This window comes from Narcine bancroftii, chromosome 6, assembly GCF_036971445.1.
Source record: "Narcine bancroftii isolate sNarBan1 chromosome 6, sNarBan1.hap1, whole genome shotgun sequence".
NCBI lineage: Eukaryota > Metazoa > Chordata > Chondrichthyes > Torpediniformes > Narcinidae > Narcine > Narcine bancroftii.
In genome coordinates, this window is record NC_091474.1 from 82,313,287 (window position 1) to 83,335,327 (window position 1,022,041).

The 1,022,041-nt window shown below is 42.7% G+C and overlaps 4 protein-coding genes, 1 long non-coding RNA gene and 1 pseudogene across 26 annotated transcripts; 4 read left to right on the plus strand and 2 right to left on the minus strand.

The window, feature by feature from the left end:
* Positions 1-2,023: 2,023 nt before the first annotated feature.
* On the plus strand, positions 2,024-39,449 carry LOC138737542 (mitochondrial adenyl nucleotide antiporter SLC25A24-like; annotated as a pseudogene).
* Positions 39,450-42,644: 3,195 nt separating this feature from the next.
* On the minus strand, positions 42,645-917,619 carry cdh23 (cadherin-related 23). 15 transcript variants are annotated; one of them, XM_069885568.1, is made up of 68 exons: positions 917,397-917,619; positions 894,796-894,876; positions 883,142-883,222; positions 749,660-749,802; positions 735,351-735,398; positions 730,352-730,444; positions 709,741-709,935; positions 699,695-699,823; positions 675,944-676,022; positions 611,859-611,971; positions 589,406-589,594; positions 581,111-581,260; positions 564,518-564,676; positions 441,250-441,314; positions 419,929-420,166; positions 413,889-413,994; positions 402,556-402,683; positions 388,671-388,743; positions 375,117-375,233; positions 373,308-373,420; positions 356,676-356,783; positions 345,847-346,036; positions 342,504-342,646; positions 340,978-341,197; positions 339,370-339,522; positions 337,969-338,082; positions 329,349-329,497; positions 279,066-279,126; positions 277,204-277,352; positions 275,695-275,830; positions 274,760-275,148; positions 270,279-270,380; positions 258,410-258,559; positions 257,817-257,945; positions 253,485-253,613; positions 249,022-249,249; positions 150,730-150,951; positions 146,489-146,608; positions 133,701-133,881; positions 131,117-131,250; positions 129,038-129,247; positions 125,276-125,383; positions 121,635-121,737; positions 117,740-117,865; positions 114,679-114,882; positions 103,940-104,401; positions 101,544-101,660; positions 97,880-98,104; positions 94,078-94,247; positions 92,199-92,336; positions 89,249-89,368; positions 82,489-82,666; positions 80,576-80,787; positions 77,427-77,618; positions 75,646-75,759; positions 73,819-73,945; positions 72,558-72,809; positions 68,424-68,585; positions 58,978-59,234; positions 56,254-56,351; positions 55,102-55,222; positions 51,607-51,686; positions 50,465-50,505; positions 48,259-48,319; positions 46,987-47,116; positions 46,769-46,891; positions 46,367-46,477; positions 42,645-44,949 (listed from the first exon to the last, which is right to left on the minus strand). In XM_069885568.1, exons 1-68 carry the CDS (start codon positions 917,416-917,418, stop codon positions 44,626-44,628), a joined length of 10,095 nt encoding a protein of 3,364 aa, XP_069741669.1. In that variant the 5' UTR covers positions 917,419-917,619; the 3' UTR covers positions 42,645-44,625. The 15 variants fall into 15 exon arrangements, with proteins under 15 accessions (XP_069741669.1, XP_069741654.1, XP_069741655.1 ...); XM_069885553.1 differs by lacking the exon at positions 46,367-46,477 and adding an exon at positions 557,936-558,049; XM_069885554.1 differs by lacking the exon at positions 46,367-46,477 and adding an exon at positions 557,936-558,049 and having other exon boundaries at positions 917,326-917,399.
* On the plus strand, positions 62,474-84,985 carry LOC138736295 (uncharacterized). 2 transcript variants are annotated; one of them, XR_011340199.1, is made up of 8 exons: positions 62,474-62,721; positions 72,489-72,634; positions 73,589-73,706; positions 75,955-76,262; positions 78,676-79,469; positions 79,976-80,062; positions 81,437-82,056; positions 82,544-84,985. It is a non-coding gene; the product is annotated as an uncharacterized lncRNA (long non-coding RNA). The 2 variants fall into 2 exon arrangements; XR_011340200.1 differs by lacking the exon at positions 78,676-79,469.
* On the plus strand, positions 173,987-232,581 carry vsir (V-set immunoregulatory receptor). Its single transcript, XM_069885569.1, has 7 exons — positions 173,987-174,212; positions 195,548-195,955; positions 201,113-201,181; positions 215,970-216,080; positions 218,695-218,722; positions 221,495-221,673; positions 227,801-232,581. The coding sequence occupies exons 1-7, from the start codon at positions 174,137-174,139 to the stop codon at positions 227,824-227,826; spliced, it is 897 nt and encodes a 298-aa protein (XP_069741670.1). The 5' UTR covers positions 173,987-174,136; the 3' UTR covers positions 227,827-232,581.
* On the plus strand, positions 300,640-313,290 carry LOC138737543 (uncharacterized protein C10orf105-like). Its single transcript, XM_069888218.1, is given in 2 exon segments — positions 300,640-300,701; positions 312,707-313,290. A coding segment is annotated over 1 exon segment (417 nt). The 5' UTR covers positions 300,640-300,701; positions 312,707-312,711; the 3' UTR covers positions 313,129-313,290.
* Positions 917,620-967,797: 50,178 nt separating the features above from the next.
* On the minus strand, positions 967,798-995,306 carry slc29a3 (solute carrier family 29 member 3). Of its 7 annotated transcripts, none has more exons than XM_069885575.1 (7): positions 995,112-995,295; positions 993,023-993,093; positions 989,559-989,864; positions 986,004-986,086; positions 983,924-984,150; positions 980,516-980,678; positions 967,798-969,985 (listed from the first exon to the last, which is right to left on the minus strand). In XM_069885575.1, the coding sequence occupies exons 3-7, from the start codon at positions 989,811-989,813 to the stop codon at positions 969,313-969,315; spliced, it is 1,401 nt and encodes a 466-aa protein (XP_069741676.1). In that variant the 5' UTR covers positions 989,814-989,864; positions 993,023-993,093; positions 995,112-995,295; the 3' UTR covers positions 967,798-969,312. The 7 variants fall into 7 exon arrangements, with proteins under 7 accessions (XP_069741676.1, XP_069741673.1, XP_069741672.1 ...); XM_069885572.1 differs by having other exon boundaries at positions 989,559-989,869; XM_069885577.1 differs by lacking the exon at positions 993,023-993,093 and adding an exon at positions 970,077-970,168 and having other exon boundaries at positions 969,892-969,985; positions 989,559-989,869; positions 995,112-995,306.
* Between the last annotated feature and the right edge of the window lie 26,735 nt (positions 995,307-1,022,041).

Here is a 1,022,041-nt window from a genome sequence, read left to right on the forward strand (position 1 = left end):
ATCTGATGCCTCTGTGTCAGTGTCTAACAATAGTCGGCCAGCATTGATGGATTCCAGTTGCCCTGATAGAGCTTTTTCATGGGTGCCTGCCACATTGACCACCGCCAGTGGGCTGATATCGCCTCAAACCGTGCATCTTGGCGCCTCACAGTTCGGCGGGCAGCAATCTCCTTTGAAGAAGACCGCAGAGCCCACCTCACTGACAAAAGACAAAGGAGGAAAAACCCAACACCCAACCCCAACCAACCAATTTTCCCCTGCAACCGCTGCAACCGTGTCTTCCTGTCCCGCATCGGACTTGTCAGCCACAAATGAGCCTGCAGCTGACATGGACATTTACCCCTCCATAAATCTTCGTCCGAGAGGCCAAGCCAAAGAGAAAGAGAGTGTCCTGGTGAAATGTTTCACCTTGTTTTTCACTGACGGCACCAAGATGAGCAGGGAAGACGTCCAAGTGCGAGTGCAGAAAATGAATTTTCAATGGCATGTGACACTTCATGGTTTTGGATGCTTGAAGCACGTGGTCAATCAGCTGGATGTCGTTTGGTGCTCTGTAGTGCTAAGAAAATTCTCAACAACATCTTTAAATGCCTTCTTGGCTGAAGACAATATTTGGATAGCACTTGGACTGAGAGCATGCCCAGGCATATTTGGATTGATTTGAACAGCTTGTTTTGTGGAAGATATACGAGTAGATTTAAAATATGACAGGAAATCACAAAAAAAGTTAAACCTAAAAAACAGTATGTGATAGGAACATTTGTGATGTTTGGTGATCTGCAGCCCCAAATCCATAAAATACACCCAAAAGTGTACAGGAAGCAAAATGTTTGTTGTCTGGTGATATTAGCCAATTGGCTTTAAATTGCTGATTTTGTAAACTTTGTTCCTTTTGGAGGAAAACTATGAAAACATCATATTCACAGCACGTCCACCTTTTTGGGGAACAGTATATTGAGTGATTCATTGTAGCTGGAAGAAATCAACAGGCCAGGCAGCATCCATGGATAGAAAAGGTCAGTCAATGTTTGGTTTTGGACCCTATGATAAGATGGGATAGTTGAACACTTTTGCACAATAGATTTTTAATATTTAAAAAGTTATATTTTTAAATTTAAACCTAACAGCGGGCCATTTCGGCCCACGAGTCCATGCTACCCAATTTACACCCAATTAACCTCTCCCCCACCCCCCCGTACATTTTGAATGGTGGGAGGAAACTAGAGCCCCTGGGGAAATTCCACGCAGACACGGGGAGAACCCTTGCAGGCAGTGTGGGATTTGAACCCTGCTCCCTATTGCTGGTGCTGTAAAGGCATTGTGCTAGCCATTAAGCCAACTCTTGTCGCCTCATGAGCATTAAGGTTTTGATTCGTGTATTTTATTGATTTTGGAGAGGAATGCTGGGGAGAATAATGTGAGAAACCTTGCCTTCTCTACCCACAAAATCTCTGATCACAGAACCTGATGTAGTACACTAAAAACAGCACCCCTGTGCCATCAGAGAATTACCTCACTGTGGGGCTTGAGCTGATAATCTTTTGGCGTTAATGTGATAGTACAGATTCTATCACCAATGTGTATATGTACAGATGGTAGTGTAGAATGATGATTGGCTGAGAGTGTTGCCACACCTACTGGCAGGTCTTAAAAGGATTGCTCCTAGCCAGACCAGGTCATTCTGGACTGGTCGACCTACATGTGATATGCTCCAGTCTTTTAGTTAATAAAAGCCTTGGTTTGGATCAACAAGTCTTTGGTTCTTTCGATGCGCACTACAGTTATTGCTACCCATTGAACCAAGTCCATGAGATAGGGATGGTGAAGATTGATTTGGAATGCAGCAGGCCAACCTTAAACTGAGCAGATTCTACAAGAGAGTACAGATTAAATCATGTTTGAATTTTACCCCTTCATGAACCACTCCATTGGTTGAAACCTTTATGACATCACTATTACATTATGACACATCTCTTGTATAAAATAGAAGACATCTTCAGTTGATTAAGTTACTTAGCATTATAAGCAAATGGAAATAAATCAAGACTATAGCACATTCTTGACCATTTCACTGCTCAGAAAGGATTCCAGATTCTCTGGCACGGTAATTCATCATGAAATATTCCACAAGATACAGGCTTTGATTTCTGGATTGTGCCAAAAGTGCTTATCCAGCAACTAAAAGGCTACTTGATTCTGGTCTTCCGTGCACATCAATCTCCTTGCCACCTTATCAAGGTGCATGGACATTATGTAGGGCTGCCCAAAATGGCTGCTTGTATTCCTGAGCTGTTCCACATTTTTGAACATTTCATTTCCCAGTGTATCCATCCTCACCATATCTGCCTTTCCATATTACTTTGAATGTGGTTGTACTCAGTAATCCAATCCTTTGGTCTGTTTTTGCAATATTTTATACCTTTTTAAAGTTTGATCTTCAGTTTTTATTTACAGCAATGTCCTGCAGGTTTTCTGAGAGTATAGGGCAGAATTGTAACCTTGAGGTAAATGTCAAATGGTAAAATTGCTGCTGTCACACTGCCTATAATTGATGGGGTACTCCTTCCCACCTTAAAGTGAGCAGATTCTACCAAGTACTTCCTGGATTTAGTAGTCGAAAAGTTCATTTCTGTTTGAATGGAAATTCTGGCCAGGAACTCATGGCAGTAATTTATTATTTGTCTTTTGTTGTTTGTAAGTATTTGTAGAAACAAGAGATTATATTGCAATGAAATGTTATTTGGATGAAATCTCTAACACATTTGATCTTTCTGGAATACAAACTTGACCACATACTCTCATTATAGCTCTTTGTATTCACCTATGCTGTTGAACTGAAGCCTCAGGTGTGGATTGCATACCCCATGGTGCACCAAGTTGTGTGTGGTCTTTGAACTTGAAGGTGAGCAAATAAGTCATTGATGGTAATGCAAGGATTGTTGTCTTATTCCATTCAGTCTGGAGACGTATGATGTTTGCTTCTCTGTATCTCAGTCAAATTTGACTTAATCACTGTGAGTGCAGCTTTTTGCTCAACAACATATCACAATATGTTTAGATCAATTATTTAATTTATGTCGTGCCTAGTCATGACCCTGAGCTTATAGCCATTTAACTGGTCTATTACACTGGACAACATTTTTTTTTCCCAAAGGTTTGCTTGCTGAAAAGAAATTGGGGATTAAGATAGTAAACATAGAAAAAAACCCAAAAAAACATAGAAGGTAGGAGCAGGAGTAGGTCATTCGACCCTTCGAGCATGCTCCGCCATTCAACGAGATCATGGCTGATCTTAAAGTTCAGTACCCCGTCCCCGCCTTCTCTCCGTAACCTTTAAAACTTCAAGCTGAACACACAGATAATTTCTGTGAAGGAAGTTGGAGAAACATGAACTTTTCTTAAATTTAGCATCATAACGCTGACACGTTTCCTCATTTCAAGTGACCTAAAAATGTTTTGCTGCTGATTTTCATTTGTGCTCAGCATCTGATGCCTCTTGTGCCAGTGTCCAATAGTTGGCCAGCATTGATGGATTCCAGTTGCCCTGATACCACTTTTCCATGGTGCTGGTGAAACCTTCAACCATGTTGGTCACTGACTGCACCAAAAGAAGTCCCAAGTGCAAATGCAGAAAATGAATGTTCAATGACATGCTACACTTCATGGTTTTGTATGATTGAAGCATGTTGTCAATCAGCTGGATGGAGTTTGGTAATAGGTTATACCTTTAAAAAAAAGGTACGTGATAGGTAAATTTAGGCAGCCCAAAACCCATAAAATACACACAAAAGTATTCAGGAAGAAAAATCTTCACTCTCCAGTGTAATTAGCAAGTTAAAGGTCCATTGATGGCCTTTTAAGATTAATAAACAACATGGCTGAAAGAATTCAAATAAATTCCTTGTTGCTTTTATTCAAAACTTGAAGAGTTTGCAAGATTCTGTTGTGTTTCAGGAGCCATCACAATGCTGCCCTTTTTCAAAGACATCTTTGAGCACGACACCCCCAGTGAGCATAGAGCCTTGAATGATATTTGGGAAGATCTTTACAGAAAGCTGAATGTCCACAAGGATGGTCGAGTGGATGTTGACGACTTGAGGAAAGAACTGGAAAAAATTGGAAAGGTATAGCATTTGTTAGATGTTAAGATGTCTCCTCATAATATTGGCAGTGCATTATGGAAAATCAGATCAATGCTTGTAATGAACCATCCTTACAGAGGAACTCTGGCCTCACTCCCCTCCCCACATCCCCCCCCCACCCCCCCCCCCGGGTCCATGGACTGAAATCAAAATCATTTTTATGTACTTGGAAGGAGAGAAGTACTTGAATGCTTTGCAGGGATGGGATCGCATACCCTTTGAGCAATCCTAGGGGGCCATAGCGAAAAGGAGGTTAGAATAGCTGCTGTAAATAATTCAGTCTTGTTTTTAACAGATAGTTTTTGCTTTAAAAAGCTTTAAGCTAGCACATGCAGAAGGAAGATGAGCACTTCTTTAAACTCCAGAAACAGCTTTGTTCTGAATTTCTGGCATTTTCGAGTGTAGGAATTTGAGTTTTCCAAATTGGATTGACTCTGAATGACACTCCCACTAATGAAGAGAAGTAGAAAACTGAATCATGGGTAAGATTAATCCGTTTTTGAAGGATACCATTCTCTTGCCATCTTTTACCTCAAAAACCATAGCTCTGCAATCTCTTGGGTCAATCAAAAATGGAGAATGCTCAACATTTCAGTTCAGCTCCCTTTGGTGATCAAATCTACTTATTGGCCATGGAGATCCTTTCCTTCTATCTTATATGATTATTGCCCGAGCTAAGAAAAGATTAAGGCCCTCTTGAAACCATAGTGGGAAGGGGAGGAGACAGAGACCATGCTTGTTTTCAATCTCCTCTAATCTCTTAAACTGGAATAATTCATTATGGGCATGCTATTTTGTAAGGCTCCAAATTCGTCAACTGCATAGGTCTATCATTTAATGCTGTTTTGTCACTTGTCATGTGGGAACAAGAACGGGGTGACTTGTGTTTTGATAAATATGCAAGAAGCCAATGACCTATTGGCTTAGCTGCAGTTTTTCTGCATTAATGGTGAGTTGTCCATTTATGGCACTTTTTTTAAGAAAGAGGTGAGGGAATACCCTGCAATAGTTAATCAGCATTCCTTTGTAAATTCAAGATTGTTCACTTGTCATGTAGTAAAACAGAAAATGTAATATTACACAAAACTTCCTTTAGTCTACTCTAAGGCAGACAAAGATTTGCTATCTGCCCAGTACCCCTTACAGCCAAAGAAAGGGAAGCAAAAGAGACTCCCCACAGGGGTCACTGAATGCTGATGTCTTCGCCTCCAGCGCTCTGGCAGCCTCGGCAGGTGCACACCCTTCAGTCTGAACTATCAGCCACCTGAGCTCCAGACGCTCACCTCTGACATGATCGGGAAGCCTCATGCACCCTCTTGCATCCCGGTTCTCATACGTGGTATCCTTTCAGCCAGCCTCGAGCAGTCTGCGACCTGGTGTGAGTCCTTTGACTGGGGTCTCCCGCAGCCTGCCGAGGTTCTGGTAGGTTCTTCAGTCTCAGAGCAGTCTGTTTAAAGCCTGTGCAGAGCTGATGGCAATTGGAGTGGATGGTTGGACCCTGTGGGGGTGCGCTGTGTTTTCGCTCCCTGTTCTCCGCACCAGTGGCAGCACTGCCATTACCAGCAGCTCAGGCAGCGCCAGCATGGTTTCAATTTTCCAAGGTGGGAATTTACCATGTGTAACATTTGTGATGGGTTCAAAGAAATTTTCAATTGGTGTGTTTAATAGCATTTAATTATCATGTTATGCTTCATTTTGGTAAGTGACAAGGAACAATATATATTGTGGGGATTTTATATCAAAATTTAAGCCATGAGGTCAGAATGGTACATTGTTGAATCCAGGTGAATGTGTCCTTAACTGAAATGAAAGTGTGGTTTCCTTTGCTTTCTTTTGATTCTCTCCATGAACTGGTGGTGACGTAGTGTCTTTTGGGCTTAAATGTCTTTTTCAATAAATGTTTTTCTTTTTCACAGGATGGCATCCAAGGAAGAGATTTTCAGGCATTCCACAAGTGTCTTAAGAGCCAACGCAAGAACTTGGCTTTGGGAAGATTGCAAGGCAGAAAACTGGTGAGTTGATGTTTGGCTATTTCAGCAGCACGACCGGGCTATCAGCTTATCAACCTTGTGAAGAGAGTCTTGGGGAAGGGTTCTGGCCTGAGACATCGTCCATTCATTTTCTGCCAATGAATGCTGCTTGGCCCACAGGCTAATGGTTTGTTGCTTCAGCTTCTAGTGTCTGCCAATGCCTGTGACTTCACCGTGCATGAATGCAAGGCATCACTGGCCTTGAGGTTGCTGTTGTCACAATATTTTCTGCATTATGGAAGCTCAGTGAGCTGTTTTGTGTTGTTTACAGGGACTCTTGGACAAAGGGTTGTCAGTGTAAAGGAATGATGTATTCACAGGTGGTCCCTTCATTTTGTCACAAGAAAATTGAATTAATTAAACCTGGCACCAAATAATGAAATTTGTTAGAACGTCAATAATATCTAATTGATTCATCTTTCTCCTTTCCAGCCTGTTTGTGATTTAGATTTCCTGGGGTAATGAGAAAGCAGGCATTAAATGCTCTTTGGCCAACATCTTTGAAACCAGAGATGAGTTCAGATTTTTTTTGGAATATTTTATTTAAAAATTTCCATCCATGTAATTAATATATTTTTACATAAAAATTACAATGATTACATGGTAATTTACCCCTCTTACCCTCCCTCCCCTCCCATATATACCCCCCTCCCACCTAAAAACAATGATAAAACTAAATATATAGTTATATAGAAAAAAGAAAGGATCAGCTCACACATTGGAATCTTACAGTATTTATTCAGCAACTTTTTGGAAGAAGATTATTATGGGTCTTAAAAGGGCAGAAATACATTTTTAGTTATTTATCCCTAAACTTTGGATGTCTGGTCTCCAAATTTGTAAGAAAATAGAATATTTATTTCTTAAATTATATGTAATTTTTTTTCCAAAGGTACGCAACTTTGCATTTCCACACTCCATCTTTCTATATACCTCAATGTGCATCTGATTTCTAAGTCATTGCCAAACACTTCCTTGCCACCGCTAATTGATAAAATGATGATTTTAATTTAGGTCTTGTTCCTTCTATGTTCCCCCATAAAAATAAATCTGGATTTTGTGGAAAAACATTACCAGTAATCTCTTATAAAAACAACTAAATCCACCCAGAAGGTTCTATCTTTACAATATGACCAAGTTGAGTGTGTGTTTAAAAAAAAAAGTTCCTATTTCTTCACCACATCCAAAACATTTATCCGATAAATCCAATTTAATTGTAAACAATTTTTGTGGCATTAAATATAATTGATGCAAGTGATTGTATTGAACGAAACTATACCTGTAGCGAGCCCTACAGCAGAGAGCAGAAGAATAACACACACTCAATGTGACTGTAGTCAGGACTGCTTTTATTGCTCTCCCTGCCCTTGCTTGTATAGGCCCAGCTTCCCGCCACTGGGCCTGGTTTTCTTGCCATTGTCGGTGGAAGTCATGTCACCAGCGTGTCCACTGCTGATTGGTTGGCATTCCCGCCAGTGTTCGCTGTTTCCTGTGCATGCGGGCTGTGGGCCGGGAAGCAAGGCCTTTAATTCCCGAGGGCTTTGTGAGATCGCTGTGTTTGTCTGCCATTTTGTGTATTGGGTCGCCTCCCAGGTAGCGGGCCGCTACAACCTAATGTTTTTATATTCATTATACAATCTTGACAAATATCTGCCCATCTTTTCTCAATGATTATGATATTTAAATCTGCCTCCTACTTCTGTCTAGATTTATGAACTTTTTTTTAATAGGACCTGCTTGTAATAAAAGATGCACTGCAGAAATCAGTTTCTTAGTATAACCTCTCCTAATGAGAACCTCCAGCTCACTACAAGCCAGTAAATACGCTGTTGGACCTAATTTTTCCTGCAAGAATCCCCTCAATTAAAGATGACAAAAAAGTGTATTTCATATTTATCTCTTAATTGTTCAAATGACATCAATTGACCATATTTGTAACAATCTTCTACATTTTTAATACCATTATGAGACCAAATATTTAAAAGTAGATTATCTTTAGTGAAAGGTATAAGATTATTTTGAATCAAAGGCATCTTGGGTGATATACTTGCTTTCATTCCAATTTCATTATTTACCATATTCCAGATGGTAATCAAATGTTTGAGCAAAGGTACTTCTTTCACAGCAATTATTAACTTTGAATCCTGTTTATATCTAAATTCCTCTGCTAATTTCTTTCCTATTTTATCCATCTCTATTTTTGCCCATGCCGGTTTTCCTGATCCCTCAAATAAAGAAGTAAGAAATCTCAATTGAGCCACTTGGTAATAAGTCTTAAAGTTAGGAAGTTGCAAACCTCCCAGTTTGTATTTCCACGTTGATTTCAGATTTATTACCAGAGTACATACACGGCATCACATACAACCCTGAGATTCTCTTTCCTGTGGGCAAGGCAGAATTACCACTTAGTGGTAGTGCAAAAAAAAAACTGTACACAATGTACACATGTAAGCAAACAAAGAAATGTACACAAACTGTGCAGTACAGAGAGAATTTTTAAAAAATCACTAAAATGCAAGAGTCCTTAAATGAGTCCCTGATTGAGTTTGTTGTTGAGGAGTCTGATGGTGGAGGCAGAGCAACTGTTCGAGTCTTATAGCACCGAGATCTCTTTCCTGATGGTATGAGCGAGAACTGAGAGTGTGCTGGGTGGTGCGGATCCTGAATGATCGCTGCTGGTCTTGTTGCCCTGCAGGCGTTCTTGTTGCCCTGCAGGCGTTCTTGTTGCCCTGCAGGCGTTCTTGTTGCCCTGCAGGCGTTCTTGTTGATGGGGAGGGGTTTGCCTGTGATGTCCTGGGCTGTGTCCACTCGCTTTTGGAGGGCTTTATGTTCAGGGGCTTGTTGTCCTTGATAATCGGTGCTGCTGATTCTACGAGTTCCTCCAGCAGATTATGTTTGGCATCAAATTTCAGCATCTGTTATCTCTTGAGCGCATGTTAATTTTTTTTGCTGTTTCACTGTTGGGTGTTTAGTTTTGTTTTCATTTCAAATTTTACCATCCACCTTTGTTTGGAAGGAATGTGTTTTAAATCCCAGGACATCAGGTAGCATCTTGGGGGTGAGGTGGTGGGTACGTCCAGTTTTTATAAAATATTTATTTCATTTTTTTTCACCATCTGCATTGTTTTACTTATCAAACTTGCAGGAAAAGTTGGAACACTGAAGGTTATATATGTCATGGGAAAACTACATGTCAGTCTTAGTGTTCACCAAGCTGAAAAGGTTATACAATCGTATAACTACTATTCCAGAGGTCTATACTAATTATCTAGAGATGGGAGTTAAGATTGTACAGTCATCTAGGAAATTTAAATTCAGCTAATTAACTCGTCTGGATTTTTTTTTTGCCAAATTCAGTAGCAATTTTTCCAAAACCCATTTCATTTACAATCAGTTGTCCTTATCTGATTGACTCTTTTCTCACCCCTGGAATAATAGAACAAGCTAAACCAATTGGGAATGTGGCTAAATGATAGCTTGCTTTACCACTTATCATTTAAAAAAAAATTCAAATCCTGCTAACTTTTCTGAGTCAAATGCCATCAAAGTGATTTGTTCTTTCTTATTTCCAATTTCTCGTTGTAAAGCTTCATTTGCCAATATCTCCAGGATATTACCTTGATCAGTAGAGCAACATTTCCTCCCATTTTGGAACACTTGCCCCACCCCCCCACCTTTTTGTGCAAATAAATATTGTGTTTTGGAGCACCATTAACGTTGAACTGCTTCCCTTCCCTTCCCTGAGCCAGGTTCCCATTGTGCTGACCCACGATGTCAACTCCTCCGTCATACCTACAAGCTTCCTTGTATGAAAGAAAATGTAGTTCAGCATCCGAGCCCTCTTGGGCTCCCCCAAACTTCTCTGGCTGCTCTCCCCTCTAAACACGCCTGCTCCATTTACTGTTTGTGTTTTTCTCTTTCCCCTTCTGTTGCACTATCAATTTGTCCTGTCTCTGCAACACTTGTTGAAATCTTCTCGAGGAACACTGGAAACCTCTCCTGCCAGGAAATAATTTTCCCTTCAGTTTAGGTGCAACTTGTGTTTTGTGTGCACGTCATCCCGACCCCATTCCAGTTATCCACATCTGAATCTCTCCTCACCCCTGCACCAGGCTTTTAGATGTTCTATCTTCCTCTTTCTCCTCACTACAGGAATAGTGAATAATCTGGAGACTGAGGTCTAAAGAACCTGTCTGGCGAGAGGGGATGGGAAGTGTTGGACCGTTGAGACACGCGTGAGGGTTACAGAAAATAGTGGTGCAGAAGCTTCTGATCTTGATCTAAAAAGTGCAAGGCACAAAGATTTTGCATGAGGAGTAAAGGAGAGAAACTGAAAATTAGACTAGCAATATAACCACAGCACAAAATAAAAACATTCATGCTGAGGGAGTGAAACTGGGATTCCCATTTACAGATGCACAGAGCAGCATCGATCCATCAAGGGCTACGTGCCCTTTCTGGTGCCAAGGTGAAGGATATCCTTTTGGTACAGGAGAGAAGTTAGAGTGGACCAAATCACTTACCACGTGTGTGGCTGCCCATGCAGAGGATAAGGAGGAAGTTCTGCTAAAGGAATATGAGCACATTATAAAGTTGCAAGTTCAGATTTATTGTCAGGAGTACATCCATGACATCAGATACAACCCTGAGATTCTTTATCCTGCGGGCCAGGAAGAATTTCTACTTACCGGTAGTGCAAAAGCTACTCAAGAAAAGATGCCTAAAACAGAAGTGGAAACAAAGAAATAAATGTAAACAAACTGTGCAGTACAGAAAATAAATATTCACTAATAAATAATGTGCAAAAGTGAGAGACTTTGAGTTTGTTGTTTAGGAGCCTGATTTATTAAAAAAAAATTAGACATTTGCACGGTAACAGGGACTTCCAGCCCAAGAGCCGGGGCCTTCCAAACATCCCAATCAACCTCGCATCCCCTTACATTCTGATGGGGTAGCAACTCTTCCTGAACCTGGTGATGTGAATCTTGTGACCCCTGTACCTCTTTACTGATGGCAACAGAGAGAACAGAGCATGATCTGAGTGGTGTGGATTATAATCTCAATTACGACCGTAGCCATATGTACAGTATAAATAGGATCAGAAAACTGAATATGTAGCTGAAAGATTAGTATGGAAAAAATAGGTTTCAATTGATGGGGACTCTGGTCAAGCTCTCCTGCTTGGTTAAAATGGTCCTAAAGTTGGAATGTACAAACCTTTGCTTCGTTATCTTTAATGTGAAGAATGTTTTAAGTGTATAAATATGTGAATTTAGTAAAATGATGCTGAATATTGCAAGAAACCAAAAACAGCTCTCTCTACTCCTGAAATTATGTAGCTTGGACAGTGATAAGTACATGGACCTTGACTGGAAGAAGTGGTGGCAGATCTACGTAACAGACAAAGAGGACAATATGTGAAATATGATTGATGTCTGGAGAAATAATAGTGTAAGTCTTGATGCTGTGTGACCGAACCTTAATAAAATTAAGCAGATTCTGATCTTCCATTGATGCAAATAGTTTTTCCCTTGGCAAATTTTTTTTTGCATATGCGTTAAAATATTTTAGAAGCCCAATCATGTGCTTTGCTGATTGGATTTTTGCATTAAAAGGCAAAATTTGAAATTGGGAGTGGTCAGTGCCCAAAATGGAAGCCATTTGCGTCGAATAGTTTGTTGATTTGAAATTAGTTAGAAGCACCAGGATCATTGAATCAACAAGGGGTTGCAACTTTAAAGAAAAGTATCAAGAGAAGAAGACCAGAAGATATAGGAGCTGAAATAGGCTATTCAGCCCATTGAGTTTGCCCTACCTTTTAATCATTTTCCCATTCCACCCCACGGCCTGGCCTTCTCCCCATGACCTTTGATGCCCTGGGTAATCTCTTAAATACACTCAATGATTTGGCCTCCACAACTGCCATACATTCACTACCCTCTGGCTAAAGGAATTCCTCTACATTTCTGTTCTAAGTGGATATTCTTCAATCCTGAAGTTGTGTCCACTTGTCCTAGACTCTTCCATCGTGGGAAATAACCTTTTTACATCTACTATGTCCTTGCCTCTCAATGTTCAAATTGTTTCAATGAGATCCCCTTATTTGCCTAAATTCCAATGAATACAGATCAAGAGCCATCAAACGTTCTTCATAAGATTACCCCTTTATTTCTGGAATCATCCTTGTGAACCTCCTCTGAACCCTCTCCAGCATCAGCATATTCTTTTTTTCAATGCAGGATTTATATTTGTGAATGTTGTCATTTTCTGTTATGGTAAAGACAATATGGGTTTGTCCATTTGTAAAACATGACAGAAAAAGATTACATTTGAAAGAAATTGCATTCATATGTAACCTTTCACATCCGAAAATGATTTGTAGCCAATAAAGTACTTTTGAAGTGCATTTAGCTTTTGACCTCAAAGAAATGTGGCAGCCAAGGTTTAGACAAAACTCTACAAATAGCAGTGTAATTACAAGATAGTCTGCTTTGTTATTTTGCTCATGAGGTAAGCACTGGTCATGATGTTGGGGATGGATGTTTAATGCCCACCAAAAGAGTCCCCTCCAAAAAATAGCACCTCAAGATGCTGCCCCAAGGGTAGTAAGCCTACATTTTTGTGCTCAAGTCTCGAACAGGGACTGGACCCTCAATTTATTACTCAGACGCGAGCCCTGTTCTCGCACAAGTTTGGAGAATAATGGAGGAGTTGAGGTTTAAATAACTCATTCTTAAAGTGTCATGGCAACAGAAGCACCAACACAAATCGTTGTTCTTGCATCTTAACGGTTTCTTTCACTGCAACTCCTCGCAGATCTTTTCTATGAACGATGACGTAACCAATTATGAGGAGTTCTTAGAAAACGAAGAGCCTGAGAAGTGGTGGGGTCATCTGATTGCTGGTGGCGCTACCGGAGCTGTTTCGCGAACTGTGACTGCCCCCTTTTGACCGTCTGAGAGTACTGATGCAGGTCAGGCTGCTGGTTACATATTACTTACCTCCAAATGCATGAATGACCTTGTTTTATTTGCTGATTTTGTGTCACTGAAGTCATAACCAGGATTCTGGCATTCTCACCATATTCTCCCCCATATTTATCATGAGATGCCTTTATATTTGTGGAGTTAGTGAGCTCTCGTCCGATTTATTGTCAGAGTACATACATGACATCACATGCAACCTTGAGTTTCTTGATCCTGCAGGTGAGGCAGAATTACCAAAAAAGTGCAAAAAAAGTACACAATGTACATGGGTAAAGAAATAAAGAACTGTAAACAGATAACAAAATCTGTTAAACAAACGGTGAAATACAAAGAGAATGAAAGAAAATTAATGAAGTGCAAAAGTAAGAGTCCTTAAATGATTCTCTAATTCAGTTTGTTATTGATTCCGATGGTGGAGGGGTAGCAGCTGTTCCTGAACCTGATGACGTGAGTTTTGTGGCACCGATGCCTCTTTCCTGATGGTAGCAGCGAGACTAGAGTGTGCTGGGTGGTGTGGATCCTTGATTATTCCTGTGGCTCTCCTATGAGTAGGTTATGAAGAAGGTAAATGCAATGTTGGCATTCATTTCAAGGGGAATAGAATAGGAGCAGGGATGTGATGTTTAGGCTTTATAAAGCACTGGCGAGACCTCATTTGGAACATTGTGTGCAGTGTTGGGCTTCTCATTTAAGGAAATATGTGTTGACACTAGAGAGGGTTCAGAAGAGGTTCACAAGGATGATTCTGAGAATGAAAGGGTAATATGAGTAATGTTTAATGGCTCGCCCTGTACTCGTTGGAATTTAGGAGAATGGAGAAACATTGAATGTTGAAAGGCATTTGCAGAAAGGTTGTTTCCCTTGATGGGAGAGTCGAGGATGAGAGGGCACAACTTCAGGATAGAAGGGCATCCATTTGGAACAGAGATGTGGAGCATTTTGTTCAGTCAGAGGGTGGAGAATCTGTGGAATTTGTTGCCACAGGCGGTTGTGGAGACCAAGCCATTGGGTATATTTAAGGCAGAGATTGCTTGGTTCTTGATTAGCCAGGGCATCAAGGGTTATGGGGAGAAGGCCGGGAGTGGAGCTGAGAGGGAAAATGGATCAGCTCATGATTGAATGGTGAGGGAGACACCAGGGGCTGAATGGCCTATTTCTTCTCCTGTGTCTTATGGACTTGTATTGGGTTAAGTGAGCTGTTTTCTTGTCAGAAAAATTGCATCCATCATTTAGATCTTTGTGGATTGGATGGATCTAAAGAGGTGACACAAGCAAATTGGAGAGAATGAATTTATTAAGTGCTATTGCAGCCCATTTCTATCAATGCTCCTCACCCTATCATTGTGCCCCCCACTGGAGTCACATGAATGAATGGAAAAACGATGTAGTGTATATTGAAATACTGACTTCTCTGGAAGTGAAATGCACAAATGAGCTTTGAACTTGGGTATTTAGCTCAGCTTTTGGGTACACAAGTCAGAGTTTAGATGTAGAGTATAGATATCCTTGCATTGTAATGGTACAGAAGCAAAACCATGAGCTGAATTTCAATCCAATTCTCCTACTTAGTCTTCAGTCTCAAAGACATTTCAAGTTGAAATGAACCCACAATTTAGTGTTCTGGTTAGGGGACTTGTAATCAGCCACCATTATCTAAATTTCTTTGGCGTTTAGAGTCGAAGATTAACTATTCTGTAAATTTTCTCCCATGGGGAAAGAGCAGGATGAATGGGAGTTATGAGTCAATGGGCTGGCACATGGATGATGGCTGCCTTTTTGCTTCATGATATAACATTTCAGTCATCAGACATCTTTCCAATGTTAAAGCATAATCTTGCATCATCAGTCCAACAGCTTACTCAGTCACAATCTTGCAGCTTAACCTGTGCTCTAGTGCCAATGCACAGATTGAGAAAAACACTGTTGTAACATTTAAAACTTTTGGACAGATTTATACAAGAACAAACATGCACTTGAAAACAAAACTGTACCCTACAATATCCGAATATTCCGACAAATTGTTAGGTTTTGCGGATTTATTATTTTAAATGAGTAGTTATTTTAAAAAAAAAATTATTTTTCACACTATGAACCATACTGACCAAAATACACACAAATATTTCCCTCTTGAATATACACAGTGTCATTTTCTCCCCTTTTCCCCCCTCCCTTCCCTCCCTCCTTCACCCCCCCCTCCCCATTCACTCAACATTCAACATATATGTTACATTATACAATGTCGTCACACAATGAAAATAAACAAGAAATTTGTGTCTTCTACTTTTACATACTGGGTCAGTTCATTTCGTTGTCTTCTCCTTCTGTCATTTTAGGCGGTGGACTTCTGTGATGTTATTTCTTAAATTGTATGTTATTTTTTCCAATGGAATACATTTATTCATTTCTATGTACCATTGTTGTATTCTCAGGCTATCTTCTAATTTCCAGGTTGACATAATACATTTTTTGCTACAGCTAAGGGTATCATAATAAATCTTTTTTGTGCTCCATCCAAATCGAGTCCAAGTTCTTTACTTCTTATATTACTTAGAAGAAAGATCTCTGGATTTTTTGGTATGTTATTTTTTGTGATTTTATTTAATACCTGGTTTAGATCTTCCCAAAACTTTTCCACTTTCTCACATGCCCAAATTGCATGTACTGTTGCTCCTGTTTCCTTCTTACAGCGAAAACATCTGTCTGATACTGTTGGATCCCATTTATTTAACTTTTGGGGTGTGTTGTATAGCCTGTGTAACCAATTATATTGTATCATGCATAACCTTGTGTTTATTGTATTTCTCATAGTTCCAGAGCATAGCTTTTCCCATGTTTCATTCTTTATCTTTATGTTTAGATCTTGTTCCCATTTTTGTTTGGGTTTACAGCTTGTTTCCTCGTTCTCTTTCTCTTGCAGCTTGATGTACATGTTTGTTATAAATCTTTTAATTATCATTGTGTCTGTAATCACATATTCAAAATTGCTTCCTTCTGGTAACCTCAGTCTGCTTCCCAATTTGTCCTTCAAGTAGGTTTTCAGTTGGTGGTATGCAAACATTGTACCATGAGTTATACCATATTTGTCCTTCATTTGTTCAAAAAATAATAAATTATTTCCCAAAAAACAATTTTCTATTCTTTTGATCCCTTTTCTCTCCCATTCTCTAAAGGAAAGGTTATCTATTGTGAAAGGGATTAGTTGATTTTGCATCAATATTAATATTGGTAGTTGATAATTTGTTTTATTCCTTTCTACGTGAATCTTCTTCCAAATGTTGAGCAGATGTGCAGTACTGGTGAATTCCTATGTTGCACCAGCTTTTCATCCCATTTATATAGTATATATTCAGGTACCTTCTCCCCTATTTTATCTAGCTCTAATCTGGTCCAATTTGGTTTTTCCCTTGTTTGATAAAAATCTGATAGGTATCTTAATTGTGCTGCTCTATAATAATTCTTAAAGATTGGTAGCTGAAAGCCCCCTTGTTTGTACCATTCTGTTAATTTATCTAGTGCTATCCTCGGTTTCCCCCCTTTCCATAAGAATTTCCTTATTATTTTCTTTAACTCCTTGAAGAATTTCTCTGTTAGGTGAATTGGTAACGATTGGAAGAGGTATTGTATCCTTGGGAAGATATTCATTTTAATGCAATTTACCCTTCCTATCAGTGTTAGTGGTAAGTCTTTCCAATGATCTAAGTCATCTTGTAATTTCTTCATTAATGGCTGATAATTTAGTTGGTATAGATGGCTTAGATTATTATCTAGTTGTACACCTAGGTATCGAATTGCTTGTGTTTGCCATTTAAATGGTGATTCTTTCTTAAACTTAGTGAAATTCGCATTATTCATTGGCATTGCTTCACTTTTGTTTGCGTTGATCTTGTACCCCAATACTTCTCCATATTCCTTCAACTTCTTATGTAATTCTTTTATTGCTATTTCTGGTTCTGTTAAGAATACTATGATGTCATCTGCAAATAGACTGATTTTATATTCCTTCGCTTTTATTTTCATCCCTCTTATTTTATTTTCTGTTCTTATCAGTTCTGCCAGTGGTTCTATAGCTAACGCGAACAGTGAGGGAGATAGTGAACAACCCTGCCTAGTTGATCTGCTTAATTTAAATTGGTTTAATATATATCCATTTACTGTCACCTTCACCAATGGTCCCTTATATAATGCTTTAATCCAATTAATATATTTCTCTGGTAGGTTGAACCTCTGTAGTACTTTGAATAAATAATTCCATTCTACTCTGTCAAAGGCTTTCTCTGTGTCTAAGGCAACCGCCACTGTTGGCGTCTTATTTCCTTGTATTGCATGGATTAAGTTAATGAACTTACAGATATTGTCCGTTCGTCTTTTATTAATAAATCCAGTTTGATCTAGTTTTACTATTTTTTGTACACAGTCATCCAATCTGTTTGCTAATAGTTTAGCTATTATCTTATAATCTGTGTTAAGTAGAGATATTGGTCTATATAATGCTGGTGTTAGTGGATATTTCCACATCTTTGGTATTACTGTAATTATTGCTGCTTTGCATGAATCTGGCATGTTTTGTGTTTCTTCAATCTGGTTCATTACTTCCAGGAGAGGAGGAATTAATAAGTCTTTAAATGTTTTATAGAATTCTATTGGGAGTCCATCCTCTCCCGGCGTTTTATTGTTCAGTAGCTTTTTTAATATATCCTGTATTTCCTCTATTTCAAATGGTTTTATTAATTTATTTTGTTCCTCTTCTTGCAATTTCGGTAGTTCAATTTTAGCTAGAAATCAATCTATTTTGTCTTCTTTCACTTCGATCTCAGTTCGATATAGTTGCTCATAGAATTCCTTGAAGTTTTCATTGATCTCCGTTGGGTTATATGTAATTTGTTTGTCTTTTTCCTTGATGCCAATACCGTTCTTTAGTTTGTTCTGTCTTAAGCTGCCAAGCTAGTATTTTGTGCGTTTTTTCTCCTAGCTCATAATACTTCTGTTTTGTCTTCATTATGTTCTTCTCCACCTTATATGTTTGTAGTGTTTCATATTTTATTTTTTTGTCCGCCAATTCTCTTCCTTTTGTTGTATCTTCCCTTATTGCTAATTCTTTTTCTGCACTTGCTATTTCCCTTTCCAACTGTTCTATTTCCCGATTGTAGTCCTTCTTCATCTTAGTTACATAACTTATTATCTGCCCTCTGATGAACACTTTCATTGCATCCCATAGTATAAACTTATCTTTCACTGATTCCATATTTAATTCAAAGTACATTTTAATTTGTCGCTCAATGAATTCTCTAAAATCCTGTCTTTTAAGTAGCATGGAGTTTAATCTCCATCTATATGTTCTCGGTGGGATGTCCTCCAGCTTTATTGCTCATAACAGGGGTGAGTGATCCGATAACAATCTAGCTTTATATTCCATTTTCCTAACTCTCCCTTGGATGTGGGCTGATAACAGGAACAGGTCTATCCTTGAGTATGTTTTATGTCTACCCGATTAATAGGAGTATTCCTTCTCCTTTGGGTGTTGTCTCCTCCATATATCCAAAAGTTGCATTTCCTGCATCGATTTAACCATAAATTTGGTTATTTTGTTCTTTCTGTTCATCTTTCTTTCCAGTTTTATCCATCTTTGAGTCCAAATTAAGGTTAAAATCCCCTCCTATCAGTATATTCCCCTGCGTATCTGCAATCTTCAAAAAGATATCTTGCATAAAATTTTGATCTTCTTCATTAGGTGCGTATACATTGAGCAAATTCCAAAATTCTGAATATATCTGACACTTTATCATTACATTCCTCCCTGCTGGATCTATTATTTCCTCCTCTATTTTGATTGGTACATTTTTATTGATTAATATAGCTACTCCTCTAGGTTTTGAGTTATATGATGCTGCCATTACGTGCCCTACCCAATCTCTCCTTAATTTCTTGTGTTCCACTTCAGTTAGATGTGTTTCCTGCACGAATGCTATATCAATTTTTTCTTTCTTCAGTAAATTTAACAGCCTCTTCCTTTTGATTTGGTTATGTATTCTGTTAATATTTATAGTCATATAGTTCAACATGGCCATTTCATACTTTGTTTACCTTTCCTTTCCGCTTCCTCACAACCACCCTTCCTCCTTATCCATTTCTGGTTTTTTTTTGAACACATTATAAGACAACACTTCTAAAACATAAAATATTTCCACTATTCCCACATCTAAAACTCCCTTAACCCCAAATGTCCCCCCCACTCTCTGAGTTGCCCCTTGTCCCTTGTTGGGCAACCACATCTCCCCTCTCCATTTGGATTGCGAACCCGCTCGCAAGCGTCAACTGATTTCGCAGGGACTGTTATTCCCCCCCACCCAGCCCCCTCCAGAAATATAACAAGGCTCACTCTCTTAATTCCCCCCTTATTTCCTTTCTTCCCTTTCTTCCCCTTCTTAGTTCTTACTTATACGTTATTCTTCTTTATATGAAGTGTCGTCATTCTTGTTCTTGTTACATCTCTTCATCTCTCTTTCTGTTTTGCAGGCATTCTGCAAATTCTCATGCTTTCTCCAGATCCGAGAACAGTCTGCTTTGCTGCCCCGGGATAACTATTTTAAGCACCGCTGGATATCTTAACATAAATTTATAGCCTTTCTTCCACAGGATCGATTTTGCTGCGTTAAACTCCTTCCTCTTCTTCAGGAGCTCAAAACTTGTGTCTGGGTAGAAAAATTTTTTTTGACCTTTGTATTCCAGTGGCTTTTTGTCTTCTCTTATTTTTTTCATTGCCTTCTCCAATATATTTTCTCTTGTTGTATATCTCAGGAATTTTACTAGAATGGATCTTGGTTTTTGTTGTGGCTGTGGTTTAGGGGCTAATGTTCTGTGTGCCCTTTATATTTCCATTCCTTCCTGTAATTCTGGTTTTCCTAGGACCCTGGGGATCCATTCTTTTATAAATTCTTTCATATCTTTGCTTTTTTCATCTTCCTTAAGGCCTACTATCTTTAAATTGTTTCTCCTATTATAGTTTTCCATTATATCCATCTTCTGAGCTAACAACGCCTGTTTTTCTTTAACTTTTTTATCAGATTCTTCCAATTTCCTTTTTAAGTCGTCCACTTCCATTTCTGTGGCTATTTCTCGTTCTTCCACCTTGTCTACTCTTTTCCTTATTTCTGTCATGACCATCTTTAATCTACTCACTTTTTCTTCTGTACCTTTTATTCTTTTTATTTCACAGCCATTCTTTTAATGCTTCTATATATTCTTGAAAATTTTTTTATCCATGTACTGTCCATCCCTTCATCTTCCATTTCTCTGTGCAGAGCTTGATATTCTCCCTCCTCATCCCCTGAGTCCACTCCAGGACCTGTGTCCTCTACCTCTCTTCCTTGTATCTGTGTCTCCCCTGACCTTCCTGTTGGGCTGTTTATCTCAGTTTGCTGGGTATTTTTTAAAAATTAATGATGTCTTGATGTTGGTCCTTTTCCTCTGGGCTGGTCATCTGTTGAGTCTCTGATTTCCTTTTTTCATTCTCCTCCCTCTCGTTCCCGTTATTTTCTGTATCTTCCCGCTGGGAGCCCTGCTGTCAGGTCTTTCTCAACTGTTCAAGCTGTGGAGTTCCACAGCTGGACCCTCTCCCGTCGGTGTTGTTTTTGTCGTGCACATCGCGCATGTGTGATTCCTAGCGTATCGCGCATGCTTGATTCCTAGCGCATGTGTGATTGCGCTCCTCTGTTTGGCTCCGTGAGCCATCCATGTAGTCCTGCGCTTGGTGGGTCATGACCCTTCGGGGTTTCCACTGACCTCCGGGAGTGGGCTCCTCTTTCCACGGCGGGTCCCTGCTTCTTCGTGTAGGTAAGGCCTTCACCTTTCTCTTCCGACGTCTTTCCTTCTTTTTTTCTTCCCATTGTTTTTGGCTTTTCTTTCTTTGGTGCCATTTCCTCCACACTTTTATTTTTTATTTGTTGTGGTTTGTGTGTCTGTGGCTTTGCTTTTTTTTTTACTTTTTTCCTTCTTTTCTGGAGAGGGCTGATATTCTCCTACTGGCTACTACTCCATCACGTGACTCCTTCCCAATGAGTAGTTATTGATGTGGGTTAGTAACTGAACTTTGTAAGCACGAGCTAATGGACCAATACTCAACAGAATAAAGTTTATTTTTGTTTCTTTTTCCCAGGTTTATTCTACGCAAGAGAACAAGATTAAGATAATGAGTGGCATAAGGAAAATGATTACAGAAGGAGGTTTTAGTTCAATGTGGAGAGGAAATCTCATCAACATTATTAAAATTTGTCAAGAGCTTGCCATCAAATTCATGGCATATGAAGAGGTATGGACAGACATGAATGTTCTGTGGCCTTCTCTATTTTTGTGATTTATTATACTTTATTAGTTTAAAGGCATATTGTACATTATTGTATTGCAGATACACTTAGTCTTAAAATATGACTTACTTCTTAACTACACTCTGAAGTGGAGGAGAGCATTTAAACTTGTTTGAGCATACAATTATTAACTTATCAATTAAAATCCCAGTGGTCTCTCTTCCTTTTTATAATTAGCTCTAATTACACCATCAGTCAGTGACTTAGTTACTTCAATTAAATTATTGCAGTTTCAAGCTATTAGGTAAGCATGTATGGGAAGGAACTCTTTCTGCCGCTTGAGGACTTTAAGGAACCGGAAGTTGCCTAAAGGAAATTAGAGCCAAGCTTTCCAGTGGAAGTTAGGAAATCTGTCATGTAAAAGGTGGTAGAAATTTCGATCTTTGCTCAGCAATGCTTAATGTTAAATCTGAGGTTTAGGGATTCTTGTAAACCACAGACATTGGGGACATGATGCCCATGGTGTTAGGTCCGGAGACCAATCATTTGCAGCTTCTTTGTCAATAACCTTCCCTTCATAAGGTCAAAGTGGGGATGCTCTCTGATTTAACAATGTTCCATTCCATTTGCAGTTCCTCATTTTCACAACATTTTTCAAAAGGTTGGCTTCCTGAAAAAAATGATAGATTATTTCAGGCTGAACACAGAGAATTTTGGATTTGCTGTATCACCTGGGAAGTTGGAGAAACATGAAATTAACTTTTATTATATTTAAAATGTTTAATTGCATAATGATGCTGACACATTGCGTCAGCTCAACTGAACTAAAAAATCTTTTGCTGCTGGTTTATGTTTGGACTCAGCATCTGATTTCTCTTTTTTAATATATTTTTTAATTTTTCACACCGTAAACCACATCAACCAAAATATAACATACATAATATAACATAACATAACAATTACAGCACGGAAACAGGCCATTAGGCCCTTCTAGTCCGCACCGAACCAAACACCCCTTTCTAGTCCCACCTCCCTGCACAATGCCCATAACCCTCCATCTTCTTCTCATCCATATACCTGTCCAACCTTTTCTTAAATAATACAATTGACTCTGCCGCCACTATTTCTCCCGGAAGATCATTCCACACGGCTACCACTCTCTGAGTAAAGAAGTTCCCCCTCATGTTACCTCTAAACCTCTGCCCCTTAATTCTTAACTCATGTCCTCTTGTTTTAATCTTTCCTCCTCTTAACGGAAATAGTCTATCCACATCCACTCTGTCTATCCCTTTCATAATCTTAAATACTTCTATCAAATCCCCTCTCAACCTTCTACGCTCCAAAGAATAAAGACCTAATCTGTCCAATCTCTCCCTATACTCTAGATGCTTAAACCCAGGTAACATTCTGGTAAACCTTCTCTGCACTCTCTCCACTCTGTTTATATCCTTCCTATAATTAGGCGACCAGAACTGCACACAGAACTCCAAATTAGGCCGCACCAATGTCTTATACAATCTCAACATCACCTCCCAACTCCTATATTCCATGCAATGATTGATAAAGGCCAGCATACTAAAAGCCTTCTTTACCACCCTATTCACGTGAGTTTCTACCTTCAGGGAACGATATACCGTTACTCCTAAATCTTTCTGCTCTTCTGTATTCCTCAATGCTCTCCCATTTACCACGTATGTCCTATTCTGATTCTTCTTACCAAAATGAAGCACCTCACACTTATCAGCATTAAATTCCATCTGACATTTTTCAGCCCACTTTTCTAAGCAGCCCAAATCCCTCTGCAATCCTTGAAAACCTTCTTCATTATCCACTATTCCACCTATCTTAGTATCGTCTGCATATTTACTAATCCAATTCACCACCCCATCATCTAGATCATTAATGTATATAACGAACAACAATGGGCCCAATACAGATCCTTGAGGCACACCACTGGTCACCGGTCTCCAACCTGACAGACAATTATCCACTACCACTCTCTGGCCTCTCCCTTTCAGCCAATGTTCAATCCATTTGACTATCTTAAAATTTATACCTAAAGACTGCACCTTCCTAACTAACAAATGTTTCTCATTAAATATACACAGTGCCACTTTCCCCCTTTTTATCCCCCCTACCCTCCTTCCCCCTTCAAAAGCAATAAACATTCAACATATACAATACAATAAAACCATAAAACAATGAAAAATAAGCAAGAAAAATGTGTCCTCTACTTTTACACACTGGATCAAATTGTTTTGTCGTCTTATCATTTTAGGGAGTGGAGGTCCGAGGCAAGCCCTCTTTGTTATGTTCCATGTATGGTTCCCAAATTTGTTCAAATAATGTGACTTTATTTTTTAAATTATATGTTCTTTTTTCCAATGGAATACGTTTATTCATTTCCATGTACCATTGCTGTATTCTCAGGCTCTCTTCCATTTTCCAAGTTGACATTATACATTTTTTTGCTACTGCTAAGGCTATCATAATAAATTTTTTTTGCGCTTTATCCAATTTGAGGCCCAATTCCTTATTTCTTATGTTACTTAAAAGAAAGATCTCTGGATTTTTTGGTATGTTTTTTTTTGATTTTATTTAATATCTGATTTAGATCTTCCCAAACCATTTTCACTTTCGTACATGCCCAAATTGCATGTACTGTTGTTCCCATTTCCCTCTTACAACGAAAATATCTATCTGATGATGTTGGATCCCATTCTTTTAACTTTTGAGGTGTGATATATAACCTGTGTAACCATTTATACTGTATCATGCGTAACCTTGTGTTTATTATATTCTTCACAGTTCCAGAACATAACTTTTCCCATACTTCATTTTTTATCTTTATGTTTAAATCCTTTTCCCACTTTTGTTTAGGTTTATAGCTTATTTCATCATTTTCTTTCTCTTGCAGCTTAATGTACATGTTCGTTATAAATCTTTTAATTATCATTGTGTCTGTAATCACATATTCAAAGCTGCTTCCTTTTGGTAATCTGTCTGTTTCCCAATTTATCCTTTAAATAAGCTTTCAGTTGATGATATGCAAACATTGTACCATGAGTTATTCCATATTTGTACTTCAACTGTTCAAATGTTAATAAATTATTTCCCAAAAAACAATTTTCTATTCTTTTGATTCCTTTTCTCTCACATTCTCTAAAGAAAAGGTTATCTCTTGTAAAAGGGATTAGTGGGTTTTGTGTCAATAACAATTTTGATATTTGGTAATTCATTTTTTTCCTTTCTAAGTGGATTTTCTTCCATATATTAAGTAAATGATATAATACTGGTGAGCTTTTATATTGCACCAGCTTTTCATCCCACTTATAAAGTATATGTTCCGGTACCTTCTCCCCTATTTTATCTAGTTCTATCTTAGTCCAGTCTGGTTTTCCCCTTGTCTGGTAAAAGTCTGTTAAATAACTTAATTGTGCAGCTCTATAATAATTTTTAAAGTTTGGTATCTGTAAACCACCTTGGTTATATCTCTCTGTTAATTTATTTAATGCTACCCTCGGTTTCCCCCCTTTCCCCCCTATTCTCTTTAGTTCATTAAAGAATTTCTCTGTTAAGGGAATTGGCAACGATTGAAATAAGTATTTTATCCTTGGGAAGACATTCATTTTAATGCAATTTACCCTCCCTATCAACGTTAGCGGTAATTCTTTCCCATGTTCTAAGTCTTCCTGCAATTTCTTTATTAGCGGCTGATAATTTAGTTTGTACAAATGGCTTGTTATTATCTAACCTGATAACTAGGTATCTGCTTGTTTGTGCTTGCCATTTAAATGGTGATTCTTTTTAAAATTCTGTATAATCCACATTACTCATTGGTATCACTTCACTTTTATTTGCATTGATCTTTCTCTGTATTTCTTCAATTTCTTATGTAATTTTTTTATTGATATTTCTGGTTCTGTTAGGTATACTATGATGTCATCTGCAAATAAGCTGATTTTATACTCCTCCTACTTTATTTTTATCCCTTTAATTTTATTTTCTGTTCTTATCAATTCTACCAATGGTTCTATTGCTAAGGCGAACAATGAGGGGGATAATGGACATCCCATTCTAGTTGACCTACTTAATTTAAATTGGCTCTCTGTAATACTTCAAATAAATAGTTCCACTCTACCCTGTCAAAGGCTTTTTCTGCATCTAAAGCAACAGCCACTGTTGGTTTCTTATTTCCTTGAACTGCGTGAATTAGATTAGTCTTTTCTTAATAAATCCAGTTTGATCTTGTTTTACTATTTTTGGTACACAATCAGCCAATCTGTTTGCTAATAATTTCGTTATTATCTTATAATCTGATTTAAGTAGAGATATTGGTCTTTATGATGCTGGTGTTAATGGATCCTTCCCCGTCTTTGGTATTACTGTAATTATTGCTATCTTACATGAATCTGGCATGTTTTGTGTTTCTTCAATCTGGTTCATTACTTCTAGGAGAGGAGGAATTAATAAGTCTTTAAATGTTTTATAGAATTCTATTGGGAATCCATCCTCTCCTGCTGTTTTATTGTTCGGCAGCTTTTTTAATATATCCTGTACTTCCTCTATTTCAAATGGCTTTATCAGTTTGTTTTCTTCTTGCAATTTCGGCAGTTCAATTTTAGCTGAAAACTCTTCTAGTTTATCATCTTTCCCCTCATTCTCAGTTTGGTATAATTTTTCATAAAATTTTCATTAATCTCTGTTGGGTTATATGTAAGTTGTTTGTCCTTTTTCCTTGATGCTGTTTTAAGTTGCCAGGCTAATATGTTATGTGTTTTTTTCTCCCAGTTTGTAATACTTTTGCTTTGTTTTCATTATGTTCTTCTCCACCTTGTATGTTTGTAATGTTGTGTATTTTTTTTTGTCTGCCAATTCTCTCTTTTTCGTTATATTATCCCTTTTTACTAATTCCTTTTCTGTACTTTCTATCTCCCTTTCCAACTGCTCTATTTCCCAATTTTAATCCTTTTTCATCTGAGTTACATAAATTATTATTTGTCCTCTAATGAAGGCTTTCATTGCATCCCATAATATAAATTTGTCTTTCACTGATTCTGTGTTTATTTCAAAATATCTTTTAATTTGGCATTCAATAAACTCTCTAAATTCTTGCCTTTTAAGTAGCATGGAGTTTAACCTCCATCTATATGTTCTTGGAGGGATATCCTCCAGTTCTATTGCTAATAGCAGGGATGCATGATCCGATAGTCGAATGTTATATTGAGTTTTCCTAACTCTCCCTTGAATATGGGCCGACAACAAAAACATATCAATCTTTGAGTATGTTTTATGCCTACTCAAATAATATGAATATTCCTTCTCTCTTGGGTGTTGCCTCCCCCATATATCCATAAGTTTCATTTCCTGCATTGATTTAACTATATATTTATTTACTTTATTTTTGCTTGTCTTTTGTCCAGTTTTATGCAACATTGGATCCAAATTAAGGTTAAAATCCCTTCCTATCAATATATTTCCTTGTGTATCTACTATCTTCAAAAAAATATCCTGCATTAACTTTTGATCCTCCTCATTAGATGCATGTATATTGAGCAAATTCTAAAATTCTGAGTATATCTGACATTTTATCATCACATACCTCCCTGCTGGATCTATTATTTCCTCATCTATTTTGATTGGTATATTTTTGTTAACTAATATGTCTACACCTCTATCTTTTGAATTATATGATACTGCCACTATGTATCCTACCCAGTCTCTCTTTAATTTGTTAAGTTCCACTTCAGTTAGATGCATTTCCTGTACAAATGCTATATTTTTTCTTTTTTCAGTAAATTTAATAGCCTCTTCCTTTTAATTTGGTTTTGTATTCCATTAATGTTTATAGTCATATAGTTCAACGTGGCCATCTTGTATCTTGTTTCACCTCTTTTCCGCTTCCTCACCACCTCCATCCCCCTTTTTCATATTTTCATCTCTTAGTTTTCCCTTTTTAAACTCAATGTATGACAACACATTTAAAACATAAAATACTCCAACAACTCCCACATCCAATAATACCTTAACTCCAAATGCCCCTCCCTCTCTGAGTTGCCCCTTATCCCTTGCCAGGCAACCACAACTCCCCTTTCCATTTGGATTGCAATCTTGCTCACAAGCGTCAACTGATTTCGCAGTGACGGTTATTCTCTCCCACCCCAACCCCCCCAGAAAACATTTTTTTACACATATAACAAAGCTCTACTTTTTTCCCCCCTTTACTTCCTTCCTTTCCCTCTTTTTCCTCTCCAGTTCTTTACATATAGATTGTTTTTGCATCTTTATATATACTTTATCACCTTTCTTCATTCTTATTACATCTCTTCATCTCTCCTTCTCTCCTGCAAATGTTCTGCAAATTTTTGTGCTTCTTCCGGATCCGAGAACAGTCTGTTTTGCTCCCGGATATAAATATTTTAAGCACAGCTGGATGTCTTAACAGGAATTTATAACTTTTTTTCCATGGAATCGATTTTGCTGTATTAAACTCTTTCCTCCTCTTTAAGAGTTCAAAACTTATGTCTGGGTAAAAAAAAATATTTTTTGACCCTTGTATTCCAGTGGTTTATTATCTTCTCTAACTTTATTCCTTGCCCGTTCCAGTATATTTTTTCTTGTCGTATATCTCAAAAATTTTACTAAGGCGGATCCTAGTTTTTGATGTGTCTGCGGTTTTGGAGTTAGTGCTCTGTGTGCCCTTTCTATTTCCATTTTTTCCTGCATTTCTATCATTCCCAGGACCTTTGGGATCCATCCTTTTATAAATTCCTTCATGTCTGTGCCTTCTTCATCTTCCTTCAGACCCACTATTTTTATGTTGTTTCGCCTACTATAATTTTCCAACATATCAATTTTCTGAGATAACAACTCTTGTGTCTCTTTAATTTTTTTTGTCACTTTCTTCCAATTGTCCTCTAGTCATTTACTTCCATTTCTACACCCATTTCCCACTCTTCCACATTCCCTACTCTTTTCCCTATTTCTGTCATTACCAGTTCTAACCTTTGCATTTTATTTTCTGTTCTTTTCACTTTTCTTTTAATTGCATTAAATTCTAATGATAACCATTCTTTTAATGCTCTCATTTGTTCTTGAAAAAAGCTTTATCTATATTCTGTCCAACTGTTTTACCTTCTATTTCTCTGTAAAGATCTTGGTCATCTTCTTCCTCTTCTTCTCTGTCTGTACCTGTGTTTGTGTCTTCTTCTTCTCTTCTTTGTATCTGTGTCTCTTCTGATCCTCCTGATGAGTTGCTTGTCTCACTTTGTCGGGCCTCTTCTTGCTGGGGCTCTTGTTGTTGATCCTCCCCTCCTGGGCTGCTCATCTGTCGGGCCTACTGCTGCTGTTCCTCTTGCCATTCACACCGTCGACTTTCTTCCTCACCTGGTTCCTCACTCCTTCTCCTGCCGCCTTCCTCATCTTCCAACTGAGACCCCTGGTGTCCAGCGTCCCTCAGCTGGTCGCGCCGTGGTTGCCCCCTCTGTCGGTGTTTCCTTTTACCTTTGATTGCACACTTTTGTTTGGCTCAGAGAGCCAATTTTGCAGTCCACTGTTCGGGGGGATCGTGACTCCGTGGGGCCGGTACCAACCTCTGAGATCGGGTGCTCTTCGCCACACAACTCCCTGTTCCTTCGTGCAGGTAAGGCCTTCTTCTTTCTTTTCCGGTGACTTTTCTTTTTTCCCCGTTGTTTTTACTTTTTCCTTCTTGGGTGCCATCTTCTTTCTCTTTGCAACATTATCTTCTATTTCATATACTTTATATTTGTTCAGCTTTGTCTTTTCTTGACTTTTTCTTTTCTGGAGAGGGCTGGTTTTACCTGACCGGCCACTACTCCATCACATGACTCCTCCCACCATCGGATTCCTCTTGTGTCAGTGTTGAACAATAATGGTCCAGCATTGATGAATTTCACTTGCCCTGATTTCACTTTTCCATGATTGCATTGTCCCTGAGTTCTTCACTGACTGCACCAAGATCAGCAGGGAAGGAGTCCAATTGTGAATGCAGAAAATGAATTTTCAATGATACATTGCAATTCCTGGTTTTGTACGCTTGAAGCATGTTAAAAATATGACACTATATAAGTTATATCTGAAAATTGGTACATGATGGAAAAATGTTGAAGTGATTTTCATGATCAGCAGCTTAAAATCCATAAAATGCAGCCAAAAATGTTCAGGAAGAAAAATCTTGGTTGTCTAGTGATAGATAATATTTCTGCTGTGCAAGGATCAGGGAACAATTATCTCCAACAAGAGAGCAGCTGCTCTTTACATTGTATGGTACGACCATCACCAACAACATCCATTGACTAACATCTCATCTGGAATATCCACATAAATTCTTTGGCTTCAAGAGGAACCCAGATTATGTTCTGGTGAGTGATTTGCCTGCCTGAGTGCAGCATTAACAACTCTCAAAAATGCTCAACACCACCCAGAACAAAGCAGCTATCCTGATTGACACCCCATCTACCCACTCTAAATATTGCTTCCTTTTTCCTGACCACTCTGACATTTCCTCCCAAACCTGTGCTCTCTACCACGGATAGGTATGTGGGGGCACCACTGCCTGCAGGTTCCCTTCCAATCTACACAACATCCTGACTTGGAGCCATCATTGTCTAAGGATCCGAATCCTGCAAGTACCCATCAATGTTATGGGGGACCCATGCTCAGAAGGACTGCAACAATTCAAGTGGCCCATTACGTAGGTTCTTGGGAGCTGCTGTCTCAGAGGATCTTTCCTGGACACTAATGGCATCGTGAAGAGAGCACTTCAGTGCCTCTACTTCCTCAGGAGTTTGCAGAAGTTTGGTATGAAATCAGAAACCCTGGCAAATTTCTACCGATGTGTGGTGGAAAGTGTGCTGACTGGCTGACCTGAGCATAAAGCCCTGCAAAAGATTATGGACACAGCCCAGGTTATCACAGGCAAAACCCTCCCACCTTAGAGAAATCTGCAAGGGACACTGCCATCGGAGAGCATCAAGGATCCACACAACCCTGTTCTTGCTGCTGCCATCAGGAAAGAGGTCCAGGTGCCATTAGATTCGCACGACCAGGTTCAGGAACAGCTGCTCCCCCTCCACTGTGAGACTCCTCAACAGCAAACTCAATTAGGGACTTGTTTTAGGACTTGCTTTTGCACTTTATTGATTTTATTTTCCTTTCTGTATTGCAAGGTCACTTTGTTTACATGTTTACCTTGAGTACAGTTTTTTTTTGCACTAACAATAAGTGGTAATTCTGCCTTGCCCACAGGAAAAAGAATCTCAGGGTTGTATGTGATGTCATGTATGTACCCTGACAATAAATCTGAACTTGAAATGTGAAATTTAAAAGAAATAATTAAAAGTCAGACAAAAAAAAAGTCAGTTTACAGAATTTCGGAGTTTAATATCTTACTCCTGCTTTAAACTTGTTTTCCCTTCCTCTCTGGGAAATCAAAGAGCTGAGATATGGACAATGCTTCCAAGCTCCAAATGAAACATTACACTGGAAACCACACTGGATGCATTTTCTTTAACACTTTAATCACAATTTTCTGAAATGTTTTCACAGCTGAAGGAACTTTTTGCAGCTGATCCAGAAAATTTGGGAATGAAAGAGCGATTTCTTGCAGGATCAATGGCCAGTGCAGTGTCTCAATCAGCCACATATCCTGCTGAGGTAGAGAATTATGACCAGGTTTTCGGTTCACGATAAAGATGGATATGTCTGGGTTGTGATACAATAATATTTATTATTTAAACATACTTCAATAATCATGCCTTATTACCATTTAAAGTTTAATTACGTCATTTATGGGCAGCATGGTTGGCGTGGCAGTTAGCAGCACACCTTTACAGAACCAGCGATTGGGACAGGGGATTGAATCCTGCGGTGTCTGTAAGGAGTTGGTACACTCTCCCCATGTCCGTGCGGGTTTTTCCTGGTGGATCCGGTTTCCTCCCACCTTTCGAAACGTACTTGGGGTGGAGGTAAATTCGGTGATACGGGCTTGTGAGCTGAAAGGGCCTGTTACCGCGCTGAATGTACAGGTACGTTTAAATTTAATGTATGTCATCACAAGTTCATGCATCCAGACCCACTAAGTTATTGCAGTAGCAAATGTATTCAGTGTTTAATATTTTTTCTCTGTTTATTTAAAACTCCTATTCATCAAGATTGAGGTATTCATTGTTTCCCATCAGGACTTTGGTCTATTGCGGTGTCTCTTTACAAATGTTCTGGACACTTGATTTTGATAGCTATTGCTTGCCGATCTTGATGCTGGTTTGAAAATAGTTTCCTATTCATTATTTTGGAACTAAAAATGATCACCCCTAAAGCATATTTTCTAAAACATGGATCTTAGCTCAAAGTTCAGATTTTTGAAATATCCCTGAAACAAGCATCCGAGTCAGAGACAATAGCACTCTTTCCAGATTTTCTTGACCTACTCCTGCACCTTTTTCTTCCCCTACCACCCCCACCCAAAACCAGGGATCTCTCCCATTATCTGTCCGTCCACCTCTTAGACCTTCTGTCCTCTACCTTGTTGCCTCTGACCATTTCATGTTCAACGTTCTTGCCCCCCTTTTTTTATTACTTGATAAAAGGTCCAGATCTGAAACATTATTTCTACACATGTGATTTACTGAGTTTCTCGAGCAGGGGTCTAAAACAGCCTTCCAAGTGAAGCAATGCTTCATCTGTGAATCTGCGGGAGTCATCAACTTCCTCCGGTGCTCCCACTGTGGCCTTCTCTATATCAGAAAGACTGGATGTAAACTAGGAGATCACATTGTTGAGCACCTTCGCTCTGTATCAATGACAGGGACCTTCCAGTGGCCAACCCTTTCAATTTAGTGTCCCACTCTTTCGCCAATGTGTCTGTCAATGGCCTCATTGGAGTTTGGAGGAGCAACACCTACTATTCCATCTGGGCACTCTTCAACTGGATGGCACTAACGTCGACTTCTCTGGTTTCTGCTAGTCTGTTTTTTCTCTCTTCCCTTTCACCCTTTTTCTCCTTTCCTCCAGCTCTCTACTTCCTTCCCCCTCTGTTCACAGAGCCATTACCCCCCCCCCCCCCCCCACTGTTTACTGGTATGCTCTTCTTCCCTGTGGGACTGAGCTCCTCTCCCCTCCCGCCCACCCCCCCCCCCAAGTATTCCGGCACCTGCCTACATTCTACTCATACCAGGCTGAAAGGTTGGTTGTGTATCTTTATACTTGCAACATAAAATGTACAGTTTGACCTTCTGAGTTTCTCCAGAATTGAGTTTTACTTCAACCACGGTGCCTGCAAACTTTCATGTTTTAATCACCCAGTAGTTGTTGTTTGCACGCTACTGGTGCTGCTGAGTTCATGGCTTCTCAATGTAGCCTAGGCTCTTGTTTCAGGTGATCAATAAGAACCCCTTGGATCCATGAGAGATGTGAATGAATGTTTGCTGAATGAGATTGTCTGGCATTACTTTCCTGTCATTTCAGTGGAAGCGTTCATCATTCTTATTTTACATTGATTAATCCCTTCAGTGAATTTCAGGCAATCAGCATTTTAATTATTGTCCTCAACCCTTTCACTGCATTTAAAAGAAAACTTTGTGCGTTTACTGAGACTTGAAATGTTAACTGCATCCTGCTTCACAACTGCTGCCTGACCTCAATGTTTCCGAAAACTGTGTTGCTGCATGGTGAAATTAAAGGTTCTGCAATTGGTTTGCTTCTAACAGATGGTGAAAACAAGAATGATGTTACGAAAGTCAGGGGAGCCCAGAGAACTCTATGCCCACGTCAGGAATATATTCACGAATGAAGGTGCTTCCATTTTCTTCAGGGGCTACATCCCACATTTCTTGGGAATCATTCCTTATGCTGGTATAGACCTGGCTATGTATGAGGTTAGTATTCATGTGATTTTAGATGGTTGTGAAAAATCTAATGAAGAACAACTTGCATGTTTTAATGACTTAAACCTTCCATGGCACAAGGAGAAACAGACTGGACCTGTTGGATTTACCATTCAGGGGATTTAAAAAAAATAACTTCCATATAAAAGATCAACTCTTATTGTTGCTCTAAACTGCAATACTTTTCTAAACTGTAAGGACTAATTGTAGCCTTTGTACAGGATGTTGGGATAACAGTTGTCTGGTTCCACTCTCTGCTTTTACTGCTTTATTTGGGGGCACTGCAAGGACTGAACCTCGGTTCCACCAGACGCTGCCACTCATTTTATGCTACCTTTGATTCTTCTCACCACCTCTAAATTGTCAGACTGCTGAGCAAGTTTTGTACTCCTGTCAGGACTGCATGATTAACGCGATTAATGGACGGTATCGGCTGGTGCAATATAACTTCTTGATTCAGCTATACCTTGCTCCACAAAAGTTGCATAAATTGAAATCGGAAATATCAGACCAATATTTTCAATGTGGTCAAAAAATAGGTACTTCCTTGCATTCAACCTGATCGTAACCTAAAGTGAGGCCTTTCTGGGAAGTTTGGGTAATCTGGAAAAAGATTACTGAAATTCAATACTCTCAGGCACCTGAATTACTGTTATTGGGAAATTTAGAAGACGTAAGACCTAAAACGAGGCTGTCGAAATATCAATTAAAATTCACTAGGCTTTCTTTAGCAGTGGCCAGGAAATGCATAACAGTTATTTGGAAATCTGATTCCCAACTAGGTTTAGCCCGCTGGAAGATAGAAATGCATAAATGTATTCCTCTGGAGAAAATCACCTAGAACCTCAGAAATAGTTCTGATGTATTTTCAAGAACATGGAATTCATACCTAAAGTACATCGGAATAAATCTTTAACGATTCCCCCTCCTGTCTCTTCCCCGTGCTCATAGTGCCGCCAACCTAAGATAAGTTAGGTTATTTGCCCCTTGATGGGAGTGGGGTTTATCCTCGGTGTAGCCAATCTTTTCTTTTTCTTCTTATTTATTGGGTGGGGGAGGGGGTTCCCTCTTGTTCTTCTTTCTCTCTTCTCTTTCTATGATCTTTTTCTCTTATTGGTTCAACATGGATGTTGAGTTTGCATTTCTGTAGTAGTCATTTTTCTTTCTGTATTGAACTGACTTTTTTCTCACTTTCTATAATCTCAACATGAGGATCAATATTTGTTTTATTTTGTTAATATTATTGATGTTTTTCTTTTTGATTATTCTTCGTTCTGACTGCATATTGATTGAAAATTCTCAAAATAAAATATTCAAAAAGAAAGTTTTGTACTCGTGCAGTGCTGCCATCTTGATGCCCTCGTGATGATCATGTTTTCTGCTCTGAAATTTGTCTTCCTATTTTCTTCTTCGTTTATGACCAGACTTTTGGTCCTAAGTTTCTTGCAGTTTGTTTCTGATTTTATTGCGTGTTCATGTGATTTTTTTTTTAAGAAATTCAGGTTATTATGAATAACATTTTACGGTATTTTCTGTAGCTCAGACTAAATTTTGGAATTCCGATCTTGCACATTGGCATTCAACTAACTTGGAGAGCACACTCCTCATGTACATTGTGCTTTCCAGGTCCAAGGAAGCTGATTTTTTTCAAAAAGAGTTGTGATGTTGTTATTGCAGACTCTGAAGAACTTGTGGCTGCGGAGATACACCATAGGCACCGAGAGTCCCCACGTCATGCTGGTGGTGGGCAGTGCCTCAGCTTCCAATGCAGTTGGTCAGCTCTCCAGTTACCCATTAATGATGCAGGCAGAAGGTGAGTGCATCAAGGAGCAATTGCTTACTCTGGACAACAAATATGTTGCTTCCTGAACACTTCTGAATGTAATTTATGGAATTTGGGCTACTGATTATGAAAACCACCTTCAAATTTTCTTATCACGTACCATTTTTTAGATATAATCAATTTTGTGATTTCCTGTCCTATTTTAAGTCTACTTCAAGCCTACAAAACCATGAAGTGCCACATGTCACAGAAATTCATTTTCTGCATCTGCACTTGGACATCTTCCCTGTTGATCTCGGTGCCGTCAGTGATGGACACAGTGAAAGGTTTCACCAGGACATTGTGACCATAGAAAAGTGGTTTCAGGATAACTAGAATCCATCAACTATTGTTGGACACCAACACGAGAGGCATCAAATGCCGAGCACAAATGAAAATCAGTGGCAAAACATTTTCAGGTCAGTTGAACTTATGCAATGCGTCAGCGACATGATGTGATTAGGCTAAATTCAATAAATGTTAATTAAATGTTTCTCCAACTTCCTACGTGATACAGCAAATCTGAAAATATCTATGTTCATCTTGAAGTTGTCTATTATAATCTCTATTTTTTTTCAGAAAGCAAACCTGACAATTGTTATGGACCCAGAGGACCCCAAAACCCAGCAGCAATAGAAATTCACCAAGACAAATAGTTACTTAAACAAAAGTTGCTTTTAATTTTCTTTTAAACCTAAGAAAAGGATCGAACTTTAACTTATTTTTATTAACTTAACCGCTTTCTGATTCTAAGCGTACACTATGTAATGTGTGTGTAAGTTCAGAAAAGTTCTTTGATTCACAGTCCAATCTCACTTCTCACTCTTCTAAGTTCACTGGTATCAGGCAATTCTTATTCTGTCCACAGAATTTATGAATTTTCACCAAGCTTTGATGCTTAAATGGTTACTGCTCAGGAAGGTTCTTGTTGGTTTCAGAGAGAGAATTAAAAATCTGTAGCTGCGTTAGTTTTATTGTAAACTGATTTACCTGGACTATCATGGCTCAGTACTGTAACAATTCATCAATTATGCCTAGGTCCAGTGACTTATGCCCAATGAATACACTCAGATTTCCTTTTCATCGTGTTTGAGGCAGGGATCTCCATGGATAGTTGCTGGGGCTGTACAATCAATGCCACAAATGCACCCACTCATTCACTCAGTGTGGAGCATGAGTGGTCTCAGTCCTCTTGACCACCTCTCAGACCTACAACCCCCACCACCCAGGAGGGCAAATACTGCAGATACTCCGCTATTATCTCCAGGGTGTGGTTGGTTCTGTCGCCCCCCCCCCCCCCCCCCACTCAACATCACAATCTGAATATCTTCACAGTGACTGCAGCAGTTCAGACAGGTGACATACAACCAGTGTGTTAGGGGCAACTGGAGATGTCTGCAAATCATACTGGGGCATTCCATCTTCGTTGTTCACAAAAGAAGGTTATGAGGCTCCATCCTTGGAGGTATTTCAATTAGAGCTAGGTAGATACATTTTTAAAAGCTTGGGGAATTGAAGCCTATTGGTAGCTGATGCAGAAGAGGAATTGAGGCCAGTGTAGATGAACCACGATCAGATTAAATGGAGGGACAGAGTTCAGAGGGTCAGATGGTCTCCTCTGTTCCTATTTTGTTCTTGTGCTTCTCTCTCTATAAACACCTACTCAAATTATGCAGTGTGTACTGGTAACATTAGATCTTGAGTACTTGTTACTCTGAGCTAAAGAAAAATCTGCCACAAATCACACAGACCTTTTTCTTGCTTTGCAGTGACTGTCTTTTTAATTTTTGTCAGTGATTAAAAAGGGAATGAGAAAACCAAGATTGAGGGAATACATCTGGAAAATCCTGTCCCAGGATGACTTGCCTGGTTTCTACTGTGGATATACTGCCAATATGATGAAAGCCATTCCATCTGTCTGTATCAGCTACATTATGTATGAATACCTGAAGACGAATCTGGGCCTCCGCTCCCATTAAGCACTGTCATCTGTGGCTACCTCCACCTCCCAAGAAAGGACATGGTGGGATTTTTCATTTTGTTGAGCAGCTGCACTCAACACAATTCTTTGCCTCATGCTTGATGCATTTAATTTAAAGAAAAAAAATAAATGAAGAAATGTGATTTCCTTTTACTGTTTGAGAACAACTTGTTTACATAGGATTTTCTATTCTCCATGCATTGCTTTAATTGTTCAATGACTTGTGCAATTCAGATTGGAAAGTGATCCTGTTGGAGATGTGGGTCCTCAGGGCAATGGAAGTTCGTACTCCATTATTCTTCACCTATTCTCAGCCCTTCCAGTGATTGTAAATCTGGCCACGTACATCGTCGTAACTCCACAGCTAACTGTCGTTCCTTCACATCTGATTGCTTAATCTCTTTGAGAATGACCTTGACATTTTAAAATTGCATATATTTGAGTGTTCAATGAGACTTGTGTGAGGTGTCATTGAAGAGTTTTATTACAACGAAGGTGATATTTTTGTATAATTTTTGTTAGTGTCTTTGTGGCTGTTTTATCTTTGTATGTTAGTCCCCTGAATGGTGCTGCAACCCAAGATTGTAACAGAACAGCCATTGGTGTGAAGTTTACTCTTTCAGAGTTGCAAGATACAGGAGGAATGTGGAATTAAGAAATTCTCCTAATCTGACTTTGAATAGGCAAAAAAAAAAAATTTTGTTATTTGTCCTTTTGGATCTGGAAATAGTGGCAGAAGGTAAATATTGGGACTGAGACCATTTCATAAACGGAAGAGAATTTAAAAAGCCTGAGTTGAGTGGGCATGGATTCTGCCTGCTGACCACACTCCCTTTATCTCACCATCGTGGAATCGAGCCATGCACTGCTTTTACTGCATTGCTTCAGAGAGAGGACAGTAGTTTCTTCCTTCAATCCATGAGTCGATATTCCTACTGTGGTGTTCCCATCAACAGGACACAGAACATGCCCCTCACAGCATTCAGCAGCAAGTGCAGTAATGGTTGGTACCCTGGAAGCTGGCCGGAGATTGACATGCAGGAAGGAGCTAACGTAGATCATAGGCACAGACTTTTCAGATGAAAGACTGAGAATGTCACTGAGTTCATTGACCTGAAATGTTAGTTCCCACGATGATTCTTGGCTTCTGAGTATTTTGAAATTCTATTTTTAGTTCATATTTTCGGAATCCATGGCAGTCGACTGATGTAAGTGTGGATCTGTTTGGGTCAAGTGACTGTACTCTTAGTAAAGCTACCTGCCTCCATAAGGGAGCTTCAAACTATTCTAGCTTACTTAGCAATATTTTGGATTCAGTGTCACTTTGTAAATATTTATTTTCAAAAAAGAGGGCTAATGGCACTAATGAGGATTGTTCTGAACTTGAGGGATTTGAGTTAACATTAAATTTAGAATCCAGAGTATTTTAACACCTACTGATACTGAAGATACTTGTGTCAATGTCATACTTTGCAGACCACTCTTTAATGCTAAATTTATGGGATTGACTATTACATGGACACTACTTTTGACCGCATAAAGTTCCTGTGTCTTGAGAGATGTTGGAAGTTCCTATAGGTGGGCGGCCAGGACCAGTGGGAAATTGGTGTTCGATGCGTCGGGAGCTCTGATGGGCAGGCGGCCGGGGCCAAAGTGAGACTCGCATCAGCTTTTACATGTGATATATGAAAAATAACAGATTTCTGGGCCAGAAATAGAAAGGGTAGACTTTTACATGGTATTGACTTATACAAAAGTATATATGGAAACTATCACTGGCCCACTGCACAGCTAAATAGACAAGGTGTGTAAATGAGCAAGTAATGGAAACTTTGATGGACGGTTGATGTCGAGGGGGTGTAAAATTCATTTTTTTGTTATTGCTGAATTGTGTTAATTTGTACAGTTAACCCATTGGGATTTACCCACAAAAATTAATTAATTGGTTTAATTCCAAAAATCAATAATTTGTGGGGGAGAAACCTGAAAGTCTGGAGACACTGTGGTTGAAGTAAAAGCACAATGCTGGAGAAACTCAATGGGTGAAATTGTGTATAAGCTATAATTATATATTTTTTCAATTTTCTTTTCATTCCTTAACAAGTGGTCAGTTTGCATTCTACCAAAGTAGTTCAAATGAGGGTTGTTCTCTTGGGTTAAAAGATACTGCTTGAAGCCCAGAAGGAATGTCATTAAAATATCATTTGTTTCTCTCTAACAAGCAGAGCAGCAAGAGATCTGATGATCCCAGTTTCGATTAGAAGTGGATCTGACGGTAAGTGTTTTCTAGGGGGGGCGGAAGAGAATAACAGTCACTGCAAAATCAGTTGACGCTTGCGAACAGAATCGCAATCCAAATGGAAAGGGGAGTTGTGGTTGCCCGGCAAGGGATAAGGGGCAACTCAGATGGGGGAGGGGGGGCATTTGAAATTGAGGTAATATTGGATGTGGGAGTTGATGGAGTATTTTATGTTTTAAATGTGTTGTCATGCATTGAGTTTAAAAAGGGAAAACAGAGAGATGAAAATGGGGAAAGAGGGATGGTGGTGGTGAGGAAGCGGAAATGATGTGTTAACAGGATATGAGATGGCCACGTTGAACTATATGACTATAAACATTAATGGAATACAAAACCAAATTAAAAGGAAGAGGCTATTAAATTTACTGAAAAAAGAAAAAATAGACATAGCATTTGTGCAGGAAATGCATCTAACTGAAGTGGAACATAACAAATTAAAGAGAGACTGGGTAGGACACGTAGCGGCAGTATCATATAATTCAAAAGCTAGAGGTGTAGCCATATTAATTAATAAAAATGTACCAATCAAAATAGAGGAGGAAATAATAGATCCAGCAGGGAGATATGTAATGATAAAGTGTCAGATATATTCAGAATTTTGGAATTTGCTCAATATAAATGCATCTAATGAGGAGGATCAAAAGTTTATGCAGGATATTTTTTTGAAGATTGTAGATACACAAGGAAATATATTGATAGGAAGGGATTTTAACCTTAATTTGGATCCAATGTTGCATAAAACTGGATAAAAGACAAACAAAAAGAATAAAGTGGCCAAATTTATGGTTAAATCAATGCAGGAAATGAAACAGGAATATATTGGAGGAGGCAGCACCCAAGGGAAAAGGAATACTCATATTATTCAAGAAGGCATAAAACATACTCAAGGATTGATATGTTTATGTTGTTGGCCCATATTCAAGGGAGAGTTAATAAAACTGAATATAAAGCTAGACTATTATCAGATCATTCACCCCTGTTATTAGCAATAGAACTGGAGGACACCACACCAAGAACATATAGATGGAGGTTAAACTCCATGCTACTTAAAAGGCAGGAATTTATAGAGTTTATTGAATGCCAAATTAAAAGATATTTTGAAATAAACACAGAATCAGTGAAAGACAAATTTATATTTTGAGACGCAATGAAAGCCTTCATTAGAGGACAGATAATAAGTTATGTAACTAAGATTAAAAAGGATTACAATCAGGAAATAGAGCAGTTGGAAAGGGAGATAGTAAGTACAAAAAAGGAACTAGTAAAAAGGGATGATATAACGAAAAAGAGAGAATTGGCAGACAAAAAAAAATACACAACATTACAAACATACAAGGTGGAGAAGAACATAATGAAAACAAAGCAAAAGTATTACAAACTGGGAGAAAAAAACACATAAAATATTAGCCTGGCAACTTAAAACAGAACAAGCTAAAAGAACTGTATTGGCATCAAGGAAAAAGGACAAACAAATTACATATAACCCAATAGAGATTAATGAGAACTTTAAGGAATTTTATGAACAATTATACCAAACTGAGAACGAGCGGAAAGATGATAAAATAGAGGAATTTTTAGCTAAAATGGAGCTGCCGAAATTGCAAGAAGAGGAATAAAACAAACTGATAAAACCATTTGAAATAGAGGAGGTACAGGATATATTAAAAAAGCTGCTGAACAATAAAATGCCTGGAGATGATGGATTCCCAATAGAATTCTATAAAACATTTAAAGAGTTATTAATTCCTCTTCTCCTGGAAGTAATGAACCAGATAGTAGAAACACAAAAATTTGCCAGATTCAAGTAAAACGGCAATAATTACAGTAATACCACAGACGTGGAGGGATCCAATAACACCAGCATCATATAGACCAATATCTCTACTTAAATCAGATTATAAGGAAATTATTAGCATACAGATTGGCCGATTGTGTACCAAAAATAGTAAAACAAGATCAAACTGGATTTATTAAGAAAAGACGAACAGCGGATAATGTCTGTAAGCTTATTAATCTAATTCATGCAGTTCAAGGAAATAAGAAACCAACAGTGGCTGTGGCTTTAGACGCAGAAAAAACCTTTGACAGAGTAGAATGAAACTATTTATTTAAAGTATTACAAAGGTTCAATCTACCAGAAAAATATATAAATTGGATTAAAGCATTATATAATGGACCGTTGGTGAAGGTAACAATAAATGGATATCTAACGAGCCAATTTAAATTAAGTAGGTCAATTAGACAGGGATGTCCATTATCCCTCTCATTGTTCGCCTTAGCAATAGAACCATTGGCAGAACTGTTAAGAACAGAAAATAAAATTAAAGGAGAAGGAATATAAAATCAGCTTATTTGCAGATGACATCATAGTATACCTAACAGAACCAGTTATCAGTAAAAGAATAACCTAAGAAATTGAAGGAATATGGAGAAATATTGGGGTACAAGATTAATGCAAATAAAAGTGAAGTGATGCCAATGAGTAACGCAGATTATACAGAATTTTAAAAAGAATCATCATTTAAATGGCAAACACAAGCAATCTGATACCTGGTTAGATAAGCCACCTGTACAAATTAATTATCAGCCACTAATTAAAGAAATTGCAGGAAGACTTAGATCATTGGAAAGAATTGGCGCTAACTTTGATAGGGAGGGTAAATTGCATTAAAATGAATGTCTTCCCTTAACAGAGAAATTCTTTAATGAACTTAAGAGAATAATAAGGAAATTCTTGTGGAAAGGGGTGAAACTGAGGGTAGCATTAGATAAATTAACAGAGAGGTATAACCAAGGTGGTTTACAGTTACCAAACTTTAAAAATTATAATTGAGCCGCACAATTAAGGTATTTAGCAGACTTTTACCAGACGAGGGGAAAACCAGACTGGACTAAGATAGAACTAGATAAAATAGGGGAGAAGGTACTGGAACATATACTTTATAAGTGGGATGAAAAGATGGTGCAATATAAAAGCTCACCAGTATTGCATCATTTACTTAATATATGGAAGAAGATCCACTTAGAAAGGAAAAAAACGAATGACCAAATACCAAAATTGTATTGATATAAAACCCACTAATCCCTTTTACAATAAATAACCTTTCCTTTAGAGAATGGGAGAGAAAAGGAATCAAAAGAATAGAAAATTGTTTTTTGGGAAATAATTTATTAACATTTGAACAGTTGAAATACAAATATGGAATAACTCATGGTACAATGTTTGCATATCATCAGCTGAAAGCTTATTTAAAGGATAAATTGGGAAACAGACTGAGATTACCAGAAGGAAGCAGCTTTGAATATGTGATTACAGACATAATGATAATTAAAAGATTTATAATGAACATGTACATTAAACTGCAAGATAAGAAAAATGATGAAATAAGCTATAAACCTAAACAAAAGTGGGAAAAGGATTTAAACATAAAGATAAAAAAATGAAACATTGGAAAAGTTATATTCTGGAACTGTGAAGAATAAACACAAGATAAACGCATGATACAGTATAAATGGTTACACAGGTTATATATCACGCCTCAAAAGTTAAAAGAATGGGATCCAACATTATCAGATAGATGTTTTTGCTGTAAGAAGGAAACAGGAACAACAGTACATGCAATTTGGGCATGTACGAAAGTGAAAATGTTTTGGGAAGATCTAAATCAGATATTAAATAAAATCACAAAAAAAAATATACCAACAAATCCAGAGATCTTTCTTTTAAGTAACATAGGAAGTAACGAATTAGGCCTCAAATTGAATAAAGTGCAAAAAAGATTTATTATGATAGCCTTAGCAGTAGCAAAAAAATGTATAATGTCAACTTGGAAAATGGAAGAGAGCCTGAGAATACAGCAATGGTACATGGAATGTATTCCATTGGAAAAAAGAACATATAATAAAAAAATAAAGTCACATTATTTGAACAAATTTGGGAACCATACATGGAACATAACAGAGAGGGCTTGCCTCGGACCTCCACCTCCCTAAAATGATAAGAAGACAAAATGACTTGATCTGGTGTGTAAAAGTAGATGACACATTTTTCTTGTTTATTTTTCATTGTGTGATGACATTGTTTAATGGTTTTATTGTATTGTATATGTTGAATATTTATTGGTTTTGGAGGGGGGTGGGAAGGTAGGGGGAAAAAAGGGAGAAAATGCCACTGTGTATATTTAATGAGAAACATTTGTATATATTTTGGTTGATATGGTTCACAGTGTGAAAAATAAGAAATTATATTTAAAAATTTCTTTTAGCTAATGTGTTGAACAAATACATATATTAACCATAACTTAATTGTGATGGAGTAGGTTTATAAATGATTGTGTAGACTGACTTTAAAATTAGTATTTCTATATATTGCAGTTTAAAATCAAGTAACATAGTAGAGGTTGCCCAGTGGATTGAAGGTTTGGTCATAATCTAAGAGAATGGGATTGTCCCTTTTTCAGTTAATGTTTTGCTGATCTGTGAGATAACAAATGGCTTTAATTCAATCTGAAATTGGCAAAGTGAATGTTTTGTTTCTTGGAGAAAGTTGTAGTTTGATACAACTCTTAGCCCATTTGAAGAGAAGAGTCAACTGCACAAATGAAATCACCTTAAAGTCAGGTAAGGATATTCATTTTTTATAACCAGTTTTATTTCCAATTTGTTTGTACGCTGCAAAACAGTTTTGTTGAACTCTTTGATCCTGTCACATTTACATTGGCAAGCCAATTTCTAGTGGATACTACCCCCCCCCCCCCCCCACCATAACACTTAAGTCCCCATCACTGCTTAGGGTTTGCTCCTTGTGTCTTAATGGACCAAGTTGAGCTATTTCAATTAAAACTACAAATGGGGGTGGGAGAACAAGTTTTCACACACGCAGGTACACACGCACATATATCACTTTGAGTTCAAGCTGATGGTATCTGTTTACACATGGTGGCTTCCACCAGATTTAATCAATTTAATGATTCCATACATCTTCAATTTGCACTGGGGCAAAATCTGCCTGGGAGCAGAGGTGGAGGTTGTTTGTAGTAAAGGCTCTTTTTAAACAGCTCCTCCTGACAGCAATACTTTTGCCACTGAATATTGCTGAAAGGCATTAGCCCAGGCAATAACTTGCTTGGAAAGATTGGCAAGGATCATGGTTGGCCCTGCTGTCAAAGTTCTGTAATTTCCAATGGGATGTCCCTCACTCTTTCTTTCATCTTGTGCAAGGGGGTGGACTTTGCAGATTCAGTCCTGGCATTCCTGTCTGTGTAGCTCCCACTCTCTGTGTTCAGGGTTTCCAAGGATCTGACCAAGACCTTTTGATCATCTTCCGGCAGGCTGTTGAGGTCAGAAGCCAGCAAGGTGCCAGTGCTGCCGTGCACCATGTGGATTCCATCAGGTCCTTTCAGCTCTACCGGGTGGCGATGCTTGAATCGCAGGGTCCCACGGCTGGGAAGCTTCTCCTCGTCATCTTCCACATCACTGGGAATAAGCTGGAAGGTAAGAAAATAATGGCATGAGAGTTAAAGAAGCAGGACTGAGGAACAGAAATTCTAGGCAACAACACCCAGGTAACAGTGGCAGGATTTTGAGTCCAACAGTGAAGTTGAGGTCCATGTTTCTAATACACTGCTATGAGGCTTCTAGGTGTCTGTGTGAGGAAGAATAGAGAGGCTGCATGACTTTGGAGCCATAAAGAACCAGGGATTCTGATGCAGAGCTGATTAAAAGCATCAACAAAAATACCATAAATGTAGAAGTTGGGAAGAAAGCATTTCAATTTGTCAGGTAATTCAAAATAAAGGATTGTGAAATGAAAAATAGATTCCAGTGGTAATTGTATGAAAATAAATGCTGGGTCTGTATTTTAGTGCAGATGTTTCCATTTCTACGAACTAAACACAATGGCAGAGTGCTACCTTTCACAGCGCTAATTCATTCCAGTACTGCTGCTTGAACAGCGTGCTGGGAATTGCCCCCTGTCTTGGGGAGAGAAGCTGTCTCGTTACCTCTGTAAATATGTTTTGAAAGTTGCTGTTCCTCCCCATCTCGCAACAGTTTTCATCCCACCCGAGAGGAGGCAATTGAGGTGATAGGATCCAGATGTCTTTCTATAGTTAATGCTACAAGGTTTCTTTTAGCATTGATTTCATGAACACACACATTTAATTGAATCCTTTGCTTGGTCTCTTCTTCCTCCACTCCTGTTGATCTGTAAGGATCATGTGCTGAAATATCAAACCTTGCTTGAACCAGTTGAGAGGGAATGGTAAACCGGAGAGAAGTGAGGTAGTGTGGCAGGAGACCAAATGTGACTCACAAAAGCTGATGTGTCATTTTTTTCTGTTAGTGGGCAGACTTGAAGGCAAGAATGATTTTACTAGTCGTGTTTAACTGACTGTCCTTGCTTGAGATGTGTGTAGATTGAATTTAATCCATGCTGGCTGACTTTTTGAAATAAAAATACTGCTGCTCATCCATGATTCTTTGATTGCCGTGATCTGCTTGCTTGTCATAGGTTGGTCAGTTGCCATCACTTACTGGCCACTTTTTCAATCATTATTTAATTGTTCTACCATGCTTCCCTCTGGGAATGTACCTTGATTGCATGTGAACTATTTGCTTAATAATGTTTCATTTAAATTTATCCATGTTGGATTTAAGCTTTGTTTTAAGAATTTTTCGGTATAACAATTGTGCAATAAACCATAATACATCTCTGGAATGGGAGGAGCAGAGGGAAGTGGCTTTAAATTTGTTCCTCACTCTCTCCTTCAGCTCTTTGTGATTCACCCTTCCCTCATAAACTCATATTCACACTGGGCAGGCAGCACAGCACTCAGTTTTCACTCCCAGGTCCCAAGAGGGGCAAGCCACACAGCAAACGTGCTGGCTCCACAGCATGGGTACCTCCAGAATAGATGACCGATCTCCAGGGGTGGTGGATTTGTAAGCCAGCCGAGCAGCAAACAGTTTCTTCAGCCGCAGGTAGTCATCCAGAACCACCTTCAAGAGGGAGCCCTTGAGGTAATGCACAGCAGGTAAATCACACAGGTTGGAGATGACAAGATCATAAGATATTGGTGCAGAGAGAAGCCCATCAAATACCTGTCAATGTTTGCCTTAAATAGATATAACATTCTGTCTTCCACAGACTCTCATCTCTCTGAGTAAAGAAAATGTTGAGCATTTTCTCTATTTTAAATAGAGGCCCTTTTTTCCTTGAATCACCTAAATTGGGAAACATCCTTGCCACATATTCTCTCAGGTTAAAAGCTGCAAAGATCAGAATACAGAGGGGAAAAAAAGTACCTTAATGGGGCCCTCCCTCATGATCTGTCCTAGTTTTGCAATGCTGTCATACTCCTGTATGGCTGCGCGTAAGTATCGATCATCCTCGGGCTTGGAGGTAGGTGGGTCCCGTCCAAATGTACCCTGCCAAGGCATGGGAACGCACGTGAGTGTGGAGTGTGCTTCCCCCCTCCCCCCTTCACTCATACACCCCGCAGAGTGCGCTTCCCCCCACTCACATGAGTCCTGGCTGGAGTATTCCACAAATCAGTGATATCACTCAGATTCTCTGGCAAATCATCTTCATGCTCTGCCTGAGCTGCTACTTCTAAATTCCTGCAGAAAGGATCAAGCCACACTGGGTTTGCCCTGCAATAAAAGAGTTCAATCTTCATCCAAAAAAACCAATACATCCTTGCTTGCCTGCTGCACAATTAATATCTTGCTGTTCATGTTTACCATGCTGCATGTCTATTTCTACAATTCAGGAATACATGGTAACCTTTGGATTCTAGGAACCAGACACACATCTGGTTTGCCACACAAGGTATTGAGGGGGTGAACTTTTCCAATCTGGGACATACAGCCCAACAACAGCAGGGTTGAGGCAGGTGTCGGAAACAGAGTGTCCATAACTGAATGCTTTGCTCTGTTCTGCACCTATGACCTCCTCCCACCTTTGTTATTATTACCCCAAAGTGCAAGCCAGAGCAATTTGGAGACGAGCTTCAGGGCTGAAAGCAAGAATCTGTCTGTGGGAGAGAGGTTTTCAGCAGCCAAAGTTTTTTTAACCATTGATATTTTCATTTAGACATCCAACACGGTAACAGGCCCTTTCATCCCAAATGACCTACAACCCCCAGTACATGTGGAAGGGTGGCAGGAAATAAGAGCATGCAGAGAAAACCCACATAACATACAAGCTCCTGACAATGCCAGATTCAGGCACTGGAACAGTGTCGCATTATGCTGACTTGTCCCCCTCCCCTGTCACTCCTTATGCCATCCAAACACCCCTTTCCTTTATGTTGGCACCATTCTAATTCTGGAAGATTAAAATTAATTCATCCACTTCAAGATTTCAGGACTTTTGGAGCACACATTATACAGAGAAGGGGAGGTTGATGTCAGCTTTGCAAAACATGATGGAGATTTGACGATCAGGTTCTAATCTCTGTTCCATCTTTTACTACAAGACATAAACCTTTGATTTAGCTTTTGGTAAACCAACATCTCATTTGGCTGGGTCTCATCTTTTGTGCAATAACTTTTATTCTGCCAAAGGTGGGCAGGGAACCTATCTTTCAAAATCATTGGATTCTGGTGATAATGTGAGGAATGGCATGTAAACCAGCTGAAGTTGGAGCCACACAGAACATTATCAGGCTGGATTACCTAAGAGGGGGAAAACCAGATACTCTTCAAGTAGTATAAGTTTAATCCCTTTCCTGACTTCTCACTCAGCACTGAAGCAACAGGTGGAATCTTTGCCAACCCCTCACTTGGCTTACCCTTCAAATGAATATTTGTTGGTGTTTGGCATGTCGAGAATATCCATAAATCGTTGATTTCCTGAAAAAAAAAGCACATGAACATTTTCAGTTTTCATATCTGGACACTAATGGACATCAGCTGTAATTCTCATTTGATTCCTTTCAAGTTGTCAGGCACTGTGAGAGTGGAGAACAATAGAAAATGACTGACAGGAGAGAAAAATCATCTGGATACCATCAGATAAGAGGGTTAAATAAAAGCAAACAGTTTACCTCAGGAATTATGAAACAAAAATCAGTGGGAAAACATTTTTAGGTCAGTTGAGCTAACACAAAGTATGTGATTAAATACGCTAAATTCAATAAAAGTTAATTTAATGTTCCTCCAATTTCCTATGTGATACTGCAAATCTGAAGTTGTGTATCATTCCAATTATTTTTCAGGAAGCAAACCTTTTGGGGGAAAAAAAAGTTGTCCAGTGTAATTGAGAGGGAGATTGTGAGCTACAGCTCAGAAACGAGCCTCTTTTAATCTGAGCCAAACCATTTTTTTTTGCCACGTCCCACTGACCTGCACCCAGCCCCACTTGAGTGAACAAGCAATCAAAAAGACAGCCAGTCCAATCAAGTAGAACTCATTTACAACACTACGTGAGAGTTAAACTCTTATATGCTCAATCCAGAGTGGGGCATTAGGTTCTAACTCTTGAATTGATTATTGACTCAGGTGATCTACTGTAATGTGTTTTTGATAACTTGCCCTGTGCATTCCAGATCTCTTTTACACATGCATTATGAACATGTCCTGTCTGGAAGCATCACAATTTGAACGGGAACAGATCTGTTCAAAACAGCAAGAAACTGCAGCTCAATCCATCATGCAGACCATCCCATTATCTATCTCTCTCAGAAAACCTATTGTCATCTTTGGCTTGGCTTCGTGGACGAAGATTTATGGAGGGGTAATGTCCACGTCAGCTGCAGGCTCATTTGTGGCTGACAAGTCCGATGCGGGACAGGCAGGCACGGTTGCAAGGGAAAATTGGTGGGTTGTGGTTGGGTGTTGGGTTTTTCCTCCTTTGTCTTTTATCAGTGAGGTGGGCTCTGCGGTCTTCTTCAAAGGAGGTTGCTGCCCACCGAACTGTGAGGCGCCAAGATGCACGGTTGGAGGTGATATCAGCCCACTGGCGGTGGTCAATGTGGCAGGCACCAAGAGATTTCTTTAAGCAGTCCTTGTACCTCTTCTTTGGTGTACCTCTGTCTCGGTGGTCAGTGGAGAGCTCGCCATAGAACACGATCTTGGGAAGGCGATGGTCCTCCATTCTGGAGACGTGACCCACCCAGCGCAGTTGGGTCTTCAGCAGCATGGATTCGATGCGGACTCGGCCAGCTCGAGTACTTTGATGTTGGTGATGAAGTCATTCCAATGAATGTTGAGGATGGAGCGGAGACAGCTCTGATGGAAGTGTTCTAGGAGCCGTAGGTGATGCCGTAGAGGACCCATGATTTGGAGCCGAACAGGAGTGTGGGTATGACAACAGCTCTGTACACACTGATCTTTGTGTGTTTCTTCAGCTTGCTTTGCCACGGCACACAAACCATGGGTGTAAAGGGTGGGGCCAGTACTGCGCACACTGCACTCCACCTAAAACCTCCTTTGCGCAGGCCCGAGGACAGGTCTACGTCCTCCCCCTCAAACCTATTGTCATATTAAAGGACTTATTCCCATCCCAGATAGTAGAGCATAACCCCTGTTATCCAGAATTCAAGCAACCAACAAAAAAATCACGGTTAAAAATTAATGGGTTTAAAATTGGCACTGCCTAGTGGTTAGTTGTCAAGCAACCAGAAAATGCATTTATCCGGCATCTACCAATTACCATAGGTGTTGGATAGCCGGGGTTTTACTATACTTTTCTCTCTCCACTTCCCACATTCAGACAGAAGATGGATGAACCCTCCAGATTCAAGGACAGTTTCTTTCCTGCTGTTATCAGATACTTGAATGGACCTCACACAGTTAAAACATGATGCTCTTGCTTTTCGAAAAAGCCTGCACAATGTTTTTATAACACTACACCCTGTGCTTTTTATGTTGTTGCACACTGCTCCCTTCTTACTTCATAATTTATTTACTCTTCCTCTGCCTGCTGTATGGGTTGACTTGCCTGGATACCATATAAAACAAAGGCTTGGTAAATGTGCCAATAAACAATTTACTTACCACTGGAACCAGCAACAATGGCCTTCAATTTTCTTTTGTGCCTGTTGACAATGACATAGCTTCATTATTTGCATTCAAATCTATATTAGAACAAGTTGAAGGGAGGACCAATCCATGCTGGTGAGATACAAGGAAGTGCTGTCCCAAGTATAAAGATCCCCACTTGTCTGTGATTTCCAATTCACTCCCTTTCTAACAGCCCTCAGGAGAAGGAGGACATATCAGATGTTGTCAGGAGAGAGCTGGGTGGCAGTGTGGAGGCTTTAAAGGGACAGACAGGCTCAGTGAATAGGCAAGGATGTGGCCGATGGAACATAATCTGTCAAAATAATAGTGAAAGTTGTTGACGCTCAGAGCGACTCCCTGAAAATGAATGTACAGGTAGAGCATGAAACTAGGAAGGCAAAGCAGATTTGTTTAATTCCAGTTTGTTGAGCTTCTTTGCAAGAGCAGCTGTACTCTATATAGATCTGTGGTGAGACTGCATTATTACGCACAGATTTGGTCTCCCTGCCCAAGGAAGATGAATGAAACAAATGTTGATCAGATTAATTCCTGCCTTTTTTAACACAAGGAGAAATTAAGCAGGCAAAGAAGAAGCATTTTGAGTGTTTCAATGCGATCATCTTATGTTTTTCAAGATTGAGTGGTGATCACATTGAAACGCAAACATTTCTACAGGATTTGACCAGGAAGATGAAAAATTGATGTCACCTCAGATATGGTGTCAAAACCAAGGTTTCCAGTCTTTGAAAAAAGCATGTCTATTGAGGAAAGCTATTTAGGAGGAAATTCCTTCTTGAGAAGGATGATTTGCTAAATATCTTCAAAACAGAGGACAAAAATCTACGATCTGATAGAAGATCAAGACCCATGGGATTAATGCAGGAAAAGGGCCGTGATAATGGTAGGCACAAGGAACCAATTTCTTGAACTTCCACAAAACAATTGTGAGTCGTGTGGTGATCTTCCTGTCCTTTGAACAGGGACCTGGGCACGGCTACCCACACAACTTGCACTGGTGGGAGAGCTTGGCAAGGTGCCCCCACACCCCAAACATTTCACGAGATGTGTGCAAGTGCACTGCATTGATTATTACCTTTGAGATCTTGCACATTGTAAACATGAAATAAACGACTTACACTGTCCTGTAGTACCAGTTCATAAAGATGAACAGCATGGTAGCCAGGAACAACAACACTGCAAGAATAATTATCGCCATCTGTAAAAGAAAAGAAAGATTACAGTGAATCTCAGATTTTTGACGTGGACTCATTTCTATCACAGGTTCGAGTTTAAATGCAGACATACAGCACAGTCACGAACCCTTTGGCTCATGGACCCCAAAGATGCTTCTGTTAGGTTTTCAAGTGTGAGAAGAAGTCAGAATATGGCCTCGAGGAAACCCAGGCCAACCAGACACGGGGAGAACATACAAACTCCTCACAGACAGCGCCAGATTTGAACCCCGGTCGCCAACTCTGTAACAGCCTTGCACTAACCGCTATGCTAACTTTTTCGCCTGAATTGTATTCATTCAAACAAATCGATCATAATTATACAGTAAAATCACCATTATCTGGAATTCAAATGATGGAAAAATAATCATGGAAAATAAATAGGTAAAAAAAAATGAAATTGCTGTCAATCCACATAATGCACAATCTCAAGGAACCGGCAAATTCACTTAACAATCCCCATCGGTGATGGATACTGGGGGTTTTACTGTTTTAAGTAACTATTAGGGTAGCACAAAAGACTCACAAGATGTACCTTAGCTATTTTACATCCAGCAAGGCTCATATTTTTAGCATTTAAGTGAGTAAAAATTTGAGATTTTAATTTGGATATTTTCTCCTGAACAAGAAACTTTCCAGCTGTCAACGATGGACAGAAGATTCTTAGAAACAAAAACAATCCTCAATTCCCCTCTTCCCTCAATGAATTTTGCACTGGGACAATTTGAGAATGAGGGTCTTAAAGTAGTGAAAAAAGGAGAAAAAGCAAAGAACATTCCATGTGTTGATGAATCGTCAAGATAAAACCTGAATAAGAGCAACAGCTCCTTATTTGGCTAAAGATGATTAACCATTGGGTAAGGGACACATCCTGGTTAACGAATCCCAGTTGAATTCTAATAAACAAGTGTTTATATGGAAAAGTCTGCTTGTATGTTCGGAAAATTGTCTGTGTGAATATGCAACCTGTGAACCATGCAACAGATTTCTTTGTGGTGAGATTAGCTGCAGGTTATTGTCCCTTTCTGTAACAGAGTTCTCACGCTTTGCAAAGCAAAAGTAAAGTACTTAGCAGCTGTATTTGTATTCATTTGTCACGTATTAGCAGGTCCATTTTCACAATTTTACACACTTCAATAGTAACAAAGAATATCACTTCATAATGTCACGAAAAATGTGTAGTATTCAAACAAGGCAATTTGGTGAGTCACAAACAAGATGGCTGAGGATGGAATATGAAGGTAAACACGAGCTGAAGGGTTTGATCTCAAAACATTGACACTACTTGACCCACTAAGTTTTTCCAACAGATTGCGTTCACAGTTAGCAATTTGAGTTGTCTGGTCTATATACTTTCCTTTTCAATTTTTAACTTCCTGTTTCTTTCTCCCTTGAGCTACTCCTCCATTAGTCTGTGCTTAAGTAAATCTAATTGGGCCATAGAATCTCTGAACAATTAAAATACAGGCAGAAGTTGATGATATAATCCCTTGACTGGGGAAGTGGCGGGGGTGGGGTGGAAGCAATCTGATGCATGTGGCTTCAACTCACATTCCCGGCCTCATCCATATCTTCCTTGATTTATTTATTGTTCAAAAACACTATCTCGAATACATTGGATGCATGTATCTCCATAGGGTATGGAATTCCAACTGCTCACAATTCTTGAAGCAACAGTCACTCTTCATCACAATTTTAAGATGGGACATCAATTTACACTGACTATACATTTATAAAAAATACTGTCATTAATAAAACAAAAATACAATTATGCTGACTTCCCTCCAGCTTCAGAGATAAACAACCTCTCCAGTCACATAATTTCAACCTTCTTAATGAAGTCATTTTCCATTCTATGATACGAGTGAGGAGAGGTTCATACTGCTCATGAGAACCATTCATCTCACAATCCAATCCAGCAAACATTCTCCACTCTCCCTTTCAGGTGTATTACTTTTAATTTAAAGATACAGCACAGTAACAATTCCTTCTGACACATGAGCCCGCACCGCCAAAATGCACCCATGTGACCAATTAACAGAGTTAGTGACCAACTAACTCTGTACGTCTTTGGAACACTAATTGTTCATCAATGATCAGATGCTATCAATGTTGCATGCCAGTGTGGCAGGACCTTCCACTGCTGTGCTATTTGGGCCGATGAAATCGATAATTTAAAGAAAGGTAATGATCATTTACAAAAGAAGAAACATTTCCATCTCTGATTCCTTTCATCAGCCAAGGCCATCAACAATCGACAGACATTTAATTGTTTCTGAAGAGGTAGTCGCTGCTGTAAATGTGCACATCAAAACACACATTTAGCTTGGAGAATTTGATGAGCTTATTGGAGATAAATATTGACTATAGTAGAGGTTCTCAACCTTTTTCTTTCCACTCACGTACCACCTTAAATAATCTCTTACTAACCACACAGCACCTATGGCATCCTATACTAAGGGATGGGAAGGGGATTTTTTTTTAACATTCACCTACTATTCACTTTGAACGTGGCTCATTGGGGGTGGTATGGGGACACCAATACCTCTGAGCAAAACGCACAGGTAAAACCCTCCCCAGCATTGGAAACATCTACAGGAACGCTGCCATCGGAGAGCAGCAGCAATCATCAAGGATCCACATCACCCATCACAAGCTCTCTTAGAACCATAGAACATTACAGCACGGAAACAGGACCCTTCGGCCCTTCTAGTCTGTGCCAAGCCATTTATTTGCCTAGTATCACTGATCTGCACCCATATCTCTCCCATCCATGTACCTATCCAAAGTCTTGGCAGCTCGTTCCACACTCCCACCACTCTCTGTGTGAAGAAGTTCTCCCTTTAACACTTAACCCATGATGTCTGGTTTGTATCTCACCTACCCTCAGTGGAAAAAAGCCTCCCTACATTCACTGTCTACCCCCTCCTAATTTTTAATGCCTCTATCAAATCTCCCTTCATTCTTCTACCCTCCAGGGAATAAAAACCTAATCTGTTTAACCTTTCCTGTAACTCAGTTCCTGAAGTCCGGATCTTCTCAGCACTCTTCCAATCTTATTGATATCTTTCCTGTAGTTGGGTGACCAAAAATGTACATAATACTCCAAATTTGGCCTCACTAATGCCTTATGCAACTTCACTATAACATCCCCACTCTTATACTCAATCCTTTCATTTATGAAGGCCAATATGCCATAATGAGTTTGTACGTTCTCCCTGTGTCTGCGTGGGTTTCCTTCGGGTGCTCTGGTCTCCTCACTGATCAAAACATACAGGAATTGTAGGTCAATTGGGTGAAACTGGATGGCACAGGCTTGTGGCTGGAAGGGTGTTTTTTTTTACCTTGCCATGTCCAAATTTTTAAAAATTTTAAAATTAAAAAAAACTTGAGCATTACCTGCAAGGATGTCATATCATGAGCTACTCTGACAGTCACAGCTGGCTGGACATCAAGGACATTGTAATTCCGGAACAAGTTCCTCAGTTGTTCCTTGTTTTCGTCAATCATTTGTATTACCCTGAATAGAAGAATACGATGAATTGGGTAAAACTGGACAATGATACAGAATACACCTTCTCAGTGCAAGTTCTCATTGTGCAACATTCATTGTTTGTCATGGTGCAATGTTTACTTCTGGTTGCTGAGCGAGATGCACAATTTCCTCGTGTGATCTTTTGTGGTGTAACATTTTCAGTTTCCTTCTGGTGGAGCTCACTTGTTTAACCATTCACCACAAACATGCACCACATTTGGTTCTCTATCTGACCTGCTCAATAACTTGTCTTTTTAAAGCATATTAACTATAATAAAGAGTAGTGCCAATCTTAACAAAAGCAACATCAGCATTCCTGGGAATAATAATTCATCCGATCCACTCGTGAGCAGTCAGAAAATGAATGTTCCAACATCCAGTGCAGCCAGGGTCAGATTCAACTGGTATTTAATTCCCTTTTCCATCAAAGCATGGCTGAAGGATCATTCAGCAAAGGGATATGTCTGTGAGGTGGCACGATTACTGTAACAGTTCATGCAATGCTGTAGCAGCACCAGCGATTGGGACCAGGGTTTGAATCGCACGCTGTCTGTAATAAGTTTGTATATTTTCCCTACAAGTACCAGGAGTTGTAAGTCAATTGGGTGTAAATTGGGCAGGACGGGCTGGGAAGGCCTGTAACTATGCTGTATGTCAAACCTTAAAAAAAAGAAAAAAGATTTGATGAGTAGGATGCATCTGTGTTATGGATGGTATCAAACTGAACGAAGATGTATACAACATTGCAAAGTACGCCAGGGATTTGGTCAAATGTTAGAAAACATCAAAGTGAGATAAAAATAGTTTTTAAGAGGGAGAACATAGAGCACTCGCAATTCATATTACAGAAGCCTCAAATGGTGAATTCTTTTAAATAGAGCTAAACAAAATGTTGGTAGCTAAACTAGGTTTTGGTTTCTTTGAGAAAGATTTGGCTAATTAATAAAAGATTAAGAATAATGGGCTGAGGGGAGCACTTTCCAGCCGTGGAAAAGATCGAGGTCCAGCCGACTCACCGTTCCACATCCAAGATCCGGTTCGTTCCTCTGTGCACCACGTGGATCAGGACATCCGTTTGGGCAAAGTTCACTCGGCCTTTTTGATCAACGTGAAACTGTGCACACAAACAAGAAGTTAATGTTGACAGAGGAACACCACATTAACTGCAAACCCCTCCCTTGACTTACAGCAGAGCTCGAAGACCAGGTCTTCCCCTACTGACCCCCATCAGTGCCTGGAACTCTCTTGCAGTACAGAGGTCTGGATTGGATTATTTACAGGGGCTCTTATTCACCACCCTCCGGCCACCCGGCACTCCTGTTCCCCGTCAATGGTGAACTGTCATGTCCATCCTTCCAATGTCCCAACAATTTTGGAGCCAATATCAATCAGCCATTGCTTGAGAGGTTAATTTTCAACTCATTGTTCCCATTTTCAACAATTTTGTGACAAACAAAGCCCTTGCAATAAACCATCTTTTTCTACTAAACTCCTTTGATTTCTCTGGAGTTTGAATTATCAAATATACAGATCTTTGTGTTCTGGGGATCAGAAAGGAAATGAAACAGAAGCCAATCCTGACCCAGCCATGCTCTTACTGCATTCTGGGGAGGCTTCCAGGCCACACCACCTATATTCCCACTCACAGAACATGGAGATCTACAACACAGTACAGGCCCTTCTGCCCACAGTGCTGCACTGACCTAATAACTGACTCTTTTTGAAATATTTTTATTGATTTGGTAGAGAGAAATATTATGTTATATATGGTCTACATACTAGTTACAAAATCTTTATAGAATGTAATACAGAATATGAACCATTTGTGATTTATACATTGTCTTGTACTCAATGCTTCAATAAAATGGGAATTTCCTTATGAAAACTCCACCTCATATTCTAATATTACAACATATTCGTTGTTGGTTATCTACTTGGAGAAATCTCTTCTACTTGTAAAGGAAAATAGAAAAAAGAAGAGAACCCCCTCCCCCATTCTAATCCGACCCCTCCCACTAGACACAGTCACCAGCGAATAGTTTGTAAAGAATTGAGACTCGGCTCCCAGACATCGGACTGGAAACCCCCCAGAGCATCCCCACCTATGTATTCCAATTATGATACAGTAGTAGTCCATAAATGGGCCCCATATCTTTTCAAATTCGATCTTGACCTCTTTAATGTGAAATCTATTTTTTTCCAAACTCAAGCAGATGAGTTGGAGTTATCTTTCCATTTCATCTGGCTAGCATTGCCGTAAAATCTGCTATTCTTTTTTGAATTGTACAAGGAAATATTCTCATCTTGAAAATAACCAAACAAAACAATAAAATGGCATGGTTCCAATTTAATCCCAAGAATCTTTGATAAAGTTTGGAAACATTGTTCCCAAAATTCTTTGTTTTGGACATTCCCAAAACAAACGAATCAGAGAGGCCTCAAATATTTCATATTTACCACCTAGTGTATCAAGGTCAGAATAAAAATGAGATAGAAAGTGAAACTGTGTACCACTTTAAATTGTAATAAACAATGTTGTGCGCAAAATTACGTTTTATTAAGTGTGGTATCCCAGTCTTTGTCTGGTATTACATATTTAAATCTTGTTATAACCTACTCAAACAGCCGAGAATTTCCAGACTGCATAACCCTCCATTTTTCTCAGTTCAATGCTCCGGATGGTTTTTTTTAAAGATCCTACTGTACCTGCCTCCACCACCAGTGCCGGCAGTACATTTCATGCACCACTCTCTGTGCCAAGACCTTCCCTCTTACATCCTCCCTGTATTTACTCCCAAGCACCTGGGAAAAAGCTGCTGGCCATCCACCTTGTACACTTTCTGCCTTATCATCTCATACAGACTTCTGTCTTTTATTCTTCTGGATTTGCTGGGATTTTAAATTTAGACATTCAGCATGGTAACAGGCCCTTTCAGCCCACAAGCCTGTACCGGCTAATTACACCCAATTGACCGACAACCTGGTATGTTTTGAAGGGTGGGAGAAAACTGGAACATCCAGAGAAAACCCACACAGACGGGAGAATGTACAAACTCCTTACAGACAGCGTCGGATTGGACTCTGGTCACTGTCGCTGTGACAGGTTTGCGCTAGCCACTACACTAACAGTGATCACAGCAGGGTCCAGGCTAATTCCACTCAAATCCTTCATGCCAATAGATTTTTGGACACAAGAAGATCAAGGGAGTGGGAAGTTCAGTGTCGAGTTTCGATGGAGATGTTCAATCCAGTGACCATTGGAGGATCTTTCCTGGACTCAAATCACAAACAGTATCATTAGGAAAGCACGTCAGCGTCTCCACTTCCTCAGGAGTTTGTGGACGCTTGGTATGACATTGGAAATGCTGGCAAATTTCTACAGATGTGTGGTGGAGAGTGTGCGTCACAGTTTGGTAACGGAACACCAATTTTTTTTTTCTCTGTATTGCTCAGTACATGTGCACGTCGAGCCAGTTTTTTTGCATTCCCAAAGTGCTAATTCTGCCTCAGCTGCAGGAAAAAAAATCTCAGGGTTCTATGCGATGTTGTGTATGTACTCCGACAATAAATCTGAATCTGAGTCAGCACAAAGGGCCACAGGCTTGTTCTGCTCCTACTACTTCCACCCAGTGTGCTGTGCACGGGTGGGTTGGTACACTCGAGTTGGGTCTCATTGCAAGGTATCAATTGAACAATCTGCGGTTGTGCTGAAGAACAAGCGCCAAGAGTAAATGAATTACCTGCACGTCATCAGTGTTGACTATGGCACCGGTGATGTTGGAAAGAAGCTTAATAAACTGCTCGCCAAACTCCCGCACCCTCTCAGGGATCTCGTTAATGACTATCTTCACTCGCTGGTCATCCCTCAGAATGTAAATCCCGATCACTGATGTATCGTTGTGCCCAGCTAGATCTGATGCCATGATATCAACCAAGAAGTAGCCAGGGCTGTAGGCCGTGAAGAGGTCAAAAGTTCTCACAATGCCATCATGTTCCCCTACAAATGGATTCAAGGTTAATACTTTAATGTATGGAGTGGAGTACATGTAGATAGAGGAATGAAGAATTATCAGTTGGCTAAAATGATATTAAATCAAAATCCTTTAATTCCTTTTACAGTTATTAATCATTACTTCGATGTTTCCTATAATTGTGGAATTAAAAAAAATAAAGGATTGTTTTTGGGATCTGTATTTTTGACTTTTGACCAATTAAAAGAATATACATACCACATAAAATACTATTTTTTCTTATTATCAACTTTAATTAGCAGAACAAAGTCCATTTGAATATCTAATAATGGTTACATTCAATGAAAGATTTATTACTAATATGTATATTAAATTACAAGAGACAATTCAGAAAAAGGATTTATTCAAATCTAAATCCAGATGGGAAAAAGATTTAAATATACAGATTCACGATGAAGTATGGTCAAAATTATGCTATGGAAGTGTAACTAATACAATTAATGTTAGATATCAAATGGTACAATTTAATTTTTTACATTAATTATATTATACACCATACAAATTACATGCACTTCATTTAAATTGTTCTGATCAATGTTTTAGATGTGATAAAGAAGTAGGATCTTTCCTGCACGCAGTCTGGGAATGTGAAAAGGTAGATAAGTTTTGGAAGGATGTAAGTATTTTATTGAGACAAGTTTTGAAGACACAAACTTTGAATGATCCGAGAGTATTTTTATTGGGAAATATTTTCAAATTGAAGTTAGATATCTATCAAAAGAAGTTTTTAAGTGTAGCAATAGCAAAGAAATCTATAGCTGTAACATGGAAATCTGGTGATATTGTGGAGTTGAATAGATAGCAAACAGAACTATTAAATTGTATATCATTAGAGAGAATAACGTATAATTTACCAAATCAACCAGAAAAATTTGATAAGATTTGGAAACCCTACATGGATTTTATTGCTGCGACTTTTCCTGCAGCGTCCACCATGCCCTCATCCAACTGCCCTAATTAGTTATGGTTTTAGATTGTTATGTAAACTGCAATTAATTAATTAAAAGATATAGGTTTATTAGACAGGCTTTTCTTTTTTTACCTACTTTTTTGGAGAGGGAGGGAGAAAATATGTAAAAACTATTACTTTTGTGTCATAGTTTTTATTATTCTTATGTTATGGATAAATACTGTTTTGGCGCAAATGGAAAATATTTTTTTTTAAAAAGTTAATACTTTAACATGTGGGATTGTCTGGGTGAAGCAGCTCTACCTCATCTCCATCGGATCACAAGATAAAGGAACAGAAGTAGGCCATTCAGCCCATCATGTCTGCTCTGCAAATCCCCCTGAGCTAAATTGTTCTCACAACAAGTTGCAAGTTCTGGTCTTTTCCCCCATATCTCTCGATACCTTGAATAATTAGATACCTATCAATCTCCTCCTTAAACTCCCTCAATAATCAGGCCTCCACAGCTGAATGTGGCAACGAATGTCACAAATCCACAACCATCTGGCCAAAGAAATTTCTCATCTCTGTTTTAAATGGGTACCTTCTAAAGTCCTGGATTCACCCACCAAAGGAAACATCTTATTCACATCTAATCTGTCCAATCCTTTCAACATTCAAAGTATTTCTTATTCTTCTATACTCCAATGAATACAGTCCAAGAGCCACTTAACGTTCCTCATATGTAGGCCTCGCATTCCAGGAATCATCCTGGTAAATAATCTCTCCAACATTATTACATCCATTCAAAGGTAAGGGGCCCAAAACTGCACACATATGGAAAATATACCTATATATTCATTAATCCATTACCATGTAACAATTTACTATGGACTGGGACAGATTATAGATATGTTTTTGGGAGATAAATTGGAGTAGGTCACATACCAAAACTTTAAAACAGATCTTATTTAAAATGCTGTAGTTCTGCTCATGCTAGGCCAGCGCCAAGAACCTTTGCAAAAGCTTTGGAGAGTGCCCAAGAGACTTCACTAATGGACTGTTGTTTACAAAAAGGCAACAGATGAAAGAACTCATTGGAGCCGCAGGCTGTCTGGAGTGCAACTTGCTGTTCTCATGTGGTTTTGCAAGCAGAGAGAGTCAAACAGGCTTTTTCTCTGAGAGAGAGAAAGAGAGAGATCAGTTCTGCAGTCAGCAGCAGCAAGGACTGGAACAGGACAAGCTAGAAAGCTTGTGGAAAAATTCATACTGGAAGATGGGTTGTGAGTGCTTAGTTCAGCCTGCTCAAAGCCCTTGTGGTTCATACAAGAGGAGAGGACTGGCTACCTATTGTTTCACTTGAAATAAGAGAAACAAAAAGGAACTCTGTGATATGAAAGAGGTTATCATCTAGAAAACCCTGATGGGGCAAGTTTCTTCGGCAAGACACTGAAGTGGCTGGTTACAACGAATCAGTTGTGGGTGTCCAGTGAACAACAAATCTCTTTCTGAAAACTGACAAAAACCTTCCTGAGCGGTAACCATTTACCTTTCAAGCACCAATGACTGGTGAGCTTCATAAATGTTAAATTCTGTGCACAGTATAAGAATTTCCTGCAACCAGTGAACTTGGAGGAATGAGAAGTGAGATTGGACTGTGAATCAAAGAATTTTTCTGTACATACACGTACGCTTAAAATTAGAAAGGGGTAAAGTTAGGTTAGTTAAGTCAATAGTGATAAGTTAAAGTGTGATTCTGTTTTCATGTATAAAGATAATTAAAAGCAAAATTTGTTTAAGTAACCATTTGTCTTGGTCAATATCTATTGCTGCTGGGTTTTGGGGTCCTCTGAGCTTGTAACAGTACTTTAACGAGACTGTTTTTGGGAAATATTAATGTAATTAAGTTACAGCCACAGTTTGTAGAAAAGTTGGCTGATTATAGTATATGTAGAATTTGCTGTCTCCAAAGCCTGCTAACTTTAAAATGCAAAGGGAAAATATTTTCATCCCCAAGGTTACACAAAACTGCTCACTTTAAAACACATCCAGAAAGAAAGCATCAAGGTCATACATGGGAGTAACAGGAGATCAGATAGGAGATGTTAGACAGGACGAGGTAGGGGGAACCATAGTGGTGAGTGATTTATTTGGAAACAGGCCGGTTATAAGAAGTTAAGTGTAGCGCAAGGAGAAGTGATAAGAGAACCATGACCGGGAAATGAACCCAGGATGAGCTAATTGATACAAAACATGTATCAAAGTCAAACATTGATAAGTAACTGAAAATCTGAATTAAAAAAAAGGGCAGTGTCTCATCGCAATAGGCATTTCAGAGCCCAGGCTTGGATTTGTCTCAGGTTTTGTTTGCAAATAAAGGCTTAAACTTTTCTGAAGAATTCTCCTGACTCATTTTTGGACATCAAAAAACCACAACAGGATTTGGCACTGTGAGCAGGATTGGAAAGAGACTCATCAGAAAAGAGGTGGCTGGTTGAGAGCTTCCCAGCCCCTTGGGAATCTTCTTGGAGCCGACAGATAAAGGGTGGCCAGCCACAAAAAAGGTAAGCAGTTTTCGCTTCAAATTTCCATCTGGGACCTAATTCTTTACTTCTTATATTACTTAGAAGATCTCAAATTGGATGAAGCACAAAAAAAGATTTATTATGATAGCCTTAGCTGTAGTAAAAAAAATGTATAATGTCAACCTGGAAATCAGAAGAGAGCCTGAGAATACAGCAATGGTACATAGAAATTAATAAATGTATTCCATTGGAAAAAATAACATATAATTTAAAAAATAAAGTCACAGTATTCGAACAAATTTGGGAATCGTACATGGAACACAACAGAGAGGGCCTACCGTGGACTTCCACCCCCTAAAATGATAGAATGAGAAGAAGAAATGAACTGACCCAGTGTGTAACAGTAGATGATACAATTTTCTTATTTATTTTCATTGTGTGATGACATTTTTTAATGGGTTTATTGTATTGTATATGTTGAAAGTTTAGTGGGTAGGGAGGGGGGAAAAGGGGAGAAAATGACACTGTGTCATATTCAAGAGGGAAATGTTTGTGTGTATTTTGGTTAATATGGTTCATAGTTTGAAAAATTAAAAAATTAAAAAAAAAAATTCCATCTGGGACACCGAAGTGCCAAATGACAGTCAGAGGGTCTCTCCGATCCAAAGAATCTGCTGACAAATTGACCTAAAAGGAGGCTCGGAGAATTGATCAGGAAAACTGCACAGTGAGGTGTATTGTAGAAATGGATAGAGTTTGTTTAAAGGAAAAATTCCACGTGGTGTTGGCAAGTCCTCATGAATACTGCCCAACGTAAATAGGGGTCTGCACGGGCAGAACGGTTAAGTTAGATAAAACTGGGATCAATTGGACAATTTAAAACCACAAAGTTTTTGGGAAAAAAGTAGAAGCAGCATTGAAAATAGCACTGTAACTGCAGAGTGGACAGGACAGAAATAAAGACCACGACTGGACTGAACGACAAAGTGAGCTGAACAAAATAGCACAATGAATAAAGCAACTGCAGTTGAGATGCTAAGTAAAAAGTTCCCAGTATCTAAAAACAATATCATAAAAACATCTGAAAAATGGAAGAACAAAAAAGCTATCAACCCAGTGGTGAAAGGGAAGGCACCTTTGACGTACATGTGTAATGAAATGGAATAGAACTGAAATAATCAAAAATTATGTCTGAAGATAAATCCAAAATATGAGAATGAAAGAGAGAGCAGGAGAGAGATGGAGGAAATCGAGTCAGGCAGTGAGGAGAACTAAAGAAGAAAGTTAAAAAACTGGAGAAAGAACCTAAACAGGAGGAGAATCAGGACAAGAGACCTACATTATGTGGAGTAAATGTAACTCCATGTTCTTATTCTTCAACTTTGATACAGGATATAGAGGAGCGGGCTACAAGGGGTGACCTTCTATGCAGAATAATGATGTCATCTTTTAGTTCAACTTGTTTTCTCGAGTGTGTAAAAGTTGATGCATCCCTTTGGTAAACACAGACCTCTGGAGACTGCTTTCAAGGCTGAAAGCAGTAAGGGTTCTCTCAGGTTAACTTGGGTCTCCAATTAAGAGTTAACTGGACCAGCTGTGTCCTTTGCATCTGGAAGTGGCAGTTTCAATACATTTGGCAAACCAACCAGGAGTCCAAGATTGAGGAATGTTTGCTGGATGGTGTCAGTGACCAAATGAACTAGCATCTAAAGGCCCACGGGACACTTACCCGGTTCTTCTCTTAGGGTGGTAGATCAATTGATCCTTCCCTCCCTTTAGCATAACTCTGATTCCAGATGAACTAAGAGTGTCACATCCCGAGCACACAGAGGATAAGGGCTTGAGGATTTGCCTGGTGAGGGGATAAAAGTACCGTCCAACATAACATGCTGTCCGAGTTCTGATGCTCTGCCTTAGACTGGTTGTTAAGAGGGGAAATCCCCCACGCGAAGTTTCAGGACCCTGAAGTGGCCGCAGAGGAACAAAAGGACAACATGGGACAAATGTGTGATAAGCCAGGAGTAAACACTCCTATGGGAAAAATGTTGGGAACGAGTAATGTGGGGACCCCGGAACAGCCAATGAGTTATTTATATCTGAAGTATGGTAAAAATTTAAATTGGACAGTGAGTTTTATGAATGGAGCAGGAGGCCAGAAAAGGGCTGGACAGGTAATTTTATGATAGTCAGAAAAGGGACTGGTCCCAACCATGCTCCAATTACACGGAGCAGGCGGAAGAATTTATTATGGTAGTAATATAGCCATGGCAAAACAATGTGGGAAAAAGAATAAGAGCTGGAGTGATAATGGTACCTCCAGTCAAATAACCAGACTAAACCTGGGAGAAAGTTGATGCAAAACTCCTAGTGTATACAATGAGATCTTTATTTTGACCTAAAGCGTATCCGTGGCTCATTACTAATTGGATGGGGTCCTGTTCATTGAAATATGTGGTTCCCTCTACACATCATTTACAAGTGCTACACCAATCAGAAGTTAGGGCTATTGGCTGATGAATCGCTTAAATGGTTCCAAGCAGATAAAGGAAGGTATATAGAAGGCCAGCCATACTTATTTGATCAGATAGATTGTATGACAAGAGGAGGTTGCCAGGGTACTCGCTTTTACATCGCAATCACTTCTGAATTAGCACAGTCAGCATATTTCTTAAATAGTAGTTACCCCATGTGTTTTGATGGTATAGGATGGGAATGTGAGCTAGTAAAGTTGAAAGATGATTTGCTTTGTATAGAAGAACACGATTGTCGGATTAAGGAAGGACACTTTTCATGCACTTGTTAAAGGAAGGAATGTTTGAATCTAACTCGAGGAACTCAGGTGGTTTGTGGGGATATGCTGCAAGGAGAAAGAATGGGGAAAATATCAAGTAAGGATAGGAAAAATCACCCTTGATTTTGCTCATATATAGATCCCAGACATTATTACCAACAAATGTACCGAGACCCCAACATGTTATCAGTTAAAGAAAGCCTAGATATTGCAGGAAACAGCCTCCCTGCCTTGTTTGCCATTGGGACGTTAGGACTTCTTCTCATCTCATGCCCAGAAAACGCGAGCATCAGAAGACAGATCGTCACTGAGGAGTGACAAAGGAATTTGTGTGGACCATAACAATCCTGTTACCCTAGGATCTGACATCGGATGGCGAGTCTACATCCCTTGGAAGATCAGCTGGGGTGGTAGCTGCCAAGAATTGCAATCATCTCATCAGTGGCTGAACTGCATTGGGCAATGAGACAGTGGCAGGGTTGAAGGCTGTTAATTGAGAATTGGTAGAATCGAGGCTTTTCTCTCAACAAACCAGATATGGTGGGTTATCAGTTTGTTCCCCAGGGTGGGGTAGAGGGGATACGTGCTTTACAAAGGCAATGCAAGATATCCATAATCAGTTAGATAGTTTTAGACAGGGACCGAGGGGCAGGTGAATGGATTGCTTGGCTAACCTGAATATTTGGAGGGTCAATGGGGGGGGGGGGGGTCATATATCTTACATGCAATTGTGATATTAGCTAATTAAAAATTATAAACTGAAAGACAAAACTAAGAAAAGGAATGTCGTACCTGTATTAAAGTTAATTAAAACACAAAACGGAAGCCTGATGTCTAGACTGAGGAGAGGCTCCATCAATGATACGGACGGGTACAGCATCAACAGAAATACATGACAAGTTCTTGGTTTAGATTCCCTGGGAGACCAGGGTTTGATTCAAAGTGGGGAGGAGTGGGATAATCAGACATTGGTACAGTGCAGTAAGGAGGGAGGGCTGATGTATTGTTATAATCTGCATGACGTGCAAGACGCACAAAAAGAGAGCAGCATGGCTGTGAGGGTTCCTGGGTCTTTTTTCGTGTCTCAGTCATGAAGGGACAGGTTTTTGGCTCAGTGGCCCAGGGAGTGGGAGAGAGAATACTTTGAAGATTGAGCACAAAATTTTGCAAATATCCCAGCTTTAAGGATAGCTATTGTAGTTTAACCTGACCTTTTCTGTATGCAGCTTTTTGTCTTCTCTCTCTCTCTCTCTCTCTCTCTCTCTCTATGTGAGACCATTTAGGACTCAAAGGGAGGAATACATGGAAAATATACCTATGTACTATTCATGATTTATTCATTAATCCATTATTATGTTAATAATTTACTATGTACTTCATCTACACTGTTTATGGGAAATATTAATGTAATTAAGTTACAGCCACAGTTTGTAGAAAAGTATGTGTGGAATTTGCTGACTCCAAAGCCTGCTAATTTTAAAATACAAAGGGAAAATATTTTCATCCCCAAGGTTTCACAAAACTGCTCACTTTAAAACACAAGTCCAGAGAGAAAACATCAAGGTTATATCTGGGAGTAACAGGAGATCAGATAGGAGAAGTTAGACAGGACGAGGTGGGGGAACCATAGTGGTGAGTGATTTATTTGGAACAGGCTGGTTACAAGAAGTTAAGTGTAGCGCAAGGAGAAGTGATAAGAGAACCATGACCGAGAAACGAACCCAGGATGAGCTAACTGATACAAAACATCAATCAAAGTCAAACATTGATAAGTAACTGAAAATCTGTATTTATAAAAAAGGGCAGTGTCTCATAGCAACAGACATTTCAGAGCCCAGGCCTGGATTTGTCTCAGCTTTTGTTTGCAAATAAAGGCTTAAACTTTTCTGAAGAATTCTCCACGTTTCCTGACTCATTTTTGGACATCAAAAAACCACAACACTCAGTACTCCAAATGAGGTCTCACCAGTGCCCCATGGAGCCTCATCAACACCTCTTTACCCTTATACACTATTCCTCTTGAAATGAATGCCACCATAGCATTAGCTTTCTTTTCGGATGTGACGGATATCTCCCTTTCCACAGTGCTGTTTGCAGCAAAACATCACAAACACTAGCCCAAGAAAGGATGCAAGGTCAGAAATCATAGATTTCTGAGAGTGAGCTTCCAGAGAGAATTCTAAAAATTTGAGAAAAACATGGATAAAATTACCCATGGTCATCTCTCCTTTTTAGACCCATCTTTGACTAGATCTCTGGTCACCCTTTGTAATCTTTCCAACTTGATGATGAGTTTAGTTTAAGCATCTGTGAGATGGACTTTTTATGTGCAAGGTAAATTGTGAAAAACACTGACAAAGTCAGTTCACATCAACTTGTTTAAGTGCTAACATTGGAACAGGCCAATACCAAGAGTTTGGGGTTGTCAACCTTTTTCTTCCCACTCACATACCATTTTATGTATTCCTTATGCCATCGGTGTTCTGTGATTGGTAAGGGATTGCTTAAGGTGGTATGGGAGTGGGAAGAGAAGGTTGAGAATCACTGACCCAATTATTATTGAAATATTTTGCTTAAGAAAAATTGTCATTAGCCCATTTCCTTTGGAGTTATGAAATCGTGCACATAACGAGTCAAGATAAACAGTGGTTGTCAAACTTAAAGCGGTATGTGAGTGGAAAGAAAAAGGTTGCGAACCACTGGGTTATGGTTTCACAGCAGCACACTTGAACGGTACATTGAAGCACACATTTCCTATAATCCTACTGTAGTAAACCACTGTTGCATGTAATTGTCTGGTCAGGCGTACCTATTGGCCCATTGTACCTATAGCGTCTCCACACAGACTCCTTTGTGCAGGAGAATCGAACAGTATGGATGTGCCTTTGTTCTTAAGTGAATAAGAGCCTACTGGTTTCTCAACAACCGTCTTTCAAGGTGCATCACCTACCAATGATGAAGACGTTCCCAATATCTTCAGAATCATTAAACTGCAGCTTAATGTAGCGGATATTAATGATCTCATAGAAGATTAGGCTGTTGTTTCCTATATCAGCATCGTATGCCTCCACTCTGATCAGTTCTGATCCAACTTTGGCATCAGTTGCAACACCTACAGGCAGGAGACAAATCCATTAGACTCCACGCACAAGGTAAGAAACATCAACAATATTCAGAAGTTTGTAATTTTGTAATAAAAATTGCTTCCTTTTCACGTTTGGCCTTTAAGAGATTGGGAGGCTCAGTTTACATATGCTGCTCAATGTCTGTGCTTGTATATGTTGACCATTGTTAGGGCAATCCCCATCTCTTTGTATCATTCTTATGTTTGTTGAATTGAAACAATAAAACGATTGACAAAGAAAAACATTCATGTTTGGAAATGAGTGTGGAGAATCTGTGCAACTTGTTGCCACAGGTGGTTGTGGAAGCCAAGTCGTTGGGTGCATTTAAGGCAGAGATTGATAGGTTCTTGGTTAGCCAGGGCATCAAAGGTTATGGGGAGAGGGCTGGGTGGGAAAATAGATCAGCTTATGATTGAATGGCGGGGAAAACTCGATGAGTTGAATAGCCTATGTTTTATGATCACTTAGACCAAAACTCTCCTGTAGATGTAGATCATATTTCCCATGACTCTGTGTCTGTTTCCTGAGCGAATACTGGTGAAAAAAAAATTAAGATCTCCTCTGTCTCTTTTGGTTTCAAATAAAGTCAACCACTCTGATCTTCAAGGGGACCAATTTTGTCCCTTACTATCCTTTTGCTCAAATCCTTAGGATTTTCCTCCACATAATCTGTTAAAGCAACCTCATGCCTTCTTTTTGCCTTCTTAATCTCTTTCTTGAGGTTTTTCTTTGCATTTTTATACTCCTCATTTTGCCTTTTCCTGCTATACATCTCTGTCTGCTTCTGAACCAGATCCCCTTATCCCTCAAAAACCAAGGTTCCAATTTAGAATCACAACCTGAGGCCCAGACTTATCCTTTTCCATAATTAACTTGAAAGTAATGGCATTATGATCATTGGACCCAAATGTTTCCCTTCTCATACTTCTGTCACCTGTCCTGTCTCGTTCCCTAAAAAAAGATCCAGTATTGCACTCTCTCCACTTGTTACCTCTATATATTGAATTAGAAAACTTTCCTGAACATATTTGACAAACTCCAGGCCATCCAGCCCTTTTACAATATGGGAGTCCCAGTCAATATGTGGAAAATTAATCTCCTACAATCACAATCTTATGTTTCCCGCAGCTGTCTGTTATCTCTCTACAGATTTGCTCCTCCAATTCTCACTGACTACTGGGTAGTCTATAATAAAACCTATGAGTGGGTCATACCTTTCTCATTCCCCAGTTCCACCCATATAGCCTCAGTAGACGAGCCCTCTGGTCTGTCCTACCTGAGCACAGCTGTGATATTTTCCCTGACAACCAATGCCACTTTCATCCCTCCCATCCCCTCACCTCCCCCACCCCCAAAGACCTGCCTCTCCTGCAACCACGCTCTAACCTTGTTTGCCTTTCCTACAACACACCTTGCATTGAAATAGATGCACCTGAGAACCTATCCACCATATGCAACCCGTTGACTTGTAACAGTGCAGGTAATTTTGAAGTGAAAATTAATCTTTTCCTTCCTCCATTCTTCTATCTGCTCTGGAAAGAGTAAACAATCCTAATCTTGAAATAACTGTTCATATTCACATGATGTAAGCACAGAACTTTTACGTTCAACTGGTGAGATGGGAGGCTGTGGCTCGACTGCTGTTGGAAACTCTCTTCTTGCTTATGGAATGGCGGTAAACATTTACCAGATAAAAATTCAAGCAACTGGCAGCGTCAAGAAATTAAGGAAAATAAATTTTAAAAATTAAAATAAAAAAGAATGAATAATAGGTAAAAATGTGTGAGTTTAAAATGCAAATATAAATGCTCTCTGAAGTAACACAAATGTTTGGTGACGATGGGAGCAAATATTCAGCCAGCGGAAGGCCTTGGTCGGGCTTTGCTCATAACAGTTGTTTGAATATAGTTGTGTGAAACAGCAATGGCGTTGTCCAAGATGAAGAGCTGGTTGATGCCGCTCGCCGTTGGGGTGAGTTTCTTAAAGTATCTTCTTATCCCTGGTTAGTAAGAGTCGCACCAGTCAGAGGCTTTATCTGTAAACTTGGGAGGTGGGCGCGTTTAATTATCTATAATCTTATTGTTTGTCTTTCGGGTGGTTCCGTGGAGGGGGAGAAATCTGCAGCTGCAGTGAAAGTTAAATATTTTCAAAGACTGTGACTGAAAATAAAGTAAAGTGAAGTTTCTTCAGTCTAAGTACAGAGAAGTATTTTTGTCTTTAAACTGTTTATTCTTAATGCAGGTGCATGAGTTAGGCCTTGTTGGAGTAAGTCTCAAGCAACCGAAAAATACACTTAACCAGCATCTATGAATCCCTATAGCTGCCAGATACCAGGGGATTTCTGGGTGTGCGTTTTGAGAATGTTTTTCTCTCCAGTAATATATATGCACCAATGAACTAAACATCTTTCACAAATGCACATTGAAAACATAACTGTGGCCAATTGTGTATTTCTGTGAACAAAATTGATCTATAGTCGGTTGAGACAAAAACACAACAATTAATATTCTTTTAGAAAAGACTATTGAAAATTTGGTCAAGGTAATATTTGCTTTATTGCCATGTCTCTTAAACCAGCAACATTACATAGAACTGGTCAGTCTGAACAAAATGGCATCCTCCTTCAGTGGATGACCAAGGCAGCCACATTTGTAAATTTATTGCAGGACTTTCTCTTTTATGTGAATGCAAGGAATAAAATATTCTACAAAGAACATGAATTCATATCATTGCAAAACATTCCCATCTACCAAGAAAAATGAAGTGTTTGATCTCTGAAATTATCATCAAAATCTAAAATGAGAGTGGTTGTGTGAAGTTCCTGGATGCAGTATCTAGAATACAAAGAGAGATTGAGTTGACTGGGTCTTTATTCATTGGAGTGTAGAGGTTGACGAGGCAATCTGATAGAGGTATTTAAAATTATGAGGGGGATAGACAGAGTAGATGCGTATAGGCTCTTCCCCTTGAGGGTAGGTGAGATTGGAGCAAAGGGTCATAGTTAAGGGTGAGGGCAAAGTTTAGAAGTAACATGAGAGGAAGCTTCTTCACTCAGAGAGTGGTGGCTGAGTGGACCGACCTTTCGGAACAGGTGATTGCATCAGGGTCAGTTTTCAGAAGGTTAGATGAGTGCATGGATGTGAGGGGATTGGAGGATTATGGACAGAGAGCGGGTAGGTGGGACTAGAGGTCACTTAAATCGTTGTGGACTAGAGGGGCTGAGATGACCTGTTTCCATACTGTAATTGTTATATGGTTATATCATGAGCTTATTTCAACTAGGACTGGGTTTATTTTCAGTTACATTGCAGTGGTTAACAATTTTCCTTCTTGATTAACTGTTGTAGGAGTATGCAGAGAGGAAAGTCATGTAAATTGACATATGGCAAATTCTCTCAGCGTTGTCCTTCATTCTTCTCTCTCCCCCAAGTACAGGACCCCTCCTCCAGCAGAGTCTATTCTTGGAAGTTCCACCTTCTCACTTTGGGAAGTTGGTTCTTCTGAACCTCTTCTCGAATTTATTGGTGACCTGGCGCAGTGGACTCCCTGTGAGTGGAAACTCTTCTTCCCTATCTTCCTTGGCAAACTACTTCATTTATCTTTATCACAAGATAAAGGAACAGCAGTAGGCCATTTGGTCCATTGAGTCATTATCTGATTACCCTCAGCCACTTTTCTAGACAAAAGAGTTGAGAATGTTCAGGTTTTCCTGATAAGAATTGATCAGTGTTCGAATAACTTTCCTCCTGCATTCATTATATGGAGATCAGTCTTAATGATCAAACCAAACTTCAATAGGTTGTTGTAACTTTTCACCCCTTTGCTCTGGAAATGAAGCAGTGCTGTTTTTTATTGAATACCCATTTTAACTAGCGTTGTTGCTTACACAGATCCCAACATCTGTCTCCTCCTCTTACCTAAACGGCTGCAGTTCCTCACGGTATATGAAGGAAACCTACCGGCTGTATACTCAGACTTTGTGAATATTGGCGGCTGGTCATTAATGTCACCCAGGAAGATTCGGACCTCTTGGAGGGTAAGGTCAGAGCTGGGGTCAAACACATAATTCCTCTGCCTTGACGGTCTCCAGTTCCGGTTGCTGGAGGCCTTGACAATGATGATGTAGAATGGGTTAGTTTCTCGATCCAAGTCATTCAGGACCTTCAACAGCCCATTCCTGTTCAAATGAAAGTTGTTGTCTGGATCTCCAGCTGGATTGAGAAAGAATTTAATGAGCTTCCCTTGATCGAAACACATTAAGTTTGGATCAGTAGAGATTAAAAAACTATGATAGATCATGATGATCTGAATTACTTGGATATTTTGGGGTCGAGCTACGTGATTCCAGACTCCCTGATATCCAAGAATTTTTTTTCCCAAAATGAATTTATTAAGCACCAAAAACAACTTTGTACACATTATACCCATGAACCTTGTGCTTCTGCTTTCATTTTTTAACAGAAAAACAACACATTTTTACACCAACGTTCACACACACCCTCAGATACTTTCCTGGACTCCCCACCCCCTGACCACCTTTGCTGACAGTATCATTGGTACATTATTGATTGTTCTGGTGCAACTGTCTCACAGTTAATTTTTTACTCTGTAAGCACTCGCAATTCAGAGAAAAAAAAAATGCATAAAGGGTTGCTATTTTTGGAAAAATTTTCCGGTGGACTATCTTAAAGTGCATTTGATTTTCTCCAGTTTAATAAAGAAACTGATATCCTTAATCCATTGTGTACTAGAAGGACCCCTATCAGACTTCCAGTGTAACAAGATTAGATGCTTGGCTAATAGGGATGCAAATGCTATTGCATTTTTCTGCAGAGAATTTATGGAGTTGTAAGAGATTCCAACTATTGCAGTCAATAGGCAGATATTTCGGATAGTGTGCTGAAGACTCTGCTCCAGAACCCTTGGATTTTGGGGCACTGATAAAACATGTAATTGGGATGACACCAATTGGATTTGTTCTCAATTTCAGAATACATGGCTGACGGTCTGGATTTTGAAAAGTGAACCCTAAATGAGTCCCAAGCGAGCGTGGGAAGTGGCAAAACAAATTTTCCCACAGTTTCTGATAACCAAGTTAAGAAATCAAGGTAAAATTGCTTTGTTGTAGGTTCAGTCAAAGGTAGGAAACTGGCAGAGTTGAAAATAATATGCAAGATTCAGGCAAGCGACGAGGTACACCTCAAACAACGGGAAACCTACCTGCTATGAAGTAATAGACCACTGCATTGCGGCCTTCGTCAGCATCGGTGGCTCCAGTCACGTTCCCGACAACCGTGGCAGGATCAGAATGCTCGGCCACAAAAAGGAGCTGGTACTTCAAACTTCTCTAATAAAAGATGCGACAAGTTAGCTTCTTGTTATTCCGAGTGAGAAGATGTGAAATGGAAATAACTTTGCATGTTCTCTTTGCTGAAATTCAAAGATGACTTTCCTCTCTGCACTTTGGAAATATTTCCCATTTTATTCAACCTGCACATTTCTGACATAATCCCACAATCTGAAATGTTCTAGAGATGTGATCAGATGCTAAACATGTTTTTAAAACATCTATCTATTCCTGTATTAGTTTATGAGGAAACAATATTGCAATGTACTACGACCGGGGTGATCAGGGCAACCTGCTGCAGTGTGTGAACTTTCTGAAAATCCTGGAATAAGACTAGGCCCCCTTGAACCAACCCTTCCATTCAATAAGACCATGGCCGACGCTGTCATCAACTCCACTTTCCAACCCATTCACCATCTTCCCTGAGAAATCTATAGCAGAAATATGGGAGGAAAATTCAGTCGTTTATTCAGCTTTTTAGGAGAGCTAATGGAATACTGCAGTGGTTTAGGTCAACCCAGACGTGGCCCTGCAGTTGTGAAATCCCTCTCGCTAACCTGCACTGCCTGGTTACATACCCAGAGGGGATCAACGTTTGCTTCACAAGGCACTCAGCCGTGCCAATCTTGTCTGCTGTTTGCTCCTCAATCTTCACTTCACTGACAGGTCTCACCCACCTCCTAACTGCCCTGTGTCTCTTTATCATGAAAAATAGAAATGTAAAGCCCGATTCATTTCATATAACCCTGTCACTGCACAGCCCTAAATCACTGGAACGTCCCTAATGAGCCTTGAGAAACCACATTCCATACTCATGCAGTTTTCTAGTGAAGTTATGCATTTAAGGCATTTAGTCAAGCGATATAAAAGAATTGAAGAGCAGATGCTCTCGACATTCGCTGGGAATAGTTCAGAACATACACAGTTTCAAATAGGAAGCAATTTAAAGACAAGGGTGCAGAGGAGATTTACAAGGATGTTGCCTGGTTTAGGGAGCATGCCTTATGAAAACAGGTTGAGTGAACTCCGCCCTTTCTCCTTGGAGTTGCGGAGAATGAGAGGTGACCTGATGGAGGTGTATAAGGGGATGAGAGGCATTGATCATGTAAATAGTCAGTGACATTTTTCCAGGGCTGAAATGGTTGCCACAAGAGGACACAGGTTTAAGGTGCTGGGGAGTTGGTACAGAGGAGATTTAAGGGGTAAGTTTTTATGCAGAGAGTGGTGCATGTGTGGAATGGGCTGCCGGCAACAATAGTGGAGGTGGATTCGATAGGGTCCTTTAAGAGAATTTTGGATGGGTACGTGGATTTTAGAAAAATAGAGGCTATGAGAAAGCCTAGTTATTTTTTAACATGTTCACCACAACTTAGTGGGCCGAAGGGCCTTTATGTGCTGTAAGTTTTCTATGTTTCTATAATATGCAAATAAAAAAACCCAGGGAGAGGATTATTTCCCCCTCTCTCAGCCTTCAGTTCTCTGGATCACACTGCCTGAAAGGATGGTTAAAAGGAATAACTTTTATGTGAGGGCTGTTGAGACTGGAGTTGGGATAAGTGGGCTAACTCGTGGGGGGGGGGGGGGGGGTGGTGGTCATATTCTGCACTGTCAGAAGTTCCTATCCGAGCCCCTGCCTCAACAGGATCAGGCCACTAGCCCGTCTCTGATTGGATTCGATGTGTTTGCTGAATTGTCCTCACGGGTGGTTTAAGGAAGAGCGGCTCATTATCATCAATATCATCCAAGGACACTTGCAGAAGTTGTGTGGTCTCGTAGGGAACAGGTTGCCCGAGGTCATAAGCCAGAAGAATGAGCTGGGGAGAAAGCAAAAAATGAAGAGTTTAATTCTCTAGTATAATATAACAAGAACAAACAACACTTCTTCCTGTCTGGAAAGGAGCTAAGATGCATCCCCATACAGTTACTGATGGATTTCATGTATCTGCGCTCTGCTCAATGCATTTTGCTGGAGAAATTATGTTGAATTTGTGTTTGTTTCGTTCTCAAAGTCTGCACAAGATACAGCCCTTAAACTGAGAACGTGGAAGGCCATGGAAAAATCAGTGGCTGTCTGATCTCATCTGCACCAGCTGTAGTTCGGTGTCACTGAGAGTGCAGGTAGCAAAGAGAATCACCCCAACGGCGAGCAGCATCAACCAGCTCTTCATCCTGGGCGACGCCATGGCTGTTTGACACAACTTTATTCAAACAGCTGCTACGAGCAAAGCCTGATTAGGGCACCCCGCTGGCTGAATATTTGCTCCGATCTTCACCAAAGATTTATGGGTTACCTCAGAGAACATTTACAATTTTAAATGTATGTATTTTTTATCTATTATTTTATTCTTATTAATTTTAATTTTAAAAAAATTTCCCGATTTCTTCTCCTGATTGGTTGAGGCTGCTGGTTGCTTGAATTCTGGATACATGGGGTTGTACTGCATACCCCCGGATTAACTATAAATCACAGTTAATACCAGAAGGAAAATAGTCCAGGGCGAGAGAGAAACAGTGTTTGGAAGTTGGATCAGGATCTAAGTTGGAGCACCAACCCATGTCCATATGTGAGTGCCTTGCATTAGCACCACGGTTAGCGTGGCAATTAGACAGCTTCAGTGACCTGGGTTTGAATCTGGCATTGTCTGTAAGGAGTTTCTTCGCTCTCTCCATGTCTGCATGGGTTTCCTCTGGGAGCTCCGGATTCCTCCAATCGTGCAAAATCATACAGGGTTTGTAGGTTAACTGGAGTATTTGGGCGGTGGAGGCTTATGGACCAGAAGGGCCTGTTAATGTGCTGTATGTCTAAATTAAAAAAAATTCAACCACTTTGTATAGTGGCAAAATGTCTGACAGCATTGTAGGACAAACAAATTATTGACTGTACATCACAAATGGCATATCACTTGAAAGCCTTCCAATGAAATCAAAGGAGAATTCTAATCTTTCATCAGCTTGTAGTTTCTCATTGAGCTTACAGCTCAGGGACAGGCTATTTTGCCCCCTTTTTCATTCTGTGCTGTGTCTGAGCCTCCACCCATTTCAACCAATACTGCCAACATCACTTCAAGACAGAGAGATTTCATATGACATCCAATAAGGCAGGGATGGCCAAACGTTTTTGGTTGAGGGCCACATACAAAAATATATCAGGAGCCATGGCTCAAACAATATTAAGCCCTACAGTTTTCAACCACCTTCAGCTCCTTTAGCAGGTCATTTAAAGCCTGTACAGAGCTGGCGGCAGTTGGACTGGGCGGTTGGACCCTTTGGGAGAGTGCTGAGACTTTGTTCCCTGCTCTCCATGGGTCCACACCAGCGGCAATGCTGCATTTACAGTACATCTGACATGCTGTCATTTTTTTCTTCTTCTAACAGGCCACTTAAGAATGGGCAACAAGGGCCGGCATTTGACCACCCTTGCAATAAGGTGACTCCCTCCCACCATCAAAATGACCTTGCAGGAACTCCAATTCTCACTCACATTATAGACAGCCTGTCTTTCCCTGTCCAATCTGGCAGTGGTGTTGATGATTCCGCTGATGGGATCGATGCTGAAGTATTCCCAGTCTCTGTTGACCGCTGTCTTAAGGAAGCCATAGCGAACTGCCCCATTCACACCCTCGTCATTGTCAGTGGCCAGCACTTCATACACACTGAACCCCGGGTCCCTTTCCTGTGAATGAGCACAAGAGTACACTTCAGGTATCTCGATCTCAAGTCACACCGAGCTCACACGCTAGAGCATTAACAAACCCAACAGAACCCGAATGAATGAATGACATCTCACTGTCACACCAATTTCAGTATAATTAACACACAAGATGCCACGAAAAGAAAAACATATTAATGCAAAAGGAAGTGAAAATTAATAATTAATATACACAGATAACACACAAAGATGGAGAAATTCGACAGAGTACTTTATGTAGCAAAGATAGATACATAGCCAATATTTCAGACTTGAGCCCTTCATCAAGGTATGAGCAAAATGGAGGCAGGTGTCCATACAAAATGGTGGGGGGAGGGAGGGGGAGTGGGAGGAGCAGAGGCTCACAGGCAGAAGGATAATGGAGGGAGGGCACACCAGCAAACAGGGGAAGGGGGGGATGGCTCTGTCAATGGAGAGGGAAGGGGGTGGAGAGCTGGAGGAAAGAAGACAGAAGAATAGGGGAGAGAGGGAGAACCGGGAGAGGTATGGCAGAAACCGGAGAGTGCCAAGATGGAAAATTAGGTGTTGCTTTTCCATTTTACGGGTGGCCTTGGTTTGGCAGTGCATTTGGCCATGGACAGACATTAATTTTCATAGCTGGCCAGTCATGCAAAAAATGTGCTGTGTCAGTTCTGCAGATCTTTGGTGGTTTGGGAGGAGATTCAACTTAACTGTGGAAGAAGGAGTGCAGTGTGGCAATGTTAGTGAGAGAGGAGAACAGGGAAAACCAATGACATTCACAAATGTTTACATCCATAGATTAAGGAGAGGCAGGAAATGGACCTAATTATTTTGTCCCTTAAGCCTGTTCCACGATACAATATTGTGGCTGAGGAACGATTAACTCCTATGGCCTCTCTCCGGTCAATGAAAATTCAACAATCTCAGATTTATGATTAACAAGGAACAGCATTGATTACAGCTGACCTCTGCATTACAGGGGGGTTTTGTGTTTCTAGAAAATGTTGTATTTGCTTACTTTATTTGCACATAAATTTCATGAATGTGAATTTTATTCCAGATCTCCCAACAGAACATGTTTCTGCTTGATCAGGTTGTCGTATCGATTTGGAAAATGTGGACTAAATCATCTCTCATCCAGTCAAAAATGTACAGGGATTGGAGGTTTAATTAGAGTATTTTAGGGAATTGGCTTGTGGGCCTGAAGGGCCTGAAAGGCCTTTCACCGAGCTATATGTCTAAACTTAAAATTAACACTCGGCCCTTTCAAACTGCCATGTAAAATTGGGTTAACCAGACAATTTGCCCGGTTAGTGCCCCAGTTTTGTGGCAGTTTGAAAGGTCAACCATGTCAGAATCCAACTAGGTCCCAGACTAACCTCAGAGGTAGTCAAGGAGCCCAGTTAAACTTGCCTAGTTCGTGTCCACAGGTGATTTGAACAGGAAAATGGCTGACCTGCTTATTCCGGTGACATTAGCACTTTCATGTGCGTGTCACCGGGCAGCCAGCAAATCTGGCAGTAATTCCAGTGAGTGCGTGACGTATCATCGTGGGGGGGATCTCCCTTAAATCACCGGGTTGGGTCAATACCCTTGCGATTTGAAAGGTGCTTCCAGCAACTTTGCCCCAGTAATCGCATCTGGGTCCAAGGAGGGCACCCAACTGCTGCAGTTTAAAAGGGGCTATTGTAAAGAACTGGTTCCTACAAGCCTAGTTAGCAAATCTGCAGGTATCTTCTTGAGTGACAGACAAGCTACGTTCAACAGAACCCACACACAGAAATCCTGCTGCTCAATCAACCGGATTGAATGAGATCAATGTAAAGAAGGGTTCATTTCCTTCCAGTTATGTAGGTGAGTCAGCAAACTTCCTGCTAACTAGTACATCACCTCTCACACTTTCAGTGCTGAAAGAAATGTTATTATTTCTAATGTTGCGTTTAACAGGCTTCTCCATGAAACAAAATCTTCTCAACAATTTGCAATTATGCACGCTGGGAATGGGGTGGGGCTGGGCAAATTTCCAAATTACAGTTCAAGCCCGAAAATCCCGATGCTAGAAATCCAGAATCCAAACTCCTTGGAAAATCTTGGCTCTTGCAAGTATGCATAAGTGCCACAGCAGCAACAAGCGACCATGTGGATACTGTGGAAATTTAAATTTTAAAATATTTAGACATGCAGCATGGCAACAGGCCACTTGGGCCCATGAGCTCATGCCATCCAATTTACACCCCATTAACCTACACCCAAAAAATATTTATTGATTTTTTTTTGTCCTTTGTATTTTATATGAAAAAATGTTTTGTTAATAAACTTTTAAAGTTTATCTGTTTATTCTCTTTATATTTAATTTCTAGAAGTACTGCTCAAGAATCTAGAAATTGCGGATTGACCCAATCCCCAAGCAGACTGGATTTTAAGACTTTACTGCAATCGTAATTAAGGTGAGAGGGGAGAGATTTAAGAGGGAACGAGGGGCAACTTTTTCATTCAGAGGCTAGTCCAAATGTGGAACTTGAGAAATGGGTACAATCAGTGGTGTAGCTAGGTGGAGCCTTGAGTACATTTTTCAAAAGTGGTGCCTTTTCCCCCTCTCCCGCTCTGACGGCACAACACCACCACCCTACCCACCCCAACTGCTCTGGTCCAACGCTGTCAAAATATTGGTGCAGCCCACCATTCAACCACTGACTCACCATCTGGTATGTGTCGTCGAGCCTTTTATATCTGCTTGCTCCTCCTAACTTTTGAACATGGCTACACCCCTGGGTATAATGAGGATGTTCAAAGTACATTTGGGCAACTCTTGGGGATAGGAAGTGTTGAGAAGGGTATGGACTAATTGGAGGAAAATGGGATGAGTCAGAATGTGATCTTGGTCGGCATCGATGAGTTAGACCTCAGGGACTGCTGTATGACTCCCTGACAATGGCATAGGCCCCTTCACCTTGTATTACCTCCAGGATGTGAAGTATTGTCCCATTGGGAGGCCTTACGAACACTGGTCGGTTGTCGTTCACATCAATCACATCGACCTTGAGCAGAGTGGTCCCCCACAGTGGTGGCCTGCCTTTATCGGTGGCAACAACGGTCAAGTTAAATCTCTCATAGGACTCCAGGAGCCGTGTAGTGGTGATTACTGCTGTGTTTTCATCAATCCTAAAGGCCTCTGGAATGAGAGAGAACAGGGGACAAACCCCCACACCACATGTTACATAGAAGGAAGCACAATTATGTGGTTCTGGGATCTGTGTGCAGGAAACATAATCACTTCATCTACATAAAATTAAAAACTGGCATGACATTGAACAGGAAATTAGAAGATTGTTGTAAATACCATGTGGATCATGGGAGGTGTACAGGGAGGGATGGAGAGAGAAAGAGAAAAGAGAGAGAAGGAAAGAGCAAAAGCAAGGAAGAAAATAATGAGTGGTGATATCTTGAGAGATGGTAAATGTGATTGAGGATAAATGGCATGGAGAGGTAAAAGGGGAGAAAGGATCTGGAGAGAGAGAGATACAGAGGAAAATAATCCTCTTTTACTGGCAACATCAACTTCTAACCAGCATTAATTGATGGTAAACTCTTCCGTAAACAATCTTGGTAGTTAATGGTTGTGAGCAATGCTGTAATTTCCAATGGGGTTGTAACTTGTGGTGGGACCCTCCAGAGATGGGAATATGAAATTGCCAATGGGAGCTATTGCCTGTAAACTAGAGTTGTCTTTAGCTGGGCCCTGCTCATTGAATAATATGGAATTAGTGTAACGTCTTAGAGGAAAAGGAATTCACTCCAGTTTATCCCCCTCCTTCCTACAGATGTTCTTCCCTTTTGAGGAACTACTGACACCAGCAAGTGCTGCAGAAAGTGGGAGGGTGTGGATTAGGTCATCAACAGAAAAAAAACGGAACAGCCAACACCACCCCAACCCAAGGCAAGGATGTGGATGTTCACATTTTTCTTGAGCTCACATTCTTCACTTCAGCTGGCAGCTCATTCCATACTCCCACTATTCTCTGGGTGAAGAAGTTCCCACTCATGTTCCACCTAATTATTTCCCCTTTCACCCTTAACCCATGTTTTCTGGTTTGTATCTCACCCAACCTCAGCAGAAAAAGCTGACCTACATTCACTGTATCTTTACCCCTCATAATTTTAAATACCTCTATCAAACCTCTTCATTCTTCTACACTCCAGAGAATAAAGTCTTAACCTGTTTAACCTTTCCCTGTAGCTCAGTTCCTGAAGTCCTGGTCACATCTAGTAAATCTTCCCTGCACTCTTTCAATCTTATTGATATCTTTCCTCCAGTTAGGTGAACCTCTGCACCACTCTTCATTCTGAGTCGAAATACGTGGGTTATTCTTTTAATGATGACAGGTCAAATCTTGGAACCTCAACCAGACAAAGAAAGGTCCATCACTGCCAGCCTTTCAAGGTCAGTTTGGAATAAATTTTGAACATTAACTTTGCTGGAAACTCCTCTAAATGAAGATTAAAATGATTTGCGGCACGGTTAGTGCAACACTGTTACAGCGCCAGAGATCGGGACCAGGTTTTCAAATCTTGCATTGACTGTAAGGAGTTGGCCTGTTCTCTGCTTGGGTTTCCTCCAGAGACTCCGGCCTCCTCCCAACGTTCAAAATGTCCCAGGGTTGTAGGTTAATTGGGTGCAATTATGCATCAAGGGCTCGCGGGCCAAAATGGTCAGTTACCATGCTGTATGTGTAAATTTTAAATATAAATGTACTTATTCCTAGCGTCCTGGTGAGATGTGTAGCATAAGAGTTTCAAACATAAATGAGACGATATGCAAAAGAATTATGTAATACTTTCCAAAAAAGAATGATTAAAAAAAACATTGAATTACCTGCTCCTGCCCCCTGAATACTGTACTGTAACTCTGCATTTTCCCCTTCATCTAGGTCTGTTGCAGTCATGGTGACTACAGAAGCCCCTCCTGGCTCATTCTCATACACACTGGTACTGAACATATTCTTTGAGAACTTGGGCCGATAGTCATTGACATCCAGGATGGTTACCAGCACCTGTAGCAAGAAATAATTTCGTCATTAATCTGTGAGTCTTGAATATGTTAACCTTGAGTTGTTTGAAGATGGTTCTGTATGTGCCTCATGGGATGGGAAGAACTCAAGGCCACAGCTGGGGTCCGAATGCAACCATGGTTTGACCCTGTCCCAGCTCGGCACTGATGCACCTATTCAGAGACTCCATTGGAACTCCCATGCAAGAGGCAAATGAGGGGGTTGCTCAGATCTGCGGAATGAGCACCTCTGGGGAGAAGCCTCAGACAACGCCTGACCCTCACCGGCATTCAGGTACAAAGCGGACGTTTGCTGGAGGGCTGCGGGGTTAGAATGGGTAGGAGAGGGGAGGGAGGGGCAGAAGGAAAGGAAGGATGGGTCAGGTAATGGAATGATCAGTCTCTATCCTCAAAGACGCTCACAACCCAGGCCATTCCTTCAGGAAGGAGGTACAGGAGCCCGAAGACAAGCACCCAATGTTACAAAAACAGTTTTTTTTCCCTCCGCCGTGGACAGTGAACCACAGATAGCACCTCACATTCTGTTCTTTTGCCCTCATTATTTATTTTTAAATAGTGCAGTAAGGAAATGTAATTTCTAGCAAAGTTAGCACCTGTAATGCACAATATTGCTGCCACAAAACAACACATTTTATAACACATGTTCATGACAATAACATACCCGATGAAGGGCTCTATCCCAAAACATTGGTTATACTTCATTATTTTTGCTATATCAAATACAATGTCTGACCTTCTGAGTTTCTACAGCATTACTTCAATCACAGAGTCTGCAGAATTTCATGTTTTACTTCATGAACAATGATCCTGATATGATGAGAGCTTATTGTCATAGACAATGTACAGAAGAACTGAAATTCTCATTGCTGCCACACAGGTATGCGAGATCCACCAGCAACAATACTGAAGCTAAATTAGCACAGCTTACCATGATATATAAAAGGACAAATAAATCATCCTCAGTTGTGGTCAGTGCGAAAAAGTGTGATACTTCTATTGAGCAGAACTTAGTAGTCTTGGAGTAGTCTATAGTTTGGATAGTGTGGGGTGGAGGTGGCTGGGAGAAAGAGGGAACTAGAGTAAGAGTTTACAGGAGGGGGTGTGATCAGGAGAATGAGGAGGGAGGGGGTTTAAGGTTGCAGTGGGAATCCTCAGGATTCCCGACAGTTTCAGGCCAAATTGTGCTTAGTATAGTCAACCTCCCCCCCACCCCCCTCCGTCCCTGAGCTAAGGCGTGAACTGGCAAACCCAAACAAGACAGATGGGGCCAAGGAAGAAGCTGCAACAGCAGGCCAACCCTGGGAACCTGCTCCTCTGGATACATTCCCCAACTGGAAGTGGGTGAAGTTGCAGGGTAGAAGCTCAGCAACAAGTGATGGGTGTCCTCTAGAGATAGATTTGCCAATCAGCAGGGAGCCTGCATGAAGTTCTTCATCACTGGCCAGATATTTGACACATTATGAAAGTAACCACATCCTCTTTCACTTCTCAGAAGCAGGTGAAGCAATCCCAGAACCAGCAGCTTTTTAAAGAAAATCAGTGAAAAGTCGACCTATGCCTCGACACTTGATATTTGTTGGGTTGATGCCGTGACACCCACTCTGCAGTCCTCCTTGCTCTTCAACCCTTCTTCCCCTCCCACTCTCCACTCTTCCTCATCCCTTTTCTGTCCCCCATTGTTCTCCATTTCAGCCAGATGAATCCTGTACTCTCACTTGCCCATTCCCATGGCTTTTAATTTCTTGCATCAGAATGGGAGAACTGCACATTGCTAAGTCAGCAATATCAGAGATGGGATTGGGCTGTTCAGCGTCTCCAACTGCCACGTGTGTTAGATGGATCACCACTCTCTTGTGTCTCATTTCCAATTTTGCTCCGTTATTTTTTCTGCACCATTACTTGCTTCTGCTCCAATCACTACAACAGCCTTAGCCTCCAGGATCGTCAAATTTATTGTCATCTAATTGCACAAGTACAACCCGGCGAAACAGTGTTCTCTGATCCTCGGTGCAAAACACGCAGACACACAACCAGGTATTACTGAATGCTACACATAAATAAATAAATAGATATTGTTTAATGAATATGAGAGCCTCAAATGATTAGTGTGAGCAGTTCCTTTGGTCGTTCAGTATTCTCATTGTCCGTGGGAAGAAGCTGTTCCTCTGCCTGGTGGTGCTGGCTCTGATCCTCCTGGATCTCTTTCCTAATGGGAGCAGCTGAAAGATGCTGTGTGCAGGGTGGAAAAGGTCCTCAATGATGTTGTGTGTCCTCTTCAGACAATGACCCCAGTGGGGGGTCATAAATGGGTGGGGGGGGGGAAGGGAGACTCCATTGATCCTCTCTGCTGCCCTTAACGTCCTGTGGATTGACCTCTAATTCACAGGAGAAGGAGGAGTTGGAAGAAAAACAGCAAATAAGCATGGGTGGAGTCTTGGCCCATCCCATGTTTTTGATCCACAGCAGACTGGATCTAATCATGGCAATGAGGATGGAAGAAATCCAACTTCTGGAATTCCTCAGTCCAGCAAGGAGCCTCATTCAGCAAAGTCAGACTGAGATTCTGGAGCTTCTGAATTCGCTGCAAAATGAATGTTTGAAAACACAAGGGGACTGAGCACTGGACAGAAAGGCTTTCTGGCCTGGCTCAAAGTCACTGCTTTTGACTGGGAAATGCACAAAAGTGCTGGAGAAACCCAGCAGGTCACGCAGTGCACATAGGAGGCAAAGATATACAGCAAAACCCCTGGTATCTGGAATTCAAGCCACCAGCAGCCTCAAGCAACTGGCAAAAAAAAATTGAGGAAATAAATTTTAAAAATTAAAATAAATAGGTATAAAATAATAGGTAAAAATATACGTTTAAAATTGAAAATAAATGTTCACGGAAACCTTTAGTGAAATATTCAGCCAGTGGGGTGCCCTGGTCAGGCTTTGCTCGTAGGAGCTGTTTGAATAAAGTTGTGTGAAACAGCAAAGGCGTCGCCCCGGATGAAGAGCTGGTTGATACCGCTCGCCGTTGGGGCGGCTCTCTTCAAATGTCTCCTTACCTCTGCTTAGTAAGAGTCATCTCAGTCAGAGGCTTTATCTGTAAACTAGGGGATGTTGGGGTTAATTATCTATAATGTTATTGTTCATCTTTCGGGCAGCTCTGTTGAGGGGGAGGAACCTGCAGATGCAGCGGCGGTTAAATGTTTTCAAAGAATGTGACTAAAAATAAAGTAAAATGTTTTAAGGTTTATATATTCGTGCTAGTGAAGTTTGTTCAATCTAAGTACAATATCGTTTTTTTTGTCTTTTAAACTGTTTATTCTAAATGATGGTGTATTAGAACCATAGATCCATAGAACAATGGAGCACAGAAACAGGTCATTCAGCCCTTCTAGTCCATGCCTAACTATTAATCTACCTAGTCCCTCTGACCTGTACCCTGACCATAGCCCTCTAGACCCATATAATCCATGACAAAATGCTTCTTAAAAATTAAAATTAAGCCTGCATTTATCATTTCATCTGGCAGCTCATTCCATACTCCCACCACTCTCTGTGTGAAGAAGTTCCCCCTCATGTTCCCACTAAACCTTTCCCTTTTCACTGTTGGTCCATGTCCTCTGGTTTGTATCTCACCTAACTTAAGTGGAAAAAAGTCCACCTACATTTACTCTGTCCCCCTCACAGTTTTAAATAACTCAATCAAATCTCTCCTCATTCTTCTAGGCTCCAGAGTAAAAAGTCCTAACCTGGTTAACCCTTCCCTGTAACTCAATTCCAGGCAAACATCCTAATAAATCTTCTCTGGACCTTTCTATCTTATTGATATCTTTCCTGTTAGGCATTGTAAGAGTAAATCTCAAGCGAATGGAACATACACTTATCCGGCATCTACCAAACCTCATAGGTGCCAGATTCTGGGGATTTTACTGTCCTTGACTTCTAACCTATATGAGTTATGTCCACCCACATATATGACCAAATTAAAAAAAATCTACTGTAAAAGTTCCTATTAAAAGTACTGTATACAGTAGTCCCCTCTCCCCGCAGCAGCTCGAGGTCCCTGTTCCCCAAGGCAACCTGAGATCAACGTTTCTAGCCTTGACGAAGGGCTCTGGCCCGAAGCGTTGGGTTTATATCTTTACCTCCTACGGATGCTGCAGGATCTGCTGAGTTTCTCCAGCACTTTTGTGTATTTATCAATGTAGACTTTGGTGTTTCACTCTTGACTATTTAATATTTAAATATTAAATATTTAACAATTTCAGACTTGGCAGACTTGTCATCATATCAGTTGAGTTTATCTCTTAAACTTTAGAAATGTTAAGTTTCCTTCTCTAAGAGTACTTAGAAATGTCATTTTTATCAGCTACTCACATTCCGATGCAACTCAGTGGATAGCAGAAGCTGAAGAAAGAAAAGTTCGACAACAGGATGCACGTTTAAAAGAGATCTGAAACTATGTCAAACAGAACTAGGCCCTGTATCCTGTCCTATTCAGCTTACTGTGAAACATTTAAATGACTGAATTTGCACTTACATTGTGTTCTGCAATGCTGGAGAAACTCAGCAGGTCAAACAGCATACTTTATAAGGCAAAAATAGCAATACATAACCAACGTTTCGTGCCCATCTTTACTTTTGCTATATGAAGTACACTGTTTAACCTGCTGTGTTTCTCCAGCATAGTGCTTTTGTCTCTTGATACATGTATATCTCATATTTTCCTTATTATTAGAACGATTTAATGCCAAAACCTTGATCCAAGTTTTTCTTTTCTCTGGACAATGATTTCAACAATCCTACCTGCTCCATGATTTATGATCCTGAGGTATCAAGACCTTGAGCACCGCCCATCCTACCCTGTCCTAACTTGCACCAGGATCATTGACCCTCAACACACTCACCAACCTGCATTCGACCTGATTTTTGGGACACCATTTTTATGAGACTTTATCCAGTGGGTGTTGCACACTTGAACGTTTGTCCCTTTCCTGGAGCTGTCATCACACAGGAATGAAGCAGGTACATCAGGTGACCACATCAACACTGATCATCTATCACTAACCCTATTATGATGACTAGGTTCCCTCAGGTACAACCACTCTGAAATACTGGGCAAAAATGTGATCTTAACAGATTAGATTGGGCAATTTTTTCCCAAAAGGTTTGCTTCCTTAAAAAAAAATGGAGATTATGATGGACAATTTCTGATTTGCAAGGAAGTTGCAAAAGCATTACATTAACCTTTATTGAATTTAGCATGTTTAATCTCATAATGAGACTCTCAGGTTGACTGCACATGTTACACAATAAATGAGAGGAGCCCAGGGTTTGTCTTGGTCAACAATTTTACAACCAAAGTAGAGCCCATAGGCTTTCTTAATAAGTGCAGTTATGCTGCACCTTTGAGCCTTGTGTGTATACTCGCCACAAATGTAACAGAATGTATCACAGCTGTGGCAACATTGATGAGACATTTCTGCTGTATTGAATCTTCCTGAAGACAATAAATGCTATTGTTAAGTACACTCACTATGCTATTCCCTGGAACACGTCCATCAACATGTGTTCAATCTTTATCAATGTAATGCACAGCAACTGTACATGTGAGCTACTTTTATAGCTTGCCTGCATCTATCCTGATTAAGCATGTCTAAGCCTAAATCAACATTTGCATAGCACCCGCACTGTGCATGCCCAGGCCTGCTTGGATTGACCAAAACAGCTTGCTTTATTTGCAATATACTCGTAGTCTTAAAATATGACAGAAAATCACAAAAAAATGTAGGTTAAAACTAAAACCCAAACGTAATAAACGTTTTAAGGTGACTTTCATGATCAGCATTCCAAAATTCATAAAACACACCCAACAGTGTTCAGGAAGCTAAATCTTCATTGTCCAATGTTTTCCCATCATTGACCATTGCTGTGCTTCTAAGATGAAACCACTTGGCTCTAGACTCTTCAGAGGGATCCCTGGCTATCCAACCAATTTTTTGATTCATCATTAGAACTTCATTTAAATCAGTACACTGGTTGCTCAACTCTAAGTTTAATCCTTCCAGCTGTAGAATTACTCTGACGAACGTGTGCTGACCTCAGCAAAGTCAATGTCTTCACTGAGGTGAGTTCCCAGGGCAGTAAAAGTCCAGAAATCTGGAAAACCTGAGAATCAGAACTCAAAAACTCTCAAACATTTTAAATTTAGTGGGCTGTTGTGTGCTCAGATGCCACAGAAGTCAAGGAAATGAATGAATAAATATTTATTTGTTATTTGGTACTTTGTATTTTATATGAAAAATATTTCATTAATCAACTATCAACCTTTACCTGTTCATCTCTTCTTTCTTCTCCTTAAATTCTAATTTTAAACGTACTGCCAAAGAATCTACTGATCAGTCCGGAATTTTGGAATTTTACCATGTTTCTAATTTGTTGAGAGCACATTCCCCGTGTCATGATTCCATCAGAACCAGAACTGGAGAATCAATTTGATTCTCTAAATAATGTCTGTAAAATAACCAGGAGTTGAAATATTTACAGTCGCATGAAGGTAGGTAAAGAGGGTTACCTGCACAGCATTCTCCCTCCGATTCCTCGCATTGTCACCTGGGTTGTCCTTGGCAACGGCTGTCAGAGTATAGTGGTCTTTTTTCTCCCGATCAAGTGCAGCCAGAATGTAAATATCTCCCTTTTTGGTTAAAAAAGAACATTTAATTATTGTTGAAATTTCACTTGCACTCATTGAACTTAACACGCCATGCATGCTCCCATCCAATCATCTTAATCTCTATTGGCCGTTTTGCAGAATTGTAGCGGTTCTGTGTTTGAATCTTGCAGTGGGTAAATATTCAGGTTTCTGACCCTGAAGAACATGTGAACCAAAATTTCTGGCGCTCGTGGTAACTCCAGGTTTTTATTCCAGATTCATGTGGTTAAATTATTAAAATGCTCTGTCAATCCCAAGAATTTAGAACAAATCATGACAGGTAAAAAAAAACAGGAGAAGGCCTGCTCCACCATTCAACACAATCCCGACTGTACCTGTATCTCAGTACCATTTCCCAGATTTCCTCCTACCTCTTGCTATCTGTTGATCTCTTGTTGAAGTCTACCATTGAGTTGGCACCAGCCATGCAGGGTTAAGGTTTTACTGCTGTCAGAGTGAAGAGATCTCTGCCCTGAAAGACCTATCCTTGATTCTCAGACTGTGACCCTTGGCTCTCACCTCCTCACCTGGAGGAAACAAAGAGCCATCCTGGGTCCACAAGAATTTTGTAGGTTTCAGTGCAAAATCTCCTCTCGTTCTAAATTTGAGAATGCAGGTCTAATATCCCAATTTTTCCTCATGTGGCAAAGGGAAGTTGGATCTGGTCCTTAATCCTGCATTTAAATCTTTGTAAAGAACAACACATCATTCTCTTTTCCTAATTACTTGCTGCACTGGCATGCTGGCTTTCAGCATCAGGTATATTTAGGTTCCTATGAACTATAACTGCACAATTCCTTACATATTAAAAGATACTCCACTTTTCCACGATCTTTACCAAACATTTGTCCATATTATATTCCATCTGACCTGTCATCTGATCAGTCAGCTTGTCCACAAGCCATCCAGCATAAGTAAGCCATCCAGCCCTTTGACTAATCAAAGTAATGTTAGGACAGTGTTGGGGGAACATGGCCCGAAGGTAGAACATCCTTAGGGCCACGTTCCAACACTGTCCTAATATGATATTCATTGATCTCAGTCTTGAATTAATGTTATAGCTGATGTTGGAGAATTTCAAAGATTCACAATGTTCTGAGTAGAAGTCTTCATCTCAATTGTAAACTCCCTGCCCCTCATTCTGAAATAATTTTCACTTGTTCTGGACTCCTTCATCAGGAGAAACATCCCTCCTTCATTTGGCCTGTCCTTTATGATGTTCGTTTCAATTATAGCTCCTCTCCTTCTTCGAAATGCTAAAGAATACAGCTGCTGTTTAACTGTTCTCTCGCCATAGAGGTAGCTGCCATCACAGGAACTGAGTTCATCTTTGTTGCCCTCTCTTTCAGGGAAGGATACAAATGTACACAGTTCTCCAGGTCAGGTAACATCATGGCCTTGGACCACCCATCCCCAATGGGGGCCCTACCCCGCTTCCACCTCACCCGCAGGGGGCCACAACACATTTAAAGCCTTATTTTCTTTTCACCCCATGTCATATAAATATTTTTAATTTTTTTTAATAGTCAGTTGGAGAGAAGTACGAAGAAACCAACACATGACTGCTTCACAGGGAAGGGGGCCTACAAACTTTGAGCAGAGTCCCTGTGTGGCCACAGCTGAAAAGTTGACAATGTTCACCCGAGATAATTGCACAAAACTTCCTTACTTGTGGAAACAAGTCTTAATCTATTATTTTCTCCCCCTGCACAAGTCTCTTATGTTCTCTTTTATACAGCAGAAGTTCTAAATTCAGGATGCCAGAAATCTGGTCCACCTGAGAATCCAAACTTTTTGAAAACTCTCAAACTTTTTCAAGTGTTGACTTTAATTTTCTTTTAAAATGCTCGTTTGGAAAAATGAAACATGCTGAATTTGCTAATGAATAAACTATCAAAATTTATTTCCATCTCTTCTTTATTCCTCCTTAAGTTATAATTTTAAAAATTCTGCCTGAGAATCTGGAAAACCCTACAATCTGGACCGACCCAATCCCCGAGCAGTCCAGATTTTCGGGGTTCGACTGTAGTCAAGGCTTTACCTCATGTTACATCATCAACAATCTTGGAAATACGTTATGAACCCCTGTCAATCAGATTGTGATTTGTTGGGACACAAGCCCCAATCTTTGCAATTGCTTGCAGCCTGTCCGCTTGAAAGAGGTTGTTTACTTTTAATCTTTACTTTATGTTTAATATCCAAAACTGATCATACATATCAATTACTCCCAATTCTGCGTTCCCTTATCCCTCACTTGGGAACTTATTAAATCCTTGGAAAATCCAAATGCATCACATTCACTGTTTCCCGTTGGCTTTTGTTAAACCCCATCCCTTGCTTCCCTGTCATCTCTCCATTCCCTTTCGCACAGATGTGATAAATTCTACCTGGTCCCTTATCTCATCCAATTAACACCATTTGTTGGTCTGGATTCCTCCCCCATTGTTTGAATTCTGAGACTTTCTGATATATTCTTCTTCTGCCTTTTCCAATTTTTCCTTGAAGATGGACTCAGGCCCGAAACATCGGCAACATATCTTTGTCTCCTATAGATGCTGAAAAGACCGGCTGAGTCTGTCCAGCATTTCGGTGTGTTTACTGAAATCACAGCATCTGCAGCCTATCGTGTTTCCCCCTTTGTTAACTCAACCAGTTCCATTCAAAAATTCCATTAACATCATTTTCCTTTCATAACCACTGTGATTGAGGTGTAGGTTAATTGGGTGGCAAGGACTCAAGGGCTGAAATGGCCTGTTACTGTGTGTATGTCTAAAATAAAATAAACAAAGACCCTTATTGCACCACAGCTTACCGTTTCAGGGTTGATTCCGAACCTTCCCTCACCATCTACAAGACTGTATTCAATCTGTGAGAATCTGCCATTGTCTGCGTCCACAGCACGAACTTGGAGAATCACAGTGCCCAAGGAGACATCTTCAAACACTGGCTTCTATCTCAAAACACAGAACAGATGGTTAAAGGGGAAGAATGATTCTGTGCCAGAAGTTGACTGGGTGGCAGCAGATAACAACAACTGCATGTTATAAAGATCGGGAGTGGGATTTACAGTTAGCACAATGACATCACACCGTGAGTGACCCAAGTTCGAATCCAACGCTATCCATAAGGAGTTTGTATTTTCTCCCCATGCCTGCATGGGTTTCACCTGGGTATTCCAGTTGCCTCCCACCTTTCAAAACGTACAGGGGTTGTAGGTTAATTTGGGTGTAATTGGGTGCACGGATTTAAATGGCTGAAATTGACTGAAACTGTGCTATGAATAAATTTAAATTAATTTTTAAGAATGTAGACATGCAGCACGGTTACAGGTCCTTTCAGCCCATGAGCCCATGCTGCTCAATTACACCTAATTGACTAACAACCTGGAACATTTTTGAATGGTGGGAGGAAACTGGAGCACCCAGAGGAAACCCATGCAGACGAGGGGAGAATGTACAAACTTCTTATAGACAGCAAGGGATTTGAACCCTGGTCCCAATCGCTGGCAATGTAACATTTAAAAATTCTTCTCTGATTTCCAAGGAATCACTGGCTGGATAGATATCAGCCAATTTACCATTGCTTGTTTCATGCCATCACACAGAGCCAAGGTTATCTCCACAGGGTACAACATCAATAAGGGGGGCACGGTTAAGAGTGAGACCTCACATTGTTAGTGCTTACTTGGTGTGATCTACAAGAAAACAACTCTTACGATGAGTCGACACAACATTGCGATTGCACTCTTCAAAGATTTGTCAGGATGGTTTCCATCAGCTGGAGAATCAGAGATCACTTGTCTCAGGGTAAAGGGGTGCGATGAAAAGTACTGAATAAAGGGTCAGGAATCTCTGGACAATGTGGGTGTTCAGACACAGAGTTTAGTTCAGACCGAGATTGACATGAAAGGGTATTGAGGAATGAGGAAAAGAAGAGTTAAGGTCAGGGTTCACCGGTGACACAGACTCCAGGCTTGAATGCTCCACTCCCGTGTCATTCCAGGGATTCCAGAGATGGGGGGGTCAGCCTATGAGGAGCGATTGAGTCTGGGACTGTACTCACTGGAATTTAGAAGAATGAGAAGGGGATCTTATAGGAACATATAAAATTATGAAAGGCATAGATAAGAAAGAGGTAGGTAACTTGTTTCCATTGGTGTGGGAGACCAGAACTAGGGGACATAGCCTCAAGATTCAGGGTAGTAGATTTAGGATGGAGATGAGGAGGAACTGCTTTTCCCAGAGGGTGGTGAATCTGTGAAATTCCCTGCCCATTGAAGGCGACCTCAGTAAATATATTTGACAAGATTAGATAGATTTTTACATAGTAGGGGAATTATGGGATATGGGGAAAAGGCAGGTGGGTGGAGATGAGCCAATCATCAGATCAGCCATGATCACGTTGAATGGTAGAGCAGACTCGACGGGACGGATGGCCGACTCCTGCTTCAGTTTCTTATGTTTTTATATTCTTATGTCAGAATGTATTACTTATGATAAAACAAAAGAACAATCTGGAGGACCTCAGTGGATTGAGCAGGATCAACAGGAGGGAAATAATGGGTGACATTACCAATGACAAATTTGTCCCCAGTTAAACAAACTGCAGCCATTTACAGAGCTTCACAGCATGGAAACAGGCCCTTGGACCAACTTCACTGTTTGCCATGAAAAGAATGAACAAGTAGTTACCTGATAGGATGCCTGGACAAAGACGGGATTGTTATCATTCACGTCCTGGATCTGAAGGTAAACAGGAACCTCAACAGATCGAGCTGGTGACCCATGATCCACTGCACGCACTGTGAAATTCAGCCACTGAACCTCCTCATAATCCACTGTTCTGCTTGCAACTATTTTTCCTGTGGCCAGACAAGGAAAGGGATGGGACAGAGTGATATTTGGCAATAATCACTCAGATGATGTCTGATCCGTAACATATCAATTCCTATGTGATGCTCAAATTTTTGTGATAATTTCCTGTAAATACTGGAAATTGAGATGCTACAACTCCGAAACAAAGGCCTACAGGCCCAAGTACTTGGATGGAATTGCTGGAGCAGCAAATCGAGCAACAGGTGCTGAAATCAGGAAATATTCTTTACATCATTGGTAGGGGAAGAAACCAACAAAATCTGACTGCTTCACAGCGAAGGGGGCCCATAAACTTTCAACAGAGTCCTAAGTGGGGGAGTGGCTAAGTGGGTTGAGAATGGATGATCTAGAAATGAGCAACAAGTTGTAAAAGGAGACTGATGGGTTAACTCAACAACCAAAGAAGTCAGCCTTTGTTCTGAGTTTGGGCAGCACGGTTGGCATAGCAGTTACAGCATCAGGGATCAGGACTAGGTTTCAAATCCCGTGCTGTCTGTAAGGAGTTTGTTTGTTTTCCCCATGTCTGCATGGGTTTTCCCCAGGGGCTCTGTTTCCTCCCACCATTTGAAACATACCAGGGGTGTAGGTTAATTGGGTGTAAATTGGGCGGCATGGACTCACGGGCCGAAATGACTTTTTACCGTGCTGTATGTCTAAATTTAAATTCAAAGTGGCATGAAATGAGGCTGGTGCAAGGCAGAGAGTTGCCCTTTACTTTGGGAAAAAGGAGGAAAATAATTTTTTTCCAAACTCAATAATGTAAAAGAAATGCAAGACTTGAGATCCAAGTAAAAATGTTGAACTATAATAATGGCATGTGTGCCTCTATTTACAGAAGCTTTGTACCTTTGTGACTGTATTGGAGGATTTAAACCATGCTTTTTGCTTCAGCTTTAAATCATGTTTTTTTTTAACTTTTGCAGCCTTTGCTTCTGCAAGGCTGAGAACCTGCTTGTGTTTAGAATCAGCAGACATAAGCTAAATTCCACCATGGGGCTCAGAGATGCAGTTATCTGACAAAAGGACATCTGTGTACCAAGAACATTTCCTGTTTTGGTCACAGACTGTCAGAGGTCTAGCCTTGACGCAAAATAAACCATTTATTCAAAGTGATAAGCTATGAGTAAGCAATTTTTGGGTAATATAAGCCATGGTCCTGCTGCTGAGGTGGGAGACTCTCCGAGAGGTGGCAACATCTCTCAGCAAGAAGAAGAACTTCTAGAGTCCAGCCAACGTCCCGGTCGGGGGAGGTGGAGAAGCTGCTACTGGCGCCATGACAACTTACTACAAGTGTGCAGTTGTTGCCTCGCTTCGGCAGTTGGGACCAGTCCAAGCGTTGATAAGTATAGTTGGGAAGGGCTTGCATATTGTAGTGTGAAATCAGCTTTTGAATTTGTAATAAACATTTGTATAAACTGAACTGCTCTTGGTGTGTGTGTCTATTTTCTTTCGGTAGCTCATACACTGTGACCAATCTAAAACGAACAAAATGAGAGGTATAAGTTTACCCAAGACAGTGACTGCACTGCTTTCAGTTCTGGGAATGGTTCTGGAAGGCATACAGGTAATGGACAAGCAGCAGGGGAGATCATTCAGAATGAAACAAGTAAATATGGTTAAATGAAATGAAGATGACAGGCTACAGAGACTGAAGCACCTCAGTCAGGTGTTTCAATGCTTGAAGGTAAATTACATTGGACAACAAAAACTTTGCTTTCTGAACACTTCAGAGGGTATTTTATGAATTTTACACTGTTGATCATGAAAATCACCTTACGATTTTCCTATCATGTACACTTTTTAGATATAATCTATTTTTGTGATTTCTTGAAATATTTTTAACATTCTTCAAATATACAAAACCATGAAGTGCCACATGTCACTGAAATACATTTTCGCATTCGCACTTGGACGTCTTCCCTGGTGATCTTGGGGCAGTCAGTGACAAACATGGTGAAAGGTTTCACCAGGACATTGTGACGATTGAAAAGCGGTATCAGGGCAACTGGAATCCTTCCATGCTGGCCGACTATTGTTGGACACTGACATGAGAGGCATCAGATGCTGAGTACAAATGAAAATCAGCAGCAAAATATTTTTAGGCCAGTTGAACCAATGCAATGTGTCAGCGTTATTATGCAATTTAACATGCTGAATTCAATAAAAGTTAATTTAATGTTTCTCCAACTTCCTATGTGATACAGCAAATCTGAAATTATTTTCGTGTTCAGCTTGAAGTCTATCATAATCCCCAGAATTTTTCAGGAAGCAAATCTTTTGAATAAAAATTGTTGTCTAATGTTAACAGAGACACTGGACAGGCCTCTCCTATTTGTGTTCATATCTATAGTACAAGGGATTGCATCAGAGAATATTAAAGAACTTGTGTGAATAGCTGGATGGGCAGCTTGATATTTAGAAGGAAAATCACCTTTTGTGATCTATCAAAGAGATCATCCCCACTCAGCTTCTCTCATTTCCTTCCTCTTGCCTTGTCACCATTTGCCACTCATGATACTCCCACCACCTCCCTCTTGCTCTTATTTTCTTATCCTGCTCTCAAAATGTTTTGACTGAGCCTTTTACATGACTCGTATGATTCTTACCCCATGAACTTCTATTGATAGTTCCGAGCATTCACTTATGACCTTCCTATACACACATCTCCTCACATCAGGCACCACAGCGACTGCACTCCCTGAGAAGAATGAAGCAGGTAAGGCTACCAGCCACCATCATGTCAACCTTCTATGACTGAGAGCATCCAGGCTGGCTGCATCACAGTGTGGTACAGTTGGTTCCATTATTGTCACGTAATATTACATTTAGAATGCAACATATATGAAATTCTTTAACTTTTGTCTATCGTAAGGCAAATAGAGAGTCACCACTTTGTCCAGCGCCCCTCACAGAAACCTGGTGTTCCCTGCCAGTCTCCCCTTCAAGTACTGACCAGGCCTGTGCCTGCTTAGCTTCCAAGATCAGACAATCTCATTCATATTCAGGTTATAGGGCTTCTGCAGGTTGCTGTAGGGACCTGGATCGGAGGTCAATCCACATGACCATAAGAGTGGCAGAGTGGATCACTGGAGACTCCCTCCCCCCATCCATATGACCTATTGGGATCATTGTGTGAAGAGGACACACAAAATCATTGAGGACCCCTTCCACCCTGCACACGGCATCCCATCGGGGAAGAGATACAGGAGTATTGGAGCTAGCAGTCCCACAGGCAGTGAGAACGCCGAACGACCAAAGGAACTGCTCATACCAACCATCTGAGACTCTCATATTCATGAAACTATATTTATTTGTATCTATGAATATTGTCTTTCATATGTATTGTTTGTATGTGTGTTTGTTATGTCTGGTTGTGCATCTACGTGTTTGGCACCGAGTACTGGAGAATGCTGGTTTGCGCTTGTGCAATTGGATGATAATAAATGAACTTGACCTCCATTAGTAAATGAAGGAAAAAAATATATACATTAACTTCTCACATTTTTTGGAAGTGAAGGGAAATCTTGGAAATGTGTTTGAAACAGATCAGGCAAATATTTTTGAACACGTATGCTCCTAACGATTGGAGAAGTCTCTCTGAAGTCGGAGTAATGCTCACCTGCTGCAGGATCTTCCAGTCTGATGTACTCCCCAGGTGGCAGGTCCAGGAGCTCATAGCTGATCTGCCCGTTGGGGCCTTTGTCAGGATCCACAGCTGACACGGAGAGAAGTGTTGTCCCAGATGTTGCTCCCTCCAGAATCCTCTCAGTGAAAACATTCACCCCAAATGGTCGGAAGCGTGGCGGGTTGTCGTTCACGTCCAGGACAGTGATGGTCAGCTTTGCTGGAACAGGCCAAAGAGACACATCTAGCTGAACCTCCATCTTTGTGTGGAAAAGGAAGTGATCACAAATGGTGGGGCCGTGAGGAGATTATCGGCTCTCCAAATTGTCATTATAATGGTTCTCACTTGGAGAACGAAAGGATGTGGAATTGAGGCAGGAAAGGAGAGTTAAGTCCTTCGCCTGCATGACATTATTGAACTGGGGAACACGAGGGTGAGGATAAATGCTTTTGTTTAACTGTCACAAAATATTTGGCACAGAGAGAAGGGATCTTCTGCAAACGGACCAACGAAATTTCTTTGGCATTACATACAGCTGTACATTTACCAAGTATGGGATCACAATGCAACATTCAATTCCTATCACCAAGCTGTAAGTTGGGCAATATCAGGAAGCTTTGAGTCATTCGTTTTGGGGAGATATAGAACAGATCCTTCTTTCTACCAAGCTGACATTAACCGAGGTAAAACACCAAATTGTGCAGACACCGTGGTTGAAGTAAAAACACAGCACTGGAGAAACTCGGCAGGTCAAACAATGCCCTTTATAAAGATAAAGATACATAACCAACGTTTCATGCTTGAGCCCCTCATCAAGGTATGAGCAAAATGTAGACAAGTGCCTGAATCCCTTGTGCTCCTGTATCCCAGAGCCCCATTAAAATTTTAAAAATTTAGACATACAGCACTTGTACCAGTCCATTTTGGCCAATGAGTTCATGCCGCCAAATTTACACCCAATTAACTTACATGCCCAGTACGTTTCAAACTGAGGGAGGAAACTGGAGCCCCTAGGGAAACCCACACAGACACAGGAGAATGTACAAATTTCTTACACATAGGGATCCGAACCCTCTTCCCAACTGTCGGTGCTGTAAAGGCGTTGCGTTAACTGCTAGACCAATTGTGCCACCCCTAAATTAGAAGTAACCTTTGGATACTGCCAATTCATGAACTGCATTGGCTAATTTAAGGGAAGGGAATAGCAGAGAAACAAACAGGGCACAGCTTGGGGCAACTTACCCAGAAACCGTAGCATGCTGGTGAAGCCATTATCCCCCTATTACCTCCTGCCTGTGCTCCTTTCTCTGCCTCTCCCCCACTATTTTGTTTGGGTGTCTGTCAACATTTGCTCATACCATGATGAAAAGTTCAGGCCCTAAATGTTGGTTTTGCACCTTTACCTTTGCTATATAAAGGACACTGTTCGATCTGCTGAGTTTCTCCAGCATTGTGTTTTTACGGAGCTGACATTAAGCCCTCATTTATATGGATCCTACAATATTCCTTTTTAAAAATTATTATTCATCCCAGTTTCTTATCATCTCCCGTTTCTACAGCTCACCTGCCTGATTAATCTACCCTCCTACTCATTTTTGGGGTGTGGCAGGAAACTAGAGCAATTGGTTTAAACCTGCATGTTCCCAGAGAGAACGCGAGATCTCTAGGCAGGCACACCCGAGATCAGGATTGAACCAGAATCTCCGGCACTGTGGGGCAGTGCCAATATGTCACTACTTCAGAACCAAATTTATCTTACAGATAAATGTGAGGTGATGTATTTTAGAAGGTCAGACTTGAAGGCAGAGTACATGGTTAATGATAGGATACTTAACAGTGTGGAGTAACAGAGGGACCTTAGGGTCCAAATCCATACATCTGTCAAGGTTTCTGCACAGGTTGATAGGACAGTTAAGAAGGCCTATGGTGATGCTGGGCTTCATTAGACAGGAAATTGAATTCAGGAGTTGAGATCATGTGCAGCTCTATAAATCTCTAGTGAGACTACACTTAGAATATTGTTTTCCATTCTGGTCACATAATTGCAGGAAAGATGTGGAATCTATGGAGAGGGTGCAAAGGAGATTAACTAAGATGTTGTCTGGATTGGAAAATATGTCTAATGAGGCAAGTTTAGCAGAGTTAGGGCTTTTCTCTTTGGAGTGAAGAAGGATTATGAGAGGCAGAGGTAAGGTAGAGAGCCAGCACTTTTCTCCTTGGGTGGGAGTACAAAGTGAAGGGAGAAAGTTTAGGGGAGACATCAGGGGGAAGTTTTTTTTAAATATACAGAGGGTTGTGCATGCCTGGAATGCTTTGCCAAGGATGGTGGAGGCTGGAACAATAGGGGCATTTAAGAGACTCTTAGAAAGGCACCTGTATGAAAGTAAAATAGAGGGTTATGAGGTAGGGAGGATTTGGTGTTTATTTTTTGGAGGTACATACAAGTCTGCACAACATCATGGGCTGAAGTGACTGTGCTGTGCATTAGTGTTCTACATTCTATGATTCTCCATTCAAACACACATACGAAGGAAAAGGCATGCAAGGAGCTGACATCCTGCCCCACCTTCAATTTTTACCTCAGAGCAACTGTCCTTTATTCAACCAATTTCCTGTCCATTCAAAAATATGTACTTCTGTCCTGAATATTCCAGTGACAGCCTCAGAGTAGAGAACGTCAAAGATGGGTGAAGACATCTTCGTTTGAAAGCCTGGCCCTCGGCTCTGTGCATCTCGGCAGGTGGGAATATCCTGCACCTCCTGTGTCAAGTCCTGTTGGTGTTTCATGTGTTATGGTGATCATACTTTTCTAGAGCACAGATCTTGCCAACTTATTGCCTTCACATTGAACAATAGACTTAAATTCCAAGTGAACCTTCTTGACAGCCATTGAATCACAAGTATACCTTCACCAAGGGGGATAAACCTGGGCTTAATATTTTAGGTATTATCTCACTGTATATTTTCAGAGGTTAAACAGGAAAGTCTGCAGCCACTTTCAATGTAGTGCAATACCCAAATATGCTGGAGAAACTCTCCAGGTCACACAGCATCCATAGGAAGTAAAGAGTAACCAGTGCTTCGGGCCTGAGGCCTTTTGTGTTTATGGATAGCCTTGGTTTGACAGTGCCTGAGGCCATGGTGTGTGGACTTAAAAGACTGGGAGGTCCCTGTTATTGCAGCGGACAAGAGCGAATGTTCTGAAACGCCGGTCATTCTTTACTTCCCAAGGATACTGCATTTCCTGCTGAGTTTGTCCACATGTTTGTGTATTGCACTTGACCCCACTGTCTGCAGACTTTCTTGTTAATCACATATTTCCTCTTCACTTTGCAACCATATCTGTAATAACTGCTGGGATGTACCCACTTATTTCTCTTGGTTCTCTCTGCAATTGTCCTTGGAACCCATTTTAATTACGAATGGGAATTTAATTTGATCAACTCAGATTTCAGTCCAGGAGCAGAGGCAGGAATGAATCTGTTGGATGGGCCGCCATCTCATACCATAATAAATGTATCGAGACTTTGTTAGCGTGTGGCTCATATGTTTAAATGTTTATTGGGAAAGGGGTGTATATCTATTGCCCCAAGCTTGAAGTCTGAGCTTGAATATAATGGGAAGTCTTGATGACTTGTTATGGAGGAGAAGAGCTTACCATTGGGAATACTGACAGAATGGCTGATCACCTCACTGGCGTTGTCATGTACTGATATGGTGAGTTCATAGGTTGCTACCAGTTCCCGATTCAAAGGCCTTCTTACAAATACTGCACCTGGATTTAAGCAAAGAAGGACATCAGCAAAAATCCATCTTTTGCACAGTGTATTTGCAATAATTGAATGGTGTGCATCATGGTTCGTGTCAGAGGGTTGGATCTGGAGCTCAGGTTGCCAGTGGTTTGGATTGAAGTCTGTGTGGCTGCAGAGGTTACAGGAATGCTAGAGGCAAATCCACGGACACTCAGGGACTCTCTTTTGCTTCTCTTTCTTTGACTGTAAATGGTGCCGGGTGATTTCTGCTGATGGCGAATCTTTGTCTCCCTTGCGGTAGACTAAGTGAAATTTCATGTAATATTACATGACAATAAAAGAATCTTGAGAAGGTTTTCTTTCCTTTCTCGGAAGGGAAGTTTTATAGCTGATGAATGATCAAAGTTCCCTTCTGTGCTTCATGAGAGAATTCTGGCCCCTGTGGTCTCCCTGTTCAAACTCCTAATTCTCCCCTTCGCTATCAACAATAACTGCACAGCCCAAAATACAAAGACAGGATTGGTGATTCCATCATTAGGGTGATGAGAAGTGACACGAAATAAAATGCAATTGTAAATGCAATGCTGGCATTCATTTCAAAAAGAATAGAAAATATAAGCAGGGATGTGATGTTGAGCCTTTTTAAGGCACTGGCGAGACCTCACATGGAGCATTGTGAGCAGTTTTGGGCTCAGTTAAGAAAGGATGCGCTGATAGAGAGGGTTCAAAGGAGGATCAATAGGATGATACCAGGAATAAAAGGATTATCATATGAGGAATGTTTGACAGCTCTTGGCCTATATTTGTTGGAATTTAGGAGAATGAGGTGGGAACTTGTGGTGCACTGTTAGCCAGAATCAGACACACACAAAGATAAAGACTTTACAACAGGGTTTAATCCACAAAGACTTCCACAGAGCCAGGCTGGCTGTGGCTGCAGCAACTCTGAGTGAGGCCTTGGGAGCCCGGCGCAGGCTTATATCCCGGAGGGTGATTGACACCTGACTGGGTGGGGCTTGATCCATTCAGGCTGACTGATTGACAACCGGCCAGGTGTTGTCTTGTCCCCTTACACTCCTGCAGTAGGTACCACCACAGAACTCATTAAAATGTCAAATTTGAAAAGACATCTACATGATAGATGTAGAAAGGTAGGAGAGTTCAGAACAAGAGGGCACAACTTCAGGATTAAAGGGCATCTGTTTAGAACTGAGATATGTAGGATTTTTTTCAGCCAGAGAGAGGGTAGTAAATCTGTGGAATTTGTTGCCACAGGCAGTTGTTGGGGACAGGTCATTGGGTGTATTTAAGGCAGAGACTGATAGGTTTTGATTTAGCCAGGGCATCAAAGGTTGTGGCAAGTAGGCCAGGCAGTGGGTCTGAGTGGGGAAGTGGATCAGCTCATGCAGGGCCAGCATTAGAACAAGTCTAACAGGGGGGCATTAGGGTAACTGCGGGGATGGGGGCGGGGGGTGCAATTTCAAATTCAAAAACTTGCTTGGTGGGGGGGTGGGGGACCTACCTGCATGAACCTCTTCCGTGCACCACTGACGTAACAGATAAACACGCTGCTTATATCATGTGGAGACTAGTGACCCTACAGGTGGGGGTGGGGGGCACAATAACTCATTTGGGGGTAATGCCCATGGATGCCCAATAGCCTGCTTCTACTACTTGAAACTCCAATCGATGTCTTTTTTGAAACTGAGAGAATTAGGGGTTTTGGGGATTTCAAGGAAGCTGGATGACATACAAGATCAGCAGGGTGAGGGAGGGTTTGGAAGAGGCCCACTCCTGCTTCCTTCTTGATGTTGCCAAGAACCTCTCTGGAAAAATAGACTGTTGGTTGAATCAAATTTTCGGATGTCAATGAAAGTGGTAAAAGGTGAAGCCAAAGCAGGAGATCAGATTTTTGAAGCATGACATAGCCAAAAGGATATGGTGCCGACTTGAACTACTTGTTTGTTATTGGAAACTAAAGAGTGAAGGAGGCTGAGGGATGATCTTACAGGGTAGATGATTTTAGAGCGAGAGGGGCCGGTTTCAGGTGAGAAGGGATTGAGCAGAAACATTTTCACTCTGAACTGAGCTAAAAACCTGAGAAGCAGCAAAACAACAATATTCAAAAGGCATTGGAACTGATTTAAGGAGAAGAGGTACAGAGGGATACAGGCCAATAGCAGGAAAATGGGATGAGCACAGAATTCCATATTGGTCAGCATACACCAGTTGGGTTCTATTCTATATGACTCTCTGCGCAGTTAGTGAGAGTTTTCTTTTGTAGCCTGAGTTCAAACTGTACCTGTCTGAAAGTTGATGTCAAAAGCTCTCTGCTGATCCTCTACCACTTTATCAGTGTCATCCTTTGCGATAAGCTCGATGATGTAATACTGCAGACGAGGTCGGAGGTCGTGATCTGTGGCAGTAACATTGGCAACGATGGCACCGACTGTGACTGACTCACTGATGCTAATGGTCTGTATGGGGTTAATAAACTCAGGGCGGCAATCGTTCACATCGTCTATGATGATATTCACAGTGGCACTTGCTGACAACGATGGAGTTCCCTGGTCCATTGCCACCACCACAAGAGTGTAAGAGCCCTTTTCTTCTCGATCTACAGTTACTCCATTGGCCACCTTGACAACTCCACTGAACGGGTCAATTACAAAGTTATCCTGGGCGCCTCCCTCGATCCGGTACCTCAGCTGTTGATTTACACCAGTATCGGCATCTGTTGCTGTTACTTGAATGATACTAAAACCTAAAACACAAATGTACATCAATGCATCACATTTCTGTGAATGGGGAAACATTCAGAATGATTCTTGAGTGCACATTTTCATTCCATATATAAAATAGTACAGGCAGTCCCCAGGTTATGAACCATATCCATCTCCAAGTCTGCCTTGAAGTCGAATTAGTCAGAAGGAACATGTGGTTCTTATTTAGAGTCAGTTAGTCAATGTTTGTCTTAGTACATAGTCTATATTTTACCCTTCTATGCATGTAAAACTAGTAGACTCAATGTCTTGAAGACAGCATCAAGGGAAGCAACGTGATCTGACTTAAAATGGCAGACGGCATTCTCCTTTCTTGAGCCGACAAACCGCTGAAGCTGTGCATATTCCATTCGTAAGTATGAGTTGTCTGTAAGTCGGACATTCGTAACCCTGAGACTGCCTGTATTCATATTCTACAGATAAGTCTTCCTCAGTGGAAGCCTCTCTCCCTGCTGAAACAAGGCGGAATGTTTACATAGAGATGCCGGTGGAAACAAAGTTGATCATTTGCAAAGCATTTTATAGTTTATTAACAAAACTGGGCAGCACAGCTGGCGTTGTGGTTAGCACAACGCCTGCAAAGAGCCAGCAATTGGGACCGGACTGGGGTTCGAATCCTGTGCCGACTGTAAGGAGTGTGTGCAATCTCCCCGTGTCTGCGTGGGTTTCCAGTTTACTCCCACCATTCAAAAAGCGAGAAGGGGTTGTAGGTTAATGGGCTGTACTTCTGGCGGCACGGACTTGTGGGCCGAAATGACCTGTTACCGTGCTGTATGTCTAAATTAAAAAAAATTAAAATTAGGAACAACAAAAATTTTTTTAAAATTTTCTCAAATAAAATAAAAAAGTACAAAAAACAAATAAATATTTATTTGTTAATTTTCCCCTGTGGTGCTTTGATAGGCACGTATACAAAAGGTCACTAAACAGAAAAAGTTTGAGAGTTTTTGAGAAGTCCGGATTTCTGAGCGGTCCTGATTTCTGGTATCTGGAGTTTTGGACTTTTACCTGCAGCTACTACACTGCCAAGTCCTAAAAGCAGCATCATGAGACAAAACAGATAACTTGCTTCAGTGATCATAAGTGTTAAACATAGGCTGGAATGCATTGTTCTTCAAAAGTGCTGCCACAGGATTTTGTTTCTGTTCATTTGTGAAGAGGTTTGAGGGGCTGTTTTAACATCTCACCCAAAAGACAGCACCTGGAGCAAAGTGGTACCTGCTTGGTCCTACAGTCAAGACTGTGTGCGCACATTTCTGGACTGTGACCCATTATCCACTGAGCCAGGGTGGACACAATGCACTGGTGTCGCAGTGGGAGAGTGCAGCAGAAATTTACGGGCATGTTTCCAGGGATGAGGTACTTCAATGGTTTGGGCAGCCATTGGGGTTGTTCTCCTTGGGACTGAGGAGGCTACAAGGGCATCTGATAGAAATATTTAACACAGTGATGGTGACAGGGAGAGTTGGAGGTGTTGAGAACCACACCAAGGGAAAGTGAATGGCAAAGAAAACCCAAAAGTGACACAAGGAGAAACCTTGATGGAGTGGGTGATTCTGGTCTGGAATGAAATGCCAGGCTGGGAATGGAGACAGATTCCAGTGGAATCTTTAAAAGGGAGCAGATAAGTATCTGAATGGAAGGAATTCGTGGGGATGTGGGAAGAGGGAGTGGGAAAGAGTGGTCTCTCTGGATTTTTCTTGGAACTGGCATGCCTTCCATGCCATTGTCGTTTGGATGAGATTTTAAACAAAGAACCTGTTTCCATTATCTTTGTTGCAAGAATCCTGTGGCATTTTCCACAACCCTTTCAGCATATCCCAAATATCTCAAAGCTAATGAAATTCTGTGGAACATTGCCACTGTTGTAAAAGGAGGAAATGTACAGTTAAAGATCAAAAATCCGGACTGCTCGGCGATTGGATCGGTCCAGATTTTCAGATTTTCTGGATTCTCAGGCAGAAAATTCAAATTTAAGGAGAATAAAGAAGAGAAGAATAGGGGTGTTATCCTACACAATATCTATCCTTCAGCTAAAATCATTAAACATACACGATGTGTTTGTGGGCCCTTATTAAGCCTGTATGAATGGTCACAGTTAGAGTCACACAGCTGGATGTAATGCAGGGCTGAACAATATTTTCTCTTTGACTCAGAAAATTTTGCAACACCTAGCATAAAAAAATTGGACAGAATTTCCTCTTTCGGCTGCAAATTAACACTGCAAGGGTCATATTGTTAAAGATGCAGAAGTTAAAATTGAGGTAATAGGGTTAGGGTAATATTCCTGCAATGTCAACACACATGATCCATTCCCTCTCATTTCTTGTGTTATTGTGTTTATTGTGTTATTGTGTTTATTTTATCGCAAGGGAAAAAGCCCTTCATCCCTATTGGCCCATATCGTGCATCTTGTCCACCTAAACTACTCCCATTTTGTTTGTGTTTGGATCATATCTTCAAGATTATTTAACTGTCAGGAGATAAAACAGAAAATGTGATATTACATGAAATTTCCTTGAGTCGAGGAGTCACGTGATGGAGTAGTGGCCGGACGGTGAACTCCAGCCTTCTTCAGAAAAGTCGGAAAAAATAAAGGAAAGCACAAAGGCACAAAAATAAAAATTAAAGTAAAGTGAGTATAAAGGGGGAAAGAAGATGGCGACGAAAAAAGAAAAATCGAAACCAACAGTGAGAAGAGAGGAAGAGAAGACAACGGAAGAAGAAGGAGAAGGCCTTACCTGTTTGAAGAGGCCCGCGGTGGAGAGAGAAACCCGCTCCCTCAGGTCGGTAGAAAGTGGACTACAAAAATGGCTCGCTGAGCCGAGTAAAAGTGCGCAACCGCGCATGCAAAAAAACACACCGACGGGAGGGGTGACCAGCTGGGGAGTCGATCTCCACAGCCGGCAATGACAGCTGCAGAACAGCTGCAGCAAGAGGAGAACATAGAAGACAATTAAAACAAGAAAGAAGAGAAGGACAACAAAGAAACAACAGATGGCCAACCCAGAGGAAGAAGAAGAGGAAGAGGAAGAGTACAGTGAAATAGAAGAAGAAGGGAAAGACAAGACAAAGGATATACTTTCTCTTATTAAAGAATACATGGAGTCATTTAAAGAATGGCAAGCGCAAGAATTTAATGATTTAAGAAGAAGAATAAACAATACAGAACAGAAAATGAATAAAATAGATATGACCTTATCAGAAATGGGAAAAAGAATGGACAAGGTGGAAGAACGAGAAGCAGCAGTAGAAATGGAGGTAGAGGACTTAAAAAATAAATTAGAGGAATCTAATAAAAAAGTTAAAGAGATACAAGAGCTGTTAGCTCAGAAAATAGATATAATGGAAAATTATAACAGAAGAAATAACATAAAGATAGTGGGCCTTAAGGAAGATGAAGAAGGCAAGAATATGAGAGAGTTTATAAAAGATTGGATCCCTAGGATCCTAGGATGTCCAGAACTACAGCAAGAAATGGAAATAGAAAGGGCATATAGAGCATTGGCCTTTAAACCACAACCACAACAAAAGCCAAGATCTATTTTAGTAAAATTCCGAAGATATACTACAAGAGAAAAGGTACTGGAGAAAACAATGGAAAAAGTAAGAGAGGACAACAAGCCACTGGAGTACAAAGGGTGAAAAATCTTCATTTATCCAGATATAAGTTTTGAACTCCTGAAGAAGAGAAAGGAGTTCAATACAGCAAAGGAAGAAAGGGTATAAATTTATACTAAAGCATCCAGCGGTATTGAAAATATTTATTCCAGGACAGCAAAACAGACTATTCTCGGATCCAGAGGAAGCACGAAAATTTGCAGAACAATTACAAAATAGACTGAGAGATGAAGACGTGTAACGAGAGTACAAAAGACTGCGAACTAAAAAGACACATAAGTTTTGAGCTCCTGACCTTAAGGAAAAAACTATTCTCGGATCCAGAGGAAGCAAGGAAATTTGCAGAACAACTACAAAACAAGCATAGAGATGCAGACATGTAATAAGAGTAAAAATGACCACGTGTATTATATGTATGTGGGTAAAGAGGTATATGTGTGTATATGTATAGTGTGCATACATGAATGTATCCGTATTTAGAGGAAAATATAGAGAGTATAGACAAGAATTAATAAGGGCAGGAAATGGAATAGAGGGAATAAGGAGGGAATTAAAAGAGTGACCTTTGTTACATATGAAAAGTGAAATCTTTTCTGGGGGGGGCTGGGTGGGGAGGAGTTACGGTCACTGCAAAATCAGCTGACGCTTGCGAGTGAATTCGCAAATCCAAATGGAGAGGGGAGATGTGGTTGTCCGTCAAGGGATAAAGAACAACTCAGGAGGGGAAGGGGAGATTGGGGCTAAAGAAGTTTTAAATAGGAGAATAAGGAAAATGTTTGATGTTTTAGGAATGTTGTCTTATAAAGGGTTCAAAACAAGAAAACAGAAATGGATAAGAAGGAAAGGTAATGATGGAGAAACGGAAAGGGAAGATAAACAAAGTATAAAATGGCTACGTTGAACTATATGACTTTAAATATTAATGGAATACATAACCAAATTAAAAGGAATAAACTGCTAAATTTACTGAAAAAAGAAAAAATTGATATAGCATTTGTGCAAGAAACACATTTAACTGAATTGGAGCACAAGAAATTAAAGAGAGATTGGGTAGGACACGTAACAGCAGCATCATATAATTCAAAAGCAAGAGGAGTAGCTATATTAATTAGTAAAAATGTGCCATTTAAAATAGAAGAGGAAATAAGAGATCCAGCAGGGAGATATGTAATGATAAAATGTCAGATATATTCGGAGTTTTGGAATCTACTCAATGTATATTCACCTAACGAAGAAGATCAAAAGTTTATGCAAGATATCTTTTTGAAGATACGCAAGGGAACATATTAATAGGAGGGGATTTCAACCTGAATTTGGATTCAAATATGGACAAAACTGGGAAAAAAATTAACAGAAAGAACAGAGTAACCAAATTTATAATTAAATCGATGGAAGAAATGCAACTTTTGGATATATGGAGGAAACAACACCCAAAGGAAAAGGAATATTCATATTACTCGGCTAGACATAAAACATACTCAAGAATAGACCTATTTTTGTTATCAGCTCGTATGCAAGATAGAGTAAGAAAAACAGAATATAAAGCTAGAATACTATCGGACCATTCACCCTTAATATTGACAATAAGGTTAGAGGACATCCCTCCAAGAATGTATAGATGGAGATTAAACCCCATGTTACTTAAAAGGCAGAATTTTAGAGAATTTATTGAAAGACAAATTAAAATGTATTTTGAAATAAATACGAAATCAGTGAAAGATAAGTTTATACTATGGGATGCAATGAAAGCATTCATTAGAGGGCAAATAATAAGTTATGTAACCAAGATGAAAAAGGACTATAATCAGGAAACAGAGCAGTTGGAAAGGGAAATAGTAAATATAGAAAAAGAATTAGCAATGAAAGAAGATACAACTAAAAGAAGAGAATTGGCGGATAAAAAAATAAAATATGAAACACTACAAACATATAAGGTGGAGAAGAACATAATGAAGACAAAACAGAAATATTATGAACTAGGTGAAAAAACGCGCAAAATCCTAGCATGGCAGCTTAAGACAGAACAAGCTAAGAAAATGGTATTGGCATCAAGGAAAAAAGACAAACAAATTACATATAATCCAAAAGAAATTAAGGAAAACTTTAGAGAATTCTATGAACAATTATACCGAATTGAAAACGAAGGGAAAGAAGGGAAAATAGATGAATTTCTAACTAAAATTGAACTACCAAAACTACAAATAGAGGAACAAAATAAATTAACAGAGCCATTTGGAATAGTAGAAATACAAGAGATAATTAAAAAATTACCAAATAATAAGACACCAGGAGAGGATGGATTCCCAATAGAATTCTATAAAACATTTAAAGACTTATTAATTCCGCCCCTCCTGGAAGTAATCAACCAGATTGATAAAACACAAAGCTTACCAGATTCATGTAAAACAGCAATAATTACAGTAATACTAAAGCAAGGGAAAGATCCACTCACACCAGCATCATATAGACCAATATCTTTACTTAACACAGATTATAAGATAATAGCTAAACTATTAGCAAACAGATTAGCAGAGTATGTACCGAAAATGGAAAATCTAGACCAAACTGGATTTATCAAAAAAAGACGCACAAGAGACAATATTTGTAAATTTATTAACTTAATTCATGCAGTAGAAGGGAATAAAGCGCCAACAGTAGCAGTTGCTTTAGACGCAGAGAAGGCCTTTGACAGAGTAGAATGGAATTATTTGTTCAAAGTATTGCCAAAATTCAGTTTACCGGAGAAGTATATTAATTGGATTAAAGCATTATATAAGGGACCATTAGCGGAAGTGACAGTAAATGGACATGTATCAAAGCAATTTAACTTAAGCAGGTCAACACGGCAGGGATGCCCACTATCACCTTTATTGTTTGCGTTAGCTATAGAACCACTAGCAGAATTGATAAGAACAGAAAATAATATAAAAGGGATAAAAATAAAAGACAAGGAATATAAAATCAGTTTATTTGCGGATGATGTTATAGTATACTTAACAGAACCAGAACTATCAATAAAAGAATTATATAAGAAATTGAAGGAATATGGAGAAGTGTCAGGTTACAAGATAAACGTAAATAAAAGTGAAGCAATGCCTATGAATAATGCGGATTTCTCAAAATTTAAGAAGGAATCACCATTTAGATGGCAAATGCAAGCAATAAGATACCTAGGTGTACAAATAAATAAAAATCTCGGCCAACTATATAAACTCAATTATTATCCACTAATGAAAAAATTACAGGACGATTTAGAGCATTGGAAAGATTTACCACTACACTAATAGGAAGGATAAACTGTATTAAAATGAACATTTTTCCAAGGATATTATACCTATTTCAGGCATTGCCAATACAACTGACAGAGAAATTCTTCAAGGAGTTAAAGAAAATAATAAGGAAATTTTTATGGAAAGGGGGGAAACCGAGGATAGCACTAGATAAATTAACAGAATGGTATAAACAAGGAGGCTTACAACTGCCAAACTTTAAAAATTATTATAGAGCCGCACAATTAAGATACCTATCAGATTTTTATCAAACAAGGGAAAAGCCAGATTGGACCAGATTAGAATTAGATAAAATAGGGGAAAAGATACCTGAACACATATTATATAAATGGGATGAAAAATTGGTACAATATAGAAGTTCTCCAGTATTACATCATCTACTCAATATTTGGAAGAAGATTCATGTAGAAAGAAATAAAACAAATTATCAATTACCAAAACTAATATTGACGCAAAACAAGTTACTCCCTTTTACAATAGATAACCTTTCCTTTAGAGAATGGGAGAAAAAAGGGATCAAAAGAATAGAAAATTGTTTTTCAGGAAATAGATTATTATCCTTTGAACAAATGAAAGATAAATACAATATAACTCAAGATACAGCGCTGGCATATTACCAATTGAGATCCTACTTGAAGGATAAATTAGGAAGCAGTTTGAGTTTGCCAGAGGGAAGTAACTTTGAATATGTGATTACAGATACAATGATAATCAAAAGATTTATGACAAATATGTATATTAAACTGCAAGAAAAGGAGAATGAGGAAACAAATGGTAAAACTAAACAAAAATGGGAACAAGATTTAAATATAAAGATAAAAAAGGAAACATGGGAGAAGTTATCCTCTGGAACGATGAGAAATACAATAAATACAAGGTTACGTATGATACAATATAACTGGATACACAGGCTATACATTACACCTCAAAAGTTAAATAAATGGGACTCAACAGTATCTGATAGATGTTTTCGATGTAAAAAAGAAATGGGAACAACAATTCATGCAATCTGGACATGTGAGAAAGTAGAAAAATTTTGGGAAGATTTAAATCAGATATTAAATAAAATAACAGAAAACAATATACCAAAGAATCCAGAGATCTTCCTCTTAAGTAATATAAAAAACAAAGAATTTGGAATTGATTTGGAGGATGCACAAAAAAGATTTGTAAGATAGCTCTAGCCGTAGCAAAAAAATGTATTATGTCAACCTGGAAATTGGAAGATAATTTGAAAATACAACAATGGTATATAGAAATGAATAAATGTATTCCATTAGAAAAAATAACATATAGTTTAAGAAATAATATTGAAATATTCGAACAAATATGGGAGCCTTACATGAAACACAATAGCGAAAACCTTCCGGGGACAATCACTACCTAAGTTAATGGAAGGAAAAGGAAATGAAAAGAATGGACTTAGTGGAATTTCTGGTGTATTTTTATTGAAAGACAACATTGTCTGACTGGTTTAATGTATCCTAGATTTTGTACCTTAAATGGACGGGAGGGGGGAGGTAGGGAGGGTGGGATGGGAGGAGGGAGGGGGGAGAAAATGGCATTGTATATGTGTGAAAAGGAAAAAGTGTGTATCATGGTTAATGTGATTTATGGTGTGAAAAATAAAAAATTGAAAAAAAAACAAAACTTTCCTTTCGTCTAGACAAAGACCCACCATCGGCAGAAATTGCCAGGTGCCCCTTTCAGCCAGTGAAAGAGAAGCAAAAGAGAGTCCCCCCACGGTCACTGGATGTCCATGGCTTCACCTCCAGCGCTCCCACAGCCACACAGCCTTCAGCCCAAACCATCAGCAACCTGACCTCCAGATGCACACCTCTGTCACAATCAGGAAGCCTCTAGCGCCCTTGGCACCCTCTCGCTTCATGGTTCCGATAGCTGGTACCACCTTCAGTCAGTCACGAGTCAGGCTCCACAGCCTGGTCTGACTCCCTTGACTGCAGTCCCCAGCAGCTCGCAGCCTACGTGGTCTCCTTGCCTCAAGTCACCAACAGCCCACTGCCTGTGTGATCTTTAGCCTCAGAACCTGACACTGGTCCTCCATCATGGTCACTGTGGGTTGTCTCTTCTTCTACTTCTTAAATGGTGGGGGGGGTGGAAGGGAAGGCGGGGTCTAGTCTCCCTGTTTTCTCATGCCCTGTGCTAGTCTTCTGCTTCCCTGGAGTTTGCAACCCTTTGTGGCCACTCCTGATCACAGGGCCTAGACCACCACAGTCACAGGATTTTGACATGAATAATGTCAGAATGTTCCATACTGTGAGGCCTAAAGCAAATTTTACATGGGTAAATTGCTTCCTAACATTAGATTGTACCAACTGGACTCATCCTGTCCCCTCTGCTCCTACGAACCCTGGCTTGATCTCTCGATATTGGGCAGCCTCAGAAGAACTCATGCAGGTTTGGATGCCTTTGCAGAGCAAGACAGGATACTGTGCCCAGCAAAAAAGTTCCAAATTAATTTAAGTTGGGATGTGCAAAGGCCGGAAAGATGGATCTACATTGGGGATACCTGTGAGGTGAGAAGCAGGTTACATTTCAGATCAGTCATCTTTCATCAGATAAAGTCAACTGATCAGTCTGTTTACACTGGGATGTAAAACCCAAGAGACCACAGGGCTAGGAGTCACTCAAACCCTGCCATCAGCTTTAAAACTGATTGTTGCTGTGTTCTGTTTCCAGGAGGGGGGTTGGTCCACCATGCACTATCAGTCATGTGTCATTTGGTGCAATACACAAAAGTGGGGGAGAAACTCAGCAGGTCACACAACGTCCATAGGAAATAAAGGGTAACCAATGTGCTGATACTTTGCCGAAGGGCTCAGGTTTCCCTTTACTTCCTATAGGCACTGTGAGATCTGCTGATTTGCGCATTGAATGACAATCATGGCTTCTGCACACTGGCATTGGTGCAGACAAATGGGGGTGAATGCAGAAACCTGCTCAACGAAACGGAGGGTGAGATAAGTGACAGGAGGTGTGAGAGGTGGGGAGGAGGGGAAGCAGTGCGAGAGGAAATTAAAGTAATGGAAAATAGGTCAGTCAGCATGGGTGGAGAGAGGAGATACTGTTTCCGGTGTTTCCCCCCGCCCCCCCCCACCAATTACAAGAGGGAGAAACCATGTTGACGAATCGCTCTCCCACCTGCAGCCAAAGGTGTCCAAGCTCAAGAATACCAGTGAAGCTTTTTCTTTTGTTTTCCAACTTAGCACACAGTAAACATGGGAAATGCCCAGAATTCTACATATTCCTTCTTTTGCCAAGTGTCCAGAATGGCCAGTTGCATTCACTGACACTTAGAAAGCACAAAAAGCATTTTCTTTCCTCACCTGAGGGACTGTTTTCCCAAACATGCACGGTCAGTGAGGTTGGCGTGAAGACGGGGGCATTGTCGTTGTGGTCCAGGATGGTCACTGTGAGGCCGGCCGTACTCTTCAGCAGACCCACGTCTTCCGCGATCAAGATGAACTCCAGGTGTGCACTGGGTAGGGCCTCCCTGTCAATTGTCTTTCTTGGTGTTACGGAAATAATCCCTGAAAAACAGTTAAAGTAATGAAATCAAATGAACATCATCAGCCCAGTTGGAAATGAACACATAGGTTAGAACAGTTCTGAGTTCTGCAAACAAAGGAAAGCTTAGGGGAAACATCAGGGGTAAGTGTTTTTACACAAAGAGTCATAGGTGCCCAGAATACCTTGCCAAGGGTGGTGGTGGAGGCTGAAATGTTCAGCATTTAAGAGACTCTCAGACAGGCACATGGATGAAAGAAAAATAGAGGTTACGAAGGAGGGTTTCATTCTTTTGGTAGACGTATATATGCTGTCATAACATCAAGGGCCAAAGTGTTCAAATTATTATTTTTATTCTGTGCACAATATATCAGTGTTGGTGCTGTGCAATTGCCTCTATCCGTCCGACGGCCTACAGGTCACCCTTGGGCAAGGTGCAGTGTCTGTTTTGCTTCCCAATCAGAGTCACAAGAAGCCATGGACTGCAGAGGGTGGATGGTTTGTACAAGCAGATTCTACAAATTGGAATTTCCGGTTGTAAAACTAAAAACACTGGGTGGATGAATCTGCTGATCAATGGCCAGGGTTACCTATCCAGTGTGGATGCTGCAATGAAGGCGGCAATGGGAAACCACTTCAGTAGTTTTCCCTTGTCTAATCATGACCTCAACATAGACTAGTCTCAGCTCTAAGATGGAGCTTTCCCCAGAGGAGAACAGGGGAGGCAACAACTATAATTCAGGGGGACAGGGATCGTGACGGATGGAGAGATATAATGGCCCACGCCGAATGGCAAGGCACCTAAATGATTCACAATCTTTTCCGCTGGGACTAGAGAAAAATTAGTTAAATTTATTTAGTATGCAATAATCATGTTGAATTATTCATGGGTTATCAAGGTCAAAGGACTGAAAAGTTTCAATCCTGAACCCAACACCCAGTGGGCTTCAAACCCCTCCACTTTGGTGAGAATGAATGAGCACAGCAATCAAAAGGATCCATGCAGGATAGCCCAGAAAGCCTGAAAAGGGTTGGGGGAGGGGGGTGGTCCACAACCCCCCACTTTCACACAAAAAATAACTCCGGTAACTTATAAATGTATAAACTGGAGGGGTGAACCGGAGTGGAGATGTACGGACTGGATCAGATTGTGTTAAGTGATTGCATCTCAAGAGGCAGTAGAGATTCCTTCCTTGACTTGGAGCGTGATTCACGTGCAAGGCAATTTTGAAACAATGACATCCTGCAGCCAGTTTTATCTTGATGATTATCTACTTTATTTACATTCCAGTGGAGATGTGCCCTTTGTGGGAATGGGTGAGTGGTAAGATTGGGGTAAAGGAGATTGTGAAGCAACACAAAACAGTGAGATGCCCAGACTTAGAGAATGGTAGGATTTATTTCTCTTGGCAGGGAGCACAATGACAGGCATTGGAAGGAAGATGAGGACAAATTGTCCTCATGGAATTTACTGGGATCGTTGCTTAGATCAGGGAGGATCCCTACTACCCCGCACACATCATCTTCCAGCTACTCCTTTTGAGAAAAGATACAGAAGTATCAGACCGAGCACAACCTTGGGCAGTGAGATTGCTGAATGATTGCTAAAACAACTCTCTATGACTACTATTTATTAAGAATATTTATTTTAATCTATGTACCTATGTAATGGAAAGGCCACAGTCTGTACGGAAAGGGCAGAACATTAAGCACCATTATACTGAGCACTGGTGAACCTCAGGGCTGTGTGCTCGGCTCACTCTTGTTCACACTACTGAACCACGAATATATCGACTGTATCTTCAGATCCAGCTCCAACAGTATCATCAAGTTTGCAGATGACACAACAGTCGTCGGCCTCATCAGCAATGATGAGTTGCACTACAGAGAAGAGGTGAAAAATCTCGTGAAATGGTGCTTGAGTAACAACTTTAGTCTCAATGTCGACAAAACAAAGGAGACGACTGTGGACTTCAGGAGGATCAGGAACAACCTCCACTTCACATCAACAGCTCTGTAGCAGAGAGAGTGGAGTACCTTGGAGTTCAATTAACTAGTGACCTATCATGGACACACAACATCTCCTCACGTCAGCAAGCGCAACAGCAACTGCGCTTCCTGAGAAGAATGAAGCAGGCAAGGCTTCCAGCCACTATCATGTCAACCTTCTACAGGAGCCCTACTGAGAACGTCCTGGCCAGCTGCATCACAGCTCGGTAAAGTTGCTGCATAGAAATGGATCAGAGGTCAATCAGAGTGGCAGAGGGGATCACTGTAATCTCTCTCCCCTCCCATCGATGTGATCTACCAGGATTGTTGTCTGAAAAGGGCACATAAAATCATTGTGGCCTTCCACCCAGCGCACAGCATCTTTCAGCTGCTCCTGTTGGGAAAGAGATCCAGGAGGATCAGAGCCAGCACCACCAGGCTGAGGAACAGCTTCTTCCCACGGACAGAGAGAATGCTGAACAACCAAAGGAACTGCTCACACTGACCATCCAAGGCTCTAATATTTAGCAAACTATATTTATTTATTTGTATATATGAATACTAATCCTGCACATGTATTTTCTGTACGTGTTATGACTGGTTGCATGTCTGAATGTTTTACATGGAGGATTGGATAACGTTGTTTCATTGGGTTGTACTTGTGCAATTGGATGATAATAAATTTAACTTGACTACTGCCAGAGGGGGATTAATTGGTTTTTTGTCTCTCTTGTCCTAGCAAGGAAAACAGCAGCAATATTTGTCAACTTAACAATCATTGGGCCTTAGAAAATCACATTGAATTAGAAAATTTAGGACAATTCTGAAGGATGCATTCACCACTGAGCACGTCTTGCTTTCTCATTCTGTGACTGAAGAAACATAACTCACCGGACTTCCTGTCCACAGTGAAGCAGTCGGTCCCATTGCTCAGTAATCGGTAACTAACCACAGCGTTTGGCCCTTCGTCACGGTCAAAGGCTAAAATGGGCCCATTAATCAGTGTGATTTGTGTACCTGCAAAGTGGACAATGAGTCAGGTGTTTGGATTTCAGTCAAATTCCTTCATTCAATGACTTTTGCGTGAATGATTAGTGCATCTGCAATACAGGTACAAAAGGATTGTAATTTCTGAGGCACTTTTCAGGAGATTCCAAAGCATTTTATTACAAATAAAGTTATTGTCATGTGCCATCACTTTTGACAGACAGGAAATGGAGCAGTTATATTGTGCCTTTGCAAACCTTCCAACAGTATAAGGAATAAGATCATAAGTTGGTTCCTTTTACAGACAGAGTACCACACATACTCGTATCAAAGTCAATACCATCTGGAATTTTCTATACATCTCATGTAAAAGTCGACCGAGTCTCTCACCATGGCCCCAGCAACCCATTGAAGCTCCTGACATCTCGAACATGGACTCGTGCCTCAGCCACCTGTTCATTGGCGTTCCCAACATCTCGAACATCAATTTCCAACCTGGTCCCAGCTGCCTGTCCATCGGAACTTCCGACACCTCGAACGTGGACTTGCACTCGGCTATTCGCCCATCGGAGCTGCCGACGCTGTGGTTGCTAACTCATACCTTGGCCCCGGCCAGCCACCCATCAGAGGCCCCCAACGCCTCAAACCCAGACTCATGCCTCGGCTGCCCGACCATCGGAGCTACCGATGCCTCGAACGTGGACTCATGCAATGGCTTCCCACCCATCGGCACTCTTGACGTCTTGAATGCTGATTTCCTACCCGGTACCGGCTGCCTGCCTATCGGAGTTTCAGACACCTCAAAAATGGACTCGTGCCCCGGCCACCCCTCCATTTGAACTCGTGACTCTTCTGACAATGCAGATATTTACTGTGGTCAAAAGTAGTATCCATGCAAATGTTAACCTCAAATTTAATGTTAAAAAATGGTCTATAAAATTTGACTTTTATATGAGTATATATGGTGTTATTCGAACCCCAAATCCAACTATAGTTGGAAACACAAGGAACAAGAGAAGGTCATTCCTGTTCCAGCAGGATGATTATCAACCCTGGCACCATACTCAAAAAATGGGGTAACAACTATTTCTGGGTTTTATGGGTGTAAGTTTCACACCTCTATCTTCCTGCCAACAAAGAAATACTTTCTAACTTTCTCCCGAATGCATTGGCTCTAATTTTTGGTCACAGTCTAAACTTCTTCAATAGTGAAAGGATTCCATCTATCGACCTCTTTGATCCATTTAAATATTCAAAACCCTTCATTCCTAATCAGAACAGTGATGGGACATCAACAATATTTCTTTAAAAAATTTAGATGCACAGGCCCTTCTGGCCCACGAGCCCGTGCTGCAGAAATACATCCAATGAGCCTACAACTCCCGATGTGGTTTGAATGGTGGGAGGAAATGGGAGCCCCCATGCAGACAGGGAGAACATACAAACTCCTGACAGACAGTGCTGGATTTGAACCTGTGTCAATGGTGGTGCAATAGCGAGCGCTAACCACTCTGCCAACCGTGGTTCCCATACTTGGCTATAACCTACTTGGGGTTTTTGAGCAGTGCTCTTGAAATCAAAGTCTTTTCATTCCCTCAATGAATTCACTGTCACTTTCAGCAAAATTGATATAAAACATTCATGGAGCTGATACGCACCTGCCCTTGAACACAACAGCCAATGAGGTCAGTTCATTCGCAGACAATTGACCCAAATGACTGTGCCTCTGATCACTTTTAGACACTAGAAAGTTATTTGGGGTTTCTATGATAAACAGGTTGGAAATAGGAGTTGGGTTGAAGGGACTGTTTTCCTGTTGTATGACAAGCCACTACGCTCATAGAGAAACAAAAGTGTTGTAGATGCTGAACAAAGGAACTTAGCAGGTCAGACGGCATCCATGAGCAGAAATTAGGGTCAATATTTCAAGTGGAAACCAGAGCTCCATCTCAAAATGGAGGCAAACAAGGGAGACTGCAGATGCTGGAGAAACTGGAGCAACACGCAAAATGGTGGAGGAACTCAGCAGGTCAGGCAGCTCCAACTGGATGGCATTAACATCGAAGTCTCAGGTTTACCCACCATCTTCATCCCCGTCTCCTTTCTTCTCTTTCTCTCTCCCTTTTCCCCTGTTTCCTTTCACAGAACCAAATTCAATTCTCACCTCTCCTGTTAGTATATCCAATTAACACTTTTTGTCTGTTGGTCTGCATTCCTCCCTCTCCCATTCTTCTCCTTTAATTTCTCATTTTTAATGAAGTTGCCCGCCTTATTTTTGTTTATACTGGAAGAAGGCCCCAGGCCCAAAATGTCAGTAATATATCTTTATCTCCTATGGATGCTGCACGTCCGGCTGAATTCCTCCAGCATTTCTGTGTGTTTTCACTATAATCTCAGCATCTGCACACTTTTGTATTTCCCAGCATTCACAGAAGGCAACAGACAGTCAGTGTTTCAGGCCGTAACCTGTTTCGGCATGTTTTTTGGAAAAAACACTGTCTTGTCGGGTTGTACTTGTGCAACCAGATGACAATAAACTTGACAAACTCTTCTTCAGAAATAGCAAGAAAGAGGGCAGAAGCCCGAATAAAAGGGTCAAGGGAGGGGGTGGAACACAAACTGCCAGGTGATAGGTGAATACAGGAGGCAGAAATGGGCCAAAAAAGAAGTCAAGAGTTAACGAGGAAGACAGAGAGGGAAGAAGATGCTTTCAGATAGGAAAACTTGGAGTGTAGATCCTCGACTAAAGGGAAGGGGTGAGGAATTAGAAGAAGGATGGTGGTCTGAGAGACCAGTAGGTAGGGAGGGCAGGGAAGAGGAGAGAGGAGGAAGGATTGGGCCAGAGAGTTCAGGGAAAGCAAGGGGTGTTAAAGAAGACAGGGAAGAGGTTAGTGGAAATTGGAGAAATCGTGGCTGATGCTGTCTGGTTGAAGATTGCTTAGAGCATAGAAAGTTAAAGGTTGATTGATTTTGAAAAGGAATTAAGAGACTTTGATTTCAAGAGCATTACTCAAAATGTCCAAAATAGTTTACAGCCAAGTTTTATTGATGCCAAATCACTGGAGTGATGAGGAATGATGCTTTTGAATTTGAAAAGGGATGAAAGAGGTCGATTGAGGGAATCCTTCCACTGTTGGGAGTTCTTCCAATTTCTGACTCGAAACATTGACTGACCATTTCTCCTCATGGATGTTGCCTGACCTGCTGAGTTCCTCCAGCCATTCTTTGTCGAGCCAATCATAATGGCCACCATTATGAAAATAAGCCTTTTGTTATAGAATTGACTTAACCCACTGAAGTTAAATTCCCTTTTTTCCATTCATTCTACCCCTGGAGCATGGACGTGGATTTGGCGGGTCAAGCAAGGCCACGTGTTCTCCCACTCACCAGTGATCTGGTGGGTTCACTGGCGCATGCATGTATTTGCCTGGTAAAATCAGGATATGCGGTTGTGTCCCTCCAAAATCTCATGTACAGGCAGTTTGGGATCATCTTCCACTCTCAAGATTGTTAATCCAGCAAATATTACCCCACTATGCCTGTTAAATATAATACAGCAATGATATTCTACTTGATGCACAGGTGAGTTAGGAATGTAGAAACAAGAGAAGACCATTCAGCCCCTCAAAGACATGCTGACAAAGTGGTTGACTTTTTCCTCTGTTACTGCAGTATTTGAGCTTCAAAGGTATAAAACATGCCAAGAAGATGCAAGATTGTATTTCTTCCACATGTTGGTGTGTGTTTCAGATGTTGGTGTGTTTTCTTACATGCTTCATCAGTGCTTTTACAGACTTACCTGCTGCTGAATTCTCAGAGATTTCAGCTTGATAAGAGCTTTGAGTAAACACAGGCCTGTTATCATTTTCATCTGAGATGGTAATTGTCAGCAAGTCTGAATCCTGGCAAAACAAGAGATGAACCAACATTCTTCAACAGAAAGAAAACAACCTTTTATAACCTATTCTGCTGCAATAGCGAGGATCTCCCAGTGGCCACCTACTTCAGTTCCATGCCCCATTCCCTTGCTGTCATGGCTGTCTATCATCTCATGGACTGCCAGTCGGAGAGCACCCACAAACTGGAGGAACAACACCTTGTCTTCCATCTGGGCACCCTCCAACCACATGGCATTAACATCCCCCCCTCCCCCCACCACCAACTTCTTTCCCAGTCGCCTTTCCCACTGCTTTTTTCTCTCTCTCCTTTCCTGTCTGCTCTCACAGAGCCAAAATCAATTCTCACCTCTCCTCTTGTTGGTCTGGACCCCTCCCCCACTATTCTTCTGTCTTGTTTCTGATGCCTTCCTATTCTTGAAGAAGGGCTCAGTCCTGAAACATCAGTAATATATCTTTACCTCCTATGGACACCGTGAGATGGGCTGAGTTCCTCCAGCATTTCTGTGTGCTTTTATTTATAACCCATTTACCCAGGCTACTTGTACCTTCGGCGAGCACTTTTTTTCCCCCAAGTCTTCCAATTGGCCTGGGATTTCCTTCCTGAGTCCTCTGCCTCTCTACACCCATTTGAATCTTCCAAGAAACATGATCATGTTGGGAAATAGATTTTGAGCATAGAATCGAGGTGGGAGTGAAAAATTACTGTGTTGTTAAAGGAAAGAACATTATCAATTTCCAGGCATTAACTTCTTCATTGTTGTTGGGTTGACCTTTATTAACCTTCAATAGACACTTTCTGGCCAATATTTATTCCTCACTCAACATTTCTGATGGAAATAAGAACATTCACATCAAGAGAAGGGGTGGATGTCCCATCATTCGAGATCATTTGTAAATCTCGAATCCTAACTTTTAATTTTAATTTTTAAATAATTTTAAACTTAGACATACAGGCCTTTCTGGTCCCAGCTGCCATTGCTGCCCAAAGACCCCAACTGACCTACGATCCAGATACATTTTGAACTGGCTAAGTCCATATCTTATGACTCCTGAATGACTGAGCCTCCATGGTGCTCCAGGAACAGAATTCCAAAGATTCATCAGCCTCTAAGTCAAGGTCAAGATTCCATTATTGTCATGTAATACTACATTACATAGTAACAGATAGAGAGTCACAACTTTTTCTAGCACCCCTCACAGAAACCTACAGCACCTGGTGTTCCTAGAAGGTCTCCCCTCCAAGTACCAACCAGTCCTGTGCCTGCTTAGCTTCTGAGATCAGACAACCTCAGGTGCATTCAGGCTATTAGGTGCTGTTATTTTTCCTTATCTCAGTTCTAAATGGGTTTGTTATTAGAGGTCCTTGGATGAAAGAGGAATACTTCAGATCGAATGTGAATGAAGAAAGGTTGAGAACCACGAGCTTTATGAAGCAGAACATAAAAGTCTGCAGACATTGTGATTGAAGTAAAAACACAATGCTGGAGAAACTCAGCAGGTGAGTGTCCTTTATGCACATGGCATACTTTATGCAACTCCCCAACCCGTTCCCTTCACACCAACATCTGGGACACCCACCAACGTTTTGGGCTTAATGCTATATAAAGTACACTGTTGATCTGCTGAGCTTCTCCAGCTTTGAGTTTTTTCTATACTGCCTTTATGAACCTTTGGTATTGTTTCAATGTAATGCTGAAAGGATTTGGCAAAATAGGCTAACAAAGTCATTTTGTTACAAAGCACGCATGGTCTTGGACACACTGACTGAAAGCGCAGTGGAACTGGATTGAAAAATCACATTTTCAAGGAAAACTTTCATGAGGATATGAAGGGACAGAAGAGGAGGAGGATTAATGTCCAAACTCCTCCTGTTAAAATGCCAACATGTCATGTTGGCGCTTTGGGAGAGTCACATTTGCCAGCAGTTGGTCCATATCCTCCCAAACACTTCCTGTTCATATAAATGTCAATCATCATTCTAATTGTGCCTGATTCTTCAGTTTTCTCTGCCGGCTCCTTCCAGATGCAGACTAACTTCAGAGTGAAAACGTTGTCTCTCAGGACCCTGTTAAATGTTACTCCCCACCCCCCCACCCACCTTAAATCAATACCCTCTATCTCTAAAATAGTCTCCTCTTGGTTTTATAAACCTCTACAAGGTCACCCCTCAGCCTTTTGAGGGTCCAGGGATTAAAGACTCAGCCTCTCCTAACTTCCCCGAGAAGCCAACCCTTTTGTACCAGCAATATCCTGGTGAATCTCCTCTGCACCTCTTCCAATTACAGCTGGGCTCCTTATCAAACTGCAAGTATGGTATCATTGCTCTGTATCTTTACAAGATTGCATCTGTACTTTCTCAGTAAGCATTTCTTCAAAAGCACGTTGGTAACTTACTTTAAAACCCCTGGTATCCAGAATTCAAGCAACTGACAGCCTCAAGTAGCAGGCAAAAAAAAAATCAAGGAAAATCAATTAAATAAAATTAAATTGTTTGAGTTGTATCATATTAATTTTTTTAACTTTGGTTTCTCTTTTAATACTAATCATATATCGAATCTGACAACTCTGTGGGGTTTTTCTCCTCTACTATTTTCTTGTTTTTTAAAAAATATATATTAGTTTTTTCCCCCCAAAAAAGAGAGTGCCTGCTTCGAAAGGAATCAAAAACTATCCATTTCAGCTGTGCATACAGAAAGCATGACTGCCAACATATCAGTGAAGATGAGGGGACTCCGATCCTGGAGAGGATATGAGTTATGGATATGATTTACAATATATGTTAATAATATACAGAATATCTTATTTAGTTTATGTAACTATCCATACTATCTTATTGAAGTGTACCCTTCTTGTTTCTGTGTTTTTTTAATTAAAAATCAATAAAATCATTTAAAAAAGAAAAATATATAATAAAATAACAGGTAAAATATGTAAGTTTAAAATTTTAAAAGCAAGTATTCTCTGAAGTAACACATAAATCTTTGGTGAAGATGGGAGCAAATATTCACCCAGTGGGGTGCCTTGATTGTGCTTTGCTCGTAGCAGCTGTTTGAATAAAGTTGTGTGAAACAGCAATGGCGTCGCCCAGGATGAAGAGTTGGTTGATGCCGCTCGCCGTTGGGGCGACTCTCTTAAAGTGTCTCCTTATCCCTGCTTAGTAAGAGTCATCCTGGTCAGAGGCTTTACCTGTAAACTTGTGGGAGGGGTATTAATTATCTATAATGTCTTTCAGGTGGCTCTGTGAAGGGGGAGGAACCTGCAGTTGCAGCGATGGTTAAATGTTTTCAAATAATGTGACTGAAAATAAAATAAAATGTTTTCAAGTTCTAATGAATGCAAGTGAAGTTTGTTCAGTGTAAGTACAGTATAGTATTTTTTGTCTTTTAAACTGTTTATTTGTAAGAGCAAGCCTCAAGCAACTGGAAAATACAATTGTCCAGCATCTACCAATTCCCATAGGTGCCAGATACCAGGGGTTTTACTACATTTCCAAATGTGAAAAAGATATTATGAACTTATCAACAATGTTTAATGGACTTACCCTTCGAGCATGTCTTGGGTTTTCTGGGCTGTCTTTCACTGTAATTGTGAGTCGATATTCAGCAGTCTGTTCTCTATCCAGCGGTCGGTTGACGTAGATGACGCCATTCTGAAAGGTAAATCACAATGGATGGTAAGATGAGCAAGGAAGTAAAAATAAACAAGAGCAAAATACTGTGGCTGATGCAACTTTGAAACAAAAATAGGAAACGAGAGAAATGCTCCACAGAGAGAAGGTTTGAGGTTAAATGGAAATTCAGCTCTGCATCAGTCACAAAGAAAGGCTTTGAAGATGAAATAATAACTGGTTCTGACTCTGCAGAGAGTGCCTGCTTCAAAAGGAATCAAAAGCTATCCATTTCAGCTGTGCATACAGAATGCATGACTGCCAACATATCAGTGAAGATGAGGGGACTCAGATCCTGGAGACGAATGAAACCCAGTGTGTTTCGATCAGAATGAGTTTATTACAGACTGGTTTCTCCTAATGGGCTTGTGGTACTGATAGTAGAACCGTGACCACTTCAGAAACCATGTGCATTTACGTAACACCTTCAAGGAAATTATCTTCTCAAGGTTCTTCACAAGGGAACAATGAGATAAAATTTAACGTCAAGCCAAAACTTAACTGCAGTTTGATTTTTTCCCCCTTTTTGGACATTTGTTTAAGGTGAGGGGAGGAAGTTTAGGGGAGATGTCAGGGTTAAGTTTTAATTTTGCACAGAGAGTGGTGGGTGCCTGAAATGCATTGCCGGGGTTGGTGGTGGAGGCTAATATAATAGAGACACTCAATAGACTCTTATATAACACATGGATATAAGACAAATAGAGAGCTATGGGTGTGAGGTTGGGAGAAATTATACCATTGTGGAATGGGTTCGCATAGGTCAACAAAACATCATGGGCAAAAGGGCCTTCTTTGTGCTATAATGTTCTCAGTGGCAGTGGGTCAGATTTTGTGCTCCAACACATGTCGTTGCTAGGATTCACCTGTTTGTCCACCACGGGGGCATTCTTCAGTACTGGTGACAACTCTGCTTGTGGTGCACCCAGGGACTCCTTGTGGAACCCAATTGGGTGGTGTAGTGTGGATTGTGGAGGGTCATGTAACCTCTCCATTTGGAACTTTGTTGGAAATCGTATCACCTGGCAATCAAGGTAGGACTCTGTCCACCCATTAGTGCACACCTGACCATTGTCCCCTTTAATCACCTAGCTATTACCTGGGCCGGACACTCAAGCTTACTGTACTATAGAGTCTACCACATGGAATAACTCTTTCTCATTTGCTCTTTGGCCCTGAGATGAATACTGCTCCATTTCAGGTCATGAACTCTGGACAATGCTGGAGGAATCTTTGGTAAGGTGTGCACTAAACGGGGATCGGGGCTGTTGTATATTGAAGGTAGCATCTGAGCCCTGCCCATGTTCGTCAAGAAACAGCATTTTGTAGTCCTTGGTTGAGCTTAGTCTGTATAAATAGTTACCAGTATCACTAGTTGTGGTAGCTGATATGTACTGTGCTTGAAACAGTTGCTAGTATCAATAGTGTTGAGTTCGATGTGAATGATTATTCCTGTTGCAATCCCCTTACCTGTGTTTCAATAAAGATCATTCCTATGTTCAGCCTGTGTCTTTGAATCCACCAAACCTGTTTCCCTTCCCACATAATAGGTAGGGTCTTCTGAAGTTTTCCTGGCATTTGAGCTGAAAATTTATCTCCAAAACCTGTGCTGGATTCATCCTGGTCCAAGCACAGATGCCCTATTCAAGTGATACGGACTGTGAGAAAGGAATCAAAGGCTCATGGAATAAAGTAGGTGGTAGAGTTTTTATTAACCTTTCATGACCTTAATTAATATTGAGTATGTAGGTTTGCATTTTTGTAGCTTCATAAGATTCTAAACATAATAATCAGGGACAGAAATGCCAGAAGCCTGCATAAATGTATATTTGAAACTTTTGAAAGGGTTGATGAGGGTAAAGTGGTGTATGTGTGCTTTCGTTTGATAGATTGCCATACCTTAGACTTGTCATCAAGACTGAAGGTCATGGATTGAAAAGGGCTGGAGCAGAGTGGATGGAAAATTGGTTCAGTGGCTGAAAACAGAAAGTGGCAGTGTAAGGTTGCACTTAACCTCAAGAGCTTCCCCAAGGAATGGAACTCGGAGAAATTTTCTTAACGTTTATTAATTGTACAGACAGCAAACATGCAGGGGATACTTTCTAAGTCTGCTGAATACACAAAACTTGGAGGTGTAAGTAACCATGAGAAGGATAGAGTGGGATGATGTAGAAGGGGATAGGCTGGTAAAATAGGCAGCAGATAGCAAAGAAAACTTGATTATGAGAAATTCAAATGTTACACATCGTACAGGTAGCAAGGGGAAAGGTGTAGACCAGTGGTTCTCAACCGTTTTCCACTCACATACCATTTATGCCATTGGTGCTCTGAGATTAGTAAGGGATTGCTTAAGGTGGTATGTGGGTGGAAAGAAAAAGTTTGAAAACCACTGTTTTAATCGTACCTCAGGGACTTGTTATGTGTACAGTTTCAGAACTCCAAAGGAAATGGGCCAATGACAAGCAAAATTTTTCAGTAACAATTGGGCCTGGAGCAGTGATTCTCAACCTTCCCTCCCACTCACACCTTAAGCAATCCCTTACTAATCACAGAGCACCGATGATATCGGGATTGCTTAAAGTGGGATGTGAGTGGAAATAAAACAACCACTGGCGTAGCTGTACTCGACGTACAATTCTAAAAGGGACGCAAGAACAGAAAGATCTGGGGTTTCTATGTTTTCATTGCATTTGGCAAGGAAGGGTGAGAAAATACAAAAGATCATACGCAGAGTTCGAGAGCAAGCAAGTCATCATGATCCTTTAGAGAAAATGATTTCATAATCATCAATCATTATGTCCAGGGCTGGGTGTGATATTTCATTACGTCCAGGGCTGGGTGTGATATTTCAAGAAAGATACAAAGGCTTTGGAAAGGGTGAAGCAAAAAAATTATTTAAATGATTTTGTTCCCTCTGAACAGTGAAAGTTGGAAGGGGATCTGGTCGTATTTATAATCTGAAAAAGATTGGATAGAAGACAGAGGATCTACTCCCTTGAATGGAATAGTCAAGAACGAGATGATCTAAAATGAAATTGAATGGCAAAAAATATATGAGGGTATATCTTGAGTGCTGTAAGGTTCAGATTTGGAATTCACTTCTAGAGCAGACAATTCAAATGTAGCTTTGAAAGTGGTGGTATCTGAAGGGAAATGAATGGCAGGGTGATGGGGAGAGGGAATGTGAACAGCTGGATTGCTCTTACACAGTGGGTGAAACGACATAATTTTCAGATACTCCTATAAACATGAAGCAAAATCAATCTTTTTTAAAAATTGTTTTAAAAGCCAATCCAAATGTTGCTGAATGTTTGTGAAGGTCAACAAATACTCCCAGATGTAGAGTGGCCCTGATCACAATGACAGCTTTGGGGGCAGGGGCCTCACCAACTATCACAAGTGCAGCTGGCCCCTGTGCTGAGACACAGCTCACACAGCCCAGGGAACTGCTCCCAGCAACCATACAGAAACAGGCATGGCCCAGGGGCAGTTGGTTGGTGATTCTTGGAGAAAAGGATGATGGAAGGCATGGGAAAGTATTTGAGATCTCAAACTTCGGATTGGGAATCAATCAGAGAATGAGGAGTATTGTTTCATTTTATTAATATTAAATAATCGATTACAATTAATTTACTTAACTGTTTCATTGATAAAAAAGGCATTATCAGTGTTTCCTGCAGTGATGTGGAAGGTAAGGAGAGCGTTGGAACCACTGTCTATGTCGATGGCCTGAATCCTGGCAATGCTCGTGGACATGTGAGTGTTTTCACTGATAGTGCAGTTCACTGGGATATTCTGGAGCACTGGATCATTGTCATTTACATCCAAGACACGAACTCCAACCAGTACCTATATGGAAGAGAATCACAGATCAGAATCAATGAAAATCTCATTTCGTCCATTGTGGAATGTTTGCGGCTGATTGTTCCTCAAGCTCTAAAAAATGTCTCCACTTGAAGAACCTGCTCAACTCTCTTTAAATACCTGTCAGTATCTGATTTCACTGTCATAGAATCAGACAGTATGGAAATGGGCCCTTCGGAACAACTTGCCTGCTGACCCAATTGCACAAGTCTCACCCACACTAATTCCACCCAGCTTCATTGGCCCATATCTCTCTAAACCTATATTTATCCTCTAGTGGTTTTCTTTCCACTCACATACTGCCATCAGTGCTCTGTGATTAGTGAGGGATTACTTAAGATGGTATGTGGGAGGGGAAAAAATGTTGAGAACCACTGCTCTAGACCCAATTGTCACTGAAATATTTTGCTTGAGAAAAATTGGCCCATTTCCTTCAGTTATGAAACCATGTACATAATGAGTAAAGTAGACATGATTAAAACAATGGTTTTCAAACTTTTTCTTTCCAAATGTTTGAAAACCACTGCTCTAAACCATGCACCCAGCAAATTTTTACTTAAACATTACAATTTTACCTGGCTCAGATACCTCCTCCAGCACTCACCACCTTCTGTGTAAAAAATGTACCCTTCAGGTTCCTGTTAAATCCCTCCTCACTTTAAACCGATGTCCTCTGGTTACCAATTCACCTACCCTGGGCAAAATATCCTCTGCATTCACTCAATCTATTCTTCTTGTGGTTTTGTACATTCCTCCCTGTGAGAACATCCCTCATCCTTCCGTGCTTCAAGGAATAGAGGTAGCCTGCTCAACATTCCCCTATAACAGGCCCCTGATTCCTGGCAACATCCTTGTACATTTTCTCTGCATCTTCTCCAGCATGACAACATCTTTCCTGGAGTACGGTGACCAAAACTGAGCACGATACTCCAAATGGGGCCTCACCAACATCTTATACAACTGCAACATGACTTCACAACTTCTATACTCAATACTCTGCCTGATGAAGGCTAATGTGCAGAAAGCCTTTTGTTGACCACAATATCTACCCGTGATGCTACTTTTAAGGTACCAAGGATCTGCTCTACAACACTCCCCAAATCCTTACCATTCCCTGTGTTGATCCTATCTTCTACTATACCTCTCAAAATGCAACACTCCACAGTTGTCTGTATTAAATTCCATCAACCATCCCTCTGCCTACCTGCACAATCGATCAAGATCCTGTTGCAATTTTTGGCAACCTTCTTAACGATCTACCACACCAGATACTTTCATGTCTTCACAAACTTGCTAATCATGGCATGTACGTTTTCATTTAAATCAGTGGTTCTCAACCTTTTTCTTTCCACTCACACACCACTTTAAGTAATCCCTATGCCATCGGTGCTCTGTGATTGGTACGGGATTACTAAGGTGGTACGTGAGTGGAAAGGGAAGGATGAGAATCACTGCTCTAGACTCAATTGTTACTGAAATATTTTGCTTGAGAAATATTGTCATTGGCCCATTTCCTTTGGAGTTATGCACATAACGAGTCAATTAGGTAGATTAAAACAGTGGTTTCAAACTTTTTCTTTCTACCCACAAATCACCTTAATCAATCCCTTACTAATCACAGAGCACCGGTTGGATCGGGGATACTTAAAGTGGTATGTGATTGGAAAAATCATTGATTTATAAACTTAAATAAACTTGAACATGAAACGTAGACTTTTCACTTAAAGCCCAAGCAACTTCCTGACAGCATTTACTGCCCAAAGGACATGTCATTGACTATAAGTGAAAGTGAGGGAAGGGAATATTTTGAACATTTAGCAACACAAGGAACTGGGAACATAAACACTGACTGACCGTGCTGCTTAGCGGTGGCGTTCCTCTGTCCTTGCCCATGATGGTAATGTTATAAAATGCCACACTCTCGCGATCTAACTCAGCATCTCTCCTCACACGGAGCTCCCCCTCCACTGGAGAAATAATGAACTCATCTGAAGATGAAGTAAAGGAAATGCTGGTTGGCGAAAACTTGGTTCTTCACTTATTGTCAGCAAAACATGTAAAATAAACCATGCACTGAAGGGCTCAAAGCCCAAAACTCTGGTTATGTATCTCTTTGCTACATAAAGTCCACTATTTGACCAGCTGAGTTTCTCTCTCCACTATTGTATTTTTACATGAAGTTCCTATTGGATTACCCATTGATGGAAGATAATTCACTCATCATAAACTTTGATTCCATTCTCCACAATTTCGCATTTTTCCATACATCAGATCCTCGAATCATTCCAAGGCACTTGATAGCCAAAGTTACAACTGTGCAATCTCTGTTGTTAATACTGAAGCTGAAGCAGCCATTTGCAAGTAGCAAGCTCCCACAAACAGCAATATGATCCTGATGAGCTCAAATGATTTTGTGATGTTGATTGAGGAATTTGTACAGTCCAAGACAGCATAATAATTCCCCTACTTTTATGCAAAATAACAAGGGCTTTGTTATATCCGCAACTAAGGTAAATAGATGAGATTTCAGATCAATAAAAGGCTTTAAAATTTGTAGCCCCCAACAGTGCAGCAGCCCCTCAATACTTCAGGCCCAGTACAAATAATCTTCAAAGGACAGTACCCATGGTTTATATATACTGAAGAGTTCTTAAAAAAGGTTATTTCCTTTTCTAAGTGAATGCAACTCATTCTTGGGAATATTCCTCGGAATTAATGTTGCTCTAAATTAAATTTAGATTTAAAAAATTTAGACAAACAGCACGGTAACAGGTCATTTCAGCCTGTGAGCCCGTGCCACCCCTGGTTCGAAACCAGGGAAAACCAAAGCTCTCGGGGAAATCCTATGCAGACACGAGGAGAATGTACAAAATCCTCTCAGACAGCGCGGGATTCGAACCCCGTCCCAATCGCTGGTGCTGTAAAGGTGTTGTGCTAACCGCCACACCAACTGTGCTACCCCTAATATTGTTCTGAATTCTTTGGCTTGGCTTCGTGGATGAAGATTTATGGAGGGGTATGTCCACGTCTGCTGCAGGCTCGTTGGTGACTGACAAGTCCGATGCGGGACAGGCAGGCATGGTTGCAGTGGTTACAAGGGAAAATTGGTTGGTTGGGGTGGGTGTTGGGCTTTTCCTTCTTTGTCTTTTGTCAGTGAGGTGGGCTCTGTGGTCTTCTTCAAAGGAGGTTGCTGCCTGCTGAACTGTGAGGCGCCAAGATGCACAGCTGGAGGCGATATCGGCCCACTGGCGGTGGTCAATGTGGCAGGCACCAAGAGATTTTTTTAAGCAGTCCTTGTACCTCTTCTTTGGTGCACCTCTGTCTCGGTGGCCAGTGGAGAGCTCGCCATAGAAAACAATCTTGGGACGGCGATGGTCCTCCATTCTGGAGACGTGACCCACCCAGCGCAGTTGGGTCTTCAGCAGCATGGATTCGATGCTTGCGGACTCTGCCAGCTTGAGTACTTTGATGTTGGTGATGAAGTCATTCCAATGAATGTTGAGGATGGAGCGGAGACAGCGCTGATGGAAGTGTTCTAGGAGCCGTATGTGATGCCGGTAGAGGATCCATGACTCGGAGCCAAACAGCAGCGTGGGTATGACAACGGCTCTGTACACGCTGATCTTTGTGTGTTTCTTCAGGTGGTTTTTTTTCCAGACTCTTTTGTGTAGTCTTCCAAAGGCGCTATTTGCCTTAGTGAGTCTGTTGTCTATTTCTTTGTCGATCCTTGCATCAGATGAAATGATTCTGAATTAATATGACTGTAATTCCATCAGTCTGAGTAAGTATCTCATTCTTCCCTGAATGAACATGGAGACCTCAGCTGCTGAATCTTGAGTACCTCCTGCAGGCAAGGATACCAATCACAAATGATGACTGAATTTGATGAGCAGACTGGTGAGAGGTTTCTATTCAGTGTCTGTTTAAACTTAGGCCAGCATGGTTGGCACAGTGGTTAGCGATCGGGACCGGGATCGAATCCCGCATTGTTTGTAAGGAGTTTGTACATTCTCCCCATGTCTGCATGGGTTCCCCCCTCCCCCCCCACCACCATTCGAAATGTACCAGGTTATTTGGGTGTAAATTGGGCTTGTGGGCCGAATGACCTTATATTGTGCTGTGTGTCTGAAAAAAAGAAACACAGGTGGGAAAAAAGTGATTAAAATCTTTGAATCATGTTTTCTTCACTTCTATTGTGGAGAGACATTGGTCTGATTACTTGGACATTCTTTTTACCATAACCTTTATTCCTTTCTCCCCCACACACACAGCTAGCTCGCCCTCAACGAGCAATTGTGCTATTTGTCTCAACCATTTTACGCACTGGAAACAAAGATTTTATACTGAAATAATTCCGAGAACATTTTTACACAAAGTTCAGATCATTGATTAACCACCACACTTTATGGAATGTGCAACTTATTCTGTACACACTTACTGAGAGGATCGCCCGCTACTATGCTGTATTCTACCTGCCCATTTGGACCCGAGTCTTCATCTTCAGCGTGGAATGTCCACACTCTTGGACCTGGTTGACCTTCAGTGATATCAAATGGACCTTCATACAGATGAGGAAACCTTGGGGTCACATCATTGATATCGTTCACATTGACAATTACCTGCATCAGGAGAAAATGATCATTAAATTCTCATGATCTAACCCTTTACTGTTTCCAGAAGAAAACACCTTTCATCCCAGCCTTGTACATAAGATTTTGGTTCAATTCCACTTTAATTTTCAACCCCCCTCAATTAACATTCTTTCTTTCCCTCCACAGACGAGAGACTTGCATTTTTAAGAGACAAACAAAATCGGATATAGGCTAACAGCAAGTTGGAGATGAAAGGAGAAATTTGTTCAATCTTGAATCTTTTATTTTTCAAACTTTACAACATGGTGGAAGTCAATTCTGGCCATTGAAATCCAAGCTGCCCAATTACTGCCAATTAACGTCTAAACTGCAGTAAGTTTTGAAGGGTGGGAGGAAACTGGAGCACCCAGTGGAAACCCAGGCAGGTCAGAGGGAGAACTATTACAAGCTCCTGTTTTAGTAAAATGAGATGATCACAAAGAGATAGTATAATAGGAGGAAATGAATGGTCACAGTTAACATTTAACATTTCACACAAGAACCATCACAAGTCACAGCCCAGTGATAATTTGATACATTGGAAGGACAGAGGGAAGGTTTGTCACAGTCTGTTCCAGCTTTGATACATTTACAAAGATATTGTGATTTTGCAAGGGAGAACCATGCTGATGGCTGAAGGGAAAGCAGCTTTCTGAAGCAGCTCTGTGGCCAGCCATTTTGTGGAATTTGGAGCAAAGCCTGCTCTGTGAATGACTTAGTCTTTTTAGTGGATTGACCTATGCCAGGAGGGTCTGTTGGGAAGCAAAGTTCTTCATTTTGATTGTGACCAACAGTGAAGGTCACTTAGAGAGACCGGTGCCAGGGTCTTGGAAGCTTTGTGGAGGTTGCCCAGTTTGAGTCCTGCCGACAAAAGGACCAGGAGTGTTATGATCACAGCTCGTGTGGATGGGCGATTCTTCAAAAGCAACGCAAGGAGAATTCATGAGTCTGTAGCAGCGACAACTCCAGTCTTCCCATCGGTTCGACATTAACTCTGGACATCAAATTTCAAAGGTCTACGGTTCAACAATGAATTTAAAAGACTGAACTTTGAAGTAACTTTCTAGATTTTGGCCTGGATTGTAATGGTTTGGGTATATCACACACACACAAAATTAAACACTGTCTGCTTCATTGTGTGAGAAGTGCCTTCGCGTTCACAAAATATGCTCGAGACAAAGTTGAGAACAAAGAACATTTATTTATATTTACCACATTGCAAGGTTGGGTAATCTCCCCTTACCTCAGGAAAGTACCCCGAGGGCGGGAAGCCTCTTTGTTTTTATACAATTTTTACTTCACCTCCCCTTACATTTGTCTTTCGTTTGTTCTTCTTGGATTGGTTTGGCACTTTTCCCTATTCGTCTGACTCTTGATTGACTCCAACTTTCTCTTATCCCACCCCCCCTATTAAACAAGCTCTTTGTGTGTACATGCATATTTTTTATGTCTGCTTAAATTCCTGTTATCTTGTTTACTCTGTTCTGCTTTTTCATGCGCCATTTTACACAAAGAACATTTTAGCTTTTTCCTTACTTTTTCTTTCTACCTTCTATAACTGTTTCAGAACTCCTACCATTAAAATAATAACTGTTTATAAACTCCTACAATTAAAATAATAACTGTTTCTAAACTCCTACAATTGTTTATTGCTGCTTGTTACATGCAGTTCATAACAGAACATATAAACTCCTTACAGATTGTATGGGATTTGAACCCAGGATGCTGGTGCTATAGCAGCATTCCAATAACTGCTACATTACCATGCTGCCCATTACCTGTTGGAATGGTGGAAAGTACCAGTGTTTTCAAAAGGAAATTGGACAATTATTGGGCTAATGGAAATTTCTGGAATGGTGGCTGTGGGTGTCCACTCCATGGGCCGACCTCCTGTACTGTAACAATGTTAGGATTCCATGAAAACAACGTTTTTCTGGATTTGGAAATCTGAATCACACTCCTATCCCAACAACTAATTAAAAGAAAATCATCTTCCACAATGCCTTGAGGTATAGGAGAAAAGATCAGCGTATTTAGCCTTTTCCAATAGATATCACTAAGTTTTACAGTTTGCACTTTTACTTAAACCTAAGGTGTTTACCACCCCAGAAAACTTGTCTTTCACCTGGTCCCCTGTGACTAAGCCTCTTGGGGAAACTATCATATATATTGACTGTTACAATTTTTCAGACTTGCACAACAGAGCCACTTGATAACTTGAATGGGCATTTTGAGGCCAGGTTGTTCTCTAAACATCCATGGCAGACTCTCTTATCTCAAGATCCCCTGTGACCTGCAAACAATCCTTATGCAGGAGATGAGGTGGAGGAGGGAGAAAGAGAAAGAGAGGGAGGAAGAGAGAGAGGGGACAATAAAATGAGGAGAAGGAAGAGGAAAAGGAGGAGAGGGAAGAGGAAAAGGAGAGAGAGAGGATGGAGGGAGGAGGAGGTGAAGGAGGAGAGAAAAAATGAGAAAGAGGAAGAGGAGTGAGGGAAATGGAGGAAGAAATAGAGAAGGAAAGGGAGAAGGAGGAGATGCAAGAAGGAGAAGAGAGAAAGAGGGGGGAGGGTAGAGGGGAGAAGGAGGAAGAGGAGGTATATGTGTTTCTGGGGGAATGAGAGAAAGTCTTGCATGAGATGAGGTTGGGATGGATAGGGAAGCTCTCTGAGGTCAGATTTGATATCCAAACTCTCTCCACAGTGAAGTATTTCTGACATTCTCTCCTCTTATTCGAAAAGGATGTACTTTTAAAGAACTAAACAGTGTACTCCAGGTGCATTGTTTAAGGAACTGTTGACCCATTGTAAGGATGTATTGAAATGACTGCACAATTAATGTTGAATTTCAATTACATTAATTGAAATAAACTGATTAGATAACAATAGGTGATGATATACAATTAATTGTATGGACAGCTTTACCAAAAAGGTGCAGTGGGTATATTTCACATGTGTGCCAGGTTCCCAGACACTGCAGTTTAGTTAAGAGTGAATGTTTTCAATAAAGGATATTCTGTTAATTGCCAATGCATGCTGCACGTCAAAAGAATTTCTACTTCTGCAGCGTCCTAAGTTTCTGCTCAGGAGGTGGTCAAGTCTGATGCAGTTTAGCAGTTGTGTTACAACACATCTCTGACTACAGCTGTATGACATCAAATCGATGGGAATGACCTCCTCAGAATCCTCTGCTGGAGCCCACAAATGAAGAGCAAAATTTAATTGCTTGTCAATAAATGTGCTGGGTGGGTGAGTTTAAAACCAGGGTTGTTGCGCTGTCGAGATGGGAAGCATAATTTAGATCAGCAGCTTTCAAACTTTTCTTTCCACTTACCACTTTAAGTAATCCCTATGCCATAAATGCTCTGTGATGAGTGAAGGATGACTTAAGGTGGTATGTGAGTGGGAAGGGAAGGTTGAGAATCACTGCTCTAGACCCAATTGTTACTGAAATATTTTGCTTGAGAAAAATTGCCATTAGCCCATTTCCTTTGGAGTTATGAAACCGTCCACATCACAAGTCAATGAGGTACAATTAAAACAATGGTTTACAAACATTTTCTTTCCACTCACATGTCATTTTATGGATTTTTTTTTTTCTTTGGCTTGGCTTCGCGGACGAAGATTTATGGAGGGGGTAAAAAGTCCACGTCAGCTGCAGGCTCGTTTGTGGCTGACCAGTCCGATGCGGGACAGGCAGACACGATTGCAGCGGTTGCAAGGGAAAATTGGTTGGTTGGGGTTGGGTGTTGGGTTTTTCCTCCTTTGCCTTTTGTCAGTGAGGTGGGCTCTGCGGTCTTCTTCAAAGGAGGCTGCTGCCCGCCAAACTGTGAGGCGCCAAGATGCACGGTTTGAGGCGTTATCAGCCCACTGGCGGTGGTCAATGTGGCAGGCACCAAGAGATTTCTTTAGGCAGTCCTTGTACCTTTTCTTTGGTGCACCTCTGTCACGGTGGCCAGTGGAGAGCTCGCCATATAATACGATCTTGGGAAGGCGATGGTCCTCCATTCTGGAGACGTGACCCATCCAGCGCAGCTGGATCTTCAGCAGCGTGGACTCGATGCTGTCGACCTCTGCCATCTCGAGTACCTCGACGTTAGGGGTGTGAGCGCTCCAATGGATGTTGAGGATGGAGCGGAGACAACGCTGGTGGAAGCGTTCTAGGAGCCGTAGGTGGTGCCGGTAGAGGACCCATGATTCGGAGCCGAACAGGAGTGTGGGTATGACAACGGCTCTGTATACGCTTATCTTTGTGAGGTTTTTCAGTTGGTTGTTTTTCCAGACTCTTTTGTGTAGTCTTCCAAAGGCGCTATTTGCCTTGGCGAGTCTGTTGTCTATCTCATTGTCGATCCTTGCATCTGATGAAATGGTGCAGCCGAGATAGGTAAACTGGTTGACCGTTTTGAGTTTTGTGTGCCCGATGGAGATGTGGGGGGGCTGGTAGTCATGGTGGGGAGCTGGCTGATGGAGGACCTCAGTTTTCTTCAGGCTGACTTCCAGGCCAAACATTTTGGCAGTTTCCGCAAAGCAGGATTACTTAAGGTGGTATATGAGTGGAAAGAAAAAGTTTGAAAACAACTGACCTGGACTCTCCCACCATGGGAAACAACCTTTCCACATCGACTCTGCCCATGTCTTTCAACATTTGAAATGTTTCAATGAGATTCCCCATCATTTTCCTAAATTCTAACAAGTTCAGGCCAAGAGCCATCAAACGCTCCTCATATGATAACACTTTCATTCCCGGAATCATCCCAGTCAACTTCCTTCGAACCCTCTCCAATTTTAGTGCATAATTCCTTCATTAACGAGCCCAAAACTGCTCCAAATCCTCCAAGTGCATTGCATTTGCCTTCTTCATCACCTCCTCAATGTGCAAGTTTACCTTCAGGCACAAGGACTCCCTGGTCACTTTCCATCTGGGTATTTTCTTTTTCAATTTTTTTAATTGGTTTTTATAATAAATACAGTAAAATGAAGGAAAAGGGAACAAAACTGAAAATACAATATCACATATTGTGTATATATATCAAGATTAAGCTTCAAACAGTATAAACTCGGTCCCCCTTCCACTGCACTGGATGATGACAGAAAAGATATCAAAAAAAAACCCCACCTAACCTACTCAATTAAAAAAAAGAAATTAAAAAAAAAAATCTGAGCAGCTTATCCTGAGGGATATTTATATTTTGTAGCTTTTGAGTCATACTGTGAATCAAAAATCAAAGTTAAGACTATCTCTCACCTGGAAGAGTGAGTACATCTAATCACATTAAAAACATTTACATCAAATGAAAATAAGACATAAAAGGTCACCATGTTTCTTCAAATTCTGAGTATTTTCAATTGTAGTGAAAAAGGTAGTGGATGCAGCCTAGGACATCACAGGCAAAACCCTACCCACCATCGAGAACATCAACAGGCAACGCTATTGTCGGAGAGCAGCAGCAATCGTCAAGGGTCCACACCACCCAGCACACACTCTGTTCTCGCTGCTGCCATCAGGAAAGAGGTGTAGGTGTCACAAGACTCGTACCACCATCAGACTCTCCAACAACAAACTCAATCAGGGACTCATTTAAGGACTCTCACTTTTGAAGTTTGATTTTTTTTTTCTCTCTCTGTATTGCACAATTTGTTTACATTCCTTTATTTGTTTTCATGTGCCATGTATCTTCTTGAGTGCAGTTTTTTTGCACTACCAATTAGTGTAATTCTGCCTCCCTCACAGGAAAAAGATGTAATGTATGTACGCGGAGAATAAATCTGAAATCAGTCTGACGGTAGGAGCTTGAGAAACCTCAGCATTCTGTAAGCAGATGTGGCCATGTAGTTGAGCTTGATCTGATCCAAGTTCAATGGGACCTTTCATGAATTTATATTTAAACAACTGATACCCTTGGAGGTGGGTTTGGAACCAGAGTCGTGTGACCTCAATGTGAGAGAATTGGAACTACACCATAATGACAATATTCCCCTGCTCTTGTCTACAACCGGGAAATAGTTTCATCACAGAGATGTGGTCTCAGTGACCCAGAAACATTTCAACATCACTTTCTGATCATACAAACTCCAGAAAATTCTCCCCTATTTCACACAGTTTGTTTTGGTATAAACCTGTGGTTTACAAACTGCCCCCCAAACTCATATACCACCTAAAGTAATCCCTACGCCATCAGTGCTCTGTCATTTCTTAAGATGAAAACTACTGTTTTAATAGTACCGAATTGACTCGTTATGTGCACAGTTTCATGTCTTCAAAGGGAATGGGCCAATGACAATTTTTCTCAAGCAAAATATTTCAGTAACAATTGGGTCCAGAGCAGTGGTTCTCATCCTTCCCTTCCCACTCACACACCACCTTAAGTCATCCCTTACTAATCACAGAGCATTTATGGCATAGCGATTACTTTAAGTGGAATGTGAGTTTAGTGGGCAGTTTGAAAACCACTGGTGCAAGCTTTCATTCTAATTTAACCATTGGAGTCTGGAACTTAACCCTTAGAGTAAAAAAAAACCTCTACAAATCTATTCTGCACCATTTAAAGCCAAATAACCATTCAAAGTGGAGAGCACTGAATAGTTCCATGGAGTGTCTTCTCTCAAAAGCATTTTTTAAAAATTTTTTTTATTTTTCACACCATAAATCACATTAGCCATGATACACACTTTTTCTTTTTCACACATATACAGTGACTTTTTCTCTCCCCCCTCTCCTCCCAAGCCCCCCCTCCCATCCATTTTAGGTATACAATCTAGGTTACATTAAACCAGTCAGACAATGTTGTCATTCATCAAAAATACACCAGAAATTCTACTGAGTCCATTCTTTTCTTTCCTTCTCCTTCCATCAACTTAGGTAATGCTTGTCCCCGGTAGGTTTTCACTATTGTATTTAATGTAAGGCTCCCATATTTGTTTGAATATTTCAATATTATTTCTTAAACTATATGTTATTTTTTCTAATGGAATACATTTATTCATTTCTATATACCATTGTTGTATTTTCAAATTATCTTCCAATTTCCAGGTTGACATAATACATTTTTTTGCTATGGCTAGAACTATCTTAACAAATCTTTTTTGTGCATCCTCCAAATCAATTCCAAATTCTTTGTTTTTTATGTTACTTAGGAGAAAGATCTCTGGATTCTTTGGTATATTGTTTTCTGTTATTTTATTTAATATCTGATTGAGATCTTCCCAAAATTTTTCTACTCTCTCACATGTCCAGATTGCATGAATTGTTGTTCCCATTTCTTTTTTACATCGAAAACATCTATCAGATACTGTTGGGTCCCATTTATTTAACTTTTGAGGTGTAATGTATAGTCTGTGTAACCAGTTATATTGTATCATACGTAGCCTCGTATTTATTGTATTTCTCATCGTTCCAGAACATAATTTCTCCCATGTTTCCTTTTTTATCTTTATATTTAAATCTTGTTCCCATTTTTGTTTAGTTTTACCATTTGTTTCCTCATTCTCCTTTTCTTGCAGTTTAATATACATATTTGTTATAAATCTTTTGATTAACATTGTATCTGTAATCACATATTCAAGGTTACTTCCCTCTGGCAAACTCAAATTGCTTCCTAATTTATCCTTCAAGTAGGATCTCAGTTGGTAATATGCCAGCGCTCTATCTCCAGTTATATTGTACTTATCTCTCATTTGTTCAAAGGATAAGAATCTACTTCCTGAAAAACAATTTTCTATTCTTTTAATCCCTTTTTTTCCCATTCTCTAAAGGAAAGGTTATCTATTGTAAAAGGGAGTAACTTATTTTGCGTCAATATTAGTTTTGGTAATTGATAATTTGTTTTATTTCTTTCTACATGAATCCTCTTCCAAATATTGAGGAGATGATGTAATACTGGAGAAGTTCTATGTTGTACCAATTTTTCGTCCCATTTATATAATATGTGTTCAGGTATCTTTTCCCCTATTTTATCTAATTCTAATCTCGTCCAGTCTGGTTTTTCCCTTGTTTGATAAAAATCTGATAGGTATCTTAATTGTGCAGCTCTATAATAATTTTTAAAGTTTGGCAATTGTAAGCCTCCTTGTTTATACCATTCTGTTAATTTATCTAGTGCTATCCTCGGTTTCCCCCCTCTCCATAAAAATTTCCTTATTATTTTCTTTAACTCTTTGAAGAATTTTTCTGTCAGTTGTATTGGCAATGCCTGAAATAAGTATAATATCCTTGGAAAAATGTTCATTTTAATACAGTTTATCCTTCCTATTAGTGTTAGTGGTAAATCTTTCCAATGCTCTAAATCGTCCTGTAATTTTTTCATTAGTGGATAATAATTGAGTTTATATAATTGGCCGAGATTTTTGTTTATTTGTACACCTAGGTATCTTATTGCCTGCATTTGCCATCTAAATGGAGATTCCTTCTTAAATTTTGAGAAATCCGCATTATTCATAGGCATTGCTTCACTTTTATTTACGTTTATCTTGTAACCCGACACTTCTCCATATTCCTTCAATTTCTTATTTAATTCTTTTATTGATAGTTCTGGTTCTGTTAAGTACACTATAACATCATCCGCAAATAGACTGATTTTATATTCCTTGTCTTTTATTTTTATTCCTTTTATATTATTATCTATTCTTATCAATTCTGCTAGTGGTTCTATAGCTAACGCAAACAATAAAGGTGATAGTGGGCATCCCTGCCGCGTTGACCTGCTTAAGTTAAATTGCTTTGATACATGTCCATTTACTGTCACTTTCGCTAACGGTCCATTATATAATGCTTTAATCCAATTAATATACTTCTCCGGTAAACTGAATTTTTGCAATACTTTGAACAAATAATTCCATTCTACTCTGTCGAAGGCCTTCTCTGCGTCTAAAGCAACTGCTACTGCAGGTGCTTTATTTCCTTCTACTGCATGAATTAAGTTAATAAATTTACAAATATTGTCTGTTGTGCGTCTTTTTTTGATAAATCCAGTTTGGTCTAAATTTACCATTTTCGGTACCTGCTCTGCTAATCTGTTTGCTAATAGTTTAGCTATTATCTTATAATCTGTGTTTAGCAAAGATATGGTCTATATGACGCTGGTGAGAGTGGATCTTTCCCTTGTTTTAGTATTACTGTAATTATTGCTGTTTTACATGAATCTGGTAAGCTTTGTGTTTCATCAATCTGGTTGATTACATCCAGGAGGGGCAGAATTAATAAGTCTTTAAATGTTTTGTAGAATTCTATTGGAAATCCATCCTCTCCTGGTGTCTTATTATTTGGTAATTTTTTTTATTATCTCTTGTATTTCTACTGTTCCAAATGGTTCTGTTAATTTATTTTGCTCCTCTATTTGTAGTTTTGGTAGTTAAATTTTAGTCAAAAATTCATCTATTTTCCCTTCTTTCCCTTCGTTTTCAGTTCGGTATAATTGTTCATAGAATTCTCTAAAGTTTTCCTTAATTTCTTTTGGATTATATGTAATTTGTTTGTCTTTTTTCCTTGATGCCAATACCATTTTCTTAGCTTGTTCTGTCTTAAGCTGCCATGCTAGGATTTTGCGCGTTTTTTCACCCAGTTCATAATATTTCTGTTTTGTCTTCATTATATTCTTCTCTACCTTATATGTTTGCAATGTTTCATATTTTATTTTTTTATCCGCCAATTCTCTTCTTTTAGTTGTATCTTCCTTCATTGCTAATTCTTTTTCTATATTTACTATTTCCCTTTCCAACTGCTCTGTTTCCTGATTATAGTCCTTCTTCATCTTGGTTACATAACTTATTATTTGCCCTCTAATGAATGCTTTCATTGCATCCCATAGTATAAACTTATCTTCCACTGATTCCGTATTTATTTCAAAATACATTTTTAATTGTTTTTCAATAAATTCTCTAAAATCCTGCCTTTTAAGTAGCATGGGGTTTAATCTCCATCTATACATTCTTGGAGGGATGTCCTCTAGCTTTACTGTCAATATTAAGGGTGAATGGTCCGATAGTATTCTAGCTTTATATTCTGTTTTTCTTACTCTATCTTGCATACTAGCTGATAACAAAAATAGGTCTATTCTTGAGTATGTTTTATGTCTAGCCGAGTAATATGAATATTCCTTTTCTTTTGGGTTTTGTTTCCTCCATATATCCAAAAGTTGCATTTCTTGCATTGATTTAATTATAAATTTGGTTACTTTGTTCTTTCTGTTAATTTTTTTCCCAGTTTTATCCATATTTGAATCCAAATTCAGGTTGAAATCCCCTCCTATTAGTATGTTCCCTTGCATATTAGCTACCTTCAAAAAGATATCTTGCATAAACTTTTGATCTTCTTCGTTAGGTGAATATACATTAAGTAGATTCCAAAACTCCGAATATATCTGACATTTTATCATTACATATCTCCCTGCTGGATCTATTATTTCCTCTTCTATTTTAAATGGCACATTTTTACTAATTAATATAGCCACTCCTCTTGCTTTTGAATTATACGATGCTGCTGTTACATGTCCTACCCAATCTCTCTTTAATTTCTTGTGCTCCAATTCAGTTAAATGTGTTTCTTGGACAAATGCTATATCAATTTTTTCTTTTTTCAGTAAATTTAGTAGTTTCTTCCTTTTAATTTGGTTATGTATTCCATTAATATTTAAAGTCATATAGTTCAATGTAGCCATTTTATACTTTGTTTATCTTCCCTTTCCGTTTTTCCATCATTACCTTTCCTCCTTTTCCATTTCTGTTTTCTTATTTTAAACCCTTTATAAGACAACATTCCTAAAACATCAAACATTTTCCTTATTCTCCTATTTATACCTTCTTTAGCCCCAATCTCCCCTTCCCCTCCTGAGTTGTCCTTTATCCCTTGTCAGACAACCACATCTCCCCTCTCCATTTGGGTTTGCGAATTCACTGGCAAGCGTCAACTGATTTTGCAGTGACCGCTATTCCCCACCACCCAGCCCCCCCGAAAAGATTTCACTTTTCATATGTAACAAAGGTCACTCTTTTAATTCCTTCCTTATTCTCTCTATTCCATTACCTTCCCTTATTAATTCTTGTCTATACTATCTATATTTTCCTCTAAGTACAGATACATTCACGTATGCACATTATACCTATACACTCTTATACCTCTTTACCCACATACATATCAATCGTGATCATTTTTACTCTCATTACACGTCTTAATCCCTCAGTCTATTTTGTAATTGTTCTGCAAATTTTCGTGCTTCTTCTGGATCCGAGAATAATCTGTTTTGTTGTCCTGGAATAAATATTTTCAATACCGCTGGATGCTTTAGTATAAATTTATACCCTTTCTTCCATAAAATCGCCTTTGCTGTATTGAACTCCTTTCTCTTCTTTAGGAGTTCAAAACTTATATCTGGATAAATGAAGATTTTTTGCCCTTTATACTCCAGTGGCTTGTTGCCCTCTCTTACTTTTTCCATTGTCTTCTCCAGTACCTTTTCTCTTGTAGTATATCTTAGGAATTTTACTAAAATAGATCTTGGTTTTTGTTGTGGTTGTGGTTTAAAGGACAATGCTCTATGTGCCCTTTCTATTTCCATTTCTTGCTGTAGTTCTGGACATCCTAGGATCCTAGGGATCCAATCTTTTATAAACTCCCTCATATTCTTGCCTTCTTCATCTTCCTTAAGGCCCACTATCTTTATGTTATTTCTTCTGTTATAATTTTCCATTATATCTATTTTTTGAGCTAACAGTTCTTGTGTCTCTATAGCTTTTTTATTAGATTCCTCTAATTTCTTTTTTAAGTCCTCTACCTCCATTTCTGCTGCTACTGCCCGCTCTTCCATCTTGCCCATTTTCTTTCCCATTTCTGTTAAGGTCATATCTATTTTATTAATTTTCTCTTCTGTGTTGTTTATTCTTCTTCTTAAATCATTAAATTCCTGTGTTTGCCATTCTTTAAATGACTCCATGTATCCTTTAATAAGAGAAAGTAAAACCTTTATCTTGCCTTTCCCTTCTTCTTCTATTTCACTGTACTCTTCCTCTTCCTCTTCTTCTTCCTCTGGGTTGGCCATCTGTTGTTTCTTTGTTGCCCTTTTCTTCTCTTCTTTCTTGTTTCCATTGTCTTCTGTGTTCTCTTCTTGCTGCAGGTGTTCTGCAGCTGTCGTTGCCGGCTGTGGAGATCGACTCCCCAGCTGGTCCCCCCTCCCGTCGGTGTGTTTTTTTCATGCGCATCGCGCATGCGCGAGGAGTCGCGCATGAGCGGTTGCGCACTTTTACTCGGCTCAGCGAGCCATTTTTGTAGTCCAATTTCTACCGACCTGAGGGAGCGGGTTTCTCTCTCCACCGCGGGCCTCTTCGAACAGGTAAGGCCTTCTCCTTCTTCCTCCGTTGTCTTCTCTTCCTCTCTTCTTACTGTTGATTTCGATTTTTCTTTTTTTGTCGCCATCTTCTTTCCACCTTTATACTCACTTTTCTTTAACTTTTATTTCTGTGCCTTTGTGTTTTCCTTTGTTTTTTCCGACTTTTCTGGAGAGGGCTGGAGTTCACCGTCCGGCCACTACTCCATCACGTGACTCCCTCTCAAAAGCATTTTTTTGATACAAATGACATACAAGCCATTTCCTTTACTCAGAAACACTTACTGTGGTGGTAGAGGTCAGACGATATAGAGGGTTTGGACACTGGTCAGTGGCTGTAATGACGACCGTGTATCGACCATGGCATGCCTCATAGTTCAGTTCTTTTACTGCCTTGATTTGACCCTGGAGCAACAAAAGAACACAATTTCATTTACTCAAAGTACATGCAGGTCATATTTTTACTTTCACCCCGATGCAACGAAAGTTCAGACATACTAACCTTTAATCAGATCATGGAACAAAGTGGCTACAGAAATATATATCTGATTTTTGATGGACTGACTTGCGAATTTTCAAAGTTATGATGGTTCAAATCTGTTCTTTCCATTTTAAGTTCTGATGTGTCCCCAAGTTTACGACATGCAGCACACTACTTTCGCTGTATTCAACATTCAACATGGTGGATTCAACATTTAATTATAAAAATGGTAAGTGCAGGATTCTTTTTTGAGTTATGATTTTTTCAACTTACAAGTCAGATGCCCAAAAATATTACCCATATTGAAAGTCATGGCTTGTCAACCCCAGAGGGGGCCATTTATTCTAGACCAGCCATTCTCATCCCTTTTTTTGGCTGTGGCCCCTCTTGGTCTCTGATCAAAGTTTATGGGCCCCCTTCCCTGTGAAGCAGTCACGTTTATTTGGTTTCTTACGAAGTTCTCTCCTACTCACTACATAAAAGATATAAAGAAAATTTATATAACATGAGGTGAAAAGAAAACAAAGCTTTTACTTAAATGAAGTAAAAACAAAAGTCTGCAGATGCTGTGGTTGAGGTAAAAACACAATGCTGGAGAAACTCAGCAGGTCAAACAGCATACTTTAGCTAGCTTTCAGCCCATGACCTCCATTCCCCCCCCCCCTTAAATGTGCTGTGCTCCCATTGAGAATGGATGTTCGAATCAATTTTCCATGAACCAATTCTCAACCCATGCATGTTGACCAAATTGAAAGCTTGTTGATTGCCTAAGTATCTCGCATTCACTGATTCCTTCTTGTCTACTCTGTGCCACTCGTTAAATCTTTAAAGAACCCCAAGCAGCGAGTCCAACCCGAATAAATGTCTCCCTTTCAGAAAAAGATTGTGCAGGCAGGACAGGGATTCGGCCAAAATGGAGGTGAGATAGATTGAATAAGTATATGTCAGTAACCCCAATTTAGTGCGCCCCAATATTTCACTGCATTACTGACCTCTGGGGCCTGAGTCTTCTTCAGTTTATTTAGTTAGTCCTATCAGTGATTTATCTGAAAACCCCTTCAGGCTGGTGAGAATGGATTGAACAAACATTTATTCTGATGATGACGAGTTTATTGTCATACATTTAAGTACAATGTATCAATGCACTGATTAAGCTTTGGAAGATGTTAACTTGAGCATTCGCTCTCTCCACAGTCAATTTCTTCTGAGCTGTGTAAAATCAGGTTATTTGGATTTACCAGGTTCAAATTCCAGTTTACACTTATTGCTACATAGGTCGAGGTAGAGCAATAATGTTTCATTTCAGGCTCATTGATTTTTATATTTTTTGGAAATACTATTTCCTTTAATATCCTAGTTTGCAATGAACCATTGGTTCTCCAATATCCCTGGGTATTTGCATATGCTTTCTTCCCTGATGAGACAAATTTTTTTTGTGATTTCCCTGACATTTTCTTTCTCCTCAGTATCGATTCTACACCTGTCTGTGGGGGACCCACATTTGCCTTTGATCGTCCTTTTCTTTTCATGTTCCTCTAGGTGCTCCTATAGTTCATTGTAGGTCGATCAATGCCGGGTTCGAATGGGGGCTGATAACACCAGTGTTGGGTTGGTAACGCCAAGGGGGGGGATCAATTGTTGGCCAACCGCCATTTTGAATTTTATTTCAGCCTTGGAATTAATTTAGAGTGAATGGGAGAACGGGAAAGAGGTAAGTGTTCTGTTTTATATACGTAATCATTGAGTTTTTTGAGCATTTTTTCAGAAAAAATTGGGGAGGGTAGACTTTTTCATGGGTCAAGCATTTGACCTCACGAGTACCCACATTGTTCAAGGTGTCGGGAGATCGGATTTCCAGGAACGGCTGGAATGTTCATGGTTGGAGCGTCGGTAGTTCAAATGGTGTCAGGGTGAGGATCTGTGGCTGGGAGTTTGGATCAGTGGGGGCAAGGATCCATGTTCAGGAGTTCGGATGGGCAGGCACTGGAGCGAAGATCTGCGGTTGGAGTTTAGATGGGCCGGCGTCGGGGAGGGGGAGGGGGGTTGGTGGGCGAGGATCCACAGTAGGAGCATTGGGAGAACAGATGGGTGTGTGGCTGAGGCCAAAAATGGGGGGGAGGGGGTTTAACTTTAACAGGTGATCAACCATTATTCCAGTACATACAGTACCTATGTTAGCGGTCCCCTCCCCCATTCAGTGCCGCCTTCTCACCACCAGATCCTCATCCAGTGACGACACCTACCCCTTGACCAGCACTGTGACTCCACTGTCCAGCACCACTACCCCCCATTGTCCAGCGGCACCACCCCACCCACCCCCAGACCAGCACTGGGATTCCATGCCTGGGGTTGATGAGGGATCAAGTATTTCATGAAGGGGTTGATGGTCTAAAAGGTTTGGGGACCCCTGGTTTCAATGATTCTTGCTCATTTACCCTTGATTTCTGGTTTCCCTTTGATGAATCTCTTGACCAATCTTTGTTGAAACACCTGCTTTCTCTGCTAATTTTACTTAGCAATTTTACATCACACTGATTTTTACCATCTTTAATTTCTCCTGTCATCCACGATTGGACTATATTTCCCATTGATTCTTTCTGCCTTAAAGGAATGCACATTTACTGCACATCAGAAATTATTTCTTGAAATGTTAATATGTTTGTCATTGACAATTTTCTAGTTTTCCTTGTTCCACAGGCCTTCGCTCTTTCTTTTGCTCAGATTGTGTCAGAATGAATGACATCAGTTTCAAATTTAATATAAAAATGACTTTACTGTGAGCTTCTTTCTGAGTTGATTAATTTCTCATTTATTTTACCTGTTAATTCCTCAACATACTAATAGAAATCTATCTCAGATGAATGTATCCTCTGTGCTGTTAGTGTTAATGTTGTTTGCACCGTCGAAATGCAAGTTAAAGCCGCTTTCAGGTGCTCAGGTGCAGATAATGCACCGCAGACGTGGCTGGGGGAGTGCAGCTGGGACGTTCAGGTGGCCGCAGCGAAGACGCCTTTCTGTCACCAGTTGAAGGAGAGCCACGTTTGAGCGAATGCCGGCTCCTGTGGACTGTGGCCGTAGTCCCACTGCTGCTTCCAGGTGCAATGGGGGATTCTCCAAGCTGGGGAATATACCTACAGGAGGAGGGTTAGATAAGTGCTCTTCCTGGCCGGGCTCTCCACTTTCAGGTGGCCACCCAACAGCCGCATTGGGAGAGAATAGGCGGCTTTACAGTCAGGGTATTCTGGCCACTTGAAAGTGGCTTGAGTCTGTCACAGAGAAACAGTTACTGTCTGAGATTTAAGTCCTTTCATCAGAGTTCTGATGCAAGGGCTTTCAGAGCTTCTTTCCCTAGAGGCTGCTTGACTTGCTAACATTTTCCACAATTTTCCTTCTTTATTTCAAATTTACAATGTCCATGATTAAAAGAAAATCATTTAATGATTGCTGCATTCACACGTGCTTCTAAATGCCTCACTAAATTATTCAGAGGCTATAAATAACTCTTACCTTTCTTTTCTATCTGTGTAGCTGCCTGAAACAGATCGAAGTCACAATCTGCCAAACCAAAGCCCTTCCCAAATGTTGTAAAGTCATTACTTTTAACAGCAATATCCCATTTTTATGTTCCACTTTGTGCGTGCTTCCTGAATATTGGATTTTAATTCCCCACTTGGAATTTGTAGCCTTATTTCTCAAGTAGTACTTGGGGTCAGAGTTACTGATGACCATCTGTGTCTTTATCTATGATGTGACTTTCTTTATGGACATACAGCACGGTATCAGGCCCCTTCACCCAGATGACCAACAGTCCTCGTGGGAGGAAACCTGAGCACCAGGAGGAAGCTCATGCAGACACGGGGAGAATGTACAAACTCCTTATAGACAGTGCCGGATTCAAACCCAGCCACTGGTGCTGTAACAGCATTGCACTACTGCTATGTTAACTGTGCCGCCCTAATTTCAATTGGCCTTTTCAACATTTGTCCGCACTCTGACCTTATTTGCAATAGGTTTGCATAAATGGAGATTGTTGTTCACTACTCACTGTGATACTGTGGATAGTGAACGTGCTTTCAATATTCCCTTCCACAATGGCATATGTAATTGTTCCATTTGGTCCTTCATCCTGATCTGTTGCATTCACAATTAAACTGAAAGAATCCAAAGTTGATGGCCCTTCATCCAAGGTGATGTCATACTGTTGTTGATGGAAAGCTGGATGATTGTCATTCACATCCAAAATATTGACAAGAACCGTAGTTGTCACCTGTAATAAAAAGAGCAAGGGTTAGTTGCAGAGACAGGAAACCACTCAGTACAATGTGCCTTAGTTTGGTTCTTGAAAGCAGTAGGGCTCAAGCCCAAAACGTTGGTTCTGCATCTTTATCCTTGCTATATAAAGAACACTGTTTGACCTGCTGAGTTTCTCCACCGTTATGTTTCGACTGAGCTCTTCAATGAGTCTCACTCCTCTCCTCTTTCCCTGTAGCCCTGAAGATGCTTTCTTTTTTTCTGTATTGTTCCAATACTTTTTTGACGGTTACTCTTGATTCTGCTTTCAAGACCACAAAGGAGTAAATATTTTTTCCTTTTCCTTCTGGTTTTAACAGGAACTAAAGCCAGATGCCTCTTCAGAACCTTTTGGCAGTAGAAATTAAAGTTCAAAGTTCAAATTTATTGTCAGAGTACATACATGGCATCACATACAAACCTGAGATTCTTATTCCTGCGGGTGAGGCAGAATTTCTAACTATTGGTAAATGTAGACTGTATTCAAAAAAAATTATAAACAAACTCACTGTGAAAATAAAGTATAAATATTCAGATGAGAAAAGTACGGGTCCTTAAACGAGTCTCTGAATGTGTCTGTTGTTAAGGATGGAGGTGGGAAGTAACTATTCCTGAACCTAGGGGTATGAGTCTTGTTGCACCTTTCCATCCTTCTTTATAGCAATGGCAAGAACAGAACGTGTGCTGGGTGATGTGGATCCTTGATGATTGCTGCTGCTCTTTGATGGCAGCGTTCCACATGAATGTTCTCGATGGGTGGGTGGGGGGGGGGGGGAGGTTTTACTTGTGATGTCCTGGACTGTGCCCACTACCTTTTGCAGGATTTTTTCATTGGTGTCCTCATACCAGACCATGATGCAGCTGGTCAGCCCACTTTCCACCACACCTCTGTTGAAATTTACCAGGATTTCTGATGACATCCTGAACCTCGCAACTCCTGAGGAAATAGAAGCGCTGGAAGTAGATGAAATCATTTTGCTTCACGGCAAAAAACCCTGATGTCTTGGCCTTTGGAATAGGTATGCCCAAGAAAGGGGAAGAAAAAACAGGAACAAAAACAAAATATTGACTTTGTGCAAGAATGAAACTGGGACATAAAAGCTGGCCTTGCTCTTTACTATCATTGTTTTTAAAGGAATTTATCGTTGTTTCTTCTCCCAACACCACCCACTATTTCGGACCCTCAGTACCTGAACCTTTCACCTGTATCTGAGCTAGAAACTAATTTGATACAGTAAAACCCCTGGTATCTGGAATTCAAACAATCAGCAAAAAAATAAATTTTAAAAAATTAAAATGGACAAGAATAAAATAATAGGTAACAATATGCAAGTTTAAAATTGTAAAAGTAAATGTTTTCTGAAGTAACACATCAAGCTTTGGTGACGATGGGAGTAAATATTTTAGCCAGCAGAGGGTCTTGGTCGTGCTTTGCTCAGAGCAGCTGTTGGAATAACATTGTGTGAAACAGCAATGGCATTGCCCAGAATGAAGAGCTGATTGATATCACTCGCCATTGGAGTGGCTCTCTTAAGGTGTCTCCTGATCCCTATTTAGTAAGAGTCCACCATTTATCTGACCGCTAGTGATTCATCCCAACTAGAATTATATAAACTGTTCTGCAACATTCACTGATTGGAAGTGAAACAACAAAGTCTGCAGGCACTGCTCTTGACGTTAAAGTGCTGGGGAAACTTGGCAGGAACAGCAGTGTCTAGAGAAGGGTGAGGGGAATTAATTATCCATAATTTTCTTGTTGGTCTTTTGGGTGGTTCTGTGGAGGGGAGGAACCTGCAGATACAGCGACAGTTAAATGTTTTCAAAGAATGTGACTGACAATAAAGTAAAATGCTTTGAGCTTTATATATTCATGTAAATGAAGTTTGCTCAGTTTAAGTAGAGTGGAGTATTTTTTATGTTTTGTCTTTTAAACTATTCTTATTGCAGGTGTATCAATTTGGCATTGTAAGTCTCAAGCAACCTGAAAATACACTCATTCAGCATCTAACAATTCCCACAGGGGTTTTACTGTATTAGCTTTTTATTAATGGAATCAGTGTTTATATAAACAATTGTAATGAAGGAGGAATGGATAAATGAAATTATTAAGTAAAGACAGGGGAAGGTAATATGGGTTTATATGGTGCTTTGAAATATTACTCAAACATCTCATATGATGCTGTTGAAGTTCCATTGTATAAAGATGCTCCGTCCGTGAAGCCAAGCCAAAGAAGAAGAAAGAAGAAATGCTTTGGAATAATGTGCACAGACAAAGTCCTCAACATCCAGTGCTATTTTACGGCGAGTGAAATGGTACTTGGCTTTCTGGTATCATTATTGAATTCCATTTCATTTTCTAATGTTGAGAAGGACTTATTTGGACTTATCATCATCTGACAATATCAATATCATGCCGTAGCAAGTCTCTGGCAGGGAGCACAGTCAAGACGGGAACAATGCTTAGATTATAGGTGAGTGAAGGGCATTCTCTGGGAGTGAGTTCCAGCATGTTACAGTGTACAAACCAGCTGGCCGCTGGGGATGCATTATTCATCCCGAGCAGATTTATATAAACTATTCTGCAACATTCACTGATTGGAAGTGAAACAACAAAGTCTGCAGATGCTGTGATTGTTGTTAAAGTGCTGGGGAAACTTGGCAGAGCTAGCAGTGTCAGGAGAAGGCAAAGATATATAACCAATGTTTCAGGCCTGAACCCTTCATGAGCAAAAAGCAGGCAAGCGTCTGAATAAAAAGGTGGGGGAGTAGGGAAGAAGGGGCAGGGGGAGGAGCACAGGCCAACAGCAAAGAAGCCATAGGTAGACAAATAAAGTAGGGCAGGAGAGAAAAGCTGAAACTTGATTGGGGGAGGGGGTAGCTCTGCAAATACAGAGCTGGAGGAATGGAGACAGAGGGATAGGGAACGAGAGAGATGGCAGTGGGGCGGGTAGATTGCTAACTGAAACTGGAAAAGTCAATGTTAATACCATCCAGTTGGAAGGGACCCTGACAGAAGATGAGCTATTTCTCCAATTTATGGGTGGTCTCAGTCTGGCAGTTCATGAGACCATGGACAGACATGTCAGCAAGGGAATGGGACAGGGGGTTGAAATGGGTGGCCTCTGGGAAATCGTCGCTATTACAGCAGACAGAGCTCACTGATCAGGTTTGTTACTTGCAGTATCCATCATATTCTGTTCCCTCTAAATAGACTCAATGGATCACTTCACTAGACTAATTGCTGGGTGTGGTGGGGGGTGGGGGGGTGGGGGATCAACTGAGTATCACAGTGAGAAGGCAGACCACTGGAATGTTGAATTGCAAATGCAAAACCAAGAGTACTTAAATATCCAGTATAAGAGTTCAACACAATTACACTAAAAGTGACGATGAAAAATCCTGAACTTAAATGCACAGCCCCTGATAGACAAACCACGTTTATTACTGAGGGAGACTGTGTGAGGCACTAGACAGATGGACACTTGATTGCATTTCAACTAAAATAAAAATTGGCAGTATTTTTATCCAAGCCATTTGAATAGTTTTAATCATTGACTCTAACCAGGCTCTCGGCCTGGCTGTCTTTGTGGCTCAAAGTCAATATTTGTCCAATAATGCTCATGTGAAGTACTAAGAGTCTCCTTCAAAGAACATTAGAGGCACTTCCTTCAACAACAAGGTACAGGAGCATAAAGACCAGGACTGTCTGCCTGGGAATCAGCTTCTTCCTGCAGGTGGAGAGACTGTTGAACAATTCTACAAAACCTATAAAGTCTTTTTTTAATCTATTTAGTTTGGATTGTTATGTATGGACCTGTGTTCATTTGTGTGTGTGTGTGTGTGTGTGGGAGTGTGGGTGGATGTGTGTGCACACACTAAGGACCGGAGATGTGCTGTTTTATAAGCTTCTTTATGTATAATCAGATGACAATAAACTTGAACAATCTTTTGTCTATGTTCTCACCCTCCCTGCCGTTGGAGGGCAGCAGCAAACATCAAAGACCCACACCACCCACTCATTGACCAGGTAGCCTTGTGACAGTACATCTCCATCATCATCCTGTTGTTGGACGTTTGGAGACATCTCACTCCACCCCTGACAGCTTTGCAAGCTTCCTCTATCACTGTCATTTCTGATGAAGAGACCCTGACCTGAAATATTCACCCTGTTTCTCTTCTATCAGGCTCCTCACATCTGCCCTGTGAATGAATGGTGTATCAGTTTTTGGGCCGTCAGGTGGTGAGCCAATCTCTGCAGTTCCATCCAGCCTCTAAATGGCTTTTGGTACACAACAGTTTGTGTTGCTGGTCCAGTTGAACTTTGTCATGAAATATTAAGGACAGATGGTTAAACCTTTGCTTGTTTAAAACCATCTCTTCCGTGGCACAAATCTTATTGACCTTTAAACATTATAGTGCAGTCCAGGCCCTTCAGGCCACAGCGATGTGCCGACCTATATAGCTCTACATAAAAAATCCCTCCCTAACACATAACCTTCCATTTTTCTTCCAGCCATGTGCCTGTCTAAGAATCTCTTAAATGGCCATCATGTTTCAACTACCACCACCATGCCAGACAATGCACTCTAGGCACCTCAACTCTTTGTGTAAAAAAACTTACCCCTGATGTCTCCCCTAAATTTCCCTCCTTTCACTTTGTACAGATGTCCTCTGGCGTTTGCTACCCCTGCCCTGGGAAAAAGGTGCCGGCTGTCTACATTATCTTTGCGTTCAGAATCTTGTAGATCTCTATTGTCATTTCTCATCCTTCACTCCAAAGAGGAATGCCCCAGATCTGCTAACCTTGCCTCATAAGAAATATTTTCCAATCCAGGCAACATCCTGGTAAATCAATCATCTCGGTGCCCGAGATAAGCTGTCTGAGCTGCCTCAATGACGATCGCCCAGTAGCACTAACCTCTACTGTGATGAAATGCTTTGAGAGGTTGGTCGTGGCCAGAATTAACACGCATCTAAGCAAAGGTCTGGATCCACAGCAATTCACCTATCATCACAGCTCGCTCCACAGCAGATGCAATATCACTGGCTCTCCACTCAGCTCTGGATCTTCTCAAAAACAGTACCTCATTCATATGGCTGCTCTTCATAGACTACAGCTCAGCCTTGAACACCATTATTCCCTTGGTGCTGGTCAAGAAGCTCCAAAGCCTAGGCTTCTGCACCCCCTTCTGCAACTGGATCCTTGACTTTCTCATCGGATGGGCGAAATGAGGGTCAGTCAAAGCTGAGGGTCCTCTGCGGGAACAGTTGCAGAGGTCGGGAAATAGGGATTGGGCCAGGAGAGCTCTGATGAGGCATGGCTTGCCCTAGAGGCGGGGTGTCTGTCCAGGCTGGGGGTGGAGGTGGGGCAGTTTGCAGGGGTACCAAGATGACAGATGTGGAGGAGATGCTGGAGAGGGATCCCAAAGAGGATTTCATCCGGGTGCCCATTGTTGGACCTGGCAGCAACAGTGAAGTTTCTGTCAGTGGCCAAGGGCAAGCCCTGGCCCCACCAGATGGAGAGTCAGCACCAGGCAGTACAGAGTTTATACCGCTTTATCCCCCACCCTCTACTCCGAGCAGATGCTCCCCCCATCCCGCCAGTGACTGGGAAGAAGGGAATGAAAGGTGGGATGGGGAGGAGCAGAGCTGTGGCCTCCCTGCCTTGTCCTGCTGCAAGAGGCAGCCTTGCGTCAGGTAGCTTCCCACCTTGTGCACTCGGCTGTGGATGCTGCATGAGAGCAGGTATCTGCAGAGACCAGTGACAGCAGCATTCCCATAGACAACACATCCATTCAGCCTGTCGAACCTGTTCCCACATTCAGGGAGATCACAACTGATCTGATCATGCACCCAACTCCGTCTTTCCCCCATAACCTTTATTCCCCGACGATGCGAAAATCAATCTAAATATATTTAACGAGGCATCATCCATGCATCCTTGGGCAGAGATTTCCATAGAAAATCAGTCAAGAGATATTTGTTATGTTTCTGTGTACTTTTTGATTATTGAAACAAAACAACTTAAAAACTAAAGACATGAATAAATATTATTATATTCATGTAATTCTTATTATATATTTTTTGGTAACAAAATGTGCATGTAAGTGTAAAAATATGTATGTATTTTTTCATGTGGCTCTCAAACCTCTGAAGTTTATGGTGTATGGGTCTTACATCAAGCAAGTTTGGCCAACCCTGCCAATAGTCCTTCTTAACTGTCCTATCAACTTACATGGCGACCTTGAGAGATCTATGCATTTAGATCCCAAGGTCCCTCTGTTCTTCCACAATCCTAGATTAACCCTGTACTCAGCCTTGAAGTGTGACCTTGCAAAATGCATCACTTCTCACTTATGTACTGCTTATTCTGCCTGGATGTTGTTGAATTGCCTAATGAACTACAATCAATCACAGACAAGTCTGTTACTTAAGATAAACAGAAGGTTTTTTAAAATTTCAATTGAGACATTCAGCACGGTAACACGAGTCTGTGCCACCCAATTTACATCCAATTAACCAACAACCCCCAGAATGTTTTGAATGGTGGGAGGAAACTGGAACCCTTACAGATAGCGTGGGATTCAAACCCCAATCCCAATTGTGGGCGATGCGCTAACTGTTATGCCAACCATGCTGGCCAATTGATGAAGAAACTGGAGATTGTTGAGTCCGGGATATCACAACTCCTGTAGATATATACTGGGTATAGGATAACTGACCATCTTCCTTTGTGCATATAGTTCACCTATTAGAATGTTTTACCCCTGATATCCAAACAAAGTTTAATGATATCACACTCAGCCAAGCACTTTCTTCATGTGACTTTCACTTTTTTTGCTGAAATTCAGCTGTTTGATCCATTCTTAGACCAATATTATGAGGAGGCCTGCAACGAAAATTCCCAGCCAAACCGGGGAATAGGGGCAGCATGGCTGGTGTTGTGGTTAGAGCAACACCTTTACAGTGTCAGCTTTTATGGCAGCTTACACTGGGCAACAGCTTTTTTCAAAAAGTTTGCTTCTTGAAAGAAAAATTAGGGATTATGATAGATAACTTCAAGTTGAACACAAAGATAATTTCAGATTTGTTGTCTCAAGTAGGAAGTTGGATAAACATTAAATCAACTTTTATTTAATTTAGAATTTAGTACGTTTGATCGCATAATGGTGCTCACACATTGTGTTAGTTCAACTGACCTAAAAACGTTTTGCTGCTGATTTTCATTTGTACTCAGCATCTGATGCCTCTCATGTCACTGTCCAGCATGGATGGATTCCAATCACCCTGATACCACTTTTCCGTCGTTGCAATTGCCTGGTGAAACATTTTACCATGTTCGTCACTGACTGCACCAAGATCAGCAGGGAAGGATCCAAGTGTGAATGCAGAAAATGAATTTTCAATGACATGTTGTACTTCATGATTTTGTATGCTTGAAGTTGACTTAAAATATGGAATGAAGCCACAAAAATAGCTTATATCTAAAAAAATGTTTTAAGGTGATTTCTTCTATGATCGGCAGCCCAAAATTCATAAGATATACCCAAAAGTGTTTAGGAAGCAAAATCTTCATTATCCAGTGTTATTAATAAATTGGTGCAGGTTGAGAATGTCATCAGCTGACACCACCAGTCACTTTTCTGAGGACTGAGAAGCGATTGATCAGGTGATAATTTGGCAGACAGGGCATTCCTGGGCAACTTTCTGTGGCATGGATAGATGCCATCGCACTTACTGTACTGGAAGAGCTTGGATGTGGTGTGTATGCAAGGCAGAGACCGATTATTTTCAGACAGTGTGGGAAAGAAACAGGTGAGATACAAATTCAGTTACAATCATACCAAATACAGCAAAACCCCTGATATCTGGCCCTATGGGGATCGATAGATTCAGGATAAGTGAACTTTCTGAATGATTAAGATTGGGTGGTTTGGTGGACTAATGGTGAGGTGTGCCAATTTTAAACTTTTGAATATTTTACCCATTTATTTTCCTCAATTTTTTTGCCAGTTGATTGAGGCTATCAGTTGCTTAAATTCAGAATAACAAGGGTTTCAGTGAAGTAGAAGAGGCTCAATCTATTCCCATCTGATGAGGCAGGTAAAGCTGAGCTTCGAACCTCAACTGAAGTTCAGAATATTCGCTACATTGAGGGAAGCAGCACTGGCTAATCAATGTTTGTCTGTGATATGCCATGGTGGCAGAGAGGTACACGTGGACAGCCAGTTTATCTTTTAAGAACTTTCTGAAATGGCTCTCAGTGGGGAAGAGCTGAATCTCATAGTAATACAGTAAATAGGAAACTGCTCTCAAAGATCAGAGAATGAAAACTGTTTTTTGCCTGCAAGTTCCACTGTCAGAAATATTTCTGCAACCCATGCGTTTCTCTCTGCCTCTCCCTTGAGCACTAAGGTTACCCACTCATTTCTAAAGCCCTGCCGTTGGAGGGCAGCAGCAAACATCAAAGACCCACACCACCCAGCTTACACTCAGTTCTCGCTGCTTCCATCAGAAAAGAGGTATCGGTGCCACAAGACTCTCACCAACACAAATCAACATGAATAGTCAAAATGAGGGCAATTATTTGCAATCATGTTGGGGTTAAAGAGCCAACACTTTAAGAAGGACAAACTGACTCACATATAATTACCAATTCAGATCATTTTCTCAGCCAGTCTGGCCTTGCCTGTCACAGCTTGAAGGGTGGAGTCAGAGGGTGGGCGAAAGAAGTTAAAATGGAAAGTAGTCTGCCAGTAATGGCTGCAAAAGATCTACAGAGATAAGGCTGTTTCAACTGGATGACCGTGTGCACATTCAGTAAAAATAGACCTATCATTCAAAACCATTGTGGCTATTCATATAAACCCAAAACATAAACACAATTTGTGGCAATGAGAGAGGGGCTCATCATCTCAGCAATGACCCAGTTAGTATCTCTTGACTTCAAGGTTGTGAGTTCAAATCCAACACCAGAGGCCCATGCACAAACATTTTGGCCAAGCTTCTCAGTGCAGGGTGTACTCCACTGTTGGAGGCATGGACTTTCAAATACGATGATACACAGTTATCTGCCTTTCAGGTCGATGTGAAATACTTCAGAAAACAGATAACGTGACTAATATTTATCTCTGAATCAATTTTGCTAAAACAGATAATTTTTTCTATTGATTCTCTAATTCTTGGTCTACTTTCTTCATTTCAACCATGACTACATGATGTTAATCTGCAAGTCCCATCCTGATATCTCCTGAAATGACTATCTTAAGGTTATAAGCTTGGTATCACTATATTCGGTTTCCATGGAACAATCACTGTCATTGAATTCAAAGAGTGAACAAAGATGCATATATCAGGAAGCTCTTTAACAGTTTGGAATTCAAGACCATCATCCCCTCAAAATTAATCCGCAACCTCCAAGACGTGGGCATCAACACACTCCTGCAATCACAGAGGAAGGTGCCAATATGTAATTGGACCTTGGATTTCCTCACCTCCAGTCCACAATCATTGAGGATTGGTAAGAACATCTCCTCCACAATCTCCATCAGTACCAGAGCATGACAGGGCTGTGTTCTTTGCCCTCAGTCTACTTGCCTTTTCACCTATGACTGTGTGGCATGGTACGTCATCTACAAATTCGCTGATGATACCATGGTAGTGGGTAGCATTAAAAGGGGTGATGAGTCAGCATACAGGAGGGAGATTGAAAACTTGGCCTAATGGTTCATGTGGTAAATTGCTACACCATGAGTGGCTGCTATTGACTGGACATGCCTCCCAAGACCAATCCTGCCCATAGCCCCTAGTTTTTTGCTCTGGATGGTGGATGGTTGTTTAATAATGTTCCAGTCTTTAGCTATTAAAAGCCTGATTGCTTCATGACTCAGCCTTTTGTGAACTATTGATGGTACATCAGAATGCAAACAACAACCTCACACTCAATGTCACCAAAACCAAGTTGCTGATTGTTGACTTCAGGAAGGGAAAACCAGAGGAGTACGATCCAGTGATCATTGGGGGATCAGAATTGGAGAGGGAGTCACAATCTTGGACCCAACCCACTAATGGCATCAACATTTCATATTAATCACAAAGACCAATAAAGCAATGAACTTGTTTTATATAAAAAATACACACACATAATGGTCTTCAGGGAAGGAAATTGCTGTCAATATACATTTGGATTTGTATCAACTCAAGGCCAATTCAAAAACAGGCAAGCAAACCACTAGGTTCAATGGTTGTAAATAAAAATACAGAAATGCTGGAGGAATTCAGTGCGTCGACTGGAGGTAAAGATATATTACTGATGTTTCGGGCCTGAGCCCCACTTCAAGGGGTGAGTGAAAAGCAGACAGGCACCTGAATTAAAATTCTGAGGAGAAGGAAAGAAAAGGCAGGGGCAGGAGTGCAGACTAAAAGGAAAAAAAGGGGGGGGAAAGGTGAGAATTGATAGGGGAGGGGGGGATGGTTAACTCTGTGAATGCAGAGCTGGAGAAAAGGAGACAGGGAAAAGTTAGAGGAAAGGAGATGTGGAGCGATTGGGTGGGGGGGGGGAGGAGGTTAATGATAATCGGAGAAGTCGATGTAAATGCCATCCAGTTGGAGGATGCCCAGAGAGAAGAAGAGGTGTTGTTTTTTCGATGTGTAGGTGGTCTCAGTCTGGCAGTGCATGAGCCCATGATCAGATATGTCAGCAAAGGAATGAGACGGGAAATTTAAATTGGGGGGGTGGGGGGGGCACTAGGAGATCCCCGCTATTGCAGTGGACAAAGCCGAGGTGCTCAACAAATCGATCTCCCAGTTTGCGTCCAGTCTCTCTGATGGAGAGGAGACCACAACAGGAGTACCAGATGCAATAGTTGACCCCCGCAGATTCACAAGCAGAGTAAGGCTTCACTTGAAAGGACTGGACTGTTCAGGCCCTGAATGGTGTGGGCTCAAATGGACCACCTCCTGCAGACACAGGGGTGGATGCCAAGGGAGAGATTGGTGGGAAAGGAAGAGTTGGCGAAGGAGTCATGGAGGGTGTGGTCCCTGCAGAAGGTGGAGAGGGGAGGAGAAGGGAATATGTGTCTGCTGGTGGGATCACGTAGTTGGTAGCAGAAAGAGCAGAGGATGATATGTTGGAGACGGAGGCTGGTGGGGTAGAAAATGCTCATCTTGCATATAACACTCAACTCATAAATGAATAATCATAAAAGTTCTGTTGAGAAAAAGGTCTAATCCAGGGTTCGGAAAAGAGGTCTATATTGACCCCTGGGGGTCGATGGTTCTATCCAAAGAATCGATAAATGTCTAGGCTATAGAGAAAATGAACTGTTGATAAATTCATTTATTTTACATGCTTGGGGAGTCGATGAGAGATCAAGGATTCCATGAAGAGGTCGATGGTTTAAAAAGTTTCCCTTCCCCTGGTCTAATCAATACCCCTCATGCTCCAATGCTATTCCTCTCATCTTCTGATGGTTGAATTCAGTAACAATTACATGAAAAGAGTTTGCCACATAGCAAATATTTCAAAATCTCAAAATGAAACTCTTTCCACTTCCTCCAAACACCATGAAGTGCTTCTTTTAAAGGCAACTTCAGCAAGACCTGCAGCCTGCTTGCATTGCAGCATTCATGGTCAACAGATCAACCAGTTAATAAAGCTAAGAATTCACATCAGTCATCATTCATGTTTGGGCACCCCCACTGGCCGACTGTATCTGTGGGTCCTCCCATAGACTCCTGAATAAAGGTGACTGTTCCACAGCCCTCTCCCAATTCAGGACAGTCAAACAGTGTGGATGTGCCTTCGTTATATAGTGAATAAAGAATTGGTACATGAATTTTATTCGCTATAGTTTTTATAATGGAGCAGATACTGAAGCCAGAGAAGCTGGAGATCGACCCTCAATCACCTGAGGCATCGACCAACTTTGAACTCTGGTGACGCTGTTTCGAGGCATTCCTGCCAGCATCTTCAGCCATCGTGTGGTCAGATTAAAGGTACTGCACTCCTGAGTCGGCCCCTGGTGTACTCGATGATCAGGGACACCACTTCATCTTAGGAGGCTATGGACCTTCTAAAGGCCCAGTACCAGTGAAAGATTAATGAAGTCCACGCCAGGCATCACCAGGTGACCCGAAAGCAACGACCTTGGGAGTCGAATGCCGAGTAACTCTGAGTCCTGCAAACCCATGGAAGGGCCTGAGGATGTGGGGCCATGACGACCGCGAGGCACACGGAGGACCTGATCAGGGATGTCTATGCCTCAGGGACCAATTTGAATTACATCCACCAAAGACTAAAGGAGCAAGGTGACCTCAGCCTCTGGAGAGCATTTGAGCTGACAGATACGCTGGAGGTGGAATATAGAACCAACTCAACTGAAAATGCAGCCGCCTCATGGTTGCCCCAGCTGTCGCCATCTTGGGATGTGCCGCTGCCCTCTCACTCCACTAGCGATCCGTCCACGGTAGCAGTACTCCTTGAGCACCCACCACCATCATCAGCATGTTCCATCAGCGACCTGACTGTGACCACTGTACTCAGGGAGCAACCAAAGTGCTACTTCTGTGGCATGGGAAGCACCCAGGGAAATGCTGCCCGGCGAAAGACATAATCTACTGCAGCTGCAAGAAGAAGGGACACTATACAAATGTGTGTGGATCCAATTCCCTTCCCAACAGCACTGTGTATGGATTGTGGGAACTGCCATCTTGGATGCCACTATCGCCGGGCGTTAGCAGTGCCACGTGCGAGCCGTGGGGGGGGGCACCATCTTTGGGATCCAGCAGCTCTGCATGTGGGCTGCCAACTTGCACACTGCCATCTTCTAGATCTAGATGTGATCTTTCCACGATCCAACACTGGCCTCCATCACACTCAACCAGGACAACCCGCATCAGCTCACCAGATCATTGATGGACAATCAGGTTAACGGCCACGTGATGAGTTACCTGTTCGATAGTGGGAGCACGGAGAGCTTCATTTACCCTGATACGGTGCAGCACTACTCCCTTGTGGTAAGGCCAGTAAACCAAAAGGTCTACTTGGCCTTAAAGTCACATCCAGCAGAGGTCTGCGACTACTATATAGTGACTCTGACTGTGCGGGGCAAGGACAATAAACTTTTGGTGATGCCACATCTCTGCGTTGCCATACTACTGGAACTGGATTTTCAATGTAACCTTCAAAGCATGACGATGGAGTATGAAAGACCCCATACACCTCCCACTGTCTGTAATCACCCACTGTAGCCCACCTACCTATCAGCAACCACTTTCCCCCCCACCCAGCAACCCAGTCGCTCATTGCGCATGATTTGCGGACTCTCCACACTCAAAATCACCCCTCCACCGCTATTCACCAATCTCACCTCCGACTGTAAATCTGTCGCCACTAAAAGTAGATGACATAGTGCCAAGACAGGGCCTCAGGAGGACAGACCAGTTACTTTCTTTTCCCATGTCCTCCTGGGCCCCGAAATTCAACACTCCTCTGTCGAGAAGAAGGCCCAAGCCATTGCCGAGGCAGTGCGGCACGAGACACTACCTGGCCGGTAAATGATTTACCCTCCTAACTGACCAATGTGCAGTTGTGTTCATGTTCAATCATTCAGCAGTGAAGTAAAATCAAGAACGACAAGATATTGAGATAGAGAATTGAACTGTCCACCTCCAATTCCAATATTTTGTACCAGCCTGGGAAATTCAACGAGCCCCCTGATGGCCTATCCTGCGGAACCTGTGCCAGCATACAGATTGACTGCTTATAAACCCTTTACAATGACCTCTGCCACCCCAGAGTTACCAGGTTCTTTCACTTCTCCAAAGCCCACAACCTGTTGTACTCCATTGAGGAGATCAGGTCAATGACCAAAAACTGCCAGGTCTGCACCAAGTGCAGACCACACTTCTGCCGGCCAGACAGAGTGCACTTGATAAAGGCCACTCGCCCCTTTGAACACCTGAGTGTCAACTTCAAAGGACCCCTGCTCTCCTCGGACCGCAATAGGTACTTCCTCAATGTTATTGATGAGTACTTGCGTTTTCCATTTGCCATCCCCTGCCGACATGACAACTGCCACAGTCATTAAGGCCCTGCGCAGGCTCTTCACTCTGTTCAGCTTCCCCAACAAATTCATAGTGACCGGAGGTCCTCAATTATGAGCGACGACCTGCACCAGTACCTGCTTGCACGAGGCACTGCCACGAGCAGAACCACCAGCTGCAAACCCAGGGGGAATGGGCAGATAGAATGGGAAAATGCCACGGTCAGGAAGACCATCCTCTTAGCCCTCCAGTCTCCCACTGGCAAGAGGTCCTCCCAGAGATGCTCCATTCTATCAGGTCCCTCCTATGTACTGCCACGAATGCCGAATGCCATCCCACATGAACGTATGCTTTTCTTTCCTAGGAAATGTGTGACAGGGACCACACTGCCAGCATGGCTGATGTCCCCAGGGCCATTCTACTCCGAAGCATGTGAGGAGCCATGTCCAACCCTCTGGTCAAAAGGGTCCACCTCCTCCATGCCAACCTCCAATACGTGGCCTATCCTGATGTACATGTGGAAACTGTCTCCATTATGGATCTGGCATCCTCAAGGGCTCTGGAGACCAACCCACCCCACCCCATCCCCAGTCACCCACAATGCACCTGGGCCATGGCACATTACCTCACCCCTAAGAGAGGGCGTGCCAGAGTTGTCACCGCATACCCAGCAGCCCAACGCCGACGACTGCACACAGGCACCCCAGACTGCTCAGGACCTCATCGCTGGGCCGCAGTCACAGCCAGTGTTACGACGGTCACAGCAGAAACCCAGACCACCTGAAAGACTTAATCTGTAACTATATCATCAACGCTTTATCCCGTCGGAGTCATTTTTATAAAAAAACAATTTGTCGACTTCCTCTCGAACACCATGCAAAAGTTTGACTGAGTTCTGATTCTCAGAGACTTCAATATTCATGTTTCTTGCCCATCTTAACCCCTGGTAGGTGAGTTTCTGCACCTACTGGCATCCTTCAACTTAGATCTGCTGCCTCCTGGACCCACCCACAAGCAAGGCCACACACTTGCTCTAGTCCTTTAATTGACATAGGTATATCAGAGCACACTGTTGTCTCCATTGACCTTTCCTTGCCCTCCCCCCCCCCCCCCCCCCACCAACACCGTCACTGCTCCTGATGTATTAACTCTTGGTGAGCAGAAACCAGAGAAGTCGATGTTAAAGCCATCCAGTTGAAATGTGCCCAGACAGAATGTTAGGTGTTGCTCCTCTAATTAAAATGTCTCCAGTGGTTGTGTTGCACGGTGCAAGCTGTGCAGTCTAGGTCAGCCCTACGATGGACCTGAAGTGAGAAAGGTAAAGGTAGCCATTCTAGAGAGACAGGGCCAACAGCAAAAGAGAAAGAACAGAAGCAGAGAACATACCTGCTGGAGGAACTCGGGAGGTCAAGGAATTCAATATGGGAGGTAGCCCGCGTTGGATTATTGCGTGCAGACTGTGTTTCACTTCATAAGTATAAAAGGACTGAATGAAGGGGCAATTCCCAAACATAGAACTGGATCACCAGATTGATGTTAGAACAGCCACTTCAGTTTTTGATTCAAGAAAGGCACAAGGTATTAAAATGTCAAAGGAAGAATCAATAAACGAATGGGTGAAGCAGTGGATGAACCAGGAGATCACTGATCGCATTCCACGGTCCACCAGATGATGCAGATCTTGGAAAGAGAATCTTCAGCCCTGAACACTGGGATCTCAGCATTTCTGCAAAGTGCCATCTTCTCCATTTTCACACCTCAGCAAGTGTCATTTGGCCAACGCTCCCATGAACCCTTGCTCATTTTCTGTTGCCAACTCCCCAGATTTTTCCTGAGTCTTCGGTTGTTCAAGGACGACCTCTCACATGTTTGATGGAATCCATTTTATTTTTATTTCACATTTATTTTCAGAATCAGAGTTATACAGACCCTTCAGCCCAAATCATTCATCCCGACCAAGGCACTGATTTAAACAAGACTCATTGTCTGTGTTTGTCACATCTCTCTCAACCTTTCTTGTCCAAGGCCTGTCCAAATGTTTTTTAAGCATTTTAACTGCTCCTGACTCCATCACTGACTCTGTCAGCTCATTCCCCATACCCACCACTCTCTTTGTGGACACGCTTCCCATTCAGATCCCTTGAAATAATTCCCTCTCACCTTAAACCTATGCCCTTTAGACTCCTCTATATTGGGGAAAAGGCTGGGACTATCTACCTGATAATTTTATAAATCTCTGTAAGATCAGGCTTCAGCCTCCAGAGGAAGCAGGCCCAGGCTGAAGCCCTCTCTTTCTAACTCAAACCCTCCAGTTCAGACGACACCTTCCCTAATTTTTCTGACATTTTTCTCGATTAATCACATCCTTCCGAGAGAACGGTGACAAAATCTATAGGCAATACTCCAAATGTGGTCTAACCAACGTTTTGGCAACTGTGACATGATGTCCCAAATCTTGTGCTCATTTTTTTTTTAAGCTGAGTTTCTCTTAACCTTGTACTTTTAAATTGCAGTGACATAAAATGTCAAACATGACCCTCTACACAGTGGCCAATGAAGGTTACACAAAGGGACCCATACCTGGGATAGTAAATCTTTCAGACCAGCTAAAGGTCTGGATCTTCTTCATACTGGGTCTTGTGAGTGCCTTATCTATTCAGTATTAAATTCAGTGAACAAAGGACTTCAGTCAAGCTTGTTTACTAAATTAAATAAATATCCCGTGAGAGACATGGATGATGTTTTGAACGTTCAAGGACTTAACAGTGGATCTGGATGAATATGGCCACTGTAGTCGTGGACTTTATTGAAAAACGCTGAGACTAACTGGGCACTTCCTGATCAGAAGGCATGGAAGAACCAAGAAAACCGCAAAATGTCGAAGATCGGATCTGTGGTATTTAGACCAGGAGGTTCCGAGATCTACAGAAAGATCAAGTACCACCTCTGGAAGGCCATCACGAAGACAGAGAGACTAGTCTGGACCAGGGCTTGCATACCATCACATCTCATAAGGGAGTATCATTAACTATGAGGAGTAGAACAGGAAAGTCTGCAGTAAAAACACGATGCCGGAGAAACTCAGCAGGTCCAAGTGTCCTTTACCTAGCAAAGGTAAAGACGTATAACCAATGTTTTGGGCTTGAGCCCTTCATCAAGGTATGAGCAAAAAATAGACAGGTGCCTGAACACTATTTTGGTTGGGTGCTGCATACATTTTGCTCATACCTTGCCGAAACTTTGATTACGTATCTTTATCTTTGCATCATTAATGGCGATACATCTCACCCGGTCTAACTCAAGGCCTCTGCTGCTCACTTTGAAAGGGAAGACCCCTCGGGATATCCCACAGTGAGACAACCCATGAGGAAGGCACATCTATTTCCCGTGTAGTCTGAGGAAATTTGGCCTCCTCCACCAAACGTCCACAGGCGCGCTGTGAAAAGTACACTGGCTGGTGGCATCACATCCTGGTTTGGTTGTTCTGAGTGCTCAGAAACGCTGTTACAGCTCCAGCAACTGGGACCCGGGTTCAAATCCCATGCTTTCTGTGAGGAGTTTCTACGTGCTCCCCATGTCTGCGTGAGTTTTCCCTGGGGGCTCCGGTTTCCTCCCACCTTTCGAAACATACCAGGGGTTGTTGGTCAATTGGGTCTAAATGGGCTGAAATGACCTGTTGCCGTACTGCAAAATTTAAATAAAAACATTCCAGAAATTAACAAGGCCCACCACAAGCTCCAACCACCCATCCACTGGATGCATCTATGTGAGGCGCTGCCTCAACAAGGACCCCCATAATCATGGTCACAATCTCTTCTCACTGCTACCTACAGTTATCCTGAAGACAGGATCTTTAGGTTCAAGAACAGTTTCTTTCCAACAGCTATTAGGCTCTTGAGCTCCTCTGTTTGCATTATTCATCATGGACTGCTGTAACACCACAATTTGAACAACTTGTCTCTTTATAATTCAATTAAGTATACTATTGTATTTTTTAGTTTACGAAGTACCTGTTTGTCAGCAGCAAGTAAGGATTTTGGTGCTTAGGACTATTGTACAATGTATATGACATTAGGCTTATAATCATTAGTTTTGAGAGTTGAGAAAAATTATTGGGAACACAGAAATTTTGCAATATTCAGCCGATCTCGTAGTGTCCATAGGAGGTGGAGATATTACTGATGTTTCGGGGCTGAGCCCTTCTTCAAGGTGGAATATGGAGGCATCTGGATTAAAGGCTGAGGAAAGATAGGTGGGAAGAATGGGAAGGGAGGAGTCCAGACCAACAGACAAAAGGTGTTCATTGAATCTGTCTTTGGCTTGGCTTCGCGGACGAAGATTTATGGAGGGGGTAAAAAGTCCACGTCAGCTGCAGGCTCGTTTGTGGCTGACAAGTCCGATGCGGGACAGGCAGACACGGTTGCAGCGGTTGCAGGGGAAAATTGGTTGGTTGGGGTTGGGTGTTGGGTTTTTCCTCCTTTGCCTTTTGTCAGTGAGGTGGGCTCTGCGGTCTTCTTCAAAGGAGGTTGCTGCCCGCCAAACTGTGAGGCGCCAAGATGCACGGTTTGAGGCGTTATCAGCCCACTGGCGGTGGTCAATGTGGCAGGCACCAAGAGATTTCTTTAGGCAGTCCTTGTACCTTTTCTTTGGTGCACCTCTGTCACGGTGGCCAGTGGAGAGCTCGCCATATAACACGATCTTGGGAAGGCGATGGTCCTCCATTCTGGAGACGTGACCCATCCAGCGCAGCTGGATCTTCAGCAGCGTGGACTCGATGCTGTCGACCTCTGCCATCTCGAGTATTTCGACGTTAGGGATGAAAGCGCTCCAATGGATGTTGAGGATGGAGCGGAGACAACGCTGGTGGAAGCGTTCTAGGAGCCGTAGGTGGTGCCGGTAGAGGACCCATGATTCGGAGCCGAACAGGAGTGTGGGTATGACAACGGCTCTGTATACGCTTATCTTTGTGAGGTTTTTCAGTTGGTTGTTTTTCCAGACTCTTTTGTGTAGTCTTCCAAAGGCGCTATTTGCCTTGGCGAGTCTGTTGTCTATCTCATTGTCGATCCTTGCATCTGATGAAATGGTGCAGCCGAGATAGGTAAACTGGTTGACCGTTTTGAGTTTTGTGTGCCCGATGGAGATGTGGGGGGGCTGGTAGTCATGGTGGGGAGCTGGCTGATGGAGGACCTCAGTTTTCTTCAGGCTGACTTCCAGGCCAAACATTTTGGCAGTTTCCGCAAAGCAGGACGTCAAGCGCTGAAGAGCTGGCTCTGAATGGGCAACTAAAGCGGCATCGTCTGCAAAGAGTAGTTCACGGACAAGTTTCTCTTGTGTCTTGGTGTGAGCTTGCAGGCGCCTCAGATTGAAGAGACTGCCATCCGTGCGGTACCGGATGTAAACAGCGTCTTCGTTGTTGGGGTCTTTCATGGCTTTCATATTCATTGAATATGATAGAAAGAAAGGCAGAATTGATTCTGGCTCTGTGAAAGGTGACAGATGGAAAAGGGAAGAGGGAGAGAAAGTGTGTACTAGAGAAAAGGAGATGGGGAAGAAGTTGGGGGAGGGGTTTAATGGAAACCAAAGAAGATGATGCTAATGCCATCAAGTTGAAGGTGCCCAGAGAAAAGAGATTGTTCCTTCAGTTTTCAGGTGATTTCAGTCTGGCAGTGCATGAAACTATGGACAACCATGTCAGCAAAGGAATGAGATGGGGAAATGAATTGGGGCAGTAGAGCTGAGGCTCTCTACCAGTCTGTCTCCAGTCTCTCTGATGTAGAGGAGACTACAAATGGGAGCACCAGATTCAGTAGATGACCCCTGAAAATTCACAGGTGTTGCTTCATGCGAAAGGACTGTTTGTGGCAAAATGATGGCAAGGGAGGAGGTCTGGGGGCAAGTGGAGCACCTCCTGAGGTCACAGGAGTAGCAATGAGGTGATTGGTGGTAACAGTGGAATAGATGAGGGAGGGAGTGGTCCTTGTGTTAGAGGGGAATACGTGTCTGCTGTTGGAATCATGTAGTAGGTGGTGGAAATAGTGGAGGACTACATGTGGTGGAGTGTGCTGGTGTGGTGGTAGGGTGAGTACAAGGGGAATCCTGTCCTTATTGCACGTGGTGGCAGAGGGGGCGAGGACAGATGTGCAAGTGGTGGAGAAAGGCAGATGAAGTAATATATCTTTATCTCCCATGGTCGCTGCATTCCTCCGGTACTTCTATGTTTGGACGACAGTCACAGCATCTGCAGACTTGTGTGTTTCACAAAAATTATTGGGATTGATTGTGATTCACAGTGTTTGAGCTCGAGGAACACTGGTGGCACGTTGATGAGCTGCAGTCCAAGATTCAGACCTTGTGCTGAACCAAGTGAAACACGAAAGTCTGCAGACACTGTGATTGTAATAAAAGCACACAGAAATGCTGGAGGAACTCGGCTGGTCATTTCAGAGGCCATAGGAGACAAAGATAACTTGCCAATGTTTCAAGGAATAAGCCAGAAGCAGGAAATCTCAGAAAATGGGGGAGGAATCCAGACCCACAAAAGGTATTAATTGGATATGATAGGGGACGAAATAAGAATTTACCATGTTTGTGTGAAAAGAGACGGAATGGAGGGATAGGGAAAGGCGACGGGGAAAGCAGGATGGTGGGAGGGGGGAGGTGTGTTTAACGAAAGCCAGAGAAGTCAATATTAAGACTGTCCATTTGGAAAATGAGGTGTTGTTCCTCAATTTTGTGGTGGTCTCAGTCTGTGGGAGCTGCTGAGTTTCACTAGCACTTTTTGTTTGCATTTACTACAATTGCAGCGTCTGCAGATTTCCTTGTTTTACAGAGAGACAGGAAGTTATCTGGGCACCTTTGTCTCGAAGACAGACACACTTTTTAGATGCAGAAATATAGGACGGATCATCAAGAAGGAAAGAGAATGCGATGACAACTGGAGCATGTCGGGGCATCCAGAAGGAAGCACTGGATGAACCTCAGTCCTGAAGTAACAAGTACCAGATTCTTGTAGCTGTGTGGATGAGGGCAGAGAATGAATGCAGGCCAGGTAAAAGAACCTCAAAGATCACAGCACAAAAAGCCATCTCAGCTAGGGGTTGAAAGGAATGTAGTGGAGATGAAGAAGATTTACTAGGATGTTGCCAGGACTTCAGAAACCCAGTTACATGGAAAAGTTAAACAGGTTAGTACTTTATTCCCTGAAGCATGGAAGAAAGAGAGGAGATTTGATAGATGTACAGAAAATTATGAGGGGAACAGACAGAATCGGTTTTTTCCACTAGGTTAGGTGAGATACAAACCAGAGGGCATGGGTTAAGGGTGAAAGGGTAAATGCTTAGGGGAACTTCATCACACAGAGTGTGGAACAAGCTACCGGATGAATTGGTGAATGCAGGCTCAATTTTCACATCGAAGAAAAATTTAGACAGGTACATGGATGGGAGGGATCTGGAGAACTATAGACTGGGTGCAGGTCAATGGGACCAGGCAGAATAATAGTTTGTCAGATGAGAAGGGCAGTCTCCTCAGGCAGGAGAGTTTATAAAGGAATACAGTGAGTGGAGAGTCAGCTGACTGAAACTCTGCCAGCCACCTATTTACACAAATCCCACATTACTCTCATTTTCTTTCTTCTTCTCACTTGCTCATTAATTCCACCACTCACCTACACACTGGAGACAATTTGCAGGAGTCAATTAACCTGTCACTCAGCATGTCTTTGGGATTTGGGAAGAATTCTGAGCACCCTCAGTGAACCCAGAGGGAGATTGTGTTCATTCCATCCAGATAGGTCAGTGATTGAACCTGATATCTGGCAGTGGGAGGCAATGGCTCTTCAGGCTGGCCCACTGGAGTGGGAGATGAAAGATCAGGTTGCTGTGGGATTCAATGGCATTGGACAAAGAATGGGGATCTGTTGAAGGAATGTGAATAATTAGGATCTAAATGTTAAAATGTAAACCACAAAGATGATCACTTCGGGTTCAAATCCAGCACTGTCTGTAAGGAATTTGTACGGTCTTCGTGTCTGCATGGGTATTCTCTGGGAGCTCCGGTTTCCCCCCACCATTCAAAACATACTGGGAGGTTGTAGGTTAATTGGGGTATTTGGGTGGCACAGACTTGTCTAAATTTGAAGACTCACTATGAGGAGTTTGAGGAGATTTGGTATGTCACTGAAGACAGACAAACTTCTAGAGGTCGACCATAAAGAGCATTCTGGCTGGTTCCATCGCTGTCTTGTATGGAGCTGCCATCACTCAGGACAGGAAAAAACTCCAGAGGGTTGATAACTCTGCCTGCTACATCACAGGCACCAGCCTTCACTCCTTCAAGAACATCTACAAGGAGTGGTGTCTTAAAAAAGCAGCCTCTATCCTCAAAGACCACCCCCCCACCCCCACCCACCACCACCCAGGCCTTGCCCTCTTACCTCTGCTACCATCGGGGATAAGGAACAAGCTGAGCACTCAGCTTCTTCCCCACTGCCATCATATTCCTGAATAATCAATGAACCGCAGATGCTGCCTTACTTCTCATGCGTTATTTTTATTTATTTTGTTAGGTGGCTTATATAAATATTTGCAATGTGATACTGCCATAAAACAAATTTTGTGACATGCTCATGTCAATCAATTCTGATTCTGAATTTAAAATCAAGATGGAAGAAGCAAGATCAAGGAACTGAATGCATGGCTCAGATCTTGGTATGAGACAGTCGACTTTCCTGGAACTGCCATGTGTATTCCTTGAACTGTTTGGGACTTTGGAGGAGCAGTTAGCCAGGAGTTGGGAATAAGCAGCAGGGTGCTTCTGTCTTGCTTATAAATTCTTATAAAGCACTGTCTGTTCATAGTAATGGGGACGCCAGATACTAAAGCCTGAACCAATTAAAACATCCGAGTTCGCCTCATGCAAATTAGTGGTTTCAAGTTTCCTTCCACAATGATACAGCCTATAAGATAAAGACTCTCTCGCACACTCTGGCTTGAAGTCAACGCTTAAAGCTCTTGCAGTAAACATCACCAAGGATTTCTCATTCTCTCTCTCGTAAACATAGACGAGGAAGTTAGCAGATGAAAGAAGATTAAGTCTGGCAAAAGAAGAACATTAAAATGGATGTTCAAAACAGGATAACCTCTCAGCCCCAAGCCTGGACTGTTATGCTACTTCTCAGTACAGTTACAAAAGGTAAGAAAGATAGTGGAAAATCAAGACTGCACTTTGTTGGATATGATTAAAAATACTTCTTATGGTGTTAGTTCCAAGTGCAATAGCAAATTTGACATAATCTTGCTACCGATCTGAAGGTCTTCTATCATTTATTTTAACAATTTGTGGCATTGTTTTTATAAGACCAGTGAAATTGTTCAAAACCATATTCTGGTTTTCCAAGAAAAACATGCAAGTTCTCATTGTGAGATCCATCTGCTACTGAATGGAAGGAAGGAGCAATTTTAAAAGACCTTTAAATTTAAAGACCAGGCAAAGTTAATGCAGACTCTGACCAAAGCCACTAAGTTCCTGAAATTCTTATCCTCTTGTTCTTCACACAGTTGTTGCGACAGGTGAATGCAGATTAAGCCAAACAGCTGTACTCTGCAAAATTTTCAGATTGCTTCTTTCACAATGCAACTCTTTGACACACACCTCATGAAAGTGGCACTGTTCGTTACATTCTGCCATTCTTCATTGTTTTAGCTGTCAAAATGACCACAGTCAGGACAGCACACTCATTCCCACCTCATTCAAAAGTTAATTAAAGCAAGGAATCCTTTTTATTTTGTTCTGCAGACTGGTGCCTGCGAGCAGGCACAAATGTACAACCAGAGTACAAATGTACAAATGTACAAATTGTACAAATGTACAACCAGAGTAACTTTATTTTACTCCAGGCTTATGGGAGAGTTTAACCATTGTTCCTAATATTTACATTAGAGGTGCCTTTCCCTTTACTGTCAACAATGTCACTCCTATCTCCGAGTCAGCAGGCTGCAACACTGCAGAGACCCAGTGAAGTATTTGGGGGTGGGGAGGGGTAGTGCATTACTGGTGCAATTTTGAGCATCCAATGTGTTGATGGCCATTTGAATGGTGCAACAAAACTTGCATCCCTTGTGTTATTGTCAGTAGTGCAATTAAAGGCCCACATCACTATTTTGAAGAGTTCCTGGCCAGTGGTTGTATGCAAACCAACATTGAAAGGAATTCCTCATCATTACATTGTTGCTAACGTGCAAAATCATGAGCGTTATCATTAAACAATTTTGGCTGTAAAATAATTCCATTCTGGGCATGTGAAAGAAGTGAGGAAAGGTATATTAGTTCTGCTCTGTGTTAAAGGAAGTTAGTCGATAATACAGGCTCTATTGAATAGTTGTGCAGTAAAATCCCTGTTAGTCAGAATTCAATCAAACTGTAACCTCAAGCAACTGGCAAATAAAAATTGAGGAAATAAATAAAGTTAAATAAAAGTGTAAACAAAAGTTTAAAATTTTAAAAGTAACACACAACTCCTTGGTGAAGATGGGAGTAAACGTTCAGCCAGTGGAGTGCCTTGGTCGTGCCCCGCCCGCAGCAGCTATTTGAATAAAGTTTCAATAAAGATTTATTTGAATAAAATGGTGGTGCCCAGGATGAAGAGCTGGTTAATGATGCTCTCCCAAAGTGTCTATCCCTGCCTAATAACCTAGTGAGAGGCATTACCTTTATTTGTATTAAGTTTATTAGTAAGGCTTTATCCGTAAACTTGTTGGGGGGGGGGGGGTTAATTATGATGGTGGCATGCTTAGCACAGTGGTGCGTGCAACGCTGTTACAGCGCCAGCAACTGGGGTTCAAATTTAAATTTAAATTTTGTAAGTGACAGGAATTAACTGATTAAAGTGAATTTTGCATTAGGCATATTAAGAGTGAGTCTCAGGCAACCAGAAAATTTGCATATCCGGCATCCACATTCTCCAGTGTGTGCGGATAGCGGGGATTTTTCTGTAATAATTTGCTACCTGTTGCCCAGTTCTCTTGGTAGATAAAGCATAGAATAAGTCCTTCTCATCTCTTCACATGTTTATGAAGTGCAACAGATTAAAGCAGAGCTCTGAGTAACTGAGTCATATCTGCAAAAAGGTGGCAATGTGTCAGCTCCTCTGTTTTTGTCCCCGCACACACCTACAAGACAAAGAACATCCTGCTCACCATGTTCTCTGTTTCTCTGAAGTTGCTTGTAACTCAGTGCTGGCATAGAGAATTAAATCTGGAAAAAGAACTTTGGAATTATATTCGGCAGCAGTAACTTGAAAGGTACATCAGAATTTGAAAACAAAAAGCTTATTCACCCTCTTAAAGAACAGACTCTGGCAAGGGATCAAGAACTTGTCATTTATTACAACATTCTGAAACACTGCAGTTTGTTTCTCGATCTGTGATCCGGTCACGGTTCAGATCCTTCTTTTCGGACAAGAAGAATGGACAGACACAAATGTGTTTCAAAATTACACATTCGTGTTTCAGGCAGGAAGAAACCAATGTGATCTGTGGGACACACAAGCTGAATAAATGCAGCCATGGGAGTTGCCATCTGCACTTGCTAACTTGTTGAGGAGATTGGTGGGGTGGGAAGGTTAGTGCAGTGGTTAGCGAAACGTTGTTACAGCGCTGGCAATCGGGACCAGGCTCTGAATCCCGCACTGACTGTAAGGAGTTTGTGCATTCTCCCCGTGTCTGCATGGGTTTTCTCCAGGAGCTCCAGTTGGCTCCCACCCTTCAAAAATGTACCGGGATTGTAGGTTAATTGGACGACTTGGGCTTGTGGGCTGAAAGGGCCTATTACCGTGCTTATGTCAAAATTTAAATTTAGATGCCACAATGGACAAAAAACATCCATGGGCTTTGAAAATCCATTGAACAATTATGCCAATATTTGACATGTTGGTCAATTTTGCATTTCATTCATGCCAGATTTCCAACACTTCACTGAAGTGTGTGCCATAAGTTGCCAAGATGGGCAACTTGGGCTTCACCAAATCTTTCCATCTCACTGTTCTATTAAGTTTGGCCAAGCTTCTATTTAACTGCCCTGTCATGTCTTTGTTGGTTCTGTGACAAATTGTGTGTATTAATGCCAAAATAATGGGCATTACACTTCAAAATAATTGAAGTGTAACAGTGGACTCCACTTCACCTACCTACTTTTCCCCAATAACATAGTTGGGGTGCTGGTTAGCGCAATGCTGTTATAATGCCAGCGATTGGGACCAGGTTTCGAATCTTGTCTGTAAGGAATTTCTATGTTCTCCCTGTGTATGTGTGAGTTTTCTCCAGGGGCTCTGGTTTCCTCCCATCCTTCAAAACATAAACAGGGTGTAGGTCTATTAGGAGTAATTGGGTGGCACGGGCTGGTAGGCCGAAAGGGCTTGTTACCATGCTGTATGTCTGAATTTAAAATTTAATTTAAAATAGTCCATGAAGTGCCTTGGACTACCTTAAGGATGCAAAAATGCCGGAGGAACTCAATGTGTCTCACAGCATCCATAAGGTATATTCCCATTTCGGATCTGAGCCCTTCCAGCTCCAGTTCACCTCATTGCACTGTTATAATGGTGTATTTTGGTCTTTCTTTTTGTTTCATGAAGAGCATCCACCCAGAAGAATTTGCAATGGATGGAAATCTAGGACTAGAAAATTCAAAGGGTGCATGAACCTGCATTGCACAGAGGGCCAAAGTCAATGTGATTGGCCTTGTAGCGGAACTTGTTTAGTTCCTGAACCATGGATTCTGGGCTGGCCCACAAAGCATATTAAATACACTGGCGATCTTCCCTCAGTAATTCATTTTGAATGTCGTAAGCAGTCCCTAACACCTTCTAACATTTCTTGCTTTTTCAACAAATTCAATCTGTGTTGAACATACTGGACAAAGGAAAAGTGTGGAGGTTGCTTTCAATGTATGACACAATTACACCGTGTACGTTTCTCGGCCCTTAAGTTATGCCTGTATAATGTCTTTTCCATTGTGGTCTGGGCTCGTGCTCTGACATCCTCAGACAGTGGTCACCACAGATAAGAAAATCATGGCGGTGTTGGAGCAACGGAAATGCTGCTGCTGGTGCAGACCCGTGGTGAGAGGGAAAGCGGAGACATAGCACTCCTCCGCAGGATTCTACTGCCGAGTCAAAATACTGATGGCTCTGTATGGGCTTTATACAGTCTGTTGAAGGAACCGATGGAGGTTCATTGCAAAATCTTTGACCACGGGGTCTGCACCCCTGATGGCAGCGACTCTGTTGGGTAGCAGCCTCGTGGCGCTGCAAACTCCACGGAATCAGAGGATTGGCACAAGGCACCAGAAAATAGGGAACCCCTGCCCCTGCCATTTGAAAAGGAGAAGCTCAGGAAACGAGCTATGGGATGGTGACCATGGTGGTGGACCAGTGAGGTGATCTGCGGCTGAAGAGCACACAGGTGGCAGGCTGTTGGGTTTCCCGAGGCGAGGAACTCACACAGGCTGTGAGTTGCAGGTGACCTGGCCAAAGGACTCACAACAGGCTCCAGACGGCTGGAGACTGGCTGAAGGGGTACCAGGTATCGGAACTGGGATGTGAGGGGGTGACGAGACTATTGAAGGCTTCCTAATTGCGTTGCAGGTTTGGATCTGAAGCTTGGGTTGCCGATGGTTTTACACTGATGCCTGTGTGGCTGTGGGAGCACTGGAGGCGAATCCACGGACACTCAATGACTCTGAAGGGACTCCCTTTTACTTCTCTTTATCTTGTACTGTTGGGGCAGGAGGGAATTTCTGTGGATGATGAATCTTTGACTGCCTTGTGGCAGACTAAAGGCAATTTTATGTAATATAACACCTGTTTTTATTACATGGCAAAATAAGAATCTTGAGCTATTGAAAAGAGACTGAATTCGTATATCCTCACCAGTCTGGTGCTGATTTAGCAGATGCTGTAAGTAATTTTCTCCAGTATGTGTACTTGAGAAGGTTGCATCCTTGCATATTTTTTTTGTCTCCACTAGTTGGACACACTCAACTTATAGAACATAAAACACAACAGCACAGTATAGGCCTTTCAGCCCACAATGTTGTGTTGACCCATATATTCTTTAGAAAAGATACTAAATCCACCCTACCCCTCTATTCTTCTTCCATCCATGTGCCTATAGGAGTCTCTTAAATGCCCCTAATGTTTCAGCCTCCAACTCTATCCCAGGCAAAGGCATTCCAAAGACCCACAACTCCCTGTGTAAAAAAAAGTTACACCCGAGGTCTCCCCTAAACTTCTCTCCCTTCATTTTGTACACATGTCCTCTGGTGTTTGTTATTCCTGCCCTGGGAAAAAGGAGAGATGAATAGCAAACTTCTGGTGATTCATTTGGCTAGATATTCATTTCCTTAATGTTATGACCAAACTGTCAAGCTATGGTGTACTTACCAGCTGGGAGCTCCCCATGATGGCTTTCTGAGGTGACTAGGTTATTGCCTATTCTGCAGATGTCCCAGCAATCTTAGATGACCAGAAGAAAACTTCTCTCTGATGGTCAGGAACAAAGTGAAGTAAAGAAATGCACAGGAAGTACGTGAGGTCAGTGTGGAGCAGACTAATGTGGTGGAGCATGTCAAGGTTAAGAAAGGAAGCCCTCAATCTTTTTAAAATACTCAGATCAACATGTTCCCAAGGCCAGACATGATGCACCCCAGATGACTGCAGGAGAAGAGATTGCTGGGGTATTGGTGAAGACCTTGCACCTGTGCTGAGCCCTTGTTCTCGTTTATCTAACCATCTATCATAGATGTCCATGACAGTATTGGCAGAGGTGACATCATTAGGAGTAAAACAGCTTGGTAATCTACAATCATAGGAAGAATTCCTACAGAGGAACGATAAACATTAAATACAAAAAGAGAGTTTTAAATAGTCTGGTGTTGTCTATTTGACTCCATGTCACTGCAATGTTTCCTTATCCGCATCTCCCCACCCAAACCCATTACAACAATGAAAGAATGAAGGTGGATTTGAATCACAGAATAAGGTAGTCAATGGGCCTGAAGAGTGACACTTTGGGCCTACTTGGTGGGGGGGGGGGGGGGAAACACATTGAGGCATTTTGAATGCAGAAAGGCCTGGACAGAGTAGATGTGGCAAGGATGGTAGGGGAGTCTAGGACAAGATGGCAAAACTTCAGGATAAAAGGGCATCAATTTAAAACAGAGATGTGGAAAAATTTCTTGAGGTAAAGGGTCATGAGTCTGCCGAAATTGATGCCACAGGTGGCTGTGGAAGCAAGGTCATTAGGTGTATTTAAGGCAGGTATCGATCAGTCAGAGCGTTAAGGGTTACGGGGAGAAGGCTGGGGAGTGGGGCTGAGTGAGAAAATGGATCAGCTCATGATTAGAATGGCAGAGCAAACTCAGTGGGCCATCACTGATTTTGAGCCCAAGGAACAAGCAGTGGCAAACTAAACAAGCTCATGTTGTAACTTCCTGGAAGTTATTCACGGGAGATATGAGTAATTATTTTAAGCAGTGAGTCACATTTAAAAAATAAATCTTGTCAGGAATGATTTCGAGTATAACGAGATGACACATATGCAAAGGCCCATGCTCACAAAAACAGATGCACATACCTGTAGACATGAACATGCACCCAGGCATACGCGCGCACACCTGCATACACAGACTCACATGCACACACACGTACATGCACACACCCACACAGAAAACTGTTAAGGTGAGGCCCTTCAACTCATTGGGCCTCTGCCCACTCTCTGCCCAGACCCCTGTGCATTTGTAACTTCCCTTGATTATCTCTCCAATTTCCCTTTGAAACCAAACCTGCCAATCAATCCAAGCAGTTTTGTTTGAAATATTTTAAAACCTTGGCCAAATGACTCAGGCTGAGAGAATCCCTGTGAACCAAGAAAACTCGAGTGGTCAGGGAAAATTTAAAACAAAATCAGGACGAACCACTTAGTAGGAAAACTAACTTTGTTAGTTTAAAAAATCCACCAGTGACTCATTTTTAATGGTATGACAAAGAAATTGGATGGCAACACTGTTCAAAAGGTTTTTTTTAAAAGACACTGATTGTAGTTAAAAACGCAGAAATGCTGGAGGAACTCAACTGGTCTCACAGCATCCACAGGAGGTAAAGATATATTACCATCAGTGGCGTATTCAGCAAACATAGATGGCGTTGGAATTGTGCCTGGCGACACAGTCATGGGTGTATTCCGAGTCTTCTCTCTCTTTGGCTTGGCTTCATGGACGAAGATTTATGGAGGGGTAAATGTCCATGTCAGCTGCAGGCTCGTTTGTGGCTGACAAGTCCGATGCGGGACAGGCAGACACGGTTGCAGCGGTTGCAAGGGAAAATTGGTTGGTTGGGGTTGGGTGTTGGGTTTTTCCTCCTTTGTCTTTTGTCAGTGAGGTGGGCTCTGCAGTCTTCTTCAAAGGAGGTTGCTGCCCGAGGTTGAGTGACATGGTTCGAGTTAATTTACTCAGGGAAAAGCATCTATTTAATGAGGGGACCAAAGAAAAATGACAATCACTTCTTCTGACAAAGGCAGGGAAATTTCTCTGAAAAACTCCAATGAATGGAGGACTATTTGAGCATGATTTTGAGCATGAGGCTATTTGCAGTCACTTGAGGTAGTGTTCTTATCAGTGGTATCATAGTATCTGCTGTTAGTTCTACTTGGTGAGCAACAGTGAAGGAATTCGTCACATCTTAATGCAAGGAAAATACCAGATTGCTCTCAAAGATCATCTGATTATATTGTAATAACATTGTGGTTCTTGAAATGAGAGAAAAGGGCTTGTTGTTAATAAACATACAATCATGAAACAGCCCTCCCTTCAGTCATGCAAACTATGTGACAGACAGGAGTGCTCCCCTGGTGAATGACATTCAGCAGAAAACCTCCCTCAAACCCTCTGAGACATGCAGTTTCATTGGTTTATTATAAAGCTACTTCCCCAAGTGGGCTTTGGATGTTGTAAGAATTATTTCAGCATTTATCTGAATAGTTCCTCATCTTCCCCTCCCAAAATCTGCCCAACATTTCACAACAACCTTCACTTTTCTTCCAAACCCATCTCAGCAGTTGTGCAACTTCACTGTGAAGTCTACTTTTAAATTTGGAGATATGAATTCCACAGAGGGCCGAAAGAAAGGGTTTCTTTCAAAGTCCTCTTACATTGCAAAATGTTAATCTTATAATTTATTCTTTCCTGGATTAATTTAACATGTTTTTAGCTTTGTAAGTCTATTGAGTGGGAACTGCTTTGAAAATATTAGGGCAGAGAGTTCAGGGCTTGACTGAATGGGTGGATGACAGCTGAAAGCTTGCCCAAGTCAGAAATCCTCCTTGTCGTTAACATATGCTGAAAGGAACAGTTACTTTACCTCCACCTAGAAAACAAGGGACCGAGAACTGGGAAGTAAAATGAGTTTGAACAACCTTTTGGTTGAAATGGACACAATAGTGCAGGATAGTTAGCACAATGCTACTTCGGTACCAGTGACCTGGGTTCAAATCCAGTGCTATACGTATGGAGCTTGTACATTCTCCACGCGTCTGCATGGGTATCCGGCTTTCTCCACCCTTTGAAAAGTACAGGGATTGTAGGTAAATTTGGCAGCACAGGCTCATGGGACAGAAGGGCCTGTATGTCTAAATTAAATAGCAAATGGCCCCTGCTGTGACATATTGTCAAAAGCTCCATGTACTTACATGGAGTTTCTGGGATTTCTTTTCTTTGGCTTGGCTTCGCGGACGAAGATTTATGGAGGGGGTAAAAAGTCCACGTCAGCTGCAGGCTCGTTTGTGGCTGACAAGTCCGATGCGGGACAGGCAGACACGATTGCAGCGGTTGCAAGGGAAAATTGGTTGGTTGGGGTTGGGTGTTGGGTTTTTCCTCCTTTGCCTTTTGTCAGTGAGGTGGGCTCTGCGGTCTTCTTCAAAGGAGGCTGCTGCCCGCCAAACTGTGAGGCGCCAAGATGCACGGTTTGAGGCGTTATCAGCCCACTGGCGGTGGTCAATGTGGCAGGCACCAAGAGATTTCTTTAGGCAGTCCTTGTACCTTTTCTTTGGTGCACCTCTGTCACGGTGGCCAGTGGAGAGCTCGCCATATAATACGATCTTGGGAAGGCGATGGTCCTCCATTCTGGAGACGTGACCCATCCAGCGCAGCTGGATCTTCAGCAGCGTGGACTCGATGCTGTCGACCTCTGCCATCTCGAGTACCTCGACGTTAGGGGTGTAAGCGCTCCAATGGATGTTGAGGATGGAGCGGAGACAACGCTGGTGGAAGCGTTCTAGGAGCCGTAGGTGGTGCCGGTAGAGGACCCATGATTCGGAGCCGAACAGGAGTGTGGGTATGACAACGGCTCTGTATACGCTTATCTTTGTGAGGTTTTTCAGTTGGTTGTTTTTCCAGACTCTTTTGTGTAGTCTTCCAAAGGCGCTATTTGCCTTGGCGAGTCTGTTTTCTATCTCGTTGTCGATCCTTGCATCTGATGAAATGGTGCAGCCGAGATAGGTAAACTGGTTGACCGTTTTGAGTTTTGTGTGCCCGATGGAGATGTGGGGGGGCTGGTAGTCATGGTGAGGAGCTGGCTAATGGAGGGCCTCAGTTTTCTTCAGGCTGACTTCCAGGCCAAACATTTTGGCAGTTTCCGCAAAACAGGACGTCAAGCGCTGAAGAGCTGGCTCTGAATGGGCAACTAAAGCGGCATCGTCTGCAAAGAGTAGTTCACGGACAAGTTTCTCTTGTGTCTTGGTGTGAGCTTGCAGGCGCCTCAGATTGAAGAGACTGCCATCCGTGCGGTACCGGATGTAAACAGCGTCTTCATTGTTGGGGTCTTTCATGGCTTGGTGAAGGTTGAGCTTGCAGCGAACCAGCCGGTGGTCAGTGTGGCATTCCGCGCTAGGCATGACCCTGGTGTGGAGCACATTAACTATAAATATATAATGTCATTGGGAAAAAGCATGCAGGTAAAGTTGAGTCCTCAGCCAGACCAGCCATGATCTTTTTGAATGGCAGAGCAGGCTGGAGAGGCCAGATGGCCGACTCCTGCTCCCTTTGCTTGGACTCTTCGTACATTTAGCTAGTTTCTGAACACACCATGTGCATCACCGATTTTAATCAAAAAATTCCTAACCTTCCCAATTAAACTAAACTAGTCCATGGCCAATGGTGTTCAACAGTATTGAAGTTTGTATAGTCAGGATAATGTTCATGTGTGGGTGTGGAAACTTCATCCAACACTGATTCATCTTCTGTCCTTGTGATGTCATCAAAGGCATAGAAAAACTGATGTGAACAATAATAATATCCACGGATGACCTATTACCTGTCAGCCTGTTCTCTCCTCCTGCCCCTTCATCCCTCCTTTCCCCATCATTTTAATTCAAACATCTGTCTGCTTTTTGGCCATATCTTGATAAAGGGCTGAGGCCCGAAATGCTGGTTATTGAGAGATGCTGCTTGACTTACTGACATTCTCCAGCACCTTTATCCTTGTAAATCTTCTCTGCTTTTACACTATAATTTTATACTCTAAGGTCAAGCTGTATTAATATTAAATAAACATATTAAATGAATAAACTGAATTCACCATCACGTGAAGTGCCGCGTCTTCAAAGAGGATCACACTGTGAATTAGCACCCAATAACATTGATAATAAGGCCCCAAAACTTTGACGATTTCTACCCGTGGATGCCATCTGACCTGCTGAGTTCTTCCAGAGATTCTTTGTCTGCTCAAAGTTCCCAGCATCTGCATCTTTTGTGTGTGTTTTTTTCTCTACACAATTACACGGCCCTTGTGAATCAACACAGATAAACTAAAAATCTTCTCACGCTTGCAATAAAATTCACTGTTTGAGCTTTGCATTCATTGGAACAAATTTTTTCTGGTTGGGTGGGAAGTCCAGATACTGGATGAAAAAGAGGGTTTACTGTATTTTGTACATCCGAATAACTGTTCACAAAATAGTTTTCTGCACAGTGGGGAGAGTTAACAGGACTGGGTGACTGCTTTGTCAAACACCATTCAGTCTGAAATCATGCCTGTCACTTTAAGTTTCCCTCTCACGTGTTATGCCTGCGCTTGGCTCTCAGTCCTGTGACAATGAAGGTCAATGCTCACAGCAGGAGCAGCACCTTAAGGGACATTGCAGATCTCTGCTCTCAACAGGGGATTCAACAATTGTAAATTATGAGCAGTTCCACCATTTTCCACTTTTATTTGAGAGGTTTCTTTATTGACTCCAGGGCGGCATAGTTAGTGCAACATTGTTACGGGGCCTGAGACATGGGTTTGAATCCCACGCTGTTGGTAAGGAGTTTGTACATTCTCCCCGTTTCTGTGTGGGTTTCCTCCAGGGACTCTGGTTTCCTCCAAAATGTACTGAGGGTTATAGGTCAATTGGGTGTAATTGGCACGGGTTTGTGGGGCGTGCTGTACATCTAAATTTAAAAATAATTAAAGTTCCAGCAGCGACAGAATATCCTTTTTCTTCCACTTTCAAATGATTCTGTTAGTTCCTTTTACATTTCTCAAAGACCAACTTTTTGTTCCTCATTTCAACACTGGCCTTTGCTGTCATGCACCTCTGTCCATTTCACTCATCTTCTCCTGCCTTCCACCATAGTACACATATTCCCTTTTGATTCTCCTCCCCTCTTGAGATATCTGCTTGTTCCATTAATGTACCAATAATCAATGATTTTACTCGTGAACTTAACAGACTCCACTGAAAAACTGGCACAGATGGCTCAGGAGTGATAGAAAGAATATATTTTTTGGCACCAATGGTCATGAAATACCAGAGGACATCTGTATAAAGTGAGGGGTGGAAAGTTTTGGGGTACTTTTTTTTTAAACAGAGTAGAGGGTGCCTGAAAAGCATTGCCGGGGTCGTGGCAGAGAAAGCTCCAACAGCGTCATCAAATCTTGTGATTATGGCACGCGAGTAAGCAAACAGCGTCTCAACATGGACAAGACAAAAGACTTCAGGAGGACTAGGGATGACCACCCTCCATGACACATGTTGTAGAGAGAGTGGAGAGCACCAAGTTCCTTGGAGTCCATTTAACTAGTGACCAAAAGATAAAGGTTCCATTATTGTCACGTAATACTACATTGACAATGTAACATACATGAAATCCTTTAACTTTTGTCTACCATAAGGCAGACAGAGAGTCGTCATTTTGTCCTGCGCCCCTCACAGAAACCTGTTGCACCTGGTGTTCCCAGGCGGTCTCCCCTCCAAGTACTGACCAGTACTGATCCTCCGAGATCAGACCATCTCAGGCGTATTCGGGTTACTGGTGCTATTTGGACACTCAACATCTCCTCACTTGGCAGGAAAGCACAACAGCAACTGCACTTCCTGTGAAGACTGAGGCAGGCAAGGTCAACTTCCTGCAGGCGCTCTATTGAGAGCTTCCTGGCCAGCTGCATCTCAGTGCAGCATGATTGCTGCAGAGAAATGGACTACTGGGGTCTCCCTCCCCCTCCATCGACGTGATCCACTGGGATCGTTGTCTGAAGAGGGCTCCCAAAATCATTAAAGAACTCCTAGCACCCCACACACACACACAGCAACATCCAGCTACTCCCGATGGGAAAGAGGTACAGAGGCAGTACCACAAGGCTGAGGAACAGCTTCTTCCCATGCACAGAGAGACTACGGAATAAACAACTGATGAACTACTCATATGATCCCTCAGAGACTATTATTTATTTAACAATATTTATTTATTGTAAAATATGTACTTCATATAAATCGCTTGTAAATAGGTATGCCATATCTATATAAGTATTTACACATTTTTACACCAAGGACTGAAGAACACAGTTTCACCCAGTTCTACTTTACAATTGCATGATAATAATAAACTTGAACCTGTACTTGTTTACAATAGGGACCTTTAAGAAACGTTTTAGCTCAGCATATGGATGCAAGCTAAATAGAGGGTGTGAGGTAGAGAAGGTTTTTAGATTGTTGAAGGGGCTGCACTGCGTTGTAATGTTCTATGTTCTGGAATCTGGAACTCTGACAGTCAGCTTTGAAGATCATTTTGTGCTTTCATCCTACCTGTGGATATTTCTTGGTTAGCACATTCAAAGGATATAGGCTGGCATAGAGTAGTCGTGATTCAGCAGAGCATGCTGAATGGGGGGCCTCTTCCCTCTAATGCTTTTGTTCTAAGGCAAATCAGGAAAGATCTCCAAAATCTCTTCCCAGCTGCTTTGAAAACAACTCGAGCTGCCAAAATTCCTCCCTTTATGAGCATTGCCAGAACAAATAGCTAGTCGTATCATCTCATTCCTGGCTAATGGATGACAGAGTGAACAAAATGGTTCCTGCAGAACCACCAATTATTCACATGAGCCTGGAAGGGGCAATTGGTCATGTGATTGGTTGGACATGGGTGAAAGACAGGCAGGCATTTGCCACTTTCTTCAACAGAGCCAATTGTCCGTTAATTATACGTTTGTAAAAATGTTAAGTGTATGTGATTGAATCATCAGAATTCAAGAGATTGGAGCGCACTTGGAGATATAACCAGGTGCCGGACACATTTGGAGAGGTCAAAGGTTAGATTTGTTCTCAGACTAAATCCACGACATAACATACAACCCTTAGATTCTTTTTCCTGTGAGCCAAGCGGAATTTGTAATTACTGTAGGTAACTGTAACCACCTGATTTAAAAATTTAATTTAGACATAAAGCAGATAAGAGGCCATTCCGGCCCACGAGCCCATGCTGCCCAATTACACCCAATTAACCTTCACCCCCGGTACATTTTGAACGGTGGGAGGAAACCAGAGCACCTGGAGAAAACCCATGCAGACACGGAGAGAACGTACAAACTCCTTACAGACAGTGCGGGAATTTGAACCTCAGTCCTGATGGCTGGTGCTGTAATGGCTTTGCATTAACGGCTACGCTAACTGTGCTGCCCATCCTGATGTTAAAATCAACCTTTATGCTCTTTTAATTTCCAGAATAATCTTAATTATATTTAATCACCGAGCATCCTGGAAATGTTAAATACAGAAGTGTGAACAGTGTTAATGCTTCAGTTCAGTAACTTTCTGATTAAAAAAAAGTCATCAATCGAAAGCATTAACTCTATTTCAAGGCATTGCTTGACTAGGATTTTTGCTTTTTTACATCTTCAGTATCTTGCTTTTGAATCAGGTCCTTATCCAAGCTTCTGCCATCCAAGTCAAGGAGAGCAACATAAGCAATTCCTGTTTTGGTCAGAAATAGAGGGAACAAGATTCTAATGTGAATCCAAGTGCTATTGCAATGTATCAAATCAAGTTAATCGTCATCTGAGTGTAGGACTCAATGAAACAGTGTTCTCCAGTCCTCGGTGAAAAACATGGAGACACACAACGAGACATAACACACATACAGACAGCTAATGCATATGCAGCACAAGAATTTTATCTATACAAATAAATAAATATTGTTGGGTACAAATGAGAGTCTCAGATGGTTAGTGTGAGCCATTCCTTTGGTCATTCACCATTCTCACTGCCTGTGGGAAGAAGCTGTTCCTCAGCTTTGTGGGGCTGGCTCTGATCCTCTTGCATCTCTTCCCAAATGGGAGCAGCTGCACACAGTGTTGATGGGGTCCTCACTGATTTTGTGCACCCTCTTCAGATAACAGGGAGCAAGGTAGAGAAGAAGTCAAAAAAATCCGGATGCCCAAAATCTGGACCACCTGAGAATCTGGACTTTTGGAAAACTCTTAAACTTTTAAAAAATAGCGGGCTTTTGAGTGCGTGCATGTGAAAGTGCCACAGATGCACAGCAGCAACCATAAATGCAAAATAAAGCATCAAGCAGTGCAGATGATGCTGTGGAAGCTGCAAGTGTTCCATCCACAAGCAGTGCTGCTTTATTCCTCCTTAATGTACTGCCTGAGAATCCAGCAATTCCTGAGCACAGAGCTGGATTAAGGCCAAATGATGCCCTAAACACAGTCCAACAATGGTTCCCCCCTTGACCCTTCCATTGTCTAACTGACAAGACATTAAGACTCAATAATAGATTAAAAATTCATTATATATATATATTTATTTTGTGGGTTGGGGGTCCTTTTTTGTTGTGTCCTAGTTCAGCTGCACCATGGTAAATCCAGCACTGGAAAAAACTCTGTGGTGCCCCCTTCCCTTAGTGGCGCTAAGCACATGCATATTTTGCTTAATGGTGAATCCAGGTCTGCCCGAGCAGATTGGATTTTCGGACTTCTACTGTTGTAAGTTTACAGAAAGGATAATTGTGAACTTGTATGTTCCAGAAGAACCAAGGGTGGGTTTTATTCATGGCTGACTCAAATTAAATGGACCTCAGCCCACAGACCAACCAGATACTCACCATCTGTTTCCTTAGATTCTCGGCAAGAGCAGCAGCCCACTAGAGTTCCATTTATTTCATCCTGGCATGCACATACTTTTGTTCGAAACTAAATCGGGAAGGTTGGTGTGGAAAAGCCAGGAGCAGATGCACACAAGAGTGAGAAGCAGAGGACTCGAGTTGCTCAGCAGGTCAGGCAGCAGGCCATGGAGACAGAGTGACCATTGCAGCCTGATGGCTTCTTATTGAGGAGCTTAAAGTAGATTCATCACTCAGTGAAGCTCACACATTTTAGTGAAACTAAATTGACCTGCAACATCAGCGAAGACACAAAACTTCAGTAGGAACCCTGCAGGCCACGCAGTGTCCATAGGAGGTAAAGATATAGAACCAACTATTGGGGCCTGAGCCTTTACCTCAGCGTCGGTTCTATATCTTTACCGCCTATGGATGCTGCGTGACCTGCAGAGTGCCTTCTTCGTTCACTAATTTTGCAGGTCAATTTAGTTTTGCTAAAATGTGTTTACTTCACGAGTGAATAATCTTCTTCAAATTCCTCCAGCTTTTGTGTGCATTTACTACAATCACAGCATCTGCAGACTTCCGTCAACAGTAGTTCTCTCTTTACAGGTGCTGCCTGACCTGCTGAGTACTTTTTTTCTTTCAAATCTGGATTATTTGGTCTTTTAATTATCAGAATGTGCCAATTCCAAATTTTGTCCTGTGGAGAGGCCACCACTTTCTGGAAAGAAAGGGAGGAGAAGCTTTCACTTCCATAATACTTTATGTTGTCACAGAACCCCCAGGCAAATTGCATCTTCTAACTGCACATAAGACAAAGCAGTTGGCAAATGGAAAAAAGAAATAGTAATTTCTTCACACAGCAAGTCTCCTCACGACCTCAGTACCAGATATTCTGATTGGCAAGTAATGCCTGTGTATCCCAGAAAAGAAAGGGAGAAATACTGGTCTTGAAAAAGTAAAACTTCAGGAATTGAACAAGAAAGTCTGCAGACACTGTGAATATAGTTAATAAACAAATGTGCTGGAAAACCTCAACAGGTCCCAAATACTATGTCACTGTGAGACCTGCTGAGTTTCTTCAGCAGTTTTGTGTTTGAAATAAGCCTGCAGGGTTTAATTTGACCATCACTTAGCTCCTCCCTCCTTTCTGTTCCCCATATCCCATAATTCCCTTATTCTTCAAAAATCTATACATCTTAAATACAATTATTGGGGCTTCCTCTATTGTTTACTGGGTGGAGACTAATCTCTGGGAGAAGCAGTTCTCCCTTATCTCTGTCTTTAACCTTGAGGCTATGTCCCTGAGCTCCATCTCATCTGCCAATGGAAACAATCTCCATGCTTCTATCAAATTTAGTCCTTTCATAAGGTCATGTTTCTCTTTCATCCTTCTAAACTCTCATTAGTATAGTAACTGGCTATTTATTCCATTGAGATAACCCCTTCATTCCCTGTATCAACCTGTGAATCTCCTCTGCACTGCTGTCAAAACTGGTATATTATTTCTCAAGAAAGGAGACCAGAGATTCACATAACTTTCACTCAGGGAGTTGAACATATGACCAACATTTGGAAATTATTTATAAATTAGAAGTTAACCTCTTGCTCATACTTGGCAATGTAATCTAGAAACAAACAAGGCACCTGTGAACCAAGTGAAAACACAGTGCTGGAGAAACTCAGCAGCTCAAACAGTGTCCTTTATAGAGCAAAGACAAAGATACAGAACCAACATTTTGGGCCTCAGCCCTTAATCCAGGTATGATCCACATATACCCTGATGAAGGGGCTCAAATTTTGTTTATGCATCTTTATCTTTGCTCTATCAAGGATCTGCACCACCCAGCACACGCTCAGTTCTCGCTGCTGACATTAGGAAAGAGGTATCGGTGCCACAAGACTCGTACCACCAGGTACGGGAACTGCTGCCCCCCCCTCCACCACCAGACCCCTCAACAACAAACTCAATCAGGAACTCATTTAAGAACTATTATCGATTTTTTTCTCTGTATTGAACAGGCAGTTTGTTTACATGTGTAATGTCTTCTTGAGGACAGTTTTTTTGCTCTGTCAATAAGAGGTCATTCTGCCTGGCCTGCAGGAAAAAGAAACTCAGGTTGCATATGATGTCATGTATGTACTCGGACAATAAATCTGAACTTTTAAGTACACTGTTTGACCTGCTGAGTTTCTCCAGCATTGCATTTTTACTTCAATCAGTGTCTGCAGACTTTTGTGTTTCACACTTGTGAATCAAGCCCAGGAAATACCTCCTGTACTGCAATCAGGAAGTGAAAGAAACTGTTCAGTTAAACCATGATCAGTACAATTCAGCTTTCTGCAAATATACTCCGGTCACTGGCAGAAACCATTGCCAGTGGCAGAGGGTTCAGCAGCTCTGACAGACTCAAGGAGATTTGAGAATAAAGACGTCTCGGTCATCCCTAGGGCAATGCAGCACGGGCCAGATGGGCTGAATAGTCTCACAACCAGGTACAACAGACTCGTTTCAGGGGAAAAGTGGATAAATAGTTGTAAAAAAGTTAAAACACATGGTCAACAGAGAAGGACTGAAAGAGGGATTAATTGGAAAAGAGTCTGAAGGACCAAAAGATCTCCTTCACTGATTGCCAACCATTCTATAACAATATGCGCTGTCCTTCTGACCAGGGGTGCAGTACTAATTCTTTAGGTGCCGGAGCTGACAAAGTGCCTGCAATTTCCTATATCCTCTCTATAAATGTCACACCCAATTTACGTACCTGCTCATGACATGAATGAGGCAAGGACATTGCCCAGTACATGAAATGAGCAGGTACACAGATTGGGTGTATAAGGCTTCTTATAATGTCAAGGACTAAACCAAGATGAAAGAAATATATGAATTCCAGAGCTCCACAGAAATATAGTGATAGTTAAGGCATTAACAAGATTAGAGCCCTTAACTACATTTCAGTGGATAACTGGTACAATAAAACATAAAAGACCTAATTTAATAATATGACAAAGTATTGCTGACCCTTTTAGATGCTTTGTGTTTGAGATACTTCATTGCACAATAAAGCTTGTGGCCACAGATTCTGCGCCACAGTTAATGTAAAACAGCACCAGGGACCCATGTTCAAATCCAGTGCTGTCTAAGGAGTTTGTACATTCTCCCAGCATCTGCGTAGGTTTTCCACAGGGCGCTCGATTTTCCTCCCAATCCATGGGGATTGTTGATTAATTGGGTGTACTTGGGCAGTACGGACTCGTGGGGCAGAATGGGCCTGTTACCATTCTGTGTGTCTAAATTTAAAAAACATTTAAATCAATAGCCGACTCTTAGTGGGTTACTGCTGATTACATTTGGGAATCAAAAGTTCTGAACCCATTCCATCAGACTTTATTTTATTTACAACACGGTAGAAGCTGATTCTGGCCATTTAAACTCTTTATAGAGGAGGGGACTTCAAATGAAGTGTCTCAGTGTTCCAGAGGTGAAAGGTCAGATGAGATGGAATGTTGGTCAATTTTTCCATGCCCAGGAATGAATTTAAAATGGACCTCAATTGTTAATAATTTGTTGTTGTACTTGATAAACTAACTGTGGCTTCCATACCTCAGCTAAAAACACAGAAATGCTGCAGGAACTCAGCAGGTTTAGCAGCGCCCATAGGAGGAAAATACATATAACCGTTATTTCGGGCCTGATTCCTTCTTGAAGGGCAGTAAAAATCCAGGTATCTGGCACCGAAGGGGATTAATAGATGCCGGTTAAGTGTATTTTCCAATTGCTTAAACTGACGATGAGGCACGCCAATTTTAAACTTTAGTATTTTTTATCTATTTTCTGCAATTTTTTTTGCTGGGTGCTTGAGGCTGCTGGTTGCTTGAATTTTCAGATCATGGCGATTTTACTGTATATGAAGTGGCGTATAAAAATGCTTTTCCACATGAGCAGCCCTCTCCAGTGTGATTACGAGAATAACATAAAAAGCCCAGCTTGCTTCTGAAAGCAATAACTAATTACCACTGAGAGATAACTGGACAGCAAAACCGAGCAACATACAAGGAAAAACAACTTCACTGTGCTTTTTCATTAATTTTATCATTCCGGTCTGCACTCCACTTGACACTCATCCCAGAGGCTGAAGAGAGACAGGATGTTAAACAAGAATGTTTTCAAGATGAAACTGCTGAGGAACTTGGCTCTAAAGTTTGCGTTATTCAGTTTAGAGGATCAAAATCTTGGGCTGCATTCCACAGGACTGAGTACAACTGGATGGTAAACTGAGCTTGTGTCTGTTAGGTAAGGGATCCACAGTAGTATGTGAGACTTTTCTGGAGCACTCAGTAATATTTGTGCCTGAGGGAAGTTCACATTGAGACAATTTATTGGTCGGTTTTTAATTCGTACACAGTATGTGGGCATCGCTAGCAAGACCAGCATTTATTGTTGATCCTGAAATGCCCCTTGAAGAACTGAGTGGAAAATTTTCAGTATTTTCAGAATGAAGCTGAAATGTGCCCAGAGTCACAGAAAGGCCAGAACAAGTAATATAAGATTTCCTTCTTGAAAGTTCATTAACTCAATTTTTTAATGACTATCCAATATTTTCAAGCTCATGGTCATTAATATTGGTTTACTTCCAGGGTTTTTCCACTGAGTTCCACTCCCTGAACACCTAAAGATCATTTGGATTGCTGATCCAGTAATGTCAACTCCTTGGCACGACGCTCAGAATCTGTCCCCTTTCTGGGAGCCTCACCTCATTGAACATGTGCTGAAATTCACATGGGAACATTGAGGGAGTGCTGCATTGTGCCAGCAGCTTGGATCTCCTTTCTCAGGAGTTTGTGGAGGTTTGGTATGACAAATTTCTACAGCTGTGAGGTGGAAAGTGTGCTGACTGGCTACATGGGGACACCAATACCCCTGATGGAAAGCCCTGCAAAAAGTAGTGGACACAACCCAGGACATCACAGGCAAACCCTCCTCACCATCAAGAATATCAACAGGGAATGTTGCCACATTATTGTAATAAATACATATTATAAGCTCCTTTAATAAGGGGCTGAAAATTTGTTATGGATGAATCAAGGGTCCACTTGTTTCAGACAACCGTGACTCTCAACAGTGAGTATGATGCTCCAGTTTAAATTTTACATTTAAATTTGGACTTACAGCAGGGTTAGGGTTCTTCTGGCCCATGAGTCCATGGCACCCAATTAACCTCCAACCCCCGTATATTTTTGAAGGGTGGGAGGAACAGAGCACACAGAGGAAACCCACGCAGACACAGGGAGAATGTACAAATTCCTTACAGACTGCACAAGATTCAAACCTGGGTCACTCGTGCTGTAAAAGTGTTGCGTTAACTGCTAGGCTAACCGTGCTGCCCTAAATAAGATGCATTTATTTTAGTTTGATCTTAATTTTGAGTCTGTTCACAATCTATACGGAATTCTTGATGTGCATCCTTCCACTTAGACCATTAGACATAGGAGCAGAAAAAGGCTATTCAGCCCATCAAGTCTGCCTCACTCTTTAACCATAAGCTGAACCATTTCCTCACTCAGTCCCACTGCCCAGTCTTCTCCCCAAAACCTTTGATGCCCTGGCTAATCAAGAATCTAGCAATCTTTGCCTTAAATACACCCAATGACTTGGCCTCCACAACTATCTGTGGCTACAAATTCCATAGGTTTACAACCCCCTGGCTGAAGAAATTCCTCTGCATCTCTGTTCTAAGTGGATGCCCTTCAATCCTGAAATTGTGATCTATTGTTCTGGACTCTCCCATCATGGGAAACAACCTTTTGACATCTACTCAGTCCATACTTTTCACAATACAAAATGTTTCAATGAGTTCCCCTCTCATTCTCCTAAATTCCAACCAATACAGGTCAAGAGTTGTCAAATGCTCGAGATATGACCCTTTCATTCCTGGAATTCAAGTGAATCTCCTCAGAAACCTTTCCAACATCAGCACACCCTTTCTTAAATGAGGAGCCCAGACTGCTCACAATACTCTGTGAGGTCTCACCAGTGCCTTATATATAAATGAGTTCCCCCCTCATTCTCCTGCAGACCAAGAGCTGTATTTATTTGCTTTCTCTTTCTGCAGGCTTGGCCACTGAGCTGAAGGTATCGAGTGATCACACAGTCTACACATGTCCAGAAGGACTAAATGTCACCTTTAAGTGCAGCCTTTCTGGTCACCTCAAAGATCGGCACGACTTCTTGGTCAAACTTTGGTACTTCAGCCATAGCAAGAACGATACATGTGCAGAGAAGACTCATATCCGTAACACATCATTCAAACGGGACAACCACAGTCCATATAAAGGCAATGGGGTCTACATGAGTTCCGATCACAGGGGAACCTTCTGGGTCACCCTGACTAGCTTGACACAAACCGACCAGGGAATTTACTGCTGCATTGTACACGAGCTGCACAGATTGTCAAAAAGCAAACAGCATCCAAGGATTGAACTAACTGTACATGGAACCATGGAGCTCAAAGTTTTACACGGTATGTCACTTTGGAAAGCGATTCTCTTGGGATTTGCTTGTACTCATGTTCTACTCAATAGATGGCCATTGTCCAAAGCACGTTTTTAAATTCTAATTTAAATGTTTTAAATTTAAATTTAGATATCCAGCACAGTAACAGACCCCTTCAGCACATGAGCCCACGTCACACAATTACAGCCAACACCCCCAATATGTTTTAAATGGTGGGAGGAAACTGGAGCTCCCGAAGGGGAGATACAGGGAGAATGTACAAACTCCTCACAAACAGCACCAGATTCGAACCCTTGTCACTGGTGCTATAACAGCATTGCACTAACGGCTACGTTTACCGTGCCACCCAACTTTTATCAAACTAAATTTGGTGCATGTCTCTATTTGGAACCAATTGCTGTAAATCTTTGTCAAAGTATGGTTTTAAGAGGAAAGAGAGGGTTGTAGAGGTTGAGGGACTTGATCACTGGCAACTAAGGCACAGCTGCCCATATTGGACTGATGAATGTTAAGGAAAGCAATATCCAAAACATCAGGGAAGATAATCTGATGGGATCATGGCAACAGGAAGAAGGTCATTCAGTCCTTATAACCTGTTCTCTCAGTCAGTTAACACAGAACCATTTCAGTCTGAACCAACCACTTCTCATCTGTGCTGAACTATTTCTGTCTCGTCCCACTCATCAGCATGCTGACCATATCCCTCCATACCCCACCCCTCTATGTACATGCCCAAAGTTTTCTTAAATATTAAAATTGAGCCTGCTTTCACCACTTCAGATGGCAACTCATTCCATATTCCCATCACTTTGTGTAAATCAGTTCCCCCTAATCTTTCCCTGAAATTTCTCCCATTTCAAACTTCACTCATGTCCTCTGGTTTGTATCTCTCCGAACCTCAGTGAAAAAGCCTACATGCATTGACTCAATGCTCAGTAAAACTCCAGTAATAAAATGTAAAACATTACAGCACAGTACAGGCCATTCGGCCCATGATGCCGAGCTGACAGGTATTACCTACCAAAAAAAACGAAACCCTCCTTACCTTGTAACCCTCTATTTTTCTTTCATCCATGTGCCTAAGAATCTCTTAAATGCTGCTATTGTTCCAGCCTCCACCACAACCTCTGGCAATGCATTCCAGGCACCCACAACTCTGCAGAAAAAACAACTTCCTCAAAGCTTCATTCCTTCATCCTGGTATTTGCTATTTCTGCCCTGGAAAAAAGGTGTTGTCGGTCTACCCTATCTCTGCCTCTCATAATCTTGTAGACCTCAATTAAGTTCCTTCTTCCCTCCAAAGAGAAAAGTCCCGCAAGCTCTGTTAACCTTGCCGCTTCAGGTAACATCCTGATAAATCGCCTCTGCAACCTCTCCATAGCTTCCATGTCTTTACTGTAATGAAGTGATCAGGACTGAACACAATATTCTCCGTGAGGCCTCACTAGAGATTTATAGAGCTGCAACATTACCTCACGACTCCTGAACTCAATCCCTCAATTAATGAAGCCCAGCACATCATAGGCCTTCTTAACCGTCCTATCAACGTGCATGGTAACTTTGAGAGATATATGGTTTTGGACCCCAAGGTCCTTTTGTTCTTCCACATTGTTAAGTATCATCCCATTATAATCTGGCACACTTGGTTTTTTAGTGGTGGCAGTGACAGATTTTCTGGATGATAGAAATGCTATTTTGAATTAAAACCCCATTCGCACTTTTAATTCATGCTTTTTTTAATAAAGAATAAATGATGTCATACAGTTATCAGTATTTCAAACATTTTAAGTTTTAATTAAAAAAAAAATTAAATTTAGACATACAGCATGGTAACAGACCCTTTTGGCCAACGAGCCCGTGCACCCCAATTACACCCAATCAACCTGCCACCCCCAGTACGTTTTGAACGGTGGGAGGAAACTGGAGCCCCCCGGGAAAAACCCACACAGACACGGGGGAGACACGTACAAACTCCTTACAGATGGCGTGGGATTTGAACCCCAGTCCCGATCGCTGGCGCTGAAACAGGGTTGAGCTAACAGCTACACCAAATGTGTCGCCCATGAACTTGACAAATTCAAAGGGAAATGGAAACCTGGTGAGCTTAAAGGTAGTGTGGGAAACAGGGTGTGGCATGTTTTGACGACAGGAAATAGGATCCCAGCAATTTAAAGGGAGCAGTATAAACAGCACTGGGTCAGCCAGATGCCGTGTCTTCAAGATTTAGGAATGGTTGGCTAGCTGATTATTGGAACTTTATACAGCTGTGGATCAGAATTTCAACCCCAATATCAAACTTTAATCCACCACCTTAGGCACCCTTGGAACTCAGTTTGAAGATTGTAACATACCCCCCGAATTCATAACTGAATGGGGAAGAGAGCACCAGAATCTCATTATCTTTAACATGTCAGCTCCTAAAGGATTAACATGTCCTTGTGCCAAATGACTCTGTTCCAAGGTTCCTGAGACCATTCAGAATTATTGGTTGTGTAAACTGGCCAAGATTTCTGAGGCATAATTCAAAGTTCTTTGTCTCCTCTCATCAATCAACATATCCCCCATTGGATAAGCTATCTGTGATTCAACAGGTACCACAAGAATGCAGCCTCATTACTTCATTGATAAACTTCTCCAAGTTTACATTTTTCAAGATTCAAAATTCCTTTATTGTCATGTAAGAGGACAGAACGTGTAATATAACATGAAATTGCCTTCTGCCTGCTGTAAGGCGGACAAAGAGTTGCCCATAGTGCCGTCTGGCTCCCCTCACAGTATGAGAGAAAGACAAGCAAAATACAGTCCCTACAGAGTCACTGAGTGTCCGTAGATTCACCTTCAGTTCTCCTGCAGCTTCACCAGAAGTTCAAAATATTGAACAGTGGAGTGAAGACAACAGAAGCAAATGCTTGAAGTGCTCCTGGAGACCAGACTCCTCAGGAGATGAGCAAAGACTGCAGATAAATCAAAGCATTAATTTGGGTACTGTTAAAAATACATTCATTTGCAAACCTAAATTTAACAGAAAGTATGGCTGCTTTTGCATACTTCCTCAAATCAAAATCTGGCATGGTTGCTAACAGGTTTCTGGGTCAGTCCTCTTCAACAAAGAGTATTTTCAAAAAGAGATTTATTTTTAAATTTAGACATGCAGCACGGTAACAGGCCCTTCTGGCCCACGAGCCCGTGCCACGTCATCAATTCTGGTTTGCCTTGTCTATTCTGCTGGTTGCAATTTCAAAAAACACCATTGCTCTTTTGTTGTCTCTGTGTCATTCTAGTATGTTCAATTGTTACCACTCTTCAATGATAAACCACAGCATTTTTTTCTCTTGTCCACGTCTGACGAACTATGCATGTTTAGTTATTTTTTTTTACCTTGCTCATTTATTAATTAGTGGGATGACATTTGCAACCATCTAATTTGCAGGAACTATTTTAGAATCAATGGAACTTCTCCAGGTGACAACCAATACATCCTCCTCTGCACTCACCTCCTTCCAAAGCTTGGTATGCAGGGGCAGGGGATTAACTGACTTTCATTCGCAAGACTTTCGACGCTTATTTTTCCAGCTTGTCATTCACTGTCATAGATCTCATTTTAATCTTTGGCAACAGTTCATCCACACTGCTGGTAATGATAACAGTGTAAATAAAACTAGCTCCTGTGTAGACAGAAAGGAGAATGCTCCTCTACCCCTGACAAAAGTGCCACCCACTGTCTAATTTTTGATCTTGAACGTGGAAGGCAGTAATCACATTTATCTGTACAAGAACAAACCATTACAAGCTACCTCCAACTCTGACTAGACCATCTCAGGTTCTGCCATCCCTTGCAGTCCAAGGACTCCCTCCAAGCTGTGGGTGGCTGGAAACTGGCTGATGGGAAAGAGATATCGGAATTGGGATTCGAGAGGGTGCCGAGGGCAAGGAGGGTACCCAAAGGGCCTCGGGCGCTGAAGGCCCTGTTTGTGTCGGAGGTTTGGATCTGGAGTTCAGGTTGCCGATGTGAGGCTGCAAGAGCAATGGAGGAAAATACATGGACACTCAGTGACTCTGAAGGGGCTCTACTTTGCTTCCCTTTCTCTCATTACTTAGGATGCCCGACAATGATAATGGCGACTCTTTGTTTGCCTTTATGGCAGGATTAAGTTGACGTATATCTTGTATTTTACATTTTTGTATTATTACATGACAATAAAAGGAACCTTGAACCTTAGATCCTCGAAAATGCCTCAGCTACAAAGACCAGGAGGCAGATGCTCCTTGGGGGCAAGGATTTGTCTCAAAACTCAAATCTACCATACTTAAAACTGGTCACAGAAGCTTAATATTGAAATGAAGGAGACTGGCGAGCAAGGCTACCTGCCACCATTCTGTCAACCTCCTGCAGGAGCAATATTAAGAATATCCTGGCCGGCTGCATCACAGTCTGGAACGGTGGCTGAAGCGCATTGGATCGGAGGTCAATCCACAGGACCATAAGAGTGGTAGAGAGGATCACTGGGTCTCCCTGCCCCCCTTCCATTGACAGGATCTACTGAGATCATTGTTTAGATATAGTACGCAAAATCATTGAGGACCCCTTCCACCCTGCACACAGCATCTTTCAGCTGCTTCTATCAGGATAGAGATACAGGAGGATCAGAGTCAGCTCCACCAGGCTGAGGAACAGCTTCTTCCCACAAAAACTGGGAATGCTGATCACCCAAAGAAACTGTTTACACACACCATCCGAGACTCTCATATTCATGAAATAATATTTATCTATTTGTCCAGATGAAATATTGTCTTGCATTTGTATTGTTTGTCTGTATGTGTGTGATGTCTGGTTGTGGGTCTACGTGTTTTACAGTGAGGACCAGAGAACGCTGTTTTGTTGGGATGTACTCATACAATCAGATAACAATAAACTTGACTTGAAAATCTTGAGTCTGATATCAAAAAAACTTCTTCACACAAAATTCAACAACACCTGAATGACTTTCAAATAAGGAAAGTGATAGAAATACCTATGTGGTCACTAAGACAGAACGATGAACTAGACCTGCTATGGAGTGGAGTGAATTTGTAATTATCTTGTATCCCAAGGGACTGCAGGCAAGATGTGTCAGTGAAATATGAGGAGATCACTGCTTAATCCAAATATTCTCATATTTTGCAGCAAACAGAACTTGGGTCTCTAATCACAAGTGTACTTTTGAAGATGTTAATGGTGATTCAGGCTCAGGAGGTAAGAAGCATTCGAGAGCAACCAATTCTCATTTTATCTCTAACAAAGATGATCACAGCAACCCCCCCCCTCTGCTGATCAGCCAAGCATACTCTCCTGAGCATTTCCACCTTGGACTACACCTTTATTTCTGGAGATCATCCCCGAACAGGTGGTAAACACCTGCTGAAGAAACCTAGATCCATATCCCCCTCCCACCCTTCCCTTCTAACTCTACTATCAGTTGTTCATCCAAATCTGTGTTTGGATTAACTGCTTCAAAGTGTAATCTAGTCAATTCCAATTCATTCTTCCCCTGTATCCCATGACATCAAGTATTTTTCCCTTCCATTTTGAAAACTATGTCACCTGGGTAGAGGATTACATGAAGTGAAACACAAAAATCTGCAGACATTGTGATTGTGGTAAAAACATAGAACTCAGCTGATCACTTTGTGTTCACAGAAGGTAAATATAGACTCCTGATATTTCAGGCCTCACTGCATGACATAAAATAAACAAAAATATGCGTACTTTGATTACACTACAATTTTTTTTCCCCAAAAGGTTTGCTTCCTGAGAAAAAAAACTGGGGGTTATGATAGACAACTTCAAACTGAACACAAAGATCATTTCAGATTTGCTGAATTACATAGGAAGCTGAAGGAACATTAAATTAATTTTGATTGAATTTAGCAAGTTAAATCACATAATGTTGCTAATTCATTGTGTTAGTTCAATTGATCTAAAAATGTTTTGCCACTGATTTTCGTTTGTACTCAGCATCTGATTCCTTTCGTGTCAGTGTTCAACAACAGTTGGCCAGCATTGATGGATTCCAGTTGCCCTGATGCTGCTTTTCCATGGTTGCAATATCCTGGTGAAATCTTTCACCATGTATATCACTAAGATCAGCAGGGGAAAAAGTCCAAGTGCCAATGCAGAAAATAAATTTTCAATATGACATACTGCACGTCATGGTTTTGTATACTTAAAATATGACAGGAAATCACAAAAATATATTTTATCTAAAAAATAGAGAGGGATAGGAAAGTTTTAAGGTGTATTTCATGATCAGCACTTCAAAATCCATAAAATACACCCAAAAGTGTTCAGGAAGCAACATCCTTGTTGCCCAGTATTATCAACTTTTCTCTTTATTTGCTCTTAACTAAATCCATCTTAATTTTAAACTCTTCGATCCAATCACTTCCCGTGCTTCTCTGTCTATGGAGAATATTGAGTCTATCACTGGAGCACTGAAACCCCTTGGCATGACCTTCCACTCTTACAGCCCAATCCAAGCAACCTGCATCGACACCCTCTCCATCTAGCAGGAATAATGTTGGGCAAGTGGAAAACCTTCATTCCACACATTTCACACAATTCACTAGTGCAGCCCTCATGTATCACTGATCTCAGGGAAGACTCAGATACAGATTTTCAGGTATTTGTAACTGGTGTATTTCTCATGTGAAGTACCTAAGTTGGCAGGTTCATTATTCAGCTCCACCTTGTTATTGAAACTAATGGAGTAGATAATTGCTTGCAGTCACAAACACCTGATATAGAGACATCTGTACTCTGTGATCTGCTTCAAAAATTCATTACCAATGAAATCAAACAGAAGTGAATCTTGAAACAGATAAAATGCACATATGCTGTAACATTAAAACATTTATTGTCAATGATGTTTTTAAATATTTTTTTATTTTTCACACTGTGAACCATATCAACCAAACTATGTACAAACGTTTCTCATTAAATATACACAGTGGCGTTTTCTCCCTTTCTTCCCCCTTTCCCTCCCTCCCCTCTTCCCACCCTCCTCCAAAACCCAAATATTCAACATATACAATACAATAAAACCATAAAACAATATCTTCACACAAAGGAAAATAAAAAAGAAAAATGCGTCATCTATTTGTTACATACCGCTTTGTCTTTTTATCATTTTCATTTTAGGGGATGGAGGTCCGAGGCAAGCTCTCTCTGTTATGTTCCATGTATGGTTCCCATATTTATTCAAACAATGTGACTTTATTTTTTTAAATTCTATGTTATTTTTTCCCAATGGAATACATTTATTCATTTCCATGTACCATTGCTGTATTCTCATGCTCTCTTCCATTTTCCAAGTTGACATTATACATTTTTTTGCTACTGCTAAGGCTATCATAATGAATTTTTTCTTTGCGCTTTATCCAATTTGAGGCCTCATTCTTTACTTCTTATGTTACTTAAAAGAAAGATCTCTGGATTTTTTGGTATGTTATTTTTTGTAATTTTATTTAGTATCTGATTTAGTTCTTCCCAAAACGTATTCACTTTCTCACATGCTCAAATTGCATGTAATGTTGTTCCCATTTCCTTCTTACAGCAAAAACATCTATCCGATAATGTTGGATCCCATTCTTTTAATTTTTGAGGAGTGATTATACCCTGTGTAACCAATTATACTGTATCATGCGTAACCTTGTGTTTATTGTATTCTTCATAGTTCCAGAACATAACTTTTCCCATATTTCATTTTTTATCTTTATGTTGAAATCCTTTTCACACTTCTGTTTAGGTTTATAGTTTATTTCATAATTTTCCTTATCTTGCAGCTTAATGCACATGTTCATTATAAATCTTTTAATTATCATTGTGTCTGAAATCACATATTCAAAGCTGCTTCCTTCAGGTAATCTCAAGCTGTTTCCCAATTTATCCTGTAAATAAGCTTTCAAATGATGATATGCAAACATTGTACCATGAGTTATTCCATATTTGTACTTCAACTGTTTAAATGTTAATAAATTATTCCCAAAAAACAATTTTCTATTCTTTTGATTCCTTTTCTCTCCCATTCTCTAAAGGAAAGGTTATTTATTGTAAAAGGGATAAATGGATTTTGCATCAATAATAATTTTGGTATTTGGTAATTTGTTTTTTTCCTTTCTAAGTAGATCTTCTTCCATGTATTAAGTAAATGATACAATACTGGTGAGGTTTTATATTGCACCAACTTTTCATCCCACTTATAACCATATAAAATTTTATGGCATGGAAACAGGCCATCTTGGCCCTACAAGTCCACACCGGTTCACTCAAACAACTCTGCTAGCTCCCCCCGCCTATTCTCTGCCCATAACCCTCTCATCCCCCTCTTATCCATGTATATATCCAGCCTCCTCTTAAATGAAAGAATAGACTCTGCCTCTACTATTTCCTCCAGAAGATTATTCCATTCAGCCACTAGTCTCTGAGTGAAGAAGAAGCATCCTCTAATGTTTCTCCTAAAATTTTGCCCCCTTACCCTCATCTTGTGTCCTCTTGTTTCAGCCTCCCCTGCTCTCAGGGGGAAGAGTTTACTTGCATCTAGACTATCTATTCCTTATAAAGTATATTTTCTGGTACCTTCTCCCCTATTTTATCTAGTTCTAACTTAGTCCAGTTCAGTTTTTCCCTTGTCTGGTAAAAATCTGATAAATACTTTAATTGTGTGGCTCTATAATAATTTCTAAAGTTTGGTAATTGCAAACCACCTTGGTTATACCTCTCTGTTAATTTATCTAATGCTACCCTCAGTTTCCTCCCTTTCCACAAGGATTTCCTTATTATTCTCTTTAGTTCATTAAAAAAAATTCTGTTAAGGGAATTGGTAATGTTTGAAATAAGTATCCTTGAGAACATATTCATTTTAATGCAGTTTACCCTCCCTATCAACGTTAGCGGTAATTCTTTCCAATGTTCTAAGTCTTCCTGCAATTTCTTTATTAGTGGCTGATAATTTAGTTTGTACAAGTGGCTTAAGTTATTATCTAACCTGATCCCTAGGTATCGGATTGCTTGTGCTTGTCATTTAAATGGTGATTCTATTTAAAATGCTGTATAATCCACGTTACACATTGGCATCACTTCACTTTCTTTGCGTTAATCTTGTATCCCAATATTTCTCCATATTCCTTCAATTTCTTATGTAATTCTTTTATTGATACCTCTGGTTCTGTTAGGTATACTATGATGTCATCTGCAAATAAGCTGATTTTATATTCCTTCTCCTTTATTTTTATCCCTTTTATTTTATTTTCTATTCTTATCAGTTCTGCCAAAAGTTCAATTGCTAAGGTGAACAATGAGGGGGATAGTGGACATCCCTGTCTAGTTGATCTAATTAATTTAAAGTGACTCGATACATATCCATTTACTGTTACCTTCGTCAATGGTCCTTTATACAATGCTTTAATCCAATTTGTATATTTTTCTGGTAGATTGAACTTGTGTAATACTTTAAATAAGTAGTTATACTCTAATCTGTCAAAGGCTTTTTCTGCATCTAAAGCAACAGCCACTGTTGGTTTCTTATTTCCTTCAACTGCATGAATTAGATTAATAAGTTTACAGACATTATCTGCTGTTCGTCTTTTCTTAATAAATCTAGTTTGATCTTAATTTACTATTTTTGGTACACAATCAGCCAATCTGTTTGCTAATAATTTCTCTATTATCTTATAATCTGAGTTAAGTGGAGATATTGGTCTATATGATGCTGGTGTTAATGGACGGTATTACTGTAATTATTGCTGTCTTACATGAATCTGGTAAGTTATGTGTTTCTTCTACCTGGTTCATTACTTCCAGGGGAGGAGGAATTAATAACTCTATAAATGTTTTATAAAATTCTATTAGAAATCCATCCTCTCCTTATGTTTTATTGTTTGTCAGCTTTTTTAATATATCCTGTACTTCCTCTATTTCAAATGGTTTTATTAGTTTGTTTTGTTCCTCTTCTTGCAATTTCGGCAGTTCAATTTTAGCTAAAAACTTCTATTTTATCATCTTTCCCCTTGTTCTCAGTTTGGTATAATTGTTCATAAAATTTCTTGAAGTTTTCATTAATCTCTGTTGGGTTACATGTAATTTGTTTGTCCTTTTTCCTTGATGCCAATACAGTTCTTTTAGCTTGTTCTGTTTTAAGTTGCCAGGCTAATATTTTATGTGTTTTTTTTCTCCCAGTTCATAATACTTTTGCTTTGTTTTCATTATGTTCTTCTCCACCTTGTACGTTTGTAATGTTTTGCTTTTAATATTTTTCTCTGCCAATTCTCTCCTTTTCGTTATATCATTCCTTTTCTGTACTTACTATCTCCCTTTGCAACTGCTCAATTTCCTGATTGTAATCCTTTTTCATCTTAGTTACATAACTTATTATTTGTCCTTCAATGAAGGCTTTCACTGCGTCCCATAGTATAAATTTGTCTTTCACTGATTCGGTGTTTATTTCAAAATATGTTTTAATTTGGCGTTCAATAAACTCTCTAAATTCCTTCCTTTTAAGTAGCATGGAGTTTAACCTCCATCTATATGTTGTTGGTGGGATGTCCTCCAGTTCTATTGCTAATAACAGGGGTGAATGATCAGATAGTAGTCTAGCTTTATACTCAATTTTCCTAACTCTCCCTTGAATATGGGCCGACAACAAAAACATATCAATCCTTGAGTATGTTTTGTGCCTACTCGAATAATATGAATATTCCTTCTCTCTTGTTGCTTCCTCCATATATCCATAAGTTTCATTTCCTGCATTGATTTAACCATAGATTTGGCTACTTTATTCTTTTTGCTTGTCTTTTGTTTTATCCAACATTGGATACAAATTAAGTTTAAAATCCCCTTTGTGTGTCTGCCATCTTCAAAAAAATATTCGCAAAAAACTTTTGATCCTCCTCGCTAGGCACATATATATGAGCAAATTCCAAAATTCTGAGTGTATCTGACACTTTATCATTGCATAACTCCCTGCTGGATCTATTATTTCCTCCTCTATTTTGATTTGTACATTTGTTAACTAATATGGCTACACATCTAGCTTTTGAATTATAGGATGCTGCCACTACGTGTCCTAGCCAGTCTCTCTTTAATTTGTTATGTTCCACTTCAGTTAGATGCGTTTCCTGCACAAATGCTATATCTATTTTTTCCTTCTTCAATAAATTTAGTAGCCTCTTTCTTTTAATTTGGTTATGTATTCCATTAATGTTTATAGTCATATAGTTCAACGTGGCCATCTTATATCTTGGTTACATCTCTTTTCCACCACCTCGCCACCTCCATCCCCCTTTTTCCCATTTTCATCTCTTAATTTTCCCTTATTAAAATCAATGTACGACAACACATTTAAAACATAAAATACTCCAACAGTTCCCACACCCAGTAATACCTTAACCCCAAATGCTCCCCCCTTCTCTGAATTGCCCCTTATCCCTTGCCGGGCAACCACAACTCCCCTTTCCATTTGGATTGCAATCTTGCTCGCAAGTGTCAACTGATTTTGCAGTGATGGTTATTCCCTCTCACCCCAGCCCTCCCCAGAAAACTTTTTTTAAAATACACATACAACAAAGCTCTCTCTTTTTTCCCTCCCTTACTTCCTTCCTTCACTTCTCTTTTCCCTCTTTAGTTCTTTACAAATACATTATTTTTACATCTTTATATATACTTTATCGCCGTTCTTCATTCTTGTTACATCTCTTCATTTGTCCTGCAAACGTTCTGCAAATTCTTGTGCTTCCTCCGGATCCGAGAACAGTCTGTTTTACTCCCTGGGTATAAATATTTTAGTCACGGCTGGATGTCTTAACATGAATTTGTAACCTTTTTTCCATAAAATCTTTTTTGCTGTATTAAACTCCTTCCTCCTCTTTAAGAGTTCAAAACTTATGTCTGGGTAAAAAAATATTTTTTGACCCTTGTATTCCAATGGCTTATTATCTTCTCTAACTTTATTCCTTGCTCGCTCCAGTATATTTTCTCTTGTTGTTTATCTCGAAAATTTTACTAAGATGGATCTTGGTTTTTGATGTGTCTGTGGTTTCGGAGTTAGTGCTCTGTGTGCCCTTTCTACTTCCATTTCTTCCTGCATTTTTGTCATTCCCAGGACCTTTGGGATCCATCCTTTTATAAATTCCTTCATGTCTGTGCCTTCTTCACCCTCCTTCAGACCCACTATTTTTCTTTCTTTTTTTTTTTTTTTAAATTTTTTATTTTTCACACCATAAATCACAATAGCCATGATATACACTTTTTCTTTTCCACACATTTACAGTGACTTTTTCTCCCTCCCCCCTCCCTCCTCCCAAGCCACCCCCCCACCCCCCCCCTCTCATCCATTTTAGGTATACAATCTAGGTTGCATTAATTCAGTTAGACAATGTTGTCATTCAACAAAAATACACCAGAAATTCTACTGAGTCCATTCTTTTCTTTTCTTCTCCTTCCATCAACTTAGGTAATGCTTGTTCCCGGTAGGTTTTCGCTATTGTATTTAATGTAAGGCTCCCAAACTTGTTCGAATATTTCAATATTATTTCTTAAACTATATGTTATTTTTTCTAATGGAATACATTTATTCATTTCTATATACCACTGTTGTATTTTCAAATTATCTTCCAATTTCCAGGTTGACATAATACATTTTTTTGCTACGGCTAGGGCTATCTTGACAAATCTTTTTTGTGCATCTTCCAAGTCAATTCCAAATTCTTTATTTTTTATGTTACTTAGGAGAAAGATCTCTGGATTCTTTGGTATATTGTTTTCTGTTATTTTATTTAATATCTGATTGAGATCATCCCAAAATTTTTCTACTCTCTCACATGTCCAGATTGCATGAATTGTTGTTCCCCTTTCTTTTTTACATCGAAAACATCTATCAGATACTGTTGGGTCCCATTTATTTAACTTTTGCGGTGTAATGTATAGTCTGTGTAACCAATTATATTGTATCATACGCAGCCTCGTATTTATTGTATTTCTCATCGTTCCAGAGCATAACTTCTCCCATGTTTCCTTTTTTATCTTTATATTTAAATCTTGTTCCCATTTTTGTTTAGTTTTACCATTTGTTTCCTCATTTTCCTTTTCTTGCAGTTTAATATACATATTTTTTATAAATCTTTTGATTAACATTGTATCTGTAATCACATATTCAAGGTTACTTCCCTCTGGTAAACTCAAGTTGTTTCCTAATTTATCTTTCAAGTAGGATCTCAGTTGGTAATATGCCAGCGCTGTATCTCCAGTTATATTGTACTTATCTCTCATTTGTTCAAAGGATAAGAATCTACTTCCTGAAAAACAATTTTCTATTCTTTTAATCCCTTTTTTTTCCCATTTTCTAAAGGCAAGGTTGTCTATTGTAAAAGGGAGTAGCTTATTTTGCGTCAATATTAGTTTTGGTATTTGGTAATTTATTTTATTTCTTTCTACATGAATCTTCTTCCATATATTGAGGAGATGGTGTAATACTGGAGAAGTTCTATGTTGTACCAATTTTTCGTCCCATTTATATAATATGTGTTCAGGTATCTTTTCCCCTATTTTATCTAATTCTAGTCTCGTCCAGTCTGGTTTTTCCCTTGTTTGATAAAAATCTGATAGGTACCTTAATTGTGCGGCTCTATAATAATTTTTGAAGTTTGGCAATTGTAAGCCTCCTTGTTTATACCATTCTGTTAATTTATCTAGTGCTATCCTCGGTTTCCCCCCTCTCCATAAAAATCTCCTTATTATTTTCTTTAACTCTTTGAAGAATTTTTCTGTCAGTTGTATTGGCAATGCCTGAAATAAGTATAGTATCCTTGGAAAAATGTTCATTTTAATACAGTTTATCCTTCCTATCAGTGTTAGTGGTAGCTCTTTCCAATGCTCTAAATCGTCCTGTAATTTTTTCATTAGTGGATTGTAATTGAGTTTATATAATTGGCCTAGATTTTTGTTTATTTGCACACCTAGGTATCTTATTGCCTGCGTTTGCCATCTGAATGGGGATTCCTCCTTAAATTTTGAGAAATCCGCGTTATTCATAGGCATTGCTTCACTTTTATTTACGTTTATCTTGTATCCCGACACTTCTCCATATTCCTTCAATTTCTTATATAGTTCTTTTATTGATAGTTCTGGTTCTGTTAAGTACACTATCACATCATTCGCAAACAGACTGATTTTATATTCCCTGTCTTTTATTTTTATTCCTTTTATATTATTATCTCTTCTTATCGATTCTGCTAGTGGTTCTATAGCTAGCGCAAACAATAATGGTGATAGTGGGCATCCCTGCCGCGTTGACCTGCTTAAGTTAAATTGCTTTGATACATGTCCATTTACTGTCACTTTCGCTAACGGTCCCTTATATAATGCTTTAATCCAATTAATATACTTCTCCGGTAAACTGAATTTTTGCAATACTTTGAACAAGTAATTCCATTCTACTCTGTCGAAGGCCTTCTCTGCGTCTAAAGCAACTGCTACTGCCGGTGCTTTATTTCCTTCTACTGCATGAATTAAGTTAATAAATTTACAAATATTGTCTGTTGTGCGTCTTTTTTTGATAAATCCAGTTTGGTCTAAATTTACCATTTTTGGTACCTGTTCTGCTAATCTGTTCGCTAATAGTTTAGCTATTATCTTATAATCTGTGTTTAGCAGAGATATTGGTCTATATGACGCTGGTGAGAGTGGATCTTTCCCTTGTTTTAGTATCACTGTAATTATTGCTGTTTTACATGAATCTGGTAAGTTTTGTGTCTCATCAATCTGGTTGATTACATCCAGGAGGGGCGGTATTATTAGGTCTTTAAATGTTTTGTAGAATTCTATTGGGAGGCCATCCTCTCCTGGTGTCTTATTATTTGGTAAATTTTTTATTATCTCTTGTATTTCTACTGTTCCAAATGGTTCTGTTAATTTATTTTGTTCCTCTATTTGTAGTTTTGGTAGTTCAATTTTAGTCAAAAATTCATCTATTTTCCCTTCTTTCCCTTCGTTTTCGGTTCGGTATAATTGTTCATAGAATTCTCTGAAGTTTTCCTTAATTTCTTTTGGATTATATGTAATTTGTTTGTCTTTTTTCCTTGTTGCCAATACCATTTTCTTAGTTTGCTCTGTCTTAAGCTGCCATGCTAGGATTTTGTGTGTTTTTTCCCCTAGTTCATAATATTTCTGTTTTGTCTTCATTATATTCTTCTCCACCTTATATGTTTGTAATGTTTCATATTTTATTTTTTTATCCGCCAATTCTCTTCTTTTGGTTGTATCTTCCTTTATTGCTAATTTTTTTTCTATGTTTATTATTTCCCTTTCCAACTGCTCTGTTTCCTGATTATAGTCCTTCTTCATCTTGGTTGCATAACTTATTATTTGCCCTCTAATGAATGCTTTCATTGCGTCCCATAGTATAAACTTATCTTCCACTGATTCCGTATTTACTTCAAAGTACATTTTTAATTGTTTTTCAATAAATTCTCTAAAATCCTGTCTTTTAAGTAGCATGGGGTTTAATCTCCATCTATACATTCTTGGAGGGATGTCCTCTAGCTCTATTGCCAATAACAGGGGTGAGTGGTCCGATAATAGTCTAGCTTTATATTCCGTTTTCCTAACTCTCCCTTGAATGTGGGCTGATAACAGGAATAGGTCTATCCTTGAGTATGTTTTATGTCTAGTCGAGTAGTATGAGTATTCCTTTTCTTTTGGGTTTTGTTTCCTCCATATGTCCACAAGTTTCATTTCTTGCATTGATTTAATTATAAATTTGGTTACTTTGTTCTTCCTGTTAATTTTTTTCCCCGTTTTATCCATATTTGGATCCAAATTCAGATTGAAATCCCCTCCTATTAGTATGTTCCCTTGCGTATTAGCTACCTTCAAAAAGATATCTTGCATAAACTTTTGATCTTCTTCGTTAGGTGAATATATATTAAGTAGATTCCAAAGCTCTGAATATATCTGACATTTTATCATAACATATCTCCCTGCTGGATCTATTATTTCCTCTTCTATTTTAAATGGCACATTTTTGCTAATTAATATAGCCACTCCTCTTGCTTTTGAATTATACGATGCTGCTGTTACATGTCCTACCCAATCTCTCTTTAATTTCTTGTGCTCCAATTCAGTTAAGTGTGTTTCTTGGACAAATGCTATATCTATTTTTTCCTTTTTCAGTAAATTTAGTAGTTTCTTCCTTTTAATTTGGTTATGTATTCCATTAATATTTAGAGTCATATAGTTCAGCGTAGCCATTTTATATTTTGTTTATCTTCTCTTTCCGTTTTTCCATCATTACCTTTCCTCCTTTTCCATTTCTGTTTTCTTATTTTCAACTCTTTACCAGACAACATTCCTACAACATCCAACATTTTCCTTATTCTCCTATTTCTATCTTCTTTATCCCCAATCTCCCCTTCCCCTCCTGAGTTGCCCTTTATCCCTTGTCGGACAACCACATCTCCCCTCTCCATTTGGATTTGCGAATCCACTCGCAAGCGTCAACTGATTTTGCAGTGACCGCACTTTTCCCCCACCCAGCCCCCCCCAGAAAAGATTTCGCTTTTTATATGTCACAAAGGTCACTCTTTTAATTCTCTCCTTATTCTCTCTATTCCATTACCTTCCCTTATTAATTCTTGTCTATACTCTCTATGTTTTCCTCTAATTACAGATACTTTCACATATGCCCATTGTCTCTATTCACTCTTATACCTCTTTACCCGCATACATATCAATCGTGGTCATTTTTACCCTCCTTACCCGTCTTCATCCCTCAGTCTATTTTTGTCTTTACCCACATACATATCAATCGTGATGATTTTTGCTCTCATTACCCGTCTTCCTCCCTCAGTCTATTTTTGTAATTGTTCTGCAAATTTTCGTGCTTCTTCTGGATCCGATAATAGTCTGTTTTGTTGTCCTGGAATAAATATTTTCAATACCGCAGGATGCTTCAGTGTAAATTTATATCCTTTCTTCCATAAAATCGCTTTTGCTGCATTGAACTCTTTTCTCTTCTTTAGGAGTTCAAAGCTTATATCTGGATAAATGAAGATTTTTTGCCCTTTATACTCCAGTGGTTTGTTGCCCTCTCTTACTTTTTCCATTGTCTTCTCCAGTACCTTTTCTCTTGTAGTATATCTTAGGAATTTTACTACAATAGATCTTGGTTTTTGTTGTGGTTGTGGTTTAGGGGCCAATGCTCTATGTGCCCTTTCTATTTCCATTTCTTGCTGTAGTTCTGGACATCCTAGGGCCTTAGGGATCCATTCTTTTATAAACTCCCTCATATTCTTGCCTTCTACACCTTCCTTAAGGCCCACTATCTTTATGTTATTTCTTCTGTTATAATTTTCCATTATATCTATTTTTTGGGCTAGTAATTCTTGTGTCTCTTTAGTTTTTTTATTAGATTCCTCCAATTTCTTTTTTAAGTCTTCTACCTCCATTTCTGCTGCTATTGCCCGTTCTTCCATCTTGTCCATTTTTTTCCCCATTTCTGTTAAGGTCATATCCATTTTATTTATTTTCTTTTCTGTGTTGTTTATTCTTCTTCTTAAATCATTGAATTCCTGTGTTTGCCATTCTTTAAATGACTCCATGTATCCTCTAACAAGAGCAAGTATATCCTTTACCTTGCCTTTCCCTTTATCTATTTCACTGTATTCTTCCTCTTCTTCTTCCTCTAGGTTGACCATCTGTTGTTTCTTTGCTGCCCTTTCCTCCTCTTCTTTCTTGTTTCCATTGTCTTCTGTGGTCTCTTCTTGCTGCAGGTGTTCTGCAGCTGTCGTTGCCGGCTGTGGAGATCGACTCCCCAGCTGGTCCCCCCTCCCGTCGGTGTGTTTTTTTTCATGCGCATCGCGCATGCGCGAGGAGTCGCGCATGCGCGGTTGCGCACTTTTACTCGGCTCTGTGAGCCATTGTTGTAGTTCTCTTTCTACCGACCTGAGGTAGTGGGGTCTTCTCTCCACAGCGGGCCTCTTCGGACAGGTAAGGCCTTCACCTTTTTCCTCCGTTGTCTTCTCTTCCTCTCTTCTTTCCGTTGATTTTGATTTTTCTCCTTTTGTCTCCATCTTCTTTCCACCTTTATACTCACTTTTCTTTAACTTGTATTTCTGTGCCTTTGTGTTTTCTCTTGTTTTTCCCGACTTTTCTGGAGAGGGCTGGAGTTCACCGTCCGGCCATTACTCCATCACGTGACTCCTCCCGACCCACTATTTTTCTGTTGTTTCACCTACTATAATTTTCCAACATATCAATTTTCTGAGATAACAACTTCTGCGTCTCTAATTTTTTTGTCACTTTCTTCTAATTTTCCTCTTAAGTCATTTACTTCCATTTCTACAGCCGTTTCCCGCTCTTCCACATTCTCTACTCTTTTTCCTATTTCTGTCATGACCAGTTCTAGACTTTGCATTTTATCTTCTGCTTTTTTCATTTTCCTTTTAATTGCACTAAATTCTAATGATAACCATTCTTTTAATGATCTCATTTGTTCTTCAAAAAAAAAAAAAAAAAGCTTTATCTATATTCTGTCCATCAATTTTATCTTCCATTTCTCTGTGAAGATCTTGGTCTTCTTCTTCTCTTCTTTGTGTCTGTGGCTCTTCTGTTTTTCCTGATGAGATGCTTGTATCTCTTTGTTGGGCCTCTTCTTGCTGGGTCTCTTGCTGTTGGTCCTTCCCTTCTGGGCTGCTCATCTGTCGGGCCTCCTGTCGTTGATCCTCTTGTCGGTCACCTCTATATCTTTCTCCCTCATCTGTTTCCTTGCTCTCTCCTCTGCTATCTTCCTCGTCCTCCAGCTGAGTGCCCTGTTGTCGGGCGTCCCTCAGCTGTTTGCGCTGTGGCTGCCCACTCTTCTGCTGAGCCCCCCTCCCATTGGTGTCCTCTTTTTCCTTTGATTGCGCACTTTTGTTTGGCTCTGAGAGCCATTTTTGAAGTCCACCGGTCGGGAGGTCGCGACTCCGCAGGGCAGGCACTAACCTCGGGGATTGGGTGCTCCTCGCCACCACAGCTCCCTGTTCCTTGGTGCAGGTAAGGCCTTCTTCTTTCTTCTCCGGTGACTCTTCTACTTTTTTTTCGGTTGTTTTTACTTTCTCCTTCTTGGGTGCCATCTTCTTTCTCTTCTCTGTAACTTTATCTTCTATTTCTTATATTTTATTTTTGTTGTGCTTTGTCTTTTCCTAACTTTTTTCTTTGTTTTCTGGAGAGGACTGGTTTCCCCAACCGACCACTACTCCATCACGTGACTCCTCATTTATTCTCAATGATTGTGGACAAATTATTTTGTCTTTGGAATGATTCAATAAACTCATAAATTAATACATCAAACAAGAATATATGATGTGTATCCCTTGATTACAGAAGATTAAATTTCTCACCTTGCAATTTGTACAACATAATTATCCACATTAAATCATACCTTCAGCATCTGTAACAAATGCATTAAACACTTTAGGCTCTTTTCATTACTGGCAAACTCCCGTCTGGTCAAAATTCAGCCCAAAGCAGCAAGTCAGAGGAAACTTCACTAATCTAGCTATTTTGAACAACATTGTATTATATTTTTTCTTAAATTGTTAATATGATTACAAATACCCAGACAAGGCATTCTTTACTTTGGCTCCTTCGGAAAATAGGTACAGTGGCACAAGGACAGCTTCTTCTCTGCAGCCATCAGATTCCTGAATAATCAATGAACCAAAGACACTGCCTTACTTTTTGCTCATTTTAAAAATAGTAATGTTGTAAGATGGTTATAATATGAATGTTTGCACTATGAACGCTGCCGTAGAAACACCAAATTTTATGACTTGTTCATGACAATAAATTCTGATTCTGAGTATCAGCAACTTTCTCAAGAAATGTGTTATTATTTGGTGGAAATATTTACTGAGCAACTGTTTCATTCTGCAGTGCTGTCGATAAGTTTCCATCTCCCCGTTCAATACAGTGCAGATATCTGAGGTGTGATGCCATTTGATTGTTGTTGCAGCCACCACAGCTATTGCACTGGCCACGATGGGATGTGTGATCACCATCTTGTCGCTCCCCTTGATTCTGCTGCTCGTGTACAAACAGAGGCAGGAGACGGTCACCAGGAGAAGTAAGTAAGACATGAACTCAAAGCTCAATGGCTTTGCACAGCTGATATGCCACCCTTGCTATCTTTTGCAAACAACATGAATAAATCACTATGCATCAATAAAAAGTCAACCAATATACCAGATCCTGTGTACAGCAACTTCTACATACAGTGGCAACCTTGCAGATGCAATTGGCAATAAAGAAATGGATTATCAGACTCTCCATGCTAAATCTTATGCACTTACAAACTCACACCATGGCCATGTGTTGCACACCTAGATGTGCCCGTAACGATCACTGCTCCTCCAGATTTAGCTTCCAATGACTGACTCATCACCTGATGCAACCTGCAATGACTAAATACTTCATCACATACTTGACTGTGACAGGCTCATTCACAGTCTCGCGTCACCAGCCTCCTATTGCCATGTCTTCTACGTTACTGGACTTATCCAGCAATAACTTACACATTATCAGACCTTCCATCTGACAAAACATGAATTGGTATATCTCCATGCAATGTCTTTTCTATACTACAAGATTCAACTGCAGAGCCACATGCATTACCACACATGCCCTGAAAACATCTCATACATTACCGAAGTCAAAGTAGTAAAAACACAATGCTGGAGAAACTTAGCAGCTCAAGCAGTGTCCTTTAAATAGCAAAGGTAAAAATACATAACCATCTTTTCAGGCTTGAGCTGTTCATCAAAGTATGGGAAAGTATCGGAAGCCATCCGAACAAAAGAGTAGTGGGGAAGAGGTGGAGAAGAGAGGGAGGGGTCAGCAGCAATCAAAGGGAGGAGGGATGGTGAGGTGAAGCAAGGGGGAAGGGAGGGAGGAGAACTGGAAAGGGGAAGGGGAAAGAGGAGAACATGTTAGCAGAAACTGGAAAAGTTGCTGTTAATGCCATCTGGCTAGAGAGTTGCCCACATGGAAAATCAGGTGTGGTCTCGGAGGGGCAGTACATAAGGCCATGGACAGACATGTAAGTGCAGGAGTGTGACAGAGAAATGAAATGGTTGGCTACTGGGAGGTCCCTGTTATTGATGTAGACAGAGCGAGGGTGCTCAGCAAAGTGACCTCCCAATTTTTGCCCAGTCTCTGATGCACCGATGCACCTGATGCAGTAAATCAGTCCTGCGGATGCACAAGTGAAGTGTTGAAAGACTTGTTTGGGGTCCCTGACTGAGGAGAGGGAGGAGGTTGGATGCAAGCGTTGCACCTCCTGTGGTCTCAGGGAAAAGTGCTGGGGGGGAGGGTGGGGAGCGCTGAGTGCACGAGGGAATCACGGAGGGAGCAGTCCCAACACAAGGCCGAGAGAGGAGATGAGGGGAAGATGTGTCTGGTTACATTTCTGAATACATCTTCACCTGTATCCCCAAACCAAATGGGAAATGGATTAGGGAGTGTTTGAGATAGATGGGACCAAATCCAATGGAGTGGACATCACAATGAGGTAACCTAAATGAAATAAATAAAAATAAAAACACAAAGCTGGAGAAATTGAGCATGTTGAAGAAAGAGTGTGGTTTATATGGCAAAGATATAGATACATAACCAATCTTAGGGGCTTGAACCCTTCAACAAGGTATGAGAAAAATGTAGATAGATGTCTGAACAAAATAGTGGTACGCGAGGGGCACTAGCCTACAGGCAGGAGGTAATATCTAGATAAGGGAAGGAGGGTACAAGAGAAAGCAGGATGACTGTGAATGGAGAGCTGGAGGAAAGAAAACAGAGGAGAGGGAGAGCAGTGAGTGGTCTAGTAGAAACCGAGGAAGTTAATATCAATGCCATCTGATCGTGGAAGTTTCCTTCTCGATCTGGGGAATATAGTACAAGGCAGCAGAGCTTCAGATTAATGAATCCGCTGAGTTAGTTCCATAACTTGGTATTTTGTCACTCCAATTGCCTGCAGATGCTATCAATGAGGTTAGATTTTGAAAGACTTTTGATGATTGGGTCACCAAGGACTAGGTAGAAAATTACTGAGCACGAACATATTGAATGGGAGAGCTGCCTCATATTAAATAGGCATCAGATGTTACTGCTTCTGATATGCTCTGGTAGGACCTTAGCACGAAACTCATTTTGTGGCAATTCTGTTCTGCAGTCTCAGCTTAAATTCAATGTGCTCAAGCTTGTGCTTTGATATTCAGAGAAAGTCTGATAGAGTCAGCCTAGTTCATTGGGGGTGATGTCCCCACCACGAAAAGGAAAATGGGGCTCAGCAGAAGAATTTGAGATGTTTCAGCTGCTGCCGATTATCATCAGACATCATTGAGCATCTTCCTACTCCTTTCCACTACTCCATGACGCAGCTAAGGTTGTGCAACTTTACCCGACGTCTCAGGCAAAAACAAACCTGCTGAGACACACTAAAGGAGAAATTGGGATAACCCTGTCGAGGAGACAGAGCAAGGTTGTGGTTGATATGGAGGGGAGTGAGAAGACGTTGTCTGGATTGGTATAGTGGGAACATTGTCTGGAGAATACATGTTGCTCTGGGCCCCACTGTGTCAAATGATCCACTGCTGCACTGCAAGCTGAACTTGTCTCTGTAATTCCCACAGAAACCTGAATTTGAAGTGTTTGGCTTTCTCTCAACTCATTTTTTTTTATTGCAGGAGCTCATGAACTTGTGAGAATGGACAGGTACGTTCCCCAAGGGTCACACCTACTCTGTAAGCTCGAGGCATTCTCCTTTTTTCCCCCAAATTAAATGTTGAAAGCTTTAGAGGGAATTTGGACCAAATACTGGGAAATGGGACTAGGTTAGGCCGACAACTGGATCAGTTGGATCAAAGGGGCTGTTTCCATTCTGTAAAACTGTGAATTCCATTATGTGTGCAGATAAGTTCCAGAACTGGAACTCTTAAAGAACCCAAGATTAGATGGTTGTGGTAGGATTGGGGAAGTTTACAGCCCAAGTCTTTCTTGGGGTTCGATTCCAGGTCTTGCATCGCAAGTAGATATTGTCGTAAGTCGGGGATCTACCTGTACTGGTAGTATTCTGCCTTGTCTCTGCCGGGACTCCTGGCCCGGGAGGCTGACGTCCCCGTTGTTTTTGGGAGGCCGACTTCCCCGCTGCTGCCACGAACGTGAGAGGGAGCCAGGTAACTCGGGGTAGCGATGTCACCTCGCCACCTGCGTTGTGATTTGGAATGCATGTGCAGATTGCCATCGCTCTCTCTCCCTCTTCAATCTCTCTCCCTCCCCAGTGATAGCAATCTGTGTATGTGCTTCACATCACCTTTTTTTGAGAAAACAGTGTTGGGTCTGTCAAAGCATGATACAGGTAGACCCTGACCTACCTTTATTCAAAACGGATTCTGATCATCGTAACTTCAAAATATCGTAAGTCGGGGTTCACCTGTATGCTGTCGAATAGGATGAATCCAAATCTTAAAATTTTCACCTTAAAATCACGTCTTCCTATACGCTGGGTCTAAAATTCAAACCTTGATGGCCAAGTCAAAACGCCACCACCATTTTTACGTCGACTCCGATGCGATCTCACACATGCCCTGTTAGCTCGCAGTGAAGTCTCAGCGCTCCCCCGCAGGGTCCACCTGCTCAGTCTGACTGGCGTAGGCTCTGTACAGGCTTTAAACAGCCTGATACAGGAGCTTACGGTGGTTCATTTTAAAATATCCTGATAAAATTAAAAGCTTAATATGGTAATTTGCTATTAAAATATTGTGATTTGTTTTAACTATATCCATTTGGGGGGAGGGGGGTGGAAATTCTGGGACCATCCTCTTTAGAGTTGTCCTATACAATGACATAGACAGTGGATCTCTCCTATCACTACAGAGGATCAGCAGCACTAGGTTGTCAAAGTTATTGATAGATTGATTAAAGAGTTGTTGAAATCTTGGAAGATTCCAAGTTTGTGAAACTCGTACTTGAGAGGAGGATGCATGAGAATGGTAGGGTTGCCGAAGCTGTTTAATAGCACTGCTAATACTGGTATGGAGCCAGGAGAGTGGGGAGTGGGGAGTGGGGAGCAGAGGGAAAATACTGCTCTGCAGGGTCCTACTGCCTGGTCCTGATGCTGCTAGCTCCAAACAGTCTTTAAGCGGCCTGTTAAAGGAGCCATCAGTGTTTATTTTAAATTGAAGTTTGCCGCAGACTATGAGGGTTGCAGACCCCAGGGGAGCAGTGAACTGGCATAGGGAACCAGAAACTGGGATAACACCCCCCCGTCCGCCCCCCCCTCCCTGTTGAGAAGGAGAAGGACAAGAGACAACCCTTCAGGGAAGGTGACCATGGCCATGGGCCACTGAGGGACTCAGAGGCTGAAGGAGCCACACATGTTGTGGGCTGCTGAACAATGACTCAGGGAAACTTGGATTCACAACATTGCTGAGAGCAAGAAGGGCTCCTGAAGGCTTCCTGAATGTATCGGAGGCTTGAACCTAGAGCTTGGGTTGCTGATGGATCAATCAGGAATCTGCGTGGCTGCAGAGGCTGTAAGAGCCTCTGTAAGACACTCGGTGCCTTTGAAGGGACTGCCTTTTGCTTCTCTCTCTCCTATTATTTGGGGTGCTCGGCAATACTCCTGGCAACTCGTTGCCTTACAGCAGACAAAATTTGAAGTGTATCTTGTAAACCACATTTTTATGTATTATTACATGACAATAAAAGAACCTTGAACATCTTAAAACTAGCTGTGAAAATTCCCAGCACGTCTGGACGCAGCAGACTGCAGATGCTGGCATCTGGTTCAAAAGTGAAAAAAATAGTTGGAGGACCTCAGGAGATTGAGGAGTGTCTGTGGAGTGGGGGGAGCAGAAACTAATTGTTGATATTTTTGGTTGAGATCCTGCATCAGCAAGTCATGACCCTGAAACGTCCACAATTTAGTTCCCTCCACAGATGATGGAGGGAGAGTCTTGGACAAGAGGGCACAACTTCAGGATTGAAGGGCGGCTGCTGAGAACAGAAATGTGTAGGAATTTTTTCAGCTGAAGAGTGGTGAATCTGTGGAACTGTTGCCACAGGTGGTTGTGATGGCCAAGTCATTGGGAGCATTTAAGACAGAAATTGATAGGCAGGACGTCAAAGGTTAAAGGTAACAGCGCCAGTGAATGGGGTTCGAATCCGGCACGGTCTCCCTGAGTTTCTGGATACCTCCCTCCCTTGAAAATGTACAGGTGATGTAGGTCAATTGAGTGTAATTGGGCAGAACAGGCTTATGGGCCTGTTTACTGTGGTGTATGTCTAAAAAGAAGGCTGGACAGTGAGGTTGAATGGGAAAATGGATCAGCTCATGATTAAATAGCAGGGCATCGATAGGCTGAATAGCCCATTTCTGCTCTGATGTTTTCTGGTCTTATGTTTGGGATCACTGGTACAGAATTAGACAATCTCATATCACTCATAATTGGGGGTTATCTTCTAAGTTTTTCTTCCTCTTTACAGTGAGGCCATAGGAGTGGAGAATCCAGTATTTGAGGAAATCCCAGTGCAAATTTCAGAAGTGAAACCAAGAGCACAAGCTATCAGTAACCGATTTCCATCTGAATCTGATCGGCACCTTCTCTCCGAGCCCAACACGCCAATTTCCCCTGAGCCTACATCACGATTCTTCCCAATATTGGGTAAGTCTGATCTCCTTCATCCATTGGGCCTGTATGAAAGGAACCTTCAAGTCCAAAATGGTCTCATCCACCACTTCCAACACATCCCTATGCTTAAGGTGAGATGCCCTGGTCTGACAAACAAATAAACAGAGCTACGTTACAAAAGCTGACGTATGTACATGGAAAGGCAAACTGACAAACTTATTGTCAATTAACTGAATTCAGAAATTCCAGCTAAATCTCTTCAGCGGCAATTTTGTTCTGGAGTCAGGAGGTTGTGGAATTTAACAAATATCTACACTTGCATTGGTACAGTATCAAAGTACTCTATGACCGATAGATGAAATGTTAAATATCTTCCCATAAGATGAACACACAAGATTCTGTAGTAATATTTCAACAGCAGAAAAGTATGGATCAATATCAAAATGGATGGTTCGCATGGACTAGATTTAAATTTAAATTTAAACATAGCACAGTAATAGGCCCATTCGGTCCATGAGCCCATGCTGCTCAATTACACCCAATTGAACTACAACCCCCAGTACATTTTTTGAAGGGTGAGAGAAAACAGGAGTGCATGGAGGAAGCCCACTCAGACATGGGGAGAACATACAAATCCTTACAGACAGTACAGGCTTGAACCCCAGTTGGTGGCATTGTCACAGATTCGCGCTAACCGATCTTTAACTGTGCCGCCCCCAGATTGGCTGAAGTGCTTGTTTCCATGTTGTAATTCTCAATAACTCCATATGTGAAGTCCATACCAATGTCCTGGTCAATATTTATCTTTACTCAACATCAAAGAAACAGATTAACCAGACATTGCTACACTTCCCAGGGTGGTGGTGCACGAAGTTGCAGCGGCCACTTCAGCTCTTCACAACGGTGAAAGCCCAAACCCACTACGTTGTACCTATGATCAGGAAACTCGTCAAAATACAAAACGCAAGCTGGACTTTCTAATTCGTCGATTGGAAAGATTCTGTGCAGTTTAAACCTGCTGAAGCAGAGAACACAGACTGCTGCGAACAGCGAAGCGGATCTCAGGAGATGCATGAGAGGCCATCAAAGCAACTGCTGGAGAAGGTAAAAGCGTGGAAAATGGGCTGGCATCAGGGTTAGACTGAGAGTTAACTCCTTCTGATCCATTCCCTGATGATCCTACTCTCAAATGTAAGATTACTGGAGAGGAAAATGGATTAGCTGAGGCTGCAAGTGAACCAGAGAGAGATGCAGGGCTGCTGTGCTCTGGCGATTACAGAAACGTGGCTCCAGGACACCATTCCAGACTCAGTGATCCAGCTGGATGGCCTTATCTCCTTCAGAGCAGACAGAGACACTGCTGCTTCTGACAAGACTCGGGGAGGGTGACTGGGCATTTACATCAATGAGAACTGGTGCGCCAATGTCTCTGTTGTGAAGACCTTCTGCTCAGCAGAGATAGAGTATCTCCTAGAAATATTGACCCTTTTACCTGCCCAGGGAACTCTCGGCCACATTGATTGATGAAGTCTACATTCTGCCTTTGGCTAACGAGGGCGAAGCCATGAAGGTGCCACCTGTGAAACCCAGACTTCCTACCCTGACAGTGCCATGATTGTTGCAGGTGACTTCAATCACTACAACCGGAAAGCAATCTTACCGTGGTTTCAACAGCACGTGAACTTTGTCTCCAGAGGAGAGAACATCCTGGATTGGATGCACACCAATGACCCTGGTGCATATAAGGCTGTACCTTGACCCCACCTTGGTTAGTCGGATTGTATATCTGTCCTGCTAACAGACTGCTGGCAAAGCAAACTAGATCAGTTTATAAGGAGATCAGGAGGCGCCGGGTGGGGGGACATAGCAGCAGTGCAAGACTGCTTTGCGACCACAAACTGGAGCTGTTTCAGGGAGACAGTCATCTACAATGGTAATGTAAACATAGAGGAGTACACGAGCTCAGTGACTGACTATATCAGCAAGTGTATTGAGGATGTCACCGAGATCAAATGCTTCATAACCAGAATGGTAGCAGAATATTGAGCACCGTCACGCTGAGCACTGGCGCATCTCAGCCTATGTGCTCAGCCCACTCCTGTTCATGTTTCTGACTCATGATTACATCATCAGATCCAGCTCCAACAATGACATCAAGTTTGCAGATGACGCAGTGGTAGTTGGGCCTCATCAGCGACAATGATGAGTCGCTCTGCAGACAAGAGGTGGAAAATCTCATGAAATGGTGTGAGAGTAACAACAGAGTCTCAACGTGGACATGGTGGCATCAACCCGAGTCTCAACATGGACATGGTGGTAACAACCGAGTCTCAACGTGGACACAGTGGTAACAACCCGAGTCTCAACGTGGACATGGTGGTAACAACCCGAGTCTCAACGTGGACACAGTGAAAGATATGATCAAGAACTTCACGAGGACCAGGAATAATCACCCTCCCCTACACATCAATAATTCTGCAGTGGAGAAGTTCCTTGGAGTTCACTGAACTAGTGACCTATTGTGGACACTCAACATCTCCTCACTTGTCAGGAAGGCGCAACAGTGACTGCACTTCCTGAGAAGGCACCATTCAAATGCTGATGACACCATTGTTTTTGGCAGAATCGCAGACGGCAAAGAGGAAGTGGTTAGGAGAGAGATCGATCAGCTAGTTGGGTGGTATCACAACATCAGCAAAACCAAGGAGATGATTGTGGACTTCAGGAGGAAATCAGGAGAGCTCGACCCAGTCCTCATCAAGGGCTCAGAAGTGGAGAGGGTCAAGAACTTCAAAGTCCTGGGTGTCAACCTCTCCAAGGATTTGTCCTGGAGCCTCCATGTCGATGCAATTACGAAGGCAGCTCGCCAGTGGTTATAGTACTTTTGAGGAGTCTGAGGAGATTTAGCATAGGCCATCTAAACAACAAACTCCTGGACTCATTTAAAGATTCTTACTTTGCACATTATTTAGCATTGAATATTTATTTTCTGTATTGAATTTTATTCCCACTGGGTCTCGATTACATTTCTCTCTTTTGTATACATATCTTTTCTTGAGTACAGTTTTTTTTTCCATTAATGATATGTAAAAATTTTACCTTGCCCTCAGGAAAAAGAATCTCAGGGTTGTATGTTCTCTGACAATAAATCTGAACGATGAACTCCTTTCTCACTTTGATAAAGAGCACAGACCTGAAACATTGTCTGAACATGTCTACCCCTGGATGCTATCTGGCCTGTTGAGCTCCTCCAGAAATTCTTTGACTGTCAAAGATTTCAGCCCCACAGCTTCTGAGTTTCTTTGTTTCATTAACTGATAGCTTACTCGGCAAGTCTTGAAGGTGACAAAACCCCAAAAATTCAGTCTTGAACAGAGAGGTGAAACTCTGCACCCAAACTCTGTGCATACCTGGGCAGACAGCGGTGCTGTGGTTAACAACCAGAAGCTCTGCAAAGATGACTAGATTTTGCATGCTAACTAGTGCAACACTACACTTGTGCTTAAAGAATGTAAACATTTTTACATCACCTGAATCCCCGAGGACAGCAACTGCTTCCACTTACATTAGGTTTATCACAGTATCAAGTCCCAGGGTGTTGCAAAAGAGTGACGTCAAACATAAATCTGACGTCTAGCTACCATGAGAGATGACCAAACTCTGAGTCGCGACCCAAGTTGTAAATTCGGTCTCCAGAGGAAGAAACCTGAGACATGAGATTTAAGAAGAGATTCTGGAGTTTGGGGTCTAGGCAAGTATTGGGGGTGGGAAGAGGTGGGTGAATGGTGGAAGGTGGGCTCATGTTGAGTAAAATTTGAAACAAGCAGGTGGTCTGAATTGGAGGAGTAAAATCATGGTGGAGGTTTTTGGACTGAGATTAGAATGAGCTTTAGTAATTCAAAGGATACCAAGATTCCAATCGATTCTGTGCAAATGCTCTTTCCTGCACAAAATTCCTTGTAGACCAGGTGTAAAATATTGCTCCCCTTAACAAACAATGTGAAGGAAATAATCAATAGTCTTTCAATTTTAATTTTAAACAATAGCAAATGCAGCAAAGAGGTTTCTGGAAAATGCACAGAAGTTAAAAGGGTGTTTTTAACCTAATCCTCATTTGAAATATTAAAAATTGAGTTTTTCCCAGTAAGTCATAGAAGAGGTTGAAAGCCACCTCACAGAGTAATGTGCCAAAATCAACCACATCCTGTTAAAAATCAGGTCAGGAACATTTGTCCTCAGCACAGAAATTAATAGCAATTTTAATGATACCATTTGAACATTAAAAAAAAATTCAAACATACAATTATTCTCCAGCTTTTTCATCAAGAATAAGTATAAATCTTGATTTTTTTTTCAATGAAGTAAAAAGAAACTCCAGCAAGATGACAGCGGGATGGTGGAGGGAGATAGTTGTCCACTGTGAATATTAATTGCTGTTGATTAGCCCTGGCAATCCTTCTTTGCTTGAGCTTCAGGGGTGGGCAACCTTTTAATTTTTAATTTAGACATATAGCATGGTAGCAGGCTATTCCGGCCCATGTGTCTGTGCCACCCAATTAAACTACAGCCCCGATACGTACTCATGGGCCAAAATGGCCTGTTACCATGCTGTATGGACAACCAAGTTGATGGTTTCTAATTCCTAATAACTTGCTGCTCAACAACCATGTATCATCATCACTCTGTCCTAATCTCTGCTGCTTTGACCCATTGTCTTAAATATCCAGTTAATGCTGCGCAAACCAGAGGGAAAGAAATCATCCCCTTTTGTAAAAAAGAATCAAACCAATAAAATAAAAAAGATTGGATGTCTCTTGAGACCATTCAACCCATCATACCCATGCTAGCTAATAATGGGCTTTCCCAAAAAGTTGATTCGTTGGTCTGTGAGAGGAGAACAAAAAGCAGATTTCCACTTTTTAAAAACACAGCAACTCAGGGATTTTTTTTTCTTATTCAAAAATCCTTGGCAAACATATAAAGAAAAACTATTTCTGGACTTCATGTCATCTCTGGATACAAGTGCCGTCATTCATATTTGGAACACTACCATCTCCAACAAGAATGGAAAGAGAATAAAAGCCACACATTAGCCACACATTGGATTTATGCTTCCAAAGCCCCCTTTTCTATATAGCTGATGGTCATTGTTTAAATAAACTGTGCTCCACCGCAGCACAAATAATATGACACATGATCATTTATTTTTGTTAACTGATATTAACAAAACATCATGTTAACAGAGGGATCTGGGAATACAGGTACATAATTTCCTGAAAGTGGTGTCACAGGTAGATAGGGTTGTCAAGATAACTTTTGGCCTATTGACCTCAATAAATCAAAGTACTGAGTACAGGAGTTGGGATGTTATGGTCAAGTTGTATAAGACATTGGTGAGGCCAAATATGGAGTATTGTGTGCAGTTTTGGTCACCTAATTGTAGGAAAGATATAAGATTGAAAGAGTGCACAGAAGATTTATTAGGATGTTGGCTGGACTTCAGGAACTGCGTTGCAGGGAAAGGTTAAACAGGTTAGGATTTTATTTCCTGGAGCATAGAAGAATGAGGGGAGATTTGATAGAGGTATTTATAATTATATAGACAGAGTGAATGTAGATCGGCTTTTTCCACTGAGGGTAGGTGAGGATACAAACCAAAGGACATGGGTTAAAGATGAAAGAGGAAAAAGTTAGGGGAAATGTTAGGGGGAACTTCTTCACATAGAGAAGTGGGAATGAAATAGTAATTTTAACATTTAAGAAGTATTTAGACAGGTACATAAATGGGAGATGTATGGAAGGCTATTGACCGGGTGCAGGTCAGCAGGACTAGGCAGAAAAATAGTTTGGCATAGACTGGATGGACCAAATGGCCTGCTTCCATGCTGTAAAGTTTTATGGGAATAAAATTCTCAAACTCTTCAACAACATTGTACCATGCACCCGAGAGAACGGCAGGCCTCGGTGCCTATCCTGGAGTTCCTGCCTAGGTTTTTGTGTTCAGGTATCTGGAGTGGGATTTGAAGCAACATTCTGACTTGGATGCAAGTCAATGCCAATTGATGCATCAAACAATCTATACAAGACACAGCCCTCTGCTATTTCATGCCTTGATCTGGAAAAAAAATATTCACAGCAATGTTTTCTTTTCTTCCTGCAGAAATTGTGCCAGATTCTCCGAAGTGATGCAGGTGTACCTGGCTTGTCCCACCAAAGGGACCCTGGTTGGAACAGATAAGCTGGCGTGAATTGTCAGAATATGATTGCAAAGGGCATCGCAAACAATGAAACATATTCCACGCAAAACTGGCAGCGACTGATAGCAACCAGGCAAAGTTTGACATTCAGGACCATAACTCTTTGTCCATTTCAAGTTCCACAGAGATTCAAATGAAGGACAATGCAGCAGTGCATTATGTTTTACTAACAGGGATGCAAAGCCTCTATTTGTTGGAAAGACTAAAAATGATGGTCAATTTTTTATACACCAATACATTCAAGTGTTTGGTGGTGTAAGCTCAGTTACCTGGCTACAAACTCTGACTGAATAGGGAATGCATTTGCCTCTCCAAGGAAGAACTGCATGTGCTTCCTTTATCTGCTTTCCCTCTTCTTCCCTTCTGACTGGTGACACCTACTGAGGGCATAAAGCTGTCAAACCCTCATGCTCTAGAGGGACTCTCAAACCCATGATGAGTTCAGGGAGGCAGAAGGGCTGTCAGAGGCCGTTCACCTCATAGTCTGTGCCCCAGCACAATTCACAGACCAGGGTATATGTGCAAAGTGCAACGCTCACCTTAATTATGCCAGGGGAAAATAAAAGCCCCTGAATACGAACAACTTTATTTAGTCACTGCTCCAGGCATCATTACAATTTTTCCCTCACCTGCTTTTTGCACCAACGTTCACTGCTATGCTGTCTCGCAGCTTGTGTGACTGGATACAGTTCTTGACCTCCTTGCTGCCCGAGTGGAATTTGCATGTTCTCCCTGTGACAGTGGATCCGGGTGCTCTGGTTTCACCCACATCCCAAAAATGAACGGGTGAGGAATATTGATCAGTCATTGCAGAGGGCTCCCAGAGTGTGTGAGTGGTAGAATCTGAGTGGAGCTGAAGGAAATATAGGGAGAATCAAGAATTGTTTTCTGCATAAATGAATGCTTGCTGGTCACCATAGACAGCCAGAATGGTTTCTGAACTGTGCTCTATGTACATTTTGTACCGAGATACAAGGACTTGAGGTGGCAAGGAAGGAGAAAAGAGATTTGAGCCCACTGCAAGAGAAATCTCATCTATTTCTACAAATGCTGAGCGTTGTGTGATTGACAAGTAAGTTCCATTGTTGGTTCGAATGTTGGCTTCTCAACAGCAACATACCAGCCTCACCAATTACGTTCTTCACAGAAGAGCAATTGGATAGCTGGAAATCCAACAGAAAAGAAGAAAATGCTGCAAGTCCAGCAACATGGGTGGGTGGGAGAGAACCTTTTTTTTAGGTCAAGACCCTCAACCTGATATCGCGTTTTAAGCTGCAGGGGAGTGGAGACCACACTCCAATTTCCATTAAACTCCCTCCCACTCTTTCCTGATCCCTTTGTCTCCTTCCCTCCACCCCTTCCCACTCTCTCCCTCTGTCACCTCAGTTTTTTTCTCTTCTACTCTCCCACCTGAAGCCATCTCTTACCTGTTAACCTGAGCTCCTCCCCCACACCTCCCTCCTCTCCTCCCCCCCCCCCCGTCTATGGATGCTGCGTGACTTGCTGGGTCTCTCCGGCATGTTTATATCTTGCACGTGATCCCAGCATGTGCAGACTTTTTGTTTAATTGAACACTGCAGGAGCGCTGTCCAGTCAACAACTGATAGAAAAAAATCCAAATCACTTCTTCAAGGTCCATGAGGTGATTTATCCCAGTTTAATCAATATCCAGTCAACATTACTGAAATATTATCACGCTGATAACTGGTGGATACATTTCCTAGATGAGAACAGTGACACTTCAAAAGAATTTCACAAGTTATTTATTGGCTTGGAGCACCCAGATGGATATGAAAGGTACTGTAGAAATGTGAGTCATTATATCCTTAAAGGTGCAATACATAAAAGCACGGGAGAAACTCAGCAGGCCACGCAGCATCTACAGGACGAAATGGGGAACTGAATATTTCGGGCCTGAGCCCTTCCTTAAAGTGTGAGCAAATATTGGGCAGGTATCTGAATAAAATGGAAATGGTGGGGATAGGGAGGGAGGAGCACAGTCTAATAGGTCATTGGTGGATATAGGTGGGAAGGTAGAAGAGTGAAAAAGCTGAGATGTAATGGGGTAAGGGTAGCTCTCTGAATAGAGTGTGGGAAGCTGGAAGAAAGAAGACAGAGGGATAGGGAAAGAGGGTGTTCATGGAAACTGGAGAAGTCGATGCTAATACTGTCTGGTTGAAGAGTGCCATGACATTTCCTCCAATTTGTGGGTAGCCTCAGTTTGGCAGTGTTTAAGGCCTTGGATATATTGGTATGGGAATGGTGTGCTGAATTAAAATGGATGGCCACTGGGAAGTCCCTGTTCTCGCACGACACTCCCAGTATCTGCAGACTTTCCTGCTTATTTCTTTAAAGGCGGCATCCAAACAGCATCAACTCACCCAGCTCCTTCATTACAGTTTGGCGCTCTTCCAGGAGGTTTATCAGAGACGCTTTTGCAATAACTGAGCACCAGCTGGAAGCTCAGGCTGCTCAACATGCATGACATGGTGTCTGAAAAGGGAGGACAGCACAAAAGGTGTGAGGGAGGGCATTCAAGGGGCTCCTGCAAATGGAAGTGTTGACAGCAGCTGAGCATCACTTCCTAGCACCTGACTTTTGAAAGCAGGTCAAATCGAGGCGGGTGTAATGAGCATATACACCTACCCAGTGCAACAAAAGAAGCAATGGAAATTTCCATTAAATGTCTCAAAATACAAGTGTTTAAAATGCACAGGAAGCTGATTAGCGTCTGCAAGGAAACCTATGACGATAGTTCCAGCTCTGCAGAATTTTAGTTATGAGAAATGTTTAACATGGGAAGTTGCTTCCTTTGGAGGCTGGGGTGGGGGGGGGGAATAGAAAAAGATGATACACGTTTTCTTCAATGAAAATGATGGAAGAATCCAGGAATGAAAGCGTTAGCACATGAGGAATGATTATTGGCTCTTGGACTGTACTCAGGAGTACAGAAGGATGAGGGAGAACCTCATGCAGTCATTTTGAGTGCTGAAAGGACTGGACAGAGTCGATGTGGCAAGGATGTTTCTTATGGTAGGGGGGTGTAAGACAAGAGGGCTCAACTTCAAAATAAAAGGATATCAATTTAAAACAGAGATAAAGAAACAATTATTTTGTCAGAGGGTTGTGGGTCTGTGGAACTTGTTGCCACAGGCAGACTTTGACAGGTATTTGATTATTCGGGGCGTCAGGGATTACGAGGAGAAGACTAGAGAGTGGAGCTGAGTGGGAAAATGGATCAACTCATGATTAGAATGGCAGAGCAGCCTCAATGGGCTCCTATATCTTTTGAAAGATTAGCATCTCAGATTTAAGGTCGAAAAATTAGAGGAAAAGCAAAGGGAAAGTGTTTCACTGTAGATTAGTGGGGATCTGGAAGTCACTGTCTGAAAACCCTCATTGAATGGATGAGCCATAATTTACTGGATTACACACAGAGAGCTGGAAGAATGGGTCAAGGTTTTGAGTTCCCAATCTTTCTCAGATCTCTTCCTGAATAATCTGCCTGTTTTTAACCTTCTGGCTCGATTAAATCTGCTGCATATGCCGTGAGAATTTTACATTCATATTGACATGGTTGAAGTGGTATCAGTTTCTCCATCAATCTAATCAGTGGAAACTGTAAAACCAACTTGGGTCTTTAAAGTATTTTCCATCGAATTATATTGCATATGGAAATTGCAGGCATTTTATTTATAAAATGAATAAGGGAACTTTCATCGTCATTTTAGAAGATACCAAGCCCTCATGTTCAATGAAGTGAAGTAACTTCTTGCAATGAAACAAACATAAGAGCCAATTTGTGCACAGCAAGCTCCACAAAGTTAAGACCCCTGGCTCTAAATTTCCATTATTCTGAAGTCCATACGAGGAACTCTCCTAGTGTAGGATTGCCCTTTGAATGAGATTCTTCAGGATCATTTTTTGAGGAGTGATCTTCCACATATATTTCTCCCTCATCTAAAACCCAATCAGACATTTCTTCTTTGTGATTTTCAGCAGCGCACAAATGACTTCCTGTTTCTTTTTTGACTTTCAACATAAGAAATAGGAGCAGGAGTTAGCCATCGGGTCCGTCCAGCCTGCTCTGCCATTCATTAAGTTCTGCTGATCTGCCTGAATCTAATGAACCTTAACCCTTTGGACACCGTGTCCCTCATTTCAGGGTCTACCAACAAGTGCACATACTCCATCTCCCAATTTTCCAGGACTGGTTTTATTCCCAACCACCCGCTGGTTCATAGTGGTGTTCCTGCTGTAGATTTCCCATGGACCCAGTCTGGAGTATATATTGTAAAAGGTTAAAAATGGTCAGAGTCCAAAGGGTTAATTTCCCATCATCTTTGTCTTAAAAGCTTGGGCTTATGTCCCCTAGTTCTAGTCTCACCTGCCAGTGGAAACCACCTCCCTGCTTTCATCTTACCCATTCTTTCTGGAAGGAATGCTCTGCCTCTCAAAACTGCCCTCCATCCCCTCAGCATCAAATGGCATCTGACACAATGCACGGATCCTATGTTTATGTAACAAGAATGTACAATATATATAACTATCTGTTAATTATCCAAAATATATGTAAATTACTCTGAACTTTTTTTTACATTGTAACATTTTGATGTCAAAATTAGCTTTGTAGGAATTGAAAGAATATGACAAATAAAAGCCCCTGCTCTATTTTTTACAGAAACGGTCAACTCTTGCACACCTCAAAGGTCGAGGAAAATGTCTTGACACCTATTAATGGGATAAATATTGTCTATTTACCTTGGAAACAATAGGGCGGATTCTACAAACCCAATACACGAAAGGTTATGGATCCTACACTATTAGTTGCACATTATTCTTCATTTCCAGATTCTGAATTATTCCAGGTGGCCCCCCTGGCTTATAATGGTCCAACTTAGATATTTCTAAGTTACGATGGTTCGAGTCCGTACTTTCAATTTCAAATTCCGACCTGTTCCCGCGTTTGCGATATGTGGTACATTACTCTCTCGTGATGCTGACTCAATCACGCTCACAGTCTCTGTAGTGATCATGCAAACCCCCACAAACCAGCAATTAATTTTAATTCAATGCTTCAAACATTCTTCATGCCCAGATTACTTTCAACTGTGTACGTTAATGGCTTTATCAGTATGGAAGAAAGGTATTAGAAATGCAATTCTAAAAAATGGTAGGGGCGTATTCAACTTACGATGGGTTTGCCCCAATGTAAGCTGAGGAGCACCTTGTATTTTCTTAATGTCACGGCAGTGTGGAACTCATTCACAAGGTGTATGGAAGGTAAGGGACAGAGATATATGAAAGGGGAAGCTGGCTGACGAGAAAGACCAAAAGGACATGCTGAAAGGGCAAGGTGGAAAGGGAATGGGAGGTTTTTGTAGCAATTCAATTCAGAATGGAACAGATGGGCTGAATGGCCTGTTTCTAAATCTAAACTGCCCATCAATCTCTGCAAGATAATAGGGAGGGCTGAAGGTTTGCAGTTTTTATTTTTGATGGGTGTCAGAATCCACGCTTACCAAATTTAGACAGGCAGCATGACAACAAGCCCTTCTATCCCACGAGCTCAATTACACCCAATTAACTTTCAACCTCTGTATGTTTTTGAAGGGTGGGAGAACACCAGAGGAAACCAACACAGACACAGGGAGAACGTACAAACGCCTTACAGAATGTGCCGAATTTGAACCCCCATTGCTGGGGCTGTAACAACACTGCGCTAACCATGCCCCCGAGTTTGAGGAATTCTTCTTAAAAGAAGTGCTTTGCCTCTCAGTATGAACACTATCTCTTCTCTGCAAATGTCTGGTTGAATTATATATTTTTAATTGCAAGTAACATTCTATCCTATGTGGTGGTCATGCACTGATGGGAAAATGAGTGGGACGAGTTGCTCTATCTTCCTCTAAGGACAGTTAGTGTGCACCCAGGATTAATTTGGGTATGTTATTTCAGTCAACACTGGTTGGTGGACTTGAATAATTTCTGTTATTACAGAAAACACCAGTTTCCTGCTGTGGGAGAATCTAGAACCACTGGTCAATGTTAAAAATAAGGTGTCACTCATTTAAGATGGCAATGAAGAGAGTTTCTCTCTCAGGGGGCCACAAATCTTTTGTACTCTTCTTCAAAGAGAAGTGAGAAACAGAGCGGTTGAATATTTCTACAACAAAGGTAATAGTTCCTGGATAAGCAATAGGGTGCAAGGTTACTGGGGTGGGGGGTGGGGGAAATGCAGGGTTGATATTACAATCAGACGAGCAGCACATTTCATTGAATGATGGAGCAGGGTGGAAATTGACAGTGAATAAATACCAAACCATTTAATACATGATACGCATTCAAATTGCCTGCATTCAGACTTGTTTTCCATAAAACCATAAAACATAGGAGCCCACCATTTAATCATGAACTGATCCATTTCCCGGAGGGAGTCACGTGATGGAGTAGTGGCCGGACGGTGAACTCCAGCCCTCTCCAGAAAAGTCGGGAAAAACAAAGGAAAACACAAAGGCACAGAAATAAAAGTTACAGAAAAGTGAGTGTAAAGGTGGAAAGAAGATGGCGACAAAAAAAGAAAAATCGAAAGCAACGGTAAGAAGAGAGGAAGAGAAGACAAAGGAGGAAAAAGGTGAAGGCCTTACCTGTCCGAAGAGGCCCGCTGCGGAGAGAGAAACCCGCTCCCTCAGGTCGGTAAATAATGGACTACAAAAATGGCTTGCTGAGCCGAGTAAAAGTGCGCAACCGCGCATGAAAAAAAACACACCGACGGGAGGGGGGACCAGCTGGGGAGTCGATCTCCACAGCCGGCAACGACAGCTGCAAAACACCTGCAGCAAGAAGAGACCACAAAAGACAATAGAAACAAGAAAGAAGAGAAGGAAAGGGCAACAAAGAAACAACAGATGGCCAACCCAGAGGAAGAAGAAGAGGAAGAGGAAGAGTACAGTGAAATAGAAGAAGAAAAGAAAGGCAAGATAAAGAAGGTACTTTCTCTTATTAAAGGATACATGGAGTCATTTAAAGAATGGCAAACACAGGAATTTAATGATTTAAGAAAAAGAATAAACAACACAGAAGAGAAAATGAATAAAATAGAGATGACCTTAACAGAAATGGGAAAGAAAATGGACAAGATGGAAAAGCGGGCAGTAGCCGCAGAAATGGAGGTAGAAGACTTAAAAAAGAAATTGGAGGAATCTAATAAAAAAACTAAAGAGACACAAGAACTACTAGCTCAAAAAATAGATACAATGGAAAATTATAACAGAAGAAATAACATAAAGATAGTGGGCCTTAAGGAAGATGAAGAAGGCAAGAATATGAGGGAGTTTATAAAAGATTGGATCCCTAAGACCCTAGGATGTCCAGAACTACAGCAAGAAATGGAAATAGAAAGGGCACATAGAGTATTGGCCTCTAAATCACAACCACAACAAAAACCAAGATCTATTGTAGTAAAATTCCTAAGATATACTACAAGAGAAAAGGTACTGGAGAAGACAATGGAAAAAGTAAGAGAGGGCAACAAACCACTGGAGTATAAAGGGCAAAAAATCTTTATTTATCCAGATATAAGTTTTGAACTCCTAAAGAAGAGAAAAGAGTTCAAAGGCGATTTTATGGAAGAAAGGGTATAAATTTATACTAAAGCATCCAGCGGTATTGAAAATATTTATTCCAGGACAACAAAACAGACTATTCTCGGATCCAGAAGAAGCACGAAAATTTGCAGAACAATTACAAAAATAGACTGAGGGAGGAAGATGGGTAATGAGAGTAAAAATGATCACGATTGATATGTATGTGGGTAAAGACAAAAGTAGACTGAGGGATGAAGACGGGTAATGAGAGTAAAAATGATCACAATTGATATGTATGCGGGTAAAGAGGTATAAGAGTGAATAGAGACAATGTGCATACGTGAATGTATCTGTACTTAGAGGAAAATATAGATAGTATAGACAAGAATTAATAAGGGAAGGTAATGGAATAGAGAGAATAAGGAGGGAATTAAAAGAGTGACCTTTGTGACATATGAAAAGTGAAATCTTTTCTGGGGGGGCGGGGTGGGGGAAAATAGCGGTCACTGCAAAATCAGTTGACGCTTGCGAGTGGATTCGCAAATCCAAATGGAGAGGGGAGATGTGGTTGTCCGACAAGGGATAAAGGACAACTCAGGAGGGGAAGGGGAGATTGGGGATAAATAAGATAGAAATAGGAGAATAAGGAAAATGTTGGATGTTGTAGGAATGTTGTCTTATAAAGAGTTGAAAATAAGAAAACAGAAATGGAAAAGGAGGAAAGGTAATGATGGAAAAACGGAAAGAGAAGATAAACAAAATATAAAATGGCTACGCTGAACTATATGACTTTAAATATTAATGGAATACATAACCAAATTAAAAGGAAGAAACTACTAAATTTAAATGAATAAATGTATTCCATTAGAAAAAATAACATATAGGTTAAGAAATAATATTGAAATATTCGAACAAGTATGGGAGCCTTACATTAAATACAATAGCTAAAACCTACCGGGGACAAACATTACCTAAGTTGATGGAAGGAGAAGGAAAGAAAAGAATGGACTCAGTAGAATTTCTGGTGTATTTTTGTTGAATGACAACATTGTCTGACTGGCTTAATGCAACCTAGATTGTATACCTAAAATGGATGAGAGGGGGGGGGGGTGGGGGGGTGGCTTGGGAGGAGGGAGGGGGGGGGAGAAAAAGTCACTGTATATGTGTGAAAAAGAAATAGTGTATATCATGGCTAATGTGATTTATGGTGTGAAAAATAAAAAATTTAAAAAAAAACTGATCCATTTCCCCACTCAGCCCCACAGCCCAGCCTTCTCCCCATAAGCTAATCAAGAGCCTATCGAACTCTGTCTTAATTACACATAAATGACTTTGCCACCACATTGATCTTTTGTAACAAATTCCACAGATTTACCACCTCTGGCTGAAGAAATGCCTATTCTAAGTGGACGCCTTTCAACTCTTAAGGTTGTGCCCAAGACTTCCAGGATGCGAATTCTACATCTACTCTGTTCAACATTTGAAATATTTCAGTGAGATATCCCCCTCATTCTCCTAAATTCTAATGAAAACAGGCCAAGAGCCATCAAACGCTCCTCATATGTTAACCCTTTCATTCCCGGAATCATCCTACTGAACACTTTCCAATGTCAGCACATCTTTTCTGAAATGAGGAGCCCAAAACTGCTCACAATACTCCAAGTGAGGTCTCACCAGTGCCTTATAAAGCCACAACATCACATTTCCGCTTTTATATTTTAATCTTCTTGAAATGAATCCCAGCATTACATTTGCTTTCTTCACCACTGACTCAAGTTGAACCCTGGGGTTCCTCATGCAGGATAGCCTGCAGGTCTCCTTTTGCATCTGGGTATATTCAATTTTCTCCCCATTTGAAAAATAATCTGCCTGTTTATTCTTTTCACCAAAGTGCATGCCCAAACACTTTCTGACTTTACAGGCGGTCCCTGGGTTACAAACGTCCAACTTAAAGACAACTTGTATGCACGGCTTCAGTGGTTCGTCAACTCGAGGAAGGAGAATGCCGTCCACCATTTCAAGTCAGATCACATTGTCATTAACTCTGTGTTGAGTACTTTGTAACTTTGCATTTGCCTTAACTATAAAATATATACTGCTGTATATACTAAGACAAACAATGACTGACTGATGCTAAATAAGAACCATATGTACCTGTTCCGACTTGCATACAAATTCGACTTAAAGACAGACTTAGGAATGGATCTCGTTTGTAACCTGGGGACTGCCTGTATATTTCATCTCTCTCTTTCCACTGAGTTACTCAGATGCTTGACACTGATCAGTTGCTTGTCCATTATTGCAATTTTTGGTTCGCCTACCCAAGGAATTGCTAACAATGGAGATGAAACAATGATAGAAAGATCTGAACACAATACTTCTGATAAACTTGGATCAAGTGCTTTATTAAGCTATGTTAGAGCTTCCCTGCTTTTCCATTCTGTGCCTCTATTGATCAAGCCAAAATTCTGCATGCCTTATTAACTACATTTCTTAACCCTTCCAAATGATTTGTCACCCTTCTCCCCAGCTCCTTCTGCACCTCTGTCAGAACAATGTCCTTGATCATCTATTGCAGCCATTCTTAGGTTCCCTAAGGGCCACAGCACATTTATGTAAAAGCTCTTTCAAGTACGTTGTTTGACCTGCTGAGTTTCTCCCATATTGTATTTTTTACTGCAATCACAGATTATCGTGCTTTACTATATTTCAGAAAAGGCCTTGTTTTTTAACATAAATATTTTAAACTTTTTTATGTAGTTGGTGGGAGAGAATTATGGAAGAAACCAAAACTTGACTGCTTCACAGGGAAGGGGCCCATAAGCTTTGAACAGAGGGCATAGCTGAAGAAAAATTGAGAATGGGTGGTCTATTGTCTCTCTTTATTCTCCTGATCAAAATATTCACCTCACATTTCTCTGCAAGGAACTTCATGTGCCAATTTCCTGCCCATCCTGCTGGCCTGATGCGACCTTTCTCTCTTCTGTTTATGGTTCACAATATTGCAAGTTTCAGATCATCCTCAAATTTAAAAGTTGTGCCTTGCACCCTCAAGTCAAGGCCATCAACCGTCCTCAAAGATGCAATGGCCACAACATGATTCACCTTCCTCTTGTTTGGAAAAACAACCTCTCCCCTGCTGTCTGTTCCCAAGCCAACTTCACACCATGCGATCATTGTCCACTTTTTAACCATGTGTTGTAACTTTTCAACTTATCAAAACCCTTCCAGATGTCCATGAACAACACAAGAACCTCGCTTCCCTGATCAGCTTCAACTGTGACCTCATCAAAAAACTACCAAATTGGTAAAAGACAATCTGCAGTTAACAAATCCACGCTGCCTTGGCTAAGTTAACCCATCAAGTACACACTGGTCCTTCATGTAATACCTTTTCACTCTGTATAAACCTATTAGATTCCTGTTTACGTTGGCAGCTATTGTGTGTGAAAAAATAAAATTTGACAAGTGTTATGAGCAATGACTCTGTACGGCCGGCTGAACTGTGGTTTTTATTTAATTTACACGCATAGGACAGTCACAACAGAGATAAAAAGACACACACACTCACCAAATCATACAAAACCCTTGCAACCCCTTGGAGATAGAAAGCTTTATAATCAATTTATAGCATTCGATAGCTACTACCCCTTGATATAGTTCAGTCAAGTCTCTTAACTGCTCTAAACAAGGGTCAGTGATTTTTACACACACAATATTACAGCTCCTAGCCCTTTGTCTGAGCGCATCTTACCAATGATTTGCCAGCATTGCCCATGATTCACAACCTGGAGTGGAGTTAAGGTCCACACGTGGTGGGTTTTAGATCAGCTTGAGAGTCTGGCCCAGGTATCAATTGAAGGGACTAATGTTCACTGATCTATGGGTGGGGCTTGATGTTGATTGGCAGGTAAGGTAACTTCCAACTTGTTTCCAGCCTGAGAGGTCACATGACACTCCACATACTTACCAGGTTCCAGATAGTGAGGTTCATGACCCTCCAAAATCCACGCAACACCAGTTAATCACTTGTCATACTCTCTCCTTGCCTCTCATATTAATATTTACTTCCTGACAGATTCTCCTGTAGTTCGACTGGTTCTCACTGATATTTAAAACCCATCCAACAGGCTTTGAAGGGTGGGGGGGGAGGGGGTGGGGTGGAAACCAGAGTACCTAGAGAAAACCCACGCAGACACAGAGAAGGTACAAACTCCTTACAGATGGTAGTCGAGGGTTAGAACCATAGAATATACACAACACAGAAACAAACCACCTCAGCTCCTTTAGAACAATTTCTTTTCCTCCCACCACTCTGCGTGAAGAAGTTCCCCCTCATGTTCTCCGGAAACTTATCCCCTTTCACCCTTAATCCAGGGTGACCTGACTGCCTGTCCCTCTCCAGGAGTGACATCCGGGCCCATGCTGTGCTGGGAACGAGAGCACGTGGTATCTAAGGGGATGGTAGGCGAGTTCCAGGAACAGTGGGCCCCGCAGGGAATTGAATGTGTGAAAAGCAGATTTTAATCTGAACCTGCAAATTGTCTGGAACTGAGGGACAGTTTGTTATGAATGTTTACAATGTAAATAGTATGTTTAGATGCAGCTCTGTGTCCAGTTTATGTAGTTTTGTCATGTTGTTATTTGAAAAACTTTTTTTGGGGGGAAAAAAACCTCATTAGAGACAGCACTGCATTTGAACCCCATTTGCGGGTGCTGTCACATTTCTCTGCTTAACTAGTTGTACTAGTGAGTATAATTTTTTTTAAATAAAACTCTGAACTGAGTTTAGGGTTCCTTTTTTTTCAATATTTTTATTGAAATTTCATATCCAGGAATACTCTTTGAAAAGATGCATTGCATTTCTAACATCCTGCATTTTAATCAAACAGATAAAATTGTATTGATATTATATTATTTGATTATATTAAAAAAAAGGGAAAATCGAAACCCGCTACCAAGAAAGGAGTTGTTTGGCCAAAATAAAAAGAAAAGACAAAATTCTTATCAGTGATAAATTACCTCATTGGTTAACATTTCTGCCTTCATAACAAATCAAAGATTATAAAAGTAATTCAAAACGGGCCCTCACTGTCTTGGTTTTTCAGGTGGTTGTTAACAGTTGGACTTCAAGAGGATTCTTCTGCAAACATTACCTGACTTGCATAGAAAGTTAAGAACAGGAAACCTCAAAACAGCAAGGTACACTGAATAGTGCAGAAGTAGCTTCTAATGAGCAAATTCAGTTGATGCCTGCATTTCCTTTCTGATATTGTCTCAAATAGCATTTCAAATTGGGTGCAATGAATACAAAAAGAGATGCTTCATGCTAAAAGATCATTTCTTATTTAATGGTGAGCAACTTTGCAAGTCAAACTTCAGGAAAAAAACACAGAAATGCTGGAGGAACTCAGCTGGTCATTTCAGCGTCCAAAAAAAGCAAAGATATATTGCCGATGTTTCAGGCTTGAGGCCCTTAAAGAAGGGCTCAGGCCCGAAACATCAGCAATGTATCTGCTTTTTTTTGGATGCTGTCAAGGCTGGATGAGATCCTCCAGCATTTCTGTGTTTTAACTGCAATCACAGTGTCTGGAGACTTTTGCGTTTCACAAACTTCAGGATTGAATGAGGCATATTTTCCTGTCATAGAACGATACAGTGTAGGAGCAGGCCCTTCAGCCCACAGTGAATGTGCTGCATACAATCCCAAATTAAATTAAATTTCATATCCTCTATCTCTATATGTCTATGCAGAAACTTTCAGAAAATTAGCCTGGACACATCTAAGAAATTCTTTGTCCTCTCTGCCTTAATCTTCATTTTATGCCATCTTAGATTGAGACAAAGTCCCCCATTACAAAAATCCTGCAGATTTTGCACATTTCTGTAATTTCCCTGCATATTTAATCCTCAAGTCCTTTCACTCAATGCTTCTATGGATCCTGAACTCTCACCAAACAGATTCTGCCTTTAACCCCAACTATAGGTCTTTTTATAGTGAACGTAAAGGTGGATATTCTCTGCCTTCATGTCGCTGCACCTATCACAAAGGATGCTGGATGCAGACTCTAATCCTTCCAGAGGGGTAGTCCCAGAGGTGGAATGATGACTCAGAAGCCACCACCAGGGCTCCCACAGTGATTGGTGCTGGGGTTAGGGATCCATCCTGCCACCTAGAAATGTTCTCTTCCCATTCACCCTCTGCCCCTAGCTCTTTCCCCAAGCCAGGCTGGAAGGAGACAGACAAAGGTGCGGCAGAACCCAGCAGGTGAGCCTCTTTCTGTTTTAATGTGGGATCAATGGCCGTCTTCGTTACCCAGAGCGGTTCCACCTGCGTGGTGGGTTATGGGTAATGAAGACGGTCATTGCTCGGTGTGTATGTTCGACCACACGGTGATGGGTGGCACTATTGCACCACTCAACCCAGCGTCCTCAGCTCCAGAAGACGGCTCCAGACACCTCTCTCCATATGGAGCCTTCACCATAAAAGTTCACCTTTTTTTTGTCGTTCAGCCGTCGGGAACCTAGCGTCGCTCCATAAAAAGGGCTTGTGACATTCTCTCTCTCCTGAATAGTGTGACCCACTATGATCAACATGCTGCTAAATACTATTATCGTACCCGTTTCCAGTACGATTATTGGCAGTCTGTTCCAAGCAGCTGTCTTCTTTACATGAAAAAAAATCTTGACCGTACATTTCCAAACCATGCCCCTCACTTAAAATGTATTTCCTCTAATACATGATTATTTCTAACCTTGGGGGAAAAAGATTCTGCTTTCTATTGCATCTATGCTTCATAAGTTGGTAAACTTCCGTCAGATCTCCCATCAGAGATGCCGCAGAGAAAAAAAAAAGTCCTTCCTTGACATCACACCCATTATCTTGTGATCCAGTTCCTATTTCAAACATTCGACTTGATAGGAAAAAGCAGCTACATGGGTTGGCTTAGTCGGCGGAAAGAAACTGATCCTGAACCTAGAAGTGCTGGTCTTTCGGGTGCTGGGCCTTCTCCTGAAGGTAGCAGCATGATTGGGCTCCTTTCGATTTTGACAAAGGCCCTTGCTTCAACCATTCCTCCCCAAGCCCAGTCCCAGAAGTTGATTATTCTTTGAAAACTGGCAAAAAGAACATATGCCAAGAAACAATTCAATGCAATGACCCTTGAAAACAACATCTCAGCTCATGCAAACAACATTACAGCTTTATTTTTGGTGAAGGCAGGGTTCGATGATTTACTGATCTCTCTATATTTCTTAACCATGGCCAGATCTGACCACATTTTGTTTTTTTTTTGCCATTCTTAATTTTTGCAATTCCTATAACAATGGACCAGAAAACCATTCAGGATGTGGTTTATCTCAAAATGCCAGAAACCCCTTTGCACTGCGTCTAAAATTATTTTCCATATTATTTGCATGAACCCATAATCTCAAGATTCATGATTCCTTTATTGTCATGTGATAAAAACAGTGCAATATGACAGGAAATTTGCTTTCGTCTTCCATAAGGCAGACACATTTGCTATTGGCAGAAATTGCCTTAAGTGCCTCATACAGTCAGAGGAAGAGAAGCAAAGGAGAGTCCCCCCAGAGTCACCGAGTGTCCGTGGATTCACCTCCAGTGCTCCTGAAGTCCCCAGAGCCACTTAGAATCCAGTCCAATCCATCAGCAGCCTGTGCTCCAGATCGGAACCTCCAACTCGATCAGGAACCCTCCAGCACTTCCAGCACCCACTAACCTGGTACCCCTCCAGCCAGTCTTGAGCCAGTCTCAGTCTGGAGGTGACCAGAATTGCCAGCAGTCCGCAGCCTGCATGGGTTCCTCACCTCAAGTCTCCAACAGTGCGTTCTTCACCTGCAGAACCTCTCACTGGTCCGCCGCCGTGGTCGCTGTCCTGTGGATCGATTCCTCTGTATTTCTAGTGCCCTGCACCAGTCCTCTGCTTCCCCGGTGTCTGCAACCCCTTGTGGCTACTGCCAATCATAGGCACATCTTGGGTGCAGACCCCACTATCACAGAATTTTAAAATAAAACCACCGTTAGCTCCTTGCACAGGCCATTTAAATCCTATACGGAGCTGAACAGCAGTCAGACTGGGCAGTTGTATCCCTCGAAGGAGTGCTGTGACTCCACTCCCCACTCTCCATGGGTTGACACCAGTGACAGTGCTGCAGTTACACCAGCTCTGGCAGTGCTGCCATTTTCTGCATAATCTCCTCTTTGCAATTGTCAGAGGCTTTTTGAGGAGACACAATGGAGGTGTTTTGAACAAACATTACAGCTTTTCTGAGACACCGCCTTCCCACTTACAGCTAATTGTAATAATTATGCTTCATTTCCAGGCGACTGTGGTCAAAGGACTCACGTCAGGCTGTGGACAGCTGGAGACTGGCTGAAGGGGCATCAGGAATCAGAACCAGGATGCGAAAGGGTGCCAAAGGTTTCCCAATTGTGTCAGAGGTTGGGATCTGGCAGATTGAAGTAAATTTCATGCAATATTGCACCTGCTTTATTACAGGATAATAAAGAAATCAATCTTAGTTTCCCATACTGGTTTTCTGTAATTCAAGCAACTGGCACCTCAAGAAACCAACATAAAACTCACAGACAACAAATAGGTAAAAATATTGAAGCACCTAGCGGTCAGTTTGCCAATCACGCAACACTCGATCTCAAGCAAGTGGAATATGTACTGATCCACCATTGACCAATTGCTATAGGTGCAGGTTGCCAGGGGTATTACTACACCTCTGTTCATCCAGTTTGGAGCGGTCCAGGATAATGGAATGCTTGAAGGACGTGGTGCTGATATACCTCTGCGATACTGCCAGTGTGCAGTCTGCGATGGACACATTCCTGATAAATGAATATCCTCTAAATCTGTTTCTGCTCTTCCTCTTTATTCCTGTTGAAGCTGGCAATTTTCTGTCCCTCCATTTCTCCCCCTACCTTCATGGTTTAAGCAGATGAGCTTCTGTTCAGGGTGCTCAGGATCCAGGTGCAGGTACATGCTTATTGGATCAACACAAGAGCAGCTTGTGGTGCAGAAAAAAGTGTGCCACATCAAAGAAATCAGATTAATGTTGGCTGCTGTCAAACACATTAACCCAATACATCTCTCTTAGCTTTTTGTCGACATGTACTGTCACTTGTCATCGAATAGGCCCATAGGTTGACTCGTGCAAGCAAAAGACATTTAAATAGGATTTTGACTATGGGGATGTTTCACAATGTCACTGAGGAAGATTAAAGCGCTGAGTTGATCACAGAGTTTCGGAAACATCTGTGATTGCATTGCATCCACTGTGCCTGCTATTACATCACAAGCTCTATTTATCATACTATAATATTGCATAGTCAGCAATGTAAAAAGTTCTAAAAGCAGAACTCACATTATGCCTGAGCACTCTCCAACCAGATGGTATTAACATGGACATCTCTGGTTTCCTACCCTCCCCCCCCCCCCACTTCTCTCCCTGTCCCCAATTTCTCCTTTCCTCTCACTCTCTCTCTTCCCCTCTGTCTCCTTTTCTCCAACTCTGCTTCACAGTCACCCTCTCCCTGATCAATTGTCACCTCTTCTCTCCTGTCCTCCTATCCAGATCCAATTATTTATCGCCTTTTGTCTGTTGGCCTATACTCCCCCAACCACCACCCTCCCCTCCTCACCCTCCCACGCCCGTCCCCTGACCTTTCCTCCCTTCTCTCCCAGCCATTTTATTCAGGTGTATGCCTGCTTTTTGCTCATACCTTGATGAAGGGCTCAGGCCCAAAATATCCATTAGATATTGTTACCTCCTATGTACACTGTGAGACCTGCTGAATCCCTCCAGCATTTCTGTGTTTCTATTAAAAGCATACCATTAACACTTATTATCCACTTTGGCTCAGTTCTCAGCTCCCCTGACCTGAATCAGAAGCCTGTAGGTTCTTGTCTCTGACCTATGACATGAGCGTATTCATCGTGACTGTCATTCCAGTGCAGCACCAGAGCTGTACTATTGCGATGTCTTCTGAATGAGGCTCCAGTTTTCTCAGAGAGCCATATACAATTGCTTTGAGCTGTGGCATTCTTCTCGCTGATCTGTCAACACTTAACCCTCACAGATTAAAACTTAACTAAGATTATATGGCTGTAGATGGGACTTCCTAAAAAATAGGAGTGGCAAAAACTTCAGATGTTCTTCATTGACTGACCGGTGGGATGCCCTAAAGCAGTGGTTTTCAACCTTTTTCTTTCCACTCACATACTACATGAAGTAATCCCTTACTAACCATGGAGCACAGATGGCAAAGGTGAAGTAAGGGATTATTTCAGGTGGTATGTGAGTGGAAAGAAAAAGGTTGAGAACCACTGCATAAGATTAAGAGATAAATCAGTCAACATATTTATATACATGGAACATAAGTTGTGTTGGCAGTGCAGTGACTAGGGACCATTCTGAATGAGTTTCTGAACAATGAGCCCATGTTGTGTAGCAGTGACTGAGCACAATATCAGACTGGGTGATTTAGCTTCTGGCCAGCGCAGATCACAGAGAAACACCTTCACAGTACATACAGGCATGGGAGCCTCACAGATTAATTTACTGGACCAGAAGCCAGAGTTCTGGACAACGATTTCAAATCCCACAGTGACAGCGGGGGAATTCAAAATCAAGTCACTAAATTAATAGTATTGTGCCGCATCACGTTTGTTCAGGCAACGTCCGACCGCATATACTTCCGTGGACCCATAAGGTTAGAGTAGATTATCCACTGCTTATTTCTGTATTTAGGGTGTGCCTATTTTTATATTGCAAATTGAAATCAGTACAAGTTAATGATTTAATCAAAGCAAAGCAATTATCTGGTCATGACCCATTCTCTGATCAGAGAATGGGATGTAGCAGACATAAACCAGATAATATGGTGTTCACACAACATCCAAATATCATAATGTCCTAATTCACAGAATATATTGTGGATGCTAAGCAATATATTTCTGTATTAAGTTTTAAAGAAAAATGAGACCGAGCAAGGGTGACCATGAAACAATGCATGCCAACAAGAAAATCTGTCTGGTTCATGAATGTCCTTTGATCAAGGAAAACTGTTGACCTTCTTCAGTATGTAAGCAATTTAATTCCCATGAATATGGCCTTAGTTCAGCAGGAAGCAGTCACCGACAATGAATAATTAAACACTAATATTGACAGTGATGTGGAATGTGGCAAGTGTGCTGGCCGGTGGCATTATGGCCTGGCATGGGAGCACCAATAGTTCTCGCTGCTGCCATCAGGAAAGAGGTAATCGGCGCCACAAGACTCGCACCAGCAGGTTCAGGAACAGTTGCTTCCCCTCCACCATCAGATTCCTCAATCAGAGACTCATTTCAGGACTGCTTTACACATTATTCATTATTGAATATTTATTTTCTGTATTGCACTTTTTTTTGTTTACATTTCTCTATTTTATATGCATATCTTTTCTTGAGTGTAGAACGCTACCGATAAGTAGAAATTTTGCCTGGTCTGCAGGGAAAAGAACCTCAGAGTTGCATGTGATGTGAAGTATGTACTCTGACAAAAAAATAAATCTGATCTGAATTATGTGAACAAATGGAAAATATTATTCAGGACCATTACTTTGTTGTGCAACAATGAAATGTTGGTAAAATATTTTTACCTCCTATGGACACTGCAAGACTTTCGGAGATCCTCCAGAACTGTAATTCCAGTCCCTGCATCTGCAGACTTCTGTGTTCCACTCCCTTCACCATGGTTGACTAATTCAATGCAAAACCAACTTCCTCTGAATAAAATAACATTTGTAAAACAACACACATCTTTTCTTTAAGGATCCAAATGCCTTGGCAAGTTTTCCTGTTTGGTTAATTTCTGAGTCAAAAGTATTACTTCTGACAAAAGAAATTCACCAGAATTTTGAATCTGAGACAACTGCCTTCACTGCTCTCTATTTAAATCAATGCCAATAAGTAATGAGAAATGTGTAAAGTGCACAGAGCAATCAAAATCAATCAATTTTACCTCCACGCCAATAAGACGCGTCATTTTGCAGGGAAAGAAAAGCAAATAATATAATATAAAATCCTACTATTTTGACAAAGTGTTAGTTCACTCAGAGGTAATTTGTCTCTGGTGGGTTTGGAGTCACAAACCAGCAGAGTGGATGAACACTGTCAACTTGTGTCCTGGACCAGGTTGAAGGACCCACACAAGCTGCGGGGTTGCTGGACTCTGGCTCGCGGGAATCAGTGATCGGAACCGGATTCAAGTGGGTGCAGCGGGCAAGATGAGCTGTCAAAGGGGCTTGGGTGCTGGTGGTTTGAAGAAAGAGTTGGTGCGGCTGCAGAGGCTGCGGGAGAGCTGGAGGCAAGTCCACGGACACTCAGTGACTCAGAAGGGACTCTTGCTTCATTTTCTCTAATTGTTAAAGGCAATGCTCAAGCAACTCTTCCTTTTTGCCTTAAAGCAGACAAAAATAGAAGTATGTCATGGATGTTACATTTTTAACGTGACAATATAAGAAACTTAAAAACCTTTAGAAGGACAACTGAGGCTTCATGAGCATCCAACAATTTATGACTCATGTCAGCTTTTCTCTTCTTGGTTTAAGTTACCAGAATTTATATTCCCAGCCACCATGCAGGAGCTTGACCTGGAGGACACATATTCACAGTCCAGAACTTGGGACAGCGCCCCAATAACTTCGACATCTACACCATGTAACTGTCCTCTAGAATAGCAATATGTATTGAATAGATGTAAAGGCTGCATAGTGTAATTAAAGTAGCAATGTCTAGCATAAATGAAGAACAGAGCAAATCTACTCACAATTGAACCTTTCCCTCAACTCTCAGATTTTTGTGAGAGAATCTAAAAAGATGTGCTTCAAACGATCCCTCCTTGAAAACTTTACACGGCATATTAATGATTAAACCCTCAAAATTATCTGCATTCATTCTGCATTCTATCTCAGCGGTTTTCAAACTTTGTCTTTTCATTCACATACCAATTTAAGTAATCCCTATGCCACAGGCACTCTGCAATAAGTCAGGGATGACTTAAGGTGTATGTGAGTGGGAAGGTTGAGAATCACTGCTCTAGACTCATTTGTTACTGAAATATTTTGCTTGAAAAAAATTGTCATTGGCCCATTTCCTTTGGAATTACAAAGCCTGCACATATAATGAGTCAACGAGGTACAATTAAAATGGTGGTTTTCAAACTTGTTCTTTTCACTCACATTAAGTAATCCCTTACTAATCACAAAGCACCAATGGCAAAGGGATTACTTAATGTGAGAGGAAAGAAAAAGTTTGAAAACCACTGGTCTATCTGAAAGCAGATTCGACAGTAGCCGTTGAAAGGAACTGCATCAATGTGAAGTGCAAACAAGTTATCATTGCAAGGAAATGCAGGAATGAGACAAGTTGCAAGGCTGTCCACATTTCCCCATTTGCCGTGCAAGCCGTGTCTCTGGTGCAATGTTTCCTCATTTATACATCTGATGTGGATTAAAGCAGAGCACTTACTGAGAGTGAAGGGGTACCATCATCTTCCACTGTTACTGTCAGCTGGTAAAACCTCTGTCTTTCCCGATCAGGAGGAGAGGGGCGGGTAACAATTTCTCCTGTGAGCCGATCGATTCGGAAGGTGAGATCTTCATTACCCAAGGTGATGTAGTAGTACAGCACAGCATTGGCACCGGAGTCCATGTCTGTAGCTTGAACTTTGGTGACTGGAGTGCCCCCACCAACATTCTGAAAGATGCAAAGAACTTGTTAAAGGGGGCGGGTGAATGGGGCTTCAGTACAAGCCACCCAATCTCAGATTTGGAGACCAAACATCTTGGAAAGGTGCAGAGTGCAGACTTCAAACTTAGAACATTACAGCACACTACAGGCCTTTCAGCCCATAAAGTTATGCTGACCTTTCTCTGGCGTTCTAGACAGGTATAGAGTGTGCAGGTCAGTGGGATGAGGCAGCAGAATAACATTTTGCTCAGACTAGAAGGGCCGTAGTGTTTGATGGTTCGAAGTGGAGGGATACAGGATTCTGAGCCAGCGAAGGACAGAGGAATGGAAACCCTTTTTTAGCCATACCTGGTGTTACTCATTGAGGGGATGAACTGAGGAAGAAAGCTGGAGCTGTGAATGGGGAAAACACAATATACTCACACGTTTCCTCATCAAACTAGTAATCAGAAATAACTGACATCAAAAGCTCTTGAATAATTAAAATCTATGCATTCTCTGTACAGTAAATCCCCTGGTATCCTGCTAGGTAAGTGAATTTTACGGTTGTTTGAGACTGCGTGTTGTGTGATTGGCCAACCAAATGTTTGGGGATGCCAATTTTAAACCTGTATTTTTTACCTATTTATTTTTCCCAATTTTTTTTGCCAGTTGCTTGAGGCAGCTGTTTGCTTCAATTCCAGATAACAGGGTTTTTATATTAGTGTCATGGAGTTTTACAGCATGGAAACTGGCCCTTCAGCCCAAATAGTTAATGTTGACCAAGTGGTCTCACCAGGCTCGCCCTATTTGCCTCCATTCAGCCCATCTCTCTCTGAACCTTTCCCAACCATGTACTTGTTCAAACGTCTATAAAATGTGACACTTGTACCTGACTCTCTCATTTACCATATTAAGCCAGCTTGTTCCACATGCCTGCCATCCTCTGTTTGATTAAGGTGGTCCTCAGGTTCCTTTTAAATCTTTCCCCTCTCATCTTAAATCTATGGATTCTGTTAAATCGGTCATACCATTTACAGTAAAACCTCTGCAATTCAGAATTCAAGCAACCAGCAAAAAAAAAAATCGAGGGAAATAAATAAATAATTGTTTTTAAAAGAATTAATAAAAATTTAAATAAAAGCTTAAAATTGTTAAAGTAAATGGTCTCTGAAGTAACACATAAATCTTTGGTGAAGATGGGAGCAAATATTCAGCCTTGGTCGTGCTTTGCTCATAGCAGCTGTTTGAATAAAGCTGTGTGACTCTCTTAAATTGTCTCCTCATCCCTGCATAGGAAGAGTCTTTATCTTTATTACAATATTTAAAGTATGTGAGTAAGTCTTTATCTGTAAACTTGGGGAAGGGGGGGAATGTTAATTATGATGTTATTGTTGTTCAAGGAAGAACCTTCAGACACAGTGACGGCGAAATGTTTTCAAAGAATGTGACTGAAAATAAAGGAAAAGGCTTTAAGGTTTACATATTCATGCAAGTGAAGTTTGTTCAGTGTAAGTACTGTGTGGTATTTTTGTCTTTTAAACTGTTTATTGTTAATGCAGGTATATTAGTTTGGCATTGTAAGAGTGAGTCTCAGGCAACCGGAAAACTCATTTATCCAACATCTACCAAACCCTGTAGGTGCTGTATACCAAGGGTTTTTAACCGTATATTGCTGATAAGCAGGCTCAGCTAGTACTCTGCCCACAGTGTGGTCATGAAAACAGGCAGTAAAGGAGTGGGAGATGGAAATGTCACATGCCACCAAAGAGAATGACAATCTAAGGTAGGGGTGAGGGCATATCAACGATACACAAATGCTGTTATCTCACGTTATCAACAATGGAATTTTACTTCTGATTGATGCACAATGTAAGGATGAAGAGGAAAAGGAAAAGGACCCAGTCCTCAAATCATAGTTCTTGTCCCTTCTTTCAGAAGTCAATTCAAATATCAATCTATTCTAACTTACACCAATTATTTATCAACAAAAATCGACAGAAAATTACAAACATTAATTTGGAAAAATAAGCATTGAAAAATTTGGTCCTGTTTCTGCATGCATTATAGTAAATGTGCAAACATGACAGCAAAGAGGTGTGAAACTCCGAGTGGAATCGGAAGATCACACAATGTGCCTGCATGTGATAATGACGATCTACAATCAGGTAAAGTATCCACCAACAAACACCCTGTACTTTCGTATTTAAAGACACAGAAATGCTGGAGGAACTCAGCCGGTCTCACTGCGTCCAGAAGAGGTAAAGACACATTTCCAACGTTTTGGGCCTGAGCCCTTCTTCATGGTAATATATCTTTACCTCCTGTAGACTCTGTAAGACGGGCTGAGTTCCTCCAGCATTTCTCTTTTTACTCCAGTCACAGCATCTGTAGACTCTCGTGTTTCACTCTGTGCTTTTGTGATTGATCATGAAATTTGGAAAACGACGGTGCTTTACTTGCTTAAAAAAAATTCATTTAGATCTGGCAATGCCAATAATTTTTTAATCCATTCCAAAGAGCCCCTAGGGCACCTGGAGTAGCTAGAGTCAAAGTTCAGGTAGGATAAAATTAACATCAATGTAGTAGACGAGATTTTCAAATGATTATTCAAACTGATACGATGTTCCACAATTTACATGGCAGGATTTGCACACTGGTTCATTGCTTGAAGACCCTGGGTCACTCGATCAGCATCGTGCACACTGTTATTATACTCTACTGCTGCAACTATTAAGAGGCAGACACTATAACACAGCTGCTACCATTAATAAAGTGACTTGTGCTCAATTGCAGAGAACTGTTGACCAACCTGGAAGGTTTTTTTTTGGTTGAATTTTTTGGAATACAACCACCTCCTGTGTGCGACAGGAGCCATTTGGCATTCCCTAACTCACCTTTGGTACAAGTATTGCACTCAGAACTCAAAACATTACCGCACAGTGCAGGCTCCACAGCTCATTATGTTGTGCTGACCTAAATATACCGGGACCTAAAAAATACTGAACCCTCCCTCTCCCATAACCCTCTATCTTTCTATTACCCATCTTTCTGTCTCAGAGTCTCTTAAATGCCCCTATTGTTACAACCTCCATCACCACCCCTGGCAAAGCATTCCGGGCACCCACAACTCTCGGTGTTGCCTCCCCTCAACCTTCCTCCCTTCCAAGTGCTAATCATCGTACAATTGTTGGCCACCGTGAGTTGAAGTTCTGAGTTCCATCCTACTGTCCCAGTTAAATTTTCTCTCTCGATCACCAGCAGCTAAAACAGATTGCAGGCCACCCAAGTTCTCATTATCTGTGGGATATTTCTGTATTGTAATTGATTGCTCTGCAAGTCTGCAAAGCAACATTGACTCTTACTTTAAGAAGCATCCCATTGGTTCTAAAGCATTTGGTGAAATCCAGAGGTTTGAACAAGGAACTTTGTTCAATGATTCTGATACAGATCCCAAAAGTTTCTCTCAAGCTCCAAACTCAAATTGAATATCCAAATTCTTATTTCACATAAATCATCTCTAAATGGGATTGTTTCTCTTCCACCCTCTTCTATTTTTATCATCCAGCCTGCCTGTTATCAACTTAATTCTTGTGGTGATGAACTAACTAACAAACATCTCCAGTGTCCTGTTCAATGTTAACACCTCAAACCATAATAGTACAGATCAACCAGTCATTATCACATTGTTGTTTGTGCCATCTTGCTGTGTGCTACTAGATTTCTAGCACCTGTCAATTATATTTTGAACTGTTAAGTTTGTGTAAGTCCTTCCTCAATAATGAAAAATTGCTGTATTTTTCTTGTAAAGAGAAATTCAGAAACGTTGAGAAGATTTACCGGGATCGTTGTCTAAACAGGGCTCGCGAAAGCAGTGAGGACTCCTACCACCCCACACACACCATCTCCCGTCAGGAATGAGATTGAGGCATAACAGGCTGAGAAACAGCTTCTTCCCACGGGCAGTGAGAATGCTGAGCGACTGGTGAACTGTTCATACAAACCATCCGTGACTCTACTATTGATTGAACAATAATATAAATTTATTCTAATATTTGTATAGAAGTACTGTGCACGTGTATCATTTGTCTGAGTTAAGTATGGATGTTTGTACTGTGTGGCATCGTGGACTGGAGAACGCTGCTTGGTTGGTTTGTATTCATACAATTTCATGATAAATAAACTTGAACCCACAACGTTAATGACATTTAATTTACAATGGTTTCATCAGAGAACCCAGTGGAGCTGACCACTGACCTTACCTCATAGATGCTGATGTTGTAGCTGCCGGCATTCATGATAACAGGGGCATTGTCATTTACATCCACAGCTGTAATGACGAGAATGTGATTCGTCCTGCGTGGTAGCAAACCATTATCAAAGGCTTGGACCTGAAAGCAAGCAATATGGCAATCTCTTTAACTTAAAGGATCTTCATTGGTGCAACACCTCACATCAATACTTTTTCAGACTTCAGCATGTGTCTGCAGCATACATCAGGTTGACAACTTTGATTCTGTCCACTGCAATACCTTGGATCTCCCAGTGACCACCGATTTCAAATTTCTATCCCATTCCCTTGCTTCACATGCCCTGCCAGACTGAGACCACCCATAAATTGGAGGAACACCACCTCATCTTCCGTCTGGGCACCCTCCAACTGGATGGGATTAACAATGATTTCTCCTGTTTCTGCTTGGAGGAAAAAAAACCCATCTTCTTCCCGTCTCCTTCCCTCAGGTTTTCTCTCTCTCTCTTCACTTTTCTGTCTTTCTCCTTTCACAGAGCCAAATCAATTCTCATCTTTCCTTTTATCATATCCAATTAAGACATTTTTGCTGTTGGTTTGGACTATTTATTCCCCCTCCCATTCTTCCCCTTTTCTCTCTAGTCTTTAATTAAAATGTCTGCCTGTTTTTTACTCATACCTTGAAGAAGGGCTCAAGCCCAAAATGACACTTCTAAACTCAGTTGTAGCCTTTTTTACTCTGGCTGCGTTCCCTTGCCAGGTTGCGTACCTCCTCCAACCTGGGTGGTTGTGCACGATGAAACCCAGCCTTAAAATTACTCTCTGATATTCATGCCCATCAATTTCATTAGGCCAAAAACCTATCCAGCCGAGTCCTGTATAAACACAAAGATTGAGCATCCACAGCCCTCCAGGACACAGATTTAGGATATCCCTGTCCTAAAGTGGCAACACCTTTATCGTGAGTGTGGGTCTAGCTCGACGGAGCAGCCTCTGAACATCCACCCTGCTAAACCTGCTCTGGTCTGGCTCAATATGCTCCAGTACGTGAAGGCCTATTGCTTTTGATCTGAAGCTTGATTTCTAGGAGTTCCCGCCAAATTCTGTAGAAGCAATTCTGACTGCCTGGGAGTTTGCAACGAATTTCATGGCCTAATAACCTCCATCCAATGCACGACACTTGACATAATTCTGATGTCTGGGTTTCCCAAACATGTTCATAATTGTATCATCAAAATTTGGCATGACCTCCAGGGATGATGCACCTTTCTTTAGGATGGCTTGGTTATTGCAGCACCAGTTACCTGGATTTGAATCTGGCACTGCTTACAAGGGAGTTTGCTTATTCTCCCAACCTCCCCAGAAATACATTTAAAATAATTGCTTCAATTACTTCCTGTGGTAGTGAGTCTCCCTACTTATTGTGTTACGGCTTCTTCTGAATCCCCACTGGGATCTTTGATGACCTTTAACCAGCGGCGAAACCATTTTCTCTGCATTCACTCTTTAACACTCTTTTATTTGAAGAATTCCAAATGATTATCCATGAACCATCTTTCTCAAGAAATTAAACTAAACTTATTCTTTCCTAATTCCAAGAATGTTGCCAGATTTGAAGAACTGGATAACGGGAAATGATTATGACTTTATTCCTTGGAGCACAGAAGAATAAGGGGAGATTTGGTCAAGGTAGACAAAATTATGATGGGTGTAGATAGAGGCTTTTTCCACTGAAGTTAGATGAGATAAAAACTAGGGTTAACAGTGAAAGGGAAAAAGGTAATGTAGAGAGTGTGGAACTAACTGTCAGCTGAATTGGTAAATGCAGGCTCAATTTTGACATGAAGTAAAAATTTGGACAGGAACATGGATGAGAGAGGTATAGAGAGATATGGTCCTTATTCAGGTCAGTGGGACTAGGTGGAATAATAGTTCTGCACAGACTAGAAGGGTCGAAGGGCCGCTTCTGTGCTATAGTGTTCTATGGTTCTTATCCTCTCACTTTTCTTGCCATCAGTTATGATTTTGAAACGGTCCACTAAACTTCAGATTTAATCCATTGGTGGAGTGAGGTATTGAACTCCAAAAGGCATAAGGGTGAATTTTGATGGAACCTCTCCCATACCATCTCCATTATCCAATTTACGAGTATGAGCTGTCCTTTGGCATGCACAGAGGCAGACCCAGGAGAAACTTGGGGCATCAGCACTGGGGTGGCTTTTCCTTTGGGGGAAAAAGGGTAAATTAACACACCTGTGGTATTGTCAACTATGGCTCAATTCTCAGCTGACTCAGAAGGTTGTTGGTTCAAGTTCTGTTCCAGACCTGAATGTAAAAAAGATCCAACCACCACGCACTCAACTGCTCCCATTGGGAAAGAGATACAGAAGTACCAGAACCACCAGGCTGAGAAACAGCTTCTTCCCACGGGCAATGAGAATGTGGAACGACCAAAGGAACTGCTTGTACCAATCCCGCCGAGACTCTACTATTAGTTAACAATATTTATTTATTTTCATGTACATACTGCCTGTACTGTAAATCCCATGTGTGTTATGTCTAAGCATGTTTGCATGTTTTCTACACTGAAGACCCAAGAACACCTTTTCATCCAGTTGTATTTTACTATTCTTTGTGGATTGTCACCTTGTCATAGTGGAGAAGCTTGTGTGGTCCTGAGATCCTAGGAACGATGCCATCTAGTGCTACCCATGGTGGTAAGGTTGAGGGTGAGGTCCCTAACAAAGGACCAACTAACCATGACCGCAACAGTGGTTTGAACTCAACAGCTGTGAAGACAGACGATGGCTGCAACAAATCTATCAGCTCTAATTGTCGTGATTTCCATGCCATTGGAATCAGTTGGTTGATTTTTGAAGTATCGCATGCTTCTTGGAGTGCCACATCAAGTACACGTTAAAAATACACACACAGGTGTCTTTGTTCAGTGGGCCACTTTCCAAGATTGGATTCATAAACCACTGAGAGCCTATAGGAACGAAGACCATAATTTTCGACCTCAAGGGTTAGCCATGACAATGACGTCACAATTGTTTGATTATAATAAACTTGAAAAGTCCAGTCTCCTTCTCCTCTGCAGCTCTGAGTGAAATGATGTTGATGGATGAGATATCTGTCCACATTCACTCTTCATCATCTGATCACTTGTTCATATTAGCCCCAGGTCTCATCTTAAAGTTTCCAGGTCACTTGGTTGCTCTTGTTGGAATCAGAGTGGTCTTTCTTTACCCTGCTGCAGGCTGTGATTTCAAAACCAACACTGATTGTAAATTTCAGTGGTAGTTTGTGACCTAATATCATCCCCTTTTAAGTATTTAAACATTTCAATATATGTTCAATCTTTCAAATATTACAAGGCATATTTATGTTTAGTTGGGGGTGTACTGAGGACAAAAGAGTTGCATTTGTGTTTTTCATCATCTGTGAAAAGCTTGTTCCCCTTTCCCTTGTGGATAATGAGGACTTGGTGCACTCCTTTAGATGGACACAAAAAAGATCCCATGGCATTATTTAAAAAAAGAAGAGGGAGCTCTCTTGGGTGCTGTGGCCAATATTTATCCCCCAATCAGTACTCTTTGTGTGTTAACTAGTTGGTGCAAGTCCTACATCAAATCAAGTTTATTGTCATCTGATTGTACAAGCACAACCCGATGAAACAGCATTCTCTGGTCCTCAGTCCAAAACACTCAGACACACAAGCAGACATAACACACATACAGACAAACATTACATATGCAGGAAAAATATTCATCTATATAAATAAATAAATATTGTTTCATGAATATGAGAGCCTCGGATGGTTAGTGTGAACAGTTCCTTTGGTCGTTCAGCATTCTCACTGCCCATGGGAAGAAACTGTTCCACAGTTTGGTGGTGCTGGTTCTGATCCTCCTGCATCTCTTTCCTGACGGGGGCAGCTGAAAGATGCTGTGTGCAGGGCAGTAGGGTTCCTCAATTATTTTGTGTGCCTTCTTCAGACAATGATCCCAGTCGATCACATCAATGTGGGGGAGGAAGGGAGGAAGTTCAAACATGTCTGGGAAGTATGAGAAGTGTGGTAATGTAAAATGTGTTTATTTTTCCTTTGGAAATTCGTTCTTTTAATGGGGATAAAGAAATTAATCAAAACCCAACTGCATCATTTTGTAAAAGATTAGTGCCAATAGAAACCCTCGTGTAAAAGCTTGTTATGTTGAAATGCAATTCAGTCTCTGAGTTTGAGAACAAGTGCTAAGCTTGATCTAAATGGAGAAGGACCAACTACAGAACTACAGCACCATTCTCAGCCCAGATTAACTGACAAAGAGCCATCCAATGAACTTACAGTTAACACGTATCTGTCAGTCTGCTCTCGGTCCAGGTGTTGAGCAAGGTAGATCTCTCCACAACTTCTGTTGGTGCTGATCATCCAAAATGCTCCATCAGTATTCCCAGACAGAATAGTGAAGTTAACCTGAATTTACGCAAAGGCAAAACTGCTTTCACATGACGGAAATGAAAAATGGATAAAAGCAACAGGGTTGTTGCGGAATAAACGGTCAGATTTTACGAGGAGTATTCTTTCTGTGGATATGGCTTGATATATTTGATGGTGATGAGAAATGCTACTTAGCCTCCTGAGCTGAAGTCAGCTCGAATTGTTCTCCCATTTTAATAATAACTGATCTTTTGCGGTTTAAGTCTGGGGTGGGATTCAAAGGGTTTACCTCATAATTTGACCCAATCTTTTACGGCTCCTGCCCAGGCACTCTAAATGCAGATGCAAACGAGGGGAATCTTTACGTCAAGATTAAACTATGGTATTTCTTTAGATTGTTGGCTGCTTGTTGGCCCAGGAACTCCCAGAAGCAAATATGGTGCTAGAGTTATGAGCCAGAACAGAATGTGTTCCCATCACTGAAAATCTTTTGTTCCTACCAGTCCATTCTTCTTTGCATCCAGATCCCGTGCTGAGACGACTGCAACCCGCTTCCCGACGGGAGCGTCCTCCTGTACCTCCACTGAGGAGTCAGAACTGGCATCAAACACTGGGCTGTTGTCATTCTCGTCTTCCACAGTGATGATTACCTGATGGACAGTAAATCAGGCATGCAATGGTGATGACGACAGAGACGCATCAAGCCAATACATCAAAAGCAAGCTACATTTTCGCTAGTTAGCTGGATGGAAATTGTGACTCCCTTCAGCTCATAGTAAGCATTCAGCAAGGGTGCTGACATTTCTATAAATTTCAGTACTCTGCCAATTTCCTCCATTGACAACTTTGTTGTAGCTCCTTTCAAATGCATGGATCAGTCACAGGAACACATTCAAAATTCCACACTTGCTTTCCAACAAATACAAAAACCATTTCAAACTGACAAGTTTCAAATCGTTGCTTTGAGGTGATCTTGCACCACAGTCCAAGTCTGCTGATGACATGCAACTGTGTAGGAGGTTTACCAGTGACAAGCACACAGAGAGGAGTCATAGGACAGGACAGGTTCAGGGAGTGAGCCACAACATGGAAGATGAATAGAACAGAGAAAAATGAAGGGTTATTCCCTCTGGTTCAAAAAAAAACATGTGGTGTCTATACTTAAATGAAGAGAGATATGGCAAGATTAATATTCAAAGGGTCCTGATGCTTTAGTACATGTCAATAAAAGAATAACATCAGATATAGGAGCAGAAATCGGCTGTTCAGCCCAATGAGGCTGCCTCACCATTTAATCATGAGCTGATTCATTTCCCCACTCAGCCACGCTGCCCAGCCTTCGCCCCATGACCTTTGATGCCCTGGCTAATGAAGAACCCATCAACCTCTGTCTAAAATACACCCAATGACCCAGCCTCCACAACTGCCTGTGACAACAAATTCTACAGATTCACCACCCTCTGGCTGAAGAAATTCCTCCACATCTCTGTTCAAAGTGGTCGCCCTTCAATCCTGAAATTGTGCCCTGTTGTCCTAGACTCTCCCACTATAAGAAACAACCTTCCTATATCTAATCTGTTCATGCCTTTCACCATTCAAAATGTTTCAACGAGATACCCCCTCATTTTCCTAAATTCCAATGAATTCAGTCCAAGAGCTGTTGAATGCTCCGCATATGATAATCCTTTCATTCCCAAAGTCATCCTGCTGAACCTCCTTTGAACTCTCTCCAATGTTAGCACATACAAAACTGCTCACAACACTCTGTGAGTCCCTAAAAAAGCCTCAACATCACATCCCTGCTCATATATTCTATTTCGGGGTGGCACGGGTTAGCATAGCGGTTAGCACAATGCCTTCACAGTGCCAGTGATCGGGACTGGCGTTTGAATCCTGTGCTAACTGTAAAGAGTTTGTATATTCTCCCCGTGTTTGCATGGGTTTCCCCCTGGGGTGTAGGTTAATTGGGTGTAAATTGGGCGGACCAGCCCCATGGGCTGAAATGGCCTGTTACTGAGCTGTACGTCTAAATTTAATAAATTGTTGAAGACCCCGTCCACCCTGCACACAGCATCTTTCAGCTGCTCTCATCTGGAAAGAGATACAAGGGTATCAGAGTCAGACTGAGGAACAGCTTTTTCCTATGGGCAGTGAAAATGCTGAATGACCAAAGGAACTGCTCACCCCAGTCATCTGAGACTCTCATATTTAAGAAACAATATTTATCTATTTGTATATATGAATATTTTCCCTGCATATGAATTGTTTGTCTGTACATGTGCTATATCTGCTTGTATGTCTGCATGTTTTGCACCGAGAATGCTGTTTTATTAGGTTGTACTTGTACAATCACATGACAATAAACTTGACTTGGCTGCTCTGAGGTACTGTCTGCAACCTGAAATTGTAACCATGGTTAAAACCACTGTGAAATTCCTTCCACAGATGATGCCTGCCCTGATTCCCATTTTTTTTTAATCTCAGAGTTCCAGCATCTGCCCTTTTCTGAAACAGTTTAAAGTTTACGTTTGCACAAGCATTCAGTGCACACATACTTTTGTCACAGGAAATAAATTTTCACAACATAGGATATTTGCGCACACTGACTACTAAAATTTAGAGGGTACATTGGAAAACAGCATGGTGGTTGTAGTAAAAAGGTCGCTTGCATTGCACAAAAAGAGAAGCTCCTCACCACACGTGACTACTCCTCTTAGCTTCTGAAACCAGGCCTTTAGTCTAGTCGTCAGTTACCTGCCTCAGTATTTTCTTGAGAGGCCTGGTGCAACATTTGTGGAGTGCCTTGTCAAAAGAAATTGTGGTTGTTGAGACTTGATTAAAGTTCCACCATTTCAACTGAGCTATCAGAAACACATTCAAAGGTCTTGCATTAATCAAATCACCCATAAATACACTGACTTATACATGTGGGGGGTGAGGGGGGGGGGGGGAATGATGGCAAATTCCTCACTGACAAAAGACAAAGGAGGAAAAACCCAACACCCAACCCCAACCAACCAATTTTCCCCTGCAACCGCTGCAACCGTGTCTGCCTGTCCCGCATCGGACTTGTCAGCCACAATCGAGCCTGCAGCTGACGTGGACTTTTACCCCCTCCATAAATCTTCGTCCACGAAGCCAAGCCAAAGAAAAGAAGTGGGAAGTGTAGATGAGTTGGGTAATGTGATGCATAGATACTGTTTACTGTTATATGCTTTGTACAAAAACATTCTTTCCTAATCCAGCTGATCAGGTTCTTGGTTGGCACAAAAAAACTTCAACAACAACTGCAGTAGTCTACTTAATTGAAATGAAAAAGACAATAAATACAAGGTTCACAGTTATCCTAGAGGAAATGAAAACAAAAAAGTGATTGTCCAATCCTTTTGTGGCGTTGAAGCAGTCCCTGATTGTGTAATAAGGGGAGGTTCAAGAGATTTGTGCTTCACACCTCATCCAGAGGACACAGCAAGGCGGTCACTTTGGACCACTTCAAAATGTGTGGTGAGATTGCAGCTCGAATATTATTCTGCTCACTGCACTGCAGGAAGGAAGTGACTGCATATGAGGGTTGGGAGGACAATGAGAGGTGTCAGAGATGAATAGGTGGAGATGAGTAAAGTTGGTTGGGCTGGGTTGTTTACATTAGCACAGGGTGGATCTGATTGAGTGGTTGTATTGACAGTACAAGGACTGCCTAAAGAAATCTCTTGGTGCCTGCCACATTGACCACCGCCAGTGGGCTGATAACGCCTCAAACCGTGCATCTTGGCGCCTCACAGTTTGGCGGGCAGCAGCCTCCTTTGAAGAAGACCGCAGAGCCCACCTCACTGACAAAAGGCAAAGGAGGAAAAACCCAACACCCAACCCCAACCAACCAATTTTCCCTTGCAACCGCTGCAATCGTGTCTGCCTGTCCCGCATCGGACTGGTCAGCCACAAACGAGCCTGCAGCTGACGTGGACTTTTTACCCCCTCCATAAATCTTCGTCCGCGAAGCCAAGCCAAAGAAAAGAAGAAGATTTAAAATATAGAGAGTCAAAGATAAGGTGATCTGAAAGGACAGAGGGTTGACTTCAGCATCAGGGGGAATAGATTTAAGGTCAAGGAATAAGGAACTGAAGCAGAAAATCAGCCATAGCCTTACAGAAAGGCAAAGCAGGAATCAGGGAGTGTGTTCGAGATTAGAGGGGAGTTCAGAGATACATTTCTTTCCATCCCAGAGAGGATTGGGATCTGGATCCCTCTGCTTCACTGAGTGTGAGGTACAGAAACGATCATTTCAAGCAGCATATTCCATGACGAGCATGAGCTGTGCCAGAATTCATGGGGCGATGGTCCAAACACTGAGAAGTGGGATTCTCTTTTCCAGCAACCTTGCATTAGATGGGCTGAAGGGATCCTTCTATCCCATGCTTAACACTTCATGAAAAGGGCTTCATTAAAAAATGTTTCCCTGATGTTAAATTTTGTGTTTTGCAAACAGCTGATTTCTTTGATCAAGCTCCTGATCTCATTGCATTGTCGAAAAGACAAGAAGACATGGCATGAGTGTGCAAATATTTCACGTATTCCAATTAAATTTCTCAGTGTACTGAATTCACTGAGGCCTATGGCAGGGATACAGGCCCTTCAGCCCAACTTATCTGTGCTGTCTAAATTGCCAATCTGAGCTAGTCCCATTTGCTGGTCTGTACCTTTGTAGCCCTTCCTAACCATGTGTCTTCAAATGTCTATTGAATGTTACCGCCTTGACAGCTTCCCCTAGCAGCTCGTTCCATGTTCATTCCACTCTGCATGTGAGAAAGGTGTTCTTCAGTTCCCTTTCCCCTCTCACGTTTCAAGTCAAGTGAAAATTTTATTGTTATCTGATTGTATAAGTACAACCAGATGAAACAGCGGTCTCTGATCCTCAGTGCAAAACATCCTGAGTGTAAGAGTGGCAGAGAGGATCACTGGAATCTCCCTCCTCCCAGTCATCGATGTGATCTACTGGGGGATTGCTGTCTGAAGAGGGCACCCCAACTTTATACTTTAAATCTCTACTCTCTTGTTTAAGATTCCTCATGGGGAAATGACAATAACTATTCATCTCATCTATTTTATATACCTCGGGTTAGTCGAGTCAAGTCTATTAACATCTGATTGCACAGGTACAACAGCGTTCTCTAGTCCTCGGTGCAAAACATGCAGATGCACAACCAGACATAACACATATACAGACAAAAAATAACACATGCAGGACAAGTATTCCAATATACAAATAAATTAATAAATATTGCTTCGTGAATATGAAAGTCCCAGATGGTCAGTGTGAGCAGCTCCTTTGGTCAATCAGCATTCTCACTGCCCGTGGGAAGAATCTGTTCCTCAGCCTGGTGGTGCTGGCTCTGATACTCCTGGATCTCTTTCCCAAGGGGAACAGCTATGTGTGGGGGGTGGGGTGGAAGGGGTCCTCAATGATTTAGCATGCCCTCTTCAGACGACGATCCCAGTAGATCATGTCAATTGTTGTTGGGGGGGGGGGGGAAGGTGGGGAGAGAGACAGAGAGACTCCAGTGATCCTCTTTGCCACTCTTACGATCATCCATAAAGTCATCCCTTTACAGTCCCTGTTTACCCGGTCTCTCCTTACAAATCAAGTAGTCTAGAGCCAGCAACATCCTAGTGAATAATTTTTCCAGCTTAATGACATCTTTCTTCTAGTGGGGTGATCAGAACTGGACACAAGGTGGCTTTTCCAACATCATGCACAGCTGCAATACCCAACTATTCACTTGATTCAATGCCCTTAATGATGATGGCAAGCCTCCCAAATGCCTTTTCATGTTTCTCCCCATCACAGACCTTTCTTTTCCCTCTCTGCCTTGTTTAAAACCTTTTACAGGATACACAAGTGCTGGACAAACTCAGCAGGACATACAGCATCCAGGGAAAGCAAAAAAAGCAGTCAAGTGTTTCAGTCCTGAGCTCATCTTCAGGTTCATTGAAAATCAGGCAGATGCCTGAATGAGAAAGAAGGTGGTGGTGGGGGTAGGAACAGTGAGCGGAACTGGGAGGGGGTTGAGAGGTGATAAGGAGAGAGGGCAGAGAAAGAGAAAGGTTCCGTTATTGTCATGTAATAACAGCATCTGGTGTTCCTTGGTGGCCTCCCCTCCAAGTACTAACCAGTCCTGTGCCTGCTTAGCTTCCAAGATCAGACAAGCTCAGGCATATTCAGGCTGTTAGGTGCTGTTTAGCTCTCTGATGGGAGAAGGAAGGGGCTGGGGAGCTGCAGGAAGGGAGTCAGAGGGATAAGGGAACGGGGGAGGGAGTTAACGGAAATTGGAGAAATCCTCAGCTAGGTTTGTCTGTCTGATGGAAAGCTCCAGTACTATGCTGAGGGAAGTACTCTTCCAGAGATGCGATGAAGCCAAGCCACTCGGCTTTCTGTGAATCTATGCCTTAAACATGCAGGTGGCACAGCAGACATCTCTGTTACAGCAGCTGCTTCAGAAAACCCAGCTTTGATCCTGATCTCAGCTGCTTCCTTCTTATGCAATAAGCAAGCATATTACAAAGATCAAGAGACTTCTGAATGGTGTCCTACCCACTATTAATTCTTCAAACACATCACTGCAGATCCTCTTGTGATGATCCTACCACTCTTTGTGCAACATGCTGTGCAATCCAGCCACTAGATTTTCAACACGGCCACAAGGACGACATGTCATAAATATTTCATTGCTTGCGAATTGCCTTGGGATATTCAGAATTGGTGTAAGCTACTATATAAGCTTTTCAGGTTTACAGCAGCCAAGGTAATAACAGAGGAACCATTCCGATAATTTCTTACAGTTATGCAGTTATCCTTGTCTGAAACTTGGATCAGTTTCACTGCCCAGTTGGAAATTGGTGGGCATGTGCCACACTGGAGTGCCTGATGCTCCCACAGCATCCATTCAGCACCTGATGACATCGCCCTTTAAAATCATAAAAATTGGTGCTGACATAAATTGCGAGCAGAAAACCTTGGCTGCAATCTTTATTTAGTGGACACAGAAAGAGATAATGGCAAAATCTGTCACAGATTGACAATAGGCTACAAGTGAAAGGATCCTTACTTTGACATGACACAGGAGCTGCCAGAGCTGTCTCACCATGTGGAAGATACACATGCAATCAGTATGATCTGCACCCATGACAATGTATCCTGTTTAAGGCCCACCCACCGCAGGAGCACTCTGTTGAAACCCCATTAAGTTCCTTCTCAAGAGTTTTATATATAAATGAACATGTGCTTATGTTAAGGAATTAAAACATGGCTTGAGATGAAAGTGTTGATATGAATAATCTTTGAATTTTTATGTATAAATTGCATTTTAAAATGATTTTTGTGTGATTTTATTTTGTTTGATTTTAGACATCTTCTTTGGCTTGGCTTCGCGGACGAAGATTTATGGAGGGGGTAAAAAGTCCACGTCAGCTGCAGGCTCGTTTGTGGCTGACAAGTCCGATGCGGGACAGGCAGACACGATTGCAGCGGTTGCAAGGGAAAATTGGTTGGTTGGGGTTGGGTGTTGGGTTTTTCCTCCTTTGCCTTTTGTCAGTGAGGTGGGCTCTGCGGTCTTCTTCAAAGGAGGTTGCTGCCCGCCAAACTGTGAGGCGCCAAGATGCACGGTTTGAGGCGTTATCAGCCCACTGGCGGTGGTCAATGTGGCAGGCACCAAGAGATTTCTTTAGGCAGTCCTTGTACCTTTTCTTTGGTGCACCTCTGTCACGGTGGCCAGTGGAGAGCTCGCCATATAATACGATCTTGGGAAGGCAATGGTCCTCCATTCTGGAGACGTGACCCATCCAGCGCAGCTGGATCTTCAGCAGCGTGGACTCGATGCTGTCGACCTCTGCCATCTCGAGTACCTCGACGTTAGGGGTGTGAGCGCTCCAATGGATGTTGAGGATGGAGCGGAGACAACGCTGGTGGAAGCGTTCTAGGAGCCGTAGGTGGTGCCGGTAGAGGACCCATGATTCGGAGCCGAACAGGAGTGTGGGTATGACAACGGCTCTGTATACGCTTATCTTTGTGAGGTTTTTCAGTTGGTTGTTTTTCCAGACTCTTTTGTGTAGTCTTCCAAAGGCGCTATTTGCCTTGGCGAGTCAGCACAGCAATAGGCCCTTTTGCCCACAAGCCTGTGCCGTCCAATTACTTCTAATTAACCTACAACCCCGGTGGGTTTTGAACGGTGGAAGGAAACCAGAGCTCCTGGAGGAAACACATGGGTGAACAACGCGAGATTCAAACCCTGGACCCTGCAACAGCGTGGCGCTAATCGCTACACTAATCGTGCCACCCTACATCCATGACCATCCCTCAACCCATAGATAATCCATGGGTGTTGGCCATGCATTTCCTTCACCTCCACAGCAGGCTTTCTGTACACAAAGCGTGCAGCTACAGTGAGCAATTAGGTAGCTGAACAGGGTACTGGCCTTTGTGGAAGAGGATCTGAGTACAAGAGGAAAGCTGGAGACACAGGAGACTGCAGATGCTGGAATCTGACAGAAAGGTCAGTGGGTCAAGCATCATCCTGAAGCAGGGTTTCGACCCGAAACATCAGCTGTTCCTTTCCCTCATAGATACTGCTTGCCTGACCTGCTGAGTTCCACCATCTACTTGTTACAAGAGTCAAAATGTCTTATTGTAATGTTATGAAATCCTGAGGACACCACAGCTGGAATCCAAAAGGAGCAAGTTCTTGGAGTAGGAGTCAAATGAAGGTTCTCTAGATTGATTTCTGGGATTGGGGAATCGAGGGTTATAGTTTATCCTGTATAAAGTGGTTAAGCAGACTATGCTAGAATGTGTCTATCCTTAGAAGAATGAGAGGTAATCGAATTGAAGCATCTAAAATTCTTCCAAGACTTTCCCTGGCTTGAGTCCCAAAATCAAAGATTAATCATTTAGGATTGAAGTGTGAGGAAATGTCCTCACCAGATGAAAATACAGTAAACTCCCTGGTATCTGACACCTGTGGGGACTGGTAAATGGCATATATGTGAATGTTCTGGTTGCTTGATGCATGCTGTGAGGATTAGGGAACTAACGGCAAGGTGCACCAATTTTAAACTTCCATATTTTTTCCCAATTTATTTTCTGCGATTTTTTTTTGCCGGAGGGTTGTGGAGGCTCACTGGCTGGGTCCATTTAAAAAAAGGTTGAATTACATGTTTCTGGATTTTAATGGACTCAAACGTGATTTCTTGTGTACTTCTACTGTGTTTTAAGATGAAGAGGCCGAGGGGAGTAGGCACATCGTTCCAAAAAGTGTGAAACCCAGTTACTAGACTCCTGAGGCATCAAAGGAAGTCACTCTAAAGAACACATTGCACTTCTGATCTCTTTGCTATCTGTACACCAGTAAAAACACACAGAAATGCTGGAGGAACTCAGTCGGTCCCACAACATCCATTGGAAAGGTATGTTATCGACGTTTTGCGCCTGAACCCTTCAAAGTAGTAGAAAAGGGAAGGCATCTGAATAAAGATGGAAGAGTGAGAGGGTGAGGAGTTCAGACTAACAGGCAAAAGGTGCTAATTGGATATGATAAGAGGAAAGGAGAAAATTCACTTTGGTTCTGTGAAATGAGACAGAGAGAGAGAGAGAGAGAGCGCGTGCGAGCTGGGGGAAGGAAGACAGGGAAGAAGCATTGTGCTCCAGTGCTCCCTCTGCAAAGTAGTCAGGAACACCACACCATTTGGCTGTGGCAGAATAATGTTGCCATTACTTTTACTTGAATTTATGTTTCTTAAATTTAGAGATACAGTATGCTAACATGCCCTTCTGGCTCCCATGCTCCTGCTGCCCAAATACACCCATGTGACTGACTAAACCTGCAAGTCTCCAGATTGTGGGAAGAGACCAGAGCACCCGAAGGAAGTGGACACTGGGAGAACATTCAAATTCTTTACGGGCAGCAGTGAATGCGAGCCCGGGTCATTGGCGCTCCAATAGCGTTGACACTAAGCTAAGCAATAGCCAACCGTGACACTAAGTGGGCTTGAATCCTTGGGACTGCACCTCGTGCTGGTGGTTCAAAAAGGAATCACTGTCCTGGAATTGAGCAGACTGGCTATGAACCAGAGACTTGCTGAGTGACAGATGGCAGGGCATCTGCCTCAGCACCCCATCATTCGGAACAGATCAGGCCTAGGATTGGATACGCTGCTGATAGATAAACAAGCAAGGCTAATTTAAAGAGGAGGTTTTAAAAAATTATTTCTAATCTTTCAATTATCTTTTATTGTTAAAGTATTTAATGAATATTTTTAAATGCACCTCTCAATAGTAACCATAAAGAAGTTATGTAACTGGACAGACCCTTCTCTGTGTGCCTTCTCCATTGGGATTCTAAATGATCGTGTCATAGGTTTTGGACATGCTGTTGAAATGTCTCAGGTTTCCGGATGGAGCAAACGTGACTAGGTCGCATGCAACATGCATGACTCCACTGAATTACCGCACTGAACACAAAACAGCTCTGAGACACAATAATTTACCTTCTGCATATCCATGATAAGGAGAAACAAAGGAAACAATCAGTCAAACATATCACGTCATCCATCATTTGACAACAGCAACACTTTAAGAATCTTTACATTGCTAAATCTCAGACTCTATAAAGTTCCATTTCAAGTTTCTTCAAAGAATTTTGTTACTGCCACTATTGTTGAAAATTTGAGTGGAAACAGAATACTTCACACAACACTAATGACACAAAATCACCCTGGTTGGGAAATGTCAGCAATCTGTCTATGACATGAGCAATTAGTGCAGGCGTTTGGCCCAAGGTTCTGAAAGGTCCAGGTCACAAGAATTACAGGACATAACTCCCAGCTGGAAGGCAACAGGCTGCTGGCAAAAACCAGTGAAAATTCTGGCCATTCCCAACATTATTGTGATCTCTCATTGAATGGACTCAGGACAGATTTGCACTTGGGAGTCAGTGGACTGGCTGGTTCACAGATGAAGACACAGATAAAAGGACCCACATTCGGGAGAGGATGCTGGGAAGGGCCGACATTCAGATGCTGGAAAAGGCCAAGAGGAGAAAAGGGGGAGGATTATGATCGGGAGAGAATATTTGGAAATATTGAGGTTGAGGGGATTAATTTAATTGATCAGGTGAGAAAAGGAGCTGTGATTCTCAACCATTTTTTTGTCTTTACCCCCTGTTGAAGTTTATGGGCTCCTTTACAGTGAAGCATTGAGTGCTGGTTTCTTCCATACTTTTCTCCTATCAACTACATTAAAAAAAAATGAAAAATACTTACGTTTCGACAGGAAAATAAGGATTTTACTTAAATGTGATGTGGCCCCCAAGACCCCTGCTGAAAATAGCTGATCTGTGTATGAGATTAGATTCTTTACTCCAGATGTAATTAAGAGAGCCTGGGGGGATTAAACTGGTTGCCTTGCACTACTCTCTCAGCATTGGCGGCTCATCAGTTGCTTCTACTCCTAATGGCACTGGCATGTTTTGTTGTCACAGTCACTGGTGTCACTCGGGGGTGGAGGGGGTAAACCACACTGGGTGACACTGTCAGAGGGGGTGACACCAAAATGGCTGTCTACAAAATTTTGTGCAGTGTTTCAGCAGAAATTTATTATTTTTATAAAAATATCCCTGTAGTTAGTTATAACAACAAAAAATTTTTCATAAACCCAGCTGACATGTATCAAGACAAGGCTAGAACTCAATGTTAATTTACTTTTTGAACCTTCTAATGTGCTCCGGTCAGAGCTGTCATTATTACCCAATGACACTTCAAATCACGTGGTTTCGTCTGCACGCGCTACAAGCACACGGTGTCATTTTCATTGCTGCAGATGTTTTTATCGTCGCTGCTTTTGTCAAATTTTCTGGTGTTTAGCTACAATATTGTGGTCACAATTATTTGTGAACTTATATCAATAATTTTTTTGAGAATGAAGTAGTAATTAAAGGAAAAGAAGGAGAAAAATTTAAAAAAGTCTTCTGTTCAGTTACTAATTATGTCGTAACTAATTTTGCTGGTTGTTTATCTCACTAACTATTATCATGACATTCAGTGATATTTTGGAATTACGATTTACAACAAATATTAGAAGAAAAAACATTACTCAGGATTGTGTATGGTCTGGTATGGGAGGAGGCCCATGGGGCGGGGGGGGGGGGGGAAGAAGTGGGAGGTATTACTGCACATTGGGTAACACCAACTCTAGTGATGCCACTGGCCACAGTCATGACACAGACTCCAGTCATTGGTGATATCACAAAGTTGAATCATAAAATGTATATTTTTATTTGCAACAAACATTTCTATTGACAAAATTAAAACATTCAGACTCACCACAGTGGAGTCTTTCCTGGGCCCACCATCGTCAGCGATGACAGTAATCAGGTGGTAGTCACCCTTCTCTCGATCCACCAGCCCTCTGACTGTGATTACCCCCTGTTAAGGGATGCCAACAGTAAGATCAAGATGTTCTGTGAAAAGTAGTCTTCCTGTCCACAATCTAGATATAAAACACACATTTCCCCACTGCCGGCTCTGATTTACATACCTAACATACACCAGGATAGATTTAAAAATGAATTGGACATATGCTTGAAAATGTCTGTAATTCTGGGATTGTTCTCCTGGCAAATGAAAGAAGATAGACGATGAAAGATTTGCACACAGTCAAATGAGGAGAAGGGTTGATGAGATGATTGAAGATAACTGGAACAACAGGGTGAAAGGAAACTGAGTTTACAAAACACAAACAATAAAGTTAGAAGATGCCGGAAATGTTCACCAGGTCAAAGAGAAACATGTTGGGTCCAGGGTCTGAAACATTGTCTTTCCATAGTCTGATCTGTTGAGAGATTCCCCATAAACTGGTCTGTTTGAGACTTCTGAATTTCTGCTATCAATAAGATAAGAAATTCTAAAGCTGCTATCATTTTCCTGGTGCAATGAAGGAAAAGACCTTCTCTGGTGGAGTAACACCAAAATCTCCCAGGTGGCAAATCCCATTGGCTGATGCAGCCACAGTCTCTGGAGGGCACCTGTGACAGGGAACACATACAGTTGCCAAGGCTGGGAAGAGGCAGGCAGATCTTTCAGCCTGTACTCATCTGAACTGGATCTCACCTTCAAGGAGTGCCAGTCATTTTCATAATACAGAGGTGAGAATTAAGCCCATCAAGCTGCATTGTCATTCAAATCATGGCTATATTTTCCATTCAACCCATTATCCTGCCTTTTCCCCATCATGCCCATACTAGTACATCTCAGAGACATGGGGTTTGGTAGGTTTCAATGTACTGTACTCTTCTTTGGCTTGGCTTCGCGGACGAAGATTTATGGAGGGGGTAAAAAGTCCACGTCAGCTGCAGGCTCGTTTGTGGCTGACCAGTCCGATGCGGGACAGGCAGACACGATTGCAGCGGTTGCAAGGGAAAATTGGTTGGTTGGGGTTGGGTGTTGGGTTTTTCCTCCTTTGCCTTTTGTCAGTGAGGTGGGCTCTGCGGTCTTCTTCAAAGGAGGCTGCTGCCCGCCAAACTGTGAGGCGCCAAGATGCACGGTTTGAGGCGTTATCAGCCCACTGGCGGTGGTCAATGTGGCAGGCACCAAGAGATTTCTTTAGGCAGTCCTTGTACCTTTTCTTTGGTGCACCTCTGTCACGGTGGCCAGTGGAGAGCTCGCCATATAATACGATCTTGGGAAGGCGATGGTCCTCCATTCTGGAGACGTGACCCATCCAGCGCAGCTGGATCTTCAGCAGCGTGGACTCGATGCTGTCGACCTCTGCCATCTCGAGTACCTCGACGTTAGGGGTGTGAGCGCTCCAATGGATGTTGAGGATGGAGCGGAGACAACGCTGGTGGAAGCGTTCTAGGAGCCGTAGGTGGTGCCGGTAGAGGACCCATGATTCGGAGCCGAACAGGAGTGTGGGTATGACAACGGCTCTGTATACGCTTATCTTTGTGAGGTTTTTCAGTTGGTTGTTTTTCCAGACTCTTTTGTGTAGTCTTCCAAAGGCGCTATTTGCCTTGGCGAGTCTGTTGTCTATCTCATTGTCGATCCTTGCATCTGATGAAATGGTGCAGCCGAGATAGGTAAACTGGTTGACCGTTTTGAGTTTTGTGTGCCCGATGGAGATGTGGGGGGGCTGGTAGTCATGGTGGGGAGCTGGCTGATGGAGGACCTCAGTTTTCTTCAGGCTGACTTCCAGGCCAAACATTTTGGCAGTTTCCGCAAAGCAGGACGTCAAGCGCTGAAGAGCTGGCTCTGAATGGGCAACTAAAGCGGCATCATCTGCAAAGAGTAGTTCACGGACAAGTTTCTCTTGTGTCTTGGTGTGAGCTTGCAGGCGCCTCAGATTGAAGAGACTGCCATCCGTGCGGTACCGGATGTAAACAGCGTCTTCATTGTTGGGGTCTTTCATGGCTTGGTTCAGCATCATGCTGAAGAAGATTGAAAAGAGGGTTGGTGCGAGAACACAGCCTTGCTTCACGCCATTGTTAATGGAGAAGGGTTCAGAGAGCTCATTGCTGTATCTGACCCGACCTTGTTGGTTTTCGTGCAGTTGGATAATCATGTTGAGGAACTTTGGGGGACATCCGATGCGCTCTAGTATTTGCCAAAGCCCTTTCCTGCTCACGGTGTCGAAGGCTTTGGTGAGGTCAACAAAGGTGATGTAGAGTCCTTTGTTTTGTTCTCTGCACTTTTCTTGGAGCTGTCTGAGGGCAAAGACCATGTCAGTGGTTCCTCTGTTTGCGCGAAAGCCGCACTGTGATTCTGGGAGAATATTCTCGGCGACACTAGGTATTATTCTATTTAGTAGAATCCTAGCGAAGATTTTGCCTGCAATGGAGAGCAACGTGATTCCCCTGTAGTTTGAGCAGTCTGATTTCTCGCCTTTGTTTTTGTACAGGGTGATGATGATGGCATCACGAAGATCCTGAGGCAGTTTACCTTGGTCCCAACAAAGCTTGAAAAACTCATGCAGTTTGGCATGCAGAGTTTTGCCGCCAGCCTTCCAGACTTCTGGGGGGATTCCATCCATACCTGCTGCTTTGCCACTTTTCAGTTGTTCGATTGCCTTATATGTCTCATCCAGGGTGGGAACCTCATCCAGCTCTAGCCTTAGGGGCTGTTGAGGGAGCTGGAGCAGGGCGGAATCTTGGACTGAGCGGTTGGTACTGAAAAGAGATTGGAAGTGTTCTGACCATCGGTTGAGGATGGAGATCTTGTCGCTGAGGAGGACTTTGCCGTCTGAGCTGCGCAGCGGGCTTTGGACTTGGGGTGAGGGGCCGTACACAGCCTTTAGAGCCTCGTAGAAACCCCTGAAGTCGCCAATGTCCGCGCTGAGCTGTGTTCATTTGGCGAGGCTAGTCCACCACTCATTTTGGATCTCCCGGAGTTTGCGCTGAAGATGGCTGCATGCGCGACGGAAGGCTTGTTTTTTCTCTGGACAGGACGGCTTTGTAAGGTGAGCCTGGTGGGCAGCTCGCTTCTTTGCCAGCAGCTCCTGGATTTCCTGGCTGTTTTCGTCAAACCAGTCCTTGTTTTTCCTGGAGGAGAAGCCCAGTACCTCTTCAGTGGATTGCAGTATGGTAGTCTTCAACTGATCCCAGAGGGTTTCAGGGGACGGGTCCGGGAGGCGGGTTGCAACGTCGAGCTTTGCTTTGAGGTTTGCCTGGAAGTTTCCTCTCGCTTCGTCTGACTGCAGTTTTCCAACATTGAACCTCTTTCTGGGGGCTTTATTGTTCCTGGGCTTTGGCTTGAAGTGAAGGTTGAGCTTGCAGCGAACCAGCCGGTGGTCAGTGTGGCATTCCGCGCTAGGCATGACCCTGGTGTGGAGCACATCTTGTTTGTCACTTTCTCGCACCAGGATGTAGTCCAGGAGGTGCCAGTGTTTGGATCGGGGATGCATCCAGGTGGTCTTAAGGCTGTCCCTCTGCTGAAAAAGGGTGTTTGTAATGACAAGCCGCTGTTCTGCGCAGAGCTCCAACAGGAGGCGCCCATTATATTCCGTCCTGTGTAAAGGGTGACCTCGACCACTACTTTGGGCCAAATATCCTGTATAAAAGTCAACCGCTGCCCCCCCGTTTGCCCATCTAAACTTCCAAAGTTCCAACCACGAACCCTCGCCTTGGCCACCTGCCCACTGAGCTCCCAATGACCGGACTGCAGACCCTCATCCAGATTGCCCGCCCATCCAAGCTCCTGACACCACAAATGTAGACCCTTGTCCTGGCCATTCACCCATCCGAGCTCCCGACACACCACCTAGTTCTGGCCATCTGAGCTCCTGACATTCCAAACGTAAACTTACCACCCTATCCGAGCACCTGACGTCTTGAATGGCACAGGTCAAAAGTGGTATCCATTTAAAGTTGACCCCCCTGGCCCCCACCAAATTTGATCTGAAAAATTGGTCCAAAAAACTTGACTATTACATAGTATGTACTTAGTTGGCCTCTGTCAACTGTCCCTGCTGTAGAGGCGAGGGGTAGAATCCAGGGTAAGTTGACAAAAATGTGCAGAGAATAGAAAAAATGTTAGTGTAAATGGATACCTGGAGCTTGGTGTAATTTCAGTGGGTTGAAGGGTCTGTTTCAGTATTGTGTCCCTCTGTGACTCAATGCATGGCCACCACAGGTGATTTTCTTGGCACTGCTTCTGCAAAAGCCAGGCCAATTATCTCCCCTACAGTTTGTGTGACATAGTTGAGGTACAATGAATCTCAAAGCTTTAAAGCAAAAAAAAACCCTGCACTTTAAATGGGATTGTAATTTTAAACTTCATCATGAATAAGCAGACCACCAAAACATACTCACGGTGATTCGATTTATTTGGAACAGGGACAAAGTTTGTGCAGATGTATCGGGGTCGAATTGATAGGTGATCAGGTTCATGTTGTCAGCAGAACGGGCTTGAATCTGAACCACCTCAGTCCCAGTGGCGATGTTCTCCGTGACTGTAGCTTCGTATGTTGCATTTGTAAACTGTACAGGTTCGTCCAACTCATTTAATAAGGTGACGTACACGGTGCAATGACCCTTGTTGTGAGGTGGTGTCTGGTCCATGGCAGAGATGTTCATCAGATAACTGGTGCTCGTTTCATAGTCCAGGTAATCTACTGTGGTAATGAGACCTGTACTCTCGTCAATGGAAAACTTGTCTTCTGATCCAGTTAGAATTGTGTAGGCCACAATACCTCCACCCCCTGGAAATGAGCACAAAATATTCCATTTCATTTTCTAATTCTCCTGTAAAAAAAGACTAGAAACACCATAAATAATAATGCCTTCAAAATCAATATCAGGTCCTGATTCCACACACTAACTCTGATTGCATGAATGTATTTGATAAATATATAAAAGGAAAACGGTGTCAATCATGTCCCATTTGTTAACATCTTGCCCGAGTCCAAAAAAATGACGGGTTCAAGTCCTATCCAGCTGAAACTAAAATGAATTAGCCAGCACTTCCTCAATTAAGTTTGAGTGATAAATGCTGAACTTGAAATGGCATCCAGATTCCCATAAATGAATGGAAGAAAAACTAAGATGACGAGCCTTTCTGTGGCTTGACTCCGCTTTTCCCAATCAATGTCCGAATCCTTTGACCCACTTTACCCTCAATCAACTCTGTGACTGAACATCACAGACCTGAAATCCATGAATTCACAACCCTGAGAGAGGAAATCTCTCCCTGTCTCAATGCTTGAGGAGGTACTACTTTCTGCTCAAGCCCAGGCTGAGGGGGTTACCCGTGTCCCGGTCGGATGCTCGGACCACGATGACTGACGTGCCAATCCCTGCCGTTTCTCTCAAGCCCAGCCGGTTGTACTGCTGTTGAGTGAAAACAGGCACCTCATCATTCACATCCTCCACATGCACGATGACCTAGGCAAGAAAAGATCAAGTCAACTATTTGGGAAAGGCAAGTGAAGCAAGTTGCCACAATCACATCAACAATTTAGTTACCCTATCAAGGCTCACCAGTAGGGTAACTTAATGTGGTATTTTCTTATAAAAGGTGCAGAGAAAATTAAACTAGGATGGAAAAGATAATGCAGGATCTCAGTGAGGCAGCAGAGGGTGGTCCTGTGGCTCAGTGTGCAGTACTCCTGCCTTCCAGACCTCAGTTCTTTTCTGTTATTGCACTAATTACGCTAAGCAATGAATATTTTGCTTTCCTGAACACTTATGAGTGTATTTTATGGATTTTGAGCTGCTGATCATGAAAGTTACCTTAAATATTTTGATCACGTACCAATTTTTAGATATGATCTATTTGTGTGATTTCCTGTCCTATTTTAAGTCTACTTCAAGCATACAAAACCATAAAATTCTGCATTTTCTGCATTTGCACTTGGACTTCTTCCCTGCTGATCTTGGTGCCGTCAGTGACGGACACGGTGAAAGATTTCACTCGGACATTGTGACTATGGAAAAGCGGTATTGGGGCAAATGGAATCCATCAATGCTGGCCGACTATTGTTGGACACTGACATGAGAGGCATCAGATGCCGAGTACAAATTAAAATCAGCAGTTGAAGTAATGCATTTAATCAGCATCATTGAGCAATTGGACATGCTAAATTCAATAAAAGTTAATTGAATGTTTATTCAACTTCCAACGTGATTCAGCAAATCTGAAATTATCTTTGTGTTCATCTTGAAGTTTATTTTTCAGGAAGTAAACATTTTAAAAATTATTTTCCAGTGTTATTTATTTTTTAAATCTTGTATTTACAGAGAGTTAAGTAAAAACACAGAACTCAGGCGGTCTCGCAAAGCCCATAGGAGGTAAAGATATATTACCAATCTTTCGGGCCTGAGGCTTTCTTCAAGGTATAAGTAAAATTATAGAGAGAAGGGAGAAGAATAAGAGGGGGAGGAATCCAGACCAATGGGACAAAAGGTGTTAATTGGATGTGATAAGAGGAAAGGTGATTTTGGCTCTGTGAAAGGAGACAGAGGGAAAAGGGAAGAGAGAGAGTGAGACAGAACAAGGAAAGGAGACAGGGGGGAAGATGGGTGGGGGGGGTAGTTTAATGGAAACTGGAGAAGCCAATGTTAATGCCACCCAGTTGGAGGGTGCCCAGACTTCTCCACTTTGCGGGTGGTCTCAATCTGTCAATGCATGAGACCTTGGACAGACATGTCAGCAAGGGATGAGATGCCAAATTAATTTCATTTCCCTTTTGAATGCTGTGACTGAATTGTTTCCCACATTGTTTCAAGATGTTGTCGAGTGAGATTTTGGCTCTTACTCTGACTGAGCTCCTCATCCTCCCAAAGTCACCATTGTAAGCCTCCACCTCCAAGACATGGGTGGAGCTGCTCTCTCTGTCCAGCGGTTGGTTTCCTCTGGAGATGAGCCCAGTGGCCTGCTCCATTTGGAAATTGTCATTGGAGTTCCCTGAGAAGAAAAAAAATACACACATCAAGCCAAGAATTCTGAAGCTAAAAATATTATCTCCTTGACCAGCTTTCCTCACAACTGTTAGAACGATAATTTATTTTCTTGTTGACTTCCTACATGGTGCAGGATGCAGCCTGTGATAGCTCCACAATTACTGTGAAGATGCAGGAAGCCCATGTGGCTGATAAAAAAAGCCTTTATTAGCTATCCCTTGGAGAAATGAGAGGGTAACTCACGCCAGTGACAGTAGTGGTGTCCTGTTGTTGGTTTGACTTCGGAAGTTGCCACTTATTTCACTTTGGCACTAAACTACTTCACAGCAGTTTAGAGATACCACATGGTAACAGGCCCTTCCAGCCCACCAGCCTGAGCTGCCCAAACACACCCATGTGACAAATTAGCCCCATCCATCTTTTGAATGTGGGAGGAAACCCATGATGATACAGGGGGAGTGTACAAACATTCAGCGCCAGATTCAAACGTGGGTCGTTGGGGCTGTAACAGCGATGTGCTAACCGTTACGCTATCCGTGTCACCTTGCCAAACACTAGTGGTGAAGAAGGTGAGTGCAACGTTGGCATTCATTTCTGGAGGAATAGCATACAAGAGCAGGGATGTAATGTTGAGGACTCATGTGGAGAAGTGTGTACAGTTTTTAGTGCCTTATTTGAGTAAAGACATGTTGGCATTGGAAAGGATTCAGAGAAGATTTTCTGGAATGATGCTAGGAATGAATAGCATATGAGGAATGATTGTCGACGCTTGGACTATGTACAGAAGGATGGGGGTGGGGGGTCCTCATTGAGGCATTTTGAATGCTGAAAGGCCTGAAGTTGATGTGGCAAGGATGTTTCCCATGGTATGGCAAGAGGGCCATAATTTCAGGATAAGAAGGCGTCATTTAAAAGAGGCGCAGAAAATTTATTTAGTCAGATGGAATTTGTTGCCATAGGCAACTGTGGAAGCGAGGTGTATTTAAGGTAGAGATTGACACGCATTTGATTAGTCAAGGCATCAAGGGTTATGGGGAGAAAGCCGGGGAGGGGGCTGAGTGGGAGGATGGATCAACTCATGAATACAATGGCGGAACAGACTCCATGCACGTACTTCTGCTCCTATGTCTTGTGTTCTTGTGAGTTGAACAGAAGCATGGCATTTAGCCTTAACTGCATTGACCTGACTGATTTACTCTCTCCACAGAGAGTATTTATTTTATCTTCTTCCAATAATGACTATCTTAAAAAGTGGAATGGCCTAATTTTCCAAAGCATCCTCTGTGAATAAACCTCTGGGGAAGGACACTTTTGGAGTCTAATAGTTTCAAGATCCTATTGTAGCTGCCTTCACCACCAATGCCGGTGGCACATTCCACATACCCACCACTCTTTGTGTCCCCTGTACTTACTCCCAAGCACCTTAAAACTCTGCCCCTTGTGTTAGCCATTTCAGCGCTGGGGGAAAAAAAACCCTCTGGCCATTCACATGACCACCTTCTGTGATTGACAGTGAATGGAAGACCCCAGCACTCCTGCTGAAAGAGATTCCCTCACTAATGGTAATGAAATATTTGTGACCTTTCTGTCTAGCCAGTGCATCTACACAGCCAAACTCCATGGAAAACAGCTGCTTCCAGCGCAAATAGCTCCTTGAATTCGATTGCAATGCTTCATGCAAAGTCAGCCAGGTGTTGGAGGAGCAGGTTAATGTTACCTGAGAGGATTCTATACCAAATCTTCCCATTATCTCCTTCATCTGCATCAGTGGCTTCCACCTATTAAAGCAAAAGGAAAGCCAGATTCAGCAGAAACGCCCACAATGAGCAGCTTCTGAGCTGCACAGGCAGGCTAAATCTCAGAGCCAGGTTTTCACGCCTCAAAGATACCAAAACTGGAATTGAGGTGCAATCTCTTTTCCCAATCACCAGGACAAAAATTGCTTTTGCAAACATCAACCCTCTCAGAAACACATCAGAGAGAATCTTCTCACTTATTACTTCACGAGACATGAACAATGAAGTCAGCACTCACAGGCGATGTCAAGATGCCTTTGAGAAAGGAGTGGTATGTCACTTTTTGTAAGTATTGCAGCTGCTTTGGTAAAGGTGTGCCTGTTGTAAACTGAGACCAAGCATTAATGAAGGAACAGCCAATATTAGAAGGGTGCGGTGTTAGAGGATAATCTGCAATGTAATGGTGTCCCTTACAGCTATGGCCTCGCAGTAAATGCTGTGGGTTTGGGATGCGCTGTCAAATCAGCCAATGTGTGGTTTGCAGCTGGCGTCCACTGCATTTCTAACTTGTGGGTGACAGAAGGAGTGGATCACAAAAACAAGTCAATGTGATTAAACACAAGAACTGCAGATGCCGGAACCTTGAGCGGACGGAGAAAAGATGGAGGGATACAGAAGGCCAAACAGCAGGTTTTTGGGAGGGAACTGAGAAAACCAACAGGGTCACAGAGAGACATGCAAACTTCACACAGACAGCACCTGAGGTCAGGATTGAATGCAACAAGCTGATGGAGCTTTAGTTTAACGGAGCCAATCTTGCCATCAGCTCCATCGTAAACAGCTTATATTTCATTATATCCACTCACTGACAATGAAGATTTTGCTTCCTGGATACTTTTGGGTGTATTTTATAAATTGTGGGCTGCTGATCATGAAAATCACCTGACAATTTTCCTATCACGTCTTTCAGATAGAACCTATTTTTGTGATTTCCTGTTGTATTTTAAGTCTACTTCAAGCATACAAAACCATGAAGTACCACATGTACCATTGAAAATTAATTTTCTGCATTTGCACTTGGACTTCTTCCCTGCTGATCTTGGTGCCGTCAGTGATGTACATGGTGAAAGATTTCACTAGGACATTGTGACCATGGGAAAGCGGTATCGGGGCAAATGGAATCCATCCATGCTGGTCGACTATTGTTGGACACTGACACAAGAGGTATCAGATGCTGAGTCCAAATGAAAATCAGTGGCAAAACATTATTAGGTCAGTTGAACTAATGCAACATGTCAGCGTCATGACGCGATTAAACATGCTAAATTAAATAAAAGTTAATTTAATGTTTCTCCAACTTCATACATGATACAAAAATCTGAAATGATCTTTGTGTTCAGCTTTAAGTTCACTATCAGAATCCCCAATCTTTTTTCAGGAAGAAAACCCTTTGAAAAAATTTGTTGTTCAGTGTTTTTTTTAAATGATATAGAACCAGAGAAGACCCTTCCAGTCTATGAAAGCTGTGCTGCCCAATTTCACCCAATGAACCCACCAACAATATCGACTTTGGAGAATGACAGGAAACCAGAGCACCCAGAGAAAACCCATGCATGTTACGGGGAGGCAGCGCTGGATTTGAACGGGGTCGCTGGCGCTGTAATAGCATTGTGCTAACTACTGTGCTAACCCTGCTGCCCAATCACTGAACCCTTCTGTTTCTGGTCATTCTCGATCACAGGTATGTATAATATTAATCACATTTCTCACACCATCACTTCCTTCATTGAAGTGTGTGTCATCTCCAACTTAAGGTCTTTGATAGCACCTCCCAAACCCTCATTAACATCTGTAGACAAATAAAAATACTATCACGTGAGAGCAGACCCAATTTTATCCAATTATTTTCTCAATTTATATTTTCCCATTAGCAAGAACGATCTGGTCCCTCTATTATCTCAATATCAGAACTAAACTATTATTTTGCTGCTATCTGTCTGATTTCATGAAGCCAGGTGAGGCATCAAGATAATCATATGAATATTAACAGATAATTCTGAGGCTAAATACATGCAAAAGTTTCACTTTCAAGAGATTCAAGATGTAATAAAACAGGTGTAATATTACACAAAATTAGCTTTAGTCTACTGGAAGGCAGACAGATTAGCCATCAGCAGAAATTACAGGTGCCTCCTACAATCAGAGTCAGAGAAACAAAGACAGAAGTCCCCCCCACCCCAGAGTCACTGAGTTTCTGTGGTCTCGCCTCCAGCGCTCCCGCAGCCTCCACAGCTACTCAGGCTCCATTCCAAACCATCGGCAACCTGAGCTCCAGATCCAAACCGCCGGCACTATCAGGAAGCCTTCAGCGTCCTTGGCACCCTTTTGTATCTCGGTTCTGTTGGATCTTTTAACGAGCATTTTTAATCCTGTACGGAGCCATCAGCAGTTGGATTGGGCGCTCGACCCTGCGGAAGAGCGCTGTGTCTTCACTCTCCACAGGTCCACACCAGCAGCAGTGCTACCGTTACAAGTAGCTCCGGCATTGGACCATTTTTTTTCTAAACACGCATTTTCTAAACAAATTGTTAAAAAATTGATCAAGAGACAATAATAATTTTGGATGTATTGGTGGTTCCTTCTGAACCTGCAGATGGAGCTCTTCCATTAGGAGCACAAGTCAACACGAATTGATTCAATATTTCATTTTCTGTTTGAAAAAAAGTGAATTTGGAGTTAAGCAACGAGAAATTGCGATGTACAGAAATGGATTTAAAAAATTTTGTGTATTCAGAAAAAAAATGTTGCCTAAAGTGGGATTGCAAGTACAGTTATTATCGCACAAAGAAATTGCTCTGCTAGCAAGGAACAACTCGGACACCATGGCTTAAAAGCATTAACACAGTGTTGAAAGAGTGGTCTGCTGAATGCCATGCCATCAGAAGCTATAAATTGAAGATTGTCCATCTTCCTCTCCCTGGTCACTCACAATTGGCAGTTACTCACAAGTTTCTATTTTAACAAGGATTGCACGCAGATTCGAGCAAATGCATTATTCTAAATACAGATCTAACCTGCATTTTCTTGCTAACCGATTATTTTCTCCCTCTCTGAATAGTTATTCCCTTTCAAAATGTAATGCACTGGACAACCTTTTATGTGCCAGAGGCACTTTAGCCCTTTTACTTGGAAGATGACAACTTTCACAGATCCAAGTTGCACTTAAACCCCAGGCTCTGTAAAAAAAAAACGCTCCTGGAGACAATATTTGGTTTTTAATCTTCCTTTTTTCCAATTCAAACAAGAGTGTGCTATTGGAACCCCACACAAACCTTTTGAAATTTGAAAACTTCTATCTGCAGAGACAGACGAGATCAATACACAAAACTCACGTAATGAGAAAATGGATGTTGGAAGGTTTATCTTAAAAATCATCAATAAATGATTTCCAAGTAAACAAAACAATCTTCTTGCATGTGCTTCAATTCTGTCGGTTTTGTCCACTCCCTACATTCTTGTCGGCTTTCCAGTTGCTAACCTCAGATTTACTGGTTTGTGGAAGGATTCTCAGACTGGAGAAGCAGGAGTTAGTTGGTGACTGTAAATTATCCCTAACACGTGCATGAATAGAAGAGTCTAGTGGGTGGGGGGGGGGGGGGGGGGGTGAGGGGAAGAAAATTGGATCAGTGTGTGTAAAAAAAAAAATGGATTAGCATGAACCTGAAAGGTCTGCTTTGGTTCTGTTTAACTCCCAGCCCTTTCCGTTGATAAACATCATTAGCCATGGCAGCTTGGAGCTGAGGAACATGCTGGAAGACTATAGATCTGGTTATGAGACAGTCTTGGACTCAGTGGCCAAGGCTGACTAACTTTAGCAATCAAATTGGTTTGGGAGGGGACAGGTATATTCCAATCACACAGAAACCATGGCTATAGTGTAAACTCCACATGAAGTTCAGCTTCTTTTCCTATTTAGCCATAAGTCATTCAAATGCTTGTCTGCAGTCAGGCACCTAAAGATAACATGAAACAAAGTGTATTCTTATTGAATGGTGAAACAAGCTCGAGGATCCAATTGGCCTGTTCTTGCTTCTAATTCATATCTATCAGAACCTAATTGAAAATGAGCACAATAGTTTTGGAAAAGAGAGGATAAACCATAAGCTCCTGGAGGAATTCAGCAAGTCATACTGTTTCCATGGGTAGAAATGATCAGTCAACATTTTGGGTCAGGACCCCTCACTGAGACTAACAGAGGAAGAGTAATATCAAGCATGGAAAGAACCTGGGCTGGGGCTATGAGGTGATAGGGGATGGGACAGAAGGTTGGAGAAACAGGAGGAAGCCACCAGAGAGGATGGGGAAAGGTGTTCAGTTCTGCTCTGTTTGTGGGTCTTGATCTTCCATGAGCCAATCATTTCAGTTCCTTGCAGCATTCTCAGAGACATGTCTATCCTATTTTAGGTAACCCCCACCTCTATCTTGTTCCAGTGTTTCCAGCCCTTCTTTACCTTCTGTTCTTACTTTCCTCTCTAACTTTCCCTCCTCTTAGTGGTTTCTCTGTCTCTCCCACCTTCTGCCTAGTACCCAATCACAGCTCCTCCCCAGCCACTTCCTTCCCTTATATACTTGATATCACCTCCTCCTACTTTAGTCTCAATGAAAGGTCCTGACACAAAATGTTGAGTAACCATTTCTACTCTCCAGCATATGCAGTACTTGTGTTTATGGAATGTCTGTCTGCTTCCTTGAACACAAATAATACTCTCCTGCCACTTAAGACCATAAGACACAGGAGCAGAAATAGTCTGTTCAGCACACTGAGGGTGCCCCACTGTTCAATCATGAGCTAATCCATTTTCCCACTCAGTCCCACTGCCCGGCCTTCTCCCCATAACCTTTAATGCCCTGGCTAATGAAGAATCTATCACTCTCTGCCTTAAATACACCCAATGACCTGGCCTCCACAACCAGTTGTGGAAACAAATTCCACAGATTTACCACCCTCTGGCTGAAGAAATTCAGCCACATCTCTGTTCTAAGCGGACACCTTTTAATACTGAAGTTGTGCCCTCTTGTCCTTGAAACATTCTTAGTGAAACATTCTTTCTACATCGACTCTGTCCATGTCTTTCAAAAACATTCAAAATGTTTCAATGAGATCATAAGAACATAAGAAATAGGGTCTGTCGACCCTGGTCCTCCATTCAATGAAATCATTGCTGATCTGATGATGGGCTCATCTGCACTTACCTGTCTTTCCCCCCATATCCCTTAATTCCCCTACTATATAAAAATCTATCCATCTTTTATTGAGGCCACCTCCACTGCTTCAATGGGCAGCGAATTCCACAGATTCGGCACCCTCTGGGAAAAGCTGTTCTTCCTCATCTCTGTCTTAAATTTACTACCCTGAATCCTGAGGCTATGTCCCCTTGTTCTGGTCCCCTCCCCAATCTTATCTATGCCTTTTATTATTTTATATTTTTCGACAAGATCCCCTCTCATTCTCCCAAATTCCAATGAATACAGGACAAGAGATGTCAAACGCTCCTCATATGATAACTCTTTATTCCTGGAATCGTCTGAGTGAACCGCTTTTGAACCCTCTCGAATGTCAGCATATCTTTACCTAAACGAGAAGCCCAAAACTGTTTACTTCTGAAAGATGCTACCCTCTCAACCTCTCCATCTCAATCTGAGACCACTGACACTACTTGCTGTCTGCAGCCGAAAACTCTTGGAGAACTCATTATGTCATTGTGGAGCTTTGACACACTTGAAACCCCAAACTCCAACTCAACATGTCATTGTTGGGCTTCGACACACTGGAAGCTGCCCACAACTCCACTTCTTGCTACCTTTACAAATTGAAAAGAATGTGGGGGACTGTTCCAGTAAAGGATATGAGGAAAAGGCAGATAGAGGGAGATTAGCCTATCACCAGATCAGACATGATCTCATTGAATGTCGGAGCAGCCTCGACAGGCTGGATGGCCGACTCCTGCTCTTACTTCATATGAATGATAAACAGCCGGTTCGAAAATGGTCTGGTGCAGTTTACAAGAGAAAAAATAGGAGAGGCCATGAATGCATATTTCTTCCTCTCTGGGATAATGTACTTGATTCCTGCTGCTTTGAACAGAACCCAGCTGACAGAAAATAATGGAGATTCACATACACACCACAAACACAGAATTACACCCATTACACAAAGACCGGGTTCAATTACACAGAATAATAAATAATATTTGTTTGAAACTAGATTGTGTCTGGTCTATAAGGTGCGCTGGAACCATGAATGTTCTAAATTCATATTCCAATGCCCTTTCTCTGTCTTGCTATCGCTTCCTCTGAGCTCATTTATCCACCGATATTTTCTCTTTCACTCTCCTGCTGTAATCACTCTGATTCATTCCTAATTCATTCTCCGACATTGTCACATTCTCTCTCTTCTGCTGCTCTGTCATCCTCCCTCTCCCACTGATGCCTTCTATTTGCCTGTCATGGCCCTTGCACCAGCTCCCTTTCTCTGTCTTTGTGGGTTTCACGGACATTCATTATTTATAACACTAAGAATGTGCTCTCTAGGGCAAGAATATTTTAGCTGTCTCATTGATGCTACTGGCATCAGGTTGCAGATCATTGGAGAGGTCGACCCATCACACAATCAAACAGCAAAATAAATTATTTCACGTCTTTCTGTTTTTGCTTTACCTGTTATCTATTTTCTCTTCTCTATATCACTTTTGTTATCTATGCATTTTATTTTATAGATCGTTTATTGTCATGTAATAGTACAGAATATGTAAAATTACATGAAATTGGCTTCTGCTGTAATGCAGCTAGAGTTGCTAGTTGTGTCATGCACCACCCCTTAAAGAAAGAAAGCAAAGCAAAAGAGAGTCACTGAGTGTCTCACATATTTGCCTCCAGCGCTCCTGCACAGACTCCTGTTTCATCCATCAGTAACCTGAACTCCAGATTCAAACCGCCGACACAATTAGGATTCAGCGCCCGGGGACCTTGGGGAGTCCTTCAGAACCACCTGTACCTCCAGCACTTTTGTGTATTGCACTTGACCCCAGCATCTGCAGATTTTCTTGTTTAACTCGATGACTCCACGGTTAATCTTTCAGAATGTGGAGAAAACAACGGCTCTGTGTTATTGTAAGCAGAGACAGACATCTCACAGCAACCCCATTAATCCTCTTGTTTCTCTGCAATCTCTCCTCCCACATTAGTTCCACCTCAATACTCTTCTACTGCTTAGTTACGATGGGAATAATTTAGGACGAGAGGAAATCTGAGTACCCTTGGCAATCCAGGCAGGGAGGTTGAATGAGGAAGTTCACAGAGCACCGCAGGTCAGGATCGAACTCTGGCTTATCAGTATCAACTGCCGCACTGCAGTTCCAGCAAAAAGTGACGGCCCTTGCCCAGTCCTCAAAGGAAGCTGCTCGCAAAGGTCAGGCGACCTCATTAGTTTGGACTTCCCTTCTTTGTTGATGCCATCAGATGTCAATACAAAAAGATGCTTGGCGTCCAATGACAGTGATTTCTCAGAGCTCGTGATGCTGCCTTCAGGTCAGGGGATAGCATGGCATGAAGATCAACCGCAGCTGACCTCTCCTGTGCAATCTGGAAGGCTCAGTGTGGGTATACACAGAGAATCCACAGACAGCTGTGCGACACTGGTGACATGAGCTGCACGTGGCAAGAGATCAAGACCACCGGGATCACTGTCTGATGAGGGGGCACAAAATTATTGAGGATCCCTTTCACCCTGTACGCAGCATCTTTCAGCTGTTCCTGTTCAGGAGTATCAGAGCCAGCACCACCAGGCTGAGAAGCAGTTTCTTTACACAGGCAGTAAGAATACTGAACGACCAAAGGAACTGCTCACACTGACCATCCGTGACTCTCTTATTTACAAAACAATACTTATGTACGTGTTTATTTGTATATTTGAATACCTGTCTTGCATACATATCATTTGTATATATGCCTGCTATGTCTGGTCGTGTTTTAAATTTAGACATGCATCACAGTAACAGGCCATTTTGGCCAACAAGTTCATGCTACCCAATTAACCTCCACCCCAAGTACGTTTTGAATGGTGGGAGGAAATTGGAGTCCCCAGGGAGAATCTACGCAGAGATGGGGAGAATGCACAAACTCCTTACAGACAGCGCAGGATTCGAACCTCAGTCCCAACTGTTGGTGCTATAAAGGCGTTGCGCTAATTGCTACACCAACTGTGCCACCCATGATCTGTGTGTTTTGCACCAAGGACTGGAGAACACTGTTTCACTGGGGTTGTGCCATCAGATGACAATCAACTTGACTTGATCTCATCTAAGTGGCTGAACAATCAATCCCTTCAAAGAATATGCACAGGTGCCAAATCAGGAAGGAAAATCAACGGTGTCAAAGCTAATATATTAAACATCACACAGTTAAAAATAAAAACAGGAGCACACATGCTAGATTAAAATAGAAGCTGAAGTGCAAAACATTTTCAAAAATTAGCAACTATTACAATTTTACACATATTTAAATTAGCGTTATTAAGAGCCCAGAAATGTGGTAATGTAATTATGGCTTGGATCAGCATCAGACAACAAAACACATGTTTTAGGGGATTTTATGCCATAACAAATTTCAATCATTTATCAAATTTGTCATCAACTCATCAATTTCTGTGACTGGTGGAGGTTGTGAAGAAGCACTTGAACAGTTCTAACCACAGAGAGATATCAAACATATTGTGAGTGGAACTCTTGTAGATTCTATCGGTGAGGGAACGCTGTCAACTGGCGCCTTCCAGGCTGCAAGATTACATGCTGAGGGACGTACTGAGGCCTGCTGCAGCCAATGCGAGAGGACTGTGGGAAAGACCACAATCTAGAGTCCTCCTATTACGGGGCATTGAGGGACCGAGACCATCAGGAAGACCCTCAAACAGCGGAGTGGGGAGAAGTGACAAGGTGCTACTGTGGTGATAATAGTGTATTTAGAGAACAAATGTAATAATGTATATTGATAGGGATGAATAGATATGATTGACATTATGGGTGTGAGAAGTCTGAACCATTTTCTTTTTTGTAAATAATTTATTGTGAATTGTTACAGGCTTCTGTTATTCTTTATCTTTATTTTATGTGTTATATTTTAGAAAAGTTACTTTGGGGGTTGGATCAGGGAAGAAACTCTCAGATAACAATCTTTTTAACAGGGCACCTACTTTAGGTGAGATTGACACTGCTATTGTGTTCTCCTTTTCAATTTGCTGTGGCCATTGTAATGGTCACTTTTGACTGACCTGTATCTGGGTCAAGAAAGCAAGATCATTCTTACATTTGGATCATGACCATTTTGATGGTTATTTCATTTATCCTTTGCCTGGGTTCGTGAAAACATGGTGGAGGTCATAAGTTCCGCAGTCGCTATGCAAAGAAAAGGGGAATTGTGAAAAATCATTCGTATGAAGAAACATTTCTCTGAAAGCCATTTGACAAGAATTTGTGAGTTTTGAGAAATCTGAGGACTCGGTATCTCATCTACCCCATAATTACTTCTGAATATTAGTTTAAAGATTCTGAGTTTCAACGCAAGATTTTGAAGAGTGTACTTTGAATTGACTTTTCAGAAATGTGCCAAAGCTGTAATGATTTGGGTAACCACCCCCCACCCCCCCACACATACTTGCCCATAGTTGGGGTTAAGTTTAGATTTAAATGAGATATTATATTATTAATAGTGATTAATAAAAATTATTGTTTTGAAGATACCATTTTCTTGGTGAATTTCTGTTGTTGCTAGTTTATGATAGTTAAGAAGGTCTATGGGATGCTGGGCTTCATTAATCAGAGGACTGAGTTCAAGAGTCGAGAGATCATGTTACTGGATAGACCACACTTAGACTATTGTGTTCAATTCGGGTCACCTTGTTATAGGAAGCATGCAGAAATTATAGAGAGGGTGCTGAGGAGATTTATCAGGATGTTTCCTGGATTGGAAACGTCTTATGAGGTAAGGTTAGCAGAGCTGGGACTTTTCTCTTTGGAGGGAAGAAGGATGAGAGGAGACTTAATAGAGGTCTCCAACATTATGAGAGGCATAGATAGGGTGGACACCCAGCTCCTTTTTCCCAGGCAAACACCAGAGAACATGTGTACAAAGTGAAGGGAGGGAAGTTTAGGGGAGACATCAGGGTTTTGTTTTTTCACACAGAGATTTGTGGGTGCCTGGAAGGCCTTGCTAGGGATTTGGTGCAGGTTGGTGAACATTAGGGGGATTTAGGAAACTCTTTGGAACATGGTTGAAAGCAAAATCGAGGGTTGTGAGGTAGGGAAGGCTTAGTAATTTTTTTGGTAGGAATATAAAGGGCAACACATCAAGGGCTAAAGGGCCTGCACTAGCTACAATGTTCTATAAGCAGCACGCTATAATTTTTTGGACCCAAGCCCTTCCTCGTGGTATTTGTTCAGAAATCCTGATAGTGGGTCATTTGCCCTGTCAGTCTCAAATATAATTGGGGATACAGAAAGTGTGGGGTATACAGCTGTGGCTGGGGTCGAGGGGGTGTGCTTGATCTCTAGGGGTCAGGAACAAAGGTGGACTTGCAACCGGAGGCACGACATGGAGTGCTTGCATGTTCCTTGCTCTCCCTAAACTCACCAGATTTGCTTGAAAATCTATTATGTGACTAACGTGTTTTAAAACAAAGATGAAAGTGTATTTGGTATAAACAGATGTAACATCCAATCGATTGGAAAATCTGCTAGCATTATTTGTTGCCTGCTTTTGGATTGTCTGAGGAATGATCTTGATATTATATTGTGACCTACGCAAACCCAGGCAGACAAAATGACTCTTTATACGCTGACAAGTATTTTGACATCTGACGTGCCAGGGAAGGCAACTGCCTGTCTGTGTGCATCAGGAGTCCACAGAAAGCAATGATGGCATGACCAGGGTAAACAATAAAATCTGCAGATGCTGGGATCTAGTTCAGCATTTAAAACTGCTGGAGAAATGCAGCAGCACACACGCAGCAAACAAAAGGCGAGTTGCCATTTTGGGCCTGAGTGGAGCCAAAGGGGTCGACAAACTCATGCAGCCTGCAGGCGACTGCGGTCGATGGACTCACACCAGGCTGCAGACTGCAGGAGACTGGCTCGAGTCTGGCTGAAGAAGTAGAGGTATCAGAACTGAGATGTGAAAGGATGCTGAGGGCTTCCTGATCGTGTCAGAGATTTGGATCTGGCACTTAGATTGTTGATGATTTGGCTGAAAGATTGTTTGGCTGTGGGAATGCTGGAGGCAAATCCGTGGACACTCAATGATTCTGGGAGAACCCTCTTCTGCTTCTCTTTCTCTGATTGATCAGGGGCACCAAGCAATTTCTGCTGATAGTGAATTTTTGCCTGACAGTAGACAAAAGGAAATTTTGTGTAATATCACATTCTTATAAATTTTTTAAAAATGTAGACATACAGCATGGTAACGCCGTTTTGGCCCATGAGTCCATGCTGCCCAATTTACACCCATTTGACCTACATCCATGGTACATTTTGAACGGTGGGAGGAAACCGGAGCACCCAGGGAAAACCCACACAGACACGGGGAGAATGTACAAACTCCTTACAGAAAGCGCTGTAATGGCATTGCACTAACCACGACACCAACTGTGCTGCCCTCTGTTTTTTTACATGGCAATAAAAGAATCTTAAATCTTGAACATCCATCCAAGAGGCCGACATAGTCTCAGTGAGAGGACTCAACTGTGCTCCAAGAAATTTGAACAAATGTAACCTGCAGGATGCTGGGAAGCAGAAGTAACCTACTTGACATAGACCTGATGGGCCAAATGGTCTCCTGGGCTATAAATTTCTCTGATTCCTCAGTACTTCAACCTACGTGATATTGCTCATGTCCTTAGTGTGGGATTTGAACCCCTATACTCAAGATTCAAAAGCCATTATTGAAACTTGACATCAATTACCATAAACTTCAGGAAGAACAACATTTATCAATGACTATTAATCAATAAACAATGACAATGAGTTGTTATGAGGAAACAAAATGCTGCTGGGGGAATGGCCTTGATCCAGTGTTGACCATCCTTTTGCTTTCACAGATGCTTCACCTGAAGAGTTCTTCCAGATGTTTGATTTTCTTTCCTCAAGCATCTATAATATTTTATGCTTTGAAGTGTTAACCTTTGCCTTGGATGGTGCAAGAGTAACAACCTGAGCCTGGACAAGATGAAAGAGATGATTGTGAACTTCAGTAGGGCCAGGAACGACACCTCAACAACTCTGTAGTAGAGACAGTGGAGAGTACCAAGTTTCTTTGAGTTCACTTAACTAGTGACCTATCGTCGGCACTTGTCAGGAAAGCTCAACACCGCTTGCACTTCCTGAGAAGACTGAAGGCTACTGGCATGATCTACTGGGATCGTTGTCTGAAGACAGGATGAAAAATCATTGAGGACCCCTTCCACCTGCACACAGCATCTTTCAGCTGCTCCCATCGGGAAAGAGATACAGGAGGATCAGAGCCAGCACCACCAGGCAGAGGAACAGCAGAGAGAATGCTAAACACTAACCATCCAAGATGCTCATATTCATGAAGCAATATTTATTTATTTAGTTGTATACACGAATACTTGTCCTGCACGTGTTTAGTTTGTCGGTATGTGAATTATGTCTGGTTGTGTGTCTGCATGTTTTGAACCAAGGTCCAGAGAAAGCTGTTTCGTCAGGTTGCACTTATACAATAAGATAACAATAAACTTGATTTGAAAAGAGATGAAAAGTATTGGACTTGGTGGGACCAGATGGGATGGGGTTACCTACAGTTGGAAAATTTGATATTTAAGGTGTGTTATTTATTAATTCTCCAGCCTCATCCTCCAGAGGTTCCACATTAAACTTGGCCACTCTCCCTTTATATTAAATATCCATGGAAACTTTTTGTTTGTTTTGTTATTACATCCGTTTTACATAATATGCACCTTCTTTATTTGCCTGCCAAAAGAGACAACTCTACACTTTCCCAAATCATAAACCAATTGCCAGATCTTTGCTCACTTGACTCACCTTCTCAGAATCCCTCTGTAAACTCTCTACATCCTTTTCAAAACTTGCTTTCCTGAACGATTTTTAGTTTTCAGCAACTTTATCTTTGCTGCCATCACCAAGTTGATCATAAAGCTTTAAAGAAGTTGAGGCTCCAGCACCAGCCTGTAGCACACTACTCCATACATCGTTCCATCTGGAAAATGACTCATTTATGCTCATTTGCTGTGAAATAGCCAATCTTCTGTCGACACCAATGTGTCACCCGTTGCACCAAAAACTTTTAAAATCATTATGCATTTAATGCTTACAATGCAGGACATATTTATTTTGCAATGAACCTTGCTTGCTCTGAAAGATCCACTCAATCCATCCTAGTCCCTTGCTCTTTCTTGACATTACAACAGAAACTATGCTTTGAAAAGTATTTCATTGACTGTAAAGTCAGTTAGGACAGCGTGAGATGAGAGAAGGACTGGGAAAATCGGTGTCTTATTCTTCATTGTAAAACAAGCTGACAATTTGTAATCTCTTGTTCTACACATTGTACAGAATTCTACTGTCCATCTGATATGCTAGCTTACATGTTTGGTTTCCATATTCATTTTCAAGTATCCAATAAAGATAAATACCAACCAGGATGCACTACAAGACTCATAGCCGGGATATTAAACCTTTCTGCCCCCACTAGAACAAATGCAAGGCAGAGGAAATCATAACAGCCTTTGATCAGCCATAATATGAATTGATGATGTGATTCTTCATTTATTATCTGGGAGTATTCCAAGAAAGCACAATGCACTGGAGTTAAATACAGGGTTTACTTCTACTTACACCTGTTCCTTTTCTAATTCCGAAGAACTGGTCGTAACTCGGACTGGACGCAAGTTGGATTCGCCCCACTGCGCAGGGCTTAGTGAGGTCTTGAAGAAATTTAAAAAAAAGATTTTCAACAAATAAACCTTTAATGAAGAATATATGCATATGTAGAGTACAGTACCTTTAATAAAGATATTCAACATATGAAACTAGTAAATAATAAAGTAATTGGACTTCAGTGTCGAGCTGTGACTGGGAGCGGGAATCGTCAGTTTACTAAAAAAGTTAATTTGTGTTTTAATTTCAACTGTAATTTCAACCATTTATTGAAACCCGATTTAGCACAAACCTGCTTTTATCATGATGTGATTTTTTTGGACCCAAACTATCGTGTTACAACAGGGTTCCACTATATACAGTACTTTTAATATAAAATATATGTGTACAGTAGTTTTAATAAACATTTTTTTTTAAATTTTGGTCGTTTGTGCATGTGGATGTAACTTGTGTAGGTCAGAAATCGTGGTCTACCTGTAGTCAAAGGCAAATTGGTGACTTATTCTGTTGACAAGTCCACATGCATACAACAAACTTTAAACTCTGATTTCATGCTTGCTTGTGTGATCCTTTTCCTTGGGGTTAAGTGCCATAATTATTTGAAAAGCTCAAGTGAGCATCTGCATTATGTCTTTGTTGCACTGAGTAGTTCTTGTTTGCTCATTTCCCATCAAGATCTGAATTCACAATTACTGACATTTGTTAATGCTTAATGATAATAAATTGGCACATGCAAAGCTTGTGGTAGATTTGCATGATTTTAACCAAATTCTGATTAACCTGCTGATGGAGGTAAATTAAGTTGCTAATGTGCACTAATGGTGGCCTCTTTGCTTTAAGATTTCACAGCCAATCACCTACTGGAGACTTGCCAAGCACTTTGACCTTCAAGTCAGTGCATCGTTCCTGGGTTTGCCACTGTTACAGATATTTGTGTCTTTATTCACACAGAACTACATAGCACACAAGGAGGTCATTCAGCACAGCACCTGGATACGCCTCTCAAAAGTTTCTTTTACGCAGAACTTGAAAGCCAGGTTTCATCCACCTTTTGAGTGAAAGAATTGCATTGGATGCCATCGGTGCTCTGTGGTTAGTAAAAGATAACTTAAGGTGGCAATGTGAGTGGAAAGAAGAAGGTTGAAATCCACTGTCCCAATTCATGATTTGCAAAAGGCTAGAATGGAGGTAGAGCAGGACATTAGAAAAGTCAGTAGAAAGTCATCGCTTATTGGTGGGTGAATTGCAGAATATAAAGGAGGTTATGCTTCAGGTGGTATATAATCTCAACCTTTTTTCCTGCTCACATACCACCTTAAGTCATTCCTAACTAACCACAGAGCATCTCTGGTGGTAAGTGCCAGATTTTGGGGTGGGGGAGGGGTCATCTCATATAAAGGGTATAACTCAAAACCAACATTTTTGGTGGAAATTCCGAGGTCGTCCTATACAATGGCAAATGTGAGTGGGAAGGGAAGGTTGAGAACCACTGCTCCAGACCCAATCGTTACTGAGATATTTTGCTTGAGAAAAACTGTCATTGGCCCATTTCCTTTGGAGTTATGAAACCGTACACATAATGAATCAACTAAGTATGATTAAAACAGTGATTTTCAAACTTTTTCTTCCTACTCATCCCACCTGAATCAATCCCTTACTAATCACAAAGCACCAATGGTGTAGGGATTACATAAGGTGGAATGTGAGTTTTTAAAAAGTTTGCCCACCCCTGCAATTGATAAACATCCTTCTTAAATATATTCATTTAATTGGTCTCTATTGCCTTTGGAAGTGGAAAATTGTATAGCTTCATAACTTTCTAGGTGAAGTCATTACTTCAGATCTTCTAAACCAGTGACTCTCAATCTTTTTCTTACCATTCACATACCATCTTAAGTCATCCCTTACTAACCCCAAAACACCTCTACCCCTACTCGTATCGCCGGCGTCAGCTGACACTGGTGTGCTATGTCCTGTAGGCACTCTGTGGTTAGTAAGGGATTGCTTAAAGTGGTATGTGAGTAGTTAAAAAAAGTTTTAGGTTGGATTAGATTGATGAAAGTGGGATCATTCTTGGTGCAAAGATTGAAGTGAGGTAAACAAGATCATGATGGGATCAGGCAGGATAAACTAAGGGCTGTTGCTGTGAACGGATAGTTACAGATTTAGAGGGAAAAGGATATAAAAGGAATGCAAGGAAAGTTTTTTTTACATGCGACGGTTGATTTGCTTGCTGAACTCATGGGGAAAGCAAGTGTTAATCAGGATTTGGAGAAGAGAATTGGACAGGCACTTGAAAAAATAATTGACGTTGCTCAGAGGAAAAAGCAGGGGAAAGATGCTGCACTACAGGAAGCCAGCATGGACCCTGCAAACTCGATATCTTCCTCCTGTGCTGAAACCTGTATCATTCTGTTTATTGAATCACCTTGGAAAGATAATAATGAATTTATATTGACCGCTATTTCAATACAGCTTTTTTAGATAGATCATTGCAACTCACACACAAACAGAATACTAATGCTCTTTCTGGTCCTTTTAATCAACATAAAATCTGTGTCCAATTAGCAATATCCACACTGCCCCTCTGGAGATGGTCTGTCGCAGTGGGCTGTTTAAATAAGATGAAGAAACTAAAGGCAATTTCACATACAAGCCGCAGAGAGTCACGTTTATCTCATCCGTCCTTTACTCTTTGCCTGTTGGATATTGACGGTGGATGTGGTAAACCACTGTAACACTGTGATTAGCTGCTATTGACTGGACTCGCTCCCCGAGACCAGTTCTAACCATAGCCCCTTGCAGGCAACCCCTTTCCTTTTTCTCTGATCAGACAAGAAGGTGGATTATTGTTTGATAGTGTTCTGGTCTTTAGGAATAAAAAGTCTGATTGTTTTCAACTCAGCCTTTTGTGAATTATTGCTGTTACATCAGTGGATTTCCTTGGTCTCATTATCACAGGCTTTATTTAAATTCCTATGACCATGAGTTCTGGATTCTAGATGGTGACACTTATGGTCGGATTCAGCCTCGAGGGGTGGCAGACTCTGGGGAAGCAGAGGGCTGTTGCAGAGCATCAGAAAACAATGACACAACAAGCCCCTCCCCCCCATGTTTGAGAAAAGGAAGCAGGGGAGATATTCCATGCAATGGCGACTACGGTGGCGGACCAGCTGAGGAACACACAGGCAGTGGGCTGTTGGTGACTCACTGAGGAACCCACTCAGGCTGCGGACTGCTGGGGACTGCCATTGAAGGATTCACACCAGGCTATGGACTGCTGGAGACTGGCTCAAAACTAACTGAGGGGTACCAGGACCGGGACACGAGAGGGTACAGAAGGCAATGAAGGGTTCCTAATTGTGTCAGAGGTTTGGATCTAGAGCTCAGGTTGCCGATGGTTTGGACTGCAGTCTGTGTAGCTGCGGAAGCGCTGGAGGCGAATCCACGGACACTCAGTGACTCGGGATCGAGTGGATCCTTCATAATGTGTTCCAACATCCACAATATTTCTTCCTCCCACTGATGCTGCTTGACCCACTGACTTCCTCCAGCAGATGGATTTCTACTTCAACTTTATCAAATGTTTTGACAAAGATGAATACTGACTGCTGAGCACGTGAATTAAGATAGAGATTTCTGATTTTTAGTGGTTTACAACAAAAGGAGTGGTGATGTAGATGTTTAAGGTTTAGGCTTGATTTTAGTGGAGAGGTATTAAATCAATCTACCACCTGGAATGTGTTTCTATCAACTTGACATTCAGATAAAATCATGGGATTTAGCATTTGGCTTTGGAATTTAGCCCCTTTTCCACGGGCATCCTGTCGATTGGCTGTACAGTGTCCCAGGATAGGAAGCCGTTTGTATTGTTTCCACTGGGCCACTCTTAACTGGGACACAACTGGGGATCGGAGTGGTCTACTTTTAATTGGAAACGGGTGACTTTCTGCTGTCTCTTAACGTATATATAACAATTACAGTGTGGAAACAGGCGATCTCGGTCCCTCTAGTCCGCACCAATTTAAGTGAACTCCTCTAGTCCCACCTACCTGCTCCCTGTCCATAACCCTCACATCCATGCACTCATCCAACCTTCTCTTAAATGATAAAATTGACCCTGCTGCAACCACCTCTTCTGGAAGGTCATTTCACTCAGCCACCACTGTCTGAGTGAAGAAGCTTCCTCTCATGTTACTTCTAAACCTTTTCCCCCTAACCCTTAACTTATGACTCCTCGTTCTAATCTCACCTACCCTCAAGGGGAAGAGTCTATTCTCCTCTACTCTTTCTATTCCCCTCATAATTTTAAATACCTCTATCAGATTCCCCCTCAACCTTCTACGCTCCAATGAATAAAGACCCAATCTACTCAGTCTTATTTTGTATTCTAGATACTGCAATCCAGGCAACATTTTAGTAAATCTTAGATTTACATGCTGATAATTTCCATTGGTTTTATCAGCTGACACCTGGGATATGAGTAAGGGTAGAGGTGGTTAATCCTGGCGTTCCCTGTCTCAGTTAATTTCTGGGACAAAGAGCAGTGGAAAAGGGGCTTCTGGCTGTAAGAGGCACTGGGCAATTTCTGCTGATGGCAAATATGTCTGCCTTACATAACGATAAAGGATTCTTGATACTTGAATCAACCCCTGGCCCTCTGGATTCAGGGCTTGGGACAATTGGTGTTCCAACTATCCAGTGCACAAAGCATTTTACAAAGATGAGGTTTATTTTTGATCAATCAAGACAGAATCATGGAGTCGCGTGGTATGGAAACAGGCTCCCGTTCACCCCAATCATCCCATTTGAAGTAACCATACATGAATTCGATTTTGTTCACCCCAAACTCCCAACAACTCCGTCTTTATTAAACCTCTCACATATGCAATTAACCTCACAATCTCGATTTCATGGAGAATGTGGAAGCAAACCGGAGCTGGCAAAGGAAGACCTGTGTGATCACAGGGAGATAATGCAAATGACACACAGCTGGGATGCCACCAGAGGTCGGGGTTGAAACCAGGTCACTGGAACTGGGAGTCTTGCCAACATTACACATTGGAAACACCAAAAAAAAGGGGGTTTTGTTTTTCCCTTTGACAGGTCTCAGTGAAGTTTGGAACAGTGATTTCATTGTTCAGCCATCAAAAGCAGGGTCACAGGCTGAAGAGCAGCATAATGTCTGAGGGAAGATGGGAGGGAGTTCAACTGCAGGAAAGAACGAGGTAATAAACGACTTCAGTGGAAATCCTGGCACAACCTAACAATCAAACTTATCAGTGGGGCGCTCCCCTGCTCCAAACCCACTGCAAGATTTCATCAACTCACTAGTCAACCTCCCAGCAGGGGAATTACCAAGTTCAGCAACATTTATTTTTGTCTGAGATCATCTGGAAGAAAGTGAGGCCCTGTATCTCTTCCAAGGAGCAGACTGCCTTTCAAATGCAAGGCTCAACAATCCCATTGCAGCCTCATGATCAGAATGGCAGCCCCCGGCCTGTTGAACACATCTTGCGTGGCTGACATTCACAGCCACTGAATCAACATTTGCTTGGTAAAAGTAATGAAAGGCTTTCACCTCTGTAAAGCCTCACACAATCTCATGGGCATGTTAGAGCCAAACAGTGATGAATGCAACAATGCAGCAGTAGCAAAAATCCTAACATAGAGTCCTTTGGCAAGAGCCAACATCACAAAAACATCACAAGATTCAGATTTAATAGAAGACAGAAAAGACTAAAGATACTGGAATCTGGAGCAAGAAACAACGTGGAGCAGCATCAAGGGGAGAAAAAGAATGGTCGAGTGGATCCTTCATAATGTGTTCCAACATCCACAATACTTCTTCCTCCCACTGACGCTGCTCGACCCGCTGACTTCCTCCAGCAGATGGATTTCTACTTCAACTTTTGACAAAGATGAATACTGACTGCTGAGCACGTGAATTAAGATAGAGATTTCTGATTTTTAGTGGTTTACAACAAAAGGAGTGGTGATGTAGATGTTTAAGGTTTAGGCTTGATTTTAGTGGAGAGATATTAAATCAATCTACCACCTGGAATGTGTTTCTATCAACTTGACATTCAGATAAAATCATGGGATTTAGCATTTGGCTTTGGAATTGTAGCAGGGATATGAAAGCTTGGATTTAAAAGGAACTCAAGCCAACAGACAAATGGTTCTTTTTACCCACTGAGAAAGGTAAGGTGGAGGTTGGTAAGTTGTTCCTATTGGTCGGGGAGACTAGAACAAGGGGATATAGTCTCAAGATTCAGGGGAGTAGATTTAGGACAGAGATTTGGAGGAACTGCTTTTCCCACGGAGTGGTGAATCTATGGAATTTGCTGCCCATTGAAGCAGTGGTGATGACCTCAGTAAATATATTTAATGCAAGGTTGGATAGATTTTTACATAGTCGGGGAATTAATGGATATGGGGAAAAGGCAGGTAGGTGTAGGTGAGCCTTTCATCAGATCAATCATGATTTCATTGAATAGAGGAGCAGGGTAGAAGGGCCAGATGGCCTACTCCTGCCCCTATTTCTTATGTTCTTGTGATCTCATTGAAACATTTTGAATGTTCAAAGACATGGACAGAGTCGATGTTGAAAGGTCGTTTCCCACAGTGGGAGAGTCTAGAGCAAGAGGACTGAAGGGTGTCCGCTTAAGGCAGAGTGTGGAGGAATTTCCTTAGCCAGAGGGCTGAATATGGCTTTTGAACAATCTTGAGAAGCAGTTGAGGACATGTAGCTGTAAGTAAGTAAGTTGTTCAAACAGGAAGGGAGCGAGTTCTTTAAAACTGCAGGAATAAATGATGTTTATCTAGTTTTGGATGAACTGAGTGTTGACTAAAGTGAGGAAATATTTTTGACCAGTGTTAATCAGTATGAAGCAGTCGATAGGGGACAATTATATTCCCATCCCTGTGAGTTCACTCATCTCAGCCAGGGGAAAAGTTACATTAACCCAGATTTAATCTGCCAACACTTCCTTAATTTATTCCCTATATTCTGCCTATATCAGCGGCCAGTTACTCTACTATCCTCGTGTTTGGGGAAACTGGAGCACCAAGGGGAAATCCCTGTAATCACAGGGAGATTGTGTAAAGTCCACAACATTGGAGGTTGGAATTGAACCTGGAACAGTGGATCAGTGAGGTGGCAGCTCTTTTCCGTTGCGTCCGACATTGAATACACACATTTTAGTTTTAAAAGGGCACAGGATTTCTTCCTGCACCCCCTCCACCCCAGTTGTTGCTATGGAGACAGTTGGTTACTCTAGCACATTTCCAGGGACTTGGCAACACCTCCCCTCAGTTGATCCCACCAACACTTGCTCAGGCCAAAGCTGCAGTTTTGGAATATTCCACCCCACAGGTTTCAAGGAGGGAATCCAACTCCTTTAAAGCAGCTGGAGGACAGAGGAAATTTCCACAAACGGTTGCCCCAGGCAGAAGAAAAATCAGAAAGAAAGTTCATCAAAACCAGAGCTGAGCCTGAGTAGGCCAGTATTGATTGAGAGTTGCAAGGCTGCTGGCACAGAGTACCCACCCACCCCCTTTCCTGCCAGCTCCAGCCCAATAACATACAGCTCTGCCTGACTAAAGAGGAAAAGCGAGAGGGAGCATTCAGCAGCTTGTCATGAGCTTAAGGTAAAGGCACTCTTCTATCAACCTGGGTCAGAGTTTGGGGGACTGGGTCAGTCAGGAGAAAGTGACTCTCTGTTTTATACACAATGCCACGCCTGGATATTTTGTGGAATATTCCGTTCACTGGCAGGATGCACTTTTAATCCTGCAGGATCAAAATTATAAACCTTGCCGATGTTGTGTTGACTGACTGTGATGCTGGTAAATTATAACCGGCTGCTCTCATCAGTCCCTTGACTTTGCTGTCTGTCCTAAAGGCTAGGAGGGGAAAGGGATGGGGTAGGAAAACTGACAGGAGGTCAAACTGAAGGGAAGGTTTAAGGTGTACTGGAAACAGGAAAGAGGAAGAGATGGGTGGTATGGCTGGTGTAGTGGTTAGCGCAACGCCTTTACAGAGCCAGTGACCAAGACCGGACATGGGATCGAATCCCATGCTGTCTTTAAGGAGTTTGTACTTTCTCCCTTTGTCAGCATGGGTTTTCTCTGGGAGCCCACCATTCAAAATTGTATCAGGGGTGTTGGTTAATGGGGTGCAAATTGAGTGGCAAGGACTCAATGGGCCAACGGTATATTTAAAAAAAAATATTTTTAAAAAAGTTCCATTTGTATAGCACCAGTCACCACACCAGCATTCCACAAGTGCTTTGAAGTATTTCGACCTGCCGTCACCATTACATGGTGGCAACTCATTATTGCAGACCAAGGTCCTGTAACCTGAATTGTTAGAATTAACAGATAATTTTGTTTTGCTGATGCTATTTGAGGGATCCGTATTTGATGGGATACTGGTGCAAGGCTGTCTGAACTTCTTTAAAACCATAGGACCTTTTTCATTCACCCAAGTGCAGACAGGGCAGCAGTTTAACTAACATCTTATCAAAAAAGATAGATGCTCTAAACAGCACTGTAGTATTAGCCTCTGGACTCCTGAGTGCAAAGATCTTCAGCTGTTTCCAGTCGAAGTTACAATGGGAGACCAGAGAACTCCCAAAGGGTTCCACAGCCATAATTGGTGGCATCAAATGCAAAGACAAAGATCATGACAGAACCAAACTGATGGGACTGGTTCAGTCATGGATCATTTCAGATATTCTCCTACTTCAGATCGAAGTCTGGTAGCATTCAATAGATCAGAATAAAACCTGTCCCTGATCATGAACAGTAAAAGTTTTCTAACAATTTAGAGCTTGTAAAATTCCTTCCCAACAATCCATGAATCATACCTGCCTCTTGACTCCAAATGGGGTTGTTGGATGCCTGCAGACTCGGTCTGTTGCTTATAGATGGTTTCTGTGAATTCCATCGGTGACATTCCAAATATTAACCATTGCAGGTCACAGCGCAAAGTCCACCCATTCAGCTGAGAGGGCCTGGTGCTCATCTGGCAATTAGGCTGAGGGGGAGGGATGGCTTGGGGAAAGGAAGTTGGGTTTGAACCCTGTGGGCATCAATGGGGAAAAAAAGGAAAAACTGCATATATTGGACCTTCCTGAGTAGAAAGGGCTGTGTTGGAGGATACTCAACCAGGCCAACTGATATCGGTCCTAATGTGAGTGCAATTATGACTGATATGGTTTGGAAATTACATGAAAGACAAAGAGCAGAAGGGGCATAATGATCTTCCATTCAGAGGATACTTATTGGGCCTTGAATATCAATTACACTGAGGAGAGCAGCACGTGAAGTTTGCACTATCATTTTGGGCAATCCTCACCAGTTACACTGCAGTGGTTAATTCCAGTGACTTCTTGCCGTACAAGGTGCTAGAATGTGAAGTAATGCTGTTGAATACTGCCCATCAAGCAGTGCAATGTGTTCACCTCACAGAAGTGAAACACGAAAGTCCGCAGATGTTTAGCACGTGCTAAACTATCTAAAATTAATGTATCAGGTCAGGGTTGCTTTCATCAGGAAACGTCAGGTGGTTATTGCATGCCAGAACCAGACTGCAGAGCAAAAGTTCTGGGGAGAAGAGAAAGAGGAAATAAGAGTGAGTGTGGAAAATGATGGGCAGCAAACACAGGCTTGCACAAGGTCCATGCTTGAAAGAAGGAGTGGAGCAAATTAGAGCCCAAAAAGGAATCTTACTGATGAAGCCAGAGTGTCCTGTGCATACAAGTCCAAATCAAGAATATATCTTAAGAAAGTAGTCAACGATTGACCAATCCCAATGGAATTCCACTATTAGTTTCCCTCCAATCCACAAAACAACTTTTCTTCACTATTCTCTATCCTGTCAGTTTGAGATCAGAGGAACTTGATGGGGTTTTACTGAAACTGGAAAAGGCTAAAACAGATCAACATCCAGCTTCAGATGGGATGCATTCTGCAGAGGCCTTGGCCAAAATTGGTAAATCGGTGGAATTTATTGTTATAGGTGGTTGTGGAGGCCAGGGCATTAAGAGAGGTTCTTGATGAGCCGGGACATCAAAGGTTATTGGGAGAAGGCCGGGCAATGGGGCTGAGTGGAAAAATGGATCAGCTCATGGTTGAATGGTGGGATAGACTTGATGGGTCGAATAGCCTATTTATGCTCCTATGCCTTGCACTCTTATAATCTTTCAAACATGAAAAGGTGAGGAACACTATCTAATATCAAGAAGTAAAATGCGATTGAGTGAAGTAAGTAAAAACACAGAAATGCTGGAGGACCTCAGCAGGTCTTGCAGCGTCCATTGGAGGTAAAGAGCTATTACCGATATTACCTGCTGAGGTCCTCCAACCTTGCTGTGTTTTTATAACAATTATTATACTAATTTCAAAAAAGCACATTTGAATAAAGACAACAACTTCAAAGCCTTTCCCTTAAAACTTCGTGGTGGGGAAAGAACAGGAGTTACAGGACAACTGGAGATTGCAGTGAAAGCAAGCATCAAGACTGACCACAGAATAAAAGCTGATAGCATGGCAAACTGACAGGATAGAGAATAGTGAAGAAAAGTTGTTTTGTGGATTGGAGGGAAACTAATAGTGGAATTCCATTGGGATTGATCAAACGTTGACTACTTTCTTAAGATATATTTTTTTATTTGGACTTGTATGCACAGGACACAAGTTCCAAATTTGTAAACTTGGAGGTGCACCAAACTGGGCGTGAGTAGTGACAGACTGGTGAAATGTGGGTTGTTGGAATGTGAAGTGCTGCATGTGGTGAGAAGACTGAGAAAAGGCAATTTAAGCTAAAAAGCACCATTGTGGAACTTGTACGGAACAGTGAGTAAAAATGCAAAGCTGGAGAAACTCAGCAGATCAAACTGTACTTTATATAGCAAAGATAAGCCATAAAGCTTGAGTGTAGCAGGGATTACAGATGGGGAGCAGAGAGAGAGATTCCCACAGATGTACTGAACAGAGAGATCTGTGGCATAGATGTGTAGTTGTAAATGGCAGGACAGAGCAGGGAAACAAAGATCGTGGTCTTTCCAAATAGAAGGGAAGGAGCAATGAAGTCAAGATGAATCATTGGAAAGCACTGGTTTGGTCACAACAGTAGAAACAGAAGCTCTACAGAAACTGGAGGGATTAAGCAAATCAGGCAGCATCTGCTGATAGAAACGGTCAGTCAATGGTTCACATCAGGATCCTTTGGCAACACGTTGAGTGACCTTTCCCTCTGTGGATGTTGCCTGATCCACTGAGTCCCTCCAGATTCACTTGGGAATAATTGTATCCTATTCGCTCTGGAGAAATGAAGCAGAAGTTGTGGAGAGGGTGGAGAAGAGATTTACAATGAGGGATTTTAGTCATGTGGACAGAGGGGAGAAGCTGGGATTGTTTTACGAGAAAAATGGATGGCTGCGGGGAGATCAGAAGGAGAATTTTTAAATCATGAAGGGTATTGGCAGAGGAAATCTATTCCCATCAATGGAAGGGGCAAGGAGCAGAGGGCACAGAATGTGATTGGCATGAAAATAAACTACTTCAGACTGGGGGGGGGGTTCACCCCTGGAATGTAATGTCAGGGATGATTCTGGAGTCAACTTCAAGTGTGGTGTGCAAAAGGGAGCTGGATGACATCTGAAGGGTAAGAATTTACAGGGCCATTGGGGGATGGGGTGGGGGTGGGGGGGGGGTGGGAGAAAGATCTGGTGAATTCATCTTACATAGAGCCAGTACAAAGTTGAGGGGTAAATGGTCTCCTTTCCTGCTGTAGCCACTCTGCCATTGTTAATTCCTTTCACTGTGATCGCTGTGTGCACCATCTCCAAGGGGCACTGCTGTTCCTCACTTTGAGAGATGCTCCACAAACCCATTGCCTCCATCACCAATGACAGGATGGCAGGAGTCACAGGAAGAGCTCACCGGTAGGTTGCCTGAGAGTTATCTGCCACTCCTCATCATTCTAAACGAAATCCTGAAATTCTTTTCAACAGCATTGAGGAAGACTAGGTTTCAGGTTTATTGTCAGACTACAGACATGACATCACATACAACCCTGAGATTCTTTTTCCAGTGGCCCAGGTAGAATTACCGTAGTGCAAAAACGGAACTCAACGTACACATAAACAAATAAAGAAATGTAAACAAACTGATTGTGCGATACAGAGAGAAAAAAATGGGTCCCTGATTGAGTTTGTTCTGGAGGAGTCTGATGGTGGAGGGGGAGCAGGTGTTCCTGAACCTGGTGGTGCGAACGTATACCTCTTTCCTGATGGTAGTAGTGAGAATATTGTGCGTGCTGGATGGTGAGGGTCTGAGATGATTGTTGCTGCTCTCTGACAGCAGCGTTCCCTGTAGATGTTCTTGATGGTGGGGAGGGTTTTGACTGTGATATCCAGGGCTGTGTCCACTACCTTTTGCAGGGTTTTATGCTCAGGGGTTCTGGTGCCCCCATAACCAGACTGTGATGCAGCCGGTCAGCACGTGATAGTGATTCAAGAGAGCTAATCACTGCCTCTTTCAAGGGTAATTTGGAAGAAACAATAAATGACTGCCTTGCAAGCAACTCTAACAACCTGCAAATAAATCAAAACTTACTCAAAAACTCTAAGGAAGCATTTGACAGGGAAAACCCTGGGAAAATCCAATGTAAAAAGCACAGTGAAGCACTGTTAGACCACACAAGACAACCACCTATGAAATAAATGGGAAAAATTCAAGCATTTCACAAGAAAAACATTTCCCTCCACAAAAACCACACGTCCGGACGGACCCAGTCATCATTGCAGGTCAATGCCTGGTTGAGTGACAGCAAAGTCAGTTTGTACTAAACCTGAAAGGTCACGCCAGGTTTACGATAAATAGCAATACGGGGTACATAACAAGACTTTAGATTAATTGAATGTAGCTCCCTCTCCGGAGACCCAAAAACTAGAAGGAATCTTTTCATAAAACCCAGTCAGAAATAAAGAGTCTGAATAAAAGGCTTTCAACGTTGCATCGTTTTGTGGGCGGCACTGACTGGACAGTGGAAAATCTTTGTGGCTGGAAAATATAACGTTCCATGCAACAAAAAGATCAGTGTTCTTGTAAAGTACTTTGTAAATGCCATACTGTAAACACTCTGGTCTTGATCTTCATTCCTGCAGCAGCTGGACAGCATCACATTTCACATGCAGCATGGAAACAGGCCATTCAGCCCATCAGATCTATGCAGCTAATGGGCCCTGATCCCACCTTTCAGTACTTGGAGCATAGGCTTCCATGCATAGGCAATTCAACTGCTCATCTGGAGTGAAACACAAAAGTCTGCAGGCGTGATTGTAGTAAAAACACACAGAAATGATGGAAGAATCCAGCTGGTCTTGCAGCAACCATAGGAGATATATCACTGACGTTTCAGGCCTGAGCCCTTTTTCAAAGAATAAGCAGAGGACAGGAGGGCTCAGAATAAAGACAAAGCAGGCTGGGAGAGGACTCCATTCCAAAAAACGGTGTTACTGTGAAAGAAGACAGAGGGAAAGGGAAAAGAGATAAAGATAGAGCTGGGGAAAGGTGTCAGAGGGAAGATAAAGAAGGGGTTGGGTTGAATGAAAGTCAGAGAAGCCTATGTTAATGCTCTCTGATTGGAGAGTGCCCAGATGGAAGACGAGGTATTGTTCCTCCAATCTGCAGATGGTCTCAGTCTGGCAGTGCATGGGACCATGGACAGACATGTCAGCAAGGGAATGGAATGAATAATTAAAATGGGTGACCTCTGGGAGATCCACACTATTTCAGTGAACAGAGCCAAGGAGCTCAACAAAGTGATCTCCAAGACAACGCCCAGTCTCTCCGACATAGAGGAGACCATAAAGAGAGCATCAGATGCAGTGGACGAACTCTTGTAAATTCACGTGATGTGTTGCCTCCTCAGAAGGACTGTTTGGGGCCCCGAATATGGTGAGGGAGGATGTCTGGGCACAAGTGGAAACTACTGCGGTCACAGGGGTAGGTGCCAAGGTGGGGAAGGAGAAGTTAGGAAGAGAGTCACTGAGGGAGCTGTCCCTGTGGAAGGTGGAGAGGGGAATATGTGTCTGATGGTGGAATTACGGGGTAGGTGGAGGATGATATGTTGGGCATGGAGGCTGGTTGGGTTGTAGGGATGACAAGCGGAATCCTGTCTTTATTGCACGTCGCGGCAGAAGGGGGTGAGGACAAATGTGTGGGTAGATGCAACTGATTATCTGTACACACTTTTTCAATGCTATCATCAACTCTTGCTTCCACCACCTTCTCAAGTGCTGTTTGACAACAGAGAAAGAGGCCATTCAGCTCACTGTCTATGCTGGCTCAGCAATCCCATCCATCCCATTCTCCCATTATTTCCTTGTAACCTGTTCTCTCTCACAGGCCCATTAACTTTATTCTTATTATCCTTCCACCCACCTTCACTGGGGGTAATTTGCAGTGGCCATTAACAGCACGATGCTCTTGAACTTGACTTTCCACAATTTGTGGGGAAATGCAGGTTATTGATTTATTTTCCAGACAAACATTGAAATGGCAGAGCAGACAAGACAGAATGGCACCATGTGGATGTGCACAGGAAATCTAAATTTATCATATACTGCTCCTGCCAATCTGAATCTGACATCAACCCCAAACAGGCCCAGAAACAAAGTTTCAAAGAAAAAAATTAGTTTTCTTTTTTAATAAATTTAGAAATACAGCATGGTAACATGATTCTAAAGATGATTCTTCAGTGCTATCTCAGAACTTTTGAATTATGAATGGTGCAGGACAAAGCCAAAATGTATGTGCAATATCGTGAAATGTCAATATCTCTGGGTCAGAGTGATGGAACACCCCAAGTTGTTTTGTTAAATACTATTTTTTCCCTTCCTGCCCACAAGCCTGTACTTCCCAATTACTCCAGTTAACTTACAATGTCCGCATGTTTTGAAAGGTGGGAGAAAACCAGAGCACTGGGAGGGAAGGACGTACAAGGTCCTTCCAGACAGTGCCGGATTTGAACCTGAGTTACTGGCGCTGTAATGGCATTCTGCTAATCGCTACACTAACTGTGTCACCTCGACTTTTGGCAAAAATTCCCTCCTCAAAATCTCCAATTCTGCAGCTGTTGAGTTTGATCATCTGTAATTTGTGCTGTTTGCTTAATATGAATGAATATTATATCAGGAAGAGAGAAATGGTGACATGTAAAATAAATTGAAGGCAATGCTTTAGAATGGGAAGCTTCAGTAAGGTCATAGAGCATGGAGAGGCCCTTTGGCCAACCAAGTCCACGATGACCATCAAACACCTATCACCAGTTAACCAGCCCTCCGTGCCGCAGCAATTGTGCCATGGTGAGAACCCCTACCTTCACCACATTCTCAGACCTCCCAAAGGATCTGGGCAGAATATACTGTCCAACAGCCTCATTTCATTTCACCCTGTTGTTTCTTCACGGCTCAACTGTCCAGTGTGATTCTCCTTTCCTTGGCTCTATCTTCCAGCTGAGTGTGGGTTCTTGTGGACAGCTGTTCAAGCCTGCCGATCAGACGAAGCCAACTCTGTTGCACGCGCAGAGATTAGAGCTGATCCTTCAATGCTCAGTAGCCCTTGAACCAAAACTGAGACCCGACTGCTCAGCACCTTTAATTACTTCCCTGCATGTTCTGATGAGTAGAAATTGATGTCACGTAGAGCTGCACTGAAGTCCTGTTTATTAACTTTGAGAGATCAAAATGCAGCAAAACCCTTGTTGTCTGGAATTTAAATTACCAATAACTTCAAGCAACCAGCAAAAAAAATGGTCTGAAAATATGGTAAAAGATACGGAAGTTTAAAATTGGTACACCTCACCGTTAGTTCGCCAATCATATTGCACGCAAACTCAAGCAACCGGAAAATTCACTTATCCGGCATCTTCCAATTCTCATAAGTGCCGGATACCCAGGGTTCTGGTGTATCTTCAATTTTCCTGTTTGGTTGAAGTTGATTGGGTGGAGATTCTTGTGGAGTATTAACTAGTCAAGAACAGAAGGACCAAATGTTGCAAATTGTGCACATACTTTGAGGGTAGTTTTGACTTGGAACATTCTGTAAAATATTCAATCAGAAAGTTAGACTTTCATTCCCCAATGCAATTAAACATTGGAAAATTGTATTTAATAGGAACCTAATGGAAGGACAGGAACAAAAATAACAGCAAGAATAGGCCACATTCCTCTGAAACCTGCTCCTCCACTCAATACAGTCCTCGCTGATCGACTCATTGGTCACAACTCCCTCTTTATCCTGTCACTCTTTAAAGCTCCAAGATGTGCCTGAGTCTTGAATATATTGGATACCAGTTCTCTGGACAAGAGAATTATGAGATTCATTACCTTGTAAAGGACTCCTTACCTCAGTTTTAAAAGGATTGTCCCATTATCCTGAGACAATGTCGTCAATTTTTAGATTCCTTTACCAGTGGGAAACATTCTCTCACCATTTATTCTATCAATCAATGAGAGCACCGATGATGAGATTGGTAGCAGAAAGGTCAAAAAATTAAATGGCTTCTTTCTCCCAAGTCTGAATGAAGTTGAGTCTCTTTTCAAATGAAGGATCTCCAATTATCCTAGAAGTTGCATCAAATGGATATTGAGCTTGTAGAAATGGTAAAGAACATTAAACTTTGGACAAGAGAAATAAGTTAAGAAAATGAGAGAAAAAAAACCTTTCATCTTGTAAGAATGGTCATATTGGGATAAAGATGATTCTTCAGTGCTATCTCAGAACTTTTGAATTATGAATGGTGCAGGACAAAGCCAAAATGTATGTGCAATATCGTGAAATGTCAATATCTCTGGGTCAGAGTGATGGAACACCCCAAGTTGTTTTGTTAAATACTATTTTTTCCCCCCCTCAAATAAGGAACAGATTTTCTCCTTCGAAATTCTAATCCTATATTAGCAAAGATAGAGGTTACATTGAGATTTAAGATTCTTTTATTGTTGTGTAGCAGAACATGTAATGTTACACAAAATTGTCTCCTGCCTGCCGTAAGGGATTGTCATTCGCCATTAAAAAAAATTGGATTAGTACTGGAGAAGAGCGAGGTGGTGTCAACCTGACCTTGGGTCGACATTTTATCACTGCTATCATAGGAGCCAAAGGGCTTCTTATTAATCAATGTGTGACATTCCTCTAAAAGTTGTGGTGTTGGTTATGTGACAGAGAATATGTGATGTAGGGCTACGGTGTCTGATTAACATCCTACTAGTGAGCTGACAATTCTAAGCTGAGTTATGGCCAATTTCAGTAGGTGAATATAAATCACAGTTGCTCTTGGTAATGTATTCTGTTTATATTGCACATTAACTAACTCTTCATTTGAGGTCGTTCAATCCTCCCATTGTGTCCCCAGTTCACTTAGATCCAGCGTGACTGCAGCTTGAAGGAGAGGTGGCAGATCAGCTACCCCTCCTAGAGTCCATTATATTCTAAATTGCCTTTATTACATGTAGAGGAATTGCTCTGGGGTTGATTCCACTCTGATTTTCTATCTGTGTCCCTTGAGAAGCCTCTCATCCTGATTTGATTTACATCTCCTTAATGGGCCCAGCTCTCTCGTAGCTGTTAAGAATCTGATTCATGGCTCACAGTGGAATAAAATTACTGTGATCTGCTGCAACTGAAGAGAACGAGGAAGGTGCGTTGGCCAGGACACCAGGAGTACAAACTTATTCTTCCTTCGTGCCTCATGGAATATCGTATCCAGGCTGGACTGTGCTTTACTTCCCGACCAAATCTGGTACTAACTATGGATCACTCCCACGGGGCTTTTACAAAGCATCTCTCTGGATGGTGTTGTCAAGACTCAGGTGGGCTTAAACCCAACACCATTTAAGCCAAACTGCCTACTAGAAGAGAGAGAGAAACTTGCGTTTGCATTGTGCCTTCTGTACACTTACTTCCAATATGTGGCACTTCTGCACTACTGGAAGCGTGGCAGGTAATCTGTGCACATGAAGAATCCAATCAAGCAATAGTGTTGTTATATGGATAAATAGTGACCAATGAAATGGAGGGTGGTCATTCTCAAAATTTTATCCGTATAATCCATACCTTTCACAGGATTAGGCAGAATCTCAATGCACTGCTTTGGCTAACATTGCAGCTCATACAAATTATCGGGCCCTGTATAGTAAACGCAAAACAACCTGGTGACTTGAAATTAGCACAACTGGTGATTGAATCTTGTCACACAATTCAATCAAAGTCATGCCATGGAATCTTTTCTGTCTCTCTGGCCAGACAGGATCTTGGTTTTAAACATTGATCAGAACATGACCTCAGATCAGCCATTCTCAACCTCTTTTTTTTTTGACAATGGCCCTTTTGGACTCTGCTCAAATTTTATGAGCCCCCTTCCCTGTGAAGCAGTCAAGTTTTCTCTCCTATTGACCACATGAAAAACATAAAAAGTGTTTGTTATGTGAGATCATATGATAACTGAAACCCTGGCAAATTTCAACAGAACGTATGGTGAAAAGTGTGCTGACCAGCTGCATCATGGCCTAATATGCGGACACAATGCCCTGAGCATAAAACCCTGCAAAAGGTAGTGGACACAGCCCAGGATATCACAAGTAAAACCCTCCCCACCATCAAGAACATCTGCAGGGAACGCAACCGTCGGAGAGCAGCAGCGATCATGGAGGATCCCCACCACCCAGCACACACTCTGTTTTCGCTGATGCCATTAGGAAAGAGGTGTAGGGGCCACAAGACTCATACCACCAGGTTCAGTAACAGCTGCTCCCCCTCCACCATCAGACTCCTCAATGACAAACCCAATCAGAGTCTCACTTTGATTTTTTTCTCTCTGTATTGCAGTTTGTTTATATTTCTTTCTTTATTTAATGTGTACAGTTTTTTGCACTCTCAGTAAGTGGTCATTCTGCCTCACCTGCAGGGAAAAGAATCTCAGGGTTGTATGTGATACTGTATATGTACTCTGACGATAAATCTGAAATCTGAGGGGAAAAGAAAACAAGGCTTTGACTTAAATGTCCTGTGGCCCGAGAGGGGGTCCGAGGGCCCCATTGAAAATGGCTGCCATAGATTTTCTTGATCTACAGCAGAATTCAAACATATACATTTCCATCTTGATCAAGACTAAATTTACACTGAGTTAAATCAGCATGTTGTGGAAAAGGCAAGAATTACATTTAAATAAAATCATCAGTAGCTCTAACTTTGTCAACTTATCCTCAAACAATTATTTCTTCAGCACAATGGCAGCAACAAACTTTTCTATAATTGCAGAATACAACTATTTGCATATATTAACCAAGCGATGTAAAACCCCTGTTATCCAGAATCTAGAAGCAACCAGCAGCCTCAGGGAAAAAATTTGCTGAAAATAAATAGGTAAAACATATTGAAATTTAAAATCAGCATGCCTCACCATTAGTTCACCAATCATGTAACACACAGTCTCAAGCATCCGGAAAATTTACTTATCTAGCATCTACCAACCCCCATAGGTGCCCGATATCAGGGGTACTTTTCTTGCCAAATGTATGAGGATTGAATATCAATGCACTAAACTACATTTTCTAACATCTTCTCTTTTACAAACCTAACTACAGGAACAATGACATCAGAGACCAAGAATGGGATGACTGTAATACCCAATGTTCTTAAGCTTCTTCTGACAACCACAGAAGCTCAAGAGAGGACTGAACCATCGCCTGAATCCGTGGACCCTTTGCCGATAATCATAGCCTTAATGTGCATCTTCCTGCTCCTGGCAACGTGCGTCAGTTTTGTGGTCTTGTGTAACCCTGCAGGGCTCGACAGTTCCCGCCACGACCCTTACGAATGTATGCCCTACCACATTGAGGATGCCAGTGAGCCCCGGTTAAAATTGTGAAAACGTTTGGGGTCCTTGAGGTGGTCAATAAACAGCTTCAAGCGGAATCGACCCCTCGTCCAACCTCCGCAAACTTCTGCAAGTCAGTCCCAAGGTGACCAAAATGACTCAGACTTTGCAGAGTCCACAAAAATGTAAAGGTCCAGTGACTGAAAAACTTGCTTCGTGATAAGGACCAGGGATTAAAAGTCATTAAAAAAAATTAAAAGCATGGTCGTCCTATTCAAGGGGTCTATAATTCTTCTCTTGATGATGGAAGTCACAACACTGTCACTATCTTCCTACCAGCAAACTCATTCATGCCCCATTAGTTATTGATGGTCTCAGCACTCTTCTGCAGAGTCCATCCACCTGGTCCAACTGCTGTCGGCTCTGTATAGGCTAATAAACGGCCTGTTACAGGAGCTGACAGTGGTTTATTTTAAAATATCCACATAAAATTTAAACCTTTAAATGATCATTTGTTATTAAAATATTGTGATTTGCTTTCAACAGCATTCACTGGTCAGTGGTAAGTGCCAGATTATTTTATTTTGGAGTGGGGGGCGGGGGGGGGGGGGGGGCGGTTGTCTTTTCCAAAGGTTATTGCTCAATATTGAAATTCCAGGGTCATCCAATAGACAAGTCATCCAAGACAACAGCAAATAAAGGAATTCAGTTTCTCTGAGCTATGAATAAGCAGAGCAGCAAACCAAAAAGCAGGAGTAGGGAATCCAGACCCAGGCCTATTCCACCATTCAACATGGTCATGGATGATCACCCACTTCAGGACATCCCAACAACATCACATATCTCTTGAATACCTCAGCATTCAATAGTTCAACATCCTTCTTAAATATATTCACTGACTTGGTCACTGCCTTCTGAAGTGGAGAATTCCACAGGTTCATCACTTTAGAGGTGAAGTAATTACTCCAGATCTTCTAAACCAGTGGCTCTCAACCTTTTTCTTTCCACTCACATACCATCTTAAGTCATCCTTACTAACCGCAGAACACCAATGCCATGGGTGTTCAGAAAGGGATTACTCAAGGTGGTTTGTGAGTGGAAAGTAAAAGGTCGAGATCCACTGTTGTAAACTATATCCTGAGGCTGTGACCCCAGGGTCTCCAACCATCAGGGACATCCTCCCTCTATCTCCTCCGTTTAGTCTGTGTTGGAGTTTTGTCAGGTTTACACTGCCACAGTTTAGTACAGGTATGCATCGCTTAACGTCCATGATACGATCTGTGAAATTGGGAGTAATGAGATGTGGGCGTTGTGTGAACACCATATTACTATATATACTTCGCAAAGCTATATGGGATACTGAACTTACACTAAGTTAAACTATTTAGTTTTTTTTTTCACTTTTTAAACTTTTGTGCAAACACCTACTTCGCCTAATTTGAATAAAGCCTTCAATCACTGGTCTACAATCTACAAAAACTGGCCACTTCTTTCATTGTTGTTTGTCATTTTCTATCTCATGTAAAAGCTAAATTTAAGACATCAGGAAATTCTTTCCCATAGAACAAATGAACATGAGCTGGATCAGTGTTAGAGGTAAGCCCACGGGAACACATATCCAGAAATAACATCATAATAGGGCTTATTTCAAATGGATGGACAAAGATTGGGAAAATGCCTTTCTTTCCCACACCAATGCTTGAAATCTACAATTAGGTAAAATAATAAGCGTGACATGTACTGAATGAAAAGCAACCATTCAAATAATCAATGGCTACAGAGACCGTGCATAGTTTATCCACCAAATACTCTAACCCACTCAACCACTCAGCACAATTGACAAACCATCCCCATCAACAGCAGGTAACTCACTATTCAATGCTCTTGGTCACCAATCCCATTTTACAGACTGCAGTCCTGAAATGCAATAAATTGCCTGTCATCAATGACTGAATTATAATCCCAGAAACAAAATGGCACAATCATCTTGGGAGAAATTAAATACTGTATTCACTTTGTTGTGAGGTGCAGGTGAAATTTCAGCTGTTCCATTGAGATGAGTTTGGTAGGCTTGTGTATCTGATACAGGTACAATAACTACCTGCATTGAAATAAAGCTTAAAGTGTGGGGCACGTTCATAAAAACTTGCAGCCCAAAACAGATTTGATCAAACAGCAAGCATTCTTGTCAGCTCGCTCGAGGAATGAATCAATTAAGCTGAAAATAGTACTGAAAAGATTCATGAGGATGATTCCAGGACAGGAGGGCTTGAGTTACAATGATTCTCCCTCTCTGTTATGACCCCCCATTTCAACCTCTTTGTTTCACCCCCTCTGTGGATAGGATGTGGTGTCAGAAACTGAGGGTGAACATACAGGGGTATATAAATTCACAAGGGCACAGATAAGATCTATTATCATATTTTTTTTCGCCGAGGTTTGGGGAGTCTAAGACTGGCCATAGATTTAAGGTGAGAAGGGAAAGATTTAAGAGTCTCAAGTGGCAACTTTTCTCCCCAGAGGAAGTGGTAAAGATGGGTGCCGTTACCACAATTAAAAGACATTTAGAAAGGTATATGAATGGGAAAGGTTTAGAGGGATATTAGTCAAACACAGGCACATGGGATGAGATAAGGTGGTTAATTTGGTCAGAGTGGGGTGGAGGGTCTGTTTCTGTGCTAGGTAACTCGATGATAGGACCTTCCTTCCAAATGCCAACTTCATTCCTGTTTCTGCCAATCAATTAACCCATGTTAGGTTCATAACCCTACGCCGTTGCCTATCCTCTTCCAGGTGAGGCAGTACTTTGCTTGTGGGACTGTGGGGGTCGTCTGCTGCATCCGGTGCTCCCAATGTGGTTTCTTTGTAGAGACTGGGCGTAGACTGGGAGATTGCTTGGTTCCATTTGAGCACCCTCCAACCAGATGGCATTTATATTGATTCCTCCAGCTTTCATTAGCACCCCATCACTTATTCCTCCTTTCCTCTCGCTTTGTTCCTCTTTCCCTTTTCTTCCAGATCTGCACTGACAGAGCATCCCCCTCCTCTGATCCTCCTCCACATTTCCTCTCCTATCCTCCTCCACATGCCTTTCCTTCCTTCTCCCCAGCCTTTCAATGCAGGAGCCTGCCCGCATTTTACTCACATCTCGAAGGACTCAGGTTAAACGTTGGTGATGTATATCTTTACCTCATATGGATGCTGAGAGACCTGCATTTCTGTGTTCCCACTTTTAGTGAGAGAGTGCTACCACCAGCAGGGGTCAGAGATGGAGTGTGTGGCGTCTGGGGAATGTTGCATATTGGGAATCTGAGTAAATTCAAAATGGACGCCTTCCCATGACGTCTTCATGCATCTGTTCTGTTTTAGTGCTGTTTGTTTAGTTAATAAATCTAGTTGTTTTAAAAATAACCCAAGTTTCTTTATTGTAATGAAAGAAACAATACACCACTGGTTATGGATTTTCCATGCTCTGAGTCAATCTACCTTCTCCTATCTTTACCATTCACAGAATATGAAGTATGAGAAGGATGGCTGCTCATGCATGGGATGGGCAACAACTGAAATGATAGCTCTTGTTTCAGGAGGAAGGGAAAGCTTGAAGGTGGGGATGATTCAGCAATCTGCTCCAGTTCTGTAACTGAAAGATAAGGTTCTCCAGGTAAATGGCAGTGGGCAGGTTGCTCAGCAGCTGAATTACAGCCACGTGCTCCATCTTCATTTGAACCAAAGCAATCTAGCATCCTGAAGGTCAGATTTGAGGAAGAATTAATAGTGAAAACATACAACGTCAATTGACAGCTAATGAGGTGCCTGGGGAAATTTTAAAGGTAGTGAGAAGTTGATGCAGTAAAGGGAATTTGATCATCAACAGTTGTTCATGCAAAGTGGATTGACATCACTTTCCAAAGCGATCTGGATACACATTTTAAAATTTTAAATTTAGGCATACAGCACAGAAACAGGCCTACGAGCCAGTGCTGCGCAATGATACCCAATTAACCTACAACTCCCGATACATTTTGAAGGGTGGGAGGAAACCAGAGCACCTGGAGGAAACCAACACAGACATGGGGAGAACGTACAAACTCCTTACAGACAGCACCGGATTCAAACTTGGCTCGCTGGTGTTGTAATAGTGTTACACTAATTACTATGTTAATCTTACCCTGGGCAATAAAAAGGCATAGGTTCTAGTCATAGATATTTGGAAATGTAACTGATGCTTTCAAGAAGTTCCTCAGAATTGACACCATAGTGAGAATGGAATGACAACCTTCTTCTGTCAACTGTACTTTGAAAGAGAATTCTATAGAACACCACCAGCACAACATTTTTCTCAATCATTTGCTATGTTGAGCTATGACTCCCAAACTAGAAGAAAGCACAGGAACTCAAATCCATGGAAAAAGCACAATCCAACCAAACTGTAATGCTTTTAAATTCCAAGTAAAGTGTCAAACACAAGGGAAAATAGATCTGCATTTATATGGCACTGTCCAAGCTATTCTAAAGTGCTTTTAACCAATAAACTCAATTTGAAACGTGGCTTCTATGATAATATTTATATGGTGTTCAATATCTGCACTGTAAACTCTCACAAAGTGCAAGGTGAGAAGTGTAGCAGGTCAGCTTCATGGTCTTCACAGATGGGTAAATATTAGCTCAAACACACAGACATGCTGCAGGAACTCAGCCAGTCTAGCAACGTTCATAGGAGGTGAAGATATATTACCAACGTTTTGGGCCTGCGCACGTCTTCAAGGTAGAAGCAAAGATCAGGAAAGCGCCAAAATAAAGAGACTGGAGACTGGCCAAGGTCGGAGTCCAGACCACAAAAGGTGTTAATTGGATATGATAAAAGGAGAGGTGAGAATTGAGTTTGTCTCTGTGAAAGGAGACAGAGGGAAAGGAGATGAATATTGGCTACCTGGATCCCCCTGAACTTTGAGATGATGTTACGAGGATGACTCCACTGGTTTTGGCAGTTTAATCTTGCAACCCATCCAAAAAGTAACAGTTAAGGAGCCATCTAACTTCAGGAAAGATATGAGTAAGATTGAAAAATTTACAAGGCTGTTGCCAGGACTTGAGGCACTGTGTTGCAGGCAATGGTTAAACAGGTTCAGACTTTATTCCCTGTAGTATGGAAGAATGTGGGGAGATTTGATAGTTATACAAGATTATGAGTGTATGGATTGAGTACATGTAAGCAGACTGTTTCCACTGAGGCTAGCTGAGGCAATAACTGGAGGACATGGGTTAAAAGTGAAAGGGGGGATATTTAAAAGGAACATGAGGGGATCTTCTTTACATAGAGAGTGGTTGGAGTGTGGAACAAGCAGTCAGCCTGAAGTGGTGAACATGGGAACCATTTTGACATTCAAGAAAAATTTGATTGAGTACATGGATGGGAGGGGCATGGAGGGCTGTGGTCTGGGTTAATGGGACATGGCAGAATAATAATTTGGCATGGACTTGATGGGCTAAAGGGCTTGTTTCTATACTGTAGTGTTTGATGGTTCTAGTCCAGTGGTTCTCAACCTTTTTCTTTCCACTCACATACCACTTTAAGTCATCCCTGTGCCATCAGTGCTCTGTGATGAGTAACGGATTGCTTAAGGTGGCATGTGGGGGGGGGGGGGGGGTGGGGGGGAGGCAAAGAAAAAGTTTGGAAACCACCTAATTGACTCTTTATGTGCAGTTTCATAACTCCAAAGGTAATGGGCCAATAAAAATGTTTCTCAAGCAAAATATTTCAGTAACAATTGGGTCTAGAGCAGTGATTCTCAGCCTTCCCTTCCCAATCACATACCACCTTAAGCAATCTCTTACTCATCACAGGGCACCGAAGGCATAGGGATGACTTAAAGTGGTATGTGAGTGGAAAAAAAGGTTGAGAACCACTGTTCTAGTCCCTCGATGCCAAGATAAACTTATTTTCCATTCAAACGACAGAATCTGATCAGCCAGAGGAAGGATTGCTGTCTTCCATACAGTGGCTGGTGTGACAAAATGAAAGGTGGCGAATGGGGTATTTCTCCCACCTTAAATCCAGATCCCTTGAAGTGAAGTTTGCATTTGGGGCTCGAAGGGGCAAGTTGTGCTGCCAGCACCACTGTCATACATGCAAACCTGCCTGACCGAATTGCATCTATCCTGATTTTTATCTCCTTTCAAGTTATTGTATATGTCGATGTATTGGACAATCCTCGAAACTTAAAAATGTCACCTCAAAAATCAGTGATCGTCTTATATTCCAAATATAAAATCCAAACATTGACAGTGAAGTCCCAACACCACTGCTTGCTTTTCGTGCTGTTGTAGTGGAGAATACATTTACAAATGTGTTGGGCTTTTTGATCATTTTCACAGAAACTGTCTTGATGCCAGTCCAAGACACTGACCTTGTGTAAGATTTCAGATAAACAATTTTCGAGTTAAAATCCCAGTGTGGCACTTATTCATAAATTCTGGGTCAGTAAGCGAAGGGTTATTTTGTACTGCAGCATGAAAGCAGTGAATGAATGGCACAAAGGTTAATAGAAATGATTTATAAAAACACCAAACTATTATCGCAGCAAAGACAAATAATACCCAAGATCTTTTTAGGAAGGTCAGGATCACAATGCTCTTTATGGAAAAAGTATTCCTCTCTAATTCAAGTCTCATTAAGAAAAGAGAGCGACTTTGACAATGATACTGCCAGAGCAGAATGATCTTAGTTGCCAGAGCTACAATATTGCTGAGCTAGCTGATCATGTATCCATTCATTGTTTGTGTGCAAAATTCACTGCAAAATTCTCAAGTGGATGTTTCCCCTGGTTAACAAACAGGTAGACCCTGACATCATCAATTGAAATTGGGTGAAACAAACGTGAGATTTGCTGGAAAAACACCATGAGATTTTGCCAAAAAATGCAAGAACAAAACCATCGTAACGTTGAAATATTGTACATTGGGACATCGTAAGTAGGGGTCTATCTGTTCCTAGCTCGTGTTGAAAATGATACCAGGTTTGTCGTCATACCATTATGGTTTGGTATGAGGACACCAATATCCTTGAGCATAAAGCCCTGCAAAAGGTAGTGGGCACAGCCCAGGACATCACAGGCAAAACCCTCCCCATAATCAAGAACATCTATAGGGAACACTGCTGTTGGAGAGCAGCAGCAGTCATCAAGGATCCACACCACCCACCACACGCTCTGTTCTCGCTGCTGCCATCAGGAAAAACATATAGGTGCTACAAGACTCGCACCACCAGGTTCAGGAACAGCCACTACCCCTTCACCATCAGACTCCTCAGTGACAAACTCAATCAGGGTCTCAATTAAGGAGTCTTACTTTGCACATTATTGATTTCTTTTTATCTCTGTATTGCACAGATACATTTTTACATTTTTTTCTTTGTATACATGTGCAGGTTGAGCAAGGTTTTGCACAAGTTATAATTCTGCTTTAGCCACAAGGAAAAGAATCTCAGTGATGTTCAGTCATGTACGTACCCTGACAATAAATCTGAAATCTGATAAACTGTGTCCAGAGTGCATGTGCACCAAAATTCTTACTTGCTGCAGCGAACAGGTAAAGAAGAACTATAATACCAAACTAACTGGATTAAATTAAGAGACAATAAATACACAGGATAGATAGACAATAAATATTCACATTAATCAGAGTTCAAAATAAAGGAACTTGTATTAGTGTGGTCAGCCCTTTAGTGACGTTTGAGCATTTTATTATGTTTTTTACACATTTACTGCTTTCCAGGAAATTATTCCCAATTTCTCAGAACACAGACTGGGTAAAAAGATTGGAACGGGAATAAGGACTCATTCCCGATCCAACATTTTACCTCCTTGACCCCTAGATATTTTCATAGATTGTCTGCAGTTTAAACTGAAGAGAAGGTGATCCGTGTACAATGGGTTAATGAATCTGATTCCCTACTTCACATTGATCGTTAATTAAATGCCCAGATTGTGTCATTTATTTTGAAATTTATCAAATAGAATACTCATTAGAAATGTAAAACTTTTAAAATGATGCAACTCTGAGTTGTTGAACCTTGCTCCTGTTGCTTCTTCTTTTCTATTTTCTTTCTTTTTATCCCTTTTCTTTTGAATCTGGGGAAGAGGTGCTGGTCGAAGAGGGACTCTCCTTTCCTTTTTTTTCTGACCTTATGAATGTTTTTCTATGATTTTATATTCAATGTATTATTGTGTTACGATATTAATTGAACCCTATATTCTGTATTCTTAAAACAAATGAAATATATAAAAAAATCACGGACTAATGAACAGGACGTCCAGCCTCCTTAAATACTGCACTTCAGGTATTCTGTCTAAACTCCTGTGTAAACGGCCACTCCTGGAATGTAGAGAGACACTTCAGAAAGGCAAAATCATGCAAGGCCTATGCAAAAAATGTACAAGTTTCAGGATTAAGTGGAGGTCTGATAGCTGGTGGAAAGAATAAATAAACTGAATGGAGAAATGAGATCATGCCTCAAAGGAATGTCCAAAAGGACAATTCTAATCAATGTTTGAATGTAGCAATCATCGTGATGAGGTTTTAAAATTTAAATGATTGCAATTTCAAGTAAAGGTAGGACAGGAAGTCTTAAAACAATTGGTAGAGCAGGAATATTAGAGTATAGGTGCAGGAAATGCCAAGAAGCTACCTGATGGTAAACACCAGTAATTATTTAACTGACCAATTAGAAATTAGTTTTCTGACTGTCAATATTAAGATACACAAATAACGCTGGACAATGAAGATTTTGTTTCCTGAACACTTTTGGGTGCATTTTATGGATTTAGGGCTGCTGATCATGTACCTTAGATATTACTTGTTTTTATGATTGCCTGTTATATTTTAAGACTACTAGGGTATTGCCCACAAAGCAGGCTATTTTTGTCAGTCCAAGCAGGCCGGGGCATGTACTCAGTGCAGGTGCTATGCAAATGTTGTCTTTGGCCTGGGCATGATTAGTCAGGATAGATGCAGACAGCTCACCTGTACAGATGCTGTGCATTACATTGATGAAGATTGAATTCACGTTGATGCAAATGTTTGTATTGGGAAAAGTTGTGGCTGTCATGTGACAGCACTGCCCCCCTACCTCGTTGGAGGACACACCAGCTGCCAATCAAGGTTTGGTTCCGCCTCACCCATTAGTGCACACCTTGCTGTTGGCCATATGTAAATTACTTGGACTGCACTCTGCAGCCTGCCTGTACTTGGCCTTGGGCCATTGGCTGTTGTAATTAGATTAACCCTCCTCCCACTGAGCTATTGGCCCCCAGTAAATGATGTGGGCTTGTCCCTCCAGCACTATAAAGGTACCTTGTGCTCTTGGTTCTTTCTCTTTGCCAGCTCGGGACCACCCTGCTTCACTCCAGGCCTAGAAGGGTTGGGAGCATTTAATTAGTGTCCCTTGTAGCATAGAGCCGTGTCTGCAGAGTCGAGGGGTGGTGGGGCGTCGTAGTGATTTTTCCCTGATCATTGTATGTACCAGTTCATTGGGTGTGTTATGTGTGTGGGTGTTCTACATCAGTTGCCTTCTGTAAATAAAATCCTTCCCCACATCAAAACTGCGTTCAGAGTCCTTGCCTTTGAGACCTACCAAACCTGTTTCCTCACTCACAACAATGTTCTTCAGCCAATAGCACATTTCCTCCCAAATGAGAAAGAATTTCAAATGCTCAAGTTTGGACATAATCACTTATAACAGAAAATATAAGCATTGAAAATCATAAAATATTTCAGAAAAAGTACACAACCTCCCGTCTTCTTGTTTCACTGCCTCATCCATAGATTTCAAGTCCTGGTGCTGTATCTGGCTACTGGATGGCCACCCCCTTTCACTTTGATGCCCCAGTTGCTCCAGAGTTCATAGAATATAACAGCAGAGTACAGATCATTTGGCCCTTGATGTTGTGCCAACCTCTATAACCCGACTGAACAAACTAAACTGACTTCATCACGCCCATAACCCTCTGTTTCTCCTGCATCCATTCTTGGTCTTTTACTTTCAATCAGAATAGAAACATTGGCTGTTTTTTTCTGCACAGATGTTGCCCAACCTGCTGAGCATCTTCAGCATTTTCCAATGTTTTATTCCGCATTTCCACCAACTGCAGTTTTTCTTTTGATCTTTTTTTTGAGCAGTCTGGGATGGGTGAAAGTGCAACAAGAGTGAATGTGTTGCTGAGGAATCTACAGTGGGAGATGGGTTGTGCCACTGACGTCCCGGATCTCTGACTGACACCTTTTTGCTCACCAGTAGCATCACTTGGCTCAGAGTGGACCCGTTGCAGAGACCGGACCTGGTGAGGCAAAGTATCCATTTGAAACTGGGGGCACTCTATGACAGGGCCATTGATCCACCCCAAAGGGACTCCAAAATTAAGGCCAAGGTCTCCCAGCCTCATACAGCTTCCTGCAACAGGCTTGGAAAAGAATGACTGTGTTCTTTTAATTTCACTGGCCATCTTGCTGTGCAATCTTGCCACCGACGAAATCCAATCAAGAAACCAGAGGGAACTTCTGTCCAATATTTTATCCTAAAGTGGCACTTCCACCCCCTGCACCAAAATGTCTGTCCCCATGTGTGCACTCAAGTTCCTAAACCCACAACTTTCTTTCGCAGAGATGAGAGAGTTCCCACCAACCCATAGCTGACAGCATGAAAAGGTGATCTGTCTGCACAATAATCTTCAGTCAAGCTTCAATGTCTTTAAGCGACATTAACAGGTGGAATTACCTTGCATGATGTAATGACCTCATGACCTTTGGTCCAGTCTATCTTGCAGCAACTCAACCGATTCATTATCCAGATTCATGCAGTACAAAGGACTTGTTTGAAAAATAGGCAGTTTTACATATATCCTCAACATGATTATCCAACTGCACGAAAACCAACAAGGTCGGGTCAGATACAGCAATGAGCTCTCTGAACCCTTCTCCATTAACAATGGCGTGAAGCAAGGCTGTGTTCTCGCACCAACCCTCTTTTCAATCTTCTTCAGCATGATGCTGAACCAAGCCATGAAAGACCCCAACAATGAAGACGCTGTTTACATCCGGTACCGCACGGATGGCAGTCTCTTCAATCTGAGGCGCCTGCAAGCTCACACCAAGACACAAGAGAAACTTGTCCGTGAACTACTCTTTGCAGATGATGCCGCTTTAGTTGCCCATTCAGAGCCAGCTCTTCAGCGCTTGACGTCCTGCTTTGCGGAAACTGCCAAAATGTTTGGCCTGGAAGTCAGCCTGAAGAAAACTGAGGTCCTCCATCAGCCAGCTCCCCACCATGACTACCAGCCCCCCCACATCTCCATCGGGCACACAAAACTCAAAACGGTCAACCAGTTTACCTATCTCGGCTGCACCATTTCATCAGATGCAAGGATCGACAATGAGATAGACAACAGACTCGCCAAGGCAAATAGCGCCTTTGGAAGACTACACAAAAGAGTCTGGAAAAACAACCAACTGAAAAACCTCACAAAGATAAGCGTATACAGAGCCGTTGTCATACCCACACTCCTGTTCGGCTCCGAATCATGGGTCCTCTACCGGCACCACCTACGGCTCCTAGAACGCTTCCACCAGCGTTGTCTCCGCTCCATCCTCAACATCCATTGGAGCGCTCACACCCCTAACGTCGAGGTACTCGAGATGGCAGAGGTCGACAGCATCGAGTCCACGCTGCTGAAGATCCAGCTGCGCTGGATGGGTCACGTCTCCAGAATGGAGGACCATCGCCTTCCCAAGATCGTATTATATGGAGAGCTCTCCACTGGCCACCGTGACAGAGGTGCACCAAAGAAAAGGTACAAGGACTGCCTAAAGAAATCTCTTGGTGCCTGCCACATTGACCACCGCCAGTGGGCTGATAACGCCTCAAACCGTGCATCTTGGCGCCTCACAGTTTGGCGGGCAGCAGCCTCCTTTGAAGAAGACCGCAGAGCCCACCTCACTGACAAAAGGCAAAGGAGGAAAAACCCAACACCCAACCCCAACCAACCAATTTTCCCTTGCAACCGCTGCAATCGTGTCTGCCTGTCCCGCATCGGACTGGTCAGCCACAAACGAGCCTGCAGCTGACGTGGACTTTTTTTACCCCCTCCATAAATCTTCGTCCGCGAAGCCAAGCCAAAGAAAGAGCAACTAAATTATTTTATTACTTATGTTCATTTGTGAAATAGCTGAACATTTCTACTTGTATTGAAACTTATCTGATACCAAGAGCCTCAAAATTATTTGCATAAATGTGAAGTCCAACAGGAGTCATCAAGCAGTTCAATGTAATTAAATTGAACATTTTGTCCATAGTACAAGCTTAGAATCAAATGAATGGCCAATTAAAAAGTTTTAGAGATGTTTGTGAAGTAAAGAATACTGGGCAGGAGACTAAGCTCTTTAACCATTTCCTTGGAAGCGTCCACTTGTCCTTCTGAGCAGGCTGACAGAGCCCTGGGTCTTCATCGGGCCTCTGGTAATGATGGACTCCCTCAGTCCTGAACTGCAATTGCAGATCACCTCAAAACCCCATTATAGGGTTCTGAACTGGCTCAGAACACTCGTTAGGTCACATAATTTCTTGTCACTGCATTGCAACAAGAATACTGTGGCACATTGGTGAGGGTACAAAAGAGAGTCAGAAGAATGTTGCTAGAATTGGAAAATTGAAGTTAAGGGTGCAAGGTTGGACTTAATTTCCTTGGAATGAAGTCAATGAAAGTAAAATCTCATGGTGTTTAAAATGATGAGAGGACAAGACAAGAAGGATTTATGTTCAACAATGAACGAACACTGATTTAGGTATGAGAGGGAAGTTGAAGACAAATTTTTTTTACCCAAATTGGGGGTTGGAACTCCTGCTGAAAAGGATGGTGGAGGCAGTTACCTCGATTACAATTGCACATGGAGATCTGTAACAAGCAGAGCGATGGATCAGCAGCTGGGGAGTGGAAGCAAACAAACTAACTGGTCTTGACAAGACTTACATAATGACCCCCACAACCTTATTCTATTCAGCAAGTTTATTAATAATTCCAGATAAAAGTAAAATGAAAAAAAAAATGTTGCCCATTTGTCAGTGGTCTAGGGTTAATTTTAAAAATAAAATGGATTATGGCCTGTTAGTCGCTACCAATAAATTTCATTGTATGTTCATTGCACTTCTAGGTTTCATTCCTAGATGCTGCTGCCATTTTGAACAACACTAGACTGACCGTTGGAATGTTACTCTTCGATGAAAGCGTTTATCACAGTTAAAAGATAAATCAGAAGTCAAGGGAAGTGTGTTTGTTTGATTTGCAAGGAATCTGTTAACTTTAAAAGCCTAACTTCATAGCCTATCAGACAGATTTATACATAGCATCATAATCCTTAATGTGGACACTTGGGCCGTGAACTATATTCACTGAGTTGTGGAGGAATGTTGGAGACGGCCTTGTCCCTTTCATGATCTTTTCTCCTGTTTTTATTTTGCACGGCTTTTTGAACGAGAGCTTTATTGTATTCATTTAAATTAAATTTAACAGGAGCAGATACAGAAATGCCTGCTGTAATCTATGAGCATGTCAATAAACTAAAATAACGTCAAGTTAAACTGTTCAGTAGTGTTGTATAGTGATTTTGATAGAAAATGAATTTTCCATGGCACAGGGGTTTTCTGGTCCAATAATATTTTTCTTGCAGTGTAACTGCTTGGAAAACTGCCAGAATTAATATTGTTTGGTCCGTGACTCCTTATATTTTTCAGTATGTGGGCCACAACCAAAAAGGTTTGTCCACACCTGGTCTAACCCCTCCAACCCTGCGCTCGCTATCCTGGTCATCTCCCCTCTGCACTCGAAATCTGAGTGAAGGATTCCAACCCGAAACATTGGCCATTCCTTTTCACCTATTGATGCTGCTTGACCTGCTGTGTTCCCCCATCACTTATCACTTGTAACCTCTGTCCTTCATTTATTGTTTGAGGATAGTAGGTTGCATTGGTGTAGGAGTCTGCTCAGGACAGGGGCAGCGGGGGTGGGAAGGGAATGTTCCCCTCGAGAACACTGAAGCCCCTCGCACTTTCTAATGCTGGGCTATTTCCCTCAATTACTGCTTTTCTGCAAAGATTGGAAATTAGACCTGGAAGATATTACTGTCTCATCCCCTCCTGTCTACGACTGAATATTAAGATCTATTTACTTAAACACTCAAAAAGACAACCACTGAATTGCAACTAGATCTAACATGGAGAATAAACATTTCGCAAGTTGGCAGAAATTAATCACACGTTACAGACAAACTAAATCAGTTAACATATCAACATATTTATTTGCTTTTCACCACACTCCCAACATTTGTGAAAAGAGATTACTGATAACACCATATGGAACAGTAAAAATCTGAAACAGGCTGTCGTGCAGATTGGAGGAGATGCTTGTGCTCCAAGCAGGAAGAGTGTTTTTGGGTCCTGAAGTGTTATTTTTCTCTCCATTCAGAGAGGAACCTGTCAATGTTTTACCAAAAGGAGCATCAACAACTCAACCCTGCTAACAGCACGTGTCTGCAAAATCACTCACAACTTCATGGTGAAGGAGAGAAGAGAAAAGGCAGTATTTATTTGTATATATGAATGCTTGTCCCCTATGTGTATTGTTGTCTGTGTGTTATGTCTGATTGTGTGTCTGCGTATTTAGCACTGAGGACCTGAGAGTGTTCTTTCATCAGGTTGTACTTGTACAATCAGAAGACAATAAACTTGACTTAAAAAAGAAAGAAATCTTCTAATGATTTGGTTGACATGTCTGAAGCCTCAATTAACTTGACGAAACAAGCCTAATGCAGAAATTCAAGCAACTAGCAAAAAAAAATGTGGAAAATGAACAAGTAAAAAATATGGAAGTTTAAAATTGGTGACTCCCTGGTGATTATTTCGCCAATTCACACAACCCCCAATCTCAAGCAACTGGAAAATTCACTTATTCACACATGTGCTGGATACTAGGGGTTTTACTGTGTGTGATTTTCTTAGTACTTATCACAGTGTTAGTGCTTCCCAAAACATTTTGCAGCCAATTAAGCTATTTTGGTGTCACCCTGATGTAAATGTGGAATATGTGACAGCCAATTTATCAGAGCAAGTTTCTTACAAATTGGAACACAATGTTGCTTCATAATAATCATCTGATTGACAACGAATGAGGGAAAGATATTGGTTTGAGCACTGGCCGAGAATATAGAAGAGTTCAGGAACAGGTCCTTCGGCTAAACGTGTCTGCAATGGACGCAGTGTCAATCCAACTCATCCCATCTGCCTGAATGTGGTCTGCCCCATTTCAAAATATCTGCGTTCACCCAAAAGATGGGACTGGAGTCTAAAAGTGCACTCCCACTGCACGTGTGGGAGAGCGGCCCAGATTGATATGTGCAAGTCTCTAGAGTGTGAGCTGAACCACACTCTGAGAGTGCTACCCACAGAGCCATGTTGATAACACTGGACAACAAATGTTTTCAAAAGGTTTTGGTTCCAGAACAAAAAATGGGGATTATGATAGACAACTTCAAGATGAACACAAAAATAATTTCAGATTTGCTGTTTCATAAAGGAAGTTGGAGAAACATTAAATGAACCTTTATTGAATTTAGCATATTTAATCACATAATGATGTTGACACTTCGCTTTAGTTCAACTGACCTAAAAATGTTTTTACTCACCATTTGATGCCTCTCGTGTAAATGTCCAATGATAGTCGGCCAGCATTGATGGATTCCTGTTGCCCTGATACCGCTTTTCCATGGTCGTGATGTCCTGGTGAAACCTTTCACCATATTCGTCACTGACTACACCAAGATGAGCAGGGAAGACGTCCAAGTGCGAATGCAGAAAATGAACTTTCAATGACATATTGGACTTCATGGCTTTGGATGCATGAAGTAGAGTTAAAATGTAACAGGAAATCACAAAAAAAAGGTTATATCTAAGAAATGGTATGTGATAGGACAATTTTAAGATGATTTTTGTGACCAGCAGTCCAAAATCCAGAAAATACACCCATAAAAGTCCAGGAGGCATAATCTTCATTGTCCAGTGTAATCAAAGTCATGGCTGTAAGGTGACACATGATGAAAAAGCATTCTTGATTGGTGGGACAAGCAGTAAGTGCACCTTCCTTTGGAATGGGAATATATTCAAGGATTTTTCGACATCAAATGTGAAAGGCAGTGGAACACAGGATCTGATGAAGGATCTTAGAGCTAGACTATTAAGCAAGAATATCCAGCACTGGGGAGCCAGATGATCTTAAAGGAGTGATGATTGAAAATCACATGGATCTTTTCTCTTTTGCATCTGGCTTTTTGTCTCAAATTGTTCAGACAACAGCATCCGGGCAACTTACCTGCAGCACACGAGTAGACTCTGTAATGTTCTCGGGGACACTGGCCTCATAGGTGTTCTGCAGGAAGATGGGTCGGTTGTCATTGACATCCATCACTGTGACATACACGGTGGCCGTCCCAGTCCTTCTGCCACCGGCAGGCCCATTATCTGCAGAGATAAGACCAAGTCATAAATGTGCACCAACCAAAACGATGAGATTCTTTCTCGAGCTCAGAAACGTACTTCAAAACTTTTCTCAGGCATGAAAATCCATGCACAGGGCCATGTGAAAGTCAAAGGGGCACTCATCATATGTTCACTTCTACTGTGGGCTTACCTCTGCCCTGTCATCATCTCCATCCCGTCCTCACCTCTGCCCCATCACCTCCTCAGCCCTGTCCCCACCTCCGTCCTGTCCTCACCTTCTCTGCCCTGCCCCTACCTCCATCTTGTCCTCACCTCCACCCCGTCACCTCCTCTGCCCTGTCCCCACCTCCGTCCTGTCCTCACCTTCTCTGACCTGCCCCTACCTCCATCCTGTCCTCACCTCCACCCCATCACCTCCTCTGCCCAGTCCCCACCTCCATCCTGTCCTCACCTCTGTCTGTCCTCACCTCCGCCCTGTCATCACCTCCATCGTCACCTCCTCTGCCCTGTCTCTACCTCCGCCTGTCCCTACATCCACACTCACCTCTGCCCTGTACTCACATCTGTCCTGTTCCCACCTCTGCCCTGTCCTCACCTCTGCCTGTCCCTACATCCACCCTCACCTCTGCCCTGTACTCACCTCTGTCCTGTTCCCATCTCTGCCCTGTCCCCACCTCCATCCTGTCCTCACCTCCACCTGTCCCTACATTCGCCCTCACTCCACCCTGTACTCACCTCTGCCCTGCCCCACCTCTGCCTGTCCCTACATCCGCCCTCACCTCCGTCCTGTTCCCACCTCTGCCCTGTCCCCACCTCCATTCTGTCCTCACCTCTGCCTGTCCCTACATCTGCCTCACCTCTGCCCTGTACTCACCTCTGTCCTATTCCCACCTCCACCTGTCCCTACATCCGCCCTCACCTCCATTCTGTCCCCACTTCTGCCTGTCCCTACATCTGGCCTCACCTCCGCCCTGCACTCACCTCTGTCCTGTTCACCTCTGCTCTGTCTTCACCTCACCCACTCCTTTCAATATTCTCTTTTCTAAAGCAACCATTCACTTTTAAAAAAGCTCAGGATAAATGCCAATGGAATAAATAAAGAGGACATGTATTATTTAGCAGGGAAATGAAATAGATGAGAATTATCCTCCTATGTATAACAGGGAGCAGTGAAGTTAGGAAGCTTTCAGAAGATGATGTTGCTCCCCTTTGTGAAGGCCTAAATCACTGGAGAATCAGCAGGACTTTCAGGGCGGGGGGGAACACACCATTTGACAGGGATGGATCTGATTGGGTAATTACTCTGTCAATTGCTTCTGAAGACCATGATGCTTTGAGTGACCCCAATTAACTTTTTACAACTCTCTACTTTCATGAGATTTGTTCAGGATAATTACTTTACTTTCAGGTATAGATGTTGTTGTAGGCTGGACATGAATGCCACTTGCATTCATGGAGTAAGGTAGCACAGAAAGAGATACCAATCCACTGAGTTCACAATGATCATTACCCACCCAATTATACAAGTCCCACTTTTATTATCCCCACATTCCGCTTAATGACCACTCACCAACACATTAGGGCAGGGCTGCACAAACTTTAACTGGCTTTGGCCACATACAAAAAAATAAGGAATGTGGGCCAAACAATATTAGGCCCAACAGTTTCCTTTAACAGTCTGTTAAAAGTCTGTACAGAGGCAATGGCAATCAGGCTAGGTATTTGAACCCCATTGGAGAGCGCGGAGGCTTCACTCCCTGCTCTCCATGGGTCTGCACCAGCAGCAGCGCCTGCTGTTACAGCAGCTCTGGCAGTGCCACCATTTTTTATTCTAATGGTCCACTTAAAATGGGCAATGGGCCAGGGTTGGCCTGTGGAACGTACTTTGGCCACCCCAGCATTAGGGGTACAATTACAGTAATGACCTGATCTACCAATGTCTTTGGAAATGTTGTCACAAGAAGGATATCAAGTCAAGTTTATTGTCATCTGATTGTACAAGTACAAGTACAAGAAACTGTGTTCTCCGGTCCTCAGTGCAAAACATGCAGATGCACCACCAGACATAAAACACCTACCAACAATACATATGCAGGACAAGTAATTCATCTTTAGAAATAAATAATGATTGTTTTGTACATATGAGATTCTCCGATGGTCAGTGTGAGCAGTTCATTTTCATGAGCATCCTCGCTGTCCGTGGGAAGAAGCTGTTCCTCACCTGGTGGAGCTGCCTCTGATCCTCCTGGATCTCTTTCTCATTGAGAGCAGCTGAAAGATGCTGTGTGTGGAATGGAAGGGATCCTCAATGATTTTGCGCGCCCTCTTCTGACAACGATTCTGATAGATTGTGTCGATGGGGGGGGAGGGAGGCTCCATTGATCCTCTCTGCCACTCTTTGATCCCGTGGATTTATCTCTTTGCGGCAACCGTGCCACACTGTGATGCAGCTGGCCAGGACGCTCTTGATAGAGCTCCTGCAGAAGGTTAACTTACTGGTGGCTGGTAGACTTGCCCGATTTAGTCTTCTCAGGAAGTGTAGTCGCTGTTACGCCTTCCGGACAAGTGAGGAGATATTAAGTGTCACTAGTTAGTGAACTCCAAGGACCTTAGTGCTTTCAACTCTCTCTACTACAGAGTTGTTGATGTATAGGGGAGGTTAGTTGTTCCTGGTCATCCTGAAGTCCACAAGCAGATCCTTCATCGTGTCCACATTGAGACTTGGGTGGTTACGCTCGCACCATTTCATGAGATTTTCCACCTCTTCTCTGCAGTGCAACTCAATGTTGTTGCTGACGACTGTTGTGTCAACTGCAAACTTGACACTGTTGGAGCTGGATCTGCCAATGCTGTAGCATGAACAGGAGCGATTAAGCACACAGCCCTGAGGCGTGCCAGTGCTCGACATTCTGTTTTTGATCCGGACTGCAAAATTCTTCACACATCAGTACCAGATACTGAATCTGGGACACTGGAGCTGTGAGATAGCAGCTCCACGAGGTGCACCACTGTACCACTCTCCAGGCTCGAGAATGAGCTCAAGATTAATTAAAGCACATGGGGGTCTATTCTATGGGAATAAGGAACAGTGATCCCAATAGGAAAAAGACGAGTCAAAATGATTAAAACATTGCAAGAAATCACATCTATAAAGTGTTAAAACTCATTTATTGAATATAATTTCAATGAGTTATTGTTTGCTAAAACACACCAAAGTGAGAAATCTTGTAAAAATGAATTAGACAAATGCTCAAGCAAGGAACAATGAAGGAGACCAAGATGGATGAAGGGATGAGAATCAAATCATGGAGATAAGAACTGTGTTAAGCACACTGAATCTCCCCATTTCTAACCTCTCATTCCATTCTCACAACTCCAGGATTTCTCATGGTTATGCAGCTCAATTTAAATTTAACTTTTTGAGTAAAATGAATGGCGTCAGAAATGAACAGACAATGCAACTCTTCAAAATAGTTTTACTGCTGAGAATTTTGGAAGAAATACATTTTCATTGTTTTAAGTAGATTTAATGTAAATTAACACAAAAATCAGGTTTATTTGAAGAAATGCTCCTTTTTCTATTTAAAAAAAATATTTTGACATACAGCATGGTAACCAGCCCTTCCAGCCCATGAGCCCATGCTGCCCAAATACCGTAATTAAACTACAACCCTCGTACGTTTTGGAAGGGTGGAAGGAAACCAGAACACCCAGAGGAAACCCATGCAGACATACAAAATCCTTACAAACTGCATTGGATTCAAACCCAGGTATCTGGCGCTGTGATAGCATTGCGTTAACTACAATTCTAACTGTGCTAACAATGAGAAGTGGATATGTCTAGGTTATATGATCTATTTCTCCCACATAAATAGGACGGCACTGTTGGCATAGCAGTTATCGAAATGCTTTTACAGCACCAGCGATCTGGACCCGGGTTTGAATCCTTGCACATTCTCCCTGTATCTGCCTGGGTTCACTCCAGTTTCCTCCCACCATTCCAAATGCACCGGGGGTATTGGTTAATTGGGTGTCTCCAACCTCAACCGATGGTCAGAACACTTCCAATCTCTTTTCAGTGCCAACCGCTCAGTCCAAGATTCCGCCCTGCTCCAGCTCCCTCAACAGCCCCTAAGGCTAGAGCTGGATGTGGTCCTCACCCGGGAAGAGACATATAAGGCAATTAAACAACTGAAAAGTGGCAAAGCAGCAGGTATGGATGGAATCCCCCCAGAGGTCTGGAAGGCTGGCGGCAAAACTCTGCATGCCAAACTGCATGAGTTTTTCAAGCTTTGTTGGGACCACGGAAAACTGCCTCAGGACCTTCATGATGGCATCATCATCACCCTGTACAAAAACAAAGGCGAGAAATCAGACTGCTCAAACTACAGGGGAATCACGCTGCTCTCCATTGCAGGCAAAATCTTCGCTAGGATTCTCCTAAATAGAATAATACCTAGTGTTGCCGAGAATGTTCTCCCAGAATCACAGTGCGGCTTTCGCGCAAACAGAGGAACTACTGAAGTGGTCTTTGCCCTCAGACAGCTCCAAGAAAAGTGCAGAGAACAAAACAAAGGACTCTACATCACCTTTGTTGACCTCACCAAAGCCTTCGACACCGTGAGCAGGAAAGGGCTTTGGCAAATACTAGAGCGCATCTGCACGAAAACTGCACGAAAACCAACAAGGTCGGGTCAGATACAGCAATGAGCTCTCTGAACCCTTCTCCATTAACAATGGCGTGAAGCAAGGCTGCGTTCTTGCACCAACCCTCTTTTCAATCTTCTTCAGCATGATGCTGAACCAAGCCATGAAAGACCTCAACAATGAAGACGCTGTTTACATCCGGTACCGCACGGATGGCAGTCTCTTCAATCTGAGGCGCCTGCAAGCTCACACCAAGACACAAGAGAAACTTGTCCGTGAACTACTCTTTGCAGACGATGCCGCTTTAGTTGCCCATTCAGAGCCAGCTCTTCAGCGCTTGACATCCTGTTTTGCGGAAACTGCCAAAATGTTTGGCCTGGAAGTCAGCCTGAAGAAAACTGAGGCCCTCCATCAGCCAGCTCCTCACCATGACTACCAGCCCCCCCACATCTCCATCGGGCACACAAAACTCAAAACGGTCAACCAGTTTACCTATCTCGGCTGCACCATTTCATCAGATGCAAGGATCGACAACGAGATAGAAAACAGACTCGCCAAGGCAAATAGCGCCTTTGGAAGACTACACAAAAGAGTCTGGAAAAACAACCAACTGAAAAACCTCACAAAGATAAGTGTATACAGAGCCGTTGTCATACCTACACTCCTGTTCGGATCCAAATCATGGGTCCTCTACCGGCATCACCTACGGCTCCTAGAACGCTTCCACCAGCGTTGTCTCCGCTCCATCCTCAACATTCATTGGAGCGACTTCATCCTTAACATCGAAGTACTCGAGATGGCAGAGGCTGACAGCATCGAATCCACGCTGTTGAAGATCCAACTGCACTGGGTAGGTCACGTCTCCAGAATGGAGGACCATTGCCTTCCCAAGATCGTGTTATATGGCGAGCTCTCCACTGGCCATCATGTCAGAGGTGCACCAAAGAAGAGGTACAAGGACTGCCTAAAGAAATCTCGGTGCCTGCCACATTGACCACCGCCAGTGGGCTGATATCGCCTCAAACCGTGCATCTTGGCGCCTCACAGTTCGGCGGGCAGCAACCTCCTTTGAAGAAGACCGCAGAGCCCACCTCACTGATAAAAGACAAAGGAGGAAAAACCCAACACCCAACCCCAACCAACAAATTTCCCCCTGCAACCGCTGCCACTGTGTCTGCCTGTCCCGCATCGGACTTGTCAGCCACAAACGAGCCTGCAGCTGACGTGGTCATTTACCCCCTCCATAAATCTTTGTCCGCGAAGCCAAGCCAAAGAAAAAATGTCTAAATTTAAAAATAATATAAATTTGGAATAACCTCATTCTCATCTCCAACCATCTTGGAGTGATTTGCGCAATTTAGCCTCCAATTCTTTCCCAAGAGATCTGTTGTGCTGTTGAAGGACAGTTTCTTGAGCCAATTTGAACCCATGTCCCAAGATCTGCCTGACTTGGAATAACTTGGAACAGATGCTTTATTTACAGTCTTTTTAAATTCAGAGTGTGCAGTTATAAAATATATATTTCTTAGTAAAGTTAAGTTTTGGTTTTTGGTCTCAAACAGAGACCCACATAATTCTTTAAGATGGCAGATAGCAAACCATTTTCAGAGTCGAAGCGTCTGGAAAAACAGAGCAATAAAAATAAGAATTGAAAGCTTCATTTAATTGCTGGAACAATAATGTGCTGAGAGATGGCATTGGTTCAAATAAGAAAGTTCTTGCTTCAATGACCCTGACAGACCAGAGTCCTGGGATCATGATTCATATTTTTTGTAGAAGGCATTATAACTTCAAAGATAGAAATGATGTCATGTCACAGGATGAAAGACACTTCAAGAAGCTGCATTTTAATATTGCACCAGGAGACATCTGAGTAGAATGACAAAGACATCCTCAAGAGAAGGTCCTGTTGTGTTTGTCCTTAACATGGGAGGACCACAAAGTCAGTGGCAATGAAGAAAGGCCACTTTACTGTCTCTTTGAAAAGAGGGCAGTTCTACTGGGTCCTTTTCTACATGGGGACTTCATTTAACCTTTACTTGGGTTTGTAAAATCATTGAGTGATATACAGATTCTGAAACCTTCAAGCAATTTGTGAAAGATCATTCATAAGAAGAAACAATTCTCTGAAAACCACTCCACAAGAAATTTGTGAGTTTTAAGAAGTCTAATGCCTCACACTTACTCTATAATTGCTTTTGAACAGCAGTAAAGATTTTGAGTTTCAACACAAATCCTTTCTGAGACTGAACTTTAAAATAATCTCTTCAGAATTGTACCTGAATTGTAATGGTTTTGGTTTTCACACACACATATATACATTTGTGCATAGTGGGGTTAAGTTAAAGTTAAGTAAGATTTTGTGTTATTAATAAAACTTCTTTTTGTATTTCCATTGCTGTGGGTTTAGTTTGTGACATGAGGTTTCAAAGAAATGAAGAATGCAGTGGTCCCAAAGGGTCTAAATTCGACTCATCCGTATCCATGACCCTCCCCTTGTAAATTACATGATTGGAACCTTTCAATGTGCAATGACCAGACATAATCCTAGGACAAAGGGTTTGAACATGACAACTAGGAAGTAAATATGAACATCTGTAGATGCTGGGGAAACTCAGCAGATCATGCAACATCCATAGAAAGTACAAGGCAGTTGACGTGTCTGGCCTGAGGCCCTCTTCAGGAGTATAAAAATTCAAGCAGGCACCTGAGTACAAAGATGTGGGGTGGGGGGGGGGGGAGGAAGAGAAGGGAGAGGAGCACAGGTTGACAGGTAAGAGGTAATAGGTGGGTACAGTTGGGAGCGAAGAAGAGAAAATGGAAGCCAGGAAGAAGCATTGGCTAAAATTTGACTGATTATTGTAAAGTTCAGTGCATTGGCCACACTGTTCAAAAATAGCCGAAATCAATTCATGCAAGGTATAACCTATTTTTTAATGTAATCTATTTCTTTGCTAAAAAAAATTTTGTTCCCAGATAGGACATTATGACAACACTAATTTGTAGTAATCATAAACGTCAAAAATAATAATAGAGAAAATAAATCTGACATAATTTGGAAGGATGAAAGCACTCAGTAGAGGGCAATTTATGTCATATCATATCAGACCTTGGTATAATAACCTGAAGATGTCATCAATTCAAATAACCTTCCTCACTCAGATTTTCACTTCTGACAATGCTGAATGAAATTAAGTAGCTTCTTACTCAAACACTTCAATTAAAAATAAAATCACTGCTTTCTCAAGTATTTTAGATCTCCGTGGCCCATATACCAACACTGAATGAGGGAGGAATCAGCATCAATCTTTACAATTTTAAACATACAACATCGTAACAGGTGCTTTTGGCCCACATGCCCGTGGTGTTCAATTGCACCCAATTGACCTCCAACCCCCTCCCCCCCCCTCCCTTACATTTTGATGGATGGGAGGAAACTGGAGCACCCAGAGGAAACCCACACAGACACAGGGAGAATGTACAAATTCCTTACAATTGGAGCCAGCTTCAACCCAGGATTATGGGCATTGTAATAGCATTAAGCCAACTGCTGCACTAACCATGCCAGCCTATTTATTTTAGGTAAGGTTTGATATTTGATAGGGAGCCAAATGGTTGAGGGGTATCCTAATGGTGTAGGGAGAGGTGAAGGGATGGAGGTTTGTGCAGAGCAAGCACTGGGTCTTGGTAGCAGAAGGCAAAGCCGTGACTGGTTCAGTAATTAACATAAGGGACAATCAGGAAATAAAACTGGAGAGGCACAAAACTGAAGAGATTCTATTTTCTGGTCTTTGAAGCAACACCAATACATCCCACAATTTTGTCATGGAGATTGTGCTACTCACCAATTGCTTCCAATATGAGTGTGTAAGAAACTTGGGTCTCTCTGTCCAGATTTACCACAGTCCTGATAATTCCATCTCTAAAACCGACGCTGAATTTTCCATTGTTGTTTCCGCCTGAAAGATCAATTTGCATTGTTATTTTTGAGAAGGATGTGGTGCTGTCTTGAGGCTGCAGATTTGATAGATCAAACAGGACAGGGCTTATTTCCTGCACAGTAGCAGAGGACACGGTAAGTTGAAGTCACTTGATTCACGTGTAATGCAACGAGAATTTTCAATGCAATTGGGTGCAGTTTCTCACTGCAGCCCCAGATGAATCAAAGACTAACATTAAACATAAAATAAGAACATTCGGTGCTTTATTTATTTGGTCTATAGAATATTTGTTATGGTTCCAGTGGGAATGGGTGAACTGAATAACAGTCGTATTGATGAGGAAGTGAGAAAGACTTGGGGGAGATGAGGCTTTTGTGGACCAGTACCAAGCAAAAACCATTCAGTTCTCTCACTGATTTGTGATTTGTAACATTTAAGATATTTCTTCAACCCTGCTGGCACAAGGGAACGAAGTGACTTCAGTGACTAGTGGAGTTCCACAGGGATCAGTTCTAGGATCCTTGCTCTTACTGATTTTTATAAATGACCTGGACAAAGAAGTAGAGGGATAGGTCACAAACTTTGCAGATGATACGTGGCTCATGACAGGCACATGGGTGAAAGGAACATACAGGGTAATGAGATTATGAGGGTTTAGATTTTTTTAGTAGGTGTCTATGGGTCAGCACAACACCATGGGCTGAAGGGTCTGTACTGGGCTGAATTGTTCTATGTTCGAAGTGTCTAATGGCACACAGTGTTCCACTGAAACACTGTTGAGCAAAAGGACTGACTCAGAGTTAAGGATGAAGGGAGGACTTGGGTTTTTGATTTGAAGGGTTAATAATACGTGGACTGCATCCGTATTCCACAGCCATACCAGAAGCCAGGTGAATAGTAATGTTTAACAAATAGTAAGAAACATTAGAAAGGATGTTGCATGGACATTTTCAAGATTGTTCATTCATCTGTTTCGAGCTGCCTTCAGCAACCAGAATGGTTTAGCCTGATGGAAATTGATAAGAATCACATTTTGTCAGAAGGTAGCAAATTCTCACCTGCCAGTGTCTGCACAGCTTCATTGTACAGCAATTTAATTCCAATGAATGTCAATGTGCAAAGTGCAAACAGGATACCATCTCCAAGAGCTGAAAAGGCAACTGGAGAAGTGGGACTTGTAAAAAATCATTAAAAACTCATGTTCTGACAAACAATGGTGAGGGCACGGGGGCTGCAAAATGGGACACACATGTTTAGGGCTAAACGTCTGGGACCAAATTTTAGCTTTGTTCGTCGGTCACCCACCTGTGATGAAGTAACTGAGCTCTGCGTTAAGACCTGCATCTCCATCGCTGCAGTTGAGGTGAACAACCTTATAATCTCTGGGAACGTCCTCCAGCAGAGAGATGTGATAAATGGCTGGGTGAAATGTTGGAGTCTCATCATTCATGTCCATCACTGAAAGAACAATCAAGTCCAGTGTCCCAAAACATAGGAAGAAGAATTTACCAACTACTAACCAAGTGTGAACGGGTATCTGGATTTAGATAACCCCAATGGCTTTCCATCCCCAATAGAAGGTTTGTAACCTTACAAGAACACACTCACTTTCCTGGCTCCTCACTACCTGGTCATGGGGGATGTAGAAGTCTCTGGCTGTGCCATTCTTGTCCTCACAGAAGGGCAACCAGGTTCAATCACCATTTCCTGATCTTTTGCTCAGTTTCATAAGAAACCATATTTCAAATCCTCTTTCTACCAATTAACCTCCCCTTCCAAATCCATGCAGGTCACTTAAATTACCGATTCCCCTCTCAGGTACCAAGAACTCTTTACATTCCATTCTAACCTCTTAGATTCATTGTGACAAATTTGTCATCATTCCCTTTGAGGACATTTCTCATTCCGTTTAGTGGACGGAATGGGATGGGGAGAAGGGAGGCTTTGAATGGTTATTCCTGTGCATTGGCAGGTAGTTTGTTCCTGTCTGACAAGGAACATTATCCATAAATCTTTGTGGGGACTGGTTTTATCTTCCTATGTATTTATTAATTGCCCACAAGATGTTGGTGGTGAGCGGCTGGTTTTAACCACTGCAATCCTTCTGGTGAGGTCACTGCCACAGTGCAGTGATAGTGAAGAAATTATGACGTTTCTCCAAGCCATCTGCACGATGTGTGACCTGAAGCTCACAAGTTCCCATGCATGAAGCTCTTTCCCTTCCAATTGCTAAAGGACACCAGTTTGAGAGGTGGTGCTGAAGTACTCTGGGCAGCACTGTAGAGAACATTGAAAGAACCAAAGACGTTGATCCAAACCAAGGTTTTTATTAACTAAAAGATTGGAGCATATCACGTAGGTTGACCAGTCCAGAATGACCTGGTCTGGCTAGGAACAATCCTTTAAGACCTGCCAGTAGGTGTGGCTACACTCTCAGTCAGCCAATCACAGTCATCCTGCACTACCATCTGTACATATGTACATATACACATTGGTGATAGAATCTGTACGATCACAAGCACATTCTGTGGAAGGTACACACTGCCAGGGGTTGGGGAATACATGTTAATGGGAGTTAATGAGATGACAATCAAGGTTGCTTTATGCTGGAAGACCCACGGGGTTATGTCCGTGTGCTGCAAGACCATCAGAGTAGTGTCCATGAGCTGGAAGACCCACGGGGTTATGTCTGTGTGCTGGAAGACCCACGGGGTTATGTCCATGTGCTGGAAGACCAACAGATATTTGGCAGAGTAAGGGGTATCTTTCACCGAGTTCATGATCTTCCAGCACCTCTGTATATCTGCCTCTGCATTCACCCCTGGACTAAGCCTTCTTCATGGTCCAGAGGCTTTGTGGTGTTAAGATATTTCTGCAGGATGGTCAATGTCTTGCAGCAATGTTGTTGCTTACCTCTTACTGTTAGGGTGCTGGTGGAACTTCTTGGTACCGCCCCTGCATCACTGGCTATCAACCGAAGATAATATTCTGCTATTCTCTCTCGGTCCAGCACCGTGGTGGAGGTGATTACACCTGTGCTGGAGTTAAACACGAAGTCCAATCTGGGCTTGCCCACTTGCATTGAGTAAGTAACCAATCCATTCAAACCTTCATCTGGGTCCAGCACAGATACCTAGGAGTAGAAAAGAATGAAGCAGCATCGTTCCTCAAGTTGAAACTGAGCAGAAACAAAAAAAGGAGAGAGTGTGTGGGATTTCCACACAGAATATGCCAAGCAGGGAATGCCTCTCCATCCTGTTCCCACAGGTCGGAAGCAATCAGTAAAATCTTGCACGACAGACAATCGTAAAGGTGAGAGAAGAGATTTGTTCCATCATCATTCATACCCAGATGTGTGTTTGGCTGGGAGATCAGCAATTCCTTACACATTTTTAACTGCTTCATCAAAATGAGGGGCTTGCTTCACCATTTGAAGGCACATTCATGAATGTTAGGTTGCTTGTGAGCCAGACCCAGTAAGGATAAAAGATCATTGACATTGGAGCTGGTTTATGAAGCAGTTGATTTTCTGTCAAAAGTAGCATTTAATTGTAGGTATAATTTTGTTAATTTGAATTTGCTAGCAGTTATGCGTTTAATTGTTTATTCAGGTGTATCGGCTGTTGGTCCAGACTTCTGGACACCCCTCCCAGTAAACATAAAACCATGTTTCCAATAAACTCATCAGGACTGGTGTGGGCAAAGTGATAAAGTAAAAGTCCTGAATGCAAGACTGCTCAGAGATTGGGTCGGTCTAGATTTTCCAGATTTTCTGGCAGTATTTTTAAAATTCAAATTTAAGGAGAATAAACAAGTAAATTTTGATAGTTCATTCATGAAACATTTTCTCATATAAAATACCAAGTGTGAAAAGAAACATTTTTTCTTGCTTTTCTGTGTGGTCGCATGCTGGCACTGTGCATTTTCAGCACTTATGCATGCCCACAAAAGATGAGAGTTTTCAAGGTCCAGATTCTTGTGTGGTCCAGATTTCAGGTGGGACTTTTTAAGAAGTCCGGATTCTCGGGAGGTCAGATTTCTGGCATCCGGATCTTCGGACTTTTACTGTATGATACTAAATGCATGACAGCTTCTAAACGAGAGCTCATTCTCTGCTCTCATTAAATTAATTCTGTTTATCTAACTCATTGGGTCGAGCAGTATCAGTGGGAGGGAAAGAATTATCTACATTTCTTGTGTCGGCCATTGTTTTTCTTCCACCGATACGGCCCGACCCACTGAGTTTCTCCAGCAGATTGTGCTCCAGGTTCATCACTGGGTACATTGTAGTTTGACCCATGTCAAGGATGGACAACCCAGTCCTCTAGACATTTCAGAAACATCTTCCGTTCTTGCTTTCCTCTCTGAAGCCTTCACAGCTTCACATATTCCACAATTTAGCGTGGAGGAAGTTCTGCCAAAGTGCTTTAAACTGTTACCTGGAAGATGGACGAGGCAGCAGGTAGTCCTTCTGGCACTTCGACGATAAATGGCAAATTTTGGAAAGCTGGGTCATTATCATTTAGATCCAACAGGTTCACAGAAACAAAGGTGCTGCTGGCTTGGAGAGCTGGCCTTCCCTCTGCAATAGAAAAAACAATGAATAAAGCCACCATAGTTACCAGCCCATGAGAGGGAAGGTGGAGTGGTGAGGACTTTGACTTGGCTCCTCTCTGCTTTGCGCTGCCATTTTTATTGAGGTGGATTGAGATTGGCCCATTATTTGGGTGGCACAGTTGGCATAGCGGTTAGCGCAGCACCTTTACAGCGCTAGCAATTAGGACCAGGGTTTGAATCCTACTTTGTCTGTAAGGAGCCTGTACATTCTCCCCATGTCTGTGTGGGTTTTCCCGAGGGACTCGGGTTTCCTCCCATCGTTTGAAATGTACCGGGGGTGTGGGTTAATTGGGTGAAAATTGGGAGGAAAAGACTCATGGGCCAAAATGGCCTGTTACCGTGCTGTATATCTAAATTTAAATATATTTTTTTTAAATTAAAAATCGCATCTCTGCACTAATATGAAAAGCTTTGAAGAGTAATTTTTTGACAGAGGTGCTATATACATACAAAGATCCCACAAAGAGCAAAGAGCAATCGACTGGTTGAAAAGAGTGTCATAATGAGTAGAGAGAGATTGGAAAGTTGTTCAGAGAGACAGATTGGAAAGGTGGGTCATTATTATTTAGATCCAATAGGTTCACAGAAACAATGGTGCTGCTGTTTCGGGACTTAGCTGCTGAAGGCATGGCTGCAAGTGTTCAATCCAAACATTCGGGAATATCATAGGACTGGGATGAAGAAAATCAAAAGGAATGAAGCGTTGAATAAATGCGTGATGAGGGTGCTTCTTTTAATGCTTCAAAATCAGGAATTTCATTGGGGAATGGGAAGGGTAAATTGATGGGGGTGGATGAAGGAGGATGAAAAAGACTGAGGCAGGATCTCTCATTGCTATGGCGAGAGATGATGTTGTGACAACAGGTCTCCCTTTGTAACAAATGTGGATATTTCTTTTTCTCCCACTGATACTGTCAATTCCCTTTGCCAGACTTCGAACTGAAGAAGACAAATTTTGTTCATAAAAATATACTTCTACCGATCAAATTATAATAGTGTGCCACATTTGTGATTCATGCTAACATATGCATCAAACCAATACCCTTGAGGGTAAAGCCCTCCAAAAGGTAGTGAACACAGCCCAGGTCATCACAGGCAAAACCCTCCCCACAACTGAGTCCATCTACAGGGAACGCTGCCGTCGGAGGGCAGTAGCAATCATCAAGGACGCTCAGGACTCACTGCTGCCATCAGGAGAGAGGTCAAGGTGTCGCAAGACTCGCGCCACCAGGTTCAGGAACAGCTGCTCTCCCTCCACCACGAGACTCCTCAACAACCACTCAATTAGGGACTCATTTAAGGGCTCTTACTTGTGCAATTTATTGATTTTCTTTTTGTTCTCTCTGAATTGCACAGTTTATTTACATTCATTAAGTTCACAGCTCTTTGGTTGTTTATGTTTTACACTGTGTACAGTCTATTTTTGCACTACCAATTAGTGGTAATTCTGCTGCACCCACAGGAAAGAGGAATCTCAGGGTTGTGTATGTGCTCTGACAATAAACTTGAAATCTGAATCTGAAGTGTAAGACACATTGCTGCAAATTGTGAGGTTTATTAGCATTAGCTCCTTTATCTGTCGGAATTCTCTGCTATATTTAAACAATAAATAGTTTTGCACTGCAAGGATGACAACTCATGGGGTGCATTTTCCGAATTACAGAACCAACTGTAACACGGGCTCACACCAAGGATACAAAGAGTTATTCCAAGGATGGCAAAGAAAGTTTGCCGTGTTTCCCATTACAGGAGTATCAAAGGTACAGACAGAACCTGTAAAAGTAACGTTTGGAGGTATTGGCAACTCCATCACATACGAGCAGAAAGCCTAGTGCGAAAAGAACAAAATGGGGTGCGAGGGGTTGATCTTCATGAGTTGCATTAGTACTCAAGTACAGCACCCCCCTGACAGCCAGTTCCAGACACCCACCACTTACTGGGTAAAAAAATACTTGCCCCATACATGCCCATTCAACTTATTCCTCCACATCACTTTAAACACATGTGTAATGTTTTCACCCTAGGAGAAAGATTCTTAATTGTCCTCCCCATCCTGTGAATTGTTGCAAAACACTGAAATGTCTTTGAGGGACACCTACCCTGAAGAGGTTCCCCTTTGCTCTCTGTAGGGAGTTCTGTGGAATTCCCTCTCACTGTTCCCCACCTATAATCCCCACTGCTCTTACAAACTTCTATCAGACCTCACCTCACCTCACCCTCTGCCCCAGAGAATACAACCCAAATTGGTCCAACCTACTCTTGTAGCTTAGACCCTCATCCAGGCATCACCACTCCAAAGCCTCCATCTCCTTCTTATGATGGAGGTGACAAGAATTGCCCATTGGCACATGGCTTGAGACTGGCCAAAGGGTAGTAGATATCGGAACCGGGATGCAAGAAGCTTCCTGATTGTGTCAGAGGTGTGCATCTGGAGCTCAGGTTGCTAATGGTTTGGTCTGAAGGCTGTATGGCTGGGGGAGTGCTAGAGGAGATGCCATGGACATTCAGTGACTCAAGGGAGGACTCTTTTTTTTAGATTTAGACATACAGCACAGTAGCAAGCCATCTTTCTCTGGCTATAAGGGGTGCTGGGCAATTTTTCCTAATAGCAAATATTTACCTGCCTTACAGTAGACTAAAGGAAATTTGGTGTAATATCACATTTTCTGTTTGTGAAACCACTATTATATATATTTTCCATATGTAAATGTCATGACCTTTCCTGGTTGACCCTGCTCTCACTGGCTGGCTCGTGACTCCTGCCCTCTCTTCCCCATAAAGGCTGTTATGCCACAACCCTGCCCCAGTTCAAGCCTGGGTCAGGGTAAGCGACCACCACAGGGATGCTGTCCATCTCTTGCAAATAAAAGCCTTCAGTCTCGGCAACTTCAGTCTTTGTGTAATTGATCGTGCATCACTGTTTGATTACAGGATAATAATCTTGAATCTTACTGAAGCTCATTCTAGACTCGGGCAAATTAAAAGCAATGTCTGAGTCCCATGCACAGCTTCTTCATCATGTAAATCATTCCTAATGACTTCTGTTAACTCGTATGAAAGTATTAGTTAACAAATCAGGCACCAACCAGTGTGAATGAGTAATAGCTGGAACATAAAGCAAAGTGCAATAGAATAGATTTCTCAATGAACTCATTCATTACTCACGGTCTGTGACTGAGACAATTATTTTTCTCATCATTTCAGCCTCCTTGGCATCCGTGTTCTCTCGGTCCAACACTGCTCCTGAGGTGCGGATCTTCCCTGTGGTTTTGTTTATTTGATAGAATGGATTGGGAGGGTTGATGGTATAAACCACGGAGCCATTTTCAGCCAGGTCGGGATCAAAGGCTGACACCTGTGGAAGGGACATCATTGATCTTGTTATTGATTCTTGTGGCCACCATCAGTAAATGCTAAGGTAGACGGTGGATGAATTTTAACATGGGGAAATATCCTAAGAAAATTCACTAGTAAGATTTAGGTTTCAAATTTACATGACAGGGTACGAACATGACATCACATGCAACCCTGAGATTGCTTTTTCCTGCGGGCGCCACAGGATTACCACTTATACGTAGTGCAAAAAATAAACTGTCCACAGCATAAACATGCAAACAAACAAAGAACTGCAAACAGATAATGAATGTAAACAAACTGATTGTGGAATACAGAAAGAACAAAAAGAAAATCAATAAAGTGCCCAAGTAAGATTGAGTGTGTCATTGAAGAGTCTGATGGTGGAGGGGTAGCAGTTGTTCCTGAACCTGTTGGTGTGAATCTTGTGGCACCTAAGCCTCTTTCCTAATGGCAGCAGTGAGAACAGAGCGTGTGCTGGGTGGGGTGGATCCTTGATGATTTAAAACTTGAAGACTGATACAAGGTAATGCTGGAGGTCAGTTTCCAAAAGGATGGTCAAAGTGCTGGGGTTTAAGGAGCTTATGATGCAAGAGAGACTTAGCCCAGGGAATTCGAGTGTTTCGAGCTTCAATCTTTGATTTTGATTGGGAGGGTTTTTTTTATGTTCAATGCATGATTGTAGTGTTTTTTTGTTCTTTAAAAATGTTAAATAAAAAATACTTTAAATTAGATAAAGTTCTAGGTTTTTATAGTGCTCTGTTTGACTTGAAAATATTGCTCAGTCATTGTCACTTGTGGGCATGTTTGGCTGGAAAAGGTTGAGAACCATTGATTTTGACCAAAGCTGCCAGTGGACATTTCAGTATGAATACTAAATAAAATTCTGAAATACTCTTCCAAGTTAAAGATATTTTGGGTTTACATAAACCGAGCAGGGATTATCAAAGATATATGGAATGATGGAGATGAAGGGAAATGGAAAAGAGTTTTATACCTTCTGCCCAGAAGCACTGGCCGATTACCTCCCACCCGGACACCTTGGCTGAGATTTTAGTAAGGCTCCCCTTTTCCCCAACCTTTGTTGAATAGAATAAAGTGATGTTAGGTTAAATAACATACTAGTTATTATGCCTGGAGCCTGAGGCCCCAGTTTCTGCTAGGACCCTGAGATCCCTGCTCCTACTGGGAGCCCTGCCAGGCCCCCTCCCTTCCGAGCCCCTGGGCTTAGACTAATGGCCAATGGTTAATCCGCCATTGAGCACTGGGCTATATGAGGTGACTCTGGGTTTGTGCAGGGGAGAAGGTGGTGAAAGAGTTTGGGGAGATTCAAGAGGGAAATGTTTATGTGTATTTTGGATAATATGGTTCATAGTGTGAAAAATAAAAAAAAAATAAAAAAAGAGTTTGGGGAGGAGAGAGAGAGAGAAATGAGTCTGAACACTTGGCTTAATGATGGAGGCAACAGAACAAAAATGATTGAAGATCAGCAAATAAAATAAAGGAAGGGAACAAAATGGTAAATTTGGACAGCTGGCAGGTCAATTAAAAAAAGGAGAGGCTTTTTAATGAGTGGACATAAAATTCAAAGAAATTGGTCAGTGCCAATATTCATTGCAATTTAAAGAAAGCAACAAAAGTTACATTTACAACTTAATTCTCCTTCACGACCAAGCTGTTCAAGAACCAGGATTACCACAGTATAAAGGTCTTGCGCAGGAGGTGGTCAGGGATAAAAGAGTTGGGGGGGGGGTGGGGGTGAGAAGGGGGGGCATGAGGGCTATGGAGAGAATTGAAGGCTGGAGAGAGAATTTTCAAAAATACAGAAAAACCCCTGGTGTCTGGCACCTAGATGCTGGTTAAGTGCATTTTCTGGTTGCTTGAGACTTACTCTTACAATGGCTAATTAACACTTATCCACTGCCTCTTGAACCACTGAGTTCTGCTCACCAGACAAGTCTAATATACCAATACTGTGACAAATCTTGAATCTGCTAAGCCAGCCTTTTGTAAATGAACATTGTGTCTCCACATGCATCTTAAATTCCTCCCTATGACTTACACCTTTTTCTTTCGTTAGGGGGAAATTTCTCCAAAATGATGTCCTGTGAAATGGAATCTGTTTATTTATGTTGGTCACAAGGTGGGAACGCTCTGTAGGTGTTGCCTGGAACGCGATTGGTGGATTGGTGAACGAATGGTGAGGCACGCCTATTTTAAACTTGAGTATTTTTAACCTATTATTTTATTCTTATTTATTTTAATTTTTATTTATTTTCCTCAATTTTTTTGCTGGATGCTTGAATTCTGGATATGAGTAGCTTTACTGTATTGTTCAACTGATGAGACACAACCGGATGTAGAGATGCAAAGGAAACAGGGATCCCTCAGAATGAAGAGGTAAAGAGCATCTAAAAGGCAAATGGAATGTTGACCATGCAGCAACGAACAGAAGAGAAAACTCTTCGTACAACTGCACTCAGTGTGGGCGAGATCATATCTGGAGCATGATGTACATTTCAAATTTCCATCTGAAACAAACGGGGCTGGAGGTTAATTTGGGTGTAATTGGGCGGCACGGATTAAATTTTTGGCTTCTACCATGCTGGAAATGAAATGCAAAACTAAATAAATAATAAAATAGAATAAATATAATGAAATAAAAAAATAAATGTCCTCATTTGTGGAGGGATACACTTGCATTTAAGCATTTCAACAAAGTTTCATGGTGTTGATTTCTGGGATGGAAAGATTGTTCTATCAGAAGAGATTGAACTGATTGCAGCTATACTCTGGAGTTTAAAAGAATGGGAAGTAGTCTAATTTAAAGATACAAGATTCTTAAGGGGATTGAGAGGGTTGATGCTGAAAAAAACAATCCTTATGGGTGTCACAAGCACCAGTGAACACGTTTCAAAATAAGAGGGCCATTTATTCATGAGAGGAAGAGTAATTTCATTGATCAGATAGTTTTGAATCTTTGGAATGGTTTTCCCCAGAGAGGTTAGGAGGCAGAGTTAAGGCCAAGGTAATCATTTTATTTTTATTTTGTCCATTGATCAGCCATGACCTATGGACCTATTTCTTAGGTTCAATATTGCCTGGAAGGAATAACAGAACAGTTCTGAATGAGTATGAATGTTTCAGGCCCATCTCCAGAAAACAAGCAGAGAATCTCGACACTGCAGTTCCGACTAGGTGTGCATCAGAGTCATTAAGATCTGTAGTTCATATTGTTGGGTGCTCAGAGGGATACTCTTGTCCATACAGCATGGTAACAGGCTTCACTGAGTCCCTGAGGTGCATCAACCATTCCTTTACACTGGTCCCATATTAATCTCATTGTATTCTTCCCAGGCTTTTCCATCAACTCCCTCTAAGCCCATCCATACAGCAGAATTGATTCAGAGGAGTCAATTGACCATCAACTGAATGAAACACCAAAGTGATGACAACTTCCTCTTAATTACCTCTCCAATAGGATCCCCACCAATACTCGTCAAAACACTGCATTGAGAACCATCTCTGAACTCAACCCTTCCAGTCAATTTCCCGGCACAGCCTCCACCTTATTGTTTCCAAACCTCACACCACCTGTTTCCACCTCCTACCCAAGATCCACAATTGTCCCAGCAGACCCATTGTGTCCACATGCTCCTGCCCCACTGAATTGGTCTCTGCTTATTTTGACTCTGTTTTGTGCACCCAGTCTAGTCCCTCCCCAAATATCCAGGATATCTCACATGCCCTCCATCACTTCAACAATTTCCAGTTCACTGAACTCGATCGCCTCATGTTTACCATGGACATCCAATCTCTTTACATCTCCATCCCCATACCAAAGGCCTCAAAGCTCTTTATTTCTTTCTGGACAACAGACCCAACTGCTCCACCTCCATTACCACCCTCCTCCAACTGGTAAAACTTGTCCTCACCCTCAAAAATGTATCCTTTAACTCATCCCACTTTCTCCAGGTCAAAGATGTAACCATGGGTACTCGCATGACCTCAGCATTGCCTACCATTTTGTTGGCTATGTGGAGCTATCAGCCTATGCAGGCAAGGCCTCTCAACTCTTCCTCCACCTCGTCAATGATTATTTTGGCGCTGCTTCAGGTATCAATGATGACCTCGTTGATTTCATCCACTTTGCTGCCAACTTCCTCCCCAACCTCAAATTCACTTGGTCTATCTTGAACAACACTCTCCCTTTCCTCAATTTTTCTGATTTCATCTAGGGAGATAACTCATGACAGATGTTATCTACAAACACACGAACTCCCACAGCTACCTCTACTACACCTCTTCATATCCTGTCTCCTGTAAGAATTCCATTCTCTCAATTCCTCTGTCTCTGCCACATCTGCACCCAAGATGAAGACTTTCATGGCAGATCATCAGAGATGTCCTTCTTTTTCAAACAATGTTGCTTTCCCTCTACCAAGATCAACTCAGCCCTTACCTGCAAATCTTCCATTACCCACACATCTGCCCTCCTGGCCCCCTCTGCCCCCACACACAACAAGGACAGGATTTCTCTTGTTCTCATCAGCCTCCGCATCCAACATATCCTCCTCCACCATTTTTGTGACCTACTATGTAATCCCACCATTAGATTTCTCTCTCTTTCCCTCATCTTCCATCAGGGCACCCTCCAACCAGACGGCATTTACGCCCAACCCCCTCACTTCTGCCCTCTTCAACTTCCTCCAGCTCTGGCTCTCTCCTTGTTCCCTCCAGAATTTTGGTATGTTTTTGAGCAATCAACTGGTATGGCTTTGGAATGAGGGAGCTGGGGAAATCCCCACAGTCATCAGGAGAAAATGGAAACTCTACAGAGAACATGCAAACACCACAGAGAAAGTGCCAGAAGTCAGGATTGAACCTGAGAGGCAGCAGCTCGGCTAGTTACCAAAACATTATCAACAGCACCAAAAGAGAAATAGATGAATGGCAATTCATCTTGCTCTCTGTGAGACTGATTCATTGCACAATGGCTGTTCCACTGTCTGCTTGCCTACAATTGCTCTTCAATGTATATGATTACTGTAAAGGCTTACAGGGAGAAAATAAATATGCCTTTCTTTCAGCCAAAGTAAATCACTGATAAAGCAACCTCTTAACAATTTGCTTATCTCCATCATGAATAAAGCAACAACATCTTTGCTAAAAAACTCATTCCATAATCCTGTCAAAGTTAGTCACTGTGTAATTCCCTCCAAGAAACATTGCCCAGAAAATTAGCTGTCATAACTAATTCTCACTCTCCCTTAATTATCAACTCACTTTGTCACGGGTTTATGCACAAGGCTCAGCCTATTCTCAACTTAATCGTTTCGGCTGAAGAATGTGAAGATTCATGGGCCAGATTCCACCGATGCCGATATGAATATCGTCACAGATGCATCGTGGTATTTAATTGTTCAATTATTGTACGATGCAGCAGACACCTTTACTGCGAATACATCATCGCAACTTGGCGCCATCCAATCGATAATTTAAATTCCAGGAAGAGCATTTATACCAAAAGCTACTCTACATTCACACAAACATTCAAGTAGCATTGACAGTGAAATCCCTGTTATCCGGAACTCAATCACCGTCAAAATAAATGAAGAAATAGAAGTTTAGTATCAATAAAAATTTAAATCAAAGTTTAACATTGTAAATGTTCTGTGAAGCAACATGCAAACCTTTGGTGAAGATGGGAGCAAATAGCCAGCCAGCGGAGTGCCTTGGTCATGCTTTGCCCATAACAGCTGTTTGAATAAAATGGCATTGCCCAGAATGAAGAGCTGGTTAATGCCGCTCACCAGAGTAAAACGCTAAAGTCTGCAGACACTGAGAATTTGTTAAATATCTCTCCTTATCCCTGCTTAGAAAAGGTCTTTATTAGTAATATTATTATGTATATTAGTGAAGGTTTATCTGTAAACTTGGGAAGGGGGGGGTTAATTAAGATGTTATTGTTCATCTTTCGGGCGGCTCTGTCAAGGGAATCTGCAGATGCAGTGTCAGTTAAATATTTACAAAGAATTTGACTGAAAATAAAGTAAAATGCTTTGAGGTTTAAATATTCACATAAGTGAAATTTGTTCAGTGTAAGTACAGTGTCGTATTTTTGTCTTTTAAACTGTTTATTTTTAATTCAGATGTTGTTAGACATTTTAAGAGTGAGTCTCAAGCAATCAGAAAACTTGCTGACCAATCCCCGTAGGCGCCAGATACCAGGGGTTTAACTGCATAAAATGTTCAGTCACTATTGCGCAACAAAAATTGTCAATGCTTTTTCACAAGAAAAAGGAAAGTTAACTCCATTCAATTCAAGATATTTTATACATAATAATAAATCACCATGTCTCATCTCTCAAAAATAAGCCCATGCATCGTTTCAGTGAATGAAATGGGTGACTGGTGTTCTGCAGTGAAATATGTCAACAAGAATTAATCACTGAATGACCTGTATGCTGCCTCAATTAATTTTTATTGAAAAGTAGAAACTCATGATACAGCAGCAGGCCATTTATTCATCGTGGCTATGATGGTCAGAAGAATTAGATTTAAGTTTATCCCATTTTCCAGCTCTTGCTCAGTAGCCTTGACATTTACAACTTCACAAGAACCTCTTGTTCTTTAGAAGACCTAAAGCTGTACCTATATAACCATATACAGCACAGAACAGGCCAGTTTGGCCCTACTAGTCCATGCCGGAACAAATCCCCACCCTCCTAGTCCCACTTACCAGCACCTGGTCCATACCCCTCCAATCCTCTCCCCTCCATGCAATTATCCAGTCTTTCCTTAAATCTAAATAACGTCCCTGCTTCAACCACCTCTGCCGGAAGCTTATTCCACATCCCAACCACCCTTTGCATGAAGAAATTTCCCCTCATGTTCCCCTTATAATTTTCCCCCTGCAATCTCAAACCATGACCTCTGGTTTGAATACCCCCCACTCTTAATTGAAAAAGCCTATCCACGTTGACTCTCTCTGTCCCTTTTAAAATCTTGAACACCTCCATCAAATCCCCCCTCAATCTTCTATGCTCCAGAAAAAAAGCCCCAGACTGCTCAACTTTTCTCTGTAACTCAAACCCTGACATCCTGTCAACATTCTCGTGAACCTTCTCTGCACTCTCTCTATTTTGTTTATATCCTTCCTATAATTTGGTGACCAAAACTGCACACAGTATTCCAAATTTGGCCTCACCAATGCTTTGTACAATTTCATCATAACATCCCAACTCTTGAATTCAATACTCCGATTTATGAAGGCCAACATTCCAAATGCCTTCTTCACCACTCTATCTTCCTGAGTATCAACTTTGAGGGTACTATTTACCATAATTCCTAAATCTCTTTGTTGCTCTGCACTCCTCAATTGTCTATCATTCAATGTATATGACCTATTTAGATTTGCCTTTCCAAAATGCAACACTTCACACTTATCCGTATTAAATTCCATCAGCTATTTCTCAGCCCACTCCTCTAGCTTTCCTATATCTCTTTTTAAGCTACGGTAATCTTCCTCATTGTCCACAATAACACCAATCTTTGTATCATCTGCAAACTTACTTATCCAATTCATCACCCCTGGTTGAAGAAGCGTGTCTGACATCTCCCAAGAGATGTCGTCTATCTTTCCAGCGTATAGCTTGTATGTGAGAAATTTTGTTGAGTGAACCCAAGAAATAGGAGCAGGAGTAGGTCATCTTGCCCATCGAGCCTGCTCCGCCATTCAGTGGCTGATCGCACAGTGACTAACTTTGATGGGATTATGGAATGATTTTTTAGTAAATATATTAGCCTCCACTGTTTTAATGGGCAGCAAATTCCAAAGATTCACAACCCACGAGGAAAAGCAGTTCCTCCTCATTGTGTCCTAAATCCACCACTAGAAAATTTGGTAACTTTAAATTAGCTGCAATTATTTAAAAGTTTCATCTTAATTTTCAAATCCCTTTGAAGTTTCTCCTGCTCTAACCATTTCCAAACTCTAATTTACTTTTTCATCCTTGTTTTATTCTCAAGAACTTAAACCTGGCATTCTCAGCTTACCTTTTCCTCCTTCAAAGCTACATTGTTAACCAACCTTCTATCAGATGATGTCCTTTTGTGACTGAGTGTCAAATTTTGTTTGACATTGTTGGTGAGATATCTTTACTATATTGCAACTATCCAAGATTTCAACACACACGAGAAACAGGCAAGTTATCTGGAATGATTGTCAGATCGCTCATCTGTTATCTGAACGAAGCAACAAGGGCTTTGAAACAAACACGTTTATAATTTTACAGATTTGACCCTGACAGGAAGTAAATGCATTGGGATTGGCCAAGGGGATAAAAGTGATCCTTTGGGGTCAAACCCAAAGAGGAAATGGATTGTGTCTGAAAGGCTGCAATATTCCAACACACCATGAAGTTTACCTCACCAAACTGCCAGCAGAGCAGTTAGTGCAATGCTTACAATGCCAGTGACTGGGGTTTGAATCCAGAGCTGTCTGTGAGGAGTTTGTACATTCCCCCTATGTCTGCGAGGGTTGCCCAGTTTCCTCCATCCCTCCAAAAACATATGTGGTTTGTAGGCTGATTGGAGTATTTGGGCTTGTGGGTTGGAAGGGCCTGTTACAGTGATGTGCATCTAAATTAAGAAAAAAATCCAAGAGCAACTGCTGAAGCCTCAAATTCCAGAATCCCTTCCCTGAACTTCTTTGACTTTTAAGATCTCTTCAAGCCTTACCTTCCGAATGAAAGTCTGGCTATCGGATCCAACTCCTCTTTTTTTCTGTGCCTCAGAGTCCATATTTGTTTGATACTGTCTGGTGAATACTTAAACAATGTCAAAGGTGCTTTCTAAATGAAGGTTCAACTCAATCTCCCATGGGTGTTTTGTTATGTGTCCAAGATTCCCTCAGCCAATATACCTTGCTTATACTTTGAAGAAGGGCTCAGGCCCGAAACGCCATTGATATACCTTTACCTACTCTGGATGCTGCAAGACCAGCTGAGTTTCTCCAGCATTTGTTTTTTTTACTACAATTATAGTATCTGCAGCCTCTTGTGTTGCACTCTATTCAGGGACATCTACCCTGCGGAAGTTCGCCTCCTCTCTTTGAAGGAAGTTCAGTGAGAGTCTCTCTCACTGCTCCCCATCTGTACTCCCTGCTGCTCTCCAGCTGTATGAATCCAATTAATGCCTTTTGAGTGTTGGCCTGGACTTCTCCTCCCATTCTTCCCCCTTTCTCTCTCCAGTCTTTTATTCAGTTACCTGCCTGCTTTCTGCTTGTATTTTGAAGAAGGGTTCAGGTCCAAAACGTAAGTAATACAATGGACAGCATGGGTGGCGCAACACCTTTACAGCGCCAGCGATCGGGATCGGTCTGGGGGTTCCAATCCCACTGTCTGTAAGGAGCTTGTACGTTCTCTCCGTGTCTGCCTGGGTTTTGTCCAGGGGCTTTGGCTCCCCCCCCACCATTCAAAAAACGCATCAGGGTTGTAGGTTAATCGGGGGTAAAATTGGGCGGCATGGACTCGTAGGCCAAAATAGCCTGTTACGTGTAAATAAATAAAAAATCTTGACCTCCTATGGACGCTGGAGACTGGCTGTTCCTTCGGTATTCACTGTGTTTTTACTACAATCTGTTGACTCCCTCAGCCAGTGCCCAGGGAAACCGGAATGGATAGTTCACTGGATTCAAACTTCCAAAGGTTCAATGTGTGATACCAGATGTGGAGCACTCACACAAACACCTGAGGGCATCTTCACCCTGAAGCTGTCAGAACAATGAACGATCGGTTGGAGGTGCATGAGCACAGCTCCAACGACACAGGTTCTATCCTGACCCCTGGAGTTGACTGCATGGAGATTACATGTTCTTCCTGTGACATTTCCCTTGGGCCAATAATGTGCTGACAGGTAAAATGCTGTGGTAAAGAACCTGAGTGTAGATGGTGGCAGGAAAATCAGGGGATGTTACTGAGCAATTGTGTGCAGAAAGGGGATTGACGAAAACTCTGTGACAGCAGGCAAGGCCTGACTGCCTGTTCTTTCATGTCATGGGAATACATGATGAGCCCAGGGAAGACAGCATCATTTTGCAGAGGCACTCAACACACACCTGTGGTAACAACAATGCTGCTAAACTGACCGCTGAGTTTCTAATTTCCGAATCACGCACACAAGTCAAAGTGGGAGATGGAAGTCAATGCACATTCCATCAAACAATGCCTCTGGAATGAGGTCATGTCGGTGTTTAAAGGGCACCTAGGTCAATGTCGAAGCAGATGTATGAGAAGGCAAGTCAAACAGGGAGGGAGAGAGAGGGTGAGTCAGACAGGGGCAGCAACAGAGGATGAGACAGTGTGTGTGTGTGAGAGAGAGAGAGACAATGAAAGCATGAGATAAAGGGTGAGAGAGACAAGGAGGGTGGGGAAGGGCAGGGTAGGGCAGAGCTGGGTCAGCAAGAGAGACAGGCAGGGTGAGAGATGGAAAGTGAGAGAGAAATGGAAGATCATTCAGTCTGTTTCTCTTTCCACAGATGCTACCTGATCTGCTGCACATTTCCAGCTTCTCTTTTTATTTCAGTGATTGCATTGATGTTCAGATTCAGACATCTGTCATCGTAATAAAATACTCACAGTGATAACATCTGTGTCAGCTGGTGACATTTCAACCACATTGACCAAATATGGTTCATCCTTCCAAACTGGGCGGTTGTCATTAATGTCAAGCAGAGTAATGTTCACCTGAAATATTTCAGAAAATATCCTTAGATAGAGACATCGTCTTTGCTCGATCACCCGTTCAGAACAAATGTGCCTTTCTCTTTAGGGGGAGCATGCTAGTGTAGTGGATCGTGCAACGCTGTAACACCACCGGTGATTGGGACTTGGGCTCAAATCCCGCACTGTCTGTAGGGAGCTTGTATGTTCTCCTCATGTCTGTTTGGATTTCCTCCGGGTCTTTCTACTACCATCCTTCAAAATGGGGTTTATAGGTCAATTGGGTGGAATTGGCCGGCACAGGCTCATGCTGAATGTCTTAACTTTAGAAATTTAGAATTTATAGTTGAGGAGAATTTATAAATCTGGGTCTCTGAAAAAACAGAACAATTTGCTCTTGATTTAAATAACCTCAAAGTGACTGAAGGAACAGAAAATTGAGAATTATAAGGAGTTTGTGGATTAGAAGAAAGATGAAAAAACTATGATCAAAAATATACCAAAGGCCTTGGCTTCAATTGCCCTCTCTTTTCCCCTCTCTGGCAACTCTCCAAAACTGAGCTGCAGAATTTATACCCTTGGTCTCCCATTTGGCCCCAATTTGGTTTGTGGATGAGGACGCTGTATATTTCAACCTTTGCTGGCCCTGACTCAGGTGTTTAAAGCCCCTTTGGACAACCACTCCTACAGCATCAGCATAAATTTTTCAGAAACTGGTCATTATCATGCAGAATTGCTGGTTTTTGGAGTTTACTGTGAACAAGCAGGACAAGGACTGCTTTTTTTTTTACAAGCTACTTACCTATTTAATACAGTAGCACATTTGGTGACCTATGACATGATCCCACCACCAGATACCTCAGCCTCTCCTGTAAGGACCATGACTCCCTTACCCACTCATCCTTTCCCACCAATCACCACCTTGACAACTTCCCCTGTAACTCCAGGAAGTGTCACACTCGAGCTCAGACCTTCCCCTTCACCACTATTTGGGGCCCTAAACAGTCCTACCTCGTTAATCTGCTGGAGTCATCTACTACAACCAATGTTCCCATTGTGGCCTTCTCCACGTTGGAGAGAAAGGACGCAAACTGGGAGATCTCTTCGCTGAGCACCTTTGCTTCAGTGACAAGGATCTCCCAGTGGCCAACCATTTCAATTCTGCATTGCGCCCCTGTGCTGACATTTCTGTCCATTGCCCTATGTACTGTCAAACCAAGGGCACCCGTAAATTGGAGGACCAACACCTAATATTCCGTCTGGGCCCTCTCCAACTGGATGGCATTAACATCGACTTCTCTGGTTTATGCTAGCCCACTCCCTGTTCTCCCTCTCTTCCTCATATTTCCATCTTCTTTCCTCCAGTTCTTCACCCCCTTCCCTTCCCTTCCTTATCCACCTATTACCTCCTGCCTGTGCTCCACCCCCTGCCCCTCCGCTTCACCATTTTATTCAGGCGCCTGCCTACATTTTGCTCATACCTTATGAATGACTCAAGCCCGAAATTTTGGTTATGTACAGTATCTTAATCTTTGCCATATAATGTACACTGTTTGACCTGCTGAGTTTCTCCAGCATTTTGTGTTTTTATTTAATTATTATTTACATCTTAAGAGTCAGCGAGTTACGTAGCATCCACACTAACCAACACCCACCCAGTCTACGCTCTCATCAACTCCCCTCAGGTTCACCAGGTGTAATTCCCAGTGACCAGTTAACCATCCAAGCTGCATTACTTTTTGACGCAAGGGGAAATCGGGAGCACCCTGTGCAGTCACAGAGGGAATGCACAAACTCCACACAGCGAGCACCTGCGATTGTAATTGAGCCGGGTCACTGGAGTGGAGAGGTCACAGGCTGCACCATTGTGGATAGTGGCCTGGAGAGGAACTGCTGATGACCGATCATCCAGTCTTTCACGTGCTCAGTGCAGCTCTGAATGAAATGGAGGTCTAGCTGGCACTGAACCCAACAGTGGGACTGATGACAGACTCTTCTCCTGTGGGTATTCCTCAGCATTGCACTGAAACAATCACCACACAGTGGATTAAAGCATTAACTCAGTTCATGTTGATGAGCAGGAAAGATGAGATACGTTATTTAAACAACATTCTGAAATCGTCTGCGTCAATTGATATTCATTCCTCAACCAACAGTCTCTTTGTTGCAATGAGAATGTAAGCTTTAAAATTGCAACCAAGATAATAACACTCCGTGATGCTGGGGTGGCACGTTTGGTGCAGCGGTTAGTGCAACACTTTACAGCACAAGGATTTGAATCCTGCACTGTTTATAAGGAGTTTGTACATTCTCCCTATGTCAGCATGAGTTTTCCCCAGGGCTTTCAGTTACCTTCTACCATTCGAAACAAATCGGGAGTGTAGGTTAATTGGGTGTAAATTGGGCAGCACAGACTTGTGGGCCGAAGTGGCCTGTTACTGTGCTGTATGTCAAAATTTTAAAAAATAACATTGCATGGTACGTTTTGATAATTTAGCAAGGTTAAAAAGGAACAACATCTCCATATTTGGCAAAGTTTGCAAAGGACTATTAACCATTGGGTAAGTGACACGATCCTGATTAATGAATTCAAAGTGAATTTTCTGAAATATGTTCTTGTATGGAGAAGTCTAATTGAATGTTTTGGAAAAACTGGAGATTTGGTCTGTATAAAATGTGTGTCTTGTGATTCTTGCAGTAAACTCCCTAGTGGTGAGATTAGCTGCAGGTGGAAGTGCCCCTTGCTGTGACAGAGTTCTCACGCTTGGCAAAGCAACAATAAAGTACTTGGCATCTGTACTTGTGTTAATTCATGAATGGTTTGCAGGTCCACTTTAACCGCAAGAGAACTGCAACCTTGAGCAATGAGAATCTTGAAAGACTCAGCAGGAATAGATAGCATCCATGGTGAGAAATTGTCAATATTTTGGGTTGGGGAGAAAAGGGCTCCACCCCAAGATGTTGACTGATCTAGTTCTCTCTATGGATGTTACCTGACCTGCTGAGTCACATTGTTTGCTCATTTTCTCTGATGCAATAGCCACAAATTCCACATGACCCACAGAAGCAGGTTAATGTGCCACCTGCCTGTGAATTCTGTCATGCAGAGCTGCATCGCCTTGTGTCATGGTGACATTGTTAAATTGCACAGAAAAGTTCATAGAACCATTGAATAAAACAGCACAGAAAACAGGTCTTACGGCACAGAAATTGTGCTGAACTATTATTCTGCCCAGTCCCACTTACCTGCACTCATTTTGTTTCCCTCCATACCCCTCCCATCCATGTACATGTCAAAATTCTTCTTGAATGTTAAAATTGAGCCCACGTTCACCAGTTCAGCTGGTGACTCATTCCATACTCCCAGCACTCTCTGTATAAAGAAATTCCTCTTAATGTTCCCCCTAAACTTCTCCCCTTTCATCCTCTACCCATGCCCTCTGGTATGTATCTCACCTACCCTCAGTGGAAAAAACCTAATTGCATTGACTCTATCTATACCAAATGTAAATTTGTTTTCCCCCAATCAAATCTCCCTTCATTCTTCTACACTCCAGGGAATAAAGTATGAAACTGTTTGAAACATTTCCCTGTAACTCAGTTCCTGAAGACCCAACAACATTCTAGTAAATCTTCTCTGCACTCCTTCAATTTTATTGATACCTTTCCTGTAGTTAGGTGACCAAAACTGCACACAATACTCTACATTTGAGACATACCGTGCCTTTGAGAATATCCTAAGGCACTTCAAAGGTAATGAAGAACCTTTGATGTGTAATTGTTGCAATATGTTGCCAAATTGCAGACAGCAAACTCCAACAAAATAATTACTGTACAAACTATTTGCAGGCACACTGTGTGGAGATAAACACGCATCAGGCCACTGAGGATTAACTCCCTTCTCTTCCTTGAAGTGATTGCATCAACCCAAGGGGCTTCATGGAATATTACAGCAGAGGAACTTGGCTCATCGTGATAAAACTCTAGCGTGCACATGATAGATGTCCCTTCACATTCATCCATCTTGAATCCTTTTAATGCGCTGTTGTATCTGCACCCACCTCTAGCCCTATTCCCCACTGCAGCTCTGGTTTAACCCCTCTCAAACAGCAGCAGCAAACCTCCACCCCCACCCTCCGAGGATGTAGTTCTCCCTCAAGTTCAGGTGTAACCCATTCCTCTTGTAGAGGTCCCAACTGCTCTGGAACAGAGGCCAATAATCCATATATTTGAATTCCTCCCTCCTCCACCAGTTTCTTAGCCATGCATTAAACTGGATATGGTGACACAACCACTACGCTGACCACTCTCCTACCAGCCTACTGCAGGGCGCAACCTGGAAGACTAGCCCCACCTACCTGCTGTCAATCACCGGCCCATATAAAGACTTGAGCCGGGCCCTTTGGGAGCAATCAGACATGTGGAGCCAGGATTGTACTGAGACCTGGTGTGTACAAGTCTAAGCTGTGCAGTCTGTGGACTTTGCGTCAGAATTATTTGTGTAGCAGCACTCACTGCACTATCTTGCCTGATGAGCAGTTGGCAAAGGGAAGTAATCCTGAGATTACAACCCTGGAAGTCCTGTTTTGGAACTTGCTTCCTTACTCCCTGAAATCATTCCTCCAGACCAAATCTCTCTTTCAACCTATGGGATCAGTTCTAAAATGAGTCACAACCTCCAGCTGCTCACCTCCCCTCTCAGATGTTCTGCACCCACTCTGTATCTTGCTGGACCCTGACACCAGGGAGGCAGCACATCTACAGTCTTGCTTGCATCCATGGAAATGTTTAATAGGGTGCCGAGAAGTTTTACCAGGATGTTTCTTGGATTGAAAAATAAGTCTTATGAGGCAAGGTTAGCAGAGCTGGGACTTTCTCTTTGGAGTGCAGAAGGATGAGAGGGGATTTATGAGAGGCATAGATAGGGTGGACTGCCAGCACCTGTTTCCCAGGGCATGAAAAGTGAAAACCAGATGACATGTACAGAGTGAAGGGAGAGATGTTTAAGGGAGATATCAGGGGTTAAGATTTTTGTCTTTTTTACACAGAGAATTGTGGGTGCCTGCAAAGCTTTGCCAGGGATGGTGGTGGGGGCTGAAATATTAGGAGCATTTAAGAGACTCTTAAACACTTGGATGGAAGAAAAATAGAGGGTTACAGGGTAGGGAGGGTTTATTACTTTTTTTAAAGTAATGTTACAAGCCCAGAGGACCCCAAAACTCAGCAGCAATAGAAATTCCAAACAACAATCCGTTAGTGAAGTCTCTATAGGTACTCCGCAAAGCTTTTGCAAAGGCACTTGGAGCCAGCCTGTCTGGCTTGAGTATTTTAAATGAGATCTGTTTTGAAGTGTTTGTGTGTGACCTACACTAAAAAAAAACCTGCCCCAATTTATCTCCTTTAAAACTTATCTATTTACAATATAAAATACAACATAATCTGTCACAGTAATATATGGGTCCACACAACACCGAGGGCCAAAGGACCTGTACTGTGCTGTAGTGTTCTGTGTTCTATGCAATAGATGACCTCAAGAGATGACAGAACTGTCCACTGAGCCTTTGTCAACATTAAGTCAAGCCACCTTTATTTATCGTTCATACCATGCTCGCACAGTAAAGATAACATATCTCCAGCACCACGGAGTGTAATTACATTAATGCAAGTTAGAATCGAAGTTAAACACATGAGAATATTAAGACGTTTACTAAAAATGGAACCCAAGGAACAGCAGCAGTTGTGGGCCACATTCCCCTTGAGCCTGCACTATTGTTCAAGAAGATCACAGCTGCTCTGTGGTCAGAAGATCTCAATCATCCTCAAGTCCTGTAAAAATCCAGGACAGCTTCGGATATACATAATAACAGCATGATAGCCCTCACAGGAGAATCTCAGCCTTCATCCTTGGATGACACATCAGCTGGAAACATCCTTGGTAGAGAAACAACATCATTCCTCTGAAGCCCATCAACATGATCATTGCTCATTCTTCTAATATTTTTACAGATAAATTGTTCCCCTTGATGGGGTAGATTTATGACGGAGATGAGGAGGAACCTCTTTTCCCAGAGGGTGGATTTCACTGGTCATTGAAGCAGTGGAGGCGACCTCAGTAAACATATTTAAGCAAGGCTGGATAGATTTTTACATTCTTCTTTGGCTTGGCTTCGCGGACGAAGATTTATGGAGGGGTAAATGTCCACGTCAGCTGCAGGCTCGTTTGTGGCTGACAAGTCCAATGCGGGACAGGCAGACATGGTTGCAGCGGTTGCAGGGGAAAATTGGTTGGTTGGGGTTGGGTGTTGGGTTTTTCCTCCTCTTTGCCTTTTGTCAGTGAGGTGGGCTCTGCAGTCTTCTTCAAAGTAGGTTGCTGCCCGCCAAACTGTGAGGCGCCAAGATGCACGGTTTGAGGCGATATCAGCACACTGGCGGTGGTCAATGTGGCAGGCACCAAGAGATTTCTTTAGGCAGTCCTTGTACCTTTTCTTTGGTGCACCTCTGTCACGTTGGCCAGTGGAGAGCTCGCCATATAACACGATCTTGGGAAGGCGATGGTCCTCCATTCTGGAGACGTGACCCACCCAGCGCAGCTGGATCTTCAGCAGCGTGGACTCGATGCTGTCGGCCTCTGCCATCTCGAGTACTTCGATGTTAGGGATGAAGGCGCTCCAATGAATGTTGAGGATGGAGCGAAGACAACGCTGGTGGAAGCATTCTAGGAGCCGTAGGTGATGCCGGTAGAGGACCCATGATTCGGAGCCGAACAGGAGTGTGAGTTTGACAACGGCTAATCTTTGTGAGGTTTTTCAGTTGGTTGTTTTTCCAGACTCTTTTGTGTAGTCTTCCAAAGGCGCTATTTGTCTTGGCGAGTCTGTTGTCTATCTCGTTGTCGATCCTTGCATCCGATGAAATGGTGCAGCCGAGATAGGTAAACTGGTTGACCGTTTTGAGTTCTGTGTGCCCGATGGAGATGTGAGGGGGCTGGTGGTCATGGTGGGGAGCTGGTTGATGGAGGACCTCAGTTTTCTTCAGGGGAATTAAGGGATATGGGGAAAAGGGAAGTAGGTGAAGATGAGCCGATCGGTCAGGATCATGTTGAATGGCAGAGCAGGCTCGAGGGGCCAGATGGACAACTCTTGCTCCTACTTATAGACACACAGCACAGTAACAGGCCCTTTCGGCCCATGAGCTCGTGCTGCCCGGTCACACCTCATTAAGCTACAACCCTCAGTACAATTTGAACAGTGGTAGGGAACCAACGGACTGTCCAGAGTAAACCCATAGGCACAGGGAGAAGGTAAGCGGATTTGCACGATAACAGTGCTGTGCTAACTGGGCCGCCCTACACTAACCTTATGTCAGAGTACAGTCCCAATCTGCAGTTGTCTCTCTAAAGGCAATGTTGCATTTTATCTATCTGCCTATTTCCCCATTAACATGGATTGAATTGGTACATGCAGCTGTGACTCCCTTGCGACCTTGGTTTCTGCAGTTCGAGGTGATTCATTGCAAGCTTTTTTCACATGTATCCAAGAAACTTGACAAATTTACCGCAGAGCTCTTAAATTTCACTTGGAGCAGTAATAACCAACTGCAACGGGTTTCCGGTGCTCTATTTGCCAAAAACCCTCTCTCCTGGAATTCTCAGCTGCTTATTTATTCTTATCCTAAAGCCACCGTATCCTCAAAACAACCTTGTGATCGTTATCTCTCAAGCGGTCAAAAAACTTTCTTTAGTCTTTGCAGGGGAATAAATAATCTAATGGCCCATGTCCTATCTGCAATGAAAATCTCTCTGCCAAAGCAACCATGACAGGAGCAAGAAACTGCAGGAAGAACTGCACGTCTTAATGACAGGGGCTTGACTGGATTACCTACAAGCTCACAATTGCTCAAGTGATAACGAAGCTCAGTCATTTTCAATCCTGGCCTTGGGCCAACGGTGGAGACAGAACGGGCAAGTTACCTTGCCCATTGAAAGCAACCGTGCTCATCAGGTGAAAGAAAAGAATCGGCAGGTTTTGAAAAGAACATAAAGAATAGGAGCAGGAACTGGCCATTCAGCCCGTTGAGCCTGCTTACCATTCAATAAGATTACGGCTGATCTGGCCTTGGGTCCACCTGTTCCCCATGGTCCTTAATTACTCAATCTTAAAAAAAAATGTCTTAAATACATTTAATGAAGCAGTTTCTTTGGGAGAAGTAATGATAAATTTTAAATTTAGTATTTCTTTTTAAAAAGATTTAAGTTTAAAATTTTTTAAAATGTAGACAAACAGCATGGTAACAGGCCTTTTTGGGCCATGAGCCCGTGCCGCCTCATTACACCCAATTGACCTACAACCCCCTGGTACATTTTTAGCACCCAGAGAAAACCCACACACACAAACTCCTGACAGAGAGTGCAGGATTCGAGCCCCAGTTCCTGGGCTTTGTAACAGTGTGGCGCTAAATGGTATGCTAACTGTGCCTCCCTATCTGCCTTAAATCTAATCTGCCAAATCTTGAGGCTATGTTTCCTAGTTCTAATCTCACAATGCCAAAAGAAACAACTTCAAATTTTGATCTTATCTATTGCTTTCATCATTTCATATGTTGTGATAAGATTGCCCCCCTCCCCATTTTTTAAGTCTAATTAGTGTGGTCCCAGGCAAGTCAATCTCTCCCTATCAATTAATCCCATTATTTCTGGCAGAAGACTTGGGCAGGACTGAGGTGGGAGGTTATTCAACTTCTGATGGTCCGAGGAACAGGACTATTGATAATTCCTTTTTCAACGTGGGCAAAAATAAGAGTTGGAAGAAGAATAACAGTGTTGGGCTTTGAACAGAGAACAATTAAAGGAAATAATTGGTATTTTTTTTAAAACCTGGGATGGATAATATTAATCTAAACTAACCACCTTATTTGGCTGTGAGCATAGATGGAATCAACTGGCTCAGGTTTGAGCAAGACAAGGTTTGAGGGCTTTTCCCGAGAGGTTCCTGTACCTAGCTGGATTGGACCCGGATCCATTGACACTGCACCAATTTAAACACCAGACCAATGCCAATAAAATAAATAGCTAAGGGCTGAGCACAGATGGAAGGACCTGCATTCAATGCAGATGTTGAATCCAACCACAGCTGGTCTGCAACAAGGAAATTATATCTTTAGGCTACAAAGATCCTAACTGGATAATTGTGAGATTCCTCAGAAGGTGCCTCACAATTATCCATATTTTTCATCTAAAAAAATAACTGCAGGTGGGTGAAATGAAGACAAAATGTAGGAAGTACTCAACAGATCAGGCAGCATCTCTGGAGTGAGAAAAATAGAGTTAAATTGATTGTTTCCCTTTAATGTGTACCAAGACTGTTTTTTTAAAATTAACAACACTGTAGAAGCTGATTAAGGACATTTAAACCCATGCTGTCTAATTACAGGTATGTGCCGTTTAATGTCCACGATACATTCTGTGAAATTGGGCATTATGCGATGTGGACTTTGTGTGATCATCATATTGTACCTGTAAACTTTTTATTTGTAAGTAGGGATCAGTGTAGGGACTAGCACAAGGCTGTGGGGAGAGAATGGGGCAGTGGGATCAGTGTGGGGACCGGCACAGGGTTATGGGGAGAAAGTGGGCTGTGGGATCAGTGTGGGGACTGACACAGGGGAGTGGAGAGAGAGAAGGGCAGTGGGATCAGTGTGGAAACCATACTGGGCTGTGGGGAGAGAGCGGGACAGTGAGGTTAGTGGGGGACTGATACAGGACTGTGGGGAGAGGGTGGGGTAGTGAAATTAGTGTGGGAACTGATACAGGACTGTAAGGAGAGAGTGGGATAGTGAAATTAGTGTGGGGACTGATACAGGACTGTGGGGAGAGAGAGAGGGGTAGTCATTTCAGTTTGGGTATACAGTACACAATTTCCTATAGCTAGCAATCGCTTTTTCCAAATTACTCCGGACTTGTTCGTGCAACTGAATAATTATGGGAGCATGGCCGTATATGCTTTCGGATATTGCTTGAACGGACATTAGGTAATGCATACCTGTACACCCAAATTAACCTACAACCCCGTACTTTCTTGAAGAGTGGGAGGGAACTGGACCACCTGGAGAAAACCCATGCAGACACAGGGAGAATGCACAAACTCCCAATCGACAGTGCCAAATTTGAACCTGGGTCACTGGCCCTGTAATAACATTGTGCTCACCACTGCACTAACTGTGCCAAGGGTGCCAAGGGTACGAGATAGAGTAACAACGTTTATTTTGCATGCAAGTCAGTCTGTACGGCGGGAAGTGAATGAATAAACAAAGAAATAAAACAGTAGTGGAGGGGGTGTTAAAATAGTCAAATAGTGCAGTTAAAATAACATTCCAGGTTAATTATCTTTAAAAAAACAAAGAGGATCTTGTCCTTCCATACCTTCTGGCAAACCAACGATTTTCACATTATTCCTTCTGCTTTGATTCTCCAAGTAGTCTATTTTCCTCTCTAACTCCTTCTCACATTCTCGGAATTCTATAATTGATTTTTCAACCTTCAACACTTTTTCTGTGTTAGAAACCACTTGCTGTTTACATTCCAAAAAAGCAGACTGAATTTTTTTTAAATCTTCACAAGATGCTTCCACATGTGTTTTAACTGTATTCAATTCTGAACTTATATTAGCATACATTTGAACCATCTCATTCATTAAAGGTTGAATGACAGCATTTAACTCCATATATTGTAACTCAGAAAAGCTCAGCCCTGCTTTCTCTGACGTAGTGGCAGAACTAGGTAACTGCAGCTCCTGCTGCATCTCAACAAAAGGCATTTTAGAGGTTTTACTGCGGGTCTGGACTCCCAGCGACGGCACCCCGACTTCCTCAGGGGGTCGCCGCTGGTCTCCCCCCGCAGCTCGTTGATTTTGTGCAAAATCACGGAGGAAATCGATATCTTCAGATTGAATTGCTTCCTGATGCATTTCAAACAATGGAGTCGTCTTCCTGCGTGCTCCCTCCGTTAAAATTGAGAGGCTTCCAGAATCAGGATCCACTTCTTGGGAACACGCACCTTCTTCCAGAGAACGGGTAATTCCAGCGCCATCCTTCACTTAGTGAGTAGTAGACATTATTTTTCAGCTCCCACAGGCAGTCTTTGTGGTTTAGACACTGAAGAAGTTAAATCTGAAGCTGTATCAATTCGTTTAGGTCCCAAATCTTCAGCACTTCAAAAATGTAACTTTTTCTGCACTTGAGGTTCAATCTTTTTACCATTAATGGCCATAGTAGTTCCTCAATACTTCAAACTAAAATTTAAAAAGTTTAAACTTGAAAACAAAGGGTTAAAAAACAGGTACTTAAAAGTCTAGCCAGAGAGGTCGAGATTACACGTCTAGACTCTACGCCATCTTGCCACGCCCCCCAGGTTGATCATCTTTCAGTGTATATGCAAATAGAAATGGCAGTCTGTATTAATCTAAAGGCTCACACACCCTGACGTACAAACACTTCTCAAATGGAAGGCTGTCAGCACAGCAGTGAAAACTTTGGGTCAATCTCCCATCTGCCTGTTGTCCTTCAAGGATGCTGTCAGTGGAATGTGTGTGGTGGTACACCACCAGCCTACTGCAGGGGGCAACCTCTGTACCTGCAGGAGTGTAAGGGGACAGGACAACATCTGGCCGGCTGTCAATCAGTTAGCCTGAATGGATCAAGCCCCACCCAGTCAGGTCGGGTTATATCACTCTCCGGGATATAAGCCTGCGCTGGCCTCCCACAGAGTTGCAGCAGCCACAGCCAGCCTGGCTCTGTGGAAGACTTTGTGGATTAAAGCCTGTTGTACAATCTTTACCTTGTGTGTGTCTGATTCAGTCGAACAGCGCACCACAATTTAATCCACAAAATTTTCCCATGGCTGCCATGGAAAAACTCCTGAGCGCAGGCAGCCTTGAGGTCGACCCAGGCCACCCGGAACCCCAGACACGCTTCGAGATCTGGCAGCACGTGGTCGAGGCAATCATCGAGGCACATAGGGGGACATCCTAGACTCCGATCGGAAGAGGTTGGTCCTTCTTTGGTCAAAGCTGGGTCCCCGTGCTTTCCAGGTAACCAAAGGCTGCTCCATGTACAAGAGTGCAATGGACACTCTCGAGAACTTGTACAAGCCCCCCATGAATGTGGTCTGTGCAAGTTACCTCCTCAACACCCGAGCCCAGCAACCCGGGGAGACAGCTGAGTCCTACCTGGGACACTTGCGAGAGTTGGCCTGACCGTGTCTGGCTGAACCCGGGGTAGGTGTAGAGGAGGTTGAGAGGCTGATCCAGGACGCCTTCGTCCGAGGGCTACGCTCGAGGGCCATCCAGCAGAAGCTGCTGGAAGACAACATCTATGCCCTTACCAGGACTGTGGAAGTGGTCCAAACCATGGAAGCAGCAGCCCTGCACGTCAAAGCCTTCGATTCCAGGTTCCCCAAGGCTCCCTCATGGCCCTCTCACACTGCAGCTGCAGCCCCAGGCCGAGCTGGGGAGGAAAATGACAGTGTGGCATGCACCTGGTGCCTCTATAAGTACTGTAGGTCCTGGTGTGGGTCAGATCGACTATCGTGCCAAAACTGCCCAGCTAGGAACCTGTATTGTTCCCGATGTGGCAAGAAAGGCCACTTTGCAAAAGTGTGCCTCTCTAAACCTGCCGGCAGCTCAGTGGCCCTCTATGACCTCCCTACCTCCCCCGCAGAACCCCCTCATGTGCACGTGCCGGGCAGCGCAATTATCCCTGCCAGCGACCGTCACAGTGTGTGCCATGAGCATCTGCACCAGCCCCCGCTCTTACCGGTGCCGCTCACTGAGAACTACAGCGACGTCACTTACGGCTGATGTATCATTGTCACTGCCGCCGGCCATGATGATGTCACTTTCCCCCGGCGCAGCGGACATGGCTGGGGAAGGAGGCCAGCCAAGCAGTGGCTTCCCACGTGCTGCCGCCATCTTGTGCCGGACAGCACCAGACACGGAGGGCCTCCGACGACATTGAGAATGACACGGGCGATGACCAGGCCACCCTACCGATGCTTCCCATGCCTCCAGAGGCCATTGGCTACTGCATGCTGCGCCTCATAACCAATGTTGACGTGGTCAACACAGGCGATGAACAGGCCGCCTTATCGATGCTCCCCATCCCTCAGGATAGTGACGACTCTGACTCCGAGATGGTCCTGGCCGCCACCACGCTGACCAAGGACGATCTTGGGCACTCGATGATGGATGTGCGAGTCAATAGGCAGGTAACAAAGTGCCTGTTGGACAGTGGCAGCACCAAGAGCTTCATTCATAAGGTTAAAGGTCCACCCACCACCTGCTCGATCTCCCTCACCACCAAGGAGAAGACTGTTGGTACCCTCGGGCGCTGCACGGTCGATAAAATGTCGGGAGGGGAGACTTACACAGGATTCAGGCTCCTGGTCATGCCCAAACTCTGCGCACCACTCCTCCTTGGTCTGGATTTCCAGTGCCACCTGCAGAGTGTCACCCTTGCCTTTGGGGGGCCCCAACCTCCATTCACATTGCACAGCACACCAACCTACCAGCCCCAGCCAACCTGCGGCCTCTCCACACTGCGCATCACCCCACCGGCGCTCTTTCCACATCTTGCACTAGGCTGCAAGCCGATCGCCGCCAGAAGTAGGCACTTTTGCGCTGCAGACAGGGACTTCATCAAGGCGGAGGAGCGCGACTCCTTGCGGAAGGTGTTATAGAGCCCAGTAACAGCCCTTGGAGAGCCCAACTTCTGGTGGTCAAAGGGGGAAGTAAGCCGAGGATGGTCGTGGATTACAGCCAGACCATTAATCGGTAGACCAAGCTGGATACCTACCCCCTGCCTAGGATTGATGACATGGTCAATTTCTTGGGAACACGCACCTTCTTCCAGAAGATTGACCTGAAGTCGGCATATCACCAAATCCCTATCCACCCGAAGGACAAGCCCTACACCACCTTTGAGGTGGAGGGGCACCTGTACCAGTTGCGCCGGGTTCTTTTTGGGGTCATGAACGGGGTCTCCTTCTTCCAGCGGGAGATGGATTGCATGGTAGACCAGCACAAGCTGAAGGTGATGTTCCCATATTTGGATAATGTCACTATTTGCGGCCATGACCAGTAGGACCACGACGTTAACCTGGAAAAATTCCTCCAAACTGCCACAGAGCTGAACCTCATTTACAACAAAGAGAAGTGTGTGTTCAGCACCACCCGCCTCGCCATCCTGGGGTACATCGTGACCCAAGGAGTTGTCGGCCCAGATCCGGAAAGGATGTGCCCATTAATTGAGTTACCCCTTCCCCCACACTAAAGGCCCTCCGCAGGTGCCTGGGCCTGTTCTCTTATTACTCGCAGTGGGTCCCTCGCTTCTCGGTCAAGGTCCGCCCACTGGCTCAAGCCACAATTTTTCCCCTTCCACCTGAGGTGCAGGCAGCCTTCACCCGCATCAGGCAAGACATTGCGGATGCCATGATGCAGGCTGTGGATGAGGACTCCCCCTTCCAGGTGGAGAGCAATGCCTCTGAGGTGGCCCTCGCTGCTATCCTCAACCAAGGGGGGGGTGTGCCCCATCACCTTCTTCTCCAGGACCCTCTATGGCTCCGAGCTAGGGCACTCCACCATTGAAAAGGAGGCCCAGGCGAATGTGGAAGCGGTCTGCCAGTGGAGCCATTACCTGGCCGGCAGGAGATTCACGCTCCTCACAGACCAGTGGGCAGTGGTGTTCATGTTTAACACTACCCACAAGTGCAAGATCAAGAACGACAAGATCCTGCGCTGGAGAGTCAAGCTGGCAACCTACAGCTACGACATCCAGTACCACCCTCGGAAGTTTAACGACTCCGCTGATGCCCTCTCTCACACCTGTGCATCTATGAATGATGACAGGTTGCAGGCATTGCATGAGACCATCTGCCATCTGGGCATCACCCGGTTGTACCATTTCATTGTCCCGAAATCTGCCATACACCATCAGGGACATCAGGGACATGACCGAGGCCTGTCGGGTCTGTGCGGAGTGTAAACCCCGCTTCTTCCGCCCCCACCCCCAGGCCCACGTTGTAAAGGCTACTCGGCCTTTCAAGCGTCTCAGCGTGGACTTCAAAGGGCCCCTGCCTTCCACGAACCAAAACGTCTACTTCCTCATGGCAGTGGACGAGTACTCACACTTCCCTTTCACCATCTATTGTCTGGACACCTCCAAGGCCACTGTCATCAGGGCCTTGGGGAAGATTTTCACCATGTTTGGCTACCCTGCCTTCATCTACAGCGATCGGGGATCTAGTTTCATGAGCAATGAGCTGCACCAGTACCTGACGGTGAGGAGCATTGCGACCAATTGCACGACAAGCTAAACGGGCAAGTGGAACGCGAGAATGGGATGATCTGGAAGGCAGTCCTCCTGGCTCTCAGGTCAAAAGGGTGGGCCGTTGAGTACTGGCAGGACACCCTGCCCAAGGCGCTCCATGCCATTCAGTCACTGCTGTGCAAGGCTACCAATGAGACCCCTCACGAATGTCTGTTCTCATTCCCCAGCAGGTCGGCGACTGGAATGTCACTCCCAGCATGGCTCATGTCCCCGGGACTGGTGCTTCTGCGTAAGCATGTACGGTCACACAAGGCCGAAGCCCTGGTAGAGCAGATTTTCCTCTTTCATGCAAGCCATAACTATGCTTACATTAGGTTTGGCAGTGGCAGGGAGGACACCGTCTCAACCAGGGACCTGGCACCAGCAGGAGCACCCAGCATACCATGCCACCCTCCAATCCAGGACGACGCAGTCCGGGCATACATCCCCGTCCCCAGGGAGCTATGGGGCACGCAGGGCTTCCTTGACCACCAGGGGCCCACTTCAGCCTTAGGAGATGAACCCGCCCCCTCCACCCATCCAATACGACTTGCATACGTCGACCCCGGCCCCCCTGGCCACCCCTCTGCGCGGCACCACACACACCCCTGCCGCCAGTCCCCCCACTTCCCCTCTGACCAGTGACCAGGACCCAGTCCTATGACAGTCACAGAGACCCCAGCGGCCGCCAAATCGTCTCAACCTGTAAATATTGTATGTACATAGTGGGTGAGATTCCTTGTTACTGCTCCCAACTCTGGGACAATTTTAAAAAAAGGGGTGAATGTGGTGGTACACTACTGGCCTACTGGAGGGGGCAACCTCTGTACCTGCAGGAGTGTAAGGGGACAGGACAACACCTGGCAGGCTGTCAATCAGTTGGCCTGAATAGATCAAGCCCCACCCGGTCGGGTGTCAATTACCCTCCAGCATATAAGCCTGCGCCGGCCTTCCGAGGCCTCACACAAAGTTGCTGCAGCCACAGCCAGCCTGGCTCTGTGGAAGTCTTTGTGGATTAAAGCCTGTTGTACAGTCTTTACCTTGTGTGTGTCTGATTCTGTCTAACAGCGCACCACAATGAGATTTGTCTGCCAGGCGCTGACAGACGAACAAACACAACCGTTAGCTGTGTGAAGAGATTTGTATCAGGGGAGACACCCCTCAATGGTCAGTTGGCATAGCAAGATCACTCACTGTGGCTATTCCCGTCTTCTGGTTATTTGCTACTCCTCCATCCACTGCTCTGACGATGAGGATGTACTCAAATTTGGTCTCTCTGTCCAGCAGTGAAGTGGTTGTTATTTCCCCTACAAGAAAATGGACAGGATCATTACCCATATATCGGCAGTAATAACATCAGTGCATTAATTATACATAATAAGCATATGTTTTGAGCAAAGGCTAATGGAATCAAGGTAGGTAGAGAAACAGATGAATCAAGATCTAATCGATTATAAGGTTGGCCTCAAGGGAATAAATGGACAACTCTTGACCCTTTATTTTATCACCACATGAATATCAATAGATATCATTTTGTGATGGTTGAATCCTCTTGAGGTCAAGAACTTTAAATCTTGTAAACATGGACACCCCAAGGTCAGTTCAGAAGCAACTATTTTTCCTGCCTCCAGTAAATTCACACTGAAGGGCTCAGGCCCAAGACATCGGTAATATATCTTTACCTCCTCTGGACACTAAAACCTGCTGAGTTTCTCCAGCATTTCTGTCTCTTTAACTATCATCACAGAGTCTGCGGTCTTTCATGTTTCACCACACTCCAACCCAAGTCCACTGGGAGTCAACCACATATGTCAGCTTTGGGCCAGGTGCAGATTCTGAACAAATATTTAAAGTTGGGTCAGGTTTCCCCAAGAAGGTTTGCTCAGTATCATTTAGCTTAATCCTCAAACAAATTAATAACATGCTTAATTTATTAACAGCAATGACTGAGCTTTTTTCAGATTGGGTATCCAACCAATTACAAGTCAATGGGCTTGGGTTGGGTTTACTTTTATATGTGAGGAAATAAGGCGGCAGCACAGCTTGTGCAACCCTTTTGCAGCGTGAGCATCTCGGGTTTGAATCAGTCACTGTAAGGAATTTGTACGTTCTCCCCTTGTCTGTATGGGTTTCCTCTGGGTGCTCCTACCTTTCAAAAAAAAGTACAGGGGTTGGATGTTAATTGAAGTGTTTGGGCATCTTAGGCTCATAGGCCGGAAGGGCTCGTTACCATGCTGTCTGTCTAAATTTAAAAATTTTGTATTCTCTCAACTATTGTTGAAAAATGACAGTATAACATAATTGATTTAAATATTTGTTCAAAATATTTCTGACATTGTACACAGTTGGAAAACCCTCTCATACAATGGCAGCCTCTTTCTGAAGTACAGATAGATCAGAAATTAAATGGCCTTAATATTTATTGGGAAAAGTTTTTTAGGATCAAACATGGAATGTATACTTTCCTTGTAAATCAATACGAGATTCTGCATCACCTTGAAAGTCCCTTCCACTTGCTTTCTGGCAAGGAGTACAGGAGGAAGTGTTACTCCAAGTGGCAACTTGCAGCTTGCCTTGAGAAACAGAACTCGGCTCTGGGCAAGCAAGAGTGTGCAGGCATGCACAACTTGGCCGTGGTTTTTTCCCAAAAGCCAATGCACTCATCAGTGACAAACAGGTGCTTTCCTTCAGGTGGATGGGAATTGCTATATTATGATGGCAATGCTTGTTACTGACAGAATCTCAAAAGCGATTCAGGGTTTTTAATTGCTTCTTCTTTTTCAATGGCACTGACTTGATCTTGATGTTTCAAGTTTTTCTTTGGGTAATGAAAGGAGATCTACCAACTCAAAGGAGGTGGAATTGTTGCATTCCCTGACTCCTCCCTCAGATGACGCTGTGACTATTTCTTGGCCAAACAATTCATCCCATTTGCAAAGACCTTGATTTTCTGGTGGGTTAAACCGAGACAATTTAGTCACTTCCACCCAAGAGTCGGTCTACCTGAGCGAGTGTTGATACGAAACAGTGAGGACCCCTCCAAAGAGTATATGATTGACTCCTGCCCGTACTCCCGAGACTGGTCCAAATCAGATGCTGTTACAAACAATACCGTGGCTCCTGAAAGAGAGAAATGGACTGTAGTTACACATCCATGAAGGAACAATGGTCCAGCAACCTTTTGTGAAAATGATGTTACATTTGAACCATTATATCCAAATAAATCTTTGCTTCTCAGCTCCTCACCCATTTGTTTATTTGTCAGATTATACCTCGACCAGAAAGATTCTTCTGTGAGCAGTCCAGCAGGTTAACTCTAACTTTCATAAAGTAGAAGAATATAGTTACAACAAAAAAAATCCTCTTTTCAGATCATTACAAGATTGACCAACTCAAAAGCAAATTTTATCTGTTACTTCATTGATAGCCAGACATGCAATTTTGATTAAATGGAAAGCCAATATTCAACCTACCCAAACACAAGAGTTAAATGAATATTATGCCTTGTTTAGGTTTAGAAAAAAAATAGATATGCCATCAAATAATCAAATACTAATTTCCTAAAGTTTAGGGCTGTTACAAGCTTCAATGCTGGGCTGTCTATTTCCAGGTTGTTGCCACTTGATGCCCACGTTAGTTATTTTTCCCAACCTTGTATAGTGGTCAGGGTTTGAATTAACGGGGGTGGGGGGGTCCTCTTTTCTTCGTAATTTTATCTCAATATTGTTTGATTTTTGTATTATTGAAAACCAATAAAAATATATTAAAAAGAGAAAAAAATAATATTGAAGTTGTAGTGCATGCTATGGCAGGGTGCTGAAGACACACACACACACACACACACACACACACACACACACACACACACACACACACACGCGCGCACACACACACACACACACACACACACACACACACACACACACACACACGGTACATTTGGTACTGCATTATTGAACGCTTTGCCCCGCCTTATATAGGCCTGCTGGGCCGAGATGTCCCGTTGCTTCCAGTGGAAATGACATCACGGGCTTGCTGGCCGTCGATTGGTCAGCGTTCCCGCCAGTGCTCATTGTTCTCTGCCTTGTGGCCTGTGGCCTAGGGAGAAAGGCCATTTAGTTGGTGTGGTCCTTGCGGGATTGCTGTGTTCAATCGCTGTGTTGTGTGCTGCGGCACCTATCGGGTAGTGGGCCATCACAAAGTAATATCTTTTAAAACATTTTTTAAAAAAATTATGAATGAGGCAAATAAAAAAATTAAAAACAAAAATGAAAAATATTTGTTTACCAAACACAAGCAGCATGATAGCACTATTATGGAATTTGTTCAGGAGCCTGATAGCTGCAGGGAAGAAACTATGTTTGCACCTAATTTCGGGAAGGCAAATCACACCACTGAAGAACAATTAATGATGCTGGTGTGGTGGCTCACCACAAGGCAGGCAAACTGGCCCTGCTTGTAAGCCATGCAGCGGGGCAGTGGATCAAAACCCGCGCTTGGGGACCATGTGACGCCCGGGTGACATCAGCGCCCTCCAGCATGGTTCTCAGCCAGGTCTGGGCTGGGAGTATAAGTGCAGCCCGGCAGCCTGCAATAAACTAGTCTGCTCACTGACCTCAACCCGTCTGGTTGTGTGTGTTATTGCAGGAGCAGTGTAGCCGCCGCTACACTGGTCGCATTAAGGGAGTGCTTAGCAAGTGGATGAAGGATAGAAAACAGTGCTAATCAGGTGGAAAAAATCTGGGGATGGGGAAGAGGCTTGCGTGAAGTACAGTCCAATAGAGACAAAGGTTCTGTTTCTCTCTAAGAAATTCTGTGCCAGGAGGAGTCATGTGATGGAGTAGTAGCCGAAAGGGTAATACCAGCTGTCACATTTGTGGCCCGAAATGTGAAGTTAATAAAACATTAAACACAAGTTTATCAGGTAAACTTCTCTGTTGTCTTTTTATTCTCCGGTTTCCTTTGTTCTCTTGCTTGTGTTCTTATCTCTCTCTCATACCACGTGACTTCCGGTACATCTCATACATATTCATTATCATGACATCCCTCCTTTAATCAGAAATAAACTTTACCTTCACTTACCAATATCTCTCGGAAACATACAAACATCGTAACTAATGGTAATATAACTCAACTACATAAAATTTACTTCCTACAGCATTCATACATGCACTTTATGATATAAGATTAAAATACTGTCCCAAAGTTCTTATTAAAACTATGACACAAAGTCTTCGTATCATTTGGGCACTTTCCGGTTTCGTTTCGGCCTGCCTGCGATATTGTCGTCGCTTCTCGGTTGTTCACTCTCAGCGTCGGAAATACTGCTCGCCACGGCTTCGCGTGTTTCTGGCGCTCTAGTCACTTCATCAGGAGTGCTGGTAACTGCCTCTGGAACATCATCAGGTCTCTCAGTTTCAGCATCTCGTATTGGCCTTTCAACCTCTTCACTCGATGTATCTCTGGACTGGTACCTTTTTAAACCTGAGACATTTCTCTTATACAGGACTCCAGTCGGAGACTTGACTGTCACCATACTGCCACTTCTGGATACGACAGTATAGGGTTGATGGTAATAAGGTGTGTCTAGCTTACCACCAGTTTCATGCCTCACTAGAACATTATCTCCTGGCATGATGTCTGAGTACTTGGCTCCACGTTTCGAATCTGTGTACAGCTTTGCTGCACCTTTCTTTTCAGCATCGTGGTCCCTCATCTCCTGGTCGTCTCGGATTTCCTTTATTTCTGGCATTTTTGTGCGGATTTTTCTCCCAAAAAATGCTTCTGCAGAACTTTTTCCAGTAGTTGCATGAGACGTTGCTTGATAGACAGCCACATAAGATAGCAATGCTTCTCGCCAATTTTGTCCTTCTACGTGTGCAATTCTCAATCGTTTTTCAATGGACTGATTTTGTCTCTCTACTTCTCCATTGGCTTGCGGCCATTTCGGAGTTACTTTATGATGGTGGATACCTGTGGTCCTCATGTATTCTGCAAATGTCTCTGGAATGAATTGTGGACCATTGTCAGAGTATAATGTAACAGGTAATCCATATCTTGCGAATATCTCTGCTAACGCTTGTATTGTTTTTTCAGTGGTTGTGGACTTCAACACCACGTACTCATAGTATCTGCTGTAGTAATCTATCACTACCATAATTGATTCACCCGTCGGTAAAGGTCCAAGAAAATCAACAGCTACGTCGATCCATGGTCCTGTCGGAAATTGCGTACTCTGGATCGGTTCTGGCGGATTACTCCTACTTGTGATTTGACATCCGTGACAAGTTTTAACAAATTTCTCGGCGTCTTTATCACAACTTGGCCACCATACCTTGGTCCTGAGGTTTTGCTTGGTACCAACAATACCTAGGTGTCCTTCATGCGCTAAGGATACGATCTTCGGTCTCAATCTTTGTGGTATCACCAATCTGCAACCTCTTAATTCACACTGTCCGATGCAACAAAGTTCGTCTCTAATGGGAATGTAAGCCTTGTGAGTACACTTGTCCCATTGTCCACTCTGTATGCATTCTCTTACTTCCATGAGTTCTGGATCACGTTAGGATTCTCTCTCGACTTCCTTCGTAGTCACAGCTTTCGGTGTCGCCTGAATAGCTATGAAGCGTACAAAGCTCTCTGTTTCTGTTCCCAATTCTGACTTGGATTGTGGACATCCATCCTTCACCAATCTGGACAGGAGATCAGCAATGTTTGCTTTCCCTGCAATGTGGATTACTTTATATTTGTAGGGTTGTAGTCTGAGTACCCATCTCTCTATTCTGGCACATGGTTTGGATCTAGGTGCATAGATCACCTCTAATGGCTTATGATCTGTGATGAGTTCAAATTCAATGCCGTATAAATATGCATGGAACCTCTCACAGGCCCATACAAGTCCGAGTGCTTCTTTCTCTGTCTGAGAGTATCTTCTTTCCACATCTGATAACGATCTGCTGGCATAGGCAATGATTCTTGGTCCTCCATCATGCATCTGGACCAACACGGCTCCTAAACCAACCTGGCTGGCATCCGCTATGACTTTGGTTGATGCCGCCGGATCGTAATATCCAAGAGTTTTTGCATCTGTCAGGCTTTGCTTCAGCACTGTGAACGCTTTCTTCTGCTCAGATCCAAAATGAAATGGTACACCCTTCCTGGTTAGTTTTCTTAGTGGTTCTGCCACTGTAGCGAAATTAGGAATGAACTTTGCACAAAAATTGACTAATCCTAGGAAACACCTCACCTCTGTTGCGTTCTGAGGTGCACGTGCCTCTGCAATAGCTTTCACCTTGGCCTCTGCAGGGTTTAGTCCTTCCCGTGTAAGTCTGTGTCCCATGAAGTCCATTTCTGACACACCGAACTGGCACTTGTTTCCATTCACGGTAAGGCCTGCCTCCTGTAGTCTAGATAGTACACGCCTCAACCGTTTGTCATGCTCTTCCTTCGTTGGTGCATGGACTATGATGTTGTCAGAAATGTTGGCAACTCCAGGAATGCCTTGAATCACTCGATGGATTTCATACTGGTAGATCTCCGAAGCTGCATTAATTCCAAATGATAGTCTCTTGTAACGATACAATCCACAGTGAGTCACAAATGTAGTTACATCTCGGGAACCTGGATCCAGCTCTAATTGATGATAGCCCCATTTCAGATCAATTTTTGAGAATATCTTACTGGTAGTTAGTTCTTGAAGTTGTCTGCAAATGTCTGTAATCTTGTTTAGTCTTTAATTTTCTTCAAGCTTCTTTCATCCTCGTCGCCAATGTCACATTTGTGGCCCGAAATGTGAAGTTAATAAAACATTAAACACAAGTTTATCAGGTAAACTTCTCTGTTGTCTTTTTATTCTCCGGTTTCCTTTGTTCTCTTGCTTGTGTTCTTATCTCTCTCTCATACCACGTGACTTCCGGTACATCTCATACATATTCATTATCATGACACCAGCCTTCTCCAGAAAAGGAAAAAAGTAAAGCCACAGACACACAAACCATAACAAATAAAAAATAAAGGTGTGGAGGATATGGCACCAAAGAAAGAAAAGCCAAAAACAACGGGAAGAAAAGAAGAAGGAAAGACGTCGGAAGAGAAAGGTGAAGGCCTTACCTGTACAAAGAAGCAGGGACCCGCCGTAGAAAGAGGAGCCCACTCCCTGAGGTCAGTGAAAACCCCAAAGGGTTGCGACCCACCGAGCGTAGGACTACAAGGATGGCTCACGGAGCCAAACAGAGATGCGCAACTGCGCATGCATGAGGAATTGCGCACAACACTGACGGGGAGGGGGGAGCAGCTGAGTAAGTCCGGACAGCAGGGCTCCCAGCAGGAAGATACAGAAAATAATGGGAATGAGAGGGAGGAGAATGAAAAAAGGAAATCAGAGACTCAGCAGATGACCAGCCCAGAGGACCAACATCAAGACACCATTAAAAAAAAAACCAGCAAACTGAGATAAACAGCCCAACAAGAAAGTCAGAAGAGACACAGATACAAGGAAGAGAGGTAGAGGACACAGGTCCTGGAGTGGACTCAGGGGAAGAGGAGGGAGAACCTCAAGCTCTGCACAGAGAAATAGAAGATAAAGGGAATGGACTGTACATAGATAGGAAATTTTTTGAAGAATATATGGAAGCAGTAAAAGAATTGCAGACACGAGAAGAAAAAGTGAGTAGACTAGAGATGGTCATGACAGAAATAGGGAAAAGAGTAGACAAGGTGGAAGAATGAGAAACAGCCGTAGAAATGGAAGTGGATGACTTAAAAAGGAAATTGGAAGAATCTGATAAAAAAGTTAAAGAAACACAGGAGTTGTTAGCTCAGAAGATGGATATAATGGAAAACTATAATAGGAGAAACAATATAAAGATCGTGGGCCTTAAGGAAGATGAAGAAGGCAAAGATATGAAAGAATTTATAAAAGAATGGATCCCCAGGGTCCTAGAAATGCCAGAATTACAGCAAGGATTGGAAATAGAAAGGGCACACAGAACATTAACCCCTAAACGACAGCCACAACAAAAACCAAGATCCATACTAGTAAAATTCCTGAGATATACGACAAGAGAAAATACATTGGATAAGGCAATGAAAATAAGAATACAAAGGTCAAAAAATATTTTTTCTACCCAGACATAAGTTTTGAGCTCCTGAAGAAGACGAAGGAGTTTAACGCAGCAAAATCGATCCTATGGAACAAAAGCTATAAATTTATGTTAAGATATCCAGCGGTGCTTAAAATAGTTATCCCGGGGCAGCAAAGCAGACTGTTCTCAGATCCGGAGGAAGCACGAGAATTTGCAGAATGCCTGCAAAACAGACAGAGAGATGAAGAGATGTAACAAGAACAAGAATGATGACAAACTTCATATAAAGAAGAAAAAGAAAGTATAAGTAAGAACTTAGAAGGGTAAGAAGGGAAGAAAGGAAGTAAGGGGGAAATTAAGAGGGTGAGCTTTGTTATAAGTGAAGATAAAAGTCTTTTCTGGAGGGGGCTTGGTGGGAGAGAATAACAGTCACTGCAAAATCAGTTGACGCTTGCGAGCGAGTTTGCAATCCAAATGGAAAGGGGAAATGTGGTTGCCCAACAAGGGACAAGGGGAAACTCAGAGAGGAGGGGGAACACTTGGGGTTAAGGGAATTTTAGATGTGGGAATAGAGGAAATATTTTATGTTTTAGAAGTGTTGTCTTACAGTGTGTTCAAAAAAAGAAAATAGAAATGGATAAAGAGGAAAGGTGGTGAGGAGGAAACGGAAAGGAAAGGTAAACAAAGTACGAAATGGACATGTTGAACTATATGACTATAAATATTAACAGAATACATAACCAAATCAAAAGGAAGAGGCTGTTAAATTTACTGAAGAAAGAAAAAATTGATATAGCATTCGTGCAAGAAACACATCTAACTGCAGTGGAACACAAGAAATTAAGGGGAGACTGGGTAGGGCACGTAACGGCAGCATCATATAACTCAAAAGCTAGAGGAAATGTACCAATCAAAATAGAGGAGGAAATAATAGATCCAGCAGGGAGGTATGTAATGATAAAGTGTCAGATATATTCAGAATTTTGGAATTTGCTCAATGTATATGCATCTAATGAAGAAGATCAAAAATTTATGCAAGAAATCTTTTTGAAGATTGCAGATACGCAGGGGAATATACTGATAGGAGGGGATTTTAACCTTAATTTGGACTCAAAAATGGATAAAACTGGAAAAAAGACTAGCAGAAAGAACAAAGTAACCAAATTTATGGTTAAATCGATGCAGGAAATGCAACTTTTGGATATATGGAGGAGACAACACCCAAAGCAGAAGGAATACTCATATTATTTGGGTAGACATAAAACATACTCAAGGATAGACCTGTTCCTGTTATCAGCCCACATCCAAGGGAGAGTTAGGAAAATGGAATATAAAGCTAGATTGTTATCGGATCACTCACCCCTGTTATTGGCAATAGAGCTGGAGGACATTCCACCGAGAACGTATAGATGGAGATTAAACTCCATGCTACTTAAAAGACAGGATTTTAGAGAATTCATTGAGCAACAAATTAAAATGCACTTTGAAATAAATACGGAATCAGAGAAAGATAAGTTTATACTATGGGATGCAATGAAAGCAGAGGGCAGATAATAAGTTATGTAACTAAGATGAAGAAGGACTACAATCGGGAAATAGAATAGTTGGAAAGGGAAATAGCAAGTACAGAAAAAAGAATTAGAAATAAGGGAAGAAACAACAAAAAGAAGAGAATTGGTGGATAAAAAAATAAAATATGAAACACTACAAACATATAAGGTGGAGAAGAACATAATGAAGACAAAACAGAAGTATTATGAGCTAGGAGAAAAAATGCCCAAAATACTAGCTTGGCAGCTTAAGACAGAACAAACTAAAAGAACAGTATTGGCATCAAGGAAAAAGGACAAACAAATTACATATAACCCAACAGAGATCAATGAAAACTTCAAGGACTTCTATGAGCAACTATATCGAACTGAGAACGAAGGGAAAGAAGACAAAATAGATGAATTTCTAGCTAAAATTGAACTACCGAAATTTCAAGAGGAGCAAAATAAATTAATACAACCATTTGAAATAGGGAAGTATAGGATATATTAAAAAAAAACTACCGAACAATAAAACGCCGGGAGAGGATGGGCTCCCAATAGAATCCTATAAAACATTTAAAGACTTATGAATTCCTCTTCTCCTGGAAGTAATGAATGAGATTGAAGAAACAGAAAACATGCCAGATTCATGCAAAACAGCAATAATTACAGTAATACCAAAGACAGGGAAAGATCCACTAACACCAGCATCGTATAGACTAATATGTCTACTCAACACAGATTATAAGATAAGAGCTAAACTATTGGCAAACAGATTGGCCGACTGTGTACCAACAATAGTAAAACTAGATCAAAGTGGATTTATTAAGAAAAGACGAACAATGGACAATATCTGTAAGTTCATTAACTTAATCCATACAGTACAAGGAAACAAGACGCCAACAGTGGCAGTTGCCTTAGACGCAGAGAAAGCCTTTGACAGAGTAGAATGGAATTATTCATTCAAAGTAATACAGAGGTTCAACCTACCAGAGAAATATATTAATTGGATTAAAGCATTATATAAGGGACCATTGGTGAAAGTGACAGTAAATGGATATATATCTAACCAATTTAAATTAAGCAGATCAACCTGGCAGGGATGTCCATTATCTCCCTCACTGTTTGTGTTAGCTATAGAACCACTGGCAGAACTGATAAGAACAGAAAATAAAATAAGAGGGATAAAAATAAAAGAGAAGGAATATAAAATCAGTCTATTTGCAGATGACATCATAGTATACTTAACAGAACCAGAAATATAATAAAAGAATTACATAAGAAATTGAAGGAATATGGAGAAGTATCGTGGTACAAGATCAATGCAAATAAAAGTGAAGCAATGCCAATGAATAATGTGGATTTCACAAAGTTTAAGAAAGAATCACCATTTAGATGGCAAACACAAGCAATTCGATGCCTAGGTATACAACTAGATAATAATCTAAGCCATCTATACAAACTAAATTATCAGCCATTAATGAAGAAGACGACTTAGAGCACTGGAAAGACTTAACACTAACACTGATAGGAAGAGTAAATTGTATTAAAATGAATATCTTCCCAAGGATACAATACCTATTTCAATCATTACCAATTCACCTAACAGAGAAATTCTTCAAGGAGCTAAAGAAAATAATAAGGAAATTCTTATGGAAAGGGGGGAAACCGAGGATAGCGCTAGATAAATTAACAGAATGGTACAAACAAGGGGGCTTACAGCTACCAAACTTTAAGAATTATTATAAAGCAGCACAATTAAGATACCTATCAGATTTTTATCAAACAAGGGAAAAATCAGATTGGACCAGATTAGAGCTAGATAAAATAGGGGAGAAGGTACCTGAACATCTACTAAATAAGTGGGATGAAAAGCTGGTGCAACATAGGAATTCACCAGTACTGCACCATCTGCTCAACATTTGGATGAAGATTCACGTAGAAAGGAATAAAACAAATTATCAACTACCAATATTAATATTGATGCAAAATCAACTAATCCCTTTCACAATAGATAACCTTTCCTTTAGAGAATGGGGGAGAAAAGGGATCAAAAGAATAGAAAATTGTTTTTTGGGAAATAATTTATCTTTTGAACAAATGAAGGACAAATATGGTACAACTCACGGTACAATGTTTGCATACCACCAACTGAAAACCTACTTGAAGGACAAATTGGGAAGCAGACTGAGGTTACCAGAAGAAAGCAAGTTTGAATATGTGATTACAGACACAATGATAATTAAAAGATTTATAACAAACATGTACATCAAACTGTAAGAGAAAGAGAACGAGGAAACAAGCTGTAAACCTAAACAAAAATGGGAACAAGATCTAAAAATAAAGATAAAGCATGAAACATGGGAAAGCTATGCTCCGGAACTATGAGAAATACAATAAACATGAGGTTACGCATGATACTATATAATTGGTTACTTAGGTTATACACCATGCCCCAAAAGTTAAATAAATGGGACCCAACAGTATCAGACAGATATTTTTGCTGAAAGAAGGAAACGGGATCAACAGTACATGCTATTTGGGCATGTGAAAAAGTGGAAAAGTTTTGGGAAGATCTAAACAAGGTATTAAATAAAATCACAAAAAGCAACATACCAAAAACTCCAGAGATCTTTTCTTCTAAGTAATATAAGAAGTAAAGAACTTAGACTCGATTTGGATGGAGCACAAAAAAGATTTATTATCATAGCCTTAGCTGTCGCAAAAAAATGTTTCATGTCTACCTGGAAATTAGAAGATAGCCTGAGAATACAACAATGGTACATAGAAATGAATAAATGTATTCCATTGGAAAAAATAACATATAATTTAAGAAATAACAAATATGGGAACCGTACATGGAACACAACAGAGAATTCCTACAGTGGACCTCCACCGCCTAAAATGACAGAAGGAGAAGAAGAAGGAATGAACTGACCCAGTATGTAAAAGTAGAAGCCACAAATTTTTTGTTTATTTTCATTGTGTGACGACATTGTTTAATAGGTTTAATGTATCATGTGTTTTGGGCATTGGGTGGGTGGGGAGGGGGGGGTGTGGGAGGGAGGGAAGGGAGGGGGGAAAAAGGGGAGAATATATTCAAGAGGGAAATGTTTGTGTGTATTTTGGTCAGTATGGTTCATAGTGTAAAAAATAAAAAATTTCAAAAAAAGAAATTCTGTGCCAGGTGATCAATTGCCGCACAAAGTGTCAGCACGCAACTTGGTCCACAAGGTTATCATCCCAGGTTCAAATGCATCTGCAAGAGAAGTGCCTATTCTCCAAAGAGCAAAAGATTTGCAACGACATGATTAGCATAACAGTTGGTGCAATACTGTTATAGCACCAGCGACCCAGGTTTGAATCGGGAATACTCTGTAAAGAGTTTGTACATTCCCTTGTGTCTGCGTGGGTTTCCTCTGGGTGTTTCAGTTTCCTCCCATCGTTCAAAACATGCCAGAGGTGGGGGGGGGGGGGGAACGGGGGAGAGGAGTGTAGGTAAATTGTAATTGGATGGCACGGGCTTTTGGGCTGAAAGGGGCTGTTACCGTGCTGATTTTGTAAATTTAAAATTAGAAGTAAGTCAAATTCAAACCTAACTCTTGCTTCTGTGTGTTCACAAACAAAATCCATTCAAAAATTCATCCACGTAATTTAGGTCAACACTTCAAGTGTGGTACTGAGGCTATGCACCATTGCCAGATGGATTAACTTTCAAATGGAATATTCAAACTTCATCCACACAGATATAAAAAAATGTAGGGAGAGGCTGTGCTTGGGCAGCATTAATATCAACTTGTGAAGTCGTTAATCTGTTTGAAATCTTGCCATGAAAATTTTATTTCAAAAATAGACTTTACTCACAGTGATTTAGAAAAGAGAAAGCTGTCCAGAATCTGTTCCCACCCTTACTTTCCCATTCACACATCCCTGTCACCATGCATTGTTACATTTCATTCAATTTATGCCATTACCACCACTGTGGCAGCTTGTCACTTCTCCCACCACCACTCCCCCCCAACTCCTCCTCTTTTGTTTGAGGGACTTCCCTTCGGTCTCAGCCCCTCAATGCCTGGTAATGGGAGTATTCTAGACTGTGGTCCTTCCCCACAGTGCCTTCAAGCCTCAGTGCATCCCTCAGCACGTACTCCTGCAGCCTGGAATGAACCAGTCCGTGGCATTCCCTCACCGACATCTGCATATGCTGAAAGACCAACAGGTTCATGGTGTCTTTCACCATGTTGATGGTCTTCTGGATGTCGGAATCTGTGTGCATCCCCGAGAACAGCCCATAGATCAGTGTCCTCTGTCACGCTGCTGCTGGGGATGAACCATAACAAGGACCTTGCATACTTTTTCACACACTCATCGCGAATCTGCATTCAGCAAAGAAATGTGCAACTGTCTTCACTGTGCATCAATTGGCCATTGTGTCGGCATGCATGCCAATATTGATTGGTTCTCAAAATACTTCTGCCTACTTTATACAGTAGTGGACAACACATTCAGCTTTTGGAGACCTCAATGTGGATGAGAGATTGCAAAAATAAAGATGATCATTAAATAAAGATGTTAATTGAGGTTGACCATCATGAAAGAATGTACAGACTGGAGCTCTGTTGAAAAGACTGCAGAATTGAAGAGTTAAAGAACCAGATCATCATCAGAAATATATTCCCTCTTGTAGTAAAACAAAACTTTCAGAAACAAGATGATCACTAAAGATCTTGGGAATTCAGGAGAAGCATCTCGATCATTTGACTGAGAATGTTGGACCTGCCCCCACAGGAAGTGATTGATATGTGCTATGGGAGAGCTGTGTATTGCAAGGGAGGAGAAAGAAGATAAAGTAAAATTACGTGGAAGCCAGTTTAGGTGCATGACACAGTTCATTATACACCCACGACTGTGCAGCCAGGCACAATTTCAATGTCAACTACAAGTTCATTGATGATACCAAAGTTGTCGGCAGAGTCACAAACGGCAATGAGGAAATGTACAGGAGGGAGATAGATCAGCTCATTGAATGGTGTAACGACAACAACCTTGCGCTCAACATCAGCAAAACAAAGGAGATGATTGTCGACTTCAGAAGGAGGTCAGGGGAACATGACCCAGTCCTCATTAAGAGCTCAATAGTGGAGAGGGTCAAAACTTCAAATTCCTGGTGTCAACATTTCCGAGGATCTGACCTGGAGCCTCCTTGTTGATGCAATCATGAAGAAGGCTCACCAGCAGTTATACTTTGTGAGGTGTCTGAGGAGATTCAGTATCTCACTGAAGACTCTCATAAAGTTCTATAGGTGTACCATGGAGAGCATTCTGACTGGTTCCATCACTGCCTGGTATGGAGGTGCCAACTCTCAGGACAAGAAAATACCCCAGAGGGTTGTCAACTCGGCCTGCAACATAACAGGTACCAGACAGGTCCTCTATTGAGGACATTTACATGAGGTGGTGTCTCAAAAAAGCAGCATCTATTTTCAAAGACCCCGACTACCCAGGCCATGCCCTCTTCACTCTGCTACCATCTGGAAAAAGACGAGCACTCAGCGGCACAAGGACAGCTTCTTCCCTGCTGCCATTGGATTCCAGAATAATTAATGAATCAAAGACACTGCCTTACTTTTTAATACATTATTATTTATATTTATAGTAATGTCATATGATGGTTATAATATGAATGTTTGCACTATGACGCTTCCACAAAAACAATGAATTTCTTGACTTGTTCAAGATGATAAATTCTGATTTTGATTCTGATCTGAGGGTGTAAGTACATTGTTACTATCTTCCTGCACTTGTGATGGATTCACAGTCACTCTCTACAAGCAGGAACCCATTAACCAGAAGGCAGCTCCCAAATTGCAATTCGGTTAGCAATATTCTTCATCGTCAGTCAGCGCACACCCAGCTAATCGCCGATATTTCACCAGCCTCACCTGCAATGATGTTTTCAGGGATTGCCATCACGTAGGAAGATTGGCTGAATGTTGGAGAGTTGTCATTTTCATCCTATGAGAGAGAAGAATACATGAGGCACCTTCAGATAAAGTTGCTTCTGCAGAGTTGACAGAGACAACAAAGGCTGGATGGCCTCTTGCAGTGCCTTCTTGCCAGTTCTCAGATTCGCCCTTCCACACCATTAGACAAAGATACTTGGAGCACTCTCTAACTAGCAACAATCATTGAACAGAACTTCTGGTAGCCACCTATGAATTTGTTTAAAAAGTTGGGGTGTGGAAGAACAGAAACAAGACCTTGAGTGGCAAACACATCAGCAGTGAATCTCATGTTATTCATTGACCAATGGGACCGAAAGCTAGTTTATATCGGTTAATTTCTTTCCGCTACACACACAACTCAAAGGACAAAGAACTTTCTTCTTTTGGGATCATGGATTTAACAAAAGGATTTGTAAAGCAAAGGACAGGGAACAAATAAAATCAGAGGTGTTATCAATTTAGTTACATCCACCTGAACATCTATTTATTGGATGACACTGGACAATGAAGAATTTACTTCCCAAACATTTTTTGGGTGCATTTTATAGATTTTGGGCCACTGATTATGAAAATCACCATAAAATTTTCCTATCACATATTTAAAAAAAAAAGATATAACTTTAATTTTTCTGTCATATTTAAGCCTACTTCAAGCAAACAAAACCATAAAGTGTCACATGCATTGAAAATTCATTTTCGGCATTTGTACTTGGACTTGTTCCCTGTTGATCTTGGTGCAGTCAACGACAAACACGGTGGAAGGTTTCACCAGTACATTTGAAAAGCTGTATCAGAGCAACTGGGATCCATCAGTTCTGGCCACCCATTGTTGGACACTGACACAAGAGGCATCAGATGCTGAGTACAATGTCAGTATCATTATCCGATTAAACATGCCAAATTCAATAAAAGTTAATTTAATGTTTCTCCAATTTCTTACATGACAGAAAATCTGAAATTATCTTTGTGTTCAGACTGAAGTTGTCTAACATAATCCCTCAATTTTTTTTCAGAAAGCAAACCATTTGAAAAAATTTGTTGAACAGTGTAATTAATGTTAGTTTCATCCAAGACTCTGTTGTCCAACTCTAAACACTTCAAATCACATTTGCCTCTTGTGCAAAAGTTCCCATTTTGACTGCATCTTGACTTGACAAATCATCCTCATTTTCATTTTGTGCAAGGTGCAGGGACATTTTAGTATCCAACAGACAGCATGCAATCATTGGTTATTTCAGATCTTGCAAAAAACGTTTCACTGCTCGGGAACAGGCCCTTCGACCTAACTTGTCTCTTTTGACTAAGCCAGCCCCATTTGCCTTTTACTGGACCTCTGCATGCTATTTGTAGTGTGCACATCAACTTTATTTGTGGCATTTGCCCAGTCTTAATAAACTTTTAAAAGAGCTCTGGGTCATGCTGTTTTGTGAGAATGTTAGCCCTTCCATCTGGCTCCAGACTCAACTCAAAGGACAGGGGCTCAAGCAGTTTACATATTTTCTCAATTAACAAGAAGATTTTTACCACTTGCCTGAAGCTTCTGCCACTCACAGCAAGACAGTCACAGCAACATTTGCTATTTTAAGAGCCGTTGGAGGTGGGAAACGATGGTTCTGAAATTCATGCAGGGTGATGCCAAAAAAAATGGAAGCATTAACTCTTTGGACTCCAGGTATTTTTAACCCTTCATGCATAAACTACAGTATAATCAAGAGTATGAACCAGCTGGTGGGTGGGTATAAAACAAGTCCTGGAAAACATGGACACAGAGTATATGAGCTTGTTGGTTGACCCTGAAAACCAGGACACGGAGTATAAGCACTTGTTGGAAGTCCCTGAAAACTCGGACATGAAGTCCAAAGGGTTAAATTTGTAGAGGCTGCATTTGGAAGAAATCATTTGGATCTTTTTAATGAAAGAGGGCCTCAGTGGAAGACTTTTCTGCAACAAGTTTACTTCAACAAACCAATATTTGAAATAGTATCTGCACTTAATTGCTGAGGTACAAACACCTGAGGGTGAAATTAAAGCACCACAAGCACCAAGTTCCAATTTAAATGCAGATTTACTATAAAGAGAAAATGCAACTATAACGAGAAAATGCAGACAGAATTATGATGTTAATTAGGGATTGAATTACATCAGTGTGCCCTAATTCTATCAGCCTGGTTTCAACCCCACTTTAACACATTCTCCATTTCCCATACATTTAATCGGCTGTTGCTCCCCTTTCCTTCGAGTGAGAAGGATGTGCCTTGAAGACCCCTTCGAAAATGCAAACTCAGTGCAATGCCTTGCAGTACTGAGGGAGTGCTGTATTGTCAGAGGTACCACTGCTCAGATATTAAAATGAGAACCAGTTTTCGCTTTCTCTGGTGACGATGGAAGAGGTCCCATGGCACTACTCTGAAGAGTTACCTCCAATCAAATACTTGCTCCTCCTTGCAACACTTGATGAGATTAGCATTACACCAGGATCTTGCCCTCATACATAACAAGGTTTGGTCCAGAAAGCGGTATGAAGAGGCTTCAATATGTTCCAGTGAGGCCTACAACTGTACAACCATATTTATATTGAAGGCCCTCCGTTACCAGTAACCTAATGCTTATTTCATCATAAGATCTAACATTGACAGATATCAAGGATTTGATGCCTGACTCTCCAAAATTATTTGGATACCTAGAATTTTTCCAGTGGACATCCAAATGGACAAAATGGCGGTTCTCATCCACACATCAGATACATCACATACAACCCTGAGATTCTTTTTCCTGTGGGTTAGGCAGAATTTCTAATTACTGATCATTGTAATCTGTACTCAAAAGATGACAGAAATGTATACAAAAGAAAGAAATAAAGACAAAAAATACAAAAAAAGAAAGAAATGTGAAGAAACTGACTCAGCAATATAGAAAAGAAATATTCAGTAATAAATAATGAGCAAAGTAAAAACCCTTAAATGAGTCCCTGATTGAGTTTGTCGTTGAGGGGTTTGATGGTGGAGGGGGAGTGTAATGTGCGTCGAAAGAACCAAAGATTTGTTGATTCAAACCAAGGGTTTTATTAACTAAAAGACTGGAGCATATCACAAGTAGGTTGACGAGTCCAGAATGACCTGGTCTGGCTAGGAGCAATCCTTTAAGACCTGCCAGTTGGTGTGGCTACACTCTCAGCTAATCACAGTCATCCTACACTACCATCTGGTAATTGGTGATAGAATCTGTACTATCACAGGGAGCAGCTATTCCTGGTGTGAGTCTTGCAGCACCAATACCTCTTTTCTAATGGCAGCAGTGAGAACAGAGCATGTGCTGGGAGGTGTGGATCCTTGATGATTGCTGCTGCTCTCCGACAGCAGTGTTCCCTGTAGATGTTCTCGATGGTGGGGAGGGTTTTGCTTGTGATGTCCTGAGCTGCGTCCACTACCTTTTGCAGGTAGTTGTTGTGGTTAATTTTTTTTGTTTAGTGAACAATGAGAAGCTGAACTCAGGGGATCTCCACCAAGGGTCTTGACCCGACTGACTGACCTCTCCGAGGATCCTGCCTGACTTGCTCAGACTCTCTAGCTTCTCAAGACTCGAGCACCTTCCATTTTTGTGCTTTTGAAAGGTTAACATTGTTTAAATGCTTTCACATTCCAACAAGCTTGGCAAGGCAGGCTCTGTTTAATCACTTTGAATACAAACAATCCCAATGATCTGTCTCAGAGATAATGCACCCTGCACTTACTCCTGTCTAATCACTTTAAATATTTACACTGAAGGAAGATGACTGCCACAATATTTAAATAAAGCTTACCAAGTGTTGTTGAATGACTACAATCTTATCCACTAAACGTAACATGCAATAGTATTTAAAAACTGGAAAAGTGTCGCTGATTAATTTGACTCGTGACCAAGCTCCTGAAGGCCCATGATTTTCGGTGCAATTATTTTTAATCTTGATCTTCTGTTTCGTAAGGAGAACATAAATGATAACTACACCATCTATAAATTCACTGATGATACCAAGGTCGTGGGTTGCATAAAGTGGCGATGAGTCCGCACACAGGAGGAAGACTGAACTCTTGGCTGAATGGTGCACCAACAACAACTTCGCACTCAATGTCACCAAAACCAAGGAGCTGATTGTTGACTTCAGAAAGAGGAAACTAATGTGTACAATCCAGTGATCACTGGGGGGATCAGAGGTGGAGGGGATGAGCAAATTTAGGTTCTTGGGAGTCACTATCTCAGAGGATCTTTCCTGGACCCAAACTACTAATGGCACCATGAAGAATGCACGTCAGCACATCTACTTCCTCAGGAAAGAGGTATAGGTGCCACAAGACTCACTCCTCCAGGTTCAGGAACAGCTGCTACTCCTCCACCATCAGACTCCTCAACGATAAACTCAATCAGGGACTCATTTAAGGACTCTGACTTGTGCACTTGTTTCTCTTCCCTCTCTTGCACTGTCAGTTTATTTAATTAAAGAAAAAACTTGCTTACACGTGCAGTAGAATCAGGTTTTTTTTTGCATTGCCAATAATTGGTAACTTCATTGCCCACAGGGAAAAGAATCTCAGGGTTGTATGTGATATAATGCCTGCACTCTGAAAATAAATCTGAAATTGAATTTGAAAGAAGGATGAGCTTATAATCTCCAGCACATTCTCCGATCATTACATAGCCCTTAAAAGCCATAGCTATTATTTTATTTAAAATACAGTAAAACCCTGGCATCTGGGATTCAAACAACTGGCAAAAAAACCCCAAGGAAAATAAGTTAAAAAAAGTACTGTAAATAAGAATAAATAATAGGTAAAAAATACATGTTTAAAAAAGTAATTGTTCTCTGAAGTAACACATAAACCTTTGGTGAAGATGGGAGCAAGTATTCACCCAGCAGAGGGCCTTGGCCATGCTTTGCTCATAGCGGCTGTTTGAATTAAGTTGTGTGTGAAAGAGTAATGGCTTTGCCCAGGATGAAGAGCTGATTGATGCTGTTTGCTGTTGGGGTGACTCTCTTAAAGTGCCTCTTTATTCCTGCTTAGTAAGAATCACCCTGGTCAGAGGCTCTATCTGTAAACTTGGGGGAGGTTGGGTTAATTATTTCTGTGGTGATATGTAATTACACCATTAGGTCACCGGGGCTATATAAAGCAGTCTAGAGCTACAGTCTAGCCTTCCAGGTTCGTCTTGCAGAGAGACAAGACCTTTTAGTGTACATAATTAGTTTATTAAAGCTGTCTTATACTCGCACTGCTGGTGTGTTTATGGTCAGTACAATTTCCATTGTTATTGTTGGTCTTTCGGGCGGTTCCATGGAGGAACCTGCAGATGCAGCAATGGTTAAATGTTTTCAAAGAATGCGACTGAAAATAAAGTAAAATGCTTTGAGGCTTATATATTCATGCAGTTGAAGTTTGTTTAAAGTAAGTGCAGTGCTTTTATCTTTTAAACTGTTTATTCTTAATACAGGGGTATAAGTTAGCCATTGTAAGATTAAGTATGACGCAATTGGAAAATACACATTTTCTCTATATACAAACCACCATTGGTGCCAGATACCAGGGATTTTACTCTATTTTAAATTGTTTGATGCAAGAAACATGGCAGTTAAACTGTACTCAGGAAGATCCTTCACAGTTCCAGTGATCCTGGTTCCATGCTGACCACAAGTGTTGACATTGTGGAGCTTGCATGTTCTCCCTGGGACCAATTGGGCTTCCCCAAATCCCTAAAGACACAGCAGTTCTTAATCGTTTACTTGAATTGCTCCAGGTATAGATGAGCGGTGGAAAGCACGGGGAGCTGAGAATAATATAGGTATAATGCAGGATGAGTGCTTGATATTTGGCGTGGACACAGTGGCTGAAGTGTCTGTTTTTATACTGTTCAGACCTATTGAAAGAGCACAGCCACTTACAGAAGAAATGTAATTTCTCCAGTAAATGGGAGTTCTACTCAGTGCATGCGGTGCCAAAGAGACAGACATACATTTCCTTTTGCCAGCTGCCAATGCCTTCTGAAAACGTACTTCCAATTTAAGAACAAATAAAACGCCAAATCTCTGTAAACAGACAATTTTGCAGATTGGCACCAGGCATGATTATATAGCTGCATATCCCACAACTAAACCAAGGTCCAGCACCCCTCAGGAGCACAGGTGATGAGGGTGTTGGACAGAGGACCAGTACAAATCAAGGACAACAAAGGAGGATCTAAAGTTTTAAATGTATTCTTCTTATTTAATACAAAATAACACAGAAAGCTACAACACAGTATGGGCCCTTCAGCCCTTGATGTTGTGCTGATCCATATATTCCTATAAAAAAAACAAAGCCTTTCCTATGTCATAACTTTCTATTTTTCTTTCACGCATGAGCTTGTAAAAAAAAAGTATCTTACATGTCCCTAATATTTCAGCCTCCACCACCATCAAGGCATCCATCCCATGCACCCACAACTCTGTATAAAAAAAGCTTCCCCCAGTATCTTGGTACAATTGGCATAGTGGTTAATGCAATGCTTTTACTGTGCCAGCAATCAGGACCAGACTGCAGTTCGAATCCCATGATCTCTGTTAGGAGTTTGTACGTTCTCTTCATGTCTGCGTGGGTTTTCTCTGGGGGCTCCAGCTTCCTCCCATCATTCAAAATGTACCGGGGGTGTAGATTAATGAGGTGTAAATTGGGCAGCAATTGTCAAAATTTAAAATGTAAACTTTCCTCCCTTCACTTTGTAGAAATGTCCTCTGGTGCTTCCAATTCCTGCCTTGAGAAAAAGGTGCTGGCTGCCCATCTTGTCTATGCCTCTCCAAATCTTGTGGACATAACGCAGGATAGAAATGGAAAATGCTGAGAATGTTCAGCAAACTGGCCAGAAAAGAGATACAGAATTAATGGTTGATGTCGAAGGACCTCAATCACTGATTTCTCCATAGAGACTTCTTGATCTGCTAAGCATTTCTTGTGTTTCTGGTTTTCATTTCAGATTTCTACCATCTGCACTAATTTTAATCTACACAATGCTAAACAATGAACATTATGCTTCCTGAACACTTTTGGGTTTATTTAATGGATTTTGGACTGCTGATCACAAATATCACCTTCAAGATTTGCTATCACATCCTTTTTTTTAAGATTGTGATTTCCTGTCATATTTTAAACATGCTTCAAGCATACAAAACTACGAGGTGCAACATATCATTGAAAATTCATTTTCTGCATTCGCACTTGGACTTCTTCCCTGCTGATCTTGGTACAGTCAGTGACGAACATGGTGACAGGTTTCACCAGGACAATGTGACCACGGAAAAGCAGTATCGGAGCAACTGGATCCGATTAGGTTAATACTGGCCAACTTTTGTTGGACACTGACATGAGAGGCATTAGATGCCGAGTACAAACGAAAACCAGCGGCAAAACATTTTTAGGTCAGTTGAACTAACACATCATGATACGATTAAACATGCTAAATACAATAAGTTAATTTAATATTCTGCAAGTTCCTACATGATGCAGCAAATCTGAAATTGCATCATGAAGTTGTATATCATAATCCTCTTTTTTAGGAATCAGACCCTTTGAAGAAGAAAAAATTGTTGTTTGGTGAACTTTATAAACCGAGCACGAGTTTCGAAGTTAGAATTTCACCTTGATATGCAGACAAGTCAGGAGTGAAGGCCAAGGAGTTTCTACGTTTATTAATTAGGTCTCAGTTACATGACTGAATGACATCTTCAATGGCAAGGTAAACTCATTATGAACACTGCCAACAGGCTTTTAAATAACAAATGCCACAACCGATGCCCGATGCTGCAAAGAGTTGTGCATTAAGTGTTCATGAAAAATCTACAAACCTGGTTTCCCACTTTGGATGCAAAAACAACAAAAAAAAAGTCTTTTGCTATCTCTAGACAAGATGTTGCCCTTTGTAGGTGTCAAGGCCACAGAACAGCATCTCGGAAAAACTCAGCTCATTCTTTCTTTGCTCGAGGCAATGATCCACCTTGGTTTATGAATGAAGAGCTTTTTTTTCTGAACTTGCCTCAGAGGTTTGGGAATTCAAGCCCACTGACAGGAATTTGGACACTAACTCAAACATTCGTTGAACTGTCAGCCATCTAATTATTTGCAGTACTCCTTTTTTAAATTTAAAACCTGGTCCTTCAGCACCAGAGTCCTCTAATTATTAGAAATTTCACACACTAGATGAAGGGTGGGATCCCTGCCTCTTTTCCAGGCCAACTCTCCAATCCAAACCAACAATTCTTGGAATCACAAGACCGAGAAGCAGAATTTGGCCCATTGAGTCTGCTCCGCAATTCTAATCATGAACTGATCCATTCTCCCACTCAGCCCCACTCTCTGGCTTTCTCCTTGTAATCTTTGATGCCCTAACTAAATAAATACCTGTCAATCTCCGCATTAAATACACCCAACAACCTCACTTCCATAGCTGTCCATGGTAACATTCCACAGACTCACGGTCCTCTGACTAAATAAATTTTTCCACATCTCTGTTTTAAACTGAAGGTCTTTTATCTTCAAGTTGTGCCCTCTTGTCCTAGATTGCGCCACCATGGAAAACATCCTTGCCACATCTACTCTGTCCAGGCCTTTCAACATTCAAAATGCCTCTATGAATAACCTCCTCATCCTTCTGTGCTCCAACAAGTATAGGAGCTGACAATCATTCCTCAGATGCTCACCCTTTCATTCCTGGCATCATTCCAGTAAACCTTCTTTGAACCCTCTCCAACATCAGCACATCTTTTCTCAAATAAGGCATGAGAAACTATATACCAGGGCCATATAGAATCTCAACATTATATCCATACTTTTGTCTGCTATTCCTCTGGAAATGAATCTCAATTCACCTTCTTTACCATCGATTCAGATTTCAGATTTATTGTCAGAGAACACACGTGACATCACAAACCACCCTGAAAATCATTTTTATGCGGGTGAGGCAGAATTAACACTTATTGGTAGTGCAAAAAAACATACACAGCCTGTACATGTAAACAAATAAAGAACTGTAAACAGATAATGAATGTAAACAAAATGACTGTGCAAGAGAGAATAAAAAAATTAATAACGTGCACAAGTAAGAGTCCTTAAATGAGTCCCTGAGTTGAGTTTGTTGTTGAGGAGTCTGATGGTGGAGGGGAAGCACCTGTTCCTGAACTTGGTGGTGAGAGACTTGTGGCACCTAGATCTCTTTCCTGATGGCAACAATGAGAACAGAGTTAGGTGGTGTGGATCCTTGATGATTTCTGATTCTCTCTGATGGCAGAATACCCTATAGATGTTCTTCATAGTGGGGAGGGTTTTGCCTGGGATGGGCTGGGCTGTGTCCACAACCTTTTGCAGGCGTTTGTGCTCACGGCCACTTGGTGTCCCCATACCAGACTGTGAAGCAGCTGGTCAGCACACTTTCCACCACACCTCTGTGGAAATTTGCCAAGGTTTCTGATGTCATACCAAACCTCTGCAAACTCTTGAGGAAGCAGAGGTGCTGACGAGCTTTCATCACGATGCCTTTAGTGTGTTCGGTCCAGGAAAGATTCTCTGAGATAGTGACTCCTAAGGGCTTATATTTGCTCACCTTCTCCACCTCTGATCCCAGTAGGATCACTGGATTGTATTCCTCTGGCTTTCCCTCCCTCAAGTCAACAATCAACTCCAAGAAGGGAAAGGCCATTCCACATGCACTCTATCATGGGTATTTGTTCTTGTTGAGAGGGGCCCCAACTACAAAGTGGGTGGCCTGGTTGGAGTCGTGGTTAGCGCAACACCTTTACAGTACCAGTGATCAGGACCAGACCTTTCAAATCCCACGCTATCTGTAAGGATCCCTATCTCCCCATGTCTGCAAGGGTTTTCTCCAGGTGCTCAGGTTTCTTCCCACTGTTCAAAATTGTATTGGGGAGTTGGTTAATGGGTGTAAATTGGGCAGCATGGATTCATAGGACCAAATTGGCCTGTTTTGTGCTTCATGTCAAAACAAAAAATCATTGCTACCCTTCAGGATGTATTAGAGATGTTTTAACTCATTCAAGGCTGCACCACTGAGACTGAAAGAAGTGCTCATCAGTTGGAACCTTGCCCTCATTTCCACTCTGGTGTGCGTCAAAGATCATGACTTTGAAGAACAGGCCCAATATTCACTCCACAAGCAACTTCATCAGATCATCTCAATGCACATTTTGCCAAAAAAACATTCAATATTGATGGCAGTTCATTGGTCCTTCATTAGCTGAAGTCTCCAAACTTGCTGAAGCCCTGTCCATCTCTACACCTCATCAACACACTCAATGAGGAGAAATTTCCTCCAAATATTGGAAATGCCAATGATTCCGTCGATCTCCCTGGCATCTGCTAGAAGCTGAACCAGACTGCAACAACCTTGAGACTTGTGGTCAGCCAGGTAGTTAAGTTTTTGACCATGTTCTCACCTCCCTTCCTGACTCAGCTCACCTTTATCTTTGCATCTCTGGCATAAAATTTCAGCACTCCAGATATCTTTTCTTGCTCTATTATCTATAGTTTCCTGAACCCATTTAAAATGATGCTATGGGCTCCAGTGCACACCAAGTCCTACTCACCCATTACCTCTGTGCTTTCTGACCCTTTTTGCTTCAATCAGGCACATGTTAAATCTTCTTTCCTATATTATTTTTATTAAGCATGTCATGGTGCCCCAATTAGACATACAGCACCGTAACACACCCTTCCGGCCCACCAGCCCATGCCACCCTATACATTTTGAAGGGTGGGAGGAAAGCGGAGTGCCCAGAGGAAACCCATGCAGACACGGGGAGAACACACAAACTCCTTACAGACAGTGCTGGATTTGAATCTCAGTTGCTGGCACTGTAACAGCATGCTAACCACTACACTAACCATACCACCCGTTCTATCCTCTTGACAATCCTCATACTTAATAACTTGAAACAATGACTGGGACTTGACATCTGAAATCTCCCTTCCATGATGCACCTTAAAACATGTCAGATTTAGCAAGCCTTTGGTTACCAGACCCAATTATTTACATTAATGTTTGCTTTCTAACTCTCCTGCCATGTGCACTGTTTTACCCTGTTAATCCCTTATGGTTGTTGAAAAATGTTAAAAAGTAATATTGGAAATTTGAAATAAAAACTGATCAAGTTGGAGACATTCAGCAGGTTAAGCAGCATCCATAGAAACTGCTTCATATTCTCGAACTTGTATGCTTTGGTCATGTCCTATGTTGCCTCAGGATCTCCGTGATGCCACCATCATCACCCTGCACAAAAACAAAGGCGAGAAATCAGACTGCTCAAACTACAGGGGAATCACGCTGCTCTCCATTGCAGAAAATCTTCACTAGGATTCTCTTAAATAGAATAATACCTAGTGTCGCCGAGAATGTTCTCCCAGAATCACAGTGCGGCTTTCGTGCAAACAGAGGAACTACTGACATGGTCTTTGCCCTCAGACAGCTCCAAGAAAAGTGCAGAGAACAAAACAAAGGACTCTACACCACCTTTGTTGACCTCACCAAAGCCTTCGACACCGTGAGCAGGAAAGGGCTTTGGCAAATACTAAAGCGCCTCGGATGCCCCCCAAAGTTCCTCAACATGGTTATCCAACTGCACGAAAACCAACAAGGTCAGGTCAGATACAGCAATGAGCTCTCTGAACCCTTCTCCATTAACAATGGCGTGAAGCAAGGCTGCTTTCTCGCACCAACCCTCTTTTCAATCTTCTTCAGCATGATGCTGAAACAAGCCATGAAAGACCTCAACAATGAAGACGCTGTTTACATCCGGTACCACACGGATGGCAGTCTCTTCAATCTGATGCGCCTGCAAGCTCACACCAAGACACAAGAGCAACTTGTCCGTGAACTACTCTTTGCAGACGATGCCACTTTAGTTGCCCATTCAGAGCCAGCTCTTCGGCGCTTGATGTCCTGTTTTGCGGAAACTACCAAAATGTTTGGCCTGGAAGTCAGCCTGAAGAAAACTGAGGTCCTCCATCAGCCAGCTCCCCAGCATGACTACCAGTCCCCCCACATCTCCATTGGGCACACAAAACTCAAAACGGTCAACCAGTTTACCTATCTCGGCTGCACCATTTCATCGGATGCAAGGATCGACAATGAGATAGACAACAGACTCGCCAAGGCAAATAGCACCTTTGGAAGACTACACAAAAGAGTCTGGAAAAACAACCAACTGAAAAACCTCACGAAGATTAGCGTATACAGAGCCGTTGTCATACCCACACTCCTGTTCGGCTCCGAATCATGGGTCCTCTAACGGCATCACCTACGGCTCCTAGAACGCTTCCACCAGTGTTGTCTCCGCTCCATCCTCAACATTCAATTGGAGCGACTTCATCCCTAACATCGAAGTACTCGAGATGGCAGAGGCCGACAGCATCGAATCCACGCTGCTGAAGATCCAATTGCACTGGGTAGGTCACGTCTCCAGAATGGAGGACCATCGCCTTCCCAAGATCGTGTTATATGGCGAGCTCTCCACTGGTCACCGTGACAGAGGTGCACCAAAGAAGAGGTACAAGGATTGCCTAAAGAAATCTCTTGGTGCCTGTCACATTGACCAACGCCAGTGGGCTGATATCGCCTCAAATCATGCATCTTGGCGCCTCACAGTTCGGCGGGCAGCAACCTCCTTTGAAGAAGACCGCAGAGCCTACCTCACTGACAAAAGACAAAGGAGGAAAAACCCAACACCCAACCCCAACCAACCAATTTTCCCCTGCAACTGTGTCTGCCTGTCCCGCATTGGACTTGTCAGCCACAAACGAGCCTGCAGCTGACGTGGACATTACCCCTCCATAAATCTTCATCCGCGAAGCCAAGCCAAAGAAGAAAGAAATGTTGGAGAGGTATGGAGAGATATTTTTAAGACGTTGTCAGCTCTACTGGGTATCAGTTTGCAACCTAACCCATTGACTGCTCTTTTTGGAATTATACTTCCAGAAGTGGGACAAGTTCCCACTTCCACACATCCGGTTGTAACCTTTCCTGTATTGTTGGGTAGAAGAGTGATCTTATTTAAATGAAAGATATCCACCTATTTTAACTCAAGGGCTCTCTCAAATTATGTCATGTTTAAGTTTAGAGAAAGTTCGGAGTCGTACGTATGATACTTCTGTTAAATTTGGAGACTTGGGGACCTTCTACAAATTATTTCCACATGACTTAGTTAGTGTAATTATCATCCCTTCCAGACAATATTTTATTTCTTTTCTCTCTGTTAGTGAAGATCTGACGATTAATTTTTATTCATAAATTCTCAGGATAGGCTCACCAGTCTTTTTTTTTCCTTAGATTAGGTGTGGTTTTACATACATTTTTTCTTTTTTTTAAAGATTTCCGTTTGAGGAGATGAGAACATATTCACTAATTGTGGTGTAATGCAATATGTTCTATCATATCGTGTCATATTGTGATATATTTTTCTTTCTTGATTATGTACTCCTCCTCATGTACTGTTCACCAAAAATGGGATTAATAAAAAGACTGTTTCACGTCGAAGACCCTTTCCCAAAACGTCTAGCTCTTACAAAGGGTCTCAGACCTGAAGCTTTGCTTCTCTTTCCACACACGCTGCCTGAACTCTCATATCTGTTGTTGGGCTTTTGAAAAGTGCAACATGGAGGTTTTATTTTTTTCCTCAGCCTTGACATCAAGTATTAACCAAGACCCTGGAGTCAGTTAAATCTGGACAAAAAAATCAGCCCTTCTCTTGACAACTCCCCCGAACAATCCCATGTTGCTACAAATGAAAAGAAGTACCGACAACATGCAGACTTACAAAAACTTCAACAATCACGGGGACGGTGCTGTAGAGAGGAGGAGTTCCAGCATCCTTCGCCATGATCGTCAGGTAGACAAACCCTCCCGGCACCTGCTCAAAGTCAATGGGCCTTGTGACGATCACAACTGGAAAAAAGAAAGATATTGAGGAAGATCACTGCCGGCCAATACTTCATAACATTCTCAAACCTGGAATATCACATCAGATTTTATTTTCAAATTTAAATTTATCCTTTGCAGCAACAGGTAATGATTTAATCCTTTGTGACGAATGTAAATATTCATTGTCTGCTTCACTGCTGATTACATTACCAGAGACAGAAACTTTGACTTTTGGACATTTTTAATTAAAATTTCAGAAGCAGACGATCTGTAGGACTACAGACACTTTGTGGTTGTAATAAAAAGCATCAACTCAAAGAGATGATCAGTTGTGATCTGCAGCTGATCTGTAAACAGAAAATTTCAGGCAGTCATCTGGATTTGCGCATGTTGGTGGAAGTGATGTGGATGTCTCTCCAGAGACTGGAATTGTGTGGCTGATATATTTAGGATAGATTTTTCTCTCTCTTCCCACAGTATTAGTTGCTGTCAAATGGATGAATGCAAAGCTTGGGTGACTGCCAAAATTCTATCCTACAAGCCTGATGATTGCAATTGAGGAATTACAAGGCTTAAGACTTTCTAAAGAAAAAAAAACAGCTCCTTCTGCCAAAAGTATTTATGTTTATAAGAGCACAAGATGTAGGAGCATGATTTGAACTTGCTCTCTCATGAAGATCATGTGGATCAACTGCACTTTGCTGCACGATTCCCAAATCCCTCATTATCCTTTGTCCAAAAGTCCATCAATGTCAACTTTGAACATACTCGAAAATTAAACATCCACCGACCATGGCAAGGGAGCGTTCTCAAGCATCACAATGATCAAATGAAAACATTTCCTTTCATCTTAATCCTAAATATTCAATTCCTTCACCCTCTCAAACTGGTTCTAGATTCAGTGTCTGAGCCCCAACCTTCTCAATTCTTAGATCACCTCTCATTTGGCTAGATTCCAGACCCATCCCATTCATCTGGCCTTTCAATTCAGGGATTAGTGAGCCAGCCCTGCAGTGCCTCCATTTGGGATGCCCTTCCTCAGGTGTGAAGGTCAAAATGTATACTGTGCTTGGGCATCTCTTCAAAGACCTGTACAATTTAAGATGGCTATCTCCGGCAAACCAACATGAATGTAAAGAGGCCACCATACCCTATTTAAGTATCGGCCTGTCTTTCATATCCAAGGGAGCATTTTTTCTCTGTACTTGTTTCTCTGCCTTGGGAGCATTCAAAGATTAAAGTGCTGACCCTCTGGGATTGTACGGAGAAATGAATCACGGTTGTTTCTGTTTGGATGAGTCGTAGATGGAAAATGATTGTGTCCCAAAATTTAATGAAAGAGGAGAATTAGCCCAGGAGATCCGACCAATATATTTTCCTTAATCAACATTAAAAATGGATAATTAGTTAAAATCATGATGTGTGTGTGAGAAATCCAACTCCCACAATTCCTCCAGAGAGTGCACTTTGGAGATGTTCCCTGCAACATGCTATTAGAGAGGTCAGTAACAGTCCTCCCAAGAAGCACTTGTCATCTGAACATTCTCAGTCTCCACCCTATCTCCTTCCTCATTGTTGTCCACCCACACGTTCTCTGCTATTCTACCCCATGGTTTTCTAATTCTGATGGAAGGTCATTTATCTGAAGCACTAACTCTGTCTTCCTCTCCACAGACACTGCCCGACCTATAGAATCTCCCAGAGTATTCTGCTTACACATTGAAAATATTTCCTTCAAAGCATCCTTTGAGATCACACATTAAATGCTGGAGGAACGGAGCCAGTCTTGGATTGTACATAGGAGGTAGATATATTATCGATATTTCGGGCCTGAGCCATTCTTCAAGGTCTAGGCCAAAAGCAGGCAGGCATCTGAATAAAGACTGAGGAGGGAAAGGGGAAGAATGGGAGGGGAAGGAGTCCAGACCAACAAACAAAAGGAATTAATTGGATATGCTAAGAGGAAAGGTGGAATTAATTTTGGGTCTGTGAAAGGAGACAGAGGGAAAAGGCAAGAGAGAATCAGAATCAGAATTTATTGTAATGAACAAGTCATGAAATTCAATTTCATTATCAATTAAAAAAATAAAAATATAGTGCACAAAAAGTAAGGCATTGTCTTTGGTTCACTGATTATTCAGGAATTTGATGGCAGCGGGGAGAAACTGTCCTTATGCCGCTGAGTGCTCGTCTTTAGGCTCCAATTGCAGCAGAGTGAAGAGGGCATGGCGTGGATGGTGAGGGGTCCTTGAGGATAAAGGCTGCTTTTTTAAGACACCGCATCATGTAGATGTCCTTAATGGAATGAAGTCTGGTGCCTGTCATGTCACAGGCTGAGTTAACAACCCTGTAGTGTTTATTCTTGTCCTGAGAGAGAGAACTAGAGGAAAGAAGACCGGGGAGGAGAAGGAGTGAGGGGGAGGGTAGGGGCAGAGATTTAACTGAATTCAGAGAAGTCATTGTTAATGCCATCCAGTTGAAGGGTGCTCAGAGGGAAGATGAGGTGCTATTCCTCCAATTTTCCTGCAACACCACCTCATCTTTTGTCTGGTCACTCTCCAACCAAATGGTATTAACATTGAAGTCTCCAGTTTCCGTTAAACCACCCCCTTCTTTTTCCTCCAGGTCTCTCTCTCTCTTTCCTTTTCCCTCTATCTCCTGTCACAGAGCCAAAATTAATTCTCACCTTTCCTCTTACCATATCGAATTAGCAACTTCAGTTTGTTGGTCTGAACCCTCACGCCCTCAGCCCTCAGATGCCAGTCTGCTTTTTACTTCGACCTTGAAGAAGAGCTCAGGCCTGAATGTTGGGAATCTTTCTATGGACGCTGCGAGAGTGGCTGAGTTCATTTACTGTGTGTTTCACTCCTCTGTGCTCAGAGCTGTTACTGCGGAAAGCCAAATCCTTCGTAACACTGTCCTTTGTGGCTAGTTTCAGAGAAGACTGGCAGTAAACAGGATCAGGCCATTCCTGTTCCTCACTGTACTTTATATCATGACATCAGAAAAAATGAGAATAGCAGGCTTTTTTTTTGAAAAAAAAAACCAGAGAAAAATTTGTAAGAAGCTACTTACCTTGAGCGTTGTCGCAGAGGTGAAGGATTAAACTAAATCATGTTCATTGACTTGAAATATTTTGAAGAACGCTGAGATTTTCAACAGGCAGAACATCCTCACTGCAAGCCATGCTTTTGTGATTATACCATTAGCATGCAGTTTGTGGTCTTAACAACACAACAGGGAGCTATTTTTAATCACTGTATGTAATTACGTTGCGACAAAAGATTAAGAATAATGACCCTTCTGTTTCATTGTGTCTGTATTTATGATAACATTTGTGCAAGGCGTTCAAAGCCACACTTTCCTTTCTTTGGGTCTTTTTTATTTGTATGACGGCGCACAGCTGGATGCAGACATCTGGATCCTTCTTCACCTGCTGCAGTCGGTGGGAAGGAGGATCGCAGAACATCCCAAGGACTGTGGACCCACCGGATAAATGTTGGGAGATGCTGGTGGTGGTTTAGCTGGAACAGCATCTGGCCACTGAGTCAGGGGGTCGGGGGCTGAAGATATTCAATAACATGAGTAGAAAAACATAGGTCAAAGGACTGAGGGGATGCAAGTGCTGTCAAAAGAGCCATTTTTTGCATGTTCCATTGAACTTCACCTGACTCTGCCTCTGCTCGTCTGATGCTGAAGCTGTCCACTTGTGTCTTTGCTGAGAAGCATGCTGATACATTCTTGGCTTGTATCCCATTCTCAGCAAAGACATCTACTGTGTATGTTCATGTCAAAGTTGAATTCTGTAGACCATTTTTTAATGGTAAATTTATGGGGTCAGCTATTACGTGGATATGATTTTTGACCACAATAAGTATCTGCATTGATGGAGGCGCCAGAAACTCTGATGGGTGGGTGGCCAAAGCACGTTCGAAGCTTGTATGGGTGGGCAGCTGGGTCCACGGTCAGTCCGTATTCGAGGTGACAGGAAATCTGATGGGTGGGTGGCTGGGATCAAATGGGAAATTGATGTTTGACACTACATGAGTTCCGAAGGGTGAGTGGCCAGGACCGGATGGGAAATCAGGCAACTGGAGCCAAGGTGAGAGATTAGAATAGACTTTTTCAAGATTTCTTTTGGGCCAAAACAGGGGATCGACTTTTACAATTGCATCAACTTTTAGACAAGTAACCATCCGTAATTATTACCCCCCCCCCCCACCCCCACAAACACCAAACTATCTGCAACTATTAGACTCTACATACACCAAGACCTCTTCACCCATGACTCCTATACTCAATCGTCTGGAGCCAATCATAAAAGACATTCGGAGGAGATGGCCACCAGGCTCCTGAAACCTTTCCCACTCTTCAAAACGATGAGATGAATCTTGCTATCATTTAAATTTAGACATGCAGCATGGAAACAGGTCATTTCGGCCCACGGGCCCAGGTCGCCCAATTACGCCCGATTGATCTATACCCCCAATATATTTTTGAATGGTGGAAGGAAACCAGAGTCCCCAAAGAAAACCCACACAGACACATGGAGAACGTTAAAACTCCTTACAAAATAGTGCAGGATTCAAACCCTGGGCTGATTGCTGGTGCTGTAAAGGTATTGCGCTAACTGCTACGCCAACCGTGCTGTCCATAACTTAATTAACATTAAGGTTGACAGAGGGAGAAATAAGGGCTGTGTCTCTGGCAGTTATAAGAACATCAGAAATCGGATCAGGAGTTGGCCATCCGGCCCATTGAGCCTGCTCCACCATTCAATGAGATCATGGCTGATCACATGATAGGTTCATTTCCATCCATCTGTCTTTTTCTAATATCTCTTAATTCCCCAACTATGTACAAATCTGTCCAACTTTGTCTTAAATACATTTACTGAGGGAGCTTCCACTGCTTCAACGGGGAACGAATTCCATAGATTCATCACCCTCTGGGAAAAACAGTTCCTCCTCATCTCCATCCTAAATCTACCTTGAATCTTGAGGTAATGTCCCCGAGTTCTTGTCTCCCTCACCGATGGAAACAACTTACCTACCTTTATCTTATAAAGGAGAGACTCCCCATCAGCAGGTTTAGAACATAGAACACTACAGCACACTTTAGGCCCTTTGGGCCTTGATGTTGTGCTGCCCCTATATTCCTATCAAAAAAAAGAAAAAAGTTCTCAACCCTCCCTACCCTATTTTCCTTTCATCCATGTGTCTGTCTAAGAGTCACGTAAATGCCAACCTCCACCATTATCTCCAGTAAAGCATTCCAAGCACCCACAACTCTCTGTGTAAAAAAAAAAATCCCTGATTTCTCCCCTAAACTTCTCTCCCTTAACTTTGTACACAGATACTCCGCCGGTGCTGCCCTGGGAAACAGGTGCTGACTGTCCACCCCATCTATGCCTCTTATAATCTTGTAGACAAGACTCCTCTCATCCTTCTGTGCTCTATATAGAAAGGTCCCAGCTCTGCTAACCTTGCCTCATAAGACTTGTTTCCCAATCCAGGCAGCATCCTGGTTAATCTCCTCATCACCCTCTTCAGAGCTTCCACATCTTTCCTATAATGAGGTGACCAGAACAGAACACGATACTCTAAGTTTGGTCTCACCCGAGGTGTGCAGATTTGCAACATGTCCTCTCGACTCTTGAATTCAATCCCCCTATTAATGAAGCCCAGTGTAGAGCTCGTCGAAAGAACCAAAGACTTGTTGATCCAAACCAAGGCTTTTATTAGCAAAAGACCGGAGCTCTTCACAGGTGGCCGACCAGTCCGGAATGATCCGACCTGGCTAGGGACACAATCCTTTAAGGCCCAAACAATAGGTGTGGCTTAGCTCTCAGCCAATCGCTGTAAGCACAGTCTAGATACAGTAACTATATACACTATGTACATTGGTGATAGATCTGTACTATCACATTCACCCCTTCTTGGAGAATTGACCCTGGAAAAAAAAAAACAAAAACGAAGGAGAGAATGAAAAGGAAGGGGTAGGTCAAGGACTGTAGCGGTCAGGGGGTCTGACCATCCGGCGTGACCGCCGTGGTGCCGGGATTGGGGTCGCTGGAGTGGTGTCGCCAGCGGGCTCATCGGGTGCGACTGCTCCGTCGCTCAATTCCCCAGTCGTTTTGTCGGCAGGGTGGCCCGAGTCATTGGGGTGCTGTTGGGCCTTCTTTTGCGGCACGGGGCCTGGAGCATAAGGAGTTGGGGGGTTTGCTGGGTCTACCGCGTCCTGAGCTAGGTCCCGCACCGAAACAGTGTCCTCCCGCCCGTCTGGGAACTCCACGTATGCGTAATGTGGGTTCGCGTGGAGTAGAGTCACTCGGTCGACCAAGGGGTCATTCTTTGAGTGCCGGACGTGGCGTCGCAAAAGGACAGGGCCAGGGACGGTGAGCCATGCCGGTACAGTGGTTCCCGATTCGGATTTCCTCGGGAAAAGGAACATCCTTTCGTGGGGGGTGGCATTTGTTGCAGTACATAGGAGGGAGCGGATGGAGTGTAAGGCACTAGTGAGAACCTCCTGCCAGTGAGAGGTAGGGAGACCTTTAGACCGGAGAGCCAGTGTAACCGCTCTCCATATGGTGGCATTCTCCCTCTCGACCTGGCCATTACCGCGTGGGTTATAGCTCGTGGTCCTGCTTGAAGCAATACCACACTCCAGAAGGTACTGTTGCAGCTCTGCACTCATGAATGAGGACCCCCTATCACTGTGGATGGAATTGGGGTACCCGAAGATGGTGAAAATACTGTGAAGGGCCTGTATCACTGAGGTGGCAGTGGTGTCTGGGCAGGCCACAGCGAATGGGAAGCGGGAGTATTCGTCGATGGCCGTAAGGATGTAGGTATTACGGTTGGTTGACGGTAGGGGTCCCTTAAAGTCTACGCTAAGACGTTCGAAGGGGCGGGTGGCTTTGATGACGTGGGAGTTATCCGGACGGAAGAAGTGGGGCTTGCATTCGGCGCACACCGAACAGGCTCGGGTCATGGAGCGGATCTCCTCAACTGTGTTGGGTAAGTTGCGCGCCTTGACAAAGTGAGCAAACCTAGTGACCCCTGGATGACAGAGCGCCTCATGGAGTTTCCGTAGTCTGTCCATCTGTATGCTGGCGCACGTCCCCCTGGAGAGCGCGTCAGGCGGGTCGTTGAGCTTACCAGGCCGGTACAGGATGTCATAGTTAAAGGTGGAGAGTTCGATTCTCCATCTGACGATTTTGTCGTTTTTTATCTTACCACGCTGGGTGTTGCTGAACATGAAGGAGACCGCGCGTTGATCAGTCAACAGTGTAAAGCGCCTCCCAGCGAGGTAATGTCTCCAACGACGTACCGCTTCAACTATGGCCTGGGCCTCCTTCTCGATCGAGGAGTGTCTACTCTCCGGACCCTGGAGGGTTCTGGAGAAGAAGGCTACAGGCCGACCGGCCTGGTTCAAGGTGGCTGCCAGGGCGAAGTCGGATGCATCGCTCTCGACTTGAAACGGGACAGACTCATCGATCGCGTGCAGCGTCGCAGCAGCGATGTCAGATTTGATTCGATCGAAAGCCGCTGTGGCTTCGGTCGAGAGGGGAAAAGAGGTGGTCTTGATAAGAGGACGTGCCTTGTCGGCGTAGTTTGGAACCCATTGGGCATAATACGAGAAAAAGCCCAGGCAGCGTTTGATAGCTTTCTGGGTATGTGGGGGGGGTAAGTCCATTAAGGGACGCATGCGGTCAGGATCTGGCATGACTATCCCGTTTTCCACCACACAACCTAGAATAGCGAGTCGTGTGGTCCGGAAAACACACTTGTCCAAATTGTAAGTCAGGTTTAGCTGACGGGCAGTTTGAAGAAATTTGTCTAGGTTGGCGTCATGGTCCTGCATGTCGTGGCCGCAGATGGTGATATTGTCCAGATACGGGAAGGTAGCGGTTAGCCCGTTCTGGTCCACCATCCTGTCCATTTCCCGCTGGAAGACCGCGACACCATTTGTGACCCCGAATGGTACCCTGAGAAATTGATATAGCCGCCCATTCGCTTCAAAGGCCGTGAATGGTCGGTCCTCGCAGCGGATCGGGAGCTGGTGGTAGGCCGAACGTAGGTCAATAGTGGAGAAAATGCGGTACTGGGCGATCTGGTTCACCACATCCGTGATGCGTGGCAGGGGGTACGCATCCAGGAGCGTGAAGCGGTTAATGGTCTGGCTATAGTCGACCACCATCCGTAGTTTTTCCCCATTCTTGACAACCACCACCTGGGCTCTCCAGGGGCTTGAACTGGGTTCGATGATGCCCTCATCCAGCAATCTACGCACCTCACTCCTAATGAATTGCCTGTTTTCGTAACTATATTGCCGACTTTTGGTGGCCACAGGCTTCCAGCCAGGGGTGAGGTTTGCGAAGAGTGCTGGCGGGGCAATCCGGAGTGTGGAAAGGCCGCAGGATTGGCCCCGGGGCACGGGGGCGGGTTGCTCGGGTGCTTCGGGAGTGGGGCGATGGCAGACCGAGAGGGGGGGCGTGGGGTCCCCCAAAGTGTAGGGACACCGTTTGGAACTGACACTGGAAGTCTAATCCCAGCAACACTGGGGCGCACAATTGGGGAAGGACGAATAATTTAAAGTGGGTGACCGTCACGCCCTGTACTTCCAGCGTGGCGATGCAATACCCCTTTATCCCAGTCGAGTGCGACCTCGTCGCTAATGAGATCCTCTGGGTAGTGGGGATAATGTCAAGTCCCCAACGGAGGGCCAGATCTGGCTGGATAAAACTGTCAGTTGACCCAGAGTCAAATAAGCAATTGGTGTAGTGTCCATGCACTTTAATCAGTTCCATTGCTCTGGTGAGGGGATGAGAGCATTGCTGGTTTAATGTTATTGAAGCAGTTGACAGGCGAGTTTTGCGCGATGACATCACGCAACGGGATGACGTCACGCAACGGGATGACGTAGTCAACGCTCGAGGAGCAGGTTGGAGAACCTCCCGGAAGTGCTGTTGTGGCGGGTGAATGGTAAGTAGTGGGGTTTGTAGTTGCTCGCGATCGGCGGTCGGGCCCTGGCGGTCGTCAGCGATGGACGCTAGGGTGAGCACCTGGTTGGCCGCGGGGGTGGCTGCGGCGGCGGTAGCGTCGGCCCCGGGGGTGTCTGTGGCGGCAGCAGCAGCAGCGGCGGTAGCGTCGGCCCCGGGGGTGGCTGTGGCGGCGGCAGCAGCGGCGGTAGCGTCGGCCCCGGGGGTGTCCGTGGCGGCGGCAGCAGCGGCGGTAGCGTCGGCCCCGGAGGTGTCCGTGGCGGCGGCAGCAGCGGCGGTAGCGTCGGCCCCGGGGGTGGCTGTGGCGGCGGCAGCAGCGGCGGTAGTGTCAAGTGTTCCGCACGGGGGCGAGAGGCAGGCCATCACCATGGTTGCGACGGTGGGTTGCCCCTTCCGGGTTCGGCGTCTCCGTGACGTCAGGCGTTGCCGAGCAGGGGAGCCCTCGCTCTCATTGGACGAGAGCTCTGGGGAAGAAGAGTTTGAATGGGATAGTGGCGGTTGAGCTTCACACGAGGCACTGTGTTTGCTGGCGGCCATTTTAGACCTACAGACTGCAGCAAAGTGGCCCTTTTTAAGGCACTTCTGGCACCGGGCTTTTCTTGCTGGGCACTGGGATCTGCTGTGCTTGTCCCTCCCGCAGAAATAACATTTCGGGTTCGCACGGGGCAGGGTAGCAGCAGCCGACAGGCCGTCAGGGGTAGGGTAGAAGGGCACTCTACTCACATCAGAACGAGGGGTCCAGTCCCTAGAGAGCTCGGTGGACTTTAAGGCTGCATCCTCCATTGTGATTGCAATCCGGGCCACGTCCTCTAGTTTTTCTACCCCTTGTTCGAGCAAACGCAGCCTCACTTCGTTCGATCGGAGCCCGGCCACATAGGCATCCCGGACGAGGTCGCTAGTGATCTCGGCAGCAGTTTTGTCCACACAGTTACAGTCCTTGCCCAATGCCTTTAATACTTGTAAATATGCCCTGCTGGACTCGCCGGGCTGTTGCTTTCTCGACGCAAGCATGAGCCGGGCATGAACTCTGTTCACCGGTTGATCATACAGTTCCTTCAGTACCTTTATGGCTGCGGTGTAAGTGGTCTCATCCTGGATGTTCTCGTAGACTCTCAAGGACACCATAGACAGCAATGCTGTTAGACGCTGGTTATCCTCCTCTACCTGAATGAATCTCAGGAAGTTTTCAAAGTTCAGCAGCCAGAACTTAAAGGCTTTGAAGGCTGTAGCTGACTGTGGGTCGATATCAAGTTTTTCTAGCCGAGTTAAACGCTCCATCCCTTTCAAAAAAAATTCTTTTTGCTAATAAAATTGTAGAGCTCGTCGAAAGAACCAAAGACTTGTTGATCCAAACCAAGGCTTTTATTAGCAAAAGACCGGAGCTCTTCACAGGTGGCCGACCAGTCCGGAATGATCCGACCTGGCTAGGGACACAACCCTTTAAGGCCCAAACAATAGGTGTGGCTTAGCTCTCAGCCAATCGCTGTAAGCACAGTCTAGATACAGTAACTATATACACTATGTACATTGGTGATAGATCTGTACTATCACACCCAGCATCCCATAGGCTGCGCAGCGATCTTTGAGAGATGAATGGATTTGGACACCAAGGTCTCTCTGTTCATCCACACTCTGAAATAATGACTGTTAACTCCATCTCCTTATTTATGAGGACAGAAAGAAGCACCCAACATTTCACCTAATCAATGCCCCCTCAGGTAGTACCAAACTCCCAGCTTTTCAGCATATGGTGCTCACGATTCTGGAGTGGTTCTTAAATGCCTAACCTTTCTGATTCAGAAGTGACAGCAACACTCACTGCGCCACTAACACAGAGGTTACACATTTACCCCAACCAAAAATGCACATGAATGAATCCAAGAGATAGCGGGGGGTCTGAAAGATTCAGGGTAACTAGATTCCCAACATCTTACGAGAGAAAACTTTTTCTTATCAGGAACTTAAAATAAAGAAATCATGGAATGCTTCCACTCTGATCCCCAGAGTCAGTTGTGCGCAAAAAAAGACAGAAATGATGGAGGAACTCAGCAGACCGGCGTTTATATGACAATCACAGCATCTGCAGGCTTTTGTGTTTCATTCCATTCAGTTGTGGGTAACCCCTGGCCCTTTTCCTTTCCTGCATATTCATGAACGCTGTAGCCCCCTTTCACATTGACTCAAAATCTGTCCAGCGTAGATTATACAAAGGCAAGATATCTTACCCCCATATCCCTCTGACACCCCGATATCAAAGGAGGTGCTCAGAATGGAGGCGTTGAAAATGCTGTAGGTGATCTGGTTATTCGGCGGGGAGTCATCGTCAATCACCTGCGATTAAAAAAGAAACACGAGGATCAGTGGGTCAACGGAAGTGAAAACACAGCCAAATTTCATTGGATGAAACGGACAACGATGTGACCTTGCTCATCTGTTGACTCCAATGCTGCTGGACAGCAGAGAAAACAATCGGGGCTGTGTGGCCTCCACTGCTTCGAATTTATACCTTCATTCATGTGGTCCGTTTTTTTAAAACGTATAATACCGTTATTTTTCTGTCATCAATTTTCACATTTACCTTCTGGTGGCCATTCACACATAATGACCTGTGTTTGGCTATCGTCTCACATTTAGACCAAGTATCTGAGGTGTCGTACTTATGTAGGCTGGACATGGATTGACGTCAGCTATTATGTCGTATTCATTAGCCCATCGTTGCAGACCGCCTGCAGTTCAGTTTAGACTGGAGGCAGTCCACAAAAATGTCCAGGGGTGCCGTAGGAAAAATTTCAGAATGGGAATGAGTCACTCATTACACAGACTGCATTCCGGGAATTTGGAAATAATTTCGCAGAACACAGTGGCTGTGAAAAACAAAAAGGTTATTGAAAGGTGGAAATAAACTAAATAGGCTGAGCAGCTCCTGCCATTCCACCGGCTGCAGGATATCTGGTTGCATCGTGATGTGTGTCTACATGATGCAAAGGGTCAGGGTATGGGCAAAGAAGCGAAAGCAGGAATTGGCTGAACAAAATTCACGAGACAATGATCCTCTCTGGTGATATTTGCTCTCCCGCATTTCTAATCAGTCTCACAGGTCACATTTCATATTTAAAATGTATTTTTGAAGTAACCCACAATGCTTTCACCTGCTTTCCTCTTTACCTCCAATAAATTAAACTGCCACACAGTCAACACACTGCCAATGCCATTAAGCATCACAATCACATCTTAATCAAATCCAATGACCAAAATGACAGCAGATTTGGGAAACCTGACAGTGCAATAAATAGCTTTACTTTAAAAAAAAATACAAGTAATTAAGGACCAGTCATTCTTGCTTTATCAGAGAGAATGTTCAGATAAAAGTGGAGGCTCATAATTACAGTGCTCCACTCTTCGTGTCAATGGCCAAAGATGTGGAACTTGCTACCATTCACCAGGAAGCCAGCAAGAGCTCAAATATGATTTGACGAGTGCAAGAAGCACAAGAATTGCAGATGAAGTGAAACAGGGACGTCTGCAGATGCTGTTATTGTAGAAAAACACAAAAATGCTGGAGGAACTGAGTAATGTCCATGGGAGGCCAAGATACAGACCCTTCGCCTAGGAACAAGAAAGCAACTAGCAGGTGCCTGAATAAAAAGGCTGGGGGAGAAGGAAAGAAAGGCGGGGGGAAGGATCACAGGGAAACATGCAAAGGCCATGACTGGATGTGGTTAGAAGGAGAGGGAGGGTGAGAAAGGAAGGGGAGGCTCTGTGAATGCAGAGTTAGAGGAGAGTGAAAAATAGGGAAAGAGAGAGAGAATCACAGAGTGAAAGGTAAGATGGGGATACCGTAAGATGGGATAAGGGGAGATGGGCAGGAGGTAATGGAAATTGGAGAAGTCAATATTAATGCCATCTGGTTGGAGGGTGCCCAGATGGAATACCAGGTATTGTTCCTCCAGTTTGAGGGTGGTCTCAGCCAGGGAGTACATAACATCATGTACAGACATATCAATGCAGGAGTGGGGTGCAGAATTGAAATGGGTTGCCACTGGGAGAACCCTGTCATCGATGCAGACTGAGCCAAGATATTCAGTGAAGTGATCTCCTAGTTTGTGGCCAGTTTGTCCCATGTGGAGGAGACCACAACAAGAGCACCGATGCAGTAGATGACCGCTGCAGATTCAACAAGTGTTCCTTCACTTGGAATGACTGCAATGAGTCCCGAATGTGATGAAGGAGAAGGCGTGAATTCAAGTGTGCCTTTTTCTGCAGTCACAGGGGAAGGTACCAAGGAGGCGAGTTCCTCCAGCATTTTTGTCTTTTTACATGCACTTCAAATACTGGAATACTGAGCAAACAGAGAGGAGCAGGAGGGTCTCAGCAGGTCAGGTAGCAAACCTGGAACGAAACAGACAGTCGACACTTCAGGTTGGAACCCTTTATCAAAACCTTAAAGAAGGCTCCCAGTCAGAAATGTTGACTGACCATTTCCTTCCATGGATGCTGTCAGATCTGCTGCGTGACCTCAGCTCTTACTTGATTTCCCTTGTGCTCGAAATGACTTGTTTTTATTGCTCTATGCAATAGATACTCACTTATAAATTCCCTCCACATGTGGTGGCCATTGCAAATCTGCTATTACATATAGTCTTGATTCCACAGAAAGGAGGTCAAGGTAATTGGAGTCTAGGTTTCACACATTCACACACACACACACACACACACACACACACACACACACACACACACACACACACACACACACACACACACACACACACACACACACACACACAAAACAATAATATACACATACTAACATGTGCACTGGCCACACTCGAGTTTGTGTCACACTCACCTCTGGCCATCCACTTCCTCACCAGCATAACAACCTTCAACATTCCTTTATTGTCATGTAATAGTACAGACCACATAATAAAATTTTTAAAATATAGACATACAGCACGGTAAAAGCCATTTTGACCCACGAGCCCATGCTGCCCAATTTACACCAAAATTAACCTACACCTCCGAAACCTGAGCCCCCAGGGAAAGCACAGGGAGACACGTGGGATTCAAAGCCTGGTCCGATCCCGCTGGCTGGCGTTGTAAAGGCGTTGTGCTAACCGCTACGTCAACCATGCTGCAATATTATGCAAAATTGCCCTCTTAAGCCAGACAAAGAGTCACCATTATAGTTACTCGGTGCCCATTACAGTACGAGAGACAGAGAAACAAAAAAGTCACCGAGTGTCAATGGATTAGCCTCCAGCACTCCTGCAGTCGAACAGACCATTCATCGGCAACCCAAGCTCCAGACCCAAACATCCCGAGGCCCTTCAGAAGCAAACTCTCACTACATCTGTACACAGTACTCTTCATTCATGAAGTCGCAGATAAAGCTTGAGGCCAGCCTGAGTAAGGATGATGGATTTACTTCCCTGAGGATTTTGAGAGCCAGATGGATTCTTATGCCATCCATTAAATTTATGGCTATTTGTTACCAAATGCTACTTCTTTTGAAAAAAAATCAGATTGATTTGTGTTTCAGTTGATATACCTCAGCCACTGTGGAAGGAATATGTTCCACAGAAAAATTCAATCCCCTAAAAACCTTGACAATTGAAAATGCTCAAGACTAAGGTTAATATGTTAGTTTGTAAGGTGAAGGTGCAAAATGATGGATAATTTGAAGAATAAATGATATTTACTCGACATGCAAAATATATTATCATACTCTGCTGCACCGTAAAAGCATTGAGGCTTTGCAATTCAAGTGAACGGAAAGCATGTGGCATGATTAGCAAGAAGTTTTAATGTTCATTTGTTTTAAAAGAATAGCAGCTATCATTTTGCAACTTGGATTTAAACATGAAAACCTGGAAACGCTGTGTTTAAAGTTTACACAAAAGGGCTGGAGAAATTCAGCCCCCCCCCAACTGTTTATCGACCCCACCCCCCCCTCCCCCCCAGCCAGGCATTTATGAACCCCTTGGTTTGTCCCATCCACACAACTCCCCCCCTTTTCCGGGGTCAATATCGACCACTTTGTAGCTTCTGGTCCAACTGTATCGCCTTTGTAGCATCATGCCAGCAACACAACATCCGTGTAGAAGTGTACACAAGAACCTTGTGGATATACTCATGAAATTGCCTCAAGGTGTAGTCAAACAATAAAAATATTAAAACAGTCCCCAAAAAAGACTTGTAATCACAGGCTTAATACGTTCAACTATTAGTAGATGTACAAAGGTGGTTTCCCATGGTGGGAGAGACCTGGACAATGGAGCATGACTTTAGGATTGAAGGGCATCCACTTGAAACAAAGAATGAAGAGGAATTTCTTCTGGCAGAGGGTGGTGAATCTGTGCAATTTGTTCTCATAAGTGGTTGTGGAAGCCAGGTCATTGGGTGTTCTGAAGGCAGAGATTGATAGGTTCTTGATTAGTCAGGGCATCAAAGGTTATGGGAAGAAGGCCAGACAGTGGGGCGGAGTGAATTCACATCCTTGTGAATCTTTCTGCACTGTTTTCAGCTTAATAGAATCTTTCCTCAAGTCAGCTGACAAGAACCCTTGCAGTTTGACCAAATCTTTTCAAGGCTGTGAGCTTTTACGAACATTCCTCACATTTTATTTTACTGGTTTGACAGTTTTATTTCAATGCAGAAAGTTATTGAACCATTAACACAGAATTTGTAAAAACACAAGGCTGCAGAAACTCAGCAGGTCAAACAGTCTCATTCATATAGCAAAGATAAAGATACATAATCAATGATTCAGGCTTGAAGTTTTGTTCAAGGGCTCAAGCCCAAAATGTTGGTTATCTTTGCTATATAAAGCACGCTGTGTGTCCTGCTGAGTTTCCGCAGCATTGTGTAATTACCCACTGCAGATGAACTCATGAATATTTTTCTGAGGGGACAAGGGTGATACAATTGGAGAATATCAAGGTGCTAAACAGGTATAATTATGAGGCGCATGGGAGAGGAAGCTATTATAAATATTTAAATAAACTTCTTTTCACCAAACTCTACCCGAACTTGCATGGACTTAACAGTTTCAAAATGCTGATTTATTTATTAGTAAAATGCTTCACAAAAGATCAGCAGTGAAGGTCAAAACTGAAGAACAGGCTTTCTCAACAGAGGCATCAAAATGATTATTGCTGACATTAATATGAAGATGGGCATTTTTCTAATTGGTTCTATGAGTGAGGCATTCACTTTTTTTAAAATCAAATGTAAAAAGGTTGTTTCTCATCAGGGGAGAGTTGAGGATAGTGGTTTTCAACCTTTTTCTTTCCACTCACACATCACCTGAAGTAATCCTTATCCCATTGGTGCTCTGTGATTAGTAAAGGATTGCTTCAAGTGGTATGTGAGTGGGAAGGGAAGGTTGAGAATCATTGCTCTTGACCCAATTTTTATTTAAATATTTTGCTTGAGAAAAAATGTCATTGCTCCATTACCTTTGGAGTTATGAAACTGTACGCATAATGAGTCAATGAGGTACGATTAAAACAGTGGTTTTCAAACTTTCCCCCATTCATATCCCACCTTAATTAATCCCTTACTCATCACAGAGCACCTATGGCATGGGGATTACATAAGGTGGTATGTGAGTGGAACGAAAAAGTTTGAAAACTACTGGTCTTGGACAAGAGGACATAACTTGAAGGGCGTCAGCTTAGTAGAGATGTGGGGGATTTTCTTCAGCTAGGAGAATTTGTGGCCACAGGCGGTTGTGGAGGCCAAGTCAATGGGTGCATTTAAGGAAGAGGTTGATTGCTTCTTAATCAGCCAGGGCATCAAAGGTTATGGGGAGAAGACCAGGCAGTAGGGCAAAGAGGGAAAAAAGTTCCACTCACACTCTGAAGGGACTCTTTTGCTTCTCTTTCTCTCTGACTGTAAGCTATGCTGGGCGACAATCATGGCGACTCTTGGTCTGCCTTATGATGGGAGGAAGATAATTTGGTGTAATTTTACATGTTCAGAAGAATACATGACAATAAAGGAATCTTGAATCAGCTCAGGATTGAAAAGTAGACTTGATGGGCTGAATAGCCTATTTCTGCTCCGATGTCTTTTGGTCAAACACAATTTTAAGTAATTGTGGGCTGGAAGGACCCATTACCATGCAATATGTCTAAAATTTAAATAAAGAATTAAAAAATTTAAGGAAGGGAATGAGGCAAAGTCTCGCCAGAAAGCTTGGGATAGTGAAAACTTGAAGCAGCATTGCCATCACAACAGAACAGGTGCTGATCTACTCACTCGGACTCGGACCACCTGTACTGGCGTTGCCTCGTTCTCACGAATTGTTCCAAGGTACGTCTCCTTTTGAAAGGTGGGGACATTATCGTTGACATCCAGCACATTAATGCGCAAACGGCCAGTGGTTTCCTCTCCTCCGCCATCTTTAGCTATTAGAGTCAAGGTGTACCTCCGAGTTGCCTCAAAGTCCAGACTCCTGATCAACGTTATCTTGCCAGTATCCTTGTTGATTTCAAACCTACCAGACAACAAAGACAGTAAGATACAAAATGAAGAAACAAGATGGCTCAGGCTCATTTTCGTGCCCTTGTACTCCATATTTGGGTTCACACTGATGCTCAAGTACTGTTAGTTCAAAGTGATTATTCGGCAGAACTTCTGATCATAGAAACATAGAAGATAGGAGCAGGAGTAGGTCATTTGACCCTTCGAGCCTGCTCCGCCATTCAACGAGATCATGGCTGATCTTAAAGTTCAGTACCCCGTCCCTGTCTTCTCTCCGTAACCTTCAATACCCTTATACTGAAGAAATATATCTAATTCCCTCTTAAATATATTTAATAAACCTGCCTCCACTGCCCCCTGTGGCAATGAATTCCACAGATTCACCACCCTCTGGGTAAAGAAATTCCTCCTCATCTCGGTCCTAAATGGTTTGCCTATTATCCTCAAACCATAGCCCCGGGTTCTGGATTTTCCCATCATTGGAAACATCCCATCTGCATCCATTCTGTCCAGTTCTGCCAGAATTTTATATGTCTCTATGAGATCCCCTCTCAATCTTCTAAACTCCAGCGAGTACAATCCCAATTTGCGCAATCTTTCCTCATAAGTCATTCCTGCCATTCCAGGCATCAGCCTGGTGAATCACTCTGCACTCCCTCCATTGCAAGAACATCCTTCCTTAGATAAGGTGACCAAAACTGCCCACAATACTCCAGGTGGGGTCTCACCAAGGCCCTGTACAGCTGCAGTAAGGTATCCTTGTTCCTATACTCAAACCCTCTTGATATGAAGGCCAACATACCATTTGCTTTTTTAACCGCCTGCTGTACCTGCATGCTCGCCTTCAGAGACTGGTGTACAAGTACCCCTAGGTCTCTCTGCACTTCCCCATCTCTTAATCTATTGCCATTCAAATAGTAATCTGCCCTCCAGTTTGTATGACCAAAGTGGATATCCTCACATTTATCCACATTGTAGTGCATTTGCCATGTATCTGCCCAGTCCCTCAATTTATCCAAATCACACTGGAGCTTCCTGACCCCCTCTTCCGTGCACACAACCTCTCCTAGCTTAGTGTCATCTGCAAATTTGGAGATATTACATCCAATCCCCTCATCCAGATCATTAATATAAATTGTGAACAGCTGGGGTCCCAGTACAGATCCTTGTGGCACCCCACTGGTCACCGCCTGCCACTCAGAAAACGAGCCATTTATCCCAACTCTCTGTCTTCTACCTGCCAGCCAGTTCTCAATCCACATCAATACTTTGCCCCCAATCCCATAAGCCTTGATTTTGGAAGCCAGTCGTTTATGCGGGATCTTATCAAAGGCCTTTTGGAAGTCCAGGTACACCACATCCACTGGCTCTCCCCCATCTATTTTACCTGTCACCATCTCAAAGAATTCCAATAGATTTGTCAAGCACGATTTACCTTTTGTAAATCCACGTTGCTCTGTCCAATCCCTTCTCTGCTAATCATATGCTCCGCTATTACATCCTTAATAATGGATTCCATCATTTTTCCCACTACTGATGTAAGGCTCACTGGCCTATAATTCCCCGCTTTTTCTCTACCCCCCTTTTTAAATAGCGGGGTAACATTAGCTACCCTCCAATCCATGGGCACTGATCCTGAGTCTATCGAGTTCTGGAAAATAATTCTTAAAGCATCTGCTATCTGAATGGCCACTTCCTTGAGTACCCTAGGATGTAGATTATCAGGCCCTTGGGATTTATCTGCCTTCAATCCCATCAATTTCCTGAAGACCATGTCCTTAGAGATACTGATTTCTTTCAGTTCCTCCCTTGCATTAGTCTCTATGTTTCCCAACATCCTTGGGAGGTTATTTGTATCCTCTCTTGTAAAAACAGAACTAAAGTAAGAATTTAATTTGTAGGCAATTTCCTTATTCCCCATTATATATTCCCCTGATTCCGACCGCAAAGGACCTACTCTGGATTTCACCAATCTTTTCCTCTTGACATATTTATAAAAGCTTTTTCAGTCGGTTTTTATATTTGCCGCAAGCTTACTTTCGTAATTTATTTTTGCTCTCTTGATTAATCCCTTTGTCCTCCTTTGGTGCATCTTGAACTGCTCCCAGTCTTCGGTTGCGGTACTTTTTTTGGCCAATTGATGTGCTCTCTCTTTGGACCTAATGCTCAAACCTAATGCCTCCTTAAAGAGTGGTGGGAGTGTGGAACAAGCTGCCTACTGAACTGGTGAATGCGACCATTTTCGCATTTACGAAAAACGGATGGGTACATTGATGGGAGGATTGAGGGATATGGTCTGGGTGCATGTCAGTGGGGTGAGGCAGAATGATAGTTCAGCACAGACAAATAGGCCTATTTTTGTACAGATGATTCTGTGTGATGTGTCAACAGCATTGAAGTCTAAATGCTCTGGGTGAATGGTGGAAGGAGCAAACAATCAACCCATCGTCAGCCAAGCACCTGCTGCTCCATCTGTGAATGAGCCTGTGTTATCCACATTGATCTAATGACCATATATACCAGCGTATAGGACAACCTGAAATTTCACAATGTCATCTCAAAATCAGGGGTCATTTATTATGCCATGTCTGAAATTCGAATCTTGACAGCGAAGTCTCAACAACATTGCCATCTTCCCCTCCCCCTCCATCCTGCCGGCTCCGACTCAAGCATCCTGGCCAGGCCCTTGGCGCACTCTACCACCTTCCACTGGCCGACACCCTGGCTTACCTTCACACAAATGTCCCAGTCAGGCCCGCGGCGCACTCTACCGCCTCCACGCACTGAGGAGCATTGCTTGGTCAGCGGGGCAAACCTGTGCATGTACATCGAAGTCTTATCATTCTCCCGCAGGGCCCATCCACACAGACTGACTGCTGTTAGCTCTGTACAGGCTTTAAACAACCTGGTACAGGAGCCGATGGTGGGTTATTTTAAAATACGCTCATAATATTACAACCTTTACAGGGCAATTTGGGTATTAAAATATTGTGACAGCACAAGAGGGCATGAGTTAAAGGTAAGGGGGCAAAACTTTAGGAGAAATATTAGAGGTGGCTTTTTCACTCAGCGAGTGGTGGCAGAATGGAATGAGCTTCCGAATGAGATAGTTGCAGCAGGGTCCCTTCTGTCATTTAAGAAAAGATTGGATGTGTACATGGAGGTGAAGAGGTTGGAGGGTTATTGGCAGAGAGCGGGAGGTTTGAGCTAGTGGAGCTGTTCTAGTGAACTGGTGCGGACTCGAAAGGCCAACATGGCCTGTTTCTGCTCCGTAAATGGTTATATGGTTATAACTCCACTGGTCAGTGGAGTGGGGGGGGGGGGGGTGTCTTATATAGAGGATATAGCTCAAAACCTATATCTGGGGGCCAACCTATACGCCAGCATATATGGTAATCTCAGTTGATAGAAATTCTGGGGGTGGGAGGGGGGGGGCAGGGGAGGGTTTAGTATTGATTAATTTAAATGTGTTTGACAGCTTCCTGGGGTGAATGTTCTGCATCATACATGTAGAATGGAAGCAGGATGCTCGTTATCCGAAAAGACTGCTGAAGAGTAAGAAAAAGAAGTAACCCTTCCTTTAAAGAAATAAGTGAAATGGCAAATCCAATAAGAGCATGGTCTCCTTGAAGGTGCAGGGAATGATAAGAACAAAAATAGAGTTCAAGGTGATGTAATAGGGGGGTGGAAGAACACAGGCAGCAATTTAATTGCAGATGAGAAGACCCTACAGGCGTTGACCATGGCTTCCTGACTGTATTGTAGGGATGGATCTGGAGCTTGGGTTACCGATGGATCAAACAGGAGTATGTGCAGCTGCGGGAACGCTGGAGGCAAATCCACGGACACTCAGTGACTGTGAGGGGACTCTGTTTTGCTTTTCTTCATCTCTTACTGTGAGATGCGTCGGTCGACACTAATGGTGCCTCTTTGTCTGCCTTGTGGCAGGCAGAAGGAAATTTCATGTAATATTGCATGCTCTGCTGTATTACATGAAAATAAAGGAATCTTGAACATTAGAAGTGGTGGCAATGTAAACAAGAAGGCACAACTTGAAAGAGAGGCATGAAATAGAGAGATCTGGGGTGAAACTTGCATAGTTCAATTTAAGTGGTCAGGTAGACTCAGCAAGTCATTCAAAAAGTGGTGCATTGTGGGAAAGATTAACTGAGTAAGGAAGTTATGATGCAAGTTTATACACATTTTGTTCAGCCACAGTGAAGAGATTTCCTCAGAGGATTCCAGGGAAGAGGGGTTTTGGTTTACCTTGGGAAAGTTTGCAGGAGGATCCAACTGAGGTACTCAAACTGATGAAGTATATAATAGAAAGCCATTAGGGAAGGTGGGGTGGTGGAAGCTGTCAGGGCAGGGCCTGTCAGGGGATGGCCAGTGCGGGCTGTGGCTTTCACCGAGCTGCTCGTCAGTGGCTCAAAACTTGACAGAGCACTGGGCGTCTTCCCTATCCATAATCCTCCATGCAGCTGGAACCATTTTGGGCAACACAGTGCTTTGCTGGGTATTTACGATGGGTGGTGCCATGGCAGCACTCGCCCAACCTCATTCGGCTCTGGAGGGCGGTACAAAATGGCACTCAACATGAATGCAAAGCAAGAGCCACCATTCAGGGCTGCTCCATGAAAGGCAAGTTTCTATTTTGCCACACATAGCTGGCCTCCAGGTGGAGGTTTGGCATGAAAGGACCCTCTGATACTCCTAAATCTCTTTCCCAGCACAAGCAGCTGAAAGATGCTGTGTGTGAGGTAGAATGAGTTCTCGATGATTTTGTGTGCCCTCTTCAGACAGCAATTCCGATAGATCACGTATATTGGCGGAGTGGGGGTGGGAGGGGAGGAGTGAGATTTTCAAGGCCTTATGGAGAAGGGGGTAGGGAATGGCACTTGATGTATCATATTTTAATTTTTTTAATTTGGACATACAGCACAGTATCAAGCCATTTGGGCCCACAAGTCCATGCCGCCTCATTTACACCCAATAAACCTACAATCCCCCTGTACGTTTCCAACAGTGGGAGGAAACCAGAGCACCCAGGAAAAAGGTACAAACTGCTTACGGAGAATGCAGGATTCGAACCCCAGTCTTGATCAGTGGCACCGTAAAGATGTTGCACAAACCGCAATGCCAACCGTGCTCTTAAGTAAGGTATAGACTGCAGGCCAAATGGCCTGCTTCCACACAGTGACTATTTTGTAAAGATAAAAAAAAATCTTAGTGCCTTTGGTGCTTTGCTCAACATTTAAAATAAATGTATTGACATTAGTGTTAGTCATTTCATACAAATGCATGAGGTATAAATGCATGATTCCAGCCCCAGGCTTATGTATCCATGGAACTGAGTAAGGAAGAAATTCTACAGATTCTCTCTCAGTGAAATGTAACTTTTAAAAAAAATAGGCTTGACAAGATTACTTAAGGTAGTATAAGAGAGGGAAGGGAAGGTTGAGAAGCACTGCTCTAGACACAATTGTTACTGAAATATTTTGCTTGAGAAAAATGGTCATTGCCCCTTTCCTTTGGAGTTATGAAACTGTACACATAACAAGTCAATTCATGGAGCACCCATGGCATAGGGATTACTTAAAGTGGCATGTGAGTGGAAAGAAATGTTTGAAAACTACTATTATTGATTGAACAATGAAACAACAGCATTAAGGGCTAAATGGCCTCCCTGCTCTTACATCTTGAGCCATTCTGCAACATACCAAGACAATTCATTAAATAAACTTGCTGAAGGAAAATTCCCTTGAAAATTAAAATTAATTTGGCACACACCTGCATGCACCTGTAAGAGTCAGAATGGGTTGACAGTGCCTCTTATAATGGTTTGATTGCCAAAATGTGCAGACAACATTGAAAATGCTCGTGTGTCTAGTTATGGTATTGTGGTGAATCCTGTTCTGTTCCTTGGAAGAAGAACGACATCAGAAATAGGAGGAGGAGGAGGAGTCGGCCATCTGGCCCGTCGAGTCTGTTCTGCCATTCAATGAGAGGCTCATCTCCACCGACCTTTTCCCCATATCCCTTACTTCCTTCACTTGGCAAAAATCTATCCAACCTTGTCTTAAAGATATTAACTGAGGTCTCCTCCACTGCTTCAATGGGAGGCGAATTCCACAGACTCATCACCTTCTGGGAAAAGCAGTTCCTCCTCATCTCTGTCCTAAATCTACCACTTAATCTTGAGGCTATGCCCTCTCGATCAAGTCTCCCCCATCAATAGAAACTTACCTACCTCTATCTTATCAATGCCTTTCATAATTTTATGTTTCTATAAAGATTTTTTCGTACATGGCACCTGTTATGCCCTCTTTATGCTCTCAAAGTGACATTGCCATTCTAAAGTAGGAAAGGTAGATGCCCATTTCTGTAAGATAACCACCCCCAGATGACCCATGTTAGACAGTTAGGACTTTATTCCCTGGAGTGTTGAAGAATGAAGGCAGATTTGACAGAGGTGTATACAATTTTGAGGGGTAAATGCAAGCAGCCATTTTCCACTGAAGTTCAGTGAGACAAGAACTGCAGGACATGACTTAAGGGTGAAAGGTGAGAATGTTTGGAGGCAACAATAGGGGAAACCTCTTCATGCAGAGAGTGGTGAGGGTGTGGAACAAGTTTCCAGCTGAAGTAATGAATGTGGGCTCAATTTTTGATACTTAAGAAAAATTTGGATAGGTACATTTAGATGGAAAGGGTAGAGAGGGATAAGGTGTGGTGCACGTCAATGGGACAAGGGAAATAATAGCTCAGCACGGAGTAGAAGGGCCTGTTTCTGCACTGTAAAGTGCTTGTCATCATTCAATGTCACATAAACCTATGATAATTGCCTCAACTCTTTAAGGCAGCAAATTTAATATTCTAACCACTTCCTCAGCAATAGAGTTTTTTCTGGATTTATTGTTAACGATCTTATATAGAGGGTTCCAGCCTGAAGTCTGACTTCTCCACATTTATCCTGTCCAACCATTTCAATCACCTCCGAAAAAGAGCCCCATCTCTGTGTGCTGTTGCAATGGATGAATTTCACAGTTCCATAGTATTCCACATCATCCTTTTTCAAAGTTGTACTTAATCCCTGCATATTTTATGACATGGAGATTACAACACTCCAGGTGTCCAAAACTTCAACTGAATATCTTTGCTTCACAGAGCTCAGCTGATGGAATGGAATGCTTGCGCTGGGTTTGCCTGTTTTAGGGTCCTGTTAAATTTGGTGCTGCTTCCAATCTATAATCTTTGGGAGGTTGGTCGGCTAGAAGTTTGCAAATAAGACATGACTGTTATTAATCATAACGTGAAGGAGTTCCAACCTATGCTTCAATCTGGAGACTGAACACAAGCAGAATATAAATGTGCAAAATATCCCCATGGACACAATGAGGTTCATCTCCCCACCATGTCCATGAGGACAACCGAGTTTGGACTAATCTCATTTACCAGCATTTGGAGCAGTTAATAAATATTTGTTACCTTCACCCATGATAAATTACCAGAGGTACGGAGCTTGAGAATTGAAATAATGACTTGGTCAACTCATCGGTACTCAATTATCTTGGGATCCTGGTTTGAAAATTTATGGGCTGTGGCCATTTTATTGTTGGCCGCTTTAGAACTGGGAGTGGGGAGTGGATAATATTTCTGAGTTTTTGGATTTTAAAAATTAATATTCCAGGTTAATTAATAACAAGGAATTTTTCTGTCATTTTAAATAAACGAGTTTATAAACTGCATTACTATTATTCAAAAAAGACAGCCTATCGTTAACAGTTAATTAATCTTGGTAATCAGGCGGTATTATTTACATATTTGTATTAAGCAAATTAAAATTGGACAACAAAACCAACGCAACGAATATTCTCAAACCTGTCAAGGAGGAAATGGATGAGTTCCTTTTCTTAAATATTAACACCCACCAAACCAATATTGAACCAAATAAAACGCAGAAAAGGGAAAAACCCTTGGTATTCCATGAAAACCTTCCTTCATCACAGTTGGATACGTCTTTTTTATATAAACCAAATCCTTGGGCTATTTCAATGAGAGACCTGAAATGGCCATTACTGTACACTCTACTTCACAGTGAACTAAACAGGAGAAAGAGAGATGGGTGACAGCATTTAATGGGAAATAACTGTCTATTGCCTCACAGGATGTCATAAAAACAAAGCTTGAGCAGTTTACAACCGACAGAATCTGCAGAATTGAATTGTTGCCTTAAACTCGCTGCCGGGCTCATTGTATACTCCATTTCAAACACGATTTGGATCCTCAACTGTTACATGAAAGGATACCAATTATAATGGAAGGAACACGACAGGGAGATCAACTGAGAGGATAATAAAAACACAGTAAAGTAGGGAAAACAGACTGTCAATCATCGTGTACAGGATTTTTGACATCTTAACACAACACCAATACCGTTGTTTTTCAAATGAATATTGTGCCTACTCTCCCAGAAGGAAAACAAAGATGCAAGGTTCTTTGATGAAGAGCAAGATGTAAGCTTAATGATTTGGCCAGCACTTACAGCACAGGTAAATGTTCCATTATTGGAACATATTATATTAACAAATGTAACATACATGAAATTCTTTAACTTTTGTCTACCATAAGGCAGATAGAGAGTCACCATTTTGTCCAGTGCCCCTCACAGAAACCTTCAGCACCTGGTGTTCCTCGGCGGACTCCCCTCCAAGTACTGACCAGTCCTGTGCCTGCTTAGCTTCTGAGATCAGATAATCCCAGATGCATTCAGGCTATGTGCATGTAATGTTGTGCAACCTATATAAAACTATGTGACAAACTAAACCTTCCCTATCTCATAGCTCTCTATTTTTCTTGCATCCATGTGCCCATCTTTTAAATGTTACAGCCTCCTTCACCACCACCCCTGCCCATACATTCCAGGCACACACTACTCTGTGTAAAAACTTATCCCTTACTTTTCCCCAAAACTTTCCTCCCCTCACCTTGTACAAATGTTCTCTGTTGTTTGCTATTCACCACAGGAAAAAAGTGCTGGTTGACCACCCTATCTATGCCTCCATCATTTTTAATGTCCATTAAGTCACCCTTTATCCTTCTTCATTCCAAAAAGTAAAGCCCAAGGTCTGGTAACCTTGTCTCATAAGGCACATTCTTCAATCCAGGCAACATCTTGGTAAATCTCCTCGACACCCTCTCCATGGCTTCTTCAAATAGTGGCCAATACCGCCCTCTCTCTGCCAATATTAGCAGCTTGAACAACTGAAAAGAGATGGACCCACCGAGACCCTTCATGCTGTCCACAGAGACCTTCAGACGTCCAATCTGGTAGCAAAGTCAGTGCAGCAGGATCCTTCAGAAAGCATCTTGACCTTGATCAGATACCTTCAGCGCATCTAGTTCAGACATAAATATGGGGCGGCTGGGGTGGGGGGGGGGTGGGGGGGAAGGAAAGTCCCCTAGCTTTGTTTGAAATCATACTGCAGGAGATAGCACCATACAACATATGAAACATTCCCTTAGTGCTACAGTGGAGAGTCATCCGAGAACTGTGAGCTCAGTTCTCCAGAACGGGCCAAGGAGCCCACTGAATCATGATTGACGCTGGGGTGCAAACAAGTACAGTAAAAACACTGGAATCTGGCATCTACAGGATTGCAAATGCTAGATATGCGAATTTTCACTTTTATAATTCTTAACTAATACACCTGCATTAAGAATAAACTGCTTAATGTAAAATGTAAAATGTAAAGTAATTTGAAAAAAAAAATCAATATTGTAGTCTTTAATTGTGTAAAGTTCACTTTGTTCAGGTAATTCCCATCACTTACGTTCCCTCACCAAGATTACAGATAAAGCCTTACGAATACATTACTCCATAATGTATGGGTAAAAGACACTTTTTTCATTTATTTGCCCCTGTATTCCACAGTTATAAATTTGTAATCAAGCAATTCACATGTGATTAAAGTGCACATTCCAGATTTTATTCACGATATTTCTGTACATTTTGGTTTGACCATATAGAAATTACAGCACTTTTTATACATAGTCTTCTCATTTATGGGACATTTGGCTTCACAGTTGTTTGTGACAACTTGGGTTTGTTTAATTGTTTCTTTGGTGCAGATATAAGAGAGCTAGGCTTGCTTGTAAGATTTTGATCACCTTTGGAGTCTGTAGTTGCCACTTTTCAAGATGAGGACCAGAGTTGTGCCAATGAAAGTCAAAGAAGCCATTATGAGGGTAACAAAGAAGAATGAGATAGTAAGAGACATCTTATAGTAGAGATAGTACTTATAAACATCTGGATAGACAGGGTCTGATCAGGAGCACTCAACATGGATTTGTGGGAGGAAGGTCATGTTTGACCAATCTGATTGAATTTTTTGAAGAGGTGACTAGGAATGTGGATGAGGGTAGCGCAGTGGATGTTGTCTATATGGACTTCAGTAAGGCCTTCGATAAGGTACCACATGGAAGGTTAGTTAGGAAGGTGCAGTCTTTAGGTATAAATTTTGAGATAGTCAAATGGATTGAACATTGGCTGAAAGGGAGAGGCCAGACAGTGGTAGTGGATAATTGTCTGTCAGGTTGGAGACCGGTGACCAGTGGTGTGCCTCAAGGATCTGTATTGGGCCCATTGTTGTTCGTTATATACATTAATGATCTAGATGATGGGGTGGTGAATTGGATTAGTAAATATGCAGACGATACTAAGATAGGTGGAATAGTGGATAATGAAGAAGGTTTTCAAGGATTGCAGAGGGATTTGGGCTGCTTAGAAAAGTGGGCTGAAAAATGGCAGATGGAATTTAATGCTGATAAGTGTGAGGTGCTTCATTTTGGTAAGAAGAATCAGAATAGGACATACGTGGTAAATGGGAGAGCATTGAGGAATACAGAAGAGCAGAAAGATTTAGGAGTAACGGTATATCGTTCCCTGAAGGTAGAAACTCACGTGAATAGGGTGGTGAAGAAGGCTTTTAGTATGCTGGCCTTTATCAATCATTGCATGGAATAAAGGAGTTGGGAGGTGATGTTGAGATTGTATAAGACGTTGGTGCGGCCTAATTTGGAGTTCTGTGTGCAGTTCTGGTCGCCTAATTATAGGAAGGATATAAACAGAGTGGAGAGAGTGCAGAGAAGGTTTACCAGAATGTTACCTGGGTTTAAGCATCTAGAGTATAGGGAGAGATTGGACAGATTAGGTCTTTATTCTTTGGAGCGTAGAAAGTTGAGAGGGGATTTGATAGAAGTATTTAAGATTATGAAAGGGATAGACAGAGTGGATGTGGATAGACTATTTCCGTTAAGAGGAGGAAAGATTAAAACAAGAGGACATGAGTTAAGAATTAAGGGGCAGAGGTTTAGAGGTAACATGAGGGGGAACTTCTTTACTCAGAGAGTGGTAGCCGTGTGGAATGATCTTCCGGGAGAAATAGTGGCGGCGGAGTCAATTGTATTATTTAAGAAAAGGTTGGACAGGTATATGGATGAGAAGAAGATGGAGGGTTATGGGCATTGTGCAGGGAGGTGGGACTAGAAAGGGGTGTTTGGTTCGGTGCGGACTAGAAGGGCCTAATGGCCTGTTTCCGTGCTGTAATTGTTATGTTATGTTATGTTATCTAAACCTTAGGATTACCCAAATCAACAGTTTGGAACATCATTAAGAAGAAAGAGTGAACTGATGAGGTCAGTAATCACAAAGGGTCTGATATTCCAAGGTAAAACTCCACTGCTGATGATGGAAGAATTCTCATCATAATGAAGAAAAAAACCACAAAAGTTTGTTGAATAGATCAGAAACATTCTTCAGGAGACAGGTGTGGTGTGTCTATGACCACTTTCTGCAGAAGACTTCATGAACAGAAATACAGAGCTCACACTGCAAGACGCAAAACATGGCAGAGGTGGTATGCTTTGGATCATGGGCAGTTTGTTTACGACTCTACGTTTTGCTCTTGCCTTCACTCTGATACAGTTCATCTTGGTCTCATCTGTCCACAAAACCTTTTCCACAATTCTGCAGGCTCTTTTCAAAATCCTTTCTGTGGCTGACTAGTGGTTTACATCTTGCAGTGTAACCTCTATATTTCTGTTCATGAAGTCTTCTGCAGAAAGTGGTCATAGACACATCCACACCTGCCTCCTGAAGAATGTTTCTGATCTGTTGAACAAACTTTTGTGGTTTTTTTCTTCATTATGATGAGAATTCTTCTGTCATCAACAGTGGTATTCCTTGGAATACCAGTCCCTTTGTGATTACTGAGCTCACCAGTACGCTACTTCTTCTTAATGATGTTCCAAACTGTTGATTTTGGTAATCCTAAAGTTTGGGTGATGTCTCCTACTACCTTATTCTTGTTTTTCACCCTTGTAATGGCTTCTTCAACTTCCATTAGCACAGTTAGGGGTTGTTGTTACAGCGTCAGAGATTGGGACTGGGGTTCGTATCCCACCCTGTCTGTAAGGAGTTTGTATGTTCTCCCCATGTCTGCATGGATTTTCTCTGGGGGCTCTGGTTCCCTCCCACAATTTGAAATGTACTGGGGGCTGTAGGTCAATTGAGTCCAATTGGGTGGCATGGGCTCATGGGCCTGTTAACGTGCTGTATGCCTAAATTTAACTTTTAAAAAATAAATTTAAATTTAAACTCTGATCCTCGTGTTCAAAAATGGCAACTATAGACTCCAAAAGTAATCAATAGCTTAGAAGCGAGTCTAGCTCCCTTATACCTCCACTAATGCAGCAATTAAACATACCCAAGTCATCACAAATGCCTGTGAAGCCAAGTCCCAAACATTATGGTGCTCTGAAATGAGGGAATTATGTATAAAAAATGCTGTAATTTCAACATGGTCAAACCAAAATGTACACAAATAACCTTGAATAAACAGGTAGTGGACACAGCCCAGGACCTCACAGGCAAAAACTTTCCCTATAGGGAACATTGCTGTTGGAGAGAAGCAGCAATCATCAAAGACCCACACCACCCAGCACACGCTCTGTTCTCGCTGCTGCTTCAGGAAAGAGGTCTCGGTGCCCCAAAAACAGGTTTAGGAACAGCTGCTCCCCCTGCACCATCAGGCCCCTCAACAACAAACTCATTCAGGGACTCATTTAAGGACTCTTAGTTGTGCACTTTCTTGTTTTTTTAAATTCTCTCTTTATTGTACAGTCAGTTTGTTTACATTTGTTATCTGTTTACAGTTCTTTATTTGTTTACATGTTTTACACTGTGTACAGTTTATTTTTTGCACTACCAATTAGTGGTAATTCTGCCTGGCCCGCAGGTAAAAGGAATCTCAGGGTTGTATGTGATGTCGTGTATATACTCTGTCAATAAATCTGAAATCTGAATGCACACTTTAATCATATGTGAATTGTTTGATTACAAATTTAAAACTGTGGAATACAGGGGTAAATAAAGGTAAAAAAGTGTCCCAAGTATTTTATTGAGGGCACGATGTACTTCATAATAGGGAGACAGTTTGGGAGAGTCGACCCAGCAGCGAGTAGCAATGGCCAGCTCTTCAACCTGGATGTCGCTATTTTATTCAAACTCAACTTTATTTAAACTTTGTTCAAACAGCTGCTGCGGGCAGGGCACTTCCTCAGGAGCACTCCCCTGGCTGAATGTTTGCTCACATCTTTATCAAGGGGTTGTATTTGCTTCAAAGAACATTTACTTTTACAATTTTAAATGTTTCTCCTTTCAATATTTTTCTTAGTTTCATCGTATAAATGTTGTACAGGTACACGAGAATAAAATAGAATATTAACAAACCTTACAGAATAGTACATATGGTATTGTAACATGTTATATTAAAAAGTGGAAAAAATATTAAACTCCTATTTTAAATGTTTATTTAGATTTTTATTTGTTCTTATTTCTTTTAATTTCTTTATTTCCTTGATTTCTTTTTGCCAATTACTTGAATTCCGGACACCAGGGATTTTACGGTACTTGACCCATTCAAGTTTACAAGGGCATCCATTATCTTGTGTTAAATGCTAGAAATTGGCTTTGGAACAAGATCAATTACATTATTTTACCGCAAAACATTTTTCAATGTTTGGGCACTAGTCTAATGAAATTATACATGTGCATCATCCTCACAGTAAAATAAATTACCTTTATGTTTTACAATGTGGTCTGGGATTTGAATAAAATTGTTTTTTTCATTATTTGCACATTATACTGTAATTGACAAGCTTTATCACATTACTGGACCCCATTCAATGCAAAGTGCTGAAGAAATTTGGAAGTACATTTACTCAGTCTAGAAAAGTATAAATGATTACACACATTAGAATTTACAAAACAAGAATCTGTTTGAATTATCTTTAGAAAGAAACTGTCCATTCTAATTCCATTTGCTGTATCTTTTTTATGATTTAACTTCTCAAATATTTATTTAATCTCTCATGTATAAAGATTTCCTCCAACTGTTTCTAAAGATTGTAAATAAACTCTTGATCGTTCACAGTTCATGCACATCTGAGTCTTGCTACTGTTGGAGCTGAATTTTTCCCGCTCTCCATCCCTCGGAAAGTGACAGCACCTGAGATTGGTTCTGACTCTGCAAATGGGAGCTGCCATCAAAAGTTTATCCTCATGTCTATTACTCACCATGTAAAGCCTGACAGTGGCAGCAGGCGATTTCAGTTTGACTCCCATCACAGGCATTGCTGGATGCTGCTCAGTATCTGGAGTCCCTTTTCCACAGCCACTTCAAGGGGGGAATATTGCGCCTTTATGGTACCATGCTGTTCTGTGTAAAAGGTATGAACACAGAATGGGGGGTGGGGGGTTGTCATCGTAGCCCCACCTTTAAACTGGCAGTGGAGTAGACACAGCACCGAATAGATGTCTGTGTAAAAAGGGAAATCCAGCAGGCTGGAATCAGGACGGGAAAACTTGTTTATGTTATAGGTCACACTTGATGCTGACACTGTTGTCATGCAAGTCATGCCTCTTTTATTTCTGGAATGCCAGCATGCTTTGAAAAATGACTCATTGGTGAAATTGAACTGGTGTTGTTTGGTTCAGTGTGTAAAAAAAAAGAAAAGGCAACGATGACAGGTCTTCCTTATGGCAGTGTTGCCGGATCTCAGTGTTAAAAAGGGCTACAGAGAGATACAGGATGGTACAGCTCTTTCAGCCCCCTGAGACCATGCTGGTTTTTTCACTAATCCTAACCATATCTAGTTTATTCTTCCCAAATTCCCATTCTCCATCAACTTCCCAAGATATTCCATCGCTGATCTACACACGACGGTAATTACTTGCCGATCGACATACAGTAAAATCCCTGGTATCTGGCATCTAGGGGGATGCAGGATATGCAAATTTTCCAGTTGCCTGAGACACTCATACAATGCCTAACTAATATATTAATACACTAAAACATTAAAAATACACAGTTTAAAAGGCAAAAGACAACACAAGATGGAATTTGAAAAAAAATCAGTATTGTTGTCTTTAATCAGGTAATCCTCATAACTTACAAAATTTAAATTTAAATTCAAACCCCGGTTGTTGGTGCTGTAACAGCGTTGCGCTAACTGGGCCACCATCATAATTAACTCCCTCCCCCGAGTTTAAAGGCAAAGCCTTATGAATATACTTAATACTAATAAAGATTCTTCCTAGGCAGGGATAGATAGACACTTTGGGAGGGTCACCCCAGCCGGCTCTTCATCCTGGGTGCCGCCATTTTATTCAAACTCAACTTTATTCAAATAGCTGCTCTGAGCAGGGCACGACTGAGCTCCGCTGGCTGAATGTTTGCTCCCATCTTCACCAAGGAGTTCTATGTTACCTCGGAGAACATTTATTTTTTAATTTTAAATATTTACTTATATTTTCATTTATTCAAAATTTTATTTCCTCACTTTTTTTTTGCTGGTTACTGGAGGTTGCTGGTTATTTGAATTCAAGATACTTGGGATTTTATTCCATTTTGGGGATGAGGGAGGAAACTAGAGCACTCAGGAGTAAATGCACACTGTCAGAGGGAGAACCTGCAAACTCCACATCGATAGCATCAGTAACCTGAGCAGCTCTATTTGCTCCACCACAGAGACCTCCAAATGCTGGGAAAGGGGCAAAAACTGGACAAGAGTGGTGCAATAACTGAAGAAAATCTGTTTTTCAGTTACACTGATTCAAGCTTGGTCTGCCTTTCATGTACAGAGAACTAGGGGAAAGGCCATGGGTGTATCCAAGTCACCTTTGCCTTGATGAGTCCATTCATACCTGTAAGGATTCTCCAATTCAGCCTCATACCATTTCTAGTTCAGGGGATCGTAGAAGTAAGGGTCTGCCTGGTAAAAACCGATCAATGTTTATTAAGGGCTGCATGCTTGTGGGGGTTTAAATACTTTAAATGAGGAGCCCCATGATATGCTGAACTAGTAAGTTTCCATCTGTCAGGTGACATGAAAGAACAATGCCTGAGGAAAGGGAAACCCAGTGATTGGTTCAACAAAGTGGTGCAATTTGCTGTCGAATAGAGTGTAGCTTACAGCTGATGGGGTAATGCTTGTCATACTGGGGTGGTGGGAGACTGTTTTTTTTATTGTTCAAGTCAGATTGCGGCAGGGTATACAAACTAATATTTGGAGAGCTCCTGGATCCACTGGGGTGGGGGGTGGTGGGTGATGGACCTCTTTCCAAGCTTGTGTATAATAAAGAAGTACCAGGAAACTAAAGTGTCTGAGCCATCTGAGGCTCAGTAATAATAATAATCTGTTATTATTCATGTAAAAAAAGAACTACATTTTCCAGCAAGCACTGAGTGCGGTTGGGCGGAAACAGGAAATGACATATGATGGGGGTGATGTTGGAATTTGGTTGAAGCAGCTCAAGGAAAATAAAAAGGGTTAAGTGTTAAACCCACATAATGTTTTTGTTCTTGAAAGAACTATCATAACTTGGTTTCAGAACAGCGATTCAACATTTATTTAGAAGCTGGTGGAAAGCGGAAAGTATTTATGTTTATGTTTCTGCACGTGATAGGTGAAGATGCCTTGGACATCTATAACAGTTTTCAAATTGATGAGACAGCTTTCTCGTTCAACTCTCTGATGACAAAATTTGAGGAGTATTTTGTTCCAAGTAAAAACCTCACATTTCAGAGGTTCAAGTTTTTCTCCTGTGACCAGAAAGAAAGTATGAGCTTTGTCCAAAACTTAGCCAAGCTTCACACATTGAGTAAGTCCTTTGAATTTGGAGATTTGAATTTTAGAGACTGAATAGTGTGTAAGATCCCAGAAAATGGACTTTGAGAAAGGATGTTGCATGAAAAAGATTTGACTCTGGCAAAGGCTGTGAATTTGTGTAGGACAGCAGAGACTACATGAACACAAGCTCAGGGGCTGCACAGGATAGACATGGCAGTACATGCGATGAAAACAGAGAAGCAGGAGTTTCCTAAAGCAACAACAGAGGTCAGCTCAAACAGCAAATGCAGCCAGTGCAGAGGTAGACTTATTCCTGTCTATGGAAAGTCCTGCTATAAATGTGGGAAGAATAATCATTTTGCCAAGTTCTGCAAAGCAGAGGATACCATGAGAAAGGAGCACACAGTGGATGAAAAAATGGAGAAATTCTTCATGGATTCACTACAGACTGCAACTGGCAAAGCAGAATGGATTGTTCCACTGACTGTGAATGAGACAGTAATTCCATTGAAGCTTGGCACTGCAGTCCAGGTGAATCTCTTATCTATGAATGAATACAAGACCCTCACCCTAAAGAGCAAGATTTTTCCTATGAAATTAAAAGTGATAGGCCACACTGGAGAGAATGTTCCAGTAAAAGGGGACTGCGTGGTGACCTTCAAACACAAAAGGCGGTCTCTAAAGTCACAGCTTTTGATTGTGGAAAGGAGAGTTCAGCCACTATCAGGTCTGGGCGCATGTGAAGTGCTCAACCTGTTGAAAAGAGTTTTCATTGTGGCTTCACAGACTGCAGTTGAGTCACAACGCTCATGGAAGAAAGGATAACTACACTGGAGAAGCGATACCTTAATGTACAGAGAGAATCAACCTCATTACGCGACATGAATGAAAAGCTGGCAAATAAGGATGGCTTCTTACGCCAGCTGGAAGACAAAAATAGGCAGTTACAGGAACATCTGGAACTTGCTGAACAGAAACTGCAGCAAACAATGAAGGGAGCAGAAATATCAGCAGAAGTAGAAGTTGAACTTGCCCGGTGAATTGCAGCTCTGACAAAGGTTGAAGAGCGGTCTGGCAGCAGAGAAGAACGTTGGAGACATTTGGCTTCAAGAAAAGAAACAGGAACTGAAAAGGGCCGACAGAGAGAGAAAATGAATGAAGAACACAATAAGCGACTGTCAGACATAGTGAACAGATTGTTGACAGAGTCTAATGAGCAACTTCAGCTGCATCTAAATGAAAGAATGGCTGCATTAGAGGATAAGTAGATATCATACAAGGATCTGAACTCTTAAGAAAACAACTTGAAGAGTCTCTTCAGGATGAGGAAATGGAAAATGCAAACCATCATTTTTCAACAACAAAGCTTAAAGGAGCCACCACACTATCTGAGGAGGAACTGGCAGCTCTGTTGCCCACTGCAGTGGCTGTGGCCAAGATTGTGAAGCCTGGAATGAAGCTCACAGAGCTGTATAATAGATATGTTGAAGTCCAAGATCAATTGCTATTGGCAAAACTGGAAGATGAGAGAGTGAATAAATATTTGGATGAAATTCTGAAAGCAGCTCTGGTTCAGAAGTCCCAGCATGAAGAATATGAAAGTGTGCAAAAATCTCTGACAAATCTCTCAGCTAAATTAGAAGCATGAAGGAAATTTGCCATTTACAAAAATACACAGAACAAGCAGGCTTCATTACTCAACAGGGAGAACAGAGATACAAAATGCATGTGTCAGATCTTTCACAGCACAATAAGGATGCTTTTGATGGATCGAGAAGACGTGTGAAGTTAGTTCTGCTGACGTAAACAGTTCCTCTGATTTCTCAGCATCTGGTGACCTATCGTAATGTTGAGGAACTGCAACAGCAAAATCGACAGCTACTGGTGACTGTTCGTGAACTTGCTGACCAACAGAAACCTCTTCACGGATTTCTAAACTTCAGCTGAATCTTGCGGATGCTTTGAATGAACTTGTAAGATTTTGTGAAGCCAGAAGTCATCAGATGCAACTAGTAGAAAGAGACTGACCCGGAACGTAGATATTTTTGTTATGCAGACCAAGTATTGTGTTTGTGTTTTTGTTTTTTTTTAAAAGGAGAAAGATGTGATGTTATGTCTGAAGGCAGGTATCATCATAAAGGAATTTATCACCCTGGTCATAATGCATTCTCAATGAAACCGTTGGGAAGAAGCGACAGAAGCTTGAAGCCCAGCATCTCGAGATTCAAGAACACTTTCTTTCCAACTGCTCTCAGGCTCCTGAACCTCCGCTTACTCATTACTCTCATCTGCTGGGCAACACCAATGGTGGCTCTTTGTCTGACTTATGACAATTTCATGTAATATTACATGTTTTTACTATTACATGACAATAAAGCACGGTCGGTGCCAAGGGGGAGGGGGCATTCACGGCCATGGCCCTTCTTGCGAGGCGCTGTGCTCTCATATGCTCGTGGCCATCACTTGCTGTAAGACCCATAACGCCCACTTCACTAGCGTTCAGCCTGATGCACACTAGTGACTCTCCATGCAATAAAAGCAGCGCTTTCAGCTGCGGTCAGAGAGACAGAGGAGGTTTAAGTCCACTTGGCAGGTAGACCATCACCAGCACCCCCCACCCCACTGCTGAGCAGGTTTACGACTGTCGGACTGTGCCCCACCCGGTTACCCTAATGCCCTCCTCTAACACTTGTAATGGTGCTACCCCTGCAGTAAAGGAATCTTGAGTCTTAAATAAACTCCTCCGACACCAGAGAAAGGACTGTCCCGCACTATCTTAACAGCACTTTTCTTATCCTCTCACTATGTGAGCATGATCCATCTTTAGCATTTAATCTCTTTTTCATTTAATTTAATGTAAACTACTGTAGTATTTTTAAAACAAAGTACCTGTGTTGCTGCAGCAAGTTAGAATTTTGATTTATATGTATATTGTAGAATGTATTGAAAAATAAGCTAATTATATTGTAGCTTAATGTGCCATATGCCCTTGACTGAAATCATAATCCACACGATGTTTGAGAAGGAGACGACTCTGCAGGCCAGTGACCATGGCAGCGGACCAGCGAGGGGCTCTGAGGTGGTGGGCTGTTGGCGACTCGAAGTGAGGAACCCATGTAGCCTGTGGTCTGCTGGTGATCCTGGTCAAGGGACTTGCACCAGGGTGCAGACTGCTGGAGACAGGCTAAAAGGGTACCAGGTGTCAGAACGAGAGGGTGCTGAGGGCTTCTTGATCGGGTCAGATGTTTGGATCTGGAGCTCGTGTTGCCGATGGCTTGGGTTGAAGGCTGTGAGGCTGTGGAGACTGCGTGAGTGCTGGAGGCAAGTCCGTGGACATTCAAGGACTCTGGGGGACTCTCTTTTGAATCTCCTTCTCTGACCATAAGGCACACCAAGCAATTTCTGCTGATGGCGAATCTTTATCTGCTTCACAGTGGACTAAAGGAAATTTTGTGTCACATATGTTTTCTGTTTTATTACATTACAATAAAATAATCTTGAATTATCTCTGGCTCAACATGTGTATCTTCTGAGTAGACACAGCAAATACAAAGCCACATGTCCAATCCAAAGCCACATGTCCAATCCAAAGCCAAGTTCATAAGTTAAGTCCGGTGAAGGCTGTAGAAAGGAATTGCATTTGGGCAAGGGGCTGTTCGCAACCATCCACAGGTTGGATGTCACAAATGCACAGTGAAGCCTGTCTGTCAGTGAACAAAGGTACAAAACACCTGAAGGATAGGTCAAATCCAACCTTTCCTAAACACATGCATTAATATGCTAAGAGAGATTTAAAAGACTTGATACATAGCTCCTTTCTGCAAATAATTCCTAACTGGTTGACACTATCAGTGTAGAAAGGTAAACATTTGGAAATGCTTATTACCCAGAGCTAGTTCCTACCTGTCAGAGTCATCGCTGAAGAAATAATAGATGTCTCCATAGCTTCCAATGTCATTATCTGTTGCCTGGAGAAAAAAAGAGTGAAACATAAAATTAACACTGGTAGAAATCAAAAGTCTCAACACTGCATTTGATGCAAACCTAAAATTTTGCAAGAGTCATTACAGACCCACAAATGTAGCATGGGGAGCATTCTGACAGGTTGCATCACTGTCTCATATGGACAGGACAGGAAAAGACAACAGAGTTCGGAAATGGCCAGCGCTATTATGGGCATTTAACCTTCACTCGATCAAGGGCATCTCCAGGAGGAAGTGCCTCATGAAAGCAGCCTCCATCCTCAAGGACCCTCGCTATTATCAAAGAGGTGGTACAGGAGCCTGAAGACAAACAGCTTTATCCCCTCTGTCAACAGATTTCTGAATGGACAACGAACCACAGACACTACCTCAGTTTTTTCTCCTTTATTTATTTAAAAACATAATTTATAGTAGTTTTGCACCCTTAATGTTGCCTCAAAGCAACAAATTTCATGTCATGTTCATGACAATAAATTATGATTCTTTTTCTTCAGGGTGCTACAGTTGGCATAGTGGTTAGTGCCACACCTTTACGGCACCAGTGATCAGGACTGGGGTTCAAATCCCATGCTGTCTTTACGGAGTTTGTCCATTCTCCTTGTTTCTGCATGGGTTTTTCCACCATTTGAAATGTAGCGGGGGTTGTAGATTAATTAGGGGTAATTGGGCCACACGGGTTCATGGGCTGAAATTGGCTGTTAACGTGCTCTATGTTGACATTTTTAAAGAAATTAAATGTCTAAATTTTGTAACTGCTGCTCACGACGAAAAGTTTGGTTTTCATGTTCAGACAACATTTTGTTGATTGTCAGGCGATCAAGTGACAAACATTACCCACATCAAACTAGAAAAGGCAGAGGAACAAGGAAATTCATTTATTTATTTACTTTACTTATCCATTTATCAATCACGGAATCTACGTTGGTTTCCCTGCTTCTTCCCATGGGCAGTGAGAATGCTGAACTGCTCACACTAACCATCGGAAATGCTCATACTCATGAAACAATATTTGTTGATATATGAAAATACTTGTCCTGCATAGGTATCACTGTCTGTGTTATATCTGGTGTGTGTCTGCGTGTTTTGTTCAAAGAACAGAGAACGCTGTTTTGACAGGTTGTACTTGTGCAATCAGATGACAATAAACTTTCTCTCACTGGCTGACGAGTCAGACTATTTCACAAACTCTTAAATTCTTTCATGTGTGGCAGTATTGCAGCGTTTGCACTGTTCAATTCAGAATTCTGTTTGATGACTGGTCCGTTCAGGGAGCCAGATTCTCCTGCCCATTCACTGGGGCACTGCAGAACCATTTCCTTTTCATGATCCTCTCCTTTTTCAATATTTGTTACAGTGAGACATTGCAAGGTCAGGAGAAGTATCACGAATTGAATTCAAAACGATTCACAAACAGCTTTGCAAAGAATGTATCTTAACCTTCCATCTTAAGGGAACGGTTTATATTAAATCAGCGTGACACTTCCATTTCTGATTGAGGCGATCAATTTAATTCCAATTATTGCTAAATTATGGGCAGATTTCAGCTGTTGACATGATGCCAGCAGAACACTGTTGACTGGTCAAACTCATTTCACTTAAGACTCTTAAGCTTAGTAGCGAGATAAATCTTTCATCTCATGAGAGTAAGATGGATTCTGACACATGACTGATCTTAAACTTCGTATTCTCCCAAATTGGATGCAACTTTCTTCAACCTTGATTCTACACACAATGCACTTGTGCGAAACTTAAACAGCCACGGCTGAAAAACCACAAAGATTTTATTTTTTGGTTCAAAATTTCCTTTAACATCAATGCAATGCTGGTAAAATTCCAATGATGCCAAGAGTCAGTGTCATACACCAGTTCTAATTCCTGCACCCTCTCTGACACTCTGGTTCCCATTCTCGGGCACTCAGTGGGGCCAGAGGTCCTGTGCTGCCTTTCTCCTTTGCTACCTGAAGGGAGTTGTGTGGGATTCTCTCTCAGTGCTCCCCATCCCTGTTTCTCTCAAGCTCTACGACCATGTACACCCAGACTTGCTTCGACAGCCGTGATGCCTTCCTCTTTACTAGCCCCTGCTGCCATCTTGTGCTTTGTGGCTTCCAGCTCCAGTTCCAGACCTCCCAGTATGGCCCCCACAAGGATCACCATCCATCCTCCCCCTGCTTGCTGGTGTGCCCTCCCTCCCTATTACCTCCTGCCTGTGGGACTTTGCTCCCCGCTGCCTCTCCACCCTCCATCATTTTGTTCAGGCACCTGCCTATGTTTTCATACTTTGATGAAGGGATCAAGCCCGAATCATTGGTTATGTATTTTTAGCTTTTCTAAGTACACCGTTAGTCCTGCTGAGTTGCTCCAGCATTGTGTTTTTACTTCCACTACAGAGTCTGCAGACTTTTGTGTTTTACCCGCCATTCATTCAGCAGGGCCTCAGTTGGTGTTATCACCTTCAAACTCACCTCATCCAGTTTCAACCTCCCTTGAAATTTTATGGAGCTCACTGGAAAAAGTATTAATCAATTGCACTTCCTGAGAATACTGAGGCAGGCAAGGCAACCTGCCACCATCATGTCAACCTTCTGCAGGAGCTCATCGAGAGCATCCTAACTGGCTGCATCGCAATGTGGTACGGTTCCTGTAGAGTATCAGATTGGAGGCCAATCCACAGGGCCATACAAGTGGCAGGAAGGATCCCTGGAATCTCCCTCCCACCCCATTCCCACATCGACGTAATCTACTAGAATTGCTGACTGAAGACGGTGCACAAATCATTGAAGACCTCTTCCACCCAGCGCACAGCATCTTTCAGCAGTTCCCATTGGGAAAGAGATCCAGGAGGATCAGAGCCAGCACCACCAGGCTGAGGAACAGCTTCTTCCCACGGGCAGTGAGAATGCTGAACGATCAAAGGAACTGCTCACACTAACCATAGGAAATCCTCATACTCATGAAACAATATTTGTTGATATATGAAAATACTTGTCCTGCATAGGTATCATTGTCTGTGTGTTATATCCGGTTGTGCGTCTGCATGTTTTGTACAAAGAACAGAGAACACTGTTGTGACAGGTTGTACTTGTGCAATCAGATGACAATAGACTTGACTTGACTATTGCATCAAACCTAGAAAAAAAGAATTCAAAGTGTGTTGCAGTACTGACAGATAAGACATCCAATATTTTGGAATGTTTGCTTCTCCAGCACCACCCATATCTCGAGAATGGCAGATAAACAGTCTTTTACTGCATGCATAATTATATTTGAGAACTGTCCTTAAATATTCATGAGCAATGAAATCATTATGTTCTCTTTCCATATCATCATTCAGTTCCTGTACTTCACAACTTTGATGCTATTCTTGATCTCATGTTGAATTTTGGGAGTCCAATCTCAAATCAACCCTCTTGATTCCTCCTGTTGGAACTTTGGTGCTGTGGCCGCCTTCCCTCAACCTGGCTGTTGTACCTTGTTCCAGGCTCTACAAACCGGAACATCCAAGATGCAGCCTGTAACCTAATCCTAGCAACCTCTGTAAACTCTCTGACTTCATACCTCCACTGGTTCCTGGTTAAATGATCCACTGATCAAAAGAATACCCATTCATGATTTCAATTCACCCCTATTCTTTTGTTCTTCTCCACTTCTGTAGTCTCCAACCCTCTGGTATAATGATGCTCCTCCAATCATTCTGAATAATTCACACATTCACTGATTTCTGTGCTACCAGCTGTTAAAACTCCAAATTCCAGAATTCCTTCCTTAAACACCGATGCCGTGCATCCATCTCTTTCTCTCTCTACCCCTCCCCCCTCCTCTTTTAAGTCCTTTTAAAACCGATCATTCAATTACCATTTTGGTCATCCCTCCCAAACACCTGATCCAGCTATGTGTATTTTACCTTCGATAACGTTCGTGTGAGGCTCTTGGGAAATCTTTGCCATGCAAAAGGCATGATGGAAATGAAAGATGCAAAGCAATCCAGGACACAGTTTCTGTGAGCAAGCTTCAACAATTGCTGGAGGATGTCCAAAGTACATTCAAGGTTCCCTGCAGCACAGGCCTACAGAGTGGGCCTGATTCCAGAGGGTAGGATGGTACTTTAGCTGGTGATGATCAGGTTGGGTACAAAATAATCTATGCCCACACACTTATGAGGCAATTTCTCTATCTCATTTTTAGGGAGTCATCCCCAGAATATCAGTTTCAATTAATGATGTTTCATAATGTTAAACATTTATTTATTTAAACACAGCTGCTGCTTTCCAGGAAATTATTGCCATGTTCCTGGAACATAATCTGTTTAAAAAGGTCGGAACGGGAATGAGGATGCCATTCCCATTCCAATATTTTACCTTCTCGACCCCTAGTAAATTTCCCAGAATGCCTGCAGTCTGAAGTTAACTGCAGGCCTTCTATGAACAATGGACTAATGAATAGCACATATCGATGATGCACTTTCCAAGACCCATCTTTTTAATTACCACACTTATGGTTTGCTGTCTAAATGTGTTATGAAATGGAGATTTGGAATGTGAACGACCAATGCTGAGACGTCAGACATTCTTCAGACCAGTAAAATCACGCAAATTCTATCTAAAAAACATAAATTAAGAGTTTGCTTCCTGAACTCTTTTGGATGTTGTAGAGCTCGTTGAAAGAACCAAAGACTTGTTGATCCAAACCAAGGCTTTTATTAGCAAAAGACAGGAGCTTTTCACAGGTGGCCAACCAGTCTGGAATGATCCGACCTGGCTAGGGACACAACCCTTTAAGGCCCAGACAGTAGGAGTGGCTAAGCTCTCAGCCAATCGCTGTAAGCACAGTCATTACATACTCTAGATACTGTAACTATATACATTGGTGATAGGTCTGTACTATCACATTCACCCCTTCTTGGAGAACTGACCCTGGGGTGGAAGGGCTGAAGAGGGAGAAAAGGAAGGGGTAGGTAAAGGACTGTAGCGGTCAGGGGGTCTGACCATCTGGCGTGACCGCCGTGGTGCCGGGATTGGGGTCGCTGGAGTGGTGTCACCAGCGGTCTCATCGGGTGTGACCGCTCCTTCGCTCAATTCCCCAGCTGTGTTGTCGGCAGGGTGGCCCGGGTTGTTGGGGTGCTGTTGGTCCTTCTGTTCCGGCATGGGGCCTGGGGAATAAAGAGTTGGGGAAGGATGGGTTGGGGGGCTTGCTGGGCCTACCGCGTCCTGAGCTAGGTCCTGCACCGAGACAGTGTCCTCCCGCCCGTCTGGGAACTCAACGTAGGCGTAATGCGGGTTCGCGTGGAGTAGTCACTCGGTCGACCAAGGGGTCGTTCTTTGAGTGGCGTCGCAAAAGGATGGGGCCAGGGACGATGAGCCATGCCGGTACAGTGGTTCCTGATTTGGATTTCCTCGGGAAAAGGAACATCCTTTCGTGGGGGGTGGCATTTGTTGCGGTACATAGGAGGGAGCGGATGGAGTGTAAGGCACTAGTGAGATCTTCCTGCCAGTGAGAGGTGGGGAGACCTTTAGACCGGAGAGCCAGTGTAACCTCTCTCCAGATGGTGGCATTCTCCCTCTCGATCTGGCCGTTACCACGTGGGTTATAGCTGATGGTCCTGCTTGAAGCGATACCACACTCCAGAAGGTACTGTTGCAGCTCTGTGCTCATGAATGAGGACCCCCTATCACTGTGGATGGAATTGGGGTACCCGAAAATGGCGAAGATACTGTGAAGGACTGTATCACTGAGGTGGCAGTGGTGTCTGGGCAGGGCACAGCGAACGGGAAGCGGGAGTACTCGTCGATGGTCATAAGGATGTAGTTATTACGGTTGGTCGACGGTAGGGGCTCCTTAAAGTCTACGCTAAGACGCTCAAACAGGCGGGTGGCTTTGATAACGTGGGTGTTCCCTGGACGGAAGAAGTGGGGCTTGTATTCAGCGCACACCGAACAGGCTCGGGTCATGGAGCTAATCTCCTCGACTGTGTAGGGTAGGTTGCGCGCCTTCACAAAGTGGGCAAACCTAGTGACCCCTGGATGACAGAGCGCCTCATGGAATTTCTGTAGTCTGTCCATCTGTACGCTGGTGCACGTCTCCCTGGAGAGTGCGTCAGGTGGGTCGTTGAGCTTACCAGGCCGGTACAGGATGTCATAGTTAAAGATGGAGAGTTCGATTCTCCATCTGGCGATTTTGTCGTTTTTTATCTTACCTCGCTGGGTGTTGCAGAACATGAAGGAGACCGCACGTTGATCAGTCAACAGTGTAAAGCGCCTCCCAGCGAGGTAATGTTTCTAACGACGCACCGCTTCAACTATGGCCTGGGCCTCCTTCTCGATCGAGGAGTGTCTACTCTCTGGACCCTGGAGGGTTCTGGAGAAGAAGGCTACAGGACGACCGCCCTAGTTCAAGGTGGCTGCCAGGGCGAAGTCGGATGCATCGCTCTCGACTTGAAACGGGACAGACTCATCGATCGCATGCAGCGTTGCAGCGGCGATGTTGGATTTGATTCGATCGAAAGCTGCTCTGGCTTCGGTCGAGAGGGGAAAGGATATGGTTTTGATAAGAGGACGCGCCTTGACGGCGTAATGTGGAACCCATTGGGCGTAATATGAGAGAAAGCCCAAGCAGCGTTTGAGCGCTTTCTGGGTATGGGGGTGGGGGATAAGTCCATTAGGGGACGCATGCGGTCAGGATCTGGCATCACTACCCCGTTCGCCACCACGCAACCTAGAATCGCGAGTCGTATGGTCCGGAAGACACACTTGTCAAAATTGTAGGTCAGGTTCAGCCGACCGGCAGTTTGAAGAAATTTGTCTAGGTTGGTGTTGTGGTTTTGCGTGTTGTGGCCGCAGATGGTGACATTGTCCAGATATGGGAAGGTAGCGGTTAGCCCGTTCTGGTCCACCATCCAGTCCATTTCCTGCTGGAAGACCGCGACACCATTCGTGACCCCGAATGATACCCTGAGAAATTGATACAGCCGCCCATTCGCTTCGAAGGCCGTGAATGGTCGGTCCTCACAGCAGATCGGGAGCTAGTGGTAGGCCAAACGTAGGTCAATGGTGGAGAATATGCGGTATTGAGCGATCTGGTTCACCACATCCGTGATGCGTGGCAGGGGGTACGCATCCAGGAGCGTGAAGCGGTTAATGGTCTGGCTATTGTCGACCACCATCCGTAGCTTTTCCCCGTTCTTGACAACCACCACCTGGGCTCTCCAGGGACTTGAACTGGGTTCGATGATGCCCTCATCCAGCAATCTACGCATCTCACTCATAATGAATTGCCTGTTTTCGTAACTATATTGCCGACTTTTGGTGGCCACAGGCTTCAAGCCAGGGGTGAGGTTTGCGAAGAGTGCTGGCGGGGCAATCCGGAGTGTGGAAAGGCCGCAGGAGTGGCCCCGGGTCACGGGGGCGGGTTGCTCGGGTGCTTCAGGGGTGGGGCGATGGCAGATCGAGAGGGGGGGGCGTGGGGTCCCTCAAAGTGTAGGGACACCGTTCGAAACTGACACTGAAAGTCTAATCCCAGCAAAGTCTTTGGTTCTTTCGATGAGCTTTACAATTTTATTAGCAAAAGACAGGAGCTCTTCACAGGTGGCCGACCAGTCCGGAATGATCCGACCTGGCTAGGGACACAACCCTTTAAGGCCCAGACAGTAGGCGTGGCTAAGCTCTCAGCCAATCGCTGTAAGCACAGTCATTACATACATACTCTAGATACTGTAACTATATACATTGGTGATAGGTCTGTACTATCACAGATGTACATAATTTTATGGATTTTGGCCTCCCCTAAAATTTTCCTATCATTTACCCATTTTTAAGATATAACCTATTTTTGAGATTTCCTGTCATATTATAAGTCTACTTCAACCATAAAAAACCATGGTACAATGTAATTGAAAATTCATTTTTGCATTCACATTTCAAGATTCAACTTATTATCATAATAATAAAACTGTGTTGTATTACATGAAATTTCCTTTTGCCTGCTGCAAGGTAGATGGATTGGTCACTAGCAGGAATTGCCGAAGCAAAAAGAGAGAGAGAGAGCGAGAGAGAGAGTGCGTGCGTGCGTGCGTGCGTGCGTGCGCGCGCGAAGCAAAAGAGAGTTCCTCAGCGTCAACAGATTCACCTCCATCAATTCCGCAACCACACAGAGTCCAGTCCAAACCACTGGCAACAAGAGCTCCAGATCCCAACCTCCAACATATTTCTGATACCTGGTACCCCTCCAGCCAGTTCGAGCCAGTCTCCAGCAGTCCGCTGCCCAGCACAGGTCTCTTGACCACAATCTCTAGCAGTCCACAGCTTCCTCACCTTGAGTTGCCAGTAGCCTGCCACATGCACTAGTCCCTCAGTTGCAAAGCCCATTCACCAGTCCACCACCATAATCACTGACCCCACAGGTCATCTCCTCCTTTCCTCCTTCTCAGATGGGCGCCCCCAGAAGAAGGCAAATATGTAGCCTTCAAAGAGCTGCTCTTAAAGACCTTTGGCCTCTCACAGCGCCTATGGAAGATCTGGACACCTCGTCAGCTGAGCTGGTTAATGAAGCACTCCTGGTCATTCCCAGTGAGTTTGTATCAGCCCCACAGGGGCGAGAGGAAGAACCTGCAGCAGTCCTGGATAGTGAGGAGAGGTTGTGACGTGAGTGATGGAGGTCCTTTATGATGTTGGCTGCCTTCTTGAGGCAGGACTTCAAGCAGATGTTTTCAATGGATAGGATGTCAGAACCTGTGATGGACTTGGTTAGGTTTGGTATCTTTGGAAGCCTTCTGCCTTCCTGGGCCCTGCAGTTACCAAACCAGGGTGTGATTCAGTAAAGGGTTGTGGAAACTGATACATAAATGTATGTCCTTCATTCAGTCATTGAGGTTTTTAATGTGGCAAAAGGGCCACAATGGTGCTCCATTTTGGAGTAATAAGTAGCAATGAATTGTTTATGAAGCACAACACTGTTACAGCGTCATTGACTGGGGTTCGAACTTGGTGCAGTCTGTAAGGAGTTTGTATGTTCTCCCCATGTTCATATGGGTTTCCTCAGGTGTTCCATTCAAAATCTATCACCGCTGTATGTCAATTGGGAGTAATTTGGCAGCATGGGCTTGTTACTGTGCTGTATGTCTGAATTTAAATTTAATTAAAAAATTATGACTTTTCAATCCTACATTGGGAATACAAGAAGCACTGTGAATAGTCATTAACCCACAAAGCAAAGATGATCTTTGGCCAAATTTGCTCAATCTGACCACTGGTGCCCACTATTTTCACCTTGCTCTGAACACTGTATTTGGATGGGTACACCAATAATAGAAGGGAGTTGTATTCGATTGCTTCAGGTCATCACAGCTCCTGACAAGTTTTTGACATTTAATAATTGGATTCTTTTATGACTCTTTTTGAAAGAGCTTCTGGCAAAAGCAATTTGATTTCCATCAATTTTATTCGTAGTTTAAATAAAAGCAGAAGCTCTTTATCTAAAAGCATTCTGTCAACTTTTATCATGTTGGTTATGTCATTCAGGCCTTACAACAGTGAGTGATAATGAAAGGTTTTCTCTGTTTTGCCGTGGTTTTGAAGTAGTTCGACCACATTTGGGTTAAAAGGGGAAAGAGGACACACATCAGCTGGTAGACTGGTCCCCGAGTATGGTATAATTTTATCTCGAGACTTGAAGATGACAGGCTCACTACTGAATCTTCAACTGGTAATCATGGCTGGAAGTAATTGCACACAAATGGGAAGAAATGGTGCAGGAGAGGCCACAGAGCCTTTCTGATGCTGAGGTAATGGAGTGTCAAAGGATACCCCAAGTGCTGCATTATCTTTTATTTCACTGAGACAAACGTCTGCGAATCTAGCATTCATTTGCTTCAAAGCCAATCTCTAGGTGAATCTAAACTACAGCCAAATTTATGCTCATTAAGATTTCAGATTTATTGTCAGAGTTCGTGCATCACATACAACCCTGAGATTCTTTTTCTTGTAGCAGAGGTGCTTATTCGTAGTGCAAAAGAAAAACTGTACTCAACATAAAGAAAGAAATGTAAACAAACTGACTGTGCAATACAGAGAGAACAAAAACAAAGTGCAAAAGTAAGAGTCCTTAAATGAGTCCATGATTGAGTTTGTCATTGAGGAGTCTGATGATGGAGGGGGAGCAGCTGTTTCTGAACCTGCTGGTGCAAGTCTTATGGCACCAAAGGCTCTTTCCTGATGATAGCAGTGAGAATAGAATGTGTGCTGGGTGGTGTGGATCCTTGATGATTGCAGCATTCCCTGTAGACATTGTCGATGGTGGAGAGGGTTTTGATATCCTGGGTTTGTGTCCACTACCTTTGGAGGGATTTACGCTCGGGGTATTGGTGTCCCCAACCTGATCATGATGCAGCCAGTTAGTACACTTACCACCACAATCTGTTGAAATGTGCCAAGGTTTCTGATGTTATACCAAACTTCTGCAAACCCCTGAGGAAGTAGAGATGCTGATATTCTTTCTTCAGAGTGACAATGGTGTGACATTTGGGTCCAGGAAAGATCATCCGAGAGAGTGACTCCCAAGAACCTAAATTTGCTCTCTCTCTCCATCTTTTATCCCTCAATGATCACTGGATTGTCTACCTCTGGTTTTCCCTTCCTGAAGTCAACAATCAGCCCCTGAGTTTTGGTGACATGGATTGCGAAGTTATTGTTGATGTACCATTCAGCCAAGTTTAATCTCTATCATGTACACGGACTCATTGCACCTTTTTATACAAACCACTTCTGCGGTATAGATGGTACTGTTATCACACTGTGTCAAACAGTCATAGGTGTATAGCAAGTGAAGCAGTGGGCTCTGGTCCTGATAGCAACTGTGGAGATGTTCTTCCCAATCATCAATGATTGTGATCAAGATGCAGTGTAATTTGGGACCATTCCAGTCTACAAAACAATAAGGTAGAAATTGAAATGGAAATAATGTTGCTGAGGAGGCAAGTGGCATCTGCAGAGACTAAAGAGTTTCAGGTCAATGGTATTTTATTGAGAGGCAGCTTCACATCTTCTACCTGTTGCAGGCAGCCTTTGGGATTGAGTAAAGATAGGTCTGGAGTGGGACACCAATAATATTTCTGCAAAGATGTCAATAAATCCTTGAATACAAGGCCACACACTGTAGGTTAACACAAGCAAGAACTAAGAAGAGAAATTGTTCTTCAAAACTTGAACCTCCCCTCTTCATCATTGAGGGTGAAGAGCAAATGGAAGGAGTAGTTCTGTCATCTGCGATGGATAACAGAAGATCACCCATATTTCAAACTCAGTCACCGACTTGGCAGAGATTTATACTTCGATTTGTTTCAATTGGACAGAGCTGCCTCATAACCAGTTACCATGTCCAAAGTGGCACGGTTAGCGAAACGGTTAGAGCAATGCTGTTGCAGCACCAGCGACTTTGGTTTTAAACTGACGCTATGTGTAAGGAGTTTGTATGTTCTCACTGTTTCTACGTGGGTTTCCTTTTGGCGTTCCAGTTTCCACCCGCCTTTCAAAGCATACAAGGTTTGGATGCTAATTGATGAATTTTTTAAATAAAAAAATATTTGGGGAGCATGGGCTTGTGGGCTGGAGGGGTCTGTTACCTTGCTGCATGTGAGATTGCATCTAGATTTGTCCAGGATTATTTCCAACAAAATTTAATGAGCTCTTGTATGCCTGCAGGTAGCACCCCATTCTCCACTCCGACAGGCCATGAGAAGTGGAGCAACACTGGAAGTGCTATGATGACTTACCCTCTGTCTACCATCGAGCACACAGTATCTTTGACTGACTACCATCAAGGAGTATCTGGCTGAGTAATAGCTTCTTCCCGCAGGCTGAGAGATTGAATAAATCATTCAAAAATATTTATAGATACCATATCTGCCATTGTATACAACGAATTGTGTGATGGGACGACATGCAATTTCCACTAAAATGTAAGTTTTGAGTGATATCCTTTATATAAGACGACCCGAAATCTGGCACTTAATGCTGACCAGTGGATGCTGTTAAAAGCCAAATCACAAATAACAAATCATCATTTAAACATTTACATCTTATTTAGATATTTTAAAATAAGCCACTGTCAGCTCCTGCAAAAGACTGTTTAAAGCCTTCACAGAGCCACAGCAGTTGGACATTTTGGATGAACTCTGGGAAAGAGTGCAGAGACTTCACAAATACTAATGAGGCGTGCATGAGGTTGTGTTGGAGCCAGGGGGAAGATGGTGGCGGTATTGCGACTTCATCGTCAAAGCAAACATTTTAGGCCCTTTGTATAGGACAACCCCAATTTTAAGGTGAAAATTTTAATTTTGGGGATTGTCCCATACAGTATTCATTTTAAATTCTATCTTCTTGTATGTATGTAATTCACTTTTCAACATTTTTATTGGTTTCATCAAGTAAATGTTATAGGTATATAATTATAAAGTATTAACAAATCATAAAATAATAAAAATGATGCTCAAACCATCATATTGAGAAGTAAAAAAAAACGATATTAATCATCAACCCCCTCTCCCTTCAGAGGCTACTGGCTAAACATAACCAGTCCACTGCCTGATTATAAAGAGGAAGGTAATCAATGGGGTCACAAACCAAAAGTAACTAATCTTCCAAATTTTGAAAATAATTTAGAGAAGAACCCCATAGAGAAACAAAGTGAAGATTCATTTCAGTAGTGGAACATGTAATTTCTTTCCAAAGTCAGACACGTCATCACATTGGACAGCCATTGAGTGTGAGTGGGAGGATGACATATTTTCCATCTTATTAATCTGGGCCTTCTAGCGATAAAGGAGGCGAGAGGAACGACATGGGATTGTGAGGCAGTCAATATCAGACCCGTTGACCCACTTATTCCAAAAAAAGGATTTGGAGTCAAAGTAATGTTAAGAACTAAAGACAAGGTATGAAATACCCCTTCCCAAAAAGTGGAAAGAGAAGAACGTAGCCAGAACATGTGATACAATGCACCTTCTTCAGTTATACATTTAGCAGAAAGATTAGAATATGTATAGATGTGCTCCATAATTAATACATGCTGTGTTTTGCAAATGTGTGCACTGTGGTCCAGAGAAAAGCTGCTTTCTCTGGTTGTATATGTATGGTTAGATGACAATGAACTGAACTTGATTTGCCTCATAACAACAGGTTAAGCTCAACACCAACCAGGAGAGAGTACATTGGTACTCTATCCACCACTGACGACATGCAGTCATTTTAATGTGTGCCAAGTGCCAAAGGTAGTCTCACAAACATCATTACTCAAACCAACTTTTTATTGCAGTTTTATTGATTTTAATTGAAAATACAATTCAATCATTCCAAATTAGGATTCAAGTTCACTTTTCCAGATCAGGACATCAGCGCGGTGCCATGACCATAAGAAAGGAGGTGTAGGGGCCACAAGACTCGCACAGCCAGGTTCAGAAACAGGTACTACCCCTCCACAACGACAAACTCAATCTTTGTCTCCTATGAATGCTGAAAGATTGGCTGAGTTCTGCCACAATATTGGTTTGTCTTGAAACACAATCAGAGACTCATTTTTGCACTTTATTGTTTTTTCTCTCTCTATTGCACAGTCCGGTTTATTTATTTTTCTTTATTTGTTTACATGGATACAGTTTTTTTTTGCACTACAATAAGTGGTAATTCTGCCTCGCCCACAGGAAATAGAATCTCAGGATTGTGGGTGATGTCAGTCAATCTGAAATTTAAATTTTTAAAAAATTTAGACTTACAGCATGGTAACAGGCCAATTTGGCCCATGAGTCCATGTCACCCAATTTACACCACATTAATCTATAGCCGCGGTACATTTTGAAGGGTTGGAGGAAACCAGAGCTTTTGGAGAAAACTCACGCAAATACGAGGGGAACGTATCAACTCCTTACAGATAGTGTGGGATTCAAACCCTGGTCCAGACAACTGGCGCTGTAAAGCCACCATGCTAACTGCTATGCCAACCCCAAATAAATGCAAATCATTTGGTGACACAGTATGTTTGCTACCCCAATACCTGAATATAATCCCTTTTCCCCTCCGTCCATCCACATGTGGAAAATCAACCTTCACCCATAACTTACCAGATCATGTGGCAACCCAAATGGATGGAGAAGGTTCTAACAGTTTTGCTTTGGCTCCCTTTCCACCAGCTCATTGTCTTAACAAGATCATTTGCTTCCACAATGAAAGGGAGGGTCGTGGTGACAATAATCACTGTTGCATATGGATGAATATTTCCAGCTGCATTAGGCTAACCTGACTTGCATTCATTTACAAGCAAAAAAATTGGCACATTGTATAATTTAATTACTTAACACGCTTGACACACCAATGATTTGAAATGACGTGATGAGAACATTTTTTTCAACTTTCTCAGTAAAATATCCCAAGGCATTTTACATGAGCACATCAGAGAACTGGATCATTTTAAAATCTGACACTGAGTCATAGATGAATCTAACAGGCAAATATCTTCATTTGCAGTTTCAATTGTCAGGGCCCCAAGATTGGAATTCTCCCCTGACAGCTCTAAATCTCTAGAGACATCCTCCTCAGATGCACAACAATGGTTCCAACAGGCAGCTGACCACCAATTTCTCAAGACCAGAGAGGGATGAGCTACAAGCTACAAGCCTTGCCATCAAGATCCTCACAATGTTAATTAACAATCGCGCTTATTTAAACTTCTCTCAGTGTTGGTCATCCCTGTCAACAAGAGGGATTAGCTGGGTTATTGCAAGAAGCCAGAATTGGAAAAGTGAAGTGAAGTGATGTGATGTGGCAAAGCTTGGAGAGGGTGACAGGGTGGCCCGGTTAGCAGAGCAGTTGGCACAACGCTGCCACAGCGCCGGCAATTGGGACCGGGCTTCAAATCCCATGCTCTCTGTAAGGAGTTTGTACATTCTCCCTGTATTTGCATGCTCCAGTTTCCTCCCATCATTTGAAACGTACCGGGGTTGGAGGTTCTTTGGGTTGATGGGGCTGGTAGGCATAAAGGGCTTGTTACTGTGCGCTATGTATACATTAAAAATTTTAGAAAAAAAATATTAAACAGAAATAAAGGGAAGAAAATGTAAAAAAATTTCAAAATGAACAAATGTTTTCACAAAAAATATTGATGATGCTGGACTCAGACTCAGTGTAGGCCGGTATAAAATGAAGATAGGCATAGACGGCTGCAGGTAGAGTTTGATCGATACCTTTCCAAGGATGAGTGAAAGAGGAACCATGAAGTGATGAGTACTAACTGGCCTTTGGTACAAGTCCAAGGTAATCTTTCACCAAAGAATATTTGGCAAGAGCACATGGATAATGGAAACAAATCCTCTTTCAGTGGTACACACATCCTCTTGACACTTGGGAAAAAAAAAAATCAGAAATTATATTTTCCATTTCTCCTGCCATCACCTCAAATACCTCATTAGATCGGAGAGAATATTCACACTGAGAGCTGCTCAAAGATAATCACAAATCGGTTATCTTTGCATCAATTAACCTCTTGTCCCAAGATGTTCCACTGAAAGCCAAATGGCAATCCGCAATCACTGAGATTTACCCTATCTTCTTACAATTTGAAGGCAGCAATTGCAATGCTGGCATTCATTTCAAGAGAAAGAATATAATGGCAGGGATGTGATGTTGAGGCGTTATAAGGCATTGGTGAGCCTGCACGGAATGTTGGGAGCAGTTTTCGGCTCCTCGTTTGAAAAAGTATGTGCTGTCATTGGAGAGGGTTCAAGGAGGTTCACTAGGGTGATTCTGGGAATAAAAGGGTCATTATGATGAGTGCTTGACAGCTCTTGGCCTGAACTCACTGAAATTTAGGAGAATGAAGGGGGTCTCATTGAAACATTTTGAATGTTGAAAAGCATGGACAGATGTTGAAAGGTTTTTTTCCCACGTGGGAGAATCAAGGACAAGAGGGCACAACTTTAAGATTTTGGGCCATCCACTTAGAACAGAGGAATTTCTTCAGCCAGACATTGGGAAACTTGTAGAATTTCTTGCCACAGTCATTGGGTGCATTTACGGCAGAGATTGATAGATTTTTGATAAGCCATGGCATCAAAGATGGGGAGAATGCTGGGCAGTGGAGGTGAGTGGGAAAATGGATCTGCTCATGAATGAATGATGGGACAGACTCATTGGGCTAAATAGCCTATTTTTACTCCTCTGTCTTATTGTCTTAACTGAATCAAACAAAGAAACAAAAATATACTTGCATGTTTAACAAGTACACATGCAGGAGCAATGTAATTGTTTAGACTTTGATGTGATCTAACAGCAACATAAATGCATATTTGTTGGATGCATCATAGTTATGTAAGTTTATGGAAGCTACAGAAGGCAGTGAATACAGTTCAGAATATCACTCAGACTTCCCTCCCCTCTGAGGACTCCATCAACATCTCCTGCTGCCCAGAAAAGGCAGCCAACAAACTGAAGGAGCCCTCATTAACTCTGAAACTTACCGTAAAATAAGGGCTGTGTAGTCATTAAAAAAATAAACCAGGATAAAGTGCAGATATTAAAATAAAAATTGAAGATACTGAAAATCTGAAACAGTATAAAAAGCAAGAAACTCTCAGCAGGTCAGTGAGTGAGTCAGCCTCTTCCTGTCGCTCTATATGGTTCTCATTGCCAAGGTCAGGAGTAGCAAACCTTACAAACTGGCGACTAGAACAAAATGGAACAAAATGGACTAATAGAAAAGGCAAAGTCAACATCTGAGTGAACAGCTTTTTGGGTCATGACGAAGCTGGCAACTACTTGATTTTGCACAATCTCATGCAAGGATGAATATAAATTGATAATGAGATGAAAAAAACATACAAGAAATATTGACAGAGCACAACAGTTCTAACTGAAACAATGTCAGTCTTAGGGTTAGAAGGGCCCTTTTTGGACTCAAGTTGGATACATATTTCTTTTCTTTGGCTTGGCTTTGCGGATGAAGATTTATGGAGGGGTATGTCCACGTCTGCTGCAGGCTCATTGGTGACTGACAAGTCCGATGTGGGACAGGCAGGCACGGTTGCAGCGGTTGCAAGGGAAAATTGGTTGGTTGGGGTTGGGTTTTTCCTCCTTTGTCTTTTGTCAGTGAGGTGGGCTCTTTGGTCTTCTTCAAAGGAGGTTGCAGCCCGCCGAACTGTGAGGTGCCAAGATGCACGGTTGGAGGTGATATCAGCCCACTGGTGGTGGTCAATGTGGCAGGCACCAAGAGATTCCTTTAAGAGGTCCTTGTACCTCTTCTTTGGTGGACCTCTGTCTTGGTGGCCAGTGGAGAGCTCGCCATATAACATGATCTTGGGAAGGCGATTGTCCTCCATTCTGGAGACGTGACCAACCCAGCGCAGTTGGGTCTTCAGCAGCGTGGACTCGATGCTTGCGGATTCTGCCAGCTCGAGTACTTCGAAGTTGGTGATGAAGTCATTCCAATGAATGTTGAGGATGGAGCAGAGACAGAGCTGATGGAAGCGTTCTAGGAGCCGTAGGTGATGCCGGTAGAGGACCCATGATTCGGAGCCGAACAGGAGCGTGGGTATGACAACGGCTCTGTACACGCTGATCTTTGTGTGTTTCTTCAGGGGATACTAGAGGGCTTACATATATAAATGGATGCAACATGTTTACAGTTAGAACAGAGAAAAGCTTTTAAAGCAAACCCCTATCAAGGTCATTGGCAGTGAATAGAAGAAAATACCTGCACAAAAAGATGCCAAACATGATCACAGAAAAAACGTTCTTATAACAAAATTGTGAAAAAAATTTCATAACATTAACAAATCTTCTGCCGCCAAGGAGAGCAAATGACACAGTATGCTGTTCAACTAAACAGTACAGAAGATATGGGATTATATGAATCCCAAACCATCAGAAATTTTGAAATGCTACTAATTTGGAATCAGAAGCTAAACGAGACTGTCGTGTTATGTCTCATTGAAGGGCCTATCTCGACATTACAACTTGGGTCTTCTTCGGATCAAATGCTGTGTGAAACTATTGCTTATGGTTTATCTGATGGAATCTTCAAAGTAACCAAACAGCATCTGACTTTGCATCGATGTTTAAATATGACACTTGAACAGACTATTGGGTACATATTCAGAAATGGAGAAGGATGACATGATTATTACCTCTCATCTATGTGTCAAGCTTGAACCAATCAATTATTTCTTTTTATAGGAACACTCACTTGCTTGCCTTTGAAGTTCATATTGTGTTCATTAAGCCAGCTGAACACATCTAACGTTCAAAGATTTTTTTCTTTGGCACTCAACTACATTACAGAGACAGTGATCTCCATTTTGTATCTTGCTGATGTTGGCTTGAAAGATCTTTAGTAACAGGTTGACACCATAAGGTGCTTTTGTACACAAATGTGGTTGTCTGCATGGCTTGTCACAGCATGTTGACACTTCCTACCCACTTTCAGCTGAGCATATGCATGCAACAGATGCAGCTTGGTGAAACTTTTGGCTCCTGCCAACTCTCTGCACAGATCCCTCGAAGGAGGCAATGAGTGCTCACCAACGACTTCATTCAACGACATGCTGTAATCACCACATCATTGAACAGCCTTGTGCTCTTTAGATGTTACTAATACTGGTGCTGCCCAGTCACTCTTCTTTGCCTTGCCTGGAACCCCATTCAACAATGAGTCATCAACCTCAACCTGATTCTTTGACAGGTCAAGGATCCTTTTGCCAGGGGCAGTACCATATTAGATGCTCAAAGGCCTTCACAACAGCGGCAATGCATACCATCAAACAGACAAGAAACATAACAGACTTCTGTAATGAGTGTCTTTGTTAGAACCACATAATGCTTGTCATTATGACCCAGATGAAGAAGGAGAGAGACTTTTGCGAAATTGTGCCACAGGTATCAGGAATAATTTTTGGTCAAAAATAAACTTTCTTCAGTTAGTTTTGGGGAGATCTTTGGGCATGGACTGGAATACTTTTTGAGCATTTTTGGGTTCCTCATTGGTCACATTGACCACAGTTGCACCAAGGTGATGGTGGACCATCCTCATCATGACATTACATGATCAAATATAGAAGCTGAAAGCAAAATACAATTACAAATGTGTTGCTCTGGTTACCATTGAGAATCCAGATACAGGATGTGAAAGTGTGACTTTCACATTGACTTTCTGATTATGGAGATGGGAATAAGCAAAAGCATATCATTCCAAAATGATTCTCCAAAGAATCTTTGAAAGGGGATTGAGTGAGTCAGACAAATAGAACAGCACAGGACAGGCCCGTAGGCCCACAGTACTTGTGCCAACCATCATGCCATTTTTAAACTAATCCCGTCTGCTTCAGCAAAGTTAATATCCTTCTGTACTCTGTCAGTTAATATTTGTCAAAATGCTTATTGAACACTGTTATCTTATTTGCTTCCATTATCTATTCTGTTCAGTATAAAATAAAATCTCCTTACCCACACACCCAAAACCTATGTTCTCGAATATTTGACAGGTCCATCCTGGAGAAAGACACAATCTTGCAAACACCAGAGGCCATTTGTACAAGGCGACAGGAGGAAAGTTTGGTGGTGGGGGAAATGCCAGAGGTACAATTTGACACATAGAGAGTAGTGGGGGCCTGGAGTGGTGGAGGCTGGTACAATCAGGATGTTTCAAAGACTCGGGCTCATGGATGCAGGAAAACTAGAGGGTTGTGTGTGCAAGGGAGGGAAGGTTGAGCTCAGGGGTGGGCAGCCTCTTTTTGAAAAAAATCTCATTCCACCTTAAGTAATCCCTATGCCATAGGTGGGATGTGAGTGGGAAGGAAAGGTTAAGAACCAGAGCTCTTGACCTAATTGTCTCTTTTGGAATTATGAAACTGTGCACATAACGTGTTAATCAGGTACCATTAAAACAGTGGTTTTCAAACTTTTTTCTTTCCACTCACATATCACCTTAAGCAATCCCTTACTAATCACAGGGCACCTGTGGCACAGGGAATAGTTATGGCGGCAGGCGAGTTTTAAAAATATCTTTGTTCCAGAGGTTTACCTTGGTCAGCACAACATCATGGGCTAAAGCAGGGGTGTCAAACTCAAATTCACGGAGGGCCAAAATTAAAAACTTGGACTAAGTCAAGGGCCGAATTAAATATTTATTGAAAATTTTCAACAACATCTGCATGTTTTCTCTTCTTTCAACATATGTAATGTTAAACTTTTTCTTATTAAAATAAATGTTTAATAATAGTTTTGGATAAACTCTTTCTAGAAGCATTAACAAATGAGAAATAAAATATTCAATAAATAATATTTCTCTATAGAGGATTTGTCAAATGTTGCAAGTGTGCTGTCGAATAGTAAAATCTGAAGGCTATTGAGAATGTGGGAGAAAACATGATTCCTGAAACAATCAAATGGGTGACTGATTGTGGGCATGAACTCTAGCAGGGTTATTTGCCATGCCCTTTTTTCATTGGTACAGATATCCTTTGATTTACACACTTTTCAAGTTTTATGCCTAATGAACTTGTATCCAGGTGAAGGACCATTTTTAACCAGGAATATATTTATCACTGTGACATGAAACTATTGGAAGATCGTTTTATCCTGAGATTAAAGTTCATAATACTTACTCAGACCTGTGTGCGGGAGGGCGGGGTTTGCGGGCGATCGGGTTGGACAACGACAGTGCGGGGGCATCGGCTCTCGCTGCAGGGCGGCATCTCGGCGGATCAGCGGCCCCATCACAATGAGTCGCGGGTCGGCCTGTGGCAGGGAGGGGGAGGGGGAGTGGGCAACGGTCCTGGCGAGGTCAGGCACAAGGCCTCCGGTTCCGGGCGCTGGGAAGCGGCCTTGGCTTCCCTTGACACCGGCCAGGCCGCGCTGCGGTGGGGGGGCGGGCGGGGGGACACGACAGTGCGGGGACATCGGCTCTTGCTGCAGGGCGGCATCTCGGCGGATCAGCGGCCCCGTCACCGTGAGTCGCAGGTCGGCCTGCGGCAGGGAGGGGGAGTGGGCAACGGTCCTGGCGAGGTCAGGCCCGAGGCCTCCGGTTCCGGGCGCTGGGAAGTAGCCATGGCTTCCTCTGACACTGGCCAGGCTGCGCTGCGGTGGGGGGGCGGGCGGGGGGACACGACAGTGCGGGGGCATCGGCTCTCGCTGCAGGGCGGCATCTTGGCGGATCAGCGGCCCCGTCACTGAGTCGCGGGTCGGCCTGCGGCAGGGAGGGGGAGTGGGCAACGATCCTGGTGAGGTCAGGCCCGAGGCCTCCGGTTCCGGGCGCTGGGAAGTGGCCTTGGCTTCCCCTGACACCGGCCAGGCCCCAAAACCAGAGTCCACGGTGAGACCCTGCAACGTAAACAGAGGAGGTGGGGGAAATTAGCGGGCTGACGCCAATGCATTCTGGGATTTGTTGTATTACTGTGCATGCGCTATAGTGGCGCGGCGGCCAGCGGGCCTCCTCTAATACATTTTTGAAATGATCTTGCGGGCCAAATATAATTATATCGCGGGCCAAATTTGGCCCGTGGGCCAGAGTTTGACATGTGTGGGCTAAAGGGTCTGCCCTGTGCTCTGTAGCCTATCAGTATCTCTCTATATATTTCTATCAGGTCACTTTTCAGCCACCGTCATGCCAGAGAAAACAATCCAAGTTTGTCCAACCTTTCTTGAGATATAATCCTCTCCAACCCAGGCAACATGCTGGTGAACTCCTCTGCCTCCTTCCAAGACCTTCACTTCTTTTCCATGATGTGGTGACCAGAACTGCACACAATATTCCAAATGTGGCCTCGCCAACATCTTACACAGCTGCAAAGTGGCTTGCCAACTTAAATCCTCGCTTCTCTCCCAGCACACTTTCCTATCCATGTGTTACTACACTTAAGGAGCTATGGACCAGCACCCTCTGTTCATCAGTGTTCCTCAGGGTCCTGCCATTTACTGCACATCATCTTACACCTACTGATCAAAATCATCACCTCACACTTGGGACGATTAACCTCCATCTGCCATTTCTCAACCCACATTTCCAAGCTATCAATACCCTGTTGTATCCTTCAAAAACCTTCCTCACTATCCACCAATTTTTATGTCTTCTGCAAGCTTACTAATCAGCTCACCGCTTTTGTTCAAGCTATTTTTTATAGATGTTAGAAAACTACACCCAGGTAAAGACATGATTGCATAACGATTGAATTTTCAACAATATGGGAGTTAAGGGATAGAGGAAAAGTATGGGCGGGAAGAGAATGGCTGATTAATGGTGAATCAGGTCAAAATAGTGTCATTATGACATTCTCCAGCTCTGATCTAATCTCATTAGACAGGGCTTCCTCAGGAATTCCCAGAGGTTTGTTATGACTTCAGAAACCCTGGCAAATTTCTACAGATGTGTGGTGCAAAGTATGCTGACCAGCTGCATCATGGTCTGGTATGGGAATACCTTTACCACTGAGCGTAAAGCCCTCCAAAAGAACAGGCAAATCCTCCTCACTACTGAGTAGATCTACAGGGATTGCTGCTGTCAGAGCGCAGCAGCAATCATCAAAGACCATCACCACCCAGCACATGCTCTGTTCTCACTGCTGCCATCAGGAAAGAGGCGTAGGTGCCACAAGACTCGCACCACCAGGTTCAGGAACAGCTGCTACCCCTCCTCCATCAAACTCCTCAATGACAAACTCAATCAGAGAATCATTTAAGGACTTGTGCACTTTATTGATTTTCTTTTTGTTCTCTCTGTATTGCAGTTTGTTTACATTTGTTATTTGCTTACATGTTTATGCTGTGTACAGTTTTTTTTTTGCATTACCAATTAGTGGTAATCCTGCCACGCTTGCAGGATAAAGGAATCTCAGGGTTGTTTGTGATACCATGTATGTACTCTGAAAATAAATCTGAAATCTTACTTCCTTTGAAATATTTGGTTGAACAAGGATCAATTTACAGCGTGTCATATGTCCATCTAGTTGTCTCGAATATCAAAGGCAGATTTCAGATTTACTGTCAGTGTATCATGAGGTCATAACGTCACATACAACGCTGAGATTCTTTTCGCTGTGGGTGTGACAGAATTACTACTTATGGGCAATGCAAAAATAAACTGTACACAACATATACATGTAAACAAATAAAACAAAGTTCAAAAGAGTCCTTAAATGAGTCCCTGATTGAGTTTATCATTGAGGAGTCTGATGGTGGAGGGGTAGTAGCTATTCCTGAACCTGGTGCTGTGAATCTTGTGGCACTGAGACCTCTTTCCTGATGGCAACAGCGAGAACAGAGCACGTGCTGGGTTTTGTGGATCCTTGATGATTGCTGTTATTCTTCGATGGCAGCGTTCCTTGTAGATGTTTTCAATGGTGGGGAGGGTTTTGCCTGTGATGTCCTGGGCTGTATCCACTACCTTTTGCAAACTTTCTGAAGCAGCCAGTCAACACACTTCCCACCACACCCCTGTAGAAATTTGTCAGGGTTTCCTATATCATACCAAACCTTTGCAAACTCCTGAGGAAGTAGAAGTGCTGGTGTGCTTTCTTCATGAGGCTATTAGAGTGTTGGATCCAGGAAAGAACCTCCAAGATACTGACTTCCAAGAACTTAAATTTGTTCACCCTCTCTATCTCTGATCCCCCAATGATCACTGGATCATGCACCTCTGGTTTTCCCTTCCTGATGTCAGCAATCAGCTTAGTTTTGGTAACATTGAGTGCAAGATTGTCATCGGTGAACCATTCAGCCAAGTATTCAATCTCCTTCCTGTATGCTGAGTCATTGTCCCTCTTTATACAATCCACTACCGTGGTATCGTCAGCAAATTTGTAGATGGTGTTGTTGTCATACCGAGCCCCACAGTCATAGGTGTATAACGAATAGAGCAGGGTGCAGGGAACGCAACCCTGTCGTGCTCTGGTACTGATGGAGATTGCAGAGGAGATGTTCTTACCAATCCTCACTGATTGTGGTCTGGTGGTGAGGAAATCCATGATCCAATTACATAGTGAGCAGCAGATGAAAATAAACGATATTGATAAAACCAACGTGGTTATCGCCATTCTAAGTGTTCAAAATGGGCTTCATCATCCATCAAATGCAGTAAACTCATTACACAACAGCTGGTGATATAAATGCATCGCCCAGTTTGTTCTTCGATGCAGAAAGCAATGTGGAATGCTATTAAGGCAACCTATGACATGTGATAACACCAGGTTCCCAAAGGCATTCATTGATTAGGTGCTTAGCTGTGGTGCTACAGTTCTATTGTGAACAGAGATATAAAGCTTCAGTGAAGGTTCAGTGCAGTATTTCTCGACTGACACTGAAAACTATTGTAATACATGTCACATTGGGCAGACTGACAAAATGCTTATTCTGAGAGAGACCCCCAACCTAGAAGCAGGTCCGAAAACAACAAACATCACCAAGGCTGGTGGAAAGACAGCAGCTGACAATGTAAGGAGATCTGTTTCCCCATCATAGTGTACCATGGGAAGTATTCTGAAAGGTTGCATGACAGAATGGTATGGAGGTGCCAATACACAGGACAGGAAAAGTCGATTGAGAGTTGTGAACTTGGCCAGTGTCATCACGGGCACTAGTCTTCACTCCATCGAGGGCACCTTTAGATATGGTGTCTCAAGAAAGTGCAGACTCTATCCTCAAGGACCCCCAATATCCAGGCCATGCCCTCTTCACATTGCTACCATCAGGAAGGAGGTACAAGAGCCTGAAGTTGAGCTCCCAGTGATACAGGAACAACTTCTTCCCCTCCGCCATCAGATTTCTGAATGGCCAATGAACCACGGACACTACCTCATTTTCTCTTCTTTTGCACTAACTTTATTTTAAAAAAAATGTAATTTATAGCAATTCTGCACCTGTGATGTTGCCGCAAAACAACAAATTTTGTGATGCGTTCATGACAATAAATTCTGATTCAGTAACCATCTACAAATCCGAAGATTGGGAACAGTTCAAAATCCAGCAAAGGAGGACAAAGGGATTAATCAAGAGGGCAAAAGTAAATTTTGAAAGTAAGCTTGCGGCAAACATAAAAACCAACTGCAAAAGCTTTTATAGATATGTCAAGAGGAAAAGATTGGTGAAATCCAGAGTAGGTCCCTTGCAGACTCAGGGGAATATATAATGGGGATTAAGGGATTAAGGAAATGGCAAACCAATTAAATTATTACTTTAGTTCTGTTTTCACAAGAGAGGATACAAATAACCTCCCAAGGATGTTGAGAAACATAGAGACTAATGCAAGGGAGGAGCTGAAAGAAATCAGTATCTCTAAGGACATGGTCTTGGGGAAATTGAAGGGATTGAAGGCTGATAAATCCCAAGGGCCTGATAATCTACATCCTAGGGTACTTAAAGAAGTGGACATTCAGATAGCAGATGCTTTAAGAATTATTTTTCAGAACTCGATGAACTCAGGATCAGTACCCATGGATTGGAGGGTAGCTAATGTTACCCCACTATTTAAAAAGGGGGTAGAGAAAAAGCGGGGAATTATAGGCCAGTGAGCCTTACATCAGAAGTGGGCAAAATAATGGAATCCATTATTAAGGATGTAATAGCAGGGCATATGACTAGCAGAGAAGGGATCGGACAGAGTCAACATGGATTTACAAAAGGTAAATCGTGCTTGACAAATCTATTGGAATTCTTTGAGATGGTGACAGGTAAAATAGATGGGGGAGAGCCAGTGGATGTGGTGTACCTGGATTTCCAAAAGGCCTTCGATAAGGTCCCACATAAATGACTGGCATGCAAAATCAAGGCTCATGGGATTGGGGGCAAGGTATTGATGTGGATTGAGAATTGGCTGGTAGACAGAAGACAGAGAGATTGGATAAACGGCTCATTTTCTGAGTGGCAGGCGGTGACCAGTAGGGTGCTACAGGGATCTGTACTGGGACCCCAGCTGTTCACAATTTACATTAATGATCTAGATGAGGGGATTGGATGTAATATCTCCAAATCTGCAGACAACACTAAGCTAGGAGGGGTTGTGTGCACTGAAGAGGGAGTCAGGAAGCTCCAGTGTGATTTGGATAAATTGGGGGACTGGGCAGATACATGGCAAATGCACTATAATGTGGATCAATGTGAGGTTATCCACTTTGGTAATACAAACCGGAGGGCAGATTACTATTTGAATGGCAATAGATTGGGAGATGGGGAAGTGCAGAGAGACCTAGGGGTTCTTGTGCACCAGTCGCTGACGGCGAGCATGCAGGTACAGCAGGCGGTTAAAAAGGCAAATGGTATGTTGGCCTTCATATTAAGAGGGTTTGAGTATAGGAACAAGGATACCTTACTGCAGTTGTACAGAGCCTTGGTGAGACCACACCTGGAGTATTGTGTGCAGTTTTGGTCGCCTTATCTGAGGAAGGATGTTCTTGCAATGGAGCACACATGTCAAACTCTGGCCCATGGGCCAAATTTGGCCCGCGATATAATTATATTTGGCCTGCAAGATCATTTCAAAAATGTATTAGAGGTGGCCCCTGGCCGCCGCGCCAGTATAACGCATGCACAGCTAATAACTATAAATCCCAAATGCATTGGCGTCAGCCCGCTAATCGCCACCACCTCCTCTGTTTATGTTGCAGGGTCTCACCATGGACTCTGGTTTTGGGGCCTGGCTGGTGTCAGGGGAAGCCAAGGCCACTTTCCAGCGCCTGGAACCAGAGGCCTCGGGCCTGACCTCACCAGGACCGTTGCCCACTCCCCCTCCCCCTCCCTGCCACAGGCCGACCCGCGACTCATTGTGATGGGGCCGCTGATCTGCTGAGATGCCGCCCTGCAGCGAGAGCCGATGCCCCCGCACTGTCGTGTCCCCCCGCCCGCCCCCCCCACTGCAGCGCGGCCTGGCCGGTGTCAAGGGAAGCCAAGGCTGCTTCCCAGCGCCCGGAACCGGAGGCCTTGTGCCTGACCTCGCCAGGACCGTTGCCCACTCCCCCTCCCCCTCCCTGCCACAGGCCGACCCGCGACTCATTGTGATGGGGCCGCTGATCCGCCGAGATGCCGCCCTGCAGCGAGAGCCGATGCCCCCGCACTGTCGTTGTCCAACCCGATCACCCGCAAACCCCGCCCTCCCGCACACAGGTCTGAGTAAGTATTATGAACTTTAATCTCAGGATAAAACGATCTTCCAATAGTTTCATGTCACAGTGATAAATATATTCCAGGTTAAAAATGGTCCTGCACCTGGATACAAGCTCATTAGGGGTAAAACTTGAAAAGTGTGTAAATCAAAGGATATCTGTACCAATGGAAAAAGGGCATGGCAAATAACCCTGCTAGAGTTCATGCCCACAATCAGTCACCCATTTGATAGTTTCAGGAATCATGTTATTCTCCCACATTCTCAATAGCCCTCAGATTTTACTATTCGACAGCACACTTGCAACATTTGACAAATCCTCTATAGAAAAAGTTTAACATTACATATGTTGAAAGAAGAGAAAACATGCAGATGTTGTTGAAAATTTTCAATAAATATTTAGTTCGGCCCTCGACTTAGTCCAAGTTTTTAATTTTGGCCCTCCGTGAATTTGAGTTTGACACCCCTGCAATGGATGGACTGCAAAGGCGATTCGCCAGGCTGATACCTCGAATGGCAGGAAGAACTTATGAGGAAAGATTGCGCAATTTGGGATTGTACTCGCTGGAGTTTAGAAGATTGAGAGGGGATCTCATAGAGACATATAAAATTCTGGCAGGACTGGACAGAATGGATGCGAAAGGGATGTTTCCAATGGTGGGGCAGTCCAGAACCCGGGGCCATGGTTCGAGGATAATAGGCAAACCATTTAGAACCGAGATGAGGAGGAATTTCTTTACCCAGAGGGTGGTGAATCTGTGGAATTCATTGCCACAGAGACCAGTAGAGGCAGGTTCATTGAATATATTTAAGAGGGAATTAGATATATTTCTTCAGTATAAGGGAATTAGGGGTTACGGAGAGAAGGCGGGGACGGGGTACTGAACTTTAAGATCAACCATGATCTCATTGAATGGCGGAGCATGCTCGAAGGCCGAATGACCTACTCCTGCTCCTATCTTTTATGTTTCTATTTTCACATTGCCACCTACAAACTTCAGAGTCCAACTCGATAGGGAGGTACATCAACTTTCAAAATTGCAGAGAGTCAAAAATCTGAAATAAAATATAAAGTGCTGGAGAAACTCAGAAAGGCAGGCAGGATTTGTGTGAAGAGAAATGGAGCAATGTTTCAGCTCAGAAATCCTTTGTCAGAACTGAGAAAGGAAGGAAATGAGGAATCTCTCTGATGGGGTTAAATCCAACCAGCAAATTTATAAATTCTAAATTTATACATTTTTCACAGTAACAGGCCTTTTCGGCTGACGAGCCCATGCTGTCGAATTAGCTGACAACCCCTTTTTGAAGTGTGGAGCCCCCAGCGCAAACCTGCACAGACATGGTGAGAACCTACTAACCGTCCTTAGAGACAGCGCCAGATTCGAACCCCAGTCTTTGGTGTTGTGCTACCTACTAAGCTAACCATGCCACATCAATTAAAGCATTTAAGAGGATGATCAAATACTTGGTTGTATTTTTTTAGGCGTATGGCAGAAGAAAGAAATGAGGTTTAGGATTTAGTGGGGGAAGTTCTGAGATTGGGGGTTGGTCTTCAGATTTATTGTCAGAGTACATAGATAACATCACATGCAACCCTGATATTCTTTGTCCCGTGGGCAAGACAGAATTACAAATAGTTGTCAGTGCAAAATAATCTGCACTCAATGTCCACATATAAACAAAGAAATGTAAACAAATTGACTGTGCAACAGTGAGACAAATAAAAATCAATGAAGCGCAAAAGTCAAAGTCCTTAAATGAGCCCCTGATTGAGTTTGTTGTTGAGGAGTCTGATGGTGGAGGGGGAGCAGCTGTTCCTGTACATGGTGGTCCGAGTCTTGTGGCACCTAGACCTCTTTCCAGATGGTAGCAGTGAGAACAGAAGATGTACAAGGAGGCATGGATCCTTGATGATTACTGCTGGTCTCCATTGGCAGCATTCCCTGTTGATGCTCTTGATGGTGGAGGGGTTTAGCCTGTGATGCCCTGTGCTGTGCCCACCTTTTGCAAGACTTAACACTCAGGGGTATTGGTGTCCCCATACTGATGGACAATTCACTTTCTACCACATATCTGATGAATTTGCCAAAGGTTTCTGATGTCACATCAAACCTCCACAAACTCTTGAGGAAATAAAGGCACTGATGTGCTTCCTTCATGATGTCATTCGTGTGCTGGGTCCAGGAAAGAGAACCATATTGATGTAGTTGCAACTGGAGATGGGCAAGAGGCCAGAATTTGAAGTACACTGAGACTTTAGTGGGACAAAGAGCTAGAGGTAATTGGAATTGAGCAGGGGAACATGAGCATGGTCGATCTGGAAACAGACCTTATCAATCAAGGTTTGTAACATTGAGAATCAGTGCAGTTATGTGCATGCACTGGGACAGTGGGTGAACAGGTCAACTAAGCCAGCTTCAGTTTAACAAGACATGCAACTTCACTAACATAACAGCAGAAAATGCTGGGAACACCCAGCAGGTCAAAAGCTTCCCAGTGGGTAATGAGGAAGTTCACATTCCTTGATGACATCTTTCCTTCTAAACCTGTGAAGCGTAGCATTCTGTGTCTTTACCAGCAGGTGGAACTGACTAAATCAACACAAGAGAAAAAGAACTTAAATATATGAATTTAAAAATAATTTGATTTGAAAGAAAACACAAAATTCCTGAGATTAATCTATCACTGCCTACTTTTAAGCAGGTTAAATTAAAGTGACTTGCGAGCAATGGATCGCTCACCTCCAGGTGCTGAAAATTCGAAATAGAATTGTTCAAATTAGTCAAGTCATCAGGATTTTTTGTGACATTGATGTGTCAACATTTATTACCTGGGCTGATTTACCATTGAAAATAGAGGGTCTTGAATCATTGCCATTCCAGTGAAGAACAGAAGAAACAGGAGCAGGTGTAGGCCATCTGGTCCATCGAGCCTGCTCTGCCATTCAATGGCTGATCTGATGAAAGGCTCATTTCCACCTACTTGCATTTTCCCTCATATCCCTTCATTCCCCTACAATGTACAAATCTATCCAACCGTGTCTTAAATATAGTTACTGAGGGAGCCTCCACTGCTTCAATGGGCAGCGAATTCCACAGATTCACCATCCTCTGGGAAAAGGAGTTCCTCCTCATCTCCATCCTAAATCTACTACCCTGAATCTTGAGGCTATGTCCCCGAGTTCTAGTCTCCCCCCACCAATGAAAACAACTTACCTATGAATACCTTGTCTATGCCTTTCAGAATTTTATACATTTCTATAGGATTTTTCTAAATTCCACCTATTGTTCCACTCGACTTAATCTCTCCTCGTAGGATAATCCCCTCATCTCTGATGATTCTCCTCTGCACCGCTTCCAAAGCCAGTATATCCTTCAAGTGAGGAGAGCAGAACTGTATGTAGTACTCCAAATGAGGCCACCTCATATAGTTGCAGCACAACTTCCTAAATTCAATCCCTCGATCCATGAAGGCCAACATTCCAATTGCTTTCTTGCTGGCCTGCTGCACCTGCAAACCAACCTTTTGCAATTCATGCACAAGCCCTCCCAAGTCCTTCTGCATAGCAGCATGCTGCAATCGCTTGCCATTTAAATAATCAGATCTTCCATTTTCACTTCCCAAGTGCTAAACCTCACATTTCTCAACATTGCCAGACCCTCACCCACTCACTACCACAATCAGAATGCATTGCCTCAGGCTCACTGGGGACTTGGAGCCAGTGACGAAGGAGCAGAAATATATTTACAAGTCAGGATGGCGTGCTACTTGAAGGAGGAATCCATAAATGCTTAGGCTCCTTTACAGCTTGGGTCCTCTTCTTCTGAAGTGCCAGAGAGGATGTTTTAGGCTGCTGCTGAGAAACTTGAGCAAATGACACAAGGGCAGTCTGACTGGCTACGCATTTCAGATTCTAAACAAGGATGACGCTAAACAAGAGAGTCTGCAGATGTTGCACTCGAGTGCAATACACAAACATGCTGGAGAATCTCAGTAGGGCTGAGGAAGTGAAGGGTAGCCAACATTTTGGGCCTGGCACCAATGGGGATTGGTAAATGCCTTCGTCAGACAAGGATGCCTTCAGCCTGCAAGATTTCCAACATAAATCAAAGGGATTTGCCTATCCATACACTCCATGAGGGACAAATGGATTTCACATAAATCACAATGGCTCTCTATACATAATAACTTAAGAGTAAAACACTAAGGTCTGCAGACACCCTAAGTGAAGTGAAAACACAATGTTGGAGAAACTCAGCAGATCAAACAGTATCTAGGCACAGGTACAGAACCAACGTTTCTGGCAGAAGAGAAGGACTGAATCCTGAAATGTTTTTGGTTTTGCATCTTACCTTTGTTTATATATAAAGTATACTGCCTGACCTCCTGAGTTTCTCCAGCATTGTGTTTTTATATGATAACTTGCCCTTGTGTTTCACAGTAGGGATATTAATTACACATGGCGATAACAAGACAAATTCATAATCCGAGGGGGGCCTCAATAAGAAATTTGTTATGTCAGTACTTTATGACTGATGATCAAAGGTTCTCTTTTCTCTCCCTGAGATGACAGCCTTTACAGCAGGTACAGTCTTTTCCTTGCACAAAACAAACAGCATTCAACAGTTAAGACATTCAACCATGAATGAAAGCTTGCTAACATGCTTAAATGTTATTCCACATAACCCGTATCTGCAGTAAAGAGAACAGCAGAGGTACATGGGGCTGTTTTTCCAGGTCCTTTGACTGGTCTCTTAATTTCTGTGACAATTGTGTTCAGGTGATTTTCATTATCTTCATTATGTTCAATTAAGTGTTTAAATATCAACACCCATGAAGATCACAATTTCCCCCCTCTTTTCTAAATAAACAGATGCTGGATCACAATGTACTGCCGAAATGTGTGATTGTGGTCTCACCGCAATGGAATACATTTAAACAAACAGCAAGTCCACAGGCTCTACTAGCCCTAAGGCCCCAATTAACCTACAACACCCCTGTACATTTTGAAGGGTTGGAGGAAACCAGAGTGCTCGGAGGAAACTCATGCAGATATGGGAAGAACGCTGAACAGCATTCTTAGAGACAGCGCCAGATTCAAACCCTGGTCCCAATTGTTGGCGCTTGAACCACAAACATCTGGATGAAAGTTGAGGAACACCCTATCTAATACTAACTGTAGAAGCATCTTTATGGTATGCAACTGTGGAATTACAAGGAGGCAGATCACTTCCTCTAGGGAAATTGGGGAGATGTATTAAATGGCAGTCTTACCAGTAACACCTTCATCTTGCGTATTAATGAACATAATTTTCCAGTGAAGCCCTTATGATCTTTATCACCCTGCATGCATGCAGTCTTAATCTGTTGGTATTTATAGACCATATCCACTTGGATTAATATGGATTTGCAATAAAGCAATGGAGAAAGCCCCAAAGCATTGAGCTCCATTGTAAAATAAAAGCTAAGGAGGTCGAACGAATAAATTGCTGAGATTAAGAACACTTACCGGTGTTGATAAGGAATTCATACAGTTGTGCAGTGAATCTTAAAATACTGACAACAGCTGAACATCACAGACTGGAAATTGGTGCCATTACAAAATGTGTACCTCTCCTCACCGACAAACGAGCAAAATTAACTCAATTAATTAAAACTGCTGCAGAAAATGAAAGGAACTGCCCATGCGGATAAACACAAGCTGGTTTCGAAGGAAGAGCAGAGGGTTACGGCAACACTGAGAAAACGGGTGAGTTTTAGTAATGAGGCCTAAATGAAGACAAGACAATCCCAGTGCCGAATATTATAAATTGCTGTTGGCAACTGTTTGTTTTCACAAGTCACACTCAGAAATCAGTTAATATAACACGTCCAACTGCAAATGAAGCCGGGAAACCTTTACCTTTATAATGGTACGTGAATTTAATTGATGTCATCCTAATATCAGCAATTCTGTCCTCCACTCTCAAAATTAACAAGATAGCATATCAATTTGGCCTGTGGCCTTTGGTGTCCCAACTGTTCTGATGGTTTTGGTTGCACAGGATACAGAAAAGCACTGAAAGAACACAGGGCAAGAGCATGAAGAGGCAGTGATCATTCACTGGAGGAAGTTACAGAAACCTCTCCTGTGATGGCCATCATTTCCTGTCAAGCGACTTGCCTCTCGTAAGTGTGGCAGTTGCCTCTGAGGAAGGTACTTCCATGTTTTTTTTAAACAACGCAATTGCATTGGAGAATGATTAATACCAGTAAAACTCAAGCAACCGGCAGCCTCAAGCAACCGACAAAAAAAAAATTGCAGAAAGTAAATCAGTAAAAATTATGGAGGTTGAAAGTGGGCACGCCTCACATTTGGTTCACCATTCACATAACATGCAATCTCAGGCAACCGGAGTATTCATTTATCCAGCAATTACCAATCCCCATTGGTGCCAGACACCAGGGGTTTTACTACAACCGCAATAAGACTCAGGCTTGGTGTGGAAATCAAGACTATTCTATATTATTTACAGCCCAGTACATCACAGGCAAAACTCTCCCTACCATTGAGAAAATCTACATGGACCGCTGCCGTCGAAGAGCAGCAGCAATCATCAATGATGTGCTCTGTTCTCGCTGCTGCCATCAGGAAAGAGGTTCAAGGGCCACAAGACTCGCACCACCAGGTTCAGGAACAGCTGCTACCCCTCCTCAAAAATAAACTCAGAGACTCATTTAAGGATTCTTATTTGGCACATTATTTATTATTGGATATCTAATTTCTGTATTGCAGTTTAAAGTTTTAACAGTTAAATGTTAAATTTAGACAAGCAGCACACTCACAGGCCCTTGCAGCCCACGTGTCTGAGCCACACAAATACTTCACTTAATCTCCAACCCCGTTTTGAAGGGTGGAAGGAAACTGGAGCACCCGGAGGAAACCCACAGGGAGAACGTACAAACTCCTTACAGACCACACCAGTTTCAAAACCCGGTTGCTGCCGCTGTAGTATCACAGCACTAACTGCTTCACTAACCAGAACAAATGAAACATTTCTGTCACATTTGTGGCCTGAAATGTGAAATTAATAACACCATCACCACATGCTTTACCAGTTGAACATCTCAGTGTTTTTATTTTTCCTGCTTCTCTTATTTCATCATCCAGCACCTTCCACCTCCAGTGCATACCATCTGACTTCCGGTCAGTTTAATACATATCATGCATATTCATTATCATGACATCCCTCCTTTCACCAGAAATAAACTTTATATCTTTATGTTTAAATGTAAACACTTTAACACTATCAATAGCATTTTTCTGTCTTCTGAACCAACAAAACAACTTCAAATTCAAAACAAATTCAAATTCAAAACAAAAACTTCAAATTCCCTCTTCACAAAATGTAACATAAACATGTTATAACCAAATGTAATATAATAGCTCAACTGTTCTTCTGTAATTATACTAATACAATGCTCACCTCATATGCAAAATGTAAACATTTAAATTTATACACCTCACATGTTTAAATTCCAATACTTTTGTTTTTTTTTCATTTAATACCAAATAGTCGACGAAACAAAAATGCAATTCATACAGCACTCATACATGTATTTTATGATGTATTGATCAAATCACTATCCAAATGTTCCCATTATCATTTCTCTTCCTTGGTGAGTAACATTACTGCGCTTCATTGAAACTCATTCCAACTATCACAAACTTTCACTTTCGTGATAATGCGGGCATGATTAGAAATATGGCACAAAATCTTCATATCACTTAGGTGGTTTCCTGTCCTGTCTCGGCCTTCCTGCAATGCTACTGTCACAACTTGGTTGTTCACTCTCAGCACCGGAAACACTGCTCGCTGCAGCCTCTGGTGTTTTTGGTACTCTGGCCACTTCATCGGGAATGCTGGTAACTACCTCTGGAACATCATCTGGTCCCTCAGGTTGAGCATCTCGTATTGGACTTCCAACCACTTCACTCGGTGTCGCTCTGGATTGGTACTTTTTTGACACCAGACACGTTTCTTTTGTACAGGACTCCAGCTGGAGACTTGACTGTCACCATACTGCCGCTTCTGGATACAACAGTGTAGGGTTGATGGTAATAAGGTGTGTCTAGCTTACCATCACTTTCTTGCCTCACCAGAACATTATCTCCAGGCATGATGTCTGAGTACCTGGCCCCACGCCTCGAGTCTGCATACAGCTTTGCTGCTCCCTTCTTTTCAGCATTGTGGTCCCTCATCTCTTGGTCATCCCTGATTTCCTTTATTTCAGGCATTTTTGTGTGGATTTTCCTCCCAAAAAGTATTTCTGCTGGACTTTTTCCTGTGGTTGCATGAGGCATTGCCCGATAGACAGCTACATAGGATTGCAATGCTTCTCTCCAGTTCTGTCCTTCTGCATGAGCAATCCATAATCGTTTTTCGATGGACTGATTTTGTCTCTCAACTTCCCCATTGGCTTGCGGCCATTTAGGAGTTACTTTATGATGGTGGATACCTGTGGTCCTCATGTATTCAGCAAATGTCTCTGAAATGAACTGTGGACCATTGTCAGAGTATAGCGTAACAGGCAATCCATATCTCGCGAAGATCTCTGCCAATGCTTGTATTGTTTTTTCAGTGGTCGTTGACCTCATCACAGAGTACTCATAGTATCTGCTGTAGTAATCTACCACTACCATGATTGTCTCACCAGTTGGTAAAGGTCCGAGAAAATCAACAGCTACATCAATCCACGGTCCTGTCGGGAGTTGCGTACTCCGGATCGGCTCTGGAGGATTACTCCTACTTGTGAGTTGACACCCATGGCAGGTTTTGATGAATTTCTCTGCATCTTTATCACAACCTGGCCACCATACTTTACTCCTGAGGTTTTGCTTGGTACCAACAATACCTAGGTGTCCTTCATGAGCTAATGGTACGATCTTCGGTCTCAACCTCTGTGGTATCACCAATCTACACCCTCTCAATACACACTGCCCGATGCAACAAAGTTCGCGCTAATGGGAACATATGCCTTGTGAGTGCACTTGTCCCATTGTCCACTTTGGATACATTCCCTAACTTCCATGAGTTCTGGGTCATGTTCAGAATCTCTCTCGACTTCCCTCATTGTCACAGCTTCCGGTGTCGACTGAATAGCTACGAAGCGTTCAAAGCTCTCTGCTTCTGTCCCCAATTCTGACTTGGATTGTGGGCATCCATCTTTCAACAATCTGGATAGCGGATCAGCAATGTTTGCTTTCCCGGCAATGTGAACTACTCTGTACTTGTACGGTTGGAGTCTGAGCACCCATCGTTCTAGCCTGGACCTGGCGGCATAGATCACCTCCGATGGTTTATGGTCCGTGATGAGTTCAAATTCAATGCCATACAAATATGCATGGAATCTCTCGCAGGCCCATACAAATCCGAGTGCTTCTTTCTCTGTCTGAGAATATCTCCTTTCCACATCTGTCAAAGATCTGCTGGCATAGGCAATGATTCTTGGTCCCACATCACGCATCTGGACCAACACGGCTCCTAAACCAACAGGTCTAGCATCTGCTATGACTTTGGTTGGTGCAGCCGGATCATAATACCCAAGAGTATCGGCATTCGTCAGACTTTGTTTCAGAGCTGTGAATGCTTCCTTCTGCTCAGGGCCAAATGGAATGGTACACCTTTCATGGTTAGTTTCCTCAGTGGTTCTGCCAGTGTAGCAAAGTTAGGGATGAACTTTGTGCAATAATTAACCAATCCCAAGAAGCTCCTCATCTCCGTTGCATTCTGGGGTTCACGTGCATCTGCAACAGCTTTCACCTTCCTTCCCGTGTAAGCCTGTGTCCCATGAAGTCCATCTCTGAGACACCAAACTGGCACTTGTCTCCATTCACGGTAAGGCCTGCCCCCTGTAGTCTGGATAGGACACGCCTCAACCGTCTGTCATGCTCTTCCTTTGTAGCCGCATGGACTATGATGTCATCAGAAATGTTGGCAACTCCAGGAATGCCTTGAATCACTCGATGGATTTCGTACTGGTAGATCTCAGGAGCTGCATTGGTGCCGAACGATAGTCTCTTGTACCGGTACAATCCACAGTGAGTCACAAATGTTGTCACGTCCCTGGATTCTGGGTCCAGCTCTAATTGACGATAGCCCCATTTTAAATCAATTTTTGAGAACACCTGACTGGTAGTTAACTCCTGAAGTACTTCCTCCACTGTTGGTATGGGGTGTCGTTATCGAATTATAGAGCTTCATTGGCCATCCTCATATCAACACACAGTCTTATATCACCATTTGGTTTGGGCACGATCACTACTGGGCTGACCCATTGTGTTGAATGTTCTACAGGTTCAATAATGTCTTGCTCAATCAACTCTTTGATTTTGGCCTCGACTTTCCCACGAAGTCCAAATGGAGTTCTGTGCACTGGTTGCGCCTTGGGTTTGACCGTTTTGTCCACTGCTAGCTTTAGTTGTCGACCTTTCAGCTTTCCTACTCCCTGGAAAACTGCGGGGAATTCTTGCTTCATATCCTCGTATGACTGAACTGAATTGACACGAGCTCCAATATGAAGTATTGCCAGGTCTTGCGCCGTGAATCTACTCAGCAATGGTTCTCCCTTCTCGTCTATGACAACAAACTCTGCTTCGGTGTACTTGTCACCAGCTTCAACAGTCGCAGTGAAACATCCAATGGTCTGCAATGGCTTGGTTGCTGTGTATGGATACAGTTTCTTTGAACACTTCTTTGATGTACAAATGATTTTTTTTCTTTTCAATTTCTCCCATAAGTGTCGGACAATTACATTACTGTCACTGCCTGAGTCTACAATGACCGGAACTGTCACACCACCAATTATCACTGGGACCTTCTCATAATGTACATCATTCAATGTAAACTGATAGTATTTCTGCCCATCCTGGTTGTCATCATCATCGTCACTTTCTGGGTCACCTTCTATATGGTGAATAGTGCCTTTCTTTCCAGGATACTTTCCTTTCCCCCAAGCTTTGCCCTTAGAAGCTGTACTCTTCCCATTCTGGTTTGCATTTGACTTGCTTTTGCACTTCTTTGCAAAGTGGTCCTTACCTCCACACTTTCTACAAACTTTGCCTTTCACTGGGCAGCATGGGTCTTTTCCAAAATGACCTCTGTTTCCACATCTGTAACACTCCAAGTCACGTGTCGGCATATTTCTTGGCTGGCTATGGCTATGCGAGAGCCTATTTACTTGTTGACCAACTTTATCTTTACTGGGCTGGCTTGAGTTGTCTTTCAGTTTCATGGTATGAAATTGCCCCTCAACAGCCTCTAATCCAGCAGCCATTGTTAAAGCATTGGTAAGTTTCAACTCACCCCCTTTTTCCAGCAGTCGCCTTTTGAGTTTGTCTGATCTGCAGTGCTGCACAACTTGATCCAATAACTGGTTGTCCAAATCAGCTACCACGTAATTGCATCCCACAGCCAGTTGTCGCAATCTCGACACGTACTGGGCGACCATTTCTCCATCTTCTTGTTTTGTTTTGCGAAACAAATGGCGTTGAAATGTAGCATTCGGTGTCACCACATAGTGTGCATTCAATGCATCTACGGCTTTCTGGTATTCCTCCTTCCTTCCAGTATTCGAAGGCGTCTTAAAAGTTTCCCGAACTGTGGGTCCTGCGGTGAAGAGAAGTAATGCCCTCCGCTGCGCTTTCTGTTCCGCCGTACTGCTATCAAGAAATAGGCCACGACTGTCGGCATAGGCTTCAAATTCTTCCAGCCGTGCCTTCCACTTCACACTCACAGTGCTTGCATCACCCGTCGGGTCAAAATGAGGAACACCTCGAAGTGCTAGTAATTCAGTTTCTGTGACTGCCATGAAGAAAACCTTCCAGCTCAAAGCCACCGATTCAAAATCCAAAATGTTTATCACATTTAAAATCCAAAATGTTTATCATCGACGCCAATGTCACATTTGTGGCCCGAAATGTGAAATTAATAACACCATCACCACATGCTTTACCAGTTGAACATCTCAGTGTCTTTATTTTTCCTGCTTCTCTTATTTCATCATCCAGCACCTTCCACCTTCCAGTGCATACTATCTGACTTCCGGTCAGGTTAATACATATCATGCATATTCATTATCATGACAATTTCTTTCTTTGTTTACATTTTCTCTCTCCTTTTTAATATACACACCTTTTCCTGAGTACAGTTTTTTTGCACAACCAACAAGTAGAAATTCTGCCTGGCCCACAAGAAAAAGAATTTCAGTGTTGTATGTGATGTCATTTCGTACTCTGACAATAAATCTGAACTTTGTTCTCATGTACTTGTTTTTCAAGCTTGATTCAGAAGAGATTTCAGATTTATTGTCAGACTACATACGTGACATCACATCCCACCCTGAGATTCTCTTTCCTGCTGGCCAGACAGAATTACTTCTCATTGGTATTACAAAAAGAAAACTGTAAACAACATACAGATGTAAACAGGTAAAGAAAAGTAAACAAATTACTGCAATACAGAGAAAATAAAAATAAAACAAAGTGCACAAGGCCTTAAATGAGCCCCTAATTGAGTTTATTGTTGAGGAGTCTGATGGTGGAGGGGGAGCAGCTGTTCCTGAACCTGGTGGTGTGAGTCTTCTGGTACCTACACCTCTTCCCTGATGGCAGCAGCGAGATCAGTGCATGTGCTGGGTGGTGTGGATCCTTGATGATTGCTGCTGCCCTCTGACAGCAGTGTTCCCTGTAGATGTTCTCGATGGTGGGGAGGGTTTTGCCTGTGATGTCCTGGGCTGTCCACTACATTTTCCAGGGCTTGACTCAGGGGTATTCATGTCCCCATACCTGACCATGCCAGTCAGCACCCTTTCCACCACACATCTGATGGAATTTATCAAGGTTTGTGAAGTCATACCAAATCTGTGCTGACGTGCTTTCTTCATGATTCCATTTGTGTGTTGGGTCCAGGAAATATCCTCCGAGATAGTGAGTCCCAAGAACTTAAATTTGCTCACCCTCTCCACCTCTGATTCCCCCAGTGATCACTGGATCGTATACCTCTGGTTTTCCCTGAACACTTGGAATCTTTTCTGATCTAGTGAATTCCAACAAACTCCTCAGCTTGTCCAAAAGGGAAACATGTCCTTTTATCGTATTTGTTGTATCATTCTTTGCTGACCTGAATTCATTCAGTCTCTATATCTCATGACACATTCAGAGAAAGACTTTAATTTGTATAGCACAAATGATCCAAAAGTTTTCACAAGCAAAAAAAAAACAATATTTTTGTGTGGCCATGGATAACGGTGGAAATACACAGCAGGTCAAACAATATCTTTAGAGAGAGTGAAGCAGAGAATATTTCAGGTAAAAAACTATTCAACAGATCCAGGAAAATGAGCAAATAAGTTCATTTTAAATTGCGGAGAATATTGTACTGGGATTACTGTCTTCAGGATCTTGGGAAAGATTGCTGAGATGATTTTATTGTTTATTGTGAATTGAGAGATGATCAAGAACACAGAGAGATAATGAAAAGAGAGAGAAAGAAACGAGAGAGTGAGAGAAAGGTAAAGGTTTCATTATTGTCATGTAATACTTCATTTAAAATGTAACATACATGGATTTCTTTAACTTTTGTCTATCTTAAGGCAGACAGAGAGTCATCATTTTGCCCAGCGCCCTTCGTAGAAACCTATAGCACCTGGTGTTCCTAGGCAAGTCTCTCCTCCAAGTAGTGACCAGTCCTATTTAGCTTCTGAGATTAGACAATCCAAGGTGTATTCCGGCTATGAGGTGCTGTTGAGAAACAAGAACAGAGAGAGGGAGAGAGAACAGAGATAAATGTCTGAGAAGAGACATTTGCCCTGAGCTCTGTTCTTGCTGCTGCCACAAGACTCTTGTGAAGAGATAAATGACATTAGAGATGAGGGGAGAGGAAGGGAGAAAGAGGGAGAGGGAGAAAAAAGGGACATGTAAAAACTGTGAAATGCTGGGCTGATCCCTTTGTCCCATCCATTCCCCACCCTCTCTATAACTTATTGATGCCTTTTTTTCTGATGCCCTGAAACTTTAATAGTTTATCTTTTCACAGAAATTGTCAGTTTGCAAGGACACCAGTTTGCATGGTTGTACAACTCTGTAACTATCAGCTAGATGCTGTGCTGGGGTAAAGGTGCTGTATATACGCAATTCAGAATATGTCTTGATGATTAATTGGGAGAGCTGTTCTTTATCCTTTCTCCAGCAAGACATGCGCAGGCTTCTCACAGATTAGGCATGGGGTCGAAGGTAATGGATATGTATGGAGTCTCCAACATCTTCTGAGCTTTTTATTGATAACAAACTGCATTGAAATACAGAAATTTTGATATATAGCCTTGCTGGACACAGTGCGATCCCACAGATGCATGAGAAAGATGCCCCAATAGTTAATAAAAAGCGCAATTTGGACTGAATGTTGCCTGACATATTCCTGTTTGCCACAAAGTATGGTGTATTTTAAAACGTTTGAAAATTACTTCAAAGCCACTCGGAAGATTCATCAGTTAATATTCACCAGAGGATTCACGATGTGAAGCATGGGGCATGATTCCATTGCTGTGTAACTTGCTGTCTCCTTTCACAAGGTTTCTGTGCTGGAACTAGGCATGCTGCCTTCGAATTACGGCCTTCATTTGCTGGAGACATTTCAGAGGCGAGCATGAGATGAGCATGTCCTCAGGGGCAAAAGAAACCAGCAAGAGATAATTGGCTATCAGGAAATAGAGTAAAATGTGAAATAAAAGGAAAAATTCTCAAATGTAGCTGACGTATTTTACATATTCGTTGATCACCTGTGAAGTTTCTCAAAGCTAGCTGGGTTACAGTCAAGAGGCTAACCTTGCCTTCTTGTTCAGAAGTTCAAGGTCTTTTTCTGCTGAAGTTAAAAGCTGTGGAAATATATAAGAGGACACTTTCCATCAGCATAGGATTTTCTGTCATCCAAAAGTTAGAACAATTGTACTTTTTATAAAATCCTTTTATTTGACTATTTTATTTAAAATTTTGGTCAATATATGGAGTCAAAAATACAAATTTAAAAAAAAAAGCAAATCTTTGATACACTCCCCAACCCCTCCCACCCTAGAAACCCCAATAAAAAAAAATGGAAAAGAGAAAAAGGAAGAAAGAAAAACAATGAAAACAGAAAGGATTGCCAAGAAAGTGCCACTCACCACATGGATGTCCAATATATATTCTTTTCAATTCTTTGGAGCACGTCCCTAGGATTAGGAAGATGTCTACAAATTTATATCTGAAATTTGTAAATACGGGTGCCAAATTTGCAAAAATATATCATATTTATTTCTTAAATTATGTAATCTCAAGGGGAACACAACTACACATTTCTGAATTCCATTGTGCCATTCCCAAATGTGAATCAGATTTCCAAGTAACTGCTATACATTTTCTTGCCACATAAAATCCCTTCCTTTTTCTATCTAGTTGTGGGGTGGTTTTGAAATTTTTTTTTTAAAACTTTAGACGTAAAGCATGGTAACAGGCCCTTTTGGCCAATGACCCCATGGCACCCAATTACACCCAATTGATCTTTTGAAGGGTGGGAGGAAACTGGACCACCTGAAGGAAAGCCATGCAGTCTCAAGGAGAACTTAGAGACAGTGCCAGATTCGAACTCAAATCGTTGGTGCTTTAACTGCTACTCTAACCATGTTGACCTCAACACTGGGTTACAGTGAAGCCTGTGGTGTTCTGGATGTGGCATGTCCAAGAATGGTTTTGTACACTGCAGTGTAAACTTTCAAAATACAAACCTCAACAATATATTTAATAATAATTATTTATTTTAATATATATGAACTGTGCATATGTATAATTTGTCTGTATGTGTGTTTGCAGTGTTTTTCACTGTGAACAGAGAACATTGTTTCATCAGAATTGCACTTATACAGTCAGATAATATGTAATCTTGAACTTGAGAATATTCCCTTCATATTTTGAGGGTTCATGTTGAGTTGTGCTGCATGGTTTCTTATGCTCCTTGGGTTCCTGCAATATACTCACCCTCCCATTCAGATGCCCGACCTCAAATTGCTTGATGCCCACACACTGTTAGACAACATAAGGTGGCACCAAGATCACATTTCTCTTGTCCAGGATATAGAGTTAACATTTTAGGTCGCAGGTCCTTCATTCAAACTGACCACGTCTTTGACCTGAAACAATAACTGTTTCTCTTCCCAAAGATGCAACCTCACCTATTGAAGCATTTTCTTCTTTTATTTTATTGTTTATGTTTAAAAGGCTTGTAGACTCATGTAGTGAAACACAGAAGTCTGCAAGCATTGTGATAGTTATAAAAACACACAGAAATGCTAGAGGAACTCAGCCAGTCTCGCAGCGTCCAGAGGAGGTCCAGCCCGAGCCCTTCTTCAAGGTAGAAGCAAAAAGTAGGAAAGCATCTGAATAAAGACTCAGGAGAGAAAGGGAGAAGAATGGGAGGAGGAGGAATCCTGACCAACAGACAAAAGGTGTTAATTGAATATGATAATGGCAGAGGTGAGAATTAATTTGGCCCTGTGAAAATGGACATAGGGAAAAAGGAAATGGGAAGAGATAGAGAGAGAGCGGGAGGGGGGGAGAGAGAGCGAGGGGCATAAGAGACCGAGGGGAGAGAGAGCGCGAGGGGATAGAAAGCACGAAGGGAGAGAGAGTGCAAGTGGAGAGAGAGAGCGTGAGGGGAGAGAGACCGAGGGGAGTGAGACCGAGGGGAGTGAGACCGAGGGGAGTGAGACCGAGGGGAGTGAGAGAGCGAGGTGAGTGAGAGAGCGAGGGGAGTGAGAGAGCAAGGGGAGTGAAGAGAATGGAGTGAGAGGGAAGAGCGAGAGAGCACGAGAAAGAACGAGAGGAAAGGAGACAAGGGTTGAACACTATAAACACACAGAAATGCTGGAGGAACTCAGCCAGTCTCGCAGTGCCCAGAGGAGGTAATGATACATTACTGACATTTCCAGCTCGAGCCCTTCTTCAAGGTAGAAGCAAAAAGCAGGTATAATCTCAGCTGATCCTGATGCAATACTTGGGTGACCTGGACTGGTCTAGAGTTGTCATAATCATTCAGTTGAGTGGCTGAACTGAGGCACATCTGCCTCACTTTTGAATAGCAGAAGAATCCAATGGGATTATTAAGCAGGATTTCTCCTCAGTATTTTGGTTAATATTAATTGCTTTCGATTTCCATGGCAACCATCACAAATCCAAATGTATTAATCCCATTTACTAGTGCTTGGTTCTCAGCCTTCAAGGTGATTCAAATTTTCACCGATGTACTTCTGAGACTTTGTGATACATCCAGCACCCACTCAAGAAATATAATCCAGTGAGAAAAGCAGGGATGTTTGTGGAAGCTTGTTCAATTCAGCTGTCACCATTCTTACAGGATGGCAGTGATTACACTTCTCAAGAGCTCCTTGGCTATGAAAATATTGAGGTCAGATTTCAGATTTATTGTCAGGGTACATGCATGACATCACATGCAACACTGAGATTCCTTTTCTGGCAGGCACAGCAGAATTACCACTTACTTGTGCAAAAATAACTGTCCACAATGTTCATATGTAAACAAATAAAGACCTGTAAACAGATAACAAATGTAAACAAGCTGACTGTGCAATGCAGACAGAAAAACTCCCAATAAAGAACAAAAGTAGGAGTTCTTCATTGAGTCCCTGTTTGAGTTTTTCATTGAGGAATTTGATGGTGGAGGGGTAGCAGCTGTTCCTGAACCTGGTGGTGTGAGTCTGATGGCACCTACACCTCTTTCCTGATGTAAGAGTTCTTCATTGAGTCCCTGTTTGAGTTTTTCGTTGAGGAATTTGATGGTGGAGGGGTAGCAGCTGTTCCTGAACCTGGTGGTACGAGTCTGATGGCACCTACACCTCTTTCCTGATGTAAGAGTTCTTCATTGAGTCCCTGTTTGAGTTTTTCGTTGAGGAATTTGATGGTGGAGGGGTAGCAGCTGTTCCTGAACCTGGTGGTGTGAGTCTGATGGCACCTACACCTCTTTCCTGATGTAAGAGTTCTTCATTGATTCCCTGTTTGAGTTTTTCGTTGAGGAATTTGATGGTGGAGGGGTAGCAGCTGTTCCTGAACCTGGTGGTACGAGTCTGATGGCACCTACACCTCTTTCCTGATGTAAGAGTTCTTCATTGAGTCCCTGTTTGAGTTTTTCATTGAGGAGTCTGATGGTGGAGGGGTAGCAGCTGTTCCTGAACCTGGTGGTACGAGTCTGATGGCACCTACACCTCTTCCCTGATGGCAGCAGTGAAAACAGAAAATATGCTGGGGGGGGGGGGGTGGATCTTTGATGATTGCTGCTGCTTTCAAACGGCAGCATTACCTATAGATGTTCTCGATGGTGGGGAGAGTTTTGCCTGAGATGTCCTGGGCTGTGTCAAGGGGCGGCTTTACAATCAGGTGTATTGGTGTCCCCATACCAGACAGTGATACAGCTGGTCAGCACACTTTCCACCACGCAGCTTTAGAAATTTGCCAGGGTTTCTGGTGTCATACCAAACCTCCACAAACTCTGGAGAAAGTAGAGGCATTGACGTGCTTTTTACATGATGCCATTAGTGTGTTCGGTCCATGAAAGATCCTTCGAGATAGTAACTCTCAAGAATTTATTTTCTCACGCTCTCCACCACTGCATCATGTACCTCTAGTTTTCCCTTCCTGAAGTCAAAAATCGGCCCTGTGGTTTTGATGACATTATCCCTTTTTAAATTGCACCACCTGGGGAGCCCTCCTGAGATCCAGGTGCAATTACTGAGGCAAAGTGGCTGGAAGCACCTTTGAAATTGCAAGGGGATTGACCCATTAAATCACCAACCTGGTGATTTAAGGGGAATCTGGCCTGCACAATAATGTGTCACGCACTCACCGGAAGCACTACCGGATGTTCAAGTATGATGCACACACACAAGTGCTGATATCACCAGATTAAGTGTGTTGGCCATTTTCATTTTCAAATTGGCCGAGGTCTTGTTTAACCTGGTTCCATGACTACCTCTGAGGTAGGTCAGGGACCGGGATGGGTTCGGACGAAGTTGAGCCAGTTGGACCCTTTGTAACTGCTGTTTAATTGGAGTGCTAATCGGGCAAATTGTCTGGTTAACCCCATTTTACACGGCAGTTTGAAAGGAGGTTGTTATTGGTGCATCATTCAGCCAAGTATGCTGATTGTAACCAAATTTGTAGATTAAATTGTAGCTGTAAATTAAAAAGCTCTGGCTGTCATAGTGTCAGCAACTCGCGTTCGAATCTCGTGCTGTCTGTATGGAGTTGTATGATCTCCCCATGCTCTGGTTTCCTCCGACCTTTCAAAGTAGTTCGGGGATTATAGGTCAATTGGGGTGGCACAGGCTCGGGGGCCGCAAGGGCCTGTGTCCGTGCTGAATGTCTAAATTTAAAATAAAAAAAGGGGTGTCAATGTGACATTCTGAAAGGAACGTGGAATCCAATATGTAAATGGAAAGTCATTTCCTTCTCCTCAAAGAACTTAGCAAAATAGGGTTCCCAGAAATCTGCAGAAAAAGAGATGCCATATATTCAGTGGGACTAGGAGGGTGGGGATTTGTTATGGCATGGTCTAGTAGGGCCGAACTGGCCTGTTCTGTGCTGTAAGTGGTTATATGAATTTTAGATTCAATTTGCCAAGTTTAACCAGTTTCCTGGCAATTCTTTGACGCCATCCTCCATTAGTTATTCAGAATTCACACCAGACCTGATGCATCAATCCACCACTGGTTGCTGACCCCTCTCCTGCACAGATATAATAATGTAATTGTCCCGCAAGGTCTGGGCATCAATAAATAGACAATTAAAATGTAAAATGTTTCACACATCCTGCTGTCAATTTCCAGCACACTCTGAGTTGTTGTCTCGTGAATCATCAATTAGCAAATACCTTACCTGCTTCAATCTCTTTCAATTATTTTGCATTTCACAAACCAGTGAGTGTTTTATTTTTACTCTTCCATTATTTCTCTTTCGATTAGAATCCTGCTGTAGTTGCTGTTTAAAATTGGTTACAATCTTCTGCTCCTTCATCAACTTTACATCTCCCTGGCAGATGTCAGAGGTTTTGGCTTTATTACAACGTGGCTGTCAATATTCAAATTAGCCATCCCTTTCCTCTCACAGATGGGATTCATGTTGAGACGAGAAGAGATAAATACGTTGGCGGCTGCAGTGGGCAGGGAGATTGCAACTGAGGGAGTGAAGTGCCAATCAGCAGTGATCGGGTAATCATTTAAGACACTCAAGTCTTTGAGCTGTGTTCTGATCAGCGTGGAAGTTCATCATTCCATGTGAAGCCTTCTCATTGTTAAACAGGAGTTGAATATTATCATGATATCTGCTTTCCAGACCATGTGTCACATCCATTAGCCTTAAACCCTTTGGACTCCAACGAGTGCAGGTACTTTGTCTCTTCTTTGGCTTGGCTTCGTGGACGAAGATTTATGGACGGGGTAAATGTCCACGTCAACTGCAGGCTCGTTTGTGGCTGACAAGTCCGAAGAGCGCATCAAAAGAACCAAAGACTTGTGGATCCAAACCAAGGCTTTTATTAACTAAAAGACTGGAGCATATCACAAGTAGGTCGACCAGTCCAGAATGACCTGGTCAGGCAAGGAGCAATCCTTTAAGATCTGCCAGTAGGTGTGGGTACACTCTCAGCCAATCACAGTCATCCTCCACTACCATCTGTACATATACACATTGGTGATAGAATCTGTACTATCACATTCACCCCTTCTTTGAGAACCGACCCCAGGGTGGATGGAGGTTAGGGGCTGTACTGGTCAGGGGGTCTGACCATCCGGTGTGACTTCCGTGGCGCCGGGATTGGGGTTATCAGAGTCATGTCGCCGGCTGGCCCGTAGGGTGCGCCACTGCTTCGCTCAATTCCCCAACAGCGTTGTTGACAGTCTGGCCTGAGTTGTTGGGATGGTGCTGGTCCCTCTGTTCAAGCACATGACCTGGGGGAGAAGGAATAGGGGAGGGTTGGGTTAAAGGCACTGCTGCATCTGATCCAGCTTGGGCTAGGTCCCTTAGCGAGACTGTGTCCTCCCATCTGTCCGGGTACTCAACATAGGCATAATGCAGGTTCACATGGAGCAGAGTCACTCGGTCAACCAAGAGGTCGTTCTTAGAGTGCCGGACGTGGTGTTGTAAAAGGACTGGACCAGGAACCGTGAGCCATGCCGGTATGGTTGTACCCGACTTGGATTTCCTCAGGAAAGAGAACATCCTTTCATGGAGGGGGTGGCATTGGTCACGGTGCATAGGAGGGAGCAGACGGAGTGTAGGGCACTAGTGAGCACATCCTGCCAGCGAGAGGTGGGGAGACCTTTGGACCGGAGGGCAAGCGTAACCACTTTCCAGACAGTGGCATTCTCTCTTTCGACTTGCCCATTACCTTGTGGGTTATCGCTGGTGGTCTTGATGAGTGGCCGTGCCTGGTCAGCATAGTGTGGAACCCATTGGGCAAAGTAAGAGAAAAAAACCCAGGCAGTGTTTGAGTGCCTTCTGGGTGTGGGGGGGGGGGGGGGGGGCAAGTCCATGAGGGGACGCACGTGGTCAGGGTCCGGCATGACCACCCGGTTCTCCACCACACAACCTAGAATTGCCAAACGAGTGGTCCGGAAGACACACCTGTCGAAATCGTAGGTCAAGTACAGCTGAGTTGCAGTCTGAAAAAATTTCTCAAGGTTGGCATCATGATCCTCTGTGTCATGGCCGCAGATGGTGACATTGTCCAGATACGGGGAAGTAGCAGTCAGCCCGTTCTGGTCCACCATCCGGTCCATTTCCCGCTGGAAGACCGCGACGTCATTTGTGACCCCAAAGGGTACCCTGAGGAATTGATACAGCTGCCCATTCACTTCAAAGGCCATGAAAGGTCGGTCTTCTTGGCGGATTGGGAGCTGATGATAGGCCGAACGTAAGTCAATGGTAGAAAATACATGGTATTGGACGATCTGATTCACCACTTCCGTGATCCGTGGACGGGGGTACGCATCCAGGAGCGTGAAGCGGTTGATTGTCTGGCTGTTGTCAACCACCATCCGCGGCTTCTCCCCGTTTTTAACAATCACTACCTGGGCCCTCCATGGACTCGAGCTAGGTTCGATAATGTCCTCATCCAGCAGTCTGCGCACTTCGCTTGTGATAGATTTTCTGTGTTCATAACTATATTGCCAGCTTTTGCTGCCCACAGGCTTCCAGCCAGAGGTGAGATTTGCGAAAAGTGCTGGCGGAGCAACTCGGAAGGTGGAGAGATTACAAGTGAGGCCCCGGGGCGGGTGGCTCGGGCTGCCGCTGGCAGGAGGTTCCCGGAGTGGAGTGGTTACAGACAGAGAGCGGAGCATGAGGCCCCCCAAAGTGCAGAGAAATGGTTTGAAACTGGCACTGAAAATCCAGTCCCAGCAGAGCAGGGACTAATAGTTTGAAGTCTGTGAACATGATGCCCTGGACTTTCAGGGTCACCACGCAGTACCCCTTTACCCCATTCGAGAGTGATCTGGTCGCCAATGAAATTGTCTGTGCAGTGGGGAGAATATCCAGTCCGCAATGGTGGGCCAGGTCTGGGCGGATAAAACTGTCAGTTGACCCCGAGTCAAATAAGCAATTGGTATAGTGTCCATGCACTTTAATCAGTTCCATTGCTTTTGTGAGGGGTTGGGGGAAGTCCTGGTCGAGGGTTATTGATGCAGAGACTTGTAATGTAGACAGTGAAGACCTGCGGGATGACGTCACGCAACGTGTGTGTGATGACGTCACGCAAACAGTTGGGCCTGAAAAAAGTGTCGGGGAGTTGGGGTTGCTGCTTGCCGTCGGCGGTGGGGCGGACATCAGTGGTGCGGTCAGCGGTGGCGGGTCCCTGGTTGGCAGCGTTGGTGGGTACCGGCAGCGTTGGCGTGTCCCCGGTCGGTAGCAGCGGTGGGTCCCTGGTCGGCAGCAGGGGCGGTGGGTCCCTGGTCGGCAGCGGCGGCGGTGAGTGTTGAGGTCGGGACTGGGGCCTGGTCAGACGTTGCTTCATGAGGCAGGGTGAACGTCATTGCTGCGAGGGTGGGTTGTACCTTCCGCGCTCGGGGTCTGCCCCGTGATGTCAGGCGCTGCCGCGCGGTGGAATCCTTGCTCTCATTGGACGAGAGCTCTGAGGAAGAAGTGTTTGAAATGGAGAGTGGGGATTTGGCTTCACACGAGGCACTGTGTTTGATGGTGCCCATTTTGGAGCGACAGACTACAGCAAAGTGGCCATTTTTAAGGCACTTCTGGCACCTGGCTTTTCTTGCCGGGCACTGGGACCTGCTGTGCTTGTTCCTCCCGCAGAAATAACACTTTGGGGTTGCATCGAGCAGCGTAGCAGCAGTAGTAGGGTAGAGGGTGGGCATCCTACTTATATCAGAGCGTGGGGTCCAGCCCTGAGAGTACGTGTCCATACTTAAGACCGCAGCCTCCATCATCTCTGCGATCCAGATCACGTCCTCTAGGTTTTCTCCCCCGTGCTCTAGCAGGTGCTGCCTCACCTCATTCGATCAAACCCCGGCCACATAGGCATCCCGAATCAGATCATCTCTGGTCTCCGTAGCTGTTCTGTCTGTGCAAGCACAGTCCCTGCCCATTGCCCTTAGTGCCTGAATATAAGCTCTACAGGACTCACCGGGCTGTTGCCTCCTTGTAACAAGTTTGTACCGAGCATAGACCCTGTTCACTGGTCGCTCATAGAGCCCTATCAGCACCTTCATGGCTGCAGTGTAAGTGGTCGCATCCTGGACATTCTGGTAGACTCTTGGGGACACCATAGTGATCAATATTAGTAGTCGATGGTTGTCCTCTATCACGGCAGGATCAGAGAGCTGTAAGTATGTTTCGAACCATCTCACCCAGTGCTTAAAGTCATTCGAGGCTGTAGCTGACTGTGGGTCGATGTCGAGGCATCCCAGCCGTAGCATACGCTCCATCCCTTCAAAATCTTTTAGTTAATATAATTGTAGTGCGTGTCGAAAGAACCAAAGACTTGTTGATCTAAACTAAAAGACTGGAGCATATCACAAGTATGTCGACCAGTCCAGAATGACCTGGTCTGGCTAGGAGCAACCCTTTAAGACCTGTACAGTCATCCTACACTACCATCTGTACATATACACATTGGTGATAGAATCTGTACTATCACATACTCCATTTCTCACTTTTCAGGGATTACCCATAAGCACAAATACTCAATTTTCTGGGACTGGTTTCATATGCAGCCAGCAGTGGGTTCATACTGATTTTTAACCTTTCATGTATAGTTTACCCATGAACGCAGTCCAGATTATATATTATGAAAGGTTAAAAATGGCCAGTCCAAAATGTTAAATGCCCTTTGGTGTGTATCAGTCACATCTAAATGGTAAGGAAGACTAGCAAGGACTAACAACCATGCCAAGAATACACATTAAAACAAATTAATGGAAGGGTTAGTTTCTTCTTTACCCTTGTTGCCTCTTTCCAAAATGTTTTTACAGACAATGAAGTACTGTTCAAGTATAGAAGTAGCTATATGAAAACCACAACCCTTTAACCCCTGGACACTCCCCCCAAATTGTGGATGAGATCTGCCCGCAAGATCTCAGATGGTGGAAATCAGCAATAAAAATGAAAAGTGCGAGAAATATTCAGCATGCCCAGGCAGCAGCTGTGAAAAGAGAAACAGAATCCATGCTCCAGATCAAGCACCTCTTCTTTTGACAAATAATCTTTAACTCTCTTTCCCAAGATGCTGCTGAGTCTGCTGGCGTCTCCCAGCAGTTCCAACTTTTTTGAGCAGTTACGATGAAGGATAACTTTTGTCCGAGGGGTGGGGGGGGGGGGGGAAATAACTGATTTGTTTTGGAAGAGTTGGATGGGAATATTTACTTTCAGAGAGAGACGGATGAGGCCACCCTTCAGTAACTCAGCAGAAAAGACAGAACTTCCTCAGGTCCTGCATAGTCATAAAGACATAACGTATTAGAACTGGTCCTTTGGACAATCTGACTGTCAAGAACCCATATACACTGATCCAATTCTATTTTATCCATCACACAGTGCCAGCCTCGACATGTCCCAAGATCTCTGGAAAGCAAATTAAATCAGAGGAAGAAAGATAGACAATGTTATCATCAATGGGTTGGAATAACTATCAGAGACTTATTAGCATTGAAAAATTCCTTTTTGAAATTACTGCTGTTTAAAATATTGCTGTCAACGTATTCATTGTCATATTCACGTTTATATTCTTTCTTTCTGTCTCTGGAAGCATCTGGATATTCAGAATTACTTTTAACAGTAATGTCTATCACTGCTATGTGCATATAGTAAGTTAAAGAAATTTTGGGAATGCAAGTTGAAAGAAGATTTCCAACAAAGACAGTTCCTTGAGGGCTCATGACCTGAAAAAATTACTTGTTTTCATTCTCTCTCGACAGGTGCCGTCTGCCTGCTAAATACATCCAGCATTTTCTGCTTCAACAACAGATTCTTCTTTTTGGTAAGGAACCACAATATTTATTTAATATCAAAGATGAGGCAATGACATCTCAGCTTAACTGCACCAAGGACCCCTGATGAAATCATTTCTATCTACAGCAGCCGACACACTCAACCTGATTGGAGGAGCTTATTTTCTGGCTGGGCATCCTCGGCCACGTGGCATGACCATTGACTTTACTGCCTTCCATTAGACCTGCTTCTTTTTTTTTCCCCCTCCCCCTCTCCTGCCCTTCCAGTTCCTTCAAGGTGCGAGAAAGTGATTGGCATGGATTAGAAGGGTCAAGTTGGCCTGCTTCTATGCTGTAATTGTCATATGGTTACCATCCCCCCTCCCCCTCTGCTGCTGTCCCCTTCCTCCCTTTTACACCGATCATCTCCTGCCATGCCTCCCCCTTTCCCCTTTTGTTCAGATGCCTACCAGCATTTTCTCATAGTTTGATGAAGGACTCAAGCCTGAAACGATGGTTCTGAATCATTGCCTTTGCTACATAAAGGGCACTGCTTGGCCTCGCTGTGCTTCTCCAGCATTTCGTATTTTTAAGACACGCTCAACCTCTACAGGTTGACCTGAGTGTTTCTGGTACCTCCTGACTCTTCTTTCTTTACACATCATCCAAGAATGTGTTTTTATCAATCAGCTCTGCCTAATCTTCTGTGTAACTGGATGTGAATGCTTTGGACTGGTATTGAGTGGGAAGCCTTACATGCAACAAAGAATAAAGATAAAGACCCTTGGAGTGAGGAAGATGGAGGTTTGTAACCCTGCGCCAGAACCTAACCCAATGTTGTAAAAGCCTAATGGTGTTGGATCTCAATTTGAGCCATCTTTGGTATAGCCTTTCACATGGAAAACTCCCACATTAGCAAATATACTTACAATTAGTTTATGTCCTTTACTGACCTTGATTATGAAATAATCATTTTTTAGCACAGCAGGAAGAACATCCCAACCTTCAAAATAGGAAGATGCAATCTCTCCAATCAAACAGAGAGGGTCGTCCAAGAGGCAGTGGAGCAGTCTCTCAATATTGGAATTGGAGTCTGAATTCACCCTTGAATTCTTGACCTTCTGCCTCAGAGAGCCAATTGCTATAAATTCAGTGTACAACTATCACAGCGCCAACGACCTAGGTTTGAATCTGCCTCCGTCTGTAAGGAGTTTGTACGTTCTCCCCGTGCCTGCGTGGGTTTTTTTCTCCCCGGGCGCTCTGGTTTCCTCCCACCCTACAAAAATGTGCAGGGTTTGAGGGTCAATGGGTGAATTAGAGCAGCGTGGGCTCATGGGTCAGAAAGGACTGTTTCTATGCTGCGTGACAACATTTTAAATGTATTTTTAAACATTTAAAATGGACACAAGCTTAGACATTTCATTGTGTACAATGGAGCCACACATTAAAGGTGAAGTTTCCGACATTGTCACATAATACTACATTTAGAATGTAACATACATGAAATTCTTTAACTTTTGTCGACCATCAGGAAGACAGAGTCGCCACTTTGTTCAGCGCCCTGCAGAAACCTACAGCACCCAGAGTTCCTAGGCAGATCACCCCTCCAAGTACTGACCAGTCCTGGGCCTGCTTAGCTTCTCAGATCAGACAATCTCAGGCGTATTCAGTCTATTAGGTGTTATCTACACAACAACAAAACATTGAACACAAAATTAATCTGAACTGCTAGATAAAATTACAATTTTATTGCTGATTTATTTGATGCATTTAACAATATTGTGTTTTACAACTTGAAAATTCCAAATCACAGCAAAATGTGGACCTTAATTTGTATCTATTGATGAGTGAAAAGGGTTTTGTGAATAAGTTTCCAAGGAATAATATTGCCACCTGATTCCTGAGAGGTTATAATGAAGCAATTATTCTGCAAAGTTAGACCAGAATGAGAAGTGAGATTCCAACTAAGATTATATCTCTATTTATTTCAGCTTATCACAAACTTACTGGAGTGTGTTCTTTCTCCCCTTTCCTTCTCCTTCAATTGGAATTGAAGTTATTAAGCATTACAGGAGCAAGAGAGTAGAGTAGCTAATGTACAGATCAAACATGATCTAATTGAATAGTGGAACAGGTTTTAAAGGCTTGAAAGTTCAATTCCAATTCTTTATCCAAGTGGAAAAAAAACGATGGATAAATGTATCCACACATCCCATTTTACTTATGATATAATTTCTAAGTTCAGTGAAACCCCTCGTATACAGCACCTATAGGAATTGGTAGATGCCGCAGAAGTGTATTTTCCAGTTACTTGAGACTTACTTGTACAATGCCTAACTAATGCACCTGCATTTAGAATAAATAGTTTAAAGACAGAATATTACACTGTACTTACACTGAACAAACTTCACTTGCATGTTTATATTAAGCTTAAAGCATTTTACTTTATTTTCAGTCACATTCTTTGAAAACATTTTACCATTCCTGCATCTGCAGGTTCCTCCCCCTCCATGGAGTCACCCAAAAGATGAATAATAACATTATAGATAATTAACTTTCTATCTCCAAGATTACAGATAAATTGGGGAGACTCCTACTAAATAGGGATAAGGAGACACTTTAAGAGAATCATCCCAGCAGCGAGCGGCACCAACCAGCTCTTCATCCCAGGTGACGTCATTGTTGTTTCACACAACTGTATTCAAACAGCTGCTATGAGCAAAGCACGACCAAAGCCCTCCATTGGCTGAATATTTGCTCCCATCGTCACCAAAGGTTTATGCGTCCCTTCAAAGAATATTTACTTTTACAATTTTAAACTGACATTTTTTATCTGTCATTTTATTCTTACTTATTTTAATTTTTAAAATTTATTTTCCATGATATTTTTGCTGGCTGTTTGAGGCTGCCGGTTGCTTGAATTTCCTAATACTAGGGGGTTTTACTGTACCTGTGTTGCTGCAGCAAGTAACAATTTCAGGCATGTGAACACTGTGTAATTATCATTATCGATACTGCAGTATAATGGGTCTATTTCAAATTCTCCAACTTTGGGCAACATGCTCTCTCTTTCTGCCTGGATCAGAGCTGGCTCATCTCTGACTACCATAATGTTGGTTCATTTTTTTTTTTGCTTAGTTAAAGAGGGAAGCCTGCAGGTGCTGGGATTGTCTCTTCCTTTGGCTTGGCTTCGCGGACGAAGATTTATGGAGGGGGTAAAAAGTCCACGTCAGCTGCAGGCTCGTTTGTGGCTGACCAGTCCGATGCGGGACAGGCAGACACGATTGCAGCGGTTGCAAGGGAAAATTGGTTGGTTGGGGTTGGGTGTTGGGTTTTTCCTCCTTTGCCTTTTGTCAGTGAGGTGGGCTCTGCGGTCTTCTTCAAAGGAGGCTGCTGCCCGCCAAACTGTGAGGCGCCAAGATGCACGGTTTGAGGCGTTATCAGCCCACTGGCGGTGGTCAATGTGGCAGGCACCAAGAGATTTCTTTAGGCAGTCCTTGTACCTTTTCTTTGGTGCACCTCTGTCACGGTGGCCAGTGGAAAGCTCGCCATATAATACGATCTTGGGAAGGCGATGGTCCTCCATTCTGGAGACGTGACCCATCCAGCGCAGCTGGATCTTCAGCAGCGTGGACTCGATGCTGTCGACCTCTGCCATCTCGAGTACCTCGACGTTAGGGGTGTGAGCGCTCCAATGGATGTTGAGGATGGAGCGGAGACAACGCTGGTGGAAGCGTTCTAGGAGCCGTAGGTGGTGCCGGTAGAGGACCCATGATTCGGAGCCGAACAGGAGTGTGGGTATGACAACGGCTCTGTATACGCTTATCTTTGTGAGGTTTTTCAGTTGGTTGTTTTTCCAGACTCTTTTGTGTAGTCTTCCAAAGGCGCTATTTGCCTTGGCGAGTCTGTTGTCTATCTCATTGTCGATCCTTGCATCTGATGAAATGGTGCAGCCGAGATAGGTAAACTGGTTGACCGTTTTGAGTTTTGTGTGCCCGATGGAGATGTGGGGGGGCTGGTAGTCATGGTGGGGAGCTGGCTGATGGAGGACCTCAGTTTTCTTCAGGCTGACTTCCAGGCCAAACATTTTGGCAGTTTCCGCAAAGCAGGACGTCAAGCGCTGAAGAGCTGGCTCTGAATGGGCAACTAAAGCGGCATCATCTGCAAAGAGTAGTTCACGGACAAGTTTCTCTTGTGTCTTGGTGTGAGCTTGCAGGCGCCTCAGATTGAAGAGACTGCCATCCGTGCGGTACCGGATGTAAACAGCGTCTTCATTGTTGGGGTCTTTCATGGCTTGGTTCAGCGTAGTGCAATACAAAAAAGTGCTGGAGAATCTCAGCAGTTCACGCAGCATTGGTTAGCAAGCAAAGGCTAATCAACGTTTTGAGCCTGAGCTTTTTGTCAAGGAATGAGCAAAAAACAGGCAGTCGTCTGAAGAAAAACGTGAAGGGAGGAAGGGGCAGGGAGAAGAGCAGGCTGATAGGCAAGAATTTAAAGGTGGATACAGGTGGGAGGGGAGAATAAAAAAAGCTGAGAAGTGATAGGTGTAGAGGGTAATCATGTTGAGATGTGACAACAAGGCCAGGCCTATCTTTGCAACACCTGAGACAGGGAGCACCTCAGCGCAGTCGTTGGGTTTCTCCAGCGTGGAGAAGGCCATATTCTGAATGCAGCAAATGCAGTAGACCTGATTGGGAGAAGGGTAGGTCAATCACAATTTCACCAGGGAACAACTGCTTGGCTGGCTGGACGGAGGGAAAGGTGGACAGTTGCTGCCTCTGGTCAGGTTGCATGAAGGGTGCAAAATGTTGGATCAAAGGCCAGGTTTATTGACAGGAGGGGAGGGGATGGAGCGATGTGAAAATGTAGGAAGAGAGAGAAAGAAAGGATTGGTGTTGACATTGTGGTGGAGTTGCTGTAAGATGATGTGTTTAATACATTCATCACATTTCATCTTCCGACTGGAGTCTGATCTATTCCATAATATTCAATGACCTGTTCCTTTACCACAGCTACAATGGGCATTAATGTTGAGTACATGTGCCGTTGCAATATCTGCTTCTGCAAATCAATTCCACTGACTTTGATATCAGCAAATTTCAGATTTATTTACTCAGCATTTAGAGCAAGTGGCTGAGAACCAATTCCTTTGTCACAGAGAGCGCACATAATCCTATGTGGTCATTTCTAGTCTGCACTCTGTGTCCATCAAGATTCGTGGAAAGAAATACTGCATCTGCCATTGTATCCTCAAAACTTAAAAATTTCACCTAAAAAATTCAGGGATCATCCTGTACGTCAGGTCTGAATTCCACATCTTGACGACGAAGTCAAAACCCCACTGCCATCTTTCCGTCAGCTCTGACGCAGTCTCGTGCAATGCCCTGTTAGTTTTTTATGAAGTCTCAGCACTCCTCAGTAGGGTCCGTGAGCCCTTTACGACTGCTGTCGGCTCTGTACAGGCTTTAAAAGGCCTGTCAGAGGAGTCGACAGTGGCTTATTTTAAAATATCCAATTAAAATGTAAACCTTTAAATGATAAACCTTTATGCTTTTGCTTTTAACAGCGTCCACTGGTCAGCAGTAAGTGCCATTATTTTGAGGGGGGAGTGCATCTCATCTTGGGTGGAAATTTCAGGCTCATCCTATACAACGGCTAAAATATCAATAAACGCTCTTTCAATGCTGCTTGACTCCATGAAAGTAACACTTCCAGTTCAAAAACCAGTTGATAATTGTCCAGTTTTAAATCCAGCAACACTTGGGTTTTCAGAGCAGCGGTGAAAGAAAATATCACCCTTGCTCCTCCATCTGCCTCCCGACAATGCACTTGTACCAAGTGAAGGTTGTGTGCAGATTGTTTTCATTGATTTTCTTATACAAAGCAACAAACATCTCCTAAAATATAAAGCCTGCTGTTTCAATCAGGATTTTGTCTCCACATTTTTCACTGAAGAAGTGATGTCATTTGTTATTAGAGTAACAAGTTTTCTCCCATTTATGTTCATCCAGGGGCTCATTAGTTGCTTGAAAAGTGCTGAAAATTCATTATTATAAAGGCCCAAAGACTCGGTAAATATCTTTCTTTCTCTGATAGAATATTATTGTCTTAGTAATCACTCAGTTTAATATGGTTTCAGCAATAAATTATGTGAAAAATCTTCACCCCCACCCCCCGCATCATTTTTTTAGATCATAAGACAGAGGTGAGTAATTTGGCCATTCAGCCCATTGAATCAGCCCTGCCTTTCCATCATGGGTGATTTATTATCCTTTTCAACTGCATTCTCCCCATAACCTTTGATTACATTTCTAAACAAGAACTTATCAACATGTCTTAAATATACGCTATGACTTGCCCTTCACAGCCATCTGTGACAACGAATTCCACAGATTAGGTGAAGAAATGCCTCCACATCTCTGTGGCTAGAGCACTGGTCTCATAAACCAGGGGATGTGAGTTCATTCCTTGCTGGGGCCTCATTTCTGTGAGGGGCGCAGGACAAAGTGGCCACTCTCTGTCTTCCTTATGGTAGACAAAGTTAAAGAGTTTCATGCATGTTTCATTCTAAATGTAGTATTACGTGACAATAATGGAACCTTTACCTTTTATATTCTGAGGCCGTGCACTCTGGCCCCAGACTCCTTCATTTACGAAGTAACCTCTCCACGACTATCCAGCCCTTTCAGTTTTCATCAGGTTTCAATGATATTCTCCCCCCCCCCCCCCCCCCCCCATTCCTCTGAACTCTAGCGAGTAGGCTTGCAGAGCTTGGACTTTGGAGTGTAGAAGGATGAGAGGATTTTAGAGGTCTACAAGATTATGAGAGGCATAGATAGGGTGGAGAGCCAGCACCTGTTTCCTAGGGAAGGAGGACCAAACACCAAAGGACATGTGTAGAAAGTGAAGGGATGGAAGTTTAGGGGGGACCTCAGGGGTCTGTTTTGAACACAGAGAGTTGTAGGTGCCTGGAATGCCTTGGCAGGGGTGGTGGAGGGGACTGAAACATTAGGGGCATTTAAGAGGCTCTTAGAGAGAACATGGATGGAAGAAAAATGGAGGGTTAAGGGGAAGGGAGGGTTTAGTACTTTTTTTAAAGGAATGATGGGTTTGCACAACATCAAGGGGTGAAGGGCCTGTACTGTTGTGTTCGATGAGTACAGGGCCAGAGTCAATGCCTTATAAAGCCTCAACATCACATCCCTCCTCTTCTATTCTCTCATTCTGAAAACGAATATGAACATCAGAGGGAAATAGAGCTCTGCCATGTTCTGAGTTAATACTGCAGCATCACCATTTCTGAAATATCACTGCATGTTAACTTGTATTTCTTCACGACAGAGAAGGCTTCTGAGAAGCAACACGTAAGGTATCTCTGATGGAAGCATCCCTGCTTTGCATTAAGATGTTCTGACTTCACACAAGCAGTTAAGGTTCCCGCAATAAAATTAAATACATTCCATCCTACCTCAAGTGGAAATGGAATTTTTGAATTGAAATCAGTCCAGGTGTGTAAAGTTACAAAACTCGCAAAGTGCGCCATGTCACTGAGAGCTGGCAAGGCAAAAACAATTTGCGTTTACTGTCTAAATCCCTGCGCACTGATTAACATCAAGGCCATCAGGAACTGGCAGTCAATGTAATATTCTGGGGCTATTTCAAAAGGAGATGTGAGATGCCAGGTGAACTTGAGATGCAGGCTTTCACAGTGATCTGTTCCACAGTATTAGTGAGAAGATGAATCTCTGCCTTCGTCGAGAACCTCGCTTCAGTTGACAGCTGGAGCTTTGCTGGAAATGTACAGTAGGTGCAAAATAGAAATACCACGCGGAGTTGGTATTCAAACTGAAGCACGTCAGGAGACCAGTCAACGCTCATTTCCTGAGCACCGAAATAAAACACTAAAATCTGTAGGCACCATGGTTGAAGTAAAAACACACAAAGCTGGAGAAACTCAGCAGGTCAAACTTTAAATGTAAAAAGCAACAATATAGAACCAACTGTTCAGGCTTGGTTCCTGATCATGGTTTTGGTTCAGGTTTTAGACTCTCAATGGACACAATCAATAGACTTAATTAACTTATTTTGACTGTTTTAATCACTGAAACAGAGATCTAGTTACCAGCAAAATAAAGGTTGATTACAGAATAAGATGCTTATTTATCTACAAGTTAAACTTAGTGAAATATGAGTCTAAGTGTCTGTTTACAATAATGGTGCATGTCATGATTGTAACTTACTTAACAATGCATCCAATTTTCTATTCAGGGTTGTTTTCAGGGTATCTCAGGGTCATATGCGATGTCATGCATGTATGTATTCCAACAATAAATCTGAATACATCTGAAATGTATTTACAACAGTTTGTTAATAGGTTAGTGAAGAAGGCCAATGGGATGCTGGGCTTTATTAATTGGGGGGTTGAGTTCAAGAGTTGAGAAGTCATGTTGCCCCACAGAGCAGTGCATTCAGTTCTGGTCACCTTATTATAGGAAGGATTTGGAAGTTATGGAGATGGAGCAGAGGAGATTTACCAGGATGTTGCCTGGAATGGAAAAGAAGTCTTGTGATGCAATGTTAGCAGAGCTGGGACTTGTCTCTTTGGAGTGTAGAAGGATGAGAGGAGACTTGCTAGAGGTCTGCAAGATTTTGAGAGGCATAGATAGAGTGGACAGCCAGCACCTGTTGCCCAGGCCAGGAATAGCAAACACCAGGGGACATCTGTACAAAGTGAAGGGAGGAAAGTTTCTAGGAGATTCAGGGGCAATTTCTTTTTAACACAGGGAGTTGTGGATGCCTGGAATGCCTTGCATTGGATGGTGGTGGAGGGTAAAATATTAGGGGCCTTGAAGAGACTCTTAAACCGGTGCATGGATGAAAAAAAGAGGGTTATGGGGTTGGGAATATATGGTTGGCACAACACTGAGAGCTGAAGGGCTGAAGGGTGCACATTAGAACATAATTAATTGTTTATCTGCATGTGTGTTATGTCTGGTTGTCTGTCTGCATGTTTTGCACCAAGGACTGGAGAACGCTGCTTCATCGGGTTTAAAATGTGCAATCGGATGACAATAAACTTAACTTACTGAAACTTGGACGTCATCACTGCTGTATTCCACAGCTCTTCTTTTGAGCCCATCTTCAGCTCCCTATAAGTAAAGATGTGGACGCACTGCATTTCACCTATGTAACAATCTTTCCACGGCAGACAAAATATCGCTGGCTCTCTACTCAGCTCTGAAATACCTCAAAAGCAGCAATTCATACAAATGGCTACTCTTTATCGACTACAGCTCAGCCTTCAATACCATTTTTCCCTCAGTACAGTCCAAGAAGCTATAGGCCGCTGTACTCTCCTTTGTAACTGGATCCTTGACTTTCTCACTGGAGAAATTTCTCAGTACAAATTGAAAATGTCTCCTCCTCCCCTGAGTATTAACACAGGCGCACCCCAAGGACGCATGCTTAGCCCCTGCTCTACTCATTATACACCCATGACTGCGACGCCAGGCACAAATCCAATGCTATCAACAAGTTTGCTAATGACATCACAGTTGTCGGCAGAATCACAGACAGCAATGAGCAAGCGTACAGAAACATACAGTATAAATGAGAAAGGAATATTTTCAGAAGTGAAATGAGTTAAAATATTTTATATCTAGTTTTCTGATCAAATATACTTTGCTTTGTTATTTTCCTCCCTATAAATTATTTTTCAAGACCAATGTTGTACCTAAGAAAATATTCCTGCTCACGGCCAAATTGAGAATTTCATTTCACAGAGAATTTACAGAACAAAGTTAATCTTTATTGAAAAATGGAGAACTCTTGATAACAATCTCAAAAGTTCAAGGGTTCTGGCAAAGCGGCAGCGATAGAAAAGCTGTTCAGTTTGGAGGCAGTGACACTTATATGAGATTAACGCCGTGCATTGTTCATGAAGTCAGGATTTTAATTTGGATCGAAGACATTGTTCTGAGGTTAAAGCACATTAGTCATGCTGCACCTCCTGGTGGAGGTTGTCCTTACTTCTCTCTGCATTGTCCCTTTCGAGGAGGAGGCCATCTTGCTCCATCAGTATATTCCTTCCTCATGTTCATTTGGCCTTCCCTATCCATGTGTTTTTGAGAAATGCCTCAACTGTACCTTACTGTAAGTTCCTTCTATCCTTTGCCACTTTTCCATGCTGATTATTGAGTCAAAATATTTGGCTCACCACCACTTTCCTGAGCTCACCCCATGTTCCTTGGTTCTCTTAATATCCAAAAATATATCAGACCCCGTCCTGAACATGCTCAGTGACTGAGTCTCTCCAGTCTTCTTTGGTTAAGGATTCCAAAGGTTGAGTGCGAAAAACATTTCTTCTTATCCCAGTCCTTATTATGACTCTATAAATCTTGGCTTTAGACATGCAGGCCAGCAGAAACATGAATTCCACATCTATCTGGTTAGAATTAGATATATTTGATTGCGATTGCTTCTCTTTTGTATCATCTCAAGAGAATATAGGGTTAACCTATCATCAGATAATCCCGACCCTCCATCCCATTCGGGGAAGCCTCCGCCCACAATCCCACACTAAAACAAATGGCGGCACTGTCAGAGCTGCTGCTGCTGGTATACCCAGGGTCAGCAGGGAGTGAAGACACAGCGCTTCCCCATGGGATCCTACTGCCCAGTCTAACTATTGACAGCTCTATACAGTCTTAAAAAAACCTGCTAATGGAGTGAGGACCCAAGATGGGAGTGCCCGTGTTCAGCAGCAGCCTTGGGGGGTTGCAGACCAGGAACCAGAGAACTGGCACAGGGCCCCAGAAAATGGGGAGAATACCCCTGTTTTGAGAAGGAGAAGCAGAGGAGACAACTGTCCGGGATGGTGACCAGTGATGGAGTCCACGGCTGAAGAACACACAGGCAGCGGGTGATTGGTGACTCGAGGCGAGGAACCAACTCAAGCCAGGGGTGACTTGTGTTCAAAATGGCCCGCACAAGGCTGCGAACTGCTGGAGTCTGGCTCAAGACTTGCTAAAGAGGTAGCAGGTAACAGAATCTGGATGCGAGAAAGTGCTGAGGGCAGCAGGGTCTCGGGCGCTGAAGGCTTGGAGGTTTGGATCTGGAGCTCGGATTGCTGATGGTTCGGACTGAAGAGTGTATGGCTGCAAAGGCTGCGGGAGCACTGGAGGCAAATCTATGGACACTCAGTGACCCTGATTGTATTGGGCTCCAGGCAATTTTTGCTGATGGCAATAATTTGTAGACTAGATGTGAAACATTACATATGTTTTATTATATGACAATATAAAAGAATCTTGACTCTTGAGTCTATCTGATGAACTGTTGCTGCACTCTCCATCTCAAGCATATTCATCGGCAAAGAGATCAAATCAGTACACAATATTCCAGATGTTGTCTCAACTCAGCTCTGCATAACTACGTACCGTTGTTGGTGTTCATACTTTGACAAAGGTCTCAAGCCTGAAGTGTTAGTTATATACCTTTGTTTCCTATAGATGCTGTGTGTCCTGGTGAGGTTCCCCGCTGCCATCACATTCCTGAATAATTAATGAATCAAAGACACTGCCTGACATTTTTTTTAATTTATGGTTATAATCTGAATGTTTGCACCATGATGCTGCCACAAAACACTGAATTTCATGACAATACATTCTGATTCTGTATCACTTGCTTTCCTAATTGCTAGTTGTACCTACATGTTAACTTTCAGACACCAGCAGGCAGGGGAACTGCGAACGTCATCACCTCTCACCAACTAAAACAAAACTCCACCCTTCTACTGGTTCCGCCGCAGCATTTTCTGCAATACGTTTTTCACATTTTATTCCATCTGACATGGAGGAACTCACCAGAAGCAATTCCCAACAATCCATTTATTGGGAAAGCTGAATATATGTTAGGAAGGAGGGAATAGAAAGTCACGCTGATGGACTGATGGAAGTTGGAAGCCACACACCGTTATGGATCAGTTGGTCAAATGAGCATTTTTTTTTACACTGCACACCAGTTATAAAATGCACTTCCTGAATCCATCCCAAGATTTTCCAAGTCCTGCTTTAGTTCAGAGTGATGTAATGCTCTTCCCTCCATCCTGATAGAATCCATTGCTCCCTCAAACACAATTTCTTTTCAAAGTTATAAAGGATAAACCAACAGGGGTGTTAACTCCACAGGTGATCTTCCTATTGGTACATGGACCCAGAGCAGTGTGAAACCCCAGCAGACACAAATCGGCATGGAGTTGCATGCTTATTTAGTTCTGCATTTTCCAGACTTCATATTTCATTTCAAAAGAGTAAAGCCAATTACTCAAACGGAGATAATTCCTACCAGCTGCTATAAATTTGCATGCATTTCTCAAACTGCACAATTTTCTCCGCGAACGAACTTTCAATTAATCCAGGGCTTTGTGTGGCTTCGACCAAAGGGTCTCAGCTGCCTCTCAATAGCAATACATTTTCCAGAGTTGTGCCTGATTTAGTGTATCAACAGTGACGTACATTGAAAAGCTCCCTTAACAGAGGAAAATATCCCAGAGTGTTTCATCGGGGTGTTACACAAAATTCAGCATCAAGGCTCATGGATTTTCAGACCAAAACCTAGGCAGAGTGGTAGATTTTAAGATGCATTTTGAAATTAAGAGGCAGCGGTTTGAAACAAAAAGGCATTCCTCTGTTTGGGGAGTTCAGCAGCTACAGGAGGTGTTACCAATAGGGCAGCAATTAAATTTTGGGATCATGAAGCTGTCAGACTGGTAGAGATTTTGGAATCTCAGAGCAGTGCAGGGCTGAGGGCAATTACCGGGATGTGAAAATAGAGGCAATGAAACCAAAAGGGGGAATTTTAAAGGGGCCGCTTAACTGGGAGTCAGTTGGAAGGGACCCAATGGAAGAGTTAGCATGCAAGGCTTAGCATGACCAAGTTTATGGAGGTTAGCAGGAGGGGGAAGCTGAGAGAAAAGCAGCAGTAAAACAACCAGCAGTCATGCACACCATTTTCTATTGAATAAATCAGATGAAAGTGAAGAAGATTTTCATTTGGTGCAACAGACTTAGAGATTGGAACTTGAGACAGCAAGTACCTAAACACGTCGTTTATGGCTGCTCTTGCAGGGCATATCTCACTTCCATCTCCAATTACAGTCATATTTCAGATCAAACTCAGAAACAATATCTTTTTCATCTATTAGGAGTGCAGTGTTCTGAAGTACAATATAATCAAATATTGAAATAGCTATGATTCACAAGTGAATTTTTGCAGAAAATAAAATGCGTACGTTTTTAGTTTAATTTGCACACCAGCATTCAATTAAACTGGAGTATTGCCAAATACATCACGGACAAAATTATTTTCTCCCATGTAATGACTTGTTAAATAATTGACAACACAAATGACAGTGGAATAAATGGACCTTGGTGTAATCGAGCCATCTATATCATTTGTTTGCACGTTGGTTAAAGATCGGATGCTGCTGTGAAGCAGGTTTAAAAATATTGATTTAAAAATAAATATTATAGGCCAAAAAGTGAAAGAGATGGGCTGGAAACTGGTCAAGAGACCTCAGGAATGGTGGATGATCCATTTCACATCCCCATAGATAGATCAGAACTCTTTTGCACCAGAACATTGATTCTCCACCCAAGAGTGGTGTGGAATCTCCATGGCTAGGTAGAGTTAGACAAAGAGTTATCGGTTTTGAGAGGAGAAAGCAGTGGTTTTCAACTATCTTGACACTCATGTACCCCCTTAAGTAATCCCTTCACCATCGGTAAAAACACAAGATGCTGGAGAAACTCAGCAGTTCAAACTTTATATCGCAAAGGTAAAAATACATAACTGATGTTTCGGGCTTGAGCCCTTCATCAAGTTTTGAGAGAAGGTTAGCAGGCACCTAAACAGAAAGATAAGGGGGGAAAGGCAGGAGATGATAGGTGGAGAAGGGAGGGAGGGGACAGCAACAATGAGGGGGAGGAGGGATGGCTGGGGAGGTGGAGGGGGAATTGAGGGAGAACTGGAAAGTTCGGAAAGGGGGAGGCAAGGCAAGTTTAGCAGAAAGCAGAGAAATCAATGTTAAGGCCATCTGGCTGAAGCGGGCCCAGATGGAGAATAAGGTGTTGTTTCTCCAGAGTAGGATAGGAGATAAAGCCATGGATAGACATGTGAATGTGGAACTATGACTCAGAATTGAAATAGTTCGCTACTGGGATCCTCTCATGCCTTCATGATGGGCTCAACCCTGAAACGTTGGTTATGTATTTTTTTTTACCTTTGCTACATTAAGGACATTGTTTGACCTGCTGAGCTTCTCCAGCATTTTGTGTTTTTACTTCAACCACAGTGTCTACAGATTTTCGAGACTTTTTTTTTCTTATGGCATAAGTGCTCTGCGATTAAGGTGGCATGTGAGTGAAAAGAAAAAGTTTGAAAACCACTGTTTTAATCATACCTAATTGACTCGTTATGTGCACTGTATCATAACTCCAAAGGAAAATGGCCAATGACAATTTTTCTCAAGCAAAATATTTTAGTAACAATTGGGTTGAGAGCAGTGATTCTCAACCTTTTTTCCCTCCAATCACATAACACTTTAAGTCATCCTTTACTAATCACAGAGCAACTATGGCAATAGGGATTACACCTGGGTAGCAACTCCAACTATCCATCCTACCTTACAACACGGAAGGAGGATAATCAGCCACCTCCACTCATTCTCCCCTAATCTGTTCTTCCCACGTTTCCATCAGTTTCTCCCAGATTCTATCACTCACCCACAAACTGAGGACAATTTACAGTGGTTAATTTGCCTTACGACTGCACATCTTTGAGACATGGAAAGTAACAACAGGCTGGGAGGAAACACATACAGTTACAGAGAATTTGTGCACTCCAGCTAGACAGGTTGTGGCAGGGAATGCAGGTCGCTTGTGAAAGAGCAAGTTTAACGAAGATGCTTAACAGAGGGTTGATAAGTATATTTGCCTTGTAACAAAGGCAAAAATGTGACTGCCTTCTAACATGACCTTCCCTTTGCTGTGGTAAGGTAGTAACTAACAGCATAAAGAATGTGATAAAACTAAATTTAAAAAAAAGGATATATTGTTTTCACCAGCTTGTCTGCAGAGAACACAAGGGAACACGTTGTAAAAACAGGAATGGCCAGCTGTGTGAAACTTGTAGAGTCTCACACAGACCCCTGCTTTAAGGTGTATAAAAATGGGATTAATACTCTGTATGCTTTGAGTGGGGTAGTGTAGAGAATGAGTTACTGAACTCTTTCTTTGTACCCCTCACAAGGCTGAATGAAGGAAACTGTTGTACGCTTAATTGGTTCTGCTGTTTATTTTCTTACAGTGCGGGCTGACATTCACATGCTGGCACTGTCACATCTACAAGTTTATATACAATAAAAGTAAATGGTTTGCTTTTCTTTAACTTAAATGTGGTTTTAAATTAATTTATTACATTTAATATATCAACAGTTTAAACATTTAAAAAAAATGCATACAACTCAATGGTTCCTCAAGACCTCTGACTGAAATATTTAGAGGCAATGAAAAGGCTTTTGAGAAAAGACAGAAGGAACCAGGGTGTGCCCTTGGTTTTACCTGCCCAGCCTGGATACTCCTCACACACTGCTTCACCTTGCCAAGAAAAGGGCCTACTGGAGACAGGATGTTTGAAGGAAATGTCTACTTTGAATATCTCCTCAAGAAATCTGGTCACTGGAGTCATTCTTTGTCAAGTAATTCACACCAGCAAGAGTGAACTGCAGCATTGGTTGGGGTTAAGTATGTTGGATACAAAACTGAATGACTAATTACTGCATTCCATATAATTAGGGATTCTGTATTCAACTTTCCATCCTGAACATTCACTTTCCAACAAAGTTAAGCAAGAAAATCTACAGGGGCAGAGAGTATTTTTTTTAAAACAGACATGCAGCATGGTAACAGACCTTTTCAGACAACGAAGACGTGTTGACCAATTACACCCAATTGATCTACAATCCCGGGTCTTTTTTTTTGTAGGGTGGGAGGAAACTGGAGCACCTGGTGGAAAGCCACACAGACATGGGGAGAATGAGCAAAATGCTTACGGACAGCGCCGGATTCAAACCTGGGACACTGGCATGGTGGTAGCATTGTGTCTAGTGTTATGCTAACCGTGCCGCCCATGGGCTATGGAGCAGGAAGAATGGCAAAAGATCGTGAGGTTAGTGCATCACTATTACAATGCCAGCGACCCGGGATCGAACCTGGCGTTGCCTGCAAGGACTTTATACATTCTCCCTGTGTCTCCTTACAGACAGTGTCAGATTCGAATCCCGGTCCCAATTGCTCGTGCTGCATTTACACAAAATTGCTGGAGTGACTCAGCAAGTCAAGCAGTGCTCTTTGTGTCACAAAGATAAAGATACAGAACACAACTGATGTTTTGGGCCTGAGCCCTTCATCAACAAAGACAGGTTTATGCACTGCTGCAATGAAAATTGCAAAACAGGCAAACCCAAAGGCGAGATTTCCATGAACCAAGCCCAATGACAGCAGCGGTAAAGTTGACTGAGAAAGGAAATGCAAGCCATGTCACCTTGACACAACAATTCAGCCTTCATAAATCAGAGTGCCATCCATAATGGCAGGGCTCCTCACCATGACCCAGATCATTCCAATCTGCTGCCAAAAATATTAAAGCATCATTACTCACACCCCGTGTAATTGGCTATTTGAAAAAAAAACTATGTGCTGCCAATAGAAACACTAAATCAGTGTATCAGACAAATCAATGCATGTCACTTCTTCAAAATTCACAATTGAGATTCAATTGTATGACTAAAATAGAAATTGTTCTTCTTTTCTAATTGCGCATTAACGAAGTTCTTCCTCTCTTTTACATGTGGCCAATGTTCTTTTGTCTGATACATGATGCAGCACTGCAAAATCCTACTTGGAACTACTGAGCCAGCCAAACAGCTAATCTATAAAAGACACGCACACAAAAATGCTGAAGGAACTTAACTGCTCTCATGGTGTCAGTAGAAGGTAAAGATATATTACCCATGTTTCGGGCCTAAGACCCTTCTTCAAGGTATAAGCAAAGAATAGGAAGGTGTCAAAATAAAGACAGAAGACTGGCCAAGGGAGGAGTCCAGACCAACAAGAGGTGTTCATTGGCTATGATAAGAGGAGAGGTGAGAATTGATTTTGACTCTGTTAAAAGAGACACAGGGAGGTGGGGGGGGGGAGGGGGAAGAGGGAGGGGGAGAGAGAGAGAGAGAGAGAGAGAGAGAGAGCGCACACTGGGGAAAGGTGACAGGGGTTTGATGGAAACCATAGAAGTCAATGTTACTGCCATCTGGTTGGAGGGCGCCCAGATGGAAGATGAGAAAACTGATAGTCTATTGTGTTAGGCTGGGCTGGGTAGCTGAGTAATGAATAGGATAACAAGAACATTAAAATGTCTTCTTGGTTGCTGTTAGCAGTAAATAGTAGGATGAAGGCATTGGGGGATTCTTCCTCTTCTCTGTCCTGAAGTAGAATCATCCTTCTACAGCACAGAAACAGACTGTTTCGGACAATGTCCAATTTCCTTGCATAAGATCCATTTCTCTCTGAACCTTTCCGTCTCGTGTTCCCAAGGGTCTTTTGAATTTTACAACTGTTCTCTCTTCCACCACTTCTTCTGGTACTCATTCCATAACTCACCACCCCTGTGTGAAGAAGGTGCTCCTCAGGTTTGTGTCTGTGTCTGTGTGTGTGTGAGTGTCTACCTGGGTGTGCCTGTGCGCTTGTCTGTGTCTGTGCGTGTGTGAGTGTCTACCTGGGTGTGCCTGTGCGCTTGTCTGTGTCTGTGCGTGTGTGAGTGTTTACCTGGGTGTGCCTGTGCGCTTGTCTGTGTCTGTGCGTGAATGAGAGACATGGCTCAACTTGCAGCAGCAGGTCACAGACAATTTTCTCCAGCAGTTGCTTTTCCATTTTTACAGTTCTAATGACAGATCATGGACCTGAAATATTAACCCTTTCTCTTCCATCTGCCACATGGACTGTTCCAAGCATTTTTTGATTCCATTTAAATTTCTAACAACTTACATTTAAAAAAAAAATTGCTTCAGGAAGGTTAAGTAAGTCTTAAAAATGGGTGGTGCAACAGGGCTGGAGGGTCTGTTTGGGGATAAGCTGTATTCAGAGTTGGATGAAAGCATGGCTTTCAATAATGGAGCATTTAAATTTTGTCATGCAGCACAGTAACAGGCCCTTCCAGCCCACTAGCCCATGCCACCAAAATACACTCAATTAAACGACAACCCCTGTATGTTTTGAAAAGTGGGAGGAAACCAGAGCATCCGGAGGGAACCCACGCAGATGCAGAGAGTATGTACAATCTGTTTACAGACAGAGCCGGATTTGAACCCAGGTCCCTGGCACAGTAATAGCGTTGCGCAAACTGTGCCACCCATTGATGTATTGTGCAAGAAGAATGGCAAAACATCATGTAGTTAGTGCAGGACTACTTTCTTTCTTTCTTTTCTTTGGCTTGGCTTCGCGGACGAAGATTTATGGAGGGGGTAAATGTCCACGTCAGCTGCAGGCTCGTTTGTGGCTGACAAGTCCGATGCGGGACAGGCAGACACGGTTGCAGCGGTTGCAGGGGAAAATTGGTGGGTTGGGGTTGGGTTTTTCCTCCTTTGCCTTTTGTCAGTGAGGTGGGCTCTGCGGTCTTCTTCAAAGGAGGTTGCTGCCCGCCAAACTGTGAGGCGCCAAGATGCACGGTTTGAGGCGAGATCAGCCCACTGGCGGTGGTAGCAACCTCAGTTCGAACCTGACGCTGTTGATAAGGAGTAGGTAAGTTCTCCCCATGAACACATGGGTTTCCCCCAGGTGCCCTGGTTTCCTCCCACCCTTCAACATCACAGGAGGTTTGCAGGTTAATTAGTATATTTGGATGTCATGGGCTTGTCGGCCAGAAGGGCCTGTTAAAGAGAAAGGATCCATTATTGCTACGTAATACCATATTTAGAACGTAACAGACATTAAATTCTTTAACTTTGTCGACTATAAGGAAGACAGGGAGTCACCATATTGACTGGCACCCCTCACAGAAATGAGGCCCCAACGAGGAACAAACTCGCAACCTCTGGTGTACAAGACTAGTGCCCTAACCACTGAAGTAATGGAGCCTCACTGTGCTGTTTCTCCAAATTTAAATGTTAAAAACAGACAAGGTGGGAATGGGCTCCATTATGCAAAATCATGCCTGGTCAAACATCTTAGGCCCCTGTTCCTGTCCTCTAACCATATCCCCTGGCCTTTTCACATTAACAATGTATTACCTCCTTCCATGCCTTCTACTGCCTTCTGGCAGAAACTTCTACAGATTCACCACTCTCTGACATTTACATTTCTCCAGATCTCAGTTCCAAATGCTACATGTTGAGGCAGTGACCCTCGGATCTTGACTGAAAGGTTGGAACACGTCACAGAATTGGGGAGGGCCAACTCGACAAGAGAATCTAAGAATAAAGATTAAAAAATTTATCAATGCAGAGTTATTCACCCAGGACCCAATGTAGCCAAGGTAAACTCCATGCAAATTGCTGGAGAGATGTTGCTAATATTAATTATGCTTAGCAGCATTTGTCACTCTCATTTGAACAAAGCTTGATATGACCCTGAGACACAAGTAAAAAGCTGACTAATACTGATTCAAAATCCCATTTGACAGGGTAATGAAAAGCTAGGAAGTAACCTTTTAAAGTTGAGCTCCTCAACCTTTCTGAATGAGCCCAACTCACTCTCACTTGGTAAAATGTGTACATGCGCACATGTAGCTCATTGTGCTCTTTGGTCTTTAAGACAGCCATTTGCAACCTGTTTTTGTGCTTTGCAACTCTGCTGTCACCAATATGGAGGGCTGGAGCTTTTCTCCCTGGAGCATAGACTGAGGGGTGGGGGATACAAAATCATGTCGGGCATTGATTAAGGTGAATGCTGGGAGCAATGTTCCCTCTAATTTTTAGTTGTCAGTTTGCACAAAAACCTTGTGCAAATTTTTTTACTGTGACAAAAGTATGTGTGCACTGAGTGCTTGTGCAAATGTAAACTTGAAATTGTTTCAAGATAATTTTGGCCCAGCCTATCTCTCATGGCTAATAAAACTGTACTGGCATGTTTTAATCTAATACAAGTATGATTAATGACTTGTTTTAACAACAGAAACTGTTAGCCAAGAGATTATTTTCAATAAGTATAATTATTAATTACGACATTATATTAGGAAACTAGCCTTTTGGTGCACATTAATTTTCTTTGTGCGCTGGTTGTAAAATGTGTGCATGCACACAGCATAGAGGGAACAGTGGTAGAGAGTCTTTTTCCGAGGGTAGAAGAATCTCAGACTAGAAGGCTTAGATACAAGGTGAAAGGGCCCAAGATGAAACTTTGTCCAAACAGAGGGTGGTTGGTATATAATGAAGTGTGAGAGGAATTGGTGGAGGTGGGTTCTATACGATGTTTGAAAGACATTTGGACAAGAGTGGTTGAGTGGAAGGTAAAAGTAGCCAGGTGTGCTCCTTGGTTGGATTAAACAAGTTGGGCTACATGACTCCAAATTACATTATTATTCAAGCCCCCAGACACATTCCTTTGCACCACCTCCAACATGAGAGGGTTGTTTTGAGGAACATGAAGTGGGGGGACTCAGGCTCAGATATTTCCTGAAACAGGATTATAAAGTTATGAACACAAAGTATCTGATTACAGAAACAATCCACAATACTGAACTTGCAATTAATTACTTTGGATTGAGTTCTTTGTTATGTTAGGTACAGGCTGCACAGTCTCAGCCAATCCAATTTAAAGATCCTAAAGGTGAGATTTCAACAAAGTTAATAAGCTCCCAACTCTGCCTCGAAATAATGAGACAGGACAAGAGGACAGTTAAGAGTCCATGGTGTAACAGGAAACATGCTAGCATGGGTAGACTATTGGGTGATTGGCAGGAAGCAGAGAGTTGGAACACAGGGATTACATTCAGGTTGGCCGCCAATTGCTAGTGGTGTTCCACAGGGGTCAGTGTTTCTTTTTATCTTGCTTATTAATGATTTGATTTCAATTAATTTTAATTTTAGATATATAGCAAGGTAACAGGTCCTTTCTCCCCACAAGCCCGTGCCGTTCAAATCCACCCATTTAAGGGCAGGAGAAAACAGGAGCACCCAGTGGAAACCCACGCAGACACGAGGAGAATGTATAAAGTCCTTACAGACAGTGGCAGATTCAAAACCGGGTCGCGAGCACTGTATCAGCTTTATGCTAACCATAAGATTTTGAAATGAATGGCTTTGTGCTCATGTTTGCAGATGATACGATGGGAGGTGGAGGAGCAGGTAGTGTGGAGCAAACAGAGCAGTCTTGATGGGCTGAATAGCCTATTTCTGCTCCTATGTCTTGCGGCCTAACATCTTTTGAACGAATGGGGCAGTGAAACCCGGCTGCAAGTTCCATGAAGGAGACGTCCTCCTCGTCTGTAGTACTTCGTTCAAGTGTCAATCTGGATCTTCCAAGTCAAAAGCAAGCTTGCTCCGACTGGGCTCAGCTAGGCCTTGGATACCATGCATTGAAATGTTATCACAGCTGATCTTTCCCTAATTGATCTGCGTTCATTTAATGAGTATTTTCCAACGGATTCAAAAGGCAAGTCAATCCTTGCTGGATCAGTCTTATTAATGGAGACTGATGAATAAACAGCACATAAATCAACAGTACCATAATGTGACCATCAACAGGAGAGAATTAAACAAACATAGGACACAACAGGAGGAAAACTACTTGTAAACTAACCGTCTCAGTTTTGAATCTGCATTTAATATCTCTAACCCTTAAAAGTTAAATATACAAGCTAATCACAAGTAATTATTTCTTGTGATTGTGTAACACGAATAAAAGCTCTTATGACCATAGGGAGAATAAACACTTTTATTAGCTTATAACTATGGGTAGGGTCTCACAGTAGTCTTCGGAAGGGTTCAAGGTTTAGGCAGGAAACCAGGGTTGTATGTGAGCAGATGGGGGCCTGGCCAGCCATCAGCACAACACACTACCAGTGAATCCCAGTTCACTGCAGATTGGTAGATAATTCCCACATACAATTATCGAAAGTTATTTTATAATTTGAATAAAGATCACACATTGATAAGATACCTCCTATTCATAACCAACTGATTCTGATTAATTCGAAGCATTCGTTGAACACCAATTCCTCATATGGATGAGAATTAGTCTGGCAACTTACAAGTTTAAATTATAACTAATACTTTCCAGAAGCTGTCGAACAGCTTGACCCTATCATCACTGGTCATCTCAGTTGCTTTAGTTACCTCCTTACTCCCAAAGATGTGTTGGCAGGTAGGTTAATTATTCAGTAAAACTCCTGCTATCTGGAATTCAAGTAGCCTCAAGCAACCGGCAAAAAAATTGCAGAAAATAAATGGGTAAAACATACCAAGCTTAAAATTGGTGTGCCTCGTCCATAGTTCGCCAATCCACGCAGCACACAATCTCAAGCAACTGGAAAATTCACTTATCCAGCATCTACCAAACCCTATAGGTTCTGGATACTAAGGGTGCTACTGTACTAATTCACAAAGATATGAACAAATTGATGACATTTTCATTGGGAAGTTTAGAAATCTGATCTTCAGTTAGCTTCATCTCTACTAATATTTATTGTAAAGTTACATAAAGCAACAATTGCACATATTACAAGATTCAAACACATTTCGACATCAGCAAATTGTTAACAGATCTGTAAGTTTGTCTTTGTCTCTGTGTATTCAGCTTCACTGCTGATCACAAGAGACAGATCAAAGGTTTTCCATGAAATAATAGTTAAGGGTTATGGACCCTTTTAATTGCTACACTTTCATTCACCTCTTGCAGCACTCTGCAAAAATTAAGGTATTTTTGAAATAGAACTATTTTCTGAGTTCTCCAGAGTTAACATACTTTCACCACAAATTATAATGCAATATATCAGGGCACGTTTCGCAAACATTTTTAAACATGCAGGCAAAAATGAACTCTGCTATCTGAATACATAAACTGTAATTTTTTTCCCACTGTGGATCAGAATAGATGCAAATTACATCTGCTATTTTATCAACTTCCACCATTATTTCACAGAGTTTTATAAACATGTGTGCCCGATGCTGACATTTTTATTCTCATTGTAAATTTCCATTTACCGTGACTAAAAATGAAATGACTTTTGGAAATCCAGAGATTTTGTGGCTGGATTGGAAATGAATGGTGCAAATTTAAGAAGGTCGTCTACAAAGTGACAACTACAATCAGGTCAAGTCAAATGCAGAGGACGGCTTCCTGTGCTCTCTGTCCCTTCTCCGCCAGTCCGGCTTCTGATTGTTAGTTTTCCCAATGGCTAATCACTGATGGGCCAGAGGTGCTCCTATCTCTCTCTCAAGGGGCACAACAAGTGTCTTCACATACATCACCAATTTTTTTTGAAACTCAACAAGGACTGACAGCTGAAATTGAAGGTGAAATTCTGTACTGGACTGTGGTTCGAGGAAAGAATTTGCATTTATATCACATCTTGAAATGTCCTAGGTTGCTTTATTAAATACACAATTATTTTCCAGTCCAGATTTTCTTGGAGGGCCTGGGAATACTGTGGCCATTTCATGCCTGTCAAGGTCTAACAGTGAGAGGACTGCCAATTTAATCTTTTGGTGGAACTGGTTAAAGGATGCCTGCTGGAATATTTAACATTCATCTCAGCAACAGGAAAGAAAGTTTCAGTTTCATCATCTTCCTGTTAACTTCAGAATGGCTTAAATTAGTCGCTTGGCCAAAGAAACTGTTTTTGGACTTATTCGGAGATGAATATTGGACAGAATGTTTAAAGTAATGTCATGGATCCTTATGTCGACCTGAGATGAGATCACTGACGGCAGTATTATCCCCAGAAGCAGTTACAAAGAGAGCAGTTGCTGGGAGAATGAGTTTTCATGATCCACGCAAGGACAAGGGATGTTGCTGATGTACTCTATGCATTTAAGTGAATGGGTGCCATGCAAGATGTGCTGATAGTCATTGCCCTTTATTTGAACATGAGCAGAGGAGGGACAGGGGGCACATTGGCAGAGTGGTCCAGAATATGTAGCAACCTGGCTGAGCAGATTATAAATTAAGCACCACAATGTGTATTTTTGCCCCATCCATGGTGTCGTTTTGAGGTGAAGTGGTAAAGGAGAATGTACTGGAGGAGGATCACTTCAATATTTTTACAATGCTGTGTTGGAACTTGATTGCAGCAGTGGTGTGACCAGGCTTGGTGCCACCCAGTGTGGCTTGGTGCCACCCAGAGTGGCTTGGTGCCACCCAGTGTGGCTTGGTGCCACCCAGTGTGGCTTGGTGCCACCCAGTGTGGCTTGGTGCCACCCAGTGTGGCCTGGTGCCACCCAGTGTGGCTTGGTGCCACCCAGTGTGGCTTGGTGCCACCCAGTGTGGCTTGGTGCCACCCAGTGTGGCTTGGTTCCACCCAGTGTGGCCTGGTGCCACCCAGTGTGGCCTGGTGCCACCCAGTGTGGCCTGGTGCCACCCAGTGTGGCTTGGTGCCACCCAGTGTGGCTTGGTTCCACCCAGTGTGGCTTGGTGCCACCCAGTGTGGCTTGGTGCCACCCAGTGTGGCTTGGTGCCACCCAGTGTGGCTTGGTGCCACCCAGTGTGGCCTGGTTCCACCCAGTGTGGCTTGGTGCCACCCAGTGTGGCTTGGTGCCACCCAGTGTGGCTTGGTGCCACCCAGTGTGGCTTGGTTCCACCCAGTGTGGCTTGGTGCCACCCAGTGTGGCTTGGTGCCACCCAGTGTGGCTTGGTGCCACCCAGTGTGGCCTGGTTCCACCCAGTGTGGCTTGGTGCCACCCAGTGTGGCTTGGTTCCACCCAGTGTGGCTTGGTGCCACCCAGTGTGGCTTGGTGCCACCCAGTGTGGCTTGGTGCCACCCAGTGTGGCTTGGTGCCACCCAGTGTGGCCTGGTTCCACCCAGTGTGGCCTGGTGCCACCCAGTGTGGCCTGGTTCCACCCAGTGTGGCCTGGTTCCACCCAGTGTGGCTTGGTGCCACCCAGTGTGGCCTGGTTCCACCCAGTGTGGTAAGTCATGCTCCTCTTCCCGTCCCAGACCATACAAGCTCCTTTGTAATGTTTTTTGTACTAATGTTACTCATAAATTGTAATCCCGTATAACGGCAACAGCAGTGAGAAAAATAACCAGCAAAATTAAAATTACACCTTTAAATTACAATATCATACACACAACAACAAAAACCACCACGCGTGGTAGCACGTGCAGACCAAAGCCTCATGGTAATTGGGTAATAACAACAGCTCTGGCCAGAGCACATTAAATTAGCATCGAGTTTTCGCCTTGTCAGTATATTGATACATTTTGTTGTTATAACTAACTACAGGGATGTTTTTATAAAAAATAATGAATTTCTGCTGAAACACTGCGTAAAAATTTTATAGAGTCATTTTGGTGTCACCCCCTCTGATGGTGTCATTCCCCCCCTAGTGGTGTCCAGGGTCGGAGTCACAACAAGGGGAGCATTAGGGTAACTGAAGTGGGGGGGGGGGGCACAATCTGACATTCGAAAACTCGCTCAACTGGGGGGAGGGGGGGTGGTGTCTACCTGCCTACCGCAAACATCCTCCGTATACTGTTGCTGTCACACTTCCCCCTCCTTCTGACGTAAAGATAAGTGACACTAGTGCTGCAGGGAGGGGGTCATAATACCTCATTTGGGGGTAATGCTTGTGAATGCCCCTCCCACCTTGGCGCCGGCCCTGGTGACGCCAGTGGATTGCAAATAAGCAATGCCAAATTTTGCGTGATTGAACAGGGCTCATGTTTTGGAAGTTAAAGTGCAACTTTTACCAAAAGTCTTGCCAAATACCACTTTTAACCAACACATTGATTTCAAGCAACTCGTTTACAAGCCACCTCAGCCATAATTCAATGATTGTTTGAGCAAAGATCGACCTGAAATATGCACTCATGAAACATGCAAGTCTGCAGATGCTGTGATTGTAGTAAAAACATAGAAATACTGGAGCAACTCAGCAGGACACCCAGTGTCCATAGGAGGTGAAGATTAAAACCAACGTTTTGGGCCTGAGGCCTTCCTCAAAGTATCAGCTAAATAATTTTGCATAGACACCACCTGATAGTTGAATTTCACATTTTGTGTCGATACAACAGACTTAAAATGTGCCACTTGGAGTTGTGAGATAAACGGAAATTTTTAAAATAAATTTGCACCAAAAATAAGTTTGCAATGACTGGATCTAGCACGTGGCTTCATTACCTCATCTTTACAATTTACTCCATCACTACCAAATTCATGATGAAGAAAGCAAATATACTACCATGTTACTGGCCTTGCTCAGAGTTCAATGGCATTATTATAGTGGACAAAATTAAAAACACAAGAAAATGAAATAGGCCACACATCTCTTCAAGCCTGCTCCACCATCAACAGGAAGATGGCGAATTTGATCTTGGCCTTAGCTTTGCTTCCCTGCACCCTCAGCTCCCATGTAGTATAAATACAGCAAAGAATATATTCAAAATGGGGTAGCACAGAGAACTCCAACAATTCACAACATCCAGAGAAAATACCTCCTCATCTCTATCTGACATGTGCCCATCTTCATCCTGAGATGACATCCACTGGTTTCCAATTCCCTTTTTCTGGGGAAACATCTTTCACCGATGAATCTGTCAACCTCACTCAGAATCTTACATTTCAACAATATCTCATTGCAATATAACTGTTGGCAAACAACTCCCTGGGACATTGCTCATGCAATGCCTCATGCAAAATATGATCGAAAATTATCTTTGGCTGTCTGCAAGAAAACTGCTTTATTTCTAACTTCTGATTTTTGGCTATCTTTGCAGTGGCCCTTGAACAACACAGGTCCATTTACATTTGGAATTATCTGCCCTTTCACCAAAAATACCTTGGTTGGTTCAGTGCCATCCTGGCTCCAAGTATCATCAGACCACAAGATACAAGAGCAGAGGTAGGCTATTTGGCCTATCAAGTCTGCTCCATCATCCCATCAAGACCTGATCCATTCTCTTACTCAGCCCCAACCCCTGTCTTCTTCCCTGACTATTCGGATACCAATCAATCTCTGCCTTAAATACGGTCAATGACCTGGCCTCCAGAGACACTTGTAGTATCAAATTCCAGTCATTCATATCTCCCTCACTGTTCGTGTTAGCTATAGAACCACTGGCAGAACTGATAAGAACAGAAAATAAAATAAGAGGGATAAAAATAATAGAGAAGGAATATAAAATCAGTCTATTTGCAGATGACATCATAGTATACTTAACAGAACCAGAAATTGAAGGAATATGGAGAATTATCGGGTAAAAGATCAACGCAAATAAAAGTGAAGCAATGCCAATGAATAATGCGGATTTCACAAAGTTTAAGAAAGAATCACCATTTAGATGGTAAACACAAGCAATTCGATACCTAGGTATACAACTAGATAATAATCTAGGCCATCTATACAAACTAAATTATCAGCCATTAATGAAGAAATTACAAGACGACTTAGAACATTGGAAAGACTTACCACTAACACTGATAGGAAGGGTAAATTGCATTAAAATGAATAGCTTCCCAAGGATACAATACCTATTTCAATTGTTTCCAATTCACCTAACAGAGAAATTCTTCAAGGAGCTAAAGAAAATAATAAGGAAATTCTTATGGAAAGGGGGGAAACTGAGGAGAGCACTAGATAAATTAAAAGAATGGTACAAACAAGGGGGCTTACAGTTACCAAACTTTAAGAATTACTAAAGAGCAGCACAATTAAGATACCTATCAGATTTTTATCAAACAAGTGAAAAAACCAGATTGAACCAGATGAGAGCTAGGTAAAATAGGGGAGAAGGTACCTGAACATATACTATATAAGTGGGATGAAAAGCTGGTGCAACATAGGAATTCACCAATACTACACCATATGCTCAACATTTGGAAGAAGATTCACGTAGAAAGGAATAAAACAAATGATCAACTACCAAAACTAATATTAATGCAATCAACTAATTACTTTCATAATAGATAACCTTTCCTTTAGAGAATTAGAGAGAAAAGGGTTCAAAAGAATAGAAAATTGTTTTTTGGGAAATAAATTATTATCTTTTGAACAAATGAAGGACAAAAATGGTATAACTCACGGTACAATGTTTGCATACCACCAACTGAAAACCTACTTGAAGGACAAATTGGGAAGCAGACTGAGGTTACCAGAAGGAAGCAATTTTGAATATGTGACTACAGACACAATGATAATTAAAAGATTTATAACAAACATGTACATCAAACTGCAAGAGAAAGAGAATGAGGAAACAAGCTGTAAACCCAAACAAAAATGGGAACAAGATCTAAACATAAAGATAAAGAATGAAACATGGGAAAAGCTATGCTCTGGAACTATGAGAAATACAATAAACACGAGGTTACGCATGATATAATATAATTGGTTACACAGGCTATACATCACGCTCCAAAAGTTAAATAAATGGGACCCAACAGTATCAGACAGATGTTTTCGTTGTAACAAGGAAACAGGAACAACAGTACATGCAATTTGGGCATGTGAGAAAGTGGAAAAGTTTTGGGAAGATCTAAACCAGGTATTAAATAAAATCACAAAAAGCAACATACCAAAAAATCCAGAGGTCTTTTTTCTAAGTAATATAAGAAGTAAAGAACTTGGACTCAATTTGGATGGAGCACAAAAAAGATTTATTATGATAGCCTTAGCTGTAGCAAAAAAATGTACTATGTCAACCTGGAAATTAGAAGATAGCCTGAGAATAGAGCAATGGTACATAGAAATGAATAAATGTATTCCATTGGAAAAAATAACATATAATTTAAGAAATAACAAATTTGGGAACCGTACATGGAACACAACAGAGAATTCCTACCGTGGACCTCCACCGCCTAAAATGACAGAAGGAGAAGAAGAAGAAATGAACTGACCCAGTATGTAAAAGTAGAAGCCACAAATTTTTTGTTTATTTTCATTGTGTGACGACATTGTTTAATAGGTTTAATGTATCATGTGTTTTGGGCGTTGGGTGGGTGGGGAGGGGGGGGGGGGGTGAGGGAGGGAGGGAAGGGAGGGGGGGAAAAGGGGAGAAAATGACACTGTGTATATTCAAGAGGGAAATGTTTGTGTGTATTTTGGTCAGTATGGTTCATAGTGTGAAAAATAAAAAAATTTAAAAAAAATTACAGTCATTCACCACTCTCTGGCTAAAGATGTTCCACCACATCTGTTTTAAATGGGCATCCTTCAATCCTGAATTTGTGCCCTCTTGTCCTAGGCTCTGCCACATCTACTCTGTCCAGGCCTTTCAACATTTACAATGCTTCTGTGAGAAACCCCGTCATTCTTCTGAACTCCAAAGAGTACAGTCCATGAGCCATCAAACATTCTTCATCTGCTCATCCCTTCAAACCAGTAATCATTCTCGTGAATCTTCCCTGAGCCTTCTGCAATGACAGTGCACCCTTTCTTAAAAAAGGAGCCCAAAAATTGCACCCCGTACTCCAAGTGAGGCCTCATCCCAATGGGATCCTAAGGACAGCTTCTTCGCCATTCCCATCAGATTTTTATATTTATTGTTGTAAGATGGTTATAATATGTATGTTTGCACTGAACACTGAATTTCATGATTCTGATTCTGAGGTTATAAATCTTTTAATTATCATAGTCACATATTCTTGCTTTTTTTAAAATTTACACCACAGTAGAAGCTGATTCTGGCCATTCAAACCCTTGTCGCCCAATTAAACCCAAATCGAACGATAACCCCCCTATATTTTGGATGGTGGGATGAAACCAGAGGAAGCCCATGCAGACAAGGGGAGAGCATAAAAACTCCTTATCGACAGCACCAGATGTGAACCCAGGTCGCTGGCGCTGTAATAGCATTGCATTGCTCTCACCACCACACTAACTGTGACAGCCCAATCCATGAGGTTGCTCCATGTCAGAATCAGAATTTATTGTCACGAACAAGTCATGGAATTCGGGATTTGCTGCAGCATCACAGAGCAAACATTCATATTATAACCATCTTGCAACATTACTATATAAAAAATACAATAACAGTGCACTAAAAGTAAAGCAGTGTCTTTGGTTCATTGAACATTCAGGAATCAGACGGCAGCGGGGAAGAAGCTGCGCTTGTGCCACTGAGAACTCGTCTTTAGCTCCTGTACCTTTTTTCTGATGGTAGCATGGGGAAGAGGGTCTGGCCTGGGTGGTGGAGGTCTTTGAGGATAGAGGCTACTTTTTTTAAGACACCGCCTCATGCTGATTTCCTTGATAGAGTGAAGTCTGGTGCCAGTGATATCACAGGCTGAGTTTACAACCTTCTGGAATTTATTCTTTTCCTGACCATTTCCGCATCCGTACCAGGCAGTGATGCAACCAACCAGAATGCTCTCTATGGTACCTGTAGAAGTTTACGAGAGTCTTCGGAGACATACCGAATCTTCTCCAATTCCAAATGGAGGATTTACTTTATTTCATCCTGGCACTGATAGAATGCTGATGTGGAGAGAGCAAAATTGCATTGGAGAGGGTGCAGAGGAGAGTCAACAGGATGACATAATTCATTTAGATTTCAGATCAGCGTTGGAATCAGGTGAGAGTGGAAGGGAATGTGGGGAGAAGAGGTCACAGGGAATATCAGCAGGGAATGTATCACGATGTGAGGTAGCAGAGCTCACTGCCCTCCCCTCCTCCTAAGATGCAATAAAAAAAAAGGAAACAGCTGGCAGCAATGTAACTACTGTATTGGCGATTACAGACAGAGTTATCCTGACTTCCAGCTGTTAACCGATGAAGAGAAAATCTGCTCTGGGATGGTCGGGGAAGGATCAAGTAGGAAGGGAAGAGGGAGGTTATTTTACATTGAGGTGTTGATGGTGAGGCAAGGGTCTGGATTCTGATGCTTAGTAATACATCTGTAGGAACAACAGAAAGGGCAGCAGTCAATTCCATCAGTGCATTATACTCAACCTCCTCTTCATTTCATTGACTTCAATAAAATGTGTTCCAGATCAAGAGTAGAACACACTGGCACAACTAAGCACCATCCAGGAGATACTCTGTTCTCGGTACTGCCATCAGGAAAGAGGTATAAGTCCCACAAGACTCACACAACCATTTTCAGGAAGAGTTGCTACCTCTTGACAGGAGACTCATTTAAGAACCCTAACTTTTTTTTAAATTTTTTTTATTTTTCGCACCATAAACCACATTGACCATGATACATACATTTTCCTTTTCAAATATATACAGTGCCATTTTCTCCCCCCCTCCTCCCATCCCACCCTCCCTACCTCCCCCCCATCCATTTAAAGTACAAAATCTAAGATACATTAAACCAGTCAAACAATGCTGTCATTCAATAAAAATAAACAAGAAATTCCACTGAGTCAATTCTTTTCATTTCCTTCTCCTTTCGTTAATTTAGGTAGTGAATGTCCCTGGTAGGTTTTCTCTATTGTGTTTCATGTAAGGCTCCCATATTTGTTCAAATATTTCAATATTATTTCTTAAACTATATGTTATTTTTTCTAATGGAATACATTTATTCATTTCTATATACCATTGTTGTATTTTCAAATTATCTTCCAATTTCCAGGTTGACATAATACATTTTTTTGCTACGGCTAGAGCTATCTTAACAAATCTTTTTTGTGCACCATCCAAATCAATTCCAAATTCTTTGTTTTTTAAGTACTTAGGAGGAAGATCTCTGGATTTTTTGATATATTGTTTTCTGTAATTTTATTTAATATTTGGTTTAGATCTTCCCAAAATTTTTCTACTTTCTCACATGTCCAGATTGCATGAATTGTTGTTCCCATTTCTTTTTTACATCGAAAACATCTGTCAGATACTGTTGGGTCCCATTTATTTAACTTTTGAGGTGTAATGTATAGCTGTGTATCCAGTTATATTGTATCATATGTAACCTCTTATTTATTGTATTTCTCATCGTTCCAGAACATAACTTCTCCCATGTTTCCTTTTTTATCTTTATATTTAAATCTTGTTCCCATTTTTGTTTAGTTTTACCATTTGTTTCCTCATTCTCCTTTTCTTGCAGTTTAATATACATATTTGTTATAAATCTTTTGATTATCATTGTATCTGTAATCACATATTCAAAGTTACTTCCCTCTGGTAACCTTAGACTGCTTCCTAATTTGTCCTTCAAGTAGGATCTCAATTGGTAATATGCCAGCACTGTATCTTGAGTTATATTGTATTTATCTTTCATTTGTTCAAAGAATAATAATCTATTTCCTGAAAAACAATTTTCTATTCTTTTGATCCCTTTTTTCTCCCATTCTCTAAAGGAAAGGTTATCTATTGTAAAAGGGAGAAACTTATTTTGCGTCAATATTAGTTTTGGTAATTGGTAATTTGTTTTATTCCTTTCTACATGAATCTTTTTCCAAATATTGAGTAGATATTGAGTAAATATTGAGTAGATGAGAACTCCTATGTTGTACCAATTTTTCATCCCATTTATATAATATGTGTATTATATAAATAAATAATATGTGTTCAGGTTTCTTTTCCCCTATTTTATCTAATTCTAATCTAGTCCAATCTGGCTTTTCCCTTGTTTGATAAAAATCTGATAGGTATCTTAATTGTGCGGCTCTATAATAATTTTTAAAGTTTGGCAGTTGTAAGCCTCCTTGTTTATACCATTCTGTTAATTTATCTAGTGCTATCCTCGGTTTCCCCCCTTTCCATAAAAATTTCCTTATTATTTTCTTTAACTCCTTGAAGAATTTCTCTGTCAAGTGTATTGGCAATGCCTGAAATAGGTATAATATCCTTGGGAAAATGTTCATTTTAATACAGTTTATCCTTCCTATTAGTGTTAATGGTAAATCTTTCCAATGCTCTAAATCGTCCTGTAATAATTTCATTAGTGGATAATAATTGAGTTTATATAGATGGCCGAGATTTTTATTTATTTGTATACCTAGGTATCTTATTGCTTGCATTTGCCATCTGAATGGTGATTCCTTCTTAAATTTTGAGAAATCCGCATTATTCATTGGCATTGCTTCACTTTTATTTACATTAATCTTGTAACCCGACACTTCTCCATATTCCTTCAATTTCTTATATAATTCTTTTATTGATAGTTCTGGTTCTGTTAAGTATACTATAACATCATCCGCAAATAAACTGATTTTATATTCCTTGTCTTTTATTTTTATCCCTTTTATATTATTTTCTGTTCTTATCAATTCTGCTAGTGGTTCTATAGCTAACGCAAACAATAAGGGTGATAGTGGGCATCCCTGCCGTGTTGACCTGCTTAAGTTAAATTGCTTTGATATATATCCATTTACTGTCACTTTTGCCAATGGCCCCTTATATAATGCTTTAATCCAATTAATATACTTCTCTGGTAAACTGAATTTTTGCAAAACTTTGAATAAATAATTCCATTCTACTCTGTCAAAGGCCTTCTCTGCGTCTAAAGCAACTGCTACTGTTGGCGCTTTACTCCCTTCTACTGCATGAATTAAGTTAGTAAATTTACAAATATTGTCTGTTGTGCGTCTTTTTTTAATAAATCCAGTTTGGTCTAGATTTACCATTTTCGGTACATACTCTGCCAATCTGTTTGCTAATAGTTTAGCTATTATCTTATAATCTGTGTTAAGTAATGATATTGGTCTATATGACGCTGGTGCGAGTGGATCTTTCCCTTGCTTTAGTATTACTGTAATTATTGCTGTTTTACATGAATCTGGTAAGCTTTGTGTTTTATCAATCTGGCTGATTACTTCCAGGAGGGGAGGAATTAATAAATCTTTAAATGTTTTATAGAATTCTATTAGGAATCCATCCTCTCCTGGTGTTTTATTATTTGGTAATTTTTTTATTATCTCTTTTATTTCTACTATTTCAAATGGTTCTGTTAATTTATTTTGTTCCTCTATTTGTAATTTTGGTAGTTCAATTTTAGTTAAAAATTCGTCTATTTTCGCTTCTTTCCCTTCATTTTCAGTTTGGTATAATTGTTCATAGAATTCTCTAAAGTTTTCCTTGATCTCCATTAGATTATATGTGATTTGTTTGTCTTTTTTCCTTGATGCCAATACCATTTTCTTAGCTTGTTCTGTCTTAAGCTGCCATGCTAGAATTTTGTGCGTTTTTTCCCCTAGTTCATAATATTTCTGTTTTGTCTTCATTATGTTCTTCTCCACCTTATATGTTTGTAGTGTTTCATATTTTATTTTTGTATCTGCCAATTCTCTTCTTTTAGTTGTATCTTCCTTCATTGCTGATTCTTTTTCTATATTTACTATTTCCCTTTCCAACTGCTCTGTTTCCTGATTGTAGTCCTTCTTCATCTTGGTTACATAACTTATTATTTGCCCTCTAATGAATGCTTTCATTGCATCCCATAGTATAAACTTATCTTTCACTGATTCCGTATTTATTTCAAAATATATTTTAATTTGCCTTTCAATGAATTCTCTAAAATCCTGCCTTTTAAGTAGCATGGAGTTTAATCTCTATCTATACATTCTTATAGGGATGTCCTCTAACTCTATTGTCAATATCAAGGGTGAATGGTCCGATAATATTCTAGCTTTATATTCTGTTTTTCTTACTCTATCTTGCATACGAGCTGATAACAAAAATAGGTCTATTCTTGAGTATGTTTTATGTCTAGTCGAGTAATATGAATATTCCTTTTCCTTTGGGTGTTGTTTCCTCCATATATCCAAAAGTTGCATTTCTTCCATCGATTTAATTATAAATTTGGTTACTTTGTTCTTTCTGTTAATTTCTTTCCCAGTTTTGTCCATATTTGAATCCAAATTCAGGTTGAAATCCCCTCCTATTAATATGTTCCCTTGCGTATCTGCTATCTTCAAAAAAATATCTTGCATAAACTTTTGATCTTCTTCGTTAGGTGAATATACATTGAGTAGATTCCAAAACTCCGAATATATCTGACATTTTATCATTACATATCTCCCTGCTGGATCTATTATTTCCTCTTCTATTTTAATTGGCACATATTTACTAATTAATATAGCTACTCCTCTTGCTTTTGAATTATACGACGCTGCTGTTACGTGTCCTACCCAATCTCTCTTTAATTTCTTGTGCTCCAATTCAGTTAAATGTGTTTCTTGCACAAATGCTATATCAATTTTTTCTTTTTTCAGTAAATTTAGCAGTTTCTTCCTTTTAATTTGGTTATGTATTCCATCAATATTTAAAGTCATATAGTTCAGCGTAGCCATTTCATACTTTGTTTTATCTTCCCTTTCCGTTTCTCCATCATCACCTTTCCTTCTTATCCATTTCTGCTTTCTTGTTTTGAACACTTTATAAGACAACATTTCTAAAACAGCAAACATTTTCCTTATTCTCCTATTTAAAACTTCTTTAACCCTATTCTCCCCTCCCCCTCCTGAGTTGTCCTTTATCCCTTGTCGGGCAACCACATCTCCCCTCTCCATTTGGATTTGCGAATTCACTCGCAAGCGTCAACTGATTTTGCAGTGACCGTAACTCCTCCCCACCCAGCCCCCCCCAGAAAAGATTTCAATTTTCATATGTAACAAAGGTCACTCTTTTAATTCCCTCCCTTATTAATTCTTGTCTATACTCTATATATTTTCCTCTAAATACGGATACATTCATGTACACACACTATATATATACACATATACACACATACATATAGTTCGTGGTCATTTTTACTCTCATTACATGTCTTCATCTCTCTGCTTGTTTTGTAGTTGTTCTGCAAATTTCCTTGCTTCCTCTGGATCCGAGAATAGTCTGTTTTGTTGCCCTGGAATAACTATTTTAAGTACCGCTGGGTACTTTAACATAAATTTATATCCTTTTTTCCATAAGATCGTTTTTGCTGTATTGAACTCCTTCCTCTTCTTCAGGAGTTCAAAACTTATGTCTGGATAGAAAAAAATTTTTTGACCTTTATATTCCAGTGGCTTTTTGTCTTCTCTTACTTTCTTCATTGCTTTCTCCAATATATTTTCTCTTGTTGTATATCTTAAGAATTTTACTAAAATGGATCTTGGTTTTTGCTGCGGTTGTGGTTTCGGGGCTAAAGTTCTATGTGCCCTCTCTATTTCCATTTCTTCCTGTAATTCTGGTCTTCCTACGACCCTGGGGATCCAATCTTTTATAAATTCTCTCATATTCTTGCCTTCTTCATCTTCCTTAAGGCCCACTATCTTTATATTATTTCTTCTATTATAGTTTTCTATTATATCTATCTTCTGAGCTAACTTTTTTATTAGATAACTTTTTTATTAGATTCTTCTAATTTCTCTTTTAATTCCTCTAATTCCATTTCTACAATTATTTCTCGTTCTTCCATATTTTCCACTCTTTTTCCTATCTCTGATATGGCCATTTCTATTTTATTCATTTTTTCTTCTGCATTCTTAATTCTTCTTTTTATCTCATTAAATTCTTGTAATTGCCATTTTTTCACTGATTCCATATATTCTTTAAAAAAAGATACATCCATTGTCTTGCCTTTCTCTTCTTCTTCCATTTCTTTCTGTTCTTCTTCTTCCTCTGGGTTGACCATCTGTTGTTTCCTTGTTTTCTTTTTACCCTCTTCTTTCTTGTTGTTGTTATTGTCTGTGTTCTGCACCTGCTGCTGTGCTACAGGTGTCTCTCTCAGCTGTGGGGATCGACTCCGCAGCTGTTCCCCCCTCCTGTCAGTGTGTTTTTTTTCATGCGCATTGCACATGCGCGAGGAGTCGAGCATGCGCGGTTGCGCACTTTTACTCGGCTCTGCGAGCCATTTTTGTAGTCCCGAGCCCGGGACTTCCACTGACCTGAGGGAGTGGGCTTCTCTCTCTGTGGCGGGCCTCTTCGGACAGGTAAGGCCTTCACCTTCTTCCGACATTCTTTCTTCCTCTTTTCTTCCCGTTGTTTTCGACTTTTCTCTCTTCGCTGCCATTTTCTTCTCACCTTTATTTTTACTTTATTATAAATTTTAATCTTGTACCTTTGTGCTTTGTGTGTTTTTTTTAACTTTTCGGGAGAGGGCTGGAATTCCCTGACCGGCCACTACTCCATCACGTGACTCCTTAAGAACCCTAACTTTACACATTTTTTATTGCTGAATTTTTTTTTCCTGTATTTACACAGTCACTTTGTTTACATTTCTCTGTTTTGTATACATATCTTTTCTCTCGAGTAGAGTTTACACTACTGATAAGTAGAAATTTTGCCTGGCCCGCAGGAAAAAGATCTCAGGGTTGTATGTGATGTCATGTATTCACTCTGACAATGAGTTTGAACTTGAACTAACCTGCAGTCTATTCCCTTTCACGATTACATCCAATTCCCTTCTGAATGTCTCCACCGAGTTCTCCTTTCAGTTGGCCTTTCCCAATTACAACCCACTGTCTCTGTTTTCCTTTTGACACTGATCAAGTCTCAAGAAATCGAAGACTTGCAAGTCAAAATGGTCTCTTCTTTTTCAAAAGTCTTCAGATTTCCGTGTGTTTATGAGATCACTACGAACCCTCTTGACACAAAGTCAAGCCAAAGTCTCGCAATCAACCTCTTCTAAAACAGTCAACTTAAAACCCACTTGAATCCTGCAGCTCTGCCACTCTAAGTTGATAGATTCCTGAATGAAGATAATTTTACAATGCTCTCCCAAAGTAAGAACATTTAAAAAAGGGTACGAATGCTGACTTGCATTTATTTTGGAATCAATGTCATTATTAAAATAAAATTGATATGGATTTTGCAAAAATCCTTGCAATTATATGTGTGTTAAAAGCCAAGATGAATAGGTTACAATTGCCATTTGCATTTATTTTTGTTGACTGACAGCCTGCATAAATATAAAGGTTTGAAGCTTTACTTATCTGAGCTCCATTAGCCTCTGATGTTGTGTCAGGTCTTGTATGCAGTGAAAGTTACTGCAATGGGTGATAAGAATTGTGTTGGGGTTATTCTTCATGAGAAGGCCAGGGATTATTCTGCACTGAGTGGTCACCCATATTATTACTGCAGAGAGGGAAAGCCAGTGCATCTAATCCAATCAAGCAGCTGTTTGTTACCTCTTGCAAGACAAAATCATGGGGTTTTACAGCATAGAAACAAAACCCTCAGTCCTACTCAAGTTCGTCCCATTTTCCTGTTTGTTTTCTGCCCATATCCCTCTCAACTTTTCCTATCCACATACCTGAATAAATCTCTGAAACGTTCTAATTGTCCTGGCTGCTCCTTCCATGCAGTCTTTGAACCCATATAGTTCCCTGGAAATTTATATTACTATGTGCAGTAAAGCCCCTGGTATCTGGAAACTAGTAGATGTTGGATAAGTACATTTTCCAGTTGCTTGAGATTGCATGTTGCGTGATTGGCGAGGCGCGCCAATTTGAAACTTTCCGCATTTTTTTACCTATTTTTTTTTGCTGATTGCTTAAGACTACTTGAATTCTGGATAACAGGGGTTTTACTGTATCATCCCAAAAAACATGAATTAAAAGTATGTTGGGATCTTAATACAAGTGACATCGCGTAGTCCAAAAAAAAACCTCCAAGTCCAGCACTATCTCAGTCCCAAGGATGCTCCAGGGGAACATTGGAATTTTACATTTATCTAGCTGAGTGCTGGTGATCAAGCAAGAGCTATTTCTCCAGCTTTGTATTTATTACTTTTTTTGATTGCCTCCAACCGAGTTGTCCATTCCCTGCGCCCCATGTTCATTCACGTTAAAACTCCCATCTGCGTAGTCACCTCCCGTGACGTGCCAATGCCTATTTTGTTTCCAAAAGAATGTGAAGATTTTCTTGCCCTCAGTGAACAGATGGTCAAGGGAAATGGCAGGAGATGATGCCTTAGTCCTCATTGCTGTACAATTCCAGCCGAACCATATGCCTCTTCACCAAAAAAACCAAAGGACTGCATTTGGTCAGTCAAACGCTACAGATCGACTACAATTTCCATTGCATGCAAAGGATCAGTTCGAGAGATTTTCCAATCCATTGGGTCTCGTAAAACAGGGTTGCAATGATTTTATAGTTGTTAGGAAAGTTCATAAAAGAAAAGGCTAATTGATCAGCCACCTAATTACTGTAGGATTGAGAACTTTTCCAGCCTGTAAATAAATCAGATGATTACATTTTCTTGTGAGCCAAGCTTTGAACAAATTAGTCCTCCCCAACTTTCCTTCAATTTTCTTCGTGCTTTTACTGAGACAAGACTCCACACGGGAGATCCACTGCCTGCTCAATGATGGTGGAACAAACCCCTTCAATGCTTTGTCTACTGTAATCAGAATTTATTGTCATGAACATCTCACAAAATTTGTTGCCATCACAGTCCAAAGATTTATAGAAACCACCATATAAAATAAATAAATATAGTGCAAGAAGAAGTCAAAGTAAGACAGAGCCTGTGGTTCATTGTTCATTCATGAATCTGATGGTGATGGGGAAGAAGCTGTCCTTGTGCCACTGAGTGCTCGTCTTCAGGCTCCTGTACCTTTTTCCAGATGGTTGCAGAGTGAAGAGGTACGTCCTGGGTGGTCCTTGAGGATAGACGCTGCTTTTTTTTAAGACAGTGCCTCATGTAGATATATATCAGAAGTCAAACCTCATGAACAGAATATGCACACTCCACAGAACATCAGCATCATCTGTATTTATAGACAATACCAGAAACTGTCTGCAGAGTGATCTGGGAGATGTCAGCAAATTCAAGCAAAGACAAAACAGCTCCAAATCACAACAGTGATTAATCTTCAGGAGTCCAATTCTGCTCTCTTGTTCAAGATCATAGAAGTTGGTCCTCAGCCGACTGAGCCTGCTCCACCATTCTTCATGAGGTGATCCTTTCTCTCATTCAGACCCTCTCCCTGGCTTTCTCCCTCGAACCCTTGATGCCCTGATGAATCAAATTCCTGTCGATCTTTGTCTTAAATACTCCCAGTCACCTTGCTTCTGCAACTGTCTGGGCAACAAGTTCCACAGACTCACGACTCTCTGTCTAAAGAAATTTTTTCCGCATCTCTATTTTACATTGACACCCTTTTATCCTGAAGTAGTGCCATCTTGTCCTGGAGTCTCCTACCATAGGAAACAACCTTGCTACATCTGCTCTATCGAGGCCATTCAGCATTCAAAATGTCTCTATGAGGTGCCCCCTCATCCTTCTGTACTCCAAGGAGTACAGTGCAAGAGCTGACAAACAGTTTTTAGATATACAGCACAGTATTTGGCACTTCCAGCTCATGAGCCCATGGGGCCCAATTATACCTAATTGACTTACAACCCCCTGTATGTGGGAGGAAACCGAAGCGCCCGGAGATAACCCACGCAGACGCAGGGAGAAAGTACAAACTCTTGAACAGACAGCATGGGATTCGAACCCCAGTCCCAATTGCTGATGCTGTAAGAGCATTGTGCCAACCGCAAAGTTAACTGTGCTGCCCCTTAAAACATGTAAAATGGAGAAGGAGAGGCAGTAATTACAAACAAGCTATCCATGACCGGGGAAGAGCAAAGGGTCAAAAATGCTTTCCTCTCGAGTCTACTGTGGTCAATTTAAAGCAAACAGCAAAACACAGGTTGTGCAAATTCATGCATTTCTAACTGCAGGTTGGTTGCATAAATATTTTCACAGCTTTTGCGATACAAACTTTCTCCAGCATTGAATCTAATTTGTCTTTTTTTTTGGTCATTGACCACATCTTGAAAGGAAATGCAAATTACATTTTGAAAATAATGGGCCACTGTACAATTGCCCAAAGGCTTGCTGAGAATAATTAAGCGATGCATCATTACAAAGGCAGGGGCAAAAAATTAATCCACTCACTGTGGAAAACACGGGAACAATATTAATGACATTAATGTCATTGGGAAGCAAATAAGAAAACATCTGCAAACACTGGAAATGAGAAATAAAAACAGAAAAGCTCGGAAGACTCAATGGGTCGGGCAGCATCTGCGTAGAGAGAAACAAAGTAAATATTTCAGGTGGATGAATCTGCACTGGGGCATGAGAGCAATGATGGATGAAAAAACCTTGAATTTACAAAGGGCTGTTTGAAATTGACCAACAAGTGGTCAACAATAGCACTGGACTACAATTTATTTCAAAAGGTTTGCTTCCTGAAAGAAAAAATGGGTTTATGGTTGAGAACTTCAAGCTGAACACAAAGATAATTTCAGATGCTGCATCACCAACTAAGTTGGAGAAACATTAAATCAACTTGATTGAATTAAGCATGTTTAATTGTACAATCATGCTGACTCATTGCTTTAGTTCAATGGACCTATAGAGGGTTTGCGGCTGATTTTCATTTGTACTCAGCATCTGATGCCTCGTGTCAGTGTCTAAAAATAGTTGGCCAGCATTGATGGATTCTAGTTGCCCTGATGCCGCGTTTCCATGGTCACAATGTCCTGGTAAAACCTTCCACCATGTTTATCACTGACTGCACCAGGATCAGCAGGGAAGAAGGCCAAGTGCGAATGCAAAAAATGATGCATTTTCAAGACACGTTGCACTTCGTGGTTTTGTAAGCTTGATGTAGATTTAAAATACGACAGGAAAACACAAAAATAGGCTACATCTTAAAGAGATTTTCATGATCAGCAACCCAAAATCCAAAAGTGTACAGGAAGCAAAATCTTTTTTGTCCAGTGTAACGAGTAAAACAGAAAATATACAATTTGCCTGTTTGAGCTTGTTCAGCCATTTAATATGATCATGGTCAATGATACAAATTCACTATTCTGTTCCAGCTCTCTTGCCATATCCCTTGATCCTTATATCCCTGAATATAGTATTGAATAGATGAATATCGTTAATGACTTGGTTTTAAATGCAGAGAATTCCGCAGGTTCACCACTTTTTAAAAATATTTTATTTTAAGACCCACAAGCAAATATATACAAAAACATTTTCTTATCTCACATTATATAGAGTCCAGCATATTTTTTTCCTTCCCTGGATATTAAATAAACCATAAAAGGCAAAGGAAAAAACAAAAATAAAACTAAAAATTAAAACACACGTCTTCTGTGCACAACTTTAATTCACTCTCTATTTATCTGTCGGGATGGCTTGCATCTTAACTCATTTCTCAAGGGGAGGGGGAGTATCGATCATATCTGTGCACCAATGTGCCTCAGATATGGCTTCCACACTTCAATGAATGTGTCATTCTTCTTCCTCAAGCAATGTCATCCTCTCCAGGGGAATGCAACTCTGCATTTCCCTACTCCATCGCGTAATACTAAGTTGAGAGTCAGACTTCCATGCAACCGCTGTACACTTCCTGGCTCCTGAAAAAGTGATCATCACAAATTGAATTTGGTGTTTGGTTCACCACTCTGATTGAGGATTCAAACTCCATCTCCTTCCTAAATGTCTTGCTGCCTTTCTTTTAACCGTGACGCCTCATTCTTACATCTAACAATGCAACCCTGTGTCAGATTTTCCAAGGTTTCTTTAAATAGTTATTATAAACCAAAACTGGAGATACAAGGACATGAGATCCACAGTTAACCATGGCAAGGAAACAGGCCATCTCAGCCCTTCAAGTCTATGCCAGTTCACTCAAACAACTCTGCTAGATCCCACCCCCCCCACCTATTTTCCGCCCATAACCCTCCAACCCCTTCCTATCCATGTATATATCCATCCTCCTCTTAAATGAAAGGATTTACTCTGCCTCAACTATTTCCTCTGGATGATTATTCCATTCAGCCACCACTCTCTGAGTGAAGAAGCATTCTCTAATCTTTCTCCTAAAATTTTGCCCCCTTACCCTCAACTTGTGTCCTCTTGTTTCAGCCTCCCCTGCTCTCAGGGGGAAGAGTCAACTTGCATCTAGTCTATCTATTCACTTCATAAGTTTAAACACCTCTATCAAATCCCCTCTCAACCATCTACGTTCCAATGAATAAAGTCCTAACCTTTTCAATCTTTCTCTGTACTCTAGGTATTTTAAGCCTGGCAACATCCTTGTAAATCTTCTCTGCACCCTCTCCAACTTATCTATATCCTTCCTATAATTTGGAGTCCAGAACTGAACACAATACTTCAAAACTGGTCTCACCAATGCCTTAAACAGTCTCAGCATCATTTCCCAGCTCCTATACTCTTATGCTATGATTTATGAAGGCTAACATACCAAATGCCTTCTTAACCACCCTGTCAACATGGGAATCCACCTTCAAGGAATGCTGCACCATAACTCCAAGATCTCTTTGTTCTTGTGCATTCCCCAATGTCCTCCCGTTTACTTCATATGTCCTATTTTGATTATTTTTTCCAAAATGAAGCACCTCACACTTTTCTACATTAAATTCCATCTGCCATCTTTCAGCCCAAGTTTCTAGACAAACCAAAACCCTCTGTAATCCCTGAAAACCTTCCTCGCTATCCACCACTCCCCCTATTTTTGTATCCTCTGCATATTTACTTATCCAATTAACCACCCCATCATCCAAATCATTAATATCAATTATGAACAACAGGGGACCTAGCACCAATCCTTGAGGCACACCGCTCATCACAGGCTTCCATCCTGACAGTTGTTCACCATGACCCTCTGCTGTCTCTCCTCCAGCCACCTCTAAACCCATCTTACTATTTCTCTATTAATCCCTAGTGACTGAACCTTCCTTACTAACCTTTCATGTGGAATCTTATCAAAAGCATTGCTAAAATCCAGATAGACTACATCAGCTACCCTACCTTCATCCACCTTTCTTGTCACTTCTTCGAAAAACTCAACAAGGTTCATCAAACATGACTTCCACTTCACAAACCCATGCTGGGTGCTCCTGATCAATCCCTGCCTATCCAGATATTTATACACACCATCTCTATGAATACCTTCCATAACTTTCCCTATCGCCAAAGTCAAGCTTACAGGCCGATAATTACTTGGCTGACACCTCGTGCCTTTTTTAAACAATGGAACTACATTAACAACCCTCCAATCCCGTGGTACTACACCCTCCTCCATTGCAAAATCACTGACAGTGCCTCCGCCATTTGCTCCCTTACCTCCCTTAATGTCCTGGAGAAAATCCCATCCAGACCAGGAGACATCCGCTTTTACTGACCCTAGAAGCTCCAAAACCCTCTCTTTACTAATCCCCATCTTTTCCATAACTAAGTCATTTGCCTCATTTATCTCACATAGTCCAATGTCCCTTTCCTTCGTGAACACAGATGAGAAAAAAATTGTTTAATATCTCTCCCATCTGATACAGTTCCTCGCATAGTTTACCGGTCTCATTTTCCAGCGGTCCAATTCTATCCCTTAACCCTCCTTTTACTATTCACATATCTGTAAAAACCCTTAGGATTCACTTTTACCTCATCAGCTATTGACACCTCATACCTTCTTTTTGCCTTTCTAATTTCCTTCTTACGGTTTTTTCTGCAATCTATGTAATAATCATACATCTTATCCATTTTTTGCTTCTTAAACTTAGTATAAAGAAGTTTAAAATTGGCACACCTTCCTTGGAGCAAAGGAAGCTGAGGGGATAACCTCACGACAGAGGCAAAGAAAGAAGTAGAGGTACCAAAAACAAAAGGTGAGGAGAGGGAGTACGACAGGAAATCTGGTGAAAGTCTTGAACAGAGTAATTGGTATCTGGAATGTGTTGCCAGAGCTGGTGGTAGAATTTGATACAATCACTATTCAGTAAAACTTCAGTTCCCTTGAATTCAAGCCAAGACAAAAAAGGTAAACAAAATTAGAGAAGTTTAAAATTGGCATGCCTCATCGCCTATCAACGCAGCATGCAATCTCAAGCAACCAGAAAATTCATTTATCCGGCATTTAGCAATCCTCATAGATGCCAGATACCAAGGATTTCACTCTATTTAAGAGACAATACACATGCATGACCAGGCAAGTCAGGATACAGGCTTAATGAAGAGGGATAAAAAGATCAGCATTGACACTGGGCAAAGGGTCCATTTCTATACAACTCTCTAAATATGGATAGAGTCCAACCAAAACAGAAAATTAATTGTTTTTGAAGGAAGGCAGCATTCTCTTTTGTATCGTTCCATCTGCTAGGCCAGGTGTTGCAAACCAAAATGAAACTGTTGTTCTCTGAATAAAACTCTGGAGTGTTTGGACCATTTGATTTCAAGTTATACATTGTACCATCTGGAGTTAACAATTAATTTAAACACAAGATGAACCACCTTGTTTTATTAAGCATGAGAAAGGAACCTTGTTTGGTCATACCTCTGGCATTACTGGAAAAAATAATGCATGCACATTTGCCACAGCATTGCCTGCATATGCATATTTTCCTTAAAACCAGGGATACAAATGGAAGAAGAAAACAAATTATTGAAATTACAACAGCGTTGCGGGCTTTCAGCTGCAGGGAAAGGCTCCAATGAAGCATTGGACTGTTCTCCGTGTATGGAAGAGATGATAAAGTGGAGGCTTCATGGAGGTGTTCAAAGCCACATTAAGTATTGGTAATAAATAGCTGTTTACACTGGCAGGAATTGATTATACTCAATCCTCCAATCTGTATATTTGCAAGGCTCTCTCAGATTTCTTTGCAGCATACACTCAGAGGAACCAAATATCATTGGTAAAAATCAGTTTTCAGTCCGCCTCGGTAAAGTAGCAGTGAACAAGAAAATCAGCATATGCTCGGGTCTAGTGCAGTGCACAAAGGTGCTGGAGAAGCTTAGCAGGTCACACAGCATCCAAAGGAAGTAAAGGGCAGTTGAGGTTTTGAGCATGACTGAATTTTATATCTTATAATGAAAATGGCTCTGTACAGGCTTTTAATGGTCTGTTAAGGAGCCAACCATAGCTTATTTTAAAATCCCGCAACATAGGGTCTGGGGCCAACTGAAGAGCACACAGGCAGTGTGGCTGTTGGCAACTCAAGGACTCACAGCAGATTAAAGACTGCTGGAGACTGGCTGAAGGTGTACCAGGTATTGGAATCGGGATGAGAAAGAGCGCTGGAGGCTTCTTCCTCTGATTGTATCAGAGGTGTGAATCTGGATCTCGTGTTGCTGATGGTTTGGACTGTAGGCAGCGTGGCTGCGGTAGTGGGGGGGGGGGGGGGGGGGAGGGTGCTGCGCTGCAAATCCATGGACACTCAGTGACTTTCTTTTGCTTCTCTTTCACTGACTGTAAGGGACGCTTGGGCAATTTTTGCTGATAGTGGATTGTTATCTGCCTTACGGTAGACTAAAGGAAATTTCATGTAATATCTTTTTGTTTTATTACATGACAATAAAATATTCTGAAATCTATGAATACTGTGTGATGCGCTGACTTTCTCCAGGAGCCTTTTGTACTCTGATAGTGGCTGCCTGCTGCGTGCTGTTCTGACACAGTGTGGTTTTGTTTGCACAGTTGCATTCGATGATTGCAAAACCATCATTGGTTGTAAGCTTCAGTGGATGTAGTAAGTCAATTAGTACAAGATCTTGATGAGTATTTTACCATTTAAAATGATTCAATGTCCGTTAAAGAGGATGTGGACTGGTTGGTTAATTGTCCACCATAAATTGCCACTGGTGCGTAGGTGAGTGGTAAAATTTAGGGTGAAGCAATAGGAATGTGGGGGGAAATAAGTGTTAATGGGTGCTTGATTCAAGGCTGAATAGTCTGTTTCCATTCTGCACACTGGAGATGATGGTGGACTTCAGGGGGATGAAGGTCGACCACTCTTCACTCCACATCAATGGTTCTGACATGGAGAGCACAAAGCTCCTTGGTGTGCACATAAAGGATGAACTACCCTGGACCCACAACACATTAGTCAGGAAGGCAAATCAACACCTACACTTCCTACAGAGGTTGAGGAGGGCAAGGCTACCAGCCCCCATCTTGACAACATTTTACAGGAACACAATTGAGAGTATCCTGTCTGGCTTCATCATTGCATAGTGTGGTAGCTACAAAGCATCAGAAAGAAGACAACACAGAGGAGCAGAGAAACAGCCGTGAAGATCTCAGGGGTCTCTCTTTCCTCTAGTAACATCAACTTGGAACATTGCTTAAATAGGGCTCAAAGAATCCATCCATCCATCACAGAGCATCTTTGGCCCACTACCATCAAGGTGGTGGTGGCGGTGTTGAGAATGGGAGAGAGAGCGTGCACGGAGTAGTCAGAGAAACAATGATTCATCTGGTTGTATATGTACAGTAACATGATAATGAACTTGGTCTACAAGCCATGACCATCACTGGGGAAGAACTGAACCTTCAAAAAAATCTACCGGGTCTAGGTTAATGGGGTATCATTTAGGGAACATGGACTCTTAAGGCCGAATTGGCCTGCTACAGTGCTATATGTAATTTTTAAAAAATTTATATATGAATGTATGAATGAAGAACAAATGAGAGTGGGGGAGAGCAAGGAAGAATTGGTTAAAAATTGTTTATATCTTCAAATTAAATTTCTTTCTGTGTTGTTCAAGAGGAAGTGTTATCATAGATATTAATTAGAGAAAATATTAGCCAGGAATATGATAATTACATGCAAAGCAACTGCATAATATCAGAACCAGTGCATATTATTTTAAGATTTATCTGAATTCTTATTTACACTGAGAACATCAAACTTCAAGGCAAGGTCAAAGCTGTGAAAATTTAGCTGGAAAAACCATAGATAGCTGTCATTCTTTCATGAACTCTAATCACTGGAAGCAGTGAAGAAACCAAGCTGCATTTCAAGTTTATGGTTAAGGTCACAGATTGAGATTTAAGGCTTCTTAATCCACTTCATTACAAAATTAGATTTCCACTTCAAAGTAGGAACACGAGCAGAAAGAGAACCGATTGGAAATTTGCAGGATGAACTACTGATCAAATTCAATCAGGGTACTTTGACAAAAGCTTTATCAGCAAGCAGCTTGTTAGACACTAGATTTAATATTGCTGGTGGTACAATAGGGGGTGATGATGGGTGGGATGTGGAAGATGAAAACTGTTTTAATACTTCAGGTTTAACATGCCTGTTGAAAAGGATGAATATTTTATTCCACGTCATTGCGCTGTCTCCTGACGGTGAGGATAAATTATGGAACACCCTTGTCTTAAAAGGTAAGCAGACTCAGTAAAGTAGAAGAGTAAAATTAAGGAGTGTGGAAGAGGAGGATTTCAGTCAGAACAGAGGGAGAAATTCTGAAACAACGGGGTTTGTGCCTAGATGGTAGTGCCTATGCTTGGCGGTGGCCTCAAGGGGTTGTAGCCTTCGGGGAGCAGTGGACCAGTATTGGGCACCAGAAATGGGGAGGGCACCCCTATTGAGGAAGCGAAAACCCCTACAGGACAGTGACAGACCAGTGAGAGGTTTAGTGACTGAGGGACCCACACAGGCTGTGGGCAACATGCGGTCAGAAGGCCTCACATAGGCTGCTGGAGATGGCCTCATGGGAAGAACTGGGAATCGAGAGGGTGCTGAGGCCAAGAAGGACTCCCAAAGAGCCTCAGGGGTTGAAGGCTTTGTGATTGCATTGGACGTCTGGATCTAGAGCTCAGGTTGTTAAAGAATAAAGAATCGGCAGAGTCACAAACAGCAATGAGAAAGCATACAGGAGGGAGATAGATCAGCTCGTTGAACGACAACAACCTTGCATTCAACATCACAAAACCAAGGAGATGATTGTGGACTTCAGGAGGAAGTTAGGGGAACACAATCTAGTCCTCATCGAGGGCTCAGTAGTGGAGAGGGCCAAGAACTTCAAATTCCTGGGTGTCAACATCTCCGAGGATCTGTCCTGGAGCCTCCACAGTGATGCAATCACAAAGAAGGCTCGCGAGCGGCTATACTTTGTGAGGTGTCTGAGGAGATTCTGTATGTCACCAAAGACGTGAACTTCTGCATGTTTACTGTGGAGAGCATTCTGGGTGGTTGCATCACTGCCTGTCAACTCTCAGGACAAGAATAAACTCCAGAGGGTTGTTAATTCGGCCTGAGACATTACAGGCACCAGGCTTCACTCCATCAATCTACATGAGGTGGTGTCTTAAAAAATCAACCCCTATCCTCAAAGTCACGACCACCTCAGCCATGCCCTCTTCACTCTGCAACCATCGGGAAAAAGGAACAGGAGCCTAAAGATAAGCACTCAGCGACACAAGGTCACCTTCTTCCCCGCTCCCACCAGACTTCTAAATGAACAATGAACCTTACTTTTCAGGCACTATCTTTTTCATAGTAATGTTATAAGATGGGTATAATCTGAATGTTTGCACTAATGATGCTGCCATAAAACAGTGAAGTTCCTGACTAATTAATGGCAATAAATTCTGATTCTGAATTAGACAGGAGTCTGTGCAGATGCAGAGGCTGCAGGAGCCTTGAGGATAGATCTGGACGCAGTGATACTGAAGGGACTCTCTTTTGCATCTCTTTCTCTCTTACTGTAAGGGGCACCTGGTGAAACTAAATGTGACTCTTTGCCTTCTGCTTGGCAGAAGGCAATTTCGTGTAATATTAAATAAAAATAAAGGAGTGTTGAAATCCTTTCTCACAACTCACACAAAGCCCAGATTTGAGGCCTTGAATTATAATGAGAGATCAGAGAACTCTCACACAAAGTGTGGTTGGTATCTGGAGATGGTGGTGGTGGTGGAGGTGCAATAGTGAGATCATTTATGAGGCACCTGGACAGGACCTGAGATGAGCAGGGCATAGAGGGAAATAAATTTAATGCTGGGATTAGTAGTGATAGGTATGGTCAGCATAGGTACGAAAGGCTGAAGAGCCTGTTTCTACTTTTAAACTACATTTTAATTTTAAATTAAGACATACAGCCCAGCTACATGCCCTTCTAGCCCACAAGCCCATGCCACCTAAAAACCTCAATTAACCCACAGACCCCATACGTTTTTGGAGGGTGGGAGGAAACCAAATTGCCCAGAGGAAACTCACGCAGATATGGGGAGAACATACAAACTCCTTGCAGACAGCAGTGGATTTGAACCTGGGTCGCTGGCACCCTATAGTGTTGCACTAACTGCTACTCTAATCATGCTGCCTTTCGAATATCCATCTCAATCAATTGATGATGTGACATCGACCCAAAGGACAACATTCCAATCACTGTACCAGTCTCTCAGTCCAGATTATTCATTAAGTAATAAGATTCAAAATAGACTCAGACATCCAAATCTTCTGTTCAAATGCTGTTCATAGACTTCAGCTCAGCATTCAACACAATCATACCACAGCACCTGATTAGGAAGCTGAAACTGCTGGGCCGAAATGCCTTCTGTAACTGGATCCTCAGCTTCCTGACTGGAAGCCCTCAGTCAGCCTGGATTAGAAACAGCATGTCCAATACCATCACACTGAGCATGGGGGCTCCCCAGGGATGCGTGCTCAGCCCACTGCTGTTTACCCTGTTGGCCCATGACTGTGCAGCGAGATACAACATCGTTCGCTGACAACATGACATCATAAGCAAGAACGATGAGTTCCCTTACAGAGAGGAGGTGCAAACACTAATGGACTGGTGCAGAGACAACAACCGATACCTGAACGTCAACAAAACAAAGGAGATGGTGTTTGACTTCAGGAGAGTCTGAGAGATCACTCTCCACTGACTACTGACGGCTCCACCATTGAGGTGGCTTGCACCTGGAGGAGAATCTCTTCTGGTCCCCCAACACTAGATCCATTGCCAACAAGGCCTAACAATGTCTTTATTTCCTGCAGAGGTTGAGGAAATCCAGTTTTCATCCTCCACCTTCTTACAGGTGATGCATTGAGAGCATATTATGTAACTGGTTCAGGAACTGTACCATCTCAGAACGCAAGTCTCTGCAGTGAATAGTAAAGACTGCTAAGGAAATGTTTCTCTCCCTCTCTGCCATGATGGACTTTTACAATGGTCGTTGATTGCAGAAAGCCATAGACATCATGAAGGACTCCACACACCTTTGCTGCAATCTGTTCTCCCTCTTGCTATTTGAGAAGAGGTACCGAAGTGTTCAGGGTCTCACGACCAAATTGTGAAACAGTTTATTTCCCCAAGCCATGAGGCTTCTGAATTCCAGGGACACAGGGCTAGAATATGTAACATGATATTTTGAAATAATATGTTTTATTTATATTTTAAGGAGTTTCTGATGTAATTTAGTCATGTAAATAACCAGCTCCATGCTCCGGAGAAACACTATTTCATTTTTTACTGCACACTGTAATGGTTATGGTATATGAACGACAAACAAACGCGACGACTTCAAATCCACAAAACCCTCATCTACACCCACCCTCAACTTGAATTGAGCAAATCTGCTTCAGGACCACTGACGTTTGAAAGAGAGCCTTCAGAGGAGGAGACTGGGGCAGCACAGTGGCAGAGCTGCTTCACAGATAAATCATCCTGACCTCTGGTTCTGTCTATGTAGAGCAGTGTTTTCAAACATCATCTTTCCACTCACATACCACTTAAAGTAATCCTTAGGCTAGAGACACTCTGTGATTTGTAGGGATTACCAGTACTTAAAGGTGGTATGTGAGTGGAAAGAAAAAGTTTGACAACCACTGTAATTGACTCATTATGTGCATAGTTTTGTAACTTCAAAGGAAATGGGCCCAATGACAATTTTTATCAAGCAGAATATTTCAGTAACAATTCGGTCTTGAGCAATGTTCCCTTAATTTTCTTAGTCAGTGTGTGCAAATATCTTCTGTTGTACAAATTTTGTCCTGGGTCAAAAGTATGTGTGCACTGAATGCTTGTGCAAATGTAAACTTAAAATTGTTTCAAGATAATTTTGGCCCAGCCTATCTCTCATAGCTAATAAAACTGTACTGGCATGTTTTATATAATACAAGTATGATTGCATTCTAAAAAGTAACGTATTTAGTTAAGATTTTATTCTCTACTTGGAACCACTTTGTTCAGATTGTTGTTCCGTTAAATAAAACATCAGTGAGTATTTCTTATTTTTGTATGATGCAGTGTCAATCGGTGTCAAGCCACTCTTTTGCAGATTCTTACACAGTGCAGCCAGTTCTTCAAAGACATCACTTAAAATCTGTAAAGAGTTATTCATTTCAACAGCTAACAACACTGTCAATAAGAACTTTGATCTCTTCTGGGTTTGATTGTTTTCGGTCTTGCTCATCTGAACTCTCAAGTAACATGCGCAGCACCTCCTGTAGTGGGTAATGACGGGTTTTGTTGCCTGAGCTTTTGTAACTTTCCAAATATAATTTACTTGCCAAATGATTCTTCAAAAAGTCAAGTTTCCAAATATCATCCTACTTCTTTCCACAAGCAAATTTTCCAGCAATTTTACCATCATGACAAGACAAACAGAGAACTCTAGTTTCCATATCATACATAACTATTTCTCGCAGCTGAACATTCATCACCTCATGAGCTTTCGGAGACACAGTTTCTATTTTGTGAAGCCATTCAACTTTAAACAAACTTGCAGTTCTTTTATACTTCACACTCTTCACTTCTTTTGAATTCAACATAGTGAATTAATGTTTTTTTTGAATTAATGTTTTTTTTAAATAAAACATCAGTAAGCCATCTACAGAATTTGAAACAGATCTTCGTAAACTTTACGACATGAACACTGTCCAAACTGGAAAAGGAAAGGGGAGGTGACATAAATTAGCGATGTGCAAATGTGGTATTTGAAAAACTTACTAAACTAGTTATCAGAAACAGTCAGCTAAGAGGTTATTTTCAATAAGTAATAATTATTACATTATTTTTAGGTAACTAACCTTTTCTGTGCACATTAATTTCCTTTGAGCTCTGGAAGCAAAACGTGCGTGCACACAGCTTCGAGGGAACAGTGGTTCTCAAATTTTTTCCCCCCACTCACACTTTTTCCGGATGGTCTGGAGTTGGATCGAGCGCATAGAGCATTGAGGAAAAAACCATTTCCAGGTCAATCTCCAAGGGCAGTTTTGATTTGTTGTTTGAAATATCAAGATAGAGAAATTATACTATGGGTTGCGGTGCAGAAGGCGCGGCAAAATCAGACTCCAATGATGGTTCAAAATAACAGAATGTTCTTCTATGCAGATTTTTTTTTTTGAGGTTATTAATTTTTTATTTTTCACACCATAAATCACATTAGCCATGATACACACTTTTTCCTTTTCACACATATACAGTGACTTTTTCTCCCCCCCACCTCCCTCCTCCCAACCCACCCCCCCCCATCCATTTAAGGTATACAATCGAGGATACATTAAACCAGTCAGACATTGTTGTCACTCAACAAAAATACACCAGAAATTCTACTGAGTCCATTCTTTTCTTTCCTTCTCCTTCCATCAACTTAGGTAATGATTGTCCCCGGTAGGTTTTCGCTATTGTATTTAATGTAAGGCTCCCATATTTGTTTGAATATTTCAATATTATTTCTTAAACTATATGTTATTTTTTCTAATGGAATACATTTATTCATTTCTATATACCATTGTTGTATTTTCAAATTATCTTCCAATTTCCAGGTTGACATAACACATTTTTTTTGCTACGGCTAGAGCTATCTTAACAAATCTTTTTTGTGCATCCTCCAAATCAATTCCAAATTCTTTGTTTTTTATGTTACTTAGGAGAAAGATCTCTGGATTCTTTGGTATATTGTTTTCTGTTATTTTATTTAATATCTGATTGAGATCTTCCCAAAATTTTTCTACTTTCTCACATGTCCAGATTGCATGAATTGTTGTTCCCATTTCTTTTTTACATCGAAAACATCTATCAGATACTGTTGGGTCCCATTTATTTAACTTTTGAGGTGTAATGTATAGTCTGTGTATCCAGTTATATTGTATCATACGTAACCTCGTATTTATTGTATTTCTCATCGTTCCCCAGAACATAATTTCTCCCATGTTTCCTTGTTTATCTTTATATTTAAATCTTTTTCCCATTTTTGTTTAGTTTTACCATTTGTTTCCTCATTCTCCTTTTCTTGCAGTTTAATATACATATTTGTTATAAATCTTTTGATTATCATTGTATCTGTAATCACATATTTAAGGTTACTTGCCTCTGGCAAACTCAAACTGCTTCCTAATTTATCCTTCAAGTAGGATCTCAATTGGTAATATGCTAGCGCTGTATCTTGAGTTATATTGTACTTATCTTTCATTTGTTCAAAGGATAAGAATCTATTTCCTGAAAAACAATTTTCTATTCTTTTAATCCCTTTTTTTCCCATTCTCTAAAGGAAAGGTTATCTATTGTAAAAGGGAATAACTTGTTTTGCGTCAATATTAGTTTTGGTAATTGATAATTTGTTTTATTTCTTTCTACATGAATCTTCTTCCAAATATTGAGGAGATGATGTAATACTGGAGAACTTCTATGTTGTACCAATTTTTCATCCCATTTATATAATATGTGTTCAGGTATCTTTTCCCCTATTTTATCTAATTCTAATCTCGTCCAGTCTGGTTTTTCCCTTGTTTGATAAAAATCTGATAGGTATCTTAATTGTGCGGCTCTATAATAATTTTTAAAGTTTGGCAGTTGTAAGCCTCCTTGTTTATACCATTCTGTTAATTTATCTAGTGCTATCCTCGGTTTCCCACCTCTCCATAAAAATTTCCTTATTATTTTCTTCAACTCCTTGAAGAATTTTTCTGTCAGTTGTATTGGCAATGCCTGGAATAAGTATAATATCCTTGGAAAAATGTTCATTTTAATACAGTTTATCCTTCCTATTAGTGTTAGTGGCAAATCTTTCCAATGCTCTAAATCGTCCTGTAATTTTTTCATTAGTGGATAATAATTGAGTTTATATAGTTGGCCGAGATTTTTGTTTATTTGTACACCTAGGTATCTTATTGCCTGCATTTGCCATCTAAATGGAGATTCTTTCTTAAATTTTGAGAAATCCACATTATTCATAGGCATTGCTTCACTTTTATTTACATTTATCTTGTAACCCGACACTTCTCCATATTCCTTCAATTACTTATATAATTCTTTTATTGATAGTTCTGGTTCTGTTAAGTACACTATAACATCATCCGCAAATAGACTGATTTTATATTCCTTGTCTTTTATTTTTATTCTTTTTATATTATTATCTATTCTTATCAATTCTGCTAGTGGTTCTATAGCTAACACAAACAATAAAGGTGATAGTGGGCATCCCTGCCGCGTGGGCCTGCTTAAGTTAAATTGCTTTGATACATGTCCATTTACTGTCACTTTCGCTAACGGTCCCTTATATAATGCTTTAATCCAATTAATATACTTCTCCGGTAAATTGAATTTTTGCAATACTTTGAACAAATAATTCCATTCTACTCTGTCAAAGGCCTTCTCTGCGTCTAAAGCAACTGCTACTGTAGGTGCTTTATTTCCTTCTACTGCATGAATTAAGTTAATAAATTTACAAATATTGTCTGTTGTGCATTTTTTTTTGATAAATCCAGTTTGGTCTAAATTTACCATTTTCGGTACATGCTCTGCTAATCTGTTTGCTAATAGTTTAGCTATTATCTTATAATCTGTGTTTAGTAAAGATATTGGTCTATATGACGCTGGTGAGAGTGGATCTTTCCCTTGCTTTAGTATTACTGTAATTATTGCTGTTTTACATGAATCTGGTAAGCTTTGTGTTTCATCAATCTGGTTGATTACATCCAGGAGGGGCGGAATTAATAAGTCTTTAAATGTTTTGTAGAATTCTATTGAGAATCCATCCTCTCCTGGTGTCTTATTATTTGGTAATTTTTTTATTATCTCTTGTATTTCTACTATTCCAAATGGCTCTGTTAATTTATTTTGTTCCTCTATTTGTAGTTTTGGTAGTTCAATTTTAGTCAGAAATTCATCTATTTTCCCTTCTTTCCCTTCGTTTTCAGTTCGGTATAGTTGTTCATAGAATTCTCTAAAGTTTTCCTTAATTTCTTTTGGATTATATGTAATTTGTTTGTCTTTTTTCCTTGATGCCAATACCATTTTCTTCGCTTGTTCTGTCTTAAGCTGCCATGCTAGGATTTTGTGCGTTTTTTCCCCTAGTTCATAATATTTCTGTTTTGTCTTCATTATGTTCTTCTCCACCTTATATGTTTGTAGTGTTTCATATTTTATTTTTTTATCCGCCAATTCTCTTCTTTTAGTTGTATCTTCCTTCATTGCTAATTTTTTTTCTATATTTACTATTTCCCTTTCCAACTGCTCTGTTTCCTGATTATAGTCCTTCTTCATCTTGGTTACATAACTTATTATTTGCCCTCTAATGAATGCTTTCATTGCATCCCATAGTATAAACTTATCTTTCACTGATACATTTTTATTTGTTTTTCAATAAATTCTCTAAAATCCTGCCTTTTAAGTAACATGGGGTTTAATCTCCATTTATACATTCTTGGAGGGATGTCCTCTAGCTTTACTGTCAATATTAAGGGTGAATGGTCTGATAGCATTCTAGCTTTATATTCTGTTTTTCTTACTCTATCTTGCATACGAGCTGATAACAAAAATAGGTCTATTCTTGAGTATGTTTTATGTCTATCCGAGTAATATGAATATTCCTTTTCTTTTGGGTGTTGTTTCCTCCATATATCCAAAAGTTTCATTTCTTCCATTGATTTAATTATAAATTTGGTTACTTTGTTCTTTCTGTTAATTTTTTTCCCAGTTTTATCCATATTTGAATCCAAATTCAGGTTGAAATCCCCTCCTATTAATATGTTCCCTTGTGTATTTGCTACCTTCAAAAAGATATCTTGCATAAACTTTTGATCTTCTTCGTTAGGTGAATATACATTGAGTAGATTCCAAAACTCCGAATATATCTGACATTTTATCATTACATATCTCCCTGCTGGATCTATTATTTCCTCTTCTATTTTAAATGGCACATTTTTACTAATTAATATAGCCACTCCTCTTGCTTTTGAATTATACGATGCTGCTGTTGCATGTCCTACCCAATCTCTCTTTAATTTCTTGTGCTCCAATTCAGTTAAGTGTGTTTCTTGCACAAATGCTATATCAGTTTTTTAGTTTTTCAGTAAATTTAGCAGTTTCTTCCTTTTAATTTGATTATGTATTCCATTAATATTTAAAGTCATATAGTTCAACGTAGCCATTTTATACTTTGTTTATCTTCCCTTTCCGTTTTTCCATCATTACCTTTCCTCCTTTTCCATTTCTGTTTTCTTATTTTAAACCGTTTATAAGACAACATTCCTAAAACATCAAACATTTTCCTTATTCTCCTATTTAAAACTTCTTTAGCCCCAATCTCCCCTTCCCCTCCTGAGTTGTCCTTTATCCCTTGTCGGACAACCACATCTCCCCTCTCCATTTGGGTTTGCGAATTCACTCGCAAGTGTCAGCTGATTTTGCAGTGACCGCAACTCCTCCCCACCCAGCCCCCCCCCAGAAAAGATTTCACTTTTCATATGTAACAAAGGTCACTCTTTTAGTTCCCTCCTTATTCCCTCTATTCCATTTCCTTCCCTTATTAATTCTTGTCTATACTATCTATATTTTCCTCTAAATATGGATTCATTCACGTATGCACATTATACATATACACACTTATACCTCTTTACCCACATACATATAAATCGTGGTCATTTTTACTCTCATTACACGTCTTCATCCCTCAGTCTATTTTGTAATTGTTCTGCAAATTTTCGTGCTTCTTCTAGATCCGAGAATAGTCTGTTTTGTTGTCCTGGAATAAATATTTTCAATACCGCTGGATGCTTTAGTATAAATTTATACCCTTTCTTCCATAAAATCGCCTTTGCTGTATTGAACTCCTTTCTCTTCTTTAGGAGTTCAAAACTTATATCTGGATAAATGAAGATTTTTTGCCCTTTGTACTCCAGTGGCTTGTTGCCCTCTCTTACTTTTTCCATTGTCTTCTCCAGTACCTTTTCTCTTGTAGTATATCTTAGGAATTTTACTAAAATAGATCTTGGCTTTTGTTGTGGTTGTGGTTTAAAGACCAATGCTCTATGTGCCCTTTCTATTTCCATTTCTTGCTGTAGTTCTGGACATCCTAGGATCCTAGGGATCCAATCTTTTATAAACTCTCTCATATTCTTGCCTTCTTCATCTTCCTTAAGGCCCACTATCTTTATGTTATTTCTTCTGTTATAATTTTCCATTATATCTATTTTCTGAGCTAACAGTTCTTGTGTCTCTATAACTTTTTTATTAGATTCCTCTAATTTCTTTTTTAAGTCCTCTACCTCCATTTCTACTGCTACTTTCCGCTCTTCCATCTTGTCCATTTTCTTTCCCATTTCTGTTAAGGTCATATCTATTTTATTCATTTTCTCTTCTTAAATCATTAAATTCCTGTGTTTGCCCTTCTTTAAATGACTCCATGTATTCTTTAATAAGAGAAAGTATATCCTTTCTCTTGCCTTTCCCTTCTTCTTCTATTTCACTGTACTCTTCCTCTTCCTCTTCTTCTTCCTCTGGGTTGGCCATCTGTTGTTCCTTTGTTGCCCTTTTCTTCTCTTCTTTCTTGTTTTCATTGTCTTCTGTGTTCTCTTCTTGCTGCAGGTGTTCTGCAGCTGTCGTTGCCGGCTGTGGAGATCGACTCCCCAGCTGTTCACCCCTCCCGTCGGTGTGTTTTTTTTCATGCGCGGTTGCGCACTTTTACTCGGCTCAGCGAGCCATTTTTGTAGTCCAATTTCTACCGACCTGAGGGAGTGGGTTTCTCTCTCCACCGCGGGCCTCTTCGAACAGGTAAGGCCTTCTCCTTCTTCCTCTGTTGTCTTCTCTTCCTCTCTTCTTACCGTTGATTTCGATTTTTCTTTTTTTGTCGCCATCTTCTTTCCACCTTTATATTCACTTTTCTTTAACTTTTATTTCTGTGCCTTTGTGTTTTTCTTTGTTTTTTCTGACTTTTCTGGAGAGGGCTGGAGTTCACCGTCTGGCCACTACTCCATCACGTGACTCCCCCCCCTTCTATGCAGATTTGAGTCAAGAAATTATTAGAAGGCACCGAGAATTTAATTCAGCTAAAGAAGTGTTGTGGCGAAAGGGTTACAAGTTTGCCTTTCGTTACCCAGTTGTACTTAAAGTTTTGTATGGGAATTTTCAGTCTCAATTTTTTGAAAACGATCATGATGCATTAACTTTTGCTAATTTGTTACCAGATTTGCGAGGAAAAGGTCGGTCACCATTATCGTCACCTAAAAGGAGGGTAAATGGAAATAGGAATGGAAAGAATGGGAAACACAGAAAGAATGGAAAGAAGGTTGAATTGACGCAAAGTCTTCTTGATATTGAAGACCCAGAACAATCATTAGGATTGGAATTGTTGGGTTGAATTTGTCTGTATAATTACTTTATGAAAGTCTGATGGGGGGGGGGGGGTGGATGACATTGAGACCTGATAGTCGTCTGCCACTAGTGCATTTTAACCACACTCAGATTTTTAGGGAGTTACTACTTTTTAGTAGTTTACTGAGGGGAAATTTAAATATTTTTTTTGTTTTTGTGGTATTTTTATATAGGGGGGGGGTTTTAGAATATTTATGGAATTAGAAAGGGGAGTAATATTTTATAGTAGAATTTTTACTGAAATGTCTAACTTGAATTTTTCAACTTTTAAGGGATTGAATAATCCTATTAAGCGTAAACGAGTATTGGCTTATATAAAAAAAATGAAAGTTGATATTGCTTTTTTGCAAGAGACAGATTTGACCGAAAAAGAACATATGAAATTGAAGAGAGATTGTGTTGGTCATGTATTTTCTTCTTCTTTCAATTCCAAGGTGAGACGTGTAGCGATCTTAATTCATAAGATATTACCATTTGAATTAGAATCCTTTGAAGGTAATGCAGGGAGGGTTTTGAGGTTGAATTGTAAAATTTTTGCTGAATTATGGACTTTGTAAAATATCTATGCACTTAATGTGGATGACAGAAGGTTTATGTTGGAGGCTTTTTTCTTGTTAAATCAGGCCAAGGAAAATATTTTGGTTGGAGGAGATTTTAACTGTGTTTTAGATCCTTTGTTGGAGAGGTCTCCGAAAAGTATAAGGAAATCATTTGGGTCCTTGATGAAAGATTTGAAATTAATTGATATTTGGAGGAGAGTATATCCTACAGAGAAAGACTTCTCCTTTCATTCATTTAGACATGATTCATTTTCTAAAATAGATTATTTTTTGGTATCGGCACATTTACAAGGTAGAGTTCTTCAAGGCGAATATAAAAGCCAGGTCATATCAGATCATTCTATGTTGTTTTTCTCTTGTGCAAGTCCAGAAGTGGTCCAATTGTCTTAAAGATGGCGGCTTAATACAATGCTATTAAAGAAACCGGAATTTGTTACTTTTGTTAAGGAACAGATTGCTTTATTTCTGGCTGAGAATATTAATACAGTAAGCAGTACTTTTGTATTATGGGATGCTTTGAAAGCATATTTGCGTGGGCAAATTATTAGTTATACTATGAAAGTTAAAAAACAATATGTGGTGGAAAGCTTAACATTGGAAAAACAAATTTCTGAGTTGGAAAAGGAATTTCAGAAAAATGTTACAGAAGATAAAAAGACAGCTTTAGCAAAGTTGAAACTACGTTATAATACACTACAAACCTATCAGTATGACTGTTTAATTAATCGATCTAAGCAACGTTACTATGAATTAGGTGAGAGGGCTCATAAGGTGTTAGCATGGCAATTAAAAACAGAACAGACATCGTGAATTATTAATGCTATTAAAAATAATTCAATAGTTACCTATAAATCTCAGGAAATTAATGACCAGTTTTATTCATTTCATCAACAATTATATACTTCTGAGGGAAAGCAGGATGCTGTTTCTATTGATTCTTATTTATCTAAATTAAATTTACCTGTTTAGGAGAGGAGGAGGTTAGGGAATTAGAAGCTCCATTTACAGATTTTGAGATTAAATAAGCTATACAAGAGATGTTGAAAGCTATACAAGAGATGTTGAAGTCACTGGGGGATGATGGATTTCTGCTGAATTTTATAAAATATTTTATGAAGATTTATCCTCGGTATTTGGAGATGTTCTACAGCAAATAGCTGAGGATCAGGTGTTACTGGAATCTTGTTCGAGTGCTATAATTACTGTGATTTTAAAGAAAGATAGGGATCCATTGAAAGTATCTTCGTATAGGCCTATTTCTTTACTAAATGCAGATTATAAAATTATGGTGGAAGTATTAGCGAATAGACTTGCTAAATATTTACCTCAGTTGATACATGTAGATCAAACAGGTTTTATTAAGAATAGAAATGTGTCTGTTAACATTCTAAGATTGATTACATTTGTCAATGCATCTCAACAGCAACCCAACCATCCAATGGTGGTTGCACTGGATGCAGAAAAAGCTTTTGACAGGGTTGAATGGAATTTTTTATTTAAGGTGTAAGAGAAATTTTATTTTATTTTATTGGTTGGGTTAAAGCTTTATATAAAAACCCAATTGCTAGGGTGGTGACAAATGGTCAAACCTCTTTACCATTTAAATTAATGCAATCGACTCGGCAAGGTTGTCCATTATCACCAGCCTTGTTTGCATTGGCTATTGAACCATTAGCTCAGACAATACAACAGAATGATAAGATTAAAGGGATGAGAATTGCAGATGATGAATACAAGATTAATTTATTTGCGGATAATGTGTTGGTCTATTTGACAGAACTGGAGCAATCTTTGAAATATTTGCAAGATTGTTTGCTGAAATTTGGGGAGTTATCTGAATATAAGTAAATTGGGATAAGACTGAAATATTATCAGTTAGGGAAGGAGAATATTTGGAATATAAAAATATTATAAAATTGAAATGGTCAGAAAAAATTAAATATTTGGGAGTAACAGTAAATGCAGATTACCAATCTTTATATAAATTAAATTATGTTCCTTTATTAAAAAGGATTAAAATCAATTTGATTAAATGGAAAGATCTTCCGTTAATGTTAATTGGTTGAGTAAATTGTATTAAAATGAATATATTTCCTCGAATCCAATATTCGTTCCAGTTGATACCTTGTTTACATTCGAAGAGTTTTTTTTCAGGATTTGAATTGTGTGGTACGGGAATTTTTATGGAAGGGGAAATTAGCACAAGTAGCTTTAGATAAACTTACATGGAAATATGCATTGGGTGGTCTTCAATTACCTCATTTTCAAAATTATTATGAAGCAGCTCAGTTCAAATTTGTTAGTAGATTGATGGATATGGACCAACCTCTGAGTGGTTGAAGGTGGAAATGGCTTGTATTTCTGAAGTTGAGGTACATCAGTTCATATTTAAATGGAATATGAATTTATTACGGGAATGCAATAGCACCTGTTAAAGATATGGAGTAAAAGAAATATGGTTTTAGGGTTGAAGGAAAAACTATCAATTCAAACTCCATTATACCATAAACAACTAATTCCCTTTTCAATGTTTAATAATCATTTAAAGAGATGGAATTCTAAGGCTATAAAGATAGTTCAGGATTGCTTTGAAGAAGCATAGTTTCTTTCCTTTACTCAATTGAGGGAGAAATTTGATATATCTGTAAATTCTTTATTTGTGTACTATCAACTCAGAGCTTTGATAAAAGAGAATTATGGTAAAGAGATTAATTTATCTATATTGACAAAATTTGAGTCTTTGATTTCCTCTGTACTAAAGAAAGGTTATATTTCAGATATGTATCAATTGTTACAAGATAGTATGGATAAACCAGGATAGGAGAAATCTAGGCTTAAATGGGAAAGTGATTTAATTTATATTTTTCCTGAAGACAATTGGGAGGTTATGTGCCATGACAGTGTAACTAAATTGACGAATGCAAGATATGGAACAGTTAATTATAATTTTTTACATCAGTTATATTTGACTCCAGAGAAATTGAAAAAATAAGGGTTTAGTAATTTGGACTCTTGTTTTTGATGTAGACTATGTACTGGAACGTTTTTTACATGCTGTCTAGTCTTGTGTTAAAATACAACCATTTTGAGAAGGAATTAGATTGGTCCTGGAAAAATTATTTAAGATTAAATTACCATTAGACCCATTTATTTTTTTTTGTTAGGTTTTATGGTTTCTTTGAAGGGACTGGGGTTGGATAAATTTCAAATTGCATTTGTACGTTTAGTGTTATCTGTAGCACGAAAATGTGTAGCTAGTTCTTGGAAAGATAATGTGGAGATTAACAAAGCATGATGGCATAATGAATTAAGAGCTTGTGTTCCGTGGGAAAAAATTACATGTAACTTGCATGATAATTATTCCTTCTTTGTTAATATGTGGTCTTCTTATTTGGACTATATGAATTTGAAAATACTTTGAAATATTCTATATATTCTGTTTTGTTTTTGTATTTGGCTCCCCTTAAGGGAGTTACCTAAAGGGTTGGGAGGGTGGGGAGGGTTAAAAAAAAATGCATGTCAGCACCTTTATTTCCTCAAGAATTTGTGGAAGTTTGGGATGATATCAGAAACCCTGGAAAATTTTTACAGATGTGTGGTGGAAAGTGTGCTGACCACTGCATCACGGTCCAGTATGGGGGACACCAATACCCCGAACAATAAAGCCCTCTATAAGGTAGTGGCACAGCTCAGGACATCACAGACAAAACCCTCCCCACCACATCTACAGGGAACATTGCCGTCACAGAGCAGCAGGATCAAGGATCTACACCACCCAGCACATGCTCTGTTCTCGCTGCTGCCATCAGGAAAGAGGTAAAGGTGCCACAAGGCTCATACCACCAGGTTCAAGAACAGCTACTCCCCCTCCATCATCAGACTCCTCGACAACAAACTCAAATCAGGGACTCATTTAAGGGCTCTTACTTTTTCACTTTGTTTTTTTCTCCTCTCTGTCAGTTCTTTATGCTTTTGATTTGTGTTCATGTGTACTTTGTGCACATTTGTTTTGCACAATAAGTTGTCATTATAGCTCTCCCGCTGGAAAAATGTAAAGGTAAAGGTTCCATTATTGTCACATAATACTACATTTAGAATGTAACATGCATAAAATTCTTTAACTTTGTCCACTGTAAGCAAGACAGGGAGTTGCCACTGGTCCAGTGCCTCTCACAGAAATGCAGCCCCAGCGAGGAACGAACTTATGACCCCCAGTTTACAATATCAGTGCTCTAACCACTCAGCTATGGAACCGTCAAAAGAATCTCAGGGTGGTAGGTGATGTCATATATGTTCTTTGACAATAAGTCTGAATCTGAGTTCAGGGGCCACAATGACAATAAATAATGTAAAAATACGACTCAAATCAAGATGAGAATGACAGTGGCATGAAGCTGTCCCTATTATAATTTGGTGCTAAAGTAATGTATGCAGGCTTGAAATATTTATCTGGGGCTTTGTCAAAGGAACAAGGATCATTTAGGGTGGAGATATTCAGTTACAAATCTCATTGCATCTTTATCACTCTCGGGGAGAATTATTGCCATTGAGCATAATTTAGGCTGAGAATGATGAAGTCTAGAAGATCAAGGAATCGGGGGAATATGGAGAATGGGCAGGGAAATTGATGAGTGGATGCACATAATGCTTAAGTTGAGGAGCCCATTTGAAGGGCCTCATGGGCTATGCCTTCTGTCATTTTTCGTCAAGTCAAGTTTATTGTACAACCTGACAAAACAGCGTTCTCTAGTCCTCAGTGAATAACACGCAGACACACAACCAGACATAAACACACTTACAAACAATACATATGCAGGACATATGTATTCTCGCTCCATCAGCATTCTCGCTCCCTGTGGGAAGAAGTTGTTCCTCAGCCTGGTGGTGCTGGTTTGGATCCTCCTCTATCTCTTCCCCTATGGAAGCAGCTGAAAGATGCTGCGTGTGTGGGGTGGAAGGGGTCCTCGATGATTTTGCAATGATTTTTTATGCTATTATGCCGTCAATCACTCCAATCAATGCCTTAACTATTAAACCAATAACTTGGAATGAGTTGATGAGCTTGCCTGACTGGTCTGCTGAAGTTTACAATCTGAAGGTACAACGTTATTGTTGTTGATGGCTGCGCAATTAGGATTTTTCAGCATCTGTTTCCACTAATTATACCTGCCAAATGTGGCCGTCTTGTGTGCAATTTCTAATTCAAAACCATCTGCTTGTAAAATAATCACAAATGCATTCTCTGTCTCTGTCTTCCCTACTTTAGAAAAGCAAACAAAATCCCCCACTGTTTTGAGGGCCACAGAACCACAATTTTGATGTAGAATTTACAGACCATTGTCGCAATGAAAAAGAGAGTCTAATGGACACCTGGGAGTGATTATGAGGCAATAAGTATTCTAACAAGAGGTTCAAATGAGATCTCAACTCTTGAGAATGATGCCGAAAGAGTTTCTAATTATCAATTAAAATCTAAAGTGGGATGAGAGTTTTAAAATGAGCTTGTGAATAATATGCACTATTTCTATTTAAAGTGTTTACTTGTTATGCCAGAAATATCTGACAATATGAAGGAAGAACCCAACTGTGAATGCATACATGGTCCTTTCTGTTTGCTGTTACAATAAGGAGGGATCAAACTTACTCATGAGAATCAGATATGGGATTCAAAAGGGTGCTGAGGGCAAGAAGGGCTCCCGAAGGGACTGGGGACTGAAGGCTTCCTCGTGGTGCGGCACAGTTAGCTGAACCCTGCTGCAGCGCCAGCAACCGGGGTTCTAATCCCGCGCTGTCGGCAAGGAGTTCAATCGTTCTCCCCATGTCTGCATGGGTTTCCTCTGGGCACTCCAGTTTCCTCCTACCAATCAAAACATGGGGGTGTAGGTCAACTGGGGTGGCACAGGCCTGTGGGCGGAAAACGGCCTTTTACAGTGCTGCATTTTTACAGTTTTAAAAAATCGTGTCAGAGGTTTGGATCTGGGCTCAGGTTGTTGATGGTTTGAACTGAACTGGAATCTTGTGAGGCTACAAGAGATAGACTCTTTTGCTTCTCTTTGACTGCAAGGGGCGTCGGGCAATGCTCATGGCAAATCTTCTCTACCTTATTGCAATTTCATGTAATGTAAAATTTCTGTTTTCTGACATGACAATAAATGGTATTGGATCTGAAACACTGGGGTACATCCCAAGGACACTGGAGAAAAAAATCAGCCACTCTAACAAGGAGGAAGCTTTGTATTTTGTACAGGCCTCACAACACTCCAAACCATTTCAGAGTCAATGAAGTAACTTCTGAAGCATAGTTACGGCTGGAGAGCAGAAAACCAAATTGCATTATAATTTAACTTGGATAAGACAAAGTTTGATGGGAATTTTTTCTTCAGCAAACAACCGAAGGGCGATAGATGGCATGGAGAGAGTTTATGCAAATGAATAGTAGATGATTCCAAGCGCAGAGACTCATGCTGCCTTCATTTTCACTGAAGATGAGATTGCGAGGGACACATTGCAGCTCTTTAAATTAAAAGGCTTGGAAACTTTAGAGCACAGAACGATACAGCGACCGGCCCTCTCAGCTCAAGATGTCTGTCCCCATGACAAATTCAACCACATCTCTTCTACCCGCAGCAAAGCACAAAAGTCTGCAGACGCTGTGGTTGAGGCAAAAACACAATGCTGGATAAACTCAGCAGGTCAAACAGTGTACTTTATAGAGCAAGGATAAAGGTGCATCACCAATGTTTCAGGCTTGACCTCTTCATCAAGGTATGAGCAAAACTAAGGCAGGTGTCTAAACAAAATGGTGGGGGGGAGGTGGAGGGTGACTGCCTACATTTTGCTCATTTCTTGAAGGATTCAAGCCCAAGATGTTAGTTACGTATTATTATCTTTGCTACATAAAGTACACCATAAAGGTCACACCATAAAGTGTGACCTGCTGAGTTTCTTCAGCATCATGTTTTTACTTTTCTATTCTTCCTGCAAACGATCCACACCCATCCATCCCAAAACCTATGATTGCATCAGTGTCCATCACTAACCCTGCAGCCCCTTCCAGTTATCGATCACTCTTTGTGCAAATTAAGCTTTTTTTAAAAAAAAGAGATAACAGGCCCTTCCTGCCGACGAGCCCATGCCACCACAAAAACACCAAATCCCCTCCAATTTTGGAGAGTGGGGAAAACCAGAGAACCCGAACGGAATCCACGTGGTCACAGGGAAAATGTACAAACTCCTTACAGACAGTGCTGGATTTTGATTCCCAGATCGCTGGCGCTCCAATAGCGCTTCACTAACTGCTACATTAACTGTGCCGCCCTGCATTTCTCTCTCAAACTTTCCTTCCGTCACCTTCTAGTATTTGACGTTTCCACCCTTAAAAAAAGATTCTGTCTCTCTACCCAATTTATGCATCTCATAATTTAATAATTAATTAAATTTCAGCTCTGACCTAGTTATTCAGCAACTGTTGTGCTATCCAAACCTCCTAAGGAATCATGAATATGAAATTCAGAGTGACAGATCCTGAGCAGGTGAAACAGTGAGAGCCCTCAATCAATTGCCAGACATGTATATATTTTTTTAAACATACAGGAAATTATTGCAATGTTCCTGGAATGGATGCTGTGTAAAAAGGTTGGAACAGGAATGAGGACGCCATTCCCATTCCAATATTTTACCTCCTCGACTGCAGGCATTCTGTGAACAACGGGCTAACGAATAGCACGTATTGACAATGCGCATTGCTAGTCCCGCCTCTTTAATTACCGCATTTCTGGTACACAAGCAAAAACATTAACCAAAATTCAAACAAACAGGAAACCCAAAGAAGTGGCATTAAAAAAGAATTGAGGAAATTAATAAATAAATACATAACATTTAAAATAAACAAGAATAAGTTTAAAATTGTAAATGTTTGTCGAAGCAACACACAAGCCCCTGATGAAGATGGGAGCAGACATTCCACCAGTGATTGTGTCCCACTCGCAGCACCTGTTTGAATAAAGTTTTATTTGAATAAAATGGCAGCACCCAGAATGAAGAATCAGCCGATGCCTCTGGGGTGACTTTCCCAAAGAGCTTCCCTATCCCTGCCTCATAAAGATCTTGATCTGTATTAGGGATATTAGGCTTTATCCGTAAACTTGGAGGAGGATGTGTTAATTATGTTGGCAGCACAGTTAACACAGCGGCTAATGTTTCATCTTGTATTCATATGTCTGAGTTCTTAGACAACACATGGATGAAGGAAAAGGTTCTTTATTTGAAAGTTACCATGAGGCATGTCATGAAGCTGCAAGCCTCCATTACAGATCTAACATAATTGCCTCTTGCTCTGTGTCAGCCCCCAGCTGGCAACCAAGTATAATCAAATGGGAGCTATAATCCTTAAGCCATTGCTAGTTGCATTGCAACCATGATCATTATCATTACAGAAGGTGCCACTGTTACAGCAGCAGTGACTGGGATTTGAATTGAAATTTTGTAAGTTCTGGGAATTACCTGATTAAAGTGAACTTGAGACAATTAAATACAATATTGATTTTTATTCCAAATTACTTCACATTTTGCACTATCTTTTGTCTTTTAAACTGTTTATTCTAAATTCAGGTGTAATAGTTAGGCATTGTCACAGTGTGTCTCAGTCAACCAGAAAATTCACATATCCAGCATCTACAATCCCCATAGGTGCTGGGGACTTTACTGTATAATATTGTTTCGTAAAAAGGATCATCTTGGGAGCCCTCAGAAGGCTTGACAGTGGCGATACTTTGCAAGGTGTCTGGAGATTTGGCATGTCACCAAAAACTCTCAAAAACCTTGGCAGGTAGAGAGCATCTGGCTGGTTGCATCATTACCTGGTACAGTGGAGACAACTCTCAGGATAAGAATAAACTCTTAGAGCAGGAATTCCCAACCTTTTTGTTTCTCTGTACCCCTTGGGCATTTTTATAGGTTCCCGTGTACCCCTAAAAATTAAGGATAAAAAAAATGACATTGTGAAATCTGACTGCAGATTACAACACCATGTATTGTACAGTAGTGGTTATTCTCTCAGACCCAATGTACTCCCTGAAAAGTGCAAATGTACCCCAGGTTGGGAACCCCTGCTCTAGAGGGTTGTTAACTTGGCCTACGACATCAGAGGCACCAGACTTCACTCCATTGAGGACATCATCATGAGGCAGTGTTTTAAAAAATGCAGTCTCTATCCTCAAAGACCCCCACCACCCAAGCCACGCCCTCTTCACTCTGCTACCATCAGGGAAAAGGTCCAGGAGCCTAAAGACGAGCACTCAGCGGCACAAGGACAGCTTCTTCCCTGCTGCCATCAGATTCCTGAATAATCAATGATCCAAAGACACGGCCTCACTTTTCGTGCACGATTATTTTAATTTTTTTAATCTATAGTAATGTTGTAAGGTGGTTATGAAATGTTTGCTTTCACTCTAATGCTGCTGCAAAACCCCGGATTTCATGGCTTGTTCATGACAATAAATTCTGATTCTGAAGCACTGCTGATTGATGACATGAAAGTCAGGGTGAGGGTGCAGAGAGGTGCTTGTAAATTGAGTGTCGGACAAAAATAAAATTGCTAACTGACTGGTCTGGTCTTAGTTCCGAACGGGAGAATGGGAATGACAAGTGATGGCTGAAACACCTGTTACCATCCTCCCATCATTCACTTGGAGGAAAACCTGCTCATCTCACACTCACCAGCCAGAAAATATCAACTGTACCACAAATTATTGCATACATTTACTGGAGATCATTTCAAATCTGGTCACAACAGGTCTCCCAAGCTATTCTCTGTTCCATTTTTAAAAAAATCTAACACGCACAAAACAGAAATTTCTTGAAATGGATCATAATTAAGCACAACAATGTTCCCTAATTTGCAATGTTTCTGATTTCACAGAATGAGGTACAATTCCTGCAAATTATTCTTTGTTAAGACCATCTGTAGATCCAACCGTAATATATCTTTTGAATTCGTTACCTCCTGATATTAAATTCTTGGCGAGTACTGGAAATTATCTCTTCAATGTCGATTCCTTTGCGTAATGAGTAAAATATTTTCACTGTTTGCAATAATTACTAACTGCATTTGGAGATGGCCAATATTGCTCAGACCACAAAATGAAGTTTCTTCTTCCAATAGATCAGAGTAAAACACTTTACTGTGAATATTAGAACCAATGACCCACTGAAATGAAGAAGACCAGAATAATTAGAAGACTACATGTCTAATTAACTGGTTAAAAACATCTCAAAATTATTGGCTTCTATCACTTCATTTCATGTCAGATATCCACCAAAAATTTCCCAAATCAGATCCATTGCAAGATCCAGTGAACATTTTTTATAACCTTCTTGTAAACCCACTGATTAGCACAAGTTAAGAGCTTTAATTTATTTTCCTTCAGGTCAGAAGCATGTCCCACATTTCACTCAACATGCAACTATTTCCGAACTTGCTGTTCCAGAACAAAACAAAACTGTACTTACAATAACATCAACGACTGTGATCCCAACTGAGACATTTTCGTACAAGCTCACGTTGTACAGGGGTTGGCTGAATACCGGCCTGTTGTCATTTTCGTTGACGAGGTCAATCTTCACTCGGGCAAAGCCGACGTGATCAGATAATGTCTCATTGGCAAAAAGCTGTTTTCAGGGCAGGGGAAGAAACACGATAGAGAAATGAGAAAACCATAAAATTGCACCTTGGTGAAGCTTCAGAATATACATTTCAGAACCACCCCCCCCCCTCCACATTGTCACTGACACCACCCCAAATGCACCTCCAACACTCGTTCTGACCACTGATGAGAAGACGAAAACACAAAAGTCTGCAGACACTGGGAGTAAAAACAATTGTGGAGAAACTCAAAAAGCAAAGATAAAGATACACAGTCGCTTATTGCCCATCTCAATTTGCAGTTGGTACAGGTCATTTCAGAGGGCAGCTGTAGATCTGGATTGGCTATAAACCAGATTGGGTGAGGACACTAGACAGTCCTTTCGAAGGGGAGGGCAAGATAAATTTTTCATCCTTTCCTGCCCAACACTTGTTGAAATACAGTAAATCCTTGACCAGCTCAAGGGCAGTTAACCTTTAGAATTCTCTAACTCAGAGAGTTGCACATGCTTAGATGATGGCTAAATTCAAGATTTGAGGTGGGTCAATTTTTGGGCATGAATGAAATTAAGAGAGCAGAAATGCAGAGGGAAAAATACAATTGGTCCAACTTCAGGCTGTCAGATTGGCCAAAAAAGATAAATGTTAACTCTAGCTGCTTGATCCAGCGATCAAACCCGAGCACAATTGATTTCTTTTGTTCAACATGGAACAAAGATTCCTCGATAAAACTCTCTCATGAAGACCGTGCATAGAAGAACTACAACCTAAATGTCTGCCTACTTCCAAACACCAACCTCTGCTGCATCAAAGATTACCCAGGTTTCCAACTTTATCAGACTCCAGAATGAACCTCACACTCATAATAGCATTGCCTCTGCTCTGTTCTATCACTCCTTGTAACTCTGTGCTGTGATTAAACTATACAAAAGTTGTATACAAAAGTGATTACTATACAAAAGTTGACTTTCCAGACTGATCACCAAATTAATTTTCTCAAAACATACAACAATAAACTTGAACTTTACAACTGGCTAAAAGAACTTTAAATCTCTCTCATTTGCGGTTTCAAACCAGCTGACAAGGCCATCCTTGGGAACTTGAATTACACATGCTATCGAATTATAATTGGAAAAAAAACTGTTAACCAATTAACTCTTCAATAAACATTCATGTTCTGTAAGATCAGAAGCCCATTCACCTTACGGTACAGCTCACATTGGATTACAAATTGCCTCCTCAACACAACAAGGTTTTATTTCCAGGAAGGGGCATCAGATCGAAAAATCATGAAATGCCATTTACCAGCTCTATTTGTAGTTAAACAAAAAATACCCCATGCCAGTGAGCAAAACACCTGCAATTGGTATCAGAATACAGGTACACAATCCTTTATCCGGAACCCTTGGGGGACAGTGTATCCCAAATTTTGGATTTTTACGGATTCCGGAAAGACAGATTTAAACACACCCGAATTGTGCTGCCTTATCCACCCCCACCCCCCTCCAGTTGCGCTGCCATCTCCCCTCCCCCCCGCTCGCCTAACTCATGCTACTGGTCTTCCTCCTCCCTCGCCTGCCTGTCTCACGCTGTCGGTCTCCCCCCCCCTCACGCCTGCCCGACTCAAACTGCTGGACTCCCCCCACCACCTCGTCCGCCCGACTCGCTCTGCCAGCCTCTCCCCCTCACCCAACCTACTTGCGCTGCTGGTCTCCCACCCGCCCGACTAGCTCTGTCGGTCTCTCCCCCTCGCCTGCCCGACTCGCACTGCCGGTCTCCCCCCACTCACCCGCCCGACTCGCACTGCCAGACTCCCCCCTCTCACCCGCCCGACTCGCTCTGCCGGTCTCTCCCCCTCGCCCCCCCCCGACTTGAACTGCCAGTCCCCCCTCTCGCCCGCCCGACTCTCGCTGCCATCTCTCTCCCCACTTGCCAGATTTTAGAGCTTTCTGGATTTTAGATGTCCAGATAAAGGATTGTGTACCTGTACACAACTGGTTCCAATTATATAACTTAATACATGAACGTAAACCACTCATTCACACAACAAATTTCCATTACTCCCTTGGTGATGGGATGTGAATACACAGCATTTCTTTTTCTTTTTGAATTGGGACCCAACTGCATGCATGTTTATGCATGTCTCTGAGAAAATCAAACAGTAAAAATATACGAGACAGTGGTGGAAGGCAACCTGGCCACTGCAGGAATAATGAAGACAGATCCTGCTGCATGGACACAATCCAGATGGGTAAAGTGCTTACATTCAACATTGAAAAGGTTGATTTTTAATGGAGGAGGCTCTGTGATTTTTGGAAAATAAAAACCAATGGGATAGAAAAGCAAATGAATCCAAGAGGACGTATTTAAATTTTAACATAGTTTGGCCCTTTCAGTATAAAAGATAGCTTGTGCTATCCAATGACACCCAATTGACCTACAACCCTTTACATTATTGAAGGGTGAGAAGAAACTGCAGCACCCAGAGGAAACCCCACGCAGACACAGTGAGAACGTACAGACAGCGCAGGATTTGAACCCCTGTCTCGGTTTCTAGTACAGTAACAGCACTGCGTTAATCGTTTCGCGATCTGTTCCGGCCAAACTGGGATTTAGAACACAGAAAATGCAAAAGCTAAAAAGATGTCGAGAGTGCAATCTAAGTTTATGGGTCCCTTTTCCTGTGAAGCAGTCACGTTTAGTTGGTTTATTCCATTCTTCTCTACTGCCAAATACAGAAAAACAAAAAATGTTATGATTTCAGTCACTGCCCCACTTAAATGCAATGTGGCCGTATAGCAGCCGTTGAGAATGGCTGGAATAGGTTGTGTGGATTTTGTCACCATGAAACAGGTGACGTGGTAAATGTCTTCCAAAAAGGATTTTTAGAGGTTTAGCGTAGACAGATATTTCCATTGATGGGACGGGTTGGGAATTCAAGTTTTAGCCACAAATCTAAAGCAGGCAAAGAAAAAATCCAGAGATAATCCTTGAAAAATCAAAATCAAAACTGCAGATGTTGGGAATATGAATTTTTAAATAAAAACAGAAGGTGCTGGAAAGACTCAGGAGATCAGGCATCATCGACGGAAATTTAAATAGTTAGTTTCAGGCATGGGGCAATTCACTGAATTGTGTCAGTTAGTATTCAAGAACAGAAAAATCGCATGAGGGATGGGTTAAAAAAAAAGAATATTTCTGATAGGATGAGCTCAATTTGGGAAGTCACCTGTGCATCAAGTTACTTTGTGTAATGTGTTGAAAGTGCTAAGGCTGTGGAACACGTCAAACCATGCCAAGAGAACCAGAAGGATGATGACAAGTCAAAATGGTGAGTTTTGATAGAGATTAAAGAGAATGAGTAAGACTCTAAAAATTCAGGAATTTGATACTGCAGGAACTGGAAAGTCAAGTTTATTAGCATCTGGTTGCACAAGTACAACCTGATATAACAGCGTTCTCCCGTGCTTGGCGCACAACATGCAGACGCACCACCAGACATAACACACACACAGACAAACAATACACACGCAGGACTCACAGACACATATAAATGTTTCAGAAATATGAGAGTTCTTTTGGTTGTTCAGCATTCTCACTGTCTGTGGGAAGAAGCTGTTCCTCAGCCTCGAGGAGCTGGTTCTATCCTCCTGTATCTCTTTCCCAGCGTGAGCTGCTGAAAGATGCTGTGCGCGGGGTGGAAGGGATCCTCAATGATTTTGTTGCTTTGTACAAACAACAATCCAGGTAAATCATGTTGATGGGTGGGGGCAGAGAAAGTGGGAGACAGCAGTGATCCTCTCTGCCACTCTTATAGTCCTGTGGATTGATTTCCGAAAGGTGCAAAAAAGTTTTTCAGGACGGTTACAAGGGCAGTGGGGGTCTTAAGTTAGGAGAAGCTGGGTGTGCTAGGATTTCTTCTACTGAGGCATAGGAAGGTGAGCTGTGACATAAAAGAGGTTTCCAAAATCATGAAGGTGCATGATAAGATGAAGTCACAACTTTTTCCCCAGGATAGAGCCTAAAACTTGAGGTACAATAAAACCCGTTATCCAGAATTCAAGCAAATGGCAACAACAAGCAATGGGAAAAAAAATCAGGAAATTAGTTAAAAAATAAAGAAGTTTAAGATTAGTACCTCACCGTTAGTTCACACAACACGCAATCTTAAGTAACCAGAAAATTCACTTATCCGGCATCTAACATTCCCCATAGATGCCGGATACCAGGGGTTTCATTGTAATTCTTTGAAAATGGGGGGGGGGTGGGGGAAAGAATGAAATGGGACTCGAGGAGCAACTTTTTTCACACAAAGAGTAGTGGCGCGTTGTGTGATTTGCGAACTCATGGAGTATTAGAGCCAGCACCACCAGGCTAAGGAATAGCTTCTTCCCACGGGCAGGGAGAATGCTGAACGACCAAAGGAACTGCTCATACTAACCATCTGAGACGCTCATATTCATGAAACAATATTTATTTGTATATATGAATACTTGTCCAACGTACGTATTGTTTGTCTGTACATGTATTATGTCTGCATGTTTTGCACTAAGAACCAGAGAACGCTGTTTCGATGTTTTGTACATGTGCAAGATGACAAGAAACTTGAGTTGACAAATGCAGGGAAATGGGACATACTCAGGGATGCAACTTGGTCATCATGGACTGAAGGGCGGGTTTCCACGCTGTACCTCCTCAGAAGTGGGATGGGGTGGGGGGGGGAGGTGGATGGTGACAACAAGGAACTCCCCATGACCTGAGCAGTTGATGAACATAGACCCAATGTGCTTGCGGTGATGAGCTCCAAAGTTCATAACTTTATCAAAAGAAATTTCTTCTGCAGACCCTTCAATCCTAAGACCCTGCTCCTCTGGTCATCTCCAAAAGCATTGCAAAAGGTAGTTAAGCATGGCAGGAGAAAGAAATGGTGGACGGGAGGTGGTGCACGCAGAGAATTAATTCAAACTGATTGGATGAAATAGCTTCCTTCTGCACTGCTGGTTTTCTGGAAACATCCTTACCTCTGCATCACTGAGCAGTCCCAATATTTGTGCTTGAATTACAGTTCTATCAGAAATATCATCATGTAATCAACCCTCCAAGTCAACTCCTTTTTGGGACTTTTAAAAGAATATTCTCCCTTTATCCACATCATTACCCTGGTTGACGAGGCAATTATACCCGCATACAAACAAGCACACTGTGCACATATGGCCTCAATATTGGTTAATGACTGATCTCTGCTTGACTAACATTAAGACACAAGGCCTGTCTCAGATATGCCTGCCTTATGAATAAGAACTATTAAGCAGTTGCGTGTTTTCACAGCTATGAGCCATAAAGATACTTGCGGCTGTTTAATCTGAAAATCGCTTGCCATTAAAACGCGTAAGGAACAATTAACCAACTCAAAGGAAAATGGGCCACAGACGAAAACGCCAACTCTGGTTTGTGCAGGTCTCCAGCGGTGACAATTAGCTTGATGAATGCAGTGGCCATTTACGGAACAGAAAAACCCCACAGATTATCAGAGTATTCAGGAAAATCTCCTCAACCACATTGAAAAGAGATGAGGAATTATTTATGTTCCTTTGAGACAAAGTAGGTGTGTGTTTTTTTCATGGTTCAGCAGAAAAAGGTGTTGTCAACATTTTTCACTGGAGCAGAGTCACAGTAAATAAACTGGCTATGGCTGACATCAATGATGAATGGCTGGATGCAGCCAAGACCCGTCCGGAGGTTAGGACACGGAGGACCAGGAGAGATGCTGCCACGTGAAAACAAATTGCTGGAATCCAGATGCACACACTGCAGCTGGCCAGCAGTTGCTTTGGAAGTAACTGGATGGGTACTAGTGTGTTTCAGTCCATTAGGTGTAGAACATGAGACGTTTGATCAAAGGAGAAGATTTTAAGATGATAACGGAAGGAAGGAAGGGGGAGGGGGGAAGAGAGAGAGACTGAGAGTGTGTTTGAGTGTGTGTGGAGATGGTGTAGAGAAACCTTCACACTGTCTGACCCCATAGTGTGTGTGTGCACGTGTGAGGAGAGGGTGTGTTCATGAGGAAAGTGTGAGTGTGTTAGAGAAGGAATGGGAGGGGAAGCCAGAGTGGGGGAGAGAGGGAGGAACAGGAAGGGGCAGCGAGTGGAGATGGAGAGAGGGGGGCATGTGGGAGAGAAGGGGTGCAGGAGAGAGAAGGGGTGTGGGAGAGAAGGGGCGCAGGAGACGGGGAGCGGGAGAGAGGGGGAGCGAGTGAAGGGGGAGTGAGAGAGGGGGGAGCAGGAGAGGGGGGAGCGGGATAGAGGGGTGGGGAGCGGGAGCGTCTGTATTAAAGCAAGGCAGGAGGACCCAAGTGAGGACATTCCAGAGCTTCGGACTTTGGCAACTGAAGTCAATGGAGTGATTCAACTTGGTGATGACAGTGAGGAGGTAGTTTTAAGCTGCTGCACCTGGGTAGTCCTCTTGGGACCTAAGTGCATTGAATAGTTGATGGTGCTCCCAGTACCTTTCAAGCTGGGGTGGGATCGACCCAGTGAATCACCAACTCGTGATTTAAGGGGGATCCCGCCCCTCCACAATGACACATTGAATGATGCATCACGCAAACTGTCAATTATTTTCCCCTGTCCCCTCCACCAACTGTCAATTGCTCCCGCCACCCCCTCTGCCCCCGTTGATCTGCCCCCCCACCGGCTTGCTGATCGCAGAGACCCCTCTGCCTTGCGAGTGACCCCTCTTTCCCCTTCTGCTGGGAATTACCTGTGATGCCAGCATGCAAACGCTGACGTCACAAGACTAAATGGCTGGGCCATTTTTGCTTTGAAACCACTGGAGGACATGACTGAGGTGAGTATTAAGGGGTTCCCTGAATACCTCTGAGGTAGGGCAGGGACCTGGTTGATTTTGGACATTGCTAACCATGTCAGACGCTTTCACACTGCCTTGTGAGTGGGGCGTTAACTGGGCAATTTGCCAAGTTAACTCCATTGTACAAGGCATGAAAGAGCCTTGGGAGGCCGGAACTTGGAGAGCTGATAGGTTCTGGTGGGCTGGAAAATCAGGGATTGTACAGGTAGCGATGAACGAGACCCTGAAGGGGTTATCACAAGGATTAGCATGTTAAAATCAAGGGATTGCTCAAACATATGTTCAGCAGAACATAAATCACTTGTTAATGAGACTTCTCCCTGTGTACATACTTCACAGTGCTGGCATTTTGTTTCACAGCTGTCCTGTGGTTCAGGGAACAACGTGTACATACACTTGGCACTCCGGGGATTTTAGTTTCACCACACTACAAACTAGGTCAAATGAGCTTTTCCAACTAGTGTCCAAAACACCCTTTGAATCATCAGCCCATTTCACACCGCAAGTCCTCCAAAAAGGTGAGTAAACAACCCAGGTTGCCTTTCACACTTGACCATAAATTATCTGTTTAGTAGAATCCTAGCGAAGATTTTGCCTGCAATGGAGAGCAACGTGATTCCCCTGTAGTTTGAGCAGTCTGATTTCTCGCCTTTGTTTTTGTACAGGGTGATGATGGTGGCATCACGAAGATCCTGAGGCAGTTTACCTTGGTCCCAACAAAGCTTGAAAAACTCATGCAGTTTGGCATGCAGAGTTTTGCCGCCAGCCTTCCAGACTTCTGGGGGGATTCCATCCATACCTGCTGCTTTGCCACTTTTCAGTTGTTCGATTGCCTTATATGTCTCATCCAGGGTGGGAACCTCATCCAGCTCTAGCTGAGAATATTCTCCCAGAATCACAGTGCGGCTTTCGCGCAAACAGAGGAACCACTGACATGGTCTTTGCCCTCAGACAGCTCCAAGAAAAGTGCAGAGAACAAAACAAAGGACTCTACATCACCTTTGTTGACCTCACCAAAGCCTTCGACACCGTGAGCAGGAAAGGGCTTTGGCAAATACTAGAGCGCATCGGATGTCCCCCAAAGTTCCTCAACATGATTATCCAACTGCACGAAAACCAACAAGGTCGGGTCAGATACAGCAATGAGCTCTCTGAACCCTTCTCCATTAACAATGGCGTGAAGCAAGGCTGTGTTCTCGCACCAACCCTCTTTTCAATCTTCTTCAGCATGATGCTGAACCAAGCCATGAAAGACCCCAACAATGAAGACGCTGTTTACATCCGGTACCGCACGGATGGCAGTCTCTTCAATCTGAGGCGCCTGCAAGCTCACACCAAGACACAAGAGAAACCTGTCCGTGAACTACTCTTTGCAGATGATGCCGCTTTAGTTGCCCATTCAGAGCCAGCTCTTCAGCGCTTGACGTCCTGCTTTGCGGAAACTGCCAAAATGTTTGGCCTGGAAGTCAGCCTGAAGAAAACTGAGGTCCTCCATCAGCCAGCTCCCCACCATGACTACCAGCCCCCCCACATCTCCATCGGGCACACAAAACTCAAAACGGTCAACCAGTTTACCTATCTCGGCTGCACCATTTCATCAGATGCAAGGATCGACAATGAGATAGACAACAGACTCGCCAAGGCAAATAGCGCCTTTGGAAGACTACACAAAAGAGTCTGGAAAAACAACCAACTGAAAAACCTCACAAAGATAAGCGTATACAGAGCCGTTGTCATACCCACACTCCTGTTCGGCTCCGAATCATGGGTCCTCTACCGGCACCACCTACGGCTCCTAGAACGCTTCCACCAGCGTTGTCTCCGCTCCATCCTCAACATCCATTGGAGCGCTCACACCCCTAACGTCGAGGTACTCGAGATGGCAGAGGTCGACAGCATCGAGTCCACGCTGCTGAAGATCCAGCTGCGCTGGATGGGTCACGTCTCCAGAATGGAGGACCATCGCCTTCCCAAGATCGTATTATATGGCGAGCTCTCCACTGGCCACCGTGACAGAGGTGCACCAAAGAAAAGGTACAAGGACTGCCTAAAGAAATCTCTTGGTGCCTGCCACATTGACCACCGCCAGTGGGCTGATAACGCCTCAAACCGTGCATCTTGGCGCCTCACAGTTTGGCGGGCAGCAGCCTCCTTTGAAGAAGACCGCAGAGCCCACCTCACTGACAAAAGGCAAAGGAGGAAAAACCCAACACCCAACCCCAACCAACCAATTTTCCCTTGCAACCGCTGCAATCGTGTCTGCCTGTCCCGCATCGGACTGGTCAGCCACAAACGAGCCTGCAGCTGACGTGGACTTTTTACCCCCTCCATAAATCTTCGTCCGCGAAGCCAAGCCAAAGAAAAAAAAAAAAAAATAAATTATCTGGTAAATGTGTAACTAGCGAATCTAAGGGGGGGGGGCGCAACATCCAGCAGACCGTCACGAGTGGTGCATTATATACTCGCAGGACAGTGAAATCATAGTGGGAATAAAGCACGTATGTGGGAAAAAACATGCACAATTTAATAAGACACACAATGTATAAAAGACAAGAAAAATCTACCGCAGTGGGCTTCAGACAGTTCAAACTTAGGCAATGTCACAGACCCAACCAGCTGGATCTTATTTCCTAAACAACAGAGTATAACAAATATTTACATTTTATTTGGCATTACAATTAATCTTGAGATGATTTATAGGACACATATGTGCTGACAGCCCTGCTGGCCAGTGGAGCTGAATAATCTCAAGATCAATTTTGCTACCAGAATAACGCACGCAGGCACTAACGTCACTGATCATACCCAGTTGAGCAGGTTGACCATTTACACTGTCATGGAGTCAATGCCGAGTTAACTCGGCTGGACTCTGATACAGCCCCCTACCAGAAGTCAGAGTCCGGTTGAATTTTACCGACCCTGCCCGGGTGGGACCTTTCACACCACCAGATTACCTGCCACAGACCTGGTTCAATCCACTTTATTTGGCAGTGAAAGGGGCTATTATCGGGTACCTGAAATCACTGGAGTATTAAGTTGCTTGTATGACACTTCCTGATCTGCAATTTTATCCCTTCCATTCGCTTTGCCATTTCACTGGAAGGACATCATGAAAGTCTGCTGACACTGTGATTGAAGTAAAAACACAATGCTGGAAAAACTCAGCAGGTCAACAGTGTACTCGACACAGCAAAGATCAAGATACATAATTAACATTTCAGGTTTGAGCCCTTCATCAAGATGTAGGCACGCGCCTGAACAAAATGGTGAGGGGGTGGAGATGGTGAGGTAAGTAGAGAGGAAGGCAACTTGGATGAGGAAGTAAGTATGGGAGAGTCAAGGCAAGTAGAGAGGGTGGAGGATTGGTGTCGATCCAGGTTCTGGGGTGAGGTCCAAATCAGCAGTTTACTCTCCTGAGGAGTGAAGGACTCTGATTTTTTTTTAGCCAATTCAGGCATGTGGGAGGTCCATACCACTTACCACCACCCCACCCCCCCCGGGAGATCCAGGAGCTCCCTGAACATACAATTGCCTCAGTTTGTATATCCTTCTGCAATCTGACTTGACCTGGCATGCTTAATACAACACCTTTACAGCAGCAACAATCGGGACCCGGGTTCGAATCTCATGCTGTCTGTAAGCAGTTTGTACATTCTCCCCGTATCTGCGTGGATTTTCCCCGGGGCTCTAGTTTCCTTCCAGTATTCAAAACAAACCAGGTGAGTATGTTAATTGGGTATAAATTGGGCAGCACAGACTTGTGGGGCAAAATGGCCTGTTACCTTGCTGCATGTCTAAATTTAAAAAGTCTTCTCCCAAGTGTGATATGTAGTGATATTATTATGTGTACGGGCTGGCCCGCCCTTCGGGTGTCCTCCTGCCTTGACTCCTCCCTTAGTCCTGCCCATGTGACTCCAGGCCATAAAGGTTGAGTCCCCTCTCCTTCCCGCTCATTCCTAGCCTTGGACCCAGGCCAGCAGTCTCTAGTACAATAAAGCCTATCGTTCCCTTCAGTCTTTGTCTGTGTCATTATTGGGGCTACTGATAGTGCCCAATAATATATTGTTCTAGATTTTGGAGGTCTCCGGCAATGGAGAAATTGCTACGCTCAGAATGGTTGAAAGTTGACCCCCAAGTCCCAGGTGCTTTGGTGCTCTTCGAGCTGTGGATGAACTGCTTCAACTTCCCCGAAGCTGTTGCTGAGGTGGTCGACTCCGACGAGAAGTTCTCCTTCCTGGCCATCCAAAGCAGTGCGACCTACAACGAGGCGATGGCTGAGCTGTGAGCGCTGTACAAGCCTAAAGTGAACGTGGTATACTCCTGTTACCTGTTGGCATCCAGAAAACAACGACCTGGTGAGTCCACTGAAGAGTTCGTCCGGTCCCTGGTCACACTGAGAAAAGACTGTTTGGGGGAACCCACGGCCACTATATCACTAACCCAGTGCGTGGAAGAACTGATTCGAGATGCCTGCGTGTCGGGTCTAAGGTTGGGTTATATCCGTCAACAACTCCTCAAAGAGGACCCACTCCCACTCAAAGAGGCTATTGACTTGATCAGGACTTGAGACTTGGCCCAGTGCCACGTGGTGTCGATCGCGGGCAGAAGCGGGCCATCTCTGTATGTTCTACCATGAGGGCCTTCGGCCTGGGACTCAGCATCGGGTGTTACTGACACGACTGCGGCTGCAATTATGCCGACTGCATCGTCGAGATGCAACTTCTGCGGGCAGTCCAAGCATTTGTGACGCATCTGCCCAGCGAGGGGGGCTATGTGCTCGGGCTGCGCGAAGAGGGGCCATTACCAGAAGGTCTGCAGGTCCCGACTGCAGTCCGGGAGCAGCGCAGCATGCGTTCCAGAGGAGCTTCCACCACTGACTGCGTGCATGGTAAGGGGAGCGCCTTGGCCTACCACCCTTATGACGTCACTTCCAACCGCCATGACTCCACTTCCGCCTTCTTATTGAATACTGCGTGGTCAACATGGAGGTCGCCATCTTGGGAAGGCCTCCCCACCAATGATGAGGAGGAAGGGATGCCTATCCTGGCATCGTTGTCTCTGAACCAAGCCAGTCCTCACCCGATCTCGAACTCCATGATGCAGATCAAGGTGAATGGGCATAAAATGAACTGTCCTTTTGATAACGACAGCACAGAAAGTTTTGAGTACCCCGACCGTGGTCTAGAGACTCTCTCTCCCGGTCCGACCATGACCAGGATGGTTTCAATGGCTGCAAGGGATCAACAGACCAGTATCCGGGGGTATTGTGTAGTGTCGCTGATGGTGGTGGTGGTGGGGGGGGGGAAATGTTGTAACAATTTTGTATTGTTAATTATGCCTTGCCTCTGCGTGCTGATCCTCCTGGGCTTCGATTTTCAGAGTCAGTTCAAGAGCGTGATGATGGAATTCGGGGGGCCCCATCCACTGCTGATTGTCCACAAACAACAGTCCCAGGACCACCTTGTGATCCCAGCACTCAGCCTCCAGCACCATCCTGCGGCCTCAGCACCCAGTCTCCAGCTCCATCCTGCGGACTTACCACTCTACGGGTGCCCCCCCCCCCCCCCGTCACTGTTGGTGAACCTCACCCCGGATTGCAAACCGATCGCCACTAAGAGTAGGCGCTATAGTTCGGAGGACATGCAGTTCATCCGGGCTGAGGTTCATCGACTCCTAGTGGAGGGGATCATAGCCCTTAGTGCCAGTCCCTGGATAGCGCAGGTCCTCGTGGTCAGAGGTGCGGGCAAGTCCAGGATGGCAATTGATTATAGTCAGACCATCAACCGCTTCACCCAGTTGACACATAGCTTCTACCCCAGATAGCCGACTTGGTCAATAAGGTCACCAAGTACAGAATTTTTTCGACCATTGACCTCAAGTCGGCTTACCATCAACTCCCCCTCTGTCCAGCCGATTTAATCTATACAGGTTTCGAGGCGGATGGGAAACTTTTCCACTTCCTGCAGGTGCCTCTAGCGGTTATTAACGGTATTTCTGCTTTTCAGAGAGTAATGGACCAGATGGTGGAGGAGCATGACGTTCGTCAACCTAGACAATGTCACCATCTGCGGCCATGACCAGCAAGACCACAACGCTAATCTCACAAAGTTCTTGTGTATGGCTAAGTCCCTCAATTTGACGTACAACAAGGACAAGTGCGTGTTCAACGTGGAGCGCCCGGTCCTTCTTGGATGCGTCGTGGCACATGGTGTCATTGCCCCCGACCCTGACCGCATGCGACCCCTCATGGAGCTCCCTGTCCCAAACACCCTGAAGGCACTTAAGAGGTGCCAGGGGTTGTTCTCATATTATGCACAATGGGTGCCCAACTACGCCGATGAGGCCCACCCCTAATCCGTACGACCACCTTCCCATTATCGGAGGAGGCACAGGCTGATTTTGACCAAATCCGAAGAGACATCACAAAGGCCACGATACATGGCATGGATGAAACCGTCCCCTTTCGGGTGGAAAGTGGTGCCTCCGATTTCGCACTGGCCGCCACATTAAACCAGGCAGGCAAGCCGGTAGCATTTCTTTCCTGCACCCTCCACAGTCCCGAACTCCGGCACTCCTCTGTCAAGAAGGAGTCTCAAGCTATTGTTGAGGCGGTGCGCCACTGGTGGCACTACCTAGATTTACCCTGTTGACTGACCAGAGGGCAGTGGCCCTCATGTTCAGTGCCAAACAACGGGGTAAGATCAAGAATGACAAGATTCTGAGGTGGAGAATTGAATTATCCACCTACAGCTATGATATCTTGTACAGGTCGGGTAAGCTCAATGACCCCCCCCTCACCGATCCCTATCACGAGAGACATGCGCCAGCATGCATCTCGACCATCTCCAGATCTTGCACAACAATCTGTGTCTCCCCGGAGTCACGAGGTTGTACCATTTCGTAAAAACTACTCCGTAGAGGATGTCCGGTCCACGACCAGATGCTGCCAAATCTGCGCTGAGTGTAAGCCCCAGTTCTACCGGCCAGAAAAGGCACACCTCATTAAGACCACCCGCCTTTTCAAATGACACAATTTCGATTTCAAGGGCCCCCTCTCGACCACAAATAGGAGCGCCTACTTCCTGACAGTGGTGGACAAATTCTCCAGGTTCCCCTTTGAAATTCCCCCCTGCCCAGATATGACCTTGGCTACGGTCATCAAGGCCCTGAGCAGTATCTTCACTCTGTTCGGGTACCCCGACTATATTCATAGTGACCGGGGGACCTCGTTCATGTGTGAGGAGCTGCGACAGTACTTTTTGGCCAGAGGCATAGCCACCAGTTATAACCCCTGAGGTAATGGCCAGGTGAAAAGTGAGAATGGCACCATCTGGAAGACGACACTCCTAGCCCTTAGGTCCAAAAATTTGCCAGTGTCCTGCTGGCAGGATGTCCTGCCCGAAACTCTCCACACCATCCAGTCGTTACTGTGCACCACTACTAACACCACCCCGCATGAATGCCTCTTTGCTTTTTCTAAGAGATCGGCGAATGGTTCCTCCATCCCTCTCTGGCTGACAACCCCAGGGCCGGTTCTGCTTCGGAAGCACGTCAGGGGCCATAAGACGGATCAACTGGTTGAAGTGGTGCACCTCATACATGCAAACCCTCAATACGCATTTGTGAGGTACCCGGATGGCCACGAGGACATTGAGCCAATGCGAGATCTGGCAAGGGCCGGAGACCCTGAGACTGCCTTGCTGGCTACTGACCACACCGCGGTCACAATCGTGCTGCATCAAAGTATGACCCTGGAGTCCGAGCTGCCTGCCTTGCAGCCGGACATCCAGGCATCTACCCCAATGCAGCAGCGGAGGACCCACCAGCACTCTGAGAGTTCACCGCCAGCACCCCATCCCAGACAGTCCCTGCAATGGATGCTCCCCCGTCGGTCCCCTCTCCGGAGGAGCACTGTACGGACATGCTGGTTCCACAGCAGTTCGGCAGACAGAGGAGGCCACCCGTGCGGCTCAACCGCTAGCTGGTATCTGCTTCTCCTGCCCCTTTGTAATAAATGTTAATACTGCTGCTGTTGTTCTGAGGGTATTATTATTGTTATGGTTCTTGCCGTTATCCCCCCCAGTTTTGCCGTCTGTTTTCTGGTGGGTCCCATTTTTTCAAAGAGGGGGTGAATGTCATGATATGATTATACGTACTGGCTGGCCCACCCGCCGGGTGTCCTCCTGCCTTGGCTCCTCCCTTAGGTCCCATGCGACCCCAGGCCATAAAGGTCAAGTCCCCTCTCCTTCCCGCTCATTCCTAGCCTTGGACCCGGGGCAGCAGTCTCTGGTACAATAAAGCCTATTGTTCCCCTCAGTCTTTGTCTGTGTCATTATTGGGGCTACTGATAGCGCCCAACATCCAATCAGCTACACAATATTCATCTGCAATTTGCATCGTACCATGAACCAATCATGTAATTAGGTCCCCTTTCCTCAGGCATTTTCTTGCATGTCACCTGAATGAGGGAACTCCAGGCTGGTAGAAACTAACTTACTGGGCAGGGGTTTCCCAGCAACAAACCATGATTGCATTGCTCAGATGACATTCCTGATTAGATTACATTGTTCGGGCTCTTACTTCTACAAGAGGAAGGCAATGTGGGTGTGGAAATGATGAAATTTGCCGGTTACGGCTGACCTCAATGATGAGTGGCCGCGGATGTAGGCAGGTCCTGCCGAGTTGTTAGTTCATGGAGGAGCAAATAGCAGGAGGACAGAGGCGGCCTAGTGCAAGCAAAGGCATTGAAATCCAGATGCACACACCCCGCCCCCCCACTATTTTATTCGGAGACCTGCCTACATTTTTCTCATACCTCAAGGGTTCAAGTCCAAAACATTGGTTATGTATCTTTATCTTTGCTATATGAAGTCCACTGTTGAGTTTCTCCAGCATTGTGTTTTAACATTTTTTTACTTTAATTTCACTGGAAACCAGGTCAATTCTGTTTGGATCCAGGATGTTTTAAGAGCAACTCTCTGCAGCTTTTTGTTTGGAATCATCCCAGTCAAGAACATCTGTTAATTACATCTTCCAGCTTCCCGTTTTCCCACTGAAATGTTGGAAGGGAGGAATTAAGATATCAGAAGCAGAATTTCTAGCTCAGATCCGGATGTATCTGTGGGGAACCAGATCTGGACACGTCCGTGCAGAATCAGATCTGACAAGATCTTGGAATAACCAGAGGTCATGGCGGTGCCATGATCTAGGCTGAACTCCATACAGACAGCATACAGAGTCAGGATTGAACCTGGATCACTAGAGGTACGAGACAGTAGTGGTTCCATACCATTCTGTCTTTCAATATTACAGCGTGATATGGTGCTGATGGAGACTATTACAGATGTGTAATAAATGCTGATTCTGCCCATACCACAGATGCCAACTGAATGGCGGAATCAGGCTCAAGACACTTCATGATGAACCTGTTTCATTCATACTTTGGCATTCTGGGTGTTGCTGGTTCAGCCAGCATTTATAGCTCAGTAAGAGGAAGGAAGACAATAGTGAGCTGCCTCCTTAAATGCATGTGGGCATCTCTCTCCCTCTCTCCCATATGACTCTCAGGGTGAGATGGAACCAAGGCAACTTACTGAAAACTTGTAGTGAGCGATGCGCTCGTAATCTAAGGGCACAGCCACTCGCATCCGCAGGTCAACCCGGCCCTGGCCAGAGGTCGGCGAAATGGTGAAGTGATCCGAGTTGTTTCCAAGGAGCTGGACATCAAACATGCTGTTGGGAACCTGAGAAGAGATGAAGCTGAGCTTTGGTTATGATGACATGGAGAGTTGTGGAAGATCGACACCTTGAACACAAACCACAGGCCCAGTGGTGACAGAGGAAAGGAACTAAATGTCAGAATTATTCAACACAATGGTGTTGAATCAGATTTCTTTGGAATCAAGTGAAAACCATCAGGAAATGGTGTCCAATTTCATGCATCGAATGCCACTAATGGCTAAACTGCCTGACTGTGACTCGGATGTGTCAGGGCCTCCTGCCTTGGGCGTCACAGGCCACCGAGAGGCTGCTCAATGTGGAATTTTCAGTTCATCAACAGCAGGGTGTAAGCTGGCTGTCAGGAGATGATTTGTCAATCTCAGTGCACATACACACAAAGGACAGGCAGAATTCTGGAAAGCTGGAAGTGGAGCTCAAAGAGAGTGGGAGAAGATGAACGTGCAAGAGAGCACATGTGCAGGAGTGGGGTGTCGGACAGGGAGAAGTTGATGCTTGGGAAGCAGGGAGAGTGTGGGAGGGGGATTTGGAGAGAGTTCGTGAAGGAGATGGGGAGGGTAAGGGTGTGCATGCCATGGAAGCAAACAATTGTGAAAGAGAGAGGGAGAGAGAGAGAGAAAGAGAGAAAAACAGTGGTCAGAGAAACACTGATTCATCTGGCTGTATATGTACAGTCACATGATAATGAGCTTGGACTAAAAGTCATGGCCATCACGAAGGAAGAAGTGAATGTATGAATGAAGAACAAATGAGAGTGGGCGAGAAAGCCAGGAAGAATTAGTTAAGATGCCATGAAGATGTCTGGGATCTCCCTTTCCTCTAGTGACAACATTTACTGGGAGCATTGCTTAAATAGGGCTCTTAGAATTATTGAAAACCCTTTCCATCCACCAGAGTTTCTTTGACCCACTACCATCAAGGTGGTGTGTGTGTGAGAGAGAGGAGAGAGGGAGAGACAGAAGGAAAGGGGAGGGTGAGAAGGAGAGGGGTAGAGAGAGAGAGGGTGGGAGAGAGGGTTGGGGGGAGGGAGTATGTGCTGGAGGATCAAGGCCAAAAACCATAGGATTTTCACACATGGGTGCGAGTCGGAGGGGGTGAAAGAGTGTGGGGTAAGGTTGCAAAAGAGGGAGTCAATAAAGACAAGATTGAAAAAATGAGATTAAAATGAAACTCAACCTGTTTAAACAATTAGCAGATGCACTAAAGACCAACACAAATCTGCAGGGCCCTCCATAATGTTCGGGACAAATGACACAGTTTTTCCCTTATTTGCCCCTGTGCTCCACAGTTTTAAATTCATCATCAAACAATTCACGTGATTTAAGTACACATTCCACATTTTATTCAAGGGTATTTATCAACAATTTGCTTTAACCATGTGGAAATTACAGCACTTTTTATAGGTAGCCCCCTCATTTCAGGGCACCATAATATTTGGGACATAGCACTGGCATGTATATTAAAGTTGTCATATTTAGTACTTTGTAGCAGATCCTTTACATGCAATGACTTAAGTCTGTGATTCAGAAGCATCACCAGGTGCTGAGTATCTTCTCTGGTGATGCTCTGCCAGGGCTCGACTGCAGCCAACTTCAGCTCCTTCTTGTTTCAGGGCTTGTTCCCTGAGTTTTCTCTTCAGTATATGGAAGGAATGCTCAATTGAATTTAGATCGGTGACTGACTTGGCCATTCAAGAATCTTTCAGATCTTAGCTTTGAAAAACTCCTTTGTTGCTTTAGCGGAATGTTTGGGATCATTGTCTTGCTATAGGATGAAGCTCCGTCCAATGAGTTTGGAGGGATTTTTCTATACACCTGTCTATACATTGCTACTGACATCAGTGGTTACATCAGGTTAATCTTGATCTCGTCTTTTTCCAGAATTCTGCAGGCTCTTTTAAATACTTTTTGGCAATCTGTAATTGGCCCATTCTGTTTCTATGACGAACGAGTGGTTTGTATCTTGCAGTGTAACCTCTGCATTTCTGTTCATGAAATCTACACAGACAGTAGTCATTGACACATCCACATGTGCCTCCTGAAGAGTGTTTCTGATCTGTTGACAGGTGTTTGGCAATTTTGCTTCATTATGATGAGAATTCTTCTGTCATCAGTTGTGCATGTCTCCCCTTGCAATTTCTGAGCTCACCACTATGCTCTCTTCTTAATTATGTTCCAAACAGTTGGGTTTTGTCATCCTAAGGCTTAAGCGATGTCACTTACTGTTTTATTCTTGTTTTTCAGTCTCATAATGGCTTCTTTGACTTCCATTGGCACAGCTCAGGCCCTCACATTAAAAAATGGCAAGTGCAGACTCGAAAGATGATCTAAAGCAAGCCAAGCTCACTCATAGCTGTACCAATTACACAATTAAATATATCTAAGTCACCAGAAACAACTGTGAAGCCAAATGTCCCAAACATTATGGTGCCTTGAAATGGGGGAACTATGTATAAAAAGTGCTGTAATTTCTACATGGTCAAACCAAAATGCATACAAATAACCGTTAATAAAATCTGGAATGTGTATTTTAATTACATGTGAATTGTTTGAGACAAATTTAAAACTGTGGAGTACAGGGGCATGGCATGCTGGCCTAATTTCAACTAAAGGGCAATCTACACAAGTGGTGGACCTTCAAGATTTCTTTGTTTTCTGATTGGTTCCAGAGGCCAGAACTAAATATTTGGTAACACAAAACCCACCAGAGCAGCTGGGAAATGTTAGTCTGACAGTGAAACAAACTAAATGCTTGTCACAGCAAAGGTCACTGTGTAATTCCCAATTTGCAGTGAAACCCCTCTGACTCTCCAACATCCTTTTGAGAAGAACAACTGCTTTGACAAGGCTGAATCACGACTCCTTGCCCATACAATTGTGTCTGAATCACACTCAGAAAATGTATGGCAAGCCATTCAACATGGTTACACATAAAGGAGTGAGAATTTACTGAAAAATTCTAATTCAGCAGCCTTGCAGAACTTTGAAAGCTTTTGATTTGTAATTAATTTGTACCCAATACCAACAGTTCACCCATAATAAAATGGTTTACCCTTTAATTTCCATGTTGCATCACCTCCAACCTGTCCCACACACAGACTAAACCCCCCCATACCCCCAAACCCCTCCTTTGCCTCCCAATACCATTAATGAAGATCTGTGTCATAAATGAACAGGTGGCAGAGCAAGGTTCAGTCAGCATCCATCTGGAGTGTCATTAAAACATTATTTGGTGGCTTTCAGATGAGATTATCTGTGTTTATTGATTTTGTTTTTTGCTTCAGCATATCTGGGGCCGCACAGTGGTGAAGGTGGAAGATCTCCTGCCTCAAAGCTCAAATGATCTGGGCTCAATCCTGACCTTGGGTGCTGGTCAGTGTGGAATTCTTCTGATAGCCACATGGATTTCTTTTGATGCTCCAATTTCCATCCTTGCCCCAAAATCATGCAAGTTGGTAGGTTAATTAACCGCTAGAAATGGCTCCCTCGTGCAAAGCAAAGCCAGGCCGTGGAATTTTAAATTTAGACATACAGCACAGTAACAGGCCCTTTCAGCCCACATGCTGCTCGATTAATCTACAATCCCAGTACATTCCGGAGGGTGAGAGGAAATCAGAACAGCCGGAGGAAACCCACAAAGACACAGGGAGAACATACAAACTCCTTACAGACAGAGCTAGATTTGAATCCGGGTCGCTGGCACCGCAACCATGTCATTCCTGTGTCGGAGAGTGATAGAATCTTGTGGGAGGGATGTGACGGGAATGTGGGGAGAATAAGATTCATGAAGGTGTGTGCTTGATGGTTGACAGAAACTTTGTGGGCTGAAGGGCCTGTAGAAATTTAGAATACAGGGCTTGGAGTCCACAATGTGCTTGGAAGTGTGGCTAGTTCCCAAATGCATAATAACATAAGAAATAGGAGCAGGAGTCGGCCACCTGGCCTGGCGGAGGGGATGGGAATTCTCAGCATGGCTACAAATTTTTAAAAACGGCAAGGAAGCTGTGGAAGTGTGTTCAATTATGATGTTCAAAAGACATTTGGACTTCAAGAAGTGTTTAGAAGGCCAGGGATCAAATATAGACAAGTAGGAGGAGCTCAGAATGACAACTTGGTCAGCATCAATGAGATGGGATGAAGGGACTGTTCCATTCTGTATGACTCCAAGGTTCTTAGTATCACATCTTACAACATCTATGATGACAGAGGAAAGAGTTGACGCTTCAGGATCCTCTGCTAAATATGGGATGTGGTCACCCTACGCTTGATGGTTGGCGTAGCAGTTAGTGCAATGCCTTTACAGTGCCAGCAATTGGGAAAGGACCAGTGTTTGAATCCCGCACCGTCTATAAGGAGTTTTTATGTTATCCCCATGTTTGTGTGTTTTTTTTTCCAGGGACTCCAGTTTCCACCATTCAAAAAAAAAATTACCGGAGATGTAGGTTAATGAGGTGTAAATTGGGCGGCATGGACTCGTGGGACGAAATGGCCTGTAACTGTTGCTGTATGTCCAAATTTTTTAAATTTTAATTTGTCCCTTCATGGAATACAATAGCAGCCTCAGTCGTCTGTTCCTATGCCTTCTCCCATTCTATCTAAACCACTTCCCCAACACCTAAATAATCTCCCACCTCAAACATTGGCTCTCCATCAAATGCACGCAGTTAAATGTATTCATCCACCCAGTCACTCACAAAACCCTCCTCTAAAAATCCCTGCTGCAAGCTCCTCTTCACTCACACTCCCTCATCAAACCTTTCACTCACTCGTCCTCCAGCTCTGATGGTCGTTTAAGTCAATGTGCGGCCGAAGAAGAAGCTATCCATCCCTCAGATATTCCCCCCACCCCCATTAGGGACGGTTTTGGAGCATCGCACGTGCACTATTGCAAGTTCATGAGGAAAGCGACAGTGTGTAGGCGGCAGATCACCTACTTCCCATCTGTTGGGATCACAAATTTTAAATTTAGACCTTCAGCATGGTAACAGGCCCTTTTCAGCCAATGAACCCATGCCGCTCAATTACACCCAATTAACCAGTACGTTTTGAACAGTGGGAGGAAACCGGAGCCCTCAGAGGAAATCCACGCAGATTCAATGTGGTGATCTGCTCATTAAACTGGTTCTGCCCTGTCCTGTGACTCCTCCCTCTTGACCCTGTTCAAAGGCTCCAACATCATAACTCCTCCCCAGAAAGCCTGGGTCACAGCACAGGATGACCTTCAAGTTTATTGTAACTAAGAGCCTATAGTTCCATAACATTAGTCTTTTGAGTTATTGATAGCGCATCACAAGGGGAGAACAGAAAACCTCCTTCCAGACAGTGCGGAATTCGAACCCTGTAACAGTGTTGTGCCAACTGTGCTGCTCATCATGCTGGGGACTCAAAGAGGCAGAAGGAAAATCAAGAAATGTTGCACAAAAAAAGCATCGTAATTACTGTTTTTTTCAAAAAAAAGAGTTTAGCCCAATATGTCACATTTGGGAATTTAGAAAAAATACGAAGTATTCCCCTTTGGGTTTGAAACCTGCACATTTTAAATCTGGGTTTTAAAAGAAGCAGCTGAAGGCAGTGATGCGGACATAGGTCCATGCCTTATTCTTGAAGTTAAAGAGTGAAAGAATCATTACAGTTTTACTATTTCTCTTGTCCTGCTGTCACCCTCTGAATTATCACTCCAGCTCCATACAGATAGATGCAGGAGTGATCAATCAGATGCAACAGGTTTCAAGCTTATCTCTGCTTGATGACTAAAGCCATTGATTTCCCCCCCTTTCAATCTATTCCTTGATACATCACGGCATAGCCAATGCCAAATTAAATCTTCCTTGCAGCAGTCTGCTCATGTGTACCTGCAGAACGCACAAAGATGTTGTAAACAAATTTCCAGAGGACAAATGGACAGATGGGCTGCTGTGGCCTACAAGGCCCAGGGAGAACCAGTCTCCCCAACTTCCTGCAAATTAACACGGAAATGGTTTGGACTAATTAGTTAGTGCCTGTTGTAACTCAATCAACTTTACCACCAGGATCCCAAGCCATATTATAATATAGTTGATACCTTTATCAAATCTAAGGCCGTGTGCTTTCACACTGTGCTTTGAATAAGTTGGAAAAAAGAACGGGGATCATTTTATTTTTCCTTGGCATTATTTTAGCCTGCTTTATTGATTGAATGAGAAACCATGTGCTTATTTCTCCAGACCAAAGTTGCTCTATGAACAACACTCGCAGATGTATCAATTCCTGGGAGTGCAGGAGATAAAGAATGACCTCATCAAGGAAGACATAAACATGAGAAAAATAGATGAGGTGATTGCAGTCTTTTGCCCAAAGTAGGGGAATCAGAGCCATTCCGACATTGAGACCCATCCACCCAATTAACCTATAAACCTTGTGCGCTTTTGCAGGATGGGAGGAAACCCGAATACCCAGGATAAACCCACATGGTCACGAAGAGAACATACAAACTCCTTTACGGTCATGGCCAGATTCGAACCTGAGTCACTGGCACTGTAGAAGCATTTAAGGTGAGGGGGGAGAGATCTAATAAGAAACTGAGGTGTAATTTTTAAAAAAAAAGAGGGTGGAACAAGCTGTCTGAGAAGGCAGTTGAGGCAGGTGCTATTGCAATGTTTAAGAAGTATTTGCACTGATATATAGATAAGATGGATAGAAGGATATTGGCCAAATGCCAGCAGGTGGGACTATAATTTGTAGATGAGAGATTGGCATTGGAGGTAGAAGTTTGGGAGGTGAAGTGACCGACGGTGACGTTTTTTGAATTTGGGAGGTGAGAAAGTGCTGCAACACAGTTGTGTGGGGGAACAGAGAAAGTCAATTAACCTGGCTTCTGTCCATGGGATTGATGTAACGATGGTTCACTCTCATAGATCCCTGCAACATCATCTCCTGGAGGAGGTGAAAAGCTTCTGAAAGAACCATTTTCAAAACCGGACAATCAAATATGGAGGGATGAACACACCAAAAAGGTAAGAGACTGATGACAGGATTGTGCTCACCATCATTTTGCAAGATTAAAAAAAGGTTTCATTGCTAATAATAAATAGGGAATTATCTTCGAATCTTTGATTAATTATCCTAATATAAATTCACATTAGTTGGACATTAAACGACTTCAGAGGGCCTTGAACCTTGTTGAAGAGAACAGCCTGTCCATGGCTCCACAGGTGATGCATGACCTGTGGAGTGTTCTGACATCTCTTTTCAACCCCCCTCTACATATCCACTCTTATCTCCTTTAAGTAAGCATAACTAACATTCTTCTGTGTTATAGGCACAATGTAGATATCAGTCCTTAACAAAACCATAAAGTTAGAGATGTACAATACAGAGACCTGCCCTTTGGTCACTCACTTTACACTAAGTTTAACCTCTGCACATTCCCATCAGCTGAACCAGGTTCTACCATTCACCAACAGGCAAGAAGAAATTTACAGTGGTCACTTAACCTACCAACCACACCTGGAAGAAAGGTGCGTGGACAAAGAGAGATGTGCAAACTGCCCTCAGGTAGCACTGAACCTTTGTCTCCGGGACGGAGTAGGAGAAATCTACAAGCTTCACCACGGTGCGGCACTCGGATGCTCCAATGCTAAGGGCGGTAAATGACTCGTTTGCAGTGAATGAAAAAAAAAGGATCAACACCCACACCCCAAGTAGTTGCGACCTTGATGAGCTGGGCTGTGGACTGCGAGAGACTGGCTCGAGACTGGCTGAAGGGGTACCAGGTATCAGAGCTGGAATGGAGAGGATGCCAAGGGTGCTGGATGCTTTCTTTTCTTATTAATATATCTATTGAAATTCACATTAAAAAAGTTGAAAAATTTTTGCAATATTGAAAAAGAAGCTTCCTGATCGTGTCAAACATCTGGAGCTTGGGTTGCCAATGGTTTGGACTGGACTCTGTGTGGCTGTGGGGGCTGCAGCAGCAATGGAGGCAAACCCACAGACATTCGGTGACTCCGAGGGGATTATCTTTTGCTTTTCTTTCTCTGACTGTAGGAGACAATCTCTGCCGAAGGCAAGTCTGTCCGCCTTACGGCAGATGTAAAACAAAATTCTGTAATATTGCACTGTCTTTCTGACACGACAATGAATTGAATCATGAATCTGTACTTCGGTACTTACATCATCTTTATCCTGCACTTGGATGAAGAGTGGGAGAGCAAAGCCCACCTGGGCCAGCTCTGTAATGCTGACACTGTACTCAGACCGGTTGAACTCTGGAGGATTATCATTGACATCAATGACCAGGATATTAAATGTGGTGGAGACGGTAGCGTTTGAAGGTGTCCGGTCATCGTTCAGTTCAGTTCCCTACAGTGAAGATGAGAAAGACAATGTATCAACAAGGGATGAGAGTTGTCCAACAATGCCCAAATGTCTCAAAGCCCAGTCTCCTGAATGCAGAAGTTCACATCAGCAAATATAGCAGCCATTTTGCACACAGCAAGATCCTACTGAAAGCATCCACCAGTCAGACAATGGTGGTGCTTGGCTAGCAGAGCAATACTTTGCAAGACATCAAAAACATTCCCAATTTTTCCTTGCAAGAGTCGATGAGTCACTAACGCTCACCAGACGAGATGGAAGTTTGATCACATCTCCTGCAAAAGGCTTCATGACTACAATGGATTACAATGAATCATTTTAGGATCAGGGCCATTTATTGACAGAATCTAGCCAGAATATCGTACAAAGCTGCAGCAATGAAGGCATTCAACCTGTGATAATGCACCTTTTGCAAGACCTCAATAAATAATGTTTGTTGAAGTGCAATAAATATTTCTTTTAATATTTTCCAGCTGTTAGGGTCCCAAAATAAATGGCAACTAGAGTCAAAGTCATAAATGCAGATTTCACAAATATATATTCCAGTGGCTGCTCCATTTCTCATATTGATTTTAATTTTAAAAAAATCTGCACATTAACTCAAAAAGTTAAGTCAGCACTTTTTATGGTGTGTAAATGCTTCAATGCACATTTTATTAAAACTTTTAGGTTTAATTTAACGAGCCAATAGAGAGCTGAAAATATAAAGGAGTTGATTGAGAATGCAAACTGATAAATGACCAGTCCATCGTGACGGAATCAAATTCTGTTTCCATTGCGTGACATTTATACTAGGCATTGTTTGCTCCTACCCACCCAAGTGGCATCAAACTGTTCTTACTGAGAAATATTGACGAGATTCCCCCTCAGTGGCTATGGGAAACTAACTTCACATGCCCTCTCTGTTTTCCTTCACCTTCCTTCTGGTCTCTCCAGCTCATTGCCCTTCTTACAGATTAGCCCCCTCTGTTCAAACCACATCCATGCACCATTTCACTTGGTCTCACTCTTCTCACAACCTTGAGGCAAAGCCATCACCATCATTTCTACCTGTGCACTTTCATAAACATGTCCCTTTCTCCACATCAAACCTTCATCATTCCTTGTCTATCCCCTGACAAGAGTCTCTCTCAATTCACTTGGAAATGTGCTTCCAAAATTCCGGAAACTGTAATGGTTAGCAGAGGGGTGACACAGTTAGCCTGGTGGTTAGTGCAACGCTGTTACACAGCGATCAGGACCAGAGTTCCAATCTGGCGCTATCGTTACGTTCTCTCCGTACCTGAATGGGTTTTCCTTGGGTGCTCCAGTTTCCTCCCACCCTTCAAAAAAATGTACCGGGGGTTGTAGGTCATTTGGGGGTAATTTGGCATCATGAGCTCATGGGCAGAAAGGGTTGTTACTGTGCTGTACGTCTAAATTTAAAAACAATTAAATATCACCACCAAAATCCATGACATCAGCACCCCCCAGTGGTGCTCCACCAAGTCTCTGGTCACTTAACTTGACCCCCCCCAACTTTCTTGATTAATGGTTCTCATGAATTAAAATCCTTTACCTCATGAACCAATATCCTTCTCCTTTAAGAAAACAATTTTTTTGAATTTTATTTATAAATTTTAAACCACAATATTAATTACATTACATTGCATTAAATTCAAAAATTATTCAAAAAGTTATACATGTTGGATATATAAAGTAAAAATCCTACTCCCCTTGCCACCTCCCCCCCCCCCCCAACAAAACCCTAAAAAGACAAAAGGGACTGAAGAAAGAAGAACCAGAAAATGCCAAGGGAATAAAGCATTTATTACATAAATTCTCATCATGGAGGTTACCAAGAAGTGAGGTCTTCAGAGAGTTCATCAAACATACAAACCCACATTTCGTAAATATGAACGCCATATTTTCTAAAACAAGTAATATTTATTTTGTAAACTTTATGCAATCTTCTCTAATGGTATACAATTACCAAGTTCTCCATGCCATCTTTCCATACCTAAATCTATATCTGACTTCAATGATACTGCTATGCATTTCCTAGAAACTGCGAAAGCGATTTGAACTAATTCAATTTGATGCATAGTTAATTTTAATTTAGGTCTTAATAACCTTAATATTGCTCAATAAAAATAACATCAGATCCCGTGGAAATTTGACCCCCGTAATCCAATCCAAAGAATTACTGACTTACAACCAAAAATGTCTGACTTTAGGGCATTGCCAAGAAGAATGGAAAAAAAAAGTTCCAATCTCATGTCCACATCTAAAACATAAATCTGACATCACAGGATTTAATCTATTTAATTTTTGTGGAGGCAAATATATTTGATGCAAACACTATATTGAGCTAACCTGTATCTGACAATTATGATTTTTATCAAATTATTCATATATAGTTCCATCCAATCATTCTCATTTATTTGTCTGTTTAAATCTAGTTCCCATCTTAATTTTGATTTATGGAACCCCATTTTGAGGGCTTTCCTTTGAAGTAAATTATATATTATAGAAATAAATTTATTTACATTACTATTGCAAATCAGTGATTCCAATTCACTTTGACAAGGTCATGTCAAACGCTGACCTATTTTACGACACAGAAAGGCTTTAACTTATAATAACAAAATAAAGCGTTGTTCTGCACATTAAATTTATTCTTTATTCGTTTAAATGTTATAAATTTCCCATTCTCAAAACAATCTTTGATCTTCCTAAAATCCATCTGCAACCAAGTCTTCCAAAATCGATTATCCGTTGAAAGTGGAATGTCTATTTTGTCAGAGGGGAATTTTTCAAGATATTAAACTTTTCATACTTACTTCATTATTAATATCATTCCATAATTCAATCAGGTGTTTCAAAATAGTTGTTTCCCTATTTCCTACCAATAATTTAAAATTCCATTTATAGATAAAATCCTGTAAATTTATTTCTCCTATCTTACCAAATTCTATATTAACCCAAGCAGGAATTTTATTTAAACAATACATTAATACATCTCAATTGAGCAGTTTTATAATCATTCTTAAAATGGGGAAGTTGTAAGCCCCCCAATTCAAACTTCCAAGTCAAATTTTCCAAAGAAACACTTGCCTTTCCATAAAAACTTCCTAACACTCACATTTAAATCCTAAAAAAATTGAGGAATTGAGATAGGGATCGACTGAAAAAGATATTGAACTCTGGGAAAAATATTCATTTCAATTCAATTTATTCTATCTACTAAAGTAATAGGCAGATATTCCACCTTTTCAAATCGTCAACAATTTTATAAAGTAAAGGCAAATAATTTAATTTATATAAATTTATTCAATCATTATCAACCCAAAATATTTAATACCAGTGTATAGCCACCTGAATTTAGTAACCATTTTACAATTTGTATAATCATCCTTAAATAAAGGCATAATTTCACTTTTCTCCCAATTAATTTTAAATAAAGAAATTTCTCCATATTCTTCCAACCTTATAATTGGGACCAAGAATTTATAAGATAAATCATATAAATTATTTTTATATTCCTCCTGATTAACCTTTATACCTTTAATCTTAGGATTTCTGCTGAAGATCCTATTGCTAAAATAAACAAAGCTGGTGATAAAGGGTGACGATCTAGATAATGGAAAAGAAATAGATATTTCTCCACGAGCAACTACTTTTGCATACGGATTTTTATGCAGGGCTTTAACCTAATTTATAAATGTCAACCTAAAGCTAAACTTCTGTAATACTGAAAACAAAAAAAAATCCCATTCTAATCTTTCAAAAGCCTTTTCTGCATCCAAAGTTACTGCCACACTTAAAACACCTCTTTTTTGAACAAAATGAATTAACTTTGACACATTATCAGCAGATTGCTGATTTTTAAAAAAAAATCCTGTTTGGTTCATATGAATTAAATTGGGTAAATGTTTAACTAGTCTATTTGCTAAAATGTTTGCAACAATTTTATAATCTGCATTGAGTAGTGATATCGGTCGATAAGATCCCCGATTTTATTCATCCTTATCCTTCTTTGGTCAAACTGTAATTATCACAGTAAAAAAAGATTACAGGAAGGAATGAAATTCTGCCACTTGTTTTTACATTCCCATAAAAGGAGGTATTAAAATATCATTAAACATCTTAAAAAACTCAGGCAGAAAACCATCCTCTCCCAGAAACTGAACATTTTGCAATGAACTAAGTGCTTCACTAACTTCTCTTGCCATAAAAGGAACTTCTAAATTACTTTGATCTTGATGTTTCAAACTAGATAAATTTAGCTGAGATTTTAAAAATTCTTAATTTTAAATTCATCTCTAGTAGATTCAAATTTATATAAATTAGAATAAAAATAAATCATTAATTTATTGGGTTGATAAGTAATCGTCTTTGAGCTTTTTCTAATAACATTAATTATTCTAGAAGTTTGTTCTGTTTTTAACTGCCAAGCTGAAACCTTATGGGGCCTTTCACCAAATTCACAAAATCTTTGTTTATTTCTCTCAATTAATTTTTCCGTTCTGATGGTCTGAATCAAATAATAATGAAGTTTTTTTCTTATCTCAAACCTTTCTTTGTAAATTCTTCTCCAAATTCTCTATTTCTGTTTCTAATTGATCAACCTTTCATATAATCTTTCTTAATTTTTGCCATAAAACTTATCTATTCTTTCAAATATGCCTTTAATGTGTCCCAAACAATAAATTTATTAACAACTGAATTAGAATTTATTGCTCTAAATTCCTGGATTTTCTTTCTAATACATTCACAAAAATCCCTCCTCTTTTAACAATGTAAAGTCTCCACTTGTAAACCAACTGCTCCTTTTCCGGAAGCAAACATGCCATTAAAAGCAGTGAAAGATCAAACACAATTCCAGCTTTTTCATTCACTTTCATAACTCTCCCTTACAATTGTGCCGACATCAAAAGTAAATCTATCCTAGAGTAAGAATCAAGCCAATGTGAGTAAAAATAGTCCCTTTCTTTAGGATTTAATCTTCACCAAATATCTATCAAATTCCACAAGGCTTCAATAACTGATCATTGTTTTATCCAAAATTGAATCAAGACAGCAATTAAAATACCCTCCTATCAATATTTTTTAATGCGCTTCAGCTAAAAACATAAAAGTATCCTGAATGAATCCCTCATCATCTACGTTTTGTGTATAAATACTCATCAACGTTCACATTTCAGAATAAAGTTGACAATGAAACAATCTTGACACCTCCTTTTCAATGAGCACCCTGTCCAAATCCTTGAACATGCTTACTCCCCATATTACACCGAATTCGAATCAGATTTCTGCACCGCCACAGAACCAAACCAGCTCTGACGTGAATGTGACAAGGGTAATCTCTCCCTCCCTGTCCAGTTGCCTGCTTTTCCGATGAGGGGAGGGGGCTCTCCAACCTTCCTCCAATGCTTTGTTACTGTGGGTAGAGTGAGATGCGCGTGTGTGTGCTCACACACACACACACACACCCCCAACCCATGCCCCCACCTTCATTAACTCTCGCCTACCATAGTCCACAACATGCACCAAATAAATAAGCAAAGACCTCTGCCTTTCCAGTGGACAATATATAATTTGCGCAACGAAGTGTTTTAGCCTGGCCGTAACTGTTAATTGTGACCATTATGTTTGGACACCTGCATACATTTTGTCAAACCTTGATGAAGGGCTCAAGTCCAAAATGTTAGTTTTTGTATCATTATTTTTGCCACACAAAGTACACTGTATGACCTGCAGAGTTTCTCCATCATTGTGTTTTTACTTCAACCACGGTGTCATAATTTTTTGAAGAACAGGCAAACATTTGTTGGTGTCTCATGCAATAATATTGTCATTGCTGTGGGACAGAATGCAGTCTGCCTTGAAACACACATGCGCACACTGAGACACATCTCTGCACCTTTATCTCTGTATCTCCCTAGGATATCTCCTTGTATTTTTTCCACCTTCAGTTTCTGATTCCAATAACACTTCATGAACACTTCCCACCACATCCTGTCAGCCCTTAAACTGTCACGTGCGGTAATGAATGAGTTTCCTCCAATTGAATGCAGTCTGGCAAAGACTGAAGTACTATTTTCATACCCAGGTCATGACACTCGAGGCCTCTCTGTGCCAAGGTGAATCACCACCTCGAGCTTGCACTTGGCCAATAGACAAGCTCTGGGCCTCACTTCTGCGCCATGAGGAAGCTTCTGGGGATCCACCTTGAAAAGCAGTACAATTTCCATCTCTGCCATCCATCAGCATTTGGGATTGGTTCCCAGTCGACATTTGACATTACTACTCAAACATTCATCTGCTATAATGGGCAGTAAATGCTCTTCTCAGTAAAGAGATTATGCTGTATTCTGCCTCAGAAATTAATCTCACTCCCATTTGTATAGCAATGCGGGATTAATTTTAAGGCAGATTTTATTTTAATCTGCTGATGTGAGGGAATTTTAAGATTAAAAATAAAATCAACCAGCAGTGATGAGGCCACTTGGCCCTTCATGCATTTGCAGGCTCTTTTATAATACTGTCAAATTAGTTTTGATGGAAGCTTATTGCCTTGAACCTTAATTCTGCTTCTTTCTCCATGGATACTATTTGATTTGCTTCTTCAGCCTCTACTCTTCAATCACTGCTCTTTCTCCACAGCCTAGCCGAGTACTGATCCAGCTGCCTCATTGAATCTGTTTCCACCATCCCTTCAAGCATCACACCATTGATTCAGTGCACCAAAATAATTCACCTGGACCCCTTTGCCATCTATCTTGTGCTCTTTAATAGACTGCTGGTGGTGAACAACGGTCTCTCTTGACTAACTCTTCTAAAACATCTCTCCTTGAACCAAGGGGAACCGTCTTGGCTACTTTATTTCCTGCAACTAAAATGCATATCCTCAACTCACACGTTCTTTCAACACTGTGGATGGTTTTGAGTTACCTCGGAATCATGAGAACGAGGAGTTAAAGAAAGATTCAAGATAGTGCTGCCTGAAGGTGAAGTCAGAATACATATTTTACTTTACAAAGCTTTATAAATCCAAGAGTGCCACCTCAAATCACTGACCCTGTGGTATTGATTTATGGTCAGACCAAGTCACCACATCACATTAATGTGACAAGACAGTTTTAGAGCGAGCTGATTCAAGCACAGTCACCACAAAGGTGCATTTTAATACTTAACTTTTTAAATTTCACTGAGTGTTTTTGCTCTCCTTTTTTAATCATTAGGTTAGGCTTTCAAAATTATCAAAGCCCATTATTCTCACTGACATGACACCTTGATTACCAAAATGATAGAGTTAATTATAATGCTCACTGACTTGCCCCAAAGGACCAACCCTCTCTATCCCTGATTACTTGACTATTGTTGGGTTGAGCATCTTCCACATGGCCCAGGGCTCTGTCGGAGGTGGGTGATGAGAGAGTGACAGGTGGAAATGAAGGAAATAGACCAGCTTTGAGTGAAAGAAGACTGGGGGTACACAAAGAAAAGGAGAGGCGGGGATTGGATGCCAGTCGGGCATTGAGGCAAAAGCTGATTGATCTGAGGGGTGGGAGGAGGCGGAGTAGATTGCTGAAGGGTTGAGAGATGGAAGGGAAAGTGTAAATGGAGGGAAGAAGGGACAGGGAAAAGAGAACAGAGTGGGAGGCAGAGGAAAAAGGACAATGGAAGGGGCAGAGAAAGAACAGGAGAAGAGGAACTGGAATTAGGTGAGGCCCCATTTGGAGTATGGGTTTTGTGCTCCTTCTTTAAGAAAGGATGTGCTGGCATTGAAGAGAGATCAAAGAAAATTTACAAGAATGATTCCTGAAATGGATTGAGAATACGAGGAACATTTGACAGCTTTTGGACTGTCAGAAGAATGAAGGCAGAATGTATAGAAGCATTCTGACTGTTGGAAGACCTGGACAGAGTAGATGTGGTAAAGTTGTTTTCCATGGTCAGGGAGTCGAGGACCAGATTTCAGGATTAAATCGATGCATATCTTTAACCAGAGAGTGGTGAACCTTTGGAATTTGCTACCATGGGTGGCTGTGGAGAACGCCATTGGGTGTGTTTAGGGCAGAGGTAGATAGTAAGCTAAATGGTTGAGTTATGAAAGGTTATGGGGAGAAGGCAGGGGAATGGGGCTGAGTGAGAAAATGGCGGAGAAGACCTGATGGGCCAAATGGTCTACTGCTCTTGTATCTTACAGTCTTAATAGGAAGTAAGAAAAGTGGCTGGTCAAAGGGAAGTTGGGTGTGAGTCTTGAGAAGATATATTGTTGTAAATCAATTTTCAATATTTTCTTTCCATTCACAGTCCACCTTAAGGAATCCCTATGCCATAGGTGCTCTGTGATAAGTAAAGGATTCCTTAAGGTGGATTGCGAATGGGGGGGGGGGGGAGGTTAAGAACCATTGTTCGAGACCCAATTTTTACTGAAATATTTCTCTTGAGAAAAATGATAATTGGCCCAATTCTTTTGGAGTTCTGAAACCGTGCACATAAACGAGTAAATTAGGGACAATAAAACAGTGGTTTTCCAACTTTTTCTTTCCACCCACATCCCACCTTAAGTAATCCCTTACTAATCACTTAAAGTGGGATGTGGGTGGAAAGAAAAAGTTGAAAATCTAATTGAAAAGATGAGGCCATTATATCACATCACATGCGCATGGCTGAGGTGAACCTCCACACTCAAGGTCTAACTGTACAGTGCAATAGCAGCCAGACTGAAACCACTGTCCAGAATTACTCTTCTTCCACCAACCACATGGGTTGCGCAAAACTGAGTGCAGATCTCCATCGCAAAGGACATTTTTAACCCTAAGCGTCTGAAAGAAGGAACACAAAATTAACTAAGAAAAAGTACAAAGTTAGCCGCCAGCACATCAATAACTGAGAAACCTGAACAATCCAGTATCGCAGACTTCTCCTGGATCAAGGCTCAGTGATCAATTTTTCTTCCCACTAACTATGACAGCAATTTATCTAACCAAGCAATTTAATACTTGCTCTTGGGACAAATAGAGATGACTCTGTCCAGCAGGGATTCCACTCGGCTCCTTCCCAACAATAATAAGAGACAGATTTCACATCTTTGAAAACTCCCAAAGGGCTTTATATCCAATACAATAGTTTTTATTTCTGAGTCGCAGTTGTAATGCAGAGCACTCAGCAGACAATTGGTTCATAGCAAGGGCCTATAAACAGCACCACAGCAGTAATTAAATTATGTTCTTGGTGATGTTTGTGGAGGCTCAAATATTGACTGGATCAGGGAAGAATTCAAATTGACAATCAGCAAATTGCAGATGGTAGAAATCTGAAAGAAAACAAACAACAAAAAAAGACATTTCCTGTTCGACTCCCACAGAAAAATCCTCAGCACCTTTTGAAAAAAAACACCGTGGGAAGAATCACAATCACTTGGGGAAGGTTCCTCAGTTTATTGTCTATAATGTAAGGAATAGCATAAGTGCATATGATTGATAGTGTGTAAGCATACATTTACAAGAATGAAGGGATAAGCATATGAGGAAAGTTGGACAGCTCTTGGACTGTACTCCTCAGAGCTCAGAAGCATGAGGGGAACCTCATGGCAGCATTTTGAATGTTGGAAGGCCAAGACAGAGTAGATGTGGCAAAGTTGCTTCCTCTTGTCTCAGACAAGAGGGCACAACTTCAGGATTGAAAGGCGCCATTTACAACAGAGATGCAAAGGAATTTTGTCAGCCAGGTGAACTCTGGAATTTTCTGCCATGGGTGGCTGTGAAGGCCAGGTCTTTGGGTGTATTTAAGGCAGAGATTGATAGGTATCTGAATAGTCTGAGGATCAAAGGTTATGGGGAAAAGATCTGAGTGGGGAAAATGGATCAGCTTGTGATGGAGTGGATTGGACAGGCCGACTTTTGCTCAGAAATATTATTCCCCAAACTTTCGTTGCCCTTACTTCCTACAGCTGCTGCACAATATGAAGTATGCCGGCACAACCTGCTTGTGTGCTTCTGCCAGGATCTTATTTCTATTGTTCCAACGATGATGCTCCCATTAATTTCACCTCCCCCCCAATAAACATCCTTTCCACCAGGAAGAATGCAAGTTCAACTTGCAGCTGATTGTGGGTTAAGTGCGATAATTGCATGGTGCTGAAATGCCAAAGCATCCCTTGTGGAGAAGTATTATCTCTCTTGTGTAATTACCCAAGCTGTTTTCAGCTCAATGCCCTTGCATAAATGTCGATTGAGAGCAGTGGCACAAGCTCACTTTTATCCTTTTTATCCTCAAATTATGGTCTCTTGTCCTGGATTCCCCTACCATGGGAAACATCCTTGCCACATCTACTCTCTCCAGGCCTTTCACAGTCGAAATGTCTCTGAGCCCCCACCCCCACTCATCCTTCTGTACTCCAATGAGTACAGTACAACTGACACAACTGCACTGTTCAAAATGTAATGAAGCTTCCTGAGACAAAAACACGGGATACTCACCAGATCTTTAGTGAACAGGAACTTGCTAAATTTCACTCCCAAACAACCTAAACCAACTCTACAAGAAATGAGGAACAAGTCAAGGTTACTGGACCATTCAAGTCTGTTCCACCACTCAACAAGTTCATGGCCAATCTTCTTTGGGGCTCAGCTCCTCTTCTCTGCCACTTCTTCATAGCTGTCAATACTCTAATCCTTCTAAAATATATTTGGTAATTACATTTAAATCTAGACATACAGCACAATAACAGGCCATTTCATACCAAGAGTCTTTGCCTCCCAATTTACACACATTAACCTCCAGCACGGGACATTCAGAACGGTGGGAGAAAACTCAAGACCCTGGGGAAAACCCTCCCAGACACGGGAAGAATGTACAAACTCATTACAGACAGTGTGGAATTCGAACCCTGGTCCTGATCGCTAGCACTGTAAAGGCATTGCGCTAACCACTACATCAACCATGCCGCCCCAGCTACCTCCTCTTGAACCACCAACACAATCATCCAATGTGGAGGATTCCTAGATTCACCGCCCTTGGCGGGTAGAAGTACCTGTGCGCGTCAGTTTTAAACGATCACCTCCTTATCTTGTAACTTAGTCCCCTTGTTTGTCTCTCCCACAACATGCCCATTTGTGACCTTGTACTTATCAATTCTCACTCAGTCTTCCAAACTCCAAAGAATATGGATTCCACAGATACAATTAGGACTTTTAGACCGGTGGATGGATTGGAATGTTTGAGAGGGATATGGTCCAATCACAGATAAATGAGTCAAACTCAGGTAGATAACTAGATTGGACTGGATGAGCTGGGAGAAAGGACCTGCCTCCATGCTGTACAGCACAATGACTCTCACTTCTGAGGCCAGGAGACCAGATGCTCCTTTCATCCTCGAAATCAGCTTAGTGAATTTAAATGGCTTTCTTAAATAAGGGGACCAAAACTGTGCACGTACTCCAGCTGTGGGCTCATCCACACTCTGTACAACCATAACTATTACATCTTGACCTAGTTCAGGATTCCCTTTCCACATTCAGCAGTGTGCCTTCTCTGCCAATCCCTTTTAGACATGCAAGTGGGCACTAATTGTTTCAAATGTTCAAATTAACATAACAAACCTTCACTTAGATTGTGATTTTTATGCACAAAGGACATCTCAATGTTGCAATCAAAATCAAGAGTCCAAACTAATCAAAGTTTGGATAAACTGGGAGGTCAAGACAAGTTCATTGTCATCTGATTGTTCAATTACAACCTGATGAAACAGCGTTCTCTGGTCCTTGGTGCAAGACACGCAACCAGACAACCCACATACTGACGAACAACACATATGCAGGACAAGTATTCACATGTACAAATAAATAAATAGATAGATTTTGTTTTGTGAATGTGAGAGTCGTGGATGATTCGTGTGAGCCATTTTTTGGCCATTCAGCATTCTCACTGCCCATGCAAAGAAGCTGTTCCTCAGCCTGGTGATATTCCTGTATCTCTTTCCCAATGGGAGCAGCTGAAAGATGCTGTGTGCAGGGTGGAAGGGGGTCCTCAATGATTTTGCGTGCCCTCTTCAGACAACGATCCCTGTAGATCATGTGGATAAGGGGGGGGGGGGGGGAAAGACTCCAGTGATCCTCTCTGCCACTCTTTATTGTCCTGTGGATTGACCTCTCATCCAATGCTCTGCACCAACTGCACCACACGATGATGCAGCCAGCCCAGACTCTCGATAGAGCTCCTGTAAAAGGCTGATAAGATGGTGATAAACAATGCCAGAGAAAAAGTACATAGGGAATTCAAGGACCCCCAGACCTTATAGTCATCTGAGTGAAAAGCAGAGTTGCCATTAAATTGTAAGAACAATTATGAGATTGGAGTTGGACAGTCTGACCCATTAGAGATGAAAGAGAAAAAAGGCCAAGGACATCTTACCTCACGTCTGATTCAGCAGACCCATCTCCAACTAAACCTCACATATGATCAACAGGAAGGGTTCATTAAAAAGTACAATCTGTATACAGTTCAACAAGCCTCAGGTTGGAAACCTGTTACACCATTACAGAACTTTATCAGACATAGACTTCAGGAGGTGTTTTTGGGGAAGAACATGATAGATAGCTCAGTGGTTAGAGCACTGGTCTTGTAAATCAGGGGTTGCGAGTTTGTTCCTCGATAGGGCTTCATTTCTGTGAGGGGCGTTTGACAAAGTGGTGATTCTCTGTCTTTCTTATGGTAGACAAAGTTAAAGAATTTCATGTATGATATATTCGAAATGTAGTATTATGTGATAATAATAGAACCTTTAACTTTAGATCTTGGAAGTACATAACTGCTCAAAATTCAATGAAACTTCTCAGGAGAGTGCAGGCAAGTGGAAATCTTTCTCCACGGAGGGAATAACGTGTCGATATTATGGCTGCTTGAAATGTCACAATATTTTACCACACAAAGATTGCATCTTTAATGCAGCAAAAGGCTTCAGAGGAACATTATTAAGTAAAGGCAGATACAGAGTCACACAACGGCAATCAAAACCCTGGTGAAGGGAATGGTTTTAAGGAAGGCATTAAAGGAATCCTTGGTCAAAAAGTTTAAGAAGATTACAAAGGTAAAAGAGTAATTACATTTTGGGGAACATTATGTGTTGATATTAAATCTTGGTTTCTTCAGTTTATACGTTTCCCCTCTCTCTCTCTTTCATCACATGGTCTGACCAGAGATGGTGACAGCTCATCTCTCAGTTGTGCTTTAATTAGCAATTCTTCTTATTGATATTTCTCCATATTCCATTTAAATCAATATAATTTCAACCAAGACTGAAAAACAGAGGATTTATCGAGTAGTTGTCAAGTATGATTTTATCAGTCATGACAACTGGCAGTTGTACTGCTCAGATACAGGACCTTAAGCCCATCAAGTTAATACTATCACACATACATTTACACTTGGCTCCATTGATTCCAAACTTCAGATTTATTGTCGGAGTACATACATGACATCACAAACAACCCTGAGATTCTTTTTCCTGCAGGTGTGCAAGAATTATGTCTAATTGGTAATGCAAAAACTGTACACAACATAAACCTGTAAACAAACAAAGAATTGCAAACAGACAATGAATGCAAAAAGACAACAAATGCAAACAAACTGACTGTGCAACACAGAATAAAAAAGATCTATAAAGTGCACAAGTATTGAGTTTGTTGTTGAGGAGTCTGATGGTAGCAGCTGTTCCTGAACCTGGTGGTGTGGCAGCAAAAACATAGTGAGTGCTGGGTGATGTGGATCCTTGATGATTGCTGCTGCCCTCCGATGTTCTGAGCTGTGCCCCCTACCTTTTGGAGAGCTTTACGCTCAAGAGTATTGGTATCCCTTTCCCAGACTGTGGTGCATCTGGTCAGCACACTTCCACGACACCTCTGTAGAAATTTACCAGGGTTTCTGGTGACATACCAAATCTCTGCAAACTCCTGAGAAAGTAAAGGTGCTGACGTGCTTTCATCACGATGCCATTAATGTGAAAGTTCCTCTGAGATAGTGACTCCCAAGAACTTAAATTTCTCTTCATATTCTACAACTCATCAACATGCTGGAGGCAATTTACAGTGGCCAAGTAAACTGCTAACGGATGTGGGAGGAGATCCACATGGCCACACGCAGAACATACAAACTTCAGCATTTGCTGAAATAAACTGCTCACTGATAGGCTTTTCACAGATGCAATTCAGTCAGGATTTAAATGCACTAATTTGTTTTACACTGGTTATGGCAATGGTTGTTCTGAGTAACTCAATGTGGGCACAGAAGCCTAGTATTTTGAGCAGCAGAGTTGATGGTGAAGATTATGACCACTGAGCCATGTCAAAAGGCTTCTTTGGTTGTATTGAAGTGAACAGGTTAATGAAAGGTGGGATAGATCAGGGCTCTTTATTTATGGCGTGTGAGCATAATGGGGTGTGGAACCATATTGGGGCCTCAGAAGAAAGGGATCACCAATCTCAGGATTGCCGAGCACTTGGTTCCAGCAATAATGAAGAAATCACTGACTGGGATGATGTGCAAGCTAATAGGGACCCTGTGGGTGGTCCGCCTGTATGCACAATTCTCCAGTATCTCACGGAAGGAGACATTGATGATGAAATTTACCATTACCTCACCAGCATGGTTAGACACCACAGTAAGCACAAGCTTATTCTCTACTAGACAACAGTTGAACTTTGAAAGTATGGACTGCGCATGGCTCTTAATACAGGGAGCCAACTCACCAGCATTACCTTAGTAGCACTGTCCAAATTCACTGGCGAATTCATGATAAACAGCAGTGGCCTGTCTCAAGCCAACATCTTCACCATCTGGTCTCTAACTATCTTTGGCCATATTGTTTACAAAACCAATATCAGACTCTCAAATCTTCTCTGAATTCCCACATGGCAGGAGCAGAGAGGAAAACAGTGAAGGTTCCCAAAGCATTCCTGAAAAATTCTAACATTCCCAGTCTGGAAACACCTGGGCCACCACCAAAGGACAATATTCCCAGATAGAAGTCCTAGATTTGGGAAAAGACAAAAGCCAAGCAAAAATTGGGGGGAGTGCAGGGGACATGGAGAAATGAGGGGCAAGAAGAAGGAATGTATTACCTAACCCAAACCCATGGCAAGATCGATGGAGCTGAATGACCTCAGAACCTGAGGAAAGGAATTCATCCTCAGGGGACTAATGAGGAAACAAGTCCAGACTTCCCATTGTCATCCCAATGTAAAGCAAAGGATAACAACATTCCCATCAATTGTCACTATGTCATTTTGGAGATCCTTCTGAACAAGTCAGTTGCAACATGTAGGTTTGTATTGTGGCCAAAAAAATCTCTATCCATCCCCTCCCTCCACCCTTTCTATCTCTCTCTAGCCTTTTTCACACTTGCATCCCAGTAAATTAGTCATTCAGGGTCATGGAATAGGAATGGGGGTTTGGCCTTTCACACTTGCAAGGGTTTATCCCTGTGTTTGGTCAGTTCTACTCTTAATAGGATGTGCCTGCAATGTTGCTGCCCACTTCACACTTGCCTCCATCTCTAAATGCCAGGGATTTTACTAGGGGGTCAAGGCCGTCAATCCCCAGCGTGAGATGACATCATCTGATGTCGGAGATGAGTTGAGCAGATTTTGCTTTCACACTTTCCACTTTAAAGGCCGATTCCTGGGATCACTGGCAAGTGTGAAAGGGGCTTCTCTCTCTCTCTGCCCTCCATAATGTTTGAGACAGACATTTCTTTCTTTTTTTTGGCCATGTTCCACAATTGCAAATATGTAATCAAACAATTCACATGTAATTAAAGGGTATGTTCCAAATTTTATTGAAGTTTATTTGTATACATTTTGGTTTAACCATGTAGAAATTGCAACACTTTTTATACATAGTTCCCTCATTTCAAATGTTTGGGACAATTGGCTTCACAGGTGTTTGTGATGACTCAGGTTTATTTAATTGCTTCATTGGTGCAGGTATAAGAGAGCTAGGCTGGTTTCTAAGACTTTGAACACCTTTGGAGTCTGTAATTGCCATTTTCCATACAATCTTTTGCTCTCTCTCCTCATATATTTTTTCCAGAAGATGCCATTGGGATCCTGCAGCTTTACCCAAACTACTGAGTGGGTTTTACTTTGATTTGTCACTTCAGTTGCCATGATTCAGGAAAGAGGCAGAGATCAGGTAACTTCTGAATCCTGTTCATCCAGGAATGGAATGACATCTTCTGCTTAAGAGAGCTCCAGGCAACTGTCCAATCCATAGCCAATTTGTCAAGTCCTGAACAGGAGCTCCACAGAGTTCGAACTTGCATCCTCAGCCTCCCTCTTCCCTCAGGACGAATGCAGGAACTGCAACATTGCCCGTAATTGCTCAGGTGCCCTGACTGATGGGTCTGCTGCACCAGCTGTTATCAGCAGTCAAAGATATTTTGTGGCAAGTGCCCTCAGGGAATGTCCCACTGTCACCCGAACATCAGCAAGTGCAGCAGTCAGTGGCTGACAGCCAGGTTTGGAGGCCCTGATTCCACACTGTGTGAAATTAAACACCAAATTCTCAGCTGATCACTCAATGCTATGCAACCGGGACGCTGCATTGTCACAGACAGTGATTCTTGAACAGGCATGAAAAATCCAATTGTACTTGTTCAGATATCAGTGAGGGAGTTCACTCCAAATTCCTGGCTAATATTTACTCTTCAATTAACAGCCCCAAGTGGAAATTATCTCACAGAAGTTTCTGGCAGCTTGTTTGTAAAATCTATCCACCATATTTGCACGCTTCAAATACATTATAATGGCTGCTAAAGTATTTTGATGACACAGACTGTGAAAGGCAAAGTCTTTCTTGAATCAGTTCCTGAACAAATGAATTAATTTTTTAAAATTTCAGCATTCAGCAAGATAACAGCCCAATTAACCTACAACCCTTGTATACTTTTTTTTGAATGGTGGGAGGAACCTGGAGGAAATCCACATGCAGACATGGGAAGAACGTACAAAATCCTTACAGACAGCACCGCTGGATTTGAACCCTAGTTGCTGGCACTGTAATAACATTGGGCTAACTGCTACTCTAACCGTGCTGCCCAAGAACCATGCCATGAAGAAATCCACTTCTCCTCCACCACCTCTGATTACCTATCCTTGAAATGTGCACATCAAAGATTCAAAAGATTGTTTGAGATGACTTGCTCACAAATGACCCAATGATGCACAGATACAGCTGAGTGCTTTGATGGAGATGAATAGTCACATGGATTAAGGCAGATAGAAAGTCTGACAGTTAAAAGATACAGTAAACACACAATGCTGGAGAAACGCAGGAAGTCAAACAGTGTCCTTTCTATAGCAAAGGCCAAGAGACATAACGATATTTCAAGCATGAGCCTTTCATCTTGATCTCGAAACATCGGTTATGTCTCTTGATCTTTGCGAGAGAAAGGACACTGTTTGACTTCCTGAGTTTCTCTAGCATTGTATTTTTACTTCAACCATGGTGTCACCAAAAGATAGCAGTGTTGGGAGTGTGAAAGCCATAGATAATTCCAGACAGGTATCCAGATGCAGTAGCATTCCGATAGTCCACTATCTCATTATTCACAGAGACATGGGAAATGGCTCAATAGTCTCTGTTTCCCATCTTGCCTGAAAACTCACCAATTTTCGGCTCTCAAATTCAGTAGTAGCACATTCCTTCTGCTCCCTTTAAACGCAGCAAGGCTCCGTTTCCAGCACATGCTTTAAACCAACCATATACACTGGCAAATTTATATCCCTACTGCACAAGAAAAATGAGTTGAAAATGAGTCAGTGCATTTACAACTAGGTATGAGCACCAGCCTGTGAAGAATTTTGTTGCCGTGGCAAATCTGGACATAGACAGGTTATGCCGCAACTGAGAGATTTCTAATCAACACCTGAGCCAGGTATCAGGGAGGCTTCCTGCCCTCATGAACACGAGGATGAAGAATCACCTCCAAACATGCTGACAGAGGGCCCAGGCTCAAAATGTTGGTGACCCTTCACTTCTGCGAGACCTCCAGCACCTTGCACTCGATCCCAGCATCTGCAGACTTTCTTGTTAAATTGCCAATGATCCGAGTTATTACAGGTCTTTGAGATCTCATGTGTGAAGGCCTCTTGGATCAGATGGTGCATTTTTGAGGAGGATGGATTTACTGGTGGGAAACATGGATCCTGAACGTCATTTCTACTCAGGATGTGGATCAAGTGGAACTGATGAAAGTCACACAAAAATGGAAACATTTACAGATACATGCAAACCAGGAGAAAAGGAGGAATGGCTCCACAGAAACGCATGCACAACAGATTAATAGAAAACAGATAAATGTTGTCCCTGTTTAAATGATCCCACTTTGCTCCAAATGCAAATGCATAAAAAATCCTTTTTAAAGTTAATGCTGGATTAAGAAATCGTTATGGTTGGGCATTAAAAGCTTGAATGTGCTGGCAACTTTAACTATGAGTTCTTGCACAGACAGCTCAGAATAAAAATCAGATGTTTGCAGCCATCGATAAGAGAACCATTCTTTCCCCAGTGTTGGCATTTTATTGAATTCTCTGAATTGCTCTTTATTTTAAAGAGATGTATCACTGCTTCCACATGGGCTGTGTGTGGTCCAAGTGCATCTTTCAGCTGAAGATTTGCATACATCAGCTCACGGACTTCAGTAATTACAGCTCCCGATAAACTGTTTATAGGTTTGTGAATCCCAAAGCAGCACATTAAACATTCCTATCAATAGAGAACAAAGTATTTAATGCCAGAAAATGGTCTAATGAGAGGGAAATGCTTTGCTCAAATCCCAGCCTTGAGTAGCTGCCCGGGAAGCCCATCAAGAGAGAAGAGAGTGACTGAATGTTAATACCCACCGCGGCATTGTAGTGGAGTCATGGAGAGATCTGATTAGAATAGACAGCAAATGCATCAATAGAACATGCCCTGAACTCCTGATTATTTACTTAAACATTTATTTAACATCTCTTTCAGCAACGAACAGCACTGAATCAACCCTGGAGATTATTAAGGGTCGCTGGAAATTCCTCACCAAGTGGAAGAGATGACCAAGTTGAGGGCAAAATGATAAATTAGAGGGAGAAATTCACCTTTAGTCCAACCCAAGGTGCTCTGGCCATGAACTGGATTTACCACCAATACAATGGCTCTGGACCTGCATCAGGATGTCATTCCAACCACTACCAGTCATCTCACATACATTTTGTACCAGCATATTCACTAAACTTTGAATCACAAGATCTCCAAAGATATAGTAGCAGAAGTCGGCCCATTGGCCCATCTAGTCTGCTCCCTCATTTTAATCATGAGCTGATCCATCCTCCCACTCAGTCCCACTCCCTGGCTTTCTCCCCTTAACCCTGACTCATCAATTTCTATTTTAAATACACATAATTACTTTGCTTCCACAGCCATCTGTGGCAACAAGTTCCACAGATTCACAACCCTCTGACGAAATAAACTTTTCTGCAATTGATGCCCTTTAATCCTGAAATTATGCCCCTTTGTTCAAGACTCCTCTACCATGGGAAACATCTACTCTGTCCAGGGCTTTCAGCATTTGAAATCTTTCTGTACTCCAATGAGTACAGTCCAAGAGCCAAAAATCATTCCTCATTTGCTAAACCTTTCATTCCTGGTATAATTCTTGTAAATCTTCTCTGAACCCTCTCCTATGCCAGCACATCTTTTTTCAAATAAGGCACCCAAAACTGTACACAATTCTTCAAGTGAAGTCTCACCAGCGCTTTATAGAGTCCAATATTGTTAATTCAGGAGCCAGACAATCAATTTTCCTTTCTTCTTGGATATATTATACTTAGGCGCCACATCCAAATTAATGATAGACACTTGGAACAGCAAATTCAAATTTCAGGAGTCTCTTCATCAGAGGACCTTTCCTGGATCCAACACATGAATGTCATCAAGAAGAAAGCACATCAGTTCCTCCAACTTATCAGGAGCTTGTGGAGGTTTGGTACGACTGCAAAAACCTTTTTGAGCTTCATCGCAGCCTGGCATGTGGGCACCAATACCTCTGGGTAGAAAGCCCTCTAAAAGGTCATGGACACAGCCCAGTATATCACAGGCAAAACTCTCCCCACCATCAAGAAAAACTACATGAACGCTGCCGTCAGAGAGCAGCAGCAATCATCAAGGATTCTCACCACCCAAAACACACTCTGTTCTCACTGCTGCCACCAAGAAAGAGGTATCAATCCCACAAGACTTGCACCAGCTTCAGGAACAGCTGCAACCCCTCCACCATCAGTCTCCTCAAAGACAAACCCAGAGACTCACTTAAGGAGTCTTTCTTTGCACATTATTATTGAATATTTATTTTCTGTATAGCATGGTTTGTTTGGACTTTTTTGTTTACATTTCTCTCTTTTGCATACTTGTATTTTCGAGTACTCCTTTAATTTTTTTGCACTACCAATAAGTTGGAATTCTGCCCAGTCCTCAGGTAAAACAATCTCAGGATTGTATGTGATGTCATGTATGCACTCTGACAACAAATCTGAACTTGGAGCTATAAATACCAGCATTCTGTGCTAAGATGAGTCCCTTGTAAATATATTTTTAATACATACGAATCAACTGCTTTCAGATGTTTTAAATCTTAAGGTGAATAAAAGGAACAAACCCAAGGTTATAATTTTCTTCTTGGCCTGATGTTATGTTAAGTCACATTTCCTATCTTGTTAGGCTAAATAAAAGAGAGGCCTCCCAAAATCTCACAGCATCATCAAGGCTCCAGGGTTGCACTAGAACTCTTTCAAATCCATTGGGATAAATCCAACCTTACCAAGAAATCAGGCCACCAGAATACAAAACTTTCCACTGATCTTGGTATTGCTTCCCACTGGCAATAATTCCAAAGCAGTGCAAATTAACAAACATCACTGTTTTCTTATGCTCAAGTATCACAACAGTTCCAAGTTAAATAATGCTTCTGAAGTAGACGCGAATGTATGCATCTGTTAGACAACATTATGAGTGCTAAATAAGTTGATTCATTTATTTGTTAAAATGTTGGAAAAATACTTCAAAATTCATGTGTCACAATTTTGTAGAATATTTGGAGCACCTAATTTTAAAGGGATTGATCTGTTGGTACCGTGAATATGAGAAAGCAATAATCAGCGTGGGATTCAGTCCTCAGTAGAATCTTCAACGTGATCGGGTGATGCATTGTAATGTCATATTGCAAAATTCAGCTCCACTACACAAACTGGAGCCAATACTGTACAACACCTTCAACCTAGGCAACTGAGCATGTACCTCCTCACGCACAATTCACAGAGGGTGTGTGGACAGATACAGTATGTAGTGTGTGTGTGTACATACACACACTATATATAATCAGAATATACATGCATATATATAATTAAATACATTACATTTACAAAAATATGTACATAACTAAATATACACACATCTACATACACACACAAGTATACATACATATGTGTATATAGAGAGAGACAATGAGAGAGAGATGCACAGGTGAGATTCCTTTAGACTGAAGATTTGATAGGATACAATTTATTGTCATGTAATAAAACAGAAATGTAATATTACAGGAAATTGCCTTTCATCTGGTATTTGGCCATAACAACAGAGAATAAAAGTAGAAGGGACAAGTGGCATTGTGAGGCATGGTCAGACACACTGGGCATATGGAAGAGTGAAGAGAAGTGTTCAAGGTTGTGATTAGACCTGTCAGGGCAGATGTGAGGTTAGTGTTGGAGTTCAGGCTTCCTTTTGTGGTGAAATCTTGAATCTGGGGTCACTGTTTGAAGATGAGAGTTCACCCATGCGAGACAGAGATAGGACAGTTTTTCCAACAAATGGTAGTGGAGGCAGTCTTTAAATATTTTGAACCAGAGGTAGACTGATAATTGATCTGCAAGAAGATGAAAGGTTATCATGGATGTTTGAAAACATGCAAACAACCAGATCAGCCATGGTCTTCCTTGAATAACAGCACAGGGTCAATGGGCTGAGTGGCCTACCCATTCTCCTAATTCAGCTATTTGTCTGTCTCATTGTGTGAAGACAATCACGAGGTTCAATACAGGAAGACGTTGCTGAAATATTCATCGGTCATTTTGTTTCCTTCTGGATCCAGCACTCATGGTGATGGATTCTCTAGCACCTAACTCTGTTTGCTTCTATGTATGCAAAACATGGAACTGGAGCCACTCACCCTTACAGTCAATGTAAACCCCGAGCTGTAGAGGGGGTTTTCTCGATCAAGAGGGCCATTGAGAGTCAGAGCTCCACTGATGTAATCCAAGGCAAAAATGCTGTTGGTATTACCTGTGAAAAGAAACCACCCAGTCTGTTATTTCCCTTAAACATTTGGATATGCAAAGTACATTCAAAAAAGCTCTTTTTTATTTATCCATCTTCTTTCAGAAACACTGTGGCTACTGCAAGAGCAGCTGTCACCTCATCATTCATACGGTCATTGAGCAAGGTGAGGTTCCTTTAACTTTGACACACCAGTGTACCTCAATCACATCCTCTGTCAGAACATAGAAATCTACAGCACAGAACAGGCCCTTTGGTCCAGAGTGTTGTGTTGACCTGATAACCTACTCCAACGAAGAAAGAAGTCAGCTTAAATGTTTTATTAAACACATTTGAGCTCACAGTCAACTGTTTGTTAAGTTTAAAAGAAACAAATATTGAAAGAAGATATGAACCTGTCTGTTGACGATGGAGTTCATGAGGCAAAGTTGCAGCTGTACAAGACCTTGGTTAGACCCCGCTTGGACTATTGTGTTGTGTTCTGCTCGCCTCACTGAATGTATAGAGAGGGTGCAGGGAAGATTTACAAGGATTTACAAGGATTGGAGAGAATTCCTCATGAGGATAGGTTGAGTAAACATCATGTTTTTTTTCCTTGAGCAACAGAGGATGAGGGGTGACCTGATAAAGATGGACAAGACGATGAGAGGCATTGATGGTGTGGATGGCCCAGGGCTGAAATGGCTAACATGAAGAAGCATAGTACAGGGCGGAATGAAAAGGTCAGTTCTTCACACAGAGAGCGGTGGGTGCATGGAATGCACTGCCAGCAACAGTGGTGGAGACAGGTACAATAGAATCTTTTAAAAGATGATGAGATGGGCACTATAAATCTATAAAAGCGTAGTTGTGAGCTCAACACTGTTATAGTGCCAACGATCAGGAGCAGGCTTCAAATCCCGCGCTGTCTGTAAGTAATTTGTAGTTCTCCCTTGTCTGCATGGGTTTTCTCCAGGTGCTCCAGTTTCCTCCCACCATTCAAAACATACCAGGAGCGTTGGTTAATTGAGTGTAATTGGGTGGCACAGACTCGTGAGCCAGAAGGGCCTGTTACCATGCTGTATGTCCAAAATTTAAAAAGAAAATTAAATGTCAAGTTAAAATTTAAATTACATGGAACTGAGTTAAATGGAGGGTTATAGAGTAAGGAAATACGAGGCAGTTGATGGAGTAACTTATCAGGTCAGCACAACACTGTGGGCTGAAGGGCCAGTATTATTTCTATGTGCTGACTGAAGATGTGATCAAGGTACACTAACACTGGGGTGGCGAAGCTAAAGTAATTTCACCTAGCTCAATGACTATATAAATTGACTCACGCTACTGACTTAAAACCATGGGGTGAGGTAATCCTGATCACACAGTCAGAAAGTCAGGACAGGATGAAACCTCTGCTCAAGGTCCATGTCAGAGCATCAGATTCCACTCAGTTCAGCACAGGCTCTGCCCACACATATCAGCGGGCTGAAGAACTCCTATAATGCCATGACTTCCATGACTGAACAGCCAAATTTGCAAGGAGTCCTGGGAACTCTGGAAAGGCTCAGTGTTCCTCCTCTTCAAAAATCATTCCATCCTAGTTGTTCTGATGCTCAGACATGTTATATCTTCCCTAATTAGGAAATCCATACTGAAATTCAACCCTCCATCAATTGGTACATGACAAAGTGGCCAAGCCTGTGGCTCCCAATTCCCCACAGTTTATCAATGACAATAACAAAAATAATACATTGGAAATCCTTTCAATGAACCCATTCCACGAGGGCTCAGAGAATCATTAAGGACCTTTACCATCCACCCTGGAGCATCTTTGAGACACTACCTTCAAGGAAAAGGTACAGGGCCATAAAAACTTGGAGTGAGACTGTTGAACAGTCCTAGAAATCTCCAAATTATTTGTCTATTATGGATTGCCCTGTATATCTGTCATTTGTGTGAGGATGGACAGGGTGTGCACACTATTGTCCAGAGATTTGCTGTTTTGCCAGCTTGTATCTGTATCTGTACATTCAGATGATAATAAACAAAGGAATTTCTCACTTCTAACCTCCATCTGAGCACACACCTCATTTGTTCCTTTCGAGCCCTGCTTTCAAGATTCCTTTTATTGGCATGTAATAGTAAAAAAATGTAATGGACACAAAATTCCTGAACTTTTGCTTGCCATCAGGCAAACAAAGAGTCACCATTAGCACTGCCCGATGCCCCTAACAACGAGAGAGAGTAACCTCAGAGACACTGAGTGTCGGTGCCTCCAGCTGAACGACCAAAGGAACTGCTCACACTAACCATCCGAGACTCTCCTATGTACAAGTGAATATTTATTTATTTTGTATAGATAAAATACTTGTTCTGCAAATGTATTATTTCCCTGGTTGTGTGTCTGCATGCTTTGCACTAAGGACCCGAGAACACCGTTTCGTCTGGTTGTTCTTGTACAATCAGATGACAATAAACTTGACTTGACTGTGCTCCTGCAGCCTCTCATATCCTGTTCAATCGAGTGACAGCCCGAGCTCCAGATCCAAACCTCAGACATTCGCTCTCATCATTAGCTTTTTCCAGGTCTTCAACACTAAACACGAGTCTAGATTGGGCTCGACCAAGCCCACACCCAGAACTTTCCTCACATCCCACCCCACCAACCCCTCCTCAATGGCCTTGAGCAGTCATGATCTCACTGCTGGAGCAATGATGTCAGGTGGAGCAACTCAAGGGGAATGACTGATCCTCAGGCAACAAACCGCGAGTCCCCTCCCTCCGACTGATCTGATGGCATTTGACATCTAGAGCTGCTTCAGGCCTCTTCACTTGTTTTAGAACACTTAGAATCAGAGACAATGAATGGTAGTTGAAATATCGAGACAGAATTAATTGAAATAATTATCCAATGTAAATTAAAATATTACCAAATCAAGATAATGGATAAAGGAATAAACTTGAACCGCCTGCAAAAGTGTGTTTTCGATCATTAACTGGTCCTTCACTGACAGTCACTGAGAGAGCGTTGGTCTGTTTGTGTCCCACCCCAGAGATCTGTGGCGTAGAAGATACAAGGTCTGGGGAAGGTTAGCTACAAGACAGGCTTAAGGAGCCAAATGGCCAATTTAATGCAGACAAATGTCAGGTGTTGCACTTTGGAAGGACAAACCAACATAGGTCATACATGGTAAATGGTTGGGCACCAAGGAGTGTGGCAGAACAAAGGGATCGATGAATACTGATGCATAATTCCCTGGAAGAAGCATCACAGGGAGATAGGATCATAAAGAGAGCTTTTACCACGTTGCCCTTCCTAAATCAAAGTATTAAGTATAGGAGTTCAGATGTTATGGTGAAGTTTTAAATGACACTGGTGAGGCCAAATTTGGAGTATCATGTGAAGTTTTAGATACCTAACCACAGGAAGGATGGCAATAAGATAGAAAGAGTGCAGAGGAGATTTGCAAGGATGTTGCCAGGTCTTGAGGAACTCAGCTACAAGGAAACGTTAAACAGGTTAGAACTTATTCATAGAGTGTAGAAAAATGAGGCAAGATTTAAGAGGTATTCAAAATTATGATGGGTGTAAATAAAGTAAATACAAGCAGGCTTTATCCACTGAGGTGTGAAGTGATAAAAAAAAACTACGGGTCATGGATTAAGGGTGAAAAGGGGGAAAGTTTAAAGAGAACATAAGGGGAACTTTTCACAAAGAGAGCGGTGGTAGTGTGGAATGTTTTGCGAGCTGAATTGGTAAACACAGGTTTACCTTTTGACATTGGAGAATAATTTGGAGGTGCTCCAGAAGAGGTTCACCGGATGATTCCAGAGATGTTAGCCTAAGGAGGAGAGATTGAGTCGTCTGAGACTGTACTCACTGGAATTTAAAAGAATGAGGGGATTTTTATTGAAACATATAAAATTATGAAAGGGATAGAGGTAGGTAAGTTTTCCCATTGGTAGGGAAGAATAGAACTAGGGGACATAGCTTCAGGATTCATGGTAATAGATTTAGGATGGAGATGAGGAAGAACTGCTTTTCCCAGAGATCTATTTAAGACAAGGATGGAGAGATTTTTTTGAAAAGTAGGGGAATTAAGGGATATGGGGAAAAGGGCAGGTAGGTGGAGATGATCTAACTGAATGGTGGAGCAGGCTTGACGGGGTGGATGGCCTACTCCTGCTCCTATTTCTAATGCTTTCATGTATGTATATAGGAAGGGTTTGGAGCGAAATGGCCTAGGGGAAAGTCAGTGGGAATATGCAGAATAATAGGTCAACACAGACTCGAAGGGCTGACGGGCCTGTTTCTGGGTTGTGGTGTTCTACGGTTCTATGCTCTATTTTTATTTGAATGCATCTTAGAACCATCTTGTTTCCAGCTGTGATGGAGCAGACTGCAGCACCACTGGGATGAATCTAAACTCCTTGCGCCTTTAACAAAAGGAAGTGAAACAACTTCGAGCTGAGAGGCTGACAGCTCTACAGTTGCATTATTTCCCTGAAGCCTGACTTGGCTTTGTTGGGAATATAAGATATAAATAGTCTTTAACCTGGAGTTCACAAAGGCCTGTCAAACAGTGAATTCATAATTTAAGAGGCTGACACGCAGGCAACCTCTGAACAATGACAGCACTTCCTGTAACCGTGTTTTAAGCTTTTGTACTGCCAGGCCTTCCAGACCAACTCACCATCCAAAACAACTGGACCAGCTATTGATTTATACATATTTATATTCTATTTTATGTATATATGTGAGTATTGTACTTTATGAGAAATATAGTGTCTGTGTGTTCGCCATGGTCGGGAGAAACACTGTTTTGTCTTGTTGTATATGTACCATTAGATGATAATAAACTTGAACTTGGTGATTCCAAAGAGAATAAACTGGGTTGATTGGACCAAAAGGATAGTGATACGTGTCTTGTGAAGCAAGGTGAGCAGAGAGAGGGTTTTTTGTTTGGACAGAAGAGGATGAGAGGTCACGTAATAGAGGCCTATGAGAGGTGTAGATAACCAGTCTATTTTTTTTCCCTGGAGTGAGAAGAGCAAAGACCAGAAGACATTTGTACAACTTGAGGGGAGGAAAGTATGTCAGGAGTATTTTTTTTATTTTTATTTTTTTTTTTACACACAGAGAATAGTGGCTACCTGGAATTCATTGCCAGGGCTGCTGGTAAAATAGGGACATTTCAAAGATTTTTAGACAGGGACCTGGATGAAAGGAAAATAGAGGGTTATGAGGTAGGGAGGGTTCCGTTTTTTTGAGTACGTTTATATAGGTCAACACAACAATGTAGGCCGTAGGGCCTGTACTGTTCAGTTCTGTATTAAGAGGAAAATGCAGGTCGGATTGCGAGGGATGAGTCTCAGCAGGAGTGATGAGATCCGGCACAAATCGGACTAGCATCTCTCATCAACTGCAATGCCCAATTCTGACTCCCATCTTTCTCTCGACCCTTGAAGGCCCGGTTTGGGCCCCTCCGACTGGAACAGGTAATACATTGACGAAATAAATTTCTTACCGCTCCCCCTATGTTACTGCATCAAGGTAGGGCCATACTTGGACCCAATATGTCCCGTAGAAAATACCTTATTTGAAGATAGCAGTGGAATGTTTGATTTGGCAGAGCATATTTATTTTTTAGCAGCTTAATCAACATTAATTGCCCCTGCTCATAACAGTCCTCTATGTACCTGATGCCATTAGAGCACCAGGTATCCAAAATCTTGTTACCTACCATTAATGGTATTAATTTATTAGGAGTCAGGGGTGTTTTTGGTGACAGCTCCACTTTAGTGTTCAGATACTGTTTAATTTTGGTCCACATACCAATCACTTGTTTTAGTGTGGGGCTGCCCTTCTTCCCTGACAGCAATTTGGCGACCCATTTGTAAATGAAATCCTCTGCTATCTTCTCACCCACCAAGTGCAGATCAATTTGTGCCCAGGTTTGTACACCTCCTCCCTGAAAAAGGGAGGTGATGTATCTCGACTGAGCTGCCCAGTAATATTTTTTTGAAGTCTGGCATTCTCAATCCTGGGTTAATTTTTCCATAGGGACCCTTAGCACCTTACTACTCAAGAGAAACCTTCTAACCTTATGTAGCAGCTGTTTAAAAAAAAGCCCGGAGCGACGCCACAGGCAATGCTTGAAAAAGATACTGGAATCATGGCCACACATTAGATGCAGTTAATCCTGCCCTCCAATGTCATAGGCAGGGACATCCACCTATTTATGTCCTCCTCGACTCTCTCCAGCAAGGGGATATAGTTTAACGTATAGATTATTTAAGTTACCATCAATATTAACTCCTAGATATTTGATCCCCTCCTGTGGCCACTTTAAATTACTATTTTCTTTAAATTGTCTATAATTACCCTCGGTGAGTGGCATCACCTCGCTCTTTTCCCAATTAATCTTGTACCCAGAAGGTTTCCCATACTACGTGAAGTCAAGGTAGAGAGGTCGCAGGGTCTGCCAGATATATCAGCATATCATTAGTGAATAAATTAATTTTGTGCTCCTCCTGACCCACTCTATAATCTTTAATGTCTGGATCTTGACAAATGGCCTCCGACAGAGGTTCCATTGCCAGCACAAAGAGAGCCGGTGACAGCAGGCACTCTTGTCTACTAGATTTGCTAAGTGGGAATGCTGAAGAGACCTGCCACCTGCACATAGTATAGTGTCCTGATCCAATTTTCAAAAGTTGGTTCCAACCTCGTCTTCTCAAGAACCTTAAATAAAAATTCCCACTCCAGTCTGTCAAAAGCCTTCTCTGTATCCAAGGAAATGGCCAATCCCCTCTCATTACTAGATTGTGCCAGATGCATTACACTCAGCAGTCTACCAATATTGTCTGCTGCTTGTCTCCTGCACAAAGCCTGCCTGGTCTTTGTTTATCTATTTCGGCAAATGCAACGCCAATCTGTTTGCCAGGGCTTTGGCTGGGATCTTATAATCAGTATTCAGCAAGCAAATTGTCCTATAAGAAGAGGGCATGAGTGGATCTTTACCTGTTTTCAAAATCGCATAACAATTGCCATTGTGAAAGATTCCAGGAGGGTCTGTGTTTCCCTAGTCTGTCTATCTCCTCCACATATAGAAGCATTAATAAATCCTTAAATTCTCGATAGAACTCGGGTGGGAATCCGTCCTCCCCTAGAGACTTGCCTGCTTGTAGTCCACTCAATGCTTTACCCTCTATAAAAGTAAGATCTAATCCCACCTGTTCCTCTGGATTCAGGTGTGGGAGATCGAATCTGGCCAGGAACCCATCCATTTGATTGGGATCCCGAGTCAATTTAGATTGATACAATCCTTCATAGAATTCCCTAAAGGTCTCATTAATTTCCTTTGGTTTATACGAGACCTGACCATTCCCTGTTTGTATTGCATTAATTGTTCTAGAGCAGGGGTGTCAAACTCAAATTCACGGAGGGCCAAAATTAAAAACTTGGACTAAGTCGAAGGCCGAACTAAATATTTATTGAAAATTTTCAACAACATCTGCATGTTTTCTCTTCTTTCAACATATGTAATGTTAAACTTTAGGATATAACTTTAGGAGGATAATGTTACAGGTCAGGAGTAGGTAGCTCAAGTTCACCCTTTGCTTGACCTGAGGGAAACATATTTAGTCCCTGTGGAGATGTAGTCAGCATTCACAGGCTGTGTCCATTTTGGCCTGCATCAGGACTCAGCATTTCCTGCTCACTCCTCAGGCTCTAGGCCTCTATTCACCCTCAACCCACCATCCCTCTACCTGACCAGTCCTTTACCCAACCTCTCCTCACTCCACTCGCTCTGCCTCTACCCACCCCATCCTATACACGCCCCTCTACTGCCACTCCCCTCAACCTGTTCCTCCCTCTACCCGTCTCTCACCCTCTAATCACCTCTTCCCTATCCACCCCTCCTTCTACTCATCCCTCCCTCTAACTGCCCCTCGCACCACCATAACTTCCCCTGCCCATTACTCCTCACCTACACCCTCTGCCCACCCCTGCTTACCCACCCACTCAGGCCCAGCGCGCTGCCGATCAGCCTTTGCGGACAGCCACCATCTCTCTCTTCACGAGCAGGGTCGAACCAGCCGTCCCTGGGGTCCGCGTGGGTGCAATCGCTGAAGGCCATGGCGACCGGGAGAAGTGCGCTCGCGCTGTGGAAGGGCCGTCCGGTGCCAGTCGCGTGGGGCTCGCGCTGCCCGGGGGCCGTGAGCAGCCTGCCATGCCCGTCGCGCCGACAAGAAATCACAGGCGCTCGCCCATCCGCCGCACCGCTCGACAAATGGGAGAAGTGACTGGTTGTGCGGGGAGCCTTCCAACTGGCTTGCCGGCTGATGACATCGACAGACTTCTCGTGTTACAATTTCTCATGTTACAATGGGGAAGGATGTGCAGTGAAGGGGGAGGATGGTGGGGGTGACATTACCAAAAAACAGCATCGGCTCTCGCTGCAGGGCGGGCTACCTCTAATACATTTTTGAAATGATCTTGCGGGCCAAATATAATTATATTGGCCCGCGGGCCAGAGTTTGATATGTATGGTCTAGAGGTTTGTTCTGCCCACAACTGCCAAGCAAGGACATTGTGAGCTCTCTCCCTCATCTGCATAATGGCCTTCTCCATACCATATGTCTGAAGCACATTATATTCCAGTCTCTCGTCTGTGAGAACCTGATTCCTGAAAATCCTTCTCTAATCAGGTAATGTTCTTTTCCAAATCCTCCCTCTCCCTCATATAACTCTTCTTGTGATTCATCATACAACTTTTTGCATCAGCGGCATCTAACGCTGCAGAAAATAAACAGGTCAAAACTTAAACTCTTGGACCAATGCTTCAGATGTGGCATTGCAGCCAGGATGTTCATGCACACAACCTGGTCATGTACCAAGGTGAGGCCCTTTTGGGTAGATCTAGGCCATGACCTGAAGAAAAGAATACGCAAGCGATTCCCATAGGACCCAGAGTTGTTCCTGCTGGGAAAAATAATGGACATAAGGCTTACAATGAAGCTGTCCAAATTTCAAATCCAATTTGTGTTTATTGCATTGGCAGTGGCCAGGAAGTGTATTGCGGTGACTTGGAAGTCCGACTCTAGTCTTAGCATCGAGCGATGGAACAAGGAACTGTAAAGCTGTGTTCCCCTGGAAAAATAAACTTGCAACCTGAGAAACAAAGGTTTCTTAAGGTAACTTTCATAAGATCTGGCAGTCATACATGCACTGCATAGGCGCATGGCAGTGATTGGTTTCCCCGTTCCTTGCTGCGGCTTCCTCTTCCTCACACTGATCCCAATCAAGGAAAGTCAGAAATGAATATCGGCCCATAGGCCACCCACTGAGCTGCGACAATCCCTGCCCCTTATTTATTTTCCTGGTGTTAAAGTTTTGTTGTTGGTTGAAGTTGAGTGAGTCGTCTTGTTTTATGTGTGGAGGGAGGGGGGGTTGGTAGAGACACGAGCTTGTGTATATAGTCATAAAGAAAATTAATATATGTATATTTGAATGTGAACAGCCATTGTTGGCAGGACACTGTCTATGGCTATACAAGCTTGTGTCAAAACTTAAATAAAATATTCCGAAAAAAAAGTGATGAGATCCACTGAAACAGAGGAATAATATGTCTGCATCGGTCAGGAACACGACAAGGATACTGGCATGCAGAACTCCCACAAACCTGGAAAACTTCAACTATATCTCAGCGAGAGGGCACCAACATCTTCAGGTGCCACCAGTGGGGCTGCAGTCCACAGATGTACCTCAACTGTGCAACCACGTGAGAACCCCAATCCAAGCTCATGTATGGAATCTGATTTGTAGTACCTGCTGTAGATTTCCAACAGTGGCAGTTCAGGCACTGGATGCGCACAATTTCAAGCCAGAAAAATACATCCAAAGAACCATTCAAAGAGAGAGAAAAGCCATTAAAAATTGTCTTCATTGCTTCACGAATGGCAGACGAGCCTTCAGAAATTTACAATCACCTCCCTGAAATCCATCTCTCTCTTTGGCCTTAAACGTGACCCTTAACATAGCTTGAGGATGAAGCTGTTGGGCATCTGCTTCAATATATTCTGAAGTGATCTGGTATCAGACATTAGCATGTTCTCTTGGTATCTTGGAACGTTTAACACATTACTGGTAGTTATTAGCGCAATGCTATGCCAGTGCCAGTAACCTGAGTTTCAATCTTGCACTGTCTGTAAGGAGTTTGTATGTTCTCTCCATGTCTGAGTTTCCTTTGGATGTTTCAGTTTCCTCCTACCTCCAATCTCCCCAATTAATCTATCATGCCCTGTATATTTTTGGATGGTGAGTGGAAACCAGAGAACCCGGAGGAAATGCACACAGACATAGGGAAAACATACAAGTTCATTTCAGACAGTGCCAGATTCAAACTAGGGTTGCTGCATTGCGCTAACTGCTAAGTTAGTCGTGTGCTCTTAAATTAGATCTGAAATTCCAAGCAACTCCATGACAAGCCAAAGAAACCTGTGTGCAAGTGAAGTTATTGAGGACTGTGGAGATCAGAGCAGTTATTTTAACATGAATGTTCTGGGGGGGATTTAGCCAGCAGGTAGGTGTAGGATAGAGGAAATGGGGAGCCACATGTGAGGGGATTTGGGAAAATTACTGGGTGAATTGAAATGCAAGACCTCAAACTGCTTTCTTTAATCTAACCACATGCCTACAGCAATTCTCTGCAAGGATATAGAGTTATCACTTGCCAGTTACAATTTACATCAAGCAATTGGGCTGACCTGACAAATTAGAAAGTTGCATGTGAATTACAGCCAGCATAATACACCATCAACACAAGTACCTTGTAGATATTACACTGGAAAGCACATCAAACAATTATCTTTGTTCAGCCGTGCTTTGCATATGGCAAAACATCCTCAAATGCTGAATCTGTCATCCAAGATCTCAGCTAAACTGCCATCAAGAAAACTAATTAAAACAGTTCGGATGCTGTAACAAATATATTTTAAAATTCAATTCTTTTCTGATCCAATAGCAAGAGGTATTCACACAAAGATTGAAGAAAACTACTGATCAAATGCTTCACAAAGTACAGATGGAAAATCCTAATCAATATTATGGGAACCACTGGTTTAGCAATACACAAAATTGCTGGAGAAACTCAGCAGGTCATGTAGCATCTAGATGAAGCAAAGGGTTACCAAGGTTTCAGGCCTGAGCCCTTCATCGAGGTAGGAACAAAAAACAGACATATGCCTGAATCTACAGGTAGGGGAAGAAGAGGCAGGGGGAAGGAGCACAGGCCAACAGGCAAGAGGTCAGAGGTGCATAAGGGTGAGAGGGCAGAAGAGAGAAAAGCTGAGGGAGGGGATAGCTTGAGTGAGAGGAAAAGAGACAGTGGGATAGGGAAAGAGAGAGATGGGGATGGGCCTAACAGAAGTTGGAGAAGTCAATATTAATGCCATCCAGTTGGAGAGTGCTCAGACGGAAGGTTAGATGTTGTTCCCCCCCCCCCCCACCCCCCCCCCCCCAATTGCAGGTAGCCTTGGTTTGGCTATGAGGCCATGAACAGTCACGTTGGTGAGGGAATGGGGTATGGAATTAAAATGGTTGGCCAATGGGAGATCTACACTATTGCAGTGGACACAATGTAGCTGCTCAGCGAAAGGATTTCCCATTTTGCGACCTGTCTCTCCGACGTAGAGGAGGCCCCAACAGGAGTTTCAGCTGCAACAGCCAACCCATGCAGATTGACAAATGAAGTGCGACTTCACTTGAAAGGACTGTTTGGCGCAACAAAAGGTGAGGGAGGAGGTGTGGGCATAATTGGAGCATCTCCTGAGGTCACAAGGGTAATTACCGGGAAGGAAGTGGATGAGGGAGCCCCATAGGGAGTGGTCCCAACAGAAGGCAGAGAGGAGGAGAGGTTCAGCAGCCTTCTTTCTCCTGTTTCCTCTCACTCTCGTCAGCCTGTTAACACTGACTTTTTTTCTCCCCAAAATAAACGGAATTCGCAATAAAATGATGTGCAAAGGAAAACTATGCCAAGTATTTTTTGCATCTTTGCGTGGTATTCATGTATACACCCCCATTACTGTACATTGTTACATTAATTTGGTACACTAACTCTACAATCTGCAACCGAGATGCACCTTGGGAGGGTTGGCGTGGTTAATGCAACACTATGACAGAGTCAGTGGCCTGGGCTCAAACCCAGCGCTGTCTGGAAGGAGCTTGTACATTGTCTCCATGACCTGCGTGGGTTCCTCCGGATCTTGAGCTCGGGCTGCTCATGGTTTGGACTGGACTCAGTGTGGTTGTGGAAGCCACTCCACGGGCACTTGGTGACTCTGAGGGGATGCTCTTTACGCTTCCTTCTCATTGTAAGAGGGCTTTAGGGAATTTCTGCTGATGGCAAATCTGTCTGCCTTATGATAGACAAAAACAAATTCTGTGTAATAATGCACTGTATTACGTGGCAATAAATTGAATCCGGAATCAAATGTTGAAGCTTGCAGGTTAATTGGTCTATATGGGCAGCACATGCTCGTGGGCCTGTTACCATACTTTATCTCAACAATTTATAAAAATTTATAAATCTCCTGTTGTGTGCTCAACCGACCTCTTCTCAGTTCTTCAGGTGGAGTGAAACAAGAAAACCTGCAGGTGCTGGAGTCCAGTGCAATATACAAAGTGCTGGAGAAACACTTAGGCCACGCAGAATCCATGGGAGCTATAAGGTAACCAATGTTTCGGGCCTGGGCCAGGTACAGATAGTTTTCAACTTACGATGAGGTTGTGTCCTGACATTCCTATCAAAAGTCGAAAAAGATTGCAAGTCAAAAAAGGGCAGCTGGATCAGTGTGGGGACCGACACAGGGCCGTGGAGAGAGAGAGCAGGGCAGTGGGATCAGTGTGAGGACCGACACAGGGGTGTTGGGAGAGAGCAGGGCAGTGGGATCAGTGTGGGGACCAACACAGGGCTGTTGGGAGAGAGTGGGGCAACGGGATCAGTGTGGGGACCAACACATGTCTGTCAAGAGAGAGCAGGGCAGTGGGATCAGTGTGGGGGACTGATTCAGCACAGTTGGGAGACACGGAACATCATAGTCCAGCCAAAATTCGAAGTACAATACGGATTCGAACCATCGTAACTTTGAAAAATCGGAAGTCGAGGACTCTCAGTAGATGCCTGAATTAGTTCTTCAAATGTCCTGTTTTTTCAAAAAAAAATCCACATTATATGACACGATTGTTGGCATGTAACACATTTGCACATTTAAATTTTGCATTTTATTTCCTTCATTAACCTAACATTGTTCTTAGCCCATTCATCTTCTGTGGCGTCAGTTTATAATGTCTTATCTCTTATGACCTTAGCCTGATCAGCACATCTTAGAAACAGAGTAAAATCTGCAAAAAAGCTTTCTCCACAACCCAACAATTACCATGTTATTGTTGGACACTTCACACAAACTGAGGAGAAATCGCAATGCTTTTTGTCAATTTTTTTTTCTCCAAATGCTTGTGGAAGATCCCATGGAACTGTTCAAGAAGAAAACAAGAATCTTTGGCCATTGTTCTCTCTATTGAAACCACTACCATGAAAAAAAGGAACCAGAGAAAAGATACCAGTTAATTTAATTGAGCAAAAACATTCTGCTGTTGCTTCATGGTGTCTGAATATGTGAGGGGAGGGGCTGGATGGAGAGAAGGTGAAGGAGAGCACACTGGGACAGGGAAGGAAAAAGAGGTACAAGGGTGCAGATAGATGAGTCTTTCAGTTGCAGAATGAATTTTGCTTCAAAATTTTAATCAATTAGCCAATCAATCAAAGCCTCTGGACTTGTTGAGCAAAATCCCCAAACATGCAGGGGCTTCCTGCAATGCAGCATCTCCCAGCCAGCATTTCACTCAAATCCCCACAGAACTTAAATTGATCGCCTTTCAACTCTGGCTATAGATTACAGGAACAATGCTCTAAATCCAGTGCCAGCTCTAAGTAGTTTTGTTCATTCTCCCTGCAACATGGGTGGGTTTACTTCAGGTCCTCAGGTTTCCTCCCACTTTCCATACACATAGGTGTTGGCAGAACACTCTCCTCTCTCTCCCCCACGGCAGCTGATCCATCTCCTCTCTCCCCTGCAACAGCAACCCCTCTCCTACTGATCATGGCACCTCCCCCCCACCCCCACCCCCCACCCGTGACATCAACCTCTCCCCTCATGGACACATGGCTGGATTTGGAAGGTGCACGGTCATGGGCCAAAAGAGCTCATGGCTGATAATATTCAATTAAGCTGTGAGGGAAAGGCCCCAGTAAATCACCAACCCGGCCATTTAATGTGGATCCCGCCCCCACAATGACACAGTATGGGACGTGTCACACAAATGAGTCCACACCCACCAGCTGTCAGTCTCCCTCCCACCGTCAATCGCACTCTCCCACAACCCGCAAAAGCCCAACCCTCTCCTCTCTCCCCCACGGCAGCCAACCCCTCTCCTCTCTCTCCCCTGTGGCAGCGACCCGTCTCTCGCTGATCATGGCACCCCCCCCCCCCCCCCCACTGTGATGTTGACCTCTCCACCCATGGCAGCAACCTCTCAGTCCCCCCCATCCCCCACCTCTCCACCCCGGGCCCTGGCAGCGGCCCCTCTCTCCCCGATCACCCCAGACAGTTCAGCTGGGGTTTCCCTGTGATGCGAGCACGTAAGTCCTGACGTCACAGAAGTAACCAGGTTGGCCATTTTCCTGATCAAGCCACCGGTCGACGCATCCTGGGCAAGTTTAACTGGGTTCCCTGACAATCTCCGAGGTAGGGTAGGGATCCGGTTGACTTTGGGTGACGCTGACTGCGTCAGACCCTTTCAAGCTGCCTTGTGAGTGGGGTGCTAACCAGGCAAATTGTCCAGTTAACCCCATTTTACAAGGCATTTTGAAAGCGCCTCGCGAGCCAGGCAGCACTTATGGAAGGAAAGGAACTGTCCGTGTCTCAGGCCAAGACTGTGCGACTTCTGCTATTATGGCTATTTGGATGATGAGAAAAGGAGAAGGGAATCACTGAACGAACCATGTGTTTGCAACTTTACTTGAAAGTTCTCTTACACATTTATCTCTCCCCCCCCCCCACCGGCAACTTTCTTTTACAAAACATACTTCGACCACAAAAGAGAGCCACTTCTATTCAGAATGTCAGATTGATGTCAATCGCTGATTCTCGAAAGGACTGCATTCAAGAGGCTGGGAATTTAATGCACTCATACCAGTACGTGCATGCTTTATACTGGCTGTAACTCCAGTATTTAATACAGTTTAACAACTTCATTAAAACAGCAGAGAGGAATGTTGAAGGAATGGATTGAACATTTATAAAATTATACTGCATTGTAAAATTTCCAGATGTGAAGCTTTAAAAGGTCCATCAGGCAGTCTTTCAGGAAACTCTGCTGTTTCAAAGCATTCAGTGCTTGTGATTTCGTTTTTATTGGGAGAGGAAGCAGAGACATTCAACCCAGACATCAAAGGGGTTCCCTCCATGCATTTCACAGCAGTTCCATAACGCCAAGTCCCCACAGGATTTTTTTTAAAGACAGGCCACCTTTGCTGTTTGTGATTGAAATCAAAGAGGGGAAATGATCAGTGGGCTGGCGAGCAGCAGAGAAACGAGGTTTCTGCATCACTGCCTCTACTTTATCCTCACGTCACTTTCAAGACATGAACAAATAACCTTAGCACGCACCCATGCAGCACTGTCCTGCCAGAGGTGTCTTCTCTCAGAAGCAACATTGAGTCGACCCCTTCTTCCCTCTTGGGGAAGATCCCATAGTTGTCATTTTACAAATGGTTAGGTGCATTAATAAGTAAAAAACATTTAACAGCAGGTCCCAACCTGAGAGAGACAGAGATTCTTCAAGCCAAGTGCAAGCAAAATGCAGGTTCCACAATGCAAGTGTGAAACATGAAAGGCTGGAGATGCTGTGATTGTAGGAAAAACACAGAAATGTTGAGGAACTCAACAGGTCTCGCAGCATCCAGAGGAGGTAAAGGTATATCATTGGACCTGAGGCCTTCGTTAACAGTACATCTCTCAAGGTCGCTACACAGGTTGATAGGCTAGTTAAGAGGGCTGATGGAATACTGGGTTTCATTAGTTGGGGATTGAGATCAAGAGTCGAGAGCTCATGTTGCAGCTCTATAAATCTCTGGTGAGACCACACTTAAAGTATTGTGAAAGTGCAGAGATGATTTACCAAGATGTTGAAAAATAAGTTTGATGAAGCAAAGTTGGCAGACCAGGGAGTTTTCTTTTGAAAGCATCGAAGGAGGAGGTGAATTAATAGAGGCCTACACGATTCTGAGTGCCATACTTTGGGTGGACAGTCAGCACTTTTTTCCCCCAGGGTGGGATTAGCAAACACCAGAGGAGATCTGCACAAAGTGAAGGGAAGAAAACTTAGGGGAGACATCAGGGTTAAGTTTTTCCACCTAGAATGCCTTGCTGGGGTGATAGTGGAGGCTGGACCATTTGGGACATCCTTAAGAGACTTTAAAATCAGACTCCTGGACGAAAGCAAAACAGAGGTAGAGGTTCAGGTTTTTTGATAGGTCGGAACAACATTAAGGGCCATAACTGTGCTATAGTGTTGTAGGAGGCATAGAACATGGAAGTTAAAGTCAGCCTGTGTTGTAATAAAACTAACAGCAAAAAACAGTAGAACCAGTTTCTTTATTTCACCTTGGTAATGCAAACAGGAATGGGGAGTGATAAGAAAGAGTTTAGTAACTCGTTCTCTCCACTAAACCCGCACTCAAAGCATCGGAGTGTTCATCGTCCTTTTATACACCTTTTAGGCAGGGGTCTGCATGAGACCTTACAAGTTTCACACACCTAGAAATTTTGTGTATATGATAATATGTTACCTTGTGATGTCTAAGACTGTCTGGGAAAGTTAGTGGATTAGCTACTTACTACCACAAACAAGAAGGTCATGTGAAGAAAGCAATTAGGTTCCCACCCCAACTCACAAACAGCTGCAGCTGCTGTATTTTGTCATCTAATCCATTAACCCTTTGTTAAGTATCTTCGTCACTTATTTTTTCCACATAGGACCTTCAGCCCATCCAGACTGAGTGTCCATCAGTTGCTCATTCATCTTACTTTATTCTCATACATTCCCCAATGGACTGTCAATGCTGCCAAGGAACATCCAGCTCCCGGAGTAGATGAGACAAAGGGTGAAACACTATCCAACAACTCTCACCATACCTCAGTCCCTTGGTGCAAGACTATAACTTCCACTTCTAGTGCGAAGTCAAACACATGACTGGAAGCTTCAACCATTTCTATACTCGCGCTCAACATAAAATTTGCAGCAAGATTTTTGGGGTTAATATTAATCAATCCATCAATATGAGGGCAGCATGGTTGATGTAACGGGTAGCGCATCTCCTTTACTGCGCCAGCCATCAGGACAAGATTGGAGTTGAAATCTCATGATGTCTGTAAGGAGTTTGCACTTCATCCCCATGTCTGCGTGGGTTTTCTCTGGGGGTTGTGTTTCCCTCCCACACTTCAAAACAAACCAAGAGAAGAAACAAGCCTTCCGTCGCGCATGCAGCCATCTTCAGCGCAAACTCCGGGAGATCCAAAATGAGTGGTGGACGAGCCTCGCCAAGCGAACCCAGCTCAGCGCGCACATTGGTGACTTCAGGGGTTTCTACGAGGCTCTAAAGGCTGTGTACGGCCCCTCACCACAAGTCCAAAGCTCGCTGCGCAGCTCAGATGGCAAAGTCATCCTCAGCGACAAGATCTCCATCCTCAACCGATGGTCAGAACACTTCCAATCTCTTTTCAGTGCCAACCGCTCAGTCCAAGATTCCGCCCTGCTCCAGCTCCCTCAACAGCCCCTAAGGCTAGAGCTGGATGAGGTCCTCACCCAGGGTGAGACATATAAGGCAATCGAACAACTGAAAAGTGGCAAAGCAGCAGGTATGGATGGAATCCCCCCAGAAGTCTGGAAGGCTGGCGGCAAAACTCTGCATGTCAAACTGCATGAGTTTTTCAAGCTTTGTTGGGACCAAGGAAAACTGCCTCAGGACCTTCGTGATGCCATCATCATCACCCTGTACAAAAACAAAGGCGAGAAATCAGACTGCTCAAACTACAGGGGAATCACGCTGCTCTCCATTGCAGGCAAAATCTTCGCTAGGATTCTCCTAAATAGAATAATACCTAGTGTCGCCGAGAATGTTCTCCCAGAATCACAGTACGGCTTTCGCGCAAACAGAGGAACTACTGACATGGTCTTTGCCCTCAGACAGCTCCAAGAAAAGTGCAGAGAACAAAACAAAGGACTCTACATCACCTTTGTTGACCTCACTAAAGCCTTTGACACCGTGAGCAGGAAAGGGCTTTGGCAAATACTAGAGCGCATCGGATGCCCCCCAAAGTTCCTCAACATGGTTATCCAACTGCACGTAAACCAACAAGGTCGGGTCAGATACAGCAATGAGCTCTCTGAACCCTTCTCCATTAACAATGGCGTGAAGCAAGGCTGTGTTCTCGCATCAACCCTCTTTTCAATCTTCTTCAGCATGATGCTGAACCAAACCATGAAAGACCTCAACAAAGAAGACGCTGTTTACATCCGGTACTGCACGGATGGCAGTCTCTTCAATCTGAGGCGCCTGCAAGCTCACACCAAGACACAAGAGAAACTTGTCCGTGAACTACTCTTTGCAGACGATGCCGCTTTAGTTGCCCATTCAGAGCCAGCTCTTCAGCGCTTGACGTCCTGTTTTGCGGAAACTGCCAAAATGTTTGGCCTGGAAGTCAGCTTGAAGAAAACTGAGGTCCTCCATCAGCCAGCTCCCCACCATGACTACCAGCCCCCCCACATCTCCATCAGGCACACAAAACTCAAAACGGTCAACCAGTTTACCTATCTCGGCTGCACCATTTCATCAGATGCAAGGATCGACAATGAGATAGACAACAGACTCGCCAAGGCAAATAGCGCCTTTGGAAGACTACACAAAAGAGTCTGGAAAAACAACCAACTGAAAAACCTCACAAAGATAAGCATATACAGAGCCGTTGTCATACCCACACTCCTGTTCGGCTCTGAATCATGGGTCCTCTACCGGCATCACCTACGGCTCCTAGAACGCTTCCACCAGCGTTGTCTCCGCTCCATCCTCAACATTCATTGGAGCACTTTCATCCCTAACGTCGAAGTACTCGAGATGGCAGAGGTCGACAGCATCGAGTCCACGCTGCTGAAGATCCAGCTGCGCTGGGTGGGTCACGTCTCCAGAATGGAGGACCATCGCCTTCCCAAGATCGTGTTATATGGCGAGCTCTCCACTGGCCACCGTGACAGAGGTGCACCAAAGAAAAGGAACAAGGACTGCCTAAAGAAATCTCTTGGTGCCTGCCACATTGACCACCGCCAGTGGGCTGATATCGCCTCAAACCGTGTATCTTGGCGCCTCACAGTTTGGCGGGCAGCAACCTCCTTTGAAGAAGACCGCAGAGCCCACCTCACTGACAAAAGACAAAGGAGGAAAAACCCAACACTCAACCCCAACCAACCAATTTTCCCCTGCAACTGCTGCAACCGTGTCTGCCTGACCCGCATCGGACTTGTCAGCCACAAGCGAGCCTGCAGCTGACGTGGACATTTACCCCCTCCATAAATCTTCGTCCGCGAAGCCAAGCCAAAGAAAGGAAATAGGTGGCATGGACTTGTGGACTGAAAGGACCTGTTACTGTGCTGTATGTCTAAATTTTAAAAATGTTTACCTTTAAAATTTAAATCAGGGCATCAGAATAGTCAGCGATTGGCAAAGTACAGTACCATAATGGGGTTCAGATATTTCTTTAACTAGGGGAGCTTTCAGTGTGAATGGTGAACTGAACTTGTTTGGAATTTAGCTTGATAAGAATGATGAGATATGTGTTTGCATTTTCAATAGACCAGCATAAGCAGACAACCTTGAATACTCTGACTGTCAGGCAAGTGACGGCATACAATCTAACAGAAAATGATGGTTCCAAATTGGTTTGTCTGCTCCATTGCCCTGACCGGATTTGCAGTCTAGAAGTGTTCATATCACTAACGATATTTAGTCACCTATGTGAAGCCTTGGAGCACATCTAATGTAACTTCTTGCGTCTAATTTTTTTTCTAATAGCTTCATTGTGCATATAAATGTCTCAAATAGAAGTGTGTGTTTAAAGCAAAGTCTTGGTCATACCAAATCCGTAGCAGAAGTGTCAGAAGTATTCAAGAGAGGGAAAAGGAGTCAGAGATGGAATGATCAAGGTGCAGGGGGAAATAAGTGAGGTCTAGCATTAGCTCAGCCTGACCCCAAATCCATCTGTTTCTGCACCATTGTTCTTCTCCATCTTCTTGCTGGTACACAGATTTCAGAGACACCTTTCTCCTTCATCTTTCTTCCCTCAGTATTCGGAACAGAACTACGCAAGCACGGGAACAGGCCGTTTAGGTCAACGATCTGTATTGTTTATTCTTCTCACAGTCACTCAGCGCACAAACCGGTCCTTTAGCCGCCAGGTCCATGCACCCATCAACAATCACCAACATTTGATCCATGGATTTCTGCACCTTGGTGATCCAAAGTTTCTTCTTGATATCTCTTACAAGTTGTGACAGTGGTCTCTGCCATTCACTCAGACAAATGTGTTCCAGAACCCAACTTTCATTGCCCTGAACCTCCACCCACTTGTTCTGGATTGTTCTGCTGTGAGGAAATGCTTGCTGCTGTCTCCTCAACTCATGCCCTTCACAGCGACAATGACCCAGGTCCAATCCCCACTTCCACTGTTGTCCACATGGAATTTCTATGTTCTCCCTATTACCATCCCCAAGCCTGAACATGGAACATTACTACACAGTTCAGACTCTTCAACCCACAATGTTGTGCCTCATTTTCGACCCAAATACATGTGGGTTGGTCAGTTAATTGGCCACTGTACATTGTCCCTGACATCTCTGTAGGCCTTTTCATATTGGCACCCCGCAAAATAGGTGTGTGAATGGCCCATGTTAAAATACCAGGTGGGAAGTTCACACTGAACCATGAAATCTTGTGTCCATGAGCCCTTTCACATCAAACACATTGGAGCCAAGTCAAAACAGCTCCGCTCTGATACTAGCTCCTTTGCAGTATCAATCCTGGGTCGATTTGTACCCCCCACCCCCTCCACACTTGGTTCAGAGCGTTCACACTGGCAGGTGAACTGGTGAATTCCCACATTCCACTGCTAGTGTGTAAAGGTATTGGTAGGAAGTGGCAAGGTGGGAAGAATAAAATGGGATTAATATTGTATTTGTTTCATAAGTAAATATGTCAGCACTGAAGTTCAATGGGTTGAGTGGCCCATTACTGTGCTATGCATTTTAGAATACATGGGTGCACATCTTTTGCACCCTGTTCAGTGCTTCCTTTAGAGTGGACACTGGAACTGTGCGCAGAACTCTAGCTCAGGCCCAACCAATGATATAGAACTCGACAGCACAGTACAGGCCCTTTTACCCTTGATGTTGTGCTGAACCATATATTCCTTAAAGATACTAACACTCTCGACCCTGGAACTCTGTATTTTTCTTCCACCCATGTCCCTGTCTCGGAGTCTCTTAAATGCCCCTAATGTTTTAGCCTCCACCACCACCCCTGGCAACACATTCCAGGCCCCCACAACTTGTGTAAAAAAAGTACTCCTCCTGTCTCCCCTAAACTTCATTTTGTACAGATGGCCTCTGGTGTTTGCTATTCCTGCCCTTGGAAAAAGGTGCTGACAGTCCACCCTATGGCTGTTCAAATAATCTTGTAAACCTCTATTAAGTCTCCTGTCAACCTTTCCACACTTCTGTGGTAAACCACTGTAGTGCTATGATTGGCTGCTGCTGGCTGGACACGCCTCCCAAGACCAAACCTACACATAACCCTTTGCATGCTCCCCATTCCACTCTGCCTTGATCAGTCAATGAGGTTGACGGCTGTTCCCGTCTGAAGTTAATAGTCTTTTGTGATCATTGATAGAGTATCAGGTCTAAAGAGAAAAATCCCTTGCCTCATCAGACTTATTTTCCAATTCAGGAGCTATAAACATAAAATAGTCACCAATAAATTCAATACATAAATGCAAATTTCTCTTGTAATTCAGGAAGTGGAACTTCCTCACATGAGAAATGAATGAGGCAAATTGCTTGAATACTTTGAAAAGAAAAACCATATGAAAATGAGGGAGAAAAGGGGATTGAGTTCTTCCAGATTGTTCCTATAATGAGATGACCAGAACAGATGGACAAATCTAGGTCATCACCACCCTGGTCTTGAATTCTCTGCCCTAGTTAATGAAGCCAAGTACCTCATGTTCTTTCTTCATTACTTCATGGTACCTTCAGGAATTCTTAGCTGAGTACGGAAATCCTTGTGTTCCTAAACATCCCCAAAAGATCCCTGAAGGCACTAACTTCAAGATGGAAGGGCACCCATTCTAAACAGAGATGCAGAGCATTTTCTTTAGCCAGAAGCTGGTGAACCTCTGGAATTTGCTGCCATGGATGACTGAGGAGGCCAGGTCTTCATGTGTATTTAAGGCAGAGATTGATAGGTATCTGAACAATCAGGGTGTCAAAGTTTATTGTGAGAAGGCAGGGGAGTGGGTCTGAGAGGGAGAATGGATCAGCTCATGATGGAATGGCCAAGTTTGGCTCCTATATCTGATGATCTTGTGGTGTTATGAACTTTTCAGCTTTCGATCCCCTTTTCTCCCTCATCCATCTGGTTTTCTTCCCAACATATTCAAGCAATTTGCCTCATTCATTTCTCATGTGAGGAAGTTGCACTTCCTGAATTCCTGCAATTAGGTATTGAATTTATTGGTGACGATCTTGTGTTTATAGTTCCTGATTTTGAATCCTCACACAAGTGTCCTCATCACAGCTTTAAAAACCATTATCAGTTTATATCTCATATCTTTCTAAAACAAATCAAAATAGCCCAATCATCCAACTGGAATCACCTTGTTCTGACATTACCTTTTACATTTCACTTTAATTTTTTTCGACTTGAGAGATACAGTACAATAATGGGCCCTCAGGCACAAGAGCCCATGCTGTGCAAATACACACCATTAAGCTACAACCCCTTTACATTTTCTGGAGGGTGGGAGGAAATCAGGGCAGACATGGGGAGAATGTACAGACAGCACCAAATTCGAACCCGGGTCTCTGATGCAGTAACAGCGTTGTGCTAACCTTGCAGCCCTTCTGTAAAACACTTCTGCACTTATCAAGCTTGGAGACGTGGTGCACAGTCCCACAAGCTGACCCTGTAAACACCACTTCACAATTTCAAAAGTTTCTGACACGTTCATTCCTTGCCACCTGAAGTAAATCCCAGAGTCACCAATATAATTGATTTACCAATTATGATGCAACTTTTTATTGATTTCTCCATGCCTCTTATCATATCATAGAACCAGACAACATTGCAGCACAGAAAAAGGCCCTTCAGCACTTCTAGTCTGTGCTGAACTATTTTTCTGCCTAGTCCCACTAACCTGCACCCAGTCCATAGCCCTTCATACCTCTCCCATTCATGTATTTGTCCAAATTCTTCTTAATTGTTAAAATTGAGCCCACATTCACCATTTCAGCTGTCACATTCCCACCACTCTATGTGTGAAGAAGTTCCCCCTAAACATTTCCCCTTTCACCTTTAACCCATCTCCTGGTTTGTATCTCATCTACCCTCAGTGGAAAAAGTCTACTTATATTCACACTGTCTATCCTCCCTTCATTCTTCCACACTCCCGGGAATAAAGCCCTAACCTGTTTAACCTTTCCATTCAACTCAGTTCATGAAGTCCAGGCAACATCCTCATAAATCTTCTCTGCACTCTTTAATTCAACCCAATTCCTACAGTTTGGAGGTGGAGTAGAATGAGGGCCAGAGTTGGACAAAAAAGTGGCAGATGAAGTTCAATCAAGAAAAGTGCGAGGTGATGCATTTTGGTCAGTCAAACCGGAAGGCTGAGTATAGGGTTAATAATGTGGAAGAAGAAAGGGACCTTGGGGTCAAGGTCGCTGCACAGGTTGATAGGATAGTGAAGAAGGTCAATGGGATGCTGAGCTTCATTAATTGGGGGATTGAGTTACAGAGCCAAGAGGTCATGTTCCAACTCTATACATCTCTGGTGAGACCAGACTGAGAATATTGTGTTCAGTTCTGGTCACCTCATTATAGGAAGGATGTGGAAGCAATGGAGAGGGTGTAGAGGAGATTTACCAGTGTTGGAAAATATGTCGTATGAGGCAAGGTTAGCAGTGCTAGAGTTTTTCTCTTTGGAGCACAGAAGGATGGGAGGAGACTTGATAGAGGTCGACAAGAATTTGAAAGGCTTAGATATGGTAGACAGCCAGCATCATTTTCATAGGGCAAGAATAGTAAATACCAAATCACAAAATGAAGAAAGGAAAACTTAGGGGGTGTTTCCCCCCCCCCCCCCCTCCCATATAGACAGGGTGTTGTGGGTGTGTGGAATGCCTTGCCAGGGTGGTGGTGGAGGCTGAAACATTAGGGGCATTTAAGAGACTCTTAGACAGGCACATTGATGAAAGAAAAATCAAAGGTCTACGGGGTAAAAAGAGTTTAGGTTTTTTTGGTGGAAATATATTGGGCCGAAGGGCCTGTACTGTGCTGTAATTTTCTATGTTTTATGAACCAAAAAACCAATAATCACAAGGCTCTCATGATTTCCAATCAATGCCAGCCATTCCCTGAATGAAGAATGATCCCTGTCACAGCTCACAATGAACTCTGAGCTGAAACAGTGAACAGAAACAAGACCCACAGATCTACCCTTAAAAACTATGGAAACTCTACCCAAAACTGGGATTAATTCCTGCTTCTGAAGTCAGCCGGAACCTTAGCAAGGAATCTGCTTTGCTATTTATGAAACAGAAGTCTCATTTGCAAAACAATGGCAGAAAATTTGCACTCCTAATTTAACAACCTATTTATAAACCATTTCACGGTAAAATTTGAATATCAGGCATCAATGTTTATGGAATATTTCCAGTTGGAATGTCTCCGGGATGGAACAGTGCTCATTGAAGATTCAGGTCAGCTTCCTCCCAGCTCCACATCTGTGAGGAAACACTGAACCAGGAACTTCACTTTCCAGAGGTTTAGTACTTAGTTCTGGCTTCATGTTAAATTGTTCAGAAGCAATTTTTTAACATCTGTCTACAGCCAAATTAGTGAAGGACAACAACGTTAGTGTCAGGCCTATTCTGAGCTTTTAATTTTAAATTAAATTTTCAAATGAGACATGCAGCACTGTAAAAAGCCAATTCGGCCCTACAAGTCTGTACCATCCACATTAACCTATATCCCGGTAGGTTTTTGAAGGGTGCTGTCCTTTAACTGCTCAATTTCAACAGCTGCTGGTTTTTGTTGAAGTCTCGGGGAAGTTCCTGTGCGATAAGAACGATAGAACTTTTGGTCCTTGGACCAGTGGCCAGTGTTTGGCCAGTTCTGCTGTGAACACACTTAAGACTTCTCTTTCCTCCGCTCCCCAGCAGAGCAGCTCGTGACTTTGAAAAGAAGATGAAGGAAAAGCCCATCAGACGAGCCTGTTGTGGAGAATTTATTATTCAAAATCTGCTCTGTCAGACTCTTCACCTGAAATAAATGTTTTCTGATGTGCTTCACGGAGCTTTCAACAGCCACAGTTATCATTATATAAATTACCCATCTATGTTGTCCTGAACAGTCATCTAATACAATACTGATAACCTTGAATTGCCTCTCAAAATCACCAGGACTAAGGCTCCATTTTAACAGAAACACCGTTTGCATGTAAAAAGCATCTGTTCTCTGTGCCCTGACAATATCCAGACGTACTATACATTGCTATCAAACTCATAAATATTCCAAGTATACATCTGTAAAAATTAAGAGCAGAAAGAATTTCACTAACCACCTTCTGCAAACCAGGGACGATCACAATTGATCACTTCAACTAGGCTATGCTAGAAATTGAAGAGAAATATCCAAAACAGAGTGGCAGACGCTGAAAATCAGAACATTGCTGAAATACTCAGCAGGCTGGGCAACGTCTGTGGAGAGAGTAACAGATTCAACACCCTCCACAAGAACTGGTGGACAGTGAAAACACCTCAGGTCAGTTCAGTCCAGTGACCCAAGTAAAGGATGGCACCTGCAACAGTATTCCTTCACATGGGAAGGTAACTCCCAGTTCTCTCTCCACACATGCTGCCGTCCCTGTTGAGCCTTTCCAACATTTTTCAGTATCGGTGTCAGATTTCCAGTGCCTGTAGCAGCAGAACTTGCCAGCTGACCACACTCGTTTCCCAGGAGATGTGATTGGCCAGAGCTACCTCTGTGAGATGCGAACAGCTGAGTGAGAGGATGCTCCATGCCAGGCAGGGAAGTGCTCTCCAAACAGATCCTGACAGTGACCCAGATCACCCCTTGACCACTTCTAAATATTTTTAATCATCTAAGGCATCTGCCTCACTTACTTACCTTGTAACTTGCTTCTTCCACATTCCCATCCACTCCCCCCAGATGCCACCATTCACCCACATGCAAATGGCATATCATAGAGTGATGCAATCACGAAGAAGGCTCGCAGTGAGGAGTTTGAGGATATTTGGTATGTCACCAAAGACTACTGAAAATGTCTACAGGTGGACATGGAGAGCATTCTAGCTAGTTGCATCACTGTCTGGATCGCTCAGGACAGGAAAAATTCCAGCCTGCGACAGACCTTACTCCATTGAGGACATCTATGAGAGGGAGTCTTTAAAAAAAAAGCCTCAAAGACCCCCCCCCCACCACACAGGCCATGCCCGCTTCACTCAGGTACCATTGGGTAAAAGCTGCAGGAGCCTGAAGATGAGCATTCAGCGGCTCAAGGACAGCTTCTTCCCTGCTGCCATCAGATTCCCGATGATCAATTATGAACCACAGAGACAACCTCACTTTGTCTTTGCACTATTTTATTACTTTGAAATGTGGTTTATATAAATGTTTGTCCTGTTATGCTGCCACAAAACAACAAATTTTGTGACATATTCATGACAATAAATTCTGATTCATTTCACCTACCAACCCACACATACTTTGGACATGGAAGGAAACAGACACTTCTTTTGGTTCACTTTCTTGCTGAAATAATGGCACTGACTTTTGGGCATGGTTTGTGCAATAGTTTCAGCACCAGTGATGTGTACTGGCACAGTAAGGAATTTGTAATTTTTCCCCATGTCTGCATGGATTTCCTTTGGGTTGCTCCAGTTTCCTCCTACCCTTCAAAAATGTCTGGGTTTGTAGGCAAATTGGGTGTAATTGGGTAGCATGATCTTGTGGGCTGGAATGGCCTGTTACCATGCTGCATGTCTAAATTACACAATGAGTCTCTGTTTGCCTTTGGAAAGCAAAATATGTGCAGATCCTGTGCACGTCAAGAAATTGTATCTGGAATCAGTCTCAGGGAGGGCATGCAAACTCCAAAGGGGCAGCATCAGAGGTTGAGATTAAACCAGGACAGCTGGAGTTGTGTGGCTGCAACTCTCTTACTTGCCAAACCGTGCTGGTCGTCTGATGCAAATTCAGCTGAAACCCCAATCAACTAAACAGCTCCCAACTCCTGAATAATGGTCTTTCTGCTCCTCTTCTGGCTGAGGCAGAGCAAGAAGTTGCAGGAGATCCTGCACAATTCCCAGGGCACAATCTGGGTCAGACTTCCTGGGAGAAGGGCAGCACCTTTAACGCGAAGCGGTTACAGCGCCAGTGACCAGGACTCCGACTCAAATCCTGCACAGTCTGCAAGGAACTTCCACGCTCTCCTAGTGTCTTCAACAAGAACCAGCAGCTGTTGAAATTGAGCAGTTAATGGACGGCCCCCTTCAAAAACCTACCGGGGTGTAGGTTAATGTGGGGCCGAATTGGCCTTTTACTGAGCTCCATGTCTCATTTAAAAATTTGACCAGATGCTCTGGTTTCCTCCCCACTGTTCAAAACGTACTGGGGTGGTAGGTTAATTGGGTGGATTAAAAGGGCCTTTTACCCTTCTGTATATCTAATTTTTTTTAAATTCAGAAGAAACAAATTTACCGTAGATCTATGCCAATCTTTGAATCATCTGGACGTCAAGCACTGGCTGTTCAGCTTTTGTATTGGCAATAACACCTCGGCCATTTGGTTACTAAGACACTACATATTTACAATCCAGGCAGCCAGGACCACCCACTCAGTCCAACAAAACGTCTTGCTCAGAGAGTCACTATCCAATAACATCCAAGATCTTTTTTTAATGTCAAACTGTGAAGTCCTTTCTCTTTCATTAAAGGCCACCCTCCGCAGCGCTACTTCATTAAGCAGTGAATTGGTCTGATCCCATCTCATTAAACGTCTAATTGCTATGGTCCTACCTCATTAAACAATGTATCTGTGCAGTCTCATATCACACACAGCAATGGTTTGGTGTTCAGCACAGATGCGAGGGTGGAATTGCCTGAATCCCATTGTCAGGTGACTAAATTAACACAGAGAAGTCACTATCTGTGCTAAAGAGATTCCCTGGATTTGCTCCTCGACACTGGGGTGCCAGTAAGGAAGCCATATTGTCCTTTCATTTGTTGGCGGAGATGCTCAAGGTTATACTCAGTCAATATAACAAGCATGTACCATTTGCAGTCCAACCCCAGGATCAAAACCCCAGGTCTCAGTCCTTGGAAGAATGATCCTATAACTATGGCATCAGTTGGGAGCATCAGCATTTTCACATTTAAAGGAATGCCAAGAAATGTTCACAAGACCATCAGACATAGGAGCAGATATAGGCTGGTTAGATTTTCCAAGCCATTTCTTCATGAGCGGATTCATTTTCCCATTCAGCCCCACTGCCTGGCTTTTTCCCCCATGAACTTTGATGCCCTGGTTAATCAAGAACTATCAATCTCTGCCTTAAATACACCCAACGACCTGGCCTACAACCGCCTGTGACAACAAATCCCACAGATTTAGCACCCTGTGGCTGAAGAAATTTCTACGCATCTCTGATATTAGTGGATGCCCTTCAATCCTGAGTTTGTGCCCTCTATCCCTAGACACTGGGAAACAAACCTTTCTACTTCCAAAAGTTTTTCATGAGATTCCCCCCTCATTCTCCTAATTTGCAGTGAATAGAGACCTCGAGCTGTCAAACACTCTTGAATGATAACCCTTTCATTCCTGGAATCATCCTAGTGAACCTCCTTTACCCAACATCAGCATGTCCTTTCTTAAAAGAGGAGCCTGAAACTGCTCACAATGCATTCAGTGAGGTCTCACCAGTGCCTTCTCGAGCCTCAGCTTCATTTATATTCTATTCCTCTTGAAACAAATGCCAGCATTGCATTTGCCTTCTTCACCACCGTCTCAAAATGCATGTTTACCTTCAAGCCATCTTGCTCAAGAACTCCCAAGTCCTTTTGCATCTGGTATTTTCAATTTTTCTCCCCATTTAAAAAATAGTCTGTTTATTTTTTTCTACCAAAGTCCATGACTGGATACTTTCTGACCTTGTATTTCATTTGCCACTTCTTTGCATCATATACAGATCTGGAGGGCACAGTGACTGTGCGGTCAGGTAGTTTCTGACCTCTACAGCAATTGCAGTCTTTGGTCTGAAAGGTGAGGAAGGTAGATCCCCTCTGCAGTGAGCTGGGATTCACTGTTAGTGTGTTGTGCTGATGGTGGCTCCACCCCAACTACTCACACCCTGGTTTCCCGCCTAAACCCGTGAGACCCTAGCCATTGTAAAAAGTGAAAAGAAGTGTTTGTTCTCTCTCCAGTCATGAGCTTTTATTCACACTCCAATTTTATGAGCTTATTCCCTAAACGATGGAAACACTACTCAAGCCTGGTCTGCTGCTGATAGACCCTTTATCCCCCGATGCGGCTGAGGAGTTCATGTACTGGCTAGACTGCTTCCAGACCTACCTGAATGCAACCAGAGATGTCTTCCACATTGTTGAACTCAGGAGGTCCGCATTCGTTTCGAGGGTAGGAACGAAAGGATATGTAGTCATAAAGGGTTGCACTATATATGATGCTGCTATCGAGGCACTGAAGGCTCGGTACATGAAGGCACAAAACGATATCCTAGTGAGGCACCAACTTGCTCAATGTCATCGATGGCCAGGACAGACCATCGATGACGAACTGCTGGACGCTTGCCAAGAAGTGTAGCTACGGGTCGCATTCGTGAAGAAGAACAGATCCGGGACACTCTAGCCACGGTGGTCCACTCAAGGTACAAGAGGCAATAACTGCTCGAGTTGGGAAAGAAGGATCTGGCTGGCCACATTGAACTGATCAAATCGCTGGAACATGCCAAGCTCAAAAACAATGACCTCGAACCCAGTGAACTCGCTCACCCAGGTGACCCCTTCCAAGGTCTAGCTGCTCCCGCTACCCCTGCCCTAATGGCTGCTGCTTCCCATGCTAGGGAGTGCTTTTTCTGTGGCAAGAGCCAGCATCCTTGATCTCGTTGCCCAGCTAAAGACTCTGTGTTTCGGCTATGGCAAGAAAGGGCACTGGGCGAGGGTTTGCCACATGAGGGGAAGCCAGGGAAGACCACGGCCTACACTGGTCCCGGATCTGATTCCAGCCCCAAACCATCTGCCCCAAATTCACCTGAACCCACGTGCTGCACTACATGCTGACATAGGGTGGCAGCGAGGAAACGGCACAAAAAGGCTCACCGGCCATCCTGCCATGACCCAAATTCAAACTCATTGCCATTATCATCGGAGGAGGAAGGAGGGCGGTCATCATGCCATGCCACAAGGTGAATACCATCTGATCTCCACGCAGGGCAACCCAGGATGGTGGGGACCACTCAAGTAAGGAGTATGGAATCTCCGAGGTCCCAGCCTCAATGATCCTAAATCAGGACAGACCACAACAGCTCAACAACTCCATAGTGACTGTGAAAGTAAACAGGCATTCCACTAAATGCCTACTCAACACGGGATCTACTGAATGCTTCATTAACTCATGGACTGTGGAAGAGTACAACCTAAAGATGCATCTTTCCAATTATCGCATATTCCTTGTGTCTCATTCACATTCTACGCATATCCAACAACATTGTATTATAATACAACTGTCATTTGAAGGATTGGGGGGGGGGGGGGGGAAATTCAGTAAATTTTGTCTCTATGTACTTGATGAATTGTGTGCTCCAGTGTTGTTGGGTCTGGACTTCCTGTGTCACCTTAAAAGTGTGACCTTGGAGTATTCTGGTCCCCTCCCCCCTACCCTGTAATGGTTCAGAATCAGAACTCACATGCAGCCTCTCCACACTGAATATCGATCCCCCACCTCTCTTCCCGAATCTGTCCTCGGACTGCAAATCTATTGCTACCAAGAGCAGGAGGTACAGCACAGCAGACCAAGATTTCATAAAGTCTGAGACACAATGTCTGCTCGACGAAGGTATCAGCGAACCTAGCACCAGCCCGTGGAGAGTGCAAGTGGTAGTGGTGTAAGGGGAAAACGAGTCAAAGCTATAATTGACTATACCCAAACTATTAATTGTTACACACTCCTGTATGCATACCTCTTCCCTTGAATTTCAGATGGTGAATGATATCGTGCAGTATCAGGTCTATTTGACCATTAATCTGAAAGCTGCTTATCACCAGCTGTCAATCCGTTCCAAGGACTGTCCATATACGGCATTTGAGGCTAACGGTCATCTCTATCAATTCTGAAGGGTCCCTTTCGGTATCACCAACAGGCAGATGGACAGAATAGTGGATGAGTACAGGTTGAAGGCTACCTTCCCCTACCTCAATAATATCATCATCTGTGGCCACACCTTGGAAGACTATGATGCCAATCTCCAGAGTTTTCTCCATGTGGCGAAAGCCCTGAACCTCACTTATAACTCTGACAAGTGTGTGTCCAGGACTAAACGTGTGGCTATCCTTGACTACATGGTGGAGAATGACATCACTGGCCCTGATCCTGATAGTATGCTCCCCCTGTTCGAGCTCCCATTCCCAGGACAACGAAGGCTTTGAGGTGAGGCCTGGGGTTTTTCTCATTTTATGCCCAGTGGATCCCTCAATACATTGATAAAGTTCACCCTCTACCCATTGTGACTAACTTCCCCCTCTCTTCCAAACGGCTTTTAACTACCTCCAGAATCACACTGTGAAAGCCACAATGCATGCGGTGGATGAGAATGTACCTTCCTAAGTGGAAAGTGACGCTTCGGATGTAGCCCTGGCCGCTACCCTCAACCGGGCGGGCAGGCCAGTTGTATTTTTTTCTCTCGGACATTACTAGGCCACGAACTCTGGAACCCATCTATGGAAAAGGAGGCTCAAGCCATTGCAGAAGCCGTGATGCACTGGAGACACTACCTGGCTGATAGGAAATTTACACTCCTCAGTGACCAGCGCTCTGTCGCATTAATAATGTCAAGGGGCAAAATCAAGAATAACAAAATTTCTAGGTGGAGGATTGAGCTCTCCACCTAAAATGATGACATTACCTATCGGCCAGGAGCCCTTAATGACCCTCTAGATACCTTATCCAGAGGAAGCTGTGCCTCTGTGCATACCGGCCAACTCTGGTCTCTGCATAATGAGCTCTGCTAACCAGGGGTCACCCACATGGCTCATTTTGTCAAGGCGGACTATCTGCCTGACTCCATAGAAGACGTCAGGGTCTGCGTGGAGTGCAAGCTGCACTTCTACTGCCTCACAAAGTCCCACATGATCAACTCATCCAGGCCCTTCGAACGGCTCAGTGTTGATTTTAAAAGACCCCTCTCCTCCACGAACGGGAATACCTTCTTCCTCTCTATCATTGATGAGTACTCCTGCTTCCCCTTTGCCATTCCATATCCATTTTTGCCCTGTTCTTGTATCCCAGCTATATTCATAGTGACCGGGGCTCATGCTTTATGAGTGATGAGTTACATCAGTACCTGCTGGTGAGGGGCATCACATCCAGCAGGGGGAACAGGCAGGTTGAAAAGGAGAACACCATGTCTGGAAGGCTGTCAAACTGGCTCTGAAGTCAAAAGGCCTTCAAGACTCACATTGGCAGGAAATCCTTCCTCTGGCACTCCATTCCATCCAGTCACTACTATGTACTGCGACCAATGCTACTCCTCACAAGCTCCTATTTCGAAAGAAGGTCGGCATCAGGAACTACACTCCCAACCTGGCTCACCACTCCTGGTCCAGTTCTTCTCAGGAAGCACATGAGAAAAAGCAAGACTGACCCCCTGGTAGAAAGGGCGAAACTGCTCCATGCCAATCCCATATACGCCTCTGTGGAGTACGCGGATGGCAGAGAGGACACCATCTCCATCAGGGACTTAGCACCCACCGGAACAGCGGGTCTGTTGCCTCAGGTGCCCTGCAAGCCACAGAGCTCATTCTCGCCACCTCCAGTCAGGGCCTCAGGGGATCTGGTTCAGGAAGAAAGTGCATCCCCCTCCACCACTGAGCCAGAGATCCAACCTGCGTTTCTTCCCTCAGAAGGGACCAGGAGACCCAAGTAGTCCAAGGCCCCCTGATGCTAAGGCGCTCCACCAGGATCTCCAGACCCCCAGACCACTTAAATGTGTAAATTTGTAAATAACTTTATATTTTTCAACATTTTTTCTGAACCATGTTCTCTGTCTTCATTCACAGATTCGGCAGGAACTGGGATTCACTGGTAGTGTGTTGTGCTGATGGCTGGCTCTGCCCCCATCTGCTCACACATAACCCTGGTTTCCTGCCTAAATCCAGAACCCAACTGAAGACTAGTGTGAGACCCTACCCATAGTTGTAAGCTAATAAAAGCGTTTGTTCTCCCTCCAGTCATGAGAGCTTTTATTCGCGCTATACCCTCTTCTCCACAAATGTGAGTTAAGGGCAGCAGGTGACCAGAAATGGGGGAACACTACAGACTGAGAAGGAGAATCCTTGGAGATGACACTACAGGGAAGGAGACCAGAGCAGTTGAAATCCAATAAAGTAGGAGCTGGCTAACTGGGGTACACATCCAATGAAAGCAACCAATGAACTGGCTGGCAATCCTCCTTCATGGCCAGTCTACAGAATTTCACAAGCAATGCACTTGATCAAAAGTGGATATCTTCTTGCTGCCACAGCATAAAGGGGTGAAAGCAGTGCAGGCTTGAGGAAGCCATTCAAGGCAATGTTTCTGGAAGATAACAAGTGACCCACTCTTTCCTCATTTGACCTTATTGAAATCCAATCCAAAGATGAAAATCAAGTGATAGAACGGGAAGCTTGCATAAAAACACACTAGCTGGCCCAGTTGACAGCATCCGTTCAGAGTACCAAGGTTGTGATGTTCTAATTAAAATATTTTATCAATCAGAGTCAAACTTGTCAACTCAATAACACTGGACAACTATTTTTTTCAAAAGGTTTGCACTGACACTAGCTATTAGGTACAAACGAAAGTCAGTGGCAAAACATTTTTAGGTCAGTTGAACTAAAGCAATGTGTCAGCATCATGGCATGGTTGGGTGTAGCAGTTAGTGCAATACCTTTACAGCGCAAGTGATTGGGATTTGGGTTTGAATCCTGCGCTGTCTGTAAGGAGTTGGTACGTTTTCCCCATATATGATTGGGTTTTTCTCCTGGGTTTCCAGTTTCCTCCCACCATTCAAAACGTTCCGGGGGTGTAGGTCAATTGGGTGGCACACGCTTGTGGGCTGAAATAGCCTGTTACCGTCCTGTATGTTTAAATTTTCAAACTCAATTTAATACAAGTTAATTTAATGTTTCTCCAACCTCTGACGTGATACAGCAAATCTAAAATTACTGTTGTGTTCTGCTTGAAGTTGTCAATCATATTCACTATTTTTTTCCAAGAAGCAAACCTATGAAAAAAATTATTGTCCAGTGTTACTTACTACATTGTTTCACAAGTGATTTTTTCCTGCTGAGATCTTCAGTTTACTGCAATTATTTGACCTTTCTCATGCTCACTATAAAATGGCCAGAGCTTCCTAATCAACTGTAAATGCAATCTGCAACCCAATGGATAAAAGATACTTGTACTTGTTGAAAGACAACTGCTTCATCTATCCACACGACAATCTCTGCACATGGAGCACTTCTGTGATAGTCAAACACTACTTTGTAAGCACCAATGTGTACCAATCTCAAAAGTTTTTCCTATTATTTTACCAGCTCTGGAAAAAAAGATCACATCAAAAAAAGAAGCCATATTACAGATTCTGTTCAATTTCTCTTTTCAAATAGGAAAAAAAAACAACCTTCAGTTAAGTCTTGCCAACTTAATGAGAAATTCCATGCTAGTGTCTCAAGGGAGCTAAAATCAGTTACTTCCAATTTAAAGATGACAAAGAGATTTCAGTGACTATAAATGGGCAGTCATTTGAAAGCATTCTAAATTTTAAATGCACCTGATGTGCATGCACTATTTTTAGCCATTGTGTTTCTTTTCCATCTGATGAACTCTGCTCTTATTGATGTTGAAATCAATACTTCAAAATCGATAAGTAACTATCAAAATTACTCTGCTACACTCCATTTGTCTGTTCATCAAACGCAAAGGGTGAACTTGTTTCCTGTAATGAAGAGTGTGAACAGAGATAGTGGACAGTTTATTTGGAAGGTAGAGTCCAATGTTGAAACTTGGTCTTTCTCTCTGTTGGTCTCGATAGATGGAACTGAACGACAACTGTCAAGTATGTAGTATTTCCAGGAAAGGCAGCCAAATGTGTCTACAGTGCAACATAGAAGTCTGCAGATGCTGTGATTGTCGCAAAAACAGAAATGCTGGAGGAACTCAGCAGGTTTCGCAGTGTTCATTGTGGAGGTAAAGATATATAACCAAAGTTTCGGGTCTGAGCCCTTCTTCAATGTATGAAGGTGGTTTATAGATTATCTGTAAAAACCGGTTGCGTTTCTATTCATAGTTTTCAATCTAAAGGGAAAATTAATGAGGTGGTGAAATGTTAGCAACAAAAAAAAACTTGGGTCATTATTCTGAAGAATGGACTGTTTGAATTCAAATGGGTCAATATTATTGGAGAATATTCAGCCAATCTGGAAGCATTGCTGAAATAGGGCTCAAAGAACTATAGAAAACCCTTTCCATCCAGCATCAGGAAGGAGGTACTGGAGTAATAAAATCAGGACTGCCAGGCTAGGAAATAGCTTCTTGCCGCACGCTGTGAGATTGACAAACAGTATCCTCTAATCATCCCAAAATATTTATATATACTTATTTTAAGTATATATGTGACTATTATGTACTGCCTATGCATGTGCATCATGGACCAGAGAAACACTCTTATACATGTGATAATAAACTTGAACTAACAATAGTTATGCATGTGAGGTTGGGAGGGATTAGATTGATCTGGAGGAGATTTACATTGGTCAGCACACACTGTGGGCTGAAGGGCTGTAATGTTTCAAGTTGCAATACCTGAAAAATATGAGTGGTGTCAATTTTTGGAAGTTGATGAAGATCTTGTTGCTTCCAATCAACTGATGCTGACCTCAACAAGCCCAAAAATACAGCGGTGGTCCACCAAAAGTGCTGAGTCAGGTGCATTGGTGCCTCAGTACCTTACTGCAACTCATCCCAAAATAGGCTGCAGGCAGTCATCCTATTTCTGTGTTTGCTTGGCTCAGTTGCTACTCCCCTGTCTCAGGCTTTGAAAATGACAAATGGAATAACCTCCACAAGAAGTATGGCATGGGAAGACCAGGTCAACACAGGATAAGTGTCAAGACTTGGGATAAGGTGGAAAAATCTCGAGGTATGGTGCGAGATTAACAACCTCAGGCTCAGCATGGACAAAACAAAAGAGATGATCATGGACTTTGGAAGGATTAGGATCAACCACCCTCCACTACACATCAATAGTGGAAAGAGTCGAGAGCAGCAAGTTCCTTGGAGTTCACTTAACCTGTGACCTATCGTGGGCCCAAAACATCTTCCCACTTGTCAGGAAGGCACCACAGTGACTGTACAGCCTGTGAAGACTGAAGTGTCATGCCAACCTTCTATAGGAGCTCTAATGAGACCGTCTAGGCCAGCTGCAGAGCAGTGTGTTACAGTTGCTACAGAGAAATGGATCAGATGTCAATCCACAGGACCGTAAGAGTGACTGAAAGAATTACTGGAGTCTTTCGCCCCACCTCACTGTCCCCAAATTGACGTGATCTACCGGGATCGTTGTTTGAAGAGGGTGCACAAAATCACTGAGGACCCCTTACAAACCGCACTCAGCACCTTTCAGCTGCTCCCTTTGGGAAAGAGAAACAGGGTTCTCAGAGCCAGCACCACCAGGCTGAGGAACAGCTTCTTCCCACGGGCATGATGCAATATTAGTTTATTTATTCGTATAAATATCCTGCATATGTAATGTTTTTCTATATGTGTGTTATGTCTGGATCTGTGTCTCTTGTGTTTTCCACTGAGAACCAGAGAACACTGTTTTGTTGGGTTGCACTTGTGCAATCAGATGACATTAGAGTTGTCTTGAGGTACAATATAAAGCTGAAGAATTAGATCCTCAAGGAAATCTTTCTGTGCACAAACCTTGCTACTGTGACAGTAAAAATCATTCATTCGATGTTGAACAGCTTGGAACTCAGAGCACAAACAAACAATGCAAATGAAAGATTTTGCCTTTGAATCCAATTTTAAATTTAGCTGTGGAATGACACAAATTTAAACCTTAAATCAACTATTTTTTCAGAAACTGAGGCTCATACTATACTTTCCAAGTCATAAAGAAGAACAATGAAAAAGTAATTTGTAGTCATTACCACATTAACCAACAATGAAAGTGGTGAATGCAATTTAAACAATTAGAATTAAACTGTCTGCAAACGCGAGTTTTATCCTTGAATTATGCTGCAAGCATGTGGAAATTGTTTTGACGTTTAAAAATACTCGCGTTTACACCAACAAATCAATCACAATTGGCAGAACTATAACATTAAGAAGCCTTTATTTCATCAACTTCATGACTTTGAACAGCAATGGATGGCTTGGTACAGGGCCAGAGGGAGAAATGGGGGCCAGAGGGGGAAATGGGAGTGAAGGGATTGAGAGAGGGATGACAGGCAGCCAGACAACATCCAATGTATTCATTTGCATGAACTATCTCCCCTTGAAGGAAGAGTGAAGCAGGACTGGGGGTGCGTTGGTTGAGATACTGTATGTTCCTGGACATGATTGATCAAATGAACAGAGCAGAGTACAAGTGAGAGTAAAGATCAAGCAAGAATCCCTGCCACTCCTCATCAAGACCCCACGTACCTCATCGACCTCACCACGTCACAATAGTTTGATGCACCTAAGTGGGCCATTCGTAAAGACATTGTGCCAATCTCTGGCCATTGTTCATCAAAGCACTTCTGGATTCATGGGGCTGAGAAGGCTCCATCACAGTGTATTTCACATGGATTTTTAGCTATGAGGGGCTGCAGTGGACCAACGCAGGGCACTAGAAATGGGGAAAACAGCCCCTCCAACCTTCTACTGAGATGGAGAAGAATGGGAGACAACCCTACAAGGTGGACGAGCAAGAGGCTCAGAGCCTGAAGGCTGTTGAGAACTTGCAGTCAATAGACCCACATGGGCTGCAGGAGACTGGCTAATGGTAACCACGGCTCGGAACTGGAATTCGAGAGGGTGCTGAGTGAGCTGAGGTTTGGATCTGGAGCTTGGGTTTCTACTGGTTTGAACAGAAGTCTCTGTGGCTGCAAAGGCTGCAGGAGCACTGGAACTGAATCCACAGACTCTCAGTGGCTCTGAAGGAATTCTCTCATACTTTTCTCTTACTTGGGGTGCTGGGCAATGCTCCTGGCTCCTCTCTGTTTGTCTTAAAGCAGACGAAGTTGAAGTCTAATGTCTCTTACATTTTTATCTATTATTACATGACAATAAAAGGAACCTTGAACCTTGAGTTTATTGCAGGAAAGTGGTGTTGAGGCGGAAAATTAGCTGTGATCACAATGAATTGCAGAGCGGGAACGAATTGCCTACTCCTGCTATTTTTCGTATTCTTCATAACTCTACTTGACTGTCACTCCCCGATGTTTAACAATAGCAGCCCTGGGTCCACCTGGAATGCTGCAAGTTTAACCATCGACCACAGCACGTTGCTGAATATCATCAAGCACCACACACGTCTATCCTGCTCAAACCAATAGCAGCTGCGCTGTCCAGAGCAACCTTTCCCTGCATTCCACTTATCAATTTTATTTCCGCTTTGAAGTACTTAGTTGCTCTTCATCGTAAAAGAGCAAGCAAACTGTGCCTTGGCTTGAAGGAAGAGGTAACAGTAGAAGTGAAATTTAATGCTTCATCAGAAGTGAAATGAAATACAAAGTGGTTGAGGAGTTGTACAAAACAAGCATTGCGGGCAATTTGGAATTTCAACATAGAACCAAGGTTGAGTTGGCTCCACGCAGAAGAATCCAGTCAATCCCAATGCCTTGTTACTTTTACAACTCTGCAAATTATGTTCCTTCAAAAGCCAAGACAATCGTCTTCTGGAAGCTCTGACTGAGGCAATTTCCACCAAGCCAAAAGGAAGTATCCCTCCCTCACCCCTTTCTTGAATCTTGAGCCTATCCTTTGTGGAGGACTTTAAATCTGTGCCCATTGCCCTGAAACAATTTACTAGCTTTTTATCCTGCCTGAACCAATCATGGCCTTGTGTGTGACAAAGAGCTCTCCCCTTAATTTTCTTTACTCCAAGAAAATCAGCATTCCCTTTTAAGTATTGGGCATTCAATATAAATTAAATGATGTCCATCATGATTGCAAAACATGAAGGTTTGGTTAAATCTACAATAAAAGGAGACAGAAAGAATCTCGGCACTTCTGGTGGTACGAAAACTCAGCTAAAATCTCATTTTCCTTAATAAACCTCTGAAGAGACCTAGTCTTGAGCACCAATTCTGAACATAATAGAGCAGAATTCTGCCTGTCCCACAGTAAAAAAGAATCTCAGGGTCGAATGTGATGTTCTTGGACAATAAATCTAAAATTTCAACAAGAGCAGTGAGGAAACAATCAGAATTTCGGATGAGTCATCTATTTTTTGGATCTGTGTAGAAGTTCCCTGTACTCTAATTCTGGCCTGGTTTGAATCACTCATAAAAGCAAATGCAAAAGAAAATAGTAGGAGTTGGCCACAAGGTACCCCAAGCCTATGTACACGATCCAATATGATTGTAGTATATACTTGAAGAACTGGCCAGGCCTGAAACGTTGGTTATCCATTACTTCCTATGTATGCCATGTAACTTACTGAATTTCTTCTGATAATTTGTGAGAATCAAATAAGATGGAATGACATTTCCAGACTTTCTGGAAAAAACAGGTTTACCTCAAGTAAACATCTCATAAATCTCTTGCTGACTCACTAAGTTTACACAGAGTTCCTTTGCCAGCCTGGAGTAGATATTGATATTGTGGGATAAAGTAGATAGTGATAGTAGATGATTGTCTCTCTCATTGGAGGTCTGTGACTAATGGTGTGCCTCAGGAATTGGTGCTGGGTCCATTATTGTTTCTCCTCTATATAAATGATCTGGACAATTGGATCAGCAAATTTGAAGATGATACTAAGATTGAGGATGTAGCAGGATTTGGGCCAGCTTGAAAATGGTAAATAGAATTTACTACAGACAACTATAAGGTGTTGACATTGGAAGGACAAAACAGGGTAGAATTTACATAGTACATGATAGGGTACTGGAGCATGTGGTGGAGCAGAGGGATCAAGGAATACAGCTACATAATTACTTGAAAGTGGCGACACAGGTAGAGAGGGTCATAAAATGGGCTTTTGGCACAATGGCCATAAATCAAAGTATTGAGTAGAGGAGTTGGAAAGTTCTGGTAAAGTTATCAGTGAGGGCAAATTGGGAGTGTTACATGCAGTTTTGGTCATCTAACTACAGGAAAGATATCCATAAGATTGAAAGAGTGGGGAGGAGATTTATAAGGATATTGCCTGGACTTGAGGAGCTGAGTGATAGGGAGAGGTTGAAAAGATTTGTATATTATTCCCTGGAGCATCAGAAAATGAGGAGAGATTTGAGAGAGGTATACAAAATTATGATGGGCCTAAATAGACCAAATGGAAGCAAGCCTTTTCCACTGATGTTGGGTGAGACAAGTATGGGAGGATATGGGTTAAGAGTGAAAAGGGAAATGTTTAAGGGGAAATTCTTCACTCAGAGGGTGGTGAGATCATGAAATGAGGCTGTCAGCGAACGTGGTAAATTTCAATATTGAAGAGAAATTTGGATTGGAACCCAGATGGGAGGGGTATCCAGGGCTGAAGTCCAGGGGAAAATCGACTGGACAAGGTGAAAAAGAGTTTGGCATGGACCAGATGGGCTGAAGGGCCTGTTTCTGTGCTGTTGTATTCACCAAACAATTAAATTGTGCATTCACCACTCTTGCATCTTGTCCAGGAGCCTTAGTGAGGAATAGACAAAGCATTAAACATGCTGATGTATCGCTTCTTTTTAAAACTCTACCTCATGACATCTTTTGCCATTTTAGAGCTACACAACAGCCAGGTTGGGTCAAAGTTAAATGAATGGTATTGTTGGGGTGAAGTGGAGATGGTGCAGAGTGTGAAATGGAGAGAGTTATGATGAAAACAGAGGAAGAGAAAACATAATTCTCCTTGTCCGGATGGTAAAAAAGAGCAGGATAAACACGATTGTCCCCCAGATGCCCCATCTCCCTTTACTGCCAGCTTCTGCGGCTCCGTGGACCAGGTATTTCCAGTCTTCAGACTAATTCATTGAATCAAGCCTTATTAAAACATCTTTTAATCCTAGTTTGCCGACCCACCTCCTTGACTACCCAAATCACATTTTTCTTAAATCAAAGCTGGAAGCAGAGGTTGGAGTCACAATTCAGATTTAAAAACTCTCAACATCTGCCACAATCCCAAGTCCACACTTCTTTACCTTTTTTAATTGATCAATCCTAAGATCATCTCCAAATTAGAAGATTCTTCAATTAAAAAAACACTGCCAAAAGCAACCTTGATTCATGCCCACAGTACCAGTACATTTCATCCTTTAACTCTCTCTCCTCCACAGCCTGAAATCTGCACTGAATAAATAAACAAGGACCTCTGCCTTCAAAATTCAATTTACTGTCATAGTAATAAAAAAGTGTCGTGTTACATGAAATTCTTTTGCCTGCTGCAAGGCAGACAGATTTGCCACCAGCAGGAATCACCTATTACAGTCAGAGAGAGAGAGAGAGTGAGAAGCAAAAGAGAGTCACCCCGGAGACACTGAGTGTCTGGAGATTCACTTTCAGCGCTTCTGCAGCCCCCACAGCCACACACAGGTCAGTCCAAACTATTGTCAACCCGAGCTCCAGTGGCAAACCTTCAACACATTTAGGAACCCTTCAGTGCCCTTGGCTCCTCCTCACATCCTGGTTCCGCCTTGCCAGTAGATAATATGTGCTTCGCGCAATTAAGTGTTCTGGCCTGGCTTGACTCATGCCATAATTGCTTGAAAGAAAGTTTACAATTTCTTGGTGTCTCATGTAATGTGCCATTTCTGCCTTGAAACACACACCCCTCCCCCAACAAATCAAATCAAGTTTCAGAAATGGATAAGCTCACAAGGTTGGATAGGGATAGAACTGAAATAAAAGAGGATAAAATGTAATGGAGAACAAAGGGGATGGATCATCATGGTCTCAGAGACAAATAATCAAAGACGTTGAAAATAAAAATAAGCACGCAACATGTTGATTGCATTAAAACTCGACCCCAATATCTGCCATTCATTACAAGAAAGAATTAAAGCCTTGAAGTTTGTTGCATCACATGCCTGCCAAAATGCTCAACCCCAAACAAATCAGATTACTACAAAGAATGGAAGAAAACTGGAAGGGTGCGGCAAATTGCAGTTGATCAGAGACTTAGTCAAAGGAGGAGGTTTTAATGATTGTATGGGAGGTCAAGGGGAGGAGTTTTAGAGAGAGTCGGTCTCAAATGGAGACAGTTGAAAGCATAGGCCTCACTGATAGGGCAATTATTATTAACAGGACAGCAGAAGAGGCCACAGTAGGAGGATGTAGAAATCTTGTAGGTCCGGACAGGGTAATGGAGACACAGATGGAGATGGAGAGTGGCTGTGAAAGTAGAGGGATGCGAGGAAGAAAGACCAAGGCAGGATGGAGTTGAGTCGACTTAAGCAGAGGCTGAAAGTGCAGCAATGAGATTTACATAAGTTGGAAACCTCATTCATGCCGCAAAATTAACAGCTAATTTAAATTTTAACCAATAGCATGGTAATAGGTCCTTCCGATCCACGAGCCCATGCCACCTAATTGACCTACATCTCCAGTATGTTTCGAATGGTGGGAGGAAACTGGAGCACCCGGGGGAAACCCACACAGACACGGAGTGAACATACAAACTCCTTAAAGAAAGCACAGGATTCAAAGCCAAGTCCCGGATGCTGGCGCTGCAAAGGCGTTGCACCAATCACTACGCCAACCATGGAATTGTGCTCAGCAACTGACAACACACAGCAAGCATGTGCTGATCCAGATGGGAATTCGTCATATTTTTTTCAGGTCTCTCCTGTGTGAAGGCAGGGCCACGAGCAAAGTTCCATACAGCACTGATGCGTCAAATCTCATTTGCCCAAGGCATCCAAATCAGGGAAGTTTGTGTGATTGTCGAAGCTGGGGCAATTCAGGGGAAGCTGATAAGGAATGAAAACACAGTGCTTTCTGAGGCTGAAGGTTCACAAATCCGATTGCAATTCAACCTGAAGACTTAAATCCACGAGGTTCATTCAGCACTGAAGGAGAAACAATGCAAAAAAGTTTTCCAGAACTTTCCAAACCCTTTGCCAATCAAGTAGAAACATCCTTGTTTCAGGGAGTAGAAAACCAATTGATTGTTTGAATGCTCATTTTGCCTGACTGCCTCATTGTCTTGTATATAAATTTGACTGAATCAGAGATAGAAACTCATCCCTCCCCAGTGACTGAGAGGTCAGGCCTCTTCTTTACAAAACCTCTTTGTTAAATGCACTTGAAGCTTCATGAGTTGAACAAGTATTGATCAAATAATGGTCTGGAAACCACTGGAAAAGTTCAACTCGTGACATGAGCTGAGCTTTCTCACCTCACTGCAGGTTGAGAACCACTGGAACGCTGATTTCTGACATGTCGCAGCCACACAAACAAGAGACCTGACATATGTTGTGACACTAGTACATCTGTTTAACCTATGACAGGAAGTTATCAACATACGGCATCACCTACGGCTCCAAGAACGCTTCCATCAGTGCTGTCTCCGCTCCATCCTCAACATTCATTGGAGTGACTTCATCACCAACATCGAAGAACTCGAGCTGGTAGAGTCCGCAAGCATCGAATCCACGCTGCTGAAGACCCAACTGCGCTGGGTGGGTCGCGTCTCCAGAATGGAGGACCATCGCCTTCCCAAGATCGTGTTATATGGCGAGCTCTCCACTGGCCACTGAGACAGAGGTTCACCAAAGAAGAGGTACAAGGATTGCTTAAAGAAATCTCTTGGTGCCTGCCACATTGACCACCGCCAGTGGGCTGATATCGCCTCAAACCATGTATCTTCGTGCCTCACTATTCGGCGGGCAGCAACCTCCTTTGAAGAAGACTGCAGAGCCCACCTCACTGACAAAAGACAAAGGAGGAAAAACCCAACCCCAACCAACCAATTTTCCGTTGCAACTGCTGCAACCGTGCCTGCCTGTCCCACATCAAACTTGTCAGTCACTAACGAGCCTGCAGCAGATGTGGACATACCCCTCCATAAATCTTTGTCCGCGAAGCCAAGCCAAAGAAAAGAAAGTACATCTATTTAACCTACGACAGGAAGTTATCAACCAAGGAAAAGGCCAAGGAAGGTCGCTAACATGAGAAATAAAGGGGGAAGTATATGGGGACAGGCAGGAAGCAAGTCAAATAAACAGCGTAACAATTCCCTTCCCCAAGCAGTTTCACCATTCTTCTTCTGACCCTTAAGTCGTACACCAGGATCTTACCCAACTTGCTTTCATGGTTCTTGTTCTGATTGGCTGTCATGAACTTACATCACATTGAAAGTGAAAATCCAGCAAATTCTTGACATGGCGTGACTGACAGGAGGATTATATCAAGTACATGGTTCTGAAATTATGGAGTGATGGGTTGAATTGTGCCAGGTTTAGCAACTGTTCTGAAGAAACCATGGCCATTCCAAAGAAACTGCTGACTGCCATCCATTGGATCCCTGGGAAATCTCATATGCATGGCTGAAGGTGAGAGTCCAAGAGATCCCTCAAAATCCTATCACTGAGCTTTCACTCCAGTGCTGGACTGCAGTCAATCACCTGCTGAGGAACAGATCTGGAGGCACTTCCCACCTGGCCCTTGGCTTTCCATCAGTGAGAGCCAGGGTGGTGAAGGCTCCGCTGTACACTGGCTGGGATCACAATCATATGCAAAATGATAAACTCCTATCAAGGTCTGGCTTTGTTTATGAAAAAAAGACGAATAGCATGGTAACAGGCCCTTCTGGCTCCCCCCAAATTCTCCAAGTAAGCAACAATCCTCGTATGTTTGGAACACTGGGAGGAAACAGGAGCACCCAGAGGAAACCCACACAAACAGGGCAAGAACATAACAACTCCTTTCAGACAGCACCGGATATGAACCCAGGTCACTGGCACTGTAATAACCTTGTGCAAACTGGTACACCAACCATGCTATCCTTATTTTGTTGCATTTTATGTGTTTTTAATTCTCCTCATGCCAGTTTATTAAATAAAAATAAATAGTTCAATTTAATATTTTCAATGAATCACTGAATGTCTTTTCTGAAGCCAATTGCTGCCTAACAGGTCCACTTGTCTGACTTCCACATCTAAAAAGTCCTGGAAGCACTGTGGCTCAAATCCTGAAATAAAAATCTGCAGCCACTGGAGATCAGAAATAAAAATAAAATCCTGGAGGGCAGGGAAAAACAAAACCGACAGATCAAGCTGCATCCGTAGAAAGAGAAATTGGTTAACATTTTCAGGTGAGAGTCACTTCTTCAGAACCACTTCTTCTGATAGGGTCCTGGATAGTTTGATAAAATGTAAACAACCCAAAAGGTCTCGGTCCCAATGGCACAATTCTGCTCCAAATTAGAAAGCTTTCTCCCCTGACCCTCCTCCCACCCAAACAATCTGATTATGTCTTGAATCTGAAGTGGTTTTCCAAACAATCTGTGGGCCAATTAGAAAACTTGACAGAGAGTGGAACAAATAAGTGACCAAACACAAAGTTCGCCCAACAAACAGAAATGGGGGAAAAGCAAAGCCGTCTCAACACAGCAGGTCTCATAGGAGTTAAAGATATATTACCAATGTTTCGTGCCTGAGCCCTTCTTCAAACAGCAGGCAGACACCTGAATAAAAAGGCTGGGGAGAATGATAGGAAGGGCAGGGGAAGGAGCACAGAGCAAGACAAAGGGTGATCACCTGTTGGCCTGTCCTCCTCCTGCTGCTCTTTCATCCCTTCTTTTAATTCAGGCACCTGCTTGCTTTTTACTCATACCTTGCCGAAGGGCTTGGGCCCGAAATCTTGGCTATCTCTGCCTCCTATGGACACTGTGAGACTGGCTAAGTTCCTCATTTCTGTGTCTTTACAAGCGTCTGAAAACTTTCATGTCTCACTCAAAGCCAAGTAGTCTGACGATTTACAGGAAGACAAACATTGAGTATCAACAATGCAAACACTGGACCAGTGGGAAAAAATTGAGCAGCTTGAGCTTGTCCGTGCGCTCATTCAATTGCTGCTGATCTTCGACACAAGTACCAGCCTGCTCCTCCCATTCCCATCACCTGCCAAAATCCTATCACTCTCAAGACTTAAAGTTAACTATTGACTGAGCCTCAAGTCCCATTTGTAACAAGCTCAAAGAACTCTGACGTCCTGTACAAAAATGTTCTTTTCTTGAGAAGATCAATAGTATTAACCTTGAATTGGATTGTGAATAACTGCAAGTTATCCTCTCAAAGGACCCAATGCAAACCCAAGTCAATCCCACAGGAGCAGAGTTCAGCTGAGAAGTGACAGTTCTGTGCTTCAGAAGATGAGTACAGAAGACCTATTGTGGGTGGAGTTGTTTGTGATAAACAAAAAAGCCACAAGGACATTGCCAACTACATGCATCACAAACTAAAGTTTCAAGGCTGGTGGCAGATGACCCCATGGGTCAGAAAACACAAGTATACTTATGCTGAGGGAGGTCAGCATGTAGGACCTCTGTAGATGCAGAGTCCACATCTTTTTAAAGGCAATCAGCTGGGTTCAGTGAAATTTAACATAATTGAAGTGGAAGAAGAGGCAGAGAAGTCGTATCAAGCGACTGGCACAGTCTGAAGGACCAAATGGCTTTTAAGACCTGCAGTCAGCAGCAAAGTGACGGTGGCTGATGTTAAGTTTCAAGAAAGTTGCCGAATGTCCAGCAATCTCTCACCACAAATGAGCCTTTCCCAACATTGTTTAGTATCAGCCACAAACTCAAGGACCATCAAAGAAACCTGCCATTAAATAGCCAGTGATCCAGTGTGATAGTTAGCCTACACTGTCAAGAACAGAAAATACTTGGCAGAATAATATATATCAAGACAGAAAATATACGGCAGAATAATAGATATCAGGACAGAAGATACACGGCAGAACCAGAGCATACAATACAGGGTTATTTTACACTAATGGGAGTGAGGTATATCAAGTTCAGGCAGACAGAGTCACCTTAGTACTGTCGACCCTCACTCAAAGATCACTGTGAAATGGTACAGTACTCATGGCATATTTTGGCTGCATATCTTCTTACAATTGATAAGCATATCTCTTTGAATTTGTTTGAGCCATATTGTTACAGTTCCTTGTTAATATTTGTCATTGTGTTCTTTCTTAAGAAATGTAAATCACTGACGTCAATCAATTACCCAAATTAACAGTTAATTCTGTTTAAGTTTAATGTCTTAAAAACAGTTGAGGTAATGTCTAGAGGTTTTGCATTTAATGCATATTGAACATCCAGGCTCTGTGTACATTTGTTTTAAGTTTTAATCATCACATGCTAATCACTAGTCTGGAGAATTATTTGGATCTTTAAGAAACCCAAAGCAAAGCAAGCTTTTCCTCAAGGTTCACAAAGCAAAGTAATTTTCATTGGTCCCTGATAGTGAGATGGGGAAAGTCTAGGACAAGAGGGCACAACTTCAGGATTGCAGGGTGTCTGCTTGGAACAGAGATTGGAGGAATTTCTTCAGTCAGAGGGTGGTAAATCTGTGGAATTTGTTGCCACAGGTAGTTATGGAGGCCAGGTCATTGGGTGTATTTAAGGCAGAGAGTGATAGATTCTTGATTAGCCAGGGCATCAAAGGTTATGGGGAGAAGGCCGGGCAGTGGGTCTGAGTAAGAAAATGGATCAGTTCAGTATTAAATGATGGGGCAGACTTGATGGGCTGAATAGCCTATTTCTGCTCCTATGCCTTATGGAATTGTTTCCAGATTTGTGAGGTGGGTGGAATGCCTTGGGAAACAGCAATGCATTTAATAGATTTCTGCTTTACTGCAGAACCTTTCAGAGTGACCTGCAAAACTGAGATAAGTCCCACATATCTTTGTTAGCTGACATCTCAGTGCAAAGTGCCTCAATTAATAAATATCCAGCAACCATTGAAGGCAGCATGTATAACTTTCCCCTGAAGGATGCAAGTATTTTGTTCAACTTACTCGGAGAGTAAGAACCAAGAACAGAGGAATTTCCCTTCAAATTTCACTTGGATTGACTGGACCTCAAATTTTTAGACCACCAGCCTGCCATAAAAGAAACAAGGTCCAGCCAAAAAGCTTCATCACTGTTTGCTGATATATATTGGTGTTGATGTATTTTTAGAACAGTGGAAATTCAGACAGACTGTCAACAACTGTGGTGAGAGTACATGCATCAGATAATGAGTTTTCATCAAAACAGGAAGAAAATTAAGGGATTACTATCTTAGAGATAACATGAAAGGAAAGAGGAAAACACAATGACAAAAGGGAAAGGTGACAGGGCGAAGAATTTCAATCTATGGTGGTACATTGGCAAAGAGATAGAGGCGATAGGGCTAGAATGATAAAATGTGCTGAGAAGCGCAAATGGGTAAAGCAGAGTGACATGAAACCATTAAACTTATTGCTGAGTCTGGAAGCCTGCAAAATATCTAGTCAGAAGGTGAAGTACTGCTCCTCAAGCTTGTCTGGAGCTTTGTTAGAACAGTTGGATCCCAGACCTTGGGAGGGGAACAAAATAATAAGTATTTGGCAACCAGGAGCTCCAGGGCGATCCAAGATGAATGGAGGTGTTCGTCAAAGCAAAGCTGAGAGGGGCAAGTTCTGAGTTAGCCCAGCAGTGGGATAGGAAAGTCTGCAGACACCGTGATTGAAGATAAAACACAGTGATGGAAAAACTCAGCAGGTCAAACTGTGTACTTTATATAGCAAAGATAAAGATACAGAACCAACGTTTTGGGCCTGAGCCCTTCATCAAAGTATGAGCAAAATGTAGGCAGCCGCTCCAACAGAATGATGGGGGCCAGGAGAAGGAGCACAAGCAGGAGGTAGGTGGATAAGGGAGGGGGAACACAACAGCAAACAGGGGAAAGGGGGTGGCTCTGCGAATGGAGAGGGAAGGGGGTGGAGAGCTAGAGGAAAGGAGAGAAAGGGAAGGGAAAGAGAGAGAGAACTGGGAGTGGGCTAGCAGAACCTGGAGAAATTGACGTCAATGCCATCCAATTGGAGAGGGGTCACACGGGATATGAGGTGGCCTTGGTTTGGCAGTTCACAAGGCCATGGACAGACATGCCAGCACAGGAGTGGGGTGCCGAATTTAAATGGGTGGCCATTGGGAGATCCCGGTCATTGATGTGGACAGAAGGTGCTCAGGGAAGCAATTCCCCAGTCTTTGGCCAGTCTCTCAGATGTAGAAAAGGCCACAATGGGAGCACTGAATACAGTAGATGACTCCTGCATATTCATGTGAAGTTTTGTTTCACTTAGAAGGAATGTTTGGGGCCTCAAATGGTGGTGAGGGAGGAGGTTTGGTCGCAATTATGGCAGTTCCTATGGCCGCAGAGGAAGGTGCCAATGGGACAATTAATGGGAAAGGGTGAGTGGAAGAGCGAATCACACAGGGAGCAGCCACTACAGATGGCAGAGGGGAGGAGAGGACAAGATCTGTCTAAGTTGACCCATTCCGTCAGCAGTAATTGGAACTAGAAGCCAAACAATTTTGCAAACAGAGGGAGAAGGACACTTCTGACAATGCAGCACTTCTTCATTGCTGAATGCAGTCATTTGCATTTCTGGTTAGTTACATCTTTTTTGTGCTACACAGGCATAGGCCAAGTGTTAATGAGGAAGGGGAGAGAGAGATTCTGAGATGGAGTGAGAGGGAAAACACATTTTGGGTCATATCTTTACTTGTATGAATGAAACTGGAAAACTACGTCAAAAATACAATCAGAGAAAGTGATTCTAACAGTGGAATGAATCAAGTCACAAAATGTAAAACATCACAGAAAACTCAATCAGACACCTTTCTAATTGCCTGGGATCTGAGACATGCAGGTAAATGTGAAAATGTACACCATGTCCTGAGGAAGTGCACAAAGCAGAAAGAAAACTATTCCTTTGATGGTGAGATTTCCCTTCAAGAAACACTTTACATTTGCCATGAGCTGAAATTCATCAATTCAATTTCACAGTCAGAAGGGATACATTTAACAATAACATTTTCACTCAAAAGCAGCTTTTTGAACCTCATGTTTTTTTCCAAAATCTTGACCCAGCTGCATAAAAAAAGTCTAGACACCTTGGAGTTGCACAATAGATCAAAGACTCGGAGCACTAACCAACCGTAACAGGCTGTCCATGCAGAAAGAATTGCACTATCATATTCAGGGCTTTAGAGAAGCACATCAGGGAGCTCAAGTGTTCATTCTGGAATACAATTCACTCCTCATATTTCTTCTTTGGAGGAACAATAACATCCCTCACAAACAGTTTATGTATGGTAGGTCTGACCATCGTTAGTGATGCTCATTTATATCAGGGGCATTTCTTTTTCTCGTCTATAAATTCACACAAAAACCTTTGTGTTGGAAAACAGTACTGGTACTTCACAGACCTCGAGGACTGTGAGTGATATCTCTGCAACCAGTTCCAAATACCATTATAGAAAATTATTTCATTTGGTCCCTTGTCAGTACTATCAGAGAATGAAGTGGGGTGACAAATGGGTAAAAACATGGACAATGACATCCTGTTATAAAGCAATCGTTGGGGTCCATAAAATCTCATCACGAAAAAGCAGGGTCACACTAAATAGGGAGGTTTCACTGTTTTTTCCTGATTAATTTGCATACCAACATCATTTCCATTTCTCCTTTATTTGGGTCATCCCAGTTATTCTGTATGCATTTTAAATCAATCTGGAAGCCCAACGTCCCCACCCCTGCCAGGAGCCCGATGACCCCGCTCCTGCTGGGAGCCTGACATCCCTCTCCTGCTGGGAACCCAAGTCCAATGACTCATTGTGTTAAATCCAAATTTGTGTTAAATCGGGGTGCGTAAAATTGGGGTTTCACTCCATTTGGAATTCTCTCAACAGTGACCACAGCAGATCCTCATGGTTCAGAGAAGACCACTGTCCATTGTGCCTATTTATCAGTCAGAGTTGTACAGCACATAAACGAGGGCATCAGTCAGCACCATGTCCACGCAAGGCATCAGGTACCTGCAGATGCCAAACCCACTCCCCAGCCCATGATTGGAACTCTCCACGTGAATACTCCTTCAGATGCTTCATTCACAAGTGTTGGGAGATTCTCTGCCTCCACCACTCACTCAGACTGAACATTCCAGATTTCAGCCAGCCTCTACGAGGAAAGCACTCCTCCTCAGATCACTCGAAGATGAGACAGCACAGGAACGTCTTTTCAGGCCACAATGTCTGCACCGAACATGATGACCAGATCAAACAAACTTTGCTACTTGATGCAATCCATATCCTTCCATTCCCTGCACCTTTATGTGTCTATCCAGAAGCCTCTTTAATCCTATTACCATATTTGATTCAGCCACTACCTCCCGGCAGCCTGTTCCAGACATCTTTGTGGGAAAAAAAACTTGCCCTCCCCACTTACTTAAACTTTACATCCCTCCCTCGAAATGAACTGTTCCGGTGTTTGCAATTTTTACCCTGTGATTTCTGTTCTACTAAACTTCTTCTGCAATACTATCTATTCCTTCTACCTCTGCTGTGGAAAAAAAATTCCAATGATCCACCCCTTCTATGCCCACCATAATTTGACCCAACTCAATCAAGACTGGCACCTCCGAACCAGCTTCCTCCACTCCAATATACATTAACCATCTGAAAGGGGGGACAGAGTGTACTGCATCTAAGTTTGGTGATCACAGTAAATTGAGTGGAAAAGCAAATTGTGCAGAGGATACGGAGAGATTATAGATAGGTTCAGTGAGTGTGCAAGGGCCTGGTAAATGGAGTACAATGTTGGTGACTGTGAGGTTATCCACTTTAGAAGGAAAAATGGAAGATCAAATTCTTATTTAAATGGTAGAAAGACTTGGGAGTGCTTGTACATGGATCACATTGGTTTCCAGGTCCAACAGGTGATTAAGAGGGCAAATGGAATGTTGGCCTTCATTGCTAGAGGGATTGAATTGAAGAGCAGGGAGGTTATACTACAACTGTACCAGGTACTGGTGAGGTCGCATCTGGAGTACTGCATGCAGTTCTGGTCTCCTTACTTGAAGAAGGATGTACTGGCTTTGGAGGCGGTGCAGAGGAGGTTCACCAAGTTGATTCCAGAGATGAAGGGGTTATCTTATGAGGTGTAATTAAGTTGCCTGGGACTGTACTCATTTGAATTTAGAAGAATGGGAGGGTATCTTATAGAAACGTACAAAATTTGAATGGCATAGATAAGATAGAGGTAGTTAAGTTGTTCCCTTTGGTGGGTGAGACTAGAATTAGTGGATATACCCTTGAGGTTCAGGGTAGTCAATTAAGGATGGAGATGAGGAGGAACTGCTTTTCCCAGAGGGTGATGAATCTATGGAATTCACTGCCCATTGAAGCAGTGGAAGTGACCTCAGTGAATACATTCAAGACAAGGTTGGATAGATTTGTACAAAGCAGGGGACTCGAGGGATGTGGAGAAAAGGCAGGAAGGTGGAGATGAGGCGATCATCAGATCAGCCAGTATCTCATTGAATGGCAGAATAGGTTTGGCAGTCTGGATGGCCGACTCCTGCTCTTAGTTCTTATTTTCTTCCTTTCTCCAGGGAAAGTAACCCCAGTTTATCTTGCCTTGCCTAAAAATCTTCTTTGTTCTGAAATGATCCCTCAACTGTTTATGTTGTTCGCTCTTCAACATTAGAATGGAATCTTTTCCAAAGCACACATGGAAGAAAATAATATAGCGGTGTTTACTGAGTTTTTCCTCAGGTGTTGTCATGTCTTGATAGGACAGAACCTGCTCGAGGAAATGTCATTCATGCATCCATCCGTATGTTCCAGCCTCCTGTACACAGCTAGAGTTCGGCAGTGTGTTGGAAGTCCAATGTGTGTAGGTCTGACCTCTCACTCTACTCTTAATCTGCATTGTCTGGAGTTGGACTGGAGTTGCACTGAGGGACTGGATACATTTCATACTTGGCCCCTCCTCCTTGGAGCCCCATTCACTGGACCCCCCCCCCCCCCCCCATGTGCTTGAACATTTTTTATCATTATATATTTGTGCTTTTAATGAACAGCAGCTTTTGGTTTTGAAAGCCTTTCATTTTTGCTTCATTTTCTTAATATGGAGAAAGAATTTGTTGTAGCCCTTTCCAGTGTCTTTGATCTTTGGACACATTTGGAAGCAGCGGAAAGTTCATCAACAGCTTGATCCGTTGAAAATCATCATGGTTGTCCCTGCACAGAGCACGAGAGAGCGCTGCCTCAGACTTGTAAAAACACAGAAATGCTGGTGCAACTCAGCCAGTCTCGCAGTGCCCATCAGAGCTGAAGATAATTATCGATCTTTACCTCCGATGGATGCTGCTGAGTTCCTCCAGCATTCCTCTGTTACTACAATCACAGTGTTTGTAGATATCTGTGCTCCGCCTCAGAATTGGTTGTTGTTCACTGACCATAGCTAAGTGGCTGTAGATCACCTACCCAGCCACTTCACAGACCAGCTGTAGCAGCGAGGCTTCAAGATTGGTTGGTCTCAGCTGCATGGCCATGGGGCTCACAGACCAGGCTCAGTGCTTTCTCATCCAGTGGTTCTCAACCTTTTTCTTTCCACTTAGATACCATTTCAAGTAATCTCTATGCCGTCGGTGGTCTGTGATTAGTAAGGGATTCCTTAAGGTGGGATGTGAGAGGGAAGGGAAGGTTGAGAATCACTGCTCTAGACCCAATTGTTAATGAAATATTTTGCTTGAGAAAAAATTGTCATTGGTCCATTTCCTTTGGAGTTATGAAACTGTGCACATAATGAGTCAATTAAGTACAATGGTTTTCAAACTTTTTCTTTCTATCTACATACCACCTTAAGCAATCCCTTACAAATCACAGAGTACTGATGGCATGGGGAAAATTTAAAGTGGTATGTGACTGGAAAGAAAAAGGTTGAGAACCACTGTTCTAACCTGTTCTACAGCCAACCTGCACCCAATATACATCCAACTGACTAACAGCTGAGAGTTGTTAGCAGAGATAAAATGCCAGCTCTTCTCTTTACATGCAATTAAATATTTTAATGTTCACCCAAAACAACAAACCAATTTCAATGTCTCAGTTGAAGCACATCATCTCCAAGAGTGTAGCAAACATTCAGCTATCTCCCGGTCTTAGCCTCTGTCGTCCCTCTACACAAATGGACAACAGTCGTGTTTTCCACTCCATTCAGAGCCAGCTCTTCAGCGCTTGACGTCCTGCTTTGCGGAAACTGCCAAAATGTTTGGCCTGGAAGTCAGCCTGAAGAAAACTGAGGTCCTCCATCAGCCAGCTCCCCACCATGACTACCAGCCCCCCCACATCTCCATCGGGCACACAAAACTCAAAACGGTCAACCAGTTTACCTATCTCGGCTGCACCATTTCATCAGATGCAAGGATCGACAATGAGATAGACAACAGACTCGCCAAGGCAAATAGCGCCTTTGGAAGACTACACAAAAGAGTCTGGAAAAACAACCAACTGAAAAACCTCACAAAGATAAGCGTATACAGAGCCGTTGTCATACCCACACTCCTGTTCGGCTCCGAATCATGGGTCCTCTACCGGCACCACCTACGGCTCCTAGAACGCTTCCACCAGCGTTGTCTTCGCTCCATCCTCAACATCCATTGGAGCGCTCACACCCCTAACGTCGAGGTACTCGAGATGGCAGAGGTCGACAGCATCGAGTCCACGCTGCTGAAGATCCAGCTGCGCTGGATGGGTCACGTCTCCAGAATGGAGGACCATCGCCTTCCCAAGATCGTATTATATGGCGAGCTCTCCACTGGCCACCGTGACAGAGGTGCACCAAAGAAAAGGTACAAGGACTGCCTAAAGAAATCTCTTGGTGCCTGCCACATTGACCACCGCCAGTGGGCTGATAACGCCTCAAACCGTGCATCTTGGCGCCTCACAGTTTGGCGGGCAGCAGCCTCCTTTGAAGAAGACCGCAGAGCCCACCTCACTGACAAAAGGCAAAGGAGGAAAAACCCAACACCCAACCCCAACCAACCAATTTTCCCTTGCAACCGCTGCAATCGTGTCTGCCTGTCCCGCATCGGACTGGTCAGCCACAAACGAGCCTGCAGCTGACGTGGACTTTTTACCCCCTCCATAAATCTTCGTCCGCGAAGCCAAGCCAAAGAAAAAAAAAAAGACATATTCCAAATCAGCCACAAGGACACCAAACATGACTGCAACTTTGAATATCTCCCAGCCAGAAAACCTCATTCAACTGTTGGGTAACCACAGACTGCAGCCTTCAACATCATACGCCCAAGCATAGTTATTCTCAAACTTCAGGGTCTCTGCACTCTGTACACCCATGACTGCTAAATAACACATTGCTAAATAACACTCTTCAGTGTTGCCGACAACACCACAGACGTGGGCTGAATATCAAATAACAGTATCTGAACAGAGGAAGGAGATTGAAATTCTGGAGTCATGGTGCCAAGATAACAACTCTCTCTCAACATCAAACTGCAAGTTAAACCAAAATGACTCTAAAGTATTCATCAAACAAATTTTAGTTATAAATGTAAGTTTCATTGCATGTTTTATAAACTAGTCAACACAACACGATAAACGTAACTGAAGAGGCCAAAATGGCTGCTGATCCCCATTCCACCAATTGAAACAACTGTTTTAAGGATTTACCAACCTGGTCAATTAACTGAGAATGTTTCTAAAGCAGAAGAGAAATATCTCTTATGATAAACCTTTAACCTTTATTATTATCCCTCTCAGGGTCCTCACAGAAGTACACCATTCACTCTAATCAGTTCTGTCCCAAGGAATCAAATGCAGGAACCTGTCCCTCATGAAGATGCAACATTGCTCCAAGCTCGCAATCAGTTCCATTTCCTAATCTGAGATTTATTCCACCTTGACTGGGGTGCTGCACACCACACATTGACTGACTTGCTCTTCAACACCCAACCTTAAATCATTCAACAAATTTATTTTCTCGCCTTCAGTTCTTGCAAATTGGAACATGCGTAACCTCCTTTAACAAAATCTATGCCTCAGTGGGTAGCTCTCTCACTACAATGGAAATTGTCGGCTTGGAAGCCTTCCCAGAAATAAGAGCACCTCAATTTCAGCCCACGCACCAGCACAGTGGCAATTATATGTTCTCTGTTCAGGGGTACCACTTCTCCATTGAAGCATTACACCAAAGACCACTTGCTCTCTCAGGTGAATGCCAAGGATCCCATTAATTATTCCACAGGACAGAGTCTACACTGATGTCCTGGCCAATATGCATGCTTTGACACCAGGGAAACAAAACGTCTTGTTATTAAAACATTGTGAATTGGGAAATGAGCTGTCCTCAACCAGATTGCCTTGTTTCCTGTGCTACATCTGAAAAATACTTCATTGCTTGTGTAGTTTTAGGACATGCTGAACGTGGTCACTAATTCAAAACATCCTCGTTTTTCGAGTTTCCCAATCAGAGATGAGTAGGTAATGGGCTGGGGATTTCACTGTTGCTAGGAAACAAAATAGCCACTGCAACCTCGTGCACACCATTTTTTTTTCTTGCTACCCACTTCCCTGAACATACCTAATATTTCCCATGTTTAATTCCTTTTTCTCTTTTCTTTGGCTTTTCGATGGGCCCTCTCTACCCTTTGATTCCAAGGGAAAGGTTTTTGGATCAGCAAGCATCCCTTCAGAGCTTTAAGCACTGTCTGGGTCCATCTCACCCTTGTCTGGTTATTGTTTTCAATGCATTCAGATTCTTCTCCAAACTTACAAACAGGTCCTTAGTCAGAAAACACAATGCGTTAAAGAAACCAGTTTGAATTTAAATTCAAATACATCCATGAATTTGATTAAATCATGTTGCGTGCTGCTTCAGATTAAATAACCACTTCCAGGCAACAGTTGCCACTTTTACAAATAGATACCAATTTATTAGTTTCAAATTTTTGAAATATCAATCCAATTTGCCCAGACAGAGATCATTAATTTTTAATTAAAACTCATGATCTCAGCACGAGATACACAATTTACATGTTGAGGGACAATATTTGTGAATTGTTCATTACAGATTTGTACATTTCTGAATCGTATTTGTTGAGACAGCACTTTTGATACTCAAGCACTTTGCCAAATCAGTTTTCCATTCTAACTGTTGTTTGAGGGAACTACACGTGGACTCATATGCTTTAGAAGCATAGAACAAGCCAGCACAGAAACAGGCCCTTCAGCCTATCTCGTCCGTGCCAAACTGTTTTTCTGCCTAGACCCATCAACCTGCTCCCTCCATTTCTCTCTCATCCATATACCTATCTTAATTTGTACATTATGATGAATCTCAGAAATACCTAACTGACAGACATTTTTGGATATCCCCTTTCATTATCACTGTTTCCTTTCACATCAAACCCAACTCCAGGATTACAGGCTGTTAAAAATCTTTAAAAAAATAGCTTTTTCTTTGAGGACTCTAGAGTCATACTTGAATCTATACTCAAAGCAATGATAATACGAGACAAGCATTCAAGACAGACAAGAGGTTCTCTCAGGACTGTGGCATTCATGCCATGATAGTTAAATTTCCCACTGGTTCAGTCTTGGACTCTGCCAGCTCCTGGCTAAGTAGGATGGAGAGGTTTGGTAGGTTTAGGAGAAGAGATGATTTCATGATCCAAAAGCGGTCCACATGAATGCAAAATTGAAAACCTTGGATTCAGAAATCCTTCTCCATAGGATGGTGATGGTCCCTTTCAGTCAGTTTGTGGGGTTTGACATGAGGATTCCCCACACCTCAGAAAGGAACAATGTGTGGGTGAATGGATTTTAGGTGAGTAGGGAGTTGCACAGGTCCAGACCCACCCTCTCAACATCCCCTCCCGGATCCAGCAGCATGGTGAGATCCAAGATGGCTGGGGGAAGAGAATGGCAAGACCAAGCTTCATTGCAAGGGATGCCCTTCCATGCTTCCAGGCACGTGTTTGTTAGATGGCCGATGACTCTATGAGAGGGTTTGTCTGCCCTTGAACAGGTTTTCTTTTTCAACCTGCAGGGTGGCTAGCCTGGTGTGGAGAGTGGCTGGTTCAGTCACTGACCACCCAACCATGTGACCGGTAGTATTGGGTTTTGTGGTACCGGTATCTCTCAGCACTCTGACATTAAATTCAGAATAGAGGATTATTATCTTCACATGTACAGAAAAACAGTGAGAAACTGTTCAGTGTCCTCTCCTAGAAATAAACGTGCAGTATATACAGCATGAGAGTGTTACAGGAAAAAGGTCCAATTAAAACAGTGCAAAGTCTGCATTGAGGTAGCTTTGTGAGAATGAAAGATCCGAGACTCTCAGATTCATGAAGCAATGGTTGGCACAGTGGCTAGCGCAACATCGTAACAGTGCCAAGTGATCAGGACTGGTGTTCAAGTCCACGTTTTCCTTAAGAAACTTGTACATTCTCCCTTTGTCTGTGTGGGTTTCTTCTGGGTGCTCTGGTTTCTTCCAACTGTTTGAAACATACCATTGCCATATGTACTGATTTGGAGGTTAATTGGGTGGCATGGACTTGTGGGCTAAAATAGCCTGTTACCATGTTATGTGTGTAAATTTTTTAACGTTTTTTAGATTTACAGATACAGGTACGTTTTGAACGGTGGGAAGAAACTGGGGAAAGCCCCTGGGGAAAACCCACGCAGAGACGGGGAAAACTCCTTACAGACAGCGCAAGCTTCAAACCCCAGTCCCAATCATTGCCACTGCATCAGCATTGCTACGCCAACCATGCTGCCTGCTATTTGGTATTTTTTATGTCCAGGGGTAATCAACACTTTTCCACCAAGTTAAAAACAAGAACTGGAGGGTATTGGCTGAGGTAGCAGTCGAATCAATTTGGAAAAGAGTGAATGAAGATCAGACTGATCTCATTGCAATGATCACTGACCGACTTAGCCAACTGCAATGGAAGGATTTGAACCCAAGACTAATGGTCCAGATCAATGGATACTTGTCCACTCTGAGGCAGCCCCTTAGAATCTCTCTATGCTAATGTGTTAAAATTACTTGCATTCCTGCAAGTGTCCAATATATTTCTTTTGGCAATAACCCATTTTGCAATTTATTACTGTCCCCCATCTCCCGGAGAGAGCATCTATCTGCTTATTTCATCAGAGACTACCCTGATAACGATATGCTAAGGAGCAAACACATACTTTCACTGTCAAAATAAATCTGTTTATTAAGATGCTGGAGGTGGAACATTCTCCAAATTTCCTTCATACTCACCCCTCCCCTCCTAAAATCTGTAAGGCGTCAGTGGCAAAGATTTACTTTACAAAATGAAGCAGGTAAAAAATATTCCAGAACTTATTCACATCTTGGGGAATATGTTTTGAACTCAAAGTACATTGCGCTTTTTTAGCCTTCCATTAATTAAACACTACAGTCATTCTTTGCAGCAGGAGATCAATAGTCTTTTGCACACTAAGGCAATCGAGACACATGGGGACTGGTCGGAATTTTGGTCATGATGTCAAGAAGCAGTTCACGACTGTTCACAGACACTGTGGTTTACGTAAAAGCACAATGATGGAGAAACTCAGTAAATCAAACAGTGGTACAGCAAAGAACAATACATTACCAACTCTTTCATCTTTGAGCATCAAGGTACCTTGATGAAGTGCTCAAGCCCGAAATGTTTATTATGTATCTTTACCTTTACATCATTTAACCTGCTGAGTTTATCCAGCGTTATGTTCCCCCTTCCAAAGTTCATATATTTTTATTTAACCAAGGAGCAACTTTTTAAATAAAATGATATTTTCAGCTTCAGCCAATTCCTTGAGACTTGCTTTATTTCAAGGCCATAATTTATTATGCTACTGTAAAAGATTGGCACGTGCACTTTCAGAAAAGAGTCAAGGAATGAACTAAGTCACAAACAAGCTCCAGGATCCAATTACTCACTTGATATAATTCTGAATCAAAGTTAACAAAACACACATGAAAAAAAAAATGCCACGAAAGGCTTTGTGTCAAGAAGTACACTCAATTCTTGACTCGGGTTCAACCAGGTCCATCACAATAGACAAGGTGAGAATAAGTCACACGGCTTCTTGTGATGCAATGGTAATGATTTGAACTCAACATAAAATTCAGCTTCCCGCAGGCAACCTTTCGATTCTTATGTACTGAATGAACTGAGACCTTGTGAATAAAATACTCTGGATTGGTGTCCCCAGAGCAAGCAATAAACTAATTTGTTGCATTTTGTATTCCATGTTGAATTTTGATTCTGTGTCCCCGTCTCTTCAAATGATGAATCGTTTCAGTAATTTTTTAAAGGGATCAAACCCAAGAAGGTTTATTTATAGACTGGCAGCTTCAGAGGGAAGCAGCCACAATCAGACTTTTAGCTCAAAATGGCTTTTCCACAAGTTACCAAAGGGTTAAAGAGACAAATTAGGGTATTGAGCTCTTTTGGAGTGATGTCAGAAAAACAAAGAGAAAAGCCGACATTGCCTCCACATTTATTTTTGTGTCCTTTTTAGGATGTTCTGAAGTGATTTGCAGCATGATGTTTTCTTGCATGTGGAGTTACGATGCATGATGAAATATTTGGTGGTCAATGTAGAGCGCATCGAAAGGACCAAAGACTTGTTGATCCAAACCAAGGTTTTTATTAACTAACAGACTGGAGCATATCACAAGTAGGTTGACCAGTCCAGAATGACCTGGTCTGGCTAGGAGCAACCCTTTAAGACCTGCCAGTAGGTGTGGCTACACTCTCAGCCAATCACAGTCATCCTACGCTGCCATCTGTACATATACACATTGGTGATGGAATCTGTACTATCACATCAATCCACACAAATATTGGCCAGGCCCAGGGGCACCTCCCCAGTTATATTTTGAAAGGTCATCATGGGAGTCCCGTTTGTGAGCCGGTATCTCTGACCGGATGGCACTCTCTTAATGCTGCACTCGAGTACCAGTCTGGAACTTTTGTAATCATTTCTCTCAGTCGAGATGTAAACCTGCAACCTTCTGATTTGCTAACTACCAACCCAAACATCTCATTCAGAAAGCAAATTACAGAGATGTGAAATTTTTCCCTTTTAAAATTTGTGCAGAGAAGGAGGGACCGATCTTTTGTACAATCTCACTCACACACTTATCTTGAGCTGATTGGTTTTTGCAGGGTGAAATCCCTCTGATTTTCCTGGTAGACTGAGCTGCAGCAAGGATCACCTAAAGACGCTTTAAAAGAGATTGCGTGAATACTGAGATTCTCTTCACGTGGATGACATTCTTTGGGGCGGGGTGGGGGGGGGGAGGGAAGGAGGGAGGTTTCAAAGCACAATAGCCGAGTTATGGCACAGACTGAACCTGCAGCTGAGGCATTTTCCAACAGTGGCACTTGCTCACACAGCATCGGTAGTACTGGTACTGGTCTTTAATACCCAAACTAGCTTGTCCTTGCACTGTGGGACTGTTGGTACACACAAGTACCAAGACAAGAGAGAAGGCTGGAATCCCTTCCCTCAAAGTTATTCATGCAGAACAACATTTGCAACAAACCATTTGCATACAAGACCCACAGGCATAAAAGACCAACCACCCCCCACCCCACCCCCCACCCCCCACCACCATTTCAGCAGGGAATATTAAGATATTTAAGGGTAAGTTTGCAAACATGTTCCTCCTGCACTTCTTGTACTGCTGGGAGGGGCCGCTGTGGTCAGCCTCCCACTGGGGTGGGGGCTGCAGCTCCAGAAAGCATGGGCCACCCAAGGGTTTCCCAGACAACTGCAGCAGCTCCGCAAGCTTGTTGAAACTGGGTGCAAGAGGTGCAGGATTTCAATTTCAACTTTGCATACAAGACCCAGGGGATCTTTTCGAGCCAATCTTTGGGAATAAGAGTGAGGCTTATATGTTGTTAAATATGACATTGCATAATTCACATTACTGATTCTCGGCCCCCAATTCCAATTTTTCCAAATAAACTGAATTTCAATTTTATGGCAGAGTTTGAACTCTCTCCCTTCATTTCCCCTCACCCTCTGAAGCCCAGAGCATATTTAAGTAAAAACATTATTTTCTTTTCACCACCAGTAATGTAAAATTTTTAATTTTTTTTTAATGTAGTCAGTAGGAGAAAAGTTCAGAAGAAACCAAAACTTGTCCGCTTTACAGCGAAGGGGGCTCATAAATTTGGACTAGAGTTCTAAGAGGACTAAAACCAAAAAAAAGGGTCAAGAAAGGCTGGTCTAGGTCTCTGAAGTCCAGCAACATGACCACTGTGCCCCTTCTCATAACAAATGACTTGTGTCAAATGCAGTTCAGTTCTTGAGTCTAGTGCAATTGACCAACATGCTGGAAAAACTCAGCAAGTCGAACAGCACTCGTGGGAAGTACAGATACTTCACCATTCTTAGCTGGCGAAGGGGGCCAAGCCCGAAACATGGGTTACCCTGAGTAAGTAAAGAGTAACCCACGTAAGTGGCCTGCTGAGTTTCTCCAGCACTTCTGTGCATTGCAGTTTAGTTCTTGATGTGCAAAGCAAAAGAATTAAACACATCCTCTCTCCATCCACTGCCTACAGTCACTGACCACAAAGTTCACCAAAAGAACAAATGATGCAGCTGGCATTCATTCAGGAACAGATAGAAGTGCCTCAACATAAACACAACATTGTTCCATGACTGTGCAAAGGCTCAAAGTGTTGGCATGAAGTTTTTTTTAATTGTCCACTCATATATTTGGAAAGTAATTTTTCACTGATAAAGCAATATAAAGGAATTTTCTTTTCAAGCTACTATCAGGAACAATGAATGAATACATCTCTATAAACTCCTGTTATAATAACCAGACGTCATAATTAGGGACTTTGCAACACGCAGAGCAAACAAAATGTTCTCATTGAGTCTATTATTCAGTCCTTGCTTTTTGGACTTAATGGATACAATTGCAAATTCCTTTAACTATAAATTTAAACTGCAAATCCCTGCTTGCTTTTCTTCAACTGATGGAAGGGAAATTGGGGGGAAAAGATCCACAACTTCTCTTACCCGAAACAATGGTGTAACCAATCCCACGTGGTTTTCCTCTGTCTTGATCCAGTGCAGTAATAACTCGTACTGTCTTACCCTGAAAAGTAATCACAAATAACAGCTTGTTTTAATTTAGTCACAGCACTGACACAGGCCCTTCCGGTCCACGAGTCCATGCCACCCAACTACAGCCAATTTACCAACAACCCCAGTTGAAAGGGGGAAGGAAACCAAGCACCCGGTGGAAATCCACGCAGGCACAGGGAGTACAAACTCCTTACAGACAGCGGAGAATTCAAACCTAATTGCTAGCTCGATAATAGCTTTGCGCTAACTGTGCTGATTTCTCAGGAGAACACTTCCCCAAACCCACAAGGTGATTAAATTCCATTTAATTTTTTTTTAATTTGAAAACATTTAGATATACAGCAGGGTAACAGGCCATTTCAGCCCATAAGTTGGTGCCACACCCAATTAACCTACACACCTGGTAGGTTTCAAATGGTGGGAGGAAACCAGAGCCCCAGGGAAAACCCACACAGACACAGGGAGAGTGTACCAACAGCGTGGAATTCAAACCACAGTCCCAATCACTGGTGCTGTAAAGGCATTGTGCTAACTGCTACTCCAACGAGTTTGCATTTTACGCAACGCCAACCATGCCTGGGGTGAATTTTTTTTATCAGGTTAGGAGTTGGTCTAAGAGTTAGAGGTGGGGTGTGGTCTTGGCTTGCTTGTCTAACAGCAGGTTGTGCAACAGTCAACTAACTCTGAAAACAGTCCACTTAAATAGAGGAGATCCTAAGGAACTGCAACAACGTCCTCCGATAGAAGGAGAATAATTCTCCCCTACGAAATGCAATGAGTGGATGGTGGTTCCGCAACATTTATTAGCATCACAACCACATTCTCGCAAATGTCACCAAGCCTGACGGACAAGTTAATATTGTCTCTGGGATGGATTCTGTTGCTCTGTGCAGTGTTTCAGTTTTGTAATATTTCAGATTTTTTCTTTGATACTGGAAACCATTCCTTCATTTGAGCCTATCATTAATTTCTATCACCCATTCCTGCACATTTCCATACAACCTACCCTCACTCTCATGCCCATCAAGTCCATTCTGATTCTCCTGCATAAGAGGTGGGGTTCTCTCGCGGTCCCATCATATCAGTGTCATTGTGAAGAAAGCACGTCCGCATCTCTATTTTCTTGGGAGTTTGCGGAGGTTCGATATTACATCAGAAATCTTGCCAAACTTCTGCAGATGTGTAGTGGAAAGTGTGCTGACCGGCTGCAAGAGGGCACCAAGACCATGGATCAGACAGCCATGCAAACATAACTGGGTGCAGCCTAGTTCATCACAGGCAAGACTCTCCCCACCTTTGAGTAGATCCACAGAGAACATTGCTGTCGGAGAGCAGCAGCGATCATCAAGGATCCACACTGCACTGGGCATGGTGTGTTCTCGCTCCTGGCATCAAGAAGGAGGTATAGATTCTACAGGACTCTTATCTCCAGGTTTAGGAATAGTTACTACCCTTCAACCATTAGACTCCTGAAAAATGGAGTCATTCAGTGATTCATTTAAGGACTTGTACTTGGCTCATATTTAATGACTGAATATTTATACTTCTGTGTACTGATAAGAGTGCAAGTCCTAATCCTGACCACTGGGGAGATGAGCTGTTGAATCTTGGGTAGATTCAAAATGGATGCCTCCATGAGGTCTTGTCTGTTGGTGTTCTAGCTAATAAATAATTGTTTTAAAAGAACAAAGTTTCATTATTACAATAATTAAACATCACACTTCTGTATTTGTATAATTTGTTGACATTTCTGCCTTAGTTAACATTTTTTTCTTTGAGCATAGTTTACAGTTACCGATAATTATTAATTTTGTCGCGCCTGCAGAAAAAAGAATCTGAGGGATGTCAAGCATGTACTCGGACAATAAATAGGAACTTTGGCAACCACTGTGATACATTAACCTCATCAATATCGTCCTGTATTGTACTTGTGTAAATGACTATATATCCTCAGCCACATGTTCCACATTTTTTTGCATCACACCAGTGCCTATGTTTCATATTTATCATGAAATAAAACACAAAATTCTGCAGTTAAACATCAATGCTGGTACGATCAAACAGTGGTTTTCAAACTTTTTCTTTCCACTCACATTCCACTTTAAGCAATAGAGCACTGATGGCTTAGGGATTACTGAAGGTGGAATGTGGGTTTAGAGGGGGCAGTTTGAAAACCACTGACTGAGATGAATTGCTGGATGAAATTCCTTTTTGCTTCCCTGAATTCTGAGCTTCCAGGCCATGCCACAACACTGCGCCTTCTCATTAACATTCAAACAAGCGTTCCACAACACTGGGCAAGAAGTGTCCCAAACCAATTTAAACCCGACAACCATAGATGTTAGTTATTTTTATAGGAAGTCAGCATCACTGATTAATTTCTCCCCTCATGCTGCCTTTCAACAGAAAGGACCAAATACTGCACAAATAGAGCACATCGATCTGGATAATGTCAACAGAACTATCATTTTAATTGTTGAACCAAAGATAATGTAGCACAAGTGATCTGCACTGCCAGCAAATGATTTTTAAATGTCAAAGGGCACATTGCTTCTTCGACTGACCTCTTCTGCTTTTAACGACGGGGAGCTGTATCTATTCTGTTTTATTCTGATTTAAAAATGCAAATCAAGATGAAAAGTATATTTGGAAGGACAAGTCATGGTTATGTTTAAAATAAAATCCTACTGCTGTTTCTCCAAAAGATCACTTTCACCAGAGCAAACAATAACTGCTGGTTTTTTCCAGTTATATCATGAACTCAAGGTGAAGATTGAAATTTAGACATAGAGCATGGTAATAGGCCCCTCTGGCCCATGCCACCCAATTACATCCAATTGACTTACAAGCTAGGGTGGGAAGAAATGGGAGCCCCCAGAGAGAATGTACAAACTCCTTACAGACAGCACCAGATTCAAACCCGGGACACGAGTGCTGTCACAGCATTGCCCTAAATCAGTGGTTTTCAAACTTTCCCTTTCCAGTCACATACCCCTATGCCATCGGTGCTCTGTGATTAGTCACTGCTCTCAACCCAAATGTTACTGAAATATTTTGCTTGAGAAAAATGGTCATTGGCCCATTTCCTTTGGAGTTATGAAACCGTGCATGTAACGAGTCAATCAGGTACGATTAAAACAGTGGTTTTCAAACTTTTTCTTTCCATTCACATAACACCTTAAGTCTTTCTTTGGCTTGGCTTCGCGGACGAAGATTAATGGAGGGATAATGTCGACGTCAGCTGCAGGCTCGTTTGTGGCTGACAAGTCCGATGCGGGACAGGCAGACACGGTTGCAGCGGTTGCAAGGGAAAATTGGTTGGTTGGGGTTGGGTGTTGGGTTTTTCCTCCTTTGTCTTTTGTCAGTGAGGTGGGCTCTGCGGTCTTCTTCAAAGGAGGTTGCTGCCTGCCGAACTGTGAGGCGCCAAGATGCACGGTTTGAGGCGATATCAGCCCACTGGCGGTGTCAATGTGGCAGGCACCAAGAAATTTCTTTAGGCAGTCCTTGTACCTCTTCTTTGGTGCACCTCTGTCACGGTGGCCAGTAGAAAGTTCACCATATAACACGATCTTGGGAAGGCGATGGTCCTCCATTCTGGAGACGTGACCTACCCAGCGCAGTTGGATCTTCAGCAGTGTGGATTCGATGCTGTCGGCCTCTGCCATCTCGAGTACTTCGATGTTAGGGATGAGGTCGCTCCAATGAATATTGATGATGGAGCGGAGACAACGCTGGTGGAAGCGTTCTCGGAGCCGTAGGTGATGCCGGTAGAGGACCCATGATTCGGAGCCGAACAGGAGTGTGGGTATGACAACGGCTCTGTATACGCTAATCTTTGTGAGGTTTTTCAGTTGGTTGTTTTTCCAGACTCTTTTGTGTAGTCTTCCAAAGGCGCTATTTGCCTTGGCGAGTCGGTTGTTTATCTCGTTGTCGATCCTTGCATCCGATGAAATGGTGCAGCCAAGATAGGTAAACTGGTTGACCGTTTTGAGTTTTATGTGCCCAAAGGAGATGTTGGGGGGCTGGTAGTCATGGTGGGGAGCTGGCTGATGGAGGACCTCCGTTTTCTTCAGGCTGACTTCCAGGCCAAACATTTTGGCAGTTTCCGCAAAACAGGACGTCAAGCGCTGAAGAGCTGGCTCTGAATGGGCAACTAAAGCGGCATCGTCTGCAAAGAGTAGTTCATGGAGAAGTTGCTCTTGTGTCTTGGTGTGAGCTTGCAGGCGCCTCAGATTGAAGAGACAGCCATCCGTGCGGTACCGGATGTAAACAACGTCTTCATTGTTGAGGTCTTTCATGACTTGTTTCAGGATCATGCTGAAGAAGATTGAAAAGAGGGTTGGTGTGAGAACGCAGCCTTGCTTCACGCCATTGTTAATGGAGAAGGGTTCAGAGAGCTCATTGCTGTATCTGACCCGACCTTGTTGGTTTTCGTGCAGTTGGATAACCATGTTGAGGAACTTTGGGGGGCATCCGAGGCGCTCTAGTATTTGCCAAAGCCCTTTCCTGCTCACGGTGTCAAACGCTTTGGTGAGGTCAACAAAGGTGATGTAGAGTCCTTTGTTTTGTTCTCTGCACTTTTCTTGGAGCTGTATTTGGGCAAAGACCATGTCAGTAGTTCCTCTGTTTGCGCGAAAGCCGCACTGTGATTCTGGGAGAACATTCTCGGCGACACTAGGTATTATTCTATTTAGGAGAATCCTAGCGAAGATTTTGCCTGCAATGGAGAGCAGCGTGATTCCCCTGTAGTTTGAGCAGTCTGATTTCTCGCCCTTGTTTTTGTACAGGGTGATGATGATGGCATCATGAAGGTCCTGAGGCAGCTTTCCTTAGTCCCAGCAGAGCTTGAAAAACTCATGCAGTTTGGCATGCAGAGTTTTGCCACCAGCCTTCCAGACCTCTGGGGGGATTCCATCCATACTTGCTGCTTTGCCACTTTTCAGTTGTTCAATTGCCTTATATGTCTCTTCCCGGGTGAGGACCTCATCCAGCTCTAGCCTTAAGGGCTGTTGAGGGAGCTGGAGCAGGGCGGATTCTTGGACTGAGCGGTTGGCACTGAAAAGAGATTGGAAGTGTTCTGACCATCGGTTGAGGATAGAGATCTTGTCGCTGAGGAGGACTTTGCCGTCTGAGCTGCGCAGTGGGCTTTGGACTAGGGGTGAGGGGCCGTACACAGCCTTTAGAGCCTCGTAAAAACCCCTGAAGTAGCCAATGTCCGCGCTGAGCTGGGTTCGCTTGGCGATGCTAGTCCACCACTCATTTTGGATCGCCCGGAGTTTGCGCTGAAGATGGCTGCATGCGCGACGGAAGGCTCGTTTCTTCTCTGGCCAGGACGTCTTTGCAAGGTAAGCCTGGTGGGCAGCTCGTTTCTTTGCCAGCAGCTCCTGGATGTCCTGGTTGAGTAATCCCTTACTAAAAACCTTTGCCTTAGGGAGTGGAAAGAAAAAGTTTGAAAACCACTGCGTTGCCCTAAATTATTGCAAATTATACGCAAAAATATTTCCTGTGTTTTCCCTGGAAAAAGGAGCCCCTATTAAAACAAGAAAGAGAAGCTCAAGAGAGCCCCTTCGGACACATCAAGCGCCCATGCACCTCGCAGACTCTCATGTTCCATCACATCAGCTGTGGCTCTGTGTGTCATAGAAAGCGAATCAGCAGGTTGATGGTCTAAGTGCTGCCAGAGAGTGGTGCACTCCAGGAAGGAGTGCCAATATGAAGCCGAGCACCTACAGTCTTTGGGTAATGTTCACCTCAATCAGCTTTGAAGACCAATGAGTTGAATGACATCATATGCCTCTTCATGGGAGTTTGCTGCGCATAAATCAGTTGGGACATTTCCTACTTCACATTATTGACTACAGTAAAAACCCCTGGCATCCAGCACCTTTGGGGATTGGTAGATCTTGGTTAAGTAAATTTTCTGGTTACTTGAGATGACACATTGCGTGATTCGGGAGTCACGTCAATTTTAAACCTCTGTTTTTTTTTCTCTATTTATTTTCTGCATTTTTTTTGCCAGTTGCTTAAGTTCCAGATAATAGGGGTTTTCCTGTTCATTTCAAGTGTTCTTCAATGCATGAAATGCCATTTGGGATTCTTAGTGGAGAGAGCTGAGAAATGCTATTTTTCTCATTCTAAACCTGATTAGCCTGGCCCTTCATATATTTCAAGAAAAATCATTGTCAAGTGAACTTCGTGATGAATTTCGCTGATTTACATGGTAACATTCCATTTATTTCTTCTAAGGAAACAGTTTGTGGGTACTTTACCAAGTGGTTCTATGTGTTCATAGGGTCAAGATTAAAGGGTCAAAGACCAACTCACAGTTTCCAATCTTTTGAGATGTCAGCCATTATTGGGCAAAACAAATCCTACAAAAAAAAATTAAGAAAATTAAACGTGTTATTTTTCTCATGCCTAACCAAATGGGATTTCCAATGAAAGAGAATCATTTAATGAAAGAGAATCATTTAATTCTGTCGGAATTAGAGTACAGTTGACAACTCGAGGCACCCTATGTTAGAAAAAGATGCAGAAGAGAGAAACTAATTAGGGTTTTCTCTCAAACAAATAGAAGATGGCACAGTTGATGTCGAGGTTAGCGCAATGCCTTTACAGCACCAGAGATCAGGGCCGGGGTTCAGATCCCACGCTGTCTGTAAGGAGTTTGTACATTCTCCCCTCATCTTCAAGGGTTTTCGCCAGGGTCTCCAGTTTCCTACCACTGGTCAAAACGTTGGTTAATTGGGTATAAAATGGGCAGCGTGGACCCGTGAACCGAGGCGGCCTGTTACCGTGCTGTATGTCCAAATTAAAATAAAAATTAAACAGCCAGCAGACACATTGTGAGCCAAATGGCTTCCTTTAATTCAGTAGGATTCCATGATTCTTCATTTTTCCAAACCAAACAGATGGCACCACACACCATTATTTCAATTCTATTGTCACATGTAATGAAGTGCAATGAGAAAGTTCATTTTGTGAGCAATCCATCTCCTCAACGGAGTAAAGAGCAGAGATACAGAGAGAGATCAGCTGGAGCAGAGCAAAGGCAATGTTAATTAACTGGTGTGAGGTTCATTCTGGTGTCTATTAACAGCAGGAAAGAAATTGTCCTGAAATCTGATGGTGTGCTTCTCACACTTGTAAATCTCTTCTTCGACAGGAGGAAGGTGAGGAGAGTGTGGCAGTGGTGGGATGGGTCTTGTAATATGTTGGCAGTGGGAAGTGAAGATGCAGGGCATGAGGGACTTTAAATCTTAATAAAGCAGTGAACAAGGACTGGCAGACATCCTTCATAAATACACTCGGCTCGGGGCTCCATTTTTCCCTCAGTGCTGGTCAAGAAGCTTCAAACTCTAGGCCAGTGGTTCTCAACATTTTTCTTTCCACTCACAAACCACTTTAAGCAATCCCAATACCATAGGTGCTCTGTGATTAGTAAGGGATTGTTTAAGGTGGCATGTGGGTGGAAAGAAAAAGTTTGAAAACCTAATTGACTCGTTATGTGCACGGTTTCATAACTCCAAAGGAAATGGGCCAATAACAGTTTTTCTCAAGCAAAATATTTCAGTTACATTTGGGTCTCGAGCAGTGACTAATCACAGAGTGAGTGGAAAGAAAAAGGTTGAATACCACTGCTCTAGGCCTCTCTATCCCACTCTGCAACTGGATCTTTGAATTTCTCATTGGAAGTCCACAGTCAGTATGAATTGGAAACAACGTCTCCTCCTCACTGATCATTAACACAGATGCACCCCAAGGATGCATGTTTAACCCACTGCTAGTTATATATCCATGACAGCGTAGCCAGGCACAATTCCAATGCTATCTACAAGCTTGCTGATGACACCCATAGTTGTCGGCAGAATCAGAAACAGCAATGAGGAAGTGTACAGGAGGGAGATAGATCAGCTCGTTGAATGGTGCAATGACAGCAATCTTGTGCTCAATGTCAACAAACCAGGGAGATGACTGTGGACTTCAGAATGAATTCAGGAGAACATAACCAAGTCCTCATCGAGAGCTGAGTAGTGGAGAGCATCAAAAACTTCAAATTCTTGGATGTTACCATCTCTGAGGATCTGTCCTGGAGCCTCCATGTTGATGTAATCACAAAGAAGGCTCACCAGCGGTGAGGAGATTTGGTATGACACCGAAGACTCTTGAAAATTTTTATAGGTGTACTGTGGAGAGCATTCTGACTGGTTGCATCTCTGCCTGGTATGGAGTTGCCAACTCTCAGGACAAGAATAAACTCTAGGTGGTTCTTAACTCAGCTTTCGACATCACAGGCATAAGACTTCACTCCATTGAGGACATATACACATGGCAGTGTCTAAAAAATGCAGCCTCTATCCTCAAAGACCCCCTCCACCCAGGACATGCCCTCCTCACTCTGCCACCATCGGGGAAATGATACAGGAGTCTAAAGACAAGCACTCAGTGGCACAAAGACAGCTTCTTTCCTGCTGCCTGAATAATCAATGAACCAAAGACACTGCCTTACTTTTCACACATTATTGTTTTAATGGTTTTAAACGATAGTCATGTTGTAAGATGGTTACAACATGAATGTTTGCACAAAGATGCTGCTGCAAACCCCCAATGTCATGACAATAAATTCTGATTCTGATCAACAATCACAGGCATAGATAGATAGAGACAAACTGCTTGGTCAAGATAGAAGGTCAACCTTTGTTGGATACTTCAAATGGAACCTTGTTCATGGTGTTCAGAGGATGTTATAAACCCCTCCTCAACTTACAAGGCAACTGTACCTGGTCAATGTCTCATTTCAACCTTGTACATTAACGAAAGAACATTAATTAGTAACTGCCCTCTCTGGCACACCGAATACATGGTATCTATTTGGCCAAGTCAGTCCATACTTCTTTGGTGGACCTGGGCTTCAGGTGTGACTGCAAATCAACATCATCCTGACACTTATCTATGTCACATTCTGCATCCACCTTTTGAAATTCCCATCCAACACTGAGGGGTATTTTCTCTCACAGCTGCACCTCCACTTCACCCTTTGGACTCCAGACTTTTTTAACCTTTCATAATATATACTCCAGACTGGGTCCACGGGTAAACCTTTGCAGTACAAACTAGCTGGTGGTTGGGTATAAAACTAGTTCCAGTGTGGCAGAATAAATAGATATGTTTTTGGAGATAAATTGGGAAAGGTTTGTGAGATTAGGTCACATACAAACACTTTAAAACAGATCTTATTTAAAATACTGGATCTCACATAAAGATGGTAGACGTATCGGCTCCAATGCTTTTGCAAGACTTTTGAAGAGTGCTCAATAGACTTCACTAATGGATTGTTGTTAACAAAAGGCAACAGATGAAAGAGCATGTCAGAGCCGCTTTGTCTGGAAGAGAACTTGCTGTTCTGAGAGGGTCATGTGGTTTTGCAAGCAGAGAGAGAGAGACATAGAGATCACTTGTACAGTGTTACAGCCACCAGAAATAGCTGGGACTGGAACAGGACAAACTGGCAAGCCTGTTTGGAAGATAGCCTGGTCAAAGTCCTTGTGGTTCATGCAAGAGGAGAGGAATGGCTGTTTAATGTTTCACTAGGAATAAGGGAAACAAAAAGGAACTCTGTGGTGACCAGAAAGAAAGAGATTATCATCTGGAGAACCCTGAAGGGGCAGGTTTCGTCAGCAACACACTGGAGTGGCTGATGGAAGTATATCAGTTGTGGATGTCCTGGAACAACAAATCACTCTCTCTGAAAACTGACAAGAAACTTCCTGAGTGGTAACCATTTACCTTTCAAGCACCAAAGCCTGGTGAACTTTAAAAATGTTAAATCCTGTGCACAGTATAAGAATTACCTGCAACCAGTGAACTTGGAGGAATGAGAATTTAGATTGGACTGTGAACCAAATAACTTTTCTGAACTTACACACACTTTACATACAAGTGTGCTTAGAATTAGAAGGGGGTTAAGTTAGGTTAAGTAAGTCAATAGAGACAAGTTAAAATTTGATTCTATTTTCATGTTTAAAGATAATTAAAAGCATCTTTTGTTTAAGTAACCATTTGTCTTGCTGAATATCTATTGCTGCTGGGTTTTGGGGTCCTCTGGGCTCATAACACCAGTAAACCAGGACGTGGAGTATATGGGCTTGTTGATTGTCCCCAAAAATGAGACATGGATTCCAAACCAATAAGAACAACTTGGGATGGACAACAAATGTTGACCTTATTAAAGTATCAAAGCACAATGCATCAAGGTTTTGGGTGAGGCTTGCTGGACCTTAGAAGCAAGAAACCTTTTAATCAAGATGTGCCTCCTGGGCTCAAATTCTGGGTCATTCTCATTGCGACGTTGGTTTCCTCAGCAGGCTCCTATTTCAGCGCACCATGCAGGTCGGCAGGACAGAGGAGCTTGAAGACGAGCACACAGAGCGGCACAAGGACATCTTTTTCCCCTCTGTCATTAGATCCCTGAATGAACAATGAATCGCTGACACTACCTCACTTTGTTCTTTTCTTTATCTTGTACAATTTTTATTTACTTTGAAATGTATAGAAATGTTTGCACTGAGACGCTGCTGCAAAACAATGAATTTTGTGTCATGTTCATGACAATAAATTCTGATTCTGATATTGCTTTGCAGCTGACCTATTGAACCAAAATGCAATTTACCATCTCCTAATCAGTGTTTCAAGCAGCACCAGGTTTTCAACATTAAAATCATATATTTTGTTCCTGAGGTCAAACAATGGTTTGCTCTGTTGAAATAGCTTGAAGTCTAAGTGAATTTTCCAGTCCGTTTACCGAGATTTCAAAATCAAAAGTGCATTTGACTTAAACAGTGATACCAATATATCCAAGGCCACTGACCTTTGTAGATGTCACAAGGCGGGGGGTGGGGGGGGGTGGGTGAGGGGGGCGAGAAAGGTATGTAAATGGTCTCCAATGGCAATATGTCACTCCGGTAATTATTTTTCAAAACAGCAACTGTATTGAAGGGAACCACAGGAAATAGAGGCAATGTGTAATATTCAACATCCCATGTCCACAATTTATGGCAGTTAATTTACTGCCACATCAAATCTGTCTGGGAATTTCTCGCTCAGATAAAAACTGACATTTTATTGGCTTAAAGAGGGTAAACAGTGCCTGACAGTTGTGTCAGACTGGTAAAAACACACCAAAATGCTGGAGGAACTCAGCCGGTCTTCTCAGCATCTATAGGACACCAAGATATATTGCAGAGGTTTCAGCCCTGAGTCCTTCTTCAAGGAATAAGCCAGAAGCAGGATATATCAGAAAGTCTCAGAATTCAAACAATGGGGGAGGATTCAAAAGGTGCTCATTGGATATGATACAGGACAAGGTAAGAATTTATCATGTTTGTGCGAATAAAGAGACAGAGGTAGGGAAAGGCAATGTTGGGGGAGGGGGTTGTTAATGAAAGGTAGATGTCAATATTAACACCATCTGGTTGGAGGGTGCCCAATCGGAAGATGAGGTGTTGTTCCTTCATTTTATGGGTGGTTTAGTCTGGCAGTGCATGAGTCATGGTCAGACATGCCGACAAGGGAATGAGATGATGAAATGGGTGGCCACTGGGAGATGCAAGCTATTGCAGCAGACAGAGCGGAGGTGCTCAACAAAGTGATCTCCCAATCTGCGTCCAGTCTCTCCGATGAAGAGGAGAGCATCAGATGCAGGAGGCAACACCTACAAGTTCACAAGTTGCTTCACTTGGAAGGATTGTTTGGGGCCCCAAACAGTGGTGAGGGAGGAGGTGTGGGCAGAGGTGGAAATCACATAGATAGATCCCAAGGGGACAATTGGTGGGGAGGGAGGAATGGACAAGGGAATCATAGAGGGAACCATCCCTGCGGAAGGTGGAGAGGAGTGAGGAATACATGTCTCGTGATGGCAACACGTGGGAGGTGGTGGAAATGGCAGAGGAAGATGTGTTAGAATGTAGAAGCTTGGTGTGGTGATAGGTAAGAACAAAAGGAATCCTATCTTTGTTGTGCGTGGGAGCAGAGTGGATGTGCAGTTGGAGGATATACAGATGAATGCCGAGTTGATGGTGGAAGAGGGAAAGTCATGTTGTTTGAAGGAGGAGGACATCTCGAATGATCTAGCATGGGAGTCCTCATCCTGTGATGGAGACAGAGGAATTAAAAGAATGGAATGGAATCCTTATAGGGGACAGGGTGGGAAGTGGTGGTCGAGGTTGCTGTGGGAGTTTGTAGGTTTATAGATGTCTGTCGAGAGTTTGTTTCCCGAGATGGAGACAATAAAATCAAGGAAAGGGAGTACTGCTAGAGATGGACCAATCAAAATTTGAGGTTAATGAGGAAGTTGGCAGCAAAGTAACATCAATGAGCTCAAGATGGATACATGAGGCAGCACCAAAGTCGCCATCAATGTTGTGGAGTAAGAGTTGAGGGGCCTTGCCTGTGTAGGCTTGTAGCATGTATTGCTCCACGTAGCCAACAAAAAGGCAGGCACAGCTGAGGCCCATGTGGGAAAAAGTGGGATGAGTCAAAGGAGAAATTATTGAGGTTAAAGAGAAGTTCTGCCAGCCGGAGCAGGGTGGTGGTGGAGGGGGACTATTGTCCAGAAAGAAACAAAGGGCTTTAAGGCCATGAGTATGGGGATGGAGAGGTGTATATGGATTGGATATCCACAATAAACATGAGCCAATCAAGTTCAGGGAACTGGAAGTTGTTGAAGCGATGGAGGGTGGGTGAAGTGCCCTAGATGTAGGTGGGGAAGGACTAGACTGGGGTGACAAAACGGAGTCAAGGTAAGCAGAGACTAATTCGGTGGGGAAGGGCAGGACCACACAGACATTATTCCCAATTTCCTGGAAAGCAGTCTGCGTGAAAAGATCTGAACGGGAATAAGGACTTATTCCCATCCTAGCATTTTACCTCCTCAATCCCCAGTAATTTTCACGGATGGCCTGCAGTCTAAAATGAATGGGACATTCAGCCTACAAAATTACCACTCTGTCTAAAGTTGCGGTGCGATACAGATATCTGGAAGTTAGTGAGACACTTCAGAACAGAAAAATCACACAAGTTCTTTGTAAAAAATTTTAGTGAAACATAAAAGTCTATAGTGTACTGTAAAAATCCAAATCATGGAGTATCTCCACCAACACATTGAGTCTGGTGGATCAAATGATGAGTGCACATCTTTCCTGGTGAAATAACTAACCAAGTCTTTATCAGAATACTTGTCAAAGGAATAACTCCATTTATATTTCCCCAGGATGTTGACTTAGATAGACTCTCTCAGACAGCCTTCTTGAAAGTAACATCAGTCTGACATAACAGCATCAGAAGATGAGAACGGCAGGTCACTCAAGTCTACAACACACAAACACTCTGAAAACACTCAGCAGGTCACGCAGCTTCCAAAGAATCAGAATTTATTGCCACAAACATGTCAAAAAATTAGATGTTTTGCAACAGCATCACAGTGCAAACATTTCTGTTAACCATATTTCAGAAGAAATAAAAGGAGTGCAAAAAAAAGTCAAAGTAAGGTAGTGTCTTTGGTTCTTTGATCATTCAGGAATCTGATGGCAGCGGGAATTAGCTGCCCTTGTGCCGCTGAGTGCTCATCTTCATGCTCCTGTACCTTTCTCCTGATGGTAGTGGAGTGAAAAGGGCATGGCCTGGGTGGTGGGTGTCCTTGAGGATGGAGGCTGCTTTCTTAAGACACCATCTCACGTTGATATCCTAGATGGAGTGAAGTCTGGTGGCCATGATGTCACATGCCGAGTTAACCACCCTCTGGAGTTTTTTCATGTCCTGAGAGTTGAAGCCTCCGTACCAGGCTGTAATGCAACAAGCTAGAATGTTCTCCACCTGAGAGTCTTCGGTTACACACAAACTCCTCACAAATGGACCCCTCTGTCTCCTTCGCAAACACCAAGAGAGAGTACCAGGTATTTTTTTTGCGGATACTAACATTTTCAAAAACTCGCCTTCTCCTTGAAATGCTGTCACACTCCCAGGGACAATCCTCAATCCATCATGTCAACATCCCAGGTAAAGTCTCACAGTGCCAGGGAGTTCCTGCATGCATCTCCCTCCTTATTCCTGTCACTCATCTGAAGAGGCAGAATCTTCAGTGATTTATCAAACACAGTTGCAAACTGACTGATACAAAATACGAGTTGAAATTTGGGAACCTTGTGACTGCTGTTTGAAAAGCAACACCATTCTGCATTACCAAAGGGACTGCAGCAGGCGGCACTGTTGACGTTGCGGTTCACACTATGACATTACAGCACCAGCGACTTAGGTTCAAATCCAGTGTTGTCTGCAAGGAGTTTGTATGTTCACTCCGTGTCTGCGAGGGTTTGGTCTGGGTGCTCTGGTTTCCTCCAACCCTTCGAAATGTACCGGGGCTATAGGTTCACTGGGGGCATTTTGGTGGCACGGACTTGTGAGCCGGAGGGGTCTGTTACCATGCCATATGTCTAAATTTAAATTATGTTGTAATGTTGCAAAATCATTTGTTAAAAAATAATCAGAGCACATATTGCATTTTTTTAAATAAATGTGTTCTTTGCAAAACTTTTAGAAGGAATAACAGTTTTGAATTAAATTGACCGTGCAAGTCACATGCAGTTGCTTCTAAAACTCTTAAGGCAAGCAGTAATTAACATTCTGAAGCCTTATTCACACAATGGTTTACTATCAAATACCCTCTTGTAAATATTGCTATCAGAAGCCCCTCTCCCTGAACATCCCAACATGACCATGGCATCCGATGCCACCCTGCCTCTTCCCACTTGCCTTCAGAGGGTGCCATAGACCCTGCATTCGAGACTGAGTCTCATCTAACCTAGTTTTAAAAAGAAAGTACTTGGGACAGAGTCAGAGGAAGATCAGTGTTAAAACAGATTGTGGGGCTGCATGATTGGCAAGTGACATTTCAGAATGGAAAGGAGCACTGTCTAAAGGTTTGACATCTGCAGCAAAGCAGGGCAGCACATCTGTAAACAGAGCCTTCAACACCCCTCTATACATTGGAAATGTCACCATTCCAATGAAGGAAAAAAGAATCCAATCTGCAAGTTCTCATTCATTCATCATAAAAGGATTGTTGGTTTTTAAAAAAAAATTATGGATTGCAAGAAAAAAAATCAGTGGCAGTCTGCCAGAGATGCTGAAACATCAACACTGCCACTGGTACGGACCTGTGGGGAGCAAAGAGCGGAGATGCTGCGCTGCTCCGTGGGGTCCAATTGCCCAGCTCAGCGCATGCTTTAAATGGCCTATTAAAGGTGCCGAGCGTGGTTAATTTTAAAATCTCACAACTGTGGGGTCTGGGCCCAAGATAGTGGTGCCTGGGTTCTGCAGCAGTCACGAGGGTTTGCAGTCTCAGGGAAACAGAGAACTGGCGCAGGGCACCAGAAAACTGGGAGACTACTCCCCTTTTGAGAAGGAGAAGCAGAAGAGACAACCCACAGGGTGGTGACCATGGTGGTGGACTAGCAAGGGTTCTAAGGCTGGAGAACACACAGGGAGCAGGCTGTTGGCGACTTGAGGAGATGAACCCATGCAAGCTGCAGGCTACTGGCGACTGTGCTCAGGAAACTCACACCAGGGTGAGGACTGCTGGAGACTGACTGAAAGGGGTACCAGGTATTGGAATCGAGATGCGAGAGGGTGCGGGGTACCAGGTATTGGAACCGAGATGCGAGAGGGTGCTGGAGGCTTCCTGATTGTGTTGGATGTTTGGTTGCTGGGTTTGGACTGAAGGCTGTGCAACTGCAGAGGCTGCGGGAATACTGGAGGCAAATCCATGGACACTCAGTGATTGGGAGGAACTCTCTTTTGCTTCTGGCTGTAAAGGCTGTTGGGCAATTTCTGCTGATAGCGAATCTTTGTCTGTCTTGCAGTAAACTAAAAGCAATTTTGTGTAATATCACATTTTTTGTTTTATTACATGACAATTAAATAATCTTGAATCTAGAACCAGGCAGCACATTGGCCATAACTTTGTTGTCCCTCTTCAACCATCCATCACCCAATAGTACCACTGACAACACACACCCCCCTCTCTGAATTCTCAGGCTGAATTCATCACCTCTCATCTCTGCTGTGCCTCGAACCTGTGGATATTTGATCTAAACCAGTGGTTCTCAACCTTTTTCTTTCCACTCCCATACCACTTTAAGTAATCCCTATGCGATCGGTGCTCTGTGATTAGTAAGGGATTACTTAAGGTGGGATGTGAGTAGGAAGGTTGAGAATCACTGCTCTAGACCCAATTGTTACTGAAATATTTTGCTTGAGAAAATTTGTCATTGGCCCATTTCCTTTGGAGTTATGAAACCGTGCACATAGTGAGTCAATTAGGTACGATTAAAACAGTGGTTTTCAAACTTTTTCTTTGCACCCACATTGTACCTTAAGCAACCCCTTACTAATCACAGAGCATTGATAGCATTGGGATTACTTAAAGTGGGATGTGAGGATTGGTATAATATTATTTAACTGATCTATATTCACAATCATTTTAACAATCACATTTAACAATTATGAATTAAATTTGAAATTTGTTGTATTGCGCATTTATTTTAATTATATATGTGCATGTTATCATTTTGCTTTGCTTTATCATTGCAACTTGTATATGGGATTGTTATATTAAACTCAATAAAAATATTTTAAAAAGAAAGTCATCCCTTACTAATTACAGAGCACCTATGGCATATGGATTACTTCAGTGGTATGTGAGTGGAAAGAACAAGCTTGAAAAGCACTGATATAAACACAAAGAGTAGGCAACCAAACAACAGATGAAGGCAGTGGAGAGAGAGGCACATGGATTACTTCTGAATCCAGCAAGGCAACCAACCAAAGGCACAAGATGTCGCACAAAAAGTACCTGGGAAATAAAATTTATGTTCAATTTGAAGTATTGGTTGCAGGAAATAATTAAATTCCACAATGGAGTTCATGAAATAAATGAAGTGAAAGACAAAAGTTTGCAAATGCTGTGATTGTCATAAGAACACAGAATTGCTCGAGGAGCACAGCAGGTATCACAGAGTCCATAGGAGATAAAGAGATATAACTGATGTTTCGGACGAGCTCTTCTTCAAGGTATGATTAAAAAGCGAGCAGGCATCTGAATTAAAAGTCTGGAGAAGTAAAGAAAGGCAAGGGGAAAAGTACAGACCAACAGGCAAGAGGTGTTAATTGGATATGGAGAGGTGGACAGGAGAGAGAAAAGGTAAGAAAAAGGAAAGAAAGGTGAATCATAATTTTCTTTATATTAAAAAGGATAATAGACAGAGTGGTTTTTAATTCTGTTTATAATGGGCATCCTCGAGCATTGGTTTAGGGTGGCATGGTTTGCCTTGAGGGCAGCACGTTTAACGTTGCAGCTAGCGCAGATCTGGGGTTCAGATCCAGCGCTGTCTGAAAGGAGTTTGTACTTTCTCCCAGTGTCTGTGTGGGTTTCTTCTGAGTTCTCCGGTTTCCTCCCGCTTTTCAAAACATCCCGGGAGTCTAGGTAAATTGAGTGTAATTGGGTGGAACAGCCTTGTGAGCCGGAAGGGGATGTCACCATGCTGCATGTATAATTTTTTTTAATACCCGCAACTATTTTAACCTCACACAGAGGGAAACATGCAGGGTGGATGCTGAAGCCACGAATACCTTGCATCTGAATTGAGAACACCAAGGCCCATCATTCTGTGATTCAGCAGAGTGACACCAATGTGCTGGTAATTATTTCTGACTAAAGGCACATGGGCTGAATCTTAAACATGCCAAAACTGACACAACAGACCTTCTATCCTATTAATGCAACACTTGAGGAAATGGTCGATTGAGCATCATTGAGACATGAGCACTTAATCTTTACTATTCACCCTAATTATCTTTAAATATTTAATTAAAGGGGTTGCTGCATGACTGTGCAAGGCAGTGTACAAAAATAGGGCTGTAATGAGGATATTAACCGATACACCTCAGGAAGATCTGCCTTTAACCAAATAGCCGAGCGCACATTTACATCTGTAAATAAGGAGCTCCAGATCTATTACAGGTTCCAGGCTGGTACATTCACTGGAATTTCACAGGGTTGTGGAATTTATGGGCTGTGATAAGCCTTAATCATATCAAGAACAAATGTCTTACTTCACCACATTTATCATTAAACAAATTTAATTGATGAACAAGTATAATGTTGAATAATTTCAAATCAATCCCTTGATAAAACCATTGTAAACATTTAAAAACATCTTTTTCATCCCCTTTGTGCATAAAAGGGCATGATACATAAACTTGCATTTATATGGTGAATTAAATATTTCACATAAATTACTTTGAAGTAGCTGTTTTACACTCCAACAAGATCACTCAAATATTGGCAAAGAGATTCATCAGCTTATTGATTTTTCGTAGCACTGGCTGGAGAAGCTGCACACAATAGAGTTTTTTCTCTAACCTCTCCAATAATACATGAGGGTATTATACAGCTGGATGTATCAGTGTTAGGCAAGATAGGGTGCCCAGTCTCTGCTTGCTGCCCCCCACCCCCCCACCATTCTGAGGTCAATATATGATATACTAAGGACAAGTATTAAACATTATTTGCATTGGTGTTTTTAATTCAGCGGAGTTAACAAAACTAAGAATGTTTCCATGGGGAAGCTCATATTTACATTTTACTTCCAACATACTGGAAGTCGATTCTAGCCATCGAGACCTGTACTACCCAATTAATCTAAAAGCGCTTGCGTTTTGAAGAGTGGGAGGAAACCTGGGGAAAATCCACACAGGGAGAATGTACAAACTCCATACAGATTCTGGCACTGTCATTGAGTGGTGCTAACCGTGGTGCCCATTAGTTTGTGAATCCGACAACACTTGGTAACATTGCTAATGGAAACAGTGTTTTTAGGTTTCCCTTCAGATGGGAAGTAACAATAACTGTGTGATGTATGATTTATCATGTGCACAGACAAAGCCAACAGGATTATATTAATCAGTTAAAGTAAAACAAAACTCACAGTCGACAAATTTATTTGAAGGTATGTCCAGCAGGATACATAAAGGAGAACAGTAAATGTAGCAGATTTAGATTTGGAGAAATAAAAAGATATTCCATTATTTGTCACATGAAAGGTTACTAAAAAAGATAAGGGCTCATTACTCTGTTCTGAAGATTGATTAGTGAAATCAAAATAGGGAGGATATTTTGAGATTAACAAACTGCAACTGAAGTACCAAAAGAATCAGCAATGGGGTTTTGGCTGTTCACAATCTACTTCAATGACTTTAATAAAGAGATCAAATGTCAGCGAGCCTTGGTCACAGAGAGAGAATACATTGACGCACCAAGTTAATCTTTTTTATTCCCTCCAGTTTCCAATCAATGCTCCCCAAATTCTATCCTGCACACCAGGGACAATTTTAAAGTGGTCAATAAACCAACCAATCGCACGTTTTGGGGCGGTAACCAATGCACCCAATGAAGAAACCTGCACGTTGCATTTCTGCCATGTATGGCATGCCAAACTGCATGAGTTTTTCAAGCTCTGCTGGGACCAAGGAAAGCTGCCTCAGGACCTTGGTGATGCCATCATCATCACCCTGTACAAAAACAAAGGCGAGAAATCAGACTGCTCAAACTACGGGGAATCACGCTGCTCTCCATTGCAGGCAAAATCTTCGCTAGGATTCTCCTAAATAGAATAATACCTAGTGTCGCCGAGAATGTTCTCCCAGAATCACAGTGCGGCTTTCGCGCAAACAGAGGAACTACTGACATGGTCTTTGCCCAAATACAGCTCCAAGAAAAGTGCAGAGAACAAAACAAAGGACTCTACATCACCTTTGTTGACCTCACCAAAGCGTTCGACACCGTGAGCAGGAAAGGGCTTTGGCAAATACTAGAGTGCCTCGGATGCCCCCCAAAGTTCCTCAACATGGTTATCCAACTGCACGAAAACCAACAAGGTCAGGTCAGATACAGCAATGAGCTCTCTGAACCCTTCTCCATTAACAATGGCGTGAAGCAGGGCTGCATTCTCGCACCAACCTTCTTTTCAATCTTCTTCAGCATGATGCTGAACCAAGCCATGAAAGACCTCAACAATGAAGAAGCTGTTTACATCCGGTACCGCACGGATGGCAGTGTCTTCAATCTGAGGCGCCTGCAAGCTCACACCAAGACACAAGAGCAACTTGTCCATGAACTACTCTTTGCAGACGATGCCGCTTTAGTTGCCCATTCAGAGCCAGCTCATCAGCGCTTGACGTCATGTTTTGCGGAAACTGCCAAAATGTTTGGCCTGGAAGTAAGCCTGAAGAAAACTGAGGTCCTCCATCAGCCAGCTCCCCACCATGACTACCAGCCCCCCACCATGACTACCAGCCCCCCCACATCTCCATCGGGCACACAAAACTCAAAACGGTCAACCAGTTTACCTATCTCGGCTGCACCATTTCATCAGATGCAAGGATCGACAACGAGATAGACAACAGACTCGCCAAGGCAAATAGCACCTTTGGAAGACTACACAAAAGAGACTGGAAAAACAACCAACTGAAAAACCTCACAAAGATTAGCGTATACAGAGCCGTTGTCATACCCACACTCCTGTTCGGCTCCGAATCATGGGTCCTCTACTGGCATCACCTATGGCTCCTAGAACGCTTCCACCAGCGTTGTCTCCGCTCCATCTTCAACATTCAATTGGAGCAACTTCATCCCTAACATCGAAGTACTCAAGATGGCAGAGGCCAACAGCATCGAATCACGCTGCTGAAGATCCAACTGCGCTGGGTAGGTCACGTCTCCAGAATGGAGGACCATCGCCTTCCCAAGATCGTGTTATATGGCGAGCTCTCCACTGGCCACCATGACAGAGGTGCACCAAAGAAGAGGTACAAGGACTGCCTAAAGAAAGCTCTTGGTGCCTGCCACATTGACCACCGCCAGTGGGCTGATATCCCCTTCAACCGTGCATCTTGGCGCCTCACAGTTCGGCGGGCAGCAACCTCCTTTGAAGAAGACCGCAGAGCCCTCCTCACTGACAAAAGACAAAGGAGGAAAAACCCAACACCCAACCCCAACCAACCAATTTTCCGCTGCAACCGTGTCTGCCTGTCCCGCATCGGACTTGTCAGCCACAAACGAGTCTGCAGCTGACGTGGACATTTACCCCTCCATAAATCTTCGTCTGCGAAGCCAAGCCAAAGAAAAGAAAAGAAGGATGCCCAGGTTGAAGCTGATGTCAAAATCCAGATCCCAACTTTGAAAATCTAAACCTACCCCTTCATCCATACTTCTTGTCATGCTCTCTAATATATTTGGCAAATGCCTCATCATATTGTACATCTGCTGATTTTGGCTGTCCATATTATGAATGATTCATGTAAATATGTCTTGTGAAAAATTTGGAAGTGGTCTTCATGAGGACAATGGGCTCTCCAATTTTTTTAGCCTTTTACTTACTACTGGAAACAGGTCCACAAATGTGAATCAAAGCTAACTTCAAATTCAACCAATGCCAAACAAAGGACAGTAGCTTCAGAGTAGACAGAAACTCATAAGTCTTTGCTCTTTGAAGTTAAGGTAAAGCTATCTTTAATCTTTTATAAATGCTTTGCTGATAGCCTGGCCCCTTACGCCTTGGCTGATCTGCCTCAGATCTCAACTTCTCTCCTGTATCAGATTTCCATTACTCTCAAACCTGGATCCTCCAGAAATTTATCTACCTCCACTGAAGTCAATCTAGTGAACATTACAGGCCTTTTGGCCCATGATGCTGTAAAAACACATTTCATTTTCTTCCCTTTTCCCTCTGTCTCCTTTCACAGAGTCAAAATCAATTCTCACCTTTACTCTTATCACATCCACTGAACACCTTTTGTCAGTCTAGACTCCTTCCCCTGCCATTTTTCAGTCATTATTCAGTGGCTTTCTCATTTTTTGCTTACACCTTTAAGAAGAGCTCAGGCCTGAAACCTTTGTAATATTTCCACAGCATCGACAGACTTTTATGTTTCAGCATGATGTTGTGCCAACCTATATAAACCTACTCAATAATCTAAACCAGTTGTTTTCAAACTTTTTCCTTCCATTCACCTACCATTTGAAGAATTCCCTATGTCATTGGTTATCTGTGATGAGTAAGAGATTGCTTAAGGTTTGAAAACCACTGTTTTAAATTGTACCTAATTCATAACCCCAAAGGAAATGGGCCAGCAACAATTTTTATCATGCAAAATATTTCATTAATAATTGGGTCCAGAGCAGTGAATCTCAACCTTCCCTTCCCACTCACATACCACCTTAAGTAAACCAGTACTAATCACAGAGCACTGGTGGCAAAGGGATGACTTAAGGTGGTGTGTGAGTGGAAAGAAAAACTTTGAAAACCACTGCTCTAAACCCTTTTCAATAATGGCCAACGTTCTGTTGGCAATCTGAACTTTCCTCGCTTGCCTGCTATTTGTGATTCATAATCATGGACAACTGGAACCCTCTGCATTCAGATACAATCTCTTTCCATTTAGATATTACAGCTGATCACAAGCTCACAAGATAAAGCAGCAGAAATAGGCCAATCGGCCCATCGAATCTGCTCTGCCATTTTATCATGAGCTGATCCATTCTCCCACTCAGCCTTTGCCCCGTAACCCTTGATGCACTGACTTATCAAATGCCTGTCGATCTTTGCCTTAAATCCACCCAGCGACCTCGCTTTCACAGCTGCCTGTGGTAACAAGTTCCACAAACATATGTCTCTCTGGCAAAAGAAATTTCTCCGCAATTCTGTCTGAAATTTATGCCCTTTTATCATGAAATGTTGCCCTCTTTTCCTGGGCTCCCCAACCATGGGAAGGAACACAATCTGCTTTCCCCGTCCTGATGCACTCTCACTCTCTGACATTATGCTCCATTTGCTAAGTTTTTACTCACCAACTCAATCCATCTCATTGCAGAGTCATAATACCCTCAGTCACAACTTGTCTTTCCCCTCTCTTTGCAACATCTGAAACATCCTTCTCCATCTGCATTTCTATTGTCTCTTTTCTATATTTCTATTGTCTATGAAAATCATAGGAAATTTTTGCAAAATTTCCATAATGCAGTGTGAGTAAAAAGATCGGAATGGAAATGAGTGACTCATTCCTGTTCTGAAATTTTTCCTGCTGCAGCCCTAGACATTTTTCTGGACTGCCTGCGGTCTCAATTGAACTGTGGACTAATGAATACGCCGTACATGATGACGCACCATAACGAGTTCAGTTCGCGACACTGCACTGCGGGAGATTTAAATGTGAAGCAAGGTGACATTTTCTTACCAGCAGCAGTCAACCACTACCTTAAATCATGGGAGAGCTGCTGTCATCAACAGGATCTGTGGATCTTAAGCCATTTTGCTCTTCTGTCTTGGAGCTTTTTTTTGGACACAGGTGAATGACATCACTGACGACGCTGTGCATTGCACATACATCGCGGGCGACATCGATTCACGTTCAGCCTACACAAGTACTTTGTCTAAGTGCGTGGTGATATCCATACACAGATCATTTTATGTGAACGTCCATTATAGAAGGCTAGTGTGAAAATTGACTGTGCAAAAATGATCTTTATGTGTAAAAACCATAATTGAGAGGTGTGAAAACACTGGTACTCACTGGAGGGGAATTCTCATGTATGTTTGTGCTGTAAGGAAGGTTGATGAAAATTGGGTCCATGTCCTGGATGTCAGTGATGGTGATTGCAAGGTTCGCCAGCGTGGAGAGGGGATGGTCTTTGTCTTGATCCTGCAACAAATAGGAATATAGTTACATTTTTATCTATTGTATTTCATTTCAGTGGCAACTTTCTTAACCCTTTGGCTATTTTTAACATTCCATAATATATACTGTGAACTGGGCCCATGAGAAATCTCCACCAGTACAAACAAGCTAGTGGTTGGGTATAAAACCAATCCTGGAAAACGCTGACATGGAGTATTTGTTGGTAGCCCCTGAAAACCAGGACATGGAGTCCAAAGGGTTAACCTTGTAATTGCTCAATTTATCATGAGCACCAAAGACCAACAACAAAGGACCATTACAGATTTCTGGAAGATGACTATATCCTGGGAGTTCATAACAAAGATAGACATCTTTGCTGAAATTCACAGTTCCCTTCAATGCTCCAACATAGCCTTTGACTCTGTGAAGATCAAGATCGTGGTCCACAGTGATCCCTGAATATCCCTGTCTACTGTCCTCCTGTATGTTTCTGGGATGCCAATTATATATGGCAGGCACATCGAAGCATTAGAAAACCACCACTGAAACCGGCTCCAAAATATCCTTCAAATCCAAAGCTTGAGAAATGAACGCTTTCCAAAATCTCTCCTGAACTGAAATTTTCAGCAGAGGGGCTGTATTTACACTCAAGTAAACCTCTTCATTCAAACCTCTTACACTGCACCCCCTTCAGAAACATGGTGTGCCGTCACTGCAAGAGATTTTTAACTTCATACCCACAGGAATTCCTGGAACACAGCAAGGGAAGAGCAGCATGGAGAAATGTTGAGGCCCCTCACTGAGGACACACATAAAATAAACTGTGGGAAGTGTGTGCCATGTCCCTAACCAGTCACCTGGCTGTCTCTCTGATGCATCTCGAGGGCCTTCACTGACCACACCAGCCACCTCAAACCCCACAGAGCAGGGGCATAGCCAGGTTCTAAAATTAGGGGGAAGCTAGCACATAAAAAAAGGTGCTATGACACATGCCAGATGGTGAGTCAGTGGTTGAATGGTGGGCCACACTGGTTTGTCAGCAGTGTCGGAGCTGGTGGGGGGGGGGGGGGGGGGATAGTGGCAGCAGAGCAGCGGCAGTGGACAGGGTGGGGGGGTCTGCCTTACAGTAGACAAAAGTTAAAGAATTCCATGTATGTTACATTCTAAATGTAGTATAACGTTACAATAATGGAACCTTTACCTTTGAAAAATGTGCTCCCCTGCACCCCCTCCCCTTTTTTTTTAAAGCTACACCACTACCACAGAGCGTGAAGGGACGTCATCCTCAAGAAGGACAATTTCTACATCTTATTGCAACTGCCAGTCCGAAACGGGAACATGTGCTTTTGAGAGTACAGCAAAAAAAGGGACAGTAAAATTGGCAAGTAAAATATTTCTCATATCGTTTAAGAAAGGAATATTGTCAGAGGCCACTAAGGTACGCCTCTGAACCTTAATTGCTAAATTATCTATTAGCACCTCACGTTGCACTCAAACTTTAAAAAATAATTTGCCCATTTTATGTGGAAGTGTCAAGATTTAATTGTTTCAATGGGAGCTAAATGTCTGATGGAGGCGTAACAAAAATCATGGACCGTCAGAATCTGTCACACACTACAGAACGTGCATTGAAGGTGAGGGGGAGGAAATTTAAGAGCAAAGCGCAGAGCACAGATGGCGCCTGGAATAGGAGTAGTGGCAGAAGCAAATTCAATTGTAATTGTTATGTCTGTGTTACTTGGGAGGCTTCTTAAATAACTTTGAGATGCAAGATTCAAATAACAAAAGAGACTTCACTTATTGATGCCTTCCACCATCACAGAAAAACTGATCACACACACATGCGCCCCACAGTTGTGCACTACAGTTACTACAGTGAGAAGGGTGTATTCTTATACCGATTCAAAATAGTTCTCATTATCCTAACAATATAACAGTAGTGTTTAAGGCACTTTTTAGATAGAAGGGAATGGATGGATATCTACCAGGAAAGAGGCAAATTTTTAGTTTAATTTGAACATCCTGTCCAGCACAGACATGTGGGCCAAAGAGCCTGTTCCTTAATTTAATTTAGGCACACAGTATGGTAACAGGCCCTTCAATCCTACAAGTCTGTACCACCTAATTACAGGTGCATAGATAGGGTGGACAGCCAGCAGCTGTTTCCAAGGGAAGAAACACCAGAGGAACATCTGTACAAAGTTGAGGGAAGTTTCGAGGAGACATCAAGGATTTTTTTTTAAATAGAGATTTTTGGGTGTCTGAAATGCTTTGTCAGGGATGATGGAGGGTGAAACATTAGGGGCAATAACACCCGATTGACTTATAAGCCCCTGTACTTGCCAATCAATCTGTTCCCTCTTTCAGCTGTGCCCCCAAAATGGTGATGCTGCCATGAAGAGGAGCAAAGATCCAGCACTCCCGCGGGGCCCAACCACCCAGTCATCTGCTGTCAGTTCCGCACAGGCTCTGAACAGCCTGTTAAAGGAGCTGATGGTAGTTTTATTTAAAATCCTGTGACCAGTGTCTGCACCCAAGATGGTGGTGCCTCCGATTGGCAGAAACCATGAGGGATTGCAGACTCCAGGAGACTGGAAGACTGGCACAGGCCACCAGAAAATGGGGAGACCACCACCCCCACCCCATTCCCTCCCCCCCTACCTGTCTGAGCTAACCCTTTCATACTGGTATAATTCTAGTAAATCTCTGAATTCTCTCCAAAGCCAGCATGTCTTTTCTCAAATAAGGCACCCAAAACTGTACACAGGTGCCAGGCAAAAGGAGAGAGAAGCAAGCTTTGAATAGTGATTCTTTCCTTTACACTTATTGGCAGACTTTTCCAGAAGCTGGGCATTACTTTGGTACATATTTAGTGCCACAATGTTTACAATCGAATGTCTCTCCATCTTTTTGTTGGTTCCGGTATCTCATTTTTTGTTTGTGTGTGTGTGTGTGTGTGTGTCCAGAGACTGTGGCTATGACTATGCCTTCATTTTCACTGGCTTTTACACCATCACCGAGCTTCTTTGAGTGCTGCAGAGCTAGTTCACTGGCGGGGCATATCTTCACAGCTCCATCTAAGTTCTGCCTCTCTCTCTCACTTTTATTATCATTAATTCCAAACACAATCTAGCAGTGAACCAAATTGACTATTCTTGCTTTTAATTTTAAGTCTAATGTAAAAATATCAAAGTTCTCTCTCTGCAAATGCGTGCACGAGCAAAACACGTACCTCTTGAGGGTTTCATTTTTCTTTGGTGAACACTGTTCATCAAACATCTCGATAACCTTGTTGAATTTGTTTTGGTCTTCTGCCTCAGCAAAAATAAATGTGCTGATAACCTTGAGTGCTTGAGATCCTGCCATGGTAAGTCGCAGTGCAATTTTTTGTGTATCCAGTTTGCTATTTATTCCAATGGCTTGCAAGTACACCATAAAGCTTTGTTTAAACAGCCTCCACTCATGGTCAATATTTCCAGTCCATTTTACAGCACTAGGAATTATTAAACTCTTCATATTTTCACTGCTGATATTGACTGTTACTCACAATGCACACTGTATTTCTTTTTTTTCCTTTCATTCCTCTGCACAGCAGAACTTGCTTGTTTCTTCCATTCCTGGCTATTTCTTCCACTCCTCATACCATGTGATGTTTCTTTTATTACATTAAAGAAACTTGGGTTCTTTTTAAACAACTAAATTTATTAACTAAGCAAACAGCACTGAGACAGAACATACACATGCCAGACCTCATGTGGAGGCATCCATCTTGACTCTACCCAAGATGCAACAGCATTCCCAAGATCCAACCTTCCCCAGAAGCTGCACACTCCATCTCTGCCTCCTCCTGGTGGTAGCACTCTATCACTACAGGTTGTATCCTGGGCTGGGAGTCAAGATGTTGAACAGACAAGTCCTATTCTGCAGACTCGAGAAAAAAAAGAGGCCAACCCTTCATTGCTGTATTGCACGGTTTTATATGGTGTCTTCCCGAAAAGGTCCCAAATCTTGCCCACTCTCTCACTCCATTTCAAAGAAAACAGGAACATACTCTCTCTTGAACAGCCATGATTTAGACCAAATCAAATAAAACCAAATATCAAATACTGAAATACATGGGTGAAATGGGGAAAGGATAAGGTGTTGTTACACAGAAAATGGTAGGTGCCTGGAATGCACAGATACAATTGTTAAGGTACCTTGGGGCCTGTGCTGAAGATTGTGGTGCCCGTGCTCAGCAGCAGCCATGAGGGGTCCAGACTCCAGGGAGAAGTGGAATGGTGTCAGGCCATAGAAATGGGGAGAACCACCACCACACCCCCCACCCCCACATTGTAAGGAGAAGCAGATGAGACAACCTTACAGGATGGTGACCACGGCAGCAGACCAGTGAGGGGCTCAGGGAACCAATGTAGGCTAGGGGTGACTTGCGGGCATGGGACTCGTATGGGCTGAGAGCTACTGGTGACTGGGTGATGTAAACCAGGTATAGGATCTGGGATTCACAAGGGTGCTGAGGGCAAGAAGGGCTCCTGATGGACCTCGGGCAGTGAAGATTTTCTGATTGTGTCAGGGATCTGATGCTTGGGATGCCAATGGATTGATCAGGAGTCTATGCAGCTGCAGAGGTGCAGGAGACTGAGGCCAATTCCACAACACTCAGATTCTCTGAAGGGTCACTCTATTGCTTTTCTTTCTCTGACTATGAGGATCAGGCAACCCTAATGGTGACTCTTTGCCTTACAGAAGGCAATTATGTGTAATATGGCATGTCTGTACAATTACATGACAAAGAAATCTTGAACATCTCAGGGTACTTTGACAGACACATGATGGGTTGGGAATAGAGGGATGTTGGACCATGTGCAGACTAATGGGATTAGTTATACTGATATTGTGGCTGGTACAGACATGATGGGCACGTCCTGAAGATGAGTGGGTTAAGTGGCCACCGAATTGTCTCTAGTGTTCAATGTTGACAGATATCAACTGACTTTGTGGGAAGAAAAAAAGTTGTGTATTTAAATAGGCAACAGAGTGAATTTGCATGCATTATGAAACCAGGACAATGAGTGTAACATACTTGTGGACATCCAAAACTCCTGAAAGCTGTAACCTTAGCCCAAGTCATTATTTTTCAAAGAAGTCATTCTTTTTCAAAGTTGACAATTTTCCCCTTTGGTTTCTGCAGCACACTTGCTCATTTGCAAGTGAAACCAAAATTGTCAGAAAACCAATAATCAAGTTCCTTTCAAGCAAACCTTGTGCATCATTCAAGCAAACTGTGTCACTGTGGTGAGACACCACTGCATACGGTTACTGGTACTGTGTATATGTATGGTTCATATGTATGGCTGGCCTGCTTTCCCTCAGTGACTCCATCCTCTAAAAAAAAGGCAGTTACACCAAGTCCCTCCCTCAATATGAGTCATGGGATTGGGCCACAACAGGAGCATGGCCAAAGTCTTATGTCATCTTGCAACTTTTGGTATTATTAATAGTGCATCAGACGTGTACCACGGTGACAATCTACAGACAAGAAGCTTGGCTGCATGCTCAGGTAGACATCAAGGAATGAGCTATGTTTCTTCAAGAGGTAACACCAGTTTCTGGATGATGGGCAACTGAACCATGCACAAGAATCTTCTAAAGCCAATTGTGTTGAACATTTAATCCTTTTTGATTGATGTATCTCCAAATGAGGTGATGCAAACAGGACTTGTGCTAAACAACTGATCATTTCAGTCATTTATTAGGCTTTGAACTAGCTTTGCAACGGACTTAGCAAGTTGCATTGCAAAATACAAAATCTTTAAATGGAAATATATCACAGTTGGCTGACAAAGGAAGTCAAAGCCAATTTAAAAGCAAAAATTAGCAGGAACACAGAGGATTTGGAAATTTTAAACTTGCAGAAGGTAACAAAAAACTCAAAAGGGATAAGATAAAATTATCAATGTTAGCTTATGAATAATATCCAAGAGGAAACATAAAAGCTTCTTCAAGTACAGTATATAAAGAATAAAAGAGAGGTGAGAGTAGACTTAGAACCACTTGAAAATGATGTTCAAGAAATAATAATGGGTACAAGGATCAAAATTAATATTTTGCATCAGTCTTCACTGTGGATGACATTATCAGTGAGCCTCCAAGGGTATCAGAGAATGGAAGTGGGTGCAGTTACTATTTTGAGGGAGAAAGTGCTCAGAGAGCTGAATGGTCTAAAAGTTGATAAATTTCCCAGACCAGATGAATTGCACCCCAAATTTCTGAAAGAAGTAGTGGTAGGGACTATGGAGCCACTGATAATGATCTTTCAAGAATCGATAGATTCAATTGTATCAAAATGAATGTGTTGCCAATATCTTTCAGACATTACCGATTCCATTACCTCAGAGGTTTTTTCAGACTTGAACAAAAACATCAGAAAATTCCTCTGACAAGGTCAGCAAACCCAGAGTCACTATTTAAAAATTAGCACGGGATTACGAGACAGGGAGGTTTGAATCTCCAAGAAATATTCTTGGGTAGCCCAAATGAAGTTTGTCAACTCCCTGTTTGGCAGAGGAAAGAAGTCTTCTTGGGGAAAAAGAGAGCTGCATAAGGTTTGAGGATAGCAGATTTTATATATAAATGGAATTCAAAATTAATTTTGGATGTCAAAGAAGTTCCCTTATACCAGAGAGAAAATATGCATTTGGAATGTTCATTTGTTGAACCCAACTTTGGCCTCTGACTTTGTGAAAGACTCAAGTCGCATCTTCGGCGACATTTGAATGTTGCAAATTTTTTAAATTTAAAAAATTTATTGGAATAAAATAAATTATCAAATCGGGCCTAGCTCCTAAAATGCCTCTAGCTCAAAATAGGTTTATTCCTTTAACAATGGACTATAAAATCCTGGACACCTGGTCCCAAAAAGGGATACGGCGTATCGAGGATTGTTATGAGCAGGGGAAATTAATGTCATTTAATCAATTAAAAACCAAATATGGTGTATCTAATAATACAATCTTCTTCTATTTTCAATTAATATTTTATTTAAAGGACAAAATGGGCCCAATGATAACCTTACCACAGTGGAGTCAACTCTTCCTTCTCCCCCATCTACCCCTCTCAATGCCTGGAAAAAGCAGCCAACAAATTGAAGTATTTATCCCACTCCAAGTTCTCTTCCTCCTCCTCCCAACAGAGAGATTCAAGAGTGTGAAGACACACAGGACAATTTTATACATGCTGTTATCAGGCTTCTGAACGAACCTCGCACTGGTAGAATAATGCTGTGCTCATTTTATTTGAGTTGTATTCTGTAATTCTATTCTCTGGTATAGTGTTTTATTCTGTGGATGGATGCTTGCAAAACAAACCTTTTCAGTGCATGCAACAATAAACATAACCTTGAACTTGAAGTGGAGTGGATAGCAAATTTTATCTCTCAATAAATGTCTCAAACAAGCAATGGAGTCATCTTCACTGTGCTGCTGTGTTTGCTGGGCACAGATTGTTTGGTGTAACCATGATCACAATTCACAAATATCTTTCAGGAAGCAGACTTTGAGTTGAAAATCCGAGTTGATCCCAACTGTCATTTTGGTGGGGGAAAGACATAATCGATAGACTTCTTTCCCTCATCAACATTTTTGTCAATAATGATCTGAACTCAAACGTGAAAGTCAGGGACTGGCCATTTTTTCTTTTCCTATCTCTCCACAATGTGAAAGAAAATATGAAATAATTGATGGACCAGTCAGTTGTAGTTTAGTGAGTCATATTTCAATGTTGGAGTCAACAAGTTCCAACACAAAAATTAAATTCTAAATTTAGATAAACAGCACAGTAAAAGGCCCTTTTGGCCCACAACATCCACTGACCAACAACTGCTGTACATTTTGAACAGTGGGAGGAAACCCACCCAGACAAACTCCTTACAGACAGTTCCAGATTCAAACCCTTGTCGCTATCATTTTAACAGTGCTGCACTAAAACCATGGAGCAGTTATCAGGTCTTGCTGCACCATTGGAGTGGCCAGCTTTTAATCAGACTCCATTTTAAAACCCTATTTCTCCTCAATGCCTGCCAACATTTTGAATCTCAACCAACACCCAGGAGAAAAGGGTTATCTCTGCTTGTGTGCAACTTATGGGATTCTCAGCAAAACAAATGTGACCAGTTCTCAAAAAACTGCAAAGGCTTAAAAAAATTGCAACATTCAAATGTCGCCGAGGATGCGATTTGAGTCTTTCACAAAGTCAGAGGCCAAAGTTGGGTGCAACAAATGAACATTCCAAATGCATATTTTCTCTCTGGTACAGGAAGCCATTGATGACTGCAAATTAAATTTTTAATAAATGAATAATAAATGACACCAACTTCTAGGTTATTTGTCACCCTCTCTGATTAATAAGCTCACATTGATAAAGATTGCAATCAAATTGCCTCACACCATTTTCTGCTGCATTAAAACAAATCCATTCAAATTAATTTCCATGCTGATTATGTTATGCACAACTTCTACTGATTCTTCTTTATACCACATTCAACATATTTCCTGACACTAAAATGGTTATTCCTGCATCAGTCTCTCCCATCCTGAATCAATGAGGCTACCCTCAACCATTACTCTCTACAATTCCCTCTGAAAATTCATAATTTGTCATCTCCTGCTCATCTTTGAAGCCTGTTCTAATCATTCTCTCACATCTTCATTGGTTGTTCAATGCCTTCATCCTCCTTGTATGGAGAACTTGTATGGAAGTGGGTTTCTTCCACTCCAGAGACCAGCTCACAAAAAAAACTCAAGCATTTTTGACACAGTGAATTTTGTTTTAGACATACAACACTGTAACAAGCTATTTCATCCTACAAATTCTTGCTGCCCAATTTAAACCCAATTTCCCTATGTGATAGTATAGATTCTATCACCAATGTGTAAATGTACATATTGTACAGATGGTAGTGCAGGATGACTGTGATTGGCTGAGAGTGTAGCCACACCTACTGGTAGGTCTTAAAGGATTGCTCCTAGCCAGACCAGGTCATTCTGGACTGGTCGACCTACTTGTGATATGCTCCATTCTTTTAGTTAATAAAAGCCTTGGTTTGGATCAACAAGTCTTTGGTTCTTTCGACGCGCATTACATCCTACAACCCTCGGAGACTGGAGTCCCTGGGGAAAACCCACACAGACATGGGGAGAACATACAAACTCCTTACAGACAGTGCAGGATTTGAACCCTGGTCCTGATTCCTGGTGCTATAAATGTGTTGCGCCAAACTCGTGGCCAATTATTGCAGATATTTTAAAATCATAACATGTTGATTCTTAAAATCAAAGCTGAACAGATGGCCACGTTTTCAGAGTGAAGGAAGGTGGAAGTTATGCTTCCACTACAGCTTAAACTACATTGGAACTACATTTCTGGGCATCAGATTGTAGGAAGAATGTATCTGGGTCCAAGGTTAACTTGTAGGTTTCAATCAAGACCTTGTAATGGAACCGATTTACAACATCATACAAACAAATAAAGAACACACTCACTCTTTTCTGTCAGCACACTATGAAGTTGACTTTCTTTTATTCTTCACTAGAAACAATAATGCATTCTTCAATTCCCAAACACTACCCAGCTGAACTCCTCTGACCTTCTCATTGGCTCTCTGCCACACAAGACACCCTGACACTCTCACTCTCCTCCTCCTGATGAAGGCAAGCTCGCGACCATTCCTATAAACTTCAACAAACACAAACTTAGCCTATCAAGCATTTCCCTATCAGACAAACCACTCATTTCAGGTGTTCTGAATGTGTGAGGGAAATTAAAAGATGGGGGGGAGGAGGGGTGGTTGGGGTGGGATGCAGGATCTAGTCTACTTCCCACTGCTCAAAGAGAGCTCTCTCACGTGCTCCCAGAAAGAACGAAAGGTGACAATGGAATCGTACCGTCGCGTTGACTTGCAGTTGATAGGCTCGTGTGGTCTCATAATCCAGTGGCCTTTGAACAGTCACCACTCCCCTGGCACCGTCAATGGCAAAAAAGCGAGATGGGGGCTGGAAGGAATACAGCACACTGCCACCAGTTCCCTGATCGCGATCCGTGGCATTGACAATAAAAATCGGAGTCCCTGTCGGTGTGTTCTGCAAGAAAGAGAAAGACTGAAGATAAATATCCCAATAAAACAGCAAGACACCCAGGCACCCATTTAGATGTACATTTTAAGTATCCTCAAGAGTGAGCAGATGCCTTCCTGAGGTTGCATCTCGCATGAATATTTTCAACAGACAGAAGATCTGAAAGAGTACACACAGTGAAACAAGAGGTGGGTGCATCAGGGGGAAAAACAGGCTTGGAAAGATCAGATAACTTGAATATCTTTCTGTGTGTTGATTTTATGCAGATTTTAATTGCAGACCAACAGAGCAATTCTAATGCACATAAATCATGAGCACTTCTTTGTTTTTTTTTAACCTTGTTGAGCTATATATTTGCACCTTGAGCTGTTGGTTTTGGTTTGAGGTGTTTATAAGATAGTAGCCTCAAGGAAGCATAGTTAGCCTAAGGCAGGGGTCTCCAAAGTGGTTGATATCAATCCCTGGGGGTTAATGGGGCTATCCAAGGGATCAATAAATACCAGGGGGTCAAAAGGGGTGTTGATAAATGGTGAGGGGTGGGGGGGGGTGGTCAGTTGAACTTCTATGGTGGAAATCAGGGGCAGATCAATGGAAAATAGTGACCAACTTCTCAAGAGTGGGCCTCATTGGCCGCCATGCGACTGAGCATAGAAGAAAGATGTATGTGTTCTTTGTATTCCATGAAAGGGTCAAAAGTCTAAAAGGTTTAGGGACACCTGGCCTAAGATCAGCATGGTTAGTGTAATGCTATTCCAATACCAGTGACCCAGGCTCGAATCTGGTGCCATCTGCAAGGAGTTTGTATGTTCTCCCAGTGTTTGCATGGGTTTCAAAACGTATGAGGTTTATAGAATGATTGGGTGACACAGGTTTATGGCTGGAAGGGCCAGTTACCGTGCTTTATGTCTAATTTAAATTTAAAATTTTAAAGTGACATCGAAGGCAAAAGGCAACACCATTACAAACAGCTGAGAAAAGACTTAAGCTATAGAGCATGTAACACAAAAAAACAGGTCATCCACGCTGCTGATCAAACATACATCCATATCAACCTCAATTTTGCGAGGCCCACACAAATGGCATGTGTGTGATGGCAAAGCATTTGGAGAAAAGTGATGTAATCAAAGAGGTACGTGCAAACACTACACAGACAGCTCCTGACATCAGGAATGTACCTCCACAGGTCACTGCAGCGGTGAGGCAACAGCTCAGTGAGCTGCTCTGTCCTAAAGTATCTAGAGTTGAACATGAAAATCTGGAGACGCTGGGGTAGATTGAAACACAAATGTGCTGGAGAAACCTAGCTGGTCATGCTGCATCCCCAGGAAGAAGAGAATAACCTCACAAAGGGCCCAGGCCCAAAACATTGGTTAGTTTTTCTTTCCTATGGATGGAGCAGGATCTATTGAGTTTCTCCAGCACATGGGTATGGCAGGGAAGCATCGAGAGATTGTCCTTCAACTTGGAATTTGAACACTGTCAATCCCTGTGCAGCTCATCGAATAATAAGGCTAACCAATCTCATTTTTGGAATAGAGAGGGCCTTAGACAATGCAATCAGATAACTTTTTTTCTTCTATCTCCCAATTTTATGCTTCTATAATCTTTGATTTGAGATTGCTGGATAAAAGTTGAGCCTCTCTCTCTCTCTCTCTCTCTGGATTTTTATTTGATGTGCTCATCGCTTGACCAAGTCCTTTTGAATTTTCTCAACACTGTTTGGTCTTTGCTTCATGAGTGATAGCCCGGTGTTGAATACTGAAACCTGAACCAAAGCCATCTTGTATTCAAAATGAGGCTTCGATGTGCAGTCACGTGTGGCCAACACTGGGAGATGAAAAGGCACACAGGGATGAAGCAGAGGATCAGGAGATAGAATTTAAGAGTTTAATAGAACAGAAGCTTATTAAAAAAAATCCAATTTCTAGCATCAAGCAATCAATTTGAAAGGCCAGATACAAGGACAAGGTAGAGTGGCTGCAGAAAGTACAGCAGAGACAGGTGAGAAACAAAATGCAGGAGCCCAGGGAGTTACTGTGCTCAGGAATGATTCGGTGAAGAGAAGGAACTCTTCTAAACACCTAAAAGGGGAAGAAAGCAAAAACAATAAAACATGGGGGGAAAAAAATCTTAAACCAACCATGAGATTTTTGGGAATGAAGCCACAACTGAGGTTTTGGGAGCATTGAAACATGAACTAAATAATTTTTAACAATTTTCTGCACTAAAACTACATGAAGACTGTATTTTGTAATTAAAATGGGAGACTGGCAGATTTTCTCAAGGATATTCAAATGTAATTATAGTTGGAATGCACACGCCATAGATTTAAAAGGGACTGGACTCGGGGGCAGAGGGTGGTGGGGTAATGGAAAGAAATGCCAGAGAAGGTGGTCAAGGCTTCTGTCATTTTAACACATTTCAATGGCCACAGATATGAAAGGTTTGGATGGATTATGGGTTCAAAGAGCAATGAGTCTGGACCCAGGCTGAACACAGGAAGGATCTTTATTGAAACACATATAAGGGGATCACAACAGCACATGAGTACTCTCAATCATCAAACACAGTATAATCAGTCACATCAGACTAAACACGACTGAAACTAGCATCTGCTTAGATTCTTTCAAACACAGTACAACCCAGTCACATCAGACTTAACACTACCTATATGAGCAATTGTGTACAAACTTTCAAGGACAGTGCAACCCAGGCACATTGGACAGATTTATAACAACCAAGGATTGGAGGAAGAAAATCTTATTTTCCAACTGGCCACCCTCCAGCCAGGTGGCATTAATATTGACTTCTCTGCTTTGTACTAAACCTGCTCACCTTTCTTTTTCCCTCTCCCTTTCCAGTGCACACCTTACCAACGACTCCTCCAGCATTGCACCCAGTTCACAACCTGGAGTGAAACAGGGTTCATCTCAGATTCAAAGAGCAAAAGATAAGTCTACATGGTGGACTTTATAGTACAGTAAGCTGGAGGGTCCAGCCAGGTAATCACCAGGTGATTAAAAAGGCCATTGGTCAGGTGTGCACTAATAGATGGGCAGAATCCAACCTTGATTAGTAGGTGTTGCGATTTCTGACGAGGTTCTAGATGGAGAGGCCACATGACTTCAGACCCACCAGGTTCTGGACTGAAGTCACACGACCCCTCTACAATCTACAGCTATTTCCTCTCGTGGGCCACTCTTGAAATAAGGGTCACCGTCAAAACAGCAAGGGCCGCTCATTTGGGATTGAGATGAAGGAAACTTTTTTCGCTCTCTGAAGGTTGAGTTGCTGTTCTGTTCCCCAAAGGACAAGCAGAAACAAGGTCCATGATACATTGCCTGGGTTATTTCCAAACTTCAGGTTTGATGGAAATGCATGTACTTCTCAGGCCCTGAGGTTGTCTCAAGCGTGTGACAAATATGCAATTATTATTGATGAGCTGTCACTGAAGGAAATGAGTTTTCTATGAATATTTTAAGGCAGGTTCTTGATAAGTAAGGAGGTGCAAGTTTCTTGCGGGGGGGCAGGAAAGAAGAGTTGAGGTTATAATCGAAACAACTGTGATCTGATTGAATTTAGATTTTAAATTTTGACATACAGCACGGTATCAGGCCCTTCCAGCTCATGAACCCCTATATTCGAAATACACCAATTAACCTGCAAACCCCATATGTTTTTGGAGGGTGGGAGGAAACCAGAGCACCCAGAGAAAACCCAAGCAGACACAGGGAGAATGTATCAATTCTTTACAGACAGCGCTAGATTCAAACCCAGATCACTGATGCTGTAAAAGCGTTGCGCTAATCACCAAGCTAAAAATGCCGCCAATATTGGAACAAACCCTACAGGCCAAGTGGCTTGGTTGGCTCCTAATTCCCTTGCTCACATGTCATTCTTACAACATATTTCACCTGACCGCGGGTACAAGAAGAAGTGCTAATTTCACGTCTCCCCCTATAGAAAACGTGCAGAACTTTCATTCTGCAACCATTTCCAGTGAAGTTTTAAACAACCTCGATCAACTTCTGGCTAATGATGGTTTTAAAACCTGTCAATGCCCCGTGGCATTGCAGCATCAAAGATTACAGCCTCTGATCACACTTGGATAACTTTTCTGCCGCAGTCATCTACAATTTTTTTTAATCACAGAAACTGGGATCATTAGCAAGGATCAAGACACTGGAGGTACTCAGTAGGTCACACTCACGGGTAGTAATTGCAAATAAAGGGAATGGACACAAATAGTTGGCTGGTCGCTACGATCCACAATCTTACGTGACCTGCATCTCATTGTTTGACCCAATTTTCTATCTTCCAACTCTGGACAATTACCCCCCCCCCCCCCCCCCCTTTCCTATTAAACAGCCAGTTTCACCCTCACAAAGCAAACCAATCAGCCACACTCTTCCCCCACCATTCACCTGTCCACGTTCCTTTACTATTCCCTCACCAAGCACAGTAAGAGTTCACAGTCACCTTCACTCCCTCTGAACATAATTCTACATCGACAGGTCAACTTCCTGGAAGATTTAGAAAAAGTAATGCTTTTGGTAGCTGTACTGAAATTAAACATTCAGACACATTCACATTCAGCAACACCCAGGCATTTAGTCATAGAATAAAAGAGTGCACAGAAACAATACCTTCAAGTGCCCATCCACACTAAACAAATTAACCTGAACTTGATCTGAAGCCTTAGATACCCAAGTGATTCAAGTGTTCATCTAGATCAGTGGTTTCTAAAATGCCTCCCTAAATCACATTCCATCCTTATATGAGAGAGGAAAGAAAAAGTCTGAAAACCACTGTTTTAATCGTACCTAAATGATTCATTATGTGCACGGTTTCATAACTCCAAAGGAAATGGGCCAATGACAATTTTTCTCAAGCAAAATATTTTAGTAACGATTGGGTCTAGAGCAGTGGTTCTCAACCTTCCCTTCCCACTCACATCCCACCTTAAGCAATCCCTTACCAATCACAGAGCACTGATAGCATAGCGATGACTTAAACTGGAATGTGAGTTTAGGGGGCAGTTTGAAAACCACGGATTTAAATATTGGGGAAATATCCTCTAAATCTCTTATTCATCATCTTAATAAAACCATGATCCTCAGCTATGGGTAAAGTTTCCCCCAAGACACTGCCTACACTCTTTATAATTATATTTTTAATTTTAATTTGGCCATATAGCATGGCTACAGGCCCTTTCAGCCCACGAGCCCAAGCAACCCAATTACACCCATTGACCTACACCCCTGGTACATTTTTTGAAGGGTGGGAGGAAACCCATGCAGACATTTGGAGAACATACAAACTCCTTACAGACAGCACCAGATTCGAACCCCAATCACTGTAACAGTGTTGAGTTATCCACCATGTTATCTGTGGCTGCCCCTAAATAGCCCCATCAGGCCCCAACTTGGTCTCCTTCACTCCAAGAGAAGCAAGTCCAGCCAATCCTGCATCTCCTGATGACTGAGATGCTCCATCCCAGAATACATTCACTGAACTTTAACTACCAAATCTGGCAGGCTTTGAACAATTTTCATTTCTACCTCACTCTCCAACTTGTCTCAAGATCAAAAACGAGAAGCCTTACAGAGAGATCATAGCAGGATGTCAACCACAGTAGGATTTAAGTTGAATACTTGAACTTGCATCCCATGAGGACCGACACCATCCCTCTCATGGCTTATTATGCTTTCTAAACCTTACTGAACGTAAACACAAACTAAAATGTCCATGTAATCAGTTTAATATATCACAATTCCTTATCCCCTTGCTGGTCTGGGAAAAAAAAAACAAATGAATTTTTATTTGTTCAAATGAAAAACTTTTTGAAATTTGTCCTCTGGGTCATCTTAAAATATATCTGAAAATAAACAGAGAACACAGACACTCTGAAGGGACACTTTTGCTTCCCTTACTCTTATCGTTCGGGGCAATGGTCAATGCTCACGGCAACTCTTTGTTTGCCTTATGGGCAGAAAGAGTTGGTCTATCATGTATATTACATTTTTTTGGTCTGATTACATGACAACAAAAAGAATTTTGAAATGTATAGAAGCACTAAAAATATTCTCGCAGATTAACTAGGAAGTTGATTACAAGTTGAGAATTTTGACCAGAATAAAATGCAGATTGATGGATAAGCAATGAAGGTTTCATTTCTCAAGTGTTCTTAGCAGCTAGTCATTACAGACAAATTCAGTGTTTTGTTGCAAACTGCACTAAATCCATGCTGACCACTGATGAACTCACTGATCCCATTATTTTCCAACATTCCTGATATTCCATCCCCCTCCTACACCATTAGTACAGATTCTATCACTAATGTGTCTATGTACAGATGGTAGTGTAGGATGACTGTGATTGGCTGAGAGTGTAGCCACACCTACTGGCAGGTCTTAAAGGATTGCTCCTAGCCAGACCAGGTCATTCTGGACTGGTCGACCTACTTGTGATATGCTCCAGTCTTTTAGTTAATAAAAGCCTTGGTTTGGATCAACAAGTCTTTGGTTCAACTGATTCCACCCCTCACTGACAGTGAAAATAATTTACAGTGGATGGTTAAGAATCAGACTTAACTGTCTTGAATATGTTGTGAAATTCATTACTTTGCGGCCACATCACAGTGCAAACATTTCGATGAATGACATTTCAAAATAAAATAGTGCAGGAAATAAAAAAGACAAAGTGTGTTTCATTGCTCATTCAGGAATCTGATGGCAGAGGGGTAGAAGCTGTCCTTGTGCCACTGATTGCTCATCCTCAGACTCGATGGTAGCAGAGTGAAGAGGCCATGGCCTGGGTGGTGGGAAGGGTGTCCTTGAGGATAGAGGCTGCTTTCTTAAGCCACCAACATGTAGATCTTTGGGTCATGGGAGAAAGCAAGGGAAACTGGAGGGGACTCACATGATCACAGGCAGAACATGCAACAGAGGCAGCAGCCAAGATCAGGACTGAAGCCAGGTTTCCAGAGCAGCGAGGCAGCAGCTATGCGTGCAATCTTCAGCAGCTGAACAAAGCAATGTGGAGGATCTTGAACTTTGCATGCAATGGGGCAAAGGGCTTTCCAACTCAGAGCCGCTTGATAGAGCAGCACCAACTTCAGAGGCCAAGTGAGGCACCATCCAGTGGAATACCCAATCAAAATGGCCCACGACTTTTCTCAATTAAAAAGTGTCTGAATATTTAGAATATCATGGCTCTGCAGTCCAGTAGGGATTCTACCAAATGTTATGAACAGTTTAAACATGGAACCAATTGTGGCATTACAACAAATGGTAGGCTCTCAATTTTGGTTTGCATACCCAAAGATTAATTAAGGTGGGGGTGGGGGGGGGGGGGAAATTGCAACCCGCATTGCCCAATGAGCCTAGTGACCTGCTTCTGTTCCTTTATCTGTGTGATGTGCTATTGAGAAGAAAGCAGACACAAAACATAAAGACTGTTCAACAGGCTTTATTCTACATAAACTTCCACTGAGCTGGCTGTGAGAGTGCTTTGCAGACTCTGAGACAGACCTTGAGGGGCTGGATCTAGCTTATATCCTGGAGGGTGATTGGCAGCCGACCGGGTGGGGCTTGGTCCATTCAGGTCGGCTGATTGACAACCGGCCAGGTATTGCCTTGTCCTCCAGTGCTCTTCTCAGGTACACAAGTTGCCCCCTGCAGTCGGCTAGTGGTGTATCACCACAATCTTGTGATCTTATCTTGCAATGAATTGTCAATGTTTAACATTCAGTTAAAATTGAAGACACACCCCTGATCAGATTTGCTGCAGCCTGTGAACTCTGGAGTTAACCAAGAACATCTGCAGATGCAGGGGTCGAGTTCACTACACAAGTGTGTTGGGGAAACTCACGCAGCATCCAAAAGGAGATGGAGGATAACCAGTGTTGTCTCATGATAGATCTGATGAAGGGTCCAGCATGATCTGCTGAGTTTCTGCAGCATTTTTCTCTATTGTAAAGCACAAACTATGCCTGGCAGAAGTTTCTCCTTCATTACATCAGCCTTTTTCAATGGGGATATTGATGGAAGGTGGGAAAATACAGACTGAAATAAAGTATTTTTTTATTTAGTTGGTAGGAGAGAAGTGCGGAAGAAACCAACTAAACTTGACTGCATCTTCACAGAGATGGGCTCAAAAAAATTGAGCAGTGTCCTGAGGGGGCCATAGCCAACAGGTTGACAATCGCTGCATCAAATGTCAGCATCACTGCAGGTCCGTGGTCTTCAACCTTTTTCTTTCCACTCACATACCATGTTATGCCCTAGATGCTCTGTGATTGGTAAGGGATTGCTTAAAGTGGTATGAGTGGGAAGGGAAGGTTGAGAATCACTGCTCCAGACCCAATTGTGACTGAAATATTTTGCTTGAGAAAAATTGTCATTGGCCCATTTCATTTGAAATTATGAAACTATGCACATCACGAGTCAATTAGGTACAATTAAAACAGTGGTTTTCAAACTTTTTCTTTCTATACGAATACCACCTTAAGTAATCCCTTACTAATCACAGAGCATCTAGGGCATAGGGAATACTTAAAGTGGTATGTGAATGGCCTGTTGATAGGGCCAAGCAATACAAGCTGGTGATTGTGCAATAATATATTGAGGCAATGAAGGGAAAATTAAATGTTTCACCGTGATTTAATCCTGTCTCCGTAAAGAGAAATTCCAATTAAGTCTTTCACTCAGTAATCATTTCCACAGTTGGCTGTAACTGCTTAATTGAAAGGATTTAATTTATGGCTTAATATTCCATTTGGCCTCCAACGAACCCCAAAGAGAAACCAACGCAGATGAAAGTTGCTGTTCATTCAGTTGTAGGACACACACAGAAATTCTGAGATGCAACCACTACAGTCACCATTCATAAAAATACGTTCTACCACTGAATGCTAATGACGCGATTCATAAATTACTTAACGGAATAAGACTTGAATAACTGCACTTGTTTTAAAAAAAAGAATTCTTTAATTGCATCACCCTATCTCCAAACTTTATTTTTAATCACATAAATTTATAATAAAGAACAAAATAGAAGAGATAAAGGCTTGCATTTATATAACAAATTATGGCCACAAGACACCTCAGCCCAGAAGCATTTATGAAGCAAATCTTTATCAAAGAGGAAGCATACAATATAAAATAAGATTTTGCTATCTGTGGAATAAATTCAAATCCTCAGAAAACCTAACATTGCAATGAGATTTTGAGTAAATTGGTTTGAACAAATCTCTTCAAGACTTCAGAGCGGTCAAGATTTTTTGGAGGAAGGGTGGAGGGGTTGGAATGGGTGGGAAAGTGAATAAAGATCCATACAAAGCTAACGCTCAATATTTTGGGTCACAAGCCCACAAAAAGACCTTGAAATGGAACTCAGTGTACAATGAGCAATATTTTTCAAAGGCACGAAATCTGATTCAGAAGGTGGACATTAGACTGTTTGCACATTTCACTCTGTCATTTCGCATTTGTGATGCCTGGCCCATTTCATGTTGTCCTATAAAGTGGGCACTCAGTTCAGGGGCAATAATAACCAAGAAACGAATGTTGGCTTGCCAACACTGGTCACATCATGTGAGTGAATGGGGACACCAATATCCCTGAGCGTAAAGCCTTACAAAAGGTAGTGAACACAGCCAAGGACATTGCAGGCAAAACCCTCTCCACCATCGAGAACATCTACAGGGAATGCTGCCATCAGAGAGCAGCAGCAATCACCATGACACCCATCACAAGGTCTGTTCTTGCTGCTACCATCAGGAAAGAGCTATAGGTGCCAGTTGTCTGGCAGTGGTCTAATCTCTAATACAAATCTGTATTCACATCCTAATTACATTGGACAATGAAAATTTTGCTTCCTGAACATTTCTGGGTGTATTTTATGGATTTTGGGCTGCTGATCATGAAAACCACCTTACAATTTTCCTACAATGTATTTTTTTTAAGAAATAACCTATTTTTGTGATTTCCTGTCATGTTTAGGTCTACTTCAAGCACACAAAACCGTGAAGTGTAACATGTCATTGAAAATTCCTTTTCTGCATTTGCACTTGGATTTCTTCCCTGCCGATCAGTGACCTTGCGATCATGGAAAAGGGGTATCAGGGCAACTGGAATCCATCAATGCTGGCTGACTATTGTTGGACACTGACACAAGAGGCATCAGATGTTGAGTATCAATTAAAATCAGCAGCAAAACATTTTGAGGTCAGTTGAACTAATGCAACGTGTCAACATCATTGTGTGATTAAACAGGCTCAATTCAATAAAATGTTTCTCCATCTTCTGACATGATGTAGCAAATCTGAAATTATCTTTGTTGAAGTTATCTATCATAATCCCCCATTTTTATTTAAAATCAAGAAGCAAACGTTTCAGGAAAAAAAAAATTTGTTCAGTGTTATGACTGAGATCTAATTAAGATCCCGTCAACTGTGATCTGTACTAATCTGCAACAAACCACCCTAAAAGAGCAACTTCTGCAATCTCAGCCAACAGCATTGCTGACATGTAAAATGAGTTGCAGTTCTCCGATCCCTTACGTGACCCAGTGACCGTCCCGTTGAATGGTGTGAGAGACCAGGAGCAGAGGGTGCCATCTCAGGATGGAACTTGACCATCTAAAGTTTGCAAAGATCAAATGCAGAGATCTCAAAGGCATGGGGAACCGTTTCAGCAGATGAGCAAAGACAGGGTCTCAAGTCAGAACATTGCAATATGAATACAATCACCAGTGAGATGAAGGAATTCTGGTCAAAAAGTTGCCATTGATGAGAGTTTGTCATGTACACAAGTACAATGTATGGAGACACTGAAATTCTTGCTGCAGATATACAGATGCATATGTTGCAGATATACAGATGCATAAAAACACAAACAATTAATAATTTAATTTCCACATGAGAAAAAAGAAAATACAGAAAAAGATAAATATTCACAACTGCAGTTAGTGCTAAAAAAAATCAATTTAATATTTCAATAGAACAAAGAGATCTTTGGTAGTCCTGGAATGGTGTGATGGTTAGGGTAGTACAGAGGTCATTGGAGATTAAATGAAGGGCTCGTCGGTAACATCTTTACCTCCTTTGGACAATAGGAGCTGAGTTCCTCCAGCATTTCTCTATCTTTACTAAGATGTGAAACAAACAGTACAGCACGTACCAATGTCTCAATCCAGATCCTTACTTAGGGCAATTACACAGAAGGGTTTGATGCAGAGAAAAAGACACAGCACTCTCAAAAACAGAAGTGGCTGGCTGCAAAATTGGTCATTGTGGCCTGACATGAGGGGGGTTAACAGATTTCCCTTTGTTTAAGACTTGGCGGAATTAGTGAAGCAGCAGACAGACAGATCCTTCTATGGGAAATTACATACCCAATCCAAGTCCCTTGGTGAATGCTCATGTCAAGTCACGCTCCATGGAGCTGAAGTAAAGCGGTTAAACATGTTTTTGTAGTCGAGTTATTAAAATACAGACAAGTAAAATTAGTTGTTCCAGATTCAAATTTGCTCAGCATGTGTGAATTTAATTAAAACACTTCCACTGAATGCAATCTTTGATATGTGTTCATAAATTAGCTACATCGGCAATTTTAACCTTGGCTCCTTTCATGACAAAACAAATCGTATATTCTATCAGTGAGTAGGTTGTTGCAGATGTGATGTGTGACACATGTAATATTTAGTATCTGAATTAGTTTCATTAATCACCCATCAACCAACTTTCCAAGACTTTGAAACTTTCTTCAGGTCACAGGAAGATAAATTGAGGGCGGCAACACTGTTACAGCACCAGGGGTTCAGATCCCGCGCTGTCTGCAAGGAGTTCATATGTTCTCCACGTGTCTGTATGGGTTTCCTCTGCATGCTCTGGTTTCCTCCCACCCTTCAAACTGTATCAGGGGTTGTCAATCAATTGGGTGGCACAGGCTCGAGGGCCAAAAGGGCCTGTCTAAATTTAAATATAAAAAATTAAAATTGCACTCTCATGAGCAAACATCTCAGGGGGCTTCACAGGTCTGTTAATTGACACAATTTCACATCAACTTACCACGAGAAGCACAAAAGTCTGCAGATCCTGGGATTTCAGTAAAACACACACAGAAAAGCAGGTCTTGCAGTGTCCATAGGAAGTAAAGAAACATTACTGACATTTCAGGCCTGAGCCCTTCTTCAAGGAATAAATTATGGACAGGAAGGTGTCGGAATAAAGACTGAAGAATGGGAGGAGGAGTCCAGAGCAACAAAGGGTGTTAATTGGATGTGATAAGAGAGGGAGAGCTGGGGGAAAGGTGACGGGGAAGAAGGCGGCATGGGGGGGTAAATGGAAACTGGCGAAACCGATGTTAATGCCATCCGGTTGGAGGGTACTCAGATGGAAGATGAGGCATTGTTCCTCCAATTTGTGGGTGGCCTGAGACTTTTCCAGTTTCCTTTAATTCTCCCGCACTTCTTCTTCCCCATCACTTTTCCCACAGCTCTCTCTCTCTTCCCTTTTCCCTCTGTCTCCTTTCACAGAGACAAAATCTGTTCTTACCTCTTCTCTCATCATATCCAATTAACACATTCTGTTGGTCTGGTCTCCTCCCCCTGCCAGTCTTCAGTCTTTATTCTGATGCCTTCCAGTTCTTTGCTTGTACCTTGAAGAAGGGCTCAGGACCTTTAATGTCAGTAATATATCTTTACCCCCCACCCCAACCCGGACACTGTGAGACAGGCTGAGCTCCTCCAGCATTTCCAAGTCTTTCTTAAAGCAGAGTTGGAATTTGTACCATTTCAAGGACTGTGGGAAATGCGTGCATCCCTTTCTCTGCCAGAGTCATCGTGATGGACGACATGGCGAATTTATCACAGCAAATAGGTACTGAAGGTCAGTTGCAAATATATTTCAGTCCTTAACCAATCTACAAGAAAGGCTGCAAGGCACTAGACATTCTGCAAATTGGAGAGTCATAAAACTCTATTACCAAGAATCAAATATCAGTAAGAGGACAGTGATTAGCATAAAATGAATACATGCAAATTTAATGAGGTTTGTCACATCTAACTTCAGGAATCAGGTCCTGCGACGCCAATACTGAATGATCCTTTAAGATGACAAAGGGATCATTATGGTGCCACAAAGAAAATTTTATGGAATTGGAAAAGTCTTCTTCATACTTTATTAATGAATAAGCATTTTGATTTTTATTTCACAAATTAAGCTGTAAAATTATTCCTGGATCCTAAATAATTTACGCAATGCACTGTCTGAGCCGATGATTCAGTCTTCTGAGATTTCTGAGTCTGTCCATTAATCAGACCAATAAAACAAACTACCTGCAAGTCCTTTGCACCAACTTTAATCATTTCCACATCGCCCGATTTATTTGGGATGTAACTGTAACAGTGAGATCCCACAAACTAATAGCCCATTCACACTGGCACTCTATCCCAGTAATTAACTGCCAATCTACCAGTTAACGTGCCAGTATGCATGCTGACAGATCGGCACGCGGGTGTCAGATCGCCCTGGGGATGGAACTGGTTCATAATCACATGACCTGTGCTTGATGGTAGATGCTGGGGAGAGAGAGCCATTGATCCACTGAGCACCATCTCGATGCATTTGCAGTGGCTGGAATCAACTTTCGCTGCTAGTTGTATGTTAATGATATGGAATCATTGACTTTGAGGCTACGTTTGCAGGTGAAACACAGACAGATTGTGAGGAATAAATGGAGAGGCTGCAGGGAGACTTTGAGAGCTTTGGAGGATGGGCAAAGAAGTGGCAGATGAAATAGAATGTTGGAAAGTGTACAGTCTTGCACTTTGGTAAAAGAAATAGATGGGCAGACTATTTGGATGAGGATAAAATTCAAAATTTGGAGGTGCAAACAGATGTGAGGCCTCCTGCAGGATACCTGAAAGGTTAACTTCCAGGTTGAGGTGGTGGTGAAGAAGGCAAATCCAATGTTGACATTCATATCCAGCAGAATAGCATACAAGAGCAGGGATTGATATTGAGGCATTAAAAGGTGAGGCCCGTTTTGGGCTCCTTTTTTAAGAAAAGATGTGCTGGCATTGGAGAGGTTTACAAGAATAATTCCTGGAATGAGGGGATGAGAATATGAGGAACATTTGACGGCTCTTGGATTGTACTCCTTGGAGTTCAGAAGAATGAAAGGGGACCTCATAGAAACATTTCAAATATTGAAAAGCCTGGACAAGGTAGATGTGGCAAAGTTGTTTCCCACGGTAGGGGAGTCTACGACAAGCGAGCACAATTTCAAGACTAAAATGTTCCCATTTAAAACAGAGTGGTGAACCTATGGAATTTGCTACGAAGGGCAGCTGGGGAGGACGTCAGGTGTATTTAAGGCAGAGATTGAAAGAGTATCAAAGGCCAGGGAGTGGGGCTGAGTAGGAGAATGGATCAGTTCACGATGGAATGACTGAGTGAACTTGACGGGTTCAGTGGCCGACTACTCTTAAGTCCTGTGGTCTTACACTGGTGTTTTTTAATTGATATTTTAAAGCATTGTGGGCAATATGATGGCACACGACTTCTGAAAAAAGGGATTCAGAGCAATTAAACATCCGGCTAAGGAAGTCGACAAGTTTTCATACAACTAATTTCCATTTAGAAATCCAGTGAAATTGGTCACAAAGCACATGGATTCAATGTAATAACAATGCACTGTAAAGGATCACAAATCATTAGATTTTGCTTCAACACAATCAGACTACCATTTTTGCTATTTTGCACTTTGGTTTCTTTTTTTGTTTGCCCCACCCCACTGAACATAACCTTGAATTATGTTACCCCACAGCCTCTTTAACTGCAGGACTCCACCCAGCCCCGGGAGAGCAGGTTCCGTGTGCTCCGACTTCCCCCTTCTAGCTAGCAGTGAGCATCAATTCGACCAGATGGGCTCAGGACACTTGACCAAATGCCTGAACGCAGCCCACTCTCACGACCACCAGAAAGGATGTTTGTACATTGGAGAAAGTGTGTGGGGACACAGTGGAGGGTTCTCCGAGATGAGATGGGGAGAGCTCAGAACTAAGAAAGGTGCTGTGATGGAGTTATACTCCAGGCCTCCCAATACAGTTCCCTCTGTAATGTTTGGGACAAAGAAAATTTTTTTTTCATTTTTTTGCCCATGCTCCACAATTTTAGATTTATAATCAAACCATTCATATGTGATTAAAGTGCACATTCCAGATATTATTCAAGGTTATTTGAGTACATTTTGGTTTGACAACGTAGAAATTACATTACTTTTTATAGTCCCCTCATTTCAGTCCACTATAATATTTGGGACATAGCAATGGTATATATATATATATATATATATATTAGTCGTCATATTTAGCACTCAGCTGCATATCCCTTGCATGAAATGACGGCTTGAAGTCTGCGTTTCATAGATATGACCAGGTGCTGAGTATCTTCTCTGGTGATGCTCTGTCAGGTCTTGACTGCAGCCACCTTCAACTCCTGCTTATTTCAGGGGCTTGTTGCCTTATGTTTTCTCTTCAGCATACGGAAGGAATGTTCAATTGGATTTAGATATTGTGACTGACTTGGCCATTCAAGAGTTTTCCAGTTTTTAATTTTGGAAAAACTCCTTTCCTCCTTTAGCTGTCTGCTTGGGATCATTGTTTCGCCATCCAATGAGTTTGGAGGCACTTGTTTGAACTTGAGCAGATAATTTAATACACCTCAGAATTCATTTTACTACTGACATCAGCAGATACTTGATCATTGTAGAAAAGTGTGCCAGTTCCTGTGGCAGCCAGACATGCCCAGACCATAACAACCCCACCACAGATAAGGTGGTATACTTTGGATCTTTGGCAGTTCCTTTAACCCTCCACACTTTGCTCTCGCCATGACTCTGATACAGGTTGATCTTGTTTTCGTCTGTCCACAATACCTTTTTCCATAATTCTAAAGGCGCTTTTAAATACTTCTTGGCAAATTGTAATCTGGTCATCATGTTTCTGAGGCTCTCTTATACCTGCTGCAATGAAGTAATTAAACATAACCAAGTTGTCACAAACACACCTGTGAAGTCAAATGTCCCAAACATTATGGTGTCCTGAAATGGGGGAAATGATGTATAAAAAGTGCAGTTATTTCTCCATGGTCAAAACAAAATGCATACAAATAAACATATAAAATCTGGAATGTGTTCTTTAATCACATGGAGCACAGGGACAAACAAAGGAACAAAAGGTGTCTTTGTCCCAAACATGACGGAAGGCACTGTAGATATAGACCAAGATTCTCCATCGTTACATCACTGCTCTTATCTCCATAAAAGGTCTGAAGACAGACAGACTGGTTGAATTCACTCCATCTTCCAACCGCCTAGGGAGTACACATAGAGGTGGAGTGCAGTCATCCACCTCTGCATAAAACAATTGCTGTTGAAAGTGCTCAAATAGGAAGGTAAGATTATTGACATTGCGCTGACAGCTCCATTGCCCTGCTGCATGTCACAGAGTGGCCAGTGGAGCCGTCAGGCTGTGCTCGCTCACTCTGCCACGCTCACTCACGCCACCCATTACCTCACGCCACCCCACTCCCACAAGGCACTCTCCTGCCATTCTCTATCACGCCACCCGCTCCTGACAGGACTGTCAGGCAGTGGCGCGGGGGTATGGTGGGGGGGGGGGGGGGGGTGCCTGTAACAGGGCATCCTCTGCTGTGCTACACATCCCACCCCCTTTTGCCCCTAAAAGCTGACGCGCTGCTCTGGGCTACATAAAAGGATTGCACAATCTGTCTTTTCCATCCTCTGCATAAAAGGTAAATTTGCCTTTTTTTAAAAAAAAATGAGCAGGCGATAACGTAGCTTTTGTGCATAAAAACCTTGTGTGTGCATGTCATTGAGAATGTGGTCAAAGGGGCATTTCATATGCTACACTCTTTGATGGTTGATTAAACCATTCGTTGATACAAACACATTTCTGCACCGACCAATGTTAAGCAGATTTGTAGTTAATAATTCTATTACAATGTTTGCTAATTAACAGCGAGCTGTAACCCTTATTGACATTTTATGAACTTGCATATCCAATCCAATCTCATCAATACAATCTTGCTGAAAACAATCTCAGACACAATCTCGGCCGTTGATTTTGGACAAATGCACCACTTAAACATAGAGCAGCCAATAATACAGGGTCAATGGTTGCAGTTGCAAATGCAAAGAGCCAGTATTTCTTATTCTGGCTTCAACAAATGCATCGACTTTAGGGCAATACACAAAATTGCTGGGGAAACTCAACAGGTTACATTGCATTTCCTGCAGACTTCCCTGTTTAACCAGCATCGATTTTAGAATTTGTTTCCTGGTGATCTACTTAATTTCTGTCGAGAACTGAAGGATATCAAGCAGCATATGCAGAAAGTTGACAAGGTTCTTACATCGGAGAGGAGTAAAACACAAAAGTCTGCAGACACCATGATTGAAATAAAAATATAATGCTGGAGAAAGTCAGCAGGTCAAACAGAGTAGCAAAGATCAAGAGACATAACCAACGTTTCAGGCTTGAGCTCTTCATCAAGGTGTGAGCAAAATGTAGGCAGGTGTCCCAACAAAATGGGGGAGAGGAGGGCCAAAGGGAGAATCACAGACCCACAGACAGGAGGTAATAGGTGGACAAGGGAGGGTGGGCACACCAGCAATTGGGAGGGGGAGGGGAGATGGCTCTGTGAATTAAGAGGGAAGGGAGGTGAAAAGCTGGAGGAAAGACAGAGGGAGAACGGTGCTCAGATGTAAAATTAGGTGTTTCTCCTCTGATTTACGGGAGGCCTTCGTTTCATAGTACGAGGCCATGGACAGACATGTCACCACTGGAGTGGGGTGCAGAATTGAAATGGTTGAGCACCGGGAAATATCTGTCATTTTGATGTGGACAGAGCAAAGGTGCTCAGCGAAGCGATTGCCCAGTCTACGTCCAGTCTCTCCAATGTCGAGAAGGCCACAGATTCACAAGTGTTCCTTCATTTGGAAGGACTGTTTGGGACCCCCAATGGTGGTGAGAGAGGAGGTATGGGTGCAAGACTGTGCTCCTCCCCTTCATCATTTTACTCAGATGCCTGGCTCCATTTTGCTCATCTCTTCATGAAGGACTCAAGCCTGAAATGTTCGTTATGTATCTATATAAAGTGCACTGTTTACCCTCTTGAGGTTCTGACATTGTCAGCTCCACCCATTCAGGTTCAAAGAAGAGCAAGATAACTTAATAAAAATCTAATTCATGATTCAAAATTGCATTTTTCCAATGCAAGCAGAAAATAAATACCTTGTTACAAACCTGTGTCAAGCATACACTGAGGGCTGATAGGTGTCAACTTGCCTCAAACATTGCAAAATGTCCCTAAGTTTTACTGGGGCTTTGCTAAGCAAAATTGTCATTGAGGCACTTTAGGAGATATGAGGGCAGCCGATTTAACGTTGGGTTAAAGAGGTCACCTTAGTAGCAATGAAGAGGAGGGGAGAAGCAGAGCAGCAAGGACAATTTGGACGTAAATTCAGATTACAGCAATAGCAATTACCAGGGACATGCAGCAGGACAGAATTGGAGCAGTCCATGGGTGTAGAGTCAGCCATTTAGGGAGACAGAAATAGATGAAGCTACGAAGGGCATGAACGCAATACTCAGTTGTAAAACGAATGGTCCTTGAACCAGATCCCCACAAGAATGAGTATAATCTCAGAATGTGAGGAAAACGTTGGTATTTTTCCACCACTTTTACTGTGACTTTCCAAAAGGCAGTAAACATGTTCTGCAAAATATCGCCTTTCCCTTACCCCTGAACAGTGATTTGTTGGTTTGACACGTGTACATCTTGCAGCTATCACTCACTTTGTAAATTCCAGGTCAGATAATGAGATGCAAAACTTCTTTAAAAAATCACCCAACATTATCACCAGGTCAAGCAGTATTTTTCAGAGAACCAGGGATAACATTGTAAGTCAATGACCTTCAGAGTGGGAGGTGAGTGGAGAGTACAGATGGGATGCCTGTGAAATTCAGGAGAGCAAGGATGTTCGGTTGCCACACATATTTGGAGCAGTTAATTAACACTTGAGGGAAATCAGTGAAAGAATCATTCAAGCCATTTCATCTGATTTTGCTGGTTTTAGCTCAATGATCAATTAAGCACAGGAAAAAACCTTGTGCACAGAATATGGCTGATGACCCCCCGTCATGCTGCACCACCTCAACATCATCCTCGGATGTGAAATTAGGTTATACAGTGGAGAAGGAATCCAGAGTCCTTTAATTTGGCATCAAAGTTTGGATCTGATGACTTGAACTGTACGAAAGGTAAAGGTTCCATTATTGTCACACTGAGAATGTAACATGCACAAAATTCTTTAACTTGGTCCACCGTAAGGAAGACCGAAAGTTGCCACTTTGTCCAGCACCCCTCACAGAAATGAGGCCTCAGCAAGGAACGAACTTGCGATCCCTGGCTTACAATATCAGCGCTCTAACCATTGAGCTATTGGAGCCTCATAGTTGTCTTGTGCAGTTGCAGAGGCTATGGGGGCGAATCCTCGGTGACCCTGGGGACACACTTTTGCTTCTCTTTCTCTGACTGTAAGGAGGCATCGGGTAAAAAATCTTTACCTTTCATCAGACTAAATGCAATTTTGAGTACGATTACACCTGTTTTATTACATGACAGAAAAAGAATCTTTAGACTTGATACACAGTCTTGCCAAACAGATAAAGAGCTGTTCGCGCCTCCTCCATTTTCCATTAGCCAGTGTGGTGATACACCACTAGCCTACTGCAGAGGGTGACCACTGTACCTGCAAGAAGATCATTGGAGGACAAACAACACCAGGCTGGCTGCCAATCATCCGCCCAGGATATAAGCCACATCCGGCCCCCCTCGAGGTCAGTCACTCACCAAGATTCAGTCTTGAATCTTGTGTCTGCTTACTGTCATGACAGTGCATCACAGCCAGCAATCTGATGACCATAGCAGTAGATTACCCCAATATCATGTGCTTTTATTTTCTGTGCTAACCTTTGATGTAATGCCCAATCAAGTGCCTTCTGGAACTTGAAGTGTTCAGCCCCAGGCCATGCTAATGATGTATCTTGAATGAGACAGAATAAAGGCCATTTCTTGGAATATTACTTTTCTGCTTTATTCTGTGGCAATAAATAGGATCTGGTTTGGTATCTGGTGAGAAATCTTACTGTCACATTGCCCCTAAAGTCCATCAAGATTTAAAAAAAAACAAACTGAATTCTCAAGGTAGTACAGTCTGTGTATGTTTATGATGGAAAGGAATTTGATGACCTTGTGGACTTGTGGTAAATTAATAATGAGGCAATGATTGGTTTTAATACTAGGTTCCTCCCCAAGATTGGCACTTACCTCAGGGATCCGCACACTATATGGCTGGTTATGGAACACGGGTGGGTTGTCATTGACGTCACCCACTTGAATGTTGACAATGCCTTTAATCACCTGCAAATTAAAAGTCAAGATGGATTTCAGAAACTGTACAACACTCAAGTTTGAATGAATCAAATAAATCTTGGGCATAGATGGATTCCCCTCGCTTCACTTTCTGACAAGGGGCCAGCAGCATTTGCATTTGTTAACCTTCACTTTGAGACCCTCGCCCACCACCTCCTTTCCCCTAGAACAAGCGAGGGCAATGCCACCATCTCATCAATCGGCATTACGGCAAGCGCGAAAAAGCTTGATTAATACATGCAGATCACTGACTGTGCAACCAGTTATGACTTGTGCAGGTAATCAGTACAATGAACCGTAATCAGAACAGTATTTTTGGAACTCTGATGCAATGCCTGCACATTTAACCGTTCACTATTGTACTTCAATATACAGTCAGAAGCATTTCAAAGCGGGTATCCATTCGCTTTCATTCACAACTTCAGATTAAAAGGACAAAAAGCCAATGCAATATTTAGACCTCATAAATGTTTAACGCCTTCACTCATTATTGTGAATAGAATGTTCACCATTAAGCTGAAAACACCAAATCCAATTACCATCTTAAAACAATGGTACGAATATTGTTCATGGACAGACATTTTGGACAAATACAACAAAATACAGGAACTTTAAAAAAAAACTGCTGAAGCTGACAGTTGAGATTTTTTTTTAAAAGAATGCTGAAACTAGCCATGGGTAGGGAGCATCTATGGACAGAAATAGAGAGAGAAAGTTTCAGGCCAGTGACCCTGTCATCCAAGATGATCCAGAAGCTAAATGCCCATTTTCCACCCAAAATGCTAACTGGCCAGCTGCTGCTACACTGCCCCTTGCGAACCCAAAATGTTATTTCTGCGGGAGGGACAATCACAGCAGGTCCCAGTGCCCAGCGAGGTAAGATAAAAAACGACAAAATCGCCAGATGGAGAATTGAACTCTCCACCTTTAACTATGACATCCTGTACCTGCCTGGTAAGCTCAACGACCCACCTGACGCGCTCTCCAGGGGGACGTGCGCCAGCGTACAGATGGACAGACTACAGAAACTCCATGAGGCGCTCTGTCATCCAGGGGTCACTAGGTTTGTCCACTTTGTGAAGGCGCGCAACCTACCCTACACAGTCGAGGAGATTCGCTCCATGACCCGAGCCTGTTCGGTGTGCGCTGAATGCAAGCCCCACTTCTTCCGTCCGGGGAACTCCCACGTTATCAAAGCCACCCGCCCCTTCGAGCGTCTTAGCGTAGACTTTAAGGGGCCCCTACCGTTGACCAACCATAATAACTACATCCTTACGGCCATCGATGAGCACTCTCGCTTCCCGTTCGCTGTGCCCTGCCCAGATACCACCGCCACCTCAGTGCTACAGGCCCTTTACAGTATCTTCGCCATTTTCGGGTACCCCAATTCCATCCACAGTGATAGGGGGTCCTCATTCATGAGCGCAGAGCTGCAAGAGTACCTTTTGGAGTGTGGTATCGCTTTAAGCAGGACCACCAGCTATAACCCACGCGGTAACGGCCAGGTCGAGAGGGAGAATGCCACCATCTGGAGAGCGGTTACACTGGCTCTCCGGTCTAATGGTCTCTCCACCTCTCACTGGCAGGAGGTTCCCACTAGTGCCTTACACTCCATCCTCTCCCTCCCATGTACCGCAACAAATGCCACCCCCCACGAAAGGATGTTTCTTTTCCTGAGGAAATCCGAATCAGGAACCACTGTACAGGCATGGCTCACTGTCCCTGGCCCCGTCCTTTTGCGACGCCACGTCCAGCACTCAAAGAACGACCCCTTGGTCAACCAAGTGACTCTACTCCACGCGAACCCGCATTACGCCTACGTTGAGTTCCCAGACGGGCGGGAGGACACTGTTTCGGTGCAGGACCTAGCTCAGGACGCAGTAGGCCCAACAACCCCCCCAACTCAACCTTCCCCAACTCTTTATTCCCCAGGCCCCGTGCCGGAACAGAATGACCGACAGCACCCCAACAACCCAGGCCACCCTGCCGATAACACAGCTGGGGGATTGAGCAAAGGAGCGGTCGCACCCGACGACCCCGCTGGCGACACCACTCCAGCGACCCCAATCCCGGCACCACGGCGGTCACGCCGGATGGTCAGACCCCCTGACCGCTATAGTCCTTAACCTACCCCTTCCTTCCCTTCTCCCTCTTCAGCCCTTCCACCCCAGGGTCAGTTCTCCAAGAAGGGGTGAATGTGATAGTACAGACCTATCACCAATGTATATAGTTACAGTATCTAGAGTGTAATGACTGTGCTTACAGCGACTGGCCACACCTACTGTCTGGGCCTTAAAGAGTTGTGTCCCTAGCCAGGTCGGATCATTCTGGATTGGTCGGCCACCTGTGAAGAGCTCCTGTCTTTTGCTAATAAAAGCCTTGGTTTGGATCAACAAGTCTTTGGTTCTTTCGACGAGCTCTACACTCACCAGCACCTCTCAGAATCTCATATCTTCACTCCCAATTTTCTGAATTCCAAAGTACAATTCCTTTCAACTCACTTTCTCCCAACAGAGACCAATCATTGAAGCCTAGGGAAGCAGCTCCTTCCTTTGACGTGAAAACTGCAACTGCACCAATCACTCAGAGCACGATGACCCCAACACATGTTACTATGAAGCTGCTCCCAAACAATAATTACAAGTGCAGGGGTCATTAAATTTCCTGACCAATAATCTGGAAATAACATTCCAGACACAGGCAAGTTCAAACCCCATGGAATTTAAATTCAGTAAACAAAGCAATCAGGAATTTGAGACCAGCTTCAAGGATGGTAGCCACAAAACAGGTTGTTGTCATATACAGCCTGGTTCACTAAAACCTTTCAGGGCAGAGTATCTGTCGTCTTAGTCCAGTTTGGCTTTCATGTCACTTCAGGTCCGCAGCAATTCACCTGTTCTCTGCCTGGCTGAGCAAACCATCCTGTGGAAGTTGAAGGAACAGGCTCCCACCACCTTCAAGGACACTTAAAGGTGGGAAATAAATGCTGGTGTCCTGCTCGCATCCCACCACTGCACAAAGGAATAAACTCCATTCCACTTGACTATCAGGCCTACTTTGATCTTACAGAGCATAGTCACGTCAATTAACTCACTGGTGGCCAGATTGGAAGACAATTGGCTGAATGGTCTTCTCCTGCTCAACACTGCTCGAAAAAGTTGCAACAAACACAGGTCCAGGGGAATCATGGGAAGTGAATTAAAAAGAACAGTAATGGGTCAGCTGGCCAACAGTGTCAGCACCATCAAGCATCCACCCACACTCATTCACTAATCCCATTTTTTTCCCCTACACTGTCACGAATTTCCCGAGGGAACTGAGTCACTGATAGCAACATTGGTATCTCCACTTCAGATTAGATGTGCATAAGTCCCCAAGGACTTCGAGCAGTGATGACCAGTCACCAAGGATTCTCTGCCGTTAAAACGGGAAAACTTGGCCCATTTGTCTTTCTGTCCTTCATAATGGATAGGACATTCTGCAATACACAACCTTCATGCCCACTTCCCCCGTTTATTCCACTTGGTCACCAAAAGGCTCGGACTGAAACTGGGCAGCAATTAACAGAATAGCAGGGCATGTGTTAACTCTCCAGTTACTCTCAGTGCAATAACTGGAGCTGGAAAGTACAACAGTCTTAAACATAATTGTGGAGATGCCTTTGTCCCAAAGGGCACCCCAGTGTGGAACATTCAGAATGAAGGGAGGGGAACATTTGTACAGCCAGATGAAACAGCATCAGTTTGTTTATTTCCAATATGCTTTACTTGCCAATATTCTCTGTTGGATTCTATGCAAACATAGACATTCAAGATTGAAACCCCAAAGCAAAAATCACTTGGGCTTCGTCCGGCTTGGAGAAGCTGAAAGAGGAAAGTCCTCCTGAACCTTATTTACTGAATGGTGTAGTTTTCTACAAAGCCCAAGAACTTGAAAGCTGTGCAGCAGAAACCAAACACTGAAAACAAAAGAAACGACGGCTACTTCAAGACCTATCCATAAGCATGGGTGGCACTGTTAGTGTAGCGGTTAGCTCCAATGACCAGAGTTCAAATGCCAGCACGGTCTGTAAGGAGTTTGCATGGTCTCCCTGTGACTCCATGGGTTTCCACCCACTCTTCAAACATCTGGGGTTAATTGGTTAAGTGGTCACATGGGTATCTTTGGGTGGCATGGGCTCGTGTGCCAGAAGGGCCTGTTACTGTGCTGTATGTTTACATTTCTTTTAAATTAAAAATATGTATTACCCAGCAAGCAAGACAACCATTGCTATGAGTCTCCCCAGCCACTGGTAATATCTATGAACAGCTGGAGGTCAACTGGTGGGTGGGAGTGGCGGAAGAAGAAATAAAATGATTAAATCCAAATTAATTTATGCAATTTTAAGAAGGTCAATTATTCTTCCATCACGTGAATCAAATATTCTTCTTTTATTCTGGAAATGTTGCCGTTGCGTTCTTATCTTTGTTAGGAGTGGGGCCGGTCACGGCTAAGGACGTAAGCGAAACAACGCACAGGAGTAATAGTGCACATGCGCGGGTGTGTTAAGCGTCAGTATACTGGTGATGGACCTCAGACACTGGAGGAGGAGAATGAGAGCTTCAGGATCAACCCATGAGCCAACGAGAAGGTCAGAGGGGTTTGGTTGGGTAGTGTTTGGGGAGCTGAAGAATGCAATGTTGTGTCTGAAGAGAATAAGGAAAGTCAACTCCATGAAATGAGTGAGTGCACTCTTTACTTGTTTGTAAACTGGAGTAAATCAGTGTCATTACAAAAACAACCCTACTTTGAAGAATATTTTTAACTCATCTGAAAACTTACAAATAAATTTACTTTTTGCTGAAAATGAATAAACATCATGATTCTTAAACCCAGCTGAAAGAACTCTACTTACACTTTGCTGGTCACTGACAGAGAACTCCACTTGAAGTTCCGATATCAACTGAAAAAGAAAACATTTTAAAAATGGAAGATGTCAATTTTTGACAGAAGTATCTGGGGTTTCACAAAGAAGAAATCAATACAGTGACGACTACAAGCTGGTTACAAGGACAATATAATGTTTCAGAACAACATTGATCAGTGACAGATGAAATTTAATCTTGAAAAATACAAGGGTGCAAGGTTTTAGGGTGTCATCATTCATCCTCACCTGACTTGCCCTTTGGGAGGGCAAATAAAGCTGGGATAAATAATAGGACACCAAAACATAAAGAAGAACAGTGCATGTGTCCAATGAGCGTTTCAGCTGTGAGAGAATGGACAGGGCGGGATTGTCTTCTTTGGGAGTATTACAAAATTATAAAGGTACATTTTTTTAAAATTAATTCTTTGTAAAATTTCCACATACCAGCATGGTGACATGCCGCCCAAATGATCGACAACTCCTGGTACATTTTGAAGGGTGGGAGAAAACTTGAGCCCCTGGGGAGAACCCAAGCAGACACAGGGAGAACATACAAACTCCTTGCAAACAGCACAGGATTAGAAGCCTGGTCCCAATCGGGCAGTGCTATAACAGTGTTGCACTAACTAAGCTGCTCAGGCTTTCCCTATAAGAGAGAGCATGGGTTTAGGATCATAGATACGAGAAGATCTGGAGGAAGAACTCCTCCCACCACAGTGTGGCTGAAATCTGAAACACTGATTGATGTGTTGGAGGTGACAGGTATTCACACATTTAACACCTAGATGAGCAATAGAACTGAAATGAATTGATTCATGTCACGTGTACCGAAATACAGTGAAAAACTTGGTTCGGCACACTATCCAGGCCTGTCAGCCCTGCCCAAGGTCATGGAAAAATAAATCAAAAGTGCAGAGTTTCATGTGATAGGAAGAAGCTCAGTTAGAACAGTGTTTTTTTTTTTAATTTTTATGTTTCACACCATAAACCACATTAACCATGATACATACTTTTTCCTTTTCAAATATATACAGTGCGATTTTCTCCCCCCCCCTCCCTCCTCCCATCCCACCCTCCCTACCTCCCCCCTCCCGTCCATTTAAAGTACAAAATCTAGGATACATTAAACCAGTCAAACAATGTTGTCATTCAATAAAAATAAACAAGAAATTCCACTGAGTCAATTCTTTTCATTTCCTTCTCCTTTCGTTAATTTAGGTAGTGAATGTCCCCGGTAGGTTTTCGCTATTGTGTTTCATGTAAGGCTCCCATATTTGTTCAAATATTTCAATATTATTTCTTAAACTACATGTTATTTTTTCTAATGGAATACATTTATTCATTTCTATATTCCATTGTTGTATTTTCAAATTATCTTCCGATTTCCAGATTGACATAATACATTTTTTTGCTACGGCTAGAGCTATCTTAACAAATCTTTTTTGTGCATCCTCCAAATCAATTCCAAATTCTTTGTTTTTTATGTTACTTAGGAGGAAGATCTCTGGATTCTTTGGTATATTGTTTTCTGTAATTTTATTTAATATTTGGTTTAGATCTTCCCAAAATTTTTCCCTTGCTTTAGTATTACTGTAATTATTGCTGTTTTACATGAATCTGGTAAGCTTTGTGTTTTATCAATCTGGTTGATTACTTCCAGGATGGGAGGAATTAATAAATCTTTAAATGTTTTATAGAATTCTATTGGGAATCCATCCTCTCCTGGTGTCTTACTATTTGGTAATTTTTTTATTATCTCTTGTATTTCTACTGTTCCAAATGGTTCTGTTAATTTATTTTGTTCCTCTATTTGTAGTTTTGGTAGTTCAATTTTAGTTAGAAATTCATCTATTTTCCCTTCTTTCCCTTCGTTTTCAGTTTGGTATAATTGTTCATAGAATTCTCTAAAGTTTTCCTTGATCTCCTTTGGATTATATGTGATTTGTTTGTCTTTTTTCCTTGATGCCAATACCATTTTCTTAGCTTGTTCTGTCTTAAGCTGCCATGCTAGAATTTTGTGTGTTTTTTCCCCTAGTTCATAATATTTCTGTTTTGTCTTCATTATATTCTTCTCCACCTTATATGTTTGTAGTGTTTCATATTTTATTTTTTTATCTGCCAATTCTCTTCTTTTAATTGTATCTTCCTTCATTGCTAATTCTTTTTCTATATTTACTATTTCCCTTTCCAACTGCTCTGTTTCCTGATTATAGTCTTTCTTCATCTTAGTTACATAACTTATTATTTGCCCTCTAATGAACGCTTTCATTGCATCCCATAGTATAAACTTATCTTTCACTGATTCCGTGTTTATTTCAAAATATATTTTAATTTGTCTTTCAATGAATTCTCTAAAATCCTGCCTTTTGAGTAACATGGAGTTTAATCTCCATCTATACATTCTTGGAGGGATGTCCTCTAACTTTACTGTCAATATTAAGGGTGAATGGTCCGATAATATTCTAGCTTTATATTCTGTTTTTCTTACTCTATCTTGCATACGAGCTGATAACAAAAATAGGTCTATTCTTGAGTATGTTTTATGTCTAGCCGAGTAATATGAATATTCCTTTTCCTTTGGGTGTTGTTTCCTCTATATATCCAAAAGTTGCATTTCTTCCATCGATTTAATTATAAATTTGGTTACTTTGTTCTTTCTGTTAATTTTTTTCCCAGTTTTGTCCATATTTGAATCCAAATTCAGGTTGAAATCCCCTCCTATTAATATGTTCCCTTGCGTATCTGCTATCTTCAAAAAAATATCTTGCATAAACTTTTGATCTTCTTCGTTAGGTGAATATACATTGAGTAGATTCCAAAACTCCGAATATATCTGACATTTTATCATTACATATCTCCCTGCTGGATCTATTATTTCCTCTTCTATTTTAATTGGCACATTTTTACTAATTAATATAGCTACTCCTCTTGCTTTTGAATTATATGACACTGCTGTTACGTGTCCTACCCAATCTCTCTTTAATTTCTTGTGCTCCAATTCAGTTAAATGTGTTTCTTGCACAAATGCTATATCAATTTTTTCTTTTTTCAGTAAATTTAGTAGTTTCTTCCTTTTAATTTGTTTATGTATTCCGTTAATATTTAAAGTCATATTGTTCAGCGTAGCCATTTTATACTTTATCTTCCCTTTCCGTTTCTCCATCATTACCTTTCCTTCTTATCCATTTCTGCTTTCTTGTTTTGAACACTTTATAAGACAACATTTCTAAAACATCAAACATTTTCCTTATTCTCCTATTTAAAACTTCTTTAACCCCAATCTCCCCTCCCCCTCCTGAGTTGTCCTTTATCCCTTGTCGGACAACCACATCTCCCCTCTCCATTTGGATTTGCGAATTCACTCGCAAACGTCAGCTGATTTTGCAGTGACCGTAACTCCTCCCCACCCAGCTCCCCCAGAAAAGATTTCAATTTTCATATGTAACAAAGGTCACTCTTTTAATTCCCTCCTTATTCCCTCTATTCCATTTCCCTCCCTTATTAATTCTTGTCTATACTCTATATATTTTCCTCTAAATACAGATACATTCATGTATGCACACTATATATATACACACACATACCCCTTTACACACATACATATAGATCGTGGTCATTTTTACTCTTATTACATGTCTTTATCTCTCTGCTTGTTTTGTAGTTGTTCTGCAAATTTCCTTGCTTCATCTGGATCCGAGAATAGTCTGTTTTGTTGCCCTGGAATAATTATTTTAAGTACCGCTGGGTACCTTAACATAAATTTATATCCTTTTTTCCATAAGATCGTTTTCGCTGTATTGAACTCCTTCCTCCTCTTCAGGAGTTCAAAACTTATGTCTGGATAGAAAAAAAATTTTTGACCTTTATATTCCAGTGGCTTTTTGTCCTCTCTTACTTTCTTCATTGCTTTCTCCAATATATTTTCTCTTGTTGTATATCTTAAGAATTTTACTAAAATGGATCTTGGTTTTTGCTGCGGTTGTGGTTTCGGGGCTAAAGTTCTATGTGCCCTCTCTATTTCCATTTCTTCCTGTAATTCTGGTCTTCCCAGGACCCTGGGGATCCAATCTTTTATAAATTCTCTCATATTCTTGCCTTCTTCATCTTCCTTAAGGCCCACTATCTTTATATTATTTCTTCTATTATAGTTTTCTATCATATCTATCTTCTGAGCTAACAGCTCCTGTGCTTCTTTAGCTTTTTTATTAGATTCTTCCAATTTCTTTTTTAAGTCTTTTACTTCCATATCTACAAATGTTTCTCGTTTTTCCATATTTTCCACTCTTTTTGCCAATTCTGATATGGCCACTTCCATTTTATTCATTCTTTCTTCTGCATTCTTAATTCTTCTTTTTATCTCATTAAATTCTTGTAATTGCCATTCTTTCACTGATTCCAAATATTCTTTAAAAAAAGATACATCCATTGTCTTGCTTTTCTCTTCTTCCACTTCTTTCTGTTCTTCTTCTTCCTCTGGGTTGACCATCTGTTGTTTCCTTGTTTTCTTTTTACCCTCTCTTTCTTGTTGTCGTTATTGTCTGTGTTCTGCACCTGCTGCTGTGCTGCAGGTATCTCTCTCAGCTGTGGAGATCGACTCTGCAGCTGTACCCCCCTCCCGTCAGTGTGTTTTTTTTAATGCGCGGTTGCGCACTTTTACTCGGCTCTGCGAGCCATTTTTGTAGTCCCGAGCCCGGGACCTCCACTGACATGCGGGAGCAGGCTTCTCTCTCCGCGGCGGGCCTCTTCGGACAGGTAAGGCCTTCACCTTCTTCTTCTGACGTCTTTCCTTCTTTTCTTCCCGTTGTTTTTGGTTTTTCTTTCTTCGCTGCCATTTTCTTCACACTTTTACTTTCACTTTGTTTTGGTTTTTAAGTTTGTGCCTTTGTTTTTTCTCTATCTTTTTTTAACTTTTCTGGAGAGGGCTGGAGTTCCCCTACTGGCCACTACTTCATCACGTGACTCCCCCCAGTTAGAACAGTGTTAAGGTCATAATGAGGGAAGGTCTGTGAAATGGAGATCATTTTTTACTCAGACGTCTGTTTGAGTCTGATAAGAACAGGAAAGAAACGTGAAGTGTGTTGTTAAACTCTGCTGGACAGGAGGAGGATGTGTGGCTGGGATGGGACCCAACAAGTGGTCTTTTAACATGATGGTTGCTTTGCTGAGGCAGAGAGAGATGTCGACGGTCGACGGAGGGAGGTTGCACTTTGTGGTGGCCTGAGCAACTCTTTGCCGTTTCTTTGCAGCCGTGGCATAAAAGGCTATAGCCAAATGCACAAAGCCAGATTAACAGACAGGTATTAAATCACTGGTACAGACATGGTGGGCTGATTTGCAATGGAAACAAAGCTGTTCATGGTAATCCTTGATCCTGACAGAAAAGCCACACTCAAGGGTAAAGAAAATCTTTGAAAAGCATTCTTGCACAGTAAACAATAAATATTTTCACTGTATTTGTTTACTTTATCTATAATTGGCTTTCTTGTTCCAATATTCCATCCACTGATACAGAAGCCAACATGGAGGACTTGCAGTCTGTCGTTAAACTGAGAAGTCTGCAGACGCTGGGGTTGAGTGCAATCCACAAACAAGCGGGAGAAACTCAGTAGGTCGAGCAGCATCCAGAGGAAGGAACAGGTGACCAACATTTCGGCTGCATGACCTGCTGAGTTTCTCCCGCACGTTTGTGGATTGTACTTGCAGTTTGGGCCTTGTCTTGTTTACCACTTGAACTGCCTGCTGCATGATCTCTTTTAATTCATAAACCATATTGATACTCGCTGCCAGATTCTTTTTGTTTGAACAAAGCAAGCGAGTTCGGAGCAACTGGCAGAATTACAGATTTATTATGGATTGAGTAATGATGTACATACCAGGGGGAAATGCTCCAGCTTCTGACTTTGATCGTAGCCAGGGAGGCGAAGTTGCATTAAAAATGAACTTTTTGTCATTTTCAGTCCATACCCTGCTTTTTTTCCCCCCAAAACAAAACCGAGACTGATTTTTTTAAAGTATTGTTTTTTATAAAGTAAATTCAGGCTTTAAAATAATTCCACCTCTGATTTTAAAATCTTGATCTTTTTGTTATAACTCTAGTCATAAAGGTGACATCTGCTCTTGATAAAATGACCATATTAGAATGAATGTTGTTCAATAGCTCTTTGTTATGTGCTCATCATTGTTTATTACAATTTAAGGTGGTACACAGAACACATACGTCTGAGGTTAAATGGTCTTGTTTTTACTCTGGTATGAATCCCTGTTGTGACAGGTACAAGATCAGGAAATCACCATCAGTTCACATGGTCTGGATTTGTCCTGTTTAGAAAAATACTGGAGAGGTTTTCCGCACTTTGTCTGCAATTTTTAATATAGATTTAGTACCGAATCCTTTGGTGGCCCTCTTCGGTACAATGGAAGGGAATGATTCTTCTTTGTCCCCGGTTCAGAGTCGCACTCTCTATTTTGGTGAGGCGTGCGATTTTACTGAAATGGAAGGATGCTGCCCCGCTCCTCATTGTCAGTGGCTGTGTGGCACCATGTCGTGTTTGAAGATGAAAAAGATTTGTTATTCAGTTAATAATTTCAATACTAGATGCTCTGGGGGTCATTTATAAATCACTTTCTTATTTAATAACTTCACTTCAATGTAATTGAATTGTCCAACTCGTATCTTTTCCATGTTCTTTTAAACATTTTTTCTCTCCCTTCGTTTTTACTTTAATGTTAATCAAATCTCACATCTTCCAACGCAGTTAGAGAGGGGTATGGAGATTTTTTTTGTCTCTCCTTTCTTGTTATTTTCCTTTTTTTAAAATCTTTTATTGTTTTTAATTCCCTTCTTCCATTATTAGTTTTCTTTTTTTGTTAAAATTTATTTGGACTATGAATTATGGATATGTTTTACAATTTATGTTTGCCTTTGAGAGACAGATTGTTCTATTAATTACATGAAACTATTCATATCATTTTATTGTTTTGTATTAAGCTCTTTATTAAAATTAATAAAACTATTTAAAAAGAAAGAAAGAATTAAGTTTGTGACCCCTGGTGCAACACTATTTTAAGAATGAGGAATCGATGGCCATTAATGCTCTACATCACTCACTTATGCACCGTCTTCTCTGTGGAAAATGCCAAGACATGGCCTGTCATTTGAATATTGATTACAAGGCACAAATTGGAGTCTGCAAGTGGAATTTAGAGAGTGTTCTGGGAACAAAGTAAAGGGACCATGGTGGTAATAATTCAATGTACAAATTTGCATAACAAATGATGATGCAAATGTTGCATTCGATTCTGTGAGGAAAACACACTTCGTGTTTGAATGGTGGCAGCAATGGTGTCAATTCCATCTCACCACATTGTACAGATGTCAAAATGTAAACAAAACCACAAAACAACATTGAACAGCTTTCTGAAAGGCATGAGTGATGGATGGGAGATCAGCTTCATCCCATCTAGATTGGGGGGGGGGGGGGGGGGGAGGTGGGTGGAAGAAAGGAATGTAATTTTTTAAAGTAATCGAGAAATAAACATGGCAGTGAACAAAGATCGTAATGAGCTTGTAGCATTCAAGCGTGGAGAAGAACTGCATGCACACCAAAGTCTTGGATCAAGACTGGCTTATTGCTCTGGTCATCACACTTATATGGGCCCAAGCGTTGATGTCAGGGCCCCACATAATCAGAGTGCCGGCCTGGGATTGACCAGCATTCCTGCCTGGGATGTCAGCTGGTCTCACCCCTCAGGTCCATATGGTTGCTGTGTTCATCAGTCATTTTGTGGGCCTTCAGCTGGTCCGCCTCCCTGTGCGTGGACCACTACAAGATCACTTTTTGGGGGGCGGGGAGAGTGGGAGGTTGGGGAGGAGAAATCAGTAAGAATTAGGAAAGTGAGTTATGAATCAAAAATCAAAAATTTTGTAGCGCTGCTAAAGGCAGAGCTGCTCAAGTAAATGCTGACCACACCGAGCAAGTAGACCAGTAACTGCCGTTTATTCAAACCACGCGTGTTCCATTTCAGGGGAGGCGACCGGTGATGCCAATATGCTGCTGCGAGGCCTGGCCATTCCCCTGGCAATGCGCTCCTGCAGCCTGGAACTTCTGCATGGTGGGAGTAAGCCCCTGTGCCCTGCCGCACTGGCTGTTCGCTACGGCGATTCAGCCAACGTGTGCAGAGTTGACCTGGTCTGCCACACACCACCCCCCCACCCCCCCAAGAATCACAGTATCTTTGGGTGAGGTTTGGGAGAATGTCTTTTGGCAGATGTCCCTGGCGCCGTAGTGTAGGGGCAGGGAAAGGTTCTGAACAGTCCAAGCAGGCTTTCTTGAGATGGTCGACTGTAAACATGTCGTGCCTGCCTCCAATGTCAATATACAATACCCTCCCTTCTCAGTACCTTGAAAGGCCCTTTGTAAAGGCACTGCAGGGGGGTACCAGGTTTGTCCAGAATTATAAAAACCAAGTCCGCAGCTTTGAGTTCTTGTGGGATGTGGCTGGTTGGCATCCCATGGGTGGTGGTAGGATGTGGACGTGTGGTTCCTCAGCCACTGTTGGATGCCCAGGGCGTTCAGTGGTGGTTCTGTGGAGCTGAAATGGACGTCGCCTGGGATGAAGAGCAGTACGCTGCAGACCGTTTCTGCCAATGAGGGTGGGGAGGCTCTCTTAAGGTGCTGGGTGTATGCCCAGCAGGACCATTGCAGTTCATCCATCCAGGTTGGCCCGATGAAGCCGTGATTTGAGTGCTGTTTTTAGATGGCGGTGAAAGTGCTTACCAGCCCATTGGATTGAAGGTGGTAGGCGGATGTGTGGTGCAGCTGGATATCGCAGAATTTGGCCATGGTCGCCCAGAGGGAAGAGGTAAACTGGGCTCCCCAGTCCAAAGTTATGTGGGAAGGGACACCAAAACAAGCGATCCATTGTGAGGTAGGTCACTCTGTTGCAGGCCGACATGGGCACTGCCTCTGGCCAGCATATAAAGTCGTCGATCACAGTGAAAAGGTACCTCATCCTCTGGCTGATGGGAAGGAATCCTACAATGTCCATGTGCACGTGATCAAACTTGTCTGCTGAGGGCGGGAAATGTTGCACTGGGTCTTTGGTGTGTCGATGGACTTTGGCTCGCTGGCATTGTACACAATTTTTTGCCCAAAGTGAAACTTCGCGCCGAAGCCTGTGCCATACGAACCTGTCTGAAATGAGGTGGACCGTTGACTGGATAGAAAGATGAAAGAGTCCATACATTTGATTGAAAACTCGCCGTCTCGAGGTTGCGGGCAGGATTGGCTTGTAGACACATCGCACAGGAGTTTTGGGCCTCCTGGGACCGGTGTGAATTCCTCAATTTGTAGCCTGTTGATGGTGATGCGGTATGCCTGTGTGCTGGCATCTTCAGCCTGGTCCCTGGCAAGCTGAGCTGTGTCGATACCATCCGTCACCTCGGAGATCATTGGCCTGGACAGTGCATCAGCTACCACTTTGGACTTCCCTGCTACGTGGCAGATGCCCGTTGAATATTCGTAGATGTACGAAAGGTGCCATTGTGGCCTCGCCAACCATGGGTCCGAGACTTTGGACCAGCAGCTTGTGGACTGTAAACAATTGGCCTTCGAGGACATACCAGAAATGGCTTATGGCCAGGCACATTGCCAGTAGTTTGTGATCAAAAGCTCTGTACTTCAGCTGGGGTTTTCCGCCACTGGTGATCCACCCACTGTTGCAGCTCTGCACCCACTGCCCGGTCTGAGGCATCTGTCATAAACGACAGGAGTAATTATGGATCTGAGTGTGCCAAGAACATGGATTTTGAAAGTGCTCTTTTGGTCTCCTCGAATGCCTAGAGTGCCTCCGCAGACCGGGCTCATTACCTACCTTAATGAGGTCAAAGAGTGGCCGCATGATGGCTGCTATTCCGGGGAGGAAATGATGACAGAAATTCACCATCCCAAGGAATTCCTGCAGGCTTTTGATGGCCTGGGAAAGTTCCGAATGGCCTCGACCTTGTCAGGCAAAGGGGTTGCTCCTTCACTGGAGATGCGGTGCCCAAGGAAGTCGATGGTGGAAAAACCAAACTCGCACTTGGTTGATGGTTAGCCCAAAAGTCTGCAGCCGGTCAAACAGGTGTTTTAAATGTTCTTCGTGGGTCCTGGCGTCTGGGCTAGGATGAGGATGTCCATGAGGATGTCGTCCAGGTACACGAAAATCCCCTCCAGGTCTCACCACCACGACCATGAGGCGCTGGAATGTTTGGGCCGCATTTTTCAGCCCAAATGGCATTCTCAGGAACTCAAAGAGGCCCAATGGGATGTCTTCTGAACGTTGTCTTGGTGCACTGGGATCTGGTGGTAGCCCATCACCAGACCGACTTTGGAAAAAATCTGGGCATCTTGGAGCTGTGCGGAAAAGTCATGTATCTGTGGGATGGGGTAGCTGTCTGGTACCATTGCGTCATTGAGCCTGTGGTAGTCTTTGCAGGGGCACCAGCTGCCAGATCTCTTTGAGACCCCATGTAGTGGCGAAGCCCACAGGGTGTTGGAACAGCGGACGATCCCCAATTCCTCCATCATGGCAAACTCGGCCTTGGCTTGGAGGAGCTTATCTTGCTGCAGTTGGCACGTACACGGGTGGTCTGGTGTTCTCAATGTGGCGTTGCACGCCACGTGCTGGTTCTGCATCGTGGAAGTTGGAGGCCAGTAGAGTGGGGAAGTCAGCAAGCAGTGTGGTGTACTTGCTTTGTTCGAGAGCTTGGACTCCCAAAGGCTGGAAAGTGCATTGGCACAGTGTGAGGGGAGAAAACCTGGAAGGTGGTGGCATTAACCAGCCAGCATCGGTTGAGGTCGATCAGCAGTTTGCTCGCACAGAGGAATTCCACTCCTAGGAGAGCCTGGCCTACTGAGGAGATGGTAGAGTCCCACCTGAAAACAGCATTCCCAGTGTGAATGATCAAGCAACGTGTCCCATAGGTGTAGATGGTTGAACCATTGGCAGCCTATAGGGGTAGGCCTCTGGCATTGTTCTTCCGCTCAAAGAACATAGGTGGAACTAGGCTAATTTCTGTGCCGGTGTCTATCAGGAATTTCCATTGGGCTTTCTGGTCGCAAAGGTAAAGCAGGCCTTTTCTGGTGCCAACTGCCGTGGCCACTAATGGCGGCCGGCTTGCTCATTTCCCTGCATCGGACTGGGTTTTCTGCCCAGGTGCAGGGCGGGATGTATAACCTGGCATTGCGGCTCCACTAATGGAGGTAATAGCAGTGCCCTGCTGTTTTGTCACTGCAGTCGATGCGTTGTGGCTGGGCTGATACATTGGCCACCATGGGGGCGCACGAGGTGGACGAGGTTTGTGCTGTTGCTCCAACTTTCCAAATGAGCTGCACGTGGATGGAGTCGGGTTGTGGAGTGCGGAAGAACTGGTCTGCTCTAGCTACGAGGTGCGTTTCGGCAAAGTCCATGTTGGAGATGGCAGCGGCAATGTGGACCGGCAACTTGGAAAGGAACAGGATCTCAACTTTGTGTGTCCATCTGCAAGGCCGACCCACTCCTGCATCTGTTCTGGGGGGGGGGGTCATGATCACCTAGGCCCTGCGTGTTAAGCTCGTGCTGGCTAAGTTCATATGACTCGATCAAGAACCATTTAAACATCTTGTATTTGCCATCCACGGGTGGGTTGTTGACAAATGGGGCGACCTTCGCTCCTGTGGTGGGGTCCAGGACCATGTGCCAGCACTTCATGTCCTCGGCTCTTATACCCCGCAGGGTGAACTGTGATTCTGCAAGTTGCAGCCAGCTGTGTGAATGAAGGCAAATGGACGCTTACGGATTCATCTGGCTGCGTGTTGTGGGTTATAAAAACGTGAGGACCTGTTCAGCTGGGTCACTACTGTAGTGCTGCTAAAGGCAGAGCTGCTCAAGTAAATGCCGACCACACCAAGCAAGTAAACCAGTAACTGCCGTTTATTCAAACCACATGTGTTCCGTTTCAGGGGAGGCGACCGGTGATGTCATAATGCTGCTGTGAGGCCTAGCTGTTCCCCTGGTAATGTGCTCCTGCAGCCTGGAACTTCTCCGCAGTGATGGGGAAGGCCTCTGCCGTGCTGGCTGTTCGCCACAGTGATTCTGCCCATCCGGTTCGGGGTTGACCCGGCCCACTACAGATTCCTTTTATGGTCACATAACAATACACTAAAAATGTCAAGTACATGATATGCTTCAACATTTGTCTGTCTCTGAGAGAAGGAGAACAGTTCGTCCCTTCAGAGTCACTAATTGTTTGTGGATTCGCCTCCGGCGTTTCCACAGCTTCTACCCCCACAGACTCCTGCTCAATTCATTGCCAACCCGAGCTCCAGATCCAAACCTCTATCAATCAGGAAGCCTTCAGTGGCCAAGGACCTTCGGGAGTGTTCTTGCCCTCGGCACACTTTCGAATCCTGGCCTCAATCTAGTTCGCATGAGCCAGTCTCCAGCTGCCTGCAGTCCATGAGGGTCCCCCGAATGCAAGTCACCAACAGCCTGTATGGTCCTTCAGTCACTGACCCACTCACTGGTCCGGTCGGCAAAGCATCGTGGACTGAAAGACCTGGACTCTGCTGGACTGTTCGACATTCCATGCTTGTATGTCATACATTGTGAGAAGAAAAGTGGCCTCCAGGTGGTTTGATTGAGCACTGACTACAGACAGGGATGGTCATGCTCCTAGAGAATCAGACTCCTACCTGATGTGACAGGCTGAGAGAGCAAGGTCAATGGATCTGGGACTCTATCAATGGTTATGAAATTTCAAGAGTATGCAAAGTCCTGACTGAACACATTTTAACAGCTCAATCAGACTACATATTAAAAGGAAATGAATTCATTCTCAGCTGAAATCAACCGTCAACATTGAATCACTCTTCACTTTAAAGTTCTTGTGTATCCAGAACACAGATAACCGAGCACAAATGGTGATGCATGTAAGTCAGCAGGAAACCAGTTCTGGCACACTCTGAATCATCCAACACGCTATTCACCCATCAGCTGCTTGCTAACTCACACCGGCTCTCAGACGAGCAATGTCAGAAGTTTTCATCTAGGTTTGCCCTGACAACACCTCCGATTGCTGGGATCAAGTGCTGCTCCAGTTCTGGGCTTAACATGTCCCCAACTGTGACTGCCCTACCAATGGTGAGCAGACTTTTAACTGTTGAAGACCCAAGCTCTGAAATTTCTTCCTGTAATCCCCTTATCCTCTTTAAAAACAACTTACTTTTGTGACCAGGACGTTAGTAATCAGTCCTACTATCTTATATAGTTTGTATTTTATTTGATATCACTTGCGTGAAACTTTTTGATACTCTAAATGAAAGTTGTTGCATTTTGCACTCGCTATCCTTCATCTCCAGAAGTCCTTGATAGCATTTGCTAAAATGATCATTCACTCATTGCCAACCAACTCTTCAGTATTTTACACCCTCCATCCACAATGGGCCAACAATGGGGAGCACAGTTAAAATAGTGGTTAGCGCAACACTGTTACAGCACCAGCGACTCGCACGCGGCGCTGTCTGTAAGGAGTTTGTCAGTTCTCCCCGTTTCCTAGGTGGATTCCTCCGGGTGCTCCAGTTTCCTCCCAGCCTTCAAAATGTACCGGGGTTGGAGGTCAATTGGGCACGGGCTCGTGGGCTGGAGGAGCCCGTTACTGTGTGGAATGTCAAGATGAAATGGAGGAGAGGGAGGGGGGAGAGAGAGAGAGAGAGAGGGAGAGAGAGAGGGGGAGAGAGAGAGAGAGAAAGAGAGAGAGAGAGAGAAACGAACCATGTGGAAATCTTTTCTTGGCTCCATTAATGTAGAAAACACCATAAAAAGCCAGAGGATGACCAGAAGATCATTTGAATGAGTAATCATACAGAACATGGGGGACAAAAGCTATGCAAGAGGACTGTTTACCACTGAAAAAATATTTCAAGAGTCACATTTAGGAAGACATTATTGGTCATATGAATGCCAGGCACAAGCAAAGAAGTAAGTCACATACCATGTTAATCCACTTCTAAATAAAAGTGAATTACGACAAGGCACTTGTTGCAGTGTATTATTGCCAATTAGCAGACATTTGTTTTTCTATTGAATAGATGACTGCTCCTTGCTGCAAATCACCACAATCAAAATGGCAATAATTTATTCCCAAGGGCCAAATATTGCTTAATTAATAGATACTAAAGTTAAGATAAATTACTGATCCCTGCATGGAATACCTGCATTAAGATGCAAGGTCCAGGTTATATTGTCCCTCCAGCCTTGCCAGGGGGCATTTAAATTACCTCTCTATCCAGTGGCTGACGAAGCCAGACAACTCCGCTCTCACTTTCGACTGCAAAGTATTTGCTGGCTTCTTCCCCTGCCACGCCAAATACAAGCGTGTCGTTGTCCGGATCTCTGGCCCACAGCTTGGTAATGGAAGTTCCTGTGGATAAATGGAGACAACAGACGTCACCACTTCTGTTGCGGCAAACTAAGAATATAGGCCCCTTAAGGAGCTCGACCTCAAGCATAATACAGTGGTCAGGTACATTATAGTGATTAGGGATCCACATCTAATACAACTTGATTCAAATCATTCAGGGTTCAAGATTATTTTATCATCATGTCATAAAGCAGAAACCATGATATTGCACAAAATTTCCTTTGGTTGACGGTAAAGAATTGCCCGGTGCTCTTACAGCCAGAGAACGGGAAGTAAAACAGAGTCCCCCACCAGGGTCACTGAATGTTCATGGATTCTTCTGCAGCCACACAGACCTAAACTGAACCATCAGCAACTCGAGCTCCAAATGCAAACCTGAACATGATCAGGAAGCCTCCAGCACCCTCTTGCATCTCAGTTCCGATACCTGGTACCCCATAACCCAGTCTCCAGCAGTCTGCGCCCTGGGGTGAGTCCTGTGACTGCAGTGGCCCTCGCATTGAGTTCCCAACAGCCCACCTCTTCTGGGTTCTTCAGCTTCAAACCTGCTGTGATTTCCCATATTCCAGTTACTCATCTTCTAACTCTGTAAATTGCTTATGAATCTCATTTCATCTTGCACCATCAGCCCTTTCCCCATTCTTGCCTTTCACCAAAGACAGAGCTTTCCCTTCCATATTATTTCCTTCGTTTTCTCTGAACCACAAATCCTATTTTTCCATTTCCCAGCTCTCGTGAATGATTGTTGACCAGAAATAATCGCCCTGATTGCTGGCTTGGTACATATTATTTGATCACACAGCAGTACATGTCTCAGAACCTAGAATGAACCTAACACCCCCTCAGAGCTCTCCGCAATGTCCGTGTATTACCCTTCCCACTGTATTCCGAGTTCCGGCGTGAAGAATTCCAAGTTACACTGTTGCATATTACCAACATGCTCCATTTTTATGTCAGATATTTACAGCAATTTGCTATTTCGGTCCATTCAACATGCTTGTAACCCTTTGCCATGGAAGAAAAGAATCAGACATTTTGTGACAGAATATAGATATGTTTTTAGGAGATAAATTGGGGCAGGGTTTTTAGTGTAGGTCACATACAAACACTTTAAAACAGATCTTATTTAAAATACTGGAGCTCTGCTCATGCTAGACATATTGGGGAGGTGGGCACAGCCTTCGCAAGAGCTTTGGAGAGTGCCCAAGGGACTTAACTAATAGATTGTTAGTTACAAAAAGGCAACAGATGAAAGAGCTTGTTGGAGCCACATTCTGTCTGGAAGGGAACTTGCTGTTCTAAGAGGGTCAAGTGGCTTTGCAAGCAGAGAGGGTCAAACAGGCTTTCTCTCTGTGTGAGAGAGGGAGAGAGATCAGTTCTACAGTGATACAGCCAGCAACAGCAGCTGGGATTGGAACAGGACAAGCTAGCAAGCTTGTGGAAAACCCCAATTTAGAAGACAGGTTGTGAGTTCTTAGTTCAGCCTGGTCAAAGCCCTTGTGGTTCATGCAAGAGGCTGTCTAATGTTTCACTTGAAATAAGAGAAACAAAAATGAACTCTGTGGTGACCTGAAAGAGGTTATCATTTGGAAAACCCTGATGGGGCAAATTTCTTCAGCAAGATACTGAAGTGGCTGATGGAAGAATCAATTGTGAGTGTCCAGCATACAATGAATCTCTCTGAAAACTGACAAGAATCTTCCTGAGTGGTAACCATTTACCTTTCAAGCACCACAGCCTGGTGAACTTCATAAATGTTAAATTCTGTGCACAGTACAAGAATTGCCTGCAACCAGTGAAATTGGAGAAGTGAGAATAGACTGTGAATCAAAAAACTTTTCTGAACTTACACCCACGTTACATACACGTGCGCGTAGAATTAGAAAGGGGTTAGGTTAGGTTAGTTAAGTCAATAGTGATAAGTGAAAGTGTGATTCTGTTTTCATGTTTAAAGATAATTAAAAGCAACTTTTGTTTAAGTAACCTTTGGTCTTGGTCAATATCTATTGCTGTTGGGTTTTGGGGTTCTCTGGGCTCATAACAGTTTCCACGTAGCACAGAAACACCCGAGCTCAAGCCTAGCCTCAACCTTACAGCAGAGAAATAAAGATTCTGCATCAACAAGCAGACCCTGCCCTAGGTATCGTGTTGTTCATTTCAGAACAAGATCCAAACACTCTAAAAGCATTAACAATATCAAGCAAATTCTCAGCAAGCAAACAATCTGCTGGAGGAACTCAGCAGGTCAATAAGCATTGGTGGGAGAAAACAAATGGTCAACGTTTCAGACGGGAACCCTTCATCGAGATTCAACCCTTCAGCAGGCATGTGGACTAAGGTCTCTGGCCCAAAACCTTGACCGTCCTTTTTCTCTCACTGATGCTGCTCGACCCACAGAATTCCTCCGGATTCCAGGACCTGCAGTCTCTCATGTGCCCCAAGAAAACTGGCTAATTTAGCTGCTTAAACTGATGTCAATTTCCAAGCCAAAAATGAGCTTAAAATTTTTTTTTAAGGAGTTCAAATAAGACAAGTACACAATCCAAACGATTACAGGTGTGTGAGATGCAGAGGGGTTTTGTTGCCTCAATTATGAACCAGAGGCCCTGTATGTAATGAGGAAAGCTAAGGGCAAGAGCACTTAAACCAGAAGTAAGAAGATCAAATTTTGGTGATACCGGATATCAGTGAGACAATTTGGAGGTTTGTGTATTGTTGTAGTCTCCTTTAGATGCAAAAATGTTGACACTTGGCATCGGCAAGATGCTCTCATGAGGAAAGGTTTGCTAGGCAAGATTTGTATCTGCTGATGTTTAGAAGGCTGAGGGGGGTGGGGACTTGATTAAACCCCAACGAGATCCTTAGGTGACTGAGTGGATGTTGAAAGAGTGTTTCCTCTCACAATAAGGCATCTCCTACTAAATAAAGAGACAACATTTTTCCCCAGAGGACTGGGAGTCTTTGGAACTCTAAAGACTTTGGGTATTCTTAAGGTTGGGGTAGATAAAGTAAGTGGATTGAAGGGTTATTACTGATGTGGGCGGGGTGGGGGGGTGGAGGGAGAGGAATGTGGAAATGAGGTGACCACCAAATCAGTCACGATCTTAATGAATGACAGTGCAAGCCCAGCAGACTCCTGCTCCTAATTGAAAATATTCTCATGCTTTGGTTTGACAGACAAAATATTCCCATTTACAGACAAAACCAGAACCAAGTGCCAAGCAATGCAAGGCGGCAAATAAATCAATAAAGAATCAACAAGAAACGTCCTTGCACCAAGAATGGTAGGAAAGTGGAACAATTGCAAGGGATATTTGAGGAAAATTACACAAGAGTATTTAAAAGCAACCAAAATAAAGGGAGAACAGGTTGAAAAGATGTATTAATGGAGCTAGCAGAAAAGTGATAGGAGAATCTGAACATTGACATTAAGTTATAGGGGTCCAAGTACTTTTAAAAAAATTTTGACGTACAGCACGGTAACAGGCCCTTTCGACCCACAAGCCTGTCCTGCTCAAGTACACCCAATTGACCTGCACCCCTGGTATGTTTTGAAGGGTGGGCGGAAATCGAAGCAGCTGGAGGAAACCCACGGAGACATGGGGAGAATGAGCAAACTCCTTACAGATAGTGTGGCATCTGAACACCCCCCCCCCCAATCCCGGTCACTGGCGCTGTAATAGGGCTGCGCTAACCACTACGCCAACCGTGCCAAACTTTGTGGAATTCCAAATACAGCCCTTCATTTGTACGCCCACCTCGCAGTTCAGCTTCTCTTTAACAAATTACTTAACCTGTCCCTAAGGCACAACTCTGAGGGAGTGCTGCCTATTAAGAGGTCCGTCTTCCCAATGAAACATTAATTTAGAGCAGATGTTCAGCTACGCCACCCCCTCGCCCCACCCTGAACTCGGTTCAAAGTTTATGTGCCCCCTTCCCTGGGAAGCGGGTCAAGTTTTGGTTGCTTCCATTGTTCTCTCCTGAAAAAAACAGAAGGCTTTTACTTTAATGTGCTGTGGCTGCAGGGGCGGTAAGGCCCCCAATGAGGATGGTTAATCGAAGGCACGAGGAAAAGCAATGCCTCCATTTGTAGAAGAGCAAATTCAACAGCTAATATTGCTTCCTCCATGAATACCGACAGACCATCTATTCCATTGCCGTTTGAGACTTGGCTGTTACACGTCGCTGCTAAACCGTCTCTCTTTAAATCAGAATTTGTCATGAACGTCACAAAATTTGTTGTTTTGCATAGCATCACTGTGCAAATATTCCTATAAATTACACTTCAAAATTAATAAATAGTGTAATAAATTATTAGGATAAAGGAGGCAGGGTCTGTGGTTCATTATCCATTCAGGAATCTGATGGCAGTGGGGAAGAAGCTGTCCTTGTGCCACTGAGTGCTCATCTTCAAGCTCCTGTACCTTTTTCCTGATGCCACCAGAGTGAAGAGAGCATGGTCTGGATGGTGTGGGGGTGGGGGGGTCCTGCTTTCTTAAGACACTGCCTCCTATGGATGTCCTCAATGGAGTAAAGACTAGCAAGTTCATTGTCAGAAATGAAAATGTTTTCCAATGATAAGGAACAACATTCATTCGATATATTCTTTTTTGTTGTCTTTAATTGCGCCTTGCAAGAACGTTTAACATTTTAAGCTTTTACTTGATGTCAGGTACAATCCTTTTTGCACCATCTTATCAGAGATATTAAACAGTGCAGCAATCAAGTTTAGCAAGTTAACTGTAAAAGCCCTACCCTTTCTGTAATTCATTCACAGGATCTGGGAGTGGAATCTTGGCAATTATTGCTCTTCAGAACACAGTACATACAAATCTGCCCTCTTGAAGAACTGCCAGTCAACAGGACAAACATCCTCCTACAGAGTTACTGCAGAGGGAGTTCCTGGATTTTGACTCAGAGATGATGAATTAATAGAGATCCATATCCACACTCAGAACTCTGTATTGCTCATTCATTTCAGCAAACTACTTCAACCTGTCAAAACAACACTCGACCAAATTCATGTCAGTTGGGGATGCGATGTTGTTCAACATGTGATCTGAGAATTGTCAATTTTTTTTAAAAAAGAGATTTTTTTACAAGGCTGCACTGAACTTTATTCTGGTGGTAGGGTGGTGGGAGGGTTGAGATAATGATTTGAATTTGTTCCCATTAGTTTTGAGAACGGCGTCAAAAATTACTCTTTGATTTGATGTTTCACTTGGAAGTGTTTGGAAATGGATGCTGTTACTGCTGCACAGATGTACCGCTGCACACTGAATCGGCCAGATGTGATGTTAGCCTTGCATCATGTGCTCAAGGCTCCAGATTAGTAACAGGCCCAGACCTCTCATTATTCCCTTGACCTTTGTGTACGTATTCTTCAACGTTCAAGCCAAAGTCAACCACATACCACAGTTTAAAACAAAAGTCAAACCCCTCAAACTGGTCAATGGTCAATCACCCATATAATCAAGTGCCATGGGATCAAATGTCACCAAATCAAATCTCATTGGACAAATCAAAGCAGCTAAAAAAAATCATCAGTAGTCAGAATTTTGCCCGTGTGCATGGTGTACCGAAGACTTAAAACAAACTTTTTTAAAATCAGGTTTTTTTTTTCATTCTGGTCCATGCTTACCTTTTTAGTTGGCGTCCTGGGACCATCCGCTGGGCCCAGCCAGCTTGATTCCTGCGTGCATCCGCCAGTCTTCAGTTGGCACATGTGAGAGAGTTAAGGGTCCTGGCGATATTGAATTTGCGCCCTCAACTCTTGCAGATGTGCCAACCAAACACCAATACACGAACCCACTATGCATGCAACCACCGAAGACTCATTCATGTGCACAGGAATCAAGGTGGCTGCGCCCAGCCTCTGGACCCCGGGACGCCAACTAACAATGCATATTTTGGCTCTGACATGCCAAGTGCCCCTGTTATACAACATAAACCGTGTAAATTTTATTTTTTTTCTTTTTATTTACAAATTCGGTCGTACATATCGGTTGCAAGTCGAGGAGTACCTGTGCTGGAGAAACTCATAAGGTCCACTCAGTGTCCACAGGAGGCAAAACCAACAATTTACATCTGAGCCCTTGGTCAAGGTATGAGCAAATAGCAGGCAGGCACCTCAATAAAAAGGCTGGTGGAGGAGGCAAGAGGAGGAGCACAGGCCAACAGCTCAGGGGCCATAGGGGCACATGGATAAGAATGCAGGTGATAAAAGCTAAGAATTCATCGGGGGGAGGGGGGTTAGCTCTGTGAAGGCAGCAGTGGAAAGGATAGCAGACGTAGGGATAGGGAAAGAGAGAGATGGTGGGGGGGTGGGGGTTTGATTTAACAGAACCTGGAGAAGTCAATGTTAATGCCATCTGGTTGGAGAATAACCAGAAGGAATCTGAGACATACAAAGATGTAGACTCAGGATGCTCTTCATCGACTACAGTTCAGCATTTAACACCATCATCCACTCAAAAGTGATCAGCAAACTCCAAGACCTGGGATTTAACACCCCACTGTGTAATTGGATCATGGATTTCCTCACCTCCAGACCACAATCAGTGAAGATTGGGAAGAAATTCTACTCCAGAATCTCCAACAATAGCAGAGCTGTGTTCTGTGCCCCCTGCTCAACTCACTTTACACCGATGACTACATAGCTCAGTGAAACAATAACGCCATCTACAAATTTGCTAATAACCCACAGTCGTGGGTTGTACAAAGGGTGGGGATGAATCAGCCTACAAGATGGCGATTGAAAACTTGGCTGAATGGTGTGCCAACAACAACCTTGCACTCAATGTCACCAAAACTAAGGAGCTGATTGTTGACTTCAAGAAAGGAAAGCCAGAGGTAAACAATCCAGTGATCATTGGGGGACCAGAGGTGGGGAGGGTGAGCAAATTTAAGTTCTTGGGAGTCACTATTGCGAAGGATCTTTCCTGGACCCAAGCATACCAATGGCGTCATGAAGAAAGCACGTCAGCGCCTCAACTTGCTCGGGACTTTGTGGAGGTTTGGTCTGACACCAGAAACCCTGGCAAATTTCTACAGAGGTGTGGTGGAAAGTGTGCATCAAGGTCTGATGCCCCTGAGCATGAACCCTCTAAAAGGTAGTGGACACTGCCCAGGACATCAAAGGCAATAAACAAGGGATAGGGGTACAAGGAACAAGGCTGTATCATTACAGCATTGAAAATATATTTAGACTGGTACAAAAATGGAAGGATATGGACCGAACACAGGCACATGGGCAAGCCCAGGTAGACACTGTTGCCAGCGTGAATTGAGCTTCAGGAGCTGCTTCTGTGCTTCACAATTGCAAGACGCAACATCTGCTTGTCCTTTGATCAAATGTCTTTCTCGATACAAGCGTTTCGGATGCAGACGTATCCTGCAGACAAGCCTTGCTGCCTTCAACCAAAACAGGCCACTCAGCCCATCTTCCTCAAGTCTCAATTGTCTATTTTTCCCTGCCAATATATGTCACCATCACAATGACGGATGTTCAATGCCGGTGTGCAACTGTCACCAAGATGAATTATATTTCCGCATGATGTATCAGGAAAGGTACCACTTCTGAAGTCTTTCTCCCCTAATTACATCAACCAGTACACAAGAAAAACTGACATTCCACCAATGGCCTTGATCAAGGACACAACCATCCCTGTTTCACATTTTGCACAAAACTGCACAAAATCTACTGTAAGTAATCTTTTAACACCACCATTGAGAAAATATCCCCATTGAACACAGGAGGAGGCCATTCCAGCCCGTCCATACTCCCCCAGCTGGCTAATTTTGCCTGGAACTTATTTTTATTTCTCCCCACCCATGCACCAGCTCTCTTCAGACTGTACAAATTAGGGGCAATTTACAGAGGCCAAATGACGACCAGCGTGGAGACACAGAAGAAACAACAGATGCTTGAATCCGAAGCTGAACACAATCTGCTGGAGGAACATCAGCATATCTACTCCCTTAGGAGTTTGAGGAGGTTCGATGTGACATCGAAAACCTTGGAAAACCTCTGCAGATGTGTGGTGGAAAGTCCACTGACTGACTGCATCGCAGCCTGACATGGGGACTCCAAGACCTCAGAGTAGAAAGCCCACGTAGTCAAGTGCATCACAGGCAAAACTCTCCCCACATCGAGAATATCTATGGGGAACGCTGCCATCAGAGAGCAACAGCAATCATCAAGGAGCCACACCATCCAGGACACGCTCTGTTCTCACTGCTACCATCACAAAAGAGGTCTAGATGACACTAGGTTCAGGAAAAACTGCTATCCCTCCACCATCAGAATCTTTAACAACAAACTCAGAGACTTATGTAAGGATTCTTACTTTGTACATTATATATTACTTATTTTTTTTCTTTATTGCACAGTCGGTTTACATTTTTTGTTAAACATTTCCCTCTTTTGCATACATATCCTTTCTTGAGTGCAATTTTTTGCATGGCCAAGACGTAGGAATTCTGCCTGGCCCACAGGGAAAAGAATCCTAGGATTGTATGCGATATCAATTATGTAGTCTGACAATAAATCTGAACTTTTCAATTTTGTACTTGGATCAAGCAACATCAGTGGGAGAAAAAGAATGGTTGACATTTCGAGCTGAAACACGGGGCAATTCTGCACAGTTTGGGCTCAAAACAAAGACCATTCTTTTTTCCCCACTGATGCTAAGGTCCTCCAGCAGATCGTGTTTAACTACCATGTCTTTGGGATGGTGAAAGGTAACCCAGGCAATTATGTGGAGAACTTGCAAACTCCACACAGTCAGCACCAAAAGCATGGTAACAGGCCCTTCTGGCTCATGCACCCTCACCGCCCAAACACACCCATGTGACCGATTAACCTACTAACCCTTTAGGTCCCTGGTATGGAGGAAACCGGACCACCCAGAGGAAATGCATGTGGACATGGAGAGAATGTACAGTCAGTGCTCAATTTGAACCCCAGTCGCTGGTGCTGTGGGAGTGTTTTGTTAACCGTGCTGGAACAATAAGGCAGCATTTTCACAGGTTGCTTGCAAATCAGAGAAAACACAGAGGTGATGCCAAGAGAAAATTGGGAGAGACAACATTTTTAATGCAGCTTTTGTGAGAAACCCTTTCAGCCACATGAACGTGGGTGGAGAAAACCCTTCACCTTTATTAATTTGGTCTCCCAATAATAAATCCCAGTGGGTATAATTCAAAGAAATATTCTGAACACTGATATCTGTACCCATCAATGTACCTTAAAGGCAACATCTGCTTCTAAAACATTGACCACAAAACAAAGCATGGAACATGACAGCACAGTACAGGCCCTTAGGCCCTCGATGTTGTGCCGACCAAAAAATACTGACAAAAAAACCCTTTCTACTTAGTAACCCTCTATTTTCCCTTCTTCCTGTTTCAGAGTCTCTTAAATGCCCCGAATATTTCAGCCTCCATCTTCACCCTGGCAAGGAATTCCAGGCACCCAAAACTCGATAAAAACTTAACCCTGATGTCACTTTGTACAGAGGTTTCGCAGGAGTATGATCAAAATGTAACTCCAAGTCACAGGAGGTGCAAGGAGAGACTCTACGATTGTCACAGAATTCACACGCATGGCTTTTAAAGGACAATCAAAAGAAGACGAAACCTGTTTGCAATCCGAATTTCCTTTCCACTGGTGAACTAAGGTATAAAATCAGTGGGTACAAAGCAGAGCTGGGGCTTGCTGCTAGTTACCCTGGTTTACAATGGGATTGAGATCAGGTGGGGAACTGGGCTAAGGAATTAGAGATGCAGCTTAAACTTGGACCAGTGTGATGTGCTGGATTTAGGTAAATTGAAACAGGGCTGGACTTGTTCTGGAAATGCTGGTCCCTTGATGAGTCTAATGGTGCAGAGGGACCGAGAGGTACGGGTTCAGAGCTCTTGAAAGGTCATAGTACCAGTAGACCAAGTGGTTCTCAACCTTTTTCTTTCCACTCACATACCACTAAGTAATCCCTATGCCATAGGTTCTCTGTGATTAGTAAGGGGTTGGTTAAGGTGGTATGTGGGTTGAAGGAAACAGTTTGAAAACCACTGGACCAGTACCTAATTGACTCGTTATGTGCACGGTTTCAGAACTCGAAAGGAAATGGGCCAATGACAATTTTTCTCAAGTAAAATATTTCAGGAACAATTGGGTCTGGAGCAGTTGTTCTCAACCTTCCCTTCCCATTCACATCCCACTTAAGCAACCCCTTTCTAATCACAGGGCACCAATGGCATAGGTATTACTTAAAGTGGTATGTGAGTGGAAAGAAAAAGGTTCAGAACCACTGCATTAGACAGAGTAGCAAAGAGCACTTTTGGGACACCAGACTTCATTGATCGGAGCATCAAATACAAGAGTTGGGACAACACGTTGAAGGGATACAAGATGTTGGCAAGGCCACACATGAAATATCACATGCAGTGTTGGAAAGTGGACAGGAGAGGTTAATCAAGTTGTTGCTAGGATTAGAGAAATTGAGTTACTGTGGGAGAGTGGAAAATCTCGGCCGGTTTTCCTGAGAGCAGAGAAGATGGAGAAGGGATCCAGGTGAGGTCTACAAAATCATGTGTGGCACAGATAAGGTGAATAGTAACAGTCTGTCTTGTGAAGTGAGATAATACAAGATGAAGGGGGCCTAACCATAAGGTGAGGTGGGTGGGATTTAGAAGGGACTCAAGGGGACAGTTCTTCAATCAGAGGGTGGTAGTTTCCTTTAAGAAACGGCTCAAAAAACTACGTGAATGGGAGAGAATCGGAGGGATGCAGCCCAAATGCAGGCTAGTAGGACTAAAGCAGAGGGAAGGTTAATCAGGATGGACGGGATGGGCCTGCGGGTCTGTCTCTGAGCTGTACAACTCATCAACCCAAGCCCTTGCTGCTGTTATGCATGATTAAGTGGAGACATGCTTTTCTCTGGGTCTGTCAGTACCAAGGTAACCATTCTCTATCATGGTCTGAAATGGTGAGATCCAGGCTTTGGACAGGCCTTGGACAACTCAATTCCAACCTGTTTGGTGGGGGTGGGGGGGGGGGGGTGGAATTCAGGCAGAAAAAGCTGGTCCTTGAAGTAACTGGGCCAAAATATCATCTGAACCTCTCAGGCTGTTCAACTGCCAGAAACTTTTTAAAAATATTTTTAAAATATTTTTGTCATTCAGAAATATTCACAAATTACTTTTTTTTTAATCAATGGAACAATTACTATAAATAGTACAAACATCACGAAGAATTTCCATAAATTCCCTTTATTCAAGAAATTATTTCATGCTTGCCCTTGTTTGTGTCAGCCACTGCTCTCCTCAGTCTATAAGCAGAAATAGGCCATTCAGCCCATTGCATCTGCTCCACCATTCAATCATGAGTTGATCCATTTCCCCACTCAGCCCCACTGCCCGGCCTTCTCCCCATAACCTTTGATGCCCTGGTTAATCAAGGGCCTATCAATCTGTCTTAAATACCCCCAATGACCTGGCCTCCACGACAAATTCCACAGATTGACCACCTTCTGGATGAAGAAATTCCTATCTATCTCTTCGAAGTGGACACCTTCCAATCCTGAAGTTACGCCCTCTTGTCCCAGACTTTCCCACGACGGGAAACTTTTCTACATCTACTCTGTCTGTGCCTTTCAACATTCAAAATGTTTCAGTGAGATCCCCACTCATGCCTGAAATTCAAGCCATCAAAATGTATTAGAGCATGTGCAGTTCCTGCACCAGCTCTAAATCGGATGCCGCTTCACCAGGCAGACTCTATGGTATCAGTTCAGTGGAATGACAACAGGCTGGTGTCCTGTTGATGGCCTCCATGTTTGTACAATCAGTTAGATGGATTTTTACATTATGGGAGATGGGGAAAAGGCAGATAGGTGGATCAGATCAGCCATGATCTTATTGAATGGCGGAGCAGGCTCGATGGGCCGGATGACCAACTCCTGCCTCTATTTTTTATGTTTATCAGTTCAGCTCCAACAAGAAGCAGCCAGCAAGTTTGGGACACAAACTTGTCCCTAAGAGCTTCTGGCCCTTGTGTGGACACGTGCAACCACACTGTCGTTATTCCAGCATGATCTTCTTCGATTTAAATAGGCCCGTTCGGTCTACTCCATCACCTTCTTCATGAGGAACCATCCTGGTTTGAATTTCAGAATTAAATCCATCTTATTGAAAGGTTGGTGCAGCGCTGATTGAACATCTTTCAAAGATGAAAGAAAACCCAAAAGCAATCAAAGAACAGGAGAACAATTGTTGATTAGTGGCTGCAAGCAGTGAAAACCTTTTTTTTTTCAGGTCCCACACAGCGAAGACTGAAATTAAAATCTCACGACTTCCACCTGCCTGTTCCAGTCTCAGTTTGTCTGAACGTGGAGCAAAGCCAATTCTAGTGATGTCATAGGCAATGGATAATGAAACACCAAGGCATTTCAGAAAACAAGGGCAGAGAATGATTGTCAAACAGTGAAAACCCTGGAGCAAGAACAGTGGGCTGTGTACGGTTCTGCTCATCATGCTGCAGGACGTATCTGAAGGATGCAGAGAAGATTGAGAGATGGGCAAGGAAGAAAAAACCCTCCTGTGAAATGGCTCTTACCTTCCGAATAAAATAGGCCAAGAATCGGAAAGCCCTGCAAAAGGGAGTTGACACAGCCAGGACATCACAGGCAAAACTCTCCCCACCATCGAGAACATCAATGGGGAATGAAACACCCAGCACATGCTCCATTCTCACTGCTACCATCAGGAAAGAGGTGTAGGTGCCACAAGACTTGAACCACCAGGTTCAAGAACAGCTGCTACCCCTCCACTATCAGACTCCTCAATAACAAATTCAGAGACTTCTTTAAGGACACTTACTTTGCACATTATTTATGACTAATTTTTTTCTGCATTGCACAGTTTTTTTACATTTCTTTGTTTTCTGTACAATAGTGGTTTTCAAACAACCCCCTAAACTCAAATTCTACTTCAAGTAATCCCTATGCCATCCAGTGCTCTGTAATTAGTAAGGGATTGCTTAAGGTGGGATGTGAGTGGGAAGGGAAAGTTGAGAATCACTGCTCCCGTCCCAATTGTTACTGAAATATTTTGCTTGAGAAAAATTGTCATTGGCCTATTTCCTTTGGAGTTTTAAAACTGTGCACATAACGAGTCAATGAGGTGGTTTTCAAACTTTTCTTTCCACTCACATACAACTTAAGCAATCCCTGTCTAATCAGAGCACCTACAGTATAGGGATTATTTAAGGTGAAATGCAAGTTGGGGGGGGGGGGGGGGCAGTTTGAAAGCCATTGGTATGGTTTGTTCTTGAGGACAGTTTTTTTTTAAAACACAACCTTTAAGTAGAAATTCTTCTTGGCCTACTGGTAAAAGAATCTCAGGGTTGCATGTGATGTCATGTATGTACAGTGGTACCCCATTATAGCATGATGGTTTGGTCAAAAAAAAACGGATTCCCAAAAAATGGGATTGTGCTAAATTGAGGTCACGAAAACAGTGTTTTCATAAAAATACCTGCATTTGCAATCATTTTTTTATTTCTTACAATCATCATTTTATTTCCACATCCCTAAGTCTCCAGCCAACATCGGCTGGTCTCGAGGGGCTCAATGGCTTCAGCCGCTTTCGGGGACGGGGGTGGAGGCTCCTCAGTGTCATCCTCCTGTGGTTCAGGAACCAGTGCCATAGTAATGTCACAAATGATCTCGGAGTCAATCAGATGCTTGATCGTCATCGGCAGAGCACCACTGGTGTAAATCCTCTTTGCTAATTTGAAACAGCGTCTGTGTCTCACCCACTATTCATCATCATCTTCATCTTCCTTTGGCTTGTTCCAGAACCTTCTCCCAACATTTTTCCACACACAAGGGCTGACTGCTCTCCAGCCCTTCCCACCTAAGTGGCAAACTTGCTTAACGTTCAGGCTTTTCAGATAGTCTTCCAGTGTTGTTGATTAGTCTGAAATTCTACGAATTCATTCACGCCTGTAATTCTGCTAGAACATGGAGATGATCCCCTGATCTAGGGGCTGGATCTTCGATGTTGTGTTCTTTGGGAGGGAAGAAACTTAGATCTTTCAACCACAGCTTAATAGGTTGGCAGCTGGCGGGTGGGCGGGACAGTTGTCAAGCAAAAGAATAGCTTTGCGTTCTAGACTTTGCTTACGCAAATGAGTGCAGACAACAGAGACAAAAGTTACGTAAATCCAATCGTCAAAGATGACACTGGTCATCCAGGCATTGCTGCTATGTGTATACTCAAACGGTAACTACTTCAAGTTGACATGGTGGAAACAGCGGGGTGAGCAAAATTGGCCAATCATGAGTGGTTTTAACTTGTGTTCCAGTCTTGTAAACACACAATCTTTTGTTGTTTGGACCTCTCATGTCTGGGATCATCTTGTAGCAGAGGCCTGCTTTGTCATGGTTGTACACTTGTTCTTCAACGTAGCCACCTTCTTCTAAGAGAGTTTTCAAATTCTGCTGGATATTTCCTGGCCGCTGCTCTGAGTGAATTTCTCCAGATACAAGCACTTATGAAATCCCTTGACGACATTTAAACCCGTCGAGCCTTCCATTGCTAGATTTGAACTGTAAGATATCTCCATTGATCAGCTGGTCAGATTTCTCGGCTTGAGCTTTGAGAACAGACCCAGAAACTGGAAGGCCTTCTGAGCGCACTTGAGTGAACCACTTGTACAGGGAGTCATCGAGGCTGACATTTTTGGCTGTCTTCATGCGTTTGGCCTTTAGTCCCGCCTCTTCCTCAAGTGATGCGCGCAACTGATCTTCCTGAGATTTCCAGCCACAAAGTGTTGATTCAGTTATGCCAAGTGTGCAGACAACTTGGGTTTGACTTTTATTCTTGATCGCGTCAAGTGCGTGAAGCTTATCTTTCACTGTAAAAGATTTTAGTCTTCGAAAGGTGTGTATCATTTTGATCTGAAAACAATTCCAATTCCGGAAAGAGGAAAAAAAAGGTCCACTGGCTGATCACGTTATATCGGGGTTCACATTAAATCAGGGTTCCACTGTACTCTAACAATGAATGTCAATTTTGATTCACTTGAGAAGTGTCCTTAACAGAGAAGACAAGACAGACCAACTTCCCCATGAAGGATTACGAACTCACAGCCACAATCTTAGGGATTAAAGAAAATTAATTTCACCTGAAAAGTATAGGGCATGATTAAATGAACTCCTTGCCTGATGAGTGGGTGGGCAAGGTAGAAACCCTAAGCCAATGGAGCTCCAGGTAAGAGCAAACCAATCAAGTGTTAAGAAACAGCATGAGCGCAAAGTTACTCTTTCTGATGACATATTCACGGTGGCATCTCCTCTGTTGGGAACTTTAATAATTCTATTAATCTGGAAGAGTAAAGGGAAAGGACAAATATTATTTTATGAATGATGATTCCTCTATTGCATTTATCTCTAATCAGGTCATGTTGAGGCCCTTCCACTCCCTCAAGTCATTTGGCACACTGAGACTTGACAGTCATCCTACCTGGGGATACTGTGGGGCATCCGTGTCCCAAACACCTCATTAATTATGAACAACAAGGGTAAATATGAATTGAATTTAATTACTTTGCAGATGCATCATTTATAAGCTCCAGCAGAGATCTCCAGAGGCTCACTCAACAGACCTTGAAATTTGAAGGTGGGAAGGGAAGGATATGGAAGAACCACTTCTCCTTGCATTCTATAATTTAGAACGGCAAGTTAATCACTGTGAAAACTATCCATCTGTTTTGTGTATTTATTGTCTCTTTTAATTTAGTTTAATTAGTTTGCTACAGTCAAACCCCTGGTATCTATGGGGTTTGGTAGATGCCAGATAAGTGTATTTTCTGGTTGCTTGAGACATACTCTAACAATGCCTAGCTAATACACCTGCATTATGAATAAACAGTTTCAAAAGACAAAAATAGACAGCACAGTGATAGGCCATTTTGGCCCACGAGTCTATGCCACCCAATTAACCAACACCCCCATCCCTACTGTATGTCTACATTTTAAAAAGTTGGCCAACCCTGCTGTACGCTAACTGGTTGCAGGTGTCTCCTGGCACTTGAGTGGTAGATTGACAAACTAATGGCAAGCCGTGCAAATTTTAAACTTGCGCATTTTTTACCTGTAATTCTCAGTGATTTTTTTTGCTTCAGGTTGCTTGAATTCCAGAGACTAGGGGTCTCTTATCATTTTTCTTAACAAGTACCCGTTTGGCTGAAGTCAGAATATTGGTCCATTTGTTCAGTTTAGTTAAATTAGTTTACTATGGTAAACACTTCGGGGATAGGTTGATGCTGGATAAGTGTATTTTCCGATTGCTTGAGACCTGGACAACATCTGACTAATACACCACCATTAAAAATAAACAGTTTAAAAGAAAAAAGACAAAAATACTGTATTGTACTGTGTATTGGGTAGGCTGTGTATGACAATTATCAATGAGGTCTGGACATTCCCTTCCCATTTTAGCTCTCTGAAGTAACCATCCATTTCATCGGAACTCCTGGCCACTTCTTTGCAAATTACCTCCCTTCAATGAGATATGCAACTCTTGAATCTACTTCCACAGTGATGTGCTTGAAAAAGAAAAATCACAGAAAAGAAAATGGAAGAGATTCGATTAAGATTGCTCAGACATCACGCAAAATAAAATTACTTGGGAGCTAAGATAGGAAGAGAGGTTCCGTTTTTTTTTGCCTCGAGGTAGAGTTCAACTGGCATTCAAGAGTCTGCCATTGAATAATTAAATTTGAAAGGGCCAGACTGGAAAGGAAGCTTCACAAAACTGAGCAATCCTTTGAGCCCATGCACAAATTAGGTTTCCTGCCCTGACTTCTTCCTGTGCCAAAAATGTCCATTGACTTCAGCCCAGACTCAGACACTTTCACCCCTGTAACTTCCTGCAGAATTCACTGCCTCTCTGGACACATGATAATGCATCAACGAAATAAATTCAACCCCATCATTTCTCCATGACAATTTCTCATGGAATTCACCCGGCATCTTTCTGCAGGGTGCATTGGGGGAGGATAATGAAATTGTAAACCTCCAAAAACAAGTTGATGGTTTGGCCACGTAAATGTTATGCATAGACTTTGTTGGTAAAGCCTCTCCTCTTGACAACCGATTTCCAGCCAACTTGGAGGAAATCAACCAACAAGCTTTGCAGAGAATTAACTGAAGATTCCATTCATTTCAAACCTGTTTTAACCTGATCTATAGACGGTAAACACTAACAACAATGAACTCATGACAACTTAAAGACCAGAGGTCCATCCAAATAATTCTTAAAGCATCTCACAGTGGATAAACTATTCTTGAGCTCCAGTAACAAATGGAGGAAAATGTCGCAGCCATTTCATGCAAAAGAGCACCCAAACATCAGGTTAATAACTGACATTAGTGGCCCAGTGGTTCTCTACCTTTTTCTGTGTAGGGCCCACTTGGCTTTCAGCCTAACACACCACGGCCCACTTGTGGCAATGACTGAGCAATATTTTCCAGTCAAAACCAGCTCTGTAAGAAACACATTTTTATCCAACTTAAAGATTTTATTTAATATTTTTAAAGACCAAATGGAGACATGCTGTGGCCCATCAGTAGCCCACTGTTTGAGAACCGCTGCCTGACCTTGGGTCAAAGTCCCTGCTCTATTAGTCCAATATCCTCTTCTGGGGCATTCAAGGTTAATGCAACAGTATTACAGCAACAGTGACCCAAGTTCGAGTCCGGCGCTGTTTGCAAGGACTTTGTACGTTCTCTCTGTATCTGTGTGGTGCTCCGGTTTCCTCTCTCTGTGAAAAAAAATGTACCAGCGGTGTAAGTCAATGGGCAGCACAGGCTCATGGCCGAAAGGGTCTGTTATCGTGTTTGTCTGTCTAAAAAGTGGTTTTGTGTGTGTGTTCGTCCTTGTAAACCTGCACGCATCCTGTTTAAGCCTGAATAGATTCAACTGCTGATATATCAGCTTGAAATTGTGAATGTATTCCAATTAAATGTTCAGGCCTGGATTATATCAGCAAGATTCACTACTCAAATTAAAGTTTATTGTCACATGTACCGCGATGGAGTGGTAGAGGTTGTTTTGCAAGCAGACCAGTTTGATATCTCATACGCAGTGCAGAGTTACATTTGAGAATATGGAGCATAATTGTACCATGGAAGTAAAACACAAAAGTCTACAGACTCCATGGTTGAAGTAAAAACATAATACTAGAGAAGCCTTGATGAAGACTTCAACATCAACTTGTTTTTGGTTATGTATCTTTACCTTTGCTATCTAAAGTACGCTGTTTGACCTGCTGAGTTTCTCCAGCATTGTTTTAATAATTTTTCTAAATTGAGGTTCACTCAGGAGAGTGATGACAACAGTCCTTGAATCAGGTGGTTCGGATATCGTTCTTGCGAACCTTCTTCCTGATGAGAGAGGGATGAAGAGAGAGTGGAAGGAGCAGGAAGAGTCCTTTCATTCTTTTCCAAGGCAGCAGGAGTGGGAGAATGAGTCGATGGAGAGGAGAGCTTTGTGTGATGATCTGAGCCCACATTCACAATCCTCTGCAGTTTTATGAAAAGTAGGGCGAGCAGATCCTGAACCACTCTGTGATGCATCCTGACAAGATGCTTTCCATGGAGCACCTGCAGAAATTTTAATTTTAATAAATTTAGACATACCATATAGTTACAGCACAAATCCGTGCCCCCCAATTAACCTACAACCCCGGTAAGTTTCAGGTGGTGGGAATAAACTGGAGTCCCCAGGGAAAATCCATGCAGAATGAGGAGAATGTACAGACGGGATTTGAACAGAATCCCAATGAACAATACGCCAACCAGGCCGCCAAAAACTGTTGGAGGATGCTGGTGACATGCCAAATTTCCTCAAGCTTCAGGATGACTTACTTCCCATCACTGCATGAGCCCCAGCTTTTTGGGCTCTGTCTTCTCAATGACAATTGTTCACACTCATCTTGACCAGTGATACAACATGGAGCTCAAGCCCACCATCTCCCAGCTGGACAGTAGGTACTCTTCTTGACATTGGCTGTGACCTGCCTATTGGTGCCCAGTCCAACAGCTCACACAAGCACAGCTCAAAGCTCCAGAAACTGTAGAGAGAGTTAAACTTCTCAAACCCTTGCTGTCTCAGCACAGCATCTGTGCTTGAAAGTGTCAAGACTTGCACTTCAATGGCAACTTTGATACAGAGAATATGCAAAATGGTTTTATAGCCCAGGAAGTACAATTGAAAAATGGCTGTTAATCAAGAAATATCGTGTAATGCTGATGGAACAGGGAATATCGGCCAAGAAACCTGCAAGAACGCATCTGCTCCAAACAGTGCGGTATAATCTCTGACCCTGACCTGAGGGGTGACTTGCTGATGGGCTCCCCCGAAGGTCATCTCAGATGCATAGTGTGCAGTATTGCTGCTTTAAATGACAAAACAAATGAACCAATGACCCTCAGGCACGTTGAAATCCCACCATGGAAGATCAAGTCGAAAGAATGAACTTACGTGGATTTAAACCTTGTCCCATCCATTGGCATCACCAGGGGGCTGCGGGCCACACTGGGGGACACCATCAGACTGTAAACACTTGTTCAGTGTTTCAGCAGAAGTTTATTATTTTGAATAGAAATTTTCCTGTTGTTAGTTATAACAACAAAGACTTTTTTTGTAAGCCCAGTTTACATGTATCAATAAAGAACTCGATGCTCATTTACTTTTTGAACCTTCTAATGTGCTCCAGTCAGAGCTGTCATTATTTCCCAATGACAACGATGCTTTGAATCACGTGGTTCTGTCTGCACCCGCTACAAGCAAGCGCTGTTGTTTTCGTTGCTGCTGGTGTTTTTATAATCACTGTTTTTGTCAAATTTTCTGGTGTTTTAGCTACAATATTGTGGTCGTTAGTATTTGAGAACCTAAATCAATAATGTTTTTGAGAATGAAGTAGTAATTAAAGGATAAGGAGGAGAAAAATCAAAACAGGATTCCGCTCAGTTACTAATGTTGTAATTCAACGTAGAAAGATTTTCCAAAACAATGTTGTTGTTAGATTCATAGAATACTAAAAAAAATACTACATTTAAGCAACTTAAAGCTATATTTATCACATATTATTCTGTTTTTCAACTATATATAGGGAGGGTGACACTATGAGTCACCAACCCTAATGATGCCACTCGTCCCATCAATGGCAACTATGAACCCGTCTCATTCAGTAACAATAGCCAGGGAAGGACGTCTGGCTTTATCATCTGCTCGGAATTACAAGCGACTCCAAACCTATAAATAAGATGGGCCACCTTCAGGAACCACAGGGGCGAGACAATAAATCCTGGCAAAGTCCACATTCAGTGAGAAAATGTGATTTAAAAACTCCTTGGGTGTGGCACTGGCCACCAGTCTCCAGAGTGAGACTTGAACCCAGTGCTCTCCAACCCTCCTCTCAAATGTCTGCAGACATCACTGCGAGAGATCTGACAGGGTACAAGAACAGGCCACCATCACAATAGCTTTCATCAAGCCACAGCAAGTACTGTACTTTGAAGAAGAATCCCCCAGAGTCAATCACCTCCAGCTCCCCTGACTGAACAAGAAGCAAAGCTGAAGATGAAAAGCATTGCCATCTGTTTTGAGTGAGACAAGACTAATAGCTCGGCCCAGAAACACTGCCGCTCGATGCAGGCAGCCGCCTGTGCGAGCACGTAGCTCCTGCGCAGAATATCCGAAATACATAAAAGTGTCAGTTGAAATAATCCAGGTAATTCACTATGCTGCAATGACCCCTGCCTCCAAAGGCAATTCCTCCGCTCCTGACGGACATGGGGTTTGGCCGCAAAGGGATAAGCTGCAGACTGACTATCAATTCTTTCAAGATTTTTTCCACAACACCATCAATGATAATAAGAGGGAAATTAGGTCACTCCAAAACATTTCCCAAATGTAGAAATATTTGGTGTTAATTGGTGGATAATCCACTATGCTCCTGCATATAGGCTTGAGCGGATCAACACGGAGTGATATTAAATCCTGTAAATTTTAGTCTTTTAAATAATAAAAATGAACAGTCAGTGGTTCATTGAGACAGTGCCAAAGAGATGCCTTTGAACCCTGCAAGCTGGCACACAACCAACCTGTTATCATTTCCCAAGCACTGCAGACACTTTCATCTCCTGCAGTGAAAGGAAGATAAACAATCGCCCTGCACAGCACGGATTTGAAGTTAGCATGCGGGCAGAGAGAAAGGTGGGAGATTATCACAAGACACTCACACTTTCACAAGTGGAAGGGTGCAATGTTCCCGCAAAATTAGACGGAATTGAATTGCGTCTCACGCCCAGGAAAAGAGACCATTCAGCCCACCTGCTGGCCCACATTAGATCCATTGATGTGGCTTTCGATTCAGTTGTTGCTCATGAATCCACCAGGAGCTTTCATTTCCTGCATCTCTGGTGTTCACCATGCCAACGCTACAGTCGAAGTAAAACACAAAAATCTGCAGACACTGCGGGTGAAGTAAAAACACTATGCTGGAGAAACTTAGCTGAACAAATAGTATCCTTGATGTAGCAAAGATAAAAAATAAACAACTGACGTTTCAGGCTTGAGCCCTTCATCAAGATATGGCAAAACGTCGGCATGTGTCCAAATGTAGAGGAGTCATTCCACATTGCCACCGATCTCATGCAAAGCTAGGTCATGAATTATTTGTGGCACAAGATCGGTGTGTGCAACTCCTTTCCTTTAAGCAGTGATGACACCCTCGAGGCTCCAGAGTCAAGTGGAAGGGAAATTGAAGGGGCAAAAAAAACACATGGGACAGTCATGCTCAAACTGGAAAGAAACTTCAATTGAAGCTGGGTGTAATTAAACAAGGGGAGGCTGGGGTAGTTTAGAGAAATAATCCTCTTTAATCCGGAGACATTGGGACCTGGCCATTGGAGGAACACAGAGAATGCTGGAAAAGAGAAGAGAACCTCCTATGTAAACATATCAAAGGTCGAACAAAGCTTAAAACAGGAAACCGTGGAGCGGCACGGTTAGCGTAGTGGTTAGTGCGATGCCTTTACAGCACCAGTGATTGGGACCAGGATTCAAGTCCCGCGCTGAGTTTAAGGAGTTTGTAGCAATGGTGACTGATTCAAACGTGCTGGACCACAGAGCACCAAGGGAACCCAGTGAGTCAGGCAGCATCCAGAGGGAAATGGAGAGTCGATATTTCAGGTCGAAACCCTGCCACAGAATGAAGCAAAAGGAAGGTGTGCAGGACTAGAGAGGAGAGAGAAAAGATGGATCAAGGAGGGCGGAGGCATGACTGAGTGAAGCTGCTAGGGAAGCAGGAGCAGTGGAACTGGGAGGAAGGCAGGAGTATGATCAATACAACCCTCCGATTTGTTTCGTCCATCTGTCTCCCATCTCCACCCCTTCCCCATCTGTGCATTATCCTTGCCCTCCCAGATCCACCGGTCAACTGAGTCTGCCCAACTCCCCTCCTCAAGAATGTCTGTTCTCCCTGAATTTAAGACTTCTGTTACAAAGTCAGTTTGAATATCTAATTACAGATACATTCATTGAGAAATTTATTACTAATACGTATACTAAATTACAAGACACTATGGAGAAAAAAGATTTAGATAAATCCAAGCAAAGATGGGAAAAAGACAAATATTCAAATTGAAGATATATGGTTAAGATTATGTCAAGAGAGTGTTACAAATACAATTAATGTTAGATATCAAATGGTTGTGGCGATATGCCATTAGGCAGGCGAACCGGCCCCGCTCGTCATCCATGCGGTGGGGCAGCCAGCCAAAATGGCGCCGTCAGGGGTTTCCTCCCGACCTCCGCACCGGGCTCAGAAGCCCGTGCTTGGGGACCCACATGATACCCCGGTGACGTCGGGGCTCCCCAGCGCGGTTCTCAGTCAGGTCTGGGTTGGGACTATAAGACTAGCCAGGCAGCCTGCAATAAATCAGTTTTTGCTCACTGAACTCAACCCGTCTGGTTGTGCGATCCTTCAGTTAGCAGTGTAGCCGCCGCGACACCAATTGGTGACCCCAACAGGTTCAAACGTCTTTGAACCCAACATGACCCCGACAGGTTTAAACGTCTTTGAATCCAACATGAACGACTCTTCGATCAATGCTAGAGCCATCAAGCTTCCTGACTTCTGGGTTCAGGAGCTGGAGACCTGGTTCAGGCACGCAGAGGCTCAATTTCACCTCTGCCAGATTTCATCGGATTTGACCAAGTTTTACCATGTGGCCGCTGCCCTGGACCAGGCCACCACCAAACGAGTGCTGCACCTTTTTCAGCATCCACCCGCAGAAGATAAGTACGGGACCATAAAGCGGATGTTCACCGGCTCCCTCGGCTTCTCCAGGCGCCAGCATGCCACTCAGATGCTATGCCTGGACAGAACTCCAATCAAGTTGATTGACAAGATGCTCACACTCATGGGCGATCACACCAACTGCCCACTCTTCGAGCGCATCTTCCTCGACCATCTGCCTGAACACATCCAGCCGTTACTGTCCCAGGAGAGCTTTGTCGACCCTAGGAAGGTCACTCAAAAGGATCAGGAGCTATGGCTTGAATGATTCCCAGAGGACTCAGCAGTCCAGCAGGTTACAAGTCACGGGCATGACCACACCAAGCCTTCCTCTAGTGCTGCGGTGAAACAGCCAGCCCCTGCAGGGGCCTCAAAGACCATACCCAGAAGCAAGTCATCCACTTCAGGCCTCTGCTTCTTCCACCAGCACTGGAGAGCCAAGGCTCGGAAGTGTCGTCAGCCCTGCTCATTCCAGGGAAATGAGCAGAGCATGAGCTGTTAATGGCTGCGCTGGCTGGCCAAGAACACAGCCTCCTCTACCTGCGGGATTCAGTCAGCAGCCAACGCTTCCTCGTCAACACCGTGGCCCAAATCAGTGTCATCACGGCCACAGCCATCGAGCACCGGAACGGCCTCGAGGACCTCCCCTCTGTGCAGCCAATTCGACGCAGATCCGAATGTATGGAGACAAGACCGTCCACTTCCAGATCGACCAGTAGAAGTTCTCGTGGAGATCCACCATTTCGTCCCTTCCAACCGCCATCCTGGGTGTCAACTTCCTCCTCGCCCACGGACTCCTGGTCAACATTTGAGGTAGGCGACTGGTAGATGCCCATACCTTCCAATCCGTTCGCTTCAATGCCTCTCGCACAGAGCAGCCACAGATGGCCACGGTCAGCATGCCCAAGGACGAGTTTCAGCTTATCCTTGATGAGTTCCCGTCCCTCCTCAAGCTGCAGTTCTCCGCCGCCTCATCACGCCATGGGGTGTTTCATTACATCCCTACCCAAGGCCTGCTGCTTCATGCCAGGGCTACCACCGGATAAGCTCCAGATAGCGAAGGAAGAGTTCTTGCATCTGTAGGAGCTCGGGATCATGTGACGCTCCGACAGTCTTTGGGCCACACCTGGTCCCGAAAGCCGCCGTGCGGAGATTATTGACAGCTTAATGACACGACAGTACCTGACCGTTACCCGATCCCTCACATCCAGGACTTTACGGCCAACCTGCATGGTGCGAGGGTATTCTCTAAGGTTGACCTGGTGCGCGGGTATCACCAAATCCCGGTGCACCCCGAGGACATGCCCAAAATGGCCATCATCACCCTCTTTGGTTTGTTTGAGTTCCTACGCATGCTGTTCGGGCTCAAGAACGCTGCCCAGACCTTCCAGCGCCTTATGGACACAGTGGGCAGGGATTTGAATTTCGTATTCATTTATCTGGACGACATCCTTGTCGCCAGCAGAGACCGGGTACAACACAAGTCTAACCTACGTACCCTCTTCTCCCACCGGCTGACTTCGGCCTAACGATCAATCCAGCTGAGTGCCAGTTCAGGAAAGAGTCCATGCAGTTCCTGGGCCATACCATCACGGCCAAAGGAGGCACACCTGCCGCCTCAAAGGTTGCTGCAATCAGGGAGTTCCCACGTCCAGACAACCTCAAGGGGCTACAGGTGTTCGTGGGTATGGTCAATTTCTATAACCACTTCATTCCAGGCGCTGTGCGTATCATGCAGCCGCTCTTTGCCCTCATCACGGCCAAAGACTAGACACTTGCCTGGACTCCAGAGGCCAGCAGGGCATTCAAAGCCACAAAAGATGCCCTCACGAAGGTTACCATGCTAGTCCACCCACGCACCGACCAGCATATGGCGCTCTCTGTCGATGGCATCCTGGAGCAGCAGGTGAATGGAGAATGGAAACCACTGGCATTCTTTAGCCAAATTCTTCGCCCGCCAGAGCGCAAGTATAGCGCTTTTGATCATGAGTTGATGGGCATGTACCTGGCGGTGCATCATTTCCACTATTTCTTGGAGGGGGGAGGCCTTTCACCATTTTTACCGACCACAAACCCCTCACTCAGGCGCTCGCTATGGCAAGAGATCCCTGGTCGGCCCGACAACAGCGTCACCTCTCCTCCGTGTCGGAGTTCACCACCGACATTCGGCACAAGGTGGGGAAAGACAACATGGTCGCTGACGCACTCTCACGACTGACACCCAGCGTCGACTTCGACCAGCTCGCCTGGTACCAAAGGTCCGACGAGGAGACGCAGGCCTTCAAGACAGTCATCATGGGCCTGTGGTTCCAGGACCTCCCGATTCCTCATGGTGAGGGCACTGTCCTGTGCAATGTCTCCATGGGCACCCCACGACCAGTGGTTCCCTAGCAGTGGTGCAGGCAAGTCTTCCACCATATCCATGACCTTTCCCACCCTTCCATCAGATCCACGGTCCATATGGTGGCAGAACATTTTATCTGGCATGGGCTTCGGAAGCAGATTGTGGACTGGGCCAGAACTTGCACCCATTGCCAGCTCTCCAAGGTACACAGGCACACCAGAGTGCCCATACAAGATTTCAAACATGTCTGGGAACGGTTCAGCCACATACATGTGGACATTGTCAGACACTTACCTGTTTCCCGAGATAACTGTTACGTTTTCACATTGGTAGACCGCACCAGTCGTTGGCCCGAGGCGATCCTAATGCCAGATGCCTCCATGGACTCCTGCTCCCGAGCGCTTTTGAACGGTTGGGTGCCCAGTTCGGCGTCCCGAACCACCTCACCAGTGATCGGGGCGCGCAATTCACCTCTGCGCTCTGGGCACAGCTCACCAACAGACTGGAGATCGAGCTACATCACACCACAGCCTATCACCCACAGGCCAATGGGCGAGTCGAGCAATTGCACCACCACCTTAAGTTTGCACTTATGGCCCGCCTCACTGGCCCCAACTGGATGGACGAGCTGCCTTGGGTGCTCCTGGGAATGCCCTTGACACACAAAGAAGACCTACAGGCGTCATCAGCCAAGCTGGTCTATGGTGCACCGCTATCCCTACCCGGTGAGTTCGTCAACGCACCTCACAACCCCCAGCAGTTACCGCATGGTCTACTTCCCTGCCTCTGGGCCCAGTTGGACTCCTTCACACCCGCACCGCTGCCCAGACACAGCACACGAGCCTCTTACGTCCCCAGTGAGCTGTACTCCACAGAGTAAAAGACCGTAAGAAGGGCCGAACAAAGTTGTCCAGCATTCAGGATCCACTTTCACACTGGACTTCAGTGGTAAGAGGGAACTGTTTACGGTGGATAGGTTAAAGCCAGCCCACCTCGAACCCCCCAAACCAGTAGTTGTGGCCCAACCCAAGAAGCGAGGCTGCCCGGCAAAAAAGGACATTGGCGCTGGTTCTGGGGGGGGGAGGCTGTGTGGCGGTATGCCATTAGGCAGGTGAACCGCCCCCGCTTGTCACGCATACGACGGGGCAGCTGGCCAAAATGACGCTGTCGGGGTTTTCCTATCAACCTCAGCACCGGGCTCAGAAGCCCGTGCTTGGGGACCCACGTGACACCCCGGTGACATCGGGATCCCCCAGCGCAGTTCTCAGCCAGGTCCATGCTGGGAGTATAAGACCAGCCAGGCAGCCTGCAATAAATCCGTTTTTGCTCACTGAACTCAACCCGTCTGGTTGTGCGATCCTTCAGTTATCAGTGAAGCCGCCGCTACATGGTTCAATATAAGTTTTTTTACATCAGTTATATTATACTCCACATAAATTAAATGCTCTTAATTCAAATTATTCTGATAAATGTTATCAATGTAATAAGGAAATAGGGACTTTATTTAAACATTCAGTTTTGTCCTATGTTAAAGTGGAGAAATATTGGAAAGATCTGAGGATATTATTAGGACAAATTATGAAGATAAAAATACAAAAAGATCCGAAAATTTTCTTGTTTGGTAATATCTATAAGGTAGATACAAAATTGAAATTGGATAAATATCAAACAAAATTTTTGAACATAGCAATAGCAGTAGCAAAAAAATGCATAGCAAAATAACATGGAAAACAGAACTTTGTAGCAATAAATAGATGGAACAGTGAAATTAAAAACTATATACCATTGTAAAAGATTACATATAGTTTAAGGAATAAGATTGGAAAATTTTACTAGATTTGAGAACCATATATGGATTTTGTTAGCAAAAATTCATCCACATCATCCATATCCCCCACTTCTCTCAATTAAAAATTAATATTCGTGTAGCTGGCTGCCACAAGCTCTGATTCTGTGGAGTCTATAGCACAGGAGAGGTTATAGCTGTGTGCAGGTTAGCTCAGAAAGAACACGCTGTTCCCAGAAAGAACAACACGAACCTCATTTGAGCGTCATTAATACTGAGTTTTATTGGGCTCACAGTCCTGCTTTTATTCAAAGCCCCCTCAGCACTAATTGGTGCATTTGCGATCTTCTTTCCTTGATTGGCCATTTAGGCTCCTTTAGTTGTGGCCAAATGGAGGGCAGTGCTGGATTGTCGCGCTCATCCTTCATTTTGTGAGGTTCCCTGAGGGGCCACCACATTAGAATATTAAAAAAGTATTGTAAGAAAAAAATGGGTAGCAATAAATGTGTAGATTTAGGTGTTTCTTTTTCTGGGGTCTAGGGGCAAGAGGAAGGGAAGAAAATATAAACATTGTATCATTTTGCATTATGTTATTATAATGTGATATCCATATACACTGAGTCAAAAGTTTGTAACGATGCAAATGATAAATAAAATTTTCAAAAGAAGAATGTCTGTCCTCCCTTCCCTTCTTCAGTCCCAGAACAGGGTGTTGGCATCAACTGTCCAGTTCCCTCCAGACACATCTGAGTTCCTCCGCCAGTTTGTTCTCTCCTCGAGATTACTAGATCTGCCGTCTTTTATCTCTATTACTTCCTGTGGAATGATGTCATTCACTGAATGATTTTTTTTAAGGAAATAAACTGCAGATGCCAGAAATCTGAGATAAAAGAACAATCAGCAGCCCAGGAAAAAGTTTGACTGAGGTTCATTGATGATTAAATGCTATTGGTTTCTCTTTCCACAGATGCTGCCTGATCTGCTGAGTGCTTCCAGAGGTAAAAGAGATGGCTCAAAGGTGCAGCAAACACTTGTTTAGCCACATTCTCCCACACTGACCACTGCACAGTCAGCCTCCCTCTCTCGTGCCTTGACGTGTGCCTCAAATGTTTAAATTTTGTTTAAAATTAGATGAACAGCACAGTAACAGGCCCTTCCAGCCTGCACCAGCCAAATACCCCAATCAACCTCCAACTCCCCCTCCGTATGTTTCTGAACGGTGGGAGGGGCGCCCAGAGGAAATCCATGCAGACACGAGGAGAGCATACATACAAGCTCCTTATAGTCAGTGCCAGACTTGAACCCAGGTTGCCAGCTCTGTCATACCATCGTGCTATCCGTTCCAGGAACCGTGCCACCCCTTCGCCAGTTTCACCATGTCCTACTTCACAGCAGACATTTTGCACGACACTGCAGTGGTGCCTCCCTGACGACAGCTCTAATTTCGTGCTCAGCTTCTTTCTTTTCTGTAGCTGTGCAATTGATCTGTCTGGTCAGAAAGCTTTTCATCTCAGGTTTCATTGAATCAGGATTATTTAACACCAAAAAATACCAACTCCAAAAACCACTTTTAAAAAGAATACACTGTCCAAATCATCAAAATGCTCTGTTCTCGCTGCTACCATCAGGAAAGAGGTGCAGGTGCCACAAGATTCACACTTCCAGGTTCAGGAACACCTCCAGGTTCAATAACAGCTGCTACCCCTCCACCATCAGACTTCTCAACGACAAACTCAATCAGGGACTTATTAAAGGACTCTTACTTTCACACTTTATTTATTTTTTTCCTCTGTATTGCACAGTTTGTTTACATTTCTAAAATTGTTTACAATGTGCATGAGGATCTTTTTTTTGCACGACCAATGAGTGGTAATTCTGCCTCGCGCAGAGGGAAAAGAATCTCAGGGTTGTATATATGTACTCTGGCAATCAACCTGGAATCTGAAACACAAATGCTGGAACAACTCAACCAGTCTCGCAGCATTCATCCGACGTAAAGATATAGTACCAACATTTTGGGCCTGAAATGTGAGTGAAAATAGACATGAGTCTAAATTAAAGGCTGAGGAAAGACGGGGGTGGGGGGGGGGGTGGTGGGGGGAGGAGTCCAGACCAACAGCAAAAGAGTTCATTGGAAATGATCAGAGGAAAGGTGAGAATTGATTTTGGCTCTGTGTGGAGGGAAAGAGAGAGAGAGAGAGAGAGAGAGAGAGAGAGAGAGAACATGCACACTCAAGTAAAGGAGATGGGGAAGAATGAGGAGGAGAGGTTTAATGTAAACCAGAGAAGTCGATGTTAATGCCATCTAGTTGGAGGGTGCCCAGACGAAAGACGAGGTTGGATGCTTTAATCTCCTACATATTTTCATTCACACCTTGAAGAATGGTTCAGAGCCGAAATATCGGGAACGTATCTTTAACTCCTATAGATGCCACGAGGCCGGCCAAGTTCCTCCAGCATTTCTGTTCTTTGACGACAATCACAGCATATGCGGACGTTTGTGTTTCACCTCACTTTCCAAATCGTCCCATTCCCACCGACTTCCCAACTAATTCTTAAATCAAGATTCTGAATTCAATTCAATAGCACATCTGGATATTTTAACAGACACACTGCAACAAAAATTAATGATCTCTTCTTGTGAATTACAACATACCTAGTGCATTACATGTTGACTTTTATGAAGAATACATATTTTGGAGAGAAAAAAGTGTTTTGTTACTTATCAGTGGCTTTAATTGGCCCCTTCAGTCGACAGTCCTTGTGAAGCACCACGAAGGTTTTAAAACAAACTTCTAAAGAATGCGAAACCCATTCAGGGAAGTAACTGTGGGTAGAGTCACTTGAAATCCTCAGAATTGTCTGAGCCTCAGGTTTTGTCTGCTTGCTCCACTCCACACTCGAGTGCCTAATCTAAACTGACACATTATAGCAGCACTGATTGTCTGAGGTGCCTTCTTTCAGCTGAGACATTAAACCCTCTGAAGCACTGATAAAAGGAACAGGGAGCTCTCCCACTGAAGATTTCTCCTTCAAACTCCCAATGAAAACTATGCAATTGCAGCCTTGTAGACAGGACTGGCTGTAAAATGGCCACTGTGTTCACGGAACATAACACAGGACAGGTGCGTTGGCCCACAATTTTACGCCAACCTACATTAACCTGCTCGAGAGACTTCACCTTCCCCACCTTGCCTCCATAAAAGGGGAAGAGATGGAGAACAAAAACAAAGGAAGAACAATGTCCCAATAAAGGACCCAGCATCTTCACTTCTCGGATTTCTCCAGTTAACGACCCCATTGCCATGTCACATCCACACCTGAAACATGCTGGAGAAACTCAGCAGGTCACGCAGCATCCATAGGAAGTAAAGGGGAAATGATGTTGCGAGCCTGAGCCCTTTGTCTTTTATGTTAGTGTATCGCACTCGACCCCAGCATCTGCAGTCTCAATCTGCTTCCATTTGTAACAAGGCTAATCTTTTGTTTATGGACAATTTCATTTGGTTCTTCAGAAATTTGTACCTGTAACTTCTGCAGTTTTGTTGACTTTAAACTTTAAATTTAGACATACAATTCTGCCCAATAGCCTATTACACTAAATACACCAATTAACCGACAAACTCCCCATGATTTTGGATGGTGGGAGGAAACCAGAGCACCCAGAGGAACCCCACGCAGACACTCGGAGAACATACAAACTCCTGACAGACAGTGCCAGATTTGAACCCCAGTTGTTGGCACTGTAGTAGCATTGTGTTGTGCCGCTTTGATGAATTTTCACTGATGCCATCTCTTTGGCTCTTCCTTGCTTCTACCCCGACAAGGGAGCCACAATTGTGGTTTTGCAAAATGATCTCTACGTTGCTCAGACCAGTTGTCAACTCATATCTGCCCACAGATTAAAATTCCACCAACCATCATCAGGATATCATCTCCCAGATCAAAACAGACCTCATCAATTCAGGAGATATTCCTGCCATCAACTCTAACTGTTGGTTCCCCAACTCTACACTGCCTGCTTCTACCTCTGCCCCAATGGTTACTAAAAGAACAGCCCTGCCACACCCATTGTTTTTTCCTGTTCCTGCCCCACCAAATTTATCTCCTCATACCTGGACGTCATCTTGTTCCCCCATCACATCATCTGGGACACCACTCACAATCTCCTAATCTTGGAAGAAATACAATTCTCCAGCCACCACCATCTTATCTTCACCAATCCCTTTACTTTCCCATTCCCCATCAGGAAGGTCTCCAGTCCCCAAGTTTCTTTCTTGAACACAGAGCCAATCCATCACCACCTATGGACACTCAACCCCGCCCCTCCCCCATTTCTATCATATCCAGTGTGTAGCAAAGGGCACATTCATGGACTCCAGCTACATGTGCTTGCTTGTTGGGTTTGTAAAACAGACCCTGTTCCAATCATACTTGGGTCCCATTCCCTGTTCTTCCTCCGCTGCATCGCCGACTGCATTGGCGCTGCCTCTTGTACCAGTAACTTCACTGCCAAGTTCTAGCCTTCTTTTGAATTTACCTGGACAATTTCCAACACCTCTCTCCCCTTCCTTGACCTCTCCGCCTCCATCTCACTGAAGACACTTGAAAACCTATACAGGTGTACTGTAGACAGTATTCAGGCTGGTTGCATCACTATCTGGTATGGAAGTGCCAATGCTCAGGACAGAGAAAACTCCAGAGGGTTGCTAACTTGGCCTGCAACATCACGGGCACCAGACTTCACTCCATTGAGAACATTTTCCAAAGGCCGTGTCTTAAGAAAACAGCCTCTATCCTCAAGGACCATCTACCACCCAGGCCTTTTCCTCTTCACCATCGGGGAAAAAGGTACAGGAGCCTGAAGGCAAACACTCAGCGGCACCAAGACAGCTTCTTGCCTGTGTCATCAAATTCTTGAATGGACAGTGAACCACAGACATTGCCTGATTTTGACATTTCTTGCACTATTTTTATTTATTTAGTAAGGTGGTTTCTATAAATGTTCGCACTGTGATGCTGCTGCGATACAAGGAATTTCGAGACATGTTCATGGCCATAATTTCTGATATTTAGAAAAGGAAGATCAATTTTCCTATTGATATGTGGACTGGATTAACATGTTCTTGCAACACTGTTTGTTCAGGTCTTAATCAGAATTCACGTTGGATGAGGATGAACATTGCAAGTTGTCAATGCCCCCGCAGGAAAGGCATTTTCAAGGCACCGCGTTAAATCATTATTCTTTCCCAATGTTCATGAGGAGTCCTCAAATGATGAGACACCCCATGCCGCTCTTCAATTAATGCACCAGGTCAGTCTTAAAATGATCCACAAAGGGCAGCCCTTGTGGCAGAGAAGCACATTGACAGCTGGTGCGGTGGGGGGGGGGGGGGGTCCAGCTGCAGAGCATTAAGCGGCCAACAGAACTTTCAATGCACTTCGAACTATCTCCACAACTCCCACAGCCTGCGCTCTTTATATTGAGCACTTGGGTGTATTGATCCAAGGTTAGCAATAATCTTCCCCCTCATGGTGGAGGTTTTCCTTTGGGAACAACCACAAAGCAAGTTTTCCTGGCAGGAATAACTTCCTGCAATGAACAAAGTTTGCCATGTGATTTATATTGTTCTGCTAAATTGCTTCTCTCCTCCCCGAATATTAAAAGGAGCAGTTTCAACAAGGTGAAAGCAAATAAAACTAATCAAAGAACCAAGACAAAGGAGCTTTTTAGTAAAGCTGGAAGGTATCAAGGTATGTCATCCACAAATCCCGATTAACATGTCATGAAGAGGAACTGATGAAAATAAATACCTTCATTCAGTCACCAATAATTGGTGGATAGAGTACAATAATATCTAATTTTGGGTCCATTACTTCATAATGGGCCAGAGAGAAGTGCACTCCAGGTGATCATAATAAGACTAAAGTCCTTTGGAGCCACACGGTCAAGTCCTCGTCTTCAAACACAACTTCCCCAGAGCACCAGTTAAAAATCCCATGTAAACTGTGCGCCTCTGAACAGCAACTGTGCCGATGCAGAGTTTACAAACATCAGTTGATTTCTGGTCCCCACGAAGCCGCAAGGCCCAGGGCACGGTCGTGGGCAATCCTTCTGAAGCCCGTGCAATCAACATCATCAAAGGTCAAACTGGCTGATGATCAAAGCAGTTGTCATGAAGGGTTCGGACTCCAAACGTTGTCACTGATGCTCCTCAACCTGCTGAGTTATCCAGTTTTAACTGCACGGTTAGTGCAATGCTGTTACAGCACTAGCAAACGGGACCGGGGTTCGAATCCCACGCAGTCTGAAATACGTTCTCCCCATGTCTGCATAGGTTTCCTCCCACCCTTCGAAAAACACACCCGTAGTTGTCGGTCAATTGGGTGCCATTGGGCAGCTCAGGCTTTTGAACCAAAAGGACCTGTTACCATGCTGTATGTCTAAATTTAATTTAAAATTTCAGTCTCTCATGAGTCTCCAATGATTAAAGCAGTACCATTTACCTCGCAAAAGGCTCGGGAAACTCCAATTCATAAAACATGTTTGGAACATCTCCAAGCATCACAATGTCTGTGCAGTCTTCAGGCCGCATTGTTTAGTTGGGGAACTAATGAGTGAACAACCAATTCCCATCAACAGGCGCAATAACCAGATGCAGATCATCGCCTGAAGAGGGCACAAAAAATTATTGAGGACCCCTTCCACCTGCACATCTTTCAGCTGCCTCTCGTCAGGGAGAGAGATACAGGAGGATCAGAGCCAGCACCTCCAGGCTGAGGAACAGCTTCTTCCCACGGGCAGTGAGACTGCTGAACGACCAAAGGAACTGCTCACACTAACCATCTGAGGCTCTCATATTTCCAAAATAATATTTATTTGTACATATGAATACTGGTCCTGCACATATATTATTTGTCTGTATGTGTGTTATGTCTGGTTGTGTGTCTGCCCGTTTTGCACCGAGGAGCGGAGAACACTATTTTGTCAGGTGGCACTTGTACAATCAGATGACAGTAAGTTCGACTTAATATATTCCTGCAGTGGCATTAGCCGAGAGATAAATAGAGGGTCTGGGATTGGTGAGAACTCCCTTGCTCCACTTTCCACATCATGCAATTGGGTATTTGCACATCAAGGTCTCTGGAGAACCACCTGGTCTCTGAGCAATGGGATAATCAACACAACACATGCTTTTTGAAGCGGTGAAGAGAGCTGGTTCAACAGGTTTGATGAAAGAAGAGAAGAAAAATTGAACTTTAAAATCCTGAAACTTTAAAGCAACAAACACAAGGTTTGCAACACAAAAATACTTATGGCAACCCAAGGATATCCCACAGTGCTTCACAACCAAAGCAGTGCCTGTGAAATGCAAGTACTGATCTGAGAAATACAGCAGAGAATCATGAAAGTTAAACACACAGAAATGCTGGAGGAACCCAGCCGGTCTCGCAATTTCGGTGCCTTTCAAATCATTTCCCCTCACCTTAAGTGGATGCCCTCAAGTTTTAGATTCTCCTACCCCAGCCATAAAGTTGATGACTGTTCACTCAAGTTCAACTTCACGATTGTCTGGCTGCACATATACAGTGTCTATCTCGACCAGGGTGCACACACATACACACGCAATACACACCACATAATAAATACACATATATACATAAAGATACAAATTAAAATAATTCAGTATAAATGTTTTGAAATAATTTACTATGTTAAAGGATACTATTCATCAATTTCACAGCCTGCATGAGGAAATTATTTCCCAGTCTAGCAGCCCTGTTTTTGAAGCTCCTTTACCTATTTCTTTATGGTTGTGGGTCAAAGATATTGTGTGCTGGATGGAAAGGGTCTTCTATAAATCTAGAGGCATATTATAAGCAACATTCCCAGAAAATGCCATCCACAGAGATAAGCGAGACCCCAGTGATCCTCCCAGCTGTTCTAACGATCATCCGTATTGCCTTCCGGTCCGATGCTTTGAGACTACCATCTTAAACAATGATGCAGGTAGACAGAATGCTCTCAATTGTGCTCCTGTATAAAGTTGTCAAGATTCCCCTCCCCTCCTCTTGATTTTATCTATCTCAGCTTCCAACGAGGGACCCAAAAAGTCTCAGCCTATTCAGCCCCTCCTTACAATTCAAACCCTCCCAGTCCCAGTCACATCCTCATGAATCTTTTTTGCACCTTTTCCAACTTGATGATGATTGCCAATGCAGATTTACACTCGAGTGAACAATTAAAACCCCAAACCTTGTTTGAAATGGTTATGAACTCGCTAAGAAGGACCTAGATACAGGGCTGCAAAGAGGTCTCAATTACAAAACTACTGATCGAGATATTCAGTTTGAACCTCCCGATGGTTCCTTAATCATCGACTGCTCCGATGTCACAAAAGGATTGTCGGCACCATTGTGTCACTCTTTTTGCATGAGGAATATCTTGTGTATTTATGGTCTTATAATATAATTCCATTAATTTACACTTTTTAAAAAAATATAAAGTAGTTGTTCAGTTTCAGTAAGAAATAATTTTGGCACAGACGTACTGTTACAATCCCAGAGGACGCCAAAACCCAATATATATTCACCAACACAAATGGTTTCTTAAACAAAAGTTGCTTGTAATTATCTTTAAACATGAAAACAGAATCACACTTTAACTTACCACAATTGACTTAAATAACCTAACTTCCACCCCCTTCGAATTCTAAGCACATGTGTATGTAATGTGTGTGTAAGTTCAGAAAAGTTCTTTGGTTCACAGTCCAATCTCATTCCTTCAAGTTCACCGGTTACAGGCAATTCTTATACTGTGTACAGAATTTAACGTTTATAAAGTTCACCAGGCTTTGGTGCTCAAAAGGTAAATGGTTACCGCTCAGGAAGGTTCTTGTCGGTTTTCAGGGAGTGATTTGTTGTTCCTTTTACTTCCATCAGCCACTTCAGTGCCTTGCTGAAGAAACTTGCCCTGTCAGGGTTCTCCAGATTATAACCTCTTTCTTTCAGGTCACCACAGAGTTCCTTCTTGTTTCTCTTCTCTTACTCCAAGTGAAACATTAGACAGCCAGTCCTCTTCTCTTGCATGAACCACAAGGGCTTTGACCAGGCCGTCTTCCAAAATGGGGCATTCAGCAAGCTTTTGAGCTTGTCCTGTTCCAGTCCCAGCTACTTCTGCTGGCTGTAACACTGTGCAAGTGATCTGTCTGTCTGTCTGTCTCTCTCTTTGAGAGAAAGCCTCTTTGTCTCTCTCTGCTTTAAAAAAACCACATGACCCCCTTAGAACATCTCCAGACTGAAGGCAGCTCCGACAAGATCTTTCATCTGTTGCCTTTTGTAAACAACAATCCATTAGTGAAGTCTCTTGAGCACTCTTCAAAGCTCTTACAAAAGTTGTGAAACCAATATGTCTAGCCTGGGGCAAAGCTCCAATATTTCAAATAAGATCTGTTTTAAAGTGTTTGTATGTGACTGACTCCAACAAACCTTTCCCAGTTTATCTCCTAAAAACATATCTATATACTCATCATTAAAACAAGCAATAAATTCTCTCCATTAAACTCCTAATCTTGTTTCTCTTTGACTCTTTAAAATTGCATCATGTAAATGATCAAGTACAAGGCTATTAAAGCCTCTACGCACTTGTTCTGGGAACAGCAGCCCCAAGGAACATTGATTTCAGGAACCTCAATCCAGCAGTAACGCCACTGTTAATTCTACCAAGCCCCATGTCTGCTTTTAATGCTGCCATTTCTGTGCATTTGATCCTCCTCAAAGAGGGCAGCGAGGTTATGTCAGCACTTCTACAAGAGCGTTACAAAAGCACAATCTAAATTCAATTCTTCTCAAGCAAAAGAAATTTTCTGCAAAGGTTATTTTTTTGTACTGATTGCAGGCAGGGACAGATATAGCATCAGACCAACCCATTCATCTGTGTCCTAAAAGCTTCTCGTCTCCATTTCAAACGCTTAAAAGCTTTCAAGTGTTTGTGTTGTTTAGTGTCTCTGCCGCTGAGCCTACAACATTCAAATCATTTCTCGGAATTGACGACAGGTTGAGGCAGCTTTGTGCTCCATCATGCCACAAAGGAGACCTGTCTTGTTAGAGAAATGGTTTTCAACTTTTTTCCTTTTCATTCACATATCCCCTTAAGCAATCCTTGTGTCATAGGTGTTCTGTGATTAGTAAGGGATTACTTAAGGGGGTATGTGAGTGGGAAGAAAAAGTTTGTACCTAATCGACTTGTTACATGCACAGAAATGGGCCAATAACAATTTTTCTCAAGCAAAATATTTCAGTAACAATTGGGTCTGGAGAAGTGATTCGCAACCTTCCCTTCCCATTCACATACCTCCTTAAGCAATCCCTTGCTAATCACAGAGCACCAATGGCATAGGGATTACTTAAGGGGGTATGTGAGTGGAAAGAAAAAGTTTGAAAACCATTGTGTTGGAGTGTCTCATCACATCTCTGCCTGAACTCACTACATTGGAGATCAGGGGGTTATCTGGGTTAACGGTGAGCCTTGTGCATGTCACAAGCTTCCCCAAACAGACAAATCATCACCTGACACAAAAGCAAAATGCAGCTTTCACTTGAAAGCCAAGAGAACAGGAAATGGTGGAAGCATTCAGCACGGAGCAGCGTGTGAAACGCTGTTCACATTTCAAAACAACAACTTTTAATCAGATTTTAAGCATTTTAAAATAGTGCTGGAGTCATTTTCAACAGGCAAATGAAAGTTCAGTGACCAGAAACATCAATATCCACAGAAGCTATTGACTGAGCATTTACTGGTTTTGCCAAACTATTTCTCTGGTCCAGATTCAGTGAGGAAAACACAAGTATCTTTTGGAATATGGCCAAGGATTTGCTAACAGCTGGAAAATGTCTCAGCAAAAGTGCATGTTTGACAATGGAGCACACTTGCTGCGCTCCACGAGAGAGATGAGAGAGTACAGGATTAATTTGTGACTGATTATCAATGTGGAAGGTGTAAATGTGGAGGATTAACAACAACGATCAACAGCGAAGAGCAATTTTATGGTCATCATGAAGAGGAGGATGGGATTGACCAAATGGGCTGCCCAGTGAAAAACAGAATTTAATTCAGAGCTGGGATGTAGGGTGGCCATTCTCAACAGGGGCCAAATGTCCTTCTCAGGGGCCACAGCACATTGCAACGGGGGACCACAGACTGAAATCATATTTTTTGTGTCATCAGTAGGAGAGAAGTATGGAAAAAACCGACGAATCTTGACTGCTTCACCAGGATGGAGCGAGGAGGCCATAAACCTTGAGCAGATTCCTTAGGTAGAGAATAGCAACTGCAAAGCATTGGAATAAGCAAGACAAGGGATTACAAACTAGAACATCAAGTGTAAAAGCACATCTTTCTATCTATTTGGGTTGAAGGTAGGTTTAATTGGAAAATCTTTACAAAACATTGTCTTTTTTTTATATAAACATGAAAATTCAATCTAAATTTGCATGCCAAGGGAAGTCCTTAACACCAGGAGTCATTGATTTACATTCAGATTCTTGCAGAACGAGAAGCCCAATGCAGCCTCAAATTTGTCCAATCGCTTCAGCATGGCTGATCCACATCTCTATCGATGTTCCACATTCCTAATGGTGAACACCCTTGCCTTGCAGAAGTCAAGGAATCTCAATTTTCAAATTGTCAGATGTCTTTGCAGTTAATATATTTGAAAGATGCAAGGATCCACATTGGCAAAGCTGAGCCATAAGCAACATAAATCATGGGTGACTTATTAATACAAATGGGGAATAGCACATATATTTACCATCTTAAAACTATGGATCAAACGGTTGGCATAGCAGTTAGCACAACACCTTTACAGTGTAATGTGCGTCGAAAGAACCAAAGACTTGTTGATCCAAACCAAGGCTTTTATTAACTAAAAGACTGGAGCACATCACAAGTAGGTCGACCAGTCCAGAATGACCTGGACTGGCTAGGAGCAATCCTTTAAGACCTGCCAGTAGGTGTGGCTACACTCTCAGCCAATCACAGTCATCCTACACTACCATCTGTACATAGTACAGATTCTATCACCAATGTTTATATGTACATATCACATGCAGCATCAACGATTGGGACAAGGTTCAAATCACATTTTGCCTGTTAGGGGGGAGAGAATGTGTGTATGTGTGGTTTTTTTTTGCCTGAGGGCTCCGCTTTCCTCCCACTGTTTTAAACGTACCGGGGGTGTATGTTAATCGGGTGTAAACTGGGAGTCACATGGGCCAAAATGGCCGGTTACTGCGCTGTAAATTTAAATTTAAAAACCAGTCTCAGTAAATTCAATTCTTTTGTCTTTCTGACCCGTGATGGATTGACATGGAGATGTTGTTTGAAATAGCTTCATAATGGATTTCATCGCCATAATATGGACAACTTAATGGGAATAACTCCCCAACCTCAACACAGTACGGGCCACCCTCCGGGTTATAAATGAAGGTTGAAGCCTTTGTGACCACCTTCAGCCAAATGTGCTGGGTCAATGATCCACCAATACTTTCACAATCACAGGCACCAATCTCCATCAAATGCGATTCTCCCTCGAAGTGATATCAAATGGCTGAAAGCACTGGACTCAGACCACATCCCAGCTGTTTGACTGGTGACCTGCACATTCCAATAAGCTGTGCTCTTGCCCAGATGTTCCATACAGTTACAGCATCGGCACATCTGGCCAACAATGTTGAGCATTGTCAGAACATGCTACTCCCAAAAAAATGGGCACAAATTTGACGTTTGAGTCATGGATGAGAATGTCGACGATCTGACTGGCATGACTGCTGATGGCACAAAAATTGATGGTGTTGTGGGTAATGAGAAAGGTTGGCTAAGGGTAGATCAGATGGAAAGTTGGGCAAAACCTTGGCATTTGAAAATTAATCTGGACAAGTTTGAGATGTTGCATTTTCGGAATGCAAAAATGTTGCAAAAATGGTCATATTGATGGTTAGGAGAGGCTGAAGCCCAAATTACCCTAAAACTGTTGATTGGGTGATGCTTGCCTTTGTAGGTCAGAGTGTAGAATACGTTCCAACTTTACAGACATCCAGGGAGCAACAGAAAATGCAGGAGTTTCCTTGAATTTAATGGAAGTCTTGACTCTCGTTTGTAGTCAGTCCTTGAGGAGTAGGTTGGAGTAATTAAGTGGACAAACACACTGAGAAATGCAGCTGAACAAAGCCCCACACTTTCAGCATGACATTAAAATGGGCTTCGGGGTCACAGAACAAAGACACAACTTTTTTTTGCTCATTCCTTCTGGCAGTTGACCAGGGCAGATGCCAGGGACACAAGATCATCTTGCACATTGATGGTCGAGCATCCTCAGGACCACCTTGCCTCTGTAGTTTGGCCTCTGGTGAAATAAAATTCTAAGTCTTCATGGTCAATCGTCGTTGGTGTAGCAGTTAGCACAACGCTTTTCGAGCACCAGCAATCGGGACCGGGTTATGAAACCCGCGCTGACTGCAATGAGTTTGTACGTTCTCCCTGTGCCTGCATGGGCTTTCCCCAGGGGCTCCAGTTTCCTCCCACTGTTCAAAATGTACCTAACGTATCGGTTAATTGGGTGTAAATTGGGAACCATGGAATTGTGACCTGTTTCAGTGCTGTATGTCTAAGTTTAAAAAGATTAAACCCAAGTTCAGATTGGAGCTCAAAAGCCACAGTTTAATATTCAGAATCAGTATTTATTGTCATGAACATGTCAGGGAATTTGTTGCTTTGCAGCAACATTACAGTCCAAATATTGCTATAAATTACATTTCAAAAATCAATAAATAAATAATGTGAGAAAACAAGATAGTGTTTGAGGTTCAGTGATCATTCAGGAATCTGATGGCAGAGGGGAAGGAACTGTCCTTGTGCTACTGAGAGCTCATCTTCAGGCTCCTGTACTCCTGACCTAGGAGGCTAGGGTCCTTGAGGATTGAGGCTGCTTCCTTAAGACTGCCTCTTGTCGGGGTCCTTGATGGTGCCCACGATTTCACTGGCTAAGTTAACAACTCTCTGGAGTTTTTCTGTCCTGTGCTTTGGCACCGTCACACCAGACAGTGATGCAACCAATCAAAATGCTGTCCGTGGTACACCTGTAGAAATTTTCATAAATCTCTGCTGACGTAGCAATTATCCTGAAACTCCTCATCAAGTCTAGCCACTGATGAGACTTCTTCATGATTGCATTAACATGGAGGCACCAGAAAAAGTCCTTAGAGATGTTGACATCCAGGAATTTGAACCTCTCCACTACTGACCCCCTGATGAGGGCAAGTTGGTGTTCTCCTGACTGCCTCCTGAAGTTCACAATCATCCCCTTGGTTTGGCAAATGTAGAGTGCAAGGTGGTTGTTATGACGCCACTCAATGAGCCAATCCATCTCCCTCCTGTACGCTTCCTCATGGCTGCCTCCGATTCTGCCGACGGCCATCAGCAAATTCAAAGACGGCATTTGAATTGTGCCAAGCCACACAGGCATGGGCGGCGAGCAAGTCAGGCAGTGGGCGAAGCATGCATCCTTGAAGTGCATCTGTGTTGATCATCAATGAGGAGAAGTCGTTGCTTGCAATTCATACTGACTGTGGTCTTCCTCCATATTGCTGAATCATTTTGGTAAATCTGAGACAGTTACCAGTGGGCTCTCAATTTTTCTGCAGAACAGCTGAGGACAAATTATTTCTTTTCTTATTTCATCATTTGCTGGTGCCATTGACAAGGCCCATATTTATTTGGCAATGGGAGTGGCAGTAAGGTGTCCTTGTGTCCAAATATATACTCTTTATTCGGATAAAATCCAAAGCTGCAGCTGGGAAATTTAAATTCAATTAATTGTTTGATATCTGCAGTGAAAGACCTGCACTGGTCATGGATATTGTCATCATAATTCTCCTGGACAACTCGTGGCTTTTAGAGGAGGAAAATGGCCAAATTCACACCAAACACCCAATTACACTCATCCCATTTTATTCTCACACGTCCCCGTCAACTCCCCACAGAATGCAATTCACTGAGTCACTGTAAATTACTTCTGGTACGTAAACAGCAGATTTTGAGATCAGGGAACCCATGCTAAGAAGACTGAGGCAAGCAAACTACCAGCCACCGTCATGTCAACTTTCAACAGGAGCTCCAAAGAAATATTATTACCCCATCTTTATGGCCTCAGAAGTTGATATTGGATAGCTATGAGAAAGTGCTACTAAGCCCAGGCCACAATACTGAGGTCACATCCATTAAACCAAGAGACTAGAACATCCTTTGCTGAAGTTCTGCTACCATAAGACATAGGAACAGAAATAGCCTATTCAGCCCATCTATTCTCACCCTCCATTTACTCATGAGCTGATCCATTTTCCCAACTCAGTCCCACTGCCCAGCCTTCTCCCCATAACCTCTGATACCCTGGCTTATCAAGAACTATCAATCTCTGCCTTAAATACTCCCATGACTTGGCCTCTACATTCCATTGATTTCCTCTGGGTGAAGAAATTCCTATGCATTTCTATTCTAAGCAGACATCATTCAATTCTGAAGTTGTGTCCACTTGTCCTTGACTTTCACATAATTGGAAACAACATTTTGACATCCAATCTGTCCGCATCTTTCAACATTCAAAATGTTTCAATGAGATTCCTCTCCAACTCCACCCTTCATTCTTCTAAACTCCAACAAATACGGGCCAAGAAATGTCAAACGCTCCTCACTTGATTGCCCTTTCATTCCCAGAATTATCTGAGTGAACCTCCTTCGAGCCATCTCAACATCAGCATGTGCTTCCCCTTGAGAATATCTGACATGTCATGCATGTTGACACGGTGAGAGGCCAATACTGTGGTGAACGGGAAGGAGAGTACTGCCAACTGGGCCAGAGATCCTGCACCCTCGGTTTCGAATTTTCAACAAGCAGTGGGAAGTTTACCAGTGCCACACTGGGCCAGCAAGCTGTCTATCCCCCATTTGCCACAATGGACTGACTGGCAGTCCCATATCCTGCTGAGTTACTTGCGTTCTGACAGGTACGGGCAGAATGTGTGCCCTGCTTGTGTCCATAATCCAATACTCGCACAGCTTGGTCATTGTTAAACATGGCAACTCTCCATGCATCATCTTCCCACACAAAATTAAGGCCAAGTTTGTCTGTGCAGTCCAGGAAAGGCAGCAGAGAAAATCTGGGGATCCAGAACCTTTCTCAAAAGTTGTGATCACAGTACTCATCAAGTCCCATCTGCTGCATCTACATGATATAGAATAGCACACAAAAAGTTGGAGCTAACATTATGCCCCAGACACCTGCAGTGCATCACTCAAGAAGGCCGCCAACATCATGAACACTCCCATCACCCTGGTTATAATCTCAATTCATAGCTACATTTGGGCAGAAGGTACAGAAACCTGAAAGCCAGCAACTCCAGGTTCAAGAACAGCTTAATATTCAACACACGTAAAAGGCCCTTCCGCCCCACGAGCTCATGCTGCACAATTACACCTAATTGACCCACAACCCCAGTATGTTTTTTTGAAGTGAGGGAGGAAACCAGAGCACCTGGAGGAAACCCACGCAGAACATCCAAATTCCTTACAGACAGCGCCAGATTTGGACCCGGGTCGCTGTAATAGCCTTGCTCTAACTGCCATGCTAACCATGCCACCCATGGATGGTCCTTTCTCTCTCATCGACTGACCAGCCTTTCCTTTAAACCATGTGTTGAATTCACTTGTGGAAAAAAGTTTCACATTCATCAAGTTCTAGCTGAAGGGAGTTTCTCCAGAATTCCCTGTTGGATTTACAAGACACTATTTTACCTTTATGTGGCTTAGTTTTGAAACCTCCCTGGTGATATATCATTGCCAGGTTCAAGCTAGCAACCCCTCTCAAACTCTTATAAACCTGGCAGCCTCTTGGTTTCTGCAGAAAAGGCTTTCAGCTTGTTCAATATTTCTTGACGGGCAGTACCTCCCAGTTCCAGTGTCATCCTTGTAAATCTTTAATGCATCTTCTCCAGTGCCTCAACATCAAAATGGATCTCTCAGTGAAAAGGAATGAATGCAGCTGACAATTATCAACCTCCTCTTGTTTTGAGACTTTTGAAAATGCTGCACTCGACATTGCCTCTTCTCACGGATTCCTTGGATTTTTCAAAATGTCACGTCAACACTCAATTGCTTGACCCATTGCTACTAAATTAGCAAGTTATGTCGGATGAACAATATTTTTCATACTTAATAATTTAAACCTCTGTGACAACATATGAACAAATGCAAAGTGCTCAATATCTCTGTTAATATTGCCAAGTAACATAACTTGGTGAGTTAAAACACACATTACTGGAGAAACTCAGCAGGTCAAACTGTGTTCTCTACAGAGCAAAGTGATACAACCACTGGACTATCGGTGACTGCCTGCGCCTGTCTGCATTCCTGCCTGTCTACTGCAGGGGTCGACCCACTGGACCTGCAGGGAGGTAACCCAGGAGACTGGCTCCACCTATTCCCTGCCAATTACCAGCCCCATTTAAAGGCTCACGCCGGGCCTTGTGTAAGGCAGAAGAGCACATGGAACTAGAAGGGATACTGAACCTTGTGTGCCAGTTTTAAGCTAATTACAGCCCGTCGTACAGCCTTCGTAGTTTGAGCTGGTTTGTTTGCCTAGCAGTGCACCACAAATACATAACCCACGTTTCAGGCTTGAGAGTTTCACATGCTTGCCGACATTTTTCCATACCTCAATGAAGGTATCAAGCCCGAATCGTGGGTTATATATTTTCACCTTTGCTATATAAAGGATGCTGTTTGACCTGTTGAGTTCATCCAATATTGCGTGTTTTTATTTCAACCATGGTGTCCACAGATCTTTGTATTATATGACACGACTTGGATGTGTAAGCTGTTGGATTGACTGCCACCTTGACGAATCACCAGCTTCCCTCCAGACCTTGGCATCTGGCCACAAGAAAACCATCAAGCTAATGAAAGCGGGCGCATTTCAAGGTTTCAATGAATGGTCCCAACCCATTTCTTGGCATTTGTCATCAGGGGGCAAGAAAATAGTCGGTAAAGAGTGCTCATTGGGAGACCTTTGACTGCTGATCTGCCGCTAGCAACATTATGGAATTGTACTGTGAGTGAGTGATGACTGATAACCAAATAAATTAAATCGAGCAACATTACAGATCTGAAACAGTAACTGGCCCACCTCATCAAAACTGAACAGCAAAGCTGATTCAAGTGAATAATTGGAAAGAAATTTGGTGCATTCTGGAGAAGAATTAAAATGTAATAGTGACTGGCACCAACAAGCAGGATTGCACAGGATTATAATGATACAGAAGGCAACAGGTCAAAGCAATGTCATAGCTTGTATCAAAAGAGACTGCAATTGGCACCCTTTATTTGCAGCCCACAGAGAGGCCTCCATAATGTTTGGGACAGACACCTATTTTTCTTTATTTGCTCCTGTGCTCCACAGTTTTAAATTTGTAATCAAACAATAAAGGTATGATTAAAGTGCAATTTGCAGATTTTATTCACAGTTATTTAGACACAGTTTGGTTTGACCATGGGGAAATTACATCGCTCCCCCTTTTCAGGGCACCATCATGTTTGGGGCATTTGGCTTCACAGGTGTTTGTGAGAACTCAGATATGTTTAATGCTTCATTAGTGCCGGTATAAGAGCTAGGCTGGCTTCTAAGTTTTTAGATCACCTTTGGAGTCTGTCGTTGCCATTTTTCAATATGAAAACCCGAGTTGTGCAAATGAAAGTCAAAGAAGCCATTATGAGGCTGAAAAACAAGAATAAAACAGTAAGAGACCTGAGGATTTTGTCCCAAACATTATGGAGGACACTGTGTGGGCTGCAAATAAAGGGTGTCAATGAGTCTCCTTTGATACAAGCTATGATATTACTTTGACCTGTTGCCTTCTGCATCATTATAATCCTGCGCAATCCTGCTTATTGGTGCCAGTCACTATTACATTTTAATTCTTCTCCAGAACGCAAAACAGTTTGGAACATTATGAAGAAAGATTGTACTGGTGAGCTTAATAATCTCAAAGGGGCTGGTAGTCCAAGGAAGACCTCCATTGCTAATGCATGAAGAATTCTCATCAAAATGAAGAAAAATCCCCAAATGCCTTTCCGACAGATCAGACACGCTCTTCAGGATGTGGGAATGGATGTGCCAATGAAGACTGTCCACAGAAGACTTCATGAACAGGAATTCAGAGGTTGCATTGCAAGATGCAGAGCACTGGTTGGCCACAGAAACAGGATGGTCATGTTACAGTTTGCCAAGAAGTATTTCAAAGAGCCTGCAGTATTCTGGAAATAGGTCTTGTGGCAGATGAGAACAACATTAAACTGTATCACCGTGATGGCAAGAGCAAAGTGTAAAGGTGAGTGGTGGGTCTGGGCATGTACGGCTGTCACAGGTATTGGCTCACTTATCTTCATTGATGATGTAACTGCTGATGGGAGGAGCTAAATGAATTCTGAGCTGTATAGAACCATTTGTTCAAGTTCAAGCAAATGCCTTCAAACTCAATGGATGGCGCTTCATCTGACAGCAAGACAATAATCCCAAACATACTGACAAAGCAACAAGAGTCTTTTGAAGCTAAAACTGGAAAACTCTTGAATGGCCAAGTCAGTCACCTGATCTAAATCCAATTGAGCATGCCTTCCGTATGCTGAAGAGAAAACATAAGGCGACAAGCCCCTGAAACAAGCAGGAGCGGAAGGTGGCTGCAGTCGAGCCCTGGCAGAGCATCACCAGAGAAAATACTCAGCACCTGGTGATGTCTCTGAATCACAGACTTCAGTCAATGCATGTAAAGGATCTGCAACAAAAGTACTTGAACAAACTTACTATTGCTCGATCCCAAATATTCTAGTGCCATGAAATTAAAAGTGCTGTATTTTCTATATGGTCAAACCAAAATGTACACAAATAAAATCTGAAATGTGCACTTTTATCATGCGCGACGTGTTTGATTACAAATTTAAAACTGTGGAGCACAGGGGGAAATAAAGGAAACATAAAGTGTCTTTGTTCCAAACATTATGGAGCACACTGTGTATTTAAGTCATGATAATTTTAATGTTTCAGGTTAGATTTTAGATACGACTGCTCTTTGTCACTATATCACAATAATAATAATTTGTCAGCTGCCCAAAACCATCCATTACTTGACCTGTGTATTATTTCAGAATCCTTTCAAAGACAATGTCAAGTCCATTTTATTGTTTATATACGAGTCTGTGCTGCCTAATTTACACCCAATTAACATAGGACCCTGGTACGTTTTTCAAGGGTGAGAGGAAACCAGAGCCCCCGGGGAAATCCTACATAGACATGGGAAGAACGTACAAACTCCATACAGACAGCATGGGATTCGAATCCTGATCTCGATCGCTGGTGCAGTAAAGGCGTTGCCAACCAGGCCACCCTCTGATTGAACAAAATGCAACCCAACGAAACAGTGTTCTCCAGTCCTCAGAGCAAAACACACAACCAGACCAAACACACAACCACACAAATAATACTTATTCAGGACAAGTATTTTATCTATAAAAATAAATATTGTTCTGTACAAATGAGAGTCAATTGAAATTACAAATAAAAGAGCGAGTTTGCAAGACCGAATCTCTGAATTCCTTTACCCCACAAATCTGTATTTTGAAGTGCATTCATTGCCAAACTGCAGCAATTCAGGTGCAGCAAGTTCCCACAAGAAGTTCAAGTTCAGATTTATTGTCCCAGTACATAAGTGACATCACGTACAACCCTCAGATTCTTTTTCCTGTGGGCCAGGCAGAATTTTGGCTTTTAGGTAGTGTAAACTACACTCAAGAAAAAGATCTATACACAAAGGAGAGAAATGCAAATAATGAATATAAGCAGATTTCACAGCTGGTTCTGGATGTGACTCGTTCTCTCTCAGGGGACATTAGAAATGGAATGTAAGAATTACTTCTGCAGGGGCACACGCAGACCAGACTAACAGGGGCTCTGCAGTGGAGGAATATGCAGGTGATGGGCTGCTGGCGTCTTTTCTTCTTCTTTCTTTGGCTTGACTTCGCAGACAAAGATTTATGGAGGGGATAAATGTCCATGTCAGCTGCAAGCTCGTTTGTGGCTGACAAGTCCGATGCGGGACAGGCAGACATGGTTACAGCGGAAAATTGGTTGGTTGGGGTTGGGTGTTGGGTTTTTCCTCCTTTGCCTTTTGTCAGTGAGGTGGGCTCTGCGGTCTACTTCAAAGGAGGTTGCTGCCCGCCAAACTGTGAGGCGCCAAGATGCACGGTTTGAGGTGATATCAGCCCACTGGCGGTGGTCAATGTGGCAGGCACCAAGAGATTTCTTTAGGCAGTCCTTGTACCTTTTCTTTGGTGCACCTCTGTCACGGTGGCCAGTGGAGAGCTCGCCATATAACACGATCTTGGGAAGGCGATGATCCTCCATTCTGGAGACGTGACCCACCCAGAGCAGCTGGATCTTCAGCAGCGTGGATTCGATGCTGTCGGCCTCTGCCATCTCGAGTACTTCGACGTTAGGGATGAAAGCGCTCCAATGAATGTTGAGGATGGAGCGGAGACAACGCTGGTGGAAGCGTTTTAGGAGCCGTAGGTGATGCCGGTAGAGGACCCATGATTCGGAACCGAACAGGAGTGTGGGTATGACAACGGCTCTGTATACGCTTATCTTTGTGAGGTTTTTCAGTTGGTTGTTTTTCCAGACTCTTTTGTGTAGTCTTCCAAAGGCGCTATTTGCCTTGGCGAGTCTGTTGTCTATCTCATTGTCGATCCTTGCATCTGATGAAATGGTGCAGCCGAGATAGGTAAACTGGTTGACCGTTTTGAGTTTTGTGTGCCTGATGGAGATGTGGGGGGGCTGGTAGTCATGGTGGGGAGCTGGCTGATGGAGGACCTCAGTTTTCTTCAGGCTGACTTCCAGGCCAAACATTTTGGCAGTTTCCGCAAAACAGGACGTCAAGCGCTGAAGAGCTGGCTCTGAATAGGCAACTAAAGCGGCATCGTCTGCAAAGAGTAGTTCACGGACAAGTTTCTCTTGTGTCTTGGTGTGAGCTTGCAGGCGCCTCAGATTGAAGAGACTGCCATCCGTGCGGTACCGGATGTAGACAGCGTCTTCATTGTTGAGGTCTTTCATGGCTTGTTTCAGCATCATGCTGAAGAAGATTGAAAAGAGGGTTGGTGCGAGAACACAGCCTTGCTTCACGCCATTGTTAATGGAGAAGGGTTCAGAGAGCTCATTGCTGTATCTGACCCGACCTTGTTGGTTTTCGTGCAGTTGGATAATCATGTTGAGGAACTTTGGGGGGCATCCGATGCGCTCTAGTATTTGCCAAAGCCTTTTCCTGCTCACGGTGTCGAAGGCTTTGGTGAGGTCAACAAAGGTGATGTAGAGTCCTTTGTTTTGTTCTCTGCACTTTTCTTGGAGCTGTCTGAGGGCAAAGACCATGTCAGTAGTTCCTCTGTTTGCGCGAAAGCCGCACTGTGATTCTGGGAGAATATTCTCGGCGACACTAGGTATTATTCTATTTAGGAGAATCCTAGCGAAGATTTTGCCTGCAATGGAGAGCAGCGTGATTCCCCTGTAGTTTGAGCAGTCTGATTTCTCGCCTTTGTTTTTGTACAGGGTGATGATGGTGGCATCACGAAGGTCCTGAGGCAGTTTTCCTTGGTCCCAACAAAGCTTGAAAAACTCATGCAGTTTGGCATGCAGAGATTTGCCGCCAGCCTTCCAGACCTCTGGGGGGATTCCATCCATACCTGCTGCTTTACCACTTTTCAGTTGTTCAATTGCCTTATATTTCTCATCCTGGGTGAGGACCTCATCCAGCTCTAGCCTTAGGGGCTGTTGAGGGAGCTGGAGCAGGGCGGAATCTTGGACTGAGCGGTTGGCACTGAAAAGAGATTGGAAGTGTTCTAACCATCGGTTGAGGATGGAGATCTTGTCGCTGAGGAGGACTTTGCCGTCTGAGCCGCGCAGCGGGCTTTGGACTTGCGGTGAGGGGCCATACACAGCCTTTAGAGCCTCGTAGAAACCCCTGAAGTCGCCAATGTCCGCGCTGAGCTGGGTTCGTTTGGCGAGGCTAGTCCAGCACTCATTTTGGATCTCCCAGAGTTTGCGCTGAAGATGGCTGCATGCACGACGGAAGGCTTGTTTCTTCTCTGGACAGGACGGCTTTGAAAGGTGAGCCTGGTGGGCAGCTCGCTTCTTTGCCAGCAGCTCCTGGATTTCCTCGCTGTTTTCGTCGAACCAGTCCTTGTTTTTACTGGAGGAGAAGCCCAGTACCTCTTCAGTGGATTGCAGTATGGTAGTCTTCAACTGATCCCAGAGGGTTTCAGGGGACGGGTCCGTGAGGCGGATTGCATCGTCGAGCTTTGCTTTGAGGTTTGCCTGGAAGTTTCCTCTCGCTTCGTCTGACTGCAGGTTTCCAACATTGAACCTCTTTCTGGGGGCTTTATTGTTCCTGGGCTTTGGCTTGAAGTGAAGGTTGAGCTTGCAGCGAACAAGCCGGTGGTCAGTGTGGCATTCCGCGCTGGGCATGACCCTGGTGTGGAGCACATCTCGTTTGTCACTTTCTCGCACCAGGATGTAGTCCAGGAGGTGCCAGTGTTTGGATCGGGGATGCATCCAGGTAGTCTTAAGGCTGTCCCTCTGCTGAAAAAGGGTGTTTGTAATGACAAGCCGCGGTTCTGCGCAGAGCTCCAACAGGAGGCGCCCATTGTCGTTGCACTTGCCGACGCCATGCTTGCCCAGGATTCCTGGCCAGGTTTCTGAGTCTTTGCTGACGCGAGCGTTGAAGTCGCCAAGGATGACAACCTTGTCGGCTGTAGGGGTGCGTTGGATGAGGTTGCGCAGGTCAGTGTAGAACTTGTCCTTTTCTGCTGGTTCCGCCTGGAGGGTTGGAGCATAGACACTGATGAGGGTGATGCAACGCTTGTTTTGAAGGGGGAGTCGCATGGACATGATTCGGTCCAAGTGGCCTGTCGGAAGGTTTTCGAGTTTGGAGGCAATGAAGTTCTTGACCATGAAGCCTACACCAGATAGGCGTCGTTCATCCGAAGGCTTGCCAGACCAGTAGAGTGTGTAGCCCGCGCCGCGTTCTTGGAGGCTGCCTACATTTTCCAGGCGGACTTCACTGAGAGCGGCTATGTCGATGTCAAGTCTGAGGAGTTCATGTGCAATGAGGGCAGACCGACGTTCAGGTCGGTGGCTGTCAGCCTTGTCTAGCATGGTTCTTATGTTCCAGTATGCTAGCTTGAGTTTGTGAGCATCTTTTGAGGGGGAGGACGTGGAGGGGGAGGACGTGGAGGGGGAGGACGTGGAGGGGGAGGACGTGGAGGGGGAGGACGTGGAGGGGGAGGACGTGGACTTATCCTCGGGCCTGCGCAAAGGAGCTTTTAGGTGGAGTGCAGTACGCGCAGTACTGGCCCCACCCTTTACACCCATGGTTCGTGTGCCGTGGCCAAGCAAGCTGGGACGTGGCAGCGAGGTCCTTGGGTTGTAGGTTTTATATCGGAGTGGCCTTCTCCTATGCAGGTTTCTTACCCGGGCTGGAGGGGTCTGCCTCCCCTCCTAGGTCGGTCCATAGTGCCCGGACCGGGGCCGAGGCCGCCGCAGCTCTACGTCTACATCTACGGTCTAGGGATTCACACCAGGCAGCAGACTGCTGGAGACCGACTCGAGACTGTCTGAAAGGTATAGCAGGTATCAGAGCTGAGATGCAAGAGGGTGCCGAGGGCTTCCTGATCGTGTCAAAGGTTCAGATCAGGAGCTCGGGTTGCTGATGGTTTGGTCTGAAGGTTGTGGCCGCGGGAGCATTGGAGGTGAATTCATGGACACTCAGTGTCTCTGGGTGGGACTTGTAGCAAACCACTGTAATGTATAATTATGTGGTCAAGCATGCCCATTGGCCAGTCGTACCTGTGGCCCCTCCCAACAGGCTCCTGTACAAAGGTGATTGTTCCACAGCCCCCTGCAACTCAGTGCAGGAAAACTGAACAGTAGAGATATGCTCTGTTCTCAAGTGAATTAAAGCCTATTGGTTTCTCCACAATTGTCTCCTGAGTGATCGATGGTGCATCAATTTAAATCACTTGAGGTTTTATACAATGAAGCAGATCCACAAACCAGATAAACTGGAAATCGACCCTCAATCCTGTAGGCCTCCTCGACCATTGTGCGACCAGAGACTGACAAACTGAAAGTGCTGCACTCTCGGGTCGGCCCCCCTGGTGTATTCCATGATCAAGGACGCCACAACGTACCAGGAGGCCATGTACACCTTCAAAGGGCAATATCTGGGTAAAATCAACATTGTCTATGCTAGATACCTTCTAATGACTCAAAAACAACAATCCAGTGAGTCAAACGCTGAATATCTTTGAGGCCTGTGGGCCCTTGGCAGGGCCTGCGAATGCAAAGCTGTGTCCAGTGCGGAGTATTCAGAGGACCTGATCCAGGACGCCTTAGTCGCGGGGATCAGGTTGAATTACATACAGCAGAGACTTTTCGTGCAAGGGGAACTTAGTCTGTGGAGAGCAGTTGAGCTGGCAGGTACACTGGAGGTAGCTCTCCAGAACATGGAGGCCTACTTGATTGAAAATACGGCCACCTTGTAGTCACCCCAGTTGCAGCCATGCTGGGACACACAACCACCTCCCCACTCCACTAACAACCAGATTACAGCAGCAGTGGTTCGTAAAAGCCTCCTGATGCTCTCAACCAGCTCTGGTAATGACCCGAACACAGCTGCAGTGTTCCATGAACTCCCAAGATGCTACTTCTGTGGCCTGGGCAAGCATCAGAGGAAATGCTGCCCAGTAAAGGATTCAATCTGTTCCAGCTGTGGAAAGAAGGTCACTATTCTAAAGTGTGCAAGTCCAAACCCATGCCATGTGTGGATCATGGGGCTGTCTTTCGCAACACCACCATCATCTAGGGCCAGCAGCACCGCCTGCGGGCCATAGAGGCCGCCATCTTTGCAATCTAGCAACACCGTGTGTGGGACTGGGGGCCGCCATCTTGGACAACGCTGTCTTCCACAACATCGATATGCAGCGACCTGACACTAGCCTCCATCACACTCAACCAGGACAGTCCACATCAACTCGCCAGATCAATGATGGTTAAATGTTGTGGGGTTATCCCACAACACTACCTCTAAGAGCAGAGGAGTTACAGCTGCTGCCCTGGTCACACTCCACATCCAAGCCCAGTGTTTCCCACCTAGTGGGCCATGGCCAGTAGGTCCAGGAAAGAGCCTCCCAAGAACTCTCACCATCTCTGATCCTTCTGATCCACCCCATGATCACTGAATCGTGCATCTCTGGTTTTCCCTTCTTGAAGTCCACAATCAGGTCCTTGGTTTTGGTGATTTTTTTTAGGCCATTTCACGCTGCCCCTGAAAGTCAGTATTTAATCTTCTTTTTACCACTTCACTTACTTGTGTGAACACAACCATCGCAGTATTGTGGGGGGGGGGGGGGGGGGGGGGTGGGGGGAGGCTTCATTTTCATGCCAGTACTTACCCACCGAGGTAGGTAGTTTCAGAGCTGATACATTTCACATAAGCTCCAGTGTAAATGTTCAATAGTCATAGTTGGAAATGAATTGTTCTGAAACCCAAGGGTAGACTTCATAAAAGATGTATTGAAAATCGGTGTTAGGCCATTTGGCCCTTTGTACTTATTCTGCCCTTCAATACATTCATGGCTGATTCTATCTTAATGGTGACGTGGGCACAGGCACCGCAGGCAGTGGTGGGATCTGGACGCTCAACGTCTCTCAAGGGACGATCTTTTGCTTCTCTTCATTGCGATCATGTGCTGAATTAGCTGTACCTCTTTTTGCACCTTCACAGGGCAGAGGAAAAAGATTTGTCTGCATTTTCTGTACACGGCAATAAACTGATCCCACCTACCACCTGGACCCAGATGAAGTGGTGGGGAAAGGTCCAACTTGAACATGACAAATTTTAACCGTTTGAAATGTAGAGATACAGCACTGTAATCGGCCCTTTTGACCCACGAGCCCGTGCCGCCCAATTGTCCTACAACCCCTGGCACCTTCTGAATATAGACGGGACCAGGGCTAGATTCTTGGTTGCAGCGCCATCAGATTCAGCGTTGCTGTCATGCACTCTGCAAATAACTTGCAGCCTTCACACAGAGCCACAAATGGAAACACTCATTTGCTCATGATCTTCATTCCCAGGAAGCCTTGTTGCAAAACGCATCTTCACACAATTAACCATTTGCACAGACACATCTCCACAATGTTATTATCCAGCCAGTTGATAACGGTAAATGGCCAACCCACTGTGCTTAAGCAACTGGGGAGCTTGCAGGTTCAGAAAACAGCACCCCTTGCCACGTGGGCTCACCAACTCTGGTGAGTTAGCTGCCATGTTCAAATGACCTACGACGCAGACAGCAATGTGGCAAGAGAAACAACACGGTTACCCCTTTGTACTCCAAACACCACCATTCACTGGAATAATATACACTGTGACTCAGGTGAAAACACAATGCTGGAGAAACACTACTTTTATAGAAAAGATGAAGAGACATCCCAACATTTCAGGCTTGAGCCCTTCATCAAGGGGTGAGCAAAATGAGGGCAGGGGCCTGAACAAAATGCTGGGGGTGCGTGGGGCAGGGGACACCATACACCAAGGAAAAAAAGGCAAGAGCTTAGTGTCCAACCAGTCATTTCCAATGAAAGAAAAGATAAAAATGCTGAAAATGCACAGCAGGTGAGGAAAGAGAAATAGTTTAAGACAACCGCCCCCCACCCCCCGCCGTCAGAACTAAAAGAGATATCACCCTTCAGATGCTGGAGTTTCTGGTGAGAAGAGTTCTGACAAAAAGATCTTCAAATTGATCTGTTAACATTGTCCCTCTTTCCACAGATGCTGCCTGACTTGAGTGTTTCCAGCATATTGTTTTTATTTCAGATCACTAGCATCTGCAGCTTTTTGTTATTTTTCATTCACAGGCACTTTCAAATGGGTCAGTAGAACATCAAAAATCACAGAATTTTCCTAGCAAAGCACGAGTTCTCCTGGTCTACATTCCTTCCTCAAACACTACGGGGACAGATTAACTCATCAATTTTCGATGAATTCCCATCTTCGCAGTCAGGTAAAGCAGTGAATTAAAAACTGCCCAGAGCTGTTACTTCACCAAAGCTTATTTCCCAATTTCGGTCCAACTCAATTACTTCACGGTTATTTTTGTTTTGCTCAGCCAGCTTAATGAGGTTTAAAGTGAGCTCTCATTTATCTTCAGTCGAACAGCTGCGGCCAAAGCTCTGCTGTCAAATAAAGGGATCCTTGAAACCTAAAGAATTCATCCCCAATCATTCAAAAAAAAAGCTTCATCTGGGTTTTTGTCACCTTGATGCCAAAAAACGATCGGGGCTCTAGCTTCTCAGCAGCACATGTCCATGCATCCACAAGAGCTCGAGAGAAGCAGTTGTCATACAGGAGAGAGATTGAAAGCTTCGTTGAATAGTCCACCAACAACCTTGACTCAACGTTACCAAAATCAAGGAGCTGATTGTTGACTTCAGGAAGGGAAAACCAGAGCTCTCCAATCCAGTGATCATTGGGGGATCAGAGGTGGACAGGGTGAGCAAATTAAAGTTCTTAGACATCACTATCTCATAAGATCTTTCCTGGACCCAACACACAAATGGCATCGTGAGAAAGGATGTCGGCACCTCAACTTCTTCAGGAGTTTTTGGAGGTTTGGTATGACATCGGAAATACTCTGGCAAATTTCGACAGAGGTATGGTGGAAAATGCACTGACCGGCTACATCACCGTTTGGTATGTGGACACGAATTCCCCCAAATGTAATGTCCTGCAAAAGATAGTGGGCACAGCCCAGGATATCACAGGCAAAACCCTCCCCACTATCGAGAATATCTACAGGGAGCACTGTTGTTGAGAGAGCAACAGCAATCATTAAGGATCCACACCACCCAGCACACACATTGTTCTCGCTGCTGCCATCAGGAAAGAGGTGTAGGTGCCACAAGACTTGCACCACCATGTTGAAGAATAGTTGCTCCCCCTCCACCATCAGACTCCTCAACAACAAACTCAATTAGGAACTAATTTAAGGGCTCTTACTTTTGAACATTATTGATTTTGTTCCCCCTTGGTTTTGCACAGTGTGTTTACATTTCTTCATTTGTTTACATGTATATGGATGTTAGAGCACAGTTTTTTGCACCACCAGTTAGTGGCAATTCTGCCACGCCCGGAGGAAAAAAAATCTCAGGGTTGTATTTGATTTCATGTATGTACTCTGACAATAAATCTAAACCTTGAATCCAAGACCCATGTCAACTCAAAAAAACCAGAAGACAATAAGCAAGATGTCTTTGGCCCGATGGGCAGATGTTCTGGAAGTACATGTGGAAACACAGGGTCAAAACGCTGGAACACATTTGGCCACAGCCATTTACCTTCCCCACGTGGAATTCAGTAGTTCAAATTTCTCAGTGGGGGAAGGTTGGATATGAAATGCGAGCAATTCCCTCGGTTGAAACTGTATTTGGATTTCAAGCTGACATTTCAAGGTTTAAGTATTTAGGCAGAATTATTAAATCAGGCCAATTCTTATTTCAATGAGGCCCACAAATAAAGACTCATTCCCTGCAAGGAACACACCCTCCCAAATTGGAAATGCGCTCAGCAGTTAGGTTAATTGGCTCCGGTCAAGATCGCACGGAGATGGGGCCTTGGGCCCAACCTGTCCATGACGAACAAGTAGTACTACCTAAACTAGTCCTGTGGGGGGGGGGGGGGGGGCAGGGTCGGCGAAAAGGTTAGTACAACTTCTTTACAGCACCAGGAATTGGGACTGAGGTTCAAATCCTGTGCTGTCTATGAGAAGTTTATGTTTTCCCTGTGCTTGCGTGGGTTTTCTCCGGGGACTCCAGTTTCATCTCACCATTCAAAATGTACCAGGTTAATTGGGTGGGACAGGCTTGTGGGCCAAAATGGCCTGTCTCAAATTTAAAAATTGGAAATTTTATCCCATTTGCCCTGTATTTCCCAGAGATGTAACCACCCAAATGTTCTTCAACCCTGCCAATTGCACAGAGACATTCCTCTGGCAGCTTATTCAAGATTCCTTTACTTTCACAGAATAATATAAAAAATGTAATATTACACGAAATTTCCATCTGCCAGGCAGAAGACAAAGAGTCTACATTAGCATTGCCCGGAGCCCCTGACAGTGAGAGAGAAAGGGAGCCCCTAATCACACACAATTACCAACCAATGAGTGAAAAATCCCCTCGGGATCTTTCAAATCCCTCGCTTCCCAGCTTTAATCTATACTCTCAAGTTTTACATTCTACCTCCCTTGGGAATGAGACTATGACTATTCACCTCATCTTTGCCCTACATGATGTTATGTTCATCAATCTGATTGCCCATCAGCCCTCTACATTCCAGGGAGAAAAGCCTCAGCCAAGCCGGCCTCATTTTATCATTCGAGCCCACCAGTCCTGCAGACATTCTTATGAATCAGTGTAATGACATCCTCTAAGGGGACAACCATCACTGCACACATTTCTCCAAAAGAAATCTCATCAACTCTATGTTTTGTAACATGACAGCCCAGCTCCTACACTCAATGCCCTGACTGATGAAGCCTCCAGCGCATCAAACTCTACCTTCATTCCCCTTGTAAACCTGTGTGGCCACTTTTAGAGAATACATACCATGTCCTCTCAGGTCTTCTTGTTCCACTGAACATTCCATGGCCCTGATATGTACTTGTGAATAAACAGAGGTCTCCCGCTGTGGTCTCCTCTACATCAGAGAAAGTGGGAGATCATTTTGTTGAGACCTCAGCTCCGTCCGGTGCAATAGCGGGGAGATCTCCCAGTGGTCACACTTCAATTCTCCATCTCGTTCCCTTGCCAACATGTCTTGTCCATGGTCTTAGGTACTGCCAGACTGAGGCACCAGTAAATTGGAGTAACAACACCTCATCTTCCAACTGAGATGGTATTAATATTGACTTCCCTGGCTTTCCTTAAACCTCCCCCATCAGCTCTTTATTCCCTGTCTCCTTTCGCACGAACAGGATCAATTCTACCTGGTCCCTTATCACATCCAATTAACACCTTTTGTTGGACTGGATTCCTCCCCCATTGTTTGAATTCTGTGACTTTCTGATACATTCTGCTTCTACTTTTTCTGATTTTTCCTTGAAGAAGAGAATCAGGCTTGAAACATCGGCAATATATCTTCATCTCCGAGAGATGCTGAAAAGACCAGCCGAGTTCCTCCAGCATTTCGGTGTGTTTTTACTACAACCACACTATCTGCAGATTATGATGTTTCAGCCTGACATGTACTGTATGAGTCCTGCCCTGGTTTAATATCCCAAGGCACATCACCTCACACTTGTCAGAGTTCAATTCCATCTGCCATTTCCGGTGTATCTTGATCCTGTTCCAATCTCAGAAAACCATCTTTATTATCTGCCATCCCACCAATTTTAGTGTCATCTACTAAATTACTAACGACACTCACTACACTGAAATCCATGTCCTTTAAATATAGATGACAAACAGCAGTGGATAACTGTGACCATTCTTCACAGACCTCCAATCTTAACAGCCACTTAGCAGATCAGATTTCAGATTTACTTATTGCCAGAGTACATACATGACATCACATACAACCCTGAGATTCTTTTTCCTGTGGGTGAGGCAGAATTACCACTGACTGCTAGTGCAAAAAAAATTACACAACACACACATGTAAACAAAGAAATGTAAACAGATAAAGAAATATAAACAAATTGACTGGGAAATACAGAGAGAATTAAAAATTAACTGCAAAGGTAAGAGTCCTTAATGTCCATGATTGAGTTTATTGTTTTTTTTTGTATATTTTTCACACTATGAACCATATCAACCAATATATTTACAGATGCATCTCTTTAAATATTCACAGTGACATTTTCTCTTTTTTTCCCCCATCCCTCCCTTTTCCCTATTTCAGTCGTGACCAACTTTAAGCTTTGCATTCTGTCTTCAGCTCTTTTCATTTTTCTTTTGATTGAACTAAATTCTAATGATGGCCATTCTTTTAATGACCTCATTTGTTCTTCGAAAAAGGCTTTACCTAAACTTTGTCCTTCTATTTTACCACCTTCTTTCCTTTTAAATTCTTGGTCTTCTTCCTCCTCTTCTTCTGTGTCTGTATCTATGTCTGTGTCATCTTCTCTTCTCTGTATCTGTGTATCTTCATCCTTCTCTGGTGCACTGCTTCTGTATCCTTCCTAGGCCTCCAGCTGCTGTGTCTCCTGTTGTTGGGCCTCCTGCTGCGGGTCGCCCTGTTGCCGCTCACCCTCTTCCAGCCCTTCATTCTCTTTCTCACCACTCTTCTTTTCTTCTTTCTTGTTTACTTCCCCCAGCTGAATGCCTCGATACTGGGCACCTCTCAGCTGGCTGCTCCTCAGCTGTGTCCCCCTCCCGCCGGCGTTAACCTTTTTTTTAAACTTGCGCACTGCACATGTGCAACTCTTCATGCATGTGCACCTCTTCTTGGCTCTGAGAGCCGTTTTTGAAGTCCACCAGTCGGGAGGACACCGCTCCTCTGGGGACTCACCAACACCAGAGATCGGCCGCTCCTCTCCAGGTGGCTCTCTGCTCCGAAGTGCAGGTAAGGCCTTCTTCTTTCTTCTCCAGTGATTTTTCTTCTTCCCTTTTCACTGTTATTCTTATTTTTTCTCTTTTGGGGGCCATCTTCTGTCTCTTCTCTGTAACTTTATCTTTCTCTTCCTGTATTTTATGTTTATTGAGCTCTGTTTTTTCACATTTTTTTTCTTTTCTCTGGTGAGGCTGGTTCCACCCGACCAGCCACTACTCCATCACGTGACTCCCCTCGATTGAGTTTATTTTTGTAGGGCTTGATGGCGGAGGGGTAGCAGCTGCTCCTAAACCTGGTGGTGCGAGTCTTGTGACACCTATAACTCTTTCCTGATGACAGCAGCGAGAACAGACCATGTGCTGGGTGGTGAGGGTCTTTGATGATTGCTGCTGCTCTCCGACGACAGTATTCCCTTTAGATGCCCTCGATAATGGGGAGGGTTTTGCCTGTGATATCCTGGGCTCTGTCCACTACCTTCTGGAGGGTTCTATGCTCAGTTCAAATGAAGGTTCTATACCAAACCATGATGCAGCCAGTCAGCACACTTTCCACCACACCCCTGAAGAAATTTGCCAGGGTTCCCAATGTCATACCAAACCTCCGCAAACTTGTGAGGAAGTAGAAGCACTGAGCTGATTTCTTCACGAGGTCATTAATGTGTTGGGTCCAGGAAAGATCCTCCAAGATAGTGACTCCTAAGAACTTACATTTGCCTACCCTCTCCACTTCTAATCCCCTAACAATCACTGGATCATACATCTCTAGCTTTGTCTGGTTTTCCACCCTCAGTATCCTACCATCATTAATTCTACATCCATTTGGCCAGCTCACACAGGTCCCCATGCCATCCGACCTTCTGGACTAGCTTGACATGTTGGACCTTGTCAAAGACCTTGCAAAAGTCCACAGAGATGATGTCTATCACCTTGCCTTCATCATAGCTTCAAAATATTCAATCAAATTGAAACTGCCCTTTATTGTAGGTGAGCAATCTACCAGGATCGTTGGGTGAAGAGACCATGCAAAATCATTGAGGACCTTGCACACAGCATCTTTCAGCGAGTATCAGAGCCAGCCCCACCAGGCTGAGGAACAGCTTCTTCCTACGGGCAGTAAGAGTGCAGAACGACCAAAGGAACTGCTCACACTAACCATCCAAGACAATCACATTTACAAAACTATATTTATTTATAGATATGAACATTAGTCCACATGATGTATCGTCTTTTCATAGGTCCAGTTCTGTGCCTGTGTCTTATGCACAGAGGACTGGAGAATGTTGTTACATCTGGTTGTACCTGTGCAATCAGATGACAATAAACTCGACTTCAGTGGCAAGAGAATCAAGGGATGTTCATCAGCCTGAGAGAGAGAATAGGTTACAGGAAACAAAGTGAGATGAGGGAATTACTGAGAGTTGGCATAGATTAAGCAGGCTAAATGTCCTATGTGGTAAGGAAATCCAAAATTCAAAATATATTTCCATAACACCATGTGAATATGACCCAACTCACAGGATAGTTGCTTCACCATGATGAGTACAATGGTCCAAGAGTTCACCACAACCTTCTCAAGTAACAAGTCCTGAGCACCATGCCCAATGCCCTATAGGTAACTGAAATTAGAGCACTGAGTGGGTGTAACATCGAATACCTGGTCTGCTTAATAATGCAAAGGGCTTTACAAACAAGAACGACTCAACAGGGAGTGCAAAAATCTAGACAGAGATGGGAGCTGGATTTGAAAATTACAATTGATGAGCAAAGATGATCAGATCTCTATTGAGATTGTATGACAAATACTATTAATATCAGGTATAGATTAGTTCAATATAATTTTTAACATCAGTTATATTTGACACCACGAAAATTGAATAGAATGATATCAGATTTATTAGACCAGTGTTTGAAGTGAAGAGACAAGAGCTTGCATTCATCTTGGTCATGTCCCAAGGTAAAGCCTTTTTGGGTGGATTTAGGACAATTTTTTTAAGAACAAGTTACAGGCATTATATTTCCACATAACTCAGATTTATCTGTGCTCCAGGGAATAAAGTCCTAACCTGTTTAACCTTTTCCTGTAACTCAGTTACAGTTTCTTGACCCTGCCCCAACTTCAACCCTCTGATCAATTCTCAGCTTTTCTCACCTGCCCTCCTCTCCATGACCACCCATGGCCTATTGGCTGTTGACCAGTGCTCACTCAGCCCTTTCTTCACTCCTACCCCCACTTTTTTATTCCGGTGCCTGTCTGCTATTTGCCCAAACCTTGACCAAGGGCTCAGCCCAAACTATTGGTTTTAGATCTTTGTCTCCTATGGATGCCGAAGGTCCCATTGAGTTTCTCTAGCACTTTTCTGCATCAAAACTATGTTGCTCCTTCAGAATTGTGCTGATCTTGTGAGAAAATCTATCCTCCCTCATCCATCTCATTGGAAAGCCAGGCAACAAAGGACAATGTTGTACAGCATTCACTGGTCTGCTCTCCTGCACCTCAATGCACGTCTTTTCACCCCATCTTTTCTCTTTTCTGCAACTATTCCAAAATCATCTTATTCAAATGAAAATCACTTTAATTCTTTTTCTCTGAACATGGTCATTGGAAACAGAAGAGTGGTTAAAGTGTTCTTTAAATGTCATGAGTAAATATTGACAAATGGGACAATAAAAGACCGTTTGAGTTGGGGGTGTTGGGGAGAGAAGCAACAGGAATAAATCTGCAGCCAAAGGCAACGCTCAGTGCAAGAGTGAAGGGCGTCTTTGAACCTTTTCTGGCACATCAGATTGGGACAACTGGCGATGCAATCACGAAGAAGGCTCGCCAGTGGCCAAACTTTGTGAGGTGTTTGAGGATATTCGGTATGTCACGAAAGACTCATATATCTGCAGGTGTACCGTGGAGAGCTTACTGGCTGGTTGCACCACTGTTTGGTATGGAGGACAAGGAAAAAAAAAACTACCAGAGCCTTGTTAACTCAGCCTGAGGCATCACAGGCACCAGACTTCACTCCATTGAGGACACCTACAAGAGTTGGAGTCTTAAGAAAGCAGCCTCTTTCCTCAAGGACCCCCATCATCCACACCATGCCCTCTTCACTCTGCTACCATCAGGTTAAAGGTACAGGAGCCCAAAACTGAGCACTCAGCGGCAGAAGGACAGCTTCTTCCCCGCTCCCATCAGATTCCTGAATGAGCAGTGAACTCAGTCCCTCACTTTGACTTTTCGGGCACTATTTTTATTTATTTTTGTTAGGTGGTTTATACAAATGTTTGCTCTATGATGCTGCAGCAAAGCACCAAATTTCATCACTTGTTCATGACAATAAATTCTGATTCTGAATGAATCTTCATGCAGGAGTAGATGCAGCTCTTTTCTCTGGCCTTAAGGCAAAAGCAATAAGCAGTGTCCCAATGCCCAAAGATTCCCCGTGACAGAGATTCAATTCTACCCCTTCAGAATACATCACTCAAACAGCTTAGGTCAAGTGAAAGCAGAGTCAAACTTAGAGCACAGGTGAAGAATGATGTTCAATGGACAAAGCACAATGAACAAGACAAAAACACAACAGAGCTCCAATGTTATTGGACTCAGTCTCTCCTCAACATGGATGGAGAAGGTTTCTTCATGGACTTCCTCAGAGGATGATTCACCAACCAATGATGTGGCACAGTCTCAAGGGGCTGAATTTGATAGTGTTGCAAGTGAGGCTGTATTTGCAAGCCTTGGGTGATCAAAACCAATCATTTTAGCAATACCATTCAAACAAAACTACTTGAAAATAAACATTGTTCCAAGTTTCAGCATCATTTAAAGTCACCTAGTGTGAATTGTTGTGAAGTTTGCACGACTCGTGCTATGGTCTGAAGCTGATATTTTTCAGAAACAGGTTGAGTGCAAATGGAGTGTCCCCAATGTTGGGGAAGTCCAGAACAAGAGATAACAAGCTTTATGTCTCTGTGTTAGTTGGAAGGCTTCTTAAATAACTTAGAGATGCAAGAATCAAATAACAGAAGAGACTTTACTTACTGATGCCTTCCACCATCTCAGGAAACAGTTCACATACTCATATACGTACACTCACAGTGGTGTATGACAGTTACTACAGTGAGAAGAGTGTATTCTTGCACAGTTACAAAATAGTTCACATTATCTTGACTATATAACAATGAGGAAGCCACACTCCTCCAAAAGGTAGTGGACACAGCCCAGGACATCATAGGCAAAACCCTCCCCACTATCAAGAACATCTACAGGGAACACTGCCTTTGGAGAGCAGCAGCAATTATCAGGGATCCGCATCACCCAGCACACGCTCTGTTCTCGCTGCTGCCATCAGGAAAGAGGTATAGATGTCACAAGACTTGTACCACCAGGTTCGGGAACAGCTGTTATCCCTCCACCGTCAGACTGTTGAACAACAAACTCAATCAGGGACTCATTTAAGGGCTCTTGTGTACTTGATTGATATTTTTTCTAATTCTCTCTGCTTTGCATAGTTTTTTTACATTCATTATCTGTTTACAGTTCTTTATTTGTTTACATGTTGACACTATGTACAGTTTTTTTTTGCACTAATAAATGATAATTCTGCCTCGCCCACAGAAAAAAGAACCTTAGGGTTGTATGTGATGTTCTGTATGCACTCTGGCAATAAATATGAAAATCTGAATCTGATTTCAGACTGAAATGAGAAGTTCCTTCACCATTGGAAAAAATAACATATAATTTAAAAAATAAAGTCACAATGTTTGAACAAATTTGGAAACCATACATGGAATATATCAGGGAGAACTTGCCTACGACCTCCATCCCCTAAAATCAGAATGAATATGATAAGAAGACAAAACGACTAGATTCAGTGTTTAATAAATAGATGATGCATTTTTCTTGTTTATTTTCCTTTGTGTGAAAATATTGTTTTATGGTTTTATTGTATTGTATCTGTGAATATTTATGGGTTTTGGAGGGGGGCGGGTAGAGGGGAGGGAGGGAAAGGGGGGGGTAAAAGGGGGAGAAAAGACCACTGTGTAAATTTAATGAGATACGTTTGTACATATTTTGGTTGATATGGTTCACAATGTGAAAAATAAAAAAATATTTTAAAAATACTCACCTGGTGCAGAGGAACACATACATGTCATGTAACATATATAAGTAAACAGTTCAACACAAGCTAGGTTAAACAACAAATTCTGCAGTTGCTGGAGTCAAGTATAATATGCTGATATGCTGGAGAAACACAGAAGGTTACACAAGATCAGAAGAAATAGGAGCAGGAGTTGGCCATCCAGCCAGTCGAGCCTGGTCTGCCAGTCAATGAGATTGTGGCTGATCTGATGCTCAGTTCATCTTTATCACTTGACGTTTCCCCATATCCCTTACTTCCCCTACAATGTAAAAAATCTATCCAACCTTCTCTTTAAAAAAGTGGTTCTAAACCTTTTTCTTTCCAGTCACATACCACCTTAAATAATCCTAATGCCAAAGGTGCTCTGTGATTAGCTTAAGGTGGGATGTCGGTGGAAATAAAAAGTTTGAAGACCACTGTTTTAATCATACCTAATTGACTCGTTATGCATGGTTTTAGAACTCCAAAGGAAATGGGCCAATGACAATTTTTCTCAAGCAAAATTTTTCAGTAACAATTGGGTCTAGAGAAGTGATTCTCAACCTTCCCTTCCCACTCACATCCCACCTTAAGCAATCCCTTACTCATCACAGAGCACCAATGGCAAAGGGATGACTTAAAGTGGTGTGTGAGTGGAAAGAAAAAGGATGAGAACCACTGGCTTAAATATATTTACTGAGGTCACCTCCACTGCTTCATTGAGCAGTGAATTCATAGAATCTCCACCCTCTGGGAAAAGTAGTTCTTCCTCATCTCCATCCTAAATCTACTACCCTGGATCTTGATGCTATGTCCCCTAGTTCAAGACTCACCTACCAATGGAAACAACTTACGTACCTCCATCTTAACCATGCCTTTCATATTTTGTATACAGAGTCACTTGGCCACCACACAAAGTAAAAGGCAGTCAATTTTTTGGGGCTGGGCCCTACATCGGGAAAAATGTGCTTGGATATTAAAATACAGTAACATCCTATAGTTGGATACTAAATTATTGATATTCACTGTAATGTCAAGACCAACAGCCAACCTTGGCAACAGGGGAAGCTGGAAATGTGGGAACCGTGGTCTTCCGACAATGCTGATGCTCAGATCAAGACTGGAGCTTGAAGGTCACTAAGGCAGGAGCATGCCATTCACCAAGCAAGCTACCGACTCAGTACATTTCAACTTCACCTCCACCCTCCCATTGCCTGATCTTCAATATCTCCCTTGCTCAAGAAACTGCCATCAATCTCAGTTTGAAAATACTCATCACATCCAAGGCTATTTTTGGGAAATGGGATCCAGTTTTCATGTATATTTTTGGTGAAGAAGTTGAGGGTCAAAGTTAAGTTGTGGCAAAATGAAGTTCAGGAATAATATTGGGACATGATAGCACATGGTGAGCTGATGCAGAGTGGTTTTCATACAGTGGGGAAATTATGGAAATACTGTAAAACTCCTGTTACCAAAATTCATGCAACAGGTAAACTCAAGGAATCAGAGAAAATTTTTTTTTTAATTGAAGAATAAATAAAATTTTTAATGAGTTTAAAATTGTAAATGTTCTCTGAAGTAACACATCAACCTTTGGCGAAGATGTGAGTAAATTTTCAGCCAGTTGAGGGCCTTGGTCATGCTTTGCTTGTAGCAGCTGTTTGAATAAAGTTGTGTTTGATTAAGTGGGGTCGCCCAGGAAGAAGAGCTGGTTGATCCTGCTCGCCATAGGGCGCTTCTCTTAAAGTGGCTCTTTATCCCTACTCAGTGAATCTTCATCTTTATTATATATATATTAATAAGGCTTTATCTATGAACTTGGAGGAGGGGGGGCTTAATTATCTATAATGTTATTGACCATCTTTCGGGCATCTCTGTGGAGGGGAAGGAACCTGCAGAAGCAGCAACAGTTAAATATTTTCAAAGAATGTGACTAAAAGAAAAGTAAAATACTTTAACGTTTATGTATTCATGCAAGTGAAGTTTATTCAGTGTATTTTTGCCTTTTAAACTATTGATTCTTAATGCAGATCTATTAGTTTGGAGTAAGTTTCAAGCAACCAGACAACTCACTTATACGACATCTACCAAATCCCTGGAGGTGCTGGATATCAGGGGTTTTATTGTACAATGTCTTTTAAGTCATGGTCTTCACCAAATATCAAATAGTAGAGAGTACCTGATGGCAAAACAGCGCAGCCTGCTTTGATTATTCAGATACTTCCCTCTGTAATTTGCTTGGTGATTAATACAGCTTGCTGAAACAATTGATGCTCCCATGGCAAACCCTATCCATTAATAATGGAACAAAAGCTGTAATGTTTTTATACATTGATAATGTACCGCATACGCATTCTGCCATGTGGCAATTCCAAGCCACTCAGAACTAATGATCCATTCTCTTTAACTAAAACTCTTGAAAACGGAGAATGAAATTGTGCTCTCAAATTGAAAATGAAGCTTAAAAGTTTGCCATTAATGCCATTAAATTGGTGTACCTATTAAAGCTAACACCCTTCAGGAAATGGAAACATGACATTGATGAAATCAGGCGCTCAAGTCTTTCTCCAGATTGACAATCCAGAGCCGATAGAAGAGGGGAAGAGGGGGAGACGGATGGGCAAGGATGGAGCAGGGGGAAAGGGGGTCAGACATTAGAGAGATGTGCAAATGTGGTGGATTGAATCTGGGTCACTGCCACCGTGAGGCAGAAGCACTACCTTTCCCTCTTCTTCCTCTCCCTCCTCCTTCATTCCATCTGGGCCCTCTCCAAATGGATTACATCAACTTCTCTGGTGTCTGCTCCCCGTTGTCCCCCATCCCCTTCCCTCCACCTCTCCACCCCGCTCTCTCTCCATTCACAGAGCCACCCCCATCTCCCCGCACCTTGTTTGCTGCTGTGCCCTCCCTCCTTTATCCACCAATTACATCCTGCCTATGGGACTGTTCTCCTCCCCCCTATCCCACCTGCCTTCACTTTATTCAGGTATCTGCCAATATTACTTTGATACTTTGATGAAGGGCTCAAGCCCAGTTAGGTATCTTTATCTTTGCTGTTTGACTGGCTTAGTTTTCCCAGCTTTGTGTTTTTACTTGCACTACCCAATGCATCCATTCAATTTTGTCAGAATCCTATAGCAGACACAGACAAGTTTTCCCAAATGTCGAACTGCTGGGATAAGAGGGCACTGTGTGCTCAAAAATGCTTTGACACCCAGCAGCTCCGTGAGAACCTCATCACATCAACAACTTTGGAGTCACCAGTATTTGCTACCAGTCCCAATGATGGCAATCTAACTGAACATTCCCCTCGCGCTGCTTCTGCACCATGGTGGGCGTGGGACAAACACTGGAGACACCATGCCACATTTCCAACCTCCGAACGTTCAGAAAAGGTTCTCGTATGATCAGATCAGCCACCGTACCCTCCCATTGCTCCAGTCCTCACACAAGCATCCCCATCATCTTAAAACTCTGACGTGCAGAACATTTAACATTCGGTCAAAGTTATCATTAGTTCAAATAAATCCATTTTCCATTATGCATAAATCATTACCAAATTAAATGTATTTTTCGAAAAAAATCAGTTTCCATCAGCCTCTAAATTGGGTCTTAAATTGCCTGTTTATAATGGACTGTTGGAAATGATTTCCTCCCAAGCAGCAGAAATGGAATCAGCCTGTGACAGATTCCAGGAGCTTACTGTCTGCATGCATAATCATGGATGCAACCCAGGCACACAGCGCTGGAAGGAAATCAATGCCACACTTGTCCCAGGCACAGGGGACACAGCCGTTGCCACACCACTGCAGTGACCAGGGAACAACCCTGGCCTCCGGTGCTGTAGTGTGGAGTTTGCAAGAATGGGCTTCCCCTGGGAGCTGCTGGAGATGTGCAGGCCGGTGGGTTAAATTGCAGACACACAGAAATGCTAGAGGAACTCATCAGGTCTCGCAGCATCCACAGGAGGTAAAGATGCATCACCTAAAAGAGGCCTGAAATGTCTGTAACATATCTTTACCTCCTATGGACACTGCAAGACCTGCTGAGTTCAAGTTCAGCGTCACCTGATTATACAAGTACAACCCGACAAAACAGCGTTCTCTGGTCCTCAGTGCAAAACACACAGACACAATCAGACCTAACACACATACAGACAAACAATACATATGCAGGACATGTATTTCATCAATACGAATAATTAATAAATAAATAAATAGGTTTAGTTTTGTACGCGAGACTCGGAGAGTTAGTTGAGCAGTTTCTGTGTCTGTTCAGGATTCTCACTGCCCATGGGAAGAAGCTATTCCTCAGACTGGTGATGCTGTTTCTGTTACTCCAGAATCTCATTCCTGATGGGAGTTGAGTGCGGGATGGAAGTGGTCCTCAAATGTTTTTGTGCACCCTCTTCTGACAACAATCCCCATGGATCATGTTGATGGGGAGCAGGGCCTGAAATGGCAGTCTTTATCTCCTCTGGACACTGTGAGACCTGCCGAGTTCCTCCAGCATTTCTATATTTTTACTACAATCACCGTATCTGCAGACTTTTATGTTTCACCCCTGATTGATAGGGGTCGGGGGGGAGGGGATAATCAGTGTTCCATCTTGTAGTCGTACGTGTGAGTTCTTGGATAACACATGGATGAAGGAAAATGTTCTTTACTTGAAAGTTGTTGTAAGGCCATGAGGCTGCAAGCCTCCATTACAGATCTAATATACTGCAGTCTCCTGCTCTGTGTCAGCCTCTGCTGGTAGCCAAGTATAATCAAACGGGAACTATAATCCTTAAGGCATTGCTAGTTGCATTTCAACCATGATCACTATCATTACAGTCAGAAAACTGTAACTGAAGACGGGCAGGAAGGAACAGGTTATATGAAAATCTGGCCAATGGGACTGATGGAATTGCACAGAAGGCTGGCAGAGATTTTATGGCTGAACAACCTCCTGCTTCATCTTACATACAACACTGCAGAAGCTCCCTGCTGGTAGACCAGCATGACAAGAGGCCACCTATTCTAACCCACCTTCACAGGAGATATTCCAGACAAGTTCCTGTCCAATCACTCCCCTTCATCCACTCCCACTAACACATCCTCACAGATTTATCCTTGCACCCTTCCCATCCCCACCTACCATCCCTTCTCCTGAAGGGCAGCCATGCTAATCAACTCATTTCCTCCACCATGCAGCATGTGCCAACCCATCACTGTTCTCCAGTACATAAAGGTCTCATTTCTCCCCCCACCATCAGAAATTTGGGAGCAAAAGGGTTCTCGAGGTGTGAGTAAAACACAGGCAGGTGCCTGATTTAAAAGGCTGGGGAGAAGGAAAGAAAAGGCAGGGGAAGGGAAGAAAAGGCAAACTGATCAATAAAAAGTGTTAATTGGATATAGATCAGAGGACTGGAGTGAGTGAAGGTGAGAACTGTTTTGGAGAAAGGTACGTCTGGGGACCATCCAATAAGACGGCATTAATGTGGACCTCCGGCTTCCATTAAACTGCCCTTCACTGGCATTCACAGAGTTACCCCCTCCCAATAAACTCTCACTTTTCGTCCCTCCTGCCCTCCTATCCGTACCAAATCAACACCTTTTGTCTGTAGGTCTATGCTCCTCCCCCTGCCCTTTCTTTCTTTGTTTCCAGCCTTGGAGGCCTGCTTACTTTTTCACTCATACCTTGAAGAAGGGTTCAGACCCAAAACGTCGTTTGCATATCTTTACCTCTGATAGATGCTGCGAGACCTGCTGAGTTCCTCCAGCATTGAACTGCCAGGACAGATTGAACGGACAGAATGGCCTTGATCTGTGCTGGAACCAGCGCGGTTTCATAGAGAAAACAAAGATCATGAGCCTTTATAGCAAGCAAATTAATTTAGTCGTGGAGAGATAAAGCACAGAGACAGGCCTTTTAGCCAACATCATTCATGCTCGCCAGGTTGTCCATTGGTTCTGTTTGCATGCATTTGGCTCATTTCTCCCTCACCTTCCTCTACACAAACCCATCTAATTATCTTTTCAAAATCACAATTATACACAGCTCTGTAACTTCCTAGGATAGCTCGCCCCAACCTCTGTTTGCACAAGATGCCCCTTGGGTTTTGCACCAAGGACCAGAGAATGCAGTTTTGTTGGGTTATGGAGATGGCAGTAATCTTAACTTAAAATCTTTTCCCTCTTGATTAAAACATAAACACCTTAATTTTGGGTTCTTCTTTCCTGTGAGAAAAAAAACTGCAAACATTCACCTTGCTCTGTGGCCCTCATGATTTTATCTCCCTCAGGACACCCGTCAGCTTTCTACACTCCAGCAAAGAAAAAGTCCCAGCTTATCCATTTTTTTCCTTGTAACTCAACACTCAGGTCCCGCCAACATCCTCGTGAGTCTTTTCTGCACCTTCCCAGCTTCAGGATGCATTTCCAACAACCAGCCAACCAGCACTGTCCACCACACTACAAATGTGGCTTCATCAAGGTCTTGGACAGCTATAAAATGATAGCCCAACTCTTGTTTTCCATTTTCTAACTGATAAAGATAAGTGTGCCAACCACGTTGTCCATCTGCATCACCACCTTCAGGGAACCATAAACCAGTACTCTAGGTCTCTCTATTCTTACACACTTATAATATAAGAATCTCATGTTATGTAATCTATGTACTCTAAAAAATAAATCTGAACTTTGAACACTACAGGGTCTGATCATTAATCGCAAATCTGTTCTGGTTTGACTTGCTAATTGCAACATTTCACTGGTTAGGTTCCATCTGCCCATTTCTTTGAGCCACTTTCCCAATTGCTCCCAATGCTGTTGTTACTGTAGGTTCTTGTATACTTCTACAGGTGTACTCTGGAGAATATTCTGGCTGGTTGCATCACTGTTTGGTATGGAAGAGCCAATGTTCAGAACAAGAAAATTCTCCAGAGGGTTGTTAACTCAGCCTGCAACATCATGGGCACCAGTCTTCACTCCATTGAGGGCATCTACAAGAGGCAGTGTCTGAAGAAAGCAGCCTTTGTCCTCAAGGACCCCCACCACTCTGCTACCATCGGTGGGGGGGGGGGGGGGGGAGGTACAGGAGCCCAAAGACGAGCACTCAGCAGCACAACGACAGCTTCTTCCCCACTGCCATCAGCTTCCTGAATAATCAATGAACCACAGACATGGCCTTACTCTTTTTTTTTTACACTATTTTTATTTATTTTGAAATGTGGTTTATATAAATGTTTGCCTGTAATGCTGCTGCGAAACAACAAATATCATGATGTTCATGACAATCAATTTTGATTCTGATCCTCTCAATCGACAATATCAAAGTTTGGGTAATCCACCAAACATATTTCACCTCCAACTGGCTGAATCATTCTGGACATCGGATCAGCTGCATCTCTGGGGAAAGGAACAGCAAAACATTGCAGCATACTGCTTTCACCTGACTGAAATGCAAACGGCTGTCTTCTCCATCGATGCCGCCTTGTCCTCTGAGTTTTTTCGTCATCTGCAGTCTTTTCATGTAAATTGCTGAACTTCCCATTGCTAAAAACTGAACGCAGCAATGTGTTGTTTCATGTCAGATTGTGTTCTTTGCTCGCTATTGACTAATGGTCCGGTAACCATTTTGCAATATTTCTGTATTCGGATCAAGGGTAATGGTTTAGAAACCAACACTTGGTTTCAATTTAACTACAGTCTTCAAGCTCTGTTTCACACTAAGTATGGGCTGTTATATTCCATCCCAGACAGCTCAATCTTCTTGAATGACTGACTGGCAAAACGAGATGTTGCATTTACAACAAAAGACTCCAACTATTTATAAGAAACAAAAATAAAGATAAGAACAACACTTCTATTCAGAAATGAGAAATACCATACTGCCAATTCTAGTTTTTGGGGAGAAATACATGATGTTTCAAACATTCAAACCATCAGCCCACTGACTCTCAACTGCAAGAATAATCTTTCTGGATCAACAATATCCAAGTTCTTTCGGAGGAAAGGAAAAGCAAATCATGAACATTCAAGAGACATCGTGCACTGATCACAATAGTGGGTGGTATAAAGGAAAGGGATGAGTCAACATACAGGAGGGAGATTGAAAACTTGGCTGAATGGTGCACCAACAACAGCCTCGCACTAAATGTCACCAAAACTAAGGAGCTGATTTTTGACTTCAGGAAAACCAGAGGGATACAATCCAGTGATCATTGGGGAATAGGAGCTGGAGAAGGTGAGCAAATTTAGGTTCTTGGGAGTCACTACCTCAGAGAATTTTTACTGAGCCCAACACATTAATGTCATCATGAAGAAAGCACGTCAGGAGTTTGCGGAGGTTTGGTATGACACAAGAAATCCTGGCAAATTTCTACAGAGCTGTGGTGGGAAGTGTGCTCATCGGCTACATCATGGTCTAGTATGGGGACACCAATACCCCTGAGCACAAAGCCCTCCAAAAATTAGTGGACACAGCTAGGGGAGCAGTGCTAGTTATTTTTAAGGTGCCAGAGCTCATCAAAAACAGTGATAAGGAGGTGTCACGAGATCTGGCCATGTTGCATTTGACATTGTATAATCAAGGGCGAAAGGTAGGATGGGGAAGGAGGATGACCAGTTCTGGAAAATAACAAGTCCAGAATAACTGGGAGTGGATTGGGGTGGGGTAGCAGCAGCCCGATGAGGCACCTCTGGACACAGCCCAGGACATCACAGGCAAAACGCTCCCCACTATTGATTACATCTATGGGGAACACTGCCCTCAAAGAGGAGCAGCAATCATCAAAGACCCTCACCATCCAGCATATGCTCTATTCTCACTGCTACTACCAGGAAAGAGGTATAGGTGTCACGAGACTCGCACCACCAGGTATGAGAACAGCTGCTACCCCTCCACCATCAGTTTCCTCAATGACTCAATCAGGGACTCATTTCAGGACTCGTGCACTTTATCGACTTTCTTTTTCTCCCTCTGTATTGCAGTTTGTTTATATTCGTTATCTGTTCACGGTTCTTTTATTTGTTTACATTTTACGTTGTGTATTTATTTTTTGCACCACCAATAAGTGGTAATTCTGCCATGCCCGCAGGAAAAAGGAATGTCATCCATGTACGTGATGTCATCCATGTACTCTGACAATAAATCTGATCACCAGAATACCAGCGGCAGTGTTTGCTAAGATTCCTCTGCAAATTGTTCCATGGGATATTTGACATCCAGTTGAGAAGATAGGACTAATCAGCAGAAGCAACTTTGTCCTCCCAACGCTTTCCATGCCTAGACCATCAATAGTCACTGAGAGGTCAAGTGCCCAGAACCCACAACCCCAGAAGTAATAGGCGAGATTGCTGCCTGAGAGACAAGAATGGTAATTTGATTGCTGCCTCTACTATTAGCCCCTTTTTCCACTGGCAACCCAGATCATTGGATGTGCAGTGCCCTGGGATAGGGAGCCCCTTGTATCATTTCCACTGGACCACCCTTAACTGAGGCACTAATTGATCGGAGTGTTCTCCCTTCAACTGGAAACAGGAGACTTTCTGCTGTCCCTTTTCCACTGGTTTTATCAGCGCGCCGGCATCAGCAAATGCCAGGGATATGAGTAGGGGGAAAGGCAGTTAATCCCCGGGGTGAAATGACGTCCTTTTCCACTGGACCACGTCCCAGTTGATTCCTGGGACAGGGTGCCAGTAGAAAAGGGACTAATTATTCAGTGCTTGCTGGAAGCAAGATTCGGGATTCATTTCCAGATACATTCCCTTTGACATTTTAACTCAGACGTACCATTGCCCGACAAGATAATGCATGAGCTTAACCACTTTACAAATAGCTGTCAAGCTTTTGTTTCAGTGTTCCTAAATCTCAGGCTACAACTACATTTTCCTTGCAATTCCTGCTTGGCTACTCAGCATGTGCATCCGAAAGCATATGAGACTTAGCTTGCAAATTCGAGGTTGCTGAGGTGAAGTCATTGATAAAACTATATGCCATGCAGATCTGCAAAATATTCTTGCTTCAACATTTCAGACTCGCTATGAAACAAATGAACATTGGGCCAGTGATGACAACATAATTTTCAACCGCTTTATCTCATTAACACGAGAGCAACTCAAGCACTTTGTCGATGGAGTGGCCCCAAATCGAATGGAGCAGTGTGCAAGTGGACATGGAAATTATTGCTGATCAATACTCTCAGCAGTTATCAGGATAAATAGTCTATTGGAGCAGTTTTATCAGCAGAGTGAGGGTTAAACAGTAAAGATTTTCTGAATCGCAACATTGAACGGAGACTCCAATTATCAAGAGTTTATCTGTTAATGAAGTGCACTGTCTCACAATAAGAACTGAATGTGAGCTGATCATTCCTGCTGCCAAAAGTAGCATTTCTAGTCTTATCACCCATTTGCAAACATACACTCCCAGCTGCAGGGTGCAAGGCAGCACGTCAAAGGAGGTACGAGAGGCTGAAGTTTCAAATTTAATTCTCAGAGGACGCAGATTCAGGAGTCAATAACACATCATGGGGAATCTGAGCGTGAGTGGGAGAATTCCACCCCCCCCAAAAGAAAAACAGGTCTTTGATCTCTGGACCTGAATCCCTGCCGTTCATCCTGGGGACATCTGCCAGGAAGCGTTAAACCACAAAAATTCACGTAGTAATATTGAACTTGGAGGATAATTGAAACCAATTTCACTCTCAGCTTGCAACTCTACACGTGCTGTCAGCTTGTGCCTCGAACACATTTGCAAACAATATCACTCTTCCATATGCACTGCAAAAAGACGAGATGGTCACACCTTCCCATCGTTGTTTGTACAGCAAGAACATTTCACTCGATAAAAAATAAAACCACTTTTCAACAGAACATTGGAACAGTTACCCTCCCAACCCTGGCCCCAACCAAGCCTGTTCTGATATTTAACTTTATGGCAAACCAGCAAGATAAATCCATGGACACAATATTTCTTCAATATCTTGGGATAAGAAAGCATCACTAGTTGTTCATGGAAGATTCCCAAATTTCTGCATGCAGAAGTGTTTGATGACTCATGTCCCATTTCAAATTTATACTGTCTTCAGACAGAACCTCTCTCATTAACACCACAGTTTCCCACTGGCCACGAAACATCTTACAAACTCAATCCAAAAAACAAATCCCAAACTGAGCAATTATTTAACCCTCGAAAAGAAGGCAGTGATCTATCCTGCTGTTTCAGTCCAGAATCTTGATTTTGAAAAGGCAAAGAGAGAGCGTAACATTGAGGAAAGTGGAATTTTAGGAGGTGAAAACTTCAAACAGAACACACAAGCTTTGTGGCCATCTCTATAAATGAGAGCAATATTCAGGCTTTTCAACGATAGTTCGTGCCTTCCTAAACTTGGCTTAGGATCTCCCAGATGCTCGCTTGGCCACAGTACATTAAATACCACAGTGACCACTCACACACTCGTATCTATGATGACATCATTGCAGATTTTCCCCCCATACCTTGATGAAGTGCTCAAGCCTGAAAGGTTGGTTATGGATCCTCCTAAATAGAATAATACCTAGTGTCGCCGAAAATGTTCTCCCTGAATCACAGTGCGGCTTTCGCGCAAACAGAAGAACTACTGACATGGTCTTTGCCCTCAGACAGCTCCAAGTGCAGAGAACAAAACAAAGGACTCTACATCACCTTTATTGACCTCACCAAAGCCTTCGACACCGTGAGTAGGAAAGGGCTTTGGCAAATACTAGAGCGCCTCGGATGCCCCCCAAAGTTCCTCAACGTGGTTATCCAACTGCCCGAAAACCAACAAGGTCGGGTCAGATACAGCAATGAGCTCTCTGAACCCTTCTCCATTAACAATGGCGTGAAGCAAGGCTGCGTTCTCGCACCAACCCTCTTTTCAATCTTCTTCAGCATGATGCTGAAACAAGCCATGAAAGACCTCAACAATGAAGATGCTGTTTACATCTGGTACCGCACGGATGGCAGTCTCTTCAATCTGAGGCACCTGCAAGCTCACACCAAGACACAAGAGCAACTTGTCCGTGAACTACTCTTTGCAGATGATGCCACTTTAGTTGCCCATTCAGACCCAGCTCTTCGGCGCTTGACGTCCTGTTTTGCGGAAACTGCCAAAATGTTTGGCCTGGAAGTCAGCCTGAAGAAAACTGAGGTCCTCCATCAGCCAGCACCCCACCATGACTACCAGACCCCCACATCTCCAACGGGCACACAAAACTCAAAACGGTCAACCAGTTTACCTATCTCGGCTGCACCATTTCATCGGATGCAAGGATCGACAACGAGATAGACAACAGACTCGCCAAGGCAAATAGCACCTTTGGAAGACTACACAAAAGAGTCTGGAAAAACAACCAACTGAAAAACCTCACAAAGATTAGCCTATACAGAGCCGTTGTCATACCCACACTCCTGTTCGGATCCGAATCATGGGTCCTCTACCGGCATAACCTACGGCTCCTAGAACGCTTCCATCAGCATTGTCTCCGCTCCATCCTCAACATTCAATTGGAGCGACTTCATCCCTAACATCGAAGTACTCGAGATGGCAGAGGCCGACAGCATCGAATCCACGCTGCTGAAGATCCAACTGCGCTGGGTAGGTCACATCTCCAGAATGGAGGACCATCGCCTTCCCAAGATCGTGTTATATGGTGAGCTCTCCACTGGCCACCGAGACAGAGGTGCACCAAAGAAGAGGTACAACGACTGCCTAAAGAAATCTCTTGGTGCCTGCCCCATTGACCACCGCCAGTGGGCTGATATCGCCTCAAACCGTGCATCTTGGCGCCTCACAGTTCGGCGGGTAGCAAACTCCTTTGAAGAAGACCGCAGAACTCACCTCACTGAAAAAAGACAAAGGAGGAAAAACCCAACACCCAACCCCAACCAACCAATTTTCCCTTGCAACTGCTGCAACTGTGTCTGCCTGTCCCACATCGGACTTGTCAGCCACAAACGAGCCTGCAGCTGATGTGGACATTACCCCTCCATAAATCTTCGTCCGCGAAGCCAAGCCAAAGAAAAGATAAAGTGGACTGTTTAACCTGCTGAGTTTCTCCCACATTGTGTTTTCACTTCAACCATGATGTCTGCAGACTTTCACGTTTTACTTTTTATTGCAGGCTAGATGGGAAATGTAAACCACATTGTTTTTGAGCATAAAATGCTTTACTTTCAGTCATTTTTTAAATTTAAATTTGGCCTTGCAGCACAGCAGCAGGCCCTTATGGGCCCAATTAACCTGCGACACTCAGGGTGGGAGGAAACCGGAACATCTGGATGAAACTCTCCCAGTCATGGGGAGAACACACAAACTCCTTCCAGACAACGCCGGGTTGCAGGCGCTGTAACAGCATTGCATGAACGCTAACTGGGTTTTGCTTGGAACAATATTGGATTGGTTTGCATGCCATCAATCAGTGGGTGGCAGCACAAGCCATGGAACTAGAATCATACAGCAGGGAAAAGGATATTTGCGCCACAACAAGAATCATGATCTGTGATGGAGCCTCTGTATTGCTGTTTGTCCATGTATGACTGGCCCGCCCCTTGTACCTGTGGCTCCTCCCCTTGATTCCCTACTAAAGGCAGCAATGCCATAACCCCTCTCCCAGAACAAGCTCAGGTCAGCAACATGTTTATGGCAATTAAAGTCAATCAGTCAGGTAACTTCTTGTCTTTAGAGTTACTGATATCATATCAGGATCCATCAGCAATTAATCCCATCTTATGACACTTGGCTCATTAACTTTGATGCTGGATAATGCAAGAGTTCGTCTAGAGCAGCCAGTCTCAACGGGGGCCAAACTACATATAAGTAGAAGCCTTCATTTCGGCCCATCACGTCTACACGGTCCATTAATTACTCAGACATTGATCCTGCTTACTAATCATACAATGTGTTGGTTGAAGACCCTCTGCATGTCCGATAACAGAAACAGCAAATGACAAGATCTATCCAACCACATCCTCAGCCCAGTGTCCCCCAAAGTCTGGTTAATTCTTCTTGCCTATCTGTCTTTCAATGAGCAAGCTGAGCAGGAAAGCACATTAAACTAAAAGTTTGTTCTCAAATTGTTCACAATTTAACAGGCCCAGAAGCAACATGTAAAACAAACTACAAGTGACAAGATTAGAAAAGCACAGCCTGAATTCATATTCAATAGAAAAGCAAGAACGTGAGAGAGAAAAGAAATTGGAGAGAATGAGATTGGCTGCCAGTTGCTTGTGGTGTCCTACAGGGGTCGGTGTTGGGACCATTTCTTTTTATGTTGTAGATTAATGATTGTCAAATGAGTGGCTTTGTGGCCAAGTCTGCAGACGATAGATACGAAGGCAGGTGGAGGAGCAGGTCGTGGAAACACGGAGGCTGCAAAAGGATTGAGGCAGTTTAGGAGTGTATCCAGAAAAGTGGCAAATTAAATATAATGTTGGAAAGCATACGGTCATGCACTTTGGTAGAAAATAACAAGCAGACTATTTTTATAATAAATGGGGAGCAAATTGAAAATACCCAGATGCAAAGGCACCTGGGAATCCTTGTGCCAAATAGCCTGAAGGTAAACTTGCAGGTTGAGGTGATAGTGAAGGCAAATGCGATGATAAAGTTAATTTCAAGAGGAATAGAGTACAAGTGCAGGGGCATGATGTTGAGGTTCTATAAGGCCCTGGTGAGACATCATGGAGTATTGCAAGCAGATTTAGCCTCCTCATTGAAGAAAGAATGTGCTGATGTTGTAGCGGGTTCAAAAGAGATTCACAAGGATGATTCTGAGGATGAAAGGGTTAAAATATGATGAGCATTTGACAGCTCGGCCTGCATTCGTTAGAATTTAAGAGAATGAGGGGGGCTCTCATGAAACATTTCAAACACCAAAAGGCATGGACAGAGTAATTATAGAAAGGTTGTTTCCCAAGATGGGAGAGTCTAGGAGGAGAGGGCATAATTTCAGGATTGAATGGCATCTGCTGAGAATAGAGATGTGGAGGAATTTCTTCAGCCAGAAGGTGGCAAATCTGTGGAACTTGTTGCCACAGACAGTTGTGGAGGCCAAGTCATTGGGGATATTTATGGCAGAGACTGATTGTTTCTTGATGAGCCTGGGTATCTAAGGTAATGGGGAGAAGGCTGGGTAGGAGGGCTGTGGGAAAATGGATCAGCTCATGACTGAATGCAGGGCAGACTCAATAAGCTGAATAACCTATTTCTACTCCCACATCTTATGGTCTTCACCAAGAGTAGAGCCAAATTAACTGGTCTTAAGAAGGTACAGACTTGAAGGGCTGATTGGTCTTGTGTGTTGTTTGCTTACATCTTAAATTCTTTCAATGCAGACTTCTTGGAAGGTAGCAATGCAAGTATAAGCCAGGCACTACAGGTCTCCAGGTGCATCAGGATACATATCAAAGCAGTATAGAAGCAGGATTTGGAGTATGACCATTTTAAAGCCCATTTACCATTTCACTTTAGTGATATCCTATTTGTTCTGGGATACGTAATGAAGTGCACCAGAAAGGGAAAAAAAAACTTCTTCCTTTTGAAGTTGATGGATTATTTGAAAATTATTGTCCGAGAGAGCCTTTCATTTTCACCACACCCGCACACAATCAGGTCCACGAACCTTGAGGTCGAGAATATTAAATTTATAGATTTATGGCCGGTTCAGTCATGGATGGGGAGTTTGCATTTTTCCCCAAAAGAGAGACTTGAAGGTTATGTCCTTGGTGAGTTCCAATGAACATGTCTAAAGTTCTGCTTTTTTTTCCCTCCCAGTGTACCAACATTACAATGAGATAGCTGATGTCACTGTGAAGACTGCATTACCAGTCAAGCATTATAGCTGTGCTTGTGCCCAAGCTGAATCAGAGAGATATTTTAATTTAGAGATACAGCACAGTATCAGGCTCTTCCCGACTGCAAGCCCACACGGCCCAAATATGCCCAAGTAACTAATTAACCTACTAACCCTGTATGCATTGGAATGTGGGAGCAAATCAGAGTACCCGGAGGAAACCCTCAGACACTGGGAGAACGTACAACCTCCTTATGAAAATACAAGCTTTAAAATGTTCACTGGAAGAGAGAAGCTAGCTGTATTCTTTCCTTGTGATCATCTGGAGCTGATCAGGACCCTTAGTGGGCAAGGTATCAAAAGACTATTAACCATTGGTTAAGGGACATGGCCCTCATTAATGAATCCCAAGAGAATTCTATGAAATATGTACTTTTCTGGAGCAGTCTGTTGTACTGTTCTCAAAACCTGGGGTTTCTGACTGTATGACTTTGAAGCCATGAGGCAGGCTCTCTTGGGGGCGAGACGAGCTGGGATCAACTAAAAGTCAGCCACACTGCTGTGGGTCTGGAATCAGACATGCTCCAGTGTAAGAAATGACAGGAACTTTCTTTCTCTCAGGCAGAACTATGTAGGTTCACTACCAAGATGAAGAGCCAGAGCATCCAACATTTCCGATGCAGAGTTGCCATCCACCACCGAGAACTGAGAACTCCCTGCAAACTTCAAATTGACTGCTACTTGTCCCACTGTTGAATCGACTTCCATGCATGAACCCTAAAAGAGGTGAGCTGGCATTATTTTATGAAGAATGGGGTGGGGGGGTGGGGGGGGAGAATGTCACTGGCAATCTGAATAATGGAACTGAGGCAGCGTATGTCCTTGATCAAAATTTATGTTGTACCCATTCCTCCTTTTCTGTTAAGAATTCCGCAGTGTTAATCTAATCTCCTTTGAAATGTTGGAGACAAAGAATTGGGGGAAGATTTAATGTTTAATACAACAACTGAAATGACTCAGAAATCGAGGACTGCTGCAGGTACTTTGGGCAGCACGGTTGACAGAGCAGCTAGCACAATGCCTTTACAGCGCCAGCGATCGGGACCGGAACCTCCATTGGATTTCCGTTCTGTAAGAAGCTTGCATGTTCTCCCGTGTCCTCGTGGATTTTCACTGAGTGCTCTGGTTTCCTCCCATTCTTCAAAAACGTACCGGGGTGCAGGTGAATGGGTTGTAAATTGAGTGGCAAGGACTCCTAGGGCTGAATTGGCCTGTGACCATGCTGAATGTTTAAACTTTTAAAATATATTCATTTTGAGGTGTTGGATCTGCAATCCTTGAGAGTAGAGGTGGTGATTCAGGGTCAATCTGATAACACAGGACCACAATTTTTTTTAATGGTTTGCTTCCTGAAAAGAAAATGGGGATTCTGATAGAAAACGTCAAGCTGGACACAAAGATAATTTCAGATTTGCTGTATCACTTAGCAAGTTGGAGAAGCATCAAGTTTTACTTATATTAGATTTAGCATGATCTGACAAATTGCGCTCGTTCAACTGACCTACAAATGTTTTACCATTGATTTTCGTTTGTACGCAGCATCTGATGCCTTTCGCGTCAGAGCCCAACAACAGTCGGCCAGCACTGATGGATTCCAATACCCTGATACTGCTTCTCAAGGTTGCAAGGTCCTGGTGAAACCTGTCACCGTGCCCGTCACTGACTGCACCAGGATCAGCAGGGAAGAAGTCCAAGTGTGAATGCAGAAAATTAATTTCCACTGTTGTACTTCATGGCTTTGCGTGCTTGAAGTCGACTTAAAGTACGACAGGAAATCACATAAATAAGTTATATCTAAACAAAAAAGGTATGTAGTAGAAAAAAATTTAAGGTGATTTTTCATGATCAGCCGCCCAAGGTCCAAAAAATACACCCCAAAGTGTTCAGGAAGCACAATCTTCATTGTCCAGTGTAATGGTGTCCAACCTCAAAAACTTAATTCTGCTCTGATTTCCAGCTCAGTGCTTCCAGCATTTCCTTTTTTTCCCCCACTTTTTAACCCAATATATGATTTTTTTTTACATTACAGCTTAAAGCAAAATATCAATGCCCAGCTGGTACAGTGACCACATCTTCAATTTTATTCACCAGCTCCTCAGGCAGTGCCAGCTGTTCTATAATCTGGTCCCACTGCCTCTGATGCAGTTAATTATTTTCACATTGAAACTAAATTGACATCAGGATACTTCTCAAAGTAGTGAGACTCTCCTTTTAATATTAAGAGATAAAGGCATGTTAACATGTTAAAAAAAAGGAGTAATTGTGGATCCAATGAAACAGCTGAATTTTACAAGCAAACAGACATAAATAAACTAATTAGATACAAGATTCATTAGCTAGAGGGTTTAATTAGAGAAAAAAAATATATCAATTTGGATGTAACTGCCTCGGGCCAATTCTGACGTCCACAATCTTTTACTAACGAGCTGGCATGCAAACAAACTTGAACAGGAAGCAGATCGAAATCTGAGGGAACCTTCATTAACAAGTGTCAATGAAGCATGGCCAAAAAGTGCTATGATATGACTGCCTTCGGATTGCACTGAAGCTGAAGTCTCCTCTCCTCGGCTTGAGATCGCAAATATAATTCATCCCCCCCACCCCCAAAAAATTGAAAATCTGAATTGTGCATTTGCCTCAGATGATGGTTCTAGAAACTGCCACTAATGAAAGGGATACTGTCCAATTAAGAACCAATTTGGTTTTTCTGTCAGGAATCTCACTCGTGTTCTATTTTAAAAGGTAAGTACAGTAAAATCCCTGGCATTCAGCACCTAGAAGGTTCGCGGATGCTGGATATGCAAATTTTCCGGTTGACTGAGTCAACTCAAAATATCTAACTAATACCCCTGCATTAAGAATAAATAGTTTAAAATGCAATTTGAAAAAAAAATTCAGTATTGGTGCCCTTAATTATGTAAAGTTCACTTTAATCAGATAATCCCCATAACTTACAAAATTTAAATTTGAAGCCTGGTCACTGACACTGAAATGATATTGCCCCAAATACTACGATATCTGTGCTGCCATCAAAATTAAACCCCCTCCCCCAAGTTTACGGATAAAACCTTTCTAATATATTTAATATACTAATGAAGACAGGGATAGAGACACATTGGGAGGGTCGCCCCAACAGTGAGCAGCATTAGCCAGCTTTTTATCCTGGGCACTGCCATTTTATTCAAACAATTTTATTCCAACAGCTGCTACAGGCAGTGCAAGACCGGGGCGCTACGTTGGTTGAAAGTTTGCTCCCATCTTCACCAAGGGGTTGCTTGTTGCTTCAGAGAAGATTTAGTAAACTTTATTTAACATTTTACTTATTCTTATTTATTTTAGATCTATTTATTGATTGATTGATTTTTTTTGCAGGTCGGTTGGTTGCCAGTTGCCTGTATTCTGGACACTGGGGATTTTATTGCCAAGTCTTACCCTCACTCAGGATCTCCAGCTCACCAAGCACCTATGAACAACAGTCACCATTACAATGTGGGGTTTCAAGAGCTATCAGGCAACGTTGTACAACACCTTAGTTCAACCCCACTTGGAAAACTGCATTCCATTCTGGTCACCTCACGACAGGAAGGATGTGGATGCTATGGAGAGTGTGCAGAGAAGACTTCCCAGCATGTCACCTGGATTGGAGAGAATGCCTTGTGAGTAATTTGGTCTTTTCTCCTTGGAGAAATGAAAGATGTGTGGATGGCCAGAGGCTGTTGCCCAGGGTTCTGGGGAAAGGTGGGGGAGGGGGGTGTTGTAAGATAAGTTTTGCCCAGACAGAGAGTAGAGGGTGGATGGAATGTTCTACTGGCAACAGTGGTGGAGGCAGGTACAAAAGGATCATATTAACTCGGTACATGGAACTCAGATGCAGTAGAAAAATTCCAGGCAGCTGTTAAGAAGGGGTTAGTAGTGAAGTACGAAAGTCTGCAGATGCCGTGGTTGAAGAGCAGGTGATATGGTCGCCACAACACTGAAGGGCCTGTACTATGTTGTAGATTTCTATGTTGTCAATTGGTGTGATTCTGATCCAAAAACAACATTATAATAGATAACCATTCAGTTTCAATGTTTCTTGAGGGATGAAAGTTGGCAAGGACAATGTTGATCATCTGCCTTACAAGATAGGTGATATTTTACAGTTTGTGCATAATTATATGAAGTGAGAGGCTGGATATCCTGCAGTGACCAACTCCCCAAAGCTTTCCACTTGACAGGCGCGTGATGGAATACTGGCCACTGGTCTCGGAGCGTGTAGCTCCGCACAATATAGGGTAGCACAGCTTGTCTCAGTGCCACAGCATCCATCTCTCCAACATACACTCCCTCAACCAAGTATTGCTCCAGTGTGTACACTGAACTAGATGACTCGACACTATGCCACCAAACCAGTACATTGCTCTACTCTGAATGGGGTACATGGAGTACAACTCGTTCACAAACCTTGGCAATCCAGCGGGCAATGGAATCAATTATTTCTCATCCAGCAAATAGAAATCATCCCCAAAGAGCAAAGTTGTGACAAAAATTAGTGCTATCTCACTTGACAGATTTGAAGTACATTGATTATTTTTCTTTCAGTGAAAGGACAAAGACTAAAAGTTAGAACAATTGAATCAAGTTGTTCAATTGCTTAGGCCGAAAGAGTAATCCACAGTAAAGTGCAAGCTCATGAATCGACTTCCTGACGGCAGGGCAGTGAAACGTGTGGCAAGACGGGGATAACTCTTCTGATATGTTGACTGCTTTTCCACCGCACGAGTAGCTTTAATGCAGTGGTTTTCAACCTTTCTCTTTCCACTCACTTCCCACTTTAAGTAATCCCTATGCCAGAGGTGCTCTGTGATTAGTAAGGGATTGCTTCAGGTAGTATGTGGGTGGAAAGAAAAAGTTTGAAAACCACTGTTTTAATCGTACCCAATTGATTCGTTATGTGCCCAGTTTCTTAAGTCCAAAGGAAATGGGTCACTGACAACTTTTCTCAAACAAAATATTTTAATAACAATTGGTTCTCGAGCAGTTGATCTCAACCTTCCCTCCCACCTTAAGCAATCCCTTACTAACATAGTGATTACTTAAGGTGGTATGTAAGTGGAAAGAAGCAGCTTTAATGTTCAGAAGGAAGTACAACATGCCAGCATTTATAAACATTTACACACAGCAACTGTAATGGCGTGACCAGAATGTACACACTCAGTACATTTGCGTGGGATTCTCAAGGAGAATCACGAGAGAGCTGGGCACGGTTAACACAATGCTGTTACAGCACCAGTGACAAGGGTTTGAATCCCGAGCTACCTCTAAGGAGTTTGTATGCTCTCTCCGTATCTGTGTGAGTTTCCTCCAGGTGCTGTGGTTTCCTCCCACCATTCAAAACATACCAGGGTTGTAGATCAGTTGGGTTTAATTGGGTGGCACGGGCTCATGGGCCTAAAGGGCCTGCTACCATGCTCTATGTCTTGAATTTAAAAGAGAGCTGAACAATGCAATCAGAGTTCATGTCCCTCAAGCTTTCTGCTGACCTTGCAACATACCCATCAATAGCTCCCTCCCTCGTGTGCTCACCCAACATCCATTTGCCTGATGCCTCAAAGTTCTCCCTCCCGAATGAAGCTATCCTTCCCAAATTCCCTCAGGTCACTAATTCTGGTTTTGCACCAAATTTTAAATAAAAACATTTCTTCCCCCATATGTACATTCCCTTCAATATATTTAATGATCTTTTGCTTCAATGAGCCTGCTTCCCATTTCCAGAAACATGCTCCATCACCATTCTCATTCTCACTTGTCATTACATGGGCAACATCTGGAAAGTTTTCCATGGAATGCCGGTGCCAACAGGAAAGTCAGCATCAATCGCTCATCCCAAATTACTCTTGAACCTCAGTGGCATCCAGAGTATTTCAGAATGGGGATTAGAGGCTATAACGTTGCTTGGGACTAGTGTCAAATCACTGAGGCTTGGGAAGGAACGCTGATTTCTTTCTCTAGGAACCATGTGGATTTTACAGGCAATTTTCCCAAATTTATTGACGTTTAAAATTTCTTACTTGCTGCAGGGGGTGGTTGGATTTGGACTCCTGTGTGCATCAATCACTTAGCTGTCTGACCCTCTTTTTACCACATGGAGGCCTCAGCTACTTACGACGTGAGTACAACACAAAAGTCTGCAGGCGCCATGACTGAAGTAAAAGCACGATGCTGTAGAAACTCAGCAGGTCTAACAGTGTCCTTTATATGGAAAAGATAAAGAGACACACTCCTGGCCATTTTGTTCAGGCGACTACCTACACTTTGCTCATTGCTTGATGAAGGGCTCAAGCCCGAAACATTAGTTATACAGCTTCACTGTATAAAGGACACTGTTTGACCTGCTGAGTTTCTCCAGCATTGTGTTTTTACTTTATTTTTAACTACAGAACTTATGATAGTCCCTGTGGTGGCTTACCATAACCCGATACAAGCCGATAAACTGCTTTCTTTTCAAAAGGAACACCAGTGCCTTGCTTATGCAAGTATACCTCGTTTTATGCAAATTCGCTTTTACAAAGAAACCTGTGTTCACTATCCGAAAGAAATTTGAATGGGTTTCCGCTTTTATGAAATAGCCTTCAATAGTAGTGAATGGATCTTCATTTTACGCTATTTTGGCTTTCGTAAGGTTTCATAGGAACTGTCTACTTTGGTAAAGCGGGCTACACATGCATTTCAAACTTGGACAAATTCTCATTTTTAAAGCTTGCAATATTTTGCAAATTTACTTATTCTAGATAATTACACCAAAATAACACTGGAAGAAACTTAAGTAAGCTTGCGTCAAGTGGGCTTGTTAACAGTTGTGGGTGAATGGCACAGAGAGGTCAGTGCACAGGTCTCTCACCACCCTGAGCACAGGTTGGCATGGGAGGATGCTGCTGGTCTTGTTAGCAGAGTAAACACGCTGAACAGATGTAAATAGTTTAATTATTCATGCCAGCCTCCTTTCACCCTCGATTGCTCACCCAAACTGCGATTCTGGTCATGGAAACAAACAATGGGCATAACCAAAGCATCTGTATCGTCTTCCCCACCCCCCCCCCCCGCCCACCCCCATCAACCCCACTGTCACTCTGATGCTCTGATCCAAGTTAGAATCCAAGACCAATGCTTCAGAGTGGTGCAATGTCATATTGCCTGAGGTACCACCTTTCAGATCAGTGTCAACAAAATTAACTCATTCAGAGACTTTATTTCACATGATGTATCATGCAGTGCAGGCAGCAGTTTCCACTGCTTACCGACTCCAAAATCTACTTCTACAACCACGTATACTTCTTAGACAGAGAGGCAAACAAGCTGTTATGGAAAATAGGGTTGCATTATGGAATAAACCGTTGAAAACTACATCAAGTCCTTTAGACAAAACTGATTTGAAGTCAAAAATTGTAGTAATCTGAAGGAGAGAGTGTCGATAATCACTTAACCTCAACAGCCACCGCTGCTCGCACTCTTGACAACTGTTAAGGCTCAACTTCCAATAATGTTTCACTGAGTAGATGCTGTATTGAAACAGGCTGTTCACCAACTCTGCTAGTATTGATGTCAAACCTGCAGCACAAACTTTCTTTCACAGAGTGACAGTGTCAGGCTTCATTGCATTTCTCTCGTTTCTCTTTCTCGTATTGTTCAGGGCTCCAGGCAATGCTCATGACAACTCTTGGTTTTCCTTATGGTGGGAAAAAGTTAAAGTATATCATGTACTGTTTGAACTCATGTAACAAGAAAATTTTACAGACGATTTTTTAACACTAAAGATATGAGGTCAACTACAACATGGATGCTACTCGGTAGATACTGTGGTATCTCTGTCGTCAGGACTCCATTAGGCAGGTTACCAGCACTGGCTGGGAAAAACCGGTGTTCAAGGCGTCGAGAGCTCTGATGGCTGGGCAGCCGGGGCCAAGGTGAGAGACTAGGGTCAACCCTTTACATGAGGTATGGAAAATTCCAGATTTTTTGGCCAAAAATTGGGGGGTCAACATTTACAAGGCATTGACAATAAAAGGAACCTTTGAATCAATCTAATTTACAGATTGTAATGTACAAAAGTACTCTGCCCAGGGGCAATGAAAATCTTGCTTGCTGCAGCTTCCCGTTGATGTCAAAGCCTGCGAGGTCACAAGTTAAAGTGAACTCCAAAGAACTCTCTCCCCTGCAGAGTCACTGATGTGTAGAGGAGGGTGGTCATTCCTGGTCCTCCTGAAGTCCACAATTATTTCCTTCATCTTGACAATGTTGTGATTCTGGTTCTTACTCTTGCACCACATCACAATATTTTCCACTTCTTTTCTGTCATGTGACTCATCTTTGGTGAGACCAACAACTGTTGTGTCACCTGCAAACTTGATGGCAGTGTTGAAGATGCAGTTGTGGGTCAGTAGTGTGAACAGGAATGAGCTGAGCACTCAGCCCTGAGGTGCACCAGAGCACAGCATGACATTCTGCTACCAACTCAGACAGACTGCCATCTCTCTGCAAGGAAGTCCAGAAACCAGTTACAGAGTGGGGTGTTGAGTCACTGTGAGGGCTGTTTCACCACCAGCCCCTGGGGAAAGAGAGCTTGGTGTTTAAAACAATGGCCTGACCCTCCTGGCGCATGAAACTTTGTTCTCCAGGTGGGTCAGGATGGTGTGAAGGCATCGTCTGTGGAACGGGTTCTTCTCTAACCGAATTGAAATGCATCCCGCGTCTCTCGAGGGGGCTGTGGGGGGGGGGGGGGTGTGCTTTATGGCTTCCATTGTGATGGTGTTGTGGTACACTAATGCCCGCACCTGGTCCCAATCCCAAATGTCAGGTACACTCTCAATACGGTCACTAGCATTATGGCCAATCTGCTGCTGAAGGAACAAGGTAAATCAATCCTTTTGCATCAATACATGATACAACTGCTGAGGATCTTCAATTGTCGGGGCTTGACTTCAAAGTCGTCTGCCTTTCATCTGTCAACGCACGTCGGAAGTGAAATTTCAAAGGGCTCTGCAAAAGTGGATCCAGGCAAATTAGGTTTCCCCAGAATGTTTGCATTATAAAGGGGGAGGGAGTAGTGGGGAAGGTGAATAAACCAGACTTTTGCACAATTCTCCCAGCCAAGATGGCAGAACCGTTCTCAGCATTCACATCACGGCAAAGACATTACATCTCTTACATTAACAAGAACCAGATTCAACGAGGCTCAAGCAACAACAACAAAAAAAATCATCTCCCATGCAGAAAAGGCTTGCATATTTATATATGCAAATACAGCCCAAATTATTATTTATAAATCATTCCTGCCAGCTGACTTTCTGAAGGGTCAGGTCCTGGTCCAATACTGTACCGTACTGGAGTACTGACTGGAGTTTGAAAGACTCATCTGTGGCTTCCTTTCCCAGTCACAAGGCATCCTACAGAAAGCAAGATCCCTTTTGTTGTCTTTGCAGCTAAAAAGCAGAAATAACAGCCAATTTTCACACAGGAAGATCTCACATCGACAATGCGATAATGACCAGGTAACACCGAACAACTATTTTTTTCAATAGGTTTTCTTCTTGAAAGAAAATTGGGGATTATACTCGACATCTTCAAGCTAAACTCAAAGATAATTTCAGATTTTCTGTATCATGAAGGAAGTTGGAGAAACATCAACATTTATTGAATTTAGCATCATGATGCTGACATATTGTGTTAGTTCAATTGCCTCTGATTTTCGCTTGTACTCAGCATCTGATGCCTCTCATGTCAGTGTCCAACAATAGTCGGCCAGCATTGATGGATTCCAGTCACTCTGATACCACTTTTCCATGGTCGCAATGTCCTGGTGAAAACTTTCACCATGTTCGTCACTGCAGAATCCAGAAACTGAATTTTTAATGACATGTTGCGCTTTATGGTTTTGATGCTTCAACTAGACTCAAAATATGACAGGAAATCATAAAAGAGGTTACATCTAAAAATTGGTACATGACAGGAAAAATTTAAGATGGTTTTTGTTATCAGCAACCCAAAATCTATAAAATACACCCCATGGTCAAGGAAGCAAAATCTCCATGGACCAGCTCATCTGCTTTAACAATGCTACTTGAGGAACAAATATTGGCCTAAACACAAGGACAAGTCAAGTTCTTTATCATGTAATTGCACAAGTACAACCTGACGAAACAGCATTCTCTGGACCTCGGTGCAAAACGTGCAGACAGGACGTTTCCATGTTCTTTAAAACCCTACCAAATGTGTTGCTCCCAATGGAGAAAAGTGGCCCAATTTTGTTTTCCCCCAAAAGGTGGCATCTCCAAGAGTACTCAGATGTCATACAACACCCTGCTTCAGAGACAAGAGTCCTTCAAAGCTATAGCATTGTACAGTAAAGCCAAATGCAAAGCACGGCAACAACCTGCAATATTTTACAATATTTCTATGCATTATAACACCTCCCGACTTTTACCATTCTTCCCTTCCATACAACAAGCAAAGCAAAACATCAACAAGGTAAAGAGAAGATAGGCAAAAACGGGAATATCGTTGAGCACTTGCCAAACTCTTGCATCATTTAACATATTGTGACTTCCAAGTAGATCAGATGTCTGCAATTAAGCAACAGCCAATGAGTTCATTCGGATTATATACTACCTAGCATTCTGCTAACACACTAAGACCACTTGCTAAAAGCACAGAACAATGCTTCATCAAATAATAAAACAAGGACATTTCGACTTGGAATCACTTGGTAATTCAGTAACTCATTGGCTTGAATAATCTTTTCATGATCAACCCACCTGCCTTCTTGGCTTCAAACCTAGTGCAGCACCTGTCGCTTAGATCTCAGGAATGACATCATTGTCCAACCTCAGTTCCACGAAAACCAACTTTGGCGAATCTTGCCTTACGGCAAGTGAAATGTAGTTTTGTGTAACATTAAGGGCCTATCCCACTGGCGGAGATGTCATCACGACTGATCAGTTGCAGAAACTTTGGAGACAAAAAAATGGCTTGCGCTCTCACCAAGGTGACACTGGGGCGATGTCCAGGATGTCACCAGACAAGGTGACAGCCAATTCACCCAGAAGTCGCAGGGATGGCGACGTCTCTGCCAGTTGCTGCGACGTCTCCGCGATGTCTCCGGCAGTCGCCAATAGGTCGCCGTGGGTCTCCTCAAGGTTGTGGAGATGTCGCTGTGACTTCTCCCTGCCTATATATACCTAGATCTACAACTAGATCTATCATTCACCTTTTAGACGTCAGACAGTCAAGAACTCTCACCATGGACATCTACAATGAGGCTGTTATGCTGTTGGAGCAGGATCCCTACCTGGAGGACGAGCAGAATGAGGCCTTGGCCCTCGTGCTGATAGCTCTGGCCTTGAACAAGACAAAGGCCAGAGCTAGGCATAGGGCCAGAAAGGGTGTCAGTAAGGCAAAGACAGTGTGGGTACATGAGTGGCTCCTACAACGGCAACACCATGGCTGGTACCAGAAGCTGATGAAACAACTGGAAGAAGGGGATGTGAGGTTCTTCAAGAATTTCTTAAGGGTGGATCCAGAGATGTTCAGGAAGCTGGTGGCTCACCTTACCCCCAGGATCCAGAAGCAAGACACTAACTTCAGGAAGGCCCTGCCCCCTGGTTTGAAGGTTGCCATCACTCGGAGGTTTCTTGCGACAGGAAACACCTACAAGAGCCTGTCCTATGGCTTCTGTGTGGCTCCAAACACCATTGTCAGTATTGTCCCAGAGGTGTGCCAAGCCATCTATGATGAGTATCATGAAGAGGCCATCGAGTCCAACTACACCAGAGGAGAGGAAGGAAGTGGCCAAGGGTTTTTCTGAGAAGTGGAACTTCCATCATGTCTGTGGTGCACTGGATGGGAAGCATGTCAGAATTCTTGAACATCCAGGGTCAGGCAGTGTCTACCACAACTACAAAGGCTACTTTTCCATCATCATGATGGCATTGGTAGATGCTGACTATAAGTTCATGTACCTCAAAGTGAGGACTCCTGGGGCTGACTCAGATGCTGGCATCTTCAGGGACTGCAGTTTGTTCAAGGTACTGGATGAAGGTCAAGCTAACCTGCCACCTCCGGAACCCTTTCCTGGTGGAGATCAAGATGTCTCCTACTTCTTGGTTGGTGACGATACATTCGCCCTGAGGACATGGATGATGAAGCCCTACTCCAAGCGCCAGATGACCCATGGAGAAAGAATCTTCAACTACAGGCTGTCCAGGTCCAGGCTTATTGTGGAGAACAGCTTTGGCATCTTGGCAAACAGTTGTGCAGCACTTTATTATTTTTTTCCTGCCACACAGACAGTCATATTTGCCAGATTGTAAACACAGCCAATACAATGACTTTAATTTTACTTCTATACTTTTCTTTCCAGATTCAGATGCTTCCACACCATGATGAAGATGCACCCACAGACGGTTGAAAAGGTGGTCCTTGCTGCCTGTACACTCCACATGATGACAGACATCAGACTCTCAGCTGATAGAGAGGACCCACACACCCATCAAGTTGCCCTTGGAGAGTGGAGACAGCATACCAACCAGTTGGAGGGGATGCAGAGAAGAGGAAGTAACATGCCATCTGTTGCCAAGAACCAGAGAGAGTTCCTGACCCAGTACTACTCTGGGGTTGGAGCTGTCCCCTGGCAAGACAAGATGATGGGGCCTCTTCCAAGGCAGTACAAGGAGCAGCAGCAGCAGGAACAAGTACCAGATGATAAAGACCTTGACTGGGATGTACCTGTGACTTGGACCAGGAGTGAAGGCATCTCGATGATGCCAGCACGCGCTCAGTCATGTGGTCTCTAAGTCAAGCAGTGTCGCAGAGACGTCGCCGCATCATCTCCTCAGTCTCCAGCAGGTCTCGGAGACGTCTCCCCAGTCGTGGACAAAATTAGTCTCCGCGACGTCACCACAACTGATGGAGACATCTCAGAGACTTGAAAAAGTCTCCAAAAAAATTGAACGTTTGAATTTCCCGCGACTCCCCAGAGACTCAGCTAGTCTCCAGGAGACATTGTGGAGACTCGAGTCGCCACCTAGTCTCCAGGCCAATGAGATAGGCCCTTTACATCTCGCATTAAAAACCTGTATTTACACCACACCTTTCACATCCTGAGCATCGCTGAAGAGGTGTACACATTTTGGGGTAGTTTGGAGCATTCTCACTGTTGCCAGAGAGGAAGCCATTGATGATCTCACTTGAAATTTGGGTTACATTTCCAGCAGCAGATTTTTCATTTTCTAAGTCCATGATTTGTCAGTATAATCAAATGGAGCAGGATCCCTTTCTCACAATCTACTTATCTAAACAGACATTTTAAATGTAGCCAGGAGGTGCACACGACTTGATTCCTCACCAGAAGACTCCAATCGGTGCAGATTGTCAGCACCTCCTCCTCTCTGACCATCAACATGGAGGGAGTTCAAGGCTCCGTTCACCCCTCCACACCCACAACTGCAGTGCCAAGTTTGGCTCCACCACAAATTCGCGCCAATATCTTCAAGGATTCCCGTCACCCTGGTCATTCTCTCTGCGAACTTAAGGCAGAAGGCACACAAATCTCAAGTCCAGCACCTCCAAATTAAAGAACAGTTTATTTTCCAACAAATGTCAGGCTCTTGGAACATTCCCCAATCAGAGCACAACGCGAGGACCTGTCTGCATAATTTACACATCACTTTTTTTTTGACTAACTGCAATTATGCATATTTACTTATCCTTTTTATACCCAGTCCCCTACAATGCTCCCTCTACACCCATGACGACACTGCCAAATACCACTCCAGCTCCATCTTCAAATTCCCCAATTACACAGTCATCGACTAGGCATCAAATAATGAGACGGAATGGAGGAAGAAGATTGAAAGACTCCACTCTCCAGGGGTGGGCATCCTATAAGCACCAAACTTTATCCAGGCCACAACCCAGTGCAAAAGTACCATGCGCACCCGGCCTGCTGATACAAGTACAAGCAGTCCCCGGGTTATGAACAAATTCAGTTCATACATCCGTCCTTAAGCTGAAATTCTATGCTAGTTGGAACCGATTGTAAATGCATTTAAACGTATCCAACTGTTGATCTCCTGGTGTTAGCAGCAGTGCAGGAAGGGTTAATATTTTAGGGCAATGATCTTATGGGCTTCTAGAATCACAGAGATACAGCACAGAACCTGACCCACCAGCCATCAAATATATCCAAGCATTGCCTGATTGTTTTTAACCTCAAGACAAGAAACTCAGTGCTGAAGATTCTCAGCAGGTCAGTGTCCTTTATATTGCAAAGGATACATAACCAACGTTTTAGGCTTGAGGCCTTCATTAAGGGCCCAAAATGTTGGTCATATAGCCTTATCTTTGCTACATAAAGTACACTGTTTGACCTGCTGAGATTCTATTGCACTGTGTTTTTGCTTCAATGCCAGTATCTGCTTACATTGATGTTTGACCCTCGTCTTAATGATCTCGAGTCAAGGTCGACTTTCTCTACAGAGCTGCCTTACCAAAAGAACTGATAAGGGCAGCACGGTTAGCGTACCAGTTAATGGAATGCCGTTGCAGCGTCCAGCAATAGGGACCAGGGCTCGAATCATGCATTGCTTATACGTTGTACGTTCTCCATGTGTCTGCGTGGGTTTCCTCCCACCATTCAAAATGGGGGGTGCAGGTGAATTCAGCAGTACGAGCTTGTGGGCCAAAAAGGGCCTATGTCTGAATTTAAAATTTATGTTTTCTCATTACCAAAAACCACCAGACCTACATTTAAAAAAAAATTAAAATCCCTTTGATTTTCACCTTTACACGTCAAATAATGAAGAATTTTGTTGTCTAAAACCACGGGCATTACTGAAACAGGACTTCAAATCTTGAAGTTGCAAATGTTGGTTACTAACTTTTGCCCACTGTTCAAATCGACAAACTTCTGTTTGAGCACAAATAGGCCGAGCAGCTGTGGGCACTGGCCACGTTTTAACCTTTGCTCATATATAATCCGGATGGGATCCGTGGATAAAGTACAGTAGAAACACCAATACAAACCAGCTGGTGGTTGGGTAGGAAACCAGTCCCGGAAGATGGGGGACACAAAGTATATGCACTTGCTGGTAGTCCCTGAAAACTGGGACACGGAGTCTAAAGGATTAAGCCTTGCCCGGAGAAAACAACATTGCAACAGTTTTGTGCCCATTGAAAACGAGGTTGCGGCTGTCCCCAACTCATCCCCCGTAATGGGCTGTAACAGGTAGGAAGATACTATTTTAATCATCCTCATCTGTGCAGAATTTAAACCTGGTCTCAGGAGTGAAAGGAAAGTGATCTGACACACTTACCCTCAACCAGCTGCTTTCTTTGGAATTATCTCTTAATGATGCAGACTACTTTATGACAGAACGCAAACACCTGCATCATTAAAGATGCAGATTTTAAATGACTACCAATAAAAATATTCACCCAAACGTTTTAAATTAGACAGGCTTCATCAGCTTTGGACGTCGACACCCCATAAAGAAGCAGATGGCCAGGAGTGTGCCATAAGACATAATGACAAAAACTGATTCTCTATAAACCATGCATGCCTTACTCCTCTAGAATTGGACATCACAAACTCTTGATTGATAGAGAAGATCAAGTGCATCCATTTTGAGTCCAAATCATTTTGCGTGTCCAATTCAAATGGGTGCTGATGGAGTTGAGTGGGACAGGAACACAAGACCTGATGGGGAAAACGCCACCTCCCCTTCCACTGGGATCTCTGAATGGGGAAACTTGCCAGCACAAGGAGTTCAGGTCAGTTCGGGTGGGGTTGGGGGGGGGGCAGCCAGTGAGGCTGTCAAGGAGGAAAGACAGGAGAGTCAAGTGTAATCCAAATACCAGGATGCACTGGTTGGGTTTATTTCTGTGCCTGCTTCTGGATAATCCTGCACAACCCACTGGCACGCCCCACCTTCCCATATGACGTCTTTAAGAAACTCTTCTGACACTGCTACTTCTGCCATTTTGATTTCAACGGTGATGATGAACAGTATAAAGCAGTGGTTCTCAACCTTTTTCGGTCTAAGACTCACCTGGCTTCCAGCCTGATCTGCCACGGCCCACTAGTGAGCAATATTTTCCAGTCAAAGGCAGCTCTGTAATATTATTTAACATTTTTAAAGACTCATTCAGATACACACTGTGGCCCACTGGTTGAAAACGACTGGTTTGAAGCTTGGACGAAAAACAAGGAACTCCTCCAAATCATGCTGACTATCAGCAGCCTTCAAGGACGAGGGTCATTCCAAACAGGCCACAAAATGGACCATGTACCCTTTCGATAGACAAGTGGGAAACCAAATCTTGTCCAGCCACAAATTCCCTAACCCAGACTCAACCATGAATCGTGACATCGCATTCATGATGCAAACTTAAAGGAGATCTGATTGAGATACACTCCCTCCCCAAATCTGCTCCACCACAGTTTAGATTCCTGAAATGCCCATTGCTTTCCATGGATTCTGCATGATCTGCTGAGCTCCTCCAACACTTCAATGTATTGCACTCATTCCCCAGCATCTGCAGATTCCTTGTTTTCAAGTGAAACCATTGTTCCAGCTGAACATTGAGTTAATACAGATAGGAGAGACAGGTTATCTTCTTCCTGTGCAATAGGTCAGCTTGTAATGACTTGGACAGCTGTTATTTCATAAACGATGAAGAAACACAATGCTGGAGAAGCTCAGCAGGTCAAACAATGTCCTTTATGTACCAAAGATACATTGAACCAACATTTCAGGCTTGAGCCTCTCATCAAGGTATGAGCAAAGGGGTGGAGAGCTGGAGGAAAGATGATGAGGGAAATGGAGAAGAGAGAGGAAGAATGGGAAGTAGGATAATAGAAAGCGGAGGCCGACATTAATGGCATCTGGCTGGAGAGTACAGAGATGGAAAATTAGGTGTTTAAGCCATCTCGGTTTGACGGTACAAGACCGTGGATAGGTGCGTCACCGGGGGAATGGGGCACAGAATTCCAAGGTTGGCCATAGGGAGACTGTTGTCACAGATGTGGACAGAGCAAATATGCTCAGTGAAGCAGTCTCGTTGTCTGCGTCCAGTCTCTCCGATGCAGAGAAGGTCACACCGGGAGCAGCAGATGACTCCCGCAGACACACAAGTTAAGCGTTGCTGCACTTGAAAGGACAGTTTGGGGTCCCGAATGGTGGTGAGTACAAGTGTGACATTCCTGTGGCCACAGGGGAAAGTGCAAAGGGGGCAATTACTAAAAAGCGAACAGTGTGCCCAGTTTCAGTGTCCTAGCCAAGACATTGGACAAACATGTAGAACTTTGGGTCACCACCACACTGAACCAAGGGAGCAGACACTTCTAAAGGGGATAAATAAATTCATTTCAACCCTATACCCAAAGGGAGGCCCCAGCCTCACACTAACCCATCACAGACCTGCCAGCCTTCAAGCAAACTTGAAAAAAAAGCAGCAATTGTTGGAACAATTCCAAGCGTGATGCGACTTCCAACTTGCTGCAAGCTATGGTAAGATAATGAGGCATTTCCTTGTGTATAAAGTGTCTGCATCTTCACAGTGTGGATCTGATATATGGGGTTATTATTTCCACATTTACCAGAACATCACTCTTTACTGAAGATCAATGAAATCTTCAGGACAGTATTGTACCTTTCCTGTGAAATAAACCATATTCACTCAAAGTGGAAAATCCAGTCAATATTCATACATCCCCAGGGATTTGAGTTAAAACAGAGCAAACAACCTATAAGGCAGTATAGATGTTGAAAATCTCACAAATAGAACAATAAGGTTTGACTACCTGGAGACGGGCATGCATATTTGAATTTTATAAATTAATTGCATCATTTGCCTTTACCAAAATGAAAAGGGGATACATTGAAATGCACCATTAACATGAGTTTCAGACCCAATCTCACTTTTGACCCATTCCATTGCTGGCGCATGTAAGTAACTTGTGTGGTGTGGAACATGGATACATGATGATGTCATTACATTACATCAGCACTTTCAATGTGTTGAGCAGTCGGGCCACAGTAAAATATACACCGACGTTTTGGAGACTAAAGATGTAATTATGGTTGAAGCCTACTCCCTGTGTGCTGATCCACTATCAATAACTCCAAATCTGTCCTGAAGCACACATCATTAAGTAACTGGTAAATTCAAGGCCAAGGTTTTTGCAACGGCTCCATTTCGAGCAACTCCAACGATGCAGAGTTAGGTTCCCATTATACCTTGATGAAGATATAATGAGACAACTAACTCGTGCGGTAAAGATACCTCTCAGCCCATTTTCATGCCTTTCCCATTCTTCTCTGGAGCATTATCCAAGAGGTTGGACAGGAATCTGCTCCAAACGAAAGCTAACCCATGTGCTTGCTCTGGGAACAGGCAAGTTGGAAGTCACCTCACCTGTCGGTCAATGTCAAGCCCACCCACAGGGAAGCACACAACTTGCCACTGGCTCCCTGAATCATCTGCTTGATTTTGGGCAGACCTGAGCTGGTCCCTCCATCCAGCAGCAGCTGAGCCCAATACGTAGAGCAGCTGGGTTCTTTTCCCCTGGGAACGAACCCAAATTTCAGTCCATGGGCGACGCTAGAGAATCATTTCCAAGGTGGGGCCCATTGAGGTGCATGCCTCGCATCACTATCAGAATCAAAATTTATTGTCATTAATTAGTCATAATAATAAAATAAGGCAGTGTCTTTGGTTCATTGATTATTCAAGAATCTGATGACAGTGGGGAAGAAGCTGTCCTTGTGCCACTGAGTGCTCGTTTTTAGGCTCCTGGACCTTTTCCCCGATGGTAGCAGAGTGAAGAGGGCATGGCCTGGGTGGTGGGGGTCTTTGAGGATAGAAGCTGCTTTCTTAAGACACGGCCTCAAGTAGATGTCCTCGATGGAGTGAAGTCTGGTGTCTGTGATGACACAGGCTGAGTTAACAACCCTCTGAAGCTTTTTTTCTTGTCCTGAGAGTCGACACCTCTGTATCAGGCAGTGATGTAACCAGCCAGAATGTTCTCTATGGTACACCTGTAGAAGTTTGAGAGGTTTGTGCCTGTTTTGAGATGATCACTGCAAATACTTTTCCAAACTAATCAGGATGCCGTACATGCACCAGAACAGGGGTGGCAGGTACCATTTGTTGCTTTTCACTGCATTGAACTGTCCGTGATTAGTAGCAAATACTGGTTGTTAGCTTCCCCCTGCATGATCCCTGTTGTGACTTACCCTGCAGCAAAATAAAAATCTTTGCTGTGATAGGATTGTATTCAGACTCATTGCTTCTCGGACCCTCCAAACCTGTATCCCTCATCACACACCCTCTCACCTTAAATCCACATCCAATTACTCCGTTGGAGGGGGAGGGGGTACGGGAAAGCAGAGTTCTCATTCACCCCTCATGATTTTAGGTACCACTTCTTAGTCTCTGGCGCTGAAGGGCAACAAGTCCCAGCCGATCCTTCTAACGTCCTCCAATCAATGTGAAACCCTCAAATCTTTCTGCACCAACTTTCCAACCAAAATGCGAAATATGGTCCCTCCAACCTGTTGCATAAGATTTTTGTAACTCAAGCAGATACAGTGGTTCTCAACCTTTTTATTTCCACTCACATCCCACTTTAAGTAATCCCTATGCCATCAGTGCTCTGTGATTAGTAAGGGATTGCTTAAGGTGGTATGTAGATGAAAGGAAAAGTTTGAACATTACTGTTTTAATCATACCTCATTGACTCATTATGCACACAGTTTCATAACTTCAAAGGAAATGGACCAATGACAAGTTTTCTCAAGCAAAATATTTCAGTAACAATTGGGTCTAGAACAGTGGTTCTCAATCTTCCCTTCCCACTCACATACCACCTTAGCAATCCCTTACTAATCACTGAGCACTGATGGCAAAGAGATTACTTAAAGTGGAATGTGAGTGGAAAGAAAAAGGTTGAGAACCACTGCTCAAAGGCCAAACCCCTCATCCCTGGAATCAACCCAGTGAACCTCCTCTGCACCATCTCCAAGGCCAGTACATCCTTCTCAAGTCTGAAGGCCAGAACTGCATGCAGTACTCCAGATGTGGTCTCATCAGATGTGGTACCATAACCTCCCTGGTTCTAAACCAATCAGCCTATGATGTGAAACACTTTGGTTTCCATTATTAACCTTTTCGCCTTGGGTGCCCCAGTTTTCAAGGACAACCAACAAGCACATTTCCCAGGACTGGTTTTGAACCCAACCACCAGCTGGTTCATACTGTAGTTTACCCATGGCCCCAGTCCAGACTATAGATGATGAAAGTTTTAAAATGTCCAGAGTCCAAAGGGTTAAGACAACTAGCAATTTAATCTGAGAAACTATTTACCATAAAGAAAATTTATTCAAGAGAATTCTGTCATTTTCATAGAATGTAAAGTTTAGTCCACTAAATGGAAACAAATGAAAGCAATGTTTGGAGTCCCCTTCCAGGATTGCCTTGCGATGACGACCAAGCCTCTCACAAACTTCACTCTTTGGTTAAAAGTACAATTTGTACCTCATTTCGAGATCACAAAATTATCACAGCATTACTGACTGCAGCTTTCACCTGTGAATGAGGCTAACAACTGCTAACAATTAAAAATAACCAAAGCCCAGGCTGCTGAGACATGGACCTCAGAAAATGCAACAGAAGGCTGTCAGGACAAAATGCATGAGTTAACCTGGATGCAAAGAAATTTCTGATGATTGATGGTATTTCCTTCCACACTGGGGAAGGTGCAACACCCTGCCACCTGGTGACTGCCTCCCGCAACTGCAGTCAGAATCTATGCAGTATCTGCGGATGACTGGAAATCCAATTGAAGCAGAACATGCTGGAAACACTCAGATCAGGCAGCAGACACAGGGAAAGGAACGGGGTTGAGTTGACCCAACAGAAACCTTTACCCAAGATGGGGCACTGATCTGAATTACTAACTGTTTCTCCCTCTCCACAGATGCTGCCTGATATAGCAGAGAAACAGGCCCTTTGGCTTTTCTGTCTGGCTCCTCCCTCGCTTCTCAACCTACCACCTCCAGCCTTTGCGACCACCCTTCCCCCTCCCCTTTACCCTATTGCTCGGATGCGCTGCTGACATTTTTCCAGAAGGCCTCAAGCCCGAAACGTTGGTTATATATTTTTACCTTTGCTACATAAAGGACACGGTTTGATCTGCTGAGTTCCTTCAGCCCAACCAGTCTGGCCTAACTATTATTCTGCCCAGTCTCGCTGACTGACACTCAGATTCTAAACATGAAACTAAAACATGAAAGTCTACAAACACTGTGAATGAAGTGAAAACACAATGCTGGGGAACTCAGCAGATCAGACAGCGTCCTCTATATAGCAAACCTATCTAACCCTTTATACCCCTCCCATCAAAACTGAGCCTGCATTTATCAATTCAGCTGGTTGCTCATCCCACACTCAAACCACTCTCCTCCTCATAATAGAGAATTTAGACACTGCAGCACAGTTCAGGCCTTTGATGTTGTGCTGACCTATATCTTCTTTCTTTGGCTTGGCTTCGCGGACGAAGATTTATGGAGGGGGTAAAAAGTCCACGTCAGCTGCAGGCTCGTTTGTGGCTGACCAGTCCGATGCGGGACAGGCAGACACGATTGCAGCGGTTGCAAGGGAAAATTGGTTGGTTGGGGTTGGGTGTTGGGTTTTTCCTCCTTTGCCTTTTGTCAGTGAGGTGGGCTCTGCGGTCTTCTTCAAAGGAGGCTGCTGCCCGCCAAACTGTGAGGCGCCAAGATGCACGGTTTGAGGCGTTATCAGCCCACTGGCGGTGGTCAATGTGGCAGGCACCAAGAGATTTCTTTAGGCAGTCCTTGTACCTTTTCTTTGGTGCACCTCTGTCACGGTGGCCAGTGGAGAGCTCGCCATATAATACGATCTTGGGAAGGCGATGGTCCTCCATTCTGGAGACGTGACCCATCCAGCGCAGCTGGATCTTCAGCAGCGTGGACTCGATGCTGTCGACCTCTGCCATCTCGAGTACCTCGACGTTAGGGGTGTGAGCGCTCCAATGGATGTTGAGGATGGAGCGGAGACAACGCTGGTGGAAGCGTTCTAGGAGCCGTAGGTGGTGCCGGTAGAGGACCCATGATTCGGAGCCGAACAGGAGTGTGGGTATGACAACGGCTCTGTATACGCTTATCTTTGTGAGGTTTTTCAGTTGGTTGTTTTTCCAGACTCTTTTGTGTAGTCTGCCAAAGGCGCTATTTGCCTTGGCGAGTCTGTTGTCTATCTCATTGTCGATCCTTGCATCTGATGAAATGGTGCAGCCGAGATAGGTAAACTGGTTGACCGTTTTGAGTTTTGTGTGCCCGATGGAGATGTGGGGGGGCTGGTAGTCATGGTGGGGAGCTGGCTGATGGAGGACCTCCGTTTTCTTCAGGCTGACTTCCAGGCCAAACATTTTGGCAGTTTCCGCAAAGCAGGACGTCAAGCGCTGAAGAGCTGGCTCTGAATGGGCAACTAAAGCGGCATCATCTGCAAAGAGTAGTTCACGGACAAGTTTCTCTTGTGTCTTGGTGTGAGCTTGCAGGCGCCTCAGATTGAAGAGACTGCCATCCGTGCGGTACCGGATGTAAACAGCGTCTTCATTGTTGGGGTCTTTCATGGCTTGGTTCAGCATCATGCTGAAGAAGATTGAAAAGAGGGTTGGTGCGAGAACACAGCCTTGCTTCACGCCATTGTTAATGGAGAAGGGTTCAGAGAGCTCATTGCTGTATCTGACCCGACCTTGTTGGTTTTCGTGCAGTTGGATAATCATGTTGAGGAACTTTGGGGGACATCCGATGCGCTCTAGTATTTGCCAAAGCCCTTTCCTGCTCACGGTGTCGAAGGCTTTGGTGAGGTCAACAAAGGTGATGTAGAGTCCTTTGTTTTGTTCTCTGCACTTTTCTTGGAGCTGTCTGAGGGCAAAGACCATGTCAGTGGTTCCTCTGTTTGCGCGAAAGCCGCACTGTGATTCTGGGAGAATATTCTCGGCGACACTAGGTATTATTCTATTTAGTAGAATCCTAGCGAAGATTTTGCCTGCAATGGAGAGCAACGTGATTCCCCTGTAGTTTGAGCAGTCTGATTTCTCGCCTTTGTTTTTGTACAGGGTGATGATGGTGGCATCACGAAGATCCTGAGGCAGTTTACCTTGGTCCCAACAAAGCTTGAAAAACTCATGCAGTTTGGCATGCAGAGTTTTGCCGCCAGCCTTCCAGACTTCTGGGGGGATTCCATCCATACCTGCTGCTTTGCCACTTTTCAGTTGTTCGATTGCCTTATATGTCTCATCCAGGGTGGGAACCTCATCCAGCTCTAGCCTTAGGGGCTGTTGAGGGAGCTGGAGCAGGGCAGAATCTTGGACTGAGCGGTTGGTACTGAAAAGAGATTGGAAGTGTTCTGACCATCGGTTGAGGATGGAGATCTTGTCGCTGAGGAGGACTTTGCCGTCTGAGCTGCGCAGCGGGCTTTGGACTTGGGGTGAGGGGCCGTACACAGCCTTTAGAGCCTCGTAGAAACCCCTGAAGTCGCCAATGTCCGCGCTGAGCTGTGTTCGTTTGGCGAGGCTAGTCCACCACTCATTTTGGATCTCCCGGAGTTTGCGCTGAAGATGGCTGCATGCACCACGGAAGGCTTGTTTCTTCTCTGGACAGGACGGCTTTGTAAGGTGAGCCTGGTGGGCAGCTCGCTTCTTTGCCAGCAGCTCCTGGATTTCCTAGCTGTTTTCGTCAAACCAGTCCTTGTTTTTCCTGGAGGAGAAGCCCAGTACCTCTTCAGTGGATTGCAGTATGGTAGTCTTCAACTGATCCCAGAGGGTTTCAGGGGACGGGTCCGTGAGGCGGGTTGCAACGTCGAGCTTTGCTTTGAGGTTTGCCTGGAAGTTTCCTCTCGCTTCGTCTGACTGCAGTTTTCCAACATTGAACCTCTTTCTGGGGGCTTTATTGTTCCTGGGCTTTGGCTTGAAGTGAAGGTTGAGCTTGCAGCGAACCAGCCGGTGGTCAGTGTGGCATTCCGCGCTAGGCATGACCCTGGTGTGGAGCACATCTTGTTTGTCACTTTCTCGCACCAGGATGTAGTCCAGGAGGTGCCAGTGTTTGGATCGGGGATGCATCCAGGTGGTCTTAAGGCTGTCCCTCTGCTGAAAAAGGGTGTTTGTAATGACAAGCCGCTGTTCTGCGCAGAGCTCCAACAGGAGGCGCCCATTGTCGTTGCACTTGCCGACGCCATGCTTGCCCAGGATTCCTGGCCAGGTTTCTGAGTCTTTGCCGACACGAGCGTTGAAGTCGCCCAGGATGACAACTTTGTCGGCTGTAGGGGTACGTTGGATGAGGTTGCGCAGGTCGGTGTAGAACTTGTTCTTTTCTGCTGGTTCCGCCTGGAGGGTTGGAGCATAGACACTGATGAGGGTGATGTGACGCTTGTTTTGAAGTGGGAGTCGCATGGACATGATTCGGTCCGAGAGGCCTGTCGGAAGGTTTTCGAGTTTGGAGGCAATGAAGCTCTTGACCATGAAGCCTACACCAGATAGGCGTCCTTCATCCGAAGGCTTGCCAGACCAGTAGAGTGTGTAGCCCGCGCCGCGTTCTTGGAGGCTGCCTACATCTGCCAGGCGGACTTCACTGAGAGCGGCTATGTCGATGTCAAGTCTGAGGAGTTCATATGCAATGAGGGAAGACCGACGTTCAGGTCGGTGGCTGTCAGTCTTGTCTAGCATGGTTCTGATGTTCCAGCATGCTAGCTTGAGTTTGTGAGCATCTTTTGAGGGGGAGGACGTTGAGGGGGAGGACGTTGAGGGGGAGTACGTGGACCTGTCCTCGGGCCTGCGCAAAGGAGCTTTTAGGTGGAGTGCAGTGCGCGCAGTACTGGCCCCACCCTTTACACCCATGGTTCGTGTGCCGTGGCCAAGCAAGCTGGGACGTGGCAGCGAGGTCCTTGGGTCATAGGTTTTATATCGGAGTGGCCTTCTCCTATGCAGGTTTCTTACCCGGGCTGGAGGGGTCTGCCTCCCCTCCTAGGTCGGTCCATACTGCCCGGACCGGGGCCGAGGCCGCCGCAGTTCACCCTGTGCCTGGACTGGGGCCGCCGCCTCCCACTCCCTGCCCGGACCGGGGCCTCCGCCTGCCTCACTCAACCGAGGCCGGGGCCGCCGTCTCCCCCTTGCTCCTGCCCGTATCGGGGCCGCCGCCGTCTACCCTTCGCCCGGACCGGGGCCGGGGCCGCTGCTGCTGTCCCTGTGCCTGGACTGGGGCCGCCGCCTCCCACTCCCTGTCCGGACCTATATAAAGTCCTACCAAAGAAACTAAACCCTCCCTACCTCATAAACCTCTATTTTCTTTCATCCATGTGCTTGTCTAGAAGCCTCCATCACCATCCCTGGCAAGGCCTACCGGACACCTGCAACTCTGTAAAAAAAAATTATCCCTGATATCTCCCCTAACCACACCCCCGCCCCCCCACCACTTCCATAAAGGGACTTGATACCCTTTAAACTTTTCCCCTTTCTCCCATAACCCATGTCCTTTCATTTTTAATCTCACCCAAGCAGAGTGGAAAAAGCTTGCATTTACTCTCTCACAATGATTTAGAGTATGTTCTATTTTTAATCTCTGCAGCTTTCTGTGATGGTTCTGCCTTAATCCTTGGATTGAATGGGAAAATCCTATTTCAAGAGCATTGAAAAGGGTCATATGAAATTATTCTGAGAGTAACAGTTGGCTGAGAGATTGTAAACACAAATGGTTTATTCAGTCCACTCAAAATCTCAAAATCAGTGAGAAAATCAATATTTTATTTTGTCAAACCTCTCTACTGATCGGTTAAAAAAAAATCCTACAAAAATGAGAGCTGCATTAATGGAGCATTATTTACTATCAACGATGAATGACCACAGGCACGGTACCTTTCAAGTGTTTGTTGGACAAGGTGAAGGAGATGATCGTGGACTTCAGGAGGTCCAGGAATGACCATGCTCCTCAACACCTCAACAACTTGGACGTGGAGAGAGGGGAGAGCACCAGAACCTCCTTGGAGTCCATTTAACAAGTAGCCTATCATGGACACAGCATCTCCTCACCTGTCTGGAAGGCGTACCAGCACTTCATGAGAAGACTGAAGAGGGCAATGCTGCTGGCCAAAATCACATCAACCTTCTATAGGAGCTCTATCGATAGCATCCTGGCCGGTTGCATTATAGCGTGGTACAGTTGCCGCAGAGAATCTGAGGTCAATCCACAGGACCATAAGTATGGCTGTGTAGAGCTCGTCGAAAGAATCAAAGACTTGTTGATCCAAACCAAGGCTTTTATTAGCAGAAGACAGGAGCTCTTCACAGGTGGCCAACCAGTCCGGAATGATCCGTCCTGGCTAGGGACACAACCCTTTAAGGCCCAGACAGTAGGCGTGGCTAAGCTCTCGGCCAATCGCTGTAAGCACAGTCTAGATACTGTAACTATATACACTATATACATTGGTGATAGATCTGTACTATCACATTCCGCCCTTCTTGGAAAATTGACACTGGAAAAAAAAACAAAATAATGAGGGAGAGAATTAAAGGAAGGGGTAGGTTAGAAGGACTGTAGTGGTCAGGGGGGTCTGACCATCCGGCGTGATTGCCGTGGTGCCGGGATTGGGGTTGCTGGAGTGGTGTCGCCAGCGGGCTCGTCGGGTGCAACTGCTCCTTCGCTCAATTCCCCAATCGTGTTGTCGGCAGGGTGGCCCAGGTCGTTGGGGTGCTGTTGGTCCTTCTGTTGCGGCACGGGGCCTGGGGAATAAAGAGTTGGGGAAGGTTGGGTTGGGGGGTTTGCTGGGTCTACCGCGTCCTGAGCTAGGTCCCGCACCGAAACAGTGTCCTCCCGCAAGTCTGGAAACTCAAAGTAGGCGTAATGCGGGTTCGCGTGGAGTAGAGTTACTCGGTCGACCAAGGGGTCATTCTTTGAGTGCTGGACGTGGCGTCGCAAAAGGACGGGGCCAGGGACGGTGAGCCATGCAGGTACAGTGGTTCCTGATTCGGATTTCCTCGGGAAAAGGAACATCCTTTCGTGGGGGGTGGCATTTGTAGTGGTACATAGGAAGGAGCGGATGGAATGTAAGGCACTAGTGAGAACCTCCTGCCAGTGAGAGGTGGGGAGACCTTTAGACCGGAGAGCCAGTGTAACCGCTCTCCATATTGTGGCATTGTCCCTCTCGACCTGGCCGTTACCGCGTGGGTTATAGCTCGTGGTCCTGCTTGAAGCGATACCACATTCCAGAAGGTACTGTTGCAGCTCTGCGCTCATGAATGAGGACCCCTATCACTGTGGATGGAATTGGGGTACCCGAAAATGGCGAAAATACTGTGAAGGGGCTGTATCACTGAGGTGGCAGTAGTGTCTGGGCAGAGCACAGCGAACAGGAAGCGGGAGTACTCGTCGATGGCCGTAAGGATGTAGTTATTACAGTTGGTCGACGGTAGGGACCCCTTAAAGTCTATGCTAAGATGCTCAAAGGGGCGAGTGGCTTTGATAACATGGGAGTTATCTGGATGGAAGAAGTGGGGCTTGCATTCAGCGCACACCGAACAGGCTCGGGTCATGGAGCCGATCTCCTCGACTGTGTAGGGTAGGTTGCGCGCCTTCACAAAGTGGGCAAACCTAGTGACCCCTGGATGACAGAGCATCTCATGGAGTTTCTGTAGTCTGTCCATCTGTATGCTGGCACACGTCCCCCTGGAGAGCGCGTCAGGCGGGTCATTGAGCTTACCAGGCCGGTACAGGATGTCATAGTTAAAGATGGAGAGCTCGATTCTCCATCTGGAGATTTTGTCGTTTTTTTATCTTACCGCGCTGGGTGTTGCTGAACATGAAGGAAACCGCGCGTTGATCAGTCAACAGTGTAAAGCGCCTCCCAGCGAGGTAATGTCTCCAACGACGCACCGCTTCAACTATGGCCTGGCCCTCCTTCTCGATCGAGGAGTGTCTACTCTCTGGACCCTGGAGGGTTCTGGAGAAGAAGGCTACAGGCCGACCGGCCTGGTTCAAGGTGGCTGCCAGGGCGAAGTCGGATGCATCACTCTCGACTTGAAACGGGACAGATTCATCGATTGCGTGCAGCATCGCAGCGGCGATGTCGGATTTGATTTGATTGAAAGCCGCTCTGGCTTCGGTCGAGAGGGGAAAGGAGGTGGTCTTGATAAGAGGACGCGCCTTGTCGGCGTAGTGTGGAACCCATTGGGCGCAATATGAGAAAAGGCCCAGGCAGCGTTCGAGTGCTTCCTGGGTATGGGGGGGGGGGCGGGGGGGAGTCCATTAGGGGACGCATGCAGTCAGGATCTGGCATGACTATCCCGTTCTCCACCACGCAACCTAGAATCGCGAGTCGTGTGGTCCGGAAGACACACTTGTCCAAATTGTAAGTCAGGTTCAGCCGACGGGCAGTTTGAAGAAATTTGTCTAGGTTGGCGTCGTGGTCCTGCGTGTCATGGCCGCAGATGGTGATATTGTCCAGATACGGGAAGGTAGCGGTTAGCCCGTTCTGGTCCACCATCCGGTCCATTTCCCGCTGGAAGACCGCGACACCATTCGTGACCCCGAATGGTACCTTGAGAAATTGATACACCCGCCCATTCGCTTCGAAGGCCGTGAATGGTCGGTCCTCACAGCAGATCGGGAGCTGGTGGTAGGCTGAATGTCGGTCAATGGTGGAGAATATGTGGTATTGGGCGATCTGGTTCACCACATCCGTGATGCGTGGCAGGGGGTACGCATCCAGGAGCGTGAAGCGGTTAATGGTCTGGCTATAGTCGACCACCATCCGTAGCTTTTCCTCGTTCTTGACAACCACCACCTGGACTCTCCATGGTCTTGAATTGGGTTCGATGATGCCCACATCCAGCAATCTACGCACCTCACTCCTAATGAATTGCCTGTTTTTGTAATTATATTGCCGACTTTCGGTGGCCAGAGGCTTCCAGCCAGGGGTGAGGTTTGCGAAGAGTGCTGGCGGGGCAATCCGGAGTGTGGAAAGGCCGCAGGATTGGCCCCAGGGCACGGGGGGCGGGTTGCTTGGGTGCTTTGGGGGTGGGGCGATGGCAGACCGAGAGGGGAGCATGGGGTCCCCCAAAGTGTAGGGACACCATTTGGAACTGACACTGGAAGTCTAATCCCAGCAACACTGGGGCGCACAATTGGGGAAGGACGAATAATTTGAAGTGGGTGACCGTTTCGCCCTGTACTTCCAGCGTGGCGATGCAATACCCCTTTATCCCAGTCGAGTGCGACCTCATCGCTAATGAGATCCTGTGGGTAGTGGAGATAATGTCAAGTCCCTAATGGAGGGCCAGATCTGGCCGGATAAAACTATCAGTTGATCCAGAGTCAAATAACCAATTGATGTAGTGTCCATGCACTTTAATCAGTTCCATTACATTAGTGAGGGGATGAGAGCATTGCTGGTTTAGTGTTATAGAAGCAGCCACTGATCCAGTTGACATGGGAGATCCGCGTGATGACGTCTCGCAACGGCATGACGTCATAGACGCAGTCAGCGCTGGAGGAGCAATTTGGAGGACCTCCCAGAAGTGCTGTTGTGGCGGCGTCGGCGGATGAAAGGTAAGTAGTGGGGTTTGTAGTTGCTCGCGGTTGGCGGTGGGTAGGTAGTCGGTCGCGGCGGTCGGGCCCCGGCGGTCGTCAGTGATGGACGCTAGGGTGAGTACCTGGTTGGCCGCAGTGGGTCCCCAGTTGGTCATGGTGGCTGCACCGGCGGCAGCAACAGGGGAGTAGGCAGCAGCAGCGGTAGTGTTGGCCGCAACGGGTCCCCAGTTGGTCGTGGTGGCCGCATCGGCAGCGGCGTAGGCAGCGGCAGACGGGGAGCGGGCAGCAGCAGCAGTAGCTTCGGCCCCGGGGGTGGCTGTGGCGGCGGTAGTAGCCACAGTCGGGACCGAGGCCAGGTCGAGTGTTCCGCACGGGGGCGAGAGGTGGGCCAACACCATGGTTGCGAGGGTGGGCTGCCCCTTCTGGGTTCGGCGTCTCCGTGACGTCAGGCGATGCCGTGCAGGGGAGCCCTCGCTCTCATTGGATGAGAGCTCTGGGGAAGAAGAGTTTGAATGGGAGAGTGGCGGTTGGGCTTCACACGAGACACTGTGTTTGCCGGCGGCCATTTTAGACCTACAGACTGCAGCAAAGTGGCCGTTTTTAAGGCACTTCTGGCACCTGGATTTTCTTGCTGGGCACTGGGACCTGCTATGCTTGTCTCTCCCGCAGAAATAACATTTTGGGTTCGCAGGGGGCAGTGTAGCAGCAGCCGACAGGCCGTCTGTATCTCGGGGGGTGGTAGGATAGAAGGGCACTTTACTCACATCAGAACGAGGGGTCCAATCCCTAGAGAACTCGGTGGACTTTAAGGCTGCAATCCGGGCCACGTCCTCTAGTTTTTCTACCCCTTGCTCGAGCAAGCGCAGCCTCACTTCGTTCGATCGGAGCCTGGCCACATAGGCATCCCAGACGAGGTCACTAGTGATCTCGGCAGCAGTTTTGTCAACACAGTTACAGTCCTTGCCCAACGCCTTTAATACTTGTAAATATGCCCTGCTGGACTCGCCAGGCTGTTGCTTCCTCGACGCAAGGACGAGCCAGGGATGAACTCTGTTCACCAGTTGATCATACAGTTCTTTCAGTACTTTTATGGCTGTGGTGTAAGTTGTCTCATCCTGGATGCTCTCGTAGACTCTCAAGGACACCATAGACAGCAATGCTGTTAGACGCTGATTATCCTCCTCCACCCGAATGAATCTCAGGAAGTTTTTAAAGTTCAGCAGCCAGAACTTAAAGGCTTTGAAGGCTGTAGCTGACTGTAGGTCGATATCACGTTTTTCTGGCCGAGCCAAACGGTCCATCCCTTTCAAAAAAATTCTTTTTTCTTTTTGCTAATAAAATTGAGAGCTCGTCGAAAGAATCAAAGACTTGTTGATCCAAACCAAGGCTTTTATTAGCAAAAGACAGGAGCTCTTCACAGGTGGCCGATCAGTCCGGAATGATCTGACCTGGCTAGGGATACCACCCTTTAAGGCCCAGACAGTAGGCGTGGCTTAACTCTCAGCCAATCACTGTAAGCACAGTCTAGATACTGTAACTATATACACTATATACATTGGTGATAGATCTGTACTATCTGGAGTCTCCTTCCTTATCAGTGACGTGATCTACTGGGATCGTTGTCTGCAAATCATCCAAGGTCCCTTCAAACCCTTAACACAGCATCTTTCAATGACTCTCATCAGGAAAGAGGTGCAGGAGTGTCAGAGCCAGGTACACTTAACTGAGAAACCGTTTCTTCCCACGGGCAGTGAGATTTCTGACCGACCAAAGGAACTGCTCAAACTGTCCGAGTCACTAATATTCATGAAACAATATTTATTTTCCTATGTCTACACTTGTCCTGTATTGTTTGTATGTATTGTTTGTCAGTAGGTGTGTAATGTCTGGTTGTGTGTCTGCATGTTTTGCACCGAGGACTGGAGAATGCTGTTTCATTGGTTTGTACTTGTTCAATCAGATGATAATAAACTTAAACTTGCAATGGAGGCAGTCTGCAAACTGAAAGCTCACACAAAATAATTGTGCTAATGAGCAGATCATAAATTTTAGTCATGACCCAAGGGACACCCACACAGACTCTCAACTCTTCAACATTATGCCACAGAGTCTTTACATCCACCCGGAGTGACAGGTAAAGCCACAGTCTAAAGTTTCACCAGAAACACAACTCATAGTCAGCGGAATCTCCTCAGATCTAGTCCAGAAGAGTCAGACTGAGTCAACGGCTCTGAATTTGGACCAAAGAAAAACTCCAACCTATTAACTGAGAAGCAATAGATGTCACCGAGATGTGTGAAATTCTAATGTAATGTTATCATGAAGAAGCGCTTTTGTTAATCTGCAATGTGTTTAAAGCTTCTTGAAGGTGAGATGCAAACCAGAGGACATGGGTTAAGGGTGAAAGGGGAAAAGTTTAGTGGGAATGTGTGGGGAACTTCTTCATACAGAGAGTGGTGGGAGTATGGAATGAAATGCCCTTTGAAGTGGAGAATACGGGCTCAATTTTAAATTTAAGAAAAATCTGGACTAGTAAATGGATGGGAGAAGTATGGAGGGCTATGGCCTGGGTACAGGTCAGTGGAACTAGGCAAAAAAAAAATGGATTGGCACAGACCAGAAGGGTCCAAGGGGCCTATTTCTGAGCTGAAATGTTCTATGATTCTCGGGTTCTAGTTTCTATGGTTCTAGTGTCTTTCACAAGATGCGCTCCATAGCACCTCCCACTGAGCGCATCAAAACAATTGATGTGCCGTGGCTTGAGTAGAATAAAGAACAGACACTGGGGAAAGGCAAAGTGCCTTGTGAGCAATACGGCCAATGGTTTGATCAGCAAGATAAATGATTGGGGCTGAATATTTCCCCAGTGCATGCCGAGCTGGGCAAAGACAGTTTACCGAAAAAGAGGCAGAAAATCTATTGCTAACAAGGCAAGAAGCCCCGCGTGCAGTGTCTTGGTTGGAACCGAAACAAAATAGTGAGTCACACTGACAGCCTGGTGTGGTGCAATAAAGATGTGTGACCTCTTTACAATATACTGGCTGACTGCTCTGCTAAACATGGTGAAACAGATTTTCCAGGAGGGAAAGCCATGCTCAAGATGCATGTAAACGAGCCACACGTGCATAATTTTTAAACTTAGATGGACAGCACAGTAACAGGCCCTTCCACCCCACGAGCCCATGCCACCCAAATACCTCAATTAATCTGCATCTTTTTTTAAAAACGTACAGGGGTGTTGTAGTGGCATTGGGCTGAAATAGCCTGTTAACATGCTGTATGTCTAAATTTTTTAAAATTAATTTAAATTTAAGAATTTCAATTCATCTCCCGTATGTTTTGAAGAGTAGGAGGAAGCTGGAGCACCCAGCGGAAAATCATGCAGACACGGGGAGAACATGCACACTCCTTACAGACAGCGCCAGAGGTCACTGGCGTTGAAATAGTGTTGCCCTAACTGTGCCACTTTAGGCATAATGATTTGATTATTGGCATGCATATGTAGTCTTCAAAATACATCCTTCATCCAAACCTGGTGGTGTCACCCAAAATTATTCAAGAGAGCACTCATCAGTGATACAAGACAACCACACAGTTCAACTTCAAACAGACAGCAGCATGTTAATTAAGCTCCAAATGGTAGACTGGCTACTGGATATCACTCTGAGCTCACACCATCAGTTCTCATTGAATAAAGATTCTGAATTCAAAGAAAATTAGAGGAAAATCAATACACAAAGCCACACGGAGCATTTGTACAAATGTTTGGCTATTGGATCTGGTTCCTGAACTCCTGCCAGCGCACTCCTTTGGCTATTGGATCTGGTTCCTGCATTCCTTTGGCTATTGGATCTGGTTCCTGCACTCCTGCCACCGCACTCCTTTGGCTATTGGATCTGGTTCCTGAATTCCTGCCAGCACACTCCTTTGGTTATTGGATCTGGTTCCTGCACTCCTTTGGCTATTGGATCTGGTTACGGAGGTTACGGAGAGAAGGCGGGGACGGGGTACTGAACTTTAAGTTCAGCCATGATCTCGTTGAATGGTGGAGCAGGCTCGAAGGGTTGAATGACCTACTCCTGCTCCTATCTTCTATGTTTCTATGTTTCTATGGTTCTTGCACTCCTGCCAGTGCACTCCTTTGGCTATTGGATCTGGTTCCTGCACTCCTTTGGCTATTGGATCTGGTTCCTGCACTCCTGCCAGCGTACTCCCTTGGCTATTGGATCCGGTTCCTGAACTCCTGCCAGCACAGTCCTTTGCATGTTCTGCAGATCTCCAAAGTCTTTTGCTTGCATCGGTTTCAGAATGTACTTCGTGAGGAGCTTGAAGAGATTCAGTACATCACCGAAAACCTCAAGTGTACCATCCTGGCTGCTTGCATCACTGCGGTACAGAGGAGCCAATGGTCAAGACAAGGAAAAACTCCAGACTGTTGTTAAATTCTGCCGGCGACATCACGGGTACCTGACGATTGAAGGCATCGGTAAGAGACAATGTCTTGAGAAAGCAGCCTCCATTCTCAAGGACCCCCACCACCCAGGCCGTGTCCTCTTAACTCTGGTCCCATCAGGAAAAAGGTGCAGGAGCCTGAAGACGAGCCCTTAGCGCCACAAGGACAGCTTTTTCCCCGCTGCCATCAGATTCCTGAATGAACAGTGAACCACAGACACTGCCTCACTTTGACTTCTTCTTACACTATTTTCATTTATTTTCTATGGAGGTTCTTATAAACATTTGCACTGTGACACTCCTGCAAAACATCAAATTTTGTGGCACGTTCATGACAATAAATTATGATTCTGAAAAGCTGAGATGTGGTTGCAGCCTCCTCTCCAAATGGGAGAATTGGCTTGCGTTTACCAGCAGGAAATAAAAGTCACTTTCACCCAAACTACTTGAAAGGTCATTCCTCTGGATTCAACACGTTGTCCAAATGTGTTGGGAAATTTTGACCAGATTCGCATGCATCAAAAAAAAATATTCATAGCCCCTTTCCAATCTTCATGAATGGAATACACAATTTCAATCCAGACTTTGTTCCATTGTCTACTGTTATTTGGTTACTGGCACTGCTTATACATTTGGTTCATCCGTATGGCTGGCCTGCCTTCCCTCGGTGACTCCACCCCCTGGAATCCCCTAATAAAGGCAGTTAAACCAAGTCCCTCCCTCAGTACGTCCAGGGATTGGACCAGAAGAGGAGCAGAGTACAGGGATGGGACCAGAAGAGGAGCAGGGTCCAGGGATGGGGCCAGAAGAGGAGCAGGGTCCAGGGATGGGGCCAGAAGAGGAGCAGGGTCCAGGGATGGGGCCAGAAGAGGAGCAGGGTCCAGGGATGGGGCCAGAAGAGGAGCAGGGTCCAGGGATGGGGCCAGAAGAGGAGCAGGGTCCAGGGATGGTACCAGAAGAGAATCAGGAACTAGGGATGGTACCAAAAGAGAAGCAGGGTCCAGGGATCGGGCCAGAAGAGGAGTAGGGTCCAGGGATGGTACCAGAAGAGAATCAGGAACTAGGGATGGTACCAAAAGAGAAGCAGGGTCCAGGGATGGGGCCAGAAGAGGAGCAGGGTCCAGGGATGGGGCCAGAAGAGGAGCAGGGTCCAGGGATGGTACCAGAAGAGAATCAGGAACTAGGGATGGTACCAAAAGAGAAGCAGGGTCCAGGGATCGGGCCAGAAGAGGAGTAGGGTCCAGGGATGGTACCAGAAGAGAATCAGGAACTAGGGATGGTACCAAAAGAGGAGCAGGGTCCAGGGATCGGGCCAGAAGAGGAGCAGGGTCCAGGGATCGGACCAGAAGAGGAGCAGGGTCCAGGGATCGAACCAGAAGAGGAGCAGGGTCCAGAGGTTGAGCCTGAAGAGGAGCAGGGTCCGTCTTATGGTATTAAAAGCCTGTTGTCCAGCCACTCCAGCCTTTCGGTGTTATTGATAGAGCATCAGGACAGAAACCCAACTTCAAGGGAAGCAAATACCTCACAACACCACATGGCTAAAATTCCTCACAAGAAACAGTAAAATGGTCGAAAATTCAATTAACTGGCTGCTTGCAGTGTAATGCAAGGCAACACCTTTTGTAGCAACTCAAGTAGAAGCAGAAGAATTTCTACAACATCTGTGGAATCAGCAGAAATGGCTTCAACTGCATGTCAGTGCGGGAAAAGCAGGCGTCAGCTGCCCCACACTGTTCTTTCAGTAGGGTTGCAGTCTCAAAATCGAGAAGGAGGCTTAAACCATCTTTTGCATCAAGACATTAATGGCCAAAACGGCCATCAAGAACAAGTGAAGGTTGATCCACCAATAAAGAACCTGAAGTTAATCTTCAGGAAACCTGAAGATTATCATTAAGTTAATCTTGCAAAAGCACTTCAGGAATACCAAATACTTCATTACAAATTTGTAGGTGTTGAATGGCTTCATTTTTATGATTAACGTGCAGTATAAATTCACATCATTATAAACTGAGTAAAGACTGCCCTTCAGACAAAATAAATACTTACATTCTCATTGAAATTCAACATTCTGAAATGGAGTCTTGCAGCAGAGTTAAGATTGAAATAGATGCCTGTAGTGTGGAGAACCTCGTCTATCACGTGACCTAGTCAGAATTTTCATCCCTGCCAATTCAAGGTTGGGCTTCGCCCACCTATTCGTGCACACCTGACCATTAGCCCCTTTAAGCACCTAGCGATTATCTGGGCCAGACCCCCCAGCTTATTGTACTATAAATTCCACCAGGTGGAGCAGCTCTTTCGCTTTTGCCCTTTGGACCTGAGACGAACCCTGCTTCACTCCAGGTTGCAAATTATGGACAACACTGAAGGAGTCAATGGTAAGATGTTGCCTACATCAGGATCGGGCTGTGGTACATTGTTGTAGTGTTGTAGGTAGCATTCGAGCCGTGCCCACATTAGACAGGGAACAGCAGATAGCATAGTCCTTGGTTGTGTCGTCTGTATAATTGTTGTCTCCAATGTGACTGGGTCGTACTGTGCTTGTATGAGTGTAAGCAGTTGCAAGTACTGATCATGTGGAGTCTGATGTGATGGGTTATTCTGTGCAGTGTGATTGCGATGCAAGTATGTGTTATTCCTGTTGCAATCCCCTTGTGTCTGTTTCCATCAAGATCCTTCCTGCGTTCAGATTTGTTGCTCACTAAACCCATCAAACCTGTCTCCCTTCCCACGCAATAGAGCACCAGGATTAGTCATTGACCACACACATCCCATTCCCAACATGAACTTGCAAAAGAAAATGCTACGTTGAAAATTCACAGGACCATTCAATGAGTTGCAAGGGTGGCCTTCAAGAATAAAGACAGCTTTTGACTACAGTAACAATGAAGTACTTCAAATCTCTTGATCACTACTAACAATAAAAGCTCAACTCAAGTGCTCAATTAAAACCATGGCTTTGATGCAGTGGATTTCCACTTTCCTTGCACCGGCACTCATCATCATCCAATTTCATTGAAAGTATTCCTTCAAGGTGCCTATCAATTCCATTTACACCCTCTAGCGAATCACATCAATGATGAGAAACCCACACAATATCTTTTTTTGTATTGGTTTAAGAGCAAGAAATAAAAATGAAACTCTTGCACTTCTGTAAAACAATTACAGACTTCAGGATACCTCAAAGTGGTTCGCAGCTTGAAAAGTTCTGTTGAATGGTGGTCTTCTCTCAGGCAGACTCAAGCATGAGGATGACTCAATTCTGCTCTGGGATTTATTTTTGCAGGTTCTAAGATGACCGAAGAAAGTGCGTCAGTGCCTCGACTTCCTCAGAAGTTTGCATAAGTTTTGTAGGACATCGGAAATGCTGCTAAATTTCTATAGAGGTGTGGTGGAAAGTGTGCTGACCGGCGGCAACATTGTCTGGTGGAGGGACACAAATAATCTCCAAGCGAAAATCCCTGCAAAAGGGAGTGGACACAGCCCAGGGTAAAACCTTCCCCACCATCGAGAACATCTGCAGGGAACGCTGCCATCGGAGATCATCAAGGATCCACACCACCCAGTACATGCTCTGTTCCCACTGCTACCATCAGGAAAGAGATGTTGGTGCCACAAGACTCGCACCACCAGGTTTAGGTACAGCTGCTCTCCCTCCACCGTCAGAATCTCCAACAACAAACTCAGATTTAGTTAAGGTCTCTTGCTTTTGCACTTTTCTGATTTTGTTCTCTCTCAATATTGCATGTTTTGTTTACATTACTTGTTTGCCCATGTGTGTTTTTTATTGCACTGCTAATAAGGGGTAATTCTGTCTCACCCGCATGGGAAAACAAAATCTTATTGTTGTATGTGATGTCATGTCTGGACTCTGACAATCAATTGGAAGAAGGCAACAGGGGAACCCTCATTCACAAATCCAGCAAGTCATGGCTGAGAGAACAGAGGAGAAGGCAGTTTGTGAGGTGATCAGCTCGCTGATCCAGGACACCATGGCTTCTCTTCGTCATGCCGAAGATTCTCTGCCACATCCTGAATGCTCCTTGGCCACTGTTTGTTGCCTTGGGCCAGGCATTCGCAGGAAGAAGTGGGGATGTTGCACTTCTTCCCAAAGGCTTTGAGTGTGTCCTTGAATCTTCTCTCACTGCCTGACAATCTCTTCTTGTGTTGGAACACAAAATTGGGCACGCAAACAGCTCAGCCTGTCCAAAGCAACCAACTCGGTGCACGTGCATCTTCGATAATGAGGATATTGACCCAGGAGAAGATTACTGATCATTCCAATCTACTTATTGGCAGTCGATCCAAGTTCCCGCCGACACCGAGCATCACTGGAGTCGGTGACATCAGTTGGAGGTCAGCAGGTTCAAGAGGCAGCCCAATGAAAGCTGATGGCTCAAATGCACAACAGTGTAGATCACAGCACCCCACTGCCTCTCACAGCCAGTGCTCTGGTTTAATACTGACTTCCAGTGCTCCCTGGGTGGAGTTTCCATGCTCTGCGACTGCGCGCTCAGGTTTCCTTCCACATTCCAAAGATGCACAGGAGGAGGTGGGGGGGGAGGGGGAAATCAGTTAATTGGAAATAGGCCCGAGGGGGCTGAAACATTCTGTGCAGAGTAGGTGCACATGCGTGCATGATGACCAGTACAGACTTTAAGGGTCAAAGGGTCTGTTCATTGCTCTTCATGGGGATCCTTTGGTTAAGGAGGGGGAGGGCAGAGGTACTGAGTTCCCTGAAAGTTTACACAAATTAAAACAAGTCCCAATTTCTAATAAAATGTCTTTTTTATCAATAAATGATACAGTTAGCATACAATCGCACAACATGCAACTTAAATTTATTGTTTTCCCCAGTGTTTTGTCCAAAATATTTTTTGGTGGGGGATAGGGGAATATCGATTTGAGATGGCCCTTCAGACCAACTCATCCAAGCCAATCAAGTTGACATTCTGGGCGAGTCCCATTCATTTACCCTTGGTCTGTATCCTTCTGGTCTCAATATCCAACCATATACCTTGAGAACTGCCATACCACAACACATTTAAGTAAAAGCCTGATTTCCTTCTTCACCTCACAAAACATAAATAGAGTACCAGATGCCTGAAATCCAGATCACCCGAGAATCTGGACTCCTCGAAAACTCTCGACTGAAATCCAGATCACCCGAGAATCTGGACTCCTTGAAAACTCTCGACTGAAATCCAGATTCCTTGAAAACTCTCGCCTGAAATCCAAATCACCTGAGAATCTGGTCTCCTCAAACTCTTGCTTAAAATCCAGATCATCCGAGCACCCTGACTGCTTGAAAACCCTTGCCTTTTGTGCGGGCATGGGGGTGCAAGCACCACAGATGCACCGCGGCAATAGGCGACCATGAGGAAGTGGCGGAAATGCAAGAAAATGTATTTGTTTTTCGTACTTTGAATGGAAAAATGTTTTGTGAATAAACTATCAAAATTTACCTGTTTATTCTCCTTAAATTTGAATTTTAAAAGTCCTGCCTAAGAACCCAAAATATCCAAAAATCCAAAACAACCCAATCCCCGAGCAGTCCGTATTTTAGCACTTTTACTGTTTATTTTTACATGGTCGGTAGGAGAGAAGTTGAGAAGAAACCAAAACGTAGCTGCTTCTCTGGGAATGGGGGCCGATAAACTTTGAGCAGGGTCTTTGGAAGGGAGCGGGGTGGCCAGAGCCGGAAGAAACTTTGACAATGGCTGCTTTAGAATATGAGAACTGCACCCACTTCGGAAGCTTCCTCATTCAGATGTGGAATAGTCACCCCTGTGGCCCTTCTTAATTCTCTCCTCTCTCACCTACACTCTATGCCCTCAAGGTTAATGTCTCGCTCTTGAGATGGTTCACCACCTTTCTGCCACAAGTCCTCGACAGGCTCTGAAGCTGCAGTCTGCTGCAATCGCAATATGGAAAAAAAAAGTACAAAACTCCAGCAACAGACTCGGATAAAATCTTCAATTTGCAGTTTCAAGTACAAAATACACCCAGAAGCCACTTAAGCAATTCAGTTGCTGTTTGATATCCTCCAAAAGCTTCTTTTAAATTACCTCAGAACCAACTTCCAGCTATCCACAACCTTACAAAGCACCTGTACTGGATTATCTCAAGCTGGCTACAAAAGGAAGCTAGAGAACCATTTAGCTTTGGCTATTAAAAGAGTTAACCTCCTCCAAAGAATGAGCCAACAATTAAAATCTAATTCCCTTCATTTAGTGGTCAATTGACCCAATCTGATTTTTTGCCTGCAAGATTATAAACTCTAATCCCACACTTCAGTGACTTGAATAACAAATTTATTATTATTATTAATAACATTTTTATTACATGGAATTGTAAGATCCATTTCATCTTCCCCAATCACATCCCATCCAGCTTTCAATGTGAAGAAAATAATGCTTCATTGTCAAACCTCTTTAACACTGTTAAAACCAAGTCATGGGGCACAAACCTTGTGTCAACGCAGTTCATGCATGATCGGAAAAGGTGTATTTAAGGCAGGGATTGATAGGTTCTTAATGAGCCAGGGCACAGGACAAGATTATGGGGAGAAGGCCAGGCGCTGGGGCACAGTGGGAAAATGGATCAGCTCATGATTGAATGGGCGACCAGATTCGATGGGCTGGACAGCCGATTCCTGCTCCTATATCTTGTAGGAATCACAAAAGTTACAGAACACAGGCAGAAGCTGCAATGCAAGGACAAGCAAACGCTGGCTGGCAGTCAGCGAGGTCTTTGCAAAAGTAATCAGCACCACTTTTACAATGAGAAACTGAGAGCTCTGGTGGTTCTTAAATTGACAGCGTTGAAACTTTCAGTCCATCAAGCGCATGCTGACCCCCAAGCCCATGTGTCAAGCAATGCGAGCTTGTTGAACGTTGCCAAGGTGAATACAAAAAAGTACCAACTGCTTGTGCACATCTGAAGCATAAACCTGAATAAGTGGTGTTAAACACAAGAGATGAATAAAATTGTATTGAACTAACTGACATCTCACATTTATTGTACGTTTCATACTCCCTCGACATATCTGAATCTATCTCGGTTCATCAATTTGCTTATTTAAATCTACCTCCCATTTATGTCTTGATTTATGAACTCCTTTTTGAGCCTTATTTATACATCTAATTTATACATCTCTGAAATAAACTTCTCGTACTTAATAATAATTCGACTTTGGTCTCCACTGGCAATACTAAATCTTGACCAAAAATTTCACAAAAATCTCTTAATTTGATTTTAACAAAATTTTGTTCCAATATCTTAAACTTTTCCTTAATTCTACTAAAAGTAATAAATTTTCCAGTTTCAAAACAATCTTTAATTTTCTTAATACCATAATTTTGCCAATTTTTAAAAAAGTTGTTTTCCATAGAAAATGGAATAAGTCTATTTTGAAATAAAGGTGTTCTTCCAGACATTAAACCTCTTCCTGCAAACTCTTTATCAATTTTATTCCAAGGTTCAATTCAATGATTCAGCATGGCCGTTTCTCTATTTGCTATTAACAATCTTCCATTCCATTTTCAAATAAAATGTTGTGAATCTGTTTCTCCCATTCTATCAAGGTCTATATTCACCCATGCTGGAACATCATTTCACTCATAAATCTCAACTGTGTTGCTTGATAATAATTCATAAAATTGGGGAGCTGTAAACCTCCTAAATCATATTTCCACATCAATTTCTCCAAAGAAACCCAACATAGTGGTTAGCATAACGCTGTTACAGCACCAGCGATCAGAACCACTGTATGCAAGAAGTTTGTACGTTCTCTCCGTGTCTGCGTGGGTTTTCCCAGAGTGCTCCGGTTTCCTCCCATCTTTCAAAATGTACCGGGGTTGTAGGTCAATTGTATGGCATGAGCTTGTGGGCCAAAGGCCAACATGGCCTGCTTCCGCTCTGTAAATGGTTATATGGTTATATGGTTAAAAGAGCCTGCTACCATGCTAAGAAAATTTTATTTTAAAATGTTAAATTCAAACAGCCATTGAGCAGCTGTCACTTTTCATCATAGATCATCTTGCATGCTCCTATTTAAAGGGTGTACCCCTGCAGAAATTGCCTACGGCTTTGTAATGGGGACCACAGTTCCAAAACATACTCCACTGTGATTGGTTGCAGATAAATGCCAAGATGTTCTGCATAAATGTCGAGTGATACTTCATAGCAAATGTAGTGAGCAAGTTAAAATGGAAGAAAAGTGCTGAACAGTGGGGAGAGGCGTTGATGGAACTGGAATTCTTCACAATATTGAATCCGATATCTAGTCACCAGAACAGAGGTCCAATATAATAAGTCTCTCAGGAGCACCATGTGCAAATTGGAAAGGAATATTTGTGTTGCAACATCACAAGCTTTGTCCCAGTATCGAAGTTGTCCATGGCTGTATATAATAGTGTCATGACCAACATAACACAGCAGCCAATTTCTCCACACTAAGTTATGAAGACCAGTCGGGAGGTTAAGTTGAGGAGTCAAAAAGTCATGATGCAACTCTACAAATCTCTGGTGAGACCATACGTGGAATATGGAGTTTAAATCTGGTCACCTCATTATAGGAAGTTTATGAAAGCAACAGAGAGGCTGCAGATTTACCAGGATGTTCCCTTGACTGGAAATTAAGTCTTGTGAGGCAAGGTGAGCAGAGCTTGGATTTTTCTCTCTCTGAAGCAAAGATAGAAGAGGTAACTTAATAGAGATCTACAAGATTTGGAGAGGTTGTCAGTTCCTTTTCCCCAAGGCAGGAATAGCAAACATCAGAGGACATCTGTACCAAGTGAAGGGAGGAAAGTTTAGGGAGAGACAGCAGGGTTCTTTTTTTAAATAAAATGCCTTGCCAGGGGTGGTCATGGAGGCTGAAGCATTAGTAGCAATTAATAAACCCTTAGACACGCACATGGATGAAAGAAAAATAGAGGGTTATGAGGTTATTTTTAAAAAAAATAACGGTAGAAATATGCAGGTCGTCAAACATCGGGGGCCAAAGGGCATGTTCAAAGATCCGAGAAAAACTGCAGCAAAGTACGGATCATCTTTTTTTCATTATGTCAATAAATATTTTTAAGTTTGCCACAAATCTGGTGAGAACGCAATAACAATATCTAATTTGAAACATTCTCCCACAAGCAGAGAGAATTAACAGCATCAAGTTTTCCATATTTCATGGAGGTGGAATCACAGATCCATTCCACCGCCATCAAGGTCCAATAAGAAATACATACAATTTTTTTTTAAATAGCTTTCAGGTGCACGAGGGCCATGTGATAGTTTGGGATACTATCACCAATGTATATATTTACATATAGTAATAGTGATTGGCTGAGAGCCGTAGCCACGCCTACTGGCAGGTCATAAAGGGCTGTTCCTAACCAGACCCAGGTCAGTCTGGACTGGTCAACCGCGATGTACTACGCTCCAGTCTTTTGTTAATAAAAGCCTTGGTTTTGAGTCATTCGACATGCTATAGGTCAGTGATGAGAAAACGAAAGACCACCAAAATGAGTAAAAATGTGAACAAAGCAGAAACGGATGGACACTTAAGATATACAAATATTACTTCAAGCAGACACGAGAGTCTAAAGGATTTTACTGACGCAAGTTCTGCATTTATACTTGAAACCTGCAAAAAAATGCTCTTGTAATCATCCAGTCTTCAAGAATACAACTTGATCTTTGGTTTTTATTATATAAACATGGTGAATTACAGAATCACGAAAAAAATGACATGGAATCTCAGCAGCTGTAAAAACAAGTAAAAGGTGTGTTTGAAGGAACGCTTTCAAGAACACAGAAAGCTTTGAGAGAGACAGCCCCAAACATGGGCATCAGCGGTCAACGGAATAAATCCAGAGATGTGTGGAGAGGGAAAAAAACCCCAGCTGCAGACATGTAGGGACACAAGAGTTGTAAAGCCGGACAAGGTCACTGAGAAATGGGGTGGAATAAGAACATGGATTATTGTGTTCAGTTCGGGACACCTCGTTATAGGAGGATGTGGAAACAGTGGAGAGGGTGCAGAGGAGATTTACCAACATGAATCGGAAAATGAGTCTCATGAAGCAAGGTTAGCAGAGCTGGAACTTTTCTCTTTGGACCACAAAAGGATGAGGAGACTGAACAGAGATCTGCAGGATAATGGGAGTGGGCAGCCAGCGCCTATTTCCCAGGGCAGGAATAGCAAACACCAAAGGGGGTGTGCACCAAGTGAAGGGAGGGAGGTTTAGGGAAGACCTCAGGGGTAATTTTTTATTTTTAAATACAGAGAGTTGTGGGTGTCTGGAATGCCTTGACAGGGATGGGGTGGAGCCTGAAACATTAGGGGCATTTAAGAGACCCTTCGAGAGGCACATGGATGGAAGAAAAAATAGAGGGTTACAGGGTAGGGAGAGTTTTGTATTTTTTTTAAGGAATATATGGGTTGGCACAACATTGAGGGCTGAAAGGCCTATATTGTGCTGTCGTGTTCTATGTTCAAATGTAAATGGATTTATGAAATGAACCTCAAGAAAAGAAAATGTAACTAAAGTAGTCAGGGAAATTAAAACAAAATGAATTAGACATTAGTTTTGCCTTAAGGAATCAAATACATCAATAAAACAGCTCAACTGGACAAGGCATATTAATACTGTAGTGACAGGGATTTGGAGGTGTAATGTCCTGGAGCAAGTTCAGTAAAATCCCTGTTATACGGAATTGCAGAAAATAAATGGGTAAAAAAAATAAGCAAGATTAAACTGGCATGCCTCAGCGTCAGTTGGCCAATCATGCAACAGCCAGCCTCAAGCAACCAGAAAATTCGTCTACCATTTCCCATAGGTGCCAGATGCTGAATTCACTCCTGATCCCCTGAACATTTACACCATCTACAAGGTGAAATACCTTCTTCCTGTCTCAACAAGTGAAATTCTAACACCTCTCAGCAAGCTCATTTCCACCTCGGAAAAAGCAGCCGACTCGAATGGCAACACCCAAAACGTTCATTACTTTCACCAATCAGATAGTGTCCACAGTGCATATCATGGGAAATCGTACTACTCAGCCACTGAGACAGCACCTCCCTCAAGGGCTCATTCTCTTGCACTGAGAATGAGGACAGACAGTACATAGGAGATGTACCACTCATTCTCTTGCAAAATGCACCCCAGCCAGATTTGGGAATAGATCACAGTTCCTTCACTCTTGCCCAGGTCTGATGTTGGAAGACCCTTTGGGAATTCCTTCGCCAGTTGGCCCATCAGTTCAAAGGAGCTGGTACAATATGGGACATTGACCAAGTCCTGGCATTCTCGATACCCATGTCTCAAACAATGAAACAATCAAAGAGTCATCAATTATCAGGAAATGAAAGCAGCATTGAAATCCCTCTTGGTTTAAAAGAGATTGAAGATTCAGGTGAAATAAAAAATGCTTCCAATCCCCCGAGGGATTGATTATTCATGGTATGAGGCACGAGTAACGTGCCATCTACCACAGCATCTCCATAAACATGCAGTATCCATCTTAAATATCCTGAGCAACTTGAAGAGCACGGAACATAACCTCGACTCCATAACTGATCCGTTTAAATCCAAGAGCGAAATATAAAATTGGGATAAAATCCACAAACCATCTTGCGAATGAAAATTGGGTCATAAATGAGACAACATTGTGCCTAATATTCCAAGAGAGGAAATGAAAATACATCTGGTTAACTTCATCCTGCGTCAGTAACCAAAATGTTTCAAATAAAAGCTTCATTATCTTGCATTTTAAAACCCTGCGAACTCTGGGGCACTCGTATTTATGAAACAATATATCATATATTAGTTGTATATACGAATACTTGTCCTGCATAGGAATTGTTTGTCTGTATGTGTGCTAAGCCTGGTATTGGCCTACATGTTTTGCACCTCGGTCTGGAGAACGCTGTTTCGTCAGGTTGTACTTGTGCAATCAGGTGACAATAAAATCAACTTGAATGACATTTCAGGGATCTCTCAGGGCATGACTGTTATCCTCCAATAAACAATCCAAAATCAAGCCACAAAGGATACCATGGAGTAGCCACTCTCAACGGGGCCCTACCACCACCCCACCCCACCCCCCGGACAGCACAGCACATTTAACTAAAAGCCTTGTATTCTTTTCACCTCGTGCAATGCAAATATTTTAAATAGTTTTTTTTTAATGTAGTCAGTAATTACAGAAGAAACCAAAACTTGAATGCTTTACAAGGGAAGGGGGTCATAAACTTTGAGCAGAGTCTTAAGGGGACCATGGACAAAAAGAGGGTTGAGAATGGCTGCAAAAGAGGCCACACTTTGGTCCAGAAGCTCTGACAGCTCAGTGGTCTTGTAAACAAGGGTCACGAGTTTGGTGACTTTGATTTCCTCACGGTTAAAGAATTTCATGTATGTTACATTCTAAATGTAGTATTACGTGGCAATAATAGAACCTTTACTACAATTCCAAAACACGTTTCTTTGGCTTGGCTTCGCGGACGAAGATTTATGGAGGGGGTAAAAAGTCCACGTCAGCTGCAGGCTCGTTTGTGGCTGACCAGTCCGATGCGGGACAGGCAGACACGATTGCAGCGGTTGCAAGGGAAAATTGGTTGGTTGGGGTTGGGTGTTGGGTTTTTCCTCCTTTGCCTTTTGTCAGTGAGGTGGGCTCTGCGGTCTTCTTCAAAGGAGGCTGCTGCCCGCCAAACTGTGAGGCGCCAAGATGCACGGTTTGAGGCGTTATCAGCCCACTGGCGGTGGTCAATGTGGCAGGCACCAAGAGATTTCTTTAGGCAGTCCTTGTACCTTTTCTTTGGTGCACCTCTGTCACGGTGGCCAGTGGAGAGCTCGCCATATAATACGATCTTGGGAAGGCGATGGTCCTCCATTCTGGAGACGTGACCCATCCAGCGCAGCTGGATCTTCAGCAGCGTGGACTCGATGCTGTCGACCTCTGCCATCTCGAGTACCTCGACGTTAGGGGTGTGAGCGCTCCAATGGATGTTGAGGATGGAGCGGAGACAACGCTGGTGGAAGCGTTCTAGGAGCCGTAGGTGGTGCCGGTAGAGGACCCATGATTCGGAGCCGAACAGGAGTGTGGGTATGACAACGGCTCTGTATACGCTTATCTTTGTGAGGTTTTTCAGTTGGTTGTTTTTCCAGACTCTTTTGTGTAGTCTTCCAAAGGCGCTATTTGCCTTGGCGAGTCTGTTGTCTATCTCATTGTCGATCCTTGCATCTGATGAAATGGTGCAGCCGAGATAGGTAAACTGGTTGACCGTTTTGAGTTTTGTGTGCCCGATGGAGATGTGGGGGGGCTGGTAGTCATGGTGGGGAGCTGGCTGATGGAGGACCTCAGTTTTCTTCAGGCTGACTTCCAGGCCAAACATTTTGGCAGTTTCCGCAAAGCAGGACGTCAAGCGCTGAAGAGCTGGCTCTGAATGGGCAACTAAAGCGGCATCATCTGCAAAGAGTAGTTCACGGACAAGTTTCTCTTGTGTCTTGGTGTGAGCTTGCAGGCGCCTCAGATTCCAAAACACGTTTAGTGGGATGATAAACATCTTCATTTGTTTCCATGCACCCGACTTCATTTTATCCACACAATATATTTATTGGGCATGAAAACGCAAGATTAACCAACAGATGCTGGTCCTTCTGTGGTACAAATTTGATGATTGCTTATTGTAGAGATGCGGATAACTGTGGGCAAAACAGCCAGTTGCATGAATGAACGGGAACGAAGCACAATGCGGTTCAGGGAAGTTTACTGACATCCTTCCATGAAGTTCACTGAAACTCAAGACAATGTTTTCTCTTTCTTAAAAACAATCAGAGACAATTGTGTGAAAGATGGGACATGCCGATCAGCAAAATGTGGACAACCTGGGGGCGATACTACAGTTCACCAGAAATCAGAGCTTAGGATTCATGGCCCATTTCAGAAACATTTGTAAATTCCTGATTAACAAAAGATTACACTGAACATTAAGTCACATTATGTGGCCACCTGACACTTAAAAATTAATCATGGCTTTATGGCCATACACGAATACATAATTTAATACACAATCTACAAGACAAATTAATCAGTTATATTAGCCGAAGTATAAGGGGATTGCAAGGCACATTAGAGACATCCAAAACCACAGAGCTAATCCATTCTTTATAGTATTTATGTTTTACAGATTATGGATCCTGCAAATGCTTTCGATCTTGTATGGATCATCTCTGCACACACCTCACATACCAGGGAAGTAATCTTGTTTGGATGCAAAAGAACCTGCATTTTACAGAGTAAAATTCAGTCTACAAACATTGCACAGAACTGGCACTTTGCAGGTTAAATATTTCTAAATTACAATCTCTGTAGTAACATAGAAAATGTTGCAATCTCCATAAACTGGAGGGACCATTCATTCATCCTTCAAACCAGAAACTACTTGTGGAGCAAAGGATTTATTTGATGTGGGAAGGGCTTTGAACCAGTGCAGTAATTTTCTGGTGTTTATCCATGTGGCAACAACTCCATTTATTACTTCATCTTGTATTTCCAGCATGACAGCATTGGCTGTAAACACTGAAAATCAGAAATAAAAATAGAAAATGCTGGAAACACCCAGCAGGGAATGAAACAACTGAGAAATGGAAATGGTTAACATTTCAGATCAGAGGCCCTTCATCAGAACTGGGAAAGGGAGAAAACAAGTCAGGGAGTGATGGGAGAGCAACAAGAATACTTCCGATTCTGATTTTTTAAAAAATCAGTTTTGTATATCGAATTTCTGAAGCAAACACTGTAAACTGGAAGAGGCCAATGAGTTAGGCAGGGATACAGAACACATCCAGTAGATGAGGACAAACCTTTATCCCCAATCACATACTACCTTTAGTCTTCTTTCTTTGGCTTGGCTTCGCGGATGAAGATTTATGGAGGGGTAATGTCCACGTCAGCTGCAGGCTTGTTTGTGGCTGACAAGTCCGATGCGGGACAGGCAGACACGGTTGCAGGGGTTGCAAGGGAAAATTGGTTGGTTGGGGTTGGGTTTTTCCTCTTTTGTCAGTGAGGTGGGCTCTGCAGTCTTCTTCAAAGGAGGTTGCTGCCCGCCGAACTGTGAGGCGCCAAGATGCACGGTTGGAGGCGATATCAGCCCACTGGCGATGGTCAATGTGGCAGGCACCAAGAGATTTCTTTAGGCAATCCTTGTACCTCTTCTTTGGTGCACCTCTGTCTCGGTGGCCAGTGGAGAGCTCGCCATAGAACACGATCTTGGGACGGCGATGGTCCTCCATTCTGGAGACGTGACCTACCCAGCGCAGTTTGATCTTCAGCAGCGTGGATTCGTAATCCCTTACTAACCACAGAGCACCGATGCCATCAGTGCTCTGGTTCGTAAGGGATTACTTAAAGTCATATATGAGTGGGGGGAGAAAAGGAGACAGAAAAATTATCTAAAATTGGAAAAAGGGTGAGTGAAGAATGATGGCGAATTCAATACTGAGTGTTGAAGTGGCAATGCCCAAACAGACATTGTTCCTCAACTTTATGAAGCACCTCATGGTAACAGTGCAGAGACCAGAAACAGTGGCTGCTTCTTCTGCAAATGCGGGGTGATGTGTCGAGTGCCTCCAGCAATTTCTTCGTATTTCAGCTTCCCCACAAAATTGCACTGAAAGACCAACATTGAAGTTGGTTGGAAACCATATTAAAAAGAGGAGCAACCACGATGGGCAAAATGGCCAACTCCTGCTCCAAATTCTCATGTTCTAATCTGGACTCCCGAATCTATACAATTTTATATCTTGATTTAAATGGTTTTGACTGTATTCTGTATTCATGCAAGATAAATTTCACATAATGCCAGAGGTTACCATTATTGAATGTCCCTCACACTCACCTGTCCATACCTTCCTATGGACATCAACCAGAAATTCTGATTTGTTCTGTGAATTCTTTCCTCCAAATTATTTTACTTATCACAAAGAAGTTAAGTTCCCCAATACCATAATGCCAACCACAAAATAATATCTCACTATACCCTTCTAGTAGTTCAACTTCTGTTCTGGAACTCGATTCAGAGAAGAGTTCACGTTGGTAGACTCCCAAAATTTCATACACTATTTATTAAATATACTTTTTAAATATCATGCATTGAAATGTTTCTACTGTGTTACTTATCCAATCTTGTTACATATTTCAGAAGTTTCTTTCAGAAAGTTGTTGCCCAGATTAACTGATGATTCCCTCTGAATACAGTCATGTTATATGAAACTCCATGTGTTCTGTGAAATAGGACATTGTACGATTTGGATGTTGTGTGAACACCATATTATGAACTTAGTAAAGCTCGAATCTGTAATGGACCTATATTGACATTAATATTTTTGAAAGAAAATGTAACAGAGATAACGTTACAACTCTCAAGAAACATAGTACACGAGATTGGATACAGCTGCCTATATACACTGTTATATGGTCAATTTATTTGTGAATAGGGAAAGTCCACATTAAAATAACGTTCAAAAGTACAGTCCAGTACATGCATAATCCAGTAACATAGGCATTTATTTATGACTAACAAGGCATATGTATGATAGGTCATATGTGTACAGTACCATTATAAGCCTAGCAGTGCAATCGCTTTGTATCAAAGAATCATGAGATACGCATGCGGGAAGCTGTTGCGTTCACTATGCCTGGTTACTTCTGCTACATCCTATTCTCCAATCAAAATTTCTGAATATTTATAACCTTATGGGATCACGGACATTAATGCGTTGCCTGAATGGACATTATGCGGCGTATCTATTAGCTTACAAACTAATTTCTTGGAGTATTAACCTTGGTTCATATTTTTCCACCAAAAAATCATTTGCAATGCATTAAAAATTCATTTTTTATAACAGCATCAAAATAAAAATGAACAAATATCTACATGGTCTCCAACTGACTAACCTCCTCCTTATTACCAACCAGATGTTTGATCAGGAAACAGGTCTTTTGGAATTCACCATCTGGGATTTGATGTTGAATGATACTTGCTGTCGAGCAGATTTCAACAAACACATTAACCGCAAAATAAATTTGCTCTGGAAGGCCTCATTCTTTGCTTCAAAAGACAAGGCAGATGATGGAAATCTGAAGTAAAAACAAATGCTGGGAATACACCAGTTTTGACAGAAAACAACCCACCAGACATGAACTTTATTTCTCCTTCACAGATGCTGCTTGATCTACTGAGTTTTTAGAGCAATTTCTGTTTTTATTTCTTTGCTTGCTCTTATCAACAGGTTGTCAGAATCAAATTGCCAAACTTGAATATTTTAGAACGACTCAAATATGTGAGACTAGCAGTGGATAAAGGATACTGTTATTGGTTCTTTATAATTGCACTATGATCTCTGTCTCAATTTAATCTCATTTGTGGTCTAATCCTCACTACTTCAGTTCAAATTCCTCACCTTGTCAAGCTCCATAAGCACCATATATGGAATCATAAACCATGGAACAGGCCCCTTCAACTCAACGCGCTCATGTTGACCAAGTTCCCATTTGACTGCATTTGGTCTATATCCTTCTAACGTCTTCCTCCCCATATAGTTGTACCCCACTCTCTCCATTGACTGTAGGAGCAAGCATAACTTTCCAAATGTTAAGCCAAGAGGGCAAAGTCAAAAATAAATATATTCATAATCTATTTGTTCAATTTACAGAAATAGATCAGGTCTACATTAAAGTATTAACATTCGTCTGACAATCAGATCCAGGATACGAAGGTCTTTGCTCATCACTGCACACTGAATTTCTGACAGTAACAAAAATTTGTCTCAAGAGGATATGTCGACATTCCAGCCATTCACCCATATGTGGGGTGAAAAACACTGGCAGGGACCCCAGTCAGATGCTCCACTCACTTCCAACAAGAACCTCCACAGCCAACTGGAGAACAAACAGCATTTCAATTGTAATCCACTGAATCTCAACACAGTACGGAAATAAATAGGATTTTAAAACCAAATACTCACCAACAGAGACATTTTCGTATATTAAAATATATTGATCAAAGTAGTAATTCAAGAAATAAGGTAGCTGATTGTAGGCCAAACCTGTAAGGAAGCAAACAATAATGTGAATTATTAATAGGAGTGTTTCTTCTTCAGAGAGGGAGCGATCTCAATGAAGAGCTCAATTTTTGCAACTCATTTTGCTCCTGACAGGATTTACAATCCATCCAACACTCATGCCAGCATACCACATATAACAAGCTGACAAGCCTTTTAAGAGATCAGGCTGGAGCTCAACAGGTAGTGTTGATGTTCAATTCTGATCTTACCTGCTACCTTTGGATAGTTTACATGTTCTACATACATTTATATTGGAAGCTCTGCTTTCCTTCCAAGTACACATTGGTTCATAAGATAATTGGTTCCTTTAAATTTCATTCAGGTGGCTAGTAGGAGAACTAGGAATTAAATGTAGTAAAACCCCTAATATCCGGCTCAGTGAATTTTCCAGTTGTTTGAGATTGTGTGTTGTGTGATTGGTGAATGAACTACTGAGCAAAGAGGAGATTAGGGTTAGATTTTTTTTACATGTACTTATTTTCCACTTTTTTTGCTTGTAGGGCAGTACAATTGGCATTGCAGTTAGTGCAACGCTGTTACAGTGCCAGCGACCGGGTTTACACTGTGTAATATAAGGAGTTTGTACAGTCTCCCTAATGACTGCTTTGGTTTCAGGGGTATCGGGGGTTGTAGGTCAATTAAGTGTATTTGGGTGGCACAGCCTCATGAGTGGAAGGGGCTGGGTCCCGTGCTATATGTCTACATTTTTTAAAATTTAAAAATCTAAATTTTTTAAAGCTTGAGGCTGCCGGATGCTTGAATCCAGGTAACAGGAATAATAGGGATTTGACTCTAATGAGCAACTGCGAGAGACTGAGTTACAAAGAAATAAGAGGAGAAGGAATGTGATAGGATTCAATGGGCTGAGTAACCTCCCACATTGTAAACAAATATGAACGGAACGCTGTAAAAATGAGACCAGGCAAGATAAAGCATCAACATGCAATCTTCCAGCCCACAAGTCCATGCCACCCAAATACTCTAATTGACCAACAATCTTGGTACATTTTGGAGGGTGGAAAGAAATCCACGCACCTGGAGAAAACCCTCAAAGATACAGGGAGAACATACATACTCCTTAAAGATAGCACCAGATTCAAACCCAGGTCGCTGCCGCTGGTGTTCCACAAACCACTACTCTAAATGCGTTTTTCACAATACTGTATCTTGATAATGCAAAGAACGTTTAGTCAACCTAGTGGTTAAATTCAGACAGAGATCCCAACCATTGATGCAGAGATGAGTTCAAATCCTACCAGTGCAGCTGGGAAATTCAAAAATCAAGTCAATAAATAGACCTGGAATGCAGAGTCTTATTTACCACAATCCTATTAAATTGGGGAGGGAATCTCCAAGGAAAATCTGCTGTCCTTATCCAATTAGGCTCAAATATGGTCCCTGGAGTTAATTTTTAACTCCACTGTGTGACTGGGGACAATTAGGGGTGGAAAATGAACCAGTTTGATGACACGGCAGACAGAGAAGGTCTGTAACAGGTATGGCACCCCCTACCCCCACAAAGAGAGTTGTCGAATGGCAATTTGTGCCCTCCCCCCACCGCGGTTACCCTAATGCCACCAATTAGATCTTTTCTGATGCCAACTCTGCTTCCAGTCACTAGTTTGGTTACTAGACGATATTGTCCAAGACACAAGAAGAATATCCTTGTTCTGTTAGGTCTGTTTTTAATTCTTTGAAGTAACGTGGGCTTTGCAGGCTGAGCTATTACGAATCAGTTCTCTCCTTTCCTCCTATCCAAATAACTCCCTTTGGGCTCCTCCCTGGCCAGTCTTCAGACTTGATTCAAATCCATCTCTGCCCAAGGTGAGCCACTGCAGTTCAACCTGAAGATGGTACAAACTGTTGTCAGTGCATTAGTGAGCAAATGGGTGTGGATGGGGTGACTGTCAAGCGGGCTGCTGCGTCCTAGATGGTGTCGAGCATCCTGAGTGTCGTTGAACTTGGCCCTTCTGCATGAACACACAGAGATGACACAGTTAGCATAGCTGTTGGTGAAACACTTCACCAACAGTGTTCAGGACCGAGTTTCGAATCTGGCGCGGTCTGGAAGGAGTTTGTACTTTCTACCCATGTCTGAATCAGTTTCCTCTAGGTGCTTCGATTTTCACCCACCCTTCAAAACACACGACGGGTGTAGATCAATTGGGTCGCGCGGGCCAAAATGACCTGTCACCTTGCTGCATGACTAAATTAAAATTTAAATTAATAAAGGAATGAGCTTCAGTATAAAGACCACTTGAATTCAGCATCACAAGCATTCCACCAGTGAAGGGGGTGTATTTGTACATGGGCATGGAGGGGGCACCACATCATTCTTCAGGAATCCTCTCTGTTAGCCAATCCTCAGGCTTCAACCAGTGCAATAACCATATCTGATATATATAATTTTGTTGCTAAATTTCCAACTTTGTAAACTTAACTAGACCCCAAAACCTCTTCAACGAAAGGTTCTGGATCTTCCCAACATAAAAGTTCTGTTCAAATTCGAGTCTTTTTTTTTGCCGAACTGGGATAACATCAGACAGAGATAATGCAGAGAACCTGAAGCCATAAAAACCAAGTCAACACCTTGAGTCTAGGTCAATGGGCAGTACAATAACAGATCAGCTGCCTCACGGGTCCAGCCACACAGCTTAAATCCGGACCTTCGGTGTCAACAAGGTGCAGTTTGTACCTTCCCCCTGGGACCACAGATGTCTCTTGTGTGCAAGTGCATGGCAGAATCTGGGACGAGTTGATAGGAAGAAGCAAAAAACACTGGCTCAGCGCAGGATTCATGCTTGTTGGTGTTTGATAATAAGCACAGAAACAGTGTTTGGAGGATTCTCAAATAATTTTGAACAAGGCAAATCATCTCAATGCCAAGAGAAAGAATTTGGTGAACGCATCACCTGTATTTAAATTTAAAGCAGAAGACCTAGGACAAGTCATCAAATACATCACAATTTAGACAAAAATTTGCTCATAAAATTTTATTACATTGTGCAGTCTGCAGCCCACAAAAACAAACTATTCAGGGATCAGTAATGCAGAAAATAACTTTTGATCCTTGTCACCCAATGGAACACAGTTCATTGAACCATCACTCTATAATTACACTTCTCACTTGATTGAATACTAATGATTTTTCAAGCTATCAGACATCGTCCCTCAACAGTGAGCAAGTACACGAGACTCATGAAGGCTGCAGGTGTGGAATCTGGAGCCAAGGGCCTGAGGTGTTTCAAGATGCACTCACGAGTGTGTAGAAGGCACAATGTTTTGTCCTTTGGCAACAATAAGAGAGAGTCACAGAAGTGACTAAATTCTATTCATTCAGATTTATGCTTCAGATGTGGACAAGAAGTTGGTCCTTTCTTTGCATTCAACTTGGCAGTGTTGCACAATTAAACCTTTTCAGCTTGATTTGGGTAATTTATAAGAACAAATAATTGGAGTAAGATCCCACAGGATCCAATGTTATTTTTACTGGGAGATATTAAAGGGACTAAACCTATATTAAAACTGAACATGTATCTAGTAAAATTTGTACAAATTGCTTTGGCAAGAGCTAGAAAATGTATTGCTATAAATTGGAAGTCAGATATTGATTTGGGAATAGACAGATGGCATGCAGAAATTCAGAGTTGTATTCCACTTGAGAAAATTACTTACAATTTAAGAAATAAATATCATATTTTTGTGAAATAAGATGTTGGTATTAATATTTAAACGAATCTCGAACGTTCCATTTCTCCTATCGGTCTCTGTGAGCAAGTTGAAAAGTATTGGAAAGTGAAGTGCTCCTGTTGTGGTTTTCTTACCCTTTTAAAGTTTGTAGGGGGTTGGGGGAGGGGGATTGAGAAGAGGTTTTTCTTTCTTATTTATATATATCTAATTTATTTGGGTGATTAAAATATTATGATATGTTTGTTGTGGGTTTATATTAAATAAAATATAAAAACAATGTGAGAGTATTTTTCACTGCAGGATGGGTTGAATTGAGATCCACTTGATCAGTGACTGCAAGTCAACTGCTCTCTTACATCCTGCGATCAGATGACAGGAAATCCCAATAATTCACTCAGACTCTTACACCAGGGTGAACATCTCGAGCTGACCCCAGTCCCAGATAATTCACATTAGCCATGCTTGACCATTGAAAATTTGCTCCACCTTGCTCATTTCATTCAAGGGCTATCTAATTATTCAAAAAACAGTTAACAACTGGAGAACATATCAAGTTAATAACAGCACAGTTGACATAACAGTTAATAGTGCAACACTGTTACAGCACCAGCGATCGGGACCAAAGTTTGAATCCCACACTGTAAGGAGTTTGGACATTCTCCCCATGTCTACATGGATTTTCCCCAGGGGCTCCAGTTTCCTCCCACCCTTCAAAACATACCTGGAGTTGTGGTCAATCGGGTGTAATTGGGCAGCATGGGCTCGTGGACTAAAAGGGTCTGTTACTGTGCTGTATGTCTAAACTTAAAATTAAATTTTGAGATTTAAATATTAATTGCTCGGTTGAAGGAGTCTGGGGAAAGGAGGTCAGAAACGTTTATGGTAGACATTAATAACTTTTTTAAATTAAGGAATTAGAGAGAATTGGCGCACTGGAATCAAGATCAGCCATGCCAGATGAAATTGCCAGGCAGGCTTGAAGGAATCTCCGGACCCACTCCTGCTGATCTATTTTGCGTTCAAGATCAGTGACAGGAGAACCAGAGTTGAAGAGGAAAGACTTCTAACAAGGAATATTGGAATCCAGAACTCAAAATTTTAAACAGAGGTCTTCATCATGCAGGTAGTCAGAGTGGTGTGCAGATTAATGGCAGGTTCTCACAACGAATCAGTGACATTAGAGCAAACATTTGGGGTGGTCATAAATCAAAAGGTCCTGTTCCATGACGCAGCCTGAAATGGGACTTGAGGAATGGGGAAGGAACCCTCTCTGCTCCAGGAGGAAGCTGACTCCACTTTTTCCAACCTATTCAAAACCTCCATCATCCCACATCTGGCTGCAGCTGTTCCAGAGGATGAGTAATGAACTGCAGAAGAGGTTGGCATAATGTGAAGAGGGAGTGTTTGAAGATGGACATAGGTGGAATTCTGGAAGAGTTTTCCCCAGCTCTCTGCCTGATCCCCAGGCCACAACCAACACAATTGTGCCTTGTGGGATCTTGTTGTTGAATTTCCTACATTATAAACATGACTAGACCTCAAAACTTCAAGGTTCTGGGGTACTCCCACCATAAAATACAAGTTACTAACAGTTTCAGAACCTGAAACTACAAGGTCCAAGTCTATGAGCAGTGCAGTAACAGCTCAGCAGAACTGCTGCCTCACGGGTCCTGAGATACGGCTTCAATCTGGACTTGTGCTGTTAGGAATGTGCAACTTGCACATACACAGTGTGGGGGGGGGGGGGGGGGGGGACACAAGGGCTTTCCCCAACAATGTGCAGGGGTCGGTAGGTTCATTCATCACTGGAAATGTAGCTGGTGTGCAGATGAGTGGTGGAATCTATTCTTTTATTCCTAAATGGTCACACTAACCATCCGGCACTCTCATTTGTACAAAGATTTCAGGTTTACTGTCAGAGTACATACATGACATCACATACGACCCTGTGATTCCTTTTTTCCTGCAAAATTACCACTAATTGATAGTGCAAAAAAATAAACTGTACACAGCGTAAAACATGTAAGCAAAGAACTATAAACAGATTACAAATGTAAGCAAACTGACTGTGCAATACAAAAGGAAAATCACTAAAGTGCATGAGTCCTTAAATGAGTCCCTGATTGAGTTTGTTGTTGAGAAGTCTGATGGTGGAGGGGTGGCAGCTGTTCCTGAAACTGGTGGTGTGGGTCTTGTGGAACCGATACCTCTTTCCTGATGGTAGTAGTAAGAACGGAGCTTGTGCTGGGTGGTGTGGGTCTTTGATGATTGCTGTTGCCATCAAAGCAATATTTATTTATTTGCATAAACAAAATACTTGTCCTCCATACATATTGCTTGTCTGTATGTGTATTATGTCTGGTCTTGCACTGAGCACCAGAGAATGCTGTTTCTTCAGGCTGTACTTGTGGAATCAGGTGACAATAAATTTGACTAACGAGGCCCTACAAAACACTTTAATAAAATTAGATAAAATAATTAGCAAATATTTAAAGGAAAACTAACATGGGTCCAGTTGTATTAACAATGTTTTTTTTTAAATCTTCCAGAATTCGGGTTAGTGGATTAATACCCCAAAGTTGGAGGCAGAGATTCCACAATGTCTTGTTAATAAGTACATGTGTTTTTATATTAAAATCCAGAGGATAGTCTCATCAGGGCTAAATACCAATGGCATCAATTTGGATATTTTTATTGCTGAATTTAGAATACATTTGCTTGACTGTTGCTAATATTATTGATGTGGAAAGAGTCCATTTTTGGAGAAATAACATTTGAGTCACCTAAAGTCATTGGCTTGATGTGGAGTTGGAATCCTGGAGAAGATTGGGTCACCAGGGTAACAGTTTCAGATTACTGGACTGGCTCTCTTGACTGCAGGTGGATAAAATTTTTCAACACTTATTTCATGGCTACAATTTTAATCAAAGCAAATATATATCGCATCAAGAACTCTTGCACTCATGAGGCTGGGTATTGGTAGGAAGACTCGAAAGGGTGGGTTGGCTCGCAAGACCTTCGACAATATTAGACAATATGAATAAATCTGAGACTTTTTTTTTTAAAAAAAGACTCAATATGGTGTAAAAGTGAACTTTCATGAACTAGATCTTCTGCTGCCAGGTAGCGTTTTTAAAGAACAAAGCTTTTTTAAGATCGATCTGGTGGGGCCAGGACTCCTGACACCAGTTTTGTAAAAGATCAGCAGGCACTAGTGATGAATCTTTCAATTCACTTTGAAGTTACCTTCGCTTCAGTTGGTGCTGCGCACCTGGATAAATCAAACAAGGATAGGCATTCAGAGGGAGCCATCAAGGACATTTGTAAAGTAGCCACAATTCCTTTCTTTAATCCTTATGATCAGGGCCAGAGAGAAACAAACATGGTTCAGAAAAATCGGCCTGTTGCATAATTTTTAAAACAGATTCTCAGCACCTAAATGACAAGAAATGCAGTTTTACATTTTGCTGATTTATATTGTTGTCAATGTTGCTTGATTATATCCACTTGCTTTGCATCGTATTTATATGTTTTATGGACTTCATTTTTTGAGCGATTGCATTTTGCACCAGTCTAAAGGTCAGTATTTTTCAATAGCTGCATCGTTACATGGATTTGCATTCACTCTCCAGTTTTAGATTTTTTTTAAAATAGAAAGCACGTTTCAAGTTTAGCCTAACAAAGGAAAAAGCACCATGAGTATCTGGACTCCACTTCATTTCTGAGTCTTTCTCCAACCAGCACCCACTTAGACTTGTCTTTTTTATTTAACCACCTCAGTCACTAGCCAAATGCCTTGTCCTCCAGTTCGGGGCACACCTGAGTGGACAAACAAGAACTCCTACTGTCCTACCTACCATCAACTGAAACTTCAGCTGAGGGAATGAGGCTGGTCGAATTGGATACCATGTCGAGTCCCCCTCGTCTGGCACTGTGAGGCTTCACAAGAGGTGGAGATTAAATGGGAGCCCCTTTGAATAAGGCAATGTTAAGCCAAATGAATTCAACTTTGCTCTTGTTTTAAGAGATCGAACTGTGTTCCACAAAGGGCCTTCAACAAGAACCCCAGAGAAAGAAACTCCAGGCCTGATTGTTGAGAAATCCAATCCAAGATATCGCTCAGCATTGAACAAATAAGCAAGCCAACCACATCCTCGAACCAAAAACCAAATTAAAACTCTCCATCAGCTCAGATGCTGAAATTCTAAATCAAAAGCTTCTGGAAAATTTCACAAAACATCAGTTGACAGATGCTTTGGAAACATCAAATGAAGAGCCAATGTTCAGAGAAGCTGATTCAGTCATTCAGACCAAATTCCTCACTTCAGAACAAGGACACAATTATTGGCGTCAGCAAAAAACTTGCAAACAGAAAGGCAGAGGGTGGGGGGGGGGGGGGGGGAGAGAAGAAAAATATGAAATAGAAATTGATGGTTCTTTTAAGCATCGATCAATAAAATTTCAAAGGGGAGTTTTGTGAAGAAATTCTTCAAAATTCAAGGAGCAGAACCAGTTCCAGGTTGTCGAAGCTTCATAAGGCTCTGGTGAGACCTCATTTTGAAATACTGAGTGCAGTTTTGGGCTCTTCATTTAGGAGAGGTTGTACAGTTGTTGGAGAGGGTTCAAAGCAGTTTCACAAGGATGATTCCAGTAATGAAGGATCATCAGATGAGGAGAATTTGACAGCTTGAAGCTTGAATTCATTGGAATTTATGAGAATATGGTGGGGGAGGGGGAAGGAATCTCATTGAAAGACTTTGAATGTTGAAAGGCACGGACAGAGTGGGTGCAGAAAGGTTGTTTCCTATGCTGGGAGAGTCCAGGATGACACAGGCACAACGTCAAGATTGAAGGGTGTCCACTTAAAACAGAGACGAGTTGGAATTTCTTCAGCCAGAAGGTGGCAAATCTGTGCAATTTGGTTCCACAAGTGGTTGTGGAGGCCTGGTCATTGGTTGTATTGAAGACAGGTTCTTGATTATTCAGGGCATCAAAGGTTATGGGGAGTGGGGAAAATGGATCAACTTGTCATTAAATGGTGGGGCAAACACCATTTAGCCTATTTCTGCTCCTGTATCTTCACTCTTCAGTGTGATCACTGTTGTACTGCAGAAAGCATGGGATTTGAATCCCAGTCCTGGCGCTGCCATGGTATTCCACGAACCGCTACGTCAAATGTGCCACCCAAACTTACCTTCTCAAGTGAAGGGTATTATGGATCAGTGGACCTTGGGAGCTGGAAACGCTGCACCAGCTGTTGGGAGGATTAGATTCTGAGGGATGGCTAAGATGTTGAAACAAGAGACAGTTGTCAAGACAGTGTGGGTCGAGATTACAGTGACAGGAACTGGAAGAGTGAAAAACAACCCTGGGAGGCATATAAACACAGAGAAGGAACTATTAAAATTGAAACATCACTTCACCCTGACCCTAAAACAGATCACAATACAAAGATGAACGAAAAATATCATAAAATGCTGCAGATATCAAAATCATCTGGAACAATTTGCTGGAAATCCTCAGCACGTCATACTGTGTCCCTTGAAAGAATAATACAGATAATGTTTCACAACTCAAAACATTAACCCCATTTCTCTTCTAAACGGTGAGTGATTTCAGCAGCTTCTGTCGAGATGAATTGGGATTGATCAGGATTCCAGAGTCCTCTGGGATCCAGCAATGTAGCTACCCGATAAAGATGCATGACCAAGTTTTGGGCTTGAACTCTTTCTGCCAGCCCCTTCCTTCTCCACTCACAGAGCCATTCCCCCTTCCCCCACCCTGTTTGCTAGTGTGCCCTCCCTCCCCTACCCACTTATTACCTCCTGCCTGTGGGACCGTGTTCCTCCCCTACCCCTCCTTCAGGCACCTGCCTACAGTGGTTATGTGTCTTTGCTGCAATAAGTACATACACTGCGTGGCCAGCTAAGTCCCTCCAGCATTATGTTTTTACTTGTGGAACAACCCTCTCTTTGGGTTGCATGAGAGGGTCAACCCAGATTGTGCACTGAGATTGAACTGCAAAGATTAATGCAGATGGACATAAAATGATCAGTCTACATTTTAAAAAATAATGACAAGGAAGAGAATCTGCATTTTCTACCTGGTTTTATTTATGTGGCCAACTACCTGCAGCGTGAATTTGGAGGGTCATGTAGCCTCTCCATCTGCCACCTAGTCGGAAGTCACCACCTGTGCTAATTAGCAAATATTACTTCATGTGTGTAAGAGAGCGAGAGTAGGTGGTCACTGGTGTCAGAGAACGCTGTATCTGATGTAAATGCCTACATTGTTTTAGTCCCAATGTTGTTTCATGTTTTCCCCATTACGATCTCATTGTGTGTGCAATAAAGATCATCCTTTGTTTGTTTAGCTTGTGCCTGGATTTGTTTCTCTCTGAATCCACCAAACATCACTTGGTTACCTCCTGGTTTCAGGGGTAATTATAGAATAAATGCTGGCATTGTCAGTGACATCTGTTACACTGAGCCACAAGTGTATCATTCACCCATCACCTTGAGATTCATGAAACACTGACAGCACAGAAACAGGCCCTTCAGCCCATCTAATCAGCCTCATTCACCTGGCCCCAGACCACAAACCTCCATAGACGTACAGGGTGAACACCCCTTATCCGAATACCCAAAATCTGAAACTTTTTCGTCTGTGGTCCCACAAGATCATATGCAATGAGAGTTCAGAAATCCTGATCAGAGAACGAGACGTATTGGGTGTAAGCAGTGCATTATTGAGTGTAGATTTTTCAGTGTGTGTCTATTTCAGTTAACTTGTGCATATGTAAATATTTCTATTGTAAATGCATGTATCTTTAAGTCTGAGTGAACAAGTGCATTTTTTAAATGGTGTTCCAAAATCTGAAACACTTCTGGTCCCAGGCATTTCAGTGTGTCTATCCAAATTTTTCTTAATGTCAGAATTGAACCCACATTCACCACTTCTGCTGGACACACAAATTCTCACCATTCGCCAGAAAGGCTCAACAGTGACTACAATTCCTTAGAAGGCTAAGGCAGGCAAGGCTACCAGCCACCATCCTGTCAACTTTCAACAGGAGCTCTATTGAGTGTCCTGGCCGGATGCATCACAGTGGGATATGGAATTGGATTGAGGTCAATCCACAGAACATGAAAAGCAGCAGAGGGGATCGCTGGGGGTCTCTGTCCCAACACCCCCCCCCCCAATCAATGTGATTGACTGGGATCGTTTGCTTAAAGAGGGGGTGTAAAATCATCGAGGACCCTAACCACCCTTCACGCAGCATCTTTCAGATACTCTCATCAGCAAAAGAGATCCAGGAGGATCAGAGCCAGAACCATCAGGCTGTGGAACAGCTTCTTCCCACAGAAGTGAGAATACTGAGCGACTGATGAACTGGTAAAACAACTGTAAAACTCACTCTTTATTAATAATATTTATGCATGTACTGTACTCGCCTGCATGTGTGTTATGTCTGTATGTGTTTACTGTGGACTGAAGAATGCTGTTTCATTGGGTTGTACTGGTACAATCGGAAAATAAACAAACGAACTCGTTCCGCACTCTCCCCACTCTCTGCATGAAGCTCCCTTAATGTTCCCTTTAAATACCTTTCACCCTTAACCCAGGTCCTCCAGTTCTTGTCTCACCTGACCTCAGTGGAAAAAGCCTGCCTACATTTATTCAATTGAAATCTTTTGATTTTCATTCAACAATTACATCAGGTTGATTGTACAACATTACAACTCAATGGAATCACCCAACAATAACACTCAGTGCCAAGCTCCAGATGATTTTTCTTCCAACTAATTGTTCCACCATATCCTCAAGATGGTTAGGACATCAACGTGGGCTGTGCCAATACTTACCCAGAGAAAAAGAATGCAGAAAAAGGAACAAGCCAAATGCACAAGGAGCCATCTTCACTTTGGATCGTCTTCGCCCATTACCTGACAGAGAGAAAAAGCAAGCAATTAAAACTTGATTGGAAATTCCAAAGAGCTGTCAAACAATAAAACATTGAGCCCATAGAAGTGGGCAAGTGGAGAAAAGGAATTCAAAGCACGAGCACCCAACATTTTGTTGCCCAAGCACCAATGCATAAATGTGGTGTGTAACTAGCATGTGTAATGCTTTCCTTGAAAAGTAATCAAATGCAAATCCCTGCATTAGCCCAAAAATCATGAACTGCTGTCTGATTTAGCGGGGTAGAACTTAGTTTTAATACCAATTAGAATAGCGACTTAAATTGAAACATCAGTATCACACCAATAAGTCAATACCCCTGTTAATAGTGCAAATTCATCTCAGCTTTAATTACACTAAAGCTAGAGTTGAAATAAATTATGCATTTCTTGATTTCAAAGAACAAATGCATACTTAAAATAATATTGACATATGGGACATTAATAGGCAAAAGGAAGTTTACTGATTCCGCTGACATTAAGAAATAATATTCATACAATTTCCTGGCAAGTGCAGTGGATTTAATAAACTTGCTCCATAGTGTGTTTTTTTAAACTTGGAGACTGGACTTAAACCAGCAGTGAATGGAAATTAAAGACATGCAAATTAACAACCAATTTTGGCATAAAAGTTCTCAAGCAGCCATGAAAGGATTTTTATAGCAATGGGTTGAAGAAATATCCTGACAGACCTTCCAGGATCACTCAGATCTTGAAGGACTCAAGCCCAAAATGTTGGTTGTCGGTCGAATCATTATCTTTGTTTCTCCAGCATTGTATTTGTACTTCAATCACGGTGTCTGCAAACTTTACAATAGTCTTAAATACATCACTTTCAACAAGAGAGCACTCCTTCCATGATTAAGCAAAGCAGCAACCTCAATTGCACAGCCAAACATTGCAGTGAGACCCAAACTTGACTTTGGCCTTGAGTGCAACAATGAACGTCCAACTCATGTTGCAAAATTGAGTGCTTCAAGTACAACAATCCAACACAATGCTACGAGAAACTTTCGCCTGTGCAAGGCCACGTGAACCCATCGTTCATTAAGATTGTGGTCTTATTTCCACTTTCCTTATCATTCCTCATTATTCACGGGGCATGGTCAGCAAAGCAATTTGCACAATGCTGTTAGTCAAAATTCATCAAAGCGGCAGAGTTAAAATATTGCTTTTTACAGCCCCCGTAACCCAGGTCTGAATCCTATTCTCTCTGCAAGGGTTTGTCCGTTCTCCCCACGTCTGTGTGGATTTCTTCCAGGTGCTCCGGTTTCCTCCCACCGTTCAAAATGTAAGGGATTGTAGGTTAATTTGGGTGGAATTGCGCTGCTCAGATTTAAATGGCCGGAATCTGCTGTCATGCTGTAAATAAAATTTTAAAATTTATTCTCAGTTCTCCTCTACATGAAAAACCTCTCAGCTGTGAACACATTCTATGATTCCGCCCCCACAGCTGTCCGAGAATGGGAATCCAAAGATTCACAACCATCACAGGAGGTTCTTCCACACATATCAAAATTAGTAATTCCTTCTTCCAAAACCATGTCAGTTAGCATTCGAAATCTAATCCCACCGTCAACACCTCATCCATGCAAGCACTGCCTGAGCACCCATGGCAACAAGGAACACAGGATTCTTATATCATGAGAAATGTCTCAATTTCTTTTAAACTCCACTTTATTGTCAAAGGAACGACATGATATCACATACAACCCTGAGATTCTTTTTTTCCTGTGGGTTAGACAGAATTACCATTAATTGGTTGTGCAAAAAACACTATACAAAATATACACTTGTTAAGAAAAGTTAAGAAACTGACTGCAGTTCAGAGAACAAGAGAAAAAAGACGTTAAATTAAGAGTCTGTAAAGGAGTCCCTGATTGAATTTGTTGTTGAGGAGTCAGAAGGAGAAGTGGTAGCAGCTGTTCCTGAACCTGGTGGTGTAAGTCTTGCAGCTCCTTTCCCTCTTTCCTGATTTTAACAGTGAGAATAGAGCGTGCGCTGGGTGGTGTGGATCCTTGAGGATTGCTGCTGCTCTCCGACAGCAGCATTCCTTGGAGATGTTCTCGATGATGGGGAGGGTTTTGCCTGTGATGTCCACTACCTTTCAAAGAGTTTGACCAGCCAGCCAGCACATGCCCAGTCCTTCCTCAGAGGCCCACCTCTTCATCCTGGAGAATGCGGATACATTCCACAGGTACACATGCCCAGAACCCAACCCCAACCTCAGCTGTTGCAGGTTGCACATTCCACGTTCTTTCACATGCTCAACTTCTGATGCTGCTCATTGCAAGCATCACTGGAGTTTTCCAACTCTCTGGCAAAGGTTTAAACAGAAGATTCATTTGTCAGGAGCAAACCCTCATTATTTATTTTAATCTGCATTTAACAGCTTGCCATTGCTATTCAGAGAACCGTATGCACTTAGCCAGATGAAATGTTTGAAATCTCAGTAATTTCCTTCACCAGTAAAATGGGACCTGTAGTAACACCATCTATTTTCTCCAATTTCATTCTTCATTATGAAGGAAGGATACAGTCACCCAGATTGGGCTGTGTGAAGAATCATGTCACAACTTCAGTTTTATCTCAGCCATTTCAGAGTGGGGCATGCCAGGACCAGTCACCTCATCCAACCCCCGATGTGGGGGAAAAAGTCTACAACACATTTTCAGTCACAGAAATACCTCGCTACTTTTACACCAAATTTAACAGGATTAAAATTCAGATTTTCTAACCATGGAGAGCAGTGGTTATCAAACTTTTTATTTCCACTCTCATTCCACCTTAAGTCATCCCTAATGCCAAAGGTGCTCTGTGATGAGTAAGGGATTACATAAAGTGGTATGAGAGTGGGGGATAAAAGTTAGAATGTGGCATCTCACCACAAGGCCCCGCTTGTAAGCCATGCGGCGGGGCAGCCGGCCAAAATGACGACGTCAGAGCTTTCCCTTCTTTCCAGCACAGGGCTCGGAAACCCGCGCTGCGGGACCATATGACATCAGCGCCCTCCAGCGCGGTACTCAGCCAGGTCCAGGGTGGGAGTATAAGTACAGTCCAGCAGCCTGCAACAAACTAGTCTGCTCACTGAGCTCAACCCGTCTGGTTGTGTGTGTGTTATTGCAGGAGCAGTGTAGCCGCCGCTACAATTGGTGACACCGACTGGTTCAAACGTCTTTGAACCCATCATGAGCGAGCCTGGGATCAGCTCTATAGCCATAAAACTGCCTGAATTCTGGGTTCAGGAGCCGGAGACCTGATTCGGCCATGCGGAGGCCCAGTTTCACCTCCGCCAGATTTCATCTGACGCGACCAAATTCTACCATGTGGTCACTGCCCTGGATTAGGCCATTGCACCTTGTTCAGCACCACCTGCCAAGCGAGTGCTTACCGGGTCCCTCGGACTATCCAGACACCAGCGTGCCGCTCGGGTGCTGCACCTTGACGCCCTGGGGGACAGGTCCCCGATGAAACTGATGGAAAACATGCTCACACTCATGGGTGAGCACACCAACTGCCCACTCTTCAAGCACAACTTCCTCGAACATAGATCTGGAGACATCCGGCTGCTGCTGGTGCAGGAGAGCTTCACCGACCCGAGGAAGGTTGCCCAGAAGGCCCAAGAGCTATGGCTTGCACAATTCTCGGAAGGCTCAATAGTCCAGCAGGCCATGAAGCGCAGGCACGACCACCCCAAGACCACCCCTAGCGCTGCAGTAGAGAACCTGGCCCCTGCAGGGTCCCCCAAGAGCATAACCAAGGCCACAGCATCCACTTCAGGCCTCTGCTTCTACCACCAGTGCTGAGGAGCCAAGGCTCGGAAGTGTCATCAGCCCTGCTCATTCCAGGGAAACGACCAGGCTGGCCGCTCTTAATGGCTGCGGCGGCTGGCCAAAGACACAGCCTTCTCTACCTGCGGGACTCAGTCAGCAGCCGGCGGTTCTTCATTGACACTGGAGCCCAGATCAGCGTCATGGCCATCAAATCCAGGAACCGACCTCGTGGACCTCCCCTCCGTGCGGACAACGCAATGGCAATCCAGACGTATGGAGACAAGACAGTCCACTTCCAGGTTGGACAACGGAATTTCATGTGGAGGTTCACAGTCTCAACCCTCCTGACTGCCATCCTGGGTGCAGACTTCCTCCTCACACACGGGCTTCTGGTGGACATTCGAGGTAGGCACTTGATGGATGCCCGTACCTTCCAGGCCATTCGCCTCGATGCCTCCCGCTCAGAGCAACCACAGATGGCCATGATCAGCACACCCAGAGACGAGTTATAGCAGATCCTGGATGAATTCCCGACACTCCTCAAGCCACAGTTCTCCGCTGCCTCACCATGCCATGGGGTGTTCCACCACATCCCCACCCAGGGCCCGCTGGTTCATGCCAAGGCACGCTGGCTCCCGTCTGACAAGCTGTAGATAGCGAAGGAGGAGTTTTCACACCTGTTGGAGTTGGGGATCATTCGGCGGTCCGACAGCCCATGGGCCTCACTGCTCCACCTGGTACCAAAAGCCTCCAGCGGCTGGCGTTCCTACGGAACTATCGACAGCTCAACGAGGCAACCGTTCCTGACCGTTACCCCATCCCTCACATCCAGGACTTTACGGCCGACCTGCACGGTGCAAGGGTCTTCTCCAAGGTTGACCTAGTGCGTGGATATCACCAGATCCCGGTGCACCCTGAGGACATACCCAAGACTGCCATCATCACCCCCTTTGGCTTGTTCGAATTCCTGCACATGCCATTCGGGCTCGAAAACGCCACTCAGACCTTCCAGCACCTCATGGACTCTGTGGGCAGGGACTTGATTTTGTCTTTATTTATTTGGACGACATCCTCATCGCCAGCAAGGACCAGGGGCAACACAAGGCCCACTTACGTGTCCTTTTTTCCCGGCTGGCCGACTTCAGCCTTACCATCAACCTGGCCAAGTTGGGGAAAGAGTCCATGCAGTTCCTGCAGGGAGTTCCCACGCCCAGACAGCCTCAAGGGGCTGCGGGAGTTTGCGGGTATGGTCAACTTTTACAACCGGTACATCCCGGGAGCTGCACGCATCATACAGCCACTGTTCGCCCTCATCGCAGCCAAGCACATGATGCTCACTTTGAACCCAGAAGCCCGCACCATATTTGAGGCCACCAAGGACGCCCTTGCGAAGGCTACCATGCTCGCCTACCCGCACACTGACCTGCATATGGCACTCTCTGTCGATGCCTCTGCCAAAGCCATTGCTGCCGTCCTGGAACAGCAGGTGAATGGACATTGGAAGTCACTGGCATTCTTCAGCTGCCTGCTCCGCCCGCCGGAACACAAGTATAGTGCCTCCAACTGTGAGTTATTGGGCATGTACCTGGCAGTGCGGCATTTCTGCTATTTTTTGGAGGGGAGGACTTTTACCATTTTCACCGACACAAACCCCTCACCCAGGTGCTTGCGATGGCAAAGGATCCCTGGTTGGCCCATCAGCAGCATTACCTCTCCTTTGTGTCAGAGTTTACCGCCGACATTCGGCACAAGGCCGGGAAGGACAATGTGGTTGCCAATGCACTCTAGCAACCGGCCATCTGTGTGCTGACGCCCGGCCTCGACTGCAACCAGCTAGCCCGGGACCAGGAAGCTGATGAGGAGACGAGGGCCTTCAAGACCGCCATCACCGGCCTGCAGTTCTGAGACCTCCCGACTCCGAGCGGCAAAGGCACCATCCTGTGTGATATCTCCTTGGGCACCCCACGGCCAGTGGTTCCGCAGCAGTGGTGCAGGCTGGTCTTCTGTCACATCCACGACCTTTCACTTTCGTCCATCAGGTCCACGGTCCGGATGGTGGCAGAATGGTTCATATGGCATGGGCTGCGGAAGCAGATCGCGGGTTGGGCCAGAACATGCACCCATTGCCAGACATCCAAGGTGCACAGGCACACCAGGGCACACGTAAAGGTGTTCGAGCATGTCCAGGAACGGTTCAGCCACATTCACGTGGACATCGTGGGACCTTACCCATTTCCTAGGACAACTATTACCTGTTTACGATGGCGGACTGCACAACTCACTGGCCCAAGGCGATCCCAATGTCAGACACCTCCAATGACTCCTGCTCCCGAGCACTGTTGCGTGGTTGGGTCACCCGGTTCAGCGTCCTGGCTCACCTCAGCAGTGATCGGGGCACCAAGTTCACATCTGCACTCTGGGCACAACTCGCCAACAGAATGGGGATCCAGCTACACAGCAACACGGCCTACCACTCGCAGGCCAATGGACTGGCCGAACGTCTGCACCGCCACATTAAGTCGGCACTTATGGCCCGCCTCACCAGTCCCAAATGGACGGACGAACTGCCTTGAGTGCTCCTGGGGATCTGCTCCATTCCCAAGGAAGATCTGCAGGCATTATCTACGGTGCGCCGCTGACACTAGCTGGTGAGTTCGTCAATGCACCTCACAATCCCCTGCGGTTGCCACACAAACTACTTCCTCACCTCAGGGCACGCTTGGACTCCTTCGAACCCTCACTGCCACCCAGGCATGGTACCTGCCCCTCTCACATTCCCAGCGAACTGCTTTCTGCAGAGTACATTTTCGTTCGGCGGAGCCCGACCGCGGCACCTCTGCAGCGACCGTACGAGGGGCCGTACAGTGTTCTGGCTCAATATTCACACTGGACATGGGCGGCATGCAGGAGCTGTTTACCATGCACAGGCTGAAGCCAGCGCACCTCAATCCCACCGATCCCGTGGTCGTTGCCCAGCCCAAGAAGCGAGGCCGCCTGGCAAAAGAGGACATTGGCATCAGTTCTGGGGGAGGGGACTGTGTGGTGGCTCGCACAAGGCAGGCGAACCGGCCCCGCTTGTAAGCCATGCGATGGGGCAGCTGGCCAAAATGGCACCGTCAGGGGTTTCCCTTCTTTCCAGCACGGGGCTCGGAAACCCACGCTGGAGGACCACGTGACACTCAGGGTGACGTCAGCACCCTCCAGCGCAGTTCTCAGCCAGGTCCAGGCTGGGAGTATAAGTGCAGCCCAGCAGCCTGCAATAAAGTAGTCTGCTCACTGAGCTCAACCCATCTGGTTGTGTGTGTTATTACAGGAGCAGGGTAGCCACCGCTATAAAGAAAACCATTCACAGAAAGCAAAATCAACAACAACACCAAGTTTGGACAAAATAAATTTATATCCCGAAGATTTCTGAAAGAATTTTTTAAATAATGTAAATTTACACATCCAGCCCATGAGCCCTGCCCCCACCCACCCCAAAATACAACAATTAACCAACAATCCCAGTCTATTTTTGGAAGGTTGGTGGAATCCCGAGCCCCTGGTGGATACCCACTCTATCACTGGGAGAAGGTGCCAACTCCTTCCAGACAACTCTGGATTCAAACCAGAGTTGCTGGTGGTGTAACAGCTTTGCACGAACATAGCTGCCCTAATTTTTAAACAGTGCAGTTTATTACAGATAAGTAGTCAATAATCAGTCTGGATGATAGTTTGAAGGAACTATTTCTGCTCCAAGTACCCAGGCAGTAATTACAACTCATCACACAATTGTTCCTGCTATCTCAATCCACCATCCCCATTTCACAGCCTCGCTTGGATTTCACAACCAAGTTTATGGGTAGGATACTAAGCAGTTCTAATTTGCCACTCATCTCAGATGGAGGCCGAGTTACACACAGGCTCAGCATCATGGGGGGTGGGGGGCATTCGCTGGCCATGAACCCCCACCCATGAGTTATTGTGCCCCACCCCCACCCACAACATTTGGTTTTGCCTCTACACACATAAAGCATACATGCTTGTTAGGTTGGAGGGGGGGGAAGTGTGACTGTGGCACACAGAGGAGCTTAATGGCAGGTATGGCACCCACTCCCACCCCCCCACCCCAAGTGAGTTTTCAAATGTCAGTTTGTGCCCTACACCCCGACGGTTACCCTAATCCCTCCCTCCCCCCCCAATTAGATTTGTTCCAATACAAACTCTGGTTACACAGCATGGAAACAGGCACTCATCTTCGCCAGCTGTGGCCTATCTGAAAAAGTCGATTTGCCTGCGTTCAGACCAAATTCCCCCCCATATCTTTGCTATCTATGTATCTATGTGCCTCTCCACTTACCTCAATCACTTCTGGCAGCCCTGCATTTAGTCTCCACCTTTAATATTCCACATGCAGACACCAAGAGTTACTGCTCATTTTAATCTCATTCAATGTACTAACTTCACTGTTACACAGCTCAGAACTCAAGCCAATGGAAAATGCAGGTGATCTGTTGAAGCAGAGGTCCATGCAACAGAGAAATTCGGCAGGTCTTGGCGCCCACACAGCAATGCTGCCCTTCCCACATCCCACAACACTGCCTCTGGTAACTACATCTCCACTCATGCTGCTTTACACATGGTTACAGTGTTCACAATACCAGCACTTCCCCTGAGAAAGCACATAATTGGCAACAACACAGCTTGGGATGTTCTACAGCTGTGTAAAGTGCTTTAAATATGCAAACGTTCCTTTCTAAACCACCACAAGCTGTCCAATACATAACCCTACTCAAAATACATTGAAAGGAATCAAAATGCAGGTCAGGACACCAAACTTCCAATAATCCACGATCCAATTATTCAGAAGTCTAATTTGCAGACAGCTACACAAGTAGTTTTGTTATGGTGGTCACCTCAGAATGCTTGCATGTTTCAACCTGCTCTGACAAATTTAAACAATGTGGAAATTCACCAGATTCATTTCTGTAGAGAAACTCAGTGGTTAGAGCACTGGTCTTGTAAACCAGGGGTCGCGAGTTAATTCCTTGCTGGGGCCTCATTTCTGTGAGGGGCCCTGGACAAAGTGGTGACTCCCTGTCTTCCTTACGGTGGACAAAGTTAAAGAACTTCATGCATGTTACATTCTAAATGTAGTATTACGTGATAATAATGGAACCTTCACCTCCCTTACAGCCATCCCCAACAGGGGGAACTACTTTGGAGGGAAGGGATCTGTAAACTTTGCACAGTGAGTGCAATAACCAAAAAAAAGGTTGAGAATGGCTACCTTCAACTTACGGGGCTGACACAATTCTATCTCCGTATTTTGCAAGTTGCACTCGATGAAATGCTTGGTGACATTAATAGAAGCAAAAATTAGAATTTATTGTCATTTCAAAAAATTTGTTGTTTTGTAGCAGGATCACAGTGCATTTATACAAGCCACATTACAAAATAAATAAAAATAGTGCAAGAAAAAGACAAAGTGAAGTGGTCTCTGTGGTTCATTGATCATTCAAGAAATCTGATGGCAGCTAGGAAGAAGCTGTCCTTGTGCCACTGAGGGCTTGTCTTTAGGCTCCTGAACCTTTTCCCTGATGGTAGCAGAGTGAAGAGGGTCTGGTCTGGGTGTAAGGGGTCTTTGAGGATTGAGGCAGCTTTTTTAAGACACCACCTCATGTAGATGTCCTCGATGGAGTAGTCTGATGTCTATGATGTCGCAGGCAGAGTTAACGACCCTTTGGAGTTATTTTTCCTTGTTCTGAGCGTGGTCATTTCTGTAGCAGGCAGTGATGCAATCAACCAGTTGCATTCACTAGACCAATGACCAGAGTCGGCCCTTCCACTCTTGGAACATCATGCTGCCACATTCCAGTATACGCCTGACCTGGTCATTCATGCTCAAGACAGTTTGGGATTCAAGACAGTCTGGGATTCGTGCAAAGTCCAGATCAGGCACTAGAAAAGTGAAAGCAAGTTCGCCCACATAGTCTGATGCACGAACCATCAGCAGGGGAGGGAGGGAAGAAAATGGAGCTGGCTTCATTCTTGATGAGTCCAACAGAAGAGCAGCAGAGAGGTATCCCAGGAGACAGCACAGAAAGCCCTCCTTGCTCGGTTACCATCCTGGTATCAAAGTGCAAGCAACGAGACTTTTGGACATTTTATTGTACCAGCAAAGGTGGTCAAATTATTGTCAAAATTGTCAAAATTTGCCTACTAAGTAATAGGTAGCAAAAACCATTATATCCTCTGTTGACAGAAGTCAATCAAGCTGAAGATGGGAGGAGTCACGTGATGGAGTAATGGCCGGTAGGAGAATACCACCCCTCCCCAGAAAAGAAGAAATAAAGTGAAAACACAAAGTTCAAGAAACACAAAACACAACAAAGATAAAGGTGTGGAGAAAAGAAAGAAAATGGCACCCAAGAAGGAAAAAGCATAAACAAAGGGAAAAAAATTAAGACGCTGGAAGAGAAAGGAGAAGGCCTTATCTGCATGAAGAAACAGGGAGCTGTCGTGGAGAAAAGAGCCCGCTCCCCAAGGTTGGTGACGACCCCGCAGATCTCCTGACCGCTGGACTGCAAAAATGGCTCTCTGAGCCAAACAGAAGTGCGCAATGTGCACACTAGGGAAAAAGAAAACACCGACGGGAGGGGGGCCCAGCTGAGGAGCGAACTAACACAGCGCGACCAGCTGAGAGATGCCCGACAGCAGGGCTCTCAGCTGGAGGAGGAGGAAAGCGAAAGGAAAGGGAGTGATAGGAAAGAAGAACAGCAACAGGAGGCCCAACAGATAATTAGCAAGAAGCCATGCTAAAAAACACCCAGCAAACTGAGGCAAGCAGGTCAACAAGAAAGTCAGAAGAGACACAGATACAAGGAAGGAGAAGACACAGACACAGAAGAAGAAGACCAAGCTCTGCACAGGAATAGAAGGTAAAATAGATGGACAGTATCTAGATTTTAAAAATTTTCAAGAACAAATGAGCATTAAAAGAATGGTTGACATTAAAATTTAGTGAAATGAAAAGAAAAATGAAAAGTACAGAAGAAAAAGTGAGTAGAATAGAGCTGGTCATGACATCAATATAAAAGCATCTTCAGCTTGATTTCTAAGTCTACAGGCCATGTAATGAAGTAACCAGCATAACCCAAAGGAAAATGTATTAATCCTGGCAGAACTCTGTGATGCAGGTATTACTTTTCAGATGAGATATTAAATGAAGGTAAAATTGAGAGAGATTGATCACCATTAGTCAGCAAATCCATTACTGTATTGACCAAATGCCAAGTGAGTAGAAGTTGCTCGCTTTGAACACTGGTTCTTAATCCTCCAAAATATTCCGAATGGAATTTAAACTGGATGTGGGCGAGGTCTTTTTCATCCAACAATTCCTAAAGCCGTTCATAGCTCTATTACTGTTTCAAGCAGTGGTTCTCAAATTTTTATTACCCCCCCCTCCCCAATTATGTACCACCTTACGTAATTCCTTACATACTACAGAGTACCTACAGCTGAGGATGTGCGGTCTCTGGTTAGTAAGGGTATGTGAGTTTTGGGGGCGGGGGGGGAAGAAAAGTTGAGAACCACAGTTTGAAGAATGAACTATGTGACATGTTCTATTAATGACGTGAGTTGCTCCACTGCGAAATTTCAAGGGATACCAACCCTGAAGAACTTCTCCTTGCTTCGGAAGGACCTCTGTGAGAGTCTCTCTCTTGCTGCTCCCCATCTGGACTGCCTGCTGCTCTCAAGCTTGGTCTGCACTCCTGCCCCTCTCATTCTTCCCCCTTTCTTTCCCCAGACACCTGCATTTTTTTTCCCCAATCACACATTGAGGAAGGGCCAAGGCCCGAAACGTCGGTAATATATCTCTACCTCCTGTGGACACTGCGAGACTGGCCGAGTTCCTCTAGCATTTCTGTTTTGACTGTTGCTCATTCACCAATCACTGGTTTTCATCAACATTGCTACTGGTTGGGTTAATCTGTCAAGTTACATGTATACTTATAAGAGCACTACAACAGAAATCAGTGCTTCAAGCGACTAACTAAATGTGCATCAAGGCATCATCTTCAGGTACATGCATAGAGAAATAAAGTGTGTTTTATGAATGGAGACAAATTTGGAGTGTAGTCTCAGCACTGATGAACATTCAAAATCCCAGAGTACATCCATGCAGAGATTCACTAGACCAATGACTAGAGTCGGCCCTTCCACTCTTGGAACATCATGCTGCCACATTCCAGTATACGCCTGACCTGGTCGTTCATGCTCAAGACAGTTTGGGATTCAAGACAGTCTGGGATTCGTGCAAAGTCCAGATCAGGCACTAGAAAAGTGAAAGCAAGTTCGCCCACATAGTCTGATGCACGAACCATCAGCAGGGGAAGGAGGGAAGAAAATGGAGCTGGCTTCATTCTTGATGAGTCCAACAGAAGAGCAGCAGAGAGGTATCCCAGGAGACAGCACAGAAAGCCCTCCTTGCTCGGTTAGTATTTCAATAAACAGAGACACTGAGATGACAATATTTGGGTCAAAGTACACAGCAGATTATTGCCAGATCTCCAGGACACAACCAGACATATTGAGGGAGCCTGCTGAAAAGATCACAAGGCAGGCAGGCAGGCAGGCTTGCTTGGGTGAGAGCTTTTAAAAAAAATCAGGCCAGGGCTCTCAACCTCAACCCCCCCCCCCCCCCCAACCAACCACACATAATCCCTTACTAATCATAGAGTCCCTATGTCATTGGTGCTCTGTGGTGAGTCAAGTTTATCCTCATCTGATTGCACAAGTACAACCTGACGAAACAGCATTCTCTGGTCCTTGGAGCAAAACACACAGACACACACCCAGACGTAATAGACATACAAACTCCAAGCATGCAGGACAAGTATTTTATCTATCAAAAAATATGGTTTTGTACAAATGATATTCTGAGCAGTTCCTTTGATAGTAGAAAACAGTAGAAAACATTGGTCTCAGTCACAACACAAACTTTTAATCCAGAGACCTCATCGAAATCCCTCCTGTCCAAAGAGTCCTCCTTATAATCAACAAGATTCTCCTTTACACACTCTCGTTTCACTGCAATCTCTCTCTTGTAACAGCAAGCTCCATATTTTCACACCTTTCTGGACAAACCAACCACCTGTGCAATCATAATTTTACTCAAATTTATTTTTAAATGCCAGCAGAGCAATTAACAGCATGGTGCCATGCAGTCATGATATCTGTTGTGTCTCTGTGTTACTTGGGAGGCTTCTTAAATAATTTGGAGATGCCAGATTCAAATAACTAGAGACTTTACTTACTGATGCCTTCCACCATCTCAGGAAACTGCTCACACACACTCCTATGTACATACACCCCACAGTGAAAAGTGTGCAATTACTACAGTGAGAAGGGTGTATTCTTAAACGGTTACAAAATAGTTCACATTATCCTAACTTTAATATCCATAACACAACATGAAGGGGATGGAGGGATATCGATCAGGTGCAAGTAGCAGATACTAAGTTTCATTTGGACATCATGCTCAGCACAGACAGAAGGGCCAAAGAGCCTCTTTCTGTTCTGCATCACAATGCTCAGGGCAGAGGCAGCAGTTCAAGAAGATACAAAAACTCCTGAAAAGTGTTCCAAGCAAATCTCAAAGTGAAACGCAAAAATCTGCAGACTCTGTGATTGTAGTAAGAGCACACACAAATGCTGGAGTAACTCAGACCAGCAGTGTCTGTTGGAGGTATCCGAGCAAGGTTTCAGGCTTGAACCCCTTCAAGGAAAGCATCAGAAAAAAAAAGACTGGGCAGGGAAGGAACCCAAAAGGTATAAATTGAATCGAATAAGAGAAATTAGAATTGATCTAACTCTGTGAACGGAAACGGGGACGCGCGCGCGGGGCAACAGAGCTGAGGCACTCAATGAAATGATCTTCCAGTCCCTCCAATGTTGTAACAGCAAGCTCCATATTTTCAATGAAATGAAATGATCTTCCAGTCCCTCCAATGTTGAGGAGTCCACAGCAGGAGGACCAGATGCAGTTGATGATGCCTGCAGATTCACAAGTGAACTGTTGCTTCCCTTGAAAGAACTGTCGGGGTCGCGACTGGTGCGGTCATAGGGTGAGGTACCAAGAGGACAATTGGTGGGGAGGGAGGAGTGGGGGAGGGAATTATGGAGGGAACAGTCCCTGCAGAAGGCAGAGAGGGAAAGATAGGGTCATAGGTGTCTAGCAGAGGGATCACAAAGTAGGTAGCGGAAATGGCAGAGGATGAATCTCTTCAAGGGATGCCAACCCGGAAGTTCTGCGAGAGGGTCTCACTGTTCCCCATATTCACTCCGTTGCTGTCTGGATTCTCCCTCCCATTCTTCACCCTCTCTCCCAGTCTTTATTCAGATCCACGCCTGCATTCTACTTGTACCGCGAAGAAGGGTTCAGGCCCGAAAGATCGATAACATCTTATCGACGATGGGCATTGCGAGACCGGCTGAGTGCCTCCAGCAATTCCCAAGCCATTGACTGACCATTCTCCTCCCCCCCACCCCCCGCCACGAGGCTGACTGGCCCACTACGTTCCTCCAGCAGCTCCTGGTTGGTTTAATTTGAGCATGTGCAGTTTTTGCTTCTCTCTTCTTCCCTGATGGATTCCTGTTTTACTCTGCACGATCAGAACTAACGGCAAAAATCACAAGCTCAGCAGCCAAGGCTGCTGGGACACAGCTGTCCTCATCTCTTGGGACATCAATCGTCTTTGATGCTCTCTTTCCGTTCCTCTCAGTAACTTCCGACAAATTTACAATTCAAGTACAGTTTTCGGCAGTGGAGCCAACAGCAACAACAAAGCCCAGATCAAGTCAGATCGGTGCTGTTAATCCCCTCTCATCACTTACTCCCAACAAGTGAGTGGAACACTCGTCTCCTCTGTGGGATCCTTTACTTCAGTTACAGAAAAGACAGTTTGAGTGGTGATGCACTTGCAAGACTGGAGTGACAGAACCATAGGATTTTATTTACAATAAACTTGAAGGCCATCCTGCACCGTGACCGAAACTTTCTGGGAAGGGATTATGGTGTTGGAGCCTTTGATATGGGATCCAGAAGGAGTTGTCATGAGGACGGTCACAGGACAGGGCAGAGCCAGATTAATGAGTGTACAGCAGTTCACCACCAGTGGTAGACCAAGTGTGGTTTTTTTTAATATAAATGGTGGCATTGCTGTGGACCCAACGAAAGCGGAGACAGGAAACCACCCTCCCCCCTCCCCTCTGCAGGATCCTACAACCCAGACCTACAATGGACAGCTTCATACAGGCTTTGAATGACTGCGAAAGGAGCCAATGGTGTTTTATTTTAAAATCCCGTGGCCTCAGGGTCTGGGCCCAAGATGGCAACACCTGCGCTGGATTGCAGACTGCAGGGAAGCAGGGCATCAGAAAACAGGAGGAACCCCCCCCCCCCCAACCCCCATTTGAGAAGCAGAAGAGACAGCCCACGAGACAGCGACAGACCAGCAAGGGGGTCCATGGCTAAAGAACACACATAGGCTGTGGGCTATCAACAACTTGAGGCAAGGAACCCCCGCAGGCAACGTCCTGTCGAAAGACTCACTCCAGACTGCGGACTGCTGGACACCGACTCAAGGCCATTTGAAGGGGTACCAGGTACCAGAACCAGGATGTGCGAGGGGCTCCCAAAGGTCCTTGAGTGTTAAAGGCTTCATGATCGTGTCGGAGGTTTGGATCTGGAGCCAGGGTTGCTGATGGTTTGGACTGAGGTCTGTGTGGCTGTAGAAGCTGCGGGAGCACTGGAGGAGAATCCACGGACACTTGGCAACTCTGAAGGGACTCTCGCCCTTCTCTGCCTGTGGGGGGACTTGGGCAATTTCTGCTGATGGCGAATCTTTGCCTTGTTGCAGACCAAATGCAATTTTGTTCAACATTTTATCTGTTTATTACATGGCAATAAAAGAATCTGGAATCTTTTCAGTTTAGGAGCTCAAGATTTAATGCAAGGGATTGATGCATTTCTGCAACAGTATTCCAAGTCCCACAAACTCCAAACGTTTTAACAAATTCAAAAACATCCTGGGTGATAAAATTGCATTCAGTGAAATTTCTGTAAGGCAAGGAAAAGCTTTATAATGCAGCTAAAATAAATTTTAAAAATCAACCCACTCAAGCTATATTCACACTGAATTCAATGCAAGGCTAGGTTGTGGAGTGGGGGTGGGGGGGGGGAAAATAACAGAAGGGAGAAAAAGGAGAGAGAATGATTTATAAATATTTAAGTCAAATTGATTCATATGCACAAAGATTCTGTTTTATTTCCCCTAAAGCACCCAATTAGTTTATCAAACACAAATGAAGAGGTGAAGTGATATTTGAACAAGTTACAAATAAATGATTCAGTATCAATAGTTATACCTTTAGGCATGAGGCCCCAATTAGCTTTAGCTCCCTTTGAATTCATTGCTATTGAATTGCTCTGCATCATGGTGGGGGGGCGGGGGGGTAGCAAGTCATGTTAACGTCCAATTTCCAAAGGAGCAGTGCATGCGAGATGAATACCAGGCTAAGCCACTGGAATGGTAGTACGCAGAGACTTGGACAATAGATTGGGAACCAGGTTATTACAAAGTGCAAGGGTTCTTAAATATTCTGTAAGGAAGGACATTTTGCCTTTTTCTGTTCTGCTCTCTGCAAATCCAGCTCTGAACTGAAATAAATGGAAATAATTAGGAAGGAAAAATTAATGACAACTTGGTCCCCTCATGCCAAGAGATAAATAAACTGCTCATCTTTTGGCATGAGAGGTCACTCTTTTGCCAAAGGCACGGCCCAAACTCACTACAATCAAGGTGACAAGGATATTGAACACGACAGAGCAGTTAATGGAGGAAGTCATGGCTGACAGAGCTGCTCCACTCATTTACAGTTGGTAATGTGTTGAAGAAACGGGTGGATTTTGAAGTGTTGAAATGCTTAACAGGAGGTCTGAAAGTCAAGTCAGAATGGAGCTGCCTCCAGCCTCACCCTCGCCTGATCCTATCTCACTCAGTGGCTCACCATCAGACCAGGTAACTGACATCACGCTATTGAAGCCGACTGCACTTCGTTAACACCTTGTATAGATTATTAAAATGGAGATACGAGCATATATTGGAGGGTCTGGCTGCTCTCGTTGGAGCTACAACTATAAGAACCCAACTCACAACTAAGAGCATTTCAAAGATTATAGTACATTTCCCCTTATCCGAAATTCCATGAACTGAAATGTTCCATTAACCCAACTTTTTTGTGGCGCCGAATGACACCACGAGTTGAAAGAAAATTATCAGCCAACTTGCCCATGAAGGGCTCTGATGCTCTACTGGTGCCAGTTTAGCATCAAGAGCTCAAAACCAGCCAGGAAGACAGACGCTGAATGGCTCAGAGAAGCAGGATGGAATCTCAAGCCATCAGTGAGCGATTAGAGGAAGTTGGCAGCGCACGGGGAAAAATCAGAATGCCGATCAGGTAACTCCCTCCCCTCTCTTTCCATTTTGCCTTGACCCTCCTCTGTACTTGATTTACAAACTGGGTGCTGCTGTCTCCCAGTCGCAAGTGGTCAGAAGAATCCTCTGTTCCAGTGTTATTAAGGAGTGGAGGGTCCTGGGCAGGAGCAAGAACCTTTGGTGCTGGTGGTCAGGGTCCGGCAGCAGCTGGTTTTGTTCCATTAATCAAAAAAACCCAATAACCAAAAAACCTTCTGGCCTCAAGCTTTTTGGATAAGGGGAAATGTCCTGAACCAAACAGAGAAATTAAAGACAATATTATGGAGATAGAAGATTCAATGTCTGGATATACCAATTACTTCTGCTCAATCCAAGAGTAGTGACAAGAATAGGATCACAAATTTTGAGAGAAAGACAGTTAATTATCTCCTTTTTTTTTCCTTTAAGCAGGCAGGCCGACAGTCTGATGCCCCCAACATTATCAGTTCCCAATTTTGTCTGATGGGCTCCACACAATTCAAGCTATTCCATGTTACATCCACTGCATCATTTAACTCACTCAGCCAAAGACATCACTTGTACAGTGGATTTAACACACATCCAAATGCTTTGCAGGTGTGCTATCCAACTGACACCAAGCCAATCAAGGAGACAGAGTGAGATTAAAACAAAATGCAGCAAATCATTGCATTTTGGCAACTCTTTCCAATATCATGAATACCAATCTCCCACAAACATCATAACACCATGCATTCTTAGAAAGGAGAGTGTTTATGGGGGGTGGGTTTGCTGAAATTCAACTGATGGCTGACAACCACGTTGCAATTAAATTCAGGGTTCTGAAGCAGAGAATGCCAAGACTTCAGAGTTAGATTTAAATAAATGACAATGGACATTATGTCGTTCGATCATGGTTCGTGCTGCTTGAGGTATTACTGCACATTTGTAATTAATCCTGATCATTTATGGAGTTTTCTGTCTCAAACATATCCAAAGCTTCTCCCACTTCCAAATACACAATCACTCTCCCAAGTTGCCCCTAGCAGTCTCCACTGTGATCAATCAATGATAGCTGTAATAACTCATCAGTTCTACGGAGCAGTCATGATGCCCAAGATTTTGATAAGACGTTTTCCTGCAAACTTTTCACACTCAGCACAACAGACCAATAATGCAGTATCACAGCCTCACCAGACAGATGGACCTCACAGAGTGTAGGCTTGAGCCAACTTGGTGAAGTGGCAAGGTGCAAGGCACACACTGCAACTATGGAGAGGTGGGGCGTGAAACGATTGTTTGAAAACTTGTAAAACTTTGGAGGCAAAATAAAATGCATTTTTTTAAAAAACCAACAGCACTTTAAATGCCATGCCATGACCTCCTGTTAGACATTGCCACACACATAGGATAAAAGCAAACAGTTTCCAAATTGCAAATAGTAACAAGATAAAGTATTTCTGATTTGCATTCCAGGAGTCTTAGTACTAAACCAAAATCTTGTTACTCATGACACATTGGAAGATTTCTGTGCAAACTGTTGGCCTGTGTGCCAACCGTGATGATGCTACAATACATGTATTGCCTCTAAAGTGCTGTTGGTTAAATATAGGTGCCCCCCAACTTGCAGTTTCTCAAAGTTACGATGGTTCGAATCCATACTTTCAAATTTGAATTCAGATCTGTTCCTGTGATTGTGATCTACAGAACGGTCCTTTCTCACGATGCTGGGCAATGAATACAGCACACTCTCACACGATGTAGTGCTTTCTACGAGCTGTTTTTGAGCATCAACAAGAGAGTGAAGTTGGTGACCCTGCCACTTTAGTGTCCCCCACCATCCAGCAATTAATTTCAGTTCAATGCATCCAACATTCTTCATGCCCAGTGTGCTTTCAGCTGTGTACGTTAATGGTTTTTTTTCCCAGTGTGGAATAAAGGTATTCGATATTTTAGAATACCGTAGGTGCCGTATTTTTCTACTCACGATGAGTCTGTGGAACGTTACCCCATCCCAAGTTGAGGAACACCTGTAAATGCAAAGCAAGAAGCACTGATATGCAGCCATCTCCCGCAAAAGCAATCTGATCTGAACAAAATCAGCCATGCGACGGCAACCAGATGAACTGAGTGAAGGATGCCAGAGATACCACCACTGCAGTTCTTCAGAAATACGCCATGGTATCTCTAAGTTCACTTGACATGGCAAGAATTCATCGCAAGCAAAAGGTCAGCATTTCTAACTTTGTAATGCCCTCCTTGCTGCATGGATTCTCTTGTCTCAGGTGTTGGTCTTGAATTCAGACAGTCAGAGCGCTCCACCAGATATTTCTGGAAGATGAGTCTTGGCCAGAAGAGGATTCAGTTTCTATTCAGTGCAGGTGGGGGAGTTGACCTGGGCAGATGGGGTGGACCGGAGGAGAGACAGCTGAAGAATAGCATATGAAGACCACATGGATTCAAAGGCTACATGGACGTGGTGAGCATATCCATGCATTGGAACCTAGTCTCAGATATCTCAAACTTTCTGTCCAGACTGCGGTGCAGTGGCAGCCCCATGATAAATGAATTCATGCACACCTTGAAGTTCTTTGGAACGGAACAGAAAGCAAGTTGCCCTCAATTCCCAAGGACTTGCCCGAGAGAAGACCAAAATGACTGGCCTTTTGCCAGCTCTCAGACACTCAGAAAAGAAGCAAGATTCCCAACAAATTGAAAATCTCTCTAGATCAGCCATTCTCATTGGAGTTCGGGGGGAACCCATGTGCCCCCCCCCCCAAACTTGGGAACTGGGGTCCCCTTCAGGAGCCACAGCACATTTTAAGTGAAAAGCCTCATTTTCTTTTCACCTCAAGCAATTTTTTTTTAATGCAGTCAGTCGGAGAGATGTATGTAAGAAACCAAAACTTGACTGCTTAATATAAACTTTGACTGGGGACCATGGCTGAAAAATGGTTGAGAATGACAGCTCTAGACATGATTATGACCTCCTAAAAACATCTTCACCCCCGATTATTTTTTCTTTGGAACATGTATCACAGTAACAAGCCCTTTCGGCCCACGAGCCCACGCCACCCAATTACACCACAATGTTTTGAAGGAAATCAGAGCAATGGAAGAAAACCCACGCAGACATGGGGAGAATGTACAAACTCCTTACAGGCAGTGCCAGACTCGAACCCCAATCGCTAGCGCAGTAACCACCATGTTAACTGTGGCTGCCCCTAAATAAATGGAGCTTTCAGAAAGCACACAGGGACTTGAAAGCTCAACTGCCTTTCCATGCAGTTTCATCCCGTGCCCACAAGTGCTTTGCATCGAGTTCAGTTGCAAACCCCAATTGACTAAACAAAAACTAAAATTATTTCAGAAGACTGTGCATTAATCTGAACCCAAAAAAGGCAAACCTTGAAAATTGGAATAACATTTTTCACATATAAATTTGGGATTAGCAAATTAATATCCTCTTGCAGCAAACGATCAAGTTCATTCATTATCATCTGATTGTATAAGTGCAACTCATCGAAAATGCATTCTCCAGTCTTCAGTACAAAACACACAGACAAATAACCAGATACAGCCAATGCACATGCAGGACAAGAATTCATGTTCACAAATAAATGTTGTATTGTCAATAAGAGTCTCTGGTAGGTTATCCATAAAAGTTATTTAATAAGGTTGCCACTGATAAAAGAGTGGGTGGGGGGTAGGTGGAAATGAGGCTCTGAAGAAGGAGTTCAGATGCCAAAAAACAGCCCAGCTCAGAGTCACAATTGCAAACCAGCATTCACACCCATCCCAGATCCTGAATATGAAAGAACACACCCGTGCATGTGTGAAAAAGATGAAAGTCAATATTTTTCAAAACTATTAAAAATATTCATGCATCATCTCTCAAGACTGCACAACAGTCGAGCCCATTACAGCTAAAGCCACAGGTATATTCACCAATGCACTCTGGAGACCCCAACACAGACACTAAAGCTGACCTCCGTGATGTACTGAAGGGAGAGCTACACAATTCAGAGGTAATAACTTGCGGGTGGGGTGCTCTGTGCCAAAATATTCCCTGCTGCTACTTCAAACAGCCAGCAAAGACATTTATTGCTGGTGTTCAGACCATGATCAGGTCACCATCACACGTGAGATCTTGCCGGGTTTCCCACAGAAATGACAATGGTTAAAGTTCAAAATAACTTTGTTGCCTACAAGAACTTTGAGATGCCCCGTGGAGAAACGACGGCATAAATCCACGTCCAGAGTAAAACATGGAAGTCTGCAGACACTGTCATTTAAGTAAAAACCACAACGCTGGAGAAACTCATCAGCTCAAACAGGGTATAGAGCAAAAATACAGACGCATCAACAGCATTTCAAGCTTGTGCCCCTCAACAAGGTATTAGCCAAATGTAGGCAGGCTGGCGGTCAAATTCAGGGAATTGGAAATCATGGAAAGGATGGAGGGCATGTGGGATCCTGTGAAGGTGAGGGATCGGACCGGGCAGGAAATAATGCCCACATTTTGTTCGGACCTTGATGAAAGGCTCAAGCCCAAAACGTCAGTTATTTATCTCTACTGTAATTTTACACAAATCCATCTTAATTTTACAACAGCCAGTAAAAACTTGAAGTCCAGATGGGAATTCGCAACTAAGAGCGAGAGGTCTTTATCTCCAAGTGGCCAAAAATGCAGTCAGGAAGGAATAAAGGCGGTGCCAGTGCTGAAGGAACATCAATAACCCACGCCCCTGACAGTCAATGAACACGATTAGTTCAAGACAGGAACTGTTGGAGGTTTTTCAAAACTCAATGGTGGAGGGACTCGGCGGATCAGGCAATGTTTCAGGAGGAGACCCCGCCGCAGAGTGGTTTGAGGCACAGACTTTCTCTGGGCTGGGGGGGGGGGGGGGGGATCCGCTCGTCTCCCCTGCTTCAGCAACTCGGGACTCGATTCTCGCAACCCCAGCGAACAGCTGGGATCATTGGTCCAGGGGTGCATCTGACACCGGCGCTTCTGCAGCTTCGAAACACCGAGCTCGCACTCCCGTTCCCATGAGAGAGGCCGGGCAGGCGAATTAGTTGGAACAAGTTAAGAGGGAGAAGGGAGGGTTCAATGAAATCGACAAAAATAGCATCAAATATCTCCACTCCCCCGCGACAACTTCAATTCGGCATCACAATACTGGGCATTGCAGCCAGGCACATTCATTCCGTCCGCCAGTTTCCCCCACACCGAGAGATACAGTTACAAGACCTGGTCCCGGACGACACCGCATGAAAACGGCAGGAACCGTTCCAACATTGGGCGAGTGGGGTGCTTTCGAATTGGCGCAAGTTCTCCGGCCATTGTCTTCGTGTCCCGTGAAGTCTCGGCGGTTTAGACAGTGCTGTGCACGAGTAACCTGCGCTCTCGGGGCAATTTTCCGCAGGTGATCAGGACCACTCAATGCCCCCTGGTTGATCCACTCCTGCAGTTGTCAACGTGCAGCGGCGGATACGCTGCTCCAGGAAGTTACTTACGGTGGAAAAGGAACGCGTGTCCCCGCAATGGCGCGCACAGCTGCTCTGGCGCTCAGAGCCAGGACCCTGTGGGCGCTCCGGCACCAGGAGTTCGAGTCCAGCTTCACGCTCGCTTGCACAAAATAGCCCGGAGTTCCCCCGGGGAGAAGATGAAATGACCCAAGGCTGGTGGGTTGGAATTCATCCGCGGAGAGGAAATAAGAGCCCTCTGGTTTCATTGCAGGGCTGTGTCGAATTCAATTGTGACTTTTATAAATATACATTTTGGGTGGGGGGGGTATTTTCAAGTGGCCCGGTGTAATACCTTGCAAATTTCCAACCCAGGGCGGGAATTCAGACCCTTGTGAGCAGACGAGCAAATAAAGTCTATTTATCCAATCATTTTAACTCGCACGAGACTCAAATTAAAACGCTGCTCGTCCGTCCATGAAAACTGATGCATTTTAATTTTGTGAATGGGGATTTTTTTTTAAAGTTGCAATGCATACACAAATTTTGTGTATGGGGCAACGGAGTATTTACAATGTTTTCAAAGCAATTAAAAATAGTTGCAATGCGTATAAAAAACATTTACATTTGGTGAATATAAAAACAAAGTATTTACAATGTTTACAAAACCATTCAATTTTGGGAACGGGGAAATTAAAGAATGAAAAAAGTAACGACACTAAAGCAATGAATGGGAAAAAGACATTTGAGAAAAAGATACAAAGTAACCAGAGAATTGCCTCACAGACAAATGAGAAACAGATACGTCTGTAATCGATACATTTCGCCACCCTGTCTCTCCTGCCATCTGCTGAGCCACACTTACCGGTCTTGGGTCGCACCCCAACCGCCAGATGGTCCACCTGTTGCCCCACACCTCCAACGTCCTTGCCAAAAGCTCAGTGGGGATCTGGTACTGGAAGCATCTTCCCGAGCTCGACGCAAACTGTCACTGACAGCTTCAGTCACCTCGAATAAGGATCGAGGAGCAACTGCACAACTCGCTCAGCCCGCTACCTGCAAGCAACTGCCACCTGTCAATCAACGCCCCGGGGAGCACATCGCCTGTCAATCAGAACCCACACCGAATGGCGATTGGGCCTTCTCGCGTCAATCATCTGGAGACAGGCGAGAACGCCGCTGATTCGTGACTGGGCGGGCTCACTGCTCCGTCAATCACCCCCGCCAGGCGGGGCTCATCCGGACAGCAGCAAAGGTGAAGTGCTCTGAAGCTGATTGCAAGATGCAAATAGTTACAAAAATCATTACGTTTGTGGGTCGTGGCGAGAGAACTAACAAAGCAGTTGCAAAGAGCACATTCGGTATAGATCAAATGCCGTTGGTGCTTCAAATACCTGCTCATTCATCGTCCTATGAAGAGTTGGTGAAATTAAATGTCAGGTCCGGAGGTGAGAGACACGAGAGGAGTTTGAAGTTCCCCTGGAGCTGCAACTGAGCCCTCGCTTTTCACCCAGTTCACCAGGACCCGTAGTCACTGCATGTCGGGCGCTTTCATTTTCCGCACACGTTCAAACGATTAAACACGCAAAACATCTGCCAACAAAAGCGCAAACTGGGAATAAACGAGATTACAATTGGTGATGATTATTGCACCGATATTTTTAGAAATGCGGGCTGCGCCGTAATCTGCCCTCACAGAGCTGTCAAGGACATGGATTGATTGCGCAAATTGTGCAAATCCTGTAGATCAGAAATAAATTATTTTTTAAACAACTGTCAGAGAGAATGGCCAACGTGATGACCAAAAGTTGGATAAGTACTCAGCTTTCCTTGAAAATGCAAAAGTATCGAATTGCAATTTGAAGAAATTAGCAGTAACTTTTTTTTCATAAGATTTGTTCGTTGTTCCTCGGGGAAAAAATTGGGGATTATGATAAACAACTTCAAGATGGATTCAAAGATAATTTCAGATTTGCTCCATCACATCAGAAGTTGGAGAAACGTTAACTTTTATTGAATTTAGCATGTTTATTTGCATCATAATGCTGACACAATGCATTAGTTCAACTGACCTAAAAATGTTTTGCCACTGATTTTCATTTGTACTCAACATCTGATGCCTCTCGTCCAACAATAGCCGGCCGGTATTAATGGATTCCAGTTGCCCTGATACCACTTTTTCATGTTCACAATGTCTTGGTGAAACCTTTAACCATGTTCATCACTGACTGCACCAAGATCAGCAGGGAAGTCCAAATGTCAATACAAAAAGTGAATTTTCAACAACATGTTCCACTTCAGAGTTTTGTATGCTTGAAGTAGACTGAAAATATGACAGGAAGTCACAAAAAATAGGTTATATGTCAAAAAGGGTACGTGATAGGAAGGTTTTAAGGTGCTTTTCGTGATCAGTGGCCTAAAATCCATAAAATACACCCCAAGGTCTTCAGGAAACAAAATCTTTGTGTCCAGTGGGTGTAATCTAATCATCGAGTGCAAGAAAATCTAGTAGTAAGTGGGAAGCAAATTATTTATCTCACAGCTCATTTGTGACCATCCACCCTGATCAATGTTGAGGCCTTTGAGGACATGGAAACATTGCTGAAAGTGCAGCTGAGATGCATTGGATGCCTAGTTACAACACAAGACGTACAGATCTTGTTCGAGGAACTGAGGCAGGGCTCAAGAGCTTTATTGAGGAACAGTTTCCAGTTGGACAGACAGTACAAGACCCAGGAAGCTCCAGCAAGTGGTGAGGCACAAATTCATTTGCAATCTCTAGTATTTTTTTCCTCATACTTTCTTGAGACAGGGAAGGAGACCATCCATGTGTCAACTCAAATCCCATCACCCCTGCCATTTATTCAGCTGCAATTTCTTTTCCCTTATACACTCATCACGGTTGACACAATGCTGTTAGAGTGCCAGCGACCTGGCTTCAAATCTGGCACTGTCTGTAAGAAGTTTGTACAGTCTGCATTGGTTTCCTCGGGGTGCTCCGTTTTCCTCCCACCCTTCAAAAAAATGTACCTGGGGTTGTAGGTCAATTGGGTGTAATTTGGCTCAAGGGCCAAAAGGATCTGCTACATGCCTAATTCTGTGATGCTTCTTTACATCATAATGCATCCACATCTACACTCAGGTCAGATCAAAGTTCAGATTCATTATCAGTGTACAGACATGACATCATCTACAACCCTGAGATTCCTTTTTCCTGTGGGCCAGGCAGAATTACTACTTATCTGTAACTGTTCTCAAGAAGAAAGAATTGAATACAAAAGAGAGAAATGTAAAGAAAGAAAGAAGTGCAAATAAAAAACTGTGCAATACAGAAAATAAATAATGTGCAAAGAGTCCTTAAATGAGTCTGACTGAGTTTAGTTTTAGAGGAGGGGTAGCAACTGCTCAAGTTAAGCAATTAAATAGCATGGTGTTTAGAAGTGGAAGGAAACTTGAGCATTCAGGGGATCCAAGTGTCAGAGAGAGAATTTACATGTGATATCCTGACAGCACTAGAGGTCAGAATAGAACTGAGGTCGCTGCAACTGACCGAGCAGCATCACCCGCTGCTGCATTACCTGGGCTACCTCATCATCAGGTAATGTTTTCAAGGTCACTGCCAGGTTGCCCAGGAAAAATGTCATAGAGCTGTTACAGACTTGCTATGTCCTCACGATGGCCAAGTTTAGTGCTTCAGGTTTCAGAGTTCAAAGCCAAATGCACCACCAGAAATGAGATCTATGGCTTGGCAAACACTAATTGCAGAAGAAAGGTACCTTCAAAGCAAAATACTGGAAATCGGAAGGAAAGCAAACAGTGGGTCGGGCAGCAACTGTGAAGAGAGGAACAGAGTTAACATTTCAGGACAGTGAACTGTCACTTGAAATGGTCATAAATTGACATGAAATATCAATTACAAAGGGGAAATGCACAAACTAGGGTGATAATCTCTGCAGGCACCGTGAATGAATTAAAAACACAAAGCTGGAGAAACTCAGCTGGTCAAACGGTGTACTTTATGTAGCAAAGATACAGAACGAACATTTCAGGCTTGAGGCCTTCATCAAGGCACTTGCCGACATTTTTTCATACCTTGATGAAGGGTTAATTGGGTGTAAATTGGCCAGCACGGACTCGTGGGCCGAAATGGTCTGTAACCGTGCTGCATGTCTAAACTTAAATTTAAGATTTATGTGAGTTTCTCTACAGTGTTATAGTGGTGCCCTTGGCACAAATTGATCTTCCTCATCATTGCAACCCTGTACTCTGTAAATAGTTCTCTTTACATGGCTGTATGAGATAATTTGTTCATCTGTTCACAGGGCACTGAATAGCAGGTTCTCACTTAACGTTGTTTATACGTTCTTGGAAAGTGCTACTTCAAGTAAAATGACGTTAAATGAAATGAAATCAAACAATAACAAAATGTGGTGCGATCTTTTATATATTTAATTTTTTTCTCATCAACATTATAATGAAACGACATTAAACGAAGTAACGTCATCAAGAACTTACTGCTTGAGGTACTTGGTGGCAAATAAACTCAAAACCTCCGAGCCAGGAGTGAAGTCGGGAGAAATGTTGAAAATTAAGAACTCCCTCTGCATTGGTTCATTTGTTCATTGGAAATCTGAGACTGATAGATTTTTTTCTCATCAGAGACATCAAGGGATATGGAACAGGACAGAATACCAGAATTAAGTCACAAATCAGTCAAGTGCAGCAAGCTAAATGACTTCCTCTCATTCCTGTAATCTTCTGTGCAACAGTTTCGGATAGATCACACTTTTTATTTCAGCCACTGATTCTACAAGTTGAATATCTTCTGTTTTCATTCCAAAGTTACGTGATTAGTTCCACTTAATCATATGCATGACCAATACATCCACTGAAGTAATACCAATTAAATACAACATCAACGAGGAGAAGATTATCAGGTGCAATAACATTATCTGTCTCCCCTGATTTTCAATTTTAAAAAATGAAACTGAAAAATATTCCCACTAGCTTTGGAATGCAATATGAATTATGCTGTGTTGTTGGTTCTTAATTCTTCATCCATTTAAAAAAAAATCAAATTATGTTAGATTTTCCAAGTCCTCAGCCACAATAAAGTAATTTGCACTCAGTGAGCACAGTTGAAAGGCATCATTTCCTTGCTTACAATATTCTGCTCTGAGGAGACAAAGCATGTCACCGCAAGCAGGAACTTGAAAAATATGCTCAAACAACAGAGAAAAGGAAAAGCAGTTCAACACATTTACTGTTAATCACTAAGATTTGCAGAGTAAAATTCTCAGTCTATTCACTGCAGCAAGCAAGAGTGAACAATTCAGAGAACATATTTTAATTTTGGGTTCATGTCTCGTGATGAAAGAAGTTAAACACTTTTTTTTACTTTGAGTGGAAAAGGGGACGCAGTTGGCGTTATGCCTTTACAGCGCCAGCGATCAGGACCGGGGTTTGATTCCCTTACTGTCTGTAAGGAGTTTGTGCGTTCTCTCTGTGTCTGCATGGCTTTTCTCTGGAGACTCCGGTTTTATCCCACCATTCGAAACATACCAGGGATTGTAGGTTAATGGGGTGTAAATTGGGTGGCAATGGCTCGTGGGCCGAAATGGCATGTTACTGTGCTGTATGTCTAAATGTCTTCGACATTTATCACCTGTGCCTTTTGGGACAGAAAAAATAACTAAATATAAAGGAACAAAAGTTTTTCATTTCATTTTCTTAAACCAATGCTCAGGAAACTAGTTTGTCCTTTTTTTTTTTACCTCATTGGGATTGTGTGCTGAAATGGTCAGACTGCAAACGACTTTATTAATCAAAATAAACAGGGCTCACTTTGGTGATCATAAATTCATCCCCAAAAAGTAATTGGAAATTACTGCCAATATCATATGACATGCAACAGCACCTTGCAGTGGAAGAAGGTTTTTGGCTCACTGGAGGAATCTCGTGGAATATCTTGACTGGCTCACACTATGAATAAAATACAAACAAATCTACTTGCATTAGCTGCAATAAGAAAATGTGATGCACACTGTGTGAAATATGAAAAGTTAATAAATAGGCATAAATCTAGTATGCTTATTATATGCATAATGCAAAAGTGATATATTGCGCATATTGAAAATCTTAACAGACTCCTAATGAGATACTGATATACATGCTAAAGCCGTCAAATGCAATGCATAATACATAAAAATCTAAAATTATTTCAATGAACCACATTAAAAACATTTTAAGAACAGCAGCATCAATATTCCCTTTTATTCCCAAATCTTTTGCAACTTTGGTTGGCATATGCATTATAATATTCCTCATACTTATTTTTATATTTGCCTTTGTTACGTTCTCCCAACATCATCTCCATTCTTTCAACATGTGTTCCCTCGAAAGAAATGACCACAAACAACTCTCGTTTCACAAAGCTGTTCATGGCACCCTCATCATGTACTCCAATTATCTCAGTTCTGTGTATTGGTTCACATTAACAGAATTTGCGCTTGTAACTACATCTCTCAGGATGCTTGGCATGAATCAGATCATTTTGTGGAATATGTTATTGGCTGATGCAGACACTTATACACTACAGACCTCCTGCGCATCCTTTGGATCTAGGTCTAGATGTGCCCTGTTTGATTTGAATTTAAAATTCCTCGGATGATCTCACCTGGGGCCTCTTGAAGAAGGCTCGTCAGCAGCTAAACTTTGTGAGGAGTTGGAGGAAATTTGGAACGTCACTAAAGTCTTGGAAATTTCTACAGGGGTAGAGCTTTCTGATCGGTTGCATCACTGTATGGTATGGAGGTGCCAATGCACAGGGCAGGAAAAGACTGCAGAGAGTTGTGAACTCAGCCAGTATCATCATGGTTACCAGTCCTCACTCCTTTTAGGACATCTACAAGAGGAGGTGTCTCAAGAAATCAATTCTCACCTCTCCTCTTATCATATCCAATTAACTCCTTTTGCTGGTTCTGAACTCCTTCCCCGGCAAGTCTTCAGTTTACTCTGATGCCTTCCAGTTCTATGCTTTTACCTTGAGGAAGGGCTCAGGCCCAAAATGTTGATAATATTATCTTTACCTCCCATGGACGCTGCGAGACCGGCTGAGTTCGTCCAGCATTTCTGTGTGTTTTTATTAAATCAGGGAATGCCAGCAATTCTCATCAACTCAGACAGCTTCTGTGGAGAAAGGAACAATGAACATTTCAGGTTAACAACCTCCCAGCAGAAGCTGGGGAGGGTGAGGATGACTGCTGGTTTCGAGTCAGAGTATCCTACTTTATCTGAAGAAATAAGAGACTACCGATGTGGGAATCTGGAGCAAATAAGAGACGACTCACATTGGTGGTCTCTTATTTCTCCAGATAAAGGAGGAACTGTCAGGGGGCATCTGTGAAGGGAAAAGGGGAGTCGACATTTTGGGTTGAATCCCTTTATCCTGCTTTATCTGTTTGCTGAGTTTGGCTCAGGAAAAATACTGCATTATTTTACATACCATGCCCTCCCTTTCAAACAGTGCTATGGGATTCATGACATCACCTGACAGAACACGTGAGGCCATGTTTTAACATCTCACCCAAGAGACTATAATCCAGGAGCGGCCAAACCTTTTTGGTTGTGGGCCACATCCAGAAAACTATAGGGAGTCACCAGCCAAACAATATTAAGCCCCGCAGTTTACAACCAGTTACACTGCAAGAAAAATGGTGTTTTTAGTGCAGAAAACCCCTGTGCCATGGAAAATTCATTTTCTATCAAAATAATTATATGACATTATTGAACAATTTAATTGTTGACATTTACAGTAGTTTACTGCTGTGCTCATATATTACAGATGGCATTTCTGTATCTACTGCTGTTAAATTTAATATAAATGGATGCAATAAAACTCCTTAAAACTCTCATAAAAAACTAAAAATTAAAAAGCTGGGTGCAAAATAAAAACAGGATAAAAGATCAAGAAAGAGAAAAGACCGTCTCCAACATTCCTCCACATCTCTCAGTGAATACGGTTCATGTCTCAAGTGTCCACATTAATGATAATAATGCAATGTGTAAATCTGTAGATTCTTTGCAAATCTCCTCGCCTTCTGTGAAAAAGTATTCTTTTTCTCACTGTGTCTTAAATGTTTGGCACTTGCTTGCTATTTTCTATCTTCAGTTCCACCATGCTTAATCAACTGCAATAAACATTTTTGTTTTAACTGAGGTGAACATTTTCATCGATAAGTAACATTTCAATAGTCGGTCTAGTAGTTGTTCAAAATGGCAGTGACATCTAGTGTTGACACAAAGGAATGCAATGAACATACAATGCAATTTACTGTTCGAGACCATGTTCCAATTTTATTTTTAAAATTCACCCTGAGCCACTTAAATATGGGCAACGTGCTGCAGTTGAACCATGGGCCGTAGTTTGGCCATCCCTGCTACAATCCATTGCTGCACTGAAACATCAGCTGGGATTTTTCTACTGAAGTCTCTGGAATGGAACCTATAACCTCTTACTCATGTGAAACAATGAAACAAGAAGTCCCAGAAGCAATAAAAATGAAAGGTTTAAAATGGTGGTTTTCAAACTTATTTTTTAACACACATACCACCTGAAGTATTCCCTTAATAATCGCTGAGCATGTGTGGCATAGGGATTACTTAAAGTGTATGTGAGTAGAAAGAAAAAGTTTGAAAACCACTGTTTTAATCATACCAAATTGACTCGTTATGTGCACGGTTTCGTAACTCCAAAGGAAATGGGCTGATGACAATTTTTCTCAAGCAAAATATTTCAGTAAAAATCGGGTCTAGAGCAATGATTTCTCAACCTTCCCTTACCAATCACATACCACCTTAAGCAATCCCTTACTAATCACAGACCACTGATGGTGTAGGGACTACTTAAGGTGGTATGTGAGTGAAAAGAAAAAGTTTGAAAACCACTGGTTTAGAAGAATGAAGAATATCCACACAAGGATATTATGTAAGAATTTGATAAAGTTAACAAAATATGTTTTCAATTGAGGAAATACCAGAATCAATGTAAGGTTGTTACAATAAATTCAACAGGGAATTCAAGATGAACCTCTGTACGTAATGAGTGGTATGAATATGAAACTTATTCCTCAAGCAAGTTATTATTAATGTCATTAGCTTGGCAGCTTTTGAGGAATGCTGGTTAAACACTGGGGGGGAAAATAGTTACACAATGAAATAAAATGCAGAAGGTTGGGAGGAGGGTGTCATGCAGAGAGAGCTGGGTTGAATGGCCTGTCGGCGCCAGAAATACTATACAACAATAGCATCTCTCATTTGCCCCCAATCATTCACTTTGCCCTGCATTTGAATGAACTCAGCCCTGGAATTCTGCAGCAAACCAAGTGTGGGCTGAACATCAAGCACCCAATGGATGTCCATGCAGTCGCTGGCCAAACATGCAAACTCCACACAGACAACATCTGAGGTTCCAAATATTTTTTCATAGTCACCATACCACTTTAAGTATAACTCCAGAACACAGAACAACATAGGGGGCATAAAGTAGAATATTATTTTTCAGAAGCCCTTCAGAGATTTCATGTATTCAGTTGCTCTTTCCTGACATTGAAATTTCCGGCAAGCATTGACTTAATCCTCTTGGCTACAGATTCTAAACATTTATTTCCCCCACATAGCTCCTTAACTATTCCTTTAGCACATAGAACACAGAACAGTAGTGTAGGAAGAGGTGCTGTCGTGCACACATCTACACCAAACGTATCAAGAGGCTGAATGGTGACCTGAACAAAGTTTATAAAATTATGAGGGGCACTGATTGCAGACAGTTAGAATTTTTCTCCCGGGGTAAGAAAAGGCAAATATATGCATTTAAGATGAGAGGTGAAAAGTTTTTTTTTGAAAATTTTATTTAAGAATTTTATAAAACATTACAAACAAAAGACAAAATACAAAAGTACAAATACAAAGAAAAAAAGTATAATATCCCCCCACCCCCTCCCTCTACTAACCTACGCTATCTCAACTATCCTCCCCCACCCCTCAGAGCCTCACACACAAAAAAGTTTTAACATTTAAAATTAATAAATCAACGTGCGAACTCTTTACATATCATTTACTTAAAATCTATAGCCATACATTCCAAATATAAACTCCACATCTCAACAAAAAAAGGATAATTATTTTGTAAATTACATTATTTTTTTCCAAATATAAACATGATTGCAGTTCATTATGCCATCTTTGTATATTCAATTCTACATCATCTTTCCAAGTTATCGCTATACACTTTCTTGCAACTGCTAACCCTAATCGCAAAAACACCAATTGTGACTTATCAGCCAATCCTGGAATAACAGCATTCATAAAACCCAATAAACACATAATTGGATCCATTTGCAAATCAATTTTAAATAAATCTCTCAAAAAATTTATAACCTTTTCCCAAAAGAATTTAACTTTCTTACACATCCATACAGAATTTCTGTAAATCAATTTTAATCTTATTTAACAATGATATATAATTCAGAATATATAAATCTTGATATTCTCTATTAACTACAACTCCTAAATACTTAATTTTATTAGACCATTTAAATCTAGTAATCTATCTACAATCTGTATAATCCTCATCTGATATTGGTAAAATTTCACTTTTCTCCCAATTATCTTTATATACTGAAAATATACCATCTTGATTTAGTAAATTTTGCAACGCATTTAAAGATTCTTTAGGATATGTTAGATACATCAACACATCATCAGCGAACAAATTAATTTTATATTCTTGTTCACCTATTTTAATGCCTTTAATATCTAAATTTTGCCTTCTAGCCTGAGCAAGCAGTTCTATTACCAAAGAGGGGTGGGGGAGGTTAAAAGAGGACAATTTTGTTTAGTTGATTGAGATAATGTAAAAGCCCATGAAATCTGTCCATTCATCATTATTCATGCTGAAGGATTGATATATAAAGCTTTAATCCAAGTAGTAAAAAGCGTCCAAACTGAGATTTTTCTAAACTTTAATTAAAAATTTCCACTCAACTCTATCAAAAGCCTTTTCTGCAACTAACACCACTATCATTGGTTGTTCACTTGTTGTCTAGCAGCATTAATTATAGAAATCAATTTAGTAACGTTATCAACAGAATATCGACCTTTTATAAATCCAGCTTGATCAACATGTACTAATTTTGGCAAATAATTAACCAATATATTAGCCAGTACTTTTGCCACAATCTTATAATCTGCATTTAATAACGATATTGGCCGATAAGAGGACACTTTTAATGGATCTCTATCCTTCTTTGGAATAACAGTAATTAATGCCCTCGAAAAATATTCTGGAAATGAACATAACTCAGTTGCCTGTTTCAAAACATTCATATAGACTGGAAACAACAAATCATTAAATTCTTAATAAAATTCTGCTGTAAACCCATCTTATCCCGGAGACTTTCCTCCCGGCATTGATTGCAATCCTTCCTTTCATTCCAATTCTGTAAAGGGACTATCTAAATCATTAAGAGGTGAAAAGTTTTAAGGCGATGTTTTTTTTTACAGAGAATGCTAGGCAGGCCTAGATTAACCATTAAGCAAAATAAGCACTGTTTGGGCCACCAAGGGAGGGGGCACCACAGACATTTTTCCAGTGCCGGATTTACCATGGTGTATCTGAACTAGGGCCCGAAAAAAGGCCCCTCCCCACAACAAATTTTAATAAAACATATTTTCAGGTTATATTTAATACAGTTGTGGAGTCTGGTCTGGAAGAAAACAGAATTTTTAATCTATTATTTCACATTCAGCACTTATTAAGTCTTAATGTCTTGTCATTTAGATAATGGAAGGGTCGAGGGGGAACTATTGTTGGTCTGTGCTTAGGGCATCAGTTGGCCTTAATTCGGCTCTGGTGCTAGGTGCATGGAACAGGCCGCCACAGTCGCATTCAGAGGCTTCTGGATAGACACATGAATGCGCAGGGAATAGAAGAGTATGCTGAACAAGTTAAAACTCTGCTGCTTGCATATGATACACATCCCTCTATTCCCTGATAAATCTCTTTTGGGTTTCTCCTCAGTCTTTGCCGCTCCAGAGAAAATAATTCAAGTTCAGCACATTCTCTCAAATCCAGGCAACATCCTGGTAAATCTCTTCTGGGCCCTTTCCAAAGCCTCCACAACCTTCCTGTGGTGCAGGACCCAATATTAAACACAATACGCCAAGTACCTACTGCAGACCACCTACAAGAAACCCACCAACCACCAGAGGCTGGTTGGCAAGTTCGAGCCCCTCCTCAGACTACAAATGGGACTTCTGTTTTGGAAGGAAAATTGTTTTATTTGTGAGAATTTTTATGTTCAACTTTATTACTGATATAAGTTTTGCCCTTTTATGCATTCTCCTTGATGCCAGTAAGTGATCTAATTAAACGTATTCTTTTACTAAAGGTGCATGATAAGTTTACGTCCCTCTTGCAACCTCCTGCATCACTGCAATGTTGCAGCAGAAGGCAACGTAGTGATGTGTCTCTGCTAGCATTGACCAGAACTGCTGATACTGAAAGCCCAAGGGGGTTAATGTGGAGGAGCATGTAACTCAGGGTGCAAATACAAACTCATGTTTTCAACTTTAGCAAAAGGTCCTGCTGCCTTTTAAAGGTCCTGTTAACATTGCTGCCACATCACCACAGATCACCAACAGCAAACCCACAGGCCACCAGAGGTCCCGAGGCTGAGAAATACTGACTGAGGCTAACCTCCCACCAGTGCAGCATTGAGTAAGGAAAGTGTCAGAGATGCGATCTTCAGCTGGAAATTGAAATTAACCTGTTTGCTCTGGTGGTTAAGACAAACATGAAAGAGCCCACTGCAATCTTCATCGAGTAGAGCTCATCAAATGAGTTCCTTATATGAGAAAAAATGTGGTGAGGGTTCAGAGAAGATTTACTAGAATGATACTGGAATGAAAGGGTTTGCATTTGAGAAATGTTTGTCAGCTCTTGGACTGTACTCGTTGGAGTACAGAGGGATGGGGATGGGTGACCTCATGGAGGCATTTCGAATGCTGAAAGACCTGGACTGTGTAGATGTGGCAAGAATGTTTCCCATGGTAGAGGATTCTGAGACAAGAAGGCATAATTTCAAGATCAAAAAGCGACAATTTAAAACAGAGATGCAGAAACATTTCTTTAGCCAGAAGGTCGTGAGTCTGTGGAACTTCTTGCCACAGGCAGCTGCGGAAGTGAGGTCATTGGGTGCATTAAAGGCAGAAATTGACAGGTATTTGATTAGTTAGGGCATCAAGAGTTACAGAGAGAAAGCCAGGGAGTGGGGCTGAGTGGGTGGACGGATCAGTTCACATTAGCACAGACCAACAATAGTTCCCCCTCGACCCTTCCATTATCTAAATGACAAGACATTAAGACATTAGAATGGTGGAGTACCCTCGATGGACCGATTGGCCTACTTCACCTCCTATATCTTTTGATCTTGTGAAATGTTTTGTCTAACACTCTGAGCTAACCACACAAATGTAATGATTCACTGGTCAGTGCTATTTTGGGAGACCTACTCTGCATCATACAGTGTTTTTTGTATTTTATCTGCAAAAGTCATTGAATTGTAAAGTAATTAATTGCAAAGTGAAGCACTTGAGATGCAATATGATTGCTTTTCATTCTTGCACCAATCAATGTTTATAATTTTGCACAGGAATAAAATAATTATTTCCCAGTGTCTGATTTGCACTATAAATAATGTTTAAATGGTTTGGAAAGATGCTGAATTAAAAATATAATAATTTATGCAGGTTGTGACAAGGGTTGAATGGGAATACTATTTTTTTTCCAAAAATAGGCTTTATTCACATTAAATTATTTACAAAAGGAAAACCATTTAATGTCTCTTCCCACCTTAGTTTCATATCAATACATTTCCATCACTGTACATTGTTATATTCATTTTTGCCACCACTGTGGCAACTTGTCGTTACTCCCCCCTGTTGTTTGAAGGGCTTCACCTCAGTCTCAGCCCCTCAGCACCCAGTATCTAATTTTTTTTCAAAAAAAATTGCAATAAATTACTTATAAAAGTAATACATTACTTATTACTACAATGGCACATTGTCACTTCTCCTCTCTCTGTTTGAGGGACTTCCACTCAATGCCCGGTAATGGGAGGATTCTAGACTGTGGTCCTTCCCCAGTGCGCCCTCGTGTTGGCTGCACCAGGCCTCAGTGCATCCCTAAGCACGTACGCCTGCAGTCTGGAATGCACCAGTTGGCAGCATTCCCTCACTGACATCTCCGTGTGCTGAAAGACCAACATGTTTCAGGCAGACCAGAGTGCACCTTTCACCGAGTTGAGGATCTTCCAGCAGTTCTGGATGTGTGGCTCTGCAGGCATCCCTGGGAACAGCCCCTAGGTCAGAATGTCATCTCCAATGTTTCAGCTGGGGATGAACTGTGACAAGGACCTTTGCATCCTTCTCCACCCACTCTTAGCGAACCTGCATTCTGCAAAGAGGTGGGCAACTGATCATGTTGTTTTAGATCCATTCAATACTGAAGGATGCACTTTCATTGATGTAGCATTTTTCATGATCCCAGAGCCACCCAAAGCATTTTACAGCCAGTAAAATGTTTTTGAGGCATAGCCATTGCTACAAAATATGGGCAGAGGTGCTAATTTAGACACAAGAAGCTAAAAAAAAAATCTTGCACTTCAGTTATGGGTTAAATCTTGTCCAGGATTATGGGAGGTCTGCAACTATTCAGAGACATAGAATACTTTACCTCTGCCTGAGATCGAACAGTGCAGCCCCGGTTGAGTATTTGATTACACCCCAGTCTGGATGGATGTTTCCGCTTTTGCTTGGAGAGGGTTTTGAACCGATGACTTACAGAAAACAGCAGATTAAATTGTCATCTGTGCTTTCAAGTGAATAGCAAAACAGATATAGATTTCAGCCTACTTTAAATATTCATCTTTTTAACAAATGGGCCCATGGCAAATATAAAATGGGCCCATGAAAGACACTTCAGTTCAGATGCGCATGCATCAGACTTTTCGCTCAGATTGGAAACCAACCCGGGGTGATTCCAGGTCATGCTGAACTGAGGGACAGGTACACTTTGTACACAGCCCCTGTCATGTAGTTGAACATGGTCACTGGCTGCATGAGCATAGTCGTGGAGATAAATGGTAATTTCATTTTTATTATTGTAATTAACCTCGGTGTGTTTGGTTTAATTGGAAAAAAAACAATTTTTAAAAAAATATTCTTTAAAGTTTTTGAATTTGTTTACATCTATTTTTTATCAGAGAGATAAAGTAGTTATTTAGCACACTATCAGTAGGTAGTCAGGGCATTCTGAGGCTGGGCCTCATTTCCATCAACTGAGACCCAATTGGCTCTTCTAGGCCCTTCCTCTTCATGGGACGGCTGCAATAATGGGCCCCTTGGCCTGTTTGGACATGCAGTCCATAAACAGTTGGTAGAGCGTTGGGAATACTCTCCCTACCATCAAGAACATCTACAGGGAATGCTGCCATTGGAGAGCAACAGCAATCATCAAGGCTCCACCCCACCACACACACGTTCTGTTCTCACTGCTGCCAAAACCAATACCCCTCACGTGTAAAGCCCTGAATAAGGTAATGGAGGAGAGTCTCGTCAAGGAGTAGTGGCTGGTCAGGTAAAACCAGACCTCTCCGAAAAAAAAGAAAAAAGTTAGGAAAAGACAAAGCTCAACAAATATAAAATATAAGAAATAGAAGATAAAGTGACAGAGAAGAGAAAGAAGTTGGCACCCAAGAAGGAAAAAGTAAAAACAACCGAAAAAAAAAAGAAAAGTCGCCGGAGAAGAAAGAAGGCCTTACCTGCACGAAGGAACAGGGAGCTGTGGTGGTGAGGAGCGCCTGATCCCCGAGGTTGGTGCCTGCCTTGCAGAGTCGTGACCTCCCGACCAGCAGACTTCAAAAATGGCTCTCGGAACCAAACAAAAGTTTGCAACTGCACATGCACGAGGAGTCGCGCATGCACAGTGCGCAATCAAAGGAAAAAGAAAACACCGACAGGAGGGGGGCTCAGTAGAGGAGTAGGCAGCCAGAGCGTGACCAGCTGAGGGACGCCCGACACCAGGGTGCTCAGCTGGAAAATGAGGATGGGGGCAGGGGAGGGAGCGAGGAAACAGATGAGGGAGAAAGACGGAGGGGTGACCGACAAGAGGATCAACAGCAGGAGGCCCGACAGATGGGCAGCCCAGGAGGGGAGGACAAACAGCAAGAGGCCCAGCAAGAGGAGGCTCGACAAAGAGATATAAGCAACTCATCAGGAAAAGCAGGAGACACAGACACAAAGAAGAGAAGAAGACACAGACACAGGTACAGACATAGAAGAAGAGGAAGAAGAAGACCAAGAACTTCACAAACAAATAGAAGGTAAAACAGATGGACAGAATATAGATAAAGCCTTTTTTGAAGAACAAATAAGATCATTAAAAGAATGGTTATCACTAGAATTTAGTGCAATTAAAAGAAAATTGTAAAGAGCAGAAGAGAAAAATGCAAAGTTTAGAACTAGTCATGACAGAAATAGGGAAAAGAGTAGAGAATGTGGAAGAGCAGAAAACGGCTGTAGAAATGGAAGTAAATGACAAGAGAAAAATTGGAAGAAAACGACAAAAAAATTAAAGAGACACAAGAATTGTTATCTCAGAAAATTATAATAGGCGAAACAACATAAAAATAGTGGGCCTGAAGGAGGGTGAAGAAGGCACAGACATGAAGGAATTTATAAAAGGATGGATCCCGAAGGTCCTGGGAATGACAGAAATGCAGGAAGAAATGGAAATAGAAAGGGCACACAGAGCATTAGCTCCGAAACCGCAGACACATCAAAAACCAAGATCATCTTAGTAAAATTTTTGAGATATACGACAAGAGAAAATATACTGGAGCGGGCAAGGAATAAAGTTAGTGAAGATAATAAGCCATTGGAATACAATGGTCAAAAAATATTTTTTTACCCAGTCACAAGTTTTGAACTCTTAAAGAAGAGGAAGGAGTTTAATACAGCAAAAACGCTTTTATGGAAAAAAAGGTTATATATCCAGCCATGTTTAAAATATTTATACCCGGGGAGCAAAACGGACTGTTCTCGGATCCGGAGGAAGCACAAAAATTCACAGAACATTTGCAGGACAGAAGAAGAGATGAAGAGATGTAACAAGAATGAAAAACGGTGATAAATTATATATAAAAATGTAAAAACAATGTGTATGTAGAGAACTAAAGAAGGAAAAGAGAAGGGAAGGAAGGAAGTAAGGGGGAAAAAAGTGAGAGCTCTGTTATATATGTGTAAAAATAAAGTGTTTTCTGGGGGGGCTGGGGGGAGAGGGAATAACCATCACTGCAAAATCAGTTGACACTTGCGAGCAAGATTACAATCCAAATGGAAAAGGGGAGTTGTGGTCGCCCAGCAAGGGATAAGAGGCAACTCAGAGGTGGGGGGGGGAAGCATTTGGGGTTAAGGTATTATGGGGTGTGGGAATTGTTGGAGTATTTTATGTTGTAAATGTATTGTTGTACATTGAGTTTAAAAAGGGAAAATTAAGAGATGAAAATGGGAAAAAGGGGGGGGGGAGGTGGCGAGGAAGCGGAAGAGGTGTAAGCAAGATATAAGATGGCCACGTTGAACTATATGACTATAAACATTAATGGAATACATAACCAAATTAAAAGGAAGAGGCTATTAAATTTACTGAAAAAAGAAAAAAATAGATATAGCATTTGTGCAGGAAACACAATCTAACTGAATTGGAACATAATAAATTAAAGAGAGACTGGGTAGGACAGGTAGCAGAAGCATCATATAATTCAAAACCTAGAGGTGTAGCCATATTAGTTAACAAAAATGTACCAATCAAAATAGAGGAGGAAATAATAGATCCAACAGGGAGGTAATGTAATGATAAAGTGTCAGATATACTCAGAATTTTGGAATTAGCTCAATATATATGAGGAGGATCAAAAGTTTATGCAGGGTATTTTTTTGAAGATTGCACACACACAAGGAAATATATTGATAGGAGGGGATTTTAACCTTAATTTGGATCCAATGTTGGATAAAACTGGACAAAAGACAAGCAAAAAGAATAAAGTAGCCAAATTTATGGTTAAATCAATGCAGGAAATGAAACTTATGGATATATGTAGGAGGCAGCACCCAAGAGAGAAGGAATATTCATATTATTCGAGTAGACATAAAACATAACTCAAGGATTGATGTTTTTGTTGTTGGTCCATATTCAAGGGAGAGTTAGAAAAACTGAGTATAAAGCTAGACTACTATCAGATATTCACCCTGTTATTAGCAATAGAACTGGAGGACATCCCACCAAGAACATATAGATGGAGGTTAAACTCCGTGCTACTTAAAAGGCAGGAATTTAGAGAGTTTATTGAATGCCAAATTAAAACATATTTTGAAATTAACACCGAATCAGTGAAAGACAAATTTATATTATGGGATGCAGTGAAAGCCTTCATTAGAGGGCAGATAATAAGTTATGTAACTAAGATGAAAAAGGATTACAATCGGGAAATAGAGCAGTTGGAAAGGGAGATAGTAAGTACAGAAAAGGAACTAGTAAAAAGGGATGATATAATGAAAAAGAGAGAATTGGCAGACAAAAAAAATAAAATACGAAACATTACAAACGTACAACGTGGAGAAGAACATAATGAAAACAAAGCAAAGTATTACGAACTGGGAGAAAAAACACATAAAATATTAGCCTGGCAACTTAAAACAGAACAAGCTAAGAGAACTGTATTGGCATCAAGGAAAAAGGACAAACAAATTACATATAACCCAACAGAGTTTAATGAAAACTTTAAGGAATTTTATGAACAATTATACCAAACTGAGAACGAGGGGAAAGATATTAAAACAGAGCAGTTTCTAGCTAAAATTGAACTGCCGAAATTGCAAGAAGAGGAACAAAACAAACTAATAAAACCATTTGAAATAGAGGAAGTACAGGATATATTAAAAAAAGCTGCCGAACAATAAAACACCAGGAGAGGATGGATTTCCAATAGAATTTTATAAAACATTTAAAGAGCTATTAAATCCTCCTCTCCTGGAAGTAATGAACCAGATAGAAGAAACACAAAACTTACCAGATTCATGTAAGACAGCAATAATTACAGTAATACCAAAGACGGGGAGGGATCCAATAACACCAGCATCATATAGACCAATATCTCTACTTAACTTAGATTATAATAGCGAAATTATTAGCAAACAGATTGGCCGATTGTGTACCAAAAATAGTAAAACAAGATCAAACTGGATTTATTAAGAAAAGATAAACAGCGGATAATGTCTGTAAACTTATTAATCTAATTCATGCAGTTCAAGGAAATAAGAAACCAACAGTGGCTGATGCTTTAGATGCAGAAAAAGCCTTTGAAAGAGTAGAGTGGAGCTACTTATTTAAAGTATTGCAGAAGTTCAATCTACCAGAAAAATATATTAATTGGATTAAAGCATTGTATAATGGACCGTTGGCGAAGGTAACAGTAAATGGATATGTATCGAACCAATTTAAATTAAGTAGGTCAACTAGACAGGGATGTTCATTATCCCCCTTATTGTTTGCCTTAGCAATAGAACCTTTGGCAGAACTGATAAGAATAGAAAATAAAATAAAAGGGATAAAAATAAAGAAGAAGGAGTATAAAATTAGCTTATTTTCAGATGAAATCACAGTATACCTAACAGAACCAAAGATATCAATAAAAGAATTACATAAGAAATTGAAGGAATATGGAGAAATATCAGGGTACAAGATCAATGCAAAGAAAAATGAAGTGATGCTAATGAGTGATGCGGATTAGACAGAACTTAAAAAAGAATCACTATTTAAATGTCAAGCACAAGCAATCAGATACCTAGGTATCAGATTAGATAATAACTATTTGTACAAACTAAATTATCAGCCACTAATAAAGAAATTGCAGGAAAACTTAGAACATTGGTAAGAATTACCGCTAACATTGATAGGGAGGGTAAACTGAATTAAAATGAACGTGTTCCCAAGATTACAATACTTCTTTCAAACATTACCAATTCCCTTAACAGAAAAATTCTTTAATGAACTAAAGAGAATAATAAGGAAATTCTTGTGGAAAGGGAGGAAACCGAGGATAGCGTTAGATAAATTAACAAGGTGGTTTGCAGTTACCAAACTTTAGAAAAATTATTATAGAGCCGCACAATTAAGGTATTTATCAGATTTTTATCAGACAAGGGAAAAACCAGACTGGACTAAGATAGAACTAGATAAAATAGGGAAGAAGATACCGGAATATATACTTTATTACTGGGATGAAAAGTTGGTGCAATATAAAAGCTCACAAGTATTGGATCATTTACTTAATATATGGAAGAAGATCCACTAAGAAAGGAAAAAAACAAATTACCAAATTCCAAAATTATTATTGACGTAAAATCCACTAATCCCCTTTATAATAGATAACCTTTCCTTTAAAGAATGGGAGAGAAAAGGAATCAAAAGAATAGAAAATTGTTTTTTGGGAAATAATTTATTAACATTTGAACAGTTGAAGTACAAATATGGAATAACTCATGGTACAATGTTTGCATATCATCAACTGAAAGCTTATTTAAAGGATAAATTGGGAAACAGATTGAGATTACCAGAAGGAAGCAGCTTTGAATATGTGATTACAGACACAATAATAATTAAAAGATTTATAATGAACATGTACATTAAGCTGCAAGATAAGGAAAATGATGAAATAAACTATAAACCTAAACAAAAGGGGGGGGGGAAAGGATTTAAACATAAAAAATAAAAAATTAAACATGGGAAAAATTATGTTCTGGAACTATGAAGAATACAATAAACACAAGGTTACGCATGATTCAGTATAATTGGTTACACAGGGTATATATCACTCCTCAAATATTAAAAGAATGGGATTCAACATTATCAGATAGATGTTTTTGCTGTAAGAAAGAAATGGAAAGAACAATACAATTTGGGCATGTATGAAAGTGAATACGTTTTGGGATGAACTAAATCAGATAGTAAATAAAATCACAAAAAATAACATACCAAAAAATCCAGAGATCTTTCTTTTAAGTAACATAAGAAGTAAAGAATTAGGCCTTAAATTGGATAAAGTGCAAAAAAGATTCATTATGATAGCCTTAGCAGTAGCAAAAAAATGTATAATGTCAACTTGGAAAATGGAAGAGAGCATGAGAATACAGCAATGGTATATGGAAATGAATAAATGTATTCGATTGGAAAAAATAACATATAATGTTAAAAAATAAAGTCACATTGTTTGATCATTTCTTACAGTAGAACAAATTTAGGAACTGTACATGGAACATAACAAAGAGAGTTTGCCTCGGACCTCCATCCACTAAAATGATAAGAAGACAAAACAAATTGATTCAGTGTGTAACAAATAGATGACACATTTTTCTTGATTATTTTCCTTTGTGTGAAGATATTGTTTTATGGTTTTATTGTATTGTACATGTTGAATATTTACGGGTTTTGGAGGGGGGTGGGAAGAGGAGAGGGAGGGAAAAAGGGAGAAAATGCCACTGCGTATATTTAATGAGAAATGTTTGTACATATTTTGGTTGATATGGTTTACAGTGTGAAAAATAAAAAAATATAAATTTTTTTTTAAAAAATACGGTATTGGACATAATCCAGGACATCACAGGCAAAACATCTAAGGGGAACACTGCTGTTGGAGAGCAACAGCAATTATCGAAGATCCACACCAACCAGCACACGCTCGTTCTCACTACTACCATCAAGAAAGAGGTATTGGTTCCAAAAGACCCACACCACCAGGTTCAGGAACAGCTGCTACCCCTCCACCATCAGATTCCTCAATGACAACTCAATCAGGAACTCATTTAAGGACTCTTACTTTTGCACTTTATTGATTTCCCCCCCCCCCCCCACTATTTTTGTATTGCACAGTTTGTTTACATGTGTACTTTGAGTCAGCTTTTTTGCACTGGTAATTCTGCCTCATCCACAGGAAAAAGAATCTCTGGGTTGTATGTAATGTTGTATGTACTCTGTATGTACTCTCCTATGCAGGTTTAATGTTGTAAACCTGCATAGGAGAAGGCCACACTGATATAAAACCTACGACCCAAGGACCTCGTTGCCACGTCCCAGCTTGCTTGGCCACAGCACACGAACCATGGGTGTAAAGGGTGGGGCCAGTACTGCGCACACTGCACCCCACCTAAAAGCTCCTTTGCGCAGGCCCGAGGACAGGTCCACGTCCTCCCCCTCCACGTCCTCCCCCCTCAAAAGATGCTCACAAACTCAAGCTAACATGCTGGAACATCAGAACCATGCTAGACAAGGCTGACAGCCACCGACCTGAACGTCGGTCTGCCCTCATCGCACATGAACTCCTCAGACTCGACATCGACATAGCTGTTCTCAGTGAAGCCCACCTTGCAGATGTAGGCAGCCTCCAAGAACGCGGCGCGGGCTACACACTCTACTGGTCTGGCAAGCCTCAGGCTGAACGATGCCTATCTGGTATAGGCTTCATGGTCAAGACTTTGACAATAAATCTGAAATCAAAATCTTTTTGAATGGCTTTATGTGATCTGCTTCTGCTTTTATTTTTTAAAAGCTGCTTAACATACAGATTAACTGACCATCTATTGGATTTGGTACAAAGCCAATATCTCTAGCATTCCTGCATTCATAATAGAAAAGATTTTCATTACAATGCTTAATGATTTAATCAACTCATACATCTTCACACTGAATTTATCAGCTGTCACCTAAAAAAGAGCACATCGTTCTGCCATGGTCTGTGATCAGAGAATATGTTTTTTAAACTCAAAGTTAAAATAACACGTATAAACTGATAAACTCACTCAGCTACGTTAGAAATGAGATACACAATGGGTTTACAGAACACTGTCAGTGGAGTATTTATGGATCAACCACTATAACTGCTCTGCTTGTCTGAATGTGCTAATGAGGCAAAGGGTGTTTCCTGCTGAAAGATTAAAGGAAAACAACTTGCATTCCTGCAACTTGGCTTTTATCTCTTCCCAGAGCACTTTACAGCCATAGAATGAGCTGTGAGCAGTTAGAATATGGGAAGGCAGCTGCCAAATATTTGCACATTGGAATCCAACGAATGTTAAATTGATCTTTGTTTTGTTGTGAGCCAACAAATAAGGTGCTCAGTGGGCAGTGGGTCAGGCAGCACCATTGGAGAGAATGGCCAGTCAATGTTTCAGGTGAGACTCATCACTGACAGACCTAATCAATCCAGACATTTCCACCATGAACTTATCAGCTGTCATCTAAAACAGCACATCTTTCTGCTATGGTCTGCGCCACAGAATATGTTTATGAAATTTAGAGAGAAAGAAAAACGGCATGGTTAGCTTAGTGGTTAGTGCAACCGAGTTGCAGCACCAGCAATCAGGTCCGGGGTTCGAATCCCGCGCTGCCTGTAATGACGTTCTCCCCGTGTCACAGGGGCACCAATAACAACCTTGCATTCAATGTCTCCAAAACCAAGGAGCTGATTGTTGACTTCAGGAAGAGAGATCAAGATGCATACGACCCAGTGATCATTGAGGGATCAGAGCTGGAGAGAGTGATAAAATTTAAGTTCTTGGGAATCACTAACTTATGGGATCTTTCGTGGACCCAACATACTGATGGCAGAGTGAAGAAACACATCAGTACCTCTACTTCCTCAGGAGTTTGCGGAGGTCTGGTATAACATTGGAAACCCTGGCAAATTTCTGCAGATGTGTGCTGGAAAGTGTGCTAACTGGCTGCATCATAGTCTGGTATGGAGGACACAAATACCTCCATGAGTCAAGCTTTGTAAAGGTAGTAGACATAGCCCAGGACATCATAGTCAAAACCCTCCGCCACATCTACGGGGAACATCTACGGGGAATGCTGCAATCATCAAAGATCCGCACCATCCAGCACATGCACTGTTCCCACTACTACCATCAGGAAAGAGGTATCGGTGCCACAAGACTCACACCACCAGGTTCAGGAGCGGCTGCTACCCCTCCACCATCAGACTCCGCAACAACACTCAATCAGGGACTTTTTAAGAACTCTTACTTTTGCACTCTATAATTTTTCCCCTCTCTTTATGACACAGTCAGTTTGTTTACATTTCTTTATTTTTTTACTGTCTTTTTTTCCACTACCAATAAGTGGTAATTCTGCCTCGGCTGCAGGATAAAGAAATCTCAGGGTTGTATGTGATGTCAGTATGTACTCTCTGACAATAATCTGAAATGAAAGCTCAGAGGCAGTGCAGCTCCGTGCTTCCGTCTATTTTATGTGTTAATGTTTCTGGGTTGGGGCTTGAACTGGAGAATTACCAATTCAGCTGCAGGTGATGCTTTCCTGTTTAAAGCATTACATAAATTGCAAACATTACAGATATTGTGGACTGCGAAAAACCAATGTTTTGTACCTATTTAGGGCGGGAATCTTCCAGTAAAGTAGGGGAGAAATAGCCCTTCCAAAATTAGTAGAATGGATGTCAAACTTTCACATCCTCTGGCGTCCAACTGCAGGCGTCAGAGACAAAGGTAACTGACAATTGATGTTATAAAATGACAGCAACCCAGGACTTAGAAATTGAATAAAATCTTGCAAGCAATTTAAACATAAATAGAGGGATATTCCATCGTGATTTCAATCTTCTAACATAATCTAATATTTGGACTTCAGAAGAAATGTATTACATTTTGATGTTAACTTGTCAGATATGGTTTATAAAAAATAATGTGTTTCATGTCAGTAACATTAAAATGTTAGCACAGTTTTAAAAACAAAATGTATTTAAAGTCACTGATATTAAAATATTAGCACAAATCATTCATTTGAACCAAGACTGTTGTCATAATGGAGCGATAAGTTGGCAAGAAATTTCCAGTTCATAAACAATGAATAGTTTTCTTGTAAGGAAGTGTGGTACTCAAAATTAACTTGCATTTATATTGTCTGTTTCTTACAGAGAACAACACCTCATATACTGTCTGCGCCCCATCCATCTGGATGGCATTAACATTGACTTCTCTGGCTTCCGTTAGCCATTCCCCCAACCCAACCTCCCCCCGCCATTACCTTTCTCTATGTCCCCTTTCATCTGTGTCTAGGTCCTTTCGTACAGTCAAAAAGTCTGAGTGTAAAGGCAGAGATTCACTGCCCTTACATCAGGATACTTATCTCCATGAATGCGCCCTGGCCCTCCAAGGCACTGACTTCACTTCCTCTCGGGGGAGGGTGAGTGGCAGAGCTCCGCAGCCTAGAATGAATGTAATGTCACTGTAAGTGGCTGGCTAGGGGCGGGCTGATGATATCATAGCGAGTCCGTCAGCCTGCGACCCATCTCACTTTTCTCTCTCCCACTCCCACTCACTCTCCATCGATAACCCCCTCAGGGCAGGGGCAGCTACCTGGGGCCATCAGAGGCGGGAGCAGCCAGCAGGGGCTGTCAGGGCAGTAGGGACCAGGCCGTCAGGAGGCATCTGGGGTAGGCTGTGACATTCCCGCCGGCCACTCCAGCCTCCAGCACTCACCAGGTTGGTTCGGACTTCGGGGCCACTCGTCGATGCCAGCGGCTCAATAAGCGGCAGAGCAACGGAAGCGCAGAGTGGTTCTAGCTGCATGGGGGATTATGGGTGACGATGTTGGACATTGCTCACCACATATACATGGTGTCATGGTACCAGTAGCCATGCCTCCTGAATGCCACATCAATGCCCCAGCCTCTTCCAGGCTGAAAGGTGACATTGGAGCAGGCTTTTATGGGCCTGCAAGAAAAGCCTTTTCATTCAGCTTTTAGCCAGCATCCACGCGGAGGCTGACTATGAAAAGGCCTTCTGTCTCTCTCTCTTCCCTTTTCCCTCTGTCTCCTTACACAAGAGTCAGAAATATCCCTTCTCCCAATCAATTGTCACCTGTCCTCTTATCATATTCAATTAATGTCTTTTGTCTGTTGGTCTGTACTTCTCCCCCTGCCCATTCTTCCCATCTCCCCAGCCTTTTAATTCAGACAGCTGCCTGCTGTTTACTCACCTTGAGGAAGGGCTCAGGCCCGAAACATTGGTAATATATCTTTCTTTGCCTCCTATGGACGCTGCGAGACCTGCTGAGTTCCTCCAGCATTTCTGTATTTTTGCTTATGGAAAAGAGAAGTTTCCTGGAAGTCAACCAAATAAAAAAGGATAACAGCAAGTTATAGTGAAAAAACTTTGTTTCTATTGTTGTCAAGTGTTAACTTTATTTTTCTTTAAAACTGCTCGTTTTGATAAATGAACCAGGCTGTATTTGCTAATAAATAAACAATTAAAATTGACCTTTTCATCTCTTCTTTATTCCTCCTTAAATTTAAAATTTCTGCTTGAGAAACAGAAAAATCTGAATATTTGGACCCAATCCTTGAGCAGCCAGTGTTTCAGACCCTTACTGTATTAAGGAACATGGAAATTTAGACGGAGAATTGCAGAGGGTCAAAAGGTATATAGGACATACAACAACAGGCATCTTGGCCAACGATACCAAATTAATCCTATCTGATAGCACATGATCCATGTGCCCCCCTCCCCCAATCCCTGCATGTTTATGTACCTGTCTAAAAGCCTATTGTATTAACTGTTTCAATAATCTGCTTCCACGGCTTTTCCCTGGTAGAGAGTTCCAGGCAACTATAACTCACTTTGTGAAAATCTTGACTTGGAAACTTTCCCCCTTTTGCCTTAAAGTTATGCCCTGGAGTATTTAACATTTCCACACAGCAAAAAAGACCAACAATCATTCCTATCTATGCTTCTCATAATTATATAAATTTCTCAGATCTCTGAAGCTCCAGAGAAAACCATTCAAGTCAGTCAAACCTCTCCCGATAGCTAATACTCTAATAAGCAACCTCTTCAGCACCTTTTCCAGAGCCTCTGCCTTTCTCATGCGGCAATCAGGACTGCACACTAAAGTAGCTGAACCAAAGGGAGTCATCTAGAATGGGCGATGAGAGGTTTGGGTGTACAAGAGACTGGAGATGGAGTCTTATGGGCTGGTGATGGTCAGAGAGATAAGGAAGTGAAAAGGCCATGAATAAACTTGTGGTTGAAAACCTTCATTTGGTGAGTAGGCGAATCTGAAACCTATGCTGGTCAAGAGCAGAAGGGTATTGCATGGAACCAGAAGTGGTGATTAGATCGAGGAAGAGAAGCTCTGCTGGGAATGAAGTTTTTTTGTGGACAGATAGGAGGTGGTAGATGTAGATAAACTATTTCTTCCAGTGTGTACAATTTTCAGAATGTGGTCATTGCCATTAGAAATGATGGTTCGCAGTTTTCTTCAACTGTTGCAGTCCTTCTGGTGAAATAACTCAAGTGAAGATCAGAAGTGGAAGACGATTACATCCTTCTCTGTCACTCTGAGATCTTGGCTGATTTTTACCCCAGCTCCACAGTCCTGAAATAACACAATGTCCCTCGATTCCTTCAAAATCTAAACAAAATCTATTGATTACAATTCTCTGATCAATATTGTTCAAGCGTGGTTTGAATCTTCCAGATGACACTTTTGAATACAAACATTTCAACCTTGACACTGGTTCCCAGTTCAATTCTCATTCTAGAGACTCCAGGCCAAAAAATACCTTCTATGACATTGCTTTCGAGCAGCAGATGGTCTGCTGCACTGCTGGAGGTGTGATCCTCAAAGTGAAGTCTCGATCACCCACTTAGATTGGTGTAAAAAAAATTCCCATGATGCTGGAACGAGGGAATTGTCCCCATCATTGATGCATCAACTGGTGTCACAAAAAAAAATGATTCCCTGGTTATTACCACATTGATATTTGTTCACTCTTGTTATGCATACGTTGGCTGCTGCATTCCCTATTTAGAGGCAGTTCATGGGAAATTTGGTGGATGTAAAATGCTTTGGGCTGAGGTGGAAGGAGCTATCGACATACGTTGTTTTTATCCTTCAGAAGTATGGAACCTTTGCCTCAATGGATATTCAAAAAGTACAGAGAGTTTTGGTGGTTGATCTCCAAACAGACTATTGATGGGACTCATAAGTCTCCTCCAGTGGTTCTCAACCTTTTTCTTACTGCTCATCTACCGCCTTAAGTAATCCTTTACTAACATAACCACAGAGCACCTATGACATCCTATGCCATAGATGCTCTGTGAATGGTAAGGGATTACTAAAGTGGTAGCTGAGTGGGAAGAAAAAGGTTGAGAACCACTTGTCTTCTCCCACAATACTATTAAGAAGAAATTTTCAGGATTTAGGTCCAATGACAATGAAGGTCCAGGATAGAATGGTGCATGACTTGGGAAGGGGGATGCTGTGGGGCAGGAAACGAGTAGATGGGAGTGCTCCATTCTCCAATCATCCCTCCTGGTCATTATGGTCATGGGTTCAGGACCACTGACAATAGCATCAATGAGTGCACCCGACACATGATGCAGCCACTGTGACTGGTGTTGTAGAGTAGTAATTCTCAACCTTTTATTTGCCTATGCCTGCCTTTGGACTCTGCTTAAAGTTTCTGGGCCCCCTTCCCTGTGAAGCAGTCAAGTTTAGTTGGTTTCTTCCATATTTCTCTAATATAGACATTAAAAGCATATATGATTTCAGTCCATGGCCCGGGTGGGGCATGTTGAGAATGGTTGCTGTAGAGAATGATTGTCTCAGGTGGTTCATCAAATGATGCTGTATTTCTTCTGAGCTCTGATGAGGCGTCCACCCAAGCAAGGGAAGAATATTGCATCACGCTCTTTGAATTGTACCTTCCAGATGCTGGAAAGACTTCAGTGCGTCAGGAAGTGAATCAGTTACTGCAGAGTACCCAGTTTTCGACTTGCTCTTGTAAGAGCTACAACACACTGTGCTCGGTTGTTCTTGATCATTTTTACAATGGAGCAAATTTGAATCAAAATCTCTACCGTCTCTCTTTAGCTCAACTCCACATTTAACTGCACCATAATGGCAGTCTTCAGTGGTGCCGGAATTCCCTCCTTTAATTTTAAAATTAAAGATTAAAATTTCAGATTTATTGTTGAAGTACATACACAACATCACATACAACCCGGAGATTCTTTTTTCTGGGGACGAGGTAGAGTTACCACTTACTGGCAGTGCAAAAAACAAAACTGACTCCACATACACATGCAAACAATAAAGGAACATGAACAAACTGACTGTGAAATACAAAGAGAATTTTTAAAAAATCAAGAAAGTGCACAAGTAAGAGTCCTTAAATGAGTCCCTGATTGAGTTTGTTGTTAAGGAGTCTGATGGTGGAGGGGGAGCAGCTGTTCCTGAACCTGGTGGTGAGAGTCTTGTGGCACCGATACCTCTTGCCTGATGCCAGCAGTGAGAACAGAGCGTGTGCTGGGTGGTGTGGATCCTTGATGATTGCTGCTGCTCTCCAATGGCAGTTTTCCCTGTGGGTGTTCTTGATGGTGGGGAGGGCTTTCCCTCTGATGCTCTGGACTACGTCGACTACCTTTTGCAGGGCTTTACGCTCATGGGTATTAGATCACAATTCTCCCATCTTTTTGAACAAGCTTTAACACACCTACATCAATTTTGTTTGGTAATGCTTCTGGGAGATACTTCAGGTCTTTTTTTTGTGAATTTACAAACAAAATATAAATGGTTGATATAGTAGTGTTTGTATAAGTAAACCTTATTATTTCACCATTGTTGTAGAATGAATTCCAATGGAACGAGTTAGAAGCTTAAATGCAACCGAGATTCAAACTTCCAAAAGCATAAATCCATAAGGCTTCTCTGGGAAACAAAGATGAGCGTCTTCTCTCCATGCCATTTGTGGACTTGTTTCAACTGCATTGTTTCCACCTGGGAACTCAGCGACAGTAACAGCTCAGATGTTTCTCAAAGACATGCAAACCGTGAGGAAACAGAGATCAATAGAGATTCGACCCGTTCCAGCTTAGCTGCTGGCAAAAGCAATCATTGTAAAGAAAGAGTTGCAGATGAAGCTAAAATGATATTAACATTTTACTTGAAGCTTTTAAGGATAGCAAGAAACCTACTGTGCTACCTACTGTGGACAGCCAGCGCCATTTTCCCAGGGTACAAACAGCAAACGTCAGGGGATATCAGAACAAAGTGAAGGGAGGAAAGTTTAGGGGAGGTATCAGGAGTAAGTATTTTATACAGAGTTGTGGGTGCCTGGAATACATTGCTGGGGATGGTGGTGAAGGCTGAAACATTAAGAGACTTTTAGACAGGGACACAGATGGAAAAAAAAAGAGGGTTACAAGGTTCTACATAAAATTGGAGCAAGGCAATTGTTTATTCCATCTATTGGTCAACAATTAATTGATTTGTGTCCAATTTTATTTGCATTTATTGGGATCACCGTATGGTGTATTTTTTTTGGCTCTGGCCCACTTTGAACAGCGCCCGAACTTTATGGCCTCCTTCCTTTTGAAGCGGTCAAGTTAACTGGTTACTTCCGCACCTCACCTATCGACGTAATTAAATGTTCTGTGGCCCCCAATGAGAATGGCTGCAATAGACTGAGATGGCTGTTCCTTTGGGAATGAGGCGATGTGGTAAATGGGGGGGGGATCTCTGGGTTTCAGCCATAGGCCAGAGGTTGTCCTCTCAGAATCCAGAGGATTGTGAGTACGAATTCCACTCCAAAGATTTCAGAGCAGAGCTTTCAATAGCAGAGGAGGTGGGGAAGCGATGGGGAGAGTAATTTTTATTTCGGATTCAGGACTACCAGGCTGTCTATTTATTATTTATTTTAAAATATGTACAGTAAAATCTCTGTTATCCAGAATTCAAGCAGCAGCTCTGATGGGTGGGTGAGTGGCTGGGACCAGGTGGGAAGTCTGTGCTTGAGACATATGGATCACGGATGGGAGAGCTGCTGGGGTATTGGGAGCCCAGATGAGCAGGCGGGCGGCCGGGACCGGGTGGCAAGTCTGCATTTGGGGTGCATCAGGAGCTCCAGTGGGCGGGCAGCTGAGGCATCAGGAGCTCCAGATGGTAGGCAGCCTGGATCACACTTCCACTCCGCTAATTTTGCTGCCCCACAACACAGCCATGCACACCACAATCACGCGATCACAAGCCTTGCACACATAAAACTAACCTAATGAGCACTGTCCCTTATGATTCCTGTCTCAGCCAGCATAATTCCGTGAACCACACATCATATCACAAAGTGCGGCATGTGGCTTGCAACCTGCAGTATGGCCACACTGGATGGTCAGAATGGCCCTGATACCTAGTGAATGATGAGACAGCTACTTACAATGTGGCAATTGAACATTTCACATTCATGCATGAAAGCAGGTGGAACAATTGGCAGGGCAAGGTGATGTTCTCAGAGGGCAGCCCTTGGCCTGTTGACAGAAGTGAACTCACTGAACCCCAGTTAACATGTATTATTGAGAATTGTGCTCAGATGGATAATGATATATTTTTACAGTAAATAAACTGCCCACGAGTTTATTATTTAAAATTTCTCACCTCATCTATAATTTAACTTCATCTAATGAAGCTTCAACAGTCTCTGATGTTGGTTAGAACGTTATTATACAACATCCGCATTGTTCACCTCCTTACTGTTGATCAGATATTACTTCTTTAAACTTTATTCTTAAAAAAAAGTTCAAAAAAAAAAACTTCGACCAGACGTCTTCCATAATCAGCAAAACAGACTGAACAAGAAGAAGTTAAAATAAAATGAAATAAAATAAAAGAGAGGAATTCAGGTATCTCTGGCACTTATTTCATGAGTGATCTTTTCAATTACAGAGATCTTAAGCTTGCGTTTCAGTGGAACACTCAGAATTTAGCATGCCCCAGCTCAAGCTTGGGGTTAAGGTCACAGTAGTCCCTGAGGAAAGGTATTGCATTGCTGAAGGTAGCTGAGCCTTGTAAACACGTTGTAAAGCTTCCCTCGCCTCATAGTAAGTGCTCTCCGGTATCTGAAGCAGATGGGAAAAAATACATCAGGTACATATAATTCATGATCCTGTCTGGAAAGGAAATGTATTCTGGATAGATTTCAATGTCACAGAATAAGTGAGGCTAGATTAACACAGGTTTAGTTGTCCAGCTGCCTGAACTGTTTTCCAAAGAATAATTTAATGGAGACAGGCATCTTATAAGAGGAAGGTTCTTCAACCTGATCTCAGGTTCTCTTCTCACAGATGCCGTCTGATCTGGCAAGCATTGCAGCAAAGAAGGTGTTCAGCTCATCGGGCAATGAAGCTCTCAGTGATGTTCACCCTTGCTTTGTTGAAGCAGTGATGTTTTGCCTCTGTGAGGAAGTCAAGTTTTGGTTATTTCTGTACTTCCCCCTGACTGAGTACATAAAAATAACATTGATGTTACACGAGATGAAGAAAAAACAAGGCTGTTACTTTAATGTGATGTGGCCACTGTTGAGAATGGAAGATCCGCAGCATATCCACTGATCCTGTAAGAGCATAATCTTGTACTAGACACTTTGGCCAGCACAGTGGTGTAGGTGACCAGTAGCGCTGGTCAGTCCTGACCTCGGGTACTGTGCGGAGCTTGCATGTCCTTCCTGTGACCACATGGGTTTCCACAGATGTCATGGTGTCCTCCCACTTTTCGATGAATTGGCTGTTATAAATTGCCCTGAGAAAAGGAGGTAATTCAGCCCATCTGAAAGAGCAAACCCAGCAGTTCCATACCGCTCTCCTTCCTCTCCTGTAGCCTAACAATATTTTGTCACTCGTGCCAATAATTTTGTTGCCACTTGGGTACACTAAGAGTCATTTACAGGAGCCAATGAACCTAATATCAGACCTTTAGATGTGGGAGGAAACTGGAATGAATAGAGGAACAAATGTGTAAACAAACAGGCTATTCAGCCCGTCAAGTCTGCCCCGCCATTTAATCATGAGCTGATCCATTTCCCCACTCAGACCCGTTGCCTGGATTTTACCCCATAACCTTTCATGCCCTGGCTAATCATCAATCTCTGTCTCAAATACACCCAATGACCTGACCTCCACAACTGTCTGTGGCAAAAGAAATCCATAGATTTACCACCCTCTGGCTGAAAAAAATGCTTCCTCATCTGTTTTAAGTGGACAACCTTCAGTCCTGAAGTTGTGCCCTCTTGTCGTAGACTCTCCCACATGGGAAACAACCTTTCTACATTGACTCTGTCCATGCCTTTCAATATTCAAAATGCTTCAATGAGAATCCCCCTCATTCTCCTCAATTCCACTTGGTACAGGCCAAGAGCTGTCAAATGCTCCTCATGTGATAACCTTTTCATTCCTGGAGATGTCCTAGTGAATGAGCAAACAACACAGACAACAGCTGAGATCAGAGTCAAACCTGATATAACCCACTAACTGCTGCTCCACTGAGCTCCCCGCTTTCCAGCCACTCATTACCCTTTGTGTTACTGAATGCAGTAGCATTATGCTTCTGCCTGTTTGTTTTTGAAGGAGTTATTGTCCCTGCTCTTACCCCTTTTCCAATTAGCAATATGCCAAACCATATATCATTGCATGTCACCAGTGGTGTCACCCCCACCACCCCACCTAACCATGGATCTTCTCCCGTACCAGACCATACAGAATCCTGAGTAATGTTTTTTGTGCTAATGTAACTCATAAATTGTAATCCCGTATATCACTGAATGTAATGGCAATGATAGTGAGATAAGCAGCTAGCAAAATTAAAATTACACCTTTAAATTATAATATCATACTACTTCATTCCGAAAAAATATATTAATATGGGTTTGCAAATACTAATGGCCACAATATTGTTGCTAAAACACCAGAAAATTTGATAAAAGCAGCGACTATAAAAACACCAGCAGCAACAAAAACAACAGCGCTTGCTTGTAGTGCGTGCAGACAGAACCACATGATTTGAAGCATCGTTGTCATTGGGTAATAATGACAGCTCTGACCAGAGCGCATTAGAAGGTTCAAAAAGTAAATGAGCATCGAGTTTTATCCTTGTAGGTATATCGATACGTGTAAACTGGGCTTACGAAAAATGCTTTTTGTTATAACGACAGGGATTTTTTTAATTAAAAACTAATAAATTTCTGCTGAAACTCTGCACAAAAATTATATAGTCAGTCATTTTGGTATCATCCTTTCTGAGGGTGTTACCCGGTGCGGTGTGCACCCACCTCGGGACAGCAGTGCATGTCACAAGATACCAGAGGGGGAAGATCCCCATTCCAGAGTCAGGTGCCAAAATATTCAGGCCAACATTTCAATTTCCATCATCAGTCTTGTAATCCTGCTCTGCAGGTCATAGGGTCACACATCACAGAACAGGCTCTTCTGGACTCATCCCTTGTGCCTGGATTTGGTCCACATCCTTCTCAGGATGCATCTTCCTGAGTACAGTTTTTTTTTAAACACTACCAATCAGCGTAATTCTGCCGCGGCCACTGGAAAAAGAACTTCAGGATTGGATGTGATGTAATGTGAGTACTCTGACAGCAAATCTGAACTTTGAATCCTGCCTATCAACTTATTTGTCCAAATGTCTTTTGAACATTATAATTTCCTCTGGCATCTCGTTTCAGATACCAACTGCCCTCTGAATTTAAAAAAAAAGTTGTCCCTCAGGTCCCTCTTAAATCTCTCCCCTTTAACCTTAAACCTGTGTCTATGAGAAAAAAAGACTACGAGTATTCACTTTATCTGTGATCTTCGTGACTTGTATGCTTGAAATCTTGGCTTTTCAAATATACAACAATATTTTACATGTGATGAGCTTTCTGCATTTAACACATTTTCAGAAGTCCCAGATTTCTATAACCCAATGAATGAAAAATACTTTTCTTTCATCTCTTCATTAAATATTTAATTCGACTACTCTGTTTTATTGACCTCTCTCCTTTAGGGAATCAATCCTTGCTATTTATTCTCAGTCCCTCTTTCACTTCCTTACCACTTTTGACCATTCCCATTCCTCCATTCTGTGATGGATCACAACTTTGCTCACTCATTGGAAATGCAAACCCCTTTGATAAAAAGCTGCTGAACTTTCCTCTACAAATCAATATACAATATCAGTCTTAATCCCTTCATCCACTCGCTCAGTTACATGCTCCACAAGCTCATTTGGTGTAAGACACCAAGTGAGCTTGAATGTATTGCTTTGGTTGTCAACAGAAATTTTTGAATTCATCCTTTACAATGGATTCTAACTGTTAAAAGTCAAATTAATAGGCTGATCATTCATTTCTCAAGGAATTGGAAAATCATCAGTATCGTCTTGCTCTCTCGGATTACCATTTTAATCTAATACATTGGACTTACCGCAAACAAAAACTTCGATCTTTGATGGTATAACCCATGGAGCCTCCATGTCAATGTAATCACAATGAAAATTCGCCAAGAGCTAAACTTTGAGACGTGTTTGAGGAGATGTGGTACGTCACCAGATTCTTGAAAACTTTTACAGAGAGCATTTTGGCTGGTTGAATCACTGTCTGGTGTGAATTTACCAACACTCAGGACAGGGAAAAAACTCCAGAAGGTTGTTAACTCGGCCTGCAACATCATGGGTACCAGACTTCACTCTGTCAAGGACATCAACAAGAGGCAGTACCTTAAGAAAACAGACTCTATCCTCAAGGACCCCCACCACCCAGGCCATGCCCTCTTCACACTGCTACCATCAGGGAAAAGGTACGAGAGCCTGAAGATGAGCCCTCAGCAGCACAAGGACAGCTTCTTCCCCTCTGCAATCAGATTTCAGAGAATGGACAATGAACCACAGGCCCTGCCACACTTTGTCATTTTCTTTTTCTTGCACAATTTTATTTATTTTATAATGTGGTTTATAGAAATATTTACACTGTGATGCTGCCATAAAACAACAAATTTTGTGACATGTTCGTGACAATAAATTCTGATATTCGCTCTGACCATTTCTACTGCTTCATTCATATCAAGTTGATAAGTTGGATAAATTGAGAGGGCGAACAGAAGGAAGGAGTGGGTTGTGCAGTTCAAACAACACTGATGGAGTCTCCAAGACTTTCTTTGGCACTCTTTTTGAGTCTGTTCCATCCTTCTCCACTTCAAAAGCCTTCCTCAAATTCCTCTTTCAATCCAACTTTCCATCCAAGGCTCAGTCTTCAGTGGACGACCTTATCCTGAGGTTGGTGATGAGGATTTAGAACTCACTGTTGCTAAGTAAATGGTTCATCATCAAGATTGAAGCCTTGCAAATATGCTGTTAAATCAACACCTCAATACTTCTGGAACAGTTCCCCTCCAGGCAATGAAAAAGAGAATGTGTTGGGTAAAGAATACATGCAGGAGAAAAGGCATGGTTGGAATGGGTAAGGACACCAGTATGGATGAATTGAAGGGGAATATCCAGACCACAACTTCATCAACCCTTGGAGGATAGCATTTTAGGAAGATACGACAAGAGGTTTGGCACATGTGCACTTCAGTTTGGAAAAATGGGAAGGAATCTCACAAAGATCTGAGGAAGAATGATCCTGATGGCTGTGCATTTCACCTGGCTTCAGGGACATAATTCTTTGCTTCTTCCATGCAACTTATAAGATCATGATTTTAAAAATGTCGTAGGTCATATAGCTGTTAACCCTAAACCATCTAACAAGATCTTACTTGATCATTTACCTTTTCCGCATCACACCTGATCCCCAATCCCGTCAGTTCCATTGCTTGTAAGTGGACCATCTTGTGGAAAGGGCGAATTCAAGCTAATGAAAGACATATAGAAAAGGTCGATAAATTGTGCAAACTCAAGTTCCCACAGGCAGCAAAATAACAAATGAACCAGTTTTGGTCTTGGTGGTTGAAGGATAAATATAAGCCAGTGCGTCAAGAAAAAAAAATCCCCCTATTCTAGCATCGGCTGAGATCTCTGCGCTTGGCTTCTGGAGTTAGTTTTGAACGAAAAATCTCTGAATTAAAAAGTATGAAAACAAAACCCAGGTGGCACCTTAATTGCAATCATTCTTATTCTGCAAGATATTCCTATGAATCCGAAATATGGGAATTGGGAGCGACAAAGGGACATCTCTTTGGATGAAAGAGAATGTAGTTTTGGACGAACCTCAAATCTCTCTCTTCCCATTGTGCTGTGTGAGGGAATGAGCTGCCTTCTATTCTGTGGTGACCAGCAGTCCAGACAGCCACTGGAACGAACAAGGTTCGAATGACGAGCATCCTCAAGCTTTGAACTTGTGACCTAATGTCATAAATTGAACATGGAGTGTTTTATCAGCTTGAGCTGCCACGTTACCCATCAGAGAATTCACTGTGCACTTTATCTATTATCGGGCAAAATGATTTAAGAGCCAGTACAAATCTTTTGTGTGCCTTTTTTTTTACTGTGGGATCATCTGCACTTGTAATTTTTACAAGAATATAAATATCTTCAGCGCATTGTCCCACCCGAAGGCATACAGTAAAAATTGTCATTTTTAAACCTCACAAAAGGTTTACACTGAGCATTAAATGCTTCCTGTTTCCAACTTTTTTTTTACGGTTGGGAACATTACAACTGTTGATTGTAATTGCCTTAGATTTATGGGTTATTTAAATGCACCCAATACAGTTCTTTTCATATCTTTGCACATTTTTATTACATAATTCATTAAGTTATACGACACAATGAAGTATTTTTCTTGTAATATGAACCCATTTCATTTGCATAAATCCATTCATTTAAATGAGATTTATGCCCCTGCATTAGTCTGTTTGCAAAATGCATTACCTTTCATTCTTCACCACTAATTTAAGAAGCAAAAATAGATTTCCATTTATATAGCATCTTTCACTTCTTTTCCGGTATGCCCAAACACAGTTAACCATTTCTGGTTGAGGTGCTGTTATAGAATATGAAAAAAAGCTGCTAATTTATGTAGTCAGCTCCCACAATCAGCAATGTGCTAAAGATTAGATAGTTAAACAGGGAAGTCTGCAGACGCTGTGATTGTAGTGCAATGCACAAAAAGGACTGGAGAAAGTCAGCAGGTATGTTTTATGGAGCACTTTGATTCAAACAGTTCGTGATGAGGTTGGGTAAAAGGGAAGGAAAAGTAGTGAGGAAGCAGAAACATTCAAGGTTCAGAACAAACTTGAGAGATCATCTTGCTCAAGAAGTTAGGATGATTCAATGTTTTTTTTGAACAATGGGGTCGAGTTCAGGAACAGAGAGATGATGTTGCAATTCTACAAATCTCTGGTAAGACAACACTTGGAATATTGTGTTTAGTCTGGTCACCTCATTATAGGAAGGATGTGGAAGCTGTGGAGAGGGTGGAGACAAGATTAACCAGGATGTTGCCAGGATTAGAAAATAAGTCTTATGAGGCATGGTTAGCAGAGCTGGGACTTCTCTCTTTGGAGCACAGAAGAATGAGTGGAGACTTAATAGAGGTCTACAACATTATGAGAGGCATAGATAAGGTGGACAGCCAGCATTCCTGTTTCCCAGGTCAGGAATGTCAAACACCAGAGGACATATGCACAAAGTTAGGGGAGATTTTTTTTTTACAGAGAATTGTGGGTCCCAGGAATGCCTCGCCAGGGATGGTGGTGGAGTCTGAAACATTGGGGGCATTTCAGAGACTCTTAGACAGGCACATTGATGAAAACAAAATAGAGGGTTACAGGGAAGGGTGCGTTCAGTACTTTTTTTTGGAAGGGATATAAAGGTTGGCACAACATTGAGGGCCGTAGTGTTCTAAATATGCAGCACTCTAAAAAGCAAAGGGATATAAACAACATTTTTGTTGTTTATTAAGGTGAGATGAGATGGTCTGATTTGGTAATGCTGAGTAAATGATAAACATCGGTCAGGATGGCAGAGAAAACAGACCACAGAATAATTTTGAGAAAGCAGCACAGTCCTGTCCTGTTCCAAGATCCATTCTCCTCATGTTAAAGTGAATAGAAGTGCAAAAACAAATTTTAATCACTTTTCAAAGCATAATAACTCAATTACAGCAAGAAGCATTGCCACAAGCAGGAGAGTCTCGTGGCTCACAGATTACGTATTTAAACAGATGAATTTCCAGAACATTCAAACAGACTTCTCCGTGTAAGTACCATACATGATCCAGCACTACTGACTTAGGGCCAATCTCAATTAAATGCAGACCCTTCTATCTACCCCGAGAGTTCTCATCAGGGATTGCCACCAGAGTTTACATCCCTCCCGATGCCAATTACAAACAGGCACTTGCGGAGCTGCATGATGTGGTCAGTAAACAAGAGACGGCCTAGCCCGATGCACTACAAATCTTAAGTCAGTGACTTTAACCAGGCCTGTGTCAAGAAAACCCTGCCAAACTACCACTAGCATGTAACCTGCTAAACCAGAGGTCTCAGTACACTCGATCACTGCTACACCAAGATAAGGAAGACCGATTGCTCTTTCCTGAAACTGTATTTTGGCAAGTCAGATAACCTGGCTGCACTCCTTCTGCCTTCATACAGAGCCTAAAAAGAGAGGCTCTGGAGATCAGGACAGCTAGAAAGTGGTCATAGGAGGCTGAAGAGCAGTTACAGGACTTCCTCAAGTCAGCAGATTTGGTAGTGTTCAAGGAATCAGCTTAGGATCTGAACGATTACACCAGGGCAGACACAGACTTTATCAAAACAGCTGTGGATGAGTGTGTCCCCATCAAAGCATTCAGAAGCCCTGGATGAAAAATGAAATCTGGAACCTGCTGAGAGCCAATCACAGGCATTTAAGTTCGGAGATCTGGATCAGTACAGCAGGAGCAGGTATGACCTGCGAGAAGCCATCTCCAGGGCGATGTGGAGATTTTGAGTGAAAATGGAAACAAGAAGGGACACATGACAGTTGTGGCAGGGTCTAAATGCCATAACCTGCTACAAAACCAAATCTATTAAAGTAGCAGACAGCAAAGTTTCTCTCCCGGAGGAACTCAATGCCTCTTCACTCGATTTGACAACAAAAACAACCCCATGTTCACTGATGATACCTTCCTGTCCGTATCTGAGGATGCCATGCATGCTGTCTTCAGGAGTGAATTCAAGGAAAGCATCCAGCCCAGATGGAGTACCAGGCTGAGTATTAAAAATCTGTTTGCTAACACAACTGAGCAATGGATTAATTCTCTCACTCCAGCAGGGTATGGTACCCACCCGTTTCAACCAGGCATCAATCATACCAGTGCCCAAGAAGAGTGTAGTCACCTGCCTTAATGACTATCGACTTACATCAACAGTGATTAAGTGTTTTGAAGGGCTGGTGTTGAAGCATATCAGCTCCTGGCTGAACTGTGAAATGGATACATTCCAGTTCACCTATCACAGCACTGGATCAAAAGGCCCTGGAATGCCTTGACAGTAGATGCATTCATCAGGATGTTCTTTTTTGACTATAATTCAGCATTAAATATCATCATCCCCTCAAAACTGATTAGCAAACTCCAAGACCTGGGGCTCAACACCACACTGTGTAAGAGAATCATGGATTTCCTCAACTCCAGACTACAACCTGTGAGGATTGGTAAGAACATCTGACCCCTCCACAATCTCCATTGGTATTGCAGCACCACAGTGCTACGTTCTTAGCCCCTGCTCCACTCACTTTACACCTATGACTGTGTGGATCAGGATGACATTAATCTACAAATTTGTTGCTGATACCACGGTTGTGGGTTGTATAAAGAATGGTGACGAGTCAGCATACAGAAGGGAGATCGAAAACTTGGCTGAATGATGCACCAACAATAACCTTGCACTCAATGTCACCAAAAGTAAGGAGCTGATTGTTGACCATGAAGGGAAAACCAGAGGGATACAATCCTGGGGAGGGTGAGCAAATTTAAGTTCTTATGAGTCACTATCTCAGAGGGTCTTTCCTGGACCCAACACATTAATGGTTTCGTGAAGAAAGCATGTCAGCGCCTTGACTTCCTCAAGAGTTTGTAGAGTCTTGGTATGAAATGAGAAATCCTGGCAAATTTCTACAGATGTATGGTGGAAAGTGGAAAGTGTGCTGATTGGCTGCATCACAGTCTGGTATGGGGACACCATTCCCCGAGCATCAAGCCCTTCAAAAGATAGTGGACACAACCCAGGACATCAGAGGCAAAACTCTCCACACTATCGAGAACATCTTCAGGGAACATTGCCATCAGGGAACAGCAGCAATCATCAAAGACCCACACCACCCAGCACATACTCTGATTTCGCTGCTGCCATCAGGAAAGAGGTATAGGTGCCACAAGACTTGCACCACCAGGTTCAGGTACTCATCCCCTTCACCATCAGACCCCTCAACAATCAGCTCAATGAGGTAAGTTTTATTTGTTGCCATTAACACCATTATAGGATTAAAAACAAGATAACATTCCCCAACCCAGTACAAAAAAATGCCTATCCATACAATGTGACACAGAATCAATTTTCAGAAACCAGACAATGGTACAAAGGGACAGGTTACATCTAGTATTATAAAAGCCTGCAAGGACTCTTACTTGTACATTTTATTGATTCCTTTTATTCTCTCTATATTGCACAATCAGTTTGTTTACATTCATTATCCATTTCCAGTTCTTTAGTTGTTTACATGTGTACTCTGTGTACTTTTTTTGCACTATCAATCAGTGGTAATTCTGTGTGCCCGCAGAAAAAAGGATCTCAGGGTTCTATGTGACGCCATGTATGTACTCTAATAATAAATCTGAAGTGCAAATCTGTATACAAGCATGGAATAGTTCAATTTCCTGGACCAATTTTCAGGGTAAAATTTAGGAGGTCGACTATTACATGCATACTGTTTTTAACTGTGGTAAGCACCTGCATCGTTCAGAGCACCGGGAGCTCGGATGGGTGGCTGAAACTGGGTGGTACTTCTACATTCAGGGCATCGGGAGCTCAGATGTGCGGGAGGCCTGGGGGTTGGGAGCTCAGATGGGCAGGCGGTCGGGGCATGGGGAACTCTGGTGCGCAGGTGGCCTGGGCTTAGGGGACAGTCCCCCGTAGGGGCCTTGGGAGCTCTGGTGGGCAGGCGGCCAGTGCCTGGTTGAGGGATGGCGGCCAGGACGTTGGGAGTTTCGGTGGGCCAAAAAATTGGGGTGTCAACTTTTACACACGATATATGGAAAATTCCAGATTTTTGGGCCAAATGTTTTTGACTTTAACATGGTATCGACTATTACACGCATGTAAACGGTACATATTTCTTAGAATTCTCATGGGATTCGTTAACCAGGGTTATGTCCCTAATCCAATGCCTAATAAGTCTTTTCCTGTCTTTGCAAAATATAGAGTTGTGGTTGTTCTTCATAATCAGCTTTAATCTCACTGAATTATCAAAACACACCATCAGTATTTTGGCCACTGCTTTAAAACTTACATTCTCACGTGAACTTCCTCCCACCCCTTATCATCTGAGGCAATGAGGAAAGAAATCATTTAGCTTCTTTCCCCCTCATGGATGACAATTAGAGATGGGCCTTATTTGTTGGCACAAGATTTTGCATGGTCAGGAACAAGGTGCATGAGCCTGACAACAAAGACAGCTTCTTCCCCTCTGCCATAGATTCCTGAATGAACAATGAACCACAGCCACTGCCTCACTTTGACTTTTTCTTGCACTATATTTATTTATTTTGTGAAGTGGTTTATATAAATGTTTGCACTGTGATGCAACAAATTTTGTGACATCCTCATGACAATAAATTCCGATTCTGAAGCAATTAGGATAGGAACCATTCACGAACCATGCAGAAGCAGCATCATCCAAGTCAACCCACAGTCACACAGCAATCCTCATTACATTCTTTTTTTTTATTTTTTATTTTTCACACCATAAATCACATTAGCCATGATACACACTTTTTCCTTTTCACACATATACAGTGACATTTTCTCCCCCCCACCCCCTCCCTCCTCCCAACCCACCCCACCCCCCCTCCCATCCATTTAAGGTATACAATCTAGGATACATTAAACCAGTCAGACAATGTTGTCACTCAACAAAAATACACCAGAAATTCTACTGAGTCCATTCTTTTCTTTCCTTCTCCTTCCATCAACTTAGGTAATGATTGTCCCCGGTAGGTTTTCGCTATTGTATTTAATGTAAGGCTCCCATATTTGTTCGAATATTTCAATATTATTTCTTAAACTATATGTTATTTTTTTCTAATGGAATACATTTATTCATTTCTATATACCACTGTTGTATTTTCAAATTATCTTCCAATTTCCAGGTTGACATAATACATTTTTTTGCTACGGCTAGAGCTATCTTAACAAATCTTTTTTGTGCATCCTCCAAATCAATGATGTCTCAACAGCCACAGATACGCCAGGTTTAACCAGGTCACCATGGGGGCCTCTTTTACCTCTGGGCCAGATGATATGCCGCTGCTAAAAGTAATGCCATGGGGATTTTTCCAACACTTTGTGAATGCAGCCAGGATATTAGTTTACATCTCATTTAAAAGCCGGCAGCTCTGACAGTGCAACACTCCCAAAGCAGCAGTAGTGTCAGTCTGGATGATTAAGTTCAAGTCTCTGGGTCTTCAAACCCATTATCGTCTGGCTCAGACCTGAGACAGCCACCCACAGCTGCATCTCGTACATCTTTAAAGATCAGGGAATGGAATAGGGTTTGTTGTGTTACTGTATGCTGACTTGGACAATGACTAAAACTGCTTGCCATACTACTTCTGTACATGGTCAGTGAATTGATCTTTACCCTAATTCCTTCAACGATCCATGAAAATTTTTGTGCTGACACTTCCTGTTAATTAACATGATCTCTAACCTTCGTGCAGATGAATTTAGACATACAGTATAGTAACAGGCCCTTCTGGTCCACGAGCACGCACTGCCCAAATTAATCTACATTCCCCATACATTTTGAGGGGTGGGAGGAAACTTGAGCACTGAAGGAAAACGTACAAACTCCTTGCAGACAGCGCCAGATTCAAACCCAAGTCACTGGCACTGGAATAGCTTTGTGCTTACCATGTCATCCTAGAGAGGCATCCTAGAGGCCGCGGGGAGCACTGGAGATGAATTTCTTTCTCTGAATGTGAGGGGTGCCAGGCAATGCTTGCAATGAATCTTTGTCTGCCTTATGGCAGACTAGAGGTAATTTTGCATAACATGACAATAAATCGTACCTATTTGGAGTATCTGATCTGAGAAATAGATGAAATGGATCAGCTGCTTGGTTCAGAAGATAAGGGGTGGGAAGAGATCAGGTGAAACAGAATGGAGTGGCCGAATGACTGGTTTCTGTGCAATGGACACTTCAGAGCATACTGTAGAACACGTGATTTAATCACATAGCATGCTTACAGGCCCCTAGCCTGCCAGGGCTTGCTGACCACCAATCACCCATTTACATCCTGTGTAAATTTACCCAGATTCCGGTGTCTACCACTCAAGGACACTCTGGGGACAATTTACAGTGCCCGATGAATCCAACATAATTGGGATAAAAAAGAAAGTTGAAGCACCAGGAACAACCCATGCAATCACAAGGAGAACTTACAAACTCTACACAGACAGCACCACTGGCCAGGACATGGGAGTTGTGAAGCAATAGCTCACATTCTTTAATGTACAACAAGCAAAGTGCCACTCCTGTTCCCTGTGCAACCAAGTCCTGGAGTTTCTTGAATCACAAGACTTCACTGTCATTACATTAGATACTGTCAGCCTCTGAGCAATGAGAGATCAGTAATTCTGGTCACTTTTTCTAACAGTATCTTATCCTGCAAGGGCTCAATAGAGTGATGTTGAGATAGAGAGCAATTCTAATGACATGGTGTTTGGAGGCACAGGAGTCTGCAGTTGCTGGAATCTGGGGCCAAAAACAAACTCAGCTGGTCGAGGAGCATCTGCTGAGTTCTTTGCAATGACGCGGTGCTTATTATTCTGAAGGATAAGGCTGAATTCAGTATCAGACGACTGAGAGGGAATCAATGTGTTTGTGGCCAGTTTAACATTGGAGTTTGTAGATCCTTATTGTATGAATCTTCGTCCGCGAAGCCAAGCCAAGAACACCTAAATTCAATTCAAACCAGCGTCATTGAATCGAGTGAACAAGTTGATTTTTTTTGGGGTGAAGATTTTTACAATACAGCCTGACTCCAGTGTTAACCCATTACTTAAATTGATTTGCTGCCATGGGAATGTTGGCAATGTAACAATGTCAAGCTGACGACTGGGCCAAAATTGGCTAATTGTTTCCACGGCATTTTGCCTCTTTCAGTCATTAACCTGAGAGCAGACAGAAGAATAAAGCAGGAATATTGTCAATGTGTGTGCGGCTTTGACATCTCAAAGCAAATTAGTTTATTCAAAAGAACCAAATCAAACGCAGCGATGATTTGGAAGGCTCATCTGGTTGCTTTAGAGCACCACTATGAGGCTGAAGATGGAACAACATGTAATCACTCCAGAAAAAGTAGTGCAATTTTAGCACCCTATTCTCTGCTATTTGCTATAATGTGAGCAGATTAAGATTTTTTTTATAAAAAGTGGATAATTGTCAACATCTCTGAGGATCTGTCCTGGAGTAACCATGTCAATACAATCACGAAGAAGGCTCGCCAGTGGGAAAACTTTCTAAGGACTTTGAAGAGATTCAGTATGTCACTAAAGACCTGTAAAAACTTCTACAGGTGCATTCTGGCTGGTATGGAGGTGCCAATGCTCATGGCAAGAAAGAAATTCCAGAGTTGTTAACTCAGCCAGCAACATCATGGACGGCAGTCTTCACTCCATGGAGGCATCTAGAAGAGGCAGTGTCTTAAGAAAGCAGGCTCCATCCTCAAGGATCCCCACCACTCAGGCCATGCTCTCTTCACTCTCTGCCATGGTACAGGAACCTGAAGACGAGCACTCAGTGACACAAGGGCAGCTTCTTTCCCTTCTGTCATCAGATTCCTGAATGAACAATGAACCACAGATACTGCCTTCCTTTGACTTTTTGTTGCACTATTTTTATTTATTTTATCGTGTTTTAAATAAAGGTTTGCACTGTGATACTGCCACAAAACAACAAATTTCATGACATGTACATGACAATAAATTCTGATTCTGAATCAGGTGGGAAAGTTACCATAGCACAATGCTATTACAGTGCAGGTGACCCAGGTTTGCTTGTGGTGATGTCTGCAAGGAGCTTATTTGTACTCCAGTTTTCCTTTGAGTGCTCCAGTTTCCTCCTACCCTTCAAAATGTAGGTTAATTGGGATATTTGGGTGGCACAGGGTTGTGTGCCTACATTTTAAATTTTAACAATTCAAAATTTAAAATTTAAATTTAAAAAAAGATGTCATTCAATGACAATTACCTGGCAGTATTTTGGTCTATTATTGAAGTGCTATGTTGGGGAGCTTGTGTTTTCTCCAGTGATCACTGAAATGTTCCACTGGCTGTACCACAGTTTTGAATGTTGAAGTGAAAAATACTAAATTGCTTCAAACTGCTTATCTCGTGGGATCTCATACATAAAATCAGGTTCTTCCGTCAAAATAGCAAGCGCACACAAAAAAAAACAACTTAACAACTCCACTGGCTGCTTGGTTGGGGATGCCCAAAGGTTAAGACAGTTTGCAAAAGTCTCTAGCCTTTCTTTCTCCTGTTTGGAGTAAATCATTTCCTGGATGGTGGATATATTCTTGATGTGTGGGTACTCAGGAAAATATGAGAGTTATTGATATCATTTTTAACATAGGCATAAAAAGTGAACGATGTTGACTTACCACGTTCCCTGGGGATTAAGTGCAACTGCTTTGCATGTCAATACAAGCAATGTTCAATTTAGACTTCTTTTTAAAATACCTCAAAGAGCTCAATGTAATATATTAAAAGCCATCAGTTTAAAAGTTTTAGTTAAGTTTGTGTCTGTGCTCTTGACCAATGTGCCCAAATTTCAAAGGCCATAGAATGAAAGAGGGATTTGCTGTCTGAGAAAAATAGGTTGATCTAGAATGGATAAATGCTCTTAAACACCATTTTTCCCCACAGGAAAAACACTGCAACTGATGAAGAGGAACTGAAATATAAGCGCTAGCAGCAAGGAAGTCATGTGAAATTGCAAGATGATGATTATTGATGACTTAATAAATCAGTTTAAACGCTGCAAAGCCACTAAATCGCATTTGAAGTCATGGCAAAATGAAGAAGAGAAATAATGCAATATTACTCTGTTAATATTTTACAAGTGGAAAATTAGTTGAGGAATTTGAACAGCAGTTGCTGGGCACATGCGCGATAGAAGATGATGGATTTTTGGACATTGAGGAATCAAGGAACTTGGGGGTAGCACAGGAAAATAGTGTTGAGAAAGATTAACTGTGAACTTTTTGAATGGTGGAGAGGTACATGCATTTTCCTTCTCCATCTTCGATGAATCATTCATATATTCTGCAGCTTGTGACCTTACTGCGCCCCTGTACTTCCAAACATACAGACTCCTGATCAAGCAGATTTACCTTTAAAAGTTTTCATTCTCTGGACAATACTGAATTCAGATATCCAATCATTCCTGTTTGTGTCAGAAATGACATGTACTCACACAGCATGGAACATAACCAATTTCTCTCTCTCTACGGTGGATACCTGACCCTAGAAGTTCTTGCACTCTCTTTTCTTTCTGGTTTACAGCATTCTCCTTGGTTTTTGCATGAACATTGCATTTAACAATTTATAGGTAACTCCCATCAACCTGATTCTGTATCTTTTACCCTTCTCCTGTTCCTATTCTTGCCTGCTTTTCACTCACCACCACCCCCACCACCCAGTGATCTCCCCACTCTACCTTTCCCACCCTCATCTGTCCATAATTTTATTCCCTTGTGGAGCCTCTCCCATCTCTTTTTTTTTAAAAAATCGCTTTCTATATTCCCTTCCCATCTTTTAAATTTTTTTAAATTTTAATTTTTTTGTAAATTTAGACATACTGCACAGTAACAGGCCCTGTTAGTCCATGAAGCCCTGCCTTCCAATTACAGCCGTTGATATGTTTTGAAGGGTGGGAGGAAACCAGAGCACCTGGAGCAAACCCACACAGACATGGAGAGAATGGACAAATTCTTGACAGACAGCATGGGATTCGAACCCTGGTTCCGATCTCTGACGCTGTAACAGCAATGTGCTAACCATGCCACCTCAAAAGGACCCCAACCCGAAATGTTAACTGTCCACATCTTTCTGTGGATGCTGCCTTGCCCGCTGAGTCCCTCTTTGCTTGTTGAAGATTCCAGCATTTGCGGGTTCTCTTAACCTCTGCTCTGAGGCACAGCTTTGATGAGTGGAAATGAGCCATTCTCCAGGTATCCTGGCTATTAGTTGCACCTCATGCCATAGGTCATCTCCCCAGTGACAATGCATTGATTGCATTTGCTATGTGTCAACTGCCTGAAAGCTTTCCTACACTACACCACCAACAATAATTCAAAACTATCTATTTCTTTAGCTCGACAGCCCTCTGCAGCAGAATGTTGTAGGAATACAAGTCTCTGTGTTTGGATGTTGAGAAAGAATAAACAGAAACACAAAAGCAATAAATAATACCTTGAATTATGTATCTGGAGATACATGGGATTTATTCCAATATTTCAAGGGGTTAAGATACTTGATGTATCCCTGAATTTCAAAAGTCTTTCCTTCTTTGAATCCATTGTCATAGTGATATATTGGAGGTCAGACTAAATATTCGATTTTGTTACCATTCAAGATTCGCAATAAAAGAATCTTACCTGCAGTCCATTCACACTGACGCAATTGGAACTGACTGTCAACCACATCTTAGCACCTGCTATATACAGCGGGGTCCCAGAAATCTAGTGGACACATTTTACTTATTGGCTATTGGTTCATTTCTTTGGCATTTCACCTTTCTATTAGTTGTTGGTTCTAATTTAAAAGAAAGAGAAAATGTTTTGGTTCTTTAAAATCAAGTTACAGGATGCGGGCGACGCAGTCGAGGGGAGGGCATCCTGTCTGCCTGGAATGCGGGGTTGCTGGAGGCTGGCCCATGGGAACCAGGTTTCGGAACTGGGATTCAAGAGGGTGCTGAGGGCAAGAAGGGATCCCAAAGGAGCTCGGGTGCTGAAGACTTCCTTATTGCATTGGAGATTTGGATCTGGAGCTTGGGTTCCCGATGAACCGAACATATATTTATTGTTACACATTTTTAGACACATGGCATGGTAACAGATCCTTTTGGCACACAAATCTGCGCCACCCAATTACAGTCAATTAACCTATAACATATTGTAAGGGCACCAGAAGGAAATTTTCCGTAATATTACATGACAATAAAGGACAATTGGACAACAATGACTTCAATGTACTAACAATGCCTCAAAGATCAGCAAATACACTTTAATACCGAGCAGCATGCAGGGAGATAAATGCATGTGAATAGAACGTGGATCAATGCACCATGCTACTTAGGGAGGGAGAGTTTGGAAGGGAAATTCATGACTTGGCTGAAGACATAATCATTTTGGGAAATGCAGTGTCAGGAACTGGCAGGAATTGTGGAGCTGGTCAAGACCACAATGGGATTTGAAAACATGGTTGAGTGATTTAACAAAGTTATGCTTCATCATGTGCTGCCATTAGTTAACAAGGATAGGGGTGGTGGATAAAGGGATTGAGTGTGAGTTAGGACATGGACAGAGAGTTCTCGATGACTTTGATTTTAAATTTGGAAAGACAAGCCAGCCAGAAGTAACTGAGGCAAGGATGAGAGTATCAGCAGTTGAATTGATACAGAGGAATTGCTTGATGTCACTAACACAATGTCATCTTACCTGAATCATTCAAAAATATGCAGTGTCCCATCACATCGTCCAATGAACTCTTAGCTGAGTATTTTTCTCTCTGCTATTTGTCCATTCCAAACTTTGTCAGTGTGTGTGAAAAAATCCTTCCATCAATCGAAACACTGCTCCTTCATCACCTTGAACTCGGACCCTTCTCCACACCCTGATGGTTTGGTTTGAAATAATCCACCACTTTCTAAATGGTGGGACTTACACAAGGAAACTCAAACTTCTCCACTTCAATTAAAATTTAAAAATTGGTCCATAGATTTTATTTGCCAGCTCACTCATGAAAAATGATCATAATGCCTATGTGGGATTTACAGAATGCAAATTGATAAAATCAACATCTTACAACATGCCAGTGTGAATGATTTTCACAATTTTCAAACCAAATCTCAAATCACTATGTGCAAAATAAAGATGATTTTTAATAACAAGATTTTAAATGGAAAATATATACTTCCCCAGACCTGAACATTTTTTAATTAAAATTTGACTTTTTCAAAAAGTGAAGCTATTTGAGCATAGAGATCATTTCATGGCAAATCTTCTGTGTTCTTAAACAATACAATCAAAAAGTTAAACATTTCTGTTTCTACCATGCTGCAGGATGACGGCACATCTTCAAAAAAAAATGTGCAAGGAAGCCAAATCATTTAAAATACTGTGAATAGAAGCCTTTTGAAACCAATTTAGTTAAGGTTGTGGGATGGAAGACAATTCTATTATTAATGGAGGCAGAATTGGGTATATTTAAACTAGTTTTCATCTCTCAGTTCCACCTACAATTAACATTGCTGCTTAATAAAGGGTAGTAACATGCATTAGTGTACCAGAGTGAGTGGGCCAAAGAAACATCCAGAACGTGAAACACGAAAGAGTACAAACAATATGATGGTGGTAAAAACACTCTGAAATGCTGGAGGAACTCAGCGGTCTTTTCAGCATCCATAGGAGGTAAAGATATATTGCTGATGTTTCGGGTCTCAGCCTTTCCCAAAACATCGGCATATATCTTTACCTCCTGTGGTTGCTGAAAAGACCGGCTTAATTCCTCCAGCGTTTCTGTGTATTTTTAAAACATCCAGGACTAATTCGAGCTAAGTCTGTACTCAATCAAGAGTAATCTGAGTTTGCACGCAGTACATAAGATCTCTCTCTCTCTTCTATTGGGGAGATTCTGCATTAAAGTTGATGTCGGACATGTTAACATCACATATGATCCTTTAGGCATAGTTCAAAGGGTAAACATTCTTGCCCACAATTCAAAAGGTTAAGAGTCTAAGACTAGATCTAAAGATTGAGTCCAAAGCTTCAAGTGCAGTCCTGATGCAGGTGTGTACTCCTGGATTCTTTCGGATATGAAATTAAATGAAGGACTTTCAGGTGAATGCAGACCTTGAGTCAATCTTTCGGAAACAAAATCAGGCCAGTCCTTCCCACGGTCCTGGGAAGTATTTATCCCAAACTTACAACGAGAACCGATTATTGAGTTGGAATCACCTTAATAGTTTGCAGGAGGTCTCTGTGCAAAAATGACCATCATGTTCCTTCATTGCACCCGGCATACCTGACTGATTTAAGGCAGTTTGGGAGCCCTGGCGCTTGTGAATAAAAAGTCCTTGTTCATCCACTGGAAGTGGCACAATATCATTAGTTTGTACAGGTACCTTTTCCGAAGATGAAACCCCAATCTTGGAGTGGCCAACATTAAAATTAATTTTGCATTTCAAATGATTGTAAATTCCACCTTTGCTAAATGAGATGAACAACAAGGACAGAGAAGCCGGAACCAGCAGCTAGACCCAGAGCAAGAAAGAAGGACATCACAATTCCAGCATGCTCGGACAATTCTTTCGGCACAAGCTTTGGTCCATAAATCATTGGTAGTGTCCCCAAGTACCCATTGGTGAAGCCCAAAACTGAGACGTAGATAGCTGGATAAAAATCCTGAGTGAAGAATACCGTGTGCAAGTGTTCCCGGGGTTGATAGTTACAGAAAATGAATAAAGGCAGGAGCAATGTCCGCAACACCACGAGGACGGGAAGAAACATACTCTTTGGTCCAGGGATTTGGATCCAAGCAGTTACCTGTCGACCTGCCCAGTCTGCAAAATTGTACAAGAGGAAGCAGGTCAAAGGTGCAAAGTATTTGGTGGTCCACACGCTGTCTGAATTCGTTGAAACTGACTTGATGTTGGAAGAGATGGAAGGGAAAATGATAATGGAAACAAAAAAGGTGTAAAACACACTGAAGCCCAGGGCCGCAGTCTTCATGAGGATCGATTTCAAATGAGATGTTGTAGTGGCATTGCAAGACAGGGAATCACTCCTGTCTGACCCTTTCAAAGAATTGGTTTCATTGCTCTGCATGTTGCAGTTTCCATCTCCGAGATGCCTTCTTTCACTCAGATTCCTCAGGTAGTAGCTATGGAGTCACATTTAAAAAAAACACGTCAATGTTCAAATGTAGCATGTTTAAGACAGGTCAAACAGGTTTACAGAACATATTTTCTTACTACAGTAAAATCCCTGGTATCCGGCACGTCTGGGGATTGGTGGATGCTGGTTAAGTGTATTTTCTGGTGCTTGAGACTTACTCTTCCGATGCCTAACGAATACACTTGCATTAAGAATAAACAATTCAAAAGACAAAAATACTGTACTGACACTGAACAAACCTCACTTGCATGCATACATGCACTTTATTATCAGCAACATTCTTTGAAAACATTAACCGTCGCTGCACCCGCGGCGGGTTCCTCCCCCTCCATGGAGCTGCCCAAAATGAACAATAACATTATAGACAATTAACTCCACCCTCCCCCAAGTTTACAGATAAAGCTTCTGACTGGGATGGCTCTTACTAAGCAGGGACAAGGAGACACTTGAAGAGAGTCGCCCCAACAGTGAGCAGTATCAACCAGTTCCATCCTGGGTAACACCATTGCTGTTTCACACTTTATTCAAACAGCTGCTATGAGCAAAGCATGACCAAGGCCCTCCGCTGGCTGAACATTTACTCCTACCTTCACCGAAGGTATATGTGCTACTTCAGAGAATACTTACTTTTACAATTTTAAATTAACTTTTTTTTTTAAACTGTTAGTTTATTCTTATTTATTTTCAAAATAATTTATTTAATTTTCCTCCTTTTTTTTTTGCCAGTTGCTTGAGGCTGCTGTTTGCTTGTGTTTTTACTGTATCCAAGAGTAAACTCATTTGAGATATGCAAAAGTATGAGGTAGATGGCAAGATGCCATTTCACTAAATGGAGAGTCTACACTCAGGAGCATGGCCACAGGACAAAAACTGAAAGGTCACTTGTCATTTCATAAAATCGTGGTTGATTCTTTTCACCTCAGCACCAGTCTCCTGTTCTGACCCCAACGTTCTTTATTCTCCTTATATAAAGTATAAATATTGATCTCTAATTTGTTTACTAGTTGAGCCTCAACCTTGGGCAGAGAATTCCGAAGATTCACTAACCTCTGGATGAAGACATTTCTCCTCATCCGTGTAGTGAATTAAACCACAACCCTGGACAGGGAAAAACAATGACCCTGGTTCCATCTGCCCCTCATTCTGCTTTCACCTATTACTTACCTGCCCCTGTCCCCCCCAAGTCTGCTCTTCTCCCTTCCCTACCTGGATGTTTGTGACCACCATCTATCCCCCTCTTCAGTCCTCTATCACCTATCAACCCATCTCACCCTTCCCTCTTTTTATTGGCTATCTTCCTTCTCCACTCTTAGTCCTAATGCAGTTCAACATACACATTTGCACATTTTTACACCAAAGATTGCTGTTCCATCCAGGTGTTCTTTTACAATTGAATGATGACAACTTACGTGAATAGGGTGGTGAAGAAGGCTTTTAGTATTCTGGCCTTTATCAATCATTGCATGGAATATAGGAGTTGGGAGGTGATGTTGAGATTGTATAAGACGTTGGTGCGGCCTAATTTGGAGTTCTGTGTGCAGTTCTGGTCGCCTAATTATAGGAAGGATATAAACAGAGTGGAGAGAGTGCAGAGAAGGTTTACCAGAATGTTACCTGGGTTTAAGCATCTAGAGTACAGGGAGAGATTGGACAGATTAGGTCTTTATTCTTTGGAGCGTAGAAGGTTGAGAGGGGATTTGATAGAAGTATTTAAGATTATGAAAGGGATAGACAGAGTGGATGTGGATAGACTATTTCCGTTAAGAGGAGGAAAGATTAAAACAAGAGGACATGAGTTAAGAATTAAGGGGCAGAGGTTTAGAGGTAACATGAGGAGGAACTTCTTTACTCAGAGAGTGGTAGCCGTGTGGAATGAGCTTCCGGGAGAAATAGTGGTGGCGGAGTCAATTGTATTATTTAAGAAAAGGTTGGACAGGTATATGGATGAGAAGAAGATGGAGGGTTATGGGCATTGTGCAGGGAGGTGGGACTAGAAAGGGGTGTTTGGTTCGGTGCGGACTAGAAGGGCCTAATGGCCTGTTTCCGTGCTGTAATTGTTATGTTATAAACTTGAACTTGAATCCTTTATCCTGCCTCTGTAGGATCCTCTCAGGTCCACCAGTTTCCTCCAGTGGTTTGTTTTTTGCTCCTGATTGCAGCATCTGCACTCTCCAATTGCTGGCCTCATTGAAAGGATGTCCATTATTAGAATGTATCATAAAAAATAAAGTAGCCACTGAAGTAGAACTCCTTGTATTCAAACCTCTCCATGACCTCATTCCCTCACTAACTCTAAACTTTCAAGATCTCTTCAATTTTGCTTTTCTCTGAATTTAATCAGTTTACTTTGGTAGCTGTCCCAATGATGGCACATTCCTCCCTGGACCTTCCCACTGCTCATTCCTTCCTTGTGATACACATTAGGCCCTTTCATGCCAAGCCTCCGTCTGGAGGTCGACAATAAGTGCGGAGGGAAAAATGTAAACTGACCTTTCATGGAGCAGCCCTGTGTCGTATTCATGTTGAGTGAAGCTTCATAGCACCCTCCAGAGTCGCTGAAGGCAGTGTCGTGGCACCGCCTGTCATAAACACACAGCAGAGCAATAGCCGTCTTTCCCACCCATCATCCCCCACTTGCAGCTGGAATCGTTCTGGGAATCAGAGAGCAGTTCCACCTGCGTGGGGAAGACAGCCATTGCTCTGTTTTGAGGAGCTGCTGATGAGCGGCCCTGAAGGCCGAAACCCCTGATAGCTCCTGCTCTGACGGGTCCCGCCAGCTGCCCCTGCCCTGAGGGTGTCATGGAGCGAGAGGGGTGTGTAAGTGGGAAAGAGAAGGGAGATGGGTCGCTGGCTAACGGTATAATTGCAACAACATCAGCCCGCCAGTCGCTTGCAGTGGCATTACATTCATGCGAGGCGGTGGAGCGCAGCGCTCCGCCGATGATTCTTCCCTGAGAGGGATTGCAGTTGGCACCTGGGAGCCAACCATGGCACATTCATGGAACTAAGTCTCCCGACGTGAGGGTGGAGAATCTCTGCTGTTTCACTACATGAAAGGGCCTATTAAAATTAAATTTTAAATTTAGACTAACGGCTGGAGAACAGGCCATTTCTCCACGAGTCCGTGCCACCCAGTTTATACCCCATTAACCTACACGTATACATTTTGAATAGTGGGAGGAAACCGGAGCCCCTGGAGGAAACCCTCGCAGACACAGAGAGAGAATACAAACTCCTTACAGACAATGCAGGACTTAAATCCTGGTCCTCATCACTGGTGCTGTAACAGTGTTGTGCTAACCTCTACGTTTACCATGCCGCCCCTGATATCTCACATGGCAGAATAAAATGTTGGTGTCTATGTCACTTGAATAATTTTTATATATAAAAAGGTATATGTAAATAACAGTGTGATAGTACAGATTCTATCACCAATGTGTATATGTACAGATGGCAGTGTAGGATGACTGTGATTGGCTGAGAGTGTTGCCACACCTACTGGCAGGTCTTAAAGGATTGCTCCTAGCCAGACCAGGTCATTCTGGACTGGTCAACCTACTTGTTATATGCTCCAGTCTTTTAGTTAATAAAAGCCTTGGTTTGGATCAACAAGTCTTTGGTTCTTTCGACGCGCTCTACAAACAGTAGCTGGTGAATGGTTTATTGTGTTTGATTTGATACGTAACACTACCAACTGGCAACAGAGACACAGAGTTTTGGATGGAGCACATGGTTTGCAACCTACCTTTGTACCAGATAGAATTAAAGCTCCCATCAATTTTAGTCTTTGTGGACTTTTAATGCAAATATCCCAACCACGTGAGAAACATAATCTAGTGCAATATGAGGCAAATTATAGTTTGCTGAAGCTAACCTGAACCGTATTCAACCTGTGTGAAATGCAAGTGTCGAAACTAATTTACAAACAAGAAAAAACTTGGGAGCATTTTATTCCCCATTAGTCTCGTTCAAGTCGAGAGACAAGAGTCCAACTGTTGATAGGATTGTAACATACATTTATTAGCCGTTACAGGGACTGTCTGAATTTTAATTACGCTGCAGGAAATCAATGTAGAGGATGTCAGTGTAGATAAATAGAATACCTTTCCACTTCACGCTCCCTGCGCCCTTGTGCATGCACCATTCGAACTCCAATACAGGAGGGCATGGACACAGAACATTTCCCAATCTCTTCAAGGGAGATATATCTAATGAATGTCAATACATCCACATCTCTGAGGTGGAACTCCATATAAATATCATTGCCCTTAAACTCGTGCACTTGAGGAATCGTGCTGCAAAAAATTATTTCCTCTAGTTAGATTATTTATCATCTCAATTTTAAAATCCTCAAACTCCTCTGGCCCTCGGCACTCCCGATCTCTAAAATCCAATAGCCTGATGACTTTCAATGGTGTCCAATGAGATGCTGTGGTGACATAATTAAAGGATATTCAAGGCACTAGAATTGATAAAAGCCACAAACACTGTCTACACTTTACTGCTTCTGTAAGATTCTCCTCAAAGTCCAAGGCTTGCACCAAACTTTTGGATATTTTTCATGGACAATGGAATCCCCATGAAACAGAATTCAATCAACTGGAAAATGGAAAAGCAAAAATAATTGGAGAAAATAACTTCCCCAACTTATGGCCGTAATTCAGACCAAAGGATCGGTCGTATCTCAGAATGGACGCATGTGGGAATTGCATACATTTGTTTAAAAAAATTAAAGAATACATATAAAATTTACATGGTTTATGTTACATTTGACAAACTATAACAGGATACAGATCATGTAAGAGCTGGGGTCCGTAGACTGGGTGCAGCCATCTTGATTCCTGTGCACATGTGTGAGTGCCCAGTTCCCGTATTGGAATACGATTGGCACGTGTGCAGTGGGTTCGCGATTTGGAGTTTGGTGAGAGCACGCGTGAGAATTAAGCACCCTAACGATATTGAATTTGCGTCCTTAACTCTTGTGCATGCACCATTCGAACTACAATACAGGAGGGCATGGACACAGGAATCAAGATGGCCACGACCAGCCTACAGACCACAGAATGCGGACTAACAAGATAAGTACGCAAATATTGGCTCTTACATGCCATCTACCTCTGTTATAGCTTGTCAAATAAAACATAAACAGCGTAAATTTTATATTTTTTCTTCATAATTGTTAACAAATTTTCATTGTATGTGCGGATGAACGCAAGTCACATAGGTAACAACATCATTGCGACATTATCAGCCCACCCTTAGCTGAAGGGTCCTTTTCACAAGAAGCATAGTGAACAAGGTAGATGAGCTGAGAGCATGGATTGGCACTTGGAATCATCATGTGGTGGCAATTAGTGAGACCTGGTTACAGGAGGGTCAGGACTGGCAACTCAATATTCCAGATGTTTTAGATGTGATAGAACAGAGGGTAAAAAAGGGGGAGGAGTTGCTCTGCTTGTTAAGGTGAGGTGGCAGGGATCGTCCAGTGAGGCTGTTTGAGTGGAATTGAGGGGAGGAGGAGGCATGAGGGAACTAATAGGAGTGTATTATAGGCCACCAAATGGGCCAAGAAATTTGGAAGAACAAATTTGTAAGGAGATAGCGGAAACTGACAAAATGTTTGGCCTGGAAGTCAGCCTGAAGAAAACTGAGGTCCTCCATCAGCCAGCTCCCCACCGTGACTACCAGCCCCCCCCCACATCTCCATCGGGCACACAGAACTCAAAACGGTCAACCAGTTTACCTATCTCGGCTGCACCATTTCATCGGATGCAAGGATCGACAACGAGATAGACAACAGACTCGCCAAGGCAAATAGCTCCTTTGGAAGACTACACAAAAGAGTCTGGAGAAACAACCAACTGAAAAACCTCACAAAGATTAGCACATACAGAGCCATTGTCATACCCACACTCCTGTTTGGCTCCGAATCATGGGTCCTCTACTGGCATCACCTACGGCTCCTAGAACGCTTCCACCAGCGTTGTCTCCGCTAAATCCTCAACATTCCTTGGAGCGACTTCATCTCCAACATCGAAGTACTCGAGATGGTGAAGGCCGACAGCATCGAATCCACGCTGCTGAAGATCAAACTGCGCTGGGTAGGTCACATCTCCAGAATGGAGGACCATCGCCTTCCCAAGATCGTGTTATATGGCGAGCTCTCCACTGGCTACCGAGACAGAGGTGCACCAAAGAAGAGGTACAAGGACTGCCTAAAGAAAGCTCTTGGTGCCTGCCACATTGACCACCGCCAGTGGGCTGATATTGCCTCAAACCGTGCATCTTGGCGTCTCACAGTTCGACGGGCAGCAACCTCCTTTGAAGAAGACCGCAGAGCCCACCTCATTGTCAAAAGACAAAGGAGGAAAAACCCAACACCCAACCAACCAATTTTCCCTTGCAACCGCTGCAACCGTGTCTGCCTGTCCCGCATCGAACTTGTCAGCCTCAAACGAGCCTGCAGCTGACGTGGACATTACCCCTCCATAAATCTTCGTCCGCGAAGCCAAGCCAAAGAGAAGAAGAGTGATCATGGGAGATTTTAACTTCCCTCACATTGATTGGGATACCCATACAGTAAGAGGGCTGGATGGGCAAGAGTTTGTCAAATGTGTGCAAGATAGTTTTCTTAATCAATACGTAGAGGAACCGACTCGGGACGGTGTAATACTGGATCTCCTGTTAGGGAATGAGATAGGTCAGGTGTCTGAGGTTAATGTTGGAGAACAAATTGGATCTAGTGATCACAACTCTCTTAGTTTTAGGGTAGTTTTAGGGAAGAGCAAAGAAGGGCCTAAAGCTGAGGTTCTGGATTGGAGAAAAGCAAATTTCGAAGGAATGAGAATGGCTTTGGGGAGTATTGAGTGGGACATGATTTTTTTCAGGAAAGGATGTAAATGAAAAATGGAGAATATTCAAAGAAGAAATTTTGATAGTACAGAGTAGATATGTCCCAGAGAGGATCAAAGGAAAGGTTGGAAGTCATAGGGAGCCTTGGTTTTTGAGGAATATTATAAATTTGGTTAGGAGAAAGAGGGAGGTGTACAAGAGGTATAAACAGCAGGGTGCTGAGAAATTGAAAGAGGACTACAAGGAGTGTAGAAAAAGTCTTAAGAAAGAAATTAGAAAGGCCAAAAAGAGGCACAAAGAGGCTTTGGCAGGCAGAGTAAGAATAAATCCAAAGGGTTTCTATAGGTAGATTAAAAGTAAAAGATTAGTGAGGGATAAAATTGGACCCCTTGTAGATAGCGAGGGTAGGCTGAGTGAGAAGTCAGAGGAAATGGGGGAAATTTTAAATGATTTCTTTTCCTCGGTATTCACTAGGGAAAAAAATATTGTACCAGTTGAAGTAAAGAAAAATAGAGGGGAGGTCATGAAACATGTAAGGATAACTGAGGACATAGTGATGGCAGTGTTAAAAAAGATAAAGGTGGACAAATCTCCGGGTCCGGACAATGTATTCCCAAGGACACTCAGGGAGACTAGTGTACAGATAGTGCAGCCATTAACAGAGATATTTAGGATGTCACTGGTCACTAGGGTAGTGCCAGAGGATTGGAGGGTGGCTCATGTTGTTCCGCTGTTTAAGAAAGGGTCCAAATGTAAGCCAGGAAATTATAGACCTGTGAGTCTCACGTCTGTGGTGGGTAAGATGATGGAAAGTGTTCTGAGGGATGGCATTTACAAATATTTGGAAGAACAGGGATTGATAGGAAGTAGTCAGCATGGTTTTGTCAGGGGTAGATCATGCTTAACAAACCTTATAGAGTTTTTCAAGGGAGTTACAAAAAAGAGGCTATGGATGTTGTCTATTTAGACTTTAGTAAATCTTTTGACAAAGTTCCCCACAGGAGGTTAGGAAAAAAGGTGGAGGCATTAGGTATAAATAATGAGGTGGTGAAATGGATTTAGCAATGGTTGGATGGGAGGTGCCAGAGAGTAGTGGTAGAAAATTGTTTGTCAAATTGGAGGCCGGTGACTAGTGCAGTTCTCCAGGAACTAAAACCATTGTGGTCCTGGGTCCACTATTGTTTGTTATATATATTAACAACCTGGAAGAAGGGGTGGTAAATTGGATAAGTAAGTTTGTAGATGATACAAAGATTGGTGGTATTGTGGACAGCGAGGAAGATTACCGTAGCTTAAAAAAATATACGAAAGCTAGAGGAGTGGGCTGAGAAATGGCTGATGGAATTTAATACGGATAAGTGTGAAGTGTTGCATTTTGGAAAGGCAAATCTAAATAGGTCATTATCATTGAATGGTATACAATTGAGGAGTGCAGAGCAACAAAGGGATTTAGGAGTTATGGAAAATAGTACCCTCAAAGTTGATACTCAGGTAGATAGAGTGGTGAAGAAGGCATTTGGAATGTTGGCCTTCATAAATCGGAGTACTGAATTCAAGAGGTGGGATGTTATGATGAAATTGTACAAAGCATTGGTGAGGCCAAATTTGGAATACTGTGTGCAGTTTTGGTCACCAAATTATAGGAAAGATATAAACAAAATAGAGAGAGTGCAGAGAAGGTTCACGAGAATGTTGACAGGATGTCAGGGTTTGAATTACAGAGAAAGGTTGAGCAGCCTGGGGCTTTTTTCTCTGGAGCGTAGAAGATTGAGGGGGGATTTGATGGAGGTGATCAAGATTTTAAAAGGGACAGAGAGAGTCAACGTGGATAGGCTTTTTCAATTAAGAGTGGGGGATATTCAAACCAGAGACCATGGTTTGAGATTGCAGGGGGAAAATTATAAGGGGAACATGAGGGGAAATTTCTTCACGCAAAGGGTGGTTGGGATGTGGAATAAGCTTCCGGCAGAGGTGGTTGAAGCAAGGATGTTATTTACATTTAAGGAAAGACTGGATAATTACATGGAGGGGAGAGGATTGGAGGGGTATAGGTGCTGGTCAATGGGACTAGGAGGGTGGGGATTTGTTCCGGCATGGACTAGTAGGGCCAAATTGGCCTGTTCTGTGCTGTATATGGTTATATAGGTCGCAAGTTGGGGAGTACCTGTAAATAAAATTTAAAATAAATAAAATGGCTGATGTTGCTTGATGCTGGGGTGACTCTGCGAAAGTGTCTCCCTATCCCTGCCTCAAAAAAATCTTTATATTCATATTAGGAATATAAGGAAGACTTTCATCTGTAAACTTGGTGGAGGGTGGGTTAATTACGATGGCAGCACAATTAAAGTAGCAGCTAGTGCAACACTGTAACAAAATTTAAATTCAAACCCCAGTCACTGGCACTGTAAATTACAGGAATTACCTGATTAAAGTGAACTTTACATAATTAAGGACTACAATACTGATATTTTTCAAATTTCTTTACATTTTGCACTGTATTTTAAATTGTGTATTCTTAATGCAAGTATATTAGTTTAACATTGTAAGAGTATCTAGAAAATTTGAATATCCGGTATCCGCGATCACCGGAGGTGCCAGACATGGAGATTTTACTGTAGAACATTGCAGGACAGGATCTGTGCTGAACACGAGGCCAAATTGAACTAAATTTTCTCTGCTTGCACACAATCCATATCCCACCATACCCTACAGATTCGCATGTCTATCTAGAAACCTCTTGAGCACTTCCATTGTACCCGCTCCCACCACTCTCCTGGCAGTGGGTCCAGACAAACACCATTCTGAATGAAGATAACTTACCCTGCACATCTTCAAACTTTCCCTATTTCTGCAAATGCATGCGTTCAAGTATTTTACATTTTCATGCAGGGAGAAAAAATTCTGATTGTCAATCTAATCTGTACCTCTCATCATTTTATAAACTTCTGTCTGTTCTCCCCCACCCTCCATTGCTCCAGAGAAAATAAACATAACCCTAGTTGTTCAACCTCTCCTTATGTCATACTGTCTAATCTGATCAATCTTTTCTGCACCCTTTCCAAAGCCCCCACATCATCCCTGGAATGAGGTGTCCAGAAATGCACACAATACTCCAAGCATGGACTAACTAAAGTTTTCTGCAGCGACAACATTACTTCCTTATTCAATATTTATTATCTCTTCTTTTGGGTGGATATTTTAAAGGTCATTCATGGGTTGTGGATGTTGGTGGCATTTACTGACCTTCTCTAATTGCCATGAACTACATCTGACCCGGGAGAGTGGGGAAGAGACATTGCACTGGTCTGCAGGGTCCTACTGTCTGGTCCTGATGCCGACAGCTCTGTACAGGCTTTAAAAGGCCTGGTAAGGGAGTCAATGGTGTTTTTTAAAAAAATCCTGCAACCACAGAGATCTGTGGCCAAGATGGCGGCGCCTGGGCTGGGCAGCGTACCAGGAGGGGTGTGGGGTGCACTGGAGGAAAATCCACAGACACTCAGGGTTTCTGAAGGGACTCACTTTTATTTCTCTTTCTCTTATTGTTATGGAAGCCAGCAATGCTCATGGCGATTCTTTGATTGCCTTACAGCAGACTATGTCTATTACATGTTATGCACATTATTACATGACAATGAAAGTAACCTTTACCTAGAAATGTACTTACCTGGAATATGGAATTGTGGGGAGCAGCAAGTAGATGATGATGCAGATCACAAGGAAGACATCAGCAGTAATAAAATAGGCGAGAGCACTGTCCAAAATAGACGCAGCAGCAGCCAGGTCAACTATTGAAGCAATCGCACTAATGGTTCCGCCCATGGCTTGCCCTACACAATAAAAAAACAGTGAATGTGAGCCCAACTTTCAATTGATCATGACAAATATGGGGGCAAGAAAAAAATTATTTGTTTTCAGGAAGTGGATATTACTGACGAGGCTGGAATTTTTTTTCTTCCTTAACTGCCTCGGACTGAGGAAGCAGTTAACAGATAACCAAGTTAGTTTATCAAAATAAAATAAACTAAATGGTAGAAATCTAGAAAAAGGCTGGAAACACTCAGCAGGTCAGGCAGCATCCGGGGACCCTTCCTCAGAACTGGGATAGTTAGCTTTCAGCAGCAGAGATGGAGGAGAGGTGAGTACTCTTTATGCCGCTGAATAGGACAATCCTCAAAAGTTAAAATTTTCACCTTAAAATGGATCGTCCTATACGCAGGGTCTAAAATCCGCTGCCATCTTCCTGCTAGCTCCGATGCAATCTCACACATGCCCCGTTAACTATTGGTGAAGTCTTAGCACTCCTTCATGTAGTTCATCCACCCAGTCCAACTGCTGTTGGCTCTGTACAGGCTTTAAAAGCCTGTTACAGGAGGTGACGGTGGTTTATTTTAAAATATCAAAATAAAAAGCGAACCTTTAAATCACACATGTCAAACTCTGGCCCGCGAGCCAAATTTGGCCCGCGATATAATTATATTTGGCCCGCAAGATCATTTCAAAAATGTATTAGAGGTGGCCCGCCCTGCAGCGAGAGCCGATGCTGTTTTTTGGTAATGTCACCCCCACCATCCTCCCCCTTCATTGCACATCCTTCCCCATTGTAACACGAGAAATTGTAACACGAGAAGTCTGTTGATGTCATCAGCCGGCAAGCCAGTTGGAAGGCTCCCCGCACAACCAGTCACTTCTCCCATCTGTCGAGCGGTGCGGCGGATGGGCGAGCGCCTGTGATTTCTTGTCGGCGCGACGGGCATGGCAGGCTGCGCACAGCCCCTGGGCAGCGCGAGCCCCGCGCGACTGGCACCGGACGGCCCTTCCACAGCGCGACCGCACTTCTCCCGGTCGCCACGGCCTTCAGTGCTTGCACCCGCGCGGACCCCAGGGACGGCTGGTTCGGCCCTGCACGTGAAGAGAGAGATGGTGGCTGTCCGCAAAGGCTGAGTGGGTGGGTAAGCAGGGGTGGGAAGAAGGTGTAGGTGAGGAGTAATGGGCAGGGGAAGTTATGGTGGTGCGAGGGGCAGTTAGAGGGAGGGATGAGTAGAAGGAGGGGTGGATAGGGAAGAGGTAAAAGGGGAGGGGCAGGGCAAGTAGGGGAGGGGTGATTAGAGGGTGAGAGACGGGTAGAGGGAAGAACAGGTTGAGGGGAGAGGCAATAGAGGGGTGTGTATAGGATGGGGTGGGTAGAGGCAGAGCGAGTGGAGTGAGGGGTGAGTAGAGGTTGGGTAAAGGACTGCTCAGGTAGAGGGATGGTGGGTCGAGGGTGAATAGAGGCCTAGAGCCTGAGGAGTGAGCAGGAAATGCTGAGTCCTGATGCAGGCCAAAATGGACATAGCCTGTGAATGCTGACTACATCTCCACAGGGACCAAATATGTTTCCCTCAGGTCAAGCAAAGGGTGAACTTGAGCTACCTACTCCTGACCTGTAATATTATCCTCCTAAAGTTATATCCTAAAGTTTAACATTACATATGTTGAAAGAAGAGAAAACATGCAGATGTTGTTGAAAATTTTCAATAAATATTTAGTTCGGCCCTCGACTTAGTCCAAGTTTTTAATTTTGGCCCTCCGTGAATTTGAGTTTGACACCCCTGCTTTAAATGATAATTTGTTATTAAAATATTGTGATTTGCTTTTAACAGCATCCACAGGTCAGCGATGCCAGATTGGGGGGTGGTTGTCTTATTCAAAGGGTGGAAATTCTGGGGGGTGGGGGGATTCGTCCTATACAGCAGCATATATGGCAGATTAATAGAGTAGCTGCAGCAGAGTTTTTAAGATTAGATTGGTCTATTGGGACCTGGCAAGCAACTGATGGCCTGAATATTGATCTCCTTTGTCACTATAAATAAGTAATGGCCATAAAGTCTAGTAGCCAGAGGAGATGGGATTATAGATTTAAGCCAAAAAACAAAACCTATATTTGGACAACCATTATTGAGCTGTATTCAACCATGGTTTTCGAAAGAAAACTGGTCATTGTTGAAAGCAGAAGTGAAAGGATGAACCTGGGAACAATGTAGCCACAGCCTTTCAGTGCTTCTCAGCAGGGTCCTTCTGCCCGGCTGTCCCGTCTGATGGTCCACGGTGCGTGTCGGAACAGGCCTGGCAGCTGTCTTCACACTGAAAATCATTAGTGGTCCACCTCTAAGATGGCAGCATGCATGTTTGTCAAATGTACTTGGAGGGTTGCGGGTGCTGGGGAAACAAAGGACAGGGAACATCCCCTCCCCACCACCCTGCAGGGCAAATAAAAGAGATTTTTGTACACATCACTAAGAATTTAAAAAGTAAAGAATCAAGGCAGATTAACTGGACTGACATTTGCAAAAGTCTCAATAAGATAAATAGTTCCCTGGTTTGTTGTATGATTCCAAGATAGCAATTGATCCGTATAGAATTCAACTGAAATTTCTGAAGTGCACAGAAGAGTTACTGTAGTGGTTAGTACAATGCTAATAGTGACCTGTGTTCAAATACAGTGCTGTCTGTAAGAAGGTTGTACATTCTCCTTGAGTCTGTGTGGGCTTTCTCCAAGTGCTGTAGTTTTAAAATGCTCCAAGGTCGTAGGCTAATTGGGGTATTTGGGTGGCATAGGTTCGTGGGTCAGAAGGGCCTGTTACCATGGCTTTCTAAATTAAAATTAAAGTGGTAAAAACACAGAACTTTTAACACTGGGAGCGTTTTAAGCAAGAAGATGATTAACTGGACAACAGAGAAAATAAAAGAAAGCGGCACAGTTGGCATAGCGTTTAGTGCATCACCTTTACTGCACCAGTGTTTGGGACTGGGGCTCAAATCCTGTGCTGTCTGTAAGGAATTTGCACATTCTCCCTGTGTCTGCATGAGTTTCTTCCCCAGGACTCTGGTTTCCTCCCACCTTCCAAAACGTACCAGGGGTGTAGGTTAATTGGATGTAAATTGGGCGGCACGGCCTATTACCGTGCTGTATGTCTAAAATTAAAATTTCAAAAATAGGTTGATGGCAAGATGAGGAAGTACAGGAGGAGCCTTGTTTGGAGCATCAACATCGACCTGAGGGTTGATTGACAAGTCATTGGTCGATGCAACTTACCTGAAATCAAAGCCTGGGCATTTCTCATGGGAAACCTTCCAACTTCTCCAAATACACTCCCCAGAAACACGTTGGAAGCTCCACTGACAATGGCCACACAGCCCATGGTCAGACCAAAGAACCCATATGTCCAGGTAGAGGTATCCACTTTGACCAGAACAGTGGTGGCACAGAATATAACAAACATGATAGATAGTGAGGACAGCACTCGAACCTTAGCAGAGATTCTGTAAGGGAACAAAAGTGGAATAGCGATGATTTTCATAGATTACAAACCAAAATATAATTTCTCGTTTTAAAGAACAATTTTCCATACTTGTTCGAAGGTGGAAAATTATGGTGGCTGTTGATAAAGCACTTGAGAGTTCTTGGCTTTATCATTAAAGGGAAAATCACATACCAGGTTCAGAAAGTTACACTGATCCTGGTTTGATCTTTAATGACAGGAATGAAACACAAAAGTCTGCAGACACCATGATTGAAGTAAAAACACAGAAATTATGGAGGAATTCAGCTGGTCTTGCAGTGGCCATATGAAGTAAAGAAGCATATACCTTGAGGAAAGGCTCAGGTCCAAAATGTCATTAGTACTTCTTTACTTCCAATGGACATTGCAAGACTGGCTGATTTCTTCTAGCATTTTTGTGTTCTTACTTAGACCTTTAATGACGTGCAATTCTGGGAATTGCACTTGAAGGGTCTGGATGAAATAAATAAATCTGAAGTTTCCAGGGGCTAGGGGTGACCAACCAGAGGACAGTTTTAAATGATCATTGATAAATTCTCCATTGATTCTCTACACTACTTTCGCATCAAGATTGCAATGTGCACCAGCAATAAAATCCACCAGATGAAGGGCATTACCAAGGTGCACGACTTCAACCATCAAAGAAGGTAAGTCGGGAAACAGAAACTCCAGGCCATTCAAACTTCCTGACTTGAAGTATAATTGCCATTCCTATTGCTGGAACTAAATCCTACCCACAGCATCAGGGCATACATTGATTGGACAGTTCAAGAAGGTGGCTCACCACTTCCTGAAGGGCAATAAACATTAGCCTTGCCATCAACACCCATATCCTGGAAAATGTACAAACAAACCCAGAAGTTTGAGGTAAATGGGAAAGAGTAATCATCAGGTTCAAAAGGGCTCACTTCTGCAGACTTCAGAGAATCCAGGGGTGAGAGTTTTAATCATTCGGACAGAATATAGATGTTTATCTTTGAGCAGAGAAAGTTATGAGCATATTTGATTGGAATATTCAAAATATGAACAGATTTTAATGGATCCTGTGGTGAAGATCAGTCACCTCAGCACATAGATTTGGTATGGTATTAGCAAAGGTACCAAAGCTGATAGAAGGACGGGAATTCAAAGATAATATGCTGCTGTGGTGCCTGCAAGGGCAGGGAAAGAGGATTCAACAGAAACTTTCAAAGGGAAATTCAAGAAATAATTAAAGTAAAAAATTTAGTGCTCTGGGGAGAGGGCTGCTGGCTGAGATCTTTGAAAGAGCTGACACAGACTCAATGGGCTGAAAGGCTTTTCATTCTGTACTGGAGCCTCAGAGCCCATGGATATTTTGTAAAGTCCTTCCTTCCTCTTTGTTAAGTCATGGTTAGCGCAGCGGGGCAGCACTAGTAGCATAGCGGTTAGCACAATGCAACACTGTTACAGCACCTGTGACGAATTAAAAAACACGATTAATAAGGATTTACAACAGGGGTGGGCAACCTATGGCCCGCGGGATGAATCCAAATTTATCCACCCCCCTCACCTTGCTGTCCAGCACTGCCGCCACACCACCCCCTCCCCACCAAACCCGCCGTTTAACTACTGAAGCACCATATGGCCCACAAAAGGTAAATGGATGCCCGGCCAGATTTAGAAGGTCAAAGCATATATCAGAGCCTATTTTTGCACTGCTGCCTTGTAATGCTTAGCAAATGAAATATTGTTGTAATGCTTTTCAGATCCTTCATGCACCCTGGAACTGCATCTGCATTGCTTTTACCCTAATAGCTCTTGTCCAAACCCGATACAAAGGAACCAGGATCAAACTCAAACACCCACACTTACTTGTCCACCAGGAGATAATTGATCATTAGGCATAGTACAGAAGGCACGGTCGAAGCAATCGACAGGTAACTTTCAAAGTAACTCTGAAAAAGGAACCAAAACAACTGTGTGAGCCTCTGGACCCTCCAGATTAGCAGTCCTTGTAGGAGCAATGAACCAATTATTCAAAGGATATCGAGGCATTAAAGAAGATGCACGAACACTAACTGTTATTTGTTCACAACCCAAAAACATTGCTGGCAAGGTCAGCACATATTGCCTACCCCTAGTTTATCTCTTGGACTGAGTGCCTTGCTTGGCCACCTCAGGTGTCAATTAAGAACCTTTCTTATTATGGCAAAAGGGAAAGCTATGATTGGATGAAGTGAATTGAAATGATGCATGGGGAATAGAAAAACTGGTTGCATCTAAGATTGTAGACCATGCATGATTAAGAGTTGTTCAAATGTTAGTGAGAGTTAAAAGAATATTTGTGGCTTGCTAAATTACACAATGAAGAGCATTTTTGGGGGGGGAAGAACCTGGTAACATTGAGAGGGTATAGTAGGTAAAGTTGATTTTTGTGAAACACGAAGACTACAGATACAGGAATCTTGAGCAGACAAAGAATTGCTGGAGGAACTCAGCAGATTAGGCAGCATCTGTGAGTCGAATGTCTGTCGACATTTTGGGTCTAGACCTTTAATTTTGGATAAAGTCTCAATGAAGGGTTGAGACCAGTGGATTTCAGACTTTTTCTTTCCATTCACATTCCGAGGTAATCCCTATGCCATCGGTGCTCTGTGATTAGTAAGGGATTGCTTAAGGTGGTATGTGAGTGCAAAGGGAAGGTTGAGAACCACTGCTCTCAACCCAATTGTGACTGAAATATTTTGCTTGAGAAAAATTGTCATTGGTCCATTTGCTTTTGAGTTATGAAACCGTGCACATAAAGAGTCAATTAGGGGCGATTAAAACAGTGGTTTTCGAACTTTTTCTTTCTACTCACATACCATCTAAAGTAATCCCAGAGCCCTACGACATAGGGATTATTGAAAGTGGTACGTGAGTAGAAAGAAAGTTTAAAAACGATTGTTTTAGACCCAAAATGATGACTATTTCTTTTTGAAAATTTTATTTTTCATTTGCATCAACGTGTACAAATTCTTCATCGTATATTACAATGTGATAAAAATTATACAAAATGATATATAATTTTTTTATTTTTATCCCCCTCCCCAAAAGAAAAAGAGAAAAAAGAGAAAAAAATCTGAATTTATTATCATTCACTATTCATATATTCACACATTATTTTATCCTGTACAAATTAATTGGGTGAATGGTTGTTATAGACAATGTGGATGGACCCCTACTAATGAAATCCATAAATGGCTTCCAAATTATAGGAAGATTCTCAGGTTGATTCCTTAAATTATTAGTAATCTTTTCCAATGATACACAATTTTGAATTTCTGTATGCCATCTATCCAATCTTATAAAATTACCTGACTTCCATGTTACTGCCATACATTTCCACGCCACCGCTATTTCTCTGCTTAAAATTTTTTTGTTAATACTAAATTGAAGTTAGACAAATATCAATGTCATAAAAATCACCAAGCAAAAATATTCTGGGATCTTTGGTATCTGTATCTTCATAATTTGTCCCAATAATAGACAAATCTTCCACTTTTTCACAAGACCAAACTGCATGCAATAAGGTTCTTGTTTCTTTTTTACATCTAAAACATTTGTCATGTAATTTGCATGGAGTGTAGAATAATTGGCATAAAAAATTATATTGTCCCATTTGATATCTAACATTAATTGCATAACAGGTACACAATCCTTTATCTGGAACCCTTGGGGGACAGTGTGCTCCGAATTTTGGATTTTTCCGGATTTCAGAAAGCCAGATTTAAGCCCACCCGAATTGTGCTGCCGTATCCACCCCCACCGCTTCCAGTCGCGCTATCAGTCTCTCCCCCCCCCCACTTGCCCGACCGACCGACTCATGCTGCCAGTCTCCTCCCAATCGCCCGACTCACGCTGCCGGTCTCCCCCCAATCGCCCGACTCATGCTGCCAGTCTCCCCCCAATCCCCCGACTCATGATGCCGGTCTCCCCAACATCGCCCGACTTGCTCTGCTGGTCTCCCCCACATCGCCCACCTGACTCGCGCTGCCGGTATCTCTCCACCCCCCCATCACCTGACTCGCACTGCCGGTCTACCCCCCCAATCGCCCAACTCGCGCTGTCAGTCTTCCCCCCCCATCACCTGACTCGCGCTGCCTGTCTTTCCTAACCCCCCCCAATCGCCCGACTCGCGCTGCCGGTCCCTCCACCCCCCCGCCTCCCCCGAGTCACTTGACTCAGGCTGCCAGTCTCTCTTCCCACTTGTTGGATTTTGGAGCTTTCCAGATTTTAGATGTCCGGATAAAGGATTGTGTACCTGTAGTTACACTCTCCCAGCACAATTTTGACTAGGCCTCGTCATGACTTTGTATTTTTAAATCTTTTTCCCTTTTTTTTTTGACTTAAATAGTTCCTTTTTCTGCATTGTGTCTTGTAATTATGTATACTTAATAGTGATAAATTTCTCAATAAATGTATAAATTATTAAATACTCAAATGGGCTCTGTTCCGGAAGTAATGATGACTATTTCTAATCGTAAATGCTGTCTGATCTTCTTGGGTCAGCCATTCTTAACTTTTAACATTTTTTATAGTTGGTAGTAGTGCAGAAGAAACCATAATTTAATTGCTTCATCGGGAAGGGGGCACATAAATTTTGAGCATGTGAGAATGGCAGCTCTTGGTTCCTCCAACAATTTTAAGCTTACTTGTGTGTCTATTTAAATTATCAGGAAAACCATTTTCATTATTCATCACTGGCTACCTGGAAAAAAGTGGGAATGTTTCTCCTAAAATTGTTTGATGATAAAAAGCCTTCAAAATTATTGAGAGGATTTAATAGTGTTTTGGTGTCAAATCGATTTGATGGGTTGTTCCCTTCCAGAGAACAAATAAACCGGATCATCTTAATAGCCAAATTCCACTTTTCACAGCTATTTCTCCCATCAAAAACAGTGCTTTTCAACCTTTTTCTTTCCACTCGCAGACCACTTTAAGTAATCCCTATGCCATAGGTGCTCTGTGATTAGTAAGGGATTGCTTAAGATGGTCTGTGGGGAGAAAGAAAAAGGCTGAAAACCACTGTTTTAATCATACCTAATTGACTCGTTAATTATAACTCCAAAGGAAGTGGGACAATGCCAATTTTTTTCAAGCAAAATATTTCAGCAACAAATGGGTTTAGAGCAGTAATTCTCAACCTTCCCTTCCCACCCACATACCACTTTAAGCAATCCCTTGCCAATCACAGAGCACCGATGGCATCAGGATTACTTAAAGTGGTATGTGAGTGGAAAGAAAAAGGTTCAGATTCACTCAGATTTAAGAGATTTCATGAGCTAACCTACTTTAGTGGGACTTGAATTTTGGAAATGGTGAGTTGCTCCAACAAAAGTATTATATACCATTATCATATTCACCCGACATCACAACAATACTTACACTAAGGTCACTCTGTTGATGAGAGAGATGTGAGCTGTTGCTCAGTTTATACAACCAATAGTGCTTGGCAGTGCAGAAGAAGTTCCAAGGCAGCAGAGAGCCAATACCAAGGATGAAGAAAATCACATACACAGCATTGAATGTATCTGGAGGTGGCTGGCGGAAATGTCTCCGTGGCAAAGGGTTGGATATCAGGGGCTCTTCTTCTGGTGCTTGTGAGCTGAGGAATGTGTCGTGAAAACCCTGGATGTCCATCTTTTGTAAATCTGGAACAATTGTAACATCTACCCCTTCTTTGTGAGACTCCTATGCTTTGAAACAAAAAGGAAAAGAAAAGTGATCACTTAATTTTTCAGGAGGCAGGAAAGTCGTTCCATTCTCAAGATTCAAAATATTATCATAGTTATAAACATTTCACATAACTTGAAATTTCCTTTTGCCTGTTGCAAGGTGGACGGCAGGTATTGCCTCTTACGACAGTCAGAAAGAGAAGCAAAAGAGAGGGCACAGGGTCACCAGGTGTCCCTAGATTTGCCTCCAGCACTTCTGCAGTCCCCACACAGTCCAGTCCAAACCATCGGAAACACAAGCTCTAGATCCGAACCTCTGACACAGTCAGGAATGAATCCCTCAGTGCCCTTGGCACTTCCTCGCATCCTGGTTTCGATACCTGGTACCCTTCCAGCCAGTTTGACCAGTCTCCAGCAGTTCGCAGGCCAGCGTGAGTGTCCCGACAGCAGTCTCCAGCAGCTTCCGCAAGTTCACCTTTGTCCGCAGCTCGCCGCATGCACTGGCCCCTTAGCCACAGACGCCCTCACTGGTCTGCCACCATGGTCACTGACCCTTTGCTTCTCCTGCTCAGACAGGAGATGATCTTCCCATCCTCTAATGCCCTGCTCAACCCCTTTGCTTCCCCGGAGTCTGCAGCCCCTCGTAGCTACAGACAACATCCAAGTCTAACAGGACCTGTAAATTCCTCCAGCAGTAATGGGAGCCCAGATTTGTGAAAATACCAGATATATTCATGTAGTAGTTGTGTTTTTTTTTGGACCACATTTTCAGGTGGAATTTGGGAGGCCGACTTTTACACGGATTCTACTTTTGACTGCAGTAAGTACCTGCATTGTTCAAAGCATTGGGAATAGATGAGCGGGACCACGTGGTAAGTCCACTTTCGGGGCGTCAGGACCTCAAATGGGCGGGTAGTCAATGTGAGGAATTGCAGAGGCCAGGTTGAGGATCTGCATTTGCTGGAGGCTGAGGGTTTGTGGTCATGGCGTCGGGAGCTCGAGTGGGCGAGCAGCAGGGGTGAGGATCTGCGGTCTGGGTATTGGGAGCTTGGATGGGTAGGCGGTCAAGGTATCGAGAGCTCAGATGCGTGGGAAGCCAGAGCGAGGATCCACGGTCTGGGCATCAGGAGCTCGGGTGGGTGGGCAGCCGGGGATTGGGATAGGATCTGCAGTTGGGGTGTCGGGAGCTCAGATGGGCTGGTGGTCAAGGCGTTGGAGCTAGAATGGGGCGGATGGCCAGGACAGGATCCGTGTTTAGGGTGGTTAACTTTGACACAGTATATACAGAAAATATACAATTGTTTGTGCCTAAAAAAGGCGGGGTCATCTTTTACACGAGGTCAACTATTACACAAGTATTTACAGTAAAAAATTGAAGCAGTTGACCATTCAGTCCCTCATACTGTACTGTTCTATCAGATTATGATCTTTTATCTCCTCACCACCCTTCCGCGCTAACTCATGTTCCCTAGAATCTATCAATATTGAAAAATCTGTCAACCTGAATATGCTTACTCAGGCTCCACAACTTGGATTCAAAATTTTAATAAAATCAGTGTATTTCTACTCCTCGTCCCTTCTCTGCCATTCAATTAAGATCATAACTCATCTTTTATCTCAATGTCACTTTCCTGTACTTACACTGTATCCTCAATTCTCTCATAGCTAAAACTTCATTGTGTGGAAGTTTTGGGTAATAAATTATAAAGGTTCACTACTCTGGGAGAATAAAATTCTTCTCTCCCCTCTTCTTAAATAACAATCCATTAGAAACGTCAACTCCTCATCCACCCTGAAATTGGAGGAAGACCTCTACTCTTGTAGCCACAGCCTCCTACAATCCTATCATTTGCATCCATAATTACTTGCTGAAACAACACATTAACTTTCAATGATGTTCAAGGATATTCAAACCCCTCTGAACATGCCACATTCAGACGAAAGGTACAGAATTCTGAAGTCTGCCTCCTCTAAGTTCAAGAACAGTTTTCTGACAACTGCTATCAGTTTCTTGAACCTGCCCATACTAATTCTATCCATAGTACCACTTCTGGACCCCCAAAGGTCTGTCTGCACAAATGAAACAGCACAAATTTTGCACTATTAAAACTATGAATACTTATTGGAGTAGATTTATTACCTTTTTCATTCTCCTGAGGCACATGCTTATCATTTAATGTTTGTTAGTGGGTTTTACATACCTATGTAGCCACAGCAAGCAAAAATATCCCCGCAAAAGAAATGAATCTGCAGGACGAACTCAGCGGGTTGAACAGTATCAGTGGGAAAATGACTGGTCGAAATTTCAGCTCAGAACCCTTGGTCATGACTGATGAACATGATCTTGATGAACTTCTCACTTCCAACTGATACTGCTCAGCCAAATGGGGTTGACCACAACTTAACCAAAACTGAGATCATTGACCAGATGGTGTTTTGCCCCAGATTCCAGCATCTGAGGTGTCTTATGTGTCTCCAGAATTTCACTGTGTCTGTCCTTTGTAATTATATAGAATGATAATAAACTATTATCATTTTCAACATCAACATCCTTTATTCTTTCACCTTTTTGAAAAAGTATGCTGCCTTTTCATTTTTCCACAAGAATGGACAATTTAACGTTTCCACATTTATCTGTGATGTTCTTCTCGATTTCATTCCACAATTTTGCTTTCATACTTTTCTGCATCCACCTCATTGTCCATTCTGCCTCCCAGCTTTTGTATTGTCAGCAAAAGGGGTGGCCAACCTTGTCATTTTTAAACGTACAGCAGGGTAACAGGCCATTTCGGCCTACAAGTACATACCAGGGGGTTTAGGTTAATTGGGCAACACTGAATCGTGGGCTGAACCGTACTGTATGTATAATTAAAAATGAAAAGGTTGCCCACCCTGTTGTACATGATATCCTATAGACAATTTGTTAGGTCTCCGCACTGATCCCTGCAACTGGCTGCAACTCATTTCTTTTAGCACCTTGGATGCTTCTAGGAAGACATCCTCACAATTCTTGTGAAATTTCTCTGCCATTTCCTTATTCGGAAATATAATTTGTCCCATCGCAGTCAGAGACCCACATCAGCTTGAGCTAACCTTTTCTTTTGTACATGTCTTCCGATGCCTCTGTAGTCACTTTTTTTCTAGTTAGATTGTCCATGAGTTTCATTTGCTCACCAATGTCTTGGCTGTCCTGGTTTTGCACTCAACGGTGTAAAAGCAGCTTCTTTCCCTCTGCCATCAGATTTCTGAATGGACAATGAATCACAGACACCACCTAATTTTTTTCTCCTTTTGAAATAATTTATTTTTACAAAACTTAACTGATAGCAATTTTTGCAACTGTAAGGTTCCGCAAAACAACAAATATCATAATGCATGCTCATGAAGATAAATTCTGAATACTGAGGTCTACGGCTATTATGGCACAGTCAACGTAGCAGTTCGCACAATGCAGTTACAGCACCAGCAATCAGGACTCGAGTTCGATTCCCGCGCTGTCTGCAAAGAATTTGTACATTCTCCCCGTACTGCGTAGGTTTCCTCTGGAGGTTTCAGTTTCTTCCCACTATTCGAAATGGACCAGGGTTGAAAGTTAATTGGACGGCACGGGTTCGTGGGCCGAAAGCATAAATTTAAAATTAAATTTAACATTTAAAAAGCCTTTTTCTTTGATCTACCACCATTGTTAGTCACAGTTGGGTCTCTTCTCCTGTCGAATTTTGTACCTTGAAACAATACAGATTTGTTAAAATCCATGTATTCATTCTTTAAGTGTAGGCCATTTTCACATTCTACCACTGCCAACTAACCTCGTGCCACGATATTGTTTAAACTGAAAACTTTACTTTCAGATTGAACAAATCAGTTTCAATCTTTAAATGACTCTCATTCTTGTCCTATCCTTGTTCCCCTAAGTCCCTTAACCCTCATAATTAGCTCTTTCTCATTGCACAATATTAGATCCAAAATGTAATGCATTGGTTCTCCAGAATGGCCAAGAATCTTGCCCTTAACAGCATTCTACAAATTCTTCCACAAAATTATTCCTTATTTTGTTCAAAACAGAACATTGCTGAAGAAACTCAGCAGGTTCCGCAGCCAAGCAGACGGAGCCAGTGTGGTTGGTGTCGGGGTTAGCGCCTCGCTGTTACAGCACCAATGACCCAGGTTCAAATCTGCTGCTGTCTGGAAGGCGTTTTATGTTTTCCCCATATCTGCGTGGGTTTCCTCCCACCTTCAAAAACGTACAGGGTGTACTTGGATAGCAGAGACTCATTGGCAGGAAGGGCCTGTACTGTGCTGTACCTCTAAAACTACATTTAAAATTTGTCATTAACAATTTGGGCCTGAGCCTTTCGTCAAGGGATCTTGCCTTACTTTGACAAAGGGCTCAGCCCAAAATGCATTTTGCATTAGGCATGCAGCATGTTAACAGGCCTCTCTGGCCCATGAGCCCATGTCACCCCAAATACCCCAATTAACCTACAACCCCTGTGCGCTTTAAAGGATGGGCTACTATGGACGTTGCGGGACCTGCTGAGTTTCTCCAACAACCTCTTCAATCACAGCGTCTGCAGACTTTCTAATTTTTGTCTAGTCTCTATTCCTGTTAAAATCTCCCATGATTACTGATTTATTCTATACCCTGCATCATAGCATATTCCTGTAGATAAGTAATACATAAAAGTCTGCAGACACCGTGGTTGAATTAAAAACACAAAGCCAGAGAAAATCAGTAGGTCAAACAGAGTCCTTTATATAACAAAAATACACAACCAACGTTTCGGGCTTGAGCCCTTCAAACTATCAAGAGTATCTCCCCTCTCTTCTCCTTCCCCCTATTTCCCCTCTCCCTTATCCCTCTCTCCCCTCCACTTCACCCTCTCCTTCTTTCCCTCCCCGCTCCCTTCCCTCGCTCCCCCTCTCCACTTCCTCATCCCTCTCTCCCCTCCACTCTTCCTCTCTCCTTTCCCTTTCTCCCTCCCCTCAACTCTCCTCCTTTCCCTCTCTCCCTCCCTGTTCCCTTCCCTCACTCCCCCTCTCCACTTCCTCATCCCTCTCTCCCCTCCACTCTTCCTCTCTCCTTCTTTCCCTTTCTCCCTCCCCTCTCCTCCTTTCCCTCTCTCCCTCCCTGCTCCCTTCCCTCGCTCCCACTCTCCATTTCCTCATCCCTCTCTCCCCTCCACTCGCCCTCTCCCTCCACCTTCCACTCTCCCCTCCCCTCTCTTCCGCCCCACCCCTACATTCCCCGTCTCCCCCTCACCTCCCCACTGCCGTCCCCCAGGCCGCGGCCCCACTCGCCGGCCGAGCCCGGGGATGCGGGGCCTCAAGGAGAAGGCGCCCCAGATTCAGCTCCCACTCCGTCCCCGCAGCTCCGCTCACCCGGCCCGGCTACGCGAGGAGGGCGGGGACTGACGGCGGGTGCCCGCGAGGAGGGCGGGGACTGATTGGCGGGTGCCCGCGAGGAGGGCGGGGACTGATTGGCGGGTGCCCGCGAGGAGGGCGGGGACTGATTGGCGGGTGCCCGCGAGGAGGGCCAGGCTGGTGCATGCGGCAAGGGGGAGGATGACAGACGGGTGCCCGCGAGGAGAGGCGGGAGGGTGCACGTCAGGAGAGTGGGTAGGGGGAGGGTCCCCACGAGGAGGGTGGGGACAGACAAGTGGGTGCCCGTGAGCAAGGAGGGGGACTGAGTCAGCATGCCCGCGTGGAAGGCAGGGGCAGATCTTCAGCAGGTGCCCTCCAGGAGGGTAGGCACCAACTGATTGACATGAGCAAGCTTCCAGTTCACACTGAACCATTGATTCTTCCCACAGATTAAATGTGAGAGCAATCACCCTTTGGTGATTTCTCCCTGGAGCCTGAGCAGGATGCTTTGAGAGGGAAGCTTCGTTGCATCCCGAACGCATGACTCCAGGGTTAGACCAGAACTCCTGGCGCTGAGCTCAAATGCAATGCACACACGTTGGAGAAACTCAGCAGGTGACGCAGCATCTGCAAGGTCATCAATGTCTTGGGCCTGAGCCCTTCAAAATGAAGTCAGGCGCTCGATTAAAAAGGCGGGGGCGGGGAGAAGCTGTTCCTTTCCACTCTCCCACTCGTATCCACCTATGACCCTCGGAGAGCAGCAGCAGCAGCAATCGTCAGGGACCCACACCACCCAGCACACTCTCTGTTCTCACCGGAAACACCTATAGGTGCCACAATACTCTCATCACCAGGTTCAGGACCAGCTGCTCCCCCTCCACCATCAGACTCCTCAACAACAAACTCAAGCAGCAACTCGTTTAAGGACTTTTACTTGTGCACTTTATTCATTTTCTTTTTGTTCTCTCTGTATTGCACAGTCAGTTTGTTTACATCCGTTATCTGTTTTCAGTTCTTTTAGTTTACGCTGTGTACCGTTTTTTCTGCACGACCAATAAGTAGGAATTCTGCCTGGCCCGCAGGGAAAAAGAATCTCAGAGTTGTAGGTGATGTCATGTAGGTACTTTGACAATAAATCTGAAATCTGATCTCTGACCTGTTTGTGATCCTGCTCCTTCCTCCCACTTCCTTTATTCAGGCGCCCGTCTGATTTTTTTGCTCATCCCTTGACAAAGGGCTCAGGGCTGAAATGTTGTTGACCCTTTTATGAATGTTGTGTGACCTGCTAGGTTTCTCCAGCACTTTTCTGCATTGCAGTGTATCCACAACATGGTTTCTAGCTCATTCTCCACTACTACTGGGAAACTCAGTCCGCATTACCTCACGTGCAACTTTTTGGCATGTGCTTCACCTGCTCTCTAGACCACCATTCTCACGGTCTCTATCACATTCCAACACAAGGCAGCCTTTGTCTCCCAATCATCCACGCCACTCTGTGACTCATCCTCCACCTGACCCCATTGTTTTCCTCTCCCTCTCCCTGCCATCTGCCTCCTTCCATCATCTCTGAGGGGTATATCCAAGCAGGCACTTTCCACTGAGGTTAGTTGAGTTAAGAACTAGAGGATGTGGGTTAAAGGTGAAATGTTTGAAGGGAACCTCTTTGCACAGAGAGTGGTGAGAGTGTGGAATAAGGTGCCAGCTCAAATGGTGAATTTTGACATTTAAGAAAAATCCAGATAGGTACATCGTCAGGATGGCTATGGTCCGGCTTCAGGTCAATGGGACGAGGCACAGACAAGATGAGCCAAAGAGCCTGTTTCAGTGCTGTGGTTCTCTGGATTTATTTAATCTCTCCCTGCTTAGCCAATCCTGTGTGGGGATCTCTGCCTCATCCATCCCACCATGTTCTCTCTCCACTGCTTTTGTGCACTTACCTCAGTGCTGATGAAAAAGTTTGGCTGGAAACATCGAACGCCAATGCACTGAAATCCTCCAGCTGATTGTGGTTTGTATCAGATCCCAGCATTTGCAGTTTCCTGGGTGGGTATCTCAAATTTCAGGTTTATTGTCAGAGTACATACATGACATCACTTACAACTCTGAGATTCTTTTTTTCCTGCTGGCGAGGCAGAATTACCACTTATTGGTAGTGTAAAAATAAACTGTACTCAAGATGATACGAGCACCCCTCAGCCATCTCTCTCCTACTATCAGGGATAAGGTTCAAGAGTGTGAAATCACACATGGAAAGGTTCAAAGATAGGGCAGACAGTCAGCGCCTTTTTCCCAGGGCAGGAACAGCAAACACCAGAGGACGTGTACAAAGTGAAGGGAGAGAAGTTTAGAGGGGTACAATTTTTTTTTGAAACAAGAGCTGTGGGTGCCTGGAATGCCTTGCCAGGGATGATGGCTGAAACATTGGGGACATTTTACAGACTCCTGGAGAAGCACATGGATTGAAGAAAAATAGAGGGCTACGGGGTAGGGAGGGTTGAGTATTTTTTTTAAATAAGGAATATATAGGTTGGCACAACATTTAGGGATGTGCTGTTGTGTTCTATGACAGTTTGTTCCCTGCACCCATCAGGCTCCCGAATGAACCTCACTACAGTGTTCCCATGCTGCCCCTGTCCTTTACTCATGGATCTTTTCACTGTAGTGCGACACACGGTATCATTGCACTGCAGTATGAATGTTACTGTTGACTTGCTATCACGCAATGAGCCCTTTTCATTATTGTACAGGGTATTGTATTATTGACAATAAATCTGAAATTGAGAAGCACCATCAAATCTTTCAAACAAGACGGGTTGGCACAGTCAGCGTAGGGGTTAGCACAATGCCATTACATTGCCGGTGACAGGGGTTCAAATCTGGTGCTGCCTGCAAGGGGTTTGTACATTCTCTCCGTGTCTGCTTGGGTTTCCTCCAAGGCTTACGGGGTTAATTGGCCCCTTGTATTTGGGCGGCATGGGCTGGAAGGGCCTGCTATTGGTACGGACTAGAGGGGCCGAGATGGCCTGTTTCTGTACTGTAATTGTTATATGGTTGTATTGTGCTGTATCTCCAAATTACATTAAAGTCCACCATGTTACATGCTCTCGTAACCTTTAAACCTCCTTCTTACACAGTCATGATAGACACTGGAACTGGAGTTAAACAAGATAGCATTTGAGACACTGGGGTCGAGTGCAACACACAAAAGTGCAGGAGAAACTCAGCAGGTCACTCAGCATCCATCAGAAGAAATAGGCCTCCAATATTTTGGGTCTACAAATAGCCCCCATTGAGAATGGCCAATCTCAGTGATGGCTGGTGAAAATCCTTTCTCCTTCTCCGCAAAGTTCACCAGCTTCAAAAGGTTTCACAGTCAGTGAATGGATGCGATAAATTCAGAAGATTGAACATTCAACGCCCCTTCTTTCTCAGTTCTCTCCTCTCCCAAAATCCACTACCCTTCCTCCTCCTGGCTGACTCTCCAACTCATAAGGCCATCAGAAATAGGAGTGGAATTAAGCCATTCCATCATGGCTGATTTACAATCCCCTTCAACCCTATTCTCGTAACCCTCGATTCTCTTCCTGATCGAGAATGTATCTGCCTCCACCTTAATAGCTGCACTGACTTGGCCACCATGCCCATCCATGGCAACGGATTCCACAAATTCACCTCCCTCTGGATAAAGACATGCCTCTCTATCTCTGTTCTAAAGGGACTCGCTCTCTACAGCTGCTAAATCTATAACTATTCCATAACCATCAAGTATGTGTGAATGATTCACAAATGCTCATGTAAACTTGTTACAGAAATTTGAAAATGGAAACACAAACACAGTCAAACAAATACTTGTAAACACACCAAACACAAGCAAACGGAGTCAAGTGCAGGCACACGCACACACACCTTCCTTGCCCCCAGTAAAACATTTAAAATACAGTGAAACCCCTGTCATCCGTATTTCATGCAACTGCAGCCTCAAACAACTGGTAAACAAAAATTGCAGAAATTAATAGGTAAAAAATGTGGATATTTAAAATTGGTGTACCTCACCGATAATTCACGCAAGACGTGATCTCAAGCAACCGGAAAATACACTTACACCAATCCCCATAGATGCCAGATTCCGGGGGCTTTTCTGTAATCTGATTAAATAATAATAAATTCTCGACTCATTTGCAGCTGATGTCCCCCATTCATGCAAATAGTGTTGGTGGTCGAACCGGATTCAGGGCAATAGGCTGGTCTATGGGGATTGGCCCTGTCCTGCACTGGTCCACGAATCCACTGGTGCAACAAGGCGAGTTCACACCAGCCGAGGCAGATGAGTGCCTGCATGGGTCATGGAGAGATGCGGCACAAAAATAGACCCTCGCTCCCTGCTGAACATCATCCACTAATCTGATATTTGTCCTTTTTTCCCCCAATTCTCCATGCATTCACCTCAACTCTGCCAGGTTCCCCAGACGAGGGACAACTTGCAGCAAAAAATTACCGTATATGTCGGTGTATACGATGGAATTTCAACATCAAAAATGTCAACCACAAATCAGAGATCGTCTTATACACCAAGTATAAAATCCAAACCTTAATATCTTGTGGTTTGGAGTGCACCGTATGGCAATGGAGTACAGCTTAAAACACTCACATAACTCTGACAGCCCTGCCATTAAATATTTTTCGACTGAAACTTGCATTTGGGAAGTTGGATTGATAGTAATGTTATATTCAGACAATGAAAATGTATTCTAAGCCTGTCCAACATAACCTTAAAACACATCAAATGAAGTTAACAGTTGCCATTTGCAACAGCGGACGACAGTAAACAAACAGCCAGGGGTAAAAATTACGCTCGACACCATGATTGTTCCTGGAAAAGATCCAATGCCCAAGTGATGTCCCTAGTGGTTACGTTACAGCAGCTGGGAATGTTTGATGCATATTATGGTCAGTAATTGACAGTATTTTTTCCATTCGTTTAAATAAATTGGTTAAATTTTAAATAACCAAGACTGTCTTGCTTAGTCATGTGCTTAACAGTAACACTCCACTGGTCAGTGGGATGGTTGGTGAAGGACAGTAAGCTCTCAGTGGTAAGTTCCAGACTTGGATACTCCTATAGCTCAAAACCTACATTTTAAGTGGAAATTCTAGGAGTTTGTTTACATTCGTTATCTTAGTTTGTTTACACGTTTTATGATTTTTTTTGCACTCCCAATAAGTGGTAATTCTGATCAGGAAAAAGGAATCTCAGGGTTGCATGTGATGTCATGTATGTATCCTGACAATAAATCTGATACACCCAGTCGTTCTTTCCGGTGACATGTACGGTAAACTATAGTATACAACTGGCCCACGAGCAGGTTATGATCACATTTCTCTGGAGGCTTGTAGTGCACAAATTCTCTGCATCAATACAACTGCTACCACGTTTCAAACTGTCATGTTGATGCAGGTCTTCTGACAGCACGTGTGTTGTAGTCGTGCAATCAGCCATCTGAACAGGGGTTCGAGTCAGCAGTCTGCTGAGCCACAGATGGACTATGAAGCACAGAGACTTCCTCTTCCTCTTTGACACTGTGGTCGACAGTGAAGGAGTGAGTTGTGGGTGCAGGGAAATATGGGCCTATGAATGGACTGCAAAGCGACCACAGTGCATTGCATTCATTTATATTGAGAAGCATTCTGTTAATTAAAGGCTTCGTTTGTGTGCTTTACATACTTGAAGAGCTGCAGCAAGCAAGAGTTTCAGTGCATCTGTGTGTGGCAATAAACTTTCTTTGTCCCCGTGATCCATTTAAGAAAGATCAATGGCAAATTAACACCTGAAGGTAGTCTGACAAAACTGTTAAGCCAGCAGAAAGGATGCTTTCTTTCATTGGTTGAAGCACAGAATAAAGGATAGATTCAAGATTTATTGTCATGTCATAAAGACAGTGCAATACTCCATGGAATCTGTTTTCGTCTGCTGTAAGGCGGAGAGATTTACAGTCAGAGAAAAAGAAGCAGAAGCGTCACAGAGTGTCCGCAGAGTCGGCTCCAGCACTGACGCTGCCCCCGCAGCCACACATAATCCAGTCTAAACCATCAGCTGCCCAAGCTCCCAATTCTTCGGCTCGATCAGGAAGCCTTCAGCACCCTCGGCACCTCTCGAATCCTGGTCCCAATACCTGGTACCCCTCCAGCTGTCCACTGCCACGTGTGAATCCCTCAACTGCCGTCACGGTTTGGTCAGAGCTGATGAAATGTGTGGAAATCAGAAAGCATCTCGAAGGAGAACACCAAGCATGGTTGCTGGAACCGGAGAATTAAATTTATGAGCATAAACTGACATGGCTGGGGGGCTTTGTTTGGAGCAGACTAGGCAGATTTGAATTGAATCGCTTATCACTTCTACTGAGATACAGTGAGAAGCTTTGTTTTAGGTGCTATCCAGGCAAGTCAACCCATTCTTAAGTACAGCAGGTTGTGCAAAAAATAAGCAAAGTTCAAGGCAGAACATTACAGGAAGTCAAAGTCCTCAAGATACAGCATTACAGAGACAACAAGTGGTACGGAGGAGAATACTGTGCCAGGGTCTTATCTTTTACCAATGAGAGGTCCTGATAGTTGCAGCAAATAAACTGTCCTTTGATCAAGAATCATGGTGCATTAATCAAAGTGTGCTTAAGAGGGTCAAATAGGAATGGAACACTGTTTGAAGATGGAATGAATTGTGAATTTTAAATTCAAATTTTAAATTAAGTTTAGACATACTGCCCTTTCGGCCCATAAGCTCGTGCCGCCAAATTACCCCCCAATGAACCTACAACCCCCAGTACATTTTTGAAAGGTGGGAGGAAACCGGAGCACCCGGAGGAAACCCCACGCAGGCACGGGGAGAGCGTACAAACTCCGTACAGATTCTAACCTGGCACTGTAAACAGAGTTGCGCTAGTTGCTACACAAACTGTGTTGCCCCGGTAGCAAGATTAACGGGGTTGGGGGATGTGTGGTTTGGTTAAATGTTTCCACATACAGGCAAGAATTCTGAATGTCAGTGTCTAAAAGATCAGAGAATAATAATGTTCTTTTCACATTGAGAAAAGCATCTGACGTTTGAAGAAGTGTAATTGAAAAGGAACCAGATTAAGAGCTGGGAAGGAGGATTGAACTTTGTTGAGGTTGAACACAATGGATCAAAGAGCCATGTTAAGGCAGCAGTTAAGGCAACACCTTGACAGTGCCAGCAATTGGGATTGTGGTTCGAATTCCACGTTGTCTATAAGGAGTTTGTACCTTCTCCCTGCGTCTGGATGCATTTTGTCCAGGTGATCAGGTTTCCTCCTTCCCTTCAAAAAGTATCGGGGAGGGTGAATTGGGTGTAATTGGGGAGCACGGGCCCGAATGGGCCTGTTATGTGCGGTATGTCTAAAAAATTATTTTCAATTCTATGTTCCGTAACTCATTACGGTCCCTGTTGAATCAGAATTAATTGCTCCTAATTAGAATGAATAACGGTGCAGACGTGCCAAGGTCAAAAATGCTCAACTCACTTGTGAAACATAAATGTTTCAGTCCCTGGCTTGTTGGAACATCCTGACAAGATTCTGGAACGAATCCCCATGACCAAAACGTCACAGGATTTACCACAGGAATAGGCAAAAGCAGAAATGTGACCACAGACTGAAACTCCAAATTCTGACAGGAACTCAGTGTTGACTCATTCCCGAGAACTTCTGGCTGCAGTCTCATCACCAGCCACAAGAGTGAGCTTTTGCTTGATTTTTTTTATATATACAACTAATGTTTTCTCTTTTGAAAACTCAAAGATTGATCAGTAGAATTCTGGATTCTAGGCCATAAAGATATTATCAGTACAAATTGTAAACAACATCTCCTCCTCACTAATCATCAACACAGGTGCACTTCAATGATGTGAGCTTAGCCCACTGCTCTACTCATTACACACCTATGACTGTGTGGCCTGGAACAATTCCAAACCCATCGATAAATTTGCCAATGACAATTTTCAGAATGACAAATAGCAATGAGGAAATGTACAGGAGGGAGATAGAAGAGCTCGTTGAGTGGTGTCACACTAACAACCTTGCACTAAATGTTAGCAGAGCCAAGGAGGTGATTGTGGACTTCAGGAGGAAGTCAGGGGAACACGACCCACTCCTTATCGAGGGTCAAGCTCTTCAAATTCCTGGGTGTCAACATCTCCGAGGATCCATCCTGGAGCTTCCATGTCAATGCAACCATGAAGAAGGCTCGACAGTGGCTATACTTTGTGATGTGTTTTGTGGAGATTTGCTACATCACCAAAGATGCTTGAAAACCTCTACAGATGCACCGTGGAGAGCATTCTGTCTGATTACATCACTGTCTGGTTATATTATGTCTGGTTACATCACTGTCTAGTACAGAGGTGCCAATGCTCAGGACAAGAAAAATCTCCAGAGGGTTGTTAATTCGGCCTGCGACATCACGGGAACCAGACTACTCCATTGAGGACATCGACAAAAAAAGGTGTCTTAAAAAAGCAACCTCTATCCAGGTTTTGAGCTGGGGGGAGGGAGAGCACATCAAAAAGGTGCCGCAACCCCAGCCGTACACCTGTATCTGCGCACACAAGGGTTTTGCAACCAGAGCACAAAGCCTCCATGCCTCCTTCTCTCTCCAACCTCTCCTCTCCCTCCCCACCACTGCCTGCCTCTCTTCTTCCTTCCTCTCCCTCCCTCCTCTCCATCTCTCTCTTCTCACTTCCCTCCCCTTCCCTGAAAGAAACAATGAATGACTTCCTTCTCACCTCTCCCCATTCCTTAGAGCTGGTGAGCAACCATTGACGTTCCTGTAGATGGAAGTTGAACTGATGGAGGAAACGTGGGGAGACAATCTGTACAGAGCAAGATCCCACAAAAGAAAATGACCACACACTTGTGTATTTATTACATTGGTCACATGAAGCCCTGGCATCATTTTACATTGATCTATCATACAGGGCAAAGCAATCTTTCTGCAGAAGTGTTTGGGATGATTCCTTGAGCCTGAAGTCGAACGGCAAGGTAACAAATATCCTTGGCCTGTGACCGTGCGCCCACACCAGACTCCATTGTGCATGTGCTATAGGCTGAGGGGACACACAGGAGAGTGTTCGGAGTAGGGCGACGGGAGCTCTGGTGCAGGCTGAGAGGAGGGTTCAGAGTTGGGCATCAGGAGCTCCAGTCACCAGAGCTCCCGATGCCCAAATCCAACTCCAAATCCTCCCTCAGCCAACCTGAACTGTGGGGCACAATTTGCAATTTAGTTTTGAAATAAAACAAACATTTTACTCACAGCTCTCACCTCTCGGGCTCTCTGATTTACTATTCAAACATAAATCTTGAATTCTTTTTGCACCTTGTGTTCGCGCCAATTCACGCATGCCATGATTCTGAGCAACCATGGATTCACCTCCAGCAGCACAGAGTCCAGTTCAAACCATCGGCGACCCAAGCTCCAGATCCAAATTTCCGATGGGATCAGGAAGCCTTCAGTTTCCGAGGTCTTTCGGGGAGCCCTTCTTGCCCTCAGCCTCCTCTCGAATCCCAGATCTGAATACGGCCCCATGAGCTAGTCTCCAGCAGCCCCGTAGACTGTGCGGGACCTACAGCCGCTAATCCCTTCGCTCAGCAGGTCAGGCAACATCTGCGGAGAGGGAAACAGGGTTTCAACGACTCAGGTCCAAGACCCCTCCTCAGAACCCTTTCATATAACGATCCCACGACCTTCTGAAGAAGAGCTGGTGAGTTTTCTTGGAGACTGCAGATGCCGAAAGCTGAACACAATCGGCAGGAGGAACTGAGCAGCATCAGCAGGAGATTAAAAACAAAAAGTTGACGCTTCGAGCAGAAACCCTTTATCAAGAAAGCGGGAAAGTCATTGTCTGCTGAGCTTCAAAGAGGGAGGGATCTCAAAAAAGGGGTCCAGCTGGAATCATCGACCAATCTTTTTCTCCCACTGCTGCCTCTAGCCCAATGTGTTCAGGTGAATTTTTACCTGATTGCCAGCGAGCATCCATTCAGAAAACCTCTGGTCATTGTCATGCTGCCGCTGATTGGCTGTCAAAGTTACAACAATGTATTTCAATGGTGGTAAGAGCTGTGCTGGGGATCTGAAAGGGACAGGTTTTCCTCCCTGAAAACATTTGTACATGGAACAAACTTCATCACCTTGACGAGAAAACATCTCAAAATTTTCCACAAGCAGAGCCGTTGAAACCTGCCTGGGCGACCAACTTTGTCGAAACAGCTCCCAAAGATAGCGGTGCTGAAAGCACTCTGCCATTCGAGATTTGGAATTGCAGCAAGCGCTGACGTAGGAGAAGGCCTTTTGGCCCATTGTGTCCATGCTGGGAGACAGCCATTCTGACGAGTCCAACCTCTGAGTTCTCCTTCTGCTGCTGCCTCTGCCCTGGTCTTGGCAGTGAACCCTCAGCCCTCCATGCTTCAGTCCATTTTTGCCATTACAGCACCAGCACCAGCGCTGACTGTCAGGAGTTAGTGTCCACCTGGGTTTCCTCCAGGTGCTCCAGATTCCTCCCACCCTCCAAAATCGTGCCAGGTTTTCAGGTTAATCGGTCACATGGGTGTATTTGAGTGGCAGGAGCTCAAGGGCCAGAAGGGCTCTATCTCTAAATTAAAATTAAAGCTAAAATAGATCAAAAGAGCCATCTCACCCTGGTCACACTCTCTTCAGCCCCACCCAGGAGGTACAAGATTCACCAGTACAAGAGGCACCCCCAGATTCAAAGACAGTTTCTTTCCTGCTGTGATCAGACTCCTGGATGACCCTCACACAAGTAATGTTGTCTTTGCTCATCTCTCTCCGTAACTTTGCCCTTTTGCCCTTCATCTTAACCCTTGTACTATGTCCAAGATGTCGACTAGTCTGCTCGCAGATCAAGCTCTTTCGCTGCATGTGACGTCCACCATGTGACTGGCTCCCAGCAGCCTCCCTGGTCCAGGGGCAATCAGAAATGCCTGATAAATGCTGGCACTGCCAGTCCTACTCACATGCTGTGGATTCATTGATTAAAAAGCCTGTGAATGATCACATGATCTCAAGATAGAGGAGCAGAAGCCCATTGTCTACTCCTCCATTCTAATCATGAGCTGATCCATCCTCCCACTCAACCCCACTCCCCAGCTCTCTCCCCATAACCCTTGATGCCCTGACTCATTAATTACCTGCCAATCGCTGCCTTAAACACACCCAAGGACCTTGCTTCCACAGCTGCCTGAAACAACAATCTCAGGGCCACCTGGCTAAAGAAATGTTTCCGTGCCTCTGTTTTAATTTGACGTCCTGTTATCCTGAAGTTGTGCCCTCTTGTCCGAGACTCCCCTACCAGGGGAAACATCCTTGCCACATCAACTTTGTCCAGGCCTTTCAACAGGCAAAGTCCCTCTTCGAGGTTCCCCAACCTCACCAAGGTCGTGGGAAATGGGGATGGAGCAGATTGCTTTGATCCATGGCATCCATTCCAGAGATGGCCTGGTGTGACCACTTTATATCAGAGGGTTGTGGTCAAACCGGGTTGGTAGTGGAAAGATTGATTGTGAAATTGGGCAGTGACCTCAATGGACTTCACATGGTCAATTGTCCTGATGAGATGCCTGATTCACTTAACGCACACAGATGCTTGTACATGTGCAAACATACATGCATGCTCAAAAGAACCTACACATATGCACACATTCATGGACACACACACATAAATAGAAACACATGCACATTCAGGAGGTGCGCCGGGAAGTGCAGACACAGGCCTTTCACCCCTTCATATCCATGCTGAGCATCAAGGTAAATCTTTGCTCATCCCAATGACCAGCACAGTGATGGTCTCACTTCAGAGCAGCCAATACTGATCAGTGGATGGCTGCTTCTGCTTTTGGACATTCCAGAGGATTAATGGCCTCATTCATGATTTAAATGGCAGGAGACCACAGCACTGTCACCATTGAAGGGAGCACAGAGGTGGCTGAGTGGGTGCAGTGTGACAACAGAAGGCATGCACGTGGACAACACATCAGACTTAATGTATGCACATGTACACACTTGCAAATGCACACATGCACACGCGTGCACTTAATGCACGCACACACATGCAAGCACTTAATACAGACACAGACACAAACACATGCAAGCACTTAATACACATGCATGCACACACACTCAACGTACACAGACATTTGGACAGGTGCAAACATACACACAAAAATACACACAAAAACACAACGCACACAAGCAGAGCCAGATTAAGGTCATGTGGGTCCTGTAGCATAAATTTTAAAGGGCCCCTAAATAGTGCCGGCTGGGGCATGTGCAATGAGGGGGAAGTGTCACCTACCTTCCCCGCCCCCCCCCCACCCAACTAGAGAGTTTCTGATGCTGACCCTGCATGTCCATTTTGGTAACTTTGAAATAGACTTAATTATTCTTTACAAAATGATGCTAACTTTCTCAGATCACTATATATTCAGTGGTTACCTGCACATACCACCTATGGCCCTCACTTCAACACTGAATTTGTAAGACTGAACTTTGAAGTAACTTTCTCGATTTTGGCCAGAACTGTAATGGTTTGGGTATAACACACACACACACACACACACACACACACACTAGACACCTGCGCATAGTTGGGGATAGATTTAGTGTTAGGGATAGTTTAAACGTTAAGTCAATAGTTTAAAAGTTAGAAATAAAATCAGTATTTTAAAAATTAAACACTGTCTGCTTCATTGTCTATTGCAGCTCGCAATGCATGATTTGTAACCACACGTACGCACGTAGCGGGGCAGTTTCTCCTGCGCAGAGCGCCTTTGATGTAGACACAAAAATGTTGCCTCTGTGGTTTTCAGAATGCCAAGTTTGAGCAGGGATTGAACATGGGCTGGGGTCGCCCTCCACTGTTGAAGATCTGTAACTGCATCCTCATGCCTCCTGGGGTCAGAATTGGACTTTCCAACTCTCCTCCACTGGAACAGTTTATTTCCAAAAAACACACCACTGGAGTAACTGATTCCAGCATCTACACTCTTTTCTAGGTCTCCATGGTAAATTATTGATCTTAATGAATTCCTGGCATTTTAAAGTATTGTTAATTACATTACTTTTGTTCAGGAAATTATTTAAAAATGTTTAAATCTATTTGAGAGATTATTACACTTATGGGACCCTCAAAAGCTCTTCAATAAAAACAAGGGCTGGTATTTCAATCTCTGCGAACTCCAGGGGCTGGGGGATTTGATCTGAAAACTCCAGGGGTTGGGGGATTTGATCTGTGAGCTCCAGGGCCTGGGAGGGATTTGATCTGTAAACTCCAGGGGCTGGGGGATTTGATCTGCCAACTCCAGATGTAATAATCATGCCATCTGTGAAGGTACAAAAATGCACAGCAGAACCACAAAATACAAGACACAGATTTTATTCAAATCACACCAGCGGGAATGAGTATTATTAATATCAGGTAGACAGTGTTACCCTGGTTAATACCAGAATCTCATTCGAAGGATCAAGTGAATCAGTACAATACTTAAGGCATATTCTTGAATACTAATTTGATAGGCGTCACTTGTTACAGGCTCAGATTTTACCTCTTCTAAAGACAGGGAAATGACTGGACATCAATCATTTTATTCATATGCACAAGTCAGAATTAAAAGATATCCTTCTTGCATACAAAATTACCAGTAGCCTGGAAGAGTTGCTCTCAATATTCATTGAGTGACATCCATTCTCTGTCGGCCTGATACCTGGTCTTTAATTATCATATGGAAATGGCTCGTTTCACAATAATATTAAACCATCAGATGAACAATAAAGAGCGAAATTTCTGGACAGAAACAATATTAAGTCAGGACTGGGCTGGCTTCGTTAGAGTCACTGGGTGCATTCTACAGCCTTTAACAATTCAAATCGGGTCTGACAGGTTTTGAAACCTGGACAGCTGTGTCTGCACAGGAATCATGTTGACAGTGTGACTGAATGGAACAAGCCATTTAGCATGAGTGTGTTATAAGCTATCGTAGCATTTATGAGGCTACCTGAATGATCTTTGCACAGGAATCCAGGAAATGGCTGAAGTAGTTAATTCAAGAGCTTTGCAGAAGCAAATGAAGGATGTCAATTGTCTTGTCTGGAATGTGTCTTCACTCTGGCAACCATGGGTATTTCTTTGGCCTCAGCTCCAAGCTGGTGACTATCATGTTTTTTCTCATAACAGTAATGTTTGGATGTCATAAAAATGCAAACTTTAACACAGGGGCTGGGGGATTTGATCTGCCAACTCCAGGGGCTGGGGGATTTGATCTGCCAACTCCAGGGGCTGGGGGATTTGATCTGCCAACTCCAGGGGCTGGGGGATTTGATCTACCATCTCCAGGGACTGGAAACATTCAATTTGACCATTCCAGGGGAAGAGAGGGTTGGCTCTTTGGTCTCAGCCCATGTCAGGAGAATACTGACTCCAGCCATGAGGAGCTCAGGTTATGGATCGCACCCTGGACAATCCGTCCCATTGGGGGCATGGACAGGGTGTCATGTGGACACTTACCTATATATTCCTGCAGCAGTCTGTTCTTGCCCAGAGAGCTTGTGGTTGCCATGGGAATGGTGCTACCAATAAGGCAAACCCCAATTGCAGTGATAGAGTGTTATCCTGACCATTAGAGGGAGTCAGAGACTAGTTTGTTGCAGCTCAGTTAGATTCAAGATGGATTCCTCCACATGGTCATGAATGAGTTCTTTATCTAATATAATTGTTTTAAAAGAACCCAAGTTTCTTTATTACAATAAAAGAAACATCACACCTATCATATAACTTGCTGGAGAACATTAACCTCGTGGCATCTCTTTCACGGAAGAGCCAGTGTCATGTCCAGTAACAATATGGAGTCAAAGATTTCAACAGCTTGGAAACAACATCCAAGCCCTCCGAGCTTGTCCCATTATCCTGCTTTCAGCCATTATCGCTCTAAACCTCTCCTGTCCTGTTGAAATGTCCTTTGATTGGTACAATTGTCCCCACCTGTACCATTTCCCCAGCAGCTCATTCCACATACCCATGTGTGGAGAAGATGCCCCTCAGTACCCTATCAAACCTTTCCGCTTTCACCTTAACCCTGATGCCCTTACTCTGGGGAAAAAGATGACAATTTTTTAACATAATTTACCCTTACGATTTAATAAACGTCTGTAAGGTTCCCTGCACTTTCGGGAGGAACAACTCCAACTGATCCAGCCCCTACCTACTGTATAAACTTGTGTAAAAGTCAATAACGTGTAAATGTCCAGTCATTTCCCCCCATTTTTGGCCCCGGCCGGCCGCCCTCTGGAACTCATGTCGCCTCGACCATGAACACTCACTTCAACTCCAGCCGCCCTCACATCGAAGCTCCTGATGCCTCGAACGTGGACTTACCACCCAGACTCAGTAGGCCTTCCCCCATCAGAGATCCCAATGTCTCAAACAAAGCAGTCACTCACCGGGGTCAAAAGCAGCTTCCCTGTAAAATTAACGTTAAAAAATTGTCTTAAAAATTCAACATTTATACAAGTAAATCTTGCAGAAAAGTGGTTTATTGCCTTTATAGCCACAAAAAATCTATTTAGTGATTTCAGTTTTGCAAACTATGTGTTATTGATTTATAGAGTGACCAGTGAACTGAGACCAAGGTTATTTTAAATCTTAAACAGGGATTAACTGGAAGATTCAAGTATTGACAGAAAATGAGAAAATAAACTGGAAATCTGACATGGTGATACGGTTGGCATAGCGATGGTTAGCACAATGCCTTTACAGCGCCAGTGATCGGGGCCCAGGTTCAAATTCCACGCTGTTTTTAAGGAGTTTGTAAGTTCTCCCCACGTCTGTGTTGGTTTTCCCCAGGAGCTCCAGTCTTCTCCCACCATTCACAATATACCAGAGATCGTAGGTTAATTGGGTGTAATTGGGCAGCACGGTCCTGTGGGCCGAAAGGGCCTGTTACCGTGCTGTATGGAAACATTCGGTGGGTCAGCCAGCTTCCGTGGATCCTTCATTGGATCTGGGAATACAGATACATAATTCTCTGAAAGTGGTGTCACAGGTGGATAGGGCTGGAAAGAGCTTTTGGCATATTGGTTCATAAATCAAAGTATCGAGTTTTGGAGTTGGGATGTTATGGTCAAGTTGTATAGGACATTAGTGAAGCCAAATTTGGAGTGTTTTGTGAAGTTTTGGTCATCTAACTACAGGAAAGTTATCAATAAGACTGAAATAGTCCAGAGACGTTTTACTCAGAGGTTGCCTGGACCTCTGGAACAAAATTATAGGGTAAAGTTAGGACTTTATTCCCTGGAGCGTGGAAGAACGAGGGGAGATTTGATAAAGGAATTTAAAATTATGAGGGGTCTCAACAGAGTAAATGACGGTAGATTTTTACCACCGAGGGTCGCTGAGATACAAACATGGGTTAAGGGTGAAAGGGGAAAAGTTTTGTGGGAACGTGAGGGGGAACTTCACACAGAGTGTGGAACGAGCTGCCATCTGAAGTGGTGAATGTAGGCTCTGTTTTAAAATTTAAGAAGAATTCAGATAGAGTCATGGATGGGAGAGGTATGGAGGGCTACAGACTGGGTGCAAGTCAGAGGGACGAGGCAGAAAAATGGTTCGGCTCAGACTAGAAGGGCTGAAGGGCTGAACCAGTGCTGTAATGTTCTATTGTTCTTTGAGGGACACAGATAAGGTGGGTCTTTTTTTCTGCAATACAGGAGAGACGTAAACCAGAGAACCTCAATTTAAGGTGAGAGGGGAAAGTTTTAAGAAGGTATTGGTAACAAGCTGCCAGAGGAAGTGGTTGAAGCAGGTACAATCATCTCATTGAAAAGACATTTGAATGCACAGATGGAAGGAAAAGGATGAGGGCAAAGCGCAGGAAAATGGGGCTAGCTTGGTTGATGAGGACAAGTCGGGCCTTAGGTCTTGTTTCCGTCTGTGGATCAAAATGAGGCAGATTAGATCAGATCAAGTTTCTTTGTGTAAAATGTGGCTAATTATTGGACTGGAACATGCCCAGCGAACCAGATTTCAGATTTATTGTCAGAGTACATATGTGACATCACATAGCACCCTGAGATTCTTTTTCCTGTAGGCGAGGCAGAATTACCACTTATTAGGAGTGCAAAAAACAAACTATTCAACGTACACATGTAAAAAAAATAAAGAAATGTAAACAAAATACAGAGAGAACAAAAACAATAAACTACAAAAGTAAGAGCCCTTAAATGAGTCCCTGATTGAGTTTGTTGTTGAGGAGTCTGATGGTGGAGAGTTAGCAGCTGTTCCTGAACCTGGTGGTGTGAGTCTTCTGGCACCTAGACCTTTTCCTGATGGCAGCAGCAAGAACCAGGCGTGTGCTGAGTGGTGTGGATCTTTGATGATTCCTGCTGCCCTCCAACAGGAGCTTTTCCTGTCGATATACTCAAATGTGGGGAGGGTTTTGCCTGTGATGTCTTGGGCTGTGTCCACTACCTTCTGGAGGGATTTACACTCAGGGGTATTTGTGTCCTCAGCAAACTTTCCACCACCTCTATAGAAATTTGCTAGGGTTTCTAGTGTCTTGCCAAACCTTCACAATCTCCTGAGGAAATTGAGGCACTGATACAACTGAGAGAAAATAGAAGGAAGGAAAAAATGTGCTGAAATCATGGCAATTGAGGACAGACAGTTGTCATGAGTTTGCGAGCATTGGAGAATTTGATGTGCTCTTCCAGCAGAGGTTGATTGGCCTGCTGAGTATTTCCAGCTTTTTCTGTTTAAGTTTTCAGCATATGCGGTTTTAAAAAAACCTACACAAGGTCCGACAGATGAGAAACTGCTGAGACACAAGGTGCAGGGAGATACATGGCACTCTCTTGTTTTAATCATTAAAGCCTTCCATTTTTCTGTGCAGAACATTGAATGGAGAACTTCTGAGCTGAGTCGGAACCAGGAACGATTTCTCTTTATTTGAGCTGATGACTCCCGTGTCTGAGAGGCCGGGACAAAAAGTGGTTCAACTTGCATCACTCCAGGGAGGATTCCATTGCAGCCATTTGATTTGTGACCAACCTACTTCGCTCTCCAGCTGTCTCCGGCTAATTGAATGACACTGCCCCGTGACACAAACCAGGTTCAAGGGTTTTCTCACTCCCCAGACTTCCAGCTGCAGCGTGGTCATTTGCTGCCCTCGACCTCTCAAGGGCTTCTGCACAACGGCAGGGCAAGGTCAATGGTGATAAAACTGATGACTCCACTGGTGTCCATTCTAGTCACAAGGGATCAGTCTGCTGTCGAACAGGCATAAATTTAGGCCCATTAGTGGATCATGGAATAGCCCAACAACTGTTAGCTCCTCAAATGAGCTGACAGCTAACTGATTAAGCCAAAAAAATAACATTTTGTCAGCGCTAAAATAAAACCTGACAGGGCTGAGCTCTTAGGAAGAGGTAATTACTAACCAATTTCCATATTTGACCAGGGAACACAGTGCCACTAAATTGGTGTTGTTTCTATGGCACATAATCCAATAAATCTCATTTGTCAAGAAGGCATTTTAAAAGCCAAATGTATGTCAATTTCTGACCATATTTGTTCAACATTTAAACATCACTAATTACTCTGGACAACAAAGATTTTGCTTTCTGAAAACCTTCAGGTATATTCTATGGTTTTGAAAAATCACCTCAAAATCTTCCTACCATGTACCATTTTTTGATTTAACCCATTTTTATGATTTCCTATCATATTTTGTCTACTTCAAGCATACAAAATTGTGAAGTGCAAAATGTAATTAAAAATTCATTTTCTGCTTTTGCACTCAGACTCCTTTCCTGCCAATCTTGGTGCAGTCAGTGACGAATGTAGTGAAAGGTTTCACCAGGACATTGTGACCATGGAAAAGCGGTATCAGGGCAACTGGAATCCATGCTGGCCCACTATTGTTGGTCACTGACATGAGAGGCATCAGATGCTGAGTACAAATGAAAATCAGCAGCAAAACATTTTTAGGTCAGTTGAACTAATGCATCGTGTCAACATCATTATGTGATTAAACCTGCTAAATTCAATAAAAGTTAATGTTTCTCCAACTTCCTATGTGATACAGCAAACCTGAAATTATCTTTGTGTTCAGCTTAATCCCCATTTCCTTTCAGGAAGCAAAGCTGTTATTGTGCTGTTATGGATCCAGTTATGTTGATCAGCACTTTTTAAGTGCAGTCCAATTGATTGGGAAGGACCACAGAATGCAATGGGCATCCTTACATTTGGCAGATAATTTGTGTCCAAGGGATTTGCAAGGTGCTTCTGGCTTGGTATTGCCCTGGGTAGGTGCTGGTAAAGAGTTACATACGTGCCAGGCTAAAATGCAAAATGCACAAAACGGGCAGCAGTTCCTCAAATCTGTTCTCCTGATCCACACACCCGGGGACCGCTCCTGTGCAATACCAACAACTTCCCATCCATTGCCACACATCAGGATGCCATTGGTGTCCAAGAGTCTAATCCACTGGAGAATAAAATTCCAAAGATCCACAGCTGATCTCCAGCCACTTCAGGCCGAATTGGGTAATCCCTGATCCTGGGATTGTGTCGTTAGTTCCCAGGTCCCACCTCTCCAGCCTGGTGAAATGAGCGCACAACATCCACCCTTTCCATTCCTTTCAGGATTTAAACCTTTCATGGGATCACCTGAACTTCAGAGAATGTATTTCTTCGTGCATAACTAAAGCTTTCTCTTGAAGGAAATTAAGTGGAAAGGAGCAAACAATTCAGGACATTCCTATAATTAATCTCAATTATTAAAAGGGTTTAAAGCAGAGGTTTTTAAACTTTTCCTTTCCACTCACACACCATCTTAAGTATTCCTGATGGCATCAGTGCTCTGTGATTAGTAAGGGATTGCTTAAGGTGTTATGTGGGTGGGAAGAAAAAGGTTTGAAAACCACTGTTTTAATTGTACCTCATTGACTCGTTATGTGGACAGTTTCATAACTCCAAAGGAAATGGGCCAATGACAATTTTTCTCAAGCAAAATATTTCAGTAACAATTGGGTCGAGAGCAGTGATTCTCAACCTTCCCTTCCCACTCACAGACCACCTTAAGACCACCCTTATTAATCATCGGGAATACTTAAATGGTGTGTGAGTGGAAAGAAAAGGTTTGAAAACCACTGGTTTATAAGTTCCTTTTATTGTCACATAATATTTCATTAAAATGGTATATGCATGATGTACTTCAACCTTCATCTGCCCGAGGCAAACAAAGAATTGCTGTGAGCATTGCCCACTAACCCTAACAATAGGAGAAAGAGAAGCAAACGAGTCCCTTCAGAGTCATGGAATGTCCGTGAATTTACCTCCATGCTCCCGCAGCCTCTGCAGCCGCACAGACTCCTGTCCAGACCATCCACAACCAGATCCAAACCTCCAAAATGGTCGGGTGGCCTTCAGCACCCAAGGTCCTTCATGAGTCCCTCTTGACCTCAGCACCCTCTTGGTTCTTGTACCTGCCTGCAATCTGTATGAGTCCTTCAGCTGCAAGTTGCCGACAGCCTATGTAGGTTCTTCAGCCGCTCAGCCCCTTGCTAGGTCTCCATCCGGTAGGGTAATCTCCTCAGCTTCTGCTCCTCAATGAGGGGGGGGTGGAGGGGAGGGGGTAGTCTCCCGTTTCTTGTGCCTTGTGCTAGTCCACCATTCCCTCAGAGTCTGCAACCCCTCGTGGTACGTTGCCCAGCATGGGCACCGTCACTTTAGTCGCAGGTCTCTGTGGTTGCAGGATTTGAATATTGTCATTTAACAGGCCGTCTGAAGCCTGTACAGAACCGTCGACATTCAGACCGGGCAGTTGGACCTTGCAGAGCCGCACTGTACCTCCTCTCTCCCAGATCTGCACCAGCGACAATGCTAACATTTTACATTTTTTCATGTTTTCAAAGTAAACGTTGAATTTTTACCTAATTTTTTTTCATGTTTCAGCTGCATCTCCATTTAAAAATGAAGACCATTTTTTTTTAAATTAAAAAATATCAAAAATTGCAGATGCTTTAAATCAGAGATAAAACATGAAAATTCTTGTTTCTCCGCTGGGGAGGCAGCGTCTGTGGAAAGAGAAACAGGATCAACATTTTGGACCAGAGACTCTTTCTTGGTGTTCGATTCGTTCACTGACTCTTGCTTCTTTATTGGGGATCATAATTAGATTGAGAGTTGCTGGTGGAGTTTAGGTGACTATTCTGTCAGGGGAAAGACCTGACAGAAACACTGAGGTTTCCTATTCATGTTCTTCCACGAGAAGGTCTGCAGACGCTGGGACTGTCGTGAGATACACTAACGCGCTGGAAAAACTCAGCAGGTCATGCAGCATCAATGGGGTGATCAATGTTTCGGGTCTGAGTCAAATCACCTTTGTCAAGGTGTGAGCAACAGGAAGGCAGGCACCTGAATGAAAAGGTGGGTGATGGGGGGGAAATGAAGAGGAGAGGAAGGAGGAAAGGGCAAGGGTAGGAGCACCAGCTGACAGGTAGGTGGGCATAAGGTGGATGTGGTTGGGAGGGCTGGAGAGAAAAAAGCTGGGGAGATAAGGGAAGAGGGTAGTTCTCTGAATAGACAGATGGGGAATGAGAGGGGAGGAAGATAGACAAAAGGCCTTTTTGCACAGAGATCCCACAATACTGCTGTAAAGAGGACCCATCATTAAGCCTGTGTACCCTAAACCAAACAACACTGGCATAATGTGATTCAGCACTGTGACTACTTCGGCTGCCAGCTTAAAGGCAGGACTACAATGACACCCCCCCTCCACCCCCCCATTCCGTGTTCATACCTTTTACATAGAACAGCGGGTGGCAATAAAGGGGCAATATTCCCACCTTGAAGAAGCTGTGTAAAAGGGGCTAAAGAGAGAGTCTCTGACTGGAAAGATGAGGGGATGGGGGCTGGAGGAAAGGAGGCAGAGGGATAGGGAAAGAAATATTTTTACCCCGCTTTAGGTAAGTCGACCATTCCTATGAAACCTTCCATAAGCAGAAATGAAGGCTATTTTCATAAAAGTGAAAACCCATTCAAATTTATTTTGGATAGCGAATGCAGGTTTCTTCGTTAAAGGGAATTTATGTAAAGCAAGTATTCGCAAAGCGGGGTACACCTGTACTCGGAATGGAGAAGGAAGGGGGTGGGGAACTCTGCGTTATTCTATCAGATGCCTCTTGGTGGCATCATTGCTCTTCATTCTCACCTCTACTCAGGATTTCAGAAGATGGATTTAAATCCCGCCAACTTGGACTATACGCTGATTTGCAATCACTTGAAATTTATTTCACTTGTGGCAATTTTTTTGTATAAATATGTTAAATACAAGTAATATGGCCAAAAGGAAAGTCTGATCTTTAAGATTAATGTAGAAACCAGAAGAGTTGGAAGAACTCCGCAGATATGGGGAACATGTAGATCAGGGGTGGGCAACCTTTTTTAAAAACTCACAATCTACCTTAAGTAATTCCTGTGTCATCGAGGCTCTGTGATTGATAAGGTATTGATTAAGGTGGTATGTGAGTGGGAAGGGAAGGGTGAGAACCACTGCTCTAGACGCAATTGTTACAAAAATATTTTGCTTGAGAACAATGGTCATTGGCGCATTTCCTTTGGAGTTATGAAACCATGCACATAACAAGTCAATTAGGTATGATTAAAACAGTGGTTTTCAAATTTTTTTCTTCCCACCCGCATACCACCTTAAGCAATTCCTTACTAATCACAGAGCATCAATGGCGTAGGGATTGCTGAAGAAGAAATGTGAGCCCACCCCTGATCTAGAGAGAGAGAGAAAAAGGGAGAGTTAATATTTCAGGTCATCCATCTGTTGTCAGAATTGGAGATGTCAATTAATACAAGGTCTGCCTAAAGAAATCTCTTGGTGCCTGCCACATTGACCACCGCCAGTGGGCTGATATCGCCTCAAACCGTGCATCTTGGCGCCTCACAGTTCGGTGGGCAGCAACCTCCTTTGAAAAAGACCGCAGAGCCCACCTCACTGACAAAAGACAAAGGAGGAAAAACCCAACACCCAACCCCAACCAACAAATTTTCCCCTGCAACCGCTGCAACCGCGTCTGCCTGTCCCGCATCGTACTTGTCAGCCACAAACGAGACTGCAGCTGACGTGGACATTTACCCCTCCATAAATCTTCGTCCACGAAGCCAAGCCAAAGAAGAAATTTCAGGGAGGAAAGGGGAGATACAAGAGGGAATGTCTATGATGGGATGGAGATCAGGGTTGTTCAGGTAATGCACGCGGATATACAGCACTGTAACAGGTCCTCTCAGCTCATGAGCCCATGCTGCCCAATTAATCTACAACCCCTGGTATGTTTTGAAGATGGGAGGGACTGGAGTACCTGGAGGAAACCTGTGCAGACACAAGGAGAATGTACAAACTCCTCACAGACAGCGCCGGATTTGAACTCTGGTCGCTGGTACTGTAACAGCGTGGCGCTAAACGCTACGCCTACCGTACCACCTCTTTTTGGTGCTGGTCAGTTGCAGATGATCTGTCTAGAGAGGCGTAAGTAGAGTAGAGGGAAATGAATGCAGGCAGAGAGAGGAGGAATAACAATAGAAGATGTAGGATACTAAAGTCTGCAGGAAGAACTCAGCAGATTAGGCAACATCTGTGGAGAGTGAAATCCTCATTTAATGTTCTGGGTGGATGACCTTACATCAACAAAAAAACACAGAAATGCTGGAAGAACTCAGCCAGTCTTGAAGCGTTCATCAGAGGAAAGTATTATTACTGATGTTTCAAGGAATAAGGAAACAACAGGAAGGAATCAGAATAAAGACTGAAGACTGACAAGCGGAGGAATCCAGACCAAAAGCCAAAAGGCGTTGATTGGATATGATAAGAGGAAAGGCAAGAATTGATATTGGCTCTGTGAAAGGAGACAGAGGGAAAAAGGGAAGAGTGTATGTGTGAGAGAGAGAGAGAAAGAGAGAGAGAACCGTGGGAAAGGCAACAGGGGAAGGAAGGGTGGGTGGTTTGGGGGGTTGTTTCTTATGGAAACCAGAGAAGTCAATGTTTATGCCATCTGTTTGGAGGGTGCCCAGATGGAAGATGCGGTGTGGTTCCTCCAATTTGCAGATGTTCTTATATCAGAACTGGGCAGGTCCAACCTAAACAGGAAAGGCAGGTTATCGGAAATATTTGAACTCAACGTGGAATTCATCAAGGCTTTCACTTGCACTTCATCCAAGCCAGTGCATTGGACTTGGTGCTCAGAACTGGAGCTTTAAGCTTTCTGTTACTGATTCTTCATGGGAAGTCATTCGCCCTCTTGAAGCTTTCTGCCTTTGATCTCTGACCCCTCATTTTCTGTCCAGTCATGTGACTCCACACAATTTCAGATTATCATCAGCCTGTGCAAAGGTTTGGTATGATATCGGAAACCCTGGCAAATTTCTACAGAGGTGTGGTGGAAAGTGTGTTGACCAGCTGCATCACCGTCCAGTATGCCTGAGCATAAAGCCGTGACAAGGTAGTGGATGCAGCCCAGGATGTCACAGGCAAAACCCTCCCCACCATCGAGAACATCTACAGGGAATGCTGCTATCAGAGAGCAGCAAGGATCCACATCACCCAGCTCACGCTCTGTTCTTGCTGCTACCATTAGGAAAGAGGTGTAGGTGCCACAAGACTCGCATCACCAGGTTCAGGAACAGCTGCTCCCCCTCCAACATCAGAATCCTCAACAACAAACTCAATCAGGGACTCATTTAAAAACTCTTACTTCTGTACTTTATTGTTTTTTTTTTCTCTCTGTTTTGCAGTTTGTTAACATTTTTTATTTGTTGACACATTGATGCTGAGTAGTTTTTTTTTTGCACTACCAATAAGTGGTAATTCTGCATCATCTTCAGGTAAAATAATCTCATCAAATCTATAATTCTCTGTGGCTCTCCCACCTCGCACACTGAAGGCCAGAAAGTTGTGTAAAATCACTCCAAAATGACATCCCTGCAATGTAAAGTATGTGAAAACCAATTTATGCCATGCTGATTTCACATAAATCTTGCAAGTGAATGCAGCAACAAGACTTGTGTCTATGAAGGACTGCATTCGAGACTACATACTCCTCCTCCTCTGAACATGGTACATTTTGGGAGGAAGGAATTTGTGTAGCTTCTGGAGTAGCTGTGTGGGAAGATGAAAGGCATCAACACGTCTTTCCTCTTCCAGCTACTGATGAAGCCTTTATTTTGATTTGTGCTGAATGGGTTAACTTGATCACACCACAACTCACATTTATGGAGCGCCTTCAACACAGTTTAACAGAGCTATGTTATTAAAAATATCGACATTGAACGTCATGAGAAATTCGAGTAGATGAAGGTGACAGTCCTATCTAGAGAGAGAGAGAGAGAGAAAGAGAGAGGAGAGAAATAAAGAAATGGAGAAAAAGAGAGAAAAGGGAGACGGGGAGAGAGAAACAGGGAGAAAGAGATTGAGAATGGGGCAGGTGCCTTGGCTCCATCGCTGAACAAAAAGTGAGATGCACAAAGTGTTGAGATCTCAGGAGGTGACATGGATAAGGAGGGACAATATCAGGGAGGTTTCTGAAAACCAAGTGGAGAGTTCTAAAGTTTAGATTAGTATGACAGGAGGACGATGTAGCCTAACAGACAGAGGGGATATGGACAAGGGACAATGTTTAGCTTGGCTGCTACATGATGGAGGGTTGCAAATTGACCAGGCTCCAACCAAGAAAAATCTATTTAAGTTGACCTTAAATACAGTCATACAGTCCTGGATGAAGATTTCATTGTAGGTTCCTCCAGGCCATTTATCAGGAGAAAGATGAACATCTGAGGGAAAGGCAGCGAGGAGAATTGAAAGTGCAATGGAAAGGATGTCAATATGGTAAGAGAGTGAAGGGGAAGATGAGAACAAATGATTACAAGACATTTACTTTGGTTCATTCAATGGATGGCATTGCAGGTCATATTTTTGCTCGGGATTAACATTTTGTGACAAATACTATTTCTGAATGCTGAATATTTTGTTTTGCTTCTGAACTTTCAATCTTTGCATTGACATTTCAGTCTATTTTATCAGACTCAAAGAAATAATGGATTAAATATCATTTGAGCAGGCTTGTTGTCTGGATATAACAACAGTTTCTTAATTAGAAAATGATAATGGAGTTTCAATTGACTACAGAAGCAATTCATTGTCCATCTCACTTTGAGAGACCCAGCAATATTAATATCGACAGAAATGGTAAAAGGGAGTGAAATACTAAAGTCTGCAGATGCTGTGATTGCAGTAAAAACATTAATAAATGCTGGAGTATCTCAGCCAGTCTTGCAGCGTCCATGGGAGGTAAAGATATATCACTGAGGTTTTGGGATGAGCCCTTCTACAAGGTAGAAGAAAAAAGCAGACAGTCATCTTAATTAAAGGCTGGAGATGAAGGGAGAAGAATGGGAGGGGGGAGGAGTCCAGATCAACAGGCGTTAATTGAATATGATAAGAGGTGAGGGGTGAGAAATGATTTTGACTGTGAAAGGGGACAGAGGGAAAAAGAGAGAGAGAAAAGTAGAGGCAAGGAGATGGGGAAGAAGAGGGAGGGGTGTTTCTTGATGAAAACCGGAGAATTTAATGTTGATGCCATCTGGTTGGAGGGAGCCCAGGTGGCAGATGAGGTGTTGTTCCTCCAATTTGCAGGTGGTCTCAGTCTGGCAGTGCATGAGACCATGGACAGACATATCAGCATGGGAATGGG

Coding starts and splice junctions, on each gene's coding strand:
- vsir (XM_069885569.1), top strand. CDS start 174,137: ATGGATGTTCAAAACAGGATAACCTCTCAGCCCCAAGCCTGGACTGTT. Junction 201,182..215,969: donor TGGTGATTCAGGCTCAGGAG/GTAAGAAGCATT, acceptor TTGTTGTTGCAG/CCACCACAGCTATTGCACTG. Junction 216,081..218,694: donor GGAGACGGTCACCAGGAGAA/GTAAGTAAGACA, acceptor TTTTTATTGCAG/GAGCTCATGAACTTGTGAGA.
- cdh23 (XM_069885553.1), bottom strand. CDS start 917,418: ATGCGGTGTCGTCCGGGACCAG. Junction 133,882..146,488: donor GTCTGACCTCTACCACCACA/GTAAGTGTTTCT, acceptor CTCCTGATGCAG/GTAATTGTCAATGTGAACGA. Junction 68,586..72,557: donor AAAGTCTGAGTATACAGCCG/GTAGGTTTCCTT, acceptor TCCTGCCTGTAG/GTGTTGCAACTGATGCCAAA.
- slc29a3 (XM_069885571.1), bottom strand. CDS start 989,813: ATGGACATCCAGGGTTTTCACGACACATTCCTCAGCTCACAAGCACCA. Junction 986,087..989,558: donor ATCAACAGAGTGACCTTAGT/GTAAGTATTGTT, acceptor TTCCTTTTTCAG/AGTTACTTTGAAAGTTACCT. Junction 969,986..980,515: donor CCCACAATTCCATATTCCAG/GTAAGTACATTT, acceptor GTGACTCCATAG/CTACTACCTGAGGAATCTGA.